Source organism: Paramacrobiotus metropolitanus, unplaced genomic scaffold (genome assembly GCF_019649055.1).
Source record: "Paramacrobiotus metropolitanus isolate TYO unplaced genomic scaffold, Prichtersi_v1.0 Parri_scaffold0000064, whole genome shotgun sequence".
In the NCBI taxonomy this organism is placed as follows: domain Eukaryota; kingdom Metazoa; phylum Tardigrada; class Eutardigrada; order Parachela; family Macrobiotidae; genus Paramacrobiotus; species Paramacrobiotus metropolitanus.
Genome location: NW_026570284.1, coordinates 1 through 855,882, shown reverse-complemented (window position 1 = coordinate 855,882; position 855,882 = coordinate 1). Strand labels below are relative to the sequence as shown.

Sequence of the window (855,882 nt, the reverse complement as noted above, 5' to 3'; positions counted from 1 at the left end):
AATAACACACTGCACCATATGGAATTCCGAATGGCCGCGAGTTTTGTTGATTTTAAACTTTGATTTCAAATTCTTTGTCTTAAAATCAACGATTACAAATCGATGATTTTCAAACACCATGATCTGAAATCAATGATTTTTACATCAATGATTGCGAATCACTGATTTCCAAGTCATGATTTTTCGACTCCGTGATTTCTAACCATTGATTTAAGTTCAGTGATTTTCATTCAACGATTTTCAGTAGTGTGAACTGACATCAATGATTTTCTATCATTGATTTAGAATCAATGATTATCAATCGTTGATTTTGTACCACTGATTTTGCTTCATCAAAGATTGCGCTTTACTGATTTTCAATCACTTGATTTAAGTTCAGTGTTTAAAATCAACGATCGACAATCAATGATTTCCAATATGTAACCGCCGCACCGTGCACCGGAAGAGCGACTAAAGGCAACGGTCTTGCGTTCAACACGTTCGACTCGACAATGATAACTCAGCGGTTTTCACGATAATCTGTCAATATTCACTGGCCAGATTTATTCAGTGTTGCCAGTTTTACAGTACTGTACTTGCGAATATGCGTCCACCTTGTAAAACTCGGTTCTGTCCGTTCTTCCCGTTCCTTAGGTTTCCTAGAATTTTTTTATTGCAGTGGCAGTTATTTGATTTTCATTTGGAAAATGGAAGTCCATGGAGAAGTTCTGGAGAACCCTGACATCCGCCAGCACGCCACTAAAGAGCATTTTCAGCAGTTTCAGATCGATATTATGTTGGCTTATTATAATGCTGGGCTGAAAATTCCTCATTCCGTGGCCCGCACGCATATCGCTGAAAAGATCGGTCAACCTGGAAGCCACAGGGCACGGGCAAAAACGAGTTGGGACTTGGTTCAAAAAATCGAAAAGAGAAGAAACTCACACAACTGGCAGAAAAAAGGAACAGGCTGGTGTGGGTACCGTTGATGTTATGTCTCTACCACAGGATGTCACTTTGCAGCCTGCAGATGTATAAAACCGGTGTTTATCGGAAAATGCTAATGTGGACAATAAGATCAATTAATTGCACTTGTGCGATTCTTTATGGTTTAATAACTGGATAGATGCAGATCCTAACGCAGCTGGTTTAAATCCGCAGTAAAGGTCAGGAGACGAGTAAAGAAGAATGAGCAGCAATTTACTGTAAATAGGAAGAGTTATGCGTGATTGCTGGCTGTTCAGCGCACAGGAGAACCACTCCACTAAATTGTGCGGGCGGCTAAGAAAATAAAATTTTGCGTGATTGCCAGCCACTACTAAATACAATGTATTAAACTTATTCATACAAATTATTCTGTATTGAAAGAAAAAATAGTTTAGTCAAGTTTAATTTTTGTATAAAACTTTCAGAGTACAGTACGTAAAAGTGCAGTTATAGAATTAATGCTTGGACAACACTGATTTTATAACAAATTATGAAGACAGCACGATACATTATACTACGCATTTGGTTTGGATGATGATGCCAGGCATTCCGAATATTAGGCAATCCCTGCCGCATTGAATTCTCATCGAGAGGTTCTGGCCGCGATTCTCAGAAATATTGTGCCTTAAATCTGTAAATGTGTACGTTGTAATCGTAAGGCCTGCGTAATAAAAAGCGCTTAGATGTAAGTATTGTAACCGCCCAATAACTACACCTCATGCCGCCACATATGGCAACCTACGTTGACCTTTTACTGCTGACCAGGGCTACGCGACAGGTCGTCGCGGGACATTTGGTTGTACGGACATTTCGTCTAAGGACAACCCGTTTTGTGGCAAATAGTCATATGACTGTTCGTTGTCATAAACCAGTCGATAATTTTTTGGCTCCCCAAATGTCGGACGACCAAATATCATCCAACAAAACGGCTGCATAACGAGTTGTCCCAAAACAAATTAGCCGCTGCAACGAAAAACCTGTGGCGATATGTCCGACGAAATGTCCCGCGACCACTTGGGCTGTCACGCTGACCAGCACCAGTGTTAATTTACATGTGCATTACTACTGCATTATGCGCTAATGATTGGTTATTTTGCGAAATTGGCGGCAATGCTACCTGCTAGTGACGCGCATGCTCGGAATCAATACTTGAGTATGTGATCTCTCCAGCTGTTTGTTTGCCGGGAATGCGGGAAGTTTGTGTACAATTTTCTGCACGCGTGAACAATAATCAGTTTCACAGCAGGTTCAATATTACTCAACATTAGTTAAAATTTTATAAACCGGGCAGAATGCATCACACGAAAAAAAGTGTATGTTTATGTATCTGCGCTGAGTGCGCTGTACGGAAATTTCAAAATATCATCTGATTTAATAACAAACGGTCTTTTAATTGTCAGAAGCAAAATAAAGCATATACATTAGAGTATTTTTCGGCATTTTGAAAATATTTTCGATTCGGTCGCAACAAACAGAACGAAGTGTGTAAGGATGCTGTACTTTCACATAACTTTACGTCATTAACATATGGATCCGAGACATCTCTTGGCACGCAGTTTTCTTTTTTGCGTCGGAAGCCTTATTTTATTTATATAACAGGACTTATTAAATTTTATTATATGTCCTTCCTCGTCAAATCTCTGATCACGTTATGTTATTTGTTGCGCATCCATAGGTTTGTAATCCATACGGAAGGGGATTACATGGAGATTAAAGGCGGAAGCAACATCTCTGTCAACAATATGATCACCTTCAAATAGTTATGCGGCGCCAGCGCGGGCGAGTTAGGCGGACATATATATATGTGTGCGGAGAAAAAGGAAAATATTTCCCTTAAAAGGTCACGACTATGTACGGTATATAGCAAATTGCTATATACCGTAGCACTTAATATTGCTATTAGCAATATCAAAGTGAATGTATATTGTTGTAGAAGAGACATTTGGGATTCTGCGGCAGTACACTGGTCCGTTTGCTGTTCAGTGGTGCACGACAATGTCGTCGTGATAGAAACCGATTCCCTGGATGAAACGGAAGCCGATCAGCCCAACAGCAGAAATAACGTGTGCCGGCTGATATAAAAGATGTGCGCGCGCACTTGACCTTTCGAAACTGTCCTTCAGTGCAGTGCGCAGGAAAAACGGCGAATTTATAATGTGTATGTGGTGTGCAGCTTTGTGCTAGTCAGTCGTGCTGAAATGCGCGACATTTTACCAAAGTTGACATTTTAAATATTTAATAAACCAAATAATATCAGTGTAATACGATAAAGTAAGGGCATATGCTATGCAGTTAACATAAAACAACATCGCTGTGAGTGGTTTGTGCATGGTGTGCACTTTTATCATGCATTCACATTCCACTTCTTGTATGGTTTTTCTGGGTGTGTTTGACGATAAATCGAAAATCTACTGTCCGGCATCAAAATCAAAACAAATAGTACGACCGCACACTTCATGCTTACTATACATCTAATTAAGAACGACATAGAAATTCACACCAAGGTTCAATTTATTTGCAAAATAAAGGCGCATTTCGTGTTTTCCACGCACCTTAAGATTCCACAAAATGTCGTTGGTATTACACAATAATTTATGGTACTTTTCCGTTATCCATTAAGATCAAATGTCACAAATTTTGTTATGTACTAACATCAAAGAAAAACACGGCATGCAGACAATAAAAAACAACAAAGTATGCATTCACCAATGCACAGTACAGTCAGTGCAGCTAACAAAAATCTAATTTTGTGCTAATACGGGTACTAAGGTAGAGAATGGTATAACCAATAAAAAAAAGCCGCACCTAACAAAAATTCACAAAATAACAATAAAACACAGAGCTCATCCGACATTAACCGTAAAAAAGCAAATGACACAAACTGTTCTTCAAGCCCAAGAGAACGAGGTATTTCGCTCTGTTTCTTCAAGGCATCACCACCACGTCGTCATTCACCGCCTGTGTCGGGACGATGGAGAGGAAGTGATGCAGCCGGCCGGGGTTGGGCAGGAAGGTGAACATTAACCGCTGGGCACGACCTGCCTTCTTCAGTTCGGCGGTGGTGATGGCTTTGCGGCGTTCTTTCTTCGTATGCGGTGAGAGATGGTAGAAGAAATCCTCCGGTGCATCGGGAAATGGTAGCCGGCCATTGGCGGACCGCACCTTCGGCTTGGCGGAAAGGCCATCTCACCGCTGTCCAGTTTGACGCGTTTGTAGGGCGGAGAGGGAACACGGATTCTTTCTCTTTGTCTTTGCCGTTTGTGCGCATGCTAGCAGGTACAGTCAACAGCGCATGTCCACAAAAGGCAATTAGTAAGAATTTCGCATCGTTTTTTCGAACCAGTGCTTGTAAAACAAGGCATATGATATTTGTTCAGTCAGATGCTGGTCGACGGAAACGAAATGTTTAGTCAGATATTTAATGTAGTAAGATAAGGCACAAAATGCTGGTAACGGAAGTCTTTTATTGAGATATATTGAATTTATATTTTCAGAAGACGTAAACCTGTAACGAATATTTTTACAATGGCTGTAGAAAGAAATTAAATTTTAGTAAGTCTTTTTAGCAAAAATGTTTAGAAACCATCCAGGTCAAAGGTGTATCTCAACGAATCAGTTAATTTTAAGGCACTGTTTTCAACACCAAATTCTATAGTCTAGTGTCCAATTTCAAAACAGTTACCTGGCGAATTTCTACTTGTCTCTGAGTAGTCGGTATCAGTTTTTTTGGCTGACGAACGGCGCATTTAATCAAAATCGTTTCAGTTTCACAATTAGTTACTGGAACACTGATAACCAGCACAGCAAAAGGCATTCCATAAATGCACATCATTATTCTGAAGTCAGTCGCTGCCAAGCAAATCTCAAAAGCTAAAATTAATAAATCGAAGCTTATTATTATATCTTAATGACGTTCTAATTCAAATCGACATAATTGTAGGAGAATGCCGACAAAGCAAAATCACAAAAGCTAAAAAATCTCAATATTGACATGAACACGACTCATTTCGTTCAGGTATAGCTCATTCCAGCGTCATAGTGATGCCGCTTAATCCGCAATTCCGCAGTTCCGTTTAATCTGCAATTCCAGTTTTCCACAATAAACTGCATACCATGTACCAGTACCTGTGAAAAAACATCACCGTATCTAGTACGCGCTTGTAAAAGCCACATGAATTACGCTGGTAAAGAACTGCAAATGGAGAAAAGTTGTTGCTTACGATTCAGTTAAACTGGAAATGCCCTGCATTTCATTATCCACTGACGCAATACAGTCCCGCAAACCTTCCAGTAGTTGCTCTTTGCTCATGCATCCGCTCGGAAGAGTCAGCTTGTTAGTACAGGTCGTAGCGGTTGGACGTCGGTTTCCGTCCCGTGCGAATGTGAATGAAACTTCAATCTTTGGCGTTGCAGGTACCATGTACGATCCGGTGATAAATCGTAACAGTTGCTTGCGTTCGTGCTGGCTAAACTCTTCCAAAATTATGTCATCAAGCCATGCCATTGTCTGGATTTCTTCGTCATCCGCAGTATCTTCGTTCAACGTTTTGAACTGCTCCAGCAGATCTTTGCCCTCCATCACAGCGCGGTACAGCTGCGGCTCAAAGCGTTTCCAGTCGGAGCGAAACGCCATCAGTTCCTGTATAAGACTACAGTATTGAAAACTTTTCAAAACCGCAAAAAAGTGTCACATTTTACCTTGTACATTTTTCCGGCTACCAGTCCCTCGTAGACATACTTCAAATTCCCGGCACGTTTGTGGACCAGTTCAAATTCCGCAATTAGTCTGCACAGTTGCTCACGTCCGTGTTCCAGAAGGACAGCACACTGCAATACAACTAATCAATCATACCGCTGTTTTAACATGGTTATCTCGTTATCTTACCGGGAATTTCAGATTCAAATCAGCCCACTCTCAGCGCTTCCTCGTTCTCCAGCACGACAGGTCCCACACCAGACATAATGCCATCGATCATACTGCCGATACCGGGACTGAACGAGAAAATATCATTGACCTCAATGGGAAGATTCAACAAGTAGCGGAACACTGAAGAGTTCAACCAAGTAACGAAGGGCGCTCCATGTAAACTGAATCTCGCAATAAGTGTCCGAATGCTCGAAGTGCAGAATGTCCCTTCGGTGACAATGGCATCCGACGATATTAATACAACTGTTGCACATTGTTCGAACAACGTAATGCCTAAATCCGGGATGCGGTAGTGAAGAAATGCTTGACCAAGCTTCGTCATGACCTCCTTATACGGGCCGTCCAAGTCAGTTGCACTACAGCAAATCATTCACCATAGAGACAAATGCATTTTTAACAAACACGGTGTGTACCAGTATAAGCCTTTCTGACAGCAGTTTTAGCGGCTAGCATAATAAATGTCTTGCAGCGCCCTTTTCACTTGCTAAAACATTTGCAAGAATTTCTGAACAGTTTGCTTACTCTTCGATTTGAATACATGGCCTTCCCCCATCAGCCAAATTAGGACCATGCGCATAGTGGAAGTCGATCCAGTTCTGGACGTTATCGTTCCCGGGAATCCATTCAAACACGTAAGTTTCGACTTGAACATGGGTTCTCGTCCGGTGACCTTACACACAACTGGTGGTTTGCGATTTCACTGGCGCCGCTGTTTTCGTGCAACATCTTCCGCATCACTTTCATCTGAAGGAACGTAGATGATAGGCACAGTGGATCGGAGACTTCGATGAATACCACTGACATCTTGGTTTAGCTGGGCCGCAACAGTGCCACGGCGCACTGGTTGAGGCGACGAGGAGGGTGAAACGTCAAATATAGAGTTATTACGAGCAGCCAAATCAGAAGTACGCTGGCTTGACAATCCTGATGTACTGGCGCCGCTTAATCGCGACGTACTGGCGCCGAAGGATCGTAAAATGTTGCGCATCCCACTGTTACCGTTTAATTCATCTAAAATATAACAAAACTTGTAGCTTTTGACAGCTTCATGTCGAAACCTCCAAGTTGCACACACTCATACTCACCGGTAAAACCACGCAGTCCCAGCTCTTCAACAGTCTTCCTTCGGACTGGAAAACATATGAACTTAATCAACCGGATACATCTTCATTCCCGAATTCTGTTTACCTCAGCAAATCTCTCGACAAGTTCTCGTGAAATGTTGATGATTCCGCTGTCGGCCGCAATGTACATGCGATTTACAGTTTCGCGATTTGGATTTTCCGAATACCTGCATTTATCGCCAAATTAATTCAAACTAATTTTCTCATCTAATGGCTGTAAATAAATGATACGTTATTCGCTTACATCTGCTGGAACGCCCATGATGGAGACTCTGTCGGCAAATTTGCTGGGAAGATGTGCTTCCCGGAGAGGTAAACGCGATCCGGGTTATTGGGATCCACCACAATACGACTAAGCAGAATCCATTCCCTGCCTTGCAAGAAATTGGCGAACTCTTCGTTGATTTTCATTCGAATGTGCTGTCCACTGAGCTCTTGAAAATTGACGCGTTTAATCAATCCACAAAATCGCATTAATTCCAATTCGGTTTTGCCCTCACTGTATAAAAACATGCCGGAAACATTACAGCTTGTGATAACCGTTTAACGCACACGTGTTCTTAAATTGCAAGCCGTATGCGCATAGCTGGTAAACTTACCGCGCTCGTTGTGTTGGAATAGCATTCTTGTCTCGGTAGCGGAACAAATAGACATCCATGGGATATTCGAAAGCGACCTGGGGAACTTCCAGACATTTCGCTGCGCGGGCGTTGAACTAGCAGGTGAACGGAACATTCGAGACTTTGGCGTCTTGCTCCACGTCCCCGCCACGGGCGCCTTGCAACGGAGACTGTCCGAACGATCCGCCTGGTGGATAACCATATGGTGCAGATGGACGCGACCGTGACCCTTGAAGTCCAATACTCTGGCGTCCGCCACTAAATCCAGCATTCTGAGGATTCAGTCCATGCTGTACTCCAGGCTGCTGCATGCGGGCTAGCTGCATTCCCGGCTGCTGAATTCGCGCTACCTGCATACCATTTCCAGTGTTGCCTCGGACTTCTGGAGCGCCAGTTATGCTTTGTCCAAATGATCTACCGTCATGTTGAACTGCTCCACGCGAATGCGGCGTATAGCTGTTGGCGGCTGCGCTGTTATTGATCGTAACAGGGGCTTGCGTGGTATTGACGCCTTCAATCGAACCGCTGGCAGGTGCACTGCGTTGGATGTCCACTTGACGGCCCAGAATGTCCATATAGTTGATCAACCTATGATTCCCCAAATAATGCTTACATGTCTCTTCCTCACATTTGGTGCTTCCTTGGGCTCGGTACGAAAAATCCACTTCTTCTGGAGTAGAGATTATACATCCGCAAGCAGAAGCCATACACTTGTATTTCCACATCGCAGGATCCGCCATGTTTTCGGCTAACTGGAAAAATGTTGCATTGACAATTAAAGGTTCAAATTAACTCATCAGTTAAAAACTGCAATTAAATTTTGCCCAAACTTTAGCCGCCTACACTAGCAATCGCAGTAATGATCGCTCCTTCTGCAGGCGTGTTCATTTGGAAGTGTCCAATGAAATCCAGTTCACGCAATGTTAACCAATGGCTACTGCAAAATTTAGCGGTCTGTTCGTGGGAATGCAGAGAACAGCCCACCGGCGGCAGCTTTGAAACTAACGTGCCGCTAAAAATTCATTGTTTCTATTGTATGCCGGTTTCTAGGAGTAATCGCCCACCTGGCCAGATCGGATCGCCCTGCTCCGTGATGCCGGTATTCTGGAAGAGCGGAAAGAACGATTGTAGTGCGTAGCGTAGTGTGCCCGCGGTCCGTGATGAGGCTCGTGGGTCCCGGCACGCCCAGATCGAGTAAGGCATTCCGCACTTTCATTTGCGTGGTGCGGTAGCCGGGTATGCTGTCGGACAGTTCAGCGGTTGGATTGGAGAGTTCACTGCGGAAGAGATTCAGTGTTTGCCGGTAGCAGAAGTCCATATCCGTTATCGAGGCCTGACATAATTATGCACAACATTACCGTTTCATTATGTGCAACATTTATTATGTGCAACGTTCTGAGTCTGACCGGAAAGAAAACATCCCGACCGCACTAGCACGGCAACGCAGACCAAGCCAGAGATCGCCCGCATCATTCCACAATTCCTGCTACAAAAAAATGCGGCACTGTCGCTCAGACACTAAATATTACCTCACACGGTATAAAATGGAAGTGAAGGAACTTAACAACCAGCAACAACCATACTAAACACAACCGTTCTTATAATAAACGTCTTTAGGAATTACAACCAATTAAGCCACCATAACTGTCAACATCAACTACATGGTATCTCCTCTAGCATTTGTCATTGTGTAAACGACACAGGTGAAAAACACACTAAATCATACAGGGAGTACAACACACTGACATTGCGTTAGTTTAAACCTGTACACAGTCTGCTTCGACACATCTAACGATCCACTTCCCGAAGACGATATCCAGTGCCCCGATGATGGCTACAATGTCGGCCAACATCTGTGCTGCTTGCCGATATGATTGATGGCCGCGAGATGCGTGAAGCCGGGCGCCTTGATTTTACAGCGGCATGGGGCGGCTGGTGCCGTCCGACACCAGGTAGATCCCGAACTCTCCTTTGGGCGCCTCCACGGCGGTGTAGGTGAAGCCGGGCGGGGCTTGGACGCCTTCGGTGTACAACCTTGAAATGATGGATTAAGGCCTCCACCGATTCCTGCAAACAGCAGATTTTTTCCAGTGAACCGGGTTATCATGGCATAAGTATTATGCAAAAGTATGAAAATGTGAAAGCCATACTGGCGCTGTTCTGTGAACGTACGTGCGGAATACTTAAACATAGCGAAAATAAGAGAGGAGGCGACGAAAATAGCGACCGTTAAGTAAGCTGCAGTATTCACAGAATTTCACGGAAATTAAAATCGTGAATCGAAAACTTCACATACCATTACACACTCAAACAGTGTGCAGATGTGCTTTCACTGGGTAATACGGACATGCTAATGAGATCACATTCGGTGACCAAGTGAAAGCCTCCTCAAAATGGGATTCTCTTAGCACCGTTTTGACCGAACAAGCTCATGAGAAATAACCTATCGGCTTCGATACGTGCTGTCAGAACATCCACATACTATCGTAATATGCTGCCGAATACTTACATTACCACTAACGTTGCGCATCTAAATAATTGTTTTAATTATATGCCTTTCTACTTCATAAAATTATTTGTGCACTAATTTGACCAATTTACCCATTTTACAAGAAACCACCATGCACCGTACGACACGGTCGTAAGCATACCTTCATTACCTTTCGAGAGGGATGCACCACCTTGTATCGTCCACTTTGATCTCGCCAGGTGGCATTTTATTCAGGCACTGATGGATGATCCGCAGCGACTGGCGCATTTCTCCACGCGCACCAGGTAGCGATCGTAGCAATCCCAGTGTGAACCGATGGGAACATCAAACTCCACTTGATTGTATGCATCGTACGGCTGCACTTTACGCAAATTTCTTTTGATGCCGGATCCTCGTACATCGCACCACTGTAAGAACGAATTCACAAGTTTTCATGTCAGCATAATTCTTGCGAGTATTTAATTCGGAATGAAACAGTATGATTTCAAGGAATGTGTGCGTACGACTTAAATGTGTATGCACTACGTATGAGTTAAATTAAGGTGCAAAACTATACCAATCTTTCCAACATTGTCAATTCTTCTCGTAGCTCTAAAGAAACTGAAACATGCAATGCCAGCAAAACATCAAAATCAACGAGACACACCTCATCTCATAAGCAAGCGCGTCCTCCGCCGACACCGTTCCAGTGCCGACAGTTCGGGCTTTCCAGATACGATTACCAGTAAGGAAATCTTCCAGTTCATCCAGGCGTTGGTTATACTTAATAGCCCAGTCGTAGATGTCATCCGTCAATCCCAACGGCAAATCGTACTGCACTCCACCGGGACAAGCATAATTCGCGAGCATCCGGGCGCCGGATAATCGTTCAAAAATTCACACAACTAAAAGGGTGCAAACATTTATCAGTGCCATTCTTGCTTTGCTTTTTCCACCTGTTACAGTACTCATAAGAAAACTAATTAGATTCATATTAATTACAATAAAATTACAGTACACTGCAGTTCCTCACTTGCTGTTGTTAATAAATCAGCGACGTCGACTTATTGCAGAATAATATGTAAGTACCTTTTCGCATTCCTCAAACAACCAGAAAAAGGCGTCATTGCTCTGATATTCAGGGCATGCGTATTGTAATTTAAAATACGAGTAAGTTCTCCGAATAAAACTGCAGAAAAACCCAGCACATTTTAACACTTACGGAGAACGGAGTTACAGTAATCAGCAATGTACGTTAAAAGATCTGTTAGAAAGAAGTAACAAAAAAATGCTCTATTCGCTTTTGGAAAGCGAAAGAAATTAACAAAAACCCACCTATAATCCATTCCGCACGGATGGGAATACCGAATACCGATATGGGAATACCGGAATATCGATATTTAATAATTTCTCAATAGCCAGGGAGAAGCACTGCTCATTGCACAACATGGACACGTAATCCAGACGGTCCATGTACGTCAGGGCCTGCATGTAGGTTTTACACTTGATTAACTTCTCCGTGGCGCGATGCAGCAACCCAATATGGGGATCAGCCCGCACCACCGTCTGCAAGAAAAACATCCATACAAATTTTAAAATTCACGCTGTCCAAAAATGCTTGCATAGCCAGCAAATCGGGTATTTCCTGTACAGCATGTCTGGACGACAGCAAAAAGACATTGTGCTAAGGCAGATACGAAGCATAACGCAAAAGAATTAACCCGCCTTTCCGTCTAACTCCAAAACCAAACGTAATACACCGTGCGCTGCGGGATGTTGCGGGCCCAAATTGCGGGATATTGCGCATTTTCTTCTCCACAGGAACAGTCGCCACTGCAACAGCCCGTTCCATTACTTAATATTCACAACAAAACACCACCACAGGCATAGATGCGCTGCCTATATGGGCTTACTGCTGGTGGACACGATATCATGTTTTCCCAAGGCGAGAGGCTTATCTTCAGGCTAATTTAAAATAAGAATCCCAACAAATCTTGACGGCCACAAGAAAACCGTGTGTGGTTTATCTAAGTTTAGCATCACTTTCCAGTTTCCACTGTGTGGGTCGGGCACTCTACAAAAAAAGCGGAACAATTAGTTCTAACAAGCAGGCTTTTGTATTCGAGGAGAACGGCTTTGGTTGTGCATTTGAAAACCTAAAGAATGAACAAGAAAGAAATGTCTTTAATAAAGCACGCCACCGTGCCACTTTAACCTGTCTCAGATCAACTATCCAGCCTTATTCTACAGAGCAGGTTATGGCAACTCATAAGATACTGCAGCCTATTACGACGGTTGACAAATTAAATTCTCTAATTGTGAATAGAAAATAAATGAGTCAATGCCCAGGCCATCTGACTCTCAAATGAGGATGACGGTATTACACGGCTTTCTCCTACGCGAAGCCGAAACGTACTGCACCGCACTTACGGAATAGTATCCCGTCCACATGTCCCTCGCCTGACCGAGAGACACAGGCCACAGGTTCCGCAAAATGTCGCGACTCGCGAGAAATATGATTGCCGAATAGCAATATTGGTTGCGGTTGGCAGAGCTGCCTGTCGAAACTCCGTGTTAATGAAACTGAAGAATCTGTAACCGGAGCGCGCAATATAATACAAATGCGTGTTGGGACATCCAATTTACACCGACATAACATGAAACAAAATTTAGAACGAAACTCACAACGATAGGCGCTTTTCTGCCATACAATCGTAGGGCTCAACCCATGATATCGCCTGCGGTTTACACTGCTGGAAAGAAACCTGAAGAAAATAAACATTATCTTTCGGATACTGAGATATGATACGTATAATCTGGTATACCTTCCACACTTTACAGCGCAGGATTACGTAACTAAGCTTTACGATACAAATGTTGTAATTTTTTACAAAGCACTTAGTAATCGTAAAAAGTACTAACAGTAAGTGTTCTTTCAAGAATAACCGTCCGCATAGCTGATGACGCACAGAATTAGCTGAGCAGAGATAATTCACTGTTTTAAACTTTTAATGATTATTATTTATTTGTGTACGTTTTCAACACAAGTACACTCACTAGAGTTAACAAGTTTGAGAGAAAACTAAAACGCCAAACATTTAAAATGTTCGTATGGAGTAGGCTACTTGAAAGTCAACAACATTACAAACAAAACTTAAAAAGGCCCATGCAGCAAGTCACATTATGCACGAGTTGATGTACTACTTGCCAGTCTACTTACCGACGCGATTTCTTTCAGTGGAAATGTTCTTCTAAAAGTTCTTTCGCTGCTTGAAAAACATTAATTCCACAAAATCCATCACTCGCTCGCACATCCATATTCGCCCTTATGAAATCAGCTTCAGCAGGAAAGCTACTGATGATGTCCATTACCGGAACAGCATCAAAAAAGCGCTGTAGCAAAAACCAAAAGGGTGAAAATTATGACAAAAATCAAAATTTTACTTTAAACGCATTTTCACCTCCGCAATCGCTTCTCACTCTAGAAGGCGCACCCCACGCTTCCGCACCAGACAGGAACGCTTCCAGCACTGTACTAGCTCGATTGTTCGTTGCAACAATGAGAGAAATAATCGTCCTGGAATATCCGTCTATAATTCCATGTATAACGAATCCCCAGCGAACCAACTTGTGATTCCCATCCATGTGCCATAAAGCGTTCGGACCAGGATTAGAATATACTCTTCGGGGAACAAAAGTGAGATATCTGTTAGCAACTCCGTACGGATCAATTCTTCGCAACGATGAAAGTATTCTCCTGCGCTGGATGTACAATCCTCCAGTCTTAAGCTGTCCAAAATATAACGGTATCCGACATTTGGAAATGATTCCAAAATTCCCGCAATCAATAAATCCAAATCAGCATCACTAATCGTTGAAAACTACAATTAAAACGAAAGATATTACAACCGAGGGCAACTGAAAACAGTTACAGCAGTTCACAATCAAGTAGTTCTTTAATAGCTTGTTCGGCCAGTAAACAGCCTGTCAAACTATGCACCAGTGCAAGCTTACCTTTTTATTTAAACCAGCTTCTGCCAATCGCTGCTTAACTGTCGTAACTCCAACTCCATAAAACCGAGCTATGTCCTTCACTGTAAATCCTTCAGATCGCAAACCAGCCAAATCATCCTCGGGAATAAAAAGTCTTCCATACGAATTAGTGCACTCAGTTAAGGCAAAACAGATTTCGTCCCATCTTCGTCTTCCTGCAGTCGAAGTCGTAAAGCACTCGAGCAATCAATAAGTGTATCGAACAGCTCCTGAGCCCTCCGCTCCTCCGGTAAATTGTCGCAAATATCACGCGTATATCTGCTAGACGAAACATTCAAGTACAAACAAAAATATTGTGAAACCGTTGCGGCGTTGCTGTTCAGAACTTACCCGAGTAAATAATCAACTTGTGTCAACGCTCCGTCAACACCATCTTGATCGTGGTCCCCATCCTCAGCTGAAAGAAACCGCTGAGCTCGTCTTACGACCGAATCCGCAAAGATATAAAATTGATCCATTTTGTTCTCTCAAGGTTCACTACGAAAAACCAAATAAATCTTCTAGAAAACAGAAAAGATAAAAGACTGTCAACATTGCTATTTCCAGCCAGACTGAAACTATATTCCAGTAGTTTGGGAAAACTCCAGCAATACAACACAAATTCCATTAAACCACCGCAACTGGTCCGGTGGAAATGGAATTGGAACCGGAAAAAATTTAAAGTCCGAATAACAGGTTTCCGGTACGCGGTGGCGATCAGAGTCACTCCTTTCGGTGCACGGGGCGGCGGTTACATATTGGAAATCATTGATTGTCGATCGTTGATTTTGAATACTGAACTTAAATCAAGTGATTGAAAATCAGTAAAGTGCAGTCTTTGATGAAGCAAAATCAGTGGTACAAAATCAACGATTGATAATCATTGATTCTAAATGAATGATAGAAAATCATTGATGTCAGTTCACGCTACTGAAAATCGTTGAATGAAAATCACTGAACTTAAATCAATGGTTGGAAATCACGGTGTCGAAAAATCATGACTTGGAAATCAGTGATTCGCAATCATTGATGTAAAAATCATTGATTTCAAATCATGGTGTTTGAAAATCATCGATTTGTAATCGTTGATTTCAAGACAAAGAATTTGAAATCAAAGTTTAAAATCAACAAAACTCGCGGCCATTCGGAATTCCATAGCACCAGACCCGCCCACGAGCCGTCCAATGGTAAGCTATTGATCTTTTTCTCTGTACTGTGACTTGTTGGCAAGATTTTGTTGGAAGTTCTGTCGTACAGTTTTCAAGTTCAATTTTTTTTATCGTTTATAAAGTAATTACGTAAGAATTTCAAATTAGAACTTCCGAGAGTTTAAATAATCTTATACGTATTGTGGCTTTGTAAAATCAGAAGAGGTTTGGATTTATTTTATGTTTAAACGTTTTGGACGATGTAGGCAGATCCACCAACCAGTTTGTGGATGGCGCCGTAAAGTCAAAGTGTGACAGCTTGTTTTGGTTGATTCCAGGATGATGTTCATGTTTTAATTTTTGCCATCACAGCTCAGAGCCCGCATCTTCTGATCTGGTGTTTTATAGTGATTTTTGTGTTGCTGTATCTTTGACGAAAATGTCAGCTAAAGCGCGCCACGTTCACCTCCTCGTGGGAGAGGTGAACGTCTTACATGCTGCCATGAAGCGAGCTCAAAAATGGAATTCTACTCAGGTAGTGTTTTTCGTTATGCTGTTTGTCTTGCGCTTTTGTATGACGAGGTTTTATTTTTTCATTTTTAGGATGATCGTAATCAGCTCCTGGAGAAAGTAGTCACTCTGAAGCAAATTTTAAGCAGCTGCGAAGGTTTGAAAATTTTTGTTTTAGCGCAGTCATTATGATCACTGAATATTCTGTTTCTGTTCGTGACAGTCGTTCATAGTTCGACTTGTTACAGATCTTGACCAAATTGATGCCAAGACGTTTTTGCTTCCATTTTTGGACATAATTCGGGCGGAAGATACCAGTGTGGTCGTTACTACACTGGCGCTGACGACGGTGCACAAAATCCTAACTTACCGAATATTAGGTAAAGTGTGAATATTCAGTTTTGTATTTTGATATCTTTGCACGTTTTGTTGTGCTGCGAACATTATAATAACATCATAATATTGTACAATACAAGGGTTTTTTGTTATACAAAAACTGTGCACATATATCAATTAGTAGGTGCACTGCAGCGTTTTTACTTGGATAAATAACTGAAAATTATTTGCTTTCTTGTAGCTTGAATTATACCATGCAGATTCGATGGAAAACTTACTGATTTAATTTGCATGAATGGTTTTTGAATTTTTCTGTGTAGATCATCGAAGCAAAGCAGAAATTGCTAGTGTCGTGGAGCAAATATGTAAATCAGTTACCCGCGCACAGTTTACCGGATCAAATCCTGCATCGGATGAAGGAGTTCTTATGAAAGTGCTGGACGTAAGTTATGCGCGTGGACATTTTTCCGAACGTTCTTTTAAAAATGATGTTGTTCTAGGTACTGAAAACATTAGTGATAAGTCCACCGGGAAATTTTCTAACGAACGAATCGGTGTGTGAGATCGTTGGGTCATTTTCCACCATGAGTTTGACACCAAAATTATCCAGTAAGGTTTCTTTTTTCTATTTTGTCATCGGTGCGTCTCTGATAAATTGTTTGCATAGTGCTTCTAAGGACAATATCCGATACGTTTCTTACCGAAATCATCCAGCACTTATTTGCCCGTTTGGACCGCGAAAAATTGGGAGAAGAGATGAAAGATTCGACTAAGCGCACAATGAAGAAAAAGGTGATCATTCTTGCTGCATTTAAATGCTATCAAATACGTGCCATCAGGTTTTAACTATGCTGTGTATGTAAAATACAGCAAATGATTGGGCTTCTGCCATAAAACTATAAAGGAAAATTCGCTTTCAGCTTCGAAATCATATTCTGAAACGGCGCGCTCCTGTTCCGCCTGTCCAACCCGCTGCCGTTCCGGAAGTGGCCGCCGACAGTGCCCCCGATGGAGAAACTTCAGAACCGTCGGTATCCACACAGCCGAAGGATTCCGTATCAGTGCAATCGGAATCGGTGGCAGAAAGTGGAGGAGCGCAAACCGGTTCGCAGTCCGATAGCGTTCTATCGACATCCGAATCCGTGTTGACGGAAGCTACGATAACCAGTGCTGGTGAATCTGCCAGTGTGGTGAATTCCGATTCCGAACCGCCTACTCCGGCACCAGTGTCCTGGAGTATGGGGGAGGCGGCTGCCCCGGACGAAGGGGATGTGGACGATGATTTGGAAGAAGAAGGCAGTCCAGAGCGAGAAGTCAGTGAAGCCGAAACCGTTGAGACTAAAGAGGATTCGGTGGATGAAAGAGGAATCCGATTTAGTTCACCGTTGCCGAAAAATGATTGTACGTTCCTAATCATGCACCGATTGTGATTTTTTTGGTTCCCAGTAACGAAAATTCTCGGTGATACTTACGTATAAATTCGTATTGTTGCCACTACTTTTCTGTACGAAAATGTCGGCTTGATAAGTTGCCATTTGTATTTGAACCACTTTTTATTATTGAGCTTTCTCTGCAGCTACCGGCGCTTATATCCCGTACGGATTGCCGGCCATCTCCGAAATATTGTGGTACATTGTTACCCTTATTCGATCCGAAGAGAAAATTGAACGGTAAGTTTTGAAAACTTTGCGACATTTTTGTTTTGCCGCGTTGAATGCGACTTTTTCAGAAATTCGGAAATGGAATTCGAATTGAAGCTGAATCTTGGATTAAAACTCCTGGGAACTGTGCTGGAAACATCGGCACATGCCTTCCCTGAGCATCCAACCTTGATGCCGTTGATCAAAGACGAACTGTGTCGAAATCTTACATTTGTAAGAAAGAAACAAGTTTACCAATTTACCAGTGCTAATCATATACAGATTTCTGGAACGTCCTGATAACAATTTTTGTTGTAGTTGCTACAAAATGACCGGCTGTCCATCTTTACCTTGACATTGCGCTTATCATTTTTTGTCTTCGAATCAATGCGAAGATCTCTCAAGCTTCAGATGGAGGTATGTTACTACTTACCATTAGTTTTATTCGCAACCATTTAATACAACATTCTGTTTTGCACTGTTTTCAGCATTTCTTTCTATCACTAATGGAAGTTATCTCATCTGACACTCCAAAATATACACCGGAACACAAGGAAGCTGCTATTGATTTGATTATTCGGTTATGGCGACTTCCTGGATTTATTGCAGAGATCTATCTGAATTACGACTGCGATTTATACTGCAGTGATCTTTACGAGGATCTTGTTAAGCTTCTATCCAAGGTAAAATTATATTACTTACTTGTATGTACCTCGCAGTGTTGGGAAATTCTAATTTAGTTAATTTATGATCTGCATGGTTTTATTCAGTGATTAATGTTTCCGTTTTAAACACAGATTTAACACTCGTAATTGCAGAATGCGTTCCCTGTCGGAAATCTGACCAACGTTAACGTGCTCGCCCTGGAATGTTTATTAATCGCCGTGGAGAAAATTGATCGCAACTGTCAGAGAGCGTTGCTGGATACACTTCCACGAGAACTTCCCCCTGCGGAGCACGCAATGTTGCAGAAACATAAAGTGAAGAAGAAGGTAATTTTCGCAGCGGTATGATTGAAATATTCTGATTACCTACTCGTACTTTAATTTTCTAGCTGCTCATAAATGGCACTGAATTATTTAACAAGAAGCCTCCCAAAGGCATTGAATGCCTACAAGAGCATGGCTTACTGAGCCATCCACTGCAGCCGGCGGAAGTTGCCAAGTTTCTCCGGGAAAATTCTCGACTGGACAAAGCTATGATTGGAGAATTTATTAGCAAACGAGAGAACACGCAAGTGTTGAGCGCTTTTATGAAGTATGCTATGATACCTCTTTGCCGATTAATTTGGCATTGTTTTGTAGTGTGTGTAAATTGTTTTTCTACTTTTATTAGAACTTTTGACTTTGCGGGCAAACGTCTGGATGAAGCACTCCGCGACTATCTGGAATCCTTCCGTCTTCCGGGTGAATCTCCCCTCATCACGCATATTATGGAACATTTTGCCGCCCGTTGGCAATTAACCTGCGGTAGTCCCTATCTGTCCAATGATTCCGCCTTTGTGATGTCCTACGCGATTATTATGCTGAACACCGCACTACACAACGAGACCGCCAAGAAACAGGCTGCACTGACACTGAATGACTTTAAGAAACAACTCTCGAAAGTCAACAAAAAAGACGGAGCGCAGACCGGAGAGGATTTTGATGCTGGTCTACTAGAGCAGATTTATCACAGTATCAGTCATGAAGAGATTGTTATGCCGGCCGAACGTACCGGGCGGGTGAAGGATCTCTATTTGTGGAAGATGCTGTTGCGGCGGGCGGATAAAGCCAGCTACAGTAATGTGGCGTGTGGTTCCTTTGATAGTGAACTCTTTGCGTTATTATGGGGACCAACCGTCTCCGCACTCTCCCATGCTTTCGACAAGACTGGCGACGAATCGGTAATTCGGAAGACGATTGGTGGATTCAAAAAGTGTGCTTTCATTGCGGCATCGCCACGGATCATGTCGTGCGAGATATTTGATAATATTGTGGTGACGTTGTGTAAATACTCGACATTGCAAAATTCTACGGATCCCATCTCGGTTCTGCCGATATCCTTTGGACAGAATACTAAGGCGCAGTTAGTGACCAAGACGATGTTTAATCTGGTGCACCAGCATGGAGATATTTTACGCGATGGTTGGAAGAACATTGTGGAATGTATTGTGCAGCTGTTCCGTGTGCGATTGCTGCCTGAATACTTTTACACCGGTGATGATTTTGGGCTGCAGAAGACGGTATCTTTGATCCGTGAAGATCCCGTTATACCCAAACAGGAGAGCGGAATTTTGAATTCGTTTTTCAATTTTATTGCTTTCGATTCCGGTAGTCGCAGTACGGTATCGCTGCAGGAAGAAACAGAGCTGAAAAATATTGCCAAAGGGTGCGTGGAGGAATGCAAAATCAGCGATCTGGTGATCGACAGCAAATTTCTGCAGAATGAATCGCTGAAACATTTTGTGGATGCATTGATTGTGACGGGAAAGAATGGACAGAAACCGGTGCAAGAAAGCAATCCATCAGGTTCGACGCAGGAGAAAGGCCCGGTTACGATCAACGAAGACCAGGCGATCGTCTGCCTGGAGACGTTGGTGAAAGTCCTTATTGAAAATCGCGATAGACTGGGGGAACAGGGTCTGAAATTGTGGCCCGTTGTGCATGATTACTTCTTCACGACTTTACTTCAGGTAACCCATTACATGCAAGTATGTTGATTTTTGTTATTTTTAGTGGCATATGTATTTCATCTTTTTAAATGGTATCTGAGAAATGCATGTCGTTGCACATGGGTCATGATTAAACTATTCTGTCTTGTGCAGGAAAATCGCAGTGAAATGACTTTCCTCTCAGAGAGAGCGGTCGTGGGTTTGTTGCGACTAGCCGTGCGCTTTCTTCCCGTGATCATGACAAAGAATTACAGCAAGAAGTCCTGCGGTCGTTAAAACTCCTTCAAGGCATACGAGTGGAATTCTTTAACCGAATATCGCGACAGGTGACATTTGCCTTGTACGATCTGTTTCAAGCCAATGCCACCGCCATTAAATCCAGCGAAGATTGGGGCTTTCTTTTAACCTTGCTGGAATGTGCTGGCGCTGGCTTGCGCTCTTCAACAGCTAAGGATAAAGATCTCAGCAAACCCGACAGCCCTCCACTGGTTCGCGTCCAGCCGGAAGTCGACTCCGATCGCGGTTATACATCCGACCCGGAATTGTACGACAATCAGTCCTCCTTGAGTCCGGCCGGCAGTATGACCTGGTTGATGGTGGGAAAGGAAGGGGAGATTGTGGAAACCGGCAGCGCTGGCGAGCGCAACATGCTGGTATTTCCCTTTGAGTTTGTCCATCATGACAAGAGCGCCTTCTTTACCGCCGTAGAATCGTTGAGGTTTTTGATTAAAGATACCGGTCGTATTGTGCCGGAGAATATGGCCGCGCTAGTGCATTGTTTGTGCGTGTTTGCGGAAGCCAGTGTGAATGGGAGTGCGGGGATTAATGGCAGAGTGCAGAGGACAGTGTTGAAAAAGATGGATAAACGATTACAGCAGAAAATCCAAGCGGAAAGACGCACGGCGGGAAAGAATCAGAGTCGTCCTGTGTCGACACCAGTTAGTCCCGGTGATGAAGACAGTTCGGATTATATTAAAGAATCTCTGGTGGTACGTTTAAAACTTTGTTTTGCCCTGCTTAGAATTAAAGTTTTAAATTAATCAGTGCATAGTTTATTTATAGACTGGATTGTGAAAATTATTGTATTTTAGCTGCTAACTGTTATTGATTATGCTGTGTGAGCTAATATAATGTCAAGCATTTTTTACATTTAATTGCATAATAATTACAACAGGTAATTACAAGTATTGTTCTTACGTATTGTTATTCTGTTTTCAGCTGTTAGATGTGATGCACACAGTCCATGTTCGGGCGTTTTCCGTTTGCCGCAGTATGAGAATTGATTTATGGACGGAAGTGTGGTGTCCGCTGCTACGTGCCATGGCACGGTTATGTTGTGATTATCGAAAAATTGTCCGGACGGATGGATTGACGTGGCTGAACCGGTCACTGCTTATTCCTGACTTGCAAGCCTTAACGCCGCAACAATGGGAAGAATGCATTCTCAAAGTATGACCTGACAAGTTGATGGTGGCTGCGAAAAACATTCTTTCATTTGAAAATTCTTCAGGTCTTATTTCCTTTATTACTGGCGTTGAGAAGTGATGGAAAACAGCCTACGAATATGGAAGAAACTATCGTTCGAGCTGCACCGCTGGTTTGCAAGGTTCGAAATTTGAATTAGCAAAAGTGTTGTTTGCAGAAAGTATTGCAAATTTGCATTTATGATTTTGTAGGTATTCTTGCAACACTTATCATCTCTTTTGAGCCTACCCACATTTGGGGAATTATGGATGTCGATCCTTGATCTGTTGGAGCAGTTTTTGAAATCCGATAGCAAATCGGATCTTGTGGTACGTTTGCTTTTCAATTTTATTATTTTCCTTGTTTTGGTTTAGTAACAACTCGTTGCAATTGCAGAAAGAAGCCGTGTTAGAATCAATCAAGAATATGCTGCTGGTGATGAGCACAGCAGGTGTATTCCAGGAATATACAGCGGGAATCATCCACGAGAATGTTCTGTGGGATAACACGAAAGCCAAAGTAGATTCCATTGTGCCCGGTCTGATCCAGCATCTGTTGGAAATCACCAAGGCCCCGCCGGCGGAACGTCCGGTTCCCGTCCGTTCTCCCTCACCGGATCCGTCCGCCACGGTACCCTTCCAGCTCTTGACCACGGAGCCGGTCTCTGCATCGCCACCCAGCTCGTCATTGCTGCTGGATCCCGGTATTCTCCAGTCGTTCCCCATTCCCACGTTGCCTCTCAGGGTCAGTTGTTTTTTTCAGATGCAGAAGGATTACGCGACTATCGTATTACCGTTACATTGGAAACGTTAAATTTAAAAAGCGTTTCTTAGGGTCTTTGTGAATTCATGTGGTCTTCGCCGACATTAGTAACTGTTATGAAGTTTTTTGACTTTTTGAAGTAGCTGCGGAAGGTATTGAGTACCATAAGTGTGGTGTTGTGTTGCAGAATGAAATGAAACCCTCAGGACTCACCAAAGATGACTCAGCAATCCCACCAAGAACAGCTTGATCCTTCTGGAGACTGAGGTCGTTCTCATGACAGTTTCCACTGGGAAATTCAAAAAAATTTTAAACTGGTCTTGTTTTTCTTTGATTGATCCTGTGTTACCACGTATGCATGGTGAAGAAAGCAAATTTTATGTTTTGCCTGCATTATTTTAAACCCGTAGAGAATTTATCCGTGCGGATTAGTAAATATGTTTAAATTGTCGCTTTTTATAAACCGACTTTTGAGGCGGATGATGTTCAATTCGTAACGGAAGTGGAGTTCATGAAGCAGACATTTTCGTTCGTGCTTTGTGATCTTGCGATCGGAATGGTTGCTTGAGTACGACAGAAGCAGCTAAACATTTCTGGTAAAAGGCAATCCATGAATAGCATTTCCAAAATTTATTCAAAAGGCAGCGAAATGCCAACACCCACAGTGTGCACTCGTGTGCTTGCACACTATCATTAAGTATCACCCGAATACTGCACTGGTGTGAAAAGTACCAATTTACGATTCCGTTAGTCCGGGACTTTAATTTTTCTTTTAGACGGAGATTGTCCGTGATTCTTTTGCGATTTTCGCTTATCACTGATGTTACGGAACTGTGGAAAGGTCGGCAACAGAATCGGATCACAAGCTAGAAACAAAACAATAATTATGACAATACTACTACACGCGCCAGAAGTAAACAACAGCGAAGCTATAAGTATAATAGTTTATCTTGTCATACACTTTAGCAGAGACTCGATAACATTCGCAGCGCTATTTTATACATATTTTGTGGTACTCACGTAAAGGATGCTCTTTAAAATAAGCACTAATCAGCGCGTCTTCCGCCGTGCACCGCCTCTGCGGATCATATGTAAACAAGGAATTCAACAAGGTCAATCCGCTATCGGTCAGCCAGCGAAAGGTGTGCTTGAGATTATTATACGGTTGCTCCCTTCCAATCTGGAAATCCTTCAAACGGGGCAGTTTACTGAGGCCGGGCCAAATGGCTTCCGTTGGTGATCCGAGGAGATCGATGATGAGGGTCAGCTGGTGAATTTCGCCCTTGCCCGGCAGCAGCGGCTTGTGGAGCAGCAGTTCACCAAGAACACATCCCAGTGACCACATGTCCAGCGCTGTGGTCTGATGGGGGCTTTCCAGCAAGACTTCCGGTGCTCTGTACCTAAAGAAAAATAACATACTGGTTTAAAAAGCCAAACGGAGTTAACAAAAACATATTACTGCAACGAGTTTCTGCTTAAAAAGGAAAAACCTAGGCCGATGCACAAGCCACAAAGTAAAAGAAAGCACACTTAGTTGGAAATCGATACAGATATTTATCTATACGACTACACGTAAAAGTTATTAGACAATTCAAAGTGTAACTCAGGAAGACATACAGTACAGTAGAATACTGTGATTAAACTTGTGTACGGTCATAGACAATCGTAGTGTATTGGCTTCAAATTCAATCATTCAATCGTTCAGACATTCATTCACCATAATGTCAAAGCGTTAAAAGTTCAGTAGAATATTACAATATTGAAACTAAATAGTTTCTTTCGATTTAGTTTTTCACCAACCTAATTAAAATGCAAACTTATGTACATGTACATGCATTTTGTTATATAAATTTTGCTCAGATGCGCTATGGAAACTTCATCGACCCAACAAATTACCATAACCAAATTAACAAGTTCTTCTTTTACCATAAAGTAACAACTCCCGGCGTTACATGGCTCATTTCCAAGGCCCACTGTTCATCTTCTCCAGCAGGAATATCGGCTAACACTCTGGCCAAGCCGAAATCGGCGATTTTCAGGCAGCCTTTATCCGTTAAGAGCAGATTGGACACTTTGAGATCACGATGAATAATGTAGCGTGAATGCATGTAGTGCAGTCCGCGCAGCGTCTGCATCGTTATACACTTGATCTGGGCTTCGGAAAATAACGGCGGCGGACCGGAAGAGGGTGTCGGAAGTTCGCCAAAGTTATCCAGAAGCGTCGCCAGATCTTGCTCGCAGTATTCCATGACTAGGAAGATGTCGCGCAGATTCCGTCGACCGACAGCAATTTCTTTTAAATGCACTATATTATCGTGGTGCAATTTGAAGAGGCACATTATTTCGCGCAGACCACTGATAGGGATACCTGTTAAAAAGCAAATCTCTTGTTAGTCAGCAAAAAAAATTTAAAAAAAAATCAGAATATTGTCACATTAATGGTGCCAAAACTTTGAAAATCAAAATTAAAATTCGAAAAAATAAAAAAAACGGGCTATAAATCCGATAAGTATACAAAAAAAACTAAATGCGAAGTTCTACATTTAGAAATTACTTTTTCGAATGTTACCTGTTAAAATCAGTAATCAAATTAAAAAAACACAAGGAATAACTGAATAATTCAGTTTAATTTAAGCGAAAATATCAGCGCACCGCATTTGTCACTCTCCATGCGCATTTTCTTTAAAGCCACAATTTCGTCTGATTTGGAGTCGCGTGCACGGTAGACCACGCCGTACGTTCCTTCGCCAATGCGGTTCAGTTTGATGAATTCGGATACACAGCGACATCCTCCTAACTGCAGAAAGTGCAGATGGACCGTTCATATTATTCCGCGAAGACGGGTTTTTTAAAGCATCTCACCATGGTATCAGGAGGTATTTCGACGTAGCTTTTATGCCGCAAAAAGGGAGTAAACAGCTGCACGGCATGCTCCGTTGTGCAGGATGCAGCGGGAGTGTTTGGATCATGGCGTTCTTCGGCAGCACTCTCCGTCGTATTCATTGCGACACAATTATGCAGCAAAATTCTGCAAAACTACCAGGTAACTTATTCGCACTGGTCCAAGCCGAGATCGATCCAGATTACAGATTCGAACGCACAAAAATTTTCTGTACTTATTAGGTTTAACTACCTTAACAAAAAATTCTGATTAAAACAATCAATTATATTAAAAATAAGAATGCTTTATAGTCCCATTAAATTTAATGTTCCACAGCTCATTTACTACGTTTTTGTCTGCAAAAAAAGGGAAGCATTTGTCGACTCCACTCCGCATACATCTCGATTTACATCAAAACGCGAATTACGCGATTGGGTATGAGTTCTGTGAGGCTGGAGTACGGAACGACCCCGAGTCATGACGCTGTCACAGACGCAGTACAAGAATCGCTACGGATCGAAGTCGAAGTAGCTCATCTAGTCGTGACAGAAAATTGCTTCGTGAGCATTTTCCAAACTTTTTTGAAATCTGCTGCTGTGATCGGGCCACAAAAATGACTCACCAGACTGCCAGATAGAGACCTGTTTTCTCTGGGCCAAGGTCGTTTTTTAGCTTTCTATTATTATTTGTCCCTCTCTGACCGTCTGTGAATTTTTTCATTACGAGAATCCTCGCAAACGTCGCCCCTATATCCTTCGGGATCTTCGCTGAAGATGCCCAGAAAGGAGAAACCGTGTATTGGTAAAACCTTCGCTGTCGGATCCATCCATGTTGTCGTGGAGGATGTCATCGCGGAAGGTGAGATTTGTCGGATGTTTTTGGTTTCTGTGCTCATTTTCTCGTTTGGCCAATGCCTGATCAGTGAGCGGAGTGTCGGGATGAACACAATATCCAAAAAGATCAGCGCAGTGTTGCGACGTGTGGTGATTATTTACGTGAATTGTAGGCGGATTTGCCCTGGTTTTCCTTACGAAAGACAACAACGGAAGACGCTTCGCTCTGAAACGCATGTATGTTAACACGGATAAAGATCTTGCCATGTGCCAGCAAGAAATTCATATTCTGGTACGTGGGCTTACCTTTGAAATAATACCTTAAACGGTTAAACCTGTTACCTGTGACCAAGTCATGTTTCTCAGATTACAAATAACAAGAGTTATTTTTGCAATCGAGTCTTTTTGGTATGCCTTACTGATTCTAGTTGTTCGTAAAATGTTTGCAGATTTTAATCCACAATTTTACCAATTTTGTGACACACATTTTTAATTTTCGTTTGCTTTTAGGAGTTCCTGGCAAAAGAGCAAGATTCTCATGCCGTGCGTTATTGGGCATCAGCTGTGAATGTTATTGATGAAGAAGTGAAGGAAGTGCTGATTTTATTGGATTATTATAAAGGTACGAGAATGGTGCAGACAATTTTGGTGTGTTAATTTCTCCAAAGATATTCTCCTTGCCACAAATTTTTTAAGCGCTGTTTATGATAATTTTACACAATGGTTAGTTTCGGATATTCAGCATGGTTTAAAGTTCCTGATGCTATCGGTGCAGTACTTGGTTTCTGCATTGCCGTTAACCGAGCGTAGTGTGATGGCAATTACACAGGCCTGTTCCAACGTAGAAATTCCCCTTTCGTTGTCGTACGTTAACGGTCAGCTTAGCGGAAATGCAATTACTTTTCTTTCCTTAAGGAAATATATGCTCTTTTTGTATTTTTGGAAGTTTTTTAAGGATGTTTTATGACCAACTAAATTTACTATTGTTTATTGTTGCTCTTTGGTGCTGTTGCTGTAGCGTAGTGGCAAGGTGTTTGAAATTCAAGTATGTAGTGCAGCGTCTTGCGTATTGGCAGAAAACAGTGTGCGTTTTGAACGTAATTTTTCAGTTGTTTTTGCGCTGTTAAATTAAAAACGCTAATTCAGTACACACAAATGTGCAGCTATTTTACTGTGCAAAGTGTACATCAGTAAAGTCTGTATTCTTTATTTGTAGGTGAAACATTTGTGTATCGTTTAAGCTGCGTATTCCGATCGCAGTGAGAAATCAAAACGTTTCTGTTTATCTGCTTGAGTGTTTAAAATTGAACCAATACAATAATAGCGTTCGGCTACAGTGCTACACTGACGCCGGGCATCTTGGTTAGCAGCATTTCTCTGGCCCGAATAATCAAAAGAGTGTAATGTGATCCGCTGGATTTTCTGCTGATTTCAGCTAGTGTCCTGCAGCTGATGAATGAGCGCTTCCAAACCAAACGCCAGCTAACCGAGGAGGAAGTGCTCAACATATTCTGTGACGTGTGCCATGCAGTGGGTAAACTGCATAATCAGCGTCCTCCGTGGATCCATCGGGATTTGAAAGTGAGCACAAAAAGCCAAGCAGCCGGCAATGCAAACAATATAAGATGATCGGTCGCTTACAACTACTTGTATAAATAACCGTTCTAGGTGGAGAACATCCTCATTGACAAGGATGGGCGCTGTGTTCTATGTGATTTCGGTAGTGCCACCAACCGGGTTTTTGATCCTACCAAGCATCCGGTGACGGAAATTGAAGAGGATTTGAAAAAGTATACAATACGTCTTATTATTTTGTAATTATTTGTAGTGATTTTGTAATTGATAACTGCAATTTATTTTCTCGAATTTGACTGTGTGAAGAGTCAGCAGAAGAGCCAACCATTAATTAATTGCAAACCATTAATTTCAACTTATTTTGAAATGATTGAAATTAAAAGTGAATTTATCTTTATTTAGTTGATTTCAGTTATTTGTTATTGATAACTGCAGTTTTTTTAGAACTTCACTTTGTAAGAGACAGTTAGATTAATATTAGGTTTACCTTGTTTCGGAATGAATTTCAGGGTTTCTTTTAATTATTCAGTGTAGTGTATGTTTGTTGGATAGGTATACCACTATTGCCTACCGTTCGCCGGAAATGGTGAACTTATACGGAACCAAGAAGCCCGTGACGATCAAAGCGGACATATGGGTACGAAGAAAGACTTCGATTACGATCGGCATTAGAGCGGAAACGCATTGTGCTTACTATTTCTTAGGCCCTTGGTGTGATGCTCTACAAAATGTGTTATTTCACCCTGCCTTTTGGCGAAAGTTCCCTGGCCATACAAAACTGCAACCTACACTTTCCGAGTAGTCCTTCGTATTCCAAGCAACTACAAGGATTAATACGTAAGTTTATTTCAGAATTTCGTAGTGTTTATATCAGTTTTGGATATTCAGTTATGGAGGAACAGTTTTATCGTATTTGGGTCGTGTTTTTCCCAGAGATTATGTTTCCGGTTTTGTTGTTGGCACTTGTTGTCCGGCAGCATGCGCGCGGCGCATTTGTCATCTGGTTTAGGCATAATTATCTCGTTTAGTAAATCAAGCCAAGCGATTGTGATCGTTAATTACAATGTGGATCTAGGGTACTGCCTGCGAGTTGATCCTGAAGATCGGCCGGATATCTTTCAAGTGGCTTATCTGGCCTGCTGGCTAGCCAAGCGTGAATGCGGTGTACTCAACCGAAATGTACGTGAGTCATGATCATTTGTATTTACATTGAAGTGGAAGCATGCGTTAGACGGTCGACTTTGGAGTCCTCTCTCTGTCTCGCAGAAAACCCCGGTGCCTAACCCCGACATCCTGCTGACTCAGCCGGAAACCGTACCGGCTCCCGCGCCGAATGACACATCACCGCCGCGTGTGGCCCGCCCACCGCCGGTGTCGACCTTTGAGTTCAGCAGTACAACGTCCATTGCGCCACGCGAACGGCCCAAACCGTCGGCGCAGTCCGCCGGTGCCCTGGTGCTGCCGCGGCCCCCGTCGAAATTCGGCGGCGCGCCCTTGACGCCCGTCAGTGCGCCACCGCCGCCGTTAGCCGCCGTCGTTGTCCCGCCCGTGGAACCGGTGCCAGTCAAAGAATCTGTGATGGAGAGTAAAAGAAATTTTGATTTGATTGATATTTCCGCGGGTGATACGGTGCAGCAACGGAGTGCGGTTGCGGCGGTGCCCCCTCCGCCCGGTGGAAGCGGGATTCCTAGAGGGCGGGAAGCGTTTGGTGATATGCATCGAAGCCGTCTCGAAGAGGTAAATAATATCACGAAGGTCATCGTAACAGCTTACGGTGTTTGTTTTAATTACAGTTGTTACTCGTTCTGTACATTTAAATGTTAGTATTTCGAAATGAAACAGCGTTATTATTTAATGAATGCTGTACAAATTATGTGGCAGCTTTGTTGAACATGTTGGAGTGCATTGAGTGCAAGTAATTTGTGAGTTTATATACACAATAGGCTAATATGCACAAGTACTTTGGCAAATTTGCATCTTTTTGAAACACTTCTGATTGCACGCTTAGTTTAAAATATTTCGGTTTTTTCATCTTGGATTGAAATGCGCTAATTTTGACCTGCATATGAAAAATGATTAATGATAAATCTTCATGTATTGGTCGTTTAAAAAATTTGAGTATTTTGCCTGATGAAATGTTCCATTTTGTGCTCCAGGTCGGTCAGAAAGTGCAGCGAATGGGCCACAGACGGAACACTTCCGATACCTCCATGATCCCCATTGTTCGCCCGGCCTCTCCTAGTCCCACGCAGAATATTAGCGAAAAGTCCCGGTCAGCTGATACTAGTCCCGTCCGCTCGCCTAACCCCCGAACGGATGTTAATAAACAGTTTTCCGCGTGGAATCCCTTCGAAGATGTCGACCAGCACTGGACCGCGCCCAAACCGCCTAGTCTTACCCAGAGCATCACCTCGCTGGTCCGGAAGGGCTCGGTGAACAGCATGACCAGGTTGGCAGTGGGTAGTCCCGCTGAAAATGGGGAAAAGGATAAAAAGAACGTTAAGACGACGGAAAAGAAAGAGAAGAAGAAGTTTAAATATCAGAAATTCGACAATGACTCCGACGAAGAGGACGGATCGGTCATCAGCGATCAGCCGCACTCGCAGTCGGAAAGTGATACAAGAAAATGTACGTAGATTATCATGAATAATCGTTATACAAAATTTGTTGCTGTAAGAATCTGTAAGATTCTGTTCGTTTTTAAAGATTTTTTAGTGTGATTTTAGCGACATAGCTGAGTTTATCCAAGTGCTTATGTACAATTAGAATCGTAATTGTTTTGTGGTTGCTGATTGGTTTTATAATGGAGTTAATTCAGAAGGATATGGATTCAGAAAGGTTCAGTTTATTTTGTTTTTTGTTAGCACCTTTTGCTCACCGGATTGGAGGATGTGTTTTTGTTGCATTTTAGTGGTAGAATATTTTGCCCATACTTTCTTCGGATCATGCTTCATGGTTATTATTTTTTTAGCGGTGGCATCCGTGCAGAATGACAGCGAGACAGTGAAAGACACGGATTCGATCGGCAGCGCCAGTGATTTAAAGCACGAAGATGACACAACCGATGACGAGCATCTCAGCAGTCGGCACACCACGCAACCGGATGTCGAGATTAAAGTGGAAGAAGAAGAGGAAGACGATCACTATGGCACCGTACAGTATGGCACACTGGAAGAAACTGCCAGTGCCATTCAGAGTCTGGCCTCCCATCTATCACTAGGACATGAAACCAGCACGAAACCCCTTCTGGACGACCATAACAATGGTTTCGATAAATCCGATGACGAAGAGCTGGAGCGCAAAGCCACGCCGGTGGCGGCCGGCACCCAGCGGCGGCTGACCTTCGACGGCGCTGGTCTGTTATCGGTGTTCGATCAGATTCCCTTCCGGCAGCCGAAAAAACCCAAAGACGCCGCACTGATTCCCCCGGTAAAGAAAGAGCCGGTGGAAACGACGCACGTGACGCCAGCGGAAGCAGCGAATCGGCAGCAGCTGTTCCCGGAAACCAATCCCTTTGCGGATTGTTTTGCCGGATCCGGGCGGCGCCGGAGTGAAGATAAGCCCGATAGTGTTACGGATGTCGCGGAAACGTTTACGGAACCGTTTGAGAAAGCCGTTCCCGTGATCGCACCCCCTCCTGTGCCTCCTAAGCCTTCTTTCTTGAAACGTGATGTACAGCCGGCGGTTCCTAGCGGCGTGGTAAGTCAGAATCCATACGCGACGGGATATGCGGTAGATAATGGGGAAGACGTGTTCGGTGCGTCGCCGTTCGATAATTTAACCGATTCGTTGGTGGCCAGCGAGAAGAGTGCCGCGGCCAGCGGGAAAAAGAAAACGAAAAGCCCCGTCTTTCAAGAGTCGCTGATGCATGCCACGAATATTGTGGCGCCCAATGCGCATTCCCCCACGCATGCCACCAAGTTCCGGAAGTTCCAGAAGAAAGAGGGAATTTCTAATATCAGTTTTGAAGATGCTTAGTACGTAACTGTGACCGAGTGTGACCATTTTGAAGGTTTGGTTTTTACACATTTTTTGATTTTATTTCTACCAGTTCCATTTTTTAGATTATTTAAGTTTTTGCGATTACTAATTCAATATTTGCTTGATTTCTGTGCTATCTTTAGCAGCCGTGCATTTTGGTTTCCTGGACATCTGCTGCATGTACTGTAATTTTTGGGAGTTGTGTGATATATTTGTACATTCCTAAAAATCCGACAACCGGTTTGATCGACATGTTAACCAGTACTAGAAAATAAGTCTGGCAATATTGGAAAAATTTGTAAGGGTATTTTACGAGACAATGCGACTGCAGGTCCACTCTGCATTACTTCGAAGTGATCGAACAGAAAATTTCGCCACTACTTACAAAAGTCACAAACCAGTCATCTCGGGTCATTAAAAAAATCAACCAATATTATTTCTGACGAAAATGTAAGCAAAAACAATAAAAACAAGATCTACTAGAATATCTCGGGAACTGAGAGATCACACACGCCTGTCAAAAGGCAGATTCCATTATTTCTTGCGACGTTTAACCGCACGGCCTCCAACGTTTGGCAAAGGTGAGTTTTTCACAGGCCGTTTTTTAGGAGCTTGAGATTCAACTGGAATATTTCTGACGTTGGATGCGGTTTCTGGAACACTCTCCGCTGGAATGCATCCAGCTTTTTTTTGACAAAGTCCATTAGATCTTTCACATCCGCCGGAGTTAACGTAAAAATCTCTTTCAAACTCCTCTCCAAATTTGCAAACTGTACTTTGAACGGTTCCTCAACACGAGGAATAACCGATGCGACCGGTCCAACCTTTTTAACGTTTTTCTCATCCACTTTGAGCGACTTGCAGATTCCACCCAAATCAAAAGGCATAATACCAGCATCCCGGAACCCCGAAATTAATTTGTTTTCCAAATTAAGCAACTCCACGAGATGAAGGGCGAAGCTCTGCTTGTCGGCCTAAAATTCAAAACAAAGCCCGTTAGTAATAAATATTAATTTTTTTTAGAAAAATGGTTGCAGGACAAAAAGCAAACGGTGAAAGTATCTATCTTTCGGAACGAAACACCTTGAAACTTTTACAACTTACTGCCGCTGATAACTGCATGGATGCGGAATGCAGATAGTGTCGGCAGCGTTCTTTAACCGCTCCAAAAGCGCCGATATCGAGGGGACGACGGTAGCGAGGTCGAGCGGGTGGCAGACACACCACCTTCATATCCTTATCACTAGCAGCGCACTCCATTAGTAATTCGAGATTGTCCAGGTGAGAAAACTGATATCCGTCGACAAAAATAATATTCTAAATGCACAAAAAGAAACGAAAAAAATTCCCCTGATATAACTAACAGTCTCTGTTTATTTTCAAAATAACCTATGGGCTATGGGTAAAATAAATTTACCTGAAGTAACAAAATAAACCAGCGATCAAAGTCTCAGTGCGAAAAACAATTTTTTTAAAACATTAGAAAGGAATACTTTACCTTTTGCGCTTCCATGTTCGGAAAGATTTCTTTTCTGACATAATCCGCAAATATTTTTGGATCCAGCTCTCCGGAAGTATTGTACGCGACACAGTAATTATCTCCAGCTTCAGCAATATGAGAATCAAGGTGTTCCACACCGGCAAAGAGTGCCAGTGGCCGCAGAATTAATCCATCCGCTCGGCCACAGAACAGCGTCGTCACCACTTCGCTGGCCGAGCCATCATGATCGGGGATAACCACTTGTATTTCTTGCGAAGTTCGCTTTAATTTCGTTTTTTCCAGTAAAATGAACCGGCTTTCGTCTACCGTGAAGAGTCCCCGAGGATCCGAGAGATATCCATACGCGTGCAGTTCATTGAGGAGCGTGACCCATTCGGTACACTGCTTTACGCTCCATTTGCCGGCTTTTCGGCCAGATTTGCTATGGGTAATTTTGTGCCATCTTGAAGCAATCTCGGGGTGGCGTCGGAGGAAGCCCTTGTGCCAGGAGCTCGACATGTGCCCATTCTCTGCTGGAATGACTACGGCACAACAACAGCACTTTCAAATTTCTGATAATGCAAAACAAAAATAATAAGATATTAAAATTTAATGTCTTATTTATAATCCTTATTTAATAGGGATTAAAATAAGGAAACCGTTAGTTATAGGCACCCCCTAAAACCCCCGTTTATTATAGGCACCCCTTTTCGCACCCCGTTTATTGTAGGCACCCATTTTTGATTAATATCGTGCATAGTGCAGACTACTAGATGTTAAAGCTCTGGAGCCAACCCTTAAGTTTAAAAAAGTTTTACAAATGCGTGCACTATAGAGAAAACGAAAATAACGGCTCTGGGGCTCGTATGGTACACTTTATAATCCGACGAAACCAATGCCCAGCTCGCATCAGGCTTGCAGCCAGCATTTGCGGCCACGTCCGATGAAAATAATGTAGAACGAGAAATGGAAATGGAAGAAGTGAATCGTGGTGAAGGTCCGTTTGAGGGAATCGTTAATCACCTTTTAAACGAATATACATGTGAAAGTCCCCAGCGCTTTCGTGATTGTGGTGCTGTCTAACACCGGAAGACTGAAGTGCTCCGGTGTCGCCGCATGTCCAACTGCACCTATCCATGCTATACGGTGGCGAACACAAGCGGGTCACTGTAGTATTTCCAATTGTCGAGTTTCTGTTGCCGGGGTCCAATCAGTGCGGCCTGATGGTTTTTTCCTACATTGCTGAAATGATCTGTGTTCGGTGTAGTATCGCCCGCGAACATCGTATTCACAAAAGTCGCGGCTCAATAGTATTACAAGCTGAGAAAATCACAAGGTGATAACGGCTTGGAAGGAAGCCAATAAATGAGCTGACCAACGAGAAAGATGACCTTATGGTCACCAAAAAGGGGCAATACAAATTCGCTCTAGGCCAGCTGATTTGCCGAATCATCCTATTATCGACTGGAAAGCCTGATGTACATACTTAACTCGTGCTAGAGAAGTTACGTATTGCAAAAAATTACTGGAAAAAATTAATTTATTATCTGAATAAAGCTGCATTATTACCTAACAACACTGAATCTACTATATATCGTTGTAGCTAAAAAGGGTGCCTACAATAAACGGGGTGCGAAAAGGGGTGCCTATAATATACGGGGGTTTTAGGGGGTGCCTATAAGGGTACCCTTCTTTTTAAAGAAACTGGTGGCAACTGTTTTAATGCTATCAGCCTTGAGGGACTACTAAAAAAAATAAAGATATCGCAGAGAATCGTAAATTACAATGGACCGTCTCCGGTTTCGAAACAGCAAGGAGAGTAATCATTAATGATTATCGTTAATTATTACCAAAATTAAAATACCTTTGTATTTTAACCCCGCCAGCTCCAAAGCTTTCTCGCGGATTTGAAAATCCAGGGGAACCCCGACTCTATCCAGACTCATAAGCATATCAGCAAAATGGCTTTCGTCAGAACGCGAGAATTTTCTGGATTGGTCTCCCTGAACTGTAGAGTGCTCTCCTCTCAGCTTGTGGCGCAATGTAGATTTGTGAACCCCAAACTGTCGTGCTGCCGTTGAAACTGGCATCCCACGTAAACAAGCGAGCAGAGCTGCCTGCATCTTCGCCCTTTTTGCCAATCTCTTCCTCTGTTTTTCCGATTCAACAGCTGGGAATTTCCGGGGATGGTCGTCATTATTCGACGACGATTTGGGTGAACTGCAGTCATTATTGTCATCACGATATTCGCCCGATCCAACGGATGAATCATCAGAAGAGCTCTCAGTATCCGTACTCGTATCTTGAGGCATGACGCGAATGAAGGAAAATAACACAGTAACTCATAAACGAAAAGAAAAACACGGAAAAGTGTTTTACGATTTGACAAACGAAAAAACTTCAAAAGACGACAAAATGTGTTGATTTCGCTCTGAAATCAGTATGTTATTCCTTGCAGATTTCACAAAACTGGGTGCGTGGTGCTCGCAGCATGGCAAGTTCGTGACGATGCGTGCAACCGCTCACGGGTGCGCTTGTGGTATTCCGACTGCCAATTGTTAATGTGCCGGTGCATGCAGTCTGTGCTAACAAGTACTTACTGTGTGAGCCGTTCTCAACTTCTCGTACACACGTGTTTCCCAAATGCTATCCCGTTGCCGGTTCTGGCACTCCTGATCAATAATGGGTTGAGTTCCATACAGGATATTATTGCCTATCCTGTTAACCCATACCAATGGAAAATAAGCCGCCGAGCTGCGCCTCTGTGGATGCAGGCGCATACTGTACCACTTGTTTGCTGGCTGTACGTCGATAAACGCTTTTCAGTGTGCTCGCTTTGGTAAATATCGCTCATACTTTTGTCATATGAGATCCATGCCACAACTTTCCCCCCCACTTTATGCAATTCTTGGAGGATCTTGGCGTAAAGATGTTGGAGCCAGCCAGTTGATGGTGTGTTTTATTCCGACATTCTAATGCACTGCACCGGTGAACGTCTGATACGCTACAGATTTCGCCTGTACATTTTCCATGCGGACACTCTGTGTGGTAGTCTTCACTTGGTAATTATTGGAGCAGGAAGCGCTGCCGCAACACCACATCCCCGTGAAATCCCTGTGCCGAACTGCATGCGAAAATTAGAAATAATTGTGTCGTAGGCATTACTGTTAATTGCGCATAAGGAGTCCCGTATTGCGGTGGATCAACGCGGGATTACTACAAGTCACGGTTGGTGTGGGTACATTATTGCGTCGTTCTCACCCATATATTGGCCTGCGACGGTTGGCAGCTGCGAAAAGGTAACAGCCCGAGTGCGATCTGGTTGAAATTTTAACAGCCGTACAATCAATCATTTTCCAATAAAAGTTGTAACATATTTTGAAGGTGTATTGGTATGGGATTTAATAAGTAACAGGTTGCGATATCGCTGACAGCACCATTCGAATTTATTTAACGAGGTACTCCCAAAACCTTCTGTGATGTTGTATAAAGTTATGTACCCTCTCGAAGATATGAAATAAAACACCAATGCTTTTTTTTAAATTCTCTTTAGTGACGAACATGACTTTTCGATATACCCCGCAAATTTTAGCAATGCATTATAGTGATTATACAGGAAACAACATTTTCATGCATAAATATAATATATGACGTTTTTGCTAAATGTTTCTTTATAAAGAAATGTTATTACATATGCATGCGATATAATTTTAAGTTTTTTCAAATTTTTCCGCCCAATAGCTTATCTTGCTTTTAGACAAACAATTAGCTACACGATAATCGCATTTCTACGAACATTTTTTTCTTAGTTATTCGTTAGAATAATGTTCGACATAATGAAATTGATTGTATTGGAAGCTTTCTGAATGAGAATGAAATGAATACGTAGGAATTTAAATTGTATTAGCTTCGATCCTTTACTGTCTCCGTCAGATTATTCTGTGAATTTACGAAATTCATTTCAATTTATTGCTGTACCAATTTACGATGCTTTAATGCTATTATACCGTACCTTCGTCAACCTAAAGTTTTCTGCAAATACGCTCTACTAATTTTTGCAAGCCTTATGCCAAACCTAGCCTGACAGGATATACGGTGGAAGACATACAGATATTTATACCTGTAATATCAAATATCAGCATAATACACACGCTACATATTTGATTAGCTGCAAAGTGGAGCACATTCCCGGTTTTTCGACGTTTTATGCGCCACAAAAACCTAGCCGTTCGGTGTGTGTATACAGTGCGACGTGTATATAGGTATGTCAATGGCAGTGACGCAATGTTGTTGTTGAAAACCATTTGCTAATTGAAAAACAGGAAAGCGGATAGGCATGTAGCACATAAGATTTCGCATTTCCGGCTATAAGGGACGATCAAGTTGGAGCATCGTTGTGCAGTGCGCCGGCAGACTGTGTGTGTCTCGCATGCCAGCACAATACACTGATCGATTGCTAGACGAGTATTCATGATCTGTTTCGTGTGTGGCTGCTGCTGGTCTGACTGCTGCCATACCCTCCGCTAATTGACTACCAAAAGAAGAACGCAACAAACCCATCGAAACTTATTACCATTGCAAAGAGTTTCCTGGATATTTTTTTGCTCCCACATCTTCGTTGCACAAGGGGAAAAAAGTGTAAGCCGGGGTTTTCTTTACCCTTGAAAGCCCGCGATTGTCCCATACATATTCGATAATGTTGTTATCCCGTCAATGATCAGTCTCCCTACACTGTACGATAATAAACACTGATTGGGACTCAATCGATAAAGAAGGGGAAATTTATGCCAGCTTAACAGGCGTTTAACTTTTATAAAGAAAATATTTATTTAAGCATGTGCTGTGAATGCTGCAAAGAAAACCGGTAGGCCGGTATCAAGTTGTACAATGCCGGTATAAAGTTGTAGAATAAACGTTAATTGAATTCGTAAAGGAAAAGAAAAAATTTAGCGGCACATTTGTTACTGCATAATTAAGTCAGCCGGTGCTGAAGAGGCGTTCGTTAGCCGTTGTACATATACAACGAGCGCGCGTCCATAACTGTCAATAAACCGCTCTAATTCCGCCTTAGGACCAGATGTTCCCACTTATCCTTAAACTTATAAATCTCCATAAATGAGACGTTTTTCCTCTTCCTTCCAATCTGATCCGCAAGCGAATGCGCGCGCGGTAGTTAATAATGGTTTTATTGACAATACGGAAGCCGGTCCACATGACACGCCGGACATGACCTTTACATAATATAATCTTCCACAACTGCCCGAGCATATGTCTGACTGTCCGGCGTCTAAGCTGCGCCGATATAAACGGCTACGATCGAGGGCTGTATTTCATTAGAACTTAACAGGTCGTTAAGCTGACGATGGATGGGATGGAGAATATCTCTTCCAGCTCCGCGAGCGCATACGCTCGTGTGCGCTTGATAGATATATGGGAGAACATTAATATTGCAACAGCCACCATTAGTGTCCGCCACTAACCAGACGGGTCGTGTTTTGCGGGCAAAGCGGACGGCAGACGAAGATTACAAAACCGGGAGAAACTTGAACTTGAAGGCCGTCTAAACGCTACCTTAATTAGTTGGGGGAAGGAGAGCAGTTGGTGTTATTGTGATACTGTATAAGGACGGAAGATGGCCATCGATTTGTACCGTGGCCGCACTAGAGCGCCGCTAGTGCATTAAACCACACCCAAGTGATTTATTTTCGTGTAAATTGTACAATGTTTGTGGAGCGCATCGAATGTCATTGTCGGTGCGCCGTCCCAGACAATTCGCCGCTAAATGCACTTTTTCGGAACGATATACAGATACATACTTCTACGGTTGGATGCCGGCGCAGGATGTTGATTATATACAGACGAAAAGCGATATGTGGTAATTTATTTTTTACGCTTCGCTGATGGTATGAATAATGTATTGCGTTTGCATTTGATCAACTATACATGCACATCAATAAATTATTTGTATTGCGTACGTTCTCCATGAAACGATTTACAGGTTTTACATAGTATTATGAATTCGTAATCTGCTAAATGATACTTTTCCGCGGAAAAATCATTTTCGAATTTTGCAAAATGGAAGTTTTAATCAACATTAGATTACATTTTCTCGTAAATTCTGAAGTAGATTTACTATTTAATGTATCAGAAAATATTTTAATTATTTAATAATTAGCGGTGTCAGATTTTCGTCTTCAGGGAAAAGATAGGCAAATCTTTATTCTAATTCTCGTTCACACCGGAAAAATGTTGCATAAATTTATAAGTAAAACATAATCATTTCGACGAAGTAGAAGCGGTGGCGCCGGGGCTTTCAGTGGACTGGATAATGCGCTGTTCCCGCGTGTCATGTTGCGGCAGCTGGTAATAAAATCGAATTATCCCCGGCATGAATAATGTGAGGCGATAGGGGAATTTTTTGACCAAATGTGTCGGGCGCTTTTGTCCTGGCATTTACGGGCGACGTTTTTCAATTGGGCGAGACATGTGCTTTTTGCTGAAAAACCTTGTCGATTTTGATTAATATGGTTAGTTGAGCTCTTTCAATTTGCAATACCATGCGTGTTAGACATAATTCAATCTCTTTCCTTCTCACACTGCATATATCGACACTGCGACCCGACGTGAAAAGGAAATGAGGCACAGCACTGAACAGTATGTGGCAGTTCTTTGTCATAATTATTTTCCAAAAGATATCGTTATGCTTTTTACGTTGGTATCGGCATCCACCGCATGCGATCCACACCGGAAGTTGTAATGTTTTTCTGTTCCTTTTCATTACAGCCGCTAGAAAGGAAATCTGTTGTTATAGGACATATGTATACAGCAGTGAACAAAACCGTAAGTTGATGTACAATGTATAATAATTTAATCAATGTTGTGATGAAATATGCAGAGAGCTGGATTTGATGGAATATTTAATAACGGTAACCACTTGCTGCGCATGCAAAGCAGACGACGCGATGTTTCATTCAGTTATTAATGATGGAAATTAATTGTGTATCGTGCGTGGGCTTATAAGCCCGTAATTGTCCCGAGCGGGGCAAGGTTCTCGCGCCTTTGCCAATCTTGAGAACCTTGCCTCTATCTTGTCTGGGGATGGCGCGGCATGCATGATCCCGACGCGTTTCCGCTTCACGCAAATGTTGTTAAATACAATCTGCAGTGCAAATAGATTACTTTACAAAAGCAATTTGTGGCTAAACGTGACGCATCGGTGGCAGCGCCGGCACTGACAAATTGTATACTGCCCCGGTATTGCCAAAGGAAATTGCATCCCATGTTGGCCGAAGCGTTAATATTCAAACCAAATAGTGCAGAAATACATTTTATCCCAACATGTTGCGAGCATTGAATTGAAGTATAGCGGAATCGAGAGTTATACTCGTATACGAAGCTAGAGCGCGGCGTTTGTGTTTACTATAGGAAATTTTGACCTTGCCGGAATTTTATCTTTCTCCCCCGAAAGTTTTACTGTTTATCACGTTCAAGCCTTTTTCATTTAAAAGGCTGAAGTCGCTGACAATTTATTAAATCACAGAGAAATCAAGGATGACAAGGATAAAGTACCAGCGATGATAATACAGTGCATGCGATGACAAGTATTTAGTTCATCATTACAACGAAGATTGATGAATGTCTTTATTCAACCAGCGTTATTATCAGGAGTGAACGCCTGCAGCGTGCTGAGATCACATTTTATTAAAGCGATTAAAAAGAGCTGTAAAAACGGTTCTGATATCGCTGAACACTGTAATTATTTTGGATTAAATATTGAAATAATAGTGACGCAACTGATTTCCTTACAGCTACTGTAGTTGACTACATGTTCATTCTAGTAATTTGGTTATCGTTTACATTATGCTCTGCTTTTTTTGCACTGTTACGATGCCTAATTCTGCTTTCGACAACTGATTCTTTCATATTTTGGTACGTAATAATGTTTGCAGCATATAACATTAACACTGGTGGTATGTAATTTACGACGTGATATTTTTCTTTATTCTGCTTCGTGACCTTTCTGTTCTCATATATATTCATACGTATATAAAATTGTAGGACGCTTTAATATGGGAAAGTAAGGACAATTGCAGTACGTTCTCTGCAGTGGCAGTCTTAAGGAGAATTTATACCGTGTTAACAGATTTACCCCTGGATTTCTAGGTGGGCGTTTAAAAGGTTTTAACTAAGGAAATCACATCGATCACAAAGGTTGAGAGCAATATCGGCGTAATTGGAAGGAAATGGAGGATCCGTTTACACAGAACCGGCTGACGGTTCACCGGCTGTCCACTGCCAGCCCGAGTGGCTCCAATTCACCTCGAGAGCGGAAGAACAGTGCCACACCGATACCAACCAACGAGGATGTCAATTTCTCGCCAGAATTCGCTGTTAGCAGTCTGACCTATCGCGATTTCTTTCCGCGCATGCTGGAGGAAGGCAGCTCGTTTAGTAGTCCGACGTATGAGGAATTCGGGATACTGGTGGCACGCGCCAATGAATGGCTGTCGTCACATAGGGAATTCGAGATTCTTAATGTGGAATGCGTTGAGATTTTGGCGTTGCATAATACAAAAACCGTGGATCCAAATAAAGGTAGAATACACAGAGTAAAACGTGACAGTTGGAAAATAAATCGCTTAGAGTTGTACAGTTGTACAATTTTAGATTATATCTCACACATAGGAGTATGAAATGTGTTATATATTATATGTCGTTTTATGTAAAAAGATTTTTCAAGCATGTGCGCTTGACTTTGAATTTGTAAATAACGGTTGATTAAAATATCATTGTTTCATCAGCAAAGGGGCAGCAAAGTGACACAGGAGGAAATTGACCATAATATTTTATCTAAACTGCAGTCAAAATTTATTTCAATACGGATTTTGTACTTCGAATTTTAAAATAACGCAGAACTAAAATGTTATTCTACACTTAATTGGCAAAAGCGGCAGCGAAACACTTTGCCGGCAACAACATCCACACTTCTCGGCTGTGATTAAAAAATATTTAGATACGCACTTTTTACTATGAATTTTCAAATAGCGCTGAATTAAAATATTATTTTGTTCTCAAGAAAGCGACAGCGAAATACATTGCCGGCAATAACACATATCTCCGTTGTAATTAAAATTTATTTATATGACATGACCTTTGCTAGCCAACGCCTTAATTGAAAGGGTAGTTTCCGGTTCTTAGAACGCATGCTCCATTACACTATCAAACCCTGTGACTTTGTCACCGCACTTTGTTATTAAAATGCCAGAAACTGACCGTTTATTGCTTTTTGCACAGCTTCCTACTTTGAAACCATGAAAGATTGGACGGAATTCGTGCGTGGCCTTAGAATGTGGTTAATACCGGCGCTGAGTCGTAATCGTCAGACGAAACCCGGCTACCTGCGCTACTTTGATGTGGTCCCGGAATGCACTCATGCCGGTATTGTCAGTATTGAATACACCCGGCTGGGTGTACTGGTGGAGGCACTCAATGATAAACTCCGCAACAGTCCCATCAATGGCGATGTCCTGGCTGTGCAAACACTCACACTAAGATTCCATTCAAATGGTGCGTACCAGATTATGATTCTATGCCGCTCCTTTATAAACGGAAAGCGCTGTGGTTTTTCCCTTTTTTATGTGGCAATATCGCTTGAGACCGGCATTGTAGGATAGTGTTTCTTTGCAGAAGCCGTCGATTCCAACCGCACTTGCTTCTCCCTTCATGGCCAAAAGCAGAAAATTCGCCTGTATTTTCTACGAGTGTTTTATTTGGATTTTGGAGAAGAGATTCCCGGGATGAAGGTGGAATGTATGGAGGAAGTTGGTGGGTCAACAAATTAGCGGCACACTGCAGACGGAAACACTTAATCGCTTCACTTACCGACGCAAGACAGTTTCTGTCAACACAATTCTCGATGTTGTATCTACGCTTTGCCTAGCTTATAAACGACAGAATAAGCCGTAATAATAAATTTGTATTAGAACGGTCGATAACAAAATGCGCCGGATATCGAACTTTTTCTAACGACAAACCGGAAATTTTCGTTTTTCGTGATTTCCCCGTTAATAGAAAATATGTAAATGCTTTTATAGAGGTGCAGCATTGTCCAAAAACTGTAAAATTTTTGGAGAAAGTCTTTATATGAACAAGACTTTGCAGCATTAATATGCTTCCCTTTATCAAGTCTCTTAAGTGACACTTTATGATAATGTAATTATGGCAGCCTCGATTCTGCATGTACCTTACCTTGTAAGTTTTGTTCATGCTGCGAGGAACCCTTTTTAAATTCTCGAGTTCAGATATATGTTGCAATTAGCGCTGACAGAAATTAAACTGATAACCGATTTCACTAGCTGATATCTCAACGAAATAATTTCAGTAATTCCGTGTTTTTGCAGGCATTGCCGACTTTGTTCCACAAATAATGCGGCAGCAAGTAACATCCCGGCAGCACATTGAGCCGCTGTCATCAGTTGTGACCCGAGCCGGTGATTGGTTCATAAGGTTAGTACACTTTGCTAGTACATATTTGTTTCGGTACGAAATTATACTGATGGCCTTTGAAAAATCGTTACAAATATAGGTAGCACGCAATGAAGGACATAATCATTTCGTTAAGAAATTATCACGGCCGATGACCTTTTAAAAAATATCGTTACAGATGTACACGTTCGTTGAAGTGGGGTTGTTCTATTTCGTTAAGGAACTATCCTGATGGCCTTTCGAAATTGTCATTACAGATACCAAGAGGACGACCATCCAGGCCTGCGTATCGTGAACATCCAGACAGTGGTCCTGCACGTTAAGGACAACAAAAACATAGACACACAAACCACCTTCTACATGTCATCGGGCGATGGGGAGCGTTTCCTGTATGAACTGCGCTTCATCCGTCTGATCTACGCCCGCCAGACCCACCTAGTCCCCGCAGAGATGCCGACCTTCCCGCGGGTGTTCCTCAAAATGTTCGTCCCCACCCCCCAGGGCACCGGTGACACGACCCACCACGGGAAACGCCAGCCGAAATTCAACAACCTCCAGGATCTGGTCGGCAAAGTCCAGGAATGGATCTCCGCCGATCACCCGCCCATCATCGGCATCGAGACGCACGGCTACAGCTCGTACGTCGGCGACGAGATCATCATCACCGCCGAGAGCCCGTATCTGTACGATCAGGGCCATCAGGATAAATTCTGGATCCAGTCGGTGCGGGTGTACTATGAAGGAGACTATGTGGAATCGTCGCAGGAACTGCCGTCTCCGGGGCGGTTGCGCGATCGCCGCGGAAGCTCCGTGCGTAATAAGCAGCCGCTGGAGGCGCGCAGCTCCACCGGCGTCCCCAGTTGGCCACCCCTGGCAGCCACGAGCACCTCCCAGATGCTCAATCCCGAGGTGCGCACCAACGGCCGCAGCGCCTCGGCCGATCCGTCACCGCGGTCGCCGCGCCGGCGCAGTAGTCAGAGTAATCGCGCCGAGGATGTCAATCGCGACAGGGATCCCAGTGATAATCTCCCCCGGGACAGCTTAGGCCGGGAAACGCCCAAGAGCGATAAAGATTGCAGTGTTATGTAATACTTATGTGTGTCGTATTCTGGCAGCTCCCTGCATCCGTATACATGTCGGATTTCCATAATTGTACATTCACTGTACCTTCGGCTTTGTAGATTCGTGGATAAATTTTCTTTTTGACACATTTCAATCCGTGCCTACCCCCTCGGTCTATTCACCCGTTCTATACTTATTCTTGCATTCTGGTATTACGTCTTTACTCTCCTGTATGGATAGTAATATTCAAGTTGCAGTGGTATAGCTTTGGGTATAGCATTAAATAAAACTATCTAGGCGAAATGCAATCAGCGACTCACAATTCTCTTCCATTGTCCGGCTATCGCGTTACGTGTACGTTCAAGGAGCAGTTGTATCAACGTTTATTCTTTCGCATAACGATGCCTCTCCGTGACCTGAGACAACAATGACAGAAGGACATTTCGTAGAAAATTACAGTTTCAAAAGCGTGGCCAAAATAAAACAGGTTAAATTGATTCTGAACAAGGGCACGCATGGCACTGGCAAACAGGCCAGAACTGCACTACGCACCCGCTCGTCGCTAGTTCCTTTGACGTTGAAACTGGGACACCACTAGTGACAATGGTGGGTAAAAATAAAATAATCATTCCAGCTGCTGTCTATTGGATTCAAAACTCACATAAAGCGTTAACGTTCTCCTCCGAGGAAATTAAGTTGGCTTTAATTCGCTATCTTGAATTAGCGGTTTCTCAGTTGATCTGTGTATATATATGACTGATCGTAACGAGTTCTTAGCGGCTGCTAAATTCTGAGCACGATGGCCGCAACAGTTTTGTACCTGCGCCAAATGTACTCGGGTCGTCGGGACGTGAGCTACGGGAACACCGTGCTGGTGCAGCGGGACAGCGGCCAGTGGTGGCTGGGTTACGTCCAGGATATGGACGGCGACCACTTCTACGTTGATTTCGACGCCAGCACCATAACCGCCCACTGGATTCACTCCCGGCACCTCTGGCCGCACTGTTTCCTGTCCAGTGCTCAGCTACGCTCTGGTTCACACCTGCCGGTTGCATTGCGCGATGTCGAGGATGGCCCGCTAGTGTTACGCATTGGGACGGTCATTACGGTCATATGTGATGTCTTCGTCGCTGTTCGCCTCGATGATCACAGTAATCCAACCCATGCAGCCAGTACCTGCTTCATCCATCGCTCGCAACTTGTCGCACAACTGCCGACCGAAGATCCTAGCTTCTTCGGCCGGCTTGACGGACTCGTGTACCGTAAACATGTTATCGGCTTCGATCAGGCACATTTGCTGCGTGAAGTGGACTTCCTGCCCACGTATTTGTTGTGCACATGCGCTTAATTTTGGGCAGTACTGACCATGTGTGCAATGCCAGTTGTCAGTTTGCACGGCGTGATAACGTGAGTAGTATGCGGTTCCAGTGTTTTGTGCACCATGTGGCGTATGAACTGAATGTGGGCTGCCGGGTGTTTGCGCGCGTGGGGACGGACACGGTGACCTTCATCTGCGCTGAAATGCACGGCGACGTCGCAGGGCGTAGTTTGCTTTGGAATGAAGGGTCCCTAACGGAAGCTTGCCAGACGTACCTCGATAAGCAACAATTTCGCAATGCCGGCAGAAATATCACCCGGAATTGTGGAACCGGCGCAACCCAGCTGGGTAAGTGAAACAGTAACTGTTAAACACATTATTATATTAATAAAATTCTAGTTAGTAGTCGAAGACAGTTTGGCTTTTTATTTCCTGTCGGAACGGCTGAAGTGTCTTCCGAGCAGCACCTATGGCAGTACTTACAGAAGCGGTACTTACTTTTGCAGGTGTGGAAGAGACCAATATCACGGATCTGCCACATGTGGTTTTGGCCTGTATTCTGTATGACCTGGATATCATTACTCGCTACTTGAGGATAAACCGGTTAGACCATTATTTTTGTTTATTAGCGCAACTAGACAGTTACACTCATCAAGTTTATAATGAGAACAAACTTAATTACAACAAAAATATCTTAATTACAAGAAATAGACCATCATAATTGGTCTGTTCCTCTATCTAAAAATACCGTTGACGTGTATTATTACTTAATTTTGTCTTTGCAGAGTCTGCGCGCTGTGGAAGGATCTCTTGCTGGAACCCATAGCGGATCAGCACATCGTCTTCGATGTCTATCCCCTTTGCTTTAGAGGATTTTTCAACGCAGACGAATCTGCCCGGTTCGCACACAAGTTGATCGCGCTGCTGAACACTTACCCTTCGCAGCATACTCGCAGCATGACGTTCACTAACGACGGAAAGCGTCATCTGCATTACAAAATTAACTTCCGACAGACTGTATGGAATAGTGCGCAGTTGCTGCAAATAAAGACCTTTCGCCTGCCAGTTATTGTCCTAAAGGACTATGCAGATGTCGCGGAGCACGAAGGACAGGTTTTTCTGGACATCACCAGGAATGCCCAGACGGGACACTATGAATGCGAACAGCTGTCGTGGTTGTTGTCCATGTGTAAGGAACTGCTGCTCGTTAACTTCACCGCGTCCATTCAGTCATGCTTTGATGCTCTAATGCGCGCTCTGTTCCATTATGAAGCTGGCAGCACGGTATGGCTAGAATCCGGAGGCGAAAGCGAGCGGCGGAAGATGCCAGCAGCGCACTTGAACGTGCTCATTCCTTTTCTGCGCTTCAGTTGCACGGAGACGCCAGCGGAACAGTGTCGACGCTTCATAGCCGCAGTCAACGATAACTGTCCGGCCGTTGGCTGTGACGTGTACGCAAGGGTCAAGAGGATGCACTGGCGCTGGGTGCAGACGTTGTACCCCGACGAATGGACTGGCATTCGCGAGTTTCTCACTCTGTGAGTGTATATACAAAAACAATTTAAATTCGGTTATAATGCGGCGATATCCTCTTGATCCAGGTTCAGCAGTGTTCGCTTTGACGGACAGCCACAGTGTTGGAATGGCGTTGACCTGAAGGAAATGGATGTGTCGCTGCTAAGTCCATTATCTCTGCACATGTTGGACAAATACTTGGCAGACTAAGGCCCATGTCAACGAAGCAACAAGATTATAGAATTTTAGTATCTTTTGCAGCGGCTGACTTATTTATAATGCATTCTTCGTCGAAGAGTTCCGTTTTTTGTTATTATTGCTGATAATGGGATATATATTAGCTGATTATGGTAATTGTTTGTTAGAGTGGCAATATTTTTTTTTGTTTTATTCTTATTGTCTTTTGTTAATTCTTGTTTCTGTAATTGTACCGTTAAGAAATGTCGAGCGTTTGTTGGTTACGAAATATGAAGGACGAAGCTGGAAGCTTAAGCATTCGCATAACGTAGAATATGAATTAATCGTTACCACAGATTGGCACAGAGCACAGAATGCTGTACTTAACTCACCGTGAGAAAAAGGGTGTTGCGTAAAATCCCCTTAAAACCCTTAAAACGTATAGCAAAAACCAACGCCTACTTGTTATCTAGTATCTACCCACGTTTGTCTTTGGTTAAGGCAGTTGCATAAAGGTCACAGGAATGATTAATGTGAGATAGATGGAAAGTGACATCAGAAAGATGAAGAGATGTCACCACACATGTATATAAACCAGTGCATCGTACACAGCACACATAAACCAGTGCGTCTCCTGTTATTTCCTGCGCGCGAATCACATCGGCTTCTAGATTGACCCAGCATCGGATCCATCGCCAGATGCGGGAATGACGGTATTATGACTCGCGCTAAAATGTAAATTTACTGTAGGTGTCGCTTGCATGCATTTATGTATGCAAGCGACAAGATCCCCCGAGTAAAACAACTTGCAAAAAAAACGTTAGCTGAACGTTAGTAGACGGCTAAAATTTACACACCTCCGTTCACCTAACAATAGTTACACGTTAAACTAACGTTTTTCCTGCAAGTTGTTTTACTCGGGTCAGTATATTGTGCTGGTATACTTTGTATGTTTTTCTGCCATTTGTTTATAAATTGCAAACAGCACTCTTGAAACTTGTTTTTTTACAACGCATTAAATCATACTTCTATCGTCATAAAAGTACGGACTGGGTATCAAAAAACAAGATTTATAACAATAGAAATATACTACATAGTATCACATAGAGCTGTTTTCTCTGTTAGCAGTGCCTGCGATCACATCCGGATGCATGGTATTGGTCAATCCTTCGCATTTCTATCGCAGCCTGTTAAGGGAGCGCTCAGTTACTACGTTATAACATTATATACATATGAACTGTGAAACATTTTGCTATAATTACAGTATATGAGCATTATCAAAGGTCAACCTTTCTGTGTGCGGACAATATCAAAATTATTGTTGTATCATCCGAATCTGGCTGCTCACTTGATTTTTAACGCTTTTGAGACTTGATAAGTTTACAGCCATAAACTGAATGTTCCATACCATAGATTGATTCTTCTTTATAGTAGCACAACATCGGTAATAAAATACGAGGTAATCCATGGTAATTTGCCTGGGCGACGTCCATGAACAATACCAGTACAGTCCAAAACAGCAAGACTACTTAAATTAATTTTCTATCGGATCAGTTACCCGATCATCCCCGATTCGCATGCTCATTCCTCATATCGCAGCATATTAAAAAACGCCCAATTACAACTAAGTAGGTAAGTCACATGATCATATACATGTCAGAAAATTTTTGTAGCGAGTTATCGAAGGTTAACACTGGCCGTACGTCACGTTCCTTGCTTTTTTCTATAGGCCGTTAAGGCAGATAGAGTGGTTTCGCGCCGGTCGAGTTCTAATCGATACATATTTAACAAAAATTATTCGCAACCTCTTGTTCTTAATTTTTTAACGAAGAAAGACAAAAGAAAACACTTTTCGTTGAGAAAAATCAAAAAGGAAAAGTACGGGAATATTCAGAAATTTGCAAGATGAAAAACTGAATTGCGCTACACCACCGGGCGGTTGTGAATGTTTCAAGCGCCGGAAGTCTTTGAATTTCCTTTATTTACAATTTTCAGATAGATTTTGTTTTGAAACAAAAATAAAGCTTGACAGAAAATTGAATTTCACAGGAATACAGGCCAGCCCTGAGGGAAACGTTTAAATGCGGCTGCATTTGTTAAACGGGTTTGCTTACCGGAAAGACAGTGAAAATAGGCGAGCGCACTGTACCTGTTCTTGTCTATATATTGTAAATGATTTCTGTTAGCGTGCACGTACTGAATTATGCAACCTATGAAAAGTTTAAAGAGTGAAAAAAACTTTCATTAATTTTGTTTCTACATTTCGGTGTTGAAAAAACAAATAATATAAATGTATCTTCGGTACCCCGATGCTTCATCTCCCGAACAAATGGACGTTGTAAACCGGAAACTTGCCAGTGCGACGGGCCAGCCGCCGGTGCATTGAACCTTCCCTTCTATCCAGGTAAAACAGCGTCAATAAAATTCACGTTGTATGGACTGTACTTACTACAAAAGTGCGCAGTCGTACGTACTCTGTACGTATAGAGTTGGTAGTGGCCACAGGCCCACACTTAGCTCATTCATTGACCGTCACACCGACAATAGCACATACAGTCCCCGCTTGGCAGTTTTAAAACACCTTCTTCCTCAAGAGTGTTAATTTTGCAACCAGGAGTGCTAATTTTGCAATCAGAATCAAGTGAGGGTAGTATTGATGAAATCCTAGCACAATGCGGGCCGATGCAGATGCTGCAGGTGCATAATGTGTGCAACAGCACGGGATCCATGATCGGTTATGTTCGGCCGTTTTAGTTTTGGCATTTGAATGCTGTACTGCTGTCAAAAAGAAAAAAGTCGCCATTTCGAGAACTGCCTTCTTTCTCATTGATTACGGATTTACTTATTCGCGTGCTGCCCTAATATTCCCAGCGTCGCGGAGAAGGATTTGTTTATTTTGATATATTATCCAGTGGAATAAGTGAATGTCCTTCTGACCATCTGGATTCGCATGCGGAAGTGACAGCTAGCATGCGTATGTTATCGCTCTGCACAGCAAGCACGTGAAGGTTAGTTCTCTCGCCCTTTTGCATGATGCGTAAAGTAGTTCTTCCGAAAAATTTGATGATCCAGAGAGTTGCTAATCTGTGTGACGGGATTCTGTTTCCTGTGCTTGAGATCTTGCGGTAAACAGTTTGTCTTCCTTATTTATGCAGTTCTTTCTGTAGTTTGCAATTTTAGCTTTTATTAAGTACTACTGCCAATTCTGCGCTTGCAAGGCTAATAATAAGTAATTTTGCATTACAAAAATTAATATTTTCTCATTTTTTTCATTTCTTGCCCCTGCAGATCTTTCCCACAATAATTAGCAGTTGTATTTTATTTTTACGTTGCGGATGAATATGTTGTGTTGAAATCTCCATTCAACCTGCACGTTAATGATGGGCAAAACATGAGAGAAATTACTGGGATTGAAAAGCCATCGCACATGATGAGACTGACGTTCCGGTGGTAAAAACACGCTATAGATGTCCACTTTAACCTTTCAAGTAATGTATGAGGAGAGCACTGATTGTTGTATTTTCATTAAAACTGTTTCAGCTGTAAATCATCTGCAACATGGATGTATCTTGGCATAAATCATACAATAGCCTCTGTGAAATCCGACTGTACTGTAACGTATTATCATCCTTTTTTGCAGGTAGTTTACATAGTAATCATTCCAGAAGCACTATGTCCGGCTTATCGCGCTATTTTCGGGAGCTGCGCTCCGATGGACGGACTGTAAATTACAGAAACACAGTGCTCGTGATGCGTGACAACGGCCAATGGTGGCTAGGAAGTGTCCAAGATATTGACGGCGACTACTTCTTCATTGACTTCGATGCCAGCACCATCCCTATCGAATGGATCCATTCTAAATTTGTATACCCGCATCGTAGGATCCGGTATCGTGGCCTTACATCATCAGTTCCTCAGATTTCCTTGCATGCAGCACTACAGGACGAACCCGGCGGACCGTTCATATTCCGACCAGCTACTGTGATTGAAGATAGAAACTCAATATACTGCATGTTCTGTGCGGTCAGCTTAAATCAGCCAAACACATCCTCTAGTTCACCGGAATGCCGGGTTGTGCCGGTCTGCCACCTGACCGAACATCTGCCGTTGCAAACTGACGAGGAAAGTTTCCATCGACGGCCTAACGGACTAAGCTACCGGAAGCACATCGTGTCTTTCAATCAGGCACATCTGTTGCGCCCAAGTTTCTGGTTCCCACATGCCAAGTACTCTTACTCTCTAGTGACCCGTGTAATGACCGCTGCCGGTTTAATAAGATAACCAACACGGATGAGGTTTATTTTTCGTTATAAAAAAAACCATACGGGCGCGGAGTACTATTTCGAGGTAGATTGTCGTGTGTTTGTGCGAGCGGAAATCGACACGGTCACATTCATTTGCGCCGAAGTGCATGGTGACGCAGCGGGACGCAGTTTGTTCTGGAACGAAGATAGTCTCAGAAAATCGTGCCAAAACTACCTCACCGAGCAACAGTCGCGAGGAATCGAACGAGGAAACATGATTTTGGTCCCACCGAACTCCCCACTATTCAGCTTACAACACGGTGAGTGGCAAAATATGCATCATTGCACATCATGTTAGAAAAATCGTTTCATGCAAGAAATTATTGACTCTATTGGACACTCAGCTGGAGCGCGACAGCAAATAAATGAAACATGAAGGATAGGAAGAAATAAACTTCAAATAAGGGTGTAATCAAATAAAGTGTCAGATAATTGAGTAACTACTGAAAGATGTTTCCCTGTTTTGCGCCACAAAATCGTTTCACCTGCAGCTGAATACAAAGGACAAGCTTCTGGTTCTCTCTTTCATACTTATATGCGCTTGCTTTCATACATAAAAATATGTGTATCTGTATACGTATCCAGTAGTGCTTTGTACAGTAAAACAAAATAAAGCTATGCGGCAATACTATCAAATTCACTTTTCTTTACTTGTTAATGCCGCTTCGATACTATTCGATCTAAAATTGCTATTGTATTCTACGAAGTACTCATATTGTATTACGTACCGTAAAGGACAGTCCAAAGAATAAATAAACTGCAACAATAACAACAGTGTTAAGCGTTGAATTAATATAACGGCAGATACCTACTCTATGTGTTCTGTTATACATTATCTGTGATTTTGCACCGCTTTTTTTACCGGCGCGGAGAAAATCTGAAAAACTGATGTAAATGTAATGGTACAGTATTTGAGCTTTGATTTGTCTATACTTCTGTTTAGATGCGTAAAATTATCAAGTACGATCTTCCCATCTTAACTTATGCTTTCTCTAACCAGTGCACGGTGAAAGTATAGAAAATAAGACTTCCATAATTGTTGACAACTATCTCAGTTAGTGGTCAGTCGTACATGATGCGTGGTCATCTCTGCACTTTTGCAATAAACAGATCTCTGTGCTTGATTTCTTCCACATTTCAAGAAGAATTTTGTTATGTCGCAGCGATTATTTAAGTATAACAACAATTTAAAAGTAGTAAAATTATGATCGAGAAATGTACTATAACCTGTACATAATAAGTAACAGCAGGATAAATGACGCATATCATATATACAATAATTTTAACCCTTAAATTCGTGTTTGGCGACGCCAACTTGACCATTGCCGATAAAAGTATTTTTCAAAGTTCTCCCTGTGCTTATTCTGTCTTTGAACAAAAAACGATCGTTAAGCGAACGTTTTTATAGAAGTGGAAGAAAAAGGCATCCAAGTTCTCCCGGCCGCAATACCTGGAATTATTTTCTGGACCATGGATATCATTTCTCAGTTACGGATGAGCCAGTAAGTTAACCGCAGTTGTTTGGTAAGCGTTCTAGCAAAATGATATGAACACGCTTTCAACTGGTAAAATCATCCGCACGTAAATCCTGACCATAGGGCTTCACATTTTTGAATAGCAAAAATGAACTGGTGGGTGAAATTTACGGCGGATGTTTTCTTGGAGCGGCGGAAGGTTTTTCCGGTTTAACACGTTCATGCTAGGAAACCACTTTCATAGTGCTAATGTTAACACAGTATCTCAAGTCAAGTATTTTGACTATATTGTATTCCCTGATGTCGCTGACAGGGTGTGCGCGCTTTGGCATCAGCTGATTTCGTGCGATAATGTCTCTCATCGCCACATTATTTTCATCATCCCCTCCCGATGTACCCTCGAAGACTGGGATGGCTCGATATATCGTGCTTTGCAAGATGTCATTACATACGAAATGGTAACGATGTTACAACGCGCTATTTCCGGCGAGACACAAGCGGAGGCGTTGGTCGACGAAAGAACACCAGTAGAGAGCCGCAATTTAAGCGGAGAAAATTTTGGAGCAGAAATATTGCGGCTATTGAACGTCGTACATGGGAAGGGCATTCGCCTACCGCTGCTCATTGTCAAGAATGGTTACGAGAACAAGACTTTCATGCATAATCCTTTCATGGGAATAACGTCTGTTTACGGTGATACGTTTGAATGCGCCCGTTTGTCATTGTGGTTCGGAATGTGTAAAACGCTCATTCTGATTAACTACCGCGCTTCCGATGGCCGGTACCGGTAGCAGTTCTCTATTCCTGAAGCTCTTCTACAACGCCGGCAGATCCTGGCCGAAAATAGAGAAGACGATCATGTGGGAATCAAATGAAGGCCAACTGGATGTAATGATTCCGTTCCTGCGCTTCCGCGACACAGAGACAGCAACAGAGAAGTGGCATCGCTTCATAGCCGCTGTTAGCGACAGTTGCCCGGCCGTTACACAACAAGTACTGGAAAAGGTCACCGCTATTCATGCGCGCTGGGTGCAGGTGTTGGCATACCCTAAACAGTGGGCGGGGATTCGCAGCTTCTTCCATATGTGAGTATGGTAACTGCCAACCGCTATTTCGGGACTTCAGATAAGTGTTTTGATATAAATATAAATTAGTGGTACTTGGGATTTAGGTTTAACGGTGTCGATCCAAACGGCAATCCGCAGCGCTGGGATAATGTCGACATGCGACAGCTAGATTTATCAAGCATGAATAAGCTAACTTTCGCCGCGCTTGATTTGTACTACAAAGACTGAAGCATTCCGTCACGTATAACAGCCTGTTAATGGATGTCAGATTTTGTTAAGAATTGCTAGAATCTCGGGCTGTTTTTTGGCAGTGGTTTCAGGTTAGCTGACTTTGTTATGCCTACTGCAGGGCAAATATAGTACGTATTTAGTTCATCATTATTACAACGAAGACTGATGAACGTTTGACTTTATTCAACCAGCGTTATTATCACGAGTAAATGTCTGCAGCGTTCTCCGATCACATACGGTTAGAAAGACCTGTGAATGGGTTAACAATGTCAATATCACTGAGGACTTTAATTACTCTATAACAAATATTGTAGTTATCGTAACGCAGTTGATTTATAATTAATATGTGACAACATTCCGTCGATTTGGCTTTCGCTTTTATAATTGTTATATTCTGCTTTTTAATTTAAGCACTGACACGATACGTACAGTAATTATACTTATAACAACTGGTAGCATAACGTTTTCATATTATGGCCATGGTACTTATTAAAATTTGGCAGCGTATAACATTATGACCAAATATTGATGATCTATAATGTGGTTTGTTTTTTGTTGTTTCGTGACCTTTTCGTTTAAACGTAGATAAAATTGCAGGGCGAAAATGTGGGAAAGTACGCAAATTACAGTATATTTCATTATAAATTTTCGACTTCAGCACTGCGTATTAGTTTGCCACTGCATTTCTAGATGGACGTTTAAAAGATTTTAACTGGCGAAATCAAATGGATCACAAAGGTATGAGACCAATATCGGGATAACTGGAAGGAAATGGAGGATCCGTTTGTTTACACAGAACCGGCTGTACACTGCCAGCCCGAGTAGCTCCAGTTCAGTGAATTCACCTCGAGAGCGGACGAACACTGCCACACCGATACCAAACCACGAGGACGTCAGTTTCTCACCGGAATTCGCTTATAGCAGTCTGACCTATCGCGATTTCTTTCCGCATATGCTGGAGGTAGGCATTTTGTTTAGTAGTCACACGTATGAGGCATTCGGGATTCTCTTGGCACAGGCCAGTGAATGGCTGTCGTCACGCTGGGAATTTGAGAATCTCAATATTGAGTGCTTGGACATTTTGGCGCAGCATAACACAAAAACCGTGGATCCAACTAACGGTCGAATGCACAGGGTAAAATGTGACCTTTGAAAAATAGATCAATTAGTAGAACTGTAAAATTCAGTAATTATATTTCCAAGATGTGTTAGTGAATATATTATTTTGTCTTTTGTGAACAATGTTTTTGTTTTTTTAAGCACACACACTATCAAAGACTGTTACTTTACTGCACTATACCGCACTTTGTCATTATAAAATGCCAGCAAATGACCGTTTATTGCTTTTCTACACAGCTTCCTACTTTGAAACCATGAAAGATTGGACGGAATTCGTGCGTGGCCTTAGAATGTGCTTAATACCGGCGCTGAGTCGTAATAGCCAGATGAAATCCCACTACCTGCGCTACTTTAATGTGGTCCCGGAATGCACTCATGCCGGTAAATTGTTAGTACTGAACACTCCCATCCTGGCTGTGCAGACAACTCCCACTCCCACTAAAATTCCATTCAAATGGTTCGTACCAGATTATGATTTTGTGCCGCTCCATTATATACGGAAAGCGCTGTACGTGGTTTTTCCCTTTTATATGGCAATATTGCTTGAGACCGGCATCGTACTACATATAAGTACCCGGGTAGTGTTTCTTTGCAGAAGCCGTTGATTCCAACCGCACTTGCTTCTCTTCATGGCCAAAAGCAAAAAATTTGCCTGTATTTTTTATGAGTGTTTTATTTGGACTTTGGTGAGGAGATTCCCGGGATGAGGGTGGAACGCATGGAGGAAGTTGGTGAGTCAACAAATTAGTGTCACACTGCAGATTGAAACAATCGCTTTACTAGTACTTACCGACGCAAGACAGTTTTTGTCAACTCAGTCCTCGATGTTGTATTATATTTTGGCTAACTTTATAAACAATGCAATAAGCCGTAATAATAAATCTGTGTACGATATAATATTAGAACGATCGATGTTGAAATGCACCGGATATTGTATTTTTTTCTAATGACAAACCGGAAATTTTTGTTTTTCGTGATTTTCCGGTAATACTCAAAAATAACGTCATAGAGGTGCAGCATTTCCCAACGATTTAAAAATTATTTTGAGAGTTTTCTTGAAATGAAAACCTTGTAGCATAAATGTTTTGCCCATTTTCGAGACTTTGTGACACCTTAGAACGTAGAGGCAGGCATTATCATAACGGTAACATTGCCCTTTTTATCGCATCATGCTGTATTGCTGTATCTTCGATATCTGCAAGCACCCATATAGATATACGTAATGCGTATACCTACACAACTGTCATCGATGCTTTCATGCACGGAATCACTTATAAATTTCTCGATTCCAGATAACAAAATTTATTTAGCAACCCATTTCAATGATATTACTGTATAACGAAATAATTCTGAGTAATTCCGTACTTTTGCAGGCATTGCCCACTTTGTTCCACAAATAATGCGACAGCAGGTAACATCCCGACAGCACAAACTGAGCCGCTGTCACTCAGTTCTGACCCTGGCCGGTTATTGGTTCGTAAGGTTAGCACACGTTGCTAGTACATATTTCGCTACGAAATTATGCTGATGACCTTTGAAAAACCATCACAAATTCATATTATAGTGCACGTCAAAGTACGTAATCATATCTTTTCGATAAGAAATTATTACGGCCGAAGACCTTACAAAAAAATATATCATTACAGATGGTACACGTTGAAGTGCGCTGTTCTATTTCGTTACGGAACTCTCCTGATGACCTTTTGGAAATCATTACAGATACCAAGAGGACGAACATCCCGGTCTGCGTATCGTCAACATTCAGACGGTGGTCCTGCACGTTAACGACAATAAAAACATAGTCACACAGACCACCTTCTACATGTCATCGGGGGATGGGGAGCGGTTCCTGTACGAATTTACTGCGCTTCATCCGCCTGATCTATATATATACGCCCGCCAGACCCACCTCGTCTCCGCGGAGATGCCGACCTTCCCGTGCGTGTTCCTCAAGATGTTAGTCCCACCCCCCGGGCTCCGGTGACACCACCCACTACGGGAAACGCCAGCCGAAATTCAACAACCTCCAGGATCTGGTCGGCAAAGTCCAGGAATGGATCTTCGCCGACCACTCGCCCATCATCGGCATCGAGACGCACGGCTACAGCTCGTACGTCGGCGACGAGATCATCATCACCGCCGAGAGCCGGTATCTGTACGATCAGGGTCATCAGGATAAATTCTGGGTCCAGTCGGTGCGGGTGTACTATGAAGGGGACTATGTGGAATCGTCGCAGGAACTGCCGTCTCCGGGACGGTTGCGCGATCGCCGCGGAAGCTCCGTGCGTAATAAGCAGCCGCTGGAGGCGCGCAGCTCCACCGGCGTCCCCAGTTGGCCACCCCTGGCAGCCACGAGCACCTCCCACATGCTCAATCCCGAGGTGCGCACCAACGGCCGCAGCGCCTCGGCCGATCCGTCACCGCGGTCGCCGCGCCGGCGCAGTAGTCACAGTAATCGCGCCGAGGATGTGAATCGCGACAGGGATCCCAGTGATAATCTCCCCCGGGACAGCTTAGGCCGGGAAACGCCCAAGAGCGATAAAGATTGCAGTGTTATGTAATACTTATGTGTGTCGTATTCTGGCAGCTCCCTGCATCCGTATACTATGTCGGATTTCCATAATTGTACATTCACTGTACCTTCGGCTTTGTAGATTCGTGGATAAATTTTTCTTTTTGACACATTTCAAGCCGTGCCTACCCCCTCGGTCTATTCACCCGTTCTATACTTATTCTTGCATTCTGGTATTACGTCTTTATCCTCCTGTATGGATAGTAATATTCAAGGTGCAGTTGTATAGCTTTGGGTAGCATTAAATAAAATTGTCTAGGCGAAACGCAATCGACAAACTCACAATTCTCCTTTCCATATTTGTAAAAAGATCAAGTTTCTTGTATATGTTAATTAAGTGCTCTGCCGCCGCATTTTCACCTGTTAATATAACAGATATAGCGTCCTGCGGATCGACCGCACTGGAATTACATTACTGTGCAGAGTACACTATAACGCATTTTGCAGAATTCAATAATGAATTCAGAATTAAAATTTTCCCACTACATGCATCAGTTAAACAAAACCAAAACTTCCTTTGGGCAATTCTCACCCAAGAATGGGCATCGGGCACAGGAAACCTATCATCACAATGCAGCCGCCCTACCAGGTAGTTCCATTTCCACTACAGTCCGTGGTATTTCCATTTCCAACGATGCTGCCAGTGTGCGTTGCAGCCTCCCCGGGAGCCGGATGCACACTCTTGCGACATCACATTTTCCACGGCTCCACGTGCTGTCAAAGTTAAAATCCATTTGCAGGCTTTGCGCCACTGTTATCCTGCGTGTTTCAGCTTTCTCCCTCTTCATTCTTCCCGGTCCACGAAGGTCCCGTACTACAAGTTGAGTTTCCGTCACATTGCTCTTATTGGATCATTTTGCAGTTGTAATTCACGGGACATGGACCGTAATCCGTCTGGCTCACGCGCAGAATCCACAGTTTATCCATGGGCAGTCGACTATCATCCTCGTGATGATGGTCGGTCTGCAGTTCGTCCTCGGGACAAGCGCAAAACCCTGCCCTTCATGCAGCCCGTCCTGCAGCTCATCCGTATCAGGATGTACTGAACGATGGTACCAAACGTCAGACGAAAGCAAGATCCAAACGAAAATCTGTCGCCAGTGATGATGATGATTCAAAGTACGGCGCGAAAGCTGCGAAGCGAAAACACACGGCAGAAACATCGGCGAAACCAACGAGCTTCTTCCGGAAATTATTACAGCCTGTGGATCAAGCATCCGGGAAAACGCATCCTGCTTCGACGATTACGAAACCATCGCGGCCTGCGAAGAATTCTGTCAATCGGAACCCAGATAATCTGCTTAATGGAAAGAGTGTGCAATCGCATTACGCGCGCGTCTCGCATCATGCATCAAAAAGATCCACCGTCAGTGTTTTATCGGAGAGCACGGAATCTTTGCCAGCGACTTCCAGCGCGATGCATGTCGATACCGATTCCGGAGACGAAACAGATACTGAAACGGAGGAATTGTCCTCACAGGAACCCTCCATACCGAATCGTCCAGCGCAGAAAAACGGCACGGTGGGTTTTAAGCTCCCTCGATTGACCAGTTCACTGGAGAAAGATGTGTTGGGTGGAATATTTTCTCAATGGGAGCAGGAGGCAGCTGGACATGTGAAAGAAAAGGATGCAGTAAAAAATCCCAGTGATGGACTCCAGGTTCATATGAACGGTATTCCACCAGGTATTGCTGCTTTTGCGTAATTTGCCTTTATGCACAAGCGTTAGTGAAAAAATTCCTGATTTTGGATAAATTATCACGTGATTTTGTTGGCACAATTTTTTTAGAGTATTTTCCTCCTCTTGAAAATTTAAGCCGTTAGAGTCGGTTAGACAGTTAATATTATTTCCACGATTCTATCCGTGATAAAAATCATAAAATCAATGAGTTGACACAAGTACTTGTAGAAGCGAAGCGACGTAGTACGATGGAAATTGGAAGCAGCATGTTCGTTAACAAATACACTACAATGTCAGTCTTCATAACAGCTGAATTTCAGTTAAAACTTAAAATCGAGAGTGAAATATCACTTTTTCTTCGTGTGCATTGGGAAATAATTTGGAATGACTACATTTACGTACTATGTAACTTCGTTGTTCGTACTGTAGAATCGAGGCATGGATCTTATGTTGGCAATAAATTCGTAGGCCTGTTGTCGCTGACATTAGTGTTATGCAGTTTTGTACTGCAAGTAACGATAAATAACGAAATAACATGGTTATGGTTATGAGTAGCCTCATTCCATAAATTTGTCTTCTGAGAGAAACTCCGGCTTCTCGAGTATTTTTCATTTGTTGACGAGAATTTTGCTTTTATTTTTAACAGTGAAACCAGGAATTCCCGTGGACAATAAAGCTGGTGATGCTGCACCCCGTCCCAAGAATTCTGTACCCGTTGCGCCGGCATCCGCGCAACCTGCTGGAATACTGCGGAATTCTTCTTCGTCCGCATTCTTATGTTTGGATACAATTATGGCTTCTCTACCAGGTGGGAATCGCCTTACGGAAAAAGATTCCATTGAAATTTAACCAGGTTGTCCTATCGCAGATAATGCTGGTGCTTGGAGCATTAGTTCTTACGACAAAATGCGGGAGAAGGGAGTTTATCTGCAAACGCGAGATTCGCGAGAAGTAAGTCTTTTTCGATGCTTGTTGTTCTAATTATTTTAAGTGTCGTTCCAATATGTTGATTATTAATGGCTTTGCTTGATTTGTGTATTAGAGACCGAAAATCTGCTGTCGTTGCGGCGAGCGAACATCTTCCAAGCACCACCGGTGTCCGCAGATCGTCTGCGGGGTATGCCACAGTTATGATCATTGGCAACATGCCTGCCCATTCCAGACGACGGTATCAACTCTAACCTGCAAGCGCTGTCAGTCTGTGGGGCATCTGGACATTGTCTGCACCGACACTTGGCGCCAGTATCACACTACGGTAAACATGAATGGTGAAATGCGGTTTCCGGTGAAACGACGTTCAGTTATGACATATTTCAGATTACACCGAATTGTGGTTTCATCATGTCAACAACTAAAAAGAAAACTCTTCACTGCTGTAATTGCGCGGTTCCTGGACATTTATACCATGTAAGTATTTTGTTATAGCGGTGTAGTTGAACTGAACCACTGCCGAAATTCCTGTAGCGTTGATTTTATGTCGACAAATTTTTGGTTGTTTTTTCTAGTTTGTCGTTGTATTGTAGGAGTGTCGCCGTAAAAGATACAACAAGTACGCCGTTTCCTCGCCAAATGTGTTCGTGAAGCGCTACGATGCTGGGGAAAATTCTAAGAAACGCCATCCGCCACGGGATGTGGAATCACCTATGGAGAAGTTTAGCCGCATGGTTTGTGATATGATGAGTGAGGAGGATTCGGAACTCATGAGCGCTACGTATGATCACAAAAAGTCTTCCCGAAAACGCATGCGAGGAGGAAGTTCGCTGTTATCCAGCCCAAACAAACGCAAACGAAAAGGACATCGATAAAGGGGAAAGTTTTCTCTTCTCAGTTTTCGGTGAACTTCGATTGAATCGGATGCATGTGGAGACTGTAGCCGAAGCGATGACCGCCGTGCTTTCGCATTGGAATTTGTCCCGATCGGTGATTTTTGAGCTAGCTCGATTTATGACAGAATTTTTTAGTGCTGGTGTTGCTTGCGACCAATCGCGAACGTGTTGGAGGTGTGTTTAATTTTTGTTTTAATTTTTATGAGCTTTCGTGCTATATAGTCGTGGTAAAGACGACGACGCTTGGTATTAAGGAATTTTCTTAATGGATTGTCGGATATCGGCTGTGCTGTGTTCAGTTTTGCGCTTCCGTTTGCTAACGTTTTCTTTTTGATTGTATTTGGAGATTGGTTCTTTTCGTACTGAGTTACTAACATTGCCTAAAGATTAGGAGGATGCTGTATAATATTTTTCTCAAGGCTCAAGGAGGTATAAAAGGTCACCCGGTAAGTATAAACCGTCGACTGCCGACGACTGGGCGAGATCGAGTACAGTGCATTAGTTTTGTTGCGAAGCGAGAAAAAATGGAAAATGCGCTGAATAAAGATCTTCGCTACGCAGTATTCAAAATTAATTGCACGCGCCCATAAGATTGTAATTTTTATCCTGTTTTGAAGTCAGAAAGAATAACTTTTTGGTATGAAACATTTATAGCTGTTTTTTCCATGTCGATACGGTCCTGCGCGTGCGAAACGTATGCCGCGCGGTTAAATTTGGTCGATTGAGGATACTCGGTATTAGTGGAACACGTATGCGCATGATTCACTCATTCACGCACAGTTCAGTTTTCATATGAACCACACGTTTACAACGCAGTCGCGCACTGAATGGGGCACGGTTGTAGCCAAAACACAGTAGGTGCTCCGGTATTTCCCGGTGACTGTCGCGACCGAGGGCGGCTACCGTTTGCGCAGTGTGATACAACACTAGTAAGTGCCGCATCCGCCCGACAGCCGTGCTCGCCACGGTACGCCTGGTGCACGACGCAATCAACTTGCTAACGTTGCTAATGCTGTGGGTTGCGATCAGTATCATAGCTAATGCAGAGAATCTGCAGTGAGGAATTTTGTAGGTAGACTGGTGTGTAATTTTTGTGACAACCAACGGAGTCTCTTTGAATTTGACCTCTCTCATGAATATTCACGGGACGTTCTTCCTTTAATTTGTGATATATATGACATCCGCATTCGATTGGGAATTGGTAAGTTCCAGCGCGGGGACGGTGTGTTAAACGGGGCTGTGTGTGTGATCCTGCCGTATGGTTTCATAGCGAGTACCTTCCCCTAAATATAGCGCATGCTGAATAGCGTATATAATGTCTATGCGTGAGACTGGGGTCCCAAAATTTGCGCAGCACTAGTTCCCTTCCCGTGTCCCTCGGTGACGACCCATCCCGTTTTCGACTTTGTTTTACCCTGAATTTCGATGATGATGCGGGAATTTTGTGATTCTCCAGTGTGGAGTGCTCATGCTCCACCACGTACTCGAGCGGATACGAGCATAAGCGCGTTTGCATTGCATGGCAGCAGCGTTAGTGTAGAGGCTGGCCGTGCAGTAACGCAGCTATGCTGCTGCACGAGCCAGACTGCATTTTAAACCTGTTTTTACGGCTGGAATTAAACGTATTCATGACCCATTTCTGTTTCCTGTTTTTCATGAAGATTTTTACTCGGTAATGTTTTGTTGGGATTTTTGAAAGCTTGCTTATGATTAAGAAATTTTCCAGTGTAGCATGTGCTTGTGAATCAAGGTTATAAAATTGGCCCTTCCGTTTACCCGATTGTCGGTTAGAGGTCGTCTGACGCGTGATGAATTATGGCAATTTTTTCGAAAATTTGCTGAATCAGAAGATTTTGAAATAGTTATGAATTGAGTTTTTTCAACGGCTGCCGATTTGCATAAAATGTGTTTGAGCGTGCTTTTACTACTGCGAATCATGATGCAACGCATCAACACTAAACAGCGTAAAATTAGCGTTATTCGTGTGTGCTCCTGTCTTACCACGGGAAGGCGGTTCGGGTTGTTTTTTAGCCTTGCTTCCTGCTGATTAGTAGTGTTAATTCGGTTCATAAAGTTGTTGATATTCCGAAATTTACGCAATCCCGATTTTTACCAACAGGAATAGGCGTTTTTGTGGAGTATTATTTTTTTTAAATATGAGAAATCAATCAGGGTTTGAAATACAGATTTCTTCAGCGATCTGTTATCATGATTGTTTATTCTGAAATATTTTTTTAATTTTGCAAGCTTGTTTTGCACTTTTGTATTTATGCAGAATTCCGGTCCATACTGTCGCATTACGATTAATTTTCGTCCAAGGATTTGTGTTGCAGTTTTATTAGCATTTCATTTCGGTATTGGTCAGTTGTGTCGCCCACACGGTGTGCGAAAACGGTTGTCTGATGTTATTCTGTCGAGCATCATGTTGATGGCTGAACTACATTTTATTTGTGTGATTTACACCATCGGAATGTCTTGTTGTCGTCCTTTTGCAAGTGGTGGTTTGTTTCTTACTTTCGTTAGTGCTGCACGTGATCGCGCGTTATAGATCTTGAGAGATCTTCGTTGATTTCGGTCAGGGGTCCTTTCTTATTCTTTGTCGGCAATCAGTATTGTATTCGGCCACATTTCGGTAAAATTGGTACCTGTAGCGTAAACGCCTCGTAGTCCGTGCTTGTTATTTCCAATTTTTCTATCACTAACGTCATCAATATGGTCTGCTTTTGTAGCACGAGGTATAATGTCATCGCAGCGGAAGGTCGTCAGGAAACACGCTACCCGTAAGTTTCTCCAACCAAATAAGCCGAATTAAGTACTGCGAAATTCTGGGAATTTTTTCTTGAAAATAATGTTAAATGTCGGCGTTTTTGCAGGTGCCCGACACGGAAGAGACGACGTAAGTAGTGATATTAACACTGAACAATTTAATGGACGACCGGAAATAATTGCGTACGAATAAATGCTGAGACCCAGGCGCAAAGCAGCGATTGTGCGGGATTCATGTTTGTATGATGGATTGCTGTTTTTATGCTAATTGGTGGCGACGACGACGACTAGCAGAGGGTTCTTGCGGGATCGATAAAACTGTTTTCCTTAGATGACATTACCTCTTGAGCGCTTTGTGATTGTTTTCCTTTCCGGTTGCCCAAAATCGGGGTTAATGCTCCGCTCCTGTACCGCTAATTTGCCGGGGTTATTTGGCGCTTTTTCTCCCCGCGCCTGACATTGCGCGGGCGTGGGAACTAAATAAATCATCTAATTGGATGGTGTGTGCTTGTTTGCAGCACGTTTGTAGCGGGATCCCTCCACCTGCCCAGGCAGGTAGCTCCTTCAAGCCCTGCGGACATAATCTGGCGGGCTCTGCGGCCGCGTGTGGGCCGCCGGGTGACGGGAAGCCACTCGACCTCACCCAGCTCTCCTCCGAACAACGCTCCAAATTGGAGAGTTTCCTGAAATCCAGCGGTAAGTTGCTGGCTTCCCCATTTGACACAATGCGCGTGTTTATGGCCGTTGATCGTTATTCAATATTTCACTCTAATGACTTCCGGCTTGCCGGTATAACACCCACCCGCGCAATACATAATGCATACTGGGGATGTTGTGCAGACCGGTGACATTGTGTTGGTGATGTATTTTTTATCTTTCACGGTTTGAAAAGGATTCCCTGTGAGGTGGGGCAGAAGTGTTTACCGAAAGATTCATTAATTGCGGTTGTTTGCTCTTCACTAAACGGGACAGTGCGTCGCGGTACATTGTAGACAACATCACCGTCTCGCGGCCGCGAGCTGTGTTTCGGCTCTGGGGTTTATATGCATAATAAATGAATAAGAGCGGTGATGTTATTGATCCATTACGGAAACGAGTCTGCCAACATTTTTTGCCATCAAGCGCGCGCATGCACTTTTTTGCCATCTCTGTCAATATGCAGATAATCCCATTTTTTGGATTATGCCTAACATTGGATTGTTACTGCTACCTACAGGTTTCGGACCCCTCCCGAAAGCTGGCCAAACCCTGGACGCTGCCACCATGCGTAAACTCGCGCAGCATATGCGCGCCGCCGCCGCCATGCCCAGCAAGACACCGTTGCGAAACTGGGGTGATACGGAAAAGTAAGTATGCACGCAGTGTACATACTACACACTCTGAGCCGGCTATTAAATTGACTTTCACCCTACCCGCGTCTGTCTACCCGATAATCTAAGTACCACGAAGCTGAGTAATACCGTGTGCGGCGCCGACGCAGCAGCGCAGTAGTCGCTGCCACAGATTTCTCTCCTCTACGATGATGTTTTGATTGGAGTGTATGCACTAGACGCGCTGTACTCGGACTGCGCCGCAGTGAGGTTGTCAAGTCGTGAAATGTTTGTTTTAGGAACCCGAAAGACGGCCTTGTCCGTCAGGCGGTCACCAACAGCAAACGTGACGATGTGAAAAATCTCCTTGAGGAAGGCGGTGATGTGGATGAAGCCGAGCCGAAAACCCTGTGCACCCCTTTGATGCTCGCTGTGCGAGATGGATCAAAGGAAATCGTCCAACTCCTCCTGGATTATGATGCCGATGTTACCCGGCGTGATAAGGATGGTACGTGCGGCGTTGTTGTTTCACCTGTTTGTATTGATTCAGGGTGTGTTTGAATTTTTTCCTTGCAATAAAATTTCGTCAGATTGCACACGGTCTCTCCGATAATCGAGGCAATGCATTTACTGGTTGTCTCGTTATTTACGGGGAGGCAGAGCATTTAGTGACTGTTATAAATCACCGTTTCTTTGTATTTGTTGAAGAGACGGATCGCAGCGGTTATTCATTTTTTCCTCAAATTATTTTAAATTAAACTTGACTCAAATTTCCTGCTAAGTAATTTTGGCAGTGTTTCCTATGTTGCGAAAAAGTTGCCGGACGAATGGGAGCTGTAACTGTGTATAAACTTTTTGAATGGCTATTGATTTTTTGCCGACACTTCGATTAGATAGACAATTTTACCCTGCGTATGCTCACTGTAGGGAAAACGGCGATAATGGAAGCCTGTGCGGCTGGACGGGATGATCTCGTGCAGTTGCTAATCGATCACGGCTCATGTGTTGCCGATACGGATAACGGCAACTGGAATTCCCTTACCCACGCCGCGGCCAACGGACACGTCCGCTGTGCCGAAGTCGTCATGCGCCACCTCAAGTACGACAAGGAAACCCAGGAGCGCCTCAAGGAAGTCGTCAAGAAGGAGGACAAGCGGAATAAGAAGACCAAGGAGAAGGGCAAACCCAACGAGTTGGATGATTACGATGAAGCCGAAACGGCTGCCGAATCTGCCCTTGCGATCGCCGCCCAAAAAGGTGGATAGTGGCTTTTTAATGAACAATTTAATTTCAGTGTAACAGTACTTACTAAAACATGTTTTTGTTATAAATCATTTTCCTAGTGATAAATTTTGCAGAATTTGTAAGAAAAGGGAATCCCTACTATTATTTCTGTTTATTCAAATATCAGAGCACAAATAATGATTTTTTTGGTTTTTTAAATGGAAGCGGTTTCGTTATTTTTATGATGTGTGCGCATTTTAGACGTGTATTCGTAATGTACAGTCAGTACAGATATCCATCCATAAATATCCATTATTATTGTGTTCGGGAAATAACGATTTATGTTTTAGGGCAATATGAGTTTGTGAAATGGTACCTCGCCAAGAAAGAACAATTTAAAGCCAGCGAAGCCGAAATCCAGGCGGCCTGCAGCCGCGCCTGCTACTCCAAGCGTCTGGACCTGGTCCGACTCGTCGTGGAGGATTACGGCGCCAAGGTGAATCCGGAAGGACCGGTGATTGAAACTCCCCTCTGCGCTGCCGCTGCCTGTGGTGATGCCGATATCGTCAAGTATCTATTAACCCGCGGTGCCCGTGTTAACGAGTCGGATGCCAGTGGATTTACCCCTCTCATGCGCGCCTGCAATGAAGGCAACGGCAATCTTGTCCCTGTCCTTCTCCATCATGGTACGTAATTCGCAGTGTTGTCTAGCAGTTTTGAGTTTCGCTACCATGGCGCGCATGCTGTTGCAGAAGCTAACGTCAACGCCCAAAACGTCCAAGAGGACAACTCAACGCCCCTTTGCTATGCCGTACGCAAAGGCAATCTGGAGATCGTGCGCACCCTGGTGTCTGCTCAGGCCAATGTTAATCTCGGTGGAACACCGCCCTTGTTACTAGCCATCAGCATGTGCAATGCCGACGCGGTGGAATACCTCCTGGCCAATGGTTAGTCCATGTTCTTCTGCTTAAAGATGATCATGTATGCATAGTGGATTGTTCGGTAGGCGCCAATCCTGTGCAAAAGTCCTCCCATAATGACACTGCCCTTGCCTTCGCCGCGGAAGTGGGGAATTTTGACCTGGTTAAGCGGTTCCACGGATTGGGCTGCGATGTGGTAAGTAGTCGATTTTCTCGAAATAGTAAAACTTAAACTCGTTCAAAACTTTGATGAATGGGAAAGGAGACCAAGATCGTCTGTTTTAGGATTGTGTGGGCGAAAAGGGTTATACTCCCTTAATGCGAGCCGCCAAGAAGGGATCATTAGAAATCATCGAATATTTATTAGCAAACGGCGCATCTATTAATCGCGCGTCTTCCACTAACGACTGCACCGCACTGTCACTGGCCTGTAATAAAGGATGGATTAAAATCATTGAATTCCTGTTGGAACGTGGCGCCAATCGCCACATCAAGCTGAAGGACAACGTCACGCCACTGCTGGAAGCCGTAAAATCGGGAAACTCCGAAGCTGCTGATTTGGTCTTGTATTATCAACCGAAAAACGAAAATTTCCGTGAACCCATGAATGTCGCCGTGCAACAGCCAGGCGTCCGTGGAGCTCCGAATATGCCCGTAGGTTATATGTTCGACAATACTGTACTAGTATGATAATGCGGCAAAATGTATCCAACATACGAGAGTATATTGTGGTTTGGCAACTTATTGTAAGTGGCGTAGCGCTGCACTGTCTGCTTCCGTCCGGTAAGAGTGTCATTGATCGCAGGCACCGGTAAACGAATTCTACAACATCCATAGTAATAGTAACTATGCATGCAAGCACTGCGATGGACTCCATGGCGAGCAGATGCTACGTGCATCGGACGAGAGTACCGATGAAGAGGACGAAGATGACGAAGACGATGTGGACGAAGAAGACGACGACGATCAAGAGGGAGTCTATAATGAGGAAATGGACGAAGAATGCGAGACCGGGGATGAAGACGACGAGGAAATGCATGACGATGAGGATGACTACACGTCAGATGACCAGAGTAATGACGAGGACAAGAAAGGTCAGTTTCGGATTATCTTGTTTTCCGCTGCTTATCGAAACGTAGTTATCTTGCGGCATTTTTATGTATTGTTGGCGAAATGTTTGATATGTTTGTTGTCGGTACAGAATTGGAGAATTACGAATTACCGGACATTCTGCCCGGTGATCTGGCCGATTTGGTGGATTTCCCGCAGGGTGAATCGGATGAACTCAAGGAAGGACTGGATGCGGATATTGATTTTATCCGGAATCAGCTGGAGCATTTCCAGCCGCAGTCCTTCGAGTTCCGCATACTGAATGCCATGCTGAAGAAAGCCGAACAACTGCAGGTGTGTGACAGTCAGGCGGTGATGGGCGCATTCAGGCAGATTTTAACCGACCTTCTACAGAAATCCCTGCCCAATCACACACCGGAGGAACTGCGACGACGCTTCAGCGAGGAGATCAGTCGCTGGCAAAATGAGTTGCAGAGCAATTCAAATGTGGATGATCTGATGGAGAAACTTGGTACTGAATCGGCCGCTGGTCGAGAAGGTTGGCCATACATTTCAGTTTAGACGTTAACAGTGAAAAGTAGCACAAACGACGTGTTCTTATTAAGCAACATTTTTCGAAAAGTGCCAATTTGAAACAAAAAATTTTTGGATAGGGTTTTAAATTGACATGTCAAATTTTTCTTGGTTTCCGTTTTTGAAACCGATTTATTGGCTTTTGTTTTCGTTGCCGTTGCTTTTATGTAGAAGTTTCCGATATAGTAGCAAAATCTCGATAGATTTTATTTCTGATGTCGCCATTTTGTATGTCATGATTGTTTCACTTTTGAAAAGATCGGTATTTTATAAACATCTTATTGTGTTTGTAGAAGATTTGCCGATCGCATCCGATGAGCCGACACTGGCGGATATTGCGTCGTTTCTGCAAGCCAATCCAAGTTTACAGGACTATTCATCGCTGCTTCTGCAGCGTCATGCTGACATGTTCCCACCCGGTAGCCATCCGCTGGTGGACAGTGAGGGAAAGGAAATTAAGCGCGGCATGTCGCTGAGCCCGGACGGGAAGTACATCGTCATGACCAGCAGCAACACCAACTTCACCGCCCCGCTGGGCACGGAGTTTGAACTGCTCCGTTCCATTGCCGCGGCCGCCGATGCTAATCCCTCCATTGGTGGTGGACTGGATAATTTGCCGGAAGATTTGGCTAAAGTCATGGCCGAAGCCCGAAATAAAGGTGTCTTTAATATGGAAGCATTTAGTACATTTTTGCGCGGCGCACGAGAGGATGAACGCTTTCTGGAAGCCACCCGCGTACCATCCACATTCAACTTCTCCACGACCACCCCGCCAGCATCGCTCGTGGCCGCCGCACGTCCACTGGAGAAACTGCGTAACAAATACGCATCCAAGAAGACGTTAGGTAACTGTGAAATAACAGTCATTCGCGCATTGCTGACTCGTTCTAATAATTCTGCAGTGATCCGTTAGATCCGTACTTGTAGTGTAATTCATGATTTTTACAGATGGACGAATCCCTCGTACACCTGAACCCACACCGGACGATACGTCCGAAGAGGGTTTCCAGGGAAGTGATGATGTTCCCCCCACGGAAGCCAAAACCGCTGCCTGCAAACAGCAAATGCCCCGCATCCTCAAGAAGGCCATCCGCAATACCCGCGATGCCTCGACCAATGTCACCTCTACGGTGCCTCCACCCAAGAAGCCGGCGCTGGTCGATGTCGATCTGCAGCAGGAAAGCGATGCCAGCACCGCCCTCATCCAGGCTGCTATCCGCGGGAATTCGAAGATCATCGCCATGCTGTGTGATGCCGGTTCCAAGCCTAATCACAAGGATAAAAAAGGTATAAGGCTGCCCGGCGTTGTATCAAGATCCGTTGACTAATGATGAGTTTAATTAGGATGGACTGCTCTGGGCTACGCCGTGGAGCGCGGTCATAAGGAGGCCGTGAAAGAGCTATGCGACCACGGTGCGGATGTGGACGGCGTTATGGATACGAATCAAGCCAAACGGGATTCCTCCTTGACCATTGCCTGCTACAACGGTCGCGTGGAGATTGTCCGCATTCTCCTGGACCATAAGGGCAATATTGAGCATCGGAATAGCAATGATTACACACCTTTATGTGTCGCCTGCTTGAATGGACATCATCGCGTCGCACAGTTGCTGATTCAACGAGGAGCAGACATCAATGCCCGGTATGTTTCAAACCTAAATTGCAGTTACGAGTCTCTGTTGCCTCTTTGAGAGATAATAAAATTGCGTTCTTTATAAACTTAGATTACTAAGGTTGTAGCATTAGAGTTTTTTATTGGACGGTAAAATATTACTTCGAGATTTCTATCCTATGGTAATGGATAGTTTGTCGTATGTTGAATCTTAGAAACGAGCGTGCATTATGTGCAGAGTAGTGAGAGTACAATGACATCGCGCTGTTTCTTATTATTTTGTGGCACATGGGATTATAGAATTATCAATGTGTGCTGATTTATTTGTACGGTAAATACCCACGAGTTATTTGGATAAATTTAGTAAATTCTGTTGCCAAGCAACTAATCGTAAGTGGTAGCGATATTTTTACTTGCTGAACGGTGCACTTTACTGTACGGGTGCTGTGATTTCGATATTAAAATACTTTTGTAGAAAAATTCATCAGTTTCTGTTGCGAAAAAAATTGTGTTTGTTCTGTAATAACTAGTAATTGTAGTTTGCACAATTTGTTACGGAACAAGTAAATTCTGATGTTGTATTTGTATGACAAAACAGAAACAAACGGCCGTTTAAGTTTTACGAACGGAAACCAATGCTGAATAGAAAAAATGCTGAATAGAAAAAACTAATGCAGGTGGAGAGGAGTGGGTGGGTCTGATCGCTTGCTACTTGCGGTTTAAACAGACGTAGGCGTGCTTCGATCAGGCATTGTTGAACGCTGGCTTCTGATTGGTTGTACGCACGAGTTCGGTGACTGATGATGAATCTGGGCCAACCGATTTTCAATCTAAGCCGTGCCGACTGGCCGAAATAAATGGCGCAAACGAAACACAAAATGCGGATAATAATTTCAATCCACTGACACCCACTTTTAGAAAAAAATTAATGAACTTAAAAATTTCATGCTAATAGATTGGTAATCAAGATGATAATTTGAGATAAGATGTAGCGAGAAAGATTATTAACGGGTTACTCAATACGTTTATGGAACGGCTCGACTTTGTACCGGTTGGAAGCCGACCGGTCAGTAAATTCGCGGAACAGCACGCTAAACTCACAAACCTCGCGTCCAGCAGCAGCAGAATGCAGTTGCTCGTTTCCAAACAGACGGCTGGCTGTGTGTGTGTTGTGCTATTCGATGGTGTGGTTCCACACTTTACGCACTCATTCACGCACCACCATCATGCGTCGTCCCTCACACTCTCCGTCCCATTGTTGTTGATGTTGTTTTTTAGTTTTTAAATTTCGAATCTTGTTATTGTTGATCTGATTCCCCCATATTCTCCCTCCCCCTAACAATCTTCCAAATGGGATCTCCACCCGTCCCCACCACGCCGCCAGCGCGCGTCAGTCGTGTGGACTATTCCTTTACGCTCTTTGAGCGCTTCCTCTTGGATCTCGATAGTCCCTTCATTGAGCGTCTGCACGCGCTCGATGGCAGTATCAATGCGCTTCTGCTGGATGCGCGGGTCCGCGAGATGCGGACGTTTGTCCTGTGCGAATTCTGGCACTATCCCAACGGTGATGGGCTGTTCCTGTCCAAATTCCATGTCTTTCTCAAAGCAGTGGCCCATGTCCATCTGCTCGCCTCGCCCCTGGACGAACTGCACAGGTTTCTCGGTGATCTCGAAAAGTTCTTCCTCCACTATGAGAAGCTGATGCTGGATATGCGTCAGCATGCTCAAGACACCATCGCTCAAAGTCGTGCCGCGGCGGCGACGGCAGCGGCTGCCAGTATCAATGGTAGTACTGGCAGCCCGAATACCTGTACCAATTGCTCCGAATGCCAGAAGATGGCCCGTGATGATGAAGCCCCTGCGGGCGCCCTAGATGCCCGGGTTCGTAGTGATTGTGCAGCGCGGCTAGATAATGTCATGGCCAAAGTGGAGTCTAGTACGCAGACCATGGAGTCGCTCATGTCATTGTGGTCGGGGAATCTGTGGGGGAATATTGAAAGGAGAAACGGCTGGTTGATCTGATTGGGAATATTGGTTCGCAATATGATATTGAACGGTTTATGGCTGAGGCGAGGGCCGCGGCGGCCGCGTCCATGGAATATCCTGGTGATAATCTGTATGGAGATTCCAGGTGGTTAGCAGGGGTTTAAGGGCCTCAAAATGCTGGAGAACGTTTATAATAGTGTTCCCCCTGGCAGCCCCAAGCAGCAGGGGTAGTGGGGGGCTTCGTTAAACTCATGTTCCCGTACATAGCGGTGGAAAAACTGCCGCATAATTAATATTAATGACCCAAATTTTATTGGACTACTTCGCTGCAAAAAAATCAAAGAAATCTTGACATGTTTTTTTGGGTTTTTTTTCGCTCACTTTGTATCTACTTTATTTTATTATTATTTATTATATCGCTATTACAAATTTATTTAATATTTTTAATATCAATAATTTTGTTAAGTATTCTATTTAATTCGATATTTACGGCAGGTAAATTGCTGTAATTCGGAGTTAATAAACCGTATGAATATGTATCTGCGTAATTCTGATTTTTGTTTGATTGAGTATTTATCTTGTGTAGTGGCACCAAACTCGGTATTGCCCCGCTGATGCTGGCGGCGATGAATGGCCATACGACCATTGTCAAGCTCCTCATCGAGAACAGTGCCGATGTGAATCAATGCATCGAGACTAACCGCAACACCGCCCTGACCCTCGCCTGCTTCCAAGGGAGAACAGAGTGTGTTAGGGTGCTCGTGGAGAAAGGCGCTAATCTCGAATGGCGATCAAAGGTCGGTCAGCGTTTGTCCGCGTTTTTTTCTTGTAACTGAAAAAAAACGCTCTAATGGGAGATTATCTTCGATGATTGCAGAATGGGTTAAATGCCCTGATGGAGGCGGCCAACGGCGGCTTCTTCGAGATCGGCAAAATCCTGGTGGAAAACGGAGCGGAAGTCAACTGTGCTCCTGTGCCCAGCACGAAAGATACCCCCTTAACCATTGCCGCTGAGAAAGGCCATGCCAAATTCGTGCAACTTCTCATTGATAAGTAAGTTCATCTAACCTTCAAGGCAATCGATAAAATTAATTATTAATTGAATATTAAAATAATGATTTTGAATAGAATATTGTTGTTGTAAGCAAATTTGTAACGCAGAATTGGATTAATTTCTTCGAATTCTTGAATGATCCATTCTGAATTTCTAGATTTTGATTCTTGGTCTAACACTTACTTGTCGATATTGCCTACATTTCAATGTCCGAAATACCAGCGTAATAAGGTACAGTACTTCTGATTCTAACTATAGTAAATCTTGATTGTATTTGTAGCGATGCCGCCATTAATGTCCGTAATAAGAAAGGCTGCAGTCCCCTATGGTTAGCGTGCCAAAATGGACATCTGGATTGTGTGCGCGCATTAGTTGCCAGCGGTAAAGCCGATGTGGATGCCCGTGATAATCGTCAAATGAGCTGCATTTTGACGGCCTTTAAGCGCGGCCACGAGAACATTGTGAAGATTCTAGTCGATCACATCCGCTGCTACCCCTCGGAAGAGGAAATGACGCGCTACTGCAAGGATATCAAATTGACGGGAAACAATAACTACCTGTCGGCAGTCTTCGAACGCTGCAAGAAAGCCATCCTGGATGCCAAGCATAAGAAGGAAGCTGAAGCCGATGCTAAGGCGCGCAGTCTACTGGAAGAGCTGGACTTACAGCAGAAAACCAAGGAAGGTCAGCGTGCTAAGAAGCGGGATAAGAAAAAGCAGAAGAAAAAGACCGGCAAGAATGACGAGTGAGTATAACACTGTTTAATAGAAAAGTCGATTAATAACTATTTACAGATATTCAAAAATGGATTGCAGATGAACAAAGATAACTATTATGTTATCTATTATACTAACGGATGGTGAATGTAAATAAAATACGCAAATTATAAATTATGCTACTATTAAATGGAAACAAAGCTAGAAAAAAATTATAATACTGGAAGTGAAGTATCAAGTAAGTGTGAAGGAAACACTTCGTCATATTTCTTAATTCTTTTATGATTGCAACATTCAGTGGTTTAAATTGGCGATCTGTTTGTGTAGTGACGATTCCTCCATTACGGGCACATCCAACGCACGTACCAACGATTCTGAGCCGAATTCCAAATCCCCCAGCGCGGCGCACTCACGCAGTGGGAGCGTTATGCGACCGGAAACACTTCCCCTCGTTCACAGTGCGGTGAATGGGAAAGCTTTTGAAGAAGAGCCTGACGACGGCGACGATGACGATGCTAAGGCGAAGAAACGTAAGAAGAAGCGTGCCAAGAAAGCCAAAACCACCTCCGCCCCGGATGCGGCCAACGCCATCCCCGAGCCGTCTCCCATTGCGCCCGCTCCGCGCAAGGCCAGCATACCGGAATTGGCTGTTGCAGCCTCCAACTTAATCAAACAGATCAACCTCCAGGACACTGAGAAGAACGTGAAAACGCTGCAGAAAGGGAAGGCCGTGATTTCCGCGCCGGTCAAGGAGTCGACGATGATGAAGACTGAAACGGTTACCGGAAAGCGACCAGCAACGGCACCAGCCACGCATGTACCGGAACCACCGGCGGAATCGGATGACGGTGGTGCTGATGAAAACGATGCCCGGGCTGGCGATCGAGGAGTGGATGTTAGCGCTGATGAATGGGTGCAACAGCGTTCCAAATCACAGAAGGTAATTATTTGTTAATAACAGTATTTACTTATTAATTAATATAATGTATCAGTTAATATTATAATAATCATGAAGAGTAGATGTAGTTAATTATTTATTTATTTCTGTTTTAATTGTTCCTTTTTAAATTAGGTTTCCGGGGCTTTCCATGGACCCCAGACCGAAAAATCGAGCTGCGACGCGCCCCGGCCAATGCCACGATCGCCCTGAAGCAGGAAGGATGGAAGGAAGTGGTGGGCCGTTCCAAACGTTTCAAAGTGCCGACATCCGCCATTGCCCGCATTATCGGCAAAGGCGGCAACAACATCAACGCCATCCGGGCGTCCACCCAAGCGCACATTGAAATCGAGAAGAACAAACCCGGTATCAATGAACGCCTGATCACGGTGAAGGGCACCAGTGAAGCCGTGGCGGAAGCCTGCTACATCATCCAGACCCTCTCCACACATCCGGATCGCGATTTGGATGAGCTGCTGAGCGAGAGTAAGCGGGATTCCGCGGCCTTGACGCACCAGATGCGCAACGACATGCAGCCGGCCGCCGTCCCAACCGGGCCCAATATTGTTGGGAAACAGCAGCCCCCTCCACCGCCCCCACAGCAGCATCATCCCCCGGCCAACGCGGAATCCGATCGCCGCCACAAACAACAAGCCGGTCATCATCATGGCGCATCCACCACCATGTCCACTCAGGTCTTCACCAACAGCCAGATTCATCACCGTACGCCTCCGGCACCGACGCCGGCGACCCCGGCCGCGGCGCCCGTGCCACCGCCACCGGTGGAAAACTACTCCAGTGTCCTGGCTAATAATCAGAAGCGCTCCTCGGTCCATTCGACATCCAGTAAGGAGTCCAGCAGTCAGGAATCCGGAGGACAGCGGGCCGTCTCTGCCACCGTCGACCGGGAAGTCATCAGCCCGGCGCTGAGCGCTGCCAACTCGGCGGCCTCCACGTCGAACCGGGGCAGCCCGTCGTCCAGCATCAGCGGGATGGTGCCGACCAGCTCCTGGGCACCGACGTTGACCTCTCCCAGCCAGACGGATCGGACGGTGACCACCGTGATGGCTCGCGCGGCGTCGCAGTCGGATGGCGGTAGTCAAAGCTCGACGTCATCATCGCGGCCAGTTGCCACGCCCGCTCCGCCGACGGAACCGACGAAGACGTCTCCCACCCAGCCTCCTAAACCACAGGAAGGCCATGGTTTGTTTGGTACCTTGTATAAGGATTTGGTGTCGGAACGTCATAATTGGAATGTGGATGTCGACTTCTTTGCCAAGGTAGGTTCCGCTAAGTTTTGGGCTGGAATTATATATCGTAATCAGTTTTTTACTTTATGGTTTTCGAGTTTTGCATTTCATTAAGTACGTTAATTTGATTTGAATTAATTTGAAATAAAGTTATATTAATGTGATAATGACATGATTTAGGATTCGCCGGCAAATGTCCCGGTTCAGCCGGAAGCTGCTGCTCAGACATACCAGATTCCCAAAGAATCGCGAATCCTTCGTGCGGCTTTTGACGCCAACGCCGCGGCCGCCAGCTTCCAAGGCGATGGCCGGCCGAACTCCAATCATCTATCAGCGGACATTATGACCTCCACTTACCAACCCTTCCCTTCGACGCGCCCCTCCTCTTTACCACCGGAACCCCGTGTTAACCGCGGTGTCCTGAATAACGGAGACGCCAGTCGATATGGTGGAATGAATGGCTTCATCAGCCCGACCGGGTATCCCGCCGGCGGCGGCGGAGGTGTGGATAATTTCAACGCGTTTCCCGGTATTGCGTTCCCGAACGGTGATCCCTCAGCCGCCTTCCGCCCGATGCCCCATCTGGGCGATATGGACAATGACAACGGGATGTGGATGCAGAATGGATTTGGTGGCGGTATGGAGGACTATCCCAAGGAGGTGGTGGATGAGAAGCTGCTGGGATTGGCGGCCACACTGGCGGAATTGGAGCACGGAAGTCAGCACGCCATGTTCAACATGGATCCGTATCGACGCATGCCCTTCGCGGGAAATGGTATGATGGATGCGCCAGATCTTGGATTTGGGGATGCTGTAAGTGTTTTGTGTGCAGTTTCATGTAATACGTATTATAAGGTAATTTAATCTCCTGTTTCATCTAATAATGTAATAGTTTGTTAAATGAGAAAATTTGAATTTCTTATCACTCACGTTCAAAGCAAGTGCTGGTTGAAAATCTGAGGCAGTTGTGAATTAATATGGAAGTTTTTACTAGATTTTTCTCAGTCTGGCTTCCGACAAACTGCAAAAGTAGCTTTAAAATTTATGAAAATTCGGAAAAAATTTCAAAATTATTTTACAGTTTTAAAGTATTCGAAAATAATGATGTGTGCTGTAATTACAGGGACCAAATGTACCTTTACAACACCATGGATCACGCCTGTTGGCGAACAAATACCATAACGACGTACCTCCTGTCGTCGTTGGTAATAATTCGTACGGATGGAATGGAAACACTGGATTCTTTTCCTATGGTTCCAATATGATGAACGATAATATGATGCATAACATGGAGCCATTGCAGGTATGATTAACTTTTGACAATAACTGCAGTTTTTGCAGCTGCTGTTAGTCGGTTTCACAATTTTTTGATGCGGAAAGATGTTTAGTTTGGTCGGTTGTAACGGTCAGACTGATCTTTTTGTGTCATAGAGTGATTAATCTGTTCATGTAACAGATATGGTGAAACCCAGGTTCTCCAGCGAAAAGCTATTGCTAGGATTGAGTATATTTCACCCACAAAATCGCAGTAATGTTCTCCTGTTATTGCAGTTTCAAATGTCTAACCGATCGAACATCCGTTCCGGTGGCGCGGCTATGGACACTCCGGCTAATTTGAAAACATCTCCACAGTATTCCGGAAGAGATCGTCAGCCGATGTGAAATCCCGGAAATTGTAGACACTACTTTGCATGATTTTGACTGAATTTTCACCGCAAGTTTTTCCTTTGAACGTCTTATTGCCTGAATTTTTGCGTAATGTAATGGAGACTAACATCGTTTGTATGAAAGCTTGACATTCGAAGACTTGAAGCAATTTTTTCAAAACACTTTTCACAAGTAGGCGTTGGCGTTACATTTTTTTCCATCCAGCCTAATATCTTTAATATGTCAGCTAATTGTGCGCCCGCTGATGTGTCCGTTCCCGTCGTAATTTTTTTTTTCAAAATCATCCCCGTCTTTACAAACAACGTTGTCCTGCAGTGCGGCCCATATAAGTGTGTCATAAAACAAAAATGGATGAAAGTTGTTTACTGCTGGTATACGACCAAAACCGTGAAAACTACCCGATTTGTAAGCAGCATTTTCTTCGGCATTGGTGCGGCGGTTTTTCTCTCTCTGGATTTTTTGCGATATCATTTTCGAATGCGCATATTCTTCTACCTTTAAGCAGTGCGGTGGCAGTGAACGAAGTTGTCCGACTTCTTTTTTTGATTGAAATTGTCGTTTTTGGTTGATGCTTGACTCGATGTGCTTTGGTAGAGTTTCAAGATACCTGTTTGATGAAATATTATTTGCAGATAATATTCTTGTCTATCGTAGCACGGTTGTATTTCTTAATTATATACATTGTATTTGGTATTTTAATAAAGTTACTCCTTGTACGGTGGGGTCAGTTTGATTAATTATGAATTTAAACAACCGTCAGCGCAACGGAATTAACCAAATCGGTCTACAACCGTGCAAGTCAGTTTGCAACTTTACTGACATTCGAATGCTGCTGAAATCATGTACTCGCTTCAAATAATTAGGTTTCTGTAACCGGTGGTATGGGTTATCTTGATAACATAATCCTATCCTACCCTAATGTGGTTTATCATAAAAAGAAAGGCTTGCATTATTCATATATCACAGATTTTTACTAACAATCGCTATCTGAGTGATAACGTTGAGCGCTAATAAAAAGCCAAGATTTATTTTCTCAGCTTAATGTTAATTTTAGGTGTACTTTTAAACAAATTAAGCAGTTTCTGAATAAACAGTGTCAGAAAACAGACAAGCTTGGAAGTTTGGAACGTGCGGCTTAACAAAATTTCACAGAACAACGGCAATTAAAAGCTGCATAAAAACATTTCTGTATTCTGTAACAATTATCATGTTATATTTTAAAACCTTTGAAAATAGCAAATATGATTTATCATTAATTTTATCAACACAACTGCACAAGGCAAGTTCTTTGTGTTATTATTGCATGGTGCGTAAGCTCATAATATCGTTTAGATTTCTGCCTTTACGCTACGATGTTGTGACACTATGTGGCTTACGTCACTCGATGGCACGGGTGTGTTGTTATGCTCTGCATCTTTTGTTCCTGCTTGTACGAATTGGAACTTGATTCTTGCATCACGTTTTCTAGCCCAGGGTTTTTATCTCACTTTGCCTCTTTCATTAGGAACTTTGGCATCCATGTGGTGTATATTTTGAATGCGGACCCAGCATTTTAATCTGTTATCAAGTGTGGTGGGCCTGGTGGCTGTATGCTGTACAGCTGGTATTGCCAAATTATTCACGGAACCGCAGCAGTTGATCACAGCGAAGAAGTACGGTGTTATCCACGGTGCCGTCCGCTATCCCGACACCACCGCCATGGATACTGCGTCGTTTTTTATCGTTAATTCCTTGAAAATTCCCGTAACTTTAACGGGACAGGTTGAGGAATGCGAGGAGGTATGGGAACGTGGGGAACATTTTCATTTTTGGATCGCCATAATCATCAGGGCGAAAATTCCGATAAAATATTTTCTTGTTTTTTAAAGTGTCCATTGGTCGCACTTGCATCTGCGGCTCCTGGAAAGGAATCTTCGGTCCTTGTTGGTACACAGTATCGCTGGAAGTTTGCCGTGACCAACGGCATCCAAGATCTGTGCAGGTGCGATAAATCAAAAATTAAAAAAATCGATCAAAATATTAATAAAAATAAATAAAAATCGAAAAATAAATTATAAATTCCTGTGATTTCTAAATTAATTTTTTTTAATTTTCTACTTTTTAAGATTTGAGCGGCGGCTGTGGGAATATGGAAGATACCATCTGACAGTGTCCACGGGACCCTTAAATGCAACGAACTGTTCGGTTGTGGAAGAGGAGAACAGTCACAGCGCGTATACGCGTGAGTATTGACTTTTATCTTTTATTATCATCAACAATTCGAGAAAATTTCGCCAGTCTTGTGGGTTTTCATTTTACAGCGTTGTACGTTCTTCTGGGGTTAATATTGGGAGGAATAATTATTTATAACGTTGGAGAGCGCCTGCTGAGGAGATTCCGCTCATCCCTACCGTCCGAGCATCGTTTTGCATTCGTTTCGGTGAGAAAGCGTTCATTGATTTTTCCAGTTTTTTGAAAGTTTTTCTTGATTTTTTTCATTTTACTACAAATTTTTGCACCATCGAGCGGCATTGTAATTTCCCGTTTTGATAATTTGAAGTTGTTGGTTTACTACTGTACAATGTGAATAATTTGAAGTTTTTATGCAATATTCAGAGTTAAATGTTTGTTTACAGCTGTTGCGAAATTTTCACGACCTCCGTAAATTGAATAAATAAATGTAACGTTGACAACCTTATGATGAAGACACGTCTGTATTATTAAATTATTAAGTACTGAGAATTCTCAGTCGTCCGACCAGCTGGTTATTTTGGGATACTTTAATTTGCGGGAATGATAGCGTAGTGTAAAGGGTTGTCTTCGCTTTGTCATCTGAGAAACGCTTGTAATAAAGTATACAGTATTAACATGCAACGATTCTTTCTTTAATTGTGAATTTTCTCCTGCAAAAATAACGACTGTGAGCAATTTTTAAAATGGTTACGAGTCGTATAAATAACGCAGAAATGCAGTACTGAAAAATTAATAAAAATTTTCAAGCAGATTTGCAGGAATAATTCATTTTTCTTCTGTTAGAGTTCCGAGCGTTCCTCCTCCACATCCAGCGATGGCAGCAACGCCACACTGACCGCTCCGCCGCCCAGTCGGCGTTTGCGATCGCTGGACTGTTTCCGGGGTTTAACGATTCTGCTGATGATCTTCGTTAATTGCGGCGCGGGCGGCTACTGGTTTTTAAATCATTCCATGTGGAACGGGCTGAATTTGGCGGATTTAGTTTTTCCTTGGTTCTTGTTCATTATGGGCGTGGCCATTAATATATCCATGCGATCAGCGGCCCGCAAAACCGCCCAAATGAGAACGTTGTGGTGGAATATTATACGCCGGACGTGTTTGCTGTTCCTGTTTGGATTGATGATTAATTCTATCGGATATAGTGAGTATTACCTGGATTCGTTAAAGTTTCGCGAATTTATATTATGCCATAATTTCCACGTGTATAAATATTTTACTTTTAAGTTTATTCCAGCATAAAATAATTTTGGATTTGTTTATAGTTTAATGTCCAGTTATACGAGTAAAATGTTTTCAGGGTAAAAGTTTACACATTTTGATGCTGCATGTTCATTTTCATTCTTTTGATTACGGAACATTCGCCATTTCCGCGTGTTTTTTTTGCCCCTTAATTGGTTGTGTTTTCAGAATCCGTTTGGGAGCTGCGACTGTTATCTGTATTGGGGCGATTCAGTATTTCTTATTTCTTCGTGGCCGCATGTGAACTAATTTTCGTGCAGCGAATGGAAACCGCGCAGACGGTTACGCGATGGCGTTTCTTGCGCGATATCGTACCGTTCTGGCCGACGGCGTTGTTCAGCATGCTGTTTCCTCTTGGTCAGCTGCTGTTTACCTTCCTTCTCCCAGTTCCTGGTTGTCCACGGTAATTAAGAAATAGGCATGCTCATGCATCGCGTGATTTATCATTTGAACCGGCGCCAAAATTAACGTGCAATGCGGGCATATTTAGAGATGATATAAAAGCTATGCATGCAAGATGTGTCGTAGTGTTGCGGCTAAAGGGAGTTCGACCTGCATTGTTCAGCGGTTATAATTGTAGCACATTTAAATGGTTAAAATTTAACTTTTTTGTCCTACTTCAGAAATGAAAATTTTATACAGTAATAATTAAATTTTAGCAGCTTTATCATCGGTTGATCGAAGATATACCTCGTACATGTACGTAACTGTCCTCTTTTGATTACAGCAGTTCAAGTTAGTATTTTGGAACTGAATTTAAAGGTAATTTGAAGATGTTTTTGTTTATCAGAGGCTACATGGGTCCAGGTGGACTGCATCACAACCGGGCGTATGAAAATTGTACCGGTGGAGCAGCGGGATATATCGATAGGTACATTCTGGGGGAAAACCACATTTACCAGTGGCCAACCTGCCGGGCTGTCTACCAGTGTATCGCTTTTGATCCGGAAGGAATCCTGGGATACCTCAACAGTACTTTTCTTGTGTTTCTTGGCGTTCAGGTGAGTTTTTTGCTACCCACATCGGTGCAAATGGTTTTGCTAATTGAAGTCAATTGGTTCGCAATTATTTTCGCAATTTACGCTGATTGTTACAAAAGGCATTTCGAATGTACTGTAGTTATCAACCACTCCTGAAATATGATAAGGGAACAGATTTTAAGATTTTCGTCAATGATTTATTACACAGCTTTAATATTCGGTGCACATGTTTGTTTTCAACAGGCCGGACGAATTTTATATCTATATGACGATCACAAGGAGAAGTTGATCCGTCTAGTGGTGTGGGGCATCGTGTTGGGCCTGATTGCCGGTGGTCTGTGCGGCTTCTCGCAGAACGACGGCTGGATACCGGTGAACAAGAATCTCTGGTCGCTGTCCTTCATCCTCACCACGGCCTCTTTCGGTATGATCCTGTTGGCGCTGCTCTACTACGTGATTGATGTGCAGAACGTCTGGAGTGGTACGCCCTTCCATTATCCCTCCGTCAACTCCATTGTAAGAATCATGCTTTTGCGCTTGTCGAAATTGACCAATTTGAGTATTTGCGCTGTAATTACAAACCGGTTTTTCCAGTTTACAAGATTTCTTGTAGTCGTTGGGGTTTAGATTGCAATCAGATCTTTTAATAATGTTTTTTTCCTTCCCAATTAAAATTATTTTTCAAAAGGTCGGATTGGTTGTTTTGATATTTGGAAATTTACTTGTACATGTTTTTTTATGCGCAAAAAGTTTTGTAAAATTGTTTTCGGGAATTAACGTATCCAAATATTACAGTTTCATGAACAAAATCTTTATAATGCAGCGCTTATTTGTAACATCATTCAGTGCGATATTTTTGCCATACTTACGGTATGTTGAATGTTTTACTGCAGTTTTTAGATGTAGACGTACTAAACTTTTGACGCAGACCGGAAATTGCCGCCTTTGTGTGTTATTCAGTTTTTGGTTTGCTATTGTTTCGTCGCTTTGTAGGTGTTGTACATCGGCAGTGAAATTCTGGACAACATGTTTCCATTTTGGTGGGGCATGCCGCAAACGCATTCCGGGTCGCTGTTTATGGCGCTGTGGACAACGGGAATGTGGTGGCTGATTTCTGTCTGGATGTACTGGCAGAAAATCTTTGTGGCTTTGTAAAACAAACCGTCCGGTGTATTTCTTCGATGATCTGTTGATTATTCTTTTACCCTTCCGATTTCTCCTTTCGTTCTGTGCTCTTGCTGGGCGTAACCAGCCATGTTTTGACTGTGATTCTTCTTTCCCGGTTCCCGAGACTGTTGACTGGTAGTATTGCGTGTTAACGATGTTGAGAGTGTTCGTTTGTCTCTGTCATCGGATTAGCGAATATTCTTTTGATTTTAACAGTGTTCTGGTGTATGCTTACACCGAACTGATCCTGTTTTAAACTGTATTCGTAGTGTAATATAAAATAAAATAGTTACAATGCGCAGTATTGCAACTTTGCAACTCTGTGCAAAATTTTGCAACTCTGTACATGCACAACTGTTACACGTCAAAGGTAAATCGTGATGGGGTAGTGAATGCCACGTTATGTGAGGAACGGATCCCTTTACACATTTGTATATCGCGCAAGTTAAAGAGTTCGTTAGAAAATATGCATTTCAAACACATTATATTTTTATTGCCCTGTAATTTACGTGGAAACTTAGGCAACTGATAACTCTATCTGCAAGTGTGATAGAAGAGTGACCGCCCTCGCGAGAAAGCAGAGATTGGACAAACAAAATTTTACAGAATCTATATCGTAAAATTTATGAATAAAATGGGTGTTGTCCATAAAACTGAAAAGCAAAATTGTTTTTTGATTCGAAAGCCAATAACAGTAAATTACAGCATATAGCTTCTTGTCAGTAATTTTTGGCAATTTTGTTTGTGCAGTGCAGTCGTTGTGTAAAAGGAGCCGGACGGTCGTACAGCGGCGTCTGATCGTGTATATATGGCTGGAGGGATCTGCCAAGGAGAACAATTATTACTTTTGATGGACGAGGATTTTGCTGGTTTTCATATGAAATCATTGATTACCACAGTGCACATAACTCTTGCACAGAAATTGTCGCTTCCAGCGTATTGAATCACCGGTATTAATCCGAGTCTGATCGTCGCTGCCCAGCGAAATTAGCGATGGTTTAATAACCGGAATTCTTGTTTTAAGTAGCTAATATCTAGCGACAGTGATTACTGTGGAATTCTTATCAACCGAGCGATGTACTGCTACTGATCGGATGAAATTCGATAAAAATGACCTTTTTCCGATCGGTGGAATGAACATTAAAACCCACTTAACTTAAGCAGCTAATACGTGCCAGTCCAAGAAAGAGAGAAAATACGGCAATAACGAACTGGTACAGATACACTTGTCGTCTTTCTAGTTGTCGTAATTCTTTCTAGTTTTCTGAAAGAATTTTGAGGCAATTGTTTGCCTTAGTTTTGCAATACAAATATCCTGATGGCTTAAATTAAAAAATGTGTTTCACTGGCAGTTTCAAAAAAGTCAGTAAAGCATCGTTTGTAACTTGTTATTATTAGATTTCACCGGCGCCTAGCAGCGCTTCGGGTGGGCTGAAGTCGAATTTCTTTACAACTGTGTCAAGTGCCTTAATTACTTGATATCAGCAAACAAAAAAACTTGCCATAGATCTGCTTATATACGAGTATATTCTGAATACTGGTAATTTTGTCATGTAAATACAGATGTTTCGCTTTTTATAAACATTTTGTACTCGCTTCTCGCTTACAATTTTTTTTCCTTATGCCGTATCTGGGATAATATCTTAATCGTTCGTACGTTAGCTACTGGTATTCAAATCTAATAAAAATGAATAAAATTTGTATAAGAAAATCAATAAAGTACAAAAATAATAATAATAAAATTATACAGATTCCAAGTGAACATAAAATTATAGGTTTTGCCGCCAAATATCAGCGGTCGCTGCTCAACAACACCATCGTCGATATAGACTTATAGGCGCATTTGTATAAAACAGAATCAGAACAACATTATCTGTAGATACCACATAATTAAAAGTTCTGATTATCGATTTATTACAAGTGAAATAATTTTTATGAGATGGGGCTTCACTTAATTTTTAAGCAATGAAAGTAAATATGGGCATACATCGTATTCTTCTCATGCAAGAACTTTGTTGAACATTTACAGAACATCTCAGCTCAAAGGTAAAACTGTGTCGGATTTTGCCGGTGGAAAATGCGATTTTAATGGGACGTGCAGTGCTTAATCGTCAACTCCATCAATACCGGTTCTGATCGCCATATACCCAGAGTAGACAGGCGCCTTTAAGCGAGCAGTAGCCACTAATATCCTTGGGATAGAAATAATTGCCGTTCAAAATTGTCGCGTTTTGTCTGCCTTGGCCCGTAGAGTGAATCCCTTTCATAAACCCGGGAGACAGAATGGCGATTTATCTATTTCATCCCGGTGCCTAGACAATTTTTCTACCTGCGGATTTGAACGCAGCGGGCCATCGCACATTGACGGGCCGTTTCGGTACATTTCGTTCGTTGGCCAGTCGCAGACACACACACGTATATATACAGTACGCATATTATATACACAGTTGCCTTTTCGTCGCGTCCTTATCGTCGCCCGGTAAATGTACAATAGCGTTTTGGACAGCGCGTATATACATCTATGCGCCGCACAATAAAGGGCCGAAATTGCCCGGAAGCAATAGGTCATTTTAGTTCGGAGCCGGTATATGCTTCTTATGCCTCACCTTAAACCAACTCTAATGTATTAGGCATTTTTGTCAGGCTGCTGCTGCGCACTGTCTTCGAAATTTACCTGCCGCGAGAGATATTACCGTCGCGATCGTCGTCTACCGTATAACTGACTACACCCGAACCGAGAGACTTTCTGCCAAGAAATGCTCATTTCATTGCCATCCTTTGCGTTAATATCAGCCTCTTCGCACAGCTTTATCAGACCTCTTCGTATCATCCGTCAATAAAATGTTTTTGGTTAATACAGTGTCCTGTGTATAGACGCACTCGGCGTCGGATCTATTGGCACTTTATCGTTGTTGATTGTTTTATATATGCCGGCGTGTCGGCGATCGTGATGCCGTTTTTATGGTCTGCATGTTTGTATTCGATGTTTCCTAATTATATGCACATGCGTATTCATTTGCTGATCCGCCATTAAATAATCGTGCAATTGTCATCGGATGGGTTTATATGTGGGAATGACCTTTAGACAAAAGCGTCTTTCTTTGACTGCGGAACAGCGGTGTGTTGTCTAGCTGTCTGTGCAGTCGCATCACCAAGAGCAACCGTAAGCCAGGTATGGGTCCCCTATTCGGTATTCCGAAGCAGAGTTCAATAGGAACTTCATACCGTGCTCACGGTTATCTTGGATCAGATGCGCATCACGAAACTACAAGGATCACTGTCGCACTGCAGAGACGTGGATCGATATTCTGCAGTGTGTCGCTTACGGTATGTGCAACATAGCATTTATTCATACTTTTTTCTAAAATCATGATGATATCGATCTTGGGCATGAAGAAATTATATTCCGGGGTCGGTAGTAGACTTCCACTTGCTCGATAAATGTTCCAATTAAAACGAAATCCTTTGCGTAATTTTTTGAATGAATTGTTGCTTTATTAATCAATGTATACAAGTAAACATAGTACACATAGGAGTCGTACAATTTGTATGAGGCCTAAATCGGTAATTTTCATAATTGTAAATGAATACGTCTAGATGCAAACGCGAATTACTGTACTCGTATTTTTTCCATCGATTTTGTTTGGGTGAAGTCGTGAACTTACAATACTATTCGATGATTTCGATCCATGCATAATATGCTCGTCATTCGTCAGATCCTTGAATGGGAAGTCCCCATACAAAATATACCGTTAAACAGTGTGTAGTATTGGATTGGATAACGGTATCCTTTGGTAATTTATCATATTTCGCATTACTATTAGCTATACATTCTTATTCATTTTTAAAAAGTACAAGCTGAAACATTTACAACTACGGCAGTAATGAACTGAAAGCAGTGGCCACATTATTCAAAAGCAAACAATAATATGATTATAATACTCAATAGTTCTGTCACATGTACAAGTACACTACCATGCAGTTCGCCGGCTAGCTGCACAATACTGGTACTACAATTTTTATTACAAACTTAACTGCACTGCTAGCATTGCAAAGCGAAATATTATTTCTTCGAAAGTTTGATCATATAAACACTTACAACTTTTTTGCGCATACCACATGTACAATCTTGGCAATTTAAATACATATACTAGCTGTTGACCTTTTAAAATTAAGCGAAGCGTAAGCTTTGTGTTGACAAAAGAAACTACCGATTTTACATGGCTGGGTTTGCAAATGCATATGCACATGCATAAAGTGCAGAGCATCTCATTTTCTGCTAATTAAACAACTAACAAGTAAAAATAATTACAAGACCTCCCAGCTTAGAAACTAATTTTATTTCTGCGGAGATCTATGTTATATAGTACTCGGTAAGCATCGGCTCGCTTAACTGGAATTGCTAATGTTCCACATAATATGTGGTAACTTATTCCCCTTATTGCACCACACCGAATATAAAAATTCATTAATAATAGTAGTCAGATTTTGACAATATATTGAGGACCGGTTTGGATAAGCTCTGTTCGAGGTGCATGACAGCACCATCCAGTGCGGAATGCCGAAGTGCAGTATATTAAAGGTAAAGGAATTTAAAGTTAATGGCAGATCTCCTACCGTTGAAATATGGCTCCCAGGCAGTCGTTATAACTCCGGTTTTCTAACCAAGATAGTCATCGCACCAAAGAACCTTTATGTACATAATATAATATTATGCCGGGGCTGGAAACGCTAAGTCACGCACTGCTGATCGGCACTATATACACGGTGCCGGTATCACACTGTTAAAGCGTAGACGTTTTTAAAAAGCACAACGCTAACTTCAAGTGGTCCGCCAAGTACTGTTGTTAGCGATGAATCTTCCACAACTACTATGCTAATTGCTGCGAAAAAAATTATGTGCGACGGAAATTTCGAAAGTGAAAGAGTACAGTGGCGCTTCCTGCTGTGTCCGAGCTGACCCCAGACTCGTTGAGTTACAAGATAAATTCATGCCTGTCAACATCGAATTCATTTTCACATCGAATTTATTTTATAATAATCCAGCATGGCAATACTCACGTGACTATTCAGTAACTGTTGTGTAATTTATGCGAATTCCATTTATCAGCTTGTTAACAAATTCCGCTCGCTTTCCGTGCATACGAAGCATTCATTTAAGGAACAAAAAAACATGGTTTCGGCAGGATGCGTCACACTTTCGTTTAGAACTAAGAATGTAAGTTTAATTTTTTTACAAACGGCATTACCAAATTCACGAAGTCAAGCAGATAAGAACAGCAATCTATAGCAATATTTTATTCCTTTCGCTTTGTATAATTACAGAAAATTTTCAGAACACAAGGACAGAAAAAATTGCCCCAAAACTATTATTAGACATCTAGAAATGTGGCACCGTTCAGGTAATACCAGCGGAAAAGTTTAATGAAATCTTAATGTTGTAAAAAACTTTTGCGATGTTTTAAAGTGTTTAATTGTACGTTATACCAAAGGTGAATAAATACCAGCGGCCGTAAACGTGAAAGCTGGATAATAATTTTAATCAGTAACCTAACACAAAACGTAAGATACTTATGTATATATATCTACAAATATATATATACATAAGTATATCTATATTATATACATAAGTATTTGTATATAGTAAATACTCAGATTCCGCACTATGAAGCAGATACAAAGTACTACAGAATGCAGACGGTACGGTAAGTATGTGTGTGAGTAAGGTTGCACGTCATGATTTTCTCATATAAATAATGCTATATCTTTACAGGCTATACAAGAAATTATTATCATTAAAAAAAACTGACGGATATATATCTATTTACGATAAGCAAAACTGCAAAAAAAATATGGATTACAATGCCCAGTTATAAACTCACGAGTTACGATAATCAATAGCAATACTAATAATAATAATAATAATAATCTATCAATAATAATGATAATAATAATAATACTTACACAGTTTCACGCTTATGGAAGTATCCCATGTACTACGATGATACGTATCCATACGTGTCGATAACGGTCTTGTACTGTAGCAATCAAAAATGTTGATACTGCTGAAAGGAGAATCTGCCACAAGTCTCACAGCCATATGATCCGCTATTCCTCAATACATCGACGATGATTTAATTTAGCATTATCAACAAACAAATCCGAGCCAGCAGCCCGCACACTGCGGAAGAAGTAACAAGACAAAGCAATTGATAAAAACGTTTTCTGCAACGCGAAATTCCTAAATTAAATATGAATGAATACTGCATTGCGGCAGCAAGAAAACACTATTGCTGAGTCGAAAAACATTCATTTGATATATCATTTTTTGACGACAAATCTTATTTCTTTTTGGCTTGTTGTGCGGCTTTATAATCAAAAAATCCTTGCCCACTTTTCCGGCCCAGTTTACCTTCCGTCACCAACTTATCCAGCGTCTTAACCGGGCTGAACAATGGCTGATTAGGATCGCCCTTGTGCCAACCTAAAAAACGCATCACAATTAAAACCGGCATCCGCTGTTGTCAACGCTGACATCGCATACCATCGATAATCATTTTACACACGTCCAATCCCACAAAATCCGCCAATTCCAACGGTCCCATTGGATATCCGGCGCCCAGTTTCATGGCGGTGTCAATATCTTCCGCTTTGGCATCGCCGCGCTCCAACATCCGAACGGCTTCCATCATGTAGGGCACCAGGAGACGGTTGACGATAAAACCTGGTGTATCCTGCGCAGAAAAAGAGGATTAATCGCAAACCACGGTGCGAAGGCTCAAATGACACGTGCAAGAATTTTCTGCATCATTGTACAGACAGAAAAATCTAATTACGAAATAAAAACGGCACAAAAAAAGCGCACTGCCATCGCCTGCGATTCGGTACAAACTAAAAAGTAAGCAAAGCAACAAATGAGCATAAATTACACATCTAACCAAGCCGACTGAGAAAATAAAAGGTTACAAAACATAACCAACAAAGATCAGATGAAGAATAATTAGTTTGTTAACGCGTAAAACCAAGTAGCCAGTTTGTTAACGCGAAACTGTGTAAGTTTCGACCATACTTTACAAGCAACCGGCACTTTTCCCACGCGTTTGGAAAAATCCGCCAGTTGATTAAATGTGTCATCGCTGGTTTCGGCGATCCTAACCACCTAAACAAACAGAGCGACACTCACAACAATTATATTTATGGCGGTTACAGTTTTTGCCCAGAAACTTAGATGTAGGTATGTACCTCGACAAGCTTCATCATCGGCACCTAGTAAACAGACAATCATGTTCAATGTTCCAACTTCAGCAAACACGAGATCTTGAAAGGAGGCAGCCTAAGACCTACCGGACTAAAGAAATGCAGTCCTCCAAAGCGATCCTTGCGCTTAGTGGCGCAGGCAATTTCAGAAATGGAAAGCGAAGAAGTATTGCTGGCGAAAATTGTATGACTGCAAATCGAATCTGGGTTATTAAATCCAATTAATGGCAAATGGAAAAAAAGTTAACAATTTGTGAAAAAATCGGCTGCGGAGAGTTTGTACCCGCATAATTCTTACAAGATGACAAGCTAAAACGGTCAAATGCCGAAAAAAAAACATTTCTGTGCCCTAAAAAGGTTAAAAAGGTAACCAAAAATTATAATAATTCGCTTAATGCCCTCACAAAATTCATAATACTGATGAAATGTCTTTGCAACCCGATCGGAGAAATAGTGATAGTATAGCCCATACACTACGCTACCGTCGAAAACTAAACAATCTGGCGCAGCAAAAGACAAGAACATTTGTTAAATCGAATTCACCAATTATTTGCCGTATCGGCGTTTGATTATTTTTTAAGAAACAATTATTTCGAAAATATGAAAACTGAAAATATAACTAATATTTATTTCTTGAAACTGAAGCGCTGTGTCGTCAGCAGTTACGTACTTGGCAGCGACTTTATCCAGTTTACTAAACAGCGCTTGTTTCGGCTCCATCCGCTCCACAATGGCCTCCACAATGAGATCAGCATGCCGTGCATTCTGCTCCGGATCGGTTACCGTCTCAATCTGGCACACGGTGTTCTTGACGAATTCCTTGCCTTTCTAATCAACAAAACGATCACGAATTACAAAGTAACTTATTTCATATATTATTATACGATCGTATGCTATTTAAAATAAAAGTTATATGGTTATCAATTTTAAAATTGTTTCATATTCCTAAACTTTATTTATTAGGTTTTAAAGATAATTTTTATTATTTTTTCCAAAAAAAAAGAAGTGCTGTGTAAATAAACGGATTAGTACCTGGGGATCATCAGCGAATTTCTTGCTGGCGATCTTGTTCAGGCTCTGCTCGATGCCCGTAAGGGATTTTTTCAGGATATCCTGTGATTGATCCACCAGTGTGACTTTCATTCCCGCCGCCGCCGTAACCTACACGACAGATAACTGCATGCAGGAACAGGAAAATGATGCAGATACGACTCGCGACTGCGTCTACTAAGACTCTACTTGAGCAATTCCGGAGCCCATCAACCCGCCGCCGATCACCAGGACGTGATTAATTCCGGCCTTCTTGGAGAAGAATCGCGCAGGCTGCAGAAACATGGATGTGGCCATGATAAAAAAATCGGATAACCAGGTCCTGGTTGGGGAAACGCAGAAAACGACGGTTTAAACGTCAAGCGATGAACAGCTGTTCCCAGAGCGGCGCATGTAAAGGGGTTGGCTGGGAGGGAGTCCTGAAAGATTGTCAGAAATATGCCATTAAGGTCTGAAAATTCAAAATTAAATTAACATACCAACGGATCACACGGGGAAACGGGAGATGGTATGATTTCAGGGAGAGAGTCAGCGAGAAATATTTTCCCGTTTTTGCGGCTCACAAAATTCTGCGGTCGAGGCGGGTTGAAGCAGTTCCAGGTAAGTTGTAACACTTTCAATATCGAGGGCGTACGGAGGCGAAGCGGCTTTCCCGACTAGTTGGTGTTAACAGCTCGCCCCGCCACTAAAGCTTCTGTGGCTTTTAGTTTTCGCTTTTTTTTGGTGTTCATAATAAATAATTCATTCGATGTTTTTCACTCTTTTTTAGGCTGTTAGTGGACGCTCCTATATTTTTAACTCTAAGCATGTATGTTTAACTGTTCTAATCTTTCACCAGTTTTCCAGGATTTCTTCGTAGTTTGGTAATTGTTCTTTGCGTGCTTTCTTTTTTACACTGAACACTACAGTACTTCCAAGCACGTTTTTACTATAGGCGATTAATTATATCTGTACTCGTACTTTTTATAAGCGGAATTTCATAGCTTGCCTGAAGTGTGGATGCTGTGGAAGAATGTTTCTGGTGGGATTGACTGGCAATGTGGGAACGGGAAAATCTACGGTCAGCCAGATGCTGGCCGATCTGGGAATTCCCATCATCGATGCTGATAAAATTGCACGAGATGGTAAAGTTACTTAATTTTATCATTTTCGTGATTAACCAGGTTTTCTTGAGTTTTTTTATGGCAATAACCATTTCAAGTGATGGCTTTGCAGTTACGTATTGCTGTTTAATTCCTTGATATTTGCAGTGGTGGTTCCCAATAGTACAGCATGGAAAACCATCCGTAGTAATCCCTTATTTGGTTCGCGATTTTTCACGGCGGATGGTGAACTGGATCGCGCCGCGATGGCCGCCGAAGTGTTTAGCAATGAAAAATCTCGGAGAGTTCTGGAGCGCATCACACATCCCGAAATCAGAATGGAAATGATCCGTCAGATTGTGCGATACGCCATTTCAGGTACAAAATAATTATAAACATATATGATATATTATTTTATTAATTTTAGTGATTCAAGACGAACGTCTTTAATTTTTGCAATTTGTTGATGAAGTTCAAAATAAACGCAAGACGCTTTTTTGAATTAAATATGATTTTCATTATTTAATTTTGGAGATTTTGCTTACTGACCCAAAGCTGGTACGGAGTTACGGACTTAAAATGAAATTCACCTCTTGTGCAATTTGATCCATAATATATTCCTGAAGTTCTTTTTGTAATTGGATACGTTTTAAGTTTCGGCTTTGGCAAATATTTGTAGGTTATCCGTTTGTTATTCTGGATGTTCCGCTGCTTTTCGAGAGATCTCCGTTACTTCGGCTCTGCCATAAAGTGGTTGTTGTCACATGGTAAGATCTCTGGAATGGTTTACTAATGTTATTTCTTATTTATTGATATTGATGAATTTCTACATTGGGACTAGTTATTTGCAAATTTCCTTGATATGACTCTGGCCTATGCTATGTTAAATTGTTGAATTTGGTTCGTATGCGAATTTAAACGGTAAGCGATGTTTAGTTCCCAAGATAAGCAGTTCGAGCGCCTCCGAAAGCGGAATCAGTGGTCGGAAGAGGAGATGCGGCAGCGTCTGGCGGCACAGATGCCGCAGGAGAAGAAAGTCCGCTTCGCAGATCATGTAATTAACAACAGTCATTCCCTCCAGGAAACCAATAAGCAGGTAATGAAACTGCATTCCGCTCTGATGAAATCCAAATTCCACTGGGTTGTCCGCGGTGTATTCCTGACCGGCGTTATATTACTCTGCGTCGCCCTCTATCTCGTCCTTGTGATAATACGATGGATCTTTTGATCGAGTATTTGTTGTTTGAAACATTTTCAGCTTTTTAGTTTTGCCTTGGACGTTTGTAAGGTTTTATTACGGTTAATTTTTACCTTTTGAATTCTTTATATATCAGGTTGTCTGATAACCGGAACACACGTTCACATTTCTCTGTTTTTATTGAACTTTGCATAAGAAGTATTAATGAGTTATTTGTTGTTAACTTTAGTTGTATTTGTTAATTTTTAATATTCTGGTAGCAGCGCGTTATGAGGGAGAGCGCTATAAATACAGACGCAGGTTTTCATGCATTTTACTGGGTCTTTTTTCGGCCGGCATCAAATGTTGAGTTGTAAATATGTATCATTAATTTTTGAACGCGCGTTATGAAATTACCTTTTCAGCAAAATGTCCTAAAAAATTAACTGCAATATTTAGATCTACCTACATGCAAAATATTCGAAAGAATTGAATTGTACCAACGCGTTCGTTTTACAGTCATATCTCGTCCTCATGTGTGAGCTTACTTGCGGTTAAACCGGTAATTTTAATCAGCGGCATTTCTCCGCTACATCGCATGTGCGCAGACGTCAACATCAAAACGTGCGCTTTATTAGCACATGCATGTTTTTTACGGACTGATTAGCGTGTCTTCATCATTTCTGCACGAACAAAACGCTGCGCTATGAGTACGAACAAGTAATTGATCGACAAATCCTATCCGGTGATTCCCAAATCTCAATTTGGTCCATATCCAGGTGAGCTTGTAGCTGCCATTCCATAGAAGTACTAGATTTCGAAGACACGCGCCACATTTTAGGCTGCCTGGGTCAAGCGTCATGGCAGGCGGTGAGAAACACTACTTGGAAGCAAGCTCAAGCAACCTGGCATTTTCGAAATAATTGTCAAAACCGTTAAATTGTTAATAATTAGTTTTTAAAAAAAATGTGCAATAAGCTTGAAACCGTTTTTTTTTTGCGAATAATGGGAAAGCGATAATAAAAACTGGGTATCAAGTGCATCCGGTCGGCATAAAACTCGACCGGAAATCATTACGCTCCCTGTACACACGTAAGTGTGTCAACGGTGAGTCTGCGTCTCCTGTCTGCAGTGGTCGTTTTGCGGCCCTCAGCTTCGTTGTAAATCCCGAGTTTGTAAAGATTTATCATTTCTCGTTTGTTTTGGAAGCATTAATTTATTCGTTTTTGACATCGTTTATGTGCCAAAATAGTTTCTATTAATTTTCCTAGTTTAGTCGTGAAAGTTCTGCGATTTCCTGGGATTTTCAGCGGGCATTCTGCAAGCTGAATGAACCGATGACACGTCACCATCAGATATCCGCGACCCCCATTCATATCTCCCGTTGATCTTTGCACAGCCTGTGATCTTTGCATCCCGTTGGCAATTGTCCGCTTAATCAGCTATCACAACCCCTTCAGCATGCATCCCGCGCAGCCGCCGTCCAACGCTCCCGTCGGCCTGCCGCAGCCACCGAGTTTCCCCAAGAATCCCCTTGCGTCCGCCACGGCGCCGTCGTTTAACTCACAATTTCAGCCCGCCATGCAGAATCTGGGGAATCAGTTGGGGAATATGAGTATGCGCCCGGATTCCGCGCCCCAGATGCCTCTGGTACAGCAGGCGCCCCGCGGTCCATCCGGATTGCCTTCTCCGTCGTCGCTACCGCAGTTCGCTGCAGCGCCGTTATCCAAGCCTGCGCCTGCCCTGTCCAACGTCCCCCTCCCGCAGCAGAGTAGGGCGCCGCAGTTCGCTCCGGTGCAGACCAATGGAAATGGCACGATACGGCCGTCGTCGTCGATGCCAGCGTTTCCTAACGCCGCTGCACCACAGTCACTTCCCAGCACAGTACGTTTATTCTGCAGGCTACGCTGTAATACAGATGTAGTTTTTTAGCTGAAACCGTGAGGCTTGAGCAATCGTTTTTGAAAATTGATCTTCGCTTAGCTATAATTTGCCAACGCAAAAAAAAGGTTTGGCTTTGATCTGGAAAGTCATGTGAAAATATTTCAAAAATATTAATTGTGTATTTTTAGATCGTAATTTGCAGCAAAATGAATCGACTGATGATATTAAATCTTGAACAGATCATGAAAAATATTACTGAATGTCAGTGAATGACAAAAATTACTGATAATTTATGGCTTACCTATGCCTGTGTAACTGTTGTATTTATTTGCGAAACCGATCAGTCGCAGTTTCGCATAGGATGTTTTTAGCCAGTACATACCGTGAGACACGCACTCACACACTTGTACATTATTTAAACCTTATTTAGCGGTTCCATTACAACTTGTATGTAGTTCTATGCAAACAAACATGCACATGTATAATATTTTTATTTACAGCCAAATCCCGGAGGGTTGCCGGTGAAATTCCCCCAGCCTCCCCGCTTCGCGAACGGTCCATCCGTTCTCCCTTCGCCAACACTACCCCAACCTGCTCCGACAGGCCCTAAACTCCCCCAACAGTTCTCGCAACCCGATTTAACCGCCCAGTCCTGGGCACCACCTGGCATCGTCAACGGCCACACCGATCACTCCGCACCTTCTGCCCCTGGTCCACACGCAGCCCCTTCCTTTGCACCACCCCACGCTGCGCCGAACGCCCCTGCACCGGGACCCTTGATGCGTTATCAGTACGGAGGCGTCGCGCAGCCGCAAGCCACCCAAACAGCCCCGCAGTCGGTGCCGAATTACGCACCACAAGCGCCAAATCAACAGGGTCTGCAGTCGCCGTTTAGCGCGCTGCAGCAGCCGGCGGCGGGAGGATATCAGCCGGCAGGGTATGGTGGTGCCACGGATGGGTATGCGGCTCCCGGGGCTATGGGCCAGCAGAACCAGTTTCAGGGTGCGCCACCTGGAATGTTTCCACAAACGGGACAGGCTGGCGGACAGCAGTATGGTGCCCCGGCCACTTCTCCGCTGAACACGTTTGGCGGTGCGCCGATGATGAATGGACCACCACAGTTTATGGTCAGTTTGAAGCTTGAGTTTTTGCAGTTCGTTTATTTTATCCCAGTATTGTATTAAATTAACGTACATTAGTCTGCATTCGTGCACTTAATATAATTATCAGCCTTGTGTCGATAGTTTGATACAAAATCACTTTACTGACTGACGTTTTTACCGACTTTAGATTTTATTCTGCAAAGAATTCTTAGGCGCCATTGTTTGTAAATTCTTTGGCGTATTGTAATAGGCTGTTTTTTAGTAGTGTTCTGCATTACTATCTGCTTTAGTAAATGTTTAAGTTTTCGGTTTTTAGGGTCCAGGTGCGGCAGCTCCCGCTACGAGTCCGATGGGTGAAGGCTTAAATCCGGAAGGTGGTCGCTTAGTTAATCTGATGCATTCTCGGAATATTCTCCCGCCAGACGGTCCGGAAATTCCTCGACAGCCGATGCGGAACCGCGATTATGCACCACCGGAAAATTGCAGCCCCGAGTAAGAGTTTTCTTAAATCTGAAAAACTTTGCTAGGTATTTATTCCGCTGCTTTTCAGGATATTTCGGTGCACTTTGAACGCCATCCCGAAAAGTCCGGCATTGTTATCGAAATCGAGATTACCATTAGGAATTCTCATACATCCCTTTAAAGATTTATCGGTAAGCAGTTTTGCGGCTTGCCTCCAACAGCTAAGTGCCTGGTCTAATCGTTCAGAGTAGATGTTGAAACCTTGCACAAAGACGAATTAATTGCAGACACTTCAAGTGCTGACCTGCACAACGATCGTTCGATGCCGCGCATGTCGTTCGTACATTAATCCGTTTGTGATGTTCGTGGATCAGCAGCGTTGGAAGTGCAATCTATGCGATCGCACCAATGACCGTACGTTACAGTCGTTTAATCAGAATTAAGAAAAGTTGCACAATGGGCGGCTCTTCTAAGATTTTAAAAGATTTTTGAGAGATTCTGATAATTAAGATAGGAATCATGTTTTTCCGTATTAATGAAAAATTTGCGTAATTACTTACACGAGTTATCGCTGTAACTGATTCTGTAATTATGTTTTGCATGATTTCTTTCTTTGTTTTCAGTCCCGCACGAATTCTTTCATGATCCCGTTACGCACACGGTTGGCGATGCGTCGCGGCGTCCAGAACTAAGAACAGCCACCATTGAATTTATTGCTCCTCAGGAATATTCGGTACGTTCCGTTGGAATCGTAGAAAAGCTTTCTTCTGATGGATTTCTATAGTTCACTCCTATGAGTCGGTGATGCTTGACTTTATGATGTGTTTATTGTTTGTGCAGCTCCGTCCTCCTCAACCAGCGATTTATGTATTTCTTCTTGATATATCCTTCAACGCTATCGAAAGTCGGTATTTGGAATCGTTTTGTGAAAGATTATCAACATGTTTGGAGCGACTACCTGGTGATGCGCGGACGCAGATTGCCTTTATCGCTTTCGATAGTGCTATACATTTTTTCCAACTGGAGTCGGATTGGAGAATGTTAACGGTAGCGGACATCGAGGGTAATTTATTTGCTTTATTGCACATCAGTTTAACAACAGTCTTTAGCCTTTTTTAGTCATAGCCTTTTTTATGAATAAATCTAAGCAGTACATCCTGAAGTTGTCGAATGTACAGCGTCTATTTTCCATTTAAATACGATTGAAATAGTAAATTTGCGATGGTCATATTTTCTACGCGGCACGCTGCACTATTTTGCTTTGTTCCGACAGATGTTTTCCTCCCAACGACTGATGGAATACTGATCCGCCTCCACGAAAACATATCAGCGATTCGGGAACTGTTAAATCGTTTGCCGGGAATGTTCCGCACACAGCGGGATACGCATTCTTGTACGGGTGCGGCGATCCAAGCTGGTTATAAACTGCTTACTCCGACGGGTGGTCGTATTACCGTCATGCAGACGGGCTTACCGACGATCGGGCCCGGCGCTCTGAAAGCGCGAGAAGATCCTAATATGCGCGCCGCCAAGGACATAAAAAACCTCACACCGGCCACCGACTTTTACAAGACACTGGCGCTAGAGTGCTCGGAGCATCAAGTCACTGTAGATTTGTTTTTATTGGCTGGGCAATACTCGGATCTGGCCTCGTTAGGTAAGAATTGGCCTGTTTCTCCGGCTGCTGCGAAATTGTGTCGGTAACTAACTAGATTTGTGGCAGGGAGAAAATCAAACTGTTAATTGGAATTGTAGCTTTGATCAGCCAATTCAGTTTCGTTCATGTACTAACGCTGCTACACTTTTAGAGGTTGCTCAAACTAAAATCTGATCGATTTCGCTTCTTTGATTTTTTTATACACATTGTTCATTCTGCACGCAGTATACATTCAGGCTGTTCTCTTTTCAGGTAGAATAAGTAGACATGTACAAGAATTATAATTTGCTTTTTCTGGAATGCTGCTACTGCGCGAATGCAACATGTATTTTCTTTTCATAGGTGGCATTTCACGCTATTCTGCCGGTTGTGTCCATTATTACCCAGGATACAACGCCGTGACAAATCCCGCACAACTGGAACGCTTTGAAGTGGAGTTGACACGCTACCTGCAGAGGAAGATTGGTTTCGAGGCGGTTATGCGGGTACGATGCACCAACGGCCTGTCGATGCATACGTTCCATGGGAATTTCTTCGTGCGCTCCACGGACCTACTGTCATTACCCAACATTAATCCGGATGCGGGTTTTGCCGTCCAAATTAAACTGGACGAAACTTTAAATCACACCAACTCTGTGTGTTTCCAGGCCGCTTTGCTGTACACCTCCAGCAAAGGTGCGTTAGTGTCAACAAATTATTGAAATTTACAGCTGGCTGTTTCTGTTATCAAAGTTGACAAAGCTGAAAACTGTTAATTTTCCCATTTGTTTTGCAGGGGAGCGTCGCATTCGTGTCCATACATTGCACTGTCCGGTGACTGACAGCATCGGTGATGTTTTTGCATGCGCCGATCAAGAAGCGATTGCTTGTTTTATCGGAAAAATTGGTAAGTTTGGTATTGCGTATCCGTTCCTTGTTTAGTTTCTTTTGGGCTATAAAATTCTGTTGGTAATAAGATAATAAATACTGGTTAATAAGATAATAATAGTACTGGTTTTGAATATATGAATACTGGTTGAAAATGTAATATCGCTCATTGACAATAACGCCTTACGGCATCGTTGTTGTATGGTATGACAAGTATTCACGATCAGGTATGTTTTATTTTTATGTGATTATTGGTACTGTATAGCGTATACTATAGGCATCCCAGAATTCTGAAATACAGTATTACATGACTGAGAATGCTTGAATTTATTGGACGGGCAATGCTTTTGAGTGTCGATAATTCTTGAGAGGGTAATAATTTTTCTTTTTTTCAAGCTGCGGAGCGAGCACTTTCCCATCCCATGGCCGAAGTGCGCGACGGCGTAGTGTACGCCTGCGAAGACGCATTATCCTCCTTCACCCAGGTGGCCCGGAATCAAGGCAACCAGCTACTGTCCCCTTATTCCCTGCGTCTCGTACCCCTCTTCACTCAAGCATTGCTCAAGAATTTCGGCCTGCGTATCGGCGTGAGCACCACCCTGGATTTGCGGACATATTTCCTGTTGCACATAAAAGCAGCTCCACTGTTTGAAGAAATGATCCTCATCTATCCGCACCTCTATCCCGTGCATGATATTCTCCATGCCACGGAATTCTTGAATGCGGATGAAGGCATCCCGAAACTGCCGCGTCTCCAGTTGAGCTACGAACAGATTGATCTGCGCGGAGTGTATTTACTGGAGGCGGCCCTGCACATGATCCTGTATGTGGGGAAGGGCGTCAGTTCAGAATTCTGTCGCGATGTGTTCGATTGTCTGACGTATGAGCAGATTATTGATCGAAATACTGTGTTACCGGAGTTGGACAATGAAACATCGCGGCGTGTCAGATCGTTTGTCCTGAGCCGATATGCCGCACGACCGCTACATCCTGTTTTAGAGGTGAAGTTGCGTAAACCAGTCTCGATTCTTTTATTGAGAAAAGCAGTTACAAAATCTTTAATATCTAAGTACTATTTATATTTATTGGTTTTGTCTTTTTAGGTTATCAAAGAAGATAGTAAAGACCGTCTGATATTCCTGCAGTATTTACATGACGATCGCTTGGAGTCCACGAGTGCTTATTACGAATTTTTAACCCAGCTTAGTCAAAAAATCAAAGCATCGTGAAGCCCGGATTAGTTATTTAAATGTATGATTTTCACTGCGCACGAGTTGCGCACTTAACAAATCCTTTCAGAATGATAGTTGTGAGTTTTGTTTTTATTGATCGCCATGATTTTATGTTGCTGTTCATGCAGTGCTTTTAAAGTGGCCATTCCGTTATTATGTCCCGGTATCAATGAAAACTCGTTTGTGAAATCATTCCTTCCAGGAAATTTTCAAGGAATTAAGAAAACAGCCGACGTACAGAGGAGATCACCAAAACAATCAAAATCCTCAGATAACATTTTCCTTATACAGATAAAAATTTTATCTGTAGAAGGAAAATGTTACCTGAAAATGTTAATGATAATGGGAAAATGTTAATGTTAATGATGAAAATAGGAAAATGTTAATGATAATGGACAAAGCACCAGTATGCAATAACTATTCCTTTCAGTCGTCATTAAAACGAAACTTGCCGACAGCGCAAAGCCCCGCGTAATGTTCGTCCAATACGCTGAAACTATGAAACAGTTTTTCAACAAAATCACTATTTTCGATAAAACCAAACACCGCACTGTGACAGACTGCGGGCTTGTTCCATGCAGCAATTTTTAAGTTGCACACCTTGCCGTCATCGATGTCCCACTCGAACCAGCAAGCTCCTTTAACAGTAAACGACAGGGGATTCCGGTCTTTAATAGTGAGGGGAACGTTTGTGCACTGTTTGTTGTGCTCGTTAGGATAAGCCCCAAACTGCAAAAAATATTCGCCGCCGACGATTTCTTTCAAAAAGGCAATACACCCCGGAGCCAGATCTGGGCGTAGATTAATTTCAATGATCTGATTGCAAGCCCTCAATGGTGCCGATTCCCGAGAAGAGCGTGAAATTTCCAGTGAAAACTCCAGCACATCGACTGCTTCAGCAGGTGAAGTACGGGATACTGTGGCAAAGGGCACTGCAGGCTTGGAAGGTGCGAAGGCGTACTTAAATAAATTATATCCTTCTTCGAGAGAGAACACACCATCCTGTTCCAACGAAAAGTGTATCACGTTAAAAGGAGACCCGACCCCCAGCAATAATATAATAACAACGGCTAGTCTGTATATATGACAGAGGATAAAAATAAGACAAAAAAACCTTTTAAATTCTTCTTCCGCCCTTATTGGTGTCTTTTATAGGTACCACACTTTACTGAGTTTACTGTAAAATCCTCCCATCCATGACAAAACAAGCATACTGGTGTGGAAGAAGAAGTAAGGTGGTTTCCGTCACTTTACTTAACCTTGTTGATTCTAATGAACTGCACCATACCTCCACTGGTCCTTCCGCCAACTGCACAGGAGTGAACAAAGGAAAGCGAATTAGATATAACAGCGATCCAAAACCTTCACGCAGAGTAACGGTGCCAGAATCCATATTGCGCTTCACCCAACTAGAATTTTTAACGTGTTTTAGCATATTTCGGCATAAAAAGGTGTTGAATGCACAAGCAGCACAGCGTTAGAAGTTTTTACCGACAAACACTTCGATAGATTTCCGGTTCGGTAGCGTCTAGGCAGTTGTGTTCCAGGATCTGCTTTACCGACTCTAAGGAAAGCTGCAGAAAAGCGGCAGTACGTAGGATACAAGGGGTATAATAACGGATTTCCGCAACTGCAAGATCCGAGAGATCTTCCTCATCCAAAAAGCGTGACTACAAAACACTACATGTACTTAGGATAAAATCTAATGACTGAATCAGAATAGCAAAAAAACTGCACTTGTTCTTATACATGAACTAAAGGAAAGGCGACCAAGGAGATCGGGGAGCCTACATTTGCCATGCGAATGAAAGACTTACCATCGTGCATAAAAAATTAATGTCGATATTTCAAATGCGGAAACTGTTGGTTTTTTTTTGGTTTGCGCTGAAAATGGTTGACCAGGGTAAGCTGACTAAATAATAATTCTTTTCTATTTCTTAAAATCAGTTCTGGATGGATAACAGATTCTCTGCTTTGGTGTTCTTTCGACCAGACAGCAACGTTAGAGAACGCTGCATACCTAAGCCCCTTTCGAAAATCGGTTGTCTGCTCTTGTGCAATAGTAACAATATTAAATTATTAATATTAATAAATTGTCCTTAATAGTTAGTATTATTTGATTTTCAGTTTAAAAACAATATACTACTACAAGCAATACTTTTGGGAAGCAGAAAAGCTTCTCCAGGACATCAATCAACAGAATACGGTCCGCCATTATTAAAAAGTCAGTAACTAAAACATTTCAATTTTTTGCCTACTCAATTTTTTTAACTTATTATCAGTCGAGCAGGCATCATCAGACATGGCATACCTGCTCAATAGCGATAATGGGATCCGAAGGGTCCGAACCGACCACACGAGACTGCGCATGATCTCGACAGGCGCGCAACAACTTGCTGATTAGGTATTTCTTTGCGCAGTACAAAGTGCTAAGAATGTCGACCAACGGCACACTGTCCTCGAAAGTCCACTCATCAGCGTATGCAAACCTAATGTAAGTAATAATAATTATTTAATCGTTGTTTTTAATAATTATTGTATAACACGTTGTACCACAGGTGAATAAAGTTGTATGTAGTAGGTAAGTACTGTTACTGGTTAGTGGTTACAGTCATAAAGGCTGATTAAGCAGCAAAGGTTGCAAAGCCCAAGAAAATAGGATTCTTCAACATAAGGGATAAGTTATTAACCAGTAAGTAAGTTACTAAATGCCACGCATGACTTAAACCACACAGAATCCACACTTACCGAAGCATACGTTCGAAAGCAAATGGCGTGATGTCAGGCAGTTCGACAACTTCAACTTGTTCAAAGTTCCCATAGAACATGGCATGAAAGACCGAACTAACCAGCGCCAATATGAACCTGTTGCATCGAAAGCAAAACTTAAAGGATACAGAACTCACGTTCAGTGGTTTAACTTATGAACGATGAAAAAAATAAGTATGATCACGAAGTACTGTAGTTTTGCGAAGCCGTGCTCATAGTAAACACTAAACAGTTACTGCAGAGTACAGACAGCCGAATGTTTACGGAGACAAAACTCACTTGTGGCACTTGAACGTCTTCTTAGGTTCGTCCCGACCATCTCCCACCACGAACGTGATATCATTGGGTATCTCCGAGTCTGGATGATCAAGCAAATACGCAGTGCGTTTGTGGAGTTTCTTGCTGGAGCGCCAAGTCTTGTCATTTTCAATTGGCAATCCGGATGGCTGAGCCATTCTGCAGTTTCCTGGAATCTCAAACGCAGCAGTCACAGCACATACCACAATTTCAAACTGACGAAACGGATAATGAAAACTTTGAAAAACACAAAAATCCTGAAGGTTAGCAACGTAGAATGTCGCTGGATAGTTTGGAAAAGCTTGCAAAAAACACAAAATGACAAAAAAAATGAAAATGAGCATTCAGCACGCTGCTTTCCAAGGCTGTACTGTAACAAAAACAAATTCTTCAGTAAGGCGCTGCCATCTCGTGGTGGTAGTCGCTTTTGCAGCGTACATACTCAGTGCTTGCTGTCTTTTCCAAAGAATTATTTTTATTGCAATTTCCGGTACACTCGGGTACCGTAACCGTTTTTTTAACAGCTCACTTAAATCATCCTTTACAAAAATCATTTAAAAAAGTGGTAAACCTTATTACACGGTATTGGTATCAGTAATCCATGTTTAAAGTCCATTATTGGGATTTTTACACACTGCGACTTGAAAGCGTTTCGCAAATTTTTATTATGGCTATTATTATTTTAAACTTAAATATCTACGATTAGAGTACATGTACAGTATATCGTTATAGAATCATGAGTAGTACCGGCTCATGGGTACGTGTGTGACACGAGAAATTGTAACCTTCGAAGCTCAAAAGTAATTACTGTAATAACATGTGTCCACAGAAGCAAGTTAGCAACACATGACAAAGTTAATTTGCCTCGGTTTGCACGACAAAAAACTGAGACTTCTTTGCACCCCTTTTTCAGAAGTGTTCTTCCCAACGATAATCAAACGCATTTACAAGGCGGTACATACTGAAAAGAGCGAAAACTGTATACAGACGAGACAGAGTAAGTAATCGATAAAGAAACGAACAAATTTTCTGTTTCTGTTTTAGAAAAATTAACAAACTATTAGTATGCGCATTTTGTATAATCAAAAATCACTCAAAAAGAAATTTATTGCGCGACCTCCAGGACAGAAGTTGTCCCATAGATCAAAGCCCGTAAATATATCCACGGCGTCTTTATTGTCAACGAAACCAAAAACCGCACTATGGTAAGCGGTGGGCTCCCTCCATGCTGCGATATTTAAGTTGCACACCTTTCCGCCTTTGATTGTCCATTCCAACCAGCAAGCTCCCTCAATGGTATGCGAGAAGGGATTCCGTTCTTGGACCACCACCGGGGGAATACGCGTGCACTCCTTGCTGTGCTCATTGGGATATTCCCTAAACTCCAGAGCATAATTGCCGCCAACGATCTCCTCTAAGAATGCAACACATTCAGGAGCCAGATCGGGACGCAGGTTAATTGCAATATGGTCATTGAAAGTCTCATGAGCAAGGGCGTCCCTATCAGTGCGTGGGATGTCCAATGTAAACTGCAAAACGCCTCCTTCAGCCGGAGCCTTACGTGGCGTTGTCAGAAAAGGCACGGCCGGTTTTGGCGTTGCAAAATAGTACTGGAATAAATTGTACACTTCATCGGTCGTCAACAAGCCATCCTGTCAAACAAAGCAAATTAACTGAAAGCGTTAATGAATAAGCTAACTTGTAAGTTTTACTGTTGTGACAACATTTTAACGTAAGAAGGCAATGCAGTAATGAACTAATGATAACCATGTAACGCTCGAACATGCTTGTGAGTTGTGCTTTTTAAATGTACTTGAAAAGAGGGCAAGAAGTCGAGTATGAGCTGCATCGTACCTTTATTGGGCCATCCGATAATTCCACAGGAGTGAACGCCGGAAAACGGATCAAACGAAATAATGAACCAAAACGCTCACGCAGCGTAGTGGTTTCAGATGGGACGTTATGTTTGATCCACCTGTGAACATCAGGCACGTTGTTTGATAATTATCATGCAACAGCGAATATAAACACGGGAAACAATTCTACCGGCAAACACTTTGATAAATTTTCGGCTCAGAAGCATCCAAGTTATTTTGATCCAGAATTTCTTTTACTGAGTCCAAAGGAAGAGATAGAAATTCCTCTGTATCCAAGAAAAGAGATGTACACCGACGGATCTCTTCCAGAGCAATTTCTGCGAGATCATCCTCTCCCAAAAGGCGTGCCTGGAAGATCAAAACAGACAGGGATGCACATCTGCTATTGGCTGTTGCACAGTCGAAATCTACCGCACAATTAGAAATACTGCACACAGTCTAGGAAACTATCGCACTGCACACGCACTACGGTCAAGCGTCGAAAACAGCGTCGGTGACCTTAGGCAGTCTTATACGGGCACTGCTGCATGTCTGCAATGTGCATGAATACCTGTTGCATTACATCAGCTGCATCCGAATAATTAACATGAGACTGGACATGATCACGACACGCACGCATCAATTTTCTGATCAGATACTTCTTGGCGCAATACAACGTTTGCATGACGTTGGCTAAAGGCTCCGAGTCCGCGAAAGTCCAATCATCAGCATATGCATACCTGGACATTTTGAAACCTGGTCAAATTCTAAGATTCCTTAAGCCGCAGCAAACGGCACCGCTGAATAAAAGATTCAAATAGCAGATGTAATCGTGTACGTGAGTTTTCACGATCAATTATAAGTATGTACAATACTGAACACACAAGCCCATCTTTGTACAAAGTCACGCTATAATCCAGAGGATGCGCAGAGTCAAAACGCGGACTTACATCGAGCATCAGCGACTTACATCGAAGCGAGAAATAGGCGTGTCAAGTTCCAATTGGCTGGGCTTCGTTGTAAGTCGCTTTTCGCTCGATGTCTGTCGGTGGGCGTCGACGAAAACCGTTACGAACATGGGCGTACCTTGTAACGGGTCTAAGCGACGCCCAGGTACTTACAAACTTCGCATTTCCGCGATTTTTATTGGTGGGTCAGAATTCTGAGTTAGATCGAGGCTGCCCACCGCCAATAGCAAAATTCAAAACCACGTGATCGTTTCTCCATACTTTGGGCTGACAGCGACGGTTAAACAGTAAAACGACAGGGTTTTCCGTCTTTTTTTAAGTTTTTTTTAGTTCTTGCCTTCTTGTTTGTTGTTGAAATGAGAAATAGAAAACTGATGCGCTGCATGTGCATCTATAGTGCAGGAAAGCATGTGTTCTGGGAATGTGTCTTTATTAGCACAAGCCAGTCACACTGCAAATTTTGTTAATAAACCAAGAATAATTATAACAGAAAAATTTCTCTTAAGTTGTCCGTTACATCCATAGTTCCAAAAAACGGACACCGCATTTCCCCGTTGAATTTCGATAGACAGACGCTGGCGTAGAAATTCATGTGATCGAGGTTCACCAGTGTGCTGCTGCAGTCGCTTGCCGATTTCCTTCACTAGAGCGGATGCCGACTTGCCCCATGGTCCGAGTGTTTCGAAGGCTAACGGCGCGAAAATGTATCTACCATCGAGGTACGCGTACAGACTGGTCTTCCTGTCTTCGGCTTGGGCAGCGGCGGATCCCGCGGATGCCGAAGTGGACTTGATATGCGATGGGGCAACAGTGTCGACGCAAGTGACGTCCCAGGCTAAACACATGCCACGTTTCCAGGCGAACGTCGTGCACCCGTCCGGGCGACGATCGGACGTGTGGGATGTGCCGCGGGGCTCGAGCTTCGCTGGGATGCCCGCCGAAACTAATGATCGGCAGACAATACTGTTTAGCCCGCCATGGCGAGCGTGTCTACCTGCAGAGAAGGAGCATGACAGTCCGTGGTGACCATAAACGTCGACTGGTTTGCGGCATTTTGCACATGAGTGTGCTTCACAGATTACTGCGCCCAGCCTTAGACCAACTGAAATCTTTAATGTATCGTCATCGAGGAGGTTTCCAATGTGTGCCGAAGGCAGCGCATTTAACCAGATGCCGGCTTCCGGTTTAGATTGAGCAAGGAGACGAGCTCTGTTAATTTCATCGTCACGAAAAACGTCCAGCAATGTTGACAGTGACGCATTGCAGAGCGGTAGGTCCCATGATCTCTGAGACTTTTGGAAGTTGAGTTCTGGGAATCCAGATTAGCCTGAGCAGTATCAGTGTTTTGCGAGGTGCGCCTCTGTTTACTGAATGTGTGTTTTCTGATTATCTTTGAATTTAATTTTATATCCTATTGCACCTGACTGGCGTACTACAAACTGAATCGGAGCTTGCCAAAGGTTCACAAATCCTTGTGGCTGTCTCTAACGATTTGTGGTATACTTGTCGTGAATAGCTGCCATCGTATCGCAGGGAACCCTGCTGGCTGGCTACCCAGCTGTTGGTGCTGTTTGAAGTTTACTGCGTACTGTGCTTGAGTTCTTAACCTGATTTCATATCCGACTACGATTTATACTGCTGTACAGCCTTCCATGGTAAGCCAGAATTTATTTTATTATCATGTCAATTCAGCAATGTATGAGCTGGAATGATTTATTTTGTTCGAATAACCTCACTTTTGATGTTTCGTCTGTATTTATGACAGCAAATTGTATACTCTGCTTAACCGCGTGGCGGGTTCCCGCTTTGTTCTGGCTACCCAGAAATATTGTTTACCGTATTTCTTTCATTTATTTTAGCTTAAAAGAATAGTGCGCAGATGTACCCAATCGACCTTGTTTTGGTGTTCTCCAACAGATTATATGGCATTAACTTTTCAAAAGTAATGATACAATTTTATAAAATGTAATGATACAATTTTGCGAATTAGTAGAACAATGTCAGCACGCATACAGTAAATTGTCAGTCCGTGTGTCGTAACAGTTGTGCGCATGCGGTCGAGTTTAGCCCGTACATACTTACATGCAAGACCTATAAACGGGCGCGGTTTTGCGTTCGATGTCTGTATGTCAAGGGTAAAAACGTTGTAAGTAAGTCCGCGTTTTGACTCTGCGCATCCTTTCTAATATACATGCAGACAGCATTCAAAAATGCCGAAAAATATCGCAGCGCGCTACTGTGTCACAGTATATTATAGTGAGTGCAGCCCATGCTGCCATTTTCTCTGGCTAACAGCATTTATTGTGAGATGGGCTTTGTAGTTTTTTCTGCGTTTCAATTTGATTATATACAGTATTTACAAGTTAGATACAATACAGATGGTTTTAATAATAATAATAATTTTAACCATAAGACTATAAGTTATGGTCTACATGTACAATACGTAATTACGCAGTTGTACGAGTAACAAGTACTATTATGTACAAAGAATCAGACTTACTGCAGCATATAGTCGAAAGCCAATGGCGAAATATCGGGTAATTCAATGACTTCGACTTGCTCGAAATTCCCATAAAACATAGCTTGGAACACGGAACTAACCAGCGCCAAGATGAATCTGCAAAGGAAAACGGTGCCCAAACCTTACATACTATACAGCGTAGTGAGCGTAAAACTGCAAAAGTTGCAAAAGAGCAGACAACAGGAATTTGGAAATCACTCAAATCACATTATTAGCTGACCGGTTGACCGAACGCAGAATTCCGGGTAGCCAAACACGAAAAGTTGAAAATTTAAAATCACTAAGCTCTAAATTCTGATCGCCAGACATGTTCACCAGGGGTCCAGGAGTTACTGTCAAAGAATCATCTCCAGATCATAAATTTGCAACACGATCGATGTACTGACTTGTGGCATTTGAAGGTCTTCTTGGGTTCGCTGCATCCATCCCCCACCACGAAGGTGATATCGCTCGGAATCTCAGAGTCAGGATGGTCAAGCAGGTACGCCGTCCGTTTGTGGATCCTCTTGCTGGAGTGCCAGTCCTTCTCTTTCGCCATACCGATTGTTGAGCGATGATCGACTGTGTATATTTGTCGTGCTTCGCACAGCTCCTTGCTCAGTCGACCAAAAACAAGATTCTGCCTGCAGAGATCACAGTGTACCAATTTATACTTAACTTGTTCCAAAGTTGGTTTCCAAATGGCCCTTACTGTTGTTCGTTATCAACAACCAATATGAAATACGACGTTAAAAAAACTGCAAAAATATTCCACTTCAGTGAAATTCCGATATTAAATTCCGAGACTACCGCAGTCCGACACTGTAGCCACTGTTTGAGTGATTCCAAAACTACAAACAAAAACCGCAAAACCCTACAAGATTTTATAGGGAACTGGCAACTCTGCGGCGGTAGGAGATGCTTCTAGGCGCGGTTGTTTTTGTACTTTGTACGCTAACAATATTATTTTTATTTTGTTTTTCAAACGGTGTGCTAATTACAGAAATTCCGATGGATTTTTTTCTGCAGATTGGGACGGTTTGAATATTTAGCATCTTAATTTTTTAAAGTTTGACAACGTGCTGGAAGTGGAATAATCCGGTTGTTTCCGGTGCCGGAAACAAAAGCCGACCGTGCGCATTGCTAATCTTGTAGGCGCCACCCACTGGGTGGGACGTACGCATACACTCAACCGAGTCACACAAAAATTTTGGGCACGCAGTGCACCGTAGACTCCATGGTATAAGGAAAACCGCCCTAGAAAGCGGCTACCCAATCCTGCTCACTACCACCCAACCAATCCGAATTGCGCACAGCTGGTCAGTAGTAGTACTCCAGTCCAGATTATTAACTGCTCCAGTACTTAGAATTCTAGCGTTTATTATTTGTGACTATCAACTAAAATGAATTCGAAACAATACATTTTTCTAAAAATATTCCATTAGCAGAGATGAAATATCAGAGATAGTGCTTTCACATTTCCCATTAACTGAAATGCTGAAAATCGACGAGAAGGAATATAAATATTAACTAAAAAGGGTTATGAATTTTTTTAGTGATACACTGAGGTAATGTTAAGTATTATATTCACAGGTGATAATGAGTTTAAGCACATCAGATTTTTAATTATTCACAGAAAACTAAAAAAAAACTGTTCAGTATATCCTGATAAATTTTATTATTCTCTGCAAAGAAATAACGGCAGGATTTTATGCATACGAAAGCAGCATACGCGTCCCAGTCACAAGGAAACAAAGTTTTTACTACAGGCCGCACATTGAGGTGTATTTCAGGCTGTACGTTAAGTAAAACTACAATCTGAACATTAGGCTGTACTACAGGCATTTCTACTAAGTAAACTTAGTGCACTACAGGTTAAACTACAGGTCATACACCAGACTGTACTACGGGCTGTACTACAGGTTGTACTACAGCCAGCACATTAGGCAAAGGAGCGCACGCCGGACTATGGACATAATGCAGATGATATCGGCTAAGCATCATGAATATTCTTAATTATGTCCAATCACAAATATTATTAAAAGGACATTAATAAAAAATACATATTTTTCTTGATTATATTTAATCACATCAGAATCATTTAAAGCATTAGAATCACATTAGCGTAAAAATAAAACTGGTGGACGAAAGAATAGATAAGCCAGGCGTCTGTCCTTTTATTAATTTGTTATAGGATTTACTTTTGTTTTTGGTACGGCCCGATGCACCGCTTAAATTCATTAACACCTTTTTATTGCGTACCAAGAATCTATCCATGCCGCTGCTTTGGTGATATCTTGTGCATTATTTCCATAGTCCGGCGTGCACTCCTTTGCATAATGTACTGCCTGTAGTACAACCTGTAGTACAGCCTATAGCACAATTTGGTGTATGACATGTAGTTTAACCTGTAGTGCACTAAGTTTAGTTAGTAAGAATGCCTGTAGTATAGCCTAATGTTCAGCTTGTAGTTTTACTTAACGTGCAGCCGGAAGTACACCTCAATGTACGGCCTGTAGTAAAAACTTTGTTTTTGTGATTGGAATACAGTACTTATGCTTCTTTCGTAGTCGTAGAGAATGCTGTCGTTATTTTCTTGCACAGTATATTAGAATTGATCAGAATATACTGAACGGTTCTTATTTGTTTCTCCTTAAATAAATAAAATCTGATGTTCTTTAACTTAACATCATCTATGCAAATGAAAATTATTTATGTATATGACTTTACAAAAAAATTCATAATATTTTTCAATTACGAGTCCTTCTCGCATACATGCTCCTTCTCGACGCTTTTCACTTTGTTAGTTAATGGGAAATTTGAGTGCAGTTGTGGCTGATATTTCATCTCTGCTAATAAAATGTTATGTTTTTATTCAGAAAAGTTTTTATTATTTCGATTTTATTATTTTAGTTGAATGTCACGCGTAATAAGCTCTTGAATTATAGGGCTAGCAATGAAGTACTGACCACTTGTGCGCAATTCGGATTGGTTGGTGGTGGTGAGCAGGATTGGGTAGAAGATTTCTAGGGCGGTTTTTCTTATACCATAGAGTCTACGGTGCACTGGGAGCCCAAAATTTTCGTGTCAACCGAGTCTCGTCGGTTGAGACTTCAGCGGTGACTGCGGTATCTTTCAGAATGATGGCCAATTTTAACTGAAGAATTGAATTTTGGTAAAAGTGAGTTCTGGATAAAAGTACTGTAGGAGCTGACTAAAAATCTTATTTTTGTTGCTCCGGCGCTGGGGATTGGCAATCTTTTTGGATTGGAAAAGCATTATCACCGCAACGTTTACGACTTGCGATAGGAGTATCGGTTTATCTTTAATACGACTTGCGAAGAACCTGCCGTTGTATCGCCGCACAGAGATTTCACAACGTACATACAACGTGCTGTACGATCGTTTTTGTTCAACGGTTGGCAGTTTAAACTATTACCGCCTGTGCAGAACATAACGGAATAATCGGACTGCTTTGAAAACCTGCCTAACCTGGCTTTTCTGCGGTTTCAAAGTTTATTCTCAACAAGTCTTGAAAAATTGTGCTACGACCATTTGCCGCTGCGTAATTATCCTCAATTAGCGGCTAAAACCAGACCAGCGTGGAATACTGACAACGTGAAAAACGGTCCGTTCTCACGGCAGTGTGTTATCGCTGACCACCGTCAGCTGTTAATTTTCGTATCCGCCTCTTGGATCGACGGAGAAAATTGTGCTGAAATAGTACATTCCCGTGCGTAATCCTGTGTCGATTGCCATTTTGTTTGCCAGTACAGTATTACACTCGTAATTTCGTACCGAATCTCCAGGATTACCTTTACCAGGATTTAAACTTAATTCATCAAAATGCCCAAGTGTCCACGCTGCAGCAAGGAGGTGTATTTCGGTAAGAAAGTGGATGTGTTTTCCCAAGTTTTCTTGGAAAGAGTTACTATCACGTGCTTTTATGCGTCCTTAAATCTGTTTATTGATTATTCTTCTTATGCGACGACGGTGCTGTTCGCCGGTATCACCGTGCGCGCGCCATAAAAAATTATTTATTTCCAGAGTTTCAAATACAGTGTAGTATTTCTTTGCGTTACACTGTTACAGTTTCAGTCTTCGTAAAATTATTTTGCGGTTGGGGATTATGATAATTGCATAACTCACTGATAAGCCAGCATACGCGGGCAAGAGGGGGCGGTCAAATTTCACCGGTAGCTCCATTATGCAATAATCGTAAAAGTTTTTGATATGATAAGCATGAAATTATAAATGACTAACTTCACTATTACTATCCCTTAAAATTTGAATATGACTTTTTTGCAAAAGCCGGCAGATTTTGTGCATTAACGCAATTTGAAATTTCGTAAAATCATAAATTGAGCGGAAATGTTTCTCCCGGGAGACACATTTGCATTGACTAACATAATGCATTAGGAGCGATTAAGGCAATAATTTCATGAAATGCAATCAAAGTCTGAGCCTTTCTTTCTTTACCACCCCTTTAGGCTTTCTTTCGGCAAACAAGAAAATACGAGTATCATGTGACGTACAAAATGTCATAAAAAGCGTATTAATGACGAAAAGTAAACTCATCAATCCGAATATGCGGAATTGATTTTTCATTGCGGAATCCTGTCATATATATATTTTGTCAAGTTGTTTATTGTTTGTTTAGCTGAACGGCGCACTTCAATGGGAAAGGACTGGCATCGGGAGTGTCTGCGATGTGAGCGCTGCTCGAAAACCCTTTCACCCGGCCAGCACTCGGAGGTCAGACAAGCGTGTGTGTTGGTGTGCCACCCCGGGCACTTCACTAGTTTCACTGTTTTTCCTTCAAGTGTCTTATTGTAATTTTTTGTTTTTTTATTGTTTATACAGCACGAAGGAAGACCGTACTGTAATGTGCCGTGCTATCAAGCGCTCTTTGGCCCTCAAGGTAAGCGTTTAATAAGAAGAAAAAACAGCTAACATTTATCGTAAAATGTTTTAAACTGAGGAATCAGTGTTGGACGTGCTAAGTTTTGCCAAATTCCTCGCTGTTATTCAAGTGTTTGTGTTGATGCTGATAACAATAATTTCGCGAACTTTGCAGAATTATTCGATAGCCAAACATCCGGAAAGAATGAATACTATAGACTAATCACAGCTTATATAGTCGTAATCGTCGTAATATGGTTTGTCATATTTGCAAATTTTCGACCTGTTTATTCTGATTATAACTGCTTAATTGGCGCACTGCTCTGTAAAGCTCTCAATTTTGTAATACAGAAAAATTATGGTGATGTTCTTTTGTCGCCGGGTCTGTTTATTTAGGTTGCGGAATGGCTCGTGGAACAGTTGGAAGCTTCGTGTACGACAATGCCAATCCATCGGATAAATCAACTTCCGATCATTAATTCGCTGCGGTCAACTGATACGTTTTGAATCCGTTGCTGGCTGCGTCGAGATATTAAATCTTTCCCCGCCATGAAACGACTTGTTGGCCACCTGCTGTGCGAATCACTTAACCAGTACCTGTACACACTTTTATATTATTGGGTGAAGACTTTTATCACTTTACGCTTTTATGATTTCTGATTATATTGCCGAATGCTGTGTCGTAATTTCACCGCTCTACGCGTCTCCGCCTGACGATCCTCTATCAGCTGTTACAGCTCTTGGTCAAGCGCATCCGCTACGCTAAAGAAAGCCGGCAGTTTTTATTGTTACAAGCCGATGCTTACCAATACCGAATCGTGCGCGCTTGTGATTATATAGCTGCAGATTGTTGCTGTGCTGCCTGTGCGCAGAATTGAGAATGGGTAATATTTTGTTTGCCTTATTGAAGAGTGCGATATATTATTTTCCACAATAGAGAGCTTTGTGATTTGGGGAGAAGTAAAAGTGCTAAAGAGGCTAAAGTGCGTGGTCGTGAAGATTGGAATTATTATACTGTACTGGCGAGCCAAACAGCGGTATTAACGATGATGGATGCGCGGCTGCGGCACTGTTATTACTACCCGGCATACGCATTGCAGCATTATTATTCTTTGTCAGCGCGCTCGTGGAAACCGCAGAGCTGGGCGTTTTCCGAACGCCGCACATCATCTTGTGATGAGGACGATGCAAATTGCAAAACGAGATGATAGTTATTAGAAGCTGCTATCACACAAAAGAACACAATTAAAGAGTGTTATTATGTAGTATAGTACTGGTCGCAGTTATACGAAGTCGTTATGTAGTATGAAAGATCGACAATTTTATTATAATATGGCGGAATAATATGATTATGAATATATTAGCAGGAATACCGGGCAGATCTGTACGCAAGCAACAGCTGCAAACTGGATGTGCGGGTACTGTATAGATTCTCATGGTCAAAATATCATTATGGTATTGTTACATTGTAAGTAATACTGTACTACGAATACAAAAAAAATATAAAATACCAAAAATAGAAATACAAAAAAAGATTCATGCCTTAAGTAGGAGAGCAAGCGGTCTTTTACCTTATTGTTGCTTGCGTTGCACAAGTTTTGTTCACAAACTTTGAAAAAAGAATAGGTTATGCGTGCCTTTTCGTCTAATTTTTAGGAGGGGTTTTTCGCCGCACAACAGCATACGGAACTCAATAAAGGTTTACGCCAAATGGCGCAATTTTCGATATTTGCCGGTTGTTGAACAATTAAACACAATTAAACCTTTTTCGTAATAAGAAATATCGCAGTTCACAAGCAAATTTTAACTGCGTTTAGTTAAGGGCATGGCAGTATGGTGCACGTTTCCAAAAAATACCTTTACCGCAAAATATATTTCCTGAGTCATGTGGAGGTATTCTAAATGTACTTTACTTAAGTGTTGTACTCCTGCATATAGGTATTTACGATTTAGGTACTTATACAGTCGTACAGAAATGTTTATAGATATTTAAATGTAGATAATACGCCACTGATGCCGGCATGCGCACTGCGCTGATTGCGGAAGTTCAAAAGGAACAAGAAAAAATCTTCGGATGGTACTAACGTAAGAGTAAAGTAGAGTAATAATAAGCTTAATAAGCATAATCTACTTATCTACAGTATATGCATAAAGCACTTATAGATGGACACAGTTAAAAGAATATAAGAGATGTTTAATTCATAGATAGATTGTTTTAAAAGAGGGCCGGGATCGTTATCGCCATAAAGTATCAGTTTTGACAGTCTGATTCACATTAGATGTCCTCTTCCGAAAATACAGACAAATAACTTAACAGTTTAAAAGAAATGTCTAAATCTTCTACTGTATTAAATTATTTAGTTTTAAGAAAATTTATTTCAACAAATATTTTTGCATATTTATGTTAAATGGCTAGATTGGGAATGGATTTCGAACACTTCGAAGTACATACAAAGTACGCTGTTTAATCCTAGGGTAGTAAGTACGTACATAAGTACATCATGATAATAATTTTGCTTTAGTCTGGCAATCTTTGATTTGGAAGTACTATTTTTATACTCTGTTACAAATTTATTATAATTCTAGATGTGACTATCATCAAATTATAAAGTTCATAATAAATAGGTATGTGATTGCTATCAATGTTTTCTTACAAACCGAAAGTGCCCACTGTCCAGTGCCCACTGCCCAGTGCGTAGTCACACAAACACAATCAGTTAGTGCCAACCGGCAACCGCCTGCGGGATGATGTAAGAAGTCCAGCGTAGTATACCAAGCGCATATTCTCAGAGTGCTGTTATTGCAGACTTGCAGAATGCAGTGGCAAACGCTGGCCTGATTAAAGTGACAGCGTGTAGGTTTCTGCTATTCGATTTTTCCCAAAACATTTTCGCACATGTGTTTTACAAATAAATTCTCTCCCTTTGGTTTGTAATTTTTCTGATTTTATCTTTATGCTACTATTTTATATGCCAATTAAATCGTTTATAATCGTACAACACAATCACAGAAATCGCCCAGTCTTTTCTGAATCTATGCGCCTTGTATCCCTGTGCTGCAGTATTCCTACAGTGAACTGCTGACACGTCACCATCTGATAGCCAGGAGCCAAACTGTATCGCACACCTCTCTCTGTTGTTGATGCCCTGTGGATTCCACGGTTAATTCCTCGATCCCTGCGACACTCTCCCACACCATGTATCCCGCGCCGCAGCCATCCGGCGCTCCGGCTGCCGTCCCCAATGGACTGCCGCAGCCGCCGAGTTTCCAGAAGACTCCACTGCAGTCCCAGACGGCGCCGTCGTTTAATCCCCAGTTTCAGACAGGCATGCAGAATATGAACAATCAATTCGGGAATATGAATATACGCCCGGACGGTGCACCCCACATGCTGCCCCCGAATCCGGCGGCGGTGCCCCGCGGTATGGCCCCTGCGATGACGTCGCAGCACGGTGCTCCGCAGTTTGCACCAGCGATGTCAGCGCCGATGGCGAAACCCAGCCCGGCGCTTTCCAATCCCAATGTGCCTCTTCCTCAGTCGCGAATGCCCCAGTTTACCCCGGGCCCTGCACCTGGACAGGCTAATGGGCCGATGCGACCCGCGACGCCTTCGTTTCCGAATAGCGCTGCTGCGCCACAGCCGCTTAATACTGCAGTAAGTTTCTGGATTTTTTAAAATTTTTTGTTTTCCATTCTTTTTTTTTGTCTGATTGGGGTAATTGCGAACAGAAATATTTCTTGTTAAATCATGCAATTTGTCGGGAATTAATCGTAACTAGTAACTACCTACGCTAAAAAATACTTAGAAAGCTGAAAGTATGAAAAACAAAATCAAGAGGTATGGAACGTGAAATGGAATGGTTAGTTTCAGCGTTGTATACTTCTGCTGTGCTTCGCAATTTTACTTTTTCGATTTGAAAGTGGTTTCCGCAGATTGCTGTGAAAATTGCAAAATTTTAGAAGTTAAGGCATTTTTTACCATTTTTTGACAGATACCAGTAATCTTTGCTTTTACGAATTTTCTCGTATGTTCATAACGCTTTAATCACATTATCCGGTGGGCAAGGAAAGTGACTCTAATACATGTTTCTAGGCTTAAGAAGCATCCTAAAATATATTAAACATGTTTCAAGTGAGGAAAATTGATCCTGATTGAAGTATATATTTATTTACGACTTTTATTTTTCAGCAAAATCCTGGTGCTCTACCCAGATTCCCCCAAGCTCCACGTTTCGCCAATGGTCCACCCGTTGGCCCTCCTGGAGCACTCACCCAGCCTTCGCCAACGGGTGCTAAACCGTTCTCCCAGCCCGACATGACCCCTCACAATCAGCCCTGGGCACAACCCAACGCCGTCAACGACCACCAGCATCACGAGCAGCATCATTCGGCGCCAAATTTCGCGCCTTCCCACCCCGCTGCCCTCTCCGCACCGAGCGGCGCGCCTTCCACCGGCCCTGCGCCCTCCATGGGCGGTGGTTTTCCCTACGGAGCCATGCCTCCGAATATGAATGCAGCTCCCCAAACCTTTCCTCAGCAAGCCAATACCCCGCAAGGAATGCAACCGCCATTTGGCGCTGTTCCGCCGCCGGCTGGAGGGATGTATTCACCATCGGGGTATGGGAATGCGCCTGAAGGATACAGCGCTCCTCCGCCCATGCTTCAACAGAATCAGTTTGCCGGGGCACCAGGAGGACCACCCCCGGGGATGTATCCGCCACCGGGATCGGGGGCACCGACTGGTCAACCTCCGGGGATGTACCCGCCACCGGGACCACCCGGAGCTGGCCAGTATGGTGGTGCGGGTGCTCCTCCAGGCGGCATGCCCGGTGGAATGTATCCACCCAACGCACAGCCTCCGCCGGTCGGATTCCCTGGAGCATTCCCGGGTGCTCCGCCCATGATGAACGGACAGCAGCAGTTTATGGTAAGTACTGAAAACTGTTAATATTTTGAAATTAATTTATTTTACATTAATGTAACAGCTAAGTACTTAGACTAATGTAACAGTTAAGTAGCATTTACTGATTAAAAGTTTTCACTTTGTTATTGTTAATTAACAACTGTCTGACAATAAATTTGATTTATGTCATTTTTTATGTTTATTTCCGTTTTATTTACAGCAGTGTGCTGATGATTTCTAATATTATTTCCTATATTCAGCAGGGTCCCGGTGTGCCTCCCATGGGTTCAGCTCCATTTATGGGTCAAGGAGCAAGGAAACCAGGCGCCGGCCCGAGTGGTGGTTTAACGAATGACGGATTGCCGAGTGTTGTGCGTACCACTGATTTCGTCAACCCAAGAGAAACAATGAATGACCAGTATTTGTTTTTTTAGATTGACGTCCTGGACAGAGACATAAATAACAACGGTGGCCAGTACTTTGAGAGTCGTTTAGCATCGGTACTACCGCCGCTGGTGACGACAAAAGCCCCTAGTCGCGATATGGGCAACACCATCCCGGAGTTGCTGCGGTCATCCCTCTATGTGGCGCCGGCCACCACCAATTTGCTCAAAGAGTCGGGAATACCGTTTGTTCTTCATATGCAGCCCATGGCAGAGTATGTCTTCCGTGATGTGAAACAATTTTGGTATTGATAAAATTGAAACTTTTTTCCGGACGATTATAGGTTGCCGGCGGACAGTCCCCAGATCCCCATTGTGTACCACGGAGATCAGGGTCCCGTTCGGTGTAATCGGTGCAAAGCGTACATGTCGCCTTATATGAAGTTCATCGACGGCGGCAGAAAGTATAAAATTTAAAAAATCAGTGCCATAATACCCGAACAATATTATATTATCCTTCTGCTTTAAAATCCTTTAACGTTTATTATCGTTCTGTTTTGCATCTAATTTACAAATATGTTATTCATTGTTTCTAGTGTTTGACGTTGTGCTTTTCTGTTAAGTTAGTGACAGATTTTATTTACGCGTCAGATCCTATAAATTTGCTATCTGGCTTGCTAGCGTTGCTTTTTGTTTGATTCTGATTTCATCCCCGTAGGTTTCAATGTCCATTCTGCTTTGTGGCGACGGAAGTTCCGCAGCATTACTTCCAGTACCTTGATTCGGAGGGACGTCGTGTTGATATGATGCAGCGACCGGAATTGTGCTTGGGAACATATGAGTTTCTTGCCACGAAAGATTACTGCAAGCATGAGAAACTGCCCGAACCACCGGCATTTATCTTCATGATCGATGTCAGTTACCGGGCCATTTCCTCGGGATTTGTTGGGATGGTGTGCAACATGTTGCGGAATGAACTAGAGTCGCTTTTGCCGGTCGAGACAACGGGGCAGGATTCGAAGCTGCGGGTTGGCTTTGCGACATTCAGCGATAGCGTCCACTTTTTTAATCTGAAGGTAAAAGTTGACTCAAATTTTTGCAGTTCTTGATATAGGTAGAATCTACCTTGTATCCCTCTTGTTACTAACATTTCCACCATATTATTGTTTTCGCTAATCGCTATCTGTTACTCTTACTTTATCGCATTTTTGGCTTCACATTTTTACACCAATCGGTGCATTTTTTGTCCTCTAACGGTATCGTTAATTCGGCAGTTTACTGGGAAATTTCAGTTTTTTACCAGTTTATTTTTTTGCAGGCTAATCTGAATAAACCCAGTATGATGACGGTGAATGATTTTACGGATATGTTCGTCCCTATTGTGGATGGCTTTCTGGTGAAACTGGAGGAGAGTGGAAAAATGCTGGACTCACTCCTTGAGTACATCCCTCAGATCTTTGCAAACAGTCGTGAAACCGACACCATTCTTTATCCTGTGATACAGTCCGGAATGAGAGCTCTCGAAGTGCGTTGCTGACGTTTTAGTTTGGCATGTTCTAAAAATATTCAGCTTAACTTTATTGACGGGAAAATTTTTTGAATTTTTTAGGCGGCGGGATGCCCGGGTAAATTGTTTGTCTTCAACTTCTCCCTTCCGGTGTTGGATGCTCCAGGCAAACTGAAGAATCGAGAGGACCGAACACTGCTAGGTACGGACAAGGAGAAAACCTTGCTGAAGCCGCAAATCCCTGACTACAGTAAACTGGGCGAAGAGTGTGTCAGTGTGGGATGCTGCGTGGATCTGTTTCTCTTTCCGAACCAGTATGTGGATGTGGCCACTATCGGGGAGGTGTCGCGCATGACTGGCGGTCAAATCTACAAGTATAATTTCTTCCAGGTTAGTGCACCGAGATTTCCGTGAAATTTTGGTCGATGTAAATTTACTTTTTAATGTTCTGTTGTCCTGGATTAAAAAGAAGCCTTGGTGAAATTTGGAAAAAAGTATTTGGTTTTGCGTTTCAGCCTGATAAAGACGGGAATCGGTTTTTGTGGGATCTTCGGCATGATCTGAAACGGAATATCGCTTTCGATGCCGTGATGCGAGTGCGAACCAATGCCGGTGTGCGGCCGACAGATTACTTTGGCAACATGTACATGCCGAACACGACGGAAGTTCATCTAGCGGCGTTGGATTCGGAAAAAGCCATTCTGGCCGAGATTAAACATGACGACAAGTTGGAAGACAAGTCTATTGTGCATATACAGGTCTGATTGCTTGTTAGCATCTGTGCGTCCTTCGCTTATTACAGTTATTTGTTTGATTAGGTCGCGCTTCTTTATACCAGTCTGAGCGCCCAACGGCGAGTGCGGGTTATGAACTTGGCCTTGAATGCCTCCACCGAATTCCCTGAAATGTACCGCTGCGCTGAGATCGATGTTATTATGAACTTCATGATGAAGAACAGTACGTTCGGAAACGTGGCATTTTAAAGTTTCTTTTGTTTTTTGATGTTGCAACATTAACATATGCTAGCTATGAATTCTGTTCGTTTTTTTATTCGTGTATCAAGAGCAGACAAACCGATTAATGAGATTGTCGTTTTGTTTGTACTTGTCTTTATTAACTTGAAAAAGTTATGGTCAAAGGTAATTTCGAAAGAATCGCACTGTAACAGCAAAAAATACTAAAATCTCCAGATATCATTAGACTAATCATACGGTTATACACCATCATGATATTGCTCTATTTAACCTCCATATTTGATACTTCTACAGGTCTTAAAGGATTGTTCGAGTTTTCTCCTGCGGCGATTCGAGAGGGTTTGGCGGAGCGCACTACCAAAATGCTGGTGGCGTACCGGAAACACTGCAGTTCTCAGACGCCCGCCGGACAGTTGGTTTTACCAGAGAGTTTGAAATTGCTTCCGATCTATACAAATTGTTTATCACGGAGCGATATTGTCTCAGGAACAGGTAACCGGGCACCATTCCATTTCTTTCTTGTGCGTCATAGCGGACTTACGCTTGTGTTCTAGAAGAGTACTTCGTTTGCAGTTCTGGTGCATCTTGTAGTTATCTTTTTAGCGCGTTTTGCTGCCATTTGGTTTCGTTGCAAAGAAGATTTTTTATTGTATTGCTGCTTTTGGTATCCAGATGATTGACTATCCATAATTTTTCTAACTTAGGAAGCGATGTGGGAGCAGATGACAGAAGCTGGTTGATTGCTCACGCCAACGCCCTTCCTGTTGAACACTCGACAGCTTTCTTGTATCCTCGGCTGTACGTACTCAATGAAGTGACGGCCGAGAATCCCGACTATTTCAGACAGATCCGCTGCACACAAGAAAAGATGCAAGAGACCGGCTGTTACTTGTTGGAGAACAGCATCGGCATGTTTCTGTGGGTCGGACGAAATGTGGACGGCCAGTTTCTGCAGGATGTTTTCGGAGCTCCCACAACCGCTCAAATCGAAGTCGATAAGGTAAAACTTGATTGTGAATGGTCTCCGAATTCAGCAGAGATATTATTCAGTGATCTGCAGTTCTGCACGATTTGCGAAACCTCATGAGCGGATATTGCCCACACTATATACGCTGGGAACAAACGCAAGTTAATTATCATTGTTACCGAAGAACATTCGTTTTTCAGTACGACTGCACGTAGCATCATTTGCCTTCTGGTTAGACTATTGCCTACTAAATGTTTCAACAGAATAAAATTATTTTTTCGAACGGTCAGCACTAGCAGTTAAATTTTTATATGATTAATTGCTTGATACGTTTGAATTATTTTTTGCTAGCGGTCAACGCCAGCAGTAAAATTTGTATATGATTTCTTTGATATGTTTGACAGTTAGACGTGCGAGTATAAAAATTAAAAACCGAGAACCGTTGTTTGTGATAAGAGTAGTTTTCATTAACATGAAAATACTTAACATTTTCATGAAATAATTGAGCATTGATTTTCGTTTAGGTTGGTGACCTGGTGCTTAGCGCAACGAAAAATCCAGCGGTCGATCGGATCAAACGCTTTATTGACCGAACGCGGGCAACGCGGCCGCTGCACATGCGCTTGACCATCGTCCGCCAAGGTGACGCGACGCAGGAGAACTGGTTCCGGCGCTTCCTGGTGGAGGATAAAGGCGTCAATGCCGTGCAGCAGTCTTACGTGGATTTTATTTATTATTTGTATAATCAGATCAGAGATGAACTGGAAAAATAGATCAGATCTTATGTTTATTATGAATATTTTTTCCTGTGCTACCTGCCTATATTTTCGCTGCAATCTTGGCTGTTGTTCTTTTCTGGTGGTCTTTTGGTTAAATTTTTTAAAGTGATGTCTACCGAGCGTCATGCCCGTTAAATGTTTTTCGAGATTCTAGTGTATTCAAATTAAATTCAATGAAGCCTTCAGTTTACGAGATGTCATTTCGACGAAGCTACCTTTCGACTAAGACGACATCGATACGCGTTATACGGATAAAAGTATATTTAATGTTATCAGCCTGAGCATTCATTTTCGTTTAGATTTGTTACGAGTACATGGTGCTTAGCGCAACGAAAACTCCTGCGGTCGATTGGATGAAACGCTTCATTGATCGGACGCGGGCAACGCGGCCGCTGCAAATGCGCTTGGCCATCGTCCGCCAAGGCGACGCAACGCAGGAGAACTGGTTCCCTCGCTTCCTGGTATACAGGCTTCAATGCCGTGCTGCAGTATTATGTGGATTTTATTTATTATTTGTATAATCAGATCAGATCTTTATGTTTATTCAAAATTATTTTTTCCTCTGTTTCCTGGTTATATTTTCGCTCCAGCTTAAATTTTTTAAAGTATTGTCTATCGAGCGTCATGCCCGTTAAATGTTTTTCGAGACTGTACTAGTAGTAGAGCCCTGCACGAGCCGAGCCGCTCGGCTCGGCTCACGAGCGCTCGGCGCTCGTGAGCACTTCGAGCGAGCAGGCGTCGTATGGCGAATTTGCGAACGAGCTGAGCCATAGAAAAAAAACTCCGAACGAGCCGAGCGAGCGGGATGGTCGGGTGCGAGCGATCGCGAGCCTACAGGCTGACATTCTGCGAACTGGTGAAATTTCTAGTACAAAATTACATTGACCGACCTGAAAAATGTCTTAAACCACCGTCACCTTCGCGCTTCGCGCGAAGTGGTTTCCTAACTTTCCTTGACCGGTTGGGACTCAGGACTAACTTTTGATATTTTGTACTCGTAGAAAACAAAAACATTATTTGACGGGTTTATGAATCAGTTGAATGCTTCCTAAGAAAGGTGCATTTTAAGTCTTAGCATTCTATTATATGTAGTTATTTCAGGCTAAATTAAGAAAACTACATCCAGTTGAAAATTAGAGAAATGTATTAGCGAAAAAATGAAAAACTGTAATGCAACGGACTACCAGTATGGAGATATAAGTGATTGTCTCTGAACATCCAATTACACTTACTGAGTTTTTGTGTTGGTGAAACGTTTGGTATAATTAATTCGTGCAAAAAATTTATACGTAAATTTTTGCCGATCTCACGAGCGAGCCGATTTGCCAAAATAAAATTTCGAGCGAGTTGAGCGAGCGGAAGCAAAGAAAAATTGGAAAACGAGCGAGTTGAGCGAGCGGCGGTTTGGGCGCGAGCGAGCTGAGCGAGCAGGAAGTTTAAAAAAGCAGAAACGAGCGAGTTGAGCAGCACTTTTGCTGCTCGTGCAGGGCTCTAACTAGTAGTGTGTTTAAACTAAATGTTGACTAAAATTTACGAAATGTCATATCGGCGAAGCAACTTGCAGATCTTAGGACGGCGTCGATTCACCTTTATATGGGCCTATAACCTGTATAAGTCATGAGTAGGCTAAGAATTTCTCAAAGTAAATCATTGGATTGTGTTATATTGACGGAAAAATTCTTATAAATGTTTCGTACAAACTGGTACTCGTACTGGTACTGGTACTGGTACTGGTACTGGTACTGGTACTGGTACTGGTACTGGTACTGGTACTGGTACAAACTGGTACCGGTTCGGAGCTTTTGTAAAATTCGAAGCCATGACCGTTGACCAGTATTGCATCGAAATGACAGACCGCCTCCGTATGCCAGTAGAGTGAAGACTTGTGAACGCTCGCTGCACGCTCTCTGCAAGTAACTTTGTTTTGTTTTCAACAAACTGCCAAAGCAGATTCTGGAAGTTATACTTGATATTTACGTACTTAGCAAGCATTCCGTTTTTATGTTGATAAAGTGTTCTGCTGAGTGTTTCTCATATTTGTTCAATATTTTCTCGTTGTCGGTTACGCTTTTGATTTTGAGCTCATACGAAATCTGGGGAGTTGTCTGGCATGGCGAAATCCAGAAGAGCGTACTGTCGTTATGTTTCTCGAAGTGCTCGAATGACTGTTGCACCATCATCGAGAAAGAAATGCAGGACGTTGATTTTGAAGGTATTACTACGTTGGAATTTAAAATAATCGTGGCAGCGTTATTTTTTTATTGCTGTCTAGATTAAAAACCCAGTTCATTACGAGAAGTAGTGTTGTGGCCTCTGGTTTCGGAATAATGCACATGGCAAGTGCGAATTTTTGATTGATTCAACACTTACCGTCTTGTAGTACCGTTGCGAAGCCGCTGCCCAGTTTCCCTTGATTTTCACTTACAATTAATGTCGCGCGCCGGCCGTAAGATGGCGTCCTGCGCTGATATTATTTATGCTTGTTGCGTTGCAGCTGCGCGATGATGTCACCGGAAGCCAGGCCGAGCACCAGTGCACCGAGAAAGGTGGGTGGTCTCACTTAACTTCTGACGCAACGGGCGAGGTCAGCTCGCTTTGCCAGCTCGATTGTGCTAGACAGAAGGAATGTTACATCCAAACTTGATTGTGCACAGCATCAGTCGTCCGTTGTTAATTTTATCGGCGTTGAAGATTTTCGTCGTTTGCTTTCAAGTTAACGTTCTATTACGGAACAGTACAGTCGGAACCGTTTTTCTTAAATTGTTGTGAGTTTTTGTAGTTCCTTAAATTTTTTCCTTAGTTACGTTGAGGTATTTTTGTTTCTTTAACGTTTCCATCGCAAATCTGCAACATCATGTCGAAGCGTAATAATACCAGTAAGTCCGTTTGTGAAGTGCGAGTGAAGTTCTCTGACCAAGAACCTGTTAAGTGTCTGTTTTACGTGAGGTTCCTTTTGCAACTGCTCTTACTTGATCGCTTGATCTAACTTGATCGCTCTGGTTCCTTTCAGTGGAAGACGCCAACATCACGCCAACAAACCCAATGCCACGCTTGATGCCAGACGCACCGGCAAAGCCTGCCAAGCGGGCCCGGATTGAAGAACGCCCGGTTCTGGAGAGCCCGACCACACGATCTATGACTTATGTAAGAACAGCTTTGTATTTTGTCGTACTCTTTAACTCCTACATCAACTTGCTGCTAGAGCATCTTGTTCACATGTATCAGTATTGTGCGTCATAATAAACTGCTTACGGTACCGGTCTTTTCCGAAAATTCCAGTTAGTTTGAGATTGTGTAAAACGATTTTTGTTTGACCTTTCCGCTTTCGCACCGTTATAATTTTATCCTGTGCTCAAATGGTTTGCGATTTTGTCTAGCCGCTTCACACATAGAAGCCTGAGGCGCATGTTTTACGAAGACGAATGGTTTTTTTTGTAGGCTGCCAGCCCCGTCGCGCGTAATGAATTCGAGCAATTCAAGAAAGAAATCCGAAATGAACTACAGGATGTGACGGACACGTTCGACGACAAGTTAAAAAAATGGGCTAATCATATTGTTAAGAAGATTAATAACAATAAATAGTGTGTTTCGCTGGCACAAATTTGTCCGACTGAGTCAGCATAGTCTCAGCAATCTTTAATAAAGCTATGTGGAAGAAGTTCGGCGGTTTCTCGAAATGTCCATAGTTTTAACGGGATTCCTGAGCAAGTATTTCGCAGCGGTCGCACAGTGCAATCGCCATTTATCGCCGCACACTTGTAAAGCGAGAATAGTAAATTCACAACTTTTCTTACAAAACGAAGCATGCACATCTTGCGTTCACGTTGTCAGCCAGCTGCCGATGCTATGGAGAAGTCGTAGACGAAAAATGTCTGGTGATCAACCAATGTTGTTGATTCTCTGCAGGCGCAACGATTAACAAAGATGAGATTTAGTGGCCTGTTATTTTGTAATCATTAATTTCCTTCTTTATCAATGGTCTGGATAGAATTTACGCCTAATATGCCGGTAAGTTGCAGTCACGACCTAAGCGTGCGACCTACGGCTATTACTTATAACGTTGTAATTATTGGATTCTCATGCTTGATGCAGAATGCAGATGCAAACAATGTTCGAAATTCGGCCGACGGGATGATTCAGTTTCTCATATTCTATTTAAACTCTAATGACGGCGACATTTTTTATTGTTTTTTAGACGGCTGTTTGTGCGGGAAAGCAGTTCATCTTCCGTTTTTTCATTTCGGTGTTGAATGCTGGGTATCGGACAAGGAGAAAATTCTACTGATGCCAAATCCCGGACTACAGTATAAACTGGGAGAAGAATGTTGTAAGTGTAGGATGCTCCTGGAATCTATTACCCCTCCCAGCGAATCAGTATGTGGACGTGGCCACTATCCGAGAGGTGCCGCGGATATCTGGTGATCAGACCTACAAGTATAATTTCTTCCAGGTTAGTGTAGCAGCATTTTTTGTCCAGTTTTCATCCGTGTTAAATTTACTGTTTGGATTAAGAATAGTAAGAACGAAATTGGTTAATTTGTTTTCGCATAGATAGATACGGGAATCGTTTTTTGTGGGATTTGCGGTGTGATCTGGCATGGAGTATGGCTGTTTTTACGGTGATGCCGATGCTCGTGCGCTCTGCCCACCAGTACCGGGGTGTTGCCATTGACCGATTATTTGCTGTCGCTGACATAATTATGTAAACAAACATTTCAGTTTTGTTCCGCATTACTTTGATTATTATTGTGGCGGAGTTCGTACTAAAACTAAGTACAAAATCACAGTTACCTACTGATACCGCACCGGTATTCAAGCTTGAATTGCTGATACCGTACCATGGAAGTGATAAAACACCGGTTGTCGTCGGCTACATCGTGCAAAATTCAAATGAAATTTTGTGTTTGACTTCGATATTTTGATTACTTATAAACCATTGCCAACTAGTTGACTAAAATCAGTAAAATGGGATAGTCTTCTTTCAGATTGATGGTATTGTATCCAACGAAACGAGAAATTTAGGCTGAAGGAGTCGAGCGCTTTAATGCTGACCGGCGGCCGATGCAAATGCGATTGACCATTCTTCGTCAAGATAATGTTGCAGGAAAAAGTTGGCTTCCAGTGCTGCTTCTCATGATGTAAGGCGAGGTGACAATAAAGTGCAAGAACATTTTGTGGATTTGTTTGTTTGTAATTATAATCACGTTAGGAATGAGCTGTGGAATTAGTTTTTTTTAGAATGTGTTTGGTATACAACGTCCAACGATATACATTCTATAAAGGAGCATACCGGTAATTTTATATATCTATATCACGTATGAAGCTATGAATCATCCTTAACATAAAGTAAAATGAGTGAAACATCGCTTTATTACAAAGCAGCAGTAGTCAGTATTTACAGAACGCATTTTCGACGCGTAAGTTTTCCTTTAGTCAGGTCCTCTTCCGTCAGCCGGGAGGCTTGCAAGATAATCGGTTAACCAGTTGAAAGCCTCGTGTACACCTTCTCCCGTCAAAGCATTCGTGGCCTGCAGATGCCACGTTCGGTTGGCCAGGAGCTTCTCCAACTCGAACAACTGGGAACAGCGCGTTGCGGCAATGCCATTTGGTTGATCCTTCTTGTTGGCTAAGACTAGCAAAGGGATGCTGCGCTCTTGCATCGCCGGATGCTGAACCAGTCCGTCAAATTCCTCCTTGGCTACCACAACGCGCACCCTGAAAAGGTTAGCCGGTCGACGTAATGATCGTATATGTAATTTGCCGCAATATAAATTAAGACCAATCTATCAGTGTCAGTCTGTCATGATCTTTTTACATCCTGACACTGACTACTTGTTTAAAAACAGCCGCTAGTATCGTAACATTAAGTAATAGTTTTTTGATTAAATACTACTGATGCTACTGACTACTGACTTTAGCTGATTCTGAACACAGTACGTGGATACTGTACATTTGCTTCATTGCTACGAGTATATAAATATACTAGTAGACCCCGCGCAAATTGCGCGGAATATAACAGCGATGGATGAATCGTAAATTAAAGCAAAACTCAAAGAGACAGACAGGTACTTTATTTACCGTATTTACAAATAGACATATGCCGTATATCTACGCATCTGTATCTCCTTAACTTTTATCAGCGATACGTAAAATTTTCCTTCACAGAGAAATACTTGTCAGTCAACTTAGTAGTCAGTGTCTAGCTATTTTAAATTACAACCTGTGTGAATATTTTCCCGTCCCGTAGACTGCACAGCTTACAGAAGTGCACTTACACTTGCATGTGCATTACAGATAGGGTTAGAAGCCTGAGATAATGTGAAAAAACGAAAGTTCTTTCCCCCGAAAACAGCTCCTTTCTCTTCACGTTTGAACTTTACCGGTAGCACCAATTCAGTTTTTCCAGATCATTCATGAAGAGAATTTATTCAACTATAAAGTAGCAGCTTTGAATTTATTAAAAGTTTTGCAGTTTTTTGTTTCACTTTATTACTTCCAAGCATTGTTCGCTTTTCAGATAGAAGTATCTGTTTTCCTTATAATTTAGGACGGCTCAGCAAAATACCGCTGGTGCCCTTGTCGATACAATTATCAATAGGAATACATAATTTTTTTCCATAATGCTTTGTATTAAGAACACAACAGTGAAATTACTAATAAGTAGGCTAAAGTAGATAAGCACTTAGAAATTCATGCGTTAAATTCCATTGCCAATTAAACTGTTTATTTTTTGTCAAAACTGCCTTAAACGTCAAATACTGTTACTCAAATCGTCTCGGTTGCTAAACTTGATACTCCGCGGGCTTCAGTCTTGTTGCAGCTCGGCGCCTTTTGCGGCTCGCCCTTATTACAAACTGATAAATTACTTGGAGTTTCACAAAACTTATCGTAAATGTGGCATATGGCTTATATTAATTGCATATGGCTTATATTAACAGCGCCGATAGGGGCAAATTTAGATCAAATTTTTTCTGTGATTAGGCCGCCTCTGTCGATTGATGCTTAATGTGATCGTTTCTGAAGTTGTTGTGAAATTTTTCTGTGAACAATTGTCATGTACAATATTAAGTATCTGAACTGAGAGTCTGAGGCATCGCATCCATTCAATCAACTCCGTCGGCCACGCTAATTAGTATTTTCTGTTTATTCTGCTCAACGAAAGACGGTTAATCGGTTATACGTTGGTAATTTTTGCATAAAGTCCACATTTCCGTATTGTTACACGATTGACGATTTACAAAATTAATATTTCCCTTTTTGCTCAGTGTCAAACGCACCGAATAATTTCGGAAGAAAAAAGCTTTTATGAAGGCCACTTCGTGCGGTGGTGTACCGTAGCGAGATACGGTTAATATTGGGGCCGAGGCCTTAGTGCTTCACTATTTAGATTTAGCAAAAACATTCGTACCCGCCCAAAGGAGCGCAGCAACTTTAAAACTGGTCGCCCGCGCTGCGTAGGACAGCAACTTGAAAAACTGGGTTTTGGAAATAAGAACCTCGACTGTTCCGTAGACTTTTTAATCAGACTTTCTTGTCAAATCCTGATATTCCTCTATAACCATGCTTTAGAGGTAAAATCTATAAATTCAGGGCTTTCGAGTGATTCATACTCATTAAAATTTCATCCATTGTAACGTTTTAGGTGATTTATCAAAAATTGACATATTCTATTGGCAGTGGTGGGGTGATCGTTTTGTAGTGGTGGGTTCTCCACTTTTCCCATAGACTTTGCATGCAAAGGTTTTTTGAACTTTTCTTTTAAACCCAACTTTTGTTTCAAAAACAGACTTCTGATGGCAAATATAGAAACTTAAGGCTATCGAATGATATATAGCCATCGAAGTTTGGTTCAGTGTAGGATCCTGGCGAACTGTATGGAAATGGAATTTTGAAAGTCTTATTCTTTTAATATATAGAGTTGTCATGTACAATATTAAGTATCTGAACTGAGAGTCTGAGGCATCGCATCCATTCAATCAACTCCGTCGGCCACGCTAATTAGTATTTTCTGTTTATTCTGCTCAACGAAAGACGGTTAATCGGTTATACGTTGGTAATTTTTGCATAAAGTCCACATTTCCGTATTGTTACACGATTGACGATTTACAAATTAATATTTCCTTTTTGCTCAGTGTCAAACGCACCGAATAATTTCGGAAGAAAAAAGCTTTTATGAAGGCCACTTCGTGCGGTGGTGTACCGTAGCGAGATACGGTTAATATTGGGGCCGAGGCCTTAGTGCTTCACTATTTAGATTTAGCAAAAACATTCGTACCCGCCCAAAGGAGCGCAGCAACTTTAAAACTGGTCGCCCGCGCTGCGTAGGACAGCAACTTGAAAAACTGGGTTTTGGAAATAAGAACCTCGACTGTTCCGTAGACTTTTTAATCAGACTTTCTTGTCAAATCCTGATATTCCTCTATAACCATGCTTTAGAGGTAAAATCTATAAATTCAGGGCTTTCGAGTGATTCATACTCATTAAAATTTCATCCATTGTAACGTTTTAGGTGATTTATCAAAAATTGACATATTCTATTGGCAGTGGTGGGGTGATCGTTTTGTAGTGGTGGGTTCTCCACTTTTCCCATAGACTTTGCATGCAAAGGTTTTTTGAACTTTTCTTTTAAACCCAACTTTTGTTTCAAAAACAGACTTCTGATGGCAAATATAGAAACTTAAGGCTATCGAATGATATATAGCCATCGAAGTTTGGTTCAGTGTAGGATCCTGGCGAACTGTATGGAAATGGAATTTTGAAAGTCTTATTCTTTTAATATATAGAGATAGTAAGCTTGAAAATCGGATACAAGATTTTAGTGCCCTAAAGTTATAGTACGGAAATACAGTACGAGTACAATTTGTAAATGAATACCGCGACCGCTAAGAAAAGCATAATCACTTAACAAATTAACGTGCTCTGTGTTTATTGTTACACAATCATCGTAACAAGTGTAGCAGTACAGCTTCTGAGGAAATTAATATTATTGTTAATTTCGCAGAGCTCTCACTTGTCGGAACTGTCGACAACGAAGATTATAGCATGACAGTCGGAGAAGCAGCGTTCCCACATTGCTCGATATTTTCCTTGCCCGGACATATCATGAAACTGGAGAATGGTATTCTTGTACTTCACTTTTTCAATCTGCAAAGCACCGTAAAAATGATACACAGATGTACAGATAGTGTCCACTTAGTTTGCAACAACTGCGTCATATTTATTGAAATTAGTGTATCTGAACTAATTTCAATAAATTTTCTTAAGTTTATTGATAACGGAACATACGCAGTTATGCGGTTTATCATTTTATGGCCGACATAGGCAAAACTGTGATACGGTATACAGTAAAATTACCGTACAGTATGCAATAAAGCGATATTAACCGCCATTTTCAGGCATAAATAATAATTATGCACAAAGAGCTACAATAATCGCATTTTCCATGGTTAAACTTATGTGTATTAGAAAATTCAGATTAATCAGTTATGTACCTTTACTCCAACGGTAGGTGGAATCTCTCCCGAGACGCGGAGATTATCTGGCTTCAGGAAATTAATGATAGTCGACTTGCCACTGTTGTCCAATCCAACCACCAGAATGTGGTACGTTCTCGGACCGGTTCCCAGAGCGCTGACTATTTTGTCCAGTATCCCCATCTTTTCGGCTGCATTCAGTTTTCAGAAAGCCGATTTTTAAAAAAAATACTTTCGTTAGCGCAGTTTAGGCCAAACAGAAACTGTACTTAAACAGAATAATTGCAGCTGCATATTCATCGCACTGGAAATTTTTAACAAGCCTCTTAATCATATTGATACTGCACCTGAGTCTTCCGAAGAAAATCGATATACCACATCCGACACCAAGGTAAAAACGCGTAGCTGGTATTGATCTGGCTGAACTCGTGACATATTGTGGTATTTTGTCTACGATTTACAAAATTCTCTGGATGCGAGGCAGCGAGAGAAACAATCACAAGGTCATGCAAAGACATGCGCATGGTGATCAAACGAATTTTTAGAAATCGGTACGTGAATATCACCATCTTGAGCAAGAAACAATTATTTTCCAGCCAGAATTGGATAGACCGCAGAATACGAATTAATAGCATTCACGTCAAATAACGGACGTACACTAGCTTCGTTAAGAGCATTACAAATGATTAAAGACAATCACTAAACAATGATTAACGCTTCGTGAATACATATACTCGTACATTACGATAGTTGTTGAAGTAATAATGTCTACACCGTGACCTTATGTTAATTTTGTTGCGCTTGATTCAGATTTTATGTATTCGTAGATAAGAGAATGAAATCTAAAAACGTTAACGTCGACTTCTTCTCGATTAAACACTCACGGGACATTGGTTAGCGCTTAAAGTACGAGGGTCACTCAGAAAGTAATGATAATCAGTATCAGTTAGTAATCATAAAATTATGCACTAATTTTTTAAAAACTGTAGCATTCATAACTAGATCATAGGGCAATGGCCGTGGCCATACCGCCTAAGGTTGGCGGTTTACAAGGCTCTGAACATGGCTGGGTAGCGCTGATTTTTCACTGATCACTGAAAACGTTGCCTTAATTACTGGCCAGTTTTCATGATATTATTTTGAAAAATTGATTTGCAGAGAGAAGTGTAGAATTTTTTCATGCTGCATTGCCTGTTCTGTTGCCTTAGTAAGGACCATTCTTTGCTGATGTTGCCAGCTGGTTCCAGCGAACTCGCACCGAGAACTGCGTTTTGACAACGGTGCTCAAATTTCAACGGTGCTCAAATTTTGGAATATGTTTTCAGTTTTCACTTTCGAAAAGTCCTCATAGTCGAAACCCTGATCGTGAAGGATTCTTTTCCGACCCCGAAGCAATAGCAGAGGGTCTAAGCATTATGGAAGGAAAGGTGTCAAGGGTGTGCTGCAGCTTCTTACTGATAAAGCAGAAGAAGATGGTTTTGACACGGTATCATCCGTGTGGTGCAATATCGCGAAAATCCACAGATAAGCACTCCGTTCCTGCTTTATTTTTTTTCTCGGCCTGGAGTAAAAGTATCGTTCCACATTATTTTTCTTAGGTTACCTTAGTCCTTTATCTGTTCCAAATATTTCCTGGCTTGAAAAAAAATTGTTGCGTGGTAAAAGTTTGAAAATGATGAAGAACTGGAAGAAAATATCAATACAGCGATCTCTAATTTACCACCTAATTTCTTTTCGAAAATGTTTGATGAGTGGCAGACTAGATGTTTGCGTTGCATAGAGATGAAGGGGCAGTATTTTGAGAAAATACGAGGAAAGCGCTGATGCAATAAAAAATCGTGCGATAGTTATCATTACTTTCTGAGTGACCCTCGTACAATTCTCATGAAGATTTATGCTTACAGTAGTTAATTATTGTACCATGGCCAATATTCGAGTGGACATGTGACAGTGGACACCACAATGTCTACCTCCTGAAGGCTCCTGTGATTTTGGTGGATAGCGCTGTCCAGTCTTCCGAATACTCACATAGTTTATAACGATAAGATACGGTGTAAGTACAATATACATACTGGGTATCCACGAATTTATGTACATAATTATCTTATTATAGTAAGCGGTGTAGTGATTTCACCCTTCACTACGGGTAGTATTTCAATAGTACTAATCGTATAAAATGTCAGTTGAACGCTTTATTAAGATTTCTGGAAATTCCGAAAGAAAATCTTAAAACCACACCAAAAACCAAAACTGGATAACAGCTTTCTTCACTCCACAGAGATGTCAAAAATTACAACCACAAACCATTTTTCCACAGACCACATCCAATCGTCCATGGAACAACATTCACAACATTGCCACCCTGTCATTAGCAGATTCGTGACCCAAAATGAGATTGCTACAAAGAACCGAGAAGAAACAAGAGAAGAAAAAAAACGAGGAAAGTCTGGGTTAGAAACCAGCCATAAACTGGCTCAAAACTGTGTGTGCAAATCCCAAAATAATTCAAAGTAACCTTTCAACACACACGTTGCCGGGGAGCCGCACTCAGCATAGTGCTGCTCCGCTTTGATTGGCACCGCGGGAATTACTGGGTTCCAGCGGCTCGGCGGCCATGAGGGGCGAGGCCGTGGCGTCCGGCGAGGCCAAGGGTGTGTGGAAGGTTTCCGAGGCGGCGGTGTCGTCCACCACCGGGATAGTGACCATTACCATCTGTTCCTGAGTGTCGCGCTCACATGTCTGGATAAATATCACCCGATTGTAGGTCTTCCAGCGCCGGAACAAAGACACGTACATCTTGCACTGAAAAATGAAAAACAAATGCATTATGAACCGGTGAAGTGGCCATGGAAAATACTGAGCTGTTTAGAGAAAAAAAATGCCCAATTATCAGTGTTCATAAAGCATATCACTGCGGTTTAACAATAAGATGAAGCTGCACTAGTCCAACCGAAAGCAGTATGAGCTATCTTTGGTCATCTGCCACTCAAATTAGACGCGGCTTCATTTTCCCGATTGCTTTATCTAAAACTACTTGAAAAATTATCAAAACAGAAGAGATATTTTACTGTTTAATTATGAAACTGTCGTGCGACTGCAACTGTTGCGTTGCACCAGTGGAAACAAAATATTTTTAAATAAATAATAGCTGTGAGCTGGGACTGATGCAGAAGATAAACATTAAACAGCTCGCAATCACAATTCAACCATTTATCAAGTACAGTAAATACATGAAAGCGTACAGATCGGGTGATTCTACACTTTCAGCTCAAAAGCCTTCAGTTTTCAGCAAAATTTCCAAATTACTGTTTACAAAATGCCAAGCGTAAACAGGATAATTAAGCTCCTGATTTTTGCAAAATTTGCAGTATACAGCTCGATGGTAGTACGAGCAGTATCATGTTATTAACCGCAGCTCTACTATAATTCTCACGAGATATTATTCTCACTACGCAATTTCTCCGAAAATCGAAATCGATCTACCAAGAGCACGAATTCAGACCGAATAAACAACTAATCCTCTAATTAAAAATAGACCGTGCTAAAAAAAGTGAAATCCATTGCCTGAGGGTTTAATCACACGTATAAGCAATTCAAATTCCTCAGCACAGACCCATAACCAACGTTTGTGCCCGACTTAATGAGGTCGTCGATGGACAATACGGTGTAGGATTTGCATTGATGAAAGCAGCCGATCGATGCATTCTTACCTGCACGTACATAAATACCAATCCGCCAGCGAAACCAATAGCCACAACAATCAACTTGGTCCAGAAGGGCCATTCTAATTCACCCTTGGCAATCTCCTCCGTCGTGCGGTCAATTAGAACGTAAAGACTCCAAATCACACAAGTAATAGCGATCACATGAAATGTTACACTACACAGAATTTTCCGGCGCTCCATCGTGCTCATATCCAATTTCTCCCACTGAAAAACAATAACATTCGTTACACAACACTGTCAATATATACTGATAAATGAGAAAAACGGAGAATACCGCTCCCATAAACGTAATTAAATAAAGCGAAATACAGGTGTATCATGTTTTAAAAACATTATAACGGAGGACACAAATTCTCAATTCATTTCCCGAGGAAGCGGATATGAGAATGACTAGAAACGCAACGAAATTAATCAAGAAAAAAATAATACATCTGGAGAGCGCACACTAATTAAATTCAGATAAAAAGCAACAAAAAAAGTATGAATCCGGATTTTTTTACACCACGAAAAAAACCACTAAGTTATTACATTTATGCCTTTTAACGAATTAAACAAGGCCACTCGCATTTAAATACCGATGTGACATTACAAAACCAGCTTCCCGTGAACCGAGCACGGCATAAACAAACAGCGTTTTTCTGTAGGCCAATAGCAGCTAATAAGTACCTCATTGAAGGGTTTAACTTTGCTTTGCATCTGGAATTCATATTTACACAGCTCACAAGTTTTCGCCTGGGAGCTTTTAATCCATCGCTGCAAACATTTCTGGTGGACAAATCTGCAAAAACAATCACCATTAAATATCAATCAGCAGGGGAGCGCGTTGCTCTAAACGATTTGTTTATCGCCGAGCTGACGATGTACCACGAAGCTGCTCCCACCACGGTTCGAAAAGACATGTTCCGCATAAAATATGCCAAGCCGAACTAATGACGCTGCAGCTGGATCTCTAAGTATATACAGCTGTCTGGGAGGGAAAATCTATTTTTCTTCCTTTATGCCGGTTACACAAAAAACGTTTTGATAAACATTACAATTGCGACGGGTTATTTGCAAAGCAAGATCTACAAATTCTGCAATACATTTATAAAGCAGAAACGCTTAATCGCTTGATTTTGCAGATGGCAGACGGTTTCGTAACCCTGTGAAATTTAATAAATCAAAAACAAACAGCATGATTTCGGGAAAACATCGCTGATCGTCCTCTTGGGCTGTACTTCAATCTGCTTTTAAACTTTTAATCTTCAACAAATCTCAAATCTTTGACGAAGCGCGCTGCCGCCGCTGTATTGACGGCTTCTGTCTATCGTCATTCAGATGTCTAAATGTCTGAGAAGGAAAAGCCCCCCTGCCTTATCGTTAAGACGCAAGCCAATCAACCGGAAGTTCACTGGGCCAGTTGGTGAGAAAAACAAGGGGCCATGGCATCCCGTTCTCATACCACATCCAGCTGCTGCTTTCCCTCGGCCCTTGCTCTTTATACAATATTCACTCCATGTTTTTCCTCTTTTTTTTACCAGCGACCACATATTACTATTTAGAAAAAACCCAGCATCTCAATCAATTTTAAATGAGGCTACCATTTCCCAAAACCCAGGTGGTTTTTCCTACCAAGAAAAAGCGTGACCTGTTTCGCTATTGGATTTTGAATTAATAAAAAGTCACCGTTCTTGTTATGTTCAATCAAAATCGAATTTAATCAAAGTTCCATTTTAGCGAGCGCTTTGTTTGCAAAGCCATAAACAGTCATAAAAACTTCAGCCGTTCATTAATTCTTAATCCGGAAATTACAACAGTTGGTTAATTCCGAATTCACGTATAGTACGAGTACTTCATACGTGACCGTACGAAAATGCGGAATGATGGGAACCTGAAACGGCTTAACGATCCCATCGTTAGGGTCAAAATGACAGCGATCAGTCGCCGGCCAACTTCCTATTTTTTTTCGTAGGGAACTCCTTCATTCAAGTGGACGTGTCTGAATTGGATTTGGCCCCGGCTACAATGAGAATAATGAGCAGCGAGAGAGTGTATTGTACCTTAGACTTCCGGTGCAATAACAGGGACTGATGAGCGGCGCATCCATCTCGGCTTCTCCATGGCAGATACGGCAGATATCCGCACCGCTCACTGAGCATATCGAAGTCAGACTTCCCACACGCTTGGCATACGGGCAATGGGGATCATTCATATCCTGTACAACGACACAGTATCAGGTCAAGTCATCGCAAAATACTAGCATTCTGATTGCAGTTTCCACGGCCTGATGCATCCATGACTTGTATTTTATGTATCGCTCAATATCGAATTAAAAAAGATTATGCTACCGCTCAAGCGGAACCAAACAGGGGTACGACTTAAAAATTATGTGCATCGCTGTCAGCAGCCATAAAACGGATAAAATTAACTGAAATTAACAAAAAACACATCTGACTAACGCCGCTTCATAATCATGCAAGTTTTCATCACAGACGAATTTCCCGATTTTCTGATCTGGTTAACGCTACGAACTACAGTCATTAAATTAATTACGTTACTACTACGTACAGCGTCTAATTTAAAACAAATAGTAAATACACACGTTAAAGTTGCACCGATACTGAGTGTTTACTCAAAAATTTTAATAAACTACGTTCAAATTTTTATAACTGATGACGGGTGTCTGCAGATTTCGGAGGACATTATTAATTTTTTCCATTTCTCATGTTATTACCAAATAAAACAATTTACACAGTAATGCGGTACTTTTTGCGTCATTAAAGCTTCAAGCTCACAATCAAGTTAGTCCACGTTTCCACATAATTACGAGTATGTGTTTCGAGAATACTCGTATAAACAGTTACTATCCAAATACGTAATCATTCAACGTTTACTTCTACGGCAGCAACATTTTCTGATAAGATGCAATCAAGCCGGAAACGATCACAAAGGTGCGAAAGATTCCGCTAAATTTATGTTGACTCGCAACACTGGAAAACGGCGCGCGAAATCTGGATACTGCACCCCACAGTCGGCCTTTAAATCAAACATACAGTCATGTTTAAATTAAACTTTCGCAACCGAGAAAACTCCATTTAGGTAATCCCATCGGGGTTCAATTCCAATAAACCCTATCCACTTTAAAACCACTTTTCTCTTTGCCCATTTTACAGCTTCCAAATATTTCCATACAACCGAATCAATGATGCATGCAAAGTGTATGCGCTAAGTGGATTGTTTATTTGTGCATATTTGCCCGATCTGCTTAAATATATTCGAGAAGCGCAGGATCCAACGGCGAAAACTCCTATGTAAATTAACCGACATTTCACTAAACAGACCCTCTACTGTATAGTCACGCCGAACAAACCCCGTCTTTGTTTGTAAATTAAATGTGTCCCAGATTTGATAGCGTTTTTACGCAACCACGACTAGACAGTCTCTTGTTTACTAATGCTAACTAATCTCCGTCGTGCACGTGCAGGCTCAATGTAACTCTCCACAATCAACCCATCCGCATCACAAAACTGCAATTGACATTAAAATAAATTGCACAGTCATCAGTTCCACACGCAGATAGTCCACAGGAATCCACAATTAACCATGCATGAGTGCTTCCATTTATAATTGTTCCTCTGGCTTACTGACCTAATTTTCGCTAGGGGCCCACACTGAATGAGGATGCAATCTCCATTCGTGAGCGGCAAAGAAACCATTTCCTCTTCAAAATGTTCCTAAATTTCCTGTACGTGATAGAAAACGCCAGCACGTGCGCGTACGCACTAACGGAAATCGCGAACCTATGCTGCAGCTAAGCATGAAGTTTCGCATAAAAAATCTAAATAATTACCCTAGGTATAACTCAATTACTCCAGTAATTAAAATTTGGATCACTTTGACAATGTTGTCACAGGAGACGAAGCATGGAGAAGCGTGGGAGGCTCCATTTGTCCGACCTGTTGACACTACCGTGTCCAAACGTAATTATGTTACAGCAATATTTCAAATAAAAATACTTGGCATCTGACTGAATTTTTGTTCGCACAAAATTTGTAACAATCTAGAATAAATTCATTGATTGAAATTACTAATGCCAGAATGAGGCAGGTCACAGGGTTAGTTTTTATCTTCGTTCGAACAACAAAGATAAACAACGCTACTTTGTGGTTGCTGTCTAATGCATGGGCGCAGCTGGGGTGGGCAGGGATGAACTCACTTGAGAGTGATATCTTACATGGATTGGTAATCGGCGATATAAACATGTCTTAACCAAAACAAGAATACAAATACGCCGCTTCTTGGGTAGCGTACTCCCAGCATTCTTGTGTAAGTGGCATGCTTTACGGAAGTAAAAACCCTTCCTCTCATTTCCAGTTGAACTACTGTTCTATTACTTATGCTTCAGTGCATTTTATTACCACAACATCCTACTTTGGTAACATAGACCGAAATCGGTTTAATAATGAATAATCTACTCCTCAATACTCTTTCAAGTTTTCATTACTATTAAAAATGCTACTTCCCGATTTCCGTTTCAAATTTCAATCGGCATAAAGTCGCCACGAGAAGTTATCCAGCATGTTTACGACGTCACAAAATTCAATCCAAGTGATGAAATTATAAAAAAGTTTAAAACGGTACCTGCTATTAGTGTAGACAGTAATCTGAAAAATTATCATACATTTTACAATATCATATTACTAGAATTCATTGGAAAACTTCGTCTTGAGCACACACATGTGTAGCTGCAACAGGCACGCGCTTGAACCCACAGACTACAAATATTTCCTGTCGGTGACTAGGTTTTCTTGCGGCATTACCGATATTACAGGGAAAACATTATTGCAAATCTTGACTGAAATTTAGATGATTAATGTGAGAGGGAGCGATCTCTGGGCCGCTGCAGCGGCGCACATTGGGCTTTAAAAAGCATTTGCCACATTTCTCATCACTAACAAAGAGCACACTGATCGATCGGGTGGATGAAAATCGAGCAGTGCTCCGTACTTCCTCATATAGTATATTCCGCTGAGAGAGCGAGAGCAATGTTCGATCGCTGCGGAGTACAGGGAAAAATGTCCATAGAAAAAAATATAAGAGCACATATATAGATATTCCCATCGATTAGCAGCGTGCGGGAAATTGTGCGCTGCATTAACGGGATGAAATAAACGTAAACAGAAAAAAACATCCCCAGCCACGGCAAACAATCATTCCTATTTTCCCTGATAACGTCAGAATTGATGTGCACGTCGAGAGGTCTTCCGCCGACCTCAAAACAAGGTCTTCGCTCTCTTCCGCAAGGCCAAACAACTAACTCGTTTATACAAGTGTTAGGATGGAGGATGGTACTGTTTAGAATAGTCCCTCTCCAAAAAATTTCACTTTTTTTCTAAGACTCCAACTCTAAAAAATTAAGGCCAAAGTGCATGAATTATAGGCTCTGTACCGCAAGTTATTATAAATTTCACAAAATATTTTTTAAAAAACATTATTAAAATGAAGCGTCGTAAAAATAGTTTAAAACACGAGTATAAAAAATGAATAAGAATTGCTACTTCCGCGCTTAAAAATATTTATAAAAGTCAGTTAATTATATTCCATAATAGTTTCTGTCAACGGTTATTTGCTAACAGTTAAATTTAAAAAAAATTAATTCTGCGAAGAATACGACAGTAAAAAATTTCTGGGATAATGCGGCAAATTTTGAAGAAAGCGTACCTTTCCATCTTCTGTAGAAACTTTGGACATCTGACAAACATGACTGGATCGGGCATTCGTGGAGTTTTTGCCACGGGTACGATGATTCTTGTTTCCAGGTAGGAAAACCTGCTGGATAGGCATTCTTCTGGGAATGCAGTTGCGGGGTTTCAGGAATGATACGGCGCTCCGTTGAGGCTGTTCCGGGAAAAAGTCTGGCTGATTACTTATAGCATCCCGTCATCGTTAACCACAGTAAATCCGATACGATATGTTCAGCCTGCAGCCCTGTCTTCACGTCATCCGCGTTGACGACGTTACGGGACGGTAAATACGATTAATTCCATGCTACATCCGCTCATAAACAATTTCAAGATAGCTGGAACACACTCGGCTACTAAACTGCCGTCAAAGCTGGGCAACCTTGAAATGGAGCCTTGATAAACATCAACAATCAGCGCTCACTGGACAGAAAAACGGTTGAATATTTCCATACGATCAGCTGTGGAACTTCAGTCAATGAGGATTTGGAAGGTTAACGAGGAGTCTTGGAAATACTTAATCCAACAGGAAATACAGCGCATGAGGGAATGCTGTGGAGAATTCGAAAATCCTGATGATTTCGAATTTGGCTGTACCAGCAATAAGTTCAGCATAAGATGTTTGTACTTTTTGGATTGACAGACATGCCCGAGCAGGAAACACGACAAATAATTTTTGAACTGTGAAGATCGCTCTGACGCACTGTATCACCGACACCGATGTGCTCTACTGGTGAGCGCTTCCAGTTATGGCAGGCCGAACATGCGGAAAAGCGCGATGGTTTGGTTAACGAAACGGTCTATATGAGCATTTCCGGTTCCGATGTCCAGTCGCCCGGCGCGTATATGATGCATCGGATATGTTTAGCCCTGTATCGTTTGTGTCGAACTTTTTCCCAGCATTAAAAAAGCAGAACAGAAGAAACCTTTGCTTTGAACTTGCTCATCGCGGACCCGGTAGATAATTAATTTCGTATGTTACACAAACAGCAAATACAGAAACGTATTTCCCTACCTAGGGTAGAGTAGCTACAGAGTGGAAGTACAGTACTGCAGAAACGTTTGATTTAGTACGTACGTTCATGACTTCATGCATGTAATCGCCGTAGTCTGGGAGCTTGATATGAACAAAAACAGCATCAACAATTATTAATTTTACGTTGAATCAATTACATAATACGTGCTAATTTTCATAAAACTTCAATTCTTAAAGAAAATTACCACTTGGACTTTTAATGTTTAAAATTTCGTAGCAATATATATGGATTTCACCTTCAGCTGACTTCGTTGAATTTGTTTTTACGTTGATATACAACGTTGATCAGTAAGGTGGTTGAGCTGGAGCAGGGATGCAAAGAGGGGCTTTTCTAACTGTAAGTTTGAGCCAAGATTTGGAATTATATATACGATAATATTTATATATGCTTTCGCTTCATATTGACATTTAGTTCTGGTGTGGGTCCTTGCAATTGTACACAGACATGCATGGCTTCGACACATTTCATAATTGCCCATTGATTTTGGATTTTGGTAAATAAAGTGGAAGTACCGAGTACATGATCTGACCAAATAAATTAATTGAGAAGTATAAAAACAATATTTGAAATAATTACAGCAACGAACTTTAATAATTTTTTAAATTAAACAGATTATACTTACTTTCATGTTATGCAGCGACAGTCCCAGTGTTATGTGCTTAGAATAACGCGTCTGCGCTATACTAATTTTCATAGTGCTCTTTATTACACGTTCTGCTGTTTACAGTGTTTACAGAATTATTGTATTACGTACAATACAATAATGTGTACATTCAGATTTCACAACAAACTTTGACAAGAGTGCTCGATTAGAAAAAAATACCAATACGAATAAATAATTTCTAATCATCACGTGCACGGAATCTATACCGCAGTCCTGCCATTGCCAGTGTCGGCTCGAGGTCATAGAACCATAATAAACTCCATACTTGTCAACTTTGCCGCTCCGACGCGAAATCCAAATAGATTCCGGTATATTTTTATATCGTTTCAACAAGGTGGTGACATGCTCACCCAGTTACTGTAAAGTCAAAATCAGCCCGGTTAAACATTTTGCGCCAAATCAGGTGTAAAAAATTTGCCGACAGTAAATAAGTGTGCGCCCTATCATCGTATTGTAAAAAGCATTACTGCGCATGGATTCATATGCACATAAGGTAATCATTTTCGCGGTAGGCGGCATTGCAACTTACCAAACAGCGTGATTAGGGTCAAACACGAGTCCCGCCGGACAGAAAAAGTGCCACACTGTCCAGCTACCCAACATATTTACACACCGGTAAAATCTAAAAGGCGAAAATCAGTCAGCATGGCGAATAAAACCCGTATCGAACGCCTCAAATTTGTGTTTACATTAAAATATTAAAAATAATCGTAACACGTGTACCCGTACATACATTTGATTACATGTACTGATGTACATGTGCTATGTACGCGTTGCCGTCTTGCAGCAAAAACAATAAATCTAACATTAAAATAAAACGAAATTAACTGGTAATTAATCTGATTAGTAAATACTACGTATATACAGCAGCTTACATACACACAAAAATATTTTATGTGGATGTCTTTATATGTATGTACCTAAAAAGGTACTTATGACGTTCCTCAAAGTTTTTGCAATCCAGCGTTCGAGTCGGCTTATTTCTACATCACACGAAGATACCAAGTACTGGATTGTACTCGTACATCCCTTAGTAAAAGTGTGTCAGATTTCTGCTTATTGTTAAGCAAGTGTTGTGTACAAGATTATTATGGTTAGTAATAATATTATTGCGGGTGTATTTTAAGATACCGGCACTGAACTGTGCAAAAGCGTACTTTGTGCAGTCTTGAGGATTTCTAAAGAATCCTTCCGCGGGACACTGCATGGGTTCGAGCTGGCGCATACTGGGATGCTGGGAATTCATATTCATATTAAACGGAATGACGCCGTTGTTAATATTAGAATCTGCCACTTGCATATCGGTTGCCGTCGTGACGCGGGGACCGCCGTCAATCTGACGGCTATTAAACCCATTCAGATCATTATTAAACATCGGTAACTGGTTGTTATTTATCCCGTTGGAATTCTGTACAGGCGGCGACTGCACCGACTGCTGCAAGCGCTGCTCGTCCGGCATAAACGGTTTGGAGAACGCCGGCCCCGTCTGCTGGACACTGGTCAGTTGCGGGAACTGCTGACCTTGCTGAATGTGGTTCATGGCCGTATTCAGTTGGGCTGTTTGCAGCGGAATGTTGTTATTGTTATTGGACTGTGGACCTTGTGATGGCTGCTGAAAGTTGTTCATATTGGACTGCAACTGTAGGGGCGGTTGCTGTGGCGACTGTTCGTTGTGGGGTTTGTTGGGCGTGTCTAACATGGACGGGCCGTTAAATGGCGTTAAGGGATTAAACTGATTGTTCATTGGTTGCATGGGAGCATCAAAAGCGGTGTTTAACTGCGCGGTTTGTTGTGGTTGCTGTTGTGGTTGCTGCTGTGGTATCTGCGGCGGTTGCTGTTGCGGAATCTGCGGAGATTGCTGTGGCGGTGGCATCTGGGGCGGTTGCTGTGGCGGCAAATTCATCGGTATCTGCGGCTGCTGATCCTGATTCATGGGAAACGGCTGCCCGGATTGTTGCAGCTGGTTTTGCTGTGGATTGGGAATACTATCGTCAAATTGCTTGGCAAACATGGGCGGATCCGGTGGTCCCATGGGACCCGGTGGCGGTGGTTGGTCGATAAAGGAGCGCGATAGAAAGGGCAGGATCTGCGACGGCAGCATCATGGGCGGTTGGAGTAGCGGGCCAAAGAAGCGGGTTTTGGGGTGCACCACCGCCTGCACCTGGATGGTGGGCACGGCGTCCAGATCCAGCGCCGCCTTGGAGGAGGGCTGTCCGCTGATGGTCGGGGTCAGATCCGACGGTTTGGGCTTCTCGTAGCGGATGACCATGGCCGGGGTGGTGGGCGTGGTGGCGTTGGTGGGCGTGGCCTCGGAGGGTAGAAGCAGCCGGGGTGGGATGGTCGGGTGCATCTGGGCGGGGAAGGAATGGGCGAGCGCCTGCGGGATGGCGGGCAGGAGGTTGACTACGCGGACGGGTTGGAATTCCAGGACCTTTTTGATCATGCGCAGCATGGGGTAAGACTGCGGTCCGCATAGGCCGCGGAAGTCGTCCATGTCGACGGACCACACCATGACCCCGCCCAGGCCCCATTCGCGCACAATGACTGTCTACAAAATTTATTCTTATTTTGCTACGGTGATATTGTGTATTTTTACTCAGCGCTTAATTACAGACTTCACAGTAATATATGCTAAAGGTCACTTCTCTGCTCCAGGTAATTTCTGGGCTATAGTATTCTCAGTTAATAAATTCTTAGACGTAGTTAACTCAACAAGTTACAAGATTAACAGTCTAAACTCCAAGGAATAAACTATGAATAAACAGCTAGCAATTGCAAAGTAATGACGAAGCCATGGATATATTAACCAATCATGCGTACTTAATTTGTTAAGTAGTGCAATCGAAGTAACTAAATATTTAAGTAAAATTTTCATATTCCGTTTTTTTTTGGAGACGTGAAGCTAACTGAAGTCGACGCTTATATATTACGGCTTACAGGTTTAGGATCTTACGGATCGTATCTCAATTTGTTTGCGGTTCGGATAATCATTTTCTCCACTGCGCAATGATTTGCATGATATCGGATCACTGACTGATCTTGCCTCGGTTACACCTACTTCTGTAGTTGCTACCTTGCGCTTAAAATTTTATTTGAACAAGCATAATTAATAACAAATTCAAAGCTCCGCAAAAAATACTGCTTGTTCTGTGCCTTAATTACTATGCGAATCGGTGCGATTATAAATAGTAACACATATTCATTTGTCTGTATCCGGTAGAAATGTATACACCGGTGACCTTATGGTAAATGAATCACGGAGGAACGATTAGCACAAAAAATGCGCTTAAAGGCTGTACACAAACACAACTACGTCACAAATGTAATCAATTAGCCTACCTTTTTGATGATACTATCAATGTCGTCGTATCCAATCCACTGGTCTTCTTTATATGCATACGGTGTCCTTTCCTCGGGATCAATGACAACGGTCCATGTTTTATCCATCAACAAACTGCACACCTGATTTATAATCCGATCATAATGATCAATCAACTTTAAAAATTCTTTTGCGCACTTGCATTACTTTAGCGATTTGTGAAATTCGTGTACTACTCTAGCTTATATGATCCATACTATAATTACTCGTATTTATTAATATATAAAAACTTCCAGCACTTAACAGTATATATAATTACCAGTACTTAATATAATATATAGATATTAATAATACCAGTATTTATATTGATGTCGTACCTCGAAATATGAAAGGAAACCCGGTTCGCGGGTGAACGGTCCCGGTTCGCCGCCGCCCACGGCCGGTGAGCCGGGCGCCGTGACGTGGGCATCAGTCAGTGTGAAAGAGCGGCCGTAGAACGGTATGCCCACAACAATTTTATCTGCCGGACACCCAGCTTTAATCCACAATTTGATAGCACTGACCTATGACCATCAAAAGCTGTTAGTTTCCGGTTACACATACCGGAAACAACTCAAGTACTCAGTTATATTCACCGCTTCGCAGTCGTGCATAGCGCTAATTGTTCTCCCTCTTGATAATCAGCCAAAGCAAATAATTAACTTTTGGTTTCGTTTTACGCATCTTGATAATGCCATTTAATTAACGTTGTAAGTATCGTCTTCAATGAGCTCATTAAAAAATTGCCAAGCGTGATAGATGTCTCGATTAGTGTGCATACATATTATGTTGATATTATAGTTTTATGTGTGCGCGTAGAACGACATAGGATAATGAACTGGGCCGAAAAGGTCACTTATACACCCTAAGATGATACAAATATTGCTTAATTTTTCTCCGGTTTGTACCAGATTTGCATAATGAATTTAAACTTAATATTCTTGACAGCTAGGATTTCCTAAACTGTGTTCAAAAACCGTTGTACGGACTACATATAGTATACAGTATGCAGTATCTTTAATTTTATTGCAAAATATGAAAGACCAAAGTTTTGGTAAGTACAGATACTACCAGTAATACTGTAGCTCAGTTTCCGGCCTCCAATATTTCTTACCATGTTAAATCCTGGAACGGTGCTGACGTCGCGATTCCGCCCATAAATCGGACTATGATGCTCCACATTACTATCCCAACTCCCGTGAAAATCATACGTCATAATACTTATAAAATCCAGAAATCTGCAAAAAAATGGCATGCACACGAGCAACCCGGAATCAGTTACCGGCATACACCGACATCCCTTGTCTACTTCATTTCATCAATGAGAGTCGCGGCTGGATGATTCTTAACGTAATGCGCTAAGTACCTACTTGCCGAGTATGGAGGGATTGTAAGCGGTCTGCACCGTCTTGTCGCTAGCCGATACGGCGGCACTTATCAGTAATCGTGGCTTGCCCGACAGTGCCGGCTCAGCATCAACAGCATCGCGCAGTTCCTACATTAGTTGACATTGGACATTTTAATTACATCATGCGATTACTTAATCTCGTCTACGGGTTTTTTTCGCTTCACACTCAATCGGCACCTGCACAAGCAGATCGAAATTATTCCGATCGGCATCACGACCACCGCGCACACCCGGAAACTCCCAGTTAATGTCCAGCCCGTCGAAGTTGTGCTTGCGCAGAAAGCGTAGGGCGCTTTCGATAAATGTTTTGCGCTTGAGCCGCGTGGAGACCATCTCGGAGAAGCCGCTCGAACCGGCATTCCAGCCGCCGACTGAGATCAAGATTTTTAATCGGGGATTCTGATTGCGGAGCGCTGTGACTTTTTGGTAACCACCTGGCAAATTAATTTTTTTACAGTTACCTATGCTTTTCTGCACTTACTCAAATATACGTAACACAAAAATAAAATTGTAATTGTTAAGGATCGATGTTTAAGAAGCGCAAGCGATCGTAAGATATTCCTCTTGCAAAAAAAAACCGGCTTTTCTACGGCGCCTTACCTAATCCATAATTATCTTCCAGATCCGCCCACGGATCGAACGTTTCAAGAATAGACGACTCTTCATTTAATTTGGCAAAGGCGTAAATGATGTGTGTGCATAAAAACTGCAATGACGATGTTATAGCCTTCAGGAAATATTATTACTAACATCACTGAATTTTACAATCAATATCTTTGTTAAATTATGTTGAGCAATACGCCAGCGTCAATAAAGAAATTATTTCTATAGCACCTACTGGATCAATATCGCTTGGACTAAATTTGCCACTTGTTGGTCTGTAAATAGCCCAGCTGGAATAGTAACAGACTCGTCTGTACTTGTTTGCTGGAAATTAAAACAAACAGTTGATACGACATGACACGGCATTAATAACGCAAATCAAAAAAGTCACACATAAAATATGCCATCAAGCATAGAATTATGCCATTAAATACCAAATTCTGCAGTTAACTGTTGATAAATATTAAGCACTGCCTGGTACATGCGCATATAGAAGTATGCTTTAAGTAGGATAGCATTTAATTACAGAGTTTGATGCTGACTACATACAAGGAAAATACAGACCTGCATGAACGTATATAAATGTTAGAATCCATATAAAAAAAGATACGAAGATTCTCATGATAAATAAAATACAGAGTATTATTCCGATATGGTGTACTGAGAATATAAAATTAATTCCAAATGGCTACAATCGAGATAGTCCATCCCAAAGTGCGCCGGCTTATATGACAAATAAATAAAGGAATCAATATCATAGTAAATATTGTAACAAGAGTTCCATCAATAACACCAGCGCCGACACTGATAACAACGATGATAATCCCGAAAAACCATCCTCAAGAAAGCAACAATTTGCCGGTTATATCGATACAGTAGCAACACTGACGCCTCTACGCATAACGATGGCGTGCGCATATGTGAAGTGAAAAATGCGATCAACAAGTAACAGGTATCGTGTGGCTAACGAGTGTTGAAAAACACCACCATCATCACACACTAGTATACCGGTGGGTGAGTTGAACGCGGCGGCCGCGGTGCTACTGGATGTGTTTGACCATGATCCAGTACCTGCCTGTACGATGGAGAGTACCGGTGACGTATCAACCCAACAGCGGCAAGGTCAAGCTGTGGACGTGCAGCACAAACGATTAGCGTGTCCGAAGATAGCGCAACGACATTTACCGTACACACGTATACACACAACAAACCGCTATTGTACTAGGGCCGCTTTACAGCCGCTGAATACCATTAAGTGTATATCCATAAATGTATTTAATTGTACAGTTTATTTATTTACCAATAACACAGTATTTCCAACCCACCCCGTGTTTGGTGTCAAGCACCCGACCGGCGATTTTCACAATTTGACTGCATGTTGCGTTTATGGTGTGTGTCGCCGGTAAGGACGGGTAATGCGTGCGGTATGTAGTGGACGCACACCGGCATGGGAATACCGCAGGAAGCAATGACTTTAAAAATAAATGTCCGCATTCATAGGACAATGGGTTTTTGTATCATTAAGAACGGACGTGTATGAGACCGGCGACACAAAGAAATATATAGACGCAAGAACACAATATTGTTCAAACACATCGCGACTCGCGAGAATGCGCTGGTCAGTTAATTTATAGCGATGACCCATGTCCAGAAAGCATTTGATTATCGAGGTTTTCGCATTACGTTGCGCAAATTTTTCCCGCTAAGTAATTGTTAAGCGATGTATTTTTACCTTTGATTTCTTTTTCAAATTCATCATCAACGGTTTTTCTCGCATTCAACTGGGCTTGCAGTCAGAAGAATCTCGCATTAGAAAATTCTCAGAGGTTGTATAAAACGCGTTTTAAATTCACGTAGAAGTACCTTGTGTTACGCCATCTTCTGAACGGCATGATATGCAAGCATTTGAACACTGGGCTTTTTGATTTATCAAACACTATTCGCATTTTCCTGCATTGTGTCACTTTCAGATGGCGCTTGTACGATTTTTTTGCAGCACTCTATGCCAGCTACGAACTGTGGCGACGTCTGCACGGTAAAACTTTCGCCGCCCATCAGCAACAAACAAATTTTAATCGATTTTTAGGCAATTCTTTTTTACTTATTGTTAGTTACACAGTGTGTCGAGTTAGAATAATCTATATAAAGCGATCGCGATGAACATTAGTACACGAAGAAAAAATTCTTGACCAACTGGAATACAAAACCACGTGTCATAGTTCAAAAAAGAAACGGTGAATAATATCCATCAACCATGAAACGAAACAGTCGTTTGGCAGGTTATAAAATAAAGTCATCTTAATCCCGGAAACTAAGCGCATCTAACATGGTTAGAAATATTTAACAAAATACCCTCATTCCACCAATAAACATTACAAAAGCTGCACCGCTCTGGCACAAGACACAATTTGAACCAATTGTTTCTTAGACAAATTGTGCAGACAGTACACAGTCAAGCGAGAAAACGGGAAGATTCGTCTGATTGTGGTCAGAGATTCAGGGAAGAAGCCTACCGATCGCCAGAAGTGTGTTAGAAACATTCAACAGGTTTGTTAGGCCACGGGATATGCAGGCGGACGTGCGGGACCGGTCACAGTGGAAGCTGATGTCATGCTGGGTTTAGGGCCTAATGTTAGCAAGAAAAAGAAAAAATATTCTGCTGTACAGCTGAAAAATTTTACGAAAATCACAAACATCAGCTGTGGGATAGAGTGCAAGTAAATGTCGTAAATGCTTGGATGAAACTTTTAACCTTGGGCAGTTTCTCCATTTCGCCAGGATTTGAATTTGAAGAACGCATCCGCTCCGTATGCCAGCATGGCTAACCAGCAGAAAAACTACAAGAAAATTCGTATTTTCAATATTGCATTTATATTACAATTAGATTATATTCAGGACAGGTGCAATGCATCAAGTTATAGTGATAATCTGGCACAGCAAGTTCTGATCTACGTGGTTTTTCGTGGTTTTAATACCGGAAGCCTTGGAACGATTACTGATTCAAGATGAATGGCAAAGAAAAAAAATTTCGATCGCAGAAATAGCTACCATTACGGTACAGTATATTTTGATTCAAAATTCTCAGATCATGTTTGCTCGATATAAATAAAGAAGAATGCAGTTCGATTTACCGTGCAAGCTCCACGAGTACCATCCACCTCGGCATAGGGAATCATGACAGCTCCGGCAATAAACAACAGAATAGCCACAATACCGCAATAAATCAGTTCCTAAACAGTAGAAAAAAATGGGTGATTAGTGATCATTTACCAAACACAAGCATGCCGGTTGCATACTGGTCGCAAAGTAAATCACTGTACTCGTACAGTACTTACCACAAACAACCAGTTAACCTGGTACAATCGCTCGATTAAGTGGAACAAATACAGACACAGCAGTATGAGCGTAATGATGAATCCCGTGATTGTGACGAATTTTGCCCATCCAGCAGATCCTATGCAGTAATGCAAGAAATATCTCCAATCTGAACTCCAGGCAGCCGCCGCCAGAATGAATGCAATCAGCATAAGCAGCTGCAAATTGGTAATATTACAATATTATCGTATATACACGTTATAAAGTCCTTTACTACAAATTTTAATACTTATTTTTACCTACTGACGATACATTAATTTTATAATATTATGGTTAAAAATAATAACAGCAGTAGCGTTAGAATTAGTTTTCCGTTTTCATAAAGTTTTTACTTTAATTATACTCTTTTATTCGGTGGAGTATTCAAAATTTACGTCATCGTAATAATTGATTTGCTAATCATAGAGAACATAAGGCAATAACAGGATTGTATCAAAAAAATGACACACAGCTAGCCCATCCGCATTCCACGTACACACATCCCGTACATGGATCGCAAACATCCATTATTTACAACCAATTATTTGTGAATCGTATATGCTGTGGAGTATTAAATAGAAGCAGCAACTAAAAAGTTTCTTCTCATAACCATTCACGTTAATTTTATCGTGTCCGTAACTAAGACGTTACTGTAAATTATTAAACACTGGTTTCAATTTCATTACCGCATCTATTTTTGTCTTACCAGTTGCACCAGCTTCAGGATCCCCGGGATGCTTCTGACATACTGAAAATTTGAAACCAAAGATAAGTTTAGCTGCTAATGCTCTCCATGTTTACCTATCTAACACTAGTAGTAGAATTATATATTATAGTATACATCTCATCGGTACAGCTAGAGCCTGTAAACAGCATAATTCAAACACATGCATGAATATGCAACGCCTGCAAGCTCAAAATTAGCACTTAGAATTAGCAAAAAAACTAAAACACATCTGTAGTCGTATTATCAGGAACAAAATAACTTTCTGAAAGCAACGAAAAAGGATTCATTGCACTAGTTAGTACATCAAAATTAAAAATTTTCTTAGGACTGCAATAGCTTATCGAGTAGCAGCTTGGTATCATCGGAATCTGCATGTTCATTAACTGATGCCATCACACTATAAAATTTCTTATTGATTATTGCAACTTAATCTCGGATCGGTTTTAGCAAGTACTTGATAAGTCCAACTAATGAACAGCAACACGTACATGTCATGTCATCTACTCTATATCATGCACGAATGACTGTATTTTGCAATTATTGCTCCATTTTTAGTATCAATACATATTCGTTGGACATTGGGCTGCAATACCGTATTTACTTACACTGTGATCGAAATAGGGCTGGACCGCTACCACCCTGGTCGTGGTAACGGTGGTCGTCGTAGCGCCTCCCGCCGACGCGGGATATGCCTGTTGAGCGTACGTCTGACTGGGATAAGGTGCGTTAGGATACGGCTGACTGGGATTCATGATGGCAGACTCCGCTTGACGACTTCCGCTCACTGGCAACCCTCGATCCGCTTAGCCCTCGCTCTGTCCGCGATAATACCGTTTATCACCCCAATGAGATCAAAGCAGATCCACTATAATACACAAAACACACATAATACATCATATAGTCCTCCGTAAACAATGTCAAAGCGGAATATCTCTTCAGGTTGACACCCACGTTTGAATATAAGCCGCCGTGTTAACAGTTGCCAGCACAGCAGATTCTCGCGTTCGGGTTAATAAAAGAAGAGAGACGAATTCTTTTCTGAATAAATTACACACACCCGAGAGTTCTTTGCGCTTGTGCTAAAGAGCTGTTAGGTAAAAATTTTTGCCGACTGAAAATTTTCCTATGTAACATGTGGCATTTACGTCGAGTGTTATGCGCCTGCGATGGAGTAATGAAGAAAATCATGTCCTCATCTAAAACGCTATAAGCGACGAAAACCGCAGTGCTCGCTACAGACCACTGCACTTGCTGCCAGTGTACATGAGAGACATCGAGAGTTGGGAAAACAGTTCGGTGTATGTACACAAGACATAAACAGCCTTGTGAAACAGCCCAGAGGAAATTTAAAACTTTCTCTACTATGTACGATAATAACCGGTGTATTCGTATGTCCCGTATAGGAAAACCTCAGCGGTGCAAAACTGCCCAAAGATGCATTTTCCAAGCCTGACTCATAGCAAGCGAGAGGGTATACTAACGAGTATGAGAATTCTCGTTTGATCTGAAAAGCGCACAGGCAGTGGAAAAATCGGTTGAGCTGTCCAAGTGTCTGTCTATGTGTTCGACAAAATTGTGTAACCAATCGGATGTAATCAGATTCTAAACGATATCTTTATGTATATACATATGTGTGTAATGCTGTGCCGAATGTCACGGCAAAGGCAAACAAACTGACCGGATATGGTCGGGGGAAAATGCGCCCTTACACTACGCTGTTTGGCCCTACCGGCTCATGTCAGTGCTGCGTAAATGGCCGGATAGCCGCTCGCGCTGCCTGCCTTGCGAATGCCAAATCGTACTCGTGATCGAAGATAAGAAGGTGGAAATTTATAGCGTGTTTTTATCGCCGGAACGTCAATCTCATCAAGTGCGATGGCTTTTCAATCCCAGTAATTTCTCTCGTATTTTGCCCATCATCAAGGTTGAATAAAGATTTCAACACAACTTATTCATCCGAAACGTCAATAAAAGATACGATTATCGTGCGAAAGATCAGCAGGGACAAAGAAACGAAAAAATGCTTATTAGAACTACATGCTTATTATTAACTGCGCAATGGTAGAATTTGCAACAGCAGTAAAAAGCTGAAAGTGCGAAGAACGGAAAGAATTACATAAATAACAGCGACAATCTTTTTAACGAAAGTTTTACCTCAAGCAAATCAAACTAGATACCGGTTAATTTGTACAAAAATTAGCAATTCTCCGGATTATAAAATTTTCGGAAGAATTATTTTCCGCATCACGCAACAAGCCGAATAAACTAACCTTCGCGTGCTTGCTGTGCAGAGCGATATTAACACGTTGCTAGCTGTCACTTCCGCATGCAAATCCAGATGAACGTATTCCACTAGGGTATATAATATATCAAAACAGTAGACAAATCCTTCTCCTCAACGCGGGGAATATTAGGGATGCACGCGAATAAGTACTAAATTCGTAATCAATGAGAAAGAAGGCAGTCCTCGAAATGGCGATTGTTTTTTCTTCTTGATAGAAGTACAGTATTCAAATGCCAAAACTAAAAGGAACAAACATGACTGATCATGGATCCCGTGCTGCTGCACACATTATGCACCTGCAGCATCTGCATCGGCCAGCATTGTGCTAGGATTTCATCAATAGTACCCTCACTTGATTCTGATTGTAAAATCAATACGCCCGGTGAAGAAGGTCTTGTTGTGAAATGGCAAAACTGACGGTCATGAACCTGCTCTTGTCGGTGTACGGGTCTATGGATTTACGGCTGTGGCCACTACCGTCCGTACGATTGTGCAGTACAAGGTGAGTGCTATTGGCGCTATTGACTTGGATGAAAGGGGGCGGTCCTACCGGCGACCGGCACATCCCACTCGTCAGGTAAGTTCCGGTTAGCGTGCCCTGCGATCGCGCGAGGATTCGGGATGCAGTCGCATTTATGCTGTTTAATTCTTTCAGCAATGAAACAAAGGAATAAGTAATATTTTCTAGTTCCAGATCTTCAGGTAACTGTCCTGCTATTTTTGTTTTATTATAACAATACAAGCCCGCTGCTTTTCGTTTGGCCGACGAATGAGAGCCAATGCAACCGGAAGCGTCTAATATTCATTTGCATTCTGTGACTGGATATTGTCCACGTTGAGTTTTTTATATATTAATAATAATACCTACACATATTTTAAAGTTAGTTTAAGAAATTAAATTGATTGACCTCTTTTTCTGATTAACCTCGCTTCCATGATCCAACTATTTTGTTATGTCTTTACTTGTATTTGCTACTGGATGGACATGTATTGCACATACGAGAACATTAGGTGCATAATAGGTATTTTAATACATGTACATGTATCTGTATCTGTACACTATAAAAATATTCTAAAAATATTATTGTGTTGCATTTAGCAAAAAAATATGACTGATATTTCTGTGCTGTAAGTACAGAATGTGTCATACAGACGTGATAGAAGATATTTGTTCGTGGCAATTTTTTGCCGAAGAAAACGATTTTATGTAATGATACTTCAAATCACGACTTCCATCAGAAATTTGACAGAAGCACAAAAATAAAACAGAAGCACAAAACGCAGCCACGATACTCTGCATGCCATACAAAATATTGAAAAGTAGCACTCGTACAATAAATGCACCATTTCTCGGAATAACATGCAAAATGCTCCGCCGAGACATTTTTACGTCATTTTCGCTTATCAACGAGAAGCGGATCATATGACGCATTATTAAATGAACGAAATCAACACACCAGTCAAGTTCCGTCGACGCTTCGACTTCCGGTACCCGTAACGACGTTCTCGAGTTTCATTCCTTATACACCTGCAGCAGATTATAGTTAAACAACTACCACTTTACATAGCAATTTTTGGGCGATTCATTAAGTTTTGTCATAAAATTTAAAAAGGGCGGATTGCTTTTACTTACCTTGCGCTGGCTGGTCATTTCTGTACATTCTGAATTTTAGATAAGCATCTATGGCGTAAGCAATCATCGCCGCCCAGCAGAAAAACTGCAACAGGGAAAAATTTAATAATACAAAGTACTATCAGCATATGGTAGCAGAAACACGACAACAGGCACGAAAATTTTTCGTATCCAATGTCTTTACACACTTCCATGGCATAAGAATAAATTAAATAGATTTAGGCAACATTTACGCAACCGAAAGGAGTGAATTCTATATGAGTCAAATAAAATATTAGACAAAAGACTGCGTTCATGTACCAAGCTACCCAGTAGAAGTTTCGATTATTTTGTATGTAGAAGTTATTCACACTTGGCAATGGAATTGAAAACGCTAACAATGTTACTGTACCCTGAAAAAGTTTAACGACTCGCAAAAATCCAAAATTTTACATTTGTATTACAAATCCGGAAGCTTCGAGGTTTTGGCACAATGGAGTATGGAGTAATAACTTCATTAAGAAATGAGATTTATACTGACCACACATGCTCCTCTTGCGCCATCCAGATTGGTGTAGGGTATCATAACAGCTCCGGCAATTAGCAGACAGAAAACTATCGCTATGCAGTAAAGAAGTTCCTGAAATTAAAAACCGCGATTAGTTGAAGTACTTACTGTACAATCTGTGAATCTTTACTACTCAGTAGGCGGTAACATTTAACAAAGAAGAGACATACAGTATATGAACTGGATACCGCTAATTCATGATTACGCGTGGTTAAGCAAGAAGAAAATTAGATGACACAGACTTCATTTTCGATGCTGTTAAAACATGTAAACAATTAATTCGGTATACTTGAAGTATTGATGTTCGCAGGTCGCATTGAAAAGTTCCACGCAGTGACGCAGATGATAGAAAAAGTTTATTATAATAACGCATTTTATCATATGGTCGCATGATACTGGACAACGCCCATTAAATTTTACCAATAAAGATCGATAACACGGAATCAAAATTTGGAAATGGTGCTGGTTTTTTAAATTCATTACAAGGAAATAAAACAAGTCAAATTATTTAGCAAATTCTCCGTAGCGTCAAATGCCACGGCGCATACTTTTTAATGTTTTCATAGTTGCGCTTACCATGATAAGCCATGGAACTTCGTAAAGTTTCTCAATGATATGAAACAGGTACAGGATGAGAAGCGCCAGAGTAATAAGGAATGCAATTGCGGTAACAATATCCGTCCACACTGCCGAACCATAAGCATACGGATAGTACATTAGTGCCTTTTTTGATGGTCCACCGTAAAACGAATGCGATGACCACGTGGAGACTGATATAATAAATGCGATCAGTGTACACACCTGAAATTAAAAATATTTGTAATTATCTGCAGCGAGTTTTCACTCGTATGCTGGTATTATTTTGTTCTATACTTCTACTGTTTTCATTAACCGACTATAGGAACTGCTTGATTTCGTAGTGTATCGGCTACAGGAGATTATTTCAGCGTTATCCGTTTTCTATACGGCGCCGCCGTTCGGTAACAGTGAAAAGCAGTCGAAGTAGTATTCGGTGCTTCCCGCAAGTTTTTTTCTTATATAAATAGTAATTAGTTTATATTTAAAGTCACCTGGAAAATTAGATTTACATAAAGTGGCGCAATATACTAAACATTTTTCTCTCAATTTACCCTTCAGCTAATTTTAAAGCGCCGCGGTGGATGTGTGAACGTGCAACGCATCGCGGACTTACGGACGTACCAATTCAATGATTTTCAGAATTCCGGAAAACGTCTTGAGATACTGCAAAAGAAACAGAAGTAAAGTTCTCATTTCTAATGTGAAAGAATACTAATCACAAGCAAATGCAAATTGCGCAATAAATTTGCAATTGCAACACCACCAATATACGCACTTTATACGAGTAAAATGAGCATATTTTTTATGCGTTATGTTGTTTAGTTAATTGCACGATACTTATTCTAAATTGGTATTATTCAGAAACATTATGCCAGAAAAATTGAAATTCTTAGCTAACGAAATTGCCGTACATATACGTCGAAATAAGGATCCACTTCGACAATTCTAGTGGATTTAACAGGTGTTTCCGGTAAGCGCGATTCTCCAGAATAGTAACTCGGCTGCATCGGGGGATCATTGTAGGACGTACTGATCACGGTGGTATGCTGATACGAAGGTCCCCCGTTAGTCTCCATCTCAGAAACAATTGGGTGCGCTCACAACAATTATGAAATCCAAATTAAATCCAGGAATCCCTCATGACGTTACTGCATCGTTTCAGATTAAAGTATCGAGTAGACTTCTGACTTTACTGTCCGGAAACGTTAAAAAATACCAGAATCTCAATAAAATGATAAAGCTGCAATGAAAATACTTTAATTTTGCTCACTGTAAAGATACAATTAGTACACGATTAGTTGAACTTAACACGAAGATTGTTTTCGAAAGTGGGCAGCATTTCACAAGTCAGCAACGTGCATGTGCGATAGAGAAGTTACATTGGGTAAATCCAATACCGTATCAGGTATCTCGTCGGCGTTTAGACTTTTTTGGTGCTAGAGGCTGGCCGGTATGTTTGTCGTATTTGTCGAAGCATCACCAATTGCCATTTACACACAGGTGTCTTTTATAATTATTTTGGATTCTCTGTTCCGCTGTTGAGTTTTGCAGACCATAAAATTGCTTGTACGTGACTAATGCCCTTACATGTTAAAACGTCGAACTGCCCGCAGGCTACGAAAGTGCAGCGGGTACGGCATTATCCATTACGTATACTGTTACGTGCACGATATGCAGCATAAAGCCATAACTACAAGAAACCACCACAATTTTGCTGTTAAGAATTATTTTGTCAAAAGCACTCGCTGTGGGTGCATAATAATTTTGTATGCAAAAGCGTTTTACTTCAATGAGATGCCGCAAAAAAATATGCACACATGAAAATTAAAGACCAATAAAGGTCACATATCTATCCATATATTTTAACTTTTTGCTGCAGCCGTCATTAGCGTATATATCGCTTGTTTCAGACACCGATACGATGTTTCGTTAATCAGAAATTGAACTGGAATATTCGATTTTGTACTGTACTGCGTATCATTTCGTGTATATTACGTATCATTTCGTTTCGCAAACAGTTTGTGTGTCATAAGCTGCGAAATACTTATCGGGCTATCAGGATTACCGGGCCTATCCGGTCAGATTCAAACTGACCGGAAATGCGGAGTTCTACGAATTACAGAATACAGACTTTTTGGCTCGCGCTAGTAGCATCGTTTGTTTGTAACTGCTCCCGCTAGCTGGTAGCGCGGCACTGAAGGCGGGGTTAGCTGCCCTAGAAACGTGCAGCGAACAAAAGACAGGAGCGATCGCGAAAACTCTGACGAAAGAGTTGGTGAAAACAGAAAAACACAGATTTTGTAATTTTTTATAAGCAATTTTATTTTATCCAGCAAAAAGGGCTCGAACGAAGTGTATAAAGAAACATTACTTCACGGCGCTTCAACGACCTTATTTTTCGTAATTTCATAATTTATCGTTTTTTAATCATATAATTCATCCGAGGCCAAAACGAGAAAGCCTCATTAAACTTTTGATGTTTAAATTTTTCACGTCGTCAGTTCTACCAGTGCAGAATGGGGTCCGTGAACTGGCCTGACGTGCATACATTGTGGATGTCGCTGTTGACTGACATGCAGATCGTTTTCCTTACCTGCATCACGTTCCTCCTGAACTGGGCTGTCATCATCGACCGCCTGTTCTTCGGAGCGCTGTTAATGGTGTGTGGCGGGGTGCTGTGCTGTCTGGAATGGTGCCACGAATGGTTGAACGGGATCCTCACCAATAAACTGGCGCTGAAGCTGGTGCTGTCCATGGGGCATGATGCGTGCGGAGAGTGCGAAGGGTGTCGCGCCCGTGCTGCGGTGCATCCGAAGACCGCAAGTGGGCCGCTGGTGGTCTACAAGAAACCGTCCAATGGCAACGTCGTCATAACGACGAAGACGGAAAAACTGAGCGTGACGGAATCGGTGGCCACGCTGAAAACCAATGTCATGCAGTTGATTGAGATGCCGGAATTGTTAGAGCCGGATGAAGCGGGGAAGGAGGAGGTGGTGCCGAAGTCGAATGTCCCGGAATTGATGGCGTCAAATGGAAGAAAGAAGAAATCGGACGGCAGGCGACGCCGTTAAATGGTATTTTGGCGCCGCAGCGAGTAAGTAGTTTTTTACAAGAATGATTTTTTTATTATTGCTGTATTTTATTATTATTTTTTACTACTGCTGTTTTTTAGAAGAATGATTTTTTATTATTTTTTATTGTTGCTGTTTTTTTATTATTTTTGTATTAATAATGCGGAGTTCCGTAGTTAGTGCCGTTACCATGTAGTCTCGCGAAATAGCATGCATCATTTCGTTTTTCTAAAGGTAAAAAAGCCGTCTGTGAAAATCGACTTTTTCACTTCGGGTAGTTACCATCAGTACCGAAATACTATTAAGAAATCATGAGTTTTTTATACGTGCTCACTATGCAGCCGAATTCATCAGAAATGTGACCGTATATTTTTGCATATACTTTTCTTTATCTGTTTGTTTATAAAAAGTTTTTTTTTATTTTGATATGAACTCACTTATCAGTGATTCAGTGTGTCGGTCGAAATTGTTCAAAAATCTATGACATATGCCGGCGATAGAGTATTTATATATCGACGTATATATAATTGATAATTTTTATTTGCAGAAGTTCAGTTGGGATGGATGTACGCAGGCAACGAGATTGGAATATTGTTTAAATGGATGGGATAATTTGCAACTTTTTCAGTGTTCCTCTGCACGCTTCGTGTTTGTTACGTACTACGAGTACTTTGAATATATTAGCGATTTATTTGAGAAAAGCTACCGCTGCATGCGCTGCTTTTGGCTTGTGATCGTGAATTAAGCACAAAATTGTTCGTATTTTATCAGTTGGTGACAGAGGCGTACTACTCGAGTAGTGTTTCATATTGAAAGGTTTGGATTGTATTTCTTTTTCGAGATGCGCTGCAGCGGGGAGGGTCTTCAATTATTGATATAATAAGTACGGTAATTCACCTTAACTGCTCAACAAAAACGTGCTTTCTTTGTTAGTGCGAAGTGGTAACGTTATAATTTTCTGCACACACTAAGAGTACTTGTTTGACTGGGAGACCGTGTACGATTGATAAAGGACAAGTTTATTGTTCACGCTTTGATTTCTTGATCGACTTTCAGATACCGTTATGAATTTGTCAATAAAAACTTTATTCCATACATTCATGAAGCGCATCGGGAATCGAGCAAAAGCATTAAAAAATCATAGATACACACATTGAATCACAGTATTTAGTTTTGACTGGAGGAACTTCAGTGAATAGTACTCGTAAATACTGATCACTCACAATGCAGTTGATTAAACAACGGTGAATTATAAAAGTGTGCAACACCTGAACACCACTATTTTAACATATGATACACCTGTGCTGATTGGTGACTTGGGTGCATTCGGAAAATAATAATTAGGAAGGCCTCTGTTAAATATGCAATCATCGCTGCCCAGCAGAAAAACTACAACATAAAAATAGTATAAGCAAAATAATACTGAAATTTAATTAAGAAAATCTTTACAGTGGTTTCTTTGGAAAATCTTTACAATAGTTTTTTTATTTGGGATTTGTTTCGCAATTTGTTAAATGAACATAAACAACGATTTATTAATATTTATATTGGCTGATCACTGACCGCACATGTTAGTCTCATGAAATCCATGTCCCTGTATGGTACTACTGCAGCTCCAGCGGACAGTAGACAAAGAACTTCCACCATGCAGAACGCTAGCTCCTGAGCAGATAAAAATATTTGAAATAACTTTAGCACTCCTTTGCACAATCCAAGTGCGTAGTACATACGGCATACTATAACTCTCGTATAAGTGTAGCGTTTTTTAAATGGTCTAAAAAAGCTATCAAACCAACATCGGTGGAACTGGAAACAACTACATATTAACATGGCTATATCGTATAGTCACTGCGACTTTGTAATTTGTAGCTAAATTATTTATATATCTGTACTCGTACAAAGCCAAAACTACAGTACGAACTGTACTGCTAAAATAAACTGCTGCGGCTGGATATTGCACATGGGATACTCGTATGGTAAGTAGCTAATGCTAATAAAAAATTAATGTAGATTACGCTAATGTATTATTACGATATTGGTCCCGGGAATGGTGTGATATTCGTCGACAATGCGCAACAGGTACATAACGAAAAGCGCAAGGGTGGTAACATGGGAAACGGCAGTGGCAACATTCGTCCACAACTCGCGTACGTCTTCGATTAACGGAGGCAGTGACCAAATGGCAATCGATAGCACAAATGCACCTAACGTGAACACCTGTTGCAGAAGGAATATAATTAACACTGTAACGAAAAGTAGCTAGGTACAATTTGCACACATATAAAAAATCACATAATTTCAGATTTTTATACGAGCACATAATTTCAGATTTTTATCTACTTTTGAACTCTTATTTATATTAAACATAACCCCGTATACTTTAGAACCACGTCAGAAAGATGTATGGATATAAGCCAACTAGAGACCGATAAAGGTCACGTATCCCGGTATCCGCTAAATCGACTTTGATAACTGCACGTAAGCGATAGCGGAAAGTGACTCTTACCAGTTCACTAATTTTCGAAAATCCGGATAACTTTTTCAAGTACTAAAAAAACAGTGACGATAATAAAACACATTTCGAAATTGCAGAATCGTGTATTAAGCGTGCCTAAACGGTATTACCGCATGGTTGCTAATATCTTCAAAATTAGCCCTCAGCAAAAATCAACCGTGCCACAGACGCCATTTCATACATTAAGACTAAAATCTGGATCTTCTGCGGCGATTCCTGGGGATTTGTCGTACGCATCCGGTAGATTCAAAGCTCCAGGATAACAGCAGCGCTGCGCCGAAGACTTCTTTTTATCAGAAGTGACGATCACGGTGGACGGCTGAAAGTTGGTACGGTAGATTTGAAATAGCTTTGCACAACTGGTAACGATTTTAATGTAAATCACCTGTGCTAGCTGGCGACTTCTGTACACCCGGTAAATAATAAGGAAGGCATCGACCTGGTACACCATTACCGCTGCTGCGCAGAAAAGCTGCAACAAAAAATATTTTGTAAAAAAGTTATATCTGTGTATTATACATAAAACTTATGTGCCTTCATTACGGCATGCATGGACCGTTTGTATAAGTTCCATCTGATTGCAGTTAACGTAAACAGTGCTCAGTGACCTTTGATTGAGTAGATATAAACGAACAATTTTCCGCGTTTTCGAATTAGTAGGAAACGTTCGAATTAGTAAGTTTCCGTAGCAAACGAACAACAGTTTCTTTCATTCATGGGGTACAGTATCCTGAAGAGCACCGGTGCAAATAATTATTGTGATTGATTAGCAGCAGAAATACTGACCGCGCATTCCAGTCTCATGTAATCGATGATTAAATGTCTGTATGGTATCATAAAAGTTGCAGCGGCCAGCAGGGAAAGAGCCTCCACTATGCAGTACCCTAGTTCCTGAAATATTATTTGTATTCGTAATAAAACCAAATTTTAGTTTATCCAGACATACTCGTATATATGGCAGCAGCCTATGTATATGGAGACATAATAGAGTACATTGCATTTACTCGACTACCGTAGGTGTTAAAATAATTATAATTAATATCGGTACAGACATACCTAGCAAAATTTTATTCTAGCTAGAATGATGCTGAAATGTTATTCTTACAATATTAGTCCAAAGTATCGTTTGAATTTCTTTGGTGTAACGTAATACTTTCAGTCCGAAAAGAAAAAGGGTGCTAATAAACGCAGCGGCGGCAACACGTGCAACAACGATGGAAACATTCGCCCACATTATTGACTCTCCATCAAATGAACGCTTTGTACTGACGGTTAGCGCCAACGCATTCAACGTGAGTATCTGAAAGTAAAAAACCACAATCACTTCCTGAATTTAGATGTAAGTGCCTATAAATCTGGCTATCTGGATAATAGTAATAAGTAAATGTAGTAGTAAATAGTAGTAATTAATATAATAGTATACCTCACGCGTCATTTTCGATTTAAAAGTACTTGAATAATACAGTGAAGTGGGTAAAGTCCTCCTCCCTCGTAAAACTCTTAAAACCGTTAAAATCCTAAAAACTTTTAAAACTATGAAAATGAATTTAAACTAACCGTAGCAGAATATAATATATAGTACATGTCGCTAAGTTCCTAACGGTTCAACATTCTGTGTAGGGATAAAGCTACAAGTAAAATACTGTACGAGTAGTATAGAGAAGATCTGAAAACAAGCAAATCTGTTGCAGTTATAGGCTTTTATAGGCGTGGAGGAATTGCAACAGATTGGCATAATGGCTAAAACTACGAAAGTATTGTCTATTTTTGGTTTAGATCTTGCTGACAATGTGAGATATCCGCAGGTCATAATAATTTTTTTGTCTTAATCATATTAATTTGCACAACAGTACTGCATTTAAGTAATTGCTCATTACCTGATTACACTTACCAGTTCAACGATTTTCAAAATCCCGGATATCAGGTACTAGAAATATGATAAAATATATTACGATTCACATATGTCGAATCGTTAACTTATATATGCAGAAGTTTTTCAAGTTTTTCTATCCCGTAGAATTAGTATTCAACTAACAACATTAGCCGTGCGTAAAGCGTACATGGATGTCACAATGCAGGTTAGCTCTTGCGGATTTAGCCGGAACATCCGGCAACCTCGATTCTGCAGGATGATAACAGCGCGGCTGCATTGCAACCGATCGTCTGCCGGAAACTGCAACTGGGATACATTAATAAAAGCCAATAATCCGTTGGTCGCTTCATTCGGGTAAGATAATCAAAATAAAGTATACGGTCAACAACGCATAAAACGTACAATGGTAGAAACCGTGTTAAAGGTGGTCAATACTGAAAAAACATTCAGCTGTCTCGGCTCCAGATTATGTACTGCATTTGCGTGGCAGCTCTTAGATGTCCATAAAATTGTTCTTGTTCATCAGTGATGCTCATACAGTTACCAAATCGATAGTAAGAGTAATAATTTGTCGGGCATCGTGCAGTACTGCGGCGCTGCGCGATATTCGGACATTCGGCAGAATATCAATCGGGCTGTACTGCTGCACTGTTAGAATTATGTTGTTTACTGTAATCACGTCATGATCATGCAACAATCAGGCAGTTAACTACGACGAACCAGGTCTGCAGTGACCTGCACTCATGATAAGTACTTTAAAGAATCAAAGTGCAAGCGCGGCATGTCTGACAAAACAGCTGCCAGTAAACAGTATTTGACTGGACATGTGGGATTTACGTTTTTAATTTGCACCGCTGCACCGTAAAATAGCGCGAAGCCATTGTTCGCGCGAACATCAGTAGCACGCCCCTGTAACACAATATGGATCTGCAGCACGTTTTACTCCGTGAAAAAAGGATTAGGAATGTATGCTAAACCTAATTTATGCTAAAAACCTTTATTCCTTGAGGTCATCCGTTTTGTTACTGCTGTTATAAGACTGTTATAGGAATTTTTTGGTTTTATTAATTATTCGGATGTCCGGTTTGTGTTAAAACGGGATGAAAGCGCTCACCAGTTGGTAACACATATTATTGTACACTGTACAGTTTGTATCCAACACCAACACACCCAGGTCATGGAGTGTTTGTACACATACTGAATGTTGAGAACTCATCGTTTTCTGTTTGGGAATTTGGTTTATTCGCTGGAATAGATAAAAAGTTAAGAAACGCTCCCCACAATTTCCACTAAGTATGCTTTTATAGTAAATTCTTTAAAACTTTTTTCCATGTTGTTGTGTCTCTATGGTTTAAAACGCACAGCGCCATCTTTTATAAATACAAATAAATACTGTAATGTAAGGAAACAAATTATGGGCACATGGGCATCAAGCATTTTTAGTTGTTAACTACAAAATCAGTCGCTTCGTCTTTTGATGAGATAATATCATGAGTATCTTCCGCTTTGGTCTCTTCCAAGTCCTGCAAAAGCATTTTGCATTTTTTAGCAAATTCCGGTTACTACGCCCATTTTATGATGAAAAGATGCATTACGAGTACAGCTGCACGAATATGTTGGAAAATTATTATTTTTTGGTGGATTTTTTAACTGCGTTACCTTGTACTGATTGCTGCAACTGCTGGATTCTGTGAATATTTGCATGTCTTGAAGGTAAAAGAAAGCGTCTACTCCATACACAATCGCTGCTGACCAGCAGAATAGCTGTAAAAAAAACCACTCGTACAATGCCATGATCGGCCCTTATGACATTGCATTTAATAAATGAACCCAAAATAAAAATTTCACATAGACGTTTCATAAATCTGTTCCCTGATTAAATGAAAATTCCGTAGTTGGTGCAAGTACCAGCGTCAAATCAGTGTACATTGCAGTTACTGTACTATGCCGGCAAATATTTTAGGGTGGCTTTTAATAATTTTATAAAGATTTCAATACACCAGAATGATACTGACCACGCATATCGTTCCGGCCAACGCATCGGCATAAGGCATCATAATAGCTCCAGCGAACAGCATGCAGTGCAGTGCTACTAGGGAGTACACCACTTCCTAGAAAATTTAAAACACGATTTAATACCCAAATCAGAATCAGAATACGAAATGTGTAAGTACTTAAACCCAACACATGTACAGGTCAACGATAACGTTCGTTCAGGTATGTACAGAGTACGTGTTGTACGTACGTATATGTACAAGTATATAGATAAATTATATTAAAATAATTATATCTGCGATTCTGCATATCGTGCGATGGCGACATCGTCACAGCGCAGGGAACGCAGGCTTACGATGGTGTTCCAAGGAATCGCATGAAATGTATCGACGAGATGAGAAAGATGTACAATAAGAAATGCCAGGGTCGCAACGAATGCAATGGGAGTGGTAATATTCGTCCACAATGTTGCATAAATATCCCCCAAATAGTAGGTGCAGAGGGACGCAACAAACGCGATGAACGTGCACACCTGAATCCATAAAAAAACTTGCATTTTCTTGTCAAAAGCATACACTACAATATACCAAAAATCTGATAAGCAAACTTAATATAAATAAAATTAATGAGCTTTACTTTGCATAATCGAAAATGTGTTCATACCAGTTCCACAATTTTCCGAATCCCGGGAGGCGTCTTAAGGTACTGCAAAAGTAGTGCACCCACGTCTAGATCTTAATTTCATAATATTGTAGAGGTTGGGCTCCATTAGCGTCCCTTTACCGGGAAAATATGGAACGATACATGCATCAGATATGGATATCTATATATCGTGTATCGTACCTCCACGTCAAAGTAAAGTATGGCTCGAAAGAATTTGGTAAATTTAAACGGCCTTTCCGGTTTATCCATTATTAAGAATCCAGCAGGGTCGCAATAGCATGGCTGATTGCTGGCATCTTTGTAATAAAACATAGCGGACGTCATTACTGGAATCATATTATATAAGCGATCAATTGTACATAGTTGCAGATTCACAATTTGATGATATTGCCATAAATCTCGGGATCAAACATTCTTAACTTTGTACATCGTGCCTACCTCGCCAGGATCTGGATTTAAAGAGAAATTCCGCTCCGTATAACAGCGAAGCAGACAAGCAGAAAAACTACAAGAAAATTTGTTTTTTACAATTATAGCAGAACAAAATTTATGTCGTTGCTCAATATGATTAAGGAATTACAAGTTATAACAACGAAAGGAAGAATTTTCTGTACAATACAGAAAACCTTTTGCACGACAACTGATGTAAAACAAGTGATTCGGAAAAAATTACATTGCGAAAAATGGCGATAATAAAAACAACATTAATTAAATATAACTGTACCGCGCAAGCTCCACGAGCACCATCGATCTCAGCGTAAGGAATCATAACCGCTCCAGCAATGGTCACCAAAACATCCACAATACCGCAGTATATCCCTTCCTAACCGGGAAGGTAACCCAAGCTAATTACCGAACTTAACCGGCAAGTACGATGTTCATCATAGCATACGACATGTAAAATACAATAGAATTACTCACCGCAAGTAGCCAGTTAGTTTGGTATAATGGATCGATCATGTGGATTAAATACAAAATTAGCAGTATAAGTGTTATAATGAATCCCGTAATTGTGGCAAATTTCACATATTCAGCCGATTTTATGCAGTAGTTCAATCCGTATCTCCAATCTGTGCTCCAGGCAGTCGCTGCCAGAATGAATGCAATCAGCATACACATCTGAAAATTGTCACTGCTAGAATATAGTCTATTATGCTGCCACTCTTTTTTAATTTAAAAATACCACAGGAGTACTGTGAACTGGATTAAATTTTGTAGGTAAAGCTAACAGCTTTGGTGCAGTAAAGCATTATTGTTTAGACAGCGGAACATGGTTAGATAATACTACGTATTTTTATTGTTTTAGATTATGTATTGTACATGTACATACACAGTACAATTACCGTACCATTTCAATAATTTTCAGCAGTCCGGAAAACGTCCAGAGGTACTAAACAGGAGCACGCATAATAAACTGCCTTGGATAGTGCATTGAAATAGGATAACAAATCTTAAGGTTAAAATAATATGCATACGAAAACGCCCTTAAAGCAGACCAACGACGTACATGTGTGTCAAAATAAGTTTTAGCGTGGACGATGCTGCTGGATTTGACAGGCGTTTCCGGCACGTCCGATTTTCCACATCCAGAATGTAATAATCGCGACTGCATCAGCGTATCTTTGCCGGAACAAGCAATGGCGATGTTTTGATGATAAAGCGGCAATGCCTTTCTCTCCATGTTTTACTTAACTCTCAGAAACTTGCAGCTGGATATAGAAATGAGCGGATACGATGCAAACTGTAGAGCGAAACAATTACTGAAATTTATACCGAATCTGTTTCAAAAAACATAAGCTCTGGTTTTATCACAGTTGCTTGTTTTGGTAAAGAATAACTGTTTCACTAAATGATTATCAGGTTAATCCAAAATGAAGAGAATGTGTTTAATCTGCGACCGTGCTGCTGTTGCAACACTACTGAACGCTTGGGGTAGAAACGTCTACGTTGTAAAACTAAAAAGCTACGCTGACAGTCAAAGTGCCAGTGAAGGCACATGGTACGAGTAAGTTGTTTATCACGACACGATCATGCACCGATCAGGCAGTTTGTTCTACACAACATGAAAATCGTATGCAACAAAATTACGATATAGCGATCATGATTGGGAACATTTCAAAGTGCCGAATAAGCGCCCAGGATACTGTATGTATCTTGCTAAGTACATATAGAGTAAAATTATAAATTGTAAATTCAGCAGTTTAGATAATACATGTAGATATGATTGATGCCTTTCGATCTAACCACAAGGATACAATAAACGTAGCGAATCTTCGAAAAAGCTCAAGTCTTACATGCCGAATGTTTAATGAGCTCGTTTTTTAAAACGTATACATACATACAAATAATGATCTGGAACAAAAAATACGTAAAGTTTGAAAACGACCTTGACACTGTCCGAAAGCATTATTAAGCGAGTTTACCTCTAGTTTATTTTTGGCTTATTATTGCAGCTTACTTGGGGTTTAATATCGAGATTATGGTGTACTACCATTAATATCGAGATTATGGGGTGCACTACCACGACCAAGTTTATATAGTCGGTCCTGGTCATAATAATATGTACCCGGTATACGGTATACCGATTTGGCACAATAACACAGTATCTCCTATATGTCGTTCTACCGACATTCTGTCGTTGAAACTAGCGTCTCGCATGGCATCTCTTTTGCATTCTCGCATATCTATATGTTTTATTAGATAGCAAAAGAGCTGTATTGTTTGTTATATGTAGTTATTATTGCTTTTTTTCTCTTTCCCTTCCTTGTGTGAAAAAATTTCTGGTCAAACGTTTTGTTACCAGATTTTATTGTTTTCGTGCAAATCTGTTTGAATTCTCAACTCTTAATTTTTATTTTTGGTTCGAACTAAAAAGTTACATACAGACACATACAGACGTACAGCTACGTACAGACTACTAAAAAGCTAGGTTCTTGTGCGACACAGATGACCGCCTCTATGCACATCTATAGACGCGTTTAGTTTCGGATCACAGTACCGGGTGCAGAGTACCTTCAAAGGTCATGACAATTGCACTTGTGCCTGAACATAGCGCGCATAATTATCTGCGGTTTAAGGAACGCAAAACCGATGACCTTTGTCATTCCGTTGTTATGTAGTCCCATTATATTAAGCAAGTATAACGGCTTCAACTAGAATTATTTGGACTGAAATCTCCAACGAAATATTCTTGTCATATTTCCAAAAGTATTCAAACAGAAAATTGGTTGCTTTTAAAGAATTTAATTTGCGCTTTGCAGGACGTTTTCCAAAAAATTTTCAATATTTTCCAAGATTGTATCCGCAAACTATCGATCAGCAGGTTTTTAACTGTTAGAAACAGTCAGATGGCAGGATGCCACGTTCTCCGCGCAAAGTTATGAAGTGACCACTGTACTCAGTTTGGGATCACACGATGGTGCAAGAACCAAAAAACACTTTTGTAAGCACGAAGCACATAGTTACCGATGTTTTAGGAGAGGCGCAAAACGGATACCTTTATCATTCTTCTTTTGTCATGCAGCCATATCAAAAACAAGAATATAAAGTGACTTTGACATAAGGGTATTTATACTTGAACAGTCGTAAACACATTCAAACGCGTGAAAACCATGAAAATTTTTTGCTTTCCTAGGTTTTGACTTCCAAAACGCTTTTCAAAGAAGCATCTGTCCTTTTCCAGAATTATTATATCTATCTCGAGCGCTGTTTATACGCAAAAATACTTGACTGCACTAGCATCGGGAACAAAAGTATGGACCTGGAGCTGTTCATCCTTCGAATTGCTAGTATTTGCCAACGTGTCGACCTGCAAAATCCACTTTTGCATTTGACGATAAACTTATTGTGCATTAAGATTATCGAAATATCGCGTTAACTGAACTCATGTTTTGAGAGCTTGTGCTATAAACCGATTGACTACCAAAATGCAGAGCAGTACGCTACAGTAACAGGTCTTTTCGGTTCATTAACCTTTTGCAAAAAGAGTTATTTCGCTAAACTGGAAATGCTGCAAAAATCACGAAGACCAGTCACAGGTCACTAATATAGTGTGAGAACCTTGTTCAGTTTGCTTAATACGCCAGGATTTTAACTTGAAGACTGCATCCGCTCCGTACGCGAGCGTCGCTGACCAGCAGAAAAACTGAAACAGAAGCATTTCGTTTCGTACAAACTGTATTCGTAGATAAAAAACGTGCAATTTTCGAAATGGTAATTTGCTATACCGTGCAAGCTCCACGAACGCCATCCATATCGGCGTAAGGGATCATGACAGCTCCGGCAGTGATAAGGAGAATAGACACAATACAGCTGTAAAGCCCCTCCTAATCGGCGAAAAGGTTGATGTGTTTGCAACACAATTTACGTACCAAACTGTGTTTGCAACACAATTTCCGTACGTAATTCAGGCTGATGTCGTATGCTGTAGATAATGAAATCACTCACTGCAAACAACCAGTTAACCTGGCATAGTGGATCTATTACGCGGGATAAATGCAGGAACAACAATATAAACGTAATGATAAATCCCGTAATTGTGACAAATTTTGTCCATTCTGCAGATCTTATGCAGTAATGGCAGATGTAGCATTCCCAGCTTGAAGTTACTGCAAGCGCCACCAAAAGGAAAGCAACCAATATAAGGACCTGCAAAAGCCAAAATTTGGCTATAATATTCCGGGTGCATCTACATATGCTACGTCTGCAATCCAGGAGTTCATATTAGAAAATCTAATGCGGTATACAAAGTTATGATTGTCCCCGGTCAACTGCAAAACTGCAGTACCAAGCCTCATTCGGCCGAAGACCGTAATTACCTAACGTTGCACTGCGTCGTTTACATCCACATACTATAGCCTTACCAGACCAACGATGTTCAGGATCCCGGAACACGTCTTAAGGTACTAGAAATAAACTGCTATAATAGTATATGTCGCGTAGACATAGGAACTTAATTATCAACTTGCAGATTGAACCAAACTGGCATATATAGATACGTACAGTATAAGTCATAGCGCTGATGAGCTTCTGAACTTGTAACTTCTGAACTTCGGAAACTTCTGAACTTGTAACAAAGACAAGAAATTCCAACACATTCGACATTTCTCGATGAAAATGTTTTACGTTTTTATGTCGATCTAGTAGAATCACAACTGGCAACCGCTATGTACAAGCAGCCGATTCGGCGGATACGGAAGGTCTGCAGCATCCGTATTCGATTTGCGGTTTTCGTACATATGCAGTGTCGTGCAAATAAATAAAAGCGGTTGCGTGCGATGTTGATATGCACTTCCCAGACCACGACCAGTCGGAGAATAGAGCTGCTCTTAATCTCAACTTCTTATGTATTTCATGGAGCGAAAGGTTAAGGATGTTGATGTACAAGTATGAGATGATATGCAAGGATGAAGAAGAGGATCCGGAACCCGAAAGCCTGCTGAAAGAGAAGACACGAAAGGAAAACACAAGGGATGCGTGAAGTTATACGTTACCTGTCCGACGCTAGATGGTAGCTGAAGCGTATGAGAGATCCATCAACCTGGGGCTACAGGGCATGAAGATCGAAGGGACCGAAAGGTCAAGGCGAATCAAGTGGGATCAAGTGGGTAACCTGTTACGTCACGAGACTATCCGAAGATGATAATGCACGTCGACGAAGTAGAGGAATGACCCTTGACAATAGGTGAAAGGTCACCCAGAGGTCAGTTTGAACAGCCTCACTTGGAAAGAGAAGACCAGAGCAAAAGCCTGAAGTTAATCAGATCGAGTAACAAGACTACTTTTGTTGGGATTACAACTCTTGACATTTGTGTGGGCGACGAGCGCCTTATATAGCCCTGGGCACCGCAAGTGCTGGCTCTTCGTACGCGCAGGTATGGGTCTGAGAACAATAGGGATATAAATGCTAGCCAATAAGAGACATCTGAGGACACGTGGACTAATCACACCGCTGCATCACTACACGTGGACTAATAAGAACAAGAGGTCAACTAATACACTAGAACAATAGGTTGAGCTACGTCATCGAAGCGCGGTCACGTCGAAATGGCAAGTCGCGGTCAACGTTCTCTGCTGGAGATTTCTGAGAAGTCGATACTCGGAGTCGCGGTCAGGACTCGCGTAGAAGTTGTAGTAAAGCCTAGGCCTTAGTAGTAGGGGTAGAAGTAGTAAAGTAGTACCGATGTGTACTAAGTGACGCCAGTACACGTCAGCAGCTTGTAGGGTCTTAAGCTGACTTCATTCATTATGGCGATGATTCCTCGGACCAATGAAAGCAAAAATTTCTGGTTGTCTAACTGCTGGAAGTTTACTGCATAGGTTCTTATTGGGCGAAATTGTCACTGTTACTGGATTTGTGTAAATACGGTTAACCTATAATACATTTATTTTCCTGCATTTTTTTGGTCGTCGGCTACGCTGGCGTACGGAGCGGATGCGTTGTTCAAATTCAAATCTTGACGCAACAGACAACCTAGACAAGCTTACTGCTGTATACATATAGTGTACAAGGTGTTTATGGGTGAATACAATTTATGCGCGTTATGCGCAACAAAATTTTTCCCACATTCTACAGAAATCATGAGAAACTGAAAACAAGCGAGTTACACAGCAACATCTACGAAGTACGAACACAGGCGGGCGGATTACAGAAAATAATTTGTCTAAAGTCGCCGCTGGTGGCGCTGTTTCCATTATATGTAGATGCTGCATTTACTCGCTAAATTTCTATGCTGATCCGTTGACGCAAAAACTCCAGTGCTCGCGGTTCGCCTAATTGCTGCCATGGATCATCTTTCCTAGCACGTTAAGCAGCCGGGTGGCTTCTGGTCCAAAAGCTCCGTAAGTCTCGAAGCCCAGCGGCGAGAACCAGTAATCTTGAGTAATGTTGCGGTATTTCTCGGTCTTGCTCCGCTCGGCCAGCGCTGCAGCACCTCCGGCTCGAGTGGATGTGGCTGCGATGTACGACAAGGCCATGGTGCTGCGACAGGTGTTTATGGTTATCCAAGATTCCAAGTGCTTACTAATGTGAGAATCTACAGTAGCTATAGTAAGTTCTTGGGTTATCGTAACATTTTCCAGCTGTTTAGCAAAACAGTTCGTTTTAGTTTTGCATGTTAGCCTAAAAATGAGACATAAACGTATTGCGGCTCTATAATTATTTTGCATGTTTATTGCAGCAATACAGAAGTGGCTTTGCAGGTCGAGGAAAGGCAAGGCGGAAAATATTGATTTGTCAAAGGAAGAGTTGTTCGATCGTCAATATACATGTTCCTGATTTTAATGCAGCAAATTATTTTCCTGTATGCATGGACAATGGCGTATGATATGATCCTGAACAAGCGTGAAGCTGGCAAGCGTGAAGCTTTTGCTTTTGCATCCTGGAAGCCAAGTTCTTCATAAGCAACCATGATTTCATGTTTATACTATCTGTAGTAAGCTTCTGAAAATGTTACGAGTAGATTCCTTTGAATGTTTTAGATCAAAATGTTATACTTGTGATAAGAGTACATAACAAGGAAATCGCAAAGGTCATCGGCTTTAATTTTATTTGGAACATTACGATTTACGAAGTGGCACAAGCGTACAGAATGTGTATTAATTTTAGCACTTTTTTAATGTATTGCTAGTGTGGTACTCGTACTAAACGCATTCCAACAGCACGTGGAGCTAAAATCCATAGAGTGCCATAATTATAGAGTACATACCTAAAATCCGTAGAGTCCCAGGCAGTAAGTATACTTGGTACTCTGCATCAGTTATGCAGTACATTGCACTCTACGGATTTTTAATTGTAGGTAAGTACTCTATATGGTACTCTACGGATTTTATGGTTAGCTCAACGTGCTGTCGGAACGCGTTTAGTACGAGTACAACACTAGCAGTACTTTAAAAAAGGGCGAAAATTAACACGCATTCTGTACGCTTGTGTGCCACTTCGTAATGTTCCAAATAAAACTAATAATAATTAGGCCAGAAGTCATGTTTATTATACCGTACTCGAAATTTTGCTGCGTATATAGTACGTACAGTCTACAGTGACGACAAAATGCCTGATCGATGCATGATCTTGCAGTGCCTGCAATTGCATGATCGGTGCATGATCTTACTAACGTTACTGTATAGTGTACAATACGTAGGGTAGTGTTTTACTTATACAAGTATCGGTCGCGCTAGCGCGCGACCAGTTATGTTCGAGGTATGGAAAAATGAATGAAATACAAATACACTTCGTACAGCAATAAAGAAGATTTTGAGAAATATTTCAAATATAAAACCCCAGCGAGGCCAGCTACGAAAATATTTTAAACATGTGGAAATGCGGACAGTTTTCAAGCTTTCCGGTTAAATTCGACCAGTTTTATAAAAACTGAAAGCCTCCGTAATTTTTCTTTTTGTTTGCCTTTTTCACGATTCTTTTTCCCGTTTTCAATGTAACTTTATATTGCCGATTCTAAGGAACTGAAAACCTGTAGTTTTTGGTAAGACAGATAATATTTAAACGGTGATAAAATGGATGGAGTGGGATCATTTAAACGATGCCCATAAAAAACCGTTCAGCCGATATTTCAGCGCACAATTAATGGAAAATTTTGGGAAACAATTAACGGTTGCCCAAGGTGACCTCGCACGCTGCATGTAAGATTGTAAGATTTTCAGCCATTCAGTCAAGCTCTTCAGTAATTATTAAAATAAAATAAATACATATAGTATATTAGATTTCGAGCTTAGTGAGTACCCAAGCTATCGCCAGTATTACAGAGCAACAGTAGGTTAGTGAATGCCCAAGCTACCACCAGAATTACAGAGCCGCTACGTGAGTGAGTACGGTAAACGGGCCGCGAGACGGCTTTTAGATATTTAGAAATTACACATAAATTAGACCATTTAAACGGTGCGATATTGAGATACTCAGATTTCTAGATATTTTTAAAATTTAGAAACTCTGGAGGCTCAGAAAATTAGAGGTAACGGCCCCGCTTCGCGGGGCCGAGTCGAAATATTTAGAAATATTTAAAAATTCTGGAAATGTAAATGCTTTGGAGCTGACTTTGGATAAATTTACAGTTATTTTGAGGTATTCAAACGCATTTAGAAACATCTTAAAGGTTTCTAGAATTTAAAAATGTATAATTAAAAGTTTGATGTATTTGACAATTTTAAATAACTGTTGTTTAGGTTGCTAAGTTGCAAAACCTGTATTTGCTCATTCGAGACGTTTCCAGAATTTACTGGAAATTTCTATGAACTTTAAACGCTAAGTACTGAAAGTTTAAAAGGGTTTTGAAAACCTTCCGGAAACCAAAAATTTTTTTCCAAGCAGCAGGAAGCTGTGGGAGATGCTGGATTTTTTAAAACTATCAAAAGCTTCACAAACGGAATCTCGAATTAGGAGATATTTTCCAAAACCAACAACCTTTAAGTACTAACAACCTTTAAGTACTACAGCTTTTAAAAATTTTTTTAGACCTTCTCCAAAACTTAAGATTTTTTTAAATATAAAGGTAGGAATGTTTGTGCGATGCTCTATTTTATAAAATCATCATCTTATTGAAACAATCAATCTTGATTTAGGAGATAATTTCCAAAAAATAAGGACGTAAGGATATATGAATCTATTGACAACGTATAGTAGCTGGCCAGCCTGGCCATGGCATATTGTTTACCGCAGAAAGCGTTCAGTAATGTTGCAGCAGCATATCGAACAAATTACTTGTTTTTATTTTGGACTGTACGGATCGATTAATAAACAAGCGTCCTCTAGCAAAACAAACGACTGAGTGATAAAAGCGGATTCTGTTTTGAGACGGATTTGGAGGACTAATTTTGAGTAGCTATTTTGCTCTGCAGTTTTCATCTGCATCGTTTTCGGTATCTAGTAAAGTTTCTGGATTTTTGTAAAACATGGAGACCAAAGAATTGCCGCTTTATCGATATAACATCGTGATCGTTTCTTCCGGCAAAAAAAATACTTTGCTGCAGTCGCGATACTTGTATTCTGAATCTGGAAAATCGGATCTGCCAGAAACGCCTGTCAAATCCATCGTCCACGCTAAAACTTATTTCGAAACACAGGTTTGCCTGATTTAAAGAAATTTCATTTCCAAGTTGTTTTTCCTTATGTACATCATTTTAAAGCAAAGAATTGTTATAATATCTTTAATGCACTATCCCAGTCAGTTTTTTATGTGTGCTCATCTTTAGTACTTCAAGACGTTATCCGGACTACTGAAAACTGTTGAAATGGTACGGTACTGCATGTATATTCCATACTTTATAGGGTACACCTGGTGCTGAGTGAAGCTGAAGCTGGCTTTATAGAAGTTTTCTACATGTTTTCGTCCAAGGCGTCAGACGTGTGGCACGGCCTACAGCCTCAACCGCTTGGAATATTATAACACGGATTGCACATCTTATTATAGTTTTTCATGCTTGCTATCGATTTGATGTAAAATTATGATTTATGCATAAGTCGAACTATGAATATGAGCGGGCCTTATGGCAGTCCAAGTAACTGCGACTGCAGGGCGCAGATAGACTATATGTAGTTAGTTCAGTGCCTCCCTGACCTTTATGTATTCATGTCCGATTCAAGCCAAACTTCTACTAGTTTACTCGACTCAGATGTTTTTTGGAATTTCACAAAGGCTTTCTGTCTGTTAAAATTTTGTAGCCTTTATGGATCGTCCGTTAAAATCACTGTCACATGTTTACAACTTGATGGCCGTTTTACCATTGTATTTCTTTTATCTTTCGAAAAAATGTTAACGAGTTGTGACGGCAAAAAAAATTACTAAACTTTTTGCCAGTTTTACTCAGCACCAGGTCAACCCTGTGCACCTTGGTAGAAGTATGTTACATGCATTGCTTGTTTTATGGATGCAGGAGTGCACGTTCATCGCATTTCTTGCGTCAGTCTGCATGTCCCCCCATGGCTTCTGGTATACGAGTGATATTTGTGGATATATAACAGCAGTGTCAACCACTGCCATTGCATTCGTTGCAACTTTGGCACTTCTGATTATGCAACTGTTTCATCTCGTGGATGCATTTCCTGCAGTTCCTTGGAATACCATCGTAAGGCTACTTCGACGCAGTGACGCCGTCGCGCGATGCTTAAATATAAAAGTTTTCGTTGTACTGTTGTCATTTGATACTAGTATTTAATTTAAGTAATTATTGGTATTTTATTGATTTTGATTTTGACGAAGTTTTGCAAGATTCCGACTCTATGTACACAAATTTATTAACTATACAGCTGCAATTCTGCGTTGCGATTATTAGCTTTTCTCGCAATGTTGATCGTTGTAATAAAATTTGATTGCTAAATTATTTATTACAGGAGTTAGTGTACTCCCTAGTGGAAGTACACTGCATGCTGTTCGCTGGAGCTGTTATGATCCCTGACTCCGATGCGCATACGTTTGTCAACAAATTGTTATGTGTGGTCAGTTTTCTTATTCTGCTAAAAAATTAAATAGCATTGTAAAATTTTGACTTCTAATTTGTGAACGGCTTATTCAATTATCGACACAGCCAACCAAAAGATTAAACTTTTCTTTGACCTTTCCAGTGCAGCATTAGCGTAATCATTAAAAGCCACATAGAAAATTTGCCGTCAAAGTTTATTAAATAACAGAGTACACCTCAGGGCGCTGGGCATTGGCATAAACTACGGTGTTTTAAAAAAACGATAGGTACCTGTGCCTAGATTTATAACAAAACAGAAACGTCAACATAAAATTTTTTTTGTTTGGTTCATATAATGTGCATACAAGGTCGTACGTACTCGTGCAATACGTTTTTTCTGTTAATACAGCTATTTTGCTGGACTGCAGCGATTGCGTATGGAATAAACGCCTTCCTCTTCCTTAAAGATATACAAATATTCAGAGAATCCAGCGATCAGTCCAAGGTATTGTGGTTAAAAATCCAACAGAAAAATAATCATTTTCCAACACATTCATGTGCAGCATACATTCATACGCAGTGCATTTTGTCATCTTAAAATAGGCGTAGTTAAATTGGGCGTAGTAACCGGGATTTTTTAACAGATGCAACACTGTTTTGCAGGACTTAGAAGAGACCAAAGTGGAAAATGACCGTACTGTCTCATCGAAAGGCGAACCGATTGATAGCTAGCAACTGGAGATGCTTGATGCCTATGTTTCCAGATTTTTGTTTTGAACATATGTTACAGTATTTAATTTTACGGCCCGTGTGCAATGTTCTTACCAGTTCAATATTGTTCATCATTCCGGAAAACGTCTTGAAATATTAAAAGTATACTGTCATTGAATTAAGTCGCACAAAAAGATATAACGCACCAACTTCTGTTGTCATGTATGAAACGAACGGCATAATCTTTTATTATGTCCGCTCGGGACAGCAGCAAACAACCAACTAAACACTAAACATGGCAACAATAACGGACAACAACAATGCCGTTGCTACGGCACATTAGCCATAGGCCATTATCCATTTCACGAGATACTCGTACAACCTTTGTACGAGTACTTACATACGCTACATCTGTAAATATACAAAGTATTATAGGAGTATAGGGAGAACGAAGGACACCGGAACGGTAAAAAAGCTTACCGTAGCGATGTAGTATATTATCGTACTTGTCTGTCAACGTAAGGTTTAACTTCAGCAGCTCTTGGAGATTTAAGCAGCATTTCGGGGCAAATCAGTTTTCCAATCGCAGAAAAAAATAGCGCGGCTGCAACAAGAGAATTTGTAAACGGTCCGGGGCTGCCATTGTCAGAAAAAATGCAAACATCAGTTGCAGTTTAGATTAAATGCAAAAAAATTTTCTGATTCTCCTGATAGAAAGCAACTTGAATATTTCGCCAGAAATTACATTTATAAATCGCATCCACTCCAAACGTCATCATAGCTAACCAGCAGAAACCCTGCAAGAAAATATTATTGAAACTTCATCTGAAACTATTAAAACTACACTACACCGAAATTCGTTTTACAAAATTAAAAAGCACATAGTACACGCGGACAAAAAATTAATATGGTCGAGTGTCATTAATATACCGTACAAGCTCCCCGAACGGTATCACCGTTGGCGTAAGGAACCAAGATAGCGCCGGCAAAACAAAGCAGAATCGCCACAGTGTAGCAGAAATACTTTGTAATTTCCTAACCGGAAAAAAGGTCGATGCTAGTTATACAATGCAGATACGTAGAACCTCGAATCATTATTGGGTGTTACAAGAATAAAATCGCGATTGCTCACCATAAATAGCCATTTAATTTGTTGCAGTGGCTAATTAAATGGGACAAATGTAGAAAGAGTAATATGAACGTAATGATGTATCCAATAAGGGTGACGGAAAACGCCCAATAAATGGTATTTTTGCAGTAACTCTGCCCGCAAGGCCACCAGTATCCCCCTTTTTCAGTGGTCCACACTTTCGTCGCCAAAGCAAACGCAACCAGCAAAAGGCCCTACAAATGGCACATGGCTATTCATGTTGAGAGCACGTTAAAAGTTCTCAACTTTTAGTACTGTACCGGTATAGGTAGCTGTGAGCCCTTATTGCTTGCAAATATTCGTACAGCATGAAAAAATATGTTTCTGTCACCAGTCTCACTCAGGATTTCTACAAAATAAACACTTAATTAAACGGTATTGTAACAGTGGCCTATCTGGCTACTGTTCTAGTGGGGTGGCGATCAGCCTTTACCACGATTAAACGGCTGTTGGTGTGAAAGGTGGCACGGCCGGCAACGATGCTGGCCGAGGACGCTCTTACTGATGTACACAATTACACAGGTGGCTCCGATTGGGATGACGCTAGTTCATCCCAAGCGGTCAAACGCAACAACGTAACTCAAGGCATGTTTAATGACAAGGGAATCAAGAACACAGCAAGGTTGTAAGCAAGGGTTTCAGCAAGAGGAACAATCAAGTAGATGCAAGCTGTAGCAAGCTGAGCACAAGACTGAATTCTAGAAATTCATGAGAAAGGAAACTAGCCGGTAAAGTGGACAAATTCATACCGCGGTGGAATGATTCATCATAACTAGGCGGTCTTATCGTTCGTACAAATACTATCGCTACATCCCTCACGGTAGCGATGAGATATACCTGTCTCATCAAGACAACAAAACAAAAGTTACATAAGAAAACAGGAAAATTAAGCGTTAGGAATTAGTAAGCTGTACAGCACAATGGTCCGGGATGATCCTTAACGTACGGCGTGGTGGTCCCTCACGTTGAACTACCACGAGAATCCATCCGGCGATCGGAAGAATCCTACAATCAGGTTCCGCTGGATATGTCCGGGATTGGGAAGGGGTCCCTCACGGTATCCGGAAATTTTCCGCGTTTATCCGGTGCTGTGGGGAAGTAGTGGAGCTTTCGTGCGATGTCGGTGCTGTTACGTTTGGGAAAATAATATGCGTTTGTCTCATTAATCGCTGGTAAAATGAGGACGAGCGAATACTTTGTATTATGGAAACCATTTCCTTTAATTTTTCTTGTAATATCAACGGTGGTGAATATATAATTTTCGGCACTTCTTGTACGACCGGAGTGTGTGCTGACTGCGAAAATTCTATAGTCTCGGACGTCGACTGTAATGTAGGTGTTATCAATTCCGTTAAAATTTCACTCAGTAATGTCTCACAAAATTCCACCTTCTGAGGAATCGTTGTGGCTAATGCGCTTGAATCTGTCGATTGCAAAACATTTTCATTTAGTTTTCCAGTAACAGCATTCGTAACATACGGTGTACGCGGTTTTAACAGATCAGGTTTTTTCATTTCTTCTTTCTGTTCATTTAATATTTTTCTGCAGCGAGATGCCGGGTTATCTGAGCGACTACTGTAGAGGTTAATCTCCGTAACACTGTAGAACACGGGAGGTACATAGTCATATCCGTACGTCCCTCCTTTCCTGTAGGTATTCAGTCGTTTCCACTGTCTACTGAACAGGAATGCAGCTCCTTTGCGTTCCAACGTGCAGTTAATGTAATCGTCGTATTCTGCTTGAACTTTGGCTTTAATATCATCAGGGCATAGGCGCGGTATGATATGTTTGTCATTGATGCTGTAGCTGGTGCATTCTCCATACGAATGGAAAAAATCCAGACATTTTGGACAAAATAATTTTCCGTTGTTTAATCTATAGCTGTCGAAATCAATAAATTTAGGATGTATTCTCTTTTCCGCATTGTAATTTTTCCGATTACAATATTTTGTGTAGTCACGTTTAGGCGATTGACTACGGTGCTTGTCACGATAATGTGTGTAACGACGATCACTCTCGAGTGTGTGGTTGTGGTGTTCCCGGTAATGTGTACGGCGATTATCAGCGCTGTAATCGCTGTCGGGCGAGCAGGGACGGCGCTGAGCACGGTAATTCGGGGAACGTGAGCGGCGGCGGTGCGCACTGGGTGACCGGTTGCCATTAGTATTTCTACGGCTGTGATAGGAATCAGCACGTACAAGATGCCGTCTCGGGCTGGATGACCGATGGTCATCTGAAGCATTATAATGTTCCTGGCGAGTACGGTGTCGCTTGGCGTCGGTACCCTTGTTGTCACTGTGACGGTTACAAGTGTCGGAGAGTTTAATTTCAGTCTGATCGGATTGTACAGTAATGTTTACTGCGGTGTCGGCAGCAGCTACTTTTTCAAGTACAGAACGAGCTTCAGAGAAGGTAACTGCGCGAGAAACTATAAGATATTTCCTGTATTCTGGCATACTGTAAAATGCGCGGTGAAGTTCAACAAGTTTATGCGAATCAGACATTTGAGGATCTATTTCGTTAAACAGAATTTCCAAATCAATCAGAAATGTCTTTATATCCGACCCTTTCTTAAACACCTTTTTTGATAATTCAATGCGTTTCTTCATTAAATAATCTTTAGGGAAAAAGCGGTCAATTAATTTGCATTTCCACTCTTCATAATTTAATTTCGAACATGTGGGCCAATTGCGCTCAAAATATTGACGTGCTTTATCACCAAAGTATGTAGGTAAGATACAAATTCTATCTTCTGAACTCCATCCAATTGCGTCGGCAGCTCTTTCGAATTGTTGAAAGAACGCAGTGATAATATAATCAGGAGTATCATTAAAAACTTTAATATTGAAATCTTTTGCAGCATAGCCGTAACGCGACGGTAACTCGAGCGCTTGTACCAAGCGGTTAATATCAAGCGGCAGTTGTACAGTAGTAATGTTTGTATCGGTATGAGCGGATGCGGTGTGCTGCGCGGCTGTGTGCGCGGCATGCTCTCCCTGTGCGGTTGCTAAATGAGCTCTGTGCAAAGCAGTTTGAGTGAGTGACTCATCGGAAGGCTCATCATCTGAAAAGGTTATTAATGTTTCTTCCTGTTTATAACGTTGCTCCAGTCTGTCGTGTCGAAGCACCGGTTCTGTGTGGCTGATGTGGGTGCATGCTGTAGTTCCACGCACTGCGCTCTGTCCACTGTCTTCCCTTGACGGTGCATGTGTAAGGCTGCGGGCCGGTTGAGCAGAGGACACAGACTGGACAGCAAACGTTGACGTTGCGCTGTCTGCGTGTGATGTCGGCAGGGAAGGCACTATGATACAAGTCGGCAGGGAAGGCACTATGATACAAGTGTTCGGCAAAGTAATGTTGTGCTTTAACATGTAGGAAGATAATTTATCAACATAACCTGACTTAGAGACTTTCTGGTTAATGTAGACGTGAAGACTGTTGCTGATGTCCTGCAACTGCGCCTTGGTGAGTTCACCAAGTTGAGACTGCAGAGTTATCTTGTGAGATTCCATTTAGCTGTTGGACCATGACGGTTAATGTTTTCTTTCCCAGCAGTCAGTTGTTGACTGCAACAAGGTGAAATTTTGGCGCGAACAAAAGCACGGCGACACAGCGGTGCCGGGTGAACAACGTTAATGTAATGTCAACGAAAGTGCTAACAAGTAATGTAACAGGATTAAACTAACAACGTAATTATGCCCGTTTGTTAATAACAAACTGATGCCAGTAAAACAGGAACGAGGATACGAGTGTAAATTAATTTGACGTTCGTTTAAATTTTAATCGGTGTAAAACTAAACCGAAACCGAAAAATGCAAATCTCACTGCATCAACTGACACAGTTACACTCACGAAACGGCGATCCGTTCCGGGACTTCCGTTGGTTGGTGTGGGAAGTGTCGAACTGTCGATGGTATGCAAGTCGGGGGTACAGGCTGCAGGCGTCCAGGTGTTCTTTACAGGAGCGCCATGTAACAGTGGCCTATCTGGCTACTGTTCTAGTGGGGTGGCGATCAGCCTTTACCACGATTAAACGGCTGTTGGTGTGAAAGGTGGCACGGCCGGCAACGATGCTGGCCGAGGACGCTCTTACTGATGTACACAATTACACAGGTGGCTCCGATTGGGATGACGCTAGTTCATCCCAAGCGGTCAAACGCAACAACGTAACTCAAGGCATGTTTAATGACAAGGGAATCAAGAACACAGCAAGGTTGTAAGCAAGGGTTTCAGCAAGAGGAACAATCAAGTAGATGCAAGCTGTAGCAAGCTGAGCACAAGACTGAATTCTAGAAATTCATGAGAAAGGAAACTAGCCGGTAAAGTGGACAAATTCATACCGCGGTGGAATGATTCATCATAACTAGGCGGTCTTATCGTTCGTACAAATACTATCGCTACAGTATGTACAATGCATACCGTGTAATCGTATGTATGTGTCCTTACCAGTTCATCAGTTTCAAGATTCCGCAAAACGTCTTGATGTACTGTATTGTTACGAAACTTAGGCAGAGTAAAGTATTACAGGCCAAAGGTCATCCGCGTAGTAGTGTGTTTATTAATTATACGACAAAGTAAGAAATAAGGCAGAGCAGAAATGTAGGAATGAAAGTAATGTGTGTGAGTAGCGTAAAGAAGCCGGTATAAATAGGCAAAAGTGCAACAGATGACAAGGTCTAAGTGAGTAAGTAGATTAATCATACACAAAAATGTCCATTACGTAACAGTATAATCAACCCCGTTATTTCGTTATGTACGAGTATGTATAAAGCAGCTGCATGCGTTATTCACCGATATAATATGCGTTATTCGGAATAATATTCTATAGATTATAAAAATCTTGTGTCACTCATAGGTCAGGTAAAGGTCGTACCATTTTGTCACAGTAAAATTGTGTTTCGACGTTGCTACTTAATTTAGTTGGCAATCCCGGCAGGTCCGATTTTTTAGATTCGGGATGCACGTAGCCGGGCTGCATTGAGTTATTTTTGCCGGCACAAACCGTCGCAATGTTGCAATAAAAAGCGGCGATGCACTGGTATCCATGTTTTAGCTTACACAGAAAAATTTTGTGGAACAGAATCACCGGAAACGGAGAAAATCTTGGACTAAAACGATTATAAAGGGATTCTATAAAACAACTTCGACATAAAATCCATTCAGACACTTTAACAGTACTATTTTCAACTGCCAAAAATACATTCAATTAAAGAAATCTACTCGCAACACTTTCAAACAAATACGAAACGTGACAATTTATTTCTGCTAAGAAATCTAGATTTTGGAAAGTTCCTCAAAAAAATTTTATCCCTTTCCCAGAACTCTAATTCTGTGCAACGCGTACTTTGAGGTGTTTCTTGCAGAAACTGGGAATATTTTATGAATACTAACCACCGATTAATCAAATTTCAATCACTTAATATTTACGATCTTGGTTTCTTTTTAGACCTAAATCACTTTTGAATTAGTCGGTAAAGTACAGTATATCGATGTATTGTATACGGCAGAACTACGGTGTACACTGTACAGTGTATAGACTGATAATTATTTTTTAAAGATCCGTACGTCGCTACATTTCCTTGCAGTACAGTTAATGGTTGATATTCACAAATTTATTAAGGAAATCGTTATGCCAAACAAATGGAAAATTTTACGTAAGTCACAATTTCTTCTACACGATGTAATGTGATAACGCTGTTCAGTCGAGTCCATTGCGCCACGATATGAATTTGAAGATCGCATCGGCTGCATATGTAAGCATAGCCGACCAGCAAAAAAACTGCAAGAGAAAAATTAGGTTTTCTGGCAAACGATATACTGCATATTCGCGGATTTTCTTGCAGACGATATACTGTACATTCGCGCATTAGAATACATGTTTTTGCTGTATTGAATATTAAGCTGTTGGCAGAATGCGTGCGATTTTCTACTGAAGAAAGTAGAGTTATGCGACTGAATGAAAACAAGCCTTTATGAAAACTTACGCAGGAAAGTATTAATAACAACAAACAATTAAGACAAACGGCGCATGCGCCGACAGTAAATTTTTATGGTTTGTCGAGAACAGATAGTTTGGAAAAAAATATAGGTAGTTCGGTTTACCGTGCAGACTCCACCAGTGTCGTCAATTTTGGTATAAGCAATCATAACAGCTCCGGCCGTGATTAGCAGAATAGACACAATACCGCAGTATATCACCTCCTAACGGTCGAAATTATCGGTCATGCGGATTACCAAACATGTTCCAGGTTGATAATGGACTTCGTAATAGGAGACCGGATTACTTACTATGAACAACAACTTAACTTGGCGAAGTGGACTAAATAAGTGGAATAAATCCAGAAATAACAGGGTGAGTGTAATGATAAATCCCGTAATTGTGACGAATTGTGTCCATGCAGCAGTTTGTATACTAGTACAGCTGTGGCACGAGTGTTTTTGAATCCAGTCTGAATTCCAGCTAGTCGCTGCCAGAATGAGCGCAATCAGCATAAATACCTACAACATGCGTGAATCAAAATATGGTTGCTGCAGAAGTCCAGCTAAGCGTGTGTTCTCAAACCCTTAAAAATATTCTCGTATTCCATGAAAAAATCCTAATGCGCTCGAAGATGTGTATCTGTATTATATTCGTTTTAGGGTTATTAACAGTTTCGGTATCTCCATTAATGTACTCTTACAGTCTTACTAGTTCAAGGATCTTCATGATTCTGGAAATCGTCTTGAAGTACTAGAATAAAACACCCATTAAATTAAGTCAGACAGCCCTAAACAACCGTATCAACTTCCGTATACGTTCGTAAAAAATGAGAGAGAAGTCGAACAAAAGAAATGGATCAGCAGAGTATATTACAATTGTCAGCGATGTGATCAGTATTAATACTGTGCTGTACCTGTTTATAAAAAGGAGGCTCAACTGCAGCGACAGTGAGACCAGATTTATTCAGTGTGTCCGGGAATCTCAGTGTTTCAATCCGAGAAAAAAGTAGCGTAGCTGCAACAACACGGTGGTTCGCATTTCGTTGAAAGCAACAGTGGTAGCAAAAATCATAAAGCTAATCTTTCCTCCAGAATTCACATTTGAAGAACGTATCCACTCCGTACGTCATCATGGCTAACCAGCAGAACCACTGCAACAAAGTTGTATTGCAACCATATCTCCCCATGTGTCAATAAAAGTGAAATTGTATTATTGAAATTTGGGCAACTGCTAATTGTGAACAGTAATTAACGGAAGTCGTACTTCAAAACAAACAACGCATATAAGAAACGGAACGAAAAATCACACCCAATTTACCATACAAGCTCCATGATAGATATCACCGACGGAATCAGGTATCAGGGCACTCCCGGCAGCACAAAAGAGAATCGCCCCACTGATGCAGAAAATCTCTTCCTTATAACCGGCAAAAGAACAGGCTTCGAATGCGCATTATGCAATACCACACACAGCTAACCCACACTGTGTACTGGAGGTAATTACAATGCAGAAATTGCAGTTTCTTACCACAACCAGCCACTCAACTTGAAGCGGTGGCTCTAAAAGCAATAATGATAACGTAATGATGGACCCAATAATCGTGATGAAAATCATCCAATAAGCAGAATTCATCCAATAAAAGTGCGAGTAAGGCCACCTTTCGCTGTTCCAGGCAAACGTCGCCAGAATGGACCCGGCCAGCATAAATCCCTGCATATGGCGACGACCGTGGTCAAAATGTTATTGCAATTTCTTGCTGTGAGTACTTCGAAAGCTTTTATTATAAATTTTCATCTTGCACCATGCCATAATTTTAAACCACAAAAGTGGGTTATCCTCGCCCAACCGTACGTATACGTGGGTGGGTTGGCTTTTTTAATACTCACTGCAGTACAGCACCCTTGCTCCCGTGTGTATCCTTACCAATTCAATAAGTTTCAAGATTTCGGACAGCGGCTTGATATACTGTAAACCAATTTTGTTACATCTTCCATCGATCAGAGTATTTACTAGGGTGTAAAGCAGTTGCAGGCATTAACGCCGGTATTAAATGTGTTATCTGGTAAAGGTCTAGGTCATGGTTGTACGTCAAAGTATTTATAAATCTCAATTTCGATGGGCTACTAAACCGCAATACCTTGGGCTGGTTGATGGCTTCTGTACGAAACGTTCTGTATTCGTTCTTGGTAAGGAGGGCATCTACGATATACGCAATCATCGCTGTCCAGCAGAAAAACTAAACAAAAAAGCGAGTATTAATTAAGAAGGGAATAATACGTACAATACTCGTATATCTGCGCGCACAGTTCTGTGCTTGCAGTCGATTTGGGTAGTACAAGTACATAGTACATCCGTAGTTGCTGCGATCAGTCAATTTAAACCCTATGCCCCCGCACCCCCATTTGGCTATTGCCACCACCTTCCAATTTACTCTTATAATTTTGCCACGTGCGGTTGTTTTCATTTCTGTTCCTGCCACTACCGACAGGGAAAGGCGCCAAGCAAAGCTTATTGACACTTAATGCATCGCTTACCATTAGATGCGGTCGCATTTTTACGATATTAAACTTAACCTCTTCAGAATTTTAGCTAATGAGTTCCACAGAATGTTATCGCGAAAAGTCCACAATTATGACAGTTTCTTTGGTGCTGCACGCTGCCCCTCTTTCAGCATTAACAGCACCCAGTGATCACCGTAACCCTTTGTACCTCCTACAATATAAGACACGTTTACTTAAACTGACTGAAAGGTCAAACCTAGCTAGTAACAATGACTAATAAAAATGTCGAAGGAGTGGCAATAGTCAAAAGGGGTAAGAAAGCTGGTGACAACAGCCTAAAGAGGTGTTTATTTTATTTAAAAAAAGGGTATGGGATAATAGCTAAAAGGGTGTGCACGATGGGGGGAGTAATAATAGTCAAAAGGGGTGTAGAGGGGGTGAGAATAGCCATTTTCTTTTAATATTTGGACCTTAAAGATAGTAAGCGCTACTGCACAAATAAGCATTCTGTACATATATCTACGGTCGTAATGCATAGCATCGCATCATTCTGTAATTTGCATCGCATCACCCTGTAATTTACTGTGATAAATAAATTACCCTTTTAAGAATGAAAAGTTTCTACCGCTAGGGAAAAATATCTATAAAGTATGCACTACGCACGTACAATGTATCATGCGGTACAGATACGTACGTAAAGGGTGCGCTGTTAAAAAAAAAGATTTGTTTTTCGGCCGTAGCATAGGTCACTGTCTTGTGTCAACTACAAACTGTGATTAGCTGATATACAAACCAATACTGAACGTTGGTACCGACCACACACATCCCTCTGCTGGCATCTCTTTCGTTGGCATATGGTATCATAACTGCTCCAGAGGACAGCGAACAGAGTACGGCAAATATGTAATATACCGTTTCCTGGAACGATCATGTCATTATAAATCCTCATACATACGCAGCCGCAGGATACCTTATCATACTGTGTTTTCATTTTGTATACAGGAGTGTAGCGTGCATTATTTATTATTAAAAATATAGAATTGCGGCTTATACTGATGTGGGATACTTCCGTCGAAACGAAAATACAGTGAATGAATAAAAAAGTAACGGAAACTCTGTACACGGCTGCGAACGCAATGACATTCTTACGATTTTAATCCAGGGAAGTGTACAAAATGCTTCCATGATGTGAAACAGATGCATTATGAGAAGTACAAGCGTGGTAATGCAAACGATCGCAATAGTAACTTGCATCCCCAAGGCTGATTTGTAAATATAGGTTGCACCGAAATATATCACATACTGCTATTGTGATGACCATGTGGTGACACCAAGAACAAATGCGATCGCTGTGCACACCTACAGACGCAAAAAAATACATTAATTTTCATGGTTACGTAATACGTACTATACAAGCTTGTTTGTCATGTTTTTTATATTCATGATTACTTATCTGTACTCGTAGTGCATCGTACGCATTAGAAAACGTACGACATTTGTACATTGTATTATCATTTACTTTATTAACTAATGTGTTGCATTGCATCTACTCTACGTAGATCTGTGCATATAGATGTGTAGATCTGTCATAATTATGTACTCTCTTACCAGTTCTATAATTTTCAAAATCCCGGGAAGCGTTTTAAGATACTAGAAAATAAGCTGATAATCATAATCTATTGGAGTACGTACACGTAAACTGATAAACACCCGCACACGTTGAGTTCCATGTTGCATCAACGAAAAAAAGCAAACGCAAAACTGGCTTGATATGAGATAAGGTTAACGTACATGTATGTCAAAGTAAGGTTGTACTCCGGTTACTATGATTGGCGTCTCCGTCCAGGGCAATTTTTCAATCATCCCTAGTCAATATGATGCGACTACAGGCACGAAGCAGCTTTATCAGAAGTAAAAATACATATGAGCAACAATTTTTAGAAGTATCGAAATCGCAAAAGGCAAGCATATATGTGTTTGAGTGCAGTGACTGCAGTCTAATGAATTAAACCCGTCTAACCTGGTGCAGCTTGCCCAGTTCGCCAGGACTTGAATTTGAAAAAGGCATCCGCTCCATATGCACACATGGCTAACCAATAGAAAGCCTGCAAAAAAATTTGGAACTAAGTTTGCCGATCGGAAAATCTAAGCAGAACAGTTTCTTCAATGTGCTGTAGTCAACGTAGATACAAGTGGTGCGATCTAGGCCGTACACTACGTAAGGGGCCTAGAGCCTACGACTCTACCGGAAATAGGGAAAACGCACTGGGAAGACGTAAATATCAATATTTATGGCTCATAAATATATAAATCACAACATAAACATCATCCTATGACACAGGTGGGAATGCCAAGCACGGAAATCACCGAATATCGTAATGACTGTGCAGACTGTGAAGTCTGTGCTGGCTACCTGCAAAGTACTATGCCTGAAGTGAGAGTGGCTGATGTACGAGTTGTACGTAGTGCACTGCACGAGTAAACTCGTACAAGCACATACGCTGCCGTGCTATGGCTCGCAATGCCGTATAACAGTGAGAATGGCTCTAAACAATAGTACTGCCTGACGATATAGTGCTGGCTCACGCGTACACTCCCGATAGTACGAAGGCGTCCATAGCCTGACTATCCTGACGGAGTCTCCCTCATGCCACTGGGTGGGGTGCCGAGGTCTCGCGAGGCCCGCTGATCTCCCGGCATTGCACTGGTAATACGAGAAACGCAAGAGTACGAGATACCGATGTTGCTTCCCTGTGGTGTCCTGAGTAGGTCTGAATGTTGATCGTATGCTATTCCGCCATAGCGCTGCTCAGTGCAGTTTGTGCCATAACGAAATCAACACACTGCCTGTAGGACTGGCTGACACCAGAAGTCGCTCACGTTTCCTCGCAACACTCGCAACTCGCAAACCAGTGTTACCGAGTTCACGTTGATTCTCAAGCTTAACCACTTCTCGACCGTTCACCAACCACTTGAGTATTGAGCGCGTATCTTGCCTCTGGTTTGCCTGTTTAGGAGTAGTTTTTGGCTCTTAATTTACCATGGCGAAACGGTAAAGACTGGTTAAACGATAGGACTGATTGAAGTACGATTGCCTTACACAAATGGTTTTGTATGGTTAGTTTATGAAAATTGAATGCCTTTCCTGTGTCTTACAATAAGAACACAAAAGTACAACATAGCCTTAAGGGCGATAAAAATTTGGCTTATTGCCTTATTATTAAAATTACCAAAATAAAAATCCATCGAGATGCAATTTAATGTTATCACAAAAACAGGAATTTGGTCTGTTAGAGAAAAACAAAAGAAAAATACCGGAATTCCGCTGGCGGGTTACAATCCATCCAATCCAACGGGTTATTCCAACTCCAAACTCACAAGGACCGTATCTGCCCAAGGAGTTATTCCAAACTCTCATGAACCGTATCTGTTCATGGAGTGTAAGAATGATAAGTAGGTGTGGCTGATGTAGGTCTGACTTAGGACATGGCGTATTCTGACGCAAACCCCTCAATTTGCACCTGGAATATCATCCACATCCTGATCGGTATGCAATTCAATAGTTCTGCCGTCAAGTGCATTATCTGCTGGCTTAGCTGGTTCATCAGCTGGTTGTTCTGGCTGTTTCTCCAATTTCTCCGTGTTTTTGTCTGGCATTTCAGTATCCACATCCTTGTCGTCGTTCAAGGATGCTCCTTTTAATGCGTTCAACGCATCACTGAGGTCTGCCTGCTGTGGAGTTTTCATCTCCTCTGATAGGGCTGATTCATTTTCGCCTGTTGGCTTCTTGAGTGCTGGTTGTGCTGGCGTAGTTGGTGATGCTGCAACGCTGCGTTCATTGGAGTTCTGTCTGGAGGTTAGTTCAGCTGCCTTGCGCTTCTTCTCACTACGGGTTTTCAGGCGATCGATATGGTCAGTAACCATATCGACGGGATCCTGGACGTAAGTGAGGATTTTTGGCTTTTCTTTAGGAGTAGGTCTGGCTAAGGCTCGTTCGTAAATCTCCTTCTGTTGTTCTGGCAGGTGTGGTCTTCCGATGGCTTTGCAGTTGTTCTGAAGGCGTCCTTCTGATTTACGGTCGTACAAGTAGGAATGGCTGTTGTAATGACCAAGTAGGGCTGCCAGCATACGGGCGAACAATCTGCAGTTGTACTGGCGTGATTTCGGGATGTTCCAACGAACTTCCTCAAGAGTCTTGTCGTACTGGAGTGTCTGGAAACAATGGATTGCTGCCTTACATGCGACCAGGAATAACGCTGGGTTGGATTCAGCGCTGACCCACTGGAAGAGGTAATCCTCCCAATGGATTTTTCCGTGGTACTGGAGTTGTGAGAGTGCCTCATAATCGACGGTTGAAATTGGCTTATCCAATTCATCCAAGTCGAGGAAGGTTTTCAGGTTGTTCTGCCTACCGTTGGCGTACTGATACTCCAATTCCTCTCCATGAGGACCTTCCACGCTGTAGTCGCGTTGTTCCAACTGCCCATAAAGATCGATTTCACTGGCAAAGTCGTTAAATTCAGTAACGACTGTTCGAATGGCTCTTTTGTATTGGAATGCCTTAGACTGCCCAAACAGGTTGAAGTGCTTCATGATTTTGTCGACCTGCACTTCTTCTGATTGCGGGCGTGGGATGATTTTTGGCTTTTCGATCTTCGGTTTTCTGCCTTTTCCCTGTGGAAAGTTCAACTGATCGTCAAAATCTGACATTACACTTGTTCTGCCGCTATTACAACCTACCGAAGATGTGGGTGTTGGCTGATCAAAAACGGGGCCAGTACGAGGGTTGTAACTGCCTCGTGCGCCACTCTGCTGTCGGTCTGACTGGGGAATTGCTGGCTTTTTGGTTGCGTCTGCATAGCGCGGCTGAGGATGTGAGTCCTGTGGTGCGCGATGCATCATTGTTGGGCTGGGGGTTGGCTGGCTACATCCTGCAACTCCCAAAGGAGTAGTGGATTGAGCGTCAGGAATTTTTGGCTCAGGCGGCACTGGTGCATCTCGCCATCCGCCGGTGAATTTGATGTGCTGGCTAACGGCGCTGAAAACTTTCCGATGAAAGCTGTAACTGGCTTCAACGTGGGGCCAATATTTGGACTGGCGTACACGGTCGTAAGCATCGCGGCTGCCATTTACGACCTCCGTTACGAGTGCTTCGACCTGGCTGGGTAGGTCTGGCGTATCCATGAAGAGATGATCCATACAAGGACGTCTCTCTGTGTTGTAGTGGCATGCCTTGCAGTCTTTATCGTAGAGTCTGGCGAAGGCCATTCTGAAATTGAAATGGCTGAATTTAAACGTATTTCATAGTGGTGATCCCACTACGTAGATCTGGCTTTTTAACTAAATTAATGATTAATTTAGTTAATTTTATTCTGGCTGTAGTTGTTGAAATTTTTCTGAAAAAGAATAATTTTAAACTGGCTACAAACTGAGTTTACATGATACTGATATCATGCGATCTGTATGATCCAGTTTGTTGTTTTTATCTGCCTTAATTACCATGCGATCTTTTAAATTACCATTTATCTGCCTTAATTACCATGCGATCTGGTAATTCTGTAATGGTTTAACTGGCTAAAATCGCAAAGTAGATTGTAACGCCTACCATGCGATCTGCGGTTGTAACTGTATAAGGATTTTAACTGGCTAAAATCACATAGTAGATTTAGAGCTACCATGCGATCTAGACTGTGAAATAGGGCTGGCTATAATCACAAAGTAGATTTGCATCTACCATGCGATCTGTCATAATTAGAAATGAAAATGGCTATGATTACATAGTAGGTGAGACTACCATGCGATCTTATTGTGTTATTCGTTGATCTGATTGTTGTTTTGGCTGGGAAGTAGACTGTTGGATCTACTACCGTTTTGCTGGAGGTTGAGATGCCTGTGGTGGTGATGAGAGTGGGTGTGTCAGTCGGAAACACACTCCGCGATGAACGTCGATGTCATAGACGAAATCCTCATCGTCCATGAGGTGCCTTTCGTACATTGTCGTTTGTGGTGCTGGCATGGATGGCATATCCGGTAAAATTGCTCTGATATAGAGTACTGCCTCACTGATTGTCGTACCACTGGGATCCGCGATCTCATGGATAGCTCGCGTAATGAGCGCTCTCCAGGGATCTGGATTATTCTGCCGTAGTTCTGATAAGCGTGACTCTGTGTTAGCTGGCGTAATGTAAACTGGCTGATTTGTACCGTGAAACTGGCGTATGATATGTCGTGAAATTGTCATCTGCCTTAATACGTATGAGACTGCCACAACAGTGTAATCTGGCCGTTCCTCGAACAAGGACTGCCAAACTGCATCTGGTGTTGGTCGTCGTAGTTGTGCCTGTAACTGACCAATAACAAGTAAAATGTCATTGGGATGTGGCATGGGATTCTGATGTGGTACTGCCGGTATGTCTTTAATTGGCTCTCCTGTTAATGCGCTGACTCTCTGTGCATGAGTGCTCGTCAGTGCATAGCGGTGAAATGGCGGTTGAACGGCGCCAGGGTTGGGTAATTCTTCAACTACCCGTCTCTGGACCAATTCACGTAGTGCTGCCTGTATAGTTCTGATAGCTTCCGCTGGAGTCATATCTGGCTGTGGGAAAACTGCCTGTATGTACTGGATGATCTCCAGATTTGTTGATCCATTTGGGTCATGAATCTCGTTTATCGCTGCCTCTACCGCGTACCGAAACTGTCGCGGTAAAATGAGTGGGTTGTCCTGATGCTGGTTGCGTCTGACTTGCGGAGTTGTGTAAGTTGCCTCTGTATTCCACTGATTATTTCCACTGCTGAAGGTGCGTACAATTCTGCCTGTATTAACTGCTAAGTCAACTGCCTCTCTGAATTCAGCAAGACTGGCCTGTAAACCACCGAGTCGAGTGCGGTAAATACCCTCGAGCACGGATAGTGTTGGGCGTGTCTTTTGAGTTTCCTTGGCGTATCTGATGGCTTCCAAAATTTTCGGAATTAATGCGGTGATTCTGGCTCGTCTGTCTTCATCTGATCTGGGTCGTTTTGATTCGCTGGATCTGCCTGGCTGACCTGGTACACATGTTTGTACTGGCTTTATGGGAGATGCCTCGGGAGTTTTATATCCCAGTAGTTGTGGCTGTGTATACTCGGGTGAATCTTCGTCTGAACGCCGCTGTAGTGTTGGCGGTGAATAAATGGGTGCTCTCTGCCTAGTCATATCCAGGGTTGCAAAACCTGGAAATGGTGGGACTGGCTGTCGTACTGGAGCTGGAGGTCGGCCTGTAGGTACTGCTCTGCCTGATGCTCTAGCTGGGTCGCCTGATTTTGTGGCTGTAACCCAACTATATCCTCGCCTGCAAGGTAGATCTGGCTCTGTGCTCCTTGGATTACGGAACCTGTACTGATGTACACTGTTTGGGATGTGCTGAGTCATACTGGCTGGCAAAGGCGGTGAAAATCCCGGTGGTGGCGGGACTACGCCTGTGCTGTGTGGTTCTGAAATGGTGGAGATTCTATCACGCTGCCTATCCTGGGATCTGGTGTTTCTGCTGGGACCAGTATTGGCCCTGCTCGAACTGGCTCTAAGTTGATCTGCATTGGGAACTCTGGCTCGTACTACTCGTGATAGATCTGGTTGTCTGACGAACGGTGTCTGTTCCGTTTTCACTGGCTTTGGTCTGTTAATCGGATGAAAATCCGATGTCGGAGCTCGTGGTGTAAATTCTGGCTTTGAGCTGGATAGATATGCCTGATATAACTCGGCTGCTGTGGGAGGAATGTTAGACACTGGCTGTAGTGTTGAACTGGCATTTCCTGTGTTTTCTGGCTCAAGCTGTTGTTCAGTTTTGACTGGCCTGGGCGATGAACTACTGTCTGGTTCATCTGCCTGTTGTTCTGGTGGTTGACTGCCTTGCATCTGCAACAGTTGTTGTTGCAACTGCTGATTTTCCTGCATTAAACGGGTGAAATCTGCCTGTGTTAAGCCAGCCATCATCGTACTTCCTTGTGTAGAAGTAGACAATGGTTCTGCTGACTCAACTTTTGGAACTGGCTGAAGTCCTACATTAGCGAGTTGTTCTGATTCTGAATAAGTGGAATGGCTTGTTGCTGGCCTTTCCACTTCGCCGATAATCATAACGTGTTCTTCCTCTGACGTTTCAGAAGAATCTGGCTCTTGTTGTGACTGGCTAGTGTTTTGTGGATCTGCCTGTTTTCTGGGATAACCGCGGCGACGACTGCCGCCTCGGTTAGGATCCATTACTGTAAAATGGAGAATGGTGTGTGATATGAATTACTAACACTGATATGCCTGCTAGGAAGTGGTAGTGCATGCGGTTAGTAATTCTGTGGGAAATTGCCTATTTTAAATGTCTAATTATGGAGGTCTGTCTGTTTTAACTGACTGAGTATGGAGTGCTGTCCGTTACATTGTGTACAACTGGCTAATTTACATGCAAGTATGTTTCAAAATGCATATAAAATTAATTTAACTGGCTATTTTAATTTCTGATAATTGGGCTGATTTGTTTTACTGGCTAACATGCTGATTTACAGATTGCTACCTGCGATCTTTTTTCACTGGCTAATACATTGATACTACTGCTACCATACGATCTTTTTACTGTCATGACGCGGGTGCGATCACGGTCCTTAATCTAGTTTTACTGCCATATGATATGCCTGCAGTTTTTTCATTTTTGCGCTGGCTTAAATGCTGCTTCCATGCGATCTAGGCGTTTTTTAACTGGCTGGTGGAAAACGTGGCTTTCGGCGCTTTGGACGAGTTAGTTTTTCAACTAGGTCTGCGTCCTCTGCGTCAGTTTCAGAATCGAGTGGCTGGCTCAATAAATCATTCGGCGTCTGACGATGCCGTTTGATTTTCACTTTGCCTTTGCTGTTGGCTGTAATTGTCCATGATCCATCAGAGTCGCTGGATGACGACTCTGATGTATCAGAACTGGCTGATTTTGGTTTGACTTGTCGTTTTGAGTTTTTTCTGATTTTAACTGGCGGTTGTGGAGACGAGTCTCCACCGGTTGATGTGGCTTCTGGACTTGTACTGGTATGGGCGTTAATTCCCGAATCAGTACTAGTATCACTGACTGGCTGATCTGCAGAAGTATCTGCAGCTGTACTGGTTGGACTGATAATTTCATCTGATTTTTTCTGAGGTACTTTCAACTTGACTTTTAACAGTCCAGTTGATAGCTTAGCTGGTGGGATTGGCTGCTTATTTTTATCCCGTTTTGTTTTGCCTAATATTTTCGCGTTATCGATGTCACTGAGGATTATTCTGGTTTTAATTGGCTTACTGAAATCGGGGTCTTCTGGCGTGTATGATTTCAAACGATCAATCGCAACGACGTCTGAATCATTTGGGTATTCTCTGCGAATAATGGCGACTTCGTTTTCTGATGGAAATTTTACGACTTCGAAAGGGCCATCGTATTTAAAACGGAGGTCCTTACTTTCGCCTTTCTTTTGTTGCTGCCTGAGGTTTACTAGACTGCCTATGGTAAAATCTGGCTTGCTTTTGTGCTGATTATAGGTTTCTGCCTTTCGCTGAAAGTCTTCGTCGATGTATGCTCTGGCTGCATCATGAGCAGCATTCAAACGATATTTGAATTTCTCCAAATAATCGTCAATGCTGTCATAATCGTCTGGAAGGTTGGTCTGAGTGATGGTGTCACCTGGAAGTGACTGTTCCCTGGCATACAACATGTAGAATGGTGAATGCCTGATGGTTTTCTGAACTGTACGGTTGTATGCCGCTACAATAAACGGAAGAAATTCATCCCACCGTTTTTCGTTAGCTCTGCCTACAAGCATGGATAGACCGTCGCCTATCCACTGCATCTGTCTTTCGACAAGTCCTCTGCCTTGGGGGTGATATGCCGTACCGAAATGATGTTTTATTTTCAGCTGTTTAGTTATGGCGCTGATGAGATCATTCAAAAAGTGACTGCCTCTATCGGTGTTGATGATAAAAGGTGCGCCATACGGCAATATCACGTCATGTAACAGAAAATCTGCTACTGATTCTGCCTTTTGGTCGGGAATGGCTTTTGCGATTACGAACTTGGTGAGCTGATCAATTGCGACTGCGATGGTGTTGTTGCCTTTTTTACTGACTTTCAGTGGACCTTTAAGATCCACCTGAATGCGGAAGAATGGCTCTCCGGTCTGAACCTGCTGAAGTTTTCCTGGCAATGCTTTACGCGGAACTTTTCGAAACTGGCATTTCTGACACTGTTTTATGTACTGATGGATGTCACTGGTCATATTGTCCCAATAGTATCTGGCTGATATTACATGGCTGGTTTTTTGAGTGCCTAGATGACCGCCTGCTGGAGAACCATGCAAAGCGCGCATGATGTCCACTCTCCAGTGCCTGGAAACTACGAATCGCCGGTTAAGACGATCGTCTTTCTCACTGCGACGGTATAAGACACCATGATGAAGTTGGAAAAGGCGATAGTTGGTCTGTAGGTCTTGGCTTTCTGGCTTATCTTCCAGATAGAGAATGATTTTCTCTAGAGCTGGATCGTTTAATTGTTCGCTGCGGAGGAAGTTGAAGTTTCCTTCTTCGTCCTCATCAGCTACTGGCTGTGCGATTTTGTTGGGCTGCGTATTTTGGGTTTGACTGGCTTCTGATACTGTAGTTGTACTGATTTCAATGTCTTTTTGGCTGCTTGTTTCAGTAGCACTAGTATTCCCCATACCAGTGTTACTAGTGTTTTTCTGCCTCATACCAGTGGCGTTCTGGGGGTTTGTAACACGTACTAACCCGACAGAAGTGGTTTCCTGAAAGTCACTGGTATCACTGACTGTTACCATGCGTACAAAAGGAGTGCTGAAGTGGTCATCCCACTCTTCCTCTGGTACTGCAGGATCAACGGGATGTCGACTGAGTGCATCTGCGTTGTGGCAAAAACGCCCTGGCTTATATTCGATGTTAATGTGATGACTGCCTAACTGTAATGCCCAACGAGTCAGGCGTGGATTCATGCCTTGTCGGTTACTGGCTGAACGAATGAGGTTTGCTAATGCCTGGTGATCTGTTCTAACTGTGAATTCGCTGAATTCGATGAAATGCCTGAATTTTGAGATCGCGTACACCACTGCCAAACATTCAAGTTCGGTAATGGCGTACCTGGTCTCTGCATCTGTGAGTAAACGACTAGCGTATGCAACAGGATGTCCATCCTGTTGAAGGACTGCTCCAATGCCTATCGTGGATGCATCACATTCGATAACTGCCTGTTTCGCTGGATCAAATCTGGCTAAAACTGGAGTGGTTGTAAGTGCCTTTTTAATCGTCTCAAACTCTGCTGTATGTTCTGGCTTCCAGTCTCTGGCTACGTCCTTGTCTTTCGACAATAGACTGTACAGGTTTTGTGTAAGGGAAGCGTATCCCTTAACAAACTTCCTGTAGTAATTGGCTAACCCGAGGAAAGAGCGCATCTCTTTCTCGTTGGTGGGCTGAGGATAGTTTTGAATGGCTGTGATTTTAGCTGGATCAGTAGTTATGCCTTTGTCACTTACAATGTGACCCAAAAAGTGGAGTTCTGGCTTTGCAATATGACATTTTGATGGCTTCAAAGTGAATCCAGTTTCCCGGAGACACTCAAAGAGTAGTCTGACTTTCATCAGTGCCTCTGCGAATGTTTTGGCTGCGACAATAATGTCGTCTAGGTATGCGAAAATACCTAAATGACGTACTCTGGCTAGGGTTTTATTCATGGCTGCTTGGAAAGTAGCGGGGCCGTTGCAAACGCCGAAAGGCATTCGCACGAACTCGTACAAACCATCCTGAGTTATGAATGCCGTTTTTTCAACTGAATCGGGATGCATGGGAATCTGCCAAAACCCAGACGAACAATCGAACGTGAAATAGAATTTGTTTTCTGATACAGCGTCCAACAGTTCGTCTGCGTTTGGTAAAGGATAATTATTTTTCTTGGTCAGGTTGTTCAACTTGATATAGTTGACGCAAAACCTGGTGCCAATACTGCCGTCAGGGTTTTTCTTAATGGCTAAAACAACTGGAAAAGACCAGTTGCTTTTACTGGGTCTGATAATGCCTTTTTTCTCCATGTCCTTAATGTGCTCTGCGATTATTTGTCTGCCTCTCCATGAAGTTCTGTGGGGCTGGCTTTTAACTGGCTTTGCATCACCGGTCCCGATGATGTGTGAGGCTGTTTCTGGCTTTACACCATACAACTGCTTAGAAGTTGGGAAAATATCCGCAAATTCCTCGCATAAGTCGGTGAACTGCTTCTTTTCTTCTGGCGTTAGATCTGGGTTCATTTTCATCTGGCTAATTTGTTCACGAATTTCTGCTTGTTCTTCTGGCGTACGTTCACTGAGTTTTACACTGCCTACACTGACTGTTTCCATTTCTTCGTAATCTTCTAAAACACCCACCCATGTGCCTCGTTTCAGCACACGGCGTTGCCTGGAGGAGTTGATTACGAAAAAATCCATTATTTCTGCCTGTGGTTGTACTAATCCCGCAACTGGGATTAGTTTGCCTGAGGAGTATAATGCCGGATTCGGTGAAAACATATAGAGATCACCGATAGTTGTTGGTTTATCTGCACGTGTTTTAACTGATACCCAGTTTAGACCTGGCTGTAAAGTGAAATTATCACAAGCAAAGACTTTGATGGCTCTGCTTCTAAATGTTTCTGGCTGTTCAACATCGGCGACAACGATATTGAGTAGTGGATTTTCTGGCTGAACAGTGAGGACTGGATCTGACTGTGACTGATCAGTGCTGTGAAGTACTTCCGTACTCTGTAGTTCTGGCTCTGTATTACTGGCTACATCGCGTAAATCACCATGCGATCTTTCCTGTAAAGTGATTATTTCTGGCTGTAAGCATGGCTGATCACATATAGCGATAATTGGCTCATCAATTAAGTTGATTTGGACTGGCTTGTGCTGTAATTCTACTTCAACCGGTTGTTGTGGAGCAACTGCCGGTTGTGGTAGAATTTCTGGCTTTTTTAGTGAAGAATTATCGTGAAAGTACTGTAAACGTAGTTTGTATGGCTTCTTCCATTCTTCCAACATTTCTTTCAAATTCACAGTGCCTAACGGAATTTGTTCTGATAGAGTTTTTTCCGTAATATCTGGCTTAGTATTAACTGGCTGTTGAGCTGAGGATGATTCAAGAAACTGCTCTGGAGATTTTTCTGGCTGAAAGGGACAATAGTGGAAAGCAAGATAATCTGCCATCGGCTTATACGCTATTGTCTCCTGTGGCTGATATACGAATGTTTCGAGAACCTGACTGTATGTAACTGGCTGAGTTTGCGGAAGTTGATCTGGCTTTGGGGTTTGATACAGGTTTTTAAGCGGTAATATGCCTTTTGTAGGTTTGATATTTTTAATTGGATTCGATTTAACTGGCTTATTTTTATCAAAAAGGCGAATATGCAGCAAATCATCGCTGAATTTTACGCGCTTTTTGATAATCATCGGTGTTCTGCTAGCGTTGGCTTGATTGTAGGGCTGATATGTAAATGAACCAAAAATGGCGGGATCGAGTGACTTCCACACTCGATGAGGCCATTTATTGATTTTCAGTGTCGTGATCTCAAGGCATTCTGGCTTTGGCATCTGATATGAAGTGAACTTGGTGTCGATCTGCCTCCGATCTTGTTCGAGTAATTTATACTCGTACAAAATCTCCTGTTTAATGCCTTCTAACTGCTTCGTGAGGATCCATTTAACTGAGGTAGCTGTTAAGCCTTTGGTTTTAATGGTTTTTCTGGCTTTTATCTGACTGCGGTAAAATTTGCAAATACGATGTTTGTAATTTGCCAACTTTTGTATCTGCCTAACGTAGACTCGATATGCTAACCACGCATTTATCTGATTCACTGTGTTTTCATCCGGCTTAGGGAGTGTTAGATCTGGCAATTTTATAATTTTTGGCTTTTTTACTGATTTAATTTCTGGCTTGATTTTATTTTGAACTGGCTTAACTGATTTTTGTTTCCTGGCTTGAGGCTGTGCTTCAGTGTGCAAAAGATTTTTATGCCGCTTATCCCCTTTTTGAGCTGCATCCAGTGGCAACGCAGTTGCCACTGGTATGGGGTAAGACGACACTCCGGGTTTCTTAGCGAGATCTGATTCCAGGGTGGCATATAATGCCGGTCTGGACTGATTTACTTCCAGTGGGGCTGATACAGCAGCACTGGACTGATATACTTCTAACGCAGCTGGCTTTGCTGGGTTAGACTGATTTACAGGATATGGGAGTACTCGCTTGAATTTTGGCCGGAGGTGGGAGACTTTACCACAGTCTGCCACCATGACCGCATTTGCTAAGAAGTCCTGTCCTATAAGGAGATGCACACTGTCTGCACATAACGGCTTAACGTACATGCTGCGAAGCACTACGTTGCCGTTGATTTTTATGGGAACACTGGCGTAATGCGTCACGGAGAAGTTGCAAACTCCTCCTATTCCCCTGATGTGCATATGTTTTGATAATGGCTTCTGAATGAGGTTGTACTGTCTGCATAACTGATCAGAAATCAGAGACGTTTCCGCCCCTGTATCGATCATGGCGTTTACTCTGGCTGTACCGATCGTAACTGGGTCAGTTAACGTCGGCGATTTTCTTGGCTCATCGCAAATACCGATGTGACAATGATGTACTGCTGGGTTTAAATCAACAGTGCATTCACAGTCACTTTCAACGGTGAAACCGTTGGATGTTACACTGGCTTTCTGCTCTGGTTGTTCTGATTTATTTGTGGTTAGCTCTGGAATGATCTCAAGTGTAGCTTGAGAGATAAACTGGCTTAAATTAGTTTGATTCACTGGCTTAGGTGTTTTGATTTGTTTTTGGATTGGCTTAGCTGTAACTTGCTGTGGTACCACCGTAACCGAGTGACAAGCTGGGTTACTTGTTACCGGTTTCGTGGCTGGCCTGTTTACTGCTGCTTTCCGTTGTACTGGCTTATTTGCTGGGACTTTTTGTAGTACTGGCTTATCCGGCGGTTTTTTGGGATGCGGGACAGCAGAGCCGGTTGCTGCTGCCCTTAATCGTTTAAATCTGGCTCATCACTGATGTCACGGTCTGATGTCACTGATTCTGTATCGGAATCATCACTGTCACTGTCTGACAGTGAGTTCGATAGCTCGCTAAAACGGTTGGACTGACGAGGACGCGGTGATGGCGCGGGACGAACTGACGGTCGACCACTGCCACCACGGCGCTCATTGCCTGCGTTATCCTGCCTTTTGTCGTTCTGGTCTGTTGTGTTGGCTTTGCGTTCGTTACTAGTGCGGTTTTCTGGACTCTGGCTTTGTTTTCTGGCTTCACGACGAGCTTTGTTGTCCTGCCATTCCTTCAATGAGCGTCGTGTGCCATCTGGCCAGTGATATTTCTGATACACGGGATTATCTGCCTTTGCCTTTCCTGCATGTGTGCACACATCGGAGGTATGCCCTTCGATGCAGCACCACTTGCAGTAATCGACACCTTCTCGCGGTTTATCGCTGGCTTGTGGGTTACGTTGTTGTGACCTGCCTCGAGGTGGACGATTTGCATTACCACCGGCGGCCTGCTGACCACCAGCGCTGCGAACGCCGGGATTATCTGGCTGACATTCGGGGTTAATTGCCTGTGCGTACGATACTTTGGATGAGCTGGCTTTTGTAGGGTTGGCTGTTTTGCTGCTACTGCCGCTTAAGTGCAACGACTACAGATATCTGGCTCTCTGGAGAAGTTCCACTGGTGTTTTTGGCATCATGAGTGCAACATTCTCGTGCAGCTTAGGGGCTGTTTCCAGTCCCTTCAGCATGCAGGAGACGAGGAATGCTGGCTGAGTTTGACCACTACGATCAGACAATGATGACATTGCCTGAAAGTACTGCTCGATGGTTTCTTTGGCTGGGTTGAACTGGCGTGTCATGAGTGTCTGTGTGGCATGGAAGGCCTTGTCTGGATCGCCGAAGCGCTCCAACAATTTCTTCCTGGCTTCTGCGTAAGTGGTAACTGGCGTTGAAGATGCCATAATACCACTGAACCATGTAGCTGCCTCATCCTGAAGTGCACCGGCGAAACGGTTAAGAGTTTCCTCTTCTTCCCATTCGCCTGCCTTTTTGGCCAACTCAAACAGTGTGAGGAAGCCTTCAACGGTGTCTTTTGTGCCTTTATACTTCGGTACGAAGCAGTTCTTGGTTTTCTTACTGGCTACCTGTGGTAATAATTGAGCAAAACCGCTGGACTGTGCTTCCAGTGCTTTGCCAATTATGCTGCCGATGTCCAATTGTGGGGTTACCACAGTTGGGTGTGATTGTGGGATGATGGTGATCTCTTCATCTGGCTCTGTAGTTCTGAACTGGACATGTTCGCGGTGTTCTGCCTTACGGCGTCGAGATGGACGCCGGTGAGTGGTGTTATCCTGAGGGATTTCCACCACTTCCGGTGATTCATCTCGACGTGACTGGTGTCTCTGATGTCGGGAGGTTGGTGGGGGAGGGGCTGGCTGACCGGAAGAAGGCTCCTCGATCAAACAGGCCTCAAGTTCACCGCACCTCTCCTTGTAATGAGTGTACCGCTCTCTGTAGTGTCTGAGTTCTTCCTGAAGAGTTTCTGCCTTCTGTGATTCTGCCTGGATACGTTTTTGTGCCTCTTTGTGCAACTGGTGATGAGCATACTCTGCCCTCTCCTATAATTTCTGCCTTTCCAGGTACGATTCCTGGAGTGCCTTCTCAATATCGGCATTGTTCTGAATTGTGCTGGCTTTATCAGCGTCGCGCTGCTGCGAACGCTGATCCCTCTTTTCGATGTACGTTTTCTGAAAATTAATCATTTCGTCCTGGCGTTTGATGAAGTCAGTTAGTTCCTGGATTTTAGCTGCCTGCGAATTTGACTGCCCTTTTTCACGAAATAGTTCGATTTTTGCCTTGGCCCATAACTCACGCAGTCGAGCATTCTCCTGGGTTGGGTCTGGGTCCTGTTCCTGTGGTGTGTGATATGCCGCTGGATCATTTGACGATGGTGACTGATGAGCATTTTCGTGTTGAACTGGCGGGGTTTCTTCTGGCTTCTTCTGTTCATCTTCTGACTGAGACATATCACTGAGCTCTGGCAGATCATGTTGACCTCCAATAATGGAGTCAGCATCATCTGGCTGAGCGTGGATTTCTGCCTGAATGGTTTCTGGTTGTGCAGGTCCAGTGGACTTCCGTTCCGGAGAACGTGCCACCTTACTGCTTCTGGCGAATGCTTGCTGCTGATTAATGCTTTCCAACGTGTGGTATGGGACATCATGTCCTCCTGCCTTCAGTTTTTGTGCCTTGGAACGTGAAACACGTTCCTGAGCCGGTATTTCTGCCTCACTTGACAACGGTTCATTATCGGTTGTTTCTGGCGTCTGGCTTGCTCGCACAAACGGTGAGAGTGTGTCTCTCAGCCGTCTGAACATTTTTACTGGCGTTATGAAAATGATGCTGTAATAATCAGGATTGAATTGTGTGAGATCTGACTGAATTAATTTTAAATTTGAAGGTGCCTTTGGAATGGTTGCAATTTCGAACGCTATCAATCGAAATCAACAGCGCTCAAAAATGCCACTTTGTACTGCCTGGATGTCTGGCTGTGTGATGCAAGAGGATGTTTTTCAGAAATGACTTCTGAAAATTTCCTCTCTCTCCTGTGTCTCTGAGTGCGATGGCTTTAAGCGGCTATTGTATTCGAGCGAGCCGAATACAAAGGCGGCGTGGTTATCAGCGATTGGAATCTTTCCAACGCTGAACATGAATTTACCTGCCTACAAGAGCGATGAACGGTGCGCAATACCCGGAAATTTCCGAAAGATTGTAACCTTTCGAAAAAACTCAGAGATTTGCGCTGGCTGAAAAACGCTGAATTTTGGACTGAAATAACGCTGATTTTACTGGCTGCAAGAATACGTGTTTTTGCACACGAAACAAATCGTGTCTGGCTGGCTGATGTACAGTGAATTTCCGAAGAAACTCACTAGGTTGAATGGCTAATTTTTCCACAAATTCACAGCACGATTCGTACTGAAATCGGTGGAGAATATTATACTGGCTAACTGAAATGGAGATCTGACAAATAAAAGAATATGTGAACTGTAGGACTGAAATGTAGAGCTGGCTGAAGACCTAATATCAACAAGTGGTTTTGATGTGTGATCTGGCTTATACAAACTAAATATGAGTTGTTCTGGATAGCCGCTATTGTTCTGATAATGTGAAGAATTAAATTAAAAGAAAGTGCTGTAATTAGGTTAGTGATAGAAATGAAAAGAAAAATGAGTTGGTTTGGCTGTTAGAAGGTTCTTACTTCAATCCGTTGTTGGGCTGATCCTTGAAAAACCTGGTGACTGGTTTTAGCAGTCTTTCGCGCACCAGGTGCTGCTCCTCGCTTCGGTGTTACTGTCGACTGGGACGAAAACGCGCAGAATCCAGAGGGAGGACTCCACACGCTGCTCTTCCGAGAACCGACACGATCTCTGCTACCATGCGATCTAGGCCGTACACTACGTAAGGGGCCTAGAGCCTACGACTCTACCGGAAATAGGGAAAACGCACTGGGAAGACGTAAATATCAATATTTATGGCTCATAAATATATAAATCACAACATAAACATCATCCTATGACACAGGTAGGAATGCCAAGCATGGAAATCACCGAATATCGTAATGACTGTGCAGACTGTGAAGTCTGTGCTGGCTACCTGCAAAGTACTATGCCTGAAGTGAGAGTGGCTGATGTACGAGTTGTACGTAGTGCACTGCACGAGTGCATTTTTAATTGGGTTATTCACATTAACATACTGTAGGTTAAAAGCAAATTACGCAGTTCATCATTTCAACACATAATACACTTCGTCCAGTCTCTTACCGATACAAAACGTTTCCTGAACACAAGCAGCGTTACCTCGCATTAAAGCAACACTGATTCTCTGCTTCAGAAACTGAGTGGACCGTTTCTCCTGTGTCCTCTCAAAAAGCATCTTACCGAGTGTAGACATCTTACATTTCGATTCTTTACCCCACACACCCATTGTTTCAAAAACCAAAGCAGAGAAATTAAAATTATCGCGTAAATATCCGTGCTTATGGTTTTTCTTCGCCTCCGCCATGGTGGCGGCAGCGCCGGCTTCCTGGGATGTTTTGGCGATGTAGCACGAGTAAACTCGTACAAGCACATACGCTGCCGTGCTATGGCTCGCAATGCCGTATAACAGTGAGAATGGCTCTAAACAATAGTACTGCCTGACGATATAGTGCTGGCTCACGCGTACACTCCCGATAGTACGAAGGCGTCCATAGCCTGACTATCCTGACGGAGTCTCCCTCAGTGGGTTAATAAAGGTTACTACCGTGCAAACGCCTTGAACGTTATCAATATCGGTGTACGGAATCATGAATGCTCCGGCAGTACAAAGTAGAACAGCCACAATACCGCAGTAAATTGCCTCCTATGAAAGGTTAAAATGGAACCGCTCATTAAAAATTAATTCTTTACTAATACTCAACGCATGCAGACGCTTTTTCATACTGGTATATAGTAGTATTAGTAGAGTAGGTGCGTACAAAACTTACTTGGTATTGTATACCTTCAATAACCTGCTCTACTCAATAATAACTACATGACACATATCGTAAAAAAGAAACAATCCTAATGTACTCACCACAAACAACCAGCCAACATGACGTTCTGGCTTAATTAGGCGGGAAAAATACAGGAACAGCAGTATCAGTGTAATGAGGAATCCCGTACTTGTGACTATGTTTAGGCATTCACAATGAATGGGGAACTCCATTCTGCACTCGATGTGAGTGCACTGGCGCCACCAGTGCCAAAATGGCCGGTACGAGTATCTGATGCTCCAAGCAGCCGCCGCCAGAATGACTGCCGTCAGAATAAGCACCTGGAAAAAGGTTGCCGATATCAGAGGTGCTGTCATAGAGCACTTCTTGATGCGAGTTTTTCAAATCTTAACGGCAATTAGCACGCGTATGGTCACCTGTAGGGTTTCTTACCAGTTCAATAATTTTCAGGATTCCGGAGAAAGTCTTTATATACTATAATCAAGTCAATAAGAACGTATTAATTTATTAACGATAAATGAGGCTACGCAGTGTCGATCTGAAATAACACCGGTATTCAGTATATATATAGTACATTTATAGCGACACAAAGACTGTCAAATTTAAAGCTGATAGTAAAATAGAAAATTACTGTCGTACATTAATATCCAAGTACGTTTTAGCTTTGACGATGCTAGTGGAATTAACGGGCATTTCTCGCACATCCAGTTTCCCGGATCCAGGATACAAGTAGCGCGGTTGCGGCCAGATATCTCTATATTTGTCGGAAGTATTGATCGCGATGTTGTGGGGATGCAATGGGAATTTGTTGGTCTCCATGTTACAAGTACTGTACTATTCAAAAATTTGTTGGACACTGACCGAAAATAATGAAACCTCAACAACACTAATGACCGAACTTCGTTGATCGCTTACGGAAACTATTGCTCCGATTTGTCACACATCCCAATTACAGGGTTAATTTAAAATAAAATGTTACAGGATAGCTGATTGCGCAGAGATTGGTACTATCAGGAAACAATGAAGTTAACTTTTCGATTTGTGGTACACCGTATGCTCGGTAGTCGGTACGCTAGAAATATGCTGCAGAATTACTTACAAATACAATCGATCGTACGCAATTACGGTGTACGGTAGATATCTCCATAATAATCTGTATCACATCAAGATCATGCAGTGATCATGTTATTTCACTGACACCGAGTGCATGATTGCCTTACTGTCAGTCTAAAGTCATGGCACATTTACTCGACAATTTTCCTGTGCATCATTGGAGCAGCTGAAATTAAGTTTTAGATGAAAATGCCGTATGTTACATGTACGTTAGGGTACTATGCAACTGTTGCAAAGCACTTGATGAGCGTAGAATTGTTTATTGCCGTTCTTTAGCTGTATTCCAGGTCTCCATTATTGCAAATCATTTATTTGTGCAGATCCATAATGTAAAAGCTGCTCTCAGTGTGCTGTTGGCCTCCTATATATCAAACACAGGGAGAGTATGGCCGGAAGCAGCAGTTACATCTTCGCAATAAAATGAGCTTCCAAAATTTGCTCAAGCTTTGTTAGCCCAGATAACTTCGATTTCATTGCCATGGTTGTGCGGACAACTTTGGTTCATTCAGACACCGAATTATTGTCACCCAAAACTAATAGAAGCACAGTGCAGTGCGCGGTAATAAAGGTCATGATCACAGTTTTCCTCACACTGACAGCATACAATACACACTAACATTCCCAAGCCGGATACGCTGTTGCGCAAAACTACGTACATGCATACTATTTAGTACAGATTCTGTCGCAAGAACTGGATCACAGCTTTTAATGTGCTGATAATCGCACTGTACGCGACTTATTTTGCTGGAAACTGCAAAACTGGCAAAACGGTACCGGTATAGTAATTATTGGCAGATTACGATCATCCATTCATCCATGTGAGACGTGAGGCAAATGATATAAAAGCAAGATTGAAATGAATTGACTGGGCGCAAGCTCACCGCGGTTGCGTGTATTTGCTGAAATCTCCAAATACGTAAAGAATATGCGCATCGGACTGCAGTCCTATTAATTTGTTTTTCATTTGTCAATATTTTCCACTTTGGTTTCTTTCTGCAAGTGAAAAACCATTAATTTTTCAATGTATGTACTGGTAAATCTTAATTTCCACATCAGGAGATATCGAAACGTAAGTGGCATTACTTGCACTGGGACATTGCCATTTTATTATTTGTTGAATAATGACCGCTATACCTTGGGCTGGTTGACGGTTTCTGTACATTTTGTATTTAAGGAAGGCATCGATTGCATAAGCAATCATCGCTGCCCAGCAGAAAGCCTGCAAAATAATAATAATTATGATAAAAACATGTCAGACATGTCAGACTAAACGTGGGTTGATGAAAAAACCCACATAATATCGTGCGGTATTTTTGTATTTTTTCTGGAATTCTGTTATTATGTATAGAACAATTAACTTGCAAGATTAACTTGCAACTGAAGTTTTTACCGTGCAAAAGTACATATGTACAAAATTAAAGATTTTGTCTCAGTAGTATAAGTACTTGTATTTTTCCTTAAATGTGCACAATATTTCCGTACTAGCTATTCTTTGTAGGCGTTTTTCTTTATGGCCAACGAGACTCAAAATTCACAAAATCTTCTTCGAAATAATATGCAGTTTACTCTGGTTGGTTTAGAAAAAATGTACGAGTATATTGAATTATACATGTAGGTCCATGACCCGTGGCTTGCCGTTTTTTGTTCGATAAATGTCGACATAAAGTCACTACGATTCAAGTAAAAATATTATGGTCTAGAAACAACAGAGTACAGTACTGACTACTTTGTATATCTACCGACCACACATATCCATCTGTAGACATCCAGATTGCTATATGGTATCATAACACCTCCAGCGATCAGCATACAAATAATTGCAACTATGGAGTAGCCCAGTTCCTGAAAAGGTGACAATGATATTATGTTTGACTTGGCGCATGCAACTTTAAAAATTATTATCTTCACAATGCTGATCCATGGAATTGTAGCAAATTTTTCTACGAGGCCAGACAAATAGGTAATGAGCAGTGCCAGGGTAATAAGGAAGGCAACGGCGGTGGCGATATCCGTCCACAGTGCAGAACCATAAGCATACGGATAGTACATTAAAGCCTTTTTTGATGGCCCACCGTAAAACGAATGCGATGACCATGTGATGATGGACACAATAAATGCTGTCAAAGTGCATATCTGCAGTTAAAAATAACCGCTATACGTTCGTACTAATTATTTATAATTATTATTCATTTTACATCGGGGCTACTTAATAGGTTTTGGTGTAGTCTTTAAATATTCAAGGCTTTCGTTCTCTCTTGTACATGTTTTAGTAAACAATACAATCAAATACAAATTTGTAAAAAACTTGTTAAAAAAATACTTATACTTGCTAAAAAAAAGTATATTCGAAAAAATTCTATTGAGATTACGAATTTTATGTGCAAAATATGAAGCTGTCTCACTATCAACATGGCAAAGGCACCACAATCAGTACCAAGAAGCTACTTTGCTGCACGAGGTCTTACCATTTCCATAATTTTCAAGAATCCAGATAGCGTCTTGAGGTACTAAAAATAATCATAATCGTTCAATCGTTGTTAGTCGTTCAGTTAACATTCGCAATACACTACCTTCAAAAAACAGGAGATAATTTTTTGGAATGCAAATTTACAAATGCGTTATATCATAAACTTAGCAAAGTAAACAATCTCTTACTCGTATGCCGTTATGAGATTTTATGACGGGTCCGGTGGATATAACAGATATAACCGGCGTCACTTCCGGCAGGCTCGATTTTCCAGAGCCCGAATAAAAATAGTCCGGCTGCCTGGTAGCATTTTTATCAGAATAAGTAGCAGCTGCAATGTTATGATGATAAAATGGCAAATCGTTGGTCTCCATGTTTCAGGCAAAATAAATTCAAGAGCTTTAAACTAAAAACCGAATGACCAGAAACGGCGGTCGCCTTAAAATCGCTCAAAAATAAAAAATATCACTCAGAATCTTGATGGGTTCGATCCAAAACTAATCCGATTTTATCACAGCGATTGCCCTGCGAAACAGTAGTTTTGTTAATCGAACATTGCCGTTGCAAAAAACAGAACTATTGTTTTAAAATTGTGCGCTTAGCACTATATAGCACTGCACCATATCAGATATTATACAAGTACCGGACATAAAGAACGTCGTTCGGTGCGTGATAGCGTATGGCATCACTATCACGCACCGATCAGACATTTCACTTGTCATAACTTAGCTATGTAGGGCATTTATGCGCGCGTATAGAACAAATACATACCTTACCTTGGGGTATAATATGAAATTTTTTTCACACGTGCGGCCACGAGAATTAGTATAATTTTACTACTTGTTGTACATTTTGACAAACATCAGCAATATTCTGAACCGGACGCAGCGAGTATCTACTATTAAAGTAATCTTGATGAGTTTTATTTACTTTTATCTATGCCTCGAGATTTTTGTTAGCTGCGCTATCACCATGGCATTGCGCATAAGAGTGACCTTTCGTCGACTAGCTGACAATTAAGACTTTTTTGTACCGTTTTATCTCACTCGGAAGCCGAATGATTTGCATACATGATTTTTGAAAGCCGTAACTGTACGAGCAATAGCCGGTTGTTAAAAAGAGGCTATGTACCGGTATCTTAAAATTGTAAAAAACCATTTAGGACAAACAGCCGACCAGTAATGACTGAGCTCTAAAACTGTATTAGAATCTTTTGGCCAAATTCTGATTGCAATCTGTACATGTGTCTTATGTTTCCCTTAATTATAATTAAGAATTTTTTTAGTTTAGTATCGGATGGTACTGCTTCAAAACAGTCGCCATGAGGTGCATCATGGTAGAGGACTAGAGGTCATGGTAACGTCGCAGTTCGATCCAGCCACTCAGCGGCAGCCAGCGAACAGCTATTGAATGCACCAGAATTCTTGATCCTATCATAATTCTGTTCTACATGGAATTTATTATATTTATATGTATAAGTAACTTTTTATAGAATTTTATCTCTTTAAACAAATAGTTAATGTACTGTAAAAGCCAATTTGATTTTGAATAATTTTTATACAGCACGACACGGAACCGCCGAAGGGCGCAGCATTGCATCGTAAAATAATATGATTATGATTCCGCGCAAAAGTCAAAACTGCCGGCAGGGCTTCCATCCCCGGCCCACGACGCAGCCACGTCCGATGTGCGGGTGCTGGCTATGGCTAGCAGCACGATGGCTATGGTCGGCGCGCAGTCTACCGCCCCACCTGACCACCATACCGGGCCGTGATAGCCGATATTAATACCGGCTACCATGACGCCCAATTCTCCCCTGCGCCCACGACTACAGATAAGGATAAGCTGAAAGCACTGTGCCGGGAACATCGTGTAGCGGTGGAAGGCCTGGAAAATCAGGTGGCGGAATCCGTGATGAATAAAGTTTTGCTAAAGGATTCTTCCGCGGAATCTTTGTCCGGTTTGTAACACGCTTCTGATTCTGGGGTCTGGAGCGCTTTTTTTTCGGGACATGCGCCGTTTACCGTGTCAGAAAATGTGCTGCATGAGTTTAACTGCCGGAAACAGATGGCTTGGTGAGCAGCCGTGCATGATTAGTTTGAGCATGATCTATTCCGTTGCATTCCCGCCGAGGTTGCATGCATATGTCGATATATTTCTGCTGTTGTTTGCGGCTTTCGTGTGTGTTTCTTGTATTGAAAGTGAAAGAAATGCTCAGATTGTCGATTGATACAATCATGTCAGTCGATCTGGAAAGTACGGGCTTAAATTATTTGCATGTTAAGAAAAAATAAGAAGCCTGCAATCGGTTGTCATAAAATTCCAAACCGGATTTTTATTTTTTGCAACATGCACTGGACTCGAAAAAAGTATTGACAACGGTGAGATGTACAAACAAAACACAATCAGTAAGATAACAGTGCCAGTACTTTCGGCCCAGCTGCGAGGATCAAAACAGTTGTGATCCTCTCATCGTTAACGTTTAAAAATTAAAACCATCCTCATCGTTAACGTTTAACCCCCGAATATGCTGTGTCGTTCAAGAGCTTCTTGTTAATAAGAGAGGTCCGTTTTTTACCTTTTTTGGGGCTAATCTACTCGAGTTTTATTTATACTTATCAAGACGAAAGCAAAGAAACGACGCCCAACAGTCAACGCAACCGTAACTTTACTATTTTTCTCACAGTTCCGAGTTTAAGTTTTGAGTCTGAAGAGCAGTGCTTAGTACAACATACTAACACAGTCACCAACTTACAATCCAGTAAATCCAACTCCGCGAACCAAAGAGAGTTGAGCTTACTAAAATGTGACTTAACACATTATTAGCTGCTCCATTACTTCTTATTGACATTCTGCTGAAACTAGGCTATTAGCTTAAAAGAGTACAACACCGGCCCGTCAACACCTTCGGTAATGGTAATCGGTTTCTTTTGAAATAGTGGCATTGGACACTTTTCGGTGGTCATTCCTTATTTCGTTCCATACCATTGCGGACCTGAGTGAACGTGTCGTATGTGAATCTTGATGCCACATATCCCATTAGCGCTCCACACAGACAGCCAATACATCCAGCACTCGAAGAACCCAGTGAAGGTGGTGGCATCACTCTCACTGGCATGGCAGCCATTTGGCGAGAGACGGCCTTGGCGACAAACACACAGGATGCTCCGCCAAGTACTCCTCCCCGGCCAATCACGCCCTCCATCGCAGCGGAGTTCTTTGGCTTGTCACCGTAGACATTCGCAATCCCAACTCCCATACCCAGGAAATACCCTACAATTAACCCAGCAGACGCGACTTCTCGCAACACAAACATTTTTGACGTCATCAGAATCATGGCTGACTGACGATACTCGGCTAAAACTAATGTAGCCAAAGCACGTAAATTATATTCAGTACGAGTACTGCTGGATTATGCGACAGGAGAAAAGGGGAAACCAAAAGAGCTCCAATGATAGCTTTCAGTAGTTTGATTACTATTAAGTGTACAGTCTACTAACTACTCGTAAACAGAAATAATCAGAAGTAGGGACAGAATTCTATCTGACAGACTGACATGTAGTGCGTCGTAACTTGTAAGTAAGTAGTAAGTACTCGTAAACTGGAATTTTGCAGCGCCATATTCACAGGGCAACTGCGCACATGCAAGCTACGTAACACCCGAAGATGGGCGTTGGTCTACTTCGACAACCGTTCCAAAGTCGACCGCACCACCTCCAGCGTCACGAGAGCGATGGCTTAGAAACCTTAGAAACATAAGCAAACCTACAAATAACTAAGAAGCCTTAGAAAACCCAAGAAAACTAAGACGGCTCAACAGTTCGACTTTCGACTTGCATTAGTGACGGTCGACACGTTTTCGTCGACGAAATGGCGGGTGGGGTCACCGTTGTGGCTCCGCAGTCGGCAGCGGTTGCTGTATCGCAAAGCTCAACGGCTGTGCCCAGAGCACACTCAGCACAGTAAATAAAAACATTTTCAAGATTTCCGCATTTGCTCAAAATGAACTTTCCGACGGCGTTTTACAGACGGTCTGCTTGGCTTACAGATTCACCAGTAGCGCCCACTTCTTTTAGTTCGGCCATCACCAGCCGGAAAAATGGTCCGTTAATTCTTGTCGAAGCTGAAGAGTGCAGCAGTTCCCCAGATGGCTCCGCATTTTTTGGGCTGAATAGTGACTGGGGACCCCAACGTACACAAATCATTTGGCAGCTACATACAAATAGAATGCCATAAAACAATGCAGAAAGTGTATGGGAGTGCGGGAATTAAGTGAACGTTTCGTATATTATGTACAGTTGTACACCAAATAATTAATAATTATTAATACCATCACTACCGTGTACCGGGTAACTTTCTTTATCGTTAAGCATCTACAATCTACAGAGATGTTGGATACCTCCTGATTTCGTCAGTTTAATTCATCTCGTCCTTCCGCCTGCCACCACGGTGGAGTCCGGTACACTGCCTTCCGTAATAGGAAACTATGTCAACTGTTTTGTTTGCGCAGTGCTTTGGCTATGTTACGCTTTCAGTTAACATCATTATGATTATGCATTTGGATTCTACGTATGTTGGAATGTGTACATGTGAGACATTCGACGACAGTTAATACAACCTGTTGCGTGTTGCAAATTTTCACATAAACAATAATTCGAACCGAGCGCAGTGAGGTTCTAACTATTAAAGTGAAGTCCATGAGTAAAACTTGTCTGTCAACTCGACAATTTTATTCCAACTGCACTGCCACTACGGCTTTGTGCACAAGAGTGACCTTTCGCTGACTGACAGTAAGATTCAAGCGTACAGGGTACACACTACACATATTATAATAAGTTCACATATTTCCGTTGACTTGCCAGTCTATGATTTCAAAAATTCAATGTATACTCGAAAGTTTCAGAGAGGTGTTATGAACCTGGATTTGGTTGACAATTTTTTTTACGGTGATGAATCTTTTGCAAAAAGAATGCCAGAGTCAGCCAGACTACGTCTGTCATTTGTTGTCATTTGTTACCAAAAAAAAAGATTCATGTGTAATGTAGAGGAGAGCAAGCGGTCTTTTACCTTATTGATGCTTCCGTTGCGCGAGTTTTGTTTACAAAACTTTAAAAAAGAATAGGTTATTCGTGCCTTTTCCCCTAATTAGTAATAGGGGTTTTTTGCCGCATAACAGCAAACGGAACTCAATAAAGGTTGATATATTATATATACGTAGTAGGCTTGCTAGTTTCCACCGTGCGGCGCCTACGTAAAATAAATGTCACTAAAATTATAGTCTGAACTCGTTCAGTTACGAAACCGGTTCTTGCGAAGGTCAAATGAGTGCACAATAATACTGTGCAGAAGTGGCGTCTTACTTGATTTTATTCGTGATTTTACAGCCATTGCACCATCTGTGGACCCTCCAGTTGTTAAGTGGCAACGTAACAGAAGCACGCGTGCGGTGGCCCATGCCACAGGCTGTTTTAACGTAAATCTTTGAAAATTCATAACTTTGTTCATTCCTGCATTAAATTTTTATGTATAGTCTTGAAAAATGCAGAATAATACACAGTATTAGGCAAAATAAATTCTTTTTTGTTTTTCTTTCAGGGTTATGCACTGTTAGCCTGTACGGCCATAGCCGCCTATGGAGATTTGTCATAGGCGGCTGTGTTAACGTCTGTGCATTACCCTGAAGAAGAAACAGAGAATCATTTATTTTGTCTAATGCTGTGATTATTCTGCATTTTTCAAGATTATACATAAAAATTTAATGCAGGAATGAACAAAGTTATGAATTTTCAAAGATTTACGTTAAAACAGCCTGTGGCATACCACCGCACGCGTGCTTCTGTTACGTTGTCACTTAACAACTGGAGGGTCCACAGATGGTGCAATGGCTGTAAAATCACGAATAAAATCAAGTAAGACGCCACTTCTGCACAGTATTATTGTGCACTCGTCAAATAATCATTTAAATACTCGTGCAATAAAAAAGTGCATCTTATGGTTAGTCGTCTTGTTTGTACATCATAGCCTAGAGCCACAACTTTTAAACCATGAGTAACAAGTTCAGCGAAGCTAGTACATCGGTAGTATGGCTGCCTTCCAAGCAGTTGAGCCGGGTTCGACTCCCGGGCTTCGCATTTTTTTTACACTTTTCGCGATCTTCGAACAGTAAAGAGTCCAGTGCAAAATTTTTACTTTTACTTTTGTAATTTATTAGGTTTTGTGTTATTCTGAGCGCAGCGTTCAGATACGAATTTGTTTAACTATCCTCAGCACTCACCGAGTCACTTGCACATTGATTGTCATTGATTTCCTTTGCATAAATATCCGATCGATTATCAAGGCATACACTGATACACATATTTAGAGATTCACAAACCGTACGAATTTTTGGGGTCTGTGTGATGCATTCCGGTGCTGAGTTGTAACCTATAAGAATTTGAGGAAGTTCATTATTAAAGCAGCGCCGACAAGAAAAGTTCAAAGAACGTTTGTCGCTACTGGCTACCGTGGAAGAACACCATGTTTCCCAACCGGAAACATCATCTGGAACGCGTTCCGGAGATTCTGGAACCGTTCACTACTGGCAATGCGAAACTGCACCGCCACCGCGGTATACCGCGTTCAGCGGTACCGTTTATCCCCAACGAAGCACAGTTACGGGACATTCAAGATAATTTACCGGATAGTCGTTCCCTGTCATCCACATCTACAGATTACGCCGCTAGGGCCGGAAATCACAATGTTTTCTCCCATAATTCAGATATGGATGGTTTATTACGAAGTAACCTCGACCATACGGAAAATCCGGTTAACGAGCATGTATCGCGGACACGCGATGACAATAATATGAGCATTGCTGGTGCCGTTACAGCAGCAGCAGCGGTTCACCGCGTTGTTGGTCGAGCCGGAGCGGTAAGTTTTTTGGCCGATTGCGCAGTCCGGCTAATGTAATCGGAGCCCGATATCATTATCTCCTCCCAATTCTGATCGAGGTTTTCTTGAAATTAATAATAAATAACACAAAAATAATTATAAGAATATCTTAGCCAATTACACAATTAAAAATTTATGTACACGATGTCGACAGGTTGATTTTTGTCTACGTCAGCTGACAAACTTTAAACCACTAATTTTGTTTTTACTTGGTATTGGCGTGAAATGTAAAGGTGATCCCAATAATTTTCTTCGTATACTGTAATGGCAAATATGAATCTATAGAAAGTTCCCAAGTATGTATGCAATATGCACAATTTCATTTTTTAGCGGCTTGTGACGCAAGATCATGTGGAAAGCTCCGAATCCGACCGCAGTTCCTTACTTTCTGTGATTAGTGATGGTCAGATATCCGTAACGCCATCGTTAAACGCAGCGAAATCCCCTCGATCACAGCACGATGTTCCCGAACTTCATCGAAATTCTTTGGAGCAAGATCCTTCAGCTAAATCGCAGACATCGTTATCATCGTCTACCGGTAGCTCACAAACTTCCGGCAGCAGCAGTACGCTTACGACCAGTTCAGATAACGAGCCCATGACCTTTATCGAATGTTTGGAGCCAGATATCCGGCAGTCCTTACACGACGGGTATCAGTTATGAAAATTTTATTGTTTATTTTCACGTCTTGGCCACTCCCATAAGTGTTTACCCTACGCTCATTGTTTTTTTTTAAATTCTTAAATAACTCTTTGGAAAATTACGATTTCGTTCTATTTAAACACTGAAATTCGCGGTTGATGCAGGTAATATTTTTCAGGGAAGAATTTGATTATCTTGGATTGTATGCGCATCCAATGTTTGATGTGGATGAAGAAAAAATTCGAGAAAACTTAAAAACCCAAAAAGACATCCTGGGAAAAATTCGCGAACAGCCGTGGAGGCTGCGACGCAAACTCAAACTTTACCGGTAAAATTCTATCCGGTGTTGTTTATTTAAAAGTTATAAGAAGTGAAATAAGTTATGCTGTTACCTGTTAGGATTGCTCATGCCTATGTGGAACGTTATGAAGGACGTTACCTAAAAGGAAAGGCTAACGTGGCCAACGTGACAAAGGTAAATACAGGAAGCGAAACAAACCTTAAACAAATATTGGCCGATTGCACATCCGGCACAATAATTATCGCTACCAGAATACTATTGATTTTTATTGATTTCAGAAATGACTTACCTAACTATCTTGTAATGTTTACTTGGGTACAGTTCATCAAAACTGCTCGGCGCGTAATCAACAATGCTTTGGCGAATATGCGACCATGGGAAGAAAGGATAAAGACTGTGGAAAATCGCTTTGGATCAGCCGGGGCATCTTATTTCATTTTCTTGAGGTGCGAGATACCGGCAGTTGGTATTTCTGTCTAATAATTTCTTAAAAAGCTACATAAATACAAAACTTTTAAAATTCTGTTTCGGTATATAAGATTTGAAGTTAAATTTTTTACGACTTCGTTTTTTGGATAATGCGAACTTTTCTTGTTAGTAGTTTTGGAATAATAACTAACTTTTAGATGGATGATCGGCATGAACCTGATGATTGCTGCCAGTGTAACGTGTGCGGTGATGCTGCCACAAATTCTATTTGGTCCAGATCAAGGCACCACATTCCGCAACACGATAAGTTCCAATGAAGGGAAAACCGCTTTGGATTTTGCCACTTTATACCGTTATGCCGGCTATATTTTTTACACACCCGTATACTATGGGTATTATTCGGATGAACCGCAGTTCAAAATTGGATACCGCTTACCATTGGCATATTTCTGTACAGCCATGGCCATCCTCATTTACAGTTTTTGGGTCATTCTTGCCAAGTATGCTTTGATTATTAGTATAATACAGAAATAAAACTGTTTCGTGTAATTATATAAAGAACGGAAGTCAAGACAGTGTAACGATAGTATTTACGTACGAAAGCCGCTTTTTCCGAATTTTTTTTGGCAAATTTCCTGAATTAGCAACCGCTAGCAAATAACCTAGAAAAAAACAGCTATACGTATGTATGAATGGTGTAGCGACATAAATCATTTACAGGAATTTGTGTTCTGAATTTTCTAGAATGTATTATGTGGCGTTTGAAATGTGATTTGTGGAGTTTGTCTTCTCCTGTACGAGCCGGAATATTCGACTCAGATAAAGGTAAAACTAATAATAATATAACAATTTTCATAAATTTCCAGAATGGCCACAAACGTTCGGCTGAGCGCCAACACATCGGACGGCGACCAGCATCCGTTCAGTGCCGGGGTTTTCTGTAGTTGGGACTACATGATCGCTAACCCAGCTGACAATGGCGCTATCAAAGTTCTGCGGCTTGTCGCCAGGAAAATAAATGGCTTCGGTTATTCCTGCGCATCTTTGCCTGGATCATCACCATCGGTTTGCTGACGGCCAGTGTGTTCATCTTACTGCAGGTGATGGGGTATAAGCGCAGTTTGAAACCGGAAATACCCAAAACCTTCTGGCAGACCAACGCGGTGTCGTTAACGCTGAAGGCGCAAAATATTATCTTTCCGGAACTATTTGAGCGACTGGAGTATCTGGAGGAATACCATCCACTGAACGGACTGCGACTGCATCTTACGCGGATTACGCTGTTGCAGTTGCTGGTGAACTGGGCGCTAATTGATAACTGGGTCACGGAAGGAGAGGAAATGGTCAGTCGGTTTAAGTAAATAATTTTCCCGGTGTTCTATACTGATATTAACAATATAGTGCAACACTCGCCTTAAAATATCCCAACAACGAAACAGCGAAATAACGAGCATATAAAAAAATTTCCTTTGTATCATTTTGTTCATAATCTTTTTATAACAATATGTACTAGTATAACTCCAGTTTTAGATATGTGTTAAAACCTTTTTATAATGCCTCGTACCTAATGAGAGCAATCAGACTTGTTTTTGAAATACTCGTACTGTAATGTACGTGATTGTACGAACGCAGAGAAAGGTAAATATCGTCATCAAAAGTTCAGGTTTAGAAATCACTATGCTTGTCTTCACAGTACCATGAATCGACCGAATTTAACAAGGACGACCTCTCGTGGATATGGAACAGCAGTGTGCCACGGCCAGTCAACTGGGAGACGCAGACCAGCCGCCCAGAGGAGCATCATGGTGGCGGTCATGGTAGCGCCGATTCCAGCCACTCAGCGGCAGCCAGCGACCATGGTGCGCCGGCTGGTGCACACGGTAGCCCTTCCTCGGGTCACGCAGCACCAACTGGCCATGGCACGCCGGTTGCATCACACGCTAACCCGTCACATAGAGAGCATGGTCAGCAATCTGATATTTCCCGGTCAGTACGATGTGGCTGTTTCCACTGAACATCATGATGGATCCGTCTCGGGATGAAGAGAATACGTCTGAAAGCAGCGGAATGGAGCCGGAAGTATCGCCGGAGGATGTACATGTTGCTAAGCCAGTGGAGCCGAATTTCGCTTTGGCCGAAGAAAACCCGGTGGATGGTTCGTGGAACGTTGAAGACGAAACGGAGGATCACTTGGAGGGCACAACTTCCTCATCGGAAAGCGAGCATAAACCAGATGTTTCACTGGGTGATGAGTTGCCTGTTGGGGAAACTGAAGGACAGGAAAATGTTTCGGAAAATCTAACGAACTCAAGTGGAACAGAGGTTGGAAATGGGACTTATTTCATTTTTCAGAAGCAGAAAATCTAATGAATTCTAACTATCGAAAACAAAACATACGCAGCAAAACAACTGTAAGCGAAACTGTAAATCGAATCAATCATAAAAAATTTGAGTCGTAATAAAAGTTTTGTTTTTATAAACCGCCAAAAAACTTTAAAGGAATTTTTTTAAATATAAGCCAAAATTTAGGAAATCAAACATGATATCTGATTTCAAGAATTGTGGCTTATTGAGTAAGAATTCGTTTAAAATGAATTCCTTGTTCTCTTCTAATTTTGTTCTACGGTAAACAAAAATTGTTTTATTTGCAGAATAGAACTTTTATAGTTTTCATTCACTTAAACAGATACTCTAGGTATTGTAAAAGCCTATTTTAATTTGAATGATTTTTATACAGCACAACAAGGAACCGGAAGGGAGCAGCATTGCACCGTACGAATATGATTACGATATTCCACGCATAATTGCCGGGCAGGGCTTCCATCCCGACGACGTGACCACGCCGGATGTCCGGGTGTTAATTAACGGCACGTGGCTGTGGCCGACGCGCAGTCTCCCGCCCCGCCCAACCACCACACCGGCTACCACGAGCCCCGTACCCCCTCCGCCGCTAACTATTGACAAACTGAAAGCACTGTGCTGGGAAAATCGTGTAGCGGCGGAAGGCCTCGAGAATTTGGTGACGGAGTCCGTGATGAATGTGGTAGAAGTTTTTGCCAAAGAATTCTTCCGTGGGATCTTTGTCCGGTTTATGACACGCTGCTGGTTCTGGGATCTGGAGCGGTTTCCGGGATACGCGCCGTTTACTGTGTCAGAAAATGTGCTGAGTTTAATTGTCGGGCAACAGATGACTTGGTAAAAATATCAGTAAAATAATGAAAGTTCAAAATATTTTTATCAGATTTATCAAAATTTGTACGATAGCAAATTATAGATGCAATTTATTATTCAAGAATTTTTTCTTACGATGCTGGAATCATGCTTCCAGATTTTCCTGCTCACGGTATTCTTATAATGTCTACGTATACATAACACTTTAATTTCTTTTTGTAAGTTAAATTTTTGCAATTTTTTGTTGCAGAAAATATAGCGCGAGTATTATATGTAACTGGGTTTTTATTCACAGGATTGGTTTCTTTTTTTCGCCCGCTTTAGCACCAATAAATCTCATCCGCTTAGTGTTCTTAATGTATTTCCGTGTGTGGGCAACACGGGTCTGTGATGTGCCACCGGAGACCATGTTCAGTACCGGAACCGGTAATAATTTCTACTACTTCATCCTGCTCTTAATGCTCTTTGTATCCACACTTTTTATTGGATACACCGTGTGTATTTTGCATCCATCCTGGCATTGTGGTCCATTCAGGTGAGGCACAATTATACGGCAATCCATAATGTTAACCGGGATCGGTCTCTTAAAATATGAATATGCGTTTTGTGCTTATTCAGTCGTTATAACAAGATGTATGAAGTTGTTACGGATACCATCGGGAATAATTGGTCGGATGGCGTTGACAAAGCCGTCGCCTACGTGGGCTCACCGGGATTAATCATTCCGTTGGTGGTTTTGTTACTGTAAGCCGGCACATTATAGTGATTCAACTTAACCGGATATGCATGACCTTTAAGTGCATAAATCACTTTAATGAAATCATGAGCGCGGGTGGTTTATCGATCGGGGTTTTTCTACAGTATCATCATATTTTATTTGTTCTCCATGGGCATGGCACTGACGAAGAAGACCAATGATCTCAAGCGAACACTGGACATTGTAAGCCAACCAACCATGAAGGTTGCACCAGTGGTGCCTGCATTTTTATTGTATGATTGATCTTTTTCTTTGCTAGGAACGCACGGAAGAACGCCGTAAAATGATGGCGCAGGTGGAAGCCCGGGCCAAGCGAAAGCATTTTAAAACCGTTGGCGATACAAGCGCGTCCGAAGTTTTGGAAGTTACCATAGATGAAGCCAAAGAAAATGGTAACCGAATCATGCACTGCTTTTTAAATATTTAATCTGCAAATTTTCCATGCAAAACAATAAACCAAAAAAATTCAGGTTTCATGTTTCAACATTGTTCCGATTGGTAATTATTTTTAAACTCAGTGCACGGTGTTTCGTTTGCTTTATTAACGTCAGTTATGCATGAGCATTTAGTACTGTCGTGATATTGCACTTAATACAGCATCGTTATGTATTAACTGTTGAGGAGGTACATTATTGGAAACAATAAAAAATTAACTCTTTTTGCGAAATACCGTTGGCCGATTTGCCTAATTACTTTTTTCACATGCCTCAATTATCTCTTCAGGTCGTTTGGTTCCACAAAAGCTATGTGGAAATTTACTCTCATTAATTATTACAGCGCTTAATCTGCTGGATAAAATGAAGAATCGCGGATTTCCACCGGAAGAACACCGTGATCCAGGCAAAGGCACAGCGGGGCGTCGCGGTTCCCACCATATTCCGGCGCACCCGCACGAAGCGCCCAAAACCCTTAAAACCGTAGCCCGAAAGGTCATGATTCTGAACGATGTCATCCGGCATATGGCTAACGATACCGTCGACATCCACAACGAACAGCCCACCCAGCCGGAGAATCTCAGCCGCTTAACCATTCCTACAGCCGTTATCCGGGCTAAGGAGAAATTTAAAAAACTCTCCCTGCAGCCATCAACAGCGGAAACATCTCATCCAGCACGTGCTGCCTCCTCTGGCAGTATTAGTGTGCTTAATGGCCGCGAAGTGTTTGGATTAGCGCCTGTACCGGCATCCGGCGCTTCTACACTGCCGGCTTATAATGAAGCAACCAGAAATGGGCGAAGTGTTTCCGATCGACAGCGCTTCCTTGTCTGATTAGCAGTAATGTCTTTTTTGAAAGCACGTCACAAAGAATTTTATTAACACAGTTGTACGTGTTGGTAGGTTTGCGTCATTTGTAGCGCGATTTAAAATACCATTTCTTAAGTGGGCTTTATTGTCGGCTTAAAGAAATTTAGGCGGGCTTTAATTGTCAAACCGGCTTTGGTTGCAGGTATTCGTACAACAATTTATTCGTCGTTGTTCGATGCCAATACTAATTAAAAATCGTTGTCAATAGGTCTGATATATCACTCTAATAGAAAGAACATCCTCCCCCAGAAAAAAATGTGGCGCTTTAACAGCATGTAACAGAATTAGAAGGTATACACAACGTAACAAAGTCTGACTAGATCACTGCCTGCTGGAGATCAGAATGGCGGATAGAAAACTTTGCAATGCATGACGAGCGAGCGGGTTTGTTAATCGGAAAGGTCATCTGCTGTAATCTCCTTTTCTACTACTCAGAGCTTAGTGCTGTCGGCTGGAATGTCTTTCAGGCCAAACGTTTCCCAGTACACGTACGGTGGTCCCAGGGAAACACAACTGTCTTGTTCAATGGGCGAGTAGGGTGCTTCCGTCCAGTACATCAAGTAGAAATTGCACATCTCATCGTTCATTGTGCTTCTACAAAAATATAACAAAAATGTTCAAAAAATTACGTTACGTTTGTAGTTATATTTTTTTATTAGTAATAATATTCTTAAGCTTAAACTGTTCCATTTTTGTTGACAACGGTTTTATTGATTTTCCACATAAGCGCTGTTTTATACAGACGCGTCTGTATAACGGACGTTTAACGTACGTTAAACGTGTTTATGCTTTACAAACTGCTCTTTAACAAAAAGTCTGCAAAAGTATCACGTGCGTATGCACAACTGAAATCGCTATTACCTGTACAACTTACAGTGGTCTTTACGTTAAATTAAACGTGAAAGGAGTATTACTGGAATTATACTGCTCGTGCAGTCATTTTACAAAGAATACCAAAAATATCCTCACTATGCAAATTGACGGGTGTGGGTGAAATTCCATTACATGGATTAGCATGATTAGACTCATGTTAGACTCACCCCATGCTAACATCATGGTCGGACGGGTTCGAATACGCGCACCTGGCCGCCAACGTATCACCGGGTTTGATAACTAATTTATCATCGGCCACCGGATAGAACATCTGCAATTCCGGATAAACAGTATAGCCAAAAATAAAATCCCCAAGAAAAGCACGGGACGTCGGACTTGGATAAACAAGTTTCTCCCATTTCCATTCATAAGTAATTCAATTTAATGATGCTGCTCTATGTAGAAAAGCAGCCCGGCATATGCTGATGTACGTGCGCGCACTTTATACCTGGGGCGTTTGCGGATCCCGTTTGCCTAGAAGTTGCCATTTTCCATCTTGAATGACATATCCGCTCACTACACGTCCCAGTGTGTGGGTGTGTGTCCTGTAGGCAAATGGGTGCAGCTCCGAGTATTCCATCAACGGGCAGGCAATGTCCACTGTTTCTGTATCATAAGAAATTTATCTGCGTAAGTATATTATACTTTCCATAAAGGTCATTCTTGTGTGTATGGTATAAATGAATTTATAAGCGGATAACAAACAAATTTAATAGAATTGAGTAATGTTTTGCACGCTTTATACCTGTGCAGCACATAAAGGTCATCCTTATGTACAGTGTTTATGCAGGCCAAACGTTACACCAACAAGATGAGGATTACAATCTTCATCACGTGCTTATTTGGTGTTGCATTCATTTTAGAGTCATCTTTTTAATTCGTGTTTTTGATTCAATAAAAGAAGGGTGAACGATTTCAAGTCTTTTTGCAGTATAATCCTATGAGATTTGAAAGAGTCCACAAAAGGTCATACTGACAACATTGCTTTGTAGTCGCGCTTTTGTTGATTAAGTAATTATATGCTATTTATAAAGCCGGATTTACGGGGTGTACTGAAGAAGATTATGCGCGGAACAATAAAGTTTTTGACACGCCCTAAAGGTGCCGGCCACTTACCGTCGTGTTTTGCGGGAACTCTTCCGTTCGACATCATCACGATCACTCCGGCTTGTCGCGGAAGTCTGTGCGTGCCGAAAGAAAATAGTGTTAGTTAATTAGCGACCTTACACACGTTACACTACTAAAAATATCGGTTTGTTATGTCCTTTGACGTCATTCAGGCATCGTCCTTATAAAATTTGATTCCAAAACATTAGTATTGATTTCCTCAGTAATTAAAATTGGCATTCTTTGATAAATAGAAGTACAGTACATACTCGTCCATAGTGTGTAATAAGGTTAATCCGGAATGATCTTTCTTGCCCTCTGCAAATTATAAATTACCCGTCAGCACACTCGTCATTTAGCACACTGATGCTTGATTTTAAATTTCAATGGGCGTATATGGAGTACAATTTAAATCAGCTTCACATATTGGTATTAACACAAAATTTGTCGTGATATTGCATACAATTTTGTAAAGGGCGCAACGGTTACTTTAATACCATGACTAGCACAGTAAGACGTAAATGCATGCACATAAATTATTTCAAAACGGAAATATTTACATATACGTAGCCTGAGCAATTTTAACTAAGATACAACGGTTAACTGCGTGTGCTTTGAGTTAACATGTTTTGTTTTAAATAACGGTAGTGCGCATCGTTAAGTTACGGAGGTTACAACGTATGCGCGGATTTAGACAAAACTGATTAATAAAGAAATATATATACGCTCATTAATTTGAATAAGAGTAAAAGTAATTTATGTGTTTTTTAGACTTATTTGTACAATAATATTTTACATACTTTTGAACTCCTCCGTCAGATCGTTGTAATGCAGCTGTACAACCAAGTACTGGATGGGCGTATTGCCGCCCACTTCGAAGCCCACTCCTTCCGGTAGCTCGAAGTTGGGCGCATTATGGGCCCAGGCATACAGGATCTTCTCATCGGACTGGCATACCGGACTGATGTCCATCTGCTCATCCGCCATACCATCGTGTCCCGCATGCTTCATCTGCATTTCACTGCCGCAATTCCACACCCGCTCCTGACTACCCGGCTCCGGGCAGCCGTACAGGATCATATGATGCACGGAGTGTGAGACATTGGGGAGGAAGCCAACTGAAAAACATATACATCAGACATTTGGTATAATTGTAGCGTAGTGTTACGGGTAAATATGCAGCGACAGCGTCAGCGCACGTAATCTCCTTAATTGCATTGTGAGGTGAATTGTCCCGTGACGGGTGACCTCAGGCGACGCCGCTGTTGTATGCGTGAGCGCAGTCATCCGCAGTGACGATCAAAAAATTACATACCGGTGAGTATTTACCAACACGCACATATTATCGAAAGTGATGATGCTTAATTAAATAACCAAATTTATCGATTAATTTAGCAGAACCGTGAGGTCTTCCGACCGTGTTAATTTGCAAAATGTCATTTCGTGCATTTATTAAAGAAATTATTTAAATCAAAATTTATTGCTTAATACAGTCGATCTGTAAATGTTTTATTAAGTGTAGCATTATGCCGTAAAAAAATTTATGAATTGATGTCTACAGCAAGGAGACTCTGGTGAGATCTGCTGTAACAGAATTTAAGATTCTCAATTCTGCATTCCTGGACCAGTTGTAAGCCACTACACTACATCGAAAGCCTGCAGTTAACCACAATCCGTTTACCAGTGAGAGAATTAATCATTATACAGTATATTTTACACCCGGATTTTTTACGGCCCAGAAATTAACTGCAGTTTGTATATCAATTAAGATGATATAATGATTTTGCATGAATTATAATTAATATAAGAACAAAGTCGAAGGGAAATTAACTCACCTAAATTTTGATTGACATTCCCGTTGAGTTTCATCGCATAGCACAAATACGTATCAGCCTGAAAGGACAAAGGTCAGTTAGTGTCTTGTCCATCCGCAGCGTCGCCATATGGCTAGAAAAAAATTTCTGCCCTACCGATTTCGGCGCGGCTCCTGGCATAAGCATTGGCGTACGATCCACTCTGACAGCCAAGGAGTACACAACGGATGTCAACAGTATTGTCATCCGTAATAGGGTGTCCATGGTTAACGTTATTGTGTATGCTTAATGTATTCTTCGTTCAAAATCCGGATTGTCGAATTGGTAAATGACAACAGTAAACCGTTGTGTTCCAATACAACAGATAAATGATTGGAACTAACGGAAGATACGCGAAAACGTGAGTACAATCGCTCACTCTCTGTTATGGTATACCGTTAGTTGTGCGTCAAGCGCACCAACGCTCTCTCCATCGGATACACTGCATGTGATCCGACGTCAAAGAGGCGGCGCCCGGTTGGAGCTGATTAAACACACTGTGTATACTCTGGGTGTGTAGACCTCTTCGTAATCCCCACATTCGCGGGAGCAGGAGCAAAAACGCTAGTTGAACGGATCCCTGAATACCATACTTTGAAATGTTGTCCTTTCTTTGTGTGACCTTGTCGTTATACTCGGTGCTTCGGAGCCGGTACATTCTTTTAGCGTAATTAAAACAATCGCGGTGCTGCTTATAAGGCTGTATGTCGCAAATAATTACAACAAATGCTGTATGACTTATATCTGATGCATAAACTCCTGTTATACATAAAGAGCAAAAGAATTATAACATCACGCTAACAAATCAAAGAATAAATTAGCATTTGTAATCGCTTTAGTGTTATAATTTGTTAATAATAATCGAAGGATTTTAGTGGTGTCACAGTTTGATTATAAATTGATGATGATAGACTAAATACTGTCACGCATCCAATTATATATGTTTATAAAATACAGCTGTATGATCGATCTTCAAATAGTGTTAAAATAAATTGTGCACTAGGCCGGTTAGATACAAAAAATTAAAATTTACGCAGTTAGGATACGCTTATAATTTTGGAAGATTTCATGTGCAGTGTAATTGGACCCCCTAAGGAATGATCTGAATTATTTATGGGGTTTTGTTTTATATAACAATGCCGGCACATCCGGTAACGAAATCCCTCTTCATCGCTGTCGTCAGCCTCTGTCGTATGACGTGATGTTTTATTTGCAGGTAACAAATATGCCACAATGTGTGCTGGTTCATTTTTCATATTCTATGCTTAGTGCACATATCACTCAGCAGTCAGCACATATGGTAGAATATGAGCTTCGCGTGCCACAGTATGCCCGCTTATTACATTATTGATCGTGACTGCACCGTACCGGCGCCTCTTCTATAGATCCCTAATGTGCGCTCTTGTCCCATTCTTCCCATACATCCCGATCCCGTGTGTGACGACAGCTAACGATGAAGTTAGTAAAATCCGACGGGTACAGGATAAATGTGCCGGGTCCTTAAAAATCCCGGCGCGTGCGGCCTGCACAGCGCACTTTGTAGTAGTCCGCGGGAGTGCGATGCGATCGATATATATCCACACACACAGCTCTTCCGACAATGGACGCCGGCTCAATTGAAGATGGCACGTTTTCGTTGGGCTGCTGATGACGTGGTGCAGTTGCGTCAGGGAACAGAGTAGCAATTAGTTAAGAGTTATTGCAGAAGGAATCACTTTATAACTCGTAAGGGCATCGCTTGTCCTCATCGTACATCAAGTGCCGGCTGGATGGGGGGATCAGAGATTGGTTTATAAATTTAATCCGGATTTATTTTCGGCAGTTCAGACTATTCGCCGTGTAGAGGCTATGGAGTGGACGACGGATTAGAATAATAGCAAGTGCACAGACGTCAATGGCAAATTTGTCTTAATAGATTGCGACACGATCACCTTCCGTCTGGAATTTTTTTGTCGAGAAACCAGGAATCAGTTTTTATGGCATTAATTTACTTAAATGCGAGCCTGAATTGCACCGAATAATTTGCATAAAAATGCTGAAAAAATTGTGCTAAAAATTTATTATCTTGTTGGGTCACTGCAGTAACTATATAGATATGAACGTACGCATATCATGCATTAAATGCATGCAGCATACTATGAGATCCAGATTTTAAAGAAAAGATTTACCAATGTTCCATAAAAATATTCGACGCGAAACTTCGAGCGTAAATAAAATCGGTGACTTTTCCAGGACTGACGCTGACTTATTTTTATATACGTACCGTGTTACAGTAACTGATAAATTTTTGCTATCATACTAACACAGCAATACTGTGCAACGCTCAATTCATCTAGAGTGTTTTGTGTACATTTGCATGAATACTGGATTATATAAATAACAATGACGATCAAATTTTTTACTTCAACGAAAAACGCCGGGATTTTCCGAAAGTATCCAATTTCCTGTTTTTTTTTCGCTTAATTAACTGGTATGGCTGATATGGTTTGGAACGTGCCACATATCCACGGCATTCGGCATAGTGTAGCACAAAGTGAAATTTTGCTCGGACAGCATACGACACAAAAATTTTACTGTTGCGCATAAAATATCCAGATAAACACTTGAGCTGTAACTTTGTAGAGCCGTTAAAAAGAGCTTATATTACGGTTTAACCGGTGAAATATGCGATAAAGATAAGTGAGTCAGGCGCAGTGTACGTCGAAACTCCACCGGACAAACAACATTCGTGTACCATGAAGTTTACATATTCCGTTTCCGCCCGTAAATACCGGCATTTAAGTCGAAAATGCGGGCAGCCTTCGTTGTTCATTTCCTCATACCGTGATTTAATTTTCTCCCACCTTGTGCCAAACGTGAAGCCGACTCGTGAATGTTTTGACTGAGATATTATATATTTACCGCCGTTAAAACATCTATACCTTTTTGATAAAGCACAGCTGCCGCCGACGATTTAATCTGGCGTCATAACTTTATGCAACTCTTCCCTTCATAATTAAACTGCCGGCATAAATCCGCTATTTATTGCTAAGGAAATTTTAATTTGGAAAGTTTTTCTGCACCCTGCTGATAAACTTTTAACCTCCAGTTCTTGCTGGTATCCTCCTATATTAAAAAATGGATTCCATGATCCCGTTATACTTTGTACTGATTTCTTATGCCCTGGTTCTTGCCACACCCTTCGTACGGATCTCTGCATCCGATGCCCAGGCGAACTCTTCCAATTCCACCAACGTTCCTCCTGTGCCTGGAGGCAAGTGTTTTAGCTTTTACCGTAACAGTATTAAACTGCTCATGAGCTATGCTTTTGTGAAACTTAATATAATTAAAGAGCCTTTGTACGTACGTACATTAGTCCAAAAGAAACCTATTATTTTATTACATAATCTTTATTTTACTACAGTTCTTTATCAAAGTGTTTGAAAACTGCAACTCATATTAATTTTGCTCACATATGCAGCAAAACGTTGCCATTCAAACCGCAGAAGACTTAATAACCATACATACAGTACTCGTATAAACATGTTCCAATCAGTTATACTAATCAACTGAATCTTGATCGAAGTTGATTGAAAAAATAGTTATTTTTGGTTCTCCATAAATGCAGGTACACAAGGACCGGTCGATTGTTCACTTGAAGCCGAAACTGGTCCATGCAAAGCAGCTTTCGAAGCGTACTTCTATAATTCCACAGCGAGGGAATGCCAATATTTTGTAAGTGACCTTTAAAGACTAATCCTAAAGAAAAATAGCGGTTTAATTGTGTGCATCTTACGCATTTAAAGTAACTGCAACTAAAAAATAAACATTCATTCGTTTACTTTTTTCGTTTGTACAAAAAACAAACTAGTGAAGCATTAACTGGATGCAATGGATAATTAAATTTTTTTTCTTTAGCTTTATGGCGGATGTGAAGGCAACAGCAATCGGTTTGAAACCAAGGAAGACTGCAAAATACACTGCCAGTCCGCATCCAGCAATGTTGTACAGTGAAGGCCAGAAACCAAGGCACAGGATCCGTCACAGAGACATAAAGTGCACATTTCGAGATTTTTTCCAGTGATTCTTATGTAATATCAGTAGAAGTTTTCTTTATCTTGTGACTTTGAACTTTATGTTCAGAATGTTTTATTTTGCATCGCATCGATGTCAATATATTGCGTAATAAACCATTTTATGAATCAAAAATACGCCACTATACACATACGTTTGTTTACCGGTTGTTTCAATTTCCTACGAAATCAATTTCCTCATTTTCAGTTTCCTGAAAGCCATACTCGTACCAACGCAGCTTTAAATTATTAATGTGCGTTTTACATCAAAGCATAATTACAGTAACGGATGCATCCTCGTTTTAATGCATTAATTTTCATCCTTGTAGCAGCACTTGCATGGATATTAACTGGTTATTAATTAACGTTAACCGTGATCACAATAATTAAACCCTTTCAAACTAAACTAGCAAACGGGAACTTAATAAATTAACAACAACAGTTTAGCTTATTAACGCAGAATATTACCGGTAATACAGCCTGTGCAGACGACATCCGCATTACGATCACACTAAAATTAGGAACGCAAAAGCGACTAGCGATGAGAATCCTCTAAAATGTCCACTGACGAATAACAATTACACTAATCCAAATTTGTATACATCTCGGACAGTTTTTGTGCGAAGGATTTCCTAATCTCATTTCGTTTCGTCTTCAGCGTCGGAGTTAACATATCATTCTCCACACTGAACGGTTCCGGAAGGAGAAGAATATCTTTTACCTACAGTAAAAACTGTCGCTGCAAAACGTAAATGAAGTTTCAAATAATCAGAAAAACACACCTGTTCAAATGAGTGGAGTGAAGCGGCTTTGCCTTCTGCCGTCAGTTCTTTGAGAATCATATTCTTCGCTTTGGAACTCTGGCATAAATCCTTAAAAGAATCGCCTTTCATCCCTTCAGCGGCTGCCCATCGTTTCAAGGCATCTTCATCGGGAACAACAATTCCCACTAAGCAAGACTGCAAAAATTAAACGTAAATCTTTGTTTATCGCACAATTTCATTCCAATTCACTGTGTCCATATAAAATTAACTAATTTATTAATTTAGCATTACATGTAATTAAGCATATCAGGTACTGGTAAAAGGTAAACCACTTGATCGACACACAAAAGAAAGAAGAAGAAGAAGCAGTAGAATGACTATTCTTACTTTAAGACTGTCTCCATGGACGAAAACTTGTCCAACGTACTGGTTTTTCTGGTACACCGACTCGATTTTTTCCGGTGCAATGTACTCTCCTTGAGACAGCTTGAAGATGTGTTTCTTACGGTCAATTACGCGCAGACAGCCGTTTTCTGTCCACAGTCCGATATCACCGGTATGGAGCCAGCCATCGGCATCCAAAACTTCCGCGGTTTTCCCCGGTTCCTTGTAATAGCCTTGAAAGACGGTCGCTCCTTTTACACAGATCTGCGCCAGAGAAACGCATACAAAATTCGCACTACAGTCAATAATCAATACGGACAACCACAAAATCTACTTATTCTCCCGTTACGCAAAAACCATAACGTATCTTTTACTCCTTCAGTAAATTAGGTTGTAAGATAATTATTCGATCTATGCACACCTCGCCCGACCCATCCCGATTAACGATCAGGTTCATTTCCGGAACGTCGACCAGCTTAACCATACAACAGGGCACAGGTGGCCCCACATGACCAGCGCCGCCTTCCGTAATCTCTGGATAAAGCAAGCCAAAATAAGATCAATGAAATTACCTGCGATTAAATAAAATGAATTACAATTAAAATCATGCATTTGATTAGCTAGTCACATACAATTAACAAAATGCAGTACACTCAAATTGATGCATTTCATTAGCTTTCGACTTCTTCTTACGGCACGTTTCTTAACGCTGCACACACCTGGAAACACGTCACCGTGTATGGTAAGCGTAATGGGACAGACGGCTTCCGTTTGACCGTACCCTTCCATAATGGAACAGCCGAAGGCCACACGACAAAATCGTAAAACCTGGTAAAACCACAACAACAGTTCCTTTGATGCTGCATGAAGGCTTCCGTTTTAATAAGGAAATCAGTAATACCTTCTGTGATAGCGGGGCACTTCCGACAACCATAAACCGCAAATTTCCTCCTAATTGTTCCTGCACTTTCTTGAACATTAACTGATCCCAGACAGTGTCACGGCTGATGATGTGACTGCGGACAAACAAACCCATTAATTATTCGATAGATGGAAATTCCGTCGCGTTAGCTAATTTCACTCTAATATTGACAATCAACCGATAATCAAAATTCACATCCAGATTCATAAAGCAAAAGGTATTATAATCCAAAGGATTTTAGTAGGTAATAACGTCGTAATGTCACTAGCTTCGAGTACAACAGCGATCAACCTCCAATTAGCACACATCCCCGAATATTTGCGAAGAATCTCGTCAAAGAAAGTTAAAATTTGAATCACGCTTACTTTTGCAGATCCCATTCTTTGAACCACACTCCCATGGTAAGCAAAGCGTGCTTTGTCCAAGAGCCTTTAACCTTTCCGGTAACGGCACTAAATATACGGTTTAACAACCGCGGAACTACTACAACACACGTGGGCTTCAGCGCCTGCATATCCTCGTTGATTTTCCGAATATCCCCGCTGTAGAAGCCAACCCTTCCGCCTTCCATGTATATGGCCGTCTAATAGTACGAGAAAGGCGTGATTGTGACGCTAAAAACCCCCACTATTTTTTCGACCACCAACAGCTTGCAAATAGTGCGTCAAATTGAATCCCAATACCTATCTGTAATGCACAGGTTTGTGTACGACATAATTATGCCTTTTGAAATTGACTGGCTCAGCGCGACGATCATTCTTTAGGTGATTATAGCAAGAGAAACCGGAAGCAATATGCCACCAACCCAGTATTCGAAGTTTGGAACCACTTTCAAACGTTTGTGAAAATTTTTCTCACCTCACAACACCGCTCCTAAAAGCAAACAGAGAACAAGTTAAAAAATTGTAGAACCTTAAAAAAGTTTAAGCTTCATACCAACATATGACTAAGAGGAAGAAAGGAACACATGGAATCACCGAGCTGTGGACCGACTTTCAGGGAAATCTGTTTCATCGTGGCGCACACCGCAGCCATAACATTGTAATGGGTCAGCATGACGCCTTTCGGTGTGCCGGTGGTGCCGCTGGTATAACAGATTGTGGCGATTTCTTCTGGCTTTGCAGGCTAGAAATGTAAGCATGGCAGTATTAAACAACACAATAACAAAATATATTCAATTTTAAACTGTTTGTTAAATAAACAATACACAACTACACAATTACTACGATACAATATAAACTGCGATGACATAGGCAACAATACATGAAAAATCATCCGCATGGCCGGTCCGTGCTAGAGTAATGAAGTTGACAATAACGAGTAATCGTCAAAAAAATTTTATGGCCGTACCTTTGGGGGAATGAGGTTATCTTGTCCGATTTTTAGAACCTCTTCAAGCAGGAGAACTTGCACGTTCGCTTTTCGACTTTGTGCCATAACTTCCTCTGAAGGTGGATCCATGATAATTATTCGCCGTAAAACTGGCGCTTTCTCCTTCAATTTCAACAATGTCAGCGCCTGCTCATTCTTATCGCACACCATCACCGAGATTTCCGCTTGCGAAATGATATGTCCACACGCATCCACACCCAATGTGTCATAAACCGGCACCAACACCATCGAATATGTGTAACACGCCAGCTCCGTAATTATCCACTAAAAGGAATCATAAACTACTGAAAATGAAAGAAATTACGAGGAAATATTAAATAAAAGTATGCACTATGCACTTCTTACAACACCATCAACCGTTTGCAGAAATTACAAATACGAAATAAGATACGAACTCAAGTGTCACGCAAAAATTCTTTTTCTACAGTTAAGAAGTCGACATACTCAACATTCTTTTCGTGCTATTGAGTTTTTAGAATATTCAAATTAAAAGTAAAATATGGAATAAATTGTCTCTGCAGTTTGCGCGTTTAGCAATAACAGTTAAGTACCTCTGGGCGATTTTTAGCGAAAATTCCAACACATGTATCGTTCGTCGGTTTAACGCCAAAATGTATCAGGGCAGATCCGAGTAACTGGGCCCGTTTGATTGTTTCTGAGTAGGAGATCCATTCGTAAGTGTGCGTTCCCGGTGGACGCCGACCCAAGCATGGACCATCGTCGGACACCCGCATTCCACGTTGGAATACATCGTACACAGTCCGCACATCCTCGTAAAAGTATTCCAAAAACGTGCCTTCGGGGACCAGTTTAGATGCCCGGCAGTAACGGTCCTTCTGCAACGAAATTAAAAAGCACTGCTAATTATTATTTCTATATTAGGTAAACTTCAATATGGGCAAAGCCGGCTTCGCCGGGAGGTTTCGGAAGTTTCACGAATTGCACACAAACTTTGTAAAACACAAACTCTGCTTTTTAAAGAAGCCAAATAACAATAATCAAACAAGATTTTAAAGCAACTAGTTTACTCAAAATTATTCGTTCCTGAAATCGCCTCATTAATAAGATATTCATTTTATTAAGACTTCAAAAGCAATTTAATAAAGACGAATGCTTAAACTCGAGAATTGATTCGTTTATCGACGTGCATATCAAAATCCTTTCCTCCAGCATGGAGATTAGACAAAATGTAAATAAAGCATTCCCATCATCGATCGATTTTCACTTTCACGTTTAACATCGCACTGTTAAAAGGGTTCGTGGGATTTTCCTGGATGAGAATGCCTTCCGGACACCACCCCAGCCCATTTCCGTTATGAAAATGTTAATTCACTAATGCTAAATTCAATTAACTACAGCGTTATTACGGCGACGTTTGAAAATTATTAATCAACACATAAACCAGCAATTTCGCAAGGAAACCAAGATACTCACTAATACTGACTTGGTTGCAACATCGCCCGGTTGAAATACGATTTTCCTGAAATGCACGATAGAAAAGCGACTTACCCCAACCGGAAGAGACTGCTCTTCCAAAGGAACAATGGTTTCTATAGGCGGAGACCGGTGTTTCACATAATATGCAACACCAGCGGTGGCCGCAATGGCTGCAGCACCAATGCCAATGGCCGGCAGCTGGCCACTTGCCAACTCGATAAAATCATTCATCGTTCAACACACCGAAATTCCTGCCGCCTGGCAAAGATGTTCCACGTTGCAGTATCCAAACAGGAAACAACTGTTTGCAGTTAAAGTAGAAGTACTTCAAGTATGCCGCAAACGGCAAATGCTAATTGTGTCGATAAATGGCAGACCTGGAGACTGATTTGCGAAACAGACGAGAGGAACCCGACGATAGTTACTCGTCTACTCTAGAGTCTAGACAAGATGCCGTATCGTAGTCATGCTGTCTAGCTGCGGGCTGACTCACCACGGTTTCATTGTGAGCGTAACAGCCGTCACTCATTCATAGATTTATGTCCAAGATACTATAATTCCAAGATAAAGGGAAGGAATAACGTAAGAAAGTCATGAAATTAATAATTTTAAAAGGTAACTGAAGCTAAATGGAGAGGTGGGGGAAAAGAGATGTGAGCGAAAGGATCTATCGGATTCAGAGATCACGCCACCCAGTCTGCTTGCATCACGTGTGTGTTAAACTAACATATGCACTCCACGCTTTTGATACGCTACCGTACTACGTACAAGTCGCCGCTCCAAGGACGATGGAGTTGCGAAGCGAGCCGCCAATGGTGGGGGAGAGGGGAAACGGGAGGGCAAAAGTGGTTAAAAATTATTGATGAAATAATAAAGATTTCCGACTACAGAGAGTATCTTAATTTTCTGTTGCACTGTATTTTAAATTTATTTACAGATTAGTTCGTGGCTACAAGGTTATTAATGTATTGTGGACTAATGTCTAACGACAATTAATTAATTCTAACTTCTACTGTACTAGTTTCAGCTGAAAACACTGAAAGCAGCTATTTCCGACAAGCTGTTTTCAGCTTTCATTTCTGCGTACTTCCGGTCTGCCAGGTAGCAAGCAGGCTTCGGTGGTAGTGTAAATTGGAGGACGAGTAATCGAATATTGCTTGCTGTCATGTGTCGCTATTTTTAGACCTTACAATTTAATACTTAAAGCATTATGGATAAGTACTCAGAAAATTTACGTACTCAGGTAATCTCGGTAGATATTTTATACTGAGATGCTCAAACGCTATGGTTTAGGTGCAAAGAGGTCTGCATTAAGTTTTACGTACTGGATTCTCTAAAGGTTTTGTAGATTCGAATATTTATATACGTACTGTATTACCAATTATTCTGCGACTGCACCAGATCCAAAATCTCAGTAATCATACATTCATACCTTCCGGTAATACAGTGCATTAAGTAAGCAATTAAATCCCATAAACCAACGTTTACAGCTGACAAGTACAAATAAATACCAGCAAAGTCTAAAAACCTTCCAAAATCTACGATTTGGGATTGACCAGTAAACACAATAATCAGCTTTGTACAGAAACAACCGAAATCGAAAGCAAACTGAAAATAAAACTCCCACAAATGATCGACGTCTAAGGCTTGAGCGGACAAATGGCTGGGAATACGGCACAAAACGGTGCAGGCAATTTTACGTATAATACATGGTCATGAAGACGCGATCCACTGCCTAAGGAAATCTTCGAAGGAGATGCCGCGTCGATTTCTCTCGTGGTCCTTGGACAAGGCATTTACCATCGCTGCAAAATGAAACACACATTAACAGACATTATCAAGCGCAGAAAAATAACAAACCCATAGGTAAGAGTAAACTCCGTAAATACAACAAACTGTCAATCATTTTTGAAAAATTTTCTGAGAACGAACACATCATTATTGTACAAATTATATTGAACATACACGATGTGCATGTTGCTTGAAATTTGCAACCGGTTTTAAATAAAAACTCACGCCACTTACCACATGCATAAATGAAAGCGTCCAGATTGATCGACTGGATGGACCGATTACTGCTAAACCGACGGCACAGTGTGGCGCAAAACGGATGAGAAAATGTGTATCCCATGCCTTGAAATGCCTGCTGTATCTACAACGAACACCATCCATTCAGACAAGTGGAGGAAATAGCGAAACACCACTGGGTAATAAACATTGATTTGCTTCTGCTAACCTCGTTGACGTCGATGGTGCCGGAATGGTCGTCATCGTACTGATCAAAAACCTTTTTCCATTCCTACCAAATGCAAGCAAGCGGAGTTATAATGCTCACCCAACAACACTACTTGTACAACAATTTACATTTTACGGTTGGTTTTACGAGTCGTTAAATGAGTCAAATCCCCAAACACCGTCGCTTGTCGGTATTCGGAAATAAAATGTCTATCCTGCAGCCCAAAATAGAACAATTCCCAATGCCCAACTCACCTGGACATAACGCTTTAGTCCGGCAAATTCCTCGAACTCTATCCGATCTACGCGTACAAACGATAAAATCAAAATAAGCTATGCAGTTCTGACATACAAGTGTGCAAAAGTACCGTTGGAATTTTTGTCGAACATTTTCAGCATCATTTTGATTGTGTCCATATTGAACGGCGTCCAGTTATCGTTCAGCAACGCCATGCGTAATTCCTCGGCGGTTATATGCCCGTCACTAAAAATAATATGCAATACTAAGAACACTGCGAAGTAGCAAATAGCTGCAACAGTCCAAATTTTTCAGATATTAAATATGCAAAAATTTCACTCGCTATACCAAACGAAACAAAAACGCAAACAAGGAAATGCACGACAAGAAAATAGTGATGTATTAATACCTCTTCGTCTTGCGAATAATCAACAATAATGCAAAAGTTAAAAGACGCATCACAAAACACAAAGCAGGCGAGGAAGAGATTATCGACTGAATACTGTTGAATATTGATTATAAGTGACTCTGGGCTATTTATAGATCATTACCTTTTTCATTGACTCTGTTGTTAGTGTTATAGGACTATTGAATTTTGAATTTCAACCAAAACTGTCGAACGGACGAACATAAATCAACAGAATTTCAATTACGAAATCCAAGCGATTGACTCACTTATTTTCATCCACATTTTCGAACCACATTCGCAGCTCCCTTTCCTCCTCCTCCTGTTGCCACTGTGGCAGGCGTGAATTGGCGAAGAAACTGGGACTAAGTCGACCAGCATTCGACTGTGTCGAGGTGGTCGTGGAGAGCAACGCATTCTGATTATAGTTTCCGCTGTGCAGTAGTCCATTGGTGTGGCTGCCATGACCGACCACGGACGCGGGGAAATACTGTGTGGCAGGGGGATTGGCATGGACGGGACTCTGTACGGACGTCCGCGGTGGTCCGGCCGAGGAGGATGCGCCTCCAGGCGGCCCAAACAGATCGTCATACGCTGGTGGAGCTTCAGGATTATCAGCTGCAACACGGGATGTGATTGGGGCGCACTTACTACGCACAGAGGCTTCCTTACAATTACGCTGTGGAACCGAATTAGGAGTAGACTGCCTCTTCATCCCAGACGAACCAGATTTAGTGAAATTGTCTGATGGGGCTGATTCCTCGTTGCCCATAGTTTATTATACTCGTTCTTACGACTCCAGATGACAGACGGCCATTTCCTTACTTATCTGTCGCCAGATAAATCCAAATGATAAATAAAACAGTAAAAATTACGGTGCAAAACCAGTGGGAGATAATTGTTTCCTGATAGTACAGATAAGGGGGGAAATCTATCACAAAGTTTTGAAGGAAAGGAAAATGATATGGGCTGCTATGACCGTGATAGGAGCTATTCTACTACCGTTCCAGCAGTGACATCAACACGAACTTCGTCTCAGTTGAGATTGGCGGTTATCACAACATTGCTGACGTCAGTGACTCATTATGAATATCGGTCACCTGACAATGAGCCAGCGTCCTCGAGCGGCATGGCATATAGCCGCTGAGTCTCTGACATCAGAAGTGATAACTATTTCTATCAATAATCACCTTGTCCTACGAAGTTAATTTTTCATTCATTTATTCGGATAGGAGCAGGCCCGTCGCGAGACCCCTGTGCAATTTTCGAAAAAAAACTCCTCCTACAGTTTTCATCGGAAAATTTTTCTGAATACACCATTGATTCGTCGTGAAATTCTGAACAAAACGGTTGAGGCCGATTTTGAAATTCATTTCCCAGACCGTTACTGCGGGCGGTCACCAAACAGCCTGTTCTTGGGGCATTCCCTGGCCCCAAGAGCAGTCAAGACATCTTCTCGAGCCTTTTCAGTGATACAATTAGTATTTCAAGCGCAAATTTTTTCTCTATTTCTGAGGTCAGGGGAATGCCCCAAAACTTGGGTTGTGACATAGGCGACCGCCCGGGTGGACGTGCTTGGGGAGGAACGAATTTGAAATTTGGCACTCAACCGTTTTGTTCAGAATTTGACGGTGAGTTCAGGAATATTTTCGAAAAAAATATGCGATAAAAGCTGTAGGAGAAGTACATTTTTGAAAATTCCAGTCAGGCTGTGTTGGGGCCCCCCTCTCTATTTCAAAATCGGCCTCAACCGTTTTGTTCAGAATTTCACGACGAATCAGGTGTATTCAATGAAAATGTGATGGTTTTTTTGATACGGCGGATAGGAGTAGTGTGAACACTATGAGATGAGCAGAAATTTTCCGGAAACCAAACTTATTTTAGCTCAGCGCCTCGAACGAAGCCAACAGTCTCATTTATCGCTTCTGACGTTGGCTGATGTGATTGGCTGTCGTAGAAGCCGGTTTCCGGTCAGACTGTGGATCATATACTACATACTGCATTTGTCCATTCCTCAAACTTGCCTTTAATTTACTAGTTAGTACTGTAATTAGTGAAATTATAGCAAACTCCGAAATTCGCTCCCCATTCCCCAAGTCATGAGTCGTCACCGCGGCGTTCATACGCTCGCGGTCTGTTTTCTAATTTTAATCTGCGGTTACGTAACACAAAACCGGGTATGGAAATTTAATTACCTTAAATGACCGAAAGTCTGCTGACGGCCAGTGGCAGAAAACGGGCCTTGAAAACAGCATATTGGCATCCGTATTTACAGTAAATCGGAAAAAATACAATACAACAATTGAAAATCTACGGGACATAAAAATGTACGGGTACAAAAGAATGTTGCAGATGCAGACCTAAAAAAGGAGCGGAGTATTTTGCAAACATTCGAAAAACCAACAAGACACTGGACCAGGATGATTCTGTCATATCGTTCTGGCAAGACATACACAACAATAGAACAATTGCTGGACATATAATCTGTTCCGGTTGAGATTCAAGTTGTATCGTATCTGTACAGTCCGACCACTGTCACAGCTTTTTAAGAACGTATTCTTCCAGGAATTCCGTTCGGAATTTTTTCCGGTACTCCTTGGCGAGAGCGTTAATCATTGCTGCATAAACAAACGGAAATATTATAAATCTTTTATGAGTGAAATGTGATATCATACCGCATGCGTAAATGAATGCGTCAAGGTCCATGCGTGCTCCTGTCTTGGAGCTGAAGCGTTTGCATAGCACTTTGCAGAAGTTATGCGAGAACGTGTATCCCATTGTGCTTAGAGCATGAGCAATCTAAGAAATAAAGGATTTATTGAACATTCCTAAATGTCAATGTGGTAGTTAAGTTCCGGTACGGTGAGATGTTTACCTCGTCGACGTCAATGGATCCCGAATGGTCACTGTCATGCTGATCAAATGTTTTTTTCCATTCCTGCGAATAAGTAGTCGTCAATAAAATCGTTAAAAAGGATACACAGAAAAATCGTCTCATATACCAAAATGTAGCGCTTTAGTCCAGCGAATTCCGAAAACTCAATCTGGGCTAAAACATATCAGCAAATATGAGCAAATATGTGGAAATATCAAGGAATAAGCATCCCAGAACTTAATTACAGTTCATATCTTTGTCGAACATTTTCAGCATCATTTTGACGGTGTCTTCATGAAACGGGGTGAAATTATCATTCAGCAATGCTTGACGCAGCTCCTGTGCCGAGATATGTCCATCACTAAAAAATCCAAATAGGGCGTAATTTTAATTAATTAATTAACATTAATTACATTAATCGCAAAGGCCAAATAATTTTAAACCGTGCACTTTCTCATTTTGATAAAATGAACGACGAAAGCATTTCCGGAATGTTATCATCTAACCGCAATTACTGCAGTGTTTGTCACCTCCGCTGATCGATCGACGGCTTATCACAATCTTCACTCATTCGTCGCTAGTTTCGTGGGAAGGATTCGGTTTGCGCAATCGGCTTAGTCCTGATCTGAACCGCTTTGTTTACAGCTGTTTACACTTAATAGCCTGACAAGTACTGCAGTAATGTAAATTGTAATCATCTGTTGACGCTTGTCTCAGTGTCTATTTGACTACATCATACAAGCAGACACGTGCAGTTTAAGCAATTAAGCTAATCTGCTGCACACAGCTACGCTATGTGCACGTGAAGTAATCGTTTTGATTTTAAAACTGAATGGGAGACACAAAGCACCCGTACGCGCTGGTATCGTGTTAAAATACGTGCGACTTACTTGGATTCATCAATGGCTGCGAACCAGGTGCGCAGTTCCTCTTCGTCTTCCTGTTCTTGCGCGTTGTGCACCAAGGAACGCGGAGGAGCAGATGCGTAGCCGTGCGGCGCGTTATATGCGGGCACGGGGTCGGGTTGACGCCATGAAGGACGCGGGGAAGCTGACGCGCCCGAATAATGCCCTGTGGACGGCGGCGGTGTAGGGTACTGATAGTAATCAGCATTCTAACATATTAACGAAAATGTTGCATGTACTGTCTGTATGCCAGATAACGGTATCAGTCAGCTGTCTGTTGTTGCTGACTCACTGATTTTGATTTCGTAGATCGGGCTGATCCAGGGGGACTGGCAAACGGTTCAGGGGGGCTGCCAAACGATTGAGGAGGACCGCCAAACAAATCGTCATAGGAGGGCGGTGCATCCGTGCTCGACGGCGTTGCAGCTGCAATCATAACGATCAGGGAGGATACAAAACAGGGAGGATACAAAACTATTAGTATTTACCATAGCTAGGACGGGGCTTCGGGATCCGCTCATTCTGGAATCAGGAGGTGCGGTTGGACGTGCAGCGCGATCACGATGATTAGAGTTGGTTCGAGTAGCAGCAGCACGCGGAGGGTGAGCTGCACGGGGTGTACTCGTTATACGGGGTGTAACAGCGGCAGTTGCTACGGCACCACCACTGCGGGCGTGCGGCGGATGATAAGTAGGGCGTCCGCCGATCATGTGTGTAGAATAGTCATTTCCCATGCTAGCTTAGCAAACAATGACATCGGTCGGAAGGCATCATATACATAATCTGTGCAGCGAAAAAACATCTGACGTGGTGCTGCAGCGAGTCACTCTGGCTGATCTCAGAGTCAGTGGAACTGCTTCAGCCTGTACTTGCGTGTGTAACAGTGTAAAGCGGATGAATGATCTACTACGAAGCGGTATTGACGTCACTGCGGCGATCGATATGGTATGCCGTTGATATTTCCGGTTACCCGCATGCTCAAGTATGTTCCAGGCGTTGGGAAAGTACAAACAGTGCAGTGTGTTGTGTAATTGCGCGGGAGGGAAATGGGGACCGTGTACACATATACCGGCTCCTCTTCACAATGTGATTAGAAAAAATGTTTGTTACAGCGCCGTTGATCTGGATAATTAGTTGCTTGCGTCGACGGGATGAGGACTCATCCAGGGCAGTGCGATCGGTATATTACTGGACGATTACTCGAGTATACACAGATCGGCCATGCCTGTGTAACCATATTCGAGTAGAGTAGTGAACTGTTGATGACGCCTTTATTGGGCTTAATCGATATTATTTCGTGTCACTAGCACAGTACCGCAACGCAACGATTCGGAAAGCGTTCCGGGAAACCATAACCTAGTGCCGTAACTTTTAGTAAATCATATTAATTTATTTTCCGAAACAAAAAGTGTATTCAACACACGGTGTGTTGAATATACTTTTTATTTCGGAAATAACTTAATTTGATTTACTAAAAGTCACGATGTGTTACGCACTGTAGGTAATCTAGAACGGAAGTTGATACGATCACAGAAAGGGCATTGTGCGTCGACTAATACGATATATAAATATTCTAATACGATACTACAGAGTAATACTACACGATATTAAAATTATTGATATGTGTTTCCTTGGCAGCTTTGCTGTGACTTTGATTTACAACAAGTGAATAAATATAGTGGCTAAATATTCTTTACATACGTACTTCGATATATCGACTTTATTTCACGGCATTTATTTGTTCGGAAAGATAACAAGTTCCGACTGTACTCTACTTCTTATAATTAAGTAGCGTATACGTAAATTAACAATTACTACCCGCATACAAATTAATTGTGAACAAACGTTAACATAGAGGCTAGAAATCTGTATTTTACCCCTACAAGATTTATAATAATAATTTAAATATCCTAACACCACTACAGTAGGTTTGCACTATGTTTTTATCGGTATTCTAAAAACTCGAAATTTTAAAACAGCTGGAATAGAAGATAAAAATGTTCTACGGATAGAATTCTTTGTCTTCGTTGTAAGATGTAAGGTAGGCATGTACGGTTCTGTATCTTTCTATCATTCTGGTTTCTACTTGTACCTTCAGACGCGGATTCTCATAAAATGCTGTGTGCACGGAAAATGGTGTTCGTCTTTACTTACATTTACTGAAAGTGAACACGACTGCAGCTGTAAATTTAATGCCCTGCGGGCAACACATCGCCCTTTCTCGCGACACATGCATGAGCATCGCAAATGAATACGTAGCTATTTTAGTTTATATTGCCAATGCACGCATTTGTTTTTGTTCTTTAAAGGATTTAAATTATTAAAAAGCGCTTTCCTAGTTTATTTTCATAAATATTTGCGTAACCCTACCATCTCCATGGTTCGGGCAAGGATGACAAGTACAGCCGACGGCTTAACGTGGAGTGAGTTTGAGGAAGCCGGTCTAATTCCAGATGAACCAGCCAAGGGAATCCCGCTGTCATACAGAATTTCCATGTACAGGGAAAAAGTCCGCTTCTTCCTGAAATCTTCCCTCAGCCAGATCCGTTGCAAATGGTTTATCACGGCGTTAATGCTGTGCATTATCGCTGGGGCAGGACTGTTGTCGACGTTACCGCTGATTCGTATGCGCTTAATCAGTCCACAGGAAGAAGGACCGATTGGGCCGGAATTAGATCCCAAGATGCGACCGTGTAGAAAGATCCTGAACTTTTCTCCGACACCTTTGCCAAAGATCGCACTGGCTTCTTTCACCGGATCCGGTAAAATATTTACTGTTGTCCTATGAAATAAACTTGCATTCACATAAATCCACAACTTTTCTTACTGATCATGGTAAATATTTTTGCAGGAAATACGTATCTTCGCGGCGCTATCGAACAAATTACAGGTAATAAACTTATAGAAAAGTCGCATTAATTACACTTGCTGCAGAGAATATCAAGTTAACCAGCTATCCTATGGATGCACTTACAAAATTTAATAAATTCAATATTCGTGTATCTACCATTAATTTTGACGATTCACTGCAGGAATATGGACCGGTTCGGCTGTACCCGATTTTCAGTTGTACCATGGTGGCTTTTATGGGGAAGTGACTGCCGACAGCAAAGTGATTGTGGTCAAAACACACGGTTACGGTAAAAAAGCCACGAAAGCGAATTATAAGAAAGTGATACTCTTGGTGAGAAAACCGGAAGATGCCATTCTGGCTAAATGGAACCAGTACAAGACGCGAACACATACAGGCATTGCACAAGGAGATTCTTATGATACCGAAGGTATGTTCTTTATAATAACATATTTGAACACATACAATTTAGTTGTAGCAACTCGTTCTCTGCAAGTACTGTGTAATATAAATAAGCCCATGAATTCCGCCCTGCACATTTATCATTTATTCTCTAGTCGAACGCATTCTTTTGCAGATTTTTTATGAAAGGCTTGCACTCGCATGTCGTGAACATAAATTTAAATTTGTAAATTGCAGAGTGGAGATCGTTTGTTCCTAAATCTATAGAAGAATGGAAGGAAATGAACGAATACTGGTAAGTCTATGACTGTCTATCTGCAGATGCTGCCTGATAAAATATGAAAAGTGTCAGCATTACTTGCCCTAATATTTTTTTACTGCATTATCATGTATGAATATTGGTGAACCAAATTTACTTACAATTTGTTAATTTTAAGGCCCATTCATTTATAGGCTGTTTAACAATTGTAAGAGTACATACATGTACTACAGCGTAATAGTATAACTGTTTCGATCGCCAACTAAATTTTCGGAAGCGGCATTCGTCAGATTGTGTGTTGGGTTAACTGTAAATAATTATTAAGTGATAAGGTCAACTACCGATCGCGAAGAATAAACTCGTACTCTGTCGATAGCTTTGGGGCATCGCAGATGAGGAAGACAGCGATACAGTATTTGTTGCAAAAAGCCGCATTTACAAAATTTGGTTTTATTGAAACGTACGTAGTTGTATTCGCTGCTTGACGGCATGTACTATAGCACTGCTCGCTAAAGCTGCAAATACTCTCGTACAAGTACTTGTACTTCTTCCTCGTGATAATAATTATTAAATTTTTGGCGTTGCGCCGCCTACACTGATGCAGTAATTTCAGGCTATGCGCAACATGCGAAAGAAGTGCCATTCTATGCTTTGTACTAGCTAGTAGCTACAGTTAGCTAAAACGTTACTGCCAGAATTAACGCCCAACGACCTTTTGGCATTTGTGCAGGTTATCGCAGAATCCAGTCACCGTCCATGTTGTTCAGTTCGAAGAACTGCTGACCAACAAAAAAGAGGAACTCCTAAAAGTGATTGATTTCCTTGGCTTTAAGGATCAGTTAGACGAGAACATGCTAAACTGTGTCGTGGAAAAGTACGAAGGATTATTCAGGCGGCGGAAGTTCAAGATGGACTTTGAACCGTACACTCCGGAAATGAAGGAGCAAATTGAGAACGCCCGAGATCTCGTACAGCAGGCAGTGGAAGAGTGGAAATTTAGTAAATTTGACAGTGTAGAATGGAATGGAGAGGACGATGCAGCGGCAGCGCCGTAATTTGTATTTCCGCGATAACTGTGATTTACACTGGATTCGAGTGCGTTTTTGGAAATGTTTCCCAGTCAGTTCAGTTCGTTGTTATGTTTAGCTTTGTTATTTGTTCAATAACTTTTCCAGTCCATTGGTTTTTTACATTAAACCTCACAAAAAAACCCAAGAGTAGCCGCTGTTAAAGCATACAGGTAAAATTGTTTCCTGTACTAGTGGGCTTCGTCGGCTTTGTGAGCTTCACGTCATAACTGACCATGAGTACAATTTTGCTTTAAAAAATGTTTTCGTAGCAATTTTGTATTTCACTATAATTTTATGCGGTGTACGAGCTCGTACAATAAGTCAAGCTTGTTTCCGAACCATCGAGAGACCGAAAAAAATACACCAGTGCAACAAATTTTCGATTTCCTTGTATTCGATTGCAACTGTCCCGTAAAACTATGCGACGGACGTCATGTCTGTTTAATTGATTGCGGCACCGGATTTCCTCAGGCTTTCCATAACACTGAACAGTGTCATCTCATTTTCGGCGATCGTTCCTCTTCCTTTAGGATGCGTGCCATCCGGTTCCAAGTGTTGTCGCGACAGACTAACCACCGACTTCACTGCGCCCCATGTCCGTCGCACGGCATTCACCGGCTTCATCACCTGCTGAAAGATCCCACCCTGCTCGCTGTGCAGTATTGCCGGACTGGAGATCCATGTCGAGGGTAGAAATTTCTTCAGGAACTGCGACGCTCTTTTCGGTCGTTCCTCATGAAAAGACGATTGCGAGGCGATGGTCTCTTGTGACTGACTGAACGAATCATCGGTTGTTTCGTTGTACGTCTCAGTATCAGTGGCAGTATCGTCCCAGTACGTCGGCTCAGCTGATTGGTCGGTACTGGGGGCCAATGAGGGAGTGGACGCACTGCGGCTGGTACGGTGCGTTTCGTCCAGCAGACGATCGAAACCGTCGCGTTCGTGAAATTCATGGGGACGCATTTTTTGGGGGAAGGACTGAGTGAGCGGTATGAATGCTGCAGCCGCTGATACAGTCTCCGTACTCTTGCTGTCGGCAAATCCTTGGGAGGGGGTGCTCGAAATATCTGGGCTGGTGTGATGGATGCTGGGCTCACTTGCGGTTATGTGAGAAGCGTGGGGCGGCCATTTTAATAGTGTGGAGAATTCCGGTTCCAGTCTTCTGTAAAGATGTACATTTCATTTTAAGTACACCTTAATGTAATAACCATAAGTTACTGTACTAACATTCCGCACTAAATCGGATGCATGTCAGCGACAATTACACAATAGAAACGAGTATAATTATAAAGGTCATGTAATGTATTCGTGCATGATTATACTCTGTATTATGATTGTCCATAATTTTTTCTGAGTGCATGGTATTGTCCAACTTTAAAATAGCTGCATATGGTATTTTACGCCCAAAAGCCACACAAACCTGGCTAAAGAGTTTCGCAGTGCCGAGACAATAATAAGGTTATTCTGCATGTACTGTAGTTGACACTCCACAAATCGCAGAAGAGAGATTAGGATGCGTTTTTTCTCTTCCTGAATGTGCCGACTCACAGTCTTGGCTTCTGATAGCTGTTCGTCGAATCCCTGTCGTGCAGTTCTCTGGCGATTTCGTCTCTAGAAAATGCGTTAGTTCGCACAAAGTATCTGAAGAAGATCGGCGACGCTTATGCGTGATAAATTATCAATACTTCAAGTATTACTAATGAAAAAGTACGTAGATAACAAAATCAGCACCCTCTGTTGTTTTTTCGACGTTGTTGAAGCTTCTCTATCGGTGTCCGAAGCAGAACTGTCCACATTTTGTACGGCGTCCAAATTTGCACGCCGATTATGCAGCAGTTGCCGTTCCTTCTACAATGGTAAGCAATTTCGTGAAAAAAGTATGGATTGCCAAAAACCTGCTTCTACAGCCATTAATAATTATTGCACGATCTGCAGATAAATAACACCAGAGCATAGCGTCATTTACTGTAAATTACATAATTATGTATCTGTGTATGCATATGATTGTGTGGACTGTGAATGTCATAGAATTTGTATGTAGGTAAGCAAGCAAACACTTACGAACCAGTGCTGGGCGCAATGTGTGGGTAATGAAATTTCGCACCGGAAGAAGGTAATTCATGGCGACTAACGTAACAAATTTTGATTCCTCATGACCAAGATCCCACTGTCCCAGTCCAACGTTTACCAGGACCATTCCTGCAGAAATTTAGTACATTAGCAATATTATGCCGGCCTGAAAATTGTTCACCGCCTATTTGGGAACCCGAAACCGGCAAGTAAATTTATTCATATTCGCTATATACTGTACTCATGTTGGCGTAGTAAGTACAGATTACAAATTTGTAATTGAATTCGAATGTATTGCTTGCATATTACAATAATTACAGAAAGATATACGAAAAAAATACATATATCTTTATAGTTTACACATTCAGCTTTCTAAGGTAACCAGATGTGTGATAGAATATCATATAGCTGACGTAGGACCACAACTGCCACCAACGCAGATGGTCCGTGTGATTAGGCCGCCTATTTCTGTTGTCGGCTGAGGCTGTGCACACTGTTACGTATACAGTGATCTTTTACTTTTATAAGCAACTTGTTTTGTAGACCAAATTCGAGTAAAAACACAGATTTGTACATAACAACATACATTAAGTACGAACAGTAAGTAATTTTTGGAACAGGATAGAATCTCTAAAAAATAAAATACTGGATAATTACACACGTTGAGATACTTAGCGTAATTGTATGTACACAGCCGGCTTGAGCAAATATGGGTATGCCGGAGTATTTTTTCAAATCGAACTAATCCATCCCGTACTCGACAGCAAGTATTGCATTATGTAGCTTTTTTTCTTGAGTAAGTAGCTTTTTTTTATAAATTATCGCTGTTTTGTATCAGCTTATGGTCAACTTTTCAGAGGTACCGATAGGTGCTGATTACCATAGAGACCGCGGTCGTAACTTTCCAGTGACCTTCCCGCGTAAATCATTTCATTTCCCAGATGGAGTTTGTCGTTGTTCAGCTGACCTTTGGATTTCTTAAATCGCGTAGCTGTTTCATAAATGTAACGCTTGGTTGTTGCAAGCGGTCCTTCCTTGAGATAATGTTCGATAGCTTGCACCAGATAGTTATGCTGAACTATCCATAATTCCAAATCGTTGAAGGTTGTTTGCACATCGTGATCTATTGGCGTATCCGGTCTCTTCCGTCGGTGATTAGTATGCTTGCAAGACAGAAACACTCCGGCTTATAGAACATTACATGGTGCGATTTAAAGTAATTAATTACCTTGAATACACAGGAATCATCTGGATAGCACTCGGAAAATATGTTGGCGCAGCTGTTAATTCTAGTAGTACCACACGATAGAGGTTCCATTACAGAATGTTTTAGTACCTAATAAAATATAAAGTGCACAGTTTATTGATGAAGTTGTTAATAGGACAAGGTGCGCAAAATTAGAAACACTGATTAAGCACTCAAAGGTCAGCTTAGTGTATTCCAGGTGCAGTTTCGATATTGCAAGAGTGTATTTCGCATTTCGCCGTTAAAGATTGGAATGTGAATAAATTTGCATAACTGAGGTTCGGCCGCTAAGTAGGTGTTACGATCTTAGCAACTCATACCGTTAGCAATACGGGTGGGTATTCGTTTAACTACTCGTACCGTAAGTGCGCACTGATTCACCTTTAAATTTCAGTCCCTCAGATCACTGTCGTCAATAAATCCACAATCCGCACTGTGACAGACGACTGGCTCATCCAGGCTGCAGTGGTCAAGTCGAGAACTTTTCCCGTCTATGATCTCCCACTCGGACCAGGAAGCCGTGTACGAGAGCAAGTTTCGTTCGTGTTGACGGGATGCCTGCGGATTGTTTATCATTCACATAATATCTGAACTGCAAAAAATTTTCTCCCACAAGGCGACAACGGGTTATTTCATATCAAAGCACCACAAACAGGAGCCGGATCTGGGCGCACTTTAATACTTTAATAACCAGGCATTTTGCCTGTGGATTTCTTAGGACAGACCCGAACCCAAAGAAAATCAATCGCAAATATGCGTTTATAAAAAAAATATTTTGACATCGAACAAAGTCACACGAAACAAAATCTCAATTATACCCGCAAACGTCGGTGATTTTCAGTCTTCAAAAACTGGTATTATAGTCTCGTTATAATAATGGACAAAACAAAAGTCACTGGTAAAAACAAAATCTGCCCCGAGCGCTATTCCCCGTGCAGTATTCATCCAACAAACTAAATCCTTTAAACAGCTTCTCAGCAAAGTCATTGTTTGTGACAAAACCAAACACCGCACTGTGAAAAATACTGGGCTTCTTCCATGCTGCGATTGTTAAATCGCACACCTTCCCGTCTTGGATGTCCCACTCGAACCAGCAAGCTCCTTTAACAGTGAAAGACACGGCGTTTTGTTCTTCAACAGCCGGTGGAATGCCGGAGCATTCCTTGTGATGCTCGTTAGGATAAGCCCCAAACCGCAGAAAATACTTCCCGCCAACGATTTCTTTCAAAAAGGCTATGCATCCCGGAGCCAGATCTGGACGCAGATTAATATAAATGACCTCCTCGTAAATCACAAACGGCAATTCCTCATTTATCCTTGAAATTTCCATAATAAATTTCAGCGTTTCGGGTTTATCCGGGCACGCACGCGGCACCGTGGCGAAGGGCACAGCAGGTTTCGACGTTGCGAAGAAGTACTGAAACAATTTATAGCCTTCTTCGTCCGTGAATACGCCATCCTGTTCCAACGATAAAAATTCGATAAAACTAGACCACGGCACGCATGCAACAAACAAAGGAAACTATTAAAGGCAACAAAGGAACCTATTAAACGCTATTAAACATGGTTGCTACAACTTTGCTGAGATAGGTACCTTCCTAGTCCGGCTACCATGGGACGGATTACAATCAAACCTACAGACGCAGCATACCTTCATTGGCCCATCGGCTAACTCCACGGGAGTGAACAAAGGAAAGCGAATTAAGTATAACAGCGATCCGAAAGCCTCACGCAGAGTAACGATGGCAGAATCCATACTGCATTTTACCCAACTGGAATTTTTAGCGTACTTCTGACATACCGAAGTATAGCAAAAGATGCAAAACTTGCAATATGATAGCACTATTTACCGACAGACACTTCGATAGATTTTCGGTTCGGCAGCACTCAGGCGATCTTGTTCAAGAATATGCTTCACTGAATCCAACGGAAGATCCAGAAAACCTGCTGAATTCAGGATAACCGAAGTATAACAACGAATTTCCGCAGTTGCAATATCAGCAATATCTCCTTCATCCAAAAAGCGTGCCTAGAAAGCAGTATACGCAGTTAGCAAGAAAATCTAATGATAGTGAAAAATGTATAAAACTGCATTAAAGTGACATAATACAGAATCCCCACGCGGGCTTAATTATGCTAACCTAGATCAATGCGACATGTAAATTTTTCCACACGCTATTATGGTTTTAAACAGCCCTCGATATTATTTATTTATTTTATTATTATTTTTAATTCGCAAATGAGCGCAAAAAAGCTGAAACTGCACAAAAGACTATGAAACTACAGGCTACAAGTACTATGTACAAGTACATGCATTACAGGCTGATGCAGGAATGAGCGCAACCATCGAGTAAGTAAGTACTAAATTTCAATTAATGTTAATCGATATTAAACATGGTGTTGAGTCTAACTCATCTGCATATTGATAATGAACAACTTTATCCGTTTTAAATTGTATACTGGTTTTAAGGCAGTACAAACTCGACAGGCTGGGTTTGACAAACAATACCTGTTCCATGGCGATAAGAGGATCCGAAGCCTCGTAAGCGTCGAACAGATGAGACTGTATCCGATCTCGACAGGCGCGCAACAACTTGCTGATTAGGTATTTCTTGGCGCAGTACAAGGTGCTGAAGATACTGACCAACGGTACATCCTCCTCGAAGGTGCACTCATCAGCGTATGCAAACCTGCACAACATCAATACTCATTAATCAAACACCAAAGGTTGGAAAGCAGGAGAAAAGGATCTCCTTTTGGCTCCTGTATAATTAAATGTTTTATATGATCGTACAGTAGTATTTTTCGTAAATGCTGCTACTTTAAACAGTCAGACAAAAATACCAATAATTATTATGCCGCGCAGCACTCTTTATATACAGTCTGAATAATTTCTGATTAAATTCAAAAGAATTTTATTGTTGAATTTATAAGAATAATTTCTGGAATTTAGGTATTAAAATAACGCGTACATCTTTTCAAAGATAGTAAAATTATTGTGCAGGAAACACTGCTAAGTGTTTTCCCACGTCGGACCATAACGGACGGTAAAAGGCGAAAACCGAAAAGGTAGTTTACCGGGTAAATGGAACGCTATGTACTTAGTGCACGGGGTGAGCGTAGTGAGAACGGTCGTGAACGGTCGTAGTCGAAACAAAAGATTTTAAAAGTTTGTAACGGAGTGGTGGCCGTTACTTTTAGCATTCAGTTTTCCACGTCTACTTATGGATTGAAAGGACAATTCAGAAAACACAAAAAGCAAATCTGATTTTCCATTTTCGCCAATCTTAAGATTGCTGTATACTTTTAATTTGTGTAAATTCGGGATTGTGTTATTACTGTGCCACAGAATTACGAAGCACTATGCAGAATGTCTCGCATGTTGTTCCGCGAGATCCGCTGGTACGCGTCACGGCTGCTATGAAACTATCAGATTGGGTAACATGAGGTTTGAAACCCGAACGGCGGCATAGCTCGCAAGAAGTTTCCAAGCTTACAAAAACTGAACATAACCAACACAAAATTTCCCGTTTTTTTCAGTTTTTTACTTGCAGCAATTTCCACAGATTTACATTGCGAAACTATTGCAGCAGCTGCACAAACTGAGGGCTGCACAAACTATTGAGGACAAGCACACTCCGCGTGTGCCTGCCCTCAAATTTCATTACGGGAAATCGGGAATAGTTGTCAGAATCAGTCAGATACTTACATAGTTACAGATAACTATGTGTAGTTTTTTACAGTACGTTTTGCAAAAATCTGCAAATGACAACCGAACACACTTTAAAGTTGAAACGTGTGCCTTTTACCTTCGAAAATTTAAACGTAAATTAAACGAACTCGACTACGAACGGGATAATGTGTTGCAAGCTGAAGCCGTACTTTTTCGCCGTTACGGTAAAATCAGCAGACTGAGCAGAGCCACACAGGGTGGCGGCTACTCACTTAACTGCGCTCGTTAACTGGTTTTTGACGTCCCGTAGACTTTCCATGTTAGAGTTCTGAATTTTTCTCCAAATTGTTTATGTTTTTCTGAAATCTGATAACTTTGTACAAATCTACACATTCTGGGCTATCGAACGGTATATAGACATTCAAGTTTGGTTGAAGGTGTCTATGACTTAGACCCTGACACACACAAATTTTGTGCACCTTCTTATTCTTTTATATAGATAGATAGATAGATTATTTTTAATTCGAAAGAATGTGTGCAAAACTGAGACGCAACAAAAAAGGGTGAAACCTACAGGCTACAAGTACTATGTACAAGTACATGCATTACAGGCTGATGCAGGAGACTGAGCGCAACCATTACGAGTACAGTAAGTATTTTGTGGTTTCCAATTAATGTTAATCGATATTAAACATGGTGTTGAGTCTAACTCATCTGCATATTGATAATGAACAACTTTATCCGTTTTAAATTGTATACTGGTTTTTAAGGCAGTACAAACTCAGCCAACAGGCTGGGTTTGACAAACAATACCTGTTCCATGGCGATAAGAGGATCCGAAGCCTCGTAAGCGTCGAACAGATGAGACTGTATCCGATCTCGACAGGCGCGCAACAACTTGCTGATTAGGTATTTCTTGGCGCAGTACAAGGTGCTGAAGATACTGACCAACGGTACATCCTCCTCGAAGGTGCACTCATCAGCGTATGCAAACCTGCACAACATCAATACTCACATTAATCAAACACCAAAGGTTGGAAAGCAGGAGAAAAAGGATCTCCTTTTGGCTCCTGTATAATTAAATGTGGTACTGCTATATAGCCGATCGCACAGTAGTATATTTTCGCTGTTCGCCAATCGCCATCATGACGTTTCAAATCGACGGTAAAAAGCCACACAGAACTGATCGAATTAACAACTGACCGAAGCATATGTTCGAAGGCGAATGGCGTGATATCGGGTAGTTTAATCACTTCGACTTCCTCGAAACTTCCATAAAACATAGCTTGGAAGACGGAACTAACCAGTGCCAAAATGAATCTGCAACAGGTAAACGATGCAGACAGTGGACAGTTATAGGACAACATGCAGGACACTGGACACCATAAACGACATTAATTTCATTAAACTGGAAAATAACATCGGTCAACAAAATGCAGCTGATTTCATGGTCCGCTGAACATTCGATCTAAAACCTGGGTACGGCGACATCGCTGAATAGCTGTATCTGTACACTTGCACATACGCCAAATTGTTTATAACAGAATCATGGTTCCTCATTTGCAGCAGCATTATTTTCATTTGCTGATTTGCAGCAGCATTATTTTCTTATCACAAATCAAAATGACAAATTCACGATACAGAGTGCCATTGCGCTAACAGACTTACTTGTGACACTTGAAAATCTTCTTGGGTTCGTTGCATCCGTCCCCCACCACGAACGTGATGTCGTTGGGGATCTCAGAGTCAGGATGGTCAAGCAGATACGCAGTTCGTTTACGGATCTTTTGCTGGAGCGCCAGTCTTTCTCTTCCGCCATTGCGGTGTCGATTATTGACGACTTACTGCGCTCAGTGAATCTGACGATAAAACAGCAGAGATTACAATGTGCGAATTAAGAAAGCAACCCTACGTTCTTTCCAAAGTAGTCCGGACGGTTTCCAGCAACAATCAATAACAATATGACAATCAAAACTGTCTTCGGATTTCGGAAAAGGAAAGGAGAATTTGCGATTCCATTCGGTGAATTCTGCAAAACTCAAAAGATGACGCGCTGTTGGATTTTGTAGGCAGCTGGTAACTCTGCGGCGGTAGGGGAAGGAGACGCGATGCGATCTAACAAACAAGATACATACTTACCGTCATACGCATACTTACCGGCTTGCCGCTTTCCCATTATAATTAGGGTAATTTTTAAAAAATAATTATACCTCGTAAATTTTTATTTATACAGTGTTGTTGTACGTATCAAGTCTACAGTAAAGTTCAATCATGTTCATAATTTTTATCATTCACATGCATCTGAAAAGTAATCGTACTAGTACCACCAAGTCCGTGACCGTACTATACAGGCATGAAAATCATGGGCGCGCGAGCCTCTTTATTTGGGGAACAAAGAATATACGATGTTTTGTATGAATTTTACTTTATTATTATCCGAGAAAGGCGTGCACATCGCACGGTATTTGTGCAGGATAATTATTATTATTATTTCGCATTAACACATATTTATATTTTTACTTAATAGAAACATATCCGCCTACGTACTGCGCCTTCTGGCAAGATCTCTGATCTTCTAATCTGGGGAGGTTAGTTCGGAATATGTGGGACATAATTATTTTACCGTGGTCTATGATCTATCTGACAATTTTCGAAACGTTTACAAAACTCGGAAAGGTTTCGGGTAGTGTGGAACTGACCGGAAGTAAGCAGACGATAATGTGGACCGCCTCAGAGTGGCAGTTGCTGCTAGTGCTAGCTTAATACATACCGTGAAAGGAAGCAGATATGAAGCCGGGGTAGTTAGAGAAGGTAGTACTTAGCTCAAATATAATCCGATGAAGCATTGCATCATTTTCTGCAGCCCAAAGTCGAAAACCTGTTACAGTAATATTCCCAGTTTTCGGAAGTATATCAATCTCACGTTTTTAGCCACAGTTTGTCCTTCAAATTTCAAAGAGTGTAATAAGTGTTTCGCATAAAAGCATTAAGATAATCTTGATAAAGAATAGTTTTGAACGCTCGAAAGAAAGCGCTGACTGCTGAGGTGAGGGATGTGCGAGTGGATTCGTTCATCTAATTGTGTCTAACGGACTAACATCGACTTCCATCTTCTCAAACTTTCAAGGTTTTAACGTTAACGAGCTGTTTTGTTAGGAAATTGTGAAATGAGTTTGCTGTTGATCTCCTCTACCTTAATGTCCTTCCACTGTTATATTAAGCCATTGATTAATACGGACTGGTACCGAACTATTATTTAATGAAAAGTTGAATGTTGAAGTGTTACGACTACAGCCGAGGAACTCCTGGGCTGTATTTACGACGTTCGCGATATACCTTGACCAAAATAACAAGATGCCAGTGAATCCAGAGTTTGTCAGTTTGAGTGTCCGTTTCGCTCTATGTGTTGCCTTGTCCTACATGACATGGAAAGCCATTCGGGAAATTATCGAGCCTAACCGAAAACAGCGACTGGAGGCCGAGAAACGGGTACAGACACTTTCCAGTCTTCTTGGCGGATAATCATAGTTCGCGCTTGTTGTGTGTAGGCTCGAGATCTCTTCGTCCGACTGGGACTCTCACCTGATATACATTTATCTGAGCATGAAATGTTCGTGGCGACGAATCTAGTGGAACCCTCCACTATAACTGTGGACTGGGATGACATCGGTGGTTTGGAAAGTACGATTGAAGAATTGCGCCGAACTGTCCTGGCGCCATTGCGACGACGAGCGGATTCCCGAGCGTCTTCGCTTATCCAGCCTCCTAAAGGTAAATCAATGATTATACTTGTGCCTGTGCTTAGGTTTGACAGACTGTGGGTACCACTGCGGAACCTGGTTTCAAAACGTAGCGTTTTTCTTCGATTCTGTAAATTGGGTCGTTTTTACCTTCGTATGTCAATTTATTAAATAAAATCGCAATGGTCGAAGTATTTTCGCTCTGTTCTGCTGACGCTTACAATCGATGCTAAAATTATTGGTTTTTTGTGACTTGTGAGTGATTATTTGGTCACTTTTGCGGATTGGAACAGTTTGCAGTTTTCACTAACTACAGTATTGATAAATAATTGTCCGGACTTGAGTGTAAATCAGGATTTCTATTGTAGGTGTGATGCTGTATGGTCCGCCCGGTTGTGGCAAAACCATGTTGGCCAAGGCATTGGCCAAGGAAGCAGGTACAGTAGCATTCTCCGCGATTTAATGCGTATCGTGTCTAAATTTGAAACGGAAAGTCGTATTGTCGAGAACGGCTTTTATTTACATTCGTAAAAATGCTGTGGATGTAACAAAACGAGATACACTCACTTTACATTTTACTGATCAAAATTATGGTTGAAAAAATTAGAGCGTTGAAGTTGCCTCACTGTTTGCAGTTTAATAAGAAAGCGGCATAGATTTTTAGACCGACATGTGTAGGAGTATTAATTGTTCCATGCTTTTTTTGTTACAGATGCCCGGTTTATCAATTTACAATTGTCGACACTAACTGACAAATGGTACGGAGAATCTCAGAAGCTTGCCGCAGCCGTTTTCAGTTTAGCTGAGAAAATTCAACCAGCTATAATTTTTATTGATGAAATCGGTAAGATAATTACGGTTTTACATTTGATGGTTTTTTCTTTTTCGCTCCTGACTTGACTGGTTTGGTTATTGTGATGTACATCTACAGATGCCTTTTTGCGAATTCGGGACCGCGGCGATCATGAAGTGACGGCCATGATGAAAGCTCAGTTTCTGAGCCTGTGGGATGGATTAATATCCAGTTCTGACACGAAAATCGTGGTGCTTGGTGCGACAAATGTACGATAAATTCAGTTTTCTGTTTGATTGATAGTATCACTTGATAATCGTTACTCGAATATAATGATTTATCCTGGGTAATGTCACTAGGAATTGGTTGAATAGCTATCGTATTATTTGGAATCCTTCGTTTCATTATTATTTACTACATTATGCCACATGATTAGACGATCAGTGATTCAGTGTTGTAAATAATTAATACACGAATACTGATGTGTGCGTGCATTACAGCGGCCCCAAGATGTTGATGATGCAATCCGACGGCGTTTGCCTTGCGCATTCTGTATTGGATATCCGGTACAACTGATTAGACCTAGGACTCAGAGCAATTAGGATTCCCTGATTATTAATGACATATTATTTACTCTTTTTGGCTTTTCCACCGTAGGATATTAGCCAAAGAGCACTCATACTGCAGAAAATCCTCGCGAAAGAGCAGGTATGGTTAGTTTGTATTCTGTTAAGAAAAACTTCAAGATTTACGATTGTAGGTGTGATGCTGTATGGTCCGCCCGGTTGTGGCAAAACCATGTTGGCTAAAGGCATTGGCCAAGGAAGCAGGTATGCATTCTCCGCGATTTAATGCGTGTCAAATTTGAAACGGAAAGTCGTATTGTCGAGAACGGCTTTTTATTTACATTCGTAAAAATGCTGTGGATGTAAACGAGATACACTTTCTACACTGATCAAAATTATGTTTGAAAAAATTAGAGCGTTGAAGTTCTCACTGTTTGCAGTTTAATAAGAAAGGGCATAGATTTTAGACCAACATGTGTACGAGTATTAATTGTTACATGCTTGTTCGTTACAGATGCTCGGTTTATCAATTTACAATTGTCGACACTAACTGACAAATGGTACGGAGAATCTCAGAAGCTTGCCGCAGCCGTTTTCAGTTTAGCTGAGAAAATTCAACCAGCTATAATTTTTATTGATGAAATCGGTAAGATAATTACTGTTTCACATTTGATGGCTTTTTTCTTTTCTGTTCCTGACTTGGTTGGTTTGGTTATTGTGGTGTACACCTACAGATGCCTTTTTGCGAATTCGGGACCGCGGCGATCATGAAGTGACTGCCATGATGAAAGCTCAGTTTTTGAGCCTCTGGGATGGATTAATATCCAGCTCTGACACGAAAATTGTGGTGCTTGGTGCGACAAATGTACGTTAAATTCAATTTTCTTTTTAATTGATGGGATCACTTTAGATCGTTACTCGAATATACATATTATCCGGCTTCAATAGCTGCCGTATTAACTAAAACCCTTGGTTTCGTTGTTATTTTACATTATTCCACATGATTAGAAGATCAATGTTATAAATAATTTATACACCATTGCTGATGTATGCGTGCATGATTACAGCGGCCCCAAGATGTTGATGATGCAATCCGACGGCGTTTGCCTTGCGCATTCTGTATTGGATATCCGGTACAACTGATTAGACCTAGGACTCAGAGCAATTAGGATTCCCTGATTATTAATGACATATTATTTACTCTTTTTGGCTTTTCCACCGTAGGATATTAGCCAAAGAGCACTCATACTGCAGAAAATCCTCGCGAAAGAGCAGGTATGGTTAGTTTGTATTCTGTTAAGAAAAACTTCAAGATTTACGATGCTGGTGGCACCGGGTATGGTAATCTGAAAAGTTCGTAACATTACCGTTTGGTTGTCACCGCAGAATATACTTTGTCACTAGGATTTCCTGTTGTGTCTATCTAATATTATTTGATACAGTTTCATGACTAGTGGACAGTGCTGATATTTGGTGCTTTCAGTTGGCTCTGGATGTTGAGTTAAATGTGATAGCCGCTCAGACGGAAACATTTTCCGGTGCCGATTTGCATGAGCTGTGCCGAAAAGCAGCTGTACGCTGTTTTCATCGTTCCGAGGATATGGAAGAGCAGAATAACCAAACCCAGTACGTTGACTTCTTCGATTAATTTGTTGACTCTGATAACTACAGTGTTCACATTTTTGGATTTCAAATATGAAAATTAATAATATATTCTATTCGCTCGCTCTGTGCGTTTACTTATTTATCCACCGTGATTAAAGCTTTTCTTTTTAGGTTACAAAAAACAAAACGATACGTTCTATTCGTTAATTTAACGTTTCAGTTTTTAGTTTTGGATTGCGTAGCGTTTTCTTGGTAGCGTTTTTTTAACTGCATTAGGTTTCACCGTGTCTGTGTTTCTTGTAATGCTGGCATTCCATTGCAGCAGGCATGCCGGTGGAGATGGCGACGGCTACGTGATAAATATGGAAGATTTCCAGGATGCCTTGTTGCAAAGCGGCAGCGCATCCCACCTACGCATCCTCGGCGCTTTGGCCGATAGATTAAGCGGCTCCGGAAACATTGCGTGAAGTTTTGTGTTAAAAAAATTCGTTGGTTTGGTGTATCAGTGTTTGCGCTTTTTAGCGTTTTATCAATGGAAGTCATGACTTTTGTGATAAGTATGTAGAGTTGTCGTTTTCGTTCCCAGATTTGTTGAAAGCGTAACCGTCCTTGGGTATCGTGGTAAGTGAAATAGCAAAGCGCAGTAAATCTGGCATCCGTAAATCCCACTATGAATTTCCAGGAACTTTTGTTAATTTTCTTTACAATTTTGGAAGGCGCACCGATGTCGTACTCAAAAAAGGTAGTGGACACTGGACAGTAAATTTCGGTATCTATGCACAAATTAACATCCGGCGATTTAAAAGAATTCCGCTCAAACTTTATACAAAACCAGGAAAAACACTAACAAATAGACTCTGGATTTTGTTTTCTCAGGGCCAGCGATCGGGCGCGGGATCGTTGTGCTGAGGGAATTTGCCCAGAAGAACATTCGCCTGGCGAGTTGTTAGCCTTTCTGAACTCGGGTTCAGTTGGTTAGTTTTCCGGTTTACTTTTTGCAATTCCATTTCTTTCTGCAATTAATCCGACATATTAGCGCTAAGTAACAGTAATTTTCACAAACTTTAATATCTGATATCTTCGAAAGCTCAATTACGAGGTTTACGAGAGGACTAGGACGATTACAAGGATGCTTACGATTTACCCAGTTACCATTGATCACATTGAAACGTTTACGCTGTAATGAGACGCTGCTTACCTATATTAGTGCTTCACTGCTTAGTACTGCTTACCGCGGATAACATGCTGCATTCTTTGAACGCAAGGATCTCGGCCGCGCACGCTGTCTGACTGAATTCATTCTTTTTGAAACATTCGAACATTTCCGTCATTGGCTGAAGGCATGTCCTTGCTATAACAGCGAAATGACAATATGATTTCATTCCGATATACACTGACAGCATGAGCACTGCGCGAGCAAACCTTCCAAACACGAAACAATAACTTACGCGCATCAACTTGTAATCCTTTGAAGGAAACGCTGTTCTTCAGCTTCAAAGGCAACAGTTCTTTGAACTGCACGGGGAAAATCTTCCCCTTCTTAAAACCCATAAGGATCAAAGTTGTATGCATGTTGCAGGGATGTCTGCAATATTTCGGAAATCCTAAAGTTTTTGGCTGACAATGAGTACTAGTGCACTAAGTGCAGGTTCTAATTATTCTATCCAAGAAGAAGTTATTCTATCCAGCTAAACACTGAACAATATTATCCATTTCAACAGCAACTACGGGTTTTTCCTAACTGCACCTAACTAAATAAATAAATCAAAAGTCAAAACAGTAATACGAGAAATGATTTTCGAAAATCGGGACTCGAAAAAAAACACAAGATTCAGAAGCGATTTTTGCCATTTTACTTGCGCAGGCACTGTTGCACAAGGGCGTCACTTACATACGCAATTAAGTGTTTCCGGCCCTTACGTGTCAGATAACTAGCTAGTCATCCCCTTCGTGTAGCTTCGTCTCGTTAAGCGACTTCCCATTTCATCGTGATGTGCAGTGGTGCACGAAAGTGAGTAAGGGATTGGGATTTCTGGCTGCAGCGGTAACATCCAAATGTGCATTCCCAGTTTGCCTGGCATTCCAGGACTGGCTGGAACTCGGAACACTTCCACCGCTTCGTGGAACACCGCTTCCGTACGACTGACGTATTCCAAGTGTCCCACCGTCTTGAGTGCCGCTGACAATGAGCACACTTTCCGCCTTAGGAGGCAGCGCTTTGTCGTATGGACGTTCGATTCATTTCATCAATATCCCGTGACGGCAATCAATTTTCTTTTCTTATGCAGTTGTGTTAGTAGCGAGAAAATTATGCATTTATCGTTTTATATTTTATCCCAAATTCCCCGTGTGGCCAGGAGTACGGCTAGGATATCCCCAGCTGAATGTTACCTGTTTAGAAGTTTTGGGATAAGTCCTTCGAGGTTTACTTCGCACTGCGTAGTACAGTACTTAGTTTGTGACACACATACCGATCAGTAAAATGCTCTGAGTTGGCTATTCGTTTGCACAGTCCATTTAAATTGATTTAACAGTTTAACTTTTTAATTTTAAGTGCTGAGTGATCTGTGGATCTCTGATTATCCGCAATCTGTGATTCTCAAAGTGTTTTTGAATCATCTGGCTCTGATCCTATCATTCTATTGACTACTGCTCATCCGCTCAGGGATAGATCATTTTCGTTGTTTGCTGGCTTTGAACCAACTTTTAGAAAGACAGATTTTGGTAGTGTGACACAGTGACAGTACGCTAATCAAGTGAACTTGGTTCCGCACTTGAATTACACCAAAACTGAAAAGCGACAAAATACTTCATGGATTTGCCACTGTTTACCTTTTTTCCTGCCAGAAACTAACAGGTTGAGCCCTCTCTAGCTTCAGTAGCTTTCCGCGGGCAACCAGTAAGGGTTTCTCCAGAGATATTGGCGTGTGATTTCCCTTTTCCAAGGTAAGTGAAATTATGAAAATCTCGAATAACTTGTTACTTATATCTGCATTAAATTTTATCGTTTTCTTTTGATTCATTATGGATGATACTTACAATTTTTAGATTTCGGTTTTTAACAATATTAGATTGCAAACTAAACATCAAACATGACTTAAAAGTTAAAGCCTAAATTTACAATCAAACGATTTTCATTTTCGGGTTATAAGTACTTAATAAGAATAATAAGATTTTATTTGATTTGGAATTCGTTGCCTCAAATTATAGTAGAATCAAATTTTGCTTAATTTTTGCTGATATAATGTAGCATGCTGTTCATTGCACGAAGAAAATGGATGTGTCATCTGCATTATTAATTTTCCAAGTTTCTAGCATTCGTAGAATCTTAGTACTTACTTAATTTAGAGAACACTTCTGAAATGTTTGATTAGAGCACCATGTCAACAGTGTTATCACTTATGATTGAGATAATTTCAAACTTTTGCTCCATTCTAGGCATTTTCCTAGGAATATTACAGTTTTGTCTTTGTCGAAAATTGTTAAAGCTTACAATTGTTAGTTTGCATTCGGGATTTTGTTAGAATCTTTTCTTCAAGCTGTAGAGAATTTTATTTTAATTTTTTTTTGCTGCGTTGCAGGAGAGATTTATTATTTTTTTTACTGAAGCTGGAAGGTTGACGGAGTGTGTGGTAATCAGCGCCAGAACCGTATGCCGTTTCCTCAGATTCTGTCCGAGTGTTATGTAAAGCTCTGGCTATCGGGAATGACCGCCATGACATCGAAAATCCGTGGTCTCGTCAGCAAGAACAAGAGACGCTACCGCGAGGATGGCTATGACTTGGATTTAACATGTAAGCGTGCACGTCCGTTAACCGGGCGAGTTATTCCTGCAAGCCATAATCAACCCAGATTTTTTTGCTGGCTTTTAAATTATATCTGTTTTCATCTTCAAGTTTTTTGTAAATTTTATGATGGCGATTAGGCAAAAAAAAGTTGTAAACAAATAGAAGGCTTGTGAACAAAGTAAATATCATCTTACATGGAAGGATAAAATGTTGGGCAGCTTGCACTAATGATAATGCAGTTGCGATGTTTTGAAATGAGTGTAATTTGTGATTGTTAAATTATGTGAATAATGTGGAAGTGAACGTAACCAGTTTTCTAGCATCCAAATTTACTGTTAATTTGCGCAGATTGTGAGCCGTATGTTGGTGTTCGAAGCGATTGTCGCACGTTTTTATGAACTGGAAAATAGGCATTGATAATTACCCTTGTTTCCCTTGAGCGGGATATAGTCGTTAAGCGTATGCTGATCAGATCGTTATTTTCGTTACCACCTTAATGATTGGAACGGATTTAATTTTTCATCTTTAATTCAGCATATTGGTGCGTGAATTTTGTCAGGGCCGCGGTACAATATGGTAAACTGGTTTATTCATTCCTGTTGGAAGCGGTTGCATTAATCGCAGATTCATATAGCTAGATTTTGATACCCGAGGGAGCAAATGATCGTTGTTCTTTTTTACAGATATATGCCCTAATATAATTGCGATGGGCTTTCCTTCGGAGAAGCTGGAGGGCGTTTATCGGAACCCATTAGATGAAGTGCTGCGGTGAGGAACTGTCTGTTTCTTTTCCGCCTGTTAATTTACCGTTGATATTGCGTGTTGCACGTGATAGTCCACGGTGGTAATACGTAAGAAAAGACCCGTAATTGTCTGTCGGTAATGATCTTTTGGTCACAGTAATTTTTACTCGCGCCGCATGCGACTGGGTGGCAATTGAAAATAGATGATATGCCTGAATAATTCACAGATTGCTGGAATCAAAGCACCATGGACACTACAAGATCTACAATCTGTAAGTTAGGATTTTTTATGACATGTATGTAACGCTACCCTGGGGGATTGATTGTGCAGTGCGGCTCCTTGACGTGGTCGCCTGTGTGCTCGGGGATTAGATTTGAGATGGGCTTTGACGCACCATATGCGTGGTTGGCCCGTTTTTCTGGGGTACCGCTTCCGCCGCAGGGCGACACAACTGCTAATCGACAGACGCGGAACCTCCCGAAGCTAACCGTGAAAATTGGGTTTTAATTTGTCTCTATTTGGTTAATGATTGTGTAACAGAAAGGTTTTATCAAATGAGAAACTAAATAGATTTGCATAACGCATCTATGCTAATTATTAAGATATGCGTGCTGATTATTGGAAGTGTGGTCTTTTGGTTTTAAGACGTGGTAAATTTGCTTGTATACTTTTACTATTGGAAAAAACTACGAATGGAGCGCAAATTACCTTTGACTGTCTTGCTTGATCGATGCGTTTTTGATTGTCGATATTAATCGGCGTTTCACATATTTCTCTTAGGTGCTCGGAAAGGCGTTATGATCCGGCCAAATTTCATAATCGCGTGGCGGTCTATCCCATTGACGATCACCATCCGCCTGATCTGGATATGATCAAAAGTTTCTGTGAAGATTTGGATCAATGGCTGGCGGAGGATGTGGAGAATATTGCCGCTGTGCATTGTAAAGCCGGAAAGGTTGGTCGATAATGCAGCCGTACAAATGGATGCATCTTACTAATAGAAAAAATGTGGGGGAATGAGTTGTGTCATGACCGCACGCGGGGACACCTGGATGGTAATTGTCCCGGCTATCACGACAACCAGGGGTCGAACGTGATGAACTGTGAATAGAAGCGAATGGCCTTTATCGAAATTGTCAGTGTCGGTCTCGTGGAATATGTAGTATTATCTCCGCTAGACTACAATAATGGAATTTCGATAAAAATGTTAACGCATTGTAGTCGCGTGGAAAACGTCAGAGTAGTGCTTCCGCTGTAGAGTGATGGTAATGTGGGGATTGTCGTTCACAAGCTGCACGTGCATCCATTAAAGTCAGCGTAGGTCATTGGGAGAGTGCCGTTAGGAAAACCGTGGCCAGCGGTGCTTTCCCTTTGGGTGTCTCGTTCGAGCTGGCCTTTGGGTTAATTAGACAAGATAGAAACCCGCAATTTTTCCTCGTAACGTAGAAGCCATATGATCTTTGAGATGTACTCGCTGATCTTAATCAAAGGTGACAATTTACGGCAGTCGCAAGCATGCACGTAACTGGATCGATATAATCGACTAAAATATCTCTGAATAAAAGTAAAGTGGAAGTTGTAAAGTGATTTTTGAAACGGCATGCTTCTCGTGCCAGATTCTTTTGAAACAGCTGCTATCGGTCATCTTTTTGTTACAGGATTGGAATATTTACTGTTAGTGTTTGAAAATTTTGTCGCATGCTGTGAATTTATGGCTGCCTTTAAAAAGGTTATCGTAAATTGCTGTTGTGGATTCTAGACTTTTTTCTTCGCCCTTGTAGGATCTGCTGTTAACATAGGACATAGATTTATGTCAGTATTTTTTAGGGTCGAACGGGTGTGATGATCTGTGCGTACCTGCTGCATCGGGGCCTGAAACAATCAGCATCGGAAGCCCTGGATTTTTATGGAGCTCAGCGCACAAAAAATCAGAAAGTAAGGTGTATGCCTTAGGAAAACTGCTTTAGTTTGGGATCGTAAATAAATCCTGTATTAACGGTAGAAATTGGAACGTTAATCGTTAAAGCTTGGTTTAGCTATGTACTGACGAAATTAGCTGTTAGCCTACCAGCATATAGACAAAATTATACGATTATAGGAGTTCCGGATATCAGCCTGCTTTTTTGAATTTTAAACGCACAGACCTGCAGCATTATCCATTAGTTCGATTGACCGTAGAATGATTTCTGAGGCTGCTTGGCTAAATGTTTAGAGTATTATGCAGTTGAAGTGACGTGCTTTTTATATTTTCGATACAATGGAGTTAATTTGTTTTACATCTATTAGGGTGTGACTATTCCAAGCCAAAGACGTTATGTGTATTACTATGATCACATGCTTCGGAATAACCTGAAATACGAACCGGTTGTGCTGCATTTGGTGTGCATCGTATTTTCCATACTGCCCAATGTTAGCGGTGGAATATGCTTCTCCATATCGCAGTCCAAAAGCAAGATATGGAATTCTCCTGTTTATGAACTCAGGCGCAGTAGCTCAGGTGAACAGTCCGCTGTCCCTCAACGATTTGATCTCCTTCCTCCTCTTGTTCTTACGGGTGATATCAAACTCCAATGTTTTTCCCTCAAGCATTTATTTAACAATCCCAAAATTACTTCCAAAAAGGTTAGTTACGAGGAATCGTTCGCAGAACTGCCATTCTGCATGCAGTATTGGCTCACATTTAAACTCCTGCGGGAAATTAATTCACAGCAGTTGTATTTATTTTCAGGAAGCCTTGTTCCATTTTTGTTTTAATACATTTTTTGTTGGTCAAACAATTTCCTTGGATGACTCGAGATTAACCGAAGAGGAAAATGCTGAAATGGAAAGTGCTGTAAATAATTTATTAGCCAACATGAGTTTATACTCGTCCTCCCGGTCCAGCATGTCGTCCGAACGCAGTGGACAGTCGACGGAAGGACTGCCGTCCCTGCATGAAGACAAGGACCAACATATTGTGCTGACACTGCGCAAAGTTGACGTTGATCCGGCCAACAAAGACAAGAATTCCAAAGTGTTGCCAAATGATTTTGTGGTAAATCGCGAACGTGTATTAATTATAAACTCATGATCGTTAATTATGTTTCATTGACACATATTTCGCTAAATGGTTGTATTTTATTTTGGTAGTGCTTGTTACTGAGTCCTATTTAGCATACAATTTTTCCCACAGATGCAGCTGATTTTTAAACGATGCGATGTAGCCGCGAATGTCGACAATTGTCCCAATTCTCAGTATGTGGAAGACAGCGATCATGACGAAGGCACGGCGGAATACGAATCGTACTCTGAGGATGAAGATGACGACTGAAAGAAGCCTTTTTCCAAAAATGATCCATTCATGCTTGTGGTGCGGGATAGATTCACGGACAGATGCTGGATGACATTCATACCACCCAGCTGGTCTCGAGCCTCTCAGACGGCAGTCTGAGCGTTACACTCGGCGTTACACAGTGAATCTCCTGTTAGACGTCCTTTTTCTGACATGCGATATGACAGGGTGGTATTCTATTTAAAAAATGTGCTAGTATTATTTTGTGAGAAATTAATTGTACATTCTATTTATTCAATGCAGAACTGCTGTGCAATGCCGAGGTTTTTAATTTAACGTTATTGTTATGCAGAGGAAACGGGTTGTTCCCCGTATATTTTACATGTCCATACGGAATTATTTGTATGTATGGATTGAGACAAAACAGTCGCCTGATTAAATGGGGAGTATTGGGTTGTAGTGTATTTGCTTATTATTTCATTTGTATCAACAATCGCTGTTATTGCCACAATTTTAAATCAGAAGCCAAGAGATAAAAGAGTTCCGAAATAGGTAAAACGTTCCGTGGTTAGAACTACTGCAAACGGACAACACATGGGCAACAGAAAAGATGACTAGCTAACAGCTCTTCTATATGGGATTTCGCGTTAGTTGTATTCAACTTGTATCGGAGTTGCAAAAAACAAAATCATTCAATGATGCTAATACAAGGGAGTAGGGCGATACCTACAAATGTTCAACAAATCAGCCCAGAAGAAATGGTAATAAAAAAATGGCAGTTCCAAAAGACAAGGCAAGTTTTATTTTTTTCTGTCCGGGAAGTTTATTCATCGAATTCGTCGTCGTTGGATGATGGGGCATTGGGATCAGCCGATCGTGGTTTCTTCTGCGATAGCTGCATGGCTTGAGAGCAGATATCTTCGACTTCGGCTAAAAAATTATAGTGGTTTTATTTTAGCAGTTTTACAAATATTCCGCCAAAATTACGTTATACAGAGTATGCATAGCGCACGTTACAGTAAAACGTACAAGACTGCCAAAACACACTGCAAATGCGTAAACCAGCACTTCACTAACCAAGGATAAAGAAACGATCGCAAGGTAGTGAAACCATAATTTTTGAAAAACGCCGGTTACAAAACATAAGTTGACGTGAATTCATAACCTTTTCTGTATGTCCGTAATTAGGTTACGAACCATCGTTAGAATCATTAAACTTTACGTTACGCGTGAATGGGTTCGCAATTTCACATACAATACCATTCCCTTATGTTCAGTTCAAAAGTTATAATTGTGCGTTGTATGGAACATAAAATAACTCAATTATCCTATTAAATGTTACGCGGGGCACGGGTAATTTTCTGTATTTCTATGAAAGCGCATTTTAAAAGCAAGTTAAGCAACTAGCGCATACAGTGGCACATCTAGTACAGAAAAGCTATTACGTGCATTACGCGCTGCATATGTAAATGATCCGCTTACATTCAGCCAACTTGAGACATCTTCCCCATTCAGCCAGAGTTAATTTGTGATCGTTGTCCGTGTCGCAGTCATCCAAAAATGGTGCAATGCAGTGCTCCATCGGAATGAGCGGTGCCCGGATTGGCATGAGTTCTTTGCGTGAAATATATCTGTTGTAATAAACAACACGGCGCTGCCAATTAGCATGTATGGGCTGTATATGTCAAGCCTAATATTACAGCGCTACTATTCTCTTTCAGTCAAAATTATGATGCTTTCTCTCTTATGGGTTTGTTTTGACAACGCCGTACATTGATACCACTAGATGCAAAATTTTTCAATCCTGGGGAATTTTTTACGCGAACGCGCGAGTCACTGCATTTCTCAACCCCTTTTTGTCCGGCACATTTTAAACGTCCTCGAGTCAAATGCAAAAATACTGTTCCTTAATTTTACGTAACATATTGTGCACAGCCCCGACAGCTGGCAAGCCGTGATTATTTTCCATCTCTTCTTTCTGCAGTACATTTGTGCGTCGTTCAGTTCGTTGATCTTGCTAGTTAGCGAGATGACAGAATGTCTGCATAATAACAAAATATTATGGATGCGATCCCTAAACAAGACGAAAGCTACTCTAGGCTTTGAAATCAGCGCCCGAACCAGATTTCATATTTGTCTTAATGAAATACTTTTCGGTATGAGAAAAAAATAAGGACCGGCACAACTGACGCATAATTTTTCCTTTACGGTGGATTACTCCGCTCAGATTTCGATGACCTTTAAATATGATACACTGTATCGGGAAATTCGATTCACTACTAATGCGTTTCCTTGTCAAAACTCTTTGGACACAAGACATTCAAATGCCTTGGCGACAGATAAATATAAAGTGTAGAAGATTTTTTGGTTGCGATATCGATACTATCGCGCAATAACTAATGGCGCTCCTGCTAATTTTGTGTCGGCGTTGCAGCTGATTGATGACTCTTGAATGGAAATCCATATTTGCATCATACCGAATTTCTCGGTTTACCAGATCGCAAGCTTCAGTTATATGTTCAGGCATTCAATATACGCAAGAAGTATGTTGAATATTTATCTAACAGTACTTCGTTGCACCGCAAAATTTGCCTTCATAACTGCAGAGTACGTTTCATTAAATTTTGATATATCGACAGCAATGATTTATACTCGTATAATTTTATGAATATGGAGTTTACGAATGCGTATATTATGCATATCGAAGTATCAATAATTTACTTACCATCAATATGCGCACCTGTACTAGTACTGATATAAAAATCACAGTCTGCACAAAGTTTTTTTTGTAGATTTGGCAGCAAAGAATAATGGAAACAATTTGTGCTGAAGGTTTAGCGCTGAAGATGGTGTTTTCTTTCAGAATGGTACTGATTTCCTTTATAATTTGTATCAGCACAACTTTACTGGTAAAACCGTCAAATGCTGCTGCTTACCGATCACTGGGCAGTTTGTCGAGATCGCAGAACTTCCACAGAATGGGATGCGGCAGCGGCTGACCAGGCTGGTATTTCTTTTCCGATCGCTTTTCGTACTTGCGATACTGCGGTGCCAGTTCATTGCGCTTAGCCAATTCTTTCATAATCTGGAATAGCCAGTCTCCCATCCGCCGCGGGAAATCGGCCATATCGTCCGGCGTGCATAATGCCAACTCTGAACAAATAACTCATAAGCAAATATCATCAGGTCGGATTAAGCTACGTTCAGCAACCGTTTGTGCGGCATATCTGACCGGCAAAAATTCATAACAGAGTGACGGCATATATGAATGTGGTTTTTAAAAAGTTGCACTTAATTAATTACAGTAATGAGGATTAGAAGAGCCGGATAATTTCTGTATAGCAAAATGTCAAAAAATTATTTTACCGCGGCATTCGTTCAAATATTCCAGCTGCATGTCCTTGTTTTTGGGATCGTCACATCCCGGTAAACCACGTTGGCACAAACAGCGTTGTTTGTACAAGTGACATTCACTGTCAAATGTTTGATTGAAGCTAGAACAAACCTAACACCACAAACACACACCGTTAGAAAGCAACAGTTCAAAGCCGTTCAGTATTCGATGTTGACATAAGTGCACGCTCGAAAAGAAACAATAATATTTTGGAACAATCAAACATAGTATTCCAGAAACCGCAAAATTAAACTGATGTCTCATTTGCATACGGTAAATTACTCGGTTAACTAAATTATTAAAAGTTTCGTTACTAAAGGATATTTTGCAATGGGCAGAAGTTTTGCTTAGCACTCAGAATACCATTTAAATAAAGTACAGTAAAATTTTTGCAATGCCATTTTTTGGAACACATAATTCACATACTTTGATGGGTGAATTATTAGGACACATTTTGGAGCAGACACACATTGGTTGTTCGTCTTCATTCAGCTCGCATTCCAAACCCTCTTCGCATGGAAAGTTGGCGCAAGGATCTGTAGATGCGAGTGCAAAAGTAAAAATTTAATATTATGCAACATGGGCGCTTGGCCTCTCATCTTTATATCATGCATCTTCGTTGTAGCAAAAAAAACCGCATGTATTGCTTAGAAAAGTAGTTCAGGACACTAATAATGACCCACTTGTTCTACTGGATCCGTCGGATTTCATACTATCGTCCACTTCGTCATCTTCTTGAGCTGCCGTAGCGCCGGTATTCTCGCCGGGATCATCAACATTCAACAACATCTTCTCCTCATTTAGCTCAATTTCACCCGTGTTGGGATTTTTCTTCGCTACGACACGTTCGGCGATTATCGGATCCGCATCCGGAATGCCGTTTGACATCGTACCGGCATCCACAGGGACTTGCCGATGGTGCGGTCCTTTTTTGGACTTCTAAAATAAAAAATAATTCACTTCTTACATTAAATTTGAAAAATGAAAACATTCTATAACCACTAAATTAAAGCCTTTTCGGGTAATAGGTCACTTGATCTGATAGAGCGCCAAAGTAATATAAGGTCAAAATTTATTCAACAGCCGTCAAGAAGCTTTCGAATTACCTGCCCTGAGAAAATAATTACTTGATTTTAGCAAATATAGTTAAAGAGTGTTTATGTGTCTGTCTATTATAAAAAGTTTTACAAAAAAATAACGGCGCAGTCATTCATTATACTTGATGTACTTTGTACAATGCATATATAAACTGTGAGTTATGTACAGTACAAATTAGTATTAATGACTGTGTACCGGCACACAGTAAAATCGCTTGCGCAATCAGTACGGCGCAACCAGACTTGTCCTTTTTGGGAATATACACAACAGTACAACATTTAAATGCTGCTCTGGAAGTCTGAACTCTGAAGGCCAGATAACCATAAATAAGTAAAGGTCGCGTCCTTACACTCATTAGCACAGATTTTTCATCGCTTAATTTAGTTGTTATTCTCATTAATACAACTCTAGACATCATCACACCCGGCTGAAATTAACGTCTGCATACTCCGCTGTCCTAAAATTAATTTTTTGCTGGGGCCGGACATTCACACCAAAACCAAGTTTTAAATTTGTTTTGCGATAAGTCACGAGTTAGCTTTTCAGGGAGAGCTAAATTTGGGTGAAAGTCATCATGTTTCTTAAGTTGTCGATTCACATGTAGCCGCTAAGTGTTAGACATGCCAAGAGCTGTTGAATATTTCATGCGTGAAAAAACGAATCGAGGTTTTGGGAATTCTATTTCGTAGTCTGGGGTTTCAAGAAAAATGTAAGCCTGATACCTGCGAAGCAGTTGTTCCGAGCAGGCAAAAACTGACGACCAATAAATGAAGAACAAATCTCCACATCTTGACACTTTGTGATCTGCAACAACACAGAATTTCCGATTACATTTGCGTAAACAGTAGTACAGTATACAGTTACAATTTTAAATAAACTAGAGTACCACATCCAAAAACAATAAATTTGTCTACGCAACTGGTCATTGGTGTACTGTAAAGAGGATTTGACAGCTCTATGTTTACAGCACATAATTAGGTTTTTAAGAATTAAAATTTCAGGACCAGAAACTGTAGAACAACAGAAAAGCCGGCGATATTGTATACAATACGAAAGAATGTTATGGGTACTGCATCTACTCTTTTTGGAAATACCATCAGCCGGCATACTATATAAATTTATTTTACATTATTTTGTAAATTACGTATATGCAATTATATGCGTACAATTATGCAAAGCCAATTTCTCGAAACACATGATGTTCATAGACAGACAAGCTTTTTGTTGAATCCATTGCAGCTATGTAATTTTTTTTCAAAGTTTATATTGCTGCTTTATAGATTTGATTACAGTACAGTGAAATTTAAATATTAGGTAATAAATAAAATATATATACATAAATGGTTTTATTGTTATTTAGATACTTAAAATTGTTTATCGTCAGACGGAAACAATGAAACCACGAATCACCAACGTTTCGCAGTTACCAATTACTCACCAAATTATCCGCCTAATTCCTCCAATACTGCAATTAAGGATATTTTGTCCACTTGGACAGTATCAATCCGTCGATGTACAGCGATTTTCCGCCCAGCACCCCGTCTGATCCAATTTAAAACCCTCTGATAACACAAATGACCATGGGTTAGTTTGTCGGTATAAAGCTCCCAGATTAGATTGAAACCGGTTGATTTAACCAGTACAACAGCGTCTGCGCTTGTGTTCTAGTTTAACTCTACAATTGCAACCGGCATTACTTAAGAAATGAATTCGTCATGACTGACCAGAGTTGAAAGTGTAATAATCCTCCGAATCAGCTAGCGCGAGATCCGTTACAGTGAAATATTTCTTATTCCAGCTAAAGTTAGATCCACCATCGCCAGAATCTTGGCTTGCGTACAGCAGCGACAGTACTGTAAGTACACGTTGAACACATCGAGTTTGTAACTGGCCCGACATAATAAACATTCAGCACACATGTTGGGAAGCCATCACGCCGGCGCGGATCCGCTCGGCATCATTCATATCTCGCCTGGCGTATAATGCGATCCAGATCTGTTAAGCTCTTAGCAAATTTTAAAATAGTTCATCTTTCTTACAAAGTTATATTGGCATATTCTGCAAAACAGCCGACCACGCGATATGTTGCCATTGGCTCTGGCCAAAACAAGGAAACTTTACGCTGATCTTGGCCCCTTATAATCAGCGTTCCACTGTACTTATACGCATACAAAATAACTAGCCACAGGTTTTGCAGACATACGCAACATAACACAAAACTTTGTACGTTTTTAGAGTACAAATTCCGGTAAATATTAGTTTCGTCTCTATTCATGTGTATAGATCACTTTTTACATAAGTAAGGTACCCTTATTACTATTACTACTACGCATGATCTGTAATTAAAAAGGTGCCTGAAATAAGCAGGGTGTGCCTATAACGGTTCCATGTATACATTGAGTAACAGTATTATTTGGCTCTTACTAGGTAGGTAGTTAATATTTGCAATAATTATGCGGTGAATACGCAATGGTGTTGATTTAACTCTGTAAAATTACAAATGTCCAACTCCTTATTTCTGCAAGACAATTCACTCTGACAAGCAGACGCTTAAAATTTTAATTCAGCTAGCCACGACAACTGGAGCAAAACGTGATCATGATGGAGCCTGAAATTGTTCCAGTACGCATGCTGATGGTTTATTCCACTGCAACAATTAACAATTACTATAGCAGTGCTATACGAGTACCATAGAGTAGTATTGCATTGTAAATGGTAACAATGCTGAAAGGCCACTTTGCAACATTCACAAAAAGGATTAAGGTGTAGCCATTATACCGCACAATAATATGGTAGTTCAGTTAAGCTGTGTGTACTAAATCTAAATTAAACACCAAAAGGTTTTCCTTTGAAACCGCTTTAGTCATTTACCGGCGCATTGGATAAATTGTAATCTTATTAACCGCCTATGTAATGTCGCCATTTCCAAGGATCAATGCCATTTAGAGTAGCCGTCCAAATACTTTACTGCCGGATGCCGGCTATGAAGAGTTACTTACGGGGATATTTACCGCTACAGCAGCGCAATATTGTGATCACATGGATTGGTCAAAATTTACCGCTATCTTGTCAGACGGACAACTATTGCACCAAACATGTATCTCCGCAATTGTGACATTTTTACTATTTTTAACTGGGATTCTACCGCTGGCGAAATGCACAACCGATCACGCCATCTTTTTCCAGAATAATCAGACAGCCGCTGGAAAAAACCACAGTCAACCGACTGTGTGGTCAGCCGTGCGACCAACACCGTCGAATATGTTGTTTATGGGGTATCAGCATAATTATTTCAGTTATCCAGGTGGCCAACAGCCTGTACAACCACCGTACGCCTCCGGTTTTGGCCCACTGAATCCCAGTACGAATTTCAAGCCCGAACCGTTTGCTAATTTGAAACTGGAATCCAGCTATAAGACATCGAAATCGGCCAGTCAGAATCGCAAAAATCACTTGATGTTCGCCGGGTTCGGCAATTATGGGAATAACATTATGAATGATTACGATGTCGCTCCGTCGGAAACGAATGAGCGGGCTTCTGTTGATTCGACCAATTCCAATAAGAAGTTCGATACCATTTATGGACTGAATACCGGCACTTCGTATACACCGGCATGCGTGCGCAGCCAACTGCAGACTATTTGTCTGGATGACCCCTTCTATCCAACGTAGGAAGAAGCTTGCTTTATTTAAATAATGAATTTACGTATACTAAAACATAATAATTACAGGTAGTATAGGTAGTATAGCCAGTTCCAAGATACGTAGATACAAAGATATAAATATGTTTTGCTGTTGTTTGGATGAATGGGGGCTTCGTTCCCACAGACCCTATGCAAGGGAATCGTGTTGCGATTTGGAACGTTTTAGCTAGCAAGTGGCGAGAGCGTTCAAAAAAGTATCTTTCAAACAAACTATAAAGACATGGATATCATATAACTGCGGTAGGTATAAATACTGCACATGAGACAGTAAAGATACGTCATTTTGGCATACGAACTTAATACTTCATTGTTTTAATACGGTCATTTTGTTTTAATTCGCTAGTAACGTATACGTTACTAGCGAATTAAGAAATCATATTATATAGCTGGTTCCAATCTGTGTGTGACTTATGTCGTCCACCTGTTGGTGTACAAGTACACTTGCTTTTCTGGAAAAGATTGTACTTTTGTCTGCGGAGTTGTCTTTATATAGTCGGCACACTATCTGTATAATAAATTAAAGTTTTGTAATACTAGAGATTCCATTAAAGACGCCATTACCCACCACCAAGTTGATTTCGCCAAATTATACGCTGAAGTAGCCTTTCAAAGTGCGGATAACCTTTGCGATGGGCTGACGCGGACCGAAGAAGAAAAATACTGCAACGTGTTTTCTCAGATCCATCCCATTAGGTAATATGCAAGGCTGACAGAAGTTGCAATGTACAAATTTTTGCCATGCTTAACAATGCATATATATATGAATGTAATGGGTTAATACTTAATACAGTGCTGCAAATTCTTGGTCATCAAATATGGGATATGTGGCCGACGCGACATCGTCCTTCGACAGTCTCCGAACTCGCACACAGACGACACACACCCAAGCAACCGCGGAGTCGACAAACGGTCGCGGATACGTATGCGCGTCAGTAATACATTATGCTCGTATATTACGCGCCAAAAACCACCGAGGGCAATGGAGGATTGTGGTAAATATTCCCGGTTACACGCAAACCTCCCGGATGGAAGAATGCACGAGGCCGCTGCAGCGGTGTCAGTACTTATCGCCAAAATTAAATAGCGCGTGTGTCCAAAAGTAAGATAACTCACAGTTTTTGGATGATTTAATTTGGATTATGGTGTTCAATATTTGAGACAGTGTAAATGATTAATTTATAGGTGGAATTTTCAGCGAATGCTTGTCTGGGACAAGTACAACGGATTTGAAATGGATATTTTCAGGTGATTATTCGAAGCATTTCTGTTGCAATGCAAAACTTAAGTAATTGTAAAAGAAATAAATATAACTTGAGTTATATAAATTCTAAAGTAGCGAAACACTTCCAAGGCTCAATTATGCTGGAACATACATATTGATGCATATGTAATCAGTTAACTGTCCCTCATGATCAGTTTCACATCTACAGTATAAAGAATAGAATTAAATTAATTTTTAAATAAGAAATACAACACTCTTTATTAGCAAAAACAAGATTATGGACCCTGTACTTTCAGCGTGCAGGTGCAACATTACAGGTAAATATGCTATGCTATAACAAAACCTTTGGTTGACTTTACAAGATTCTCATAACACAAACCAGATGAGCGTGAAAAATCATAATGGTAATAATTCTAGTGAATAACGGCCGCAGCTATTTTGTCTAATTGGGAAAGTTTTCAGTGTGCGCTTTTTTCAAGGTACGTAAATATGACGAAATTCAGGCGAAGCGCTCTGCGGCCTTGTTGCAGACTGCAAGTTACGCATGCAGCAAGGCATTTCCCACGATATCATTTCTTGAGAAATAGTCGCGCTCCCGCGCGGTACAACTCTGGAATCAGTTTTTAAAATACGCGCATCTTTAGCAATGAAAGCGCAAAAGATTAAAAACAATTGTTTCACCGTACATATGCCATTGATTCCTAAGAGTATGCGCGGTCACACCACATACATTTTGTACTACACTATTAACACAAATAAATTGATATAACTGTTGCGCACTTTATTTACAAACGTCACGCAATACGTTTACAAATTAACAAACTCTAGGAAATTACACGCTTACAGGTGAGCCATTTTGAAGAGTGAGCAGTACCACGTTTTAAGGTGTAATCGCACTTTTAAATGATATTGTGGCATGTTTACAGGATACCGGTAGCGTGCTCGTGTTTCATCCGGCCGCGCAACAGCAACAGCGTTATGAACTTCTTTCCCAGTGTCAATAACATGGCACCACCGGTCGCCGCGGCGGAGAGTCCCCCTTCACCATCACTTCCCGCCAAAGCCGCCAGTATTCCCAGTGTTGTAGTACAATCGGCAGCATCCAATTCTTTGTCCGTTGTCACGGAAAACCCGCTGCTCGTTAACCAACAGCTGCACCACAACACCATCGACCAACAGCAGCAACAACAGCAGGTGCTCCAGCTGCCATATAAGCCGTATGGTTTCGCGGAAATGCTACCGGAAGCATCACACATCTATCCCTACTGGTCATTGGGAAATCTGCTGCCCTATCATGAAATCCGAGTGGGACACGGCTTACATCCGGCAGCCAGCTTGTTTGTCGATTCGAACGACTACTACAATGCCGGCTATGGTCGCGCATGACCGCACCCACACCTACTTAACTGTACATGTAAATATGTAATAACCGTTACACCGATAATCATATTTATGGCGAAGGAATAGCACCGGGCCACCGGCACATTAGTTTTAACGATACTGCCTGTTTTCATCTGCTTATTAATTATTCAGATTTTAGTTTGCTATTGGCGTAGAAAAGTGCGATTAATTCAAATTATTCAATCATCTCTTAAAGTGATCGTGTAAAAATTGTCAGTCTTTGTTGTTAATAAATCAACTGGAAAAACTACTACCCGTAATTCAGCGCAGCGTACGCACCCACCGCCTCGAGATTCTTCGGTGTTTGTCAAATTCAGAAATCATGAAGTTTTGTGATTCTCCTTGTCGAATTGATCCCCAATGTCGGCAAAACAGTGCCACGCCTACGATGATTTACTAGTTGTAAGCCTTACTCAAAGATTATGTCATTTCTAAATGATTATTTAATTGGAGTAACGAGATTTAACTGATAATAAAATTTAATAATAGCACAATAAAGTATTGAGTCATGGCAGCTGCCATACTGTACAGGCGGAAACAGACGTATTACCCTATTACGCATTGCATTACACAAGGCGTGGTCGAATCACTCATCGATCGGCCGGCAGCCAATCCAAACGCACAGACGATCCAGGTTAACACAATAACATAGGACTGGTTTTTAGCTGTACATTTAAAGCTGACCATCAGCCGCACGTCGATTCACACACTACACAGGTGTACGCAAGACGAGAGCAGCATCGGAAAGATCTCTTGACGCAGTCAATCAAAAATTTTAAAATGGCCTACAGGCTCTTAACACATGGTTAACCTTGATATTGCACCACGATAAATATCGATGCCACCGCAGAACTGGATCGCTGACCTACCGTGATATCATCGTGGGCAAATGTCTGCTTGGAAATTTGATCAATTGTTAAATTTGATCATCTTTCGCTTACGCGTTGCGGATCTGTTTACCTGGGATTATCATCAACATCTCTACTGACACAAGCTTGTTAGTGGACATTCGCCGGACGACGATATACGTGATATTCGTAACGGAAATTCTTGTTTCCTGATCGAAATCGCGAGAGGAGATTTTTCCAGTACGTGTGCAAAATTTCCTATGCTAATGCATTTTCGATTCGGGAGCGTTGCCGTTGTTGTTGTCACATGTGCTGACAGGCAGGTTAGAGGTGTGCGAAATCTAATACTTATCGTTATTTGCAAGTGTAATTTGATGGAGGAATAATGATATACAGGTGTATAGTTGCTCAGTTTATAGTTTTAGTACTGTATACTATCTGAGACACCTGCTTCCCAGTATTGCTCGATCAGATTTTATCTCCTGATTCTGCATGACAAGAATGTAATCTTTCCTGGTGGTGGTCGCAGAAGTGTGATAATAACAATAATTTTATAACCAAAATTTTATTACGCTGGTAAGTGTTGGGGAAATTGAATATTTGAATGTGTGGACGCCTGTGCGTTTAATCATGGAGGAAGGCGTGCCTGCATGGGTTGTAGTGTGTTGCACATTCACTTGATTCTGATACGGTGATGAAAAGCTGGTAAACACACCTTTCACGCTTGTTTATTGAAGTATGCTGTAAGCGGTACGGGGGATTAATTTTCCACTTGCGGTATGTGCTTATCACAGGGCAGGCTTCCCTGTGGCCGGAAATTGGCACGTGTTGTTTGTGCATGCGTCCGCAATCACGTTTTTGCAGAGAGAAGGCATACTGCACCGGAAACCTAATTTTTAAGTAATGCCGCGTAAAAAGCAGGAAATGCAAATGCCATATTATACTTAACAGCCATTTTCGCAATAGAAAATCCACAATGGATACAATTCATACAACCACTGATCATAACAGTTTTTTAAATTTTGGGGTAATTATTTTGCGTTACAGTACTCGGTCGGAATGCTTCGCTGTAATATTGTGAGCACGACTGTACGATTGAAAACATAGTAAGGTGATCTTGGGATTGCAAGTAAAGTTTGCAGCTTCCGGTTTGCAGAAGTAGTGCGTCGGCTAGCGTGTGAATGTTGCAAGTAATTTCCGCTTTGTGGGAGCCTGGACTTCTGTTACACTACTGACTGCTCTAGGTAACTGTGTAAACTTTTGAGTGTCACACACTGTGAATTAATCACGATTGTGGCAGCCAGCGGAAATTTTCGCGGAGCGAGACTATCTCACAATTTTTTTGAAAGTAAAACTGTAAAAAGCTATAAATTTATGACTTGAATTTATATGACGTGTTTGAGTAATAGGCATTTAACCTTATGTATTCTGCTTAAATACACCGTTTCATCAGTATGCGCTCACACACTGAACGTGTTTTTCTTGTGCAGTAAAACTTAAACGACGATTGGTGCAAAATGATTTATAAAGAGTTAACTGGAAGGAAATTTAATTTTTGTACAGATGGAAAGAAGGAGATTCTTTTGTGTTGTATTTTTAGAAAAATCAATCCTGCTGAACAGCAAACTGAAAACTTTATCATCAAAAGCGAAGAATTCCCGGGATAAATGACAGTGAAAAAACTGGCATGCATCTGTACGTTTGTTTGAAAACGGTAGTATTATTTAATTTTGTTTCAGTACCAACCAACCATGGTATGTAGTGTCAGTGAGAGTGACCAGTATTTATTGTAGCTCTTTGTTCTAGAGAACTCTCGCGAAAATGTCGTAATATCGTAATCAGGCGCAGGATGCGTAATCATGCGGTTTCGCTTTTGAAATTTTAAATAAATTAAGGAGTTCACGATTCATCGTGACATCCTATAATTTTTGAGCCTTCGACTGGATGCCATGCGATGACTCCTGCTGGGCGCGTATTGTTCAGGACGGCAAATTAGGTGCGGCTTTAATAGGTTGATTCATTTTATGACCGTAAAACTGTCCTGCTAATAGCAGTCGTAGGCCGGCTAATTCAGGATTATTATGTATTTAAAGCGGCTAGCAAAAGGAAATCATGTCGCGTTTTTGTCTATTTGTCTCGACTCTGTATTCAACTGATCGCGTGCGCATTCACCCTGAAGCGAACTCTGCCGCGGAGAGCAAGAGTTGTTAAGGTGTACATCAGAAAAGTACGGATGGACAGGTTGAAACGTGCGATTTTACGCTTACCGCGACGGAGTGGTCCGTTTTATATGTAATTGAGGTATGGGAACTAAGGAGATTTCTTTTGTCTTTCCCATGCATGATAGCACATTTCACGAGCGTCAAGATGTATTAATAACTAGATATTTACCTGTGCGCCGATCGGAGCGGCTAAGCTTCTTGAGCGTATCCATCGCCTACACTGTTCAATTTCCGCTGTCAAGTACAAATTGTTCGAGTATAAAATCAGACGTGCAATAGTAAACCAAATGCTTCTAGTGTTGTTTTTGTTTATTGTTAGTTCGATTACATAAAAAGAATTTTGCCTTAGTCATGGGTGGAACCAAACTAACGCTGATATATAATTAACTCTTATGTAGAAGAACAATAAATTACTTGTTAATAAACTGAAGGCACGTGCAAATTATGTTGTCAAATTAACAGTCCGACGGCGGCATGATAATTAGCAGGAACTGGCCGCGTAACCGGTGCTGTTAACATTTGAATATTTTTGGCTTTTTGTTTTGCTTGCAGCTTGTGTTGAAATATGCAAGGCTTTTATTGAAGTTACCGGTTGCACGTTTTATTGGTAGACTATGATATGTGGGTATAACCTCGATGTGACCAGGCACTGATATTTTTTACCATTATATTTCGCAGGTTTCATAAGGTTCAAGTGGATGTTATTTATAAACGCTTGACATAAACAGAAATTAGACTAATTGTGCAGTTTAAAGTCACAGTTATCACGTATATGTACTCTTGCTCAACATGAGTATGGACATTTTTTTGCAACATTATAGGTGTACTGCTGCACGGCTACTAAGATCGAGAAGTGAGAACATATTTTTTTCGGATGCTGTCCCTGCCATTTGTCCAGGACTGTAAAGACTGAAAGTCGGCATAATTAACTTATATTGCTAAAAGTTTTATTGTAGTTTTTTTCAGAGTTAAACATTCTGCTTCGTCGCGCATATGTTATCTCGATTTTCTGGGGAGAAAATCATTATTTTCAATAAGAACTATTGAAGTACATGTGTATTTTATTGAAAACCGATACATTTACCCTATCATTGTGAACTACTTGAATTGTTGCAGTTTGTATCTAGGGGCGTGCGTGTTTTTTTTTGCATCACGAAGTGTATTAAACATACTCGTAGTGGCGAATGGTACTCGTGGTTAACTGGCGGCGCATAAGGCACACGGTTATTCTTATTTTTTACATATGTTACTCTTCAGTTAACCATAGAATTATTAATATTGGATCACCACCTCCTCTGTAAGGTTCGAAAGCGACAAATAGGTGTAGGTGTGCATGCCCTTAACATTTGATGTATAGCAGTTGGTCGTGCGTTCGTAACACTTCCCGTGATGAGTCCTTGAACGGTTATTTGCATGTTGTCCAGGAAATGTCTGGCTGTATGTATTATCCGTAGGAAAGACAGCCGACTGAGGAAATTATTAGGAGACACTCTTCGATATGTAATTCTGGGCAATTGTATGAAATGCTAATCGTTATTATTATTGATTGAAAGTGCATTGATTAGTATATTGCACTACACCATCAAGTAATTGATTGTGTTAGTTATGCGAATATGGATATCATTTCAATGATTTGCCATTCATATAGGTCAGTAACGTCGTTAAATTACCATTATTCCACTGGCTGGCAATGCGGCAGGAATCAGATTGGGGTGAAGATCTGGCCGGATGCGCGTCTCCAACTCGCCTAGCAGGCAGACCTCTGGCCCTTTCGGAATGAGCCGGAATCTCCTCTCTTCTCTCCCAGCCGCATCATCATCCCCAGTCATTTATCCATATCCCCCAACCGGCATCCTTTGACAGGGCACGATCCCCAGCACGGCTTAGTTAGCAGTAGACGCTCGGCAATGTCTTGAGTCAGTGGGAAGATACTGCCACTTCCCCGTCATTTCCGTCTCCTTGACTGGATCCAGTTTCGCCGTGTCTGTGCTGCACTGTTCGTACAACTGACTGGCCATACTGGCGTCGATTTGTTTGGTGTGTGAGTGTATGGAAGTCGGTTAACGGATGTAAGTCTTAGCACTATAAGGAGTAAGAAAACTACAAAAGTCAAGATCAGTTACGCTGGAACGTTTGTGGAGTGTAGTAATTCCACTTGGGTGAAGCTGAGTCGGGATAGTTGCCGAAAACGGGACAACCGCTGAACAACCGGAATGGACAGCGCACTGCAAATCGGTTTGCCGGCTCTGTACAAAGATCCGCAGCTACGGGGTGAAGAGGTTAGTGGTTGGTTTGTTGAATTTGCCGGTTGGAGTATGTAATGCATTTTCCGCTCCAGAAAAGGGTGTTGAAATTTAACGGCCTGTTGCAATCAAAGCTAACTGCACCGTGTTCTGTAATAAAATTGAGTTTGAAATTTTGGTTTTTATTTTTTGAAATATGTTTTCTGAACGGTTGCTATTGGGTTTTTATTTGGACAGCTGTTTGTTTTATCATTTGAGAAGGCACCTTGCGGAAAAATGCAGAACTTAAATTTCGACAATAACACTGTGCACTGCGTGAACATTTATACTCGTAACTACTGTAAATGCTACGTAATCTTAATGCTTTAGAAACCGCTTTGCATCGGTTTATTTATCTCGTCAACAGAAGTGCAAAACCTATCTGCATAAGATGCGCCCATCATTGAAATGCTTGTACAGTTATGTTTTTAACTTTTTTCAAAAGATATCTTCTCCGTTGATACGTTTTTGAGTTTCCGAAAATATGCACTGCGAAAACTTCCGATACTTTTTTCAGTTTACTGGGTCTCACAGTGGCTCACTGTGTACCGGTTTGGTTTTTACGACTGTTCTTTCTGGTATCAAAATTTTCGTCAACATAAATAATATTAAACAGCTCTGAAAAGAATTTGGTAGATGGTGTTTAAAGTTAACCTACATTTTATGCGGAATTGTTGAAAGATATTTGTTTGCTTCCCTAATTTGTGGTAATGGAAGAAAGGAAAACTCGGGAATCCTGCATCCGTTCTACGAAATGTAGTACACGCTGCCAGCATGTCTGTGATTGTGCACGACAATCATAAAATTTTATTATCAAACACGAGCAACGTCAGCTGAAACGCGTAGGTACTGTATCGGCGTCCCACTCGAAATGACCAACATACCTCTAGGGAGAAATAATTAGCCTGGTATCCTCTTAAATTAGTCCTCGTAAAGCCAACCGGCATTTACGCACGAACGGTTCGGCGTGGGCTGGCGCGCATCGTAAACAAGCCCGATAACATCCTTTTTTTGTCATGGAAAGTGGCTGTTTTCGTGTTTTTATGTTAAGCCATTCTTGTATATATTTTTACAGGATATCGATCGGCTATTCTACTTACTACGGTCACTTCGCTGCCTGAACACACTGCGGGATAATGCCGTGCGGACGTTGTGCCGGGTGGCACGCTACGAATGTCACGAGGCCGATGAAGTCCTGTATCGGTAAGTGAGCGGTTCCCACTTAAATGTTTATCAGTTAAATGGGTTTTCAATGGAACGATTAAGAGGAGCAGATGAGCAGTGCCGGTTTTTTTGTGTATCAAGCGATGGTTTTTTTCTTTTGCTCTGGTGTAGCCGCGGGGATGTTTGCCAGTGCTGGTATATCCTGCTCAGTGGATCGACGTTCATTGAAAGCGCCATGTTCATACCGTATCAATGGTAAGTGGCAGTGAATACGGGTGATTGGGATTTGAGCGCTTGATGTGCATTTTTATCGGCACTTTGGCTGGAGGTTATTGGCTGTTTGGGTACCGTCGGTCTGTGTGTGAAAAAATCAATTTGATCTGGATTTTAATTTTATTGCCCATTACTGGAGCTGGGCTGAAGTCAGTCAAAAACCAAACCAAAACCTAAGTAACAACATTATGGAGATATTCGCATTAAGATCCTGTCAGTGTAAGAACAACAAGCAGTTGATGTAATAGCACTTTCCGAAAAATGACCCGAACCGATGGCCTTTTTTGCCGATACTTTGTGTAGTTCGACAAAGTTTTGCGGGCGACAAAGATGCAAAAACGTCTTTGGTTCTAAATTCGCTCCATTGTAATTAATTAAAAAATCCGACTACGTTTGTTGCCAAAAAGCTTTGGTTTCTTTCTTCGGAAGCATATAAGAAGCACCGCAGTCTTCTTTACCTCCTTTTTGTAAATCATATGAAGAAGAACATCTGCTAAACGTTTTTACACTCGTTATCTGCTACTTCGAAAACTGCTGCGGACGAATTCATAAATCCAGATTTAATTTGAACAAGGGTATGATGTTGTTTTTATTTCGGTCAAGTGGAACAAACACACATGTCGACTGATGTAGTGATCTCTTCGTCGGAGCGCATTGATAACGTATCAGTGCGTAAGGAGGTCAGATCTTTGGGGTGTAGCCGTAAAATTTGGAAATCTTTTTGTATATAATCTCACCGCCGTCTTTACACAGATCTGTCGTGCTGCGGTTTTACGAGCGCTTTTTCTGACATAGAGGACAGATCAGCGCCAAGCAGAACATCTCAAGAGATTTTGAGAAAAACTCGAGAACCGCTCTATTTGTCAGCTGTTTAGTGCGTTTTCTCAACAGTGTGTCGATTAAGTGTGTACTTCGGTATGTCAACAATGCGGTAGAGTAAATGTCACGGAAAATCCAGGTGAATGTTTTTTGAACTGCCTCAAATTGATTTCGGTTTGTCGATGAGCCTTTCAGTCAGTTTAGAGTGACTGTTGAACCTATCTTGCTTATTTTTTTAGAACTGAAAAAGGCTAACTGAACCTGCTGTGTATCTCGTTGTACAGTATTTAATACACTATGTCTTTGGCATCGCTAAACATACATGCTATGCTACCGAACCAGTTGAAATATACGCAAAATAAACTTTCATGACAATGAGCTTTAAAATTAACGTAATCTAAATAATTTTATTTCAATTTGAGACATCGCATAAAATCTCCGGAAATGGATAGTTCATAGTTGCAGTAGTTTTTTTCAGATATGGTCGGATATTTTCAGTAAATTTAGGAATTGTTTTAGAATTTCTGGTAAATATGAAGCGATAGTCTTGTTAACTGCGGTACTTTACGCGAAAGTTTTCTGTCAGATCTGTAATTTTGCCTTTTCATTAGCTTTTGCGTTACTGTATCGATTGATTAGACCATCAGCTTCTGGATTGATTCGGTGTTGTAACTTTCCGAATATGGAGCAGAAATCAGTCAGAGCAAAGAAAACCTGACAGAAAGTGACAAGTTCAGGCCGTTGTCCCGGAAAAGTGTCGACTTGTAATTCCCAAGAATATGCGTACTGGAATGCGCGAAGCGCCTGCTAGGCTTGAACACCGAATAAATTCTGTTTTTCTATGGGAATTCTGCTCTTCTCTCTTGAGTGTGACCTGGTTATACGGGAAGCGGATATGAGATGCGGGACAAAGATAACACGTATCCCGTCAAACAGACGGAAAATGCCAAATGTGATTTAAACAATTGGATCAAGTGTGCTTCGCACGGGCCACTTGTCGGGCGTAGTTATTCAGGAAGAAAATAAATGAAATTTCCAGCCCCGGTTCATCTCCTTCATGCCTGGATTGTTTTTGACAGATTTGCTGGCAGGACAGAGTATACTTGTGTGTTAGGATCGTACAGTAGCAAATTCGATTTCGATTATACGGCCGAAACGCATATATGGAGAGCAGTCTCTTATCCAGTTGAAAAATCACGTAGCACTCGAAAGAAACGCCGATTTGTGTGGATGAGGCATCACGCGGGGGTTTTGGTCGGAATGATTGTTTGAATGAGAATCGCGTATGCTCTAACTTGCCCTTATCAGTGCCTTAAAATACCGATGCCCATTGATTTTTTTGTGATTTTTTTCGTTGCGCCGACCATTGCGGAGTAATTGGTTTTAACGATTTCCGCTGCAGTGGGAAGCGGTGTTTTGTTGTATAATACAGCGCTTAAACAAATTATTACCCTCCATACAATGTCAGTTTTCCTTGGTCGGCCAGCTAATCTGAATGAATAGAGTGCGAAATGCGCTGGTCGGAGGGAAATCGGGATAATTACCGGGTCAATACGATTACGACACATAAAGTGGTTAACTGGATTATGCAGTGTATCTTTTCTGTTTAGCCGGGATTCGCCGTTATGCTAATCTCAAACATAAACATCCTGCAGTATACCGATTAGCTGGCATTGCGTGATGATTCCTTATTCTTATAAGATGTAGAAATGATGGCCAGCTATGTACAAATACTTGCTAACCTAACAATGATTAACAATATTCCGGCAGAAGGAATGGTGTGTTTATTCAGTGATTTTTTGCTGTATGTATTAACAGTACTTTTACGGAAATTACTGGAAAAAGAACTGATAAAAGAAATAAATAGCCAATAAAGTGGAAAACTAGCGATTATATGTAAATAAAAACCGATATAAGGTTTTTTATTGTTCTCTTTCTACCGATTGTACAATAGTTTGCTCGAATTGGGCTACAGAATCATGCAATGTGATAAATTAGGCCTTTACCGGAAGCGATAGTGCTGAAATCAATGCTGAAGCACGGCTGGTGGTGCAGTCACTTAATGAAGCTCTTGCCGCGACAAAAAATGCTTTGATATGGATTTGCATCAGCGGGAAGTTTTCTTCAGCAGAATAGAGAAGAAAAGCTCTTGTCCATCGTTGATGGCGTGATTGCATTTTCTTACACCGCGGGGTGCTTATTTTCGTATTGGATTGTTTTCTAGCCGGCATATGGAAAATACTTCTTGCCGGGGCTGATTGGCAGTTTCTTTGGGTGAAATTACGGCGCGATGGCGTAATCACGAGAACATAGTCTGTAGATGTGTGTACAAATAGTGTGTGCGTTACGTTCGCTTCACTTACGCTACGGCCACCCGATCCACGAGTGCCGCACGCTTGCGGTGTCCTCTTCCGGACAATCCCGTATCCCGGTTGCGCAATGCTGAAATGGTTAGAAATTGAATAGTGGATTGGGATTTGACCCGAATCTGGGGGGAATTAGGCAGTCTGAAATGATATCGTCGGACAGTCATTTTTGCTAATTTTGCGGTTGCGCTTGTAGTCTGCTTGCCAAATACATGGGAGGGTATCCCTGTGGTTTACATGCAGTTTTATAGTGTATGGTCACTATAGAACGTACTCTTTGAGATCCTTGGAATTATCTATAAAAGCACTACAGATGCAGACCCAGTTACACCTTCTGTATCGGCCTATTTTGTTTTTCAAGTTTATGGGCTTTTTTTGCAAAGGAATATGTCTGTAACATTTTTCTGGGAAAATATAGACATGGACGTTTGATTTTAACAATGGAAATATAGTTTTGGAATTTGTTAATGCAGAGGCTAACAGGTGTAAACTTGCGGTGGTGTTAGTTTCGATTTTGGTAGCTTATCTGTTTTTACTATTTTAATGTGTGAGAATCAAACTATGCACAAAAAGTTAGGAAATAAGTACTGCCTGATGCGACATTAAAGATTGACGTGTTGAGAATCGACCTGGTGTTTGATTCGTGTACGGTTTTGTGCCAGGGTTGAAATAATCCGGATTCGAGTTATTTGATCCAAATTTATTGTTACAGTTATTTCAAATAGGTCATAATTTCACCTGTATATCAGAACGATTCTATTGTGTGAAAACCGTGTACATGGATGCGGTCATGGTCTGCCTTTCTTCGGTTGAAGTGCTGTGAAATATGATTAATGCGTTTAATTGTGTCTTTGCCAGTGGACGATTGTGTATCATTAATAACGGTATTTTTGCAGAAGCTCTCATTAGACCTGATGTAGAAAGCATGCAGTGATTTTCGCGCTGCCAAGGTGTCAAGTTGGATGTTCAGTCGTATTGTGATGGGTTTCATTTTTATGAAGAAACTTAGTTACAGAAAAAAATTGGCCGGAAATCAAGTATGTTATAGTGGGAAATAAATTTTGCTATTTAATGTCAAATGCAGGTGTCAAATCATAATTACTCTGTAACAGGGATATACACCGCTTGTTAACGTTGTACATGTGCTGGACTAGTTTGCAGTGTTGTGTTGAAACGGTTTGTCTTGGGCAGCCATATTTTTCCCCGTAATAATCCGTCGTAATGTTTCCATATCTTTGATCATTTCGGATTGTAAAAGCGGTCATTAATCTCAGGCCATAAATTTCACAACTTGGCAGGCACATTAGCCATAATGCGATTTTCTCCAATCGATCAGTATCGTATTCATATTACAGCGAAGTACACGCAGCCGTGTACAATGCATGGCCGTACATTAATCTCCGGCAGCGTAATCGGTGAGCTGTGGTTTAGTGTAGTGGATGGAGATGACCAACTGGCAAAGTATCCACTGCAAGTAGTAAACAATTATTTTTGGTATTAGGTAATAAGAGGGTACTCGTGCTGCTAGTCCATCCTTTTCATCAAACAATGTTCACTTTGACATCTTGTCAAGGTGAAATGCAGGCAATTTAAATTCAGTGCTGCTTATTACCCAATCCTGAATCTAGACAATATTTTGCTGTGACTTTCACATAATTTTGCTAAAATTATGAAATTATTATATTTTTAATATATATATGACTTTTTGAATGTTTCGGTACTTACTGTTTTGGTATACAGATTGTTGCATTTGGTAGGGTTTACAATTAGTGATTTACCCTTTAAGCAATATTAGTTATATTACTAATTAAAAATTCTTGGTTCAATTATTTGATCGAAATGACCGATGTTGAATGTTGTTGTGGAGGAAATTGATAATAATAATTAATGTTTGCCATAATGAGAGCAAGGCCGCAGTAACCAGCTAACGTCATTTCCGGCTGAGTGGCCAGCTACATCATCACGTGGTCAGCTGGCGCATTCTCTACACTTGATTTCCCAAGGTTAAGCTGCGTTTTGCAGTAGCTGTTGCTGACACTCGCACTGGTTAATTAGATTTTCCCTTACAAGCCGGCTCTGTATAGCCACGCGTCCGGCTTCCGTACAATGGGTATTATTATTTTTTTATGCAGCGCTTGTCAAAACTTGGGGCTGGTGCAAAATCTCTGTGCAGTAGTTGTTTATGGACGACGATCAAAATAAACGAATACTCGTCGACGTGTCTCTCTCGAAACAAGTCCGGTCTCTGTAATTTACACAATGACCGATGGCTTATTATGCGGCAGTTGTAGGGAAAATTATAGCACAGTGGCTGGTGTTGTTTCGTAATCCATACAAATTTCGTATACTTACCTACACAAACGCGGCTGCTTCTTCCATTCGCTGCAGAAATTACCTGTTTATCACGTGGCTGACGTTGGCTAAGATAAAGCCATTTTGGCTTGAAAATCAGCCAACGTCTTGGACATTCTTTATAGCCGGTACTGTCAGTCAGCGCACTTGTGTATGTGTTTCTGCGCCGACATTCCTCCGAAACTTGTTGGGTGAGGAACGAGAGATGATTATAAACTTGATCTCTGTGTATGAATGGAATTCTTTACCGCAATTTATTCAGCCAGTGGTAAATGATTAACGGGGGACAAAATAGTTACACAAGTATTAGATTGGGTGTTATGAATTTTGTCCTGTGAGGGAATTTACGCCACCACTGTGTACATATCCGTTCGCGGACCTCCGTAGTTGAATTACATATGCATCCATTCGATCGACCGTGATCTTTAATGAAGTGTATTTAAAGTTTCCTGATCTCATCAAGGTTCTCTCTAGCAGATTGCGTCGTAAGAAGAGCAAGAGTGAGAGAGAGAAAAAAAGATTCAGTTTTTTTCGTGTGTGGCCATTTTTCCGATGATTGACACTGCCGGCTGAATGTCAGCCGATGGGGGAAATACAACACACATATACACATGGTTTTTTTGAGCCGCGGTTAAATGGGCGTATTCGCGTGGGAATATAGCGACAGACAAGCTCTGTGTGTGTATGTTGCTGCGGTTCGTTGAGGTTATCAGCGAAAAATCTATCATTCATCGTCTTTGGCCAAATAATTCATTTACTGCCGAAACTGTTACCGATTCGAACGAATTGTATGCAGCGGAAACAAAAAGATGTCTGATGGGTGACGGTCGGGAAGTTGTACAACGGACGGAGGATTGATTAATCTTTCGCTTTTCGACTTTTATTGGAAGAACCGCACAATAGCGCGGTATACTCTGTACCTGTCGGGTTTTTTTTGCTGCTCTCTGTGGCAGCTACTTTGATACTTGGATTTGATTACTTGCTGGTGTGTGCATGAGCTCGACTCTCTCATTTGGTATTCTTCGACGCTTGAAGAGTCCGCTCAGCATACACACACGCCACTTGAGTAAGCTGAATTAAAATTGTGTGTTGCAAAGTTTATCTAGAAAAATGTTATTGGTCGCCAGAAACAGTTGACGCGGGGGCTTTTATGCTGAATGAATATTCAGTGGCGATTATTTTTGTGACATATGGAGTGGAGGAAAGGATTGTTGTGCGGTTGGGGATTAGCTTACAGGAAATAAGGAAATATTTCTGGTGCAATCCGGTTATTTTTTATTTTCTGTTTTTGAAAAAAAAATGGAGGACGATAGTCGCGATGTCCATCCGGGCTATGCTACGTTGCGGCGCTGGCGCGGTATTCATGAGCGAAGGAAAGCTTTGCAGAGAAGCACTTCCGTCAGGTATGTGATCTGTGCTGCGTGTGGGCTTTGAGACTATCCATCAACACCAGCCGTTTTTTTATGACAAAAATCTTTTCGCTTCTTTATGTTATTTTCTCGGTTTTTGCGGTATTTCTTGGGTGGAAAATTGGTTGGCCCCCGAGGGAGAAAAATATCAAGTATTTCGACATGTTTTATAAGTTTTTGATGGTTATTTCGTCGGTTGACGGTTGACCTGGCCGGCAGTTTTATTATGTTTTAACAAAGTTATTGTATGCTTTGAGTGGATCATAGTATCCATCAACAATTATTGATTGTTTTGAGGTATGCTTATGCGGAGATATTACACAAAACCCAAAAGTTTGACTAGAAGAATCGACACTGAAGTCTATAATTTTTTTGCGATTACAGTAACAGTAATTTGCATTCCAAAAAAGCTGTTATTTTTCACTGAAGTTCACAAAAATCGTACAGGAAAAAGAGGTTTGGGTTGTTTTGAGTTTTTTTTGAAAGGAATCGTAATTATTGATGCCCTGTTTCTTAAACATTTTGCGATCTACAAAAATTTGCCGAAGTATTTAATTTGTTGCACTGTTTGTTGAGCCGTGACTGCATCCGGTAGAGAGCAAGCATAATGTATGTATGTCATGGATGCGTTTGATCATTTGATACTTTAATTCTGTAGGTTAATAATAGGTGTTGAATTTAAAATCCGGATGTTTCGCATGTTTGCAGACCTTCTCCATTGTTGACTGCTTTCATCTTAAAATAATACTTTAAGAGTGAGACCTGCCACTTCTCAGAATATTTGTCAGTGATTAATCCAAAATTCGTTTTCCGATACTACTGCACTGCGTGCTGTGCTTTTACAGTAATTCTGCAGATTGTTTTATGGAACGTTATATTGTTAAGTAATAACTATACAACAGGGGCTTTGGGTAGTTACGAGTACATAATTGTGATTAAGAAATTATGATTTTTGCTTCTCCTCTGTGCAGTATTTCAAGCGTGACTGCGTAATAATTTTTCGGGTGCTTTTATAAAATTAATTCAATTTTTTTACTTCTTATTTTTTCATTTCTGTAATTACACTAATAATTATACCGCTGAAATTGTGAACATGTTATATATATGTACAAGAAACAGCTGCGGCTTCGCCTCCGCGTTTCTTGTGATCCACGGCCCGAATCAACGAATAGCTCGGTTGCTCATTCACGTAGCGTTTCGGGCACTGGATAGTGGTGGTAGCTTGGTAGCTCACTCACTCAGGTAGCGATTTTGATCTCTGGACAGTAGTGGCAGCTCGGCGACTTATTCACTCAGTTAGCGATTCTGCTCACTGGACAGTAGTGGTAGCTCGGTAACTTACTCAGTTAGCGATTCTGCTCACTGGACAGTGGTAGCTCGGTAACTTGCTCACTTAGTTAGCGATTCTGCTCACTGGACAGTAGTGGAAGCTCGGTAACTTACTCAGTTAATGATTCTGCTCACTGGACAGTGGTAGCTCGGTAACTTGCTCACTTAGTTAGCGATTCTGCTCACTGGACAGTAGTGGAAGCTCGGTAACTTACTCAGTTAATGATTCTGCTCACTGGATAGTAGTGGTAGCTCGGTAACTTACTCCCGAGCAGAATCGCTCACTGTCCATTCTGCTTACTGGACAGTGGTAGCTCGCTCACTCACTCACCATTAAATAATACAAATGCGGCTGTTTGCAATTCTAGCAACTGCTTAGAAGGATGGTCGTGCCAAAATCGAACAGCCCGATGTCCGTATGGTCAATACTTACCATTGTATTACAAATTTGCCGACAACAAAAAATAATTTTGTGGTTGGTGTTGTCCGAAAATAAGTTTAATTTATTCCGTTTAATATGCGCATTTAATAATTTTTGTTGCATATTGTATCCAGGCACAATTTTTTTAAGTTCCAAGGTCACCTTGAAACTGGGTTGGATCGTTTGCGGCATCGTGCCGGCACGATTCTGCTCGAGCGTATTCAAAACAAAAGTCATGTGACGCAGTTCTGGACCACGGCCGATCTAACTGTGGTATCAGATTTTTTTTAAAGTTTTTGGTTAGAGAGATCTCCAGACTGTGGGGAGGCCGCGCGTAATATTGATCTTCTTCCTAATAAAAGACAGCGGACATGAGCATGCGGCTGTGTCGGTATTACGCAAAATAAAAAAAACTACAGATGCATGTATATTTATTTATAAGTCGGCTTCATGACCATGCTTTTGTGAGATAGTTTGTCGGCGTTGTAAATCTCAGTTGGATACTTTGGTGGCACGCAGTTGGTTCTAAATTGTGGCTTGAATTAATAATTTCAACACGAAATTTGCTGCACACACAAGGCTTTTGAGCAAAAACGTGAATGTTGTCGCGCTGTTCTCGGTCGGAAGTGCGTGCTTGAGCTTGCGCTTAGACTGTTATTAAGAAAGAATTTATTACTGAAACTGTTGGGTATGAACTTCCGTTTTGTCTCTTTTGACGCGTCGCCATAATAACAGCTGTTGCACTGTCGATCCAGCACGGCAAGAAAGAACAAAATGAGCTACTGTTAATTCAGCAAGTGCCACAAAGGTTCACTGCAAAAAGCCAATACACTTAATAAGCAGAAAGACTTGCGAATTATTACATCAAGTGGCTTATGAAATGTGTGTGTGCACTGTGTGTACTGGTTTGATAACTGCTGATTAGGAACGATAACGCACATAAGGGTAGCGTTCGCACTTTAACGGGAAATTTGCATAAATAGCGGAGATGATCCGCTGCATCGTCACTAGCTGCAGCTACAGTGATATGCATATCAGCGGATGCAGATAAAACAAATCCCTTATTATTGCAGCTGCATAATCCCCTCGGCTGCGGTTTAGCGAAGGGCTAGCTGCATAGTTCATAAGATTAAAATGGCAAGTATGATGTGACATTTCTGTGCAGTGATATTTACTTAAGTGGGGAATCGGGGATTTGCAGCCACTAGTTCCAGCCGGATGGGTTTCAGTGGTTGGCCTGCCAGGCATGCTTTGCTGCATTCCTTTAAGTTTCCACTTGTTCATTAGCGGGGATAGTCAGGTTACTGTTTTTAAAATAATAATTTTTGTGCGAATTCCATGCTTGCAAATTTGCGAATTACGTAGTCTATGCGTTTATGTAGCACAGAATAACCTAACTTTCGGTCTGCGGTACGTCGTAGTTGCGTTATGTTTTTTAACAGTGGTGCTTTTCGTCACATGGAAATATTTCCGCTGGTCACTGCGCGAAGGCAATATTATTACCAGAGAGATGCAGAATCGTATTTCGTTTTCCATGCTAGGACACAGGAATGGGAAAAGACAAATATTTTTTAAAGAAATTAGGGCCATTGTGCGTCAGTGAGCCAGTAACTGGGAAAGTTATTTCGTAACCGACGTTTTGTATTTCTCTGCAATAAAAAGCTTAAGAATAGCTGTTCCGAGTGTTCATTTTTGTGGGGCCATGGGTATTATGTCGCATGGGTAATTTTGCGAGAATTAATTCTACTGTACTGGTTTAAGAAAAAAACTGTTTCACCGGTTCGGTTTTCTGGCTTTGGCTAATCCCGTCTCGGGCAGCTTTCGGGATAGTTCCAAGAAGATGATCAGTATCGGTTTCCTCTGCAGTAAATAATATTATTCGGGAAATCGATAAGCGCAACCGGAGGCTATGATCACTGATAATCTTGAGAATATTTCGCGCTACCCGACTGCGCTGATGAGCATTAACACAAATAAATCTGATCCCGGGGATGATCCGGCCTGTGATCACACCACTGACCAGACAGCATCGTCATCGCAGGGATCAATTGTCTCCTGTTCTTAATTTGATAGAAACGCAAATATTCTTGCTTTGATTACGTTTTATTTATAAACAAACTGCCAAACGCATTTATTTTATAATGGAACGCATCTTAAAGGGGAATTTTACAATATTTCGGTAGCTTTTTTGTCCTGGTTTCTGTTGGTTGTACTGTGTTCAAATTTGGTCAGAAATACCGGTATTTTTAACGGATGCTAAGTCATTTGTGGGTCGTGTATAATACATGTTGTGAGAAGTGATATATGGTTCGTAACGTTCGAAAATGAAATTTTCCTGAAAATCTTCTTGATAAGCAATTAAACTGAGACGACTTTCTTTTCGGAAAACGACCTTCCGTCGCAGAAACACTGAGCCGCCTGACAGGATAATTGCGTATTTAGGATTGTCAGACGACATCCCTTATTTACCCCCCATGCTGCTGACGACCCTAAACATGCAGAAATTGCCGATTGTCTAAGGTACCGACAGCCACACAAAGTTTAATGAGCCGTGCTCATTATTTATAATAAATCAATATCCGAAATCAGGAATTGCCTATATATTTATTGTACTCGTCCGGTCGTCCCATTCCGAACCTTTACAGCATGAACCACGAATTCCCGATTTCTGAAGTAGTTGGCAGAATAAACACACAAATAAGGAATTATTTTATTTTTGAATTGTTATAAACTTACGGTTTAATTTTGTATCTGGGCCTATAGAGCGAGAACGCTGGCAGTGCCTGCAGATGGGTGTGTTAAGTGGGATTTTGTGCCACGAGACAACAAAGTACCGCTAAATATTAACCGCTCAGCGTTAGGTGAGGGAGCACTGAGATGGCAGTTACAAGGTCGGTTGTTTTGAATCGCAAGGATACAAGTAGTGCACTTCCTGTTATTCGTAACTTTGTAAGCGTTTACGCAAAATAGATTTAATTTTTTACTTTTATCCTAAAAAATAATACAACAGTTACAGATATATGATTTTATGCGCAAACAGAATCGGATTAGCTGTCCGATACCGTTCAGTTTACTATTGGCTACAAGTACAACTAGTAAACTAAAAATAAACGTCTTCAGTAATTTTGTACATTAAAGTTTTTGCAAAAATTAATTTTTTCGATTTCTGAAATGATTACCGGGTATGGGATTGTAATTGTTCCAAACAGTTACATTTCTCTTAATTAAACTCGCTGTGCCTTAATTACATGGGAAGCGCATTATTTTTCCAGTTGGTTGAGGTGAAACGGACACGATCCGCATGGGGGCGCTGCATGGGCATTGCGTCCTGCTAATCGTACACACGTGCTCTGCTTCCCAAACAAAGAGATTAAAGTGTGTTGTGCCAGCGAGTGACCAGTGGTCAGTTCCGGCACCGGCTTTTATCCCGGTGCTGCGGCGTATGAACGTGTAGCATTCGACGGTGCTATTATGAAAATACAGTTATATTTCGCTGCGCACCGTTATCCCTCCATACATCAATCGATAATTCCGGTCAAACTGGTCAGAAGCTCTCTAAACACGTACACAGCGTCGACTTTATACCTGGCAGCGGTCAGCCGGAGCGAGATGAAGAGAGAGAGTACGTTTGTGTGACATGATTATGTGTTATGAATAAATCCAACCCCACCTGTCATATACTTCCATAACCGGTTCAAATCCGAACCTCACATTTTACGCGCACATACATACACACATGAACCACGCTGAAAAGATGAAACATGCAGTGTGCGGTGCCAGCTGGAAATTATTATATGAAGACTTTGGGGCCGAGAGTACTCTGTCGCGTTTATTACCTGCACGTGGATAGATGCACAACTGGTTTTATCCGATGGTGATTGTCATTTTCGGATTATGGAAATGTGCAGACAGTAGTGTTTCATTTTTCTGTGCAAGAGAAAGTTTTATCTGATGGATTTTTATACTGGCTAGTGTTTGTCGAAACAGTTCCGTCGGACTTTTATGAGGCTTTACCTGGGCTGGCTGTAAAACTGCCAATGCGTTACTTTTAAACTTTTATTGAGAAGTGCGTATGTAAAGATTATATTCGGAGGGGTCGAACTGGCCGTCGATCGTGGTTCGAAGTTTTACGATTCTCGGCGCGCTCTGCGCTGTATGCCGACGCTTTATGAAGTGATGGAGAGCAAATTACGATGGAGTGGGCATTTCGTGTTGGGTTTTTTTGCTCTGTACATTCTTTGTGCAGTTCGCCACCGCCGACTACTGACGTCTGCCATTATGCATGCTTGAGTAGTCCGGGCCAGCAGTTTTTTTCTCTAAAGTGGCGTTCACTTGCGTGGATTGGCGATAAATTTCGCTTTTGTGCAGTTGGTCATTGATCACGGTTTTATCGATTGTGGAAACATTGGATATTAATTTCGTACGCCGATTGTTATTGTTTAATTCTGTTGTTTAATTGTGTTTTTTAATTCTCCATCTTATGACAACATTTATCGAAAATGGAATACATATGATGCAGTTTGTGCAGTTTATACCATAAGTGCCGCATGGATTGCAGAATGCGAGATAAATCTGCGTAAGTTTTATCAGGAATTTGTATTTATTTCCCTGTGATAGATAGACATCGATACCGTTAGTACGATCACATTTTGTGGTTATTTTCAGCGCATATGTATTTCCGTTTCTTTGTGCTCACGGCAAAGATAGGCATTTTTGCGGCTTATTAATGATTGTTGTCAGGCGGAATTTTGCATCGTTTTGCTTTGGTGATAATTGTGTAATTTTCTTGTTGACACTGTTTGTGACACACCGTGCCGAACCCTGCAAGCATTTCCGTTTTCGGCTCTTGTGTGGTGTTGGTTTTTGCTGAATTACGTTATGTGTGTGCATGGAAACACCACCGGTACAATCTTACGCGCTGCGATTGTACAAAATTCGCGCGATGATTTTTGTACTGATACGGAAATTTTGACAGCGTTGGCAGTTTTTTTCCCTTGTCGACTGGTTCGCAGTCGCAGTTACCTATTGTTGTAGTGGTCGAAGATCATTTATTCACGACGCTGAAATGTAAACGTCGTAATCTGCTGAGTATTTTGATACATGTGTAAGAAAACTATTCGGTATTTTTCAAGTGGTTTCATTTGGCAAAATATATTCAGTTTTTTATTTACCGGATTTGGTATATCATTTAACTTAATTTCGGATTGTTGGATTTTTTGTGGAATGCTTCCTGATGCCTTGGGACATTGTGCTTCTGGTATGCGTAGCCGATAATTGTGCAAAATAGTGTGTGAGCAAAATAACAAGTCTCACAGTTTACAAGAACTAAGCCAAATTACAAGAATCCAATGGTATTTAAGTATCGTTGCATATGTACAGTACTTATGTACGTATTTAGATTTTATGGTTTTCGTCATAAATTGTGCAATGCCACCGTAAAACGCGTTGTGTTTGTTTGTCTTGGCCATGATTCACGCTGCAGAGATCGATTTCCCGTTGTTCTTTTGCTGTTGTTGGATCCAGTTGTGCGTTTTCCCTTATTGCGGTGCGATGAATAATTTTACTGCTCCATTTAGTGGTTGATTATTGTCATCGGCTGTGCGTTTTTGTCTCGTTTCCGGAAATACTCTGCCATTTACGCGAGCCATATTTTAGTCAATGAATTGAATATTTGATACTGCCCAGCACTACTTCGAAATTCCCGAAATTTTGACAAGGAAGCGTATAAATTCCAGGCATTTTGGTATTTACTAACTGCTCAGCCGACAGGTACACAGGTCAGCAGTGATCGCTGGTTTATTGCAGGTAGATGAATATTAAATTTGCAAAGTGTAGGGAAATATGGATTATAAAACTGCTGGGTAATCATTTTATAGTGTAAACGACTTTGCCAAGTGAGAAAATCAAAACTGCCGACAGGATATTATGAAGACTTGTTGCAAACAGGCATACAGCGGATTATTGACTGTAAAAGTGCAGATTTTTCACAAAGTGCCAACTGGAATGGGGGCGTGGGCGTTGTGAACCACGTTGGCAAAGAGTTTATTAGAGGGGCATCGATGGTCATCGACAACGTTTAGAATCATGAATTAATCATAAGTGACCATCGGAAATATTATCTGTTGATACACTGCCAATGAACGAATTCGTAGTGGTGCTAGCAATACGGCACTTTTGATTCTTTGAATACTCGACCAGCACAGTTGTTAGTTCCTGTTGAATTTCTTGCATTTTTGTCTATAATTCCTCAAGATTTAATTTTTAAGCAGTATTGAATTTTTATCTATATTTCTGTTTTATTGATTTATATGTGTGTCTTATTTTGAAAATCCAGAAGAAAGTTGTGGTAAGAATATTATTGTTGCTAAAAAATGCAGTATTTTGAGCAGTTCTGCAGATACTGATACGCCCATGTGTTAGTATCACTGCGGAATAGATTGGAGATTCTGGGAATTTCTTGTGAAAATCTCATCACCTGCGATATGATGTGTCCAGTGCATATAAAACAGCGGGATGTAATTTCAATAAAATCTACGATCGTATGGGGAAGAATATTTAGGGACACACATCATCCCTCATCGCTTGACCGAGTAGGAAAGTCGTTGCACTACAATTAAGATTGACCAGTGGATATATAGAAAGGAAGAGAATATTGGCAGGAAGGAGAGAAGAGCCTTTGCAAGACACATAGCGCTAGAGCGCTAATGAATATCCACTCTGGCCAAATTGGCCAAGGCGCAGTAATTATCCATCTCGATGTCTGACAGCGTCAATGCCCATCACCGGCGACAAATCTCTTGAATGCCTTTTCTTGGGGTAGTAATTCGCTTTTGGGGCCGCTGTTGTTGCCATTTTCACTATACTGTGTATAATGTTTCAGCCGTTGTAGGAAAAGCGTTGGACTAAGCAAATATTGCATTTAGTCTTTGTAGCACTGGAAACCAGTAGTTCATATTAGTTTATTCAATTTTCGAAAAGTGGACAGTGTATAGAAAGTTGTATAGCCATTAGGCCACTGCGTTGTTATCTTTCGCCATTCGTGTATTGTTTTTCCTTGGATGAGCAACTGTTTGATCGAGTTTGATGGATAATTGGTTGTACAGCGTGCGAAAATCATGTTACCTGTGGGAATCTACACAACAGTTGCAAACAGGTCGGAAATAGTATTATAAGTGTTGCAGCATACGTGTGTGTGCTTTTATCCATGTTTGATAATTTTCTAGCGGTGGCCAACTTGTTTTAAACTGTCAAGAGTTTCCGTTTGTATTTATTTGATCTGTCTATCCTTTCCCACAACTGTTGGCCTCCGTATATTTCCATAATTCTCAGAGTTTTTGTTGGGGACCTTGGGTTTGATTTTGTACTGGCGTATATAGTCAACGAACGATCGAACGCAGGAAACTCTAGTCACCCGCGTTTACGCACACGGAAAAATGCAAAATATTTTTGGTGATATGAAAATAATTGCATTATTGACACACATGATTTCGTCTGTATACTGCGCATTTTTGTTAAAGCCATTAATATCGCGTGATTCACCAAAGGGAAGGAAAAACTGTAAAGTAATTTTTTGTGTATTTGTAATGCGTATACATTCCGCCACCACCTTAGATTAATCACAAGGATATTTCGGCGTAGACGAAGCGCGACAGAGATGACTAGCACGTGCATTGTGTCAGCTAAAAGGAAAAGCGATAACCCGTTGCACGCAAGTTGCACTTTGGAAAACGTTCGGCACAGTTGGCGGAACCGAGAAGTTTACGGCTGGAGTACTCATTCGGACGATGGTATCGGATGTTACATTTTGGTGATGGAGTAGTTTGATCGAATAATACGAAGTGGTCATTCATTCGGCGTGCCTCTTGCCGCTGACGTTTGGAATGCACAACACACGCCAACAAAACACAACACATGTGCGTGATGAACTCGTGTTCAGCACATTTTTTGCAAAGTCCCGGAATGCAGATAAATTTTTTGTTTTAAAAATAATGCTGCAAATAAGGAGATGATACACCGGAAGAAAATTTGTGCGGTTTCGGTTTCAGTAAATTTTTTGACGATATCCGGAGTGATTATTTCCGGCCTGCGAAGAAAAAAGAAGAGAAATTAATTGCTGATGACAGGTAGATTGCTCGTGCTACATCATGTTCATCAGCTGGCAATTAGCTGGTAGCAATTATGGCAGAAGCGCAAATATTGCCCAGAGTGGAGAAGTGATTACGGCGTTTGCAGCATGATAGAGAAAAAAAATGAGATGAGTCGCTCGCTGTGCGTTCGTGTGTCGATGTGCGGTAATAAGGCGCATAGAAGATGGAGCAGTGTTTCAGCAACTCGGCCTTGAATGACAAGGTTGCCTGATAATCTTATTCTTTTTAGATGAACGGTCTCTCTGTGCATGTTGTTTTTTTCTCTTGCCCCGCTACTTCATTGCCCACCGTGGTCGCGCATAAAAATGTTTCATGCTTTGGCAAACAAGATTTTTCGTTGAAGCCCCATTGGAGGCGGGCGTAGCGCCGAATGGTTTGCAAATGACCATTTGGTGCAATTGGTCAGCATGAGCTACTGGTTGGTAGTTGAGGAGGGAAACTGAGACAACCGTGTTTCTTTTGACTTGCATCTGTGAGCGTCTTTTCACCGGTGAGATTGAGTGAGATTCTCTCAAGATTGCATCGCGTGTTATTACAGTGAACCGGTATACAGCTGAATTTTATCGGTGGTGATTGAAAGGAAAATTGGGGTGGATGATGTGTGTTACTGAGAATCGCTGCAGACGTTGTCGACGGTTTAATCAGTGTAGTTTCGATAATTATCCGGCTTCGGGGGTGATTTGGAATTTTTTTGCACCGCGCTTCATGAAAATTTTGGATAACTGATTATTTTGATTTAATTTGTGCGGCATTTGCCTGCAGATCGCTTTTTCGTTTCGTATGGATTACAAAAAAGGGAATTTTTTGAGTGTTGCGTATTGATATGCAAATTCATGGAGGAAAAGGTATTACATGCCCGCTTAACAATCAGATATCGTTTGGGATTGATGAAAACCCTGTGCTAAAAATGGTGGTTTTTGTGGTTTCATTTCCGCGCAGTTTTCCGATATGTCGCGTTTGCGCAACAGGTGTTTGGAGGATCGTTGACGCTTGCCATGTTACTTGTATCCGTGAACTGCTGTAATTTGCTAATCTAAATAGACTTGGCATTTTAACGACAAATTTTGTCCGTTGACTCATTGAGGACTAAAATTGGAAATCCACCGCAAAGCGACTATTTACATTTCTAGAACCTTTTGTACAACACCTCGTTTGATTATTTTGGGGATCATAATTATGTTCTATGTTTTTGAAAATGCATATTTGATATTTATCGGTTCAACACACTAATGAAGTTTTCGCTTTTACGATTTGCGCGGTACGTGAGTTTCATGTTTACCGGTGTTTCTTTTGTTGTGATACACCTTTGCATTTTTGATTTACGATTTCATTATGAACCCAGAACTACTTGCGCTTGCAAGTATATCTGTGCTTATTATAAATTACGAGTATGAAATTTTTGTTTAACTTTTGAACATTTTTTTTCTTTTTTTATGTGAGCATATCCAGGAAGTTTCTCACATAATTCACTTTTTTTTAAGAAAATAGTGTTGTTCCTTAAATGTTTTGTGATTGTCATATTATTTACATAGCTGACTGTAAAAAGTGTTTTCAAGCGATTTCGGAGTTGAGTAACAATCCGGATGCGTGTCTTTTGGGAGATGTTTTATTTAACCACTGGAAAAGGTTCAAATGATAGTAACCAGCCAGAGATGATCCGGGATATTTTTCTAGTGGTTTAACTGTCCTTTTTATGGGCCATTGGAATTTACGTTGTTGAACTTGGTGTGTTTGTTTCTGATAAGTGCATAAAAGAGAGTATAGTGAGCCCTGTAACGGCGGATGTAGGATACACTCTCTTGTATGCATGGAGATCCATTTCGGCTGGATTCTCCCCTCCCGTTTCTCTCTATCTTGTCACACGGTAATAAAATGGCAAAGAACGTGCCGATAAAAATGCGAACATGGAAATGTGTGTGTAATCAAACGTTAAATTCTGTTGAGCAACTTTAATCGTTGGAGTCGATTCCCATACGGACTCTCTTGTCCGTGTGTTGCCAGCGTTCTGTTCCCGATGGTAAAATAATTGTGCGTTTGCTTTTTTCTCTGCAGTTTCGGTAAACGCTACGGAAATACCACGGTACGGACCGATGAATGCCTTGTGCTGGAGCCATCGGAAATTATAGCGGTACGTGCTTCGCAAGTTATAGCAGCAATGCGAAAACACTGCAAATCGTAGTAGTAGATTTTTTTCGAACTTACTGGATTGTTGATTAATTTATAATTTTGAATACGGAAGTTGCTTGCTCTGTGCTAAACAGTTAAATATTTTTTATGTTAAATTTTGAAGGACGGTTTAATTTCAGAATAATACACTAGCGGCAAAAAATGCTTTGATGAAGATTTTCGAATGAATCTTTAACTACATAATTAGGGAAACGCGAGAACGTACGAAATATATCTGTAGAAAGTTCGATAACCTAATTTTTTCCTAAGCGTATCGATTTTGAATCGGAAATTTACTGAGATTAAAAGATGCGCTGTTGTACGCAGGTGTTTTATCTCCAACTTTCTCCTTTTGAATACGATCATTTGATCATTTTGTGCCAATCCAGTAATTAGGCCAGAACTTAGATTAGCGGCATGTAATGGCCATGAATGAGGCTTTTGTGCAGAAAAGCCGCCAAGGGAGAGAAAAAACCGATAGCTACTCAGTGATCCACTTTGATTCTCTTCAGACAACAACAACAGGTGCTGTAATGTTAATTGTATGTTATCATCTTTAACCGAAGACAGAGCCTTTTGATCAGTGGTCACGACGTGTGTTTTTATTTGCTGCTTATACACTTTGTGCAGCATCTTGCCTGGTCATTTCTGATTGCGCCGCTTTTTGTGTTTACTTTCATTTGTCTGAGCGATGCCGATCGCCCAAACCAGCGGACTGTACGTGATGATGAGGAAAAAAGCAATAAATGTAAATGGTTATAGACGCTCCATGCTGGCAGTGATGGCAAATGATAATATTAATTAGTAGGTTGCAAGCGTTGCAGACAATTTTGTCCGTAATCCACTTTGTTCCGCTACTTGATCATATTGTAATTGCATCTTCCGCAAGATTAATTCGACGTAGCTTTACAGTGGATTGCCTTCGATTTCGTTGTGTACAGTGCGAACCGATTCAACCGAGGGTACGGCACCATTTTTTTACGCATAACTGAATTTATTTTGATATTTATGTCAAGTGTGTTCGACTTGTCTGTCTGTTATTTTGTCAAGATTTTGTCAACAAAATTGGTTTTGCTGTTGATTAGACTGGAAGTAATGAGCGTGTGCCTTGTGAAAATCTTTGTACTACAGTTTCGTATGAATACCTTAAGGTTACTATTCTTGTAAATCAAAGCTTTAATAATACCTTAATACCTTTAATAATACCATTTTTTGATACGTGTCTTAATAAATTATTATTATTTCTTTTAAAGTAAGTAATACTTAACAGATACCTTAATGTTTTGGTGTTGACTTTCGTTCAAGCACTGCGGTTTTTGTCAAAATACAGCTTTGTGGAATAGTCAGATTTATACAGGTTAATCGTCTGATTATGTGCATCGTTTCTTTGATGGAGACGATTTCTTCTACGAACTCAACCGGCAAGTTAAGGGTGCGTTTATACGTAATTAGCGGTACAAAGTTCTACAATACAGGCATGTGCTTCAGCGAAAACCATTCATAAATTTTGCCGAGCTTTCTTCCTAGACTTTGATTCATCGGTGCGGCATGCCCTTTTTTAATTGTCAATAAACTTGCCGTGAACGGCAAACACCAGCGGTTAAACAGCGCGGACTGTTGTACTAGCGCCGCATGTCTGCGATCCGCCGGAAATTGTGGCAGATTGAGATTAGCATCGAACAGATGTGACAACGCCGGGTCGTGTGTATTTTCTAATGATTCTTGGTATTTTTCTCTCAATTGGTTCCTGTTGCTCCCGTCAAGTGGGGAATAAATTCCCGGTTTACCGTGAAAAAAAGCGGAAGAATTAACGTGAAGTACTTTGTTATATGTACAGATTGATTATCCGGATGTGGCCATGGTTCGTCACCGGAACACCACCAGCACCACCACCGCGGGAGGCACTGGCCCGATGACGACGGCGCCGGTCCGTGTCAAGACGCGGGAACGTCTGCTCAGCGACAACAGCGTACCCGTAAGTGTCTTTAATCGGATGGGAGAGTACATGTCAGGAGGGCTCTTGTGCGGGCCTTTTCGGGTATCCTATGATGGATGGATGATGTTTTTACTGTTTATATGCGGATTTGAGTGCTGCTCGGTTCGGCGGGGAAACAGATTAGGCCTGATAGTGACGCGAGTCTTGAGACAACATGATACAGTAACAGTTTTCTTTACCAGTTAGCTTTGCCGGGAATGTTAGCTAATTGCTTGGAGAAGTGTGTGTGTCTGATAATCGGCTATCGTTTGTAGCGATTAGCTTGTTAGGACGAATAACGTGGGCAGGTGTATACATTTTGATTCGGCTGATTTACTGGTATACGTATTAGCAGCGGAATTTCGGTAAATTATGATAAGAAAATTGCTGAGTGGTTGATTGCATACATTATACGGGTATGACTATAAGATGAGATCTTAAGATGAGACAGATTCATCTTTTGAAAATTTAATATTATTTTTATCGATTCATCGCTTAGTCTTTGCTGTTTAAATTTGTTAACGTTTTGGGATTCATGAGGTATTTGGAGGAATTATTTTTAATTTATTATTTCCAAGTGAGCGTTTCCGCTTGAATCGATATTTTCGAAATTGGCGTAGCATAGTGTTGCATAGTATCAAAGTCGGTCAGATTGCACTGGACGAAAGAGAATTGAATTTTCCTTGTAAGACATCGGGAGTTATTGGTGCCGGTTGTCAGGAATTGAATATGATGACTTTTGTACACTGGCCAACAATCATCCATCATTGGGTCTGTGTGTGTATGTAACGGTTTTCTTGCATACGCGCGTGTATGAATGGGGCATTAATTGGTAGATGGGTGGTGAGCGGGAGCGGGATCTACTGTCGTCCGCCTCCTCCTCCAATCTTCCCTGCGACCGGCTATCCCACGGAAGCGATACGAGCAGCGGCGCCTACAGTGCCGCATCCGATTTGCCTATTAGTCACCGGCATGATTCCATGGCGGAGACCGACTCGGAGGATGAAGTTGATCTGATCGAGGTACATCTAGAAACGCAGCCGGCACATTTTTGCCCTCTTTATTGCATTATTGCTCGCGCCGGGTGTGAGTAATGCCGCTGGATTTTGGCGGTTTGTCTTCACTGTCTTGTCGTGACTGACTAAGTGCTAATATTTCATTGCCGACATGATTTGCATATCGAAAATAGAACGCGTTGCAGAGTTTTTTCCCGTCCACGGTTTTTTCATATGCGGTACACTGACTGGTGTTTTTAAGTGTTGTTGCACTTTAAATGGGATATTGACGCATCGATAACTGTTTTTTTTTGGCGACGCATTGTTTCCGGAAATTTATACGGGTTTTTTGTATTGAATGTTAACCAAAAAGGACATGCCGGATGGGGAGGAATCCATATCGGCGTCATCGTGTACATTCCGCGATACGGTCCGGGAATTCCTGGATAAAGATCCGCTGGATCGGAGTGAAGATGAAATTGAATATTTATTGGATTTTATGCAGCGTCTGCCGGCATTCGCCAGCTATACACAGAGTATTAAGCGCCTATTGTGCCAGGTAAATTTACCTAACTGCTTTATCTGTTTTACAGGGGAATTAATTCGATTATTTCTAGTCGTCAGTGCGCTTGAAGTGTATTGAGATATCATGTCTGAGCTAATTTAATTCAGTTAGATATTGGCTGATTTAATTATAATTGACCATGAAATGTTTGCGCGCGTCGTATGCGTAATTGACAAGGGATTTCGCTTCGTCAGGTGATGCGGTTCGCGTACGTCAAAGACGCGGGATGTATTGTGATGAGTGACGGTGAAGAGTTGGACTCGTGGTCCGTGATTATCAACGGCAGTGTCCAAATTGAATTTCCCGATGGGGAAATTGAAGAGCTGAATGTGGGCGACAGGTAAGCAGAGACCTGTTGACAGTTGATCGGTTTAGATTTTTATTGCATAAGTGTAGTGAAATCGGAGATTTGTTGGTTGAAATTAAACCGCAGCGTTCTATTTGTATGGGAAACAGTTTCGGCATCACGCCCACCATGGAGAAACTGTATCACCGTGGTATAATGCGAACAAAAACCGAGGACTGCCAGTTTATTATTGTCGCCCAGCAAGATTACTACAATATCCTCAATCAGACGGAGAATCTCACGCGGAAGATTGTGGATGAGGAGGGCCGGGTGGTGATGATGGTGGAGAATCGGATACTGGACGCCAGCGGAAGACGGGGGCCGGTTGTTATCAAGGTATGCTTTCAGTTGGGTGTGAAATGGGCGCTGTGTGAATATTTTTCATGGTTTAATTGAATGTTGACGTATTCAATAAGATTTTTCGGTGCGGACGTGGTAATTCTATTTGATTATGATGCTGAAGAAACATCTTTTTACGATTAGTTCGGTTTCGTTTACATCAAATGCTTACATGTGTAGATTAATGGTTTAACTAATTAATTAAATTGTCTTGTAAAGAGAATCATTAAACATCACGCTTTTCTCTTGACGCGACATTCGTGGCTTGAAAATTATTTTCATGATTTATTTACGTATTTACGTACTTGTTCAGTAAATTGTGGTGTACTTAGTATTTTTTTATCGGATGGATTTTTTAAGATAGTTTAATTATTTGCATTTTTTCGATCACAGAATATGCATTATGCATGATTTAATCTGGTGTGTGCTTGGCCAGGGCATAATGCTCGACGAAATCTTTTTGGAACAATGCATTTTTAATTAGTCATCCTGACGGAAAATACCAGAAAATAGTTAATTTCCCGTAATATGCAGTGTTGCGTGCAGTAAAAGACAATGGATGTTGTAGGCGACGGCCGAGCGTCTGATTAATTATTTGGCGGAGGAGCATTCCGTTAGCGACCCGTACTACATTGAGGATTTTCTCTTGACGTATCGGACATTCTTGACATCACCAACGGAAGTCTCTGATCAGCTGAAGCAGTGGTATGCTGACCCGTTACTGCGTGATCGGGTAAGTGCGGCGCGCTGACACTGTGTAGCTACTGTACAGAGATTACAGGGGTCATTTACTGTCTTAATGTCCTGTCCATTTCCTGTGTGTGTGGCTTTGCGAATATTACACATGTCTCATTATCGAAAAGCTGTGTTGTACTGTATGTATTATATTGGTTGTGGTTTATCGACACACAGGCAACCCGCATCGTCCTGCTATGGGTCAACAGTCATTTTATTGATTTTGAATCACATCCGGACCTGATCGGGTTTCTGGATTGGTTTCAACTTTCCCTGGAATCTCATAAGAAAATCCCCCAGCTGAAGATGCTGCATAAGGCCTTTGAAGTTAAGCCGCGGACACGGAATATCACGCTGACCAGGAGTACGCGCGAGGAGAGTCTCAATTTCTCCATTCTGGGCGGATGGGATCGCGGGTTTGGGATCTATGTCTGTGATGTGAAGAAGGCCAGTAAGGGAGAGGAATTGGGACTGCGGAAAGGCGATCAAATTCTGCAGGTTGGTGTCTGTAACCGGCGTCATTGCAACAGTAAATAATAAAACTTCTCCATTTATTTGGAAGATCGTGTTAAATTTAATCCAAATGATTTTGTAACACATATTTATTTTTATTTATAAATACACCTGGGAATACAGAAAAAAATCTTGACGCATTTGTTGGTACTGAAAGACCATAATCGGCGTCACTGGAAACGTAAACATCGAAATTTCCCATTTATCAATTATATGCAAGATTTGTGCTGAATTTAATCCAAATGATTTTGTACATATAATTATATTTATTTATAAATAAACCCTTGATGCTGAAAAAATTTTTTGACGTGCTGGGTAAACGGATTTTAAAAAATAACTGCGATTGAAAAAGCAACCGTAAATATTCCAGGTAAAGTTCATTGGAATTTAAACCTGGGAATGAATGATTGGTACAGCTTTTATGGGCGCTTAAAGATAACGAAGAAAACACAAATCTCGGAGGCACTACTCCTACCGAATGCGGCATCTGGAATCGTAGAAATCCATAAAATTGAAATTTAAATAGGGTGCAGAATGTCGTTAAGTGGAGAAAACGTACCAGGCAATTGAAAATCTTTTTATACATTTTACATTATCGGAAACCTAGCGCGTAGTAAGCATCGAAAATAGACTGCTCAGCCGGTTGTTTACGTGGATGTTGTTATTAAATGGCCAATAACGGATGGAACAAATAACATTTAATACAGCTATTTTGAGTTGTCAGTTTCGTAATGATACAGTCGCGGGAGCGAATGAACTTTTGCGCTTATTGAAATGTATAACACGCCACAGCCGAGACAAAGTGGGTAGCTGACGTCAGTAATTTTCCATAAGTCCGGTCAGCCTGCCGGTAATCATAACGGATCAGACGCGGCTAATGTGGTCAAGCTTTTATCCCATTAATCAGGCTTAACACGGTAAATGTTATACACGGTATATGTACTGTACAGGTGAACGGTGTACGCTTCGAGCACATCAACCACAGCCGGGCACTGGAAGTGCTACGGAAAGCCACACATCTCAGCATCAGTGTCAAGAGTAATCTGTTGGGCTACCGGGAGATGCTGTCAACACCGGCGGATGCCTCACCGCGGCATCGTTCCCGTTATCATCGCAGCCAGCAGTCAGCGGATGTCGTCGTAGTGGGCGCACATAATCGGCTTTCCAGTTGCGATCTGGATGGACTGGAATTGGAGCATGTGGCCACGTCGCCGGCGCTGTTGGTGCTGCCGGCAACCCCCTCTCCGCCACAGCAACAACAACCGGTGTTAAATGCCAATGGGGAGACGAAAAAAGGCTTCATGACGCTCCGGCCGAAATCCGGATTACGGAAGGCACTAATGAAAATGAATATCATCTCCCGGGATTTGCCCAGGTAAAATAGCACCGACCGGGATGTTTTTCACTGTACGAATGATTATTTAATGTTGGTGGAGAGAACCAGGTTCACGTGAATAACAAAAACAGATTAACAAAAGAAAAAGACTTCGCGATCAGTACACTATTTGATCAGTTTGCCATGGAAAAACAATTTAATAATAAATGTTTGCTCCGATTAAAAAATCGGTACATGTGTGCAGGGGATTTTTCCCGCTTAAGCCTGGTTGGAAATGATCCTGATCCATCACGAAAATGGATGTTTGCTGGATTTGATAAATATATTTATTTAAATAACAAGTTTTCTAGTTTACTAATTGGCTCTGTTCTTGCTGATTTACCGTAGCCTGTGTTACATTAAAAAAGAATAAACAGTTAAAATATGTAATAAAAATAATTAGTAAATAAATATTTATAGAGGAGGAGAAACAATAATGGTATTTTGGTTTAGGGAATACATGGAAGAGAATACTACATATCAAGCGATATCCACCGATCCCACCGGTGGCGCCCTTTCGGCCCCGAAATCGGGAAAACTGCAGCACAGTCGGAGTAATCCAGATTTATTGGCTGCCGCTCCGCACGAAGAAGTGGTGACCGTGAAAACGGTTAGCAGCACAAGCCAAGAATTTCCTGATCATGTCATCAAAGTTTATCGCCCCGATCAGATCTACAAATATCTCCTGGTCCATAAAGAGACGACAGTGCGGGAAATTGTGATGCTGGCGCTGAACGAATTCGGCATCACGGAAACCAGCCATAATTATAGTTTATACCAGGTAAAACTGCACTTTTTACGGGTTTTTACGAGCTGTTTTATGACGGCACGTGCGGCAAGCTAACTCGTCATGATCAGTCGTTATCTTGGAAAAATAAATTTATCTTTACACTAAAAACTTACATTTGATTTTTGTGGGCCGTGATTATAGTGTGTATAAGATAAAACTGCCCTTTGGGCAGATTTTGACGAGAATTTTTCATAATCGGCGCGTGCTACAAGTAAAATTCATTGCCCTAGTTCTTTTTCTTGATACATTAAACTTATCTGTACATTAAAAATTATAATTGCGATTTTGTGGCCAGGTATCGGTGGAGGCACAAAATGTCATTATCCAGCGCCGCTTGCCGGACGAAATGCAGGGCTTAGCGGATTCCCTGCCGCTAAACGCGCGCATCTACCTCAAGAATCTCCACCTCCAAGAAACCCTCGTGGCCGACGACGTGGCGCCGGAAATTTGGCGGGAATCACAAATCTCAGTGCTGCAGTTGGACGCCCATGAAATCGCCGCCCAGCTGACGCTGCAGGATTTCTCCGTCTTCAAACAAATCGAGCCGACGGAATTCATCGACGATCTCTTTGGCCGCTACTCTCCCCCATCCGCTCCCAGCACCCTGCGGCAATTCGAAGGCGTGGTCAATCGGGAGATGTTCTGGGTGGTGACTGAAGTCTGCTCGGAGAGCAACATCAACAAACGGGCCCGCTTGTTGAAGCTGTTTATTAAGATCGCCAAATATTGCCACGAAGCGCGGAATCTGAATTCCTGTTTTGCCATTCTCAGCGGGCTGAGTCACGGCTGTGTGTACCGGTTGAAATCCACCTGGGAGAAGGTGCCACAGAAGCATCTGAAGACACGGGATACGCTGAGTAATCTCATGGATCCATCGCGGAATATGTCGAAATACCGGCATTTATTGTTGAAATGGTCAGCTACGCCGCCGCTGATCCCGTTCTACCCGATTGTCCGGAAGGATCTGACGTTCCTGCATGAAGGCAACGAGACCAGCGATGGGCAGCTGATTAATTTTGAGAAACTGCGGATGATCTCCAAGGAAATCCGCCAGCTGAAAGCCTACACCAGCGTTCCCTATGATCTCCATGAAGTGTTTGACGGAGCGTGTGCGCCGCGTAATCACGCCTTCAACACGATGGTGGGCACCGCGCACACCGCCAAGAAAACCCACGGATCCCGCTCGTTGCCGACGCGGAAAAAGGTCGCGGTGGGGTTGAGCGTTTCAGCCAAGAAACTCTACGAGGAAGCGCAGATGGTTCGCAAAGTGAAACAGTATTGGAATAACGTGAAGATCACGGAGAATGAAGCGGAGCTGCAGGAGAAATCGCTGGCGTGTGAACCGTCGACGGCCAGTGTGGTGAAACGACAGACGTCGGCGCCGGAACCCATGCATTTTGCGGTGGGACCGAAGTTCGGCCAGCAGTCACCGCAGGCGGTGCGCAAGTTGATGGCGTTGTCGGATTCCTCCAAAATGCGCACACATCACGGGAGGAACGCGGGCGGTGGCGGCGGCGGACACCATCATCCCAGCCGATCGCCGGCCACCAGTCCCAAACCGCCCATGAACCGCGGTTATCATGCGCGGATGCAGGCGGATATGGTGTCGTTCGGGCACACTCTGAAGCCGCCGTATGCGCACGGGGCCATGATTCCGGTGGATTTATCGGTGGAGAGCTCCAGTGTCACGGCGCTGGTGGGCAGCGGAATGGCGCTGCGAAAATCGCAATCAGGTAATAAATTATAACTCAATCACCGTACTTTGGTGTTGCACAGTTGACAAATGATTTAAACAAAATTTTTAGGCTTGTTACTTTTAGGTTCGTTGGCCGCTTTTTGTTTTTTTTTTAATTATTAAGCTTTCTATTTTGCTTAAAAACTTTATTATTTCGCAAGTTGATTACTGTAATATAATAACCCAATAAAAATTAATCCAATAAAAATTAATCCAATAAAAATCCGTTGTTTTTCCTCGGCCTTTTTATTGTCGTGAATCGATTTTCCCTATTTGAAATTAAAGTTTCTGAAATTCAGCATTTCTTTCTGTATATCTCCCCCTAATTTTTTAAACTTTGTTTCTGCTGCATCTTAATGTCTGTTTATGATAAATATGATATAATAAAGTTTATGATAAAGGAGTCGTTTTGCTCTCGTATTTTCAGTTAATAATGACAAAAATCTCCTTACAGGATCCGTAACATCGTCCGACTCGGTGGCCGGTCATTCCGTCGCCGATTCCGGTTTAGCCTCCAGCTCCCTGGACAGCTGTCCGAGCTCCGTGAACAGTTCCCCCTCCCTCAACCGACCTCCTTCCCCGCCGCCGTTGCAGTCCGCCACGACGGCACCGCCTCCCATTCCCCCGGCCCGCAACAGCCGGAACGCCATGCTGCCGCCGCAGCTGCCGCCGCGCGATGGCCTGTCCTATATTCGTCCGCGTGCCTCCCGCCCACCGGATTACGAAGCGGCCACGCAGGCGCGCAGCAAGCCGACGGTCTATTCCTCCAGTGTTCCTGCGCCGCCGCCGCCGGGCGGCAGTGCTCAGCTGCTGAATAATATTGTGGTGTCGACGCTGCGACGGCCGCCTCTCATCGATGTGACGGGTGATAATGATGGAACGGCTTCCACTGTGTGAAAGAATAGATTATGTGTGTCGTTTTGTTGTATTTGTATAACTGCACAATTGGCCCGTATACGTTTTTCTCTTGCGAAGTTTTCAGTGTTTTTAAGACATGAGGATTTCCTACTATTGTATATGTCTGTAAATTTTGGTTGTTTTTTGTGCTGTCTAATAGTATTTTGCAAGTCTCGAAAGTTTAGTATTACGTTTAGAGATTTAAGGAAACTGCTGACATTGATGGGCGGTCTGTTGTGGACAAATAATATTGCGCTCCGTCAGAAAGGTTCTTTTCCTTCAGTTCAACGATCAATAAACAACATTTCTCGAGTAAAAATAATGAACCTTTAAATTCGTTCGTGATTAACTGATTATCATCCACCTGACCGTTTTAAAAATGAAAAAAATAGCCCCATCTGGGAATTGAACCCAGGACCCTTAGTTTACGAGACTAATGCTCTACCACTGAGCCAATGGGGCAAATGACTTATCATACGCTGCTGCGTTACCCGAAGGAAACGTTTCCCAGATTCGGCATTGATCGTTATGGTTATAACGCAAAAAACAAAAAAGTAGAACCCAATTTTATAGAAAATGCATCAAAACTGGATTTTTTGAAAAAATCATCAGCTTGTACGTAAATTTATGAAGACGACAGCAATTTATGCAGTATGCATAAATTTATGCAGTACGTACACATGAAGACGACCGCAATCTACAGTACTGCAGTACAGTATATTCGGTAGCGGTACGTACGGAGTACGGTTTCTAAATAAAGTATGCTGCCGGCTGGCTTGATACTAGCACATACTAGGTCAGTACGCAGTACTGGTCAGCTGTCCGGTGACCAGTCATACAGCATTACAGTTTCCGCCCTTTTTCCCGGACCATATATATATTGTATATATATATGGTACATACTACTACATATATATATTGTATATATATATATATTGTATATATTGTATTATATATACTCGTATATTGTATTGTATTGTATATATTGTATTATTCCTTTTTCCTTTTGCAAATTAATAAGTTTTTACAGTTTGCAAGGCCGTTTGCCATTACGACGGATATTGGCGCACTGGACGCATTCAGTTGCTGATGATGTCATTTTCATCCAGGCCGGTGTGCAGAGCGGATTTGTTTTTAGCCAGATCATTAACCGGTAAGATCCCGATATTTTCAAAAGGGGGTTCTTCATAGTCTTATACGAGGAAGGGGGAGCTGCCTCGAGGTTTCGCTTGCTCAGTGAATGAACTTAACTAAATAGGACTAAACCCTCGCGGGGGCAGCGTCCTATATCGGCAATCTTAAATGAAGCCCGGCGATGAACACATGCATAATATGCAAACCGGTAAGCAGACAGTTTCTTTCTACTGTAGTACAGCAATAGTCCAATTTAGCACTAACGTAACGTGCGTACAGTATCACTTCGGCGTAATTGCACCGAATTAATTAATAAACGAAGTTATCCTAAGCACATCCTTAACGTTTCCTGAAATCCACGGCCGAGTCGCACAAAGTTTTGGTAATACACCGCAACCGTGTGGTAATGGCAACTGGCAAGCAAAAAAAGTAGGCTGGTAAACTAAGAATTTTAAGAAGAGTGCGCTCTGTGTATTAGCAGATCTTTCTTTTCGTTGCAATAACCTGCATTTCAGTTTCACATGAACATCCACCTCATTGCACTTTTTTGGCAGTACTCCTTTGCAATCTGTACAATGCTACCTCATAATAAATTGATATATAATAAATAACTCTCGTAATAAATAACTTCGTGACTCGAGCCGGTACTAATGAATGCCCGGGCCGGCTACTATTTCACTGGGGAAAATACAGTTCGACTTCCTTCATATATTTTTGTTCCTCAAGGCTCAAACCCAGATAAGCATAATAACAATATGATGAACAATAATATGATGAAGACAGGTATGCCATCAAAATCGCTATCAAATTGAACCAACTTTGATAATGTTATGTGCAAATAGCCTGCTTATTCTCAACAAAATATGATCCAACTAAAAGAATCCTATTTGCCTTAATCTTTCTAACCAGAATGCACCCATGTCAGATTTGCAAAAGACCACATAATATAATATACCACATAATATCACGATAAACAAACACGAGTACAGCCGCGGGTTCCCATCAAACTTTCTCGCCCGACAGATCAGTGAAAATATTGTAATAATGGGGAATTTCATTGAGATCCAGATAATCTTGCGTTTCCTGCAGCATGCGTCCTAATGCGTCAGCAATGGCGCTGAACGACAGCCGGTCCTTGGGCTGCAGTTGCCAGCAGGGGAGCATAATGTGCTCGTACAGTTCCTGGGAGCGTGGCGTCGGATTCTCCATCCGGAAGCCGTCGCGTACTTTGGCCACCACGTCGCCGGCCGACATTCCCGGGTAGGGCGTCGCGCCAAGGGTCACAATTTCCCATAATAACACACCGAAGGACCACACATCGGACTGGCTGGAGAAGACATTGTCAGCGATGGATTCCGGCGCCATCCATCGTATCGGCAAACGACCCTGCAAAACGGCATTCTGAGTGCATTTATGTATGTATTAACTCGAACCTATAAACACGATGGTCCGGATTTTGTTCGAGTGCTGCTTATCATCTGTCCTGCACTCTCGCAACGAGCATGATGTTACGGTATTAAGAAACTAAAGAAAACTTTGGCATTGTTGTCATATAAATCGCATGGCGATAGTTAATAAATTATTCAAAAATCAGACATCGACGACTGAACGTATTTGGCCTACGCATTAAATTGAAGCAATTTCGGCACGGGACAAATATTTACCTCAGATTTTCTTTCGTAGATATGCTTGTCGCTAATATCGCGAGCCAGTCCGAAATCGCTGACTTTGCAGACCAGATCTTCCGTTAGAAGAATATTTCGAGCCGCCAGATCCCGGTGCACAAGCTAATATAGTAAAGCACATTACTGCAAACTACTGAATGGGCTTTAATCAATCTTCCGGCAAATTTCGTAGTGCTGTGCGTTCGCACTTCAAAATGTATTCCACCTACATATTGGGAGGAAATGTGGTGCATTCCGCAGGCCACCTGGTAAGCAAATTTCAGCATCAGCCCACCCGTCAGATTGTGCCCATCCCCGGCGCCTGCCACATTGCCGTAATAATGACTGTTTCGGCTGCGGCGTAAGAACGACTGCAGTTTTCCAAACGCCACAAACTCCATTATTACGTATGTCGGATCTGCACACAAAACCTTAATAAGCAATGTGTATTAACACAGCGATATGCCACCGCTGACCTTTATCGGTACAACAACCCAGTAACTCCACGACATTAGTATGCGGTTGTAGGCTCTGCATCACATGCAGTTCCGCTAGTAAATCCCGGCGCTCTTTATCAGAAGCGTTGTCTACAAAACACACAATTATGCCACGGATATCCTTGACCTTCACAGATAATTGTTCTATAAAATACTGGGAAAAATAGGATACTGCAACACCATCACCAAATGCCGTGAAGATTGTTCCGAGTGTGATTTCACGTAAACGCATGTTAATTAAATTAAATCGGTACCTTTTAATGTTTTCACGGCCACTACAGCGATGCATCCGGATGGCTCCAGTGCCTCCGCTTTAAAAACCTGACCGAAGCATCCTTCGCCAACTTTTTCCAGTATCTGCACCTTATCACGCGGGAATTCCCAATTCTCTGCCACATCGGGTTTCAAGTAGCCATCAGGCCCGGTCTGAATCTAAAATAACGGTGGAAAATGCTGTCATTCCGTTGGTACTGGGTACACACTTTGCTTACGTAATTCACAGCTTCATTTGTTTCGCGCTAACTGTACAATCACTTACGGTAGACGCAGCAAAGTTTTCCGATCGTTTCCGGTACAGATATCGATGATTCGACACCATCATCTTTAACGGTTCCTTCGTTAGAGTACCGAAGTCCTTTCCGGAAGGAGCCTGTTGCAAACAAAAGGATGTAAAATTGTCTGAGAGATTAAAAACAGATTTAGTTTAAAATCATGTAGGACGGTAAAGCATTACGTCTTTATAAAGCGACTGTCCGGTCTCCACCGACATCGATTTGGCAATGGGCATCTTTTCCTTCATCGGCGCACGCCGCATACGATAGCAAACAAACCCCGCAACAGCCAGAAACAGCAGTGCACCCGGCAACAAAATCCACAATAACTGCAAATTATTCCGATTATTCATGGGTTCTCCGTCCTGTACGTCTTTGCGGTGCTCCCCAGCGTCTCCTTTCTCCTTTCGTTCTTCGCCATCATGCTTGACACCTGGTACAACACCAGCAATCGTTGGATCGCCTGATTCAGCGGACGTGGTGGATGTTGTTTTGGGTTTGGTGCGGGGTCTGGCGCTCTGTGATGGACGATCAGTCACCAAAACATCGGGGCCGGGTGTAAATACAACAACTTCGGGGGTTGTCACGCGTGGGCGGCTGATTGTGCGTGGGGGGAACGGGCCCAAAGGTGATGGCAGTGATGCGAAAGACATATCGTTAACAGTCGACCGAATTTCCGTTGAATTATCATCAGATAGGACGTGAACCGGCACTTGTATTTTGGCCTACAGAATGCGCAAAGATGGAAAAAAACAGCCAACAAAGGTATCGAAATGGTTGCGGTAATTCCATTGCACATATAATATTACACTACAAACACATATCGTACAACATAATTATTAGGATTTATGTATAATATCACTCCCGGACCGAAGCAGAAAGGCTGAGAACTAACTTGCCTTCATGTATCCATTGTCCACCGTTGGAACTACCACGAAGTCTCTGTAATTCTGCAATTACCAAAATTAATTGTTTAGAGCGTCGGTATGAATCAACCACAAATGATATTTTTTTTAATTTTGTCAATTATATACTGCTTTTCACGTGTGGTGTACCTGTAACGGATTAGTTAAAATTTATTAGGTTCACGTTTTAGCTCATAATTTTAATTTGTGCCCTTTGGTTAAAGAAGTGGTGAGGCGCTTTTAAATTCAAATAAAGAAACGGCCTGCAGAACACACTACTGTCAGTTTCTGAATTTATAACAGATGACCACTCCAAGATGCTATCAATCAAGATCTGTTGAGAATTGCGTTTGTATCATTGTATAGTTCGGACAATTTGTACGACGTCTATTTGTGAATCGTACTGCATCGAAGTTTCTCCTCATGATGCTGCTACGCCACTAATAATAATATATTATACAACTTCAACGTGCATGTAGTTCATGGGTACACGCACATCCGGGTAGGTCTTGCGTGAAAAAGAACAGTTGAGAGACGCAAAACAATCTCCCATTGCCAGCAATCAAATCAGCAGCTAGCTAAACACTTAAACCATGTCGCCATCAAAGCTTAACGTTTAAGTGTCCAGATCTTCAAGCGTTTGAGTCCTCGCCAAAGAAAATGTGAAGAATCATGCAATGGTAAAATTGCGTACAGTTTTACAACTATATTAACTCAACTGCAATATGGAAAATGTTCAATACAGAAACTAGCGTTACAAGGTATCTCTTCATGCCTGAATGTTCCCAAACACTTTGGATAAAATTCCGCGCCATCAAAAGAAAAGCTTTTCATAGAATATGGCGTGCCTCGATTGTGAAGTAGCAATTTGGATGTACAGACATTATCGCGAGAATGTAACACTTTCACAGGCAGCAATTAAGCAGCGGAATTAATGCGCTGATTGACATCATAACCGGAGTCGAAGCCGGAAGTGGCGAAAGTAAAAGTGGGTTACCGTTTGTTCGTTATGTTAAAAAAGAGACACACCTTAACTGAAAGGAATGCGCTACACTCGTTCATAATGTGTCTAGCCCTGAAAACAGTAATTACTACCGGCATCATTAATTTTTCTCATTCATCTTTCAATTCGTCTGAACTGTCTAATACTTCATTGAAGAAAAAACAGAAATAATTACGGCATCGATTTTTAATTTCTCTTTTTTACCTGGATATCCAACGGCTTCTTCAGCGTAACGATTCCACTCTTTGCATCCACATTAAAAAAATCACTGTATTCCGGGTTATCGGCGCTGATGTTGAATACGACATCCCTAACGGAAGTGTCATCTTTGTTTCCATTTACTAGCAACTGAGAAACCTTCGCACCTAGAACAATAATCATAATGAAAAATTCAAATAATAATGTAGACAAATGCATCACTTGCCGGAAGCACATTTTCTAATTAACTGAATGTTGACGTTCAAAAACGACACCACACACACCCGGAATTAACGATATAATATCTGATTCAGACAATTCCCGAAAAAATATTTGCTTTATGTTAACAATCTTCTTTTATGATGAAAGGAAAATGAAAAAATGAAATAGCATAGCGAAATGAAAAAAATCAAGCAATTCCATTACTGCTGTGATTATTACAATACTACAAACTTAAAACTTACTCCATGCAATATGATATGAAGGAAAATTATTATTTTTATAAAGTATTACATAGAGTTAGCAACAAGCAATTTATCACAGGTTACTGTACTTTAGCTTATGTTATGAAATGCAAAGTTTACGCTTCTGCAAAACGTGTCCGTCTCGTCAAACTACATCGTGCTGGGCGTCGGCAAAAAAACAAAGCTCAATGCTCGGCACTTTTAACCGACAGGAAACAGCATGAGAAAATATCCAGATGCAACAGGTTGTCATGATTTATCCACGCCGTGCGCCATCTGTATACTACACCTTTGTACAATACATCGATTTCGCCAAATTCTGTTTACCATCATTATTTTTACATTTTGTAATGATCAGCTGAATACTTACACAGATCCTTTTAATGTCACTTAATCGCTAACCAAAGTGTATTCCCAGAATAATTACTGCATGACACAGGCAGAGATGCAGCAGAAACTTACCAACAGGCGTCGAAACCGGAAGGTTCCATTCTCTCATGTTATGCAGCAAGGTGAGCATAGGCGGAGTAGGAGGACCAGCTTGAATTAACACTGAAATTTAAAAAGAACAATGTTAAGAAACGCCAAAATAAATTACAGTAACGAAGGATAAAAAAAGTGTGGCAGGCAAACATTACTTTTTACCTACAGAAAGCTGTAAAAAGGGAAAGAACAGATGTGCGCGCCATCGATTACACAATAATTTCAGGTATAAAAATGTCTTATGGTTAGAGGAGCCAATGATCAGTACAACATCAAACAGGAATTAAGCCGCTGTTTTGCATCATCGTTGTACATCAGTACAATTAAAAAAGCATACCCTCGACAAATGTGATCACTTAATTTATGCAGCAATTTGTTCCTCGTGTATGACTATTGTTGAGTGCGATTCAATGATGATGCACTCAGTGCCAGCATGGCTCATCATTCAAAGGTCAATGTACGTAAATATTTGTAATTATCACTTTCTCGCAACTTCTCCCCCTGTGCTTGTGAAACACTAGAGAAATTTCGTGAATATTTAATTTTTTTCCATTTTTACAAAAAACACCAAAACCATTTATATGTTATACGTGATTACAATTACGTTGATGTATTAATATAGTTCAGACCTGTATGACTCTGCCGAACGAATCTTGCAAATTAACGACAAAGTAATTACGTACAGCTCTTTCATGAATGTTTATTAACGATGTCGTTGACAGGTTTCTTACAAAATGGACGGTCGGCTGGCGATAAATTACTTACTTAAACAGCTAAACGTATAATGTAACGATCAAGTAAATTTCCATGCTGCATTGTGTAACTCGCCGACCAAACACCAGACTCAACGGTTTGTTTTTTTTTCAGGATATGTAGCTCCAAACGTGCTGACACAGTGGGGTTATGCAATTTTGTGCGTCGTAAGGACAGTGGCTACGATTTCTTCGAAATCACACACACGCACTCGGAAACAGCTGTCATTCCCAATTATTAAATTCTTTCAAAAAAGGTCTAATTTTATAAGCAAAAATTTAACGTACAAGGGAAATGTGCAAGTACACAAAATTAATTCAGCCTGGGTTTATAAGTACTCATACGCGAAACTAATGTAAAACGTCAACCTAAAACATGCAACAGTGATTGGCATCGACAGTGGAAAATGAGAACGAGTTATCTATCATTCCAAATTATTAAAGTTTTCCAAAAACATTACATATTTTACATAAATATTAATGAGGAATGAGCATCACTAATTCAAAAGCAACGTTCATTTTAACTTTTTCTTACGATGAAATTTTTTAACTGTTTCATCAGGAACTAGTACCAACACCTCATTTGGATAAAATGGAGACGAAAATGTAAGAAAAAACGGTATCGCATCAAAGCTATTTTTTTTCCAAAACACAAGGCTGCCCATTCGAATTACAGGCTTTACGATCGGCTTTTCGAAAAATCACACCGCATCGGATGGCCTGTTATTATTACCGCGATCATATATCACACACGCTCAAGAGTAACTAATAGCGGTTTGACATAGTTCAAGGTTTTTTTCCATGATACCTGCAGCACGTATACCAAAAAAAGACCCCAAGAAGTCAGCGGTGTCAAGCCTGACCAAACAATAACTCGGCCAGCAACAATGGACGCTATCACAGCGCATAACTCTTCCTTCGGCCGCTGCCGTGAATTTTTGCGGCGACGTTACATTACATGGGAGATTACATAAATATTATGAAAGGGCAATCAGCAGATCGCAATGGATGTCTCACCTGAACACAACAAAACCAGCCATACAGATGAGGAATGCTGACGAAGAAACGGTACGGACAGCATATCGGCGGCTGGAAATTAATCAGAATCCCAACAAATATTAACAATTATCGTGTGCAGCGGTTTCCCGTTGCCGTTATTATCCTTCATATTCCGAAAAAAGCGGTAGATTCTGTTGATATTTGCAGTGGATCGCTGACGAGTGGCACAGCAAGTTTGGATAAGAATTCAGGTCGCAGACAAATCAAAATGGAACGTAAGATGACTTGCACAGATCATCGAAGCAATTCACGATGTGAAAACGGCTAAACGATGCTGCAACTGGTTTTTTTTTCTCGACGATGAATGAAGCTGGCGATGTGAGATCTCAGCTCTGTGTGAGACATGATCGGTAAATGAGCGAGCTTTCTCTAACCTGCGGCCTGGTTTGCCTCATTTGTTAGTGCAGGTTAACTCCGCCCATCTGACCGTGGTCATCCTCATGTCCATTCACCACGAATCTCAGACTTAATAAATTCTTATTAATTGATAATCTTAGTATTGCACTTACTGTACGTTAGTATTATCAATGCTCTTCTTTTCAAGCAGTCGGTATTCGAGTTCAATTTGGACTTTTAGTCTCACGAGCACACTTATGTAGTTGCAGAGAAGACTACCGGAAGATACACGAGAAAAGAAAAAAACAGTCGGTATTTAAGAATTTCTCCGTGAGCCTAAGTCTGTGAGGTACTGTATCTTCATAATATATATATACTTACATAGTATATACTTAAACAATGAAAACACTTATTGGTTTGTGGCGCTCGAACGCGACGTGAATTACGAAAATACAAATGTGATGCTGTTCTTTCGCAGGTGGTTAACACTGTTCTTGTGAATTGAAGCTTTAAAACTGCCTACGAGTATCTAACCACTAGGGTACCCAGCACATAATAAAGAAAAGTAAATTTATTTCTTGTGCTATTTTCCTTTTTTGTCTCCGTAAAACGATTTTGTGATTTACATACAAGTAACAACCGAGAACGAGTCCCGGCATACTAACGATAAGGGAAAACAGCGCTAACCGGCTTCCTTAACGTTTGTTGCTATTATCAAAATAAATTTAGCGGTTAAACCATTGAAGTACAAAGCTATTTTTTTATACTACTCGTAATTTGGTAAAACTCTTTAACACTGGAGAAAAACACTGACTGGCGAGTCGGCGACATTAGTTTTAATTACTGCACACTCATATGCACTGTAATCTTTTGTTTATATTATACAGATAAGTACTCGTATTATATATAGGGGGAAAAATGTGTCTAGCCGAACCAATCCCTTGTACTTCTGATGTAAGCCAGCTGGTGGTTTACGTTGTGGCTGCACAGCGTTTTATGTAAAGCGCTGCTATTAAGGCTGTGCGGCATTGACGGTACATGTGGTATTAGCTGCACCAGGCAGGTCTGGGCTATAATACAGTTTTAGCCTGTTTACCTGCAGTTGTACGAGTGCTGCTTACCTGTTATCAGTACCTGCAATCTTAATAGCAGCGCTTTACATAAAACACTGTCAAGCCACAACGTAAACCACCAGCTGGCTTACCTCAGAAGTACAAGGGATTGGTTCGGCTAGACACATTTTCCCCCTATATACAAAGCTAACTTCGCCGGTTTTTTTTCTCCCTTTTCCTCCAACACCGTTCGGCGCTGAATTTCGCTCGATAGCTTAAAAATATACTAAAATCCTGTAGTTTGTCCCTACAACTTTAATTTTTCGATCTTATCTTTCTTCGAATTACGAAACATTACCAAAACGAATTTCGTTGATTGGCTTATCCTAAAGTATTATTATCGGATTGGCGGAAATGTGTATATTTTCGAAAAGAAAACTGCTGACACAGCATAGCATATAACTGGGGCATAAAATTGCAGTGCATTAGTAATCGGTAAAGTTTAATACTCCTGTTTGTCGAAATTTTGTAATTGGCAGATCGATAGTACATTAACATTTTTTTGGCGGAAAGAGGAAAGGGCAACAGTATAACGTGATTATCTGTACGGCAACGGGCAACTTACGTATAATCGCAAAAATCATTACTGCGTATTAGATTTTGTTAGAACGTTACTTCGAAGTTGCAAACACCACATTTCGTGAAATTAACTGCGTAATTTTCCTTCTTATTTGTACAGTGACTTCGGTTTTTTGCATGTGACAATCTTATATTTAACAATTCGCGGTATGCTAGTGATTATTAGTAGAGAAAGAATTATTTGTTGAGTGAATTACTTTTATTATTGGTTATTATTTAGATAATTAATTACTCTACTGATTATTAGAAGACTAGTGTTTTGGTGCTCTTCCATTTCCCCATAAATTCATTTCAGCACAAGAAACAAATTTCATTATGCAGACATTCACTCGCTGCATCAGGCTGGACTTTCGCCATACCATTGTTGCTTATCCGGTTCCGTAAACTAATAGTTTTATCGTAGTTTTATAATTTATAATAGTTTTATCGACAATTTTAATAACCAATACTTTTAACTGGAAATATTATTCCTGTAACACCAAATAACGTTCTGCACTCAATTTTGAAAACAAAAAAGTAATACTTAAAAACAAGGAATAATAAACACTACTATTAGAAATAAACAAATAACAATAATTAATAATAATACTGATAATGATAAAAATCGGTCATTATAATAATTGGCTCGAAAACCGATTGATCAGTCAACACGCATGATCACCAATTAAAAAAAACCATGTCAAATTAAAAACATTTTAGCAAGCGGACGCATTTACTCATTGTTTCAGGTGGAAATTTTGGCATTCTGATGGTTTTAAAATAAAGTCAATACGCAAGAGAAAGTTTAGTATGCGGACACAGCAGCACAAAATTGCGGCCTGTTAAACAGAGAGTTAGGGATTTTCGCCGGTCAGACAAAAGGGGATGGAATTTCGCCAGATAGACAGAGAGGTAGGGATTTTCGCCGGTTAGACTAAGGTACAGGATTTTCGCCAGATAGACAGAGGGTAGGAATTTCGTCCGATTAGACAGAGGGTAGGGATTTTCGCCGGTCAGACAAAGGGCAGGATTTCCGCCGGTTAGACATGAGGGTGGGTTTTTCGTCGGTCAGACACAAGGGTAAGGATTTTCGCCGGATATGCAGAGCGGTAGTAGTTCGTCATATTACAGTAAAGTTTGCTAATCAATAATTCCATAATCATTATTAACAATTATAAAAAATAAAACAATAATCAAAATTCAATGCTACAGTTTCCCAACCGAGGCCGGAGGCCGAGGTTGGGCTTGTATATACAGATACAAATCTAACGGAGAACAAAAACAAAACTGATTTGTAGAAGTACTACTCATTATAAAATATACCGAAACTTAGTTACCGACAAAAAGTAATGCAAGCTGTACGGCGGATCTGCTTATAATTAGTACGAGTACGAGTACAGAATTTTCAGAAAATACTTATTAATAAATCTTAGTGGTATCTTAATCTTACTTAGTGAGTAGTATTTTGGCTGACTTTAATAATAGACAATAGTTAATAATATTAAGTATGGCACATACAATTGTACATACCGATGATACCGTGCATGTATAACTTTACTCAGTCAATATTAATTTTCGTATGCAGTACTACGGTAGTTATACTGCACTATTAACACTAAGTAAGTACTTGTACACAAAATAGATATTTGCAATACAATACATTACTGTACTTAAATATCACACCGCACCATTGAAAATGCTGAGTGTTATTATTACATGCACTTTATTCCCTCCAACCCCATGACAACGACCTAGCCGAAATATTTCCTCCACCTTGGCGTTTGATCCAGCGAATAGTTTTTGGTTACAACAAGATGTTTTCATAATCTGCACAGTATACTAAGCGGATAAGGAACTAGACACCGGAAGACCCAGTAGTATCCCAGTTCTTTCATCGTATTCCCTTCCGTTAGGCGTACTCCATACTCGAATCAATGTCGTCTCCAAATTTGTCACCGGCAGGATTGGCCGGTCTTGGTGGCCCAGCGAAAAAGGCCGCGAAGAAGACCGAACGGAAAACGGCGGCAAACAAGAAGAAGTCTGACAAATTGGGCTCACGTTCCGGTTCATGGGCGGTAAGCATAGCACTGGGTTCATGCGCAATCAATAACCTTATAAATTTTCATTTTCCGGCACGATTTATTTACAGGCTATAGTTAATTTTAGGCTAAATTGTGTATTAATCTATAAGTACTTCTATGATCTATCGAAAGTCTTTTAATTAGCTTCACAAGTAGTTATCTACTTATACTACTGATATTAAAACAACATCTTATAATTTCATAAAATCAGTATTATATAATTCGAAATATCAATAACGTATAATTCGAAGTACAGTACCAAAGTATTTTCCAAATTTTTCATAAATGTGTTATTCGAAGACAGTCACTCCGGCAAAACGATACTGGAGCTGTAATTACAAACTTTAACAAATTTCTGTAGGCGTAGTCAACCACTTAACGTAACCAATGTTTTCGGCATTTCTTTCAAATTTTAAAAAATAACAGTTTAGTGGAAATACGAAAACGTAGGTGGAATTCATCAACAAAATTATTGGTTTTTTCTCCTAGGGAGGTCATGCTACCGCGAGCGGGATCAAACGAGGCGGAAAGAAGCGAGTACGTAATTCATAGTCATACGTCTTATACTCGTACAGATTTTGCCGTTTTGTAAATTACAGTACTTGGGGTTTTTGCTAACATAAGTCTTAAATGCAGAACACACAAAAATGTGCGTTTATATGAAACGGAATTGACCTGAGATAATGCTATTCCATCATAAAATTAAGTAAATTTAGTCCGGATATTAATAGCATCATTCGTAAGTTTATCTTTGATTGCATACTAACCCAGTTCTGCCCCAACCACCAATTATACTTATACTTTTCTTTGTAGAGTCAGAAATCGCCTCACAGTGTGGTCAAACGACATCGTCGCAGCCAAAGAGCACGAAGCGTACGTAATACATAATAAGGCATTGTGATAATGATGTTCTTACTTCATCTCTAAATGAAATTCTGCTTGCAGCGCTCCGCTGCCAGCAAAGGCGATGACAAGAAACTCTTATCGCGCCGGACCGGAAATAACATTGTTGTTCGCTTCGACACACCGGTTCTCAATTTGCGCAGTTTCTTCTAGAACTTGTGTGCTTCGTTTATGTCTGCGTTTAACAAGCAGACCATTTTCAAAGCTGGTTGAATATTACAACAACTTGTGCTTATTATTAAACGCGTTCGCCTGTAGAAATATCATCCCATTTTATACCAAATATTATTAAAGAACGCTCCTACTAACTGCCATTTATCCAGAATGTTTCCCGAAAAAGAATCACTAACCCACACCAACATAGTAAAAGAATAAAACTAAGCCACCACGGTAAATACTGAGCACCGTAACATCGGGACTGTCAAAGCCGGAATTCTCAATAACGGTAGATTTCAGGTTTATAAGGTCCATCAGCATCCAGACCGAGATAGTCAGCTTGTTCGGGTGTCAGCCGGGTCAATTTCACTCCCAAATGCGGCAAATGCAGACGGGCAACTTCCTCATCGAGCTGAAACAAACAAAAAACAGTTGGACAATTTCATTTACAAATGAATTTTAGAAACAACACACACGAACAACTCAAATGTTTTCAGAAAAAATAGGCACATACTCGTTTCGGCAGAATGTGGATGCCGACGCCGTATGCGCCAGGTCGCGTCCACAACTCCAGCTGCGCCAACACCTGATTGGTAAACGATGTGCTCATAACAAAGCTCGGGTGTCCCATAGCACAGCCTAAATTGCACAGGCGCCCCTCAGCCAACAGGATAACATGACGTCCAGATTTCAGCGTGTAGCGGTCAACCTGCGTACCGTATCCAATTATTTTCGTACCGTATTAAACTTCTACGAATGTGGTAACATTTCGCCCAACCTGTGGCTTAACGACGCGCTTCTCCACACAGTTGTCATTCAGCCACTTGACATCGATTTCAATATCGAAATGGCCAACATTGCAGACAATGGCGTCCTCCACCATGGCGCTCATGTGCTCACCGCGAATGACACCCTTGCAGCCGGTAGTGGTAACAAATATGCTGGCGCCTTGGGCGATGGCGTCCTCCAGCGGTAGTACCTGGTATCCTATGAATCAGCGCATACTTTTAATAATTTCCAAAGTAGGGCAAATTATTACTAGTATGTACCAAAAAAATATTATAAAATAAAAAACCAAAAAACAATCCAAGCAAGTTAGGTACTATTGATTTCCTTGCACTGAAACCAACAACATTTCGACAAGTACACTACCTTCCATGGCGGCTTGCAAGGCATTGATGGGATCAATTTCAGTGACGATTACTCGTGCACCGAATGCGCGTAGGGATTGTGCAGCACCTTTTCCCACATCACCGTACCCACAAACGGCGCAGATCTTCCCAGCCAACATGATATCGGTGGCGCGCTTAATACCGTCCACGAGGGATTCACGGATACCGTACAAGTTATCGAACTTGCTCTATAAAGCGACAGCCATTTAGAATTTGTTTCCGCAGAAAGTAATTTCCAAGCAAGTAACAGGCGAGTATTTGTACTAAATATCCATTATTCACCTTCGTGACAGAGTCGTTGACATTGAACGCTGGCACCTTCAGCTCTCCTTTGCGCATCATTCTGTGCAAATTGTGAACTCCGGTGGTCGTTTCCTCCGAAATCCCCTTAACGTGTGCAAGAAGATTTGGGTACTACAAGTAAACAATACATTTCGGTCAAAAATTGTGTCAGCCGTCTCATTAACTCAACAAAAAATTTCTGCAATGCGTGCAATCTGTCGTATCGCACGCGTCACATCAACTAGATGCGAATCAGATAGGCCATATCATTTAAAGACTATCACACACCGCCAAATTTATCAGTCCCTGATAAAATTAACAAGCAGAAATTATATGCATCGCGGTTGCTCTAAGTCATAAATCACAAAGAATCTCTTTGATATCTATCCAGGACACAACCAGTCCGCAAACCCAGCAGTGTAATAAGTGCGCAATTATATTTTAAAATTTTCTACGTATGTATATTGAGCACCGAGCAGTGGACAAACATTAACTAATACAGTACACATTAACCACATAATAGTCAAAATAACGATAATACTGCCAGGTGGAAATGTGTTCGAATTAGCATTCGAAGAGTCCAATTCAAATGATCTCTAGTGACTCTCTACCATACTATTAAGTACAATACCTTGTCATGGAGCAGGTTCGTCAAATCCCCACCATCATCCAGGATCATGTTGAGCGGCTCGCCGTTAGGGAAGACGAGTGTCTGCTCAATGCACCAAATATACTCTTCCTCCGTTTCTCCTTTCCACGCGTACACCGGGATACCGGTGGCGGCAATGGCAGCGGCGGCGTGATCCTGGGTGCTGAAAATGTTGCAGCTCGACCACTGAACCTGTAAAGGAGACCATCTTATAAGAATATCTAAAAAATACCAGAAAAAATTACGAAAATCGTATTTCTAAACATTACGAAACAGAAAAAATTTTTATTCTGATCGTATAATTCACCTGAGCACCCAGTTCCACTAAGGTTTCGATAAGTACTGCCGTCTGAATCGTCATGTGCAGGCATCCGGCAATACGGGCACCGCTCAGGGGCTTGGAAGCGCCGTATTTCTGGCGAAGAGCCATCAAGCCGGGCATCTCGCGCTCGGCCAGGATGATTTCGGCGCGGCCCCATTCCGCCAAAGTAGGATCAGCTGCAGTATAAAAGAGACTGTTTGCAACAGATTATTTGTTGGTTCTTACGCATACAAGTTTTCTGCATATTTTCTCAAACAAAATTTCGAACAACATTCTTACGATTAATTGGTTCCTAATATTTTTGGTACAATTTTTTTTAGTGAATAAATAAAATAAAATTGCGATAAAATAAAAAAACGACGATAACGATAACGCCATTAACCAGCCAACACCATTAATTACTGCTTAATGATAAACTGACAGGTAATAAGAAATCAATCTCGTATCATCGAAGCAATTAATGTACTTGAAAAAAACAGGCAAAGAACTTATTCACACGTACCAACTTTAAACTTGGGTTTCTCGGCATGTCCGCTTGGCATCACATTCATGGCAGCCATTTTTCTGTATTCCTAAAATGCATCATGAACTAAACTCTCACAATAATCTATGAAACGTCGGCTGAAGGTAAGCAACTAGGAAGCCATCGCTGTTGGTCGACAAAGCCGATCCATCTTGAGCGAGTGGAGAAACTGTGCAGCTGCCTAAGATGCACACAAAAATACATGTTACACTAATACAAACCTGGTTCCTCACTTTTCAATATGTATAAGAGGTGAATTCTGGACGTTTGTCGATTATATCAAGCTGGTCGCTATGATCCCGGTGTTTTTGCAGAAGCAGAAACGAAGCTTCAAAGGTTTTCATGCACTACTAAAGCCTGTTCAAGTAGCACCGAGCGCTCGGCATGGAGATGGAATCCAAAAATCCAAAAATTTCGAAATGCCCTGCAGGTTTGATCGGTTGCACAAACCGGTTAATTAGGCCGAGTGGACGGCGAATCAGTGAGCAAGTTATAAAGGGCCAAACGCGCCGGCAGATTTTGTGATTCACAAGATTCACAAAAATACATTTCGCCACAGGCGAATTCAGTTTTAGTTTTGAAAAATATGATTAAAATTTGGTATAGAAGTTTTAATCTCATATTCTAAAAGAGAGCGTTTTAAGCGGTATGGCTCATTACCGGGCCGATAGGCTAGCCGGTGACTCAGATCCTTCAGTCGGCAAGGGGACCTGTTGAACCGACTCAGCGCCGTTCATTCCGACAATACCGCTGAACCTGCGGCCTGCTAGTACTGTAGTTCCACAGACTCCAAGTTGAAGTCTGTATTCCACATTATACAAAAATTCATTTTCTGTTTTTCATCTACAGTTCTGCCTAAAGTTAGAGTAACTAGTCACTACGTATTTGTGAACAGGAACTGCTTCATTCTTCGAGTTAATCGCTTCCTGAATCGTGTGTTAGCTTTGGCGCTGTTTTGTTGTGTTTACCTTCCGTTTCGACAACTTGCACTGCATTACGATGTCCGAAGAATCTAGCCACAAGGCCCAGAAGGACTGGCGCTCCAGCAAACACCTTCACAAGCGAGCGCGTTATCTCTTGGATCATCCCGATGAAGAAATTCCCAGCGATGTTACCTTTCTTGTGGGAAATGGAGATGGTCAACCAAAACAAATCTTCAAGTGTCACAAGTAAAATGTCCTGGCAGTAAAAATTAATTCATGTTTTGATTTTTTCTCTTCTTGTTGTCTGTGCTGATGTTGCATTGTTGCTGTGCGGTAACTCGCAAGTGCTGTTGTTTAGATTCGTGCTGTCCTTGGTGAGCGCCGTGTTCCAGGCGATGTTTTATGGGCCGTTAAGCCAGTCCACAGAGGAAACCATTGAACTTTCTGATATTACACCGGCAGCATTTCAGCTGATGCTCCAGTGAGTACTGTACTATCTGTGCTCAGCAGGTATACTTCATTATATATTTTACTTCATTATATGCTTTTCTTTATTCAGTACGTATATGAAAGTGCTTCATTGTATTATTTACTGTATAATTAGGTTTTAATAAATACGTGCTTCTATTTTCGCTGTTGACGGTCTGTACGCGCGGCTTGACTGTACATTTGCTAGTCTCAGATATTTCCGAGCAGATACGCCTACGCTGACGACACGGATTTTGAGATTAGGGAAGAGATTGCAACGATGGAGAATGTCTTGAATTTATTGTATTGCTCCAAAAAGTATCTCATCTCTAAGCTGGCGAGGGCATGTCGCGATCACATTCAGTCGTGGTTGGAACTGGTCCATGCGGACATTGTTTGCTTGATTTTTCAGCAGGTACTTCTATTCCAAATATAGAATATAGAAGTATGAAAAATAGACTGGTATCACTGCTTAAAAAGTCGAAATTCTTAATTTTGCACTGAATGCTGTTATGATGGTATTGCTTTAGTTAGGATCGTACGCAGTGGAAAAGCTGCTTTGTTACTCGAGTCTGGATGCGGTTTTACACATTTGTAAAAATGTTAATATAGTTTTGTCTGATTTTAGCTTTGATTTAGGCTCGATATTTGGACGAAGAAAATCTTGCGATAATGGCGTTAGCAGAAATCTCGCGTTCCGCACCGTACATATTGAGTAGCGAAGGCTTCCTCGATATTTCCCTTCCTTGTGTGAAAGAAATCTTGGATCAGCCGAACTTGAAAGCATCCGAAAAGGAGATCTATCAGCATGTTTGCAAGTGAGCAGTTCGAATTCGAGCTTCAAAGTTTGGATCCTTTTGGAGAGATCACACCTCTAAGAATTATCGCATTTTTCCGTTTCGGTTTTAGGTGGGTAAAGCACAATGTTGCGAACGCCGCTGATAATTTACGCGAATCCTTTGGATCACTGTTGTATTCCATTCGTTTTCCAGCCTTCTCTGCTACTGAACTGTGTGACGGACCTGTAAAGGTAAAGATTCTATGCGTCTGTCTGGAATATCTGTCTTGAAAGTTTTTTATTACAGGATGGTGTGCTGACTGATCGTAATGTGCGCGAGATTTTTGAACATATGCATGGAACAGAAAAGCCAGTTCCGCCCTTCCTTGCCACGCCTCGAATGTCTCCTCCGAATCGGTACCACTGCAAATTTACTTTTGTTAACACTATGTTGAAAGACACGTGCTGGTCACCTTCTAACGTGTGGGTTATAATGTATCCGGACTACGCTCCGGAATGTTGTCGTTTTGTGCGGCAAATCGTTGAAGGGCATTTTCGCATTCAGTTTGGAGGCTATGCAAATGAGTTTTCCAGTTGCAAAAGCCCTGGGCCAGCGGTAATCGAAGAGGCTTCCGTGTTGTCACATTCGGAGATGGGTGCTTGCTGGTTGGAATGGGATGTTGGAGAAAAGAATATTATTACTGGCCTTCGTATAGCTGCTTGGAGGAAACCCGCTGCTAATCACAGCGCGGTGTTTGGCTGTGTGAGAGATACCGATGATATTCAAGATTTGTTCCGCAACGTGTCGTTTCTTCCCAAATCAAGTACCTCTATTAAGAACTTTCGAATCCGTGAAGAAGAGTAACGGAATTGTGAGAAAATGTTGTATATGAATTTTTGTTTGTTTGTGTTTTGCTTTAAATACAGCCCTGCCGGGCCAAGTTGGGGCAGTTTTTTCTAAAAATTACTACATGTCTGCCGTCAACAAATAAATAAATATTTATTTTTAACTTGATTGCCGAAGGTGTCAGGCATCTTTTGAACTATAGGTCTCTTTGTTTAGAAGATGCTTACAATCACAGGGAGGTGAAAACTAAAGTCGACCAACTTAAAAATACCTCTAAACCCGTATGGAGTGACAGCTTACCTCCCACTCATTATTTTTTTAAAAATTCGGTTGAGACCGTAGTTTAAAGGTGATAAACTACAGCTGATTATCATTCAATTCTTCTGTTGGAAGTGCTTGACAACAGGCGATTTCAGCCAAGGCTCTATGACCTTTGCACACCGTCGGCGAGCAGCGTCAAAGTGAAGGGTGACCTTATCTTCGACCTCGCCGCGCAGCCGCAGAATGCCAGAGAAAGCCGTTTCTTAAAATCTCGTTCCCAAAGCAATAAGCGTCAGCTCCATGTTTTCAATCCATGTAAGAAGCGGAAGACACTCGTTTCCAACAAACTTCGACAGCCATCTTAAGGTTTTGTTGCTGCAGCTTTTCTGTTTTTTTGTCCCACTCTTCTGCCACTCCACCTCCCCGCCTATGAGGCAAGAATTTCTCGGCACATCAAAGTGGACTAAGAGGGCCTATGACTTATTCATAGAGAGTAATAGTTTTTAGGTCACCTCACTCTATGCGTTAGGCACCCACCTTCCTCGTTAGGCCACTTTTAACATGCAAGTCTATGGGAGGTGTCCCTTGTGGTTAGGCCAAGTCAACCACTGATTGCTCAAGATTTTTGTTCTGACCCGTGACAAATACCTTTTTGGTCACTCAACAGTTTGCAGAAAAGCTCACGCAAAAATATTGATCGGTGAATTTTTTAGAGTTGCAGTTGTAAGGATCCCACACAGGACTACTACCTCACCCCCTAAATCAACCTTCGGCTCCCTACTGTCAAATCAAAACACCCCGATTTTAGTGTTTTTGGATTGGCGATAAAAAGTTACACGGGAATAGTTTAAACATAGAAACAAAGCTAATAATAAAAATATTTGCTAATTGTTTAACAAAAGTGCCCCAACTTGGCCCGGCAGGGCTGTAATTCAGCGTTTAAAATTAATTGTTCTGTGAAGTTCGTATGAATGTTTTATTCGTAATTGTTTTATGTACTGTACATACATACGTTTTTGGCGGTTGCGACTTTACTGCAGAATTCGAGTTTTTTAATTGATTGGTTTCTGATGCACCGAGCTCGTTATCGGTGTATTTTTCATTCTCCTGTCGTTCTGCAACTGTGAATTTTGACAATAATAATCCGATAAATTTATTTGCATCCGCACGGAGTGTTCGTAAATTCAACAAAAAATAATCACATTTCTAATAAAACTTCATATAAGTTTGTACCAGTAACAGGGGAACAATCTGTATAAAAAACCAAATACCGAACAAAATACTAGCACCTATGATCGCGTTCAATCAGAACCGTTTTGTCAACTATCACAAGATAACAAAGTATCAAATTATTTACATCGCTAACAACTTTTGAAGGGCCAGTATTAATGTAATCATCAGGAAAGAAATACCAATTTTACCAGATGCACTGATGGTTATAGGATGCGACTCTACCATTTGGGCATGCGCCACCGGAAGTTGTTCGTCGACTGATACGTTGACGACCTGCTCCTCCTTCGGCCGCACACCCATATCGTTGAGTTCCTCCATTGCGTCGTCAATATGGTTATCCGGGAATGCATACGAAGGAACTATTTTCGAGAACCACGGGTGATAAGGGAAACGCGCGCTAAGTGGTTTAAAAACGCTATCGATGGTGTTGCCGGAGGCGACAAAGTCTTTTTTATTATCTGACCGGCAACCGAACCACCAGACATCGTTGGGCCGTGGATAATCCGCTTCTACTGCGAATTTCTTATCGTTGAAGCGGTAATAATTGGGGCCCGAGAAGAAGAAGGTTTTGCCATTTTTCCATTGGAAGGCCGCGTCAATACGGGGCGGAAGACCGCTCCATGTACTCAACGATTTTGGATAGTCACTGGACACAGGACTGGATGCGGTGCTGTCGTAGCGCCAATACTGCGTGCCTAATATGAATACAGCAGTTTAAAATAATGATTTACACAGCAATTTAAAATAACGTCTACCTTTAATGAAATATGTGTTTCCGTTTCCGCTCCAAACAAAAGCCGCATCGATATCATTAGGGATGCCGGCGAAGCCTTTACTGATTGATTTTGGATAACCTTTCTTCGGGATTTTGTTTTCGAATCGCCAATACTTGTCTCCCTAAAACATTAATAACCATAACACTTTGAACGAGTACTCATAATTTTTCGACAAAACGCCTGAATTTTTACACTTCAAAATTTCTGCGCTTAACCCGAAAGTCCATATCTGAATATAAAAAGATATATGTCTATATGTACATTATTTTACGTTTTTATGTACATATTTTGATATATATCCGTATTTTTATTTTTATGTTTACCTTGAAGAAGAATGTTTTTCCGTCACTCCACGTCAGCGCAGCATCGAGCTTTCCGGGTAGGCCAAACCAATCCTCGGCTATTTTTCTGGGATAGCCGATTTCCACGCCGTAATCGGTCAGCTGATAGTACATATCGTCTTTAAACGCGTACGTGATGCCATCCGCTGTCACGGTGATGGCGTCGACGGTGGGCGATTGGCAGACGCTGACACCGGGGCCCTGTGGAATGTACGGACGCGGACGGACGGCGGTCGGTGCGGGTGGTCGCGTTGGGGGTGGTGCCGGTGTGGATGCCGGCTGCGACACGGAAATACGGTTGCGACCGAAACTAGGTGGCCCATAAATATCCTGAATGGCGGCGATATCATCGGGATCCAGTTGGAGGTTATCGTCGTAGCCGCGATAAAACGGGGCCATCAGGGAGGAGCGGACATTAGAATGGGACAGGCCCAGGGAATGTCCGAATTCATGCGCGGCGACTTGGAATAAATTCGTACCTGTAATGTTATTAGAATCCATAAACTTTTCAGTAAGCATTGTACGATGTACATATGTACGCTTATCCGTCGAAATCACAACGTTAACTGTTGAAAATACTACGCGAATTGGCAAAGGAGATATTATGTTAATTCATTTTTCCTTTATGGGAATAAATGGAAAATTGTTTTAATTAATTGGTAGATATGTACCATATCTTCCGGTTGTCCACGATTCGGATTCGTCGAAATGAGCGTCACCACCGTATCTGCACGATGCATGGGCCTCGTCAACACATTATTCTATGCAAGATAAACGGCAAAATTTAATCGTGTTATCTTACTGTGGAAAGTAAGCATGAGCAAGTGTTTTCCCAGGTCCATCAAAAGGATCGCCGTCGCCGTGCTCGAATTTCGCAAATCGCACATCGATGTGCACATTCCCGCCGTTTGATTTGGTGAAGGTCAGATCCGAATTATCAGACCATATCTGCAAATAGCAACCACGTGTATAATGTGACAATTGCTGTTTATGGAATGTTTAGCATGTGTCTCAAAATCCGATTCAGTTACTGTAATTGACAGTGTGAGTGTTAGGAAATTTCTATACATAATGCTGATCCTTAATTCTCTGTCAAACTTCATTCAGCAATTTTATGCAAAATGTTTATGCTTAGTTGCTTACCACGATATCATAGATTCATGAAAGGTTCTATTCTGTTACTATTTACTTAAATGGTCTACAGATAAAAATTTAAATAAAACATTTTCATTATTAAGTCTCGTAAATCGCAGTTTGTGTCTATTACCATTAATACTATATTAGCACGTAATCGGAATGTGGCAGATGTCATAAACATATATAGATATTAGATATTAGTTTTTACCTTCCAAGCGCGAGCAAGTTGCGACTCCACATCACCGCGGTTCAACTGACTGGTCATCTGCGAAACTGACCACGTCAAATCCTTGACCTTCCATTTGCTGCCCTGCAGGACAAAACGCTTGCGGCGCTTATGAGTCTGTCCGCTAGGCGGCGGTGTTTCGCCATCCACAACATCAGGTACACCGCATCGAGGTGCGGCCATCATGCGCTTAGTTTCCGCATCCAACACACCTGCAACCAGTTACAACATCGTAATTAGAATCACATACATATGTGGTCAAGGTGTTGTACTCAAGTGCAGTAAAACAGACAAACTGTTTAACTGAAGGTTCTGCAAACACCGGCGTGACACCTGTACATACACATGCACACATTATAAATTGATTGAAAATTGTGCCCTAAATATTTACAGCAATAATCATACATAACGGCGATCGCGTACAAAAATTGCCACTAGTACGTAAAACCTATTGATTTTGCGCTGAGTCATCGTGCACACATGTGAATCAAATACGCGCAGGGGAAATGATTCACGGTGCTGCAGCAGAAGCTGACCGGCAGGATGCCTGCCTGGCCTGCACTCTGCAGTGGGCAAGCATCCTTACCCGTTTCCGGTAGCCCCGCAAAGCTCTGAAAGGACTTGATAGCGTCTGCCAATTGTGTTGCTGCTGCTGCGGTGTCGGTGTTAGCGGTGTTAGCGGTGTTAGTAGAACCCCCAGCTTCGAGCCGCTGGTTCTTACCGGTTATGGGTAAGTTAGCGAACGTCTGAAAGGTCTTCACCGCATCGGCAAAGTGCTCATGGTCAATGATGCTGCCCGTCTCGGGATTAGGTTTTTGCAGATAACCGAATTTTTGCAAATAACCGTGAGCCTGCAAAATTAATTCCTATTCAACTATCGAGATAAATGGACCAATTAACGCATTGCACAGTACCTGGGCCTGCAGTTAATGCCCCGTACCGCACTTCACGAATTACAATTACATAAATGTACATAACAAGTCCATGCGCATTTATATTACCGGTATGCGAATTATTTCTATGCTTTTGCATGTTACGTACTATATCCGCCATGAAAACTTATTAAAAACTTTTCTAAGCTAATTAGACCATTTCTTTGTATGTAGCAAATTAAGTGATCGATTCTTCACTAAAATTGTATTTATAGTTCGTAAAGTTTTTTAACTTACATCGGGATCCGATTCCAATGGTAATAATGGCGTAGCATAAACAATAACTGCAGCGGTCAATATGCTAACACTTTGCAACATATGCTGCGCCAGCATTTTTAAAACTGCAAAGTACTACCAAATGGAGACGAATTAATTGTTCATCTGCGCATGCACACAAGGAAAAGCGTTGTAACGATCACAGCGACGCGGCGTTTCCAATGCGCAAGATATGAATAGTAAAATAAAATATCCAAACAAAAACCAATCCCTAACTTTATTTCTTGCAGATATTTCTCGCTGGGCGCGTTATCAATCGCGTGCAGCATGCACCAGCAAAAACACACACGATGCAATCTGGCGCTGCTACTGTTGTTGGAAAATGGTTTGATGAACGCGATATACCCGGCCAGCAGCAGCCGAGAAATGTTCTGCAAGAATAAACTAATAACCTGACTCACACCAATCATTAAAATTATGGTCGGCTTTATATATCATCACACTCCTAGTCATCGTCCTCGCCTACATTTTTCTCTTGTCGACCGGACCATGCAAAGTGGGCGGTACCGGTAGCAATGCAAAACCAAAACAATGCATAACGCCAAATGGAGCACGCGTATCAAGTGTTACGCAGGGGAATCAGGCCAGACCTTCACCTCGCGGTGCGCTACGTCACAGCGGATAACTGGTATTGCACCTGGATGCATGTTTAAACACCTTTAACATTGGCCGGCCGCTTGTCCGGTGCAGCAGTTGTACGTACGCGTCATGTACTGACCATCCTGGTGCGCCGATCAAATGTATCATATCCGGCGATTATAGGCCACACATGTGTAGTAGATCGCGTGTAATATCCGTCTAATAATGAGACAACGTTTGCTGAACATCTTTGTAATGACCCTGGCATCAGTGGTTCTTCCGCGATAACGCTCTATGTGATGCAGCAAAATCCCTGACAAATTAATTTGGTTTATTGCCGTATCGTGTGTACGTATGTGCGGTCAAGTTCGTTTACAGAAGTGTTTACTGTTGTTTAGACTGCATAATCGGTATTGAATACGGAAACGGCCATATATGCCGATAGGAAGTTGTCAAGCGATTACAACGTACGCTTCCTGGATGTTGCGGTTATAAGTAGACGTCGATTTGCCGGCGTGCGCATATATAGACACTTCCTCAAACTACGCAATCGCTGTTTTACTGCTTTCATTTTTCATTTAACCAAAGTTTTCAAAACTACCGTACTTTCTATTATCCGATCCTAACTACAACCTACAGAAATAACCATCGCTGCCTTTGAGACAAAAATAAATCATGAAATAGATAGAAGTATCGCTGAAATTGCTCGTTTAAGTTGTAACTTGAAAATAGGTACAGTATATAGTTCGCGCTTCCGGTCATTATTGCCCGCGAACAATAAAATTTACGCTTTTACTATTTTTGTACGACGCTTTAAACTGGCAAGTTAGGATTTACTTTTTATTAAGTGTATGTGACTAACAATAAGTACTGCGGGAAAAATATACTAACCAGCCGTGCGGAACAAAACAATAAAACTAAACAATCCAAAAATACTGCGCTACTATTTTACCGCGATTAAAACATCACATTCATTTTGGGTTTACACTTTACAGATCTCGCTTCTACAACGCTACTTCCAGTCAGAAATTAAATTTCACATGCATCTCCTCATCATTATCCGAATACTCCACCGTGTCCAGTTCTTCCAGAGGTACGCCGCTCTCCGACCGATCCAGACGCGAGAACAACGGTGAAGCCGGCGGCAGCGCCGGTGGCGGCGTCGGCGGTCGTGGTTGGTAGACGAAGATGCGCTTGATCAGTTCCAAATGCACCAGATCCGTGCTGATGTGCTTCTGCGGCAGTTTGACCGTTTCCGCCAGCCGCTTCACGTTCATTCTGCCCAGAGCATGCGACAGTGTTTCCGGATCTTCCGACAGACTGCGACGACTGCTGCGTGGACTGAAGGGATCGGGCAGAACACGGTGGCGATCGTCGGAGGCACGGGACACTGCGCGTTCAGTGGCCGAACCGGGCCGCTCTTCCCAAGCGGATGCGGAAGGGATCGGAGAAGTCGGGCTGGCGGCGGGCAAAACACGGGGCCGATGTCGGCGAAAATAATCCTATTAACGACAGATCAGTACTCACTGTTTAGCGAATACTTGCAGCCTTTTAATTCTGTCAACGCCATCAGCCAAGAAACGAGGAACACATAACTGACATTAAATTTTAAGACAGGGATAAGAAATGTCGTACAACGTGTTCATCATGATCCTCGTGAAATCCAAATGTGTTGGGTATTACAGTAGAAAAGCGCCAATACAAACTAGCAATCAGCCGTGAACTTAAGCGATCAGATGGACTGTTGGACACGCACCTGTACAATCTGCTTTTCCGTCGGCTGCTTGTTGGTTTTCTGCTCTTTTGGAATCCAGTTCATTTTTATTGTTTTAAATGCGGTTTGCACTATCAAAACACTAGTAGAAATCAGCCGAACGGCGCGGATTATGTTCGAGACAGAAAGATGATAAGCAACAAAGGCCGAATAACTTTGCAAAATTAGCAAACTAAATAACAAAATTAATCTGTCAGGCGGTTATCAAAATAATAATACTGCATACGTACTTAGGTTAGGAAGTTCAGAAAAAAACTTTTGGTATTAAACTTACACAAATTGTACGAGTTACTGTGAAGTGAGAACAGAGACGTGAGTCAGAGTGCAGTACACCGTTAAATACAGACAGTAGTTAAATGGCACCTTTGGGCTTTGCACTCCGGTAGTCAATGATTGATCAGCTGCTGTTGTACAGACTGTACGAGATGAATTATGGTAGGGGTACTAAAGCATTCAGATTACCGTATGCGTTGGTTTTTTTCCCTGCATTGCATTTTTTCACTAGTTTCACCAGACAGTTTTCTTTTGCAAGATTTCATTTGATTTTTCCGAACTATTGTGGTCATACCTTTTGATTGCTGTTGATAACAGTGATTTATTGTCACTTGTTCTCATTCAGTACGCTTACACTGTGATGCGATTCATCTTTATACGGCAGAAGTCAGAACCATACCGCCTTATCTGTGCGTATCGCATATCAGCTGTTAAGTCCTTACCGCAGGCGCAAAACTGCTTTTGATGTCGACAGTGGAAATTCATACAGCTGACGTTACGTAATACAGAATACTCTGCATTCTCGATTCCATAATATATTTCACAGCTCCGCTGTGTTTCTCCTTCGTCTGTTCACCCTCGATTACCTGCGCTCGCGGATTCCCGTTTCTCTGCGAAAATGGTTTTTGGGATTGATAAAGTCTTGACAGGCATCGTCAAGTACCACCAGACTGTCCGCTCGGGAATGGTGGAGCAGTTTAAGCGCGTTCGCGATAATCCCATCGTGAGTACGCGGTTCCTGTGCATGCCTCTTTAGCTAAGGTTTCTGAGGGTGATGGCTGAAGCGAGATTTGAAAGTGTTTGGTGGTGTGTGTTGTAGCCCTCGGTGCTGATGTATACCTGCATGGATTCCCGTATGATTCCGTCCCGTTTCACCCAGACGAATGTGGGAGAGATGTTCATTGTGCGGAATGCTGGCGTGCTGATACCACACCATAAATATTACGGAAGCGATGCCACTATAAGTAAGGCAGCAGCACCTGCTAGTTCTCAGTCGAAACCCAGGCTGATACCTTTCGTTACAATTTCTATGCAGTTTTTGAATTTTTTAGGTTCGTTTATTGAATGTTTGTAGCGAGAATTGAAGTATTTTGCCTCAGGCGCGGTTAATTATTTTCTGATTTATTTGGGTTTTGAAAACAGTTTGATTCGCGAAAACGTTTCTGGATTAAGTATTTAAGTTATTGTTTTTCTAATATTTATTAGGTTTCTAACGTTTTTCTAACACGATATCTTATTGGCTGCCAAACTCAAATGAATTGCTAAGGAAACAGTATAGTGGTTTTTTGGGCAGTGAATGGGTAGAGAATGGGCTATTTTACAATATTTTTGATATGTAATGAGTATATTCAGTATGCGATTAATTACTGAAAGGATCTGGTAAAAAGTTTTCATACAATATACGATGAATTCAACGTTTATATCCTTTCCTCTCGTTTTATTTACTTAATTTTACTGTACCTTTGTTATTGGTATCTCTCACATGTCAGCTGCATTCTTCGGTTTTGAGTGCTGTTTCATGGTAGTTTTTGCGTGATTGATATTAATGAGTTGTGATTAGAATAAAATGATGTTTTAGAGCGAGTTGCTGAATGGTTACGCTTATTCTGCATGTGTTGAAAATGAACCGCTTAAAGCAAACTAAAACCGTATTCGAGCAACCGCTTAAAACCGCTTAAAGCAAACTAAACCTTACATTGTTGAAAGTACGAGTTGCGGACTACCTAAAGGCGAAACTTGTGCAACTCATAATATATTAGAAATTAAAAGAAATATCCAGCTTTCGGTAGCTGTGCTATAAAGACACAAAGTCAGAAACGTAATCCGGAATAAAGTATGTTTTTAAAAAAAACAGTTAGCGCATACCAGCGCATAAAATAAATAAATAAAATTAATTATAATAATAAGCGCATAAAATAGCGCATAAAATTAATTATAATAATAATGTACGCAGTAAACAGTAATGCTGAAAAGTTCCATAATGCCATGGTCAACCAAGGTACTTCCGGTGCAGCTTTGATTCCGCATTTTAATCATAATGATAATGCACTGCGATTACAGTGTGTGCGCGATTTTCATCGCAGTTTAGTAGTGTTTACTTAAATTTCTCCGACCGACGTGTATTATTATTGCACGCCATAATGTTTGTTCTACCTGTCGGTGATATTTCACATTTTGTTTGTCCATTGTAGCAACTGAACCTGGAGCGATGGAGCTGGCTTGTGTGATAAACGCAGTCCAGGATGTGATAGTTTGCGGACATTCAGATTGCAAGGTTGGTGGCCTCTTTTTTAGAGCTGCGGTATAATCGTTTAATTTTTTATAACTGAGATTGAGACAGAATTTTTTTACGATAATTTGGGCGCTAGAAGTGAATACTGGTTAGTGGGCACTAGGTACTACTTATTTTCAAGATAGAAATAATAGAAGCAACGTACTTGTTAAAGAATGTTTGTCTTCTGGAGGTAAGAGTGGTTAATCGGGATGAAGTGGTAATTAATTCATGGACAATTTCCTGTATCTGGTATTTTTTTATTTATAACGGATCAAGAATTGATACAACAGAAGGTCAATGATGTAACCAAATGTTATAAAATATTACGATCACGATTGATCATGATGGAGAGAGACAACTTGAGGCGCAGTGGGCACTCGGGCGAACTTGTGTTCTCGATTTAAACAAGGACAAGTATTCATTAGTCTTTTAAGAGATTGTTAATTCTCCAAAGTGAGCCGGTTTCATTATTGATCATTGCCGGGTCTGGTTTCCTGTTGTCGCTTCCTGCAGCCATTTGTGAAGAAAATAATAACGATTTTTCCACACAGGCGATGAATCTCCTGCAGAATCTACGGAGCGAAGGCCTAACGGATCCGGCGCAAGTCCGTGAGTCACCGCTGCGTTCCTGGCTGCTGCGCTACGGCGGCGACTCATGGACGCACTTCGAGACGATGCTGCGCGCCGAGAAGAACCGACTGGTATTCATGGAAGGCCATCATGCACATGAAGCGGTAATTGATCCAAAAAACCAATTTGTCACCGCCGATAAGTTCTCACAAGTCAGTACACTGCATCAACTGGAGAATATTACGTCCTATCCCTTCATGCAGCGCCTGGTCGATGGCGGTCTGGTCCGTCTGCATGCCATGTGGTTTGACATCTACACCGGGAATATCTTCTACTTTAGTAAGCCGCATAAAATGTTCGTGGAGATCACCGAAGAGAACTGGGATGATTTTCTGGATGAGAAAGAACGGGAAGCTATTAGCAAACAGGTTAAATATGGCCTAATGCGAAAAATAGCTCTTTAGTGTTGTGTTATGGCTCTCATACGATTACAATGCTAAGAGAGAATCGGAGATTAGGCTTCCGCGAAAGTTTCTATTTTTATGCTTTTATTTTTGAAAAAAAAAAAATAATGGTTTCCGCTTTTTTTCCTATGCAATCTCGGTGGTATTATAGCGCTCTTAACGGTGTGTTTTTCATGTCAAGAAAGAAAAGGGAGTGCTGTGAGAAATTGTGAGAATGTATGACCTTTTGAATGCGTTAGTTGGAGGCGTGTGGGTTGAAACTTGGAGCGAGTGGACAAAAGTTGTCACTGAATTGTTCCTTTATTTATTTTATTCTCTTCTGTATATCTGTTGCTCATTGAAAATTTTCGGTTGTTCTGCGGACACTGAATTGAAATTCTGTGTACGTTGCCGTTGATAGTCAGATTGACATATTGTTTGCCATAAACATTGCTTGCATTTCTCCACTTTTTGCCTTGTATTGGTAAAATAATATTTTGCTAATTTCTCTGTCTTGTCTCGCGTTGGCTGTTCGGCGCTGTTGTCGCTCGATGAGTTCATAATGCCGGTTTGGACAGGAAGCCAAACAGAGTGTCCCGAAATGTCGGCCATGATCATGAATAAAAAGTGTCTTGGTTTTTTCGTCTGGCTGATACTGTGTGCCCATTGAATTTTAAGTTGGGAATTCAATGTGTAGCATCGTCTGTGTTCATGACGCGAGAAATTCATTCATCGTAACCAGCGGCAAGCATGCATAAATCATTTGCATAGATAAAAATCAAATACTTTCACAAAAAGATGCCGAATGATACAATGGAGAAGCGCAGCCTTCACGGCGATGACCTTTGTCTTTTTCTCCGATCGACAGTAATTAAGTACGTAACTTACTAACATAAATTAAAAGCGAGTCGACATGCAAACTGACTGATTTAGTCATGCAATACTTCCGGTACGTCCCGGCGCACTAGCAGTAATGCATTCGACTCGAAGTTAAAAAGTCGATTTTTAGAGACGGCTTTTACCACTAGAAGAACGAAATGATGGCCGCTAATTTGCGCGCGAGACTATATCATAAAAAGGCATTGTCTAATCCACATAATCGTACTATAATAAAGAAAATTAATTTTATAAAAAATTACTCACTGCTCGGTCAAGGAGAGATAGTACAGTACGGGTAATATAAGCCTGCCGACTGAGCTACTATGCCGATCGCGTAGTGCAGACGCTCTATAATACAAGTGTGTTGTGAGTGAACCCAGTGAAGGTCACACAATGAACATTCTCCAGGCGCACACTGGCGCTGCGACCGTGTTACGCAACACCCCAAAACCCCACTCGATTATCGATTCTTGATGAATCAAGGGAATATGGAGACGCGAGCGCACCCGCGCGCGCAAACGAGGGAAGAGCGTATTTCCTAGTCTAACAAATCCATCTTGAAACGACGGCGGTTGGCTACCCGGTATAAGTACATATGTGTATATATCGCCAAACGACGATATTGCGCACATACAAAGCAGCGCACTGCAGCGAATTTCGCCCTTCGTATAATATTCCCGTCTGGATCTATCGATAGGTTTTCTGGTGGCATGCGCGTCCTGCGTACTTGTGTAACTGTGTATATACTCCAAACAGCAAACTCTCTGCCTGGCATCTTCCTTTGGGCGATTGTATCGCGGTGTGCGTATAGCTTTGGCGTGTAACTGTGTATGTGTGTATAATACACAAAGTGTGTATTGGCCGTTGTGCAGTCCAGGCCGTTGCATATTCCACTGAATAGGAGGATAGTAACTTGTGAAATCACGCTTATCAAAGCTAAACGGGTAATATATTGTCACTGCCAGCTGCAGCAGGAGCATCGCGCGATTCTTCGGGAAGATTGACAGTGACTCGTCGCCTTTTCTTTACCTGTAACACAGGGATTTTACAAGCGCCCACTGTTACACTGACAGTGAACTGTCGTAGGGCGCGCGCGTACTGTACACACGCGTCCAGTATAGCCGTGGCTATTGTTCACCGTGTTGTGACATGTTAGCTGTTTTTATCTCTGTGCCTATATACAGCCAATGACATAACGGCGTTCCATTGACAAGGCTATCCTGTCGGCCATTTATCAGAGGAAAATATACTGTAGTTTGATTTTCGTGACGTTGGGGAGCTTTTCTTCTTGGCATTGGCTTCATCCCAGTTTGCACGGTTTCCGGTCAGCGCCACGACGTAAGTTATTTGATGAATACCGTGTGTTGGGTATGTGTGTGTCTGTGGTGTATCGGTGGGCATTGATTGGAAAGGTGGTCGTTAAGCATTTGTCACACAGAGAGAAGAGACAGAGAGATAGAGAGAGAGATGGGGACGATGAAAAACACTCGAGTCATCCTCATCATGCTCCCTCTAATTAGATATGTATAGTATTATGTCGTAGACGTGACTGTATAAGTACCGTCTGTAGCGATAATATCTGCGGAACATATTCTACTTTTATAACTTTGAGCCGTCATTCTGGGTGAAAGTCTGCAGTGCAAAGAAATCATTAGTGCAGAAAACTAGTATCGAAATTTTTAAGCTTGCATTGGGAGTTTGTTCTGATTTATTTAAGTTTTGCAAAATTTTTATTCTCCAATGAGGATATTCAAGGAGGCTTGATCATTTATACATACGAATGTATCGATACTGAATGGCGCCAGCTGTTGGATAACATAAGCTAAGATTTTGGTTTGTGGTGCTTTTCTCAAGGAAGTGGGATAAAACTGGGAGTATACGGATGTTTACTGCACCCACGGTTTACGCCAGTTGTGGTGATCTGGTCAGTTTCCTACTGTAGATTTGGTTGATTATCACAGCATTTGCTGCTATATCTCCTGCGTACGCCGTACCTGTTTCTAAATTAATTCGGGTGTGGCTTCGGCTTGGGAATTTTTTCAAACCATTTACTTCCGCTCAAGTTTATATTATGCAGTATCGTTTATATTATGCAGTATCCTGATACACAAGAATTATGAAATGAATAATATTAGCATAACCATTTCATGTGCTAATCAAGCAGCGCCAAATAAATGTCTTGCGATTACCGTCAACAAAAATCTAACTAATTGCTGTACAAACATTTGGAATTACTGTCTTATGCTTAAAAATATTTTGGAACCTTTTCTTCTTCTTCTTTTTTTCTTGCATTACTGTACTTTAATATGTACTGTATTTAGCAAAATATTGGAGGAAGAACTGTGTCCTGATCAGCAGAATAAGGATATGAGCCACCGTAATGTTTTGCGGTGTTGAAGTCATTCTTGTTCGTTTTAAAAATAAACTATCGTTAGCTGGAATCCGTGCCACTACATCAGTAAACAAAACACATATGCACTGTTAATTCCAATTGGAAGTAGTACTAGTTACAGTTGTTTTCATAAAATTTCGCTACGATAATGATTGTACATCTTTTGTGTAATTCTGTCTTATTGCGTTTAAACACTACAATACAGTGTACAGTAGGTGTAAACCTGGAAATGCATACGATTAGCGTATTCGAATGATAGCTGTGGGCATGTGATTTAGGTCGATACCTTTCACGAAACTGATTAACCGTCAACGCATTTCCGGTGCGCGTAGTATTGTAAGGAATTTAATACAATGCGTTCACGAGGCATAACACTGTCCGACAAAGTCACGGCTATACAGAGAACCGTCTTCCAGACACGAAACATATATGGCTTCTGTCTGGACGCGCAATGAATTACTGCCGTCTTTTCCCTTTTTTGGCAAATTAACCGATGAGCACTTTTTAATGGGGAATGAGTCGTAAAGCCGGGGTGGGTACCGAGCTGACGAATTTCCCTATATATCCGCTCGATTTCGATCGGGCCCTACACTGCTTCTGCTGTCGCCGTTAATTTTCGCCCAATGATTTCCGCCCGTTGGTGTTGACGTCCACTTGAAATATGTGTACCCAAGTGTTGTGCTTACTTATGGAATTATGACTTAACCCCCGGGTTGGCTGTCATGGGGCAAAAACACTGGCCGCGCGCGCGCTCGACTCTCCCGGTTGAAAATACCGGCGACATAGTACGCGTTGCGCGCCTGATGCAACATTGTCGATGAAGTACTTTATGCATTGTGGCAGCACTTGGGATATAAATAAGGAGTCCAGCTGGATTCGTATGATTGGGCCTATATACAACATCCCCCGGCCCCTGTTTAATAGGTAATACACAGAATGTGCGCACACACTGTGTATAGCCGGACGATGCGCGTATGTTGGCGGTTGCGTGAATGCAACCGTGGGTCTAAAGATGCTTTATGGACTGGATGAGTATCTTGTAGGATTTTATTGATCTTTCATCGTCCTTTGTGATATTTGCTGTAAGGGTTAAAAAATCGACAAGTAGCGAAAAACAGTTTTCCCTACAGGCGGTGACGATTTTAAATGCTCGCGTGACGCATATACACGGCGCAAAGTCCGGCGCTAATGAAACGGTGCGGAAAAAAACGATTACTTCATTGCCCTGACAATATTTATATCTCGATTGTTTGGTGAATAACTGTGCAGGTTTTTCTTTGCTAAACAAACACTGCATCCAACAAAATTTCTTAATTTTTCATGAACAGCTAAGTTCATGGAATCGCAATGAGATATCAAATGTTCAAAACAACTGTTGTGCACGCACGTGGATATATTTGTAGATATTAGTCCAGTAGATACGTACGTAGAGTAGTGAGTCTAGGGACTATATAATTATCTACTCGTAGTAGTTAGAAACAGTGCTGCAATGTTCTCAATTTGGTAGAGAAACTTCCTGTTCTCCACATAACATACGCGCTTCTTGAAACAAAAAATGCACCCGGAAAGGTTTTTGAATCACGGAAGGTTTTTGAAACCTTTGAAGATTGTCCCGGTTAATCACACATTTACACGCACCGAGGACGGCCGGATCCGGAAGCTATTGTTTTCGGTGTCGTGTGTAATATAATCCAGCTTTATGTGACGTTAGGAAATTTATACCTTGAATATCGATGCATGTAATTAGCAGGTATACACTGTACTAGGATTTTAAAACCGTTAATACCAAGCCATTATTATTTCGGAAAACGCGTAATACGATTGACGTAAATGCATTACCGCATCAAAACACGCCTTGACAGTTGTGACATGTGTGCTACTCTTTCGTCATTAAGCCACGTTCTTATATTTGCTTTGTTTTTCACGGCTGTGCATATCGAATTATTAACTTACTGCTACTGTCCCCTCTTTGTTGTCGAAAAAAGGCTACAGTATGAACTAGCTAGTGATAATACTTAATATCAGAGAGCAGTATAATAATGCTGACGTGATAAGATCGCTATATTTACGTTCGATTCTCTATTAGGCCTAGGAAGGGTAAGATCATTCTGTGTGCTGTTATCTTTAGCCATTTCAGTTTGTTTTCGAGTCTTCATATATTCTTTACTTGAATCTCCATTTTTTCAAAAAAAGACACATTGCGAGAATGTGAAAGCATACCTCTAATGCTACCACATTCTCGTATATTCCTTGCTTGGATTGCGTAAATGCAGATTCTGGGCATTGTAGGGCATCGCTGAGAATTAAAGCATATCGCATAGCATATGATATATTAAAGCATATCGCTTGCTGTGTTTGACGAAATAAGAAGATAAAATGCTTCATATGCTATGCGATATGCTTTAAAGCGTATAGTTCGTGGTCGCGTGAATGCATTTGCTAGGAAATATACGCATTGGTACTTTGTACTACAATATTCAAATGAATAAATCTGCCTTTCCGGACCGGTTCATTTTTTTTATGGACTTTGATACGCCACTTACTAATTTTGTTTATAAATACGGTTAGAACAAAAGACTTTGTCCAAAAACTTATTCCATGCTCTGAAAATTGTGTGTTGTATGTCATATTATACAGTGGATGTATGAGCAGGAGTACCTGCAGAGCAATTTGGGATACCAGGCGGCAGGCACTCTGTATATATGTTTACAAAATTATTATTCTACTCCGTGTCAGAGCTACCTTGCAGTTGCTGCGAATGTACTTTTGTTTACAAGTAAGTTTAACCGGTTTTACTTGGTTTTTTTAGGCACTAAATACCTAATAATCAGTCGTATTGAATCTGCAACGCAATTGTACTGAATTCGCAACACAGCAGCAGCCATTAGCTACGAGTAGATTACTGCTTATTAGAATTTTCTGGTAACCTCAAAAGTACTCTGCATATCGCACGTGTTTACGAAGAGCAAGTCATTTCTGCGTCCATTCGAAGTTTTTTAATAATATTTACCTATATCTTATCCGCAGTATTACTGTTTCTAATGGCTAAGAAAGCGAAGCAAAACTCAAGCGTTTAATTTGTTTTCGCCACGTTCTGTTGCTTGCCCGCTACCCTTTTTATAAATACTAAGATATATAAATCATGTGTATATTGTGTGCCTTACGTAGAAACAGGAAGCTCCTTTGGTTCATCAGTCATGAGTATAGACGATAGTCAGTAATGTTTGTTTATCATTACGAATAATAACTAGTTATACAATAATAATTAAGATGCTGCATTCCTTTCGCTTTACCGGTTAGTATCAAAGCGCCAAAAGAGGTAAAAGTATACAGGACGTTACAGCAAAATTTTTGTTGCAGTTCTGTACCCCATGACCTACATGGTTTGATTTTTCTGCTCGTTGCGTTATAGGTAGAAATCATGGTTCATGAACGCTTAAAATTTGTCTAAAATTTTTCTTTAAGTTTTTTGTGAGTTATGTAGTTTAAAATGTCGTTAACGTTCGGGACTCGGGTTGATAAGCATAAGGTTGTAATGCTGCATAAAACATGGCTAGCTTTTGTTAACCAAAAATATGATACTACTTGTAAATTCATTAACGTTGCTAATTGCAGTGACATATTTAATTCAGAGCAGTTCAAAGTAATTTAAGCTGACTGCGTCATTAACACGTCTAGTATTAACTGAAAATTGCAGTTTTTAATTACATATATACTTCAACAATCTGAGGAATTATTTAAACAATAGATCATCATCAGTAACAAAATTCACAGCAAAATAATTACAAGTGGCGTTTCCGACCCATCCGTGGATTCGATGTTAATTTTAATTGAATTCAGAGTGATATTGCTATCGTTGTTGTGTTATGTAATTTCCGGTGTCCCTACAATTAATTGTTTACTCGACCGCAGAGCACGGGTGTGGTTAACGCATGAACGGCATCACTAATCAGTGCCGGACACCGTAATTTGCCATTTTGGGAAGTGACGTTGTGCATACGCGACATATACACATTGAAGCCTAATGATAGCAATTACATCGTTTCCAATTTATCCGTCTGACCGGAATGCCATTTTGTAGATTGAGACTCACTCCACTCCCCGATTGTTCCCGTGGTTAATTTACTAAGCACAACCCAAACAGAATCATCATCAATCATGGCACCGGCAAAAGGCACCGGCGCCCCAGCCGCTGCCAACGGCGACGTGGCGGATCCCGCGGCACCACCGGTTCCCCGCACCGAACTGGAGGAAATCCAGCTGCAGATCGGTCAACAATCAGACGAGGTAAAGATAGCACAATTATTAGACTAATTTAGGATTTCAGTTCAAACATGCAGGCATATAGGTTGCTGCCGAACACGTCCTTCTAAAACTATTAACTGTACCACATGCATTTACTATACGAAGTATTTCCTGTATTCATCTTCCTTTCCACATTATTTGCTTATCATACTAAAGTTTTAAAATGCATTAATATTGTCAGACATAGTAGTGTAAGGTTACAGAAATGCATAATTTGCTGTCCTAGATATTGTGTGAGAAAGTCACAGCGTTAGCGTTTACAAGCTGTCGGCGTCTGTTGTTTTTGGTTTGATTGTCATGTTTCATTTGACTGAAGATTTTAAAGAAGCAATATTAAACACCGCGTAGAGGGTACATGGTATAATTATAACATGAGGAGGTTGGTGTATACTTGTGTCTGCACTGTACATCGAATGCGCTCCAGAAAAAAATAGTTACTTGCAACTTGCAAGGGAACTGCATTGATATTAATGGTTTAGGGTTTAATTACATCGTTTTTTCATTACACCACTAAATAAATAACTGCTGTACTGGAAGATCGACGTTTTCTACCCTAAACCTGGAGTCGCGGCTTTGTGACATTCGTTTTTTGTGGTATGTGGTACTTGATCCAGCGGCTGCTCCGAATCAGTTCAGTGTACATGTACCATCTAGTCGTCTCCACCAAATAGGTGTTACGTCACAAATAAAATCGCTTCCTCCCGCAGTCCATAAGCGCCATGTTGGATTGTGATGACTGGAACCGGTCAATATACATATTAAGCGTATATGCGCGTTCATGGAACATCATCGCCAGTCCTGTGTAACTCATCCAGCGCAGTCGCCGGAAGTTCGCCCCGACTGCACCGAGTGCATGTACAGATAAAAACCATATGGGCGTACAAGTATACTACACATATGAAATTTGGGTCCGGCAGACTTCCCGGGGAGACTGCGTTAATGTTGATGGAATTGCTGATGCGATGACTCCATGTGCCTTATGATCTGTACATCCTGAACATGCTGGTGTGGTGGATCGAAGCCGTAAGCGAAGGGTTTCAGCTGTAAAATCGACTGACTTTTCGTGTGGATAGGAATTAAGTCCTGCATAGTGCAATCTGCCGATATCTCTATCGTATATTATGTCAGGGCTGCTCTTCCGCTTCACAAGGTGGAACTTTGAGACTGCATTCGCTTGTTATATTTTTCGCCGACTTTTGCAAGTTTTTTATTTACAATGGTTTTACAGTTTATACGAATCGTATTTAAGAATTCAGATTGTGCTCTAAACTACGGTCGAGTTTAGAAAATGCCGTTATCTGTAATCAACGCAACTATTTCGTTTATTAGAAACTGTAGGTTCGTACTGAGGAACTGAAGAACAAACAATTTTGAGCTGTGTGTGTGATTTTGTCTCCCTTATCGTGATCGAGTTGCAAATGATTTTGCGGTTCCTGAAACGATAAAGCGAACAAAAAATCAAAAGTTGGCACCACCACAGAAATTCAACTATAAACAATAAGCACAACATGCTTTTAAAGTTTCTTGTGCAGTCCTAGTGCCAACTCCATTTCACTCGTATCCTTTCGAGCGAAAAAAAAATTTCATTAGCATACTTTGCACTAGAGTCTAAAATATAATTGCAGAATGAAATAGCAATTCGATTGTTAATTGGTGACGTTTTGATTTTTCTAGAAAGTTATCGTGTATGATAAATGAAAACGAAAATCTGATGAAGAATTGTGCTTACGTTGGTTTATTTTTTCCGAATTCGTCTAATCCAACAGTTCATTTCAGTTGGTTTGAAGCGTAAATACAATCGAAGCTGCACAATCTGGTGGGACACTGGCCATGGGAATCTCAAGCAGTTCGCTTGCAGTTAGCTTTCTTGTCGACCTTTACCACAGTTTACGCCTTTTACCGACATGTCTATAAGACATTTTACGACTATATAAACAGCCCATCTTGCTTGTTCAGTTCCATTGAAGACATTGATTTACAGTTATACATATATCAAACGATCCTACAACGATCGGGATTTTCTTTCCTTGAAACGCGATCGAGACGTTGACCGCGGCAACAATTTTTTGGACGCTATTGTGTTCAGCCAGCTGCATCGCATTGGAAGATGGCAGGGTATACGACAAACCATTCCTGTCATGCAATACAACCACAACACATAATCAGACAGTATATATACGCACTTGCTCGATCCGGACACGGCCGTAATATGTTTTCTAGCAGGACATAAAATGGGGAGAAAAGTTTCGATTTTTGGTTTGTGCAGCCGCGTATATACTTTGTATATCTGCATACGGCAGACGAGGGGAGGAATAGAAAAGCAACTAGTGTCGAGTGATATAGCGCGGATCGTAAATGATAGTTCATCTGTGGCTTTTTACAATTCTCCTCGTTTCCCCCGGTCCAACGATCGATGTTAAGTACTGACTTTATTTCGCATACACTCTGCTCCTCTGTGATATATACATCCCAGCGCCCCGACTGTATAGGTGCGTTCCCGAATGCGTGTTGCCCGTGTCAACGGGAAGAGAGGCCGGCTATGCATTTTTCCTTCTCCAGGATCATATATATGACAATATGCTGTACACGCGGCGGTTGGTCGTACGTTTATGTATTGAGCCTGTATTTTTATCCCGTCATCAGTTTACTCCGGGTATTATATGACCTCTTGTATATTCAGTCATATATACAATATCTATGTATTTCGCTCTGGTCACCCATAACGCAATCTGCACCATTTTCCCTATCCCCACCAAAAGTTGGCCAGCATCCCGGTGTATAGAATTCCCAACTCTACATAAATGCGTAATTGCCGCACAAAGTATGTTGGTTCAATAAAGAGCCATTTTGTGTCTCCATCTTGAGTAAATTTCTCTCCATTGCATGTCAACCACTTGAAAATTGTGCGAATGCTGCACTGCTGCCGCTTTCAGCTGGCTGTGGAGAAAAAACCCACCACTGCCACTCGGACCATGTGCGCTGCCTGTTACTTACCGAGCTTTGTTGGATTAAATTAAAAAGTCAACCCACAATAAGCAGATATACATAGGAAAAGACCGCGCCCGAATGTCTGCATGGGATTGTATAGTGGAGTGTGCATTTGTGTTTGGTGGGCATGTCGTTAACCTGTTATTTCGCGGCGATGTTCCTCCTGGGTGGCCGGCTAATCCCTTCTGGGCCCTTGTCGTCCGCCTGAACACTTGGTCATATATCGGTCCGAATTGTATTCTCCGGCATCCGTTTATAACGTTGACGATTTGACGATATGTATTATTAAATTTATCCGGGAGGACCTTTTTCCCTCTTCGCGTCACTTTCGATTTACATGATTCTCCAAACTACGTGTGCGGCGAAATATATTTCCACTGGATTTACACTTCGTGACACGGCATATATATGTATGCGGTGTCGTTTCAGTGGTCACACATCCAATCCGATCCGGCAATGTTGCTCGCGCATGTGTCATTAGGGTGGTGGTTTTTTTCTACGCGGGAATAATCGCTGTCGATTAATCCGCTTATTCTGAATCCCGCGTTTTCCGTATAGAGAGAGCGGTTGCCTTTCATGACAAAGCTGTGATAAAGCGTACTGTGTGTGTGCGGGGAGATAATTATTGGTATATAGAAGATAAAAATGGCCACAACCAAAAGCAATACCGGAAGTGCGGCTGGCCGAGCGCCGCGGAAGACCGGGAAAGACGCTGCCGAACCCATTGATCTTAAAACTCTTGATTTGAACTTAAGGGGTGATAACGAAACTGAGCCTGAGCCACCGCGAAAAAGTAGTTTAGAAGTGCAGATTGATGATTCCATGTACGAGGTAACCTATATCCTTCGGTAGTTTCAGCTTTATTATCACTCTCGTATATTTGAACATATTAATACCTATAATAAAAGATGTAACGTAAGTCTGGAATTATCGGACCGCGTAATGGTTTTAAGGGAAATACTTAATTATTTTTTGTTGACATGAAAGCCGTATTTAGTCGGATGCTGTGCAAGTTTTCGAATGAATAGTTTCGCTTTTAGCGATATTTGCAAGTGACTGCCTCCTTGCATGAAATCGGTAAACTTTCGCACTTGGAAACTTTACATAAATATAAAGGTCACAAGAAATTCATGTATTACTGTTAATGTTTACCAGGATATTTCGGCGCTTAATGCACCGGCGTATTCGTGAAAATGCCAAGTTTTTAATTAAGGAAATTGATGTATAATGAGCAGCCGGTACAAAGAGAGAAGGTGTTCGGCAGCACATTACGCTTGATCAGCGGAACTGGACTATTGATTGTTGCTTGTGTATGGTGTGTTATATGTGGTTTGCTGTTGAATTGATGTTTCCTTTCATTTGTAGACCTTGGATTCCACGCGCCGGATGGTGCAGATGCTGGAAGAGGTAATTAGGCATTTGAGTCAAATTGAAAATTTATCGCTGCTGCGAGTGCTAGTGCATGTTAGCAATTCTCCAGGCTATGCGTGTGCGTGTGGAGCTGAGGGAAATACTGTACTTTATCACAGGGAAAAAATACCCACTGCACTTCCACTCAGTAAACTCGCACACCGGTAACTCCATCTGGCTAGTCGATTAATAATTCCCATGCATCGTAACGGGCTTAAATACTGGTTATTAATACGATGTATTTTCACCCATGACGTAATTTATTATCGCAATCAGTTTACGGAAAAACCATGATCAGAATACGATCATAATCATTATTATGTAACATGCATTAAATCTTGAGAACGACGGTTCTCTTTTTATGGCATCTGCTGTTTCAGTTTTACAACTACATTGTCGATTTTTCAAGTATATCTTTAATAAATAAAGTCCATACGGGTATATTTTTTCAGTCTGGTAAATCCAATATAACCGAGATAAAATGAGATCAAGAAAAATGGATCCAAGTAAACAAAATAGAAAGCCTGCCCACTCAGTTACCCAATCAACATTTGCCGCACCTAAAGCTTTTTCGGCTGTAATTAAATTTGTGCGTAATAATGCGATGATGTGGTGCGAATTTTATACGCAAATAAATCTTCCACTTCTTACACAGCAGCTAAGAAATAATTCTTCTCCCACAAAAGCTTATGCGAGGCACAAATATGAGGTAGGCGAAATTTATGTACAAAAAAAATGGAATTTACCGACTCTTACCGCATTTTCAAGCTCTTTTTCCGTGGTCGATTAACAGAAGATTACACGACTGACTGTAAATTTTGTGTACGTAGGACCACCATGTTTTCGATTTATTTTAGAAGACCCATGTTAAGCCGGAATATTATCCTACCGTATATGGTAGATTCTCTTCGCTTGCGCTGAAATCAGATAAAATTTCATATTTCCGTTCGCTTAACTTGAACCAATTGCCTTGAGCGATTTTGATGAGCATACTGGGCCCGGCGACATGACGTTACTGGTGTCTCACCAGTTACCCTTCCTGTCAATTTCATTTATCTCCCAGGAGGCTACTAAATCCCTGACCATAACCATGCCTGCAAAACATATATCGTCCAAACTCCGAACGGGGAGCTAGTCAATGAGTAAACCAAAGGATTAAGCTAAACAGACATGGGCACTGCTTACCATATTTTTTTCTCTGGATACTATACTCTGTATATGCGCAGTAAACATTTATGCCATGCGTACTCATCCACTTCTCTAGAGTCTAGATTCCGTTTTCGATTCATGAACTTGCCGATAAACGCGAAAATGCAGAGATCGGTACATGATGAATTCACAAAATCAGCCTCTGTTCTTTAAAATCTATATAATTTGCAATTCTGGCATAAACTTATTTTATTTACTAATAAATTAGGCTTTCTTTTAAAAAATGCTCTTATATGTTTTGGTTCAAAAGTTCATCGACATAGGTTAGCGCTTAAATCATGGCATAAATCAAAGCTCAGAAGTTTCTAAATTGCGTGTACGCGTATTGGCACTGTGCGCTTGCTTGCTTGCGATGAATAAATAGCGTTTTGAAATCCCAGTTCTTTTAAATTTTGACGCTCTCATTTACGCTTGGTTGGACAACTGTCGTGTTACGGTTAAAGGCGAATCTAAAATTATTTGCGATAAATTGTGAGCAGATAAGCATACTGCAGAAAAAACCTGATGGTGAAAATGTTGAGTATAAACGCATGCTTGATCTGAGCTGCTTTGTCTTGTTTGATAAATGATCGGAAGTAATGAGAAATTTGCGTTTTTCTCACAAGAGGTGACAAGTGCAATAATTAATCTTGTTGTAGAGTAAAGATGCCGGCATCCGAACTCTGGTTATGTTGGACGAACAAGGAGGTAGGTACAGACGTACAGTCATAAAAACGCGTCATGTAAAACAAGTGCGCGTCGTCTTCATATGACAAGCTGGAAATAGATTCTTGGAAATTATAAATTTTACATAGGAAATGTTTCGGATGGTGTTAGTGTTTTTATATTTTTTTAAATCAATCTTTGCAGCTGCAGTAGTGTACAGAACACTTCTACTGCATGGCTCGCTTGCATATTTTGTACCCTGATACACCATATTTGCATCCGGCGCGAGAAAAAAACTGTAAATTACTTACTATCACCACACATACTAAGTTTAGTGATAACAGTATTTCAGTTAGTTGACGTTAACGCGTTTTATCTATCATAATCCATTTTTATGCTATTGCAGAACAACTGGACAGAATAGAAGAGGGCATGGACCAAATTAACCAGGACATGAAAGAAGCTGAAAAAAATCTAACCGGCTTGGACAAATGTTGTGGATTATGTGTTTGCCCATGGAATAAGTAAGCCTGCGATCGTGCACTACGTGCACGACGGATTTACCACATGCGTATTATGAACTGGTGCAGTAAGGCTTTTCTTATAACTTTGTTGATACTGGTATGCAGTTGTCCAACTACGCTGTTTATCAAACAAAAAGGAAATTCAGTAGTCGCATATTTTTAGCATTTGATCATCGGACGTCGAGTAATTTATTGTGATTCTATTAAAATCAGGGGGAAGAATTTTGAAAAAGGAGCCGACTACGATAAAACATGGAAAGGAAATGATGATGGAAAAAGTGCCGGTGGACCCAGGGTGACTGTGCCAGACGGAGGTGGTCCCTTGATGAGCGGTCACATGTTGACACGGTATTTGTTAGTACGAGATCATATTGATCACTTTAACGATGTACAGATTAGTTATCCGTTACTCTGTTTGTATTTTAACGATTTCCGACAAGAAATCATACCCTTAGTCATGACTGTACGAGTACACTGCGCTGCAATGTTAATTTTTTTTCCTAATGTACATAGTGCTGAATGTTGGTACTATTTATCAGAAAGTTTTGAAATGGCGCATTTCAGTAGAATGTTTTTGGGACTTTTTAAACAATTTACCGTACGCACGTATTGTAAATGTGTTGAAGCCGTACACTTTAAAACAGATCATCACTATTCCAAAAACGTTATTTATTTCAAAAATGTTTTCAAAGTACACGCTTATAAGGTTCTAAGACCTGTTCTTTGCACTTTACGTTAGGATCAGATAGGTGTATATCTGACTTTCTAACTCCGAGTAGGACTTGATGATGTACTACTTACTGTATATATCTATATATATCTACTTTTGAGCACATAATTACTGATCATGTTTTAATATTTCAGTATTACAAACGATGCCAGGGAGGATGAAATGGAAGAGAATCTCGGCCAGGTGTCAACGATGATCAGCAATCTGCGTAATATGGCCGTGGATATGAGCGGTGAAATTGAGACCCAAAACCGGCAGCTGGACCGAATAAACTTGAAAACCGAATCCAACCAGACGCGCATCACCGAAGCCAACAAACGAGCCGACAAACTGCTTAAGAAAGCTTAGAAAGACAAATTTCATCCAACGATGTATCGCTCCACCAACCATGCTAATTACCAACTCTTACTGGCATACCGACCCGGGGATGACCTTTCGATCTTCAGTGTTCTTACGTTTGCTAATTTTCGCATATGTGCGTTGTATGTAATTTTCCATTGAAGAGATATATGAAGCCGCTGCATGCATATATACTCTATGTATTTTGCCAGGTGATCTCCGTAGTTTTAATTCAGTTTCGACATAACCGTATGCACGTACGATTGTCGTTTTCGGTCAGAGTATTTCGCTGCTCGTTAATCTGGTGGTAGACCGGATTAACGACCACTGGCTATAATTCTGATTGGTTTTTACCTGTGTTTGCGCTAGATCAGGTGTTGTCCATGTTGCTGTTAAATTAAATAAATCAATACGTAATTAAAAGTATCCACGTTGTAGACGCAACGACGCACTGGAGGTTACCACTTTGACTGTCAATAATAAATACAGTGGCGAACACCTAAGCAGTCGTTTCGATATCCGACTGCATTTCATACGAGTATAACGTCTTCGTTCAGGTTCTGTTTACGAACTCAGCAACTTTTAATTACAGCGTGCTGTTTATCAAATCTGTACGCATGTCTACACATTGATTTTAAGCGAAGCGACAAGGTAAGGCTAATGTAAAGGTGTTTACATTCAGATTTCAGACATATTTCTTGGTACTATTTTCCAGTATCTGTAGTTCACTTTTGCATTGTGTGGGACCTCTGAAGTAGGCAGATCATTCATATTTGGTGTGAAAACGAAATTTTCGTGCGATATTTGGTTGGGAAATTACTTCGCAAGTTGATTTTTATTGACATTAATTTTTATTAAGTGCAACGTAAAATTCTTGTGAAAAAACATTTAGAAATGCAAATAACATCGTTTGTGCATAGTGACAAAAATCTCTGCTTAAGGGTTGTAGAACGTAATCCTCTATCAAATGTCTACCAGAGAAATACGAAAAAAACATGAGCCGAAGCATAACAATATATTACAAAATTCCACACTCTTAAATGTTACATTGTCTGTCTGCTGCAGTATCTTTTATAAAGTAGTATTGTACGTGATACACGTACAATACAGATTGCTTGTGCAACTTTAAGTGATGGCGCAGTGAAAAGTGTACGTTGTACAAATATTATTTAGTGTTTTCGTCCACAAGCGTATTTGTATAACTACTTTCTTATGTAATGAAAGAAGTTTGCTAAATTTTTTGTGTCTATAATAATTCTAACAGTAACAAAAATTCTTCGAAAATTCTTCCGTTTTACGTAAACCATCCAACGCTTCTTCCTTTGAAAATATCTCTTTTACTTTCGCCACTGGCGGTGTGCGGACTGAACTGCACTGCGTTTTTAATAACTGCTTTCGGAGCTTTTCGCCAGTTTCTACCCGACGCATTTGCAGTTAAGAAAGCAGTTCCGTATTAACTTATAAAAAGGTATTTTAAGATATAAAAATAAAAAGCATGCTCTGTTCAGTTGAGAGAACACAAAAACACCGGAAGAAAATCGGTTCGGAAGGAAAGTGATTAAATGTGAGAGCCGGTGGGCGATGCGGCATAAAGGAACGATATAATCATATGTCACTTGCGACATATGTCCCAGAAGTAGCCGGCAACAATGCAAGCAACTGGCAACGAGTACGAGTACGTAGCTTGCCTTGCTAATGTTTAAGATTATTAAGTAAAGCACCGAAACCGGAAGCAATGACAAGTGGACAGCAAAGTTCGCTAAAACAGGAAGATCTTTTCTTTTGGTCCCTGGTCGGGAAGCATTTCCATATATTACGCAGGTGGTATTAATACCACCTGCGTAATATTGGCAGCCATTGTCCATACCGATTGAAAATGGAAATATTTCCATTTTCAATCGGTATGGACAATGGCTGCCGAAAATTTCTTTCGATCGTTGTTGTCCGGTCGCAGCGGCTATACTTTCCCACATTCATCGACAAGCGCCTTGATATCCTCTCCCTTCGGACCGTAGATCTTGAAGAATGAGCGCGGGAACCATGTAACGTTAACGATTATGGCTGGATGCCGGTGGAAGGCACTGGTAGCGAATACACCTAACGAACCTATACAAGTACACATGCTGTACTTATAAAATAAGACGATATACCAAGTTACCAACTATACAAGTACATATACATTTTAGACACTGTTTGTTTGTTTATATACTGCGGTATTGCATGTAAAGTGTATTTACCTGATCGGTGAATTTCCAAAAGCACTTTGCACTGTGCAAACTACTCGTACGTAATATCGCCAGAATCTCCTTTCTATGGTCATCTCAAAATTTAGTGTTCTGTCGGCACCGGCGTGCTATGGTCTGTAGGCCCAGTGTAGGGCGGCCTTGAAGTATGTAAGTACACCTCTATTACAATAAAATCGTGTTGGGAATTTTTCAGACATGCTTATTCGATTACGTTAGCTTTTTGGGGCCAAAAACGCTAGAAATGCACGAACGAATATCACCAAGTCTTGAAATTTGTTGAAATGTTCCACAAAAGTCAAAACTATTATTTAATTTTACGCTAACCGCCTGTTTAATTTGAAATTCCAACTTGTCTTCTCTGTACTGTACATGTCAGGTACTCGTACTGCGTTTACCACTCGCACAACATAAGAGGAAGACAATAATTTATTATTATTAACTTGTAATTATTGTAAGTCCTGTACAATTTGTACATACTGTAATAGCTGTGGCATTTGACAAGTGCCAATACACATTGAACACTACTTCTAGACTAGTATATAGCTATTTAACAAAAACAACGCATGAGTATTATTTTCGAGTACATTACCAAAAATTAATGGTTTCGCTGTTTTAAATAAGTACACAACGCCATAAACTTGGCTTCCCTTACTAATCCTATTCCGTGAAATTTAGTGAAACCGCATAAACAGATATGTACAACAGTACAAGTACTATGTGTACGAGTCAAGCAGATGTGAAATTCCAAAATCGATATCATAGCGATAAAGGCACTTGTGTGCGCTCATCATGCCACACGTAGGAAAAACACTGCTGTCTGTTATCTCTGTTGCAGTTATGAATTTACACTCGCGTTCCTATTTGTCGAAGACCAGTCTCTAATCCAAGTACTTCTCAGCGAAATCCACGTTTTCGATTCTGTAGCATAATCAGCCTGATTATTCGGATTCTGGTCATATGTAGTGATTTGCAATGGAGAAGAACGAGGATGTGACGGACGACGGGCTAACAGCCATTGATTTCAAAACCGCCCGTATCCGTTTCACAGACGAAACGACCGTATCACCCAGCAGCACGGTCTCCGCTCCCACATCCCCCCTGCAGCACCCTTCCCCTACCAGTGAGACCAACACCGTACCGGAGGAATCCAGTATCAGCTCCACCTTATTCTCCACACTGCGCCGTTTGTCAGAAAGCATCAGCCAGTTGTCGTCGTCAGGATCCGCGGCCAGCACGGCGGCCGCAGCGAATGGCGCCACCCGAGGGAGTATTAGCGGCGCTTCCGGGCCAATACCGACGGGAGGCAGCCTCGGTGGCGCGGCGGTGGAGGAGGCCAGCCGTCAAGTTGCCCAGAAGGAAGCGGAGCGTTCGTTAAAAACCTACTTTGCTTTCCGGGTCAGTGTGAAGATGTTAACTAGACGGCAGCGTTGTGCTGCTGTAGAAGTGCGCAGCGTGGTAGAGTAAAGCAAAAATATGCGCAGCGACATCCGTCTCCCATGCGGGCTTTCCATTTGCAATGTACTCGTACATATGTACAGTATGCAGACTAAACCCAAAACTAGAAGTAGATAAAAAAGCCTAAAAGGTCCAGCACTTGGGCCGGTCAATGGCGTAACGATGCTACCAAAAAAATTTACGAAAAATATTTTTACTTCTAAAATTATTTTGTTGGTGTGGCCGTATATGATTTATTAAGTACGTGTAATAATCGTAATTTACGTTTTGTAATGTAGGTTATACTGTGTACTGAAAAACTATTCAATAATATTTTGTTAGCCTAGCACAGTAGTTTAAAATATGACAGAATTAATGCATCATCAGCAGAGAACGAAAGCTTGACTGCGGATGTCGAAGTCAGCAATAATTAATTTTCTTATCGCCTAATAAAACTTTGGCAGTAAACAACAGAATTATTGCAAGGCATAATAATCATAGAACTCTTTGAGCAACAATTTTCTGAAACCATACTTTTCATGTTTTCCCAGGATGGCGGACACACCATCGCTAATGCCATAAAAGAATGGTACGTTCTACCAACGGTGCCCTCTAACATGCACCTTACTTTATGGGTGTTAGATTACGACATGCGGCCTTCCCCTTTGCTACCGCGGGAGACTTGATCTTGCAGCGTATTACATCCATTTCTTACAGCATATGCATTTTGTAGCCTTCCGGTGATTACGGACACGAGCAATCGCGAGGGGAAACTTATCGGAATATGGCTACTGACAGAGTAATCGCTATGGGCTCGTATACCGTACCCTGGCATTCCACTTAAGGGCTGACATTTCTAACACCGTTTCTCCCTTTAACCGGCTCATTTTTACTTCCGACAGAATATCCCATTGGGATGTGGAGCATGAGCGATTAGTATTCCTGACGGAGCGCAACAGTAAGCAGTTCGGCCCGAAATCTTTAATCACCAGACTGATATACAGATGTAGAACGTATGCTATAACGCGGCTTCCGGTATTGTGTAAATTCATACAGTGATCATCGTCAAGTATGACCTCATCCAGTTAACCCTAATAGAATATCGACGGATTCCATTGCGGGTAAGTGGCCGAGGTTATTTAGTTCTTTGGCGTTGTTGTTTTTAGTGACAAGTGGGAAAAGGTGACGATATGTCTGGTGATATTGCAGTTGATTAACCGATGCGTGTATGGATCACTGCGCTATCCGCCTGGCTCCATCTTTGAGTGCGTGCACAAGAACATTTGCCGGGATTTCATATCAAGTTAATTCGGCCTGTCGTTAACGTTAAGTGACCTTGGATTTTGCAGGGACCGTAATCAAACCGGCCTGCGGATTAGCTGGCAAAATGAAGCAGAAGTGAGGCAGTGTTTAACTGAAGCGAGCTAGGTCAAAAATTTCTTTACCCAACAATAAGTACATGCAAGAAATTATGTCGAAACGAATTTTAAAATGTTGCGGTACTTGCTTACTGAAATATATGTTTAGACTGTAAGTACCTCTGTGTTTTGAGTGAATAATCTTTGTAAAATTACCGCAAAGCAGTTCCCGACAGAATGTCAAAAAAGAAATGTTTTATGTCAACAGTAAAGGTATACAAAACCCAAAGCGGCTTGTCAATAATGCATAGTGCGTGCTTTTCAAATAGGTTAATGCGTAATTTTTAAAAGGTTAATGCATGACTTTTTTAATAAAGTGTCTCTGGTTGGCATTAGGTGCCACAATCGGTTAACTGGAATCCCTTCTCGGAAGTTCCATACGTGACCTTTATTGACCACTCCGCTGCGGCAGATCTCAGCGAGACGATCATCGCTGGCAGCGGCATTACCGGTTATCTCCTGCAGGGCTTCCTGCAACCCTTTATTACGGCCTGTCGGCAGGAAGTGGACGCACATTCCGGTGCTCTGAGTTATGAAGAAACCGGCATTATGATCGAGAATTATGCGGGAATTCTTTCTCATATCTACAATAAAGCCCAGGTATATTTTGAAACAGATTTCGAAAATTATAATCAACAAGTAAAGAATTTTTAATGTTTTCTTGTTGCAGTTGGGATTTTTCAAAAGAAGAGGAAAGATTGCTTTTTAACTTGATTTCTATAAAACTGAACAGTCAAATTCTGTTGCACATTTTTATGAATGGTTACATTTGGGTCTTCGTGTAATATCCACCTTATTTCTTCCTTTCGATTGTGTGATTCAGTGATTGTGCGCGTGATACAGAATAGTCAGTGCTTTACATGATTTTTATACAGAACCAGAGAACTAAAATTGTTCCAGTTATTGTTAGTAAATGATTTTGTTCGCTTTCTGTGTGTTAATCCGATCGATGTTAATGCCAGCTGTAAGTTGTAACAACAAATTACGTCAACATGTCAAAAAGTAACTAACCACACGCTCATAAAAGCCATGTTCCAGCGTACGCACACTAACCACACGGTGGTTTCCCGAATTTAATTGTCAACAATGATTGACACAAGGAGAGCGGGATGGCCATGTTGAACTTTGTATTACCAGGGCTGGTCCATGGATTTTAATAATTCAGCTGTTGTTTCTTCCAGGAAATTATAGTTAAACTTTTATGGTCAATAAAATTGTATAGCCGGGCAATCCATGGAGAGAGAGAACATCATGTTCTGTGCACACACGTATTGGCACTTAAACGTCATTGGGACTAACCGGCGATTGGCTGTATAAGCCGGCAGCCAACCAAGCGTTGCTATCTCGTTAAATAACCCTGCGCTCCTGTTAAGCTTGACAGGCTTTAATTATCCTTCGATTAGAAGCGCGGGAACAGGTCCACATGTACAATACAGATTGCGGTTAGAAAAAAGTCAATGAGTCATATTTGTCTTGGGACATAATTATATGCCTTAAAGGAGTTCCCGCCTTAGCGGACACTGTGTACTATAACAGCGCGTGTCCGCTTCCGGCGTGAAATCCCGTGCGTGCCATAGGGAACCGCCCAAATGTATCCGCCGCCAGTGACGTGGTGTTGATGTTGTAAAACACAAATTGCTGCCGGTATATAAAGCCCAGCAGGAATATGGCTGCGGAGTTGTGACTGTGTAAGCGCCTTCTTTTGACCATATTAATCGGGATTGTCTGGAGCGGTGAGACCTGGTGACCTATCCACTTGGTTTGCGACTTAAACGGTTTGAGTGGTCATCCATAAACACCTTTTGGGAGTGAGCAGCTTTGCGGGTTCAAAGGTACGTGAAAGACTTTTCTTATTTCGTGCCAAAAATTTGAAATTGCGGTGTTGTAGTTGCACCTTATGAATCACTATTCAGATGCTTCCGTTTTCGTTCTGCTGGAATGTTTTTTTTGCAGAAGGATTTTTAAAAACATCTTCGGAAGCATTTTCGCAATAGCTACTGCTTTGTTGAATTTGAGTGGCATCGTAAAATTGTAACCTGGGAGCTGGTTATACTAAGGCTGCATCGTTTGCACCTAAAGCATAAAGGTCAATGATTTCTCGTAATTACCGCCACAGATGCTAACGTTTTCCGATGAAAATTTTAATTAGAATGAATATAATTATTTACAGCAATAATTAATATGCACACAGTAGCACATCAGTTGTTGTTGTCAATACTTCCATTGTGCTCCCTTTTTTAATATAACTAATATATTAATTTTGGGAATTGCAATAGCCAAAAGTAGTGATTTTAAACAGGCGTGTGTAAATCCGCGTTTTTAAAGCAACTGAGAAGCCGATAAATTGCATAATTTACCATATTTGCGAGCGTGAACACTTTCAAAACAGGAAATGCGTAGATGATGCATTTATGATGCTTTATTAACAATAAACATTTATCGAGGTGTGCAGTTAAAAGGATTTTAATAATCCCATCTGGCATTCGGGCGGGTTACACTGCGAAAAACAGTAACGCAGAGGAGGTACAAATTTTTCTCCGGTGAGCTTTCCATCGGTAAAAATTGGCGCATATGAAAATATCAATCTATATTTACCTTTATAATTTAATACTATAAAAAATAAAACCGTAATTTTTACATGACCTTAGAATCCCTATGAGGTAAAGAACTTCGTAGAAGAATTGGTTACTGTGCAGGTTATGGATTACTTTCGACATGCGCGTGACTAATTAGTTTCGTATCGCGACACCTATGTGTTTGCACAGCTGGAAAAAAATCCACAACGTTTTCAGCGTCCAATAGTGGGAATATATCGAGGCACCAACGAGTGAATACTCCCAATCATTAGTAATCACGGGTGGTGCCATAAGCGATTTGGACAAAGCTTTTTAATTTTTATCTTTTACTATAAAGTAGTATAAAAACTTTATCTTTACATGAAGTGTTCTACTTACGAAATTCGCCATAAACATACAGGATCTTTGTAGGGAAGTATGGACATTAAAATCTCTCAGCAAAATTACGTAGTTCATAGAGCAAAAACACTGAACGGCGGAAGTGGTCATGTAGCGTAATGATCCAAGCAACTCCAAGGCCGGAAATCCTCTGCGTAAAGCTTTTCGAACGTTTACTCCTGTTTTTCTTTATACAGCTCTCCACTAGATACTTATTCTACAACGCCTTTCGTCAACAGCAATCAAGATGCCGTCGTGGATAACGGGATTCGGCTACAATGTTGTGATCGCGCTTGTCTCCGTTGCCATATGTCACGCCCTTATTGTAAGTGATTGGTGACCTTTACCCATTTCCGGTACAATAAATTGGTACAATAGCCGATAAAAAAATGTAGCTTGCATATTTATGTGTATTGCTTAGGAGAAAGTACTCTGAAGCAGTTAGTGTCTTAAGTAAAACGACTGCAATATAAACGCTTTAACATTTTTCCGGTTAGAACAAACTATTCGCTTGTACTCCGCTCATGCAGTTTGCGATAGTAACATTCTAAAATAAGGTGTGGTTGTTCTAGAAGTACATAAGTACTTAGCCGGAAGTTAGTTAAGACATGCTCGTAGAAAGATTAACTGGCCTTCGAATAAAAAATCTGCCTAATCAATATAAGTATGACGTAAACGGAAATTTGAATCAGCTAAATTTAGGCAAAATTCGATACATTTGCGTAGATGTGTTTTGTTCATGGTACAGCATTATCATTCGAAACGTACTGATTCTGGTCAATCCATAGATTATGACTGAACTTCTATGCTAAAGATGATTGTCAAGTGCATGTGCATACAAGACCACAAGCGCATACGTACAAAAACAGGATTTACCGTATAATGTTATCGGAAAAAATATTTCCACGTCTACTACTTATACGATGTACATCTTGGAAGGGTCAACAAGTGCATACTTTGTACAATCAAGTCAATTGACTTTGGACGTGACCGTCATGTTAAATACAAATCTTAGCGGTTTTTTCTTTAATAGGATGAAAATCTGCGCGAAGAGCGCGGCTTTGATTCCTTAATCGGCGGCGGTCTGGGACGTGACCTTAGTCATACACTGCGTAAATCCCAGCTTAATCAGCGCTCACGGATGGATTCCCTGACAGGCTTCGGTCTGGGGCGGAGCTTTGACAACGACTACATCCTCTACCAGTATCCACCGTGGGCGGCCATGCAGCGTCCGTACAGCATCCCGGCCACGGAAGTATCCAAACGTGGATTTGATCCCATCGATTCGGCGAGCGGATTCGGCGGATTCTCCAAGCGTAACTTCGACCAATTGGACCGACCCGGCTTCGGAGAGCTGAGCAAGCGGTCTATGGGCAAACGGAACTTTGACACGTTGGACCGACCTGGCTTCGGGTCATTCTCCCGGCGATGAGAGTGGAATGCCGGTGCTGACAGTGACTGCAAAATTATATGAATCTGCTGCCTTTTTAGCGTCGAAAAATTCCCCAGCTTCACAAGATCGGCCAGTGCATGATGATGCTTTACGCTTGTTTTACCCAAACCTGTGAAATAACGTTCTAATTATTGCTTTACATACGTACACGTGCAGTTTAATAATGTATTTAAATTGAGTAGGTACATAAAATGCAACATCGTTGTAAGTTTTGTTTTGCTACAATTGAAGTTACTGAACGGAGGCGATAGGATTTTTCATGTTAGTCGTATACCTTATTATTAGTTATTGAAAATTTATCAGTCTCGCTCGTTTACATTTTGTATGTACAAAATGTATAATTACAGCAAATTCATAGCTGGAAAGCTTCGCTTATATTTATTTAACGATAAATTGGTCGTAATGCACACTTTTTCGCTGCATGCATATAATTATTTAAGTTGTCTAAACTGTCTCAATTGACTTCAGTGTCAAAAATCGGAGCTTTCGGAATATATGAACACGAGTGTGAAAGATCAGTAATAATTAACGGAACCGCTGAAATTGTGGATCGGGTACTTTTTTAATCTGCGCACAGTAGTAAGCAGTCATGTACAGAGGATGTACCACAAGAAAAACAATTAAACACGTAGAGAAAAGTATTGCTGCAACCTGCACGCGAGGTAGATAGCAGTTCCATCCCTCTATGGAAGCATATAAACAGTCGACACGGCAGTCTTTTCAGTTACAATGTAGAATATATCACCCATGGAAATAATTGGTTTGAAATGCGAATACTTATGTGATGATTCCTTTCGGGACTGACAGAACTAGGCCGGCATACTCTTCAGCGGTCAACAGATGAACATTGTAGCTGTCCAAGGTGTTATTAATTTTGCTTTTTGTATATTATTCCGCATACTACGAGTACAGTGCTACACGAAGTTTATTACAGATGTACAGGATTCTGTGGAATTAGCGGATTTATGCACACTGCATCGGGCATCGCGCCACAAATAAACTTATCAGATTGTTGTCCAACTTCACGGAATATCACAACGTTGATGCGTGAAAGCACGAAATTACAAAGGTACTACAAAAACCAATTTTTAAAAACTTAAATAACGTACCGGATCTCTATTAAAACAGAAAACACAATCATGCCCAGATAAAGTATCCGGCAATATCAAAATTTTTCACATATCCCCTACTTAGCTTCTTCAAAGATTCGAATGTGTGTAATAGAAGTACTCGTTCTTGGCAGAAAGGAAAAGTTGCGGAACATTTCTTGAAAGTCACTATCGGTATCCTCCAACTTGCCAAATACCGCACTGTGATTGGCAGCCGGTTTTCTCCAGGCAGCTATACGAAGACCGGAAATAGCGCCCACTTCATCTACATCCCATTCCAACCAGCAAGCCCCCATCTCGGAATGTGATAGCACCGTAGCCTCTTCCATAATTGCTGTCCCGGGCACTTCGCAACGCAGAAACCGATTTGTGTAGCCCTCAAACAGAATGCGGCATTGTCCTTCGATAATCTGCCGGAGAAAACGACAACATTCCGGAGCGAAGTTTGGGTACATTGTAATCCGAACGCTAAAGCATGACCATGGAGTTCTTTTCAACACGGTGTTCGTAAAAGTAAATTCCCAAATGCACCGATTCCGCGGAGATGTTCGAAACATGGTAAGGAAGGGCAAAATCGGCTTTTCTGTTGCATGTATATGCTGAAAAATGTCCCGCACTTCGCGATCGGTAAGAACACCATCCTGCAAAGCAAAAATTCTTGGCATATATGGAATGATATGCTCAATGTATGCGGGTATGATCGTTACTTTCACAGGTCCTTTAAACAGTTCATCAGCGGAAAATACTGGAAAGCGAATGGAATACAACAGCGGTCCAAAGGCTTCGCGTAGATTATCAGCGGCGGCGGCCACGTTGTGATTCACCCACCTGACACCCAAAAAGAAAAGATCATTATAAGAATACCGCAATGAAGGTCAAGATGGCACGATTAGAATGTTTTTTTAGAATTATAAGGTTCCCAAATAAAAATTACAGTAAGCTTAAAGCTCAAATCCGAATAACTTACGCGCGAACAAACTCATATATATAACTTTCGATTACGAACAAGTCCGGCTGATCCAAAATTTCTTTCACACAAGGAAGGGAAAGAGAATAAAAGCCTGCACTGTCCATCGCATCCGCTGCGTAACGCGAGATTTCTGCGAGTGCTATTTTGGCAAGGATCTCCTCCTCCAAACAGCGAGCCTAATTAATAGAAATAAAATTTATAGAACGGTAATAAGATTGTTTATAAATCCTATAAGCATAACAAGATTCAGATTTGACCATTCAATGGAGCAGATTTGATTTAATGGAGCAGTCTCCATTAAACTATACGAGTACAGTTATACATAGTGGCTACGTACTCTGTATATCTATATCATACTAGTGGCTAACCTGCTGAAAAATCAAGCACGCATTTTCGGGATCTATGAATGACTGGATGCGATCTCGACATTCCCTTGTCAGCTTGGAGATAAGATATTTCTTCGAGCAATACAGCAAGTTCAGGAGATCTGCCGTCGACGGACACCCATTTTCGATCTCGAAATCCGTATCGTCAGCGTAGGCAAATCTGGTTGGACATAACGAATACTGGTAAAAGTGCAGTAAAACATTGCGGCGTACTTATCATTGTTACCGAAGATACAAATATTAGCTCGCTGGGCGGTCGGCACTAATTTTTCCAAAAAACAAAATTTCAAAACTCACTGGAGCATCAGGCGAAACGCGGTCGGTGAAATATCAGGAAGTTCAATTGTTTCTTCCAGTTCCGTGGACTGGCTTAATGGACCATAAAACATGGCTGGGAACACAGCGCTCACCAGCGAAAGCACGAACCTAAACAGTAGTAATTTTAGTATAATATTTCTGTAACTAGGTGCTACACGGATTGGAAGAAATCAGCCCAGCAAATTGAAGACATTGGTTTTTGCTGTCATGACACTTTACTTATGGCACTAGAAGATCTTTCCTGGTTGGCCTTCTCCATTTCCCACAAGAAAGGTGACATCGCTGGGAATTTCTTCATCAGGATGATCCAGGAGATAACGAGCTCGCTTGGAAATGTGTTTACTCGAGCGCCAGTCCTTCTGGACCTCTAGGCTAGATTTTTCGGACATCGTAATACTGTGTGAATTATCGGAGTTGGGAGTGAACACAAGAATACGAGGCCGAAGTTTAGCACAAAACGATATCTGGAAGAATGAGAATAATTTCCCTGTTTTCACAACTACTTATCAAGCAAGCGAGCGAAGCGAGCTTGCGTTATTATAGATGAGATTTGAGTTTTCTGTGACACGGAGACCTCGAACCCGGGTTCCTGGGTTCGCCGCTGACTTTTTGCTGCTAACCTGCACAACTCGACACGCTGAGTCGAATGGCATCGAAGAACCAAGAACCCGGGTTCGAGGTCGCTGGGTCCCCGAGGTCGCCACCGGGATTTTGCACTTTTCTGGTACAGTTTAATGTGGCGAGTCTAACCGAAGTACCCGGGGTCGAGGTCTCGGGTTCCCCGAGGTCGCCACCGGGATTTTGCACTTTTCTGGCACAGTTTAATGTGGCAAGTCTAACCCAGTCCCCGGGTTCGAGGTCTCGGGTTCCCCGAGGTCGCCACCGGGATTTGCACTTTTCTGGTACAGTTTAATGTGGCGAGTCCAACCGAAGTATCCGGGTTGGTTTGTAAATGACTTTTGATGTACGAAAAGGATAATCTAGGATTTTATTATGCTGCTTTTGCAGAAGTTGTATGTAGCTTATGCATGCAATTATCTTAAGATATTACTCAAAGTATTTTTTAGAATTTCTTTAAAATAAATTTCTAAATATTACTAAGATGTTTCTAAAATGGTTGAATATTTTTAAAACTGCTAAATTTATCTAAATATTTCAACCTTTTCTGCAAAAGATTTCCAGTAGTTCCTTATATATTTCTAAATATTTCTGAAATGTTTCTAAATATTAAAAAATATTTTCAAATATTTTTAAAAATACTACATATCTAAAAAGTTAAATAAATTTAAATAATTTGTTAATCTTAAAAACAAATTCATTGTTTCTAACGAGGGTCCCGTCACCGGATGTTAATTCAAAAAATTTTGATCTTTTGAAAGACAGATGAATGTTAGACTAAACGAAAAAGAATGTCTCATTTGCTGTGGTCAATTGTCGTGGCCAAAACACAATTTTACAACAAATTCTACGCTATGCTTTGGTTTATATATGGACAATGCACCGCATCATACGTTGTGACGTTTAACTGAACAACTTGTACGGGCCCAGTTTAAGTACTATTGACAAATCATCAAAGGGGCAGCGCAAACCCCTCTGGACTGAAAAAAGAAGTGTTAACTGTACCTTCTCCAAAAAGGGTGAACAATGCTATGTGTAGATATTGTGCAACATCATTTTGAAGTTTTGAATAAACTTTTTAATAAAGATTTCGAAGTCCAAGGATAAAGTTCTGAACGAGCGTTTGAATTAAATTAGTATTTTTAAACATTTCTAAGAATATTTCCAAATATAATTAACAAATGTTAGTAAAAATAACTCTAAATATTGCTAAATTCATTTAAATTGCTCTAAAAATTTCTAAAAATATTCTCAAAGATTTCTGATATTTTCATATGTATTTCTAAGTGTTACTAAAAATATTTCTAAAGATATTCTATGAATATTTCTAAAAACTTTTCTACATACTTTTGAATATCGCTAAATTCTCCTAAATATTCTTAAATATTTTTAAATGCTTCTAAATATTTTAAAATAACTTTTTACCTATTTCTAAATATTTCTGGAAAACGCTAAATTCTTTTGAATGTTTTTAATTGTTTCTAAATATATTTCTAAAGATGCCAAATATTTCTATTTATATTTCTAAATGTTTCTAGAAATAATTTTAAACTTTTTGAAAAATACTTCCAACAATTTCCACATGTTTTTAAACATTGCTAATTTCTTCTACATATTTCTGAATATATTTCTAAATATTTGTAAGTATTTCTGATTATATTTCTAGATATTTCTAAATATTTCTGAATATTTCTCAATTTATTTCTTAATATTTCCGAATATTTTTAAGGAAACCGTTATAGGCAACCCCTAAAATCCTTGTTTATTATAGGCACCCCATTTCGCAGAGTGTTTATTTTAGGCACCCGTTCTGAATTAATAATTATTATGTCCAATATTATGTGAACGTAATACTATTTGCATATTCCGACTTTAAATCATCATTGTTTTATACTGTTGTTAAATTGTTATGAACTTAAAAGCTTACCATGTGCAAAAGGTCAGTGTTAAGAATAATGTTTAATGGAAGGGGCAATCGAAACTTCTGATTCAGAAGTCGTTATCACTGATATAGTATTCCCATCTCTAGAGAATATCGAACACCAGAAGGATGCAAACCCTTCTTTCGAGGAATTTGAGAAAGATTTTCAGGCATTTTCTTGTCGACTCACTTGGCAGCACCGTTTTGTACAGTGAGTTATATCCTATTTAAATCGGATGCAACTCGCCGAATGAAAAAAATGCCAAGTTGACTCGACAGTACAGATACAGTGCTTCCCAGATGCATATATCGTTGAGGTATATCTTACGTTAGCCGGCATCGCAACCTTGACGTCTTGGTAGTAATTAAGGTTGTTTGATGAAATGATAATGATGATATTTGCGTTATTCCACATTCTACATTATGTACAATAATTTTACAAATCTTTGCCCCACTTTCAGCACTTCCCCACATTGGGGGTGGCATCTTGATTCTTAATCATCCGTAATATGTTCTGCTGATTTGTTTTTGTCGAGAAACATTAAATAATCATGTTTATCGATAGCAGTTAGTTTTCGAATAAAACAAAGAATTTAAGGCTGTCGGTATATCTCCGACATATCGGTGCAATATTATAATTTTGCACAAAGTAACTGAGGCTTACAGTCGTATTAAATGTTGTAATAATATTATTATGTACCACGGGAAACATTACTCTTTAAGAAAATAATTTTGAGACAAGTCATTACTTGCATTAACACTAAAAACATACACTAAAATGTCGGTAGGAATCATCATACAGTGTTATTGGGTTTAAAGTTAACATACTAATCATTTTGCACGTTGCTTCGTGCGCCATTTCTTTGTTTATTTGCCGAATTAAACCCAAAAATACTAAGGGCTTGCACTCCTACGCCTACATACAGCTGCAATATGGGAGCCATCCTTGATGCTATCTTTGTTTTTGCAAAAAATGTCTATATGTCGCTCGCTTGCTTGCCCTTAGGGCTGCTGAGACCTATACTAGTTTAACGTCAAACGACTCAAACCAATAAAAAAGTAAAATGAAAAATAAAAATCAAAAGCGGTCGTGATCGGTCTACGACTCTGTGGTGAAGAGTGGACTGCAGTGTTAGCGACTTAGCGCTAGCGGTGTTGTCATGTCCGGTTTAACATTCGGTTTAACAGATTCCCGAGGGCGGTGGCAACGTATACACAAAAGTGACAAAGCAGCTTCTACATACGTACCAGGCTACCAGCGCTTTAGCGGCCATGAATGAATCATGATCGGGCGGTCCTGTCACCTATGGACCAGCTGCTGTGGTTGGCAGCTGTGGTAGGTATTGTACGAGTGCATTAAACTGCACTCATTGTACCAGCGTAGTGCGTGCATAAGTACTGTACATCTCTGGCTGCTGCATGACGATTTTCCTGAGTTTTTTTTTCTCTTTACCGTCCTGGTCCTATTTTCCTCTCCTTTTCCGCATTCTTTGTTTTCATAGGAGCTTTCTTGGGTTTCTTAAGTTTAACAGTTTCATAGTGCGGACTGGTTATGCTGTTTCCCGTCTCTACGTGAATCTTCGTGCTGCGTGCTCTCGCTTGACAACTGTTAGAACCAGCCTGCCTCGTGCAGTCTTACTACGGTATCATGAATCCCATTCCCAACGGAAACCCAGGCCTTGAGCAGCAGCTGGCCGGTAAAGCCGCAGAGATTAAGGAAATCAGACCACTAGATCAGGAGGGGAACTCGTTCCTGTTGAAGCTGTTCGGGAATGAAAAGAGCATCGAAAAGAGCTTACAGAACCTGAACGCCTTCAACGATCCATACGAGATGGATCAACTGTTCCGCAGTTCTCAGAGCAATGATCCTGTAAGCACTAGCCAGGTACCTTCAAAAATAAGAATAAATTGTCATCATGAATAGCACTTAAATGGGCTGTATGTATGAACTTATTCTAACTAATAATCAAAAAACTAAACCATTATAATGGATGAGTCTTTGATATCGTGGGTTTTGGTCCAAAATCAGATTTCTCCAAAAACAGCAGTAGGCAAATATTTTCAAAAATTAGAAAAAAATTTGTTTATTACGAATAACCTTCAAGCCCCGTATTTACGGACCTGTTTAACGATACAGAATAATCTGGAATATTATTCAGAAGTCATTTTTATGGATGAAAGATGAGTCTGTGAGTTTCGCAGATCCTGGGCCAGTTTTTGATAACTCCACCGTCCAGCCAGAACCTGTTTCCTCTAAGCCAGTCCACGGCTAATAATGATTATGGTACGATGAACGGGATGCAGGTGGTACAGCTGGTGGATCGTGGCGGGAAAGCGCCGGTCGTGGAGAGCGGATATTCATATTCCTGGCTGGCCAACAATATGACGGACTTGGGGATGAACGATCTGATTCTGCCCAGCAGCCAAGAGATGCCTGCTGTTAGCGCTGGCAAACAGGAGTACTATGTCCGGTGGGATAGGGACGGTTTCCCGCTGTCGCAGGATGCTCCCAGCACGTCCGCGGGGGCGACCGTACAGAGCGCGGATTCGCAGGAGCTGGCGAGCGACGGAGGACCTCGGTAAGGGAAAAATTCGTAAGGTTATCTTTCTTGGATTTGATACGTGTAGATATCGCGGCTGCTCAGCAGTTAACCGGCTTTTATCGCGTCCGCTCAGCAGTGAACCGGTATTTGAATATTTTTTCGATTAAAATTGCTATGTAATTGGGAAAGGTGCGTGGAAGTTTCCATTGCAGTTGGATTTGCATTTACACATTGTTGCTTGTATTTTACATTTATCCTACTGTGACGATTTTGTGCCTTTCTGATTTTGTGCCTTGCTTTCTGTGCTGGGTTTAACACTGCTAGATATTGCGATTGTTCTGTAGTAAAATTTTGCACATTTTTCGATTAAAATTACAAAATAATTCGGATTATCCGTGGTAGTTTAATACGTGTTTAAGAGCTTTTGTTTATATTTTATGCTATCATTGTGGTGCCTTCTTTTGCTTTTTGCCGTGGAAATAAGATATCGATATGATGCTCCCAAACTTTGCAGGGATTTCTCAGGACAGTATGGATTCGATATCTGTTTTCCACAGAAAGCTCAGGGAAAAGAGTGGATATACAAGCCGGAAACCAAAAAACTCTTCCTCGAGCGAGTTAAGCAGTGGGTAGTGCAGTTTACTATGCAAACGTGCCCCAGCTCCGAATTTTCCATCCACGCTTTGCCAATCTTCAATGATAAAGGCGCTTTTGGCCAGAACGTCCTACCGTGTGTCAAACATGTGGAAGTTTGCCAGTTGTGTAAGTTCCGACGTTATTGTTCACCTGCGACTGTAATTTTTTACAAAATCAGCTGACAACTAAAATGGGAATTCTGTCGTTATTAATATGGGAGTTCTCTCGTTATTTAATATTGTTCTCTTTTTCTCTCAGACAAGCAGTTCTTATACACCGAGGAAAAGGGTGCCAAACACGAGAACAATCGGGTTATTCTGACTTATCCCGGGAAGAAAACAGGAAAAAGTACTTTAATACTTGATGTTGGTTTGAAGGTTGTGAGATTTCGTTAGTAATAAAGCGAGCTTTTATTGTTTAGGTCATTCGGTGATGGGACGGTATCTTTGCACCTGCAATAACAGCTGCCACAAGGCCAAATGCAACATTTGCATCGTTTTCGAGCTGCATGTGCAGTACGTTACAATACTCTACCGCTGATTTTTGTTTTATTTCGGATAATTGATTGTTCATTTATTTTGTAGGGGGAAAGTTGAAGGCCGCAAGACTTTAAATATTCGCAGTTGTGCTTGTACGTGGAAAAGGGTTATAGAAATCAGGATTCCCAGTGTGATCTGTGGTTTATAGGTCCCAAGCGTGACAGTGATATCGAAGATCGGAGCAATGGTACCGTGGTGGAAGCCGTTAAAGGCCGAAGAGGGCGCAAGCGAAAAGCGAGCGACGCTGACTCAGAGGATGTTTTCATAAAAAAAGAAGGTAAAATTTGAGATTAAGTTGTAGAATACCTGTGATGTAAAAGATATAGCTTTATTGAATTATTCAGTAGCTGTGCAGGCAAGCAACTCTCAAAGATACCGGCGTAAAAAAAATTATTTCAGTGCCAATTTACGCGAGACGGTATAATGTCCAGAACACTCATGTCAGCTATTTTCTTCAGTAAACGCAGTAATCACGATAATTATTGTGATTTGTTACTGTAGTCGCTAGACGAAATTTCACCACGGAGTTCCGCCTACGAGTAGCGGTTGCAGTAATTGTTATTTTATTGTTATTTCATTAATCATTTTGTAGAAAAGATATATTTATGGGAAACAGAATGAAAATTGTGTGAGAAAGGAGTACATACTTATACCGAAAAAAGCTCAACGGGTATTTGTTTATATTGTGTTTCAGTTGCCGATTTGCAGATGTCTTGTTGATTTTCACTACGCGCGCCGTTGTTTCGATTATTCTGCAGTTTTAACACTGAGTTGCTTTTTTACTTTTTTAGAGGGATTGAGTAATGGTATCAATGGCAACACACTGACTCCAACAAAAGCTTTACAAACAATTGAAAAGAAGCGCCATGTGGAAAGGGAGGGTGACCGGGTGAAGATTTCCATGGAGGTCGATTCTCCCGTTGCGTACCTTAGTCTGATTAGTTCCCATATGGACATCCTGTTCCATACGTTGGACGGTCTGAGTCGTTGCCCACTTATGCCGGGTGCTTGTGTTCCCGTGTAAGAATATTCGTGCACCGTTCCTTTTTTTAAATCTGCAGATTAGCTGATTGTTTGCTAAGCAAAAGTACTTGCAGTGAAACTATCACGAATCCTGGTTCGGGATTTCGCACAACTGCCGTTGCCTTCGCTAAAAAGGGCCCATCACGAGAGAATCTTATGGAAATTAATAGGTAGGTACCAGCGGGCAGTGTGTGAATATTGATGGAGTGTTACGTCTATGATTTCGTTGCGCAACAGTATCTAATGCATGCCTTTACTGTTTTCAGTTGGATCTCTACTGTTTTGAACATGAAGAACTTGTCTGCGAAGTCTTTCTTCCAGGATGGACATAATATTGAATCGCTGGACGATATATTTGCCTTGAGTCGAAAGGTTTGCTATGTAGTTGCGGACTTGAGTGATTTGCTGTTGGGTTATTTTTGCTAAGGCACATTGAATAATTAATTAATATTTAATAATAAAATATCGTTATTATATGATATCATTATGATAACTAATAAATTAACGTTGTTTTCATAATTGACTCAGACATCGGGTCCTGCGTATGTTTGCAAATTGTCAGCCCGTCGACATCGTTCTTCTTGTGTCCATTTTCTCATAATGCTGGGATCTGGATGCATGCCAAAAAACTGAAACAAGATGTTTTGTAGAGTCTGGATAACTTGTTGGGAGAATATCGTGACGAAGTGGTGGAGAAGGTGTGGGACTGCATCCAGCGCAAGGAACGTCCATTGCGGCCTTTTTCCGGTGGATCGCAGCTTTCGATTCCCTTTTCGCAGTCGCAGTCGTGAAAAGTGACGCTGAGTCTAGTGGAATCTCGTTTTTCCTTGTGCGGGAGTTGTTCCAAAGGTTGTTATTTTACTCTTGTTTTTTTGCACAGTGATTTGTACAGTTTTTTTCGTCACTGTTATCACTGCACGTTTTGCCAGGTATGACTGCTGGGAATTGTTAATGTGTAGAAGATTTCGGGAGTGTCGTTATAGATCGCGCGGTTGATTTTAAAGCGTGATGTTATGATTTTACTTTGGTTTTTCGCCGTCGTATTGCATTTTTACCGATAATATGATGCTGTTTTATAAGTGAATCTGCGCCATGTTTTTGCGTGCATTATTAATTTGTCTGCTTGTTTTACGTTCAGAAAGCTGAACAACAAGTGTTGCGTCTGAAGGAGCTGATGAATAAATAAAGAGAAAGTCACCCGAAACTATCTTGACAGAGAATCCGAATTGGTTTTCCGCTTGATCGAGAGGAGTTTTTTATTTTATATTCTGAATATTCGAATCTGGCAGACTGACACTCGGTCACTCATCCTTGGGAACCCTTTTGTAACTTGTCAGCTGTTAGCTGCAAGAGAAAGAGAAAAGCGCTGTCAGCGATAAATCGCCGGGAATTCTTAAGCAACAATAACGCCATGATCAGTGGGAAATTATGTGAAGCGTCCACAAAGTACTCGTACAATCACTTCGATCGATCCAAGACTCATAGCGGACGTCTTGGAAACCGTACGAAGCACCAACCGACCTTTGTAAAATCAAAAGAACATCCCTTGAGTCAATCTTTTTGAAGTGACACAGTTGTCAAATATCTTATACGCGCAGCTAAATGTTTAAGTTTTCATATGCAAAATTACGTAAGATACAAGAATCAACGCCGGCAGACGTACAGTATTAGTAGTGCCATATTAGCTGTTATCTAATACTAATTATTAGTTTTCTAAATTATAGAAGTTCATACAAACAAAACAAAAAGCGCACGATTAATACATAGCAGATTGTTTAAGAAATATGTACGAAATCAAGCAAATAGTAATGCTATTTACAATACTTAAACATGCACTAAATAATACGCCAAGCATTTCGTAAGTGTACTGTATCAAATGTATTGTACATTCGAAGATTTCTGTTTATAACGTAGTATCACATTAAGGATGATCAGTAAAATTTACATTAATCGGCAAGGACATCACTTCCGGTTGCTGACCACTATGACAATGTACATCATCACTGCTTGCGGTCCATTCTGCCGCTGGCGGCATTTAACCTGTGACCGTCCACTGGGGAAGAGGGCCAGCCGGCCCCGCTGTCTCGGATGTGGGCATCTTGTTATACAGCACGGATTCCCGTTTAAAAGATGTCGTTGTGAGGCTCATTTGTTTCGTTAGGGAATTGGATGCCCGTGATATTCCGATCATGTATGCCTGGTCACCGGTGTATCGACGACTGAAATCCCGGCAACGACAGCACAGTAGCCGCCGGTAAAACGACTGGAAACGCCGGCTCATACAGGAATAGAAAATCATATCCAGAACGGGATTAACATGGTATAAGAAACCTGCCATGAGAATACTAATATCACTTAGAACTAACTGTAGTTACCTGAAGTTTTTTACATACATATATATAGATAGATGCTCATTAACGTCTGCTATGCAGTGTACTGTAATGAACATCTAGATCTGCTACATAAACATTTTATTCGTTATATCTATACAACAGTATTTATCGGTTTCATGCTGCTGCAGTAAAGTTACCGCTAATCGGAAATAATATGGTGTTCCAATCCAAAACTTCGCGATTTGAGTACCAGTCATCGACAAACACGAATATCAGCCTTTGCACTGCAATATGCAATATCCTGTGAAACTGACCCTTGAATAACGCCTAACTAACTAAAATTATCTTTTAAATCGTAAAGGAATTCAAAAATTTGACAACTTCAACAAGAATTATTATCAATAGCCTGCCTTTTTCGGATTCTTTGATCCCTCTTATCTATATAGGTACAAATTTGTAAGTATAATTTGTAAGACTTAGCCATGCCGAGTACGTAACCGAATAATAAACGTTTCACGTATACAATATCAAACGAGTGGAACCGAATACCGAATAATTTTTTTGATATATATTACGTACTCCACATGCATCCCTATGCGTTTCAGCTATTAATAATTATGTGGTCATCGACACGACAACATACAATAATTTTAATATGCGCGACATGCGCTGAATAAATAAATCGAGTTTCCGTCTGCCTTAACGCACTATACAGTGCAAAAATTTTATGCTTATTTGAGATATTATTGCTTACCGTGAAAAAATCCATAGCAGACGAAAAAGTTGACAACAATCGCCACTAAAAGTTTTAAAAATGGAAACGTGACCGATAATAAAACCGCCGCAAACAGAATCGATATCACATTATACGGTAGAACCAGTTTTAAATGCGTACAGAGGACTTTCACCGTTCGCTTCCGGTTCTCAGCGGCATCAGTGCTTTCGTGCCGGCTGGCGGTTACTCGCAACGTAGCTTTTCTGGAAAGCGGAATATCACACTTGCTGGCCAGATCGCACTTCTCGGTGGATGAATTGCGGTGTAGGAATAATCCAATGCGGACGTATAATACCGCCAATAAAAACATTGGAAGAATGTAGAAACATATCGCAGAATCTGCAAATAGTTAAAATCTTTGTTTCATCTGTATATGCGACATGATTACAGTATTTCAAAAAACGGAGCATTGTGACTGTCATAAAATTATGTCTTGCAGGATCATAAAAACTTCTGTGCAGCAGAATCACAGTCCGCACCAAAAAAAGGTAAAAATCGTCAAAAACATGTGCGTATTTTGACGAAACCGGTTCGAATCGACTCCGCACAGTCGCACGGTATCCTTTATACTGTATGTTAAGTGTTAATAACATTTGTCCGTATACGTACAGATACATCACTTAGCTTAATGCAGATATTAGCATATCCAGGCCTTAAACCAACCGGAAGTCATTCAAAATTGAAGAAAATTTTACAAAATGTAATTAGACAAGCGACAGCGTTTAATTCCTTGGGTTTTCGTGGTGCACAACACATTCATTTAAGAATACAGTTCTGTCTTCAGGCCAAAATGCAAATCGTTCCCACTTAATGCTGTAATCGTTTCGCAAGGAGAAACTTTGAAGGGCAGAAGAAGCTTGCAGCGGCATCTTTAAATAATTGTTGCTTTTTCGCCTAGATTGGAAATTCTTTAAAATAAACCAAAAAAAACTCAAGTGTACCCAGAAACTGCTTAGGTTGCAATTGGGAAATTATATAGCTACAATATTATAATGTGGGGAAATTTTACAATGGAAAATTGGTTGATTTCTCTCGATAAAATCATTAATTTTTCAGTGGGCCAGTTTGTTTATTATATGCACTGCTCAAGTGATACCATACATCATCACCATATATTTGTGAACAAATTAGAAAATGGTGTTAGCGACTCGATGAACCCATACAAATGAAGAGCGGTCGAAGCTGGGCGTTGATGGTAAATGGTATTTCACACCAAGCAGTCTCCTCCATAATTAATCCATTCTGATCGTACAGATGATTGACCGTTTCTGTGGAAAATTGTACAAAATTTTTTTAATGATCGCAATCGGAGTTGGTGTCAGTTTGGCAGCCGATTTTGCATACGCCATCGAAATTGCTGCTAACGACTTACTGAAATAAGCAAACGGAGCGGCATTAATCATAGCCAGCAGCCAAACAGCCAGGATGACCTTAGCGATACGCCTCACGCTAAATGAGCGAAATGTTGCGATGGGATCCGTAACCGCTCGATACCGCTCGTACGTAAATACCACTGTAAAATGCAGACTGCAATCAACCCATTTGAAATATTATCCGTGGGAAGGTGACCTTTAGTTACCAATTGTTAGAATCGAGGAATATAAGCATGTTTCCGGAAGAAACGCCGATATGGAGCAGACCACGCGGCCGAAAATCCAAGGATACTAAAATGCAATTACTTCCTGTTTCAGAATAGTCAGAAAAATCTCGTTTGTGAGTATTAGGTTTATTTCATTAGAAGATTTTCTGCGTTTTTTCACGGTAAAGTTCGTTGCATGATTGAATCTAATTTTTATTTAGCATTACCTCACCAATTAATCTGTATAGCGCAGCAGTATTATTACTTTACTAGCGTATACTGAACCACTAGAGTGGATTGTTTAAATGTAATAAAACCACGTTTATTTCTAATTTCTGTTTGGGACAAGATATAACCACCTGGAGCAGTAAATAAGGAACTGCTATAACAACTGGGAATGGATTATTGCTACTTTGTGGTGTAAATAAATATTGAATGTATACACTGTATCTGTAGCTGCATCAAGGCACGCAATATGTTATCAGGCTGATTGCTTTACCTGCTGCCAGTATCCATAAATTTCCAGTGGTACTCCTGAAATTTCAAGATCGAATCACCATCCGGAAAGCGAACAAAAACAACGGACGACGGACAACGACAGATAAAAACACTGCATCATATATGGAATAATGGAACCAACAAAACTACAGGCAGTGTACATACTTTGTAGGCTGTAGACCATAAAACAACGAAAAACACTTCAGTATTTCATTTCAAATAAGCCATGTTTATGTTTGATTTAACAGCCCGGCGAATTTTACCTGTTGTTGACAAAAGGATATCCGAAAAGGCCAAACTGTAAAAACAAGATAGATCTGCATATCGCATATTATTATTGCATAGTTATTTGCGTGGTTAATGTAATAATACGATTACTGTAGACAGCCTTAGACCTTAATGTACTTGATAACTGTGCGTTTGGTGAAGCGAAAAAAAGACCATTGCAACACATTTCCACGTTGCTGTTAACCACAAAATCCAATTAATTACTAATTCGATTATTCTAGAAATATCCATAGCAAAAGCTGTCAACAAAACTGAGACTTAATTAAGTCATGACACTCGTAATATCGATTCACAGCCGACAATTCAAGGTTTATATTGTTATAATCGCCCTTAACACTCAAGTGTGACTACACTCGATATCAAAATAAACATTTATGTCACATGCAGTGACGTAATTTTAAAATGCAACTTGGCGTAAGATCATTGTGATATGCAATGTTGACTTCCACTGGTAATTATCCAAAACTAGAAAAAAAAATTTGTAGACATGATTCCATGATTTTTAAATTGTTATAATTATTTTATTTTTTACTTGCCCCAACTGCGCTTTGCTTTCTGTAGCCTATTGCTTATTAAATTATTTAAATTAATTTTATTTTTTAGAGGAAGTTAGCAGGTATTTGTGACGTAGCAAAATTAATCTTCCCGTGAAAACGAACTTTACTGCAAAAACTGGGCGCAGTTTTTCACATTTATTTACGTATTTTATTTTAACTGCAATTAATTTTTCATGTGACTATGGTTTTGAAAATCGTCTACTGGAAACGGCATAATATGAACCGCAATCTGTATACGTTTTATCCTCAGCGTTTCCAGTCATTTAAATAACCACACGTATGTAGGTATATTACGTATATCCTAGGCGCACGTGTCGGAATCCCAGACTATTGCGTAAACCAAGAAAACCAAAACAAATGGAAATTTTTTGTTCAGCGGAAGTGCATGGGCAGATTATTAAATCTTCCATCACTGATAAATTGCTGTCTGCAATGCAGGAGACTGCCGGAATATTACATGATTAATGGGACAACACTGCCCGTTGACACCGCTCTACGTTGCGTGCCGTCATATATACTTCTACGCTTTTCCTTATTCCAGACTTTGGTCGTATACAGGTCATGAATTATGCAAAAGGATATATGCAACGGCAGTAACGCTTTATTATTGGTTCTTTGGCATGCCTGTAAATTGTTGCCACATTATACGCCATAGCTGTGCAATTAAGTTTAACCGAGATATGTGAATAAATATCTGGCGGCATAAATTACCAAATTACAGCATATTATTGTTTTGTTAAATGCTGGATTTATGAGGGTATATATCAAATATCTAGAGTAAACTTAAACAAATAGTGCTTAATGATGCCAAGTTACTTAATTAGATAAGCATCGATGCCGCTCCATCCTCGTTTAGATTTGGCTAGCCATACTACAACAATCGTGGTGAGGTTGCCAAATAATCCCAGGAAAAATAAAACCGTATACAAAACCTGTAAAATTGCATTAGCGGAATCAGCACAGTACGCGGCAAACAATGCAAAAACCATCTGTTATCCTATTTTGTTCGAGAGAAATCAACTGACCTTTTCCGTTTTACTACCAGCAGTGTATTTAAACAGCACAATAAGTTTGCATGGTTGACAAACTGACAACACTCTATCTCTCACATAAAGCGAAATGTGTAATGTTACAAATATTGCTGCATAATCTTCTCAATAATGTTATAACATAACCGCATTCTAGTTCAACTAAAATGGATAAAATGCCGTAATCGTATATCATACACAATATTTTGCAACGATTGCCCATCTAGATTTTGCTACTCGCACATAAAAGTCGGGTTGCCAATAATTGATTATGATTCTAATAATAAATTTCAAATAAGCTCGCGAAAAAGCAATCAACAGTAAATAAACTAAATATCAACTTCGGATCACAAGATACTTTGCAGAAATGCTTGGTTTTCAAGTCATTAAACTTAAATGCGAATAACTGTGCAGAGTTTGTCTGGTTTACAAAGTTTCGTATTATTCTTGTGACTTACGGTATAGGTCACGGCGTGGGGGTTTGTTTGATATCCTAAATTTTTCAGTGTCCAAGCGGTACGGTCGAAACTCCCATTACTCGTGGTGGTTTCGTTATCCCAAAAAGCTATCGTGGTTGGCAGAATGATACTCATTGCCGAAACCATGTAGCTGCGAGTGGATATTCCATCAGCACATTACTTACGATAATGGATGTCAGAAATATAAAAAAACAGCGGTAGCAAGCATCTACGACACCATAACCATTACGAATACAAGTTTATTCAATACAAAAAATATTCCCTGGGAAGGGGAGCCGCAGCGCAGCCGAATGGGAAGAATCTTAGTCTAAGCGGTAAACCGCGGTGAGCAGATTCAAAGATTCATGGTGGTCGGTCAATAAATAAGCAATGGTCGTGGTAAGAGAACATTAACAGGTTCTTTGCAACTACGACGTCGATTTCGCTGCGTATTAATGGTCCACACTGATTGACGGATGTGGCATAACATGCCCATATCACTAAAAACTATGGGCAGTTGTTTTTTTTCGCTGGAGCATTTTACATTTTGTCCGCTCAGCCAGAGTGCAATAAATGGGATCCCTGTGTAATACAATCTGATGTGCCGCCTACCCAGTATCAGCGATGTCTGGTTGTGTACGATACAGCAACGCTTGAAATTTGCCGGTCTGTTGTGAACTCCCATTAACATTTAATCGCCGTGAAAACTGACAACTGCATGCTGTTAAAAGCTCGGTATGTTGTTTACACAACAAAAAATGTTTTTCGTTGTTGAAAGGTTATGAAAAATAATTAAGAGCCTTACACCCTCTAGAAAACAGTACGGGCTTCTCTTAACCGTGTAATTTATATAATGATGCCTGTAACACGTTAACGTCGAAGTTATCATCTTAATTACGTCCAGGCAGGCTTCCTGGCCCAGCTTTCCTCAAAATTAATGTTTTAATCTGTAGTGACTCTACTTTCAAAATATGGTTTCGCAATACTGAAGTGTTTTGGATCAAGTGCGCATATATCCAGCCGCTTATTATACTGATTATTAAAGTCTACTGTATGAGCGGACGTATAGAAGTATAGGTACAACAAAAAAACAAATACCAGCAGGAGACCGAGATAAACGTCTGTAGTGTACGAAATTTTGATTTACAAACCGTAAAGTTGCATCATCGTGATTGTAATTTATGTACTGAATGACATTTTTATTGGGTTAATGCGGAGCCAAGCTTGAGGTGTAGCATTTCTACTTCAGCTGAATTAATACTAATGAATTAGGCAGTTAAACTAAAACAACCGTTGTTAATCATGCGCGCGCGACCGGCATTATACGACATTTATTTGATTTATTAACAATATGTTATATTTCTCAATATTACTGCATTGTTGCTTTTTAGCGGACGCGATCGTAAAATTTTGTTTTTCTAGGGTAGAGAAGTGAATGCATTTTTACGAGGTCTGACATATACATTGAATCGTAGTATATATTGCTAATGTATTCCGTAATACTGTAATACGCTAAAAAAGGTAGTATAAAACTACTTATAAGCTATACATAATAGCTGCTGTATTAGACAAAGTAATTTATAATTCTGCTTTTTATTATAATTAACTTGTACCATCAGACACTGCGGGTGGGAGGTGAAATCCATACTTTTACTACTGTAGCCCGCATCAGTTTGATTCTCTTTCTTGCTCTCTTTCTCTCTCCTTTAATTTTATATTTCGTTCAAGCAAATCAACAGGATCTGCGAACGTAAAACAAGTTTGCATTGCAGTTTTTTTTAGTTTGCGTGGATTTAAGAATGGACTTTACAGTTATATACGTGAATTTCACCGACGTTACAAAGTGAACGGAAATAAAATGAATTTGGCGCATAAAAACGTATGTTAACCTTTAGCATAAATTATCAAACCGTTGATCCGTACGCAGTTTGTTTCAGATATGCCGTCTAAACAGATTTTTAACTGAAGAACATGACTGTATTCTACACTACTGTACTGGACTACTTTCTGTTGCACGAATACTTTATAATATATTTACACTCTACCATACCGGAAGAAATTAATCTTAAAGTGCAAGGAAGTCAAAGCGTATTGGAGGGCAAATGAGTTCGGTACTATACGCATGCAACGCATCATTTGCCCTTTTACAACTGTACTCGGGCACTAGAAGAAAAAAAAACAATGCAGACTTTGAAAAATAAACCAAATCTACCAAACCGTCATGATTCTGCGACCTACTATTATGCGTTTACAGTGCATGTGTAGGTATGGAATACAGTTATAACTTATAGGTAGTAGAGCAGTAGTTAGTGCTTTTACAATGTCTCGTATTACAAATTACTGCAGCAAATGACATACTATATACTCGTACGTAATACATAGTCGTATATATATAAACTATTTGTGTTGGTCAACTTGGAGCATCTGATAGTACAGACGGATGTATAGTAGCTGGCCAATCTTGTTGATTTTAACTGAAATTTTGGAAGGGTACAACTACAAACCGCGCAGCTGCACAAACGCAGTTCTTATTTACTCCTCTGCAGCATATCACAATTCTATGTATTGTGTTAAGTAACAAATTAGGATTGATATAATTATTTAATCTTGTGTTGAATTTTTGCGTTGATTGTTTCGCTTGGTTTAATACATAGAAATGACCGCTGCCAGTACGACTACAACTAGCCTCTCTCTGTATTTTGTTCATCCTCAGTAGCATCGTTCAAAGACACCAGATTTGCATTAATTGTAATATCCCGCAAACTGGTAGATTCTTGAGCATTCTGCAGGGGCGGCTTTTGTACTTCAAGATTTGTTTGGTTGCCGGCTGGAAATTGCGGATCCTCTTTGACTGTAATATCTGCCTCTGTCTTTGGTGCATCTACGAGTTGTTTACTTGAGTTCCGCAAAATGGAGATTTACTTCCAAAAATTATAATAATTAAAATTTGTGGTTCATCTTGAGGCCGTGCGTACCTTTGGGCGGGTGTTTCTGGGACCGGATGCGTATTATTGTGGGTCGCGATTTGGACAACTTCAGCGGAGCTTTGGGCTGTTTACATTTTTTATGAATTTTCTTTTTGGACTTTTTTGATACCGGTGTCGGTGGAAATTCCGGCTCGGGAATGTTACCTCCCTTGATGCATTCTATAAATTCCGCATTGAAAACTGACACATTGGTCACATTCCGATTCATATATTCCAAATATAAAACGGCATTTTCCAGTATTCTAACACCAAAAATTAGCACAAATATAAACGCAATTCATTAATTTCTATCACAAGAAAATCAGAACTTACGTCGCTTTGTCTTGTTTCGGGTTTGATAACGGAATAGATCCGGCAATTTCGGATATTCCTCGACCCATCAGACGATTTCTAACAATTAATGTTATAAGTTAATCGGTAACTTATAAACTCAGCATTACTCTGTATAATTTTACTTAATTCATAATTATATATATTTTTTATTATATATACTTCGGGTATAACTAGATTTTTTTCTCCACATGGTCATATTTGTATATAGTCAACAACAACAAATCCCAGATGAATTAATAAGTGTATTTTTACTACAAAACTTTTATGTTTCTCCTGGTTGTTTTCAAATTTCTAAACAACAAGCAAAACATTTGGAATTAAGACGGTAATCAGTTTCTATGTATTACTGACCTTTCAGCTTTATCCAGGGTTTTGGGATTTCGGTCGTGACCACGTTCAGTGCACTGGCTTTTATGCTTCTCTCTGTCGTGCATAAGGTCGCCCACAGTGGCGTTCATTTGAAAAAAAAATTATTAGTTTCTGATTGATGCTCTTGGCATGTTCGAGTCAAGGACAGAATTCTGGACAATAATATCTCATAAACAAAACAGATGAAACTGCGCTCTATGATCAAGGAGTTTCTAGAAGTATGCTGTAACATATGTACAATTGTACAATAAACCTGGAACGTCGCTGCAGTTGATTGCTAACCAGATTAATTTTTATGGTCTGTACTCCGATGCATTTGTTCGAGTGGCAGTGTGCGCGACTGAAAAGTAGGCATGGAGACAAAAGTAGTGCTGGTGATGCAGTTTCCAGATCCTGTGTCGTTACCTAATTAAAAGGTTTAAATTCCTACTTTAAAGAAATAAGTTAAATACCACAACTTGACAAGGGTACAGATTACAGAATGCACAACTTGCCAAATTCAGGTACTGTACAACGTACATACTGTACTGCACTTACTACAGTCCAGCGTCCAGTTGCCTCTGCACAACCGCCACCGAATGGAGATCACTGGTATTCCGAATAAATTTACATCGTTTTTTTCCCATTTAATACGTACAGAGGAAAAAGAACAGCGAAGAATCAAGAGTGTTGTGACTGTTGTCTGTTGCCATTAGTTTTAAATTCGTGATTAGCATTTGCTTACATATTTTGTTGTGGTGTTTTTAAATTTTACCATCTTTCGTGATTACTTACTGCGTTAATGGTCTTGTGTTGCTCGTGATCACTTGTTCGCAGCCATCATGCGCGTTAAAATCCCCGCACTGTTCTGTTTCTCGGCGTTTGTCACTAACGGACGATGTTTCCACAGCTGCTCGGAGAAGCTCAACAACACCACGACCAAACAGCTGAAGGTGTTGCGAAATCCCCAACAACCCCGACGGCCATCTGCCTCCACCGTAACAGAACCCTTGGGACCGCAGTTTCGCTATCGACAACGATTATTTGATTACATCAACAGTGATCCGAAATTTTCCACGCAGTTAACGCAGAGTGTCGGGGACGCTTCGAAGGCCGCATCGGATCACAGCGATTTCGCTGATCCGAACCTCCTCGGCAGCAGTCTTTTTAGCCACCGCTTAAACGATTGGTTGGCCATTGCCGAAGCCTACCTTCGCGCGGCAGAGATAGATCTGCGCACGCCAGCATTTCACAGAATATTTTTACAAAAACTGGAGAACCTTGATACTGGCATCACCGTGCACGAAGCCCTGCAATCTCTCTTGTACTGCGCGAATTATCGAAAAATCTCTGAACGACTGGAGGATTCGCTGCGCCGTGTTATCGTGGCGAAAGCCAGTGAACTGCGTCCCAAAGATATTGAAGTGTTAGCATTTTCGGCGTACATCCTGAAAATCACCTTCAGCGCGCATCCTGATTTTTTGCAACATCTCGCGGATGTCATATCATCCAGTAATATGGATTTTTCCTCCATTGTGACGATTCTGAAATTCTTCCGGCAGAATTCCTTCATCGACAGGAATTTTCTGGAGCGTCTCGCCGATCGATTAATAAAACTCCAGCATGATGAATTAAAATCCGTGGAATGCTGTCATTTTTTGCAGTCTTTTTCCGCGGCGAGATTTTACGATGCGCATTTGTACGAGCTACTGCAGAGCAGTATTTTAGACACGATGCAGCAGCAACTCGGTTTATACGACACTTTGTCGCCTGATGCGCTGACTAAACTGCATCCGTCGGAGCGATTCCGTCCGAAAGATATGGCGAATTATTTATACGCGCTGGCGCACGTTAATCATCCCATTCGCGATGTAAATTTTGTTTTTGCCGAATTATCCCGTCGTTTGACGGAATTCGAGCGCTTCCCATATTTATTGGTGCAGGCGTTGTATGCGCTATCGATGCAGGCACAATACAACACCGATTTATTAAAAATAATTTTTTCACCCGGTGTCTCGCGGAAATTGGCTCGGGAAGGATGGAAAGACGCGCGACGCTGGTTATACTGTTTATACAAAAATTGCCAACTGGAATTCCCGAGTGGTGTGACCGCCGTCGGGATCAGTGAGGCGCGATTGGCAGCGGGTTTACCGCGGGATTTTGAGAAAGCCGGGCTGGAATTATCCAAGCGGGAGGAGAAGAAATTGTACAATGTGGGAGAAGTGTTGAAAAAACTGTACGGGAAGGAAGCGGTGTGGTGGGGCCGCGCGGTACCGCAGGTGGAGTTGGCGGGGTTTGTGGTCAGTATTCTCGGCGGGGATATTGTGGAGATGGTTAGCAGAGGGACACCGGCGATATGCAGGTGTCCATGCAAAAATTCGCGGTGGAGATTGTGGATGAGTCGGTGCAGTGTGTGAATTGTTCGCAGTGGTTGGGAGATGTGGTGATGAAGCAGCGTTTGTTGGGGGTCATGGGCATCCCGGTTACGTTTATTGACGGGCGAGATTGTACAGATTTGGAGAAAATCGAGAAATTGTTGTCGTCTAAATAATGTGATTTTCTTGCTCATTTTCCTGTATTAATGCAAACAAAACGCATGATGAAACTGCATTATTGTGATTTTAATATTTATTTAATTTAGGTATTCGTACTACTGTCTTGTAATTAATTGTAAGTTGAAAGTATTTCCGAAGATGAAATCGTTTTCTTTTTGCAAAATTTTTATAAAACACTCGTATCTATCTTACATTTAAAGAACGCAAATAATGACATAACTTCGAAAAACGCAGCATTTTTCTTGTAACATTTAATAGTGTTTATATTCTATATTAGTGTTTATTTGTTTATTAATTTGTTTATTAATTTGTTTATTTGTTTATTAATTTGTTTTATTTGTTTATTAATAGTGTTTATATTCTATATTGTTTATATTCTATATGTTTATATTCATATATTATTGTTTATATTCTCACGACTTCCAAAATCAGTTTATTGATCGGAAGAGTTCCAGTTTTACTATTATTTTATTATTTTTTCTGGCGATACGATAAAACCTGATCGAAAACGGCGTTGTCTAATTTTTTTATGCTCTGCATGGCTTTGTTCAGGCTGCGCTGCTGGATGTTATTTTCTTTTGATTTGTTAAACATATCATCAGCGCCAGCAGCTGGCCGGTCAATCCGTATGGCGTTTTTCTGCAGCGATGTCCGATGCCGATCAATGGCATTCCAGAATAGCGTAGATTTTCGCGTATCTCGTCGCGGAAATTTTTTGGGGACAAATTTCGGGAGTAAAGCATTCACTGTAATTTTCGGCTGATTAACCAGATCCGTCAAGAGTTGATAACACTGCCGGAGATTTTTCGGTCGTGGTAAATTTTCCCATCCGGAAGTCAACTCGGCCATTTCCTGTTCGGCGATTTCGTAGTTTTCTTCCTTCAGCTCTGAAGTAAAGTTAGCATCGCTTTCTATAAGGTGAAAAACATACTATTTCAGGCCGCTGGTAAATAGATAAAAATTGCTCGGTAATATTGCAGTGACCTTTTGCATGAGCAGTATCCACCAGGCTGCAAACGATTTCGTTTGCATGATCTTTAATTTGTTTTTCATGGTTTCCGACACCAAATTTATTGTTTATTCTTGCCAAAAAAGCGTTTGCAGAATCCAGATCTTTTGCCGCAAAAATTACAGTGCAAACGGGATTTCGGTATGCGTCTTTTGCACGCGGAATGACATCTCGGGAAAACTGATTTTTTACTACATTAAGCAGTCGCAATGACGGGAAACATAACGAAATAATATTTGCGCTGTTGCAATGCTTTAAAACATTACTCGATAAATTAATCGAGAATAAATCAGAGCAAACAAAGTTTGGGTGGCGGATGTTCTGTATCGAAAGGTCGTCGAAGAAATTTTCAGCCAAATTCAGCTCGCGTAATTGCGGAATATCGAAACACGATCCAAATTGCTTTAAACTATTTCCTCTCAAATGAAGCTCCGTCAGATGTAAAAAACCATTGGGATTTTCAAAACCAAATCGATCAATTCCGTTAAAATTTAAATTTAAGTACTGCAACGATTTTAGATTGCTCAAGTTGGTGAAATCAATTGTTTTCTGTATATTGTTCGCACTGAGATCCAGACGCGTTAAACTAGCAAAATTTTCAGCTGTTAAAGGAATTACAGAGCCTATTCGGTTATTTTGAATTTCTAAATTTTGTAACGATTCTAAACACAAAAACACGGATAAATTCAGTCTGTTATCCCCGGCAATGATATGTTGGATATTTGATAAATAGTCGCATAACGCTGGTATTTCTACATCATTCGGAGGAAACAGATGCTTGTCTCTGATGTCAAGAATCTTCGTAGACTTTATAAACGTGCTCGAAAATAAGTTTCTTTGCAAAAACGTCACATTGAATATGATATTCGGGCAGTTATGCCGCTTTGATATCATCGTTTAATACAAGTAATTTTAATTTTAATCACATCGTAGTAATACAGATCAATAGTTAATAAATTTGGTTAAAGATTGCCACAATTCATATCGATAAAACCCAAATAACTGAACACAAAAAAAAGTAAGTACTGTACTTACATTTACATTTACGTGGCACTACAGTATTTATCCTTTCTTTATTTTTAGGAGTTAACAAACTTAATTGAGTTGTCAAGCAACACAATTTCAGTCGTCAAACTAGTGCCAACGGAACTATACGTGACACATTACTATACGGAACTATACGTGAAATGCAACGTCCAAATCAGAAAGAAACAATTTGAATAGTTACGGAATAATTATAAAAAACCTTCTTTCGTCAGCCGAACCGAATGAAGCAGTAACCATCAGATTTACCGTTTACGAAATACATCCTCCAAGCAACGATGCATAAAAAACCACATCATAAAAACTGGAAATTCTCAGCAGAGCCAGGCAACACTACACCATCCGTTCGCCCTTCTTCAGTTTCATCTTAACACTTCCCGTCTCCGGCAGCGGTTGACTAGTATGGACAGCATCCGCCAGATTCTGAGCATCCGCCGCTTTCTTTGCCTTTTGGGCATCGGCGTTCACAGCCGTCGTGGAGAAACCCTTGTAAATGGCCATCGCCTGGCTGACCGCGGAAGCGACATCATTGGAGCTGCTGGGAATCACCACCGTGTTGGTCTCCTTGGCCAGATTAGAGAAAGGCCGCCACGTACTGCTCCGCCACGGACAACGCGGCCGCTTCCGGTCCCTGGGAATCCTGGAGAGCTTCCGCCACATTAGCTAATCCCGTCGCACGAGCTTTGGCTACGATGGCCAGGGCTTCACCTTCGGCGTGATTGATGGTCTCTGCTTGACGGCCTCCGACGCTAGAATCTGCGAGCGCTTCTTACCCTCGGCTATATTGATCTCAGAATCTCGTTTACCTAGCGAAATACGAGCAAATGTAGTTAGTAAAAATTATAACTGCTCACAACAAGTAAGCACAGTTTGACTACTGTGTCCAGTTTAGCGCAGCGCAAGACCATTAAGAGAGCCATTGACATTTAATCAGAACGACTTCAATGAGCAAAACTACAGAACTTAAAAATTTTGTTCTCAAAAGTAATTAAATTTTTAATTAAATTTTAAATAAAATATAAGCAGAGATTTTAGGAAAGTGTAAATCACTTTGAAATAGAAAAACAGCCACACCAAACATTGTCCACACTCCACAGGTATAAAAAGAGCGGCAATCACCGTAAGATTATTTCATTGCTAAAATCATCAATAAATCAAATTAATGATAAAATAAAAAGTGATTGACCAACAGCTTATCACGGATGCTACTCGTATACAAACATCTTTTTCATAAATTTGGTAAACGGTGGCATATTTTTAACCGGGATACTTAAGTAATCATGTAACGCAAAACAAAACACGTCTGAGGTAGGAAAAGATGAAGATTTTTAAAAAATTTAGAAAAAAAGTGATGCAAGACCCGGACTGATTTCATTTCAGAAATGTGGCTGTAAATGCGGCGCCCAGAATTTCGCTACAATATTGTAATAATATAATCCACCACGTACCTTCGGATTCCAAGATCGCGGCGCGTTTCTTCCGCTCAGCCGCCACCTGCAGCTGCATGGCTTCCTGGACATTCGACGGCAGATGAATGTCCCGAATTTCATAGCGCATACACGAGATCCCCCAGGCCGCACTGGCATTATTAATGGCAATCACAATATGCGCATTCAACGACTCGCGCTCACGGAACACCTGATCCAGACTGATTTTGCCCAGTTCCGAGCGCATCGTCGTCTGCGCCAGCTGCGTAATGGCGAACTCCGGATCCTCCACACCGTACGATGCTTTCAACGGATCCACAATCTTCACAAACAGCACGCCGTCCAGCGTCAACGGTACACTGTCGTTGGTGATGGCGTGCTGTTTCGGGACTTCGATGGCGATCTCCTTCAGGGTCTGCACGTAGCGAATACTGTCGATCAACGGCGCCAGAATGTTCAAGCCCGGTTCGAGGACGCGGTGGAATTTCCCCATACGCTCCACAATCCAGGCTTCCTGCTGCGGGACGAATTTGATGACGGTGTTGACGGGAGTGCTGCTGGTGTACCGCTGCGGAACGTAGTGCAGTGGCGCGCGTGCTGAGTCATGCTGCAGTGCGTTAGATGCTGCGACGGGAGCAGGTGTCCAGTGCGAGAGGAAAGCGCTGCGGTGAAGGTGAGAACGCTGGGAGAAGAGTGATCCGGCCGCGCGACCGTGGCGTAACAGTGTACCGATGGCTGCGGCCATGGCTGACAAATATCGCGAATGTGCGAGGATGTTTGCAGTTTGGGTTTCTGATTTCACCAGAAAAGGACAAAAATTCAACGACACTACCGCACTCGAGATAGGATTTGTCTGTCGTAAACCCGTGCAGAGAGATAAGACTGTTTTAAAAAGTTAAAAAATCGTATGTTAAGCAATCAGTCATCGAACTGTAAGAAAAATAAAGGAAAACGAAAAGTGCGAAAAGCATCCCGAAATCTGGGAAATGACGGCTGGGTGCTGAAATTAAGGTTTTGATTTCATCAACTGGTTGGCGGAACCGGAAGATTTGAAATGCACAGACGATTGACGCCCCAATGGAGGTGACGTTCGACTGTCATTTTGCTTCAGGCTAAATAAATGCAGCTGCAGCATAAAATTTGTTGTTTGTAACAGTTTGTTGGTTTCAAAGTGTTGATATTTTTATTATCTTGATTCTTGCTTTAATCTGTTATTTGCATGCTGTTAAGTGTTATTTATTGATTGAACAGTTTAGCAGTCGTAATTATTCAATTTGGCTTAAAGATGCCACCCACAGGCACAGCGAAGATACTGGCAGCTGGGATTTCTGCAGTGGCAGTTGGTGGTCTTGGAGGCTTCGTCTTAGGACGCTCAACAAGTGATCCACGACGCTCAGCATCCCATACTCCTTTTGTTGTCCATGCGGATCAGAAAGACGGCCTGCAACCCGCCGCAACGCAGACAGCCTTAGCGCCATATAATCCCCAGAACAAAACTGTTGCTCCCATGCCTGGTGGAGTTGCTCCTGATCTTTCGGTCGGTCCGCATCGTGTGGGGGAAATCATGAAACATGGATTTCCTACAACGGATACAGTGCGATCGCGCAGTGATTATGTTCTGGCTTATGACAGGTGTGATTAATTTTGTTTGACCCATGCAGGGTGTTTGAGAAAATTGTGGTCTTCGCACTCACGCTGCAACGTGTATTGTGTCTTACTTTTTATGGAAATATCCGCAAATTTTGATCATTGCTCGAATGCAACTATTTACACTCAGCTATCGCTTAAGTACTTTCATTTTTAATATACCTTTTTTAGTATGTTTAAAATGTATATTTAATTGCTTTTTATTTTTTATGCATATTTCTTTAATTGTTTTTAAATATTTTTATTATTTTCATTTCTTACTTGTTTCTTAATTTTTCTTATACTTATGATCTTATCCCCGGACTTCTCTAACGATATATGAAAAACTGTTGTAGGAAAAATCGGACAGCATTGTGGGTGGCTGAGCATCTCACTGCAGAACGCCTGAAGGATCGCACTAAAGTGTCGCGAAGTGGATGCGATTTTAAAGATGATCCGTACGTTGTGATTGGGTTTTGAATAGTTTTACTCTTTACAGTATAACGTATTACAGTCGTTTATATTGGGAAATTTATTGTTTTCGATAATGTATGCATTTTTTGTTGATCGACCAACATTTATATTAGCTGTGTTTTTGTTACATACAAAATTCTGGATTATTGAAGTTGCTGTTGTTTTTATTTGATCTTGATTGTAATAAATGTTTTCAGGAGCATACATCCGTATTTTCGTTCGACGAACGAGGATTACTTTCGCAGTGGTTTTGACCGCGGACACTTGGCTGCTGCCGGCAATCATTGGATAAATCAGGAATCTATGGATGAAACGTTTTATTTAAGCAATATATCTCCACAGGTAAAATTTGATTTTAGAGGTTTCATTTCGCGTATATTATCGCGAGTGAGTTTCGTTAACTCTGCGTAACCTTTTTTCTTCTATGTTTCAGGTTGGAGTTGGATTTAATCGCGGTAGGTTCTATTCATGTTCAGTTTCACTGAAGTTCAATTTGATAGTAATTCGTTTAATGCATGTCTGGATTTTTGTTGATGTTGTGCATGTATTGTAGACGCTTGGAACAAACTGGAACAGTATGCTCGTTTCAAGACGAAGAGTTGCAGCAATGTCTACGTCCTCACTGGACCACTGTATTTGCCCAGTATGCTGGAAGATGGGAAGACTTACGTAAAATATCAAGTTATCGGAATGAGTAACGTCGCTGTTCCTACACATTTTTTCAAGGTACCAAAAACTTCTGCTCAGAAATTAAATTCGGTTATGCAAGTAAGTATTAGCATATACATGGCTAGCTTTGTTTTAAAAGTCCCTACCCACAATAAAGTTGACTATAAATTACTCAAACGCTTCAGTTAATTATTAGTGTACATACGTAGTTCTTTCTCGATCACATTAGAATAAGTCTGTTTGTCGTTCGAGGTATGGGGTTAATTATGATGCCAAGTACAGATACACGTCATAATTACTTACACAGGTGACAATACAAAATTTTGCAACCAGTATAGTGCAGTGTGGTGTCACATTAGAACTGCATCCAAAAACTTCGAAAACCAGTGCAATTGCTTTGTCGATTCAAACTAATGCTCAGAATTGTTTGTGTTTGTTTCATTTGTTATGTTTTTTATTTTAAATTTTATTATATATGTTCTTGGTTTCTGATGTTTTTCGTCTTGTGTTTGGCTGATAATTAGCCGCTAATAAAGTCGATCATTTCACAGGCGCTTCTGTGTCAGTCACCGTCCGGTGAATACCACTTGGAAACGTACGTTATGCCAAATAAGGCCATTGACGACAAGATTCCCCTCCAAGTGAGCATACTGAAAATAATGTAACAGCAGTGACATCTGGAATTACAGGATGAATTCTATTATTGCTATTATGAAAATAACCGAGCATTTTTATTTTCTTACGATCATTATTTTTGCAGGCTTTCCAGGTGCCGCCTGACACGATTGAGAGATCGGCCGGTTTCCTTTTGTTCGAGGGTTTACCTCGGACCGCGGTGAAAACAGTTAACGGAAAGAAAACATGACAAAGTTCCGGAATTCGGGAAAAGCCAAAGGCATGGTACATGTTCGAGGGCCAGTGTTAACAATCCGCTTCAATTTGGCCTGCACAGCTTATAACAATCGTTTGACCTTTAATTATGATGTAATTACGTTTGCTCAACTACCGCTTTTAATTATGCAAAATATTCTACCGGGGATAAATAACTCGTAATTGGCTGTTTGCTTGATTGGTTGAACGACATCAGGAAATACAGAACTGCTGTTAGTTTTAGTAGAAATCCCTAAAATGCCATTGATCTCATAACTTTTAATTATTTTAACGTTTTTAAATGGAACTTTGTCGTGCTGGTTTTTGCTGTCAATATGTTCTACTGTGTTGGTCTGTGGAAAACTGGAAGTTGATGTGTGCAATAAATCGCATCGCGGTACTACAGCATACGGAAACGAAAACGATTTACAATTTTTCCATACCGCAGCGTTGTGTCTAAACGGAAATACGCAGAACGATCCAGTTATATCTTTTCTTAATCTCACTTATCGATACTACAGTAATTGCAGTTTAAGAGGAGAACACAGAAGCCAAAGTCAAATAATTATCAGCGAAACCAAAAATATTACATCGAAAGAGAGATTCGATAAATTGGGCCACATCTTCCTGCCTATAAGGAGAAAGAAATGGTCCATAAACATACAGTTATTTTTCCCCCGTTAATAATTATTCATTTGAGAAAGCACTGAGGTAAAAAAAAAGAAGGAACACTCATTATCCGCACTCAAAACAGAAACATTTCACATGCAACTCAATTTCGCCCCCTTCCATCTTCTCTTTGGAAACACCCGCGTCCCCACTCACGAAAGGCTCCATTCTCTGCTTCGCTATTAGCAAGACTGGCTTTCCAGATTCCAAACATACACAGAGAGACTCCACGTTATTCAAAACAGATTCAAAAAAGGAGAGTAAAACAAAATCAGGAAACAAGGGATTTCTTCCAAAAACTGAAACGAAAATACGAGCACGATTTTTTCAGAGAGAGAGAGAAAAAACAAATCGAAGAGGGAACAAAACGGGTGTGAGAAAGATTTAATAAAGCGGTAAAATCTATAGGCAGAACTACTATCCCATCCCCGATCGCCCACCCGGGAAAAACACAAAACCAGCACCCAGCGAAATCAAAACAGCAAAATTAACGGGATTCATTTTCCCCCCAAAAACAAAATCTTCCCCGGTATTTTTCTGGGTTACGGGTTATTCTGTTCCGAGAAAAACAAAAATTAATAACTATTGGCTACAAATCACAAGGACCAGACTTGCACTGGCGGGGTAGTACCAACGGTCGCAAAACACCCAGCAGCGTCCCAATCACATTGCAAAATACTGCGCAATGCATGCAACAGTATCGGTTATTCATTTCCCGTGCGAGAGTTCCGTCATCGATTAACTGGAGGAAATCTCTGGCTTCCGTCCATCAGTCGAAGACGAAAAAAAACCCCAAATTTTTAATCATCATCATATCCCGTGGCATGACGTGCCCAGTATTTGGACCGAGGGGAAATTTTTCTCAGGGATTACAAAGACAATCAAAAAAGCAGCGCGGAGAAATGGCAGTTTGGGACTCGGGAGTGGTTGTCGACGTAGCACATTAGGAAAAAATCATCATTTTTCGGTCTCTGTCTTTCTCTTTCTACTTCACTCTGTCTGGACAGCGGCAAATCATTTTTGGGATAGTGAGGACTGTGTGCGGGAACATGGCGGCGTTGTATCCGCACGGCACATCATCAACCCCAAAAACCGGTCAAACAATGCCATCGTAAAAGGATAAGGCTGATAATATGGCGGGATCCGATTTCGTTCCTTCTCGAAACTCTTCCATACTTAATTTATCATCGTGATTCTATGGAAAAAGAAATACATTTTTTAGTTTGCATAATTATATGGATTTATTCGAAGTATATACTTGGCACATTCTATGCGCATAACCTGCGGTGACCTTTACGATAAAAACATATCAATTCGGTGGACACAATAAGGGTCGGTGTACTTGTGCTATCGCATACCGATAACTACTCCGTCATGTAAATTTATTGCGACAAAGTGACAACCGGTAAAAATAGGAACACTGTTATTTGCACTGTATATAATTACGAGCTGCACTCGAACGATTTTACGTCATTAGAACAATGATAAACCTTTCAAAAACCCTATCGCTCACAACATTATTAACACCCATCGATCGCTGTACGCAGCGCCCTGGGTTTACGGTATTAATCATCTCTCGACCATTCTCAGCGGACGCCAAATGCCCGCTCATCGGCGCAGCGATCATCATAATGTCTCCGGCCAGCTTTAAATATGGATTATGCCGCCATTCGGCCCCGACCATTCTCTCCCACGTGCCCATCCCATACCGTACAAAAGCCGGGTTCGGGCCCGGCACTGCTAACGAGTGAGGCGCGAAAAACAAGAGCCGCAATCGAAAAATCAAGCCGGGGCAATCCCAGCGGAGAGACCCAGCTGCGCATAGAGAATTACGGGTAATTTGTCTGCCTAGCAGTTAGCATATACACGCCGGGGCATTCGCCACACCAAGGCGCCTTTTCCCTGCCGGTGCGCGCGCGTGCTCGGACTCCACTTAACCTAATCGCCGCGCACAACAGGGAAGCCACACAGGCCCATCGATTGTACTCTGTTTTCCCAAGTATGCACCACACACACACACACACACGTACACCCGCGCGACACTCGGCATTGCAAATGTACTCTCTCAGCAGGGCATCTCACTGGCAATTCGGTTAGAATGTGCACCGGGCTATTTTTAGGCTTTCAACTGCTTACGCGTATTTTCCTCCAGACCGCGTTTTTCCCGGGACAGAGAGAGCGAGAGCGCCGGCGCGCATATTCCGTTTCCAGCATGTCTCGCAGCTAACTTGGCAACCCGAGAAACATACTGTCATCCAATCCCGAGTGCGCGCGCGGGCACCCCACACTGATTGCATAACGTTTCTACTTTCTACCACTCGGTGTCTACCATGTTGTGCAGTATAGCAGTAGCAGCACGCGGGACACTGCTGATATTTCTGATTAAAATGTCTCTCCACCAACGCACTGCTTTCCACTTCCTGCGCATAGTACTCATCAAGGCCAACAGCCGGCGTGGTTGCACACTGCTAGAGGAGCTGGTGTGATTCCAGGGAGAAAACACACATGCAGCTACATCATAATCCTCACAAATTAAGCGGAACAAACGGGTTTATAATGTGGACAAGCATTACTAAAAATAATCTAATCTAAAAATCCTTACAGCACTTCAACCGGGATCCTTCACATCACTACGTCGAAACTTCTCATGAGATTCGAAGTTTCGAAAAAGAAAAAAACTGTAACAACCTACGAACCTTACTTTATACTTTTCAGTAAAGCTGAGTAAACTCATAATCTTTTGCGGTATGATCTGAAAACACTAAAATTTAAAAAAAATTTTCAAAAGAAAAAACTTTTGGAAAACCAAAAGAAATTTTAATGAAAAGCACCTCGGAAACAAAAAAAAAACCCATTCGAGAAATTCCTAGGTCACTCTTCCGTTATTTCAGTCGAACACAGCTTCGTTAATGGGTATCACGTGGCTTCCTCAGCACCGAGCGCACAGCAAATCATTAAGCAACCACAAATCCCAATCATATCGATCATCAACTCGTGATTGCTTTCCCGGTACTATTCCCTAATCCGCTCCAGAAAGACAATACCGACCAGGCACTTCCGGTGCCAGAGCGGGTATGCAAACGCGGTCGCGGGAGCCCAGTTGTATGCCGATTATATGCAGTAGTTTGGAGGGAACGAGCGCGCCAGCGCCAGAGAACGGCGACAGAGTGAACACACATATTAACGCAAAAAGAACCTTCTCTCCCCCGCGCGCGCGCGCCTTTCTTATGCACTGTTGCCCTTATATCCACAGAGAAATTGTCATCGATCGGGCTAAGACAACAGAACTTCAATTTCTGCCAATTCCACTTATCCGTCTTATCCACAAGCTGCACTTTAATGACACTCTGTCTAACAGATGCGCTTCAGATATGGCTTAAAGATAACCGATTCCAAAAACCGGAAAAAACGATTCACCCCATTGAAAATTAATCCCTGAAAACTCCCAATGTAAAAGCGTCACCTCTACGCAGCTTTATGAACAATACCACATAAAACCGAAAAAAGCTAATTCAGAAAATAAAGGCAATATTTCCTCCATTAATACATGAATTTAAAACTTCAGCGTATTTAATGGGGCAGTTCAGAACCTTAGTGTCTATTCTTATCGAAGCTGTTAATCTTTTTTTGGCACCTGTAACTGATCCCAGTTCTTATGTCGATCTAATACCCGCCTTTTATAAACGCGTTCAATAAGATGCGAACGCGCGAAGAGTCCTTACAAATTATTAAAAATAGATAATCGAACAAAATCACTTACATTAAAAGCTCAATATCGTTGCACTATTAATGCCACGGCAAAATGCTGACAACCTTAACGGAGCGTCGCTGCAACACTAACCTTATCCATAATCTGAAATATTCGATCGACCCGCCGCTCCGGACTGCGCCCTTCGGAATCCTCGGTCTTGCCCACCATCCCGTAGATTGCCGCTATAATGTGCAGCATCTCATCCCGCGTTATGTAACCATCATCATCAATATCGTATAATCGAAAGGCCCCTGCAAATACACATACACACACAGTCATCTCCTCTTCTCACGCTAACGTACACTTCAGACGTATGCCGATTCAAGCGAAAAAAATAATCAACGAACGGGAACAAGCTCGAATGCTTTTTCAACCGCTTCACGCTATTTAACATTTTCCCTCGCAATGAGTCACCAGTTTTATTGTAGCCAACCGACAATCAACCGTGGAACGGAACAGTAATTAATGGGAAATTAACGGTTCTTTTAGTGGTCTCCTGTGGTCTAGTACAATCGTCACTTTTTTCCTCCATTAATCAACACATTTTCACAATGAATAAAAAAATCCGTATCAAGTTACATTCTTGGTTTTTTCTTAACAATAATACTATTATTCATATATGATGCGTTTCGGGAAAGCATTAACCCTGAACGAGACACACACGGCAGTAAAAATAACATCCGGTTCCATAAATAGCGCAAAAGCGATAATTACTCCCAGTGTAAAACACTGCTGCTCGCTTTTCGCTTTGCACTCTCACGACTCCCCAACGACCAACTTACAATTAAGTTTCTCATCCAGATTCCCTCTGGAGGTAATGGAAAGGGCTTGGATGAACTCGTGGAACTGGATCAGGCCATCCTACGAAAAATCCACATTATTACGGAATAATTTAACCATACATTCAGAACGAGTGCTGAATGCGAATAATTCTGCAATTTTTAAAAGAACTTATCCACGGCAGGATAAAGACAAGAGATTCAAAAATATTTTCCTTCTCTCGATCATATAGGAAAGGTCGAGAGTGAGTGCAAAAACTGCTAAAAATACCACACTGGTACATGCGCAACCACCAACCTTATTCTGGTCAAAAACTTTAAAAAGGAAATTCCCGAATTTCGTTGGATCTCCACCGTTCGGGAAAAACTCGCCGTAAATCCTTAGAAATGCCTGGAACACATAATACGTTAAAAAATACGTCAAAACAGGATCTGATAACTATCATTTATAAATCACACAGGCAAATTAATCATATACGCTATTTGTATTTTACTTGTTAAATTTCATAAAAACAGTGAATAAATTTACAAAACTCTGTGCCAATGACCCGACATAAGTTTAATGGATTCAAGTTAGAACCCACAGCCGTCTTTATTACGCGACAATACAATGCGAATGTCTGGCGACTATTTGATTTTCTCCTCCAGCGACAGTAGACAAATTGGTAGAATACAATAATGAACAATGCCAAGTCGTTTCTGCATAATGTACTTCGTTTACAGTTGGCGTTTTTGTTCCTTCGGTTGATGGCTTCATGAATGCATTAAACCTAATTTTCCCCTTTTAAGCCACCAGGAAATAGGGAGTGCAACCAAGGATTGGCTAATTTTACTACCCAACAACTCACGATCGTAACCATCCATCAATCATGTTGTGCGTGACGAAATGGAGACAAAACATGTTCTTAAAGCTGATGTTCGTGTGTAGTTTTTTTCGCCTACGACAAGCATCACCGGACAGAATCCGCATTGATTCCCGTTATACATATGCACTCGTACTGTATTTAGAAGGGAGAAAAAACCCGGCCTATGTATTTAGCTGCATAGATACAGCTGATCCTTCAAGGCATTTATAACATTTGACAAGCAGAAACACGTTTGCTTAATCAAATCAAATCATTTTTATCTCCGGGATTTACGCTACTAGTATAATTTACGCTAGCTCGCACTTGCGCGAGCCTGCAGTCGCATCCCAGACTCTTCTAACCCACCCCTCATCAAATTTCGTTAGACCCGAGTTAATGCCAGAACATTGACGTCAACAGCATGGTACTACGCTATCAAAAATGCATCGATTCAACTGGAAATATTGCTCTACTTAACCGCACATGTGCCGGTGGTAATACGAGTATTTACATTTCCAAATTTTCCCCTCCTCTGTTTTCCTAGCGGTAGTTTTTCATCCCAGTTTAATTTTCAAATTCTATATTTAGTTCCATACTTCTGCGCTCTGTTATTCTTCATCTAGACTCCTGTACGTATTACATTCAGATACCTAATCTGTATATATGGCCAAATTAAATCGACACGCCCAATAAATTATACTATACAGCATTTTTTCCACAACCACGCGTATCCAAAACTGTCTTTCAAATTTTCAAATTGGAGTTTTTTCAAATACTTCTTTTCAATTTTTAAAAATGATTATCATAATCCGAGGCATCATCAGGACGATAACTATTATCTGTTCTGACATATAAAATATTTTATCCCTTCTCACATGGGAAGATTCGGGTCTAACCATCGGTACAAAACTGTTACATAATGATTGAGGGATTCCGCATCGATCGGCGCCTTAAGTCCTAATAGGTTTCCCGGGCCCAATCGGGCTCGTGTGAGCGGGCCCCGCTCCCAACCACTATTCTCCTCAAATGCAGACCGGCGTACTGCAATAACTATTCAATAGCTCGAAAATCGGCGTGACACAAGTATGAGAACAAATTTTTCAATGTCGCCGCTGGAGAAATTGCTTAGCAGAGAAATAGACTAGCAATTCTAAATGTCAATTAAAATCAATATTTGATATCCCAAAGAAGAGGGACTGATGCGAAAGAATACAGCTGGAAAAACTGCTGCAGCGCCGTATCTACGCACATACGCACACTACGCACACCCAATCGTCATGGCTGTGCATGCACACAGGACATGGTCGACTTGATGTTTTCTGGTAAACAGTTAAATCTGCACGAAAGTCACTCATCGCTCCGCTGCATAATCGATACCGTATAAGAAAAGGAAATTCTTTTCCCGATACCGAAAAACTACTAAAATCTCTAAAATAATCAAATACTTCAACTGTTTGGCAAAGATTCGAAACACACAAATGGTATACCAGGATGCAAAACACCCATTTTAAAGCTGCAGAAAACAACGAATGTCCATAATGTCCATAAATTCTTGAAGACAGAAAATAAAGGTTATCAACTATCAATTTTTACAACTTGCCGGTTATTAAAAAATATTACAACTTCTCCAGCAATTTATTAAAAAAGATAACATTAGCTACATACTTACTACCACACATTTTAAAGAAACGATTGCAGGAACATCATTTTATGAGGGGTGCATGGAAAAGCTTTCACAATTTTTCGCTCACCTCTTTCGATAACGCTCCTTCTGGACAATCCTTTATGAAGCATTTGTGCCTGAAAAAAGGCAATTTCATTATACAACGATCGCATTCTGTAATAACCAAATCGTAATAAACCATATTTTATAGTGAGTGAAGAAAAAATTTCTAGGTACCACGAAACTTCAAAACGATCAAACTACAAGCAGCATAAAAAAATTCACTTATGGATTAAGTACGGCCAAACGTATCGAAGAATATGTAAACGTTCAATAAGATAAGAATTTCCAATGAAATATTCAGCACATCCAACGTCATTTAAAATGGTGAGGGTCATTAACACGGCATTCAAAACTGGTTGATTGGGCAGCATTGATCGGGAAATATTTAATTAAGCCACCGAATTCAGGTGCTGTGGGCACACGGGTGTGGCAGTCCTTTTGTTGTATATTTGTTCAAATTCACTCGGTTCCTGACTTCCGGTGGCACTTAATCACCCCCACGATTTTAAATTTTCATTACACCCCAGAGTCAAACCGCAGCGGTGTGGCACTGGGTGCAGTATTACTCATTTTACAAGCGTGCGGTGTGAATAAAATCAGTTCAAAAGAGGAAAAAGCTGGAGAACTGCCTTAATGACGAAGTTTCAAAAAAAAGTTTTTCTACGTGCGGCTTACTTCAATGGTTTTAAATTTTAAGAGAAAAAATAACGAATTCTTAATGCGTACTGTGACCCATGATTAATTTTCAAATAATTGTTTTACTGATAACTATGATTTTGCAGCATGATACAATTTATCCCACCATAAATATGATCAAAAAAATATTTTATCGTTTCATGTCAGCAGGCGGTTAAGGTTGGTAACCTGATCAAACACCGCTGATTATATTAGTCACAATTTTCCAACACATTTTCGAGCTGTTTTAAATTCTAATGACGTCGTGTCCGAATCGCCAGTGCGCGTTGAGAGATCGGACTTTTGTCTATTAATACACTTTCTCGAGACCTTGACTGGAAGCTGGATGCCAAGCATTCAAAAATGAATTGACATTATGACTACGGTATGTGCAGCTAAATTAACACCCGAAATTCCTAACGGAACGCTTCCGTACACGCTGCGGCTGCCATACAATCCGCTATCGGCGCTTTGAGTTGTCTAGCACGCTCGACAGGATTAGAGTACTGCGCTATCCACGAGCATGCCTCGCTATCCGTCGCCCTGCGCCCGTCTCTGGGAAGAAACCGTATATGCAAGTGCGCGCGTTCGCCGGGCGCAGGAACCGGCAACCCCGGCTGTACAAGCATGCTGCTCACGTTGCAATCCGATTCAATCACGGACAGACACATCACATTTACAACTAGCACAAAAACACCCACTGACACCATACCACGCACAGGATTTCGTACCAATAATGATACTAATTTCTTCCGGTTGAACCTGCACTTTTATTAACAAACCGTCACCTCTTACCAGGCGAGAGATTGTGCATCTCAAAGAGCGTTAACAACCGGCTGTTATTACATTACATAACTTGTGCGGCTACTGTATGTGTGTGCGTACTTGTATAAATTTGACACTTCAGACTCAACGTAACGGAAGATCCACGGAAACCAGAAAATCTTTTTCAACTTTTCTAGCTTGGTAAATTAGTCTTATAAAATGTCCAATTACGCACATCAAATCGAATGTTGTTACGCAAGTTACAACCGTTATTTATCCACTATTAACCAAAGATGACAATGGTACTTTGCAAACAATCTGAAAAAGGATATCGAAAAATTAAGCAATTCAAAAATATATAGCTATGATTTAATTCATATATTAAAAAAATGACCGCTGCTATATAACGATTACAAAGTTCAAATAAAACTTCTGTTTTAAGTTTCACCTAAATCTTTACAAGACACATTTCAGTATCGCAGAATTAAAATCAAAAAGGACAAAATCAACCGGCTAAATGAAAACATTCGTTTATAATACGTCTCTCTCAAGCAAAACCAAATAAATCATTTCCTGAAGTTGTCGTCCAATTGGCTAGCAAAATCGCGACATTTAACAGCATCCGGAATTTTTTCCCTTGTAGATGAACCGCTGATAAAATTGATCAGAGCACTGCAGTGGGTGCCAGTGCCACTCCTATCCCGCCGCATAGAATATGCGCGTATATACACCGCAACGCGAATGTCATCCATCTTACAGTCCGAACAACCGATTAAATGACATCGATCGGATTGCAGGCATTACTTCATTTACTTGGCATTTTTCCGCATTCTCTATTAACTATTTTGCTGCTGTAGTCCGGGGTCAAAAAAATGAGGAATACATCCGGCACCTCCGTGTCACTTACCATTGCCGTAGCTCCTTTTCCGTAACTGCAATATATACACACATTCCGTTAGTGCCAGCATACATAAGAAGACACGAGCCAAAGAGAACATATTAACAGCACTTTTTTCCCCGCTAAGATGCGAACATGTTTTTTCTCCATTGCACAAGAGGAATGCAATTGCGGCTGCTTTAAGTGAAACACTCTCTGGCTAAACTCCGAAGAACAGCACGACGCTTATTCCGCGGCGCAGAGTTCGTGATAAAACCATCAATAGCCCAAAATGCCAAGAGGCGACGTTAAAGTTTCACCACTTCTTACTGGGGCATAAAGATCAAGACGACATGCAGAAAATTTGCCGTGATTAATGACATCATCGCCTTGTATGTTTTCAAGGCGAGAATTAAGCCTGAGCACTTCATTAATAATATCAGGAATATATTTTCCCATTCGATGCCGGGAAGGGATACGAAACAAGTTTACAACGTGCTGTGAGCGCAACAATCTGAGAAACACGATTACTCTCTCTGGCAATAATTTGTCTTTATCAGACTCCTTATTACGCGCCGCCCAGGGAATCTGCAAGCTGCAAATGTATTTCCAGGTCCTGCAGATTTATGCTAAAAACAACCACATCGGTCCTGCAAAAACGGGGGCGTACCTATTTTTTCAACTCATTAAAAACGCCAAATTATGCCTAGACTAACATCATCTACAAGTGAACAAGAACATAATTTTAACCGGTGAAAATGCGGACGAAGAAAATCAAAATTAAATAATTCACAAATTTTCACACCGAGTTCCCGAAACTGTTGCAGAATTGCTTGTTTACTTGCAGAAATCAACCTGGTCCAATGCCGAAAGCAAATTTTGTTGATAATTTATTTTTACGGTTTATGCTGTTTGGTTTACAGTCGAGAAAATCATTAAAAACCTAAGCTGCTCCTGACTAATCCTCCACAAACGCACCGCCATGAATGAGTTACCACAATTTATGACTATCACACGATTCATCGGCATTCATCGTAAAAAAACGGCAGCGCGTCCCGCGCGGTCGATCCCGTGGTGTTCAACATTTAACCAGGTGAAAAACGCTCATCAATAATATAGCAGCAGCAACTGCATCCCGTCCTGCCCGCGCGCTATCCATAAATGTCGGCAATCATCACAATCAAGTCTATTCCCGTATTGTGTAACATTAGAGAATACGGGGACAATTTCTTCTAAACAAATCTCCCCTGTCATTCTTTCTGTCAAATACGCCTATTATGTGTTGCTTCACTTACAGTGCGTCTTCTCGGCTAATTCCTGGATACTTTCCGTTTTGAGCTTGCTATTGCGTTTCCCCATGAGATCCGACGTAAAGGAGATAATAAATGTATATCCGCAGACACACACCGACACGTGAAGAAAATCAAAACGTAATTTCCCGGAGATTAAACGGCACACCGAGAGTGTCGCGCGGATTTATTCCACGTACACCATTATAATTATTCTGTCGATCGGCCAGCCATCGTTTTGGAGCCACGGAAAAATGATTCTCAAATAGAAAGCACTACACAGTGCACGGATACCATGAATTATCAATTATGACAGTAAATCGGCACGTCTAATTGAGCATTCACAATAAACAGATATGCGTCAAAAGTCAGAATAAGGATGTGTACAGCAACAATGGCCAAATGCTGTGAAACATCCACGTGATAGTCTGTCCGACGACTTGTCGCACACACAATTGCAAGTCAAATTTTCCTACCCCCCACACAGGTTTTCCGCCATGCCTGCCAAATCGTTTTATGCAACAATGACGATGCGAATAAAATTAAATGAAGGAAAATTCTGTCTCTCTATTTTCCCGGCACAGAAACAACAATCCGGTCGGTTGGCTGATTATTGCTGAGAATATACAGGAACATTGGGGGATAAAATGCTGTCAAACCGTTTCACAATGCACGTTGCAGACTGGGCGCAGGGAGACAAATCGCACGGCGATCCGAATCCGCAATCAGGAATGTGCGGCGTTGATCCCTGCACTGGAACCCCCAATAATTCCCGACCGATGAGGATGCAGGAGAGATTCTGGCGAAGGGACGTTCTGTTCCGCGAGTGTCAACGCGGGGCAGTGAAGTTTCGCAGAACAGGTTGTAAAGCGCAAAATGCCGTGAGTGGGGCTGAGCAATTCACCAATGTGCCGATTCCTTGGGTTGTCGCTGGTTATTCTCTGGTTACAACAGATTGTGTCGCATGCGAATCCCCATCTCCCTGATGCAGCGGTATGGATCAGTCCAACATACTCAGGCAGCTGCTGGCATGGACCGAAATCTCGCGGGGTGGATCAAATGCGGCCAAACGGGATACAACGCGGCCCTTGCGTTATTACAGCCCGTATTACACTACGTACACACAGTCACACACACACGTCTTCGCGTTTCTCTGGTTTGCGGTGGTGGAAGGAAAATCAATCGATCAGGCTAAAACTTCCTGGGCTGCTAAACTGCCTATGAACTATGACGCGATGCAAATGAGCCTACGAACGCCATACGCAGAATCATCCGAGCGAATCAATTGCACGCACTCACGGAGCAGTAGCACCGTGAGCGGCGAGCAAGCGCGCCACCGTACGTTATACGAGATACAGCAGCAAGCGCCGGTACACGTCCAGCGTGTATGTGGCGCTTCCGCCTGCGGCCTTCGCGAGCATCGGGATAACTGTTATCCCAAGCGTAATGATAACGGTCTAGTACTTCACGTTAATTTCGAGGATTTAGCGAAGCTTCGAACATTTCTACAATACTTACTAGTTACTACACTATATGCTTCAGGTCCTTAACAGCATGCAGCTCTTATGAAAGCAAAAAAAATTGAATACTTCCGGTCATGCTGAAAAATGGCGAAAGAACATGTTGACTTCCTGCAACCGAAGCGATTTCTTTTAACTTGAAGAATACATCATCTGTGTCCTAAGGGAAACGACTTATTCTTATGAATGTGTTGTTGCATCGTACAATGTATTGGATGTAGTAATCTTCTGTCGATAGGGCTAAACAATAAAGTACCTTTTTACAGTTAATTATAATTTTCTCACTTCCGTTACACAGAGATGGGCAGACGTTGAGGCGCTTTTTCGTTTCGTCTTATTTAGCAAGCTATTCTAGTCTGTAAATTTCGTATTGTTTGGTATAATTACTTACAATAATTTATACAGTATTATAGAGTACCGCTTCCTCTGGGTTACTGCAAAAGTGCAAATGGCATGCATTGTACTGTGTATTGTATTGTACACTCTTAACTCTAACGTAAATCATTGGTTATTTATATTTAAAGTTGCTACTCGTAGAATGCAATGTGCCAAGAAGTAAAATTATTATGTATGTGCCAAGAAGTAAAATTTTGGAAACTCGCTAACTTAGCGTTCATATTTTAAGTGCGGCTCCCGAAAATTTCTAAAATCATCGTTTTAGTAACGTACGTAAGTGCTATAATTAATTCAATGTCACGCTGTATTCTCTGCTCCCAGTGAGAAGAATGAATTATTCTCATAAGAAATTATTATTAGACAACGCTGATTATTTGCTGGTGCGGAGAGAAAGGTCAACCTGGCTGTATCAATTAACCATACATGTATAATAATTATATATAATGATTAAACCCCCAGGTAACAATATCATTTCATTAGCTATAACAGGAAGCTCTATGAACGCCCTATAAGATACAAAATTATACGAGTAGGCTTTGAAAACTCTGGAGTAGGTCTCTGAATTTTGAACTATATGATTTTCAATATGAACAGCAAAAAAATGTGTAAAAATAAAATTTTTTGCATTACAGATACTTATTCAAACGCATAATTATACAACGGGTATTGGCATTCATACATACTCTCGCACTATAATATACCAGGGAAGCAAGCACGCCAACACGCCTTAATTTAAATCGAGATAAGTACTATAGTAAAGTTATACAAGTAACAAGAAAGTTTCCGCAATTTGTGTGTTAATCGAGCCAACAAATCCACGTGAGCTTCACCTACTTCCAGCTCCATACTTCCTAAATTACCAACTATAACACCTTGCATTACTTGTGTATTGGTGTAATTATGTTAGCGAACAACCTTGGTGATAAATTAACGTGGAATCAGTTCTGGGAATCTCTCACCGGTGTAAGTTTTGGCAGCCGCTAGCTAGCTATAGTATTCATGGATCTGCAGATACTGTAACCGCATGTAACGTGACACGATTTCACGCTGCAGTAATAGGACTACGAGTAAAGATTATTTACGGTTGTATAATTGCACTTCCGCTTCAGCAGCTTTTTTTATGCGCTAGTGCTCCTTTACCATTAGCTGCATGATCTGAAATTTAAAAGTTTTTAATTTTTACAATGTTATAATTTCTTCAGGATCGGGGAAAAAACGCATTAATAATATTGTTATAAGGAGTAATTCGGAGTCTTGAATTCTGCGGCTGTCGGCACTCGGACTACCACTCTGCACGTGCAAAAGCGTAAATGCATTTGAAAGGTTAAATCACGCCGCAACAAAGTAATATTGTAATCTTCCAACACCAAACCAAACCCAAAACCAAATACTTTAAACCAAAACCACCAAACGTAGAACCAAAACCAAATACTTCAAAAATATTTGAACTGAATTATTAAAATCAGGTGTTTTTACTATGCCAGATAGAGTAATTTATCGTGCGCATCGTGCGCACGTGCGTAGTTATCATAACTGTAGATACACGCTGTATAACAGAATATACAGAAAATATTTCGGCATGTGAATAACAACCTTTCGGAACAAAACAATAGTAATATAATAATAATATATTATTATTATTATTATAATAATAATAATTATAGAATATGCACTCGTAATATGCACTCTATATAATATGCACTCGTACAGCCTGTACAAATATATGTAGTCATTATGTACATGTACATTAGAACATACAGATATAGATATACTTAGTACCGTAGTGTCCGTTCGATTGCTTATGGTTTGATCGTTAATTGCAGAAGGTACATTTCCAGGTTTTGGACTTCGTTCGTGACATGTTTTCAGCTCTATTTGTAGATATCTGCTTTTTTTCTGAGATCATCTGTGCTAATTTCACTTCGTGTGGATTATCATCCTGGTGTGTTAATAAAATGTGTCGGAAACGTTTATAGAAGCTCGTCATACTGACCGGAAACCACGCTTATAACTCCTTAATAATTCATCCAGAAGGCCCAGCTTTCGAATCGTTGACTCATTCGGCCAAACAGAAAACCGTGTCATCGTAAGCTATGCGTATTGTACGTCCTGAACACATGCAGTGGTTCGCGCGCCTACGTCCCCGCCTCCAAATTCGATTTTGAAAACTTGACTAATCTATTGTATTCCGAGAAATTCGCTAGTCTCAAATTATTTTGAAGCTCCAGTTGTATTAACATTGAAGCTCCAGTTGTATTAAACTGTTAAACACTTGTAAGTTGCCGTATTGTTAATTAATCGCAGTGCGATGTTTCTTGTTTTATTCAATATTTGTGAATTTTCATGTTGAACTGACATATAGTAATACAATACCAGTTTCTGAATTGAGATCACGTTTGCAGTCAAAGTTAAACTTCATTGACACTGCAGTTCTTCTGGATTCATCGTCCGTTCTTTGCTTTGCTGCGTTTTTCCTTCTGAAGCGTTATCACTTCCATAGGAAGATGCAGAAGAAGAAGGTGACATTGTCATTTTCTGGATGTGGATTTTTGGGCATCTACCATGTGGGTGTTGCCAGCTGTTTTCGGGAGTTTGAGGAATATTTCGAAGTGGAGAAGATCGCTGGAGCTTCGGCTGGAGCTATCGCTGCTGCCAGCTACCTTTGTGGTGTCTGCTTAGGTAAAACAGCGAAGGCTGAATAAACAGCTGTCTTGACTCTGAACATTTTTTAGTTGAACTATAATCTTTTGGAATTTAAGTATTGTACAAAGAACGTGCTAACTAAGAATGCGAGGGATGGGCCGATCGGGGAATGTGTTTCGTATCCATTGCTCAAGCAGTTTGGCAACCCTGTTCTTGCCTTTCAAAAATTTCATAGCACAGTATCCTAGTATCCTGATAGGAGCCGTATTATTTTGTTTTGACATGCTATTTTGCATCGTTAGTTCTGCAGATAAAACTGCTTAATAAAAATTTGAATGATTAAATTTGGTATCGGTTTGTAGGTTTTTAGTTTGACAGTCAAGAGTCAAGACTGCAAATTTTTAAATCAAAAATGTTCTCGGTTTTCTGCCTGCAGTGATGTAACACACTGCAACATGATCACTGTGAATTTTGTATATAAACTAGCAAATAATAGCTTAGCACGCTCGGTTAGATTTGTATTTATGGTTTATGAACAAGCGGATTGTCGGCAAATAGACAGCGTTTATGGAATTATTTGGGAAGTGCTGCTCTCGTCAGTCCCGTCGAGGAATTTTCCGATTCCATTTCCCACGCATCATGCATAATAGTGAAATACTCGTAGCTGTTATGACATGAGCGATAGCTGGATTTGTTGAATGTTCATCACCTTATTTTCTTAACTTCTTATCGATTAGAAATTGGCATAGTGCGTTTGCAGGTATGATTGCATTGTTATCGTCTGCAAACTCTTTTACAGTCTGCTTCATCAAATCTATACTGTGCTCAATTTTGAAGTTAAAATATGCATCTGTTGCGCGCAATAAATTACTAAAAAGGAAAATTTCATAAAATCTGATAGCAATTGTTTAAAGAAATTTAATGACAAATAAACTACTGATAAACTAAATACTTATATTTACAAGTTCACTAATTTGCATACTTAATTTGCACACTAAGTATTAATTACAGACGATAGCTATTTTGCAAGCATACATTATACAGCCTAGACAGATAAGTACTTAATAATCTACTTCGAATGTTTTATGAAGGACATCCATAGCCACAGGAAACTTGGAAAGAAATTAGAAAACGACCGGTTTACTGTCAGTTCTCTTCATCGTTGTTGGTTGAATTTGTAGACTGTAGACATTTTTGGAGATTTGCAGTATCTTTGTGCTTTGTCAAGTTTTCACCGCATGTAAATAAACGAATACATCAAGCTATTCGAATTTCAAGGTGAAAATTTTGCTGAGTGGCAGGGTGCATGTGGAAAGAATGGGTTGTTCACCTGCTGATCACGATGGTTATGGGCCATAGAATATTTTGATATTGGCATTTTGACAGTTGAAGTTCATGTGTCGGGTTCTTTTCAGGACAAGCGACGACCGATGTTCTCAATATCGCCCGAGCAGCACGTGCTAGCCCCGTGGGACCGCTAAGTCCACGCTTCAATTTGGTCAAGATCATCCGTAATGGCCTGCAGAAAGTGCTGCCGGAAAACGCCCACAAGATCTGTTCCGGACGCTTATCAATATCGCTGACCAGATGTCACGATAGGAAAAATCGCATGGTGACCGAATTTGCTAGCAAAGATGATCTGATCCAGGTATGGGGCAAATGAATACCAAAAATCGGTTTCTTAATTGGGCGATTGTCTTTAGCATTAATGTTATGCAGGTGCTGATTTGCTCTTCATTTGTCCCTTTTTATTCTGGAATGATTCCTCCATATTATGACGATGCGGTAAGCATTATTGTTCAGGAGGAATAAGTTTCATTCGTTAGATTTTCTAATTGGTCGCAGAGAGCTCAGGAATGCTCGAGGTGCTTGGTTCGGAAGGACTTTGAATCTTTGCATTTTTTTTACTGATTGTATCGCTTTGGTAGTTGTCGTGTGGCGAGAACATATGTATCTTTTACCTACTTATTTCGCCGATTCTTTACGAGTTTAATTTCGCAGCGATACTGGGATGGTGGGATCACCAATAATTTGCCAACGTTCGATGATGCTACGGTTACAATTTCACCGTTTTCCGGCGAAAGTGATATTTGTCCGGCGGATAGCTCAGCCGCATTTCTGGAAATGAATTTCGCCAATCATAGTCTTCGTGTCAATACTCGGAATATTTACCGAGTTTCCCGAGCTTTATTCCCACCTCATCCTGAGGCCTTGAGTGAGATCTGTCGGGAAGGATATGCGGATACTTTGCGATATATCAAAAATGTTTGTAAGTTTCAGCATTGCATACTAGAGAAAAGAGTAATACTCGTGCGCCCGTAATTGTTCTGTTTTTGCCGTAGTTCTTTCGTTTAATTGGCTTACAGCTTTCTTTATCACTAAAGCTGTATAAGTATTTATTACTAAATTCTGATGGAGTAGTAGGTTTAGTGTGTAGGAGTTCAATTATTCAGAAATATAGCCATAGTCGGAATTTCGAATTTGAATCTTTGCATTTTGAAGTAAATTTTATTGCAGTACTTTGTGGCATTCCATTGCGGAAGCCCAGCGATACCCCTCAACCGGTGATTCCCGAAAGGGAACCTGTTGGAGGTAGCGAAAAGAATGGACCGGAAATTAATTCTATTGTTTCTGTACACCCGCAAGAGAGTGAAGCACCACCGCAAGACGTGGAGCCTCCTAATGCCGTTGTTCAGACTTTCAACGAAACCGGTTTACCTGTATTAGTGTCGGACGGTACGTTTGGGTTAGTTTTTTCGTGATCTAGTACAAGTTAATTTGATTCATTTTAAGCGACGGTTCCTTGGTAGTTACCAAAATTTCTATTGCATTGCAACAGTTGTATACATACCTGCATTTGCAGCTTTTCGGGAAGCTTGCGCTTCGAAGCAACACCCGGCAATCCGTGCGGTGCAATACATGACCATTCCTTGGGTACTCCCGTTGGAGTTCATGTATACAACCTGCGTCAGGTGAGAAAATTAGTTTGAACTATTTTGACTGATTGTTAGAACTTCTTTCCATAGTATCTGTAGTTTCCTACCAGTGACAGTACACATTTTAGGTAAACTATTTGCACAGAAATGAAATAAAATGAAATAATCTGAAAACACAGACATAATTGCAATTTTTTCCAACAGATGTTTGTCTAAAACATTTCTTATTGATCTGATTTATTTTAGATTGGTCGAGTTAACACCATTCCCTCGCACCATGGAGCTGGAATACTATGTTGAGCTGTTCTCCGGCGTAGCGCAGCGCATCGCTTACAAACTTCTCAGTAATCACCGGACTGGTTCCTGGTAAGTTATATCACTGCGCAAAAGAAATGCCTGTTTTTGTCAGTTATGTGCTGATTTCGCTCATGTGACGAATAGGCTGAAATGTGCATGCAATCTGGAATCGGTAAAGATGTCCATTTCCGCCGATAAGAATCACTGTTATGTACACGGCGGCGCCACCTTGCATCACTCACGCAGTGTCACATTCGCATTCGCCATGTCCATTGAGGAGACGGTAACCGCCGACCCATCCACGGATGATTTTCTAGAGTTTGCAAAAAACAAACCCGTGGATTATAAGCCCAGCATGGAAGTGGTCCATCACGAAAAGCATCCCGGGGAGATTAAACTTTTGATGGACGACAGTGACACTTTTGAGGAGGTGGTGGCCGTTCTGCAGCAACATGACGATGAAATGGTGGAGTATTTTGAGCATCTGCTGCAAGCCCCGCAGCCGCCATTGGTTATTGCGACGAAGAGCGCGGATTTGGCACTGGCTGACCATACTGGAGTGGTTGTAATGGAGATCGACGATCAGATGGGCAGTATGTAGTCGGTATTGTAGCTGTTGATGATGTAATGAGTGGCTTGAGAACCTGGCGCTGTGCAGGACATGCGGCGGCCAACAACCAAATTATCATCTGATTTTTCTCTCATTGGAAATTCCCGTGACTGTGTTATCGCTGCTTTTTGATCTAGTCAGAATTTGGGTTACCGATATGGCGATATCTGTGGTTTCTTGTTGATAGTCAGTCGAGTGTATTTAGTTTGCTTTCGAAACTTCCTGGTAATTCCTGTGTATAGTGCTTTTGCTTGCAATTTTCAAAGTTTTATTTGTACATAGTAGTATTCCGTGGTGTATCATGTCTGTACACTGTTCCACTTTGTTGTGATGTTTTCAGGAATTATGGCATGGTACTGGTTATAAAGAATTCGTATGAAAATACGTTTTGTCATACGAGCACACCTAACACGGCATACTTATTTTATAAATATCAGTTTGTTACAGTAATGTGCAGCATAATGAGCATATTTCCATAACGTTATTAGCTAAAAAATAACATCACTTATGCGAAGTGAGTTTAATGGAACTCGCGAGTTTATTTTTAATTTAGTGGAATGCAGAGTAGCCCTAATTATCAGTAACAGGAAGTGTAAAAATAGTGCAGATATTGTACGTTACGAATTAATGTTGCAGTTACTGCATTGCTAGTTTATTTTTGAACTTTTATCAGTTTCAAACAAATTTATTTTAATGATGCTGGGTGCTTAAAACTTTCTGAGTGTCCAAATAAAAAGATTCTATAAATTTTATATTGCACAGTTAAACTCGATTGAGTTAAACTCGACGTAGCGGTTCATACACCGGAAATGAAAAATGACCATTACGTATTGGAGAATGGAACTGTGTGTAGACTGTGTTATTCAGAATCATGTCAAGTTAGCGCTGCAGAGGATTCACATCGCGGAAACGGAGAATCTGGAAAAGTGAGTCACTGAATTTTTTATGGAACGATGCCGCACACATCGCACTCATTAAGAAGAACATCGTCCGATCTTCGGAACGCAAAGGACGATTTATATCAGTTTGGTAAGTATCGTCTCCATCCCTGCGAAACTACAGAATACCCGGACCATGACTCACGTAGTGCGGAATGCACAAGCGCATAACCAGAAACCCTGTAGCGGCGATTGTGGACTGGCCGCTGCAGCCGCATGCAGCGGACAGGAAATGCCGCGCTGCGCCGTGATGTGGACATCATCTGCGTGAACGGCGCCTGTGTTGTGACTTCCTGCTTACGCGGTTAAAAAGTCTAGTGTTTTATCATCATGGGTTCATCCATATGCGCAACAGTTTACAGATGTATTATTAGGCGCAACTGTACTTGACGGAATATGGTAGCTGCCTGCTTGTGTATAGAATATGATCCCGTCGTCAACGCGCGATGTAGACCAGACTGTCGGTTTTTCGAGCGCGCACCACACACTACGGTAAATCGCAGCACCAACTGGCTCGGCTGTTGCAGTGAGCTGTTTGGGCTGTGACACGGCAAACAGGCGAGGCGAGAGGTTGGCAGCTGCGGTTGGAAAAAAGAGCGATACGGAGGCAGCAACAACGGCGATAAGGTGGAGATAAGCAGTTTTCTATTCAGTCCTGAAGTGCTGCATTCTCCTGCTCTTGACACTGTGCACGGATAGATTGTGTGGTGTGTGAAACTAGACATCAACGAGCCAGCGGATAAGATGGCCTACAATCCCAATCCCTGCTTCAAACTGACCGTCCGCATGCAGCGGGATAGCCCCAACATCCGGTGGGGCTTCCGTATGCAAGGTATGTGTGCAGTGTTGGTGGTTTCAATTGATCGTCAAGTGCAGCGTCTGATTGTGTGCTTTACGGCTGATGTACATACAGGTGGAGCGGATTTCAACAACTTGCCACTGTCGGTTCAAACGGTAAGTGCATGAGCAAATAACAGCTAAATAAATAATGAAATCAAATTTTTGAATTTTTTGTAGCTATCAGTAAATTTAGTTTTGCCTCAATTGTACTGAAAAGGTTCGGGATAATTGTAGCAATATAATTATGGCATTTTGAATCGTGTTAGCCGATTGTGTAATAAGGGTTTGGCCTCAAGTGACCGGTCTTTGTCCTTGTGTGTAGATCACTCCGGGATCGTTGGCGGAAGAGGTGATGACGTCTTGCTCTGAACTGAAATAAGTTTTTGATTGTGTTTATTATAAGCAGCTAATCTGATAAATATCAAGATTCAGTTATTATGCAACTGAATATGCATGGATGTAAACGGGATATGCGCGTCTGATTCAGGTCGGTTTGCAACCGGGTGACATCATAACGGCCATTGGCGATCCACCCAATCCAGGCAAGTTTGTTACAGTTATATTTTCTGTTAGTGAAACGAAAACTAGGAAAATGTACGCATAAGAATTTATTTTGCTTGGACAGTTTGCACAGCTACTTGAATGATTACATTTTTGTTAAGTTTCTCAATGCGAACCGGACTTGTTCACAATATCAAATTTTATTTTTAGTAATTTTAAGAACTGAAGAATGTGAGAAATATAGCGATGATATAGGCCTTCTTTTTAACTATGTTTCATCCTATATGAAAATTGCCAACTTGCAGCCATGAACTGGACACACGCGGAAGCTGAACAGGTTATTCGTCAGTGCATGGATTATCTGGTCTTGACCATTCAAAGGTACGGACAGAAATGATTTTAGTTTACATCCAGTGTTAAAGTTTTCCGTTAGCTGTTAATTTGTTAAATAAGTTAGTTGGATGTGCATGCAATACAATAGTTCTACACAACGGAAAAGTTTCAATACTTCGAGCTCGAATTACTCATTTTTTTCGTGTTCTTGTAATCTTGTTTACAGTTGTTTTATCACCATAATAATTAGGGACAGAAGTCTGCGCACTTGTAATTATGCTTTTACATAACTGGGGTATAGGGAATTCGAGTAAAGGAGAATTAACGAATCTATTTAAATACGGCTCTTTCACTGGAGGATATTTATAAATCCGGACGTTTTGGTACTGACAAATGGTTCACCGATGCCGTAGTTAATGTCGTAAATCACAGACGGGGTGCATGCAACATGACGTAGAAATTGTGTATGAGTAAAAGACTTAGTGGCATTAAAATTTTGACTGACTGAATTCTTTAAACAAAACAATGTGATGGTTATGTAAACACACGCTTCTCTTATCTGAAATATGTATAATGCGCTTTAGTCGCACCCATAAAGTGACCAAAGGTCCAACACACGACTCAGTACGTATAATTTTGGCAGATTTTTCATTATGTATGCCGCTAAACCTTGTCGCGAAAAAATTATATGACAGCTTAAATAGTTTTAGTTTACTTCAAGGGAAGAACACAAAAGTAAACTAACTTTGTAATTAGAAATCTGCCACCTCGTACATTAACGTTTGTGCTGTATATCTTTAGAGGCGGAAGCGCAAAAACCTGGGAAATTGGTCGCTCGGCTGGAGCCGATTTGCCGTCGAGCGGCAATTACGCGTTGAACCAACGTAATAACGCTGCCTCCTCCATCTCCGCCGCGCTCCCCACTCAGAGCAAATGGGGCGGACCAGCGCAGTCGCAGCAGAACTACGGTGGTTCCAATGATTCGTATGTGCAGCATTCACTGGCGGCCAACAAACAAGACTGGAACCCCGTGGGCAGCAGCCATAATCGTAGTGCTCGTCCATTCGGCAGCGGCGGTTCATACGGCGGAGGCCCGGAGAATTCACTGGCCGGCACACTGAACAACGCCTCACCGATTATCCACAATCCCTACAATTCACCCATGGGACTGTACTCGGCGCAGAACGCTAGCGATGCGTATAATGCGCAGTCGACAGCTCTCCTGGCTGGACGGTAAGTGTCATGATAGCAGTTGGTAAAAAATGTTTGACGCGGTCATGACTCCATCTGCAGTGATTCTGCACAATATGGAACTTTCGGTGTTCGTTTCACCAGATCAGTATTTTTGTAACACGAATTCTAAACGGAATTACAGAGTACCGGATGTTACATTCTGTGTGCTTACTTCTGTTTTACTTTTCGATAACATTTATGAAAGTATTGTGCTACTAAGTAGTATACTAATTGCTGTTGTATCAGTCTGCAAATTCAAGCTATGGTTCCAGAATAATATTTGATTTACGTATTTACTCGCAGTCTTAGTAAAAGTTAGGCACATGCGCATGCGATCATAGCGGATAGCAGATACGTAAATATTTATTTAATTCGGCTTTGGTGTTTATAAAAATTTTACCATACGAAACCGACATAGATTGATTATGCAATAAAGAAAATGGAAATCATTATAAAATGTATGTATTGTACTATTCGCACTGTGCTACTTACGTAGCTGTCGCAAATATTATAGCAGAACATAGACGTGCACTGCACTGTTCAAATCAGAGTTCCGAACTTTCCAGTTTTGACTTCGCTGCATAGCGTTTGGGAAAGTGAAAAAGTTTGGGGAAGCGCAGTGAGCGCATTTGCCGTATGGCGTATTTGTATAAATTTTACCGCAGTTGTGCAGTGCCACACTTGGATTTGACCTTGAGTGTTTTCAGAAACAAAAAAGGCCAAACAGACGATGGGTAAGTATATGTTTTAAGGAACGTGAACACTCCGCGTTGCTTTCCCCCTTCCCGAAAAAGTCACCTTCGATCCGGTCTGTCTTTTTCTCTGCCCCTTGTTTCCGCTCTTTTTCAGTTTACGTCCTCCCTTCGTTACTGCCATTCGGTTCCTAGTGAGGTATTTCTTGTTGAGTGGCCGTGTGGGGCAATCAGCGTATCTGAATGTGCGTATTACATGTATGATGTATGTTGAGTCGACACTATGTTTATCGCGATCGTAGCACTTTTTACCGGTAAAAAACCGCGGGTTTGGGCTTTATCCTTATGTCCAGACTGCAGGGTAGTGGGGCTGCTTTTCTCTTTCGTTCCTGCCAGATAAGTTGATTTCCACCTTGAATTTCGTCCTCTATGTTCATTTTATCCCGCACTAAGTACTTGGTGAAGGGTAAATCCACGTGCTGTCCCTCGTTTCCGCTGTGTACCCAAGGGTTAGAGTAGAACTTGCAAAATAAGTGTATGTATTGAGTACGTTGTCGAATCTGTTCCGTCATATGTTGCCGATGTGTGATCTTTCCTGCTGCAGCGTGGTATTGCCATATTGGCATTGTGCATTTGTATAACAACGCATCTTTGTTAATTTAGTCCTAGCCCAACGATGAAGGCGGTTCAGCAGGTGGAGCAGTTTGGGGATTTTGCCGGTTCCTTCGGGCAGTCAGCCGCTCAAGCCGGCCCGACTGGATACGGTGGTTCTTCGTACGGTGGTCGACCGGGTGGTACCAGTCCTGCACCAGGAGGATACCGCCCGGTGCAGGCACCCAGCACCATGTCGCCGGATCATTATCAACAACCCGTCACTCAAGTTCCAAAGTGCTCTGCTTGCCAGTCTGGAATCGTGTACGTACAATAGTAAAAGAGTATAAAGCGCTAGTGTGCGATTGGACTGTAAGAAAAGGTCATAAGCATTGAGCATATGAAAATGCATCGTCGTAATTAGTATGTAATACGAGTACTGTATTAGTTGTGGCAGTTTTCTTGTTGATCTTTTGATATACTAGTATTGATCATTACAGAGGAGTTTTCGTTCGGGTTCGTGGTCAACCCATGTGTGTCTCGTGCTACAAGTGCGCACGGTGTGGAATACCCCTTAAAACTATTGGTAAGTCAAATAATCTGTACATTTGCCTTGTCGGTATCGGTGTTATCTGACAAGATGTGCAGATTGCCGCAGAGCGACTGCTGCAAAAAATACGATAATGTAGTGAGGAAGTAGTTTTAAAATTCGGTACAATTTGAAAGTTTTGAGTAACTGATTTATTCATTGTGAACTAATGGAATAATACATAAGTTTTTAAAAATTATGATATCTCGCATGCTTAGAGCACAAGTACCTTGCAGCTGGTTACCGGAAAATTTGATGATTGTATCTGTAGTTGTCTGTCATATTGTTAACATTGGAACCTGTTGCGGTAATGTTGCTTTGCGCTGCGTACATTTCCTTTTTCTTACAGGGCATTTTATCGTGGAGGACCAGCTTTATTGGTAAGAAACATCATTTTATCTTGTAGTTGTTTTAAAGTTTGACGGTTTTAAAGTTAACGCACTATCAGCATTCTTGATTACGACAGTACAAGTGTAGTTAGAGCTTTTGGTAACCTTTAATCATATTAATCAATTGCCGATTTTCAAAGAAAGGGTTTTCATTAATTCGGATGGCCACTATTTGAAAACGCATTTTCCTCTTTGTTTCCAGTTATGTTGCAGAAATGTTGGTTTGAAATTTTCCTAGGATAACTTTAATTTACTTTCGCACTTTCCAGTGAGCAGCATGCAAAGCAGATGACTCGGCCTGGATACGGAGGATTTGAATCCCGGACAGTGTACTCCTAGGATCGCACTGGCTTGAGAAAACTGACGGATATTTATGGGAACTGATTATAATTTCGTCATAAAATCGTCAACGGTGCCTTTTTCCGGTTGACCCATCCGGTTCCATAAGAAAGCGTTAAAGAAATCAAAAAAGAAGGTTGAATCTGGTCATGAATGCCGTTTGTGCCTTTGGTTGAGTTTCGTTTTATGTATAATGTTAGTTGATGTCAGTATAATGTGTCAGGTTACATTAAGGACACACTACTTTTCATTTATACCGAAGTTTGCTGTTGTTTCGTTTTGCTGCGTAAATGTATGTTTTGCGTAATCTTAGAAAATCTGCATTATATGCATATCTTGCTGCTGTAACCACGATAACGATAATTTGGTTTCAGCCTGATAAGCTGACAATAATTTGATCAATTTATTCGACTGTGGTTTCTGCGATTACTTGCGTACTTGTTGCCCGATGTATTGCTCGGCAGTTTTTCAACATAATGCCGTAACAAAGAATCTGTAATAAATGAAAGTTCCTTATATCGCGGTGTGTACTTGCCTACTTGGTGGTCAGTCTGCAGTAGGTTAGGTGTATAGGTTACTCATCACGGTTTTTACCGAACAAACTTTTTCTGCACTATATCTAGCTAGCAGTACTCGAAATTCATTTTTTGCCGGCTGTGAAAGTCATCGTAGCATATCAAATTAGTAAGCTTAATCTGTAACTACACATACAGGCCAAAATAAGTATATCACAATATCAGTTCACCGAGCAACAGAACTATTAAATTAATTAAATCGACCACACCGCAATGCACTTAATCTTGCGGCAGAATTAAATGTTGCACGGTGATAACCAGTGACCACACAATAATGGTAAAATTATACTGTGTACAAGCAAATATAAAATATTCACAATCCGTTCTTATTAGCGACCGTTTGACCGCACCAAGAAGTTCAAAATGTATAACAACGCTCACATAAAATTTGTTCATAAAATTTTTACAGCTAGCTAAGTAAGTACTGTATTGGCCATCAGCGGTGAATTCCAGCCTCCACGCTCCAGACCACAGTTGATCTGGGCATTTAAACAGTACCGGTAAAATGGCGGTGCCGGCTATTTGCAATTTTCGACTGTTCAGTGTAAAGCCACAATTAATGTAACTCAACTACCACCCCCTGAAATTAAAAAAAAGACTTTCCATGCAGGAAGTATACATGGATTGTTTAATTTGTATTTTGCAAACACTTTTATCAAATTAGTAATTTGATAAAGTCTTTGCAGTATGCCAAAACTTCGGTGTGATTTTTTGTCCTGTATGTCCATGCGGGAGGTGTGTCCAACAGAGCACGTGGTCCGGATGACGCATCGTCTATAACAGCTTTTCTCTTTGGTGTGACGCGCTCACACAGGTCTTGAAACCTCAAGTACACTACACAGTCCGTACTGCACTTGAAAGGCCTGCTGCTGTGTGTGTGTTTCTCGTACAGCGAAGCCCAGTATCGCGCGTTCATGTATTAGGTTGCCATAACATCATCTGAGCCTATTGTGAAGAACTGGAAAAGAATACAACACAAATCCTAGTATAATTTTTAATGTTTTGACTTTTCTGAAAAAGCGGGAAAATCATTCCTCTTCCATCTGTGTACATGTTTATTAAAATGAAACGGCGTAACGCGGAGCTGGTGAAGAATCGAAAGTATCCCAAACGATCAAAATACGGCGATGGTTCCCTTGGTGTCAGGTAAGATGCTGCTGTGCGCAGCGATATTACAAACACAGCGAAAATCATTCCTGCTGCGTTTGACCTGCATTCACCAATGAGCACCCACGCGCGCTCTGGATAAAAATCATTTAATAATGAACACCTTCACAATTGTATCCTGTGGGAAGACAAGTGCACGGTCCTGACTGAAACATGCAGTTTGGACGGTTTCAATTCGATTACACGCGCGCGCGCGGAGATCGCGTTCATCCTATCGGATTTTAGCTGCTGGTGCTGCTGTGTGTGTGCGTGTACGTTAACTCGTCTGGCCAGTATCGATCGCCTGATCTGTGTTTCTCCCTCTCCTGTGTTGGAAATCATCGATTTTTTTCCTTTCTTCCTTTTACCACTGAGTCGGACTGCAACTGGAGCTGGTGCCAATAAAAAGTGGGATCCTGTCTGGAAAATGCACTGAAATACTGTACAGTCACACTGCTGTGTTGCTTGAACGTGATTTCGACGAGAGAACCCCATTTCTTCTGGATTCTGGGATTCTGATGAGGTTCGTGTCTCCGTACGCATTTTCTTGAAATTCTAATATATGTTATGTTGGTTTAACTATGTTTGTTTCGTTTTTCGACAGGTTCCACAGGTTTTATCAGATATTTGCTGTGAAAGGTTGTTGGTGGAAGGACTCGTGTTCTCGCAGGTTTTAAACGTTTTTCCTTCGTTGTGGAGACCATTGGGGCTGGTAAAATGATTCGCAGCCGAGGACGCGGCAGTAACATCAAGAAGAACTGGAATAAACGGGCCAATGCGTGCGTTGTCGTGAATGCAGGATTGAATGTTTATAGCAGGGATTAGGGATTCTGATGACATCCATCCGACAGGATTTGTTTCAAAATTGTTGATTTGGTTTTTTCTATTTACAGCATCTTCCTGGCGATTAAATTATTACTAATCTGGATGGTTATTGTTGCCCTGGATTTTGCTGCTGGATTTCGTTTGGAGTACTTTTGGCCGGTCTGGCTAATGCTGCAGAGTGTGGCTGACGCGTATAAATATCAGGGAATCGTAAGTTGAATTTCATTTCGACTGATTTTTCATTAATTTCAACTTTAGTACACATTTGATAAAAAAGCGCTGTCGCATCGTCGGTCGTATTGTCCCTTTGATTTTCTTGTATCGTTCATCGTTTTCCGCTATTTTCTTGCACCGTTGTTTGATTATTTGATCATTAATGATTCTTACTGATGACTAGGTAGTAAGTTATCAGTTTAGAGTCAGAAACCGACGCGAGTATTTCTTAATCTTGAGCATTTTTCATACGCGTATGCTGCTTTTATTAGATATTTAAAATTCATTGGGAGCAAGCGGAATTTACCAGTAGATTGCTTTGATTGGATCTTTCTGGAAACAATAATGTTAGATTGGTAGTTGAGTGGTGTACGGTTTTGGTGTAATAACAGAGTAAATATTTGACTCCCTGGTAAAGGACCGCTCATGTCCTGTGTTTACGGTCCGCATTTCTGGGATAAATGGGGCCTTCATTTTCTGAAGAAGGATTGCGTGATGGTGATGCGGCACTTCATCCTTATGGATTTCACACGCAGGAGATAACCCTTGTAGCTGTTGGCATGCTATTCTTATCATTAGATGCGCAGGGTATCTTTCTGGTTTCCAGAGATTATTAATCGTACGGTATCTTTAGGAGAAACGTGACTTGACATAATCCTTCTTTTCAGGGTTTCACTGTATTTTTCATCAGTATGGTTATAACATCTGATATCCTCGTGTACATGTTTGTACCCACGGCGTGTATGTTTTTCCTGGCCAGTTTATACGTGTGGATACAGTAAGTCCCGGTGGCAGCTTGCCAAGGTTCTTTGTCTATGTGTAAAATACTAAGTGTGTTCTGAGAATTTGATGACATACGGCGTTTGTTTGTGTTCGCAGGTTAATGATGCTTTCTGGAATAGAAAGGGGCATTTGTGTTCAGACGATAGTCATATGGATGGTCTTCCTCTATATCGAAGCCACCATGCGACTACGCGAACTCAAATCCGATCCCAGTATACCATTTCATTGGGATATATGTAGACCGTTTGCAGCGCATTGGTAAGTGGTGGTGAGGATGAAAATCGCCATTCTGAATGTTACAAAATATTGCTCATTTTGTTTTGGCATTTTTTAATCCTGCCTTCTTGTAAATGCTCTCTTCTTTTTAATATTCGACGATGGTGGAACGATCAGATTGCGCTGGTGCAACTAGTTGAGATTATTGAAAATTGACAGATATGTCGTGTTATTGTTTACGTAATGATGTTTGTTACGATTTTTTTGGTTATTTTAGATTTTTAAATAATCGTCTTCTGTTTATAGCGGCTTTTCGAATTTCAATTTCGATTATAATAATCCATTGCTTGACATTTGTTATTGAATCGTGGATTGTTTGTTACAGTGTGGGCTATCCGCTAGTCACGTTCAGTTTCAGCGTGAAGTCATTCATTGGCTTCAAATATCGGAAGGTTAGTCTCTGTCTTATTGATCTTGTCAATAATTATTGGCTGCTGATGGCTAATTGGTGTGTGTGTACTTCGTTTCTACAGCATAAGCAACTGCAGATTGCTACCGAGAATAAACTCTTCAGGGATCTCATTAACGAAGCATTACCGGAGGAGAGTCGGCGACCTCTTCCGGAAGCGCTTTCGCCGCTCGAATCGAAAGGTATGTAACACAACCGGGATTGTGTAATTGGATACGCACACGTTCAGTCTTTTAATAATTTAGGACGATTTCATTATTAATATGTTTATAATCATGTAATAAGATCTTTCCGGTGCAGCAGCGTGCTGCGCTGGTATAACGCCGAGTCACACAGCGGGGGCTGCTTGCTGTATTTTATAATTGTTCAGGTGCTACAATTGGCAGGGTTCGCTTTCACTTGTCCCATCCAGCACACTTTAGCAGCGATTGATTATGAATTTATGCGGTGTTGAGCGAAGCGTATTGGGCTTTAGCCTTGTGTGCGTTATGCACACCACGTAATGGATTCTATTTTGGGGAGCGGATGCTCCAGGTTTGAGCTCGGTAATATCCGGCAGTATAGCTGGTTTCCGCCGGATGGCACTGTGGCGCTGCGGAGTAAACATGTTACGCATGCGGCTTTAGTTGATCGGATGGCTCACACCGCTGATTATTCAGTCTGCAGAGCAGCGCCATGGGGGGAAATTGAAGAGCGCTGACAGTGAGAAACCGGATTGTCGTTGACAATTGAACCGGGATCACGTTATTGTAGAGGAAAAAAATTTCATCGTTTACGTTTGGCGGTCTTGATGTTAATGCATCGGTGACTGTTTCCCAAAACGCGTGCGCACCTTGAAAGTTGAAGGGAGCGTGTAAAGAACCAAATCATGAACTGCTTGCTCAAGTTATCCGTCATAAAAATGCTGCTAATACAAGTCTGAAACATTAATGTAAATTTGAAAATAAATGAAAACCTAAAATTAAATATATTTATGTTTAGCGTAGTCGTATTAAGTACACCGTTACCGCGTGTATGTTTATATGTATGTTTGGGTGGGTATGTATGTTAAAACTACAAAAAAATGCACTCTGAGGCAATCGCTGTATGACAGTATTACCAGTTTACTGTTTACCATATTTGTTCAGAAATCGGTATTAATTTTGGTGAAAATTTTGATAGGGAAAGTAGAGCTCCCTCTTATTTTATTTTGTCAATTTTTAGGTCCGGGCGGAAGTAAAAACGTTGATAGCGCACAAGCGAACGGGTTTATTCCGGTTGAAAACGGGGGCACATCATCGCTGCTATCCGCCGTTGTATCGTCGGTTACTAGCAGCAGTAGTAATCCTCATTCCGAATCTCGTAGTCAGAAGCGGAAGAATAACAACAACAACAGCAACGGCCGATTATTTGGTGATGTGTTGGTTAGTATTGCTCAGAAGGCGCTGGATGTTGATAATATGTCATCGGCATCCTCCTCCACCTCCTCATCGGCCGATGCTGATCTGGCCAATGAGCCAGGGGATCTCTTTGCCCGGCTGGGAGGATCACCCGGTAATAATAAGAAGCAGTCGTCCGTTATGGAGCTGGATAATTGCGATGGCGACAGTGTGGAGTCGGAGAAGGCCTTCAAGCTGTCCAATCCGCATCGTCATGCCAAACATCTGCGCTCCACTTCTCCGTCACTCATGAAAGTGACGAGTTTGCAAAACTTTGAGAAGGAGAGCGTGTCCGGAAGTAGTAGTACGGGAAGGAAACAGAAGGTGTCAGTTAGTACGAGGGATACCACCGTGGAATTGTCTGCGAAATCAGACGATGTCTATCTGTAAGTTGTGTAACATTCCCCATACTAGATAAATTCAAACTTTTATTATTCAGCTCTTAATTTTTCTCTTCTGGGATCGAGGTTTACAGGAGTAAAGTTCAGCAGATGATAATGTCAGTGTCCTCGTGTGTGCTGCGTAATTTTCAAAATTAACAAAAAAATTTTCCAATAGCCTGGTTTGCCCAACGGTTTTCACCTGAGGGTAATAAGTCTCCGTAATGGAGTTTGGCTACTGTAGTACGATAATAATAATCCTACATTTAATGTTAATTGCCCATAGCCTGGTGGTAGTACGTCTGGCTTTAAGATTGTATGTCCTGGGTTCGATTCCTAGGTGGGTAACTTTTATCTCATAAAATCAAACCAAAAAAAAGTACAAAATTTTCAAAATTAACAAAAAAATTTTCCAATAGCCTGGTTTGCCCAACGGTTTTCACCTGAGGGTAATAAGTCTCCGTAATGGAGTTTGGCTACTGTAGTACGATAATAATAATAATAATAATAATAATGTGTATGCAACCTAATCTGTAATTATAATGCTATATTTACTATTTACCTGTTGCTGTTAGTTTTTAATTTTAAGTTTATATTTCGAAATTTCTTTGTTTATTATTTTATTTTCAGTCTCTTATTATAATATTGATGTCTGAATTATTAGTGTTATGTCTGAATTTGTGCCAGGAATAGATGAATTACTTGATAACTTTCATGCAGTTGCGCACATATTCCGATGATATTCGTGCTTGCAGATCGAAACTGGAAAACGATGTCAAACGGCTAAGGTCTGATCTCCAAATCAGCCGACAACTAGAGCAAGAGCTACGGAGTCAGATTTCCACGCTGCAGAGTGGTGATAAATCTGCTCGGACAGACTTAACAAAAGTCCAACAGGAAAACGAATCTCTACAGCAACGGTATGATACCTAACGGCCTGTTATACACATCAACATATCAACCATTTGACATTTTTTGCAGGTTAAGTAATCTGATAGCAGCACGTCAGCAAGACAAACAAAACGCTGCATTGTTCGAGAAGAAGCTCGGCGACGAGCGGAAATCACGGCTGCAGTTGGAAACCCAGTTGAATCAGGAGAGGAAGCAACGGAAGGCAATTGAGGATGCGTAAGTTTTGTTTCACGTGTCACAGATATTCATGGTGTACTGCGATATGTTAAACAACGTATGTTAAACTGCATTACCGGCAGGATTTTGATTCTTTCGTTGTACTTCCAGCGGCAACGAGTGCTCCGAATCTTGCAAAAATCAACGTAAAGAAATCGAGGCAGAATTGCGTCAGTTGCGCCGAGATCTTACGACAAAGGATGAAAAACTGCGCAGCCTGAACGACGAAGTTGCGGTAAGAAAATTTGATTGTGCGGTCATGTTTTGTAGAGGTTAACATTTGCCTGTTTTTTGCTTTCGTAGGCGTTAAAGCAGAACAAAGAAAGTTACAAGGATTCGGATGTTCAACTGACGACAGCATTGTCACAACTCCAGGATAGGAATGCGCATCTGGAGAACAGTCTGGGCGCAGAAACTAAACTGAAACTGGATCTCTTCTCGGCGCTTGGTGAAGCCAAACGTCAAGTGGAAATTTCACAAAGTAAACAAATGACCACAGTACCCAATGTACTTTAAATTGTTCGGTTAAATCTAAAAGAACGTAATAACTTTGGTATTGTTATTTTATTACCTTCGGTAATTCAGCCAAATTTGTATAGCAGTCACGGTTAACCTTTTTCTATTATTTTTAATGCTTAAAACCTACAAAACATTATTAGCGTTAAGATGTTCTATTTGGGTGAGTAAATTTTAATCTCATTTTTTAGATGTAATGTGTCAGAAAGACAAAGAAATCGCTGACCTGAAGCAGAAAATCGCACGCATTGCGGAGGCTATGACACTGCTGCCACCGACCGCGGGCAATCAGACGACCATCTCGGCGTTTGTGGCGGAGGCGTTAAAGCACCAGACGCCTACCCACAGCCGTCTCCAGGATAAGCCCCATGTGGGGTTTAACTAAAGGGCATATCGGAGGCATTTTACAGTACTAAATGTCCATACACACACCCGTTTTATCCGAGCACCCGTTCCTGTATTTGTTATCCCCCTTCCTGTGTCAGCCTGCCCGTGCGCATTTGTCCATACATCCATTTTGCTCTGCGTCGCGATAATTTTTAGCCACCAATGTGTTTTTTCCTTCTTCACCTATGGTCACATCTTTCTCGCATTATCTCTCCTTTCTGTCCTCCTTCCTCTCTTCATCAGCTGGGTGGGTTTTGCAGATTGATCCGTGTGTTTTTAGCCGGGATTGACTCCGAGACACGCACGCCACACCGGACTGCTTCTACAGAATCAGCAAGAAAATGTTCATCATGTCACTCGTGTGTGATCTGGATATGTTTTTTTTTATTTGGACTTAGTCCGTCGTATAGGAAAATAGAATGTTGTTTGTTTCTTCTTGCGGGAAGAAATGGGGTTTTCTATAAAGGGAATTTCTCCCTGTGTATTAATGTTTCACAGCTGTACCTCCTGGTTGAAACTCTCTCAGTGTGATGGAAATTATTCTTCTGTTTTTGCATGAATTCAGTCTTTGATGACTGGATACTGTTGCTGCTGCTTAATCCGGAAGAGGAACGGATGTTACATGATTGGTTGTGTGAAGTCATCGCTCCTAATATTTTTTAACTTCATTTATCAGTTTTTTCGTAGTTACTCCGACTCGTACGTATTGGAAATTTGAAACAAACGAGCAACTATAAATAATTATTCACTACAATCTTCTATAGCAATTTTCGACACTTCTACCTAACCATAAGTGATTTTCCTGGTACAAAATTCGGTTTGTCACCGAGACAATGTACTTACACAGCGCGAGGTTTTTTGTAAGGATTTGTGAAACTGTAACGAAGTTACTGTACAATTTGCAGTTAGTCGATATCTAGCACCGGCTAGCATCTACTTGATTCTGATTCAAGAAGCACGTTTAACCGAAAAAAACGAATTTCTTTCGACAACATCATACTATAAACTACGTCTGCAATCTCTATTAGTTTTGTGGAATTTATATTTTCGAAGCAGTGCGCTTATATTAGAAAACAGAATATGAATGTTGACAGTGAGACAAGCGCAAAAAAATTCCCGGTCTTTATTAATTTTCAAGTCATCTTCACAACGCGGTAACCACTGGAATTGACTGCAATTATTTAATTAAGATGAAGCATTATCAATCTGATAATAAAAACGTTTTAAGGGGTGCTCTTGTTTCCAGCTTCAGCGTTCGAGTTGGGGCCACGGCGGCGCCCGAAAGTCGCCACCACATTGACAAACCTCCTGTTGTACTGGAGTCGGCGCTTAGCACGTCCTGTCTTCTTCTTCTTTTTTTCTTGTTTCTCCACCTTAGGAGTCTGGCCACGGACTTTACCAGCACGAGCCAACGAGCCGTGCACTTTTCCTGCAGAATGATAAAACATAATATTTAAGCACCCATTCAAAAGAGCATAACACATTATAAGGCGGAAAAACTGATTCCAAAAATTCCAAATTAAAAAATTTGATTTAAAAAAATCAAAATTAAATTACAATGTACAAAAAAGCGATAAGCTAAACTAACGAAAATATGCCAATCTCGCTAGCCATAAAAATAACATTTCTGCAAGTATTTTTGCGGCTTACCACCACGGAGTCGGCCTTGGAGATAGACCTGGGAATATGGCTCAAATCCGCAGTCAGCTAAAGTTTTCTCGGATTCCAAATTGCACACTCCGCTTCGCAGATAAAAATCCTCAGCATCCTCCCGTTCAATATCCAACTGCTCCAACACTAAACCCTAAAAACATTACAATAATATTCACACAATCTGTCACAAATGTCGCCTTTTTAAGAGCAACAAAAATACAGAAAATAAACACGGCAAAAAATAATAATGACATAATTTCGGCGTACCATAAGATCTCCGACCAACATTTCCGAGTGCGCATTGACGATAAAGGACGAATCCGCCACAATCATAAGCGGGAGAGCCCTGAAAACGTACGACCAAGATAAGGGCACTAGTTTCGACAAAATGCAGCGAAGCAAGAAGAAAATTTGGAGGAAGGTCGAACGGGTTTCTTACATGTTTGCGTGCTGGGTACTCTGACTCCGGTAGCGAGAAACGGTCTGAAAACAATCGGAAATGATTGAAACGCGACGATTCTGGAAACAATGATAAAAATCCTTCACTATGTGACTTACCAAGTTATTTAACGGAAAGAACGTAGAAAACCAGGTACCTCAAAGAAAGATCTTCGTCGTCAAAAATCCGTTTCTCCGATGAAGATTGAAGATCACGAAATGTGGTTCTCGAGTAGAGCCAACCTGCGTGCGCGTGCAATATCACTCCATGCGTACGGTAGACGCGTGCACTTAGTGCGCAGCGCTACGTGCACGGTACATAGCGCAATGTGCACGCCACACTTTCCGGCTCGGATGCGCGACTACTTTAGGTCGGCCGTGAATACAGTAACTGATACAGGGCAGAACTGTAAAAAACATGGTTTTGCAGGTTTGATCAAAAATGTTTCCACCTTGGTAAATTATTTGAGTTCTGTTTCATGATTTTCTGCAGTTGCAGAAGCTTGGTCTATTTCGAGGAGCCGTTAATTGTTTGCCTTTTCATGAGCCTTTTCTGCATCCAGAAATCGACTGGTTTGCGGGGATAATTTGCTCTTCCATCTTCTGGGAATAAAATGTCCCATGCACGTTTGATTTTGTGGTTTTGTTGGCCTTGATAACAATCAAGGCGCCTTATGCTGTTTTAAATTTTAAAATTTAATTGCCTTTCGTGCTCGAAGCAGCATGTTATCAGTGTATTACGACCAGTAATATTCTCACGATGGCTTTTCATCCGTAAAATTGTACCAACCTTTTACGATACGTGTCTGGTAGGTGGCATTTGTATGTGCCTAACGTACGTTTTAATTTTGCTGACGTTTTGTTGTTAAAATATGGTAATTGAACGTTATCATTAGTGAAGAATTTACATCATGGCACAACCACCATCGAACGTGCGCACTGTCGATGAAATTCGCGCGTATTTCGATCAGCGCTACGGCGCCGCCATTAATCTGGAAGGCAGTCTACTGGAGATTGCGGATTCTTGGAAGGAACTGGAAGCTGATCCCAGCTTGTTCTATTTATTGGCCAGCGATCTCGGTACAGAGAGAAACACACATGTGTTGCCAATGACGCCATGCAACATGAAAATAATTTTTTATCCTCCTTTGCAGCGGGCGAAGAAATCGACATCGTAGAAATCTACGATATTGACTGTGATCTGCAGAGTACGCTGGGAACGGAGGAGAAAATCTACGGGCTGATTTTTCTCTTCGAGTGTAAAGCAGGCGGGAATGATCGCGCCCAGCGATTGTACAATAAAGAGCTGCAGAAGAAATTCTTCAATAATGAACACTTCGTCACCAATGAGATGTTCTTTGCGCACCAGGTATGTAAATTAAGAAGACACAATATTTTAAAATAATAGTAATTATTGTATAATTTAAATTTTGCATTTTATTGAATGTTGATTTGGCAGAAAGCTCCAAATTCCTGTGCAACACACGCGCTGCTCAGTATTATGCTAAACAGTCCGGATCTTCCTCTCAATGCACTACTGCGAGATTTTAAAGACTTTACCAAGCAAATGTCGCCCGAGGTAAAATTTTAGCGGATTTCGGTGTGCTCCAGCTTCAGCTGCATTTTATAGTGCTGCCTATTTTGAACATGACGCAGTTAGGCAGACTGTACGCGCATTTCCATTCGTAAATTAATTTCTGTCGTTTGGCTTTGTAATTTGTGTAAGATATACTTCAAAGTATTGTTATTGCGATTCGTAATGATATTGTTTTATGAAATCGTCAAATGACTCAGGCACTTGACGTGATTTGCTTGTGGGATACCCGGATAGGAATCATAAGATTGTGTGATACTATTGGTTAACTATGTCGAATAAGGCATTTGATAAAATATCTGTATTTTTCAGGATCGGGGATATGCTATTCAGAATCACTGCCAGTTTGCTGCTTTCCATAATCGAAGAGCTCCGTAAGGAAATGATATTTTAGCCAGCGTTAATATTTTCTTGTTTGTGAAGCCAGTTTAAGGGATTTGGCCCGGTACATAGCACCAAATTTGTATACATCCACGCCAACTTTCTCTGTCGCGCACTCCCAAACACTTTTTTGCATTGCTTTATGATATTTGTAGCCAAAGGGTTCGTATACATTCATTAATAACTCCCGAACCGGATGTTGCGCGCGCAAACGGATTTCACGCCTGCGTATATAAATCCTTTGGCTACAAAATGTCATAAAGCAATGCAAAAAAGTGTTTAGGAATGCGCGACAGCGGAAGTTCTCGTGTATGTACCCGAATTTAGTACTACGTACCGGGCCAAATCCCTTAAAGCCAGTGTTAATATTTTACCCATATTGCTAGCTATGTCTTGCTAACATTTCTGATGATTATGTTGCTGCTGAGGACAAGTCTGCAACAGTTGTTTTGCTTTAACAGCGCCACTCCGGAAATTGTATCGACGGTGATGAATCTTTCGCGGACCGGAGAATCGTCGCGGTCATATCGTAAAACCGAAACCCGACAGAACCATTTCGTGCCTTATGTGCCCATCAACGGACAGTTGATGGAGCTGGATGGGCTCAAGGATTACCCTATACTACACGGTAATATACAGTACTAGTATTTTTAGGAATCTGTCTTGCATGAAATCTTTATGCATTTGATTGCTTGCTTGAATGATCGTTGTTGTTCCAATATTCAAGCTTATGAACTTGCAATTTCCGACTGCAGATGAAGTTTCGGAAGAGACCTTTCTCAGGAAAGCCAGGGATATCATAAAAGAACGGATACGCGCTACAAACGACAATAAGTAAATAGTGACTCTTTATGAAGTTTGTCAAGTTGCAACAATTAAGATCGACAATGTTTTGTGTTTCGTGTACTTTCAGACAGATTAGATTTGATTAGTGCAACAAACTGCGCATTTCTAATTGCTGCTGCTTGTCGAATAGGTTCAGCTTTGCCATTCTGGCAGTAAAAGGATCGAAGCGAACGCGTTGTATTCGTGAAGTTGCCACTATTGATATGCGGCAGTCATCCCTGATGGATCAGCTCACGAACTCCGTTGAGGACCAAGAAAAACAATCCTTCCTACCTCCAGAATGTGCCGAGCTCCGCAAGGCCTTCCGGGAACGCACACCGCTGCCTTATGAACCGAAAAACGTCCCTAATACCTTACCCACGCCGAGTACCAACCTTTCGCCTTTATGTCACACCATCAGCGGACTGCTGGCCGCCTTGCAGGAGAAACATACGGCCGACACCGCCGCCCAGAAGAAACTAGTGGAGACCTACTCCCAACGCGTCCTGCCAGTTAAAAACGGCTACCTCCACCGCGATCCGAGTCCCGAGGTGTTCCCCATTAAACGGGCCGCCTCCTTAAGTCTGTCGTCATCGCGTTCCATGGAGCATGCGCACAATAGTTTTCCCATTGTCAATGGGTTTTGTAAGGGGAAGGGGGCATTGCATCCGCCGGTGTCCACTGTGATTGACGATCTGCCTAGCATCGCGGCGGTTTGGCCGATGAACGTGGCGCTGCCGATGGAGAGCGACGTGTCCACCCTGCAGGATGTGCAGGCGCTGCCGGCGGAATTTCTACGTCGACAGACGAAAAAGCAGCGGGTGACGCGCACTCGCAGAACGGATGCGCCGTTGTCGGCACCGGCCAAAACGGAGTCGAAGGATGTCCTGCCACTCTCCAAGAAGCGCTCCGTACCCGATCAGAATGGACCGCGGTCACCCAAGTCCAGGCGGAAAAATGACAATGTCTGTGATGTTTATTTTTCTGGTGGTGTGTATAGGTTCCTGATGTATGTTGGTTGATTAGATAATATCGGATTATCCAACGGATCCGTGCAATTCCTCCGGTCGGTCGGTGAAGAGTGAATGTGAAGCGAGGACCAATGGTGGACTGGTCAGTCTCGTCACGCGGTTCACCCGGATGAGCGGACAGTTGCAGAGCTCCACGGTGATGACACCCAGCCGGTCGTCAACGAGTGTGGAAGACCGCTGGCCTCGACCGGCAGCGCGGGTCGATCATGGGCTTCCGGTTGTTTGTGGGAAAAACTCAGTGGACTTCCAAATGGACTGTCATGGTGGCGTGCCTCGACTGACGCGTTCGCTGTCATCCCAGCACCCTTTAGGTATTGTAATTCACGGATTGCTCCATTTGACCTTACAATAACCAGAGCAAGAAAACCTGTGTTTTTGTAAAATGATATTAAGTGCTTTATTTTGGGTACTCTCTGTATTAGCTAGTAGTTCTAGGTCGAAATTCGATTGCATTATTAGCCTTTTACGATGCGGTTCTTGCATTTATATCAAACATTCGGCGATTTTCGGTAGCAGCATTAGATACAAGTATAGCAGGATATAAAGAAAATTTTATTGAACAGTGTTTTGTTTCATTGATCATATTACAGAAAACAGGTTTGGCTGAATTATTGTTTCAATTTTTGTTGCAGTCCTTGTGTCTTACTTAATCGCAGTTATTACATTTAAACGTATTTGTTGAAAACGTTTTTGTGACGTTTTTATTAAAAAATTTGTCTGAAATCATTTTCACTGTTCAGCGGTGATACCCGGTTTCTTTGCTGCATGATGATATTTAGAAGTTCCGTTTTATTTGACCACGTGGCTCTTCATGAATATGCCATTACTGTATGCGTTCAAAATATTCTGAGTAAATGTGGAAATATTTTGGCCTTGCATAATTTATAATCATGCCAGCTAAGTGGCGCTTTTCCTCTGACAGATCAAAAGCCTCAAGTGGGCCATGATCGAAACGGATACGTGTCGATCGTCAAGAACCCTCTTACTGAAGCTAAATCCAAGTTAACCGTCCTGGAAGAACAGTCTGCGCTCGTATCGGAAACGCGGGTATGTTATTGTTCACGTTGGACAAACTATGTGTATGGTGTTGTGATCGACAAAATCACGTGTTGATTTCTGTGTTTTGCAGACCGTTGTTCAGCAGTTCGCTGAACTGGAACTCAAACGCACAGATCTGATCAAAATTATTGTTGAAGAAAATCATAAACGTGTGGAAATTTATGTAAGTCTGGTAATGTTACAATGTATTCGTATTGCATCAAAATTAAACGGCAAAATTATACTAAACTTTAATAAGAAGTTTTTGCAGTCTGCCGTCTGCGCATTATCAAAAGTAACATTAACTTAAAAATTGCTAGGTTTGTAATATTGCAGACTGTGGAATAAAATATTTAAATATAAACGAAATAGCATTGAAACGCTTTGTTGATAACAATGTGAGAAAGCGAAAAAAGAAACGATAACGGCTGCAGCGAGCGGAATTTTGCTGACGACTAATTTGGTGGATCGTTGCAGAACAATGCTGTCCGACGGGAATTCGATTATGCTAATCCGATGATGGGACTATTGAAGCGCTTCTTCGAATACAAACTCTTCACAGCCGAGGAGTTGGGCCTGCTTTTTCCGGCAGGTGCCAGCACGAGTAGCGCCGGCGGCGGCCCGTCATCCTCCTCCTCATCCAGTGCGGAACGCGATGGACCACGCACACCGACCCTGCGAAACGGGGAAAAAAGCTGAGGGAAAAAACTATGCCTTCCAAATGTGGATAATTCCGTCGGGTGGTGCGTGCGCGCATGTGTGGATAGCAATCGATGATTACAACCGGTTTTGCGCCTGCTGCAAGTGCTGTTTTATATTTCAACGGTACACCTACCGCGTTCTGTTTGCGTTTCGAAAGGGGCACACACGAGTGCATTTTGTTTGTGATCTTTTATTCGTTTGTCGGCACCGACACACGTTTGTACACTTGATTGTAATTATACATTGAAAAAATTTGGTTTTGTTGATTTACTTTACTGGAAACAATAACATCTTTGCCTGCTTTACAGCAATTTGGAATAATTTATATATTTATTTTTCTAGTTGCAATGAAAGACAAAGCTTGTAGTCTTTTGTTAAAGTACTCGAAAAGTGCTGTTGTTGTTCCTTTACTGGATTAAATTATGCGAAGATATACAGCGTTGTTTTTCGAGAATGTTCGTATATGTACCTCATTATTACCATTTATTTACAGAATAGTGAAAAGGTTGTATGAGGAATATGTTAAAAACTGCAAAGAACTGCTGACACAATCGAGCAGAAATGTTCGTTGACAGGAATTCGGAATCAGTGTGTGTCTCTCTAGTCCAGAGGCTGGTCATTCTTGCGAACCAAATGCAGTAAGGCACCCATGGAAAGAAATATCAGAGCCGATCCACAGATCATCACAGTGCCACTTCCCGGCATTTGAATGTCTAAACAAATAGCAATATGCGTGAAGTACTGTGTTGACAGGCGCGTATTTCGCTCAGGACCCTATTGTACCGCAGCCGGGACTAGCATCTATTTCCGGTTGTGGAAGGTACTTGCCGTGTATTTGGACAGATGCTGTTTTTTTTTCTGTTTTTGATTATTACCGCAGCTTAGTTTCTAATCTGGGAGTACTGTGTACGTACATATAAATCCAGGCACTACAATGAACTGCGTGATCGCCGAGGTTGCAGAGTTTTGGAAAAGGTGGTTTTTCTCAGAACCTTCCGAAAATGGTGCAAATTTGTTGATGGATGAATAAGTTGATTTAAAATAATTTTAACTATTGTGTTGTTTCCCTAGCTGCTTTTACTGCGACCGTACATTTCAATCTGGACATATTTGCAAGAGATTGATGTATCAAACATAACAATTTTAAATATAGTGCAATTCGCACACGATACTTGCACAATACCTTGCATAACACAATACTTGGTGCCGCTTTCTTCTACCTCTTTTCATATTACGGGAATTGGCAAAGGCCGTAACAAAAGTTTGACTCTTAAATTAGACCTCATTCCCCGCCCGGCTTCTTTGGAATTCTCACGCGATTAAGCGACAAACCGCTCTTTGCAGTTAAACGGATAACAGTGACTAATTTTAGTCTTTAAATGTAAAATAAAAAAATCCCAGAGGATAAAATCAATAAATGGTTGGCCGATTTCCTGTCAAAAGATAACATCCATTTTTTGAATACCCACTTTGTCGAACTATCTTCTGTGCTAGAAAGTGTAAAACGATTTCTCTGAAAACAACGCAAATCTTTCAGTCGAAAAGATCAGTTGTATGTACTCTGTATATCACCTGTATTGTATGTATAAAATAATCATTTCTAACGATAAGCTATACAAGTACATGTACACAAGTGCATTTATTTGCAAAACCTATGTACTATATACTGCACTGTAGCAATGATAAAGAACTTTTGAAATTCGGTAAAACCAGACAGCACTTTCGTCGCTTCTCTTGATTACCGAGGCTGAACGACAACTTATGGATTCGAATATTGCAGCTCATAATTTTTCGCATATAAAATAGAAATATCAATCATCTGTGCAAATACTATAGGAGATCCAGAATAAATCTTGCCGCCGTTTTGCACTTATCGTTAATTGGAATACAAACTACTCCCTGGATCCTTTATACAGAACAGGCTATGTCGAAAACGTCAAAGAAACATCAGTCAATCCCGCGTTAATAAATTAAATAAATATTCCATGAAACGAGCCAGAATTTATCGGATTATGTCTATTCGCGTTATTGCCCGCCTTTTATTTAACACAGTGATACGTCAGTAATTTATTAAAACATATTTGTATCTTGCGACAGTTAGTACCATATTTTACATGGTTCGAAAAAAACAATTTTGTCTGCTATAAAATATCTTTATCCTTAGCAGTCGGCAAATCATTAACATAACTCTATCATTAGCATTCGTGGGAATGAATTCGGCATCATAAAATTCTAAATTTTTTTTTGTTGCAGCAGTACGATTAGCGCATTACAACTATTCGTACCGATGGAATGTTAGAACATATGCTAAATAAAACCACTGACGCTGTCTCTACTCTATATATGCCCTGGATATAGAAAATTAATAATAAATTAATATACTGATATAAGTTTAAACGCGAGTAATTCCCTCTGATACCGTAAAAGAATATCACACGAATATTATATACCATTCCACATGCGTTAAATGGATGGAAAACCTGGGAGTGATAAATAATGAGTTTTTGAAATTGTAAACTTGTAGACAGTTCTTAGATACTGTGTGGAAATATTTCCCTTAAAATAGCGAAAGTGGGCGGAAAAACCGGATTACGCTGGCGTTATTAATTTGCTAAATCAGCTTCGGCGTGGATATTATGGTCGTACGGTGGTTCAGTGCAACGTTTAATTTTGTTGATGGCTTCATGTGATTAGCATAATCCACAAAGACCTGAGGGACAGATTTTCCGGACTTACAGTGATCAGTTTGCGCTGTATCCGCCGCTGCCGGAAGGAAATTCTGGGGACGAAACAGCAGCATCAAACCGAACAGCTGATGAAAACGTAAAAGTGCTGATTAGTACCGGCAGGTTGCAAAAACTTTTCTGCGAATATATAATTGTTAAATAATATCAGGCTTCAGCCTTACCCAGACAGCAATGCATACGAGTTGCAGAATCAATTGTTTGATGATTTTTAACCAAGTGAAATCCATCAAATCATCAAACTTGTACGGCATCGATGCGGCGCTGTCGCATGCTGCGAAGATTCGGGAGACTATATTTTCACCAATGAACAGGAGTTTTCGGAAAACTGCACAATAGCCCGGCGTTCCATACGTAACTATGTGATTCGACCCAAAGGTCATGGGCGCCATCCACAACATCATTATACACATTTTAACACACAGGCATGACGCGATGCGGATACGCCGGATAGCGTCAGATATTCCAGTGGCGAATAATTCATCATTTATTCGGCTTATACAGTGTAGAACAGAGGAAATTATTGATATCCAGTATTATGGAATTTCCGGTGGTGCATCTCTCGGCCCCGCTGAAAACTTTATAACCAGTTGGACGCGCGGCGATGGTTGTGTTTTTCCCTACTCCAAAATTAGAAAATTACAACAATTGATTAATTGATTGCGACCAGCGTAACACACATCTGATCAAGCAATGCGTACGCTAAGGAAGCCGGAGAAAACCGAATATAACCAGCGTGTATATATACGTTGCAGCAAATCAGGTTTTGAGCCAGCGATGCCGGTGGTGATGACAGGATATTAAAGCGTGCGCAGCATGTATATCCCGCTTTTCTGTACAGTTGTCCAGGGATCGGAACAAAGTGGAGATATATCGACGTCATCGGTATATATGGGAAGGCGGCAGGTAGTTTTCATACGCTCGTTTGGCAGTCTTTATACGTGTATGTGGATATAGCGCGAGTCGAACAGTGCCTCGGCCGGCAAAGTCAACATCCGACCAATAGAATAACAATGTTTTTTCAGCGGTATCGGTCTCCCGTGCGCCGGTGCTTCAGCATAGACCGCCGCACTTGGGATGCGGAAATTTTTCCTTACATTAATCTAAGTGATTAAAACGGGATGTATTGCATTTCACGGCCGGGATTTTGATAAACACTTATGGCGAATATGTGCCCTGGAATATGATTATTTGACTTTTATGCATGCAGCCAGCAGCTGTTATTACAGAAGATGCATCTGCACGCATAAGATATGACATATTAATATATTAATATTAATATATTTGCTCTTTTAGCTTTTGAGACAGGAAATGTTTTGGTAGTGTTAAGCTCCAGTGCAGCATTTATTTTAAGAAAAACCCGAGACTGGCAAACAGAAACATTACAAAACCAGAGTATCATAAATATAATTATACAACTACGTACATCATATCGCCACATACCGATCTAACACATGTAATAACCCATTAAAATTTAGCTAGCAATGCAAATTAATATGACTTCCATCATGTAGTAAATATAAAATCGTTTGCCGAATCACATTAAGTAAGTCCGGTACGTCAGCCGTTGCACTGCACTGTAAGGTCACAGATGCAACAATATTTTTAGTGCCGTTTGTATCTATGTACTACATCTAGCTGTACAGACGCATATTTGCATACCTCGCAAAAGTAAATATGTGGTACAATTCTAACAGGCGTTTGTCTGGTGTAATTAAAAAACATTTAAATATCTCCACATCCTGCTGGTTGCACAATATAATCGTCTCCGCAAAGTAGCATCCTCCAACTCGAGTGCGAGCAGACAGCCCACACACTCGGGCCTGGTCTTCCCGGTGTGTGGAAAACGGGCGCTAAAGAGGGCTCTCCTCAAACTAAATTTATCTCGAAAATACTGTGCGCGGGGATGATGATGTGCTAAGGAAGAGTCCCCACTCGGTTGCGTGGGCATTATTATACAGCCAATTCCTCGTGTGTTAAGTTGTATATACTGTACTTCCAGTCCAGAAAAATTAACGCGTCGATAGGCGACCCCAATATGACCTTCGTTCAACGGCCACAACAGAGCGCGGTCACGTGGTGGCCCATTCAGTCCGTGCTGCAATTATTTTGTATATATGTGTGCGCGCAGTCTCGGCAGATGACACTACACGGCATTGTCGAAGAGTGTGCGTGTTGCATAATCGCCGTTGTGCACTGCGTGAAGATGTGTGAACTTGTCCGATCCCGATGATTAGCCGATTAAACAGTATTTAATCTGGGGAAAAAAATGTGTGACCTGTAGTCCAGTTAATGAAAAAACCATGGTTGCATAAACCAAAATATTACGCCCCGTTTGCGGGATACGTTTTGGCGACAACAAACGAAAGCGTAATTACGATTATACGATACAAACCCGTTATACGATACAATCCGTTATTCAGCAACATTAGTAGTAGCGTTAGATAACCACAGCGTCGGATCATTTATAGTTAAGCATGTTAATTTCATTACCGTGGACCGGTTTCTTGTTTTTATAATTTTTGATATTAGTTTTACTGATAGTTCTTAAAATTGTGCGGTAAAAATGTTGAAGGAAAAATGTGGTTTGTTATTTATTTTACTGAGTTTTATTATGATTAATCTATCTACCGCGCATCGTGATCCACCATGGAATGACACAATAGTTAATACTGATAGTCTGTACGAAATGATCCCGTCGGAACGTGAGGGTTTCCACCATCCGGAAGCGAATTTGTATGCAGAGCCTAATAGTGCGTTTATGTCGTTGAATGGCACATTAGGCACAGTGCATATATCGAGGGATGCGGCACCGGCTGATGAATGGCTAACCAGCGATACGTCTGCCGATAGCGGACGACATGTACGCGAAACCGGACCGGAACACTCCAGAACAATGTCAAATCTTGGTACATGCCGATCGTACGCAGCATCTCAGATAATCACAATTTATTCTAACGTTGTAATAACTAATTTCTCGATTATAAAATTTTATATGCCATAGTAATGCGAACTCGTATTAATTCAGAAAATAAATTGGATTAGTTTTGTAGAATGCAATACAATACACATGATGATGTTTTGCTCTCCGATACGTTTCTGTTGCTTACGTCAGTAGTTACTGCGCTTGCGCAAGAGATTATCAGTTCTACAGCGTCCATAAAAAACTGTAACAATAATATGAATTTAAAAGTAGCAGATTTATTTATTTAAATACGTACTGAATTAGTTGCCACAGGCCCACATAAAGTTGTTAATAATTGCTAAGGACATCACAATATTTTCAGTTATTGTCAGGTTATATAGATATAATGTAATTTTGCAGAGAATAATAATCGGGATAAAACCTGGGGACGAGTGGCGAAAAAGAGCGGCCGGCGACAGTCTCTACAAACCAGCCGAAACCCGGCTAAATATTTACCGTATTCGCCGTCACATGGGAAATCCGATCAGTTGACCGGTGAACCCGAGTGGATTCTCTCACGACAACGCCGCCAAGCGCCACCCGCCAAAAGGTCAGGAGGCCTGCGCCGGTGGAAGAGGAAGAAGAAGAGGAAGAGATGCCGTCACCACAAAAAAAATCCCCAAAAAGTCTAGCGGATACGGCGTACTATTCGTACGAGGTGGATAAAGCCGATAAAGGCGGGATCAAAGGTCAAACAATAGCTTAACTGTGACATAACCGGCACACAATGACCGTTTTTGGGAAATTTTGATTTATGTACAGCATTACCTTTTTGTGTTTCCCAAGAATGCTGTTTTGGGTTATGTTTTGCAGTGTCTGGCACTCTAATTTTTGGCTTCGCATGTATTTATAGGGTTTAATAAGAAATCTGCCAATATGGAAGTTTCTGATGACACTTCGGATGCGGATCCGGACGTTTTGGCGTTCGACATAGCGATGCCCCCGCCTCCATCGCCAGCAGGGGCGGATGCGGAATGGGATGTCCGAACACTCCGGCAATCAAAACTCTCTGCCATGCAAATGGCCCACCAAGATTTCCGCCGACAAATGGGGACTCGTCCAGCTCAGTGTCCAGGTAAAAGAAAACCCTTTGCATCAGGGCATGCTATAAGCACATAAATAAACAATCTGTTATATAAGCGATTCTCGAATTTTTTTTAAAGCGCAGTTTCGAGTAAGACTGTTACGCCGTAGATTTATTTCCATAAAAAATTGTTCAAGTAGTATGGTGGTGAGTACGTACGTAAATTGTGGCTTCTGAACATAAAGCATTCATAAATTTTAGATCCCGTGAAATTCATGAACCTGTTTGTAGCGCAGGGTCAACCGACCGGTCCGCAACACGAAGCACCATGGGTTTGGGCGGTTGGCAGGCCGACAAACCGTACACGTTTTGCCTATGAAAGTGAACTTGCCGGCCGACGAGCTGCTGACCAATTAGGGTAAACTGTCGCAGTCTACACTCGAAAAGTGGTTCGCAATTGTAAAAAATTAGAAAATTCTTTCTGATTTCCATTTCTTTGGATACCAACTATAAAATAACCTTTTGGAATTTTGAATTCACGACAGTAAATTAAATTAAGGCTTTTTATAATTTTTATAGCCAAGCTGATCCCAGTCGCATGTTTGATGCGTGGAACAATCAAGCGTTGAATGACGACGAAGACTGTTTTGCTTTACCGGAAATCGAGTGCAGTCCGCGCAATGCATATCGTACATTTGACGGCACCTGCAACAACCTGGAAAACCCATTGAAAGGCACAGCAGGCGCCCCGCAGCGACGCATGGCGCCGGCCAATTATGCCGATGGAGTCTCCAAACCGCGTGACCTTTCGGTGGTGTCCAAAGCGCAGGGCCGCGCGGTGCCGCTGCCGTCATCGCGGCGCGTCAGCATATCGCTGAGTAAAAGTGTCAACTTGCCAAATAATCGCGTAACTGCCATGTTCAACCAGTGGGCACAGCTGATCGCCCATGAAATTATCAACAGTACGTAATTATCTCCGTGCGTTAGCTGTACTAAGAAAATCGAATTGAGAATTACTTAATATTAAGTATTTTTTAAAAATTCCTAATGTGTGTACATAGTTACAAATGTGTACCTAGTTTACAATTTTTTGGTCGAGCATTTTATAGAATTAAGCGTATGAATTAAGAGTGTAATATACAGTACTCTGTACAATGCGCCGGTCAAAGGCTATACAACTATAGATACATAATGTTATATCACTTTATAAAATTCAGATTTTTGCAGCTCCTGTTGAAAAAGTCCCGGATCCAAATAACCCCCGTATGTTATGTGCAAATTCTATTGTTATTCTCTTTAAAAAATTCTTTCATTCTTCTATGTATAACCAGTTTAATTTGCTGCGACAAATTGAGTATTATATATGGCCGCTACTGACTGTAATGCTGTAATTATAAAAAACAGCAGTTATTCATCTCTTTCACGGCAGATCGTGCACAGTTGCATGTAAGCATCCCTGGATTTAATTTTAATGATTTTTTTCTCTTGGATAACTATAGAAAATTCAGTCACCCCAAAGTGCTGTGATACAACGGCAGCCTGCCTTCATCCAGCGTGTTTCCCCATATCCATTCCCCCGGATGATCCCTTTTACACACAGCACGGTTTGCACTGTCTGGAATTTGTTCGAGCCCAGCCAGCCCCCCGGGAGGGCTGCAAAATAGGTAAATTAATACTCCTTGCTATATTGACTGACGCTTGTGTTAGTTTTTGTGTATCTATCTTCCTTCGTGATCCAGGACCTCGACGACCAATTAATCTAAATACTGCCTACATTGACGCTTCCAATATGTATGGATCTAATAAACGCGATGCAAAGCGGTATGAAAATTAATTTAACAACGTAGATTAGATACCATATTTACTGTTAATGTAAAACTTTTTCGTACGTCATCAACCATGGAACCACAATTATCAACCCGTATTTTTGCCGACAAACCGTATATAAATAAATCGTATACATTCGGATCGGATCGTATATAAATCTCAAAATTTAAGAAATTAGTAAAAGGGAGGGTACGCCTTGTGATTGCATGTGTGCGCATATAATTATAAAATTGTTCAGAGTGCCAATTAGAGCAGATAAAAGTTTGCGCAACAACAGTTTTTTAACCGTGTTGAAACTTATTTAGTTATTGTAAAAGTATAATGCTTAGTCAAGACATATTTCACTAGCGGATATTAACTTGTTTACAGACTCAGAGCCGGGCGACATGGTCTCCTGAAAATTAACACATCTCCCATCGCTCGCGAACAAGGTCTTATAATGGTTCCAGGAGGAAAAAATGCATTGGGTGAGAAAATTATGTTGTGAAATTAAATCGAAAAACAGCCTTTTCGATCCTCACAATGTAACACTATTCAAATATAACTGCAACGGTAAACATGATACACCCGTTTGTAGAAGCACATAATATAACATTTAATAATACGCGCTACATATATTTAATAAAACAAATTTTGCTTAAAAAGGTATTGTACGAATAAATATACTGCATGTAGTACAGGTTGATTTTTTAAAACGTGTTTAATGCAGCTGTTGATTAATGTGATGGTGGTGCAGCGAAATTATTATCATTCTTCCGAAAACTGAGCAACACTTATAGAAATATGTTTATAACAGGTTGTGTTGCGCCGTCACCGGACATGACATGTCCAGATGCCGGGGATTTACGAATCAATCAGCACACCGGTTTAGTAGCCATCCATTCGGTAAATACCAACGTTCTACACTGGTTTTGGTTGCAGCTGATTTAATTACGATGCCTAAAATTTTGCTTTTTAGCTTCTGCTGCGCGAGCATAATCGTATAGCAACATTTATCTCTAAGCGGCGTCCAGAATTATCGGATGAGACTGTCTTCCAAGTTACACGGAAAATCATGGGAGCCATTATGCAGCACATAACCTATAAGGAAATGATTCCACTTATTGTCGGGCCTAATATTTTTAATAATCCCGCGAATGGACTGCGTCTGGAGAAGAGCGGTTTTTGCGATTGTTACGATGAAGATATCGACGCGGGCATCACTGTGGAATTCGGAGCGGCGGCCTTTAGGTTACTTATCTTAATATTGTCCCATAAATTACGAAAATATAAACTGTATTACAAATCAATGCTTTTATACATTTAAATAATTATCCATTGTTTAATTATTTAATAAATCCGTAATTATTTCTTCCGGATAGTTATGACTATTAATTTATCAGTGTGTTATTTAATCGTAGATTCCATACATTGTTGACCGATTGGCTTCCCGTGCGTGAACCCAATGGAAAATTCTATCCTCTGTATCAGCACTTTAGCAATGCAAAAATGTTCTACAAACCCGGTGTTATTGACGAGCTGTTGGTTAATTTCCCTCATGATATTCCGGAAAAATTTGACCACGAATTTGGCTTCATCATGCAGAATCAGCTGTTTAAACCACAGGACCGACCTTTCGGATCGGACATTATGACCCTGAACCTGCAACGAGGCAAAGACACCGGAACGCCCACGTATGCACAGATGCGCAGTGTATGTAAACTGCCTCCAATTCGCTCCTTCCCCGAACTGGAGCGTGTTATGGCACCGGAAGCGGCACGGAAATTGTCCACTGTATATAAGTCAGTGCAAGACATCGTAAGTACAAAATGTATTTGCTTTTTTTTGGAATTCTTTGCTGCAACCGATGGAGTATATTGCTGGTCAATCAGCAGACGGAACGATCAATTTATTCTGTTAGTAAATTAAACATACCAAGTAGATTATATTAATATAAGCTTAATTTTTCATTTATTTTAATGCATCTAACATGTTTTGTCATTAAGTCTATTATGCGACAATTATTAAAAGCAATTAGTGAGTTTCCGCCAAATAACAAGCAATAAAAACTTAAATTTTATCATTATGTAGTTATTACTCACCGGTAAAAATTAGTTTACGGGTATCAGAATGATACTACGTTCATACTTGTTAATGTGTAGGATTTGTTTGCTGGTGGCGTAAGCGAAAATCCTGTGAACGGAAACGGTTTAGTGGGCCCTACATTTGCATGTATCATAACCGAGCAATTCAAGCGACTGAAGCATGGAGATCGTTTCTGGTACGAGAACCAGGGAATCTTTACTCCAGGTACCGGTTTGAGACTTTCGCATAAGTATTAAATATGGTTATGAATACTCAAATTTATTGAGAAACGCAAAAAGTTTACTTATCAGTTTCATGTGTGTTTTTTAACAGATCAACTAAGAGAAATTCGAAAGACAAGCATGGCAGCCCTGTTGTGTATTAACTCTCCAACAGAAGCAGTACAGCGTCAGGCTTTGTTACGAGATTCGCCGGCGTAAGTTTCCCAATTTTTTACTATCTCATATTTTGTAATAAGACATTAATCTGGCAAGCTCGGAGCTGAGTTTTCTTTAGGAATCCCATCGAGAGTTGTGAAGAAATTTTATCAAACCAAATGCGCTTGGAGCCTTTTTTGGCGAATGTAAGTATGCTGACCTTTACATGCTCGTTAATAGTTATCACTTATCATTAATTTGATGTTAACCATAAGCAACATGTCACGCATTGCACTTAGGGATTGTTGATTTTCATGTTACAGATTGCATCAGCCAGACCTGATTCAGCGTAAGCACCGGATCTCAGAAACGCAGTTTCTCGTCTTTGAATTGTTGCAATACCGAGCAGATTTTGTATTTCTAATGGATGTGGTATAAGGTGTAATTTACTACACTTTTGTTTTTGATATTTCGATTGTATAATTATCGTACTGTCGACATTTATTAGAGAAATCTTTGCACAGTAACAGTCCTTTATACAGTCCTTTTATTGAGGTTTGCTTAAATGGCATGAAGTTTTGTACAAAAGTCGACAATACGCAGCCAACATTCCAAACAATGGAAACCAACGAACACCGGAAGCCGGCTTCTTGTAGCTTTAACAATGTACTCGCGAACGGGAACGCTGAAAAAAATTACGATAAACGGAAAATTAGTGTTATTACGGAAAACAGTTCTATGTTATGTTAAAAAACAATATGATCTGTTTATGAGTTGTGCATATTACAGTCATTGTATCAACATGAAATATGTGCACATACCGCTTTGGATGATCGCCTCCGACTGCTTTTAGAAGACTTTGCAGCTGCGCCATCGGCTCGACTTCGACGACGTGTATTCTGTAATAATAAATCACTTAAGAGGCAGTATCCACCGAAATCATAAAAATATTATAAAATCCCCTGTTATACCACCCAAAAACTGAAAGTTACGATCACCAGAAAAACGAATTCCCGTATTATCGAAATTTAGAAAAAAAACATTAAATAAGGTTAGAAAATTTTTAAAAAAACGTTAGATAAGAGCATTAGATAGAGAAAAATTTTGTCCATAGGTGCAAACCATGCAGTTAACAGTTAACTGAATGGTTCTGTAGTAATCTAAGACAAGGAAATAAATTTGTTTCTAAAATAAGTGGTATTAATTTGCGATATCAAACAAAAAAACTCCATGTCAACATATTGCACAAGTATCAAATATTAATAATGAGAAACCAAACAAAGGTGACCGAAGAATCTGGTGATACGGTAATAAAGACATATCCTTTCTAGCATAATTGGCAAGTTTTGATGCTTTACCGTCGCTGTTGTCTTTCGTCCGCGCGACTTTCCCCGGCGCTACAAAATTAAAATGTTGTATAATAATTACGTATCTTTTACATAAATACCGTATATTTTCAGCAATTCTGTACACTTTGTTTAGGGCAAAACCATCGGCAAGTTTACACCCGGCTTCACTTACAGATCGCGAAGTTGACTTTGTTTTGCTGCGTCCAAAACGTATATTCTAAATGACAAATTCGACACACAAATAATAAAAGTCAGTTTAAAATCTAGTGTTTGTCATTTATGAATGTATTTAATAGCCCGAAAACACTAACCGTCGCGCATGATGCCGATCGGGATCCTCGACGTTTGACCATAGTTCCGATTTGTGTTACGACAAATAGAAAAGTCACTAATACACTAATGCAGGAAATAAGTAGCAAATTTTACAAATTCTGCTCCGAGCATGCACCAGAAAACTAAATAATACTAGCTGAACTTCGATATGCAAGGGCGGCAAGGAATTTTCCCGTGATCCTGTTGCCATGGCCTTATTTTTTTGGAAAAATTAAAACGCAACAAATTAAGAATTTGAAAAATACCTCTGTTCTGTTAATTGTCATTTTTGCATGAATGCTTTACAGTACAGTGCTCCCTTGTGTGCCCATTTGCAAAATAAAAATCTGAGACAACAAATACATTTTTAGTATGCAAATAAGAGTCGCAAGAAAATAAATAACAATTCATATGCTTGGAAAATCAAAGCAGACCGGCATTTAAGAGCATCACAAGCCGTTCTTTACGTAAGTTAACAAAGCCAGCTGCAGTGATCGAAGAAATGCAAATACCCGTACTTGTTACCCGTAACACATACCGAAACGAAATCCTGACGCGACACAGCATGCTTATGCAATGCAATGTAAAATTGAATGTCAATGTTAAAAAATTAAGTAAGTAACTCAGTTGTAGGATGTATAGATCGCGGGAAATCGCGGTAGAATCAGTCTGCTAATCATGATTCACAATTTTACCAGTGGTCAGAATCCGGCGATACTTTATGTAATCAAACCGTTAATTGTATAATTCTTATGTAAACCCCTTTATTTTTGTAATAAGAAGCGGTGATCAATGTCATTTCCGAAAGATTAACGTGGAATTTATGTCAGCTGCCCCTTGTAATGTAATGTAAGATTTAATTACAATCAAATTAGAATTGTAAATTGATCCGTTACAGTTACAAGTTAATATTTTATCTGTATAATTACCATTATGAAGGAACTACTGATAGGTTTTGTATTAATATGGTTTTATTTAGTTTTGACAGTTGAATCAAAGCCGTATAAGCAGGTCAATGTTTATACCAACGATTCCTACTCGGATACCAGCGGACGAATATACGGCACCATAATCGATAAGAAATGCAATTGCACCAAAGTGGTCAAGCAAGCCTTATCGCAATACGACGCCGGCGAAGATGACGACGCTTATCAACAACCGGCAACCTATAAGCGCCGAAAAGCCACTCCGAAACCAGCCTACTCCGCCAACATGGACGAATATGAAGAAGAAGTGTATCCCAAAAAGACCACCCCAAAGAAAGCCTACCGGAAGCCGGTAAAACCTGGATGCGAAGACGAAGAAGACAGCTACGGCGAACCGGAAGCGTATCCTAAGAAGAAAGCGACGCCGAAACCTAAAGGTTATGCCGCAACGCCGGAGTATACTGAAGAGGAAGAAGATTATGAACCGGCACCGATGCGGTATCCCAAGAAAAAGGTTACTCCCAAACCGACGTATAAGAAGACCAGCATCTATCAGGAAACTACCGCAGAGGAGCAGTATGAGGAGGGCGATGAGTACGAAGAAAAGCCGGTAAAGAAAGCCAAACCGTATAAAGTCGCTCCCAAGCAGCCAGCATATGAAGAAGAGGAAGAAGAACCGAATATAATGCGTATGACGAATCAGCGGGTTATTCTGGTATGCCGAAACCAAGACCGAAACCGAAAGCAAAGCCACGTCCACAATATCAAGTACGTATTACGCACAGTGCTGCACCAGCCACTTAATGATTATTTGATTTACGCATTAATGATTTAAATATTTAAAGTGCCATATGTACAGTGACATGATTATTTTAAGTAAATATTACGAAAAGGTTACAGATATTATTGTATTACGTAAAAATAAATCATAAAATCTGTATTTTCTGATGAGAACACATACGACCAAATGTGCCCTTAATTTTATTTTGAAGTGTAACATGAGAGATAGTAAAAAAATGCTCGGCTTAAAAAGCACTATTTTTCATAAAATTTGTAGCCGGAGGAAGAGGAAGAATACGAAGAAGCCCCGCAGACGTATCAGAAACCAAAGCCAAAATATTCCAAGGGCAAGAACGCAACATCCGGCAACTACAAAACCGGAAAACAACAGTATTTGGACTTGTCTGATGCCGTGACCGAGGAAGAGATTGACCCGAATGACTATGTCTACAAGAAGCCTAGCAAGTCATCGTCATCTTACAAACCAGCCCAGTAAGAAAATCATACCGACATAAATGAAAAGCAGTCTTAATTTTATTTGTTCAACCAAAATCCGTATTCAGTAACAAATTAAAGCAATTCGTAAACTGCTCTTACATATTTTATTTTTATTTGTGCTAGTTTTTAGAATCTTCACAAATTTATTCAACTGGTACAATATGATTTTCTGTTGGTAATAACACGCTTTTTGCAGATCGTACAAGCCTCCAAAAGCGAACAATACGTATAGTCAACCAAAACCAGCCGCTCCGGCCAAATCCAAGTACGCCGACGACGATGAACCGGAAAAAATTGATTACGACATCGACACCGGCTACGACAGTTCCTATAAGCCAAAACCCGCCAGCAGCAGCGATCGCTATCCAAAAGGAGGTGATTACGGAACAACGGATAAGAAAAATTCCAGTGATGGGTATAAAAAACCGGCCGAACCCAAACCACAGCATCATATGACCACGCACCATCATACCACACACAGGCCGTCATATACCACGGTACCGCCGCATCACCATGCTAAATCCACAACAGCGTATGGGGGAAAGAACAAAGATACAGCAAAAGACAGTTATGTCGATGGGAATATTAAGGCGCCGGCCGAGTTACAGCCGAATGTCGTTACGGTACACCAGAATGCCAGCAGAGAAACCGGAATCCTCGTCAGACTGATAGATTCGCGATCCAAATCGGAACCAAAAGCGGAATACAAGATAAACTAATAATGCCACACCGATCCCTATTCATGACCTTTTTATTTGTGTGTACCATGTATATATATTTTTTCATTTGATCTTTTACAAACTATTGATATTCAGAATAATTTTTGTACTTATCCCAAATGAAAGAACATCGTCGCGAAATTGAATAAAAAAAATTATCAAGAAATTTGGCGTGATACAGTAGCCACCATAATTACAGCAAGTTAGAGAACACAAAAAGTACCGTAAAGAAGACGTACCGTACCGTTCGTTATAAGAATGCTTATTTTTGCAAAGCAACAATAAAAATTGAAATTTTATTTATGCGAGAAAGGTCACGGAGTGGTTTTAGAATTTATACCAAGGATCACACGAACCCGTTCATTTTAAAACTGAATAGCCTTTCTTGACTCAAATTAATGTTTTGTCAATTTCCGTAGACGCATTACAAACAATACGCAGGTTCGCTTAGTGCGGAAGGATAATGCAGCGCCGTCCACTGTTATGTACGAGTAATTTCTGACAATGAGTTACTACAACACTGAAACACTTCTTTGCGGCGGTATGACGCATCACAATAATGCATAATTAGTGTATCAGTATTCGGAAGCTTAGGCAAAAAAAGATTCGAACATAGATTGTTTTTCAACAAACATACCGATAAACATGATTTGCAGTTTTGTAGAAGGAAAACTCAAGTGACAAACAAAGTTACCGTGCGGATTATAAAAAAGAAATTCCTTGGCTGTCCGTTACATCTCTCTGCCGGTTATGTAACCTTCCAGTAACCTTTGAGCCAGAACTGTGTAATGTAAAAGAGAATATCTTATACTGGCATGCTAGTTTTAAAATAATTATGAACTAAGCCAGTCGCGGCTACAATGAATTTTCTGTACTGGTTGTGTTTCGGGTTGTATGTGTCGGTATTGTTGCCGGTGATTCTCGGCCGCACCATGCCGGCGGCCGAGGACGCCGACGACTGGGAGACCGGAAGCCCGGACGTCTCATCCGGCAGAAGAAGTCAACAAAAGCCTAGCGCTAGGAAAGCGCGACCGACGTTTGATGACGAGGAGCGAAATGTGATGCAGTCCAATGACGAAGACGACGAGTCAGCTGGTTATGACGATGCTTATCAAAGGTAAATTATGCCAAGGATATGTAATATTATTTTATCTTTCTAGCTAATATAAAAAATTACATATCGGCAGATACTTGTCGCTTTTGACAAATTATCACGAGCATTATTTGGCATGAGCATTCCCGTCTACTTACATGTCAGATGAATATGTTATATACTCGTACTATTGCAATTGTACGTTAGTAACCTAAATGCATACGAGATTGCTCGTGAGTAGTTTATTCCAGCGCATTCTGTACTGTAAGTTGAATTATTTTAGTTATAACAATCGCTTAATTAAGACCTGCAAAAGCAGATTTTTCATTTTTGTTAAAAAACTGACGATAAGTTGATGCTCAAATTTTGCAAATTCGTGAATTCGTGTACAAATGATTTTTTTGGTTAGTGTTTTTGCTGTACAAATTAATTATGTTTGTGCAGGAGAGTATACCGAATCACAAAAATAGTTGTTTCGATTTGAGAATCTTTGCTTATGTTGTTTATTGTTACAGACCGGCGAAAAAGCCCGCGAAAAAGCCATACAAACCGGCACCTCAAAAATACGAAGACGATGAATACGAAGAACCAAAGCCGAAATACAAGCAACCTGCAGCTCCGCAATATGCCAAAAAGAAAACCCCGGCGCCGTACCAAGAAGATAACTACGACGATGATGAAGCAGATGCTTACAAGCCCCCGGCGAAGAAACCAGCGTATAAGCAGCCCGAAGAGGATACGTATCAGCCCAAGAAATCCTACCCGAAATCCGCTGCATACGGGCGGAATGCTGCTGCACAGCCAAAGAACACTGGGTACAAGAAACCAACGGTAGCCGCTTACAAGAAAGCGGGATCGGAAAAACCTCCTTCGCTGATTATCGAAGTCATCGCCTATGATCCTAACCGAAAAACGTATTGATTTTTCGAACACATTAGTAACGAATACTCGCGCCGTTGTGTACTAAATGTTTGTATCACATGTATACAAATCGTGCCGAAAATTTTTTATTGTAGTGCTTGTTATTATGAATCACAACGAATTGTCAATTTAATGAACGGCTTGTATAGTAAAATTACCGTTTTGGTGAATTTACCAATATGAATACATGTCGTGTACGCATCGTTTAGAACCGTAATCACATTAAAGATCTTATTAGCACAACTGTAGTGTATAATGATGGCATTGCAGATTCTCAGTCGGCTTCAATAAAACTTCCGTAATGTGTCAAAGGTCATGCTCGTACCTCTTTTTTTAGTATGTAGATGATCGCTTGTGTTTTGAATCTGGTTCTTTGAACTGCAACGCGATCGCACCAATTTGGCGCTCGACTGCGCCATCCAGCATTACAGAATTTTACTAAATTTTTAATTACTACGGGATGCGATAATTCTACAAATCCATATGTAGCGTGTAACTGCGTGTACCAGCGCATTAGTATTAGAATGGGCAGTCACAATGCCTTTGTGGGAAAATCCTGGCATTATCTTATCATCAGCATCTGCGCTTTTCAAGTTATCCTGTCACAGAATAATCGGTTAAGTTATTATGATACTGGATTTTATAATCGTAGCAGTGATGACGGTGCGAGTTATTATCCGTTGCAAACGAATTATGATTATAAGCCGGTGACATATATTCCGCCACCACAGCGTGCCGTGAACGGGTCTTACATTATCCGCATTCTGCTCCCGAATGTGATTAGCAAATCCGCATATCCACCTGCCGCCGCGTCTAATTGCAGCGGACCAACTAATACCTATCAGGCACCACTTCCCCCAGGTACGTAACATTCGCGCTGCCTCGATTCATACACTTTTGACATTGCAGTAAGTACTTGTGCAGTTATTTATATGTCTATGGTGGTACATATCTAGTTAATTTGTCTCTAGGTTGTCGGTTCAGATAAAAGCAAATGCAAAATCAATTAATTATCCATAAGTTAGTATCGTATGGATATCCTTGCATATCATTTCATTTCAGAAATGCCAATTTCTTAAAAAATCTGTAATGTATTTAGATGAAAATATTTGCATTCAGAAAAACATTTCTTTATTTTGGGCGTTGGGGAAAACCGTTTTTTATGTAAGTAACACCAGCTTTAAACCAAAAAAGACATATTAGCAAACTCATAATACTACAGTTTTTCCTTACATATTGTATATACTGTACTAATTTTGTAAATGCGTACAGAAAAAGTATCATGAATCAGGAAACTTCTGAACGTTACTTATCAATAGACAAGGCTCGGATGTTTGCTTACTCCAGCTTGAAATAAAAAGAAACACCTAATAAATATACGAGCGTCAATGATGGATATTAATAATTTAGCAACATTTTCTGCTTGAACAGGTACAAATCAGAGTTATCCCAGTCAGTATATACCGCTTCCCAGACGGCGCTGGTACCCGTATAACGAAGTTCCGGTCAGTAACAGCTACCAACCGTACAACAATGCCCCTCCCGCCATGCAATATGCAGCCCCGCAACCGCCACAACCCATCCCGTACCAATCTCCAGCACCCTATCCTCAATACCAGGTTTCCCAATTACCACCTTATCAGATGCCGCAGGGTCCATCCGTATCGTATCAGCCGCCTCCACCCCCACTGCCGGTGGATGCTTATCCGCCTGCGCCGATAATACCACCGCATCCTGTACCGGCCAATGCATTAGCACCAGCGTATCCGCCTCCCGTTGTCCCAGTCCAATATCAGACCGATCAGACTACACCGACCAGTTATTATTCAGGAGCAGGGCAGTACGGAACAACTACCGGCGCTTATTCCAAGCCACAAGTTCACGATCCGATGAATTACACGTAAGGCTAAGTTTGTATCTTACGGCTTCTTAAAACAAATTTTATGACTTATGACGGTTGGTGTATTTCCATGCACTGTGGACAATTAGTAAAGCGTGTTAATTTTACACTAGGAGCAAAGCCACAGAGTCTCCGGCAGTTTACGCCACCACACCTTACAAAAAGATGGCGTCGACAGCGTAAGAAAAATTTTCGCAAATAAGGTCACCGCTCGTATACGAAGTTAAAATTTAAGAAATAAAATTCAAAATTAAGATTTAACATTCTGTGCAAGCTTGAAAATTGTTTAAAATAACGATAAAACTGATATACTGTAAAACCAAATTTGCAGTGAGGTCGCATCGACGAAATCTCCTCGCACTACAGCGGATCCGGTGAGCGAAGACGAATATGAGCGCCCCACAAACGGCACCATCTACGAAGAGTACCAGCCAAGTATAAAATACAAGTCGAAAAAATCCACAACCCAAAAGAAACTGATACGAAAAGCGCCCAGGAGAACCACACCGAGCGCTGCGGATGAAGATACCGAAGAGTACGAACTCATACCCCGCAAACGCACAACACGAAAGCTGGTGTATCGACGCAAAAAACCCATACCGAGAAATCCAGAAGAAGCCGAAAAGTGAAGCACGAAAATCCTTTGTACGTTTAGCATAAATTCACTAGTTGTTGCGCGTAAGAAAACAAGTGGACAATACTTTATGGCATGATCTGATACTGATAACTCACATTAATTTACATTTTGTACATTATACCGATAAAAACGAAGACGAACGCAGTATGCTGCAGAAGCAGAATTATTGAACTTGTCCGGATTACAGCACAAAATCACAAATTAGTTTACATAATAGTTGTAACAGCTCCGTGCAAATGCACGGTCTAAAGGCAATGCTAAAAAGGCAACGCATCCGCAGTTAAATATAAATTTTTTAAAAAGCGTTTTCAAAAAATGGCGGCAGCACAGCAAATAATGTAATTCCCGATTATCAAAATTCATCTAAAATGCAAACAAAAATGAAGAGGGTAACGAGATGCGGTCACCGCAAAGACGGGTACAAGTACTTCGTACGAGATCATTATTTCCGGCTGTGAGCTCCATCCTCACACATAATAAATCCTATTATCCGGGTAGTAGATTAGTAAAAGTGTGGTTGACGCTCACAGATTTCTTCGTTTTTCCCTGGAGAAGTTTCTCGAATTCATGAAGTCGCTCAATGTCTTTTCTGCGCTCGGCTTCCATTTTCTTCCGCTCGGCTTCCACTTTCTTCACTTCCCAGAAAAAATGATCCCGTGCACGCTCCAGCTTCTCTACTTTCTCCTTATTTTCCTTCTCCGATTTTTCAGCCTCTTCGAGAAGACTGTCGCGCGTTTGCCTTAAACGCTCTATTTCACCCTTGCTTTCACCAATCATAACCTGCGAAAAATGCATGAATTTGTGCCTTTGTTCTTATTATGGGCAATTATCGATTACTGCTTTCAGAACGAGCAGACGTTTAAGAATTCTGTCAACGTCATTCAATTGTTTTCCACATCTGTATAAAAACATCTAAAATAATCCTTTAACGATATTAAAATTTTTGAAAAAAACTGCGCACACTTTATTTCGATGGGCATCCGTTCGGATTATCGAAAATTAATCGGTATTCTTAAAATTACTTCATAATCACGGATAATGTCCCTGTATTCCATAGCCCGCTTGGCTCGTTCCAGGACTTTCGTACACTCCTGATGGTAAGTGGCATCCGGATCGTCCATTTCAACAGCCAAAATGGTGTGCAACTGCCGCACAACCGACTCGTACCAACTCAATTTATCCGTCAGTTCTTCCAGATCAATATCATCGGTTCCCAAAGTCTGGTTGGCCAATCCGTTAAAGCGCATGGTCAAATTGCCGACATCGGTCAGCGGCATGCGAGCACTGGGACTGTTCTCCTTATAGTCATGCTGTCTGAAAACCGATGTTTTAGTCTGGACACCAGAACCAGAAATTAATGGCGTCCTTTTAGAACCGGAATTAGTGCGTGGCTTTGATCGCGGGGAAAATGGTTCCAGGGAGAAGATACGCTGCTCAGCGTCATCAAATTCCTGGAAACAAAACAATGAACCATCGGCTACAGCATCAATACTTGCCAAAAATTTTTTAATTTTAGCAGTTTAGTCATCAACTAATTTATTCGATTTTTTATTTAATCTCAACATGGTTAACATTTTTATCGACCGCTTAAAATATAAAATATCCTAATTTTCCCAACCATACCGTAAGAAAACAAAACGCGGAGAAATATGTTGAAGAATAATTATTTAACTATTTAAGCGTAAAAAATAAGGCACAGTATTCAAAACCCGAGCAGTGCAGCAACATCAGACGGTATAACTATACACTTACCTCTGAAATGCGAGCGTTCAGCTCATCGCATTCGGACACCTTCAGCTGATAAAGAAAATCCAGCTCCTGCTTATCAGTTTCCAGTTGAGCAATGTTATCCTGAGCGACTCCCAGTTCTTTCTGAGCATGTTCTAGCTGATCGCGGAGGTCTTCGTTCTCTTGCGTAACTGCTTGGAGTTTCACTAGTAGGCTCGCATTCATTGATTCCATTGTGTCCATATGCTTCCACAAATCCATAAATACCTAACAAAACGAAGATTACGGACTCTAATGTACTCCACAAAAGATAAAGACATGGGGAAGAAAAGCAAGACATATATTCAAATACTTACATACATGACACATGTGACATGCTGAACAACTTACTTCTTGAGTTTGCAATTCTTGTACAATTTGGGCTCCCAGCGCACGCTCCTCTCCCCACATGTTAGAGAAAGCAAAAGATGTCCCATATTTATCACTGAAACCATTCAACCGAGATATATACTCTGAATACAACTCTTGTAATACTTTCGAAGTTCCTTTTGCTTGCGAGATCAAAGAACTAACAGCTCCACTAGAAATGTCGTCCATATTCAAATTCTCGATAAATAGTTATGCAAGGTTAGGTTAGAAGCTAATAGTCACAATACATAAACTGCAGACATGAGCAGCACATCAGACCGGAATAACAGAATCTCCACCATCAGAACAAACGTTTATTTTATCATTAATTCCCCAGAATCTGGGCCAAAAATTGGAAGAACTTAGAAGCTGCGTTTGAACTTTGAAAGTGGCTGGAAACAGTGTATGGCAGACTGGCAGTTGGCATTATCATAAGGGTCCCGCGCCAACGCGAATTCATGTTTAAACGACAGGTAACAACAGCCACCCCTGGTCGGCTAGTTGCAGAGCATTGTGCTAAATTGCTACCAATCACGGGTGGGGGCTAGCTTCTTAAATGAGCGAGTGGCTGCCTGGCTGGTCGCATTTTCATTCCCTTTTTCAACTTTTCAACTTTTCAGTTTTAGTGCTTCACCCGTCAGAAAAAGTGAAAAAAACTTACATTTTTGTGACTTTTTTCGTTCGTTGGCGGTCCTTCTGATTGATCGTAGTCTTCTTAGTTTATTTGTTAGAGGTGTTTTGCGAATTAATCATCGCTACTGTATCCGGAGATTCCCTACCGTCGCAGCCATGTCAGGAAGAACGAATCCGAGTGATTTCCTGAAGGAGCTTGCAGGTCGACCCGTTGTCGTGAAGCTGAATTCTGGTGTGGATTATCGAGGACTTCTCTCATGTTTGGATGGCTACATGAATATCGCCCTGGAGCAAACGGAGGAGTACGTGAACGGGCAGCTGAAAAAGAAGTACGGCGATGCGTTCATCCGTGGGAATAATGTGCTGTATATCAGCGGAACAAAGACAAGAAAGTGAGCTGGAAATGCAAGCATGGTTCGCTGCGGATCTGAAAATGATGACGGCAGAAGTTCCCTCTTTGGTTTTATTCTTTCATTGTTTTGTTATTAACCCCCCTACGGGTGGGCATTTTTTATTTTCCTGAATTATGAAGGCCTCATTAGTCAGTGAGCTATTCCTTACCGTTTTTGTTGTAATGAAATTGTGTAAGATTACTGAAAAAATGGAAAGAGACACTGGAAGAAAACGTTAATTGAAGAATAAGCGATGAAAAGAAGCAGCACGTTCCGTGAAAGTTAAGACGTTGACTCGCTGAGAATTTTCCCAAAAATTTCCGATTTATGAACGCGCAGATGCTGTCTAGATGGGATTGTGAGTGTAAATCGGGTTCATAGCTTCGCATACTGTAGACTGAACGCGCTCCAGTAAGTTTTTGCTTTCTACTGTAGTGTCTAGTTCTACCACTATCAGTCTACTGAGGTCTGATGTTAATAAAACAAGAATCTATTCAGTTTATTGTTTTGGAACACTGTAACGACAGCTTTGGGCTTTTAAAACGAATGTTTTTGTACGAAATCGATTAAAAAGGGCAGAGAATCTACACGGTGACTATTTGATATGCTGTTTGGTACGTCGTACGGTTAAATGTTGAAGCCTTCCAAAAGAACGTTAGATTCAGCTTTATATGAGCCGCTTTATGCTCTACTGTACAGATACTACAAATGCTTTATTTTCCGGATATTTTGATTTCTTATGTTAGTAATTCATAATAAACAGATTTTATTTTAAATAAACGTTGGAATGGAGGAGTAAGGGGGAAGGTCCGTCACGGTTTATTTTAATGGATTTTGATTTTAATGAGTAATCAGCAAATCACCATTCATTCGGGAACAACATGACAATAGATTCCAATCCCCGAAACGTACAAGCGCAGCATTTTACTTTTATGTGTAAGACGATCCACACTGGTTTTTCCTACGATATTTCTGCAGTAAAAACTTGGCACGTGCGGACACATCATCCATAATCATCATGGGCGGCCGTGCAGGCGAACGCTGTCCCGCCGTGACCTCATCGTCGGAATCCACGAATCGTGAAGCACCATACAGCGGCCGGGTGGGACTCGGAGTGACAGCACGATCTTTCTTCGCCACAAACAGCGGCGATGACTGGCGACTATAGTCCCCTTTCGCGGTCATTTCATGATTCGATTTTCTCGAAAATCTCGATTCTAGTTGGAACGGTGTTGGTGAAGAAGCAAGCGAGGGTGATGTGCTGCGCGGATCGGTCGTCCCGTTATATTGCGGCGCGAATTTTCCCCTACAGCCGTAGGCACGGTTATCCACGGACCGTTGTCGTGTTTGCTGGTCAAGCGACGCCGAACGGTTATGTTTGATGATGTGCAGTTCGAAGCGTGGTTTGGATTGGTCAACACCGCCCGGTGAGTAACTGCGGCTACGGAACGGTTCGCTTACGTCAGCGCGGCAGGTCTTTCCGCCAGCACCGGCTGAATGCGTACGATCCAATGTGGAAGCGCGCCGATTGGTCGACGGATTTGGACGGTGGGTGGGGAGATCTGTTTGCTTGCGCAGGTAACAGTGCGGAGAATGCTCACGGACAGCGGCCGGTGAATTTACGATTCCGGGTCTGAAACGACGAGAATAGAGGGCAATCTCGGTTTGGGCGCGCCGCAGTTGGGCCTTCAGACTGCTTACTTCCCGCCGCGTCAGCGTGAGATCGTGAGTGAGCAGTTTATTCTCCAGCTCGAGGTGCTGCAGCCGCTTGTCGCAGTGGGATTTCAAGGCAATCATTTGCTTTCCGACCTTTCGCTTCAGCCGTTCGGCATCTTCGATCAACGACAGTTCACGAGCTTCGGACTGTCTCAGGCTGGTTTTTGTACGACTCAACTCATCCTACATTTTGAAAAACCATAAATCTTTTTATTAAAAAATCACAATTAATATTAAATATACAAAATGACACAAGTCATGACATTTTTAAAAATTCGTTTTCTACCCTTAATTTGTCTTTATCTTTAGAAAGGTGGTCCAAGCGTGCTTCTAGCTGCAGAACGGCAAATCTGTGTAAATTGTTCTGCTTTTCTGGATGAATCTGGGCATTCTGCCGTTCAGGGAATTTGTCGGCAGATTCATGCGATTTTTTAAGCGACTGACTGAAACTTTGCTCGGTGTCGTTGTTGTCCAAAGGGAGAACGTATGTACAAGCTTCAAATTCCGATCTGTACAATAATTTTAGAAAAACCCGGTCAGCGGTGGTTTTGCTGGATTCACTGGATTCTCTCGATGGCATCGATGGGTTACGCTCTGAAAAGGGACATTAACCACAAACTGCATCCGCTGAGAAGCTTCCTTAAATAATCGTAAAATATCAAAAACATTTTTGGGAAAAATTTAAGTTACCGGTAAGAATTGGCTTGAACTAACCCAGTTCTTCACGACTTTTCTCCCGATTTTTGAGACGTCTTGCTATATCCAACGAAACATTGTCAGACGTCTGAAACAGCGCTGCTCGCAGCATTGCTATGAAGGACGAAAACTTTTTCAGTACTCCAGCTGTTTCTGTTAAAGATTCTATTTGTGCACAGTCAAAGCGGGATTGCCAACAAATTCGGCATGCCTTGTTTAACACTTCCACGATTAGGTAGCAGTTGAGTTCAAAAGTTAGAATGACCAGATAATCTGTTGTCCTTATTTTAATCATATTTTCCACTCGCTCAGGCATTTTTCGTACCGAACCATAATAACTTCAATTAAGTAAATTTGTGGCAGGTATCAAGCAGTTTTAACGAAGTCAGCATGCATCCATGCACTGAATGCGATCTTACAGCACTGTCACCGGCAATGCAGGATGTACAATATGCATGTAATTGTGTATTGTATGTCATCGGAGGAAATGCGCCATCATAGTGTCGTAAAGTCTACTCAAGTCTGGATTCGATTATGCCGCTTCCCGAACGCATCAAGAATGGCATCTGGAATGTCGCGGTCTGATTAAGTAAGTACTTAAAGTAAGTACTGTCGTACTAAACGTAAAATAATAACAAATTACTGTAAGTAAGTACTGACGTACTAGGTTTTACTCATAACGTGTCTTTTACTGCATGTGCAATTATTATACGGTAATTACATTATAGTACTTAGATTCGTGACATTGTGCTTGTTGTACTACTATGGTATATATAAGTTGTAGGGTTGTAGCGTCAATAGGTTTATTTTAATTTGACCACACCGAAATACAGACATTCATATTAATTAGTACAAACAAAATTAGTACAAAAACATGACCTTTGTTACAATTACTGTGAACACGTCTGTTTCGGTATTTGCGCTCCTGACGTCGTTAAATGCCTACACTACAGGAATAAATCAGTAATAAAAGCCAGTATTTACAGTCAGTATCATTACAAATTTTGCTTACAAAACTAACAGACTTTATAAACTCTAAACTTTGAGCAGCGTATGTCGAACTGCGGTTAGTTCATTTTGACCCTTTCGAAAATGAACAATATGCAGCGTACGTAGTGGCGTTGGACCGAATATCGGCATCGAATACGCTGATGTCACCATCGGCCAAATTTTCTGGACATGAAGTACCGGAAGGACAAGCGCAAACGTTCTGTCGATGGATGTTTTTCGCACTGCTGCTGACGAATAGTGCGCAAGGTTCTTTGGCGGTACACTCAATGTGCTAAAACAAAATTATTGGCAATCTTTGGCTTGATATCCATGGTCTATGGCTCTATGCTGATTCGTGGCATAATTGCTGTATGTTAGCTGCTCTGGAACTTGTATAATTAAAGGTCACTGGTGTCTTACCGATGGAGGGCTGCACGCATAGTGGTAAATAATTTTACTGTGTGGGGAATTGTGCTTTTGCATCCACTTTGCCAAATAGGTGCTGCTTCCGTTTGGACAAATGCAACGCATAGTCTGCTGAATATGTTTGCGGGAAGGATATGATGTAATAACGAATGTTGTGTCACGAAAATACCGGCACTGCGGGAGTGTTCTTACTAACGGTCGGCACATCTAGAGTACACACAGAAGCGGTTAAAATTATAAAATTAACCGAATTAATGTAACATTAAGTGTCATTCCCATCTTCTACAGTTTCTATTCGTTTGTTTATTTTTTAATATGAACGGCGATTTTTTAGTGTTGTACTTTGCCTGTATTAAATTGAAAATCTACTCGCAGCATAATCAGTAAAATGCAAATTCATCCCCGTACAATAATATGTTTCGATTACCGTAAAGATCGAGTACACATGGAATAATAAAATTGGTTAATATTTTTAGAAAAACCATTTCTTACCGTGTAATATTGTCCATCGCTTGAAAACGTGAAGCCATCGGAAATGTTCGTACTAATTGGGCAGGGATCAATCGCGGTATTTTCGCGAAAATTGCCGCTGCCACCGTCACCTTTTTTGTCTATACAACGAAAATTGCAAAAAAATATCAAGTAATTGAATATTGGCTGTACCGAACTTATAAGATACTAAATCGTGCAGAAAAATATTCATATTATAAGACATATAAGATAATAAGAATATAAACATGCTACCGACTGGCAAATTTAAATTATCGTTTTCCTTCCGTGCCGCAACTTTTGATCGCTATAGTAAACTTAATTTTAAAACTTAAAACAATAATAAAAGGCAAAACGAAAATACTGCGAGTGGTACTTACCTGATAATGAATGCGACGTCAAAGGGCATTTGCAGATTCTGTGCACTTCCGTTTGACCAGTGAAATTATTGATTCTGTTACAGACAGATGTCGAACTGCATACCGGCAGTGTATGAAAACTCTATAAGATTTGAAAAGGCAAATAAGTTAGGGAACAACCTGTCTGTATTAATTATGTATACGATATAGATATACGATATATGGATATGTAATGATGAATGATGATACACATTAACGTTAGCTTAATTAATGATGGTGATATACGAGTACAAATTAGTGTTTTCATAAAACTCTTATTTTACTTACGGTATCGCTGTTAAATAAATGTGTGCGAGAAGAAGAATACTGCATACTGGACTGGATGTGCGTATACTCGCTCCCAAGATTCAACAGTCTGCGGGCCACTAAAGGCGTAGACGATCCGGGATGAATTATAAGTAGGTGGACACAGGGTGTTATTAGAATGAAAACCCATTTTAGATCGTAAAAAGGAAATTTAAGCATTATATATACTGGAATAATTCAATAATAAGACAAACAGGAAAATCCAATAGCTCACAGTCCTAGATATCTGTCGCAGTGTACAGATACATAAACAATCGGTATAACCGTGTGAATAAGCGCCAGATTCGCAGAAAACAGTGCGTCTTATGATCACGCTGCCATGCGGTACACGAAGACAAGTCCTTTACTTCTGGCATGTGAGAGGTGGAACTTGCCTGTGCGAATGCAGGAGCCATAATAATTATTATCATAGTGGATGCCGCGCTAAAACCATAACGGAAGCGCGAAGAAGTGATTGGCCAATGGCCACAGCGTTCGTCATAAACGTAATGCTGCCTTGTCAATTTGCGACAGGTATGCACCGTCATTTCATATTTACAAAGGACGTACCAAAAGTAAGTTTCCCTATTTTGCCTTCCTGCCATCTGAAGTAATACACAACTGATACATTTTTTGTTACATAAGCAATTATGTAAACTACTCAGGAAAATCAGAATTAAATGGTTTGATGAGAAACGGGAGAAAGGAGAAATAGAATGGCTTTTACCACTTTTTCACATTTTCCACGGACTTTTTAGAAACCCATTCATTCTTGTATCACTTCCGCCCCAGCCCAGGTTTTGGCCGAAAATAAAAGTGTTAAGTGCAAATAGTGTGCTTAATATTTCTGTAGTAGATCTTTTTGGGAAGTTCAGGGTCTTGAGTAAACATTTTCTTCCTCACGACACCCAATTTTGTCTTGTTCAGCCTTCTCGGATCTACGAATTCAAGATTCTTTGCATCAATAAAAAGAAAATTTTATGCGCAGTTATGCGCATCTAAGATACCAATGGACTTTAAGTTACAGCGAGGACAATATTTTTTTTCGTGAAATTTTGATTTTTTCACCGTCTAGAAGTAAGACAGCTCTTTGTTTTTTGCACTTGGTCATCGATAGTTTCTATTTTCCCAGAAAACAGTATGAGTAAATTTTTTTGTTTATTAATTGAGATCAGAAGAGAGAAGAATACTTTACTTGTAAAGGCTTTGATTGTTACAAAAAGTTTACAGGATGTTTGAGAAAAATTGCAAAATTTGTCCTGGTAAAATCCGTGGCAAAGTGCGAAAAAGTGGTCGATGGATATTTTGGCAGTTCTTCTCCATTTGATTGTTCTTAGACAAAGTCATATTTTACTTCTTTTCCTTAATGAACGGCATTTATATCTGCATGGATAACAAAAGCTAAAGGCATTTGCGCTGGAAGAGGCAAAATAGGGAAACTTACTTTTGGTACGTCCTTTGTAGATATTATGATTTTACGACAACTTTCGTGGTGAATTCCGAGCGGTACATTTTTTAAAAGTACTGTTAATCTAATCTAAATTTAATTACTGTAGATCGACATCCACGTTCGTGGTGAGTTCCGTGCGGTACATTTTTTAAAAGTACTGTTAATCTAATCTAAATTTGATTACTGTAGATCGACATCCACGTTCGTGGTGAGTTCCGTGCGGTACATTTTTTAAAAGTACTGTTAATCTAATCTAAATTTGATTACTGTAGATCGACATCCACGTTCGTGGTGAGTTCCGTGCGGTACATTTTTTAAAAGTACTGTTAATCTAATCTAAATTTAATTACTGTAGATCGACATCCAGATGCCGATGTTGCGATGTACCAGTTTATAACCGTTTATAACTGTACCGGTTTTCCATGGGTCACTGCGTTAAAGTAAAGCACTTGCTCTGTAAAGCCTGAAATAGTGTAACTCTCAACACCGGCACAATTAGTTAAAATTAATGTTGACGCCACTCAATTCACATGCACTGTTTTAACAATCTTACATTACAGTTTGCTTTTTTAAATGTAGTATCAATTTTCAAAGCTGCTTTAGGTTACTACCCGAACTAGGGACCTCAACTGATAGCCCATAGCTGTAAAAAATGTTCTTCACCAAGTAAATGCTAAAAATTTATAATTATGTGACTCGGAACTAAAGTTCGCACTAGTGTTGGATACGCCTGTTGTTTTCTTTTTTGAAATAATCTCAAGTTGTTGAGTGCCCGAAGTAAAGAAAAGTGTTGTGCTTATTTCTCCGCGTTAGCTAGGCGTCATCGCCCTAAAATGGCACTAATCGCTACTCGACTTTAAAAAATTCCAAATGCAGATGCTGATACTCGGCTGAAGCGTGATTTTATTGTCACAAGGACTTGTACTGTTACTTATTTATTAGTCCTGTTGCAATCTGCACTGACTGCCTTTAATTTTGGAATGAATGAGATTTTTGATGATTGTACTCATGTCAATGTGCATTCTTCCTTGATTATATTCTTTCAAAATGATTATATGGACTGCAGCCCTATAATAAGGAACCGAACAAACGATGGTCAATTTGTGGCTGCGTATAGTTTCTTCGAATCGTTGGTATGTGTAAGTATATTTTAGGTTGTTGTCCCGTAATTCTTCGTCAGTAAACGGCGCCGACGGATCAAGATAAAATGAGCTTACCCATAAGACCCCTGGACAGGTAGGTATCAAAGGGAAGTGTCAGGAATACGGTAATCACTCATTTTGTTCATTCATTCAAAGTGACGGCTGGGAGTTCATTGGGTAAATTATACGTGTTTCATTCATTCGAAGGAATGAGCAATTACGGTACATACTTATACTGACCGCTAAGTGACCAACGTTTCCTTGACGATCGGCTTATCACTGCATTCTACAAATCTGACACAGACCAAAACATATTGGTTAGAAGTATGAACTATCCATTTTTCGCTACGCTTTACATATTTGTTGTTAACGGTTTATAATCTTAAAAATTAAAGACTTTTAAATAAGTATTTTAGCTGTTTCTGTTTATTGCACAAAAATTAGTTAAGCGTCGTGAAGTAAAAAGTTGAGCGGTACCTTAGCTGTGCTAACCATAAGGTACCGCTCGACAATTAACGGTCCGGTGGTACTCGTACAAACCGCCGTATTTACCCGTTTATTAACGCAGCCTTCAAAACCATATTACAAACATTTGAACCCAGAATGTTGCCATAATAAAGCGCAATCGGGAAAATGTACAAACATCTGTTTTGCAGTTAGATACGACATCTGTATTACTCGTACATTACTTATCAGGATTGTATATTACAAAAAATCCATTGCAAAACCATTGCTGCATTATGCTTCTCAAACTGGAATAGATAGTATTCGCGTTACTCGCTAAGCAATTCGTTTTTGTCATAAGCTGATTAGTACAACTGCTAGTTTGTAACAATAATTTGCCCCATGCAGGTAATTTACAGTTTTGACACACGGTCAGTTTTGATGCTTATAGTTTTTACTGAAAGCACATGTATTAGGTCTGCTGATCAAGTGCTAAACTTGCAAAAGCCAACCTAAAATACTTGTACCGTACTGTGTTTTAACATGTAGTAAATGTACAGTACTTTCAGTTTCACTTTGCGAAAAAGGATCACAAATCGGTTTGCAGTGCAGTTTCCCGGCAACCAAAAAAGCAATCAACAACAGTTTAGTCATATTGACCTCTTGCAGGCAAAATTAATCACTAGATAAGTACAAGTACTACCTATGTAGGTATGTATACAGTATTGTAACTTAATTAAGTAAGCAGTATTTTCTATTGACATGAAACGCTATTAATAGAAACAGACGTTTGCTACACTTAACTCATGCGGTGTTACTAAAAAACTTTTGACGTAATTCCGTACTGTGCCTTATATTTTCTCCACGAAATGCAAAACATGAAATCTTGATCTCAGTTTTTATGGTTGCTAATTACAAATCGCGACTGTAATGTATTATTTTTACTAGTTCCCTATCTGTCGTATTACGAAATACGAAATATATCAGGCAAAAAATACAAAGTAAATGGCGCACTGCGGTTTGGAGGATGATTCACCTCGTTTGTGGAGTTTTCAGCAAAATGTTTTGCGTTATGGACCGGATGTTGGAACATACGATCCCCATTCCAATGCAACAGGTGGATTAATTAGGGAATCTTTTCTATTTCTACTTACCGCTTACGTGTCAATATAACAAATGCGGAATTCGTATATCTTCAGTCAATGAACCCCTTGGAATTCATCCCCCATTCGGAAGCTTTCAAGAACGAAGCACATTGGCCTATATGTTCGAAAAAGGCGGACGAGAAACCCCAGCAAAATTGTATGACACCAGCCATAAGAAAACGAAAAATTCACCCCAGGTAGGCAGCGATTAAAATATTTGAAGTGATTGATGTACCTATACTTCACAGTTGTAATTCCCGGTTTTAGATAATATATTAAAGATTTTTACGAGAAACAGCTTCACACGAATCCGTAATAGACAATAGACTTGCATTTATGTAATAACTTCATGGCTTACCGCTTACGTAGTCTGTCGTTATTAAATGCAATCCACTTCTCTTTCAGTTAATAGAAAAAATTCTGTCGCCGTTCACAATTATCTACAGAAATTATTCTGAATAAATAATTTTGCATTTAAATTTAATATAAAAAAGAGTAGCCCTCATTCGGACAGTATAAAAAATTGCTATAAAAATGAGTAAATGCGATCAAATAATGTAATTTTGTCTGCATAGAAGTACGCGTATAAGTCATATTCACGTGGGCACAATTTAAAGTGCATCGATTTTACATGTGAGCTACCGTACTACACTACATAAAACATATCGTACCCATAGTCACTGCTGCTTTTCCACGCAGTAGACCAAAACAATTGGTGAAAGTTTTCTCAGGTTTTTATCCTGTCATCCGGTGAGCAAGTACGACATTATTACGGAATAAAAACCGAAAAAAATCGATTTATCGATTTATTTCGAAAAAATGAAGATTTGTCCGCTTTCGCATCCATCAATATACAGACGCACTTAACTATTCTGCTAAACCGGTTGTGTGCAATATGTTTTTCCAGATATCCAGCGATTTCAAAAGCATCGTTCCTCGCTTCCAACCACTGAAACCAACAGGTGTGGCGCCATGTGATCACAACAAACATGTCATCTGGTTTCCGACACACATTCCTCGACCCACACCGCAGTCCCATCATAAGGTCATGGCCCTGTTGCTGACCTACCTCAACCAAGGCAACGTGGGTAATCTACTCCAATAAAACGAACCTCAGATTAATGATAAAAGTTAACCTGGGATATGGACGGCATGCCTTAAACTTTTGGCAAAGTACGCCATGCACAAAACGAAGCGCTTTGTTTAGTTGGCTCGAAAGGGATTTTACGATGGACCAAACGTATCCCCACGTGGTCGTGCTCACGGCTACACAGTAGACGCCAGTGGGAATGTTTTCGAGAAAGGAGCCGATAACATACTAATCTGCCAACGCGACGACGCCTGCTCACAGGTGAGTTAATTACAGCGGCATTTAATGAGTACCTTATATACCATTGCACCACGATATATATTACGCTAAGAAGAGTTTTACATAAACGTGTTCGGTTGAAAAAACCGTGATCCCGGTTCCTTTACCTTTGTACTCTTACATTTACTCGAACGTGTTTTAGTTTGTCATAAAAATTGCATAACTGGGCAAAAGTAGGTATTTTCTTTTCAGCTTAAAATTCGTGCTGGTGTACATGAAAATAGTATACAGAAATGCTTAAGTACACAAAATTGAAGTCATGAATTTATAAATTTTAGTTAAGCCAAGGAGTATTGCCCATATACATTCCGCCTCGGCACGCATGCCGATACATAAATCGTAATATGTATTTTCGAGTTTTTTGGAAATGTTTACGGGCTACCTGTTTTGAGAAGAAAGTCCATTTAAATTCGTGCACGTTACTTGTAAAAGTGAAAACTGTTTTTAACTAATTTTGGCATAGAAAATATATTCAAGCGATCATAACGTATTATGCAACTCCGTATATACATATTGGACTAGATCGCAGAGTAATCATTACAGCAGTTTCATTTTGCATGACTATATGCATATGGCCGTTTATTACCTACAGATATTTGCAGGCAGCCGAGCCATTTCACCATCGATTTTACGGCGGAGGATTTTCTCGAGCGACACGAGGATCGGTTTTTCCACTCAGTATCACTCCTGGGCCGGGAGCGTACGAATCGCCTGGAACCATGAAGAAAATTAATTCTGGTGGAACTCGCTGTGTGTTTATAATGCTGATGATTAAATATATCGTTACGTATGTAACTGACTTATCATTTCGGTTCTGGTTTTTTGTCTAGCGGCTCCCGTTCATCCTGTCTTAAGATTTGAACAAGAAATGGCATTAGACCAGCCGAATCGCGGTAACGATGCGTTTTTTCCTGGCACCCGGACCAGCCAAACATTTTGTAGTCAAACAGAGGTACATTTTACAATAGCACATGCATATAATTACGGATGGCTGGCTTATATTTTATTGAAAAATACGCTTGGTTTTGTTAGTAGAAACAGAAATCATTGTTGGATCGAGATTTAGTGCTGGAAAAGCGTATAAACCGAATTATCGTCAACCATGGAAAAATGATCGATCAGTATATGCAGGCAATGAATGCTGCACAAAGACGATCCATTGGGTTCAGTTCGACAACAAAGGTTAAAACGCTTGACATTATCCATTAAACAATAAAACAAATAACCGCGTAATTTTATGATATGGCTTATGAAATTTATTTGTGGTTATTATGTTACTGCCTCTACTTAATCGCGTACAAACAGAAATACCTAATAGTGGCTAAAAATAGTTAAATGGCAAGCAACATATATATAAAAATTAATGTAGAACGAGAAACGATGAATTATTTTCAGCATATGCATGTAGTCGTGATGTAGACAATTGAATTCTACTTATAAACATTTCGGCAGCGCGTTTTGGATGTCGGTTTGATCGACATGGACATTCCGGCTTCCAGTGCCTACGTTGATCCCCGTTCGGCTATAAAAACAGGCTCCTATCCCGTGAAGCGTCCCGCTAACAAAGGCTTTCTTGCCACAACACCGCGGTTTAAAACCTCCGCACCGAACAATATGAGTCTGTTCAGTCCGACGGAGTTTCTCAATGTCCGCCAGCAAATTCACAATGCACAGACACATATTCGAGCGGCATTCGGTAGTGGCGTCCCGCGGGCGGGAACCAACGCCGCACAGATATCCCCGACACCGGCGCCCAACACTTACTCCATACCGGCTACGATTGCCGTGGTGGTGCGCGGCAGTCAGGTGAAAAAGGATCGCAATGGGATATTTCCCTGGCAGGGTTGGAGGGAGAAGGAAGGCGCCCACAAACGCTACCTGGTGGGCTAATGTAGTATAGGTATTGCCGTAAATTTATTTTGCATCTTTAGTAAAACGATGTATATACAGTATATTACTATATGCTTATTGTTGCTTGAGAGTTTTGCAAAACTTGTTGAAGTAGGTTTTTGTTGGATTATTGCACAGATGCTTTTATGTTTTTTGTGAAATTAAATTATACCTAATTTGCAGGATCGAATACCCGCTCCGGGATGGTACGACGTCGCCCGAGCGGATCGCCTTACGCGCTGCCGGAGATCGTTCCATCGTCCGTATCTGGCCAGAGTTCCACCGGCTTTCAATACGACCGATCCTCGCAAGCCGGTGGCGTTGAATGCTGCACGCGATACACCAGGTTTGTAAGGTTTACTCGTAACACGGTCACTAACAAAGTACCAGAAACAACAACAAAGTAACGGCAAATGATCATCTTCAAACACATGTTGTAATTTTATACGAAAATAATATTTCAAAATGTTTACAATTGAATTATCTTGATGCCGAAGATCTGACGGTGAAGGTCGATTCATGCACACTAGTACGGAATTTTGCAAGCTCAAATTGTACGGTATTACTCGTATTTGTGCTTTAGGAGCCAACCGCTATAGCTGCAAAAAATGGGCAGTTATCAAAAAGGTCACTCAACATGGGCCGACTGTTCCTAAGGCCAAGATGCGTTCCTTGTTCAGTCCGAAGGCCAAGGGACCAGGGCCCGCCGACTATAAGGTATGTATGCAGTTCATACACGCGCCTTTAGATCATACACAATTTCCAAACAAATTTATTGGTATCAATTTTGACACGACAATAATAAACCGATAGTCATTTAAATATATAGTCACATAGACCATGTTGATAAGTGATTTTAAACATTTGAAAAACATCCTTATTTTTGGAAGGTGTGTACGAAACATGTGTTTGTTGTGCACAGCTTCCGGAAATAAGAATGTTTAAATACATATAATTGATCACGATTCACGATGCATTTTATAACGTACTGCAAATATTACACCCAGGTTGCAACAATTTTATCCAGCTCAGTAGCCAGGTCAACTTTCAACGTTCGCTATACCGATCCTTACCGACGGCCATGGACGCAAATTCATCCACCAGTGTACAACAATTATTCATATTCAGATGATGATAGTTAGCCCATTGTCAGGTCTTCCGGCTGATTACATAGCGTATGCAAAGCTGCAAGCCACGGTGAGGCCAGTTCATTGTGTGTTATGTAATTATGTAAAAGTGCATTATGTGGCGTTACAAGCTGTTGTGTTGATAAACTGTCACCAAAAAATGTTTTGTCTGCTGGATTAGAACGGCGGTCGGCGGCTGGCCATGAATTAATTTTCGTCTTAAAGGTTTTTAACACTTACATAAATAACCTGACTGGGTTTACTAAAAAAGCATGAAACAGAAACTTGCGACAACAAAACTGGTTCAATTCGATTGTCTTCTAATTAAATTAAACAGTAACATGGTTTCTACATGCCGAAGTTAACAGAGTTTTTCAAAGTGTTTTTCAAGAACCGAAGGTCAGTCTGGTTTAATACACTGACATGGTACAAGAGATAAATTCTTCGATCGGCTTGACCAAACGGGTACAGGACTTCCATCCAAGCATCAGCGGCATCGCACTTCCGGTGCACTTCCGTTCTTGGATGTACCGTATGTTCGGTGAAGCTGACATTGTTGCAGCGAGCTAACATACAGTATATCAATTCGACGGGGTATTTACTAAAAATTGTCCTGCTGTTCACTGCTGCTGTTGGGCTCTGAAGCAGTGGACATTGTGAATCCGGACCCTCCCGCCCGGCCTTTGCATGTTTGTAGAACTTTGTAAAAGAATAACACCAAAACCAGGCGACGCATAAGAGCGACACAATACTTGTGCCAGCAAATCATCGCGGAAACATGGTTTCTACCCTAAGAAAAATATTTTCGGTAGAATAGCTATCTACAGCAGATCAAATCTCATTGCTACAGGTCTCGTTACAACCAAAACAAGTCATAACAATTAAAAAGTAGGTTTTCATATTTTCGTTCATATTAGAGTAGGTTTTCATATACTAAACTATTGTACGTAGAAAGTTAGCAGCAATAATTTAGAATTATTGGGTTTTTTTGTGTGTGCTGACGAAATTTTTAAATGCGATACTTTAGAGGTAAACTGCAAGATTTATGTATTTTAGCTAGTGTTGTTAATCTGACAATGAAATATGAAAGACCTGTCGCGTCAATGCACACATGGCCAACAAGGTCCAGAATACATCTGTCCAAACCGCCGCCGATCGAAGCGTGAATTATATATAAGCAAGGATATCGTATGTTTTTGATGCACCGCAATTGTTATAATTGGCAAAATAAATGCTCCCGCATTAGATGACAGCAAGCATAAATATCCCTCATTAGTGCATTATCTCAACTACCGGGCTGTGATAAAAATTATAGTTTGACCTCAGTGCGTGACTAACTATGGGCAGATGTTTATTCTTTCTGTTGTTAGTTGCAGTTGACTCCGCGAGGATCTGCACTTTGTATAATATAATTATTATATGCAAAATGTTAAAGAGTACAGTATGCAAAACTCGACATACGTACATCTACAGCAGAGGCACGATCGACCGCGTAGTACTCTGTACACTAATTATTCGCAAAGAGTGCATTCATCGTTGAATAATTACTTATTTTAAATATAGAACACCCTTAATTTAGTATGTGAAGAAAATCAACATAAAATTAAAGAAGCGTATTTGAGCTAGATATGCTAGTATTCTCACAAAAATTCATTTATACGTGCAGCTCTATTCAAGAAGAACGCCTAACTAGACGCAGAAAGCAAAAACTTGAGCGTTAATGATATTTTTAGGTTTGTCTGCGTAACTTGGATTTACAGCTACTGTTTTGTTCCTGCTCGCACAGCCAGAAGCTGGCACAATTCGTACTGCTGAATCGCTGATGATGCGCGAGAATAAGAATTTGTAATTATAGAATGATTGTCACACTGGACAGTGGCCGTGCATGCACAAGTGATCCAGAACTCATAGAGCACAGTAAATTTCCACTGACCATTTACGCTCTAAAATCGAAGGAAGTCAAATTAAATCAGCTTTAATGCATGGCTGCGGGAAGATAACACGTTGAGAAGTTTATACAAAGTATATACATACACCGTCATTACAGATTCTGCTGGTCGGTTGGACTTTAATCGCGGTGCTCTGTCTTTCTTCACAATCCGCACACGGACTATGTTGGTTTCAGATTTCTCAGATCCGATTTGGATCAAGAATAATTTTATTAATCAGATTTCTGCATGTATACAGTGTTGCACTGGCAGTGCTTCCACACATAATTGCCAGAATTCTATATCTGCCCTCATCGACAGCCAGGGACACATGAGATCGGGTATCCGGTGGAGAAGTGATAATGATACCGCATGCTGTGAGATCTGGTTTGGAGCACGTATTAGATACCGGTCGCGAGGCATCTCTGGACTCTGTCCGGGGTAGCAGTACGGAAGCTGCGTGACATTAATTTCATGCCGGCATTTTGTACACTATTGGCATTATATAGATATTATTCTATATTTCGGAAGCGCGAGCATATGGCGAAACTGGGCTGGTCTTATATAATAACCTCTCTTTATACTAGCACATACAGATTATGGATGATTAGATGAAGATGATGAAATTGTGTCCTGATCCATGATTGCCCCAAATTCTCCAAAATTAGAAGAAAATGTGTCAACGTCTTACCGTATACAGACATTATATCGGTACATATCGTATCCCATATGGACCGCTGCGGGCAATAAAAATTTTGAGCAATAAATGCATTCAAGTACGTACTGCCAGTATATTTTACTTACCTACTTTATTTTATTCACTTTTTACTTGAAAGGTGCGTACATACATACTTCAGGTTCTCGTAACGTTTTGCAAACTGCTGATGACTGCGACTGATGACACCGGTTTTAAAAAAACACATCCTAACGGAAACTGTCCACACCGGGAATTAATATGTCAAGATGCGTGGCTGTAATATTTTCTTTACGACACTTCCGGCCAAGTTTTCCCCTGATGCCTTGCTTCACATGAGACAATACGTTAAGCGGTCTGCCGGCAGACATATCGATGCCCAAGTGTACACTTTTACCTGTTTGTCCGCTATTCTGTTCCAAACCAGATTTCAATGGATAAATACCCCTTCTCGCTGGCAAATCTAATGAATTCAATGCTTTGAAAGTCAACATAAAAGCCAAAGCAAACATGTTGACTAAAGCTAACAATATCTGGATCCAAGTGAGGCCCTATCAGTGTGCAAACGATCAAACGATCTACGAAAACCTATTATGGTGTATTATTATTTTTTGTCTCTTTCGCTGCCCTGTCTGTAGTGTCAACGTTCCGGCGTTCTGGACATGAATACGTAACAGTGAAAAACAGACCGTTTATGCCGCTAAAAAGAGCGAGTGATAAATGGTTTTAACCCTTTTGACTTCTTTAAGCAAATGTCTTTTTCCGATCAAAATATAGGAATTCACGAGAGACGCCGATCTGTCCATTACTGGCGTTTCTGACAAAATCCATGGCAAATTGCATACCACATATGCATACGTATGTACAGCGTTTTGAAAACCGCATTTTTAATCCGTTTGGGTGGTCGGTGGAAGCTGGCTGGCGGGTTGAGTGGATTACGTTTAAAATACACTGGAGCGATCAGCACGCACCGCCTTCCTGCGCGAGCTAGCCAATAGCAGGCGTGCGACCACTCTGACGTCACGTTACTGGCAGCTTAACAAAAAGAACCGCCGCGTATCGGTCTCAGTTGATGCTTGCCACACGCTGTCTTCACTCAACGCCACACATGCAATCGCAGACAAAAATTTACATGTTGAACTGAGGGAAGTTTATTTTGCCAGACATCGCTTCGTAAACATTATGCTTTTATCCAACGATTTCCGGTAATCGTAACAGCACAACACACATATGAATATGGATAATCCACGTTGGCCATTCGCCCGGCGCGGCTACCTGTTCGTTGCCCTTGTACATCTTCTTTGTGGAAATCTGGAGCAAGGAAGCTGTGACGGTGAGCAAGAATGCAAGATGACTATTATTTACCGCAGCGTAAATTGTCCCTGCAGCGCGCTATATGTAGGAATTGATGTGTGATCAAATAATTGACAACAGGAGATTCTGGATGAATCTCTCCCGGGTGTATGCCGTGTTAATGCACTAACGCCGGTAGCAGTGCGGGATGAGTCGAGGCATCAGTGCCGGTTTTGTTATTGTGTTAGGGATCATCTGGAGCAGGGCCGGGGTTGGCGTGCCCATGCAGGCATGGTGGCTGTTAATGTGTGCACCTCTAGATTATATCACCAGGCGCATTCAATCTGTGTTGAGCGCGCGGAGTGATTACAGTCACATCAGAGGATTAACTTCCACAGCGCCGGGCTTTCGGCTAGGCAGAATTAGAAAATAATCGCGATTACTAGACAAATGTCGCCATGTTTGAAGAACTGCATGCGGCAGGGTTTTTGATGTGCGAATGATTTATTCAGGTTGAAACAGAAGCATACGCTAGGGACGCCGCACAATCATTGTACTACAATGGCACGCAGAAACTGCGTTATGTAATCCGTGTTACGTGCATATGGATTTGCAGTTAACAAAAACCGGGATTTGTGTGATTTATTTATAGCGAATAAAGTGAAGTGTCGGCTTAGTTCGCGTAAACCTGTAATGTTATGACGTAAAATAGATATTTGCTTACAGTATTTCAGGAAGATAGAATGAAGTTTTACTATCATTTTTACGTACTAATTTTATTTTCTGTGAAAATTTAAATAGCGTACTAATTTTCATTGCTAAAGTTTAATATTGTGAATGTTTTGCCAATATCCATTGCTTTTAGACAAAAGCTACTAAGGTAAGTATATTACGGAGAAAAGGAACGCGGGGTCAGATAAGCAGCCGGAAAATGGTCTTTTCAATTCGGATAAAATTATGAGAAGCGTCTGTTGAGGCGAGTTGAATAGGTAGATGCTACTTGTTAGTCAGGCTGAAGAGAGCACTCTGGAGTGGGGTTTTCAATTCAGTCAAGAGATCGGTTCAACAACAAGGATATCAGACCACTGCCAGCGAACAAACGCTAGTCAACAAGTCAGGTGAATATATATCTGTACTGAATTAGTTGCATCTGGAAAAGTGGATAAAGTGACCGAGTTTAGCCCAGATTATCCCTCATAGATCATTGTACGCTGCGGTTAGCCATTTTCCACCACGAGAGCACATTCAGATTTAGTGTACATATAAAACCTTGACAATTGTAACCTGGGATACAATTTAATCAATCATCAGTGCGGAGATTTGTATAAGCTGTCCAAAGTGCGCAATATATGGGAAAGACACTCTCTGGTCATGATGCCGATTCTGTGAGATGCAGACCAAACAGGTTTCTCCATTATGATGAAATTAACAATCCAACATATCAGCTTTACGCTGTCCATTCACGGATAGTGGCCGTAAAAACCAAAATTTCATTAACTCTCAAGTGGACCCACTTGAACGGTTAGGTTTCGTCTGTGCTCTGCATGTAACCGATATTCCCTAGCTCGATCTGGGCATTTTGTATTCATTTTACTACGTCCTGACAATCAGGTCAAATCAGTGCATCTGGCTGACGTAAAAATGCCAAACGCGAACAGGTGTGCGTTGCGTATGATATTGTGTTACGAAGAACGCTTTATGTGGTTTTGCGTAGGTATGCGCATATATGAATACGATTTCTTAAGTTGTATCGGATTACAATTACATATGTATTCACATCATCACATGCGTTATATATAAAATTTCAGTTTCTGGTATTTCTTCCTTAAAGTTTTTCCATGGTCGAAATTGTAACAATGTTCTTTGTATTAAAACAGTACTTTGTTTCATTATTGAGATTTTTAAGACACTAAGTATGGACTTATTTTTGGAACACCTGTTACACAGCAAAGTAGTTCCGTACCGGCGAATAATAATTATGGTATTATTTTCGACCATTGAAGTAGCTTCTGCAGCCTGTCGGCAAGCGGCAATTTTCGTTTTGGAATTGATAAAGATCCTTAATTATGTACTTATCCGCTTTTCAAGACAAGTCGTGGAAAATTGCTGTGACTGGTGCACTGACGCACTATCGCGATCAGTTCTATCAACGGTCAATGCGGAATATCTGCCATCAGTGCCCATCACCGCATATTAGATGGCCCTCTCAAGCGCAAGCCCAACGGTGGAAAGAAAAGATGATTGGGAAGTGAATCTTGCCTTTTATCTTTAAGCAATTTACTCGCCAATCTACTCTCTCTACTCGTGAGCAGGGGCTTGAGCGATAATTATAAGCTTACATTTGAGCCGTGCCCGGCCAATGTGACCCCATACCTGGACGCAGTCCGGTGATCCGTATAGTGAAAGATCTTCCGATGATCAAACTGTCATATTATTCTCTTTTGTTTGAACGCCGAATATGCATGATCCACTGCTTCTGAGTTGTGACCTCCCTTCGCGGTAGAAGCCATAATTTCTCTCTTTTAGACTTTTGAGAGAAGAACATCTAGATAGCGATTTTCAACCGGCAAGATGTTGAGAATGCCGGGCAATTGCTTGCTCCGCACCCTTGACTGACCAGTGGCTAACTGCATATACATGTACGCTCCCGTGTGCGCGTATATATATTTTGACCATTATCGACGCTGTGCCTGGTTGGATACCAAATTACCTATAATAACAATTTCACTGTACGCGCTCGTATTTCGCCGGTCAGCCGCGGTAACAAGTCATGCTGTGCCGCTACACAGAGGAAACCGATACAGTAATGTTCGTTTAGTAATAATTTTGGCCATATATGTATATGTGTCAGTTTTTTTTCCGCGCGACCAAATAATGCAGATTTTTTCCCACGGTTGTGATGTTTTGAATGCCTGCGGACGGTTGAAACTTGACATGCTATCGGCTACAATGACATCCAACAGCACGGACATAATAAATCTGCCTTTGAATAAAATCAGCATGTTTTTTGGACAGCTCGCTATATGAATAGGCTTAACTTGTCTGTTTTGCATAACCTAGATTTTAGTTACTTAGTTCGCGGCGATTACATTCAAGCGTGTGGCATAAAAAGTGTGTTACTGCACATTGTACAGTGTATAATCCGGTGAATATAAACTGTGGTTGCAGCAGTTTTAAAATATCCGATTGGTGCAACATGCGATTGTAGCGGTAATAATGCGCCAACAAACGTTTGAAAATCAAGTATGTTGCAACAGATCACAAACAATTTTACAGTTTTTATTGATAAATAAATGAGGCGACAACAGTTGTTAATTAAGCTCCTTAACGACGTTAAGGTCATCCTTAGAACTTCACCGGTTCGCCGAGGTGAACAGCACCGGGACAGCAAGGTAATTATAGGGCATTTGCATGCATGTGTCCTGACGTTTAGGTCATCCTTAAATATTTTCCATGTTACTGCCGGCAGCCGGAGATGATTTCCACCAAATCGACAATCACTGATTAGACGCGCATGCCGGCTAATACTACACTATGCAACCATACATACGCAGTCGCAAAGAGAATTATTGCTTAATAGTTGAGTAACATCCTGCCGGTTGCCGGACATCTGGTCATCGGGCAATTTTCCGTTTAAAAATAAATAGTTACAACTGCCACAAAACTCGATGTGGGCGTTGTCCACCCAGAGAGGCCGGGTCGGTTACGATGTAAGTGCATATTAAAATTTCTATGAACGGGGATATCTTACTGACAGGCGTCTCTTCTTGGCTTATATGCATTTGCTGCATTCGAGGTGAACGGTGATTCTTGTCCTTTGTTCAGCTGCCATTGATGCCCTTTCAACACGGGGACGACGGAATGAGAATTTCTTATAAAATACAATCACATTAGGCAGGGATTAGGAGATTAGCTCCCAGTGCCGCGTATGCCGAATAAACATTCATGGCCGGACACTGGTCATCCGTCGATGGGTCTGTGCAGACTGCAGACGCCGGCTATGATCCACTTCCAGAACGTTTTCGGTATAATTTTCCTCCGTACTTGAAGAGAAATTACTTACCGTTAGGTCAAATTATCTGCCGGATTAACGCGACGGTCAAGAATTCCCTTCTTGCTTTTAGGTTAACAATTATATGCGAAAATTCTCGTATAAATATTAACGTATGTATCTTGTGTTAATTTAAACCATTCCGATGGTCAGTAATAAGAATTGTGTTATTAGTTGCCAACATTTAAATTGCTGTTATTATGTAGTATTAAGTTTAATTACATCTATAGAAGTAGTTATACGTATTGTTTAATATGTACAGTGCATTGATAAGTAATTGAAACGTTTAAAAGTTAAAATCAGTGCCGATATTAGCGTCGCCGTGTTTTGCTCTACAGTGTAGAAGACTGATGACCGTGGTCAGTCATGATGGACAGGGCCGAAAAATGTTTGTCATTATCTTTCTCATTTAAAATTCTTGAAAATTAAGTTTCAAGAACTTCTCCACTATAAAGCATAGTAGGCCATGACAACTGCTCAGAACCAGATTTTCGATCATGTCATCTGCAATTATTTTGAAAATTGCCAGTGCCTGCACATCTGGAAATTCCATTGAGTAATTTTTATGTTATTTCTTGTAGACATATCATCAGTGTGTTTATTTTATGTCAACACCCTTGTCACCGTCTGTCCGTCAAGTTTCAAATGTTCTCTTATATACAGGCCTGGTGGAAGGAAATTCGTATTGTTCTCATGTTGAGCTGGATAAGAGTGGCGATCAGTAGATATTGCTGAAGATTCCGTCTGTAACACGAATAAACCGGCAATAATATATACAAAAGACGGGAAAGATTTTCTTCGATAGAGTCAAGTAATTGACTTTTGATGATCATGTCGCAGCCCATCACTGTAGTCGACCGGTGCTGCGACGTTGCAGCAATACAAAAGATAACAATACGACAAGTGAATCATCCCGCTACGCATCAGCGTATCTGTTTATTGTTTTTGTCCACCTGCTTTTGTTTGTTTTGAAAACTCACTGTCATCGTTAATCTTCGCTCAGTGGTTGTCGAATATCGAATTTTCGTGTGGCGCAATATGAATTCAGCTGATGCGATAGTAGTATTATTGATTTTATTCGATTTGTTTTTGCATTTTATACTAACGATTAACTAATCTATATTATTTTATTTGCTTTATTTCATGGAAAAAAGTTAAGCGAAATATAAGAATTTAAGCGTGGTGGGGAAGTAAAGTTTTCGCTTTTTACAGTTTGATGGTTTTCTCTAGCAACATTTAGTAGTAATCAGATGCGTATTGCGCGGCGTGTGTACTAATCTGACAAGTGACAATTTTGTGCACACGTGGGTAATTTATGGATGGCGTTAAAAAACCAATGCTGCGTAATTTTACGAAGACGAAGACACAGCGCATCCGTCTGAGAACAGCAATATATTATTTTATTCGGCCCAAATTCGGGGCGTTCACACTGTGCATTAGCTGTAAAATGGCGGTTTATTGAAAATTTATTTGGAGGCAACGCTGGCGTCTGTGTTGTTAAATATTATGACTACTTTTTTGGACATTAGCAAATGGCAGTAAATATTACTGCTATTTAGTTTCTGGCCACATTTTTAGTGCTTTTTATTGTTATTTGCTAGCATTTATCACTACTGCACTCGAATACGCTACCTATCTCTCCAATCTAAATATTGTAATGATTTTCTACATTATACGTGCACTATTTCTGTCATTTTTACTGCTAAATAATTTCATTAACGAGAAACTGTACAAGAAAATTGTTATCTATTCATGGATGCGATCCGGTAGTGGTCATTAACGAAAATTTTGGTAGATGTTAAATGACTGTAAGCGTAACAAGATACTGTTAACCTTTTGTTTGAATGTCACGCGGCAAAGTTTCAGCAAGAAAAACACACTAGGAAGATCGTGCCGCTTGTTATTGTTGTACTGGCCTGTGATTTATTACTTTTCGGCAAGAGCCTGTAGTCAACCTGTTGAAACTGGATCCCTGCAGATGATCGGGAGCAAATCATAGCAGCTTGGTCTGATTACTTTGAAGTCCCGAATCGCACTTGCCGGCTGTGCAAACGACGTCGGTATCGGTACCTTGTGACATATTATACAGGCTGCTTAGAATACTGCATTATGCATAGAAAGACGCGTCTTTTGTAATTTATTCTAATCCCAGTATTCACAGTAAAATTTTAACTGCAAAACATGAAAATTTGTACTGCCATTAAGATGGTATATTTTGTCAGATGATCCGAAAAAGAGGGACCTTAAGCATAGACGATATCCACCACATATGTTTCGAATGAGCGGAGTTGTGTAACATATACAGCCGTAAAGAAGAGAGTGGACATCTTTATGATGGTGTTTGCATAGTTTTATAAAATTTATTACCGCTGTTTATGACCCATGTCCACTGCCGGTTTACCGCAGTTTTCTTCAGAGGCTCTACCCCGGCTTTAGTTTGAATTTGGCGATGGTTTAAATGTCTTGGTAATCCAAGTATTCACTGAAAACGGAAATCAGTATCTTACTTATTGTCTGCGCTTAATAAATTTACCGTCTAAAGCATAATTAGGCATAATTATACGAAGTAAACATTTGGATGTTCAATCGTCTGGCATTTTCAGAATTACTTTATTAATCAGGGCATTACTACAATTTCAGTGCAGCTTTTTTTTTCTCGATAGTTCTCGATTTTCTCTTTTCGGAACAAAGATGCACAAGGCCAATCTGTATATGAGATTAATTAATACATAAGCGTATAGTTCTGTCATCTTGTACGGATATTGTTCAGATTAACAAAGCGCATATTAAACAATACGCCGATGATCTGCCGTTAATACATTTATGAGCGCAAGCGTTAAATTAATTAACAGAGATTTGGCTACATGTATCAAATATGTCCACATACGCCGGCTGTCAATCGAAACTGTGTACATCAATAAAGATGGATTTAATAGCTGCCAGGGGAATATAATATGCACTCGATCTATACTTCTATGGCATGTTCAATGTTTCCTCCGATTCCCATTTTGTGGCTTCCACGAATGGTCTAATCTATGCCACCAAGATACCGGCTGCCCCGTAAAATCCACTGTAAAATTATGTTTAGGAAGTTGCTCATATCAATTTTGCAATCCTGTCATTATTTAATGGAGAGTCCGTTGCATATTGCGGCGAATGGACAGTTGCACACTCTTCGCCTCATTGCCCCGCGTGGATTCCAAAGCGCCCCATATTCACTGTTAATTTGACCTGGCCAGAACGGGCGTTGCCCTCCCAAATACACGTTCTCTTCTTCCACAAAACACCGTGCACGAATTTCCCACCCTGCTATTGTATTCTTCCGAACGCTGATATGCAGTTTTTAATTTCGAGCAGTTTCTCACGATTAATCTAATTTGCTTTTGCCAGTTTATAAATGAGTATTCGCGTGCAAAACTACGTACAGTATTTTCGAAAATTTATGATCGAATTATGTGTTTCTTTCACAATGCGTATGCTGTTAAAAATTACAGTATTAGTGCTTCGTAAAAAGCTTTAAAAATTTATATGCACTTTTCCCTGATGTGCCAAAGACGAAAAGAGCTAAAACCGGCTGAGTAAGCAGCCGGAAAGAGTGCATCCGCGGGTTTATGCAGCAGAACTAAAACCGTCAACATCTGCTTAACCGGTCATCTGTCTTGTCGTGTCTATATCGTTTTCCCATCTTAATTCCATGGTCAAAGTAGTAAATTTGAATTTTGAATTGCAAATCCCTAGAGTGGATTTTTGAGCAAATGTGTGCAGCAGCTATGATGAATGCTCCTGTACACTGTATACACACATATGTTGGGGTTGCATCTGCGGGTTACGGTGTGTCAGACCCCAAGCAACAGTCATATATTTATGGATGCTGCCAGCACAGCTACCGGTTGACAAACAAACTCATAATGCTAATCAGCTGGCTGGTGTATTATATACATTCTCATGCCGGGTCTGGACCGAGTCCGTCTGTCGTCCCGCTAAGTGGCTGATAATCAGCCGGACTCTTGTGGCCTCATTTTGCAACTGCTTTACAATTTTGCGCTGTACGGAGTTTTGAGTGTATTAATATACTGCTGTGCATATTGGTGAGAAGCGGACAGGTCGGCTGGACAGTGTCCATCCGAATTTGTTTACTCTACTGATCAATGCTGTACAGTGCGTCTAGACAAATAATGCCAAGTTTAGAGAGAATAGGACTGAATAGCCACTGATTATGCTGATACAATAAGCTCTTCCGTCGATCAACACCGCTATGAATTAATGACGCTATGATGCCAGAATTTTTGTATTACGATATTTATTGTAGGCATTGTCGCGATATTTTTTGTTGTTGTATGCAATCATGGTTTACGATAATGGCCAAAATCGGCTAATTATCGGTTTCTTAAGCTCAAGTGTAAATGGCGTTTCGCTTGTACAAGTATCAATAAAGTTTAAGATGTCAAAATAACTTTGCATAACTTGACATAAGTTATATATTTATAAATCGTATAAATAATGCCTCATAAAGAATATCTTCAAGTTTGGACATAGAAATACGTTACATAAACACCAGAATGTTGAATATGAGGCATTACACGAAAGCAACCATAAACTTTATGCCGAATATTTTTATTTGGCTATCTTAATTAACGTATTTTTATTGCCGTACAGGGTAAAATATTTGTAAGCCGCCTTCTGGCTCCGCCAACCTCCCATGGTCAGCTGGCAAAATATTTTCTCTGGATTAGATCTAGTGCCGTTCGTTAGCCCTTTTGTGGAGCAGGCACCGCGTCGCCGTTAATTGGGTCTCGACTTTTTACCTAATTATCAATCATTTTCATGTCATTAAAAGAGCAATTTCGTCCCAGACTACTTGATGTGGCCTGCCGATAAAGAAACGAGGACACTTTTCCGGGGCCTGACGTTTCGGATGCCTTTTATTTAATTAATGGCAGTCGCGCGTATATATATGTGCACGCTGTTGACCAGACTCTGTCCGGTTATGATGAGGACGCTCGGAGAATATATTTACAACGTTTGCCGGATAGATTTTCCTTACAGATTAGACAGACTGCTCCTTGCACCAGCCCCGCGTCCACTTAGAAAGATTTTCTTGCCGGCAGATAGACGACGACGGCTCATCTAGATAAATGCATAAGATGTGGGTTCTGGTGCCAGGGCTAAAACCGGCGACATTTATATATGCTCATATATAATATACACAATACAATATATATATTTGTGTGTCCTGTCTAACTCTGTCTTCTAATCTAACCCAGTTCATCTTAATGATTTTAGCATAAGCATTCTGGGACACAACCAACTTGGGCGCTGTGCTCTTTTGATATTTCACAAGAGATAAAAAGCGCTTTTAATGGTTAGTAATTTTCTTCTTATGCCATGCGGAATTCCCATAATAAGTAGTATTATGGCGGTTGCAGTGCCATATGGCTGGCGTACCGAAAACTGGTCAGTTTAGATCGTTAAGGAACAAAATTATACTTAAGCGTTCAAGCTACAATTCGCATTTAAGCTATCCATTTAATAAAGTGTTCTTTATTTCTGCATAATTTATTACGATACTACCAGGCCACACTGAGGACACAGTGATCAAGAGTCAGCCAGTTATAACGCTAACTAATTAATTAATTAGATAAGACTATTTTCTTGCGATAATCCAGTACGAAGTGGATTAAAAAATAATGAACTGACCAGTTCTCACTCTTGTTTCGGGACGTTTTTATTGTCAATTACGCATTGACTCACTTGTGTTTGGTTGATTAGATGAGAACAATGTGTTAGTGGTGGCCAGCTCACTGATGCGTCGTCTACTTCAGTAAGCTAATGCGTTGCGGCATTAATTCTCAACAGTTGCTGTCGAAACAGAGTGCATAAATAAATCTTCAGAAGCAAAGATTTTAAAAGTGGAAAACAATTTGCTGTGAGTAAGGGTGTTGAGAAGCATGAGAAATCATATTTATTTATGAATTGGGCACGCCCGTGCGCTTATTCATAACAAAAATTGCTTTATGAAATATTTACTTATTAAAAAATTAACGGTTATTATTTACGTATACTGACCCTGAAATCAATAAAGTTATATTCTTTTAACTGTAAATTTCTGATTTTGAACTATGTTAATGTTTCTAAATGCTTTTCGAATTTAAAATAACTTCTGACATTAAAGGGTGAACATAGTTGTTTACGTCAAATCCGAGCCCGGCAAATTGCTCGGCAAATGTTTTCACTGGTTGCTGCATTTCCGATTACCCATATAATATGAATTATTATGTTCCCCGTGATATATTCCCATCATCATGAGTAATCGACATATCGTAAATATGGCCGTTACGCCAGCACCGCAATCCCGGTTCCGTCTGATGATCCCCCTCGTTATTATGCAATAGTGAACTTCCACAGTATAAATGAGTTATTATTTACTAAGTTGATTATTCGAGCATTAGTGGATGATAATCGGTGCTTAATGAAGCTCTTGTCTATTGTATCGAAATTGTTGGGGCAACCGGGGAGGACACTTGAACTGGCCGGCCCCGGCTCTTCTGTGCATGTGTAGATATATGCAGAACAAGGGAAGCCCCAGCAATTCCCAGCCGAATCCCGCCCAGATTGACTGCAGCGATTCTCTTTCAATAAAAGCGATTTGTTATGCTAGAGCAATATAGCCGGCACTGCTACCGCAGTAGCCTGTGAGCATTTCAAGATCACTCTCTCCGTCTCCGGCGCATATGAATCATTTTCTTGAACAGTCAAACGCTAATGTCTGGTCTAATCTGTAACAATAATTCGATTACTTACTCCCATCTGCTGACATTAATAATATTTTGGGGATTTAACACAAGCGGCGTATATATGAATATTTCGTTCTTGCATCTATACGTTTAGACGTGCATTTAATTGGAGGTGTTATTTGGCACAGTGTCCTTGTTGACGGTCGTTGGAATGATTGACCATTACATTTTTTATATATTCTCCGGCTAACCGTGGAATTTGGTTTAAAGCATGTTAAGTGGTTGATTTTCTCGGCGTTTTTCTCCAATTATTATTGCTCCGCGTGCCCCATATAAATATCAATCAAAAAAGCGTCGCTGCGTCCTCGAGATTCCTCAGTGATACATGTGTACGGCGTTTTTTTGACAGCTGACGATCTGAGACATGCTTAAGGATGGGGTGGTGGAGGATATTCGCACTCTTGACATTAGGTATATCATCCTCATCAAGTAGCGCATACACACATACACGCGATATACAGTATATACCCGGTATATTCTTATACTAGGGTAGATTAAGTTATCTTGTTGTTTTCTGTCGTGTCTTACTGACAGTTGACACAATTATTATACGGTTATATTGATTTGAAATGCTGCCGGAGCTGTGTGTGCGTATGTATATAGGCAGCGTTTTTAAGTTGAGCGTTTTTCTGCTTTATAATACTTGTGATCAACCTAGTTTTGTCAAGTGTGATATGGAGAGGGAATAGCGATCTTTATGCAGACAGCAGCTAGCAGCCACGCCAGCCATGAGTCTATTGATTTAGCTTTGACAAATTGTTTAAAATCATTTGCCTGAAAATAGGCAGGATGTGTTTATCATCCACGGGATTTGTTTGCATTTTGTACAGATTTCCTAATGCCTATACACTTTTCCTTTTCTTGATCGCTTTTCAAGGAAGTAAGTGCAGTAGTCAGCGTTTAGCGGGTGATGTTTGGTCATTCTGGTCAGATTCGGGAGATTGTCGTTAAATGCAGACGGCTAATAGCTGCTGTTAGTTGTTTTTTCTCTGGTTATGTAGAATACTTCCGGTCGATATTGTTGTGCATTTCCGGTCAACCTACATTTGCTAAAATGTGTTGCAAACACGAGTGTAACCGGCAAAACTTATCTTGCTGCCGGCATCAAAGCAGATGCTTAGCGTACTATATAATTGCAAAAAGCCTTATGCAATGTATGAATAAATATATTAACCTATTTCACAAGCGTCTCATACAGTAAATTATTGCAACCAGTAACCGGCCATTCTTGTAATTTGTTCCGGTATAAAATAAATATCGCATCAACACTGATTATCCCAACGTCCAGTTATTTTTAGTAATCACTTCAAAAATAAAATTTACTTTGCATAAAAATGCCGTGATGACAAAAAAAACTTCGAATGTGGTACGTATTTTTCTGAGCGGAGAACCATTAATCGATGCATGCTATTTATATTGTAGCAGTTGGCGGGGGGTATTTACTGGATCCACTGCCGACGGACGGAACGTTCGATGCCACGAAGACCCCACAATTCACACAGCATCCGGAAGATACCTACATTAGTACAAAAAACAAAGTGGCCACCCTGACATGCAGTGCCCGCTATGCGTCGCAGGTCAACTTCAAATGCAACGACGAATGGGTGCGGCCCAAGTCGGTACGCAGTGATGTGCGAGTGGACCCGCAGACCGGTGCGCGGATTATTGACTCGGAGATTACGGTCACCCGCAGCCAGGTGCGCAATTTCCCATAATATACAGATGCAGTCCCCATCTTGACCTCGATTCAATTTTTGCGTAATCACCATCCCGGCGTGCGCGCGCGCTGATCACAATATGTGAAATCTAATCCGTCGTATGCATGCATGCCGGCAAAACACAATTACATATTGTGTAGTCCCACGGTTTTTCTTATAAGGGGATTCAATTATGATATATCCTCAATTTTTCTTGCGTTTATAGGTCGAGGAATACTTTGAGGTGTACCGGTGTGCGTGCGTGGCCTGGTCCGGCCCGAAGACCGTAGTGGAAAGTCAGAAGGCGAAGGTTCAAATTGCTTGTAAGCAAATAAAAACGATACGCTCGTTTTTTATGTCTTTACTTATAACAAGCAAAAATTGTAGCATATTTGTATGAAAAACTGTAATACGGTAAACGATACAGAGATAAAAAAGGAACAGCAAACATAACATGACTAGTGAAACATCGTTTTTTTAATTTCTCGAAAGATATTTTGTATATTCCGCAGTCAGTAATTTTTATATAATATGTAACTTGGCAAATATTCTTCTTTATAAATGGGCATTATTGGGTTATCAGAAAAGGACATAAGTATTGTTTTACGATTCCTATGCGGATCTTTCGGGTAAAAACTTGTTTTATTTTTTTAAAGCAGAAATGCTTATCGATGTTTTTAACTTGGATCGATACAAGTCTTCCGAATCGCTAATCTCCTAATGGAATAAATATGTTCAGCACACAGGTCAAAGTTGTTTGTTGTTCTTTTTCTTAGACTTACGGAAGCAGTTCCCGCGTGAACCCGTCCATACGTCCATCGAAGCCGGTTATCCGGTACAGTTGCAATGCTTACCGCCTGAGGGCGCCCCGATGCCGGAAGTGTTTTGGTTACGTGACGGTGATCCCATCGATCCGGCTAAAGATACAAATTTCATCATTTCCAATGATGGGGCATTAATTCTCCATCAGGCCCGGCTGGCCGATGCGGGGAACTATACGTGTGGAGCGAAAAACATTGCCAGTCGGCGACTGAGTGCGTCGGCCATCCTCACTGTTTACGGTATGTAAATAACCGCGACGCGTAGACGTAATGTCCATCTTATTGCTATTAAATGCGCCGCAGATTGAATTTCACTGTGAGCTAACGAACACGGCAATAAATTCACTCGTAAGATTTCTACACATTCAATTAGATATTTGATCATTCGATATACTCTTTTTAGTGAATTTCTGCTTATTACACAAACTAATTTCGGATTTAAAACGGTATGCACAAAATGCTTCCATAAATTTTTCTGCTCTAATTGGGGCATATTTTTTTCTTTTTATTGGAGTGATTTACCAAAATTACCCACGCGAGAAATTTTTTGCTTTTGTCATCCAGTTTTCTTGGGTCCCTTTTTGTTCTATACACTAAAAATTCCGTTTAATCATCTGGTCTCCGTGGAGTAAATCTGATCATTATTTGATTAAAATTGTGGTGCATATATCCGCGTCCATTGGGCTGTCCGGCAGCTTAGGGCTCAAGTGCGCTGAGGGGGAGAAAATGCGGAGGAATTTAAGTTAACTGGATCAGTATTGATAAGGCCCATGGGAACAGCCATAGCTTGCCGGTCGATATCCGATAGCGTAGAGCGTTTTTAATATTTACGACAACACGACTATTAAAATCGCCCTGTTCATTCCAAATTTCGCTTAATGGTGAAACATTAGACACAAATTTTCTCAAGTATCAGACAATGCTTAAAGTAGTTTTAGAAAGTGATTTATTTCTTACGATCGCTTCCCAGTATTACTATGTGGCTGTGTGAATTAATGACTGCTTATACGATGAGAGGTATATTACATAAATAAATCCTCGCATAAATTAAGATTTTATCGTAATTCTAGATATGTAAGATTGATTTAAAACTTATTGCTAAACGGTAGTTTTGAATTTGTTAATTAACTGCCGGCGTTATCCATTCCATGGCGAAGTAATAACGGGTTGTAATGAATTATTTTCCCTTTTTGTACAGTAAATGGCGGATGGTCGGCATACGGTGAATGGACAGCATGCGATTCACGCTGCGGCCGCGGCATACAAAAGCGCTTCCGCTCATGCAACAATCCTGAACCATTAAATGGCGGACTACCGTGTCCCGGAAGTCCTGTGCAGAAAGCGGACTGCACTGTCATTTGTCCAGGTAAGAAAAGACTGCTGCTTGTGCAAATACCGGCATTTTTATACTGTGTGTGTGCGCCGGTGCTGCATGCTGGGTTGGTGGTCTAGTGCTGTGAATCTCACTAACGGTTTCCTGTGTGTAACCCCATTTTCACTGCACCCTTCTTTTCTCCTTCACTCCAGGCAACATAACCATTTATTTGGGAATAATAGGTATGTCGGCCCATGTTGTAATCTTGTATTTCTCACGGATTTTCACCTATTCTGCACGTCTGTGTATCATCAATTTAATTAACGTCTAACGCAGTAGCTAGTACTGTACCCTCGTTACAAACAAATATCAATAAATAAAATCTGGGTAGTGTAGAGGAATTATAGTTATTCTCAAACAATAATAAGTTTATTAGTAATTTATTTTCCCCCAGCTTTCAAACTAGAATTATTATACAATTTTCTGTTCCTACAGTAATACCGCTTACAAAACTGTATATCAAAATGTTTTGATATTGAGTAGTAATCACTGTATACAAAGAAATGCGACAAAGAAACTTAAGGTAGAAATTTTTGTAATTTTATTCACCGGCATATGAAAGATTTGAGCAAAATGTGATTCAAATTAAACTGTTGCACATACTGACTTTGCGTATAATTGTACAAACACTACTGACGTTGTTTGTCTGGTTATGTTTTGCAGCGGAAGATGGTCAGTGGTCGATGTGGTCAGAATGGTCAACATGTAATCCAGACTGTTTACGCCAGCGGCGCCGCACATGCACTAATCCGCCACCGAGTAATGGCGGTGCATACTGCAGCGGAGCGGACGTGGAGACCAGCAACTGTACCGGTGGAATGTGCCGGCGTAAGTTCTAACCTCGACCCCCAATAAAACTAAACGCATACTTGTCAATTTACAAAAGCCATTAGAAAGCTCTCTTTTTTACAGCCGATCATCTGCGCCGGTACGATAAAGGCGGCAACAGTCTCTACAATAAATTTGCCGGTGTTATCGACGAAATTGAAGCGGAAATCGGTAAATTATCTACTTCAAAGCCGTTCTCCTCGTTAGACGTATTTATATTATGGAAATTTTCCATTAAGTAAAGTTGTCGGTTTGTATCTTGACCTTTTTTACCAATTTACGGCGACTGCCAAATACGCGCATTATATCGATCCGCTGGTGAGGTCAGCCGCGGAAGCCGGGCATGCATGCGCGCTTGGTCCGAATCATCAACAACTTCCGGCGACTTTTAAATACTCATTCCATTTTATCTGCACCATCTTAGTCTATTACTGTCTAACATAGAGAGAAATTACTTACACACAGAGACAGTTACAGTGCTCTTCTGAATCATGTTATGTTCAAGTCGATTTACTTGTTTGATATGCGGTTGAAGTTCCCCCCTTCTTTATCGGCACAGATGATCCAAAGCAAATTGACCAAGATGTGCCTAAATCAACGTGGCGGATGTATGTCGGTATCGGAGCGGCCACGGCGACCATCATCCTCCTGCTGGCCGTTATTGTCATCGTTGTCCGACGGAAACGCAATCAGCCCATCTACGATCTGCCTAATGGTAGGACGACTGCACCAACATTTATCATATTCGATATTGCAACACCAAGTTTTTGCATGACATTTATCAGAATATTAAAAAAACTCATTTTTTTGCATGTCACATGAAGGTTAACGAACCCGATTAGTTGCGTAAAAAACCATATTAAAAGCCATTTATCAACCCAGCATGGAAAACAATTTCCCAGGAATGGGTTTAGCTGGGAAAGGTCACTGCCGTTTCCGGCACTTTCTAACAAAATTCGATTTTGCACATTTTTGAGAGATTTCGATTATAAATTGGGATGAGCATGTATTGCCGAATGCTTGGCCCAGTTTTGCTCATTTGGGTAGCGATATGGTAATGACGCATGCTGCTTTTAATGCATGAGGATGTGACGTGAGAAGGTCAATTTTCCGGTTGGAAAAGCCTTTTGCTTATCGTAGTGGCCTGGTCCAGTGTGTTTCTCTGCTGATGCGAGCATACAGCCGTCTTAGATTTCCGCTGCTTGTTTAAGAGTTGTATAAGATCCGCTCCGCTTTTAACTATCCTTTCCAATGAGTGTAATCTTATATTCTAAATTTTCCTCTGCAGTGGATCTCTATTCTCCTCATCTGACCAAACCTCTCTTTTATCCAGAACATAACCATCTTTTTCTCGAAGGTATAATATTCCATAATAAATCAACGAAATTGGCCAAATACAGCACGTGGTGATTGTTATTAATTATCAAATATACAGATAGGTTTCTCAAAGGTTTTTTATATTATAATTCTGATTAACAATAATCCATTAACTAATTCCAAATACATTCATAAAATTATTTGGGATTTCTTCGTGCTTTAGTTTTCATTGTGGTGCTCTTTAGATAACCGGCATTACCATCCGGATATAAAGCAGCATTTGCGCATACCATGTCCACCAAATTTTTCCATGATGTTGCCGCCTTTAGGGAAAGACGGCATCCTGCTGGCAAAAACTGGGCAGGCAAGTGCACTACATGCGGCGTATTTACATATCGTTTTGAACTTGGGCAACGGCTGCATTGCTGCCAACTGCCAGCACCTTTTCTCGGACAAGCACATACAAACATGTGGGCTAGTCAAACTAAAAATAAAAAATAAATTACGTGTTATTTAAAATGATGAATTTTTATTTTGATTTCTAAGGTGGTTTGCCAGTACGTACTTGTTATATGTACATGCATGTACTGTTACTGAAAGCCTAGAACCAGTTATAAGTCTTATTTATATATCGGTAACATTTCAGCACATATTTTGACGTATGTGTGGTCACTATGCTAATGAAAATTTCTTATTTCTCTGCAGACTCTGGACAATTTCCGCGACTTACGGATCAGTCCGACTCAGACGAGCCAGAGTCCATTAATCGAGATGAATTCGAGCTGCAGATCCGAAAGTTCTATTGAAAAACCTCGCTGTGATTCACAGGTAAATAATTCTCGAAAAAGATAATTTAAGGCTTTAAGAACTCTCAGTTATTATGAAAATTGTTCAGTGATCAAAGGTGTATGTATAATAAGAAAACACATCACAAAGTAATTCTTTGATCAGGCATCATACAAAGCGTCTATACCGTCCTCCGCTAATTCCTCCACCTATGCCGAATCGGAAAGTGAACCCAGTGAACTGACACCACTGAATCCGCTCATTGCCACGGATTCTCAGCAGTCGTTCGCCTCCAGCACTGGCGGCATCCCGCCCCTCCTCCAGGACCCCGAGTGCATGGCGCTGTCGGTGTTGGGTTTTGCCGGTGGACAGCTGAGTGTGGATACTTCCGGTGTGCGCTTAACGGTCCCGGAGGGTTGCGTGAAAAAGAACCGGCGCGTGCAGTTCTGCTTGGGTGTCTGCCGTAATAATGCCGATCGCCCCCGGATGGCAGGTAAATAATCATGATTAAATATACAGTTTGGCGGAATATTCTAGATTGTGTGTGTACGTTCCGGCTAATTATATATGTATTGATATGTATTGATTACATATTCGCACACTCCTATTATTATTTTTATGATAATGGAATATGTATAGTTAATTCGTCCTGGTCCCCGTGGATCAGTTTTAAAATTTTATGGAGCTTCGAAAACATTTCAGATAGTCCATATGCCTAAACATTGTTGCAATGATTGCATTGATTTTTCTAGTTAATTATTCAATTTTTATTGGCATAACGTTTTTTAAGGCATTTATACGGCTTTTAAAGACCCGTATTTAATTGTACAAATTTGTTTTTCCAGAACACCAGACACTTTTAAGCCCGGTGATTTTACTGGGAACGAGTGATGCCTGCCTGGGTAAATCCGTCGTGCTGTCCTTCAACCACTGCGCGCAGATCGGCAACGCCAATAACTGGAATCTCCACGTGTGGCATAATGAATCCATCACCGAAGGCCAGGGTCAGTGGCGGAAAATGGCCATCCTGGGCCAGGAGACGATCAACACGCCGTGTTACGTCCAGCTGGACGCCAAGAAAGCCCACATTATGACCGACATCCCCGGGCGGTATGCCCTGGTCGGTCAGTCCAAGCCCAATGCGCTGGCGGTGAAGAATCTCAAGTTGGCGCTGTTTGCACCGGTCGACAAACTGCTACCGGACTATTACTTACGGATATATTGTCTGGAAGATACCAAAGATGCATTAGAAGTAAGCGGATGATTTTTCTACGGTTGCGTTATAATTGTGCATTTAGTAGAAAATTTTGTTTGCTGCATACTAAATTATAAGGAGTCAAGGACGTATATACTTGTGTACTTGTACGTACCAAGTATCTGTAGATTATACTCGCGATCGGATAAAAAATTGGAAACTTCTATCCATTATGGCATTATTGCTTATAATACTACTGTTGTTTTTTCAAGCTTTTTATGTTTTTACAAATATATGTTTTTTTATTCCAGGCTGTATGTAAACAGGAAGAGGAGCTGGGCTATTCGTTGATGGACAAAGCCCAGGTGATGCGCTTTCACGACGGCGGACGACCTTTGACCTTTTCCGTGCAAGACATTATGGATGGATGGCAGCTAAAGTCCAATGTGCAGTACCAAGAGATCCCGTTCTGCCACATTTGGTCCTGCCAGCAGAATTTTTTCCATGCCGCTTTTGCACTGGAGCCAACGATGCATCCTGTGAGGAGTTTTCCTCAGTGCTCAGTTGTTGTGCGCCAGATGGACAGCAATAATGCTCATACACTTGTCATGCAAGGAAATTCGTTTGTTCAGGTAAAAGTGTAAAACTTTTCATGTGGATTCACCACCGAGAAACACGTCATAATCAACAGAACATATTGAAAATAAATAGTGGTTATTTTTAACGTAAAAGGGTTATAAATATGGCACGCTACGTACAGAGCGGAACGCTACAGAGTACACGCACAGATACAGCTTTTTCTGTGAAATTAACTGATTGAAAATTTTATAGACAAATTCGAAACCCGTCTACGCCAATATGACCAATACAGTAAGCCGGTTTGGGTCAACCGGTGACGTCACCACCAGCAAGCAATTTTTTCGCATTCCCGCACCGGTGAGGAAAAAATTCTGTTCATTACTGGATGTACCGAAGGCTCACGGGAATGACTGGAGAATGCTCGCACAAAGAATGCAGGTTGACAGGTAAAAACCGGCGAAATTAGTTTCCTGTTATGTTTAAATTTTCTGGTGTTTACTTACACTGATCGCAACTTCTTAATCAGGTACATAAATTATTTCGCCACTAAGCCGAGTCCAACCGATCACATTCTGGATTTGTGGGAAGCGCGTAATCGCGAGGAAACGGCCTTATCGGATTTACTGGATCATCTCCGAGTGATGCAACGGACGGATGCTGTGGAGTTATTGCAGTCGAATTTGGCATGTTGGATATAGCTGTCACACAGCTGTCTGTTATTGTGCCGAAAAGTTTATGTTGTACAGCATTTTAACTAGCCTGATTGTTTTGTGAATATGTCGGATTTGGTCTAGACCAACTTTTTTTTGCATTTGTATGTACTCGTAAAATCAAAGGTGTGTATTAAATTGCATTTACACGTTTGTATGTACAAAAAGAAACAAAATAAATAAATATATATCTGAATTGCTATAATTAAGCGCACTCGTGTAAAAAAACTTTGTTGCTTTATGTGCATGTTTTTAAGTTAAATTATTACGTAAGCTGATTGTGAATTTACTGATTAAGTTTTGCTCATCGAATCCGCTCCAGAATTCTACACTTCATCGACAACAAACATCCTTCCAAAACTGCGGCATCTGATTAGCAGAGACATCCGATAAACTGCTTTATTCACCATTAGGTAACAACTGCAGATGCCGATCAAGTAAACCTTTTTTTTAGAAGAAACGTCTCTTCCTATAAACTGTGATCAGATTTTACAACTTACATAAGCCCGATCCTCATTCCATTTCCTTATAATAACAAGATCACTGGAAAGTAATTACAGTGCAGTGAACTTCCGGCGCTCGTTTTCATGGTCGCAGGGATTATTTGTTTCTTCAGTCAGTAGTCTACAATCTTTTGATACAAGTATACGATTGTTAATAAGGATAAACTCGACCGTTATCAAAGTTTTTTAAAATTACTTTTGCAATGCGGTTAATATTATCATTAAGCGCTACGGCGCTCTTGCTCGGCGTTGTACTAACGGCACCCGCAGGACCAAATTTGGATGGTTGGGATGACACACCCAGCAGAAGTTCCGGATCCGAAAAAAGCTCCAAATCATCCATGAGTTCCGGTTCCCGCCCAAAAGCCGCCGCACCGTCCGCCTCCGACGACGATGCCTACACCGGAAGCTACCAGCCGAAGCCGAAGAAGACCGTCAAAAAGACCGCATATACCGATGAGGACACCTATGAAGAACCGGCGGAGGATTCCTACGGCAGCAATTACAATTCCAGTGGCTCCGGATATTCCATGAAAAAGACCGCCAAGAAACCGTACCAAAAGAAGGCCACGACATACGACGATAGTTACGATGAAGGTTATGATGAGTATGAGACCACCAAGAAACCGAAGAAAGTTTACAAGAAGAAAGAGGAGACGTATGAAGAATATGCTGATGATTATGCCACCACCAAAGCCTACAAGAAGGCCTACAAAAAAGACAACCAGACGTACAGTACCTATGATGATGATTATGAGGCCACTCCCAAACCATATAAAAAGCCCGCCAAAAAGATGTACAATGATACATATGAAGAGGAGTATGAGACCACAAGAAAGCCGTACAAAAAAGCGTACAAGAAGGTCAACAGCACTTACGACACTTACGACGAGGATTACGAAACTACAAAGAAACCCTACAAAAAACCAGTGTATAAAAAACCAATGAACGACACTTACGATACTTATGAAGACGAATACGAAACCACTAAGAAGCCTTACAAGAAAACATACAAAAAAAAGGTCAACACGACATACGAAGAACCCGAGGAGGAATCGTACGACTATGCAACGCCGAAGAAAACTTATAAAAAACCCGCAAAAGCACCCGCCTACGAAGAAGGTCAGTAAACGCAGCCTGCACAATTCTGGTAATTATTTGTAAGGTTAACACAATCATAAGAGAAATGCTCCTAATATTTATCAGCGATTGTAATCTCAAATTATATAGCTATAATTCGGAGGACAAACTGCAGAAATTTTTTAGCCTTTTTGAAACTTTGCATTTGCCTTGATATACATATTTTATCGCTCTGACTTCATAATATTGACGAAAGTCAATCAATAATTTTGCTCTACTTACTGATTTCTTTACGATTTATTTGAGTCAGATAATAGTTGCATCTTTTTGCTGCAGTAGTATGCAAATATTTATGTGGTGATGCTTTTAAACTCGTACGTGTATCTAGCTGTTTACTTTTATCGGTCGCAGGTAGCAGGGCAATATATGGGATATGTCGTATGTTATGTGATAGGATCTGCATGGAATGAATTGATTACTATAGCTACTTTGTAGAAGAATATGAACAACCACAGAAGCCTTACAAGAAAACAAAGAAAACTAGCTATACACAGGAAACGGAAGAATACGGTATAGTGTGTAAATGTAATTCCGTTAGTTGCACCATGTCATACTTATCCGGTAAGCCATTAGTTACAGTCAACCAAATAAAATTGTTGTCTAATCATTATGCGTAGGAAATATATCGTTACGGTTTTTATTTGTGGGCTCATCACAAAGCTGTCAGTCAGTCTAATTGTAAGCAGATTTTAAATGTATTCCGGCTCTTATTAGAATTTTTGTGCGCGATGTCGTACTTTCAATAAGAAATTTCCGTTTTTTGCAGATTCTGGATACGCCAACAGCACTGCCTATAAACCCGCAAAATCGGAAAAGATGAAGAAACCGGTATCGTATGATGACCTGCCGGAAGAAGGTTATGAGCCGACTTACGAGAAGAAACCTGCTGCCAAGCCCAAGAAAACGTACGCAAAACCGAAGGAAGAAACGTATGACGAAGAATACGAAGATGACTATGCGCCGACGTATAAGACAACAAAGAAATACGCGCCAAAGAAGAAAGTCTACGCACCCGCTGAAACTTACGAGGAACCGGCGGAAGATGACTACCAGGAGACCAAACCGACTTATGGCAAGAAAAAGAAGTCGACCTACGAATACTAATGCCGCGGTTATGTAATACTGGGCAGATTTCTTATCGATCTATGTATGTGCGTGTGACGGTCAGATATCTCTGTTGTTAACTGGACAATGGACAAACTGGAAATGTTTGTAAAAAGTGGCGACAAGAGAACTGAGTATAGATATGTAAACCAACTGTGCTTGGAATATTTGTACTCGTATTACTTGTAAAATAAAATTTAGTGGTGACATTGTTATTATGCAGCAGTAAACCCAGACGTCACTTTAGTTTCCGATGTTTGGAGTATGTTCATAAAAGCATGTTTACCACAAAAGATTTTGACTACTTACAATTAGGTTTTGTGGATTGCGATAATTGTAAATTATAACCTGTTGGATTAGCTGGCAATGAACAGGTCAAATTGCACATTTCACATGCACATTTCCACGGCTGCCGTGCTTTGCTAGATAGAACTGCAAAATTGTACAATTACAAATGTTGCTTCGAAGAATCTGCTGATCGATATCGAAACCTCTGCAGACTGCGTTAACGACAACGCTTGGCGGCAACTTATTATGTTACAGTTGTACTATGGTCCGCAACATGTCGCACAAACGGCACAGAAAGAACTACCGGACAACACTTATTGTTAGTACAAAGAACAAAAGTAATTTATTTTTTGTAAAGGTATACATGATATTTTTTATTACAGACTTTTACTTACTGTACTTTATCTTTTTTCGTTGAAGAGAGCCAAAGCAGGTCGAATTAGCTAATGAACAAATAGTACGAGTACAGTAGGATGGATATTCACTGGTCAGTTTAATTTTCATTTAAAACTGCGTTTGCGACGTAATCCCCGTACCGAACTGACCATGCGGCAATTCTATAACGCATACTGCCAGTGGCATACTACCCAGTAGAACTCGTACGTCGTACGGACATACAGAGTTTTTTAGTATGTTTAAAGAGACTTTCAGTCTTTAAAATACACTTATTATTCAACCTGAGAGCTTGCACAGTGTACCGCGGTACACTCTTTTGCAGCTGCTCGTGCCTGGATTTTGCCAGCTGCTCGCCTCATCTTCACAGGCCGCGAAAGATTTTGCATTATTTGCACTTTTCTTCCCGTTATAACAATATTACAATAATATTCAGCCGTTTCTAGTCTTCATTGATATTTGGTAAGCCCGCCGTTTGAGAATTCTGCCGTTATTTCCCATCGACAATTACGATGCCTAGTCTGAAGTCCATAAAATCAAAATACGACATGAATCGATTGCTGCGGGAAGCTGGAGCCAAACTGGTCATTTCTAAATTTTATTCGTCATCGTCCGTTGATGAGATCGCGGTACCTTATCATCACTTATCTCGCACGTACGCGAATGTCGTCCAGTTCGTCAAGGTGGACATGGACAAGGCTGATGATATCCATCAGGAGTACAACGTTACGGCCACTGTGAGTACTGTAGCATCTGCATAGTTCAACGATTGCTTTTGATAGAAATTCCAGATTTTTAAAAGTTGCTCTAACTACCTGTTGCGTAAACCTAATATCGTACAGTACATGTATTCATGAGGCAAGAAGTACTGTAACTTGGCTCAATCACAGTATTAAAAAATCGCAAACGTATAAATTTTTCAAAAAAACTGGAACTCGATTTCCTCATTTATTGCCAGTCGGTAATCTTTAAAGTGATATGATAGTAAGTACAGATACCGATTAAATCCAACACTAATACCTAACTAGGGAGTAGTATTGTTGACCGACCGTGGATGTATGAAGTAATTAATTTAATAAAAAATTATTAGTCTTAACACTTGTACCAAAATAATTATACTCGCACTTCCTGCGTTTGATTGGGAATTATATAGAAGGCTTGGAAGCGGTACTGTACCATGTAAATTCTCGCATCCCAGATTTCCAGTAGCTGACGAATTCGTTTTTATTGCAGTCCTCTTTCGTGATATTCAAAGATGGAAAAGCCATCGACCAGATCCAAGGATACAATGCGGGAACGCTGGAAGCCGCCATCCAGAAACATTCCAGTTTTTTTGCTCCCTACCAGTTTAAAACTCACGAAGAAATGATTGGCTACCTACAGAAGACAGCTCCGTTTCCCATTGCATACACACCATTGTTAACCAGCAGTCTGCTCTCCGTCTTCAGCTCCCGATTCCGTGGAATTCGTATTGCTTTGATTTTGCTGATACTGTTTTCGTCCTTCGGATCCGTCGATTGTCCTACTCTGGAAAATATTAAAATGATCCTGATTGCATTCACGGGCTCGCACGCTTCAAGTGCCATAAACGATTTATATACCTCGTGGAAGACTTCGGATTTATGGAAAATTATTCTGAACTTCCTGTTAGTTGCCGGCTTTCCGATGTTGTGCATTCTAATGCACGCCGGCATTAAATATTTCTATTTTTCGACCGTTAATCCTGTGATTTTTAATGGAACTTCTCTTCCGATTTCCATTACGTTTCGTGGTCAGATTGGACAAAATCGACTTAGGTGCCGGTTCGGTGGTTTGAAGATCAAAACTCAGTTTAAAATCCGCGCCCTTAGCTTCTGGCTGTTGCCCGGACGTACTTTCCGGGATAATTTGCCGTTTGTGAGATGCTCGATGCGCATTGTACTGTGTGACGGCCTGCAACCAAAAAGACTTACTGATTTTATAATTATGGAAAGATCTGTGTCAGCCAAGGTTTGCCATTCGGGTGTTCTGTACGGATCTCGAGCCAAAAAATGGAGCGTGGTTTTGGAAAGAAAGGCGCCATACTGTACCACTGGTGAGTGCTTTTTCTAATTTTATATTATAGTACCTAGCTCGCGTTTATTTTCTCTTAAATTTTATTTTTGAACGTAATGTGACTTTGTCATAATTTATGCTTCATCATCCTAGCTTTATGATGAAGCATTTGTTTGACAAAATTATGGTGAGTAATCCACAGAGAAACCGTTTATTCTGTGGCTATTGTAATCCTTAAAAAGGTGTTTATGACGCTGAGCACATTAATCTGTTTTCTGACATTTTTCTGGTAGCAAAATTCTTGAAGGCTTTCGGTTAAAACCAAGATTTCAATTTGGCAATATCAAAGCACCATTTTGTTACCCAGTTAGTATCAGAACACAGTAATTTCAGTTTGATACGTTAAATGTGCTGCTGGCAATTACACTGGACTTAAAGATGGTGCTGCAAAGTATCTACACCACATATATGCATAGCACTATGCGGCTGTAGACGTAACATCTTTATGAAGTCCACTGTAGATATAAGTACAGATAATGTTAATAATAAAAACTCTATATACAAATAATATTATTGAGCAGGTACAATTGCAGTTCTTTCGTTGTTCTGGCGCCTGGTTCCTATCTGTATTGGTTTTGTCTTTGTAGAATCGGAGGGAAATTTCAGTGACGATGAGTAGCATTAGAACCGAAAGTATATGGAATTAAGCATGCGCAAGGATTATGGACCCTACTCGAATAGGACCTGGCCGTCGAACGTGTTCGTAAGGGAATAGGTTTACTAATTTTCTTTTGAATGTTTGAATTTCGTTGTGAAAATGTCGAACAACAATTTCAAGTTGCGCGAAGCTTTCTTGTAGTTGAATACTGTTGTCCCTCTTTTTACAAGGTTCGCGTCTTCCTTTGAATGCTGTCTGAAGACTCATGTGCGTCCTGTTTCGTTTTTATGAACTTCGGTAACTCAGTTGACGAAAAATAAAAAGCTACAAAAGCTAAGTGAATCGAAGAAGTACATACTTTCCAGAAGTTGGAACGAAAGTTTACGAAGCAAATTGCTAGCACAGCTAAAAGGATCAGTATTTATGCTGTGTTTAATTAGCACTAATGTATTGCAAATCAAAAGGTGCTGCCACTCCCAGCCCAATTGCAGTTTGGCATATAAGTCACTGATACAAAGTAGGTATTAGTAAATAATACGTAAAACATTCAAGCTACTTCAGTCAAGCTAGTCAGAACTTAGAATTATCATTTATTCAAATTCTTATACTATAACAATCTCATAAACTAAATACGCGATTATGCATCATTCGCGTATTGATATGTAAAACGTTTGCCCAAATTGGTTAACCTAATTACAATGAGCTAACGCTTTAGCGATGCCGACGTGGCATTTGTTTATTTAATTAAACTGGTGGTCAGTCACTCCGCCAGTGCGTAGTCGTACCGTAATGGCGTACTTGTACTGAATTCCCGTGTTGGCGGTGTACATGTTGGGTAAGTCTTTGTCGAACGCCGTAACACCCTCCAGGACTGCCAGTCCCACGCCGTGAAATTCACTAATATGCGCTTCATAGGGATAATTATAGAAAACTGGTGCATGGTCATTAATATCGATAACCGTAATGATAAAGGGCAAGGTCGTGAAACTGCAGCTCGGACCGGTACACTTCATTTGAATGGTGAGAACTTTGATGTGAGGCTGCAAAGAGTTACATACACCGGTAAGTGCATCCGATTGGGATGCAATCGGCTATGCGGCACCAAAATTATGCTAGCGTGAGAAAATAGTATTTTTACCGTTAATGTGCAATTAAAATACGATAGTGCTTACCAGTTACCAGTAAAAATGTTAGCTTTTCCTGTGTTCTAATCTCAACGGAAACATTATTCCGCACCACGACGGTGAAGAGTTTTGTAACGATTTCGTTGTCGGTGGGGACGAGTGTGATTCGGAAAACAATTTTGGCATCAACTTGAGCAATCACTTTACCTGAACCATTTACTTTGTGCAACTTTAACAGAATTATGCTACATCTGCTTTTCTTAGAATACGTATTTAAAATAAATATGCATTGAAAAGTCCTACCAATGGGAACGTAGCGTCTTCCGGCACACTCAGAAATGCGCTGGTAAATATTTCCATTGCAATCTGATTGCAAAATAAGCAGTCTGCAAAAAAGTGAAACATCCTAAAATTTTTGACCGATGCCTTACTGACCTCGATTTCGATTTTTGTTCGTCGAATATTTATTTCGAAAACACCTAACAGGCTAACACAGTACCCGGTAAATAACAGCGACAACCCAACCAGTTTGTCTTTTATCTGTTTTCTTGTTTGTCCACAGATCATGACGCCAAACACGGATTACTGTCAGCAAATCCTCAGAAAACGCACCAAGATGACGACAGGAAAGTCACATACGGCACACGTATGCACGAACGCGTGTTAGCTTACCCTGACAAACTGCCGCGGTGCACAACATGGACAATGTCCAGAAACGGATTAACATCACTTGTACCGTTGTACGTCGCCGGTTCAACCGGCATCACGCACACTTCCGAATTATAGTAAATCAACGAAAAAAGAAAAAAAAGAAAATACAGAAATTATTAGAAATTTGAAAGAAATTATGGTATGCGAAAATTACGGTTTAACAATTCATTATAGCACGATCAAACTTACTATCGGGCAGCTTGTTCACATCAGACAGAAGTGAAAATGACTGACGCATAGCAAATGGACAAAGTGCTGATCGTGAATATGTACGTAACTGCGTATTCCATATCAAACAATGAACAGGGTGAATACATGATCATGATATTATACGAGTAAGTCCAGAGGAGCCAAATTCCAAAAAAACATCGTTATATATTACTTTACATGTTGCACGTTGCACGATAGTATTTCACTTTATTTGGAATTTTCCGGTTTTTGCTGTAATACCGGCAATACACTAAATTTTCAACACTCCGTAACTGCTGTTATCAGTTATGCCTCAAACATGCGCACAGTATCACCGGATGTGCAGGATAATGACAACCGAACTGCCGGCACCGTATTATACCTTCACAGGTGATCATGTTGCTTGTTACCATGGGTGCCATAGGGCTAAGATGGGCAGCTCTGTTGCCACGGGCATGATAAATTTGAACAAGAAAATTTTTGGTTTCGCCTCTGCGTTTCTTGTGCTCTCCTGGCTGAGTGAACACTTAACAAATCCCTTCGCCCTTTGATAAGCCACTGCAGCAGCTTCTCAGATTCAGTAGAATTCAGTAGAATAAGCAGAAACTTAGCAGCTGAGCCATGAACCAAAAAACTTTACGAGCAAAAGGTTAATACTCCACGATTCTCACCGCAGGCAACCATCCTGAATAAGTAGCTGTCTGGCTTTGCCATTCTGACTTTACAACACAATCCAACACATGAAGATACGATGTAATTTTAAATAGTCGTAAGCCAATATTCATCCGTGCTCAGCTGGTTATATGAATACTAAACATCTCTAGCAGGTCTTTGGCCTCTCCTGTTAGACCGCGGTAATCTCCGCTTCTGCTCATCCGATCTTCCTGCTTCAAAATGTTTTGAAAACCTCCCAGTCTGGCGGGTGATCTAAGACCAGTCGTTGTTTGTTGAATTCAGAACCGCAATCCCAGTGGTCACTCAAAAGCTTGTTACCATGGATGCCATAGGTCTAACATGGGCTGGTCTGTTACCACGGTCACAATTATACTGTACTCAAACAAGAAACAGCTTTGGCTTCGCCTTTGCGTTTCTCATGGTCCAAAATCGGACCAAACAAATGATCAAGCTCGTCTTCAGTTCATTTGCAAGCTTCTGAGGAGACTATTAGCTGCTGTGCACGAAACTGCTTCAAACAAAATACTAACTGCTATTGCTTCCTCGAATACACTGCAACCTATGAATTTTAAACTGATTCATTTACCCAGTCGTAAGCCAATATTCATCCGTGCTCAGCTTGTTAACTACATCCGTAACAGCCGTGACGGCCTTTGCTAAGAAAATTATGTTTGGACAAACGGGTAGGCCGATTTCGACGCAATAAAGTGCGCCAGAATCGTCGCAACGAAGCGGGTAATGTTGCGCTACTGCCATTCCGATGCGCCTCTAGGGAGAAGCAGGAGCCCCCAAAAACAAACTGTTGCCATGGGCCTGCATGTCGCGGCTTTGGACATCGCTTCAAAGCTGCGACATGCTTTTCTGCTTTGCTGTTCCAACGCGGTAATCTCAGCTTCTACTCAATCAATTTACTTGCTTAAAACTGTTCCGAAATCCTCTCGATCTGGCGGGTGATCTAATGCCAATAGTTGTTTGATATCTTCAGAATCTCAAGCCCAGTGGTCAACCAAAATCTTGTTACCATGGATGCGATAGGGGTAGCATGGACCGGTCTGTTGCCCAGGACATTGTATTTGAACAAGTAAAATCATAGGCATCGCCGCTGCGTTGGTTGTGCACCAGAATGAATAACTTCGGCTATTACCTTCCTTGGCTACTCTAGCTTCAATAGAATTTGTGAGTTTTCTAGAAGAAGCAAAATTGCAGCCCAGACGAGCCGCAAACCAGACAACGCCTGTAGGCGAAAGACCAACAACGGAAGCGTTCTTTGTCATCTGAATATTTATTTAAAGTGATCGCGACCAGTTGTCTTACACAAAATACAAGGTAAGACTCACGCTTCGCGCTCGGCAAGTGTGTGTTGGAAAGGTCAGCTTGAATTTATGGATTAGCTTAGAAAACTGGGTACCCAGTTTTCTAATTTTTTGCTTTGTTTCTTAGCTCTCTTAGGGTTCTTAGGTTTCTTAGGTTTTTTTAAATTTCTTAGATTTCTTAGGTTTTCTTAGGTTTCTTAGGTTTCGTAGGTTTCTTAAATTTCTTAGATTTCTTAGGTTTTTTTAGGTTGCTCATGTTTCTTACGTTTTTAAGGCTTCTTACAATTCTAACGCTCATAAAATTTTTTGAACACATATGATTCTTACGTTTTTTTAAATCGAAATTTTCGAAACTAATGTCCGCCACGACAATACGTACGGATGTAGATCCCGTAAACTGGTTATATAAATACTAACTACGTAACAAGGGTCCCCGACAATTTGCGGGTGTAACCAATTTTCTCCCGTTCCACACATCCCATCTGCATGCTCTAAAGTGCTACAGAATCCTCTCAGTGTCGAGAGTGTTCCTGCATCATTAGTTTTTTGTAAAGCCAGACAAGCCCAATTCCCACAGTCCAGTGGTCACTCTAAAGCTTGTTACCATGGTGGCCATCGCGTCCGATCACTTCGGCCGCGTTACATTTCGGCCGCATGCGTTCATTTCGGCCAACGTTCATTTCGGCCGAGGCTCACTTCGGCCAGCACTCATTTCGGCCGCCGCTCATTTCGGCCATAGGACATTTGGCCATCTTCGGTTTCCCAAGTTTTCCTAATTTTCGCTATCTTGCTTCGGTTTTCTAAGGTTTTTTAAGTTTTCCAGGTTATTATTTTAGGTTTCTTAGGTTTCTCAAGTTTCTTAGGTTTCTTAGGTTTTTTTAGGTTTCTTAGATTTCTGAGATTTCTTAGGGTTCTTAGGTTTTCTTAGACTTCTTAGGTTTCTTAGGGTTCTTAGGTTTTCTTAGGTTTCTTAGATTTCTTAGGTTTCTTAGGTTTTTTTTAAGATTCTTAGGTTTTCTTATGGTTTTTTTAGTTTTGTTAGGTTTTCTTTGGTTATTCTTAGATTTCTTCGGTTTTCTTTGGTTATTCTTCGGTTATTCTTTAGTTATAATTAGTTTATTCTGAGGTTATTCGAAAAGCTATGGTACCATTTAGTCATAGTTTCATCAAAAGTAACGTTTCCTTGCCCAAATTAGACCAAAATAATCTCCGGCCGAAATGAGCTGCGGCAGAAGTGAGCCTTAGCCGAAATGAACGGCGGCCGAAAAAGTTTGGCCGAAATGAACACGGGCGAAATGAAAACGGCCGAAGTGATCGGTAGCCATGCGGAAGTCGCACCGCCACAACCGCACTAGATGACCAAACCTACTCAATCGGTAGAGTGGGAATACGCTCTGGACTCCGTAAGTGGTACTACTGCCTACTTCCGCTAGGTACGAGCGGATTGCTGTGCCTAACGAAAGTTACCGAAACCGAAACACTCAGGAACTTCCCAAATGTTTAATCACCAAACTGAACGAACGAACAAACAGAACAGAACAGAACGAGATATGAACTTCCTTCTAACCTAGAGTCACACGACCTTTCAGCTAGAAACAAGCTCACAGATTTAGTTGAAGTTAGAAACTTCAGACTCATTAGTATTAGTTTAACCAGAATCATGGATGGAATTAGCGATCAAATGCGTAAGATAAGAACAGCAAGTCATACGTAACGGAACAGACAACACGTACGTCACAGCACGTACGTACGTAATACGCGCAAGCTACGCATTCCTCATACACTTTTTTCACTATTCTGTAAATAGATGGTAATAATGAGGTACATTTACCGACATTCTCGAAAAACAACGGTGTATATTTTTTTGCATTTAATCCAGTAAAGGAACAACAACAGCACTTTTCGAGTACTTTAACAAAAGACTACAAGCTTTGTCTTTCACTGCAACTAGAAAAATAGATAAAAAAAATGAAAATATATAAATTATTCCAAATTGCTGTGAAGCAGGCAACGGTGTTATTGTTTCCAGTAAAGTAAATCAACAAAACCAAATTTTTTCAGTGTATAATTACAACCAAGTGTACAAACGTGTGTCGGTGCCGACAAACGAATAAAAGATCACGAACAAAATGCACTCGTGTGTACCCCCGAAACGCAAACAGAACGCGGTAGGTGTACCGTTGAAATATAAAACAGCACTTGCAGCAGGCGCAAAACCGGTTATAATCATCGATTGCTATCCACACATGCGCTCACGCACCACGCGACGGAATTATCCACAATTGAAAGCAGAGTTTTTTCCCTCTTCTGCTCTTCAGCTTTTTTTCCCGTTTCGCAGGGTCGGTGTGCGTGGTCAATCGCGTTCCGCGCTGGATGAGGAGGAGGAAGACGGGCCGCCGCCGGCGCTACTCGTGCTGGCACCTGCCGGAAAAAGCAGGCCCAGCTCCTCGGCTGTGAAGAGTTTGTATTCGAAGAAGCGCTTCAATAGTCCCATCATCGGATTAGCATAATCGAATTCCCGTCGGACAGCATTGTTCTGCAACGATCCACCAAATTAGTCGTCAGCAAAATTCCGCTTGCTGCAGCCGTTATCGTTTCTTCCTTCGGTTTCTCACATTATTATCAACAAAGCGTTTTACTGCATTTCAGAATTTCGATGCTATTTCGTTTATATCTAAACATTTTAATCAGCAGTCTACATAGATTATTATAAATGTAACAACAAGTAAAAATGTTAAGTGCTTTATTACTGGGCATACTGCAGACTACAAACATACTAAATTTAAAAAAAATCAGATTCTCGTTTAATTTTGCCGTTCAATTTCGACGAAATACGAATACGAGTAACATTATCAGACTTAGATAAATTTCCACACGTTCGTGATTTTATTCAACAATAATTTTGATCAGATCTGTGCGTTTGAGTTCCAGTTCAGCGAACTGCTGAACAACGGTCTGCAAAACATAGAAATCAGCACGTGATTTTGTCGATCACAAAACCATACACATATTTTTGTCCCACGTGAACAATAACATACCCGCGTTCCCGATACGAGCGCAGACTGTTCTTCCAGGACGGTTAACTTGGATTTAGCTTCAGACTTCAGTAAGAGGGTTCTTGACGATCGACACGTATCTGTTTCGAATTTTGATCATGGCCCACTTGAAGCTTTTGATCTGTCAGAGGAAAAGCACCACTTTGCTGGAATGATTATAAATTATGCAGGGCCAAAATATTTCCACATTTACTCAGAGCATTTTGAACGCATACAGTAATGGCATATTCATGAATAGCCACGTGGTCAAATAAAAACGGAACTTCTAAATATCATCATGTGGAAAAAGAAATCGGGATCAGCTCTGAACAGTGGAAATTATCCCAGGCAAATTTTTCAACCAAAACCTCACCGCACATACGTTTAACTCGGCGGTTTAAGCGTAATAACTGCGATCAAGTAAGACACAAGGACTACAGCAAAAACTCGAACAACAATTAACGATAAGCTAAAGCTCATTTCTGTACGTAATATGTTCAATAAAAGAACGCACTCTATATAAAGTATTTATCATTATATCCTGCTACACTTGTATCTAATACTATCTTTGCTGCTACCGAAAACCGCTGAATGACTGATTTCAGTGCAAGAACCGCATCGAACGAGCTCTTACGATAATACTTTACGATAATAAAGTAGAATTTTTTCACAGAAACACAGGTTTCCTTACACTTGTTATCTTGTTACAAACAGAGCAATCAAAGAATTACAGTACCTAAAGGGTGCTGAGATGACAGCGAACGCGTCAGTCGAGGCACACCACCATGACAGTCTATCTGGAAGTCCACTGAGTTTTCCCACAAACAACCGGAAGCCCATGATCGACCCGCGCTGCCGGTCGAGGCCAGCGGTCTTCCACACTCGTTGCCGGTCGACTGGGTGTCATCACCGTGGAGCTCTACAACTGTCCGCTCATCCGGGTGAACCGCGAGACCAGACTGACCACTCCACCATTGGTCCTCGCTTCACATTCACTCTTCACCGGCCGACCCGAGGAATTGGATGAATCCGCTGGACAATCCGATATTATCTACCCAACCAACAAACATCAGCATCCTATACACACAACCAGCAAATAAACACCACAGACATTGTCATTTTTCCGCTTCGTCTTGTCGTTTGTAGCGCGTATTCGCTCTTTTATGATGTCCCTGGCTTTCTTGAGAAAGGTCTCTTCCGAAACTCATCTGCAGTCGGAAATTGCAAATTCAAATACTATACCGCTGTGGTGATTCCTCCGAGAAATAATCGTCTAAGCGAACGCGTAACGAGAGAAACTGCTGTCAAACTAAAGTGAATCAAAATCTAACAATTAGAAAACCAAAAACAGTTCATGAAGATTGCGACTGCACTCAACTGCACTTTGCTAGATAGAACTGCAAAATTGTACAATTACAAAATAATGTAGCATTGCTTCGAAGAGTCTGCTGATCGATATCGAAAACCTCTGCAGACTGCGTTAACGGCAACGCTTGGTGGCAACTTATTATGTTACAGTTGTACTATGGACCGCAACATGTCGCACAAACGGCACAGAAAGAAGTACCGGACAATTACAAAATAACGTACCACGTTTCACCACCAAAGTCTCCGCACACCACGAAACATCACCGCCAGGCTCCGCACACCACTTTTTATTATTTTTTAATTTTTTTACAAAAACCACCTAAATCTCCTTACACCACCAAGAACATAGTGCACACCACCAGAGTCTCTGCACACCACTATATTGAAAGAAAATTAAATAATTGTTATTACGGGCGGAAAAAAAAGCTCTTTTGTCTCGCGGTCTGACTCCTCTTTTTTGATACCAGTCGTCAGCCACCGCTTCCGTTATAGTTAGCGATTTTTTCGGTTTTACTCGCTCGGATTTATTGCCAGTCGGAAGTCGGTAACCTTTAAGGTGATATGATAGTACATTATGATTGTAAAATTACTATACCGATTAAATCCAACACAAAATTAATACCTAACTATGGGGTAGTATAGTTGACCGACCGTGGATGTATGAAGTAATTAATTTAATAAAAAATTATTAGTCTTAAATTTAATACTTGTACCAAAATAATACTACATAGTATAGGCCTCAGCAGCCCTAAGGGCAAGCAAGCGAGCGATATGTAGACATTTTTCGACGTTAATACACAGACAGCACCAAGGACGGCTCCCATATTACAGCTGTGTGTAGGGCAGCAGGAGCTCAAACACCTACAAAGTAGTATATTTTTGCTTAATGATCGGCAACTAAACAATAGTAATGGCACACAAAGCAACGTGCAACAATAACAGGATATTAATTTTTAAACCCAATAACAGTGTATGATTATTCCCACTGACATTTTAGTGTAGTTTTAATGTTGATGCAAGTAATGACTCGTCTCAAAATTAATTTTTTTAAGAGTAATAACTTCCCGGGGTACATAATGAAATTGTCACAACATTTATCTGTAATACAAATGCAGCCTGTCATTTTGTGCGAAATTCTACTATTGCACCGATATGTTGTAGGTATACCGCCAGCATTAAATTCCATCGACCAGATTCAAGGAACCAACGCGGGAATGCTGGAAACTGCCATCCAGAAACATTCCAGTTTCTTTGCGCCACACCAGTTCAAAACTCGAGAAGAAATGACTGCCTATCTACGGAAGACAGCTCCATTTCCCACAGAGGATACACCATTGTTAACCGGCAGTCTGCTGTCCGTCTTCAGCTTCCGATTCAACGGAATTCGTATTGCTTTGACTTTGTTAATCTTGTTTTCGTTCTTCGGATCCGTCGATTGTCCTACTATGGAAAACATTAAAATGATCCTGATTGCATTCACGGGATCGCATGCTTCAAGTGCCATAAACGATTTATATACCTCGTGGAAGACTTCGGATTTATGGTACATTATTCTGAACTTCCTGTTAGTTGCCGGCTTTCCGATGTTGTGCATTCTAATGCACGCCGGCATTAAATATTTCTATTTCTCGACCGTTAATCCTGTGGTTTTTAATGGAACTTCTTTTCCGATTTCCATTACGTTTCGTGGTCAGATTGGACAAAATCGACTTGGGTGCACTATACAGTTAAGAAATTACGTAAGCCTTACGTAATTTCTTAACTGTGTACCATCACCGGATAATCATATAACGAAAAAGTACTGTACCACTGCACGATAACGTTTCATATTTTTCGAGAACTGTTTCTGAAGTTTGCAAAATTATATATAACTGCATTTGGAGAAACCTTGGAAAAGGGATTGCACTTGCATGGATCCAGCCAGCTAGCGTTTGGAACATACGTTCAGTTTTAGAATATCTAAATTCTGGGAGTCAGCTTAGTTTCATATACAATTTATACCATTAACTTACAATTAGTATTAAGCATTAGAGTTGTGGAGTACTTAAAATTAATTAGATTGTCCTACCTTATTGTTAGAAATGTCGATCTTTACGATGGCTGGAGTAGGCAAAATAATAATAACACAATGGCCACGCTGCGAATTCCGACACGTCCCCAACTGCCCATTTGTACGAGTATAGGTACATATTCTGGTGGCGATGGCATGGTTTCTTCAATATAAGCGAACATTTCTTCGTAAGTGCGAAAAGGTCCAGGGTAGCGAACCGGTTCGCTAGGCGCAACTTCATTATCTGCAAAAAACTGAAAACTTACGTATTGCAAAATTAAAAGGAGCTCGATGCACTCGGGCAAGCTTAACGAGTGCAGATTTACACTCGCTTAACATACCTTGAGAGTCGTAACTGTAAGTAACAGTATAACACGATATACCTATGTCCGATGTACTTCTGATTTCGGACTAAACCAAAAAATTTTATCAGAATTATCAACACTGTTCTCGCGTTGCATGACTGACCTGAAATATTGAACTGATCTTTCTGTCCTTCGAATTTTTCCTTGGGATCAAAATTTCTGTCGTGTTTTTTCGGGAATATGGAGGTGCTCGTCTTGTTTCTGGCACCTTTGGTGCGTTTCATTGTGTGTATCTTTGTCGTAAAGACATTTGCACACACCTTTTTATCGGCAGGATTTTTCTGTGCCTGGATCGGAGCTTCATCAGGCGGTTCTTCCACGAACGGAGGCAGGAAGTACGATATCAGATACCAGAGCATGGCTGTAATACTCCCTCCAATTAAAACGATTAAGACTTCCGATTCAGTCATTGTTATTTGAATCTGAGATATAATCCTCGAAAGTTGCAAACAGAAAAATCTGACAACAGCAAAAACTTCTTGGCAGTTGGAAACACCCCAACGATGCAACCCACTTTCAAAGCAACCTGGAAGAGAAATGCGGGAATTATAAATTATTCTAGTTACTAGTACTACTCTAGTTACTAAGTACTAGTAATCGTCTGCAACGAAGTAAGCCGTAAACGCTGTCATCTGGAGACTCTACTAGGATCATCGATCATGATGGATACTCGTATGCAATTTTGAATGTTTAGTTTATGCGGCTATCAAGTTATCAACATTGGCCAATCGCACGGTGGTTCATTCAGCAACACAGATACATGTTTTTGTAAATTATAACTTATAAATTATAAATTAGAACAACAAAATCTCAGTTAAACTTTCCAAGGTTGAACGCTTCGCCCGGCGGGAGGTTATTACATAAAGGCCTTGTCAAGGATACTGTAGTCTCTATGTTCCCCAAACAAAATAAAATGATTATAATACAGTACGTATTTGATTTTCGATTATTTGATTTTGAATTTTGGTCCTGTTTACTTTCGTCTTCCACCCTTTGCCTCCGAGTCGGATGACAGCCTCTCCGACTCCGCTCGTAGTCCCTCCACACTCGGAGGAGATGGATGATGGACAATGCGTCAATGCGCAGTGGAATTTCACTGAGCTGATCCGCAGTTGCACGAATTCCAACTTGCTTGCTTGGTCCATAGTGACAGCAACGCCAATGGCGGAGACCACGGCCGACGCCAACGCTCCATCCGCCAGAAAGCGCTGCGTTCGCTGCCCGTGGCGTCCACGCTCAGCCAGGTGAACAACGCGGAATCCGTGCAGTTCATGAAATGGGCCGCCGATTTCTTCCCACGTCCCTGGTCCGCTCCCACGAAGGAGCGCTTCCTGAAGATCGTCGGCGTGACGCAGGATGATACATGTACGACGCAGCCTGATCCGCTGGATTTTTCCACAGGTATCAAAATTTTTCATTTGGCAGAACTTTTTCTGTACTGTGTTTTTTCTCCTTTTTGTTATACCGCGTAGTTGTAAATTTTTCATTTATTTGTAATACTAACGGTCTGCAAAAATTATTAATTTTTGGATCTGTTTTGACGTCTTAGAATTACAGCACGGTTTCCGCATTGTTTGGAGAATTTGGAAGTTTCTCTCGCTCGATGTTTGCCTACTTCACTTATATTTAAATTCTTGACAAAGCCTGTCAGTTTGCATTGCTTTTTGTAAATCGGATGTTTCAAAATTCTCTTTATAGTTCAACGATGCTGTCGAGCACCGATTAGCTGCAGTTTACAAATTTGAAGACTTGCGTCCATTTTACTTAATTAAAAGAACGCATGGCGTTTTTGATATTTCAGGATGGCAAGGACGATCAATTTTATATTTTTATATCAATCCAACAAGACCCGATTGAGCTGCGCCAGCATATATTCCAAAGAGTCTGGTGATTTCAATGTGATTCCTGGTTACCAGCTGCAAGATCTGCTCAACGACACAGCGACTAGTCAAGTGTGCACCGTCGTCTTCTTTTATTCTGGCACTTGTCCCTACTGCTACCGCGCAGCGCCTGTCATGCACTCGGCAGCCGTATATTTCCCGGAGACTAGATTTCTGGCTGTGGATACCGACAGAACACCAGGGTGCGTAAATTTTGGAAGTGCGTATTCTGCTTTGTACCATATTTTGCAAACTTTCGGAATGACCTTGTAATAAAATTGCTGCAAAGCGATTTCGTTTGTAATTTTTAATGTGATTATGGTCTGTGACTTTTACATGGTGGACTGAACAGCTTTAATTATATTATTTAATTATCGTTGTAGTTTTTATCATTTCAACTCGGTTTTGTTTTAGGGTAGCTGGACACCATGGAATAATGGGTGTTCCGGTGGGCTTACTTTTCTGTGAGAAACGGTTTACTACTGGCTGGACTATCCCGAACACATGCTCGCGATACTATCCGAGCGTTCATTATGGCTTATACTGGTAAAACTGTAGTGGAATATTTATAAAAATTCGCCGATTATCTGTTCCTAGCTTTACCCGTTTGCCGAAAAACTCATTAAGTTTACCATGTATTTCTAATAGAATACGTATATTATTTTCGTGGCTTTTCTACTGCAGTGTAAATTCAGTTATAGCTTGAGCAGCTCGGTTTCCTGGTCACATTCCCGAAGCGCATAGTTTCTTGTTCATGAACTAAAATGAGTCTTTCTAGATGTGAAATACATTTCACACACGCAGAGTATTACTGGAGTGAACGAAGGAATACTGAGCCATCTTGAACTGAAGCAGAACAGTTTGATCTACTTTGAACTGTGGAAGTAGAACAGTTTGATCTACATGATTTCCAACATTATCGTCTTGGCCGCCTTTGCCATGGTCTTCTGGAAGCGGTACTTGCTGGATGCCATCAAAAAAACATTAGACCGGGCAGGTGTCAATGATGAACGACTGGTTTTGGTGTCCAACAGCCTGATCCTCTCGGCGACTCCCAAATTCCTGTTCCCCAAATTCCACTGGAAGTACAAGACAATGTGAACTGAATTCTGGAAGAGTTGTGATTATTTTCGGGAAATGGAAATGAGCCACTCGTTGCGGAGTACCGACAAGAGGGAAGCTGCGGAATACTGCATCTCATTCATCATTTATGTTTCTACATTGTCCTGTGAGCAATTTCCATTTCGTTACTGTGAAGTGTAAACGAATGGCCCTTTTTTTCTATAACGCTTAATATTATTGATAGCTGATGTATACGCTTCGTTATGCTGGCGTAGGGCACAACCTGTGATGGTATAATATTCGGTTTATGTTATGTCTAACATGTATTTTGTATTGAGATTTACTCTGAATTCTGAAAGAGTTTCCGAATACTTTAGGTAATGGAAAGTACCTAAACAATTAAAAGCAAACCGGCTTATTCGTGCTTTATTTTGAAATATTTTAAATAAATAATTTACGGTTTCCTTGATTTGTAAGTCGCTCTGATTTCCTTGAGTAAACTTTAATAGGCATCCTTCCGGTTTACAACTTTACATGGCTCTAAAATCTTATACATTATCGGAAGGATTAACGTCCAGTATTCCCTGTTTTCTTTGGATTTTGGGTGTATTGTCCCACTTTCCTCTTGTCACTCACGACTGCTCAAATTTCGAGCTACGCTTCCGGTGTAAACAACCCAACGAGAATCAACCGTCAAACAAGAAGATCTAGAAGCACAATATTTTATCAGAATAAACTCCCTTTCAGCAGTGTAACAGGCAAGCGCGAGGAGATCACGAGTGTAGCTTTATTGACAAATAAAGGGAACAATGCTGCGTAACAGCAGGGAAAGCAAAACAAAGCACTGATGGCTAAGCAAGCAAGTGAATGCTAGAAGGAGCTCTTGAGCGTCCGTCAAGGCGTGAAAGAAGCAACTGCCGGCAAGCACGTGGTGTGAGCCATCAGCTGTGTGTTGATGCGCAGACTGGACTCGATCCAACGCGAGCGTATCAACGCTGAGTCATACAGCGAGAGAGGGACGAGAGAGCAAGTATGCTCAGCGTGTGCGCCGCGTATATCCGCTTCAGCGGATATGAGTGCAGTGCAGCAGCACACGTACGTACAGCGAGAGAGGCGATATGGCAAGCATGAGTGCAGTACGTCCATGGTGGGCCGTATGCACCAGGCGCAGTCATGTGCCTCTGACATGCCTCTGGGCGGGAATCCGAGCTCCTGCGAAGGATGCTCCGACTCGGTACCGCACCAGTACCGCACAACTCTCCAGTCGGACCCAATGTGGGGTCGCTGGTACACGTCCTCTGGCAGTGGGAATCCGGTGTCTAGTCGACCGTCCCTTGTTCACTTCCGGACCCATGAGTGGAAGCCACTCACGGCCGAAAATCCGGAAGCCGCTCGGGCGTTTCGTTGGACCGGTGACGCTTCTGTTGGCTGGCTTCTTGCTTCTGTTGGCGACGGAGAACAATGTGAAAGAAAAATGTAATGAAAGTTGTATACAGCGCGAAAGAAAGTATGAAATAAAGTTTAATCACAATTCCAGTGAGCAAAAGGGGTTACAAAACAGATCTGTTAAAGAGATCGAACTAGAAAAATACAATTCCGTTTGTTAGGAAAAATGCTAAAAAAAATGCAAACATCTGTCCGGGGGTCCTATTCCGACTAGGATGACGTCCACGGGGCAGTTGAGTCTCCACGGGGTCTCCTGTCCACTTTCATCCGGTAAGATGGGTCCGGGGCATGGGTTCCCGGGTTACCCGTCGTAACCGGTTAAATTCAACGAGGTCGGATAAGCACGGTTAAACGCTTACTTCCGCCTCGTATCCGTCCGTTCGGGATAGAGAGGCACTGTTGCAGGTGCAAATGCCGGGGCATCCTCTCTGAATGGGGAATGAGGACCGAGGTCGGTTTGACCAAGGTCGGCCTACCGGTAAGTCGACCGGTGGCGGGCAAAGTTCGGTTATGTCCCGAATTATTAAAGTCCAGGTCGGAAAAGCTGTATGTCAGTCATGCGGCCTGTGTGGTCGTCATGTACAGCAGTTCCGTTCAAAAGTGGTCGGTTACAACCGTTTAATCTGCTACCACGAGCCCGGTTTTTGGAGTAATCCGAGTCGAACTGGCTCGAAGGTCCGGTCGGAATTCGTGAGTTTCATCGATGGAAGTGTCCGGTCGACTTCCATCCAATGTGTGCCGTTGTTATCCGACCTGCCGTCGAGGTCGGTCATCCTATCGGTCGGTGGTCGACTAGGGTTAACCTGCAATAACATGCCCGTGTGGGGCTAAACAGTTCCTTCAAGTCGAATTCATCCACCGCAGACAGTTGTCATTCTTCTTCCGTCGTGTTGACTAAGTTGCCGATTTCCGACTTGTATTCAGTTGTGGTCGACTTCGGAAGGTCGGATGAACTAAGTCTTCATCCGTTCGAAGGTCGGATTTTTCCGTTAGAAGGTCGATTCTCGACTTCTAAATGCTTTTGCCGACTTGTTGTCGTATCCTTCCAACTTCTGTGCGGTCACTTCCGACTTCAGCTCGAGGTCGGATATCCATGTCCAAATTCGGAGGTCAGCTATTTTCCGACTTCCTCAAGTCGGAAAAACTTTGTGTTTTATCCGACGAAAGGCCAAGTTCTTCCACTAGGAGGTCGATTTCGTACTTCTGGTTGATTTTCCGACTTGTTGTCGCTTACTTCCGACCTCCGTCTGGTGGTTGTCGACTTCATTTTTGGGAACTCTGTGCGTTCGGCTACAGTTGGCCGGGTCTTCGTTGTTTGGACATCCTTCGGTCAGTGCTGACTGGCAGAAGGATGTTCAGCAGCACAACTCCGTTCCTTCTGTAATCTCTGACGTGAACTCCAGGTCGGATCCGAGCTACTGTTGAGGTCGGTCAATCCGAATAACTTGCTGCAGGGTCGCCGAGTCTTGCGAGGTAGGAGTTCCTTGGCATCTGTTGGCCGGTTGACTGGCGTTTCATCATGCACTGCGCTCGCTCGCAACACTAAGGGTCTTTGTGGCCCCGGTTGACAAGACGAGCTCTTTGGTTCAAACTTCATGCACATGCAAGTCCCTGAGGTCGTCAAATCTGTTTCTTCCGTTCTGTTTTGTCGCGAACCTGTGACGCCTAGCCGCTTCTGTTGGGGGTAGACGACTCACGTCCACGAGGGGAATTTTCTTTGCCGCTGACAAAGGCAATGCTGCCACTTTTGTTGCGGCCGCATGGTCTTTGTCAGCGGGGTTTGTTCTAAGGGTGCAGATCGCGTATTCTAACACGGTCCGCCTAGGATGTTCCATTTGAGACATGGGGGGAAGCAGGTCGCGGCGGAGTCGTTGGTACACCAGTATCCAAATCACCGTCGCTGTTCCTCTTCAGGGAATGGCAGCACGTTCAGAGACGCGCGTAGTCGTGGTCACCGGTGAATCGGCTGGTTTACCCGATGTCGCCCGGGGGAGACTGCGGTTGATCTCCAGGTACAGAGCCTGTAGGTCTGGATTCAAACGGAGAATCCGGTTGAATTGCCACGTAACTACTGCCAGCTTCCATCCATTCTCCATAGTCGACTTCTGTCGGTCGGCTACCATACTCGATCGATCTTTGTGGTCGTCTAAAGGTAGCGAATCGTGGCTTTAGCGATCTGCGTCGTTGCAGGTCGAACAGTTTGGGTTTCCAAAACCGGTCTTTGTGATCGGCTTGCACAACCGACCTTTGTGGTCGACTTGTGCAGCAGTATCCATTATGTCTCCAAGTTATGGGCAAAGTACGAAGTCGACCTTTGTGGTCGGCTCCTGTACCTAGTCAAATCCGAGTCTTCCTGCGCTGTTGGCGGCTCGGCCGAAGGATTTCCGCTGTTTACACTGGTGAAGGCTGCTCGGCTACCCGATTCCGAGGTTGGCCACGGGTGCTCGGCAAACATGGCGTGGAACGCGCGCAGCGACGTGTTCCGCGCCATGTTAGCGTAATCCTCTCGGTTTCTTCTCCGGAGTCGGTTGGCCGGAGTAATCTCCATGTAACGTGGATTGGGGCTTCTGTTGGCTCCGATGGTCGCAGAACGTGGTTGACGATCTGCTTTGTTAGCAGATGTGGTTACGATCTGTTTTTGCCGTACTGGGGAACTGGGGTCGGTTGCCCAGTTCGTTCCAGAGGATTTCTTGGGGGACGTAACGGTACGGTGAAAGAACCGAAATACCCAGGTCTGACCACGCGTTTCCGGGTCCGACCAAAGAATCCGGCCGACTTGTGTAGTCGGTTTTCTGGCAAAGTCGTCGTTGACGTCCGCCGCGTACATGGTTGTTCGGTTTCCGTGAAAAGAACTGAAGAAAAGTATCCATTCCGAAGTCGGTTCTCGACGATGCTGTTTCTCAGCTAGACTGTTTCTCAGTCGGAAGGTCGGTTCTTGACCATGCCGTTTCTCGGCGTTAAGTTCCCATAGTTATTCCAAATGGGGAATCGAGTTCCGATGTGGGAACTCGACCTTAACTGAGTGGGACTTCGACGGGTTTATCGCCGCCGAAGTAATCTTCTTCTTCGTCATCATCCGGGCCAGGTCGGTTATGTGGCCGTATGTTTGGGTCCCTCGGTTTACAGGTCGCCGAGCCACTCCGTTGAGACATCTCGTCGGTCTCGTCTGTTTCCTGGCCTGGGCGCTCCGCTCTGCCCTTTCTCGATTCCTTGGCCGCTTGTTTTCGGAGCCGCAGCGCGTACGGTCGTGCGCCGGATGCTATGTCATCCGACATCCAAGGTTCGTAGGGCGACGAGTTAAATCCGCTAGGCAAAGTCTTCTTTTCGCGGTACCAGCTGATAAACCGAGTTGCGTCGTCGCTGGGATCTACGTGATCCTCACGAAAGGCATACTTTGTCGCATACCGTTCGTGGGTATACAGCAAGTCGCGCATCCAGACGGCGAGGATAACGCTTCTCATTGGTGTGCCAAGTTGGGCTACGAGGGTTTCCACAGCCGCGGGTATCGCTTCGTTGTTATACAGTCCGTATAAGGTGTAATGGCAATAGTAATTGCCGAGTCGAGCTGCGAAGATGAACCGCAGGAATGCCGTAACTCCATCCTGGGCCATGTCGACTTCTCCTTCCGGGAGATACTGGGTTAAATCCAGTGCTGCCCGAGCCGCGGTGATTACAAAGGCTGGGTGTGCGTTCGTGATGACGAACTGGGCAACACTCTCCAACTCGTCATGGGAGTATTCCCGAGCTCCTAGTTGGCTCGCACGTGTTCCATCCGGGCTATACAATGGTACATTCAGCAAGACCGGATCGGTCATTGACGGCAACGCGTTCGATCTGGTGTACGGGTGTTCAACATTCGGCGCTGTGTGCGCGTTCATGTTGAAATCGGATCGCCACTGATGTTGCTCGAACAGCGTTTGATATCCGGATCGGACGAGGAATTGACGAAGGTTTTCTACCATCCGCCAAATTTGTGGTCGGTAGCGTTCCTCGTAATTCATGACATTCATAATGTGGTTCGTCCGTTCAGTGGGATGTAGCATGACGACCTCGATTCCTTGTTGTCGAGCTCGATCATAGCGAGGGTCTTCTCGGATCGGCACTTCCACTTGCGGCAATTGTGCCATCTGGTCGGCTACGTCGACGTCCATTTGCTCTTGTTGAGCTTCCGGTTCAACTGGGGCTTCGGCCGCCGGTTCCACTTGTTGGCCTTCCGGCTGCTGATCGGGTGGGATGAAATTACGTTTCGACTTATTTGTTAAGTCGACCGTAAGTCCGATTCCTGTTTCTCCAGATCCGGTTCGTTTCCCTGGTGGAGCTCTAGTTGGCTCCTTCCCAGCTTCACGGATAACGGCTCGTTGCGCTTCGATTCTGTCTCGAAGATCAACTGGGCCGATCCGGTGTCGAAGGTCGTGTCCTGCAAGATTCTTGCTGGGTCGGCGCTGCTGTTGTTGAGCCGCCGGTTGAGTCCGGTTTCCGGGCTGGGGGATCTGCTGGGGAACAGTTGGACGAGCCTGAGTGACTACTGGCGTTGCCCTATGTGGGATTGCCATCAACTGTTCCTGAGTTGCCGGTGTAAAGGTAACTGGCTGTTGAGTTCCGTCCGGCATGTTCATCATCATAGTTAACGAGGCGCCCGTCATTGGTCGGTGTGGATCTCCGACGAAGACGTCGCGTATGGTAGGAATGAGTTCTCCGACCGTCGGGAGACCCTGTGTGGGTGTCTGTACCCGAATTTTTATTTCCGGTTCGTAATCGGTCGGTGGGGGATGGACCTTCATCGAGGCAATTCGTTTGTCGACCTCTCTGATCTTCTTCTGGTCCTCTAATTGACGGTTAGCTTCTTGCAGCTGGCGGTACTCCCACAGTCTATCTGTTAAGACTGGTGGGACGGTTCCTACCCAACCTGGGTCCCGACTTCGTTGTCGTTGGATGACCGATAGGTTGTCCTGCTCATGGGCCTGTAGCTGGTCGACCAAGATTTCGTTCCGAGCTATGTACCGGTATGCACTCAGGTTTCCAGCGACAACATTAATGTAAAGTGCCGCTGCCTGAGCTCGCATCTGCGCTCCAGTACCGGTAACTCGTTCGTTGGTAAAGGAAACGATGCATCCCGCGCATGGCAATCTGTTGTTGTCCCGTGTCGCGTTATCCCTGCACTGTCGGCAGTCCTCCGTATAAGCTTCCGTACGAGTCTGTCAAAATAAAAGTAAGCGAACCGTTTCTCGGTTGCATCCTATAAGTTACACCCTATGATTACTACGGTCGGGCCAGGTCGGTTCTCGAACTGGTCCAAGACGCCTTTGTGGTCGTCTAATGAGGTAAGTCGACTTCTGTTGGTCGATGACGCCTGTGTGGTGTCAATGGGGGAAGGTCGGTTATGCCTCTCACCCAACGCTTTGTGCGTTTCTTCATTCCCGTGTGGGTACTTCTGGCGACCCGAGCCGACTTGCTTGGTGCGAGTTGGCCAACTCGGTCGATTGTGCCGGGGTAGGTCGTTCCTTCGGTAAATGTCCATAGCGATGGGTTGAGGGGTTTAAGGCGATAAACCGTTGACCGCCTTGGGTTTTGTCGGTATTCGTGGCAAATTGTTGTTGGTGGAGTGCCTTTGATATGACGAATTCTAGTTCGTCATCCAGGGAATACTTCTTCCGTCCGGCAACTGCGTCTGGTTTGGCCTTGTATTTAGGGTCGACCAACTGCGGTTCCACTGATGTCCACTGGAACTCAAACCGCGCTATGAGTTGATGGAGTATTTCTCCGCGGGTAAGTCCGTCGGGGTGCCAGGACATCTCCATGCACGCTTCTATAGCGTGTATCCATCCTTCATATGTTGAAGGAGCCGGGTCTTTCTTCGCCGGTGGGAACTCATAGTACATCCGCTTTCCGCTGGTGTATGTACGTATCAGCTTCCCTGCATGGTATCCTAGGTCGCAGTAATGTCGGACGTTGTTCTGGCTAAGTTGTCGCCAATCGCCTGTCTCATCTACCTTCCAGTGTTGGAGGAGTTTGAAGGCGATCCTTGGTGTGGCGAACTTTGGTCCACGTGTATCCAAGGCCTTCAGGGCGGCGAATGTGTACATCCACCCGGCGTCATATTCCGAGACGCTCGGCTTGGGTTTCGAGGCCGATTTAATGCCGGTGTACTTCAACCTAACGTTGACCAATGGGGGAATATCGTCTGGTAGGACTTCTATCATGTCGTCATGGAAGTCCGAGCGAAGTGGCTGGTGGTCGGAGTCGGGCGTCAGTGGTACTCGTTTACCGTACTGACGGGGAACGTATACTCCGCCATCATCTTCGTTACTCTTGGAATCGTCAGCCTTGTCGCCGCTATCCTTCTCTTCAGGTTGTTTGTCCGGTATCTCCGGTTCAGCCTCGTGTTGGGGTGCCGAGCTCGACGGTGGTGGAGGTTTACCGTTCCCGTCGTCATCGTCGTCGTCATCCCTGGGTGAGCCATTTCCAGGTGTTTGGAAATCCTCGTCGTCATCGTCGTCTTCGGTTTCTTCCTCGGACGACGAGATCAGCTCGGACGACTTTGGTTCCTTTTTCTTTGCCGGCTTAGTCGACTTTTTCTTAGTCGACTTGGACTTTCCCTTCTGTTGGGTCAAGTCTTCCGGTTCCGGCGAAATCTCCATCGGCGAGGGCGGTGGAAGTGACTGTACGTCCTTCGGTATAAACCGTCCCTTCGCACTCCGAGTTGGTTTAGCTGTACTTGCTCGTCCCGCCGGAGCCGATGCCGTGCCGACGTATGTTGTCGGTTCGTGCGGTGCTCGAGGTCGGGTTAAGGCTTGGACCCGTCTTTGTGACGACTGTGCAGCCGTACGAGCTATATGCAGCAATTGGGCTGCGTCTTCCGACGGTTGTTCGTTGGAGTCGCTGTATTCTTCAGTCGGTTCCGTGCCTGCCGGAGGCTTGTCTGTGTTGACATAGGACATCCGGAGGTTGAATTCACGCCGATGTTGTTCCGGTATGAAGTTCGGCACGGTATACCGAACAGGGACGTCGCGTTCCGCGTTTGTCGTCTGAAGGGTATGTGCGGCGACCAGTTCTTCTATCCGGCCCTCGATATGGCTGATAATGTCGTCAATGTTACCCTTCTTGTCCATGTACATCACGTTATATACGCGGGCAATTTGGACCAGGTTGGATCCACGAGGGTTCCGGATGTATCCAATGCACCGTGCAATTCTAGTCGGTGTGTCGTCCGCGTTTCTTGCTGCTGCGCTTTTAAGTGATTTTATGAGGTCCGGTTGGATCAGCTCAGCCATCCGTCCCCATTGTCGGTGAACGGCGACTGCTAGTCCGAAATCCAAAGTCCAGGCGACGATCTGCATCATGAGTTGATGCGTCAACCATGTTCCGGTTTCGCCTCCTGCTTGGATGTTAGTGGACAAGTCTCGGACCAGAGACTGATAAATGTCCACGCCATTTTCCTTGGCGTTTCGGATGCTCCGGACGACTTCCACGTGGACGCGTACGGTGCGGATTACCGTTTCAACCGGGTCGTCCGGCTGCTCGTCCGGCAGGCGTTCACGTATGTCGTCGGGGGCTGGCCACTGTGATTCGTCAGTGTCCGCTCCGTGGTTGAACATTTCTTTCAAGTCGCCTTTGAATCCCTCATAAGGATCACCTTCTCCATGGTCGGATATTGAGTCCTTGTCTTCAATGTCCGAGATCTGGTCGGATTCCACATCGGACTGTTGTTTGGATGTTGAAGGCTGAGGTTGTTCGGGCGGGGTCGGTGGTTTTGGTGGATTTCGTAACCGACCTCCTGAAGTCTTAGCTGGCTTTGTGCCTGCTCGTTGCATGACTTCTTGGAACTTTCGTTCTACCGCCTCCTTGTCGTGCGGTTCCTGTGCCTTCTCCTTCTGCTCGGTCCTTTGTGGGCCGGCATCCGAAATATCTAAGTCATCAGACGACTTGTGTCGTTTAGCCGGGTTAGGCTTCGGTGTCTTGACCGTAGAATCCGACTTCGGTTTGGTCGGTTCTTTAGCCTCCGACTTTACAGGTTTCTTCTGTGTTTCCTTTGGTTGCGGCTTGGCAGACTGTTTTGCTGCTTCCTTCTTGGCCTTCCGTTTATCCTTGTGGGACTTCGCGGAATTAGCCGAGTTGATGACCCGCATATCCGGATCGTCGTCAATTTGGACAGAAGGTTGTCTGATTGGAGGGGGAACTTTCATCTTGACGACAGGTGGCTGTACCGTCTTCTTAGTCGGCTTGGGTTCCGGGGCGGTGACTTTCTGTGGAGTCGTTGTAGCCGCTTGTAGGGCTTTAGGTCGGCTCCTTTCCGCTCGGTAATGTTCTCCCATACGTTTCATGACGTCGGCCATCTTTTCGGTAAGTGGTCGTGGTCACGCCGAGCTTCCGTGGTGTTTCCGACTATACTGGCACGTCGGATTCTCAGCGAGTGCCAGAGTTCCCTATCCTCCGGGTGTGCCATGTCGATGCAGGCATCCTGTTCCGACCTCGTTAGGTCCTTTACATGTTGTAGGGCTAGGTCGTCGTGAAATTCCCGCGACGAGTCCTGAGGTGGTTTCTCCTTAGCCGTACTTCGTTTGGTCGGTATGTTACCCGACCCGGCCGTCGACTCGTTCGTTCGAGACTCGTCTATTGTTAGACGTAGGCCGGAGTGAACGGAGGTCGGTTCGTCCCTTTGTGGTGGCGTTTCGACCGTGGTTCCGACTCGCGCTTCCGAGGGGGATGTTGTGTCCATCTCTTCCTCGGTTTTCTTCGGTTTTGTGGGTGTATTCCGAGGTGAGAACCTAAGTGGTTTCTCGATCGTCGGTTGACTTGGCAGCTTGGTCGGCTGGGATGCTGATCGGGTCGGCGAAATCTGCTTAACCGGCGATCTACCGCGTTTTGGTGTAGATCCCTTAGCTGGTTCTGCTACCTTTTGTTTAGTGGAGTCGTCGGAGTCATCGTTGTCCGCATTCTCCTCTTCTTCACTACTATCCGACATTGTTATCGGAATCTTCTCGGTCACCTCTTCTCCGGGCCGAGGTTGAATTTCCAATGTGTAGGCACCCGGGTTGATGCTCGGATTGCGGAAGCGTTGAATTGTCTGGATCATGTTCGTATCCAGCGGGAGTTGTCGTAACTCCTGTTTCCCGCATCTTAGAGTGACCAACCGTCTGAGGACTTTGTCTCTGTCCTGAATTGTAGCATGGATCTTCTGGGCCATCTGAGTCTGTTGCTCTTCTGTCATGGTCCGATCTCGGATACCTCCTTGAAGTTGTGCTTCGTAGAGTATCCGTTGAAGGTCCAGCGTCTTAGCTTGGCCGACTAGCTTCTTATGAACGGCCGGTGTGAACAAAGCCTTTGCTCCCATCACTTTCCGTGACGGGCTCGGCTTCTCTTCGGCCGGTGGTAGGGAAGACGGAGTCGCCTTCAAGACTTCCAAGAGTTGTTCCTTGGTCCTGGCTGGTGGTGGCGACTTCGACGGGAAGAGCCGCCTGCGTGGTCCATGCTCTTCGACGTTACCCGTCGGTTTTGGCTTCCGTGCGAATTTTGGCGAGTTCGATCCGCCTGGTTGGAGGATAAGTCGACCATCAGGTGTTCGTTCACTCTGCGGTTCTCTTTGTGAGAACCCAGGTAACGTTGTAGGCCGTTCCAGGGGCGTAGGTCGGGTTACTTCTGTTGTTCCGACTTCCTCCGAAGTATCCATCGGTTCATCATCACCTTCAAGTGGTGGTACTGGTACTTCGTCCATCGGCTCGTCTTGGTGACTCACCGGTGGAACTACCTGTGTCGGTTTGACAGGTTGTACCTTTGGCTTCTTGGCTGATGGTGGCCTCTTCGATTTCTTCTGTTCCTCCGCTTCTTTCCGTTTATAGAAGTCGTCTACGAAGGACTGAATCATGGCTACCAATGTTTGTAGCCGTTCCTGGTTCTTAGCCGACCAAACTGTTGTTGGTCGGAGGATGAATCGGGCTTCCTTGGTGTTGTTCTCCAAGTGTCCGAGGTTAATGTCGATCTGACAATACTGTGGACTCCGCTGGTCGGTTTCGTCCATCATTTTTCTCAGTTCGACGATAACGGCGTCCGCTCGCAGTAACTGTGTGTTAACTGCTTTTATCCATTCAAGGTTGGGTTTGGCTGGTGGGGCTGGAGGTGGAAGTCGAACGGAGTCGAAAGTCGGTTTCCGAGCCGTCTGGATCTTTGTGATCCGAGGCGACCGACCTTCAGTCATGGCGTTTGTTACCACGCTGGTCGACTTTTCCTGTTCTTCGTTCCGTTGCTTCTCCTCTTCGTACTCGTTTACCCTGGTTTCCAACCATGAAGTAGTTCGGATAAGGTGTTGTCGAGTCCTAGTCGTTTGTGGGGCGTCCGGGTGACAAAGTCGTCGTATAAACCGAGCGTTGTTTCCCCATGCCAGGATGTCTCGATCCAAGTCGTTAGCTTCTTGGCTATTGTCGACGCAAAAGCTTCTGCGGGCCCTCATCTCTGTGATGAGTTCCGCTACTCTAGCCAGTAACTTGGCTATATGTGGCGCGACCGTGCTCGGCAACTCGTCAGTGTCCGGTATGGCTTCCATGATCCGAGCTTCGGTGGCCGGAGACATGGGCCGGTCGGCCATTTCCATCGGTTTCGGTTGAGTCAGGCCTGCCGTCGAAGTTGGTTTGAGTTGAATCCGAGCTGTCGTCGAAGTCGGCTGACTCGAAGTGTTCGACTGTTGCGAACCGGGTGCGCGTCGTTCCGCTTCTTTCCGATGTTGTTCGAGTTCTTTCCGCCGTAAAAGTTCAAGGTCGACTTGCAGGTCTTGAATGTGCATCTGGGAAACTCTAATCTGGTCTTCGATTGCCGTCCGAATGTTACGGATGGTCGGATCTGTTCCGTCCATATTATCAACCTGACGTTGCAGGCTGTCGGCAATCCTCTGTGTACGAGCCAGTTTGTCGTTGAGGGCTGTCCGCTGTTCTGCTAGTGTGGGCTCTAGCGGTTGTTGCGAAGTGGTCGGTTGCGGTTGAGTGGAGGTCGGCTGAACCCTTTGTGGGTTAGCCTCGAGGATTTTCCACAAGTCTTCGACCCGCCTTGAGCAGATGTTGTACTGCTGATCCAAGGCATCACGCATCTGTTTCTCCATAGCGTTGTTGGGGTCGAGCTCCCGGAGTTGTTTTCCGAGCTTCTCCATCACTTCGACCGCTTCTCGATACTGATCTTCGACCTCGCCGATGTTGACTTCTTTTTGTTCAACTACTTCGGTGAATGGGAGTTCAACGTCGAGTCCGACTGATGGGACTGGGGAAGGTGTTCTCTCCCGAGCTGGTACTGGCGGTCCCGCTTTGTTCGGGTCGGCCAAGTACTGTTTGACGTGCTCAATCACCGACTGAAGTGCCTCAATTAACCGGTCTCGGTTCGGACCTGGCGGTGGGATTTCCCATGAGCCTAGAGTATCGGCCCAATCCAACTCGAGTCGTAATGCTCGGTCGATCCGTTCGAGGTCGGTTTCCTCTTGTTCCGTTAGGGTTCCACTAAGTCGGTGATAGTAAATATCAGCCAAGTCTTGTCCAGCTTGACAAATTATATCCATGTTGGCCGTTAAGTTTTCCATCGGTGTGGTGCCGACTAGAGTCATCACCGCTGTCGTAGTCGGTGCTGCTCGGCGAGGTGACGACGGCGACGGAATCCGTATTGTGTATGCGGGTTCCGCGTCGAGGATCTCTGTGATTCGTTCGACTACCGCTCTGAGTTGTCGTTCATCGACCTCGGTCGGTTCGTCTTTCATAATTAAGTGATCGGCTCTTTTCAGGTAGGCATTTAAGTCATTCATCTTCTGCCTTGCTACCTTGAGCGTTTCGGCGTCGGTTGGTGTCTCGTTGACGAAGGATCTCTGGAGGTGATCCAGTAGATTCCATCCATCGCCGATTATGGAAGCCATTTTCTCCCTGCGGCTTTTCCGCATTGCCGAATGCATTTCCGCCGCCGATGAGGTCGACGGTAATGCGTCCGAGGTCTCCGTGTCGGAGTCGGGTAGTCGGCTTTGACTTCGGCTGTAGTCCTTTGGCCGGTTGATAGCGTCCATCGCAAGTTGAAAATGAGCTCCCGGTTCGGCTACACCTGGTTGTATCAGGTTTCTCAGCAGTTGTATGTGAGTGTCGAACTCGGAGGCTATCTTCTGCCCGTTCGGTTCGATTCCTCTCGCAGCGCGTCGCCGAATTCGTCTCAGTGCGCGTTCCGCCTCTTTTATGGCGCTTTTGGCGTAGAGGATCGTCCTGTCAGGTGAGGTGTTCGACGTTGCGGCCTGTGTGGTCGTCGTCGATAGCGTAGGTAAAAGGCTTCGATGCTCCTCGTTGAGCTTGGATAGTAGCGCGACTCCCGGCTCAGTTAGCCCTATGTGAGCTATGAGATCGTTAATTTTCCGAACTGGATCTAAGTCAGTGGGATTCTGGATTCCATTGGCTATTCGTCCATAGATGGCTTGGAGGGCTTCTTTGCCGTCGAGGATGGTTTTCCAGACCTCTGTCGTCTGGTCATCCTGTCCGATCTGAAGTGCCATAGCATGATACCGGAGCTGGGGAACCTGTTGTTCGGTTCCACCCGTCTGGCTCTGGATTATCTGTTGGATCCTTCGGTAATGCATGTTCAGTCGGACGGCTTGGTCATCTGTCGTTATCCCGTCACGTAGTTCGAGTAATTGGCGGGCGACGCGCAGACTTCGGTGGAGGTCGTTAACTATCTGAGCTCTGTTGGCGATAGCTGGTAAGTCTCCGCCTTGCGTCATCCTTATGCTGTCGAGGATTCGATTTCCGACCTCGATGGCGGCCCGTACGTCCGTTATTTGAGGCATTGGTATGGCTGACGACCTCCGTTCCGCTGCTTCCAAGTTTTGGGTCAGGTGGTGATGCTGGTCGATGCGGTTTTGCGCATTCTGCATCCTTGTTCGGATGACGGTCAATTCTGCCATCGTTGTTGGCAGTCCGGTAGTCAAGTATGACTGAAGTTTCGTCATGTAATCACGAATGACTTTCCCGTTGTGTTCGAGGGCTAGCCATTCAGTGGTTCCGGCCTGTGTATCGTCCATGACCGCGCCCATTCGTTCCACAACTATTCCAGCCATTCTTAAGAATGCCCGTAGCTCCTGCAGTGTTGGGAGCGGGGATACAGGTAGTCCTTGTGGGACCTGCTGTGTCGGCTGCTGGAAAGCCGGAATCTGGATTGGTAACAATCCTTGGCCTACGTTCACCGTCATCATCGGTTGGGGTTGGCTTGTCGGGACGGCCGCTGGTTGGGTCGTCACCGGTTGGAGTGCTCGGATTTCGTTCTCTTGCTCCATGTATTTCTTTGTCCAGTGGTCAATCAGTTCGAGATTGCTCTGAAAAATTCGGTGGTGATGTTCCTTAGTCGGATCGAGTGTGGGCAGGCGTTGCTTCGCCTCGTCGATCCTGTGGAGGTATTCGTTGCGTTTTTGCGCTAAAGCATCCAGCCGAGCCAACCGGATTTCCTCGTCAATCACCGCCTGTGTGGTCGGTGCCGAGACTCCGGACGAGCGCAAGTTTCGTTCCTCGGCCCGTATCTTCCTTTCCAGGTGAGCGGCCTGATCGGTACGTTGTTGTTCCTCCCGGCCTATTTTTCCTAGCTCGGCAGTGTAGTTGTCCGTTGTTTGGGGGAGCCTTGTGTAACTCATTCTGAGTTTCACTGCCTCCTTCATAGCCTCCTCCTTCTGGACACGGAGTTTTCCGATCTCTAACGACGGTGTTCGGCCAGGCACTTGTTGGCCTGCCGAAGTCGACGGAGTTGGCTGGGACGTCGGTACGACAACCTGCGTGGTTATCGAGGAAGGGTCTGGTTCTGGGTCTCCCAGTCTCTGGGCTACATTCCGGGCTACTGCCTGTTGGCAGATTCGGAGAGACTGTTGTTCCCTCTCGTAGAGCGTCTTGTTGGTCTCATTCAGCCGTGTCTCGTTGAAGGAGAGCTGATTCAATAGTGCCGCTCGATAGTCGGCGTGGCTTGGATCCATCTGCGAAGTCTGCGTCAACGCGTGGCTAATCGTGTCTATGTGAGCACGAGCCAGTTTTGCTTGTTGACGGAGTTCCTCGTCAGTCCTTCCGTTGGTGTTGATTTCTTGGACAACCGCATAAGGTGGAGGCATCGATGTTACGACCTGTGTGGCCGTCGTCGAAACAGGCACTTGTTGGCTCTGTCCTCCGACCTGGTTTCGGTGCTGATACAGCCGATTCAATAAGTGGGTCGTCGCGTTCGGATCCATCCAGGAACTTTGTTGTCCAGGTGGTCGAAGATGAGTCGGCGAAGTCGGTGGCGTGAGCAATATTGGCCTTGGTGGCGAAATTGTGCCATCCGGAGTGATCATGCTGATCGTTGCGATTTGTGGGGGCGGCATTCCCGACGTTGGCGGGATTGATGCAAATCGCATCGCCGGTGGGGTGTATGGAAAACTACTCGGCGCCAGTGTGGGCGTCGTGTAGATCGGGCCAGCCATGTTAGCCATTCCCGGCGCCATTGTGGGCACCATGTAAATCGTTGCTGGCGTGTTCGCCATCCCTGGCACCATTGTCGGTGTCGGGTAAACTGCTCCGGTCATCACTGTTGATGCCGAGCTGGTCGGTCGGCATCGGCGAACTATTGTTGTCGGTGCCGACCACTGATGCGGTGGCATTTGACCATGTGGGTCGGCTGCCGTTGCCGGAGTCGTCTGACTCGTTCCAGTGCCGAGATTCCACAGGCAGCCTGTGTTATCGACTGCTGTGTTCGGCGGCAAAACCTGTGGCGGTATCGCTCCGCGTTGGGGCCCGACCGTAAGACCTGCTAACACATTAGCTGTTAAGTTAGCACTAGGATTATCTACCTGCGGTAAGGGCGTCTGTGTGGCCGACCGCGAGTTGTCCGATCGCGATGTCGAGCGATGAGTCGGGTAGGGCTGTGATCGGTTCGATCCGCTGCCACTACGTCCGCTGTCAGATCCGCTGGAAGGTGGGTCGTGTCGGTGACGGCCTGACATTGTTGCTTGCTGTCAAGGAAAGGAAATACGGCGCGTTAGAATTCTACCAACTCCCGTACATTCAACTGAAGATGTTCCGGTCAACTGAAGAGATTCCATTTCGACACCAAAGGTCCATCTATACCTAGCTACTGTTAAGCTACCTAAAACTTATTCTAAGTTTTACACCTATGGCCCTATGACTGAGTCTGTGCTGTGGTGACTGCTGTTTTAGGTGTCTTGGGTTTTGCTGTTTTGATTGGTTTCTCCGAGTCGGCCCGTCCTTCGGTAATTCGTTCGAGGATTTCCTTATGGGCTTCGTCTTCAGCGACTTCTGTTTCTTCCAGCATCTGTTGTGCTGTCAGCCTCGGTTTTTTAGCTGTCCCGTACTTCCGTTTCGGCTTAGTCAGTTCGACTACCTGGTTGGCTGCTACGACTTCCGTGGTCGGCGCCGATGTACTAGGTAAGTCGACCTTCCGCTTCGTGTACTTGCGCTTTGGCTTGGTCGGTTGGACTGCCGAGTCGGCTACGACGACCTCTGTGGTCGGTGCCGACGAGTCGGTTTTCTTCACCGTTCTCTTCTTCCGAGCTGGCTTAGTTGCCGATTTCGGTTCCTCTGTTGGTTGGTTGGCTGGCTGGACCGGCGTTTCCGACTTGTCATCCGGCTTCTTCGGCTGCTCGGTGGTCGACTGAGCTTTGTGCTCATCGACTTCCTCCGAGGTCGGTGCTGGGTCAGCTGCTATCACTGTCAATGCAGGTGTCTCGAAGTCGGTCGGAGGTTTCTTCCGAGGTCGACCTCGCTTGTTCTTCGCCTTCGGTTCGGTTTTATCCGCGTCATTGGTCGGATCCGAAGGTTTTTCGACGGTTTCTTCCGTTTTCTTCTTCGGCTTCCGAGTAGCTTTCCCTTCTGTCGGGTCGGCTACCGGGCCAGTTGACCGAGTTGCTGGTCGACTTGTTTCGACTCGGCAATGTTTAACTCGGTCGACGGCTACCGTGTCTTCACGTCCGTCTTCGCATCGGAGGAGCAAGTTGTTTGGGCCAACGTAGTTGATGACCGTCCAAACTCCGTCATAGCGTTCCTTCCGAGCTGGGTCCTTGGTCGGGAATTCCACCGTTACCTTGTCCCTCGGTTTGAAGGTCGGATTCGACTTCTTCTTGTTGTAGTGCTCGGCATTTCGTTCGAATGCCTCATCAATGTTGATGCGAGCAATCTCGTGCGAGCGCTGAAGTCGTTCTTTTATCCGTCGGATATATTGTTCCTTATCCGTGAAGGTTTCCGGTGTATTCGTTCCGGCCACTATGTCCTGTGGCATGGTCATTTCTCGACCATACAGCATGTAGAACGGTGAGAACTTAGTCGCGGCATGGACGGCTCGGTTCATTCCGCAGACGACGTAATCCAAGGCTCTGTGCCATCGGTGTCCGTCTTTTACATCGCAGAACTTCCTGATTCCGTCCCAAATCGTTTGCATTTGCCGTTCGACTTGTCCTTGTCCTTCCGGATGATGGGCCGTTCCAAGCGTATGTTGGATGCCGAAGATCCGTGCGACCTTAGCGAACATCTTCGCCGTGAAGTGTGTCCCTCTGTCCGAGTGGATGAAGGTCGGCATTCCATACTTCAGTAAGACGTCCTTGACGAAGAACCTTTCGAATTCTCTCGCGGTGTTCGTCTTTGTTGCCCGGGCTATGGTGAACTTCGTCAGCTGGTCGGTTACCACTGCGATGTACTGGTATCCCTTCGTCTCCGTTCGAGGGAGAGGACCTTTGAAGTCCGCGTATATGCGATACCAGGCTTCACCGACTTCCATCTTTTGGAGTTTACCGGGTGGTGGGCGTCGTTGTTTGTTCGTCATGATGCACTGTCGGCATTTCTCGATATAGGAGATGGCGTCACTGTTCATCCTTGGCCAGTAGTAACGCAACTTTAGCGCTTCGATCGTCTTTTCCCGTCCGAAATGGTTTCCGGTTTTTCCAGCATGGAGCGATCGGATGATTTGGTTGCGCATGAAGAGTGGTACGACGAAGCACCGTTCCAACTTTGTGTTGATGGTCTTTAATCTGTACAAAACTCCTTTCGCCATCTGGTAATGTTCCAGATGTTGCGACTTATGGTCAAGGTTCTCTGGGTGTTCCAGTTCGTCAATAATTTTGCGTAGTTGTGGGTCTCGCAACTGCGCTTTCCGAAGTTCCACGTTCGGTTCGGGTGGAGGTGGAAGTGTCTTTTCGACTTCCAACTCCTCGTCTTCCGCCGTGTTGACGGTTCGAACTGTCGGTTCCAGTGTCTCCGGTGCCGGGATGTTTATGACTCGGACCTCTGTGGTGCTCAAGTCGTCCCAGTCAGTTATGACGCTGCATCCGGGGAGGACCGGTGGAAGGGGGATTTTGGGTGGTTCCTTTACGTCCCTTTTCCTTTTCTTAGAGGCGTTCGCTTTCAGGCGTCGAAGGGTCCGAATTGTGCAGACTTTAACTTCGTCCTTGAAGTCCTCGAAGTTGGGGACTTGGTCCAACTCTTCGTGTGGATCTTTGTCGTCACTACGTTCGAGTGGCCATCTCGACAGGGCGTCCGCATTGTCGCAGAAAACTCCTGGCTTATACTCGATGGTTATGTCCCGTCCTTGTAAAGCCAGTGCCCATCTCGTTAGTCGAGGATTGATGCCAGGTCGGTTCGACTCGCATCGGAGCAGATTCTGCAGTGCTCGATGATCCGTTCGTACAGTAAATGGTCCGTGGTCGATGAAGTGCTTAAATTTCTGCACCGCCCATACCACAGCCAAACATTCCCATTCGGTAACTCCATAGTTGAGTTCCGGTCCACGTAGGACTCGACTGGCGTAGGCGATTGGGTGGTCGTCTTGTGAGATCACCGCGCCATGTCCGGCTCCGCTTGCTTCACATTCGATGACGGTCTTTTTAGTCGGGTCGAACTTCGCCAGTACAGGTGCTTCTGTTATCGCCTTCTTGATGTCGTTGAACTCAGCCGTGTGGGCTTCCGTCCAATCGAGCTTAATGTTTTTGTCCTTCCGGAGGAGCTCGTACATTTTCGATGTTTTCTGAGCGTATCCTTTGATGAACTTTCGATAGTAGTTGGCCAGTCCAAGGAACGACCTGAGTTGCCGTTCGGTTCTCGGGCAGCTTTGTTCTGCGATACAGGCCACTTTCTCATCATCGGTTTGGACTCCGTCCTTGCTAAGCACGTGTCCGAGGAACAGCAGTCTGTCCGTTCCAATCTCGCATTTGGAGGGTTTGACCGTGAATCCAGCATCGCGGAGGCATTCGAGAGTCGCTCGGAAAGCCTCAAGGAAGTCTTCGAAGGTTTTTCCGAAGAAGATGATGTCGTCAATGTAGGCGAACACACCCTTCTTCCGAGCTGATGCTGTGATTTTATCCATATGCATTTGGAAAGTTGCTGGTCCGTTGCAGACTCCAAACGGCATACGGTTGAAGCGCCACATGCCTTCGGGTGTTACGAAGGTTGTGTAATCTTTGGATTGTTCATCCATTGGAATTTGCCAAAAGCCGGACTGACAGTCTACCTTGCCGTAGTATTCCATTCCGGCACATCGGTCCAGTAGCTCGTCCGGGTTCGGTAGTGGATAATTGTTCTTCTTCGTGACGGCATTCAACTTGATATAGTTGATGCAGAAGCGTGTTCCTACCGTGCCGTCTCCGTTTCGTTTTGCGGCTAAGACGACGGGGAAGCTCCATGCAGCCGATGACGGTTCGATGACTCCTTGGTCGAGCATCTCCTGCACGTGTTTCTGGATGAATTCACGTCCCTTCCAGCTTGTCCTGGTGGGGTTCATCTTAATCGGTTGTGCACCTTGGACATCAATGGTATGTGTTACCCCTTTGACGTCTCCGTAAGGTTTCTTCGAGGTCGGGAATACGGTCCGGTAATCCCATGCAACTGCCTTCAGTTTGGCTAGTTGCTCGTCGGTTGAGTTTTTACCGAAGTTCATGGAGTCAATGATTCTTCGTCGCTCCTCCTGGGATTCGGCGTCTTCCTGCTCGACTTCAGCCGTGTTGACTCGTGCTTCTTCGACCTTCTGGTCGTCCGTCATCATGGTGAATGCTTCAGCTCGACCCATCGGTGCACCTTTACGTAAGGTTACTTCCCGATGAGTGTGGTTGGCCACCATGATGGTGAATCGTTTCCCATCATGTTTGGTTACGCCATCCATGAATTCGACTCCGTCTCGTTTGGGGTCGGATTCACCGAGGTACATCAATTTTTGGTCCTTGGATACCGGTACGTCCAGGACAACTTCTACCATAGTTACGGCTCGAGGGATGAGTTTGACTTTCCGTTGAGATCGAACTCCTGTTGCCTCGAAAACTTCAAATTGGGGTTTTGGCTTTACTTCCCGAGTCGGGGGCCAAGTCTTCGCCACTCTGTGTGGGAGTTCCCCTTCGACAAATTCGTTGTTGATTTCCGGTTCATAGACATCAGCATATTGCATATGTCCAAGTCGAGCACCTTTCTTCAGCACCCTCGTTTGGTGAGTCGCGTTCTGGATATTTATCCAAGCCGTGTCATTTGTCGGTCGGATGTCAATCTTGGCTTCAATTGGCCGAATAGGTCGGATTACCCGTTGTAGGGTGGAGAAGTAAATTGGTCTCCTCGGGTCCATTGGTTTGGCCGTCCGTACCTTGATCGAACATGTTGACCATGGTGGAAGAGAGACTCGTTCGCTGTTGAAGACGACTTGTCGGTCTAGCGCTTTCGTCTCTACATAAGAATCCAGCTTTAAATGGTGGACTTCTGGGCATTTGTTGTCCAGGTCCAACTCTTCTATCATCGTTACTTTGGCGACTCGTGCCTTCCATGTATTGAAATGCTCCGACTTCTGTTGGTCGGTTAAGTTAGCCAAGGTCGGTTGTTCGGTTGACAACTGCTGGACGACTATGGTTGGAGGTCGGAAATCGTCTTCCTCCGGTTTACCTCCTCCGAATTCCCACAAAGCCTTAAGTTGGTCGAGTTCCTCCTGTTGTTCGGAGTCGACTGGCTTGGGTTGTTCGGTTTGTTCCGGTTGCTCGACTATAAATTCTGTGTGAACTATAGTCCGCAATGCCGTGGTTAGTCGGACATCGTAGGTCGGTTCTTCATCCTCCGATGACGAATCGTCCGAGTCGTTTATGCTCGGTTTATCCGTCTTACAGTGTCGGACTGACGGGTCGAATTCTTCGTCGTCTTCTTCCTCGGATTCTTCCGAAGGTCGGTTATCGGAGTCGGTATCCGCCGAGTCACTCGTACTCTGTATGTCCGAGTCGTCCGACTGGTAATCTTCGTTTTCGACGGTTGTTCCGTCCTCTTGTCCGACTTGCGGTGTGTTACCGACTTCGACCTGTGTGGTCGTTCCGGCTTGGTCGACTTGCTCCGTCGGTTGGGTAGGTCGACTTGCTCCGTCCTGGTTCTCAAGGTCGGTTGGTTGTGAGCCTATGTCGCTCAACCATTGGATGCGCGTCTGTTGGGGCTTCCGAAAGCGGTCTACCTTCCGTTCTTGTTGCGGAGGTGACGGTGACGACGGTCTGTCGTCCGACCATGTTAAGTCGTGATGAGCCTTTATGGCCCGTACCACTCCGTCAATGTTGTCCTTGCAGATGGTACACTGATAAGGTTTATCAGTTTCCTCCAGGATTACGTCATCCTGGGGTTTCGGTGGGCTACTCGCGAAGTGTATTGTGGTCGGAGTATGCTCCTCTATTGGCGGTAATGGGTCGGGTACGTGTCGCGTTATAGCGGTGTCCTCGCCATACCGTTGCCAGAATGCAGTCGTTGACGATTCTCCGTGCAACTAAACTCGCTGCATGTAGGCAAAGAGTTGAAAGCCTAGTTCTTGGCAGGGCATTTCCAAAGGCCGTGGGACGGGAAGTCCGTATTCCATGTACTGTCGGTGGATCGGAATTCGTTCGTCTTCCCATTCCCATGCTTCGTCCTCTATGTCGTTCATGAGGGCGATTACAGGTTCACACGTTTGTTGTGCGTCCCGTATTTGCTCGTAAGTTACCGCTCCATTCTGTCGCAGAGTGGTCACCATCTCCAACGTCCGTTGGTCGAGAAAGTGTCGAGCTCCCGAGAACCAAGTTCGGTACCTTTGTTGTACCTCTTCTAAGTTCCGAGCATCCGCTTCAGCGGATGCCTCTGGTATCGGGATAGACTTTAGTACTGTCTTGGCCGGTCGTAGTGTGCCGGTGTTTTTCCGTCCTTCGTACGCTTCAATGGCGTTGTGCAGTTTAAGTTCCTCGAGCAGAGTCCGGTTGTTGTTCCGGCAGTCACGGCAAATTCGCGAAGGGTCCGACGGGTGATCAATCCGACTTATCCTTGCTTCACTTGGTAACTCGCCCGATGCCTCTGGTATCGGGATAGACTGCACTACCGTCGTTCCTACCGGTTGTTCCGTAGTAAGGATCGGTGTTAAGACGAAGGTAAATTTCGAATGCAGATAGTCGCATCCGAGCAGTACTGGGATGTCCGCTTCAGTCGGCTGGACGTGAAATGTATGGTGGCTAGTAAAGCCCTGCATTGTTACAGGTGCAGTACAGCAGTGAGACACCATGAAGGCGACTTGTCCGCCTACGCCGAGTATTTTGGTGTAATGTCCGAGGGGTTGCATTGTTAAACCGTTCCTCTCGCAAAACCGTTGTTCGATGAGCGAAGTTTCCGCTCCGGTATCAAGCATCGCCAGTGTGGCGTGGATCCGACTTGGATTTCGTGTGTCCAAGCTCGAACTGTTTTCGGTTTCTTATGAATTCCCTTCTCGAAGGTTACTTCCCGTATCGTTGGTTTGATGGGAATTAGTGACACCGGTCCGTGGTCGGCTGGCTGTTGAGTTGAACTCTGTGTAAGTTCGACTCCGACTTCATTCGCTTCCTGTACCTCAGGTCGGTTAGCTACTCCGTCCTCCGGTAATTTGGCGGTTCCGAACCGTTGTGCCTGAGCCAATATCCTTTCCTCTATTGAGTCGTCTGTTGGTCTCAATTTCGACCACATGTAGTCGATGTTGAGGAATGTTCGGGAGCTGGATATTGTCCTAACTGGTCGCTCTTTTGGCTGGAAGAGGTCCGCTTCTCCCGGCCGAGAGTAAACGGGTACCTGTGCTTCCAATGGGACTGTTTCCCATTCTTCGACTTCTCCTTCCGATTCTTCGGTGAGGTCGATGGCTGCCATTGTCGCAGCGTATCTATCCGTTGCGCGTGCGGATGATACATTGGGGTAGTTTCTGTTGCCCCGGTGCGTGAATCGGCGTCCCGGTCCTCCGCGTCTTGGGCATCGTCTGGCCTGCTCGGTTGAGTTTATCCTCACCGGCAATCCGGTCCAACTTCCGTGGCCGGGCCGTACTACGTCACTTTGTGTGACGGACGGCGCAGTCGCATTGTTTGCGCTGCTTAGGTCGGGCAATTCTTGCGTTCCGACCTCCGACGTTCCAGCGCCAAGTTGATGCGCTGGGTCGGTTGCCTGGAGTACTTGTTGTATTCCGGGCCAAGCTTCGACGGTGCCATTGTTGACGTACACGCCGAGCTGGGCAGCTAACTTCCGAGCTGCCTCTACCTCCTTTGTGGAGGTCGACATCGCTTTTGCGAAGTCGTCAATTGAACTGTTTTCGTTCAGTCCGAGTAGTTGGAGGATGGCTTCTATCTGTTGAGCGCCCTCCTCAATCGTTATGGGAGTATCCAGTTCGTTCCGGTAAATAAGCGGTTGGTTAGTCGGGTTATCCTTGTCCGGTGGTTCGGTCGGATGTTGGAGGTCGAATGAGTCACCGGAGCTCATCGACCTTGGGCGTTTCCCGGGGAGTTACTCCGAGCCGGCCCATTGTTGGGTGGCGTCGAGTTGAGCGACTGACGGGGCGGCAACGGTTCTCTGTATGCCGGGGAACCTTGTTGGTTCCCGCCGCTATTGTTGCGGTTTCCGCCATTCCCCTGGCCGGGCGACCGGTTTCCGTTACCGGGACTACCCGAGCCTCCTGCCTGTTGGCGTTGGCGCGGCGGCGGCACGATGTCCTTCCAGAAAGGATTAGCCGAGCCAACCGGGCCATTCGTCGAGTATCGGCGGTACCAGTCATCGTACCACCGAAGGTTCGGATTATTGTCCGAGCCATAGATGCAGCGCGACTCGTCATGGTTGTTAAACATGCAGTGCCTGCACCGGAAGGTCTTGTCCTTCGTCCACTGGAAGAAGGCTGCCTCCATCTTGTCGACATACGTTGTCCCTTGCCTAGCACTTTGTTGTGCCTGGGGAGGTCGGTTCCCTTGTTGGTTGCCGCCTCCGCTGCGGTTAGGGAAGTTCCCACGGCCGCGATTCCCGCCGCCGCGTCCTCTACCGCGACCATAACCTCCGCCGCCGTATCCTTGTGGAGGATACTGTCCGTATGCGGAGTATCCCTGGTTGGAGTTCTGTCCGTAGCCAAAACCTGTGTTGTTTTGGTTACCGCCCGAGGTATAACCTGGGCCGCCGTAGTTGTTACCGGGGGCTCCAGCTCCAAGTGCTGGGGGATTCGGATTTGCTGCTACCGCGCCTGCCCAAGTCGGTTGTTGGGCTGGTGCTTGTTGCACCGGTGGCGTCGGCGCCGGACTCAGTTGTCCGTACTGTGCCGTTGGGGTCTGATATCCCGGCATCATGTGTGGCTGATACACAGTCTGTTGTGGTATCGCCGGAGGTGAAGTCGGAACAGGTGCAGGTGTTGCTGCCCGAACTCTGGCGTAGTCGCTGTCACGCGATTTCCGCACCTCGTACATTTCCTTGCCGTTAACGAAGTCCCGCAGGTAGTCACGGAACTCGATCGGCGTTGCCGGCATCCTGATTTCCAGGGCCTCCCGTAGTTTGGGTTCGTGGATGTTTTCCCTGAGATGATATAGTATCATCTGATCGGTGACGGTGGGGACTTGGGACTTCATGAACATCATCGCGTCGTAGTATTGTTCCGGCGTTTCTTCGCCGAAACGGAATATCCGTTTATTGATTCGCGATATCATGTTCACCTCCTTGTTCTTGTCCGCAAATCGCTGTTCGAATTTGGTCAGCCATAAGTTGACTGGCCATCCGCCGATTGGTTCTCCAGCGGCTTCGAGGGTATGCCAATGTTCCGCTTGGCCATCTAGTTGGGCTACCAAGTCGGACATGAAAGTCTGATCGTCTTCATACCATTGTTGGGCTTGACGATACAGGCTTCGAATCTGTTTGAGCCACCCGTGAAGTTTGGTGTGATCGCCATCGAACGGCGGTAAGGGTTGCCGACGTCCGTGGGTCATTGCGCGTATTAAAGCGACATGTGCTGGATCCTGTGCCAGAGGAATCGGGTCTGCCGCCGGCGCAGCTTGTTGTGCAGCCGGGGCGGGTGGCGGGTTGGCATATGGCATGTGACCTTGTTGGTCTTCGTAAGCCTCCTGTTGGTGGGCTTCATCATGGTGGCCGTTGGATCCGTCCTGTTGCGGATACCGAGCCTGAGCGTCTTCGTGACGAGGCTGTTGCTGCCGTCCTCCGTACTGTTGTGGAGGGGGCGCTCGATTTTGTCTCGGCGCCTGCGGGTAGAATCCACTTGGCTGATCGTAGACTCTTCCGTACCGGTCGGGCTGTGTTCCCTGAACCGGCGTCCGACTTTGTGTAGGTTGGTTTGGAGGCCTCCGGCCTTGCTGGTCGGAGCTGTCTTCTCCGTTTCTTCCGTCCTGCTGCTGGTCAGTCATGTTGAATGACCGAGCTCGCCCGCGTTCAGGGTCGAACTGCGGGTTCTGGCGGAGCAAGTTCGGATTAGAATTTGTTCTTGGTGGGCGATATGCCTCCATACCAGGTCTTGGTGGCTGGATTGGGAGACGTTCGGTGTCCGTTGTCCGGTCTCCTCTGGCATTAGGTACCGGCGCGTACGTTGTTGTGCGCGTCGCGTACGAGGTGCTTGTGTATGCACCGGCCGACGTCGTTGTCGCCACATTCGTCGTTGGCACTCGTGGTGCCGCGGTCGACGTATTGTGTTCCGGTTCCGGAGCACTCGGTACGGTTGGTGGCTGTGGGATTGTTCCCACGCTCGGGTCGGTTGTTACGACTCCGACGAAGTAGGAAGTGTTGTTCTCCTTCTTCGCCATTTCTTGGGTCGGGTTAATTCCCCACAGGATGTCACTGATCGGTCGTGACGGATGTTGATCCTGTGCCATGGACGTTCGGTATGAGGGAGGTTCAGCTCGACTCTGTTCCCGGTGTGGGGAAAGTTCGACCTGGCTTTGTTGCAGGTGTTTCTTCTCTTCCCTCAGACACCTTGTTTCGATGTCCATTTCGTCCATCTGCCTCATCATTTCCGTGAGGTTACGGGCGGCTTGTTCGCCGAATTCGTACAGCTCGGTTTCGCGGGCTTCCAGGTAAAGGATGCGACTGTGTTGCGCCTCGTTTACCTTTTGAGCCTCGTTCAGGCTATGCTCCAGTTGGGCTCGGAGTTTCTGTTCTTCCTTAAGGACTTTGTTCAGTCCATGGACCTGGTCGGCTAGCTGGGCGTTTGCTTCCACCAGGTCGACATCGGCTGTCCTTTGGTTGGGAAAGCCCATGTCCCGGGCGTTCTCGTCGATGAATCGGCGCCCCATTCTGACGAAAAGGAGCTCGATTTCCGACTCTAATTCGTCGACTCGTTGCGTCAACCGGTCGATCTCGTTGTCGGCCTTCTTCAGTTCCACTACATATCTATTGACCTCGTCTCGATAGACCTGGGCTTCTTCGTTGGCCGTGTTAAGTTGCTGGTGGAACGCTCCGGCTGCTTGTTCCGACTCGACCAATGCGGTTTGTACATCGGCCAGGTCCTTCTGGGCTTCTTCGAGCGCTTTGTTCGCTTCGGCGAGTTCTCGGTTTAACTCGTGGACCGCGTCCATGGATCGGTCCAACATGCCCTTGAGTGTAGTGGCTTCATCGGTGTCGTGCCGACACGGTTGGTCGGTACGCTTAAGTATGGCATTGAGCCGATCAATTTCTCGCTGTTGGAAGGCAATGCCTTTGTTGGCATCGGCCATATCGCGTTCCCACCTCCTTCGTTCAAGTTTGTGGGTGTCCGCCGAGTTGCGGAGCGATCCTTCCGTCGAGTTTACAATTTGGTCTGCCAAAGCGATCTGTGTGATCAGCTTACGGCATCTCGCACGGAGTAGGTCGACGTCTTCAATCTTCTCGGGCGGTGTTGCCGCAATCCACTTCTTTGCCGTGTATTCGAGTGCACTGGCCTGGTAGGTGAGGTCGTCCTGGTTGGACTTCACCGGTGTCGTGAAGAATCCGTCCGCACTGTTCGGTCTTGACACTTTTGTTGTGTCAAAGACTTCGTCATTCGGTGTCGGGGTTCTTTCGCTACCAAGTTCGCCAGGTTCGAACATCAGCGGTGAAGGTCGGATCTTCAGGTCGACAGGTCGACTTTGTATCGCCTTGGTCGACTTCGCCGTTTGTTGGGCTTCTGTTACTCGAGTCGACTCGCTTCCAGTTGGCGAAGGTCGGCTCAACGGTGAAATGATCCGTTCGGTAGGTGCTGGTATGCCGGTCGGTGATCCAGCTGGGTGAGGACCGCTTCGTGGCGGTACCTCGGAATCTTCTGTTCGAGTTGGTAGTTTAGTCGGCTGGACGGCCGCATCCGACTTTGTGTCGGTTGGTTGCCGTTCCAGGCTAGTCGGTTGTTCAGTGCCGACTTCCTTCTCTCCGACTTTTGAGGTCGGCATCTGTTGGCCGTCCTTCGAGGTCGGTGAAATCCTTCCGACCTGTGTGGTCGGTTGGACTTTGCCAACTTCTGATATCAGTTTGTCCATTCCGGTCGAGGTCGGTTGTTCGACCTCTGAAGCTGCTGGTAGGTCGGCCTTCTGTTGGTCGACTTCCCTGCTCGGAGATTTTCGCTCGGCCTGTGTGGTCGGCGATTTCTTTCCGACTTGGTTAGTCAGTATGTCCATGTTGGACGAGGTCGGTTTCGGCACTTCTCCCGTCCTGTTGGGTGATTGCCGTCCGAGCTCGGTGGCTTCTGTAGCCGTTATCGAGTCCTGAGCTCTTTGTGAGCTCGGCTCCAGGTCGGCGTGAGACAATGTGGTCTCTGCCTGCAGCTGTTCCGCATCCCCCCCAGTCGGGTGGGACGGGGCTGCTACGTCAGCTTGGGTATCCAGGAATGTTTTATCCCTGGCGTCCTCAAAACTGTCATCCGAGGTCGGATTCGAGTCGGCAAGGAGGATTCGTTCGTTGTGCCTTTCCCTTGCCTCAGCCGACTTAGTCGAGTCGGTTGAGGACGGCTGACTTTTGTCCTGACCGGCGTACCGGAGTGAGTACTTCCCGGTCGTGTTCGCACGCCTCGAGTAGTCCTTATTGAACTTCTTGGCGTATTCGTTTTCTCGGGAGTTCGACATTGTTGTCGACTCAGGTCGGCTCTGATGGAGCCTTAAAGGTTTAATAGGTTAGAAAAAGAAAATTGAACAATCTTCTGTGTGAAGATGTTCGGTAAAATCAGAAACGTCTTTTTGTTCAGGAACTTCCGAGGGTCAGGAACGTCCGGTGAAATGTTGTTGTTGTTGATGTGTCTGTTGGTGACTCAGTACACAGAGTATTAATATACAGTACAATGGTACAGTACAGTACGTAATAGTAGTACGGTGTAGTACGTCCTATATTACTGCGCTGACCAGTGTGACGTAACAGGTTAAGTGGTCTTGCACTTCTGCCTACGTCACAGAATGCGAGCCGCGTGCAAATTTTACAAAAAACGATGAATCACGCCTATGTTAGGCTATGGGAACTTTCCCCTGCACTCTGATTGGCTGCCTCTTAAGTACTGATAAGCGGTCGTTATGACGTCACAAGGAAGTTCGAGAATTTTCGCGCTATTTTCCGCAAGAAAAACAAATTATTTTAGGTCGGCTAGAAAGTTCATCTAGTCGGATTTTGAAGTTTTTTACCGTTAGAAATTAATTTTATTAATTAAGAAAATTTCCTGGTGGTCGAAACACCGTTAGAAACGAAAATGAAGAGAATTTCCGACCTGTTGTCGGTTAGCCTTTGTCTAACTGTCTAGACAGGTTCGTTGACCTAGCAGGTCGGTTCTCGACCAAAAGCAAAATTCCGAGTCGGTTTCTCCGTCAGAAATTACTTTTTAACCGTTAAAAAGTTAAATTTCACGGATAGAAATCGTTTTCTACCGTTAGAAAGTGAAATGCCGACCTAGTTTCGGCTAAAATCGACCTATAACCGTGACTTTACCAGTGTCGGTGTCGGTGTCGGTTCTGCTTGATTTCTTCCGTCCGAGGTCGGAAATCCGTCGTTTCCGAGCTGAATTCCGCGGGTAAAGTTGCGGGTCGCTGTTCAAAGCGAAGGTCCCCGTATTATTGGATTAATCCGTTCGCGCTGCAGACTCTCGTTCGAGTCTGATCCGTCAGTTGGGAGAAGAAAAAAGTCCGTGCGTTCGGGAATGTGCTCTTCAATGTGGAAGAGACCAAGAAACTGTGCTCACCAGCTGGGTAAGAATCACTTCAGTGATCCCCGTTGTTCCTCAGCTGTAAGACGATGCGATCGTTCTGATCAAAGTCAAGGGCAGAGATTGCTTCAGCAATCTATCTGACAGTGACTTTCAGGTTCCTCACGAGTTCTCCGTAAATCAAGCCTTCACCGTCTCCTCAAAGGGTCCGTCGAAAGAAAACCAAACGATTCTGCTTACCATGTAACAGGCAAGCGCGAGGAGATCACGAGTGTAGCTTTATTGACAAATAAAGGGAACAATGCTGCGTAATAGCAGGGAAAGCAAAACAAAGCACTGATGGCTAAGCAAGCAAGTGAATGCTAGAAGGAGCTCTTGAGCGTCCGTCAAGGCGTGAAAGAAGCAACTGCCGGCAAGCACGTGGTGTGAGCCATCAGCTGTGTGTTGATGCGCAGACTGGACTCGATCCAACGCGAGCGTATCAACGCTGAGTCATACAGCGAGAGAGGGACGAGAGAGCAAGTATGCTCAGCGTGTGCGCCGCGTATATCCGCTTCAGCGGATATGAGTGCAGTGCAGCAGCACACGTACGTACAGCGAGAGAGGCGATATGGCAAGCATGAGTGCAGTACGTCCATGGTGGGCCGTATGCACCAGGCGCAGTCATGTGCCTCTGACAGCAGGCTTTTCCATGGTAGACCACAGAAGTAAGGGAGTAAGGGAGAATATAACTTTTTGCCTTGATAAGGAAATATTTTAGTGCTTAGGAAATATTTTTCGAGAGTTTGCAGTTACCGAGTACTGTATGTTGCTTATAATAAGCCAATACGTTTTCGGGTATTTAGATTGGTCAATCGTTAACGAGAAATGCGATAGTGTACGTAGTACCATAACAAACAACCTGACTTTTGAACGTAAAATACGGTGCCAGCAGTTCGACTGCGATGATCCTGCACATCCGGTTGATATTGCAGCTTACATGTGCGTTTCGATCCTCAGGAGCATTTTCGATCTTGTGCACCGCGGCAGTTTGTCAGGGTAAGCTAACACGCATTCGTGTGCCGTATGTGACTTTCCTGTCGTGATCTGGGTGCGTTTCTTAATGATTTGTTGACAGTAATCGGTGTCTGGGGTCATGATCTGTTGACAAACAAGAAACTAAATAAAAGACAAAGTAGTTGTGTTGCCGCTGTTATTTACCAATATCTCCTATGTTGGCTTTTTAAATTATACTGAAAATTCGTGAACCTGTATGAAATTCATAAATAAAGAGCTCGTACATCATTTTTTGAGCGAAAGCTTATGGAAGGGATAAATGTTTGAAGTTTTGTTTTGCAGACTGCTTATTTTTTAATCCGAATACAACGGAAATATTTACCAGCGTATTTTTGAGCGTACCGGAAATGTTCCTATTGGTAGGATTTTCTCTCTGCAAATTCAGAGAAACCATGTGGAGCACAACGTTTTTACCGAAAAAGTTGATAATTTCAGGTAAACTGATTGCTCAAGTTGATGCCAAATTGTTTTCCGTAATCACACTCGTCTCCACCGACAAAGACATTGTTACAAAACTTCACCGTCGTGATGCGGAATAACGGTTCCGTTGAAATTAGAACACAGAGAAAGCTAACATCTTTACAGGCCCTTACTGGACCTACATTCCGACCAAAGGTGTAGGCCTCTTTAGGCCTTTTAGGCCTTAAGCATTACCGTAATTATCGTAATCTAATTACCGCAATTTACCGTTTGATTTACTGGTAAGCATGACCGTAGCACATTAGACGGTAAGGATATATATTATTTTCTCACGTTAGCATAATTCTGGTGTCGCATAGCCAGTTTCATCGCAATCGGACATGCCGGTGTATGTAACTCTTTGCAGCCCCACATCAAAGTTCTCACCATTCAAATGAAGTGTACCAGTCCGAGCTGCAGCTTCATAACCTTGCCCTTTATCATTACGGTTATCGATATTAACGACCATGCACCAGTTTTCTATAATTATCCCTATGAAGCGCATATTAGTGAATTTCACGGCGTGGGACTGGCAGTCCTGGAGGGTGTTACGGCGTTCGACAAAGTCTTACCCAACATGTACACCGCCAACACGGGAATTTAGTATGCCATTACGGTACGACTACGCACTGGCGAAGTGACTGACCAGTTTAAATAAATGGTCTAATGCGACGCCGGCATCGCTAAAGCGTTAGCTCATTGTAATTAGGTTAACCAATTTGGGCAAACGCTTTACATATTAATATGCGAATGATGCATAATCGCGTATTTAGTTTATGAGATTATTATAGTCTAAGAATTCGATCATGAATAAGTGATAATTGTAAGTTCTGACTAGCTTGATTGAAGCAGTAGCTTTAATTTTTTAAGTATTATTTACTAATAACTACTTTATATCAGTGACTTATGATCTGCAATTGGGCTGAAAGTGGCAACGTTAACACCTTTTGATTTGAATACATTAATACTAATTAAACACAGCATAAATACTGATCCTTTTAGCTGTGCCAGCAATTTTCTTCGTAAACTTTCGTTCCAGCAAAGTATATACAGTATGTAATTACACTCTGGTATGTACTTCACTTAGCAAGTATGTACTTCGATTCACTTAGCTTTTGTAGCTTTTTATTTTTCGTCAACGGAGTTACCGAAGTTCATAAAAACGAAACAGGACGCACGTAAGTCTTCAGACAGCAGTCAAACGAAGACGCAAACCTTGTAAAAAGAGGGACAACAGTATTCAGCTACAAAAAAGCTTTACGCAACTTGAAATACTTGTTCTACATTTTCACGACGAAATTCAAACATTCAAACAGAAAATTAGTAAACCTATTCCCTTACGAACACGTTCGACGGCCAGGTCCTATTCGAGTAGGGTCCATAATCCTTGCGCATGCTTAATTCCATATACTTTCGGTTCTAATGCTATTCATCGTCACTAAAATTTCCCTCCGATTCTACAAAGACACAACCAATACAAATAGGAACCCGGCGCCAGAACTGCAATTGTACCTGCTTATTAATATTATTTGCATATACAGTTGGTGTTATTAACATTATATCTACAGTGGACTTCTTAAAGATGTTACGTACCGGCAGCCGCATAGTGTTATGCATATTGGTGTAGATATTTTGTAGCACCATCTTTAAGTCCAGTGTAATTGCCAGCAGCACATTTAACGTATCAAACTGAAATTACTGTGTTCTGATACTAACTGGGTAACAAAATGGTGCTTTGATATTGCCAAATTGAAATCTTGGTTTTAACCGAAAGCCTTCAAGAATTTCGCTACCAGAAAAATGTCAGAAAACAGATTAATGTGCTCAGCGTCATAAACACCTTTTTAAGGATTACAATAGCCACAGAATAAACGGTTTCTCTGCGGATCACTCACCATAATTTTGTCAAACAAATGCTTCATCATAAAGCTAGGATGATGAAGCATAAATTATGACAAAGTCACATTACGTTCAAAAATAAAATTTAAGAGAAAATAAACGCGAGCTAGGTACTATAATATAAAATTAGAAAAAGCACTCACCAGTGGTACAGTATGGCGCCTTTCTTTCCAAAACCACGCTCCATTTTTTGGCTCGAGATCCGTACAGAACACCCGAATGGCAAACCTTGGCTGACACAGATCTTTCCATAATTATAAAATCAGTAAGTCTTTTTGGTTGCAGGCCGTCACACAGTACAATGCGTATCGAGCATCTCACAAACGGCAAATTATCCCGGAAAGTACGTCCGGGCAAAAGCCAGAAGCTAAGGGTGCGGATTTTAAACTGAGTTTTGATCTTCAGACCGCCGAACCGGGCAGTATTTTTTGTTCCTGTTACGTTTTTTTCGTTCAAAAAGTCAAAAAATCGCAGTAGTGGTTTACGCAAGTGGCTTTTTCGCTGTTTGCTCCAGTTTGCCTGGTAAACGTTTTGTTAGCCGAAATAAAGGTAAATAAATAGTAAATCTTAAAAAACAAAAATTGTGCTAAGGTATGGGTATACTGGATGACAAACTGCTGTATGACACGGCATGACAAAGAAATACTACCTAGCAATTTGATACAAGCAGACTGCAACGAAAACATACAAACTACTGTGTATAACGAAACAACAGGAGGAAAACCATCTACGATGTGTATAATTAGGCCAACTGCACAACTGGTCGTACAACTCGCGCCGATCCCAGGATGACCTTATCAATATCTTGCACGACTATGTGTACACCGGACGGCTCTGCTTCAAATTCCACAGCCACCTCAAATACAAACAATTTCCCGGTTGTTACTCCTCGTTTCTCCAGCGGCACCTGGAGATGCAACTGGGCTACACATTCCATATCATCCTCACACACCGTTCCCACCTGTACCGCTTCCGGTGCAAAAAACACCCGCACCCAAATACTTTGCTGGTTGGGCGTGGCCGCAAAGAAACTTTTCCTGACAGCATAGTCCCGTCCCGGGAGGTACTGGTCTTTTTTGACAAACGCAATAAAGGCATCGCAAAAGTAGGATTCACTGCTTGGTGTTCGCGCCAACGGTACGTGCAGTGCCTCGCGGTCGCAGTGTGCCGCCGCCGTTAGACCAACAGTATACAAACTCCGCAGCATTTTGGCGCTCTTAATGGACTGGCCGGCCAATGCACCTAACAGCGGCGCAAATTTTGCTTCCGATTGTACCAACACGTCGTAACCGTTTAATTTAGAGCGTAACAACTCCAGAAACAAGATATTCTCCGCAAAGACACCGGTGACATACGTGGGAACGGTAGCGTTGAGATCCGGCGGCTGATCTTGTAGACACTGGTGCAGTAAACCAATGACCTTTTCAATATACTCGCTAAACGGTTTAACGACTACGCTATACGGGATGCTGATGGAATTATCGGTGGGGTTGAATTTGTATCCCATACGCGATGGGCAGTCGGCAATTTTAGCTTTGGATTTCTTATGAAAATGCGAGCAGAATGAAAAGGGCACGTGGACGACCAGGTCATGGTCCATGCGCATTAAATGCTTGGCTTTTTCTATCCCTCCAACCAAATCCACGTAGCCTTCGTAGTTTTCTTTCTTATAGGATTGTATCATTGTCACGCCGAATGTGGTTTGTAATAAGCGGCACAACGCATCGGAAATCTTTTGCTCGCCGTATTCCATAGTTTTTCGTACTGCCGGGAAAAGTATTCCGTCCTCAACCGTAGCATAGGTTATCGTAGTCTTCTTTGCACTGATATGCATCGAAATAAATTTGTGTGTCGAACGTGGCATTGCTGTTAAAATGCGTGGCGATGTTGCTGGTAAAAGTAGCGGTACATTCGATCCAGCCAGATAAGCGAGAACCGCGTTTGATCGCAGAATAATTTTGTATGGGGCCAGGTCAAGCTGTAAATTTTAACATAAGTTAATCAAGTAACTGTTTAAGTGTACACGGCTTTGAGGTGTCATACGCCTATACTCCTGGAGAAAAGTAAAACTTTCAAGCGCCCGCGGTATCCGTGCGCAATCTATATTGAGGTTTTCAACTTTACGCTCATAATATGGGTGCGCACATTTTAAAATTATTTCGTAACTCAAGTTTTTTTAGTATGTACAGTGAAGTAATTTACATGGATACCGTGCAATACTTCTACATATGTTATTAGCATGGCGACTCACAGCAGCCAAAATTTTCTCCAAATTCTTTTTGTGGAATTCCGTGTCAGCGGTAATAATCCACGTGATGTTTGAAATGAGAATTTTTTCTTCAGCATTTTTATTTAGTGTGCCATTCATTTCCGTAACCATAATTTTTTGCAGCTGTAGCAGCGCTTCCGTTCCAAAGGTCATGTAGCTGGTGTCCAACGCTGTAGTTCCATTAGTCACGTTTCTGTCGGCATCCTACAGTGAGTTAGTTACCAGTTACAGATGCAAACCAATAATTCTAGAATTGCTAATTTGCTATATACAGTTATATTACGTTCTATTTGTCAATTCTTTGCAATGCAGTATGGATATGCGTAATGTTCACACGCTGTAAAATGCACACTATTCAACAATGTCTCGCATTAAATACACGATTAGGTTAGCTATAGCGTAGCTAGGTTGGCTGGTTGGTTAAGCTATTTTGTTATTGCTGAAAAATGCAACTAAAAATACAGTAGTACGGTAACTAATTATTAACTCCCGTTGGCACAAGCAAAGCATGGTACTAATGAAAACAGTAAATAATTAAGATGTCATTAAATACATACCTCCATAAACACATTTTTCGATAGATCTCGGATCAGCATTAACTTTTTTCTCTGCCTTTGGCTGGCATTGAGATATCGAATGTGCGCTTCATATCCTAAAGCGACCAGTTTTCCCGATGGAATCTCCAGTAGAGCCTCGCTTAGCGGCATTCGGGAATCATTTTGCGGGCAGTGTCTGCAAACTGCAGATCCACACAGTGACACATGTACACAATCTGCTCGAGGTAATGTTTTTGCATCAGTAGTATATTACGAGTACATAAAAGTACAAAAAAGTACAAAAAGTAGAGTAACTTGGACGTGTTTTGCTATTACCCCAAATCAAATTAACATATTATATCGCATTCAGTTGCTGCATCTAAGTACAGATCACACAGGTAGAATGCAAGAGATTTGAGACACTGACGGCAAAAGACTGATATTTTTATGCACTGCTGAATTTTTAATATAGATGAATAGATGAATACCTGTGATTACAGATAACAGATGAACAGTGCTGAATTTCTAATAGTAAGTAAGTAATAAATATTTCACTAATAATTTTATTTGTTTCGTTTTTCCAAAATACCGGCTTTTTACAATTTTAACACGACTGCTGGTATCTGCTGCAGTGCTGCTGTAATTTTATCGGTTTTCAGGAAGCAAGAGTTCTCGTCTGAAGATTACGATTACCGAAATTACATTTGCTACTGCAAAATTAATCGTATTGTAAAATAACGTTAAAATTTAATAAACAGATTAACCATCGATTGTAGTCGTGAACTACCTGGCCAACGATCAAAGATGTGGCACTCTTCTGAACCATCCGTGTACTGTAAAGTGTATCCAGCCGAGATAAACTTGGATCCTATATCGATGCCGGCCGTTATGTGCTTAATTAGTTTGCGCGGGCTGTAGAAGGTTTTCGCGGGAATTTCGTGTTGTGGGCCGGTGGATGATAGCGATGTCCTCTTTGATTGCTGAAAATATTCGGTGATGGGGGTTGTTGAGAACGAAACCGAAACCGGTCGGCGAGGCCGTTTTGGAGCGTCATAATCGGACAGTCTTCTGTTAGTATCCATGATTCCCTATTTGAACAGCTTTGGCGATCCACGAATGCTACGTATATATTCTGTTGTCCGTTAATATTTACATGGAATCAATAATCCGTGTGAAATTATACGCATAAGCCAAGCAATGAGCATGTAGTTGCAGTAATAATATTTTTTGGATAACTGCGTTACGGTTAACCCTAGCAGTGCTGCTCTTTTGATTCAGTGGGAAATCCAGCCACGTTATTCTGTGAATTTTAAGAATTTATAATAATATGAATAGCTGCTTTTGAGTACCTCTTTTATTTTGGTGCGGGTTCAGCCGGGCACAAATGACTGCCGACCACAAATATTTACACCGCATTAGCGAAATGGTAATTTACGATATCTATGCATTTCATTTTTTATAGTTCAGTGTGAGAAGTGGCACAAGCTGGTCATTACTTATTCGGTAAAGCTTTGCTGCGTTTAGCGGTGGCATGACTACAGTACCATGATAAGCAAAATGCTATTTATGTTTAATAGCTTCGGAATACGCTACTTTGATTTTACTGCATAACTTGTGTAAAAGTTTTATCAAAGCCCTTTAAACAAACATCACAAACAGCGCATAAAATCCAAACAAAAGCCCCAAAATCATCACAATCCAGTTGAAAGAAAATGTGGCCGAAAAGCCAAACAAAAAGAAAGTAAGTGAAGTCAAAACTAAACAGTTTACACTCCGATAACAAAATAATTGTAATAGTAGAACTACAACATGGAACCGCTGGAATATAAAAAAAACAACTTTTAAAGCTGCGCACAAAATCCTGTGCAAGGCGGATGGGCGAAAACAAATGGTCAACAAAACTGCAATAACACGGAAACCCTAGAAGAACACATTGGTGTACTGCTGGCCAATCGGTGGCGGGGACGATTTAATACCGGGCGTCGCCTCCGTAGACGATGCACTGGACAGCGGGCTGTCGTCTACGGATCCCGTTGTCGTGGACACAACGTTGGTCGCAGTGCAGTTTGCTGTGTAATCCAGTGCGGAATACGTCGGGTAATTGGTGGTATATGGCACGGCGTTGTAAGGACCGAAGCCGCCGGTCGTGTACGCGGTGTCGTGGCCGTAGTACGATGCATCAGCTCCCCGGCCCAGTGCTCCGTAGGGATTGTACCATGCCACATTGTTGCCGGACACATTGGACATGTGATCGGCAGTGGTCCACATGGATTGCGCTGCGTCCGGACAGTAAGTGTAGCCGTTCATGTAACCCGGCATGTAGTTGCCGTTGGTCTGGCCGGCAGCGGTGGAGTAAATGCCGCTTAGACTGGATGTGGCCGGCTGTTGGGTGGTAGGATAATTGCGGCCGTGCGAATATGATCCAGAGTAACCTAAAAGATAAACCAATAAATTGTAGAGCGTAGAAAGGGACACAATAGAAGTATGTACTATGTAGTATTATTACCGTAACCGTTGGATGAAGTTGCACCACAGATTCTGCTTTACGCAAACAGACGTATGCAGGGTGCAAAACAAACGTGCTCCACCGTTTCCGGATACTGCTGATATCTTCCAGCTGGTTGTTTACGTTGTCTCTTGACAGTGTTTTATGTAAAGCGCTGCTACTAAAGTTGTGTGGCATTGACGGTACATGTGGTATTGGCTGCACTTGGCTTACAGTTTACCTGCAATTTTACTGCAGTTTATCTGATGTACAGAGTACCTGTATTTAGCAGCATCGCCGTATATAAAATGCTGTCTAGCCACAACGTAAAACACCAGCTGGATGATAATAGCAGCAGCCGGAAACAGTGGAAAACGTTTGGTTCTGACACGATATTAGTTCAATAACACTCGCGAATTGTTACAAATCAGATTACTATTAATTTGTGCTTTTTGTTTTACGAATACGAGTGCCATAACTGCGCGCTAATACAACAAAAATAAGCGTTCGCGTGTTTTAGTTTTTACCGTTTTCAGATAGGTATTTTCGGACGTTGGCGTAAGGATGTGTCCGCGATGAACGGTATGAATGAGAGGAGCGGATTGGTTTCCCAGTCGCATCCACGTTGCCGACCACATCTGATGCTAAACCTGGAATTCACAGCTGTTGTATAGTATACGGTACGCATCAGCAGACACTTTCCATATTCGTATTCCATATAGAAAATACATTATATATCTAACTACTTTCTGGAAGGTATTCTTATTACAAAGTCATTTGAACTAAAATCTGGAAAGCTTTTGCATACGTTACCTTGAATATCTTTGCCTTCTGCACGCTGAATTGTAGTAAAGCAGTGGTTATCCGGATTTATCTCACTACAACCGGACAACGGTGTAATAAATTATAATTACCTACTTGTACTCGTAGGTACGCAGTCATGACTGTTATAATTAACGCGACGATTGTAAATATGCAAACGCTTAAAACAAATACTTATAATACATATCTAGAGATTAAGCGGTTAATAATTTTACAGCATACTTTGTCTTACAAATAGTCAACGCACAGCCAACAACAGCTTACAATTTCGTATTGTTATCCTTGTCGTTCGGCGTTCTGTTGAAGCCCTTTGCGAACGGATTGTTTTCTTTCTTCAGATTAGTAATGGTCTGATTTTGATAACTGGTAACCGCCATGAAAGAGCATTCCTGTAAAAGAAGGATTCACTTTGCAAAGGGAATCAAGTATATAAATGACATAAGTATGAGTACTATGCACTTAACACATTATTAACTTAACTTATTATATGAAGTAATCTGTTCGTGCTTTAAAACTTACCGGCAGTCGTTTTTCTGCGACCAGCACATCTGTTCCTTGGATTCCTTCGGTATGGGCCTTATAGACGCGTATCACAGGTTCGTAGTAATGGAGCGAATTAAGACGAACCTTAATAAAATTGCAAATGTAGTTATGTAGATATTAATCATGAGTAATCAATCACTTGTAAGTTAGACAAGTAATTTACGGAAAAATTACTAAATGGTTTTCTCACCATTTCTTTTCCTTCTTTGTTGGATACCTTCAGCTTATCGAACTGAATGGCGTTATCCATCCACACGCTTCCGTAGTTCGGTGAACGGCAGTGCAGGTAACTGGTCTGAACCGGACACGGCTCCGCTTTTCCGGCTTTGCTCCACGAACCGTCGCAGTACTTCCAGCGACAGTTCTCTTTCTGGATAAAATCCATTCGGACCGCATACATCCGATGAGGTTCCAGTCCCGTTAGCCTTAACTTCACCACCGGAAACAGCTTCCGACCGCTCTTAGTTATTATCTGTTTAAAAGGTCATATGCGCACAAACTGCCGCTTTTGTAAATAAGAATCAGACTTCAATTTTTTGCAGAACGCGACTATGTTTTGGGATTCTTATTGAATTTTTAATTATGTTAAAATACTCGTAAGTCGTAGCCGTAATATGATTTTCGCAATTAAATCTAAGCTATTTTTCCACTGGCTTAACGATGACAGAAATAGTAAAACACGTAATTAATGTGTTAGCAATATGTAATTTGTGTACGCGCTTACTATACTGAAATGTGGACAAGCCTTCTTGTTCTTTGTATTCATAAACACAAGCATTTCCGTTGGCTTTACGTTTTCACGCGACGGACAATATGACACGGTAAAATTTCGTTTGATTCATATAAGAAAACAAAGAAATGGAATTTGTAGGAGTTAGGAATGACATCGATAATACAATCTGTAAATTTTGCAACTTTACCTGCTTTGTGTACACTTTAAATGTGTCGGCCACTACGTGTAAGAACACTGCCCTGTGTCGGTGTTAACGGGTATTTTCGTGGTACAACATTCGTTATTAATACATCATATCCTTCCCGCAGAAATGTTCAAGAGACTATGCCTTGCATTTGTCCCAACTTCAAAAGGAAGCAGCATATATGTGGCAAAGTGGATGCAAAGCAAAAACACAATTCTCCCCACTACAAAATTATTTACCACTATGCCTGTAGACTGTAGTCCTCGGTCGGTAAGAGATCATAATGACCTTTAATTTAATAAAAGCAGTGAACATACAGCCACTAAGGCAGATCGGTTATTTTCGCTTCAGTTTGATTTTGATTTTGACAAGAGTTTGCAATACATAAACCGCATTATGCTGCCACACCGAGCGGCTGTAGTGGTTTAAAGCGGCGGAAGTCCTTGATTTTCCTTCGTTTTTTTTTCGAATCTCACTCAGCAAATTTGGTGAAAAACCAACACCACCACTACAGATAGATCGGTTGCAGTGGCCGAAACTGCGTCTCAGGATTTTTTGTTCCTGACAGTGTCAGTACGTCCATGGAAACCACCCAGGTTACTCATAATGTTGGTTTTAATTTACACCTAATTAATTTTAATTTGTTCTGAAACTAAAAACGCTTTTAAAAATGCAAATTGACTGTATTAGCAAGTGCACTGCATTATTTTTCCATGGTTTTACGGCAGCTGCAGTTGCCGGAGAGAACTCAACGAGAATAAGAAGGTTTCGTTTCGCGCAGACTTTAACAATTAACGCTTTAACTTTAACGCTTGGCTTTCCTTTGTGTTATAATGTTTTTCGTAAGTGATGTGTAAATTACTGGCTAATAACTAAACTAATAAAATTCCTACGCTTGACTACTGTAGCGTTTATAACACAGTTACACAGCATCATCCAGGTGCCCGCCGGCGGCCGTTAAAATTACACTAACCTAACATTAATGTACAGTACACTGTACAACACTTACCATTTCGTTTAAAAGTCCACACGAAAAGATCTTCCACAAATGCACATCCTCCAGTTCAATATTGATGTTTTCCAGCTGGGCTTTAGTGCCGCTCGCACCGGCAGACGAAACGTTAGATTCGCTTACAGGATGACGCGTCATACTGGCCGTAATAAGAACACAAAGATTGCCGCAGTCTGGCAAAAAGGACCACCTCAAACTGCACCCGCTCCGAAGCAAAAATAAATGGCTTCCGAGGATAACAACGAATTTTAAACGAATGTTCGGGGACACACACCCGTATCACTTATATCGCTGTACACTATAACAACAGGGTATATCAATTATCAAATACTACCGAGCATAAACCATATCAAAATCCCATCGTAGTCGGATCATACATAAATGTTTTAACAACGACTAAGAATGATTTATAACTCACAAAACTTTTATATAAGTACGTGAATAACTCCTGAGTATTTACTGGACGTTCCTTCGAGACGTGAGCAAAGGACGGAGTGACCAGAAGGAGGAGCCAAGCATGTCCTGACCAATCCGCAATCTGCTTTGTCCCACACTTAACGAATGACGACCACCCGATTCCTTGACTCTCTTGCCATTCAAAACGGTTGTTATTCTGGAAACTGCATACGCACACAAGCATGCGAACTGGACGTCAGCTTGTTTTTAATGCCGCAGTTTGCAACGTTAATTAGATTTGATCACCTAACAATTAAGGCTTTTATGCATGCCAATACTGAGGGATGGAGGGAGCAGAGAGCACACGCTTAGACACAGAGCAAGGACAGCCGGCAAAACATTTAAAAGCAGGTAATGGAGGCGTGAGAAACGTTCGTCCTCTATTGTTATTTCACACACAAAAAATCTTGTTTACAATTAGAAACAGTCAGGATGTGCGCGCATACTCTATTCAGTTCGAAATAGGATATCAGTTTTCCCGCGATGACCGCATCCTGAAAAACAGTATTAGTATGGAAACTGCTGATCTCGCAATACACTTTGTGATTTAATAATCATAAGATCTACATTCACCTTAAGTTATTCATTTAAAATAAAATAGTTTAAAATACAGTTCTCTTACTAAATCATTAACCGAGTCGTAGACATAAACTCATACAATTTGCTTTACTTTTCGCCAGTTAGACTTTGAAGAGTAGAAGTAGCAACGGCAGTTGTGTATTCTGTGATCGCATTATTCGCATCCCTGTTTGCTCAAACTCGCATAACTGTATGAAGTATTAGATAACAAGAGGGTTAATATTTGGTGTATATTAGTATTATAAAGGATATCAAATGTCTAGATTATAATATGCGCTACAAGCAATGAACCAACACATTGTAGAAATGCAACAATTGGTAATTGTGCAGTGGTTTTACGGAAAGTTTTTTTATCTTAATGTAATCCGCAAACTTCCTTTAAAGATTCTGGTGCCTAAAAGTACAGCGGAATCTGTCGGTGCAGTTCTTGTTGGATAATAACTTTGCAATTTCCGAGAGAGCACTAAGCATAAAGATTGCTTTACTAATAGCGTCTTTGCTAGCCTCTTCTACACAGCTTACCTTGTTTTGCTGATTTTTATTGCTGTGCGATTGATTAGCCCGTGATCAATTAATTTTGTAATTAGTACCTCGTGCGCTGTCGCTACTCCGATTTCCACTTCTGTAAGGATCGCTTATCAGAATCTTTGCTGTAGACGATGCAGACACTGTGTATCATGAAAACAAGATGGAATCGCACAGCATGATCCAGTTAGGGAAAGATTTTGGCGATACGTACCTTCCTGCGCGCAGCTGGCATCGCACGTGTTTCTACAGATAGGATCGCTACCAGAGTGATCCCAGTATTCAGTTTTCGATTTCGCAGGAGTATGTGGGAATTAGGTGGAAAGGTGGCTCAATTTGGTCTTACCGGTTTATTATTAACTGGACTAAGTGCATTTCCACGAAACAATACCCGACTGAAATACAGGTTTACGAGCCGAACATTTTTGTTGTTAAACCATATGTACGCAATTAGGCACGTTTTAACTATTAAAGTGGCGTTATTTTAAATATTCAAAGAAGTGCTTGAAACTAGCAGATCGCTATTAAGTTTTAGAATATTGTTAAAAAAATGCGATTGACCTTTGCTTGAGTAATCGCAACGTTGGCTTGCAAGTACAAGCACAATATGGATCTTACGTATCCAATCCGCTTATGTAAACAATACTTAATGCTTAATAATTAAATTTTATTAGTGAAAGCCTTGTAACATTCGCATTCCTATAAATCCCATATATTGCGATAAAGAAAATTGGAGGTTGTATAATAAAATTATTATGATTAATTGCAGATGGGCAAGGGCACTGCTGTACTGACAACAATACTGGTAACTCGCAACTGTCAAAGGGATCACACAGGCTTTTACGACTTGTTTTGCTGGTCTTCCTTTGAGTTTAGTCGAAAACAAGATAATTAGGCCAATAGAAGTGTGGTGTGATGCATGAGGTGTGCTGCTAATTAGAAGGTCGGTAAATCGTTCGGTAATTGTCGGGCACTGTTGATCTTCTTGTAGCAAAGGTGATCAGATGGAACTAAAGAGGCAACCATGATATCATAGCAGTCATCCCGCTGTTTGTTCTATCGTTTGTTTTGGCGCGTGGCACATAATCATCGAAGACTCGTCAATATGTATGTCTTTTCTCGATTAAACCATAGAGACTTTACCGATCGTGGGCCTTTAGATCTCTCGGAGCCGCCGCACAGTACCATCCAGTTGTAAACACTTGCACATGTGTGGCCAAATTTTGAGAGTTTTGACGATATAGCGAAATACTGGAAATAGCGAACGAACATTTTACGCCGCTATAGAGACGTAGTAATGTTCATTGTTCATATTGAACGGTAGTTTCTAACAACAATGCCATTCTGTAGCATACAAAAAACAAAAACATGGCACATTGCTACAGCAAGGTATACAGTATGCATGTCTGCACACGCTATGTAGGATTTACTTAATTTGTTGTTTTTGTACAGTAGCATTACACCAGTGTCCTGTATAGATATAACATATTATGTACTCGTATTAAAATTTTGCTTTTATTTTGAGAATAGAATAGACAGTGTGGTGTTTGAACGATTCGAACATTTCGCTGGCGAAGTCAAAATACGAGTAAAATTGATGCACAAAGTTAACTTTTGTGTTGTGAAATTGTGAATTTGTGCTCACGGCTTTTATTATCGGTGACCGATAGAGAAATCCATGAAAGTAAATAGTTCTACAACGTACAAAGTGCTTGTATAGCGCCTTGAAGGACCGTACTGTCTTAATAAAAACATTAAACGTAGCTCAACTAAACGTTGGGTAAACTTGCTCAGTTTATATGCGTATGTGAGCACAGCACTTTGTTCCTAAAAATACTTCTTTTTAAAATAATTTACTTTTTAACGGTTGTCAATTTGTTAGACAGCTGCGAGATTTAACAGCGTACTATCCACACTGTCTAAAGAATAATTATTAAAAGCGGAAAGGATACCTAAATCTCCACTGGGCGACGGTTTCGTACCAACTGAACCTAAATTCGAGATGAACGCTGGCTGCGAGCCTGCGACTTACGTAAAATTCATATGCTCATCGTAATTATAGAATCAAAATTTAGGATCTACTCTCTTTATCTATTAGAATCTGCAGGTGCTGGAATATGCACTTTTGAATTGCAAGAAGATATATTTGTGACTTATCAGTTCTTACCACTTCGGAGTGCTTGTAAACAGAACTCCTGTTTTGATCCGCATCTTGCATTCTTGGCAGTCATAATTATGGAAATGGGTTGACTTACTGTAATTTGGAATAACGCGCCTGTTGCCTCCTCTGAGTCCTTTCAGTGCATTTCAAAAATCAAGGTCCAGGGATCTCTTAGTTCGCATTCACCATGTTGTGGGAACTTTTAGCCAGACATAGTAATCTCATATGTAAGAATCTGCGCATGATATTACTGCCATGTTATTCTATGATATTACTGCATGATATTACTGCCGCATGATATTACGTCTAACGAACCGCGAATATTACTAGCTGCAGTATATTTATCATTTATGGTGATGATTTGCTGTTTTTCTTGGCAGGGATTTTAATCCTCTTCGCCTTCGCCTTCTCCCCCTTTGCCTCCGAGTCGGATGACAGCGTTTCCGACTCCGCTCCCAGCAGTCCCCCCAACACCACCGTTGCCGTGAATGCCTCGGCCAACAGCACTTCCGAAGAAATCGATGATGGCCACTGCGTCAGCGCGCAGGGAAATTTCGCCCAGTTGATCCGCAGCTACACGAATTCCAGCCTGCTGGGGGATGGTGAATCCGCCGAGGACCGTTGTGACAGCGATGCCATGGCGGAGGCCACGGCTGAAGCCAACGCGTCTATCCGGGAGAAAGCGCTGCGTTCGTTGCCCGTGGCGTCCACGCTCAGCCAGGTGAACAACGCGGAATCCGTGCAGTTCATGAAGTGGGCCGCGGATTTCTTCCCGCGCCACTGGTCCGCTCCCACGAAGGAGCGCTTCCTGAAGATTGTCGGCGTGACGCAGGATGATACGTGTACGTCGCAGCCTGATCCGCTGGATTTTTCCACAGGTACTGAAAGTTTGGCTTTTCATTTCTTCTGTATTTTTTCTCTTTTTTGTTGTACTGTAGTATTAGTAAATTTTACAGTTATTACTTATCACCGTTTTTACCTTACTAAAAATTATGCAACAAATTATTTTGAAATAATGTTTACGTCTTAATTCTTAAAATAACATCAGAGCTTTGGTGCTGTTTGATGAAATTAGATTTTTTTCTCGCGTGATATTTGCCGTATGAAATTAAACATCCAAATTCTTAGCAAAGTCTGCTAGCTTGCTTTGCTTTTTTCACATTTAATATTTTTCAGTCTTTTCTGCGTAAACGATGCTGTCGACCGCCGATTAGTTGCAAGCTGTAGCTTACAAATTCGAAGAATTACGACTGTGTTACTTGACTGCAGTACTAAGTAAGGTGATTTTAATATTTCAGGATGGCAGGCGCGATCGATTTTATATTTATATCAATCCAACAAGACCCGTTTGAGCTGCGCCAGTATTTATTCCAAAGACTCTGGTCATTTGAGTGTTATCCCTGGTTACCAACTCCAAGATGTGCTCAACGACACCGCCAGTAACCAAGTGTGCACCGTCGTCTTCTTTTATTCTGGCACTTGTCCCTACTGTTATCGCGCAGCTCCTGTCATGCATTCGGCAGCCGTATATTTCCCGGAGATTAGATTTCTGGCTGTGGACACCGACAGAACCCCAGGGTACGTGAATTCCGGTATTGTCATCATATTTTGCAAAATTTCAGGTTGAATAGTGTTAAAAATGGTAATTATAACTTTTATTGTGCGTAACCATTTGAATGTCACATAGTAGAGTGCAGACTACATACTTTTTTTACGCGTACATGTAGTGTGCAGTTTGTTAATCTTGGTTCTGCTTATACAGGGTAGCCGGACACTATGGAATAATGGGTGTTCCAGTGGTTGTACTCTTTTACGAGAAACGGTTTATTACTGGCTGGACTATCCCGAAAACCGATGCTCGCGATACTATCCGAGCATTCATTATGGCTTATACTGGTAAAACTGTAGTCGATTATTTGTATATCGTTAAGTTAGCCGAGTATGTTCATCTGTCTTTACTGACTGTAAATCGACTTATAAAATTTGTTATTTATTTTAACGTAATAGAATATTTTCTTGGTTTTTGTTTTACTGCCGTATAAATTCAGTTGTATATCTGGGCAACTCGGTCGTTGTCGCATTCTCGAAGTGCGTGCTTGCTTGTCTTGTTGATTGACTAAAGTGAATTTTTCAGATGTAAAATACATTCCACACACGCAGAATATTACTGGATTGAACGAAGGAATACTGAGCCATTTTGAATTGAGGAAGCAGAACAGTTTGATCTACATGATTTCCAACATAATCGTCTTGGCCGCCTTTGCCATCATATTCTGGAAGCGATACTTGCTGGATGCCATCAAAAAAGCATTAGACCGGGCAGGTGTCAATGACGAGCGACTGGTCTTGGGTGTCCAACAGCCGAATCCTCTCGGCGATCCCCAAATCCCCGTTCCCCAAATTGCGCCGGAAGTGCAGGACAATGTGAACTGAATCCTGGAGGAGTTGTGATTATTTTCCGGAATGGAAATGAGGCCGCTCGTTGTGGAGTGCCGACAACGGTGAAGCTGGGAAATACTTCACCTCAATCATCACTTGTGTTTGAAAATTGTCCTGTGAGTAATTTCCATTTCATTACTGTGAAGGGTAAACGGATGGCCCTTTTTTCCATAACGATTATTGTTATTTATAGCTGATGTATACGCGCCGTTCTGCTGGCGTAGCGCACAACCTGTGATGGTATAGTAATCGGTCTATGTTAAGTTTTACATGTACTTTGTATTAAGATTTGACTCTGCTTTGAATGAGTCTCCGAATGGTTTAGGAATATTCATCAAAAGCAAACCGGCTTATTTGTGCTTTATTGTGAGATATTTATGGAAACAACGTGCGGTTTTCTTGATTTGTAAGTTGCTCTGATTTTCTTGATCAAGTTGCGTTAGACATTCTTCCGGTTTACAACTTACATGGCTCTTACAAATAGGTGAATAGATTAACGTCCAATATTCAAAGTTTTCTTTGGAATCTGCGTGTATTGTCCCACTTTTCCTCTTATCAATCCCGGCAGATCAAATTTCGAACTACGTTTCTTAAGCGTTTCCGGTTTAAACAACCCAACAAGTGTTAGACAAAAGCAGAGAGAAAATAAATTTCTGTCTGGATAAATGCTAATTGTATAAGAAAGGATTTTTCGAGAGTTTCCATTGGTATTGCATTTGGTAATATCGTTTACTCTAAACTCCTGTATTTTGCTTTAATCATGATAAACCAATCCGGTTTTGGTTCTTTTGGATTGATCAGCTGTTAACGAGAGATCCGATGGTGCACGTACTACCATAACAAACAACGTGGTCACTTGTGAAGGTAAAATACGGTACCGGCAGTTCGGTTGTGATGATCCTGCACATCCGGTTGGTATTGCAGCTTACGTGTGTGTTTCGATGCTCAAGAGCAGTGTGCGTATGTTTTACCGGCATAACTGCAGTTACGGTGTGTAAAATTTAGTCTGTTGCCGGTAGTACAACAAAAGCGGAAAAATTCCGGCTAAAGTGAAATACTTTCGTGCAACACGTTAAAATAATGGAATTCAGCTCCTCTGAATGTATTCACCTGTTCATCGTTTGATTTGTGGAATACGCAGTTACGCACATATTCAATACTTTGTTCATTTCCTCTGCGTCAATCACTTCGACTTCTTGAGTATGCGAGCAGGCTGTCCGAAAGTAAGTTTGATTATATTACAGGAATAATGAATCGCTAAACCGTATTTTTCGCATACCTATAATTCCTTTGAGTTTTTTTATTTTTAGCCACCAATGTTTCCCTTTTTTTTATATAGTAATTCGGAAGAGTGCGTGATGCCGGTTCAACCGGCGACGTAAACGTGATGTTAATCCGTTTCTGGACATTGTCGATGTTGTGCACCGCGGCAGTTTGTCAGGGTAAGCTAACGTGCATTCGTGTGCCGTATGTGACTTTACTGTCGTGATCTTGGTGCGTTTCTTAATGATTTGTTGACAGTAATCCGTGTCTGGCGTCATGATCTGTTGACAAACTAGAAAATAAATAAAAGACAGAGTAGTTGTGTTGTCGCTGTTATTTACCGTCTCCTGTGTAGGATGTTTTTAAATAATCATTCGACGAACAAAATCAAATTCGAGATAGTAGGGCATCGATCGAAAACTTTAGAATGTTTGACTTTTTTGCAGACTGCTTATTTTACAATCCGAATACAACGGAAATATTTACCAGCGCATTTTTGAGTGTGCCGGAAGACGTTCCCACTGGTAAAAATTTTCGATGCATTTTATTTTAAATACATATTCAAAGAGAATCACATAGGTTCAGCCTAATTTGTTTCACTAAAAAGTTAATGGTTTCAGGTAAAGTGATTGCTCAAGTTGATGCAAAAATTGTTTTCCGAATTACGCTCGTCCCCACCGACAACGACATTGTTACGAAACTTTTCACCGTCGTGGTGCGGAATAACGTTTCCGTTGAGATTAGAACACAGGAAAAGCTTACATCTTTACTGGTAAGCTCTATGAAATTTAATTGCAGATTAACGCTAGGGATATTATTTTCTCACGTTAGCATAATTTTGGTGTCACATAACTAATTTCATCGCAATCGGATATACCGGTATAAGCAACTGTTTGCAGCCCCACATCAAAGATCTCAATTTTCAACTTCAATGTACCGGTCCAAGCGGCAGCTTCACGACCTTGCCCTTTATCATTACGGTTATCGATATTAATGACCATGCACCAGTTTTCTATGATTATCCCTATGAAGCGCATATTAGTGAATTTCACGGCGTGGGACTGACAGTTCTGGAGGGTGTTACGGCGTTCGACAAAGACTTACCCAATACAGCCAACACGGAAATTCAGTATGCCATTACGGTACGCGCTGACCAGTGCTGAATAGTGCAATAGTACACGTTGACATCGTTAAACGTAACTCATTGGTAATTTCATAAGCTCGCAGGGAAAATGCTTCACATACCCTGTACATGGTGCCAATTAAAATTTGGATGTTTAGCTTATAAGATTAGTTTATAATTAACCAACGCAATTCAGATTCCAGTTAGTTTGATGATAATGATAATGTTTATGTATACTGAAGTTTTGTTTTTGAACAACTACTTTGTTCACTAATTTATAATCCGTAAAAATATGTTGTGCATAATTAACTACGGTGTTGTTGTCGAGCTGGCAATACCTTTCTGCGCGCACTAGTACAGATACAGCAATTATTCCTAATTGCATTTCGCTAATTTGCAGGGCGGAAACGAACTGCAGTATTTCGGTGTGCCCAATCCGTTGGAGGGCACTATAATTCTACAACGTAAACTGGATTATGAATCCGGTCCACATATTTTCCGTTTGAATATCACCGCCAAGGATGGAGGAGAACCTCCAAGGTCAAACTATACCACGGTGACAATTTTCGTTATCGACGAGGATGACCAGAATCCGGTGTTCGAGAAGGATTTTTACGAAGCCACCATTATCGAAGAAACTGATGTAAGTAAATTAAGTACTCTTACATACGCAGAAGTTATACACTTCGCTGATAATGGGAGCCGGTGTTTGTCAACACCTGATCAAATATTATAACACGAATTCAGATGGAAAGTGATGCAGAAAGTAAAGGGAACGTAATAATCCTACACTCTGTTCCTTTTGCTTTCTGGTAGCTGTTTTATATTTTTATAGCAGTTATACGTACACAAGTTATACGCACGTAAATTTGAATTTTCTAGGAGTTCAAGCCAATTTTGACCGTCCATGCGTGGGACGGGGATGTGGGAATCAATGGTACGTATAATATATAACAGTAACTTGTTGCATGTCTGTTCCAGTACCGCTGAATACTTACTAAACCGGCATGGAGGTCGGAAACCAACCACAAAATTCAGTGAAGATTGTTTATGACACGAATGCATAATTTTTAAATTTCTGTACTCTTATAATTATGCGTATGGTAAAAAAACTTCTTTTTGCGGTATCTAAAATCTAATGTATTTAGAAAATTCTTTTCGGTGATCCAGTCAATAGTACACATTCGTTCATATGTTTTGCTATTTCCGTTGCAGAAAGTTTGAAATATGATATTTCCGACGGATTACAGTCTTTCATCAAACATTTCACCATTGACTATACATCCGGTACAATATCGCTATTGACCGCAATTGACCGTGAGCAGCTACCGTCGGCTTTATCCGGCTACATTAATATGATCGTTTCTGTAAGCAATACAACAATACAAAACTATGCAGCATGACTCTGTGGATATGCCAAAGTTTTTTTATTGAACAAATTGAATTTGTTTTAGGCAACACAAGATAATGATCCATCAAGAGTTGCCAAAGCTGCTGTGCGAATTTACGTGGAAGATGTGAATGACAATGGTATCAGTTTTCGATTTTTTAAAAACTACAGTCTGTGTCTTTACAGATTTCTTGAACTGAATTGTACAAACAAGATTTATAATCAACTGTAATTTCTTTAATTTTTTAGGAAGTAAATTATCAATATATTTTTAGGACCAAGATTTCTAGAATCAATGGTATCCAAAGAAATCGATTTACTGCCCACCGTACTTTCCGCACCCTACGTTGATCTCGTCCAGCTGACCGTTGTGGATCAGGACACGTCCGATAATGCCGCTTTCGTAGCCTTTATCGAATCCAATATCAGCCAGTCCAGCTACGTTAAACCGCTGATGATCCTCGAGCCCAATGAAGGCATCAACCAGACGATGGTGATCCGAGCCGACAACCTGACGGCCCTACTGGAGGAAGCTGGTGCGGAGTTCTCGCTCCGTGTTGTCGCCCTTGACTCCATACGCAACAAGCGGACAGTGCGGTCGTCCATGAAATTACCGGTTGACTCGATGCAGGATATTGGTATGTGTATGCGGCGTACTATAAGCTGATATTCGCGTATTAATTAATCCTGTTAATGCTGTCAACCGGCAACGCTTAACGAAAGGTCATCGACCATTGGCTTGTTATCAGTCGCTTCGTTGCGGTGACATCTGTAAATACAGTAATATTCCCGATGCCAAAATTGTGTAGTGTTTAACACAAAAGTGCATGTGTGGTGTGTAATTATGACGGTTTTTTTCGTTCCAGCATCCGTTCACATTAAATTCAATACACCTTTCCCGGCACTATGGAACGCAAAGGATGCCATAACCACTGGCCAAACCGGAAAAGAGTTCTTGTCACAGTATCCTGTAATTATAATGATAATTTTGGGAAGCCTGGTGTGTATATTGTTAATCGTTATTGCAATCATGGCGGTAGCGTATCATTCTCTGAAAGCCTCCAAGAAGGTTCATCCATTTTGCGACGCTACTTCTGTGAACAGCAGTATTACGATGTCGCCAGCATCTCTTTGCGGAAGTAATGAAAGTCAAGCATGAATCAATTACTAATAATTTAGAATAGCGTATATGATGCTACTATTAGGTTATCCAAATTTTGGAAGTGATTTTTGACAGTTTGCGCTATTGTATTATTAAAAACAACAAAAACGAACGCTTATTCCGATGTAGAGTGAGCACTGTTTTTCGCCTTCTGCGTTTCTCGGTTCCCGTGAACTCCAGGATGAAGTGGAGCATTTTTCGCTGAGAGATTGTAGTCATCGTTGTACTGTAAATCCGTAAGTAATTAAAGTCAGGCGTACTGTATACGCAATCATTCGCATTCATCGTGCCGGCTGCCGCTGGTTTAATTCGATACACAATACGGTATACTGCAATTATTCGATACAACAACAGTAGCGCACAGTTCCGCGCACAATATACAAGCATGTACAATTTTTTACAGCTTCCTTTATTTCCTGTTACCTAGAAAAGACTAATAAAACAAAAACCAGAAAACAAGAACCATTTACAACTGCAGTTTTAGATTCGAAAACAATAACAATTGAAATCAAAGGTTGTTCGCGACCCATTTCCCAACTTCCAACGAGGATCGATTTTGTTTCGCAGCAGCACTGGATGGCGGAATGAAAACCTAAACATGAACAACCGATAACCAGAATCCTGGCTGGATTCTGCAAGTTTAAGCCTCACTTTATAAACGCAACACTGGTTTTCATCATCACCCAATTCCCGGAATGTGTAAACGTCCAGCGTATGACTGCCGCCGTTATCGGCATAATAATGAGATAATCCGTACTCATCCAGCTCCACCTCGCTTTTATGATCCTAACAGCAAAGTAAGAATTTTTAGTCCGACTACTCTATAGACTGCAACGTGATCCAAGGATAAGCATAACAAGCAGGCTAAGTTATAATTGTAGTTCGGAGACTGTACTAAAACAGACTAAATAAAACCTGTGAATATCCACCACAGTACGTACCGTTTGATGTAAACGATGTGCACACAGATTCACAACAGTCAACAAATCACCCGAACTCCCCTCCAACAACGTTAGCAAACAACGCGCTCCCTTTCGTTCAGTTAGATCTTTTTGAAACATCACCATCAGGATATCGAGATCGTAGCAGTAAGAGACCAGATCACAGGCCTGCAACAATCGTACTTAGGAAGACCTCGTACAAAGATGCATTTAAGAAGAATAAGTGCATTTTCATGTTTCCCGTATTTTACCCAGTTTCCACTTTGCTTGGGCAACACCACCACAGCATCACTGTGTTTGGCGGGGACTAAGCACACTTGGTGAATAGTGTCGCCCTGAATTTCCACTGTGTCGGGCGGATAAACGTAGCGATCTTCTTCCAACACTAACTTCTTTTCGGGACCAGAACGCCGTATCACATAGATACTGTAATAAAGGAGGTCTGAAATCATTCGACTGAAAACGTTTGCATAAAAATATGTTTGAAAAACACAAGAAAACCGTAACGCTTATCTGTAATACTAACACCAAGCGCATCCCGTTCCATAAAGCCAAACGCTCCCCTTTCGCATCGAAAAGAAGCAAACTGGACAATTCGAGAGCCGGACTATCGCAATAACTGTCACCATGTAAAACCGGACCATCCACCTGCAACATCGAAAAAAGGTACAATTTGTTAAAGCCATACATCTCACGACTCATTTCTTATTATGTTATTGTTATGAAATTATGACGTGTTATTACGGCATCGCTAAGCCATCGCAAAAATACCTGTGCTGATTCTGTTATCTACCCCGCTATTCAGCAGTGACTGAACCGAGATCTTCATGAATAATAATAATGCTTATTATGTTGGTTAAATGTCATGGCTCACCCGCTGTCCAGTAGATGCGTTGATGAAATAGAACTCATTTAAGGTTTTGTCAGCAACCAAGAAATGGTGCAAATGCATCGACAAACATAAAAAATGCAGACTGGTATAAATCCTCAGCAACACAGGTGGTTTATCTGTGACAAGATCAAGGGTAATGAGAAACGATAGTAATGAAACACTTATGAGATGAGCTTCTTACCTTCAAAACCAAACGTCAAAGGCATCCCGCATCCAAACAAACCATAACCACGGAGATTTTCCGAAAGCATAGGATAACAACCGGTCTTAATATCTCCACTGGTGCTTTGAGAATAATTCAACTCGTTCCACTTATCTCCATAAATAATACTGACATTCTGCAAAAACCATACGGTGTATAAACAACTCAAATGCACTGCACAATATTTGTATCCACTATCTAGACTCACTTGTGCGTTTTTGAGAAACGGTTTCAAATCAAACAGCTCCAAAAACTCTTTCGAATTCGCTTTATAACATACGGCCAATGTGTCCTCAAAATCTCCGACCCCCGTGAGCCCCTTCCCAAATACTGTATCACTCACAACAAAGCCTCCTGTGTATCGCAAAGGAAACAAATCCCAATACATCACTATAATGCGTTTCTCGGGGTGCGGGCTGCCTTCCAAAGTCGGTGCCGCATTTGGCGAGCGGTACGAAAAGAGTGATGACTTTACGCAGAGGCTGTCTGGTTCTCGGTGAAAAGCGAGATCTCTAATCGGAGAAGCAAAATATTTCTCAACGGCTCGTAAAATCCACGGCACAACACACCAACCCAAAAAAATGTGACGTTGATGCGATCCAAATCTTCAGAATCTCCTTGCCCGTCGCGGCACTCGCAAACCGCAATATGCGATTATTATTTTGCTGAGTTTCGGTCGAAATCAACAAATCACAATGGTTTACGGGATGATCAGGTGGAGTGCTTCCAGTGCGATTCTGCAATGTGCAAACTATCAAGCACTGGACAAACATTTACCATATTCCTTGAAAAAAATTGAAATAAAAATTGTTATGCTTTATTGTTGTAACTGAATGAATGTTACAAAAGACGTGGTTTAATCTTAACAACGAAAATGCAATTCGTACAAAAGAAGGTGCTGTGGAATTTCCGGGGAACAAATAACACACTGTGGAGTCTCGTTGGCAGGCCGCTTGAAGGATGTTCTGATTCTGATTTGGTAGCTGGAGCGCAGATATTACACAGCGCCAATCCGGTGCCGTTTGAATGTGGCACAGTTTGCCTGAAGTTAAAAAAATACAGGTAATACAAAGTGATGGCCAACGGCCCGTTTTCCAAAAAAATTTATTGTTAATGCGCGATTCCGAGCAGAACTTACAGTCGCGATAAGCGTCGCAGCTTCTGAGATCCAATCAATTCACTAGAAAAAGACAGATTTTTGTTTTAAGCTGTAAAACGCTGTCAGTAAGCGACGAAAAGCAATACGACGCCGAAAACATTCCATTACAGACAAATTAGTGAAATTTAAGATAAAATGAAAGGTAAAGCATTGAAAAAATCCCTCGAATGCTAAAGTAAACTGAAATCGCTGAATTACGTATATCGCGTGAATTCGTGAATAAACATATTAAATTAAATCCAATTCACACAAGAAAACGTAATCGCCATAAAAAGTCTAAACCATATTTTCGTTATAAAACGCGGTGTACTTACCCAAAGCGGTACATATGCATACTGGAAGAACATGTTAGCGATAGCTTGAATGCAGGACCAGCTGTTTTTTCCTGCAAACAAATTCCACGGCGTTGCAGCTGAATTGCAACAAATCAGCGTGACTGCAATTTTCTTCTATGCACTGTACCAGGCTATCGCTGGCAGCTCTACTGCGCGGCTTGAAATCCGACGGATGCGCATGCATTCGATCCAGCGTGCGTATTCGAGCCTTAAAAATTTCTGTTCGGTGTGCAATAAAAGACGCTGGAAACGGCGCTGGCACGGATCCTCCGCGGACCATATGGTCCGTCCAAAACGTCTCGCTGGAAGTGCGAGAATAATCACACACAGCAGCTGCAGCGGTCCACAGTGAGCGTGTCGCGATCCTGGGCAGCTCGTGAGCACTAGCGTTGGTGAGCTTGGGCTTCTTGCTCGGAGATTCAGATGACGGGTCCGGAGATTCCTTTTCATCTTCAGTCATCATTTCGCGGAACAGTTAATTCACCCGCAACTTTTTAGCGATCTGCGCTCGCTGTGGATTCGATTTGGCAGCATAAAACACCTATAGAGCGCTATCCATGATGCATCACAAGTTTGCAACTCCTGGATCCACTGCTGATAAATGTTGTTATGTACCTAACCAGCGCAATGTATGCAAAAAGTCATGGTTTAAACTTGACTTAGTCAGAAAAGAACTACAAATATCTCCTACAAAATGTAGAAAAGAACTACAAACGGTGACAAACCAAAAAAATTAAAACGAATTTCAGCTTTGTGGCTGTTGTGTTGTGGGTTGTGGTTTGTTCGTGGTGTTGGTCAAATCAGCTGGCTACTCTACGGGTAACTGACGTAAACACCCGCGGTATTGGCTACCACCCTTGTGGTCGGGCTGCATTGCACTTCCGGTTTGATGCTGGAGCCTGCACTGTACCTGTACTTCCGGTTTGTATGCTGCAGTGCAGCAGCTGCAGCATTTCAAGCGAACTCCACAAAAAATTCTTTTATTTTGACTACACGTGGAGGCAAAACAGAAAATCAGTGAGCTGTAAGCACCGAAGGTTATAGTAATTAATGTATTCTTAATTGTGGGTTTATTTCAGTTTTAAAAGTAAATTGTTTGTACTCGCATTAGCTTTATCAGCCTGCTGTACATTTTGAGTGCTCGTCAAGTGAACAACTGAACATCTGTATCGGACGTTGACCATTATCAGTAGTGCTCACCTGTTTCATTGAGGGTTTTATCGCTGCCATTGTGATTATCATATCGCAGTTATTTTTAGACATTGACTATCGAATACCACAGTGTTGACTCGTGAGATAAACTTCCAGGCTTTGCCCTCTTCGAGTCCGTATGAAGGGAGAACGTTCTCGGACGTGGCGCTTCGGATAACTTGATCAAGAAAATCATCAGTCGTCATACCTTTCTCGGTTTCCGTATTTCTTGATGTGATCAGCGACAACTGGAAATGCTGCTGGATAAAGTTATCGGTGGTTATCTGGACCACTTGTTCGAAGGATGGGAACCATGGATGATTTCGTTGGCTTCGTCGTGTGCCACCGTCATCCTGATAATCAGCTACAATTTCTTGTTTCAAGATGAAAGTATGTGCAGTCGTATTTTTTATTAAAAATCGTTCTACTCGTGGGTACCGCCCGTACTGGTTCTTGTAGCTGATGCTCGTTTCTGCAGAATTTTAAGATCATTTGCATAGTGTTGAGTCTGTGTGTTTTGCTTACAGGCCTTTTTCTTCGCGCTAAGAAATTCGTCCTTCGCAATGCGCGTCGAATTCCGGCTGTTCGCAATAAAATCTCCCAGGAATTCGATGTATCGAAAAAACGTATGGAGAACGAGCTGATGGCACCAACGAGAAATTTGGGGTCGATTAGGGCTTTACCGCAGTCCAGATCAGCTGTAAGTTAATTAATAATTAATTCACAAGTTGAATTCAATTGTGCTGTTTTTGTGCGCCATGCAGATACCTCGGTGAAAACGTGAAAAAGCAAGATATCCTATGAGTTTGCATATATCATCCTGCTATTTTTATAGTTTTTTGTATGTGTAATCACTGTAATGCGTGCAAACGTTCCCAGTATTCAGTTAGAATAAGCTGTAAACAATGTTATTATGATTAGCTCTATGTTGTAGAGCGTTCGAATATTATTTAACACGTGGTTTGTGTTGACAGGAAGAAGTTCTGGCTTTGGCCAAAAAGTATAAAGAAACAGGTAAGCTATTTCTAATTGCTCCTGGTAGATTTTGTCTTTCGTGTTTGTTTTTGGATAGCTGAATGTGTCCATAATGCATGCTTTAAAGCATGATGATTCTACAGATTACAAAGACATTTAGGCCGTCTGACAGTTGATCTAAATTTGTTTTGTTTGACGCGATAATAATATGTTACATTCTTGACGTTTCAATAACAGAATCAGCTGACTGGAGCAAACTATCCGGAGCCATATACTCGGGCTCGGATGAGATAACGAAACTTAGCACATCCATTTATCCCATGTTCGCTTGGTCCAATCCTCTGCATCCAGATGTGTTTCCTTCCGTACGGCACATGGAATCCGAAGTAGTGCGAATGTGCTGCACCATGTTTAATGGCGATGAGAAGACTTGCGGCTCGGTAAGGAATGTGTTTATGGATTGCACATGCTCTGTTTGGTTTGTGTATGCCCGAAAATGTGTATGCCCGTGTATGCCCGGTTTGTGTTTTATCAGACGTTTTGGAAATATTAACAAACTGCGAAGTGCGAAACTGTGCAGTTAAATGACTGGATATGAGCTTGACGTTCGGTATATTTGCAGATGACTTCTGGTGGCACGGAAAGCATTTTTATGGCGTGCAAAGCGTACCGTGATTATGCCTTGGCAAGAGGAATAAAGAAACCCGTCATGTGAGCATCAGAGTATTGATTTGCATACTTTACAACGTTATTTGTCGTGCGAAATTTCTGTTATTGCAATTAATACGCATTCGCATTTTCCGCTGTGGATTTTAGGGTGGTTCCCGTAACGGCACATGCTGCGTTCGAAAAGGTAAAACTTTTGAAGCGTTAGCGAGTAATGCATATGTACTGTATCTTTGAATTCACATTTACTGAGAGGATATATGGAAAGACCAAATTGAACTGTTTCCACGTAGCCTTTACTGAAACTGATTTGAGTATTTCATTGTCTGATGTATTTACAGTCGGCGGATTACTTGTGCATGGGCGTTCGAAAAATTCCGATGGACAGCACCACTTGCCAGGTCAATCTGCGAGCTATGAAAAAGGCGATTGATGGAAGAACATGCATGGTATTGTTTCTTGCACCAGTTATCACTAATCTGAGGTTCTATCTAGCGTGTCACACTTCTAGCTTGTGGGTTCTGCACCGCATTTCCCACACGGAATCATTGATCAAATTGGGGAAATTTCGGCACTGGGATTGAAGTACAAAATACCGGTGCACGTGGACAGCTGTCTTGGAGGATTTTTAATTCCGTTTATGGAAAAGGCTGGTTATCCTCTTGAACTCTTTGATTTCCGGCTGGAGGGAGTGACTAGCATTTCTGCCGATACTCACAAGGTATGTTTTACGCTAAAGTAGAGATTTTTCGGAAGATGGAATTATTTTGACGATGGTTTCATCGTAATCGTTTTGATTGACTTTATAGAGTTGCATACTTGTGTTGTGAAATTTTACTGTTGCAATTTATTTGCGCTTTACCCAGGATTAGGATGGAGTGATTTATTTCTTTACAGTTTTACGCAATTTCGTATACATTTTACCTTCTTTTAGTACGGATATGCACCAAAAGGATCCTCGGTCATCCTATACAGGAACCACACATATCTTCATCATCAGTATTCCGTAACACCAGATTGGCCAGGTGGGATTTATGCATCGCCCACCATGAGCGGAAGTCGCGTGGGTGCATCCATTGCTTCAGCATGGTCGGTAATGTTATACATGGGAGAGGATGGTTATGTGAAAGCCACGAAAGAAACCATTGAAACCACACGGAAAATTAAGGAAGCGCTGAAGAAAATGAAGAATATTTACATCCTGGGTGACCCGCTGGTCAGCGTGATAGCAGTGGGCTCCAAAGATTTCAATGTGTATCTTCTCAGTGACGCCATGTCTGCTCGAGGATGGCATTTGAATGCTCTGCAGTTTCCCAGCAGCATACATGTCTGCATCACGAAGCGACATACCAAACCCGGAGTGGCGGAGAAGTTTTTGCAGGAATTGCAAGAATGTATAACTAACATTATGGAAAATCCTCCCAAGGAGGATACCGGTATGGCAGCTATTTATGGACTGGCTCAGAGTATTCCGGATCGTACTATAATCAGTGAAATGGCCTGGGCCTATCTGGACTCCTGTGTTGCTCTTCCTGGTTCTGGCTCTTAACATCTTCCCCGTTTCTGTTGACAGTTTCACTTGCTGTGATTTTCTTATGCCGAAATTTTATTGTTTTAATTGGATTTTTATAATAGGTTTTCATTTAGTTTCTTTTACTCTTTTAACTGAAATGAGATCATGTTCTGTGTAAAATCAGCACCGATGTCGAATAACTAACTAGATGTTTGGTAAAAATGAAAATCTGACAATTATCATCCGAGTGTCGAAGGGAATCCGTGGAAATAGGTGTGTTTTCCAATTTGATTAAAATCACAATGTCACGCTAAAGTATGACAATATTTTTTTTCAGAAGCAAGATCGTTTTGCATAACCAGATTGCAACATCTTCAAATACAAATAAGACATTCAAAACTAAGAAAGTAAAAATGGCATGCTCAGCCACGCATTCACAAAATTTCGCGACGCAAAAAAAAAACAAAATACAACTCAAAACAGGAAAATCTGACAAACTGCTGTTTCACACTCCTGACGAAATAAATATTACAGCAATTCAACGCACGAAATACTGTAGTTGAACCTTAATACGAAACGTGTCAGGAAGATAAACTAACAAACTGTAGAAATTACTTGTGCACTAGAAAACAAAACTAGAAAAGCACTTCCGCTGCACCGAAACGATACTTCTCAGATTTCTTCACGAAAAATTTGCCGTTCACCTTTTTCCAGGAGGATATAAAAAGCCTTCTTGAGAAAATAACTCCCTAACAACAGCCTGTCGCTCTCCGGCCAACTCTTAACGGATCCATGCAGCGTGCCCCAGTGTTCGTTGGTCACCTTCTCCAAGCCAACAGCTTCGACCATCAGCGTTTCACGCGTAAAGGCTTCTTTCTCGGGAACGAACGGGAAACAGTTGAGCAACACCACACCATAGTGATTATTCCAAATTGACCGGATACGGCACAGTTTCTGCACGCCCAATTTGGATCCATTCCGTTCAATCTGCAGTTTAGCCCAGCGCAAATGCTCATGGGGCCGCTGGGACGTCTTCATGCTTCCAATATAAAAAATCCCACGTAGAAATACCCGGAAGAACATTTCCAGATTCGGTCGTTTAGTCTCGGCGAATTGATACGGCAGATTACGGGTAATCTGCGGATCGAGTAATAAATAATTCCCGTACTGACACACATCGCTCTGCCGGGGAAACGCAGCCAGAAACGCATCCTCCAGTTCCCATAATAAATTCCGGGAGTATGTCTCACGGATGACCGAGAGCATCTCCTGACCAAAATCGTCGACACTGGCGGTCACATACGCTTTGCGCCTGAAACCCGCTAAATCTTTGATACATGCCATACGAGCGGCCGAATCCCACATCCGCCCGGCGTCGTAACCGTACTTCTTCAGTTCCTGTCGCAGCTCGCTGTCGGTCATTCGGCCTAGCTCAGCCATTTCACTCAGCGTGACATCCGGACACGGTGGTGTTTTCAGTGCAGCCTCCGGCACGGATCGTCGAGCAGGTTTCGTGGGTCCCACGCTGTATACTTCTGGGAATTTTTCATAACCTGTTGATCGCGAGGAACGCGAAAGCGGCAAAACACCGGCGCCCGTTGGGAGATTTTTCGTGTCTGCGCAAACATCTTCAGCGGAAGTAAATTTTTTTTCTTTTTCTTTAAGGTATGACGGATGAGCCTGCGGTCGAAAACCGGCAGTTCTGCCTTCGCTACTGTCCGTTGAACTGTCCAGCACTGACCGACTGAAGCAGCGCTGGCGAGATCGTAATGCTGACCGATTGGCGCTTCGGGATCGGTGTTCACTGCGGCTTCGACGAAGCTGTGTTTCGCGAACATTGCGTTCCGGTGATTCCACACACGAGCGGTACTGAGTGGTATCTAACGAGCGCTCCACATTCGCCCCGCGATGCAGGCGACTCAGATGCTCGCGAAGAAACGCCATAACATGCGGCCGCTTGAACTGCGCATAGTCCATCGCGGTCAGATTATCCGTGGATCTACGGTACAAATCACCGCCATAACTCAGCAGGATGCGCAGATTGTTGGGCTGATCGTAGATACACGCGTAATGCACCGGTGTGAAATGCCGCGATGAGGTCGTGGGCTGGTTGGGATTAGCGCCGCGGCGCAGCAGTAATTCCACGAGGTGATTGGCGTGGTCATGTTTGGCCGCTTCGTGCAATGCCGTGTCCCCGTCGCTGGACAGACTGCTGGGATCAGCGCCGCACTGTATCAGACGCTCCAGCTTCCGTTCGTCGCAGTTCTTGACGGCGTTGATCAGTCTGGCGCGCATCGTGTTCCGACGTGCTGAATGATGATGACTCAGCGGTAGGGCGGGATAAGTGTGGATAAATGGATGAGGGATAAGGAGGAATTTTATTGGACATCACTCGCGAAAAAATCTGAAAGTTTGAAATTGTCGAACGGCGAGAATAAACATGATCATGACTGTCGGCGATTTGTTGCACAACGACCAATAAACATTTAAGGTGAAGAGTAGTTTTTTGAACCCATAACTCGTCAAAAAAATTTCACAGTTAGTGCTTACCTGTAATCGCAGTGTCACATTAAAACGTATGATCTACGGCGTAGGTGAAAAAGAACTTAACTTACAAGTTTTAATATAATCACTTAACGCTAAACGTTTGAAATGATTTCGAGGCTGCACTGGAATGGAGATCTTAGCTCATGCATTTTCATGTTGATGTTATTGTTGCCACATTCGTTGGTTGCTTCAGTTGAAGCGGGAATTCTGGGAAAAAAAGCGGCCGACCTCAAATGCGCTGTGCTTTTGGCGCGGGCCATTGCTTTGACGTTCCGGCACATCCAGATTTTAACAGCATGACGTCACTATAACAGTACTCGTCGTCACTATTCGCATTCGCATATCAGCTGGCAGGTGTGCAATCACTGTGCACGTTCCGTCCCACGCCTCATTCTACGATTTCCGCATACGAACAATTTTGATTTTTCATAACTTGCAAACTGTAATTCAGCTAAACTGGCAATTATTTTACTGTGTTTATAGTTGCTTTTTGCGGAGATATGTAGGAATATTTGATGCAGTGTAACGTTTTGGATGCTTCCAAAACTTGAAACGTGGGAGCGGGGCTGTAACTCCGCGCACTGGTAGACTATCTACGCGTAGCTCCCGATCGCGCCACTCCTGACTCCTGCAAGGTTTTTGCAACTGCAGAATCATGTTGTCTGCCAAAATTCCACCCGATGTGCCACTTTATGCTGATTCTAGTCCCACTGGATCTCCTTACGATGTGATTACGGAAACAGAGCAAGCTGGCAGGGTTCGTTTACAATCAAAGTAGCTTACTGTGTGACGAACGGAACAGGTTTCTCGATGACTCGTTTAAAAATTGTTGCAGACCGTTTTGGATGCAATCCATGGAGAGATCGCGGGTAAGTTTGCAGAAGAATTGTAGTGTTGCTCTTCAAATAATAAAATTACTTGTTGTTTGCGTAGGCATTGTCATTGCTTGCTGTTTCGAAGTTTATCGAGAGTTTGTTGCATGCTTGTGAAAAAAGCAAATACAGTATCGAAAATCGAATTGTACACACAGTTTACAGTACTCAATTTGAAAGCAAAATCTGATCAAATGCTTCACACTTGTGACTTCACAGTATAGTGTTATTCCAATTTACTGCTTCGCAATTGTTTATTACATCAACTGTTTTTTTAATTTTTTGTTTTTGAAACGTTTCTGGTATAGAATACAGGTACGTTCATCTGCGGTGGGCTTAAGCTGCTCGATAAACGTCACCGCGAGTTCGATGACGTAGTTGCGAACCATGGTGAAACTGACAACAGTGCAGATCTTATAAAACCTGATTCCTAGGCGCCTTTTGTCGTTTTAAACGTTAGACTTTGTTTTTAGTGCACCCGTTGCTGTGGAAAATTATCGATACAGAGGCATTTCAGCGCCTACGATATATTCGGATGCTGGGACCGGCATATTTTGTTTTTCCTGGAGGAAATCATACTCGCTTCGAACACTGCATTGGGTAAGCGGAAGTTCAGAAATTGCATTAGACAGATCACAGGTTACAAGTATTAGGGTTTCCGTAGAATCGCATGGAAATGTGGTTCTACGGAAATTGCAAATCAAATGTTAAATTGTAAACCAAAACGTTCCGTGTCTTACGCTGTACTTTTACAGTGTGGCTTTTCTTGCCGGCGAATTTGTGACATCCCTACGTTTACGGCAGCCGGAGTTGAAGATTACGAAGCAGGATGCTCTGGCAGTAATGATTGCTGGCATGTGCCATGATTTAGGTAAATTACAGAGTGTTGATAAATTAGAACGCTTTACTAATTCTTACAGTGTACATATTTGACGGCCTATATGCGTTATTTTCTTACCCGCTACTGATTAACGAGCATTAAAATGTTTCACGCAGGTCATGGTCCTTTATCTCACACTTTTGAGCTTTTTATGGATGAAGTAGCGGGTGATAGAAAGTGGAAGGTGTGTGGCAAATTAACATATTATACACTTTATATTATATTAATTCAATTCGCATCTCAGCATAGCAGCACGGGAGTTTGTTTCTGGATTAAATTGAATTATCGGTTAGAAAAGCCTAAATTACTTGCCCAGGCTCCTGTTTGCGTCAAATACGTAATTATGTATTCAGTATAAATATAGGGTATTAGTTAAATTACGTGATCATTAAGTTTTTTTGCTTGTTTCGTTAGCATTATTCTTTGCAGTATCTGTAAAAAACTTACTTATTTTTTATGACAGTGCGCAGAACGGATTTTTGTGCACAATAACATTTTTCGATTATCATCTTTAGCACGAGGAAGCGTCCCTTGGAATGTTCCGTTACTTGTTGGAAATCAATGATTTAAAGCCCATCTTCAAGGAATACGGATTGTACGACATTGATATTATGTTCATTGAAGAACTAATTGTCGGTGAGCGCCACGTCGCTCGACCTGCTGAGAAGGCATTCTTATATGAAGTGAGTTTCTCTGGATCAAACATCGTGATATTTGGAGACATCTGCGATGCTTTTCCTTTTAAGATTGTTGCCAATAAGCGAAATGGAATTGACGTCGATCGATGGGATTATTTTCTGCGGGATTGTCACCACACAAACGTCAAAATGGGCTTTGAGAACTACCAGCGTTTCATCCGCGGTTGTCGCGCCATTTGTTTTCAAGGAGAATGGCAGATATGTTTTCGGGATAAGGTAATGCGGTAAAATTTTTGTGTTTTTCTGTATTTTCGGTGTACTCGTACTTGCAGATCGTTTTTTGATTTCTCTGGAAGAACTGTACAGTAATCCTTTTTTATGTGTTCGTTTCGTACGAGGACATTTGGGTGCTGTGAACATACCCTGCACGATTAGGCTGCGATGAACAGCTGGTTAGCCGTAGCTCGCAACGCTACTGATATCACGGTCTGAATGCAAACGGCTATAAATTTAGCCGGCTGTTCATCGCAGCCTAATCGTGCAGGGTATGTTCACAGCACCCAAATGTCCTCGTATTCGTTCATTTCGTATTCGTTCTTGTGCATACGTATGTCAGTGTATTAAAATTACTTGATAGTAATATTTGTTTTGCTGTTTTTAATTTAAACCACTACTCGTATGATTTTCAGCTGGTGTCGAATGTCAAAAGCATCTTCCACACACGATGCGAGCTGCATCGCATTCTATACCAGCAGAAGACCACTCGCTTGATTGAACAGATGGTAATTGACGCATTAACGGCTGCGGATTCGTACTTGAAATTTTCCGGAGATGACGGAAAACTGCGAAAATTATCGGATACTGTGGATAACATGGCTGCTTATTTGAAAGCTGACGATACTGTCGTTAATATGATTCGAAGCAGTGATATACCAGAACTGGAGTCGTCCAGACGTTTGCTCAGACGAATTTTTGCACGAGATCTGTATCGGTATGTTGGCCGATCGGCTTCAACAGAACGGTTGGATTTTGAAAAGGTGTGTATCAATGTATTGTACTTTTCTTCTTGCTTACAGTTTTGGGTATTGATCGATTTGAGATACTACTAATAAAATTGGGTCGATGTTTATGAACATTCCGGTTGTAGTTCTTAACCATGTTGCTTGCTTTTGTTTTGTTTTTTTCCCTTTTTGAATAACATCTTTCTTTAGACGGCCTTGAAAATGGAGCTTGCCCGTGCGGCCACCGCAGAAGTTGGCAGAGACGTGAACGTTTCCGATATCATTATTATTCGAACTCTGTTCGACTACGGTATGAAGAATGCAAACCCATTTAGCCGTATCGGATTTTTCTCGAAAACTTCGCAGAATCAGGCAAAAATCCTGGAAGGCGCAGAGGTAAACTACTCCATTCTTCGATCTTTGGTAGCTTCACTGATTAAAATGTCATGCAGCATGGCTTGCAATGTTTACATCTTACATTATGTACAAGTATTATAAAAACTTCAGATTACAACCATGCTGCCTGCAAATTGGCAGGAGACAGCTATCCACGTGTATTACACAAAGAACGATGTTGCTGCTGTTGATGCTTTAAAGCATGCTTTCCACTCATGGCTGGAAGAAAGAAACATCCCTTGGAAGACTCGGGTAAAATTTCGTTTTCCGATAGCCTGTTATTATGGATCGAAGCACCTAAATTTCAAAACGGCATTTACGGTAGTTAACAGAATCACTTAGTAAATATGCATTAAACTTTGTATGATGCTTACTTTTATTGTATTTTATGTGCTGTTTCAGAGTGAATCTGTTGATGAACTGGAGAAGCCGGTCGGTTTGGATGGATTACCTGACACTGTTGGCGCCGAAAATTATCGAGCATTGAGGGCTTGTCTGGAACGCGCATATAAAGAGCTGCCGCAAAAAGACGATACTATGAGAACGATCGAAGATGTCCTTCGACGGCTTGACCAGCACGAAGCCAATAAAAATCGGATTGTCCCGGGGAAATCGTCGGAATGACGTTGACGATTCAGACCATTTCGGCTTCGTTTTTCATGTATTTTTTCTTGTATTGTCAGATCTCAGACCCCAGATGATATATCCGGTAGCACTAAATTGGAGATTTAAGTACATGGAAGTCAGTTATGTATCCAGTTGAACGATTTCTGTGCTTTAGCAGCAGTTATTGTCGTTTACCGGCTCCGAAATGTAATCCACGGCAGCAGAAAAGTCTTTCGTATACAGAATACGTATTTTAGTACAGATGTTCTATGTTATTTGTTGAAAGTTACAAAATTATTGAAATAGCCTTAAAAGAAAATAAAAGATCAAAGCGCACTTCTCAGTTTTCTGGGCCATTCATTATAATCTGTAAAAAGACTGGACAAGTGGCATTTCCGGTTCCTCGAACTTGTTCCTTTTTTAAAAGTACTTGCTCTTGGCGGTATAAAGGTAGGCCAGAATTGGCTGAACAGTTCTGATTGAATTTAAAACTACACAGTACACACCCAGGATAGTAGTGCTATCCTGTGTGTAGTAGTACTATCCTTTAGGTGTATTCTCAGGATGCACCTAAAAATAATCCCAACATATTATTACGCCATAATGCCATTTTCAAATTTTAAACACATTATGTACAGTCATAATTTTTACGATAAAATTTTTCAGTATATGGTCATTAGACAACCCCCACAAGTTGACGACTGGTCGAAGTGTTTGCTTATTTACACGTTCATGCCGCGCAGCTGTGCGTGCAGCGTGCGTCGTCTGTTCTCGCACGCTCCGCTGCTCACACTCAGTACGATTTTCTAGCGTAGATTTTTTGCTACACAACAGTTGCTCTCTCGCCGCAGTATGATTTACCACTGAAAAATTAGAGCAGAAAATCCACTTTTTAGCGTTCCGATATTTGCCTTCTGGCTAGGATTTTCTATAACTGATCGGTGCTATCTGGGCTTTCCTAATTTTCCATCCGATAAATCGCGCTGAACACTTCTCAACTGCCATCACCGGCTGCTGTTGCTGCAGTGTCTCCAGCTGAAACTGGTGTCCGTGCCTAATATTTAGGTTCCCGCAGGTTTCCAGCGTATCGATACCTTTCAAGATCGGCAGGGACAGTTTTCTGCGTTATGGCTGGACACAGTCACGGACGCTACGACCACAACTGCGGCGACATGGTTAACGGTAGCCAGAACTGCGATACCTTTCTTTTCACCTCGGAAAGCGTCGGTTCGGGACATCCAGGTGAGTAAATCACTTAATATTCAGTATTCACGTCATTATTGATTATTCTCGAAAATGTTGTTTTCGGTAGATTTCTTCTTTTGGTAATTTGAATCATTGCTATAATTGCTTTAAGTTCAAGATGAACTTTACAGAATAGCAGATAGCTTTGAAACTACATTTATTGGTGAAAGTATCATTATTAATTATCGAGGTGAGTTTAATTTCAAGTGTTTACTGTTGATCCGGAACTTTGTAACATTTCAGATTCGCGTTGCTTTAATTCTGATTCGAGTTAGATACTGATATTGATTAATAAAATATATTAGAATCGTGTTTCGGTTAGATTAGTCGTATTGATTCGTTTAAATTTTTTTTAAAACTTTCCTCGTGAAAATCGTACATTCTGAATTAATTTGCTGAAATAAAAAATAAAAATATGGATCGAAAATTTGCGTATCAATAAAGTAGCCGTTATAGCTTAATTGGTCATTCGAGCAGGGACTTTTGCAGTTTTCTTGATTAGTGTGTTAAAAAGTTCAAACTAACTACACAACTAACTACGTCTTCCGATACGGCTTACGATTTTTAAATTTTCTTCATGTTCCTAGTTTTTTGCTGCATTTTGTTTTTGGCAAGGAAATATGAAATTAGCGGCTTTGTGATATATGATTCAGCCTAGTTTTTTCTCTATAACCGGTTTATTTGTCGTATTCGAAATATCAGAAATCGGTATGAACTGGTTTAAGTCGCTCGAAATTCGCGATCATTTTTCTCCGATAAGGAATGGTAGAATTTGGCAGTAGTCGGCAAAAATGCGTGACCAGAGGGCATAGAACATAGTAGAGCATTCGCTGACATCCGTCCATGAAAAATTCATCAACCGATAAGCTATGCTGCGATGGCTATCATGACGAAGGTTCTCCTTCTGGTTTGCAGATAAACTGTGCGACCAAATCAGCGATGCCGTCCTGGACGCTCATCTCCGTCAGGATCCCAATGCCAAGGTTGCGTGTGGTATGCCAAAAATTTTTCTTCGTTTTTTATAATTTTTTGCATTTGCTTTTCAAGATACGTATCGTTTATTATGCAATGATCAGCAGTTTGCTTTTAGATGGTGCTGAATGTGTCGTTTTTTCTTGTTTTGTAGAAACCGTAGTGAAGACCGGAATGGTGTTGATCTGCGGTGAAATCACCTCCAAAGCTGTTGTGGATTATCAGGCTGTGGTACGGCAAGTCATTAAGGATGTTGGCTACGACACTTCCGAAAAAGGTACACAGTAAACAGGAAACACGTTGTATATTTTCCCGCAGTTGTGGCACGGTGCGGGGAAATCTAAACGGTAATTACGATTACCGTAGAAAAGCGGTTCGGCTTTGTCGATTTACCGATAAATTGAGTGAGTGGTTCAAAGTTTACAACTGTCTGCGCACTCACGGTCATGGTTATTGCGCAATAGATTTCAAAGTTCTGTGAACCGGCGGCAATCATGCTAGCTTATCGCTCTGCTGTTTACTCATTATTTGTATTCAAATCCATAGCATTAGCTTAATTTTTCCCTGAAGTGTCGTGAAAATATTATCGAAGCCGGATTATTTGTTACACATTTGGAACAAATACGGCGCATGTGCTTTGCTGGAAATTCAGGTTTTTCTCATTCTTTTTTTCTGCTGAGCCCGTTGGTTTGCGCCGGAAGGCTTTAGTTCTGGGAACAGCATGGTTAATCTTGAAATTTGCTGGTGGCAGTGCTTTGATTATGCAATACTTCCATTGTTAGCCGCTGTATGTTATCGTATGACAGTGAATGCTGGCATGAGGCATCGGTTTCCTGCTGTCTGGTGACCTGGTCTTTGCGGTGTCTGATAATAAATTGCGTAGAATAAAATGAATGGATATTGCAAATTGAATAATGTGTTGAAAGATTTTAAAGATGTGCAAGCAGGAGCGCACTTATGTACACTGTACAAAAGACAAAAAATTGTTCGGAACAATTATGCATCGTCATACTCATATTCACAGGACCACAGCCAAAAATAAAAGTGACGTTGGTTGTGACAGATCTGGTGCAGATCTGATGCAGCTCGTATTAGAATTATAGAGAACATAAACTATCTGCCGCATTTTGTTGACAGCGCGTTTTAAACACTTTACTTTGGATTGTCGGAATATTTTAATGAAAACTCAGATTTACTGCGTACGGTAATGGTGTTTATCTTGCAGGATTTGATTTTAAAACCTGTAATTTGCTGGTGGCACTGGAGCAGCAGCATCCCGAAATCGCAGCTGGTGTACACGTGGGGCGTGATGAGCTGGATGTGGGGGCCGGCGATCAGGGTCTGATGTTTGGGTATGCATCCGATGAAACCGAAGAGGCCATGCCACTCACGCTGCATCTCTCGCATCGTCTGACGGAACGGTATGCCTACCTCATGAAAAACGGCACCTTCCCGTGGGCTCGTCCGGATTGCAAATCTCAGGTACGATTAACAGAATGCAAAAAAAAGGTTGTATGCATGACTGACACATTGATGTTGTAATTACAGGTTACAGTGGAATATCGTCTGGAAAACGGTGCATGTGTCCCTCTAAGAGTGCACACCGTTGTTTTCTCTGGCCAACATGCTCCGGACATCTCACTCGATGAGCTGCGACATGAAGTTCTGGAAAAAGTTATTAAAAAGGTTATTCCCAATGAATATCTGGATGCGAAAACGATCTACCATATCAACCCGTGTGGAACATTTATTTTGGGTGGACCATATGTAAGACTAAAAGTTTAATTTTTCATTTGCTTTTTTTTCCCATCCGAAAGCGGTTTTTAACATACTTTCAGAGTATCGTAGGAGTGCTGATTTAGTGCATACAGTTGTAGCACTTATTTGCTTATATCGCAGAAACAAATTAAAGCTTTTGCTTTATTTATTTTCTTTACGATATTATGATTGTGATTATAACGACTGTAATTGTGATTTTAATGTTTTTGAAAAACTTTATAATGAGATGTTTGATGCGTTTCAGGGTGATGCCGGTCTGACGGGACGTAAGATTATTGTGGATACCTATGGCGGATGGGGTGCTCATGGCGGTGGAGCGTTCTCGGGCAAGGATCCGACCAAGGTCGACCGATCGGCGGCGTATGCGGCGCGTTGGGTAGCCAAGTCTTTGGTGAAATCGGGATTAGCGCGCCGTGTCCTGGTGCAAGTGTCGTATGCTATTGGCATTGCAGCTCCGCTGTCCGTGACCGTTTTCCACTTTGGCACCTCGAAATATTCCGAGAAACAGCTGCTGGACATTGTGAATAAGAACTTTGATTTACGCCCGGGAAAAATCATTAAGTACGCAATTGCTGTCATTCTTATTTGAAAATATACTGTATGTGTTTGTTTTTGCAGGGATTTGGATCTGAAACGCCCCATCTACAATGAAACAGCCAGTTATGGGCATTTTGGACGACCTCAGTTCACCTGGGAGATACCGAAGATTATTGATATGTAAACAGCAGAATGTTATCTATGCATGCACGTTTGATGGTTCTTAGAGAGTATTACCATTCCGAAGATTGTGCATAATTTTACATCAGGGATCGCCGTTGTTCATTTTGGTGGGAATCTGTCTGCAACCCGTCTGCCTTTTGGTAGCACAGCTTTGCTCATTGTTGTTAGCGGTTTTAAAGTTTTAATTTCACAAATTCCATCCAGGGCTCTTTCTCTTCAAAGTACGCTGTGGGCTATATAGAGGTGTTACTTATTTTGTTGAATAAACAGAATAATCAAAAATTGTCGGAACGAAATGGACGTTGACCGCGCTAAGGCTGTATGAAAAGTTATTGAAACCCTTTATACAAAGACGGCATGAGACAGCTCAACAAAACCCACATACAAACACGGAAACCATTTACGGTTAAGATACTAAAACACGCTAATTTTTGTAAACCTAATGTAGCTCTATTTCCATAAAGCACTCGTTAATTGATTGTTTTGGCACTACTTGTTGTAAACAGCAGAATGGTGAACGGTATTGTAAGTAAGTGTTCTGCATGAGCATTTCGCTGAATAAATTACGAGTACATCAACAGAAATTTTCGGACTGCGACACATTAAACGCCTGCTTACATTTTTTAAGAACAGATTTATTATAACTTGTAAGGCGCGATTTCAGTCGAAGAAAGAACAAAGACAGCATAAAACAGCTAACAAAACGCAAACAGTACAAACACGAAAACGATAAAAGGTCAAATTATTTATCACATTAGATCAGAAAATATCTGCCACTCGGGCACTCAGTATATGGAACTGCCGCGGAAACGGTTCGTTTACAGATCATAGTCAATATACAGCGAACCGTCCCGCGGACGCAGATAACCGATGGCAATTAGAATGATGTCCACGACGGTCCACACACCCAGACCACCGAAGCTGAACAATTTACCCACACCCTCCTGCCAGTGTCCCAGGTAGAACCGATCTCCCCCAAATCCCCCCAGTGTAATGCTGAGAATCATGGCCACTGACCAGCGATGGCCGGAACTGAAGTTGCATGTGTCGGCTTTGTGGAATCTCCGATTGCCTAAATTAAAAAGCATTTAATACATCAAACGGTAAAAGCCAAAATTAACAACACCGTTAAGTTTATAAGAAAACACAAATTAGAAATCACACAAGTAAACCAAATGATATGGCTCACAAAACCCAATTAAAAATGGGAAAACAAATGCAGAGCGTTTTTACTTACAATTCATATTTAAATGCAGCAGCTAAAAATTAAATGATCAACTAACCATAAGCGTGTAGCATATTAGTAAAGACTAAACGGCATGCTCAGCTAAAGCAGTTGTACAGCATTCTCTTGGCCGTTTTAGAAGACTACTTGTCACATGTGAAACCCCCGAACATCTTTTTAAAGAAACTGGACAACCGAAAGCTAAATAACATAAACTTTCAAGCGATACTGCAGTATGCCATTCTACAAAAGTTACGGCCAAGCCAACGAATTTCTTGTTTTCGATACAGCAAGGGTATAAAAACACATCCGTACCTAAGCATATCACATCGTGGTTGGCTGTGCAGTTTTTTCGCACACGCTTCCATGGATCTCCACCGACTCGACAGTTCACTGGCGACACGCACGTGTGCTCGTGGAATTCAGTTTGGTAACAAAATCGGCACTTGGCCGGAAAGTAAAAAGTGGATTCTCCCTGCAAAAAAATCGCGCTTTCAAAATGATTATCGATTACCAAATTATCACAAATTGTGCCAAGCAAGATGCAATTTTAACGCCACCAGGCAATACAAACGGGGGAGCAGCGATGAATAAAGACTTCGAAAATTAAATCAAACCATTTCCAAATTCGGAAAAAAAGTGAGAGTTTATTTCCAAATTCGGAAACTATAATCGACGAAGCCACTTCTCTCCATTTAAAACACAAAGCAGAATTCAAAACAATTTGAGGAAAGACGTGTGTACGATGTACCTTGCACTGCACTTTGGGTTTGGTCTCGCATCGGTACCATGCTGATTCGCCGTATGTGCAGTTATAATTGTCACTATCCCGAAGATCACAGCTAAGGCATTGAGCGGAAAGATTCCTGCAGGGAATATTTGGATCGGAGCAGATAGGGAGATAAGGCAGTTCTGGAATAAAGTTTGGTTCAAAGAAATGATGCCAATCCAGTGGCCAGTAACGCGGAACACTCCTGTCGAATGGAGGCATTCCCGCAGGCATTCGCTCCTGACGAGCACCCAGGGCTAACGGCTTGTCATCCGGTCCATCGGGCTCCAGTTTCTTGAACGAACTATCCACTGTTAAAATAAAATTTAGAAAATTATTTTCGATCACATTTATCCACGGGGAAAAAATTAAAGGATACGGAAACATTCACATGCCATAATACAGGCATGCCACATTAGTAATGTGACATTGTGACAATGACATTACCCTTCTGTTCTCCATTCCCATTTGCGGGATCTGTCGGAGTGTTTCCTTTAGATGCCGCGTCCAGCACATGACAAACTGTGGTAATCATGAGAATTCTTAACAGCTTCGATACAGATACGGAAAGTGGCCAAAACCACGGCATTTATGGTCCAAATACGAAGGAGATTTCCAGTATCAGCATAGGTCCTCGCTTTCCATCCGACCAGGAACGATGTGTGATTTCAAACTGTACTGTCTGAATTTCACCATGATCATAAGAAAGCGTCAATTCTCTTGAATAAATGGAAGTTTACAATGCGTCATCGATCGAGAAAACTTGTAGACGAAATATTAATTTTTGAAATGTTTTAAAAATTTAGAAGAAAACAGAAAACTGAAACTAAAATAACTGGTTTCACTTTTCAGTGATAGCTTGATGACACTCATGACAGAGCAGCATTTAGAGACGGTTCTCAACCTCCTTGGGGAGGAAGTCATCACAGTGGAAATCAATGGAAATTTGGATGTGAACCAGCCAGTCAATCACCCTGTAACGTTGTGAACCACGCGCACGTACACATTACGAAAATTCATGCATTACGCAGTTAATAATGTTCCTATGAGACTGTAATGCGCACGAGGTTTTTGCATTTTTTCAGAAAATCAGTTTTGCCTTTTGGTGTCCTAAATCCAAAGCCAAAAAAATTGACGATTCTCTTCATTTATGCACTGACACTTAATTATTCCTTTGTTGTATTCTGCTCTTGATCTTCAACCATGCCGAAAAATAAAGGAAAGGGAGGAAAGAATCGTCGTCGTGGTAAGAACGAAAACGAGAACGACAAGCGCGAGTTGGTCTTCAAGGAAGACGGCCAGGAATATGCCCAGGTGATCAAGATGCTGGGGAATGGACGCGTGGAGGCAGTATGTTTTGACGGGACAAAACGGCTGTGCCACATACGCGGCAAACTCCGGAAGAAAGTATGGATTAATCAGGGTGACATCATTCTGGTGGGGCTGCGCGATTATCAGGATGGTAAAGCCGATGTTATCATGAAGTACTTTCCGGAGGAGGCGCGCTTGCTAAAGTCCTACGGGGAGATTCCGGAGTCGACGAAAGTCAACGAGGCCACCTTCGTCAACGAGGATATGGAGAATGACGGGATTGAGTTTGATGACGCGGCCGGAGGAGGCAGTGCCACTGAGAGTGACAGCGATGATAGTAAGGACGAGGTGGATGTGGATGATGTTTGAGCATGCCCCGTTGCGCCAGCAACAACACCGCGCTAGGACACATTGGCCAGTGGAATTCCCGTGTTCGGTTTGGTTTAATTTTTACGATTCGGCGTATCTCAAGTTTTTCATATCTGCTTGACGCGCAGTACTAGCATTGCAGTTTACAGAATGTTCTGTGAGTTCATGTTTGTAGCTGTTAAAGTTAGTGATTGTGGAGTTGAAAAATACATAGCCAGAACCTAAATTATCATGCTTCGTTAGACTCATTGTTCTTTTCGTTTTTTGTTTATGGATAGTCGTGTTCCATTGATCATGATAAAAAGCTAAAATAGCCAGAAAGTCGTATGTAAGGCAGTCGTTTCCGATTCGTGATCGGCGATCGCTGATCAATTTATAAGGCGCCATCCATAAATTACGTCACGCGAGTAGGGGGAGGGGGGAGGTCCTGAAAGCGTTACTGTTTGTTACAAGGGGGAGGGGGGTTTTAAACATTTGTGACGATTATGGCGTCACCATGCTATATCTATGGAGGGGTTTTAATTTTGTTACGTAACGCTCAGGGGAGGGGATCTCAGTTTGTGAGCACTCGTGACCAAGGGGGAGGGGGGCCTAAAAATGTCGAATTTTTGCGTGACGTAATTTATGGATGGCGCCTAACCAGTTCATCATACTGTAGTGCATGCGATGCGTGCAATACGTCTTACTACCTACCGTAAAGTGACTTACTCATGTATTAATAACAGTATTATCATTATTATTGTCGTTTCATGCGTATTTTAGCCACGTGTATTAAATGTGACATTTTAAAAGAATCGCAACCTGCAGAATGACCCCTAACGGTTAGATTTCCAGAGGTTAGAGCATAAAAGCATATTTGAGTAACTTAAAAACAAATCTGACAGTTCCACTCCACCGGATGGCTTCAGCAGTTACTGATATCTATAATTACTGTATCGATGTCCATTGTATTTTGTTCACTTCAAATCAGTACCACCACGTACTACTATTGTTACGTCAATTAACGTACAGATAAACGCCTGCTACCATCGTAAAATCCGTGCGCGAGTGACCGGAAAGAACGCCACCGCAGTTATTTTTAGCCTTGTAGAAAAAGGGCTGATGTAAGCATGTCCAAACTGTACTGTGAGTCTGTGACGATAGATACTCTTTTCCCTTTGGATGCATAAAGAATAGTAATGAATACAATGCCGGTAATTCTTGTCTACCATAAAGTTGAAGGTACATATCTTTCACGGTTTGAATTTTAACATAATCGATTGATTCGACTCTGCGGTCGCTGGAAGCGCTTGATTAGCGAACGAACTATGAAAAAACATGGCTTGTGCGGTGATTACCGGCATTGCTCGCGTCTGATGTAATATGTTTCTCTTATGTACTGCGTAGTGCGTACAGGGCATGCCCCACATAAATAGATCTCGAAAAGGTATCAATTAACTTTTAATGATTGAGACATTTTACATGGTCAGTTAATCGTACGGTGTATAATTTTGATTTCTAATAATAGAAGCAGAACACTATACCCCACCATGCGTTCTCTACTAGCGACCTTTGGATTAATAATTTTTTCCAGCTGCTTTTGGTTAAGTGTTCATAGTCACGGTTACGGTGGTTACGGAGGTTATGGAGGAGGTTATGGCGGTTACGGAGGTTATGGAGGAGGTTATGGAGGTTACGGAGGAGGTTACGGCGGCTACGGAGGTTATGGTGGTTATGGAGGATACGGAGGATATGGTTACGGAGGATTAGGATATGGGTACGGTTATCCAGGATTTTTTGGATTTGGCGGATTCGGCAATGATCTACTCGGAGCGGTGAGAATATTGCTGTATTAACTAAAATTTGTAAAGGTTGAACACGCTATTTGTTTTTTGCAGGTAATTTTGGCGGATCTTCTAGACTAGGCAGAAAAGGCGATGCGACTATACTGTACTGGATAGACATCAATTGATCATGTGCCAATTTTAACAACATTCGTGCATCCATGCCTCCATCTGTTCCATGCACAGATAAAACAGGCATGAGTGGACATTTTGCTTTCATTTGGATGGAACTCTTAGGAAGAAGATAATAATAGCGTTATTGATTTTGGCCATGGAACGTTGACCTTTATAACGATACTACTCGTATATGTACCGACACGCTCTGCTAAAGCTACACTGCTACAGTACTCGCACAATGCATATCTGTCCATGAGTGTTTTGTGCATAATTTTGCGAAGTTTTTTATACACCGCTGAATGGCAAAAACAGCATGAAACTACATGTATATCTGATCATAGGTTTCATTAAATATAGCCGAGACTTCCTGGCCGGTGTTGTAAGTCACGAAAGCATAAGTTTCATAAAGCTTTATCGCCAAAACTTTCCCGGCATTAATAGCATCAACCTTGTACTGAAAACAAAATCTAATTGAATCGGCGGATCGCTATCCCTGTAATGTCAGTACGATTGAAGTAATTTCGCTTTAAAGCGGTTTTCATTGCACGGCATTATACTGTACATAAGTTGATGGCATAGAAGTATAAAATACACAGACTGTATAAAACTACAAATCGCATAATGCATTTATCACCTGAAGGAAGATACGGAAGTACTTGAGACAATCCTGAATGAATATAACATGGCTTACTGCATAGAGCAACGTGCCAACTTTATTTACTAAATGATTGATCATGAATACCACCGGTACCACTTAACGCCTTAACCATACGGAATTGTATACACCAAGAAGTTGACTTCATATTCTCAAGTGCCCACAATCCAAACGTGATTGTAAACTGACAGAGTGTATCTTAGTCAGACTGCTTATTTTGTAATATTTGGCTCGTAAAATCAGATTTCAGTTCCGTTTCTACTGATGAGAAAATCTTTAAGCGTCGGGGCCGTCAAGTAGAACCAAAGTATGTTTGCATATTCTCCCGGTAATCTTGTACATACGATGATGCAAAAGATAAATTACTACCACAAGCTGCTGCATACTCAAACAACTTGTGAATGAAAAGTGAAAACCAGTGGGAAGTATTATGTGTCGACGCGAAGAGTTGCTTATTCGGCGCAGTTAATCGTAAACTATCCTACTCATATATTTTGCCGGCGGTCATAGCGTAAATTGCACGCTGGCTGCCATTACGGATATGTTACTCTGTATAGATATGAATATACGTATTCCCGCTCGTGAATATTCCACTTATGTAATGTGTCGTAACTGCGGGCTGGAGGAACTGATTGCTAACGATTGAGGAAGGGTCCACTTTATTGCCTAAGACTTCGTATATATATACGGCGGCATAAACTTGTACCAGCGCAAACTGCAAACTGATTTGTCCCGGCTGTGTACAATCTATGCCTTACTTGCGGCATTTGTGTGTACGGCTGTTGCATCTGACTGTATATATTGGCGTTTGCTGACCAGTGTCCACTATGGCTTTAAAGACCTTAATCCTTTTTATTGGTGTACATGCGGCATTAGCAGAGGATATTGACGGTAAAGTAAAAATGGTTGATTTCAAGCGAGCTTTGCGTTAACACGTATTAGGTAATTATATAGATTCCCAAAATTTTATTTTTGGAAGTCCGAAATCCACCACAACCCACTCTCCCCGTTCGACCACTATAAATCCGCGTATCGCCGCATGGAACGCGCGGATCCGCAATGAAACAGCAATAACTAACGGGACTTCCGGTTTAAGAACTCGAGCCTTATTTGACATCCCCCTCGGTGCACCGGGCAGCATGAACAGTCTGGAGACCAATTTCCTGTCCATCCAAACCGGCAATACCAAACTCCAGAGCGGCATCATCCCGCCCGCCTTTGTCCCGGTGGGCCAAGTGATCCCCGGGACCGCGGGAGTCTCCGATCCCAGTTGTCGGTGTGAAGCGTACGCCGACTGTCGAGATGTGTCGGCCTTCGCTCGCTCCGATCGGCAGCGCGTGGACCCCTGTCCGTCGGGACGTGTATTGTGCTGTACCAATGCCAACCGCCCCAGTAATCCCGTGGTTATTCCCCCGCCGGTGCCCCTTGTGATCCCGTCGGTGACACCCGCTGGACCCGGTCCGGTGGTCCCCGCCGGCGGACTGGTGTCCCCGCCACGCAATCAAGGGTGTGGCATTAAGGGCGGAAATCCACTGGCGCGGGTGTTTGATGCCGCGAATCCACGCAATGAAGCGGAATTTGGGGAGTATCCTTGGATGGTATGCATGATAATCACTCGATATGCCGCCTTAATTAGAAGAAAAATGTAGATTTGTTTTTACCGGGATTATAGGCTGCCATCCTCAAAACCGATCTCAACTACGTTTGTGGTGGCGCTTTAATTGATGCTCGTATCGTTTTGTCGGCGGCTCACTGCGTAGCAAAGTAAGTCGGTAAAAAAAACCATTATATCTGTAACTCATAAAATTTTTACAGAGTGAAAAACGAGGATTTAATTGTCCGCCTTGGAGAATATGATGTCAGGTAACGATTCCAACACAAATTTTGCGAGACTGTGGTATACGTATATTTAAATTATATACATAAAACTATGAAATACATGGACATATACATCACATGGAACTGGTTTACTTGCTAATCGCTAACAATTTTATTAATGCAAGTTATTATGTACGTACTTATTGGAAATGCTTTGTGCACTTTTTCCGAATGTATTTAATAATATGCGGAAAATTTTTAGCGAAACAACCGAACCACCGTACCAAGACATCCATGTTAAGCGCGTAATCATTCACGCAGATTATCACAGTGGAACTCTGCGTAATGATATTGCTTTGTTGATCCTTGACCAACCTGCGGCAATGACCAGTTACATCCGACCGGGTAATTTTTCGCATACTTTTTCTGCCCAAATTATTTTGTTGGCAAAATATAAATAATGCTTTTCTCTACAGTATGTCTGCCACCAATCGTGGACTTCACGGGAATGATGTGTACCGTCACTGGATGGGGAAAGAATAATCCAAGTATGTTGACCGGAAATAATTTAACTCAAAACTTTGTAAATGACTCTTTGGACGAGTAATGCTCTTACATTAAAAAATTGTGGAAACGTTTATTATTTAATACGAGTATTGAATACTTTCTCGTACTTGTAGTCAAAGTATACGAATCCACATTCAGCCTCCGTATTCACCCATAAATGTATAATGTTAAGAGACAATGTCACAGTTTTTTTTTGTATTGAAAATCAAAGCGAAAAATTAAGCGTTTTACTCTGTATCTAAAGGGTTTACTTAATTGACAATACAATCTCTTGCAGCTGGACAGTACTCCAATGTGCTCAAAGAAGTAGATGTTCCCATCATGACCAACGACCAGTGTCAAGGCATTCTCCGAACATCCCAGGAACTTGGCCCCATTTTTAACCTGCACAACAGCTTTTTATGTGCTGGTACTCTTGGGAAGGATGCTTGCGCGGTATAGTTAACTTCTTTTTAGTAAATTATTGTGGCACAAAATTGTTTTTGCAGTTTGATGATGTGTTATTTATGTTTTGTAGGGTGACGGAGGCAGTCCATTAGTGTGTAAAGTCGATGGGGTCTACCGACTTGCCGGTAAGAAATCGCGTCATTAATGTGCAATAATCTAGTCATTGTGCAGCTTACCATATCTTCTCGATATAAATTGTTCAATGTTTATTAATTAATTTGTTTATAGGATTGGTATCGTGGGGAATTAACTGTGGCCAATTCCCAGGCGTTTACACTAGAATATCAAATTTTGTGCCGTGGATTATGAACGCTCTGCAGGAAAACTGAAACTACGCGCTTTTCTGCGGCAATGCAGATGAAACTGTGCGATTATGTATCATATCAGTTAGTAGTGTGTGCTGGTTCATACATCATGATTGTGATGCAAGACGTCAAAATTGTGACATTTTTTGCTTGATTTGCTGGTGCTGGCACCATTTGCAATTATTTTATTTGTTTGTAGTTTACGGTATCTGCTGGTTGTGCCCTTTTGACGATCACGAATAAATACACATTCGGATAATTTCTGTGATTCGCTGACCATATATTAGGAAACGGCGACAGAATTCAGATTTTTTTATTCTGTTAACTCATACACCATAATACATACAAAGAAACAATAACATCTGGAATAACCATTTTTATAAATAGAATTTTTACAATTTCCATTGACAAAAATGCAGACTGCGACAGTAGGATCACGTGGATTTAGTATCTGGAGTGACCGGTCGGAAAAACCGGTTAAAGGTCACAAATTTTATTTTTGTGTAACACGGTTTTTGGTCGGTAACAACAAAAAAAGGTTACAAATTTTTACACCCAGTACTGATTTTTACTGAGAACCGGTGTGGTTTCACTCCGCGACACACATCCATTCCCGTTAACACTGCCGTACAGATCCTCCCGGAAGGCCTCCAGGGGATGCAGCTCCGTTTCCGGGCTGCGGAAATTCTTACCCGGCTTGCGCAGGGGAATCACTTTACAACTAGGAACTGTGGCGGGCGCCTCGACCAGCGCTTCATCCGGTGAATCACCGGTGCGCCCCTTGGGATGAAAGAGCGGCGATAAGTGAGCATGCTGCGAGACGGAGCGCTTGCGTTTCTCCCGCTGCCGCCGCATCCACCAGCATAGACCGATAAAGAAGATCACCGCCACCGAGATGATGGCGGTCACCACCAGGGCAATGAAAACGTGATCGTTGGTGACGATCTTGGTCAGCTGCTGATGCAGCACCCGGATTCGGATGGGGAACAGGACATGGACGGGCTGGATGTCGGGCGCGGAGGTCAACAGGAACGCGAAGGAATCCTGCACGCTGGTGGTGTCCGGTTGCCCCCCGCGATCAATATCCGGCGGGGCTTTGTACACAATCTTCTTCTCCACCAGATCGGTCTGGGTGAAATTCGTTACCGTGATGATGTCGGGTGACGCCCAGAGGAGGGTGCCCAGGGCCGGGGGTCGGGTTACTAAGAAATGCGGTTCATAGGGTGTGGCACGCAGTTTCAGCGCACCGGCATCTAATAAATGCAGGCCGATCGGAATGGAATGCCCGACCGGCACCACCGGCGTCTCCAGTTTCAACAGCGGCACCACCGTCAGGTGGATGGTGATGTTGCGCAGTGACACGCGCTCCTGTCGGTTGGTTAGAAAAATATCCAGTGTAAAATAATCCTCCGACTGATCCAGATCGCGATGCTCGTACAAGATGCGCTGTTTCTCTACGTCTTGTTGGGTGAACTTCGTCAGACTATCGGCATGATGGTTGTCCACAAAACGCAGCCGACCGTGCTCGGGCTGCCGGATAATGTGGTAGACAATACGGGTATTGTTCACATTGGACGCCACGGAGATGAAGGTGTTGTTGACGGGAATGGTGAAGTTACCCTGGGTCAGGGTCATGTTGCTGTGATGGTACAGTTTAAAAAAGAACCGGTGTACGTGGATGTTGAACTGCACCAGTTCCGACATGGCGGCTTCATCGATCGGCATGACCTCCAGTTGCACCGGGATGGTCTTGGCGTCATCGACACCGTCATGACAGAACTCCACGACATTTTGCATTACATCGCGCTGTGTGAACTCTTTTGTCACGCTGCCCCGCACCCGAAACACCCCACCCGTGACCTCTTTAAACAACCGGTACCGCACGACCTTATTGGGATTCTTATCCATGTTGGTCTTCAAGACTTCCGTGGAAATGGTAACATTTTCACCGGAGACAACATCCGTTTCTTTGACATGCACCTTCAGATGCGTGTCCGATTCCAGTATGGTGACATTCAGTGTGACGGTCATCGGTTTCCGGTCGGGAATGGTCAGTCGGAGGGTGACCTCTTCCATGGACACTTGTGATTCGTAGCCGTGATGTTGGTAAGATAGACGGTGTTTGTTAACGTCGGTCTGTGAGAAACTGCCGCCGGTTTTTAGCTGTGTGGTGTCCACGAAGAACGCGCCAAGTTTCGGCGCGGTGACCAAGGCGAAGCGGATTTTCTTCCATTCACCGCGTGGTAGAAAACGAGTGGCATCCAAGTGTAAGCGTTTAACCAGCACGGAACGGCCAAATGGAACCAAGAGTGGATAACTGTAAAAGCAGCAATTGAACCAGTTGATCCGTGACCTTTCGCATAGCTTTGTAATTATTGCTTTGCCAATGTTTATTAAAATTTCAATCAATTAAAAAATTATGTACTTAATCAAAGCTTGCTAGTTACAAATACGGGGAGAACTATGGATTTTATACGGAAGGCCAAATGTGACCTTTCACATAGAAATGTGAGAGTTTCAGCTCGAATAAAACCCATACAACTTACGATCTTATGGATGAATCTGATGACTTGATGTTGATGAAAAAAGTGAGATCCCGCAGCTTTCGTTCCTGTGGATTCTTCAGCGACGCATCAAAATGGAAGGAATCCACCATCTGGTTGTTCGTTATGGGCACCGACTGCATGTAGCCAATACGACCCTCCTGCAGATCCTTCTGACTAAAGCTCTTGGTTTTCACCAGCGTCCCGGTTCCGTCCTGATTTTGAAAATACCCAATAAAACCCAGTTTCGGTTCGGCGGTGATATTAAATATCAGATCGTGCGCTTTAAAGGGCACCACTCCCAACTCCTGATTATCCGCTATGGAGATCTTCTTGGCCGAGATATCCAGTTCATCCGCCGTGATAATCAACGACGCATTGCGGCCCACCTCGATACTCTCATTGCGCACCACATTCAACTTAACATCCAGCACCCGCACCGGGAGGCTGTTGACTTCCGACACCAATTTACCGTCGGTCGCATACAGATTAATATGGTTGGGATTCAGACCACTGGCCGGGGCGAAGCGCACCCGATTCTGTAGCAACTGCGCCATAGTAAACACCGGGACCTTCTGATTGTCCACCAGAACATTGGCGTCGGAACTGTTGACGTAGTACTGCACCGACGACGCATTGGCATCGCTGTCCTCATCGACAACATCCACGTTGTCCAGGGTGAGGGTGCCGGCCTGGCCCAACCAGACATCCAGTGGATTCTTGATGACTATTTGCGGCGGATGATCGTTGATGGGGACAATGTCCAGACGGATCTCCTCCGTGGTGCTGATGCCCAGCCGGTCCACATTGACGAAGATGGTGAAGACGTCCGTGGTGGATTCGGAGCCGTCATGCGTGTAGATCAGATCGCCGTCCTTATCGACAAACGCCTTCCCGTGACCGGGTTTATCCTTCATGTGCAGCCGCAGCGGCAGTGATTCGGCATTGGGGATGCCTTTCAACAGACTGGATAATTTGAGCCGGGCATGGCCGCCTTCGACGACTTTAAACGGTTTTTGATACGTCAGCCGTAAGACTTCCGGCACGATGTAAACCGACACCGTCGCACTGAGTGCTTCCGTCGCGAACGGGGCTTCCACTTTCAGGACGAAGCTGTCGCGATACGTGATGGAGTCCAGCCGGTTGATGTATTTTAATTTACCTAAAAATACAAAAAAACGTAACTGTTTTACTGCACAAAATAGTTTCTACGCTAAGTACAGTTTTCCTTTTAATTCAAGAACTTCAATTTCTAAATTTAAAAATTAAAGATATTTTTATTTTATGTAATCTACATAAATTGCCGATAAAAGAGCCTTTCTTCTTCACTGACCTGAAAATCGTTTTCTTTATTTTAGCCTGAAAAACGAATATACGAAACAAACTGTTTTTAAATGCACTATTAAAAATCGCAATTCGAAACATAATGCCTACAAAAAATTAATTTTTGATAAAATAAAGTGTCTCAGATTTTTAAAATATTTTAAAACAACATTTTTCTGCAGTTTTAACAGGCGTTTTTACCGAGATTGATATCTTCTTGTGTGGCGCTTTCGGCTGTAGCGGCCGGTCCCAGACCGAGCGAGCCGAAGGACGGCGCATTCTGCAGTGTATACACGATCTTCGAACTGGGCCAAATCGGATGCGTAGCATTCAACACTGCCGTGGTAATGACCACCGCGCCATTCTCCTTCACCAGAATCGGCTCAGATTGTGCTAAGGAAATTGAGCGGGCCGGAACCAGGGAAACGTTGGTCTGCGTGGTGAAACCGTTGAGAGCGAATTGTACCAGGAAGGAATCGATTATCACCATCTCCGCCATGGTGTCCTTACGCCGATACACCACGGACGAGTGATTTCTCACGCTGGCCGTGCCGAATTTCGGTCCCTTACTGATGGTGATTACCAGCGGATTCCACTGCTGATCGGCATTGGTCTGGAAATTAAAGTCCAGGATATTGAATTCCTGCAACGAGGTCAACGGATGTAATGGGGCCATGTGTACATCTTTGGCCTGCAGCTGCAGCGGCTCAGCCTGAATGTCCAGTTGTTCCGTGGTGAAGAGTTCGCCGTCGGAAATGTACACGGTGGAGACGGCTTGCAAAGGACCGCGATGTTTAATCAGTACATGGCCTTGAGCGATGTCATTCTGGATGCACTGAAATATGGGTGTAGTGCGATCGGATATATGGTATAAATCCGCATTATCCAGACCACGATGGGCAATTTGTAGACTGCTGTACGGTGAATTGCCATCGCGATCCGTCACGGCCATGTCATCGTTTGTCAGTAGACGAGTAGAGTTTTGAATTAAAAAAATCGGCCCCATCCGGATGATGGCGGGCCGGTGGTTATTAATCAAACTGATGTTGATCAGAATGGGAAAGGTCAACTTCTGCTGGCGCCCGTTACAGCTGGCAATGACATCCATCGCGTCATGCTCGCTTTCCGTTCCATCGTGCGTGTAAAAAATCCCGCGTTCCCGTACATCTTGGGTAAAAAACTCCGAAACGTTCTGCTTATCCCGGGTCTGCAGAATCCCGTGGACGGGATAACTGGCCATCCCAAACGAGCAGGACTGGTTGATTCCGCCATACTGTAAGTTAATCACTTCATCACTAATGGCCACGTTACCGCCTTCTTTTACCAGCGCAATCTGGTCGCGCAGTACCCAGGCCGAGCGCACCGGGTCGTATTTGAGCAGGAGACGGCGCTGGGCGATGCCCTGCCGCAGTCGGGCAGCGCTGACATTAACGAGAAAGTAATCACGGGTGGGCAGGTCGAGATTCTGCGATGTAACCAGGGAATAGACGATTAAACCGGCATTCACGTCGGCCTGCGTGAACTGTCCGTGGAGTTTCAAGCGACCGCCGCCCCGCTGCAGGGCGCCATGGCGCGGGACGGTCGTCAGCGTGTAAACGATCTCCTCGGCACTCAACGGCATGGGTTCCTGTTCGTGCAGCAGGGACATACTGGAGATGATCACGTGGGGGGTGTGAAAGACAAGCGGGTCCATGTGAACGGTTTTGAGCTGATTCTCCAGGAAGCGGATGTGGACGGTGTGCAGGTGGTCTTTGGCCGGCAGCGGGACCGGCTGCCCGCTGACCGGCAGAACACTGAGCCGGACTTTAAAGGCATCGCGACTGGGCCAGTCGTGCAGATGGACATAGCGGACAGCCAGTGTATTGACGTCATCTTGGGTAAATTGCTGACACGGCAACCACTGGCTGTTGTTGTACAGATGCTCCAGCCGGCCGAAATGCGGATGACTGATGATGGTGTACAGGATGGTGAGATTCTGATGAATGGCGTTCGTGGCATAGGATAGGGTGTTCTGTGTAATCAGTGATGAGGAATTATTAGGCACATTAAGACTTTTATTGGCCACTGGCTGAATATTCAGCTTCAAGGGAATAATGGACATGGTGCCCTTTTCTTTGCCGCTATTCTGGCCGTCGCTTATGGAGAAGACAGCTTGATCCTGATCTGTCAGTGATCCGTTGAAATAGATTTCCACCAGGCCGGCATCAATGTCCGCTTGGGTAAACTGTTTAACTAATAAGGATTGTTGCCATGTTAATGTGTTCGACAGGCTGGCGGTGTTGGACGGGGATGATAACATTATCGACTGGCCGTCGTTCTGTGTTGACCGGATTTGCGAAACCTGGGAACCAAAATATCTCTATAAAATATTCCGTAGAACAATTTTTATTGCGCTTAAAGCGTGTTGCAAATTTATTTTATAAGTTTATAAACATTTATTTTTGTAATTCTCCCAAAAAAAATGGCAATACGCAACGAACGGAATATTAAGTCAATGCAAAACCTTTCTATTTGCCGAGTTTTCAAAAATTCAGTAATTTAAAATTTTTAATATAATTTCTAATTTTTATTTTGGCGTGAAGGAGAAAAGAGAAAAACATCATTAGCAAATTGCTGGAAGCAGTAATTGACAGCTGACGTTCTTATCTTTGCGATACAGCAAATGCTATCAACTTGTTTACTACGAGCATGTTTAAATGACTTAAAGAGAAAAATCGATAAATTATTTAATGTTTATGGTGGATTTTTTATCGCACCATCCCATCGCTGGCAGTGCGTGCGCAATCCTGATGGCATATCGAATAACGATTTATCCTAAATGGATGACTGTGCATACATTGCAAATCTCATAATCATGCCGCTTTTCAAGAGTACTTGAGAGGCCTTTTTCCAACTCATAAGAACCGCTGTTGAATATTAACATATCACGTTTCTTTGGAGAAAGAATCGTTTTATTGCTAAAGTCAAATACTATCGGTTGCGAAAAAAACACCGGAAATGCCTCGCCTTAGCACCGCTTTGCATATAAATTCCTGTGCAGATCACGTTACAACTTCATCGATTAAGAAAATTCCTCTCGGCTTTCTCGATTCTCAACCGTACAGAATTTTGTATAACCAATGTTTCTACGGAAAAACGCAGGATCGTCAAGGGCAAGTAGTGCACTTGAGCAAAACTTTTTTTGTTCATTTTAAAATTTTTTCCATTATCAACAGATTATCTAGTTCTGTAAGTCCTAAATCTGTACCTTCAGTGGCACCAGCAGAGTAAACATTAGTGCTCCGGCATTTGAATCTGGATCAACGGCACGCATTATATCCGCACTGAGCGTCCGAGCGGTGCCTATAATTAAAAAAAGAACAGTTGATCATAAATAATTTTTACAGCAATGTATTGTATGACTGATATTATTATTAGTATTATTGCTTTCGAAAATTAATTTATTAGTAAAGTAATTTAATATCGCCCATCGATACTTTTAAGGTAACAAAATAATATAAAGTTTAAAAGATTCCATTATTCCATTGCAGTATTAAGCCTCTGCGGAGTCGAACCGCGTTTTATAATCATGAAATACCAGATATACCTGTGCATATATAATAAAAACCAAAAAATTAATTTTGCAATCATTGGATATAATTCAGTAATTTGAACTTCCACTTGCGTTGCATCGTCGAAAGGCTAACACACGTAAAATTATGCAATACAAATTGCACTAACGATAAGTACCGATACTGTTACAGTATTCAGGCGTCAAAAATTCCCACCTGGTACAATTTCGATTTGCGGTCCATTGGGAAAAATGATCTTGGGCGGATCGTTTTCCGGGACAATTTCCACTGATAGCGCCAGACTCCTGGACAAATTCCCCATGGTGGTGGGAATGTTGATGGTCAGTTCAAACTGATCTACCGGCCGTTCACTCCCATCATGTACATACCACACCCGATCCGACAGTACATCCAGATACGTAAACGTATTCTCACTGATGCGTGGCGTGAGATTAACTTGTAATCTACCGTAGCGCGGTGGCCGCTGAACCTGAAAGACAATCTGCCCGTCGCGGATACTCTCGCCTTGATAATTCCAGATCACCCGAATATTCTCCTGATTAATTATGTGATGACTGGCTTCCTTGACGGTAAAATTGCGTATACGGACAACCTGCGTCCAATCAATCAAATCCTCCTGATCTTTCTCACACTTGGCTTCCTGACAGTCACAGCGGAAACTGTCCAGTCCAATCTGATAGCATTGTGCGGTGGCGATGCACGGCTGCCGGGAACACGGATAATCCCAGACACACTGCGGCTCAATGCCGTTGGACACCAGCATTTTTTCAAATCCCATATCCACATCGTTAATGCGCAGATCTTTGATGCATCCCAGAAATGATCGATCATACAGACCTTGACAAATAAAGCGCATTATGCAATATATTGATTTTATATAACAGTACTTGTACATTTGTAAATTATTTAAAAATCTTTAAAATTATAATTCCAAAAAAAGGAAGTGTCGGAAAACTTGTTCAATCCAGAAATTACTTTTTCCTTACTGACAAAATAAAAAAAACAAAACTACTTTCCCCGACATAAAAACAGACGACACAGCACTAGGAAAAAATACAAATTATAAAAAATAAAAACCATATAATTTTGTAAAATTCACATGTATAGTGCATAGCTTTTTTTATAAAGTTTCTGTGCTTATTTGGTACCTTGTTGCCTTAACCGCTGCCTCCGCGTTTCGTCTACACCGCCCACAAACAAACTGCCATCCAGATCCAGATACCGCTTCATGGAGGAACGCGGCGAAAAGGTCACCGTCTTCCCGTCGACACTGAGAGCGGCATGCGCGGTTGTCAGCTGACAGGAGATATTGTGCCAGTGTCCATCACTAATTTTCTGCTCTGATTCCAGTAATACCGGCCCATTCCCTTTTTCCACTTGCAGACGGACGCGGCCCTGATAGATGTCAAGCGCCAAAAAATCCGGTTGTGATGGCGAACCGCCGTTATATAGCAGGACGGCTTCCGTGGCAATGGTCTTCACATCCAACTGCACGCTGCCTATTAAATGTATTTCATACGGGGGAATTTAGGTTAATTCAGTCCATGTATTCTGTGAGTAAAAAGGCAGAGCAATTATTGTCACTGACCATTTTGCCGAATTGGTAGTGTCGGAAATGTGACGAAATTATCCTGGCTTATAAAACTGATCGGGTCGTGATTTTTGGCGCTAAACTCGTCATCGCAGTCCCAGCGGATGTGCTGTAGTACGCAGTCAGCTGGATTACTCTGATTTAGAAATGCCGTACGAAGAATGTCCCAGTTTCTGACACGATTGGCTTCGATTGTATTGAACTTGACATTTTTCAGACAACCGCGAAATTGAACAAAATGACCTAAGAACAGATCACGAAACTGTCCCAATCCACCCAGATACACTCCTGCAAAAGGGAAAAAATTTAGTACGTCTTGTTCAAACACGTTTCACCGACCGAAGAAAAACAGTTATACCGGCGAAAATTTGATTTATTAGCAAGTTCCCACGGTCGGCTTATTATGGGAACGGCGCATCTCCACACGCACACCACCAGAATATTTGATATTGTACTTATCAACTGGAATCGGTTTCTTGTCGATTTTATTGTTTATAAATTTGATTTTTTTCTGTGACTTTCATGAAGATACCGAAAACTCATAATAGTGACCCATTTTCATTTTTTCCGCCAATCTTTTTGTGCGAAGAGAGGGGAAGCGGAAATTGCATAACGTGAACAACCCATCACCCGCGTGCGCCTTCTCTTGTATGCATGAATGAGATAGTTTCTCGCGTAAAAGGCTAAAGGCTACCGGAACGACGACTACATACGCGAGATGCCAGGCCCGGGCAAAAATATGGATGACGCGCTGGCGATATGGTGAAAAATACCCGACAAACATATTTACACAGTTGGCCGCGCGCGCGCAATGCATATCGTGCCGCGCGGCACACACTGGAATGTCCGTACCATAAATGATGTTGAGCTGATAGAAAACCCCGGGAATAATGAGGTGTGAGACATACTGTCGATCGACAGTTAGTGTGGCCTGTGCATTCCGACGCGATAATTGTGCAGTGTGCCAGACGTAATCGTCCAGTCGGAGTCCGCGTGGTGACTGCAGGACCGATTCACCCGATCCCAAATTCACCCGGACACGTAATCGCCCATTGCGCAGTTCCACTAGGCAGTAATCCGTTTCGCCGGCTGCTAGAAAAATAATCGCATCCCGCTGATGTGTACGGAAGTTGACCGTCAAATCCGTGGCGCTGGACGCGTCTTGTAGTGAAAGCCATAAGTGACTGTCGCCGTAGAAGGAGGCTATAAAATTAGTAGATTCTGTTAGTTAAACGTTACTGATTTCCTTTGTGCATAACAAATTCTAAGCAATGTTACTGCAGAGTAGTTATTTTATAATTTTAAATCATTACCATATTTAAAAGTTACTTAAAACTATCTAAGTTAAAACTATAAATATTGCGAGCTTAAAATATTTATGGCGATACTGGTAGGAATCTGGTAGGATCCTACGTTTTTCAAAAGTTGTGAGATTTTGCGAAGGAAAAAATATCCCGCTCTGCTTGTCAGTGTATTAAAAAGTGTGATTGACAGATTGAGTTTGAAAATCCTCAGCAAATTGAATTAGCTCAAAACATAACGAGTTTTTTGCGACTGTCTTAAATTTCATCTGCAAATGCCTTGAGGAAAATCTAGCCCTATAGTTGCAATATATATGGCGACATTAGTGGGATTGATTAAGTCACCGCGGATAAATCCATTTCCAACGCCAGAATTGCTGGCGAAGTTCAATGAACGGCCCCATTTTTACCATCCATAATTTTCCCGCCGAGCTAAATATAGATATGTAGAGGGGGAAAATGGTAATTAGCGATAATCCACCGTAACTTTCGCATTAGATAACGGTAATGTATGTCTTTCTGGTTAGTGAATACTTTAACTCAGTGTTTAGATTTAAAAATTCACTTACAGAGTACTTACTTCTTCTTTTATTTTTTTGCGGTTATTTAATTGATGCATTTTGCTGCTATTATTAAAATGTGGCAAAGAATTTTATTAGCTAAAGCTGAAAAATATGGCTTTTACGAAAAGGGACTTTTTGTTAAATGCAGGCTGTTATTATTATTTCCACATCTGCGAATACCGATATGATGCACATCAACAAGCATCACAGTCAGGATGCGGACGCATATGTGTTGGGCCAACAACGGAAGTATTGTGCTAACTTAACGTCTGACATTTGAAGGCGAACGAAGTGTTAAAATTGTATTTAATGATCTTGTTAACTGACAAGTGCGTTCGTTATTCAATTCACTTTGCACAGAGGTGTTAGAAAAATCCTAACAGTTTCTCAACAAGCATTTACTTGTGTAAACGATTTTTTTTGCCGACTACACAACTCGTTTAAGGAAAAAACACTTGTAAACAAACTTCGCGATGAGTATTAGCTTCGTTTGATTTTTCAGAGAAAAAGCTATTTTCCCATATTTTTGTATAATGTTAGGATTTTTATTTCCCATAAAATTAATTACTCTGACAAAATGAAAAAAATTTCCGGATAGTCAAAAGAACGGACAGCCCCAGCAACGAGTGTACACGGCTCGTAAATGGGACTGAATAAAATGTCTTTCCGATTCCTCTCACAAAATGTGATAGGAAATTTTACGCTTCAAGTGGACGGCAAAAGAAAGGACTCCCCATCTTGACTTGGAGTTTTCTTGTTGAGATTTACTCTCTACAACCCGGGCGAGCGCATACAACACACACAGTTTTCCCTTGCGCAGCCGTCTGCCATATAAGGAATAATGAGGAATTTCCGGTGCAACGTTTAGCCTTCAACTGACAATTGAAAGGCCCGTTCATTCTCTGGACTATCTCTCAAAGAACATGCGGAAATCGTATCAGAGCATATACACAAGTTGAAGGGTCGTTCGGCTGCAGAATGGACACGATTTGGTAAATAAAGTAAATAGAGAGGATGCCTTCATTTTTTGAACGAGCATACTGGGCGGATTCCATATGCGCCCGGGTGCCGGCAACATTTTCGAAAGCCCATTCGTTTGCCGCAGTTGACACAGGCTGCACCCGAACAACTCCAATGATCTGACTCGCTTAATCAGCATCGTCGTTTCTATCTTGACTTTTCAGTTTACACAAATCTCAAAAATGTCGCAAAAGTATTTTATCAAAATTTAATCGAAAAATTAATTTTATTATTATAGTTCTGTATAATGGTTACATTTATAAAACGTTAAAAAATGTTTATTGTAATCTAAATCTGCGACCTTTCAAATAGATAAATCTGTATTTGTAAGTAACATTTTTAGCAGAAAGTATTCAATATTTAAATTGTGTTCAGGTGTTTTAAATGTAATAACAACCATTTCAAAAGTTATGCATTAGTTTAATCATCTAATACAGACTGTAATTTTAAGCAGCACAAATGTGGATAGTTTTCTCTAATTGGATATTAACAAAATTTTAACTGTTGACCAAATGGATGATGCAGTGTGTAGTAAAGTGTGTTCCTAGTCCTCTACGGGTACTGATCGAGAATTTCACTTATGTTTAGCCTTGTTTATAGGCCAAGAAAAAGTGCAACCACGGTTCATTGGCATTTTATTAGATTGATTCATGAAATACCAGAAAATATCTTTGGCATTTCATTAAGGCGATACTGCTCCGATAACCACTGATGCAGAATGACCTTCCCTTATTGCAAATTTGCCGCCATTGCGGACGCAGTGTGTAGTTCCGGCGCGTGTGCCGTTGTGTAATGTGTACGTACGCTCAGCACAGCCACTCCAGATTCAAATGACCGCCGTCGCCGAACTAAAGCAACAAAGCCGCAATAATAAACGCGCGCTCGCCCAATTCACGGAAATACAGTGTGGCATTATTACGGAGGAGCGGCGTTTCTTGCCAAATAAAATCCTTTCCCAATCTGTATTTTTATCATTATATACGGCATTTTTGCCTGTCGATTAAATGCACTTCTCGTGCTCCATAAAGCATAATCCACTAGGCAAATTAACCAACACAACCAGCGCACACACTGGGGCCACAGCGCAAATCGAAGCGCGCGTCAGGTCAAAAGACTTTCAAAGTGTTGGTTTAACATGGTTATATCGATTTCGCTTTTCGCCAGACGGACAATATTCTTACACAATACATTCAATGATCCAAACATTTTACAACATAAACAATTTTTTTCAAAAACATAAAATGTCATAGAGCGTCGCCGTGATTTATCCAGTTTATTTCATATTTATCTGAATCCTGCTCGGCATTAACTGCAAAATTACGAAGCGCAACGCATTGCCCTACAGAGTATGTGCTTCATTTTAATAATATGCACTTATATCGTGTATAGTTTAATTATGATAACGAAATCCAGTATTGTGTTCCCAGCATGTAGCCGGACAGATTTTCCAAGATTATACACAGCTGAGATTAGCCAAGAAGCTGGGGCTTCCACCAACAAATATCTATCTAGAGTAAGACAGACCGGCTTTGTCGACATACTAAAATCCAGGAAATCTTGACATTTTCCGGCTGCTACCAGTGCCGCACGGCGCAATCGGTCCCATGTCAAAGCCGGCTGGCGCAGTTAAAGCGCTTGCGGACAGGAAGTCAAAGCCGGGACGCAGAATCTCTCTCCGCAGCATCTTCGGCATGTACAACACTCTATAGTGTATCGTGCCGGGTTCGATTTGCGCCAGAGAAAAATCTGCATGAACAAATTGAGTAGCCCTGGCCTGTGTCAAGCATATGTAAAATCACTCGCTCCTTCTCCCGGTTTCGCATATATATACCCAACATATGCATCTTCGCGACGCGGCGCCTGGGGAGGATATAAATATTAAAAGCCCTGGACACTGGCCGGTTTAATTTCCACAAGAGGGGGCTTTTCTCTTGGCGGAGGGAACATTCTCCGTGCCAGTAATATTAATACCGGGACATGGATAAACAGACACATTTCACACAGATCCGCCACAAGTGCCGATCACTGTAAAAATCGGCCCAGAGCTACGCGCGTTACATTACAGAAATACAGAATACACGTCATTTTATCGGGTTGTCTTTAATACACCGCGCAGATGGTTCCTGTAAGATGTGACTAAGTAAAAACCAAATAAACATGTTGCCAACAATATAATAAAATGCCTGATGAAAATTGCAAAAATATTACACAAGTGACTAAGCCCATTTAAATTTGTGTAAACGGAGAGTTCAATTGCCAGAGCATTTAACGTCACACATGTGTTAAATTTTTTCAGGGAGGATGGAAGATAAATGACAAAATATTTACTCCCTTCTATTAAAAAGTCTAGGTCAAAGCCGTTGCGCGACTGCCAAAATAAAGAGCGTACCGGGATGATTTAGTTTCACACCGGCCCCGCCCGTGATGAGTATCGTTCACAAACTCGCATCCAATAAATATTATTTCAATGCAAATCGTTTTTAACAGAACTGTGCCAGAATATTTTCACCGGTATATCTGGCGCGCAGCTTTTTGCTTCCAGTCCGACAGTTTTTCGCTAATTTTCAAAAGTAGGTTAGAAGCTGTCAGATAATGTTAACATATGTTTTCCGCTGTTGACCACCCACAGCGGGTGCCATTGTCGACCATCAAGTGGAGCACAGCAGGATACATTCGCAGTGTGGTTCTACTTGCATCCAAAATTAACTTATGTGCAATAAATTTTTGGGCGAAATCACAGCCTCCATTGTTTAAAACGCACGCTGGGCAGCGTCAAAATTGGCAGTTAATTATCCGAATCAGTGAAAATTAAAACTGCAAAATGACACTTTCCGAATTGCCTTATGGAAGTTCGAAAAGATCTACAGAGGTGAAGCCGTTTGTTGTTATTTCTGAAACTGTTAGTAAAAATTAATTCTAAAATTTCAAGGTTCGGATAAAGCAAATAAATATATAGTGCAGGATTTATTGTATTTGATGGTCCATTTTATGTATGATTACAGTTCCGAACCAGTTGTGTTACAGCACATCGAACTATGTAAACCCAAAAAGCGGCAGGAAGAAAATGTGCAGTAAAGAAAAGTATAGCCGTATATAATGATTTTGCGGTAGCTTTCGCCAAAAGCATTAGCCGCATTCACACAGCAGCGGCAACTCACGGTGCCTACCAAGCGTGGACTGTTAAAAATGCTTAACGCATCAATAAAGTTTGATACATTTTACACTTTTGTAGCAACTTGCTAAATGGCCACAGCCCAAACTAGGGCAAGCAAGCAAAACAACTAACACAATTCATCGTATGCAGTGCCGCACACATGTGGCAGTTTGGGAGCGGACTCATAATAGCCGGCATACATATATATAAATTACCCTTACTAGATTACTATCAGGAATGATGGAAGGAGTAAAATTTATAACTATTTCCCATACCAACCTTTCACAACACCCCATCACCATACAAGATCATAAATCATCCAGCACAGCCTACAAAATGGTCCAAACTGACCAGTGCGTTGCATATAAACCCGGCACGGTGCATGCACAGTGGGTGCACACTATATTGCGCATTCAGGCGTTGCATTATCAAATCCCAGTAAAAAGGGCACAAACGCCGGCTATACACACCAGGACGGCGATCGGAGCTCATTCACCTTAGGTCAGTCAGTGACTTTTATGTAGCTTGGACAATTTCAATAAACTATATTACTAGATCGTGTGTCCCCGCTTTTCCCCCCGAAATAGACCCGACTTTTGATTTTAGCCGAATGTGTGCGAGCGCGGCACTATTGTAAATCATATTGTATATAAGATTTATTGCGCTCGACTGATGGTTTCATCATGTATAATCGTCTAAATCTATTAAGTACATTACCTTAATGTCAACACCAATATACTTTTATGGCCAATTCCTTTTAGGTAGCCGAGTAATCAAAAACCGCCAATATTAATGTACGTTTTCCAGTGGCAAAACATCATAATTAGAATATGTAGGAAAAGCTGTTCGCTCATTCTGATATGGCTCAGGCTATGCACATACGTATATTAAATATTTACTATCGTACAATACTTCGTACATATACGTATGATTGTAATTGCTGATCTGGTTTTCGCCGCCGTTTTCAATAGATTGATTACTTTTACACAGGAAGTTTATTAGGCATTTTGTTGCGATAGTAGCCAATCGAATGTTTTGAACACTGATGTGTTTTTTTTATGGTAAATAAAATAAAATTTCTAGAATAAACGACTCAATTAATAACATTTTACTGCGTATTATAAGTTGTAATTCAAAGTGCAGGTTTCTGCTATATCTTTTATGCAAAACAATTACCTGTGCGTGAAATTCTCGCTGTAGGATTTAAAAAGCAGTTTTAGTAAGGGAAAAGTGTTGTAAAATTTCCGCTATGTTATACATACAATATTATGTCTGATGAAATTTGTAATAGGTATTTACCCGCACATATAATTAAAGGGGATTGCTGCATATTTATCAAACACTACTCGTCCGACGTTTTCCATTGACCATGTATTCTCATTCAGTAAACGTCTATTATGCCAAGTGACCCTAATGGGAAGTCTGCGTGCCACGTGCCGTACACTTAAATGGTATAGATTTAAATAACGACAAATTATAATATTCTCTTTTCAGCCTAACTATTGTTCCGGTTTTAGAGCGAATACTCCGGCATCAATGCACCTCCCGGCGACAGATTATGAGATCAGATCACCCAGCCACCGACGTGTAATCCACATGTCAGCATGGTGCATATGTAGCAAGTATTTATGTGCTTTTACGCCATCAAAAACTCATTAGAAGCGCAAAGAAAAATAAAGCGGTCAAGTTGTAGTGAAAAACTTACGCTTAACGAAAAATGACGGATTAGGTAATATAAATACGTATATCACTATGCCGGCTGCCAACATGCATGGAAACTAAACATTTATCTACAAATCTCTCACTGCTTTCATTAAACTCTACCATAATGGAAAATACATTCGTAGATTCAACTTCGATTTTGGTCAAAGTTGTCTTTGCACCTTTACTGATTTTTACGGAAAAATATACGTGCGATAATATGAATATGTAAACTTTGTATATAGCAAAGACCATAAATGATTAGATCAACTTTTGTGTTTTATAAACTACTTCAGCATTATGTTTCAGTTTTACCTATTGTAAACGTTTGCAAAATAACATTGGTTACAAAAAAAAATTCCCAGTACAAGGAATTGAGCTTCCTGATAATGTTATTCAGTCTTCACCCATTAAAAAACGCATTGGCCCTTTAATGGCGCTCAGCTTCATTTAGCGGCCAAATTATTGTCAGATTACAATCAGGGGGCCTTTTTCAATCAGGTGCCGTACTGTAGTTCTTTAAAGAAATCCTCAGACTCTACTATACGCCGGCTCCCGCGACTCTCCCCACTAATTATATAAGCCAGAATGTACACAAGTCCAGCTCCACTCTGTGTTCCGGTGTTTCAACATATACGTATATGAGGAATAATCTATTGCAGCATCTATAAGTTATTGATCCGGCATATATATGGTGAGAGGAGAAGAAAACATCAATACTTCTTTTTGCCGGCCTTTGTCGGATGCGTTCATGCATACTGTATGAAGCCAATAACGTTGGTTTGACCTTATTGATCTCGGGATGCCTGTCACCTGCGCGTATAATCCCCGAAAAACGAAAGGATGCCGGTAAAATCAAAATCGTGAATTTTGACATAGATATTGTAAGCAAAAATATTCGCGGCACTGATTTGATGGAGGTGTTAAGGAATTTGTAAGGATAGTTGTCACCGGAAAAGATTAAAATTTATCCTGGCGCTCAGGTGAGAGCGGCATTTTGTGCGCTGTAGAGAAGAACAGGCCTGAATATGCTAGCGTGGAACCCGCTTATCGATTAACAATTATTAGTAGGAATAAATCAATCAAGTTGCCGAAGAGTGTTCATAGTTAACAAAAATACTGTCAAGGGAATCCACCACATGGTTTTTACGACAGCATAGTCCCGTCCAAAACTATGTGTCATCCACGTACAACACTGAGCGAATAAATTGAAAAAAATGCAACTGGACATTCCTGTGACAGGCTGTGAAAGCCGGTTTTAAGTGATGCTGTTGATATACGATTTAACAGGCACTTTAAGAATACTTTGAGCGTGTTGAAAATGGCGTAAACCTGGTTCGTAAATTCAAGAAAAAAAATTTATTATCAATATAGCACATGATTTCTTGTTTGTTATAATACAGTAACAGTATTCCCGGTAAGAAAACTAATTTTGCAATTAAACGCAAACATTGTACGCAAATTTTAACAGAAAAATATTTGGAAAGTCGCGGCCTACTTGAACAAAAAAACTATTAAATGCTACTGGAAATAAAACCAAATTTCGTAGGGAAGTTTGGCAATTAATGCAAGTTATGCAAATAACTATCATAATCGCTATGTGTCTTTTAAGGTGGCATACGAAATTCGTCATAGTGTAGAACCAATGGAAATTTATTCCTTGGTATACAGCCTGTATGTACATTATTTTCCGCATGACTTGGACGAAGCATTAAAAATTTAAACTGTTTGTAATGCATACGGCATAACTGCGCAGGATGTGGAAGAATCTCAAATGTCACTGCTCTTTCATTAATCCTGAATAAGGAAAGGAATGAAGCGATAGATGTATGTGATGTATATAAAAGTGCCAGTGCCGCATCACGTTTCACCGGAAAATTGGCTTATTTGATCAAATCAAGTGGCCAAATCATGAGGGATGCTAATTAGCTGCGAAATTCTAACATTTTCTTATCCTCGGCTTTAAATTGTTGACATGCTAGGTTCAGTCCTTCACAATCAGCATTCGTTTCCTTACAATCGATGAGAAGAGTGCTGTCTTGTTTTTTCACAAGTTTCATTTTGTAGAAAATTAAAAAAAAAAACAATTAAGTGGATAAAAATGATCCTATTAAACTGATTCAAAATTTTTACAGCCGACGTTCCTAAATTCGAAAATCAATTATTTCCAGTTTTTGCATTTTAATAACCACACTGCAAGAATTTACGAGGATACATTAATCCATGTTCAACAATCGACAAATCATTCGATTTTTTATGATCAGGATGATAGTCACTAATTGTTACCCGATATTTCCGAATTTGTCCACTGTTCGGCTGAGCGATGTATTTGAAGGCTAATCAGGAAGAAAAGGATACTGAGCAAATGAGAACTTCGGGACAGGCTGAAGCGGCCACGTGACCATATCATTGTTGTAGGTCTTGAATGATAGGACACCGCTGCCAATCTATGAAAATATTGCACATATAAAGAGAAATATATTGTTACTGTAAAACGTGACACGCGCACCAGTTACCTCCTCAAAATGCTTTTAATCCAACCAATTAAACCTTCACAATCACTTACCTTCAAGTGTACCGGTTAGCGATAGCGGCAAATTGGTCTACTCTATTTTAATAAATCCACTTGATATACGGCGAGCAAATATACACAACTGCTTGTGCTGGGGATATACCAAATATGAGATTGTCCATATAATTAACGAAGATGCTGTACACTTGAGTCCATAATCCCGATGAATATAATATATGCGGATATGCAATGCAACCATTTCCGTTTAGTTTTGCCCATTTTGGGGCGTCTTTTATATATACTGCACACCGGTTTACCGGTACATCAACGGACTGTGATGGCAACAGTATAATTTCATAAACAAATCAGTCAACTACCAAAAATAAACCAAACTTGGATTCGAAAAACATTGGACATGTCCGGCGGATGTGGGGTGTGTATATCGCGTAGCTGCATACGTATAAAGGAAGCAGCATTGGACATATGTTAACACCGGGAGATATAATATAGCTGCTTCGTACGAGTACAGCAGCGGTCGACAGCGCTCAAATCCCTCCGATAAATACTTACTGAGCTGCGTTTAGGAAAAGCTTTCAATTACATTCAAATAATTATAGGCATGATTATAAGCCTGATACACATTCTGTGGTATAGTAGTATTTTACCCGCAAGAGGGAAGATTCATGAGGCCGGTAAAATGGAGCACACACACTGATCCCGAACGGCAAGAGAGTATATGCGTACAACTCAACAGTGCAGCATTTGTACATGTACAACTGGCAGCGGAAACTGGAAAACTGCTGCGGCAACAGCACTGGCTACTTAACTTCTTAATAGCCGGCTTCACTGTTACACATGTGCATAACTCATACACAACCGTACACAGACGGATACAGTCAATACCGCGCAACGCTGGAAAAATAGCCGATTTTCTCGAAAATGAACTTGACGTTGCAGATAGCGACATGCATATCAAAGCATTCAGGGGCAGGGGTGCAGATCAGCATCGCATATCTATATATCGCGCTGCAGCATTTATATATAGGCGGCACATCTTGATTTCGCATAAATATAAACTTACGCAGTGCAGAGCTTTTGGACAAATGACAGCTGACACTAAAGCTGTACCGGCTTTCACTCATTTAACGCGCAGATTCTTAATCTATAATGCAGTGCTCCCCAATAATATGTGCTTCCGAAAGGCCATATTTTCGGGCGGATGTTGTATTATTGTGCGGTGTTCATATTTTGTATCCGGCGGGGAGGGATGCTGACTACGTATATGCCATATGCATACGTATATATATATATATATATATATATATATATATAATATGAATGATCTTCTATGTGCAGTATGCATGTCCATTTTCACAGCGTGATAGCGAGGCACGAAAACAGCAGGGCTAACTGACAAAAACTATAACCACGATGCGCATGAATAGTCCGTGTTAACATGTTTATCCCGCGCCGCGCTTTATGTCGTCCGCTTTTCTTTAAGGTCACGTACATTTTTTCTACAACAATTAACACATTTTGACGTCTGTGTTTAATTAAAGGTGTTGTTGGGTCAAACCAATGCAGTTCATTCCGCAAAAACACAATGGAAAACATGTGGGTCATCGAACCGTCTAAAATGTGGAATTACGCTGGTTTCCGGTTGTAGATTCTGAACCTTTATATGCGCCATGATAATTATGGGTAAAATGGACAATAATCTTTTGAGATGTTATTACAAATGTTCAAAGCATTTACATACCTCAAATAAGCAGGGCGTAGATATTGGGCACACAAGTCACTTTTTTTCTTAAAAGCCGCCCATTGTTTTAAAAAAATTGTTTGGATTATTGTACGGAGATTCTCTCATTTTCTGACACCAGACTGCCGCCAATTTTGCCGTTCGTATAGCGCCGCATCACACTTGTGATTAAACCCTGACAATTGTTGTCCTTACACTAACAGTGTATTCAGATCAAGTTGAGCCGGCTAGGATGCTTTAATAAACCAAAAGCTGTACGTGATCGTAATAATAAATCACAATTTATCACAAAGATGTTTACTGTTCTGTCAGACCGACGACTTGTTTAACTTCATAAAACATCATTGTGTAGCCGTAACAGGAATGCTCCGCGAAATGCGTACGAGGGAAGGTATTCTGAGCATACAATCAATAATTACGTACACAACAGATTATCTTGAATCATGTACAAAAAGTTTTTGATTGTGTCTGATCAGTCAATTCTAGCAACATTAGAAAAAAATTTCGATCAAGTCTATGCCAATTATAATACTTCAACGAGGATTTCGGATTTTTATATATTCCAAAACACGGCAGTAAAAACTTTTCACGGTACCAAGATTTACAAACCAGTCGCTTCAAGAGTTACAACTTATAGAAATTTATGAATTATGCTGTATTTCTGTTACCTTATGTACCAAGTTAAAAAAAAAGAGTAAACTAGATATAAGCTGCAGATACTGGCCAACGATAAATTGCCCTGAAAGTAAGTAACCCACACTTATTTTTCTAACAAATACTACATTACAGCCAGTCAAAATTAAATTACGATATATCTGCTCTAGCGCATGTTGTTAGATTAATTTGGCTGAAAATGCAAATGACCGTGTTCTTCTCAGCATAATGGATCACTACAGTATCCTTCCTTAATTGAGTACTGAACAAAGAGACAAAAAACGCGCACGGAAAAGAGTGCGCAAAACAAACAGCAATGGCAACATCCCCGGCAAAAGAGTGCTCTGCCAAGTGGTTTATTTTTCCTTCAACAAGGCAAGCAAGCATTGTCGAAAGATAAACGTAATCGGGCATCTAGAGAATGAGAATGATTGAAAAAGACTAAACAGACATGGTACGCATCATCGGCAACAGCAGCACAGTGCCGGAGTCCAAATATATACACTATAGTCTCTGTGTTTTTTTGGCTGGATCCGAACAGAAATACAGAATAGAAAGGGGAGAAAAATCAATGATTAATATGGACGTTGCCGAGGCCGGAAAAGACCATCTGATGGGATGTTGAGCCGCTCCTATTGTAGTGTTTAGCGAAGATGCACCCAAAGGACATCAGTGTCACAATCGACATACATCGGTAAGAATTTATCGCGCGCTGCACCAGTGCAACTGTTTTCTGTGTACGCGCTGTTCCTTTGCAATTGATTAATGGGCATATTTGCTACACACTTACACTAACACGCCAAATCGTAAGCATTGTGGTCTGTACATTATTTACAAATACAAAAATTAATCGTCGTAACAATGGCGTGTATCTATAAATGGTTTATCTTTTATCAAAATTTTTAAAATTAATTAGATATTTAGTTACTTAATTTTCATAATGAACATCCTAGCTTTACATAGCGGAGATGAACACTCAAAACGCACAGCCTGGCATAACAAGTACAGATTTTATGCAGTTGCTCATCGTATTATCCATTAACATAAGCGTGATAGATAAATTCGAGTTGCTTTTATGCCATAATAATAATTATAGTCGTATTTGCGAGCTGTACTTACGTGCGTAATTGCGTAATACAAGTACTTCAAGTATATTGTTTTGTTGTACTGCATAGTTGTATCAAGTAACGTAAGTATTGTAAAAAACAGCACTTACAACAGTTCCACTCATATAAGTTTTTTTATCAAGAGAATTTCTGTTCAGATATGGATTTATTATTTATCATATTTTGAAATTTTTAAAATAATCATGTTATGGAGGGATTTGACAAACCCAGTACTTTTTGTTTGAAGTTCTAGCGTTTGAAATACTCGATCCAGATTTAAAGCCGAAAGTGAACAAATATAACCGCCAGTTTACGTAAGTAGCTTTTTTGTTTTGTGTGCCTTTATAAATAACACCGGCCGTTTTGGAGCGTAATTAATGCAAAAATGTGATAGAAATGTGGCGGATTTTTCATGTTTTGCATCGATTTCTCAATGACAAAAATACATTCTATCGGTTTGTCTTCTGTATTGAAACGGAAGTTGAAATATTAAGAGCTCTTTAGAAGTCAAGATTGGTTTGAGTTCTCCGTTTTCTTTGTTCGCACATGTGTGACAAGTAACGCTCCACCGCATCCGGTTAAAACTTCGGTTTTCGGCATTCATCGGGATCAAAAATGTGCGCTTTTAATTCAGACTGTACGAGTATTGCAGATGTTCTTTATAAACAATACACTGACAAGGAAAGTACCAAAAACAAGGTTGTATAAATCCTTTTCTGAACACAAATTTAAGATACGCTATAATCATTAATGTTTGATATTTGAACGTACGTGATGAACGTCACAATACATAGCGCCCCTTCAATAAATCGTATCACTGCTGACTGCATACTGCACTGTACTGTTTTACCTGACGAAAAAAAAGTTGTTGTTTTTAAAAAAGAACTCGTTATAGCATCCTGAAGTGTGCATTTGCTTTTATACGTATACAATGGGTAGTTAGTTTGCAGATAAACTGGCATTTTCAGTGTATTGCACAGTGTTACTGTAAATACCTGAGTGTGCACTTACAGTAGTGTATTCACTGCCGGGATACTTCAATATAATAATAACTGTTGCATTTATGCAAAATAACAGATGTACAAAACCAGGACAGTATCATAACACTGAAAGGAGGAAAGTAAATTTCCATATTCACCGGGAAAAACATATATTATTAATTATAATAATCCCCTAATCTTACAAATTGTTTTCGCCTTTATTTTGACCGATCTTGAGTTCTTGACTAACTACCGATATTCACGAAGTATAATACAAATTTTTACTCCGTGAATGCCGAAGTACCATAATGCAGTGCATCTCCATCCTTTCAAATTCGCAGATATTACACTTACAATTCATGCATAATCATCAAGTGCTTATCTGCATCCATCAAGTCTTCATTACCGCAGATCGTTGTGCTACTACAAAAAGCTAGCAAATCATTTCAAAGAGCGTCGTGTTTAATGGGATCGCGTGACAACATAAATTTACTTCCAAAGTTGCAAGATTGTATATAAAATGGCTGACTGAGTGTACGAGTGTAGTTCTCTATATGGTACGAGTATACCACTACCGGAAAGATTCGGGTCACATCTGACCGCTGGCGAAATCGTGAACCAGTTCCACATCAGTTATAGTTATAACGCCGTTATAACTACCCTAGGTATATTAAGCCATCGTCAGCTTTAGTTTTAACAGCTAGCAACATATTCGGAAAAACAGCACAATCTGCACGCTTTGTTTTAGATTTATTTGTGGACTTTTGTATATCCAACTTTATCCCCTCCCACGACGCCATGAAAACCGTACTGTTCTCCGTCACCTTTGCCGTTAACCTTCTTCAGTTAGTGCAGTGCGCTCCGGCATTGTCAGGTAACCAATTGTGTAAAGTTGCGGAAGTGCATAACTGCGTTTCTCAACTTTCATAACGCATGTGTTCAAATTCCTTAATGACCTTAAGCGAAGTTCTTGATGCCTTACAGACTGCCAGGCGCAGAAAAAGGATATGCGAACAAAAGCTGTCGCATGCTGGAAAGTGCCTTCACAAAGTACGAAGATATAAAGATGAAAATTTATTATAATTTAAGTTAATTCATACAGCCATTAAATCTCAAAGCAACAGACTACCATTTTCGTAATATTTCGTTCATTTTCGGCCTCTTAACAATTGTTCATACCACATATAGGTAAGAACATACCTACATCTGCATCTTGCGTAAAAGAAATTTAATGTGATAATTATACTACTATACTCGTGTACTTTGTATAAAATACTTGTAATGGTACAATAACCTCTGTCATTATTTGGCTACAGGAGAATCCGTGTTTTATATACCCGAATGTGATGATGAAACAGGAGCGTATAAACCTGAACAGTGCATAAATCTGGGCGCTTCCATGGAATGCTGGTGCGTGACAGCCGACGGTCAAGAACTTCCAGGAACACGTGTAACCGGCGTAACCAATGGGCGCTGCACTTCCGGTCTGGCCAGCTCTTTGAAACTGGACGAGAAAGTGCTTGAAACCCGTATGGTGAATTTCCTTGTAACGCGCATTAATCAGTGTGTCAAAACACGCACCGGCTAATTTCATCGACGTCTATAGTATGCTTATGGTGTAACAATTATAATATTATTGTCTTTGTCAGAAGCTGGCTTCTGCTTAATTATATAATGTAACTTTTACGGCAATCGGATTTGTGGCACGATTTGTTTGTCATCTAATTCCCGTTGCGAAATAAAAACTGTTGTCAGCAATGGAAGGAGTAACTTAACCAGACAAAGAACTGGTACAAAAGTGTTTTGGAGTCGTTTTCTGTACAGTATTTGTTTTCGATTGGCACATGGAACGGTCTTATACAGCTCTCACATCGACATAAAGGTCAACCCTTGCATATTTCAAACACTTATTATACATTGTTTTGTTGCATTGTACAGTATAACTGTATGATTTCCATGACTTTGCTGTGCTTGTAATTAGTCATGCGGTACTGCAGAAAACAGTAAAAAATTCACATGCGCTTTAGTGTTCTTGAAGCAAGATTTATCGTTTTCCTTCATCCAACAATCCGGAAACTGGCTCCAGAACAAATAATCGATAAAAAAAAACCAGATTATAAAATCCAAATCGAGTTTTGCAAAACCCAGCCATACAATTAACTATTTTTCAGTTAAAAATGGCAAGAAACACGTACGTACATTAATACTTTCGTACGAATTGCAGCAGAAAATGGACTACGATTAAGAATTGCAACCTACTCTAACTACGGTTTTTAATCATTTCCTGCAAGAATCCCGCCGAGACGCAGATTTTTCCAAAAGGACCACCGGGACAGCATTTCGTATCGGATTGGCACATCGTGTCGTCTTGACATCCGTTGGAACAACTGTTAGCCATTTGGCGTACTCCGTCCGGACTGGGACATCTTCCAGGGCGGTCGATTTCTGGTACACCGATTTGTTTAGTAATTAGTTATCACCATAATTTTTTTCAGGGGAATACAGTCAGTGCACAATGCATTTTAACATCAAATTTTAAAAAGCAAAAATTGTTTTATTTTTAAATAAGACAACAGGTAATTTTGCTTTTTATGTAGTAAAATTGCATCATACATGGGATGCCGTAATTTTTTGCTTTAATTCTGGATTAAGAAAGTAGGCAAACAGCAATATAACTCAAGTAACTTTTTTATATATGTGTCTTACCATTGCACTGAGCCTTAAAAGTACATCCGGCGCGATCCGAGCACTGATCAATTACCGATACGCACTTCTCGCTGCTGGAACAACTTGCCTTCTACAGATTTATAAGAAAAAATCATACAGAATTACTTTTTTTGACGCAGACGCCTGCATCTCGTCGCTCAAACAACAAAATCGAAAAGTTGTTTCAAAGGTCCTGAAATGTGCAAGTGTAATATGGCAGCCGCTTCTTACCGCACAAGGATCTGCAAAAAGAATCCTTTATAAAATCACTATCACCGGGTTGCACTCTTAAGTTGAAGATATTCGCAACTTAAGGCAAACTATAAAATGTCATTTTTTTAACCGCAGACTAAACTGTTTAGGAAATGTAACTTTTACCGGTTTTTAAATCACAACTGGGACGTGGAGCACAAATTCCACCGATTCGGTTGTGACACCAGTAACCGTAGTAAGGAAGGCATTTCTGCCCGTTCGGACAGGTCACATTCTGGAAAATTAATATTTGGCTACTTACTAATCGAAATCATGTGCATCTTTGGTACAGTGGCATGTTCTTCTAATTCTTTCATAATCGGGAAATTTAAAGTCCCGCAAAACCGGACTGCTTTTTGTCGCGTTGTGCGGTAGCGCATTTAACGAAACGCTAGTTCATGATTTAAAGAAAAACCTTTCGAGGAAAGTTACAAAGTACTGATATTACACACGCACAATTAGGAGCGCAAAATTAAATACAAAGCGCTATGTATGCGGTTTGTCTGGACGCACAGCATTTTGTTACAATGTTAAAATCAATGGTGAGTTAATTTGGGAATTTTACACACAAACAATTTCTATCAGTGCGAGTACCAGTGCGTCTGTGATTTCTTTTCTTTTTTGAAGGGACTTTAAACATATTCTCTACGGTAGTTAATTAAAAATTAAAAATAGAAATAAAATTTATTTAAATCTATAAGCACCGACATACCGCACATGCATCTGGCCAACGAAAGGAGCACCCATCTGTAAAAAAAGGGAAAGTTTAACACAGTATTATACTTTATCGATGCGAAATTTAATTTCGATCGATAGAGTGAATATATACAATTGTAATAAATTTCACGTAGAGCTTGTCGCAGTCATATTATGTAGAAGCCAATATCGTAATTTTAATTAGTTATGCGCTATGCAAGATGTTTTAGCATACACTGCCCAATATTATGCCATTAACCTTGTGGTGGCGAAGTACATACATAACACATTAAATAAATACATAATACAGTAAAGGTACAGAACTTACCAGCTGTTTTAAAGTGGTACGCGGCATTCAAGAGTGTACATCCGAGAAGAACAACCGCGAACTGCATCATATTTAGAAAAGTTCTGGAGGAACAAGATATTTACCGTCTGTTGCAAGCAAAACGGGTTGTAATCATGTAAACCCCGAAAACGGAAATTTATAAGTACAGGGTTATAATAGAAAATTTAGCAGAGGCAAGAAATTTAATTCATGCCAACGAAAGAGATGGAAACTACTGTGCATGTCTGGGCGTTTCGAGGAGTGATTACTAGATAAGAATCGCCTCCAAGAAAATACTATTACGCTGCCGAAAATACAAGTACAGTGGAAGCCTACTTATCTTCGGTTTTTAATTTTCACACGTGCACCACAGGCTTGTACAGATGTGTACATAATACAGCATATACATATTTATATAAATACAAAATCTGTTGTTTCACCTTTTATTGCATCGACGTCTTTAATTACTTATTACAAGTTAATGTATGAATCGATATCAAGTTTTTTAGCAGTTGTACAAATCTTATTTTTGTGCTGTCCTAGTCTCGAAGACTGTATGTCCTGCCTAAGAATGTTCTCTTTACTTTAGAAAGCAAATTAGTATATGATTAGGAGTTTATATTTTATGTGGTGAACGAGCTTACAGCTTTTTTTTAGCTTCCAGTTGACTATGAAGGTAACCTAATGCAAGTAAATGCAAAGATTACATATACTTCTATATATCAACCAAAGAGGCCGTTAACTGGCCATGGTATTTAATTTATCTTTAAGCATTTTTCAGAGTGTAACGCAGTGCCGTAACAGAGTACAGACATTGTGAATGCTCGGATGCAATTAACAATTTACACAGACAGGTATCCTTTGCTGTCGCGTGTTGAAATACTTAAATATGTTGAAATATAGTTCTTATCAGAATTAATTTATTTGCTGCTTGCCGCGAGTAGGAATAGCAGCCACTACTAACGATGAAACCAGTGTAAGCATTCCATTAGATTTTATAAAATAAAAAATACTGCGCATTTGCTTTTTATGTTGCTTGGAGCAGGTATCGTAAGTATCGGAATGTTGAAATTATTGCTTGTCTCATAGGTGCGCGCACCATTTTCCGCCAGTGGATTTGCTGCGGCAGCACTTGGCGTTGCCCTCACAGAAAGCGTCATCGCGGCACGAATTCATGCAACTGTGGACGTGAATATTTTCCGGTTTAGGACACTTTCCGGGACGATTAATTTCTGTAAATTTTTACGTATTATCCATTACCCATGGGGATTGCAGAGATAGTGTTCTAAGAATTCCTATTCAAACCATTGCATTGGGCCTTCACGGTGCAGATCCCTTGTGCGTCACACGAATCTTTGACCTTTACGCAACGGGTACCCAGACGACAGACATGTCCCTATGCAAAAGATTTATTGTAATTGGATAAAAGTGGAGCCATCGGGAATCCGGGAAGCATTTATTCTTACCACGCAAGGATCTGAAAAAAGTTTGATGTTAGGAATATTTAACGTTTTATGATACTTGTAATATCAGTAGTATATTGGTAGCTGTTTATTATAATTTTTACCGGAATCTTCGCATCTGGCCAAGGGCGGAAGTGACACTCCGCCAATGCGATGTTCACTCCAGTAGCTGGCGTCAGACTGGCAGGCCACTCCATTTGGGCAGGTCACGTTCTGTAATATTTAAACAGCATAAAAAATGGTTCCCTTTACTTCCGTATACTGCATTTTGTTACGTATGTGCACGTTTTCACTTAATAGAGCTATACATACATACATATATAGATATACATACATTATACATACATACATACATACATACATACATACATACATACATACATACATACATACATACATACATATATACATACATACATATATACGTTATACATACATATATATCTATATGATATATGTATGTATATCCGTATTATATACTATATACGCGTACATGCAATAGTAATGCTTGTAATTTTCAAATCTCAAAAGAGGAGGTTATGGCAAAGCTTATGGATTTCTAAATACGTAAAAAGCCCGCAATGTTTGCAATATTTTTTTGCAACAATTTTTAAAAGCAAGTATAACATATGCGTTACAAAAAGATTAAAGCTTTGTAAATTACCTTGCACACATCCGGGAAAAGAAGCGAGCAGCTCTCTGCAACAGGACAAAAGTAAATCGGTGTATTTTCACTTACAATTAGATAATAAAACGCGCTATTGAACTTGCGCAACATAAATTTATCTTATTCCGTTATTCGTATGGGTTATTTCCAGAAAATGAAAAGTAGTAATATATTTTTACATACTTTGTATGTTATACGCACCTCACTTCAATACAATTAAACAATTTGTACAATTAGTAAGAATTAAACGTCAGCACACGGGGCAACCGCATCCACAATTCACTTAGAACAATTATTTATTGTGTTCTAAGTGAACTGTGGATGCGGTTGCCCCCTGACGATTACAAGGGCAAATCGATACGTACTAAAAATATAAATATTTTGCTTACCAGCCTGGTGACCAAGTAATGCTAAGAAAGATACTGCCAGAATCCACGCAAGGGTGTTCATGGTGCCGGTTTTTAGTTAATTTTCGAAACTACAATAACGGAAGCCCAAAAAATAACACACTGATTTTGATAGTGTCCGCATCTGACCTTCCAACAAATCACTTATCAATGGATGTCTAGTGATTATTGCGCATACGTTTTACAAAGGTACTTCGATATCCGAAAGATTAAATGTTACTGGTGTAACAAATCACCGCTGGACGAAACAATTCATTCAAATAAAATACAGTTATCAGTCGATTAGAAATTCTTTGTCAACAGCTCCGTATAGCCGATATGATAGAGCAGAACACTTTTTACCAGGACCGGATGTTTGATAGAAGCGCAGTAAAAAGCGAGGTTCCGTGATACTGTAAGTTCGTAATAATGTTTTGCTGAATTCACAACTTTTCCGTTATTTGCGTGTGCGCGTAATAAACAAAACCGGTAATTGAACGGTCTCACAGTCAGTACTATATGCATACGCTAATGTGTAGTTCATACTATGCAGCTTATTCCTATTATACCTAACAACAGAAATGCGTTATACCTAAAATTGTTATACCTACAATAATAAACGCGCAATGGCAGTTATGCAATGTGATTTACTCGATCATATTTCTAGGTCGTAAAGTCAAATGCACAGGAATTCATCGTTAAAAACAGTATATTATTTGTAATTTTGCATATCTTGTTGTGAACACATGCATTTCCTCACAATAAACGCATGTACACTGCTTCACTTGGCCACTCATTAAGGCATTTTAGTGAAATGACTCTAAATCAGACGTTGAACAGTACAATTTTTTGCACGGCGAGAACACAGGATGATGAACATACGATGATCATATTAATTTTATAGTTAGCGCACGACTGCACTGCGTTAAAAACTGAACGGCGCTGCCGGTACGTATATGTACAAAGCATTAACAATAAGTATTAACTGCACAGGACTATTAAATTAACTGTAAGTTGAATATAATTTATATCTACGTATATTAGTATTATATTGACAATAAAGTAGATAGTGAAGTTTCTGCATCGATGACGCAAAATTATCATAGTGAAAGGAAACACAAACAGAAGCCGCTTAAGACATTCTAAGCCATTTTAAAGGATTTAGTATTTGATAGAACATGCGGCTTTCGGTGTTGTCCTCAACTATGGTATACACTCAATATTAAAAAAACCGGTTTGTGTTTCCACACTGTACACCCAGATAACCCGTTTCAAGTAAGTACTGTAATGAAAACTTAAGTGCATAAAGTACTTATTTAATTCTCACAGTCCGTATGCACGAGAACGGTACCGCCTGCCAAAATCTCTGGAACCCTCACTGAATCATAGTTTTGTCAACAAAACCACCCGGCGGATCGAGTTTGTCTACTGAATTAATCCACATTCGGCAGCGTAATCAAAAAACCACAGGATTACTTATTTTAGTCAGCGTGTAAGCGCATAACTTCAAACGGCCACAATACATACAACTGTCGGGCCATCACAAATCAAACTGCGATCACACGCAAAAACAGCATTCTTCCCGGCTGGACTATAAGAAATATTTTGTGCAAATGAAGAAAACTTGTAACAATAAAACTCTCTGAAATTGCCAAAATGCTTTGAAAACACAACCCAGGTAAGTCAATATTAATGCCGGCAAAAGAATTTTATACACTTTACAAGCGCACACAGAATTTTGGGCACTGCATTGTCACAAAAGGAGAATTTATAATATGAACCACTTTTCTCCTAGCTTTCTTTCTGCATGCGACTAGCCTTAAATCGGGAGACAGGTCGAGATTCTGACGATGCAGACGGTAAGGCAGAAGGAGATTCCAGGCTATCCACATTGCGCTCCACAATGACATTCGTATCGGAAACAGGAAGTGCATTGGATGCCATCTCCACATCCATATCCATACTATTAACGTGCTCCTGTTTCTGCAATCACGCACAGCGATTATAATGATGGCTAATCACGACATCATTGCAGGTTCCAATAAAAGACAGCTGGTATAACTACAAAGCACAGGCACAGGCAAACACAGCTCCAAAATATAAATAACATCGCACGGCAAATCTTGGCAGTGATCATGCAAAAAATTTGGTAAATACAGTTAATACACATTACACGTATGTCTTACATAAAATTAATAATGTTCATTCTCGACTAACTGTCCATACAGACTACAGAAGTTTAAGTAGCAACAGAAGAACCCAGAAACGAAGCACATCCCTGGATTTTACCATAAGTAGAATTTTTTTGCTAAAAAAGTGGCTACTTTAAAAGGTGCACAGAGAATTTCCGCCGTAGCAGACCCCTGCAATCTTGCCTATAAAATGAACATAAATTCGACACACTCGCGCGAGCATTAAAAATGTTTACGGTTTGCTTATCAGCTGCTACTGTGCACTGTAAGTATTGCTACAGCGGTTTCTATGCAATCCATCAACGGGCAGCAATAAGGCGGTTAAAAAAGTAAAATCGATAAAACATGGCCGTTTTAAATTACAGCATTAATCAAACCCGAAAGACTTCAAATGTAAGGGCTAAGGCCAAGGCACCCGCAAAAACGAGAGATTTCCACGAGAAAACGTTTGAATTGCGTACTTACTTAACAATTTCGCTGATTCGTTGATTAATTCACGGAGAAATATTAATTTCAAAATTTCCGTTCATAAAGTGGAAAAACAGAAATATGGATATGTTCTCGAGCAGCCCTAACTAGAAAGATTAAGTAACAGCACCTTTCCAGCGTTCGACTGATAGAGAGTAGGTGCTATGCTAACAATAAATCTGCCTCAAGCGAATGCGACCGTCGTCAGCTGACGACAAAGAACAGAATTATGCATTATGACCGATAAACAATTATGAAAAGCCTTTCGCCATTTTTAAATCCGTCACAAAACCAACCCTTTCTAACTCATGCGATTTCAATAAACAATGATACCATTTTAATAAACATTAAAATCGATAAATCATTAAAATCAATAAATCAAGCACAAGCGATTAGCGAGTAAAAAGCCTCAACAATTCATCCGGAAAATTTTAAATCCGTGTATTATACAAGGATGAACACAATACCTTTAATTTCGGTCCAGCACCCTCCGAATACGTCCGCACCGGCGGCATATACGCCCAATCCTCGTCCCCATCCTCCCCGGCATCCATACTTTTACACTTTGTCCCCACCAATTTCAACTTTAACGCCTGCTTGAACATACTATTTTGGGATTTATTCTCCCGTTCCGGCACCCGTCCGCCCTCGATGGGCGCGAACGTGACACTCTTCTTCCGACTCCGCTTCCCGGTGTCCACCGACGGCAGGGAACTGCGCCGGGGCCGGGCGTTAGGGGGCGGGATGGGGCGTTTAAAAAAATCATCCTCGGTCATATCCTCACTGTCATCCTCCACCTGCAGCTCTTCCGGTTCATCCAGGGAGGATCCACCCCGTTTCCCGTCGTCCTCCTCGTCTTCCAGTTCATCCAGACGCTGTCGGATCTGCTCGTCGGTGGATAATTTTTCCCGCACTGCCCGACCCTCCCCTGGCCCGTAATGATGCTCATCCAGGCGCTCGCGAATCTCCACGACATCCTCCATACTTTGCTGTTGAGCTAATTTGGCCAGCATCTCCATTTTGCCGTCAATCAGCGCCTTCTCTTCGGTTAAGCGCTGTAATACCGTGCTAATCACATGCAATCGCCGTCCAACAATCTCCACGGCCTGCTGACTAGTCCGTTCGACAAAATAACCATCACCCAGAAAGACAAGGATTTCATTCGTGTGAATTAATTCCGCGCGCACAACACAGTGGCGACCGAGTGGTACGACACTGTTCGGATACCGTGTACTGCTGCCAATGTCGGATAGACGCTGCTGTAGTCGCACATAATCCGCTTTAATGGATTCTTGCTGTTTAATACGCTGCTGGCATTCCTCAAGGGCAGAATGCTGATAGTGTAGAAATGTCGAAATATGCGGCAAATCAACGGCAGCGCTCGTGCCAGACGGGAACAAATCACTGGGTTTCTCCACAACCGAATCTGAAGAGCTCCTCTGTTCCACTGAATTTGACATACTGAAGGACAAGGCCGAGATACCAAACAGATTATACATACACTCGCTATCCTCTACGGAAGACGATCGTTAAAAAGGCACACACATACACACAGTAGTCGTATGTACACGACCAAAGGACTATCGTGTTTTCCAACCGAGGTACAAGCACGGAAATGACGACGTCAGTAAACGATCATAACAAGTCGGTCCACCAGTAAAGCGGCATCACGTTATGTAATAAAAACACACGCACCATTTGGCTCAAACCGACACAGCGGATGTCATCACGAGAGGCAACCGCACACGAGCACCACAAACATAAAGACCGCACAAATGCGCTTTTTCAACAGCCGCCGCCGGGAAATACTCCGTCAATAATCTTAATAATAATCTAATTACGCCTATGCATCTAATATCAGTAATATGCAGTAAAAGATAATTGCTCATATTTTGGACTGCGTACCTTAGCAGGGACAATAACAAGGAATTTCTCTGTCAGTTTCACATTAAAAATTTATCAACATAACCAAATTCTCACGACCCGCCCTCGGTAGATTCTCGCCCACGTTTTATAATTACGGTAACTTACTTATACCGATAAGCATTTAATTCAGGAGATCGATCGGCTATAAAACTAAACCGGAACTGGGAAATGCTACCCTACTTATTTTACTCAGTGTTGCTGTCCATTCTTTTCACCAGTTAGGAAAGTGCTAAAAAATTTTTATAGCCTATTCAAGCCTACTGTCGCGTTCCATAGACTTCAGGCAATTAAAAATCAGTAATCGTTATGCATTTTTTTTATTTCCAGACTTCCCACACTAATTAAGCGTAACATATCACTGATAATCGTACACTTGGAAAGTCGTTACTATAAAGTCAAACCAACAAAAAAATGAGAAGCATATAGCTGTCTATCAGTAAGCTACTAATAGTGACTGGAAATGAAGTGTGATACAAATTTGCACGCCAGTTTTTGCATCTCGAAAGAATGTTTCTGTTTGCTCAATACTTACAAAATTATTACAACTGGGAAGTGAGCGGTATTTAAAAACTAAAAAAACAGTTTAAAAGGACTGTAACCGGCTTAATCGTTTGTTTTAATTTAATCCGTTCAAATCGATACAAGATTTCAAACATATAAAGTTATAAACCATAAATAGCAATAACGGGCAAAAACAAAATTTATTTAACAACTCGTTCAACTTGATTTCACGAAAATAAACCGAAACGATTCTACCGTGCGCTCATAAACAACAATGCTTTAATATCACAAAAAATCACCGCCTTGTCTGTTGTGTATCCACATTTTCCGTTACATTAGAATTCTGAACTGCAGTAGTATTCGGAGCGCTTCGCTGGGATTTCTTTAAATATATTCCAGGAATAAGAGCCACACTTGCAATTAGAACCAGCTGCGCGATTCTACTCCACGTGAAAATCTCGTTGAAGGAGTTTAAGTCCCGTAAAATGCTACCACTGTGTACACAGATGAAATTATATGGCATCAATCCTGCAAAAAACGTTTCGGTAAAGTCGTTTTGGTTGCACAGTCCGTACACATTTATTATGCATTAAATATACCGTAACAACGTGTATGTTTTCTGTCGGTACAATTTTAGAGTAGTCAACAGCGAACACAGAAAAAACCTACCGAAAAATATCGCTGCAAAAAATTTATGTATCGGAATTCCCAAATGCGGCGAGGCAATATTAAGGAACCAATTAGGTGATGCCGGAAACAATCGCAGAAACAACAAATAATACATCAGTTGTTGGCTGTTACTGTGGATCTGCAAACGATCAAATTCATTTTTAGCAAAAAAGATATTTTTTTAAAACCTAACGAAAGTGAGTTTCACTTACCATACTGCGCAGCCAGGCCAATTTTGCCGAAAAAAATCTTATGACTAGTTTATGTCCAAATAAATACGATAAAATATAGCAATTTGTTGCTCCCACAGCAGTCAACAAGCATGAAAGTGGAAATCCCATCCAAAAGCCAAACAGTGCTCCGGATGCAATATTCTAAAATATTCATCAAAAAACGTAAATCAGTAAATAATTCAAATTGCGTGCTCTTACGAATGAACGCGAGAATTCGAATAGTCACTAAACTGTAATTAACATACACTCAATAAATCGTAATAAACAAAAAATAATAGTTACAGTTATTAACTTAAACTGTATCTTTGTACGACTTCTTATTTCCATGTACATGACGCTAAACAAAATTGGCAATGCTAACGAATACTCGTAAAACATACACCGGCTTACCAAACTAGCGGAGCCCGGAATTCCGAACGACTGTTTCCACAAAAAAGCTGCACAAAATAACATGAGAACGTAGAGATGGTGCTGTTCTTTATATTCATAGAGTAGAGTAGTGGTATTCTTCAAATCTTCGAAAGACTTCGGAAAATGGAGATCCAATCTGAACAAAAAGCAGTTGCAAAGTCAAAGTAGATACACTCATTCAGCATCAGTCAGTCTCATACCAGTAATACAGGCTGTCAATTTACGCAAATACAATAATTTCGGAATCGCAATAACGGCATTGTTATGAAATTCAGGAATTAGCCTATTAGCTGAATTCACCATTAGTTCGCACCGGTGTACTCTATACTTGCAGAAAGCTGCAACATAGTCGTAGCTAGTTTATGAGAATTTTTGCCAGGAAACATTATCCTTACCGCTCTCCAGATTCCATGGATGGAGCAGAAACTGCCAGGTAATAAACGCCATATGTGCATACAATAAAAAGCACAGGTAAAAATATCGCAGATGCCATCGCGGAAGCACACCGATCAGCCACTCATAGCCTGCTAGGATTATCAGCTGCGAAAAAACAAACTCCTACTAATAATGTCGCAGTTAATAACAAGGTGTACGTCCTGTACACAGGGTCTGAAGAATTTCTTGAAAACAGAGAATTCAAATACTACATTACTCCAGGCCTTACGAACAGCGCCAAAACAATTCACAACGAAAAACTCGATATCAAACAAGTTACCAGTTGAAACGACGCCATGACTCAAGAACAAATGATGCACTGTAATGCACATACTACAGTGAGCGTAACAGCCTGCCTACTCTACTGTAGTGCCTATGCATTGCTACGCCTCATGTAATAATTTTAGATTATTTTGTTTTGCCGCAAGTACAAAGCGTACAATGAAGTTCTGAATTGAAACTATAGACCGCGTCAGCGTGTGCCTTGTTGCAATTTATTTATGTTAGGTAATTTAAACTACACATTTCCAACTTCTCCATTTTTATTATAAAAACAGCAGCAACTGCTATGTACAGTAAAACGAATTCTAACATTTTTAGCCATTTTTGCACGTCACGCCTTGCTCTGCAAGAAAAGTGACAATTCATAAGTTCGCGTACAAAACATCGTCCAGGTAACGCAATCAAACCAAAATAATCTAAGCTTGCACAGCCTGGCGCTCCTGCGCATCACCGTCCGCCACGTTTGTCGCCGGTTCAACAAATTTGACCTCGTCTGTTTTACCCTTTTTTCCCTTTTTCACCTTCTCAACCTTCGGGATGTAGGGCTGCAAATCAATTACAAACTCTTCGGTTGACCCTTCTGCTCGTAAAACGCCTTTCAGGATAAAACCTGTAACAGGAGAAACCGAATGCAATTAAATAAAAATATAATTTTTCGGATACACAAGAGTTTTTTTCTGTATAGTGTACAGTGTACACAATGTATTGTACATCGTTCTTTGGTACGGGTACAGACAAGAACCAGCAACCTCTATCAACCTGTGCAACTTTGCACATAAAACTCAGCCATACCTAAATCAGCTGGCTTCAGGATTGTCACGGATTTCAGAAAGACTTCCAAATTCTCTTTTACATGCTGATCCGGCATATTCACTTTGCCAATGGGAAATTTCACATGGGCCCACCACAACTCGCCGCGCACTTTGAAACTATCATACTGTATTCCAGTGGCAAATGTACGTGTCATAGTTGCCATATCTGTGCCGACCATCCCTGTACGCAACAATAACATCAATAATTATGTATTATCTACTATCACACATTAGAAAAAAATTTCTAAACCTGCACTCAGCGTAGATGTTTCTACCTCTCTTTTTTTCAGGTAGCGCCTTCTTCAAAATCCCTCTGAGCCGCAAGACATCAACAATAGTATCCACATGGCTCACAGCGTAGGCGATATTGTCTACTTTTACTTCGCCTTTTTCAATTTTTGTCACGAGTTCCTCTCCTCCGGCTATATCAGCCCCCGCTTCCAAAGCCTTGTGTTGATCTTCGATATTCTACAAGAATAACCCTTAAACATACAACCTGAATTCGCATTCCTTCTGGTAGCCGATTTTCCTGGGTTAAAAACTTTTATCATGGTTCGTTGTTATTGCTACCATAAAAAACTTCTCATGAGGCGTCCGCTGAAGTAATGCCCATGTCCGCTGAAGTACTAGTAATGCATTACGAGTTTCAGCTGCACCACAAGACTTTTATTCAACACTTAACTGTACGAGCATAATCAATATCGTGCTAGATCTTCTGACCACTGTAAAGTACCTGCGCCAACAATAATTATACAATTTGTATTTGTTTCGTAAATTAATACGTACATGATTGAATTCACTTAAAACCGGCACTTTTTACCTTGCAAAAGGCGATTACACTTCGTCGAACTCTCGTATCTTCGGTGTGAGGAAGCATTACGAGTCCTTGAACCGTGTCCAAAAATTTTTCCTAAAGCGAATAATGCAGATAGTTCTGGATATGCACATTTACCCCAATGACAGTAAATTGGTTGTACAATTGTACACTGCACAAAAGAACAAAACCAGTTAACTTGATAACTAAACCTGCACACTTTGTGTGTCGTTTGTCAAGCACACATCAAAGAAATCTCGTTATTAATCGTAAAGAATACATACGCAAATCCGGATTTTTAATATTTGTAATTTCAACTCACTTTATCCGTTTTCATATTCAATTCGACATCGAGCAGCAGCGGTGCTTCGGGGATATTTAGCACCGTCGGATGACAGGCTTCACGGTGAAACTGCAGAGCTTCGTCCAAGCTGCATACGCGTTTCATGTAAGATTTCTGGAACCACACATTATCCGTAGGAGTAAATGGGAACTGCTGCGCCAGAAGCTCGTCATAGCGAACTTTTGGTGCGTTCCTGAAAACCAAGCAAACGAAATGCAAATGGGGTACAAAATAGCAATATTATGGTATATTTACAAATATATGGCGGCGCCATATATTCGTACATTAGCGCCATAATGGCGCTAATGTACGAATGTACGTAAGGTTCCTAGCTAGTCACCTACTCGGCAGTGAATCAAAAAGCATAACACTTGCCAAAAAATAAGGAATTTTCGAGTCAACTGCACTTACTGCTGCAGCAGTCGGATTTTATACGGTACGAAGGTCTTTTCGATAATCTTCTCCTTGGCTTTCAGTTTGTTTTCCATTTCTCGCTTCCTGCGCGCGGCAATACGGAGATGCTTTCGTTTGGCCGTTCTGACGGCCAGCTGATAGCAGGCGCCTCCAGCGTACGTCGGCCACACTTGCTGCCGCAGAGCAGCCAGTGCACTTTGCAACATGGTGGAATGCTTGCAGCAACCCTTCGGCAACAATCTTCCAAACAAGAAAATTCAAATGAGAAAAAGGAAGATGGCACGTCTTCACGAATACGGTACACGGGTTGGATCGGATCACCGTGGGTTTCTCTGATCGTGGACTACAATTTCATAAGTGCAGGCAGGCACGCGTCCTGGAATTCTTTGGCCCCGCTTAATAACCGATTAATCATTAATCATAGCATTGCCATTTGCGCGAAGAAAAATATTCCGTTATTTACAAAAGCGCTATACGAAACGAACACAAAATCAACAAGAAAAGTTTGAAAACCGAAAAAACAGAAAGTCTTGAAAAATGAAAATACAGTGCCAGTATCGCAACGAAGGTATCAAGCGGCAGCGGGAAGCAAAGCATTGCATTCCAGCTGCTTTGTCAACGGAACCCCGGGATAGTAGACGTCCTAATCCCCTTGCTATCTACGCTCGTTACAAATCGGAAAGAAACCACGGCTGTTACGAAATTTCGCAGACCTTGTTGTCGGGTTTTTTCGTAAGTTTATTTTTTGTCTAACCTGTCTCTGTCTCATGTCAGTTTTATTTTATTTGGATATTTCTCCTATTATCTGCGAGCATTGATTTTGAATTGAAAAGTTAATCGCATTTGTGGAATGAATTTGTGCAGTTTTCTCAAGCCGTAGCACTCTGCCCTCTTACCGCCTCTCACGTATTTACACTTTGCAGATTGTCAGCCCGTGCTAGTGCTGTGTCTAATTCTGATTTCATCATTCTCGGCAACAGCCGCCGAATACCGTCGTAGACAATAGTTGACTAGTACTTCACTTTGGTTTTCGATATCCCATTCTCTATTAACAGTTATGGAGGAATACGCCAGAGAACCCTGTCCATGGCGCATCGTCGACGACTGCGGTGGTGCATTCACCATGGGCGCCATCGGTGGATCGGTGTTCCAGAGCATCAAGGGTTTCCGCAATGCTCCCTCAGGCATCACCAAACGCCTGGCCGGATCCATGTCGGCCATTAAGCAGCGGGCCCCCATTATCGGAGGAAACTTTGCCGTGTGGGGCGGATTATTCTCGTGTATCGACTGCTCGCTGGTGGCCATTCGGAAGAAAGAGGATCCGTGGAACTCTATTTCCAGTGGCGCACTGACGGGCGCCATTCTCGCCGTCCGTCAGGGCGTCCCCGCGATGGTGGGGTCGGCGGTGATTGGCGGGGTGCTCTTGGCCATGATTGAAGGCGTGGGAATATTGTTTTCCCGGATGTCCGCTGAACAGTACCGCCCCATCAGTCCCCTGGAAATGGAGCGGATGGAACGCGAGGAAAGAGCCAAATTGTTTGATGAGAGCAAAATGGCTGCAACCGGCCCTTTTGGATTCATGGGTCAAACTGCCCCTCAGTGATCAGCATTTTTCCCCTTGGAAAATCATGCTTTGAATGGTAGTTTGTTTTGTATGATTGGCATTTCGCACTGGTCGGCATAGTTTTCAAAACGCTTTTTTTATTCTAAAACTTATATTTAGTCACTGTATGTTAGGTGACGCGGTACAGTGTGCATTACTTAAAACTGATAAAATTGCTGACTTTGCAAACAGTGAGACCTAAATTTAATACAGTTCGAGCTCGAAATTTTCTCTGGTTCGGCTAAATTTGTTATTATTTTCAGATCTAACAGCCACGCGTCCTACCAAGTTTCGGGTTGTCAACAGCTGGAAGAACTATTTTGTTCCGGTCATCCGGAAACTTTGACTACGGTATGCGGTGTTTTTGTGTCTTTGTCCCTGGTATGAAGCTTGTTAAATGAATTAGAATTGCTTAATTGTTATTGACTTTGTCTAATGGGTGCGCAAATTTTCCGGGATGAGGGATGGAATGAATGGCTTACTATACTTCGATTAAAACGTTTTGCGCAACCTCAAAAATATTGGTTGTAAGTTATATATGTACTTGTAATCAAATTTATTTTGAATTTGTTTACCGCCGACGGTTAAGTATCACTGTATCATTATTCCGCTTTGTTAGCTTTTTATCGTTGCAACTTAAAATATCTGTACGTACTCACTTAATCGAATGCCGTAAAACTCACGGTAAAAGGCCCTTAATGATCAGTTTCTTTCATGATTACTGATTAGGAAGTTTTTCGGTTTGATCATCTTCATCTAGCCAAAGTAACTAACAATTAGCATACTACTACGTACTCGTAGAATGCCTCGGAAAATATTAGGGCAGTAATTTACAAAGGAACATTCCACTGCATACTCGTACATTAGCATACTATATGTATAATGTACGGAAACGGAAAGGTGTGTAGAAACAATGGCTTTGTCACATTTGCATCGCAATGTTTTAATGTGAACTGCAACCGCAACGTACGTATAAGAATTGGGCACTGGGCAGTATTAGTAAGTAACTATGTACTGTATATCTGTACGTGTATATGGGCTAAAAATTCTGAACAGCAGCTTGCTGTAATTAAATTTCCGGCTAAATTCAAGGTCTTGTGCTTATTGTCAAGAACGCTGCACCACAAAGAAACAGCTACAGTAGGTGCACATATGGAGATTACAATCATACTTATTAATTGGTGAAATTTTATTCAGCATTTGCCAGTACAGGGAGTACGCATTACAAATCAACTATAAATGAGTTAGGACCGCTGTCTACTCCTTAAAAAGACCAGAATTTAAACAGTCATTTAAAAAACCAAACCTATCATGTATGGTAGTTCCTGAGAATCCTGACTGATTTGTATGCTCAAAATACCGGAAATGAAATCCGGTAATGGATTCAACAATTAGTAAGCCTAATACGTGTACTTGTATATATACGAGTACCATATATAAATATAGATATCGTACATATGATATTTTAAAATTATATATTTGTTAGCGCCGTCTTTAATAACTCGTAAATTCGTATTACACATTATTACCAAGGGGCAAGGGTCAAACACAGCAATTGCAAGATTGCAGGGTAAAATAAATGCTTCTGGGACCTGTCTACATAATTCATTTAGAATCTGAAAATGTATGGATCTGTAGGAAGTTTCAGGAACACACATGTATCAAACGTCGAATACAGAAACAGCGTACCGAAAACAGCAAGTGATCCCCACACTGGGGCGTCGTAATTTGTCCGATCATGAAGCACAATTCAAAATTTAAAAATCGTTAATCCAAAGAAGAAAACGACAACGATCCAATGAGATTCCGGATCCTGAACGCTGAAAAACAAGAGTTTCCAGAGTAGCAGATTACCAGTGCTTTGGAAGCTGCGCAACCATACTGTGCGGGAAAAATTTACTATTTGGACGAAAAATGTCCAAGTACACTACTTTGAAGTACTTAAGCGACGATAACATATTTTCGGACATATCCTCGTAGTGCTAATTATGTGCTACATACTACCAATCAGTTCACAGGAATATTTATATACACTTCCGCAAACAAAAATCCGCAACAGCGGCAACACGCTGCACAATTTCATGCTATCAGTTTCCTATACAAGTACTTACTGTTCAAAAAGCTCCGTTAAGTAGTAATACTGGGACGCGAGCCAAATATTCGGCGATCAAATTCGGAATCCGTTCAATACACGTAATGTAAGGCACGTATTCCTGGGGATGATCGGCGTAGTTGACAAGAAATTCCACATCGCTCAAGGTGCGAATGCGGAGATTCGCAGGTTTATGCCCCAAAACATTCACCGCGAGTTTGCCCATTTCTATTCCAGAGCCACCGTTCTTGATGACGCGGATACGAGAGGGATCGGGTGGCGGCGCTTGGTAAGTATATTCAATGGACGAGCTCGTGCTGGCGACCGTTATACCCTAAAAAGACCAAAAGTGAAGTATCGAAGATTGAGTCTTAAATATACAGTATACTACACAAGTATTAGAATAACCAAGTTATCTGTACTTGTACAACTACTGGCTAGTCCATAAATTACACTAATTACGAGTAATCATTAGAGTACAGGTACAACTGTATAAGTAATCCATAATTTACAACAACTTCGGGAGAAAAATCATCAACGTACAGATGATGTGTCCGATCGGCTGGATACACTTTTCACAGATTTACTACTGGTAGGAGCGGTGGAGGGTTCCGCTAGAATGTTATTTCTCCATCGACTGTCCAAGGCCGCTTGAAGTTTCAGTCTATCGGTCGCTTCCATTTTGGCTTTCCTTTTCCGGCTCTGAAAAACAAAAAACTCTTGTACTTTTACCGTACCCAAATAATCCTAGTCAGGAGCCCTAGAGTTCAGTTTAAGGAAAAATATTACTTGGGACACTTACCAACTGTTCCTGGCTAGGTGTGTCAGATTGCCCTGAACCTTCTGGTTGATCAGACGGTGTCGACGCTATGGATGGAGATGACGGCGGCGGTTGTGCCGATCCGGGGGAATTGATGGATAACGTCAGTTTCGGAACAGCAGCGATCGAAGGACGTTTCACCCGTTTAAAAACCGGTTCCGTCTTGGGAATTGCGTGGGAAACGGCAGGAACGCATGGACTACTGAACGTATTTTTGGCCCCCGTCACCACATTTACCGGGACGACTTCCGGTGAGGCAACAGTTTGTAGGCGGGCCGTTGCGGCGGGAGATTTTGCCACGGTATCTCTACTGGCAGATTTCGACGCGGAAGGCGTTTTGGAAGTATTCTTCGCAACACTCCCCAAACATTTCTTATTCTGCTGCTGCTGTTGGAGGGACTGCTCATATTTGCGCACCAACGAGCGAGCATTTTTCATATTCGACGCCGGCACCCACGAGGATTCACTGTCAGGATATCCCGCCCATTTCACATAATATTTGATGCAGCCGTCCGCGGTCACCTTCTTGTCCCGAACACATTCCACTTCGCATTCGTCATCGTCGGATTCTGATCTTGCATCTTGATCTGACTGACGCGGAAGCAGACTCGGTCGCAGTGAACTGCGTGCAAATGAGCCGCTTTTTGGCTTACTTGGCGCTTGAACTCTTACGGGCGCCAAGGGAATACTGGCTAGATTGTCTTCGGCCACAGCCTACAAGCCAGCAATATTTAACAGCGCCAATATAAAATTTGATACGTAAATAAAAACATTTTGATAAAAATTTCTACGATCCACTGATTAGGATAACAAGTGCGTAATCGCAGTGCATGTTTTACAATCGCATCGTATTCAGCCATTGCAAAGTGCACACTATCACTTTTCAAGTCACTAAAGCACAAGCAACGCAACATCACCACAGTTGCAAATTTCATCCAAATTAGCAAATATGTTTTGTTATTATTACGAATACTGTTGCACAATCTAACATTCGTAAAAGCGGAAGGTACAAATACAAAGTTTTGTTATTCGCATGATTGCATGAAAACATTATACAGACCCTGATGATTGCATCTAATCGTAAATTAAAAGGTAGGGGTTAAAGGTTAAACTTTAAAGTTGCGTGCGAAAAGTCTGACTGATTCCACATACAGTGACATACCAACTTTAATAAAAAAGCGAGAAGTTTCAATTTCCGCTTCAAAATTTAAAAAAATTAAGCACGGAAAGAGATCATAAATGATAAAGCGATTTTAACTGTGCAACTGATTGTGAGTTACTTACCTTCACTAAGGCAGCAGGACTTTGCAACTTTTTCAACTGTCCCAAAACTATTTCGCTGTTATTAGGGTATTTCTTCATTTTACACAGATCAAAAAAGATTTCCAAACAATGCAATTTGTCGCTCTAACGTGTGAACGGTACGTGCAAAACAGCACAAGTAAATCATAAATGATAAATGAGTAAAAAGTTAAAAGAACTGAAACTAGTCCTACTGCTACTCGTAGCTGCTAGTCTGCTACGGTGCTACCTAATTCTAAACAAACCAGTCCAACAGACCAAACGCAAACGGTTCTGTATCGTTGCAACACACCTGTTTTGATACCGATATCAAGCCGATGTTTTGGTTTTCCCAGCTTAGAACGATAAGATCATTAAGATGCTGAAACCTGATAGAACATTTATTAAGTACTTAAAAAAACAGCCTTTATTGCGATTTAAACCATACTCTTAACTGCAGCAGGCGCGCAAGCCTGTATCTTTTCACACCATTTAAACGATCCTATGGTCGCAACTGGAAAGAGGCCAATAATGCGATCATATGCTTATGTTACAGTACTTATGTCGTTTAAGATAAATTAAAGTACTATTTCAAGTTTCCCTGGCTGACCAAAAACCTGCTACCTAGTACCTACCTAACATACATGTCCCGTGATTAGATACAATTTTCAAAAATTTTTGCTTTATAATACTTATTAAAAGAAATCTCGGGAAAAAAGGAGAGTCAGGGAAACTTATTCATAGCAGCCATAATAAACTGGCCTCGTCCGTCGACCGCCAAGGCTTAGCGAGTATTGATAGTGAATGTAGAGCTGATCAGGAAAAGGAACGGTTCAGTCTTTTGTTAGACTACTTAATTTAAAAAGATAATACAGCTGCAGTTAACCGAAATTTTAGCCAGGTTAGAAAACAGAGTTTTAGCAAGCAAGCAAGTGGCAACTAACAGCTAGCAAGTACCTACACAATTGTTCTTGTGCATTTGTTAAGTAAGTACAGTACTGTAGTGCTGGCACATCCGTGCGTTTATGCTAATTTGTCAGCGCATCACCTTCCTTTGCTACGAGCCTACGAGTACTTGTAAGTACTTAAATTTAAGAAAAACGTTTCGCAAAGGAAAAAGTAGAAACCCTTAAACAACGAAGATTTCCGTTTTTTTGTGCAAGCTAACCCACGGAAACCTATATTTTACACAATAACAACTGATCAACCAACGAACTTGACGGTTTCGTCGAAACTTATGAACTTTCTAGCTCTTATCGGCTGGAAATACTGTACCCAGCCAAAATCTGACTTCAATCTATCGGTATGGCCAACACGGTTCGGTTCATGCTGTCCGGTTAAACTGATCTTCCAGCCCGCTTTCGGCTTAGACGGCTTCAATGCAGCTTTAGAGGTCGAACATTAGTATTTAGTTGCGGTTTGCGACGGTGCCGGAGGCGGAAAATGATTTCATTGGCCTGCTATTTCCGCACGTTGCGCGGTGTTCATTATACAAATTGCGGTTCATTGCGGTCCTTTGTAAATGTAAATTGCGGTTCGTTCATTCAACTATTCCAGTGATTACTATTAAATTGTGTTTTTACTGCAGCTAGACGGGCCTTTGTTAAGATTTTGAAGTTCTGCAGATTAGCTTGGGTATCGGTTGCATCAGAGTCAGAAAACAAGGAAGATCACCACAAGCCAGGATTGAAAAACAGATTTTAGCTTCGCTTTACTCTTGTGGAGGATTGGATGAATCTGGATCAATCTGTGTCGTGGGTCTGGTTGAGAAGTAATTGAGTTATGATATCAAGAACGTTCAAGGACCACATAAAGTTCATCGCATACCAGGCCAAGGTTTTATCACAATGTGTGTTAGCTGTCTGAAATTTTGGCCACCTGCCATTTTGTTTTAGACACGGATCAATTATTTTAGACATCGAACTAGATCGAAGTAAGCTCCCGCTCACCGACCATTTCGGCCTTGCACAATTCGGACAATATTTTTCGGCCGCCTTTTACTTCGGCCAGGTTGAATATCGACTGGTCACTGATACACTTCCTCTTCCACCTCTCACCCAAAAATTAAAACTTCGGCTATTATTAAAATTATGAGAAAATACTAGAAAGCTTACGAATCCGTAAGAAAACACAAGAAACCATAAGAAAAAGATACCTAAGGTACTGTAACTTGCCTAGTGTGGAAGCCAGACCCAGAGATGGCTAAATTGAATGCTGGACGAAATGAGCATCGGCAAAAATGAGCAATCTCTCAACTTGTCTGACGCGCGAGCATAAGTACTCCACTGCTCGCACCAAAATCGCTTTAAGGTAATTTAATAACTTCATGCAATATTTGCTTCCCTGGAAATGTTCGTGTCCGACCATTTCGACATGCGCACAATCGGGCTTAAGAGAGTCATTTTGTTACAAAGAAATCCAAAGTGTAAAACAAAATCAAATTATACGAAAAATTGGAACACAAAACGTAAAAAAACTTTAATAGACAAGCATTTTTAGCAAAAAATATGAAGCAGCTTTAGAAATTTTTGCAACGACTAAGAATGCCATCTCTCCACTACGTTTTTCCTTATTGAAAGTTTGTTTCCACCTACCGAATGTAATGCACGGATTGCGTGCATCGCAATGTTGGCCTTTCTTAAAACGTTGAATGAGTATGATGGACTAATTTGGAGAAGAGTGGAACAGTTCACACATGCACATGTTTGACTTCCGTGGTTACAGTCACACAGGTGACTTTCGACGGATAAACTAGTTAATCTTGGAGCCTCCCGGAATGTGCAGACTGGACGGGAAGCGGCCAGACGGCTTATCACTCTTCCCATGGAGAAATGGCCTCCCTCTGATATGGGATGTAACAGTTTGTGACACATTCGCTACTTCGTATATAGCTGGCTGTTCAGAAGCAGCGGGATCGGCTGCTGAAGACGCGGAAGTGCGGAAGCGGAACCTATATTCCGAACTCACTGATCGGCATTTTTTCCAGCCAGTGGCACTCGAAACTATGGGAAGTTGTAGCGAAAGTACCCACCAGTTCATCAATGAAGTCGGCCGGCGTATCAAAGAACATACGGGAGAAGCGCGCGCTGTTCATTATTTGTGGCAACGTATAAGTGTGGAAATTCAGCGCGGAAACGCGGCTTCTGTCCTGGGGACGGTCGGGTGTTCTCGAGAGTTAGAAGAGTTATTTTTCTTGTTCTGATTATTGGGTATTTAAAGTTTTAACGTAAATGGCATTGGCTTGTACAAGTTGATAATAAAAAAGCAACTAGTTAATCAGTTCACCCTAGGCCTGAAAATAAGTAATGATTTAGATCTGTGGTCTACGCAAATATAACGTAAAGGAAAACGAAGCGTACACCTGCCGATCTGCAACCACACAGACACGGCGAAAAGAACAAAAAATCTATTATTACATCATTCAATGACACAAGGATCCGGTTAAAACTGAAATCTGCGAGTATTCTGAAAACGTAAAGACTGCCAGGCCGTTGATCGGTGTGGTGTTGGGTGCTGCATATAAAGACTGGATCGGGTCCGGTTCTCTGTAGGGATATACTGTAGCGTATAGTGTATGCTGTACTACTGCGTACGACAGCTTATCATATGTTCTTTTTCTTCCCCATTGTGTTCTGTTGCGTCGTGTAGACGGATGTGATTTCTGATATTTTGCTCTTTTGCATTCGATATTTGATCATCTCCATTCTCCCGCATGCGAAGCCGCAGTCGCTTGGCTGCACGCCAGCTTCAGGGCATATTCCCTTCATGGTAGCAGATCATGAACGATTCTAGCATGGTAACAAGCAGTAGCGTGTGCCACACGAGCACTTGAACTTGACCTTTGACGACAGTGATTTCATCTGATGATGTTCATATTGCTGAAACTCGGACCCGAATATTGTGGTAGGGATGGAGAAAAGCCAAGCCTTGCGACTACCCCAACCATATGAACCCTCGCACCATGCGGAAAACCGACAAGAATTTAGAATTCCGGATACGTCGGAATTCGGATTACGTCCGAAGCAACCCACAGGGATTAATGAAGGATTGTCCACCATCGACGCACGCAGCCCGACTGCAATCGACAACGGATCCATCTTCCGTGCGATTGCCAACGAAAAATCCAGCAGAGAAGGCACGACCAAGTAAGATGCGTATTTCTAAAACTTTTTATGCGCTGTACAAAACAGTGCCCCAAACTTCTGCCCGAATTTCCAGAAATGCTGACCTTTTCATCACGCAGAAAATGGCGCTGCGCGCTAGAATACTGCAAATTTCCTGGTGCGACCTGGATCTGTTGAAATGTTGCTTCCACTTGTTAATAAAAATAAGCGGGATTATCTCCGCCAATCGCGTCTTTGCTGGGTTGTCTGAAATTTTTGTTGCGGTTGAAATATGGCCGGGAAGTGCTGCAGAAAGTAAAATTGAACAACATTGCTACAACATCCTGGAAACTACGACTACGATTGTTGCAGTCGTAGTTCCCATTTTAAGGCTACGATTTGTTGTACAGCTTTTTCTTACAACTGAAGTATGGACCAAGCATAAGTTGAAAGAGCGATGACCAAACAATAGCGTCTGGGTCAACACCAGGATACAGCATAGGTGTGACGCAGGCAGCAGACAGATGCAGCTGATAGCCGATTTCGTCACAGACTCACAACATTGATTACGATAATAGCGTTACGCTCCTGCAGATGCGTTATAAACAAGGCCATATAAAACGGATGGCAGTACTTTCACCTTTCGATAAAAGAACGTGGTACGGGCTTATTTTTTCCGTACCACACGTTCCGTGACGGCAGACGTTCAGTGCCCGTGTATACTGTTTGATGATTCATGTTTGAAGTTACTTAATGTTCCTTACTACCACTCCATCAGTGGATTCCTATGAACGGGAGCTAAAGAAAGTTCAGAAACGGATCATCAACCGCCCTGTTGCTGGCTGTTACGACTTACGACAATTATTTTTCTTACGGTAATCACCGTTTGTTACGATAACATATCGCTCAGCATTAATCTGCTAACCTGCAGTCTACACCCAACAATCGACGCAACGCCAGAGAAACCTACACAACAGATAGCCGATTCACCGTAGAGTCAGGACACGAGCATCGGATGTCCTCTGAGGACCTCGGATTCCCACCGTAGGCATGTATGGATAGCGTATAGTGTGTGCTCTACTACTGCGTACGTACAGCTTTACATATGTTCTCTCTCTTCCCCATTCTGTTCTGTTGCGTCGTGTAGACGCGGATGTGATTTCTGACATTTTTGTTCTTTTGCATTCGATATTTGATCATTCACTACCGTTCAACTTTAAATATCAACGACGATAGCGTGAGACAACGAGCTCATGCCAACCGTCAGGATGGGCAAGGTGTTGAATAAATTCGTTCTGGAGAAACCCGGTTTCATAAATTTTCGCGGCAAACGCTGTTTCCGAGTTTGGAGAACGAGTTTCGTCAGAAAAATTTTTAATTGAAAGCCAGCTGGTTTCTATAAGCACTGTTTTGGATACAATAAATATGCATTTCTAAATGTCGTACTATTTTAGCTCATTCGACGTTTAAACTTGAACCGTTTTAGTAAGTGGTGTTACAATAAAAACGTCTGGAACAAGGAAGTGCAGGCTGACCACAACAGCTTATCACCTGCAGATCATCGATATAAAACAGTCAACCTTTGTGTCAACCTTTGCACTGGTCCTCTCATCAGTATACTATGTTACTGTTTAAACATTGTTTTTTCGATTAGTGATCGAACGCCTTCGCAGACATTCAAATTTAAAGTTGAACGGTAGTGAATAACCCGCTAGACGGCAAATGTAAGCCATTTAGAAGGTCAAATGCACTCCCTTATGCTAGAGCCACATTTTAAGTGCGATGCAGAATTTTTGGACTGTATTGCTTCGCAGTTGGAAGCTTTTCCTAGCACCAAAAAAGCGAGAAGTGCGAAGCAAAGAAAAAGATAGAAAAAAAGTTTACCTAAAACAAAAGCACTTACACTTCATCGAACTTAAAACAAAACTGAGAGCAGCTTGAGCAGGTCATGCGTTCAAAATTAACGGGAATTTAGGTCGAGAGCTACCACATTCTGGATTCAGTTTTATAGCCAACCAAAATCTTAGAATAATGAGATCATCCTTAATAATATGTTGAAGCCGGATTGAATTCTGCCCCTGATAAATGCGCCCAAACATTCTGCCAAAAAAAACTTTGTTGCTGACCATTCTGATATCTAAGGTAGCATTTGATCTCGCGCCATTTCGCCAAGAAATTATCACAAAAGCTTCCTGAGAGAGAGCGAGACATTAATATTAATCAATGGCATAAATGGGGAGTTTGCTATATTCAAAGGATCTCAGTCAACACGATCTTTAGCGGCATTTCAATCACTTCGGTAATCCCGCTCGACAGTCTACGTCCTTTTCCAACACACTAAAATGGACTGGCCCGCCGCCATGCTCACAAATATCCTATTCGTCCTGAAGAACGGCTTGCGTTAACAATAAGGTACGGTACTTATAAATAATTCTATGCATTTACGTTGTATCAACCTGTCAGCATCAACTGTACGTTTAAGTTTTGAATACCTGTACAAGCTGAATACCTTTTGTACAGATGCTGCATAAAATTAAATATATTATCGATCATAGAAATCCTTGTTGCACCTTGGTTTACTGGTAAACGATTTCGTGTGCATAATTTTGGCTAGCGGTTGTTCTTAGCACGATATCGCAATTCGGTGTCGACTAGGGAGAAGCACCGTCAACAGAATTTAAAAATAAATTCGGGTTCCCCTCCTTTTGCCGCCCGATCCTGTCGGCTTATATTTGTATGCGTTGTGGAATCTGGAGGGCCGACTTTCCCAAATTTTTTTTGACAAGTTTGACAGACCGTTTCTTGCCCGCCAGAGTGGCCACTTTTTTCCATGCAGCCGCTTTCTTTTGCCGGTCTCCGAATTTTTCGGTGCCACAATCCCACAAAACCGGATGATTTCATACTGCTTCGATCAAGTTTTTTCAACCTTTTGCTCTTCAGCGGTAAGTACTTTAGGCGGCATGTTGCGCCAAGGTTTATTATGGTAAATTTATTAAAAATTTGTTTGTTGATACGAAGTACAGTATATGACTAAGATATATAATGACTGATGTGTTAGGAGTTAGGACTCTTGAGACAGGAGGCACTGGAAATTATGAAATCCCAGTCATCTCACAAGATCCACTGGCAGTATACGAAGTTTGCTTTTCTATTTATACTAATTGTAACCGTACTGTGGTTTTGGCAAACCGTGACCTTTTATGCATAATACTGCGTAATAAGCATTAATTGCACAAGTACTTGTGCTTTTTTTCTTTTTTAAAAACAGTCCCAATCACACCTGGTTCTCGGTATAGGTCAATTCCTTCGCACAAGTTCGAAAGAGGAAGAAAATCTCCTCCCACCAAAAATGGTTCGAAGGCGCTCTTCGCACTCGTTCAAGAAAATAGTTCGAAAGGCGCTCACTTTTTGTTCGATGCGAAGGCTCCGTTAGAAGTTCAGGACATTTTCCGCTCACACATGCAAGCACTTTTCGTCTTCGCACTGTGCGAAGGTCTTCGCACCGCACTTGAAGTGTTGTGGCCGGAGCATTAAGTATAAAGCATAAATGATAAATTTTGATAGTTTTGCTTTAGACCGTTTAGGACACTTACCAGTATGAAAAAGGATTGTTGGTAATCCATCGTAGAATATGAAGAATGCTTGCCAGTGCCTAATACTGTAGTTGTAAACCGCGTTACCAACGTTTTAGAAGCGCAAAATTTCCATTCAGATTATTTTGGCAGTTTTGCGCTTACAGATCTGATACTTTCGTGGTATGAAAGGTATCGGTTGCTATGTGACAGCTGTGCCTAGTGACCCTACATCGTGTCCATTCATTTCGGCCACCATTCGTTTCTGCGCATTGGCCCATTTCAACATGAGTAAAATTCGTAAGCGTTTTTCCGCGTTCGCTGAGCAGTGTGCACAAAAGTACAGATAATTAATTAAGTAAGTAAAGATTATTGATGAGTACACCCCGCGCAAATGCAACGAGTATATTAGCGGCTGATGACTGCACAAAGCCATAAACTATGGAAAACTACAATAATTATTACTTATTTTATTTCCTTAATCATACCGCGGTCATACTACCGTAAATACGTAATTCTTTGACAGTTGTCAATGCCCGCACTTTTCCTCGAAGCGTAAACTCAGCGTACATTTTGCACGTCAGAATTTTGATTTTTTTCTCATAACTTTTTGTGCTTTTCTTTTAAATATGATTATTTTGTCCAAATCTACTTATTCAGGGTTATCGAGCGGCATTTAGCTATAGCTGATGCACGTTTGGTTGAGAACTTGAGCGTATCAGATTCTATCGTATGACCTAGGTTAGACCGGGACATACACAAATTCTGTGCACCTTCTGTACGTATTGTTTTTTTTATTTGCCACGTTCAGATAGTTAAATCATATAAATATTTCAAAACAGAAACCCACATAGCATCAGCAAACAGCGGAAAAAGGCGGAATTACACAGCATCTGATCTAAATTAGCCGAAGCTGGTGCCGTACCCAGGATGATTGCCGCGTTTCCCCGTTGAATTTCGATGCTGATCCCTCTCAAGCAGATCTCTTTTGCACGTATCTCGCCTGTATCCTGACGTATCTCTTGCCCAGTTCCTGAACATACGAGACGTCTCGGGTCTAAAAGGTCACACTGTCTCAAATCTCTCAATCCCCGCCGCGCGAAACAATTAGTCATGCGTTATGTTCTGGTACTTCGCGGTTTTCTTCCGTTCTGCCTTTGCTGGCACCGGCCTGCCTGGATGTTGCTGTGATATGTGATGGCGCCATCGTGCATACACGAGTCAAGTTCCATGTTAACATTTTGCGTCGTTCCCGTAGTACTAAGATAAATCCGTCCGGGCGTTTACCGTTGGTTCACGACATTCCCACAGGCTCATGTTCAGTCTCAATGGTACTAGCTGAGGCGAAAGCTCTTTTAAGCGTGGCGTTCAGAATGCTGTTGATTGACTTCCGGCCCCGACTTTTCTTGCAGCTGAGGTTGTGGTAGCCTGTGTCCACCCATTCATTGCAAATGCATCGATGCGGAGTTGCGATCGGCATTCTCCGGCGCAGGCCAACAGCAATCCGTAATGCAGAATCGTTCAGGAGGTTTCCCTGCAGGGATGCAGCTGGTAGCGCATCCAGCCATGCGTCTCAAGGAAGTTTGGATGACTGGTTCATCCCACATTTTCGGAAATTTTTGGGCTTCCACAGTTAGAATATCAACGTACTTCTGTCATGCGCTGTCACTCGACTTCGCCGTTGCCGCATTACACTTCCGGGTCGCAGTCGGTAATTTTGGTTGCCACCCGGGTCACTGTGTAAGCCGAGGTCAGAAAGGCCAGAAGGGCAAGCTTCTCAAAACTCGGGATTCCGAGGCCTCCTTCTGCTAGGTGGTCTTGCAGCAAGACTTTAACTGGAAATAATGCCTGCGTCCAGTTCACGTCGGTAATGTTCACGTTGATGATTGCCGATAGGTATTCACGAATCAAATTCAGTCAGCAGTCCTCTCTGCAGATAACACCGAGCAGTGCGTAACTTATACGTCATTCTTTAAAAATACCGGTCCCATGCTGCATTTCAATAAGTACGGGGAGTGATGAGCCGGTAACACTTTCAGTCGCCGCACCACTGGAGCAATTTGTGCTGTCGCAGTGGTGAGCGTCCCCGCCACGGCAGCATCATGAAGTGGAGCGCCCAGGTACTGCAGCTCGTCCAACTATGGCACTGGAGGTGCACCTTCTTATTCTTTTGTAGTTGTATAGATAGATTTGCATGTTGCCGATGAAAGAAAGGTCATACCATTTCGGCATACAATGGTACAAACTTTATTTTTTGTGAATGTACCTCTCCAACTATAGCGTGTACAGCAGTGGAGTATTTGCAGTGTACTTAATTTTCCACTTTAACTGGGTTCAAAACTTCTGCACTGCTCACTTGTCAGTAGAGCAGCACATTTTTAACAGCGCACTGGACGAAGCTAGAGGAAATACTTAACGCTTTGCGTGGTGAATAATTGCAAAAAAATTATAAAACTGTATAAAAAATATTCAGTATTCTGCTAACGCGCACCGTTACGTTTGCGTTTGAAATAATTTACTGTACTTGCAGTAGTGAGTAGTGACACAGACAGTTTTGTGTAATGTATCGAAACTATTGATGCCAGAAGGCAAAATTAAGGACTTACTTGTACGAAGGGCAGTCTGATAACACAAATTCCAGTTGTTTGCCACGGTGCTTCCATCCACATCTTCCGGTTCCCGTTCCGCAGTCAGCGGCACTTTTATTCCCAAGTATCATTCCCCTTTAGATACACCAATTCCAGCGACTTCAGTTACGAACCAGTATGATCCAGAGGGTTACATGGTACACTATACTGACTACAGTATTCAACTAGACTACTATCGTGTACCGTATTGTACATACCGGTACTAAGGCGCATAACAGGAACAGTTCGACCGTCACGGTAATCCTGTTTTGCCGGCTTACCGTTTGCAAGGAACAGAAGCGTTCCATACCTCGTTTGCAGTCTGTCGGATACGGATTAATCAACGTGATCCTGCCAACATTCCTGTTTATCTTACATAATTTGTATAAATTATTATACCTATCGAGTAACAAAATAAAATTGCACTACAACGTATCCATAAAATTTATTATCCTTATCATTCGATAGTCTACAAATATAATAATTATTGTACACAGTACACTTGTCTCCCGCCTTGCATTACTTGGTGTTGCACTTCTACCGCCAACCGGCATTCGGCAACGCAGTGAGTGTTAAATACATGCAGTACTAGGCTTTCAGTCAGTTCGTGATAACTGGGTGCAAGACGGAATATTAAAGGAGGTAACGCACTTGCAAAACGCGCTGCTAATTTTGGTGTTTTTGTTTTTTTTCGTGAGCTTCTAAGCTTCTTGCGTAGTTCTCACTTCTCACCATCAGTTCTGTACCATTTAAATGTGTATTTGATTTGAAACGATAGTTATTAGTTCTGGTTTTTCATCAGTTTATAACTGTTTATTGATTGTATCGTATTTATCATTTATGTACTTACTGTATTGTACAGTGTACAATACAATATGCAGTGCCAGAATGCATCATCAGCTGTGAAGTATTGCCAGTGTTGTCAGTGCTGCATGCGAAGTTGAAATACACATCGGAATGTTCGACTTACTTTGGTGGATTTTAATTTAATTTAATTTGTTAATCAATGTTATTGCTCATCGTTGTTTTGGAACGAATTGGTGTGGCTTCTATTTTATTGGTTTATAGGATCGAGAGCTGCAATTCAAAACATCAATAATTATCTGTATACTCGTATTACGTGTGCGACGCGGATATCATAATTTATTATCTACCGTTTTCGCAAGTTTTTTTTGCTCTCCTGTCTTCACTTTTGTCTTAATTGCGTTTGCACTGCATGCGTTTGGAGTCTGTTTTGAGAGTTATCGCTCCGCCTGCACCACCATGTCCGTTGCAAGTTTCAATGAGGATGTGGATGTTAAGGCAGAAGAGGCGAGGTTCCTCCCTGAAAATGGACATTACTCGCCTCGTAGGTTATCTAAGGCGTTTTTCTGTGTTATTTTTATACGGAGTCTTCTAGAAAACCGTGTTTATGAAAATTATTGCGACAGGATCAAGGAGCTTTCATACGAAATCCTCCATCGTCTCCAGTCATTACGACGTCCATCCCGAATTGGTCGGGATGGAGAACCTGGACGCCATTACACTGAGGTGCGTGTGCGTCTGCGCATTCATCGTTTTTCGATATTTTCTTTCTGGCCAATTTATCTTCAACTTGACCTGCAAATTTTCGCGATAACCAGTCTGTGAGCAGATGAATGCGGGCTATTGCAGCATAATCATAGTAATCAAACTGATAAGATTAAACATCGCCTTGCCATTCTGCGGCAGTGTTAAACGAATTAATTGCATTTTCACGCGCGTGTTGTTACAGTTGGCATAACGTGAATGTGTGGCTGCCGCCACCCCGGAAGCGTCCCTGCACATCCCGGTCAGTGGAAGAAGCCCGGGAACCGAAGCAGATTTTGAAAAATGTCAGCGGATTGGTGCGTCCCGGCGAGTTGCTGGCAATTATGGGTATTGTGGCGATTGTCGGAAATTATTCTTTGTTGGCCAGTGCGCGTTTTCACTGTGGTGTGAATTTGCCCGTAGGCGCTAGCGGTGCTGGAAAGACGACATTGCTCAATGTGCTCAATGGGTAAATGAATTTATTAGCGTGTGAAATTGCTGTTTCCGCATTGGTAATCTGAATTAATTTAATTAACATTATCAACAGACAATTGCGTTTTGTAACAATTCAGCGGGATTAGTTTCCCATGTATCATGATGCATGTGAACGTTTTCTGGAACTAGCGATATCACGCATAATTTTAAAATTTAGCGATCACGCTATTTAAAAAAGGCAGCCACATTTATAGTTTTTTGTTCCAATGAAAAAAGTATTGCTGGAATAAAAAAGTTTTTTTCTCTATGAGTAAAATTACTAGCAAACCATTAACAGAATAAGGAAAAGCTTTTTTTCTTGTCCAATGTTTTCTTTTCCACGACATATTTTATGTCATAATTATTTTGTTACCGTTATATGCTGTAATTGTAGGATAGTTTTAATTTGCACTTACTGTGACATTCAAACGCGAGAATGCTAATTTTTGTGGCTATTTGCAGACGTAATCGCGGTAAATTAAAGCTGGAGGGTGCAATATGCATAAACAACCGGAAAATCGGGAAGGCTATCACCAGTATTTCAGCGTATGTGCAGCAGGTAAGGAATGATCCTTTTGCCGCCCGTGTAGACATAGTGGCAATGCATCCACTGCGGTTTCCTTAAATTTTCCAGCAAAATCAATACGAAAATCTTTTAAAGAGGCACAGACGCCGACAGTGACATTTAAATCCGTGTTGCACGATGATGCTGCAAGATCCAGTGAAATCAATTCCGCCTTGGTTTCCGGTTGCCTGAATAGACGCAGAAAAATTAACTCTAATACAGGATTATATTCCCGGCGTAAAATGCCTGGGCTTTCTTATTACCACGCTTCGGCAGGAAGCGCGGCCATCCTGTGAACATTCATTAGACCTTGTGATCCGTTGTGCATTGATGTCATCCGAGAGCACTGTAACACCTTCGCAATTTGTCAGAAAAAGCCCTTGTCTATCATGGTCCATTACGTGATTAATTTTGATGCACACCGATCGATTTTTGCTTTGCTCACACAGGGAACACTATTTTGCGCTTTGATTGACAATAATATTAATAGCACTGAAGGTGCTACCGGAGCCGTTAAAAGGAAAATTACATCATCATATGCAAGGATATGTTTCCTGGGCCATAAACAGTATTAATATGATTGCAGATTTTTTCTGTAACGTTTCTAGAAACTGTCAGTAATGATGGGGAAGAATGTTCTAGCACTGCTGTAGTTAACACGGAAGCAGACTTACTTATTTGCCAACTGTTTCTTCCTCCGGTTTAAATGGAAATCTAGTGTTTGTAACTTTTTTGTATGATCCCTTTAAATTAAAATTGTTTTGGATATGTTCTTAGGTGGATCTCTTTGTGGGAACGCTGACGGTACGCGAACATTTGATATTCCAAAGCGAAGTGCGCATGGACAAGCACATCTCCAAAGAAAACCGTTTACGCCGCGTCGATGAGGTCATCGCGGAGCTGGGTTTAGCCAAATGTGCCAACACAAAAATCGGAATTCCCGGACGAATAAAAGGCATTTCGGGAGGAGAAATGAAGCGGTTGGCCTTTGCATCCGAAGTATTAACAGATCCGCCGCTGATGTTTTGTGATGAGCCGACATCCGGTCTGGACGCGTTCATGGCGCAGAATGTGGTCAGTGTGCTGCGTGATATGGCCGCCAAGGGAAAGACCGTCTGCTGCACCATTCATCAACCCTCCTCCGAGGTGTTCGCCATGTTTGACCGGCTGCTGCTCATGTCCGAGGGTCGTGTGGCTTACCTGGGGAATTCTCATCGTGCTAAACACTTCTTCGCCGAATTGGGTTATCCGTGCCCACCAAATTTCAATCCGGCTGATCACTACATTCATAAATTGGCCATTATACCGGGACGGGAAGCGGAGTGTAAGGAGAGGGCGGAGAAGGTGTGTGATGCCTTTGAGAATTCGGAACGCGGTCGGAAGATCTTGACGGCTACCAAGGAAATCCACAATAATGAACTTCCGGCTGGAAGTATGGCCAAGAAGTCAGCATATAAAGCTAACTGGTTTCGACAGTTCGCCGCGGTGATGTGGCGGTCGGCTTTGAGTGTTGTACGGGAACCACTTATTGTGAAAGTGCGGTTGATTCAGACGATCTTCATTGCTCTTTTGCTGGGAATAATATTCTTAAGGCAAGAAAATACGGCCGAAGGAGTGCAGAATATCAATGGTGCCATTTTTCTTTTCTTGACTAACATGGTAAGCGTAACTTATTTATGTACCGTTTTACTGATTTTTTTGCCGCATTTTTTTTGTGTTACAAAGCAGTGTAGCGTTTTTATAAGTTTTGCTGCTTTATAGATGAATTCAGCATTGACGTCAATCGGTTAGATTAATGACGTTTAAATTTTTATAACATTGATTAATGCAGTACACTTTGAAATGATTTACGAAGTTTCCAACCATGTTTTGTGCGTTTCCAGTAAACGCTTGGTTTATTGCAGACTTTCGGTAATTTGTTCGCTGTGATCAACGTTTTTACCCAAGAACTGCCAATATTTTTGCGAGAACATTTCAATGGCATGTACAGAGTGGATGTCTATTTTTTGTCAAAAACACTGGTGGACGTTCCTACTTTTATTATTTTACCATTTATTTTTACGTGTATTGCTTACTGGATGATTGGACTCAATCCGACGGTGGAAGCTTTCTTGATTGCCTGTGCCATTGTCATTCTCTTCACAAATGCAGCTGTTAGTTTCGGATATTTGATTTCCTGTGTGGCGGGGACGGAAAATTTGGCTTTAGCATTGGCGCCCACGCTCTTTGTGCCTCTCATGTTGTTTGGTGGATTCTTCTTAAACAGCGGAACAGTTCCCAAATATTTTATATGGCTTGCGGTAAGTACTATTGAATATTTTTCGCTTTCCAGAAGTTTCGCAGTATTGTTTTTTTACATGAACAATGCAATATGATTATTGCTTATCTTGCTGCTTCCGTAGTCCTACATTGTGCAACGTTGTCTCTAAAAAGCAGCATTAATGGTCGATTGGACGCCCACGCCTTGTTGACTTAAATTTCTATAGCTGCATTTCTCTTAGCATTATCATTTCGAAATTGTTTTCAAAGGATGTTGCAGTATTTGTTTTGATTGGTTCTGACTTTTTGTTATCTTTTATCCTGCAGTATATATCGTGGTTCAAGTACGGCAACGAAGCCTTGGTGGTCAATCAATGGCGCGATGTGACGGAAATCCATTGCACAAGGAATGTATCGTGCCCGCACGACGGGATGGCGGTATTACAGCAGCTGCATTTTAATCCCGATAACCTCGTCTTTAACATCTACATGCTGTTTGTCCTCATCATTGGATTTCGATTAGCGGCTTTTTTTGCACTGCTGCTGCGCGCACGAAAGAATTGATTTACTTATTTAATCTTAAAGCCGGTTAACGCATTGCTGGTCTGTCGAATACGAATTACCTGTTTTTCTAGTATTTGATCCCGACATGACAATAATTTGGACTTTTTCCGTCCAGTTTTGCGGTGATTCATTAAGTTCCTTTAATTTATTGTGAATTCGGTACACCCCGTGTGATTGATTGATTTTGTGTTACAAATGATTGCTGTACTGGAATTATTTTCACAGATACGGTTCCCGGTCGCATTTTGGAATGTGACTGAAAATTGCAATAAACGCTTTGCATACATAAACGCGCCTGATACTTGGAAGCGCTAATGTGACTAAAACGATCGATACCTACGGGTAGTTATTTTACTGATCGCGAATCTTCCGACACCCATTTGAAAACAGCACTTGAACTGTTACCGAATAAACACTGTAAAATGTACAACACCAGCACCATAAAACACCAACGAAACGTTTTTTTCAAATTTCTGCACAGCAAATTAACGAAGGCCGACTTTTAATCAGTCTTATCTAACCCACCGTATAAATGTAGCCAAGAGATTAACAAAAATTTCATTAAAATCTTTTCACACGTTTTAAAGCATTTCCCAATCCGTGCAATATCACGTTAATAAAGAAATAAAAAATTGAGACCACGTGCTCCTACGGCTCTTCGCCCATGGAAGCCGGTGAATCACTGGCCGCCGCACGACTGGCATACACTTCTTCCGCCCGGGCCGCGTATGCCCAGGCGCGCGCTGTCTCCTTCTCCAGATGGGATAAATTCCGCAGCACCCGATCCCCAATTTTATTCATGTGATCGGACAGTTGGCCGGACCGTTCCATCTGTGCATGCAGCCGCGGCATACACTTCTCCACGGTGCGATTCCGTCCCTCGGCGGCGATGGCTTTCAACCGATTGAGCATAGCACGGGCGCGGGCGGTGGCCATATCGGCGCGCTTTTTGGCCAGGTGTAACCGTGCTACGGAACGCTTCACGCGCCCATCAGCCAGCCGCACCCGCGACATGGCCGCTTTGAAACGCGCGATGGGTTCAATGGGATTGTTCTCCTTCCCGGAGCAGGGCCCGAAGCCAGGAGGCAGTGCCGGGCGGTTGCGATTGCGCAAAGGAAATGCCGGAGGAGACGCGGCCATATCAATACACTATCAATCAACAACAATGATTTACCTGCAATTGCATAAAACAATCACCTAACGTAGCTTTATAAGTTGACAACCCTTAACCATTCGAAAACAAAAAAATATATCACATTGTAGACATTTTTAAAATTTCACTGTAAAAATCCATAAAATTAAAAAAAAACTGAAACAAAATTTTAATGAAACTCAAAAATAAGAAGTCATGAAATACATTCCATTTGTCTTTTGCTGTACGCATCTGCATCAATATTTTCCGAAAGGGGAAAGATGGATAAAAATTAAGAAAACCCAATAAGTCAATTTATTTTTTTTAAAATCAATACTTCTCACTAAGAATACCTCAATAAGCGAATCTATTTGCTAAAATGAAATATTTCCGATGTAAGGAAAATGACTCGACTGCTAACATTCATGGTGTCAGTAAAATTATTCCGGTACTTATATGAAAAAGCTTGAAGTTAAAACTGTTTAATAGTAAGTACTGGTAGCATCGCACAGTGCCACAGTCAAGAATACCGTGTTGTTTTACGATCACCAAGACGTGTGTGAGAATATGCAAAGACAAATTATTGGTTTTATAAATTTACTACTTTCATCCATCAAGATCCTAAGGTATTTTAGTTTTCTTGTTAAATCAAAATTACCATAACACGCTGCGGAACTGCGATTTACTGATCGATGCAATCCAGTTTTCGGTTTTACCTGTCACAGGAGGCGAATGAACTTGAAAGACATTGGCAGATCAAAAATCTGCTAACGAATTCAGTTCGAATACTAATGAATAATCTTCAGATAATCTTTCAGCATCCCCCCTTCATGTTCCCATTTTTATTTGTTCCAGTCAAAATGCAGTTGCACACTGTAAAGGAAATGCGACCTGAAAAATAGTAAACCAATCAGTGCAAGCAACAAGCAAAGCTATTGTGATTTCCCAACAGCAAATTATCAGTACCACTGTACCATACCTCAAATAAGCACAGCCTTCAGAAGAATGTGTAGGAACCCAGAAAACCAGAATCAGGATGCAACCTAGCAGAAAGCAGCACCTACAGATAAGGGTCTAAGGCTGAATCCACCAGTACTGCGCACAAATTACGACGGACTGAGATATTTTGTACAATGACGCGATTGCAAAACCAGGGAATCTAAACGCAAATCAAATGCCAAGTGAAAATTATAATAAAAACTAAGTACAGTACACGGAAAATGTGAGAAAGATAAAATTAAATCACATGAAACCGGAACAGTTTCGGCCAAATTCAGAAATATCATTAATGCTGCGGAAATAATCGCAGCATCTTTTTGGCGCATGCTGCCCATATGCCGTAGATAGCAGGTACAGTACATATTAATTCCATTTCCATTTGTGCCAAATCCGCCTTGCATTACGCATTGACATGCGTAAAGTGCACGTCAAGAAAAAAGCAACAAGAAAGTAATTACAGCAGAGCGGCTCTAATGGCACTGCCATCCCACTGTTAGGGTACAATTTCAAGGATAAAAATCTGGATAAAACAGATAAACATTAGTCAGTAAAGGCACTTCCTGGACAAGTTTGTGTGAGCGGTTGTTGCGGGATTCGACGTATGTATTTCTATCCTATCGTTAGAATTCCTAAACCGCATAATTGTAAGCACAGCTTACCAGTTAATAATGCGTACCTATTGGACTGTGGTCGAAATAGTTATAAAATACTACAGTAGAGTTAGTAACGATAGCTTGTGGAAGTTAGTGATGATGGACCTATGAACAAGAAGTCAACGTGAGGAGCAGGGATTAAAAAATAACGGCACGATTTACAATGGATGCGGAAATGCCGAATTTCCATGTCAGCTGGAACCGGAAGAGTCGTCACGCAGCGATGGTCAAAGGTCAGACAACATCGACACGTAGCCGACGCTGATCCGGCCTATCCAGGAAGTGGTTTTCAACTGACCATCTTAAATTTCGCCGGACCATCACTCGACAGCAGGACTTTCGTCAAAGTGTTTAATGTTAAGAAAGCGAGAAAATTACTAACACACTCGCATAGCCAGTTAGTCTCCAAACCTTCCTCCGTGAGTTCCCACAAAAGAAAATCAAATCCCTCCAATATCTGTAAAGTACTTCTTACTTCCGTAGCCAGATTAACCGCAAAAGAATGCATCAGTTATAAGTTTGTAACCGACCACGGCGACCAGGACGATAAACGATGCAATCGCAAACTCGTGCACTTGCGTTTAAGATGTGGTAAACTCTAAAGTACATTTTCTGAGTTTTCTCAATTCGTTTCGTAACTGCATTAGTCATCTGTGCGTATGTGTGCTGACAACTGTGTGCTGACAACTGAAACAGCGTTTAAGAGTTCAGTACTCGATTAAGTGCAGTCGTATAGGTAGGGAATGTACTAAACAATAAAAAATAAAGTTTAATAAAGGGACACACGATTGAAACAGACATCATCGCGGTTTGCGGAGATCACTCTTCCCAAAGATGTGTTCCGTAAAAACTAAACGGCATCTGTAAAAAAAGAAAGAAGGGCTTTTCCGGCTGATAAAAACAACACCAGTAACTGTATGGCAATTCCCAGTTCAGACCGGGATGGTATACAGCTTAAAAAACAAAATATTGAGCCGAGGCTTTTGTAAAACCAAAACTAAAAATCCGACATCAGCAGAACGACAAGACTGGACCATCCCGTAAACGGATGCGATCCCTTCCCTTCACCGTCCACATACTGCTCCCAGACGAAGCCCGTTCGCTGATACTGCCGCATCATATTGCGGACGATATTCATCCGCAGCTCGTCGCCCATCCGCAAGGCTTTTTCCTGATACGGTCCCTTCACCTCTCCATAATACTTCAACGCCTTCACAATCAGATAATTCATATTAATCCACACGGCACCGCGCCAATACGGTCCATCATGCTCCGTATTGTATTTGGCAAATAACGGGCTATTCTTGGCCAGCGACCGAATGCCGTAATCCGTCCACAGCAGCGCGGGATTGCGCAGTGCATCCAACAACGCTCCCAACTGCGGCGAGGACGGGTCGACAATTCTCAGCATCACAGGGAACAGGCTAACATAACCGAAAGCGTTAACATGCCCCACAACCGGTTCCTTATCCACCATGCGTGCCATGGGCAGTTGCACGGGCGGTTGACCCGGTCGCTGTGAACGTGGCGCGGCGGGCCGTTCCAGTCGAACACCATCACTGTGCCGACCATAATCCGCGTAGAATTTCAACGCTTCTGACCAATGCAGTCGATTCAGTAGATTGTTATCCTTCAGATACGCTTCCGTATTGCGATACGGTACGGCGTTCTCACCGACTTCTTCGGCAACGCGCGCCATTATACCGGCAGCATACGCCATCCAGCAGTACAAATCCACATGCCGCTCTTCTGCGGAAGGATGCGAAGCTCGTGGATAATCATCCAAACCAGAGGTCAGCGTCTTGGGATTCAGTTCTCGCTCGGTGGTCTCATTGCGGCCGCGCCAACGATAACTACCCGGCACCGGACCCAGCTGTGTCGTGTTAAACCACTCAAACCATTTCTGGAGTCGTGGGAAGGCGAATTCAAAGAATTTCAGGGTTCTGTCAATTTCATCCGGTCGATCGGGATCCAGTCCATCCAGCATGGATTCAATGGTCAGGAAGAAAGACGGAGGATTAGCATAATCACTGTTCTGTACGACGAATTCCTCCGGTACACGACTGCGGGATTCCTCTCCCAAAATCTGTTCCCGCGGAATCCATCCCTCCGTGTTCATCAAATTCAACCAGTGCGTCATAATCTCACGAGTCAATCCCACATCCCATTTACTAATCACTAGCTGATGAAACCCTTCATCCCAGAGAAAACCTCGCGGGAAGAAGCTGCGCGACGGTACTGCCGTGTACAATCCCGTCGTCCAGTATTTGGCCGGAGTTACGGACCATCGCGATTTCACCAGTGACTCCCCGTAAAAATACCCAATCCCGCCGATCAAATTACTAAACACTTTCTGGGCAAATTCATTCTCTGCTTCACTGTAGCCGCGCTCCACAATCCTGAACATCGCACGGAAACGCTCGCGGAAACGCTGCCGGTGTTTGGCGATGGTTTCTCCGATAGAGCCATCGCCCAACTGTCCTAGTCCGGCACTACTCAGATCCGCCTTCAGCGGCTCATACACAAAATCCATAACGAATTTCGGCATAACCGCCAGCTCGAAGACAATCAGATTGGGCTGACTAGTCGTCTGGCCCACCAGACGCAGCGCATTGCCCACATTCATCGTAATACCGTTCAGGATCGTATCGCGCAATTTCGTGACACTGGATAGCTGCGCAGCTAAAAAGCTGCTGGAGATGGGATTACTGTACTGGACGAAGTTAACCTTGAAAGCACCGAGGGAGGGTGTTGAGCCCTCCAGACCCACGAGACCGCCATCTATGAGAATGGGCGTCAGTTGGCCTTTATCCTCCAACCGGAAGTAGATGAAGAGTCCCACTTTTGTCTTCCCGGCGGCACCGTTGGGTGTCGATAAAGGATGGATGCTTAGCCGCGATATCCAGTCGCTCGTGTGGTCGTTGTAGCGTTTGAGAAAGGTGGTGGAAATATTGATGTTTTCGTCCATGATTTCTTGGTAGCCGAAAGTGCGACCATCGTGCTCTTTCCATCCGTACCTGCAAATCGCAGCAGCGATAAACCACACCCCATTTCAAGTATTCTGCTGCATCCGAATTTAGGACAACAAATATAACCAGGATTATTAATATTACTTTTTAAATTAATATTATCATTAAATCGTTCAAAAACAATTCTGCGAAATCAAAAATTAGTTTATGCAAGCAATAATTGCATTTTTACAAAACAGAATTAACACCAGCCATTAAGTTCAAAATATTTCACAATTGATAAAAACGAAAAAAAAGTGGTTGGAAAAAAATGCAAATTTTTAACGAGAAATTTGAACTGCAACGGCAAATCAATACAATGCAACGAAAAACCTGGAACGCATGCAAGATTATTCGTATCAGCTTGCCAACTCACAGAAGCCGATCATTCTGATCGCACAAATGACGGAGCACGAACTGCGACGATGTGTAGGAGAACCACATCAGTCCCATCTCCAGTGAATTCGGTGTGCGACTGCGCACACCAAAATATACGCCCGGTCGATATGTTCCCCATAGCAGATTATTGGTATAACTGCGGTCCAACGGAATCAGCGGACCCGCAAACGGTGACAGCGTCTTCTGCTCCTGCAGATACGAATGCAGCAGATACACTCCGACGGCCAACAGGCCCGACACGATGGAGATAATAATAGCGCTCTTGTTGAACGTGGCGGTGCGCGGTCGGACTTTCTTAACCGGTGGTCCGCGTGATCCTTTGGGTGCGGCATGCTCCTGTTTGGCCGCAGCATTCTTGCTCGAGGCGTTCCCGTTCTGCTGGTGCGATGGCGGAGCAGCGACGTTGGCGGCTGCTTTGGCATCGGGTTTCGCTGGACGATTGGCAAGTTTATTCTTCGTCATAGTCAAATAAGTCACTTAAATCTTGAGCATAGGATACTGTAATAATGTGTATTATGCAAGAAATGCAACCACCAACATGGCACGTTTAGAAACATAAAACAAAACGGTTACGGGTTAATCATTTAATGCAAGCCACCTAGATGGATAAAAGTCATAATTAAATTAGTAACCACACAGTTTTCTCATTGTACTCGTGCAAATCAGGCTGTGTGGCAACTTTCAAAAGTCATCATCAACAAGTTCATGGATAGGATACGTTTTACACAAAGCCTGCACAGGCTGCACCCCAAGGGCGGCGCCCACGCAGTTTGCTGCTTGCGAAGTTGCGATTAAAAAACAATTTAAAAACTCAAGTCTGTAATAGTAGTGTGACTTGTACATACTACCTACTTACGAAATAAATAATAAATAAAATACCTCCTTAAATAATTACTACTGTAATACCTGCATGTATCAGATTTCAAATTTCCATTTACTTACGTAAAACACTTTAATATGTCAGTCATAATTGTTTTCTATAAAAGTTAGATATAGGGGTGTAAAGCCAACATCTATTCAAGCATTAACTTAATTTCCAGTTGCTGAAATAAGAATTTACTTCTTAGAAAACTATGTTCAAAATTTACAGATTTTCAATGAAAGAAAACATCGTTCGTCCGGGCATTTTCCCGGCCCATAATAGCCTACCCGAGCTTGAAATTTACTGAGTATTTTATATGTTTGGCAAAATTAATGGTTACTGGTTATCTAATAGTTTTTCCCTGGAAAATTATGTATATCTTTCGGGAAGGAGTGTAATAGATTTCCTTTCGAATTTTGTTTTCTGAATGCCGGTATTGCACACCGCCGTTACTTTAGTGATTCCGTTTTTTTATTAAAAGAATTCATCGGGCCGAACTGCCGCATCAAACCAAACTGTATTATTAACAAAAGTACGGACAACCCTAAAGCAGAGTACCTAAGTACCGTATGTCGTCTTTCGGAGTTCATTCAAGGCCACCAAGCACTAATAATAATGAAAAAAAATTTATCGTGACAATTCATCTGTATTCGGTAGCGTACACTCCGACAGATTCAGATACTATTCACTAACTAAAATTTTTAGTTATATTATGTTAGTTAAATTATATTATTTTAGTTAAATTTTAGTTATACTATATTAACTTAGTTTTTTAATATATATAATATATGCAGTACTCTGTGAACAGTATTGTGAATACAGGATTCTGTAAAATATACTTCCATCACACATCCCAATAACTATGTAGATCTACAAGTATGGAAAGTATTGTTTGCATAACTGCACTCAAATTACTAAATAAATTGTTCTACTTTGTTTCTACCATGATATTACGATATTATATCTTTGGGTGAAACTGTGCAAAGGTTTTCCAGAATTCACTACGATGTTATCGTTTCCAGAAGCATACTATAAATATCTGACCTAAAAGAACTCGACGAGCGATGAATACTGAATTCCGTTGTCGAAATATGAGCTAATGTGCAATAAATTTGTGTTATCGCGCGTGCCTCAAGCAGGAAAATGTACTTCCATAATCAAATTTATGTAGACACAAAACGGCAATGTTAAACATCCGAATCCAATCTTTCACAATAAAAAGTCAAGCGAAAAAACGCAAAAATCCCCACGTGCTGAGAGAAATCTAGTAAACGCGACAAAAGAGTGCTACCAAGTACTCCACTAACTAAACCTTATCGAACCCTTACGAAGCGCCGCTGACAATTAAGCGTTCACAATTAAAGGTAGCAAGAAAGCCGAAAAATACCCTCTGCGTACAACTTACTACAACGAATCTGTACACAGATGCTGCAATAATTATCTCGTCTGTCTTCTCATTATTGTGTTAACTCATAAATTAAAAGTGAAGTTACAGGAAATAGTCCGGAGTGCGGCGAGTAACATGAGGTTCACCGCGCCGGGGTGCAGGATCAAATTGGAGGAAGGTGTACTTCAGGCAATCATCCAATTCCATGATGGCTGCCTGATTACCACATCGGTAGCAGTAATTGGGTGCGCTGAATACCGTCACTACATGGCGCTCATGACACCAATTGTAGCCCTGTTAGGAAGAAAATTCCCCATTAGATCAATCAATTTTCCGTTACGCTATGCAACACACAAGTTTCCGGAAAACTTAACCTTCTAATGGCAAAAAAAGATTAGATATCAAGCAAACTCTCACTGAAGAGTCGAAACTGATTTTCTAATCATTAAAAATAACCGAGAAGAGCACAAAAGAAACTGTCCGAGTAAGGGTAAATTAAAAGGATTACTAGGCAGGAAATACCGGTACAAACCATGCAAAATCGATAACACTGCACTCGATGCTAATGCTTATCCATGATGTTCCCATTATATGAAAACAGAGATTGTCGGAAATCTTTACGAGACCACAGAAGACCGAAAATCGATAACGATCACATCGGACCGCACATCACGCATACAATCACGCTTTACTACCCATTAAACTCTCAGTGGCTACTGAATCCTGCATTAAACCCATGCGCCATCTCTTCCAGCAATTAACGCACACGGCAAACCGCGACTGCTCTTACCTCCATAACCAGCTGGTGGGCACGCGCAACCAGCGTTAACCCGTTGGTATGATTGAATGTCTCCGAGATATCCTGACCGAATGTATAACCGGCACCGCGTGGACTAATTCCCCATCCGCCGCGATCATCCGGATCGGACCACAGTAAATCACACATGGGTCCCTCGTGGGGCACCTCCTGAAGACGGTCCAGCGTGCGAATATGATCCAGTGTGTCAATGGAGGGAGATAAGCCTCCGTGCAGACAGAAGATCTATTCGACAATTCAAACCGTTTCGAACGATAAGAAATATTGATAAAGTGTGTCAGTGATATAAGTGACTGTGTGTGTCGTTACGTGCATGAGCTCATTACATCCATAATAATATAATTCATAATGCACTCTGTACCTGGTTATCGACTAGAGCCGTCAGTGGTAAGTAGTCAAAAAGGTCGGTGAAATACTTCCACACATTTGCATTTCCGTATTTACGGAGGCATTCATCATAAAATCCATACACCTACATTCCATCACACTTCATTCATATAAACTTACAACATTCAACGCTGGTCAATGAGCGCGCTAACCGCGGTCGCACCTGGGTAATCTGTCGACTCTCGTGATTGCCGCGGAGAATTGTGATGCGATCCTTGTATCGGACCTATAAATAAACATCTTAAGGAAACCAGCACATGAAACAGATATAAAACCAAACTTTATCGATAATATTATCTACTATACTCGAACAATTCCTTATGCAAATTATCGAAACAACTCCTGGTATTCTCAATCAAATTCCAGTCAACCGGCACCGTATTTCTGTACAGGACTTACCTTTAGAGCAACTAAAAGGGTGACCGTCTCCACCGAATAATAACCACGATCGACGTAGTCACCCATGAAAAGATAATTTGTGTCGGGAGATTTGCCGCCAATCCGGAAAAGCTCCATCATGTCATGGAACTGGCCGTGAACATCTCCGCATACTGTGACTGGACATTTGACATCCTGAACATTCCCTTCTTTGGAAAGGATTTCTTTGGCCTAAAGCAAACAGAATTTCACAATTCTTATTGTTTTACGATCACCAAGACGTGTGTGAGAATATGCAAAGACAAATTATTGGTTTTATACATTTACTACTTTCATCATCAAGATCCTAAGGTATTTTAGTTTTCTTGTTAAATCAAAATTACCATAATACGTTGCGGAACTGCGATTTACTGATCGATGCAATCCAGTTTTCGCTTTTACCTGTCAAATGAACTTGAAAGACATTGGCAGATCAAAAATCTGCTAACGAATTCAGTTCGGATACTAATGAATAATCTTCAGATAATCTTTCAGCATCCCCCTTCATGTTCCCATTTTTATTTGTTCCAGTCAAAAAGCAGTTGCACACTGTAAAGGAAATGCGACCTGAAAAATAGTCAACCAATCAGTACAGATGCAAGCAACAAGCAAAGCTATTGTGATTTCCCAACAGCAAATTATCAGTACCACTGTACCCCCACGACTATACCTCAAATAAGCACAGCCTCCAGAAGAATGTGTAGGAACCCAGAAAACCAGAATCAGGATGCAACCTAGCAGAAAGCAGCACCTAAGGCTGAATCCACCAATACTGCGCACAAATTACGACGGACTGAGATATTTTGTACAATGACGCGATTGCAAACCAGGGAACCTAAACGCAAATCAAATGCCAACAGCCAAGTGAAAATTATCATAAAAAAGAAGTACACGGAAAATGTGAGAAAGTTAAAATTAAATAACAGGAAACCGGAACAGTTTCGGCCACAATTCAGAAAATTGATATCATTTATATGCTGCGGAAATAATTGCAGCATCTTTTTGACGCATGCTGCCCAATGCCCATACCATAGAAAAGGATAATACAGTATTATTAGTGATAATTAAACTCTTAATTTTGCTGGGAATTAAACATTATGATTAATTCAATTAAAATTATGGCAATTTTGATTATGCTGAGCGTAATTAAAATTGTGCATTTTTAATTAAGCTTAAGCATAATTAAAATTCGTCAATTTTAATTATACTTAAGCTTAATTCTGAGTCAAATTATGAACAATAAAAATAGTCTGATCAAAAGAAAACTGAATTTTAATTATGATAAGCAAAATTAAAATTGGACAATTTTAATTATGCTCCAGTTTAATTAAAATTGTTGAATTTTGATTATGCTGATCATAATTAAAATTGATCAATTTCCAATTATGATAAGCTTAATCAAAATTATAAGCAAAATAATTATGATGAGTTTAATATTCACTAAGTATTATCCTTTTCTATGCCCATACTGTATGTCGCAGATAGCATTAGCGGGTACAGCAAATACATTCCATTTCCATTTGTGCCAAATCCCGAAATCCCGCCTTGCACTACGCATTAATATTGACATGCGTAAGTGCACGTCAAGGAAAAACAAGCAATTACAGCAGAGCGGCTCTAATGGCACTGCCATCCCACTGTTAGAGTATAATTTCAAGGATAAAAATCTGGATAAAATAAATAAAAATTAGTCAGTAAAGGCACTTCCTGGACAAGTTTGTGTGAGCGGTTGTTGCGGGATTCGACGTATGTATTTCTATCCTATCGTTAGAATTCCTAAACCGCATAATTGTAAGCACAGCTTACCAGTTAATAATGCGCACCTATTGGACTGTGGTCAAAATAGTTATAAAATATTACAGTAGAGTTAGTAACGATACCTTGTGGAAGTTTGGTGATCAGGGACCTTTGAACAAGAAGTCAACGGAAGGACCAGGGATCAAAAAAACGGCGCGACGTAAAAGCGGATGCGGAAATGCCGAATCTCCATGTCTGGAACAGAAAGGGTCTTCACGCAGCAATGTTCAAAGGTCAGATAACATCGACACATCGTCGACGCTGATCTCGGTCTATCCAGGAAGCGGTTTTCAACTGTCCTTCTAAAATTTCGCCCGGCCAGCACTCGACGTCTCGACAGCATGATTTCCTCAAAATACTTAATGTCAAGAAGGCGAGAAAATTATTAATACTCGCACAGCCAGCCTCCTACTTAATAAAATGAAATCAGTCCAACATCTGTAAAGTACTTCCTACATTCCGTAGCCAGATTAGCCGCAAAAGAATGCATCAGTCATAAGTTTGTAACCGACCACGGCGACCAGGACGATAAGCGACGGAATGGAGTGGAAGCGATTGCAAACTCGTGCAGTTACGTTCAAAAATGCGGTTAACTCTAAAGTTCCTTTTCTCAACTCGTTTCAGAACCACATCAGCCAACTGTGCGTGTGTGTGCGGAAATACTGAATCAGCAGAACTAAAACAGCGCTTAAGAGTACAGCACTCGATTAAGTGCAATCGTATAGGTTACTAAAGGGATGTACTAAATAATAAGAAATAAAGTTTAATAAAGTGACACACGATTGAAACAGACATCATCGCGGTTTGCGGAGATCACTCTTCCCAAAGATGTGTTCCGTAAAAACTAAACGGCATCTGTAAAAAAAGAAAGCAGGGCTTTCTGGCTGATAAAAACAACACCGGTAACTGTATGGCAGTTCCCAGTTCAGACCGGGATGGTATACAGATTAAAAAAACAAAATATTGAGCCGAGGCTTTTGTAAAACCAAAACTAAAAATCCGACATCAGCAGAACGACAAGACTGGACCATCCCGTAAACGGATGCGATCCCTTCCCTTCACCGTCCACATACTGCTCCCAGACGAAGCCCGTTCGCTGATACTGCCGCATCATATTGCGGACGATATTCATCCGCAGCTCGTCGCCCATCCGCCAGTGTCGCTGCCGGAACAGCGACACTGGCGGCTGCTTTGGCATCGGGTTTCGCTGGACGATTGGCAAGTTTATTCTTCGTCATATTCACTTAAATCACGCGCATAGGATATTGAAATAATGTATATTATGCAAGAAATGCAACCACCAACATGGCACGTTTAGAAACACAAAACAAAACGGTGAAAGCAAGGTAATGGATAAAATCGTCACGAGGTTTTCTCACCTTCTTTTAAAAAGAACAGCCTGTGTGGCAACTTTTAACTCAAAACAAGTCATCATCGTGGATACGTTTTACACATACCTGCACCCCGAGGGCGGCGCCCACACCGCTAGAGTCTACGCGTTCTTCCCTCGTATGGGAACAATGCCCTCATTGGCTGTGATAATTTAACATCACAACCAACAGAAATTGTGAAATACCGGATTGCACGGCTCGATTATACTAAAATATTTAGTAGCGCCTAATTAGTAGCACCTCAATTCATATCGCGTTGCTATTAAAAAATTTAGTAGCACCTAGATATACTAGTAATTTGCATTGTACTGCAATAAAATATTATTGCCACCTATTTAGTAGCACCTAGACATGACCTACATCGTATTACTATAAAATATCAGAGCACCAAATTAGTAGCACCTAGACATAACTTACACGTGGCTAGAAATAACCTAGAAATATTTGTAGCACCTAATTAGTAGCACCTACATATATTGCACGTGCATTGCAATTTGCAATAAAATATTAATAGCGTCTAATTAGTAGCACCTAGACGAAATTCGCATTGCAAACGCGAATTTATTAAAGTATTTAGTAGCACCTAATTAGTAGCGCCTAGACATGGTTGCAAACGCGAATTTATTAAAGTATTTAGTAGCACCTATTTATTAGTAGCGCCTAGACGGTAATGTAATGGAGCCCATTTCGCAGTTTCTATTGGTTGTGATCACAGCCAATGAACGCATTGTTCCCATACGAGGGAAGAACGCGTGCTAGAGTCTGTACGGTCACTACGGGAGACACACGCACCTGGTCCTAACTCCTAATGCCTTCATAACATGATAACATTTCATCAAAATCGAGAAAGCTGTATCCCTTTTTTGATTCTGGAACTTTGTCTTTCTATGTAATTATTTGTTGATTCCTTCTCAAATCGGTAAACACGGACGTTAACAAGTATCCGAAAAGGTAATTTTAAGCAGTACACTGAGTAAAGTGTTTGTAAAGTTTTGGCAGCAAAAGAATACTTTCCACAATCCTCAATTAATTTCAGTACTCATGATAACTCATCTCTAGATTCTACCGTAGGACCTAGACTCTAGGTCGATGTGTTTATTTCGATTAGTGGAGTAATTGCAGACGTATGTGGTAATTTTTCACGGTATATTCTGCTCTCAATGACTATCATTAAATTCTGAGAACTGGCAGCTTTTATTCCTGGGTCGATTTCAGGGCTTTCACAGTCGCGAATTTTATGACACAACGTTTATCTAGCTGCGGATTTCACTACGCACGGTAGTGGCGTTCGCATTGTGTTGACTTCTTCGTCAATCGTCATCGCCTTCTTCGTACAAAACGTTTTATTTAGACAGATTTTTGACCGCTCCCTTTATATGAATGCTTCGAACGGTTCCCTCTGTATGAATGCTTCCAACGGTTTTGGAGCAAGCTGACGCAGATGCCTGGCGATCGTCCCAGTCGTTCACAGAAGGCCACTAACGTTCATCCTGAGGGTACCCATGGCCAAGAACCTCCGATGACGAGAAAGAAGACTGAGGAAAGCGGGAACGCGGCGCCGTACGAGATGCGCAATACTCGTGGACGCCAGGCCGGACGGAAACCCGTGCAGGATGTGAAGAAGACGGATAAAACAGCGGAAACTCTCTCGACATCTGAACAGACTGTCTCATCCAGTTCACCTCAAGCTACCGTTGAACAGTTGCGCACGGCACAAATGTTTCAGAACTCCTCCGGGAAGGATCTCGCACTTCAAGAGAAAGCGCAGCAGGTATGGAGATTTGTATCTCTGCATAAATTTTGGTATGGCGCACTAGATTTTGGTTGTTGCGCTATTCCCAGGAATTATATTGTTCGTGTGTTACTGTTAAATTGTTAATTAAGTGTTTAGGCAGGTCCCTCTCTTTAATAGGTACAGTAAGAGCCATCAAACTTACTAAAAGCGCCAGCAAATGCAAACTAATACGCAGTTAAAACTTGAACCCTGAAAAAATCAAAATCTGAGTCCTGGCGTATGTATTATTATTAGTCAAGCAAAAATTTTAGTGGCAAATTCATTGCATTTTTATAAGCATTATTATCTGTAATTTACCGATGGATTCGTGCAGTAATTATTTCTTTAATACCGAAAAATTTTGAATTGCAAGATTTAGTTCTATCACAGATTCGACATTTGCTAATGAATGTGGGAAGATTTGAAATATAGTAAGTATTCCCAAATCTGCATTCATTTAAATGTGTAGTAAAGTGAATAGACGGATAGTCATAGCATAGTGGTGCATTTACAGTCGGGATGGACTTTTAATTCATACAAACTGTTTTCCCTTGTCAGTCTAGGATTTTGTTGTGAGTAATACTGTAGCATGCTTACTGATAAAACATTTTGCGTAAGCGATATTATGCACTTTATACTCGTAGAAGTACCATCCAACGGTTCCGTTGTCTCTCGAGTATTGCACACTCTGCAACCGCTTTACGTATTTTAGGTCATGCAGCTGACAGGATGTTCTTCAGACGATGCCATTATTGCGCTTCACGATACGGGTAATGATACGGAAGCGGCAGTGAATCTTTTGTTAGAAGGAGAACTAAAGGTATTATCCGTGAATCTTGATTAGAGTTAAGTGTCTTTACGCAATATTGTAAATAGAGCAAATGGGAAACCACGGGGGGAAAACGTAAAACAGTGTCAAAAGCGAAGAAAGACCAGGAAACGGAAAAGCGATCCAGCGTACCTTTCGGAATGGCAAGGGGACCGGATCGTATGCAGCTGCGAAGTACCAGTAATCAGAGCGGAAAAGTCAGTGTACATACCATGCAGAAACCCGGATTAATTCCACAAGATGCGCACCAGAGTTCGTTTTGTGATTCTGTTATATATGTGGTGCATTGTCACTGATGATTTTTTTTTTCAATACAGATTCCTCGAACGGAGCGCCGCTTAGTCAGTCTCAGCAGCCGCCAAATCGCGATCGGCCAGCATCTCCTGTTAATAAATCCGTGTCGGAATCCCGTGTTAAGGGCGACGGAGATCCATCAAAAGGAAGAAGCGCAGAACATTCATGGGAAGACACGATTGATGATCGGAAAGAAGATGTAAGCAAACTTTGTAAACAACTTCTGGTTATTTTATTTGCAGTTGTGTTTTGTGGTTGTAGACTCGAGAGACAAAAATGTGCACAAGAAGCTCAGCGCCTTCGGGACCGCCACAGCCATTTGGAGGTGCAAATCCTGCGACAAAACAAACAGCATCCACGGCAACTATGTCGGGGTATGTTAATTGTTATTATGTTAACGCTATAAAAACTCGTTTATAATACCGGCTTTACCAGGTATGTAACGCTTGGATGTTTGCCAGTCTAAGTTAAGGTTTTGTATTGTTGCTTTCCCTTCAGTCTCACGTTTTCGGCGATACAAACAGCGTGGACCGGGCGAGGAGGAGAACATTCATGGGAAGACACAGATGATGAATGGGAAGAAGATGTGAGATAAAGTTTTAACTTCTGTTTATTGTATTTGCAGTTATGCTTGCGGTTGCAGATTCGAGAGACAATAGTGTTTACAAGAAGCTCAGCGCCTTCGGGACCACCGCAGCCATTTGGAGGTGCCAGTCCTGCGGTACAACAGACAGCATCCACGGCAACTACGTCGGAGTATGTAAATCATTATGTTCACGCTATAAAAATTAAAAAGTCATTTTATAATACCGGGCATTTAATGCGTGAAAGTTTGCCAGTGTAAGCTAAGATTTCAAATTCTTGCTTTCCCTGCAGTCCCACATTTTCCGCGATGGTACAGAAACAAACAGCGTGGACCGGTAATAATTCATCCTTCGCTAGCACACCTCCGCGTCCCGCTGCTGAATACTCGGAACGGAGAATCAATGCTGTCGCAGCCGGTAGTCCAGCCGCAGCTAAGGGTAGCACAGTGCGACCAGGAAATCCGTCGCATACGCAGTCGGCATCCGGATTGCCCAGTTCTAGTCTCCTTACTGTAAATCAACACCGCATTTTTGTATTAGATACATTTTGCGGTTGCTGTTTACGGCTGAATTTGCAGGATGGAAAGAGCGATGTGTCGCAGATCAATTCCCAGTTAGGAAGTCTCACTTTAAGCCGTTCTTTACCGCCTCTTGAAAATTCGGCGAATCAGTTTGCCAGTCCGTCCCAAAGTCGGGCGTTTTCCTCCATGAATACGTTTGCGAATGCTTCTAGTGATAGTGCAGTACCCAGGTGTGTTTCAATAGTGAGAAAAATGAAATTAGTAATCCTGAGGTATTTTTGTATTTACATATGCGATAATTTTCGTCGTATTATAATCGCGTTTGATTTTGGGAATTGTACGATATACTGGTATTAGCTGAAACCTGTTACCTGTTTTTTTTATTAATATTGGAATTTATGAAAGATGGTGGTAGTTAGTTTACGATTGCTTGCTTGTAGAAATAATTCAGCATGTGTCGCCAGTTGTCACATTGTGCATGATGACATGCAGCTGCCGAGCGGATCTCGCGGTCGGTATTGGGATAATACTGGAAGTGTTTTTGATGGACCAAAAGGGGATTCATCAAGCGGATCACCAGGTATGTTTGGACTGCGCTTTTTCTAGTGCGTGTGTATTTTTGCAGTTTTCTCCTGAATTGTACAGAAAAAGCATGCGCAAACAGTTGGAAATACAAGGACGATCCCGTGGACAGGAATAAAGTTGAGTCTTTAAAGATTGAAAATGCGACGGACTGGGGGGAAATCCCAGCATTTTTAGCCGACTTAGCGAAGTTGCGTCCAACTTCCAGTGGTTCCAACCTCTTCCTTTTCAAACGTAATGAGTACAAGATTTTGTGGAGAGAATTATCAGAAATCCTCAACAAATCCTCTAATCACAACCACACGTATTTCATCCTCGGTCCTCCCGGAGCCGGGAAAACGAACACAACTTTCGGGTTTGCAATCTGTACTGCACTGGACGGTCGTTTTAGAGTCCGATGGATCCGATTGCCTGGAAAATATACTGGAATTTGTATTGACTTTCATATAGTCGGAGCGCGTCTTCAGATTAAGTCTTTGGAATTTGAGGTTCTGGATGTTGAGACCGCCAAAAAATTGATCGACGAAGTAGACACCAATGAATCATGCGTTATCGTAATTGACGGATACACCCAAACAGGATTTGACGAAAATGTTCGCAGAAGATTCGATTGGTGGAGAACGGCCGAAGAAACCCGTCCAAAGCGCAGATTGTTGTATGTATCCTCCTTTCATGTGTTTTTGACCAAAATTCAACACGGTGACTACGGAGTCTTACGGCATTGTTCGTGGGAATTGCTTGACTTGGAGTACGCCATCGAGTGTGATAATTTTTTTTCCTCTGTCAAAATCACATTGTGGAATGACTACCGAAATTATGTGGATCCTCGCTGCGATGAACAGGACTTCACGAAAGAAAAAGCAAAAGATATGATCCGGGTAAAGTTTGACCGTGTCGGGATGTCGGTGCGCAATATATTTTTTGTATCACTCGAAACGGTGGAGCAAGATTTAGGCATTTCTTTGATGTCTTTGTCCCGGGGCGAACACGTGAATGGCCTTGACGTCGTTATGCTTTCTACCTTAAGCAGGTTGATCGGTTTGCAACGCATTGGCAAAGAAGCCGTCCCGTGTTATATTAGTGCTTATGTTGAGAACCAGTTGAAGAAAGATGTGTTTCCCGATGTCGTCCAGAAAGCTTGCAATTTGTCACTGTTACAGGATTGCACAGTAGTTGGAATCTATTTCGAGTGGTTTGTGATAGCTACAATCCGTCACGGAACACACACCGGAGGGCCTGTGTACGCCAATTACTTCGATATTGAACACTCTACGACTGCGGAAATCCTGCGGCTTGAATGCGCACGAGACGTATTTTACTTTGAATATGGTAATGGAAATACCGCATTTTCGGACGCTAAGGAGCGTAGGCGAAATTGCTGGATGATTCCGGTATCTGCGTACCATCCAGCGTTTGACGCTGCGTTTCTGGACGTAGAAAGCAATGAAGTTCAGTTTTTCCAAATTACGACCGCTAAGGAAAAGAAAGCATTTGATATGGATCATCTGTTTACATTTGTACGCTATGTATGCAACGCGGAGATTTTCGGTGTAGAGGAGTCAAAAGGGCGCAAGAACCGCAAAAGCGGTGAGCTGGTCGGCCGAGGAGCGAGTAGTGTGCGATTTATTTATTTGGTCCCCAATCGACACCTTTTATCATGCCCTCCAGTCGCATCAAGCGCTGAGAAAGGATCATTCGGTTGGCCGGAAAAACTGAATAATCTGCCAACTCCCGTTTATTATATGTTATCTTGGCATTAAGCAGGTAAGCTGTCGGTTTGAAATGGTTTTTCTTGTTTATGGTATCGCTGTATTTAGCTACCTGGATGTACTGCTTTGTGCACGACCGTGGTGGTACATAAAGGTGGTAGTTCATGATTTGAGCTGACTTTGAATCTTTAGAGCGTTTTCAGGTCAGTGCGGCTTGAGATTATTAGAAAGGTAATTAATAACTGCTTATTGATTAACAAATGTGCCATTTACTATAATTATATAAACTGCTTAACGTTGAAATCTATAGTAAGTTGGTTTATTATACGGTTGTGCATGCCGAACGAACCTCTTGAATTCTGAGGTTAACAGTGATTCGTTTGCAGATGGTTGTGAAGTCGACAGGGACCAAGAATTGTTGCGGGGACTAGATTCCGATTCCTTTACTGTATTGTTGGTTGTCATATATTTTGTTTTCCTACTGGTAATTTTTGTTTTCAAGCCTTTGAGAATGTTTTAGCTTTTATGAATATATTTTGATTGAATATTTGTTGTACTTGTACTACTGTACCTCTTTTTTTGGTAACAGCAATATTATGATTATCTGTATCTGGTAATATCGAAGTCTTTGTTAAATTTCTCGGATACGTACGTCATGCGAATGTGAAACATATGGAGGGGACGATGAACATACAGTCTGTTACATACTGCACTTCTGTAGTAACTTAAATTGTTATCGTCGAATCCAGAAACATACGATTCTACAGAAAAGAAACCGATGAAGATTTCCGTTCATGGATGATGGAATACAAGCTAATATGCTAAATTAGTGTAGTTGCGACTACTTCAGTTCAAATCAGGAATAAGTCCCATATTCAAAATTTATGTAGACACAAAACGGCAATGTTAAACATCCGAATCCAATCTAATCCAATCTTTCACAATAAAAAGTCCAGCGAAAAAACGCAAAAATCCGCACGTGCTGAGAGAAATCTAGTAAACGCGACAAAAAGAGTGCTACTAAGTACTCCGCTAACTGAACATTATCGAACCCTTACGAAGCGCCGCTGACACATTAAGCGTTCACAATTAAAGGTAGCAGGAAAGCCGAAAAATACCCTCTGCGTACAACGTACTACAACAAATCTGTACACAGATGCTGCAATAATTATCTCGTCTGTCTTCTCATTATTGTGTTAACTCATAAATTAAAAGTGAAGTTACAGGAAATAGTCCGGAGTGCGGCGAGTAACATGAGGTTCACCGCGCCGGGGTGCAGGATCAAACTGGAGGAAGGTGTACTTCAGGCAATCATCCAATTCCATGATGGCTGCCTGATTACCACATCGGTAGCAGTAATTAGGTGCGCTGAATACCGTCACTACATGGCGCTCATGACACCAATTGTAGCCCTGTTAGGAAGAGAATTCCCCATTAGATCAGTCAATTTTCCTTTACGTAATGCAATACACAAGTTTCCGGAAAACTTATCAAGTAAATCCTCACTGAAAAGTCGAAACAGTTTTTCTAATACTAAAAATAAGCGGAAAAAGCACAAGGAAAATTGCCAGAGCCAGCGTAATATTAAAAGAATTACTGGGCAGGATATACCGGTACAAACCCTGCAAAATCGATAACACTGCACTCGATGCTAATGCTTATCCATGATGTTCCCATTATATGAAAACAGAGATTGTCGGAAATCTTTACGAGACCACAGAAGACCGAAAATCGATAACGATCACATCGGACCGCACATCACGCATACAATCACGCTTTACTACCCATTAAACTCTCAGTGGCTACTGAATCCTGCATTAAACCCATGCACCATCTCTTCCAGCAATTAACGCACACGGCAAACCGCGACTGCTCTTACCTCCATAACCAGCTGGTGGGCACGCGCAACCAGCGTTAACCCGTTGGTATGATTGAATGTCTCCGAGATATCCTGGCCGAATGTATAACCGGCACCGCGTGGACTAATTCCCCATCCGCCGCGATCATCCGGATCGGACCACAGTAAATCACACATGGGTCCCTCGTGGGGCACCTCCTGAAGACGGTCCAGCGTGCGAATATGATCCAGTGTGTCAATGGAGGGAGATAAGCCTCCGTGCAGACAGAAGATCTATTCGACAATTCAAACCGTTTCGAACGATAAGAAATATTGATAAAGTGTGTCAATGATATAAGTGACTGTGTGTGTCGTTACGTGCATGAGCTCATTACATCCATAATTCATAATGCACTCTGTACCTGGTTATCGACTAGAGCCGTCAGTGGTAAGTAGTCGAACAGGTCGGTGAAATACTTCCACACATTTGCATTTCCGTATTTACGGAGGCATTCATCATAAAATCCATACACCTACATTCCATCACACTTCATCATTAATATAAACTTACAACATTCAACGCTGGTCAATGAGCGCGCTAACCGCGGTCGCACCTGGGTAATCTGTCGACTCTCGTGATTGCCGCGGAGAATTGTGATGCGATCCTTGTATCGGACCTATAAATAAACATCTTAAGGAAACCAGCACATGAAACAGATATAAAACCAAACTTTATCGATAATATTATCTACTATACTCGAACAATTCCTTATGCAAATTATCGAAACAACTCCTGGTATTCTCAATCAAATTCCAGTCAACCGGCACCGTATTTCTGTACAGGACTTACCTTTAGAGCAACTAAAAGGGTGACCGTCTCCACCGAATAATAACCACGATCGACGTAGTCACCCATGAAAAGATAATTTGTGTCGGGAGATTTGCCGCCAATCCGGAAAAGCTCCATCATGTCATGGAACTGGCCGTGAACATCTCCGCATACTGTGACTGGACATTTGACATCCTGAACATTCCCTTCTTTGGAAAGGATTTCTTTGGCCTAAAGCAAACAGAATTTCACAATTCTAAGGAGTGCCTCAACAGCACTTGCGTTTTTTAGCGCATCATCTATTCCCAAAAAATTCCAGAAACTACCAACGAAAAAGTTCAGTAATAACAAATACAACTACATAATGCAATAGTGTTTAACTTTAAGCAAATTATCAACTACAAAATAATAAAACTACAAAAAATGCGATGCAAGACCGCGCTTTTTATGTTTCCAGCCTACAGTAAACTATGAAAGCGACATGCTGTTTTATAAGCCCTCTATAAGTTTATATTATCCTGTATAATTACTGTATTCAACGAAATCATCAGCAAGCAACATAAAATATTTCACTTCGATATTTTTATTGTTTCTGGCACAGAAATGCAATTAATTAATAGGCTAGTCTGTGCACGTCACTGTGACGGTAGAAAGTACTTTATATATGCGTGGATTACGAAAATCGATAAGCCTACTGGGTGGATTAGAGTAAATGTCCCCGTCAGATTCAATTTGCGACCAGCGACATCCATATCGGGAGCACTTTTCCGGTGCTATCAACGTAAATTTCTATGCTCATTATGTAACCACACCCTGCCATCCCACAGTTAATTAGTTTTTACCGGTTTTTACCATCTATGCCATGCCAATCAGCGGAGAACCTTATGCACCCAAAACGTACCTTATCACAGAGCTGTTTGACTTGCATCTCCGTTAGTTGTTTACAGTCATTCAATTGCTCAATCCACGCGTCCAGATCCTTTAACTGCGTTTTTTCTTCCATTTTAACGAGATTAGGGAGGCGCACGGGATGTTGTAAAGGGGGGAAGAAGAGTAGCCCTATGGGAAACAGCGGATACTCCACGTTGTTGACAACCAGACTGGGTTCACTATGCAATATAACTGCGACGTACCTCCTGAGTGGACAGAATATCAAACTGTGACCACAATTACTCTTTCATGCACACTACAAAGTACTTCAAAATCGTGGTAGATATAGTAAACACAACAGGCGGAAGAAACCCGTAAATAACATCCGCTACGATCGTGGATTAAAATAAAATGTTTCAAAATTTTGTTGCTGGTCTGTGGCAGCGATCAGGCAAATGCATTTAAAACGATGGTATGCGATCCCTGTGCGCTCGTGCGTACGGGTGATTCATTGCAGTACGCGATAGATGGCGCCCTAATAGCAGCGGCAAATTTCAACTGTTCACGGTTTTCCTGTGATCATAATTTTTTGGCTTCAAGAGAAACCACTACAGACTGCACTTGCTGACCTGCATTACGAAAGACAATCAAAAACAAACTTATGTATTTCAAAATATGATTTAAAAATATGTCCTCCCATAATTCTACGTTTTTTTCTGGTAAATAAGTTAGCGGATGAACACAGAACATTGACCAGCTGCGGCTTGCATTGCCCAAATATCCATCAAATTTCTATTTCCTGTGTGGTTATGCTCATGCATTTCACATAATTATTTTGCTTGTTCGAAATAATCCTAAAGAATATAAAAGAAATCATTTGTTTGCCCGGGGACAGGATATATTTTTCTTCGAATATACTGTATTTGCATCCAGATATATTTTGCTTCGGATAAAATCGACTAAACTTGAAGGCGGGCACTGCGACTTGCGAAACGCTAGTCGTAACGTAAGTACCCGACGACGTATGTGCGGTACGTATTACGTCTTGTGGTACGCCTGCTGCGTACCGTGAGCCATGACTAATCGCTCTACACAGAACCGCATCACGCACCTTCATAACATTTCATATTTTCCGCAAAATCGAAAAAGTTTGTATCCATTTTTTGATTCTGAAATTTTGTGAGTAATTATTTGTTAATTCCTTTTCAAATCGGTGAGTACAGACCTTAAAACGTCTACCTACAGGTAATTTTGAACTGGGTAAAGTTAGGCAGCAAAAAAATACCGTCCACAATACTTAACTTGTCCCTAGGTCGATGTGGTTATTTCGATTAGCGAGAGTGGCACACTGGCACTTTTAATACTGGTTTCTAGGTTTTGAACTTTTGATTATATTTCGTTGTTTTTTGTTTGGGCATTCTGTTATGATTTGCTTTAAAGTTTGAATCTTTTCCACAGCTTTGTAAATCATTAATCACTGTGAGTGAAAGTTTCGTATACAAGTGTGCCATTAGGAACTGCTTTCCTTCCTGGTACGAATTTCATGACGCACGAATTATGGCGCACGTTAGCAGCGTACGCACTGTATGGACTTCTTCACTCGTCATCTTCGAACAAAACGTTTTTCTTCGGATAGGTTTTTGACCGCTCCCTTTGTATAAATGCCTCCAACGGTTTTGGAACAATCTGACGCTCAGATGGCTGGCGATCGTGCCAATCGTTCACAGAAGGGTACTCCAGTTCGTCCTGGGGTTCCCCAAGGCCAAGGAGCTCCGAAGACGGGCAAGGAGAATGAGGACAGTGTGAAAGCGGCGCCGTCCGCAGCGCGCAGTACTCCCGGACGCCAAGCCGAACGCAAGCCCGTGCAGGATGTGAAGAAAGCGGATAAAACAGCGGAAACTCCCTCGACGTCTGGTCAGACCGTCTCGTCAAAGGCACCCCAGGCTACCGCTGAACAGTTGCGCATGGCACAGATGTTTCAGAACTCCTCCGGGAAGGATCTCGCACTTCAGGAAAAAGCGCAGCAGGTATGGGAATGTGTCTGTGCTAATAACGCGGTATGGCGCAATAGATTTTGATTGTTGCGTTATCGGTTATTATCATGAACTGCATTTAGAATATTGTTGTTAATTATTAGGCAGCAGCCACTAAGGCAGGTCTCTCTTTTTAATAAGCTCATCAAAGTTACCAAAAGCACTAGCAGAAGCACACTAATATAAATTTGATTTGCCCATAATTACGCAAGTTTAATTTGCCCATAAAAACAACTTGATGAGCCTTAAAGCCCTTAATCTATCCTTCCGTATAATTATTATTCAGATTACATATTTCTGGAAAAATTTCAGTTTTTATAAGCAGCTAAGTCTACGACCCTGGGCAACTTATATGTAATTTATTGATACATTCATGCAGTAATTATTTCTTACCGAAATTTTGAATTGCAAGATATAGGTGCTATCACCGATTCGAGATTTGCTAACGAACGTGATATTTGAAATACTCCCAAATCGGCATCTGTAGTTACACTGCAGCATTGTATTCAAATGTGTAGTGAAGTGAATAGACTGATAGCCATGGCGTAGTGGTGCTTTTATAGTCGAGATGGAGTTTTAATACGTATACACTTTTCCCTTGTCTGTGTAGGATTCTGGAGTTAGTAATAGCATGCTTACTGGATAAAACGTTTGCTTAAGCGATAATAATGCAATTACTCGTAGAAGTGCCATCCCATTCGGTTTGAGGTCTCTTGACTATTGCAAACTCTGCAAACGCTGTACGTTTTTAGGTCATGGAGCTGACGGGATGTTCTTCAGACGATGCCATTATTGCGCTTCACGATACTGGTAATGATACGGAAGCGGCAGTGAATCTTTTGTTAGAAGGCGGAGAATTAAAGGTATTATCCGTAAATTTTGATTAGAGTTAATTTAAATTGTCTTTATGCAGCAATATTGTGTATGTAGAGCGAATGGGAAACCACAGGGAAAAAAGGTAAAAAAGTGCCGAAAGCGAAGAAAGACCAGGAAACGGACGAACGATCCAACGTGCCTTTCGGAATGGGAAGGGGACGGGGTCGTCAGCAGCAGCGTAGTACCAGTAATCGGGGCGGAAAAGTCAGTGTACAGACCATGCAGAAATCCGGATTCATTCCACAAGATGCGCATCAAAGTTCGTTTGGTGATTCTAACATTTATTTGGCGCTTAGTTACTCATTTTGTCATTGAACACAGATTCCTCGAACGGAGCGCCGCCCAGTCGTTCTCAGCAGCCGCCAAATCGCGACCGGCCAGCATCTCCTGTTAATAAATCCGTATCGGAATCCCGCGTTAAGGGTGGCGGAGATCCATCAAAAGGGCGAGGAGGAGAACATTCATGGGAAGACACAGATGATGATTGGAAAGAAGATGTGAGAAAATTTTGGTACCAGCTTTTGGTCAGTTCATGTGCAATTGTGTTTGCGGTTGCAGATTCGAGAGACAAAAGTGTTTACTAGAAGCTCAGCACCTTCGGGACCACCGCAGCCATTTGGAGGTGCAAATCCTGCAGCACAACAGACAGCATCCACGGCAACTACGTCGGGGTATGTATATTACTATGTTAACGCTATAAAAACTCATTTAAATTATATTATAATACCGGGTATGTAATGCGTGAAAGTTTGCCAGTGTAAGTTCAGGTTTTAAACGGTTACTTTCCCTGCAGTCCCACATTTTCGGCGATGGTACAGAAACAAACAGCGTGGACCGGTAACAATCCATCCTTCGCTAGCACACCTCCGCGTCCCACACCTGACAACGCGGGATGGAGACCAATGCTACTGCTGCCGGCAGTCCAGCCGCATCTAAGGGTAACGCAGTGCCATCGGGAAATCTGTCGGATACGCAGTCGGGGCCCGGATTACCCGGTTCTAGTCTCCTTACTGTAGGTCTATGCCGCTTTTTCTCTTACATTGTGCAGTTGTTGTTTATGTCTGGTTTTGCAGGAGGGAAAGAGCGATGTAGCGCAGATCAATTCCCAGTTGGGAAGTCTCACTTTCAACCGTTCACTGCCGCCTCTTGAAAATTCGGCGAATCAGTTTTCCAGTCCGTCCCAAAGTCAGACGTTTTCCTCGAGGAATACGTTTGCGAATGCTGCAAGTGATAGTGCAGTTCCCAGGTATGGTTGCTGGTTGCGAAATTTTTAACAATGGGCGTCGAATAGTACTTATTCGTGTATGGCAAAATTACAAGTGATGGATCCGTTTTAGTGCACAAGAATTTGGATCGACGCGGAACGAAGCATCGCAGCAACAAAGACCAGATATCCATGCGGCGCCTATAAATGCCGCCGATTCTGTCAAATCTCAGACGTTCCAGAATGCCGGTGCCTTTGCAGGTCCCATGCAGTCGAAAACGTTCACGAATTCTCAGAACGGTACAGTACAACAGGCTTGAATTGCTGTGTACTGGATTTTATTTGAGTCTTGTGGGTTGCAGATATGATGACAAACACGTATTCAGCAAGGAATATCCAGAATGCTCCGGTCGTTTCCGGTCCGGTACCCACGCCGCAGCATGGGCTTACAGCGGCCGGTCCCGCGGCCTTTGGTGACGGCGTTTTTAGTCAAGACGTACGAGCGAATCCCAGTAGTGCGGCAAGTCTGGGAATGCAGAAACCGACAGCCTCTCCGCAGTCGGCCGAGAAATTCAGCGCTCCATCGGCCTTTGTACAGCAATCTCCACAGCGTCCTCCGCAGACCGCGAATCAGGCGGTGTCTCCTTCGACCGGACATATTCCGCAAACCGCTTCCCAGGCAGCCGGGTATCCTGCCACCTCCCACGCGGCCGGCCAGCAGATGCCCTCGGCGTCACCGGTGAAACCGACGGCAACGACGCCGACCAGCATGGCGTACGGGAATCTGTCCAGCGAGGCGGGCAACCGCAATTCGTATTCCGGTTTCCAGTCCACACCATCTAAAGAGAGTGCTGCGAATCTGATGCCGCAAGCCACACCGACATCGTTGCCGACCACCGTGACGGTGTCGCCGCAGCGATCCATGGCGGCGTCCTCCACGACACCGGTGTACAGCACATCGAAAGCAATTCCGTCGACTTCGATGAGTAAGATCATCCGCAAATTTCTGATTTATGTCTGAATGGATGACCTAAGAATGATTGCTTCAAGGTTCGAAGTCTCCGTACGGAGGAAATCAGCCCAACGTGACGCAGTCCGTGATGAATCAACCGTTCATTCAACAGCAACCGTTTCCACAACAGAACACCATGCAGATGTTCCATCCTATGTATTCCGCGAGTTTGGATGGCATGAACGATCCCAGACTACATAATGTGATGCAGGTAACCGTTCTGTTAGCGAATATGAACATAAAATTTGAATTGTATGCCTTGCATTAGCAGAGGACGTTCGTTGCGGATTCAGATGCATAATGTGTAAATTATTTGTACAATTTGCAGCCCGCTATCCCAATGGACTATTCTTACCAGGGCCACATGCAAGGCCGTGACAACACTCTAGGCTATTCCTCAACCAGTGATTACAAGTATCGGAATGATTCGGTATTGGCGAATCAGCAGGTGCAGGTATCCCAACAGCAAGGCCTAGTTGGACCGCATCAGATGAACCAGTATCCTGGACCGTACCAAGTGTTCTCTCCCCCGGTGGCACAGAACTTTCAACAGTATACGACACAGATGTATTCTGGTATGCAGTCGAATTATCCGAAGGGTAGTGGCGGTCTGGGAAACAGCTATTCCGGAAATACTTACGGAGATATGAGCGGTCTGGGTGATGTGACGAGAGCGTCCAACACTTACGTAGGATTAAGAGGACAGGGCAATGAGACTTGTAAGTTGCACAGCAATGGTTCAAAACTTCATCGTACTCGTAGTGTTTGAATGGCAGTTCGTGTGAATCGTGTCCATATTCAGTTCGATGCTGATTGTTTGCTGAAAAATTTACAGATGCTGGAAGTCCAGGAATGCTTAGTGGTGCCGATCTGCAGAGTGGGTACTACAATAAGCCTGTGAATAAGGTAAAGAACTAACATATTGTCTATTTGCTAAGCGGAAGAAGTTTTAGTAGTTTTTTTAGGAGCGATGTTTGTACATACTGTATATCTTATTGTTATTGCTATTGTTATTGTTATTGCAATCTTATTGTTAATTGTTTATCTTATTGTTAATTGTATAAAATGAAATATGGGTTCAGTCATTAATGAACAGTATTGATGATAATATTTCGTTATGTATTATATGTTTATTATTTTCGTACGTAGTTTGATAAGCCTTCGCCTGGATTCGGAATGCCAATGGGCAATCAACAGCCGGGAGCGTACGCAACGACCGGATATTTCCCGATCATGACGCAGCAGGCGGTGCATCCCATCCAGCAGCCGGTACAGCAGGTCTCAGCGATGAATGCGCAGAATGTTTCCAGCAACAAACAGAACAAGGGACCGCAGGCGCAATATTGGGGACATCAAGGTGGACCGTTATAGCCTCGCTGTGACTTGTCGTTGACGGATTGTGGAGTTGTTAGTGGACATTTGCGTGTTCATGGCGCTAGCGGCGCTCCTTTTCGGGTTCCATTGTAGTTACGCTGTAATGTTTTTACGCATGTTATTTCATTGCCGGCGCTGTCGCCGGGATGAATATTGTAATATTCAAGTAAATTATGTTGTTGTTCTCTTTTAACCAGATGCAATATTGTGCTTCTCTCTAACCGCATCTTTTGACTTTGGTATACGAGAAAGATAATTTTGTAACAAAATAAAACGAGAAAATTGTATCAGAAATCTGTTTCGCAGATAACTTTAACCGGAAGTCGAAAAACTGTTTATGAGTAGCACAATTAATTGTTAGAACTTTTAAGTTTTAAAAAGGACTACCAGTTCAAATAGGTAAGTACAGCATTTCATGCCAAATAAGTAAGTACAGTAACTGACTGGTGAGTAACCTACCGGATAGCTATGCCGATTTTGAATCGAACGTAGTGAACGTGATCCGTTTCCTGTCAGTGGCGTGTCGAACTATGCCTTTCAAAAATTTCTCGGTTTAGTCAACCGCATACCCACTAAATATTCAGGCACAGCTCGCTGCACTAGGCTGTCTACTTTACGGTCTACCACATCGTCAAATCGTCGGATCTGCACTTGCACCGGTGTGTCCGTACTGATTGCTGCAGACATTTTAGTCGGGAGGATCGCACGTGAATATTCCTTTAAAGCTATTTAGAGGATTCATAATCCGAATTTTTCCTATTCTGCTCATAATAATCATTCGATTCAAACATGCCGGAAGGAGGGAAATCCACCGAACAGCTGACACTGCGCAGCGAACTGCGCGGACACGACAACTGGGTGACACAGATCGCCACCAACAACCAGTATCCCGACATGATCCTGTCGTCCTCGCGCGGTAAATCTGATGCTCTTGCTGTGATTTTTGGTATTTCTGACACGAAATTTTCATGTAGATAAGACTCTGATTATGTGGAAGTTGAATCGGGAGAATCGCGAGGGAGAAAACTTCGGAATACCCCAAAAGTCCTTGCACGGACACGGAGGGTTCGTCAGCGATGTCGTCCTGTCCTCCGATGGTTTGTACGCTCTCTCCGGATCCTGGGATCATACGCTTCGTCTGTGGGACCTTACCGCGTACGTACAAAAGAAAACTTATCTAAAAGCAGCGTGTTTGATGAATTTATCACCAAAAACTTTACGCACGGTTTTTACCGATTTATGGTTCTCAGTGCATGTGATTCATCCGTCCTACGTTTTCAGGACTCAATAATTTTTAAAAAAATTACCAGCGATGATATTTTACTTGCTTATTTTTTTTTCGGATTTTTAAGCTTTTTTAAGGGATTTATTTTGTGTTTCGCTTTGTTTAACACAAAATTCACTGCCGTTTCGTTGAGTGATTTTTATTTTATTAATAATTTTCTCACCATTTTTACTTGAATTATATCTTGTTTGTGCTGCTTGCAGTGGCAAAACTTCACGCCGTTTTGTTGGTCATAATAAGGATGTGCTGAGTGTGGCTTTCTCAGCCGACAATCGCCAGATTGTCAGTGGATCTCGCGATCGTAGCATTAAGCTGTGGAACACGCTGGCACAGTGCAAGTACACCATCACCGAAGACTGCCATCAGGACTGGGTTAGCTGCGTACGCTTCAGCCCGTCCAGCCAGAATCCGTTGATTGTGTCGGCCGGTTGGGACAAGATTGTTAAGGTGCAGTGAATGTAACTTGCCAGATGCACATCAGATTAAAATTTCAAAAATTTTGTGTGTTAGGTTTGGAATTTGACCAACTGCAAACTCAAGACCAATCACATTGGTCATAGTGGATTTTTGAACACCGTGACCGTCTCTCCTGACGGTTCTTTGTGCGCGTCTGGAGGAAAGGTAATAATATATAGTCCTTTTGCCACAGTATTGTTACATGCTGAAATTTTTTTGTGTTTAATAATTACATTGTACATGAAACTGTCCGGTTCATACTTTTTTTTCCTGATTTGCATAATTTTCGAGCTTCGCTTTTTATTCGGGTCGTTAAGTATTTAAAGGATTTAAGCATTCAGATCTGTACCTTGTACTGGTATTGCTAATGCTTCTGTCGTTTTGTTGTAATAACTGGAAAACATGTAGCTTTGCAGAATTTGCGTCAGTCTGATTTTCTTGTTGCGGATATCACGATGTGGTGTATTATTTCGGATATTAATTCCTGGGGAAATTGTATTGCAGGACGGTCAAGCGATGTTGTGGGATTTGAATGAAGGCAAACATCTGTACACGCTGGAAGCCGGCGACATGATCAATTCGCTGGTGTTCAGTCCCAACCGTTACTGGCTGTGCGCCGCCGCTGGCTCCACAGTGAAAATCTGGGTAAGTGCACGTTGTTTGCGTAAATCTCGGGATCGGTATGACGAAATTGAAATAATTTGGCATTCGGTGGTAAGTGATACCTGAGTTGATGTGCGATAGTTACTGATTGCTTGATCAGGGAGGATTATACGTCGGTTGAACCGTCCGTTATGCACGTCACGCAACACATAATGCGGACGCCGGTGTATTGAAAAGTGTATCTCTTAATCTCGTTTTGTTGAGCACGCTAATTGAAACCGCAGGCAGTGTGTTAATACGGGATTAAGCGCTTGGTGGCAACGCGGATGTGCCGCCAGTCATGCCGCGCTGCTCCATAGGGAGAAACGGGGATCGGGATGCTTAATTACGTTCAGTCGAAATATGGGCTTTTCATCTTGTAAAATTTTCAAAAATTGAACTTTAGTGCAATATTAAATACATTATCTTAATTTGATACATTCTTGATAATGCTGGGTAAAATGTCAAGCGACTAACTAACTCTGTCGTCGAACTTTGTAAATATATGGTTTCTTGGTTTTACGCGATCTTTTCCTTTTCCGCTTTGCTCTTTCGCACAGTTTTTGACATATTCTCCTAAGTGATCGTTCACTTAAATGTTACACAGAACATGAATCGCAAATAATTAACGTTTTGATATTTTTCGTAGGATTTGGAAGGAAAGACCGTGGTGGACACGCTGGTGCTGGATAGTCCGGTTAGTGCCGGCGGCCGGAAACAGACCGCCCCGGCGCAGTGCTTAACACTGGCCTGGTCCGCCGATGGCCAGACATTGTTTGCTGGCTATTCCGATCATAAGATCCGTGTGTGGCAGGTGACGGAAGGGCGCTAATTAATGGATACAACCGGGGGTTAATTCTGTACGCCTCGCTTTTTGTGTAGCTTTTACAGAGAAAATGTTTCGACCTGAATATCGTCGTAATGTTAAAGAAAGAATAAAAAGCCAGATTGGAAAAAAATGCCGACGGCTCGTCGTTACATAATGCTACGTTCGGTTACACACCAGAATGCGGCATTCAGACGAGAGGAAGCTAAGGGCATTGTGCAGCGTCCGGCTGGTATGAAGGGGGCGAAAATAATGATAGGATAGGGACAGCAGACATTTGCATGCGGATATGGGTGCAGGAGAAAGGAGGCGCGCAATGTTGCTTTTGAAACGACCGGTGTGTGTTGTCGTTGGCCGGTCGGGGGTATTAACGCCGGGTGCACTGCATGCGTAATAATTGGAAGTTTGACTTTTATATGTACAGTATCGTTTTGCGGTTGGGCTCGCTTGAAAGTTTAATAACGAAATATTGTTGATCCTATCGATTGCGCGGCACTTGGTGTTTAGGACCAGCGTGTGCGTGACCGGTATTGCGTTTTCAATCAGCTTATGGGTACAGGTTAACAGTGTCATGCCTCTTCAAGATGCGGAAAAGGACCACGAAAAGTGCAGCGGTCAATAAGTTAGAAAGGGCGCAAAGGGGAATGGTCTCACCGTGGCAGGGAAGATAGATCAGAATTAGGATCTGTTTAGATGGGATCGTGCCGGTGAATGTTTGGGTTCAGCCTGAAGGGTGCGGCGAATGGTGGTATATATCCGCATTGTTGCGATTGAAAGAAAATATACAGTTTGTTATCTGCTATCGCAGAAGGTCACAAACAAATATAAACGAGTTTTAAAAGTGATTGCTTGCGCGCCGGTTAATTCATTAAACGAGGCAGGGCACTTTTTTGACGTAGGTGAGAGTTGTTGTAGACGTTAATGTCGTCTTCGGTGATATTTATGAGCCGCATCCACATCGCCGGGCATTATTTCCGGTGTGTAAACTACGCAGCTTGACCCTGCTGCTGCAGCCCGCAAAGTGACGCAACAACAGCGCAGTGAAATTGGAAAAAAATGTTTAAAACGGAAATTACGTTTAGTTTTGGAACGGCCTTAAGTGAAGTCACTGGATAATTGTATCTAATCATCGCACTTGAAAGATATGCCAGTTTTGTAACAAGTGAAACTGGAAATAATACGAGTATCAAAGCACTACTGTGTCAATGTCTGTAGCGGCTTTGACAGTAGGACTACCACAAAATGGAGTACATTGGATTTTGAAAATTAAAAACGATGATGTTGCTGTTCCAATCTGCAAATGAATGATTTGCTTGTATGTACGAGAAAGGATCAAAATACTAATAAACACTTGAAGGTAATAATATTATGTAGTTGGAGCGCGTGATTATATGGCAAAACTAACCAGGTGAAATTAACCAGGTGAAACTGCTGGAAAAATACTTGCACTACGAGTACTGTATTATTATTGGTTGGTGTTCATCCTGCTAATAAACTGCCTTCACATCATATAAAACAGGAAAACCATGGTTGTTTTATAGTTTTTTAGTTTATCCTGCAAAGAAGTTAGTAATAAGTACCGGAACGCCAAACGTAAAGAAGGTTAATCTTGCACCAGTGGCGCCGAACTGCCAATAGATGGCGATAACTAATGAAACTCCTTATGTAACGCCAACGGTAACAACCGGAAGCGAAGCCGGTCATCGCAAATCCACTGGTACAGGAACATTGCTGTGTTGTGATTTCTGACCATGAGTTAGACTATTGCGGGTTTGTTCGTATCGCCGTTTCGAGAACACCAAGAAATTGTGGATGAAAACTTATGTAAATGCACCTCCGTGTACGTACGGGACATGGAATTCCTTGTACAATACATCAGTCTGCAGCGCTCAGTATGTGCACAAGGGCGCTATCCGGCGGCTTTACGTTTTTACTACGGCGTCCTTGCAAAATTATGACATTCGTACTCGTCCCAGTTCTTTCAGTCGCATTCCTGATTCCTCATACTCCCGTTAGCATAAATGCCCGTAAGGCTCCGCCCATAAGGGAGTAATTTACAATCTTCCCTTCCTTGCCGGATGTGTATGCAAAGTGAAGAGGTATAAAATAACACTTATGTACAACTTGTTTGTAATTTGATCCACTTACGTTCAGGAACATAAATACACTTTATAACGCTTGTCCAGTTGTGCATAAAGGATCTCAGAGGAAACGGCGCCGCACTTAATTTCAATCAGCTCGCTGAAACAGGCAACCGCGACGGGCGCTGTGCCGAATAGCTGATGACCTTTTGATGGTGCATGGGACGTTGGATCGTTGAACCACGACTTGAATAATAATTTTGTGCTTTACAATGTGGTCATCCTTCTGTTTGCTTATATTCGGCTGTTTGCTGTACTGCCAGAGCTGGCTAGTGCGTGGGGAGATGTACAACGGGGATCCGGATGTTTCCAACTTCGAAGACGAAGGATATTATCCAATGTTAAGTAAGCCGCACTACATGGTATTTTGTTCTTTCTGCAAACAAGTTAAAGGGCATAATTTTTGAACGCAATTTTACACAGACTAATGTGCAGTTTGTTACATTAATCATAATACAACTGGATATAGTCTCACAGTTGACCGATGACTTAACACACTGACGTTAAGTGTTCGCTATTTGCAGTTTTAAAAGTACATGTGTACAGCAGTGTATAATTATGATTTAATAATTAATGGCTTTGCTTCCTTTCTATACTTCTAGCGCTGAAAATATTGTATTTCGCTATTTAACCAGCTATATGATGTAATTACTTGTTTTCTGTAATATTTAAAATGCAAGTGCTTATGTGAGAAATGCTGTTGGTTATGAAAAATCGCCGTACCGGAGTAGATCTATCCCATGTGTTAGTCGAAATTATTGCCGCCATATCGGCAACATCTGGATAATATTCTTTTGAGAATAATAATAATCTTGACAACGATAAATAAAGTTTAAGTAAAACTGTAAAACATACACGAGATTCTTGATTGAAACATATTTATATGCATTTCTAAGAAGACTTGTATCAAAATCAATTGTAAAACGTTGGATAGGTTGACCTGTTCCCAAGTAAACACATACTCCTAAAAAAACCCTATGATTTTCTGAACTAAAAAATCCTATGATTTTCTGATGCTGTGGCTAGGGGCAGACATGATCAGTACGGCAGTATATTTTTGCCCCATGTTATTTTCAAAGCAATCGTAGGTATGAGCTTTGTTGCTAATACTCTGTAGTTACGTTTCTGCAAATAACACACAAACGTCTCTATCATTTTCATGTTTGTCTTTTGGGTACTTATCAGAATTTGTTTGAGTTCCGGAATAGAATTGGAGCGCACATACAGCATATGTTGCATTTATCGGTTGCATAATATATACTTGTGTTCCGGGATGTAGGACGAATTCAGATAAACATCCCTGACACTTGCATTTGTACTGCTTTTCGTTGGCTAATTTCCGTTGCCCTATTGTAACAACTGTAAATAGCCGGTTATTTAGGCAATAATTTGACATGGCACCGTGGGTGTTTTTGTTTTAAGTCGGTTGCCGGGAAAAGTGTTGCTATTTCGCCCAAGACACAATTTCCTGCTCTTTAGGAAGTCACTGGCTAAAATACCGCCGCATGAGTCCCATTGTGCGCAGCCAAATGGCCATTCCTATCCCGCGAGCCGGTAAACGGTCTGACCCGGCACTGGATTACATCAGCCCGGCTGGCAGCATTAGCCGCAGCGGCATGATCAATTTCCCGGACCGGAAGACAGTCGGGAGAAAAAACTCTTCCTGCACACCTACGGACGCAATATGCCGTTCTGGCCCATACGACCGAATATGTTCTAATAAATGTACAAGTGAACAATCAAGAAACACCGCGCAGTATCACCTAATGGATCCACGTCGTTCCATCAAACCAGCACATGTATATATCGTGTGCACTTGACGATGACCTTTTCATCCTATTGATCTCTTATCCTTGATTGCGAGTTCAACGCGCTTCCCGGCACAGCGTTGAAAGCGGAACACGCGCGCGTCCAAAGACACAACAATGCAATGGATACTAGTACCGGTCTAATTTGTTTCGCGGCTCATCGGGCTTCACTTGTTGTCGTCTCTCCATAATAAACCATGTACCTACTTTAATCATGCTTCGCCAGCCATCTCTGTAGCGATAAACGTCCTGTCTATTTATGTCTACGTGCGCATTTGCTAATTAACTGCATGTTTGCTATGGTATTTAATTTATTTACGAAAACAAGTGACCCAGAGGGGTCATCACAGCCCATAAATATTATAATTAATTTTCAAGCCACGTATATTTAGATCCCACGATCCTATCGATTGTGCACTGATATTAATAAATTTTGTAGAATTTTTTGTGAGACCTGGCATAGTCTAGCTAACAATTTGTAAACATGTACGGAAAACTCAGAACAGAATCTTGCAACTGATACTTTAATAAAAGTTGTGTCTAGTGATAATTGTATGCAATAATTTACAATACTTATTAATTGTTTAAAATGAACATGCACAGTTAGAGCCCCGAGTTCTGGTAGCTAGCCTAAACCGCTGAGTGTAATTCGGGTAACGAAAACATATATCAATAGAAGTATATGAACTTGTGCTAATGTAAACGAAAGAGCAGAAAGTGATGAGCCCATTTATTATCGCATATAAAAATGTACGACTGACCAGCCAAATTATACATTACGCATACGACATACCTACAGATACCATACATCGATGTAACCATTAAATGTTATGAAAACTAATTTTAGTCTGGTTAGCACTGTACTACACGTGCGCGCCAACTGCGACCACCTTCCCACAGATTAATAATTTTATACGTACTGTGATAATTAATAACCTAAACGCCCGAAAGCAATGCAACACGATATCCTGCTACTGGCAAAGTAACATCTATCATTTTACATACAGATACTTCTACACATAGTACGGTGCATGGGCAAACTGACTTATCGTTAATTGACAACAAGCACTTTTACTCCTACGGAAGCGGAAAATTTTCTCCAGCTACAGTAGTTACTACGCCTTCTAACTGACGATGCAGTGACTATTAATATTTGCCGTAAGCTGCTTATATAATGATAATGTTGTCGCAAAGAAGTTTTCGCATAAAGATAACCACGTCTTGTCAGACGAGGAAAAATGAAGGCACATCAAGGCCGGGCCCGAATACGTACATTTTTTTACCGCTGTGAACTGTTGCATGGAGCATAGTTCGGGGACAATTGTGATTTTGATTACCCATTTTGATTTATAACTTTACCTTCTGCTGCACAATACCGCGGATTTATGGAGACTAATTCTCAGTTAAATTATTCTCCCAGCTCAAGCGTCGGCAGTAAGTACATTGGTATTATTCCACATTTTTTCACGCACGGGTACTTCTATAGTGCATGTGTCAGGATATTGTTATCGCGGTGTAACCCTTATCAGCCACAATATTTTATGTGCTGTTCGTACTAGTCACGGACTCTGGAATTTAGGAAAATAATTTTAAAACTATTCTTTGTAAATACTGTTGTTTCATTCGCTGTTTTTCTCCTGGTATTTTCTTTCGAGGCGGGTTGGCTTTACAGTTAGCATAAGTGCATAATTAGATAGACATGTGCCGGTATGCGGCGTACAGTATTGTACATAAAACCTTTTATTTCTCATTTTGTGTTTAACACCGGTTCTTTTGAAACGAGCCAGCTTCCGGATCGGGTCCTGTAACTTCGTAAGTATTGTACTGAATTTATCAAACGCATATATGGCATACGAGTATACTTAAACTTTGTAATAATGTATATAGATATTATGTATCTGTACGTACTTACTAGTTTAAACTTACTTGGCAAGTACTGTTTTGGTTGGCGATATCAATAATAATTATGCAATATGCATGTACGAGTATGCGTTTTATTAAAACGCATATTGAAACGGTTGTAATAGTTATACTATTATGTTTTATAAAATATGAGTAAAACTTTTGCTTACGCATTTATTTGCTTTTAGCTTTCACCATAATTATTTAATAACATAAAGCTTGGAATTTTAATTGGATTTTCCGTGCCTTATGACTGTGGAATTATTGTAGTGGAGTGTAGCTGTGAATTGCAAAAGCATTGTGTAAACATATCCCGCCGCAGTGCCTATAACTGCTTGCATTTCGCAGCGAGACGCTAACGTAGTGCAGTGGGAATAATTTCTCGTGCTACAGATCTGCATCCGCATCCGCCGCATCCTTTTGATCAATAAAACTGCTGATTGGTGAGAAGGGATTAATTGCCTGTACGAAACAGATAGTGGGCAAAAACAAAAAGTTTCGCGTTTCTTGAGTTCTTTCTGCAGGTTCTACTCTTTTAAAAACTATTATTGCGCTTGCCACATTCTGTTTCTGACTTTTGTGATTATTTTGCGTGCCTATTCAGTGCTCTACCTTGAATATGGACACCGTACGGAATACATCTTTCTGTTTTTCAGATGATTTATACTATTTCCCGAGGAACATGAGCAAGCACCAGGAATCCACGGCAGTGCGATGGAAACATCTGCAGCTCAGTCGCGCCAAACTCAAAGCCAGCAGTCGCACATCGGCTCTTCTCAGCGGGTTCGCTATGGTAAGAATAACAAGTCGGGAAAACAACTTAGAATATGGAGAAAATTTCTTTCGCAGCACTCAGCATGCTTGGCTCAATTATGCCGAGCCATAGAATCAGAATCTCAAAAAAATCAGAAGTTTGTTACCGCTGTTACGTTTATGAGATTTTGCCTTGCCTTGGAGCCTTTTTTAATTTTTATGGTTACAGTTTTTCTCAAAAAATGAAAATAATTATTTCAGTTTTATTAAAAACAAAAAACTGAGCGTTTTATAAAACAAAACACATTTTATAACAAAAAAATGTGGAAAAAATAAATAAAGCTAAATTAGTTTGTTTAAATGTGAAGGTATAATATTAATATACGATTAAATTGGTATGTGCATTTAGGTGGCCATGGTTGAAGTGCAGATTGATAAGGACGTCATTCGCGACCACCAGAACTGGTCATCGCGTTCTGCGTGTGCACCACCCTATTGGTAGCCTGCCACATGCTGTCCCTGATGATCAGCACCTGCATCCTGCCCAATCTGGAAGCGGCCTCCTCCACCAAGGACTCTGTCTGGGAATCGCCTCACGAGCGGATGAAATACTACATTGAAGCGTCGTGGATCTGCAGTACCCTGCTGGGTTTGATTTTGTTCCTGGTGGATGTGGGGCTGCTGTGCTGGGTGAAATTCCACGATCTGCCCAGTGCGCAGTACGCGTCGGCGGCCATCATTGCGCCGTTGATCCTGTTGTTCCTGATTTTTGCCATCCACTTCTACCGCTCCCTGGTGGCGCATGTGAATGAGCGGATTGCGCATAAAGTCGACGATCTGGATAAGGAGATGGAACGGCTGCGGCATGATGTGGTGTAATCAAATGGACCAAGCGGAACAATAAATTAAGGGAAAATAATTCCGGATGTCTATTATTGGCTGGGTGCTTCCTGTTGATTTGTCTTCCGGTGTGGGGATGGATTGATCTGCCGGATGGGTTTCATCACATTTTTATTGTGTTTTCGGGTTTCAGTCGGGTTTTTCTGTTTATAATTTTTGCCGTGGTCGGTTTTCGCGGCGGTTGACGAAATCCGTGTTATATGCCCTTTTTGTCTTTCACCTTTCCGGTTTCTGTTTGTAAAAGAAAAACTTTTGTGGATCTCAAAATTATGCGAAGTAATAAAACGCCCCTGTCTGCGCAGGAAGACGGCGCTCTACGTCATTGGTGTAATTATTTTACAGGAAGCATCCAACCCGTTCTGCAAAAGGCAGTGATTAATCATTTTTGTATGCTTCAGAAATATCTCAGTAGGTTGTTTTAATTCCTTTCCACATTCGAATCTATTTTCCGATTTTAAAATTTTTCTTTTGGAGTTCTGTTTTTTTGGGAAAAAACTTTTGGCTGAGTATTGCGCACTACCCTAGCTTTTCCGACCGCTTTGAAGCATTTCTAAAGCGTGATTTTGCTGAATCTTACATTGTTAGTAACTACTACTCTAAGTTTCGAAAAAGTAAAATAATATCAAAACAAAAAATATTATACGGTATTTCTAGGCGGTTGGCAGAAATATCTTCAAGCACCCTTCCCGGGGGTGTATGCTACGAGAACTGAATTTGACGCTTTGGAGCTGAGTTAGGTGGACTCTTGCAAGTTAAAAACCATCTGATCAATTTTGATTTCGAAAATTTGATTTCTTGTTAAAGTCGTAAGTCCTGAGTTTGTTGGAACGTTTGTTGGAACAACTGGACACTTTATTTTGCAAGCACTGCAGATGTTCATATGCAGTTGCATGATACTGAGATTGTTTCCCTCGTAAACCTAGCACAGTGTTGCAAACTGGGATTCACCATGACTGCTGATGCTGCCCCGCGTTCCTATCCCTACAGAGGCCAGGAAAACATCCTGAAGTACAACACCGAAAGTTGGAATGACCAACAATCTTTGGTATGGCAGGAATTGCCAGGAAATCATTATAGTGTATCAGCACGGTGAATTCACCGTGAGTAATTGTAATATTGATTTTGAACGTGGTTTGTCTTGCAGGCACCCCATTTATCTCCATCGCAGTGGAAGGTTCCATCGTTTCAGGACAGATTAAAGCGTAAAGCTGTCGTCGCGCAGAGCTTCATTTGGCCTTTTGGTGTTTATGGATTAGCCATTGGTTCAGCATTTGGTAAGGACGTAATCAGAAAAATTTTTGGAATATCAACATCACTGGAGATTGCAATCTGCAGTACGCTAACCATTTAAAGACACATTATTTATAACACCCGCAGTCCTTACTATTATTAACATTTAACACGTATTATTCGTATACTGTTGTGATTGTCTGTTGTATAAATTTTTATTAATTTACAGAATTCTTTTGTTTTTGTCTTTGGCTCTTTCTAATCAAGCATCAAGCATCTGTGCGAGTATAATTTTTTTAATTTTTGCTCTGGTATTAATTATAACAAAGTATTCTCAAATCACAGTGTACAGTGTAGCGTGAAAACTTTCTGATCTATTGTCCAGAATTTCTCAGCTGGAGATTTCTTTGACAGTTAATTGAACTGCGGTAGTTGTGTCCATTTTTCAATTAGAAATATAAATACTGATTATTCAAACACAGTTTCGCTACCGTATGTATTGTACTGCACATTCAATAATGTTTTTTGTAATGTTTAATCATCGCTTTAATCCTATTTTAACACAATAGCATAATAATAATTGTTATATTGTTCGCCGTATGAGTTTAGATGGATAGTTTCAATTGTATCAGTTGAGAAAGTATCTTCAGAAATTTTATTCTCGGAACAGGGACTTAAGAAGTCTCGTTTTTTCGCCCTTTTCTTTCTGGCTGGTGGAAGACAAACTGATGAACGCAGTATTTTTGTAGGTTTTTGGAGTTACTTGCACCACAAGAACTTAAAGATTCCCACCCGGCTGGGCGTCCTGACCGCGCCGGTATGGGGTGTGGCCACTGCCGCATTTGCGGTGTTTTGCCCGACGGTGTACTACAAAGACCACTTGGCAGTGATGGATCATCCTTATGAGCCGGTTGTCTCTGGTCCACCGCCATCTTCCCACGGGATGTCGCAAGCGTAGATGCCTTTGCGTACAATATTATCAAGTGCTGTGTAAAATATTGTCAGTTATGTTTGTTAACAAGTAATATGTTGTGTTAGAACAGTTTTACAAAATATTGATTTACGCCTGCTGTGAATATGTCTCGCGTGAGCTGTGAAGTATTTGTTCAATGAACAGATCAGATTATGCGGTGATATGGAAGTGCGAATTTTATTGTTAAGGAAATTGTAGCGACAATCGTTTTTTACAGAGAGCAAACACTGAGTGACTGTTTAACCAGTAAATCGGTCGGAAAAGTAGATTCAAGAAACATGAGATAACTTTTCTGGACATACTCTGTCTTGCAGTCAGCCACATCAGAATACTGAAAAGTTCAACAGTCAAGGCAAAAGAAAATTTCTATGCTGTCTTGGAAAAAGGCACATCATTTCGCAAAATCTGTGATGGGGAAACACTCTCGCGATGTACTCAGTGAGTCGTATCCGCTTAGCGTATAACTCACTGTACGAAAAGGTGCCAAGTTGACTCGACAACACAGTACATAGTCTAAAGACTTTTACGGTTGTGGTAAGACTAACCAACCGCACAAGGCGGCGTTCTTTTGCTTCCGATGAATCCGACACCAGAGGCGGCTGCTTGTTCTACACATTCGTTTCTAAACTGCTGATTGTGTTTGTCTGTAAAACTGTTGCCTGTAAAACCTGGAGTCATAAAGCAATAAAGTGAATACCTAAACCTGTTTTAAAAATTTTAACAGCGGTATGCCTCGGGGGATATGGACAATTTCATATTGTTATCGCACTCGCTATAGTCTTTGCGAATACGATCCCTAAGTGCAGACCGTAACGATACAAAATGAGAAACAGTGGATTAGTTGACGCTACTCGGTATGGCTCAGTTGGGCTTGAGTTTGACTGTGATAATGAAGATCGAAATCTGGATGTCCGCTGCAGGCTCTTATCTCAAGGCAAAGGTTTGATCCGCAATTGAATCAGGGTGTAAGTTTTTTAAGCATTTTTTTATATTGTTCACTGGTGGGACCGAGCCGTTGACACGAATAGCGTAAATAGTGTGCCAGTTGAGTTTGCCATTCATTCAAGCACACAGTACGACTTATGGCGACCGCGTTCCAGATTTTTGTGGATTTATCATTTGTACTACCGCTTGTCCCGTATCGGTTTGTTTTTGATGTACCAGCTGTCGTTTTTCAGCATTAAATAAATTGATATATTTTTAGGTGATCTCGTTTGCGCTGTTGATTTTGTGGTCAGATGGCAACCGACGGAAAATCTCCCAAAAAGAAAACCGATCTCGCTGTAAATCATAAAAAAGATAAAAAGACAGCCCACCGAAGCCCGAGAAATCTGCCAAAAATGTCCCCGAAAAACCCATCGCTGCGGCGAAGACAGAAGTGTCATCGGGCGAAACATTGGTGCCCAGTGGATTTTTCAACATCAGCCCGCGCTTCAGCGCACTGACCATTCTAACACTGCTCAGTCTGTACACACGCTTCTACCAGATCGCCATTCCCGAGTGGGTGTGCTGGGATGAGACGCATTTCGGGAAAATGGCCAGCTGGTACATTAATCGGACATTTTTCTTCGACGTCCATCCACCGCTGGGCAAAATGTCCATTGCACTGGTGGGCTATCTGAGCGGATACAACGGGACGTTCAGTTGGGATAAACCCGGGGATAAATTTGACGATCATCCCTATGTGGGCATGCGCGTGTACTGCGCGTTTTTGGGAGCACTGCTGGTCCCGTTGGCCTTCGAGATTGTCTACGCGCTGTCGAAATCGGTGCGGGCCAGCAGTGTGGCGGCGGCGTGTATTTTGTTTGACACGGGAATGGCGACACTAACTCGGTAAGATGGCTTATCATTTTTTACCGAAAATTTTCTTGTTCTTGTTGTGTTGATCGTTTCTTAGATTTCTCGGTAAGTAATTTTTGTGACTCTTCTTGTAATTGAAAATTCGGCTTATCATTTTCAACCGAAAAATATTTTTCGATAGTCTTTTTTTTGTCGATCTTTTTTGTTAATTTTTTTAAATTCTTGCATTTTTGGTTTATTTATTTTATCGCCGTGTTGTTTGTGTTATTATATTATTCTGTTACTGTATCAGGCGTTAGTTTTTATCTGCCTTTTCAGTTTTTTGCTGACGCACTGTAATTTTTTGAATGATTTAGTTTTCTCACCAGATGCTATTTATTTTTCTTACGCCATTTTTTCCTTCCTTTGTATGAGGTTATATGTGTCTCTAATCTCTGTCGTGGTACAGGTTTTAGTATTTTGCCCGTTTGCTTCCGCAGGAAAATGTTACAGCAGCATTCTGCAGTCTTTCTGGAAGCAACGGTTGTTCTTTCAGGTATATCTTGCTGGATTCTCCATTGTTGTTTTTTATCATGGCAACAACGTGGTCTTGCGTTAAGAGCTGGCACCATGAAGACCGCTCGTTAAATGCTCGCTGGTGGTTTTGGCACATTTTATGCGGATTCTTTCTCAGTTGCGCTATGTGCGTGAAATTTGTCGGGATTTTTATCGTGCTCTGGGTTGGACTGTCGACCATCTTTCGATTACTATTGTTATGGTCCGATCAGCTGTATTCCTTTTTTCAACTATGCAAACAAACCGCCGCGCGAGCTGTGTGCTTAATAATTTTTCCGGTTGTTTTCTATCTGAGTTTCTTCGCCATCCATTTAGCTGTTTTGAACCGCAGCGGACCGGGAGATGGCTTTACAGTTCAGCGTTCCAGTCGGTTTTAATTGGCAACCCGTTGAATAACGCCACGATGCCGGGAGAAGTTGCATATGGAGCAATGATCGCGCTGAAAAATACGAAAGCTAACGGCGCTTATTTGCATTCGCATGTCCATGTGTATCCTTCGTCGTCCGAAGAATCCAGTGGTTATCAGCAGGTGACGTGCTATGCTCATAAGGACGACAATAATTTGTGGAGACTGAAAAAGGTTGACGAACAGTTACCGGAGGGTGGACCAACAACAGTGGATTTTTTACGCAATGGGGATTTGCTGAGATTAACACATGCTGTCACGGGAAAAAACCTTCATGCTCAACGGCTTGCTGCACCGGTCACGAAGCATCATTATCAGGTGAGGATTTTGGCCGTCGGAATTTGGTGTCTTGTGAAACAAATCGAATCGCCCTTTCTGTGTTTTAAGTACTTCAGGAAAACAACGAACGACTGAATACTTGAACGCGTTAAGAGTATTCAAGTTTTTGGTTTTGGAGCATAAGTTATCATTAATCTTAAAAATAGTTCCCGAATTTGTTTCGATACCGCTTTTTGGTTTATTGTATGTATGCTTCGGCGGTGAAACAGGCTAACCCAGGATACGTATGATATTTGTAGTGTGGTGGCAACATTTGTCTCTTTCGTTTACCAGTAGAGTTCATTGCAGCATGCCGTTTGAATCACGAAACGTTTCTAGAATTTATGATAAAGTGAATATTTATTTTTTCCTGCACGTGATTCCCTAAACTAGTTGTCTTAACATTTTAAGCCGGGGTTTTTGTCAGTTGAGAATGCTTTTGTATGTACAAAATTTTAGGTCTCTGGATATGGAGAAAACGGCACTGATTCGACTGGAAATGATGTATGGGAAGTTGTGATAGAAAACGGACAACCAAAAGAAATTGTGAAAACAATGGTTAACCATTTCCGGTTAGTGCATCACAACACAAGATGTATTCTGGAATCTGGAACCAAACAATTACCGAAATGGGCCTGGGAGCAGCTGGAAGTGACATGTAATCCAAAACCGAAACGGACATCCTTCGACAATGAATTATTCCATGTGGAGTTCGTCCATTTTCCTTTGTTGCCGAATGTGACATTCAGTAGTCATGCGCCCAGTTTTCTCAAGCGATTTCTGGAATCCCATAAGGTCATGGTCAAAGGGAATAGTGGACTGAAGCCGAAGGAAGGCGAAGCCTTTTCCAAACCTTGGCAGTGGCCTATTGATGTGCGTGGGCAGTTCTTCTCGGCAGGTGAAATGCGGATCTACCTTCTGGGGAATCCCATCATTTGGTGGGGGAATATGCTGGTGTGGTTGGTGTATGCAATTGTGGAGTGTTGTTTCGCCGTACGTAAAAAACGAAATTACAAGCCGAATGCGGAGTTAGACCGTTTAGAAGCGCAGTATCTGCATCCGACGCGATGGATGTTTTTGGGATGGTTTGTGCATTATGTACCCTTCTACTGCATGGGACGAATCTTGTACTATCATCATTACTTCCCAGCGCACATGTTTGCCTGCATGATTTCCGGTAAGTAACTAATCAGTGACTAATTTTTCAGAAAATTGTTTTATGATTGAATGTGGCAACTTGAACTGAGAAGTGAGAGCTGCCATGCTTCGTGATGGTATTATTTCTCTTTTACATTTGTTTGTAGGATTAGTTACTTGCCTTGTTTGCGATATTGTCACCCGGTGCCTTGGACAAAGCGGAAAGATGGTGGTTGAGTGGACTTTCGGAGTTGTGATAGCTGTAATTCTGGGTTTTAGCTTTTATCTGTTTTATCCGTTAGTATACGGGATGAGTGGTAGTTTTGCTGATTCTGTTAACAGCACCATGCATGGGATGAGATGGTTATCCACATGGGAATTTTAGGTTTTATTGAAAGAAGTTAATTTTTGTATTTTTTTAATTGTATTTTATTTGTTACAGCCCCACTGGGCGTATTCTTCTGCCATATGCTTTTTGGTGTAGGCCAGCGTTTTTAGTTTCGATCCACACGAAAGAGTAAATTTGAAGCTGCGGCTTTGTAGTGCCTGCATCATGTGCGTAGTGCAAAATATAGATGTGAAATGATTATTGATGGTTGCATTAGAATATGATTGAATGGTATTTATGTGATTAATCCATAAGCGTATGCATTATGCAGTAGCATAAACGTATTCACTACCTACTGTAATTACGTATAAGTAGAGAATACAATAGTTATTGGCTAGCAATAAAAGTTTTATTTAATTTCCAATAGTACATTTCTCACAATGTCTTAACTGGCTAGCTATGAATGTAAATCGTAATATCTATATGTAGATCGATGGTATGTGCAGTACTTCGGCAGGTGCGCGATCACCGGGCATCCAGGCATCGTGCCGGGTTAAACCGATAAAGATCTTAATTAACCGCTAACGCCTTATCACAATATCTCACTTTTTGTTGTCAGCACAGTGTAATCATATTATTTTAAACCAATTCATAAGCACCTTGATATACTGTAGTCTGTAGGTAGTACCGCGTACGCTGTGCTGGTACCTACCAGTGCAAGTCTATACCGTACTCGCAAAGTGCAGTACAGTATTAGCCAGAATTTCAAAAGCCAGAAGTACAGTAAATACCCGTGTTTATGCCGAATCTTCGCCTTTAGGTGTTTACGCTGCATGTGAGTTAGTTCTGCCAACCTGCAATCCGATCGACTTTTCCTATACTTGTTTACTGTTTTCTCCAGTTTTGCACGATTTTCTACAAAATATCGCAACTGCAAAAATGCCAGGAAGCGTTGCAGGGAAAGAGAGCAGTCCAGTGGAGAAGAAAGTGGAGCAGGTAAAGAAAGCGGAAGAGGATACCAAAACGACCAGCGACAAGCCATGCTGCGGCGAAACGGCGGTGGCCGGCCAGTGCCACAGTGCGCAGACACCTGTGGAGGCCATGAAGTCGCCACGGGAAAAATATTTGTACGTCCTGTGCCTGCAGTCGGAAGAGAATGAACAGGATAAATGCGGATATTTGGCTACGATAGACGCTGATCCCAGTTCCAGCAATTACGGGAAAGTAAGTTGAGATTTCCTGCTCACTTTTTAATAATCAACCAACAATCTCATGCTGGTATTTCACAGTTGATAGATGTACAAGTACATATTACAATTTTCTGGTTTTTCTGTGGCGGCGCGTGGCCATCGACTCCTGCGCTAAGCTTTTCGCTACTGTATTAATGATATTACTTATGTTTTTTTGTTGTACGTGCGCAATTTAATGTCATGTAATTTCATCTATCGAAATTTCATCTATCTACTGGTTTGATTTTTTTACTTTATTTATTTCGTAAAGTGTTTGTTATATTGCTCATGTTAATGCTGATTGGAATACTTGGAAGTATTGATGTTTGTGTAGGTCATCCATCGTCTGTATTCATCTGATCCGAAAGATGAACTACACCATTTCGGGTGGAACAGCTGCGTCAGCTGCAAGAATCCGGCCATGCAGCACCGCTATCTCGTTGTTCCCGGCATCAACAGCGGTAATATTCACATTGTGGACGTGCAGAATCCCGCGCAACCCACACTGTTCAAGGTGATTTCCGGCGCGGAAGTGGCCGAGAAGTTCGACGCCACGCATCCCCATACGGTGCACTGTCTGCCCAGCGGCGAGGTGATGATATCGTACATGGGTGATAAGTACGGCGAAGGCAAGGGATCCTTCTTGCTGCTGGATGGAAAAACCTTCGAACCCACCGGATTGTGGAATCGCAATGACCGACCGGTCATGGGCTATGATTTCTGGTATCAGCCGCGTCACAATATCATGGTACACTTGCGTGTACAGTACGATGCGCGCATTCAAGTATTATATCTATATTTTTTAAACTGCAAAACACAGATAATATTGGTTATAATTAAGCATATAAAAAATTTATGTGGGCCACTGTTATTCATTCTGTGATTTTCGGTGGTATCCATAATCCATTTGCAAACTACTGAGGCTTTCCAATTAAGTGCATTCGTATTGTAAGAGTAATAACCGCTGTGCAGGAAAAATACTCGAACCGATGCGCGTATACTGTGTAGTATTTTATGATCGCTACGATAGTCGGCAGGCGGCAGCCATTAGAATTAAGTAGCGTACTGTACTCACTATAATATGTTGATACCTTTTGTGGTATGGTTAATTATTTGGTCATTGAGGGATCCGTTTTTCGTTTCGTACACTATCTTCCAAAAATAATAGATAAATTATTGTGGCAGTAGAAAGTTCTGTAAATGGTTATATTGCATGTGTAGCAGTAGAAATCCTTTAATTTTATTAATTGTTTGCTGATTTTGTGCCATTTAAAGGTATCCAGCGAATTCGGTGTTCCTAACTGCTTCATGAAAGGATTCTCACCGGAAGACGTGAAAAACAATAAGCTGGGAAATTATTTGCATTTTTGGAACTGGGCTGACCACACGCTCATCAAGTCTATCCACATCGGCGAGGAAGGTGCTGGTTCAACAACGCCTCTGGAACTACGCTTTCTCCATAATCCGGAAGCGTGCGAAGGGTTTGTGGGTGTGGCCCTGGAATCGACAATACGACGATTTTTTAAGACTCCGGTTTGTGAAGAGTTCAAAATTTTCCGTTTCTAAGCTTTCCAGATATCGATGCCTGTACATGAAAAGAAACAGCTATGCTGCCCGTGTATGGCAGTTCTTTAATCCGTAACAAATTGTAAAGTTTAAAATAAAACAGACGAGCATGCAACATTTCCCCTATTTTTTATGCGGTTCATTAGAAAACTGTAGTCTTTGTTCCAGTTGAAGAATGTATTTGATATTTAAAGGATGGCGAGTGGACTACGGAAGTCGTGATCCAAGTACCACCAAAGCAGGTTGAAAACTGGACTATGCCCTCAATGCCTGGTAAGTTTATTCGTTCTGGTGCTTTATTAATCTTTGTCGTAAAGCAAGATCTTGTGTATAAGGCACACCGCGACTGCCGCTTAAAGATCGTACATCTAAATGATCGATAAACAGTTGCTTCTGTATTTATTATTTACTTAGAGTTTAAGAGGAACTACGGATAGACTGTGTAGATATTGATGTATCCGCCAAGTCTCGTCTGTGTGTTGTTAAAAAATATCACTACTGTGTGATGCAGTACTAATTGTTGCTGATTGGTAATTCGCTACGGATGGTAAATTTACGTCTCCCCTTACAGCAAATATTTCCGATATCATCATTTCCTTGGACGATCAGTTTCTCTATTTTGCCGACTGGCTTCATGGAGATGTGCGCCAGTATAATATTTCCGATACCAAAAACCCGAAATTCGTATCTTCCGTAAGAAATTCGCGGTTTCGTACGTGTAGGGAAAACGAAAGCATCGTATGTGGTTAACAACCGGTTGAATACTACAACTTTAATCGTTTTCGATCGGTAGACGATTATAATTTATATTGTATTTATTACGTGTAAATCTTTCCCGTTACAGGTATTTTTGGGTGGTCTCATCTCGTCGGATACCGGAATTAAGGTTGTCGAAGACAAAGAACTGGATAAACAGCCTGAACGACTGGTTGTTAAAGGGCATCCCATTTTGTAAGAATTTTCTGCCATTCTGATTTACGTTTTTTACAGTACGTTTCTTACCATTAATTTATACTCAGCGCCAGTTTTGCTTTTCCATTATGTTAATAAAAAAATGTCGCACTTGTCCCTTTGCAGAGCCGGTCCAAATATGTTGCAGTTGTCGCGTGATGGAAAGCGACTGTATGTTACCATGTCGATTCTGAACTCTTATGATAAACAGTTCTACCCGGAAATGGTCAAGTGAGTTGTTAGAATTACACTTTCCAAGTTCTCTTTGCACAGTAGCGCATTTTATTAAATTCAAGCTGAACCGGTGCAGCATTTCCGTTCCGTATGCTGCCTAGCTGTACGTGACTTCTTCGGTTCCTAATTCCTGTTTGTCCCTTTGCATGCAGAAATGGCTCCGGCATAATCATGTTCAACTGTTCTCCCGATGGAATGAAGGTCGATGAGGATTTCTACGTGGATCTGCATAATGAGCCCGATGGTCCGGCGCGAGCCCATGAAGTGCGCTATCCGGGTGGCGACTGTACCTCCGATATTTGGGTGTAGTTTTATACTTCTAGCGGAATTAGTCTTTCGAGACATGCCTGTCTTTGTTTTAATCATTTTTCAAACGTGCTACTGCACTGTTCTACAGATATTATTTAGTTTAACGTGCCGTTACGTGATATTAACTAATATCCAAGTTCAGTTTGCGTTTTTGATAAACATCCGTAAGCTAAAACAGCAAGTAATAAAAGTATAACGTTGAAAATTCTGTGTACCGGCATTATTGTGTGTATTTAGTAAACCCATCAGAATTATAACCGTCATTATTAGCACACAAACAAACGCTGCCCCTAACAGAGCGCTTTGCCATTTGTTATGGGCATCATCGTTCGTCATTATTAGATCTAAATTGGCCGAAAAATACATGCACACATTCACAAAACGTCAAAACGTCTTTAATGACTTACTCCAGTCTCTACGCATAGAAGTAAAAAAAATTAGTGTTAAATTATAGGGTAGCTATTTTATAACTACAGACTCTCATCTCTCTCTATTTATAGAGGTACAGTATTGAAGTGCCCAGTGAATGGTGGCAATAATATTAGCACACAAAATCCATTTTAAAAAATGGATGGTACATGGATTTTCTACGGTATTAGTGGGTCGTGCGTGGACGTGCATAACTACAAATAACTTGGACACGCATGCACAGACGCATACATCATGCATATACAAGAAAATTGAACGGAGCCTGATCCCACTGTCGGACGATTTCCGCTCGCCAGATTTCAAACTCTACGGATATACTGTGTTCTTTTAAAACCTAACGGGAAGAGTGCTCCCGAGCAGTCTGATCCAGGAGCACTCTAATTGCCAGGCGGGAAATATTTTCAGGATGAATTCTACCGCGTCCGATCACTTCGGCCGCGTTACATTTCCGCCGCACTGAATCACTTCGGCTAGCTTTCATTTTGGCAAAAAGGACATTTCGCCCATATTGGATTGTGAAATTTTTTCTTGTGAACTTATGTTTTCTTATGGTTTGTTATGTTTTTCCTTGGTTTCTTATGGTTTTTACCTTTACAAATTTAACAACAATATATAACTGACAGTGGAAAAACAGACAGGAGAACATTATAGGGGCACACAGTAGAAGCACATTCTAGGTATTTATCGTTTATAATATCTATACTCCTTCAAAGTACATAAATTAAAATTTGCTCATTTTAGGCTACTGTATCCTTTGCGGCGGTGCTGCCGCTTGGGCAAATCACTCAGTCACGTTTTTTTCTTCCGTTCCACACAAACAAACAAACTAGCGGCTGTGGCGGCAAAACGCCAGGGCGCTGCACAGAATCCCAACTCATGGAAGTGGTCAGTCAGGCCATATATCGTTACGCATTTTTCTTTTGTATGTTGTAAGTATGCGCCCAACCGCGCCCAACCAATACTAAATGCCTACCAAATAATAAGTACCAATACTATTTTGTTTGAAAAATACAATATTTCATCTGAACTTTTAGATAATTTGACGTCAATAAATAAGCTAGGCTGCTAGCCAAATGTGCAGCCACCAAATCATACAAACTGTTGCAGCCACCTGCTTGTGATGATTCAGTTTATCTAGAATCTGTTATCTTCTTGGCAGCATTAAATTAGACGGATATTTTCATGTCAGCTTCACAATTCATTAATTCTGTCGAAAATACTCCAACGAAAAAATTTTCGAAAAAAGCATTTCATCCTAATGCGTTAAATCTTGTAAGATTTCTACAGCTGCGGAGACGGTTCAATGATTCACTGAAACGACTAAGGCCTCGTCTCGAATTCAAGGCGAATCTAGATTTGGTATGGTTGCTCAACCGCACGAGGTGGCTCTACGCAGTGGCCACGCCTACAGATACGGTACGCGAAGCCACCTCGCGAGGTGGAGTTGCTGTATCGCAACAAGATTCGCTTTGAATTCGGGACAAGGCCTAACTGAAGCCGTGGAGCGCATGACTGAATCCACCTGTTTCTTATGTCAAATTTTCTCATGACAAAATTTTATTGCAAATCCCCAACTAAATTTATCGGAGAAAATCATTTGTCCGCAGTATAAACCCCAAATGAACCCTCAAAATTCTTTCCTTAATATCTTAGAGAAAAAACAATATTAATGCAAGTAATGGCAATCCATCATATGTAATGCAATATACACTACATAAAAAACGTACGTTTATTATTGTTTTAAAATTGTACTTTCATAAAATTTATTTTTATTTTTAGCCTATCTAAATTTTAATTATTAGCTATAAATTTACTACATATCACTTTTACGAGAACTATCACAATTCTATACATGTTCAAAATGTGTCAGAATTTTTTCAGTATCTAATTGCACAGAACATCGAAACATTGCACAGAACATTGCACAGAACATAACCAAAAGTAATTATCTAATCGATTAATATGCTATCAATCTCATAATTTTTCCACGTTGGTTAGCATTATTTGACCAGCAAAACACGCTAAAGCCAATTATAACCTTTTGGCGTTTCGTAACCCTTCTTCATTACTATTACCTGAACCATTAAAAATTTAATATTTAGGTTAATAATTGTATAAAAACAAGAAACCACAATAAGCATAAACTAACGACAGAAGACACGTTTATAGAAAATACCAGCTATACCCATAAAATCTTAAAATCAAAATAACGACAAATTTCTATTATTTAGAATTGAACCATATCAAAGTACTAAAAAAATATTAAAATAACATGATCAAAACAAAAATACTTTTTCCAAAACCACCATGTACTTCCGCTATTCGTCCAACTTCCACCATCCGTGATTAATTTAACAAATTTCTCTTCTCCCACCAACCAGTAATATTATGTTACTACAATTAATATTAAACCCTCAATCGCTAATAACAAATTCAACTAACAAAAATACCAACTTCCAACACCATCAAATCTCCAACTTCGGAATCAGTGCGCACAACACAAAGATTTTCACCAACAAACTCTCAAATAACCAACTCACCAACTAATTTCAAACTGCACATTGAAATTTCATTTATATCGAAATACCCATGTCGAAAATTGTCCTCTCCAGAGGACATATAGGCAGACTACAGCTTCTACAAAAAATACTACCCTTACAAATTCTACACACAACAGAGCCCATACGTCCTCGGGTGCTAAGCACCCGCTGTCGCATGGCTATCGCCTGGCGCAAAATCCCCAGTTCGTACATAGGTAGTGGCTGCTAATGATTCACGTGAGTGGTGAAGTTTATTTATAGCACTACGAGTGTGTACGTAGCTTCCTTACCAGTTTCGCAAATTTAATTCCTTTGCAGAATTACAGCACACTGCCTTGAGACTTTCTATATACTTCGGGTAGGCGCTTTACAATTGAAGAACCTTCTATGTCAGATTACTGATAATAAATGTATAAATTGTAGTTACTTCTAATATTATTTAGTGATACTATTACCACATCTGACACGACCTTGTAATTCTTGCAATGTATCGCGCTAGAAAGCGTGAAGTACCAGTAGCGAAACTTTGTCATACGTGAGTATCGTTCCAAGGCTGAACAAGCAACACAGAAAAATGGTCAACATCTCTGTGGAATGTAAGCAGATTTCTGTATTAAACATAATCTGACTATGTATCTTTAACTGGTGTCTGCCAGTTTCGGTGTATGTTTTTAATTTGTAGCTGATACTAACGACGAGTACTTCTATATCCATCCGGATTTCGAGAAGCTTATTTATCGTAAACTTGCGCCCATATATCAGCAAGTGTGGGTGACGTTCGTTCTTTCCACTGTGCGGTTCATCTTGGAATCCGTTCTATTCATCTGGACAGCTTATAAAAATTTGATAACGGATCATAAAACGCTGGCCGCTTATGCCAGCACGAGGGTAAAAATTAAAATACTTGTATACCAGGTTATTTTAGTGCAACAGCTGTGGTGTACGTATACTGTATTAATTTTCATCATTTTGCAGGAAAATAACAATAGCAGTACGCACACCGTTAACGTTGGCTCCACCTGCACGTTCTGGGTTATGTGGACAATCCTCGGTGTTCTAGCCACATTACTTTGGCTGCTTTCTTTCGTGCGCTTACATATGTGTATTGGTAAAGATTCGGCAGTGGCGTCCAGGCGCGGGAAAAGGTCAGTTTCGCGAAACCATCGTGTCACTGGCGGCAGGCACACGAACGCTTATGGGTACAACGGTAGCGATGAACTACTTCCGGCTGGCATTTATTCTGGAACGGTGCATCTCAACTTGGTATCACAACAGGGATTCAATCACCGCACGTCTCGGCATCGAACCGCTCATTAGTCTGCTGATCACACCATGGACCGTCTTAACCGTGGCGATCATTTGCAATGATCACTCGTGTTGGGAAAAAATATCTCGGTTGACAGGCTTTCGGCAACGGCTTCGGTTCCGCACCTGCTCGCGGTTCTCTGTACTTCAGATGTCGCGGGCGCTCACAGTGCTGTGTGGCCCATTCACGCACAAAAATTTTGGGCACCCAGTGCACCGTAGACTCGATGGTATAAGGAAAACCGCCCTATAAAGCGACTACCCAATCCTGATCACTACTACCAAACCAATCCGAATTGCGCACAGCTGGTCAGTACTCCAGAAACCAGACTATTAATTGCTAGAGTGGGTTTAATTCTAGCGTTTATCACTTGTGACATTGAAATCGAAATAATACAATTTTTCTGAATAAGGGCCTGTTATTTATTAGCAGAGATAAAATAGCAACCACAACTGTTTCCATTTCCCATTAACTGAAATGCTGAAAAGCAAGGAGAAGCACATATGTATTTGTGAATTTTCGAAGACGGTTCAAACTCGAGTCCAAACTCAAGTTCAAGTTAAAAAAGTAGTAGAGGCCACGGCTGGGCCCGTCTGAGCGTAAACTTGAACTTGCAAAAGTCAATTTAAGTTCAAGTTGGAAGGCCCTTTAACTTGAGTAACTTTTGGAGCGTTGCCGTTTGTTAACGGCTGAAATATAAACTTGAACCATAGCAAACTTTAAGAAAAACAAACATTTTTCTTTAACTTCTTTGCTTATTTTCAAGTTTACTTTTTGGTGGTTCAGTTTCAAAAAGTGATCAACTGAGACGACCAATTTCTGAAGTTCTGTTGTCGAACTGACGCGAGCCAACCGTTGGATGCGGCAGTTACCCACTTGGCTGTTGACTGCCGTTGCAAAACTTTGAACTGTCGTGATAACTTCATCTCTTTGCGAACACTAGGCAGTTGTGTGGCAAAAGATAGAAAATAAACTAGCAATTTTTTTGAATGCATGGAACGCCGTTTCTGTTTACAATGAATCTCTGCAGGTCTAGTTGAAATTAGCATGTTGACCCTATGGACGACGGAGTACTCATACACCACCACTTGTAGCTCTAGCTCGTAGGTCCCTATGGTAATATTCAAGCACTAATAAAAACCTTTGTTCGCAACCAAATTTTCCTCCCTTGGTATCAAAAAACACTTCTGAATTTTCTTGTTGGAGTACTCTAACCTTTCGCTGGATCAGAAAAGTGAAAGTGATGCCTAAGGATCATGAATCCAGTAACTAGATTTTCGCAAGGCAGAATCGCTACCGCGTGCAGGCGACGGTTAAAACTAACTTGTAACTTAAGTTTGGTTTTCTGCGTTTCGAAAAGTCACAAGTGCTCAAGTTCAACTTTAAACTCATGGTTAAGTTCAAGTTCGCAACTTGAACTCAAGTTTGAGTTTGAACCTGAACCGGTTTCGAAAATTCCCAATTAACTGAAAAAAGTTATGAATATTTTTTTAGAGTGATATTTTAGAGTGAATTGTTATTGGGACTGTTTACCGCCAGCCAGATTCAAATTCAACTGAGACTAAAGCGCTATTTGATCATCTACGAGAAGTGCTGCTAAAACATCCTGACAGCGATCATATTATTATGGGAGATTTGAACATTGATTCCGCCCCTGGTTCGTGTAGCCCCTATGTTAAATTGTACAGGGATTTTGTGGATGAATTTTCTTTCGAAGATAAGGTAATCGGTTCCACTCGGGTAGCTCAGCGCCTGAGACAATCTGATAATGCCTTAATAACAACATCCAGTAAAATTGATGTTATTTTATGCAGTCCTAAGAATTTTTACGTGTCGAGTCAACCATCAGATGTGAGTTGCTCAGACCACAAGCTATGCAAAACGGTGTCTGTTTTTCAATGCGCGCAACCGGAGCATAGAGTGGTTTATTTTAGGGACTGGAAAGCGACTGATATTCAATCTTTTAAACGTCAAGTTTTTGACTTTATGAAAAAGTACATTAATTACGTTGATTATCCTAATGTCGATGAAGAAGTCTCGAATTTTGTTGGTGGATTGACTGAGATAACTGATAGGTGCTACCCTTTACGATCGAAAAGAGTCTCGAACAGCAGTGCACCTTGGGTTAACGGCCATATTAAGCGTTTGATAAAGAATAAAAATCTAGCATACAAACGAAAAAAGATGTCGAAAAGTACTTCAGAATATGAAAGTAATGGTCGGCAATTTAAAAACTTGAAGCGAGAGTTGTTTACTGCGATGAAGAACGCTAAACGCGAATATTTCGAAAAGAATGTCCATAATTCCAAAATGGTGTGGCGCGAAATTAATCGTTTACGGGGAAAAAATAACGTAAGCGCTGATTTGAACTTCGATATAAATGACCTAAACAAGCACTTTGCTACAATGGGGTGCATGGTGAACGGCACCCTGTAGCTGTCATTCCGAAGGAGGCTGATACGGCGACATTTGCCTTTGATCAGCTTACTCCTGACGTGGTTGCTGACATGTTCGGTAAAATTCTAAGTAAGAGAAAATGTGCGGGGCCGAAAGGTGTTCCACATAAGCTCTTATCTGGGATTGCTCCCATACTTGTCGAGCCTATAACTCATTTAATAAATCAATGTTTTAAAAAGAACGTCTTTCCATCAATTTTTAAAATTGCCGAAGTCATCGCGTTACCAAAATGTAATCATCCGGCAACAGCAGATGAATTTCGGCCGATCTCGCTGCTCTGTAATTTGTCAAAATTGTTTGAAAAATGTGCGCAGCTACAACTGAACAAATTTCTGAAAAAAGAGGGCATCCTTGCTCCGAACCAGTCTGGTTTTCGGAACGGCCATTCATGTGAGACGTTACTTTTAAAGGTAACAGAGACCTGGAAAAAGGCCGTCGATAACAAAAAATGTGTTGCCGTTGTCTTCCTCGATTTAAAAAGGGCTTTTCCGTCAGTGTGCCATATGACTCTGCTGGAGACACTCCGCGATATGGGTGTAAAGTCTTCAGCGCTAACATGGTTTCATTCGTACCTGACCGGCCGCTCGCAACGTGTACGTCATGGCACCAAGTTTTCTTCGTGGGAAAACGTGTGGGCCGGCGTTCCTCAGGGTTCCATACTTGGGCCTATTTTGTTTACGATTTACATTAATGCACTACTAAAATTGCGATTATCAAATGTGCGGTTAGAAAGTTTTGCTGATGACACCATCTGCTATGCTGTTGCCAACTCGAAAGCAGATGCAGCAGACGAACTAACGAGAGCTCTACCGGAAGTCTACGAGTGGCTCAAAACTAACCGTTTATATGTCAATGAAAATAAATCGAAATTATTGCTAATAAGTTCAGCGCATAACCGCGAAACCAACGTAAGCGTTTCGCTGAACGGACATCAGCTGCTACCGGAAAAGTCAGTAAAACATCTCGGAGTGATACTGGATGAACATCTTAGTTGGACTGACCATATTAAAAAAGTCCAAAAGAGTGTTCGGTACGGTATATCACTGTTAAACCGTGTGAAAGTCGGCCTACCAGTGTCCCAGCGCATTGCGCTTTTCTATGCCTTTGTTCAGTCTCATCTGGACTACTGCTCTACAGTGTGGAGCGGGGCATCTGTGCGCTTGCGTGACAAGTTGGCCGCGATGCATCGTAATGGTATCCGAGCGGCTGCAAACTACGCAAAGATAACCACGGAGTCATTCTTGAACCAACATGGGATTTTACCGCTCTTCACGAGATGGAAACAAAAGGATGCGATATGGTTGTACAAGATCAAACATCCGGAAAAATTCCATGTGCCGCAGTACATCTCCGAGATGGTGGAATTTGATGACCGCATCAAGCCGTACAACCTTCGGAATAGAAACCGCACCCTGATCAAGGCGGAAGCGAAGAAGAAAGTTGGCGAGACGACCTTTGCCTGGAAACTTAATAAATTGTGGACGTTTTTTGTTGATTCTGATTTTTCTGATCTGTTCGATATTCGTACTATTGGTGCTTTTAAGCAAGCTTTGAACCGTGTCAAGTTTGTTTGAGGAGTCTGTCTATCTGCACTCGTACTTTTAGTTTTCACTGTTTGGCCAGGTTTAAAATCCCAGCTAGAATGTCACCCTAGCCGGAAATGGGCTACCTGCACCACGATGAATAATAATAATAATAATAATAATAATAATATACGATATATATATATACGTATTGGTAATGATATACATACACATAAGTATAGCAAGTTAAAGAATATCCGATTTTGTATTATTTGCTGAGAAACTAATAAAAACTCCGTTGAATATATCCTGAAAAATTTTATTATACTGTGCAAGAAAATACTGACAGCATTGTATAAGACGACGAAAGCAGCATATGTATTGCAGTCATAAAAAACAAAGTTTTTACTACAGGCCGTACACTGAGGTGTCCTGCAGGCTATACGCCACGTAATACTGCAAGCTAAACACTAGGCTGTACTACAGGCATTACTATCAACTCAACTTAGCGCACTACAGGTTAAACTACAGGCCATACACTAGGTTATACTACGGGCAGTACTACAGGTTGTACTACAGGCAGTACATTACGCAAGCGAGCAAGCACGCCGGTCTATGATCATAATGCATCAGATATCCGCTAAGAATCCTGATTCCTGACTATTATTTTTAGGTATATTTAATCATATTGGAAATGAGTTTAAACGTTAAAATAAAAATCTGCAAACCGGAAGCACGGAAAGATATCTGGTATAGTTTTAAAGATTTTATTGAATTTAATGTAAAGGACTTTATGAACGTCAAACAATTGTATTAAATTGTCAATTTAAATAGTACATCGGGCCTTACTATAAACAAAATTAAGTGCTATAAAAAAATTCATAAATGCAAAAACGCAAAAAAATTGTAGTGTTTCGTTTCAAAAAACCGTTTTTTTCTTGAGTTTTTTACAAAAAAATTAATGGGGTGAGTTGTACTTTGCGCACAGCAATATATCAAAAACTGGGATGCATTACACTAAACAAATTAACTAACCAGTCTCATTAAATAAACTACAATTAACACAATGTACTGCTGAAATTTTTAAAATCTTAATGTTGTGTACCAAACATGTGCCAAACATTTTTTACGCTTTAAATCATTTTTAATACTAGTACGATTAAATATAATTAAGAAAAATATTCAAGATGCTTAGCTTCGCTTGTTTGCCTATCGTACTTCCTGTAATACGAGTACAACTTGTAGTACAGCCCATAGTACAACCTAGAGTAAGGCCTGCAGTTTATCCTGTAGTGCGCTAAGTTTAGTTAGAAGTTATGCCGTAGTAGAGCCTAGTGCTCAGCCTGCAGTTTCACGTGGCGTGTAGCCTACACCTCAATGTACGGAATGTAATAGAAACTTTGTTTTTTTTGTGACTGAAATACATATACTGCGTATAGAATGCATAGTTTTTTTTGCCTTAAAGAATGCTGTCAGTAATTTTTTGCACGGTATTTTCTTTCACGGTATATATTCAGGATATATTAAACGGAGGTTTTATTAGTTCTCAGTAGATAATCAAAAATCTGATATTCTTCAAGTTACCATTATCATTACCTATGCATATCACTCTAAAAAAATATTCCTAACCTTTTTTAATTAATACCCATATTGCTTTTCGTTGCTAGGATATACTACAGTATTTGCTGTACTACAGGCAGCACATTAGGCAAAGACGTACACGCCGGACTTTGGTCATAATGCAGCTGATATCAGCTAAGCACCCTGAATATTTTTTCTAATTTATTTAATCACATTAAAAATAATTTGAAGCGGAAAAATAAAAATTCCGTAACCCGGAAGCATGGATAGATATTTGGTACGCAATAAGCGAAAGTAAATACTATAACAAATTCATAAAACCTGTAGTGTACAAACCAGTAGCGTACAACCTTGTAATGTTTACTTTATTTATAAGACGGTTTTGTTTTGAATTTTTACAAAAAATGATAACAGGGTGATTCGTATTTTGCGCCTATAAGTATATTAAAAATTAAGATGCATTTCATTAAACAGGTCAACAAATCAGTCTCATTACTTAAATGAACAAAAAGCATACGATGTATTGCCTGTAGTACAACCTGTAGTGCTGCCTGTAGTACAATCTAATGTATGCCTTGTAGTTTAAGCTGTAGTACACTAAGTTTAGTTAGTGGAAATGCTTGTAGCACAGCCCAATGTTCAGCCTGCAGTATTACCTCACGTACAGCCTGCTGTACACCTCTGTGTACTGCCTCTAGTAAAAACTTGGTTTTTTTGTAACGGAATAAATACGCTGTTTTCGTAGTCGTATAAAATGCACCCATTATTTGCTTGCACAGCGTACTAAAATCTACTAGGATATACTGAACGGGGTTTTCATTGGTTTCTCAGCAAATAATTGAAATTCTGATGTTCTTCAACTTATCATTATCTATCTATCTATATGTATATCATTACCTATGTACATATGTATAACTATTACATATGTATGTCACTCTACAAAAAAATTCATAACCTTTTCAAATAAAATGCATATTGCTTTTCGTCGCCATATCAATTAATGGGAAATGTGAAAGCAGTTGTGGCTCATATTTCATTTTGGCTAATGAAATATTAGGTTTTTTATTAATGAAATATTAGAATGTCACTAATAAACGCTACTATAGCAAAGCAACTCTAACAATCAGTAAGTTGGGAGTACTGACCAGCTGTACGCAATTCGGATTGGTTGGGTAGTAGTGAGCCGGATTGGGTAACCGCTTTATAGGGCGGTTTTCCTTATACCATAGAGTCTACGGTGCACTGGGTGCCCAAAATTTTTGTGTGCCCATTCACATGGGTCTCGAGGAAACCGCCCACTAGGTGGCGCCAAACTGTTGCGCAGGTGGACAATTGTTGCACATGGGCCAATATCAAGGCCATTGTTTAATTGCAGTGGAATAGTGAAGATACCGATATTTTAAGTTACCGTATTGTAGCGTAGAATCAGGTTATTGGTACTGTCATTAATCACATTATTGTTATTAGTAAAAAATTCTATATGAAGCATACAGTGGACTGCGAAAAGGTGTTACAATGCGCGCAACCAAGCACTTTTCTGTACTCAGACAGGCGAATTCGTGATTGGCCATGGGCCTGCTGGTATTAATACTTGCACCTTGCGCATTTCCCAACGAAACCCATCAACCGATATCTCAAACGAAAGAGAAAACAATTTCAAGAATTTTGATACCAAACAAGTTGTTCTGTATGAGATCTAAGAGAAAATCGACGCACTTAAAGTCTCTCGTAGACATAGCACAGGATTGGAATCCACGGTTTGGATTCAGTTTTCACACGGAAATCGTATGCTTTGTCTACGACAAACTAAAATGGCTCGATTTTCTCGTAAATCTCATGAAGGATGACATATTTGGTATCGAAATTCTTGAAATTTTTTCTTCGTTTGAGATATCGGTTGATGTTTTATGGGAAATGCGCAAGATGCAAGTGTTCAAATTCTTGCACGTTTCCTGTTTGTTGGTCATTTGGTCTTGGCCATTTATTTGGATTGGTCATTCGGTCGCGGACCGAATGTAACAGGTTTTCGCAGTCCACTGTATTTGAACCCCCATCTAGTAGAATTGTGAATCTAAATAATTCATATGAACGTTACCGGTTACGAAGTTTTCTGGGACGTTCTGGCATTTTCGATGTTTGGTTACAATGCATTGGAATTTGGAGTAGCAAATTTAAATTCACATGACTGATTCTGTTCTTTGAGTCTACCTAAACGCAAAAAATACGCTGCACGTTGCATCATATTTTCAAAATGGCTGTGCGCCACAAATCGAGCGCATAGAACGTGGCTTTGCGCTCCGAATGTCCAAAAGTCGCAGATTTGTATATGTTCTGGCAGTTTCTCATTTATACTTGGTTTAAATTTGCTCGTTTCACCATTTACATCTCAGACAAACATAATCGAAAAGCACAGGGTTAGAGAACAAGCAAACTCAGTTATCAGTTATTGCCTTTGAATTCAGTCACCCTCAAAAACGCGTTTTTTCAAGCTGGTCACCTTTCGAAAAATTGAAAAATCGTCTTCTGGAGAGCGAAAGAAAAATAGTGACAATGGGACATTAATTGTAAAATGCCGTAGGTCTACCTGCTTTCTCTTGAAAATTAAGGGGACAAAGGATTAAAACGAAGTCAGGTAATAAAACTGCCGAAAAATAGATAAAGGTCAGTTTTTCTGCGCCCGGATCGCGGCGCAAAGCCAAATTCTGTGCTCCCTGTTTCTCGGGGCACAGAAGTCACCTACATATATTTTTATTATACTATATATGATAAATAAATAATGTTTAATTTTTATAATACGAGTATCGTACCATTTAAAAACAGATTCAGTATTTAATTTACTTCGCAAAGCGCGAAGATATCGTCGATGGATCTTCCAATTTTTGTCAACAAAAAATGGTTTCAGAAATGCATTTATTTGCCATTGCTTCCCATATTTTGAAATTCCCATTTCCACGTGTTGATTTCTTGACTTTCCCATTTATTTTCAGTCATATATCCTTTTTTGCCATCTGTGCCCATCCTTACGAAAAAGTAAAAATGGTACCTGGAGAAAAAATGGAGTCCATCCAAACGGAGACACGCACGCTCTGTTAAACTTAACAGCCACCCGCTACCTACTGTAGTACTGTATTTCCCTACCCTAGTATTACAGACCCTGGAATGCGTTCGTTGTGTTGATATGTTGAATGCCTTTCCTTCTTTCCTGAATGGTGAGAAGTGAGAACGTCAAGCTACTTGCTGCCATCTAATCTACACATGTGGCACGGTTTGTTTTGCCACAAAGATCGGTAAACTTCCAGTCCAACGTAACCTAACGCAACTGCATGCAACCCAACGCAACTCCACGAAACGCAACGCAACCGCATGCTGCCAAATGCCTAAGAAACCTAAGAAAAAACCTAAGAAACCTGAGAAAACCTAAGAAACCTAAGAAACCTAAAAAACCGAGAAATTAAAAAACTTTTTTTGAATGTTGTAATGGCATTCAAAGGTTAGTTCCGTCAAATACGTGACTTCGTACAGTTTCCAGAGTTTTCTACTCAAACAATTTCTTGCAGCATGTGAGCTATGCTGACCTGCGTCAAGACTCAAGATGTATTTAACTGCATGTAGTATGTAAGGTTGAGCTGCATTCAACTATGTGAAGATACATGAAATTAAGTAGAGTTGCGCTGGGTTGCATGCATTTGCATTGAATTGCATTTGGCAGCATGCGGTTGCGTTGCGTTTCGTGGAGTTGCGTTGGGTTGCATGCAGTTGCGTTGGGTTGCATGCAGTTGCGTTGGGTTGCGTGCAGTTGCGTTGGGTTGCATGCAGTTACGTTGGGTTGCGTTCAGTTGCGTTAAGTTGCGCTAAGTTGCGTTCAGTTGCGTTGGGTTGCGTTAAGTTGCGTTAAGTTGCGTTAAGTTGCGCTAAGTTGCGTTCAGTTGCGTTGGGTTGCGTTAAGTTGCGTTCAGTTGCGTTAAATTGCGCTAAGTTGCGTTCAGTTGCGTTCAGTTGCGTTAAGTTGCGTTCAGTTGCGTTGGGTTGCATACAGTTGCGTTGGGTTGCGTTAAGTTGCGTTAAGTTGCGCTAAGTTGCGTTAAGTTGCGTTGGGTTGCGTTAAGTTGCGCTAAGTTGCGTTCAGTTGCGTTGGGTTGCATGCAGTTGCGTTAAGTTGCATATAGTTGCGTTGAGTCTCGTGTGGTTACGGTAACGAAAAAAATAACCGCATTACGCGCGAAAACAAATCGTGCCATATCTATTGCTGCACTGCTGCCATACAAGAATTTCGATCTCTCTGCACTTTTATATAAAAACAATAACTAAAAACATATACACGGTTAATTGTCCTGCTGCAAGCGTGCTACGATGTTTGCGTGCCCGCCGTGCAGACGGAGGATTAGGCTCATGATCAGTGTCTGCCTACGGCCAACGCGCAGCTGGTGTTTAGCGCTGCTGTTGCAGCTGCACTTGTCTGCGGGATGTTCTCCAGGCTCGCCATCAACCAACTGTAAGTGCCAAAAGCCGCTCTCTCAAGTAATTATTTAGGGAAGTGATCCGGTACATGGCAATAATCGTAAATTCGTGTATTTGCTAACTTGCACGAAAACTTTCGCTTTCGCGCACTCTCAGACACTTTTTGCATTGTTTCATGGCATGATGTAGCCAAAGAATTGTATACCTGGGCGTGAAAACCGTGAAGTTTTATGCGCGCAACATCCGGGCCGGGTGTTATGGCTGTAAGAAAAAATTCCAAAAGGCTTAAATCTATTCAGGTGTACCAAAAGTTTCATTATGGACCGATTTTTCCGATTTTTCTGAAGTTTTGCATAAAAATGCTCATGAATATGAGGATCGTTCTTACACCAGACCAGGATTTATTTATTTTTTCAAATGTTAACATCATGATCAGTTTTAAATTTTTTTAAACACATTTTAAATTTGAGAAAAGTAAGTACTAATACTGTACAGTGCATCGGTGTAAGGACGATCCTCATGCTTAAGTGCATTTTCGTGCAAAATTTGAAAGGTCAGTCCACATGTGACTCTTGGTACGAGTAAGTACTTCTGAATGCATTTTAGTCTCTTGGAATTTTCTGACAGCCACACCTCTCAAATCAGATGCTGTGGGCACAAGTGGTTTTCTTGCCAGTGTATACAAAATATAAATATTTGGCTATACATACAGTGCCATAAGACAATGCAAAACGTGCTTGTGAGTGCGCGACAGCGAAAGTTCTCGTGCAAGTATAAGTAAGTTTGTACACGAATTTGTTACTTACCATGTATGTACCAGGTCACTTCCCTTTAGTTCGCTTCTTTTTGTTAACTAACCTGTTTCGTTGAATTGCATTTTCATTTTACTCTTAAGCTAAGGCTTACTGCCTTACGCTTTGCTTCCCGCTTCACTGTGTGCTCGATTACTGACAGGAGCTATTGTAAATTTCAGTCTGTCAATGTCGATCGTGCTGATGCTTACTGCATGTAACTTGCTCACATCTTAGTAAACGACATGGTGGCGGAGGCGATGCTGAACAACCGCCAAGACGACCGCATCATCCTGACGCGGCTGCCGACGACACACGACGTGACGGACAGCGTGGTGTACCGGCCACGATTAGGAGAGGACGCGGCGTTCAGCTGCAGCGTACCAGCCGGCATCGACTGGCGCAGTGTGTCCTGGCTGCACCAGGACCGCACCGCACCATCTTCTCGGCGGGCGAACCGGTGGCGCTGCCCGTGGAAGACACCACGGGACAGGCCTACAACTTCAGCCACGTCAATCACACCCTCTTCCTTCAGGTTCTCAATGTCAGCATGCGCTCCGGCGGGTCCGTGCAGTGCATCGCCGCTTGTTCCCCGCTACACGCCATACACCCGCGTCCTGCAGCGCTTCGTTCTCCTGCCGCTGATCACGCGCCACAGCGACGTCTTCGCTCCCGCCACTCCGTACGTGACCGCCACGGAGGGCGAGCGCGTCACGGTGCTGTGCAGTATCCGGCTGCCCCTCCCGGAAAGCATCTACATGGGCCTGCACAACCACTTGATGTGGCGCCACAACGGCCACATCGTCCAAGGTCCTCCGGAGGCGCCGTACGGGCCTCTAATGCCCACCTGGGGCCTGGCCCAGTGGAGACCGCGTGATGCCAAGACGGAAGGCACAGATCCCCCCAACAGCCCGGGACAGCTGCTTGGCTTCGCGGGCCACATTAAGGCCGTCACACTAGCCGACCAAGGACATATCCAGTGCTTGTTCCGGCCGCATCAGGGCATACATGAATGGGTAGTCCAGACGACGACACTGTTGGTTTTTGCCAAGAATATCACGCAGTATCTGTAGCTAGCGACATTATGACCGACGCCTTTTGGGCAGCGCCCCTAATTAATTTTCTGTATCGTTCATGACAGCATTGTTTTGCAATAAATTTATTGAAATGCGTATGTGGTACGTACAATAAAAATATAATGCAACGTTAGCGTGTATTTGTTCATCACTTCAATCAAAACGAACTTTATTTTGATTCATAATTATCACGGCAATAACCAGATACTACTGCTTGGAAATTAAGTTGGGAAGGAAGTCAAATGTACAAAATTAAACTGGACATGTTCGTGATACCACTTGAAGTGTAAATTCTTCTTCACGCTATCTGTAGATTTTTTAGTTTTGAGGATATACAGTGAAATGCCAAGCTGCAAACCCGGCTGTTCGTTCTCCTGTCGTGTAACAATTTGCCACATGAGGAAAAGTTTCGTGTCCGACCTGTTCAGCACAAAACATTGCGGTGTTTTGACAATTTGACATGACGTCACATATTTTGCAGAATTGCAGAAAGTGTTAATCGTGACCTTAGTTGTCAACATTAACGAAATGAGAGGTAATAATACCGAAGTATTTATGGCATACCGAGATCGAAGTCCGATTACCAAAATTTTTTGTCGTCATGCAAACCCTGGAAGTACAACGTACCTGCGATGAAATTGTCTATCAAACAAAAAATTAGCAAAATTTGTGATCATATACCAGACGGCTCGACACAGATCATAGATGGAGCAATTTTTCCAGAGACGCTGTCAAGGGAGCAAACACTAGCCTTGTCTCTAATGAATAATAGCCCGATCGAGACCGGAAATAGCAGGATAAAGCGCGCTTATTATTATCCGTTATTATAGGCATTTTTTTCGAAACTTCACGGCGGGTACGGGGAGAACAATTTAAACCTTTGCTACGAAAATGAGAAATGCAGCCGCAGCTGTGCAAAAATTCTGGAAAGTGATCAGCTTGTATCTGTATAATGATAGGTACTGCTGGAGTACAGAGTACACTAATACTGTACAGTACAATCCAACACCGCAACACAGTGACCTTTTAAAGATTCCTGTTCTTTCTTTATTAATCTCGTATAAACGCTGTACTGCAGCTGTATTAGCATGTCATAGCGTGTCAGATGAATGGCATAACTCCAGATAACTCCGGTTTACCACATGTTCACAGACCAGCTCCTAATGGTCAAGCCGGAATCACCGTGCACGACGGCCGAGGTGCAACGCGGGCTAGAAAATTACCGAAGAGTTGAGAGGAGAAAATGGCATCAGTTTTTTAAAGTGTTCAAACTCGGAAAAATGATAAGGAAGCCCTGAGCACTGCCAGATCTAGATCTGATCGAGTAGAGTACGTACTCGTTTTCTGGGAAAGCTACGGAAATTCTTAAATTTCTTGCTTTCGGAAGAAATTTTGTATTTAGAAACAACAAGTATGTATCTGTACATTGAACAAAATAGTACTTTCCAAATCGTTTACGAGATCAGATCTTCTCTGCATGGCGTTTTAATGTTTCAACAATGATTTAAAGTTAAGCAATATGCAAGTACATATTTAAACCAAGTGCAAGTACATATGCAAGTGCAAGTACTCTGTACATACAGTATTTAAACCACATAGACAAAAATAAATTAAATTCCTGTGTTATACAGCCCTGCCACGCCAAGTTGGGGCAGTTCAACAAATTTCTACACTTCTACCAGTGAAATGTAAAATTTTTATCAAATTTTTGCATCATAGTTCTTGGTTTATAGCACTTTCAGTAATTTTGTTTCCATCCAAAAAGCTGAGGTTCAGGGAACGGGATCCAAATTTCTAATTTAATTTTTGGCGCAAAAGTTGCACTGGTTACGAAAAAATAATCAAGTTTATTCGACAGCTTTTTAAAAATTGGTAGAGGCTGAGAAGTTTTAGACGATAGCGTACTTGCTCGCGGATCCTTTCCTAGTATGTTTAAACACTGACATCTTGTCTAAAGGCATCAGTGCTCTAGGGAATCGCATTTCTCGGAAGGTAACTCTTAATATACAAGTCTATGGGAAATGCAACTTGTTTCGAGGTCTTTTCGTTCAGTCATGGCATATCTTCCCTCTGCTGACCCTTGATGGACAGCTTCTGGGTCACTCAACAGTTTTCAAAAATGTCCACGATAAACCATCAGTTGGTATCTTTTATTGAGGTCCGTTATAAGCGTCCAAAAAATGACCATTCCCCCTTCCCATAAATCCTAGTCTGTCCTTCATTGTCACAGCGACGATTCCAACTTTGACACTGTTGGATCGGCAAGAAAAAGTTTCGCTAGAAAAATGCATAAACGTAAACAGAACTGGGTACATCAATTTTTAAAAATCAATTTTATACAACTGCCCCAACTTGGCACTCTTTATAATTGGTTTCTAACCCACATTTTCAAGCTTTCACTACCGGGTTGTGCATATTAAGAATTAAAGATTCAAAAAAATTTGGAACGAACATAACAACCATGCGAGTTCTAGCCTTCGGTTTTAATGAAATTATAATTTGCAGCCGTTTAGGTTTCCAACTATGGTACTTGTACACTGAGTGTACAGTACAGGATGACGAGTGGACTACGCCACTACGGAAGTTGTGATCCAAATGCCGCCAAAGCAAGTTGAAACTGGACTGACACTTACTAGAATAGGACATATGCCTACAGCTAGTAGACGCTTATTCGCTGTGACATTTTATTAATTTTTGTCGTACGCGGCTACTGGTCAAAAACATACATCATAGTATAAATTATTGTCGAGATAGTTCTTATGATAAACAGTTCCACCCGGAAAAGGTCAGCGAGTTATCAGTACCTGCTATATATTTTTCCAGACTATTGTTTTTTTACTACGGTAGTAGAAATTTCACCGTTTATTTACCCACGCACCCAGAAATTTCACCGACGCACGGAAATAACCATCGGAATATTTTAATAAAATGCAAAGCGTAATTTTTGACCTATCCGCTTATAACTGCAATTTTCTTGTAATAATGCATCCGCAAAATTTGTCTATTTTTAAGTAATTCAATTACGGCATGCACCCGCACCGGCTCATTATGCAAGCCAACGTATGTAGAAGTTCGCATCGACCTTCATTCCATCGAGAGAGCAGCTGAACAAAATTATAGCGAAACCATTTCTACATGTGGAACAACGACGTTTAATTAGGAATCATAGATGGAATACTTCTCAAAATGGCAAAAAACACAGTTCTGAAAACTTCGAACATATTGCAAAACGGTTTGTAGTCCTATACAGCACTCAGGCATAAAAGAACGTTTGTATAATTTGACAGATGATGATGAGGTCACAGGTCACTCAACTCTATGGTAAATCAGCATAAAGTGCGCTATCCAGACGGCGAATGCACTTTCGCCATTTGGGTGTAGTTATTAGCGGGATTACAGTTTTGTGTCTTTCGAAGACATGTCTGTCTTTGTTTTAATCATTTTCCGAGCGTGCTACCACACTGTTCTATGCAATTTAACTTGACGTTACTAACTACTAACGAAGTTCACTTTGCGTTCTGGAAAAACGTTTATCATGAGTGGAAATATATCGATTAGTACTGCCGTATTATAAAAATACACTGATGAAAAGGATAACGTTGAATATATTCTGAGAATTCAGCCCACTCGAATTGCATCCGTCTTTATTATCACACAAGCAAACGCTGTAGCTAACATAGCGTGCTCCCACTCGTTCCAGACACCATCGTCCGTCATTATATCCAACCTGACCGAGAAACGCACATTCCCGTATTATACGTCGATGATTATGCACTAAAACAATAAAATAAAACTGAAGATACGCAATAATACGCACCTGTTAAATTAATGTGCACCTTTATAAAATTACTAACAGAAAATTTTAGCGCGCCTATATATACAAAATTTCCTTTGCAAATGAGAGAGTCAGTCGTATCGGCTTTCTGGAATTCTGAAAGGGTGGCGTCGGCATTATTTCCACGTTTACTCATACTAACGAATTTATATGTACAAAAAATCTGCATCTATGTAATAAATTGAAATACTTATTTATCAACTGCAGTCGCCAAGTTTGTAATAGCGCATTATGAAATAGCGCAGGTAGGAAAATCGTACTTTAGAAAAGGTTAATGAATTAGAGGATGAAAGGAAAGCGAAGCGTTATTAATGTATCGTTATATAAGACCTGTATTTAAACGGCAACGAAGTCGAACGGAAAACATGGTATTATTAGCAACATGTCACGTGCAGTATGAAATATACCTTGGACGATCATTTTCCGGCATTTCGTAGCACCATATAACTGCAGGTGACCCTTGTACTTGTACCGGCAGTCCGTTAAAGGATACGTCAAATTATCGAAATGATCGCCGCACCTTGGATCGTACGCTGAATTGCACTCATAACACTGAATGGCGGCTCCTGTTGGGAAGACCGAGCAAGTAATCCATTTTGAGTAGCATGTATTGCACATCGGATTAAGTTACGGCGCAGCAGGACTAAATAATTTTATAAAAGCCTGTTGAAAGTGTCGTATTACCTCTTTGCATGTTGTCAGCAATTATCATAAAAGCGCTACAATTGCTGTATATATAGACACGACCATTTCAAAATCATTTAAATATTCGGTGATCGCTACGATAAAGGAGTTGATACAGATGCATGCGCGCACGCATGCCATGTAAAATTTTGATTTATGCTACTGCGTACTGCTTTCAGACTTTTAGCAGATTTCTCTACAGGTAAATAACAGAAAAATACTCTACAATATGCAAATTACTTTCCGTCTAGTAACGCTGCATCTTAGAAATTTCAAAGAGACACTTCAAATAGCCCAGTCAATGCCATTATTACTGAAGTTAAACTGGTATTAACACAACAGGCAGTGGCGCAGGCATTTCCACAGAAAACAGATTTCTCATTAAAAGGTGACGTTAAAACCTTTTGGTGCTGCCGGTTGACGCTGACATTTAAGTACATAATTAAAGACTAAAATGGGGCATAACGTCGACAACAACACTATCGATCGCTATACGCTAATTTTAACTTTTTATCTTTAAATGTCATTTGTGAATAGCGAAGTATGTACGTAAACAGTGCGGCTGAGTTACATTAAATACAATTATCCTGTTGGCGAAAATATTTTGCGTCAATACCGCGACGTAAGCCACCCGAAATGCCAGGAAGTGGCTTCCGGTTGGGCCGCACGCACGTCTGGTCGCTCTCATAAACCCACACTGCAAATGTGCAGGATTATAAATGACGATATCTTTAAACAATCATTGATACAAACCGGTCAAACATTAATTGTCCCCATACAACTAACTGTAAGGTGAAATTTGTAAAGCATGTTAGTACTGCAGCTGAAAACTCGAGAGTTCCCTACCCGGTACCTGCTTGGAAAGAAAATTGTTATTCAATTTATTAAATGCATCTACCCAAAATTACGTAGCATTATTTAGCATTACGTAGTATTATTTAGCACAGGTCATCACTTTATGATTTTCTTAAGTGGAACATTATCGGCGAAAAATTTTTCCGATGCTACGATAATTTCGGCGATTCAAAATTACGAATACTCGTATGACAACCACCGTAGTGCAGTGGCAACCACGCTTTCAGACTTATACATCAAAGTAAATTAGATTAGATTCATTAGAATGAGCAGACAATACGAGCAATAATGAAAGAATTAGTACCAATCAAGGTTTGGCCATTTTTATTTTTTCAGTTAGTTCACAACGCGAGAATAACAACAACAAAACAGCTCTAAAGTCAAGAAAATCGCAAAAATTAGTTAAAAGCTTTCGAGATTGCGAAGTGTGTGTACCATGCCAATGATGCCATAAACAAACTCAACCAACCAGAATAAGACGTACGACTCAACCACAGGATGCGCCACACCCACTAGAAGGCCATAAAATAAAGACTCCCATAATCTGTCTTCAATTTAGCTGAGAAAACGCAACGACAGCCGATTATCCACATCCGACTCGCCCATGGCCGCCATGAACTCCTCCAGCGAGATGAACCCATCGTGATCCGTGTCGTTCTCCTGCAGGGTCCGCTCGGCAATACTCTCCAGCTGATCATCGGGAATGTTGACGCCCACCATCATCTGCAGGACAGCCAGGATCTCATCGGCCGATATACGATTATCCTCATCCAGATCGTACAGCTGGAAGGCAAAACGCAGTTTCTTCTCCTTGCTATTACTGTCCAGATGGGAATTACGCTTCACCGGACGGAATATAGACAGGATGTTGACGAACTGGCGGAAATTCACCTGATCCTCGGGGCAGTCACGGAAGAAGGAATGCACGATACGATCGCCCAGGGGATTGATGGCCAGTTCGGGGATACGCAGGAAATCCGCACGACTCAGGGAGCCCGAGTTAGATTTGTCCAGACTGGTGAAACGGCTGTATAGGCGGACGATCTGGTTGGGCGTGAAGCCGGTTTCACGTTGGATCTCCTCGATGTCGCTGCGCTGCAGCATAATCGTCGAACGGTTCCCCATGCTTTTCACCTGCCTTCCAGCTGAACAATACTGCTAACACTGAACACGACGGGAACGCTAAATCGAGTTCTGCGCGCCTTTATTCCACTGATGAAAAACTGCTCAACCAGTATTCGTGATAAAACTGTAGCCCGTATCGACAGATAAAGATTTCTTTATGAATTCGTGCTAGTCAATAAATAAAACAAAATTAAGTATGATTCTGGAATAGGCAAATTACCTATTTCACCAGCTTATTCCACCAAAACTCAAAAAGTGAAACGAGTTTCCGATTTTCCATTTCAGAGGAAATGGCACCACTGTTTATCAGTAGACAACACTGCCAATCGATCTTGATGGTTTATGCCAGATTATTACACGCTCAGAATTCAAGCAACGCCCTCATGGGTGGTGCCATGAGTATTCATTCAGTAAGAAATTCAGAATTAACCTGAGAATAGATTATTGATTTACAGTCCCTAATCAAGTACAATAATTTTATGTATTATCAAGCGGCTTGGTTTATGCAGTAATTATTAAAAAAATGTGGTACTTCAGTTCCAAATGTGCTAAACAATAAAAAAGCCACCAATGGGACTCGAACCCATGATCTTCTGCTTACTAGGCAGACGCTTTACCAACTAAGCCATGGCGGCTAATGCCGTTATACTCAAAAAGCGTTACCGCGATTAAATTGATTTTTTTATGTTTCGCACGATTATAATTCGTTGACATTGTAACGATAACCATATAATACGAAACATAAATATTTATAGCATTAGCAATCAGTGTGATTTATCTATCCTTTTTGGTAGCCTACACAAGTCAAAATCGAACGGTACAGCAAAACTAAAAAAAACATCGGTAGAACAAAACTGTTTTACGATGAATTAGTCACTAATTACTTACTAAATAGCAATAATAAGTGCATAGAATATTCGGTAATCTCACGAGTTATTATCCAGCATTCCAGCCAATTCCAGCATCCGCTTTGCATTTAGTTACAGCCTTGCAGTGCAAATCACCGTTAATCTAGAAAAGCCGGCTATTTAAACTTGATTTTACTTTTTTTAATGAAAGCTTAAAAGCATTTATTTTAAATGCCGCTGTTGTTGCTACGACTGGAAATACAAAGATGTGATTTTCGTTATCGTACCGTAAAACTGGACAGCACAATATTAATCGTAAGTACTACGTACCAAAATATAGTACAAATACAAATTATAATAGGTACAATACAGGTACAACACATACCGCACTTTCAAATTTGGGTTGCAGTAATTTTTAGTGTATGAGGTCGATCGTACATGCAATTACTAACACCTTTTACATGGCTACATGTACATATCTGAAATTATTATTAGTTCATTAGTTTTCATTATTAGCGTGCATCACTTTCATTTCAGTAAGTTGGACTAATTTCCATTAAGCGTACGGTAACTTTTGTGTGCTACTACCTATATCTATTTTACGTGTTGTCTGTTTTGACCGGGTACGTAGCAATCAACTGTTCGTCACTACTGTATTCACCGTTAATTTCTATATCGATTACCATCTGGCTGTTGTGAGCGACCTTTTTCTCACCAGCCACCATACTACAGAAGCTACCATTGTGACCAGTATACTGGAGCGATGACCCATAGATTCCAACTTGGAAAAAATCTTTCGCATGAACAATGCCATAACAAAAGTAAGATGTGAGCCGACGTGCCCGAGTTCATCTGCTTTTAATGCAACACTTCTTCCAGTAACAGTCAACAATTCACTCGTCCCAATTCCACCAGCGCAGATATGCTTACTCTAATACAGTTTCTTCAGTTTCAAAATTATAAATAAGAATATTGAATAACGCACTGCATTAAATCACCCAAAAGTGCTATAAAAAATTTTATCCTTCAAGCATTCTAGGCTATATTCAATCCGTTTTGTGCAGACATAATATATTTGAAAAACTCATAAACCGACCATGAAATGGCCGTTGACGGCATCTGAAAAATCACCCTCGCTTGAAGGCCTTGAAAATATCCTCGGAAACCACAACAACGGTAGACGGCCATCATGGCCTGCGGGAGTCCGCGGATGGTGTTATCCTGCTTGAGCACGCACAACTCCTGCGTATTCAACAAGGTTTTACACACATCCAACGGTGTGGTGATAGCTGCCGCTACAGCACCGGCTACCGCTCCGGATATCACATGCGAACGGGGATCATAGCGACGCAGCGGATTCATGGCATCCTGCATCTGCTCGTACACCATGAAATGAATTGCCTGGAAAGGCACGTTCATGGTCAGCTGGGTCAGATAGCTCCGGTAGAAGGCACGCGGTCCCTCAGTAGCCCAGATTCGGGCAAAGCACTGCATGCAGCTCTTGTAGGAACTGCCGAACATCTGCATGCGCTGCTTGACCACTTCGGCGGGATTCATCACTGCATCGTGCAGTACAGCGGCCGTACATCCGGCGATACCGTGCGCGGTAGGACCGTGTCCTAATTGCTTCTCTAATACTATCTTCATGTTCTCGTAGCAAGCGAAGTACATGGCATGCGCCGGACCAGCTCCCACGAAAACGGCCTGAATACCGCGTACGGGACGGAAGACTCCTTCGGTGGTGACCATTTTGATCAGAGCGTCGTAGGTACCGCGGTAGACTCCGGCTAAACGAATACTCTGCATTCTTGTCTGCAAAAATTCAAAATGTGCTACTTATATCCCGTGCAGCGGAACTGAAAAATCAAGGCTAATCTTTTCAACACATTTACACTCGCCACTTTCTACTTTCCAGCTCACAATAAAATCCTTAAAAATAAATCAAAGGAAGCTCAAAGCTAACTAAATTACTGTTTCCCTCATTTGTTACGATTAGTCCTCATAGTTTATACAAAGTTTTAACAACTTTACTATTTACTCAATTTTCAAGCACTGTATGTATATTAGACAAGACGATCAAGCGATCTGCGCGCATTCCGGTGGGAAAACCGCTTACGACACCGGTAAACAACGGAACCCTTTCCTTTCTGTCTTGATATTTACACATGCATTCTGCTGAACTGTATCGAAAAACCGGTTAATCTCAAAGAAACCCCGAATGCGCAAACAAAACGCAAAATGTCTGCCGTGCTGCGCAGATTCTCATGCGCAGCAAACAGAAAAAACTACCCAGCATAACTCAAAAAGGGCCAATGTAAATCACCTAAGGCGACACCGTAGAATTCTATTAACTAATTGTAAGATAATGCTGTGAAGTTAAGAAAAGCAGTAGACCGAAACCGACACGCACCTTGACAGAATCCACAGGATACATAATACAGTGCTCCATAATTCCGGCCATGGCACCCGCACACATCTGCGCCGTAGTGCTGGCCGACGGAGGCAGAGCCTCATAATCATCCAGATCCAGATTACGGGTGTCCATCGTTAGAGGAAAATGTGAGCTCACACAGCACAAAACGTAAATTTAGTCAGTCTTTGTGGATCAATCCGTACTCCGGGGAGATCGCTGGTTCTTTAATAATAACAAATTATATGCCTGAAAAAGTCAGAAAATTATGCAACGTAATGCAGCCCTGACAGACACACAAATAATCTAGTGACACTTATAAAAAGACCAAGAATTTACCAGTTTTTAAAACAAATTTTCATTACCAAAAAAATTTAGTCTATCACAGTATACCGTACTGTCCGTAATTCCTACAAATGTAATTTCAAACAGAAGTGACGAAGTCTTAATCGCAACCCCAGATCGTATTCTCACCTACATCTTCGAAAATTTGCACTGCGGGCGATTTGTGATGACGAGAGTGAGCCGCTGAAGTCGCGCGTAATCTCCAGTAATGAAACAACAAGAACCCCAATCCCGAACAGCAGAATCAAGCCCATAAAACAAATCCACAAACGAGGTTTACGTTCTTGCAGAAGCCAAACTTTTCTCACAGTCCACTCCAAGGGTCCCTCAGATTGCCCTATTCTGCAGTCTGCAATCTGTGATCAAACAGCTGATAGAATCTGCACCACGGATTTTTACATCGATAACCTACAATATTGGCAAAACAATTTAGATTATGCCAGCGGTGGCAAACTGAACTGAAATGCAGTGCCTTATTCTTCTAAAGTACTGTACGAGTACTGTTATTATAATTCTTCTACCCGAAACTACACACCGAAATAAATCTGACTGGCAAACCCAGATCAGGAAACACAGCTGATTTTTGGATTCTGATCAGCAAATTTTTGGGCCGGTGTTTGCTGGTTGGCGGTGAGCCTGCGCAGCGACTGGACACGCCCAGTGCAATGCATCCGCGCACCGCGCACACCAGCGCAGCAGCGCACCGGAAGACAGCGAAAAAAACAGAGGCATCTACGTAGGCCGTTTCACATTACTGTACTGTAGCTGTTTCGTATTAGTTAGGTTAAACTAAAAATTAAAGAGCAATTCAAAATATTCAAAACGACAACAGTAATTCAAAAATTCGTCCGAAATATCACGAATCGTGTCAAATCGATAAAACACGAATGCCCGTGTTCTAGCGTCGATTGCAAGAATTGCTGCTTGTGCCACTTCGACCGCTCGCCAAGTTCTGGCATCGCCGACTTCGGGCGTCTGTCATTGCGGCATCATGACATAAAATATTTAGCTTGGACGCTTTCAGCGGGAAAGTGAAAATTTGTTAATTATTACCCCTAAAACTGGTGCGGCTAAATTAAATTATTATAATAATATGATTTTTTAACCATTCAGTGCATACAAAGCATAATTCGAAAAACTAACAAGTTCGACACCATTATTCTTTGCCCATACTCTATAGTTATCACTAGATATTTTCAGCCTTTATTATTTTATGCTGACGAATACGGCCGACCCAGTCGGCTCTGTTTATCGATCGCTCTCTGCCGAGTCTCTTTCTTTCTCTGTCTGTCTTGTGTCTGGTTGTGCGTGCTCGCACTCTGTCTCAAATAGTGGCCATACGAATCTTGTTGCTGTCATACGAGCTCTCGAGCTGGGAGGCACATCGAGTACTGTATACATTCACATTTTTGCTGATGTGAAGTTCTCTGCTCTTCTTGTTTGTTAAGCTCCGACCACCACCGGAAGTAAAATAATCAATCTTTTGCTCTGTTTCTGTTTTGATGCCTCCGTTCTCCGTTACGCAAGAAAATTGCCGTCGTCGATGAGGTAAGCACAGTTCACAGAGAGTAGAGTAACTGGTCCTGAACGATGCGACTGTAGCGTCGCTCCCTGCAGCAGTGCTCGTGTTTACGATACTGTTCCTTATTTCGAGATGTGTGGGATTTTGTGAACTAGATTCGATCGTTCCACGATGTAGCGTAACGCTGACCTAATTATTCACAAAATTATACACTGATTAGTTATTGTTAGTAATGTTTTGGCACTCATAAATCATAAATGATACTGATACTGTTTCAATGTTGTGGTTGTTCGCTATCACAATTCACAAACTGTTGCAGTTTTGAACTTTTGCATAAAAAGACGTTCTTTTATAATTGGCTGAATTTAGAAATTCTGGTTGTTATTGTTTGATCATTATGGTCTGTTTTAATTTTGATATTTCATTTTCACGGTATTTATCTAAACTGATAAGATTTGACAAGTTGTATTAATTTTATCTAAACTGATATTTCACTGTCTGTCGCCAGTATCGTGGCGAGGATAACAAAATCGTTAAGCTTTTTATTTCATTGAATCATTAAATGGATCTTCCATCTGCGTCTGTATCGTATGATAATTCCAGCTGTCATGCAGTTTGTTGGGAATTATTGGTAGTTATTTTTAAACTGGCTGTTATTCGGGAAATTATTGCGGAAAAATTTCCGTGAGGGTTTGCGCGTAAATTTTTACAAAATGGTACGTAACTTTTGTTGCAAGAACGCGGTTCAGCGTTTATTTTGGGACAGTCTTGAAATTCGTATGTATAGCCGTTTCTACCGTGTGTGGACCGCATAATTCATGAGTTTTATTCTTTTTGCAGCTGTCGTATCCACGCCGCGGCATAGCGTATGGAGCATACGATGACACGGACGAATCCTTGTTGAACAACGAGAGGTGAGTGCCATAATCCGTGCAGCTTTGAGAGTCGATTATGCATGGCCCAAAATGCGCTCTGTCATAAAAAATGTGAATCATTCACGTGGCTGTAGTTGGTGATTATTAAACCAATCACAACGTGTCGGAATAATATAGTCTAAAGTCGTAATTTTCATCATTTGCGAGAGTTTTATCAATTGATATGTTAGCTATTGAGTACAGTAATAATAATTCTGTTTGCTGTTGAAATCAGTGGAATGTTTTGTCGTTCAAATGTGGTGCTATTTTAGTCTTATGAGCAGTTTATTGTTGTTCATTGAACCGGAAGTTGGTGTTGTCACAGATTCATCGGTGTGTATCCCATGGCTGCTCCGCGTGAGGGGCCTCCAGCCGAACGCCCCAATGCCACCAGACGAATGCGCCATCGTAGGAAAAAGCGACGGGATCGTACAGAAGTTAGCTGCTGTGTGAAATGGATTGTTTTCGGCCAGAATGTGCTGTTTTGGGTGAGGATATTCTTTCAGCAGTACATTGTTGAATTTTTTCAAAATTTTGCGGAGAAATGTTTTCAGTCAGCGGTGTATTTATTGTAATCGTTGACACTGTTAAGTCTGAGGGTAGATAAGCAAATGTAATGCATTCCAGACACATTCTTCTGATTACGCTGGCATTTTGCATCACCTGTCTACTGATAGTCTGGCTGTTGTTGCTGGAAAAGAAAACCTTATATTTTTTATCATTGTATTTGAATAAGTAGTTTGGTTAATTATCTTCTGACAATACAGTGTTATGGCTTATCATTCGGATATTTCGTAATCCAGTATTAAATGTAATAACGTAGCCTGTATAGTAAGTAACAAATCGTTGACTATTTGCCGTTTTCGAATTCAGATAGCGGGCATGGTAATTTTTGCCGTTGGAATCTGGGCGTGGACCGAAAAGGACACCCTGAATAATCTGAAACGTTTAACGTCGGTGGCGTTGGATCCGGCGTTTCTGCTCATCGTTACGGGATTAGTTACATTTGTGATAGGCTTCACCGGGTGTGTTGGAGCTTTACGAGAAAATACCTTCTTGCTAGCTACGGTAAGATAACACATTTTCATGTCAAATAGAATTAATTTCATGGCATTAATTTCATGGTATGAATATGTGAATATGTATGAATATGTGTTTGCAGTATGCTTTCCTACTGGGTATCATTCTTTTGGGCGAACTAACATTGGGAGTCCTTGGATTTGTCTTTAAAGATTGGGTGCGTTGGATTTTTCTTTCGGGATTGCTGACTTTGCATTTTGATTTAATCATGACGTGTTCTACAGCTTAAAGGCCAAGCCAAAGATCAACTTCAGGCGATGATCAGTGATTATCGCGAAGATGAAGATGCGCAGGATTTGGTCGACTGGATACAGTCAAAATGGGTGAGTTTAAGAGCCAGTTCTGTTTTTAAATGTGAAGAACAAGCTGGGTTATTTGGGCTTTAGATATGATCATATGAGTACACTCAGTACAGTATGTATGTATTTTGTGTACGTCAGTGACGGCACTAATTGTGTTTCTTTTTTAGCTACAATGTTGTGGTATCACTTCTCCCGGAGATTGGAATAATAATATCTATTTCAACTGTTCATCTAAGGGCAGCCCGGAAGCATGTGGCGTTCCATTCAGTTGTTGTAAACCACCAAAGGTATAAAGCCCGGTTGTGATTATGTTCTTTCTTTACTTTGAAAATCGGTGACCGCTGCGCAGTGGAAAACATTTTGCTGTTTCTTGTAAACACATCAGTTGCTGGCGATAATTGATCAATAATTGAGGTGTGCTTTTATCATGGCCGAGGCTATTCTGCAGATATTTGTTCTTTGGTACGTTAACATAAAATTTATGTTCTCCAGGAAACAAGTCTTGTTAACCTGCAATGTGGATATGGTGTCCGACGCAGGGAAGAATTCGCCGATACCATCTTCAGCAAAGGTTGTGTGGATGCCGCACAGACCTGGCTGGATCAGAATCTCGTGATTGTTGCCGCAGTGGCCGTCGGTGTGGCCATTGTGCAAGTGCTGGGCATTTGTTTTGCCCAAAACCTACGCGCCGATATTCTTGCACAGAAAGCGAAGTGGAATCGCTACAAGTGAATACTCCGGTATCATAAACTACCGCAGTTTCCGGTTGTGCAGTGTCTGTTCCGTTTCCTTCCGCGTACTGCCGTGGATCTCCTTTCCCTTATTTGTAGTATCACTGGTTTTATGTTTTATTGATACCGGTATGAGAGTCTCAAACTGCTATGGTACTCAACGAATATTGTTTAGATGATTTTTTTCCTGTACACACACACTCCGCTCAAGTGTCGCTTCGTTGCCATTGTGTTTTGGACCAAAATCTCTTTTTATCTGTCTTATCTGCTATGAATGCTTTGTTGTTCTTATTCGTTATGTGTAAATCGTGCATCTTCAATTGCGGCAATCGAGTTGATTTGAACAAAAATTAGCATGCACTGACTGGCGTCGCACCAAATTTCATTGCATCAACAACCCACAAACTTACAAAAAAAATTGTAATTTCACAGATCAGCGTCTTTTATAAATGCAAGGTTTTAGCTGAACATTCGGCAAAGTCTGCTTATTGACATCGCCTGATTTCTTAAATTCCAACATGACAAAATAGTTCTTCTCACTGATTTGTTTACTGACAAGTGCAAATCCCAGGCGTTCCACCTTGTGAGCAAATTGCTTGACGCTGTCAAAGCGACTACCCACTTCGGCAATCTTTAAAATTCCGCCGGTTTTCAGTATCCTTCGAGCTTCCAGCAAACAGTCGACAACGTTGGTTCCCATGAGGGAGAGGCAGAAAATGGCAACATGCACGGATTGATCCTCCAGAGGGACGCTTGTCATGTTGCACACGCTGACACGTTCGTTTAGTGCATATAAATCGAAGGAGTGGACGGTCTGTGGCACGGACGCTGCAATTAATGCTTCGCCACATCCCAAATCCGCAACACTCCAATTCTTTGGCCTAAGGATACGACACGGTTACATTTCGTTAAATAAGCTTTAGCCGGCAACATAACTGCAATGTTCCCCTACCGACCACGCATAACATAACTGCAAAATACGGATTGATAGCAAACAGAAAACTAAATAAAAAAACCGGAGGGAACAAATTTAAATGTGCAAATTCCAACTAGGCGCGTTGAGTACCGTAGAACAGTACTGTACTTGCCAGCTGATTTCAAAATTCGCTGTACTGTATTTGTGCGCATTTGTATACCCGAACCATAAACAGTCACTCTCACAAAATAATATGTACCAAAATATTGGAAAAATATCCGGTGCACAAAAGGATAACACAGCGGCAGATTAAAAATGATAATAAAAATATTTTCCAACTTTTCACTGTTTCTTTCATTAAACTTACTTGGTCTTCAACCATTGGATAATCTTCTCCACTGGTTTTTCCGGCCACATGGAGATCTGTTCCCTGTAGCCTTCATGGTATTCAACATATGCATCACTATCGTCCCCAAATAATTCCGCAGCTTCTTCCGTCGTCGAAGTATACAGTGCTTCATTCAGCATACGAAAGCGCGATCCTTTCAAACGCTTCTCCGCTTTTTCCAGATAAGTACTACCAGATTCTTTCTTCCGCTTGCTCGACTTATCGGAGTGGCTTTCGTCGGCAGCCTGTGTGGAATCTTCGAAGGATGGCGACTGTGAGTGCAAAAACGCATTTTTGGCGTTTTTCGCAAGCTCCCTTTTCCGGTGTTTACGGTTTAAATTAAACGGGTTTAATGTATCGAAATCTGAGAGAGTATCTCCGTCGTCCGGATTTTCTGCACTTGTTTTACTTTGCTTCCGCTTCTTAGTTTTCCTGGCCGTATCAATAGTGGGAGGAATACTGCTGTTATTGATGTGTTTGTCTCGAGAAACTGCATTAAGCTTCTTGTTCGCAGCACGATTAGATGGTTCTAAATCCGCACGTTCAGCTGAGTTTTGGGCCTTTTTCTTCAGCTTCTTAATCTGACGATCTCGAGATTCCGTGGCCGAAGTTTTCGATCCGGAGTGCCGTCGGGAGACCCGATCAGGTTTTTTCGTTGAAGCGCTACAATCAAATCACTATTAACACAAAATAATGCAAAACGTCCTTCAAAGGGTGAAATCACTGAAGCTGCGAAAAGAGCAAGTGAAAGTTGCAAGGTCTTTTTTGGTCTTATTAATCTTATGATTTCTGCGCTGAACATGAAACGGGGTTAGTGACAATACCGTCAAAAGCATGGCGACAAACTGGAAACATACGTGATTTGTAAAGGCCCAAAAAGTGCAGCTGACAACTGTTCGGTCTCCGGTGGAGTATCCCACTCATCGCACAGGGAGAACATTTCCGATATCGTAACAAACAGCAAAGACCATCAATGCACCACTCTCCAGATTATGCAGCAGAAGATGAACAGGCAGCCAATTAACAAAGAAAAAACTGTACAATCACGAGCAATTTTTTATGTTCAACATTTATTATGCCAATAGTCAACAGATGCGGCATCTATTCAACCATACGATATGGGAAATTTCGATACGAAATTTTTCCCAGCTGTGGCATATCTATGGCAGAACAGTGACAACACGCTGTACCACCACGAAGAGCCCATCAACTACGATCGACTTCAGAGAATGTGATAGCTGGTTTGTCAGTTCAATTATCAGTTCCTTCGTACGAATTTTTATGTTAAACTACTCCGGAACCATGTATTATGGATAAATATATTTTGATCCTGCCGCAAAAATGAATCATTTAAATGGGAAAAATTTTAAAAAAGTCTACAACACCCGGTGTTCCCAAGCGGTCACCCATCCAAGTACTAACCGGGCCCGACGTAGGTTATCTTCCGAGATCGAACGGGATCGGGAGTTTTCTACGTGGTATGGTCGTAGACAATCATATAGAAAAATTTATCGCCGGATATTTTTATGACAGCAACTGCAAGCAACAACATAAATACTTGTACTTTTAGTTATGGCTAGTGGAAGGTTCAACAAAAAAAATCCGCATGACGTTATTGGGTTTCGCCATACGTGTTACTATATAAAATGCGGATATTATTGTTATGTATGATTTGTATAGAAAATTTATTAGAACGGCAGAGCCAATGGTCTACTGTATTCTTGTTGAAGTTGAATGCGGTACGTGTTGAACAGTGCTGAATCTATTAATGACAAGTTGACAATAAAGACAGACATTACAACATAAAATAAGCACAAATTCTTTGATTTCGACATTTTCATGCACTGCAAGCTGGTATACCTTACAAACAATTTTGGTTTTCGGTTTAAAAGGAAAACTATTTACAGAAGACAAAATATCCGTTAGATGATTGTTGTTAGCATTATTATCTGTACTTACTTAATCATGAGTAGACTGATGTGCTGCAACCTTAGTTTTGACCAGACCTTAGTTTTGACTAGATACCGTACCTTAGTTTTGACTAGATACTGTACCTTAGTTTTGACTAGATATTTAATTTATTGTTCAATTTTTTTGCATTTCGCATGAGATATCCTCGTAGTACTTCACTGTGGTAGTACCCAACATCCGCTAGAGCAGAGCTTGCAGCGGCAACGTTAAGCAACTGCAAGTCATAAACTGGTAACAACTGCTTGCGTAAAGTGAAGATGTACTGTACATAGAACTCGGTCTGAAGTACTGTAAACAGCACAATGACAATGTTGACCTTTGACAAAGTCTATTTGAATTGTATGCCTCTAGTTTTTCAGATGACCGATGGTCCATGTAATTCAATCCCTAAACTGTCAACGAGAGCCAATTCCACGGGGATGTCAGCCAAATTAACCAAGTCTAAAGTTAATGCATTTCTTTAATCAGTACAATTTTTACTGTCAAGTGATCCTGACAAGCACTTGCCGAGGCTGGACTTTTGGAGTCAAAACGGGAGAAACACCCGGTCCCTACGCACCCCCCGCACTGACTGATCAGGCCGGTCTCTACGCTTCATAAGGAATTTGTTAATATTAAAGAGGAGAAACAGTGGGAAATTGTCCCGGGATTTATGCATGTCAATCTTAAGGGTTACTTGGCATCTCGTCTCAACCTTCGGAGAAATTGAATTTGAAAACTCATGAGAACAGAATCAGAGCACGTTCAGTTACCGTTCAGAGAGGGAGTGTATACAAAATACGCACAATATTTTCAGTTGTGGAAAATTGCGTCAGTAAGTTTGTAATGCTTCGGCGGTTCGGCTTACTTCCGCGTGCTATGAATACAATATACAACAGAATATGGAATATAGATATTCACTGCATACTACCGAATATGTATTAATTAATACGTACAACTGCATGTATTGTAAATTTATTTATGTCGGTATTTATTTTTTTCGTTTAGCGGCGGCATTTCACATTCGCTTGGAATTTCTGACAGATATTAAAATAAGCCATGATAAGAAAAAGCGGTGACCGTATAAAATGTTTTCAATGTTCACGTAGAATATATAGCCTGAATAGTTACTGTTTACCGGACATGATCTGCATTTTTCCTCCTAACTTGTAGAGTACAGGAAAAAGTCAGCAATTACAACAAAACAGAAAACGTAAATAAAAGAAGGCTACCTACATATTTTTACGGCGCGTGCATGATTCGACGTGATGTGAACTTTCGCTTCGTCAAAGGTTAGGTCACGATGAAGTTACGCACAGATCCACAAATTATTATGACTACTGTATTCAATGTACCTGATATGCAGCCATCTGTCGACCGTTTCTGCCTGAATAATGCCGTAGTGCGTACGAAGGACGGAAGGACGCTATACATAGTAAACTTAAGTTTTATAATATCGAACTACGAGTACTTATATAATATACATATTAATTGCAAATAAAGTACCAGATATAGATATACACTGTTTACCATACATGTAATTATATCTATAATATATATATATAATATGTGTTGTGGCACGTATGTACGTTAAGCTTGAATAGGGAATTGCTAAAAAAAACCATTTTGTGCATGCTTTTCTTTACGGACTTTAAAACAATCTGCACTAACAAAAATGTCAAATTTTCAAAATTTGCTAATTACAGTAATTAAGTATGTTTGTTTTTTATTGCTCTGTAGGTTTATCTACTCCATGCAGTTTCATTTGCGAAACTGACGTGAAATTTTAGAGCTAGGTAGACTAACGAATTTATACGGTACTATCAGTTTTCCGTAACGTTTCTGTGATTCTACTTCATCTTATAATTAACAGTAAGATAAAAGTTCAGAAAATAGGTTGTAACGGTTCTAAGATTATCAGTTAGGGTTATTAATAATTGCGTAGATAATGTATCACATCAATCTATCCTCATATGCCCAAGCCAGCTGTACGGATGGCCAGTCGACAGAATTGATTGGCCAAGGGGTGTGGCCAAGTGTTTGGCCATCCACCAAGCAGGAGAGCGCTGACGTTTGTCCCTGGGGAAATGCATCACTGGGGATCCAATCATCGATCCTGTTAGCTGTGTGCCGTCGTTATCATACCACATCCATCCCCGTGTAAAGTACATCCTGCTGTTCTGGATCAGTTCACTGGGAGATCTATATTGTATCAGTCTGCGCGATCTGCATACACGCGCTTTTTCACAATATTAAACGCATTTTCCGTTGCTCCGTTGTAGCAACCAACGATCACCACATTACTGCATTTTCTAGTCACTGGCGTGTTACACTGCAATCCTCATTTTTCCCGAGCAAAATATTCGCCGCGCACGTGCATGACAAATATTCTGAAGTCACTGTACACTCCATTGCGGCACACACTGCATCGCTAATCAGCTCAACTGGAATCACCGCCGAGCCGTTGTGTGTTAAACCAGTCCCGCACACATTCCACGAGAGCGCGCCTCTTCTGGGACCAGTCGGGTAATCCAGCCGGTGCCCATTGTTAGCATCGACTCCATCCTGTGGCCGTTCGGCTGAGGGATTACACACGTACGGCAGCGCGATTTGGGAACAGCGTCGACGCGACCCCAGAGCCGTGCGCCCGGCGTGCTGCGGACAACACTCCGCGGGATTTTATTGTCCCTGGCGCCTCATTGCAGCACCGCAGCAGGATCCGTATGAGGGTGGCCGCGCGGCGATAAAAGAGCACGATTTTCTAATCAGTTATACAGGCTGCAGCTCAGCCAGCTAAGATTGCGTCTCAAGTTCAACGCGTGCAGCGCGCGCGCGCGGGAGAATTCTCCATCCGGGACTGCCGCGTAACGGTCTACGATCCTCCTGTGTGTATTGCTTCGTCTCCCCCTTGACCTTGCTTAAGATCACCCAACCGGGCCGCACAGCGTGGGGATCTATTCGGCGTCTATTGGCTAATTATAGCCACATAAGCAGGATAGAGATCATCATCATCCCCATACCGCACATCGTCCCGGCCGAATCGGGATCTCGCCGAAACTGAGCAACCGCCGCCGTGTATTGCCCTGTGCAACAGCAGCCGTATTACGGGCGGCAGGTCGCCACCACGCGGCGCCAAATGTTCGGCCTGCACGAAACCGTCGCCGCTGTCGCACAGTTACAGCAGCCACGCGCCAGTGTTCTATTGAAAGACGAGCCGGGATTCCATTCGACCAGTGTCGAACTGATGCGCGCCAGCTCAGCCTGGCTCACTCCCAGTATGCCGATTGAGGCTAACCTTGGAAGGTCAGTTGTTTTGTGGATGCGGTAGCTAGTTGACTTACGTAACGATTTCATTATCTATTCTGTAACGTTCGGTTTCGTTGCACATGCCTATCAGTAAAAGGTACGCGTATGTCGGATTACTGCAATTATATTACAGTATATGGTCGATGATTATAACCTTTATGTTATTTATTAAGTTAACGTTAGCATTTATTCGAGATTTGAATGGTCAAACCTTTTCGAATGATTAAACTAATTTTATTCAAGCGTTCTCTCAGTACAGTAATTAATTAATCAAGGAAGCAAAGCGTAAATCATAATTATGTCAACAGCGGCGGAAAGCAATGCCCTTTCACATTTATTAGTATGCCTGTTCGTAACAATATTAAGAGCGTAGATACTTATGTTTAAGCAGTTAGAAGCGTAGTGATTTAGGTAAAATTTCGAAAAGTTTCGAACGCTCCAACTTACAACTGGGGTTTTATTAGTATTGCAAGCGAAAAGATAGATTTCGTTTTGAACTGTGTTACCTCCTGGACTGTCAATTCTTCGTAACGTTTCGTATCGCTGGATATGTGCAAATTGATTTACTTCGTATTGCACTGTTCACAAATTTATGCGGACGAAAGGATATATGGCTTTTACTGCAGTTCGGAGATTCACCGCGCTGTTTTTCAATGTCAACCACCGAGCAATCTGAGAAAAAGCAACTTTTTCCACTTTCAAATTGGATTTGTCGATCGGCAAAACCATCCCATTGAAGTGGAAAGATCCTCATTTGTCGGCTTCGTGGAAGGTGACCATGTGAGTGCGAACTTTGTGACCATACACTACGAATTTACATAATTGATAATTAGAACTGTTCTTAACTACACTGTTATTAGAACTGTTCATAGCCGCCATTTAAGCTATTTTAAAGTTAAAGTTTGCACAGTACGTAAAAGTAATGTGGTACATTATTTTGATATTTTTAGTTTTGGACAGCAGTCAGAATATCAGCGGTACCCATGTTTTGAGATACATACTCAAATTTAGCTTCCAGCTAATAAAATATTAACCATAAGAGTCTTCAGTTGTGTTACACGTATTTTGTGCTCCATTTGGTCAGTAGAAATGCACAGATGTGCATTATTGAGGCAATGGAGATGTGCCGCCTATATGGAAGATAATTTCAGTTTTCATCCATATCGAGCTGTATAGTCCAGACGACAGATACGTACTTGTTGGTAGCCTCTTAATAACACAGCATGGGTTTCGGCACCATTAATCTCGCCTCTAAGCTGCTGCCAAGTGTAACAAATTGTAAAGCCCTTCAGCCCTATAATTAGCGATCTGTGACAAGTTTATTTTAAAGCATAATTTACTGTTAAATGCAATGCTGTTGTAAAGGCAGTGAAATATTTTATTATATGAGATCAGAACGTAGACGTACTCTGTTTTAATGCAGTCGATTTTCAGGAACCGGAAAACCAAAAAACAAACAATGGCGTTCATTACAGATTGGGACTTTTATTCAGCAGCGGTAAGTAACAAGTGTGACGTAAATAGAAGTTCTACTCGTATAGCAAATTAAACATCTACTGGGTAGTTAGTACTGCTACTGCCCTTAAAAATACAAACTGCTGCAGCGCAAAAGAAGATCAAAAGTCATAAAAAGTGAACAATCAAAATGTAATATACGAAGTGGAGAATGAGAAGAAAAGATAACCGACAAAAAAGTTGCATTCGAACGGTTTGTTTCGATATCTGCACCGTGGGCTATGTTGTGGTAGCGGCATCGAAAACGAACGTTAGCCCCGAGGATGAGACTGATTGCAAAAATTAAGGATAACATCATAAATTATTCTAGTCACTTGTGAAATGCATTCTAATCATCCGGTTCCGGCCTTGAGGCTTTGAAGTTGATCAATTCGAGTGGTTTATGCATTTTGTCTCTGGAATTATCCCTCCCGTCATCCCGATCACTGCAGTCAACAAGAAAGCGGCTGCGCAGCCGCAGCGATATATAGTCGGCTTTGCACACTAAAGGAGTGTGAAATCGGCCGCGAGGCTGAAAAGCATATCAACTCATACGGGTCGATAATCGACAAATTAAGCAGCAACTTTCTCGGCCCTACAAAGCGATTTACATTTTTCCCTTTCCGGGCCTACTTAAGCCCTTCATTCTGACATCACTAGACAAGGCTGTCCCCAATTTGTGCGTGTGATATGTAGATCATGCGCATATCCCTGAAGTATGTGGAATATTTTCTTGAAAAAATTGTACAAAGTTTTATTCAGTTTTGCGGTAATTGCATGAATAGAGCTAATATTTCGTCATAACTAGGACGAATTGTGTTCCGAAAGTTCTTAATTAGGGACATTAATTTTTTATACGCACACTAGTACTGCAGTGAGGACTTATATGCGGATACATCGATATGAATATAACTTAATGATAAGGTATTTAATCGTAATTGTTCCTTAGAGACACTCCTCGAATTTCCATGCATAACTGTTGACAACAGCCCTTGGGGACACCAACGTAGTTCCCCAGTGTGGTGTCGGTATTCGTGTCCACATATCGGAAGAAATACAACAAATACACAAGGGTTTGAATAATGTCCCTCCACTGGGACTGGATCATAGCCGAAAAAAACTCCCGTTTAATTTATAAGTAAATGACAAATATACACCATGACAGCCACAATCGGTTAAAATCACGTGTTTTTGGCATCATGAACACAGTCGAGCAGTATAAAAACCTTCCTTATCTTATACTACTTTTTCTACCCTCAAAATATTTAAGGTTAGTCTGAAATGATTATCATCTGTAACTTAACTTAAATAAGACATTCGGTGATTGTATTGCAGGGTTGCGAAAGGAGCAGGACCTTTATATCCGCCTCATTGATTCCGTTACCAAACAGGTAAAACTACAGTAATTATTTTAAAATACGTGCTATGCGAGTATTATTGAATATTGAGCGCTTACAAAAAATAGCTGACCGTTATCTGCTCAGTTTATTTGCAGTATTACAAAATTACGGACGAAACTTATATACGCCCGCAGAATAGATTTTTACGCTTTAATGTCGAAGTTTTGCGTGCAGTTTCAGTCAGCTGCATATATTTGCAAAATCGTAGCGGAAGCCGGATATCAGAGAAAATGTACAATCGATAGTGTGTTTATTAAGTCCAACTTTCGGTATATCGATGCATTTTGATCCTCTCGTCTTTAATCAGCTTCATCCAGTGCGGATAATATCGCGGTATACAGAGGCATTGATGCGTAGAAAATCACTTCTTATACGGGATGTTCGCTACACAGGATATGCTAGAGTGGAGCGAATCGCGCCTTGGATTTAGATGAACTGTTTAGAGATTTTGACGAAGTGATTAGCTGGTGTAAGATTCCGAGTGGGATAAATATAAATCCATATATTCAATGTACAGTATATAGACCATTACAATGCCGATAGTTACTGATTCCGTATTACCTTTTATTACGCTGCAGCGTTAGAGCAAAATTTTAACTTAATTTTTAGATAGTTCAGTCAGTGTTACAAATAATTCCTTTAAATTAGCTTTAAATGTCGGACTTCCAAACGAGTTCTTCCGCGCCTTTCTGAACAAATAATAATTATTTAACCTTTAGAAACACTGTAAAGCGGTTTTGGTAGTACACAATTATGAAACAGAAACTGAAACGTTGAACTGTCATCCCAAATGAATATGCGCGTTACGCTTAGTACACAAGGTCATTCTGTAAACGACCCTTGGCGCATTGCCGAATTGTCGTTCGTCACACTTTGGCGGATAAGGATCGCGAGAAAAGCACACATCTTTTATCGTTCTCACTACCTATCAACACCAAGCGCCCAACCGCATATATATGAATTTTTGACTTGGGCACAGCGCACGTAAGCAAACTATTAAAAGATTAGCATAGTTGAAGTGCTATTATTTTGTCATTTTAACCCATTTTCTCACTGAGAGTTATGGTAAATTAATCAGGAAACAGGGAGGAATACAGTGTTTACCCAAAAGGGGGGAAAACGGGAAAATTTAAATTTATTTGCCCCGCTAATCCAGCATGACAAAGAGGCGGTCGACAGATCAATTGCTGTGTGCATCCACCAACAAGATGCGAACACGTGTCAATAGGGTGTAATGTCAATACTGACCGGCGTTATTAAATTACGACTAGCTCGGAAATAATTATGCAAATCGGTGAACACTTTGTTTATCTACTACAGTAATTCCTGGTTTGGTCCAGTTTTCTCACATATAAAGTAATAAGAATTGTGACTGTCATTTGGTAATTCTTTTGCATTAATTCTTGAAGTACTTATGTTAGCTAAATACTCTGTTCAGAGAGACAACAACAACACCTTGATAACTTTTTTAGTAATTGTTTATTGTACATATTTATTTATATGGAATTTGCTTGTTCTAATTATGTTTTTTTTTCAGACGATTGTCTATGAAGGACAGGATAAAAATCCCGAAATGTGCAGGGTTTTGTTAACGCATGAAGTAATGTGCAGGTAAGCAGTTTCGACGCTAGTATATTAATCGCTGCTGTAACCTTTATGTATCATCGTATCCGTATTGAGCACACCTTCACCCGTATAATGCAGTCTTTTTCAGTCGATGCTGCGAGAAGAAAAGCTGCGGAAATCGAAATGAAACTCCATCTGATCCCGCTATTGTACGGGGAGATGATCAGAGGTAAGCCAGATCGGGGAACACGTAGAGGATCGCCATTAATGACCGCAACCGCATAATCAGATTAATAGGGCCTACAAGACGTAATGGTAGGGACTGGGCCAGGCTTAAAAGCTTGTTGACACGCAAACCGGTAAACTTGTCAGTTTTATGGATAACGCGTGACCTCATATTCAGGCATGAAAATATGGATACACTTGATTTATCTTCCTTGTAATCTTCGTTCCCTTTTCGCAGTATGCGCATAGAAATAGGATGAATGGCCGAATATGGAGAGAGAATATGGTATTCAGTTTATTATAGGAAGACAGTCCTTTGTAGGGAATTTTAAAAGAAAAAGCAGATTAGTCAAATTGAAGAGTGATACGCGCGCGCGACATGTAGCGATGTATGACAGGTGGCAGTCAGTGTGGTGTGGTTGAGTGTGTGCGGCAGGGATATACGATGCACGATGGCCAATATGAGGCAATGAAATTCTATTCCGGCTAATCATCCCCGCTGCTTATATGGGCTACTTTTGTTCTGATCGACACGGCTACAGCCATGGCTTCGACACAATATGCCCGGCTTTGCCATTTCTGGATCATTGCGATTCCAGTCCGGCATTTGATTACAAAAACCAGGGAAAGATTACCCTCGACAATATGTTTAGCAATTACTGTCACAAGATTACATGCGGATGACAATATCGGCTGTTCATAACGAAACTAGGTCGAAGTGCACAAACGTAAACTGGTCAACGATTTTTACAAAGTGGAAACGTGAAATTCGTACCATAACCGAAAACTCACTTAAAGGTGCTTATTGTATGTCATTTTCATTTTTTATTATTATTAATGATATTGATACCATAATTATTTACTAAATATGTTTTAGTCAATGGATTTAACTTAATTCTTTAAAAAACATGGTCAGCGTAATACGTTTTTGTGATAAAATGAAAATATTTGACTTGCTCAGTATTGTTTTTATTCTACACATTACTTCACACTTTCCGCTCGAGTATGATAATTCTGATTAATTAGTGTCTGTTTGAACTGGTGAATTCTATGCATAGAGCAGATTCATCTGGGCGCATATAGACGTAAATGCTCCCTGCAAAGTGCACCATATGATCCCTATCCCGAACCCGCTCTCCGCTTAATACGGGGGCGTTTCTGGATCTATAAGCGGTAATATTAAATGCAGCGGGCCATATCGCTGCATTTGGATACAATTGTGTGTGCCGCGCGTTCCTTCTGCTGCGCCGGCCGGATCGAGCGGCAGCAGCTAGCAGTATATCTACAGTGTCGGCCTCATATTGCGATATAATTGCCGCCTGTTTATAATGACTGCGTGGGGTATCTCCTTTCTACTCGCCATATGTTCGGCTAAAAACCATCAGTCTCGTATTTTCCACTTCTGTTATACAATTATTTAAGCTGCACTGATTAGCTAATTCGAATAAATTATTTTCCATGTCACTTGCCATGGCGATTGTACGTGTTTCGTTTGTGTATCGAAATGACCATCAGCGTTTGTTCTGTAACATATGGAAACACTAATGCGTATTTCAATCACAAAATAATTTACCGATTTTTAAAAGAGTCTTCGCTGTAAATATTCAGTTAAACGAACGCTGACATAAATATGTTGTTTTCAATTTGGAAAATACAGTACAGCAAGGTTTTTCATCAATAGAAGCACATTTCGTTAGTGTAGCTTCCGGTAGTTTATGTACTAATGATTTATTTATGTACAATTTTCGTGCTGATAACCTTTACTAACGCCTGGTCGTTAACCAGCGTAACGGAAGTCCGAGACAAAACCACGATATGCAGGGCGCTGACGCGATGAAATGCAATTGCTCCGGCAATTCCGTTACATGGGGGTATGTAAACAAAGCAGGTTTATAGCTGATTGTTGTTCCCCCTGGATTTACGGCAAGGTAGCATGGAACTAAACGCATTTACCGTTAATTATCCTATCGGGCTCGTATTCTCGGCCCATGGGACGCGGGATGGATGCAGCGTAAAATGGCCAGTGCGTGATGTTTTCACTGAAATATGTAAGAGCAATTTGGGATAGGAAAAATGTGTCCAATATATGATGATACCGTTGGAAGAATTTCAGTTAATAAAACATTCCAGTAGAGTATAGATTACGCAGCAAACAAGGTCGGCAATTCATCTGCATATTTGAGTAGTGTACTGATGCGCCACACCAGAACAACACAGTATACGTATGTATATACAATGCTCATTGTGTATATGTATACGCACATATGTACGCGGCTTCCCATCAAGCCGCGCAGCCCGGATCTCATTAGGGATTTGCAAAATCTCTATGGAGCCCTTGGTAGATTACAGAGTTTTGATACAATGATTGGTAGAATAATTTGTTGGAGAAAAGCAAAATCTCCTTGCGGGAATAAGGTTGATATATTTGCCGGCGGGTTCTTCCGCATTCCCAGCGGATTCCCGCCTGCAGTGCAGCCAAGAATATATAGCCGGTCATAAATTGTGCCTGATATCTGCTGCGCTCGACATGGGTTTGCTTGTGATGGGTGTTTTGCCGCTAGCGTTGCGGAGCGTCCAAAATGATCCCATACAGCGCGAGCGTTCATACAGATATATGGCGCGGTACATGTACATGATGTGTGGAAAACCAAACATGACTGTAGGGACTTGTTTGGGAATTTGGGGGTGGCGGATAGTAAGGATGGTCGTTAGTACCAGATGACTCTGGAGTATCATATCTGCTGATGAGCATATCGCGGGAAATGAGGTGATAATAAATCCCAATAGTAATTATATGTCCGCAGTGAGTTATTGTACCACTGCGATATAGGACACGGATAAGCAACCGTTCTATGTTTATCAACACAATAATGGAAGACGCAAACTTGTTCAACGTATATGACCTTTCGCTGATGGCAGCTTGGTTTGCTTAACGCAGTAAGGATTTTCAACAAAACTGTAAACTTTCTTAAATCTTTGTAAACTTTTATATTGCAGCAAGTTTTTTTGCCCTTATTAAAAAAATCCATATAAGCAAACTTATATATAGTCATATCGAAATTCCAATATGTTTCTAATTACGCGATGAATGGCGCGAGGTCACAACTTCGAAAAGCGTCAGCATTGGTTGAAATCTTAGACATTATATCGTTCTTATTGGGGAGAGCTGCAGAAAACACTTATTTGTGTACAATTCAAGTTTCCGTGTTTATTTGGAAAAGTAATTATAAAAATATAATTGAGATTCAAGCTTAACCGGTTGTTTATTTCTGGCTTCGCCAAAGCATAAGCACATCCTTCGTTGTTTGGCGAAACTTGCAGTATCTTTTCTGTGCAGTTTGCAATCATCCATACTCTTCTAGCGCTCAGTTTTTATCGGCAGTAGCCAAGATGTTATCACTTTATTGTGAGCGATTGAATTTTGATGCGGTCACAAAGTCTTTGTACCGTCTATTTCCGCTTTGTTATTCCCTCTTCCACTTCCGCTCCTTTTGGGATCTTTCTAACAATGTCAAAGCGACTTTCATGCAAAAGGTGGTTAAACTAGGGTTTCCAGGTGATGCTCGGAATTGTCCAGGGCGAATGTGACGGTAACGAGCAAGTTGAACTTTGGTCAACGTTGCGTTCAGAGTACTAGTACTTAATCTACCTTGTGCTCGCGCACCTCACAGTTTTGCAGCGCTTGTCCTAGGGTGAAACCCTTTGACGCAAAAAAAAGTTTACTGTCACCAGCTTAAAATCACTAAGCTAGGTATTATGTATGAATTTCGGAGGCATAGTCCTTCGCTTTGGAGTTTAAATACGGTTTTTAGCTAAACAATGATAATAACATTGCCAATTCGCTTACAGAGTGTAGTGCCTGCAATTTCCTCGCAAGAAAGGTCAAAAATTTTACAGTCAATTCACTCGTATGTTATATTTTAAGCTATAAGCCGTAAAGGCTGGATGATCGCTGATTTATGTACTAGAATATATAACACTGTTTATTGAGCTTTCCTATTTAATGTTGATCGGATTTGATAAATAGTGCGAGTATCATTATTCTTGGAAGCAGTTGTCGTAATCCGATGATATCTGCGCAGCATTTTATCATCTTGTCTAATCTGATTCGTATTTCCATCATCCGCAGTGAAAAATAATGGCTATGGAATTATGTCATAACAAGAAAGATTTAAGTCCATTTAGCCCATCTGTACCTCTCATTGCCAATTTGCATTTACGTATTACATTGCTGTTACCGATTGGCAGCACAGAATCATTAAGCCGGCACCGACTTTGGCAGCGTAACAGATGTGCCAGAGAAAAAGGATAACTTTTGCATGATTATGCGGCAGCTTGTTGGTCATTGCGCTATAATCAATCGAAAAATGATCTTACCCTTTAACACGGTAGTAAGTACATATCGGCGGCGGGCTGTCGGTCGGGCTTGGGACATGATTTCTGCATAGCATTTGATGGAGAAAGCCGGCTTGTGCTCCCGTTGCGCCTAGGAAATGTACAGTGGGACAATTGCGTCTCTTACATTTGACAGTAATATATTCCCGGTCGCGATATCTGACGGGCAATGTGATGCCGGTACTGGATGTCAGCTTAAGATCCAAGGAGCTGCGCGCGCAGTATACAGTATGCGCGTTTGATGTGATTGCCAAAAGTTTCATCTACGTAAATGTCATTTAAAATGGCCCCATCTATATGGGCAGAAAATCAATTTCCATTTGAGTAATTAGCTCAGTATAAAGTCAACATTCTGTCACACATTAGTATGCTTTACCATCCCATATATTCCGCTGTGGCGCTCATAATAGAACTCTAATACAATGCTAGTTGCTGTAACTTTATGCTAGTTTGAGATGACCTTTAAGTTTGTTAGTAGCCCGCAGCACCAACATGAAATGTCGCGCTATCGACATTTAGGCTAAAATTTAAAGTAGACCTGGAGTGACCCGAAATAATGCATGGGTATATAAATTCAAAACAATTGCAAATCTACTTTATTTATGTCATGCGCCATAAGTTTGCTGTAATATTGTAGTTGATTATATCGCTCTTTGTCATTTTGCTTGCTAGTACACTTGCAAGTGTTCAGATACACGTGACCTTTTGTACTAAAGGGAAGCAAAAACACAAACTCACATTATATTGCATTATACACTGGAGCAAAAACAGAAATTTCCTGGCATTAGGTATTAAAATGGTAGAAATTGTTTGGTGCAACACTTTCAGGCTGCGCAACAATATTTTTTATTGAACGTAACATTTGATGTGCCTTATGTGCAGTGAGCGCAGCCAACATAACGGAGGAGTGCAATTAATTATCGAAAAAACAGCCACCTATTACAATGATTGATACAAAACTGTTGTTGGCCACTTAGAAAACCTAATTTAATTACCGCAAAGTTAAACTGGGATTACATAGCTGGAAGATATGTGTCGAATATTGGCGGCGAACAAGGGCATTCTTTGGGGACCTACATCGACCGTCACCGAGGGAATGCTGGTAGCAGTGTGGTTCGCAGCCCCACAGGACTCTCTTAGATAATCGCGGAGAGTCCAAATCACAAAAGGAAACCGCTGTGATTTCCACTTGTAATCTGAAGACTATGCGTTTTGCTACAGGGCAATCTTGACTAATCTAACTGCCACCGTGCGGTAAATTTAATTCTTACAATATTTTGCTACGCTTACAACACTGAAAGGCTTCGGATAAACTAGCCTAGCTAGAAATAAAAATTGGTGATGCATAAACTAGCCTAGCTAGAAATAAAAATTGGTGATGCATAAGGCGTAAATCAATATCATAAGTTGACTAGATTTAAATATAAGATTTTTGGAATTAAGTACATTTACGGTCACCTAAAAGAGTAAATTCATTTTGCAGAATTGCTGCCTTGCATTATGCCGGTATGTAACGTATGTAACGTATACGTAACAGGAGACGGTTCTATGCGTATTGAATGTTGGGAACAACTGGTTCGTAGATTGGATGAAGGATTACGCAGCATTTTGGCGATTGAATCATCCGCCTGATCAGCTAGATCTAGAGCAAATATTTTCAGACAAGAGTCAAGTGATACAATCAACATGGAGAGTACGAAGAGTCCTGTTTACACTGCACTCCATACACTAACGAAGAGAAATCATGCATGAATATTTTCCTATCGAGATCGACAGTTTTCCTACTAGAGCGAAAAAGAGCTTTTCAGCAGCGATATCATTTAATTAATTTTCAGCGCTTTTTCCGTTGTGCATCGCGTCGGCAACAAAAAAATTTTGACGACAACCATAACCGGAAGCGCGAAAAACTACGATCACCCCTATTACACGAATAACATTTTTAAAACAATTAAAATTTGTAAACTTGGAGCCGCTTTCGGTTGTGCTTTTATTTTCTCGGTCATCTATGTAAGTATGATTAATATTGGCATTATGCGTAATTTCTGGCACAGCTAATCAATAATATTCCACAGCGGATGGAGCTCGTGTGTTTCTGCGCTGCGATAATTACTGCTGCGCATGCTACGCAACTGCAGTAGATTTTGATCTTATTATGCCACATTGGCACAACATTGACTTGTTGTTATGGCCAAATTTAATTTTGACAAATGCACAGCGGAATCGAGAAATGATTAGCAGCGTAGTGCGATAATGGGCGAAATGTGGACTGATGTCCAGGATTCAATTATGATGAAGTTGGTCGTGATCCGGTAAAATGCACTGTGCAGAATATTCCGACAACAGACTGCACGATCTACAGCAGCAGTGCACGGGCGCTGTATTTAAGTTAATCAATTATTTACCTACAGCACGCTGCTATCGTCTCGCTGGTATGATAATGAAAAATGTCACGCACATAATGTAGATATAGCGCTCACATCATTTGAGGTCATTCCCGATTAGATGTTGTATCCGGTCTGAATGTCATTGCACGAGACCGGCGCAAAAAGCCTATAGTTAATTCCGGTTTTTGTAAACGAGCGCACAATGCATACGACAACGTTGAATGCGATGCAATGTTACATATGTCATACACCAAAAATATATATGTATGCAGATGCTCTTTTGCCCAGGTGCTACCTAAAGTTCTTCCTGAAATGCAATCAAAACTGTCTGAAGAATGCCGGAAATCCCCGTGACATGAGACGCTTCCAGGTGGCGGTTTCCACATCCATTCGAGCGGATGCACCGATTCTGGCCACTTCCGACAACATGTTCGTGCATAACAATTCCAAACACGGCAGGCGAACTAAGCGACTAGATCCCATAGACGGAGGTACACAGAAAGATTAGACAGTGCTACAGTACTTCATTTTCTTGAAGTGAACCTAAGAAAAATTATTCGTTAGTAGTAATTGATCAAAAAAGTGTTAATGTATTATAGTGCATTCTGGAGCAGTTAAGTGACTTAAGTCTTGCCTTGACTGAGCATCGTTCGTGCTTATGTCCAACTTACTGACCTTACCTGTAGCCGCTTCACTACATTTCTGCGTTACTATTCGGGTTATACCGTATACGGTACCTGCCAGAAAGAAGCATAAGAAAAAATTAAGCCTATATTAACATTAAGGCCAATCCGGTCCAGAGTGTTTTCTTATCACCAAAATAACCTAAGAGAATCTAATATCTGTACATGCTTACTGTTACTTCTTAGTTCATATGTATATAACTTCATATGTATGTATCGACCATTTTCTGCAGCAATGCCGATAATCAAAGCAGTGACGCCGGCTGAGGGAATGTGCACCGGTGGCTCGACCTGTGTCATAATCGGCGAGAACTTCTTCGAAGGCCTGCAAGTGGTATTCGGACAAGTGCCGGTCTGGGCCGAATTGATCACGACCCACGCTCTGCGCGTACAGGTGCCGGCGCGCACCATGCCCGGTGTGGTGGAGGTCACGCTGAGCTACAAATCCAAACAGTATTGTCGAACCCAGCCGGGTCGCTTTATCTATGCGGGTAAGTCGTTACACATGGCACTACGCTACATACATGCTGGAACTCTCTCATGGGGTACTTAATATTTTCTCGCCCTAACATAAACTGTAGTTTTTGATTAATTGCGTTTGATAATTTTGCCACAGTTTTGTTCAAAAACTGCACTACGTTAATTAGTTTGTACACAAGTCGATAAAAAACATCGCTGCGAACGACCACGAAGAGCAATATCTAGCCGCTGATTATCTTATAGTAATCGGCTTGTAGCTGTACTAAGTGTGAAGATCCGATTAAGTGGGTAAAGCTGAGGTGCCATAATCCGGTTTACAGCGCCGGTGAAAGTTATACCTCTGCGTTGATGGTTGTTTGTTGTTGTTTCAGCCGGTACTACCCCCGATATGGAATGCGGCTTCCAACGACTGGGTCGCATGGTGCCGCGGCAAGCCGGTGACCCTGAGAGGCTGGGAAGGGTACGTAACAGCACTCGAGGTGCCATTCAGCGTTCTGAAGATGCGCGCATGTTATGTCATAAGACGAAATTCAAAGCCGCTTTGTCCAGTCATTTGTCAGCAGAGTATTTTCTTACTGGTTGCTATGCCTGTGCGTGGTATTTAGAGAGCAGTGATTAGGCTAAAGTTGTTGATGAAGTACCACTATTACAATCAAATGAAGACTGCATCAGCGCTTTCATCGCCAAATTTAATGAACTTACATTTTATATACAGATAAAGAAGAAGAATATTAAAATTTCTGCACGTGCCGGTATTTTTGACAACGATAAAATTTCAAAGGAAAATTTCTTCTTTTTTGTAAATTATTTGAATTACACATCCCTCATATTTCGAAAATTTCTGGAGTACGTTATTTTGGCGCGCATATTTTTAAATTATTGTGCAAGAATGTATTATTAACATAAAGTTTTCTGTATACACAGGAAACGGTACTGAAGCGCGCTGCTGATGTAATGGAATTCATGGTCGCGGGCGTTTCGCGCAGCACGCTGACCCGTTCGCCCACGGGTACCGGCGGAATGGCGCCGTATTCCTACTCACAAATGGCGGAAAATGGCGGCATGATCGAAGGTAATCTCGATTTACCTTCCATATATACTGGTTCATCTCAATAACTCTACATGCCATCACAATAATTTAAATGCCAAATTACACACAGCAATCATCAGTTTTCTGTATTGCCCACAGATTATTCACGCCACCAGAACAGTAGTATATCACCTCGCGGATACGGAAGTAGTCCGCAGTCATCACACAACAGCGTCAACAGCAGCCATCACGGATACGGAGCGGTCAATGGTGCCTATCCGTCCACCGGTAACATGAGCCATATGGGCATGGCGGCACCACAAGCATTTCTCAGCGGCACTTCCAGTAAGTACACCCGTCGATATACAGTTTTCGCACACCGGCTATCCTTGACCGCAACAGCACTTTCTTGGAATTCTTAACTGGTTGTTTGTGGCAAGAAAATGTAATAACTCTGAAAGAAGAAAACCGTGAAATAATTTTTATAATTTACAAGTCAGATACGATATTTGACAAAATGAAACTCATAGATAATATATTTTTGTAGCATGTTGAATTCATACGCTACTATTGCTAGCCCTGCAGCGCTTTGCAAGGTTGAACCTTAATTTTTGTTTGCGCTGTATTCATATCAAACATAGATTTGTCAATTTTTTGTATTTATTTATTACACATGCACACTGCATAGTAGTAGTATGTGGCGGTCAGTACAGCATTCTCAGCTTAGTCTTGCTTGGCACTCATTACATATTCACCCATTGTGCTTAGGATATGATTCAATGCACGGTGTAACGTCTCTTCCAGGGATGGCTGGATTGTCTCCCTTTTCTCCGGTTAATCCCTTCGGACAGACCTACGGAGCACCGATGCTGCCCAAGTAGCCCCGTGTGTACAAATCGTGTGCTAACTAGTCTTATCCCTCTACCTACTCGATCGTAGCTGTACTTATACTCTCACCTCTGTTTGTCGAGACAAAACGACACAAGTCAAAACTCAATGATCTCAATTTGTTTTCGTGTTAATTTAATTAAAGTGTGGTGAATTTATGTTGTGGTTCATTTCAAAAATTATGTTCGCGTACTTAGTATGTACAAATCTGCATTGTTTACAAATGTTGTATCCTTGTTGTGCTAAATTATTATTAAAACATGCAGGATTATTGCTGTGTAAAAACAATGTTTTATCATTACTGCAAAGTAAAAATAACAGTACTAATGTACAGTAATTAATACTTAATTGGAGCATCTAGGTTTGCTCAATTGCGCACGATCGAAGCGCACAGCTCTTATGGTTAGTAGTACTTATGGCCGTTCAGTTTTGCGCTCACGTAAGGTTGCGCCGATTTTTAATAACGACAGAACTGGAAATTGCTATATAGTATCGATCAGTGATTGTCCATTTTTGACTTCGTGCTGTCGTGCTGCGCACTCACCTCAGAATCGACAATGTTTTTCCCGGTGTGCACGCTTTGTAACAACAAAAAATGGCTAAACGGCATGAACATATATATACAGTGTCATAATATGTGCTGGTCATCGCACCAGCTGCCATTAGAAAAAACACTTGTGTCAGAATGGATAGCATATCCACCGACTATAGGTGAGCTTGCAGGTACCCAGCAATCGATTTTTTCTCTGTGTATTAATACGAATATCGTATAATAGCCGGCAACATTGGGACGATCGCGGCGACCGTGACGTAACTTATCGGACGACACATTCGACCGGACAAACACTGGTATAATATATATACGGTATCCACAAAATTATATATGCAACAACAGTGCGCGCCGCGGTGGATCCCACCCATGTGTGTTCAAGTGCAACTATAAGTGAGATGCAGTGTCCGTGAATTAAACAGTACACACACATTCCCGAAATAATCAGACCGTAGTCCGACGAAGAGAGTGAGAGAGATTGACACGAGGTTGAGATAACAAGGATTTCAATATCAAAAAAGCAAATTAAAATCACGTTTAAAAAATCTTCATCTGCCCCATTGGTAATCTAGAGTAATAATAACAATGACGCGCCGACAAGAGGTAATACACCGGCAAATACACTTTGGCATCCGGATCCGACTGATCCCGCTGGACCGATAACTGGCCGGCTACCGGTTTGCGGAACGCTGCTGATAACTGGATTCTCGGCCGCGGTGTTACCGAAACCGGGTCGGCGGTCATTATTCACATTGACGGTGTTGGCATCATTGACTGCAAGAAAAAACACATATAACTATGCAAAAATCCTTTAGAAAAACAACGGTATAATAATTGTGCGAGTTGATAGCATGTCTAAGATGGATGCACTCTGTCATGATGAATTTTTTCCTGTTCATAAGCATATGCACATATTTGGATGACGATGATGATTACGTTGTTTTTCTGTGATGTGATCGTTTTCATTTAGACGATGACTTACCGTGTGCGTTGTGATTAATCATAGCGGCATCCGTCGACGCCGGTGCGTTGGGCACCATCACCGGCACGTTGGGTGTTGGCGGTACATCGTTGTTGACGTCGAAGATCTGTGATGGCACTTTCACCCAGAATGTCTGCAGATTCTGCACAAAGTGCCGCTATAATCATAAGACACAAAAGAATGTTACGCGCGTGATGAGCAACATATATATCTGTTCGATCACCCAGTTCCGGGGAATTACGCGCTGATATTCGCGGATGCGCCACAATACAACCGCATTTTTTACATTGTATATTGTACAAGACGTTCCAATTATTCTTGTCATAAAATAATAAAAATCCATTAAGCACTTTAGATTTCTGCTCTGCGGGTGAGCCAGCCGCTTTTTGAGTTAATAAAAACTGTGACGAAAAGGATATAAAAATAATTAGATAAATGTCGATTACTAATACTGAAATTGTTCTATGCAGTTAACCACATTTCTTTAAATTTGCTTAAGTTATTAATTTAAAAGTGCAGAGAATCCTTCGTAAATGCATTATGCAAGTAAACTAATCCTAGAACTGCATTTACGTCGAACTATGCAGAATAACTACATCAGTCGTATCTATAATCTAAGAGTGTACGTACATAACTGTTTCACGGGCGATTTCCGCTGTACTTTAATATTTTTTAATCTTCTCTTAGTTAGCAAACCGGTTGACTATTTGTGGAAATGTTTCCCAAAATCATAAATTTATCTGATCCCGAATTTACTATTACCGAATCTCGTTAAATTTTAGCAAACCGCTAAGAAAATTTAAGCTTTCGATAACTGGCATTAATATTTCACGTACTGTATACTTACAGTATTTGCGCTTGCTTGACACTGCTCGGGATGTTGGTAGGGTTCCAGAAAAATACCAAGCCCTCGCCATCAATCGGCTTGGGGAAGTTGTTCACATGCGTTATGGTGTTTGGCGAGGTAGGGTTGGGTGGAGCACCGCAGTCTCCAAATTTCGCATAAGGTGGCAGCTGCACGAATTCACCCAGTGGCATCTCAGACTGCACTCCTGGTTCCCGTACTTGCAGGAAAAATCCTAATAACTGTGGAGCGCCGGGAAAATTAGGATTGCGAACAACCGTAATTCGGACTGCAAAATAACAGCATTCGTAAGAACAAAACTTTATTTTTGACAAAATGCACAGCGCCTATATGTACTTATCGTTACATGTCTATACATTGTTTGTGCAGTAAATATCTATATATGTACATTAAGAGTTAATAAATTTATAGCAGCATAATGGCTTGATTTTTGTTAAAATTGTTTTCCAATAGTTCGACACGAAGAAATGTGGAGCTCGAAATTTAGATTCAAATTTTGATTTAATTTAATTTGATTTACATACATAGGAAAGTGTTTGTCCTTGTATCTTGAATAAACTGTGTATGCTGAGTACATACTAATGATACTATACAACTCACGCTTTAGCGTAAATATGCAGCATTTACGAATAATCACAATTCAAAACTGAAAGTGACGGTAAACTTGCGGGGTTTTTTGTCAGGCTGTCATGATCGAGGAGAGCATAAGTCGCAATAGTTACCTATTGTCATTCACCTGTCGATTACAAGGTAAATTACTCTAATGAATTCAGTACCTACCATCGGTACCGTAATTTGCTACAATCAATTGGAAAGAATACTATCGTACGGATGGTTGTTGTTGTGCCGTGCGAAAAGTGCAAACGGTCACTTGTCCTTTCATCAAAGGCAAAACTTATTCCTTGCGATATGGTCAGGATGACTAACTATATTTAAATTAGTTATTGTTTTTTGTTCTACTTAACGTAATCAACAAAGCCTACGCGCGTGCGACTGTGAGAAACATAAAACTAGTAGCTACTAGCCAGCAGCCATTAAGGAAAAAAAGCGCGTTACATGTTAGTAATACATTACGAATAATAATTTTAATTCTTTCGGTATTGCTGTTGTTGGGAATCCACTAATTTTAGTTATTTTAATCTGTTATAACAGTGCTACGGTAGCATAAGAATAAATATACTTTTGATCTTTACTTTATAATTGAAGTTATAGGTAATAAGTAACTCACTAGTGAAATTTGACAAATGAGCGCAACTTACAGCCCGAGCCGGTTCCGGATGCCGGTGCTACCATAATCTGAAAGGGCACCGTCAGACCGGTCTGCGCACTAACTGGACCATTCGGCCCGGGATGCTGGGGATACATGGACACGCAGCCGGTGCTGGGGGCTCCTGTTGGCAATGCCGCAATACAAGTGATTCCCAAAATAATGCAGAATACCGATAACAGCAGCTTCGCCATGGTGGATAAAAGGTGATTCATTATAACCGGCTAAATTACTCCACGGTATCCCGGAGTGAAATAATAAAGCAATACACGATTTTAGATAGCGAAAGTTATATTGTTAACACGGACACCTTCAAGGAAAAGATCATTAAACAATGGATTAAAACGATCAAAGTGGAACCAGTGACCGAAAAATTAGTTCCGTCTACAATGGCTAGGCTGGCTAATGATATGCTATGTCCGAGTTGCATCAAACGTTAACTTAGCCGGGTCTCTCGTGCAGATCGGTATCTCTCTCTACACCAACTCTAATAATCGCGAACTGGGTAAAATAACTGCACGCTATAAACATGCAGAAAGTTTTACATGATTCTGGCGGATACTTGAGAGCGACCACAGAGGGTACCACCCAGTTGTCGATGAGTCGGCAAACTTGATCAGGTACACACGAATGTCTTGTATTGGTCATGGTATGATGCGCATCATCATCACTACTACCGGCTCACTGCTAGTGGTCATCCATACGTACAAAGTTGACTACAAGCGATGCAGACCATTGATATTATTAACAATAATAATTATTTATTATGACCATACCGGTGCGCAATGCCGTTTGGCGGCTGCAATGCCGTTGCTAAACAGGATGGGTGCCAAAAATTGACTGTCTTTCCTTTTTTTTGATAAGGCTGAATCATTATCTAGCCACTGCAAATTGAACTTGATGTCTCATGCGCTTAAAATAAATCTGCAGAAAAGTTTTGTTTCAGATTGAGGCAATTTCGGCATCGTATTCGTGACGTTTATGCTATACTTTACAGCAGCTCAGTTGCAATTGTCAGAGAATAACAAACGCTAGCGCTTAACTTTAAACATATTGTCTTATATACAAATTAATTATTAATAATCTACTCGTAAATCAGGATGCGGTCCATCGGTGTTAAATGCGTAGCTATTTAATACATATTTGCGTTAAACAAGTAATAATTATCTACACAATAATTAGAATAAAATATACTCAGTTGCAGTTACTCCGACTAGTACAGACCCGCTGTATGTACATATTGTACAACAAATCTTTAAGGAAAATCGCACTGGTGCACTTAAGCTCTTGCTGCCACATTGAAGACGGAAGCGAACATACGGAAAAGTTTAATATAAATATTTTTAGCTATGGTTGAACTATTTTCTGATTGCTAATGATTCTTATGCTAACCAGTAAGGAAGTCAATCCCCCAACCGGCCAAAAGCATGCCGACAATAATGGACATCACTGTTACAGCCGGTGCACTTAAAAACGTGAATAACCTTCAATACCTTCATGTCACCGAGTACTGCACCGTATCATGTAGATTGTTTGCAGATATATTTATTTTTGTTTACGCTTCGTAAACGTGCGACGAGTGCTTGTATTTTCCTCAGACGTCACAATTTCCTACAGGAAAAATAACAAAAGTTAAGCAAAAAACATTGTACACGTAGACTATTAAATGGTTTTTCTTTTCAAAATAAAGTTGCGGACTGTATTTTGGCCAACCCGTGATCAACGTTATTCAGCCGTGTTCGGTATAACCGCACATACAAATTAATTATATATTTTTGCCTTTAATTTGCCATCTGGGACAAATTTTTCATTTGAATGCATTTTTGTGAGTGACCGGCGACGCTTGATAAATGGGAAGTTGTTCACCTTTTGTTCTCTAGTTACTGTAATTCGAACCTTAATCAAGATGGCTCGCGCACGTAATTACGACAAAAACAAAGGGGAAAAATCACCAAGTTCAAACGAACGCTATAACTCATAACTTCTATTAAAGTACAAATTAATCGTAAATACTTTGTATTATACAGATGGTAGTGGTGATGTTGAGTACAGAATACTTCTATCATTAAAGTATTAATTTTTAAATTTACTCATTTCGATTCGATACGCAACGTACCGTATGCGAACGTAAGTACGTACAGTTACTACAGTACACGCACCGTCGACGGAGAGTCCTGGTCAGGCAATTGTTAATAGCCATGGTCCACGTGGATGTCCTAATGATCTACAATTCCTTCATACATATGCAGCATTATGCATATGCATATGCGTACAGGGAACGGTCAGATATTAATATTTTGTGATATTATTTTGGGAACTGGTGCAGAACATGCAGTATGTCCTTGTGGGGGCTTGTGGTTAGATTTTTCATGTACACTTCCACAGCGTTTTGTTGGTTCAATATTGATTGATCGTACTGATTTTCGCTTTCTTATGAAACAGTCAGAACAGAAAAATGGTTTGTCCTCCATGATAATGTAATACAGTCTACAGAACTTCCTGAGTTTTTGTCAGTGGTTTTATTAGCGCCACTGAAATTCTAATCATGGCGGATTGGTTTTTAACTGCCATCTCCTGCCTGGTAACATTTATCGTCACAAACATCCTCCGATTAGATGCTGGTAGGACGCGATGTTCTCATTGTTATCTGGAACTGGATTACGATCACGGAGAAGACTTAAAATCTTTATTTGCCTTTGTAGATCCATTGATCAGCTACTGGAATTCGTCCGTATCCTTGATAGGATGCCTTTGTGGTTTCTTCGTTGCGGTTAGGTTTAATTTTAGCTGGACAGATTTTCTCAGGATATGTGGGATCGTGGTATGCGCTCATTTTCCTTCTGATGATAACAATTTCACATTTACGGTTTTGTAGAGTAATGGCTCATCGCGCATATCTGTACTGAAGCTTCCACCGCTCGCGACCGATGTCTACGGGCCGTACGGGGTAAGCTCGTTTTACAATTTTCTACGATGGTACCGACTTGATTGACAATTTTATAGAATAAACGTCAACCGGACACTGTGAAGCCTTCCACGAACGATGTTGACGAAATCGAAGAAGCTCTGGGAAAAATTATTGTAGGTTGTGGTTTCTACATGGCAGAAATCATGCATTTTCTGCTTGATTATTAATATCTGCGTTTGGCTCTAGCATACGTTCAATGCTTGTCCAGTGTGCAACAAAAACAGAACCGAAGGAACCCACACCCATCGACGCTCCGTGGTGATGACGCGAGTGGACGGTGTGTTTGGCTTCTCTTATTGCCTGCTGAATGGCAAATGGTTTCTTCATAAATGAACTGCAGTCAGGAAGAGGCTTGGAGAAATTGCTGGTTGTGGGAGATCGGATTCTGTTTGTGAATAATAAGGTATGAATATAGATCGTGACATCTTCGTCGATCTTCCAGTCTCCAGCTCGCGTGACTTAACAAATTACAGCTAGCGAACTAAAATGTTCAGTACATATTTGCAAGTTAACATTTAACAACATACATATCAAAATTTGCGCTACCGGCGTACTAAAATTAATTCTGCAGTGGTATACGACATTGACATATTTAAACATTTTAATAATTATTATGTTATAGGGTTAAATTAATAATGATAAGTAATTTTTTGCTCAGTAAAACAATGATAATAACGATGGAGTGGTGAGACGCTTGATCAACTGTAGTAGTAGTACACTTGTTTGTATTTTGTGTTGTTGTTGCATTTTTCCAAATAATTTTGCAGGATGTCACGAATTTAAACGCTCAGACATTTCGGAATGAAATCATCAGCACACCGTCTAGATTGTCGCTAGTCGTGGAATACAAGGAATGCCTAACTTTGAAATTAGAACGCATTTGGGCTCAGGAAAGTGGGAAACAATGTGCGCAGCGACTACTGGAATTTCGTGAACAGCTCTGCAACAGAAAAGCAGCACGAACACGGGACGTTCAAGGTCCTCAGATTTCTGCCGACAGTGTTGCACCACCGTCGGGCGGATCATTTTCGCAGTGTACTGATGTTAGTCAGACTGCTGATTCATCTTTGACTCCGACCGCTGCGTGTCCCGCCGTGCCGCTTTGCAGACAGCGATTCCAGCGGTACCTGTGCCCTCGTCATGCGCTCCAGCTGTGCCATCCATGGGTACCTCGGTTTCTTCGGCGGTTTTCCCAAATGTCGACGCACCTCCCTTCATTCCGAACCGCCAGTCTCAGAAGAATGTCACCTGCGCACCGACAGTGCTCCTCCAGCAGCATGGCAAAATGGTAAATTCAAGCCTACTCCAGATTGATTCAGGTGAAATTTGATTGATAGTATATTGTTTTGTGTTTTTGGCAGACGGAAAGGAATGCTGGTTTTCTTTGGGAAGCCCGTGCCGGCAATATGAAGAAGGTGCAAGAATATCTACGGCAGGGTGCCGATATCAACGCCACCAACGCTGTAAGAATGATACGAGCACAGTATATGCGTTGCCCATGCTCTCCTATGTTCGTCCGTATATACACGTTACGGAGATGGGCGCATGATGCCATTGCTCGTAGAGTCGTGATGATGAAACTCTTGCTGATCAATCCACACGGTATTTGTAGAATGGTCTCAATGCGCTTCATCTTGCATCAAAAGAACGTCATGTCGAGCTTGTCAGACTCCTGCTGAAGCACGGTGCCTCCGTTGATGCAGCTACTAGAGTAAGTTGCTTCCGGTCTCCCCACCAGTGTACAGAGTAGATGAAGTATTCGATTTGAAAATACTGCGCCAGTATATGCCGCACTATTCCACGGGGGTAATGTTGATATACTCGCGCCAAAACTTTGTTTATGTGCCACTTCGTTGTTTGTATAATACCTAATTATTTAACATTTTTATCTGGAATTTTTCATCGTGAAATTGCGTAGCAGTCTGCACATAATCATACTCAGAAAATTTTTTCAAGCCAGCCAAAAATGAGTATTTATTTAATGCAAAAGGAATAAGTATTTAATCAATAAAAGAATTAACGTGCTGAATAGGGACAGATTTTTCATTTGAATGTATGTTTGTGAGAGACACTCGTCTGGTATACGAAGTACTGTACTGTATTGTCGAGTCAACTTGGCACCTTACAGTATATATTGACAATAAAACCTGAAGTGGAGAAGAGAGTACGTACATCAACACAATATATAAATGTAGTAGGCGTCGTAAAATAATTTAAAATTAGACAAAATACTAGTATTATGTTTCAAGTAATAAAACGCTGGTATCATTTGTGGTAATGTTTTGTAGAAGGGGAATACCGCGCTGCATATTGCATGCTTGGCTGGACAATACGAGATTGTTCGTATTCTGATCGAACATGGTGCCGCCGTCAACGTGCAATCACTGATCGGTTTTACACCTCTTTATATGGCCGCACAGGTATGGGACGTGGAATACATTAGAGGATGTTTGTGGAGTTCAGTATGTTGTACTTCTGCACTCTTATGCCGTTTGCCGGTTAGAAAATATATAGTGGTGTGAATTGTGAATTTTGCCTGCACAGGAGAACCACCGCGATATTGTTAATCACCTGCTCGAAAAGGACGCTAACCCGAGCCTATCCACCGAAGAAGGTTGTACGCCCTTGTCAGTGGCCTCTCAACAGGGCCATGATGAGATAGTTAGTATCCTCCTGGAAAACGGCAAGGTCCGCTTGCCAGCGCTCCACATCGCTGCAAAGAAGGAAGATGTGAAAGCGCCTGTATTGCCCATAAACGCCGATGTCATATCAGAGGTAATACTTACGTTGTACAATCATAATGCCGGTTATTTTGCAGAGTATTTGCAAATTTTTCCGATCAATTAGCAATTTTTGCGAATGTTAGCCATTCTTTATTTTGAAGAATAACCGTCGACCAGACGAACGGACGGAAGCTGTCACGCTTCCCCCAACCAATGTGGATGAAATAAAGGATGCTTTGGGAAAGATTATGGTAGGTTTTACATATTTCCAGTAAAACCATACGTTTTTTCTTTGTGGTACTAATAGTGTGGATCTTTTATTAATGATATTGTGTTCTACCCTAGCTTGCGTTTAATGCTTGTCCGGTGTGCAAACAAAATAAAAGCGAAGGAACGCACACCCATAGACGCTCCGTGGAGATCACTAGAGTGGACGGCGATTTTGGCTTCTCCGATAGTCGTGTCAGTGACAAATGGTTCTTCATAAGTAAACTGAAGCCAGGAAGAGATTTGGAGAATAAACTGGCTGTGGGGGATCGGATTTTATCTGTAAATAATAAGGTATGTTGCTTATCGCGACATTTACCCCGTAATCCTTCAAGCGAAAAGTAGAAAAACTCGGGCGATTTAAGTAAGCTATCAAGAATTGCAAGTTGCAGTTTGAAAATAACAATACTCGAACCAAAATCTGCGCTTCCGGTATGTGTAATGGGCGTTTAAGAACTTACTTTTATATTATGCTTTCAGGAGTCCAACAACATATCTGCTTATATATTTTAGTACTAAGTACTAACTTATCTAGGATCGGCAGTATTAACAATGCTGAAACAGGGATGACTTCGATCTCCTGCTGGATATAGATCAATACATTTGTTTGTACTTTAATTTGTGTTGATATTTTTTCCTGTATAATTTTGCAGGATATCACAAACTGGGACGTTCAGTGTTTTCGGGATGAAATCACTAGGACACCGACTACGTTGTCGCTGGTTGTGGAATACGAGGAACGTCTGGTTGAAAAATTACAAGGTATTTGGGGTCTGGAGCGTTTGAAGGAGTGTGCCCAAAAACTGAAGCAACTCCCACGCTACAACAGCAGAAAAGCAGAAAGGAAACCAGAAGGGCATGCTTTGCAAGGTGTTGCCGGTCAAGGTGCGCAAACTTTGTTTGAATCACTTTCGCATGCTAATGATGCTTCCCAGTCTGCTAATTTACCATTGGCATCGGCCGTTTCCTGTCCCCCAAATGTCGTTTCACCGGCCGCGATTCCAACGGCATCCGTATCCTTAGCATCCGTTCAAACTGCCATCTCCACGGACCCGTTAATTTCCTCCGCAGTTGCCCAGTCTGCATTACTAACGAAGCGGGAACAGGAAATTTCTGGTTCGCAGTGCGTCCCCGAAAGGATTGTACCACCCACGAGCTCTTCAGTTTCTTCGGCAACTCCCCCATCCGCGGCCGCAGCATCGTCGGTTCCAAACCGTCCGTGTCTGGAGAATACCGCGTACTCACAGATTGCTGTTCCCAAGGCATCTGTGTTACAAAATGCACCGATTGAAATACGAATCCCACTGGTTATTCGTCTATCTGTTCAATCGGAAGTGGAGGCAGGAAGGGAATCTCGTATCGGTGTAACTGTGGTCTCAGAGCCAACAAGTGGCAGTGTAGCCACAGAATGCGAGACTTCGGCACCACCGAAAGCCAGTGATCCGGTGGGGAAAAGTGTTGAAACGACGGACATCCCGAACACGGACACTGATAAGCTGGCTGAGACAAGCCGGAAAAGTGTCATTGTGTCGGCAGAATATAACTCTGCGGCACCGCCAGATGCCAGTGAGCCGGTGGAGAAACAGGTTTCAACGACAGGCACTCCAAACACAGAAAACCCGGCTGAGACAGAGCGATGTTCAGTGATTGATAGCTACTCGAAGGATCAAATTGCATGCAGCAGTGACTGTGAAAGTGACGATGATAAAGAAAAATTTGACGCGCTGGGACCACCGAAAACCAGTAAAGCTGTGAAGACGCTTGGTGTCGGTTTTACAAATGTTGAAAAGAAAACTCGGAGCAACGCAGCTCCCGTCGACACTGCCGAATTTCTCAAGCAAATGCTGGGCCCTGGTTGGAAGGAAGAATGGAACAAATTATGTTCAAACGCGAGAGAGCGAGGCGCATTTAAAGCTCCTGATTTGGCCGCCCAGTTGCAGTCCGCGATGGAACAGCTATGTACTCGTACGTTTGCTGTTTTGTCGGCATTACAAAAATTTTTGAATATGTACTTTGGCAAACGGTGAAATCTTATATTTTTTCTCCGATCCACTAATTCCTTTAATCTTTTTGTACTACAGCGAAGAGGGAAAACTGTTCTCCACCTCGCCGCCATCACATTGGCGATAAAATGTACAAGCAGTTTGGAGTGATCTATAGCAGTCAAGGCGTTGTAGATGCTGTAGCGTATTTACCGTACCGTGACGCAGAAGTCGACTTCCGGCGACTGAAGACCCAGACTGGTTTGCATGATCTGATTGCTGCCGACACGCTCCCACAGTTGGACTTCGAGACGGTTTTGGTATCGCTGACAGACTCGATAAACATTTCAGGTACCTTGCTAACTTCAGTGCGATGCTTTACTCTAGAAATATGGGCGATCAGAAATTATTAGAAAGAAGAATCATGGTTAATGGGCTTATGCTTACGTATTATGCTACTTCTACATATTCGTAGGTTAATTAAAGATAGTTTTGATGTGTGTAAAATTAATATGTTATAGGAGTACTGCATAGTCATTGGTTTGTAGAGTTCGATAATTTACCCAAAAGCGTTCAACGGTACGTAACTGCTTCACGCATCAAGCGTCATGGAGGCGGGGAAGCCTGGCGAGCTCCAATTTTCGAATGCCAAGCGACCTTATGCAGTCGGAAAAGCAAAAGTTGGAACGTGAGTATGTATTTGTACTGTACTTTGGTCGTTTTGATTTCAAAAATGCGTGAAAGTTCTAATCCTAATCATATCACTGATGCGATTTCTGTATCACTTACCGCAAAAAATTTGCAAAGTTTTGATTTATTAAAATTTAAAAACTAATCATGGTCGTTACGTTAATGCAGAATATTACTCCGGGAAAAATTCGTTTTGGTCGGACGGGCGGTGATGACGACAGCCCGTATTATGTGGAATTTGTTGAGTATGGTGGTAATCCTTACCGAGCAGCGTTGCCGTTGGCCTTCGATATTATCACTGCTGACACTTCCCTCACCGTGGACGCGACATATGGTATGCTGAAGTGGAATGTGGGAAATAAAAGTGACACGGAAGTGAATGCGGGCGCATTTGAAGTTATCATCCAGGATCATGTGTCGCTTGAGAAATGTCGGATGATCTTCTTGGATGGACGAAAAACCGCTCGGGATAAGTTACCAGCGCCATTTGCTACTGCTACCTTGCCCAGTGGCGTAAGCGGTATTCAGTTTTGGGGAGTAAACTGCTGTGGCTTCCCTAATACTTAATATTTTTTCAGTATTAAAGCGGTTCTTGTCCCTTTACTTCTGTCAGTGTTTTACCAAAAATAATTATGCACAAATTTACGCGTTCAGTGTACAGAAATTTTAGCGTGTGAGTGACCGTGTATTGACGTGGAGTTGCCTCGCGCAGTTTTCATTATTACATGATGTTGTTTTGCCATGATGCTGTTTTGTACATTTCTTCTTAACGGTCGGCTGCCTAATGATTCGAACTTCGACTAGGAAGCCACTACAAATTGAAAATGCGAAGATATTTTGTTTTTATTCACACTTTCGTAAAAAAGAGAATGTTTAATTGTACTTGTAATCCAAATCCTTTTGGAAAAAATTATGGTAGGTTGTCATTCCCACATATTTTGAGCAAAATCATGAATTTTCTCCTTTGGGGTGATAACACTTCGAGTCTTTTATCAATGAAACTGCGTTCTACCACCGCATACGTTCGAAGCGTACGCTAACCCGGTTTGCAAAAAACTAGAAACAAAGGAACTCTCACTAAGCCACATCCATCGACGCTTTGTAGAGATCGCACGAGTGGGCAGTGTGTTTGGCTTTTTCCACATTCGTGTCAGTGACAAATGGTTTTTAATTAGGGGACTGAAGCCAGGATGAAATTTAGAGGAAAAACTGGCTGTGAGACATCGAATTTTGTCGGTAAATGATAAGGTGTGACTGTTTATGGCGACATCAATGATCACTGTAAAACTACGACTATTCGAAGTATGGATATGCTATACCGTAATGCAGTAATTATGGTCGATAGGTGAAGACAATGGGTTTAACTACTGCCGCTTTAGTTCGGTTCGATAAATATTTATGCAGCATTAATGCTGCATTCTTGAGCTAATTGTAAAGCGTGAGTACAGAATACTACAGAGTTCCGTAATTTGCTACATTTTATTGGAAAAAGTACTTACTCACTTATTAATTTTGCCGGTACTTATTAATTTTTAATACTTTTAATACTTATTAATTTTGCCGGTACTGTCCACACAATCCATTTCACTTAACAGCTGACTTCTTTACGATTCCGTCGCCTTTTCTACGATGGCGCATTCGTCGCTCGTCGGGTAGCTTTAATGGGGCGTTCGGCTCTCTAAAGCAGAACATTATAATAATGACATTTAAATTTTCAGTTAATCATCACTGTCATATCTCCAGGAATAATTTTCATCTTCATTGAAAAGACAGTGACCGCTTGTTGTCCATTTCAATTCGTTGCGTAACGCAGTACGTATTGTGCAGTACGTACCATTACGTGAACGTACAGCGCAGACCGCGCATATACAGACTGTAGTAGACTTGTCGAGTTAGCCATGGTCCATGGGCAGATCAGTAAATGCCAGTAACGAAGCACTTTTTTTGGTTAGGTTTTTCTGATCACTGTCGTAGCATTTTGTTTGGTTTAGTTTTGAAGTATTGTTTGATCATTGGTTTTCATTTTGTTAACGGCAAAATGGTAGCTTCTCCATAACACTACGAGGACAGAACTTTACGGGGTTGTTTGCTAATAATAAGGGATGGCCGTGCACTGGGTCTTAACTGCCATCACTAGCCTAACTAGCTATCATCACAAGAATACTGGAGGTTTATGCTGTCGATGCTGGTAGGCCACGGGATCGGTTCCGTTGCTATCCGGAAATAGATCACGAACTATTTCCCATCACGAAAGACTTTTTGAATCATTACTTGCCTTTGTAGAAACTTCGACCAGGCGCTGGAACTCGTACGTTTCCTTGCTGATAGTTCTTTGTGGCAGTCTCGTTACGATTAGTTATGAATTGACTCAATGGTGGGCTCTTTGCGTGGTAAGTGTGATCGGAATAAGTTCGTGTTTTTTACTTGCTGATAATGGGATTCTAATTCTATAGAAGCACGGTCAATCGGACGCACTTCCGCCGACCAATGTGGCGGAAACTGACGATGCTTTGAGAGAAATTGTGGTGAGTTCCCATTCATGATTTCTCGCCTTTGCGATACTTTGTTTAACACTGCGTTTTACGTGTGCCTAACAAATAAATATGAAGTAACGCAGTTGTTTTTGTAAGAATTGTAGCGAAACCAAAGTACGAGTTTAAAAAAATTTTGATTTCTGTGAGCTTTTATTTGCAACCTGCAGTAGACATAATTATTATACTCGTACGAAAATCTGCGCTGACAGTACATGAAAAAGTATGATGCCGTTCTGTAGTACAGCAGCATATTAATTTTGTTAAAAGTTACCATATCGAAATAAAAAAAAACATGAAATAAGAAATATCGTAATATGAAGAGCGTGACCAACTATATGCGCGGGTGCCGGCACTCGGGAATTCGCGTCATCATTCCGCCGCGGAAAGCGCCATGCCCCATGCGCATCACCTGCAAATATCTGACCAAAGACAAAGTGGCCAATCCACCGCCGCTGATGGAAGGGGAAGGACTGGTCTGCCGAATTCTGGAGATGGGCCCGTCGTCAGCGAAATTTTTGGGGTAAGGCCAACCAGGAAGTTAAGGAAGTAAATTTTGGATAATGACATTATACATTTTAGTAGTTATGTTTTTTTAATTAAGCATAATTTTTTGAACAGACCCGTGATTGTTGAAATTCCACATTTTGCATCGCTTCGAGATGGAGAGCATGAAATCACCATATTACGAAGTGAGAACGGACAAACCTGGCGCGAGCACACTCTGGAAGCTACCGAAGAAGCGGTGCAGAAAGTTCTCAGGGAAAGCTTTGATCCTAATGGTACGTAAACGTTACCGGCATGGGAATCATATAAGCACCAGTGTATAAGAATTTAATTTATTTTGCAGAACTGCGCGCAATAGAAGACCTGCAGACCAACCGCATCGTGCGCATTCTCACAACGGACTTTCCGCTGTACTTTGCGATCATTTCCCGCATCAAACAGGAAGTCCATACTGTCGGTCCCGATGGTGGGGTTATCGTGTCCACCGTCGAAAACAAAGTGCAGGCGCTCTTCCCGGAAGGCGCTTTGACAAAGAAGATTAAAGTCGGAGTGCAGGTAAATGAAGAATGTATTAATTAACAAAGATAACAGTGTTGCGTTATGTGTTTTTATTCATGCAGGCCCATGTCGTTCCGCTAGATCTAGTGTCGCGTACTGGGCAACCGCATCGCCGTCAGCCCCATCGTCACGGTCGAGCCACGCCGTCGTAAATTTCACAAGCCGATAATGCTAACAATCCCCCTTCCTCGTGCTGCTGGAAAGGGCATGGTGAACCAGTGTACCAGTGATTCACCCAATCTGCGGCTCCTGTGTAGCATAACAGGTAATAATTGCTTTTCAAAAAATGTAACCACAGCTAATATCCTTAAAAGCGAAAAAAGTAATCGATCAAGGGTACATAACAGTAACGGTATTAGGCACATAACAATTCACGCAAAGGAAAATGGTGCCTTAATACTAATGAGTACCACCTCAGATTCCTATCACACAACCATTGCACTACGAATGCTGTAATCCATAAGCTCTTTTCTGTCAAGGAGTTTATACTACCGGTACATACATATTGTGTAAGTACATCGGTGTTCCTAAGGTTATAATATATAAATATATTAATTTTATGTTCCCAGGTGGCACCAATCCAGCACGATGGGAAGACATCACCGGCTCGACGCCCTTGGTCATCGTCAACGACTGCATCCAATTCACCACGACCGTCTCAGCGCGGTTCTGGCTGATGGACTGCGGGCATAACATCAGTGAGGCGGTGAAACTCGGCCACACCATCTACGCCGACGGTTGTGTGGTACCCTTTATGGCCAAATTCGTCGTCTACGCACGGCGCTTTGACAGCGAAGAAGCCCGGCTGCGGGTCTTCTGCATGACCGACGATAAAGAGGACAAGACCCTGGAGCACCACGAACGCTTTGTGGAAGTGGCCAGGAGTCGTGATGTGGAAGTACTGGAAGGAAAGAATCTCTACATCGAAATGGCTGGCAATCTCATTCCAGTGACCAAATCGGGCGAACAGCTGCATTTACGCTTCTATCCTTTCCAAGAGAGCCGTCTATCCTTCTTGGTAAAGGTCAAGAATCCCAATGAGAACGCTCATGGCCGACTTGCATTTATGAAGGATTCCAAGTCCGGGCGCAATGAGATGCCGCAGATCCCCATTTGCAATCTCAACGTCCGCTTGCCCGATGAGCTGAGAGTATGCAGACACTAGACATTTGCTAAAACATCCCGTTCAATTTAGTTTTTAAGTTGATCGAGTTATGTGAAGTATTTTCTCCTTTGATTCAGCCTGTCACCTATATAAGCGCTGACACTTGATGCAGTTTTATGAGCTTGTCAAAGTTTGCGAAATACATTCTTGTTTAGTAAGCTTGTATTATTTTACAGCCGATGGAGCCGACATCAGCGAAAGACAGTGTCACCGTTGACCGACGACCAGTTTACAAGAAAAAGATCAGTAAACCGGATCGGTGCACCGTGCTGATCCCCGCTTGCACGATGTGGCTGATCTCCTCGGCGAAGATTGGCCGGCTCTGGCGCTGCAGTTGGGCTTCCGGGATCCAGAAATCCAGGCGATCAAGAACGAGGAGCCAAAAATCCTAAAGCAGGCGCTGATTATGCTGTGCCGCTGGGTGGAACGGCATGGTCAGCCGCGACAAGCCGAAAACGATCTCAAACAAGGGCTCCAGCGCATCAATCGGGATGACATTGTTAATAAGAGCATGTTCAATGTCAAACTCCAGCAAGGATGGAAAGAGATCCCTAAACAACGAGAGCAACGCCCTGAAGAGATATCAGAAGCAGAACGGCAATGGGAAGTCGATAGTTTACAGCAGGCTGCCAATCCTCTTAATGCAACAGCATTGCACGGAGAACCATTTTTCAGTTCTGATAACTGTAGCTTAGCTACGTTCCTCATTCGGCTCAGTCGCCTTTGACCCCGACCGTTACCCGCCCGCCTAATGCCGCTTCTCAGGCGCCGATTCTAACGGCGCCTGTGTCTGCAGCATCCGCGAAGGCTGTACCAACCTCGGGCCCTTTGCTTTCTTCCACAGCCTGCCAGTCTACCTTACCAATGAAACAAGGACAAAACGTTTCACAAGGCGCTGCCGCAAGCGCTGTGCCATCCGCGGGCACTTTAGTTTTCCCTGCAGCTTCCCCATCCGGAAGCGCATTACAGATGCTTCCGAACCATCAATGTCCAGAGAATAATGTCAGCTGCCCACAGACACCGGTCTCCACGACACATGGGTTGTTAAATGCACCGATTGAAATACGGATTCCATTGGTTATTCATGTATCTGTTCAACGGGAAGTGGAGATGAGAGGTGGACGTCGTTAGCTGTGGTCTCGTAGCCAACAAGTGACAGTACAGCGTCAATATGCGTCTCTTCGGCACCACCGAAAGTCAGTTACCCGGTAGGAGAAAGTGTAAAAGTGACGAACATTCCAAAGACTCATGAGCTGGCTGATACAAGCCGAAAAGGTGACAGTGCAACTACGGAATGTCGCACTGTGACACCCCGGAAGACTGAGCCGGTGGAGAAACTGGTTAAAACGACAGCTGTGTCAGAGGGATCTTCAGTATTTGATACAAACTCGATAGATCAAACTGTACGTTCCAGTGACTATGGAAGTGACGACGATAAGATAAGTCTGAAGCGCCGGGACCGCCGGAAACCAGTTAAACTGTGGACACGCTTGGTGTCGGTTCTGCAGACGTTGACAAGAAAACTCAGAACGCGGCTCCCGTCGACAGTACCGAATCTGTAATGTCTTAGAAAAAATAATAATGCACAAATTTACTTTTTCAGTGTACAGGAATGTTAGCTTGTGGGTAAGCGTTGATTGATGTGGACTATGGAGTTCCTTCGCGCAGTTTTGGTTATTTGTTACTTACATAGTGTTGTTTTGACATGATGCTGTTTTTTACATCTTTTTGTAACGATCTACTGCAAAATGGTTCGATCAAGAAGTCACTACAAATTAAAAATGCGAAGATATTTGTTTCTATTCGACACTTTCGTAAAAAAGAGACATGTGTAAAAGAAATTAATTGTATTGTACTTGTATTCCAAATCTTTTTCCACCATTAAATCCACGTTTCCTTGGAATTATTCGCATTTCGACGAAAACTGGCATATGACGAGATAATATAATACTGGTGCACCGGTTTTCGTCTAAAGTTTTTTGGTATCTTGTTACTCTGCATCTTCCCAACCGGATGTTGCGCAAATATGTATCAGCTCAATTTTTCAGACCAACCTACACGAATCATCAACTACAACGCTTTTAAACAGCTGTTTGGAGGCGCTATCGCTAAAGTTAAAGCTTTGTTGCTGGGAATAAACATGAAGTCATGAAAGCAAACTCTTCGTAAACGCTTTGCCAATGCCAATTATGTCACTCACTTCTCTTTTATCATCGCGACCATCCAGTGCTAGTACATTTCACATACAATTTTTAACGGAATTTTGATCCAAATATTTCTTTTAATAACCAATCGTGTCACAATTTTTTTTTCTTAAATGCATATCACTGTCTGCTCAGAGAAAGGGAACACAAACAGCAAAAATAACGCAATACCCACAATCTGTCCCATGAAGTTAGAAAGAAAAAGACAATCAAGTACAATAAACCAAACACAACAGCCATAATTGAACAGCTAAATGCTAAAAAGGCTAACAAAAGTAAAAACCGCAGAAACGAAGTAATACTTGCGGTCGTATCAACTATCTAACCAGCCGGGCAAAGTATACACAGCGGCTACTTCAGACAAGAAGATTTTCTCATCATCACGAGACGACGCCGGTAGAAATTCACGGTGTGGCGTAGTCAAAAATATTTCCCGCTGATTTGCCATCAGCGAGACTCTGCTGCGTGGGCACACTGGGTTTATACTCCAGGCCAATGTACAGTTCGGGGAAAAGATCACCAAGTTGAGGAAGAATGCGAGCATAATCAATATCACCTTTGGCATGAGGTTCATTGCGCGCCGGCGACTGAGCAACCTGAATGTGACCAACCAGTTTCCGGTTAGTACGAGCCCATTTGATCACGTCGTACGTCGGGTGCAGTTGCTTGAAATGGAAGACATCCAGCAAAATCTTTAAATTGCGACAGTCCAGCTGAAAATACAGGATCATTCCGATAAAATTCAGGTTAAAAATCCGGAACAAATGCATAAAAAGCGTAAAGATTTTAAATAAAAAACAGTAGTACGGCTGGTTTTGTTACTACAATAAATCAATTAAGAAAATTTCCACTAAAAATTTCTTTTAAGATTATTCAAACCATGCCACATTGCCACATCTAATAATTCTAAACGTACGATCCTAAACGTACATCTAACAATTCTCGTATTAAACTGCAGCATTCGCACAGCAAAAAAAAAGCCGGTAAACTTATTTTTGTATATATTTTGATTGCTGTTGTCTTACTTCTCCAATCACATCCACAGCGGTTCCGTAATTGTTGAGAAAATAATCGGGGCTGACGAATGGTCCAATGGGTTCGATAAGCACATTCACATGGCGTGGCAAGCACTCTTTGCAAGCCCACTGCAGTCGCCGCAAATACTGACGCATCACATCACTTCGGCTCTTCCCAGCCGGCAGCTTTCCGGCCAAGATGTGCAAATTGGAAGTGCCAATCGCTTTAGCATACTGAAAAAATAATTTCCTATTCAAATGTCAGCAAAGTGAACTGCATTCTAAATCCAAAAAAATGCTCCGTACTATAAACTCACATAACACATCAATAAGTTAAATATTAATTCATTATTAATTAAAAATTTCATATTATTGTAAAAAAGTAGGTATTAATTTTTTAACTTCCAGAATGCTTGCACAGTGATGCGCTGGCAATGGCACCATAATAAACTCCAAAGTAGGTCAAGCGTTGTTCTTGACGTCATGATGGTGATGATGCTAACCTGAATGGAACGACGAATCCCCGCCTCGAACTCCTCATCGGGCACATCCAGCACCACCTGGCCCAGATCGCCCGCATTGGGCCCCGCGAAGGAATTCAGCAGGACCTGCTTGAGATTGGTCTCCTCCAGCACGGCGACCAGGTCGTCCAGATTATACTGGTAGGCCACTTGCGAGCACTCCACATACTGGAAACCAGCCGCGTGTGCAGCACGATACCGTGCCAGCAGACTGCCAGCTTCGTTGAAGAGGAATCCATCGGAAATGTTGGCACTATACAGTAGTCCCGACATGGTATTGGCGGTGGCGAACTGGTCGGTTCGTAATTTGGCAGGGATCTGAATGCTACGGTGAATGCGAAAACCGCAAATAAGGATAACACGTTTGATTGTTCGACTTCGTGCCTGGATTGTCAACATTCCGATATCGCAGTACGGTACAAAGCTGATGGTGAATGACACAAAGTCTGCCTCGGTAATGCGAGATTGCGAATGTGTGCACAGTTGACTGTGAATCAGCTGTTATGTAGGTACTTGTACAAAGTACGTATGCAGGAAGTTTAACTATCGTACTCGTACTCACTTTTTCTGCAATTCAACAGCTGTTTTTCAGATTAAATTTTATGAATAAGCAAATACGGAATTTTTAGCGGAATACATTAAATAATTATTTAATAAGTACTTCTTCATTTTAGTACGTAGCAATTTTTTAGCAAGTACTACTTACTTTTCGCTCCAACTGGGATCATTTTTTTATATGATTAGTGAATATTGTTTTTGTGACGCTGTCCACTATACTCAAGGTTAATAAGAGCAAACATCACTTACTTTTTACTCCTGGTTTATTGGTATTTTATTTAGGTGCTAAAATAAATATAGATACGAGGTTATATAATATTACTAAATACTGTTTTAGCTTTACTTTAGTTTAGTAATACATATTATGGAGGTTCGTATAATATTTGCGCATTGCGCAAGGACGACTGGAGGATCTGCCGCCGCGGGAGACAAAAGTTTTAACTACTTAACTTCGAAAACGGCTTTGCACTTTAAGCAAAACATTTTACGCCCTACTACTTGTGGTTACATTTTTTTGTGATTTTCTAGAGTAAAAAATAAAATTAATGCAAACATTAACGGAACTGGTATTCGAAAAAGTCTACTTGCAGGCTAAGCCAGGCTTCTCTTGAAAAAAGCAGGATCGTGTCCTCGTGAAAAATTTCTAACAAAATAGACTTGTGATTACTATAGCTATATCTATAGAAGTATGTACAGATATAGAAGTATTGATAATTAAGCCATGCGGTTAACGTTGTAGGGTGTTCTCTGTGACGCAAATGTATGCGTTGATCACACTGTATGTTGATCATATTTTGTATTTTACAGTGTAGATCAGATTTTCAGTATTTGCAGAATCTATATTTATACCCGGAAGAGATCGCAGGGGCACCGCTAGCTAGCCATTAACTTTCGCCTCGCAATGCGCATTTTTTGTTTCCACACCGAGATTTTGGTGATCATCTCCACGGTTTGTCCACAGACCACAATTAATAATTATAAATCAGTTGGCGGAATTGTTCGAATGTCGCTGTGTCCGTACGTTGTCGGTGCTTTATCGAATCTAGCCTGCCGTGTCGATTACGTTCTCTCGAAGTCCACTTTCAGGCGGTGAGGATGACTTGCATGATGGTAATTACGAGGTACTATTTTAGTACCTAACCCGGAACCAGAGTGAGGTGAATTTACAGAATTGGTCTGTGGACGAGGAAGTAAGTTGTGGAGCGGTGTAAAGTGATGCTGGCCGAATGGACTTCGCCGGAAATTCTTCCGCCATCTGTAACTACTTTGTTTTTGTTTCTGCTTACGGCAGTGTCTAAATACTCACAAGGATTTCGGAGGGGTTACGGGTTATATAATTACCGCCGGCCCTGACCATTTCGATTTCCTTTTGTTTGTATCGTATATAGATTAAGTTATTGCCATTAGCGTGCATAGTCAAGCTCCCAAAAAGGTCAGCGTATGTACACGTGATGTATTGTACCAGATATGTATTGTGCATGTGTTGTGCATATTGTGCATATGTTGTGATGTATTGTGCATATGTTGCACGCATTTAAAATTTTTAAAGTTTTCATGAGAAAACCAATGCACAACAAATTCTCAAAGTTGTCAATAAAATTGGCATGTTGTAAACAGTTACATCCCGTTAACCAAGTAAGGAATTTACTCAATTTAGCTTGTGTAAAACTATTAATCTCGAACGTGAGAAATTCTTACGTATGACAGTGATGCACACCAGCACAGTCTCAAAATTCATTTTAATCCGACGTAAATCTGGTTTTACACATTCACAATTTCACATAATAATGCTTTTTTGTTTGAAGAAATTTGAAGTTTAAAGAAATTCCAATTTCCAGACTTTGTACACATGGTTATGAACCTACAAATTCTTATATCTATTAAGTATATATTCTACATACAACTTGCGCACTCATGTATCCACGTACAGTTTGCAGACAATTATATTTAGATTTGCGCTGTTAATTACATTTACTCGTAGCGACCATCGCACCTGAGGTTGACGGGGATCCCGAACTTTAAATTACAGAGTGCATAGATGCAAGCATGAGTCCGAATCCTTTTAAACACAATTTTGCAGTACGAGCATCCTTGAAATTTCCTGATTTTGAGCAGCGTTGGTGTATCGCTATATCACTATATTGCTATATTGCTGTGCGTCAAGTTGAGATTTGGAAGTACATTTTTAGGAATACTGACCGATGGCGACTGAAATATTTGTTGAATTATATGGTCATAACCTGCCAAGGAATCAATGCGATCAAGCAAACCATGAAACATTGACCCCGACGATTACGGGGAATTTTTCGCGGAATGGGATTTGAAAATCGAAGATGGATTAAAAGACGAACAAAACTTTCGACATAATACTCGAACCTTTACTTAGGTACGCGTACCGGTTTGTATATAATATTAAGTAGATCGTGGATTTTGATTTTGCTACTAATGGGGTGTTCAAGGCTTCCAGTTCAGGAAAAGCCATTTGATAGAAATATTATGAAAAACGAATATAACTGCATACGATAGTAATGGCCATCAGTTACAATATTATGTACATTCCTCCGGCTTCTGCGTAATTACATTACTTAGCTAGATGCTGTACACATAACACATGCATACATACGGCTACGGAGATATCGGTAATGAGAATCGTAGTGATCCAATTCCATACAGCTCATCTTTTGATTATCGGATACCAGTGCTGAACACCAAATGCCGATCCGCGCGTCTGCCGTTTGACTATGAGAAAACCCATTAGGAACCGTCAGTCGAATACCGATCAACGGTGCTCTTTCCCGCAGCATCCCGTCTGTACTGAGTACATGATGAGCACCAACGGGACTGCGCTGGAGAGTTGTATGCCTTCCACTCGGGCAGTTGACGGAATCATTATTTAAGGTGGGCATCTGCGACGGACGATTACGTCAATAACCGGCACCTGTATACACTGTCACTCCGCGCAGTGTGTGTTGCAATACGTATAGTAGAAAACCGAGAGATCATCGCGCTGCGCGCACACGTTGCCGCAGTAAAAAGCATCCATATACGACGAAACCGTTTGACGTCGGGGGAAATGGGGTATAGTTGTAATAAATTCTTTACAGCACCTTTTCGCCAACTCCCGTGTTGTGTACGTGCCTACGCAGCATTTGCCTCTCTCTCCTCACGACAATGGCGCTCTAACCGTGTGTGTGTGCATGATTTTATTCGGTTTATGGCTGCACATCCAGTGCATAGATGCCTCATTTCACGGATGTTGAGTAGTTGGTGATCAGTGTGTAATTTTATGGTCTTCCCATCTATTTTTCCTGGGATAAGCAGCACGGGTGTCTGTTGATTCGGAACACATATATACGCCATACAACCATATAGTTTCTTTTTATTGGTGCTGCTAGAGCAAACATGTCGTTGTCACACTGAGGACCGATATTGCTTCCGCCCATTGTGCTCAGCCGCGTTTCCGTTCTGCCGTGCTGTACTGTGCCGGTCAACCATTTACTGCGTGTTTTCGTGCCTTTCTGCACCGACTTTGCTGGACATCATGGGCATTGTCATATGATCGTATTTTATGGCATAAACGAATTGCTGCCTTTTGCCTTGTACAATACGTCACTACAGCAAAGCGTTCACGTGGAATATTACATCATTATTATTAAGTTGATCCCTATTGGCTGGCATCTTTTTTATGTTTAACGTTTAACACCTGCTGGTATGAGCAAATGTATCCTGCCGTGCATATTTTAAGTGGTGCATAATTCACTTTTCGGTTCTGCTCCCGTCCAAATCAAACGTACATATAGTACCGATCTACTACCATCAGACTGTGTGTATCAGTAAAAAGACGATTGAACAAATTAATCGTGATATTAATCTAATCGAGCGACACTCGGCGTCGGTAATCACATCTTAATCTGCTAAATCCGTCACACGGACGAGCGGGAGGAAAATGTCGTTCCGCCGAAATTTCCCCTTTACACTCGGCTCGACATCGGCGCGGCCGAATCACGCCAATGAAGACGAGAATCACCTACCCTCCACCCCGACCCACAAAACCCATTCCGCTTCCACCTCGGACCACCTAGGCTCACCCATGATCGCCCGCTCCCAGGCCGGGTCCAAACCCTGGCCCGGAGGCGGTAGCCACCATCATCCGTCCGGCAATTTCTCCGTCTCCGATTCACCGGCCACCCCCGAGACGTGGTTCCTTAAAAAGCAGCAATATGAACTCATCATCGAACAGCTACAGCATGCCCTGCAGCTGAAGGACATCGAACTGGAACAGGTCCGCAAGCAGCTGGACAAGGCACGCTCCGTGCTGTCGGTGACGAATCCCTTTTCGCACAATCGCCAGCTGACGAACAAGATCGACGAAGAGGATGTCACCGGGACACCTGATATGCCGCGGAAAAAACAGGGCATATCCGGGGAGAGTAGTAGTAAATTCTCCCTGCGCAGCTCCCGCCGTCTCTCTGACCTTGAAGTAACCAAAGTTGAAAAGGACTTCCGGTAAGGACTGATGTTTAACTTGACCCCACCGGTTTTGTCGGCGCGTATTGACATAAGCAGATCAATATGTGTGTATTATGTGGCTACTGTAGTCTGCACCATATGTGGCAGCTGGCATTGGCAGTAGCGGCTATAGTAGTTTTTATGTATTATTTCGCCACACTATTTTCTTGTTTCTCTAACTCATTACGATAAGCCGTTATAAAAACTTGTGAAATCGCCTTAAAGCTTCCACGAAAGTTATCGACAAGCTTAAGAGGCATCCTGAGAAAACTCTAAACTAGTTAATCTGGTGCGAAAGCTTTTAACCGTTCCGTCACTATCAGTTAATACGACTTCGGATGCATTGTAACTAATGCAGTTTTTCTACTGTTTTTTATGGGCAGAAGATACCGGCACTTGCGCCGGTTAGTGCTAATTTTATCGTAATCAATAGGGCTGCAGTTTTGTTTTTTAACTTTCGCTGCCGGTTAACTGGAGTCCCGATTTGCGGACGAACAAGTATATTTCGCCTTTACTTATTTTCTAGATGCAGCGCTAGTATTATTAGCAACACGTGCGCAATAAAAACAGCATTACAGAGGGTTATTCAGCCAAGTGTGTTCACTTTTTGAAAAATTTATATTTAGTCCCCATAAGATCATATTGCTTTTCCAGTTATTTTATCGGATAGCCACAACATTTAGTCGTAATAAAAATATGATTAAGTTAAAATTTCATTATCCTTTACCTCAAGAAAAAATTAAATGCCTGACAGACATGTTGCCAACAGTCGACCAGTTCAAATACAGCAACTGCCGTGCCTTTGAATAAAAAATCCCTTAAAATTTGGGTTCACAAACTATTCTATCGAAAACGTGTCAGGGGTATTCAGCAAACATTTTTCTGATGAATCAACTAGTTTTTTTCACGATTGGGAAGCAGCCCCGGTTGGGTCGGCACTGCGTCCCGGGAGCACCATCCTGGTTCGGGATGATGGTTTCTTCCCCGCCTGGCTCGAGCCACGGGACGTTTTTCGCAAACAGTAGACCTTTAAAGCGATCAATAAAGACCTCCGCTACAGCTTTGGTTAGTGGGAGGACGAAAAGGATTGCTGCATTTCGGTGTGTAAGCTTTCGCACAACGGGCATGGTTCCCGCGGGTTTGTTCCCTTTTTCGCGTTTTTTTCAACCGTTCCTACACACTTACTCGCGAAAGCATTACATCGATTTCCCCATAAAATAATCCGGATCCGCGTTTTTTCAAGTTATAAACGTGTAGATTCGAGAAACGGACTGGCCTTTTGAAACCAGCCAAATAAAAGCGAAATTTCGACTGGTCAAGGATTTGAAGTCGAAGTCTTCTGGTCAACAGCCGATAAGGGATGCATTTGAAGCTGGATTCTCACCAAAATTTGTAAAAGGCAGTCAAACTATTTTGTCGTTTTGGTAAAATGTTTATGGCGACACTCCACCAAAAAGCCGATTTATAAAAATTTATTTTCGAAGGTGAACACACTTGGCTGAATAACCCTCTGTACGTCTAACCGTAAGAATTATTTCTTGTTTGTTGGAAAAAAGTCATTTCGTTGCACACATGTCTAATCTGAGATATACTTACTTGTGACTGGAGCGAATATTTTATAATGAAGTACTGCAAAGAACTTAAACTAGTCTCGTGCCGAAACCGTTAAAAAAATTTACGACTAGCAGTAAAACAGTTTAGACATTATATAGCGAAATATTATGGAGTATTAGCGGAATTTTAAATTCAGGTACCTACGCATAAAGCTTGAAAACCGATTAAAGTATAATATAGATTTTCGTTCTCGATATGGTATGCTGAATATCACTATGTAGTCAAAAAGTGCGGATACAGTTTCAGCTCTTTATTTTTAACTGGAAAATATCGAACTGTCTCCAGACGGTTGTTTTAGTCACTAGAAAAACCAATATCGTATTATCGATTATATATTATTGATTATGGCTGCTTTCTGAATTTATTGCGCACAAGATGCAAAAAGTAGTCAATATGTACTGCTAGCTGCTGGAGAATGGTAGACGGAATTTAATATCAGCTGATGCAATAAATTGATTTTGTGCGAAGTTAAAAATCGGTATTATTGCTATCGATATTAGGATTGCTTAAGAGCTTACTAAACCTGACACGAGTGGTTTACTGTGTACAATACACGAGTACGTGCTGCATAGAAATACAACATGGTTTACTCATCAGTTAACATAATTATGAGGGTAGCATTTACTGCAATGCAATTCACGATCAGTTGCAGTTGCACGATACTTACTTAAATTATGATTAACTGAGAACACAGAAAAACTGCTTACTTCTACTGACCATGAGCTTCGGTTTAAAAATTAAGGAAACTTTGGTAGCTTTGTGTATGTATACTATCCCCAACAATCTGGTAGTAAGAAAATTTTCATAATCAGTAAAAGAATTCGCTTTGTAAAATTATTAAGCCTAATAGTTCACCATAGGTTGTTTGATTAGTCGATCTATGCCGGAGTAATGTCCGCGGTATTATGAATTGTGAACAGCAATGTCACCGTTAAAATTTTAAATTAATTTGGTCGTGCATGTACTTGATAGGTCAAAGCACGTAATTAAAGAAGCCCTCCGTGAAAATGATTTCCTGGCCAATTTAGACTCTTCGCAAACCCGGGAAATTATAGATTATATGTATCCCCTTGAGATATCGGCAAATTCCTACATCATCCAACAAGGTACGTATGGAATACCGCGGTGATTAAATTCATCGTACGCATAGATCGAATATTGTGATTTTGCTTTTGTGTTATTCGGAAATCAAGTTAAAGAAATAAATAGGGACGGCATGACCGTATGAATCAGTTCAGTGGGATACACCCAATGCATATGCTTCTAATAATTTTTTATTGACAATAATACGAGTGACCTCGTGTCATTTGTTGTCAGCCATTACTTTTATAACGTGAATCGCATTATGATTTATCCCGTTTACCGAGCGTTGATTCCAACCAAAATTAATATGAAAGCATCTGTCGAAGAGACAGATTTTCAGCCATTGAAAACTGCAAGAGAAAATGAATTTTCGTTTGTTATGTAGGCGACGAAGGAAACCACTTGTATGTCCTGGCCGAGGGTGAAGTTGAAGTCATAAAAGGATGACAAAACGTTGGGAAAAATCACCTCCGGAAAAGCATTCGGAGAATTAGCAATTTTGTACAACTGCACCAGAACGGCATCGGTTCGGGGTACAGAATAATTAATCAGCCACTAACACAACTGTTTAACTGTATATTGACGGCTAAGGAAATAGATTGCAACAATATTCATAAGTGGGGATTTGTTCCCTCTTATCTAGCTATCACGCAAGCCAAACTATGGGTTCTGGATCGATCGGTGTTTCAAGTGATTATGATGAGAAATGGCCTGCAACGTCAAGAGGAAATCGTGCGCTTTTTACGGAGTGTTCCATACCTGAAAAATCTGGAGGTGATTACATAACAATGATCCACCGTTTTAACGAGGTGATTGATCTGAACAGTTTTGTGTATACAGGAAGACAAACTACGAAAAGTTGCGGACGCGTTGCAGGTAAAATTACAATTTAAATAAGTAGTTTTAAAGTAACTGATTAAATTAAGCATTCTTACAATGAACAGGTGGAATACTATTCAGCTGGAAGTGACATTATCCGGGAAGGTGAAACGGGAGATACGTTTTTCGTTTTATATTTTGGAGAAGTAAGTGTGTACAGAAGTAATTATGCAGTGTAATGTCGTAAGTACCGGTAACCTTTTCACAAAACTACTGGTTACAAAACCCCGGTGTTAAATTTTAATGTATTATTTGTTCTATTTTTACAACATACGCATCCAGCCTATCCATTAGAGCAAAAACCACTACCACTTTCGACACCAAAATATACTTAATAATGTATCTTGAAAGTAACTGCTGCAGTTCTGTTGCTTAATACGCAAATGCAAGTGATACAGATCAGTGATACACCCTTACGTTCTGCAAGTTAAAATTAGAATTCTATATACAACAGTAAGGCAATATATGTAATTATCACCAGGTTCGAGTGACCCAAAAATTACCGGGAAAGAGCGAACCGCTTACGGTGCGCATGCTGGAGAAAGGTCGATTTTTCGGGGAAAAAGCATTACTTCAGGAAGAGAGACGGACTGCGACAATTACCGCCATTACCGATGCGGAGTGTCTAACATTAGACCGGGAGTGCGTATAAATAGCCTGCACTGCGTAATATGGTGTCATATATCGCACACCTGTCACCGGCGCAACTGTATACATGTGCTTGGGAATATTACCTGACTGCGTGTGCACACATGTGCTGTCTCTTTTAGGTCTTTTATAGAATTAATCGGCGATCTACGTGAATTAAAGGAGCATGATTACGGGGATGAGCAGCGGAAAGCCACCACACAGGATCAGCCGGTTAGGCGTCATCATAAGCGTCATGATCGGAGTGCACGCGGCTATCCCAGTGCACCGCCCAGTGAATATGCGCATATCCAGATGACCGACCTGGACATTCTGGGTACACTGGGTCAGGGCGGTTTCGGTCGGGTGGTGCTCGTCCAGCTCAAGGCGGACCGTCAAAGAACATTTGCTCTCAAGTGTATGAAAAAGATTCATATTGTCAAACAACGCCAGCAGGAACATGTCCTGTCCGAGAAGAATATCACGCTCAAGCTCAGCTCGCCTTTCATATGCCGAATGTACAATACATACAAGGATCGCAAATATCTGTATATGCTCATGGAGGTTTGTTTGGGAGGGGAACTGTGGACAATTTTACGTGACCGGTAAGCGTGATTCGATGTGCTGAATAAAATAAATTTTGTGAGATCAGTAATTTATTAGAGATAAGGTTCGTCATTAAACGGTTTGCACTGTGTAAAAGAACGCGAGAAAAAGCCGAAATAGGTGTTAGCAAGTTTGCTTTACCCAAAGGTTTAACAGAATTAGAAAATATTCTTTAAAATGGAAATAAAAATGGCAGAAAGGTTTACTTATCAGTAACTGGAAAATACGTACGAGTATATCAGGAATTTTGTCTGCGAACGAGCTTTGCCGCCGCTACAGACACTGGGCATAATCGCGCCGAATAATCGCGTGACAACTGAGACCATGTTAAACTCCTGATCTGATGGTGAGACGATCGCCACCGCCACCGGTAACGCATGATCGGGTCTAAGCGATTGTCACCAGCCCACCGTTTTTGAATCTTTATTCGCTGAATACTCTTTATAATTTTTGCGGCATCTTGAAAGAAATATCGTGGTTTTTGGAACTCTGGTTTATGCGTGCGAGCTTTACAATTGCCAGTAAAACGCAGGGGTACCTACTAAGTACTACATAGTAATGTGTGTGTATACATAACGATTTATGCTGCTGCATTATTATATCACACAGCTTTGCTTTTCTAAATTAGCCAATAGTTATGATTTTCTAGCGTAGGTGAACTGCTTGCAATTAAATATCCTGAGCACGATTTCAAAGCCTCAAACTTTCAGAGGAATCTTGTTTGCGAATAGCGCTGCGATTATTGCGTTCCTTCAAAATTTTTTCTTACAAATTATGACACATTATGAGTTTGCTTGTTCAGCTCGAGAACAGGGAAAAGCGGAGTACTAATAAATTTTCTACACTGCTAAGATGGTACGTTAGAGTTTTAATCAGAATCTGAGCATAAAAAGTCGCATCACGTTACTAATAATATGTGAAGATGGAAAACCTTGCGTCAGTAACCACTTAGTACGAGAGTCCATAGAGAGATATTAATAGAACTATACTTGGAAGGTGTTCAATTATTAATTTGGTTCAATGCACTATACAAAACGACTGCTGTACTGATATAGCAATATTACATATGAACCGGCTTTGCAGAAATTATTTCGATGATTACACCGTGCGGTTTTATACGGGATGCGCCGTATTGGCACTGGAGTATCTCCACGAGCGCTGCATTATTTATCGTGACCTTAAGCCGGAAAATGTCCTTCTGGATGTTAATGGATACGCCAAAATTGTCAGTATTCAAGCCCACATAAAAAACTTTTAATCACATCCTGTTGGTTTTGTGAGAAGTTTCATGTTAGCAATAAAGCACCTGCTTATGTGCTATTTACGTAGGCCGATTTCGGGTTTGCAAAGGATATTGAGGCTTCCAGGAAAACATGGACTTTTTGCGGGACCCCTCAGGTAATTCAAAAGAGCTATTGTCTGTCTATCCGCATTTTAAGCACGTCTAATACGCTTATTCATGTATTGTGTAGTATATTGCTCCAGAAATAATCCTGAATAAAGGTCACGATCATGCCGTCGACTTCTGGGCACTGGGAATTTTTATGTTCGAATTATCCACCGGAAAGTATGTCAACGTCCTGCTAACGCCATGTTTACTTAATTTCATTTGTTTGAAACGATTTCTCATTGTAGTCCGCCTTTTGATTACAACGGCGACCAACTGCAAGTGTACAACAATATTCTGCGAGGATTGTCGGTAAGAAAATCTGTATGAAACGATGTCAAATATAAAATTTTGTAGTGTTTTACTAATTCATTACACAAATGGCATTCATTAGATTATGATCCCAGTTTATTAATAACGCTAAATAAAAGTAATGCATGAGCCACCAATATTCATAGATGTGGTTATATATAAGTTATTATTTATGGTTGATGTTCGATAATCAACACTAATTGAAAAGCTTTATCAGCGAGTCAGCAACGTCTTGTTAAAACGTTAAGACAAAAAATAATAGCATCCATGCAGTTCACGCTCCGGATGCTGCATTAATCTTCCCGTTATAATCCTGTTAGAACAGCAGGAGCTATTTATAAGCAATCAGTCCCAGTTAATCATTCAGTACCGCGGCCGAATAGTCAGCGCACATTAAATGTCATAAACATGGGATGTCGCGCGCGCGCGTGATTACCAACAAAGCCGCATTGCCGCCCATTTATGCCGCTAAACAATTCCTTCGCGGTTGACTTCGTGCCTGAGCACGACGCTCGGAATATCCCGACAGAGTTGGAACGCGGAGAGAATACGTCGAAAAACCGTTTATGTTGAATGCCGAGGGGGGCTGTACGATTTAACATTTAGCGTGCCGGTTGGTTTCACGGTTGCGTGTGCGGTAAAATTAAGCGCCGAAGCGGGAGTGATTAGCTAAAGAAGTTTTACGCTGACAACGGGACTTTGACTAACGCAGTACTAGACAGTCACCGGCGGATTATGTCATCACTTGCTCTACTTATAGGTCATCGAATTTCCGCGTCGAATCAGCCGTAATTCGCAGTCATTAATGAAGCGTTTATGTAAAGCCAATCCAGTGGAACGACTGGGATACCAAAAAAACGGCATCAGCGACATCAAACGGCACAAGTGGGTTTAACGCAAGTATTAATAAGTAGTGAAGATCGCATTTTCCGCCACAGAAACTGCGAATGTCAGCGCCTCGCGCGATCCATCCCGACCGGATGTGTGTGCCCTGACGTTAATTGCTTTGTGCAGATTCTTTCAAGGATTCGACTGGACGGGCTTGGCCAATCGGAGCCTGGAGCCACCAATCAAACCCAACGTTTCCGGTCCAACTGACACGGCGAATTTCGATCAAGATTTTCCCCTGAAACCGATGTGCCGCCCGATGAGGTCAGCGGCTGGGACGAAGCCTTTTAAACTTTCGGCGTCCATGATCAGTGTCCAATGCGATGTTTGTAATAGATATTTTTGAGCTATAGTACCAACAATACGCTGCAATATCCGCATGCACAACCATTTTTTTCTCGGTGATAGAAAACTGGAAGAAGACCAAAAAATTCATTCTTCAGTTTTTTGTTATTACAAGGGTAACAAATGTACTAGTACCGAGTGAACAGAATCGCTGTATTTTTTAACATTTCCATTGGATTTCCTTCGTTGTCGGAATAAAATATGTAACTGACTTTTGAATTCTGCACAAGCTGCTGGTACAAATCTGATAGATCTTACATTCTTACTTAATTTGAAGCGTAATAATTATAAAACAATTCTCAATTAATGGCGCATGTATTCAGGTACAACGCGCGAGAAGAAGGATCTAAATATTCGCATCTACTGTTATGACTACAATCGACAAATACCGCGAGATTTTCGGGGTACTGGTTGATTTGCACTCTTTCCAGAATCTAATAATCAAGGATAGACAATGCACGAGCATTAGAAATCCGCAAAATTGGCTTTATAATTCACATGAACACTGTCGTCTGCAACTTGGACTCTGTGGAGCATAAAATAGTTGTACACAAATGATCGCCGGTACCGCTCAAGTACAAAGGGAGTGTATGATTGCATCACCATAAAACATAATTTATTTGCTTTGTTATCAGTTGGTTATAATCACAAAATAAATCTTTTAACTTCACTTTTCTGAACATGCAGACTTCTCGTTTTCTTTCCGTTGTGCTGCTTTATCCTTCATCTTCCGCAAACGCTTTTGCCTGCAACCAAACATGCAACATGCAGTACTCACACACGTATAATTTACTTTAAATCACAACATTGTAAATAAAACGAAGCCACCCCACTACGGGTAAATTTCGCTACTATAAAATGTAATGTAATAAAACTAATAAAATACTTATACGAATGAGAGATCTTAATATGATTCACATTAATAATTAGCATGTAGACAACAAATACCTACTTATTGTAACTAAATTAAACCATTTTGGTTTGACTAAAATTGTCTTCGAATAAAGACCAAGGAGTTGTTGAAGATGAATAGTATTTGCAACCCAGTACTGTAACTGCATATTCCATTAACAAAATAACGAAGTGTCGTTCCGTAATATTCAACAGCTCTACCATAAACTTTGAGACACTCGTTCACTTAATTAGAATTTAAAAGTAATTTACAATTTTACAGATATGTGTCTTACAGCTCTAGGTAGAAATAGACAGACGTGCACGATGTGCATCACGCAGCCGATTTTAATGTGGTTCTACAAAAACAAACGTTTTCGTTCAGTGCGCGACCAAACGTTACCTATTTCTACGCAGGTCGCTCGAAGGCTTTTAAACAATACGAAAGTGTTTTCTACGGAGGGACTCGCAGAGGAATAAGGAAAGAAAGACCAATATAAGGACCAATGCACTAGTAATACTAATGGTAAGACTAGTAATACTTACTTCGCAACTCTCTGATTATGGGCAATCTTCTTGATAATCTGGGCGGCTTTCCGACTGTTAGGATGGACGAGTTTCTGCTGCTTCTTCACCTTTCGTCCTCCTCCCATGGTAAAGCTGAACACTGATCAAATACAACGAAACACATCAAAATGAGGCGTAAAATAACAAGGACTGCCGCAGATTGCGCAACACAATCAATCCAGATCAAGAAGCTTCGAATTTTCAAGATTTCGTAATAAATCCTGTACAATACAGTTAAATAAAAAGCCAGTGCACGAGCTGCAGCCCATGGCGGATGGTAGCTGGATCGGTCAATGCGCAAAAGGCAGCGTCTACGTGTGATTTACTGAGAATGCATGGAGAACACCGTATGCTCTTGCTGTATGTACCATCGTTTCAAATTTCGGAAGCATTTGACGAATTCCCGGTATAGCGGTGCGTGCGTTCGTTTCCGGCGTCTGCGTACGGAATGACGTATCCGTAACCCTTACTGATTTTGTGCGAGCTCGTAGGCCCGTTTACATGATATAAGTTTTTTGGAGCGGAGTCCCGTTGGTTCTCTAGAAGTTACTTTTTTCCCGAAAACGTAAAATGGCATACCCTACCAGTTTAAATAAAACCCACATCGTTAAGAAGCGTCTGAAGAAGTTTTCCCGCCACCAGAGTGATCGCTATGGAAAATTGCGGGTATGAATCTACAGTGAAACCCTCATCATGGCACCCGCCGTCCTGTTTTGACTGGTCCCTGTTGTGCGAGATTTTGTTATTGACTAATCTGTTATTGTAGCCCAGCTGGAGAAAGCCCCATGGTATTGACAATCGTGTGCGTCGCCGATACAAGGGAACCAACCGCATGCCAAAGATCGGTTATGGCAGTGACAAGCGGACCCGACACGTTCTTCCCAATGGTTTCCGCAAGGTCCTCGTCCGCAATGTTCAGGTAATATCTTCTTGCAGCGCTGTTTCTCAATGCCAGATCAATATGTAAGGTGGTGTGATAGGATCTGGAAGTGCTGATGATGAACAATCGACGGTACTGCGCGGAGATTGCCAGTGCAACATCGGCCAAGAAACGCAAAGACATCGTTGCCCGGGCTAAACAGTTGAGCATCAGAGTTACGAATGCTAATGCGCGTTTACGAGCGGAGGAGAACGAATAAACAATTGTCATCCTGTCTTTGATATGTTTTATGTTTACTTTCCACCGATTGCATATATTAAATCCGCGTTTTGACTTCTTGGTTCTGCCCATTTTAGTGTAATGAAACCCAGTCGTTCACTGTTACAGTGTAGCACTGTAGACTGTAGAGTACATGTAGAAGAGAGTATGATTGTAGAGTATATGTCGAAGTCTGTAAACTGGAGTTTATCGCTTTTAACTTGTATTGTAAGTGTCATATTTACAATTCGAACTTAACCGATGCGCGAAATGTAGATTTTGTGGGATTTTAAATTCATCAAATCCTCTAAATCGCTGCCCATATAAGTACTTAAGTAAAGCGCATACACGTCGTAGAATGAGTCTGTGGATGTGTGGTAGCGTGATCCGTGTTTGGGGGAGTTAAGTAACGAAATTTGAACGCGCTTCTAAAGTACAGTGTCTCGCTAAGAATGGAAAATAGCCGACAAAACCTTTACTGCGTTGCGGTAAGTTACCTTTCAGATAGCTTTACTTCTATAGAAGCCAATACAGCACATGAATATTATACCAGATTTGCAAAGACACCGGAAATAAAAAGTTCACCCTAAATCCTATACGTAGTCCAAAAAGGGGATCACACGTTGTAAAAATAAGTCTAAAAATAAATAATCACTAATACAGTAATACTCACTTAGAACAAAACAAAAATCTCTGCTATGAGAATAAAAAACCATAATACTATTGCAAATTCAAACACAATTAAAAATCACCGGATACCCAAAAGTCACATAATGCTTCTTTCGCGCAGTTCAGTAGGGGATTTTTCTCGTATCTTCGTCATAATCATCATAATCCGCGTGTACAGATTCACGATAGCGTTGCATTAGAACTAGATCAACTTTGGCCTTTGGGAACGTCAGCCGCGTTCTGGGTACGAATTTTGGGGTCTGACATCCCGACGCGGGGCAGGCATTGCCTTGGATGCCGCTGGAGGATTGCTGGCGACTGGCGTTTGAGGCACTTTAGGAATCTCAACAGGCCGTGTCGCTCCGTACGCTAGCGGAAGTGGCTTCGGCGCTCCTCGGGAATATGTGTTTCGTCCTGTGTAATTTTGTCCAGGCATAGGCCATCTACAGTACGTAATTAAACAAAATGTTTTCCATGGTACAGATTGGTGAAAAAAGTATATTGTACTTTTTAGGCCTTAGCGATCATTTTAAAAAAATAAACATTTGGGTGAATCACGTTTATTACTAACAAAAACGTTTATTTTTTTGATCGTTTTTACGCATCCAACAGGCACTTATGAGGCTTGTGCCATACTATGCTGCATACAAGGAGCTTCGGACCCGTCACAACAAAATATTACATACTTGACTGTAATTACGCCCTGGCATCGGTGGCGAATTGGCATTTGGGGGAACGACGTAAATGGACAATGACCAGCCTATCCCGTTCTCAACCATCTTGTCGTACAGCTGCAGCAGGAAACACTCTCCATCTGAACACAGGCCGACACTAGGGCACGACTGGCATAGACGATCCAGAGGAACACACCGTTGTCGCGGCTTACAGTTGATTGCTTCGCAAGTCGAATTACAGGCGCACGTTGTTCACGGGTAAGAGGGTGCTTAAGATATCCAGAAGGACAAGACAGAGGACAAACACATTTAGGCACCGGTTCACAAGGAGGATATGGACAGTTTGGCTGCACCCAAGAAACAGACTCGAAGCCCCGTCGGCAAGTGGCTTGTGTTTATGGAGCCGCAGAATCAAAATTACAATCTACAAAACAGCAAAAGCTCAAAAATAATTTTTAAATACAGATAACCAAACAGATTGATAAAAAACGATGAATTTACCAGAGCCGCCAATGCATACCGAACTGGACCCATCGGGAGTACAAAATTTCGAATACTTCCACAGTCATGGTCTCCTTTATGCTGCTTAACACAAGCCGGAGTTTCTGAAGAGCGCAACGAATTTTACACAATGCTAATACGATTAAAAGGTCAATGATTAAAAGGTCAACTTCACCGCTACAGGCTTGTCTGTTGCAGGTATCATTCGCCTGCCGGGTCCAGTACACTCTTTTCTATTTTGGGACGCACACATGAGTTTCAAATCTCTGACCTCCATACTCTTCGTACAACCGCTCCACGGTCCCCATTCTGACCAACCGACAACGAATCTTTTAGACAAGTCCAAAGCAAAGCTGACATCGAGTATGGACCACGAAATGTGTCTGCCCCGTTTGTGCAACCTGGACAGCTGATGCAGGGGTGAGGTTCAGTGCCGCCTGGAGCGAAGCCGTATAATGTTTCCCGACTACAAGGAGGTCTGCAGTATATTTAGTCCGCTGTTTAAGTTAATCAAATGGTTGTTAGCGGACCACAACGCTACGGGCCACCTGTCGGCTTGGGTTCTGTAACCACGCTGCCGCCTCTAAGATGGGGAACAACGTCTGCATATAGATATGACTAACAGAGTGCGCAGCTTTCCTACGGCACAACAGCGGGATGGGGGCCGTTATTAACTTTTACTGGTTGGAGCTCGACGACACCGAAACCACCGGGATGTGGAACAACCAGTACTGTACCTCCACAAGGCCGGGGGCCATCATCGACATTGGGATATCGGACAACATCCGGATGGGACACAACGCCGTACGGTCTAAAAGGTAAATGTGCAACTGATTTTTGTGTTAACTTTCGCTGTATGAATGATTTTTCTGGTAGGAGGAACTGTTGTAGCTCAAAATACGAGCTATGTTGAATGCAAGCCTGAGAAATTATACCCTGCACCGACAACATCCCAGGGATGGGGACCGGCTGTCGCACTTAGCACTGCCGCTGTCGCTGGTTGGGGATGAGTGGCCGAATCTAAGCCACATCTTAACCTAAAATGTCTGAACTCGACATGTACGGTACCACGAAAACAGGTACAGCGAAAAACAGATATCGTGCTAATTGCACACTTACTTGAACAAGAACGTTTTTGACATCTTTCGATTTCGAAGTCGTGACCGTGGCAGGCATCAGAATCCTTTCCAGGTGGACACAGAGTACTTATAACGTATTCTTGTTCTAACGCCGTATGCTCCAAGGATTTCAAGAGGATAACAGCGCTTCAACTTCCTGATCTGCAAGTGGTCATGGTTTGAAAGAACGAGTGTCAGTTATCATCGGTGATTCAATATCACATCGTAAGAGAGTGGCAAGTCGTACCGTCACAAGCGTCCGTATTACTCGTACATGCCTCATCTTCGTAAGGGTAAGAATTACATATTTCATCATAACGCTGCTGTGTAGGGACATTACAAGTCCCATGGCGAATGCGGCCACCTCATCGACATTTATGAATGCATGGTGACAGCATCCCCATTCACAACCTTCGCTTGCTGTAAATAAACACATCGCGATATTTAGCAAACAATCAAAGTATAAAAAAGGAAAGAGCAGGACATATTTTAAAGAAAAATATTTATAAAAAGATTTTACTCTAATACTTTTTTAATTTTGTTAATATATCTTCACTGTATTTGTTCAGATTCTGTTAATCAGCTTACCGCTACACGAGATAGTATTAAGTCATATGCATTTAAGTGCTACTGCTGCAAAGCAGTCGCAACTATACTCGTATAGGTACTACAAGAACCAAAAAACTAAACCGTAGCGTCGGGCTTATGCAATATCATATTTGACCCAATCATTCCAATGACATTTAAATATACAATTGTACCCACTTTTGCAGAAATTGCAACCTCGTGGTTCAAAAGGCTTTCCACTGCAGTATCGTCCGCTGTTCCATGGTGTCGGATGAGTACAATCACGCAACGCGTACTGGTATCCTTCTTCATAGCCATCGGTAAAGCATTCTGACCAGTCACTCCACTGCCCATAATCATCGGGAATAACTATTGACAAAAGCAAAAATCGGTCAACAATCGTTTCGCAGAGCGGCACAAGCGCGCTGAAACACTAACATTGCGCATTGGAAGGCTTCCGACGAGTCTGGTTTCTGCTCGACCATCACGCGCTCGTACTCCAACGGCGACATCTCTGGATGGGCAAAGCGAACAAGTTTTCTGATCTGTATAGCAGATAAACCAACAAAATCAGCAACTGTCTCCTTGGGGTAAATAAAAGAAACGCTTCGAATAATCAAATTTATGGAAGATACGCTGCAACCGCAAAATTTTGCTTAGGAAAGCAAAACTCATAAATGAACGCCAGTTCCAGCAGTGCCAAACCAAAATCCAAGATCACCGCCAAATTCCAATAAATTTTACAACAAATTCCATTAAAATCAATGTAATTGGCATTGTGAAGTTGGGATTTCAAAAGTGAAAAATTTTAATACTTAGTCCACGAAAACTACGATTTTACATTTCATGGTTTGCACTTTGCAGTTTCAAGATTTACAAATCTGGGTTTACGGTTTTGATTTTTGAATTTTAAATTCTAAGCGTTATTATTTTGTTTTAAGTTTTTGAGTTTCAAGTTTTATGTTTTACGGGTGTGAGGTGTGTGGTACACTGGTACGCCATATATCTTGCATACTAGATACGCATAGATGCGGATGCCGGATGGCCGTTTTGGCGTTTTGTCTGCACCGAATTTGATTGCACGAAACTTTAAAGGGTCAATTTACAACAGGAAAACATTTCCGGAAATGAAAATATTACGGTAGTCGAATTTTATCATTGCTTTCAGATTTCTGATTTGCGTATGTATTAAGCGCGGAATATTTCACACATTTTGTCTACGACCATACCACGTAGAAAACTCCCGATCCCGTTCGATCTCGGAAGATAACCTACGTCGGGCCCGGTTAGTACTTGGATGGGTGACCGCTTGGGAACACCGGGTGTTGTAGACTTTTTCTTTTTTAATAACCGTACTGCATGTTGTCTTGTAACTTTTTAAGTACTACGAGTAGTACCATAAATTTTTATGAACTTTCGTTTTTATGTGAGTCTGTATTAATGTTTAATTGTTTACTACTCCAGAAACTTCGAATCTTGTCATACTGTGCCTTTTATTTGGAACAATAGATTAAATCGAATTATAAATTCATCAATTTCAGCTTTCAGGTAGTTTTTTTGCTACATAACATTTTTTTTATATTCCTTTGATATTGTTTCGTTCTTGCTTACAGAACTGATGAGAGAATTTTCAAAAGAAGGATCTGGAGTCTCAATAAGAATTTAAAGTTGGCATCCGTAAGTCGTAACTGCAACAGTTAACCAACCACTAGTGACTACAGTAAGCTTCTTATTTTCCCTGCAATGCTACTGGTCATCTTGGTATTCACATCATACGGGACTACGAGGTGCAATCCGTCGCTTCACCAATACGCTCAATTATTTATTTACCCTGCATTAGTGCAGATCATAACACAAGAGATTTACATAATTATCCTGAGGAATTTGGTTCAAAATTGCAGCAACATAAACTAGAATTATTCCGGGTTGTAAACAGCTGAAAATTGAATCAAAAACAAGAATAAAAAGGACATCGTAAACTATAATAACTGTAACAATACCGACTATGACTCGAACATATTACGGGCATAACGCGCCAAAAATACCAGGCTTACATTAAAATCAAAACAAAAACAGAAGACAATAAAATCTCTAAAGTTTAAAGAATGAGGTTACTGGGAGTGAAAATTGGCTGCCGAGTGGGCCGGATGATGGCGTAGCGGATCGCCCTGTTTTTTGCATCTTCTGTCGCGGTACTGCGTTACTGGATCCCTTTCATAGCCGCGGGACAAGGGAGCAAGGAGGAGGAGGAAAATACATGCGCACGCACCACGTAGTAGTAAATCAAGCAGCATTAGACCGGGATCATTTGGGAAAACGTCTTCGATTTTTCCAGCTGTCAGCATTAAGCTTGAGCAATCAATGCCAAAAACGTACCAGAGACACAGAGATAGGATAGAATGATACGATTCCTTCCCCATTTCCTTTCCACACCCAACAGCAGCAGCAGCACAACAACAGCAACAAACCCCGTATCGCATCGTCCATGGCCAAAATAGCAGCAAAATAATTAATCCCGCCCCCGCATATCCCATGACATACAACGATAGCGTCCCCCCGACTTCCTGACACTGATCCACTTGTCTCCATCTCCGGTGCAGGATGCTTTTATCGTGATTAAATACTCGTCTCATTCCACGTCTTTTTTTTGCTATTATCGCTTTCTCTCTCCTTCTTCAGCGGCTATTTTTATGAATGCTGTTGGATGAACTGGATGCCGAATTATTGGAGGATGCTGAACGTTCGCTTCCTTCGCCGTCAGCCCGTCCCGACGAATTGCGTCGCAGCCGGCTAGCATCGGCCTGACCGTCCTGCACCGCGCTACCACCGTTTGTGGTAGGCTGTTCCGGACCGCTCTTCCGTTCGAATTGCCGCTCATACTGCGTCACTTCATCATAAATTAATCCTGTAAAAATACATGGAAAAATGAACCTTAGATACACTTCAGAAACGCTCAACCGCGATAATTAGCAATGCAAATACCATTTAACAAAACAAAAATTTAAACGGTAAACGTGCCAGATAATCCATAGTGTTTTATACAATAAACCGTCAGCCAAGAATAGGAAAATTGCCTATACAAGCCGTTTTAACTGGAATAGTCAAGGATGCTATAAACAGAACCCACTTTTCCATTCTTCAACCGTGTGCTCCCGCTCGTCGACAATGTGATCGTAGGGTCCTGGGCCTTGCTGTAAATGACAAGCGCAAACTGAAATTGGCAAATACACATACATACAAACATACAGAAAGAGAGAGGAAGAGACAGCAGCACCACACACACAGACACAAACAGTCCACACTCCAAATGACCTGACAACCTACTCACCCCGTTGACCTCACTCTCTTCAAACCAAACATTAATGTAAGGATGCTGTAGGGCATCATCCACGGAAATTCGCTTCTCCGGATCAATCACAAGCATTTTCGATAAGAGATCGCGAGAATAGCTGGCTGTAAAGCAGACAGTGAAGACATTTATTTTACTTATTTTGGCTGTTCCCGATGACAAAAACACTACAGCGTCCAGAACAATGTCACTGTATTTGACTGTATAAAGGTGAAAACAGCTTTAGCTTTTACGCGCAGAAGCGTGAATAGCCCAGCAGCCTAAGTTTTGCTCAAAAAAGAGCCCTAGCCATTGAAATTCAATGCTTTTCGCATCCTAGCAATCGCCACTCGCCCAGTATTAGACCATGAAAAACAATTTCCACCGTACACGGATCAAAAGTGTGACAGAGCCCAAACGCCAGAAAAACAAAGCAGTAGCACGCGGCCGATTTACCTTTCAGCTTACCATGCTCCTGACTATCAGGAGGGAACAGTACATCCGGGAACAGCTTCTCAAAGGGATACCCGGCGTATTTGGGCCGGTTTTCCACGTAGTGGCGCACGCTGGGCTGTAAGCGTTTCATAAAATCCACCGACGGTGTGCCCAGCTGTTCAATGATCTTATTCCACTGATCGATATGGTCGGAGCCCGGAAAGAGGACGGCACCGCGGATCATCTCACCAAATATGCATCCCACCGACCAAATGTCCACTAAACCCACATGAGCATATCAGCGTGATTAGCACAGATTGATCAACATGTCACACATATATATACACGGGCACAACGCCCGAAAGACTATTTAATCGCACACTCAAAATCGATGGCCAATACTCTCCGAAGCCAACCGCGAAACTGCACAAGAAATCACATTATCCCGGCCCTGGCATCTATCAATCTCTGGAGTTGTGCACAGGCACAGACCAGCGCGAGGCGTCGCATACAGGGAAAACAGCCGGCATTGCCCATATCGCAGCGCGACCACACCATTGCAATCGGCGGGCCGGGTGTCACTCGGCGCTCGGCCCGCTTTTCCCCATGGGTGTCATATCGATCGCTACATACGTCTATAAAAACTGATTACCGTTTTCCTTGTATCCCATTCCCAGAATAACTTCGGGTGCGCGATAATATCTCGTTACCACATACGGTGTCATCATGAAGGTGGCATTAGCGGAGCGGGCAAGACCGAAATCAAGGATTTTCAAGGTACAATCCGACCGGACCACAATATTGCTTGGCTTTAGATCCTGTCAAAACAATTCAACTCACCATCAGACTCAAAAACGCGTTACACCCAAATTGCTGACGTCCGTTACTGAGTAAAGAAAACAAATAATATGTATTATTAATATGTATTTCGAAAGTACTTGTTCTGACTTTTGAGCGTGGAGAATATCAGACCAATTAAGTGAGGCTAGGAATTTCATCTTTTTTTCGCACGAAAAAAAAGTGAGAACTTCGTTATCTGCATCAAGAAAATATCAGTGAGAAACAAACGAAAAGTGCCGAGGTTAATACAAGTGTTTTTTGATAAGAAACCGAAACGTTTTGCACAAAAATTATACGCTGTAATGTCTTTACAACGATACGCGGAAGACAGTAATAAATTATGCACTACTAATTGTTAAACTGGAACAATTTCTCAGCTTCGTCACTTCTTTTGACCGCAGACAGAGCGCCAGCGCGGCGGCACGGCGCTCTTTCTCTTTCCTCTCTGCAAAACACAGCAGGGAAATGCCGCGCCGTGTGTTAATCAGCGGAATCTCCAAGGATTCAGCAAATATAATCATTATAATCACGTAGAGAATTTCTTATGGCATCACGCGCACACCGAGCTTCCCCGCGCTGAGTGTGCGCGCGTGCATAATCCCATCTGGCATTTAAAACCCCGGTCCACCGCCGGAGTTAACGGGCGGCGCAAAAGGCTGCCCGTATATACTCTTACCCTGTGGATAATTCCAGCTGAATGCAGATGCTTAATACCGCACAGGAGCTGGTACAGGAGGTAGGACATGCGCTCATGATCGAGATCCATCTGAATAACCTGACAGAGATTAGCATCCATCAGTTCCATCACCAAATAGACATCCGTGAATTCCTCATAGGTGCGCTGGGGCGTGAATGCATTCAGTAGACCGATTACCTGCGTCGTAAAGAGAGGAGAGAAAAGTCAGCCCTATTCACCTAATACATACGGACTCTAAGTGCAATTCACTTGAGGACAATTTTCCCTTTTTCCCAGACCGTCCTTCCGGTTGCGCTGGTTTTCTACCATTTTCTCCCGCGCATTTCACCGGACCTTCTACCGCCGACGAGCACCGTGGCTGTCGCTGAGTGCTCCGCCAGCAAATTATGCTGCTGGCTGCCGGGAATCGATACTTTTTACCAGGGTTTCTATCCGGCTTATCTTATGACATCAAGCCAATGAAGCGTAAGAAATGCGGGCTATTATCATAGACGTAACGGAAGGGAGAATATATATCTGATTCCCCTTCGGGAAAAACATCCACGTAATCAACTAACCCCGGCAGCCGAAACGGTCCTCGGTCGATCAATGGGAAAGAGAGATTTTTACCTGTCGGTTGTTTGCTCATTCACATTCTGTAGGATACTTACATTCTTATGATTAACCAAATTCATGAGCTTGAACTCGCGATATGCCCGTTTAGCGTGCGTGACATTCTGGAAAGGTCGACTGAGCTTCTTAATTGCCACATGCTGACCCAGGACGCTATCGTATGCCGCACTGCAACAGAGGAAAAAATGATTACATTGAGAATGGGTATAATATTACATACACAAATACTACGGCGTGAAATCTGTAGTACATATCTGCAGCATAAATCATCGGCGAAAATGTGAGAGCAAAATAACCACGACATGAGTCACACAATCGCATCATTCTGGTGCGTGTAATACGTCGCATAGGTAATTTGGCATCGAAGTAGCACATTAGCACTCGCACGTCAACGAGAATTAGTCACAAAAAGAGGTAGCGCATAAAAGGATCTAATTTCTATTGATTTATTTTTGCAAACTGTTCTAAAAGAGATTAATTAACTCATTAATTAGCTAGGAATAAGTCAAATAGCCGACAGCAGTTTTCAAAAGCGATATAATATTTCTGTTTTGCAAGAACCGCAAAGAAAAAGCAAAAAAACCGTTTCGCTTTATTAACTGCATTGCGGAAACCAAGAAAAAATAGCCGATCGTAAAAAATCAGCCACCCAGGAAAAGACGGCTGGATTTGCATGGCATTTTCCCGCGCGTCGGCGATATCACGCAAACCCGTGCACAAATACGCCCAAACAAATGTAGCTGTGCACGGTGTACTCCAGGAACGGCATACCGCTGCGGCCTTTTTATTATCAAAATTCTACAACGTGCCAGTACAGAGTTTCAAGAATCCTTACTGGAGCAGAATAATCAATAATTTCTATCATTCACGATTTCGATAACGACTGCGTCGTTGCTACAGTCTCAAATTTGCCAGGAAACTTTTGAATCAGAAAGCCCAATTTCCCTGCAGTGCCCATTCACACGAACCGGTGGCAGTGGGAACCGGATGTCGTAATGGGGATTTTCTGTATGATCGTTGATGAAGCAAATCGAAATGGTTCTTACTATCTGTGCATAGAAAAATGGCAAAGAAAATTCAACAATCACTCTGATTAAAATTATATCTAGAAAAGATCAGAATATCAAAAAATTTTACAACTAATTCTACTTACAGCTGAACAAACTTTTCTTCCATTTAACGTGTCTTGCTACCTGGGGTATTTATTCAACCGCGAGTTCCAAATATTAAGCTGATTTTTGGAAAAGCAACCAATGTCAAGTACTCACGTTCAATATTTTTATCCTAGGTTATTAAGCAAATGGTTTGCAAAAAAACTGGATTTGGCAATAAAACTAATTAAAAGGAATATAAGCATTGCAGTCCTGACTGGAAAAGGCAGAGCAAACAACTGAGTGCTTCTGTACATTTGCTAATAGGACATTAAATCAATCATGACAGGGAAAAGCGATGACGGGAATGGCTTAACTTTACGAGCCGTCGTACAATCTTATTATGCACACACTGTGCCGCGCCATTCGCAAGTGCACACACTCCGTCATCCAGAAAACAATCTTCCACACTGTATTAATCGCTCATCAATACGGTAAGTACTTCAGTGGTTCAAAAAACCATTTCATATATATAAATGATCCACTGAAAAAGCCACTATAAAAAAGGAATATTCAGAAAGCTTTACGTCATCTAAAGTGTGCAACAAACGACACTTTCAATTTTCATTTTTATTTGGCTCCAAGTCTATACGTAATAAATAAAAGTAAAAAATCAAAGTTTAAAAATATTAGAAAAGCTTATATATAACTGATAACAGCAAAAAAACGCAGTACTATGCCAATGGAACTAAATTTCCTATTTTTTTCTTGTACTTGACTGTATTCGTGATAAATAATGCATGTGCTGATTCGGACAGCTCATTAAAAAGTGCAAATTTCCTCCCTAACACAACGATCGACATGGGAAATCTGCGAGTGAGAACGTAAGGAAACATACACGAACACTGCCAAAACTGCGGGGACGATTGTCTTACCACACAACGCCTTGGGCACCTTGTCCAATATTCTTCAGTGTCTGATAGCGCTTCAACACCGTAAACCGTGTTTCTCCCACTTCAATCGTGTAGAACTGTCCGGGATTCTTCGTGGATGCCGCCATGGAGGAACAGGCGCCGCGGCCCAGCTCATTCGTTCGTAATTAAAACGGTGAAAGTGCCAGCCGATACCCGCACTCCACCATCCATGCAGTCAACAACAACACAAATCAAACAAACAGAAACAGCGAAAGAAAACTGCCACTGGTTCCCCAGTGCAAAAATGGCTGATTAGTTGACTGGTTGCCACTTCAGGCTCAGTGCTGAAGAAACAAGTCACGGGAGCTCTGTCTGTCTCTCGATAGACTGGATTGCGGGAGAGATATGTGCAGCTGTAGACGGAGCTGGTGGACGTAGATGAATATCCAATAAATCCAGAATACTATACGATTTACACAACAGCATCGGGGCCAGCTGCACACTATGTGCTGCTGCTGCTGTCAGTGTCAGCTATTCAGCACAGATGGGGAATGTGGGGAGGAGCTGGCTGTGTGCGCATGTCACGCTGTATATGTGTTTTGACTTACTGCCTAAACAGGCGCAGGACTGCCGGGATGAACGACGGGGTAAAATTGTTGACTGTACAACTTGCTGGAGAGAATATTATTGTGATCGTGGCCAGGAAAGACTGCGTGTATGTGAAGGGAACGGGAACAGCAGTACGGCCAGCATAGCCCAGCCAATGTGCGTGGCTGACGTCATGCGTTGTTGTCGCGCTTGCGCTTACGGGTGGCGACGCTGTAGCATGGGCAGTTTAACACCTTAACGAATGTAGCGCAATATTGCGTAAGAGAAGTTAGAATGGTCAGTGGGAAGTCACTGGGACTGGGAAGTATTTCGCTAATGTTGTAATTTAATCATATTTGTCTCGGAGAAGCGTCTACGCTGTACAGAGAAACGACAACGGAAACAACATCTCCTCGAGAAATAACCTTTATTTCGATAGAAATCAAAGGGCAATCACAAAATCTAGCCAGAAAAAGGGCATGAAATCCGAATATGCTAGGAATCGATGTTGACGGTTCCGTAGCTAGCACCCGAATGGCAAAACATGCTTTAGCATGTGCGCAGAATGGCGAATGGTGAGCCGATCCAGTGATGGTGAGGCGAACACGCCAATATCCTGTGCACTACGCACAACACTCTGACATGCCACGGGACGGGACGCCGAAGCCCCTTGAGGCTCAAAACAGGAATGAAAAAACGCATCTTATATGCAACATAATGAGGAACTCTTATTAAAAAAATGTGCCAATTATTTCATCACAGTTAGTGAGAACAAGACGCGGCAAAATGCGGCGTAAATTTTAATCAAACGAGTTTATACTCGTAACAGAATCCGTTAAATTCCCATTCCGATTAGTTCCAAAATCAAGCACGTTAATCCGTGTTAATTTTGCAGGTTCCATTCCGGAGTTTTTCCTCCAATTATACGCTTTGTAGCGTCGATCCACGACATATGTGCAACATAGTGCATCTACGGCGATTTTATTTATCCGTTTTCCTACAATTAATGCACTACGGCAGTTCTTTAACCAAGTATTATGCACTGATTTGTGCGTCTACGGCGATTCATTTTGTAAGGATTGAAATAAATTCAATCTGGTGCACTCGTTGGGCGTTACGGCCATTTCGTTTTGCACTCGTTGTACTGTACGGCGATTTAATAACGTTAATTTTGCGATCCATTGCGCACTACGGCGATTAAAATTATTGTGTACTCATAGTACAATACGGCAATTTCAATAAAATTAAGTCTGCAATTCGTTGTGCATTACGGCGATTTAATTTTAACGGTACTTAGTACAATACGGCAATTGGTGCATTTAATGCTTTTACGGCGGTTTTACCTGCAATTCTCCGTTTAATGCATTAAGAGCGTCGCTCAATACGGCAGACGTAGCCTTAACTTCGGTGCTATCCTCTAACAAGTCCACTTCATCGTTCCCACCCGGATAGTAGAGTGGATCGGTGTCGTTATCGGGAATATGCACCGCGAAGATCAAATGATCCACTTCGGTGAAGGTTTCACTCTGTCCCATCGCTTCCAGCTCCATTTGCCGGTCTCGAAGGGCTTGTCTCGTCGGATAGAGGAAGTTGTTCCTAATTGACGGTTCCGATCCCGTCATCTCATCGTCCGCCTCTGCGGCGGGTTGCTGCTCTAATATCGGCAGAGTTTCCGCGATCGTCAGTGCTTCCACTGACGCCACAACTTCTGTTTGCGGAATTCCGCTAGACGGCGCAGTGATCACTGCAGATTCAGTATTCGCAGTTGGCGCTGCAGTTGCAGTGTTAGCTGCGATTACAGTTGCAGCATTAGCTGTATCCGGCATTTCCTCAGTTTCTGTTGTGTCCATTGACATTACTATTTTCTTTGGATCTGGCTGTAATGTTTGACTCGCTATTGGAGTATCGGGTGAATTCGGAGCGACTTTGCGCTTCCCCTGACGCTCCGCAAATCTTTTGACGAGATCGTATATCCCGTCATAATGTGCATTATGGATAGCTTCGGTACGAAGTCCATCGACTTGCATTACGTGCAAAAGATCGTTAAGGACCTTCGCCTGTTGTTCCTCACTAAGAGGCTCTCCCATACGATTAACGTAACTTTTTAATCGGCGGTTCTGCTCGGCCTGACGATATGTCCGGGCGTAATGGTGAGCGTGGCAGTTGCCCATTAACGCGGAGAGGATAACCAGAATATACTTTTTTAATCCCCATCCCATTCCACACACTTCCGATTATTAGTGTTGTGCTGGCATCGTCTGCAGGAGCGCATTGGCCCATATGCATACGGTAATTCGTCCATCTCTGCAAATAATTTAAAATAATTAAATTATGCAGTTTTTCGGCGTTTTCAACTTTATTGCGTAATATACGCATCTAACCACCTCGGAGATATGATAATTAATTATCCTCTTCTATAATGTGGTCTAAAACCACAGATAAAACCATCCCGCGGTGCGGGTCATTCAATCCGATAATTCTCGGATCAGTGATTAAGCGACTTATCGCCAAGGTTACGGCATCGTCTACTTGTTCAGCTATTGCTGGACATACAGTCCTGATATACTGTATGATTTCGTCGGGTGACGATCCCGAGGGATCGCCAATTTCCACGATTGTTTTTACAACAATTTCATCCCACTCGGGAACCTTATCGAACTGCACTCTTTGCAGGAAAGATAATCCCTTACGACCGAAATAATAGGACGGCGAAGTTTCGCCATTATAACGGCGGGTTATTTGCGCATCTTCGTACATTGTACGAATCATAGTCTGTACGGCGTATGGTTGGTAAGTGCCAAAGTGCTCACTTATACGCTGCACTGTGGGATTTTCCCTCTCTGTTCAATCTTATATATGGCGATTGCCAAATCGTTACGCGATGGCTGTGCTAATAAGGTTTTCTGTTCGTCCACTGCTATGGGCCTTCGCCCGAATGGAACGCGCTTCGCGGGTGAATACGGTACTTCTTCTATGTGTTGGCCGGTTAACTCGGCGATCCGTTTACGATTAGTTTCTACTAAGGCATATCGCCCACTATTCCCGGCCAAGGCCGCATCTACGATTATTCCCGTAGCGATTGCCTCATTGACTGCGGTAGTGACATCCGAGTAGCGCTGCTCAGGATTGACTGAGTCTAATGGCATTGTTAAATACATATACCTAACAATCTCATCAATGGTCGATCCACGAACGTTGTGGATATCCCTAATGGCAATTGCCACCGCTTCTACCATTTCCTGCATGTTGTGGACTCTCATGTCGACATATCGACTTTTACGACTTGCGGTTATCGCATATTTCATCGTTGGTGACCAGTTCTCGTATACTTCCACCAACGTCCCGCGTTCTGAGGCGACTTGAACTATGCGCCCGTATTCTTCGGTAGTAATATACCGCGGGGCTATAATCTGTCTGTATTTTTGTAGTAAATGGGCGAATGCCGCCATCTTATCCCTTTTCCGGACATTATTAATAATGTCCAGTGTCACCGTCGTGACTTCGGCTATTTCTCCGCTAGTTGGCCAGGTCTTTGCTGGCTGATTATCACTCGGTGTAGTCGGCGATCCACTCGGTTTAGGTTCCGGAATTTCCGGAGAATTATTTCGGCCATTGCCATTCGATTCACTGGAGAACTTAATTAAGTCCTCTTCACTGCCTTTCTGCGCAGCATCGCTGCGCATTTCATCTATTACAAGACGCGGCTGTTCTTCATCGTCTGATGACGATGGCTGATGTCTCAGCTTGTCCCTAACTTGGACTACACGCCGTTGCGTCTCCTCCTTCTCGTCTTCTAACTTCCGCTTTTTATCCTCCTCGCCTGGCGAGGTTGATTTACTTTGCACCCGATGCGGGTGTGTCCTACTGCATATTGCTGATACAGCTGGTGACGGTGTTCGCGATCCCGATAATTTCGGGATGATATAACTCTGCTCCTGCTTGATTTTAACTGGGTCAATAGCCCGTTTGACTATTCCAGCCGTTTGCTGGTGTTCGATCGGTGCTTGCACCACTCCCATAGGCGTAGGGAACCTAATTATGGCTGGTTTTAAACCAGTTTCTTTCCAGAACGCCGGGGGCGGTTGCACTTGCAACTGTGGCCGAACTGGTTTCAGATCCTGTGGTGTCTCTAAGACATGCTGCGGTATCGTAACTACACGTAGTTCTTTCCCTTTTGACTTTGTTGGAGCAAACGGACCTTCCATTACGAAGGACTGCCCCCAACGCTGTCGATCTCTGGCCTCTTGCCGTTCATGGTCGGCGATTAACTTGGCTAATCGCTCATCAGCGTCTGCCGGTGGTTGCGGTGATTTACTCCGTTTAGGCTTTGCCTTCAACGCTGTCTCTACTCCTGCTTTTGCAGGTGATTTAACAGGTTTCTTCACGATTGACTCATAAGGGACTTCCTCAACTTCCTTCGAAGCTTCTGCCGCATCGTTCTGTGCTTTTGCACGTGCTATTATGGCCTTTGCCATCCTCTCTGCTGGCGGTGTAATATGCAGTTGATCAACTGCAGCTATTTCCTCTGGTTGTGCAGCTGTTGCTGCCAAAGAATGCCTGTATGATGCCAGGTCGCGTTCCCGATTACTTCGCAACAAGAGTTCATATTCGGCGTATGACGCCACTATTACTGGATCTGTTTCTTCCCGCAAAATACTGCGGATAAACTGCTGTTTGTCTGCACTCGGCATTTCCCGGGAACCACTCTCGTTCATTGCCGAGGGTGTATGCTGTGCCCGAGACACCTGCGACTCTTCAGTATTTGCGGCATATGCCCTACTGAGCGGTCGCTCGCCGTATTCTACGGCTTCCGGATTCATCTGCCGATCATACAATACTCGGTAGTCTTTTGCCAGAGAATTAAATTTCCCAATTAGGGACTTATGTTCGGTCTGACTTTCGTGCAACATAGACTGGAGATGGGAAATTTCCCCTTTTTGGTGAAAATTATCAGTTTTCATCCTTTGGTGTTCCTTCCAGGTCTGATCCAAGGCTATGTCTTTTTCAGCTAATTGCTGATTTATATCGGAATTCTTGGCGCGCAATTCGTCTGCTCTTTCCTTTAACTCGGCGATCGCCGCGTCCCTTTCGCCTATTACGGCCCGTAGGCCCAATACGATCTTCTCCATATTCTTAAACGAACTATGGGCATGTCTATACTGATTTTTATGATGTTGGACTTCGTCCTCTGCTACTTCTAGCTTTCGCTGTAAATCTCTAATCAGCACCTGATTTGCTGAAATGGTTTCAGTTGCCTGTTTTAATTCCACGATACTGGAACCTGTTGCCGGCTTAGCCGCTGAACTTAACAATTCATTCAAGTTAGCTGTATACGATTGTGATTTACGCAAGGTAGTCGGTATAACTGTCACAGGTTCTTCCTCCTCTTCCGTCGTTGCGGATTTATTCAGTTCGCTTTCACTCACTTGAGAAAACGACCCTGTTGTGGCCGTTGATTCGGTAGTGCTCTCAGATCGCTCTGGCGCAGGTGCCTGTACTTCTTCCCGATTATCGGGATTAACCTGTCGACTTTTCTCGGGAGTTAGCGGCCGGAAAAACAACTGTTCCGGTGGCTGCATTAATGGTGTATCAAGGAGATTATCTCCCTGATCCATTACGGTAGCTTTTCTCGGTTTACGAGGTTTATCCTCGAGGACTTTGTGGGTGATTTCCACACCTGCCCCCTTCAGCTGGTTCGTCTTACTGCGGGTGACTTTGTCTTGTTGTGCAATATCACTCGTGCCAGCCTTTGCTGGTTCGTCGGTTATTCCTTTCAGTACTTTACTGGCAGATTTTAATACGTCTTCTACGCCTTGCTTCAGCCTGTCGATGGCTGGTTGTTTCCTTACTGGTGAACGATTTACGGGCATTATGCCGTCAAAACTCAGACGGTAGAATTCAAAGTTGAATTCTAAACTTATTTCGAAATAGGTTTTCTACACTATATGTGCAATGTACTGCATTGTAGGTCAATGCATTTTAATGCGTCGCTGCCTTGCAGTCTGCAGATAATTTCCTGGCCTGGGCGGCTATAAATAGCCTGCTCGGCTCGGCTCTATTGTTCTCCTTTCCTGTCTTTCGGAGAAAATATCTGCTGATATAATCAGCGAGTGCTTTGACTTTTTCGTTTGCGGAACGGTCGTTCCGTCACAACTAAAATGTCATCGATATACGGGTTTAAAGGATGCAGAAAAACAACAATTACTGGTGGTTCCGTCATCATTAAAAGGAATATAGGAACAATTATTCAAATATCACTGCGATTGTTCGGTTATCGCTATCAGCTCATGGCGAAGGCAATTCACGGGAAATAATCCCCATTTCAAACGGTCTATATCGGTAACCTCACCAGGTTTTTTCTCTTCTCCCTTATACGGGAAAACTCGTGGGGTATATTACGGTTTGAATCTCCTATTTTACCGTAGAAATAATCTACATATCGTATTCGTACTGTGTAACACAGTATGCTTACAATATCGTAATGTTCCTGGGTTCTTCTCCTTGCTGGCGGCCGCGTGCCTTCCGAACCAGCGACGCTCCGTGCTTCAGTTCTGTGGGAGGTTTTCCTACTTCTGCTGTTCGTTGCTGGCTATCACTGGTAGGCCGAGGTCTCCGTCCGAAGAGAGGAAACTTCCGGGTCGCGGCGTGTTTGAGTGAACGCCGTTATCGAGTGCAAAAGACTAAGGGAATGACGAGGATCTTAAGGCATCTCCACCATCTCGGAGAAGCGTCTACGCTGTACAGAGAAACGACAACGGAAACAACATCTCCTCGAGAAATAACCTTTATTTCGATAGAAATCAAAGGGCAATCACAAAATCTAGCCAGAAAAAGGGCATGAAATCCGAATATGCTAGGAATCGATGTTGACGGTTCCGTAGCTAGCACCCGAATGGCAAAACATGCTTTAGCATGTGCGCAGAATGGCGAATGGTGAGCCGATCCAGTGATGGTGAGGCGAACACGCCAATATCCTGTGCACTACGCACAACACTCTGACATTTGCATTCCTTAAACTGGTCGTTTTATCTTCAGTTTTAGTTAACTGTTGCTTTCAATGCTGACCACGGTTTATCATAACACGAAAAGGACATACGTTTCAGAACGCAGCGAAAAAATACAGCAAGGCAGCGAAATTAGCCGACCAATCTAAACGAACAGTTTGGTACTAACTTTTAGAAGCAAACTGCTTACAGAAAATTAGTAATGGAAACAAATTTTAATTAGGCACGGCGACGCGAGCCAAACTTAAATAGAAAAATTTTTAAGTTTTCGTATTTATGAAAACTTTTATCAAGAAACTGTATTTTTACAACGCAAAACGCACCGCAACGCTCCATCTGCCTTCATTCATAATAATTTATTTAATGCACCCACGGAAATAAATAACTTTATCAGCATCCCACAAAAATCAAACATAAAGAATCCAACTCAAACGGCTAAAGAATAAAACCTTTTTTCGTCACGTAACACAATAAAAGAAGAATAAATCAAAACAAACACCAATTAAAGCGACAACAGCGACGGCACTGGGTTTCTGGGAGAGCATTCGTCCTGCGCACAAACGACGAATCCCGTAAGGAATGCGAGATTATGCCGCGTACATATTCCATTTCTTGTAACGGTTTTTCAGCGTCCCAAAAATTCTTCAAAACGACTGGTCATGAACAAAAGCAGACAATGATGCAAATATATCACAAAACAGACGTCTTTCACAAAGAAACCTGATGATACACAAAAACTTCATCTTTCCCTCTCTCACAGCGTGTGCACAATGTAGTCCTGCGGTTGAAGCGTGCGAATCTTAAAGAAACCATCCGCACCGCAGCTGAACAGGCGATTCTGCGCATCAATACTCAACTGCATGACACCGCTGGAGGAATTACGGAAGAACGACTGCTTCTTATGCTCCTCCGGTAAGGAAACCAGACAATTATGCACCGACAAACCCCACACTTTAATATCGCCCTCTGCGGATCCGGTGACAAAATACTCCTGTGTCGGATCCAGTGCCACGGCGCGGATACCGGATTCATGGGCTTGGAATTTATGACGCAGTTGCCGCTGGCGCATATCAAACAGACAGACATCACCCTTCTTCCCGCAGGTGATCAGCAGATTATGCTGCGATGCGTAGACCAGGGAGGAACTTCCGGTGTCATGACAGATGAAGGCGGCCACCATGGCTTTACGCGGCGGCAGCAGTGTATCCCAGATGGCTACGTTGCGACTTTCTGAAGCATGCCCGGCGGTGGCAATTAGCGAGGATGATCCCAGGAAGGTGAAGGCCGAACAGGTCTTATTATGGCATTGCAGGGAAATGAAGGGTGGCGCATTACTGGACGATGTGCCCAGCTGCCAGAACGACACCACGCCGTCCGCGTCACACGCGGCAAATTTGTTGCCTTGACTGGAGAATTCCAGATGGTTGATTTTCGCCATATTAGATGTAGAGCGCAACGTAGTCAACTGTTTCTGATGGCCAAATTCCCATAGTCGAATACTACCATCGGCCGATCCGCTCAGATAATACGGTAACATCGGATGGGATGTCAGCCGCCGGACTTCCTTATAGGGACGTTTATTCAGCTGTAAAGCAGGGCAGAGTGACCTCATTAAAATGATTACCATGCCTCGAGACAATTGTTAATTCAAGTACACCATCACCTATACATGATTAGTGACGCTATTATTGGAAAAGGTTAACAAGATCCAGTCAAGTCAGCACACATCCGCTCAACATACCTTCTGCATCATATAACCGCTACGTCCCACCACAAAATTAGCGTAATGTGGATTAGTAAAACCGGGCATGTTAAAACCCTTCAGCTGCGTCCAGAGAAAGAGAAAGACAAAAATACCAGATTACCGGTTAGCCCGTCACCAAAAATGTGCACAACACTTCAAACGGTAAAACCCACAGCACAACAGCACGCAGCCAGAGCAATCATTCGACATGCACTGTCATGCAGCACTTACCACGTAAGCCCCCCGGGTTGACACCTGGGCACCCGGCAGCAATGACGCGGCCGTAGAACGAGCGTTGGCCGGTGGTTGATCCGTCGGTGTCTGCAGGACCAGGAACTCGGGATCGGTCTTTTCCAGCGCTTGATTCTTCATGGTCAGTAAATTAAACTCACTTTCGTCCTGCAACCAGCCTTCTGGATCTAGTAACGAAGCGATGTTAATTTCCTGGATCTCCTTGGATGTGCTCAGTGCGATTAAATTCTGATTGGCATGATTGATGGTAAACGCCGTGACAATATCTTGGTCCTTATGCACAATGCGAATCGCATCCCGCATCGGCCTGGGTGCTGCTTCATCCACTGAATTCAGGTCGGAAAGCGTGTCCAACGACGGCAGATCGGGTTTACGTCGCTTGAACATATACTTGACAAAAGTTTCCTGGAGGTAATCCTGGTGAATTAGGTAGTTCCACAACCGTTTCATCGGTGATGCTGACGGATGATCCGATTGGAACGGCGTGTTACTGGGATCCAATAAAACGGCGTACGGATTCTTTTTCCCACTGACCGTGTCGCCAAACCCTCCGTAAGCTCGCGGTATGAATCCTTCGGGAGCGGCGCCAAATTCTTCCAACGCATGAATTGCCGCCAACTGCCAGTGGTCCAACATTTTCAGGGTGGTGTGTAATACCGGGGAGAACACCGGCAAATCCTGTTGTTCGACAGCAACGGTGGTTAGCACCTGCTGGATGACTTTAGCAGCGGCTTTTAGTACAACCAGTCGGACGATGGCCCAGCTGTACGAATTCGGATCCGAGTGTTCGCTCTCCGCCCGTTTGGATTCCTCGTCAAATTCGATTTCACTTGGCGGATTATCTTCATCGTCGCTGGGCACGGATTCATCCGAATCGTAATCAAAGAACGGAGGATCAGCGGATGTGTCCACATTGGGTTTCGCCAGCATGGATGCCAGAATACTGGTTTCTGGTGGCACAAACACTTCCTGGTAAGTCGTAGTGGCTACGGAGGTTTCGGTACTAGGAGCGGTCGGTGGACTGGTGCTGTTCGGCCGCAGATGACCTAACACTTTGGCATTCAGCAGGTTGCGCTGTTTGGCAGGATCACGGGAATCATTATTTGTAGAGGCAACTAAAAATCAACAGACTTGATTCACTTAAATTTGTAAGCAAAAAAGACATTGATCTTACATGATCGGCGTCGATCGGAGCTGGACCGCCGAATAACCTTCTTGGCGCCCCCACCAAATATAGACGACCAGGTTTTCACGTTGAAATTAACCCCGACCAAACGATACAGTAGGCTTACATCGCGCAGCGCCACGCCAGTGACGATCATGGACATATACACCGCAATATAGGTTTCCATCAGCAGAACATGCAGTTTCGGTGCGTTCTCATCTCGCTCCCGCGCCATCAGCGCACGCAATGCCTGCACGCCGGGCCACTTGCTGGGCTGTGTGGTCGGCACAAGACGGCCGTCGATCATTGTGTTACGGCGCTTCCGCTGCATCGTAAACATGTAGCCACCGGAATTCAGCAGTGTTGCCGCAAAACCTTCCAAGGCACCGGATGATGAATGGAAATTCTTGGTTTGAAATTGGTCCCCTTCGCATAAGGATTGGTATACAATGGACGACAGAGCGGAAGCCAGATCACGAATGACATAGATGGATGTGATGGGTTCCTGTGCGGCAGGTGGTGCCTTCCTATCGGCTAGTGTGTACAGCAAATCATGGGACATTCGGCTGACGTACGTCACTGGATCGCTCGATATAGTTAACGGGCCTGCAACAAATAATTGAATTATAAGTAATAAGCACAATACAATAGAATACTTCGAAAGCGGGTAACTAAACGGTAATAATTACCCGTAATAAATGCTGATAAAAGGGGCAGTGTCGTAAGAAACGGGAGCGGTGTCAGTAGTTGCTGCTGCTGTTGCAGAGATCCTTGGTATAATTCGTGGGCGAGTAAAGTCAGCTCCATATACACCGATGCCAGGCCACCGCCATTACTGCCATAAATCTGGCAGAAGTGAATCAATGACCGCAGCAGTTGCTGATTGCTCTTCAACCACGCTTTGCGCCGAGCCATCCTGTCCAACCTGGCCTCGAAATCCATGTTGTCCACTTTCAGCGCTTCATGCAACGCCAGCTGCTCATGGTGGACCCCTGACATCATCCTCTCATCGTTCTCCGCATCAATCGGTTTGATGGCCCGCAGTTTCTCGTTCAACGCTGCGCCGCTCTTGTAGCACAGCAGTTTCAAAATGCCCACTTCCTTCTCCAACCACATATATAAGATCAATCGCAGCTGACCGCCATCCACTTCAAATCCCGTGGCTAATGTCCCTAGTTCTTCCATCAGAATTTTCAAGCCGGCAATAAACTTCAACTGTTGCGCCATAATATCCACCCGTTTGGACAGATCCTGCACATTGGAGAGGATACTGGCCCGCCGATGCGGACTGCTAGTGCTCATTCGGCGTTTGGGGGAGCCAAATTCCAGCACGGATCCCCGATCGCTTAAGTGATCATCGTCATCCTCGTCCTCTTCCTTTTCTTCATCATCCCACGACAGTTCAAGTTTATCTTCTTTTGGTGCGGCAACCGTCACCGATGGGGTCCCCCAATCGAAATCCTGGACTGTCTGCGGTTCGGCGGCTGGCGCGGACTCCTTCACAGAATCCAATCCATTCATTCCTTTGACATCGATGGTCAGATCAGGCACTTCATCGTAAAAGTATTCCGGCAGTTTGCACAAGACCTCCAGCGCCAACAGTGGACAGCCTGCGCGGAAATAAACATGGGCGGTTTTGAAGAACAACTTCCGCTCGACGGACGATATTTCATCCTTGCGGTGGACTTTTGTGGATGTCTGCACTTGTCGCACGACAATGGGATGATTGCGCAGGAAATCGTAAAAGTTGAAAATGCTGTGATTTTCCGTCGTCATCGTCAGGTCCATGGCTTCTTCGGCCAACAAGACCTGCAGTGACTGGGAGTACTGCCGCAGTGTCCAGTGTGATATACTCTGCAGGAACGGATCATTGCACGGAGCCACTTGGTCGGGCTCGGTGCTGCCCATATCCTCGTGCAACGGCTCAAGAACGTGATCTTGTAAAATCCGTACATGGTTCTCACTGATAATTCCAAATTCATCTTCTTCATACAATCGTACAACCATCAGTGCCAGCTGCATATCGCCCAGCTTCGACAGGATAATGTCAACCGCATCTTTCACTGCGCTGCCCAGGATAAAAAAAGCCGCGGCATGCTCAAACCGCTGTTTCCCCAGCAATACGAAGGCGTTTTTCAAAGCCGCTTTGCGCCAGCGATCCTGTGTGAAATCATTGGAAAAGAAGTCCATCATCTTTTGATCTTTGACGACTTTAAACAAAGCATGCAGCACCGGTTTTCGCTTCATGGCCAGATAGTACAACGCCGCATCCATGGGCTCTTGCGAGGCTTGATAGGCATTTTTCGCTAAACGTTCAATGACGTTTTTGAAAATCGCGTTACTCCGCAGCCACCAACCAATGCCCAGTTCTTTGATATCCGACCACTTAAGTTCGCCGTGGACAATGTTCTGGACGGCGTTCAACAGTTCTTGCTGATTCTCCGAATGGAATGCCCACGCAATGTATCGCGATTCGATGCCCTGTTTCTGGATGGCGGCCCGCTGTTTCAGCGGTAGACAGCGCAGAAGGTAGACATGCTGGCGAACAGCCAATAAATAACGCAAACCACACGAATCGACATTTTCCGGGGTAGGTGGTGCATGTGCGGCATCGTCTTCCGTATCCAGAATCAGCGTACCACTGCAGTTCGCAACCGTGTCTGCCAAGGCCAATAAATGCATCTGATCTAAGCTGGACAAGCCGGGAAGGTGCATATGGGTTAAATGGTGGACCAATTCGCGTGCATCGTTAGGATGGAAGGCGTATATATCGGACGGATCCCGTCGTGCCCCGGTGCGCTTCTTCCTTGTTTGCTCTTCCGTACCGTCCTCATCATCCAGAATATCGTCCAAAGTGGCTTCATCTCCTACAAAAATTATCAAAAACCTGAAGACCATTTACAGAAACTTAAAAACCAACTAAAAACAACACCGAAAAAACGGTTTACCGTTTTCATTTTCTGCATTAAACAACGCATCATAATTTTCGTCTTCATCACCGCGTTTCCCAACATAATGATCAGCCTCCAGAAGGGCGAAGAGCGGCAGCGGTGATATGGAGTCGATTTCGATATAATCTAGCGTGATTTCTTCCTTAGGCTTGTTCGGGGCATCGCCCAGCGAGCCAGGTGACAGCACTACTGATTTGCGACGACTCATGGACAGCTGCCTCGACAAACTCGATCGACGACCATTTTCTTGGTCCTCCACTGGGAAGTCGTTGCCATCATCGCTCGACGGCAGCGCACTTTTGATGCACCGCAGCAAATGCGCCAAAATAGCCTGCACACGACGGAGACGACCAAAATTCAACAGCTCCATCAGTTGTTTTGGATGGTACTGTGGAAGTACCGGCGAAGCAATCCTAGCCGCTTCGAACAATCCGCGGTCCATCACGAACGTGTCTTGCAGTATATTGGTACGCTTACTGATGTGACTCATCTGGGTCATGGTTTTTCGTGATTTCATCTTCTTCAAATGTTCCACAGACATCAGTGATGGGATTGTTTTGTTGATTTTCATCCGGCTCGGAGAAGCGTTCAATCGTATTAAATTGTAATCAGACAGGCATCGTGCATCTGACATATCGGGATGACTGGCGTCAAGTGATTTTCGCCATTGTGAATACACGTACATTTCATTGTCCATGCCCAGCACCAATAAACCGGTGCGCACCCATGCCATTTGATTGGGAAGTGCTGGGGCGCCGTCTTGTTGGTCTAGAGTAATTAGCCTAAGACGCATCCATCGATAAATTCCTAAAGAACAACAAAAATTACATTAAAACTAAATTATTAATACGTCTGCAACCGTGAAACATTTCTTCGACATCGGACAGAATTTAAAATTTGCGTTTGAAAATCAGCTAACCTTTCTGGGCCGGTAGCGCAAAGCTACTTGCTTGTCGCAAAACCGATCGTTTGGTGTTAGGAACAGTTTCTGCCATGGCCTTCATATTTTCCTGCGCGATATCATTACTAACCGCTGCGAAAATCATGATCTGACATCCCAACCCCACAGTCAACACATGCGATCCATCTTCCATTGATACCCAGTCCAATGACACCGACTGCCAAGGCTTCTGAGAAATCTTCGTTTCCGAATTGGACAACTTAAACGGATTAACGTACGGTGCAGGCGGCAGCAAACCTTCATGCATTCCCATCAAACGCGACAAGTTATCCATACTTCTTTTCTCCCGCCGAATCGCCATAAGGGTATCCTCAGGATCAGGCACCGGTGACGCTGTCTGGGCGAAATGCACACCGCGTATGGCGATCTTATCTTCCTGCACCCATTCGGACCCGCCGGTCGATTCGCATTCGAAAATCGCCACACTCATGTTGTACTGCGGTTCATCTCGATCGTGGCGAATATGGTCAACACTAGCTTTGAACGCACACGCAATGCGCGCACTATAGGCACAGCTCAGGCCGAGAATTTTCCCCGGAACGGTCAAACAGCTGGTATGACCCAGCATCATCCGCCATTCCTCCCAGAAATACGATCGCACGCGACCCTCCGGCTCTTCGATCTGACAGCGCCAGAATCGGATAGTCCCGTCCGAACACGCGGTGGCAATGGAGTACGGAGCATAGCACGCTGGATAGATGGCGGATGAACTCAGATGGCCAGCGGCGGCGGTAGCACTGACCACTTCGATGTCGGCCGGCAGGGGCAGCTGCTGGCAGCAGACTTTGGATGTGAGGATCTTCAGATTGGAAGGTGACAGTTTCGTACTGGACATCATTTTTGAATCGTCCAAAGGGACGTCATCTTCGTCGGCTTCCTCGCCGGACATGGCCTCTTGGTCATCGTCGTCTTGATTCGGTTTGGATGACAAAGCAATGGACCACATGTGCATAATGGAGCCGCCGCGGGGGTTCTTTTCTAACACAGTCAGGTAGAAATATTCCTCAAAATTACTGAGATTCGTTAGGTCCACCACAGCTTCCAGGTTGCGCGCATTTGAATCCGAAGTTTTACCACGCAACACGTGCTCATGGAAAATATGAAGAAATTGTGTATTTTGCCAATCCTAAATTTTGACAACAAATTAAATCAACCCAACAACTACCAAATCTAACAACTACCATATCGTCATTGGTAATTGGTACAGTACTTACATGCTTTGCTTCATTAACATGATCTAGAGCCAAAATGCAGCCGGGACGTGCGCTGGATTGAAGACTAACAATGTTAAACATGTCCATCTGCTCTTCGGGTAGGCTTTGACCGGCTGATGATGCATTGCTTACAGTGGATTCGCTTCGAGCCTAATGGAAACAATTTGACTACTTCATAAAACCAACAATTTTTACAACAGAAAATAGATTAAGTAATACGATTTATCTATGTCCTAGCTGTACAGTAAATAAGTAATTCAGCAATAAACAACTTACCACGCTCGGTTTCCGGAGCGAAGCATACATTTCGGCCAGCAGCAACTGCGCATCGATCACAGCTTGGTACAAACGAAGACTGACACCATCCGATGCCACAAAACACGCACTGGGTGTCTGCGACAGATTACCCAGCGTCCATCCCGGCAGCAACGTCGGCAGCCAGGCACAACTGGAGAATGCACTCAAAGCCGCCGAATTGATGCGGGCCAACTCCGTGACTCCTCCGGATTTCGACAATGGGCCAACCGGCTCGACTTTCCACAGAATTAGCTCACTACAAAATCCTTTTCCCAGTGTGAAGTTCAGCAACGCCTGGCTCATTTTTCGACCAGCAGCCGGTGTTTTGGGCTTGCCGCTTGATTCGTTATGGTGGCTGGTGGTGAGCAAGAGAGGAAGCACCGGATGACTAACCATGTCGTTAACACGGAAACGATGACCGCAGATGCGGGATTCGTGCCCGACGCTGACCACAGCGGAAAACTCGGTCACATCCGAGAAATTAATACGCCACAAATTCAACGATCCATTCTGGTGACAGGATATCATCGACACAATCGGCGGCTCATCATTGGCGTGCTGATACACCGAACTTTTGTCATCTGTTAATTTTATCATGGAGTATAGGTCAAGGAATGCAGAATGAGTGGAATACACTTCCAGGTTGCAGCAAGTAGTGACGGAATCCCCTAGCGGCAGCGCATTGGGGATACGGGCCGAGAAACTAACTTGTGGCTGCCGAAACGCTCCCGGATACTCTTCATCCAGCCATTCCACCACCCAGACCAAAAAACTCCCATCCAAGGGGTGAATGCTGAACAGCAGATCGGCGCTGTGATGCCAGTTTCTGACTAGATTTTCAATTTCTCGATCCAGAGTATCGCCGGGTGCACTTCCCTGTGACTCTGCTGTTGACCCGATAACACTGGGCTGCGGCTGCAAGGAACCCCGCTCGCGATGGCTGCTTGTCACACTAACGACATCTTCGTCCAGCAAATCAAACGACTTGGTGCGCTGTCCCATTTTCGGGAGCTTCTTCCTCAAACTGCTGAATTTATTCATAGATTTTTCCGACTTCTTGGACTTTGACGGCATGGTCTGGGGTAGCTGCCCGTTGGGTGTGGGACCCAGTTCCGCATCCTCCTGCTCTTCCTCGAATTCCAACGGATCCGGTGAGGCGGCTCGATGGTCCGTCAGATCGTCATGTCGCTCCGAGCGCAAGGCTTTCTTGCATAAATCGTGTAAAAGATTCTCCGCCTGCCAGGTGAAATGCATATCCTTATTATTCAACCAATGAATAACAAAGCTCAACGGCTCTCCCGATCCCGAACTGAGCAAGGGCACCAGAGGAATGTCGGTGTCGGCATTGATACTGGCCGCCAAATGGAAGTGACATTCCGGCGATACACCGGTACCGTGCACGCCCACTTTGTGAAAATCATGCACACTGTACGAACTCGGCAGAGTGGGGACAGGTTCTTTCTTGACGGCCAATGTATTGCCGGTGCCACTGGATGGCACTCCCGTCGAGCTGGGCTGCTGGTCGTGCTGGCCCTGGGTGCGGGCTCTTCTGAAAGACTTGCGCATATGTCGTAGGCGCTCCACCAGACGCCGTTTATGCCGGTGTTGGCCGTATTTCGGATTCTGGGTAACCAGTGGATCCAGATGTTGCATGTTCAGCAGACCGTCGTCGGGTAGCATTGTCTCAACCCAGAGACGACAGATGTTATCCAGGCATGAAGTCAACAGCATGTTGGCTACCGCTCCCCTGCATAATCGTTAAACAATTAAACTTCGATATGATAAATCCACAATGCTTCAACAAACTTGAAAGTACATGGAAATTATTATCGTAATCCACAAAAATACATAAACACATCGAAACTGTTCGAAAGTCAATACAGCAAATTATGAAATGAGTACTTTTCAAATTATTATCGATTACCGAGGCATATAGCGACTGGTCTTTCGCCACGAAAAGCTGGTCACAGCTCGGGGATGAGGTAGGTAAACGAATGAATATTCGCGCTTTTCATCGTCCCCGTCTGCATAAAACTGGGCTCCCTGAGAAGGCAGAATTACTTTCCGGCTGCGATACCACACTTTCACTAGCCTGTCGCCTTTGGCGACAGAAGCGAAAAATCGTCCATCGGGAGAAAACTCCAGATGAGCCACCGGTGCAGATGTCCGACACCGCCACACTTCTTTCCATTTTTCCTGTGAGTCACCCTCACCGTGATCGTTTTCACCCAGGGAAAAGCTGACAAACTGGGAGGCACTGTTGGTCGATGGAGGCTGTACATGTGGTTCCGAGACTACAGGACTGGCCCATAACTGTATCCATCGTCCTCCCGTTAACAATCGGGTGCCTAAATTGTAATAAAAAAGCTGAAAATGCTAACGATACATAAATAACACCAAAGCCGTTCGTGCCCTAAGAAATATATAAAAATTATAAACATAAATTTTAATATTTATACAAGATAATAATAATATGCTGAAACATAACAGACATGATAATATCGCAGTCGAAGGATAAACACAAGACGTCCCAGGATGCCAGTTTACCTTCCTGATTCCAGGAAAGTGCAGTTATGACCGAATCACAAATCAGAACATTTGTTTCGATCCACTGGTAATCCAACCGATGGGAGCTAACACGATGGAAAATTGGCACCGGTTCGTAAATATAAACTTTGTTCCCGTAACATGCCGCAATCTTGCCGGTGTCCGATGAGCAATCGATACAGGTAACTTGCACATGTCCATGGCTGCTGCCAGAAATTATTTGCACGCGTTGGAAATCACTCGACAATATTACCACATCACATCCCGTCGCATAGGCCTGCAAAGCAATGAAAAAGGCATGTATAGGCGCGTGTACACGGCCATATCGCATTCATGCGCATATGTATATTCATGATGCGGCGCTTGGTCTACACGACGCGGGAAAAAAAGGATGTCGACGGGATTCATAAGCAATAGAGCACGCGCTATTCATTAAAATGTTTGATGTCTCCGTCAGCGACTACACACACGGATTATCCAGCGCAAGTGCGTCTGATCGTTATAAACAGGATCCACTCTTTATGCGGCGATGCGGGATCGTAGTAATTAACAAGATGATGGAGTGCAGCCCTGGTAGCACGGCCCCAGACTTCCCGGCTATGCCACTAAATTCTTGCGTTTAACGCTCAATCGATCAACCCCACCAGATTGCTATCTCATAGACAAAAAGGGCCATACACCCCCATTCCCATATCAGCCTACTTTTTGCACTGCCAGTCTGGTCTAGGGATGCATTATTCTGGTTTTGCACAACCCTTTCGCGCATATCTTCAAGTATTCAGACGCCCAGACAATTTTACGGAATAGAAGCAGGATTTTAAAGCGGCTTTAGCCAACCTTCAAGATCGCATTAACAAACTAGCATTAGCTTAACGTGGTTAAAGAAGGTAAATATTTGTGGAAAAGAATTAAATCATACTGCACTTATTTTTAACAATTTGTATTGTCCTCGGTGCTTACGGTTGCCTACGCATATTAATGGTATTATACTATTATTATTATGCACCAAACAAGAAAACTATAATTTCTTAAGAATACTATGGCTTATCAGTAAGGAAAAGCAGGACAACTGCATTCAAATGATTTGCGATTAAAACACCTGAAAAACGCCAACGAAGCCAAATCTCGATCTTTTGACTGGCCAAACAGTCACGACAACAATTAAAACGTTTTGACTATAAATACGCAGCCTGATTGCGAAAATTTCTGTAAGGATTGAGCGACTGAAACACGCAAGAGCCTGGATCAATCGCATTAAAAACGATAACGAAGCCAGTTTGCACGACAATCGAAATCGAGGAAACTCACAACCGCAATGTTTCTAATAACGACTCGACTTTTACGACTATTTCTTTCGCAGTAAAATATTACGGCCTCGAAGCTTCTGTAGACTTTTTACTTCTGCTAGCAATGGATAAGTGCATCGATTGAAAGGAAGGTCTCCCCCAAACCCAAGTTTCAAGGCTAACCGAAATTTCTAAGAATGCAAAAAATCCTAACTAAACAACACGCAAGTGACACAACTACGTTAATACATCCACAAATTACACATTTCAAAAGAACAAGTTAAATTATTTCCAGGAGAAAACATGTACAGGGAAAAATTTTAATACAATTCATATTTAAATTCACAATTGCACGAGAATTTCTCCAAGTTGTAAACATTGTATGCAGATCAGCAACTGCCTAAAAGCAGTGTCCAGCATACTGCAAAACTGAAAACACTTATTAACTTGCTAATTGATTACGTGCTACACTTGAACAGAAACTGGAACAGAATGAAGTTTGGAAGTTTTTTAATTCCAGATCCTACCAAATGGTACTATCATGTGATTGCACAACATCAACAAAACACAACCAGTTCCAGTTGTTGAAGAATTTCATTAGCACTGCTGCCAAATCATCGAAAGCTGCGCATTCCATGGACTTACCGTGAAGTTAACCCCTTCTACGGTTCCCACGGAATAGCAGTGATCACCGGAATTCACCGCTCCGGTGATCACTTGATGGCGATTCATTCCCGGGGTGAGAAAATCACATCAGCACGGCCATGGATGACAACAGTACCACCCTGCATGCAAAATCCACAATGAAAATATGTCTGCATGAACAATACCAGCCACGAGTTCCAAGATGAACGCAAAACCATCACCCAGTGATCCCACAACGGTTCACCGCGATAAATAACGCCCTTATCAACATTTAATAGTCGGAGTAATAACTATATTAACGATGCAACAAAAAGCAAATCAATCCAGATTAAAACGCAGCAACTGATCTGGATCACTAAAATTTTTGGAAATCAGCTTATGACTTATCTTCGTTCGACTGCATGCACATTGCACAGGCGATAAAATTAATGGGCTTCGATACATAACGCCTTCGGAACGCAGAACAGAAAACTACGGACGCCAGTTAAACTTGCGAGTGGTGCCTAACTTTTGAGCCTCATGGTTCCGATTTCAGAATCTCTCATCTGACGTAAGCATTTTGAAAGTATTTGTTTGCTTATCTTTCAATTCAACGTGCAAATTTTTAACTCCTAAAATTTTCGGAAGCAGGAATAAATCTGCCTGATCACGGTTCACTTTCATTTCAGCCCGTAAATGCAAAAAAAAGTATGGCGAAAGCTATCAAAATCTCTGTACTTTTTGCCATCCGCTGACGTATGGCGGTTTAAAGTTGGCCAGGATTCTGCCCGGAAGCGGAAGTGGAACCGCAGATAGTCGCTTCTTGTAGGCGGATGCTTATGAGTCTGCGAAAAAAAACCGTTTGGTATTGGTGTCCCTTTTCGAATATCTGGTGTTGATTCATTGTAGACTATTTCTACTTTTTTGTATTCCGTTTCAAATTCTATTGATTGTTGGTGTTTGTCTGGCTACAGAATAATTCGCTTGTTGTGTGATATGAATTTATGAAATCGGTTTTCTCTGGCATGGCGGAAAACCTAGAAGCCTATCGTGCCCAGGTATGTGCAATGCAGTTGGGATGTCCAGCATGGTAACAGCTCGCTTGTAAGCTTCGGTATTCCCAAATCAGAAGGTTTCTGTCGTCCGAATCTTCTTTTGTGTTATGTAAATTCCATGTGATTCCAGAGGGATCAGGTTGCTGCTGTACTAGCAGCGGATCCTGATGCGGAAGGCGCGGAAAGTTTAAGGGAATTATTGGATTCGTTGAACGAACTGATCAGTCTCTCAGGCGGTCAGTACCAAATCCTTCGTTTACGTTACATCCGCTGTCACACTTCGCATTGTTGAAATAGGAGACAATCCCGTTTCTGATCCGTCGTCTTTGGAACAGGAAGAGACTAGTGCAGAACCAGAAGCTGAAAGGGATACGGTGACGGAAAAGCCTGAAAATGTGGACGAAGTCGACGCCCCGGAGTGGTCGGCAGAAGAGCAAGAGCTAGCGAATTCGCTCCTGCACATGCAGTGTCGCGTGCCGTTTCAGCATAGCTGGGGGCAGCTGATCTACAGCAGTGCCATGGTGCAGTCCATGGAATCGTCTCCCCTCTCCGACGATGTGGAGGAAGTTCACGTTCGAGTACTATTTCTGCAACCGACGCATCGGAAAATGATGACATGCCCATACTTTCTGGATGGACGCTGCCGGTTTCCGGCGGATGAATGCCGGTTTTCGCACGGTGAAGTGTATCCGTTATCTAGTCTGAAACCGTATGAACCGCCAGACTTCAGGTAACCATTGTGTCCAAAAATTGCGCATTTGGAATATAATTCTTCTTGAATCAGGTTTCTCTTAAAATTTTGAATGATCATGTGAATATTTGAACGCTATACCGTGTGAACCGAGTACGGGGTAATTTACACTGTTGTAAATATTTTAGAATTTGTGTTTCTGAAGTTCTTGTTTGTATTTTTCAATCAACTAAAAAATTCGCATTTTTGATAACTGTACCATCTGTACGTTTCAGTTCGCTGGCTGTCGGAAATCAAATTCTGTGCCGGAACAGCGAAGGAATCTGGGAACGCGGAGTAGTAACGGAACTTCACCAATCAGACGGAGACTCTTCCGCAGAGCCACAAATTACGGTTAAGATTAAACGGAAAAAACGATAACATGGTTACGGATCTGAAAGATATTATTCCGGAAAACTGGGATAGCACGAAACCGGGTGCGCGTATAATTCCGACTGCCAGGATTCGCTTTGCGACAACGAAAATTTGGTGTATTTTAGCCGAAACTGATGGAAAAGCTTAGCGATTTGGATGATGAAGAAGAGTTCATCCCGCATTCCGCATGGGACCAATCAGTGCAGCAAGTGGGGTCTGGTTTCGGAGAATGGGAAGCGCATACGAAGGTCCGAGATTACACTGTTGCTTCTTTTTTTTTCTAAATTTGTTGATCATTTATTTAATTTTGTATTTGTTGTTTTGTTTCTGCATTGTTTTCGATGATTAAGTTGCGCTGTTTCAGGGAGTTGCGTCTAAGATCATGGCGCGAATGGGGTTCGTAGTCGGGTAAGTGAAACCCCTTGTCGTTATTTACACACGGATACTCACACTTTACATACAGTACAGGGTTGGGAAGCCGCGCGGAGGGTAGAATAGAACCAGTGATCGCCCAAGTTTATCCACAAGGTGGGATTGTTTTTAAATGTATAAAGCGCATTCTGTGTCGTTTGGTGCTTATGTGACTAAGTGGTGTTTGTGTGGTAAGTAGGTCGCACACTTGATTACTGTATGGATCTCCGCGAACAGAAGGAACTTCCCAAGGTTGGCGAAAAGCTGCGGAAGGTCAACAAACGGAAGAATGCACAGCAGAAGCAGAATCCCAGTCCCAAAGCTGACGTATTTTCTGTCATCAATGAACAGATGAAACTTCATCGCCGCAATACAACGCCGCACGCCGACACACAGCCGGTCGACAAGAATTCCAACAAGATAAAAAATGCCAAAGAACAAAATGTTGAGGTGAATACATCATTCTGTTCACTGTCTGAGTGGATATGTGTGTCAACAAAATCTTATCGTAGCTGATGAAACTTCAGGATAAAATCAGTGCTCTGGAAAAGGAGCTGGTCCGGCTTCGGACTTCATTTTCGCGAAACCAGACAACGTAAGTGACTTTGGTCTTTGTGGCCGATTTTAAACATCCAGCGGAATAAAACAAATCGATTGGTAAGACGACCGTTTTCGTTTTAGTGATAAAAAAGCCGCAAGTATGATTGCTGAAAAAATCTCTGGGAAAGAGCAGGAATTAATGTTGCTCCGGAGGAAACAGAATACCATATTTCAAGATCTCAACAAGCAAAAGGATAGAAAATCCTTGAGTGTTTTTTGAAGCAATCCTTTGCAAAGTTTGTGTTCTTTAATCTCTCTGTGATAGTTTTTTGAGGGCTGATTGTGAGCAAATACAAAGTATTTACCTGGTGTAATTTTCGTTATCGTTTGTGTACAAGCAGGTATTACTCCAGACATGTCGCCTGTACAGACTGTATTTTATTTTGTTACCCATAAACTGTCCTGTGCTCAAGAGATAGTTTTTGTACAAACGTAACTATTTTTAAAGGTTACATACATATTATAGGCCGCAGATTTCCGACATGGTCAAATGGTTTTCGAAATTAACAAATTAATTGTAAGTATTACATATTCGATTATTTAAGTGCATTTATTTCTGATCTTGATATAGTTGGTACTCGTCGTTTACTTTAGATTGGGTTTGGACAGAATTCATTAGCGGAGTTAGTGACCGGTGCGAAAGTAATAAGTAAAAATTACTTCCTGTCATATTTGCTAACATTCTTGCCCTTGTGTTCTTGCCAGGTTTCCGTTTTGCCATGCCGAAGATTACGTATGTGTATCTGGATTCTCTCGCTCTATACCACTCTGTACGCAGTTTGCTGTCTGCTGTTATGAACATAAGAGCAATAAGTTGGTTTACTCAATCCGCAGAGGCAGAAATGCGGTAACCGATAATTTTTTCTCACCAAGTTGCTTTTTGTCGGCACGCCGCCTCTGCTCCAGTTTACGGCGACACCTTGTATAACCGGTTTAGTCAACTGTTTAATCAAGTTGGCGACTAGATTTATTACTAACATTTAAATTATGTGAATGTTCAGCATAATAATTATACCTCGACGCCGGTTGCAGCGGTTCTGTCTGCATACATTTTATTTTGACATTTCCAAAAGTATGAAGTGCACTGTTGTTTTATTACTGTAAAAATTGTTACTATCGCGTTAAAATTAACTAATCTTTTGATAGTGCTTATATTTAATTAGGCTTATTTTAAACAGTGGTGGATGGAAGTTTCATTTCAAGGTCATGGAAAGTTACGAAAGGTTAACACACGCGCACAAACGCAGTTTATCCGAATTTCCAGACCGCAACATGATGTGTTCTCCATCATCAGTGCACGAAAATGAGATTTCATCGGCAGACCGATCACTCCCGCTGCCAAATACATATACAATCGCATCGGCCAAGGAATTCCGCAAAGATCCCGAACTGAACAAGGGCACCAGAGGAATGTCTGTGTCGGCATAAGCATTGATGCTGGCTGCCAAATGGAAGTGACACTCTGGCGATACACCGGTACCGTGCACGCCCACTTTGTGAAAATCATGCACACTGTACGAACTCGGCAGAGTGGGGACAGGTTCTTTCTTGACGGCCAATGTATTGCCGGTGCCACTGGATGGCACTCCCGTCGAGCTGGGCTGCTGGTCGTGCTGGCCCTGGGTGCGGGCTCTTCTGAAAGACTTGCGCATATGTTGTAGGCGCTCCACCAGACGCCGTTTATGCCGGTGTTGGCCGTATTTCGGATTCTGGGTAACCAGTGGATCCAGATGTTGCATGTTCAGCAGACCGTCATCGGGCAGCATTGTCTCAACCCAGAGACGACAGATGTTATCCAGACACGAAGTCAATAGCATGTTAGCTACAGCTCCCCTGCATAATCATCAAGCGATTAAACTTTGATATGATAAATCCACAACTGATTTGAAGTTTCAATTAAGTAAACGGAAATTAATGTTGCAGTTTTATGAAGAGATGTTTAATCACACACACTACGGTATACTTCTAACTGTTAATACACAGAATTAAGGAACAAGCGGTGTTGTCAGTTTATTACGTACTCATCTAATTACCGACGCATATAGCGATTCGTCTTTCGCCACGAAAAGCTGGTCACAGCTCGGGGATGAGGTAGGTAAACGAATGAATATTCGCGCTTTTCATCGTCCCCGTCCGCATAAAACTGGGCTCCCTGAGAAGGCAAAATTACTTTCCGGTTGCCGGGTTGCGAATTGCGATACCACACCTTCACTAGCCTGTCGCCTTTTGCGACAGAAGCGAAAAATCGTCCATCGGGAGAAAACTCCAGATGAGCCACCGGTGCGGATGTCCGACATCGCCACACTTCTTTCCATTTTTCCTGTGAGTCAGCCTCTCCGTGATCGTTTTCACTCAGGGAAAAGCTGACAAACTGGGTGGCACTGTTGGTCGATGGAGGCTGCACATGTGGTTCCGAGACTACAGGATTATGTCTGCAGGAACAATACCAGCCACGAGCTTCAAGATCACAACTCAACGGTTAACCGCGATAAATAACGTCATTATTATCAACACTTAGTAATCAAAGTAATGACTACATCAACGGTGCAATAAAAAGCAAATCAATCCGGATTAAAAAACAGCAGCTGATCTGGATCACTAAAATTTTTGGAAATCAAAGTTTGACTGCATAAACATTGCAGACTGCACTGGCGATAAAAAATTTAAAAAAATTAAAAATAATAATTTGCTCTTATGTTAAAAATAATAATTTGCGATAATTTGACTTATGTTCTAATAAAATTAAGGGGCTCCAGTTAAATAGTCCAATACATTACATGACGCTTTCGCAAAGCAGAACAGTGCAGTTTTTTTTCATCGTAATCGGTAAACACAAAACCAGAATTTACTGACGAAAGCGGAAAGCTGTTTAACAGTAAATCTTTTTGTATGTTTTGTCATTGTAATACTAGACCGGAAGCGGGGCACTCTTCCATCTCTGTCCTTCAACGAATCCACGGTCGGTGGTTCTGAAGTCGACGGTATGGCGATGTAAGTCAAGGTCTCAAAACAACAACCAAGCGGTGAATCGCCGACACCTATCAACTAACGTAAATTTTTTCGATAGGGTTCCCTTATCAGTCGTGATAGATAAGGTTTCCTATAATTGCAGTTTACCATTTCTTTTGAAAATACTTAAATTTTCACCGAAATCTTATATTTGCATTCTTCAGTATTTCCATTCTTCAATCTATATTTGCATTTGCAATTGGATCGACCGCCATTGACCAACTGATTAGCAGCTTCCGTGTTTGGTTAATTCCAGAAGTAAGCACAGGCAATAGTACCCATCACGACCATTCCCGTAATCTGTCCGGCCGTTCCCTAGATCATCATGAAGTTTTCGGATGGAGAACGTTTTGTGCTCGGTTTATTTGTGTCGGCTTTTGCTCTGGTGTTTTATCTGAATCTAATTCGGTGTTTGCATAATGCCCACAACGTGGAAGCGGCTATATTGGTGGTTTTGACATGTGCAACTTTTTTTAGCGCCGTAGTGCTGTTTTCGCCTCTGGAGAGGGAACAGATTCCGCAACCGAGAGGTTTCCGCTTTTATCATGGACCATCGATCTGGACTTGGATTAACCTAAACACGGTGTCTGGCGCTATACTATTAGTGGCGATAGTATTAGCCGTACGCGTGACTATGGTCCGCATATACAAGGAAGTGCCGAAAAGTAGTGCCATGTCGGAGGCGGAGGTACAGGCGTATCGGGAAGGGCTGTGTAACGACGTCGAACATCATGTGAAGATTATCGAAGAACATCAGAAATGTGTGAAGGTGTTGGAATTGCTGCGACAGTACAGTGCGCAAGGAAGTTGTCTGATCTTTGTGGAAAAGCAGGAAAAAGCTGACCAACTGCTGAAAGATCTAATGAAAGCTTCGTATTCCGCAATCGCCTTGCATTTTAACGTGTATCCCCTGGCGCGACAGAGCGCGTTTAATGACCTCAAAAAAAGTAACGTCCAGATAGTCGTGACCACATCGCTGGCTGCGCGTGATTTGAATCTGAAGAATTTCGTTATGGTGATCAATTATGACCGTCCCAGCCATCCTGAAGATTACGTTTATCGCTGCAGCAAAACCGGGCATGCTGGCGTTAAAGGATACGCATACACGTTTATTACTTCGCAAGAGCGCTACAGCCCGGATATCCTTAAAGCTCTGGAATTGTCTGGTGCAGAAATTCCCCAGGATCTCAAACTCATTTTTGCAACGTACAAAGGTACAGTGGTGGCTAAAGGGAAAAAATTTAAGGGTTTTAGTGGATTTGGCGGGAAAGGGTTTCAGTTTGATGAGAATGAAGAACAGGCTGCCAAAGATTCAAAGAAGATGCAGAAAGCGATTACTGGGTTGCAGGTAAATCAGATTTTCTTAATTGACGGATTTACTTGTTGTGTAGCCGGTTGAGGAAAACTGCCAAAAAAGTTAAATAAATAGTGGATAGAAAAGTTCATTGAATTTACACTGGTTATTTATTACACAGGATCCGGATTGTGATGAAGCCAACATGGATCAGCTTGCGAAGCAAGTGGCTAGTAAAGTAATAGAAGACCCTAGATTTCACGATCTGGTGACTAAAATTATAAAAAAAGAACTGCAAGATACCAGCAAGGGATTCTATTCGGAAGCGCCGTCCGTGTCCAAGAAGACCATTGCCGAACAATTAGCCGAGAAATTGAATGCTAAATTGAACTACTTTCCGGAGGAGAAGCCGGCGGAGGAGAATCCAGTTGAGCAGTATAAGATGTTTGAAGAGGAATTGGAAATCAATGATTTCCCGCAGCAGGCGCGCTGGAGGATCACCGGGAAGGAGACACTGGCGCAGATTGGGGAACATGCTGATGCGTTCCTGTCGGTACGCGGTTCGTACATTCCCACCGGCAAGGAACTGACAGAAGGCGAGAGAAAGCTGTATATTGGCATTAAAGCCACCACGGAATTGTCGTTGTCCAAAGCGAAGACCGAAGTGACCAGGATTATTAAGGAAGAACGGCTGAAGATTGCCAATGCGCCGGTTAGCCGTGGTCGTTATAAAGTGGTTTAATGGTTTTGTCGCACTGGCCATGTGTTTTCCCCTAATCAGCGGTTCTATTGAATATATTATTTCTTTTACTTCGGTTTAATGAGCGGATGTTGTCCTTTGATGTTATGCTGGTTATGCTTTATCTAAATGTGTTTATTATGATGAAATTTCGGGGGCAGTTACGTACCTTCGTGTGGTTAAAGTTCTTGATGGCTGACTAAAATCATCAGATGATCGACAAAGCTGCATTTTACTCTTAAGATTAGGCATAAAGCGAAATGACTTAGGTACAGTACCAGTTATTAAGGTCAATAATTATTTTCGGCAGTCGGTTCAGAAAAGGGCACCAATCTTAAACCAGTGTAACGTCGCTCCTCGGTACTTGGTTGGGAGTACACGCCATTATCTGACCGTTGCAAAGTGCAAGTAAGCCACAAAAGTAAGTAACAAATCCGTACAGTTAGGTTCAAATCGAAATCTGAACGTCGTCGTCAACGGCAAATGCGGTTCCCAAAGTACTGTTTCCTGGAGACAGCACTGATTCGTGTTTTCGTGTGAAGTATAAATCGTAGTTACTAGACACAGGTGTTTTATAAATTAAATTGCCCATTTCGAAACAGTTGTCAGAGGCACATGACTGCGCCTGGTGCATACGGCCCACCATGGACGTACTGCACTCATGCTTGCCATACCGCCTCTCTCGCTGTACGTACGTGTGCTGCTGCACTGCACTCATACCCGCTGAAGCGGATATATGCGGCGCACACACTGAGCATACTTGCTCTCTCGTCCCTCTCTCGCTGTATGACTCAGCGTACGCTCGCGTTGGATTGAGTCCAGTCTGCGCATCATCACACAGCTGATGGCACACAGCACGTGCTTGCCGCCAGTTGCTTCTTTCACGCCTTGACGAACGCTCAAGAGCTCTTCTAGCATTCACTTGCTTGCTTAGCCATCAGTGCTTTGTTTTTGCTTTCCCTGCTATTACGCAGCATTGTTCCCTTTATTTGTCAATAAAGCACACTCGTGATCTCCTCGCGCTTGCCTGTTACATGGTAAGCAGATCGTCTGGTTTTCTTTCCCACGGAATCTTTGAGGAGACGGTGAAGGCTCAAATTACGGAGAACTCGTGAAGAACCTGAAAGTCACTGTCAGATAGATTGCTGAAGCAATCTCTGCCCTTGACTTTGATCGGATTGATCACATCGTCTTACAGCTGCGGAGAAACGAGGATCACTGAAGTGATTCTCCCCACAGCTGGTGAGCACAGTCTTCTTTGGCTCTTCCACATTGAAGAGCACATTCCCAACAGCACGGACTTTTCCCATCTGACGGATCAGACTCGAACGAGAGTCTGCAGCGCGAACGGATTACTCCAATTATACGGGGACCATCGGTTTGAACACCGACCCGCAACTCTAACAGCGGATTTCAGCACGGAAACGACGGATTTCCGACCTCGGACGGAGGAAATCGACCGACACCGACACCGACACCGACACTGGTAAAGTCACGGTTATAGGTCGATTTTAGCCGAAACTAGGTCGGCATTTCATTTTCTAGCGGTAGAAAACTATTTCTAGCCGTAGATTTAAATTTTCTAACGGAGAAAAAGTAATTTTCGACGGAGAAACCGACTCGGAATTTTGCTTTTGGTCGAGAACCGACCTCCTAGGTCAACGAACCTGTCTAGACAGTTAGACAAAGGCTAACCGGCAACAGGTCGGAAATTCTCTTATTTTTGATTTCTAACGGTGTTTTGACCACCAGAAAATTTTCTTAATTAATAAAATTAATTTCGCGGTTAAAACTTCAAAATCCGAGCTAGATCGACCTTCTAGCCGAGCAAAAAATAATTTGTTTTTCTAACGGGAAATAGCGCGAAATTCTCGAACTTCTTGTGACGTCATAACGACCG

The 855,882-nt window shown here is 41.8% G+C and overlaps 133 protein-coding genes, 5 long non-coding RNA genes, 5 other non-coding genes and 2 pseudogenes across 243 annotated transcripts; 73 read left to right on the top strand and 72 right to left on the bottom strand.

Moving 5' to 3' along the window:
* Positions 1 to 3,891: 3,891 nt before the first annotated feature.
* On the bottom strand, positions 3,892 to 5,868 carry LOC129593844 (uncharacterized). Its single transcript, XM_055490319.1, has 5 exons — positions 5,852 to 5,868; positions 5,665 to 5,793; positions 5,187 to 5,605; positions 5,079 to 5,091; positions 3,892 to 4,134 (listed from the first exon to the last, which is right to left on the bottom strand). Exons 2-5 carry the CDS (start codon positions 5,671 to 5,673, stop codon positions 3,892 to 3,894), a joined length of 684 nt encoding a protein of 227 aa, XP_055346294.1. The 5' UTR covers positions 5,674 to 5,793; positions 5,852 to 5,868.
* A 722-nt stretch (positions 5,869 to 6,590) lies between these two features.
* LOC129593843 (uncharacterized) lies at positions 6,591 to 7,696 on the bottom strand. The gene is made up of 5 exons (XM_055490318.1): positions 7,617 to 7,696; positions 7,262 to 7,516; positions 7,082 to 7,184; positions 6,969 to 7,023; positions 6,591 to 6,904 (listed from the first exon to the last, which is right to left on the bottom strand). The coding sequence occupies exons 1-5, from the start codon at positions 7,673 to 7,675 to the stop codon at positions 6,591 to 6,593; spliced, it is 786 nt and encodes a 261-aa protein (XP_055346293.1). The 5' UTR covers positions 7,676 to 7,696.
* A 36-nt stretch (positions 7,697 to 7,732) lies between these two features.
* LOC129593842 (NADH-ubiquinone oxidoreductase 49 kDa subunit-like) lies at positions 7,733 to 12,558 on the bottom strand (annotated as a pseudogene).
* A 2,841-nt stretch (positions 12,559 to 15,399) lies between these two features.
* On the top strand, positions 15,400 to 23,236 carry LOC129593798 (Golgi-specific brefeldin A-resistance guanine nucleotide exchange factor 1-like). Its single transcript, XM_055490261.1, is given in 21 exon segments — positions 15,400 to 15,822; positions 15,891 to 15,954; positions 16,046 to 16,177; positions 16,454 to 16,575; positions 16,634 to 16,742; positions 16,801 to 16,925; positions 17,054 to 17,534; positions 17,710 to 17,803; positions 17,863 to 18,007; positions 18,092 to 18,190; positions 18,262 to 18,456; positions 18,592 to 18,765; positions 18,828 to 19,030; positions 19,109 to 20,447; positions 20,580 to 20,654; positions 20,657 to 21,415; positions 21,645 to 21,875; positions 21,937 to 22,032; positions 22,103 to 22,219; positions 22,287 to 22,634; positions 22,840 to 23,236. Coding segments are annotated over 21 exon segments (5,067 nt in total). The 5' UTR covers positions 15,400 to 15,726; the 3' UTR covers positions 22,903 to 23,236.
* LOC129593799 (cyclin-dependent kinase 10-like) lies at positions 23,157 to 25,871 on the bottom strand. Its single transcript, XM_055490262.1, has 5 exons — positions 25,515 to 25,871; positions 25,305 to 25,449; positions 24,579 to 25,020; positions 23,673 to 24,052; positions 23,157 to 23,518 (listed from the first exon to the last, which is right to left on the bottom strand). The coding sequence occupies exons 1-5, from the start codon at positions 25,653 to 25,655 to the stop codon at positions 23,400 to 23,402; spliced, it is 1,227 nt and encodes a 408-aa protein (XP_055346237.1). The 5' UTR covers positions 25,656 to 25,871; the 3' UTR covers positions 23,157 to 23,399.
* Positions 25,872 to 26,139: 268 nt separating this feature from the next.
* LOC129593861 (serine/threonine-protein kinase sel-5-like) lies at positions 26,140 to 32,162 on the top strand. The gene is made up of 11 exons (XM_055490345.1): positions 26,140 to 26,391; positions 26,540 to 26,658; positions 26,877 to 26,988; positions 27,802 to 27,947; positions 28,035 to 28,156; positions 28,494 to 28,578; positions 28,646 to 28,778; positions 29,017 to 29,120; positions 29,208 to 29,678; positions 30,098 to 30,569; positions 30,913 to 32,162. Exons 1-11 carry the CDS (start codon positions 26,307 to 26,309, stop codon positions 31,917 to 31,919), a joined length of 2,856 nt encoding a protein of 951 aa, XP_055346320.1. The 5' UTR covers positions 26,140 to 26,306; the 3' UTR covers positions 31,920 to 32,162.
* Positions 32,163 to 32,208: 46 nt separating this feature from the next.
* On the bottom strand, positions 32,209 to 35,841 carry LOC129593862 (uncharacterized). The gene is made up of 4 exons (XM_055490346.1): positions 35,267 to 35,841; positions 33,421 to 33,944; positions 33,027 to 33,239; positions 32,209 to 32,896 (listed from the first exon to the last, which is right to left on the bottom strand). Exons 1-4 carry the CDS (start codon positions 35,712 to 35,714, stop codon positions 32,513 to 32,515), a joined length of 1,569 nt encoding a protein of 522 aa, XP_055346321.1. The 5' UTR covers positions 35,715 to 35,841; the 3' UTR covers positions 32,209 to 32,512.
* Positions 35,842 to 36,149: 308 nt separating this feature from the next.
* LOC129593900 (uncharacterized) lies at positions 36,150 to 45,147 on the top strand. Of its 4 annotated transcripts, XM_055490401.1 has the most exons (7): positions 36,150 to 36,464; positions 36,561 to 36,701; positions 41,566 to 41,997; positions 42,697 to 42,969; positions 43,090 to 43,227; positions 43,803 to 43,908; positions 44,145 to 45,147. In XM_055490401.1, exons 3-7 carry the CDS (start codon positions 41,646 to 41,648, stop codon positions 44,974 to 44,976), a joined length of 1,701 nt encoding a protein of 566 aa, XP_055346376.1. In that variant the 5' UTR covers positions 36,150 to 36,464; positions 36,561 to 36,701; positions 41,566 to 41,645; the 3' UTR covers positions 44,977 to 45,147. The 4 variants fall into 4 exon arrangements, with proteins under 4 accessions (XP_055346376.1, XP_055346375.1, XP_055346379.1 ...); XM_055490400.1 differs by having other exon boundaries at positions 36,150 to 36,701; XM_055490404.1 differs by lacking the exons at positions 36,150 to 36,464; positions 36,561 to 36,701 and adding an exon at positions 39,995 to 40,056.
* Positions 45,148 to 46,365: 1,218 nt separating this feature from the next.
* Positions 46,366 to 48,338, top strand: LOC129593841 (uncharacterized). Its single transcript, XM_055490317.1, has 5 exons — positions 46,366 to 46,615; positions 46,774 to 46,870; positions 47,053 to 47,456; positions 47,541 to 47,805; positions 47,869 to 48,338. Exons 1-5 carry the CDS (start codon positions 46,366 to 46,368, stop codon positions 47,990 to 47,992), a joined length of 1,140 nt encoding a protein of 379 aa, XP_055346292.1. The 3' UTR covers positions 47,993 to 48,338.
* A 2,199-nt stretch (positions 48,339 to 50,537) lies between these two features.
* LOC129593905 (uncharacterized) lies at positions 50,538 to 58,835 on the top strand (annotated as a pseudogene).
* Positions 58,836 to 59,469: 634 nt separating this feature from the next.
* LOC129593883 (zinc finger CCHC domain-containing protein 7-like) lies at positions 59,470 to 62,585 on the top strand. Its single transcript, XM_055490376.1, has 6 exons — positions 59,470 to 60,412; positions 61,055 to 61,216; positions 61,277 to 61,359; positions 61,451 to 61,663; positions 61,726 to 61,815; positions 61,932 to 62,585. Exons 1-6 carry the CDS (start codon positions 60,145 to 60,147, stop codon positions 62,211 to 62,213), a joined length of 1,098 nt encoding a protein of 365 aa, XP_055346351.1. The 5' UTR covers positions 59,470 to 60,144; the 3' UTR covers positions 62,214 to 62,585.
* A 687-nt stretch (positions 62,586 to 63,272) lies between these two features.
* Positions 63,273 to 76,757, top strand: LOC129593811 (ankyrin repeat and KH domain-containing protein 1-like). 2 transcript variants are annotated; one of them, XM_055490282.1, is made up of 22 exons: positions 63,273 to 63,435; positions 64,964 to 65,014; positions 65,108 to 65,130; positions 65,519 to 65,696; positions 66,217 to 66,346; positions 66,610 to 66,818; positions 67,238 to 67,567; positions 67,885 to 68,220; positions 68,287 to 68,481; positions 68,541 to 68,650; positions 68,740 to 69,108; positions 69,260 to 69,548; positions 69,656 to 69,858; positions 69,919 to 70,036; positions 70,392 to 70,943; positions 71,047 to 71,385; positions 71,443 to 71,740; positions 74,283 to 74,493; positions 74,574 to 74,749; positions 75,031 to 75,495; positions 75,794 to 76,406; positions 76,539 to 76,757. In XM_055490282.1, the coding sequence occupies exons 2-22, from the start codon at positions 64,975 to 64,977 to the stop codon at positions 76,614 to 76,616; spliced, it is 5,262 nt and encodes a 1,753-aa protein (XP_055346257.1). In that variant the 5' UTR covers positions 63,273 to 63,435; positions 64,964 to 64,974; the 3' UTR covers positions 76,617 to 76,757. The 2 variants fall into 2 exon arrangements, with proteins under 2 accessions (XP_055346257.1, XP_055346256.1); XM_055490281.1 differs by having other exon boundaries at positions 69,919 to 70,063.
* A 3,989-nt stretch (positions 76,758 to 80,746) lies between these two features.
* On the top strand, positions 80,747 to 85,257 carry LOC129593813 (heparan-alpha-glucosaminide N-acetyltransferase-like). The gene is made up of 9 exons (XM_055490284.1): positions 80,747 to 81,100; positions 81,190 to 81,302; positions 81,427 to 81,542; positions 81,622 to 81,740; positions 82,337 to 82,694; positions 82,961 to 83,195; positions 83,583 to 83,793; positions 84,016 to 84,288; positions 84,766 to 85,257. The coding sequence occupies exons 1-9, from the start codon at positions 80,858 to 80,860 to the stop codon at positions 84,925 to 84,927; spliced, it is 1,830 nt and encodes a 609-aa protein (XP_055346259.1). The 5' UTR covers positions 80,747 to 80,857; the 3' UTR covers positions 84,928 to 85,257.
* Positions 85,258 to 91,058: 5,801 nt separating this feature from the next.
* Positions 91,059 to 93,838, bottom strand: LOC129593815 (hydroxyacyl-coenzyme A dehydrogenase, mitochondrial-like). The gene is made up of 9 exons (XM_055490286.1): positions 93,726 to 93,838; positions 93,436 to 93,665; positions 93,229 to 93,357; positions 92,867 to 93,024; positions 92,284 to 92,386; positions 92,182 to 92,205; positions 92,009 to 92,098; positions 91,484 to 91,673; positions 91,059 to 91,423 (listed from the first exon to the last, which is right to left on the bottom strand). The coding sequence occupies exons 2-9, from the start codon at positions 93,541 to 93,543 to the stop codon at positions 91,281 to 91,283; spliced, it is 945 nt and encodes a 314-aa protein (XP_055346261.1). The 5' UTR covers positions 93,544 to 93,665; positions 93,726 to 93,838; the 3' UTR covers positions 91,059 to 91,280.
* LOC129593816 (dephospho-CoA kinase-like) lies at positions 93,759 to 95,820 on the top strand. 2 transcript variants are annotated; one of them, XM_055490288.1, is made up of 5 exons: positions 93,759 to 93,846; positions 94,230 to 94,370; positions 94,497 to 94,706; positions 95,008 to 95,095; positions 95,265 to 95,820. In XM_055490288.1, the coding sequence occupies exons 2-5, from the start codon at positions 94,259 to 94,261 to the stop codon at positions 95,554 to 95,556; spliced, it is 702 nt and encodes a 233-aa protein (XP_055346263.1). In that variant the 5' UTR covers positions 93,759 to 93,846; positions 94,230 to 94,258; the 3' UTR covers positions 95,557 to 95,820. The 2 variants fall into 2 exon arrangements, with proteins under 2 accessions (XP_055346263.1, XP_055346262.1); XM_055490287.1 differs by lacking the exon at positions 93,759 to 93,846 and adding an exon at positions 93,914 to 94,054.
* Positions 95,821 to 96,661: 841 nt separating this feature from the next.
* On the top strand, positions 96,662 to 102,921 carry LOC129593812 (protein transport protein Sec24A-like). The gene is made up of 12 exons (XM_055490283.1): positions 96,662 to 97,389; positions 97,890 to 98,516; positions 98,809 to 98,984; positions 99,043 to 99,145; positions 99,242 to 99,368; positions 99,578 to 99,687; positions 99,795 to 100,017; positions 100,228 to 100,611; positions 100,954 to 101,286; positions 101,387 to 101,497; positions 101,875 to 102,479; positions 102,582 to 102,921. The coding sequence occupies exons 1-12, from the start codon at positions 96,967 to 96,969 to the stop codon at positions 102,705 to 102,707; spliced, it is 3,348 nt and encodes a 1,115-aa protein (XP_055346258.1). The 5' UTR covers positions 96,662 to 96,966; the 3' UTR covers positions 102,708 to 102,921.
* Positions 102,719 to 106,087, bottom strand: LOC129593814 (BTB/POZ domain-containing protein 6-like). The gene is made up of 6 exons (XM_055490285.1): positions 105,759 to 106,087; positions 105,459 to 105,575; positions 105,022 to 105,199; positions 104,202 to 104,380; positions 103,999 to 104,119; positions 102,719 to 103,712 (listed from the first exon to the last, which is right to left on the bottom strand). The coding sequence occupies exons 1-6, from the start codon at positions 105,932 to 105,934 to the stop codon at positions 103,137 to 103,139; spliced, it is 1,347 nt and encodes a 448-aa protein (XP_055346260.1). The 5' UTR covers positions 105,935 to 106,087; the 3' UTR covers positions 102,719 to 103,136.
* Positions 106,088 to 106,666: 579 nt separating this feature from the next.
* Positions 106,667 to 112,157, bottom strand: LOC129593913 (BTB/POZ domain-containing protein 2-like). The gene is made up of 8 exons (XM_055490420.1): positions 112,102 to 112,157; positions 111,813 to 111,951; positions 111,508 to 111,744; positions 111,101 to 111,217; positions 108,204 to 108,372; positions 107,823 to 108,001; positions 107,631 to 107,751; positions 106,667 to 107,428 (listed from the first exon to the last, which is right to left on the bottom strand). The coding sequence occupies exons 3-8, from the start codon at positions 111,657 to 111,659 to the stop codon at positions 106,859 to 106,861; spliced, it is 1,308 nt and encodes a 435-aa protein (XP_055346395.1). The 5' UTR covers positions 111,660 to 111,744; positions 111,813 to 111,951; positions 112,102 to 112,157; the 3' UTR covers positions 106,667 to 106,858.
* Positions 112,158 to 114,222: 2,065 nt separating this feature from the next.
* Positions 114,223 to 116,979, top strand: LOC129593830 (cysteine-rich protein 1-like). The gene is made up of 5 exons (XM_055490306.1): positions 114,223 to 114,833; positions 114,910 to 114,986; positions 115,761 to 115,855; positions 115,964 to 116,021; positions 116,399 to 116,979. The coding sequence occupies exons 2-5, from the start codon at positions 114,947 to 114,949 to the stop codon at positions 116,479 to 116,481; spliced, it is 276 nt and encodes a 91-aa protein (XP_055346281.1). The 5' UTR covers positions 114,223 to 114,833; positions 114,910 to 114,946; the 3' UTR covers positions 116,482 to 116,979.
* A 1,883-nt stretch (positions 116,980 to 118,862) lies between these two features.
* LOC129593805 (protein transport protein Sec24C-like) lies at positions 118,863 to 125,695 on the top strand. Of its 2 annotated transcripts, XM_055490272.1 has the most exons (14): positions 118,863 to 119,657; positions 120,192 to 120,715; positions 120,764 to 120,929; positions 121,166 to 121,276; positions 121,340 to 121,563; positions 121,633 to 121,752; positions 122,007 to 122,364; positions 122,607 to 122,813; positions 122,898 to 123,185; positions 123,311 to 123,553; positions 123,614 to 123,752; positions 124,064 to 124,261; positions 124,474 to 124,769; positions 125,261 to 125,695. In XM_055490272.1, exons 1-14 carry the CDS (start codon positions 119,199 to 119,201, stop codon positions 125,507 to 125,509), a joined length of 3,582 nt encoding a protein of 1,193 aa, XP_055346247.1. In that variant the 5' UTR covers positions 118,863 to 119,198; the 3' UTR covers positions 125,510 to 125,695. The 2 variants fall into 2 exon arrangements, with proteins under 2 accessions (XP_055346247.1, XP_055346246.1); XM_055490271.1 differs by having other exon boundaries at positions 120,192 to 120,929.
* A 1,765-nt stretch (positions 125,696 to 127,460) lies between these two features.
* LOC129593936 (uncharacterized) lies at positions 127,461 to 129,150 on the top strand. Its single transcript, XM_055490450.1, has 4 exons — positions 127,461 to 127,727; positions 128,010 to 128,061; positions 128,526 to 128,659; positions 128,954 to 129,150. Exons 1-4 carry the CDS (start codon positions 127,626 to 127,628, stop codon positions 129,095 to 129,097), a joined length of 432 nt encoding a protein of 143 aa, XP_055346425.1. The 5' UTR covers positions 127,461 to 127,625; the 3' UTR covers positions 129,098 to 129,150.
* A 1,601-nt stretch (positions 129,151 to 130,751) lies between these two features.
* LOC129593921 (ADP-ribosylation factor-like protein 6) lies at positions 130,752 to 136,988 on the bottom strand. Of its 3 annotated transcripts, none has more exons than XM_055490430.1 (4): positions 136,909 to 136,988; positions 135,007 to 135,438; positions 134,526 to 134,659; positions 130,752 to 131,230 (listed from the first exon to the last, which is right to left on the bottom strand). In XM_055490430.1, the coding sequence occupies exons 2-4, from the start codon at positions 135,169 to 135,171 to the stop codon at positions 130,945 to 130,947; spliced, it is 585 nt and encodes a 194-aa protein (XP_055346405.1). In that variant the 5' UTR covers positions 135,172 to 135,438; positions 136,909 to 136,988; the 3' UTR covers positions 130,752 to 130,944. The 3 variants fall into 3 exon arrangements, with proteins under 3 accessions (XP_055346405.1, XP_055346403.1, XP_055346404.1); XM_055490428.1 differs by lacking the exon at positions 136,909 to 136,988 and adding an exon at positions 135,873 to 135,940; XM_055490429.1 differs by lacking the exon at positions 136,909 to 136,988 and having other exon boundaries at positions 135,007 to 135,533.
* A 179-nt stretch (positions 136,989 to 137,167) lies between these two features.
* On the bottom strand, positions 137,168 to 145,164 carry LOC129593914 (E3 ubiquitin-protein ligase MARCHF8-like). Its single transcript, XM_055490422.1, has 5 exons — positions 144,414 to 145,164; positions 140,753 to 140,907; positions 139,380 to 139,491; positions 138,699 to 138,917; positions 137,168 to 137,790 (listed from the first exon to the last, which is right to left on the bottom strand). Exons 1-5 carry the CDS (start codon positions 144,534 to 144,536, stop codon positions 137,536 to 137,538), a joined length of 864 nt encoding a protein of 287 aa, XP_055346397.1. The 5' UTR covers positions 144,537 to 145,164; the 3' UTR covers positions 137,168 to 137,535.
* A 1,027-nt stretch (positions 145,165 to 146,191) lies between these two features.
* LOC129593893 (uncharacterized) lies at positions 146,192 to 152,481 on the bottom strand. Its single transcript, XM_055490389.1, has 11 exons — positions 152,068 to 152,481; positions 151,739 to 151,827; positions 151,501 to 151,606; positions 151,078 to 151,334; positions 150,863 to 150,987; positions 150,607 to 150,730; positions 149,831 to 150,016; positions 149,474 to 149,596; positions 147,292 to 148,682; positions 146,664 to 146,756; positions 146,192 to 146,491 (listed from the first exon to the last, which is right to left on the bottom strand). The coding sequence occupies exons 1-11, from the start codon at positions 152,123 to 152,125 to the stop codon at positions 146,461 to 146,463; spliced, it is 2,583 nt and encodes an 860-aa protein (XP_055346364.1). The 5' UTR covers positions 152,126 to 152,481; the 3' UTR covers positions 146,192 to 146,460.
* A 1,189-nt stretch (positions 152,482 to 153,670) lies between these two features.
* On the bottom strand, positions 153,671 to 158,282 carry LOC129593866 (plasmolipin-like). 5 transcript variants are annotated; one of them, XM_055490354.1, is made up of 7 exons: positions 157,855 to 158,282; positions 156,190 to 156,449; positions 155,564 to 155,605; positions 154,839 to 155,036; positions 154,635 to 154,733; positions 154,256 to 154,340; positions 153,671 to 154,129 (listed from the first exon to the last, which is right to left on the bottom strand). In XM_055490354.1, exons 2-7 carry the CDS (start codon positions 156,334 to 156,336, stop codon positions 154,056 to 154,058), a joined length of 645 nt encoding a protein of 214 aa, XP_055346329.1. In that variant the 5' UTR covers positions 156,337 to 156,449; positions 157,855 to 158,282; the 3' UTR covers positions 153,671 to 154,055. The 5 variants fall into 5 exon arrangements, with proteins under 5 accessions (XP_055346329.1, XP_055346328.1, XP_055346330.1 ...); XM_055490353.1 differs by lacking the exon at positions 157,855 to 158,282 and adding an exon at positions 156,642 to 156,942; XM_055490355.1 differs by lacking the exon at positions 157,855 to 158,282 and adding an exon at positions 156,730 to 156,942.
* A 765-nt stretch (positions 158,283 to 159,047) lies between these two features.
* On the bottom strand, positions 159,048 to 162,159 carry LOC129593879 (plasmolipin-like). The gene is made up of 6 exons (XM_055490372.1): positions 161,539 to 162,159; positions 161,249 to 161,290; positions 160,625 to 160,849; positions 160,022 to 160,120; positions 159,502 to 159,586; positions 159,048 to 159,396 (listed from the first exon to the last, which is right to left on the bottom strand). The coding sequence occupies exons 1-6, from the start codon at positions 161,701 to 161,703 to the stop codon at positions 159,389 to 159,391; spliced, it is 624 nt and encodes a 207-aa protein (XP_055346347.1). The 5' UTR covers positions 161,704 to 162,159; the 3' UTR covers positions 159,048 to 159,388.
* Positions 162,160 to 162,850: 691 nt separating this feature from the next.
* On the top strand, positions 162,851 to 164,781 carry LOC129593880 (uncharacterized). Of its 2 annotated transcripts, none has more exons than XM_055490374.1 (2): positions 162,851 to 163,701; positions 164,246 to 164,781. In XM_055490374.1, the coding sequence occupies exon 1, from the start codon at positions 163,144 to 163,146 to the stop codon at positions 163,696 to 163,698; it is 555 nt and encodes a 184-aa protein (XP_055346349.1). In that variant the 5' UTR covers positions 162,851 to 163,143; the 3' UTR covers positions 163,699 to 163,701; positions 164,246 to 164,781. The 2 variants fall into 2 exon arrangements, with proteins under 2 accessions (XP_055346349.1, XP_055346348.1); XM_055490373.1 differs by having other exon boundaries at positions 162,851 to 163,721.
* Positions 164,702 to 168,757, bottom strand: LOC129593878 (uncharacterized). Of its 4 annotated transcripts, none has more exons than XM_055490369.1 (11): positions 168,489 to 168,756; positions 168,274 to 168,386; positions 168,105 to 168,140; positions 167,338 to 167,513; positions 167,000 to 167,105; positions 166,599 to 166,685; positions 166,395 to 166,532; positions 166,205 to 166,246; positions 165,730 to 165,915; positions 165,262 to 165,360; positions 164,704 to 165,087 (listed from the first exon to the last, which is right to left on the bottom strand). In XM_055490369.1, exons 2-11 carry the CDS (start codon positions 168,361 to 168,363, stop codon positions 164,977 to 164,979), a joined length of 1,071 nt encoding a protein of 356 aa, XP_055346344.1. In that variant the 5' UTR covers positions 168,364 to 168,386; positions 168,489 to 168,756; the 3' UTR covers positions 164,704 to 164,976. The 4 variants fall into 4 exon arrangements, with proteins under 4 accessions (XP_055346346.1, XP_055346344.1, XP_055346345.1 ...); XM_055490368.1 differs by having other exon boundaries at positions 164,708 to 165,087; positions 167,000 to 167,104; positions 167,319 to 167,513; positions 168,489 to 168,754; XM_055490371.1 differs by lacking the exon at positions 167,000 to 167,105 and having other exon boundaries at positions 164,702 to 165,087; positions 167,319 to 167,513; positions 168,489 to 168,757.
* A 612-nt stretch (positions 168,758 to 169,369) lies between these two features.
* On the bottom strand, positions 169,370 to 172,688 carry LOC129593892 (uncharacterized). Its single transcript, XM_055490388.1, has 11 exons — positions 172,252 to 172,688; positions 172,093 to 172,134; positions 171,666 to 171,863; positions 171,469 to 171,567; positions 171,183 to 171,249; positions 170,925 to 171,040; positions 170,745 to 170,786; positions 170,437 to 170,613; positions 170,102 to 170,197; positions 169,746 to 169,850; positions 169,370 to 169,609 (listed from the first exon to the last, which is right to left on the bottom strand). The coding sequence occupies exons 1-11, from the start codon at positions 172,423 to 172,425 to the stop codon at positions 169,526 to 169,528; spliced, it is 1,200 nt and encodes a 399-aa protein (XP_055346363.1). The 5' UTR covers positions 172,426 to 172,688; the 3' UTR covers positions 169,370 to 169,525.
* A 1,613-nt stretch (positions 172,689 to 174,301) lies between these two features.
* LOC129593945 (uncharacterized) lies at positions 174,302 to 213,145 on the bottom strand. 6 transcript variants are annotated; one of them, XM_055490464.1, is made up of 22 exons: positions 210,809 to 212,156; positions 194,516 to 194,600; positions 194,287 to 194,378; positions 193,645 to 193,854; positions 193,312 to 193,413; positions 192,132 to 192,230; positions 191,918 to 191,959; positions 191,522 to 191,704; positions 191,312 to 191,410; positions 191,093 to 191,144; positions 190,908 to 191,008; positions 190,703 to 190,744; positions 190,303 to 190,512; positions 190,117 to 190,215; positions 184,275 to 184,363; positions 183,997 to 184,208; positions 183,795 to 183,899; positions 183,610 to 183,661; positions 182,979 to 183,468; positions 174,971 to 175,391; positions 174,804 to 174,888; positions 174,302 to 174,552 (listed from the first exon to the last, which is right to left on the bottom strand). In XM_055490464.1, the coding sequence occupies exons 4-15, from the start codon at positions 193,747 to 193,749 to the stop codon at positions 184,355 to 184,357; spliced, it is 1,143 nt and encodes a 380-aa protein (XP_055346439.1). In that variant the 5' UTR covers positions 193,750 to 193,854; positions 194,287 to 194,378; positions 194,516 to 194,600; positions 210,809 to 212,156; the 3' UTR covers positions 174,302 to 174,552; positions 174,804 to 174,888; positions 174,971 to 175,391; positions 182,979 to 183,468; positions 183,610 to 183,661; positions 183,795 to 183,899; positions 183,997 to 184,208; positions 184,275 to 184,354. The 6 variants fall into 6 exon arrangements, with proteins under 6 accessions (XP_055346439.1, XP_055346440.1, XP_055346437.1 ...); XM_055490465.1 differs by lacking the exons at positions 174,302 to 174,552; positions 174,804 to 174,888; positions 174,971 to 175,391; ... (3 more) ...; positions 183,997 to 184,208; positions 184,275 to 184,363 and having other exon boundaries at positions 189,806 to 190,215; positions 193,289 to 193,413; XM_055490462.1 differs by lacking the exons at positions 174,302 to 174,552; positions 174,804 to 174,888; positions 174,971 to 175,391; ... (3 more) ...; positions 183,997 to 184,208; positions 184,275 to 184,363 and having other exon boundaries at positions 189,806 to 190,215; positions 194,287 to 194,360.
* LOC129593947 (uncharacterized) lies at positions 180,381 to 183,065 on the top strand. Of its 3 annotated transcripts, XM_055490468.1 has the most exons (6): positions 180,381 to 180,818; positions 180,948 to 180,989; positions 181,629 to 181,820; positions 182,086 to 182,190; positions 182,563 to 182,658; positions 182,817 to 183,065. In XM_055490468.1, exons 1-6 carry the CDS (start codon positions 180,648 to 180,650, stop codon positions 182,883 to 182,885), a joined length of 675 nt encoding a protein of 224 aa, XP_055346443.1. In that variant the 5' UTR covers positions 180,381 to 180,647; the 3' UTR covers positions 182,886 to 183,065. The 3 variants fall into 3 exon arrangements, 2 of the variants coding, with proteins under 2 accessions (XP_055346443.1, XP_055346444.1); XM_055490469.1 differs by lacking the exon at positions 182,086 to 182,190; XR_008691142.1 differs by lacking the exons at positions 180,948 to 180,989; positions 182,086 to 182,190; positions 182,563 to 182,658; positions 182,817 to 183,065 and having other exon boundaries at positions 181,024 to 182,076.
* A 461-nt stretch (positions 213,146 to 213,606) lies between the features above and the next one.
* LOC129593925 (uncharacterized) lies at positions 213,607 to 216,562 on the bottom strand. Of its 2 annotated transcripts, XM_055490439.1 has the most exons (7): positions 216,440 to 216,562; positions 215,852 to 216,188; positions 215,662 to 215,703; positions 215,105 to 215,329; positions 214,940 to 215,038; positions 214,331 to 214,415; positions 213,607 to 214,189 (listed from the first exon to the last, which is right to left on the bottom strand). In XM_055490439.1, exons 2-7 carry the CDS (start codon positions 216,035 to 216,037, stop codon positions 214,164 to 214,166), a joined length of 663 nt encoding a protein of 220 aa, XP_055346414.1. In that variant the 5' UTR covers positions 216,038 to 216,188; positions 216,440 to 216,562; the 3' UTR covers positions 213,607 to 214,163. The 2 variants fall into 2 exon arrangements, with proteins under 2 accessions (XP_055346414.1, XP_055346411.1); XM_055490436.1 differs by lacking the exon at positions 216,440 to 216,562 and having other exon boundaries at positions 215,852 to 216,294.
* Positions 216,563 to 221,723: 5,161 nt separating this feature from the next.
* Positions 221,724 to 221,794, top strand: Trnag-ucc (transfer RNA glycine (anticodon UCC)). The gene has a single exon. It is a non-coding gene; the product is annotated as a tRNA-Gly (tRNA).
* Positions 221,795 to 222,470: 676 nt separating this feature from the next.
* LOC129593840 (transmembrane channel-like protein 2) lies at positions 222,471 to 229,622 on the top strand. The gene is given in 16 exon segments (XM_055490316.1): positions 222,471 to 222,572; positions 222,924 to 223,243; positions 223,414 to 223,563; positions 223,635 to 223,710; positions 223,858 to 223,982; positions 224,163 to 224,465; positions 224,832 to 224,965; positions 224,968 to 225,308; positions 225,659 to 225,970; positions 226,012 to 226,287; positions 226,703 to 227,160; positions 227,432 to 227,671; positions 227,755 to 227,880; positions 227,998 to 228,076; positions 228,153 to 228,285; positions 228,671 to 229,622. Coding segments are annotated over 16 exon segments (3,630 nt in total). The 5' UTR covers positions 222,471 to 222,506; the 3' UTR covers positions 229,162 to 229,622.
* Positions 229,285 to 233,424, bottom strand: LOC129593868 (probable peptidylglycine alpha-hydroxylating monooxygenase 1). Its single transcript, XM_055490357.1, has 8 exons — positions 233,148 to 233,424; positions 233,013 to 233,070; positions 231,978 to 232,295; positions 231,447 to 231,495; positions 231,187 to 231,251; positions 230,519 to 230,676; positions 230,238 to 230,341; positions 229,285 to 229,791 (listed from the first exon to the last, which is right to left on the bottom strand). Exons 1-8 carry the CDS (start codon positions 233,253 to 233,255, stop codon positions 229,629 to 229,631), a joined length of 1,023 nt encoding a protein of 340 aa, XP_055346332.1. The 5' UTR covers positions 233,256 to 233,424; the 3' UTR covers positions 229,285 to 229,628.
* Positions 233,425 to 235,764: 2,340 nt separating this feature from the next.
* LOC129593869 (kunitz-type serine protease inhibitor bungaruskunin-like) lies at positions 235,765 to 237,240 on the top strand. The gene is made up of 3 exons (XM_055490359.1): positions 235,765 to 236,283; positions 236,638 to 236,744; positions 236,928 to 237,240. Exons 1-3 carry the CDS (start codon positions 236,148 to 236,150, stop codon positions 237,021 to 237,023), a joined length of 339 nt encoding a protein of 112 aa, XP_055346334.1. The 5' UTR covers positions 235,765 to 236,147; the 3' UTR covers positions 237,024 to 237,240.
* Positions 237,241 to 237,372: 132 nt separating this feature from the next.
* On the bottom strand, positions 237,373 to 242,659 carry LOC129593827 (long-chain-fatty-acid--CoA ligase 5-like). Of its 2 annotated transcripts, XM_055490301.1 has the most exons (12): positions 242,054 to 242,659; positions 241,096 to 241,380; positions 240,503 to 240,808; positions 240,089 to 240,277; positions 240,011 to 240,025; positions 239,518 to 239,735; positions 239,132 to 239,246; positions 238,950 to 239,058; positions 238,652 to 238,764; positions 238,234 to 238,494; positions 237,865 to 238,041; positions 237,373 to 237,803 (listed from the first exon to the last, which is right to left on the bottom strand). In XM_055490301.1, exons 1-12 carry the CDS (start codon positions 242,210 to 242,212, stop codon positions 237,666 to 237,668), a joined length of 2,085 nt encoding a protein of 694 aa, XP_055346276.1. In that variant the 5' UTR covers positions 242,213 to 242,659; the 3' UTR covers positions 237,373 to 237,665. The 2 variants fall into 2 exon arrangements, with proteins under 2 accessions (XP_055346276.1, XP_055346277.1); XM_055490302.1 differs by lacking the exon at positions 242,054 to 242,659 and having other exon boundaries at positions 240,503 to 240,828; positions 241,096 to 241,234.
* Positions 242,660 to 243,321: 662 nt separating this feature from the next.
* On the bottom strand, positions 243,322 to 246,036 carry LOC129593872 (sorcin-like). Of its 2 annotated transcripts, XM_055490361.1 has the most exons (7): positions 245,533 to 246,030; positions 245,130 to 245,478; positions 244,585 to 244,700; positions 244,472 to 244,518; positions 244,218 to 244,280; positions 244,007 to 244,133; positions 243,322 to 243,786 (listed from the first exon to the last, which is right to left on the bottom strand). In XM_055490361.1, exons 1-7 carry the CDS (start codon positions 245,630 to 245,632, stop codon positions 243,695 to 243,697), a joined length of 894 nt encoding a protein of 297 aa, XP_055346336.1. In that variant the 5' UTR covers positions 245,633 to 246,030; the 3' UTR covers positions 243,322 to 243,694. The 2 variants fall into 2 exon arrangements, with proteins under 2 accessions (XP_055346336.1, XP_055346335.1); XM_055490360.1 differs by having other exon boundaries at positions 245,130 to 246,036.
* Positions 246,037 to 247,032: 996 nt separating this feature from the next.
* On the bottom strand, positions 247,033 to 249,374 carry LOC129593839 (peflin-like). The gene is made up of 9 exons (XM_055490315.1): positions 249,297 to 249,374; positions 249,129 to 249,162; positions 248,933 to 249,066; positions 248,626 to 248,849; positions 247,981 to 248,096; positions 247,863 to 247,909; positions 247,736 to 247,798; positions 247,536 to 247,659; positions 247,033 to 247,478 (listed from the first exon to the last, which is right to left on the bottom strand). Exons 1-9 carry the CDS (start codon positions 249,372 to 249,374, stop codon positions 247,396 to 247,398), a joined length of 903 nt encoding a protein of 300 aa, XP_055346290.1. The 3' UTR covers positions 247,033 to 247,395.
* On the top strand, positions 248,409 to 253,585 carry LOC129593802 (WSCD family member CG9164-like). The gene is made up of 6 exons (XM_055490265.1): positions 248,409 to 248,828; positions 248,950 to 251,402; positions 251,492 to 251,530; positions 251,673 to 251,921; positions 252,131 to 252,188; positions 252,883 to 253,585. Exons 2-6 carry the CDS (start codon positions 251,018 to 251,020, stop codon positions 253,205 to 253,207), a joined length of 1,056 nt encoding a protein of 351 aa, XP_055346240.1. The 5' UTR covers positions 248,409 to 248,828; positions 248,950 to 251,017; the 3' UTR covers positions 253,208 to 253,585.
* On the bottom strand, positions 253,354 to 258,518 carry LOC129593801 (uncharacterized). Of its 2 annotated transcripts, none has more exons than XM_055490264.1 (8): positions 258,389 to 258,518; positions 256,899 to 257,096; positions 256,521 to 256,628; positions 256,173 to 256,455; positions 255,288 to 255,421; positions 254,954 to 255,070; positions 254,643 to 254,833; positions 253,354 to 254,384 (listed from the first exon to the last, which is right to left on the bottom strand). In XM_055490264.1, the coding sequence occupies exons 3-8, from the start codon at positions 256,608 to 256,610 to the stop codon at positions 253,664 to 253,666; spliced, it is 1,536 nt and encodes a 511-aa protein (XP_055346239.1). In that variant the 5' UTR covers positions 256,611 to 256,628; positions 256,899 to 257,096; positions 258,389 to 258,518; the 3' UTR covers positions 253,354 to 253,663. The 2 variants fall into 2 exon arrangements, with proteins under 2 accessions (XP_055346239.1, XP_055346238.1); XM_055490263.1 differs by having other exon boundaries at positions 256,920 to 257,096.
* Positions 258,519 to 263,047: 4,529 nt separating this feature from the next.
* Positions 263,048 to 267,699, top strand: LOC129593943 (outer mitochondrial transmembrane helix translocase-like). Its single transcript, XM_055490458.1, has 9 exons — positions 263,048 to 263,700; positions 263,760 to 263,982; positions 264,320 to 264,388; positions 264,664 to 264,795; positions 264,883 to 265,013; positions 265,245 to 265,310; positions 265,402 to 265,452; positions 266,794 to 266,936; positions 267,238 to 267,699. Exons 1-9 carry the CDS (start codon positions 263,566 to 263,568, stop codon positions 267,380 to 267,382), a joined length of 1,095 nt encoding a protein of 364 aa, XP_055346433.1. The 5' UTR covers positions 263,048 to 263,565; the 3' UTR covers positions 267,383 to 267,699.
* On the bottom strand, positions 267,599 to 268,766 carry LOC129593942 (uncharacterized). Its single transcript, XM_055490456.1, has 3 exons — positions 268,364 to 268,766; positions 268,148 to 268,266; positions 267,599 to 267,928 (listed from the first exon to the last, which is right to left on the bottom strand). The coding sequence occupies exons 1-3, from the start codon at positions 268,485 to 268,487 to the stop codon at positions 267,788 to 267,790; spliced, it is 384 nt and encodes a 127-aa protein (XP_055346431.1). The 5' UTR covers positions 268,488 to 268,766; the 3' UTR covers positions 267,599 to 267,787.
* A 429-nt stretch (positions 268,767 to 269,195) lies between these two features.
* LOC129593940 (phosphatidylinositol 3,4,5-trisphosphate 3-phosphatase and dual-specificity protein phosphatase PTEN-like) lies at positions 269,196 to 275,170 on the top strand. Its single transcript, XM_055490453.1, has 9 exons — positions 269,196 to 269,861; positions 270,497 to 270,709; positions 271,387 to 271,471; positions 271,674 to 271,718; positions 272,228 to 272,402; positions 273,275 to 273,382; positions 273,734 to 274,069; positions 274,176 to 274,481; positions 274,620 to 275,170. Exons 2-9 carry the CDS (start codon positions 270,568 to 270,570, stop codon positions 274,755 to 274,757), a joined length of 1,335 nt encoding a protein of 444 aa, XP_055346428.1. The 5' UTR covers positions 269,196 to 269,861; positions 270,497 to 270,567; the 3' UTR covers positions 274,758 to 275,170.
* A 4-nt stretch (positions 275,171 to 275,174) lies between these two features.
* On the bottom strand, positions 275,175 to 281,163 carry LOC129593941 (SPARC-like). Of its 2 annotated transcripts, XM_055490455.1 has the most exons (9): positions 280,935 to 281,163; positions 280,649 to 280,772; positions 279,933 to 280,014; positions 278,796 to 279,051; positions 278,539 to 278,648; positions 278,085 to 278,223; positions 277,655 to 277,871; positions 276,201 to 276,349; positions 275,175 to 275,648 (listed from the first exon to the last, which is right to left on the bottom strand). In XM_055490455.1, exons 3-9 carry the CDS (start codon positions 279,996 to 279,998, stop codon positions 275,542 to 275,544), a joined length of 1,044 nt encoding a protein of 347 aa, XP_055346430.1. In that variant the 5' UTR covers positions 279,999 to 280,014; positions 280,649 to 280,772; positions 280,935 to 281,163; the 3' UTR covers positions 275,175 to 275,541. The 2 variants fall into 2 exon arrangements, with proteins under 2 accessions (XP_055346430.1, XP_055346429.1); XM_055490454.1 differs by lacking the exon at positions 280,935 to 281,163 and having other exon boundaries at positions 280,649 to 280,928.
* Positions 281,164 to 282,214: 1,051 nt separating this feature from the next.
* LOC129593927 (uncharacterized) lies at positions 282,215 to 285,697 on the top strand. Its single transcript, XM_055490442.1, has 5 exons — positions 282,215 to 282,878; positions 283,452 to 283,607; positions 283,705 to 284,013; positions 284,097 to 284,159; positions 285,063 to 285,697. The coding sequence occupies exons 1-5, from the start codon at positions 282,250 to 282,252 to the stop codon at positions 285,520 to 285,522; spliced, it is 1,617 nt and encodes a 538-aa protein (XP_055346417.1). The 5' UTR covers positions 282,215 to 282,249; the 3' UTR covers positions 285,523 to 285,697.
* A 563-nt stretch (positions 285,698 to 286,260) lies between these two features.
* On the top strand, positions 286,261 to 321,889 carry LOC129593956 (rap guanine nucleotide exchange factor 2-like). 9 transcript variants are annotated; one of them, XM_055490488.1, is made up of 17 exons: positions 286,261 to 286,625; positions 290,256 to 290,676; positions 290,754 to 290,886; positions 291,965 to 292,092; positions 292,225 to 292,308; positions 311,222 to 311,297; positions 313,173 to 313,310; positions 314,147 to 314,332; positions 314,679 to 314,864; positions 315,065 to 315,210; positions 315,327 to 315,552; positions 316,124 to 316,288; positions 316,468 to 316,788; positions 317,754 to 318,178; positions 318,632 to 318,959; positions 319,264 to 320,701; positions 321,158 to 321,889. In XM_055490488.1, the coding sequence occupies exons 3-17, from the start codon at positions 290,821 to 290,823 to the stop codon at positions 321,598 to 321,600; spliced, it is 4,356 nt and encodes a 1,451-aa protein (XP_055346463.1). In that variant the 5' UTR covers positions 286,261 to 286,625; positions 290,256 to 290,676; positions 290,754 to 290,820; the 3' UTR covers positions 321,601 to 321,889. The 9 variants fall into 9 exon arrangements, with proteins under 9 accessions (XP_055346463.1, XP_055346462.1, XP_055346464.1 ...); XM_055490487.1 differs by having other exon boundaries at positions 286,261 to 286,715; positions 290,256 to 290,886; XM_055490489.1 differs by lacking the exons at positions 286,261 to 286,625; positions 290,256 to 290,676; positions 290,754 to 290,886; positions 291,965 to 292,092; positions 292,225 to 292,308 and adding an exon at positions 298,050 to 299,266 and having other exon boundaries at positions 321,158 to 321,888.
* Positions 321,890 to 321,990: 101 nt separating this feature from the next.
* Trnat-cgu (transfer RNA threonine (anticodon CGU)) lies at positions 321,991 to 322,062 on the bottom strand. Its single transcript has one exon. It is a non-coding gene; the product is annotated as a tRNA-Thr (tRNA).
* A 1,397-nt stretch (positions 322,063 to 323,459) lies between these two features.
* LOC129593865 (tyrosine kinase receptor Cad96Ca-like) lies at positions 323,460 to 330,629 on the bottom strand. 2 transcript variants are annotated; one of them, XM_055490350.1, is made up of 11 exons: positions 330,269 to 330,629; positions 328,479 to 328,568; positions 327,559 to 327,719; positions 326,346 to 326,396; positions 325,629 to 326,171; positions 325,434 to 325,544; positions 325,150 to 325,327; positions 324,875 to 324,985; positions 324,629 to 324,816; positions 324,399 to 324,521; positions 323,460 to 324,120 (listed from the first exon to the last, which is right to left on the bottom strand). In XM_055490350.1, exons 1-11 carry the CDS (start codon positions 330,330 to 330,332, stop codon positions 323,737 to 323,739), a joined length of 2,004 nt encoding a protein of 667 aa, XP_055346325.1. In that variant the 5' UTR covers positions 330,333 to 330,629; the 3' UTR covers positions 323,460 to 323,736. The 2 variants fall into 2 exon arrangements, with proteins under 2 accessions (XP_055346325.1, XP_055346326.1); XM_055490351.1 differs by lacking the exon at positions 330,269 to 330,629 and adding an exon at positions 328,666 to 328,806.
* Positions 330,630 to 334,066: 3,437 nt separating this feature from the next.
* LOC129593891 (uncharacterized) lies at positions 334,067 to 335,561 on the top strand. The gene is made up of 4 exons (XM_055490387.1): positions 334,067 to 334,391; positions 334,887 to 334,934; positions 335,211 to 335,270; positions 335,343 to 335,561. Exons 1-4 carry the CDS (start codon positions 334,251 to 334,253, stop codon positions 335,451 to 335,453), a joined length of 360 nt encoding a protein of 119 aa, XP_055346362.1. The 5' UTR covers positions 334,067 to 334,250; the 3' UTR covers positions 335,454 to 335,561.
* LOC129593889 (adenosylhomocysteinase-like) lies at positions 335,522 to 338,784 on the bottom strand. 2 transcript variants are annotated; one of them, XM_055490385.1, is made up of 9 exons: positions 338,626 to 338,784; positions 338,384 to 338,453; positions 337,867 to 338,057; positions 337,542 to 337,751; positions 336,911 to 337,042; positions 336,609 to 336,816; positions 336,235 to 336,443; positions 335,971 to 336,165; positions 335,522 to 335,868 (listed from the first exon to the last, which is right to left on the bottom strand). In XM_055490385.1, the coding sequence occupies exons 2-9, from the start codon at positions 338,439 to 338,441 to the stop codon at positions 335,737 to 335,739; spliced, it is 1,335 nt and encodes a 444-aa protein (XP_055346360.1). In that variant the 5' UTR covers positions 338,442 to 338,453; positions 338,626 to 338,784; the 3' UTR covers positions 335,522 to 335,736. The 2 variants fall into 2 exon arrangements, with proteins under 2 accessions (XP_055346360.1, XP_055346361.1); XM_055490386.1 differs by having other exon boundaries at positions 338,638 to 338,784.
* A 366-nt stretch (positions 338,785 to 339,150) lies between these two features.
* On the top strand, positions 339,151 to 341,764 carry LOC129593888 (BTB/POZ domain-containing protein 2-like). Its single transcript, XM_055490384.1, has 6 exons — positions 339,151 to 339,573; positions 339,686 to 339,808; positions 340,024 to 340,210; positions 340,435 to 340,613; positions 340,705 to 340,825; positions 340,881 to 341,764. Exons 1-6 carry the CDS (start codon positions 339,404 to 339,406, stop codon positions 341,436 to 341,438), a joined length of 1,338 nt encoding a protein of 445 aa, XP_055346359.1. The 5' UTR covers positions 339,151 to 339,403; the 3' UTR covers positions 341,439 to 341,764.
* Positions 341,765 to 342,811: 1,047 nt separating this feature from the next.
* On the bottom strand, positions 342,812 to 346,994 carry LOC129593831 (stromelysin-3-like). The gene is made up of 8 exons (XM_055490307.1): positions 346,564 to 346,994; positions 346,116 to 346,245; positions 345,377 to 345,606; positions 344,834 to 344,979; positions 344,703 to 344,758; positions 344,014 to 344,510; positions 343,670 to 343,811; positions 342,812 to 343,609 (listed from the first exon to the last, which is right to left on the bottom strand). Exons 1-8 carry the CDS (start codon positions 346,657 to 346,659, stop codon positions 343,035 to 343,037), a joined length of 1,872 nt encoding a protein of 623 aa, XP_055346282.1. The 5' UTR covers positions 346,660 to 346,994; the 3' UTR covers positions 342,812 to 343,034.
* A 1,209-nt stretch (positions 346,995 to 348,203) lies between these two features.
* LOC129593838 (uncharacterized) lies at positions 348,204 to 349,194 on the bottom strand. The gene is made up of 2 exons (XM_055490313.1): positions 348,938 to 349,194; positions 348,204 to 348,683 (listed from the first exon to the last, which is right to left on the bottom strand). Exons 1-2 carry the CDS (start codon positions 348,998 to 349,000, stop codon positions 348,204 to 348,206), a joined length of 543 nt encoding a protein of 180 aa, XP_055346288.1. The 5' UTR covers positions 349,001 to 349,194.
* A 202-nt stretch (positions 349,195 to 349,396) lies between these two features.
* On the top strand, positions 349,397 to 353,152 carry LOC129593851 (beta carbonic anhydrase 1-like). 2 transcript variants are annotated; one of them, XM_055490335.1, is made up of 5 exons: positions 349,397 to 349,952; positions 350,049 to 350,193; positions 351,421 to 351,503; positions 352,055 to 352,501; positions 352,719 to 353,152. In XM_055490335.1, the coding sequence occupies exons 1-5, from the start codon at positions 349,848 to 349,850 to the stop codon at positions 352,737 to 352,739; spliced, it is 801 nt and encodes a 266-aa protein (XP_055346310.1). In that variant the 5' UTR covers positions 349,397 to 349,847; the 3' UTR covers positions 352,740 to 353,152. The 2 variants fall into 2 exon arrangements, with proteins under 2 accessions (XP_055346310.1, XP_055346309.1); XM_055490334.1 differs by having other exon boundaries at positions 349,398 to 349,952; positions 352,055 to 353,152.
* A 922-nt stretch (positions 353,153 to 354,074) lies between these two features.
* Positions 354,075 to 368,359, top strand: LOC129593903 (synaptosomal-associated protein 25-like). Of its 4 annotated transcripts, none has more exons than XM_055490409.1 (7): positions 354,075 to 354,733; positions 359,869 to 360,074; positions 364,446 to 364,487; positions 366,338 to 366,386; positions 366,751 to 366,868; positions 367,082 to 367,216; positions 367,733 to 368,359. In XM_055490409.1, the coding sequence occupies exons 2-7, from the start codon at positions 359,946 to 359,948 to the stop codon at positions 367,944 to 367,946; spliced, it is 687 nt and encodes a 228-aa protein (XP_055346384.1). In that variant the 5' UTR covers positions 354,075 to 354,733; positions 359,869 to 359,945; the 3' UTR covers positions 367,947 to 368,359. The 4 variants fall into 4 exon arrangements, with proteins under 4 accessions (XP_055346384.1, XP_055346385.1, XP_055346383.1 ...); XM_055490410.1 differs by lacking the exon at positions 354,075 to 354,733 and adding an exon at positions 355,011 to 355,319; XM_055490408.1 differs by lacking the exons at positions 354,075 to 354,733; positions 359,869 to 360,074 and adding exons at positions 362,674 to 363,306; positions 363,510 to 363,911.
* A 2,488-nt stretch (positions 368,360 to 370,847) lies between these two features.
* Positions 370,848 to 374,037, top strand: LOC129593860 (tumor protein p63-regulated gene 1-like protein). Its single transcript, XM_055490344.1, has 9 exons — positions 370,848 to 371,578; positions 372,169 to 372,206; positions 372,351 to 372,416; positions 372,520 to 372,575; positions 372,674 to 372,738; positions 372,827 to 372,882; positions 372,967 to 373,015; positions 373,372 to 373,635; positions 373,706 to 374,037. Exons 1-9 carry the CDS (start codon positions 371,156 to 371,158, stop codon positions 373,742 to 373,744), a joined length of 1,056 nt encoding a protein of 351 aa, XP_055346319.1. The 5' UTR covers positions 370,848 to 371,155; the 3' UTR covers positions 373,745 to 374,037.
* A 659-nt stretch (positions 374,038 to 374,696) lies between these two features.
* On the top strand, positions 374,697 to 377,849 carry LOC129593899 (orcokinin peptides type A-like). Its single transcript, XM_055490399.1, has 3 exons — positions 374,697 to 374,867; positions 376,187 to 376,314; positions 377,023 to 377,849. Exons 2-3 carry the CDS (start codon positions 376,237 to 376,239, stop codon positions 377,419 to 377,421), a joined length of 477 nt encoding a protein of 158 aa, XP_055346374.1. The 5' UTR covers positions 374,697 to 374,867; positions 376,187 to 376,236; the 3' UTR covers positions 377,422 to 377,849.
* Positions 377,850 to 378,362: 513 nt separating this feature from the next.
* On the bottom strand, positions 378,363 to 380,714 carry LOC129593912 (BTB/POZ domain-containing protein 3-like). The gene is made up of 6 exons (XM_055490419.1): positions 380,445 to 380,714; positions 380,205 to 380,333; positions 379,890 to 380,067; positions 379,519 to 379,697; positions 379,259 to 379,379; positions 378,363 to 379,192 (listed from the first exon to the last, which is right to left on the bottom strand). Exons 2-6 carry the CDS (start codon positions 380,294 to 380,296, stop codon positions 378,629 to 378,631), a joined length of 1,134 nt encoding a protein of 377 aa, XP_055346394.1. The 5' UTR covers positions 380,297 to 380,333; positions 380,445 to 380,714; the 3' UTR covers positions 378,363 to 378,628.
* Positions 380,715 to 384,163: 3,449 nt separating this feature from the next.
* Positions 384,164 to 388,709, top strand: LOC129593864 (uncharacterized). 2 transcript variants are annotated; one of them, XM_055490349.1, is made up of 11 exons: positions 384,164 to 384,634; positions 384,967 to 385,343; positions 385,822 to 386,069; positions 386,202 to 386,291; positions 386,365 to 386,458; positions 386,528 to 386,574; positions 386,631 to 386,759; positions 387,274 to 387,502; positions 387,580 to 387,675; positions 387,772 to 387,877; positions 388,156 to 388,709. In XM_055490349.1, exons 1-11 carry the CDS (start codon positions 384,413 to 384,415, stop codon positions 388,294 to 388,296), a joined length of 1,779 nt encoding a protein of 592 aa, XP_055346324.1. In that variant the 5' UTR covers positions 384,164 to 384,412; the 3' UTR covers positions 388,297 to 388,709. The 2 variants fall into 2 exon arrangements, with proteins under 2 accessions (XP_055346324.1, XP_055346323.1); XM_055490348.1 differs by having other exon boundaries at positions 384,164 to 384,649.
* A 453-nt stretch (positions 388,710 to 389,162) lies between these two features.
* Positions 389,163 to 395,586, bottom strand: LOC129593904 (neuropeptides capa receptor-like). Its single transcript, XM_055490411.1, has 11 exons — positions 395,022 to 395,586; positions 394,352 to 394,467; positions 392,954 to 392,988; positions 392,692 to 392,726; positions 392,193 to 392,277; positions 391,986 to 392,126; positions 391,777 to 391,881; positions 390,734 to 390,952; positions 390,593 to 390,637; positions 390,036 to 390,122; positions 389,163 to 389,836 (listed from the first exon to the last, which is right to left on the bottom strand). The coding sequence occupies exons 1-11, from the start codon at positions 395,166 to 395,168 to the stop codon at positions 389,541 to 389,543; spliced, it is 1,311 nt and encodes a 436-aa protein (XP_055346386.1). The 5' UTR covers positions 395,169 to 395,586; the 3' UTR covers positions 389,163 to 389,540.
* Positions 395,587 to 397,588: 2,002 nt separating this feature from the next.
* Positions 397,589 to 399,345, bottom strand: LOC129593875 (uncharacterized). Its single transcript, XM_055490363.1, has 5 exons — positions 399,248 to 399,345; positions 398,693 to 399,115; positions 398,321 to 398,398; positions 397,997 to 398,250; positions 397,589 to 397,902 (listed from the first exon to the last, which is right to left on the bottom strand). Exons 2-5 carry the CDS (start codon positions 398,797 to 398,799, stop codon positions 397,703 to 397,705), a joined length of 639 nt encoding a protein of 212 aa, XP_055346338.1. The 5' UTR covers positions 398,800 to 399,115; positions 399,248 to 399,345; the 3' UTR covers positions 397,589 to 397,702.
* A 27-nt stretch (positions 399,346 to 399,372) lies between these two features.
* Positions 399,373 to 401,410, top strand: LOC129593874 (uncharacterized). The gene has a single exon (XM_055490362.1). It carries the CDS (start codon positions 399,532 to 399,534, stop codon positions 401,104 to 401,106), a length of 1,575 nt encoding a protein of 524 aa, XP_055346337.1. The 5' UTR covers positions 399,373 to 399,531; the 3' UTR covers positions 401,107 to 401,410.
* Positions 401,411 to 401,670: 260 nt separating this feature from the next.
* On the bottom strand, positions 401,671 to 403,192 carry LOC129593819 (uncharacterized). Of its 2 annotated transcripts, none has more exons than XM_055490290.1 (2): positions 402,229 to 403,192; positions 401,671 to 402,155 (listed from the first exon to the last, which is right to left on the bottom strand). In XM_055490290.1, exons 1-2 carry the CDS (start codon positions 403,145 to 403,147, stop codon positions 401,716 to 401,718), a joined length of 1,359 nt encoding a protein of 452 aa, XP_055346265.1. In that variant the 5' UTR covers positions 403,148 to 403,192; the 3' UTR covers positions 401,671 to 401,715. The 2 variants fall into 2 exon arrangements, with proteins under 2 accessions (XP_055346265.1, XP_055346267.1); XM_055490292.1 differs by having other exon boundaries at positions 401,671 to 402,131.
* A 96-nt stretch (positions 403,193 to 403,288) lies between these two features.
* LOC129593820 (stomatin-like protein 2, mitochondrial) lies at positions 403,289 to 405,715 on the bottom strand. Its single transcript, XM_055490293.1, is given in 4 exon segments — positions 403,289 to 403,879; positions 403,881 to 404,029; positions 404,032 to 404,103; positions 404,746 to 405,715. Coding segments are annotated over 4 exon segments (1,194 nt in total). The 5' UTR covers positions 405,470 to 405,715; the 3' UTR covers positions 403,289 to 403,630.
* A 170-nt stretch (positions 405,716 to 405,885) lies between these two features.
* Positions 405,886 to 408,755, top strand: LOC129593896 (endonuclease G, mitochondrial-like). Its single transcript, XM_055490398.1, has 7 exons — positions 405,886 to 406,356; positions 406,707 to 406,808; positions 407,022 to 407,166; positions 407,258 to 407,279; positions 407,378 to 407,550; positions 408,045 to 408,134; positions 408,254 to 408,755. The coding sequence occupies exons 1-7, from the start codon at positions 406,010 to 406,012 to the stop codon at positions 408,356 to 408,358; spliced, it is 984 nt and encodes a 327-aa protein (XP_055346373.1). The 5' UTR covers positions 405,886 to 406,009; the 3' UTR covers positions 408,359 to 408,755.
* Positions 408,756 to 408,842: 87 nt separating this feature from the next.
* LOC129593818 (neuronal calcium sensor 1-like) lies at positions 408,843 to 420,995 on the bottom strand. Its single transcript, XM_055490289.1, has 7 exons — positions 419,746 to 420,995; positions 418,481 to 418,505; positions 416,159 to 416,207; positions 413,861 to 413,953; positions 413,566 to 413,644; positions 412,874 to 413,034; positions 408,843 to 410,227 (listed from the first exon to the last, which is right to left on the bottom strand). The coding sequence occupies exons 1-7, from the start codon at positions 419,807 to 419,809 to the stop codon at positions 410,129 to 410,131; spliced, it is 570 nt and encodes a 189-aa protein (XP_055346264.1). The 5' UTR covers positions 419,810 to 420,995; the 3' UTR covers positions 408,843 to 410,128.
* Positions 420,996 to 423,796: 2,801 nt separating this feature from the next.
* Positions 423,797 to 429,223, top strand: LOC129593821 (patatin-like phospholipase domain-containing protein 2). Its single transcript, XM_055490294.1, has 8 exons — positions 423,797 to 424,334; positions 425,714 to 425,946; positions 426,018 to 426,083; positions 426,300 to 426,567; positions 426,816 to 427,034; positions 427,162 to 427,270; positions 427,481 to 427,600; positions 427,676 to 429,223. Exons 1-8 carry the CDS (start codon positions 424,160 to 424,162, stop codon positions 428,130 to 428,132), a joined length of 1,647 nt encoding a protein of 548 aa, XP_055346269.1. The 5' UTR covers positions 423,797 to 424,159; the 3' UTR covers positions 428,133 to 429,223.
* Positions 429,224 to 429,553: 330 nt separating this feature from the next.
* Positions 429,554 to 435,002, top strand: LOC129593822 (PDZ and LIM domain protein 3-like). Of its 3 annotated transcripts, XM_055490296.1 has the most exons (12): positions 429,554 to 429,706; positions 429,801 to 429,911; positions 429,993 to 430,033; positions 430,242 to 430,268; positions 430,407 to 430,461; positions 430,726 to 430,801; positions 431,555 to 431,986; positions 432,694 to 432,720; positions 433,342 to 433,593; positions 433,770 to 433,855; positions 434,208 to 434,238; positions 434,517 to 435,002. In XM_055490296.1, the coding sequence occupies exons 2-12, from the start codon at positions 429,824 to 429,826 to the stop codon at positions 434,584 to 434,586; spliced, it is 1,185 nt and encodes a 394-aa protein (XP_055346271.1). In that variant the 5' UTR covers positions 429,554 to 429,706; positions 429,801 to 429,823; the 3' UTR covers positions 434,587 to 435,002. The 3 variants fall into 3 exon arrangements, with proteins under 3 accessions (XP_055346271.1, XP_055346270.1, XP_055346272.1); XM_055490295.1 differs by having other exon boundaries at positions 429,557 to 429,911; XM_055490297.1 differs by lacking the exon at positions 432,694 to 432,720 and having other exon boundaries at positions 429,558 to 429,911.
* Positions 435,003 to 435,950: 948 nt separating this feature from the next.
* LOC129593810 (macoilin-like) lies at positions 435,951 to 443,376 on the top strand. 2 transcript variants are annotated; one of them, XM_055490280.1, is made up of 13 exons: positions 436,376 to 436,830; positions 436,912 to 437,086; positions 437,201 to 437,342; positions 438,014 to 438,123; positions 438,225 to 438,386; positions 438,730 to 438,796; positions 438,878 to 438,995; positions 440,017 to 440,617; positions 441,367 to 441,531; positions 441,593 to 441,739; positions 441,851 to 441,974; positions 442,043 to 442,220; positions 442,447 to 443,376. In XM_055490280.1, exons 2-13 carry the CDS (start codon positions 437,025 to 437,027, stop codon positions 442,638 to 442,640), a joined length of 2,070 nt encoding a protein of 689 aa, XP_055346255.1. In that variant the 5' UTR covers positions 436,376 to 436,830; positions 436,912 to 437,024; the 3' UTR covers positions 442,641 to 443,376. The 2 variants fall into 2 exon arrangements, with proteins under 2 accessions (XP_055346253.1, XP_055346255.1); XM_055490278.1 differs by lacking the exons at positions 436,376 to 436,830; positions 436,912 to 437,086 and adding an exon at positions 435,951 to 436,307 and having other exon boundaries at positions 442,447 to 443,375.
* Positions 443,377 to 443,752: 376 nt separating this feature from the next.
* LOC129593919 (FAU ubiquitin-like and ribosomal protein S30) lies at positions 443,753 to 444,981 on the bottom strand. Of its 2 annotated transcripts, none has more exons than XM_055490426.1 (5): positions 444,854 to 444,981; positions 444,735 to 444,778; positions 444,563 to 444,641; positions 444,293 to 444,446; positions 443,753 to 444,071 (listed from the first exon to the last, which is right to left on the bottom strand). In XM_055490426.1, coding segments are annotated over exons 2-5 (441 nt in total). In that variant the 5' UTR covers positions 444,737 to 444,778; positions 444,854 to 444,981; the 3' UTR covers positions 443,753 to 443,865. The 2 variants fall into 2 exon arrangements, with proteins under 2 accessions (XP_055346401.1, XP_055346402.1); XM_055490427.1 differs by having other exon boundaries at positions 444,892 to 444,971.
* A 178-nt stretch (positions 444,982 to 445,159) lies between these two features.
* On the top strand, positions 445,160 to 450,733 carry LOC129593828 (uncharacterized). The gene is made up of 12 exons (XM_055490304.1): positions 445,160 to 445,542; positions 445,630 to 445,813; positions 445,888 to 446,102; positions 446,193 to 446,312; positions 446,640 to 446,701; positions 447,170 to 447,336; positions 447,464 to 447,542; positions 447,685 to 448,498; positions 448,560 to 448,875; positions 449,487 to 449,611; positions 449,694 to 449,786; positions 450,080 to 450,733. Exons 2-12 carry the CDS (start codon positions 445,645 to 445,647, stop codon positions 450,299 to 450,301), a joined length of 2,382 nt encoding a protein of 793 aa, XP_055346279.1. The 5' UTR covers positions 445,160 to 445,542; positions 445,630 to 445,644; the 3' UTR covers positions 450,302 to 450,733.
* Positions 450,518 to 453,910, bottom strand: LOC129593829 (uncharacterized). The gene is made up of 3 exons (XM_055490305.1): positions 453,213 to 453,910; positions 453,041 to 453,116; positions 450,518 to 451,017 (listed from the first exon to the last, which is right to left on the bottom strand). The coding sequence occupies exons 1-3, from the start codon at positions 453,459 to 453,461 to the stop codon at positions 450,905 to 450,907; spliced, it is 438 nt and encodes a 145-aa protein (XP_055346280.1). The 5' UTR covers positions 453,462 to 453,910; the 3' UTR covers positions 450,518 to 450,904.
* Positions 453,911 to 455,477: 1,567 nt separating this feature from the next.
* On the top strand, positions 455,478 to 462,051 carry LOC129593907 (peroxidase-like). Of its 2 annotated transcripts, none has more exons than XM_055490414.1 (16): positions 455,478 to 455,957; positions 456,374 to 456,702; positions 456,867 to 457,088; positions 457,299 to 457,455; positions 457,617 to 457,999; positions 458,265 to 458,300; positions 458,537 to 458,701; positions 458,777 to 458,858; positions 459,234 to 459,331; positions 459,661 to 459,749; positions 459,823 to 460,094; positions 460,265 to 460,661; positions 461,006 to 461,153; positions 461,262 to 461,364; positions 461,445 to 461,511; positions 461,629 to 462,051. In XM_055490414.1, exons 2-16 carry the CDS (start codon positions 456,609 to 456,611, stop codon positions 461,656 to 461,658), a joined length of 2,343 nt encoding a protein of 780 aa, XP_055346389.1. In that variant the 5' UTR covers positions 455,478 to 455,957; positions 456,374 to 456,608; the 3' UTR covers positions 461,659 to 462,051. The 2 variants fall into 2 exon arrangements, with proteins under 2 accessions (XP_055346389.1, XP_055346390.1); XM_055490415.1 differs by having other exon boundaries at positions 455,479 to 455,957; positions 457,329 to 457,455; positions 461,629 to 462,049.
* On the bottom strand, positions 461,780 to 463,138 carry LOC129593909 (arginine and glutamate-rich protein 1-B-like). Its single transcript, XM_055490417.1, has 5 exons — positions 462,966 to 463,138; positions 462,827 to 462,871; positions 462,664 to 462,702; positions 462,127 to 462,204; positions 461,780 to 461,990 (listed from the first exon to the last, which is right to left on the bottom strand). The coding sequence occupies exons 1-5, from the start codon at positions 463,005 to 463,007 to the stop codon at positions 461,964 to 461,966; spliced, it is 231 nt and encodes a 76-aa protein (XP_055346392.1). The 5' UTR covers positions 463,008 to 463,138; the 3' UTR covers positions 461,780 to 461,963.
* A 627-nt stretch (positions 463,139 to 463,765) lies between these two features.
* LOC129593908 (nucleolar protein dao-5-like) lies at positions 463,766 to 466,039 on the top strand. Its single transcript, XM_055490416.1, has 3 exons — positions 463,766 to 464,660; positions 464,950 to 465,164; positions 465,367 to 466,039. Exons 1-2 carry the CDS (start codon positions 463,900 to 463,902, stop codon positions 465,086 to 465,088), a joined length of 900 nt encoding a protein of 299 aa, XP_055346391.1. The 5' UTR covers positions 463,766 to 463,899; the 3' UTR covers positions 465,089 to 465,164; positions 465,367 to 466,039.
* A 694-nt stretch (positions 466,040 to 466,733) lies between these two features.
* Positions 466,734 to 468,194, top strand: LOC129593930 (uncharacterized). Its single transcript, XM_055490444.1, has 2 exons — positions 466,734 to 467,006; positions 467,498 to 468,194. Exons 1-2 carry the CDS (start codon positions 466,750 to 466,752, stop codon positions 467,901 to 467,903), a joined length of 663 nt encoding a protein of 220 aa, XP_055346419.1. The 5' UTR covers positions 466,734 to 466,749; the 3' UTR covers positions 467,904 to 468,194.
* A 106-nt stretch (positions 468,195 to 468,300) lies between these two features.
* LOC129593886 (uncharacterized) lies at positions 468,301 to 470,574 on the top strand. The gene is made up of 4 exons (XM_055490381.1): positions 468,301 to 468,764; positions 469,335 to 469,803; positions 469,917 to 469,982; positions 470,135 to 470,574. The coding sequence occupies exons 1-4, from the start codon at positions 468,428 to 468,430 to the stop codon at positions 470,430 to 470,432; spliced, it is 1,170 nt and encodes a 389-aa protein (XP_055346356.1). The 5' UTR covers positions 468,301 to 468,427; the 3' UTR covers positions 470,433 to 470,574.
* On the bottom strand, positions 470,529 to 472,984 carry LOC129593885 (uncharacterized). 2 transcript variants are annotated; one of them, XM_055490380.1, is made up of 5 exons: positions 472,742 to 472,984; positions 472,559 to 472,652; positions 472,193 to 472,435; positions 471,463 to 471,891; positions 470,529 to 471,220 (listed from the first exon to the last, which is right to left on the bottom strand). In XM_055490380.1, exons 2-5 carry the CDS (start codon positions 472,616 to 472,618, stop codon positions 470,927 to 470,929), a joined length of 1,026 nt encoding a protein of 341 aa, XP_055346355.1. In that variant the 5' UTR covers positions 472,619 to 472,652; positions 472,742 to 472,984; the 3' UTR covers positions 470,529 to 470,926. The 2 variants fall into 2 exon arrangements, with proteins under 2 accessions (XP_055346355.1, XP_055346354.1); XM_055490379.1 differs by having other exon boundaries at positions 470,531 to 471,220; positions 472,559 to 472,984.
* Positions 472,985 to 474,522: 1,538 nt separating this feature from the next.
* LOC129593932 (centrosomal protein CCDC61-like) lies at positions 474,523 to 476,366 on the bottom strand. Its single transcript, XM_055490447.1, has 3 exons — positions 476,032 to 476,366; positions 475,604 to 475,911; positions 474,523 to 475,500 (listed from the first exon to the last, which is right to left on the bottom strand). The coding sequence occupies exons 1-3, from the start codon at positions 476,327 to 476,329 to the stop codon at positions 474,532 to 474,534; spliced, it is 1,575 nt and encodes a 524-aa protein (XP_055346422.1). The 5' UTR covers positions 476,330 to 476,366; the 3' UTR covers positions 474,523 to 474,531.
* Positions 476,367 to 476,942: 576 nt separating this feature from the next.
* LOC129593937 (protein giant-lens-like) lies at positions 476,943 to 478,961 on the bottom strand. Its single transcript, XM_055490451.1, has 5 exons — positions 478,605 to 478,961; positions 478,299 to 478,419; positions 477,922 to 478,040; positions 477,424 to 477,636; positions 476,943 to 477,295 (listed from the first exon to the last, which is right to left on the bottom strand). Exons 1-5 carry the CDS (start codon positions 478,800 to 478,802, stop codon positions 477,086 to 477,088), a joined length of 861 nt encoding a protein of 286 aa, XP_055346426.1. The 5' UTR covers positions 478,803 to 478,961; the 3' UTR covers positions 476,943 to 477,085.
* Positions 478,962 to 482,367: 3,406 nt separating this feature from the next.
* LOC129593882 (uncharacterized) lies at positions 482,368 to 489,650 on the top strand. 2 transcript variants are annotated; one of them, XR_008691139.1, is made up of 12 exons: positions 482,368 to 482,775; positions 482,858 to 483,000; positions 483,711 to 483,887; positions 484,011 to 484,154; positions 484,775 to 484,922; positions 485,003 to 485,124; positions 485,208 to 485,354; positions 485,625 to 486,053; positions 486,246 to 486,408; positions 486,646 to 486,779; positions 487,070 to 487,259; positions 489,237 to 489,650. XR_008691139.1 is itself a non-coding variant. In XM_055490375.1 (11 exons), exons 1-11 carry the CDS (start codon positions 482,664 to 482,666, stop codon positions 487,202 to 487,204), a joined length of 1,854 nt encoding a protein of 617 aa, XP_055346350.1. In that variant the 5' UTR covers positions 482,368 to 482,663; the 3' UTR covers positions 487,205 to 487,483. The 2 variants fall into 2 exon arrangements, 1 of the variants encoding a protein (XP_055346350.1); XM_055490375.1 differs by lacking the exon at positions 489,237 to 489,650 and having other exon boundaries at positions 487,070 to 487,483.
* Positions 489,651 to 490,883: 1,233 nt separating this feature from the next.
* LOC129593849 (netrin receptor UNC5C-like) lies at positions 490,884 to 511,417 on the top strand. 5 transcript variants are annotated; one of them, XM_055490328.1, is made up of 17 exons: positions 490,884 to 491,144; positions 503,372 to 503,646; positions 503,873 to 503,969; positions 504,423 to 504,707; positions 505,666 to 505,833; positions 505,995 to 506,024; positions 506,506 to 506,670; positions 506,755 to 506,841; positions 507,230 to 507,385; positions 507,959 to 508,027; positions 508,233 to 508,351; positions 508,693 to 508,815; positions 508,939 to 509,266; positions 509,619 to 510,025; positions 510,280 to 510,600; positions 510,800 to 510,993; positions 511,074 to 511,417. In XM_055490328.1, the coding sequence occupies exons 1-17, from the start codon at positions 491,042 to 491,044 to the stop codon at positions 511,243 to 511,245; spliced, it is 3,099 nt and encodes a 1,032-aa protein (XP_055346303.1). In that variant the 5' UTR covers positions 490,884 to 491,041; the 3' UTR covers positions 511,246 to 511,417. The 5 variants fall into 5 exon arrangements, with proteins under 5 accessions (XP_055346303.1, XP_055346304.1, XP_055346306.1 ...); XM_055490330.1 differs by lacking the exon at positions 490,884 to 491,144 and adding an exon at positions 502,006 to 502,360; XM_055490329.1 differs by lacking the exon at positions 505,995 to 506,024.
* Positions 511,418 to 511,785: 368 nt separating this feature from the next.
* Positions 511,786 to 514,211, top strand: LOC129593877 (adhesive plaque matrix protein-like). 2 transcript variants are annotated; one of them, XM_055490366.1, is made up of 3 exons: positions 511,786 to 512,882; positions 513,336 to 513,410; positions 513,667 to 514,211. In XM_055490366.1, the coding sequence occupies exons 1-3, from the start codon at positions 511,964 to 511,966 to the stop codon at positions 514,002 to 514,004; spliced, it is 1,332 nt and encodes a 443-aa protein (XP_055346341.1). In that variant the 5' UTR covers positions 511,786 to 511,963; the 3' UTR covers positions 514,005 to 514,211. The 2 variants fall into 2 exon arrangements, with proteins under 2 accessions (XP_055346341.1, XP_055346342.1); XM_055490367.1 differs by lacking the exon at positions 513,336 to 513,410.
* A 784-nt stretch (positions 514,212 to 514,995) lies between these two features.
* LOC129593917 (uncharacterized) lies at positions 514,996 to 517,714 on the top strand. The gene is made up of 3 exons (XM_055490425.1): positions 514,996 to 515,422; positions 515,919 to 516,759; positions 517,367 to 517,714. The coding sequence occupies exons 1-3, from the start codon at positions 515,198 to 515,200 to the stop codon at positions 517,396 to 517,398; spliced, it is 1,098 nt and encodes a 365-aa protein (XP_055346400.1). The 5' UTR covers positions 514,996 to 515,197; the 3' UTR covers positions 517,399 to 517,714.
* Positions 515,086 to 518,407, bottom strand: LOC129593918 (uncharacterized). The gene is made up of 5 exons (XR_008691140.1): positions 518,163 to 518,407; positions 516,287 to 516,617; positions 516,100 to 516,212; positions 515,862 to 516,025; positions 515,086 to 515,438 (listed from the first exon to the last, which is right to left on the bottom strand). It is a non-coding gene; the product is annotated as an uncharacterized LOC129593918 (long non-coding RNA).
* A 4,659-nt stretch (positions 518,408 to 523,066) lies between these two features.
* Positions 523,067 to 529,173, bottom strand: LOC129593870 (uncharacterized). Of its 8 annotated transcripts, XR_008691135.1 has the most exons (7): positions 528,311 to 529,172; positions 527,861 to 528,086; positions 525,536 to 527,235; positions 525,161 to 525,475; positions 524,428 to 524,566; positions 524,248 to 524,344; positions 523,067 to 523,925 (listed from the first exon to the last, which is right to left on the bottom strand). It is a non-coding gene; the product is annotated as an uncharacterized LOC129593870 (long non-coding RNA). The 8 variants fall into 8 exon arrangements; XR_008691133.1 differs by having other exon boundaries at positions 524,248 to 524,566; XR_008691136.1 differs by having other exon boundaries at positions 523,067 to 524,566; positions 525,536 to 525,632; positions 525,803 to 527,235.
* Positions 528,208 to 531,598, top strand: LOC129593871 (uncharacterized). Its single transcript, XR_008691138.1, has 4 exons — positions 528,208 to 529,608; positions 530,009 to 530,290; positions 530,502 to 530,633; positions 530,866 to 531,598. It is a non-coding gene; the product is annotated as an uncharacterized LOC129593871 (long non-coding RNA).
* A 33,111-nt stretch (positions 531,599 to 564,709) lies between these two features.
* Positions 564,710 to 568,315, bottom strand: LOC129593884 (uncharacterized). The gene is made up of 4 exons (XM_055490377.1): positions 567,937 to 568,315; positions 567,171 to 567,352; positions 566,596 to 566,817; positions 564,710 to 566,322 (listed from the first exon to the last, which is right to left on the bottom strand). Exons 1-4 carry the CDS (start codon positions 568,229 to 568,231, stop codon positions 565,087 to 565,089), a joined length of 1,935 nt encoding a protein of 644 aa, XP_055346352.1. The 5' UTR covers positions 568,232 to 568,315; the 3' UTR covers positions 564,710 to 565,086.
* Positions 568,316 to 569,069: 754 nt separating this feature from the next.
* Positions 569,070 to 573,066, bottom strand: LOC129593837 (T-box transcription factor T-A-like). The gene is made up of 7 exons (XM_055490312.1): positions 572,926 to 573,066; positions 571,190 to 571,471; positions 570,976 to 571,083; positions 570,721 to 570,845; positions 570,448 to 570,512; positions 570,162 to 570,284; positions 569,070 to 569,581 (listed from the first exon to the last, which is right to left on the bottom strand). Exons 1-7 carry the CDS (start codon positions 573,064 to 573,066, stop codon positions 569,070 to 569,072), a joined length of 1,356 nt encoding a protein of 451 aa, XP_055346287.1.
* Positions 573,067 to 576,538: 3,472 nt separating this feature from the next.
* LOC129593876 (uncharacterized) lies at positions 576,539 to 579,491 on the top strand. Its single transcript, XM_055490364.1, has 5 exons — positions 576,539 to 576,876; positions 577,030 to 577,527; positions 577,948 to 578,227; positions 578,412 to 578,545; positions 578,784 to 579,491. Exons 1-5 carry the CDS (start codon positions 576,837 to 576,839, stop codon positions 579,080 to 579,082), a joined length of 1,251 nt encoding a protein of 416 aa, XP_055346339.1. The 5' UTR covers positions 576,539 to 576,836; the 3' UTR covers positions 579,083 to 579,491.
* LOC129593836 (protocadherin Fat 1-like) lies at positions 579,473 to 584,023 on the top strand. Its single transcript, XM_055490311.1, has 11 exons — positions 579,473 to 579,494; positions 580,428 to 580,530; positions 580,798 to 580,875; positions 580,972 to 581,123; positions 581,251 to 581,493; positions 581,875 to 582,117; positions 582,357 to 582,411; positions 582,690 to 582,841; positions 582,929 to 583,004; positions 583,140 to 583,502; positions 583,731 to 584,023. Exons 2-11 carry the CDS (start codon positions 580,476 to 580,478, stop codon positions 584,021 to 584,023), a joined length of 1,710 nt encoding a protein of 569 aa, XP_055346286.1. The 5' UTR covers positions 579,473 to 579,494; positions 580,428 to 580,475.
* Positions 584,024 to 584,340: 317 nt separating this feature from the next.
* Positions 584,341 to 588,646, bottom strand: LOC129593803 (uncharacterized). 3 transcript variants are annotated; one of them, XM_055490269.1, is made up of 14 exons: positions 588,466 to 588,646; positions 587,683 to 588,096; positions 587,535 to 587,605; positions 587,200 to 587,241; positions 586,957 to 587,103; positions 586,635 to 586,805; positions 586,270 to 586,573; positions 586,041 to 586,197; positions 585,842 to 585,975; positions 585,494 to 585,615; positions 585,219 to 585,393; positions 584,968 to 585,135; positions 584,678 to 584,812; positions 584,341 to 584,618 (listed from the first exon to the last, which is right to left on the bottom strand). In XM_055490269.1, the coding sequence occupies exons 2-14, from the start codon at positions 588,016 to 588,018 to the stop codon at positions 584,535 to 584,537; spliced, it is 2,046 nt and encodes a 681-aa protein (XP_055346244.1). In that variant the 5' UTR covers positions 588,019 to 588,096; positions 588,466 to 588,646; the 3' UTR covers positions 584,341 to 584,534. The 3 variants fall into 3 exon arrangements, with proteins under 3 accessions (XP_055346244.1, XP_055346243.1, XP_055346242.1); XM_055490268.1 differs by lacking the exon at positions 588,466 to 588,646 and having other exon boundaries at positions 586,635 to 586,798; positions 586,950 to 587,103; positions 587,683 to 588,307; XM_055490267.1 differs by lacking the exon at positions 588,466 to 588,646 and having other exon boundaries at positions 587,683 to 588,307.
* Positions 588,545 to 592,204, top strand: LOC129593804 (sphingosine-1-phosphate lyase 1-like). Its single transcript, XM_055490270.1, has 9 exons — positions 588,545 to 589,136; positions 589,274 to 589,446; positions 589,721 to 589,760; positions 589,959 to 590,161; positions 590,344 to 590,432; positions 590,538 to 590,574; positions 590,729 to 590,836; positions 590,899 to 591,108; positions 591,322 to 592,204. The coding sequence occupies exons 1-9, from the start codon at positions 589,001 to 589,003 to the stop codon at positions 591,934 to 591,936; spliced, it is 1,611 nt and encodes a 536-aa protein (XP_055346245.1). The 5' UTR covers positions 588,545 to 589,000; the 3' UTR covers positions 591,937 to 592,204.
* A 96-nt stretch (positions 592,205 to 592,300) lies between these two features.
* LOC129593924 (ankyrin repeat and LEM domain-containing protein 1-like) lies at positions 592,301 to 594,577 on the bottom strand. The gene is made up of 2 exons (XM_055490435.1): positions 594,451 to 594,577; positions 592,301 to 594,304 (listed from the first exon to the last, which is right to left on the bottom strand). The coding sequence occupies exon 2, from the start codon at positions 594,193 to 594,195 to the stop codon at positions 592,573 to 592,575; it is 1,623 nt and encodes a 540-aa protein (XP_055346410.1). The 5' UTR covers positions 594,196 to 594,304; positions 594,451 to 594,577; the 3' UTR covers positions 592,301 to 592,572.
* Positions 594,578 to 594,838: 261 nt separating this feature from the next.
* Positions 594,839 to 599,169, top strand: LOC129593887 (deoxynucleoside triphosphate triphosphohydrolase SAMHD1-like). Of its 2 annotated transcripts, none has more exons than XM_055490383.1 (11): positions 594,839 to 595,174; positions 595,283 to 595,316; positions 595,793 to 595,919; positions 596,075 to 596,190; positions 596,316 to 596,383; positions 596,715 to 596,882; positions 596,946 to 597,113; positions 597,527 to 597,874; positions 598,049 to 598,234; positions 598,346 to 598,486; positions 598,637 to 599,169. In XM_055490383.1, exons 1-11 carry the CDS (start codon positions 595,103 to 595,105, stop codon positions 598,856 to 598,858), a joined length of 1,650 nt encoding a protein of 549 aa, XP_055346358.1. In that variant the 5' UTR covers positions 594,839 to 595,102; the 3' UTR covers positions 598,859 to 599,169. The 2 variants fall into 2 exon arrangements, with proteins under 2 accessions (XP_055346358.1, XP_055346357.1); XM_055490382.1 differs by having other exon boundaries at positions 594,839 to 595,204.
* Positions 599,170 to 599,673: 504 nt separating this feature from the next.
* LOC129593824 (probable S-adenosylmethionine synthase 4) lies at positions 599,674 to 603,838 on the top strand. Its single transcript, XM_055490299.1, has 7 exons — positions 599,674 to 600,082; positions 601,001 to 601,078; positions 601,212 to 601,334; positions 602,283 to 602,539; positions 602,606 to 602,824; positions 603,081 to 603,397; positions 603,455 to 603,838. Exons 1-7 carry the CDS (start codon positions 599,968 to 599,970, stop codon positions 603,555 to 603,557), a joined length of 1,212 nt encoding a protein of 403 aa, XP_055346274.1. The 5' UTR covers positions 599,674 to 599,967; the 3' UTR covers positions 603,558 to 603,838.
* A 343-nt stretch (positions 603,839 to 604,181) lies between these two features.
* LOC129593910 (TM2 domain-containing protein 3-like) lies at positions 604,182 to 606,389 on the bottom strand. Its single transcript, XM_055490418.1, has 4 exons — positions 605,998 to 606,389; positions 605,533 to 605,861; positions 605,097 to 605,256; positions 604,182 to 604,628 (listed from the first exon to the last, which is right to left on the bottom strand). The coding sequence occupies exons 1-4, from the start codon at positions 606,137 to 606,139 to the stop codon at positions 604,375 to 604,377; spliced, it is 885 nt and encodes a 294-aa protein (XP_055346393.1). The 5' UTR covers positions 606,140 to 606,389; the 3' UTR covers positions 604,182 to 604,374.
* Positions 606,390 to 606,580: 191 nt separating this feature from the next.
* Positions 606,581 to 607,544, top strand: LOC129593863 (eukaryotic translation initiation factor 1A, Y-chromosomal-like). The gene has a single exon (XM_055490347.1). The coding sequence runs from the start codon at positions 606,754 to 606,756 to the stop codon at positions 607,228 to 607,230; it is 477 nt and encodes a 158-aa protein (XP_055346322.1). The 5' UTR covers positions 606,581 to 606,753; the 3' UTR covers positions 607,231 to 607,544.
* A 2,807-nt stretch (positions 607,545 to 610,351) lies between these two features.
* On the top strand, positions 610,352 to 613,199 carry LOC129593915 (phenoloxidase-activating factor 2-like). The gene is made up of 9 exons (XM_055490423.1): positions 610,352 to 610,716; positions 610,780 to 611,423; positions 611,498 to 611,589; positions 611,641 to 611,688; positions 611,906 to 612,048; positions 612,120 to 612,191; positions 612,488 to 612,645; positions 612,728 to 612,782; positions 612,886 to 613,199. The coding sequence occupies exons 1-9, from the start codon at positions 610,653 to 610,655 to the stop codon at positions 612,984 to 612,986; spliced, it is 1,377 nt and encodes a 458-aa protein (XP_055346398.1). The 5' UTR covers positions 610,352 to 610,652; the 3' UTR covers positions 612,987 to 613,199.
* Positions 613,200 to 613,316: 117 nt separating this feature from the next.
* On the bottom strand, positions 613,317 to 632,933 carry LOC129593929 (chondroitin sulfate proteoglycan 4-like). Its single transcript, XM_055490443.1, has 10 exons — positions 632,297 to 632,933; positions 632,017 to 632,177; positions 622,844 to 623,194; positions 621,989 to 622,279; positions 621,549 to 621,899; positions 620,596 to 621,237; positions 620,076 to 620,170; positions 617,030 to 619,169; positions 615,509 to 616,667; positions 613,317 to 615,279 (listed from the first exon to the last, which is right to left on the bottom strand). Exons 2-10 carry the CDS (start codon positions 632,138 to 632,140, stop codon positions 613,512 to 613,514), a joined length of 6,921 nt encoding a protein of 2,306 aa, XP_055346418.1. The 5' UTR covers positions 632,141 to 632,177; positions 632,297 to 632,933; the 3' UTR covers positions 613,317 to 613,511.
* Positions 632,934 to 637,300: 4,367 nt separating this feature from the next.
* LOC129593934 (thyroglobulin-like) lies at positions 637,301 to 638,499 on the top strand. Its single transcript, XM_055490448.1, has 4 exons — positions 637,301 to 637,406; positions 637,490 to 637,615; positions 637,726 to 637,791; positions 638,058 to 638,499. The coding sequence occupies exons 2-4, from the start codon at positions 637,540 to 637,542 to the stop codon at positions 638,327 to 638,329; spliced, it is 414 nt and encodes a 137-aa protein (XP_055346423.1). The 5' UTR covers positions 637,301 to 637,406; positions 637,490 to 637,539; the 3' UTR covers positions 638,330 to 638,499.
* Positions 638,500 to 641,450: 2,951 nt separating this feature from the next.
* On the bottom strand, positions 641,451 to 643,629 carry LOC129593850 (papilin-like). Its single transcript, XM_055490333.1, has 6 exons — positions 643,243 to 643,629; positions 642,851 to 642,885; positions 642,291 to 642,399; positions 642,190 to 642,200; positions 642,029 to 642,119; positions 641,451 to 641,955 (listed from the first exon to the last, which is right to left on the bottom strand). Exons 1-6 carry the CDS (start codon positions 643,301 to 643,303, stop codon positions 641,807 to 641,809), a joined length of 456 nt encoding a protein of 151 aa, XP_055346308.1. The 5' UTR covers positions 643,304 to 643,629; the 3' UTR covers positions 641,451 to 641,806.
* A 1,077-nt stretch (positions 643,630 to 644,706) lies between these two features.
* Positions 644,707 to 647,562, bottom strand: LOC129593853 (unconventional prefoldin RPB5 interactor-like). Its single transcript, XM_055490336.1, has 2 exons — positions 646,367 to 647,562; positions 644,707 to 645,222 (listed from the first exon to the last, which is right to left on the bottom strand). Exons 1-2 carry the CDS (start codon positions 647,396 to 647,398, stop codon positions 645,031 to 645,033), a joined length of 1,224 nt encoding a protein of 407 aa, XP_055346311.1. The 5' UTR covers positions 647,399 to 647,562; the 3' UTR covers positions 644,707 to 645,030.
* An 878-nt stretch (positions 647,563 to 648,440) lies between these two features.
* LOC129593923 (transmembrane protein 41A-like) lies at positions 648,441 to 650,374 on the bottom strand. Its single transcript, XM_055490434.1, has 5 exons — positions 650,035 to 650,374; positions 649,619 to 649,775; positions 649,208 to 649,369; positions 648,996 to 649,134; positions 648,441 to 648,854 (listed from the first exon to the last, which is right to left on the bottom strand). Exons 1-5 carry the CDS (start codon positions 650,130 to 650,132, stop codon positions 648,622 to 648,624), a joined length of 789 nt encoding a protein of 262 aa, XP_055346409.1. The 5' UTR covers positions 650,133 to 650,374; the 3' UTR covers positions 648,441 to 648,621.
* Positions 650,375 to 650,561: 187 nt separating this feature from the next.
* Positions 650,562 to 653,261, bottom strand: LOC129593901 (50S ribosomal protein L1-like). Its single transcript, XM_055490405.1, has 6 exons — positions 652,737 to 653,261; positions 652,305 to 652,518; positions 651,989 to 652,078; positions 651,444 to 651,636; positions 651,149 to 651,349; positions 650,562 to 650,966 (listed from the first exon to the last, which is right to left on the bottom strand). Exons 1-6 carry the CDS (start codon positions 652,943 to 652,945, stop codon positions 650,773 to 650,775), a joined length of 1,101 nt encoding a protein of 366 aa, XP_055346380.1. The 5' UTR covers positions 652,946 to 653,261; the 3' UTR covers positions 650,562 to 650,772.
* A 182-nt stretch (positions 653,262 to 653,443) lies between these two features.
* On the top strand, positions 653,444 to 654,848 carry LOC129593894 (mitochondrial import inner membrane translocase subunit Tim17-B-like). The gene is made up of 2 exons (XM_055490391.1): positions 653,444 to 654,379; positions 654,606 to 654,848. The coding sequence occupies exon 1, from the start codon at positions 653,797 to 653,799 to the stop codon at positions 654,340 to 654,342; it is 546 nt and encodes a 181-aa protein (XP_055346366.1). The 5' UTR covers positions 653,444 to 653,796; the 3' UTR covers positions 654,343 to 654,379; positions 654,606 to 654,848.
* A 985-nt stretch (positions 654,849 to 655,833) lies between these two features.
* On the bottom strand, positions 655,834 to 666,371 carry LOC129593847 (chromobox protein homolog 2-like). Of its 2 annotated transcripts, none has more exons than XM_055490323.1 (5): positions 666,232 to 666,371; positions 657,237 to 657,968; positions 656,978 to 657,136; positions 656,454 to 656,768; positions 655,834 to 656,162 (listed from the first exon to the last, which is right to left on the bottom strand). In XM_055490323.1, the coding sequence occupies exons 1-4, from the start codon at positions 666,259 to 666,261 to the stop codon at positions 656,457 to 656,459; spliced, it is 1,233 nt and encodes a 410-aa protein (XP_055346298.1). In that variant the 5' UTR covers positions 666,262 to 666,371; the 3' UTR covers positions 655,834 to 656,162; positions 656,454 to 656,456. The 2 variants fall into 2 exon arrangements, with proteins under 2 accessions (XP_055346298.1, XP_055346297.1); XM_055490322.1 differs by lacking the exon at positions 666,232 to 666,371 and adding an exon at positions 658,539 to 658,795.
* On the top strand, positions 662,153 to 663,263 carry LOC129593848 (uncharacterized). 3 transcript variants are annotated; one of them, XM_055490327.1, is made up of 3 exons: positions 662,153 to 662,331; positions 662,443 to 662,680; positions 662,754 to 663,263. In XM_055490327.1, exons 1-3 carry the CDS (start codon positions 662,314 to 662,316, stop codon positions 662,834 to 662,836), a joined length of 339 nt encoding a protein of 112 aa, XP_055346302.1. In that variant the 5' UTR covers positions 662,153 to 662,313; the 3' UTR covers positions 662,837 to 663,263. The 3 variants fall into 3 exon arrangements, with proteins under 3 accessions (XP_055346302.1, XP_055346299.1, XP_055346301.1); XM_055490324.1 differs by having other exon boundaries at positions 662,443 to 663,263; XM_055490326.1 differs by having other exon boundaries at positions 662,153 to 662,680.
* Positions 666,372 to 669,434: 3,063 nt separating the features above from the next.
* LOC129593809 (protein white-like) lies at positions 669,435 to 674,532 on the top strand. The gene is made up of 8 exons (XM_055490277.1): positions 669,435 to 670,185; positions 670,268 to 670,367; positions 670,591 to 670,733; positions 670,809 to 670,854; positions 671,322 to 671,418; positions 672,202 to 673,083; positions 673,329 to 673,724; positions 674,011 to 674,532. The coding sequence occupies exons 1-8, from the start codon at positions 670,101 to 670,103 to the stop codon at positions 674,245 to 674,247; spliced, it is 1,986 nt and encodes a 661-aa protein (XP_055346252.1). The 5' UTR covers positions 669,435 to 670,100; the 3' UTR covers positions 674,248 to 674,532.
* A 261-nt stretch (positions 674,533 to 674,793) lies between these two features.
* On the bottom strand, positions 674,794 to 677,530 carry LOC129593895 (uncharacterized). Of its 6 annotated transcripts, XM_055490395.1 has the most exons (5): positions 677,194 to 677,403; positions 677,055 to 677,136; positions 676,359 to 676,422; positions 676,096 to 676,270; positions 674,794 to 675,396 (listed from the first exon to the last, which is right to left on the bottom strand). In XM_055490395.1, the coding sequence occupies exon 5, from the start codon at positions 675,385 to 675,387 to the stop codon at positions 674,896 to 674,898; it is 492 nt and encodes a 163-aa protein (XP_055346370.1). In that variant the 5' UTR covers positions 675,388 to 675,396; positions 676,096 to 676,270; positions 676,359 to 676,422; positions 677,055 to 677,136; positions 677,194 to 677,403; the 3' UTR covers positions 674,794 to 674,895. The 6 variants fall into 6 exon arrangements, with proteins under 6 accessions (XP_055346370.1, XP_055346371.1, XP_055346369.1 ...); XM_055490396.1 differs by lacking the exons at positions 677,055 to 677,136; positions 677,194 to 677,403 and adding an exon at positions 677,443 to 677,530; XM_055490394.1 differs by lacking the exons at positions 677,055 to 677,136; positions 677,194 to 677,403 and adding an exon at positions 677,418 to 677,521.
* Positions 677,531 to 677,784: 254 nt separating this feature from the next.
* On the bottom strand, positions 677,785 to 681,082 carry LOC129593826 (mannosyl-oligosaccharide glucosidase-like). The gene is made up of 2 exons (XM_055490300.1): positions 680,416 to 681,082; positions 677,785 to 680,048 (listed from the first exon to the last, which is right to left on the bottom strand). The coding sequence occupies exons 1-2, from the start codon at positions 680,898 to 680,900 to the stop codon at positions 678,029 to 678,031; spliced, it is 2,505 nt and encodes an 834-aa protein (XP_055346275.1). The 5' UTR covers positions 680,901 to 681,082; the 3' UTR covers positions 677,785 to 678,028.
* A 1,322-nt stretch (positions 681,083 to 682,404) lies between these two features.
* LOC129593950 (serine/threonine-protein phosphatase 2A catalytic subunit beta isoform) lies at positions 682,405 to 687,489 on the bottom strand. 3 transcript variants are annotated; one of them, XM_055490476.1, is made up of 8 exons: positions 686,189 to 687,489; positions 684,979 to 685,143; positions 684,711 to 684,875; positions 684,291 to 684,500; positions 684,055 to 684,117; positions 683,866 to 683,976; positions 683,478 to 683,729; positions 682,405 to 682,981 (listed from the first exon to the last, which is right to left on the bottom strand). In XM_055490476.1, exons 4-8 carry the CDS (start codon positions 684,408 to 684,410, stop codon positions 682,790 to 682,792), a joined length of 738 nt encoding a protein of 245 aa, XP_055346451.1. In that variant the 5' UTR covers positions 684,411 to 684,500; positions 684,711 to 684,875; positions 684,979 to 685,143; positions 686,189 to 687,489; the 3' UTR covers positions 682,405 to 682,789. The 3 variants fall into 3 exon arrangements, with proteins under 3 accessions (XP_055346451.1, XP_055346452.1, XP_055346453.1); XM_055490477.1 differs by having other exon boundaries at positions 684,979 to 685,042; XM_055490478.1 differs by having other exon boundaries at positions 684,711 to 684,857; positions 684,979 to 685,042.
* Positions 687,490 to 688,306: 817 nt separating this feature from the next.
* LOC129593948 (uncharacterized) lies at positions 688,307 to 694,503 on the top strand. Of its 4 annotated transcripts, none has more exons than XM_055490474.1 (14): positions 688,307 to 688,447; positions 688,852 to 689,267; positions 689,983 to 690,090; positions 690,147 to 690,351; positions 690,417 to 690,592; positions 690,655 to 690,767; positions 690,892 to 690,979; positions 691,037 to 691,149; positions 691,270 to 691,489; positions 691,556 to 691,728; positions 691,939 to 692,078; positions 692,144 to 693,844; positions 693,993 to 694,020; positions 694,176 to 694,503. In XM_055490474.1, exons 2-12 carry the CDS (start codon positions 688,938 to 688,940, stop codon positions 693,838 to 693,840), a joined length of 3,363 nt encoding a protein of 1,120 aa, XP_055346449.1. In that variant the 5' UTR covers positions 688,307 to 688,447; positions 688,852 to 688,937; the 3' UTR covers positions 693,841 to 693,844; positions 693,993 to 694,020; positions 694,176 to 694,503. The 4 variants fall into 4 exon arrangements, with proteins under 4 accessions (XP_055346449.1, XP_055346446.1, XP_055346448.1 ...); XM_055490471.1 differs by having other exon boundaries at positions 688,848 to 689,267; XM_055490473.1 differs by having other exon boundaries at positions 688,848 to 689,267; positions 693,982 to 694,020.
* Positions 694,504 to 694,656: 153 nt separating this feature from the next.
* LOC129593949 (serine/threonine-protein phosphatase 2A catalytic subunit beta isoform-like) lies at positions 694,657 to 697,770 on the bottom strand. Its single transcript, XM_055490475.1, has 6 exons — positions 697,357 to 697,770; positions 696,477 to 696,686; positions 696,241 to 696,303; positions 696,049 to 696,159; positions 695,669 to 695,920; positions 694,657 to 695,201 (listed from the first exon to the last, which is right to left on the bottom strand). Exons 1-6 carry the CDS (start codon positions 697,456 to 697,458, stop codon positions 695,010 to 695,012), a joined length of 930 nt encoding a protein of 309 aa, XP_055346450.1. The 5' UTR covers positions 697,459 to 697,770; the 3' UTR covers positions 694,657 to 695,009.
* A 712-nt stretch (positions 697,771 to 698,482) lies between these two features.
* On the top strand, positions 698,483 to 704,109 carry LOC129593834 (ubiquitin-associated protein 2-like). Its single transcript, XM_055490310.1, has 14 exons — positions 698,483 to 698,538; positions 698,962 to 699,352; positions 700,111 to 700,221; positions 700,289 to 700,493; positions 700,556 to 700,731; positions 700,793 to 700,905; positions 701,028 to 701,246; positions 701,283 to 701,480; positions 701,572 to 701,738; positions 701,801 to 702,424; positions 702,489 to 702,661; positions 702,779 to 703,169; positions 703,286 to 703,356; positions 703,600 to 704,109. Exons 2-14 carry the CDS (start codon positions 698,987 to 698,989, stop codon positions 703,819 to 703,821), a joined length of 3,036 nt encoding a protein of 1,011 aa, XP_055346285.1. The 5' UTR covers positions 698,483 to 698,538; positions 698,962 to 698,986; the 3' UTR covers positions 703,822 to 704,109.
* Positions 704,110 to 704,459: 350 nt separating this feature from the next.
* LOC129593854 (receptor of activated protein C kinase 1-like) lies at positions 704,460 to 707,166 on the top strand. The gene is made up of 6 exons (XM_055490337.1): positions 704,460 to 704,740; positions 704,799 to 704,979; positions 705,313 to 705,556; positions 705,620 to 705,730; positions 706,070 to 706,210; positions 706,857 to 707,166. Exons 1-6 carry the CDS (start codon positions 704,614 to 704,616, stop codon positions 707,037 to 707,039), a joined length of 987 nt encoding a protein of 328 aa, XP_055346312.1. The 5' UTR covers positions 704,460 to 704,613; the 3' UTR covers positions 707,040 to 707,166.
* A 4,856-nt stretch (positions 707,167 to 712,022) lies between these two features.
* Positions 712,023 to 714,834, top strand: LOC129593855 (calcium release-activated calcium channel protein 1-like). The gene is given in 4 exon segments (XM_055490339.1): positions 712,023 to 712,416; positions 713,541 to 713,677; positions 714,047 to 714,082; positions 714,085 to 714,834. Coding segments are annotated over 4 exon segments (654 nt in total). The 5' UTR covers positions 712,023 to 712,367; the 3' UTR covers positions 714,517 to 714,834.
* Positions 714,835 to 715,287: 453 nt separating this feature from the next.
* Positions 715,288 to 716,909, top strand: LOC129593856 (uncharacterized). Its single transcript, XM_055490340.1, has 3 exons — positions 715,288 to 715,582; positions 715,682 to 715,811; positions 716,517 to 716,909. The coding sequence occupies exons 1-3, from the start codon at positions 715,418 to 715,420 to the stop codon at positions 716,723 to 716,725; spliced, it is 504 nt and encodes a 167-aa protein (XP_055346315.1). The 5' UTR covers positions 715,288 to 715,417; the 3' UTR covers positions 716,726 to 716,909.
* Positions 716,910 to 717,562: 653 nt separating this feature from the next.
* LOC129593833 (protein O-mannosyl-transferase 2-like) lies at positions 717,563 to 721,495 on the top strand. Its single transcript, XM_055490309.1, is given in 6 exon segments — positions 717,563 to 717,680; positions 718,048 to 718,573; positions 719,076 to 719,443; positions 719,446 to 719,819; positions 720,279 to 720,996; positions 721,124 to 721,495. Coding segments are annotated over 6 exon segments (2,322 nt in total). The 3' UTR covers positions 721,342 to 721,495.
* Positions 721,496 to 721,973: 478 nt separating this feature from the next.
* Positions 721,974 to 725,789, top strand: LOC129593845 (methanethiol oxidase-like). 2 transcript variants are annotated; one of them, XM_055490321.1, is made up of 9 exons: positions 721,974 to 722,119; positions 722,186 to 722,508; positions 722,848 to 723,261; positions 723,789 to 724,046; positions 724,274 to 724,352; positions 724,651 to 724,772; positions 724,924 to 725,030; positions 725,157 to 725,261; positions 725,417 to 725,789. In XM_055490321.1, the coding sequence occupies exons 2-9, from the start codon at positions 722,224 to 722,226 to the stop codon at positions 725,571 to 725,573; spliced, it is 1,527 nt and encodes a 508-aa protein (XP_055346296.1). In that variant the 5' UTR covers positions 721,974 to 722,119; positions 722,186 to 722,223; the 3' UTR covers positions 725,574 to 725,789. The 2 variants fall into 2 exon arrangements, with proteins under 2 accessions (XP_055346296.1, XP_055346295.1); XM_055490320.1 differs by lacking the exon at positions 721,974 to 722,119 and having other exon boundaries at positions 722,128 to 722,508; positions 725,417 to 725,788.
* Positions 725,790 to 739,459: 13,670 nt separating this feature from the next.
* LOC129593931 (uncharacterized) lies at positions 739,460 to 741,857 on the top strand. Its single transcript, XM_055490445.1, has 2 exons — positions 739,460 to 739,901; positions 740,896 to 741,857. The coding sequence occupies exons 1-2, from the start codon at positions 739,760 to 739,762 to the stop codon at positions 741,729 to 741,731; spliced, it is 978 nt and encodes a 325-aa protein (XP_055346420.1). The 5' UTR covers positions 739,460 to 739,759; the 3' UTR covers positions 741,732 to 741,857.
* Positions 741,858 to 745,161: 3,304 nt separating this feature from the next.
* On the bottom strand, positions 745,162 to 746,359 carry LOC129593935 (uncharacterized). Its single transcript, XM_055490449.1, has 3 exons — positions 746,254 to 746,359; positions 745,977 to 746,135; positions 745,162 to 745,508 (listed from the first exon to the last, which is right to left on the bottom strand). The coding sequence occupies exons 1-3, from the start codon at positions 746,279 to 746,281 to the stop codon at positions 745,303 to 745,305; spliced, it is 393 nt and encodes a 130-aa protein (XP_055346424.1). The 5' UTR covers positions 746,282 to 746,359; the 3' UTR covers positions 745,162 to 745,302.
* Positions 746,360 to 747,415: 1,056 nt separating this feature from the next.
* Positions 747,416 to 748,528, bottom strand: LOC129593955 (calcineurin B homologous protein 1-like). The gene has a single exon (XM_055490486.1). The coding sequence runs from the start codon at positions 748,231 to 748,233 to the stop codon at positions 747,664 to 747,666; it is 570 nt and encodes a 189-aa protein (XP_055346461.1). The 5' UTR covers positions 748,234 to 748,528; the 3' UTR covers positions 747,416 to 747,663.
* Positions 748,529 to 748,795: 267 nt separating this feature from the next.
* Trnat-agu (transfer RNA threonine (anticodon AGU)) lies at positions 748,796 to 748,868 on the bottom strand. Its single transcript has one exon. It is a non-coding gene; the product is annotated as a tRNA-Thr (tRNA).
* Positions 748,869 to 749,928: 1,060 nt separating this feature from the next.
* Positions 749,929 to 752,443, bottom strand: LOC129593954 (mitoferrin-2-like). Of its 2 annotated transcripts, none has more exons than XM_055490485.1 (3): positions 751,966 to 752,443; positions 751,492 to 751,740; positions 749,929 to 750,893 (listed from the first exon to the last, which is right to left on the bottom strand). In XM_055490485.1, the coding sequence occupies exons 2-3, from the start codon at positions 751,624 to 751,626 to the stop codon at positions 750,117 to 750,119; spliced, it is 912 nt and encodes a 303-aa protein (XP_055346460.1). In that variant the 5' UTR covers positions 751,627 to 751,740; positions 751,966 to 752,443; the 3' UTR covers positions 749,929 to 750,116. The 2 variants fall into 2 exon arrangements, with proteins under 2 accessions (XP_055346460.1, XP_055346459.1); XM_055490484.1 differs by having other exon boundaries at positions 751,970 to 752,443.
* A 586-nt stretch (positions 752,444 to 753,029) lies between these two features.
* On the top strand, positions 753,030 to 756,745 carry LOC129593953 (tetraspanin-5-like). Of its 3 annotated transcripts, none has more exons than XM_055490481.1 (8): positions 753,030 to 753,384; positions 754,199 to 754,272; positions 754,598 to 754,760; positions 755,146 to 755,340; positions 755,435 to 755,509; positions 755,577 to 755,675; positions 755,822 to 755,941; positions 756,147 to 756,745. In XM_055490481.1, exons 3-8 carry the CDS (start codon positions 754,617 to 754,619, stop codon positions 756,384 to 756,386), a joined length of 873 nt encoding a protein of 290 aa, XP_055346456.1. In that variant the 5' UTR covers positions 753,030 to 753,384; positions 754,199 to 754,272; positions 754,598 to 754,616; the 3' UTR covers positions 756,387 to 756,745. The 3 variants fall into 3 exon arrangements, with proteins under 3 accessions (XP_055346456.1, XP_055346455.1, XP_055346457.1); XM_055490480.1 differs by lacking the exon at positions 753,030 to 753,384 and adding an exon at positions 753,450 to 754,074; XM_055490482.1 differs by lacking the exon at positions 753,030 to 753,384 and adding an exon at positions 753,452 to 754,056 and having other exon boundaries at positions 754,182 to 754,272.
* Positions 756,746 to 756,750: 5 nt separating this feature from the next.
* Positions 756,751 to 758,911, bottom strand: LOC129593951 (ribosomal RNA-processing protein 8-like). The gene is made up of 3 exons (XM_055490479.1): positions 758,547 to 758,911; positions 757,669 to 758,352; positions 756,751 to 757,266 (listed from the first exon to the last, which is right to left on the bottom strand). The coding sequence occupies exons 1-3, from the start codon at positions 758,627 to 758,629 to the stop codon at positions 756,819 to 756,821; spliced, it is 1,215 nt and encodes a 404-aa protein (XP_055346454.1). The 5' UTR covers positions 758,630 to 758,911; the 3' UTR covers positions 756,751 to 756,818.
* Positions 758,912 to 759,062: 151 nt separating this feature from the next.
* LOC129593959 (5S ribosomal RNA) lies at positions 759,063 to 759,181 on the bottom strand. Its single transcript, XR_008691144.1, has one exon. It is a non-coding gene; the product is annotated as a 5S ribosomal RNA (ribosomal RNA).
* Positions 759,182 to 761,827: 2,646 nt separating this feature from the next.
* Positions 761,828 to 777,727, top strand: LOC129593944 (transcription factor COE3-like). 3 transcript variants are annotated; one of them, XM_055490460.1, is made up of 12 exons: positions 761,828 to 762,942; positions 763,572 to 763,725; positions 764,380 to 764,443; positions 765,775 to 765,830; positions 767,377 to 767,450; positions 767,554 to 767,634; positions 774,698 to 774,900; positions 775,326 to 775,583; positions 775,944 to 776,032; positions 776,497 to 776,644; positions 776,762 to 776,947; positions 777,407 to 777,727. In XM_055490460.1, exons 1-12 carry the CDS (start codon positions 762,776 to 762,778, stop codon positions 777,481 to 777,483), a joined length of 1,557 nt encoding a protein of 518 aa, XP_055346435.1. In that variant the 5' UTR covers positions 761,828 to 762,775; the 3' UTR covers positions 777,484 to 777,727. The 3 variants fall into 3 exon arrangements, with proteins under 3 accessions (XP_055346435.1, XP_055346434.1, XP_055346436.1); XM_055490459.1 differs by having other exon boundaries at positions 777,371 to 777,727; XM_055490461.1 differs by having other exon boundaries at positions 762,860 to 763,042; positions 777,371 to 777,727.
* Positions 777,728 to 778,242: 515 nt separating this feature from the next.
* Positions 778,243 to 781,698, bottom strand: LOC129593902 (putative defense protein 3). Its single transcript, XM_055490406.1, is given in 4 exon segments — positions 778,243 to 778,814; positions 779,023 to 779,179; positions 779,866 to 780,155; positions 781,147 to 781,698. Coding segments are annotated over 4 exon segments (876 nt in total). The 5' UTR covers positions 781,370 to 781,698; the 3' UTR covers positions 778,243 to 778,608.
* A 1,679-nt stretch (positions 781,699 to 783,377) lies between these two features.
* Positions 783,378 to 790,613, top strand: LOC129593857 (uncharacterized). Of its 2 annotated transcripts, none has more exons than XM_055490341.1 (16): positions 783,378 to 783,775; positions 783,857 to 783,975; positions 784,030 to 784,101; positions 784,158 to 784,235; positions 784,309 to 784,525; positions 784,890 to 785,410; positions 785,484 to 785,585; positions 785,735 to 785,833; positions 786,411 to 786,542; positions 786,667 to 786,897; positions 787,007 to 787,096; positions 787,191 to 787,406; positions 787,766 to 789,077; positions 789,194 to 789,445; positions 789,643 to 789,782; positions 789,953 to 790,613. In XM_055490341.1, exons 6-16 carry the CDS (start codon positions 785,285 to 785,287, stop codon positions 790,349 to 790,351), a joined length of 3,099 nt encoding a protein of 1,032 aa, XP_055346316.1. In that variant the 5' UTR covers positions 783,378 to 783,775; positions 783,857 to 783,975; positions 784,030 to 784,101; positions 784,158 to 784,235; positions 784,309 to 784,525; positions 784,890 to 785,284; the 3' UTR covers positions 790,352 to 790,613. The 2 variants fall into 2 exon arrangements, with proteins under 2 accessions (XP_055346316.1, XP_055346317.1); XM_055490342.1 differs by having other exon boundaries at positions 789,643 to 789,786; positions 789,953 to 790,130.
* A 1,184-nt stretch (positions 790,614 to 791,797) lies between these two features.
* Positions 791,798 to 796,205, top strand: LOC129593858 (ankyrin-3-like). Its single transcript, XM_055490343.1, is given in 10 exon segments — positions 791,798 to 791,972; positions 792,068 to 792,174; positions 792,238 to 792,309; positions 792,639 to 792,838; positions 792,937 to 793,097; positions 793,166 to 793,377; positions 793,443 to 793,477; positions 793,479 to 793,645; positions 793,950 to 794,530; positions 794,722 to 796,205. Coding segments are annotated over 7 exon segments (1,557 nt in total). The 5' UTR covers positions 791,798 to 791,972; positions 792,068 to 792,174; positions 792,238 to 792,309; positions 792,639 to 792,653; the 3' UTR covers positions 794,938 to 796,205.
* A 615-nt stretch (positions 796,206 to 796,820) lies between these two features.
* LOC129593906 (putative hydroxypyruvate isomerase) lies at positions 796,821 to 798,734 on the bottom strand. Its single transcript, XM_055490413.1, has 3 exons — positions 798,269 to 798,734; positions 797,775 to 797,999; positions 796,821 to 797,462 (listed from the first exon to the last, which is right to left on the bottom strand). The coding sequence occupies exons 1-3, from the start codon at positions 798,683 to 798,685 to the stop codon at positions 797,154 to 797,156; spliced, it is 951 nt and encodes a 316-aa protein (XP_055346388.1). The 5' UTR covers positions 798,686 to 798,734; the 3' UTR covers positions 796,821 to 797,153.
* A 3,101-nt stretch (positions 798,735 to 801,835) lies between these two features.
* On the top strand, positions 801,836 to 811,281 carry LOC129593823 (cGMP-dependent protein kinase, isozyme 1-like). Its single transcript, XM_055490298.1, is given in 16 exon segments — positions 801,836 to 803,350; positions 805,940 to 806,073; positions 806,436 to 806,488; positions 806,490 to 806,583; positions 806,694 to 806,824; positions 806,891 to 806,926; positions 806,995 to 807,075; positions 807,411 to 807,571; positions 807,700 to 808,161; positions 809,246 to 809,387; positions 809,492 to 809,560; positions 809,635 to 809,729; positions 809,798 to 809,861; positions 810,622 to 810,746; positions 810,876 to 810,994; positions 810,997 to 811,281. Coding segments are annotated over 16 exon segments (2,370 nt in total). The 5' UTR covers positions 801,836 to 802,790; the 3' UTR covers positions 811,041 to 811,281.
* A 130-nt stretch (positions 811,282 to 811,411) lies between these two features.
* Positions 811,412 to 812,766, bottom strand: LOC129593933 (uncharacterized). Its single transcript, XR_008691141.1, has 3 exons — positions 812,532 to 812,766; positions 812,282 to 812,344; positions 811,412 to 811,840 (listed from the first exon to the last, which is right to left on the bottom strand). It is a non-coding gene; the product is annotated as an uncharacterized LOC129593933 (long non-coding RNA).
* Positions 812,767 to 813,037: 271 nt separating this feature from the next.
* LOC129593916 (60S ribosomal protein L32-like) lies at positions 813,038 to 813,765 on the top strand. The gene is made up of 3 exons (XM_055490424.1): positions 813,038 to 813,218; positions 813,319 to 813,471; positions 813,533 to 813,765. The coding sequence occupies exons 1-3, from the start codon at positions 813,123 to 813,125 to the stop codon at positions 813,689 to 813,691; spliced, it is 408 nt and encodes a 135-aa protein (XP_055346399.1). The 5' UTR covers positions 813,038 to 813,122; the 3' UTR covers positions 813,692 to 813,765.
* A 414-nt stretch (positions 813,766 to 814,179) lies between these two features.
* On the bottom strand, positions 814,180 to 817,922 carry LOC129593859 (uncharacterized). Of its 11 annotated transcripts, none has more exons than XR_008691122.1 (8): positions 817,658 to 817,922; positions 817,418 to 817,588; positions 816,900 to 817,072; positions 816,654 to 816,814; positions 815,710 to 816,580; positions 815,535 to 815,638; positions 815,046 to 815,457; positions 814,180 to 814,802 (listed from the first exon to the last, which is right to left on the bottom strand). It is a non-coding gene; the product is annotated as an uncharacterized LOC129593859 (long non-coding RNA). The 11 variants fall into 11 exon arrangements; XR_008691125.1 differs by having other exon boundaries at positions 815,535 to 816,012; positions 816,083 to 816,580; XR_008691126.1 differs by having other exon boundaries at positions 815,535 to 816,000; positions 816,083 to 816,580.
* Positions 817,923 to 818,434: 512 nt separating this feature from the next.
* LOC129593958 (5S ribosomal RNA) lies at positions 818,435 to 818,553 on the top strand. The gene has a single exon (XR_008691143.1). It is a non-coding gene; the product is annotated as a 5S ribosomal RNA (ribosomal RNA).
* A 471-nt stretch (positions 818,554 to 819,024) lies between these two features.
* On the bottom strand, positions 819,025 to 825,842 carry LOC129593806 (stress-activated protein kinase JNK-like). 2 transcript variants are annotated; one of them, XM_055490273.1, is made up of 8 exons: positions 825,158 to 825,842; positions 823,170 to 823,299; positions 822,499 to 822,696; positions 821,635 to 821,800; positions 821,004 to 821,261; positions 820,548 to 820,672; positions 820,347 to 820,410; positions 819,025 to 820,124 (listed from the first exon to the last, which is right to left on the bottom strand). In XM_055490273.1, exons 1-8 carry the CDS (start codon positions 825,280 to 825,282, stop codon positions 819,895 to 819,897), a joined length of 1,296 nt encoding a protein of 431 aa, XP_055346248.1. In that variant the 5' UTR covers positions 825,283 to 825,842; the 3' UTR covers positions 819,025 to 819,894. The 2 variants fall into 2 exon arrangements, with proteins under 2 accessions (XP_055346248.1, XP_055346249.1); XM_055490274.1 differs by having other exon boundaries at positions 821,016 to 821,261; positions 825,158 to 825,841.
* Positions 825,843 to 826,007: 165 nt separating this feature from the next.
* On the bottom strand, positions 826,008 to 832,718 carry LOC129593807 (uncharacterized). 2 transcript variants are annotated; one of them, XM_055490275.1, is made up of 3 exons: positions 832,197 to 832,718; positions 827,068 to 828,028; positions 826,008 to 826,735 (listed from the first exon to the last, which is right to left on the bottom strand). In XM_055490275.1, the coding sequence occupies exons 2-3, from the start codon at positions 827,941 to 827,943 to the stop codon at positions 826,706 to 826,708; spliced, it is 906 nt and encodes a 301-aa protein (XP_055346250.1). In that variant the 5' UTR covers positions 827,944 to 828,028; positions 832,197 to 832,718; the 3' UTR covers positions 826,008 to 826,705. The 2 variants fall into 2 exon arrangements, with proteins under 2 accessions (XP_055346250.1, XP_055346251.1); XM_055490276.1 differs by having other exon boundaries at positions 826,008 to 826,721.
* A 339-nt stretch (positions 832,719 to 833,057) lies between these two features.
* Positions 833,058 to 846,364, bottom strand: LOC129593926 (dmX-like protein 2). 2 transcript variants are annotated; one of them, XM_055490440.1, is made up of 12 exons: positions 845,791 to 846,364; positions 843,860 to 844,136; positions 843,237 to 843,660; positions 841,292 to 843,059; positions 841,016 to 841,165; positions 839,760 to 840,927; positions 838,838 to 839,647; positions 836,579 to 838,756; positions 835,899 to 836,495; positions 834,704 to 835,839; positions 834,470 to 834,553; positions 833,058 to 834,313 (listed from the first exon to the last, which is right to left on the bottom strand). In XM_055490440.1, the coding sequence occupies exons 1-12, from the start codon at positions 845,875 to 845,877 to the stop codon at positions 833,483 to 833,485; spliced, it is 9,510 nt and encodes a 3,169-aa protein (XP_055346415.1). In that variant the 5' UTR covers positions 845,878 to 846,364; the 3' UTR covers positions 833,058 to 833,482. The 2 variants fall into 2 exon arrangements, with proteins under 2 accessions (XP_055346415.1, XP_055346416.1); XM_055490441.1 differs by lacking the exon at positions 834,470 to 834,553 and having other exon boundaries at positions 845,791 to 846,362.
* Positions 846,365 to 846,650: 286 nt separating this feature from the next.
* Positions 846,651 to 849,348, top strand: LOC129593832 (zinc finger CCCH-type with G patch domain-containing protein-like). Its single transcript, XM_055490308.1, has 11 exons — positions 846,651 to 846,827; positions 846,955 to 847,060; positions 847,122 to 847,554; positions 847,791 to 847,932; positions 847,971 to 847,991; positions 848,055 to 848,177; positions 848,294 to 848,337; positions 848,393 to 848,457; positions 848,540 to 848,790; positions 848,853 to 848,935; positions 849,022 to 849,348. Exons 1-11 carry the CDS (start codon positions 846,774 to 846,776, stop codon positions 849,158 to 849,160), a joined length of 1,461 nt encoding a protein of 486 aa, XP_055346283.1. The 5' UTR covers positions 846,651 to 846,773; the 3' UTR covers positions 849,161 to 849,348.
* Positions 849,349 to 850,100: 752 nt separating this feature from the next.
* On the bottom strand, positions 850,101 to 854,423 carry LOC129593922 (dmX-like protein 2). 2 transcript variants are annotated; one of them, XM_055490431.1, is made up of 4 exons: positions 854,152 to 854,423; positions 852,088 to 852,264; positions 850,974 to 851,978; positions 850,101 to 850,773 (listed from the first exon to the last, which is right to left on the bottom strand). In XM_055490431.1, exons 3-4 carry the CDS (start codon positions 850,979 to 850,981, stop codon positions 850,155 to 850,157), a joined length of 627 nt encoding a protein of 208 aa, XP_055346406.1. In that variant the 5' UTR covers positions 850,982 to 851,978; positions 852,088 to 852,264; positions 854,152 to 854,423; the 3' UTR covers positions 850,101 to 850,154. The 2 variants fall into 2 exon arrangements, with proteins under 2 accessions (XP_055346406.1, XP_055346408.1); XM_055490433.1 differs by lacking the exon at positions 852,088 to 852,264 and having other exon boundaries at positions 850,974 to 851,092; positions 851,147 to 851,978.
* On the top strand, positions 852,584 to 854,011 carry LOC129593938 (probable ATP-dependent RNA helicase DDX46). The gene is made up of 2 exons (XM_055490452.1): positions 852,584 to 853,297; positions 853,425 to 854,011. The coding sequence occupies exons 1-2, from the start codon at positions 852,584 to 852,586 to the stop codon at positions 853,983 to 853,985; spliced, it is 1,275 nt and encodes a 424-aa protein (XP_055346427.1). The 3' UTR covers positions 853,986 to 854,011.
* Positions 854,424 to 855,882: the final 1,459 nt, after the last annotated feature.

Bases quoted from the DNA above. Each gene is read 5' to 3' on its own strand.
- LOC129593814 (XM_055490285.1), bottom strand. From the start codon at position 105,934: ATGGCTCAGCCATCCGGATTGCCAATTGAAAATGACAAGACTTGGCGC. The intron at 104,381-105,021 runs GTATGCCATGTC...AGTGTTTTGTAG, and splicing joins CCATTATCGCTATTGAGCAG to TCACGCTTTTTGGATGAGGA. The intron at 103,713-103,998 runs GTATGGTGCAGT...TCGTTGGAACAG, and splicing joins TGGCGGAAGGACCAGTGGAG to GATGGTGTGTTCTCTCTCGA.
- LOC129593832 (XM_055490308.1), top strand. From the start codon at position 846,774: ATGAAATCGGTTTTCTCTGGCATGGCGGAAAACCTAGAAGCCTATCGT. The intron at 847,061-847,121 runs GTCAGTACCAAA...TTGTTGAAATAG, and splicing joins ACTGATCAGTCTCTCAGGCG to GAGACAATCCCGTTTCTGAT. The intron at 848,791-848,852 runs GTGAATACATCA...ATCTTATCGTAG, and splicing joins CCAAAGAACAAAATGTTGAG to CTGATGAAACTTCAGGATAA.
- LOC129593811 (XM_055490281.1), top strand. From the start codon at position 64,975: ATGTCATCGCAGCGGAAGGTCGTCAGGAAACACGCTACCC. The intron at 65,015-65,107 runs GTAAGTTTCTCC...GCGTTTTTGCAG, and splicing joins CGTCAGGAAACACGCTACCC to GTGCCCGACACGGAAGAGAC. The intron at 70,064-70,391 runs GTTGGCCATACA...TTGTGTTTGTAG, and splicing joins ATCGGCCGCTGGTCGAGAAG to AAGATTTGCCGATCGCATCC.
- LOC129593851 (XM_055490334.1), top strand. From the start codon at position 349,848: ATGGTTTTTGGGATTGATAAAGTCTTGACAGGCATCGTCAAGTACCAC. The intron at 349,953-350,048 runs GTGAGTACGCGG...TGTGTGTTGTAG, and splicing joins GCGTTCGCGATAATCCCATC to CCCTCGGTGCTGATGTATAC. The intron at 350,194-351,420 runs GTAAGGCAGCAG...TGTCCATTGTAG, and splicing joins CGGAAGCGATGCCACTATAA to CAACTGAACCTGGAGCGATG.
- LOC129593953 (XM_055490480.1), top strand. The intron at 754,273-754,597 runs GTGAGTGCCATA...GTGTTGTCACAG, and splicing joins TCCTTGTTGAACAACGAGAG to ATTCATCGGTGTGTATCCCA. The intron at 754,761-755,145 runs GTGAGGATATTC...TTTCGAATTCAG, and splicing joins GCCAGAATGTGCTGTTTTGG to ATAGCGGGCATGGTAATTTT.
- LOC129593887 (XM_055490382.1), top strand. From the start codon at position 595,103: ATGTTGTCTGCCAAAATTCCACCCGATGTGCCACTTTATGCTGATTCT. The intron at 596,384-596,714 runs GTGTGTGGCAAA...TATCATCTTTAG, and splicing joins CGGGTGATAGAAAGTGGAAG to CACGAGGAAGCGTCCCTTGG. The intron at 596,883-596,945 runs GTGAGTTTCTCT...TTTCCTTTTAAG, and splicing joins AGAAGGCATTCTTATATGAA to ATTGTTGCCAATAAGCGAAA.
- LOC129593801 (XM_055490264.1), bottom strand. From the start codon at position 256,610: ATGGAACCTCTATCGTGTGGTACTACTAGAATTAACAGCTGCGCCAAC. The intron at 256,456-256,520 runs GTAATTAATTAC...CTGTCTTGCAAG, and splicing joins ATGATTCCTGTGTATTCAAG to CATACTAATCACCGACGGAA. The intron at 254,385-254,642 runs GTTTGTGTGGCT...ACATCTTTACAG, and splicing joins CTGCGAAACTCTTTAGCCAG to AAGACTGGAACCGGAATTCT.
- LOC129593951 (XM_055490479.1), bottom strand. From the start codon at position 758,629: ATGTTCTCCCTGTGCGATGAGTGGGATACTCCACCGGAGACCGAACAG. The intron at 758,353-758,546 runs GTATGTTTCCAG...ATTTGATTGTAG, and splicing joins TTTGGGCCTTTACAAATCAC to CGCTTCAACGAAAAAACCTG. The intron at 757,267-757,668 runs GTAAGTTTAATG...TCGTATCCTTAG, and splicing joins ATCCAATGGTTGAAGACCAA to GCCAAAGAATTGGAGTGTTG.
- LOC129593882 (XM_055490375.1), top strand. From the start codon at position 482,664: ATGGCGCACTGCGGTTTGGAGGATGATTCACCTCGTTTGTGGAGTTTT. The intron at 483,001-483,710 runs GTAGGCAGCGAT...ATGTTTTTCCAG, and splicing joins AAACGAAAAATTCACCCCAG to ATATCCAGCGATTTCAAAAG. The intron at 486,409-486,645 runs GTTTGTAAGGTT...TTTGTGCTTTAG, and splicing joins TGCTGCACGCGATACACCAG to GAGCCAACCGCTATAGCTGC.
- LOC129593849 (XM_055490328.1), top strand. From the start codon at position 491,042: ATGAATATGGATAATCCACGTTGGCCATTCGCCCGGCGCGGCTACCTG. The intron at 506,842-507,229 runs GTAAATTATCTA...TTATCGGCACAG, and splicing joins CGAAATTGAAGCGGAAATCG to ATGATCCAAAGCAAATTGAC. The intron at 509,267-509,618 runs GTAAATAATCAT...TTGTTTTTCCAG, and splicing joins CGATCGCCCCCGGATGGCAG to AACACCAGACACTTTTAAGC.
- LOC129593910 (XM_055490418.1), bottom strand. From the start codon at position 606,139: ATGCCGTGGTTTTGGCCACTTTCCGTATCTGTATCGAAGCTGTTAAGA. The intron at 605,257-605,532 runs GTACATCGTACA...ATTTTTTTGCAG, and splicing joins AACCCAAAGTGCAGTGCAAG to GGAGAATCCACTTTTTACTT. The intron at 604,629-605,096 runs GTACGGATGTGT...TTTTTAATTTAG, and splicing joins CCACGATGTGATATGCTTAG to GCAATCGGAGATTCCACAAA.
- LOC129593860 (XM_055490344.1), top strand. From the start codon at position 371,156: ATGGAGAAGAACGAGGATGTGACGGACGACGGGCTAACAGCCATTGAT. The intron at 372,417-372,519 runs GTAATCGCTATG...TACTTCCGACAG, and splicing joins GGAATATGGCTACTGACAGA to AATATCCCATTGGGATGTGG. The intron at 373,016-373,371 runs GTGAGGCAGTGT...GGTTGGCATTAG, and splicing joins GCTGGCAAAATGAAGCAGAA to GTGCCACAATCGGTTAACTG.
- LOC129593917 (XM_055490425.1), top strand. From the start codon at position 515,198: ATGCCTAGTCTGAAGTCCATAAAATCAAAATACGACATGAATCGATTG. The intron at 515,423-515,918 runs GTGAGTACTGTA...TTTTTATTGCAG, and splicing joins AGTACAACGTTACGGCCACT to TCCTCTTTCGTGATATTCAA. The intron at 516,760-517,366 runs GTGAGTGCTTTT...TTGTCTTTGTAG, and splicing joins GGCGCCATACTGTACCACTG to AATCGGAGGGAAATTTCAGT.
- LOC129593818 (XM_055490289.1), bottom strand. From the start codon at position 419,809: ATGGGGAAACGCAATAGCAAGCTCAAAACGGAAAGTATCCAGGAATTA. The intron at 418,506-419,745 runs GTAAGTGAAGCA...TATATATTGCAG, and splicing joins ATTAGCCGAGAAGACGCACT to TTACGGAAAAGGAGCTACGG. The intron at 416,208-418,480 runs GTAAGTGACACG...GCCTTTTTTCAG, and splicing joins GAAAAGGAGCTACGGCAATG to GCACAAATGCTTCATAAAGG.
- LOC129593828 (XM_055490304.1), top strand. From the start codon at position 445,645: ATGGCACAACCACCATCGAACGTGCGCACTGTCGATGAAATTCGCGCG. The intron at 445,814-445,887 runs GTACAGAGAGAA...CCTCCTTTGCAG, and splicing joins TTTATTGGCCAGCGATCTCG to CGGGCGAAGAAATCGACATC. The intron at 448,499-448,559 runs GTCTGTGATGTT...TTGGTTGATTAG, and splicing joins CCAGGCGGAAAAATGACAAT to ATAATATCGGATTATCCAAC.
- LOC129593829 (XM_055490305.1), bottom strand. From the start codon at position 453,461: ATGTGTATAATGATGTTGTGGATGGCGCCCATGACCTTTGGGTCGAAT. The intron at 453,117-453,212 runs GTAAGGCTGAAG...CGTTTTCATCAG, and splicing joins TCGTATGCATTGCTGTCTGG to CTGTTCGGTTTGATGCTGCT. The intron at 451,018-453,040 runs GTAAGTCCGGAA...CTATTTGTTTAG, and splicing joins TACAGCGCAAACTGATCACT to ACATTCAAATGCCGGGAAGT.
- LOC129593854 (XM_055490337.1), top strand. From the start codon at position 704,614: ATGCCGGAAGGAGGGAAATCCACCGAACAGCTGACACTGCGCAGCGAA. The intron at 705,731-706,069 runs GTAATAATATAT...ATTGTATTGCAG, and splicing joins TGTGCGCGTCTGGAGGAAAG to GACGGTCAAGCGATGTTGTG. The intron at 706,211-706,856 runs GTAAGTGCACGT...TATTTTTCGTAG, and splicing joins GCTCCACAGTGAAAATCTGG to GATTTGGAAGGAAAGACCGT.
- LOC129593888 (XM_055490384.1), top strand. From the start codon at position 339,404: ATGTCCGAAGAATCTAGCCACAAGGCCCAGAAGGACTGGCGCTCCAGC. The intron at 340,614-340,704 runs GTGAGCAGTTCG...TTTCGGTTTTAG, and splicing joins ATCTATCAGCATGTTTGCAA to GTGGGTAAAGCACAATGTTG. The intron at 340,826-340,880 runs GTAAAGATTCTA...TTTTTATTACAG, and splicing joins TGTGTGACGGACCTGTAAAG to GATGGTGTGCTGACTGATCG.
- LOC129593883 (XM_055490376.1), top strand. From the start codon at position 60,145: ATGCATGTCGATACCGATTCCGGAGACGAAACAGATACTGAAACGGAG. The intron at 61,664-61,725 runs GTAAACATGAAT...GACATATTTCAG, and splicing joins GGCGCCAGTATCACACTACG to ATTACACCGAATTGTGGTTT. The intron at 61,816-61,931 runs GTAAGTATTTTG...GTTGTATTGTAG, and splicing joins TTCCTGGACATTTATACCAT to GAGTGTCGCCGTAAAAGATA.
- LOC129593837 (XM_055490312.1), bottom strand. From the start codon at position 573,066: ATGACGCGTCATCCTGTAAGCGAATCTAACGTTTCGTCTGCCGGTGCG. The intron at 571,472-572,925 runs GTAAGTGTTGTA...CCTTTTAAACAG, and splicing joins GTGGACTTTTAAACGAAATG to ATAATAACTAAGAGCGGTCG. The intron at 570,285-570,447 runs GTAACGTATGCA...TGTGAATTCCAG, and splicing joins AGAAGGCAAAGATATTCAAG to GTTTAGCATCAGATGTGGTC.
- LOC129593899 (XM_055490399.1), top strand. From the start codon at position 376,237: ATGCCGTCGTGGATAACGGGATTCGGCTACAATGTTGTGATCGCGCTT. The intron at 376,315-377,022 runs GTAAGTGATTGG...TTTCTTTAATAG, and splicing joins CCATATGTCACGCCCTTATT to GATGAAAATCTGCGCGAAGA.
- LOC129593862 (XM_055490346.1), bottom strand. From the start codon at position 35,714: ATGCCTCAAGATACGAGTACGGATACTGAGAGCTCTTCTGATGATTCA. The intron at 33,240-33,420 runs GTAAAGTATTCC...TTGTGCATTTAG, and splicing joins CGAACATGGAAGCGCAAAAG to AATATTATTTTTGTCGACGG. The intron at 32,897-33,026 runs GTAAGTTGTAAA...TTTGAATTTTAG, and splicing joins CCATGCAGTTATCAGCGGCA to GCCGACAAGCAGAGCTTCGC.
- LOC129593850 (XM_055490333.1), bottom strand. From the start codon at position 643,303: ATGAACACCCTTGCGTGGATTCTGGCAGTATCTTTCTTAGCATTACTT. The intron at 642,886-643,242 runs GTAAGCAAAATA...GTCCTGTTGCAG, and splicing joins ATTACTTGGTCACCAGGCTG to AGAGCTGCTCGCTTCTTTTC. The intron at 642,400-642,850 runs GTAATTTACAAA...TAAATATTACAG, and splicing joins TTTTCCCGGATGTGTGCAAG to AACGTGACCTGCCCAAATGG.
- LOC129593944 (XM_055490459.1), top strand. From the start codon at position 762,776: ATGTTCGGCCTGCACGAAACCGTCGCCGCTGTCGCACAGTTACAGCAG. The intron at 767,635-774,697 runs GTAAGCCAGATC...TCTTTTGCCCAG, and splicing joins GTACGGGGAGATGATCAGAG to GTGCTACCTAAAGTTCTTCC. The intron at 776,645-776,761 runs GTAATCTCGATT...TATTGCCCACAG, and splicing joins AAATGGCGGCATGATCGAAG to ATTATTCACGCCACCAGAAC.
- LOC129593830 (XM_055490306.1), top strand. From the start codon at position 114,947: ATGCCCAAGTGTCCACGCTGCAGCAAGGAGGTGTATTTCG. The intron at 114,987-115,760 runs GTAAGAAAGTGG...TTGTTTGTTTAG, and splicing joins CAGCAAGGAGGTGTATTTCG to CTGAACGGCGCACTTCAATG. The intron at 115,856-115,963 runs GTCAGACAAGCG...TTGTTTATACAG, and splicing joins CACCCGGCCAGCACTCGGAG to CACGAAGGAAGACCGTACTG.
- LOC129593812 (XM_055490283.1), top strand. From the start codon at position 96,967: ATGCATCCCGCGCAGCCGCCGTCCAACGCTCCCGTCGGCCTGCCGCAG. The intron at 100,018-100,227 runs GTAATTTATTTG...TTGTTCCGACAG, and splicing joins AACGGTAGCGGACATCGAGG to ATGTTTTCCTCCCAACGACT. The intron at 101,287-101,386 runs GTGCGTTAGTGT...TTTGTTTTGCAG, and splicing joins GCTGTACACCTCCAGCAAAG to GGGAGCGTCGCATTCGTGTC.
- LOC129593912 (XM_055490419.1), bottom strand. From the start codon at position 380,296: ATGTTTTATGGTCCATTAAGCCAGTCCACGGAACTGGAAGAAACAATT. The intron at 379,698-379,889 runs GTTAGCCACTAG...TCTATTAATTAG, and splicing joins CGTGCTTGATTTTTCAGCAG to GCTCGCTGTTTGGAGGAGGA. The intron at 379,193-379,258 runs GTAACGATCATA...TTTGCTTTGCAG, and splicing joins TGTTTAAAGGACCTGTGAAA to GATGGTGTTCTTACCGATCG.
- LOC129593913 (XM_055490420.1), bottom strand. From the start codon at position 111,659: ATGGCGAAAGAGAAGGACTGGCACTCCAGCAAGAGGATCCACAAACGG. The intron at 111,218-111,507 runs GTCAGTACATCG...TTTCCTTTGCAG, and splicing joins AAGACCTTCAAATGCCACAA to ATTCATCTTGGCGCTGGTTA. The intron at 107,752-107,822 runs GTAGAATTGTTT...TGATGTTCACAG, and splicing joins ATTTATCAAAGTGTTTGCCG to GTGGATCAAACATAACGTCC.
- LOC129593834 (XM_055490310.1), top strand. From the start codon at position 698,987: ATGCCTCCAACGGTTTTGGAACAATCTGACGCTCAGATGGCTGGCGAT. The intron at 702,425-702,488 runs GTAAGATCATCC...GATTGCTTCAAG, and splicing joins AATTCCGTCGACTTCGATGA to GTTCGAAGTCTCCGTACGGA. The intron at 703,357-703,599 runs GTAAAGAACTAA...TTTCGTACGTAG, and splicing joins ACAATAAGCCTGTGAATAAG to TTTGATAAGCCTTCGCCTGG.
- LOC129593838 (XM_055490313.1), bottom strand. From the start codon at position 349,000: ATGAACTGGATTCCAAAAGAGCAGAAAACCAACAAGCAGCCGACGGAA. The intron at 348,684-348,937 runs GTGCGTGTCCAA...TGTCGTTAATAG, and splicing joins CGGAAAAGCAGATTGTACAG to GATTATTTTCGCCGACATCG.
- LOC129593885 (XM_055490379.1), bottom strand. From the start codon at position 472,765: ATGGACGACATTTCTAGTGGAGCTGTTAGTTCTTTGATCTCGCAAGCA. The intron at 472,436-472,558 runs GTAAGTTGTTCA...TCGTTTTGTTAG, and splicing joins AAGAATTGCAAACTCAAGAA to GTATTTATGGATTTGTGGAA. The intron at 471,221-471,462 runs GTAATTTTAAGA...CATTTTTCGCAG, and splicing joins ACATTATCCGTGATTATGAA to GTTATGATTGGTGAAAGCAA.
- LOC129593943 (XM_055490458.1), top strand. From the start codon at position 263,566: ATGCCAGTGAATCCAGAGTTTGTCAGTTTGAGTGTCCGTTTCGCTCTA. The intron at 264,796-264,882 runs GTAAGATAATTA...GTACATCTACAG, and splicing joins AATTTTTATTGATGAAATCG to ATGCCTTTTTGCGAATTCGG. The intron at 265,311-265,401 runs GTACAACTGATT...TTTCCACCGTAG, and splicing joins CATTCTGTATTGGATATCCG to GATATTAGCCAAAGAGCACT.
- LOC129593923 (XM_055490434.1), bottom strand. From the start codon at position 650,132: ATGGCATCTGCGATATTTTTACCTGTGCTTTTTATTGTATGCACATAT. The intron at 649,370-649,618 runs GTAAGCCGGTGT...TGAATATTTTAG, and splicing joins TTCCGGGCTCCGCTAGTTTG to AATATTGCATCCGGAGCACT. The intron at 649,135-649,207 runs GTAAGTGAAACT...GATCGTTTGCAG, and splicing joins TGGCCTGGCTGCGCAGTATG to ATCCACAGTAACAGCCAACA.
- LOC129593941 (XM_055490455.1), bottom strand. From the start codon at position 279,998: ATGTGGAGATTTGTTCTTCATTTATTGGTCGTCAGTTTTTGCCTGCTC. The intron at 278,224-278,538 runs GTATGTGAATTA...TTGTGGTGTTAG, and splicing joins CTAATAATTCACCCATCAAA to GTTTGTTCTAGCTTCAATCA. The intron at 277,872-278,084 runs GTAAAATAATTT...TTATTTGTTCAG, and splicing joins ATATTTGAACGAATGCCGCG to AGTTGGCATTATGCACGCCG.
- LOC129593847 (XM_055490322.1), bottom strand. From the start codon at position 658,616: ATGAAGAAATACCCTAATAACAGCGAAATAGTTTTGGGACAGTTGAAA. The intron at 657,969-658,538 runs GTAAGTAACTCA...GCTGGCTTGTAG, and splicing joins GTCCTGCTGCCTTAGTGAAG to GCTGTGGCCGAAGACAATCT. The intron at 656,769-656,977 runs GTACGTTGATGA...TGGTCTTTTTAG, and splicing joins GCCGATCGGACACATCATCT to GGTATAACGGTCGCCAGCAC.
- LOC129593878 (XM_055490368.1), bottom strand. From the start codon at position 168,363: ATGCAGCCGCGCTGTTATCATCCTGCAGAATCGAGGTTGCCGGATGTT. The intron at 167,514-168,104 runs GTAAGTGTAATC...TTTTACTTTCAG, and splicing joins TTTTGAAAATCGTTGAACTG to ATACTCACGTTGAATGCGTT. The intron at 165,088-165,261 runs GTCAGTGATCAG...TTTATGTTGTAG, and splicing joins TCATGAGACTAACATGTGCG to TTTTTCTGCTGGGCAGCGAT.
- LOC129593853 (XM_055490336.1), bottom strand. From the start codon at position 647,398: ATGTATAATCTGTTTGGTATCTCGGCCTTGTCCTTCAGTATGTCAAAT. The intron at 645,223-646,366 runs GTATTGTGTTCA...GCGTGATTGCAG, and splicing joins GTGCTGGACCGAAATTAAAG to AAACAGGAGCACGTTAATAG.
- LOC129593919 (XM_055490426.1), bottom strand. The intron at 444,447-444,562 runs GTACGCCGAAAT...TAATGTTTTTAG, and splicing joins TGTTGGTCGGAGATCTTATG to GGTTTAGTGTTGGAGCAGTT. The intron at 444,072-444,292 runs GTAAGCCGCAAA...ATCATTCTGCAG, and splicing joins CCAAGGCCGACTCCGTGGTG to GAAAAGTGCACGGCTCGTTG.
- LOC129593813 (XM_055490284.1), top strand. From the start codon at position 80,858: ATGCGGACCCAGCATTTTAATCTGTTATCAAGTGTGGTGGGCCTGGTG. The intron at 81,101-81,189 runs GTATGGGAACGT...TGTTTTTTAAAG, and splicing joins AGGTTGAGGAATGCGAGGAG to TGTCCATTGGTCGCACTTGC. The intron at 83,196-83,582 runs GTAATTAAGAAA...TTTGTTTATCAG, and splicing joins CCAGTTCCTGGTTGTCCACG to AGGCTACATGGGTCCAGGTG.
- LOC129593872 (XM_055490360.1), bottom strand. From the start codon at position 245,632: ATGGGCAACGAGGAATCAGCCCCATCAGACAATTTCACTAAATCTGGT. The intron at 244,701-245,129 runs GTGAGTCAATCG...TATTATTTTTAG, and splicing joins GAAAATGTGGATGAAAATAA to TGACGGGCATATAACCGCCG. The intron at 244,519-244,584 runs GTACTTTTGCAC...TTGTACGCGTAG, and splicing joins GTTCGACAAAAATTCCAACG to ATCGGATAGAGTTCGAGGAA.
- LOC129593924 (XM_055490435.1), bottom strand. From the start codon at position 594,195: ATGCGCGCCAGACTGATCAACGCCGTCAAGAACTGCGACGAACGGAAG.
- LOC129593805 (XM_055490271.1), top strand. From the start codon at position 119,199: ATGTATCCCGCGCCGCAGCCATCCGGCGCTCCGGCTGCCGTCCCCAAT. The intron at 122,814-122,897 runs GTGCGTTGCTGA...TGAATTTTTTAG, and splicing joins CCGGAATGAGAGCTCTCGAA to GCGGCGGGATGCCCGGGTAA. The intron at 123,753-124,063 runs GTACGTTCGGAA...ATACTTCTACAG, and splicing joins GAACTTCATGATGAAGAACA to GTCTTAAAGGATTGTTCGAG.
- LOC129593949 (XM_055490475.1), bottom strand. From the start codon at position 697,458: ATGGAAGAAAAAACGCAGTTAAAGGATCTGGACGCGTGGATTGAGCAA. The intron at 696,687-697,356 runs GTACGTTTTGGG...TGTTTGCTTTAG, and splicing joins TCAAACAGCTCTGTGATAAG to GCCAAAGAAATCCTTTCCAA. The intron at 695,921-696,048 runs GTACAGAGTGCA...ATTGTCGAATAG, and splicing joins CGGCTCTAGTCGATAACCAG to ATCTTCTGTCTGCACGGAGG.
- LOC129593914 (XM_055490422.1), bottom strand. From the start codon at position 144,536: ATGCCTATCCAGCAGGTTTTCCTACCTGGAAACAAGAATCATCGTACC. The intron at 140,908-144,413 runs GTACGCTTTCTT...GTCGTTGTACAG, and splicing joins TTTCTACAGAAGATGGAAAG to GATATGAATGATCCCCATTG. The intron at 139,492-140,752 runs GTACAATACACT...TTGTTTTTGCAG, and splicing joins TATTGCACCGGAAGTCTAAG to ATTTGTCCACCAGAAATGTT.
- LOC129593877 (XM_055490366.1), top strand. From the start codon at position 511,964: ATGCGGTTAATATTATCATTAAGCGCTACGGCGCTCTTGCTCGGCGTT. The intron at 512,883-513,335 runs GTCAGTAAACGC...GCTACTTTGTAG, and splicing joins AGCACCCGCCTACGAAGAAG to AAGAATATGAACAACCACAG. The intron at 513,411-513,666 runs GTATAGTGTGTA...CGTTTTTTGCAG, and splicing joins ACAGGAAACGGAAGAATACG to ATTCTGGATACGCCAACAGC.
- LOC129593874 (XM_055490362.1), top strand. From the start codon at position 399,532: ATGCGCGTTAAAATCCCCGCACTGTTCTGTTTCTCGGCGTTTGTCACT.
- LOC129593879 (XM_055490372.1), bottom strand. From the start codon at position 161,703: ATGGAGACTAACGGGGGACCTTCGTATCAGCATACCACCGTGATCAGT. The intron at 160,850-161,248 runs GTACGTCCGTAA...TTTTAATTTCAG, and splicing joins TTCTGAAAATCATTGAATTG to GTGTGTACACTGATCGCATT. The intron at 159,587-160,021 runs GTCAGTATAAAT...TCCCTGTTGCAG, and splicing joins GCGCAAGAGGAGCATGTGTG to TTTTTCTGCTGGGCGGCGAT.
- LOC129593826 (XM_055490300.1), bottom strand. From the start codon at position 680,900: ATGACGAAGAATAAACTTGCCAATCGTCCAGCGAAACCCGATGCCAAA. The intron at 680,049-680,415 runs GTGAGTTGGCAA...TGCGATTTGCAG, and splicing joins GATCAGAATGATCGGCTTCT to GTACGGATGGAAAGAGCACG.
- LOC129593880 (XM_055490374.1), top strand. From the start codon at position 163,144: ATGGGGTCCGTGAACTGGCCTGACGTGCATACATTGTGGATGTCGCTG.
- LOC129593929 (XM_055490443.1), bottom strand. From the start codon at position 632,140: ATGATATGGTCACGTGGCCGCTTCAGCCTGTCCCGAAGTTCTCATTTG. The intron at 620,171-620,595 runs GTGGGAATTTTT...TTTTAATTATAG, and splicing joins GCAAATCGAAATTGTACCAG to GCACCGCTCGGACGCTCAGT. The intron at 619,170-620,075 runs GTACAGATTTAG...TTTGGTTCCCAG, and splicing joins CTCTGCTGGTGCCACTGAAG to GTTTCGCAAATCCGGTCAAC.
- LOC129593803 (XM_055490269.1), bottom strand. From the start codon at position 588,018: ATGATGACTGAAGATGAAAAGGAATCTCCGGACCCGTCATCTGAATCT. The intron at 587,606-587,682 runs GTACAGTGCATA...ATTTGTTTGCAG, and splicing joins GAGCTGCCAGCGATAGCCTG to GAAAAAACAGCTGGTCCTGC. The intron at 587,104-587,199 runs GTAAGTTCTGCT...TTTTAACTTCAG, and splicing joins CTGCGACGCTTATCGCGACT to GCAAACTGTGCCACATTCAA.
- LOC129593806 (XM_055490273.1), bottom strand. From the start codon at position 825,282: ATGGCGGCATCCACGAAGAATCCCGGACAGTTCTACACGATTGAAGTG. The intron at 823,300-825,157 runs GTAAGACAATCG...CCTCTGTTGCAG, and splicing joins GGTGCCCAAGGCGTTGTGTG to TGCGGCATACGATAGCGTCC. The intron at 820,411-820,547 runs GTGAGTAGGTTG...TGTCATTTACAG, and splicing joins AAGAGAGTGAGGTCAACGGG to CAAGGCCCAGGACCCTACGA.
- LOC129593804 (XM_055490270.1), top strand. From the start codon at position 589,001: ATGCTGCTGGATAAAGTTATCGGTGGTTATCTGGACCACTTGTTCGAA. The intron at 589,761-589,958 runs GTAAGCTATTTC...TTTCAATAACAG, and splicing joins CAAAAAGTATAAAGAAACAG to AATCAGCTGACTGGAGCAAA. The intron at 590,162-590,343 runs GTAAGGAATGTG...GTATATTTGCAG, and splicing joins ATGAGAAGACTTGCGGCTCG to ATGACTTCTGGTGGCACGGA.
- LOC129593841 (XM_055490317.1), top strand. From the start codon at position 46,366: ATGCGGTTCCAGTGTTTTGTGCACCATGTGGCGTATGAACTGAATGTG. The intron at 46,616-46,773 runs GTAAGTGAAACA...TTACTTTTGCAG, and splicing joins AACCGGCGCAACCCAGCTGG to GTGTGGAAGAGACCAATATC. The intron at 47,457-47,540 runs GTAAGGAACTGC...TCCATTATGAAG, and splicing joins GTCGTGGTTGTTGTCCATGT to CTGGCAGCACGGTATGGCTA.
- LOC129593896 (XM_055490398.1), top strand. From the start codon at position 406,010: ATGCCACCCACAGGCACAGCGAAGATACTGGCAGCTGGGATTTCTGCA. The intron at 407,167-407,257 runs GTAAAATTTGAT...TCTATGTTTCAG, and splicing joins TAAGCAATATATCTCCACAG to GTTGGAGTTGGATTTAATCG. The intron at 407,280-407,377 runs GTAGGTTCTATT...CATGTATTGTAG, and splicing joins TGGAGTTGGATTTAATCGCG to ACGCTTGGAACAAACTGGAA.
- LOC129593942 (XM_055490456.1), bottom strand. From the start codon at position 268,487: ATGCATACAACTTTGATCCTTATGGGTTTTAAGAAGGGGAAGATTTTC. The intron at 268,267-268,363 runs GTAAGTTATTGT...TCGCTGTTATAG, and splicing joins AGGATTACAAGTTGATGCGC to CAAGGACATGCCTTCAGCCA. The intron at 267,929-268,147 runs GTAAGCAGTACT...GATTAATTGCAG, and splicing joins AATGCAGCATGTTATCCGCG to AAAGAAATGGAATTGCAAAA.
- LOC129593819 (XM_055490290.1), bottom strand. From the start codon at position 403,147: ATGATATCAAAGCGGCATAACTGCCCGAATATCATATTCAATGTGACG. The intron at 402,156-402,228 runs GTCACTGCAATA...TTCACCTTATAG, and splicing joins GGATACTGCTCATGCAAAAG to AAAGCGATGCTAACTTTACT.
- LOC129593809 (XM_055490277.1), top strand. From the start codon at position 670,101: ATGTCCGTTGCAAGTTTCAATGAGGATGTGGATGTTAAGGCAGAAGAG. The intron at 670,368-670,590 runs GTGCGTGTGCGT...GTGTTGTTACAG, and splicing joins CTGGACGCCATTACACTGAG to TTGGCATAACGTGAATGTGT. The intron at 670,734-670,808 runs GTATTGTGGCGA...ATTTGCCCGTAG, and splicing joins CGAGTTGCTGGCAATTATGG to GCGCTAGCGGTGCTGGAAAG.
- LOC129593824 (XM_055490299.1), top strand. From the start codon at position 599,968: ATGGCTGGACACAGTCACGGACGCTACGACCACAACTGCGGCGACATG. The intron at 600,083-601,000 runs GTGAGTAAATCA...TCTGGTTTGCAG, and splicing joins CGTCGGTTCGGGACATCCAG to ATAAACTGTGCGACCAAATC. The intron at 601,079-601,211 runs GTATGCCAAAAA...CTTGTTTTGTAG, and splicing joins CAATGCCAAGGTTGCGTGTG to AAACCGTAGTGAAGACCGGA.
- LOC129593815 (XM_055490286.1), bottom strand. From the start codon at position 93,543: ATGGCCACATCCATGTTTCTGCAGCCTGCGCGATTCTTCTCCAAGAAG. The intron at 93,358-93,435 runs GTAGAGTCTTAG...TCTGTCGTGTAG, and splicing joins TGGGCTCCGGAATTGCTCAA to GTTACGGCGGCGGCGGGAAT. The intron at 91,424-91,483 runs GTATGCGATGTC...TGCGTTTTTTAG, and splicing joins GTGTAAAATGATTATCGATG to GTTGGCACAAGGGCGATCCT.
- LOC129593831 (XM_055490307.1), bottom strand. From the start codon at position 346,659: ATGCTGGCGCAGCATATGTTGCAAAGTGTTAGCATATTGACCGCTGCA. The intron at 344,759-344,833 runs GTAAGATAACAC...TGCATCGTGCAG, and splicing joins GCTCATGCTTACTTTCCACA to ATACGGTGGTGACGCTCATT. The intron at 344,511-344,702 runs GTACATATCTAC...ATAACATTACAG, and splicing joins GTGGACAACCGGAAGATATG to GTACGAATTTATTCCAAGTC.
- LOC129593909 (XM_055490417.1), bottom strand. From the start codon at position 463,007: ATGGTCAAACGTCGAGGATCCCGATCGGCATCATGCGCGACG. The intron at 462,872-462,965 runs GTTAGTGTTTTC...TTTGTCATTTAG, and splicing joins GATCGGCATCATGCGCGACG to AATATACGTTTTGGACGCAG. The intron at 462,205-462,663 runs GTAAAGCATCAA...TTATTATTACAG, and splicing joins GACGAAAGACAACAGCGACG to AATACACGTCGTCGAAGTCG.
- LOC129593915 (XM_055490423.1), top strand. From the start codon at position 610,653: ATGGCTTTAAAGACCTTAATCCTTTTTATTGGTGTACATGCGGCATTA. The intron at 611,689-611,905 runs GTAACGATTCCA...GAAAATTTTTAG, and splicing joins CTTGGAGAATATGATGTCAG to CGAAACAACCGAACCACCGT. The intron at 612,646-612,727 runs GTATAGTTAACT...TATGTTTTGTAG, and splicing joins TTGGGAAGGATGCTTGCGCG to GGTGACGGAGGCAGTCCATT.
- LOC129593908 (XM_055490416.1), top strand. From the start codon at position 463,900: ATGAAGGAACTACTGATAGGTTTTGTATTAATATGGTTTTATTTAGTT. The intron at 464,661-464,949 runs GTACGTATTACG...TAAAATTTGTAG, and splicing joins AGCCACGTCCACAATATCAA to CCGGAGGAAGAGGAAGAATA.
- LOC129593955 (XM_055490486.1), bottom strand. From the start codon at position 748,233: ATGGGGAACCGTTCGACGATTATGCTGCAGCGCAGCGACATCGAGGAG.
- LOC129593895 (XM_055490396.1), bottom strand. From the start codon at position 675,387: ATGGCCGCGTCTCCTCCGGCATTTCCTTTGCGCAATCGCAACCGCCCG.
- LOC129593925 (XM_055490439.1), bottom strand. From the start codon at position 216,037: ATGGAGACCAACGATTTGCCATTTTATCATCATAACATTGCAGCTGCT. The intron at 215,704-215,851 runs GTAAGAGATTGT...GATTATTTTTAG, and splicing joins AATCTCATAACGGCATACGA to TACCTCAAGACGCTATCTGG. The intron at 214,190-214,330 runs GTATAGCGGTCA...TTTCACTTGCAG, and splicing joins AAACCGTCAACCAGCCCAAG to AAAGAAACCAAAGTGGAAAA.
- LOC129593901 (XM_055490405.1), bottom strand. From the start codon at position 652,945: ATGTTGCAAAGTGCACTGGCTGCTCTGCGGCAGCAAGTGTGGCCGACG. The intron at 651,637-651,988 runs GTAAAAAGTGCC...TTATTCTTGTAG, and splicing joins GTGTAATCGCCTTTTGCAAG to AATATCGAAGATCAACACAA. The intron at 651,350-651,443 runs GTAGAAACATCT...TGTTGCGTACAG, and splicing joins GCTACCTGAAAAAAAGAGAG to GGATGGTCGGCACAGATATG.
- LOC129593822 (XM_055490296.1), top strand. From the start codon at position 429,824: ATGGCCTACAATCCCAATCCCTGCTTCAAACTGACCGTCCGCATGCAG. The intron at 429,912-429,992 runs GTATGTGTGCAG...ATGTACATACAG, and splicing joins GTGGGGCTTCCGTATGCAAG to GTGGAGCGGATTTCAACAAC. The intron at 430,802-431,554 runs GTACGGACAGAA...GTATATCTTTAG, and splicing joins CTGGTCTTGACCATTCAAAG to AGGCGGAAGCGCAAAAACCT.
- LOC129593836 (XM_055490311.1), top strand. From the start codon at position 580,476: ATGTTAATCCGTTTCTGGACATTGTCGATGTTGTGCACCGCGGCAGTT. The intron at 581,494-581,874 runs GTACGCGCTGAC...GCTAATTTGCAG, and splicing joins AAATTCAGTATGCCATTACG to GGCGGAAACGAACTGCAGTA. The intron at 582,412-582,689 runs GTACGTATAATA...TTTCCGTTGCAG, and splicing joins CGGGGATGTGGGAATCAATG to AAAGTTTGAAATATGATATT.
- LOC129593936 (XM_055490450.1), top strand. From the start codon at position 127,626: ATGGCGAAATCCAGAAGAGCGTACTGTCGTTATGTTTCTCGAAGTGCT. The intron at 127,728-128,009 runs GTATTACTACGT...GTTGCGTTGCAG, and splicing joins GCAGGACGTTGATTTTGAAG to CTGCGCGATGATGTCACCGG. The intron at 128,660-128,953 runs GTAAGAACAGCT...TTTTTTTTGTAG, and splicing joins CCACACGATCTATGACTTAT to GCTGCCAGCCCCGTCGCGCG.
- LOC129593863 (XM_055490347.1), top strand. From the start codon at position 606,754: ATGCCGAAAAATAAAGGAAAGGGAGGAAAGAATCGTCGTCGTGGTAAG.
- LOC129593934 (XM_055490448.1), top strand. From the start codon at position 637,540: ATGAAAACCGTACTGTTCTCCGTCACCTTTGCCGTTAACCTTCTTCAG. The intron at 637,616-637,725 runs GTAACCAATTGT...GATGCCTTACAG, and splicing joins GTGCGCTCCGGCATTGTCAG to ACTGCCAGGCGCAGAAAAAG. The intron at 637,792-638,057 runs GTACGAAGATAT...ATTTGGCTACAG, and splicing joins CTGGAAAGTGCCTTCACAAA to GAGAATCCGTGTTTTATATA.
- LOC129593935 (XM_055490449.1), bottom strand. From the start codon at position 746,281: ATGATAATTGCTGACAACATGCAAAGAG. The intron at 746,136-746,253 runs GTAATACGACAC...TCTTCCCAACAG, and splicing joins TGCTGACAACATGCAAAGAG to GAGCCGCCATTCAGTGTTAT. The intron at 745,509-745,976 runs GTATATTTCATA...TTATTGTTTTAG, and splicing joins CCGGAAAATGATCGTCCAAG to TGCATAATCATCGACGTATA.
- LOC129593894 (XM_055490391.1), top strand. From the start codon at position 653,797: ATGGAGGAATACGCCAGAGAACCCTGTCCATGGCGCATCGTCGACGAC.
- LOC129593940 (XM_055490453.1), top strand. From the start codon at position 270,568: ATGCCGTTTCCTCAGATTCTGTCCGAGTGTTATGTAAAGCTCTGGCTA. The intron at 270,710-271,386 runs GTAAGCGTGCAC...TCTTTTTTACAG, and splicing joins CTATGACTTGGATTTAACAT to ATATATGCCCTAATATAATT. The intron at 272,403-273,274 runs GTTGGTCGATAA...AGTATTTTTTAG, and splicing joins TGCATTGTAAAGCCGGAAAG to GGTCGAACGGGTGTGATGAT.
- LOC129593875 (XM_055490363.1), bottom strand. From the start codon at position 398,799: ATGAACGCCACTGTGGGCGACCTTATGCACGACAGAGAGAAGCATAAA. The intron at 398,399-398,692 runs GTCAGTAATACA...ATTAATTGTTAG, and splicing joins ACCCTGGATAAAGCTGAAAG to AAATCGTCTGATGGGTCGAG. The intron at 398,251-398,320 runs GTAAGTTCTGAT...TTTTGGTGTTAG, and splicing joins CCGAAACAAGACAAAGCGAC to AATACTGGAAAATGCCGTTT.
- LOC129593916 (XM_055490424.1), top strand. From the start codon at position 813,123: ATGGCATACCCTACCAGTTTAAATAAAACCCACATCGTTAAGAAGCGT. The intron at 813,219-813,318 runs GTATGAATCTAC...CTGTTATTGTAG, and splicing joins ATCGCTATGGAAAATTGCGG to CCCAGCTGGAGAAAGCCCCA. The intron at 813,472-813,532 runs GTAATATCTTCT...GTGGTGTGATAG, and splicing joins TCCTCGTCCGCAATGTTCAG to GATCTGGAAGTGCTGATGAT.
- LOC129593930 (XM_055490444.1), top strand. From the start codon at position 466,750: ATGAATTTTCTGTACTGGTTGTGTTTCGGGTTGTATGTGTCGGTATTG. The intron at 467,007-467,497 runs GTAAATTATGCC...TTATTGTTACAG, and splicing joins TATGACGATGCTTATCAAAG to ACCGGCGAAAAAGCCCGCGA.
- LOC129593864 (XM_055490348.1), top strand. From the start codon at position 384,413: ATGAATCCCATTCCCAACGGAAACCCAGGCCTTGAGCAGCAGCTGGCC. The intron at 385,344-385,821 runs GTAAGGGAAAAA...CAAACTTTGCAG, and splicing joins GCGAGCGACGGAGGACCTCG to GGATTTCTCAGGACAGTATG. The intron at 387,676-387,771 runs GTAGGTACCAGC...TACTGTTTTCAG, and splicing joins AATCTTATGGAAATTAATAG to TTGGATCTCTACTGTTTTGA.
- LOC129593869 (XM_055490359.1), top strand. From the start codon at position 236,148: ATGGATTCCATGATCCCGTTATACTTTGTACTGATTTCTTATGCCCTG. The intron at 236,284-236,637 runs GCAAGTGTTTTA...CCATAAATGCAG, and splicing joins CGTTCCTCCTGTGCCTGGAG to GTACACAAGGACCGGTCGAT. The intron at 236,745-236,927 runs GTAAGTGACCTT...TTTTTTCTTTAG, and splicing joins CGAGGGAATGCCAATATTTT to CTTTATGGCGGATGTGAAGG.
- LOC129593921 (XM_055490430.1), bottom strand. From the start codon at position 135,171: ATGGGGATACTGGACAAAATAGTCAGCGCTCTGGGAACCGGTCCGAGA. The intron at 134,660-135,006 runs GTACATAACTGA...GGTGCTTTGCAG, and splicing joins CACCTACCGTTGGAGTAAAG to ATTGAAAAAGTGAAGTACAA. The intron at 131,231-134,525 runs GTGAGAGCTCTG...TAACCTTTTCAG, and splicing joins GTTGTCGACAGTTCCGACAA to GGTGCGCGTTGTGGTAGCCA.
- LOC129593868 (XM_055490357.1), bottom strand. From the start codon at position 233,255: ATGGACACCCTATTACGGATGACAATACTGTTGACATCCGTTGTGTAC. The intron at 233,071-233,147 runs GTAGGGCAGAAA...TTGTCCTTTCAG, and splicing joins CAGGAGCCGCGCCGAAATCG to GCTGATACGTATTTGTGCTA. The intron at 230,342-230,518 runs GTATAAAGTGCG...CCGGAATTGCAG, and splicing joins GGGATCCGCAAACGCCCCAG to ATGTTCTATCCGGTGGCCGA.
- LOC129593857 (XM_055490341.1), top strand. From the start codon at position 785,285: ATGGGTACCTCGGTTTCTTCGGCGGTTTTCCCAAATGTCGACGCACCT. The intron at 786,898-787,006 runs GTAATACTTACG...TTTATTTTGAAG, and splicing joins ACGCCGATGTCATATCAGAG to AATAACCGTCGACCAGACGA. The intron at 787,407-787,765 runs GTATGTTGCTTA...ATAATTTTGCAG, and splicing joins TTTTATCTGTAAATAATAAG to GATATCACAAACTGGGACGT.
- LOC129593827 (XM_055490301.1), bottom strand. From the start codon at position 242,212: ATGAATGATTTTATCGAGTTGGCAAGTGGCCAGCTGCCGGCCATTGGC. The intron at 239,059-239,131 runs GTATTACTGATT...TGGTTTTACCAG, and splicing joins GTGCCCCGCTATCACAGAAG to GTTTTACGATTTTGTCGTGT. The intron at 238,042-238,233 runs GTAAGAATAGTC...TAATTTTTGCAG, and splicing joins TCCATGGAGACAGTCTTAAA to TCTTGCTTAGTGGGAATTGT.
- LOC129593937 (XM_055490451.1), bottom strand. From the start codon at position 478,802: ATGCTTAAATTTCCTTTTTACGATCTAAAATGGGTTTTCATTCTAATA. The intron at 478,420-478,604 runs GTAAGTAAAATA...CAAATCTTATAG, and splicing joins ATTTATTTAACAGCGATACC to AGTTTTCATACACTGCCGGT. The intron at 478,041-478,298 runs GTAAGTACCACT...TTCGTTGTATAG, and splicing joins GACGTCGCATTCATTATCAG to ACAAAAAAGGTGACGGTGGC.
- LOC129593927 (XM_055490442.1), top strand. From the start codon at position 282,250: ATGGATTGGTCAAAATTTACCGCTATCTTGTCAGACGGACAACTATTG. The intron at 283,608-283,704 runs GTAATATGCAAG...TACTTAATACAG, and splicing joins TCTCAGATCCATCCCATTAG to TGCTGCAAATTCTTGGTCAT. The intron at 284,160-285,062 runs GTGATTATTCGA...GCATGTTTACAG, and splicing joins TTTGAAATGGATATTTTCAG to GATACCGGTAGCGTGCTCGT.
- LOC129593893 (XM_055490389.1), bottom strand. From the start codon at position 152,125: ATGAGAATCTTCGTATCTTTTTTTATATGGATTCTAACATTTATATAC. The intron at 151,607-151,738 runs GTAGGTGCTATA...TCGTCATTGCAG, and splicing joins GTCCAAGCGATATTGATCCA to TTTTTATGCACACACATCAT. The intron at 146,492-146,663 runs GTAAGTTGCAAT...TTGACTTTACAG, and splicing joins GACCCTAATCACGCTGTTTG to TAACTGGGTGAGCATGTCAC.
- LOC129593954 (XM_055490485.1), bottom strand. From the start codon at position 751,626: ATGGACACCCGTAATCTGGATCTGGATGATTATGAGGCTCTGCCTCCG. The intron at 750,894-751,491 runs GTGCGTGTCGGT...GAATTTTTGCAG, and splicing joins ATCCTGTGGATTCTGTCAAG to ACAAGAATGCAGAGTATTCG.
- LOC129593876 (XM_055490364.1), top strand. From the start codon at position 576,837: ATGTTGTGGGAACTTTTAGCCAGACATAGTAATCTCATAT. The intron at 576,877-577,029 runs GTAAGAATCTGC...TTTTCTTGGCAG, and splicing joins CAGACATAGTAATCTCATAT to GGATTTTAATCCTCTTCGCC. The intron at 577,528-577,947 runs GTACTGAAAGTT...TTAATATTTCAG, and splicing joins TCCGCTGGATTTTTCCACAG to GATGGCAGGCGCGATCGATT.
- LOC129593891 (XM_055490387.1), top strand. From the start codon at position 334,251: ATGTCGTCTCCAAATTTGTCACCGGCAGGATTGGCCGGTCTTGGTGGC. The intron at 334,935-335,210 runs GTACGTAATTCA...TTTTCTTTGTAG, and splicing joins AACGAGGCGGAAAGAAGCGA to AGTCAGAAATCGCCTCACAG. The intron at 335,271-335,342 runs GTACGTAATACA...TTCTGCTTGCAG, and splicing joins GCAGCCAAAGAGCACGAAGC to CGCTCCGCTGCCAGCAAAGG.
- LOC129593865 (XM_055490350.1), bottom strand. From the start codon at position 330,332: ATGCTGTCCGTACCGTTTCTTCGTCAGCATTCCTCATCTGTATGGCTG. The intron at 324,817-324,874 runs GTCAGCGGTGGC...TTTTGTGTGCAG, and splicing joins GGGTTGTTGTACCGATAAAG to ATCCGACATACGTAATAATG. The intron at 324,121-324,398 runs GTAAATATTTGT...GCCGTTTTGCAG, and splicing joins TCTACGAAAGAAAATCTGAG to GGTCGTTTGCCGATACGATG.
- LOC129593900 (XM_055490401.1), top strand. From the start codon at position 41,646: ATGGAGGATCCGTTTACACAGAACCGGCTGACGGTTCACCGGCTGTCC. The intron at 41,998-42,696 runs GTAGAATACACA...CTTTTTGCACAG, and splicing joins AACCGTGGATCCAAATAAAG to CTTCCTACTTTGAAACCATG. The intron at 42,970-43,089 runs GTGCGTACCAGA...GTTTCTTTGCAG, and splicing joins ACTAAGATTCCATTCAAATG to AAGCCGTCGATTCCAACCGC.
- LOC129593948 (XM_055490474.1), top strand. From the start codon at position 688,938: ATGCCTGGCGATCGTCCCAGTCGTTCACAGAAGGCCACTAACGTTCAT. The intron at 689,268-689,982 runs GTATGGAGATTT...TACGTATTTTAG, and splicing joins TTCAAGAGAAAGCGCAGCAG to GTCATGCAGCTGACAGGATG. The intron at 690,980-691,036 runs GTGAGATAAAGT...TTGCGGTTGCAG, and splicing joins ATGATGAATGGGAAGAAGAT to ATTCGAGAGACAATAGTGTT.
- LOC129593839 (XM_055490315.1), bottom strand. From the start codon at position 249,374: ATGGGAAATGACTATTCTACACACATGATCGGCGGACGCCCTACTTAT. The intron at 248,097-248,625 runs GTAAGTCGCACG...TGGATTTTTTAG, and splicing joins GCAGCCATTGATGAATCCAA to TGATGGACATATCTCGGCAC. The intron at 247,479-247,535 runs GTATGATATCAC...TTGTTTATGCAG, and splicing joins CGCATTCATTTACGCATGCG to CAATGATTAACGCTCTCGCC.
- LOC129593807 (XM_055490275.1), bottom strand. From the start codon at position 827,943: ATGGGATGGGGATTAAAAAAGTATATTCTGGTTATCCTCTCCGCGTTA. The intron at 826,736-827,067 runs GTAAAACCGCCG...GAACTGCCGTAG, and splicing joins CATTAAACGGAGAATTGCAG to TGCATTAATTGTAGGAAAAC.
- LOC129593845 (XM_055490321.1), top strand. From the start codon at position 722,224: ATGCCAGGAAGCGTTGCAGGGAAAGAGAGCAGTCCAGTGGAGAAGAAA. The intron at 722,509-722,847 runs GTAAGTTGAGAT...ATGTTTGTGTAG, and splicing joins GTTCCAGCAATTACGGGAAA to GTCATCCATCGTCTGTATTC. The intron at 723,262-723,788 runs GTACACTTGCGT...TGCCATTTAAAG, and splicing joins AGCCGCGTCACAATATCATG to GTATCCAGCGAATTCGGTGT.
- LOC129593956 (XM_055490488.1), top strand. From the start codon at position 290,821: ATGGACAGCGCACTGCAAATCGGTTTGCCGGCTCTGTACAAAGATCCG. The intron at 315,211-315,326 runs GTAAGCAGAGAC...TATGGGAAACAG, and splicing joins GAGCTGAATGTGGGCGACAG to TTTCGGCATCACGCCCACCA. The intron at 316,289-316,467 runs GTAAGTGCGGCG...ATCGACACACAG, and splicing joins ACCCGTTACTGCGTGATCGG to GCAACCCGCATCGTCCTGCT.
- LOC129593931 (XM_055490445.1), top strand. From the start codon at position 739,760: ATGTTTGCGTGCCCGCCGTGCAGACGGAGGATTAGGCTCATGATCAGT. The intron at 739,902-740,895 runs GTAAGTGCCAAA...CTCACATCTTAG, and splicing joins AGGCTCGCCATCAACCAACT to TAAACGACATGGTGGCGGAG.
- LOC129593945 (XM_055490462.1), bottom strand. From the start codon at position 193,749: ATGCAAGTTACTATTGCGATCGTTTGCATTACCACGCTTGTACTTCTC. The intron at 192,231-193,311 runs GTCGGTACCAAC...TTTTTTGTTTAG, and splicing joins CCAGCAGAGGGATGTGTGTG to TTTTTCTGCTGGACAGCGAT. The intron at 190,216-190,302 runs GTAAGTAATCCG...TTCGACCGTTAG, and splicing joins AAGTTAAGTTGTTGTTCATA to GAGGTGATATACTGCGGTAT.
- LOC129593884 (XM_055490377.1), bottom strand. From the start codon at position 568,231: ATGGATACTAACAGAAGACTGTCCGATTATGACGCTCCAAAACGGCCT. The intron at 566,818-567,170 runs GTATGTATTTAA...AACTCACTGTAG, and splicing joins CGAAAAATGTGTTTATGGAG to GATGCCGACAGAAACGTGAC. The intron at 566,323-566,595 runs GTGAGTCGCCAT...TAAAATTTACAG, and splicing joins TGGAGAAAATTTTGGCTGCT to CTTGACCTGGCCCCATACAA.
- LOC129593886 (XM_055490381.1), top strand. From the start codon at position 468,428: ATGGGCAGTCACAATGCCTTTGTGGGAAAATCCTGGCATTATCTTATC. The intron at 468,765-469,334 runs GTACGTAACATT...CTGCTTGAACAG, and splicing joins TCAGGCACCACTTCCCCCAG to GTACAAATCAGAGTTATCCC. The intron at 469,983-470,134 runs GTAAGAAAAATT...CCAAATTTGCAG, and splicing joins AAAAAGATGGCGTCGACAGC to TGAGGTCGCATCGACGAAAT.
- LOC129593950 (XM_055490476.1), bottom strand. From the start codon at position 684,410: ATGATGGAGCTTTTCCGGATTGGCGGCAAATCTCCCGACACAAATTAT. The intron at 683,977-684,054 runs GTGCGACCGCGG...GATGGAATGTAG, and splicing joins AGAGTCGACAGATTACCCAG to GTGTATGGATTTTATGATGA. The intron at 683,730-683,865 runs GTACAGAGTGCA...ATTGTCGAATAG, and splicing joins CGGCTCTAGTCGATAACCAG to ATCTTCTGTCTGCACGGAGG.
- LOC129593906 (XM_055490413.1), bottom strand. From the start codon at position 798,685: ATGTTGACAATCCAGGCACGAAGTCGAACAATCAAACGTGTTATCCTT. The intron at 798,000-798,268 runs GTTAGCATCATC...TTATTTTTTCAG, and splicing joins GGATTCGTCGTTCCATTCAG to TATGCTAAAGCGATTGGCAC. The intron at 797,463-797,774 runs GTAAGACAACAG...CTGTATTTTCAG, and splicing joins CTGTGGATGTGATTGGAGAA to CTGGACTGTCGCAATTTAAA.
- LOC129593810 (XM_055490278.1), top strand. From the start codon at position 436,213: ATGTTTATTAAAATGAAACGGCGTAACGCGGAGCTGGTGAAGAATCGA. The intron at 436,308-437,200 runs GTAAGATGCTGC...TTCTATTTACAG, and splicing joins GATGGTTCCCTTGGTGTCAG to CATCTTCCTGGCGATTAAAT. The intron at 441,975-442,042 runs GTAAGAAAATTT...TTGCTTTCGTAG, and splicing joins GCCTGAACGACGAAGTTGCG to GCGTTAAAGCAGAACAAAGA.
- LOC129593866 (XM_055490354.1), bottom strand. From the start codon at position 156,336: ATGAATCCCAGTCAGCCGTATCCTAACGCACCTTATCCCAGTCAGACG. The intron at 154,734-154,838 runs GTAAGTACTGTA...TCTACTGTTTAG, and splicing joins AGGTTAACTGGTTGTTTGTG to GAACTGATTTATTGCGGTAT. The intron at 154,130-154,255 runs GTTAAAAGTTTC...TGCTAACATTAG, and splicing joins AAATGGAGAAACTGCCCAAG to GCCCTAAACCCAGCATGACA.
- LOC129593903 (XM_055490408.1), top strand. From the start codon at position 363,726: ATGGCCACAACCAAAAGCAATACCGGAAGTGCGGCTGGCCGAGCGCCG. The intron at 366,387-366,750 runs GTAGGTACAGAC...ATGCTATTGCAG, and splicing joins TATGTTGGACGAACAAGGAG to AACAACTGGACAGAATAGAA. The intron at 366,869-367,081 runs GTAAGCCTGCGA...TATTAAAATCAG, and splicing joins TGTGTTTGCCCATGGAATAA to GGGGAAGAATTTTGAAAAAG.
- LOC129593926 (XM_055490440.1), bottom strand. From the start codon at position 845,877: ATGAATCGCCATCAAGTGATCACCGGAGCGGTGAATTCCGGTGATCAC. The intron at 844,137-845,790 runs GTAAGTCCATGG...ATTGCTTTGCAG, and splicing joins TAGAAGGGGTTAACTTCACG to GCCTATGCGACGGGATGTGA. The intron at 843,661-843,859 runs GTAAACTGGCAT...ATTACAATTTAG, and splicing joins ACTTTCCTGGAATCAGGAAG to GCACCCGATTGTTAACGGGA.
- LOC129593938 (XM_055490452.1), top strand. From the start codon at position 852,584: ATGGTCCGCATATACAAGGAAGTGCCGAAAAGTAGTGCCATGTCGGAG. The intron at 853,298-853,424 runs GTAAATCAGATT...TTTATTACACAG, and splicing joins AAGCGATTACTGGGTTGCAG to GATCCGGATTGTGATGAAGC.
- LOC129593821 (XM_055490294.1), top strand. From the start codon at position 424,160: ATGCAGAAGAAGAAGGTGACATTGTCATTTTCTGGATGTGGATTTTTG. The intron at 424,335-425,713 runs GTAAAACAGCGA...GGTTCTTTTCAG, and splicing joins CCTTTGTGGTGTCTGCTTAG to GACAAGCGACGACCGATGTT. The intron at 427,035-427,161 runs GTACGTTTGGGT...CTGCATTTGCAG, and splicing joins ACCTGTATTAGTGTCGGACG to CTTTTCGGGAAGCTTGCGCT.
- LOC129593907 (XM_055490414.1), top strand. From the start codon at position 456,609: ATGCCGTCACCACAAAAAAAATCCCCAAAAAGTCTAGCGGATACGGCG. The intron at 460,662-461,005 runs GTAAGTACAAAA...GTTAATGTGTAG, and splicing joins ATAAGTCAGTGCAAGACATC to GATTTGTTTGCTGGTGGCGT. The intron at 461,512-461,628 runs GTAAGTATGCTG...TTCATGTTACAG, and splicing joins TGGAGCCTTTTTTGGCGAAT to ATTGCATCAGCCAGACCTGA.
- LOC129593947 (XM_055490468.1), top strand. From the start codon at position 180,648: ATGGAGACCAAAGAATTGCCGCTTTATCGATATAACATCGTGATCGTT. The intron at 180,819-180,947 runs GTTTGCCTGATT...GCTCATCTTTAG, and splicing joins AAACTTATTTCGAAACACAG to TACTTCAAGACGTTATCCGG. The intron at 182,659-182,816 runs GTATTGTGGTTA...ACTGTTTTGCAG, and splicing joins AATCCAGCGATCAGTCCAAG to GACTTAGAAGAGACCAAAGT.
- LOC129593892 (XM_055490388.1), bottom strand. From the start codon at position 172,425: ATGGAGAGAAAGGCATTGCCGCTTTATCATCAAAACATCGCCATTGCT. The intron at 171,041-171,182 runs GTAGGCACGATG...TTTATTACAAAG, and splicing joins TAAATCCAGATCCTGGCGAG to ATGCCAGCAATCAGCCATGC. The intron at 169,610-169,745 runs GTAACGCAGTTA...ATGCTTTTGCAG, and splicing joins GTTGCAGCAATCAGTACAAG to GACTTGGAAGAGACCAAAGC.
- LOC129593861 (XM_055490345.1), top strand. From the start codon at position 26,307: ATGCCCAGAAAGGAGAAACCGTGTATTGGTAAAACCTTCGCTGTCGGA. The intron at 26,989-27,801 runs GTACGAGAATGG...TGCTGATTTCAG, and splicing joins TTTATTGGATTATTATAAAG to CTAGTGTCCTGCAGCTGATG. The intron at 29,679-30,097 runs GTAAATAATATC...TTTGTGCTCCAG, and splicing joins ATCGAAGCCGTCTCGAAGAG to GTCGGTCAGAAAGTGCAGCG.
- LOC129593802 (XM_055490265.1), top strand. From the start codon at position 251,018: ATGGTTCGGGCAAGGATGACAAGTACAGCCGACGGCTTAACGTGGAGT. The intron at 251,403-251,491 runs GTAAAATATTTA...ATATTTTTGCAG, and splicing joins GGCTTCTTTCACCGGATCCG to GAAATACGTATCTTCGCGGC. The intron at 252,189-252,882 runs GTAAGTCTATGA...GCATTTGTGCAG, and splicing joins AAGGAAATGAACGAATACTG to GTTATCGCAGAATCCAGTCA.
- LOC129593799 (XM_055490262.1), bottom strand. From the start codon at position 25,655: ATGAATACGACGGAGAGTGCTGCCGAAGAACGCCATGATCCAAACACT. The intron at 25,021-25,304 runs GTGCGCTGATAT...GCTTTTTAACAG, and splicing joins CATGGAGAGTGACAAATGCG to GTATCCCTATCAGTGGTCTG. The intron at 23,519-23,672 runs GTGAGTACCACA...TTTTGTTTCTAG, and splicing joins TTTTAAAGAGCATCCTTTAC to CTTGTGATCCGATTCTGTTG.
- LOC129593904 (XM_055490411.1), bottom strand. From the start codon at position 395,168: ATGGTTTCGGCAATGAGTATCATTCTGCCAACCACGATAGCTTTTTGG. The intron at 392,989-394,351 runs GTAACTTGGCAT...TTGTTTTTACAG, and splicing joins ATCGATGCTTATCTAATTAA to TTTGGCCTTTTCGGATATCC. The intron at 390,953-391,776 runs GTATGGGTTCAT...AACTATTTGCAG, and splicing joins GCTTCGACCGCTCTTCATTT to ATTCTGCGATATGTTTCTAC.
- LOC129593889 (XM_055490385.1), bottom strand. From the start codon at position 338,441: ATGGCTGCCATGAATGTGATGCCAAGCGGACATGCCGAGAAACCCAAG. The intron at 337,752-337,866 runs GTGAATTATACG...TCTCCTTTACAG, and splicing joins TAGTGGAACTGGGTGCTCAG to GTTCAGTGGTCGAGCTGCAA. The intron at 337,043-337,541 runs GTATTGTACTTA...GTTTACTTGTAG, and splicing joins CGAACCTGCTCCATGACAAG to TACCCAAATCTTCTTGCACA.
- LOC129593843 (XM_055490318.1), bottom strand. From the start codon at position 7,675: ATGGATGTCTATTTGTTCCGCTACCGAGACAAGAATGCTATTCCAACA. The intron at 7,517-7,616 runs GTAAGTTTACCA...GTTTTTATACAG, and splicing joins ATTCCAACACAACGAGCGCG to TGAGGGCAAAACCGAATTGG. The intron at 7,024-7,081 runs GTAAACAGAATT...TATGTTTTCCAG, and splicing joins TTGTCGAGAGATTTGCTGAG to TCCGAAGGAAGACTGTTGAA.
- LOC129593816 (XM_055490288.1), top strand. From the start codon at position 94,259: ATGTTTCTGGTGGGATTGACTGGCAATGTGGGAACGGGAAAATCTACG. The intron at 94,707-95,007 runs GTACAAAATAAT...AAATATTTGTAG, and splicing joins TGTGCGATACGCCATTTCAG to GTTATCCGTTTGTTATTCTG. The intron at 95,096-95,264 runs GTAAGATCTCTG...AGCGATGTTTAG, and splicing joins AAAGTGGTTGTTGTCACATG to TTCCCAAGATAAGCAGTTCG.
- LOC129593932 (XM_055490447.1), bottom strand. From the start codon at position 476,329: ATGCCTGAGCGAGTGGAAAATATGATTAAAATAAGGACAACAGATTAT. The intron at 475,912-476,031 runs GTTAGTTCAAGC...GTCCCTTTTCAG, and splicing joins GAAAAGTCGTGAAGAACTGG to AGCGTAACCCATCGATGCCA. The intron at 475,501-475,603 runs GTAGAAAACGAA...TTCAAAATGTAG, and splicing joins AAGATAAAGACAAATTAAGG to GATGAGTTGAGTCGTACAAA.
- LOC129593856 (XM_055490340.1), top strand. From the start codon at position 715,418: ATGCAGTTGCATGATACTGAGATTGTTTCCCTCGTAAACCTAGCACAG. The intron at 715,583-715,681 runs GTATGGCAGGAA...TTTGTCTTGCAG, and splicing joins GGAATGACCAACAATCTTTG to GCACCCCATTTATCTCCATC. The intron at 715,812-716,516 runs GTAAGGACGTAA...GTATTTTTGTAG, and splicing joins AGCCATTGGTTCAGCATTTG to GTTTTTGGAGTTACTTGCAC.